We start from the raw sequence: 1,153,433 nt of genomic DNA, 5'->3' as shown, positions 1-1,153,433 counted from the left end.
ACTGGCCGATGGTCAAAACCGATCTCGCACAATGTGATATCCCTCAGTGTGCACAAAAGGAGATTCCTTCAAGAGAGAGCTCGACTAGCCAGAGTTGACTATAGAAGAACCGTGCAAAGGATTGCAACGATAACGTCACGAATTACGAAAACCAAACCAACACAGAGCAAAAAATAAAATTGTAAATGAAGGGGGAAACTTGAACGTTTTTTTTCTTTCAGTGTAAAAGTTAAGTTTGTCGATGACTGAGTATGCGAGATGTGAGGCAGCTGCGCAGGGAGACTGTTGCGCAAAATAACTGCTGATTCATTTAGTGATACGATTTCGCAGCTAGAAGAAGAGATGTTAAGCAAAGGTAGTGTCGATTCTCAACAATCAAGTTTCATTCAACATACACAATCACTAAAGCTTCAGTTTCGTGTGCTTACTGTTGGTGTCTCTGTACGGGAATTACTCGTAATATTTATTGATCATAGCTTCAAAACAAGAAATTACAGTGACATTTGAAAATATGAGTTGAACTGCCGGAATTGGTTATGACCTTAATACACTGTATAATTTTGGTTGGTTGGAGTAGGTTGTTGTAGAGTTTCCAAATTGAGTCAGCCGTGTGAACCACTCCAGTGTCGATATTCACGATCAATAAGATCGTACAGAGGAACTCATACAATGTTGGCTACGATGGTTTATCTTTTTATCAAGTCTATTAAAAGTAAGTCAGTCCTTTCTCTAGTATCGTTCCTTGCAGTAGGATACAATTCCCTGTGAAACTTTCATCACTGGTAGAAACCGCCGACATCTTGGAGTTACAAGTGACATTCTGAGTTCAAATGTAATAGATTTCCTTGAGACGCAAAAGCTTATGTCGACAATTGAGCACGGATTTAGAAACAGCCGCTCGTGTGAAACTCAGCTTCCTGTTTTCTCATGTTATATATTGCGCTTGGGTGAAGGGCGAAAGGCAAATTTCAGGATTCCTAAATTTCCCAGTGCGGAACATCAAGGAATGTCCAAGTACACAGGTTCCCAGGTATGTGAGTGGCTCGAGGACTTCTTAAATAATAGAATTCAGCACGTTTACCTCGACAGCGAGTGTCCATCACAGATAACGGTACCGTCAGCAAAGTGTGGTAATACTGCTGTTGTTCTCTACACACAGTACATAGACGACCACATGTAGTGAGCAGCTCAAATGGTTCAAATGACTCTGAGCACTACGGGACTTAACTGCTGTGGTCATCAGTTCCCTAGAACTTAGAACTACTTAAACCTAACTAACCTAAGGACATCAACACATCCATGCCCGAGGCAGGATTCGAACGTGCGACCGTATCGGTCGCGCGGTTCCAGACTGTAGCGCCTAGAACTGCACGGCCACTCCGGCCGGCTATGTAGTGAGTAGCAATCCGCGGCTGTTTATTGATGATACTGTGGTGTACGGGAGGGTGACGTCCTTACTTTACTGCAGGAGGGTACTAGATGACACAAACACTGTTGACGTGACGAATGGAAGCTTTTCTAAATGTAGAGAAAACTAGGGTAATGCAACGAGTAGGAAAAACAATGCTTCAACTTTACATTACGGCATTAGCTGCCTACTGCTCGATATCGTCAGGTCGATTAAATATTAATGGTGATCTATACGGACACCTGACTGAAAATGACTTGCAGGTTTGTGGCGCCCTCCATCGGTAATGCTGGAATTCAGTATGGAGTTAGGCCACCCTTAGCCTTGATGACAGCTTCCACTATCGCAGGCATACGTTCAGTCAGGTGCTGGGAGGTTTCTTGGGGAATGGCAGCCCATTCTTCACGGAGTGCTGCTCTGAGGAGAGGTATCGATGGCGGTCAGTGAGACCTGGCACGAAGTGGGCGTTCCAAAATATCCCAAAGGTGTTCTACAGGATTCAGGTCAGGACTCCGTCCAGGCCAGTCCATTACAGGGATGTTATTGTCGTGTAACCACTCCGCCACAGGCCGTTCATTATGAACAGGTGCTCGATCGTGTTGAAAGATGCAGTCGCCTTCCCCGAATTGTTCTTCAACCGTGGGAAGCAATAAGGTGATTAAAACATCAATGTAGGCCTGTGCTGTGATAGTGTCACCCAAAACAACAAGAGGTGCACGTCTCATCCATGAAAAACATGACCACACCATAACACCTCTGCCTCTGAATTTTACTGTTGGCACTACATTGGCACTACACACGCTGGCAGATGACGTTCACCAGGCATTCGCGATACCCACACCCTGCCATCGGATCGTCACGTTGTGAACCGTGATTCGTCACTCCACACAACGTTTATCCACTGTTCAATCGTCCAATGTTCACGCTCCTTACACCTAGCGAGGCGTCGTTTGGTATTTACCGACGTGATGTGTGGCTTATGAGCAGCTGCTCGACCATGAAATCCAAGTTTTGTCACCTCCCGCCTAACTTTCATAGTACTTGCAGTGGATCCTGTACGGTTTGGAATTCCTGTGTGATGGTCTGGATAGATGTCTGCCTATTACACATTACGACCCTCTTCAACTGTCGGGGGTCTCTGTCAATCAACAGACGAGATCGGCCTGGACGCTTTTGTGCTGTACGTGTCCCTTCACGTTTCCACTTCACTATCACATCGGAAACAGTGGACCTAGGGACGTTTAGGAGTGTGGAAATCTCGCATGCCGACATATGACACAAGTGACATCCAATCGTCTGGCAACGTTCGAAGTCCGTGAGTTCCGCGGTGCGCCCCATTCTGCTCCCTCACGATGTCTACTGAGGTCGCTGATGTGGAGTACCTGGCAGTAAGTGGCAGCACAATGCACGTAATATCAAAAACGTATGTTTTTCTGGGTGTCCGGATACTTTTAATCACATAGTGTAGCAAATAAGGATGGTAGTAGGGAAACCGAGTTGTCACGTCCTGATTATTGGAAAAATTTTAGCCAAGTGTAGCTGATACATAAGTAGGTCGCATATAGAACATTTGCGAGACCCATTCTAATTCAAATGGCTCTGAGCACTATGGGATTTAATATCTGAGGTCATCAGTCCCCTAGACTTAGAACTACTTAAACCTAACTAACCTAAGGACATGACACACATCCATGCCCGAGGCAGGATTCGAACCTGCGACCGTAGCGGTTCCAGACTGAAGCGCCTAGAACCGCTCGGCCACACCGGCCGGCCGGGACCCATTCTCGAGTACTGCTCGAGTAGTTTCGATTCCCACCAGGTCGAATTAAAGGAAGACATCAAAGAAATTCAGAGGCTGCGAGATTTATTCGGTCGATTCGATCAACATGCGAGTTTTACGGAGGTGTTTCGTGAACCTAAAATGGGAATCCCTAAAGGGAAAATGACGTTCTTTCCCCGAAATGCTGTTGAGAAAATTTAGGGAACCATCACCTGAAGCTGACTGCAGGCAACGTAGCTTACTCGTAAGGACCACGAAGAGAAGATAAATTGTAGTTTGTACACAGCCAAAAGTACAGTTATTTCCCCCTCACCTTATTTGAAACGTAGTCGTCTGTACTTGCACGGGTGTGTGAGTCGACTGGAGATCAGCAGCCGTTAGTCGAAGCCGCTTGTCACACTGGCGAATTCGACACAGAAAAGACCAAATAACCGATTCCATGTCCAGACAGAAATCCATGCAATCGTACTACTGTTAAAGTGCTGACTTTTCACGCTGCTAAGTGATAATGCAGCTGAAATTACATTATCAACGAAATGAAAGTTTAATTAAATTCATATAATAAAAAACGATTCAGCTAACTTTCAAGATATATATATATATATATATATATATATATATATATATTCTCGTCATGCCACCGGTATAACATTGTAAATAACGATACAGTGAGACCGCAATTCCGTGAGAAAGACAGCACCAACGATACTTTTTTTAGTGATAAAATTTATTTTTAAATATACTAATCTATTTGGTCTCAGTTACTATGATTTAAATTGAGAATGTATTGCTTCAGAATTACTTTCGTCCAAAGGGTAAGCAGCAATTTCCTTAAAAATTCAGGGCTTCTTTGAATCATCAGCATGATAATATTCAAATTTATGAAAACTGTATCTGTGCATAAGGCACCTGAATACCCTCTGGAAGTCTTTCCAATGTCAGTGCAGTTCACAGAGGACGCCTATACTGGATAGTATTAACTCTAGATCCAGTATGATAGAGAAATGGCCGCCCGGTTAGCCGCGCGGTCTAACGCACTACTTTTCAGGCAGGAAGGCGTGCCGATCCCCGGCACAAATCCTCCCGGCGGATTGGTGTCGAGGTCCGGTGAGCTGGCCAGTCTGTGGATGGTTTTTACAGCGGTTTTCCATCTGCCTCGGCGAATGCGGGCTGATTCGCCTTATTTCGCCACGGTTACACTATGTCGGTGATTGCTGCGCAAACACTTTCTCCACGTACGCGTACACATTAATTACTCTACCACGCAAACATTGCGGTGACAGTCATCTGGTGTGAAACGTTCCCGGGGGCGTCCACTGGGGGCCGAACCGCACAATAACCTTGGATTCGTTGTGGGGCGGCGGTGGGTTGAGAGGACTACTGTAGTCCGTTGTGGGGTTGTGAACCACTGAGGGCCACGAGGGGGACGAAGCCTCTCCGTCGTTTCTAGGACCCCAGTTTCATACGGCAGAGTACAGTACAATGATAGAGAAATAACGAATAAATGCAACCACACGTTCGAAACAGACTCGAAAGTTGTGAGCTGTACAGTGCACAGACGAACGCAAATGCTAAACGTGACATCGCTAGAGGGGCGCCGAGCTGAAGTTGGGCGCCACTCTGCACCAACGAGACAGGAGCAGCCGCCGTGTGTTTACGCCGAGAACGACTCCTCTACTCCCCAAGCGAACTCCGGATGACTCTCGCACTCCTCAAAATTACCGTAGGAGGGGACGAAATTTGCAAGGTTGGCCACAGTGAGTACCGAAAATCGTATCTCTTCCTGTTCGCAATGACAGACTGCAGGCTTTTCTCATCGATCATTTGTTGTATTCTATGTTACCAAGCTAACGGTCGGCAGAATACCAGCCTCGCCTGATGATTAGCGAAAAGATACCTGGTGCATAAATTCGTCTCGCTTCCCAAGCTGTTCATGGAGACGTAGCAGTGGCTCTGATTTTCTGCTTCCGTCTTCAGGACGACCTATGAAGTTTGTTCTGATGTCTCAGAACCTCACACGGCTCGCATAGCTTTGAAAGGCGCTTTTGCAGAACTATGGCTTCAGAAATACTCAGCGGTTTGCTCGCACGACCGCTGCTCGTGAGAATTTCTGGTGGGACGCCTCCCGGAATTCCGCTTTTGTCAACCAACTGCCGAAGGCTTGCCGGCACCGCGCCTCGCCACATTGCCAGAATCGAGGAAAACACGAACTAATATGCCAGAATTCACAGTCACTGCTTTTCCATTCAGAAAGTTTACGAGAACACGGCATTAAATAATAATGTATACTGTCGCTTAGCGCACAGACTCATGTAAGGAGGATATAGCAAACAAGTCTCGCAGGTATAGACAAACAGCTGAAAGAGTTGAAAGAAAACAACTGTCCACGTCTAGATGCTTGTGAACTAGGCATGTACACCACTGGCCATTAAAATTGCTGCACCACGGAGATGACGTGCTACAGACGCGAAATTTGGTTCAAATGGCTCTGAGCACTATGGGACTTAACAGCTATGGTCATCAGTCCCCTAGAACTTAGAACTACTTAAACCTAACCAACCTAAGGACATCACACAACACCCAGTCATCACGAGGCAGAGAAAATCCCTGACCCCGCCGGGAATCGAACCCGGGAACCCGGGCGTGGGAAGCGAGAACGCTACCGCACGACCACGAGCTGCGGACAGACGCGAGATTTAACCGACAGGAAGAAGATACTGTTATATGCAAATGATTAGCTTTTCAGAGCATTCACACAAGGTTGGCACCGGTGTCGACACCTACAACGTGCTGACATGAGGAAAGTTTCCAACCGATTTCTCGTACACAAACAGCAGTTACCGGCGCTGCTAGTGAAACGTTGTTGTGATGCCTCGTGTAAGGAGGAGAAGTGCGTACTATCGCGTTTCCGACTTTGATAAAGGTCGGATTGTAGCCTATCGCGATTGTGGTTTATCGTATCACGATATTGCTGCTCGCATTGGTCGAGATCCAATGACTGTTAGCAGAATATGGAATCGGTGGGTTCAGGAGGGCAATACGGAACGCCGTGCTGGATCCCAACGGCCTCGTATCACTATCAGTCGAGATGACAGGCATCTTATCCGCATGGCTGTAACGGATCGTGCAGCCACGTCTCGATCCCTGAGTCAACAGATGGGGACGTTTGCAAGACAACAATCATCTGCAGGAACAGTTGGACGACGTTTGCAGCAGCACGGACTATCAGCTCGGAGACCACACGGCTGCGGTTACCCTTGACGCTGCATCACAGACAGGAGCGCCTGCGATTGTGTACTCAACGACGAACCTGGGTGCACTAATAGCAAAACGTCATTTTTTCAGATGAATCCAGGTTCTGTTTACATCGTCATGATGGTCGCATCCGTGTTTGGCGACATAGCGGTGAACGCACATTGGAAGCGTGTATTCGTCATCGCCATACTGGCGTATCACCCGGCGTGATGGTATGGGGTGCCATTGGTTACACGCCTCGGTCACCTCTTGTTCGCACTGGCAGCACTTTGAACAGTGGACGTTACATTTCAGATGTGTTACGACCCTGGCTCTACCCTTCATTCGATCCATGCGAAACCCTACATTTCAGCAGGATAATGCACGACCGCATTTTGCATTTTCTGTACGGGCCTTTCTGGATACAGAAAATGTTCAACTGCTGACCCGGCCAGCACATTCTCCAGATCTCTCACCAATTGAAAACGTCTGGTCAATGGTGGCCGAGCAACTGGCTCGTCACAATACGCCAGTTACTATTCTTGATGAACTGTGGTATCGCGTTGAAGCTGCATGGGCAGCTGTACCTGTACACGCTATCCAAGATCTGTCTGACTCAATGCCCAGGCGTATCAAGGCCGTTATTACGGCCAGAGGTGGTCGTTCTGGGTACTGATTTCTCAAGATCTATGCAGCCAAATTGCGTGGAAATGTAATCACAGGTCAGTTCTAGTATAATAGATTTGTCCAATGAATACCCGTTTATCACCTGCATTTCTTCTTGGTGTAGCAATTTTAATGGCCAGTAGTGTAGATGCAGATGTTATTCTGTGAATTAATTACAAAGTTGTCTTACGAAGGCTTGCAGTGTGGACTGTGTACCAGCCTGGACGCAGCTCCGGCCCGGACGGCTAGCTATAGCAGCAGGCAGCAAGTCTGCCCTGGCCGTATGAATGCATGCATGCAGCGTACGTGAGCGGCGACAGGGCGTGGGTGGCACCGCCGCCCCCACCGCCCCCTCGCTGGCAGCTCGTGATGGAGGAAGCGGCCAAGGCCCGCCACGCCACAGCGGGGGCCGCAGGCTGCATGCAGATTCCGCGCGCGCTTCCTGCTCGCCGTGAATATCCTGTCTGCTTGCCCGCCCGCCATTCACTCGCCGCAGGGCTCCGCTGAATGGAAATACAAAACTCGACGACAGCTCAACCTTCTGTTGAGCTCCACAGGGAGCGGGAAAATACGCGGTGTGGAAAGAGATTATGGCATTACTGAGAATATTTACAAGAACAAACTCTTATTTGGAAACCCCGAAACGAAGCACTACAACGCAGTACTGAAGCTGCAGAGCCTAAAGCCAGTGAATTATTAGTACTGAATTGCGAGCTTGAAAAATTGGAAGTATCAGAAATAAGAATTCTAAGAAAAACATTAAGTCTCTCAAAACTTTAGAATTTTGGAAATTAATAATTACTAATGAAAATTATTGGTTCAAATGGTTCAAATGGCTCTGAGCACTATGGGACTCAACTGCTGTGGTTATCAGTCCCCTAGAACTTAGAACTACTTAAACCTAACTAACCTAAGGACATCACACACATCCATGCCCGAGGCAGGATTCGAACCTGCGACCGTAGCAGTCGCACGGTTCCTGACTGCGCGCCTAGAACCACGAGACCACCGCGGCCGGCAAACTTATTAGAACATAGAAAACACACTAGGCACAGTCAGGATAACAAGATTACCTTTATGTGGACACACTGCAAACTCTCGATTACCCAGCTAGGGGTTATCCGGATTGTGGCTTATCTGTGAAGTGTTCGGCTATAATTGAGAAAAGTAGGTATTCTTCAGTATTCAGTTATAATTATAATGGATATTTTCGTCTAGAATTCATTACTACGCTTGTGACTTCTGTCTTATAACCGAAAGACGATGCGGGCCAATCCCACCGTCGGGGATCCCTGAAATACATTCCCGTTGTTTCCCGTTTCATCTTCAGGTAAATAACGGTGACTCCAGACTCCTTGTAACATGTTCGCCGCCGATATCCTGTCTATATGTTTTCCTAGCCTCTTTCGCTACAAGTTAGTTGTAGTTAGTTGTCGATCATTTTCAACCCGTCGCTTGAGGCGACTAAGGCGTAACTAATGCAGTGCGTTTTCAACTGCTACCTGCGGCACGTTTCATAAAAAGCAGTAAATAGCAGTTCCCTGTACTTTGCTTTATTCGTGTTTTTCGAATATCCGTGTATTAACCCGAATAATCCCCATCTCACTATATTTAAGGAATGGATGACAACACACTAACGAATAGGATCCCAACGTATCTTTTGGAGGACGGAATGGGAGGGGAACTCAGTAACTACCTGGATTAAAGAGGTCAAGAAAGACTTGGAGCGAAACAACATAAGAAGAAATAATGGGAAAAGAAAGAGTTAGCAGTGAAGCTGTAAAAATACGAAGTTGTCAAAGGAGAAAGTGAAAGAAACCAGCCGCGAAGTAGTCTGAAGAAAGCGAAAGGTAACAATAGAGGAGGAAAAAAAGGACCGTACAATGAAAGAGGAGGAACTGAATTGAAACGTGATCTGCAGAAGGACAGAGCAAAAAAAGAAGAAGAAAGAAGAAAATAATGTATATACGACCCGACATAGTCTGAAACGAAACGTCTACAGTCACAGGCTATTCCCAGATGTCGCTAATTTAAGTGAGATGCGTATTTTCATCACGAAACCCGAAGGAAGTCTGACGTTTCATCAGTGAGCACAGGAGGTGTGTTGGTTATTAACAGACACAGGAAAGCAAACGCACTGATCAGGAAACGCACTGGAGTACTGCACGTGACAGAGGCTGCAATAAAAATGAAATGGAGTTAGGCGAGATGTGGAGCGAGGCGAATGGATGGTACACGGTCGAAGAAAGTTCTCTGCTGCCTTCACAGACTTGATAAAACACCGAAGCAAATAGAGAGTGCAGTGTAGGTGGAACTTCTTACAGAAAACACGCAGAAGCAATGGGATAGCGCATGTATGAAGATCGGAGTACGTGGGAAGTTTATAAGAGGCGTTTGTCCATATCGATGTCAAATGGCTGCTGCTCCTGATAATGCTGATGACGAAATACTTTCAGTAGCTGGTGATCCACAGCTTAGAAAATCGCGTTGTTCCGCCAGATGCTATTAAAAACTTTCATTCCTGCTACTGTCAGTTATCACAAATCACGATAACACTCCTGAGAAACATGAAAGAGCATATTTTCAAAACAAATAGGTGGAAGACAAAAGTTCTGTAACCTTATAACATCGACTAATGTACTTACACGCAGTTTTTCACACACACACACACACACACACATACACACACACAGACACAGACATGACGTTCAACCATATTCTACACGCAGACTGATTATTCTCCTTTTTGTTGTTTCTGTTCTTTATTTTACGTATTAGACTTTCCAGCCTATTCCTCTTCAGAAATTCTTTACATTTCTTCTTAGGTATTAAAATACTTTTCTTCCTGTATGATACATAATCTAAAGATGTCTTTTATACTTCATTGTTTGTATGTATTCGAACCAGTTGTCTGGAGTGCCGTTATTTCTACCCTACCGTATCATCTTATAAGTTCTGTTCGAGTAATCTATCGTTCTTTTTAGAATCTTCATTTCAGCACTCTGTAATCTACATGACGTATTTCTTTTTCACCCGTATTCTGCGAGCATAGAACAAGAGTAAATCATTATTCTCGTGTCTTGCGTGTTTCTTTCTTTAACTTGTTATCTACACTGCCACACGTATGTTCAGATTTGCACAGGTTTGTTTCAAGATCGTTACTCTTTGAAGGCGACATTTTTCTCATAGCCTGCAATACGATGGTCGCCAAGAAAATTATGCCTCCCTTTCTTTTTCAACAGTTACTAAATTCCACACAAGGAAAATGATGTTTCGTCTATACACCCTGTCTTTTCATCCAATCTCCTTCCTCTAGAGACACATAAGGGAGTGTACACCCTGTCGGCACTAAACCTTGTTCTGGTCACGAAGCCATTTCTTCATTCCGCAAAACACCTTCTCGTCTCCCTTAAAATATCTTCATAAAGGCTGTACTCTCAAGGCCCAAGCGGGTGGAAGCACGAGGGAGACAAATGGTTCAAATGGCTCTGAGCACTACGGGACTTAACATCTGAGGTCATCAGCCCCTAGACTTAGAACTACTTAAACCTTACCTAAGGACATCACACATCCATCACCGAGACAGGATCCGAACCTGCGACCGTAGCAGTCGCGCGGCGCCGGACTGAATCGCCTAGAACCGCTCGGCCACCAAGGCCGGCCCGTGAGGAAGACAGGTCAGGGCTGTAGCGAGGATGGTGCAATACTGGACCAACCCCGTTTCGTGATGTGTTCAGAAGACCTCACACTTGTGTCAAGCCGAGCGTTATCATGTTGAATCAAAATATCCTCTGGGTTGTTAACGGCACAGAAGGCGTTGGAAATGCTGCTTGAGTGTGGATAGTGTTAAAAAATGGTTCAAATGGCTCTGAGCACTATGGGACTCAACTGCTGAGGTCATTAGTCCCCTAGAACCTAGAACTAGTTAAACCTAACTAACCTAAGGACATCACAAACATCCATGCCCGAGGCAGGATTCGAATCTGCGACCGTAGCGGTCTTGCGGTTCCAGACCGCAGCGCCTTTAACCGCACGGCCACTTCGGCCGGCGATAGTGTTCACATGTGCATCCAAACTAATAGTTTTATCCCACATCCTTACGGTTCCAAAACACAACCTTTATGATCTTTCCGAACGAAGCAAATTCTTTGAATTTTTTCTTGTGCGCAGAGTGATGACGCCATTCCATTGAATGTTCTTTTGTTTCGCGCTCAAACTTATGAACTGTGTCTGTCACAATCGGGGACACGAAGGCCTCTCCCTCAGCTTCAAAACGTTGTAGTAACTCCTAACTAATTCTTTCCTGTGAGAATTGTGTTCCACCATAAGACAGCGCGGAACCTCTCTTACACACACTTCTGAGTATCCTAGAGTGCGGATAATTGCGTCCGCATTTCCTTTGCTCATCAACAGCAGCAGCACCAACTGCCGAGTCGTAACGCGTCGATTCTCGCGAACAAAAACATCTGCACCCTGCAGCATGCCAAACGTCGGGGCCGTGGATGTTCTCCCCGCTTGCTGAAAATGATGGAGCTCTGGCGAACCGCCTTTTGATAGCCTCACCACCCCCCCACCCCCCACCCACACACCCCGTGCCCAATGAACAACTGTACTCTTGACGACTGCAGATGCTGCATAGACCTCACACAGACATTTCAGACATTTGTGAATATTCTCCACGGTTTCTTTCTCCCTAGAGATAAGTTCAATGATCACACACTGCTTGCGACGAATATCACTTACAGATGCCATTTTCAAACTTTGTTTCAGTTACACAGTCAGAGACAATCGAAATTCGGCTTCCGCACTCAGGAAACTTCAAAGATTGGAAACGAAGCGTTTCGCATTCGCAACATTGTTGTCGGATGAGAAAAAAGCGCGCCACTACTTTCAGGACGACCCCAGTAGTTGTTAAATTTTCTTCTTAGTTACAAAATAGTTTTGCCCTATGTAGCTATTTTACAGAGTCTATTTGTTTTACAGGCGTGTGAATGGCAGTGAACTTACACGACATGCGATGGTTTATAAAAATGTCGGTTTATGTGGAGTAAGAAATTAGTGTGCACTGTCTATGGCGCCTTATTCTGGCTATGTTTCCGATATGTTACGTTCTTACCAATGTGTTCTCGTATGTATAGTCCCAGGGTCCTAACTCATGCTGGATGATTTGGAACAAGGAAATTCTAGAAATGTCTTTGTAATTTCCTTCCAGGGTAGCTAAAACTTACTGCTTCCATGTTCACTAGGAGAATACCCCGTTGTCCCCAAGCAATGGGCGGGTCCTGGTACTTTACAACTAGAGCAGTAGAGCAGATCTTTTTTTTTTCTTTTCTTTTTTTGGTCATCAGTCTACTGACTGGTTTGATGCGGCCAGCCCCACGAATTCCTCTCCTGTGCCAACCTCTCTTCATCTCAGAGTAGCACTTGCAACCTACGTCCTCAATTATTTGCTGGATATATTCCAATCTCAATCTTCCTCTACAGTTTTTGCCATCTACAGCTGCCTCTAGTACCAAGGAAGTCATTCCCTCATGTCTTAACAGATGTTCTATCATCCTGTCCCTTCTCCTCATCAGTGTTTTCCACATATTCCTTTCTTCTCTGTTTCTGCGCAGAATCTCCTCATTCCTTACCTTATCAGTCCACCTAATTTTCAACATTCGTTTGTAGCACCAAATCTCAAATGCTTCTCTTCTTTTACGTTTTTTCCACAGTCCATGTTTCACTACTATGCAATGCTGTACTCCAGACGTACATTCTCAGAACTTTCTTCCTGATATTAAGGCCGACATTTGATATTAGTAGACTTCTCTTGGCCAGGAATGCCTTTTTTTGCCATTGGTGGTCTGATTTTGATGTCCTCCTTGCTCTGTCCGTCATTGGTTATTTTACTGCCTATGTAGCAGAATTTCTTAACTTCATCTACTTCCTGACCATCACTCCTGATGTGAAGCTTCTCGCTGTTCCTATTTCTACTACTTCTCATTACCTTCGTCTTTCTTGACCTTACTCTCAGTCGATACTGTGTACTCATTAGATTGTTCATTCCGTTCAGCAGATCATGTAATTCTTCTTCACTTTCACTCAAGATAGCAATGTCATCAGCGAATTTTAATTCCACTCCTGAACCTTTCTTTTATTTCCATCATTGCTTCGTCGATGTACAGATTGAACACTAGGGGCGAAAGGCCACATATACTGTATATACTTAAATCTCAACTGCAGATTTTTCAGCGCTCTTTAAACTTTAGGACTCTGTATCTCAGAACGAACAAAAATGGACTTGTACCACTATTGAAATAAGCCCTTCATATACAAACTTTTTAATACGAACACTTCGTACTTGGTCGTCCATTCTTATTATTCCCTCTTGGCTATTGTACATATTGTATATGACCCGTCTCTTGCTGTAGGTTACCCCTACTTTTTTTAGCAGTTTATGCCCAACAGTCATACGACATACTTTATAATGTAATATACACATCCCAATAGTCAGTACAATCGACTCTTTTATACTGCATGAAGCCGGCCGGTGTGGCCAAGCAGTTCTAGGCGCTACAGTCTGGAACCGCGCGACCACTACGGTCGCAGGTTCGAATCCTGCCTCGGGCATGGATGTGTCTGATGTCCTTAGGTTAGTTAGGTTTAAGTAGTTCTAAGTTCTAGGGGACTGATGACCTCAGAAGTTAAGTCCCATAGTGCTCAGAGCCATTTGAACCATTTGAACACTGCATGAAGACTGCAGACAGTATTCACTACTGTCAGTGACTGCACAGCTAATTACTTCTTCGTCTCACTTCCTTTCATTATATTGAGGGGAACCTATCATTTTCTCCGGCATTGGGAGGTTTCTTTAGCTGGCTCACAACAGGGAAGCCGGCTTAGAAGGACCAGAATGTCATAAACTTCCTCAGTGGTGAAAGTAACCCCTCGAACAGTTACAGAACAAGGAAGTCGCTGTGTTCCGTCTCCACACAGCAAGTGCCTAAGAGGAGGGCCTGTGTGTTGTAGAATTCGCATTGTGCGATACGCTAGAAGGTATCTTCTTTGGTGAGGTAAAGATGTGAAAGCCGAATGAAGCACTCAGTACTTTACCTAGGATCAGCTATTATTCGCAGCCACACCACGAAAAATGTTCGTTTAAATCCGAGTAGCGGAGAGCGTGACTGCCTGACAATAATTATTTCAGTAGAAGGCGCATTTTCCTGTGCATGTCTACCTTGAAGGCTTTTGGCAGGCTGGGACTTGAAACCTGTCACGTAGTGGGAGAGATGTTTTGCCTTCCTCCCCGTTGTTGGTTAATTACGGTATGGTGACAATAGGAGTTCGTTAAACATGTCCACAAAATTATAATTGGCTGAACTCTCGAAGTCTGGATCGATTGGCCAGTGAGATTACTACGCTGGCACAACCAGCTAAGTTTTGGAGAGTAAACTCAGGGGGCAGTTGCTGCTGGGGCGGTTGTGCAGTTTTAACATCTGCAGCCATGTAGTTGCTGCCTTCATTGTCTTTGGCAAATTTATTGGTGCTCATGTACTTTTTCGGAGTTCTTCCTTCAAATCACTAACCATTTATGCATTCATTGGCGGTATCCGAGATATACTCGCAGTTTCATGTTATTCTCTATGACTACAGTTCATAATTACAACCCTTTTTCGTCAAATGTTTGTATGTTTGTCTTCAGTCATAAAATAGTATAGCGTTTGTGACTTCTGAAACTCGTAAAGCTTGATCCGCACAATAAGTCAAAGACCTTACATATCACCATGAGTAGTAATCGAAGGAAAAACACCAAAATCAAAGATTCTGTGTGGTGTGATATATGGCTGTATCTATCCAAGCAGTTAGCTTCATTTAAAAAACTAGGCAGTAAGTACATTATAACGTAAACCCCAAAAGATCAAATAGTCCTGTCTTGGGAAAAGCCACGTATAACACTATTATACGGGTAATTGTACATGAAGTATACATGTCATAAACGTAAGTTCTTTCCACAACTGTCTTATTATGTTACCCCTTTGAGAGGATTTGACCGTGATGTATGGCTAATGGAAATTAGACTATTAGTTCTTTTCGTAAGGGTTTTCTAGCTGTTGTAAAGAAACGCAGTAAAAATGGAATAATCTAGAACCTTTCTTTATCAAGTTCATTTAGTGGTCTGTGTAATGGATTTACCGTCGCAAGCCTACCAGGGCAAACATATGGTTAAGTTCCAAAAAAGCAGAAAAAATAAATTTGGCCTACTTTCCTGCCCTTCCCTAACATAACTTCGCAAATAAATATAACATTTCAGGATATGGTTCTGAAAAAGACACAGGAATATTTTAGCTACTGCGCCAACGTACATATATAGTTTTGATCTAGAAAGGCCGCTAATTTTTAATCATAAGTATGTACTAACAAAATCTGGCCAGGGGGAGAGGGGGGAGACTTCTATGTTTACATTTTGTAAAACCAATAAATTAAATACTTAAATATTCTAATAGCATAATACACACTTTAAAAATTTATTAAGACACTTCGTTTGCACCTTTCTGTTAACAAATGATCAGTCAAAAGCCGAAGATACGGCGTAGTAGCTGTACATTGTCATTCAGCAGATTTATGCAACACTACTTCAGTATTATTGACCTGCATAAGCAATTTTCTTTTTATAGCTCTTTGTACATTACTGAATTTCATTTATAACTGAAAGAATTTTGTCTTTACTTTACTCAAACTTGCAAAATCCCAGTATTTACGTATGACAAGGTTGATATTTCTAGCAAAACTTATTTACTCACTTTCACTTTACTTATTACAACAAAGAGAGTAAGAATATTAATATGATTTAAGTTATCTGAAAACATCTACTTCGTACTTCAGCAAAATTTCACTTCAGCACTTCTATTACGTAAATCATACAGTACCGTGCACTTTAAAAGTCAGTCCACAACAATTATTTACAGATATTTGTACAAAGATGAAAATTAGTGCTTGTAGATACAGAATGAAGCACTTCAGATGTTTTCCTAACAGGTTTACTCAGAATAAAATAACGGGGTTATGCTTAACACAATAATTATTCAAAAAAAGTTAATTTTGAATTAATGGTTTAAGCTTCTACAATTCTGATTATAAAGTTAGTAATATTCTGGCTGTAGTCGTTGGGTGTGGCGGATGTTAATGGTGGCTATACTACCCATGGTACATAGTACAAGTTTCTTGTAGTATGGACTAATTAATTTTTCTTGGCGTCATTTTAACGTCAATAACATAGTCCAACAACTTGCGGCAAATTTGTTTGTAAAGTAGGTGACTGATTGAATAACAGTATTGCAACATGACTCCATGTTATAGCATTGTATTCTCTTTGGTAGACTTTCTTCTCTCATTATTACAGAGCTTGAGTGGCTATGGCACATATATAACGAAATGACAGTTTTTCCTCGGAGGAATGAAAAACCTAGCATTAAGAAAGGAGCTGCCGCAGCAGAAGCCCCGGCAGTCGTCCCCCAGGAGCTGCTCACGTTAGCAGGAAGGACAGTGCGGGAATAAAAAGCACAGTTGAAATAACTACGGAAATGACGTAAACAACATCTATAATCAGCAGGCCAGTCATATGACACGTGGCGAGGATGATGTAATATACGTCAGTACTTACATTTACTTTGACAATCAACTTTGGTCATATTCTGACCTCCCTAATTTAACTTTCCGTTCCACAATTGCAATAACTAATCAAAATCTTTAAATACTCGATTATGGTGTAACTTCAGGCATCACAATCAAGTACTTCTGCCTTTCAATGTAAACTATTGAAGAAAGAAGATAGAAGTGCATGATTGCGATACTACAATTGAGCATTCGGGATTCTGATTGTTGTTGTTGTTGCTGCTGTTCTTGTTGTCTTCCGTCCGAAGATAGGTTTTTATGCAGCTCTCCTTGCTGCTCTATCCTGTGCAAGCCTCTTCATCTATCCATAACTGTTGGAACATTTATCCATTTGAACCTGTTCACTGTACTCAAGTCTTGGCATCCCTCCACAGCTTTTAGCCCCAACACTTCTCGCCATTACGAAATTGACATTTCCTTAATACCTCGCGATGTGTCCTATGAACGGATGCCTTCTTTCAATCAAGTTGTGCAATAAATTTCTTTTTCCCCCAATTCAGTATCTCCTCACTTCTTATTCTATCTACCCACCCGAATCTTCAACATTCTTCTATAGCACCACATTTCTAAATCTTCTACACTCCTGGAAATGGAAAAAAGAACACATTGACACCGGTGTGTCAGACCCACCATACTTGCTCCGGACACTGCGAGAGGGCTGTACAAGCAATGATCACACGCACGGCACAGCGGACACACCAGGAACCGCGGTGTTGGCCGTCGAATGGCGCTAGCTGCGCAGCATTTGTGCACCGCCGCCGTCAGTGTCAGCCAGTTTGCCGTGGCATACGGAGCTCCATCGCAGTCTTTAACACTGGTAGCATGCCGCGACAGCGTGGACGTGAACCGTATGTGCAGTTGACGGACTTTGAGCGAGGGCGTATAGTGGGCATGCGGGAGGCCGGGTGGACGTACCGCCGAATTGCTCAACACGTGGGGCGTGAGGTCTCCACAGTACATCGATGTTGTCGCCAGTGGTCGGCGGAAGGTGCACGTGCCCGTCGACCTGGGACCGGACCGCAGCGACGCACGGATGCACGCCAAGACCGTAGGATCCTACGCAGTGCCGTAGGGGACCGCACCGCCACTTCCCAGCAAATTAGGGACACTGTTGCTCCTGGGGTATCGGCGAGGACCATTCGCAACCGTCTCCATGAAGCTGGGCTACGGTCCCGCACACCGTTAGGCCGTCTTCCGCTCACGCCCCAACATCGTGCAGCCCGCCTCCAGTGGTGTCGCGACAGGCGTGAATGGAGGGACGAATGGAGACGTGTCGTCTTCAGCGATGAGAGTCGCTTCTGCCTTGGTGCCAATGATGGTCGTATGCGTGTTTGGCGCCGTGCAGGTGAGCGCCACAATCAGGACTGCATACGACCGAGGCACACAGGGCCAACACCCCGCATCATGGTGTGGGGAGCGATCTCCTACACTGGCCGTACACCACTGGTGATCGTCGAGGGGACACTGAATAGTGCACGGTACATCCAAACCGTCATCGAACCCATCGTTCTACCATTCCTAGACCGGCAAGGGAACTTGCTGTTCCAACAGGACAATGCACGTCCGCATGTATCCCGTGCCACCCAACGTGCTCTAGAAGGTGTAAGTCAACTACCCTGGCCAGCAAGATCTCCGGATCTGTCCCCCATTGAGCATGTTTGGGACTGGATGAAGCGTCGTCTCACGCGGTCTGCACGTCCAGCACGAACGCTGGTCCAACTGAGGCGCCAGGTGGAAATGGCATGGCAAGCCGTTCCACAGGACTACATCCAGCATCTCTACGATCGTCTCCATGGGAGAATAGCAGCCTGCATTGCTGCGAAAGGTGGATATACACTGTACTAGTGCCGACATTGTGCATGCTCTGTTGCCTGTGTCTATGTGCCTGTGGTTCTGTCAGTGTGATCATGTGATGTATCTGACCCCAGGAATGTGTCAATAAAGTTTCCCCTTCCTGGGACAATGAATTCACGGTGTTCTTATTTCAATTTCCAGGAGTGTAGTTTCATCTTGTTTTAAATACTTACACCCGATTTTCACTACTTTACGAGATTACATTCCATTCAAATGCCTTCACGAAATGCTTCCTAACATTTAAAATTTTTTTTCAAAAATTATTTTCTTGCAGTTGACAGTCTCAATTTTATATCCTATCTATTTCGGCCGTTATTAGTTATTTTGCTAGTAAAATAGCAAAACTCATTCACTACTTTTCGTGTCTCATTTCCTAATCTAATATCCTCAGCTTTGCCTGATTTAGTTAGACAACATTATGTTACCCCAGTATTAGTTTTGTTGGTGTTCATCTTATAATCTCTTTCTTTTCGGTTAAACTGCTCTTCGAAGTCCTTTACTCATTCGGACAGAATTAAGATTTCAACGACAAACCTCAAAGTTTCATTTCTTCTCCCAGAAACTTGATTCCCTTTCCAAATTTCTCCTTGATTTCCTTACCGTTTGCTCACTGTATAGATTTAATAGTATCGGGGATAGGCTACAACCATGTCTCGCTTCTCAACTACGCTTTGTTTTCAAGTCTTTCAACTTATAACTGCAGTCTGGTTTCTGTACAAGTTGTAAATATCCTTTCTTTCCCTGTATTTTATCGCTGATAACTTCAAACTTCGAACGAGTGTTGTCCAGTCATCATTGTCAAAAGCTCTCTCTAAATTTACAAATGCCTCATACGTATGTTACCTGCCTTCAAACCATCTCCTAGGTTATGTTGTAAGATCAGTATTGCTGTGTGAGTTCCTAAATTTTTCCGGAACCCATCCTGATCTTCCCCAATGTCGGCTTCCATCATTTTTCCAGTCTTCTGTAAATAATTCCAGTCAATGTTATCCAAGCATTATTTATTGTAGCTGATGGTTAGGTAGTATTTGCACCTACCAGTAGCTGCATTCTTTGAAAATGGAATTATAAAACTGTTCTTGAATGCTGATAGTATTTCGTATGTCTTTATGTAACTTGCTCACCAGGTGGGAGAACTTCGATTATTTATTGCAAGTGTGAAATCCGCAGTTGAACTCGCTTTTTATGGCCAGAGTATGAACTAAGTGTGACCGAAATTGACTGTCGAAATGAAAGCTGTGCGTTGCATGATGCAGGCAGTTCCTAACTTACAGAGGGTGTCCCAGGGCGATATGACATTCATTCGAAGTAAAAAAGTCTAGTAAACATGAGCTCAAAAATCTATGTCTTAAGAGCTATGAGCTCTTTTGCATCTCATACACCCTGAAACAAATCTCTTCTACTGCAAGCCCTTTGATTTCCATATCTTCAGAGGTGACAAGATGGACCAAATCAAGAAAAAACTGTCCAGTAAACCCATGAGGACTTGTTCGCTTGTGAGAAAGGCATCTCGTCCTTATAGCACCAAAGGTACCCGTTTTAGAGCCAATGTTTTTTAGACAATTTTTCCTGGCTTTGGTCCATACTACCTCCTCCCAACACATAGGAAGCAAAGAACTTTCTGCAGAAGAGAGCTTTTTCACAGCATCGAATGTCAGGAAGTGCTCGTATATCTTAAGCTACACACTTTTAGACTCCATGTTTACCAGACTTTTTTCCTTCAAATGATCGCCCCTGTCATATCCCTTTCCTCAGTATAAGAAGGAGGGAGCCGCATATAGCTTCACTATTTCAGGACGGTACGCTCTCGGAGCTCAAAAAAGTATGGATAAATGATGATGGCGTCCTCTTGGGTAAAATATTCCGGAGGTAAAATAGTCCCCCATTCGGATCTCCGGGCGGGGACTACTCAAGAGGACGTCGTTATCAGGAAAAAGAAAACTGGCGTTCTACGGATCGGAGCGTGGAACGTCAAATCCATTAACGGGGCAGGTAGATTAGAAAATTTAAAAAGGGAAATGGATAGGTTAAAGTTAGATATAGTGGGAATTAGGAAGTTCGGTGGCAGGAGGAACAAGACTTTTGGTCAGGCGAATACAGGGTTATAAATACAAAATCAAATAGGGGTAATGCAGGAGCAGGTTTAATAATGAGTAAAAAAAAATACAGGAGTGGTGGTAAGCTACTACAAACAGCATAGTGATCGCATTATTATGGCCAAGATAGACACGAAGCCAATGCCTACTACAGTACTACAAGTTTATATGCCAACTAGCTCTGCAGATGACGAAGAAATTGAAGAAATGTATGATGAGATAAAAGAAATTATTCAGAAAGTGAAGGGAGACGAAAATTTAATAGTCATGGGTGACTGGAATTCGGTAGAAGGGAAAGGGGGAGAAGGAAACGTAGTAGGTGAATATGGATTGGGGGGAAGAAAAGAAAGAGGAAGCCGCCTGGTAGAATTTTGCACAGAGCACAACTTAATCATAGCTAACACTTGGTTCAAGAATGATAAAAGAAGGTTGTATACATGGAAGAAGCCTGGAGATACTGACAGGTTTCAGATAGATTATATAATGGTAAGACAGAGATTTAGGAACCAGGTTTTAAATTGTAAGACATTTCCAGGGGCAGATGTGGACTCTGACCACAATCTGTTGGTTATGAACTGTAGATTAAAACTGAAGAAAATGCAAAAAAGGGGGAATTTAAGGAGATGGGACCTGGATAAACTGAAAGAACCAGAGGTTGTACAGAGTTTCAGGGACAGCATAAGGGAACAATTTACAGGAATGGGGGAAAGCAGTACAGTAGAAGAAGAATGGGTAGCTTTGAGGGATGAAGTAGTGAAGGCAGCAGAGGATCAAGTAGGTAAAAAGACGAGGGCTAGTAGAACTCCTTGGGTAACAGAAGAAATATTGAACTTAATTGATGAAAGGAGAAAATATAAAAATGCAGTAAATGAAGCAGGCAAAAAGGAATACAGACGTCTCAAAAATGAGATCGACAGGGAGTGCAAAATGGCTAAGCAGGGATGGCTAGAGAACAAAAGTAAGGATGTAGAGGCTTATCTCACTAGGGGTAAGATAGATACTGCCTACAGGAAAAGAAGAGACCTTTGGAGAAAAGAGAACCACTTGTATGAATATCAAGAGCTCAGATGGAAACCCAGTTCTAAGCAAAGAAGGGAAAGCAGAAAGGTGGAAGGAGTATATAGAGGGTCTATACAAGGGCGATGTACTTGAGGACAATATTATGGAAATGGAAGAGGATGTAGATGAAGATGAAATGGGAGATAGGATACTGCGTGAAGAGTTTGACGGAGCACTGAAGACCTGAGTCGAAACAAAGCCCCGGGAGTAGACAACATTCCATTAGAACTACTGACAGCCTTGGGCGTCCTGACAAAAATCTACCATCTGGTGAGCAACATGTATGAGACTGGCGAAATACCCTCAGACTTCAAGAAGAATATCATAACTCCAATCCCAAAGAAAGCAGGTGTTGACAGATGTGAAAATTACCGAACTATCAGTTTAATAAGTCACAGCTGCAAAAAACTAACGCGAATTCTTTACAGACGAATGCAAAAACTGGTAGAAGCCGAACTCGGGGAAGATCAGTTTGGATTCCGTAGAAATTCTGGAATACGTGAGGCAATACTGACCCTACGACTTATCTTAGAAGAAAGATTAAGGGAAGGCTAACCTACATTTCTAGCATTTGTAGACTTAGAGAAAGCTTTTGATAATGTTGACTGGAACACTCCCTTTCAAATTCTAAAGGTGGCAGGGGTAAAATACAGGGAGCGAAAGGCTATTTACAATTTGTACAGAAACCAGATGGCAGTTATAAGAGTAGAGGGGTATGAAAGGGAAGCAGTGGTTGGGAAGGGAGTGAGACAGGGTTGTAGCCTCGCCCCGATGCTATTCAATCTGTATATTGAGCAAGCAGTAAAGGAAACAAAAGAAAAATTCGGAGTAGGTATTAAAATCCATGGAGAAGAAATAAAAACTTTAAGGTTCGCCGATGACATTGTAATTCTATCAGAGACAACAAAGGACTTGGAAGAGCAGTTGAACGGAATGGACAGTGTCTTGAAAGGAGGATATAAGATGAACATCAGCAAAAGCAAAACGAGGATAATGGAATGTGGTCGAATTAAGTCGGGTGATGCTGAGGGAATTAGATTAGGAAATGAGACGCTTAAAGTAGTAAAGGAGTTTTGCTATTTGGGTAGCAAAATAACTGATGATGGTCGAAGTAGAGAAGATATAAAATGTAGACGGACAATCGCAAGGAAAGCGTTTCTGAAGAAGAGAAATTAGTTAACATCGAGTATAGATTTAAGTGTCAGGAAGTCGTTTCTGAAAGTATTTGTATGGAGTGTAGCCATGTATGGAAGTGAAACATGGACGATAAATAGTTTGGACAAGAAGAGAATAGAAGCTTTCGAAATGTGGTGCTACAGAAGAATGCTGAAAATTAGATGGGTAGATCACATAACTAATGATGAAGTATTGAATAGAATAGGGGAGAAGAGGAGTATGTGGCACAACTTGGCAAAAAGAAGGGTCCGGTTAGTAGGACATGTTCTGAGGCATCTAGGGATCACCAATTTAGTATTGGAGGGCAGCGTGGAGGGTAAAAATCGTAGAGGGAGACCAAGAGATGAATACACTAAGCAGATTCAGAAGGATGTGGATTGCAGTAAGCACTGGGAGATGAAGAAGCTTGCACAGGATAGGGTAGCATGGACAGCTGCATCAAACCAGTCTCAGGACTGAAGACCACAACAACAACAACAACGCTCTCGGAATTTTAATAGTAAATATCGCGATGCAGAAGGTCCCGCTTGTGATGCCTGCTACTTGAGCCGGGTGACTATCTTTCGCGCTTACAGATAAGAGCAAGTGACAAAATGTACTGCTCTTCTTTGGATCTTTCCTGTTTATTGTCATGAAACAGAAGCAGCAGGAATAGGACGCTGCGTGAAGACTTCCGTGCATTTGGCGCTTCTGATTGGCTGCAGTGAGGCGCTCCCGTGGAACGTCTTGGAGATAGCACCAGGAATCCTGGCAGGCCTCGGCAGGAGTGTTTGCGGGACATTTCCTGGAATGCTGCATTTAGAGCGTTAATAAAGAGAAGACGGCACGACGCACATACGTGGTATGATGAAAGACATGTCACCTGCACTTGGCTCTGTGTCTTCACTTTCCTTGTGTAGGAGACGAGCGCACCTGCAGCGTGTGGTGCAAGTATGTGAAAAAACGATTGCAAAAGAATTTCCTTTAATTTTACAATAAAACATGGGAGCATGAGGTCGTTTTAAAAGTAGCAATGGTACAGTTGTTTTCGTTTCATTTTCTTCAATGTACCTAATCGTTTCAGTTCTATTAATATATTTCTCATACTTGCATTTATTATATATATTGAGATCAGAAATGACACACACACGTGCAAGCCATACTGAGTCTCTCTATATCCAGGAGAATTAGAAGTTCCGGATAACAAACACCGTTAACATCTTACGTACAGAACGTCTTTTTTTTTTAATTCAATGAATTAGTCAGAAACGACTGTTGTATTGTGGTCTGCAGTAGGATCTAGAGTACGGACTATGCCGAAGTATGCACAATAACTGTATTCATTTGTAGGGAAGCAGCCTACTCACGCCTTATAAAATTCACATCAGCCTTTCCATTGTGTGCCAGCCTAGTCCGCTCTGACGTCACAAATGTTGCGCAATACTTCAAAAGTCAAGTAAATAACCTGAAACGTTTCTAGCATGTCAGGAGTAATACTAAATCCATATGTGTTGGATATCAGTTCAATAACTTTAACCATTTTCGAAATTTGGATGTTTTTCTGTAAAAATCATTGGCGCAACAGAAAAGAGCTAGAAACTTAAAAATTTATATTTAGATTCCTTTGGCATAATAATTTAGTAGAAACAGTATTCTGGATCTCACAAATTAAAATTTTAGTTGAAATTCATGATTTTGTGGTTTTTGTCTTAGAAATTAAGGAAGCAAGATAGATTAAGTAGGCGAATAAATAAGGCTAGGATGTTTAAATTTAAGTAGAAGGGAGATCCGCTATAATCATAAAGATGTGAGAAGTTTCAACAGAACAACTATAAAACTATAGCTATAGCGTATCTCCAAAGAGCAAGTTCAGAGCCCGTCTACTGCATGTAGTGTAATTAAATTAATTCTCTCGCCCAAAATACTTGACTTAGCCACGTCAGACTTTTATTATGATTACTTACCTGTGTGCTGAATGCACATTTAAATTGAGAGCTTCATTGGCCATCAGCAAAGGAAGCAATGATTTATTCAATAACTTAAAGTGGTGCATTACTAGCCCAGAGGCTAGTCGGGAGAGCGGATTTGATCAGGCGTTCCCTTAGCCGTCCGCACCATGGCTTTATATGTAAGAACGCTGCACGAGAAAAGAAGGCCCCAGTTCTCTCCAGACACTGATTAGCGCACCACCTGTGCCAGGAGTCGCATCGCGTCGGTATCATTGCTATAAACAGCCTCCGATGCTGTAATAAGTAGAGTTGCGCAACACGATTCTTTTTCCCGATTCGATTCCTACGATTCAATCTCACATTGCGAATCGATTCCTACGATTCGTTCACGATTCTTTCACGATTCATTCTAGTCTGCGATGGCACGATTCTTATGGAATGCAAAAAGTTCTACATCTTACTCACAGATGGCAAGACATGTCTGAAATTGTCAATGGGGTTAGAATCGAACTGTGTCATAAGATATGCCAGAAATAGTTTATTTATGAGTAAACGTGCATATGACGTTACAAGTGTGATTCTCGATTTATACGTATAATGCCTTAATTGACGAAAGGTCACGTTTGATTTGATTGCATCTATTGTTTTATTTCAGTATACCAGGAAAGAGGAGTCGATTTGTGCGAAAGGTTGTGCAAAATTACGTGGTATGCCAGTTTGGTTGTGTGGCTTGAACGTATTTAACTACAGACGTCTGTTTTATAGTAACAAAATCTAGCACTGAGGCAGACGTGGTTTGGCTCATATCATCCTATGTTTTTCTGTGCTAAGATGTCTTTCCAAGTCCACATCACCCTTGAAATTCATAACGCAGTTGACAGCCCTCCCACACTGCAAATTTAGCTTAACTTTCATTTCTTCTAAATACAAAGCACAGGTACTTTGCTTTTAATTTGTCTGAGAACTTGCCGCTATCACTACTATTTACGTGAGAAGACAACATACTTCTAAACAGCAGGATTCAATCGTATACAGCGACATTACTTCACTAAAATTTAATATGAATCTGGCTGATGGTAGCGATAGTAAATGGGAAATGCCTTTACGCCCGTTCCCGTCAGCCACCGCCAAGTGTCAGCTTGGTTTTCACGAGTAATATTAAGGCCCACGAACTTCGTTTGTTCGTTCCGAGCTTCCTTTGTTCACACGCATCCTCCCCTTGACTGCCATCTGACGGTCGTAATCATTCGGCACGACTCGGCATGATTCGGAAGTTGCCTTCGAACCATAGCGTACTAACAAGGGAACCTCCCCATCGCACCCCCCTCAGATGTAATTATAAGTTGGCACAGTGGATAGGCCTTGAAAACTGAACACAGATCAGTCGAGAAAACAGGAAGAAGTTGTATGGAACTATGAAAAGAATGAGCAAAATATACAAACTGAGTAGTCCATGGGCAAGATAGCAAACATCCAGGATACTGAGACCTCAAAAGCGCAGTGGTCCCGTGGTTAGCGTGAGCAGATGCGGAACGAGAGGTCGTTGGTTCAAGTCTTTTCTTGGGTGATAAGTTTAATTTTTTATTTACAGTTTATGTCACAAACTCTTATGTTTTAATCACTTTTTTTGGGGGGGGGGGGTGATTATCACATCCACAAGAAAACCTAAATCGGGCAAGGTAGAAGAATCTTTTAACCCATTCGCGAAGTGTACAAGTTAGGTGGCTCGACAACATATTCCTGTCATGTGACGCACATGCCGTCACCTGTGTCGTATAGAATATATCAGACGTGTTTTCCTGTGGAGGAATCGATTGACCTATGACTGTGATCAAATGTTTTCGGTTCCCATTGAAGAGGCACGTCCTTTCGTCTACTAATCGCACGGTTTTGCGGTGCGGTCGCAAAACACAGACACTAAACTTATTAAACTGAACAGAGACGTCAATGAACGAACGGACAGATCATAACTTTGCGAAAATAAAGAAAGTAAAATTTTCACTGGAGGGAAGACTTGAACCGAAGACCTTTCGTTCCGCAGGTACTCACGCTAACCACGGGACCACTGCGCTCTTGAGGTCTCAGTATCCTGGATGTTTTCTATCTTGCCCATGGACTACTCAGTTTGTATATTTTGGTTATTTTTTCATAGTTCCACACAACTTCTTCCTGTTTTCTCGATTGATCTGTGTTCAATTATTCAAGGCCTATCCACTGTGCCAACTTATAACTAAATCTGAGGGGGGTGCGATGGGGAGGTTTCCTTGTAAGAATCAATGAATCGTTGGAACTTGGAACCGTCACGACTCGGAAACACGCAATCGTTCTTACGATTCTTTTGAACGACGATTCGTCCGTATCACGATTCGATTCTTACGATTCTTTATTTAGAGTCGTTCAAATGAACGACTCATTCACGAATCGCCACAACTCTAGTAATAAGTTACTCGGGATACGCGTAACCATGAAATCGTTTTCGAGTGAAGTGTTAATTCTGGGATGACTTTAATGATATCTTCAGTTTACGTATGTCGTATTTTCACGTGCCACCGCAGGACAGACATTCTACCATTATTTAGCGTGGCGTTTGATGAACATTATCATCAAATTATGGCGAGCATTCACTTAAACATTTAATTTGAACAGTTATAGTTGCATCAGCGCATTAGACTCTGAACTGCTCTGATAGTTGGATTGTGTGGATTCTTTTTGGTCTGTGACTTTCAGAATATAGTGAACATTTTAGAGAGAATCGTTTTTGATTATGAATCCAAGACAATCTCCTAATTCCTCAGAGCTATAAGCTGTAGCTATAAATATATTTCTCAGATGAAGTGGGCACTAGGAATTCTAATTACAGGCTTCACGTTTTGCTAATCACTTTCTGGTTGCCAATATTGTAGTTAGAGAGCCAGTGTTGAGAACAGCAAACAACAGCATAAATAATAGGAACATTTATATACCAAAATACAAAACATTTATAACAAATATTTCCACCCGCCGCCCCACATATGTTGCTAATCGGCCGGGAAATGCATCTTTCCTACATTACATCATACATTTAATACACCAATAATTCCACCCACCGCCCCACATATGGTGCATCGGCCGGGAAAAACAAAACACATTTAATAACAATTATTCCACCCGCCACCCCACACATTGTAAACATATTATTGTAACATACATTGTGTGGTGTCACCGCCAGACACCACACTTGCTAGGTGGTAGCTTAAATCGGCCGCGGTCCATTAGTACATGTCGGACCCGCGTGTCGCCACTGTCAGGATCGCAGACCGAGCGCCACCACACGGCAGGTCTCGAGAGACGTACTAGCACTCGCCCCAGTTGTACGACGACATTGCTAGCGACTACACTGATCGAAGCCTTTCTCTCATTTGCCGAGAGACAGTTAGAATAGCCTTCAGCTAAGTCCATGTCTACGACCTAGCAAGGCGCCATTAGCCTTAGATAGCTTGTATATAAAGAGTCACTTGTATCGCCACCATCTCCAGATGTCTCATCAAGAACGATGTATACAAGGATGTATTAAAAGTTAAGTATTCAAGGAGCTACGTACTTTTCTTTATAACATTCATTACGTATCCTGTTTCAAACCTCACTCCATCCTTAGTGAGTTAGCGCGTGCATCTTGGCCGCCTCTTTCAATTAGTGTGCGTAGTGTTGGGAACTCTGCCGACACTACACATTGACGGAAGAAAAATCGCAGTACCAAGAAGGAGTTGTCATACATAAACCAAATTTGGTAGGAGTGTTTGTACACCTGAAAGATGACGTCTGTTCCAGTATCGCGCCAGTCCCATAAGAGTGAAGATAGTAGCGCCACTATGAGAATGCAAATCAAAAATTTGCATCGGTCAGAAGTCGAATCCAGGACCTCTACATGACGAGTGAGTATTCTAACACACAGCCACAATGTCTATCAGACTAGCTTGCTTTAATGTATTAAAAACGCTCGGAAAATTTCGAAGCCGATTTTATAGATAATTTTTGAGAGTAATATCGAACGGCTTTGACTGCTTGAAATTTGAGTGCTGAAAGTTAACTACCAGAAATACACAAAATTGCAAAAATCATATTGCCATGTAACAATGCAGAGCCTCGCGGCGGTAACACTGAAGAAAAAGTTCTCGGGTTTCCAGCCGCGTCAAGTGATTAAATTTACACGAGCTTTCGGCCAAGCTTTTCTTGATCCCAGTCGTCCTGAGCTGCAGGCCACTGTCTCTATTCAAGGTGTTATCAGTGATTTTTATTTCAGTTGCTTCTTTAATTGCACAATCCCAGAAGCCGTTAACGTGAGCCACGACGGATGTTCATTCAGATTTATCCGGTGACCGTTTTCGAAAGCACGTTCAGCTAAAACAGATTTCTCGGATTGCGTAGGCGACAAAATGTCTCATGCTCCTTCCTGCGCTGTTCCTCAATGCGTACTGTTTGACGTAAAATTGGGCACACTCGCGAGGTATGTTGCAGAGCCCAAGTGAGACCTGCCTCATCTTTAACTGGTCTCAGTAATTGGCAGGTATTTATTGGATCTTTACAGCAGGAGGCTTATCTTCCCCAGCACGGAGCCACAGAACGGCAAGAAAGCTCATGTAATTTTAATCATCTGACGCAGGTGGAAAACCAAGAGCTTTTTGATTCGACAATTCGACAGTTCCGTTTTATCTCTACAAGGTTTGTTTTCGCCGATCGTGTAAGCCTTTGCTACGCCCCTGCTACTTCTGTCTGACGTGCGACTCGTCAGATGGCAGGACTAACCGAAGCCAGGAGCTCTTCTGAAGATGTAGATGTACTGGCGGTTGTGGGGAAGGCGGATAGTCGTCTTCGGTTCATTGGTAGAATTTTGGGAAGATGTGGTTCATCTGTAAAGGAGACTTATAAAACACTAATACGACCTATTCTTGATTACTGCTCGAGCGTCTGGGATCCGTATCAGATCGGATTGAGGTAGGACATAGAAGCAATTCAGAGGCAGGCTGCTAGATTTGTTGCTGGTAGGTTTGATCATCACGCGAGTGTTACGGAAATGCTTCAGGAACTGGGGTGGGCGTCTCTAGAGGAAAGGAGGCGTTTTTATCGTGAATCGCTACTGAGGAAATTTAGAGAACCAGCATTTGAGGCTGACTGCAGTACAATTTTACTGCCGCCAACTTACATTTTGCGGAAAGACCACAAAGATAAGATAAGAGAGATTAGGGCTCCTACAGAGGCATATAGGCATTTTTCCCTCGTTCTGTTTGCAACAGGGAGAGAAGATGCTAGTTGTGGTACGAGGTACCCTCCGCCACGCACCGTATGGTGGATTGCGGAGTATGTATGTAGATGTAGATGTCCAACGCAGCTCTAGACGATACGCGGTAAGCAAATGACCACCAGAACACAACCCGTAAGATCCTCCAACCAGCGGTCGTGAAAGCCACGATTCCGTGTCCGCGAACTAGACTCGTCGACTGCGTGTGCTGCGCCAAGCAGACGTGTCTGCCTGTCGGCGCCTGAGCGTGACGCAACCGACCGCGAGCGCGGCGGCGGTGGGCGTGGTCGGGCCCACGCCCCTGCTCAGTGAGTGGAGCGCCGCCTAGCTTGCTCGGTCCCTGGGCACACAGCGCCGCTGAATCACCTCGCAAACAACTCGTAAGGCGCCCTCACGGCCGAGCCGCACCAACCGAGGCGAAGATAGCTATCGACTACCGTAGCCAAGCGCTCTTTAAATGGCAGGCCCGGCCTTCATTTCCTCTCAGTATTATAATGTCACCTTCGTCGCTGACAACACGTGTGGCTGTCACCTGAAAGATCCGCGTTCCATTCTCGGTACTGCTAACTATGTGTTTGTCATATTACGTCATTTATCTGTTGAACTCTGCATTCGTGTACAACATGTGTTTGAGGATTAACGAATACCAGTGGAAAAATGCTCCTATCGCAGCACAAGAAAAGCAAATATGCTTCTCTTTTTAAAGACTCTGAAAAATAGGGTACCAGCTGTCTCGTTCTACCTTCCTCAGAACGTTTAAAAATTTTCCCAAAAATTGTGGCATGTGTACTTATTCGCACTCTTTTTAACATGCAACTCACCTATCTCTCCCACAAGCTCCAGTAACAGTAATTCCGTCACACCCACCGGTTCATAGCTGTAAGTTGCTCGCACTCATCCACTCCCATTTGCCCAGTCTCATTCACTCACTGAGCCAAACCCATTGTGTTCCCTCTTTGTGCCTCTCTCTAAATTGCACTGTGTCTCACCGTCACAGTATTCTCCGTTCTGTCCTACTACTAATGACCCCTCTCACTGCCTCCCACTTGCTCTTTCTTACTACCGGCCGGGGTGGCCGAGCGGTTCTAGGCGCTAGAGTCTGGAACCGCGCTGCTGCTACGTCGCAGGTTCGAATCCTGCCTCGGGCATGGGTGTGTGTGATGTCCTTAACTGTGTCCTTCACTCTTTTACTAGCACTATTCTGTCATTGTGAACTATATTCCGCTGCCACTGTGTCGCTCTCTGTCTTCCACACTACCACTGTCAAATTTGCGCTCTCTATACCACAGCCACTGCCCACTATATTCCAGTATTTATTACTTTTTCATCTCTTTCCAACTTCACTGGCTCCTTCTTTCGCAGCATAAACAAGCGAGAATATGTTCGCATCCAAAATGTTTTGGAAAAATTTTAAAGATTCAAGGAAGGTAGAATGAGACAACCGGTACCCTACTTTTCAGTCAGAATCTTTTAAAACAGAAACGTATTAGCCTTTTCTATCCTCCGATAGAAGCATGTCACCGCTGGTTCTCTTCTTTTCCATGCTACTTATATGAAAATAACTTGACGGGTCACTAAAATTTTGATAGTATACGTATGTGAAATTGAAATAACGAAGAACTAAGTTTACATCTCAGACAGGATTTTACGTGCACGGAAAGTTTACTTGTGCTTCAGTTCTACAACATAGGGTTCCCAGAATACTTCTGATGATAACGGAGACACTTAACAGCATATTTCTTCGTGATTCGTCACTTTACGAACTACATTTTCATCTCACACCGGATATTACGTGCGTATTGTGCGTGTACAAGGAGGGTAACTTTGAACACCTGTATCTCGGAAATGGATGAAGATACAAAAGAAATTTTCAAAGTTGTTCGAGACCGGAAACTTAGGAATATATGGTCAAGTTATAGGCATTTGCTGCGTATAGCCGCAGTTCGATTTTGGAACAGACTGTGAACTAGATGTTGCCTCCGTAAGACACCTACGGCGAACCACAGACCACATATAATGCAAAAAGAACAGATTTTATCTATTTGCCTAAGGTGGAGGAAGCCTTTGACCTTATTTTGTAGGATAGTTACAATAAGACAATCCCTCTGTTGGGTATATAAATGGTCCATAGCCTAAGGGCTATCCAAAGCACCACCCCACCTTTCTCTCATCTAAGAATCTCGAGATATGAACCTCGAAAAAAATATTTTTTTTGGAACATATTGGGTTGGTCATCCATAATGACCACATTAGCGGAAGTCAGTGATCAAATAATTCTATTTAACGAATAATTATGCCCGCCAGATTAAAAAAAGCCGTCTGTGAGGTATTATTTTGGAAATACTAGACTTTTTTTAAGCAATGTAATATGTTAAGACAAGCGGTACTTATAGATTCACACTTCCAGTGGTAGAAGTTGAGTTGTACATTTCCCTCTTATTCGTCATCGAAGTGCAAATATAGACTTTCAATGAAGTGATTAAAACACACTGGATTTGAGCAGATTTGGCAAAGATCTGAATAATGTGATAACTGCGATTTTTAATATTGGATGACAGCAGTGTGTTACATAAAAAAATGTAACATGCCTTTGTCACGTGTATATACTCTTCCATACTAATGTTGATGCCTCAGAAACACGACTTTGGAAGAATTCAACAGCGCCTGAGGCGATGAAAATCGGTGTTAATGTATTTTCTATTTGCCATTGGCGTTTTTCCTCTCTCTGCTAAAGCACATCCGTTGTAAATAAAGAAGCGATGATTTTCATAGAAGTGCTTCGTGAACAAATTTTGTCCTTTCGTTTCAGTCAAACTGTCTATATGGCTCTTTTCCGCATCCAAACGTTCTGCAAAATCCAGTGTACCGGAGTCTCCGATATACCTATGCAGCCCTGTAGCTCACAGTAAGAAAAATGCCTATACCCTCCTATTGTGTTTTTAGGAACAACCACAGATATGATCCACCTTCAAGAAATTCATCACTGACCGAAGCACGCCCACGATGAAATTCTGAAAACCAATTTACTTAAAGTTATCCATTACTTGTGACCAGACAAAACTACAGTCGCGCGGGGTAGCCGTGCGGTTTGTTTCGCCTAGCGACGGCTCGCGCGGCTTCCCCCGTCGGAGGTTCTAGTCCTCCCTCGGGATTGTGTGTGTGTGTGTGTGTGTGTGTGTGTGTGTGTGTGTGTGTGTGTGTGTGTGTGTGTGTTATCCATAGCGTAAGTTAGTTTAAGTAGTGTGTAAGGCTAGGGACCGATGACCGCAGCAGTTTGGTCCCATAGGAACTTGCCACAAATTTTCAAATTTACCACAAAACTACAATCGTTCGACCACAACTCTTGGAGGTGCTTCATTTTTCACGACACCAGATGAAATATTAGTTCAGTTTATCTTGTAAATGAATAAAAGATTTACTTAACTTTGGACACAGTTCTTTGCCACGGGATTGTTTGATAATTTACGTCTGCCATTTACTGTGAAAGCATCACTCGATGCACAGATTAGCAAGCCGTTCCATTGCATTACAAAGTGCGACATTTACGAAAGCACATTTCGTCAGAAACTTTCCTACATGATGATGTTGACTGCTGTATGTGAGATCTCGAACTGGGCGTAGCGCTTGCAAGCTCGACACTGTATTGCCCTCAGCATGAGGACGCTGCTGTGCCGAGAGGGTGAGAGGAGAAGCGTGGTCTATATGAGAGCGGCTCCCATACGTCACTGCGGATTGATAATGTCTGCGGTATCGATTTGCCTTGCCGACCTTGCTGAGGCACCGCTATCTCTGGACGATACCGCAACCAAAAGTTGAACGAAGTGACAGAAGGCATGTTTGCCGAAAATAGTAAAAATCACACAACGTCATTTTCATTTCTTCACAATACGTTTTCTTTAGGCATTCGCTGTAGAAACAGTCTCTGATGGCATGACCTACCATCGTTTTGAGAAAAAAAAAATGACAAATTTTCAAAGAATAGTAACCTCACGTTCCAAAATAGCTCTTTCCAGTTCTCGCTTCTAGAAGCCCAGAAGGCAGTCCTCATACAGACAAATACTTACACACAGCAAATTTTTAGCTGAAAACAAGACGGAAAAATGTCTGCCCGTAGGTCATTCTGTCTTTCACTGTACATTGCAGTGGCCACATTTCATCTCACGGTCATAGCACTAGCTTCAGGACAGTGGTTAAAACACTGGTAGCTGAGTTAGAAAACCCGTTCGGTTAAAAATGCGTTTTGAGCAGTATTTACTGAGGTTTCTGCACCGATGTCCGGTCTATATCCTTCCCCATTCCTGTCTGCCCTGGCTGTAATGACCACGACGTCGACAGAGCATTAACCTCCAGCCTGGAGTCCTCCCCTTTCGTCTTTTCAACCTTGCTTCTCGACAGACCCGTGCGACGCCATGCGAACGCACCGCCTTGCTTCGTCACGTGCTAGCTACTTTTTTTGTAGTTTAAGAGAATAAAGCCTTGATGGACCTATAATTTACTGTTATTAAGCAAGTTATGTGCAGGTTCAGAAGGCATTCACTATAAGGCAACTCTAAGTATTAGATTATGGATGAAATTAGCGAGAATCCCTGTGAGTCGTTCAAGCAAGTATCATATTAATGATTATTCATGGTCATTTCATACATTTTTGGCGGGAGATTATTAGAAAGCGAGAAACTTGTTCTAAGAAGCTAATCCATGGTTCAAAAATGGGAGATGAAAAAGATCCAGTTCGTATCGATATACAAAATAATGACCGTAATTATATAATTCGTTACATGTTGCATGGGTCATTCGTGTGATATACCTCAATGACGCGAAATGACTCAACTTATAGGCTATGACGTATAATCCCCACCGCACGTCCTTTTCACTTTATATGCAGTTGGCATAATATTTTAATTAGTTTTATATTGCTTATTGTTGCGAGAACGACAGATAAAATTCGATTCTCATGATTAGTTTCTGCAGTTGAAAATATGTTAACTTTATGCACTTTTACCTATTATGTGGGGATACGCACAACACTGCTGTGGACGTACGATCTTCAATTTGCAAACTATTTTATATAACACTGATCTGGCTTGTTAGATATGGAACATGGTATCATTACTGTAACTAATTATGGAATAAAAAAAAATGCCCTTAGCTGCTTTCATCTCTTGAATGCACTGAAAATTACTCTTATTACCTGTACGGTTACAGTATGTTATGTTCGCTAAACGTAAAAGCTGCAGTGGATCTTTTTTATATATGAACACTATTAACTGCCACGACTAACATGAGAGCATGAAACTAAAATAAAAATGAAATTTGATTTTTATGTTAAAAGCCAGAACAGGTTTTGCACAGCAGTCTTTGATCACATAGAAGTAAAATTTTATCACTTATGGATTATTTACGTAACTGATAACATGGTAGCAGCTGCCCAGGTCCACCTGAAAATGACATAATAAAATCCACAATTTCCCTCTGAAGTATCCAGGAAGCTGAAAGAGATAATTTTAATGTACCGTTACGTGCCCGCTTCCATTCAGTTTAATTTGAATTTGCCGCGGCAGCGGTTCCCGCGATCGCTGCACGGCTCTGCGTCATGAAAAATTCCTAATATGCTGCAAACGGCTAAGAATGTGGAATGAAACCTTGGGCAGGCTAGCAATAAACTATTACAGGTAATAACTTTAACAATTTCTGTATTCAAAAAATCAACATAAATTTAAAGTGCACACCTTTTACAAATATCAGCCTCCAATGGCGTCTTTCTCGATCAAAGAACAAACGAAGGCTACCTAAGCATTCAAGCGAGAGTCACAGGTTCTTACAACTTTAACGGCTACAACAAGACAGGGACAGTAATGTTTTAACATCCACTATTTATAGGCAATTTAATATGCATCTTTGTAATTATTTTTAATTATCATTGTCTGCTTCGATTCATACATTCGCCGACCACAGACGTTATTTGTAAAATATAGATACATAAATATTGGACAAACATAAAAATGAAAAATTGTTATTTCCTTTTATAGATAATCTACAACCATTAATACAGTAATGAAGTAATAATAATAATAATACACATAAATATTTATTTTTATTATTTTTTTATATATTATAACGATTTTGTAAATGTCTTGCCAGGAGACGTCACATCTATAAAATCAATTTTCCTGTAGATATGGGTGATAAGGATCATTTATAAAGGAAATCGTGCAACAACAAACATATTTATTTATTAAGATGATTGGTCTTATCTTGTCTAGGTGGGCTAAAAACGAAACGGCATCTCCCGGAGTCCGCTGAATGACACCAGCGTATGCGAAGATGGGAACTTTCCTGCCCGGTATTTGTTCCATCGCAATGCCCCTTACGTCGTACGTCAAAGATCTTGCTGATACTAGCTCACATTAACCCTGCATCTTTTACAAGCACGACACCCGAACTCGCAAAGGTGCTGCTACCACTAGTACACCAACACCGTAACTAGCAGTACACCTGTGATTTTCTCTTGGTTTCTGCCCACAACACATCAGTAAGCCAAATTGTATTAGTGTAGCAACGTCAATCTAGGTGGTGTAGCATTTCGGGCTTTGCAGCCATCATATTCGGCTGCAAGAAGCTCTTCTTAGAGCAGTTGAGAAGGCAACAATGGTGTTAGGTACGATGACAGATGGTTTGTTGGGTACGGGTATCGTGAGAAAGACCGCCTAAATTGTGGTCCCTCTCCGCGATTGCCGCTGCGTTCGGTAGTTGTGCGCCAAAATTACAGACCTGTTATTAGCATTACAAAAGCTAAACAGCGTATTTACTTGAATTACAAATTCAAGCATTTCTCAAAAGCATGCTATCATTACATTATTTCACAATTATTAATAACCAGCAGAATAATAAACAACTGCAAAACGAAAAGACAGACGCACTTCGTTGATATTCGGATCGCGCCTAACTTGGATGACGAGCGAAGTGGTTCGGCTGTAAGATCAGAGCTGATTTGGCAGCCTTGAAGGACGGACATGTTGTCCACCGCGGTATCAATTAAGACTTAACTTGCAATGTCTAGTTGAGAACACTGTGATTGTAATTAAGAAATACGCAGTTAATTATTTTGTTGAAGAATGGAAAGTATTTGTGACTCTAAAGTGGAATGTAATTGTGCAGTTTCTCGTCTTCTGCCAATAAAAAGCGAGTGGCATCCCTTATAAAGTTACTGATCGGAAATTTAATTATTTCTAAAATAAAAGTTCGTCGCTAAGAGTTTCTTACGGCCTCAAGATTACGGATTACCCACCTACGTGCTGTTTTCTTCTCAGGGAACAACAACTATGGAAGACTGGAGGTTGTGAACATTTGTTAGAACTTACGCATTCCAGAGCGGCAGAAACAAGTAGGCCTCGTATATACTGCAATCTTAGTACAAATGAGATCAGTGACACGTCGCCTCTGCTAACACAGAGGACGTATGAAGAAGAGAAATATTTTTGAGGGAAACGGTTTATTATACACACGTATGTACACTATATGATCGAAAGTTTCCGGACACCCCCAAAAACATAGCCGGCCGCGGTGGTCTAGCGGTTCTAGGCGCTCAGTCCGGAACCGCGCGACTGCTACGGTCGCAGGTTCGAATCCTGCCTCGGGCATGGATGTGTGTGATGTCCTCAGGTTAGTTAGGTTTAAGTAGTTCTGAGTTCTAGGGGACTGATGCTCAGAGCCATTTGAACCCAAAAACATATGTTCTTCATAGTAGGTGCACTGTGCTGTCACCTACTGCCAGATACTCCATACAGCGACCTCAGTGGTCACTAGACATCGTGAGAGAGCAGAATAGCGCGCTCCGCAGAACTCACGGACTTAGAACGTGGTCAGGTGACTGGGTGTCACTTGTGTCATACGTCTGTACGCGAGATTTCCACACGCCTAAAAATCCCTAGGTCCACTGTTCCCGATGCGATAGTGAAGTGGAAACGTGAAGGGACACGTACAGCACAAAAGCGTACACGCCGACCTCGTCTGTTGACTGACAGAGACCGCCGACAGTTGAAGAGGGTCGTAATGAGTAGTTGGCAGACATAGATCCAAACCATCACACAGGAATTCCAAACTGCATCAGTATCCACCGCTAGTACTATGACATTTCGGCGAGAGGTAAGAAAACATGGATTTCATGGTCGAGCGGTAGCTCATAAACCAGACATCACGCCGGTAAATGCCAAACAACGCCTCGTTTGGTGTAAGGAGCGTGAAAGTTGGACGATTGAACAGTGCGAAAATGTTGTGTGGAGAGACGAATCACGGTATACAATTTGGCGATCCGATGGCTGGGTGTGGGTATGGTGAATGCCCGGTGAACGTCATTCGCCAGCGTGTGCAGTGCGAACAGTATAATTCGGAGGCGGAGGTGTTTTGGTGTGGTCGTGTTTTTCATGGATGGAGCTTGCACCCCTTTCTGTTTTGCTTGGCACTATCACAGCACAAGCCTACATTGATGTTCTAAGCACCTTTTTGCTTCCCACTGTTGAGGTGCAATTCGGTGATGGCTATTGCATCTTTCAACACGATCGACCAGCTGTTCATAATGGACGGCCTGTGCGGCGTGGTTACACGACAGTAACATCCCTGTAATTGACTATCCTGCACAGAGTCATGACCTGAGTCCTATAGAACACCTTTGGGATGTTTTGGAACGCCGACATCGTGCCAGGCCTCACCGATCGACATCGATACCTCTCCTGCACTCCCTCAAGAATGAGCTGCCATTCCCCAAGAAACCGTCCAGAATCTGATTGGACGTATGCCTGGGAGAGTGGAAGCTGTCATCAAGGCTAAGGGTGGGCCAACACTTTACTGAATTCCAGCATTACCGATGGAGGGCGCCACGAATTTGTAAGTCATTTTCAGCCGGTGTCCGGATTCTTTTGATCACATAGTGTATCACACTCTCTTCTCTCTCTCTCTTTCAAAATGGTTCAAATGGCTCTGAGCACTATGGAACTCAACTGCTGTGGTCATAAGTCCCCTAGAACTTAGAACTACTTAAACCTAACTAACCTAAGGACAGCACACAACACCCAGCCATCACGAGGCAGAGAAAATCCCTGACCCCGCCGGGAATCGAACCCGGGAACCCGGGCGTGGGAAGCGAGAACGCTACCTCACGACCACGAGATGCGGGCTCTCTCTCTTTCAATTTGGCGTAGTAGTACTATCACACTTTCATTAAGGTAAATTCTTCATCAACCCTTCAATAAATGCAAAATATTCATTTCGATATTTTACCATTGCACGATTTTGGTCTGGATGAATACTTGGCTTTCTCTGATTTTCTAGAGTTTTTGGTGCAGAACCATAGTAGACACTAGTCGAATGTAAGAGTCTGTTTTAATCTTCTGAAGTTGCTCAAAAATACGAAAGCCGAACAACTCAAGAGTTGAAATGTGACTGAAAGCTCTTGCAAGTGTCTCCTGCAGAGTACTGCTCTACACGAATGTCGCGGGATATTTTTCTTTTTCCGATCACTCAATGAATTAAAGTGAAGCTTTGCGCAGTGTCTCTAGTGCACTACTGGACATTAAAATTGCTACACCAAGAAGAAATGCAGATGATAAACGGCTATTCATTGGACAAATATATTATACTAGAACTGACATTTGATTACATTTTCACGCGATTTGGGTGCATAGATCCAAAGAAATCAGTACCTACAACAGTACCTCTGGCAGTAATAACGGCCTTGATACGCCTGGGCATTCAGTCAAACAGAGCTTTGATGGCGTGTACAGGTACAGCTGCCCATGCAGCTTCAACACGATACCACAGTTCATCAAGAGTAGTGACTGGCTTACTGTGACCAGCCAGTTGCTCGGCCACCATTGACCAGACGTTTTCAATTGGTGAGAGATCTGGAGAATTTGTTGGCCAGGGCAGCAGTCGAACATTTTCTGTATCCAGGAAGGCCCGTACTGGACCTGCAACACGCGGTCGTGCATTATTTTGCTGAAATGTAGGGTTTTGCAGGGATCGAATGAAGGGTAGATCACGGGTCGTAACACATCTGAAATGTAACGTCCACTGTTCAAAGTGCCGTCAATGCGAACAAGAGGTGGCTGAGACGAGTAACCAATGGCATCCCATACCATCACGCCGGGTGATACGCCAGTATGGCGATTACCAATACACGCTTCCAATGTGCGTTCACCACGATGTCGCCAAACACGGATGCGACTATCATGATGCTGTAAACAGAACCTGGATTCATCCGAAAAAATGACGTTTTGCCATTCGTGCACCCAGGTTCGTCGTTGAGTACACCATCTCAGGCGCTCCTGTCTTTGATGCAGCGTCGAGGGTAACCACAGCCACGGTCTCCTAGCTGATAGTCCATGCTGCTGCAAACGTCGTCGAACTGTTCGTGCAGATGGTTGTTGTGTTTCAAACGTCCCCATCTGTTGACTCAGGGATCGCGACGTGGCTGCACGATCCGTTACAGCCATACGAATAAGATGCCTGTCATCGCGAATGCTAGTGATACGAGGTCGTTGGGATCCAGCACGGCGTTCCGTATTACCCTCATGAACCCACCGATTCCACATTCTGCTAACAGTCATTGGATCTCGACCAACGCGAGCAGCAATGTCGCGATATGATAAACCGCAATCGCAATAGGCTACAATCCCACCTTTATCAAAGTCGGAAACGTGATGGTATACATTTCTCCTCCTTACACAAACAGCAGTTGACCGGCGTTGCCTGGTGAAACGTTGTGAAAATGTTGATGTGTGTGAAATCTTATGGGACTTAACTGCGAAGGTCATCAGTCCCTAAGCTAACACACTACTTAACCTAAATTATCCTAAAACACACACACACCCATTCACGAGGGAGAACTCGAACCTCCGCCGGGACCAGTCGCACAGTCCATGAGTGCAGCGCCCTAGACCGCTCGGCTAATCCCGCGCGGCAAACGTTGTTGTGCTGTCTCGTGTAAGGAGGAGAAATGCGTACCATCACGTTTCCCACTTTGATAAAGGTCGGATTGTAGCCTATCGCGATTGCGGTTTATCGTATCGCGACATTGCTGCTCGCGTTGGTCGAGACCCAATGACTGTTAGCAGAATATGGAATCGGTGTGTTCAGGAGGGTAATAACGAACGCCGTGCTGGATTCCAACGGCCTCGTATCACTAGCAGTCGAGATGACAGGCATCTTATCCGCATGGCTGTAAAGGATCGTGCAGCCACGTCTCGATCCCTGAGTCAACAGATGGGGACGTTTGCAAGACAACAACCACTGTAAGTAGGCTGTTAAGGTTTTTATTGGTAACGCCACCTCTGTGTGAAAATCACTGGCTGTGCTGTGTGCAGTCTGTGGCTAGTTTGCATTGTTGTCTGCCATTGTAGTGTTGGGCAGCTGGATGTTAACAGCGCGTAGCGTTGCGCAGTTGGAGGTGAGCCGCCAGCAGTGGTGGATGTGGGGAGAGAGATGGCGGAGTTTTGAAATTTGTAAGACTGGATGTCATGAACTGCTATATATATTATGACTATTAAGGTAAATACATTGTTTGTTCTCTATTAAAATCTTTCATTTGCTAACTATGCCAATCAGTAGTTAGTGTCTTCCATAGTTTGAATATTTTATTTAGCTGGAAGTAGTGGCGCTCGCTGTATTGCAGTAGCTCGACTAACGAAGATTTTTGTGAGGTAAGTGATTTGTGAAAGGTGTAGGTTAATGTTAGTCAGGGCCATTCTTTTGTAGGGATTTTTGAAAGTCAGATTGCGTTGCGCTAAAAATAGTGTGTGTCAGTTTAAGCACAGTCGTGTACAATTGTTCAAAGGGGACGTTTCATATGGCGAACCTGCCAGGATTCTTAAATGTTTTGAATTTACGTGTAGCAATGAACAGCTTATAGTCAAAACCATTATGTCGGCGAGTCGCATGTCGGTCATTGTTATGTCGTTTCGACGGTTCCATCTCAAAATTCTGTGTGCCTTGCCAGTTTCTTTCATAATTTCCGAAGTGTCCTGTGTTATTATTTTGTGGTTGTTCCGTATTTCTAAGTCCCTCTTCCCGTGTAGGAGCGCGAGTGTCCTCTGAAATATGTAATTCTTGTATTACTTGTGCCAACTGATCTTGTACTTCCCGGATTTCTGTTTTGTACCGCGTATTGATTTTATTTTAATTTTGTTTGAATTTTCTAATTTGTTCACACTCTTCAGTGTCAGTGAAAGCTACAGGTCTTGTGTCATTCAGATCATCATCTACCTTTGTAGATAAGTTAGTGAACTGATCTGAAAGTTCGGCTACTTTATCCGATAGTGAAATTATTTCCTCTGTGTCACCACCTGCACGAACTGTTCGGCGACGTTTGCAGCAGCATCGACTATGAGGTCGGAGACCATGGCTGCGGTTACCCTTAACGCTGTATCACAGACAGGAGTGGCTGCGATGGTGTACTCAACGAAGAACCTGGGTGCACGAATGGCAAAACATCATTTTTTCGGATGAATCCAGGTTCTGTTTACAGCATCATGATGGTCGCATACGTGTTTAGTGAGATCGCGGTGAACGCAGATTGGAAGCGTGTATTCGTCATCACCATACTGGCGTATCACCATGCGTGATGGTATGGGGTGCCATTGGTTACACGTCTGGATCAACTCTTGTTCGCATTGACGCCAGTTTGAACAGTGGACGTTACATTTCAGATGTGTTACGACCCATGCCTCTACCCTTCATTCGATCCCTGCAAAACCCTACATTTCAGCATAATAATGCACGACCGCATGTTGCAGGTCCTGTACGAGCCTTTCTGGACACAGAAAGTGTTCGACTGCTGCCCTGGCCAGCACATTCTCCAGATCTCTCACGTCTGGTCAATGGTGGCCGAGCAAGTGGCTCGTCACAATACGCCAGTCACTACTCGTGATGATCTATGGTATCGTGTTGAAGCTGCATGGGCAGCTCTACCTGTACACGCCATCCACGCTCTGTTTGACAATGCCCAGGCGTGTCAAGGCCGTTATTACGGCCAGAGGTGGTTGTTCTGGGTACTGATTTGTCAGGATTGCGTGAAAATGTAATCGCATGTCAGTTCTAGTATAATATATTTGTCCCGTTTATCATCTGCATTTCTTCTTGGTGTAGCAATTTTAATGGCCAGTGGTGCATGTAGGCGCTCTGCCTGCTACCTGCAAAACAAGTTGCGGAATTCAGGTAGGGGCATTAGTGAGCCGTTCCTCCTTCCTTTTCTGACTTGCCGAGTTGCTGTGTGTCCGTTCGTATGGAGGCGGCAGTTAGTCAGCACCGTGCATTAGTCTTGTAACACGGTGTTACTCTGAAGCCGCCACGTCGTCCCTCTGATTGCTGGCGATATTGCGACGACAGCAGGGAGTGGCGACTGTGACGCAGACAACAGTCGTGCGCCGGCGACGTAATCCGCTTTGTCGGCCCATTGAGCCCCTCCGCTAAGCGGGCGTTCCTCCCCCCCTTCCACCGGCACCCAGGGCGCAGCCTCGCGACTTGTGCAGACTGCGCGGCCGTGTTTGCCGAGTAATACGAGCGGCGGGCGCGTCCCGTCCCCGGGATAAATAACATTAAATACGGCGGGGAATGCGGCGGCCAGATGGCCGGCCGGCCGGCCGCCATACGGTCGCCGCAGACCGCCGCCTCCCGCCTTCTGCCGTCCCGTCCCGTCCCGTGATGAAGCCCGGCGCGGCCGGCTAAAACAATGAGGCGCAATCTCTGCCGGGGATTGCCCAGAGAGCCAGGCAGACGGAGTACAGTCGCTGCCGCTCGCCACGGGCCGCTATTGTGTGCACGGCGCCGGGCACAGGGTGGTCACAATGGGAACACGTGCTAACTTACTGCCTTCACTAGCCAGGTGGCCGTGCCGCATCCCACCTCCGATCATGGCTTGGGACAGGCACGGGCATAAGGTCCGGTTCTTGCGGAGACAAGGTGGTCTGATTGTAAGGGCCATCCTCCTCTTACCATTACTTTTCGCCAACAGTAGTAGTAAAGTAGGAAAAGTAAAGGGACGAGAGAGGCAATTCTGACGTTACGGCTAATAATGGAAGCGAGGCTAAAGAAAAATCAAGACACTTTCATAGGATTTGTCGACCTGGAAAAAGCGTTCGACAATAGAAAATGGTGCAAGCTGTTCGAGATTCTGAAAAAAGTAGGGGTAAGCTATAGGGAGAGACGGGTCATATACAATATGTACAACAACCAAGAGGGAATAATAAGAGTGGACGATCAAGAACGAAGTGCTCGAATTAAGAAGGGTGTAAGACAAGGCTGTACCCTTTGCCCCTACTCTTCAATCTGTACATCGAGGAAGCAATGATGGAAATAAAAGAAAGGTTCAGGAGTGAAATTAATATACAAGGTGAAAGGATATCAATGATACGATTCGCTGATGACATTGCTATCCTGAGTGATAGTGAAGAAGAATTAAATGATCTGCTGAACGGAATGAACAGTCTAATGAGTACACAGTATGGTTTGAGAGTAAATCGGAGAAAGACGAAGGTAATGAGAAGTAGTAGAAATGAGAACAGCGAGAAACTTAACATCAGGATTGATGGTCACGAAGTCAATGAAGTTAAGGAATTCTGCTACCTAGGCAGTAAAATAACCAATGACGGACGGAGCAAGGAGGACATCAAAAGCAGACTCGCTATGGTAAAATAGGCATTTCTGGCCAAGAGAAGTCTACTAATATCAAATACCGGCCTTAATTTGAGGAAGAAATTTCTGAGGATGTACGTCTGGAGTACAGCATTGTATGGTAGTGAAACATGGACTGTGGGAAAACCGGAACAGAAGAGAATCGAAGCATTTGAGATGTGGTGCTATAGACGAATGTTGAAAATTAGGTGGACGGATAAGGTAAGGAATGGGGAGGTACTATGCAGAATCGGAGAGGAAAGGAATATGTGGAAAACACTGATAAGGAGAAGGGACAGGATGATAGGACATCTGCTAAGACGTGAGGGAATGACTTCCATGGTACTAGAGGGAGCTGTAGAGGGCAAAAACTGTAGAGGAAGACAGAGATTGGAATACGTCAAGCAAATAATTGAGGACATAGGTTGCAAGTGCTACTCTGAGACGAAGAGGTTAGCACAGGAACGGAATTCGTGGCGTGCCGCATCAAACCAGTCAGTAGACTGATGACCAAAAAAAAAAAAAGTACTCGATACCAGAAATACTGAAACTTCCTGGCAGATTAAAACTGTGTGCCGGGCCGAGACTCGAACTCGGGACCTTTGCCTTTTCCTTTGAGGACGGGGCGTGACTCGTGCTTGGGTAGCTCAGTTGGTAGCCGGCACGGTAGCTCAACGTGTTCGGTCAGAGGGATAGTTGCCCTCTGTAATAAAAAAACTGGGTTAATGGATCAACAATGAACTGAAACGGGTGTCTTACAACGTCCGCCCAAAGCAGATACAACGAAAAAAAAGATTAAAAAAAAGATTTAAAAAAAAGTTGGTAGAGCACTTGCCCGCGGAAGGCAAAGGTCCCGCGTTCGAGTCTCGGTCCGGCACACAGTTTTAATCTGCCAGGAAGTTTCATATCAGCGCACACTCCGCTGCAGAGTGAAAATATTACCAGATATATTTTTCGGATTTTGGACCGCCAGTATTATCTCTCCTGTTTTTCTGAAAAATTTCATATAATTTGATTCACAAAACGATAAATTCCAAACTAAAATTTAGGAAAAGGAATTACTTTGTTCTCGTTGTTACAGTCGATATGTACTAGCTCTGAATGTACAGTTAAAATCGTTTTATTAGAAGCATTTGAAATTACAAAATATTTGACACATATAAAATTTCTTTCATTAATTACGCAGTCTAATACTGTTTATTATGTTTATTTCTGGATTCATTAATAAAATAATAATCTAAACCAGTGGTTCCCAACAGGTGGTCCGCGGACCCCCAGGGGTCAACGAGCTATGTCAGAGGGGTCCGCAAGATGCTATTAGAATAAAAAATTTACTAAACATATTTTGTATGATAACATATTTTTTGTTTTGGCCGCTTCCTGCATGAGCAGAGCTTTAGCGAACGCTAACTTCTGTGTCTAGTGTCTTCCTAGTTCCTAGAGCCACCTGACACTAGCACACTCTAGCGCAAAAGCTAGAATTAGAAAGAGACAAATAGTTCTGCTGTATACCGTTAGACTGCTGGCGCTGCCTGTTTGCAGCTGACAACTGACAGTTGTATCTGTATTTTTTCAAATAAATAATACCTTTTATGAAATTAGTGTTTTCTTATGTTTCACACATGTCTACTAAATGCAATCTCAAGTGTAGTACACTTGGAAGACACACAGTTTTAATTTTTTCCTGTCATTTTCAGTTCATAGTCAATTTTTATTTTTTTTTAAGTAATTTGTTATACTAAACACCCAGATTTGAAGAGAAAGATTTTGAGCACTAATCAAAAATTTAACACTAACAATGTTGGCTAAATTGGAAAAGTTTTAAGCTCAATATTTTTTCAATAATGAATATGTCAATGTTTTTTCTAAGTACCAAAAGTAGAAAACGTATAAAAAGACTCTTAATTTGGCTTTTTTAGGTACTTGATACTGTGATATGACAAGGTACCAAGGTAGCTCGAGAAAATTTTGTTGGCAAACCCGGGTCTAAACTAATAGAAATTCATTTCTGAAGAAAAATTGTAAACCCTTTGGAATATTGTTATTACCATAGACTGAAGTAGTAGTACGCATGCTCCTGATGTGATCGGACGTATTTTTGTATTTTGGACGAACAATGTAATTTCGGCTTTGTTAATGTGAATATTCAAAAGACAGTGTGATATTGTAAAATGTGAGACAGTAAATTGTCATGAAAACAAAAATTATGCAAAGACAGTCCTCAAAATTATTAAGACCAATTGAACCATGAGAATATAAAATGTGAGAATTTCGGCTTCAAGAGTCAGACCCCTAGACATGAAGAACTGTAGCCAATTGTGCAAGAAAAGAATCTTCTGAAAAGACTTCATCATCCTGGCCAGTAGCAACAACAAGAAAGGGAGTGGTAGATTACAAGATTTTGCTACTGACGTCTCTCTCCGCCTTCCCTGTCAGGGTATACTTTGTCCTGACTTTTTTTAGTCATCAATCTTCGGCCCGCCACGAATTCCTCTGCTGTGCCAACCTCTTCGTCTCAGAGAAGCACTTGCAACCTACGTTCTCAGTTATTTGCTTGATGTATTCTAAACTCTGCCTTCCTCTACAGAGCGGGCAGTTACAAGTCAGCTCGACTAGCGAGAAGACCGCCTTCTACTTGTGTACTTCGCACGGCATCGTTTGCTTCTAACAAGTCCACACCTGCCAGTCTTCAGTGAACATCCTATTGGGACGAGAACTGTTTACTATCCAGCGTTAGCTTCTGGAATAGTAGTCTGCTGCCTGACTCGATTTGCACAAAGTTAGGTACTCGTCAATAATCATTATTAGAGTTTCAGTGTTCTCTTCATTCTCCTCTCACATTGTTTCCCTCAGTTGAGGATGGCGACGAATAAAATCTGCTTCTGTGATTGTATCAAAAGTACCGTCAGTCGGCAGGACTCAACAGGACCAGCCATACCTCTGAGGATGTCCAACGTAGTATTGGACGAAACGTTAGGAATGTATTCCATGGACCACGGCCATATAACCCGGAAGAATTATCAACAACAGGTGCTGTAACTGCCCTCTAGCGCAAGTAAACATACCGCGCCGCCAGTGGTGGCGAAATCTAGACATCGCTATCAAAAATTAAAAATTATTCCGACGATCGCAATACAGACAAATGTTTTTTTAATGTCTGATAACACCGGTTTCCAAGTCTTACTTAAAAGATAACCCCTGTCTCTATTAATAAGATTATAAGATAAACGAATCTCTGTGGATTCTTTTTAAAACACAGTCCCAATAGCTAGATGCAGGGGCAACCATTTTTGATAGCGATATCTCGATTTCGCCTGTTTCCACCACTGGTGGCGCGGTATGTTTACTTGCGCTAGAGGGCAGTTACAGCACCTTCTCGCCCACGCTTTGTGGGTCTTGTGCGGCCTATATAGAGGCCGCCGCTTGCGCTGAGAAGTCAGTTCCGGCGAGATCGTGTACCAGCACTCTCACCTGAAGATGGCGGTCAGTTGGACCGCGGATATATTGTGTCAAGATGACGTTATGATCCGGCTGCACACCCGAGAAGAATATTATCAATTATTACGCCGGGAAAGCCTTCGTAATCACAGTTCTAAGTTCTAGTGGACATTATCTCAGAAGTTAAGTCTCATAGTGCTCAGAGCCATCTGAACCATTTTTAGCGAAGGATAAACAGCGCTGACACCGCGATTCTGCCGAACTCATAGAGCTGTGCGGACCTGAAAATGCCGCACCGGAATGCTAAATGAAATTTGGCGCTGCTCCGCGTTCTTCGGAGAAGGAACGAGGGAAGCCCAGTGACAGGTCGGGCGTAAGACCACACGCTACACGCGTGTGACGTTCGGCACGCTGTGGTCGGCACTCGTGTAGACACTTTCCCTTCCTGTCTAGCCTGTCGCAGTTAACAGCGACTTGCCGGTTCTGCCTGTGCACCCAAGGAGTCTGTAGGGTTTGTTGTTGTTTGCACAAGGTACGGCCAGCTTGTGAATGTGTGTCCCACCTGGGTGGAATGTTATCGCCCGTTGGTCATGCTCTCAGGCGAGAAGCTGGACGGTCTCCTTTGTTAATCATATTCTTCATGATTTTCCAGACTCTTGTTTTTCATGCTATTTCACTCTCCTGAACTTGGATCAGAAGTTTGGAACCCGATATAGAGGCGTTGGACAAAAATACGGGAACACCGAGAGAAACATGAATGCGGATGCCAGCCAAGCCTTCAGGCTGCTGCCGTTGTATTTGACGACGTCGCAAGCGTCACTCGCGGTCAGAGTGATGTTCTGTGTAGTTGGGAGTGTACTGCGCAGGATCCAAGTAAATTTGAGCGTGACTAAATTGTTGGTTCCCGTGTGGTGGCCAAAGTGTTTGCTTTTTCTAGAGACACCTTCTCGAAGCTATTTACCACGTTCGGGTAAAGCGAAAAAGGCCGGCCGGAGTGGCCGTGCGTTTTTAGGCGCTACAGTGTGGAACCGCACGACCGCTACGGTCGCAGGTTCGAATCCTGCCTCGGGCATGGATGTTTGTGATGTCTTTAGATTAAGTAGTTCTAAGTTCTAGGGGACTGATGACCTTAGAAGTTAAGTCCCATAGTGCTCAGAGCCATTTGAACCATTTTTAAAGCGAAAAAACATCATCCACTAAGCCACAAAGCGGACGAAAGTGTGTCTCCAGTGATCGCGACGCACGGTCATTGTAGAGGATTGTTACAAAAAGTATGGAGACAACAGCGTAAAAGTCACTGTGGAACTGAATCTCGCAGTCGAGAAAAGTGTCTGCTACGAGACAACACTAAGGGATCTCCATATCCAAGGAGCTGCATTCCAAGACCATTCGCTCGTGATTCAAATACACGTAACGAGAAAACGAAGCGCCGTATCCATAAAACTTGGACTGTGGAACAGTGAAAGAAAGTCATTTGGTGGGATGAGACTTGTTGCAAACTATTTCATGCCTCTGGCCGAGTTTACGTCTCAAGAGTTGAAACTTTTCTGGGGTTCGGTGATGATTTGGGCAGCCGTATCGTTGAATTCCATGGACATCATGGTCATCCTGCAAGTTCGCATTATTGCCAACGATGAAGTGGCCATTTTGGTACGTTGTTTGTTCCCCAATGTTGACGCAGCATTCGAGGACGAAGGCGCCCCTGTTTACACAGCTCGCATAGCCCAGGACTAGTTTCGTGAACACGAGGATGAATTGTTGCATCTCGCTGTCCAACACAGTCATCAGATCTCAGTAACATTGCGCTTTTGTGGTCTATTTTGGAGAGAAGGGGCGTGATCGCTGTCCACTTCCATCGTCGTTACCTCAATTTGCCACTATTTTACAGGAAGAATTGTGTAAGATATCGTTGAAGATATTAATAGCGACCACAACTTACTTATGGCAGAAATAGAAATAAGAATGAAAAAACTGGAGAAGGTGACCACGGTGAAGAATTGGGATCTAGAGAAGGTAAGATCCAACAAAGAACAAATTACAGAAATGCTGTCACGTGAGTTTCTGAACACATTACGAGACAAAGAACCACCTGATAATGTCAACGAGTACTGGAATATGCTTAAAGAAGGAATCATTAAATCAGGACAGCAAAATATTGGATATGTAAACTGGAAAAGGTGCTTGAACTAAGATGGAATAAGAGAAATATTGAGGTTATATAATAAAATATATGACAGTGGTGAATGGCCTGAGGACGTTCTGACAACAGTAATGATTCAATTACCGAAAAAAACAAGGAACCAAGAAATGCAGTGAGCACAGGACAATCAGCCTCATTTCACATGCAGCCAAAGTGATGTTAAGAATAATTAATAAAAGACTTGAAAAAGTAATAGAGGAGAATCTCGGCGAGGAGCAGTTTGGCTTTAGACGGAATACGGGCACCAGAGATGCAATAGGGCTCCTACGAATCTTGGGAGAAAGGTTTATTGAAAAAGGATGAGACCTATATTTGTGCTTCATCGATCTCGAAAAGGCATTTGACAATGTGGTTTGCGACAAGCTGGCGACTATAATGACGGAAAAGAGAGTGGACTGGAAAACCAGAAGCCTTATAAACTCATTATATCGTAATCAAAATGTTTCAATTAAAGTGAGAGGAGAAAGTACAAACTGGATTGGACTAGGAAAAGGAGTAAGACAAGGATGTTGTTTATCACCTACTCTTTTCAACCTCTACTTGGAAAATATGATTACCAATGTTCATTAGATAACAAAGGAGTAGAAATTGGAGGAAGAAGAGTAGGTTGTTTGAGGTTTGCTGATGACATGATCCTTCTAGCCACAGGGGAAAACAAATTGCAGGATTTGGTGGACACCATTGAAACTAACGGAAAATATATGGAATAAAAACTAACACAAAAAAACAAAAGTATTGGCACTAGGAGGATATAAATAAATAAAAATTATGCTGAATGGAGAAATACTAGAACAGGTGTAAATTTTTAAGTATCTTGGAAGCAATATAGACACCGACTGGAAGTGCACCACAGAAATTAAAACGACGATAGCAACGGCAAAAGAGACATTGTATAAGAAAAGGAAAATTTTCTGCAGCGGTCTGGACAGAGAACTCAGGAAGAGACTCATAAAATGTCTTGTTTGGAGTGTTCTTCTGTATGGCGAAGAAACATGGGCTTTGAGGAAGAAAGACAGAGAAAGGCTGGAGATGTGGACAAGGCGGAGGATGGAAAGAATGTTGGATAGACAGGGAAGAGACAGTTACTAGAAGTAATAAAAAGAAGAAAAAGAAATTGGATTGGGCATATATTAAGAAAGAATGACGGACTGATAAAAACAGTTTTAGAAAGTTATGTATAAGGGAAAAGGAAGCAAGGAAGGAAGAGATTTCAGATACTGGATGACGTGATGGATGGTACAACATACAGCAGCCTTAAGAAGGATGCAATGGATCGCAGAAAATGGAGAGGCAAAGGACTTGCTAATATAGCAGAAAACTGATGACGATCGTTGAAATCCGTGAATGATCTGTATTTATCATTTCCGAGATGAATGGAAGCTGTTTTGAAACAGGTCTCCTACACCGTATCGAGCATGATAGTCCGTTGCATTTTCGGTATTTCCACATTTTTGTGCACCCCTTGTATATAAAAATGTAAATGCCATAAGTAAAATTTATTTTGAGCCTCGGGTGGAGGAGAGGAGGATTTTGTAAAGCCTTGTCGCCAGTTTGGTAAAGGCCTCGTCGCTACTGCTGTGGAGGACGAGCTTGTGAGTTCGTGAAACTGCTTCTGGTGCCGTACGCGGCTGAGGCATTTTCTCCCTGCCACTATTACAAAGCTATACGTCAGGGTGAGGTAACGGGATAGGAGAACCAAGGTTCTACAACACTCCAACAAATTAGTAACAAAGTCACACTGCATGTAATATGACACAAAAAAGGCCATCAGAGCAATCGTAGGTAAACTTCACAGTACATAGCAAATGCAATTTACAACAACTATCTGTTCACTTCCAAGAGTTCACTAAACGACGTTCCCCGTCTAAGTCAGCCCTGCACGACGATCTATAACCAAGTGGGCGAGAGCTGCTCTTCTATCTTCCGAGTAGGCTTCTCATCGTTGTCGTCCGGTCACTGGCAGTTTGCACTCGGCTGGCAACTGGCCGAGGGGAAGTCGATATCTTCATCGTCAGCGCCGCCCGTGGCTCTGGCGGAACTCGCGCAAGTGGCGAGTCTCTATGGCACTGGCACCAGCCCGCATTTTTTCGCCTGTGGTGCTTTTGCTCTGGCTGTGTCTTGTTCGGATGGCACAGCAGAGTAGAGGGTCATATCCCCCCAGCCTTAGCCCCGTCCTTCTCTTAGCGCCTGACAAGTAGACCGATATACGAGGGTACTGTCTTTTCTACGAGAAGAATGAAAGAAAAACGTATTTTGGAACAAATCGTGTTATTTCGGAATGCAGGCTTTCTCGACGAATTTCATGGATGTACACTTCTCTGATAAAATGAGTAGAAAATTCGTGTGGAATGTAGCACTGTCACGATGTAGATAGTGACATCTACATATACATTTACTTCTACATGGATCCTCTGCAAATCACATTCAAGTGCCTGGCAGAGGGTACATCGAACCACCATGACAATAATTCCCTATTATTCCAATCTCGCAGAGCGCGCAGAAAAAACGAACACCCATATCTTTCCGTGCGAGCTCTCAGTTCCCTTATTTTATTATGATAATCGTTTTTTCCTATGCAGATCGGCGTCAACAAAATATTTTCACGTTAGGAGGAGAAAATTGGCTATTGGCATTTCGTGAGAAGATTCTGTCGCAACGAAAAAGCCTTTGTTTTAATGAAGTCCACCCCAAATCCCGTATCATTTCAGTGACACTCTCTCCCTTATTTAGCGATAACACAAAACGTGATGCCCTTCTTTGAACTTTCTCTATGTACGCCGTCAATCCTATCTGATAAGGATCCCACAACGCGCAGCAGTATTCTAAAAGAGCACGGACAAGCGTAGTGCAGCCACTCTCTTTAGTACATTTTCTGAGTGTCCGGCCAATAAAACGCAGTCTTTGGTTAGCCTTCCCCACAAATCTTTCTATGTCTTCCTTCCAATTTAAGTTGTTCGTAATTGTAATTCCTAGATATTTAGATGAATTCACGGCATTTAGATTTGATTGATTTATCGTGTAACTAAAGTTCAACGGATTCCTTTTAGCACTCATGTGGATGACCTCAGACTTTTCGTTATTTACCGCCAATTGCCAATTTTCGCATTATGCAGATATTTTTTGCTGAATCGTTTTGCAATTTCTTTTAAACTACTGATGACTTTACTAGTCGATAAACGACAGCGTCATTTGCAAATAACCTAAGACGGCTGCTCAGATTGTCTTCTAAATCGTCCAGTATAACGAAACAAACAAAAAATGATTCAAATGGCTCTGAGCTCTATGGGACTTAACTTGTGAGGTCATCAGTCCCCTAGAACTTAGAACTACTTAAACCTAACTAACATAAGGACATCTCACACATCCATGCCCGAGGCAGGATTCGAACCTGCGACCGTAGCAGTCGCGCGGTTCCAGTCTGTAGCACCTAGAATCGCTCGGCCACCCCGGCCGGTCGAAACAAACAAGTGAACTTTCTGCGAAGTGCTTTCTGAATGAAGCACTACTATTGGTTTCGGTTGATTGTTGTGGCTGGAAGATTTTTAAGTAATAAAACCCAGTACGTTGTCTTGGACGGAGAGTGCTGGTCCGGGAGACAGTGGTATCGTCGGGAATGCTTCAGGGAAGTGCGATACAACCGATCTTACTCTTTACTTGCAAAAGCTATCTGAGGGACAACGTGAGAGGCAATGTGTGACTCTTTTCTGATTTACGGGAAAGAGTCGTCGTTGAGAGACTGTACAAGGATGCAGAATGAGTAAGAAATTTATATCCTTTGTAATGTAGAAAAATGTAAGTTAACGCCGGTGAGTGGCAAAAACGATTCTATAATGTTCGAAAATAGTATTAGTGAGGTTCTGTTTGACACATTCAGGTTCACAAAGCATGCAAGCAATGTAGTAGGGAAGGCGAATAGTCGACTATGATTTATTGGGACAATTTATCTGTACAGAACACCCGTGCGATCCATCCTTGAGTACCGCTCGAGTGTTTAGGTTCCCAGGCAGGCGGTACTAAAGCAAGACTTCGACGCAATTCAGAGGCGTGATGCTAGATTTGCTACCCGTATGTTGTATCGACACACGAGTTTTTCGGAAACGTTTCGTGAAAAATGGGAATCCCTGAAGAGAAGGAGACGTTCTTTTCCCGGAACACTATAGACAGCCGGCAATTGCGACAGACTGCAGAACGATTCTGCTGCAGCTAACGTACACCTCGCGTAAGTACCGCAAAATGCAACATAAGAGACATTAGGACTCACTCGTGCGAAAGCATATAAACAGTCGCTCTATTTTCGAGTGGAACAGGAAAGGGAATTACTAGCCATAGTACAAGGTACTCTCTACCATGAACCGTGCGGTGAATCACGGAGTATGAATGTAGTTGGCCGGCCGCGGTGGCCGTGCGGTTCTAGGCGCTCCAGTCCGGAGCCGCGCTGCTGCTACGGTCGCAGGTTCGAATCCTGCCTCGGGCATGGGTGTGTCTGATGTCCTTAGGTTAGTTAGGTTTAAGTAGTTCTAAGTTCTAGGGGACTGATGACCACAGCAGTTGAGTCCCATAGTGCTCAGAGCCATTTGAACCATTTTGAATGGAGTTGTGGATTTAGATTGTCGCTTACTTCCCAACTACTACGAATATATCAAACTTTCGTCTCTTCTTACGACATTGTATACGGGTTTTGTATCTCCGCACTTGCATTGTTTTTATCATTTCTTTTCTCTGACTGTGGTTAATTATTGCAGATTTAAACTGAAGAAGCAGCAGAAAGGTAGTAAATTAAGGAGATGTGACCTGTATAGATTTAAAGAATCGCTGATGGGAGTTCTCAAAGGGAGCAATGGGCAACGACTGACTGAAAATAAAACATGCGTGGGTAGCTTTGAGAGATGACAAGAGCAGAAAATTGATGACGCAAAAGGACAAGGGTTTAGTAGAAATCCTTGCATAACTAACGAGATATTGAATGTAAATTAAGAAAGGAGAAACTACAAAATAGCGTCACGTAGGAATGCAGACGTCTAAAAAGTTAGATAGAAAGCGTAAAATAGCTGTGAGTGGGAGACTGTAGATCTAAAATGTTCAGTCAGTTAGTTTGTAACTCCTGGTACATGTGCGATACAAGCTGCCTGTCTTGTAGCAAGACCACAGGAATAAACGGCAAGACACTATGCCTAGCAAGAATATCCACACTTGGACTAAAATTAATACACTCCTGGAAATTGAAATAAGAACACCGTGAATTCATTGTCCCAGGAAGGGGAAACTTTATTGACACATTCCTGGGGTCAGATACATCGCATGATCACACTGACAGAACCACAGGCACATAGACACAGGCAACAGAGCATGCACAATGTCGGCACTAGTACAGTGTATATCCACCTTTCGCAGCAATGCAGGCTGCTATTCTCCCATGGAGACGATCGTAGAGATGCTGGATGTAGTCCTGTGGAACGGCTTGCCATGCCATTTCCACCTGGCGCCTCAGTTGGACCAGCGTTCGTGCTGGATGTGCAGACCGCGTGAGACGACGCTTCATTCAGTCCCAAACATGCTCAATGGGGGACAGATCCGGAGATCTTGCTGGCCAGGGTAGTTGACTTACACCTTCTAGAGCACGTTGGGTGGCACGGGATACATGCGGACGTGCATTGTCCTGTTGGAACAGCAAGTTCCCTTGCCGGTCTAGGAATGGTAGAACGATGGGTTCGATGACGGTTTGGATGTACCGTGCACTATTCAGTGTCCCCTCGACGATCACCAGTGGTGTACGGCCAGTGTAGGAGATCGCTCCCCGCACCACAATGCCGGGTGTTGGCCCTGTGTGCCTCGGTCGTATGCAGTCCTGATTGTGGCGCTCACCTGCACGGCGCCAAACACGCATACGACCATCATTGGCACCAAGGCAGAAGCGACTCTCATCGCTGAAGACGACACGTCTCCATTCGTCCCTCCATTCACGCTTGTCGCGACACCACTGGAGGCGGGCTGCACGATGTTGGGGCGTGAGCGGAAGACGGCCTAACGGTGTGCGGGACCGTAGCCCAGCTTCATGGAGACGGTTGCGAATGGTCCTCGCCGATACCCCAGGAGCAACAGTGTCCCTAATTTGCTGGGAAGTGGCGGTGCGGTCCCCTACGGCACTGCGTAGGATCCTACGGTCTTGGCGTGCATCCGTGCGTCGCTGCGGTCCGGTCCCAGGTCGACGGGCACGTGCACCTTCCGCCGACCACTGGCGACAACATCGATGTACTGTGGAGACCTCACGCCCCACGTGTTGAGCAATTCGGCGGTACGTCCACCCGGCCTCCCGCATGCCCACTATACGCCCTCGCTCAAAGTCCGTCAACTGCACATACGGTTCACGTCCACGCTGTCGCGGCATGCTACCAGTGTTAAAGACTGCGATGGAGCTCCGTATGCCACGGCAAACTGGCTGACACTGACGGCGGCGGTGCACAAATGCTGCGCAGCTAGCGCCATTCGACGGCCAACACCGCGGTTCCTGGTGTGTCCGCTGTGCCGTGCGTGTGATCATTGCTTGTACAGCCCTCTCGCAGTGTCCGGAGCAAGTATGGTGGGTCTGACACACAGGTGTCAATGTGTTCTTTTTTCCATTTCCAGGAGTGTAGAATAGATTGCTGATAACGACGCAGGTTTGTAATGATACACAGTTATTGATCAATTTTTTCATATATTCTTCAATAAGGTGCACTAGTTCTTACAAGGAAGAACTGAAGATAAAAATCTATCAAAACTCTAGTAAGCTATCAGATGAAGGATGAAAAGTAGAATGAGTTCATACAATGTTTGCTCGCCTTAAACGCTCATAAATGTCCGAAATTCGTTGGTGCTGCCACACGGTTTTTAAATTGCGGTACGGAATGCATATGGTAGTGTTGAGAGTGCCACACTTCAACACATTTAAACAAAATTATTTATTGTCCCGACTTGCTGTAACTTTTCAAAATCAGATTCTGCCACACTCGTGAAAGTTAAAGTTTGTCTGCATATATCTCAAGTCTCTGTTCAGACAAAAGAGTCCACAAATCGCCTTAAAACAACCAAAGTACTTTCAGAAGAGGTCGCTGCATGGCCGAAAACGTTCTAAGTTCGTAATTTTATAACCATCGGCGGATCAAAGAGTCGAGCGACGTGGACTCGGCCTAGCTACACTGCCGCCCAACTCTTGCGCTCAAACCCCCAGGTCTTTTATACTGTACAAGACGTCAGCCGACCATATCCAAAAAGTCTTGCACGGACCTCTCGATGGTCAAGCGTTCGCCTGACAAAGATTTCATTCACTTCCCGCTACTCAACTCCGACATCTACAAAGTCCCTGTCATTTTTCTTTAAAAAGAGATTACTTGCCTTCTCCTCAGTGCAAAATGTATTTCCCTGATTTCGACTTTTGAATCTGATTTTGGTTCATTGCATGTATCGTCTTCGGCTTTGAACTGAGATTCTGTAACGTCTGCAGCCACAGGTAGGCTCTTTATAGAGGATCTGTGGTTTGTTCACTTCGTGCTTCTGGTTTCTGAATTTCCGTTACCATTCAGTGTGTATATTTAGATGTATAATACACCACAGAAACTGTAGTGCTAACTGGCGCCAGTGAAGTGTACGCCACTGTCCTGTTCGCGACTTCCGTGTAACTACTGGGGATGTCATATCATTACATTATCGTCTCTTTCCGTGGGGGCTGCACCTGTACTCTTCTAGTACAATCAGTACGCAGGTGGTCATTAGAATGACAAATGGAACACGTCTGCGGTTGCTCGCTGTACGTTATAGGCGCTCGCTTGCCACAATTCGCAATTAAGGCGTAAGACAGTAAGTGTCTCTTTAATTACATCCGAACGTTTTGTTCGCCACTGTCGAATTGAAATCAGAAAGTGCCAGGCAATTTATCATTTTCAAAATGCTGCCGTATTGTTTAAGGTATCGTGCTGTCAGCTTCTTTGAGCTAATAGCTCGTTAATTGGCATCACGAGGGTGTGTGGAACTCGGCCCAGTCCTCCCACCGAGGAAAAATCGCTGACAGGACGAGGAATCGAACCCAGGCCCTCTGCACGGCAGTCAGCTACTCTCATCGCTCATCTGCGAAGGCGAACATTCTTAAATGCAGCAATAGTAATAGGTGAAAGTGGTGGTTAATCAGCTGCTTCTGAGTTAAAAAATGTACGATATTTCGTTATTTTCAAAAGTAGTGGTCGACGGTCACCTTTTGCTCTTTTCTTCCTATTGAACCCAAATTACACATAACTAACTTTCTGCGCAATGAAATCGTTCTGGGGATAGCATCAAAAGGAATAAAACTTTAAAAATAAGAACCACTTTACTGCCCACTGACTACTCTGCAGTTCACACTTCAGTACATGGCAGATAGTCTTCGAACCACCTGCAAGCTATTTCTCTACCATTCCACTTCCTAACGGTGTGTAGGAAATATGAACACTTAAAACTTTCTGTGCGAGCACTGACTTCTCTTATTTTATTGTGATGAACATTTCTCCCTATGTAGGGGGGCGACACCAAACTACGTTGACATTCGGAAGAGAAAGTTGGTGACTGAAATTTCGTGAAAAGATTTCGCCACAACGAAAAACATCTCTGTTTCAATTATTGGCACCCCAACTCGCTTGTCATATCCTGTGACACTCTCCTGTTTCGCAATTGTACAGAAGGCGTTGACAAACTGAACTTTTTCGATGTCCTCCATCAATCCTATCTGATAAGGATACCATACAGCACAGCTATACTCTTGCAGAGGACTAACAAACGTAGTACAGGCAGTAGTACAGCTTCTGCAAATAATACGTAGTGTTTGGCTTGCCTTCCCCACAACATTGTCTAAATGATAGTTCCAGCTTACATTGTTCGCATTTGTAATTCCTAGGTATTTAGTCGAGTTGACAGCCTTTAAATTTTTGTGGCTTATCGTGTAATCGAAACGTAACGCCGCGTGGCCGAGCGGTTCTAGGCGCTACAGTCTGGAACCGCGCGACCGCTACGGTAGTAGGTTCGAATCCTGCCTCGGCCATGGATGTGTGTATTGTCCTTAGGTTAAGAGGTTAGGTTTAAGTAGTTCTAAGGGACTGATGACCTCAGAAGTTAAGTCCCATAGTGCTCAGAGCCATTTGACACACTTTGGATGTGGACAACCTCATATGTTTCCTAATTGGGAGACGATTGTCATTTCTCGCACCATTCAGATATCGTATCATTTCCCTTATTTTATTACGATGATCGTTTTTTCCTATATAGGTCGGCGTCAACAAAATATTTTCACCTTCGGAGGAGAAAATTGGTGATTGGAATTTCGTGATAAGATTCTGCCGCAACGAAAGAGCCTTTGTTTTATTTTAATGATGTCCATCTCAAATCCCGTATAATTTCAGTGACACTCTCTCCCCTATTTCGCGATAATACGATACGTTCTGCCCTTCTTTGAACTTCCACGATGTACGCCGTCAGTCCTATCTGGTATGGATCCCACAACGCGCAGCAGTATTCTAAAAGAGGACGGAGAAGCTTAGTGTAGGCAGTGTCTTAACTACATCTGCCGGCCGCGGTGGTCTAGCGGTTCTAGGCGCTCAGTCCGGAATCGCGCGACTGCTACGGACGCAGTTTCGAATCCTGCCTCGGGCGTGGATGTGTGTGATGTCCTTAGGTTAGTTAGGTTTAGGTAGTTTTAAGTTCTATGGGACTGATGACCACAGATGTTAAGTCCCATAGTGCTCAGAGCCATTTCAACCATTTAACTACATCTGTTACATTTTGTGAGTGTCTGGCCAATAAAACGCAGTCTTTGGTTAGCGTTCCCACAACATTTTCTATGTGTTCCTTCCGATTTAAGTTGTTCGTAATTGTAATTCCTAGGTATTTAGTTGAATTTACGGCATTTAGATTTGACTGATGTATCGTGTAACTAAAGTTTAACGGATTCCTTTTAGCACTCATGTGGATGACCTCAGACTTTTCGTTACTTACGTCAATTGCCAATTTTCGCAACATGCAGATATTTTTTGCTAAATCGTTTTGCATTTGGTTTTGATCTTCTCATGACAGACAGTGAATGACAGAATCATATGTAAACAAACAAAAAAGGATGCTCAGATTGTCTCCCAAATCGTTAATGTAGATCAGGAACGGCAGGTGGCCTGTAGCACTTCCTTGGGGAGCGCCAGATATCAGTTCTGTTTTACTCGATGCTTTCCGAGAGGAAATCTGGAATCCAGTTGCTCCCCATCTGACCAATTTTCAAGGATAACAGTACTAGTCCTATTAGACTTCCCGGAAGGATTATACGACCTGGCGTGTATTTATAATTCACAACATTTTTCGTGAAATTTTAACGTCGATTGACACTGACGTGCCGTACGCACGCAAAGCAATCGCGAGCGAAAGTGCAAACGACATTAAGCTCTCGACCAGCATGTTCCGAAGGGAAAGCGCAACGCTACGCTGTCAGATATCCGTGAAGATAGTGTTTACACAAGATATGCAGCGGCAACATGCTGCAGGAAGAGGACTCGGCAGCTAAATGCGGGGGCGGCACGCACAGTGGCGACCGGAAGGGAAAGCGGCGCAACTGGCTGTGGACACGGCAGCACTTTGCATTTACTGCGACACCGGACGCGGAAGCTGGGCGCCGAGTCGGACAGCGGCGGCGGGAATCACGGCCCCCCGCTCCCTCACCGCGCGTTTTTCATTATTCAGCAGGCGCGCATCAAACGGCGTTTAATATGTTGATGGAGCGGCGCGGCGTGGGGTGGGCGGCGCCACCTGCTCGTGTGACGCGGGCAGACGGCTGACAGTTGGTCAGCTAAAAGCCGGCCATCTGCAGCAAACAGCGCGCGGCGCGCGCACATGGCGGGCCGCCGCCGCGACACTTGCCAGATGGGCAGGCAGGCGCCGCGCGGAGAGAGCGGGCGGGCACTGACAACACAATGACGGCCGCCTGTTTGTTCCACCGGCGCTCGCGGCTTGACGCCTCCTCGGCTCAGAATCGGGCACCACACTCCCAAATGCCATCTCCAGCCGTCCGACAATGTTATCTTCTCTCGGAGTAACTGCATTTGTGACCCGCTAGCAAACCGTGACTCTTGGACTAGTGGCCACAGCATAACACGTACAGTCGTGACCCTCGTGATCGCAGCGACAGCAGCGCTCCAAGCGAACAGTCAGCTACCCATCTGAATACAATCAAATGAAACTATACGGTTACAGAGACCTTTACACGTCTCTAACATTTATGGTGTGTATATGTAGACTGAAGTGGGCTGAGGAGTGAAAGGGAACTTGCATTGACGAGGGAGGCGTGCTGGAGTAGTCTGTGCAGAGCCGATGTGCCAGGGTGGCGTAGTGGTTAGCGCATCTGCTTAGCAAGCAGGAGACCTTGGTTCGAATCCGGTCCTTGATACAAATTTCCGTTCGTCGCCTCAGTCTGCATAGCTGTATACATCACAGACATTTGACACCTGAAAAGGTCTCTGGAACCATATAGCTTCATTTGGTTTCAGGCAGGGTCCCCCTTTTCCTTCCATGCTGAGGAGCTATTCCAAAAGAGTTGGAGAGCCTGTATAAAGTTGTTCGTGCTTAGGTGGAGTGTCAAGTGGACTAAGGTAGAAATGAGAATTTGTATTGAAGAAGGAGGGTAGCCTGTCCAGTTGTGCAAAGCCACTGTGCCAGAGTGGTGTAGTGGTTTGCGGATCTGCCTACTAAGCAGGAGACCTGAGTTCGAATCCTGGCCGTAATACAAATTCAGTGTTTCAGCATATATATATATATATATATATATATATATATATATATATATATATATATATAGAGAGAGAGAGAGAGAGAGAGAGAGAGAGAGAGAGAGAGAGAGAGTGAGTCACCTAACATTACCGCTGGATATATTTCGTAAACCACATCAAATACTGACGAAGCGATTCCACAGACCGAACGTGAGGAGAGGGGCTAGTGTAACTGGTTAATACAAACCATAAAAAAATGCACGAAAGTATGTTTTTTAACACAAACCTACGTTTTTTTAAATGGAAACCCGTTAGTTTTGTTAGCACATCTGAACATATAAACAAATACGTAATCAGTGCCGTTTGTTGCATTGTAAAATGTTAATTACATCCGGAGATATTGTAACCTAAAGTTGACACTTGAGTACCACTCCTCCGCTGTTCGATCGTGTGTATTGGAGAGCACCGAATTACGTAGGGATCCAAAGGGAACGGTGATGGACCTTAGGTACAGAAGAGACTGGAACAGCACATTACGTCCACATGCTAACACCTTTTTATTGGTCTTTTTCACTGACGCACATGTACATTACCATGAGGGGTGAGGTACACGTACACACGTGGTTTCCGTTTTCAATTACGGAGTGGAATAGAGTGTGTCCCGACATGTCAGGCCAATAGATGTTCATTGTGGTGGCCATTATTTGCTGCACACAATTGCAATCTCTGGCGTAATGAATGTCGTACACGCCGCAGTACATCTGGTGTAATGTCGCCGCAGGCTGCCACAATACGTTGTTTCATATCCTCTGGGATTGTCGGCACATCACGGTACACATTCCCCTTTAACGTACCCCACAGAAAGAAGTCCAGAGGTGTAAGATCAGGAGAACGGGCTGGCCAATTTATGCGTCCTCCACGTCCTATGAAACGCCCGTCGAACATCCTGTCAAGGGTCAGCCTAGTGTTAATTGCGGAATGTGCAGGTGCACCATCATGCTGATACCACATACGTCGACGCGTTTCCAGTGGGACATTTTCGAGCAACGTTGGCAGATCATTCTGTAGAAACGCGATGTATGTTGCAGCTGTTTGGGCCCCTGCAATGAAGTGAGGACCAATGAGGTGGTCGCCAATGATTCCGCACCATACATTTACAGTCCACGGTCGCTGTCGCTTTACCTGTCTGAGCCAGCGAGGATTGTCCACGGACCAGTAATGCATGTTCCGTAGATTCACTGCCCCGTGGTTTGTGAAACCCGCTTCATCGGTAAACAGGTAGAACTGCAAAACATTCTCTGTTAATTGACAGAATTGCACTCCATGATTAAAGTCATCACCATGTAATTGCTGATGTAGCGACACATGAAACGGGTGAAAGCGGTGACGATGCAGTATGCGCATGGCACTACTTTGACTCAGTCCACCGGCTCTCGCAATGTCCCGTGTACTCATGTGAGGGTTCATGGCAACAGCAGCTAACACACAAACTGCACCCGCTTCTCCTGTGACGGGCCTGTTACAGACCCGTTTGCGTGCTACGACCATACCTGTTGCATACAGTTGGCGGTAGATGTTTTGCAATGTGCGGCACGTTGGATGCTCTCTGTCCAGGTGCCGTTCTGCATACACCCTGCAGGCTTCAGCTGCATTTCGTCGACACTAGCCATAGATGAGTATCATCTCCGTCTTTTCAGAGTTCGAATACACCATGGTCACAGTTCCTACAACACTACACTATCACAGACGTCTGGTAACACGGTGTACTACAGTTGGTCTGCGTGCGGAGACGAATGCAGAATAACAATAGCAGCGAGCGCTACATGCGGACACTGCGACAGCTAGACCAAACCACAACAGTGCACTACAGCCACACTCGTAAACACGGTCGTCATCGTAAACATGTCCCTGCAGATGCTGCTCGCCGACCGTGGCCCGCGTTTCTTACAACACGCAACTGAACGTCGGAGGTTTCAAGCGTCAACTTTAGGTTACAATATCTCCGGATGTAATTAACATTTTACAATGCAACAAACGGCACTGATTACGTATTTGTTTATATGTTCAGATGTGCTAACAAAACTAACGTGGTTCCATTAAAAAAAACGTAGGTTTGTGTTAAAACACATACTTCCGTGCATTTTTGTATGGTTTTTATTAAACAATTACACTAGCCCCTCTCCTCACGTTCGGTCTGTGGAATCGGTTCGTCAGTATTTGATGTGGTTTACGAAATATATCCAGCGGTAACGTTAGGTGACTCACCCTGTATATATAGGGTGTTAGAAAAAGGTACGGCCAAACTTTCAGGAAACGTTCCTCACACACAAATAAAGAAAAGATGTTATGTGTACATGTGTCCGGAAACGCTTAATTTCCATGTTAGAGCTCATTTTAGTTTTGTCAGTATGTACTGTACTTCCTCGATTCACCGCCCTGATTTCATACGGGATACTCTACCTGTGCCGCTAGAACATGTGCCTTTACAAGTACGACACAACATGTGGTTCATGCACGATGGAGCTCCTGCACATTTCAGTCGAAGTGTCAGTACGCTTCTCAACAACGGATTCGGTAACCGATGGATTGGTAGAGGAGGACCAATTCCATGGCCTCCACGCTCTCCTGACCTCAACACTCTTTACTTTCATTTATGGGGGCATTTGAAAGCTCTTGTCTACGCAACCCCGGTACAAAATGTAGAGACTCTTCGTGCTCGTATTGTGGACGGCTGTGATACAGTACGCCATTCTCCAGGGCTGCATCATCGCATCAGGGATTCCATGCAACGGAGGGTGGATGCATGTATCCTCGCTAACGGAGGACATTTTGAACATTTCCTGTAACAAAGTCACGCTGGTACGTTGTGTTGCTTTGAGATTCCATTCCATGATTAATGTGATTTGAAGAGAAGTAATAAAATGAGCTCTAACATGGAAAGTAAGCGTTTCCGGACACATGTCCACATAACATATTTTCTTTCTTTCTGTGTGAGGAATGTTTCCTGAAAGTTTGGCCGTACCTTTTTGTACATATATACGATACCGTATGGCTGGGAGCAGTATCTACATCTGCATCTACAGCATATACCCCGCAAACCACCGTACGATGGCGAAGGGCACCCTATACTACCAGTAGTTACTTCCCATCTTGTTCGACTCTCAAATAGCGCGAGGCAAAAATTACTTCTATGTGCAGCTTTATGATGCTTATTGTTTCTGTTACATTATTTTCGTGGCCCTCAGGCGAAATGTACGTCGGCGGCAGTAGAATCGTCCTGCAGTCAGCTTCAAATGCCGATTCTCCCAATTTTCTCAATAGTGTTCCTCGAAAAGAGCGTCGTCTTCCAATCTGTGTTCCTGAAGCATCTCTGTAATACTTGCATGAATCTACCCGTAAGAAGTCTAGCATCCTGCCTCTGAATTGCTTCGATGCATTCGTTTAATACGACCACGTGCGGATGTCAAAGTCGCTAGCGGTACTGAATAATAGGTCGCACTAGTCTCCTATATGCAGTATCCTTTACAGATGAATAACACTTTTCTAAAATTTTCCCAATGAATCGAAGTCGATCATTCACCTTCCATAATATAATCCTTCATATCGCCTTGCAACGTTGCGCCCAGATATTTAAACGACGTGACTCTATCAAGAAGGATACTACTTACGCAGTATTCTAACATTACGAGTTCGTTTCTCCTACTCACCTGTATTAACATACTTCTTCTACATTCATCACACCAACTAGAAATTCTAAGTCATCTGGTATCCTACATTCACTCAACGGCGACACCTTCCCGTACACCACAGCATTGTTAGCAAACAATCACAGATTGCTGCCCACCCTGCCCGCCATGTCATTTATGTACGTAGAAAACAGTGCGGCCCTATCAAACTCCCCTGGGCACTCCTGGCTACACCCTTGTCTCTTATGAACACTCGCAGTCGAGGACAACATACTGGGTTCTATGACTTAAGAAATCTTCGAGTCACTCACATATCTGCGAACATATTCCATACGCTCGTACCTTCGTTAACAGTCTGCAACGGGACGCTATGTCAAATGCTTTTCGGAAATCTAGAAATATGGAACCTGTCAGTTGTCCTTCATTCATAGTTTGCAGTATGCAGTGTGGGAGAAGGACAAGACGATTTTATATTATTATCATATCAATATATCTATATAGTGATTTGTAACATTTTTGTAACTTTTACAGTAAGGAGCGTATGTAGTGCCACAAAATTCGACACTGTCTATAAAACGATACCACATTTGTATTTCTGTAGTTTCCTATGGGCCATAGGAGGTGCATTACGATTCTCTTGCAACCTATAGATACTTTATGAAGAATATAGGGGCACTATAGGGGAAACAGTCTTGATGATTGACTGATTTGGCCTTGTAAGGACAACCAAAGTACCCTTGCAGTGCTGGTACTGCGAACGGCTGACAGCAAGGAGAAACTACAGCCGTAATTTCTTTCCGAGAGCATGCAGCTTTTCTGTGTGGTTCAATGATGATGGCGTCCTCTTGGGTAAAATATTCAGGAGGTAAAATAGTCCCCCATTCGGATCTCCGGGCGGGGACTACTCAGTAGGACGACGTTATCAGGAGAAACAAAATTGGCGTTCTACGGATCGGAGCGTGAAATGTAAGATCCCTTAATCGGGAAGGCAGGTTAGAAAATTTAAAAAGGGAAATGGATAGGTTAAAGTTAGATATAGTGGGAGTTTCGGTGGCTGGAGGAACAATACTTCTGGTCAGTGTAATTCAAGGTTATAAATACACAAGCAAATACGGGTAATGCAGGAGTAGCTTTAATAATGAATAAAAAATAGGAACACGCATAAGCTACTACGAACAGCATAGTGAAAGCATTACTGTAGCCAAGATAGACACGAACCCCACGCCTCCCACAGTAGTACAAGTTTATATGCCAACTAGTCCCGCAGATGATGAAGACATTGAGGAAATGTATGATGCGATAAAAGAAATTATTCAGGTAGTTAAGGGAGGCAACAATTTAATAGCCATGGGGGACTGGAATTCGATAGTAAGAAAAGGAAGAGAAGGAAAAGTAGTAGGTAAATATGGACTGGAGGTAAAGCATGAAAGAGGTAGCCATCTTGTAGAATTCTGGGCAGATCACAACTTAATCATAGCTAACACCTGGTTCTGAAAGATGGTTGTACACGTGGAAGAGACCTGGAGACACTGGAGGGTTTAAGATAGGTTATATCGTGGTAAGACAGAGATTTAGGAACCAGGTTTTAAATTGTACGACATTTCCAGGGTCGGATGTGGATTCTGACCACAATTTTTTGGTTATGAACTGTAGAATAAAACTGAAGAAACTGCAGGTAGGAATTTAAGGAGATAGGACCTGGATAAACTGAAAAAAAACAGAGGTTGTAGAGAGTTTCAGAGAGAGTATTAGAGAACGATTGACAAGAACGTGGGAAAGAAACACAGTAGAAGAAGAATGGGTAGCTTTGAGAGACGAAATAGTGAAGGCAGCAGAGGATCAAGTAGGTAAAAAGACAAGGGCTAGTAGAAATCCTTGCGTAACAGAAGAAATATTGAATATAATTGATGAAAGGAGAAAATATAAAAATGCAGTAAATGAAGCAGGCGAAAAGGAATACAAATTTCTTAAAAATGAGATCGATAGGAAGCGCAAAATTTCTAAGCAGGGATGGCTAGAGGACAAATGTAAGGATGTAGAAGCATGTATCACTAGAGGTAAGATAGATACTGCCTACAGGAAAATTAAAGAGACCTGTATGAATATCGAGAGCTCAGATGGAAAACCCGTCCTAAGCAATACTTGAGGGCAATATTATGGAAATGAAAGAGGACGTGGATGAAGATGAAAAGGGAAATATGTTACTGAGTGAAGAATTTGATAGAGAACTGAAAGACCTAAGTAGACAACATTCCATTAGAACTACTGATAGCCTTGGGAGAGCCAGCCATGAGAAAACTCATCCATGTGACGGGCAAGATGTATGAGACCGACGAAATACTCTCAGACTTCAAGAAGAATACAATAATTCCAATCCCAAAGAAAGCAGGTGTTGACACGTGTGAAAATTACCAAACTATCAGTTTAAAAAGTCACGGTTGCAAAATACTAACACGAATTCTTTACAGACTAATGGAAAAGTAAAACTCACCCTCGGGGAAGGTCAGGTTGTATTCCGTAGAAATGTAGGAACACGCGAGGCAATGCTAACCCTTTGACTTATCTTAGAATATAAGTTAAGCAAAACGCAAACCTACGTTTCTAGCATTTGTAGACTTAGAAAAACCTTTTGACATTGTTGACTGGAATACTCTCTTTCAAATTCTGAAGGTTGCAGAAGTAAAATACAGGGAACGAAAGGCTATTTACAATTTGTACAGCAATCAGATGGCAGTTATAAGAGTTTAGGGGCATGAAAGGGAAGCAGTGGATGAAAAGGAAGTGAGACTGGGTTGTAGCCTATCCCCCCATGTTATTTAATCTGTATATTGAGGAAGCAGTAAAGGAAACAAAAGGAAAATTTGGAGTAAGAATTAAAATAGTAGGAATTAAAATAAATGGAGAAGAAATAAAATCTTTAAGGTTTGCCGACGACACTTCAGTTCTGTGAGAGACAGCAAAGGATCTGGAAGAGCAGCTGAACGGAATGTATAGTGTCTTGAAAGGAGGATATAAGGTGAACATCAACAAAAGCAAAACGAGGATAATGGAGTGTAGTCGAAGTAAATCAGGCGATGCTGAGGGAATTAGAATAGAAAGAGATACAATTAAAGTAGTAGATGAGTTTTGCTATTTGGGGATTAAAATAACTGATGATGGTCGAAGTAGAGAGGATATAAAATGTAGACTGGCAATGGCAAGAAACGCTTTTGTGAAGAAGAGGAATTTGTTAACATCGAGTGTAGATTTAAGTGCCAGGAAGCCTTTTCTGAAAGTATTTGTAAATAGTGTAGCCATGTATTGGCAGTGAGACAGGTACAATAAACAGTTTAGACACGAAGAGAATAGAAGCTTTCGAAATGTGGTGCTAAAGAAGAATGCTGGAGATTAAATGGGTAGATCACATAACTAATGAGGAAGTACTGAATAGAATTGGGGAGAAAAGGAATTTGTGGAACAAGTTGACTAGAAGAAGGGATCGATTGGTAGGACACATTCTGAGACATCAAGGGATCAGCATTTTAGTACTGGAGGGAAGCGTGGAGGGTAAAAAAAGTAGAAGGAGACCAAGAGATGAATACAGTAAGCAGATTCAGAAGGATGTAGATTGCAGTGGTTATTTGGAGATGAAGAGGCTTGCACAGGATAGAGTAACATGGAATACTGCATTAAAGCAGTCTCTGGACTGAAGACCATAACAACAGTTCACTTTTAAGAACGAAAACATTACAGTGAACATTAGAACGCTCAATCTTTTGCGAAAAGATGTTGTATATGTGAAATGATAATTAAATAGACACCCTAGCTGCAAACAGCCGTTGATATACTTCACTGGGGACATGTTGAAAATGTGTGCCCCGACCGGGACTCGAGCCCGGGATTTCCTGCTTACATGGCAGACGCTCTATCCATTTGAGCCACCGAGGGCACAGAGGATAGTGCGTCTGCAGGGACTTATCCCTGGCACGCTCCCCGTGAGATCCACATTCCCAACATGTCCACACCACTACATTCGTAGTGCGCGTAATAGATGTTTGCCCATCATACTCGTTACTCGTGGCAGATTAATCTACCAAGTCCCGTACGAGTTCGGGCATAGCGTGTGCGTTCACACAAGAAGGTCAATGGCCGGGAAGCCATATTTTAACTATATATGACGGTAGTATCTGTTCCCGAAAGAACACATACCGTGGATGACCATGCAGCTTTGCTAGAAATGAAATGATAATTAAATAGACACCCTAGCTGCAAACAGGCGTTGATATACTTCACTGGGGACATGTTGAAAATGTGTGCCCCGACCGGGACTCGAACCCGGGATCTCCTGCTTACATGGCAGACGCTCTATCCATTTGAGCCACCGAGGGCACAGAGGATAGTGCTTCTGCAGGGACTTATCCCATTTTCAACATGTCCCCAGTGAAGTATATCAACGCCTGTTTGCAGCTAGGGTGTCTATTTAATTATCATTTCATTTCTAGCAAAGCTGCATGGTCATCCACGGTATATGTTCTTTCGGGAACAGATACTACCGTCATATATGTTGTATATGTAACAATATGAAGTTTACCTCACTACAGTTCCACTCATGTCAGTGAATGTGGAACGTAGGAAAGTTCTATGGAATGCAATAGCTACATTATTTAATATACCAAACAAGACAAAACAACTGAACCGAAGGGAAAACCGTTTACACTTGTTAATAACGCGGTGAAGCCAATAAAACTGTTTAGAACGCAGAAGGAATAAATTTCACATTTGTTGCTACATCTAAGCCACAAGCGACAATAACCTTAAAGATATTCGTATTTGAAGAAAAACTAATTATTTTTTTTCTGACGGTTTAACAGCTTCTCATTCTTTTCGTTTATTGCATTATTCAAGCTTCCTGGATTTTCTGTGATGGGCAGTTCTCCTCTTCATTAACAAGAATCAGTTCCGCATCAATTTTTACACTCTTCGAAAGAATTGCAGGAACCCTTCTATCGACATCCGGTATGTTAAATCTGTTTTGATACAGAAGATCCCTGTGCTCTTATTACGATTCTTGAGATCTTCGGTTTCAATGTAGGAAACAATTAAAATAATTCGCCATTTACTGGTTGTGTTATGATTTATCAGAGACATGTGACACCTCAGAAGGAAGTGAGTACTAGTGTCCCAGTGTTTTCTAGTGAGGTACACATTATGGCAGCTTTTCATTTGTGGTCATTGTATTCAACCAAGCACATACAATTCGACATCTTAATGCAGTGCTAGTTGCAAGGGCGGTCTGCTTGATCCAAAGAAGATGATCTTTCCATCGTGTTGCTGCAGATGCCAATGCGTCTCCATGTGTCATCCATAGGTTGTGGACAGGCAACGGAGAGACAGGTTGGTCCACAAGGCGATTTGGGCAAGGTCGCCGACTCATTACAACCCCACGAGAAGTCCGATATCTAGCCATCACAGCGTACGGGTATCGCCAGAGCACTGCAAGACGATCTCGGATGCACCACTGAGTCGTCTGTAATGAACAGCTTGCGAGAGAGTACCTGTGATCCAGCATCCTTTTCGAGTTCACCCCTTGACACAACATCTTGCAGCTCACCTTCAGTTCTGCGGTTCCCATGTCAACTGGCAACTTCGTCACTGGAGAAATGTGTCGTTCACAGACGGATCCAGATATCCTCCGACGCAAGGTAATGGCCGTGTTCTTGCGCGACCAGTGGTGTGAGGTTCCTGCCAAATCGACGGATTTCCAAGGTCCTGTGATGTTGTCAGGGGTGAGGGAGGAAGCATCATTGCTGATAGCCATAAGGATCTTGTCGTTGTCCATGGTCGCCTCACTGCCTGGCTGTAAGTCCATCGAAGAGATCTTATTGCACAATGTTGTGGTTGTACCTACGGTGGTGTCCCCGAGTTCCTTCTAACGCCGGTGCCAATGTGGCGGGCGTCAGCAGTGGTGTGTGGGGAAACCTGGACATTAAAGTAATGGAATCGCCGGCTGTGAGTCACGACCTAATCCCCATTGTGCATATGTTGGACATGCTTGACAAACGTGTTCGTGGTCGTCGTGTTCCACCACAGACTCTCCAGGGACTCTCCTGGAAGCTCGTTGAAGAATGGGGACAGATCCCACGGGCTGACCTCTGAACAATTATACGGAGCATGCTCCGTAGGTGTCAGACAGACACCCAAAAGTCACGTTCCCCTGAGTCTTCTGAGCACTGTACTCTCGGGGCTGCTTTTGTTTTGACCACCTCGTGTATCCTGCCATAGCGGACAGTGTCGCGAATTCTCTGACGCAACGTAAACGTAAACTCCTCCCACAGGTCCTAGCTGGCCCATCGGACCGACCGACCACCATGTCATCCTCCGCCAGCGGTGTCATTGGATCCAGTATGGAGGGACGTGGACTCACTACACCGCTCTCCTCGCCGTTGTGTGTTTCCGTGATGTACAAACGCTAGTACAGGGTCAAATGGCTTCTCAGTGACATTACGGGGCTGAGTGTACCCCGTTCCAGTCCACCCGCCATGGCAGCCAACGGCGCTGACCACTCAGCTACGGAGCCAGGCACCTCTGTGCGTTACGCAAATAATTTTTAACGTTCAAGCTACCGACTTATGTCAGCTGATTTTTCTTTCTACTGGCACGCTCGAGACTAGGCAATGTCCGCAATATCCGGTACTACCTGTATTAACAAAGACAAACAAAAAGTGTTTTTTTTTTCATCGACATGTAAAGTTCGAAGTTTCGAACATAATGATCCAATTCCACAACACTTCTATATGAATGAACATCGAAACTTCCGGGTGAATTCTGACGGAACTAAAAGTTTCCCTTGGCTCCAGTTGTAAGCTGAAGTTCCAAGTGTTTGCTTGTAAGAGTCTCCCTGGTGCAGCAACCAAAACTGTACCTTTCAACAGGCAGAGCACCACTCCACTTAAATTGGCTTACAGAGGCAGTTCTTAGTAACGAACTGCATCAAAAACGAACTGGTCGAAGACACGCAAGGAGCTCGTAACACGTTAGCAATTGTGACATATTCGTACATTCTTTCAATACAAGACTAAGATGAGGTTAGTTACTGCTCAAGTTGTTTGCAGTACAATTTAAACCAAAGAAAAATGCAAAGAGTAGCACTGCATACTGTACAACGCAACATTCTTTGTTTCGGAATATCATTTTTTGCACAGACTAAGAGTGTTTTCTACCTTTCTGGTAAATGCAGCGACGTGACGTGATGTTTGCCATCAACTGCTTTTGTTTCCTCGGCACGCAAGGTTTCCAAACTCTTTCTCACTGCATTGAAATGAAATGTTTCATACTTCGATTTCATCTCACACATAGCCTCACTAAAAAGTGAAGTACCCAGAACGGGAGGAAGAGTGTAATTTACAAAGAACTTGGCAGTATGAGCCCACTTATGAGTATGATTGGTTGGTTGATTTGAGGGAGGAGGGCAGACAGCAAGGTCATCGGTCCCATCGGATTAGGGAAGGATGGGGAAGGAAGTCGGCCGTGTCAATTCAAAGGAACCATCCCGGCATTTGACTGAAGCGGTTTAGGGGAAACACGGAAAACCTAATCCAGGACTGCCGGACGCGGGTTTGAACGGTCGTCCTCCCGAATGCGAGTCGAGTACGCTAACCACTGCTCCAACTGACTCGGTACTCATCAGTATGAAGCTTCACCCACTCTGGCAAGGACTCATGCACTGATTCGGTAGGGGAGGTTGTCATAAAGTCGTTGTATGCTCTCCATTGGTAAACTTCCCCATAACCGTTGCAAATGCTCCTTCCTATCCTGCGGTGTGATACTGCTAGTTACTTAAGCACATCCACCACGGAAAGGTCATATCACATCAGATTTAAGAATTGATGTTTAATTCTCCTGAGGCCAAAAATGGCATAAAAAGCACCAATCACATCGGTTTTTGTCATGAGGCCGAAAACCGCATAAAAAGCATCAATCGAAATCAAATCAGATTATTAATTTCAGTGTGACTGGCGCAAAACATGTTCAATATGCTGTCCACCGTTTTCTGTAACAGCGTGTTCCACAACTTATGGAAGCGTTTCCGGGGTCACGTTCAGAATGTATTGCGCAATTCGTGCCTTCAATGCAGCTACGTTTGCAATCGGAACACTGAAAACAACATCTTTCAGGTAGGTCCAAAGCCAGAAGTCGCACGGGCCCCTATCAGGTGATCGGGACGGCCAGGCTGTAGGGAAATGGCGGCTGACAATTCTAGTATTTCCGAAATGGCGCTTCAGCAGTTCAAAAAAATGGTTCAAATGGCTATGAGCACTATGGGACTTAACGTCTGAGGTCATCAGTTCCCTAGAACTACTTAAACCTAACCAACCTAAGGACATCACACACATCCATGCCCGAGGCAGGATTCGAACCTGCGACCGTAGCGGTCTCGCGCTTCCAGACTGTAGCGCCTAGAACCGCTCGGCTACCCCGGCCGGCCCTTCAGCAGTTGCTTAACTGGATTTGCAATGTGCGGAGGTGCGCCGTCTTGCATAAAAATGATCCGATCCACACGTCCACGCTGTTGGAGAGCTGACATGAGACACTCATAGCGCTTACCAGTGAGGGGAAAGGTAACAGGACCGGAAGCACCTGTCTTTTCGAAAAAATTGGACCTATGATAAATGATACCGTAAATCCGCACCGCACAGTGACCTTTCCCGGATGAAGTGGTACTGGTTGATTTGCGTGTGGATTTTACGTTGCCCACATTCGAAAATTCTGTGTATTGACATATCCTGTCAGATAGATGTGCGCTTCGTCTGTCCACAAAATCTTCAACGGTCAAACATTGTCCACTTCCATGTGAGCTAGAGCTAGGTCTCTCTTGCTGGCAGGTCAACAGGAAGCAACTCGTGCTCCTGGGTAATTCCTTTCCTCCCTCTACCAGGTTCCACACCAAAAGAACGTCTTTTAGAATTTCCAAATAATTTTCTGCAGACCCACGGCAGTCATGGGACCAACGCCTTTTTTCAAACCCTTCAGTGTTCGGAACTTCTGCAGAACGATGTGTGCACAGTCATCATTCTTGTAATAGAGCTTTACAAACAGAGCGCGATCCTGCATTGAGACAGTCATGGCGAACGTCGCAGACGCGAAAGGAGGAAAAGCCTTGTACCCGACGTGTTTATACCAACTTCAGTGACTCCTGCGCATGACACGTGTTTTCATGTACGTATTCTGACACATACAGTGCCATCTATTGATCCATTTTCAAATTATTTTCTCTTCTGCATACGTTTTCCCGCTCTTCCGATAATATTCCGTTGCAATCTGATCAGTTGTGTTATTTCTATAGCGTTTTGAATGTTTAATTTTAATTATAATCTCCCTGTCCAATAAATTTGGCTTTCTTCGTTCATTATTGAAACACTAATAGTAAAAGGTGAAACGAAAAACAATAAGAGAACGTTTAAAAGTTTTAAAACACGATGTAAAATATTAATCTTAGGAAGAAGCACTTCACTGTCATTAAAACTTGGTGGTGTGTATCGGAGAATATTGAATTCCCTAACGATTTCCGAAATGGAATGTGACATACTTCTAGTTGCAACTACAACCCCCCTTTCATAGTCTGTAAATTCCCGTCGTGCGGCAATAATCACGTCGGAAACCTTTTCACATGAAGAAACTTCTTCACATGAATCATCTGAGTACAAATGACATTTCCGCCAATGCACTGCCCTCTTATACCTTGTGTGCATTACAGCCATTTGTATATCTCACGACTTTTATCAAGTCAGTGTAGGCTTCATTTGTCCTACGACCCTTCTTGATAAAGGGCATGACCTACGCTTTTTTTCCAGTCGTTAGCTCGCCGGCCGTTGTGGCAGAGTGCTTCTAGGCGCTTCAGTCCGGAACCGCGCTGCTGCTACGGTCGCAGGTTCGAATCCTGCCTCGGGCATGGATGTGTGTGATGTCCTTAGGTTAGTTAGGTTTAAGTAGTTCCACGTCTAGGGGACTGATGACCTCAGACGTTAAGTTCCATAGTGCCCAGAGCCATTTGAACCAGTTGTTAGCTGCCCTTTGTTACTCTTCGACCCTTGAAAAACTACTGCTAGAAGCAGTATATGTTCTTTCGCTTAATTTCTGTTAGAATATTACGCGTGTCCTATTCGGTCCATATGAGTTTCACTACTGAGGGATTTTAGTTGATTTTCTTTTCCACGGTCACTTACTTCTATACCTGGCATTCGGCGATCGTGCGGTGACTGAGCAGAGGAACGGCATTCCCATTTTCCGAGGCGCAACGTTTTCTTAAGATAGAATTCAGTATGTCGGTGATCTCTCTGCCGCCTGTTTCGGTGCCAGTATGGTCACTGAGCGCCTGAAGAGGTGATTTCGGTCCGCATACCGACGATGTTAGATCAGAAGTTGTTAGGATTTTTATTCCCGTCGGTTGACAAAGTTCCCGTTACAGATTGATTAAACGCTTATCTCATTGTTCTTCTTACGCTCATTTCGGGTTTTTCAGCTTTCGTTTGTCAACTGGAATTTGTGTTCATGTAAACCTGTCATGGAGCTCTGTTTGCTTCCGTAGCTACTTTCTAACACTGCAATTTAATCTCGGGCGGGTCTTTTCCGTACCTCAAAATCTTTCTCGGAATATGTTGTGGTGAAGTCGTATTAAATAACGCTTTTCAATTTCATCAATGTTTGCTCCACAACTTCGTCCTCAAAGCTGAATATTTGCTGTTGTTTACACTAAAATTTGTAGGCTGTCACAAATTCCAAGCAAAAATACATTCTTAGCTCTCTGAACATTCATTACGGAAACACTGTATGAAACTGCAGATGAAAACAGATGTCCGGGTCAACAGCGCACTTAACATTCGTGACATAAAGAACCCACAGCCTGGCGTGGAATCCTAACTACACACATCAAAAAAAGTTTTGCATCACTCCGGTTCTCAGAACTGACTGTGGATATTGTATTACAGACACAGTCCCTTTGACTGTCCAGAAATGTCACTAAACCCTCTCAAAGATGTAAACAACCATGCATGAGCAGAGCCTATTAGACGGAGGGGGTCCGACAACCGAACAGTTCCAGTCATTCCACCAGGAAGGAGGCACACGGCTCGTCTCGTCTGTAGTTCAGTCATGCATAGACGGTCAATACCGCGGTTCGATAGCGTCCACATTGTTACTCTGTGCCAGGAAGAGCTCTCAACAAAGGAAATGTCCAGGCGTCTCGTAGTGAAGCAATGCGATGTTGCTCGGATATGGAGGAGATACAGAGAGCCAGGAACTGTTGATGACATGCCTCCCTCAAGCAGCCGAAGAGCTACTACTGCAGTGGATGACTGCTACCTACGGATTATGGCTCGGGGGAACCCTGACAGCGACGCCACCATATTGAATAATGCTTTTCGTGCAGCCACAGGACGTCGTGTTATGTCTCAAACTGCTTGCAACAGGCTTCATGATGCGCAACCTCGCTCCCGACGTCCACGGCGAGGTCCTTCTTTGCAACCACGACACCATGCAGCGGGGTACAACATGCCGAATGAACAGCTCAGGATTGGTATCACGTTCTCTTCACTGATAGGAGTCGCAGATGCCTTCAACCAGACAATCGTCGGAGACGTGTTTGGAGGCAGCCTGGTCAGGCTGAACGCCTTAGACACACTGTCCAGCGAGTGCAGCAAGATGGAGGTTCCCTGATATTTTGGGGTGGCATTATGTGGGGCCGACGTACGCCACTGGTGGTCACGGAAGGCACCGTAACGGCTGTACGATACGTGAATGCCATCCTCCGACTGATTGTGGAACCATATCGGCAGCATATGTCGGAGGCATTCGTCTTCATGGACGACAATCCGAGCCCCCATCGTGTACATTTTATGAATGACTTCTTTCAAGATAACAACATCGCTCGACTAGAGTGGCCAGCATGTTCTCCAGACATTAACCCTGTCGAACATGCCTGGAATAGATTGAAAAGGGCTGTTTATGGACGACGTGACCCACCAAACACTCTGAGGGATCTACGCCGAATCGCCGTTGAGGAGTGGGACAATCTGGATTGAAAGTGCCCTCATGAATTGGTGGATAATATGGCACGACGAATACAGTCATGCATTAATACAAGAGGACGTGCTACTGGGTCTGTACAGCAATCTGGACCACCACCTCTGAAGGCCACGCTGCATGGTGGTACAACACGCAATGTGTGGATTTCATGAGCAGTAAAAAGGGCGGAACTGATGTTTATGTTAATCTCTATTCCAATTTTCTGTGCAGGTTCCTGAACTCACTGAACCGAAGTGTTGCAAAACTTTTTTTGATGTCTGTATACCGCTTGCGATACACCCGAAGAATGACTTTTACCGAACTGAGGCCAGGCATTTGAAATAGCGAGTTGCCTGGAATGTTTTATGAGATATTATTCTATTTTCAGTCCATGTACTTTAAAATGAGGCGGTCAAAAACAAAACAGAGCCTGTATGAAGGGATATCGTATATTAGTTTCTAGCCTTTTCCTCAACCATCAGAGCAAGGAGCAATTAAGAACGAGACTAGATCGCAACTCTAAGGGCATCTGAGAAGCTTTAGATTTTCCGTGGTTTTCCTAAATCAGGTCAGGATAACGCTGGGATGGTTCCTTTTAAACGGTCACGCCCGATTTCCATTCCTATTGTTTCCAATTACTAACTTGTGATCGGTCTCTAACCATCTAGTTATCGATGGAACGTTCAGCTCTGACCTTTCTTTCTTCCTTTTTTTATCGCGGAACAGAAATAGCTGATAGGCAAAATTCATTCAGCTGCCGGTTCAGTGTTACGTCGTCTTACTTTACTACATGGGGAGCCTCTTGTTCAGTCTGCGTAACTGTAAGGTCTTTGTGAACGCGTGAAGAATGAGTCTTGTTCGTTGAGCGAATCTACGCAGTGAAGTCGCAAGTAACGTAACATATTGCTGCTTTATTACTTGTTAAGAGTGGTATAGACGAGAAGACGAGAATAAGTTCATCTCTAGTCCTGTTCAAATTTGATAGGATGGATAGGATCGTTCCAATCATTAAAGCTGATAGGAAGAGTAGAGTTGTTGGTCATTAAAAAAACTGGAAAGCAGAACTGTTTTCACAATTTTCGCGTTGTCTTACTGCGCGTTATTTTATGTCCCAGCAGACACAGCGTTGAACCACTGAACCGCCTAATGCCAGAATAGACGATAAAAGTGCGTCAGTGTGTAGGTGCGCAGTATGACCGCTGCTGAGCCCTCACTGCCGTGTCTGTGGGGAGACACTAAGACACTAGCACACCATCGGCGGTGAGCCGTCAGACTGTCAGAAAGCGAGGAACAGATGGACTCGTTACAAAGCAACCTGCAAGTCTCTTGCAAAAAGTCTTATTTCACTAAACTAAGCTGTTGTCTCTAATCCAAAATGCGTGACGGGGATTGAACTGAAGTGGACGTTTCATTAAACTGGAACATTTGCACCTTAATCGAGCCATTGAAGTAGATCAATCGTAAAATTCCCGAGCAGAACTTTTTTCTTAAGAATATAACTAGAAAATAGTAATTGAAAGGGGCTCCTTGTTCTACTTTATATTACGAACAGAAGGCTTCTTGATACTAATATTCTTCGACAATATGGCTAAGTATAATAATTGGAACGATAAATAATCAGTTGTCACTGATCGGATGCTCTTACCAACTTACTCCCAGATTTTTGTACGTATGGACGAGCCCATGAACAGAATCAGTTCACAGTTCATGGCTGTTGTCAATGGCAATGTTTCCGGCCACGCAGACACGCCTTTCATCACCACTGGCTAACTTGCTAACTTCCTGAGTTTCAGAAGTTTACATTGCAGAAGTGTACCTTTAAGACCAGGTTCTCATTCAAATGAGCAAAAAATAGGCAAATTTTGGTAGTTTTTGGAGACAATGAAAAAACATACATACGATCTGTTTATGATTGATCATAATTTGAACTTTATTTCACATTTTCAAAACAAAAAAACAGATTGGTGCCCGTAATTAGGATTGATCAAGGTCCTGCGGGTTTGAAGTGCGCAGACTGCGTGCAGTGTAGCCCCTCAGCAGTTGTCTGTAATCAAATTGATAACATCAGTCGATACTACATTAAATTTATGGGAACTTATACGTAACCACAATGAAATAACCTTAAATTTAACGATATGGTGGTAATTCGAACTATGAGTTCGATTTTTGGGGGTTTGTTTCACTATTTATGGCTTTACAAAAAATTGTTAATATTAACGAATTTCATATATTATAGGTATAAGCGCCCAATAAAAGTGTTTACTTTTCGCCGGTCAAAGGTAGAAGTTAATAAGTTGAACCGTTTTTATTTTATGCTGCATGCAGTTTTGAAAAATCGTTTCTCGAGAAAAACCTGTTTAAAGTTTAGGTAAAACTCCTACACTTATTATTAGTTCAATTTGCACAAAAACTAAATGTACTTATATATTCTTGATGTCGCTCAACACGAATCTGAAGTTAGATTTTTAAAATTCAAAACGGCTAATCCAATATGGCGGACCAAAAATTATGTTTTGACCAATCTTGACCAAAATATGACCAAAAAAAGTGTTTTCGTTACTTACGTTAGTCTGAAATTCCTGGACCGGGTATCAACCCTTCCTTTAACACGAATTATTCCTGGCAAGAAAAGCCGATCTGGTCGAGCTAGATATGCTACGTTCGGCAGCCTGCACACATTGTTTGTCAGCTTTTTCCGTGAATATGTTTGCATGCGTACTGCAATATAAATCATTTTGTGAACGTGCGTCACGGTACGATAAGTTTTCTACCAGACACGGGCATCTCCCGATGAGGGCGTCCCATGGTGGCCGTGACACCACTTCGAACAATGGGTTGTAGAAAATTTTGTAACTCACGGATTAAAAACCCTTTTTGTTCTAACATTCTTGATACATTTATCTTTCAAAAATGCAATAAAAATCGAATTTTCGATCATTTTGAATGAGAACCTGCTCTGAATGCGCTGTACGAATGTAGACACGTGTGCTATGGGCGCAGTGCGTGTTTAGACGCCGTGACGTGTTGAAGTACGCTGCGTCAGATTGCAGCGGAATGCTTATTTACTGCGGAGTATCGTTTGAGCTCAAGGGAACTGACAACAGCACTGTGACTAACATGGCTTTCTCGACGATGTTTACTTCTGAAAGGAATGCGAAAAAGCCTCTCCCCTCGTCATTCGGAAATGCGTGATGGATGACATAAAGTTGGCTGCCGAAAAAGTGATAGGTACTCAAATTAACAAAGCTGTGAATTGTGTATACACTGAATGTAAAAATAACGAAATGTGACGGTGGCATAAACTCTTATGGGTCTGTCAACACACTGTTAATAACTTTCGCAGGTTTTGCTTGCGATCCGTGAGAGTGTATTTCGACGTTCGAAATGCCGCTCGAAAATATCAGAGAAGCGCAAAGTTTACGGTACTAGAGTAGAAGTGTAGTCTGAAACCTTTTTGCAAGGCAAGTTCAATAGCAATCGAATAGCAAAGTAGAATTACAAAAGCACATACCTTCTTATGTGAATATATATGGTCGTAGGGCATATCTTGTGTATGAAAACCAACTTCACACGTACTCTATACGTAATTCAGTGGAATATCCAAGGGAAAATTGTGAACCCAGCCGCTCTGCAAACGCCTTGTACAATTGCCTATTGCAAACAATCGACCACGAGTCATAACATACTTTTCTTTTAAGGAGGACTGACCCTTCTATGGGTACATCGGTTCCTGGAATTCGGAGAAATTTTAATGAAGAAGTTACAGGAATTATTGCCGAAGGGCAAGGGAACGGAAAGGAGAACGATGAAATTGACAATAAAAGTAAATCAATGAAGCAAGATGATCTCGGCATGACCGATAACAGCCATGACGAGGAACAACAGTATGGAAGTGGATGAGTATGTGGAGAGGGTAACAAGCGTTAGTGGAAGGAAAAAACAAGTGAAAAACAGTGACAACAGACATTCTGAATACAGAAAGGAAATGCGACAACGAATCTACGACCGATAACGGCACCATGTTGGAAAAATCCGTGGAAAATGGACGTAGTAACGAAAACTCTTCTCACTGCAGCACAATTCAAAACCTTCATTGCGGAAGTACAAGCCGACAACAGTACCTTCTTGAAAGCATATGAGGCAACGAGGAAGATGTTAAGAAGAGAAATCCAAACCCCTGCCTCTGATACCAGAAAACATAAAAGGGAAAAATAGACAATGAAATAGAGCCAATCTCTGTGCTGGATGTCAATGAAGTCCACACAAGTTGTAAAAAGTATTGGGTTGCAGAACACTGTATCCTGGAATATGACCCATGGATCCACCGAATAAAGTCTAACTTCGACATGCAATAGGAAGTGATGAAAATGGGTTGAACGATGTTAGAATAACGTTTCACTAAAAAAAGCACCACACTTAATGAAACAACACGTTAAGATTTCCAGGATCACCTTAGGAAAGACGGATGAAAAATACTAGTAACTCCTATACTTGGAGTAAAATATAACCCTTGCATCCTTACATTTATACAGCCACGTAGGACCAAGACCCAAGAGAAATATCAATACCGGTATTAGTTCCAAAATTTTAAACAAACCTAATTTCAACTAATTTTTGAATCCAGAATGTCCTGGCTTCCGGGTTCAACCGCAGAAATTGCTTACATTTTAAATAAAAATTATCAGTCATGGCGGCCGAAGACTTGTGGTATAAGGAGTCAGCCTCGCTCTACCAACGGCCTTGTCAAAGAGGGAGGAGGACCGAACAGGGGTTCAGGACACTCACTTGCCGTTGGGGTGGGAAACAGCCCATAAAAGGCGCAAATCGGCACTAAGCAACAGCATGAGGTAGCAGAAGACAATGGAAACCACTGCATTAAAGACACCCAGTGTGTATCCACAGTGCATGTCGCCTGTAATTGAAGAAAGTGTCATTGTGATCTCTCCATTGGCAGTATATTCTGTTATTAGTGCCCCATTCGGATCTTCGGGAGGTGACTACCAAGGAGGTAATTACGTGAAAAAGATGAAATAACCGACGAAAAGATAACACTCTACGAGTCGGAGCGCAGAATGTCAGAAATTTGAACGTGACAGGGAAGCTAGAAATCCCAGTTTAGATTTGGGGGTGGGGGGTCAATGAGATGAAATATGAAATGCAAAGAAGGCAAGGAATTCTGGTCAGGCGAATATAGGGTAATATCGACAACAGCAGAAAATGTTATATCGGGAGAAGTATTCGTTATATCATGAACAGGAAGGTAGGGCACTAAGTGAGTTACTGTGAACAGTTCAGTAATGGCATTGTTCTCGTCAGAATCGACAGCAGACCAATGCCAACAACAATAGTTGAGGTATACAGGGTGTTACAAAAAGGTACGGCCAAACTTTCAGGAAACATTCCTGCTAAGAAATCTTTGGTAACTGAAGAAATACTAAAGATGATCGACGTTAGAAGGACGTGTAGAAAATTTTTAAAAATCGCTGAAGAAATTGTTGTTGGAATTCAGCATATTGAAAAGCCAAAAAGCCTTCTCAACTTTTTGCTTCCATAAAATTAAAAGTAAAAATGTCAAAATTAAAAATGCAGTGGGGATTTAGCTATTAAATGGAGAGGGTAGGTGCAGATACTACTTAGAGTAAGAGTAGTGTACATCCGTGGGCAACTTGGACCACTTCCAATACGAGTAGCACCTCAGAGGAGCCACACCAGTAGCCTCCATGCAGGGATAATGACGTCACAATCCAAGATGGTGATAACCCCCACCTCTCCTTATTAATGACGACATTATCATCACTTGACAAGCCTCATCTCCACCCCTCCACGTGTCCCCCTCCACTTCCCCTCTCCAGATAATGAGGCAGCCAATCAGAATACAGCAAGCTACATTTGAACTGACCCCAAGCTGGAAGATATACAGTTTTCCTAAAAAAATTATGTAAACTTCCTTTGAATTGGCCCCATGTCCAAAGATATTTATGTAAAATGGTGCCACTTTCTAAGATATTTGTCTCTGAATTGCGTAGACACACACACACACACACACACACACACACACACACACACACAACGCACACACACCGCGTAAAGTACTGTCGCTGTAAATACTTTACTCTACATATCCCTTATTTATAGACCACAATAAATGCCCCTTCGCCACATTCCCTCTTTCTGTGAATCTATCTCTTTGTAATGCGTACCCCAGTGAGGCAACAATATTGTTGTAATATGTTACAGAGGAAATGAAAGAAATACAGTTTCACCTAGCAGCTGACACCTTGACCAGTAGTTGACATTTCCACAACCAAACACCTCGCATGTACTACTCTGTGGGAACAAGTATTGACCTGATAAGTCTCAACTTTTTGCGCCTTGTTCAAAAAAATGTAAATGTCGAGTGCCATACACAGAACGAAAACAGCTACAGATAAAACTCATCACAGTAGCTCCTTCCATTCCATCACACAAAAACTAGTAGTAACAGTGATTATCAGGGTGGTAGACATCCCAATGGCACAACATGGGTTTGGGATGAAACTGTATTAATGTAACGAATAGCCACTAAAAATGAATATTTACCGTTCACAACTGATCACCTCTTTTATAACTTGAAAAAGAAAGAAAATAGAAATGAAATAACACACTGTTGCCTAATATAAAACGTCACAAGGACCAATGAACACAATTCCCTTATACCTTACTCAAATGTAAATACATGCTCTTATATCCATCTCATTCCACCTACCCTGGTCTCTCTGTCTGTCTCTCTCTCTCTCTCTCTCTCTCTGTCTCTCTCTCTCTCTGTCTCTCTCTGTCTTTCGCCCTGTCTCCTCTATCACTCCCACCGACCACCATGTGATACTCACTGTCACTTTACAATAGGCTGTTTAATTTCATTTGTATGCATATCTGAAACAATATGTTGTTACTATGTTATAATCTCAACAAGTATAAATTACACAATTAGAATTATACGTAGTAAGTTGTAATAGTATTTGACTTATTCTCTGTGGTAATAAGCATATCAGATGCTGTGGTAAATATGTAAGACTGTAAAAAAAAAAATTTAGCTGTAACTCTAATATTTTCTATTTTCTTTCGTCAGTCTATGTAGAAAGTATTAATAAGAAATTCAATGCTCCATCACATCACTGTAGCGTATGCTTAATTGTGCTCATGTAGTCCTGTCATAAACATGCTAAACTGTTCAAAATGTAAGTACAAATGTGGAGGATTTTTCACCAACGCTGAAGATGAATGTTATGTGTTCAAACGCAGGTAACATGTTTCTCTCAGTAATCCTACCTGAGACAGTAATAACTGTGTTGTTCTGTTACTGTTAGGTGAAGAACTGAAGCAGATGTAACGCCCGTTATATCTGTACAATAGTTCAAAATGAAATTTCAGTTCCAAAACGTGTTAGTTAGTAATTAAAAAATAAAAATATTCTGACTGAATATGATTAATGAAAAAAATATCTGTAACCGAGACGTTACTCACTGTCTGTTAATAACGTAAGAAAAGAGGTCTCAGAGTGGGATTGAAATTCAGGGTGAAAGCAAATCAGTGATAAAATTCACTATTCTCTGTGAAAGTGAAGAAGAATATGCAGGACCTATTGAATAGGATGAACAATCTAATGAGTACAGAATACGGACTGAAAGTAAACTGAGGAAAGATGAAAGAAATTAGTGGAAGAATTGAGATTTCCGATAAACTTAACATCAAAATTGATGACCACGAAATAAACGAAGCTAATTAATTCTCCTGTCTTTTAAACAGAATAACACATGGGGAACGAAGTAAGAGGGGCATAAAAGGCAGACTAGCACACGCAAAGAGAGCATTCTTGCCCAAAATATGTTTACTGGTATCAAACGTGGGCAGTCAGTTCGGGAAGAAATTTCTGGGAGTGTACGTTAGAAAGCACAGAATTTATGGTAGTGATTCACGGACAGCAGGAACACCAGGAAGGAAGAGAAACGAAGCGTCTGAGGTGTGGTGCTACAGACAGACGTCAGGAGATCGATGACGCAAAAGAAGAAAGAACCTGATTAGCTACTGAGCATTTATCGCACTTCACAAGTGCGTCACACAGATCTGTGCCTTTGACACAGGCAGTGTGGTGTCGTCCAAAGGGCAGGCTGCCAAAGGAAGGTTGGCACCTCGCAACGAAACCAGAGGAGTGTGTAGTTGCTGCAAGCTGCACCGACAGGTGAGCACCACCGTGGAAGTTTAACGGACTCCTTTTAGTACTCATATGGATGACATCACACTTTTAGATATTTAGACTCAATTGACAATTTTCGCACCATAGAGATACCTTATCTAAATCACTTTCAAGTTTGTTTTGATCCTCTGATGACTTTACTAGTCGATAAACGACAGCGTCATCTGCAAACAACCTAAGACAGCTGCATACATTGTCTTCTAAATCATTTATATAGATAAGGAACAGTAGAGAGCCAGTAAAACTACCTGTGGGACAGCAGGAATCACTTCTGTTTTACTCGATGACTTGCCGTCAGTTACTACGAACCTCTCTGACAGGAATCCAGTCCCATAACTGAGACGATATTCCATAAGCACGCAATTTTATTACAAGCCGCTCGTGAGGTACGGTGTCGTAAGCCTTCCGGAAATCTAAAACTGTGGAATCAGTTTGAAATCGATTGTCGTTATCACTGAACACCTCGTGTGAGTAAAGAGCCAGTTGTGTTTCTCAACAACAATGTTTTCTAAATTAGTGTTGACCGTGTGACAATAGACCGTTCTCTTCGAGATAATTCATTACGTTCAAACACAACAGCTGTTCCATAATATTGCTGCATATCGACGTTAAGGATATGGGCCTGAAATTTAATGGATTTCTCGTACTGCCTTTCTTGAATGCTGGTGTAATCAGTGCAACTTTCCAGTCTTTGGATACAGATCTTTCGTAGAGCGAGCGATTGTATATTATTGTTAAGGTGGAGCTATTGCATCAGCATACTCTGAAAGGAACCTGATTGGTATACAGTCTGGACTGGAAGACATGCTTTTATTAGGTGATTTAAGTTGCTTCACTATTCCGAGGATGTCTACTCCTAAGTTGCTCATGTTGGCAGCCTTTCTTGATTCGAATTCTGGAATATTTACCTCGTCACCATTGGTGAAGGAATTTTGGAGCGCTGTGTTTAGTAACTTTCCTTTATCAGCACTATCGTCGACAGTTTTTCCTTTGCTATCGCGCAGAAAAGGCATTGATTTTGTCTTGCCGCTAGTATACTTTACATACGACGAGTATCTCTTTGGATTTTCTACCACATTTCAAGACAAAGTTTCGTTGTGGAAACTATTCGAAGCATCTCGCACTGAAGTCTGCACTAAATTTCGAGCTTTTGTAAAATATCGCCAATCTTGGCGATTTTGTGTTCGTTTGTATTTGACATACTTTTTTCGCTGTTTCTGTAACAGTGTGTGCCATAGGGGATCGGCTCTGTCCTTTGTTAATTTATTACGTATAAATTTCTCAGTTGCTGCTGATACATTTCTCTGAGTTCACGCCACGTGTGGTCCACCTACAGAAGTACAGCAACAACGTTTAACTAATGGATCCCCAGTTAACAACAACGATTCCTCGTTCCTTTGACATTTTTACAAGAGAACAAAATTCAATTAAAAAAGAGTCTGTCAGCATTGACCTTCGTTTCTTACACAGCTTCATTCGTAGGCTATTCCATTCCTAAACGGACGAAACATGAGGAAATTGACCTCGTATTCTCTACAATCACCAGTAATTTTTATATGAGTCAGTTACTGTAAAAGTAAACAACTTTCATAATGTTATCTCTTAAATGTCTAGTAGGTATGGACTTAAAACTCGGTAAAGTTTTCATTACTTTCCAAGAGCGACAATTTGTGTGTCGGGAACTCAAGAACTTTAGTCATATTACAGTGAACAACCATTCACTTTGGACTGAATGTCTTTTGATGGTGGAAGTATAATAACATAGCAACAATTAACACAATTTTAAACAACTTTTATTAATGTATTAAACATACACAATTTTCATGAAGAATCAAACACAGCTCTCCATCGAAGATACCATAAAAAGTTTACTAATGTTGTTAACGTTGAAAAAAATGGGATGATTGTTATCGTTTTTAAAACAGTGATGTTCAGAAAAAAATGAAACATGAAGAAAATTACATTAAACTGAAGTTCTAGCAATACCCCATGAAAACCACCACAAACAATACAACAACCATTCCTCGTTCCTTTGACATTTTTACAAGAGACTTTTATTTGAGAATCATACTTTGAATAGTTTCTCATACAGGATTCTCAGACTCGTGTGATTTTATTATGGTACTTTTGAACCGTAAGAAAACACGGAAGCACTTGTTTCTCACATCTGTGAGGTTGCAAAAGATATGAACTTAACTTCTATTTTAGATGACAGGAAACTAAAGACCCACAAAAAAATGTAAGGTTTCCCATTGTCTGAAGTGAAATCGAACAGTCCACATGGAATCAAATGTTGCTAAGTTTACTGTTCATGAAAAAATGGCAACATCATTAGCAGGGCTTTCTAGTCTGCAACTGATAAATATGGCTGGTCTTTCTGGTGTAGTACAGCATGGCATACATCTGTCACAGTCTTTCCTCTTTTCAGTGCATTGACTTTTTTTATTCTTCTTTTTCAAAGTGAGAATTTTTAACAGCTATTTGAGGTGGACGAGTATGAGTCACTTCGATCACACTGCACTTGGAAATCTTACACGTCACATTAACCACAATGTTTCATCAACACCTTTAAAATCAGAGAAGCTAGTTACAAGCATTGGATTATATGGGAAGGGTTCATAGCTTTAACTGACTCAACAACTGAGAGTAAATCTTGCAGAACAAAAACTTTCATTTCCCTATAACTGAAAAATCTCTGTCAAAGCTCAAAAATCCGTGATCACTTACGAAAAACTTGTGTTTTAATCTCTTCAGATCATCCTAAGCTAAATGGAGGAGACCTTGATGTATTGCACCTGGAACTCCAGAGGGAAGCACTGTTTGCCACAAAGACCATGTGCCGTAAAATGAATATTTGAAATGCTTTCTCCATAAGTTGTCACTTGGGACAAGTCTAGCGACATGCAACAGAGTACTGGGAACACAATACCTTAGACAAAGTGTTTTGTGAGAAAATGGCACTTACAACATTTTCCATTTCCACTCTTCAACTACGTGCAAAATAAACAAAACACGAAGAGAAGTCGTCTGCTTCCAGTTTCTCCTCACACAGTCCTTTATGTTTCTTTCCCCACCAAAGCTATCAATACTGCCGGTAATAATACCATTTTTTGCGTCATTTATGTATCGTACCAAAACGACGTAGTTTTGGTACAGCTCAACTCTGATTTCAGGTATACAGCATGCACGCTCTCAGGTATACAGCATGCAAGTCGACAGTTAAAAAGAACTAATTCTGAATGCAGTCCAACGCTTTCTCGACCTACTAGTGCCACTACGTTGTGATGAAGCTGTACAGGGTCTGTCCTTCCTTAGCTGCAGGGCAGGGCCATTCGCCTGTCGCCTCATCGCCTGTGAGTGCGAGTCCACATTACGGCGAATGAGGAAACTGCTGGCCCTGTGCTCCTTCGGCGCGTGCAAAGCGAGTGGTGGGGAACGAACGCCACTCACGCGGTTTCGCCACGCGGATGCAGTGTTCTACTGGTTGAATCAGTGTAAGAAACAGAATATTTGGTGGAGAGGGCCGTGAAAGTGATAAAATTGTATGAAACGAGGATAAATGTATGCAGGAAAGATCTTAGATTAAATAAAATCTTTTAGTAATTTTGGAAGCCTGATGACACTAAATTGAAGCTGTATGGAGGACATAAGAAATATAATATTTTAGTGTTAAAGCTTTTAAAAAGGCCAAAAGTTTGTTGACAGACAAACTAACTCCATTAGAATTAAGAAAGAGTTTTTCCACGTATTTCGTCTGGAGTGTAGTACAATGTGACAGCGAATAATGGATTGGCAAAAGGGCTGAAGCAATACCCGGGTTGTTTTGAAATGTTGTTGTGGAGACAGGTGCTGAAAGTGAAGTGGATTCTCAGAATCGTGAATGAAGAAATATTCCTACGAATAGAAGACGAAAGAGAAAAATCATAAATGAATTATGGATGGAAAAGATCCCGAATTAGCCTGAATTAAACACCGACATCTTCAATTTTGCTATAAATACAGTTTATGTTTAAGTAACGGACAGGAGGATAACTATGTAGAACAAAAATATTCCACAGGTTTTGCAGCTCTTTATATACCCTCATTCAGTGCTTCACTGCTCCCAGTTTCTAGAGGAATCTATGCAGTAAGACCCCGGTCGCCTATGCGAACAAAGGGGTCGAATGAAGCCCAATAGGTATGCAACACGCCTAACGTACAGGTAGTGCGGTTACAATCTTAACTGACCAAGGCTACCAGGAAAACTATCGCAGTCTAACCTTACTACCGAGCGAGGTGGAGCAGTGGGTGGCACACTGGACTCGCATTCGGGAGGACGACGGTTCAATCCCGCGTCCGGGCATCCTGATTTAGGTTTTCCGTGGTTTCCCTAAATCGCTTCAGGCAAATGCCGGGATGGTTCCGTTTCACAGGGCACGGCCGACTTCTTTCCCCATCCTTACCTAATCCAACGAGACCGATGACCTCGCTGTTTGGTCTCTTCCCCCAAATCAATCCAATCCAATCTAGCCTTATGTACTATAGTCTACAGTAGCATACAGTAGTTTTACAAATCTGGGGACGACCAGTAATTGTACAAGGTACCGACCACCGTGTACCGTGTGGTAGCTGGTGGATTATGTACGCAAATGAAGGCATAGATAAGAATGAGGAAAACGTCTCGTCTGGGACGTATACTGTAGAGAACTTACTTGCAACGAACAGATTGCTGAGAAGTGAGGGAGACAAAGAAGAAAACTTGCAGTGCTGAATGACACTACTAATGCACCAAATTAGGAGCAAATTTGGGAAGAAGCACATTACGGACGGAAGTGGATAGCGTCCAGTGGATGCCTGTTGTAAGACAAATGCGCCAAAGAAGAAGACGGCCGGCCGCGGTGGTCTCGCGGTTCTAGGCGCGCAGTCCGGAACCGTGCGACTGCTACGGTCGCAGGTTCGAATCCTGCCTCGGGCATGGATGTTTGTGATGTCCTTAGGTTAGTTAGGTTTAAGTAGTTCTAAGTTCTAGGGGACTAATGACCACAGCAGTTGAGTCCCATAGTGCTCAGAGCCATTTGAACCATTTTTTTTTAAGAAGACGATCTTTCCGTGTGATTGGTATCGCCAACAGTAACTCAGTCGCCGCCTGAGAACCGAAGCGGCGCCGCAGGCTCCAGACCGCGCCCTTTTAGACTCCGGAACCCCTGCAGCTCCCGGCAGGCCGCTGCACTCTGGAGATCGTCTGGAGGCGGCGCCTGGAATGTGTCTCGCCTGCCTCTGTCATCCGCGACGCGCACGCCTCATATTTTCCAGCAGCGGCCGTTCCTATCACTCGAGGTCCGAATAAACAGGCGGCCGGCCGTCAGTCAGTGGCAACGTGGCCACGCGGCGAACGGCGGCCGCCGGATTTATGCTGGCCGGGAATATGCTCTCAGCCTGGATTCTCCAGCACGGCGCGGCCGCCCATCCAGCGTACCGACGAGGACGCGTGAGTGTCGGATGGAACGCCACGCCCCGCCGACGCTGTGTGATGCTCATATCTCAGATGCACAGATCTCAGATGCTTTACGTAAACCTGTAGACAAATGTCACGAGAGGAGGGGGGCGGGGATTAAAACTATTGGCATGACAATTGAAACTGTAATAACTTTTAAGTTGGTAACGCCACGTAGCGCTCTGTATGAAAATCACTGACTGTGCTGTGTGCAGTCTGGGGCTGATTTGCATTGTTGGAATATGTGCTATTGTAGTGTTGGGCAGTTGGATGTGAACAGCGCGTAGCGTTGCGCAGTTGGAGGTGATCCGCCAGCAGTGGTGGATGAGGGGAGAGAGATTGCAGAATATTGAGAGCGGACGATCTGGACATGTGTCCGTCAGAAAGTGACAATTATGAACAGAAGGAAAAGTGTTTTAACAGGGAACCACATACATTAAAACATACTTGTTTATTTAAACTGAAAAAGAAGATAAAAGTCATTGATCAGTACATTTCGGTGCACTTGACCATGATGGAAGTTCGTTTTATGGAAACTACAGGCTGATAAACCAACGGCCGGAGTGGCCGTGCGGTTCTAGGCGCTTCAGTCTGGAACCGAGCGACCGCTACGGTCGCAGGTTCGAATCCTGCCTCGGGCATGGATGTGTGTCATGTCCTTAGGTTAGTTAGATTTAATTAGTTCTAAGTTCTAGGCGACTGATGACCTCAGAAGTTAAGTCGCATAGTGCTCAGAGCCATTTGAACCATTTTGCTGATAAAGCCGGCATTGCAGGCGTATTCATTTGGCAGCTTTCTATTCCTAACGAAAACAAGAAATGAACTGTGTATGTAGTGTAATACCGAAAAAATTACATTTCCGCGTATTCGTGAAAACTCATTTGAAATTACGGAGTAGACTCGGTGTGAGATGACACGGGGCAGTTTGCACACGCTGGGAGCAGCTGCTTTACGTGTCTACAACGTGATGTTGTAAATGTCTCAATGGCAACGCCTCTCCATAGCTCTGTAAACGGCTATTATTTTTGCCTATAGCCGTTTCAGGTCCGTAGTTGAAAGTTGTCAAAAGTGCTACCAGCCGAGGAATTTTCTTAAATTGACTCGACTGTTGGAGTGTCCTGGTAGTAAGAAATAAATGCATGAAAACTTCATGCAGGATGAGGCATTTTTTCACAGAACTCAGTGTTTATGAAGTCATATCTTTTGAACTATGCTTCGTACAATGATATATTCGTGTAAGTACATTCAGCGGCATACAAGTGCGTACAGTTCATTGTTTATAATCTCCTGAACTGTGATAGTTAGCTGGTTCTGCGATTGTTGCCTGACAGTAAGGGATATGCGCACCAAGTTTTGTTGAAGTCAGTCCAGTGGCTTAGGAGGAGATGTGGAACATACACACATACATGAATCCATTGTATAACGTGCATGAATTCCAAGTCCACTACATGCAGTTGCATGTAACAGTGCAGAAATCTAACAGATGTTACTCAAGTTTGGAGTCTGCGGCTCCGGTCTTAAGAAGAGACCATAGTGGCAGTAAGGAGCATTCTCTACCACGGCCACAAATGTGTCAGTGAGTGAGCAGCCAGCTGTTCGTTGGCTGGCTACGGGAGAGTAACCATCAGCGATTCTGCAGAAGAAGGCTCCACAGATCAGTGAAGAGCTAACTCGGACTTGTCACAATATCCTCTCTTCTTGTTTGTGCAGTTCTTGTTTCTGTGGGATTACGATTAAGTCATTTAGCCGGTCAGTTTAGGTTTATGCGGCGCCCCGGTGTTCCACAAACCAGGCATGTGCGCACACAACTCTGAGAACATGGCTCTTATCTGGGGAAATGGGTGTGTCCACAGTATACTCATCACAAATACGTGCAAGAAACGGCCTTACTTGGTGACCAAGGATGTTGAAATTAACATCCCACTTCATGTTCATTGTAAAATGAGTGAGTAGGCCCAAATTATAACACCACAACCGCCCCTGGCCATGACCCGCACCCTCCACACTCAAAGGATTAAAGGCCCCATTTGGCTGTCACTGCAAACGACGTCTCGCAACATTTGAGAAAAGGCAAAATCCTGACTCGTCGATCAATGTTGCACACCTCCAGTAATCTACTACCCGGGTTCTCTGTTGTCTGTCCCAATGATGATGTGCTGGTTTATGTGCAGCTGTGAACAATGGCTTTCTAGTGATGTGCCGGCCGCGATGGTCTCGCGGTTCTAGGCGCGCAGTCCGGAACCGTGCGACTGCTACGGTCGCAGGTTCGAATCCTGCCTCGGGCATTGATGTGTGTGATGTCCTTAGGTTAGTTAGGTTTAAGTAGTTCTAAGTTCTAGGGGACTAATGACCACAGCAATTGAGTCCCATAGTGCTCAGAACCATTTTTTTTTCCTAGTGATGTACCCACTTCAAATAACCCACACACGTTATTTCCTTCAGAATGTTCGCTCTGAAACTGGTTCCGATGAACATCTGTTCACCGACAGCAAATATTTTAAACGAGTTGCCATTGACAAGGCGTTACAGCCATCTGTTGTCCCTGTCAGACAGGATTTTTGTCCGACGACTGCACTTACGTCGTATCACATGACAGCGACTGGTATATAGTGCCTTGTAGACGGGTTGAGCAGTTCACATCTTTTTCACATGACAGCGAGTGGTATACAGTACGTTGTAGACGGGTTGAACAGTTCGCATCTTTTCTTATGTGTGTGTGTTTGGGTCATCAGTCTTCTGACGATTTGATGCGGTCCGCCACTAATTCCTCTCCTGCGTCAACCTCTTCGTCTCAGAGTAGCACTGGCAACCTACGTCCTCGATAGAAATTCTTCCACTCCGTATGTGGCATACAGCAAACCAGTCCTTAACAGTATTGGATAAAAACAGTCTAGGTTGCAATTTTAGTTTTTTATTTTACAACGACGGGTTTCGCCTTATTTAAGCATCTTCATGTTATCTTTTCTAGATGGACGCGCATCAAGATCTGCATAACGCGTTCCCGTTCACATAATGCATTATGCTTACTACCTGAGCCCCCATCTTACTCTGTTACTCGCTCCTGTGAACGGGAACGCGTTATGCAGCTCTTGGTGCCTCTCGCGTCCATCTAGAAACGATAACCTGAAGATGCCTAAATAAGGAGAAACGCGTCGTTGAAAAATAAGAAACTAAAATTGCAACCAAGACTGTTTTTAACCAATACGTCCTCAATTATTTGCTGGATGTATTCCAATCTCTATCCTCCTCTATAGCCTTTGCCCCCTACAGCTCCCTTAGTACCATGGAAGTCATTCCCTGGTGTCTTAACAGATGTCCTATCATCCTGTCACTTCTCCTTATCAGTGTTTACCACATATACCTTTCCTCTCCGATTCTGCGCAGAATCTCCTCATTTCTTACCTATCATTCCCCCTAGTTTTCAACATACCTCTGTACCACCACATCTCAAATGCTTCGATTCTCTTCTGTTCCGGTTTCCCCAGAGTCCATGTCTCACTACCATAAAATTATGTGCTCCAAAAGCACATTCTCAGAAGTTTCTTCCACAAATTATGACCTATGTTTGATACTAGCTGACGTATTGCTAATGCTAGTCTCCTTTTGATGTCTTGCTTGCTCCATGGAGAACTGTATCAAACCAGTCTTTGGAATGGGAATGAATTCCTTAGCAACATGCACTCAGCACTGTAATCAACAGTCTTTTTTTACATTTGGGCCTACAGCCGCATTTAAATGACCTCAAAGAAGTCATCTTCTTGCGTGAGGCTTTATTTCGTTTGAAATAGACACTTCCTTTCATTGGTAAATAGCTAATTTCGTTCCCTTGGGAATTACCAGGCAACACTACACAGAAAGAGTTTTATTCTTTCATTTGTCAGCATGTCACGAATCACAGGGCAGTGTGATACAGGGGAGGAGGTCGTTTTAAATTAAAAAGTCTGACTACGTGGTAAAGCGTGTGTACTCATGCTGCATCTGCTACAGCTAATGTCATAACGTCTAATCTACTCACTGTACACAAAGGACGACCCCGACACAGCAAAATAGAACTTGATAGTACACCAGCTTATCTTTATCCTACCTGACCAACTAACATCTTGGACAAGTTGACGATGTTTCAGTGGAAGTCAGATGTGCTTTTAACAAAAATTTTACTTATTCTACAGTTGAACAAGATTAGTCAAAAGTAATTTGCCTCTAAAAGAACTGTTAATTTGTTAGTTGCATTGAAAATAGGATACATAACAGTTAATCTTATATGCTCAAAACTTAACGGTAACAGTAATGGAACATTAATTCAACTACAAATTAGGTTGATGGATTGGGTGAGGTCAGCAATGTGGGAGTAACGCAGTGGAAGGAAGAATGCATAGAAGCTATTGCACCGAGATATTCTCATATGGGCAGACCGCTGATACAAGTTTAAAGAAGCTAAACTGAAACTGGAATCCAGAGAGGAACATGACTTGCACGTCCAAAATAGATGAAAAGTGAACTTCTGAGACTACGGAACGCATTACCACAGACTGCGAAAACTTACCTCTGATCCAAGTCAAATCTCAGATGGTCGGCAGCACCTGTATCAGACGAATAGCATCTGCAGTTCTTGAAACTTCGGTGACGACAGCCAAAAAATTCCTTCCTATTGCCAGGTTCTAGTCTCACAAAAATCACAGGTGGATATGTAATTCTGTACTACTGCCAACATGATGCCCGAGAAATGCCATAAAATTTTTGAAAAATAGGGGAAAAGAACAACAAAATTCCCCCTCTATGTGTGCAAAAACCACATTTAACTTTCGCAAAGTTGGTACTGAACTGAAACCAAATTATATTCTATATACTAAGATGGTATCTGTTCTTTCGGACATGTCCGAAAGAACAGATATCATCGGTGACCATGCAGCTCGTTAGAATGAAATTACAACGAAATGAACACAATTAGCTGCTTACTGGCGTTGACACACGTCAACGGGGACAGATGAAAATGTGTGCACCGACCGGGACTCGAACCCGGAATCTCCTACTTACATGGTAGACGCTCTATCCATCTGAGCCACCGAGGACTCAGAGAATAGCGCGACTGCAGGGATTTATCTCTGGCACGCCTCCCGCGAAACCCACATTCTCAACGTATTGTCCCGCACTACATTCGTAGTGCCCCCGCCCATTATACTCATTACTCGCTGCGCGTTGCCGATTCCCGTAAGAGTTCGGGCACTGTTTGTGCATTCGCACAGAAGAATGTAAGCAGGAGATCCCGGGTTCGAGTCCCGGTAGGTGAACACATTTTCATCTGTCCCCGTTGACGTGTGTCAACGCCTGTTAGCAGCTAAGTGTGTTCATTTCATTGTAAATTATTTTCGGCTGGTGGGTTTGTCTGTGCCCTGCCCTAGACGAACCGACAGAAACTCACTGGCCGGCCGTGGTGGCCGAGCGCTTCTAGGCGCTTCAGTCTGGAACCGCGCGACCGCTACGGTCACAGGTCCGAATCCTGCCTCGGGCATGGATGTGTGTGATGTCCTTAGGTTAGTTAGGTTTAAGTAGTTCTAAGTTCTAGGGGACTGATGACCCCAGGGGTTAAGTCCCATAGTGCTCAGAGCCATTTTTGAAGATACACATTGACTGAAAGTTTGGAGCAAAATACAGATGCCACTCTCCAGCGCTTCTAATGGCGCCATGGCGTCGGTCCTCAAGACACAAGCCAAGAGAAGCCTGATTTTATTGAACTCACTTAATTCCAGGTGGTGGTGTGGCAGGCACAAACCACTGCCCCCTTCGCGACGCCACACAAAATGCGATGCTGTGGGGCGTTCGGACTGACGACAAAGCTAAGTTGCCCACAAGGGAGATGTGGTTGTCGCAGTGAGATTCACTATAGGGTTTCTCTGTCACTAGAATCGGACCCTGAGCCCACTCCATGTCCACCAGCCGTATGTGATGCTTCTCTTCCAATACACAGTCCACAGAACAGCAACAAAAAATGGAAAATATATTGGCCCTGAAATGAATACATATCGCACAACGACATATGGTCGTATTGTCACATCATCCCACCCTCCTTCTAAAAAACAAATAAAAAAAAGTCACATGTAGCAATCCCCATTCGTCCCATGTGCTTGGAGTCCCTGAAAATTTACCAACCTGTCCGGTCACTGAACCAATAAAATGGTTTCCCAGAGTCTTCCTCTACGATAAGGGCATGGGAAAACATGGTGTTGCCTGATTGAGTCTTAATTACTAGATACTACGTGAGGATGCATTGCATGTCACTAGTAAGTCAGCAAAACAAGGTTAACGATGCATGGTTGGAATCTATGTTCCAGTAAAAATGATTAAAAAAAATGTCCTGGGTACAGGGCAGGCTCATCCTAGTCTCTCCCAGCCGAATATGTGTATGAGATAATAAGAACTCAGGGGAAATTTACATATTAATTATTTTGCTTTTCTTAAGAAAAACTTAGTAGGTAAGCATCTTTTCTAAAAACAATAATTACAAGAAACTGACAACGGATTTAAATTGCCTTTTTCCAGTGACAGTGGGAAGGTTACGTCACTCCGAAGAATGACTCGGATACAAAAAGTTGTTGCGCCCAGCGGTGCCCCCTTATAGAGCCATCCTTGCAACACGTTAAACTATTTGCAGGAGAATTGGATGTCAGGACGAGGCTTATTGGACTGAGCACATTCTAGGCCGCCGTAACCTCAAGGATATAAGGGAAGGTGGCTGCTCAGTACAGATGTAGATAATAGGAAACAGTTACCTGCAGTACCTTGTAGACACGGCCTCATACCACATGCAGGACTTACAGAAAGTACTTGATACAAAAGAAGAAAAGATCGTTTTTCGAGACAAAGTATTACCTGCCCGTGAAGAGAGAGTTTCCCCCTTGACTTTGTGCTGGCTCCTCATGCACCATCCTGTCGAGGATGCTTGGTAGTTTCTAACTCAAGCTTTTGTATGTCAGGCTTGCGGTTAGAAACTCTTGCTAGAAATATGAATAACTGATAAATTAACACCTAGCTACATGTTTACCTCAATAAGCATCTTACCTGCCTGGAACTCATTAAAAGCCGTCCATCGCAGCTCGTCAGGTAAATAGTAGCCACTGGGCCAGTTGGCTATTCCTGCTGCCTTCTCTTACCTTCAAGTCTCCAATATCTGTCCTGCTTTTTTACTGCCGTACGAGGATTCCAAAGGAAACTGACCCAAAAAATGTTTTCACTATTTCGTGACAATATAATCTAAACAGCAAAGAGTTACTTGAATATTGGGATATACGGTAGTCCTATACGTGTTGTGTGGTGGCTAAAAATTAATTCGTATCGTAAGTGCCTGCCTTGTTCAAGGTGTCCATAAGACCTTGGCAGAGCCGGCCGCGATGGCCGAGCGGTTCTAGGCTCTCAGTCCAGAACCGCGCGACTGCTACGGTCGCAGGTTCGAATCCTGCCTCGGGAATGGATGTGTATGACGTCCTTAGGTTAGTTAGGTTTAAGTAGTTCTAAGTTCTAGGGGACTGATGACCTCAGGTGTTGAGTCCCATATTGGTCAGAGCCATTTGAACCATTTGAACCTTAGCAGACTTGTGTGATGCCTGCCTTCGTACATCCTTCCACACCGTAACGATCAATTCCACGTTCACCAACGTGGCTCCCCTACTCCTACAACTCCCTGCAGTCGAGGACCGCCATTAACACTTGTCGCATCTCTCACCTCCTTATAACTAGTTTTAAGGCGACGTGACATCAAGACAATAGATACTGTGGGTGCTTTTCGCCTGATTCAGGCGTCTTCATATTGGCTGAATATTAGATGGTGTTAGGTAAATGGGATACCAAGCATGTAGACGGTCTCAGCAAACAACTTCCCTCTTCAAATATTCGGAAATTTTCCGCGGTCATTGTCGAGGCATGCGACGTAGTCCAATGAATGCCTAACAGGATCAGACCCGCATGATCAGGCCTACATGATTGTCTTGTGAGCTCCGGACAGTTGGCGGACGCCTCAGTGTGTTCTCGTCCTAGTACTATGTACACAGCCCGGATATGATCAATTGCACTTCAGACATGTATGCATGCTGTCGGCTCTCTGTAGGGCCCGTCCTTTTTTTTTTTTGTATTCATTGGACTACGTCACATGCCTGGACAAGGACACCGCACAATGTTTTCGAATATTCGAGGAGGGCAGTCATTTGCTGGGATCTTATGTATACTTGGTATCCCATGTACATAACACCACCTAATATTTAGCGAACATGAAGAAAATACATCGGTCAGGCGAAACACCTCCTCGGTAGATAAATAATAAATACATCCTTGCAATCAAGAATGACTGTTTCTTCCTGATACAAGGCGATCATGTGATCGTTCACCGCAGAAGTAAGTCCCAGCATTGAAGCAGACTGCACGTGTCACGTGGCTGAATGGAATACGTGCAGTAAGATTGTTCGACTTGGAGACATATTTATTTATTTATTTATTTATTTATTTAACCTGGCAAGATTAGGGCCATGAGGCCCTCTCTTACATCTAACCAGGCATTCTACTTATTTTACATTCATATGTTTTAGTAGGCATGTTAAACTACATCTAGTACAAAAAGTGAAATAAACAATTAGAAAGGTACACCTGGAAAAATACATACATGTAGAGTTTATATTCGTAGATCATAAGTACTGTTATAATTAGACATTATTGAAGAGACAGATTTTATATAGGAGTGCTGGCAGCAGGGAGTATGAGGGAGACTGATGGTGATGGGAGGAGAAGAATAGAGAGACATGATGAAAAATAATTAAGGAAATATAAAGGAAAAGAAGATTGCGTGGGTAATAGAGATAGATGAAGAGGAAGGCATCTCAGGAGCAAGATAGGAGATGCTAGCTTTGCTATTTGACAGATGAGAGGATTGGCCTTGAACATTAATTTTGTGGAGAACTTTATGAGGATGATAGTAGGAAATGCTTCAACTTCTTCTTAAAAGCAGCAGGAGATTGAATTTTGCGAAAGGTAAGGGGCAGTTTGTTCCAGAGGTGTACAGCGGCAACGGAGAAGGAGTTTGCAAAAGTTTTTGTTTTGTGAGTGGGCACAGTTAGGATACCAAATAAGAGTGACCTCGTGTTTCGATTATGATGGCATGACAGGTTTTTAATCTCTGAAGCAAGGTACTGGGGTGCTTGCGCGACGAGGAGTCGGTGAAGTAGACATAGAGTGTGGTAGTCACGCAATTTGTCCGGCCGCAGCCACCCTAGCTCGGAGTATGAAGCACTAACATGATCATATCGGCGAATGTTGCAGGTGTAACGCACACAGGCATTCATGGTTAGCTCTAGCCGTCTTTTGTTTTCACTACTCATGCCTTGTTGAATCACGTCACAATAGTGGAGGTTTGGTATTACGAGTGCTTGCACGAGCTGGCGTTTCAAGCCCTGTGGAAACATGTTCCGAAACTTTTTGAGAGCATAGAGACAAGCAGACGTCTTTCGGCACACTGCGACTGTATTCTCCGCCCAGTTGAGATGCTCATCCAAAGTTACACCCAAGTTCTTCACTGTTTTCTGATATGGTATTGGAGTACCGTCGAGCAGAATAGGAGGTAGCCGTTCGCGGAAATCTGAACTTATTAATTTCTGATGGGCTATTAAGATTACTTGCGTCTTTTTTGCATTTAGTTTAAGCCCCAGGTTTTTCGCCCATGTCACTACTGAAGACAGATCATCATTCATCTGAGCGATTGCAGTGTTTACATCTTCAGGTCTGACGCTTAGGTAGAGCTGGAGGTCGTCGGCATAGAAATGATATTTACAGGAGGACAGAACCGACGAAATATCGTTGACATATAAAGAAAACAAAAGTGGTCCTAAGACTGATACTTGTGGCAGAAAAGAACTTTGGTGTTCCGAAGTGCCCATGACTACACAGTGATCGAAGTTGTCCGATTTATTGTTGTATCGATGTGAAGAAGCAGTGATCTAAATAAAAGAAAGATTCAGGTGTGGGATTAAAATTCAAGGTGAAAGGATATCACTGATACTATTCGCTGATAACATTGCTATCCTGAGTGAAAGTGAAGAAGAATTACATGACTAATGTGTACAGAATAAGCATTGAGAGTAAATCGAAGAAAGGCGAAAGTAATGGGAAGTAGCAGAAATGCAACTTAACATCAGGATTGATGGTCACAAAGTAGAGAAGCTACCAAGGCAGCAAAATAACAAATGATGTACGGAGCAAGCAAGCCCCTTCATCGTTGCACAACTACCGTAACCTACATCCAGTTCCACTTGTTTCATGTGCTCCAGCTTTCGTCTCCCTCTACAACTTTTATCCCCCCCCCCCCCCCCCCCAGTTTTTACACACTTTCCCCCATAGTCATATACACGATTCCTTGATGCCTAAGAATATGTCTTATCAACCGAACCCTTCTTTAAATTAGATTGTGCCGTAAACGGTTTCCTCTCCATTTCGATTTAGTACCTTAGCCCCCCATGAACCATGGACCTCGCCGTTGGTGGTGAGGCTTGCGTGCCTTAACGATACAGATAGCCGTACCGTATGTGCAACCACAACGGAGGGGAATCTGTTGCGAGGCCAGACAAACGTGTGGTTTCTGAAGAGGGGCAGCAGCCTTTTCAGTAGTTCCAAGGGCAACAGTCTGGATGATTGACTGATCTGGCCTTGTAACAATAACCAAAACAGCCTGGCTGTGCTGGTACTGCGAACGGCTGAAAGCAAGGGGAAACTATGGCCGTAATCTTTCCCGAGGGCATGCAGCTTTACTGTATGATTAAATGATGATCGCGTCCTCTTGGGTAAAATATTCCGGAGGTAAAATAGTCCTCCATTCGGATCTCCGAGCGGGGACTACTCAAGAGGATGTCGTTATCAGGAGAAAGAAAACTGGCATTCTACGGATCGGAGCGTGGAATGTCAGATCCCTTAATCGGCCAGGTAGGTTAGAAAATTTAAAAATGGAAATGGATAGGTTAAAGTTAGATATAGTGCGAATTAGTGAAGTTCGGTGGCAGGAGGAACAAGACTTCTGGTCAGGTGACTACAGGGTTATAAACACAAAATCAAATAGGGGTAATGCAGGAGTAGGTTTAATAACGAATAGGAAAATAGGAATGCGGGTAAGCTACTACAAACAGCATAGTGAACGCATTATTGTGGCCAAGATAGACACAAAGCCCATGCCTACTACAGTAGTACAAGTTTATATGCCAACTAGCTCTGCAGATGACGAAGAAATTGAAGAAATGTATGATGAAATAAAAGAAATTATTCAGATAGTGAAGGGAGAAGAAAATTTAATAGTCATGGGTGACTGGAATTCGGTAGTAGTAAAAGGGAGAGAAGGAAACGTAGTAGGTGAACATGGATTAGGGCTAAGAAATGAAAGAGGAAGCCGCCTGGTAGAATTTTGCACAGAACACAACTTAATCATAGCTAACACATGGTTCAAGAATCATAAAAGAAGGCTGTATACATGGAAGAAGCCTGGAGATACTGTCAGGTTTCAGATAGATTATATAGTGGTAAGACAGAGATTTAGGAACCAGGTTTTAAATTGTACGACATTTCCAGGGGCAGATGTGGACTCTGATCACAATCTATTGGTTATGATCTGTAGATTAAAACTAAAGAAACTCCAAAAAGGTGGGAATTTAAGGAGATGGGACCTGGATAAACTGAAAGAACCAGAGGTTGTACAGAGTTTCAGGGAGAGTATAAGGGAACAATTCACAGGAATTATGGAAAGAAATGCAGTAGAAGAAGAATGGGTAGCTTTGAGGGATGAAGTAGTGAAGGAAGCAGAGGATCAAGTAGGTAAAAAGACGAGGGCTAATAGAAATCCTTGGGTAACAGAAGAATTATTGAATTTAATTGAAAGGAGAAAATATAAAAATGCAGTAAATGAAGCAGGCGAAAAGGAATACAAACGTCTCAAAAATAAGATCGACAGGAAGTGCAAAATGGCTAAGCAGGGATGGCTATAGGACAAATGTAAGGATGTAGAGGCTTATCTCACTAGGGGTAAGATAGATACTGCCTACAGGAAAATTAAAGAGACCTTTGGAGATAAGAGAACCACTTGTATAAACATCAAGAGCTCAGATGGAAACCCAGTTCTAAGCAAAGAAGGGAAAGCAGAAAGGTGGAAGGAGTATATAGAGGGTCTATACAAGGGCGATGTACTTGAGGACAATATTATGGAAATGGAAGAGGATGTAGATGAAGATGAAATGGGAGACACGATACTGCGTGAAGAGTTTGACAGAGCACTGAAAGACCTGAGTCGAAACAAGGCCTCGGGAGTAGACAACATTCCATTATAACTACTGACGGCCTTGGGAGAGCCAGTCCTGACAAAACTCTACCATCTGGTGAGCAAGGTGTATGAAATAGGCGAAATACCCTCAGACTTCAAGAAGAATATAATAATTCCAATCCCAAAGAAAGCAGGTGTTGACAGATGTGAAAATTACCGAACTATCAGTTTAATAAGTCGGCTGCAAAATACTAACGCGAATTCTTTACAGACGAATGGAAAAACTAGTAGAAGCCGACCTCGGGGAAGATCAGTTTGGATTCCGTAGAAATATTGGAACACGTGAGGCAATACTGACCCTACGACTTATCTTAGAAGCTAGATTAAGGAAGGGCAAGCCTACGTTTCTAGCATTTGTAGACTTAGAGAAAGCTTTTGACAATGTTGACTGGAATACTCTCTTTCAAATTCTAAAGGTGGCAGGGGTAAAATACAGGGAGCGAAAGGCTATTTACAATTTGACAGAAACCAGATGGCAATTATAAGAGTCGATGGGTATGAAAGGGAAGCAGTGGTTGGGAAGGGAGTGAGACAGGGTTGTAGTCTCTCCCTGATGTTATTCAATCAGTATATTGAGCAAGCAGTAAAGGAAACAAAAGAAAAATTCGGAGTAGGTATTAAAATCCATGGAGAAGAAATAAAAACTTTGAGGTTCGCCGATGACATTGTAATTCTGTCAGAGACAGCAAAGGACTTGGAAGAGCAGTTGAACGGAATGGATAGGGTCTTGAAAGGAGGATATAAGATGAACATCAACAAAAGCAATACGAGGATAATGGAATGTAGTCGAATTAAGTCGGGTGATGCTGAGGGAATTAGATTAGGAAATGAGACGCTTAAAGTAGTAAAGAAGTTTTGCTATTTGGGGAGAAAAATAACTGATGATGGTCGAAGTAGAGAGGATATAAAATGTAGACTGGCAATGGCAAGGAAAGCTTTTCTGAAGAAGAGAAATTTGTTAACATCGAGTATAGATTTAAGTGTCAGGAAGTCATTTCTGAAAGTATTTGTATGGAGTGTAGCCAAGTATGGATGTGAAACATGGACAATAAATAGTTTGGACAAGAAGGGAATAGAAGCTTTCTAAATGTGGTGCTACAGAAAAATGCTGAAGATTAGATGGGTAGATCACATTACTAATGAGGAAGTATTGAATAGGATTGGGGAGAAGAGAAGTTTGTGGCACAACTTGACCAGAAGAAGTGATCGGTTGGTAGGACATGTTCTGAGGCATGAAGGGATCACCAATTTAGTATTGGAGGGCAGCGTGGAGGGTAAAAATCGTAGAGGGAGACCAAGAGATGAATACACTAAGCAGATTCGGAAGGATGTATGTTGCAGTAGGTACTGAGAGATGAAGGAGCTTGCACAGGATAGAGTAGCATGGAGAGCTGCATCAAACCAGTCTCAGGACTGAAGACCACAACAACAACAACACCTTTTCGTACGTTATCTGACCTATCTTTCTCATCTTCAGCATTCTTCTGTAGCACCATAATACACAAGTTTCTAGTCTTTTACTGTCTGAACAGTTTAACGTCCACTTCTTACATTTTTAAATATTGTCTTCCAGAAAAATACCTTCAGATAAGGCTTCCTAAGATTGAAACTTACATTTGATATTCACAAATTAATTTCTGTCTGCCTAATTTATACTGGCGCCTAGTTTCGAATGTAGCCGTTCAGTTTCAAAGCAGATCTGCACCAAAAGTGCTTATCAAAGCAACGGTCCACTGATGTACTTGGGTAATGTCCACACAACACATAGTCATGCAAAAAAAGGAGCGATTTTATTACATGCGTGATACTTTCAACAGACGAAAAAATTGAATTGTGAGCAGTTCTGACACTAAGAGAATAGAAACTTGTGTAGTATGGTGCTACAGAAGAATGCTGACGATTAGAAGAATAGGTCGGATAACATACGAAAAGGTAATGAGTGTATTACAGATTTGATAAGATCACTCCATATCTATTGTACGCTTATGTGTTGTGTGAACGTTTCTCAAATATGTCAGTGGAATGTTGCTTTCATAAACACTTTCAGTGCATGTCAGGTTTTAAAATAAAGGGCTACTTTCGAAACTAGTCAGTAGTATAGATTACTCGCAACTATAACTGAAATTAAATAAATAATTATCAAATCTAAGTTCCTGCTCCTTCTCCAACAAATTATTGGAGCTACATAAATTTATTTTTCAGAAACGCATTTCTTCTTATTACCAGTCTCCAATACTATGCCCTCTCTTTTATTGGCGATCGTCAGTTATTTTACTATTCGAATAGAAAAACTCATCTAATACTTTTGGTATAACATTTTCTAACATAATTTTGTCAGCGGCGCCTCATGTACTTCAGCCGTATTCAACTACTATTGTTTTACTTTTGTTGATATTCACCGTATAATCTCTTCTCGAGACATTATCTCTTCCACTTAACTGATTATCCAAGTCCTTTGCCTTCTCTGGAAGAATTACACTGACATCAGCAAATCAACGTTTCCACTTGGAGAAGAGTCTATAATTATAATCTCCCTTTTTTTTATCAGTACGAATAATGCAGGTTGGCAAAACAAGGGTTTTACAAGAAATCCTCGCCAGATTCTTTAAATAATCGAACTGTCATGTATGTGTTGTTGTGGTCTTCAGTCCGGTTTGATACAGCTCTCCACGCTACTGTATCCTCTGCAAGCCTCTTCATCTTCGGATAAATACTGCAACTTACTTCCTTGTGAATCTGCTTACTGTAGTTATCCCTTGGTCTTGCTCTACAATTTCTACCCACTACACTTCCCTCCGACATTAAATTGGTGATTTCTTGATGTCTCCGAATGAGTCCTATCAACCGATCCCTTCTTCTAGTCAGGCTGGGTCACAAATTTCTTTTCTCCCCAATTCTATTGAGTACCTCCTCATTAGTTACGTGGTTTACCTATCTCTTTTTCAGGAACCCTTTGGCTGTCTACATTTTATATCCTGTTTAATTCGGCCATCATGAGATATTTTGTTTCCCAAATAGCAAAACTCATGTACTACATTAAGTGTCTCGTTCCTGATCTATTTCCCCCGGTGTCACCTGATTTAATTCAGCTATGTTCCATTATCCTTGTTTTGCTTTTGTTGGTGTTCATCTTTCACCCTCCTTTCAAGATACTGACCATTCCGTTAAAACGGTCTTCCAAGTCCTTTGCTGTCTCTGACAGAATTACTGTGTCATCAGCAAATCTCGAAGTTTTTATTATTTCTCCCTGAACTTTAATTCCTACTACAAATATGTCTTTCGTTTCCTTTATTGCTTATTCAATGCACAAATTGAAAAACACCAGCGATAGGCTACAACCCCGCCTCACTCCCTTCTCAGCTACTGCTTCCCCATCATGCCCCTCGACTCATAACTGCCGTCTAGTTTCTGTGCAAGTAATAAACACCCTTCCACTCCCTGTATTTTACCCCTGCTACCCTCAGAATTTCGGAGAGGGTGTTGCAGTCAACATGGTCAAATGGTACCTGTAAGTCTACAAATGATATAAACGTAGGTTTTTCTTTCCTTAACCTATCTTCTAAGATAAGTCGTAGGGTCAGTATTGCCTCGCGTGTTCCTATACGTCTCCAGAATCCAAACTGATTTCCCTGAGGTCGGCTTCTGCAATTTTTTCCATTCTTCTGCAAAAAGTTCCTATTACTATTTTGCAAACATGACTTATTAAACTGATAGTTCGGTAAAATTCACACCTGTAAGCACTCACCTTCTTTTGAATTGCAATTATCACATACTTTTTGGCCTCTGAGGGTATTTCGCGTGTCTCATAGATCTTGCTCACGAGATGGAATAGTTTTGTCATGGCTGGTTCTCCCAAGGATGTCAGTAGTTTTGACGGAATGTAGTCTACTTAAGGAGCGTTGTTTCGACTTCCGTCTTTCAATGTTATGTCTTCTCGTATTATCATATCCCAAGTCCCATCTTCACCTAAGTCCTCTTTCAGTTCTGTAATACTGCCTTCAAGTTAATCTCCCTTGTGTAGACCCTCATATACTCTTCCACCTTTCAGCTTTCCCTTCTTTGCTGAGCATTTGATATTCATACAGGGTGTTCTCTTTTCTCCAAAGGCCTCTATAATTTTCCTGTAGGCGGTGTCCTACTTTCCCCTAGTGAAATATGCTTCTAAATCCTTACATTTGTACTTTAGTCATTCCTGCTTAGCCATTTTACACTTCCCGTCAATCTCATTTATAGACGCTTGTATTCCGTTTCTCCTGTTTGATTTGCTATATTTTATAGTTTCTCCTTTCATCAGTTGAATTCAATGTCTCCCATGTTACCCAAGGATTTATACTAGGCCTTGTCTTTTTATCTATCTGAGGCTTGCTGCGATCGCCATTTCATCTCTCAAAGCTACCCATTCGTCTTCTACTGTATTCCTTTCTCCTGTTCTAGTCAATTGTTGTCTAATGCTGCCTCTGGAACTCTCAACAACATTTTGTTCATTTAACCTACCTAGGTCCCATCACCTTAATTTCTTACCTTTTTTGCGATTTATTTAGTTTTAATCTGCAGTTTATAATCCATAAATTGTGGTCAGAATCCACAAATTCCAGCCTCCAGTAACCATAGACCTTGCCGTTGGTGGGGTGGCTTGGGTGCCTCAGCGATACCGATACCTTTACCGCAGGTGCAACCACAATGAATAGGTACGTGTTGAGAGGCCAGACAAACCTGTGGTTTTTCAAGAGGAACAAGAGCCTTTTCAGTAGATGCAGAGAGACAGTCTGGATGATTGACTGGTCTGGCCTTGCAATAACAACCAAAACGGTTTTGTTTGTTGGTACCGCGAACCGCTAAGTGTAAGGGGTAATTGTAACCACAATTTTTTCAAGAGCATGCAGCTCTACTGTATGGTTAAATAATGATGGCATGCTCATGCGTAAAATATTCTGGAGGTAAAATAGTCCCCCATTTGGATCTCCGGGTGGGGACTACTCGAGAGGACTCGTTATCATTAGAAACAAAACTGGAGTCCTACGGATCGGAGCGTGGAATGTCAGACCCTTTAATCGGGCAGCTAATTTAGAAAATTTAAAAAGGGGAAGGGATAGGTTGAAGTTAGATATAGTGGGAATTAACGAAGATAGGTGGCAAGAGGAACAGGATTTCTGGTCATATGAATACAGGGTTATGAATACAAATTAAATAGGAGTAATACAAGAGGAGATTCAATAATGGATAATATAATAAGAATACATGAAAGATACTATGAACAGAACAGTGAAAGAACTATCGTAGCCGAAACAGACACAAAGCCTACACCCAGCACAGTGGTACAAGTTTATATGCCAACTAGCTCCGCAGATGATGATGATATTGAAGAAATGTATGACGGAATAAAAGAAATTATTCAGATAGTTTAGGAAGACGAAAATTTAATTCTAATGGGGGACTGGAATTCGACAACAGGAAAAGGAAGGAAACGAAAAATAGTAGGTGAATATGGACTAGGTGAAATGGATGAAAGAGGGCGCCACCTGGCAGAATCTTGCACAGAGAATCGTTTAATCATCGCTGACACTTACGTGGAAGAACACTTGAGCCACCAGAAGGTTCCAGAATGATTATATAATGATTCCCATGTATTAAACGTCTACTCCACATCGGCCCTACATTGATATAATTTTGCAGGTATTTGTGGATACTGTCTGCGAAATCTGTTGTGAATAGTAGTATAATGTAGTAGAAAATGTAGTAAGCGGTCAAATTTTTTCCTTTTATTATTTTATGGCGGAGTGTCAGCGAGAAAAAGTTTCGAAAAGTGTTAAAATCATCTATAAAGCTTGTAGGTAGTCGCAAATTGCTCTTATTCTGAAACACTGGGTGAATATAGTCTGGCTAATTTATGTGCCGTGAACTACATGTCTTACGAAATATACACAGTTTCTATCGTTAATCTTGTCTTACCGTGTTAAACGTTTAATCCAAGAATACAGTGAGGCGAAAGAAGTAATGGTATACCTCGCAATACCTTGCCAGACCTCCTTTCACCCGGCGTAGTGCAGCAACAGGTGTAAGTAGGCTGTTTAGGTTTTTTATTGGTAACGCCACCTCTGTATGAAAATCACTGGCTGTGCTGTGTGCAGTCTGTGGCTGCTGTGCATTGTTGTAATACTCGCCATTGTAGTGTTAGGCAGCTGGCTGTGAACAGCGCGTAGCGTTGCGCAGTTGGAGGTGAGCCGCCAGCAGTGGTGGATGTGGGGAGAGAGATGGCGGAGTTTTGTAATTTGTCATGAACTGCTATATATATATGATGATATCAAGGTAAATACATTCTTTGTTCTCTATTAATATCTTTCATTTGCTAACTATCCCTATCAGTAGTTAGTGCCTTCCATAGTTTGAATCTTTTATTTAGCTGGCAGTAGTGGCGCTCGCTGTATTGCAGTAGCTTGAGCAGCGAAGATTTTTGTGAGGTAAGTGATTTGTGAAAGGTATAGTTTAATGTTAGTCAGGGCCATTCTTTTGTAGGGAATTTTGAAAGTCAGATTGCGTTGCGCTATAAATATTGTGTGTCAGTTTAAGCACAGTCATTGTATAAATTTTTCTAAGGGGACGTTTCATACAGGATTTTGTGCACGAACTGACCTTTCGATGATGCCCCATATGAGCCGTGCGTGGCTCATGTTCCCGCCAGCATGTATTTTACACCCTGTTTTTAACGTACTTCCACCTCACTACGTTAATTTAAGTTACTACTGTCACTGAGTTGCTGCTTTGCATGACCGTGACCGGCGCTAGCAGCGCGTATTGATATATCCCCTCTCGTAGTATCTTCACTCGACTGCTATTACTTCCCGGTCGTGGTCTGTCGTAAGCCAGTTCGGGTCCCAATTTCGGGTCTGCCAGTCAGTTGGAAAGCGTCTGGAGCGCAGTCCGGACCTGCCAGTCGGGGAGTTGCAGTGCCGCACTGGTGCAGTCGGGTTGTAGCAGCGGTGAGGTCTGTGTCGACATGGCTCGCCCCACCATAGCCGCCACGCATCACTTGAGCCGGGCCGCGGTCTCGGTGGATCGTCGGTCGGTCGTCCTACCGGACGACGCGTTTTGGACCGCCGATCGTTCATGAGTCGGCTACGTGTGTGTGTGCATCGACTCCCGAATTGTTTTCGTGCGTGCTTAGTTACTGTTGGGTATCGTTCAGGTCTTTGTGCAAAGTGTTTGTGAGGTTGTCTGTGTAGATGCCGTTATTTCAGCTGACGACTATTTTAGGTGTTGTCGGCATTCTGAGGCCAGTCCGTAGGTTGATGCGGACTAGAGAAGTTATCTCCGTGCGGTGCAGTCGGCTGGTTCCGCTGGCGGTCCCTGCGCAGTGTCGGAGCGTGTGTGGAGCTGTCCGATCGATACGAGATTCGTGGTTCGCCGACCCAGGACGTCAAAGTTGAGTAGTGGTTTCAACTACCCAAGCCACGTCCATTCATGTTGTGGTGGTTCGTTGTGGTGGTTCGCTGTTGTGGAGGTTTTCCTGTGAGCAACACCGAGGGTTTCTATTGCTGAAATTTAGCCGCCATGCCGTGGAATTAAGTATATTGGTTGACTACAATTCAAGTGCACCAGCGGAAGTTTCTGCCTTGTGGCCGTTAGTGTTCCGATTACCTGCGCTGACCACTAACATACTTTCAGGCAGTGTCCTTTCCTCACCTGTTGTCGCTGTCCAACACGCTGTGTAGTTTTGACAGCTTAATACATATACATATTTGATTGTGGATAATCACGCCCATGACATTATGTGTTTGAATTCTCATGTGGCAAGCAAGTCGTTTGTCGGTGGGTCCGTGGCTGTCGCTTGGTTGGGTTCCGACGGATCAAGTGTAGTTGGGCTCACCACCTGTCTCACCTAAGTGAACGAGGGCAGACCGACCCCCTGGAGGCTTCTGACTGCTGTTGTCTTTACTATCTTTCTCACTGGTGTTTAACTTTCTGTTTATTATCTACTATAGCCGATCATAAAAGAAAAATTCTTGGTATTACTGTGTTTTATGTAAGTAAGTTTGAATTCTGGCAAGTGGATATTTGCTGAAAGGTTATTACCATTGTGTTGTCTTTTATTTTAGTCCGGTTTTAGCTAATTAAAATTTAAGGCTAATGGATGTATTTTTTAAAAATTTTGGAAAATTAATTGTGGGCCTTCAGCCTTGGAACATTATTCTAAAAATTACCTTTCAAGCTTAAACATTGCAGCCTGGAACCTTATTCTGAAAATTACCTTTCAAGCTTAAACATTGCGGCCTTCTGCCTTTGCAAGGTTATGGTAATTTATTTTAAAATCTTGAAAATTTTACTGCGGGCCTTCAGCCGTTTGTATTGCATCTGTTTATGTTTGTCTATCCACTCTTGCCTTCAGGCTTTCTGCCTAGCTGTAATATACATATATTTTAATTATTTTATTTGCATTTTAACTGCAAATTTATCTTGTCGCTTTTTAAGATTTCTTGTTTGGAGGCCTCTAGCCGTGAATGAATTGCATTTTAAAATCTCGTACTTGTAAAATTTCGGCTATGTGCTGCTTTGGATGTAAATGTGTTATTAAATTACAATGTATTACAATTTTAAGGTGAAACTGACCCCAACCTTATTTGGCACTTTCCACAATCCTAATCACCTGTTCTGCCCAGCGGGTTTAGCGGGCGTATCATCATACAGTTCCGATAGGATTCATGTCGGGCGTTATGGGTGGCCAGATCAGTCGCTCTAACTGTCCAGAATGTTCTTCAAACCAAACGCAGACAATTGTGACCCGGTGACATGGCGCATTGTCATCCACAAAAAATCCATGGTTGTTTGGGAACATGGCGTCTACGAATGGCTGCAAGTGATGTCCAAATAGCCGAACATAGCCATTTCCAGTCAGTGATCGGTTCAGCTGGACCAGAGGACCCAGTCTATTCTATGTGAACACAACCCATACCATTATGGGAGCATCACCATCTTGGATAGTGCCTTGTTGAGAACCTAGGTCCATAATTATGTGTGGTCTGTGCCACATTCGAACCCTAACACCAGCACTTACCAAGTGAAATCGACACTCATCTGACCAGGCCACGGTTTTCCAGTCGTCTAGGGCCAACCGCTATGTTCAAGAGCCCACGAGAGGCGCTACAGGCGATGTCGTGCTGTTAACAAAGGGACTCGAGCTGGTCGTCTGCTGCCAAGCCCATTAACGCCAGATTTCGCAGCAGTGTCCTATCGGATATGTTGACAGTACATCCCACTCTACCCAAACGCTGTTGGTCTCGGTCGTTAAGTGAAGGCCGTCGGCCACTGCGTTGATATTTTCGGCACTGTATTGACACAGTGAATCTCGGAATACTGAATTCCCTAACAACTTCCGAAGTTGAATGTTCCAAGCGTCTAGCTCCAGCTACCACAACAAAACCCGTTAATTCCCGACGTGCAGTTACATTCACGCCGGAAACCTTTCCACATTAATCACCTGAGTTCAAATGACAGCTCCGCCAACACACTGCACTCATACACCTCATGAATCGCCGTCTTTATGTGCATATCGCTATACCATGATTTTTGTCACTTCAGTGTATGCGTCTTAATGAGGAGATCATGGCAGCATTTTGAAGTTTTATTTTCTTCCAGTAATTACACGAAGTACTGAAAATCAAATTTTTGTGACTGTTGGAAGCCATTAAATGGGGAACTTGCAACTGGGATGGGGAAACCAGGTGCCCGTTTGAATCCCAAAGAAAGCAGGTGTTGACAGATGTGAAAATTACCGAACTATCAGTTTAATAAGTCACGGCTGCAAAATAATAACGCGAATTCTTTACAACGAATGGAAAAACTGGTAGAAGCCGACCTCGGGGAAGTTCAGTTTGGATTCCGTAGAAATGTTGGAACACCTCAGGCAATACTGACCCTACGACTCGTCTTAGAAAATAGATTAAGGAAAGGCAAACCTACGTTTCTGTAGACTTAGAGAAAGCTTTTCACAATGTTCCCTGGAATACACTGTTTCAAATTCTGGAGGTGGCAAGGGTAAAATACAGGGAGCGAAAGGCTATTTACAATTTGTACAGAAACCAGATGGCAGTTATAAGAGTCGAGGGGCATGAAAGGGGAGCAGTGGTTGGGAAGGCAGTGAGACAGGGTTGCAGCCTCTCCCTGATGTTATTCAATCTGTATATTGAGCAAGCAGTAGAGGAAACAAAAGAAAAATTCGGATTAGGTATTAAAATTCATGGAGAAGAAATAAAAACTTTGAGGTTTGACGATGATATTGTAATTCTGTCAGAGACTGCAAAGGACTTGGAAGAGCAGTTGAACGGAATGGACAGTATCTTGAAAGGAGGATATAAGATGAACAACAACAAAAGCAAAACGAGGATAATGGAATGTAGTCGAATTAAGTCGGGTGATGCTGAGGGAATTAGATTAGGAAATGAGACAATTAAAGTAGTAAAGGAGTTTTGCTATTTGGGGAGCAAACTAACTGACGATGGTTGAAGTAGAGAGGATACAAAATGTAGACTGGCAATGGCAAGGAAAGCGTTTCTGAAGAAGAGGAATTTGTTAACATCGAGTATAGATTTAAGTGTCAGGAAGTCGTTTCTGAAAGTGTTTGTATGCAGTGTAGCCATGTATGGAGGTGAAACATGAACGATAAATAGTTTGGAGAAGAAGAGAATAGAAGCTTTCGAAATGGGGTGCTACAGAAGAATGCTGAAGATTAGACGGGTGAATCACGTAACTAATGAGGAGATATTGAATAGAATTGGCGAGGAGTTTGTGGCACAACTTGACTAGAAGGGATCGGTTGGTAGGACATGTTCTGAGGCATCAAGGGATCACCAATTTAGTATTGGAGGGCAGCGTGGAGGGTAAAAACAGTAGAGGGAGGCCAAGAGATGAAAACACTAAGCAGATTCAGAAGGATGTAGGCTGCAGTAAGTCCTGGGAGATGAAGAAGGTTGCACAGGATAGAGTACCGTGGAGAGGTGCATCAAACCAGTCTCGGGACTGAAGAAAATAACAACAGCAACAATAAAACAGATTTCTTCAGGCTGTTCGGAGACACGTTGGAGTTCGTGAGGAAGAGATGGGAGCAGGACCTGGGACGGAAGGGACCACGAGGTCCACCATGAAGGTGATGATGATGACAATTGTATTAAATGGATAGTCACGGGCTTGAACAGTAAGGACCATATTTTCCATATCGAAGATGATGATGATGATGATGATGTCGACTGTAGTACACGGGTAGCCACACGTACTCACAGGGCAAGGGCGAATGCCTGGCGGCGCGGCTGGGATAGCAGACCTCGCCCGCCGCCGGCTGAGTCACGGACGCTAAAACTGCGTCGCCACAGCCCACAGCACGCAGCGAGGCCCACCGCCCTCTAAATCAGCGTCGCGCGACAGCTTTATCTGACGCCGTGGGCGGCGGGCAGCTCTGGCCCACGGGGCTCCCTCACCACAGCTCACACACACACACACACCGCAATATACAGCTGCCCGGCGTTCCAGCCTATCCTCACGGCCCGCAAGATCGATTAACATCGCCATTACTTACACACCAAGAATAAAAACACACTCCTCAAAGATACGGCCCCAGGCGATAATAGATCTGTTGAGTGCGGTAGGCTGACTGCGTAGGACAAATATTTCCTTAATGGCGCACAAAATACAGTGACGAGCAACAGAGTTAAAATATCTCCCTAGCAGCAGGTACACTCACGGGTAACTCATTTAGACACGTCTAGCCAGTGTACCGTGTAGCAGCCTCTTTAGTCAAAATGACAGAGTCGGCGGATCGTAAGGTGGACTGCGCCATAGACGAAATACGTTGTGTAATCATCGTGTTGCATACTCCATCAACCGTCACTCCCGATTCACGGAGGCTGAGCAGATCGAAAAGGCAAACATCTCGCTCTGTGGCGTTCCAGTAGCATTGAAGTCAGGTGTCCTGAATGGGCAAAACAAGGACCTCCGCCACAGAGTCCCTCTCGAACCCTGTTGCCACATCTCGGGACCAATGGAGTGGTACATTTTCTTGCTGGAGGAAGCAAGACACATTCGACTGGACCACAAGTTCCTGAGTGTTTCGCCTGTATATTACGGTGGTAGACGTATCGGGGGACCCATTTCCTCACACTTAACCGTCCCCCACACCTCCGACGTTGTCCTGTTGGCAAAGCTAATTCATTGCCTCGTTTTTATCGCTGTAGCCTGTGACATGAGGTGAGCAGAAAAATGTGTGTGGAAAGGTGACTACTGTCCTCTATAGCGAGTTGTTACTTCTAGGTGGCATGACTGCTCGTGGTTTTGTGTGGGACTGACTGTTATATGACGATCAGTTTGGCATAAGGAAAGACAAAGGTATGAGAGACGCCGTTCTGACGCCGCATTTGATAATGAAAGCATGATGTAGGAAAAATCAAGACACGTTCGTAGGATTTGTAGAACTACAAAAAGCGTTCGACACTTGACGTTGTTGCAACAATTTCGAAACTCTAAGAAAAAGCTGATGTAGCCTATAAAAACAGACAACACAACATGTATAAGAACGAAGAAGAATCAATAAGAAAGGAAAATCAAGAACGAAATCTTCTTCTTATGACGTTAAAACCCTGCATTGATCTTAGTCTCTTCAACATGTTTCCTCCATTCTGTCCTCTCTAGCACAGTTCTCCGCCATCTTCTAACCCTGAGAGATTTTATATATTCTTCCACAGCGTCTGTCCATCGCTTTCGTGGTCTTCTTGTTTGTTTTCTTCCAGTTGGCCTCCATTCAAAAACGTTTTCAGCTGTTCGTCCACTATCCATCCTAAGGGTATGTCCAGGCGAGGATCTTCTACTTTTTATTGTTCTTACAATGTCAGCTCTTTGTGTGAGGCGATATAGCTCGGTGTTCGTTCTAGATCCCAAGAAACCATTGTTATCCTGAACTGCCCGATAGAATTTGAGCAGAACCGTGCTGTTCCGTGCGTGGTTCCTGTTCTTGCCATCATGTACTTTACACACCTTTTCTTTTAACGTACTTCCACCCCACTAAGTTAATTTAAATTACTACTGCCACTGAGTTGCTGCTTTACCTGACCGTGACCGGCGCTAGCAGCGCGTATCGATATATCCCCTCTCCTGGTATCTTTGCTTGACTGCTATTATTTCCCGGTCATCGTCTGTAGCAGACCAGTTCAGTGGAGTTCGGGTAGCGAGTTCGGGTCTGCCAGTCAGTTGGAACGCGTCTGGAGCGCAGTCCGGACCTGCCAGTCGGTGAGTTGCAGTGCGGCACTGGTGCAGTCGGGTTGGAGCAGCGGTGAGGTCTGCGTCGACATGGCTCGCCCGACCGTTGCCGCCACGCATCACTTGAGCCGGGCCACGGTCTTGGTGGATCGTCGGTCGGTCGTCCTACTAGACGACGCGTTTTGGCTCGCCGATCGTTCATGGGTCGGCTGGGTGTGTGTGCATCAACTCCCGACGTCTCCGTACATGTTTAGTTCAAAAATGGTTCAAATGACTGAGCACTATTGGACTTAACTTCTGAGGTCATCAGTCCCCTAGAACTTAGAACTACTTTAACCTATCTAACGTAAGGACATCACACACATCCATGCCCGATGCAGGATTCGAACCTGCGACCGTAGCGGTCGCGCGGTTCCAGACTGTAGCGCCTAGAACCGCTCGGCCACCCCGGCCGACGCATGTTTAGTTACTGTTGCGTATCGTTCAGATCTTCGTGCAAGTGTTTGTCAGATTGTGTGTGTAGTTGGTGTTATTTCCACTTATGTGTATTTTAGATGGTGTCGGCATTCGGAGGAGTCGGTCGGTTGCTGCGGACCAGCGGAATTTCCTCCCTAGCGACCTTAGTGTTCTGGTTACCTGCCCTGGCCACTAACGTAATTTCAGCCAGCGTCCTTTCCTCACCTGTTGTTGCTGTCCAATATGGTGTGTTATTTTGACAGCTAATTCATACTCCATTGTGGATTACTACGTTTGTAACATTTTCTGTTTGAGTTCTCATATGCTGATTGATGGGAAGCTAGTCGTTGGGTCGGTCGGTCCGTGGCTGTCCCCTGGTTGGGTTCCGACGGATGAAGTATAGTTGGGCTCACCACCTGTCTCGCCCAAGTGAACGAGGGCAGACCGTCCTCCCTGAAGGCTTCTGAGTGCCACCGGTGTTTAATTATCTGTTTTCAGCTACTTAAAATTTAAGGTTTATGGTTATCTTTTCTTTCTTTCTTAAAAATTTTGCAAAATTAATTCTTGAAGTTATCTTTCAAGCTTAAACATTGCGGCCTTATGGTAATATATTTTACAATTTTGAAACTTAATTGTGGTCTTCAGCCACTTGTATTGCACGTTGCATGTGTTTGTTCTATCTATTTTGCTGTGATGTTTCTTTTAATTATTTTATTTGCTATCTTAATTGGATTTTTATCTTGTTGATTTGTTAACATTTCCTGTTTGGAGGCCATCAGCCGTGAAAGAGTTCCATTCGGTAAAGGTCCTGCTATGTGCCGCTTTGGTTGTAAAAGTGTTATGAAATTATAATAAATTACAATTAGAAGATGAAACTGACCCCAGCTTACTTGGGCCTTTCCACAATCCTAATTACCGGTTCTGCCCAGCGGGTTTAGCGGGCGTATCACCTGCTTTCAAATATCCTGCGCTGACGCTCATCAGTACTCGTCCGTCTCCATGTTTCACTTCCGTAGGCTACAACTGGGCTGATCACGACGTTATGAATTCCAATTTCACATGTCAATTTAATGAACTAGACGTCAACAATTTCTTAAAAGTGTGGAAGCATCTATTACCACTTAGGATGCTCTGTTTTACGTTAGTTGACACGGGATTTGTCTTATTAATATTAGATATTGAATAGTCAAATTCCTGCACATATTCAAAATTGAAAACACCTGCTGATAGTTCATCCATGTTATTATTTTTCCTCCTGGTGAAATTCATGTACTTAGTCTTCATTTCATTAATAGCAAGGTAGCAATGTATTGTGGCTTCCTTCAGCTAACTTATTGTTCTCTCTTGTGAAACTGTTCTCCTATTAACAATTGCTACATCGTCAGCGTATCCACCTATCTGGGTTGACTTTGTGCTTGTGTAACCAGATATTTGAAACTTTTAAATGGCTGCTTCAAGAGTCACGTTAAAAAGCATTGTAGAGAGCGCGTCCATTTGTCTAAACCATTGACTTACTTCTCCATCCACTCACACTACAAACTTGGAACCAGCCTTGTTGCTTCGATAACTGAAATATACTTAGGTGGTATACCAATCAGCAGCAGATCATTTAGCGTTTCTGCTCTATCAAGAGGATGGAACACCTGCTTGATGTCTACATAGAGGTTATAAAGCTCAACATACATTCATACGCCTTTTCATATATTTGCCACAGCACCAATATGTGGTACGTTTTGACCTCTTAGGCCGAAATGCGTACTGATATTCTCCCAGAATCTCTTCTGCATGTGGATCTAGCCTGTACTAGAGAGAATTTTATAGCTTACATTCAGCAGGGTAATTCCTCGGTAATTCGAACAAGTCTTGCCTCTTTTCTTATAGATTGGTTGGATTACCCGTAAGGTCCACTCTTCTGGGATTCTTTCCTGATTCCATATCAGCTTAATAAGTTTGTGGGTCACTTATGAGACTAATTACCACATTTCTCAATGGTTCCTCAGTTATTCCGTCATTTCTCGGTGTTCTCTGATTTTTAGACAGTGCATTACCTCCTGTACTTCCTCTAATGTGGGTTCTTCCTGTTCTGGCATAACCACAAGCGCCGGAACCAAGGAGAAATGAATACTAGAGAAGGCGGTGAGGCTTGGTTGAAATGGCTCTGAGCACTATGGGACAACTTCTGAGGTCATCAGTCCCCTAGAACTTAGAACTACTTAAACCTAACTAACCTAAGGACACCACACACATCCATGCCCGAGGCAGGATTCGAACCTGCGACCGTAGCGGTCACGCTGTTCCAGACTGAAGCGCCTAGAACCGCACGGCCACACCGGCCAGCAAGGCGGTGAGGAAACGTCGGTCAATGGTGCACGGAAGTGGACCGCGCCGCGCCAGGAGCGACATCTGAAAGAAGTGAATGTGAGAGCCGCCCCTGCGAGCCTCGGGGATCACATCGCCTCTGAGTGCTGACGTTAGTGGAACGTATTTGCGGAACGTGCTACAAGAACAACTAGCTGCGATCCTTACCAGTTACTTGTCTGGACTTTGTATATAGCGAGGACTATTACGGTTTGCATGTGACCTGTGACACCGATGTATCTCCAAAGTTAAGTATTGTCAGTTGCTTTACAGAAATAAGACTACTAATGTTATTTGTTTGATTGTTGTATAGCATTCCGAGAACGCTGCAACCCTTAGGCACCCTATTAGTGACGAGTGGGAAAGACCCCACATTTCCACCTCTGAATCGCAGGCTGCACATCCGTGGTGGGATTCCTCTCCGGAATTCACTTCAGGTGTTCTCTCCATCCATCCAGAACATCTTCTTTATCTCGTTGACCTTACGTTCTGTTATTTTTGGCCTATATTCTTAAGATCCTTCTTCAATTTTTTTAATAACACTTTTTGCTCTCATTCCTCTAGTATTGCATTTCATCTCTTTTCCTTATGGATTCCCTTTTCTTTCTCCAACACCACATGCTGCCTGTATTCTCTTTTTATTATATAATGCATGATTAGACCTTATATTTCGCCGTAAGTGCTTCAGTCTTGCTTCCCTTCTCTGTTCAACTGCCTGTCTGCATTCATCATCATATCAGACTTCATTTCTAAGTCCTTGTTTCCCCCTAGTATTCATGTGCTATTGTCAGAATGGCATTTTTAACTGGGCTCCATTCTTTGTCTGTATGGTCTTCACCATCTTTTGTTTGTAATTCCTGTCTGAATCTGTTCCAATACTATTGAACAGTAGACCTGTCTTTCAGTTGTTCTATATTCCATTTGTTTACTTTTTCCTTTGGCAGCCGTATCAAGTTGCTGTCTCATTTTGCCTCCTACTGGATTATGGTCAAAATCGGAATTAGCTCCTCGAAAAGTGCACACATTTTCAGTATCAGATGCACACCTCTTCTTTACCTGTATAAGGTCAATTTTGTTAGCTTCATTTGCTCCTCGTATCTTCCTGATCCATTTTTACATATTTTTTCTTGGGAAACAGATACTTACTGTCTTTAACTTATTCGTAGAAGCAAACTGGGCAACCCGTATGCCATTATTACGTCTGCAGACTTTCCTTACCAAATACGCTTCTGAAAGGTTCTTCTTTGCCGAGTTTGGCAAGGACTATTTGGGAGTCATATCACAAACCTGCTGTGGCTGATCATAGAAATCATCTACCACGTCTTTGTCTGATTCTTCTGTTGGTGCACATACATTCAAAAAGGTCATATTATGGAACTTGTATTTGATACGCAAAATACATATTCTTTCATTATGTGGAATGAAAACAACAACAGATCATCACATATCGTTGGATACAATAAACTGAACTCCAGGCTTCCCTAGTCGTCTTCTCCTGAACAATAAATGGAGAATTTAAGCTTATGAATCTCACCCCTTCCCTTCCACCAGATTTTCCTGAGGAGCAACAACTCCCATTCCACACCTTAGCGCCCCCTCCGCAATGCTATTCATAGGTCCAACCTGCATCAGTGTACGCACGCTCCATGTTCCAAATTTAAGCAACTGTACATTCATATTCCTGTTCCTTGGCACAATTCGTCTTCGCTGAAGTCCGGCTGTCCTTGTTAAATTATTCGCGATGGTCAGCTTCTTACAGATCAGGGGTATCGACACTACGCTCGCCCCCAACTTGGAGGACCAGGCTTACATTTCGGGTTAAGCTCCCCTAGACGGGTTGACGGTAGAGCTTATAGAGCCTCTCCTCCTCTCCCCCCCCCCCCCCCTTCCAACGCTATGGTGTGGAACACGCTTCGTTTGTCTCCTCCTCTGGGGCCAGTCCGTCTTGGCTGACCCTGTCAGCAGTTACATAATGCATAGCCCCCAGCTTCTTCAGAGCTCACGAGCCTCACCACACGGGAGGGTCAAGAACGAAGAGCTCACATGCAGTCTTTCTCCCCAACTGTTCAATCTCTACGATTTAGAAGCAATGAGGGAAATAAAAGATAAGTTCAGGACTGGTATTAAAATTCAGGCTGAAAAGATATAAATGATAAGATTCCATGATGAGATTGCCATCCTTAGTAAAAGTGCGAAAGAATTGCAGGAACTGTTGAATTGAACATATAGTCTAATGAACACTCACTATGAATTGAAAGTAAAGCGAAGAAAGAAGAAACTAATGACGAGCTGCAGTAATGATAGACGTGAAAAACTTGCCATGAAAATTGACCAGGAAGTAGATAAAATTAAGGGATTTAGTTACCTTGAAAGCAAAATAGCACATGATGGACGAAGCAAGGAGGATATAAAAAATATACTTGTACAGGAAAAGAAGGAATTCCTGGCGAAAAGATGCCGATTAGTGTCTGACATCGGCCTTAATGTGATGAAGAAATTTGTGAGTATGTGCATCCAACAGCAAAAAAACGACAGAAGAATCGGACCATTTGGCAATAGCAGCAGAAAAACCGGGCCAGACGTCAGACAGAGGAAGAGAGTCAAGATATACGACGCTCACTTTGTATTCACCTATGACCCATGTGCGAAGGCTTGCTTGCTTACTTGACGCTGGTAGAGGACGCTTCAGACCTTCTGGTGGGTACGACACAGACTATAGACCCGGCTGAATGTTTGAATCACAGCGACAACACCTACATACCAACAAATATGAGGTGCAATGCTATAAAGGTTTTAAGAATGGACTTAACTAACGGCAGATAACAAAGGATGAGAGACCAGTTTTTACCTACAAGGTTTTGTTTTTTTCTAAAATCGCTTATCTTAGTCTTTTGTAGCTTGGAATTCTAACTTCGTACATTTTGTATTGAAGATTAAAACAAGAAAATTACATTCCACAAGCGCATGGCCTCGCGTGCTTAAGTAGTCTGCGTTTACATCTGTTTGCTCTGGTGTAAAGGTTACAAGTGTGTAGTGGTAACCTGCAGGTGCAGATCTCGTGTATAAATCATTAAATTTTTATTGTTTCAGTGAACGAACTGACTAGAAAGAAAAAGACGAGGAGATTTCGGATAGTGTTTACCCAAATTTTGAAATCGAGTGCTAGATGCTTATGAAATAGCTGGCCTTAGTGCTTATCGAATTCGCTGTAATTCAAATATTTGTCTTCCAGCAGCTGAAGTCGCGGAAGAGATAATGTCTCGTATAACAGAAAAACCCCAATCACAAAGGTAACTGTTGGAGGGGTATTCTTGAAAGATAGTACGTAACATGAAACCATTCCCGGCTCAGCGTAAGAAATGTTATAAAGTCGTAGAGCTGCACGTAACAGTTACTGTCTCTACGCATATAGACGTAGCAGTTACATTTTCCAACAAATTAACGAGAGAACACCTCGACGAACAGAGAACGAGTAAGGGTGTAATGAGTACGTTTGCGTCATTAAAGCTCTCACGAATGAGCAGTATTATCAAACTGAATAATACTATGTTACTAGATCACCTACTTGTCAGAAAACCGAACGTGGTAACGCAGTGGTTAAAACACTGGAACCCCATTCTGGAGCCGGCCGGAGTGGCCGAGCGGTTCTAGACGCTACAGTCTGGTACCGCGCGACCGCTACGGTCGCAGGTTCGAATCTTGCCTCAGGCATGGATGTGTGTGATGTCCTTAGGTTAGTTAGGTTTAAGTAGTTCTAGGGGATTGATGGCCTCAGAAGTTTAGTCCCATAGTGCTCAGAGCCATTTGAACCCATTCGGGAGGACGACGGTTCGAACGCTCGTCCGGCCACCCTGATTTAGGTTTTCCGTGATTTCCCTAAATCGCTTCAGGCAAATGCAGAGATCGTTCCTTTGAAAGGGCACGGCCAACTTCCTTCCACAGCCTTTCTTAACCCAATGGGCCCAATGGCCTCTCTGTTTGATGCATTCCCTCGAATCAACCAACCAACCCACTTGTCAGAAAATATTCAGTATAATACCTACGTCTAGAAATAAATTATGACCACAATTCAAAGCTTCACAGAGATGTATGAATTCAGACAATCACACCTCGAGCATTGAGGTAAGTGCAATTGAGGGATATTTAGTTCGGTACAGATTATTAGGTACGAATCTTTCTATCGCTGGTCTAGTTAAACGACGTGTTGCATCACAATGCACCACTATATACCTACAAATCTCAATTGACACATGTCCTGAGTTATTTCACTCTCCATTCAAATGAGTAAAAAGTTTGAGTAGGATCTAGTGCATTGTCGACGCTGTCAAATGCAGTTCCACAAACCCTTCCTTGGCAAAGAGAATCTCCGATTAATTCATTGGGGTTGTTATATTATTCAGGTTTTAGTCATACATGGTGTAAGACTAGGACACTGCATTTTGTGTGGATGCGCCTGTGAATGTTTACAAACAAATCAACAATAGAATAAGTGCTCCTAAAAGGAAGAACGAGAAAGGGAAGACTGGGAGAAGATGGCGAGTAGGGCTGCAGTTGTGTGGTGGACCACCACAGCAAAAGCAGAACGGGACACAGAGTAGTCGAAAATGTATGTTGTGGGCAACCGCAGCTGAAGTAATCCGTCTTTGACAAGTAAGCCGCTTCCAGCTGTATATAAACCTTTATATAGAGGAACATGAACGGTTTCACGATATCAAATCATAAAGTGCACATCTGAAGAAAATACAAAACTTACGGTCGACGCTATTATCAAAAAACCGAATACCGGTCCTAAAACGTAAGCTATATGATGTTGTTGTTATTGTGGTCTTCAGTCCTGAGACTGGTTTGATGCAGCTCTCCATGCTACTCTATCTTATGCAAGCTTCTTCATCTCCCAGTGCTTACTGCATCCTACATACTTCTCAATCTGCTTAGTGTAATCATCTCTTGATCTCCCTCTACGATTTTTACCCTCCAAGCTGCCCTCCAATGCTAAATTTGTGATCCCTTGATGCCTTAGAACATGTCCTACCAACCGGTCCCTTGTTCTAGTGAAGTTGTGCCACAAACTCCTCCCCAATTCTATTCAATACCTCCTCATTACTTACGTGATCTACCCATCTAATCTTCAGCATTCTTCTGTAGCACCACATTTCAAAAGCTTCTATTATCTTCTTGTCCAAACTACACTCCTGGAAATGGAAAAAAGAACACATTGACACCTGTGTGTCAGACCCACCATACTTGCTCCGGACACTGCGAGAGGGCTGTACAAGCAATGATCACACGCACGGCACAGCGGACACACCAGGAACTGCGGTGTTGGCCGTCGAATGGCGCTAGCTGCGCAGCATTTGTGCACCGCCGCCATCAGTGTCAGCCAGTTTGCCGTGGCATACGGAGCTCCATCGCAGTCTTTAACACTGGTAGCATGCCGCGACAGCGTGGACGTGAACCTTATGTGCAGTTGACGGACTTTGAGCGAGGGCGTATAGTGGGCATGCGGGAGGCCGGGTGGACGTACCGCCGAATTGCTCAACACGTGGGGCGTGAGGTCTCCACAGTACATCGATGTTGTCGCCAGTGGTCGGCGGAAGGTGCACGTGCCCGTCGACCTGGGACCGGACCGCAGCGACGCACGGATGCACGCCAAGACCGTAGGATCCTACGCAGTGCCGTAGGGGACCGCTCCGCCACTTCCCAGCAAATTAGGGACACTGTTGCTCCTGGGGTACCGGCGAGGACCATTCGCAACCGTCTCCATGAAGCTGGGCTACGGTCCCGCACACCGTTAGGCCGTCTTCCGCTCACGCCCCAACATCGTGCAGCCCGCCTCCAGTGGTGTCGCGACAGGCGTGAATGGAGGGACGAATGGAGACGTGTCGTCTTCAGCGATGAGAGTCGCTTCTGCCTTGGTGCCAATGATGGTCGTATGCGTGTTTGGCGCCGTGCAGGTGAGCGCCACAATCAGGACTGCATACGACCGAGGCACACAGGGCCAACACCCGGCATCATGGTGTTTTTTTTATTTATTTATTTATTTATTGTTCCGTAGGACCAAATTAAGGAGAAATCTCCATGGTCATGGAACGAGTCAATACATGAAATTATAACACGATATTAGAAACAGATAAAATGAAATATAGGAAAAAAAAACATATTCAGGTGACAAGTCATAAGTTTAAATGAAGACAATCAACAATGTAACACTGGAATTTGCTTAATTTTTTAGCTCTTCCAGGAGCTCCTCGACAGAATAGAAGGAGTGAGCCATGAGGAAACTCTTCAGTTTAGACTTAAAAGAGTTTGGGCTACTGCTAAGATTTTTGAGTTCTTGTGGTAGCTTATTGAAAATGGATGCAGCAGACTACTGCACTCCTTTCTGCACAAGAGTCAAGGAACTGCATTCTACATGCAGATTTGATTTCTGCCTAGTATTAACTGAGTGAGAGCTGCTAACTCTTGGGAATAAGCTAATATTGCTAACAACAAACGACATTAAAGAAAATATATACTGTGAGGGCAATGTCAGAATTCCCAGATTTTTGAATAGGGGTCGACAAGAGGTTCTCGAACTTACACCACATATAGCTCGAACAGCCCGTTTTTGAGCCAAAAATACCCTTTTTGAATCAGAAGAATTACCCCAAAAAATAATACCATACGACATAAGCGTATGAAAATATGCGAAGTAGACTACTTTTCGTGTTGAAGTGTCACTTATTTCAGATACTGTTCTAATGGTAAATAAAGCAGCATTTAGTTTCTGAACAAGATCCTGAACATGGGCTTTCCACAACAGCTTACTATCTATCCGTACGCCTAGGAACTTGAACTGTTCCGTCTCGCTTATAACATGCCCATTCTGTCTGATTAAAATGTCAGTTCTTGTTGAATTGTGAGTTAGAAACTGTAAAAACTGAGTCTTACTGTGATTTAGCATCAAATTATTTTCCACAAGCCACGAACTTATTTCATGAACTAAATTATTTGTTACTGTTTCAATATTACACACAAGATCCTTCACTATCAAGCTGGTGTCATCAGCAAACAGAAATATTTTTGAATCACCTGTAATACTAGAAGGCATATCATTTATATAAATAAGAAACAGCAGTGGCCCCAGCACCGACCCTTGGGGAACGCCCCACTTAACAGTGCCCCATTGGGACTGAACATCACTACCACTCTCAATATTGCGGAGAATTACCCTCTGCTTTCTGTTCTTAAAGTAAGAGGCGAACCAATTGTAAGCTACTCCCCTTACTCCATAATGGTCCAACTTCTGCAGTAATATTTTGTGGTCAACACAGTCAAAAGCCTTCGTTAAATCAAAGAAAACACCTAGCGTTCGCAACCTTTTATTTAATCCGTCGAAAACCTCACAGAGAAAAGAGAATATAGCATTTTCAGTTGTTAAACCATTTCTAAAACCAAACTGAACATTTGACAGCAAATTATGTGAATTTAAATGCTCCAGTAACCTTGTATATACAACCTTCTCGATAACTTTAGCAAACACCGATGGCATAGAAATAGGTCTATAATTGTCAACATTATCAATGTCTCCCTTTTTATAAAGTGGCTTCACTACCGAGTATTTTAATCGATCAGGAAACCGACCACTCCTAAAGGAAAAGTTACAGATATGGCTAAGTACTGGGCTAACATACATAGAACAATACTTCAGTATTCTGCTAGATACCCCGTCATATCCATGAGAGTTCTTGGTCTTTAGTGATTTAATTATTAACTCAATCTCCCTCTTGTCAGTATCATGGAGGAGCATTTCAGGTAACAGTCTCGGAACACTTTTAAGACCGCTATATGATTCCCTGTTGGAATTAGGTTTCTATTTAGTTCACCTGCTATATTCAGAAAGTGATTATTAAATACTGTACATATATGCGACTTATCAGTAACACGGACATTCCCACTACGCACTGATTCTATATCGTCGACCTGTCTCTGCAGACCAGCAACTTCCTTTACGACTGACCATATGGTTTTAATTTTATCCTGAGACTTAGCTATTCTATCTGCATACCACATACTTTTTGCCTTCCTAATAACATTTTTAAGCACCTTACAATACTGTTTGTAATGGGCTGCTGCATTTAGATTTTGACTGTTTCTAACGTTTTGATATAATTGCCACTTTGTTCTACAAGATATTCTTATCCCTCTAGTCAGCCACCCAGGCTGCCTGTTTGTGCTAGTACCCTGTTTTAAACGTTGTAACGGAAAGCAACTTTCAAAGAGCATGAGAAAGGTCTTTAGAAAAGCATTATATTTATCGTTTACTGTCTCAGCGCTATAAACATCTTGCCACTCTTGTTCCTTTATAAGGTTTACAAAGGTCTCTACAGCAACCGGATCAGCTTTCCTGAACAGCTGATGACTATATTTAACACGAGTTGCAGCATAAAAATCTTTTAAAGTTAAAATTTGCGCATCATGATCTGAAAGGCCATTCACCTTTTTTCTAACAGAATGCCCTTCTAGTAATGAGGAATGAACAAAAATGTTGTCTATGGTTGTTCTACTGTTCCCTTGCACTCTCGTTGGAAAGAATACGGTTTGCATAAGATTATATGAATTAAAGAGGTCTACCAGCATCCTCTTCCTTGCACAATCACTTATACAATTAATATTGAAGTCACCACATATAACTAACTTTTTGTATTTCCTATAAAGTGAACCAAGAACCTCCTCTAGCTTTAGCAAAAATGCTGTGAAATCGGAGTCTGGGGATCTATAAATAACAACAGTTACAAGTTTAACTCCGTTAAATTTAACCACACCTGCACAACATTCAAACACCTTTTCAGTGCAGTACTTTGAAACATCAATTGACTCAAATGCGATGCCGTTTTTCACATACATGGCTACTCCCCCACACCGCAAAGAGCTCCTCGAAAAGCAGCCAGCCAACCTGTATCCTGGTAAAGGAAGCCTCTGAATTATCTCCTTATTTAAGAAGTGTTCAGATATACCAATAATTTCAGAGTCAACATCTATAAGCAGTTCACTAACTTTATCCCTAATACCTTGTATATTTTGATGAAATATACTAATTCCCTCATTACTCGGATACCTAAGCTTTGTCAAAAGTGATTCCCTTGTTAGAGAGACTTCCCTTAAGCAGGAATACATATCAGCTGACTTCAATCTAAAAAAGGTGCAGCTCTAACACACACTACTGCAGGAATTTTCCCATGAGTGATCCCACCAACCCCACCTATGCTGTCACCTATAAGCTTTGCCAACCTCCCCTTCCCATACCTGTTGAGGTGCAGGCCATGTCTAGTGAAACCCGTCCTGCTGATAGACTCCACCGACACCACTGAAATGTGACCCATGCTTTCTGTCATCAGCGCACCCCCAAGTCTCATGTTATTACGCCTGACGGCTGTATTAAGATGAGGCCGATCGTGACGCTGAAACAGTTCCACGAAATGCACATTCGTGTTGCCAGTCTGAGTGGCTATCTTTTCCAGGTCACCATCTATGTTATACTCCCCATCCCTACCAATACTATTACCAGCCCCACCCACAATCACTACCTGATCCTCTTTAGTAAAATCACTACATAACCCCCCTATGTTAACAGTCACCTGAGCCAACCCTGCATTAGGCTTCACAATGCTGGTGACCTGGTACTCACTTCCCAGCACTTCCTGCAACTGCTGGCCTACACCTCTGCCATGTGAACTACCTAACAGCAGAACCTTCTTCTTCCTCTTCGACTTTGCAACTGTTCTAGGCACAGTAACTACTGAGGTCTGCTGCATACTTCCTACGTCTACAGCTACTAGAGATTCCTCTCCACTAGACTCTGACAGTTGGTCATATCTATTGTAAACACCAATAGTAAAACTATCTGAAAATCTTCTTCTCCTAGCAGATCTCTTGCCAACAGCCAGCTCCCATTCCCCAACCCCCTTCTCCCTCCTCATCCTATCTAGCTCCTCCTGTGCGTTTTTCAACTGCACCTGAAGGGCACAGATCTTACGCTCCTGCTCCTCTATCAGTTTACTCTTGCTACATAACCTGCAGTTCCAGGAGAGGATCTCACCAGAATGCCCACTGGCTTCCCCACTGCATTCCCCCCAGTGAAAATACTTCGAACAAGTGTCACACCGCAATCCACTACTCACGAACCTACGGCAAAGCCCACACTTCTCACTCATGGTAAAATTTTACTTTTTCTAAGTTCCGCTACTACAATAAGAAGATGCTAAAAACCTGACTACAATCTCCTACACTGGCCGTACACCACTGGTGATCGTCGAGGGGACACTGAATAGTGCACGGTACATCCAAACCGTCATCGAACCCATCGTTCTACCATTCCTAGACCGGCAAGGGAACTTGCTGTTCCAACAGGACAATGCACGTCCGCATGTATCCCATGCCACCCAACGTGCTCTAGAAGGTGTAAGTCAACTACCCTGGCCAGCAAGATCTCCGGATCTGTCCCCCATTGAGCATGTTTGGGACTGGATGAAGCGTCGTCTCACGCGGTCTGCACGTCCAGCACGAACGCTGGTCCAACTGAGGCGCCAGGTGGAAATTGCATGGCAAGCCGTTCCACAGGACTACATCCAGCATCTCTACGATCGTCTCCATGGGAGAATAGCAGCCTGCATTGCTGCGAAAGGTGGATATACACTGTACTAGTGCCGACATTGTGCATGCTCTGTTGCCTGTGTCTATGTGCCTGTGGTTCTGTCAGTGTGATCATGTGATGTATCTGACCCCAGGAATGTGTCAATAAAGTTTTCCCTTCCTGGGACAATGAATTCACGGTGTTCTTATTTCAATTTCCAGGAGTGTATTTATCGTCCATGTTTCACTTCCATACATGGCTACACTCCCTGCAAATACTTTCAAAAACGACTTCCTGACACTTAAATCTACACTCGACGTTAATAAATTTCTCTTCTTCAGAAACGCTTTCCTTGCCATTGCCAGTCTACATTTTATATCCTCTCTATTTCGACCATCATCAGTTATTTTGCTCCACAAATAGCGAAACTCCTTTACTACTTTAAGTGTCTCATTTCCTTATCAAATTCCCTCAGCATCACCCGACTTAATTCGACTACATTCCATTATCCTCGTTTCGCTTTTGTTGATGTTCCTCTTATAGCCACCTTTCAAGACACTCTCCATTCCGTTCAACTGCTCTTCCAAGTTCTTTGCTGTCTCTGACAGAATTACAATGTCATCGGCGAACCTCAAAGCTTTTATTTCTTCTCCGTGGATTTTAATACCTACTCCCATGGATTTTAATACCTACTCCGAATTTTTCATCTGTTTCCTTTACTGCTTGCTCAATATACAGATTGAATAACATCGGGGAGAGGCTACAACCATGTCTTACTCCCTTCCCAACCCCCTCTTCCCTTTCATGCCCCTCGACTATTACAACTGCCATCTGGTTTCTGTACAAATTGTAAATAGCCTTTCGCTCCCTGTAATTTGCCCCTGCCACCTTTATAATTTGAAAGAGAGTATTCCAGTCAACATTGTCAAAAGCTTTCTCTAAGTCTACAAATGCTAGAAACGTGGGTTTGCCTTTCCTTCATCTATTTTCTAAGATAAGTCGTAGGGTCAGTATTGCCTCACGTGTTCCAACATTTCTACGGAATCCAAACTGATCTTCCCCGAGGTCCGCTTCTACCAGTTTTTCCATTCGTCTGTAAAGAATTCGCGTTAGTATTTTGCAGCTGTGACTTATTCAACTGGTAGTTCGGCAATTTTCACATCTGTCAACACCTGCTTTCTTTGGGATTGGAATTATTATATTCTTCTTGAAGTCTGAGGGTATTTCGCCTGTCTCATACATCTTGCCCACCAGATGCTAGAGTTTCGTCATGACTGGCTCTCCCAAGGCTGTCAGTAGTTCTAATGGAATGTTGTCTACTCCCGGGGCCTTGTTTCGACTCAGGTCTTTCAGTCCTCTGTCAAACTCTTCACGTGGTATTGTATCTCCCATTTCATCTTCATTTACATCCTCTTCCATTACCATAATATTGTCCTCAAGTACATCGCCCTCGAATCGACCCCCTATATACTCCTTCCACCTTTCTGCTTTCCGCTGGTCAGGGTGGCCGAGCAGTTTTAGGCGCTACAGTCTGGAACCGCGCGACCGCTACGGTGGCAGGTTCGAATCCTGCCTCGGGCATGGATGTGTGTGATGTCCTTAGGTTAGTTAGGTTTAAGTAGTTCTAAGTTCTAGGGGACTGATTACCTCAGCAGTTGAGTCCCATAGTGCTCAGAGTCATTTGAACCATTTGGCTATTAAATTTTCGTCTCCCTCCACTACCTGAATAATTTCTTTAATCTCATCATACATTTCATCAATTTCTTCATTATCTGCAGAGCTAGTTGGCATATAAACTTGTACTACTGTAGTAGGCATGGGTTTCGTGTATATCTTGGCCACAATAATGCGTTCACTATGCTGTTTGTAGTAGCTTACCCGCACTCCTGTTTTTTTATTCATTATTAAACCTACTCCTGCATTACCCCCATTTGGTTTTGTATTTATAACCCTATATTTACCTGACCAAAAGTTTTGTTCCTCCTGCCACCGAACTTCACTAATTCCCACTATATCTAACTTTAACCTCTCCATTTCCCTTTTTAAATTTTCTAACCTACCTGTGGGAATTAGTGAAGTTCGGTGGCAGGAGGAACAAGACTTTTGGTCAGGTGATTACAGGGTTATAAATACAAAATCAAATAGGGGTAATGCAGGATTAGGGTTAATAATGAATAAAAAAATAGGAGTGCGGGTTAGCTACTACAAACAGCATAGTGAACGCATTATTGTGGCCAAGATAGACACAAAGCCCACGCCTACTACAGTAGTACAAGTTTATATGCCAACTAGCTCTGCAGATGATGAAGAAATAGATGAAATGTATGATGAAATAAAAGAAATTATTCAGGTAGTGAAGGGAGACGAAACTTTAATAGTCATGGGTGACTGGAATTCGTCAGTAGGAAAAGGGAGAGAAGGAAACATAGTAGGTGAATATGGCTTGGGGGGAAGAAATGAAAGATGAAGCCGCCTTGTAGAATTTTGCACAGAGCATAAATTAATCTTAGTTAACACTTGGTTCAAGAATCATAAAAGAAGGTTGTATACCTGGAAGAATCCTGGAGATACTAAAAGGTATCAGATAGATTATATAATGGTAAGACAGAGATTTAGGAACCAGGTTTTAAATTGTAAGACATTTCCAGGGGCAGATGTGGATTCTGACCACAATCTATTAATTATGAACTGCAGATTGAAACTGAAGAAACTGCAAAAAGGTGGGAATTTAAGGAGATGGGACCTGGATAAACTGAAAGAACCAGAGGTTGTAGAGAGTTTCAGGGAGAGCATAAGGGAACAATTGACAGGAATGGGGGAAAGAAATACAGTAGAAGAAGAATGGGCACCTCTGAGGGATGAAGTAGTGAAGGCAGTAGACGATCAAGTAGGTAAAAAGACGAGGGCTAATAGAAATCCTTGGGTAACAGAAGAAATATTGAATTTAATTGATGAAAGGAGAAAATATAAAAATGCAGTAAATGAGGCAGGCAAAAAGGAATACAAACGTCTCAAAAATGATATCGACAGGAAGTGCAAAATGGCTAAGCAGGGATGGCTAGATGACAAATGTAAGGATGTAGAGGCTTGTCTCACTAGGGGTAAGATAGATACTGCCTACAGGAAAATTAAAGAGACCTTTGGAGAGAAGAGAACCACTTGTATGAATATCAAGAGCTCAGACGGCAACCCAGTTCTAAGCAAAGAAGGGAAGGCAGAAAGGTGGAAGGAGTATATAGAGGGTTTATACAAGGGCGATGTACTTGAGGACAGTATTATGGAAATGGAAGAGGATGTAGATGAAGACGAAATGGGAGATAAGATACTGCGTGCATGACAGAGCACTGAAAGACCTGAGTCGAAACAAGGCCCCGGGGGTAGACAACATTCCATTAGAACTACTTATGGCCTTGGGAGAGCCATTCATGACAAAACTCTACCATCTGGTGAGCAAGATGTATGAGACAGGCGAAATACCCTCAGACTTCAAGAAGAATATAATAATTCCAATCCCAAAGAAAGCAGGTGTTGACAGATGTGAAAATTACCGAACTATCAGTTTAATAAGTCACAGCTGCAAAATACTAACGCGAATTCTTTACAGACGAATGGAAAAACTGGTAGAAGCGGACCTCGGGGAAGATCAGTTTGGATTCCGTAGAAATGTTGGAACACGTGAGGCAATACTAACCTTACGACTTATCTTAGAAGAAAGATTAAGAAAAGGCAAACCTACGTTTCTAGCATTTGTAGACTTAGAGAAAGCTTTTGACAATGTTAACTGGAATACTCTCTTTCAAATTCTGAAGGTGGCAGGGGTAAAATACAGGGAGCGAAAGGCTATTTACAATTTGTACAGAAACCAGATGGCAGTTATAAGAGTCGAGGGGCATGAAAGGGAAGCAGTGGTTGGGAAAGGAGTGAGACATGGTTGTAGCCTCTCCCCGATGTTATTCAATCTGTATATTGAGTAAGCAGTAAAGGAAACAAAAGAAAAATTCGGAGTAGGTATTATAATTCATGGAGAAGAAGTAAAAACTTTGAGGTTCGCCGATGACATTGTAATTCTGTCAGAGACAGCAAAGAACTTGGAAGAGCAGTTGAACGGAATGGACAGTGTCTTGAAAGGAGGATATAAGATGAACATCAACAAAAGCAAAACGAGGATAATGGAATGTAGTCGAATTAAGTCGGGTGATGCAGAGGGAATTAGACTAGGAAATGAGACACTTAAAGTAGTAAAGGAGTTTTGCTATTTGGGGAGCAAAATAACTGTCAGTAATTCGTTTCTGAAAGTATTTGTATGGAGTGTAGCCATGTATGGAAGTGAAACATGGACGATAAATAGTTCGGACAAGAAGAGAATAGAAGCTTTCGAAATGTGGTGCTACAGAAGAATACTTAAGGTTAGATGGGTAGATCACATAACTAATGAGGAGGTATTGAATAGAATTGGGGAGAAGAGAAGTTTGTGGCACAACTTGACTAGAAGGAGGGATCGGTTGGTAGGACATGTTTTGAGGCATCAAGGGATCACAAATTTAGCATTGGAGGGCAGCGTGGAGGGTAAAAATCGTAGAGGGAGACCAAGAGATGAATACACTAAGGATAGAGTAGCATGGAGAGCTGCATCAAACCAGTCTCAGGACTGAAGACCACAACAACAACAACAACCTACCTGCCCGATTAAGGCATCTGACATTCCACGCTCCCATCCGTAGAAAGCCAGTTTTCTTTCTCCTGATAACGACGTCTTCTAGAGTAGTCCCCGCCCAGAGATCCGAATGGGGGACTATTTTACATTCGGAATATTTTACCCAAGATGATAATCAATTTGAAAACACTAAAATACTAAGCCCATAAGGTGGAAATGAGGTGAGCTCTATCTTCTCTAAATACAGTGCTATTTCCCGCCACAAACAGGGCATCACGAATCAAAATCACCAGCTGTAGAAACGGGCGTATTAAAACCGCATTAACCTAAAGGGTGACAATTTTTGAAACATATGAAGAAAAACGTAAACTAATTGCAAACTACAGCGTGTCCCAACTTCATTCAACATGTAAACGTCACTGCAGATATTCGGATTTAGCTTATGACATGATCGATCTGCCTGCCGTCATTGGCAATGATGTGGTACAGACGAATAGCGAAATTCTCCATGACCCGCTGAAGTGTCGGGACATCGATCCTGTTGATGACTTCCTGAATGCCTGTTTTCAACTTATCAATAGTTTTTGGGTTATTCAAAAATGGCTCTGAGCACCATGGGACTTAACATCTTAGGTCACCAGTCCCCTAGAACTTAGAACTACTTCAACCTAACTAACCTAAGGACATCACACACATCCACGCCCGAGGCAGGATTCGAACCTGCGACCGTAGCGGTCGCGCGGTTCCAGACTGAAGCGCCTAGAACCGCTCGGTCACACTGGCCGGCTTTGGGGTTATTGCTGTACACCTTGTCTTTAAATATAGCCCCACATAAAAAACGTCACTTATGTTCAGATTTGGAGGATATGGTGCGCAATCGAGGCCCATGCCAGTTGCCTCCGAGTACCCCAGAGCCAGAATGCGATCCCAAAGTGTTCCTCCAGAACATCAAACACTCTCTCACGGCGGAGGGCACTAGCGACAGGGCACAGAAAAGCGGGGAAAGTTACAAACATTAAGATACAAAGGAATTACAGACACTGTCGGAGAAAGGGCATTGATTTAAGGCAACCTGGAAGATTGAAAATTAGTGCCGCACCGGGGTTCGAATCCGGGTCTTCTACTCACTAGGCAGATGTTCTGACCACTATGCCATAGCGACAAGGTAACAAGCGCAACTGCACGGACTGCCCTAGCACATCTCACGACAGACCCAAATTCTTAGTTTATCCACACACTACTGATGTAGTGTCCCTTGCCATTTTTCCTCATTATTCGTCGATTCCCTTAAGGGTTGGAGCATGGTGCGCATCCCCACTGAAGACATCATTGGTCGTCCTCGCCTTAATTACGTACATCTGGAGTCTGTTCTTTTGGACATGTCCGCAAGAACAGACACCACATGTATGTACGTTGGAATGATTGAGGCAGCGGTTACACAACACTACAGTACAAACATGCAAAACATTTTACCACAGAAATGGATAAAAACAAAAAATGCCAGACCCAAGAGCATATAACGAAAGGCCGGGATCATACCAGGCAGTCAAAAACTACACTACTGGCCATTAAAATTGCTACACCACGAAGATGACGTGCTACAGACGTGAAATTTAACCGACAGGAAGAAGATGCTGTGAAATGTAAATGATTAGCTTTTCAGAGCATTCACACAAGGTTGGCGCCGGTGGCGACACCTACAACGTGCTCACATGAGGAAACTTTCCAACCGATTTGTCATACACAAACAGCAGTTGACCGGCGTTCTCTGGTGAAACGTTGTTGTGATGCCTCGTGTAGAAATGCGTACCATCACGTTTCCGACTTTGATAAAGGTCAGACTGTAGCCTATCGCGATAGCGGTTTATCGTATCGCGACATTGCTGTTCGCGTTGGTCGAGATTCAGAATATGGAATCGGTGGGTTCAGGAGGGTAATACGGAACGCCGTGCTCGATCTCAACGGCCTCGTATCACTAGCAGTCCAGATGACAGGCATCTTATCCGCACGGTTGTAACGGGTCGTGCAGCCACGTCTCGATCCCTGAGTCAACAGATGGGGATGTTTGCAAGAACAACCATCTACACGAACAGTTCGACGACGTTTGCAGCAGCATGGACTATCACCTCGGAGACCATGGCTGAAGTTACCCTTGACGCTGCATCACAGGCAGGAGCGCCTGCGATGGTGTACTCAACGACGAACCTGAGTGCACGAATGGCAAAACGTCATTTTTTCGGATGAATCCAGGTTCTGTTTACAGCATCATGAAGGTCGCATCAGTGTTTGGCGACATCGCGGTGAACGCACAATCAAATGGTTCAAATGGCTCTGAGCACTATGGAACTTAACTTCTAAGGTCATCAGTCCCCTAGAACATAGAACTAGTTAAACCTAACTAAGGACATCACACACATCCATGCCCGAGGCAGGATTCGAACGCACATTGGAAGCGTGTATTCGTCATCGTCATACTGGCCTATCACCCGGCGTGATGGTATGGGTGCCATTAATTACACGTCTCGGTCACCTCTTGTTCGCATTGACGGCACTTCGAACAGTGGACGTTACATTTCAGATGTGTTGCGACCCGTGACTCTACCTTTCATTCGATCCCTGCGAAACCCTACATTTCAGTAGGATAATGCGCGACCGCATGTTGCAGGTCCTGTACGGGCCTTTCTGGATACAGAAAATGTTCGACTGCTGCCCTGGCCAGCACATTCTCCAGATCTTTCACCAATTTAAAACGTCTGGTCAATGGTGGCCGAGCAACTGGCTCATCACAATACGCCAGCCACTACTCTTGATGAACTGTGGTGTGTTGAAGCTGCATGGGCAGCTGTACCTGTACACGCCATCCAAGCTCAATTTGACTCAATGCCCAGGCGTATCAAGGCCGTTATTATGGCCAGAGGTGGTTGTTCTGGGTACTGATTTCTCAGGATCTATGCACCCAAATTGCGTGAAAATGTAATCACTTGACAGTTCTAGTATAATCCATTTGTCCAATGAATACCCGTGTATCATCTGCATTTGTTCTTGGTGTAGCAATTTTAATGGCCAGCAGTGTATGACATTAAGTCCGTGAAAGGCAGTCAAACTTGGATAATACATTGTAATGTCTTAACTCCACCTGACTATTAGGAGTAACCAGTGAACCCATCTTCCCCATCGTCCAGCTCCGATGAGTGATTTCATCTCCATTTGACCTCTTCCTAGTCCTAGTGAGTTCTTTTTTACGGAGTATACCCTTATTAATGCTCGTTACATAACTGAAGTCGTTTCCACTAACATTTGCAATGTGCATAATCACCAGAAAGTGTCGATCATGCGCCTCCTTAGACAAGGGTACACCGTGACGGATAAATAACATTGATCTAAAAGCTGCCATCTTGTACACAAGAGGATTATTTGAACTGCGGTGTATAATAGTACCCATCATTGTAGCCTTTCTAAAAACATCATACTGAATCCATGTAATATGTCAGAAAATTTAAGTAAGGTAGCCCTCCTCGCTCACTGTGTTCTATGGTAAATTGTACCTTTTTATGTATAGCACTCATTTTATGAACAAAATCACACCATTTCTCGTTACAATCATTCTGCAGTAAACAAAGTCATCAACATATCGGCACCCTATTACTGTAGCAGCTTAGCGACCGCTGCTTCGCTCGTGTCGATTGTGTAGTGTGCACAGATTTAGTTGTTTAACGAATGTTTATGTAGTTCACAAACTGCGCCATTTTCTAAGCTTTTCACCCTAATTAAGGCCATAGAATCATAGATTTTTCCGAATGTACTGTTAACCAGAAAGCGATTCTGGTAGCTGGATTCAGAGGTCTTTCTTAATCGTGCCTTTTGAATTCTTGTGTTGGTATTTTCATAGAAACTATCATCCCATAACACATATTTTCTTAGAAGTCCAATACCAGTTTTAATAGATTTTGCTTTAAAAATATTTTAGTATACTGGTAAACAAATATTTTCATAAAAAATTCATTCCCTATTTCACCCCCGTACAGGTTGAATTTCCAAAAAAATATGAAATATTTTTTTTTTTTTCATTTCTAACCGAGAACCCAAGTACAGATCTCCCGAAAATCAGTTTTAAACATACTTTCACAATGAAGTGTTTGCATTAAACTTCCATCCTCTGTTTTACCCCTTACAGGCTGAATATCCAAAACAATTGAAATATTTAGTTTTGTATGTCGGACCGAGAAGCCACGTGGAAATTTTCTTAGGTTTAGCTGTGAAAATACTTTCATAATGAAATACTTGCATAAAATTTTCATCCCCTATTTCACCACCTTAGGAGTTTAATTTCCAAAAACACTGAAACATCTCTTTCTTTAAAAGCTGAGAAGCCACTACAATTTTCATAGATGTAGCTTTGAAAATACTTTAGTAGTTCTTTAATAACGATTTGTTTTTAAATTTAAAAAATTCACCCCTTAGCTGTTGAATTTGCAAAAATGTAAAACACGATTTTTTTATTTCAGATCCAGAAACCAAACATAGCTTCAAAATTGACTTAATAACGGCATATTTTCTAAAAGCCTTTCATTCCTTATTTCACCCCATTAAGAATGAAATTTCGAACAATCCTTCCTCAAACAGTGCCTACAGCATAAAATCGAAGCCTCCTCCAAATTTCAAGTTTCTACCCATCAGTTTTAATAGATGTAACTTTACAAATACTTTAGTAGTTCTTTAGTAATGGTCTATTTTCAAAAAAATACTTTCATCCACTTTTCCATCCCCATACGAGTTAAACTTCCAAAAATGCTGAAACAGGCATTTGTTAATTTCTGACTGAGAAACCAGATACCAATTTTCGTAGGTCTAGATTCAAAATTCCGTAACAGCAACATATTTTTCAAAAGATTTTTTATATTCTACTTGAACCCTTTAGGAGTGTAACTTCGATAAACCTCTTCTTAAACGACACCTACATCATAAGATCAACATCCTCTCCAATTTCAACTTTCTGTGCTCGGCGGTTTGGGTTGAGCGATGACGAGTTAGCCAGTCAGATCATCACTTTTTTATAAACAGGGTGAAACACCTAAAACTTGCACCGCAAATATTGCGGGAATGGAAAGTGATTTTGATTATGTGGTTTTCACAGAATAGGTTGGTAGTCAGGGGGTCGTATTTTTTGCCAATGAATAGATTGTAATAACACTTATAAAGTGTATTTTTTGTGCAAATAAATACTTTTCAATCGGAATAATGCCTATTGACATTAACTTACTTAAAATAGGGTAAATTAGAGCGTCTGTGGTGTTTGTTGCAGCATTCTAGTGCGAGTTTTACACGAGATATCGTATTTTGAAAAGTACCCGCACCTACTTCTGTTTGTACCATTCAACCTGCGTAGTTGCTAGGTACGATGTTGTTATGTTTGCTTACAGTGTGCTTTTGTGTTCCTTGAGTGAATTGCGAATTGCTAGTCAGTTAGTATGTGATAGTCCAAGTAGTAGGTCGTGGGTCGAGAGTGGACAATGAGGTTTACCAATGCACAAACAGCCAGTATACTCGTGGTGTATGTAGAGTGCAGGAAGAATGCAATTCATTATTGTACGGTGTATGTGGCAAGATGTTCCAATAGACGTCAACAATGTCGGCAATTATTCAGCAACCTGCTCAATCAGTTATTTGAAAGTGGAAGTGTAACACCTAGACAATGTAACAGACAAGTAACAACACAAGAGGGGAAATTAATGTTCTTGCTACTGTTGCAGCTGATCCGCACGTTAGCTCCCGCGCAATCGTGGGTCAGGCAAGTATCCTATGCATTCTCCGTCGACATGGGTTCCAACTCTGTCACATCTCTCTCCGTCAAGAGACGCATCGAAACGACTGTAACAACCGTATTAACTTCTGTACATGGTCATTAAGACACGATAGCCCAGATGTATCATCGTAAACCGTCGAAACATGCACTGTTGGTCTGTTGACAATGCCCGTTGGCTTCGTCATGTGGAACACCAGCGTCCATGGAATGTAAACGTGTACTGTGGGATAGTGAACCATCAACTCATAGGCCCGTTTTTCATAGATGGAATACTGAACACGCACAGGTGTCGCATCACTACAGTATGTCTTCACGAATTGCTTCCAGATCGTTGGTTTGGACGCAGAGGACCTGTACTTTGGCCAGCCTGTTCCCCCGATTTGATACCTCTAGACTTTTTTCTGTGGGGAAAGCTGAAAGATGCTGCCTACCAGGACATACCAACTACACCCGATGATACGCAAGAACGTATGAATGCAGCCTGCTTAGATATCTCTGCTGAAATGAGCATGTGTGCAGCAATCGTTCAGTACCACGCTGGAAGCGTGAATTGCTACTGATGGTGGTCATTTTGAACACAATTTGTGATGGTTAATTGTCTCGTTATTGGTCGTAATCTACATAACTAATAAATCAGAACGACTCGCACTAGAATCCGGCAACAAGCAACAATGACATTCTAGTTTACGCTGTTTTTAGTTTGTTGATGTCAATAGGCATTGTTCCATTTAAAAAGGTGTATCTTTGCACAAAAATACACTTCCTAAGTATTATTACAGAGTGTTTATTGGCTAACAATACGAGACCCTGACTACCAATCCATTCTGTGAAAATCGTACATCAATAGCGATTTCCGTTTCTGCAATATTACAGGTGCAAGTTTTAGGTGACTCACCCAGTGTAGATTACAAGCATAGACGGGAAGCACAGTATCGATGTCACTTTCAAATTTAGTCATAAATGTATTAGCAACGCAGTAGGACGACAGAGAGCCCATGCTCAAGCAACGCTTCTGTACATAGGGACGATCGCCAAACCTGAAACGTAACGACTATCTCGTCTGCAGACTGTAATTCCTCAAGTAATGGCCAATCATGTCCCGTACAGTGTCGGCCGGAGTGCTGGAGTACAGATTTTTATAACAAGTAGTATAGAGTACAGTAATTAGTAGCAAATATTGTTTATTGCATATCTAGATTTCGGTCACTATGTAGCCCTCTTCAGAGCTAAAAACTATGTGAAGAACCAATTAAATAGGGGATCATGCATTCCTTATTAAATGTACAGTTGCATAAACTTTAAATACAACTCAGACATAAAACACACATCACTAAATGTAAGTTACAACATTAAAAACTCTTGATTATGCACAAAGTCTTAATTTGTCTATATGTTCGGAGACTGAGTGCACAAGGAGACCGCTGTTTACAATTACAACCTAGCTGGTTTCAGTGTACGTCATACCAACCTACAACGCCATCCTTACATGTGTGATGCATTGACAACATTTACTGACTTTACTTTGCAGTTGTATGTTTTATCATTTTATTTATTACTTAATACTTTTTTTTAAAAAAAACTTATGTATACGTAAAATAAATAAGGTTGTTGTAACTAAAACCATTGACCAATGTTTTACAGTTATACACGGTGGGAACAGTGCGAACCGGCCAGAGCTGTTTGTTACTGCTACACATTTTACAACAGAACACAGTTTAAAAAATACAAAACATCTGTTCAAATACATAATTTGATAGAATTTTTATTAAAACCGTGTTACATACTAAGTACAGTTAAAGTAATGGTAACAGATTAGAGTGATGCTATAAGGCGTCGTACCATCAGCAGTATGTCGAATGACCAGCAATCTTTCTGCTTTAACATGTCCTTTCTTATCAGTTTGATATACAAATCCATTATAAATTAAGAGAGTTTGGTGTTACAATTAATAAACTGTCAACTGCATAATATATTTATGTGGGAAATACATCATACTTGTGAAACTTCCTGGCAGATTAAAACTGTGTGCCGGAACGAGACTCGAACTCGGGACCTTTGCCTTTCGCGGGCAAGTGCTTTACCAGCTGAGCTACCCAAGCACGACTCACATGGTAGATCACTTGCCCGCGAAAGGCAAAATTCCCGAGTTCGAGTCTCGGTCCGGCACACAGTTTTAATTTGCCAGGAAGTTTCATATCAGCGCACACTCCGCTGCAGAGTGAAAATCTCATTCTGGTGACATCATATTTGTATCCAGAAACTTTGTACTCATATGCGGTCTAGGAGGAGCGTAATCATAGCTAGATCATTATTGCCCGATCATTGCGTCTATGTGGATCGGCACGTAGTTGTCGAATCCCAATGATTTTTAAACATTTCCCAAAACTAGGAGCTTTTCGAGGCTTCCTGCTCATTAAGCAGTGTCACACAACAAGACTTCTATTAGAAGAAGAATTTCACACTTCCGCAATAGGTCCATATGTCTTCACTTCTCGCTTGGATGAAGCATCCTCCTATGTTTCCCTATGGAATCAAACCTGATATTTTTATATCTAGTAATGCCACGTATGTGCCTTGGGGAATATTCAAACGTGACAGCTTATTAATTAAATCCTCCGTATTTGTAATATTGACGTTAATTGTGTGTAGATTCTGTTCCTTTAGATATTTTGCTGGAGATTGGTCAACGTGCTAAACGACCCATCGCCGCCTCCCTCACCCTCCATTAATTAAAAGCGAGTCTAATTTGATTTTGGCATGATAACAGGCATGTGTGTACTGTGGCACTCATCCTGCTAACATTTATAGAGCATGTGTTGCCACTCAAAGTTTATCATTATGATCAGGCACTGTCAGTACAGCCTCAATGGACCATGCTTGAAAATTAACCTGTAAGCGTTCGAAACTAGTTTCCTAATAAATAATTGCAACTGTTGACAGAACCATTAATAAAAACTTTAAGGAGTTTCTTTTTCAGTTCCTGTGTGGAAGATAATTTAATATAGTTCCTTTTTTGTGTGAGGCTGTCAATTAATATGTCATCGTAGCCATTTGCTGTTGCTGTTTGTCTGATTGTGTTGGGCTCATCAAGCTTTCCGTATTTATCCATTGCTATACTGCTGGCTCTGTTAACTAATGCTCCACATGCAGCTCTTCCGTTAAACCAGTTTCGTGTAACATTCAAAAACTGGTCGCACGATAGTTTTGTAAGAGTCCTGTTTCCTGCATGAATCACGCTTTCTTAGCATTGTTCCCACAAACACGAGTCTAGCAGCTACCGTCCCACGGTTAGATTTATGTTGCCGTTCCGTCTTACATCGCTCCGCACACACGTAACATTCGTGACTGATTCCAACTGCTCCCATCATAAAACGATATCGGATGTTTTCGATATCGGATCTTTTCGTCCGTCTACCCAAATTACACACATATATACAAAGGAAGTTTTTACTAAATCCAGAGAGACTTGTTTAGCATATTGTCAATAGACTAAACAAATCTCTCTGCATTTAGTAAAAACTTCCTGCCAATATTTCTTCGTCATCTGCGAAAAGCTTCAATTATCTTCAAGCTCATTTATATAGATTGTGAATAGTACCACTGTTGCCACACTACCTTTAGATGTGTCCGGAACTAGCTTAAAGCCGAAACTGTACGGCTGTACTGAGAATAAATCAAAATACTGGCAGTTTCATGCAGTTCTGGTCCCTTTCAGAAACTTCTAGTAACTGTGAACTCAAATTCAAATAAATCATTTATGTCAAATTTGATTGAATTAAACGTCTAAGATTCTGTGAAATCTTCTGGAAATTTTTAGGAATGAATATGAGGTGTCACCGCCAGACACCACACTTGCTAGGTGGTAGCCTTTAAATCGGCCGCGGTCTGTTAGTATAAGTTGGACCCGCGTGTCGCCACTATCAGTGATTGCAGACCGAGCGCCGCCACACGGCAGGTCTAGAGAGACTTCCTAGCACTCGCTCCAGTTGTACAACCGACTTTGCTAGCGATGGTTCACTGACAAAATACGCTCTCATTTGCCGAGACGATAGTATAGCATAGCCTTCAGCTACGTCATTTACTATGACCTAGCAAGGCGCCATTATGAGTTACTATTGATATTATGAATCATGTACCGTCCAGACTGACGTTCACCATTAATGGATTAAAGTTAAGTATTCCACCAGCTACGTCTTTTTTTCTAAATTCTAATTTCCTTGTCCTGTTCCAGACCTCACGCCAGCCTGCGTGAGCTAAAACGCGTGCCTTTCGGCCTCCTTCTAGTAACACGGTGTTGGCTCTCCTGCCAACCAAAACATTGGCGACGAGGCAAAACCGCGTTCTTATCGATATTCCCCTGATTTACTTGTGTAATGGCTTCGCCGCAATCTCCAGATGTACTGACCGAATTTTATCGCTTACAGAATCAGCAGACGCAGGCCTTACTGGATGTCCTTGGACAGATCGTCCAGGGTCAACGTGCAATGCAAAACGATGCGGCAGCCGCCGCTCCACCGCTAAAGCAGCCACAACACGCTGTTGCACCAACTTTTCGACCTTTTGATGCTGCACTGGAAAGCTGGACGGAGTGGTCACGCCAATTTGGATTCCATCTCGCCGCCTACAGAATTCAAGGTAACGACCGGCAGCCTTTTTTGTTGTCCTCAGTAGGGGTGAAAACGTACCGTGTGATAGTCAAATTATTTCCCCGACGCGACGTAGCAACTCTGTCCTACAACGAAATTTTGTCTGCATTAGATGCATATTTCAAAGAATCAGTCAATGTAGTTGTGAAAAGGTATACCTTCTTTCGTACAAAACGTACGGCAGGTCAGACTAATCGGGAGTGGGTTGCAACCTTGCAAGGCCTTACTAGGGATTGTGCTTTTGTCAGATACTATGGTACATGATGCAATTGCACAGAACGTTTCTGATGTTCGTATACAGGAACAGATTTTGAAACTAGCCAATCCCTCCCTTCAACAAGTGATGGACATATTGGATCGGCAGGACACACTTGAATTTGCTCAGGAATCATTTGAAACTTCACCAGCCATGTGTCAGGTTAACCCGCCCGCCGGGCGAGCTGCACGGAGCAGTAAACAGCCCTCGCGCCCGGACGCGCCGTTGCCGCCAGGCTCTCAGCCACGTGTGCCGCACAGGCAAGCAAATGCAGTGCTAAAATCATGCCCGCAGTGTGCTACTAGACATTCGCGTAAGAATTGCCCGTCACGCCAGGCTATTTGCTTTTTCTGTAATAAAAAAGGAGATGTTCAGAGTGTTTGCCAGAAAAAGCTCAGATCGGAAAACTCACAACCATTCCAGACCCTTTGCTTTGCGCTGAATTCGAACCAAGGATACTCAGGCTCGTGAAACTTCGCCCATGGAAATTCATGTAGTTCATTCCACTCCGCCCAGTGCTACTCTCTCTAACAGTGACTGTGTTCGTCCCACAAATAGTGTGCATCGACATCGCCGGAAATCCCGTCAAGTTGCAAGTGATTTTGTACCAGTGTCAGTTCACGTTGCACGAGACAGTCGCTCTTGTCGTCAGCAGGACAATAAACTTTTTGTAGACTTGGACATTAACGGCAAAGTGATACCATTCCAGCTCGATACTGGAGCTGCAGTCTCACTGACCAATCAAGACACGTACAAACAGCTGGGCACACCTCCGTTGCGTGCCGCAAATGTTGAGTTAACTAGTTATTCAGGTCAAGATATCCCTGTGTTAGGACAGTGCAGCCTTCTTGCGACATACAAAGGACACACAAAACTTGTGTCATTTTACGTCCTTCGTTCTCCTTCTGCAGTGAACTTGTTTGGTTTCGATTTATTTCAGTTGTTTAATTTGTCTATAGTAAAGCAGGTCCTATCAGTGAACCAGACTGTGCCTTCAGACAGTGTTTCTCGTCTATGTGAAGAATTTGCAGACATTTTTGCGCCAGGCCTTGGTTGCGCTACAAACTATAAAGCACATTTGGAACTGAAAGTAAACGCGCAACCGAAATTTTTCAGAGCGCGCAATGTTCCCCACGCATTGCGTGATGAGGTCGCAAAAACATTACACGATTTGGAATCACAAGGTGTAATTGAACGTGTGCAGGCTTCTCTCTGGGCATCACCATTAGTAATTTTGCCGAAACATTCGGAAAAATCGAGACTTTGTGTGGACTTCAAGGCAACAGTGAATCCGCAACTAGTGATTGCAACTTTTCCTTTACCCCGCCCGGAAGATCTTTTTGACAAACCGTGCCCGGGTAAATATTTTTCGAAGTTGGACCCAGCAGATGCGTACTTGCAAATACCGGTGGACGAAGAATCCCAGCGCGTTTTGGTGGTTAATACGCATCTTGGTTTGTATCGATTCAAACGACTGCCATTCGGGTATGCATCCGCCCCTGCATTGTTTCAGCAATATGTCCAAACTGTTTGTGCGTCGGTCCCTATTGCAGTAAATTATCTGGACGATATTGTGATCTCCGGAAATACGGAAGAAGAACATTTAGGCAATCTCAGAACATTATTTCAGGTCTTGCGACAAACTGGTCTTCGCTTGCGGAAGGACAAATGTGTGTTTTGTGCTCGTAACTTGCCCTACCTGGGACATGTACTCAATGCCCAAGGCATACATCCCAGTCCAGAGCACCTCCGTGCCATACAAGCCTTGCTTCGCCGCAGAATTTGAAGCAGCTACAGAGTGTGCTGGGAAAAATTAATTATCACCGTTATATAACAAACGCCTCTTCCATTTCAGCTCCGCTTCATCGCCTACGCCGTAAAGGTGTTCCGTTCGTCTGGACGACGGAATGCAAACGCGCCTTTCGCCAGTTGAAATCGGCGTTGCTTTCCAATACTTGCCTTACGCCCTTCGATCCCCAGAAGCTCCTTTTGTTGATGGTGGATGCCGCCACACGGCAGGTCTAGAGAGACTTCCTAGCACTCGCCCCAGTTATACAACCGACTTTGCTAGCGCTGGTTCAATGACAAAATACGCTCTCATTTGCCGAGACGATTGTATAGCATAGCCTTCAGCTACGTCATTTGCTACGACCTAGCAAGGCGCCATTATCAGTTACTATTGATATTGTGAATCATGTACCGTCCAGACCGACGTTCACCATTAATGGATTAAAGTTAAGTATTCCACCAGCTACGTCCTTTTTTCTAAATTCTAATTTCCTTGTCCTGTTCCAGACCTCACGCCAGCCTGCGTGAGCTAAAACGCGTGCCTTTCGGCCTCCTTCTAGTAACACGGTGTTGGCTCTCCTGCCAACCACAACAGAATATGTATCTGTAGAGCCTTCTGTAAGTTAGTTTTCTGTCGAGGCCCAAGAAGAACTTCAGCTGAAGGGAATAGATAGTTGTTTGAAAACAGGTAAAAGAGAAATTGCTTAACATTGAATATAAATTAAAATATTAGGAATATTTGTCTGGAACCTAACCGTTAAGGAAGTGAAAAGTGGACGACATATAGTTCAGACAACAACATAAAAGAACCGTTTTAAATAAGACGCTATAGAAGGATTTTGAAGATTAGATAGGTAGATCGAATCATTAATGACGGGGCTCTGAATAGAACTGGGGAAAGGATGCGTTTCTGGGAAACCACGACTAACGGCGGAGTTCGTTTGGTAGGACACATCCTGAGGCCTGAAGGGTCCATCAATTTCATAATGGAAGGAAGTTTGAGCCGTAAAACTTGCAGAGGAAGGGCAAGATGTGAATACAGTAAGCAAATTCAAATGAATTTAGGCTGAAGGAATTATGTGGAGATGTGGAGGCTAGCGAGAGGAGGTGCGTCAAAACACTCTGCAAAATGAAGACCACAGTTTTATTTATTTGTTTCTCAAGTAAAGACCTGCTGCCTGTTATTATACAGCAGGTCATACATTTTGTGATTTTTACATGGTATATCATAAGAATTCAGTTTTATTACTAATATATTTTTGTGAATTTGACAGGATAAACCAAAAAAAAATAGAAAAAGTACAAATAATTTTTTTCATTTGCTACTAACGTAGCTGATGATAATAAATAAGATACATAATAGTTTGTGGATGTATTTTAATATTATGTGACATTTCGTTGTGTTTGGTAAACATCAGTTACATATGTTGTCTTGACTATGGTAATACTTAATTAATAATGTATTGATAAATTACGTTACGGTGTGTTTCCAAACTTAAGGCAACAGTGGAGATTGGGAGTTGATTTGATATGTCATAGTCAGCTGCATCAGGTGCGAGGGCTTGGTAAAACCTCGAACCAGGCATAGCTGATGCAGCGAAAGAAGAAGAAACGTCTAACCAACTATTTATAGTGTTACATTTTCAGACTGATTCGATTTAGTGTTGGAAAACCTTAGCTTGATTTTACTATGTTTGAATGAATATCTCGTCCTCACTTCCTGCGTGTGAAATAGAATCCGAGTCTTTGTTTGTATCTGTGTCGTTTAATATGTACTGCTGATCGGTCAAATGTAGAGCCTGTCTTATTCTAGCGTATGTTCTTTCCTGTTTGTATACTGCATGTAATTTTCGCGATACTTCTTCAAAAATGTTGTTTATAGAGTTCCAGTCACCATTCTGCTTATTAATTATTATATGTCTTGGTTCCCTAACCTCGGTCTTATGTCCTAGGGCATCTCAGACGAGCACTAGGTATTCAGGTGAGCCATTCTCACCATAGGCACAAGTGTGATTCTGTTTTAGACCAAACTTGTGGAGGTGCACACGATACGGGCAGTGGCCGGTGAAAAAATGCACCATGCCGCCTGTTGGGTTTATGAACTTTAAATTCATCCATTCCCGGAAACTGGAGAAGAAAGAGTAGACTCGTTTTCCTTGGTTAATTTCGTCCTATTCTGTCTACCATGTGTCAGTTCTCCACTTGTTTGACTTCTGTTTGTCGGTTATGACCTGTCCAGTAGTTTCTCTTATTTTGTCGTGTCTTCCCCTATTCAGCCATTAGGTCGCTGCTCTGTGGCGAATTGTAATATCCCCAGTACCAAACAGAGAACATCAACCAAGGTCGTACCGAAAGCGCCAGAGATTCTGAGTACAACACTCCTCTGGACGCGCTTCACAATGGTTTTATGAGTACTTAAGCATAATCGACGTGCCCAAGCAGAAGCCGCAAAACAAGTTATTAACTAAAAGAGTGCTGTGTATTATGTCCTCTTTGTCTGTACGGGTAGTCTGTATCGTATAGTGTCCACTCTTGCAAGTTTGTGCTTGACTTTCATCGCTTTGTTAACTGTTAATCTGGCATGTTCGTTAATGTGTTGAAAGGGTACAGTACCGCCCGACATTGAAAATAGGTACAAAATACTTCATTATTCTTGTCAGAACAACACATTTTTTGTGTAAAAATAACTCAATTTCAATTAATGCAGCGAAGCCGGATACCAGTGTGGGAAAGAATGACAATTTATTTATTTAATTGATCGCATGTGCACTCCCACAAAGTAAATCCCTACATCCAGTTTGGTGAGATCTGTGAAATGAATGAATGTATGGTCGTCTGCTAACCACAGATAGTTAATGTGAATATATGATCATCTTTGAGTCGATCCTTTGGCCACCTTTGGTGGGACCAAAGACATGAAATTTACCAGAGCTTTGAGGCCTGAAATGTGGCTGACCAATAGGGTACCAAGGTGTTTCCCCCACCTCGACAGAGATGGGAGAGGACCTAGAGAACGGCCATATTTCAGCACTCTGCCGCTGGATCTTCTGCTGTTAAGACCTGTTTTAGTTGTGCTCCGTAATGACGAAAGAGTGGAGACATGGTATGCATGTGGAATATTTAAGAGTAGTTTGAACTAATAATTTCTCTATCTCAGGAACTTTTGTGGGGAGAATTCAATGTCAGGCAGGTAACATTAAAGGGATTGTAGTAATCTTCGGAAGTGACCAACGGTCACAATGAAACCACGTGTAGCAATAAGTTGAAATACTTCCGTGTGCTTAAGTTAAGCTGAATTACTAGCGTGTGTACAATAAGTTGAAATATTTAAGAAACAGCGTGTGTACCATAAGCTGAAATATTTAAGAAACGGCGTGTGCAGGACTTGAAATTAGAGACGAGTACTTCCACGTGGTGAGTACTGTGTGAGTCTCAATCTGTGTATGAGACAAAGGATAAAGAGAAGTACTCGTCCATGGTATCAGTTGAGGACTCGCGTGTGTGATGAATATCTTCTTAATGTTATTTCGTGTGACGCTAGATTTAAACTCTGAGAGAGAATCAAGGTGAGTCGGCCGTCTATCCAGCAACGCCACTTGGCTTGCATTGCACAGGAAGACGTGCATATATCTCCAGAGTTCATAGCAGGAAAGTAGAATTACAAAGTGGGGCAGTGTCGTGTGAAACTGGGATAAATATTAATTGAAGTGGGAAAGCTGAAAGTGATACTGTTGTGACTATTTAGTGTTGTATTTCATGTTACAGTGTGATGTATGTCATGTAATTTTGGGTATGTGTGGTTTGCATGGGAGAGTAGCAAGTTAGTTTCAAAAGATTAGCGGGTTATGCATGTTCCTTCGGTACCGCTCGGTCTGGAGGAAAGTTTCGTGATGACGATTGTGAGAGTCGAAGTGTGAGGTATAATGAAAGATCCACCATCCTATCCAGAAAGTGCACTGTAGCGTTAAATAAATTACGAGACCATAATATAGAGATTCACTAATGTAAAGCCATGCCCACTGGGCGGAATTTCTCATGTGATATTGTTGTAGGTTATAGAATTTGTGTGTTTAGGTTAGAGTATTTATCGGAATAAATCAGATAGTGAAAAGAAAGAGATTGGTAGACTTTTCCTTCAAATTGTATGTTGTCATAATGTCCCGAATTTATAATGTGTGCGCCATTCATATTCAGTGGGATGGCCACGTGTTAATAAAAGCCGTTAAATAAAAGACAAAAAGAAAATGTGGTATTGCCAGTGCGTAGTGTACAGTCAGAGTTCTGTAAATCACTGATAGTCAGATATGCGTTTCCGTTGCGTAGTAATCATATAGGAGGATAACTTGTAACTAAGTGTGAGTACTAGAGTTCATGTCACTCGTCAAATAAGAAAGAATCCACTCGCTTGGCAGACCACTCATCTTGGAGGCCTGACTGCTTGATGCCACAGTATGAGCAAGGCATGTGGGTGCCTCTCGGTGTAAATGTTCGTCAGTATAATCTATGAGGTATCTTGTCATAGTTTTCGTTTCTAGAGATATGTTGTTTAATTCTATAACTGAATGCCTTTTCAGTGAGCCTCTTAGAAGCATGTAAACAGTTTTGTTAGTCGCTATTATGAGTCTGTTGTTCGTGCACCATTCACTGATGTAAGCAAGGAGGCATGTGGTTTTACTCTCTAATTGGGACTCGGAGTTGCAGACGCCACAGCCATGAGGTCACTCTTCCAGTGCATCTGGCAGTTGTTCTGTGGCTTTGTCCCAGAAAATCGGTCCACATATGGAGCCTTGCGGACAACCCCTGGTTACCCTCTTTATAACCTTCTGGCGACCAGTCCTACATTCCACAACCCTGTTTTTTTTTCAGTAATATCTAAGACTACTGTACAGAGCCAGCGGAATATTCATCTCTCTAAGTCTTTCAAATAGCTCTGGCCACCAAAGGTTGTCGAAAGCACCACCTGGGATTTCTACTATGTAGTTGTCATCAATGCATCACGACGGATTTATGTGCTCGAAAGCCCAACTGATGTGGGCTAAGGCCGAAGAGCTGCCGGTGCTATTGAAGTCTGTCACACAGCAATCTCTCCCTTATTTCTGCCAGAATGTTTGTGAGGCATATTGGTCTGTACGTCTTAGAATCAGTCGGGTCTTCGTCCTTGCTTTCTTGATTATAACTGCATTTCCAGTCTTCCATATATACGGTATTCGTCTCTCTAGTAGAGCATCATTCACTAAATCTGTAAGGTATGGTATGATAAATGGAACACCTTGTTTGATGGTTTCGTGGTAGACCAACACCGACTCAAAGGAAGGCCTCGTCGCTTGTTGGTGACGTCACGTCAGCTAGGTACGGCGAACGCCATGTCTGTTGCAGACGCCTGGGCGTGCTTATCACTATAAATCTCTTATTTTTGGACAAACTGTTTGGTATTGTTTTTGATTCTGAAGTTTTATTTAGATGAAATATTTTCTTAATATCGTAAAGCTACAAATGAAGATCATAGTTCTGTATTACCGAATCCTGTCGAAACGTAGATCAATATGAGAAGATGCTCTGCCCCATTGCAAGCTTCGGAAATTTTACATTCAAGAAACTATATTTACTTGATCCATTTTGCTATCGAAACTTACCCCAACCCCCTTACAATGAACTCGTTTCTTTTATTTATTTTCGTTTGACATCGTCACTGGAAATGTGAACTAATTTACATGTGTAAATGTCCAACTGTTACCAGTCATTAGATTACAGTCGTTTTCAACGAAAGGAATTCTAAACAGGAAACAAAATAGCTTCATACATCGAAAATACTGCTGAGCTTGAACTTTTTTAAACAAGCACGGTAGAAAATATTCCCCTCTAGCAACTGAAAGGAGAAACTTTATAAGATAAAAAAATTTTATTTGATGAAACAAGTATCTCTCTTTTGCCTCTTCTTCTGTCTCCCACCCCCTCCCCCAACGTGTACAATCGCAAGATATTTCATTAACATTGAGTGCTCCTCACCCCATAGTCAACCAAGATATCTAAAGAAGAGCACCAATATGTTCACAGTTTCTTGTAAAAGCAACCCAGTACAAGCGTAACTTCCTCAGATTTACAAATAAGGTAAAGAAGCACGAATTATGTTGCTGCTGGACCATGAAGTTGTTTTTGTATGTCAATCCTTAAAACAGGTGGAAATTTAAGTTCAGGAGTACACTATTTGTTAAGAAGTGTAATGAACTGCACAATTAATTGGTTGCAGAAATCTCTCAGAACAATGTGTGTTGGTCAACTACTGCCAATAGTTTCACATTTTCCTGTGTCAGAGAGGGAGACACCACCATTATGAGTATGCCTGCAACAGACCTGGCGTTCGCCGTGCCTAGCTGACGTGACGTCACGAACGAGCGCCGAGGCCTTCCTTTGAGTCGGTGTTGGGTAGACGCCATCCGGGCCCGGAGACTTCTTGTTGTTTATTTTGTGTATTGCCAATGCAACTTCTTACGAGCAAAGGTGATCGTTATATATTCATCAAGTGGTTTGTGGTAGTACCATCTGGTTTCTTCACTGTTGGTAATACTGTCGAGTCTTGATACGGTCAGTCTGCAATTTAAACGAACCCCCCCCCCCCCCCCACACACACACACACACACCGGGAATTGTTCTGTAAGTTTGTCCTAACATATGTGTGACGGTGGTCTTTCCTGGTCGCATGTATTCCGTCTTTGAATCGTGTTTAAGCGTCGCGTTAATGTTGAAGTCTAATTGCTCTTTCCTGTGCTGTATTTTTTTTTTTTTGGCAGTATCGGCGTTTATCACGAGTTGCTTCTCTTAATCTTGTTAATAGTGCTGACCATGGTGACCTTTGTCTGTGTGCTTCGCGTATTGCAGATACTGCTATACATTGTGCTCTATGCAAGACGTCTGTTAAGAACGCGAGCTCTGTAATTTATATTTCCTTGGGTGATGGACAGAGGAAATTCGTCGGTCACGTGCCTTAGTTTTTGCCAGTTTGCTTTGTGTAGCAGCACCCTTCGGCGTTGTGATGTGTCTGTGGCTGCCTTTATTTCATTATATGTAATTACTGCGTTATGGTCACTGAGTTTTCTCCTTTCGAGCACCTGCCAGTTCGCTACCTGTATTAATGATGCGCCGTTTGTCAGAGAAATGTGAATGCTGCTGCCCACTCTGTTACTTCTGCGGTAAGTTGGCGGTTGGGCTGGTTTATTTAAAGCGAAAATATTACATTCATTAACAACGTCGAATATTATTTGTCCTCTGTCAGACTACCAGAGGCTTGACCTAGTATTTATGTCTGTTAAGATAAGTAGTCGTCTGACATTTGCAAATCGTGCAACTTATTTTATTACTTCAGTAAAACGCTTTATATCAAATGAGTACTGGGTATAGATCGACAAGATGATCCGTGTTCCTCTGCTGTGTCCACAATTTCGTTATTTACGTCACTGTAAAGTTAGTTTTTACTACAACTATTGTAGCCTTGGCCCTGTCTGCGTCTGTGATTTGTACTGCCTCGGAAGGCCTGTAATTCTTCTAGCTCGTGTGTACGGTTCTTGTAGACACAATATGTCTGCGCATACTTCGTTCACCAGGCTTCCAAGCTCTGCGTCCATCGTCGTGCTTCCTTAAAGCCTTCATTTCTTCGCCCATATGATTTACGTAAAATATTACAGAGTAGCCCTTCATCTGTAAGTAGGTTTTCGGTTCGTAGAATCATCCTGTGTGTTGAGTGGTGGGGTAGCACATATGGTAGCCCAGAGGGTGATTCAGTCTTGTTACTAGTCTTGGTGCAGCTTGAAAAACTCCTTTTTTCCAGTCAATTTAGGCACAATCCTCGATGTCGTCGTAGTCCGTTTTGTTTCTTACTTCATAGCTTTGTAACTCTGTCTGACGTACTGGATCTTGGTGTTTTTTCCTTGACGTAGTTTCCGGTTTTGGGTGATGTGGTGCCTCAGCAGTTCAAGACTTTTGTGATCTTTCAGTGTGACCTTCTTGCGTGTTCGCGTTGTTTTTAGTATCCATGTGGTGTGTGGTCACTTTTTGTTGTTTGAAGTTTTCTGTTTGCTTTTGTTTAACTGTGATAATTGTTTCCTGCACTTGATTTCTCTTTTCGTGCGTATTCCGATCGTGGATGAAACGTACAGTTTGCATGTATGGTTTACATTCTGATGTGTCATATTCATATTTTTCTGTAGTTGTTATTTCATTATACCTTAACCTGGTCGCTGGTGAGATAAGAATTAATTTACGTTTATGTTGTTTTGGTGTGTCCAGATGTACTGGTGTTTCGTCAGTGTCATGATCCTGTTCTCGATAGACTTGACCGTGTCTCGGATGTCATTTCTACGTACATTACTGGCCATTAAAATTACTACACCAAGACGAAATGCAGATGATAAACGGGTATTCATTGGACAAATATATTATATTAGAACTGGCATGTGATTAGATTTTCACGCAATTTGGGTGCATAGATCCTGAGAAATCAGAACACAGAACAACCACCTTAGCCATAATAACGGCCTTGATACGCCTTGGCATTGAGTCAAACAGAGCTTGGATGGTGTGTACAGGGACAGCTGCCCATGCAGCTTCAACACGATACCACAGTTCATCAAGAGTAGTGACTGGCGTATTGTGACGAGCCAGTTGCTCGGCCACCATTGATCAGACGTTTTCAATTGGTGAGAGAACTGGAGAATGTGCTGGCCAGGACAGCAGTCGAACATTTTCTGTATCCAGAAAGGCTCGTACAGGACCTGCAACATGCGGTCGTGCATTATCCTGCTGAAATGTAGGGTTTCGCAGGGATCGAATGAAGGGTAGAGCCACGGGTCGTAACACATCTGAAATGCAACGTCCACTGTTCAAAGTGTCGAAATGTGAACAAGACGTAACCGAGACGTGTAACCAATGGCACCCCATACCATCATGCCCGGTGATAGGCCAGTATGGCGATGACGAATACACGCTTCCAATCTGCGTTCACCGCGATGTCGCCAAACACGGATGCGAGCATCATGATGCTGTAAACAGAACCTGGATTCATCCGAAAAAATGACGTTTTGCCATTCGTGCACCCAGGTTCGTCGTTGAGTACCATCGCAGGCGCTCCTGTCTGTGATGCAGCGTCAAGGGTAACCGCAGCCATGGTCTCCGAGCTGATAGTCCATGCTGCTGCAAACGTCGTCGAATTGTTCGTGCAGATGGTTGCTGTCTTGCAAACGTCCCCATCAGTTTACTCAGGGATCGAGACGTGGCTGTCGATCCGTTACAGCCATGCGGATAAGATGCCTGTCATCTCGACTGATAGTGATACAAGGCCGTTGTGATACAGCACAGCGTTCCGTATTACCCTCCTGAACCTACCGATACCATATTCTGCTAACAGTCATCGGATCTCGCCCAACGCGAGCAGCAATGTCGCGATACGATAAACCGCAATCGCGATAGGCTACAATCCGACCATTATGAAAGTCGGGAACGTGATGGTACGCATTTCTCCTCCTTACACGAGGCATCACAACAACGTTTCACCAGGCAACGCCGGTCAACTGCTGTTTGTGTATGAGAAATCGGTTGGAAACTTTTCTCACGTCAGCACGTTGTAGGTGTCGCCACCGGTGTCAACCTTGTGTTAATGCTCTGAAAAGCTAATCATTTGCATATCACAGCATCTTCTTCCTGTCGGTTAAATTTCGCGTCTGTAGCACGTCATCTTCGTGGTATAGCAATTTTAATGGCCAGTAGTGTACTTCTGTTAAGTGTACTGTGTTGTGTTTGACGACTGTGTATGATCCTGTTCTTAGTGTCTCGGATGTGTCGTCATTTTTATGAACTTCTGTTGAGTGAAGACCACAGCAACAGCAACTCTTGCTGTATAGGAAGTTGGCCGTAGAGTCTCTGAAACCACACCCAAACAAGTCAACAGCACTAATAATCATCGCCAACAGCAATGGAAGGAAGTCATAACAATCACCATCGATTTCGTCATCGCCACACAAAGATCACCAGTCTTTAATTTAGGTATCTGCTTTTATATTTTCTTCAACATTTTTATTGTATATTTTTAAAGCTGTAGGGCTGAAGACAAATTATACTGCTGCTTCAGCAAACTCAACTGTCACCCATATGGGTGAATAAAATAACACTGTTTAAAATAGAGAGTGCCTTAATAGGTTTTTACTTTTTTTGTCTTTGTCTGCCATGTGTTTTTTATTGTGTCCATCTGTTGTGTGCATAGTTCCGCGTAGTCAGCACGTACACAACTTCCCCACTAGAGCGCGCCCCGCTAAGCACAACAGCGCAGGCGCAGCGCTCGTCCGTCTCCGCACTACGAGATGGCGCTGCCTTAGAGACGGACCAAATTCTGCTTCCGCCGATCCGCGTATTAATATGTAACGCAGCCAATGAGATTGCTGCTAACGTAGAACCTTTTCTCCTCGCGGATCACACTCGCGCAGTGATACCTGAAAGCGCGAGGTATTATAACGAGTGTACAGACCTCCGATTAGTCAGTCTGCATTTGTCTGCATTAGTCTGCGTTAGTCTGTACCAGTCTATAGTCAAGTTTCAGTCTGCACCTAATAAGATTATCATATTCCTGCACATAGCCATGACGAGAAATGTATAGACACTTTGTCAAGTATCAGAGATGTGTGAGAATAAGATTAACGTACCAAGACCAAAGGAACTTCAGATTGTCAATTGTAAACCGCATCCAGAATAAAGTTACGTAATGTCTATGTTATTTATTATTTTAATAAATGTGTGTGAAAATTAATCAAGTTCTGTTTAAAGTTGGTCACCGTCAATCTGCTACTCTAAGCGTGCAAGTGGCATTTCTATCGTCTGACCTAACGGCAAAAGATAAACACGCCACGATAAGACCACGAGACATATTGCTGACACTCGCCTACTTCGTTAGAGCGACAAGTCAAATAATCTGATGGAGTGTGTACCGAAGGTCTTACAGTACGCACACCACACCATCCAACAATATAAACTTTTGATCGCCAGTATCCTATAGGAATATCAGGTATTTCCACTCATTACAACCCTGATTTACTACGATCCACGCGAGCGAATCTTTTTCTCTGTTTTTATAACAGAAATTCTTTTCATTTGTGTTGTTTCAGTAGTAAAAACAAGGGGAACATGCGCCACCCGGATTCCGCATTGCGGAGAGACAGCAGCCTGCGTTATTTCAAGATTAATTAATGCACGGGCCGGCGAGAGGGAACACGTCAGGCGGTCAGTATGTATCGCTGGCCCGCTACTCGGAGGGCGGATGTTGAGCAAGCGACGCGGGACACGAAACACGTGCTGCGGCTGGCTGCAGAACCACGTGTCCACTTTACACGCCGGCGCCGTCACTTCGGGCCCCGTTTGAAACGAGCAGTTAACACTATGCATCACACCTGCACCGGGTTTATGTTAATCTCAGGAAAACATTGGCTGCTTCACGCGTTCAGAAATAATGCAGACGACCTCGGACGTCAGTACAGATTTAGAGCACGCACGGACTGGAAAAAACGTCTTGTTGTGATGGAAAGCACGGAGCGAAACGGTGTTGAGCAAATGCTGGAGTGATTAAAAAGTGCGAAAGATCAGATACTGTGTGTGTGTGTGTGTGTTTGAGGTTTACGGGCGCTAAACAGCGGGGTCATCAGCGCCCAATCAGATACTGAACAGAATTCATTTGTTCCAGACCGTTTCTACCCACGGCGTCTACAGAGCAGTCTCCTTGCTAGAAGAGGCATCACTGCTTTTTCTTTCGTTCCACTGATGCCCACGCTGGACCACGAGCTCTCCTCTTAGCCAACTAGGCTACCCACTGGTGCTATGGGAGTTTCCTGCCCGTGATTTCATTTCACAAGAGTTCTCGAACGCGCTTCTGCTCCAGTTAATGACTGGAGATAATTTGACGTTAAGATAATCTTTATATCTGTGGTGAATGGTATGAAACTTTCGTGTTGTTACTTGAAGAAACTGCGAAAAGGTGGGAATTTAAGGAGATGGGACCTTGATAAACTGACGAAACCAGAGGTTGTACAGAGTTTCAGGAAGAGCATAAGAAAACAATAGACAGGAATGGGGGAAAGAAGTACAGTAGAAAAAGAATGGATAGCTTTCAGGGTTGTAGTAGTGAAGGCAGCAGAGGATCAAGTAGGTAAACAGACGAGGGCTAGTAGAAATCCTTGGGTAACAGAAGAAATATTGAATTTAATTGATGAAAGGAGAAAATGTAAAAGTGCAGCAAATGAAGCAGGCAAAAAGGAATACAAACGTCTCAAAAATGAGATCGACAGGAAGTGCAAAATGGCTAAGCAGGGATCGCTAGAGGACAAATGTAAGGATGTAGAGGCTTGTCTCACTAGGGGTAAGATAGATACTGCCTACAGGAAAATTAAAGAGACCTTTGGAGAAAAGAGAACCACTTGTATGAATATCAAGAGCTCAGATGGAAACCTAGTTCTAAGCAAAGAAGGGAAAGCACAGAGGTGGAAGGAGTATATAGAGGGTCTACACAAGGGCGATGTACTTGAGGACAATATTATGGAAATGGAAGAGGATGTAGATGAAGATGAAATGGGAGATACGATACTGCGTGAAGAGTTTGACAGAGCACTGAAAGACCTGAGTCGAAACAAGACCCCGGGAGTAGACAACATTCCATTAGAACTACTGACGGCCTTGGGAGAGCCAGTCCTGACAAAACTCTACCATCTGGTGAGCAAGATGTATGAGACAGGCGAAATACCCTCAGACTTCAAGAAGAATATAATAATTCCAATTCCAAAGAAAGCAGGTGTTGACATATGTGAAAATTACCGAACTATCAGTTTAATAAGTCACAGCTGCAAAATACTAACACGAATTCTTTACAGACGAATGCAAAAACTGGTAGAAGCCGATCTCGGGGAAGATCAGTTTGGATTCCGTAGAAATATTGGAACACGTGAGGTAATACTGACCCTACGACTCAGCTTAGAAAATAGATTAACGAAAGACAAACCTACTTTTCTAGCATTGGTAGACTTAGAGAAAGCTTTTGACAATGTTGACTGGAATACTCTCTTTCAAATTCTAAAGGTGGCAGGGGTAAAATACAGGGAGCGAAAGGCTATTTACAATTTGTACAGAAACCAGATGGCAGTTATTAGAGTCGAGGGGCATGAAAGGGAAGCAGTGGTTGGGAAGGGAGTGAGACAGGGTTGTAGCCTCTCCCCGATGTAATTCAATCTGTATATTGAGCAAGCAGTAAAGGAAACAATAGAAAAATTCGGATTAGGTATTAAAATCCATGGAGAAGAAATAAAAACTTTGAGGTTCGCCGATGACATTGTAATTCTATCAGAGACAGCAAAGGACTTGGAAGAGCAGTTGAACGGAATGGATAGCGTCTTGAAAGGAGGATATAAGACGAACATCAACAAAAGCAAAACGAGGATAATGGAATGTAGTCGAATTAAGTCGGGTGATGCTGAGGGAATTAGATTTGGAAATGAGACACTTAAAGTAGTAAAGGAGTTTTGCTATTTGGGGAGCAAAATAACTGTCAGTAAGTCGTTTCTGAAAGTATTTGTATGGAGTGTAGCCATGTATGGAAGTGAAACATGGACGATAAATAGTTTGGACAAGAAGAGAATAGAAGCTTTCGAAATGTGGTGCTACAGAAAAATGCTTAAGGTTAGATGGGTAGATCACATAACTAATGATGAAGTATTGAATAGAATTGGGGAGAAGAGGAGTTTGTGGCACAACTTGACAAAAAGAAGGGACCGGTTAGTAGGTCACATTCTGAGGCATCAAGGGATCACAAATTTAGCGTTGGAATGCAGCGTGGAGGGTAAAAATCGTAGAGGGAGACCAAGAGATAAATACACTAAGCAGATTCAGGAGGATGTAGGTTGCAGTAAGTACTGGGAGATGAAGAAGCTTGCACAGGATAGGGTGGGATGGAGATCTGCATCAAACCGGTCTCAGGACTGAAGACCACAACAACAACAACAACTTGTTTACTTAATTTCTCACTGGTAGTTAAACGAAACTGTCGTACTTTTACTTGCTTATTGAGAACCGACACTATCTCTACTAGTAGGTGAGGGCCACAACTCATACACATTAGCAGTCCTTCTCATAGCACTGAAATGAATCAACAGTCAGTAACAATTTACGCAAAGTAATTTCTCTGTGCGTCTGCCGCGCATCTCGTAAAGTCATGCAATGGCAAACGTACCTCAAACGCTGAAAGAAAGAACATTTATGTAACAGGCTTGTGTGATGGTACCTACAAGTAGCTAAAATCTGTTACAAAATGGCGAAATCGTGAATCCGGGAAAAGGTAGTTCGAGGATTACGGAAGATTGTGTTCTAGGCTTGTGAAATCAGTGGCCACAACTTCAAATTAATCTACGAGTGTTGGAACTTCAATAGCGGCAACTATTTTTTTGCAGCTCGTACAAAATAGATACGTGTTTCAAAGTTTTACTGACTTTCAAAGTAGTCACCAGCATTGTGTATAGCCCGTTGCCAGCGATGTGGAAGTCGTAGGATACTCTTAGCAGTGCCAGTTGTGTTGACAGTTCGAGCGGCGCGGTGTATTGTCCGACGAATTTGTAGTAGTTCTCAAGCGAATGCCGTGAGGTGTTTCCTTCAGTTTAGAAATCGAGTTGAACTGACGAGGGCTTAAGTCAGGGGTGTGCAGTAGGTGGTATAGCACTTAACAGCCCCATCAGTCAAGCAAATCGGTAACAGCTTGCACTGTACGTGCTTGAGCATTGTCCCTCAAAATGATGGTCAGGTCCTGCAGAAAGTGTCATTATTTCTGTCTCTATGCTGTTCATTTTTGGAACACAACCTACGACCAGAAAATGCAAATCCCTCGAACTCTTGTAATGATCACAATTATAAAAATGCATTGAAAAACACGTCGAGAATGATTGTAAGAGAATATAAATAAGAAATAGTGGAAGCAAGAGCGCCCATGTGGACCACAACACGAGTCGAAACACGGATTGGTCGAGACAATCAACTAACCTATTCTGAAGTGACGGAAGTCATGGGACACCCCCTAATACCGTGTCGGATGTCCATTTGTGCGGTGCAGCAACTGGCCATGGCATGGGATTAACAAGTAGTCGGAAGTCCCCTGCAGGAATACTGAGGCATGCTGCCTCTATAGCCGTCCTTAATTGCGAAAGCGTTGCCGGTGCAGGATTTTGTGCACGAACTGGCGTTTCGATTATGCCCCATAAATGTTCGATAGGATTCCTTTAGGGCAATCTGGGTGGCGAAATCATTCGCGCGAATTGTCCAGAATGTTGTTCAAACTAATCGCGAACTATTGTGGCCCGTTGACATGGCACATTGTCATCCACAAAAAAAAAAATCGATCGTTGTTTGGGAACGTGACGTCCACGAATGGCTAAAATGGTCTCCAAGTAGTCGAACATAACCATTTCCAGTCAATGACGGTTCAACTGTACCAGAGGCCCCAGCACATTCCTTGTAAACCTCCACAGCCCACACCATGATGGAGCTACCATCAGCTTGCACAGTGTCTTGTCGGAAACTTGGCTCCATGCCTTCGTAGGATATGCGCCACACTGAAGTCTTTACATCAGATCTTACCAACTGAAACAGGGACTCATTTGAGTAGGGTATGGTTTTCCAATCGTCTAGGGACGTACCGATATGGTTATGGTTGGTTGGTTGATTTGGGGAGGGAGGACCAAACAGCAAGGTCATCTTTCCCATCGGATTAGGGAAGGATGGGGAAGGAATTCGGCCGTTTCCTTTCAAAGGAACAATCCTGTCATTTACCTGAAGCCATTTAGGAAAATCAAGGAAAGCGAAAATCAGCACGGCCGAACGTGGGTTTGAACAGTCGTGGTGGTGGTGGTTAGTGTTTAACGTCCCGACGACAACGAGGTCATTAGAGACGGAGCTCATGCTCGGATTAGGGAAGGATTGGGAAGGAAATCGGCCGTGCCCTTTCAAAGGAACCATCCCGGCATTTGCCTGAAGCGATTTAGGGAAATCACGGAAAACCTAAATCAGGATGGCTGGAGACGGGATTGAACCGTCGTCCTCCCGAATGCGAGTCCAGTGCGCTAACCACTGCGCCACCTCGCTCGGTCTTGAACAGTCGTCCTCTCGAAGGCGAATTCAGTGCGCTAACCACTGCCCCACCTCGCTCGGTATCTCGGTATATGCACTTTTCATGATGACTTGGGGTTCCATGAGTACCGTTGTGTTTTAAAGAGTCACGAAAAGAAAATTTCCGAGTTAACTCCGTACATGGTTACGCGCCCAGGCGAGGCGCTAGAGCAATGTTGTGCAGTTAGGAAAAGCACTCGCGTCGGTCATTTGCTGTCTTACCCCATCAACGCCACATTTCGCAGCACTGTCCTAACGGAAACATTCGACCCACATTGATTTCTGCGATTATTTCACGCAGTGTTGCTACTCTGTTAGTAATAACAACACTACGCAAACGTTACCGCTCTCGATCGTTAAGAGAAAGTCATCCACCACTACGTTGGCCGTGGTGAGAGAGAATGCCCGAAATTTAATGTTATCGGCACACTCTTGACACTGCAGCTCTCGAAATACTGAATTCTGTAATGGAATCCATTCCGAGTCGGTAGCGTTTTTCACGTGAATCACCCGGGTACAAATGTCAGCTCCGCCAATGCACCGCCCTTCTGTACCTCGTGCACGCGACACTATCGCCATCTGTGTATGTGCATATCGCTGTCCTATGACTTTCGTCTCGTCAGTTAAATGCCGTTACCGTAATGCGTCCAGAATGCGGCTTCGATTTTAACGGATAACACAAGTAATATGGATGATCAAAAATCTTTCACAAAACATGTATACGAGTAATTCGTTAGCCACAGCTTGAAGCACTGCTCAGCAGGATTAAGCTTTCCCTGTCTCGTGACCACCCAGAAAGTGCCTGTTCACTTTGCTGGAAGTCATCGTTACCTACTCCAACCGACCTAAGACAAAGTTCATTCGAGGAAAGGTATCACAAAGGATTGCCACCGTACATACACAGCTTCACTATAGTTGTGACCGTCATGAAACCTTTGCGTTGCTCGAACACGTATTTCGAGTGTTTCAATGTTTGGCCACCTGTAACGCTGGTTGACTGCTTTGCTCTCTTCATGTTGCTCAACCGTTTCCGACTTAAGTAATGAAACACTGCATCAGGTACGCATTTTTTTTTTTATTTTTATGCTTAGCGCTAGCCATTTCGAGAATTAATCCTCATTTTCTTTCTTTTCTTTCTTTGGGCCTTTGTCCCACTTCAACGCGGCGTCGCCCTTGTAATTACGGATGTGGCAGTGTGAATTGCATAGGGTGGCCGGATGCCCTTCTTGCCGCCACCACAAACCCCCCGAGACATAAGGAGAGTACCCCAGGTGTCTGCATCTAGTGTAAGCCATGAGCCGGCCGCGGTGGCCGAGATGTCCTAGGCGCTTCAGTCCGGAACCGTGTGACTGCTACGGTCGCAGGTTCGAATTCTGCCTCAGGCATGGATGTGTGTGAGGTTAATTAGGTTTAAATAGTTTTCACTTCTAGGGGACTGATAACCTCAGATGTTAAGTCCCATAGTGCTCAGAGCCATTTGAACCATTTGTAAACCATGAAATACTGTGAACATTTTCAAATGTCTGCGAGTCATGTAACTGAGGCAGAACGTGGGGACCAGCCCAGTATTCACCTAGCGGGATGTGGAAACCACATCCAGGCTGGCCGGCAGACTGGCCCGTGTCGTTAATCCGCCGGGCGGATTCGATCCGGGGCCAGCGCGCCTACCCGAGTCCAGTAACCTGCGACAGTTGCCAGTGTGATATAGTCCAATTAAGGTCTAAAATTCGGTGAATGTTTCACGGATATCACGCAGCCTCAGATTTGAACGTAATCTCGCGCTTCGGACGACTTTCTGTGTCGTCAGACGTTATCTGCAGGCCGTGTGGTAACTTACTTAGATGGTCGAAATATGCGGATGCCCACGATAGAGGAAAATTGGTAGCGATGCTGATTCCATTAGATGATAGATATTGCGGCTGATTTCAGTATCAAGCGCTCGTTTCCATGCACCACTAGTAGCCGCTGTTTTTGCACATCTGTTCTCAGCTGTTTGGATAACATGCTGTAAGATTTCGGTTTCATCAAAGATAATGGTACGTTTCTTTATGAGGCTCTGTTCAGTAATAGCATATTTGTTGAAATAGCGATATTTGCTGTGAACAGGAATTCATTTTCGGAATTTCCCCTTGATTTACTTTACTGCTTGCTCAACGCACAGATTGAATAACATCGTGGAAAATCTACAATCCTGTTGTATTCCCTTCTCAGCTACTGCTTCCCTTTGGTGTCCTTCGACTCTTATACCTTTCAACTGGTTTCTGTACAATGTTTGAATAGCTTTAGCCAGCTGTACATAACATTCAGTCTTTGTATTTCATCTCTGTTACTTACAGAGTTTCCAAGAGTGTAATCTAGCAACATTGTCAAAATATTTTTCTAGATCTACAGATGCGTAGGTATGCGTTAAATGAAACTACTCGAGGAGGTTCAGTGTAGGCTGTAACTGTCGTATGACAGTGAAACTTGGTAGATATGCTAATCCGTTATTGCGGTATCGATTTACGCTGGAAAATAAATTAGTTCCATTTGTGGCCGCCAGGAGCGAATCTGGCACTGTTCACCGTTTGTATGACTGTATGACGTCTACGCTGCCACCTGGCCAGCCATAACGTAAGGGAACAACACGGCTAACGAGAGGAGGGACCATGCGCTCTTAATGAAACTGTGTTATGCGAACGGCAGCAATTACAGTACTGCATTGAGAGAGTATCGCCGACCAATGCGTCTGCGTAGAGGCCATATGTCATCATATGGCGAAAAGAGGTTGGTAATGAAATTCGGAACACGGGTGAACTTGGTGTGGCACCTGTAAGAGAAACGGGTCCTGTCCCGGTGGAAGTTGTCGACTAGGTTGCTGTTCCCGTAACTGACCATGCAGCTCGTGCCCCCGTGTAGCGCTAGTGCTCGTACATTGTCACGAGAATTTTCCATCTCATGTTCAACAGTATAGAAAGTTTTGCCGTCTATTTTACAGTGGTATCCGTACAAGACCCAGGCGTAGCAGCACATAACCTCATGATCCGCAGCAACTTTCTGAATTTTCTCTTCGGTTTCTGGCACGGATCACAGTTGATGACACGTGACCGGGCAATGTTTTATGTAGTGACGAGGGACATCTGATACTGCAGGGTGCGGTGAATACATACAACTGACGTATCTGAGGTACTGTTGAAATGGCGCGTTGTGTTCGAAGAGCCATTCCACACGCCATAACCGAGCGAGGTGGCGCAGTGGCTAGCACACTGGGGAGAGCGACGGTTCAATCCCGCGTCCGGCCATCCTGATTTAGGTTTTCCGCGATTTCCCTAAATCGCTCCAGTCAAATGCCGGGATGGTGCCTTTGAAATGGCACGGCCGACTTCCTTCCCTCTTCTTCCCTAATCCGATGAGACTGATGACCTCGCTGTCTGGTCTCCTTCCCCAAACAGCCCAACCAACCCGCACGTCATATGTGACTGTGGTGTGGATTCACGAGCGCCTTTTCTCTCGGTCCATTCTTCTTCGAAGAGAAGGCACCCAGAGGGCCTGTCAGATGTACCGTGGCGTCTGCACGTTATCGAGCCTCCTCGTATTGCATGTGATTCCCGGTTTGGATAACGCAGCTGTGCAGTAAACATTGTTTTCATGCAAGATGCGCCAACACTTCATGTCGCTCGCCCAGTGGAGATCTGCTTAATGCAACTTTTGACGAACGTGTTATCTCCAGAGGCTTTCCAGATGCATGCCCTGCAAGATCACCTGAATCAATGTGACCTTTACTCAGGGGATACATAAAAGAACGCGTTTACCTGGGACACTTACGGTCTCTACCTGAGCTCAAGGCCAGTACACGCATTTACATTGCTCGGATTCCTGCAGAACTGCTGCCGGCAACTGTTGACCACGTCATTTTACGTATGCAGCATCTCGCGGCGTCTCCAGTATTCATATTGAACAAATTATGAAAGCAGCGGCTAATAATAAAACCAACATTACGTCTTTGTCACTCGTGTCACCTTTCCCGTCCACATCCCGTTACTAATCCATTACATATGGAAACATTTCTATGTGTCTTTCTTACATTTACACCACCAAATTTGCACCTGGTGACCAAAACTGGAACGAATACTTTTTTCATCTTAATTTGGTTCCGCATTAGCGTTTTACAACAGCCACCAAGTTTCGCTACAATACGATATTATCGCCCGCACAGGACATCAGCGAGTAGCTGCAATATAATTGTAACCACCCTGTATCTTCTAAGTTAGGTTGTAGGGTTAGTACAGCCTCGCGTGTTCCTACATTTCTCCAGAACCCAAACCGATCTTACCATAGGCCTGTCTCTACCAGTCTTTCTTTTTGTAATAGTATTTGGAAACCGCGACTTATTAAATTGATAGTTCGGCAAAATTAACACCCACCAGTACCTGCCTGTTTTGGAATAGGAGTTTGTTGTGTCGATTCCCTAAGGTCTCGACACAATGAGTGGCTAGGTGCACGCGAAACTAACGCAGACGGGCGTAAATTCTGAAACAGGAGACTGGATGAAAACTATAAAGAAAAGAAGAGAGATTTTAATATACTTAACTTTAATGTAGTCTTGTTCTTGTTGAAATACATCTCTTGCATAGTAGTAAGCAATTAGCAATGATACACATGGCGCCTTGCTAGGTAGTAGCGATGGACTAGCTGAAGGCTATTTAATCTGTCTCTCGGCAAATGAGAGGAATACTTGGTAGGTCTAGTCGCAAGCTATGTCGTCCGTACAACTGGGGCGAGGTCAAGTCCGTGTCTTGTGACCTGCCCTGTGGTGGCGCTACGTTTGCGAATACACAGTGGCGACACGCGGGTCCGACATGTACTACAGGACCGCGGCCGATTTAAGTTACCACCTAGCAAGTGTGGTGTCTAGCGGTGACACCACATTCCTCCCCCGCAAATCGGCGAACGGTCGTGAGATAAGGCTTCCGCCCGCCGTGGGGAGGACCCCATGTTGACGTATGCGATGAGGTGGGGAGCCTAACAACAGGCGAGGCTGTGCCACCCGCACCCGGCCATTCGGTCCGAGGGGAGCTAGGAAACGCCTGCAAACCTAGTCCAGGGTGCACGTCAACATGAGGTGTATGCGCACGTAATGAGACAGAAGGGTCGACCTCCATGTGGTCGGAGCACCCGACGGGCGAAGACGACATCTGGTCCGGAGCGGGCAAGAAGTCCATGGCGGAGGACGGCTGGTCACGGGAAGCGAGCGGCGGCGCGTGACCCAGGGAGGCGCGAGGCGGCTGCAGCGAAGCGTCCGCTGCTGGCGGCGCCGGCGGCGGCTGCGGCGGCGCGACGCCATGAGGCAAAATGGAAGGCATCGTCGGTAACACCTGGGGATGAGGCGAGCCAGTAGATGGGTCCCCAAGGCGCTGACCGGACGGCTCCGTCGCTGAAAGCAGACGGGGAGCGGCAGAACCCAGGCGACGACAGAGGCGCAGCTGATTGAGATGCCGACGCACCTCACCAGAGGCCCCCAAAACCAAATACATCGCGCGGCCGAGGCAGCGAAGAATGCGCCCTGCGAGCCAACGCTGTGAACCGCGATAGTTGCGATAATAGACAACGTCGCCAGGAGCAAAAGCAGGAGACTGCCGCTGCACAGGAACCTGATGTGGCGGATGCAGCAAAGACATCAGAGTTCGATGAGGACGACCATGGAGCAATTCAGCCGGCGAGCGACCATCGCGAGGCTGAGAGCGATATGAAGACAAAAAGAGCAACAAAGCGTCCTCCCGAGAATGCGATTCTTTCAACTTCAACATCTGCGACTTGAAAGTCCGGACCAATCGTTCAGCGGCACCGTTTGACTGAGGCGAAAACGGCGCGGATGTCAGATGTTGAATACCATTGGCCTTGCAGAACGACTGAAATTCTGCGGACATGAATTGTGGGCCATTGTCGGAAACAATAGTCTGCGGAAGACCTTCAATGCAAAAGATAGCAGACAAGGCTTGGATGGTGGCAGAAGACGTCGTGGAAGACATCCGGACAACAAAAGGAAAATTACTGAAAGCATCGACCACAACCAACCATCGAGCATTCCAGAATGGACCAGCAAAATCGATGTGCAAGCGTTGCCAAGGGGAAGTGGCTTTCGGCCATGCAAAGAATTTCCGCGGCGGTGCGGATTGTTGTTCGGCACACGCCACGCAAGAGGAGCACATATTCGTAATCGCAGCATCGATTCCGAACCAAGTACAGTGCCGACGAGCAAGCTGTTTCGTACGCACTATACCCCAATGTCCTTGGTGAAGAAGCTTTAAGACAGAGGACTGTAACGAACGTGGGACTACGACTCGGGATTGATCATTATCGGAACGCAACAACAAAACACCACGTCGGACAAAAAGTCTCTCCTTGTGAGCAAAAAAACGGCGAACCAAAGGATCCTCGATCCGTGACTTGGACAAGGGCCATTGCGTAGCAACAAAACGCAAAACAGTAGCAAGGACAGGGTCAGCAGCTGTGGCTGTAGCTACACGACGAAAATCAATCGGAAACGATGCGACCACGTCATCGGTTTCCGAATCAATGAACATGCAAGCAAGTTCGGAAGAATCGAAGGCTTTATCCTCAGCAACAGGCAAACGGGACAACGCATCAGCGTTGCCGTGCTTAGCAGTGGACCGATACAAGATATCGTATCGGTACTGCGAGAGAAAAAGAGACCAGCGAATGAATTTCTGCGCTGTACGTGGAGGTACAGGCTTGTTCGGATGAAAAAGTGATGTCAAAGGTTTGTGGTCCGTGATGATTGTAAAGTGACGACCATACAAGAAATCATGGAACTTGGTAACACCAAACACGAGAGCTAAAGCTTCTTTCTCTATTTGTGAATAATTTCGTTGCGCAGATGAGAGCAATTTGGACGCAAAGGCAATAGGGCGATCATGCGAGCCATCCTTGTGCGCAAGCACAGCACCGATCCCGAAATTCGAGGCATCTACCATCAACAAAAGGGGTTTTCGGGGATCGAATGGCGTAAGGCAAGTATTTGAAAGTAACGCCGATTTCAACTGGCGAAAGGCGCGTTCGCATTCCGTCGTCCAGACGAACGGAACACCTTTACGGCGTAAGCGATGAAGCGGAGCTGAAATGGAAGAAGCATTGCGCACAAACCTATGATAATAAGTGACCTTACCCAGCACACTCTGTAGCTGTTTTAAGTTCTGCGGTGACGGCAAGTCCTGAATGGCACGAAGGTGCTCTGGACTCGGATGTATACCTTGGGCGTTAAGGACATGGCCCAGGTACGGTAAGTCACGAGCAAAAAACACACATTTGTCCTTCCTCAAGCGAAGACCATTCTGACGCAAGACCTGAAATAAGGTCCGGAGATTCTGCAAATGTTCGGCTTCTGTCTTTCCTGAGATCACAATATCGTCCAGATAGTTCGCAGCAGTAGGGACCGACGCACAAATAGTTTGTAAATATTGCTGAAACAAAGCAGGGGCGGATGCACACCCGAATGGCAGTCTTTTGAAGCGATACAAGCCAAGATGCGTGTTAACCACTAAGACGCGCTGGGATTCTTCGTCCACAGGTATTTGCAAGTACGCATCTGCTAGGTCCAATTTCGAAAAATATTTTCCCGGGCACAGTTTGTCAAAAAGATCTTCCGGGCGGGGCAAAGGAAAAGTAGCAGTCACAAGTTGTGGATTCACAGTTGCTTTGAAGTCCACACAAAGTCTCAGTTTTCCGGAAGGTTTTGGCAAAATGACTAAGGGTGAGGCCCAGAGAGAAGCCTGCACACGTTCAATGACACCTTGAGATTCTAATTCGGCTAATGTTCTTGCGACCTCATCACGCAATGCGTGGGGAACATTGCGCGCTCTGAAAAATTTCGGTTGCGCGTTGTCTTTCAGTTCCAAATGCGCTTCATAGTTCTTAGCGCAACCAAGGCCCGGTGCAAAAATGTCTGCAAATTCTTCACAAAGACTAGAAACACTGGCGGAAGGCACAGTCTGATTCACGGATAGGACCTGATTTACAATAGACAAATTAAACAATTGAAACAAATCTAAACCAAACAAGTTCACTGCACTAGAGGAACGAAGAACATAAAATGACACAAGTTTTGTCTGTCCCTTGTATGTTGCAATAAGGCTGCACTGTCCTAACACAGGTATATGCTGTCCTGAGTAACTAGTTAACGTAACATTTGCGGCACGCAATGGCGGGGCGCCCAGTTGTTTGTACGTGTCGTGATTGAGCAATGAAACTGCAGCTCCGGTATCGAGCTGGAATGGTATCACTTTTCCTGCAAAGTCTAAGTCCACAAAAAGTTTATTGTCTTGTTGACGACAAGAGCGACTGCCTCGTGCCATTTGAACTGATACAGGTCCAGAAGCACTTGCAACTGTACGGGATTTCCGGCGACGTCGACGCACACTTTGGGTGGGACGAACACAGTCACTGTTAGCTAAAGTGTCACTGGACGGGTGGGAATGAACTACATGAATGTCCATGGGCGAAGGTCCACGAGCCTGATTGTCCCGGGTTCGATTCCGGCGCGAAGCAAAGGGCCTGGAATTTGTGTGATTGTCTGATCTTAACTTTTTCCGGCAAACACTTTGTACATGTCCTTTCTTGTGACAGTAAAAGCAAATAGCTTGGCGTGACGGGCAATTTTCACGCGAATGTCTAGTTGCACACCGCGGGCAAGATTTCACTGCATTTGCTTGCTTACGCGGCGCACGTGGTTGCAAGCTAGGCGGCCGCAGCGAAGTCGGGCGCGAGGGCCGCTTAGCGTCCCGTGCAGCGGGCCGGGCGGGCCGATGAATGTGACACACGGCTGGCGAAGTTTCAAATGATGCCTGAGCAAAGTCAAGTGTGTCTTGCCTGTCCAATATGTCTATCACTTGTTGCAGGGAGGGATTAACTAGCTTCAAAATCTGTTCCCTTATGCGAACATCAGAAACGTTCTGTGCAATTGCATCACGCACCATAGTATCTGAATATGGGAGGCCACATTCACAGGCAAACGCACAGTCTCTAGTAAGTCCTTGCAAAGTTGCTACCCACTCCCTGTTAGTCTGACCGGCCGTACGTTTTGTACGAAAAAACGTATACCGTTTGGCAACTACATTTACTGTTTCTTTGAAATAGGCATCTAAAGCCGACAAAATTTCCTCGTAGGACAGAGTTGCTACGTCGCGTCGGGGAAACAATTTCACTATCACACGGTAGGTAGCCACACCGACACAAGAAAGCAAAAACGGCTGCCGCTCTTTACCTTGAATTCCATAAGCAGTGAGGTGGAAGTTGAACTGATCGGCCCACTCAGTCCAGCTTTCGGTTGTGGCCTCGAAGGGCCTAAATGGCGGTGCGACAGCGTTGTGTGGCTGCGGTAGCGAAGAAGCGGCTGCCGCCGCATCGGTTTGCAGCGCACGTTGACCCTGGACGAGCTGTCCAAGGGCTTCCAATAACGCCTGCGTCTGCTGATTCTGCAAGCGAAAAAATTCGGACAGTACATCTGGAGAATGCGGCGAAGCCATGACACAAGCAATTTAGAGCAAGTATAACACAAAGACTGCAACGTGGGCGCGGCACCACTCCTCGGCGCCAAAATATTGTTGTGTCGATTCCCTAAGGTCTCGACACAATGAGTGGCTAGGTGCACGCGAAACTAACGCAGACGGGCGTAAATTCTGAAACAGGAGACTGGATGAAAACTATAAAGAAAAGAAGAGAGATTTTAATATACTTAACTTTAATGTAGTCTTGTTCTTGTTGAAATACATCTCTTGCATAGTAGTAAGCAATTAGCAATGATACACATGGCGCCTTGCTAGGTAGTAGCGATGGACTAGCTGAAGGCTATTTAATCTGTCTCTCGGCAAATGAGAGGAATACTTGGTAGGTCTAGTCGCAAGCTATGTCGTCCGTACAACTGGGGCGAGGTCAAGTCCGTGTCTTGTGACCTGCCCTGTGGTGGCGCTACGTTTGCGAATACACAGTGGCGACACGCGGGTCCGACATGTACTACAGGACCGCGGCCGATTTAAGTTACCACCTAGCAAGTGTGGTGTCTAGCGGTGACACCACAGAGTTATCGCCTTCTTTTTTAAGTGTGAGGATGTTACCCTGTTTCATACATCTTGCATATCAGGTGGATTAGTTTTGTCATGTTTGGCTCTCCCAAAGCCCTCATTATTTCTGAAGGAATGTCGCCTACTCCAGGGGCACCTTATTTCCACTTAGATCTTTCAGTGCTCTGTCAAATTCTACTGGCAGTCTCTTATCTCCCCACTCATCTTCATTTACTTCTTACTGTATTTCTACAATATTGTCTTGAAGTTCATTTCAGTTGCATATTTCTTCCGTCTTTCAGCTTTCCCTTCTTTGATTGGTACTGGTTTGCCGCCCAAGCTCTTGATATTCATATAGATGCTCCTCTTTTCTCCTAAGGTCTTTTTAATTTTTCTGCTGGCGGCATCTATCTTTCCTCTCCGCTTACTCATTTTACAGTTTCTGTCAGTTTCATATTAAGACGTCTGTATTCCCTTTTACCTGCCTCATTCGTTGCAGTTTTATATTTTATTCTTTCGTCAATTTCTTTAATATCTCGTGTATTATAGAAGAATTTCAACTGCGCATCGTCTTTTTGCCTGGTTTGCTGGCTTCACTATTTCTTCTTTCGAAGCTACCCGTTCACCTTCTATCGTATTCCTTTCCCCTGTGTCAATCAATGGTTGCTTTATGTTTCCTTTCAAATTCTCAACAATCTCTGGTTCTTTCCATTTATCCACTTTCCATATTCTAAATTTTCTACCTTTCTACAATTTATTAAGACAGTGATCTTGAAGTAATTGTCCGAAGCGATTCATAGTGGAACTGTGATATGAATCTAGCCATTGGAATACAGATGTAAGACACAGGTTTATTGCTAGTATCCTGAGGAAGCGCAATCCATCCAGAAAAGAAGTCACAGATACTCGCTCGGCCAGTTCTCGTTCGAAGGTCTTCGAGCTACTAAGAAACAAAGAAGTTGCCGCGTTTTATCAAGGGCTCTTCAGTCAGCGGGAGTTACACAAAATGTTCAGTCAAATGCACTTGCAAGAGAGACGTTTCACATCTTGGATAGGCTCTCTCACAAAATATTAGTAGCCCAAGTCCCACAATGAAACATTTAATTTCTCGATCATAAGGTCTACATCTCGTGTAATGATAAATTCACTAAAATCAGGGAAATTCTTACTCGTAAAAGATTACCCGCTTTCTTCCTGGTGAGGTACCAACCGTAGCTGTAGTGGGAATGGGATAACATGAAACCACTGCACTGTGTAGATCTGATCTCAAACTGACTATGCGTGGTGTTTCGCGGAGAATTGGAGACGATAGAGAGCAGTTCTGGGAATGAGGGACAACTATGCTGAATCGGCAAGTTTGAGAGCTACATTTCAGTTATTTGTTGTCTACAATGTTTTAGATACGTTCTCTTTAAAAATTGGTACACAAAAGAATACTAAGCAGCAGCGAGATCAATGTGTACCTTATTAAGTACGAGAGAGATGTAAAGTTGTCATACGGTTATTTTCTTACGCAACAAGGTCCCCGTCCCGATACGGATTATCCGGTTGCTGATTATCCGTACTGAGTTCGACGACTTTTGAAAACAAATAAAAAAAACGAAGCCTGAACTATTTTGCTATAATTAAAACGAATACGTCGCTCATAACACAAATTTCAGGATGTGATGAAACCATCGGTAAGTTGTTAAATAGCGAGAGTTGAGTTGCTAAGTAACGAGGATATAATGAACAAATTGTGTTGAATAGTGGAGGAGACCGAAGACGATTAACACGCACACTGAGGCACTTTTGTATGTTGATCGGTTATTACAGTCTCGACAGCGAAAAGCGTTTGGCTATAATTATCGATTTTTTTGACTCTCCGAAAAGCGTGAATCGTCGTTAGGAGAAAAGTGAATAAAAAGCAGAAACAGAAAAAAATGTTGAACTATCATTTCCCGAAAGTGAACTCAAGCCGAGTCATACGAAACGCAGTGCGATTTAAATATAATAGTGCAAATAAGTTATCAGTTTTCGGCAGATATCGCATAAGAAACGCAGTGAGATTTCTTTGTACATTCTGTAGAAATCATGTACACTTTGAACTATCCGTGTTGATATATTATCCGCTTAGTTTCGGTTCTCTATCAATATGGCTAACTAGTGATTTGCTTTACTTGCACTTTCTTCTGCAAAAGACCAACATTAAGAATTTATAATAAAAAACTTTCCAGATCTTCTGGTGACGACTTCTGGAAATGTTTCCGCAGTCTAGAATCATCTGCTTCTTCACTTGGGCCTATTTTACGATGCTCGTTTGTTACAACCAGCTTTGCGGAACTAGTTTCGAAAAAGGCGAAGAGCTTGCTCACTTCAGTTTGTACACTGCACGAGTTCCGTCTTGTCTGCTTGAAATCAGTGCAAACGAAAAAGGACAAACGTGTTTGAGTTCGTGACCACTAGACAGCAGATAAATTTCTGTAAATTACTTCAGAAGCTACTTAAATCATGTAAGGACGATTTACGGAACTTAAAAGACTTCAAAATGCTTAAAATCCTATACGGAAAGATTTTTTTTCTTTTCCAAGTTGTGATTTTTACGGTTCTGTGCCTTAATCGGTAAAATCAGAAACGTTATAGGATGACTCTGCCGTCCGTCTGTTCGCCTGTTAACACCCCGTTTTCTCAGTAACGGCTACAGGTATCGAGTTAAATTTTTGTGAAATACTACGGTCTACGGTCCATTGGCTGTGTAAAATATTAGGCTTCTAAGTCAATGAAGTTAATAGATAGCGCCATACGTATTACATATTTTGATACCCGCGAAGTCTCACATCAAACACTACTGATGAATCACATATGCACATGTCGAGCCTAGTAATCTAGTGGTGTACTCGGTTAGAAGGTACATGTACTAAAATTGGAACTATACAGAGAAGGCTAGCATGGCCCCCGCGTAAGGATGACAAAAACAGCGGTAAAGCGTGCGGCAAGACAATATGTCGTTCAGATTCTACGTCAAACTGTAGGTTCCTTTCTCTCGGCTGGATACCTGGGGTGGGGCGGAAGCACGCAACTCGCCGAAGTGGAGTCGAATAGAAAGGCCTGCACCAGCCCACTGAGCCACACGAAAATATTATTAGTATCTAAACACATAATTAATCTTCCACGGAACCCACAGAGTCTGACTCCACTCTCATTTGTCTGGGTTTTTTTTCGTATCTTTCTCCACTCCTCTACCCTATAGTATCAAGATCGCGTTCCAAATGCCACAGTTGCCAAATTTGTTGCAGATGGTTATGATGACACCGATCTGTGAAGTTTCTTTTCTTTGACTCACGGGAAGTTCTTTCAATAAAATGGCTCTAAGCACTATGGGACTTAACATCTGATGTCATCAGTCCCCTAGAACTTAGAACTACTTAAACCTAACTAACCGAAGGACATCACACACATCCATGCCCGAGGCAGGATTCGAACCTGAGGCCGTAGCAGCCGCGTGGTTCCAGACTGAAGCGCCTAGAACCCCTCAGCCACAGCGGCCGGCCTGAAGTTCTTTGTTTCGTACATACTAAATTTTCTATTTTCGCACCACATCATACTCTTAACGTAGTTTCCCCATTAGCGGACCTGTCTTGTAGCGAAATCATTCTCTTACGGACGGCTTCATATTGGCCCAAGAGCGTCTAGGAAGTTTCCAAATGCCGAAATGGTAACCTTATATGTCTTATTGTTTCTTATTATATTTTTATCCTTAACTCCAATATCGTCCATTGTTCCATGCTCATACCACGAAGAATTATCTGAAGTGTTGCACTGCATGGTACTTCGTTCTTGCAATCATTAATATTAACGTCCCACTACCGTAATTGCCAGAAAAATTAACAATTTTTTGATTTCCACGCTGCACGCCTACTAACGTAGAGATACCCGTAAGTAGTAGTTTTGTGTCGAGCAAGCTGGAACGGCCCGAAACTCAACAGTTTCACCAACGACTTTGGCCACTGATGGCAGCGAAATTTAGTTCCGGAGCCTAGTGTCTCCGTGTAACCTAGCCTTACGGGCTGGTGTTGAAGGGGCGAGTGCGTGGGCCTCATACCGTGTGAGCGGCAGAGCGCGGTGCGCGTCGCGTAATCCGGCCCGGCACGGGAAGGAGTGGAGTAGGGTATCGCTCATTAAGGGTTGGGGGGCTGGGGAGCCCGCACACGCGTAAGCCACGCGGCCGCGGCACGTGCTGGCAGCTGCGCCGGCCACGTGTCCTGCCGAGGCTGCACGTGCGGAGACATCCGCGGAGAACACGAGGGAAGGGAAGGGGACACGAGGGAAGAGTTGTCGCGCTGGGGGAGGCGCCGCAGCCGACAGCCAGGTGAAGCCCCGCGGGGGCCAGGCAGGGCCGCCTCTGCCTCGCAATCAATACTCGGTCTGCCCGGGTGTCGGTTTGCGTTCAAGTGACCTGTCGAGGAACATACCTGCCTCTGATAAGTAAACTACTGGCCTTTAAAATTGCTACACCAAGAAGAAATGCAGATGATAAACGGGTACTCATTGGACAACTATATTATACTACAACTGACATTATATTTTCACGCAGTTTGGGTGCATAGATCCTGAGAAATCAGTACCCAGAACAACCACCTCTGGCCGCAATAACGGCCTTCATATACGCCTGGCCATTGAGTCCAACAGAGCTTCCATGGCGTGTACAGGTACAGCTGCCCATGCAGTTTCAACACGATACCACAGTTCATCAACAGTACTGACTGTCATATTGTGACGAGCCAGTTGCTCGGCCACCATTTGCCAGACGTTTTCAGTTGGTGAGAAGTCGGGAGAATGTGCTGGCCAGGGCAGCAGTCGAACATTTTCTGTATCCAGAAAGGCCCGTACAGGACCTGCAACATGCGGTCGTGCAATATTCTGCTGAAATATAGGGTTTCGCAGGGATCGAATGAAGGGTAGAGCCACGGGTCGTAACACATCTGAAATGTAACGTCCACTGTTCAAAGTGCCGTCAGTGCGAACAAGAGGTGACCGAGACGTGTAACCAATGGCTACCCATACCATCACGCCGGGTGATAAGCCAGTATGGCGATGACGAATACACGCTTCCAATGTGCGTTCACCGCGATGTCGCCAAACACGGATGCGACCCAAAATGATGCTATAAACAGACCATGGATTCATCCGAAAAAGTGACGTTTTACCATTCGTGCACCCACGTTCGTCGTTGAGTACACCATCGCAGGCGCTCCTGTCTGTGATGCAGCGTCGAGGGTAACCGCAGCCATGGTCTCCGAGCTGATAGTCCATGCTGCTGCAAACGTCGTCGGACTGTTCGTGCAGATGGTTGTTGTCTTGCAAACGTCCCAATCTGTTGACTCATGGATGAGACGTGGCTGCACAATCCGTTACAGCCATGCGGATAAGATGCCTGTCACCTCGACTGCTAGTGATACGATGCCGTTGTGATCCAGCACGGCGTTCCGTATTACCCTCCTGAGCCCACCGATTCCATATTCTGCTAACAGTCATTGGATCTCGACCAACGCGAGCAGCAATGTCGTGATACGATAAACCGCAATCGCGATAGGCTACAATCCGACCTTTATCAATGTCGGAAACGTGATGGTACACATTTGTCCTCCTTACACGAGGCATCACAACAACGTTTGACCAGGCAACGCCGGTCAACTGCTGTTTGTGCGAGAAATCGGTTGGAAAGTTTCCTCATGTCAGCACGTTGTAGGTGTCGCCATCGGCGCCAACCTTGTGTGAATGCTCTGAAAAGCTAATCATTTGCATATCACAGCATCTTCTTCCTGTCGGTTAAATTTCGTGTCTGTAGCACGTCATCTTCGTGGTGTAGCAATTTTAATGGTCAGTAGTGTAACAATATTAATAGGCGTTTGTTGAGGTCTTTGTGGGATGGCCTGCACCACAAAGGGGCCTGCACCACATAAATTGAAAATGTAATGAAATGTCTCTGTTTTAACACCATGATGCGGGCCCTCTTATAATAGTAAAAGACATAGCCGTAATTTCGTTGTGTGGGCCTATTAGGCTGAATTTTTCAGTGGATAGCTGATGAGTGACGTCCAACCTTTTAAAACTCTGGGCTCCCTGCCCCAAAACTCCCAGTCGTGTCCAGTCGAATGCGTGGCACTTTACTTGGAGAATCGTTAACTTCTAAAATTTCGTTATCTTTAAGAACATTTCTCGAGGAGAATATCAGCTGTCACGACAAAATATTTTAAAATTGAATTAAAAACAGTCTTGACAGCAATAAAATATTTATTGCCAATGGTATTCGGTTTCGATCAAAATGTGACTATCTTCAGACCATATTCAGCAGTTCACATTCGTTGACCAACGATACTTGCTCCATTCACCAACACCGGCTTCCATCATGCTGAGTATCGTCTGGACGTGATCACATTTTGAACGAAATAGGTTACCATTGCCAATAAATATTTTATTGCGGTCAGTAATGTTTTTAATTCAATTTTAAAAGAACGCTTAAAGGAATTTTGATAATGTGAAGTGAGTCCGATTTTGGGGAAATTTTTCCCTCTCTCATTTCACCAAAACTAGGACTACAATTTCTTTCCTGTCCTTTGTGCCACATACCTGGGTTGTGCAGCTATTGCAGCTGTGAACAACCAGTTTCGAATAATTTTATTCGTTAACGAGATACGCGGGCAAGTATTGAATTTGAATTAAATATAGGTAAAATTTTCTTGATTGTCACATACCTTGTGTTATCTCGCGTCCCCCTAACAAATATGGTGCTTATACTCGGGATATATTGTTTTTAAAATTGAAATACGATTTTTACATGGGTATGAATCTTCACTACCGGTATCTGTTCTTTTTTTTAACAAACATAACCACTTGATTGTGGTTACGACGTGACAATATAGTTGTTCATAGTGTTGATTAAATAATGAATTGTAAAATAAAATTGTGTATAATTAGATAATAAAGTTGAAATGTTGCTGCGTTATAGACCATTAAACCGAAAATTGCTATAAAATTCTTTTTACCGGCTTCGTTATCACAAAGTTTTCCATGGTAGGAGCCGCACCACAGGTTCGGCCTAGGTGACCTATAGACACTAAGCACGGCCTTGAACTATTTTTCTGTTTCTCCATCAAGTCCGCTGCCGTCCAGTGTAATTAGATTGGCGGTGCTTGTATAAGTATTTTTGTAGGAACGACAATGTATTGCTTTTCGAGAAAACTGTCATTCTTTTGATGAAGAAAAGCGTTTGAAATGTATTATTTATTTAGTTTGTTCTAGACTCAATCACAAACAAGGCTTTGCATCATCGTCGGTTCCTGCCGTCCAATGCCCACGTTCGCAAATCATAAATAAGTCATACACAGCATGTGGAGCGTCCAAGACATGCGTTCAAGGGCGAAGCCAGTACTTTGTCAGAAGGGAGAGGGAGTCTGTTTTGTTAATGAGGACTTTAACATGACTCATGTTTTTTTTTATTTGCCCTGAAAATTTCCTTAAAAATGATAAACCATTTTGTTGGATAATGACCTCGGAGTTTTCATCAAATTCAAATACAGTCTCGTTACTTAGAAGTGTTGCATTTTAGCAAACCACAGTCATGCTCCTATCTCCCTTCTTCTTCCAAGGTCACTTTACATAATTCTTCTTCCAATCTGGATTTGAGCTAAAGAGGTAATCAGGCATGAACGAGCGCGATTATTTTGGGACGCCATGATTATCACTGACGGGGCTGTTGGAATAAAGAGAGCTCAGAGAAGCTAGGACAATCTAGAACAATTTCTGCTGATGAAATTGCAAAGGATCTGTAATTATTCAACCGTACACTTCCCCATATTTCCTCGTTTAAGTAGGCATCTGTCACTTATTGCACTGTAGAAAGATAATTTTCTGCGTTAAAGAGCCGGCCGATGTGGCCGAGCTGTTCTAGGCGCTTCAGTACGGAACTGCGCTGCTGCTACGGTCGCAGGTTCGAATCCAGCCTCGGGCATGGATGTGTGTGATGTCGTTAAGTTAGTTAGGTTTAAGTAGTTCTAAGTCTTGGGGACTGATGACCTCAGATGTTAAGTCCCATAGTGCTTAGAGCCATTTGAACTATTTTGCGCTAAAGAATTTCGCAGTAGACAAACGCACGAGCCTAAATGAGGAAAATTTGGATTATTATTTATTTCTTTAAGGCATTTAGTGCTAAGAGTTTCGCCTTCCATGTAGCTCTTTTCATTTACATAGAGATGTTGCATCCTTAAGGGAACTGAAATCTGTTAGGAAAGAAAGGATTCAGGAAGGAATAGACTGTAACCCATAGCAAGGGACAAACCTCATCTTTTGCCTAAACTGAAAATGAGAAACCACAAAAAACACTTGAATGAGAAACCACAAAAAAACTTTCAAAATTCTCAGCAGAAAAATTTGTACCACTTCGCCTTCCGAATCTAGAGATCAGCGACTCAACGCGCAGAGGTACCCAGTCAGTCGGAGTCTCCCTCTTTCCTAGATGCTCACGACAGTAGCACGTGCACACCGATGAAAACGTGTCGACTCTTCGGGCGAATCACATTTTTGCTAAACTAGGTCGCCTCCAGAAATGCCATCATCGAGACGGAATGCGGTTCGAAACGTGCAGCGCGCTACGGGCGCAGACTGGTGGGAACAGTATAGGCTGTGGGAGACATTCTCCTGCGCTTGCATGGGACCTGTAGCAGTAATCGAAGGCACGCTGATAGCTGCGAACCACCTGCATCCCTTCATGCTTGATATGTCTTCTCTGATGGCGATGTCATCTTTCAGCAGTATAGCTGTCCGTGTCTCGAAGCCAGGACCGTGCTCCAGTGGTTTGAGCAGCAGTACGCTGAGCTGACGTTGGGGTCTCGGTGACCAAATTCGCCTGATGTAAAGCCCGTGGAATCCATCTGTGTCACTATCCGGCGCCATTACCGCGTACGCAAATCAGCGGTCCGTTATTTACGCGAATTACATGTCCTGTATCTCTACAAACCTACCAACAAACTGTCGGATCCATGATGTACAGAACAGTGACGTATTTCGTCCCAAAGACGGACAAACAAGCTATTTAGCAGGTGGTCATAATGTTTTGTCTCGTCACTGTAATCACAAAATCCTGCAGCGGCAACATTTTCGCAATTATGGACGGCAGCATGGCTTAATATTTCCGCAGGGATCTTCCAACGACTTGGGCCCATGCCACGCCGAATTGCTGCAGTACGCCGGGCAAATGCAGGTGCTACACGGTATTTAGAGGTACACCACGACTTTTGTTAACTCGATGTAAACTGATACTGATTGTTAATTAGGCTATTATAGTAGTGTGTGTATATTTTCAACTTTCCATAACGCTAGTGCACGAATCTGTTTCGGTTTTTCTCTCCTTTCTTGTTATAAACTTATCCATAATTGGAAACTATCACAACACTACACAGCACAAAAACCATAAACGGCAGCACTTGCAATAAATGCAGTTCCAAGTAAGAGCTATACTGATAACAAAACAATAAATGAGCTGAAATAAGGCCAACAATGTGCAGTAATTGGTCGTGGCTAAAGTAGGGTGGCTGATACCCGGTAGTACGATCGATATATAAATACAGTAAGTTAAATCCATCGTTGGCCCTGTTGACTCTTAATAGCGCATATCCCGTTTTCATAGTATGATGGTAAATCAAATATTTTTAAATTTCACTGCACGGCAAACAGGTCTTGGGTAATTTCATTTAGTTGGAGGGATCCGGCCCACTGGATACCCCCTCCCCTCCCACCCTTTTGGTTACGTAGTTGATGCATTTGTCATCTCTGTATGTCGATCTCCAGCTCTCTCAATAGCCCGCCAAAGGTCTTCACACTTCGTATCTCGCCCAGCTACAACATGGGTGCCACCAAGTGTCGCTAGAAAGCAAAAGAAAATGGTTTCCGATTCTGCGTTCGCATGAACCTAAAACATATACCCTCGATTTGTGATAAAGAATAACAACGAACTGTTTGAAGATTGCTGCAAAAGTGCTGACAATTCTTATGTGATCCGGTAATTGACATCATTAGCAGAATATTGATTAATTTTTGTTTTATTTATGTATAACTGATAAATTCCATTATCGTACAGAAATCCGCCATGAGATGAATGAAAAACCAGTAAATTAGGAACGATATTAGTAAAAAATTTTAAATATTTTTAATTCATGAAAATCAACAGTTGTAAACGCTGTAGACACCTCCTGAATAAAGTTGATATCACCCACAGATCGATCCTAATGTTTTGCCAAACTGCAACATGGCGGATAATGTGGACGCCAGGAATCTGAATGTGCTATAGTTCTGAACTCAGCGTTATACACGCAGGTAATATAGAGATTACAGGGTGCCGCAGTAAACATGAGAACTAAAAATCCTCTGTTCTTTGGTTGACTATTGTAGTGAGACAGCTATTTTATTTCCTTTTTCTTTATTTTATTTTAAATGTGTGTAATTATTAGTATCACAGCACTTCTGGTATCACAGAGTATAATATTCCTGCGCAAAAGTAGAATTTAATGTTTCTCAAGCTGGTAATATTAAACTCGTTGTTATTGAACTAGTGTGTGTAGTGTCTTTGTTTGTATTTCTGTAAAGTACAATATTCCGTGCGGCGTCATCGACCCCCACAGCGTACGTAATTTCATACACTTAAGACTAGTTACACTCCCATGGTGGAGAAGCAGCTGTCGACCCCGAAGATTTCCTGTAAAATTCTTTGAAATGCTACAGACCGTATTATGGCCGTTACTAAACTCCGCATTAACATTACATATCGCTTGTGACTCTCAAAAAACACAAATTACACAATATAACGGCTAACAATGACTGTTTCATTGCACACTCTTCCTACAAGTCCTATCGTTATCCTGTCTCGTAACAAAATTCTCTCACATTCCGATTTTTTTTTCTTTCCTTTGCTCGCCATGGAGCAACGGTAAGTCACGGAGTAACTATCTCGGTCGCGAGGGCGAAGCGCACCACCTCACGTCACAATATATACTAACTTTAAACCAACAACAATTGGAAGGTCGTTGGATCGATGATTCCTATTACCAGCAGCTACTACGGGCCAAAGCTCCCCGTGGGAGCGAATTTATGCTTACAACGTTTCGCGACCCGACTCTGCACTAGGTGTATTCAACTATCCTTACTCCAGGTTGGACTACGTTTACAAAACACCATTGACAATAGGCGATTGGTAGGCCTATGGCCCTTTTAGATTTCGGACCCCTACCCATCTGGGCAAAGCCTCCACGGGGAACCACGCAAAACCGGGAGTGAGGTCAACCAACCTGGTTCCCAAATCCCATATCTCATTTTGATACTTTTGACTGATTTTTTTTCAAAATCGTCTTGTTCACCTTTTTAAAAATTAGTTATTGCAGAGAAGCTGGGTGACGTCGGTCTATCTCGCAGGGAAGCTGGGCGCTGCAGGGTGGGCTGGTCTCGAATGTCTCTCTCCCCCACGACTGCTACCGGGGTGCGTAGTCGTTGGATCGGGTTGTGTCTCGTGGTGGACCAGGTGGTTACGGGCTCGCATAGGGATCAGGAATGGGATGTGGTGCACATAAACAGAATGACCAGTCTGAGCCTTCAGACCCCATACTCTCAATTTCTCCTTGGCCCTGAAATTGTTAGCAGATTGGCATGCTAACATGTTTCTGCACTGGCATGATAGTTTCGGGTCGAGTTTTTCTTTGTTCACTTTTCACCATTCTTTCACATTTCTAACACTTCTGTTAAATGTCACTGGTTTTATCGAATTATACCGTGGATCAGACTCAACACTATGTTAATTCTCATTATGTTCCTAATTATGGTGCATTGGTTGTACTCTATCAACAGTTACAGGTTGTACGTGGGCACGCACAATTACACTGCACTTGTATTTCGATAACTTCATACGTAATTTAATCAGTCATATGTTCCCTTATTTACAATGTCATATTACTTTGCTTGCTTCACTGGAAGTCCAATTTGCTCAAGTAATACAAACATTTAACCACTAATATATGGTAATTTCTCGCTAGCACATAACATAGCTCAGCCACCGTTAGTTTTCCCTTTACATTACACTGAAAATTTGGTTATATTGCAAAGGTCCGCCTAATTACAGTAAAGCCAACCACAAGATGACATGCACACCCCCGCTCTCTGTTGTCTAGTATCCCCAGAAAAAATATTCTGCCTTAGCAAACTTCTCAGACAAGTGCGTGAAGTTCAATGTCCAGAGCTACTTAGACTCATTTCCCGTCAAAGTATATGCTTCCAATAAGTACTGACACTATCACTCATGAACTACATTACTCTTTATCTTTAATCGAGAACATTAACACATACAAAATTAAAATTAATTCTGTAAATAAACACAAAACTCATTCACATATACATAACAGTATATAATCAGCATCAAATGTTCAAATGTCTCTGAGCACTATGGGACTTAACATCTATGGTCATCAGTTCCCTAGAACTTAGAACTACTTAAACCTAACTAACCTAAGGACAGCACACATCACCCAGTCATCACGAGGCAGAGAAAATCCCTGACCCCGCCGGGAATCGAACCCGGGAACCCGGGCGTGGGAAGCGAGAACGCTACCGCACGACCACGAGATGCGGACTAATCAGCTCTCCTTCTGTGGTTCTGCTAAAAACAAACATCAATACGTTTAATTATCTAACTAAACCTATCTACACGTACAACCTCAATGAAACAAAACCTCCTTAATATACCCAATCTTTACTAGAGATTGGACTAATTCTAATTTTCACTTCGCATATCATGATGAGGAAAGAGTCCCTTCACCTTTCCCGTCAATAGACGTGCCCCACGATGTGGAATCATTATTTCAAACGGTCCATTTCTTGTTCCTCTTCTTCAATAAAGATGCCTGTGGATGAAAGCGCAACAACACTCTATCCCCTACAGCAAAAGTTTGTACTTTCTTTAACTTCCACCATGTTCACTAAAGTCACCTTAATCTCTTCTTCCCAAGTGGGCTTATCATGTGACACCTTTGGTAGACCGTTCACCCATTCATTCCTTTCTTCATTTTGAAACATCAAGTCATCTGGTTTAGGTACAACTAACAGCGGACTGCAATATGAGCCGACCAATGGTTCTATCAGGTCCCAGTTTATCATCCTGTGCATTTCTTCATTTACCGATTTCTTCAGTCTCCACGGAATGGGATATGATTTATTACAATACTTCTCATGAGGAAACACCTCGAAATGGCATGTAAATCCCTTAAAAATTCCTATCCTTTCTTGAAAAACCTGGATATATTTCTCCAAAAGATCTATCAACTGAAAATTTTGTTCGTTTTCCAACCCATCAGCTTCCTTTGCCTTTTCTTCCACTTGTTCTACTATCCAGAGTATCTTGCTTTTCTTTACCTCTTCTGTACGTTTACGTCTCCTTTCTTTTCTAATGAGCATAATACCATGCCCAGGACACTAATTTCCAATGCTCCTTTCTTCCCTGATCAGATCAACTTGTGCCATTTCCCTAATATCACAAATACTGACTTTACCTGACGAGAAGTCTATTTTTAAGTTCTTCACCATCATAATCTCTGATAAGATGATACAATCTTCTATTAATTTTTGAATTACTAGGAATACGCATCTTATCGCTGTATTTCCTATTCTCACATCTAGCAAAGCTTGTATCCGGCCTGGTTGCGAGCGGGTACCTAAGGCTCGAATGATCTTACAGTTTCGTATCGGCAACGCCGGTAACTCTGTCTTCTGGGATAGCCGTATAAATACGAGGGCTATTCCGAAAGTAAGGTCCGATCGGTCACGAAATGGAAACGACTATGAAAATCCGATAAAGCTTTGCACAGATGTGTTGGGTAGTGTCTCTAGTATAACCCCAGTTAGCATCACGTCGCTCTTCTCATTTCTGAGCTCGCAGTGAGTGCGTAAAGATGTCTAGAAAATAGTGTCTGCCGCCAAGTACGGGGGCCTGGTGAGAAATTTCCCCTGAAGCTATGCAGCTAACATTACATAACTGTCGTGCTGTTTCGTCTTCAAGACAATTCTCAGCCGCATTCTGCAGGGGCAATGAAGATGCTCCTGCATCGTTTTCAAATGGAAATGTGAGATTACCCACAATACAGCCCGTAATTGTCTCCCTCTGAGTTTCAGCTCAGGTCACATGAACCGCTGGTTATGAAGACAACATTTCGGCACAAGACAACGAGCCGTAGGCCAGCGTAGAGAATTGGCGGAGAGCACTGGCGGCTGCCTTCTATAGCGAGGGTATGGGAAAGTTGGTACAACGCTACGATACACGTCTAAGTCGGGTCGGCGACTATGGAGATAAGTAGCTGCAAGGTGTATCTAACTGTTGCAAATAAAACATTTTTGATTTTTACCGTGGTTTCCATTTCGCGACCTATCGGACCTTACTTTCGGAATAGCCCTCGTAAATTGATGGAGATCGCATTTATCGAAGCTCCGGTATCCAAAATAACTCTGACAGGTACGTCTAATATTTCGGCACGGATCGCTGATACTGGCACTTTATTAGAAACTTTTTCCCCAGGATTTACGTCTTCCGTTAACTCCTAAATGATCCTCATTCCATCGCTGTATCTAAAACAGTTTACAGGTGACTGCTTACCCCCCCATTAGAAAGAAGGATCCTTTATTTTATGATTATATGATAGCGGAACAAACACTGGTAGCAGTTACTTCTGTAAAATATCTGGGAGTATGCGTACGGAACGATTTGAAGTGGAATGATCATATAAAATTAATTGTTGGTAAGGCGGGTGCCAGGTTGAGATTCATTGGGAGAGTCCTTAGAAAATGTAGTCCATCAACAAAGGCGGTGGCTTACAAAACACTCGTTCGACCTATACTTGAGTATTGCTCATCAGTACGTGATCCGTACCAGGTCGGGTTGACAGAGGAGATAGAGAAGATCCAAAGAAGAGCGGCGCGTTTCGTCACAGGGTTATTTGGTAAGCGTGATAGCGTTACGGAGATGTTTAGCAAACTCAAGTGGCAGACTCTGCAAGAGAGGCGCTCTGCATCGCGGTGTAGCTTGCTGTCCAGGTTTCGAGAGAGTGCGTTTCTGGATGAGGTATCGAATATATTGCTTCCCCCTACTTATACCTCCCGAGGAGATCTCGAATGTAAAATTAGAGAGATTCGAGCGCGCACGGAGGCTTTCCGGCGGTCGTACTTCCCGCGAACCATACGCGAGTGGAACAGGAAAGGGAAGTAATGACAGTGGCACGTAAAGTGCCCTCCGTCACACACCATTGGGTGGCTTGCGGAGTATAAATGTATATGTAGATGTAGACTCTTTTATCGACCGAACCTCTACAGTGGCACGTAAAGTGCCCTCCGTCACACACCGTTGGGTGGCTTGCGGAGTATAAATGTAGATGTAGACTCTTTTATCGACAGAACCTCTGGGGCGTAATCCGGTCGGATTCAGTTTAAATTGCGCGGTCTAGCTAGTCCGTTGTTGTCATCGGTTGCTTCGACTATGACCGCTGGCTGTTCTCGCAAGTACTGATTATTTGTTGGCCTTGACCTCGCCTCGAATATGGTTTGATTACTTTGTCCTTGATTTCTACCGTCATTATATACAGAAATGTACCTCCTTCGAAATCACCTCCGTTTCTGTTCTGCTCATAATTTCTTCCGTTATTCTGCTGTTCCATACAGTTTGCTCCATTGTTGTAACTATTATTCATATTGGTTCGATGAAAATTATCCATTTTTCCATTCATTTTTCCATTATTATAGTTATAACCCATCTGGCTATTTTCCACTTTACAGGATTTATTGTAATTATGTCTTCTCCTTTGTTACTCCTGTAGTAAATCTATTGAATTTATTGCAGACATCAATTCTTCTAGATTATCTTCTGAAACATGCAGCAGTTTTTCCCTGATCTCCATCGGAAGCTGACCTTTAATGATCATTATCACACTTTTGTGATCTTTTGGTTGACCCCAATATCTTGCTTTATTAAAATATTTTTCGAGGTAGCTCTGTAAGGTCCGATTTCGGTAAGAGAAGGGTTCCGGGTTATGCACTTCCTTCTTCAATCTCTCCTGAATGCCTCTTGACCAATATCTATTGAGGAATGCCTTCTCAAATTCTTCGTAGGTGTGATACTTCTCTATTACGTCAGTCACCCACAGACTACCATCGCCTTGGATGTATCCCGATACATATTCGATTTTCTGTCGATCAGATCGTGGTAACACACCTCTGAATCGTCTGATAAATACTACAGGATTTAATGTCTTCTTTTCCGGAAAAAATATTTGGAATTGCTTATGCTTTAACATTTTCTCTTCTATAATGGAAATGGAAAAAAGAACACATTGACACCGGTGTGTCAGACCCACCATACTTGCTCCGGACACTGCGAGAGGGCTGTACAAGCAATGATCACACGCACGGCACAGCGGACACACCAGGAACCGCGGTGTTGGCCGTCGAATGGCGCTAGCTGCGCAGCATTTGTGCACCGCCGCCGTCAGTGTCAGCCAGTTTGCCGTGGCATACGGAGCTCCATCGCAGTCTTTAACACTGGTAGCATGCCGCGACAGCGTGGACGTGAACCGTATGTGCAGCTGACGGACTTTGAGCGAGGGCGTATAGTGGGCATGCGGGAGGCCGGGTGGACGTACCGCCGAATTGCTCAACACGTGGGGCGTGAGGTCTCCACAGTACATCGATGTTGTCGCCAGTGGTCGGCGGAAGGTGCACGTGCCCGTCGACCTGGGACCGGACCACAGCGACGCACGGATGCACGCCAAGACCGTAGGATCCTACGCAGTGCCGTAGGGGACCGCACCGCCACTTCCCAGCAAATTAGGGACACTGTTGCTCCTGGGGTATAGGCGAGGACCATTCGCAACCGTCTCCATGAAGCTGGGCTACGGTCCCGCACACCGTTAGGCCGTCTTCCGCTCACGCCCCAACATCGTGCAGCCCGCCTCCAGTGGTGTCGCGACAGGCGTGAATGGAGGGACGAATGGAGACGTGTCGTCTTCAGCGATGAGAGTCGCTTCTGCCTGGGTGCCAATGATGGTCGTATGCGTGTTTGGCGCCGTGCAGGTGAGCGCCACAATCAGGACTGCATACGACCGAGGCACACAGGGCCAACACCCGGCATCATGGTGTGGGGAGCGATCTCCTACACTGGCCATACACCACTGGTGATCGTCGAGGGGACACTGCATAGTGCACGGTACATCCAAACCGTCATCGAACCCATCGTTCTACCATTCCTAGACCGGCAAGGGAACTTGCTGTTCCAACAGGACAATGCACGTCCGCATGTATCCCGTGCCACCCAACGTGCTCTAGAAGGTGTAAGTCAACTACCCTGGCCAGCAAGATCTCCGGATCTGTCCCCCATTGAGCATGTTTGGGACTGGATGAAGCGTCGTTTCACGCGGTCTGCACGTCCAGCACGAACGCTGGTCCAACTGAGGCGCCAGGTGGAAATGGCATGGCAGCCGTTCCACAGGACTACATCCAGCATCTGTACGATCGTCTCCATGGGAGAATAGCAGCCTGCATTGCTGCGAAAGGTGGATATACACTGTACTAGTGCCGACATTGTGCATGCTCTGTTGCCTGTGTCTATGTGCCTGTGGTTCTGTCAGTGTGATCATGTGATGTATCTGACCCCAGGAATGTGTCAATAAAGTTTCCCCTTTCTGGGACAATGAATTCACGGTGTTCTTATTTCAATTTCCAGGAGTGTAGATCTGGTATAATCACTCATAGGTGACATACTTCCATACATCTGTTCGTCTGAGCTTGTATGTGGGTACTGCTCATCACCCCCACCATAATTATACATCGAGCCCTGATTTCTACCTTTAGATCTCCCTCCACTCTTGGCTTCCTTTCTTTCTTCCGTAGCCGCCCCCCCCCCCCCCCTCCCCGCTTCACTTCCATCCATTGAGTGCACGTTTGCAAATTCTGTGTAAGTTCTCCTTTCCATCTTTGGAACACGGTTCCTATCTGCTCGCGAACTTCCTTCAACTCTTGATCTATTTGGCGAGATTACGGTCGGCCTTCGCTCACTATATTCTCTACCGCTTCCTTGATACCTTTGTTAACAGATAGTGTCACCTGCTGTTCCTTATGCACTACCCAGTCGTCTAATTGTTGCTTAAAATGATGGTTTTCTTCTTGGAACTTTTGTTCCATTCGCCCTTCACATTCCTTTACTTCTGAGGCCACGTTTTGTACCTCTACTTCTACCGTTTGTTGTCTCCCCCGCACGGTTTCAATATCATTGTTTACTCTATTTCGATCTGAAATTGTTCGTGGGTTTGCTTGATGCTATTTATTTCTTTCCTGATTTCTGTCTGTTCATTTATCAGAGTACTCACATCAGCTACTACTTCAACAAAGTCTTCCCTTGTGGGCAGTTCGTTCACTTTATTGGTTACACTCGAGGTCGGCAACCTGCGGCTCGCGAGCCACATGCGGCTCTTTGGATGTGAAGCTGCGGCTCTTCAGTTCCATACGCAGATATTATTTATCTTATAAAAAAAATGTTTAATCGTTCTGAATCGATTAACGAGGATTAGGCACCACTTCTATCCCTCACAATCAGCCCATTGTTCTCGCTTTTCACCACTCCTCTCTCCTGTCACACTCGTCACTGTCGCACGGCGCTAAGCACGTCCTGAGTTCTGACAGGTCCGTTCAGGCCAGTCGGCGATCACTGCACACGGCAGGCGACCACAGAGTGAGACAAACAGTGTTTCGTGTGTGAATTATTCGTTCTATAATTCAATTATTGGAGAATTATTTACTCTGTCAAGGTAAGTATTTTTAATTGGGAAATATCGATGTAAAATGTTTTTTGATAGATTATATTTTAAAGCCCAGATTTTCGTATGCATTTACGTAGATATATGTTGACATAGTAAATAATTGCAAAATTTGTTATCAGCTGTTTTGGATGCCTGAATAATGATTTTAAAAATTCTTTATCACAGCTTGACCGGAAACATGGCATCTACGAAAAAGAGAGAGAGAGAGGGAGAGAGAGAGAGAAAACTGAAGAAGGGCATCGAGAATTCAATCGGGATTGGAAGGAGTCATTCGCTTTCATATGCAACTCAGATGGCCTTCCGACCTGTCTCATTTGGCACGAAAAACTCGCACACAATAAGAAATGAAATTTAGAATTAAATTCAATTGTTCATTATTCTCTTAACTACTTTACTCTGGACACAATTCAGCTTTTCCCCACAAAAATACACATCATATTTTATACCCCAGAATATCTCTCCACAATTGTGAACATATCAACAAAAAAACATATACAGTATGACTCTGCATATACTAAAGCATACAATAACTAAATCTACATCTATTCCTAATCTAGTAGTTATCTACAAAGACAGGACTAATGTATGCGATGAGTTAGCATGTAATTGTTGTGCTTGCCTTTACTGCAGAGTACGGCGTGAAGATCATGTGCCATTGACCCGCGTTGTCGTGGCTGCCTGATGTCGGATGTAGCTCACATAGAATCATTCCATCACTCGTATATGAAACTATACAAAACTCAACATCAGTATATACACATAACAAAAAATACACATTTATCACAACGAATCACAATATATACACTAATTACTGTACATGTAACTGAATGATCATGTATTAATTCGTTTTTGGACATGAAATACTTGACAGTCTGTGTTTCACTCCTTGTAGGTCCTGCCACGTTTTAGCCATTTTTATAATATTCCTGCTCAAAAGAAAAATTTAATGTTTTCCAAACTGGTTGCATTAAACTCGTTGTTATTGAACTAGTGTGTGTAGTGTCCCTGTTTGTATTTCTGTGAAGTACAATATTCCGTGCGGCGTCGCCGACCCCCACAACGTACGTAATTTCGTACACGTAGACAAGTTACTCTAGTGGTGGAGAAGCAGCTGCCGACCGCGACGGTTGCCTGTAAAATTCTTTGAAATGAAACAGACTGTACTACGGCCATTACTAAACTCCTCATTAACATCACATATCGCTTGTGACTCTCAACAAACACAAATTATACAATATGGCGGCTAAAAGTGACTGTTTCATTGCACATACTTCCTACACGTCCTCTCGTTATCCTGTCTCGTAACAAAGTCTCTCACATTTCGATTTTCTTATTTTCCTTCGCTCGCCATGGAGTAACGTTAAGTCACGGAGTAATTATCTCGCTCGCGCAGGCGAAACGCAAGGTCATTGAACCGATGAATTCTACTTCCAGCAGTTAGTAGGGGCCAAGGGATATTATGAGAGATATATCTAAATCGTAGAGTTCATCTTGAATAAGCATCTTCGTAACGAGAGCTTGCGCTGTGGGCATACACTCGCATATCGACAGTGGAAAGTGAGAGTCCGGCGCACGAATGTGGCGCGATCTCGTGTGTCGCTATTCGCTGTTACGTATTTTGTGATCCAGTTAAACGTGCCATCGGTGAACAGTGATTAACAGCAGTTACACAGTGAACAGTAAAGTAAAGGCCGTTTTCAAAGACGTTTTAGCAAGTGTATTAGACACTAAGCTCTAATTTGCAGCACAAGCAATGCGTGAGCGATACTCTCATGAACTGCAAGAGTGCTGTGAATAAACTGTGAGTGACTAAGAGCACACTGTGACCTGTGATTTATCACGAAAAAAACGATTACCGTATCGTGATAGTTACGAACTATGACAGAGGACACCACTTTATCCTGAGTAATCACCCAATTGTAGGGCCTACTTGTACGCGCCGTGTACACCCGGTTACGAAACGCTGCGAAGTATGTGTTATTTATTGTAAGATGACACTAATCGGAAAATCACCTAAAGTGGACTAATAATTAACTTGGAATTATCAGATTCAATTTAAGAACGACGAATACCGGCTCCGCCAGCCATTGTCGACAATGCAACGTCTTCTCACCCACTCACGAGGGAAAGCCAGAGACTTGTGTGATAAACTGATTCGAGAAGTAAGCTCTCACTGCCAAAAATTATATTGTAATCGTTCTCTGTTTAAAATTGAACTTTCATTTGTTTTATAATCGACCTAATTTCATTTTTAGACCCATTGCTGTTTCTGTCGCAAGCAAAATTTATCGCTAGCAGAATCTATCAACTGATTAACACTCTTTCTGTGTTAGTAATTTCATCCCTACAGTTACTTTTTTGTAATAAATTCCACAACTAGAATGAGATTTTCACTCTGCAGAGGAGTGTGCGCTGATATGAAACTTCCTGGCAGATTAAAACTGTGTGCCGGACTGAGACTCGAACTCGGTAAATTATTTACAACAACTTCCAAATTTATCAGACCATAATTTTGGGCATGGTAATGATTTCCGAATTCGAAGTTATGAAATCTGATGTTCGCTAATACTCAGTTTGCTAAATAACGAATTTTAAAAAAATAAAGGTTTACGCGCAAGACGAGTTCAAGTCGACACACACACAATCATTTCTAATTTTTAAGAAATTGTTCGACCAACCGGTTATGTTATGGCATGACAAAGCGTTTTACGAGTGATCTGTTGCCATGTGCTGCCTACGACTTCCAATTTCTGAAGGTGGTCGACGGATGGCGGCATATGGCATCAGATCACACGTAAAATGCCTTGTCATACTATAACATAACCGGTTGGTCGAACTATTTTTTTTTTTTATTAGAAATGATAATGTTTGTGTGTATCGACTTGAACTCTTTTTTTTAAATTTGTTATTTAGCAAACTCAAGTATTAGTGAACATCAGATTTCATAACTTCGAATTAGGAAATACTTACCATGCAGAAAATTATAGTCTGATAAATTTGAAAATTGTTTTAACTAACTCCAAATAATTGTGGGATTTATCACAAAAAATTAACGGCAAGGATGAAATGACTGATAGAGAAACAGAATGCTAATGAAGTGATAAGTTTAGCTGGCGACGGAAACAACAATGAATATACAAGTGAAATTAGATCTATTACGAAACAAATGAAGGTTCAATTTTGAACAGAGAACGATTTCTACATGATTTTGTGTCAGTGAGAGCTTACTTTTCGAATGGTCGAAACCGGTCGCGATTAAAAACGTGTTCTATCATTAGGTCCAGAAACAGTAATTGCACAATTAATGTATTATAACGCATTTCTACACCATATTTATCTTCACACATAGATAAATTAAGTTTATAACGCAATTTACCCTACACTAAGACTTTGCGACACAAATGGAATAACATGACAAAGGAAGTCCGAAAGTGGTCCTGAGAATTAACTGTATAATCAACATGTTGAACAGAAAATAGAAAAATTAACGGTGAAGTCACGTGACCAGCTAATTGGTGCTTGTACTGAAGAGATTTACTGATTGAACATCAAAAGAACAGAAGTAGCCTATATTGGTTTTGGTAAACTAATTAAAATTTTTAAAACTATGTTTCCGAATTGTGCGAGCAGGAAACTTCACAGTCACTGTGTGTTTCCAGTTTCGGCCTATATCAATTGAGGATGCGCCTTTAATGAGAAAAACACCCGAAAACTGAAGGTGCATGTCTATAATTACTAAACTAGGACACCCAGACAAGTAAAAGCACGAGACAACTGAGTGGAGTGGTAGTCTTAATTGTAAGAGCAATGATGAAGAATTCGAGATGGGCAGATCATGAAGATGAACCAAGGAATTGCTTTGGTCAATACCAAGAGATACAAAAAACCGAAGTGATGATGTAATGAAAGTTGCGAAAATGTCATTAGAAAACACTCAGGAGCAACATGGATGCGTAATGCGTCATCAGTCATCGTCTGCCGGCTATGTTCATTCTTGACTTTTTCGTGAATGACGGTTCTTAGCGTTACGTAGATATTTTGCTACGTTCTACAGTTTCAATCACGACGTGAAAAAGATCAGTTTATTTCTGTAGGCAACTATTTTTAAGTTTTCTGTATGCCGTGGATGAAATTTGTAATGAATGTTTTGTAGATTTCGGCAAGTAGACAACGAGAAATACATTTCCTTTATGTCTTATGTGTCTCTTTTTTCTGTAGTACAATATGTACAACACAGATCCAATTCATGGAAATCTCCTTTCTTCGCTAATATTCTGTAGATAATTAGTTTTTCTCAATCTTTAACTACTTCTATTGAAACGCAGTGATTACCGGACACCTTAATTTTCTTCATCCACCAAATACATGTATACTACTCTCCTAGCATTATTGAATTCTCGTATTCTGCAAAGATTTTATAAAACTTTCAAGTGATTGTACAGTTTTCTCTCTGTTGCCAGTTACTGTGCTTTTTATCTACCACATAAACTGATAATTTGTGACGGTTACCCAACATACGCTTCTCTTTTGTCTTCTTGTACTCTTTTGGCTTCAATCATTTCGCTAGCAAATGTTTCATGATATATTCTCATACCGTTTTGAATAAATTTCTAAGTAGCTTTTTTTACGGCTATTGCACTTTGCTTGAAAACTTGAAATCACCCAAGCTATTAAAGAGAAGGCCAGTCTAATTAGTTGCGTCATCTGATATTCCATGAGAATGTATTTTGATCGCATTGCAGCAGCGCCGAACTCCATCAAGTGCGAGCACAGCAAATTTCCCGTAATCCTGCAACAAATTGATGAACCGTAAGACAGGTTAGGTCACCTAACTTTCGACGTAAGACACGGCCGCACTTCGTCCCTTGACACTAGTATATCAGCACCAGTAAAATATCGTCAAACTGCACCAAAGTCAAGCTACACATGTAACGGTGGGAAGCTGATAATGTAGTGCATCAGATTCGTTGGGCGTCTTGCATTCGTACAAATGCCCTGTTGTTGTGTGTTACTTGACCTCTCATTGAATTATATTAGCACCTTGCACCTCTTGCACCTAGTTTTGATATCTGCGCTCAATATCACAGTCTAGCTTTAGCTGTGACATCGGTGGCGACGAGAAGGAAATTGTTGTACTCACAACACATACATATTCCGTTGAAAAATAACGTAGTCAGAAAAACTCGACGACAAAACGTGCTCATGGTTGCACGGAACACATAAAGCGAGAACTGAATAAGTACACTCCTGCAAATGGAAAAAAGAACACATTGACACCGGTGTGTCAGACCCACCATACTTGCTCCGGACACTGCGAGAGGGCTGTACAAGCAATGATCACACGCACGGCGCAGCGGACACACCAGGAACCGCGGTGTTGGCCGTCGAATGGCGCTAGCTGCGCAGCATTTGTGCACCGCCGCCGTCAGTGTCAGCCAGTTTGCCGTGGCATACGGAGCTCCATCGCAGTCTTTAACACTGGTAGCATGCCGCGACAGCGTGGACGTGAACCGTATGTGCAGTTGACGGACTTTGAGCGAGGGCGTATAGTGGGCATGCGGGAGGCCGGGTGGACGTACCGCCGAATTGCTCAACACGTGGGGCGTGAGGTCTCCACAGTACATCGATGTTGTCGCCAGTGGTCGGCGGAAGGTGCACGTGCCCGTCGACCTGGGACCGGACCGCAGCGACGCACGGATGCACGCCAAAACCGTAGGATCCTACGCAGTGCCGTAGGGGACCGCACCGCCACTTCCCAGCAAATTAGGGACACTGTTGCTCCTGGGGTATCGGCGAGGACCATTCGCAACCGTCTCCATGAAGCTGGGCTACGGTCCCGCACACCGTTAGGCCGTCTTCCGCTCACGCCCCAACATCGTGCAGCCCGCCTCCAGTGGTGTCGCGACAGGCGTGAATGGAGGGACGAATGGAGACGTGTCGTCTTCAGCGATGAGAGTCGCTTCTGCCTTGGTGCCAATGATGATCGTATGCGTGTTTGGCGCCGTGCAGGTGAGCGCCACAATCAGGACTGCATACGACCGAGGCACACAGGGCCAACACCCGGCATCATGGTGTGGGGAGGATCTCCTACACTGGCCATACACCACTGGTGATCGTCGAGGGGACACTGCATAGTGCACGGTACATCCAAACCGTCATCGAACCCATCGTTCTACCATTCCTAGACCGGCAAGGGAACTTGCTGTTCCAACAGGACAATGCACGTCCGCATGTATCCCGTGCCACCCAACGTGCTCTAGAAGGTGTAAGTCAACCACCCTGGCCAGCAAGATCTCCGGATCTGTCCCCCATTGAGCATGTTTGGGACTGGATGAAGCGTCGTCTCACGCGGTCTGCACGTCCAGCACGAACGCTGGTCCAACTGAGGCGCCAGGTGGAAATGGCATGGCAAGCCGTTCCACAGGACTACATCCAGCATCTCTACGATCGTCTCCATGGGAGAATAGCAGCCTGCATTGCTGCGAAAGGTGGATATACACTGTAGTAGTGCCGACATTGTGCATGCTCTGTTGCCTGTGTCTATGTGCCTGTGGTTCTGTCAGTGTGATCATGTGATGTATCTGACCCCAGGAATGTGTCAATAAAGTTTCCCCTTCCTGGGACAATGAATTCACGGTGTTCTTATTTCAATTTCCAGGAGTGTAGTTCTTCATTCACTGAAAATTTTTCAAGTCATTACCGATGAACAAATACCTTTTGAAGAAAGTGAAACAGAATTGAACAGCTTGCATTATTCATATAATCGATTGACACATTTCCACTAGATTGCTTACATCTACTCCTATACTCCACGACCTGCCGTCCGATGTGTGGCGAAGGTACTTCTGCTACGGTTACGGTAACGTTTCCTGTCCCATTAGCTAAAAGCACATGGGAAGAACGATTATCGACAAGCGTCCATATCGTCTCTAGTTTCTCTGATTTTTCTAATTACGATCACTGAGCATGATGTACGAGGGAGGAAGTAACGAAGTAACACGTTTCCTGACGCGGAACGTTCACGCTTGGAATTTTAACGGTAAACCTCTCCGTGACAGACGATGCTTTTCGTGCAGTTTCTGCCATTGTGGTTGGGTGGATATCTCCGAAATGCTCGTGTGCGTACCAAGAGAACCCACAACGCAAACGTACCGCTCTTTTACGGGACTTCCCTACCTCCTCTATTAATTCTTCCTGTTAAGGCTCGTAGACCAATAGGAAACTCTCGATCCTCAATAAACGATCGAATTTTGTAAGTTACCGCCCTACTGAGTCAATTAAATCTGTAAATGTTGAAGAGTAGCGACCCTATCATACTACGGTGAGCTACTCTTGGCGTTACTTTCGTTTATTACAAGAACTGCTCATTATGGACCACCTAGCAAATTCTGGTTGCTAGCATTTATTCCGTACGAGCTCTGATTTCCCTTATTTTATCGTGGTGATCGTTTCTCCCTATGAAGGTCGGTGTCAACGAAATATTTTCGCATTCGGAGGAGAAAGTTGGTGATTGGAATTTCGTGAGAAGATTCCGTCGCAAAGAAGAACACCTTTGTTTTAATGATGTCACTCCCAAATCCTGTATCATTTCTGTGACATATTTCGCGATAATACAAAACGTCCTGCCCTTCTTCGAACTTTTTCGATGTACTCCGTCAGTCCTATATGGTAAGGATCCCACACCGCGCAGCAGTATTCTAAAAGAGAACGGACAAGCGTAGTATAGACAGTCTCCTTAGTAAACCTTTTATATTTTCTAAGTGTCCTGCCACTAAAACGCAGTCTTTGGTTAGCCTTCCCCACAACATTTTCTTTGTGTTCCTTACAATTTAAGTTGTTCTTAATTGTAATAGCTAGGTATTTAGTTGAAATTACGGCTTTTAGATTAGACTTATTTATCGTGTAACCGAAATTTAACGAATTCCTTTTAGCACTCATGTGGATGAGCCCACACTTTTCGTTATTTAGGGTCAATGTACATCCCTGACTTTTTTGTCACGTACCAGAGACCCCCCACCGTAGGATCCAGTGTACTGACTCTGATTGTCCGCTTGTGTGCATTACAGTGGCGGTATATAGCAACAATGGTGGCTATATATATAATTATTCCGAGGCAAACTATAAACTATAATAATTTATATAATTTGAACTTTAATATTATATATATATATATATATATATATATATATATATATATATATATAATTAAAGTTCAAATTATTATAGTTTGCCTCGGAATAACCACCGCTCTTTAAATGGCCTGAAACAAAAATCCCCTGGAAAATTTAAGTTACCAAGATAAGAATCACTCCTGGGGCCCTAGAAGTCACAACTGATTGCCTTCAATAGCCTGCAGCTCCAGGCTCCGACGACCACTAGACAGTACTAAAAAAAGAACGAAACAATAAATAATGTCTTACAATGAGACCAAATGACAATCGAATTTTTCTATTTTTTATATTTATTGGACGTGGAATTTAGAACTCAAATATCAGTCTTGCGAGGCAATTCGATGCAAATTCACGAGAAAAACGACACTGAAGTTCTGCGGGAATGTTTAATATCTGAGCCGGCCGGGGTGGCCAAGCGGTTAAAGGCGCTACAGTCTGGAACCGCGCGACCTCTACAGTCGCAGGTTCGAATCCTGCCTCGGGCATGGATGTGTGTGATGTCCTTAGGTTAGTTAGGTTTAAGTAGTTCTAAGTTCTAGGAGACTGATGGCCTTAGAAGTTGTCCCATAGTGGTCAGAGCCATTTGAACCATTTTGAAAACAAAGGACGGGTGTTTCGGGCCGCGTGACTCTGTGGTGGAATGCTTGTATGCCCTGCGGGTGGGGAATTGGGGATCTTGGATCGATTACCGCTTGATGCAAATTTTTAAACAAACCTGCATTTCTTTGAAGCATAACACATATAAAGATGAAAAAAATCTGATTTATAATTTTTTATTTTGAAAAAATCGTTATTAACAATCTTTTACAAAAGGTCGGTGAATAGAAGTTTATATTTACTATGAAAAAAGGATTTTTGTAAGCGATATACAACAGGAAATGAGAAAGCGGGCATTTTTCATAACTATGACAATGATACATGTCACGATTAATGAAATGTTCCGGGGTATTATGCCGTGATGGAATGAATTTCATCTTAAAACCCTTCGTCCCCATCTGCGGAGGACATTTTGAAGTGGGATCGTAGCTTCTTTGAATGTCCGATTCACACCCTAGTTCGCTACTGACTGCAGCGTAATTTCACTTCCGCGTGCTTCCGCGCAATGGCATGACGTCACGTTTTTGAATACGCGAGCGCAATTGGCCGTAATCGACTGCTGTCGTCCGCTGTTGCTCATCATCCCATGGTGGATGATTGCTACACGTCATCTTCAGCACAGGAATCCAAATATGTCATTCACTTTCACGACCTCCTCCTTCTTAATGAAATTCCTGTGGTGTATTACAATCTTTATGGACCCTCTGTATAACCTTTCGTAGTATCCGCTTGTGGATGGCAGTATTTGAGTCCTATCACAATGAATGTGGTGGTTTCCTGATTGCAAAGCATGTTCAGCAACAACTGATCTGTCAGTCTCCCCTCTTCTGCAATTGGCCTTGTGCTCTTCTAGTCGCTTTTTGACAGTTATTTTTGTAGCACTTACTCACACCTCCCCATAACTACACGGAATCCTGGAAATTCCTGCTTTTTCCAGCTGTTGACGAGGACCCTTGGCCAATTCTAGGTGATCTTGTATCTTGCGTCTGGATTTGTAGATTACCACGATGTTCTGCTTTTTCAAGATTTTTCCTATGCAGTCAGTAACGTACTTAATGAAAGGTAGGAAAAATTTCCATTTCATTGGCCATTGAGCATCGCTATGATTTCTACGTGCTGGTTTTAATACTCTTTTCAGGTCAGCCAACGAGCAATGCATTGTTCAGACTTTTGAATTCTGCGTATAATAGCCTGGAACATTTTATTAATTGTGACATTTCCGGCCGTGGAAGTTTACATTCTACAATTATACATGTGCTAATTATCATATATTTAGTGTATTTTATACTTAAATAACTTAAGTATTGGAAATGAACGGGAAAAAATAAGAAAATTATGACCAAAAGGACACACGAACCAGCTATAAAGCAAGTACCAGTCTCAAGTGCTGAAGACTAATTTCCATATTATTGAATTCTACGCTTCACGGGAATGCTGGTAGAACATGCACCTTCGATTACAACTTTAGATCGGCCAGGAATCGGAGGCCCTCCACACGTGAGATGAGCATTCAACCACAGAGTAACGCTGCCTGTCGAAAAAATACTCGAATGTACTTAACGGTGTTAAAGACGTTCGGGAAACTTCAAAGTCGACTTTCTCGAGAGTTTTTGAGGGTTGCATCTAACGGCTCAATGATATTGATATTCAAGTTCTGGACTTGATATACGACAAAATTGAAAAACTACAAATATCCGACTGGTTTGTGGTCTCCTTGTTCGCTTCAGGCAGCGATTGAAAAGTCTGCACGTTGCACTACGTTACTGGAAAAAAATATGAATATATTAATTTCACTCCACTTTGCAAAGGGAACGACGCACTGCTGTGAATAAAGCAGAACATATATTCTTGAAATGATATTGCAGTCAATGTGCCTCGTATTAAAAACTTCCGAACATGCTTTAAAAAGCTCCGGTGCAAATATATATCGGTCAGTTGAGAACGAATAAAAAGCAGTGACTGACAGTACAGCGGTCAGCTTCGTCTTGCTCCTTGCAAACAACTGTGGGTTGGGGATGCCGCGCGTGTTGGACGATTGTCCAGTAGCCTCCAGCGCTTTCACGTGAGCCTCACGGTGCTGCATTCCCAGGGACTCGAAGCTAGGCGGCTCCTCACACATTTTCTTTCCCAATTTATAAATGGAAGTATTTTCCCCCACTTGTCGTCCTTCTGCTACCACTCAGCAGAGTAGTAGCCTGCATATTATCCTTCCTGCCTTCTTAATTTCAAAGAGTGTCGTCCAGTCAACATTGTCATAAACTTTCTCTAAATCTAAAAATGCTAGAAAGTAGGTTTCCCTTTCTTCAACCTATTTCTAAGAAAAGTCGTAGGGTGTGTATTGCCTCTCCTGTTCCTATATTTCTCTGGAACCCACACTTATCTTCCCTGAGGTCACCTTCTGCCACTCTCTCAATTATTCAGTTATAACTTACAATTTCAAACGCAAATAACGTTTTTCAAAATCTTAAGTTGATCAGCGAGCAATGAAGTATTGTGTAGTTTTTAGGAAGCCTGCATACTCGGTTCACTAGTCAAAAATTCAAACAAGTCGTATTAATGCGTTTATTAAAATAAGAAAATTACAATACTTAACTTTGCAACAACACTGATGTGTCGCAAGCAGAGGGCGACATACAAAATAATCAACCTTCTACAGTATAGACAATCCCAAGTCTGTGCTACATAGAGAGTACAAGCGATGTGACATGAGATGACGTTGCTATCCAAGTCGCTGATCTTGGATATGCTATTGAACTGAGCCGTCACCAGTCGGTCTCACGCTTATGTCCTCTTTTCACATACTCGTAGAATCCGCTGCTGTCGCGTTGTCGTCCTGGAGGGAGGTAGCTGATCTCTACTCACAGCCTTCCCTTCTCTACTAGAGTGCCGGGGCTTGACTTTACGCCGTAACAAATTATATGTTGCGATATAGGAGGACAAGGAGATAAACAAGCAAATAGGTCAGGGAACGCAATATAATCGAAAACGTGATTTCTCTATACTTCCGACCGATTAATTCACAATGTTCGCTTTACATTGATGAACCAAAACATTATGACCACCTGCTAAATAAGCGAGTTCGTCCACCATCGAAACTCAGTCCAGCAGCGATTCTGCCTGTAATGCGTCCGACAAGTTCTTACTGGGTTTCTGAAGGCTCAAATGGGTTCAAATGACTCTGAGCATTATGGGACTTAACTTCTGACAAGGGAACCTCCCCATCGCACCCCCCTCAGATTTAGTTATAAGTTGGCCCAGTGGATAGGCCTTGAAAAACTGTACACAGATCAATCGAGAAAACAGTAAGAAGTTGTGTGGAACTATGAAAAAAATAAGCAAAATATACAAACTGAGTAGTCCACGTGCAACATATGCAACTTTAAGGACAAACGTGACCTCACGAGCGCCGTGGTCCCGTGGTGAGCGTGAGGAGGTGGGGAAGGAGAGGTCCTGGGTTCAAGTCTTCCCTTGAGTGAAAAATTTATTTTTTTTATTTTCGCAAAGTTATGACCTGTCCGTTCGTTCATTGACGTCTCTGTTCACTGTAATAAGTTTAGCGTCTGTGTTTTGCGACAGCACCGCAAAACCGTGCGACTAGTAGACGAAAGGACGTGCCTCTCCAATGGGAACCGAAAACATCTGATCGCAAGATCATAGGTCAAACGATTCCTCCACAGGAAAACACGTCTGATATATTCTATACGACACTGGTGATGGCATGTGCGTCACATGACAGGAATATGTTGTTGACCCACCTAACTTGTACACTTGGCGAATGGGTAAAACAATTCTTCTACCTTGCCCGATTTAGATTTTCTTGTGGATGTAATAATCACTCCCAAAACGTGATGAAAACATAAGAGTTTGTCACATAAACTACAACAAATGAATGCAACAGTTTCACAGTCGCACAGTTTTCCTGTGCTCTGTCAAAACATATGTTTTTCATACAACGTCCCCATACTACGGCGCAGTTACCTCGCATCGGACGAACAGATAATAATTGTCTGAAAATAAAAAGTTAAACTTTTCACTCGAGGGGAGACTTGAACCAAGGACCTCTAGTTCTGCAGCTCCTCACGCTAACCACGGGACCACGACGCTCTGGGCTTCGGATTCCCCTAGATGTTACCTATGTTGCGCATGCACCACTCAGTTTGTATATTTTGCTTATTTTTTTCATAGTTCCACACAACTTCTTCCTGTTTTCTAGACTGATCTGTGTACAGTTTTTCAAGGCCTATCCACTGTGCCAACTTATAACTAAATCTGCCCGAGGCAGGATTCGAACCTGCGACCGTAGCGATCGTGCGGTTGCATTCTCTGGAGGTGCGAGGCACCACATGTCTACTCACGGGTTATGCAGTTCCCGTAAATAACTAGCAGATGGTTCATGGGCGCGGGCCGGAGCCAGATAACGTCCCAGATGTGTATCATTGGGTTCAGATAGGCGACTGTTGTGGTCAAGGCTGCAGATTGAGTTTTCAAGTTCCTCAAACCACTGTATCCCGGTTTTCGCCTTGTGACACGGACGGTTACCCTGTTGGAAGGCGCGATCACGTCGGGAAAGACATGAAGCATGAACAATATCTTTATCTTGGAACTCTTCTATTTGCTCCACGCTTGCATAGAAAAGCAACAATATCAGAAATGGCGTTCGCCTTGATTCAAAACACCTTTCTATTTGTTTACTTATTTATTTTGCCAAACTAGTTTCGGCGACAAATATCAGCATCATCATTGGGTTTTTTAAATATAAATCATGCAGAAAATAGCATAGTTATACAAACACAGTAATAGTTTTCTATGAATACTTTCATACTACCTTATTTATTGTATATTATGGCATGTTTTTAACCATTATTCTTGCTGTTTGCCGCGTACTTTCTGTGCTTTTCCCTGTTGCCGTTTTTCCTCAGCGTACATCATGTCATCTGCAACTGTGTGAGCGGCTGTCAGTAAACAAATACTAAAAGGTGAACTTAGAGTGTCAGCAATATACACTTGGGGTTGCAGTAGTGTTGTGGAATCCAGTTTTGGTATGTACTGGGATGTTAATTAGTTATTCGTGTACTCACGTTCGTGGGACTGCATGTAGCTGATTTTGTACACAGAAAAACAAAACTTTCGCACTTCGTTTAAGTTCAAGAACATACCGCCATCTTGATGTTCGCATGTGTCGCGAGAGGCGTATCGCATGTTGCGAGAAGGCTATGAAAACTGTAGCGGGAATTCAAAATGGTTCAAATGGCTCTGAGCACTATGCGACTGAACTTCTGAGGTCATCAGTCGCCTAGAACTTAGAACTAATTAAACCTAACTAACCTAAGGACACCACACACATCCATGCCCGAGGCAGGATTCCAACCTGCGACCGTAGCGGTCGCTCGGCTCCAGACTGTAGCGCCTAGAACCGCACGGCCACTCCGGCCGGCTGTAGCGGGAATTATGACGACTTCTGTTCCTTATTTATGTCTCTGTGTGTGATGGGGAAGTGGGTCTTCTGCGTGTGTGTGTGCTTTCTGTTCTGTGTCCTTGGTCAGTTCTCTCAGAGTGGTAAAGAGTCATCCTCATTAACTTACATTTTTCCACATTTAGGGCTAGCTACCATTCATTACACCAACTGGAAATTTTGTTTAAGTCGTCTTACATCTCAACTTCGTCACCTTAACGTACACCACAGCATCATCAGCAAACAACCGCAGACTGCTGCCCACACTGTCAGCGAAATCATTTATGTATATGAGAACAACAGCGGTTCTATCACGCTTCCCTGGGACACTGTTGACGATACTCTTGTCTCTGATAAACATTCGCCGTCGAGGACAAAATACTGAGTTCTATTACTTCAGAAGTGTTCGAGCCACTCACATATCTGTCACCTTATTTCATATGCTCGTACCTTCGTTAACAGCCTACAATGGGGTACCGTGTCAAATGCTTTTCCGGAATCTAGAAATATGGTATCTGCCTGTTGCGTTTCGTCCATAGTTCGCAGTACATCAAGTGAGTAAATGGCGAGCTGAGTTTCGCACGAGCGATGCTTTCTAAAACCATGCTGATTCGTGGACATGTGCTGTACATGAACGTTTTATGAGAAAGTAGAAAACGGTGGCTTTGGTTTATTTTAGATAATAAATTTCGAGAGGATTTCTATATGTTTGTTGGATCTAACCCGTTACTTGATAATTACAATCTCCTGGTAATATTCACAAAAAATGTCTTCATTCCCATTTTCTACATGACATGTAGTGAATACTTATGACGGACCCTGTCAAACTCTTGGTCCATGTCTGACGACAAGATGGCCACTCTGCAAATGGATGCCGGAGCGACAGGCATGACGTCACGGTGTTTCTCCAGCACTTGCTGTATCGTTCTCCTAGCGACGGTGAACGTCTGAGGCGTATGAGGCGACTAGCAGTGATGCTCAATCGTTGCACCAGTACCCTAGAAACTAGCTTGTAATCAGCGCTTAGAAGCGGTACAGGACGCAAGTTCTGCAAACTATTAGTGTAACCCTTTTCAGGAACGAAAACTATGGGCCCTTCTAAATACTACCGAGCGAGGTGGCGCACTCACGTTCGGGAGGACAACGGTTCAGACCCGCATGCGGCCATCCTGATTTACGTTTTCCGTTCTTTCCCTAAATCTCTTCAGGCAAATGCTGTGATGGTTCCTTTGATAGAGCACGGCCGACTTCCTTGCCCGTTCTTCGCTAATCCGACGGGACCGATGACCTCGCTGTTTGGCCCCCTCCCCCAAAACCAACCTTCCAAAAACTCACAGGGGATAGTGGCATACGTAGGTACTTCATCGAGCACTGTGGTCAAGGTACACCTACTGAATTCCAGTAAAAATTCTACGGTAAACCGGTGATCTCAAATACAGAGGCTGCTTCTTGTAAACAGTAATGGCCTATAACGCTCTCTTGGGTACTCCAGAGTTTTTAGCAAACAGAACACAGCATGTTGTTCTCAATGGAGAGACGTCTACAGACGTTAAAGTAACCTCTGTCGTGCCACAGGGGAGAGTTATGGGACATCGCTTTTCACAATATTCATAAATGACCTAGTAGATAGTGTCGGAAGTTCCATGCGGCTTTTCGCGGATGATGCTGTAGTATACAGAGAAGTTGCAGCATTAGAAAATTGTAGTGAAATGCAGGAAGATCTGCAGCGGATGCGGACTCCGTGCAGGCAGTGGCAACTGACCCTTAACATAGACAAATGTAATGTATTGCGAATACATAGAAAGAAGGATCCTTTATTGTATGATTATATGATAGCGGAACAAACACTGGTAGCAGTTACTTCTGTAAAATATCTGGGAGTGTGCGTACGGAACGATTTGAAGTGGAATGATCATATAACATTAATTGTTGCTAAGGCGGGTGCCAGGTTGAGATTCGTTGGGAGAGTCCTTAGAAAATGTAGTCGATCAACAAAGGAGGTGGCTTACAAAACACTCGTTCGACCTATACTTGAGTATTGCTCATCAGTGCGCGATCCGTACCAGGTCGGGTTGACAGAGGAGATAGAGAAGATCCAAAGAAGAGCGGCACGTTTCGTCACAGGGTTATTTGGTAAGCGTGATAGCGTTACGGAGATGTTTAGCAAACTCAAGTGTCAGACTCTGCAAGAGAGGCGCTCTGCATCGCGGTGTAGTTTGCTCTCCAGGTTTCGGGAGGGTGCGTTTGTGGATGAGGTATCGAATACATTGCTTCCCCCTACTTATACCTCCCGAGGAGATCACGAATGTAAAATTAGAGAGATTTGAGCGCGCACGCAGGCTTTCCGTCAGTCGTTCTTCCCGCGGACCATACGCGACTGGAACAGGAAAGGGAGGTAATGACAGTGGCACGTAAAGTGCCCTCCGCCACACAGCGTTGGGTGGCTTGCGGAGTATAAATGTAGATGTAGATGTATAAGTTATCTTTACATCTGTCGAGTTCATCTCGTTAAGAATAACGTATTGAAATGTATACCTTAGAAAGCTCTGAACCCAGTCACATATTTGGTCCAGCACTTAGCAGGCTCGTATTTCGTTCACTAAACCCCAGTGCGGAACTGTGTCGTATGACATCCGAAAGTCAAGGAACACGACATCAGGCCTGGATAACATGGACGATGAGATAGCTATGTTCCCCTGTTTACATAAAGCAAGTCGAATATTATAAAGGAGATTTTTGGTCTCCGGAAACGTCGTAATGCATGAACAAAGAACATGTTCATAATACTGCAACATATTAATGTCAGCAGTGTGTTATATTTGTCCCTCCTTGCCAAGTAGAATAATTATAACATTGTTTCAAATATGGGGATTTCTTTTCCTTCTCTCTAAAGCTTTTTGCAAGTTCCTTTTGTTTTACTTTGTAGCTGTTGTAAAGGCTTACACATAGAAATGACAAGATGATAATGATGAAATTGAGAGAATATTTGAAGGAACAGAGAAAATGGAAAAAAAATGTCAAATGAAATAAAAATCTGATAGTGTTCCCGATTAGATAACCATTGTACGGAAAATAAAAACTGTATTTTAAAGCAGTTCAGTCGCAGCATCCGAGATCGGTGAAGCTAACAGCCGTGGTAACACAACAAAGTGCGAATACGCTACTTCCACAATGTTTGCAGCAATTTCACTTAGTCTTTGAAAGATATGAAGCAAAGAATTCTTAACAGACGAATTTATCAATCTTCCAGAGGTTTTTATCTGCGTGCTTGGATGAGACACGCCGAAGAGACAGCGAGGATTTACTTCTACCGTCAAGAAATTTATTGCTTGTGATGGCAAGCTTAGGATACGAGGAATTACGACCTGCGTGAGAACATGTAAGCAATTTTTACTCGCGAGTTTTGTCACGGAATAAAAAGTCAGCAAGTGTACGCCTGTTGGCATATGCATCAACGCGCTGACAAACGCAAGCTGGCGCGTCCAGTCTGAGATAACAGCGTGCTGGTCAATGTACAAGTCTCTCTGACATATACTGTACATCCGGGGAAACTCGATTGCTGTTCCTGTTCAAGTGGTTTATTTACCAGGGAGCAGACGGCTTAATAAACTAGCTGACGTTTACTTAATCTGCTGATTAGTTACACTAAAGTAACTTCTTTGAAACTTTGATAAACTGCGAGCAGTTTGTATGTTTCTTTGGCTGCGTAATAAGTCGTACGTGCTAGAAAGCTCTTTTAGGATCTTAACCAGAACGAACATTTTGCTTTTTTATTTTTGCGTGACTCAAAATTAAGAACCCCAACTCACTTCTGCAATACTGATTGCATGCATAATCATTAGAGTTAATTAATCTTTTATCACGCAATAAAATGGTCTGCTCTTTTCGACGGCGATAGAAAGAGGCTTTCTGATGGTTGAGGAACTGTTTATTAAGTTACGTGAACTTCATATCAAAGAAAAGTTTAACAATGATCCATTATTGTTAATGATACTCACGACAAGCTACCTGTAATCAATTTGAAATAGCAGACCGTCCAAATGATGCTTCCCTTGTACAACGGAATTACCCAGAAAAGTGAAAAATCATCACTTGTGATATCTTTTATGATGATGCTGCTGCGTATTGTCGTACATATATGTGTATGTCGAGTATAGCGTAAATAAATTTGTAAAATTGTATCATGAAATGGACACTGAATAATGGTATCTAGGAACCTGGAGATTTAACGAAGAAGCTTGCAACAAGAACTATTGCACAAACTCTTAACTGTCTAGCAGTGTTAAACGAAACATTGTTATTACGTATTATTACGTAATTATAATCTTATTTTGTTCGATATTTTGTGCAATTTGCAATTTACGTTGCGGAAGTAATACTCATAAAAGCCTCACGCACCAATGCGTGCTACTCCTACACACCATTTGTTAACCGAAGCATTTAAAATGTTTCAACAACTTGAATAAAAATTTCAGCTCCGGAATGCTTTCTATCAAGAATAAGAGGACCAGAACACAAGATGTCTGAAACACTGCAACAGTTACGTTCCCAGTGACAAACTACCATCATAAAAAAGGATAAATAACTGGTATATCTACCACTGATACTGACAGAAGAATCGAAAATGACATATAAGCCTAGATCCGATATATCCTACAGAAATTTCTTTTGAACTGTCTAGTTGTGACCAATTAAATTTGAAGATTTTCAGGAGATTATACATTCATGTAACGTCAAGAATTCTCATAAACGGACAACGTACAGCGGGAATACCAATCCTAGGGTCGATACGACAAGGCTGGGACCTCTCGATGCTACTGTTCTCGATATCAATCAAGCCTCTCGTACGATTACTATTCGTCAGTCTCCCTGCAATCGAAATTAGCAGTAACAAATATGTATGTAGAGGATACTCTGACGACCTGGCCGTGTACACAACAGATCCAACCGATCTAACGAAAATGCATAATGTGATTCAGATTTGTAGTTACTGTTCTGACGCTAAAATCAATGTAGATAAACGAAGCATTTTGCAGTTAGGCAAAGAGATGGGGTTCATCGAAACTGGTCCAGTAGAACAAACAGACAACATTAACATCTGGGTATACGGCGTAGCAAATGTCCTACCAAGGCAGCAGCCTGGAATTGGAAAATGAAGCTCAACAGTCTCTGAGCGGTACTAAGGGAGAATTCCACTCTTTCTCTAGGTATAATAGAAAAATCACTCTGATAAATCTTGTTGTACTTCCTAAGGTGTACTACCTCGCAAGTATTTTCCCATTGCCTGCAACAATAGGGAAACACACTGAATCAGCTCTCGAGTGGTTCATATGGAGAGGGCGTGTCCTTAGGGTTGACTGATCTAAAACAAAAACCTGAAACAAAAGGAGATTTGCGGCCCACCAACCCTAGAGACAAATTCAGAGCTCGACTGACAAGTAGAACGGAAAAGGCCACTGCAGCAGGAAACGGAAATGTCACGGCGTGCATTGTAAACGCAGTGACTCCTCCAGACAACAGTGTGCCAGTTATGATTGACGATGTTCAATGACTATAAGTTGTCACATATTAAAACATACATCATGGACAACAGCTACATCAAACAAATGGTAAAGAACTACACAAGCAAGGAAGTCTATAAAATGCTGGCAGAAGATAAGTATATAAGCAAATCAGCGAAGAAGTTCCCCACTATCACTTTGGGTAGGGTTTGACAAAATATGTCAAAATGTTACGTCACACGTAGGGGCTATGGAGTTTTGCACTTTACACAACACCATCAGCACAAATGAGCGACTGTTCAGGATGGGTTGTCAAATACGGACAAATGCTCGGACGTCCAGCAGACTGACACAAAAAAATTGTTCAAATGGCTCTGAGCACTATGGGACTTAACTGCTGTGGTCATCAGTCCCCTAGAACTACTTAAACCTAAGGACATCACATACATCCATGCCCGAGGCAGGATTCGAACCTGCGACCGTAGCGGTCGCGCGTTTCCAAACTGTAGCGCCTAGAACCGCTCGGCCACTCCGGCCGGCAGACTGACACATTTCACCGTTTCACTTTCGGCGCTGCTAGCGAGATATGTTAATGGACAAGACATAAACTTGCCATTGTGAACTGTACTTCTGACAATATAACTTCTGAGGAACTTTAGCTCCGACGAGGTCGTTTAACATAAATCAGAAACGGCTGTTGACTTATTGGTCAATGGGTAAGCTCATTGAGTTCTCCTTCGGCAGGAATAGCAAGTCACTACTGGAATTTCAGTGTGACATCACGCAAGAGTACGGGGAACTCTCTCAACAAAATAAATGGAAAGCAATGATGGGTGACCATTTACCGGCTGTTCTTAACTGAAGGTGACGATAGAAAGAGCGCCTTCTATCTGAATTTTCCGCTGTGTTTGGAGTTAGTACATGGTTGACTCTTGCTCTTGTTTGGGATAACCATGCAGTCTACGGTAGCCTTGAAACTTTCTCTGACGCAAATGTTCTGGCATGGAAGACAGAGACTTCTGGCATACATGCTAAGGTGCCATATGGTGCTTTGGTTCCAGATGTGCGTGCGGACGCTGTGCTCTTGGGTTGGGCTGGGCGTTGGCTTGCAACGTTCACTTGTGTTAACGTACCTCTGCAATGCCTAGGCGGCGTTATTATCGTCGCCGTTGGCGGCGCATCGTGCCTGTGTACCAGCCTTTCAAAGCTACAGACATTGACCTTGCTGGGCAGTTCAATAATTGGAGGTCCAAATGTCTTTCGAGGATTGAGACTGCAGTTCACATGTGAAGTATCTGCTGTGTTTGGAGGTAGTACATGGTTGACTCTTTCTGTTGTTTGGGGTAACCATGCAGACTACGGTGGCCTTGAAGCTTTCCCTCTATCACTAAAGAACGTATTTGATTTTATGAAAGTGTTCTTGCACCAACCCACAAATCATCACCTATAAGAATTCTTATCGTAAAATGTTATATATACACTCCTGGAAATGGAAAAAAGAACACATTGACACCGGTGTGTCAGACCCACCATACTTGCTCCGGACACTGCGAGAGGGCTGTACAAGCAATGATCACACGCACGGCACAGCGGACACACCAGGAACCGCGGTGTTGGCCGTCGAATGGCGCTAGCTGCGCAGCATTTGTGCACCGCCGCCGTCAGTGTCAGCCAGTTTGCCGTGGCATACGGAGCTCCATCGCAGTCTTTAACACTGGTAGCATGCCGCGACAGCGTGGACGTGAACCGTATGTACAGTTGACGGACTTTGAGCGAGGGCGTATAGTGGGCATGCGGGAGGCCGGGTGGACGTACCGCCGAATTGCTCAACACGTGGGGCGTGAGGTCTCCACAGTACATCGATGTTGTCGCCAGTGGTCGGCGGAAGGTGCACGTGCCCGTCGACCTGGGACCGGACCGCAGCGACGCACGGATGCACGCCAAGACCGTAGGATCCTAGGCAGTGCCGTAGGGAACCGCACCGCCACTTCCCAGCAAATTAGGGACACTGTTGCTCCTGGGGTATCGGCGAGGACCATTCGCAACCGTCTCCATGAAGCTGGGCTACGGTCCCGCACACCGTTAGGCCGTCTTCCGCTCACGCCCCAACATCGTGCAGCCCGCCTCCAGTGGTGTCGCGACAGGCGTGAATGGAGGGACGAATGGAGACGTGTCGTCTTCAGCGATGAGAGTCGCTTCTGCCTTGGTGCCAATGATGGTCGTATGCGTGTTTGGCGCCGTGCAGGTGAGCGCCACAATCAGGACTGCATACGACCGAGGCACACAGGGCCAACACCCGGCATCATGGTGTGGGGAGCGATCCCCTACACTGGCCGTACACCACTGGTGATCGTCGAGGGGACACTGAATAGTGCACGGTACATCCAAACCGTCATCGAACCCATCGTTCTACCATTCCTAGACCGGCAAGGGAACTTGCTGTTCCAACAGGACAATGCACGTCCGCATGTATCCCGTGCCACCCAACGTGCTCTAGAAGGTGTAAGTCAACTACCCTGGCCAGCAAGATCTCCGGATCTGTCCCCCATTGAGCATGTTTGGGACTGGATGAAGCGTCGTCTCACGCGGTCTGCACGTCCAGCACGAATGCTGGTCCAACTGAGGCGCCAGGTGGAAATGGCATGGCAAGCCGTTCCACAGGACTACATCCAGCATCTCTACGATCGTCTCCATGGGAGAATAGCAGCCTGCATTGCTGCGAAAGGTGGATATACACTGTACTAGTGCCGACATTGTGCATGCTCTGTTGCCTGTGTCTATGTGCCTGTGGTTCTGTCAGTGTGATCATGTGATGTATCTGACCCCAGGAATGTGTCAATAAAGTTTCCCCTTCCTGGGACAATGAATTCACGGTGTTCTTATTTCAATTTCCAGGAGTGTATATGGAGCACCTGCCGTTAGTCGCTTGGCACAGAGGGTGATGTCATCAGAAGGCGGTTCGGCGGAGCTCCACGATTTGCTGCGGTCGGGGAGACCATCCACGGATGCCGCATGTGTCATGTTGCAGCGAGCTGATGTTGTCAATCGCAAGGACAGACGCATTACGAGAACACGTTTTGAGGAGGCGAGTGGCACAGAGAAGTACTGGCTCCGCAACTAGAACAAAGATTGGTACCGACAGAGTGTACACGCCATTGTTTCGTACATTATGCCCGTATGATCCTTTTACGTGTTGACATGCTTGAAAATTACTCCAACGCATACCACAATGCCGCCAACATCATCCACAATAAGCATATCTGAAGTTTTCATAAAACTGTCTCGCATCCCCTTGAATGAGATGCACTACTGATTTTATGTCCTGCAATTTTGACAGTGATACTGGTTACAGTTTGGCCATAAAGGCACCAAGAATGCCGTTAGGTCTGGCGGAGACTTTGGGCGGTCTGCAGAAAGTCCTTCAACTAAATTCTCATCAAGTTCTTCTTCATAAACACTGAGTAAAATTTCTCCTTAGCTATTCTTATTTGACTAAGTTCCAGCCAGTTAACTTTGTTACTGCGTATATCATGCTTTTTTCTAACGGTGAAGTGCTCCAAAAGTTTTCCTTTTTTAATTGGCACCCTGTATTTTTTATTGGGTAATTCGTTTCCTCTCCTAAAGAGCTATTCAAAAATGTATCACAATGTACCATTCACTGAAACACAATGAAGGCACTCATGCTGATTATGTCCCCCTGATGGCTAAAAAACATTTTCTTGAAACATTTTGTAACTTGCATCTGGACAAACAGTTATTTAGGATGGTCAAGATAAATGGGACACCCTGTATAAGGATTGAAAACCATTACTATGATGACAAAGCTGTTCAGCTCTATTGTCTGGTGCATTCAATGCTTGATTGGTTGTAAAATTTAACGTTATGTATTTTGTATTGGTCTTTTGCGTCTCTGAAGGGCTCATCTTGTACTTCGTATGAGTCCTTCCTTTTTATTCTTATGACGAATTTTTATGCGAATGGCGTACGGCTACCGCTCTCTTTGCCGCGAGCTACGTAACAATAAGTGACACAGCCGCGCGACTGTGGTGTGTCGGAGAGAGCGAAGTATCTTCGCCATCGCACAGAGCGGCGAGGATCAAACAGACGGTCTCGATCGCGCACCAAGAGGGCGCGCTGGGAGAGACGTCGTCATAGTAATGAAACTTCAGGTAAACGACGTGACGGAAACCGTTCCCATGACTACAGCTTACATTTGGACGAAGTTATGCAATTGCGGACCAACTACCATTCCTCAGCTTTCTAGTTCTCTGCTGCAAACTGTGACGTAATATGTGTAGTGTGTCATACAAAGTAGAACCAACTCCTTTCCACAACGTGCTGCTGTCGGGAGAGGTCTGAACCAACTACCAGTTGCTGTGTCCACATGGCAGTGTTTTGCAACATGCAGCCAAAGACATGTAATAATGTCACATGCTTTGCTTGCTTACGTTCTGGAGTTGAAACATATGTAAGAAACTTGTAACTGCGGGGAGTGTATTTTCTTGTATGTTATTGTTTCAAAAGGCTCACTGGTGTCATGGAGATGTTATCCAGAGGAAATCCCTCGGTGTTCTTATGGTGGTGGTGGTTAGTGTTTAACGTGCCGTCGACAACGAGGTCATTAGAGACGGAGCGCAAGCTCGGGTTAGGGAAGGATTGGGAAGGAAATCGGCCGTGCCCTTTCAAAGGAACCATCCCTGCATTTGCCTGAAACGATTTAGGGAAATCACGGAAAACCTAAATCAGAATGGCCGGAGACGGGATTGAACCGTCGTCCTCCCGAATGCGAGTCCAGTGTGCTAACCACTGCGCCACCTCGCTCGGTGGTGTTCTTATGGTTGGCAGGAAATTCTGGAAGCAATCATTTTGAGATTACTATGGCCGTGTTGTGCCTTAGACATATAATGGTTGTTAACGGCTGCAGTATATCATTTTTAATCGATAGTATTAATCAGTAATTGATTGGCGACTCCATGTTGTCTTGTGCACTACGACCAGATAACAGGTATACTTGAAAAAAGAGACAGCATTGGTCGTATATTTTTTACTATTGCAAACTCGATTTTCTGTCACTGAGTGACCATCTTCAGTGCTATATTGTATAACTTAAATTGGGATGCACTGTTGTCACTAAGCTTACGGCGATCACATAGACTGAGGTCGCTGTTTTTCAAAACAGTTATACAAAATAGCACTGAAGATGGTCACTCAGTGACAGAAAATCGATTTTGCAATAGTAAAAAATATACGACCAATGCTGTCTCTTTTTTCAAGTATATATTAATCAGTAAGTTATCTTAATAGCTGTACATCAATAATTAAAGTCTTAGAAAATTTTAATACACTACTGGCAATTAAAATTGCTACACCACGCAGATGACGTGCTACAGACGCGAAATTTAACCGACAGTAAGAAGATGCTGTGATATGCAAATGATTAGCTTTTCAGAGCATTCACACAAGGTTGGCGCCGGTGGCGACACCTACAACGTGCTGACATGGGAAAGTTTCCAACACATTTCTCATACACAACCAGCAGTTCACCGGCGTTGCCTGGTGAAACGTTGTTGTGATGCCTCGTGTAAGGAGGAGAAATGCGTACCATCACATTTCCGACTTTGATAAAGGTCGGATTGTTGCCTATCGCGATTGCGGTTTATCGTATCGCAACATTGCTGCTCGCGTTCGTCGAGATCCAATGACTGTTAGCAGAATATGGAATCGGTGGGTTCAGGAGGGTAGTACGGAACGCCGTGATGGATCCCAACGGCCTCGTATCACTAGCAGTCGACGTGACACGCATCTTATCCGCATGGCTGTAACGGATCGTGCAGCCACGTCTCGATCCTGAGTCAACAGATGGGGACGTTTGCAAGACAACAATCATCTGCACGAACAGTTCGACGACGTTTGCAGCAGCATGGACTATCAGCTCGGAGACCATGCCTTCGGTTACCCTTGACGCTGCATCACAGACAGCAGCGCCTGCGATGGTGTGCTCAACGACGAACCTGGGTGCACGAATGGCAAAACGTCACTTTTTCGGATGAATCCAGGTTCTGTTTACAGCATGATGATGGTCGCATCCGTGTTTGGCGACATCGCGGTGAACGCACATTGGAAGCGTGTATTCGTCATCGCCATACTGGCGTATCACCCTGCGTGATGGTATGGGGTACCACTGATTACACGTTTCTGTCACGGCACTTTGAACAGTGGACGTTACATTTCAGATGTGTTACGACCCGTGGCTCTACTTTTCATTCGATCCCTGCGAAACCCTACATTTCAGCAGGATAATTCACGTTAGCATGTTGCAGGTCCTGTACGGGCCTTTCTGGATACAGAAAATGTTCGACTGCTGCCCCGGCCAGTACATTCTACAGATCTTTTACAAACTGAAAATGTCTGGTCAATGGTGACCGAGCAACTGGCTCGTCACAATACGCCAGTCACTACTCTTGATGAACTGTGGTATCGTGTTGAAGCTGCATGGGCAGCTGTACCTGTACAATCCATCCAAGCTCTGTTTGACTCAATGCCCAGGCGTATCAAGGCCGTTATTATGGCCAGAGGTGGTTGTTCTGGGTACTGATTTCTCAGGATCTATGCACCTAAATTGCGTGAAAATGTAATCACATGTCAGTTCTAGTATAATATATTTGCCCAATGAGTACCCGTTTACCATCTGCATTTCTACTTGGTTTAGCAATTTTAATGGGCAGTAGTGTATGTAGGCCTGCCTCATTATGAACATACATCACTGTCATGCAACAAGCCAGGAAAAAACCCCTTCTTCAAATCCATTGGATGACAAAGGAAAACTTTTGGAGCACTTCACCGTTAGAAAAAAGCATGATATACGCAGTAACAGAGTTAACTGGCTGGAACTTAGTCAAATAAGAATAACTAAGGAGAAATTTTATTCAGTGTTTATGAAGAAGAACTTGATGAGAATTTAGTTGAAGGACTTTCTGCTGACCACCCAAAGTCTCCGCCAGACCTAACGGCATTCTTGGTGCCTTTATGGCCAAACTGTAACCAGTATCACTGTCAAAATTGCAGGACATAAAATCAGTAGTGCATCTCATTCAAGGGGATGCGAGACAGTTTTATGAAAACTTCAGATATGCTTATTGTGGATGATGTTGGCGGCATTGTGGTATGCGTTGGAGTAATTTTCAAGGATGTCAGCACGTAAAAGGATCATACGGGCATAATGTACGAAACAATGGCGTGTACACTCTGTCGGTACCAATCCTTGTTCTAGTTGCGGGGCCAGTACTTCTCTGTGCCACTCGCCTCCTCAAAACGTCTTCTCGTAAAGCGTCTGTCCTTGCGATTGACATCAGCTCGCTGCAACATGACAGATGCGGCATCCGTGGGTGGTCTCCCCGACCGCAGCAAATCGTGGAGCTCCGCCGAACCGCCTTCTGATGACATCACCCTCTGTGCCAAGCGACTAACGGCAGGTGCTCCATATACACTCCTGCAAATTGAAATAAGAACACCGTGAATTCATTGTCCCAGGAAGGAGAAACTTTATTGACACATTCCTGGGGTCAGATACATCACATGATCACACTGACAGAACCACAGGCACATAGACACAGGCAACAGAGCATGCACAATGTCGGCACTAGTACAGTGTATATCCACCTTTCGCAGCAATGCAGGCTGCTATTCTCCCATGGAGACGATCGTAGAGATGCTGGATGTAGTCCTGTGGAACGGCTTGCCATGCCATTTCCACCTGGCGCCTCAGTTGGACCAGCATTCGTGCTGGACGTGCAGACCGCGTGAGACGACGCTTCATCCAGTCCCAAACATGCTCAATGGGGGACAGATCCGGAGATCTTGCTGGCCAGGGTAGTTGACTTACACCTTCTAGAGCACGTTGGGTGGCACGGGATACATGCGGACGTGCATTGTCCTGTTGGAACAGCAAGTTCCCTTGCCGGTCTAGGAATGGTAGAACGATGGGTTCGATGACGGTTTGGATGTACCGTGCACTATTCAGTGACCCCTCGACGATCACCAGTGGTGTACGGCCAGTGTAGGAGATCGCTCCCCACACCATGATGCCGGGTGTTGGCCCTGTGTGCCTCGGTCGTATGCAGTCCTGATTGTGGCGCTCACCTGCACGGTGCCAAACACGCATACGACCATCATTGGCACCAAGGCAGAAGCGACTCTCATCGCTGAAGACGACACGTCTCCATTCGTCCCTCCATTCACGCCTGTCGCGACACCACTGGAGGCGGGCTGCACGATGTTGGGGCGTGAGCGGAAGACGGCCTAACGGTGTGCGGGACCGTAGCCCAGCTTCATGGAGACGGTTGCGGATGGTCCTCGCCGATACCCCAGGAGCAAAAGTGTCCCTAATTTGCTGGGAAGTGGCGGTGCGGTCCCCTACGGCACTGCGTAGGATCCTACGGTCTTGGCGTGCATCCGTGCGTCGCTGTGGTCCGGTCCCAGGTCGACGGGCACGTGCACCTTCCGCCGACCACTGGCGACAACATCGATGTACTGTGGAGACCTCACGCCCCACGTGTTGAGCAATTCGGCGGTACGTCCACCCGGCCTCCCGCATGCCCACTATACGCCCTCGCTCAAAGTCCGTCAACTGCACATACGGTTCACGTCCACGCTGTCGCGGCATGCTACCTGTGTTAAAGACTGCGATGGAGCTCCGTATGCCACGGCAAACTGGCTGACACTGACGGCGGCGGTGCACAAATGCTGCGCAGCTAGCGCCATTCGACGGCCAACACCGCGGGTCCTGGTGTTTCCGCTGTGCCGTGCGTGTGATCATTGCTTGTACAGCCCTCTCGCAGTGTCAGGAGCAAGTATGGTGGGTCTGACACACCGGTGTCAATGTGTTCTTTTTTCCATTTCCAGGAGTGTAATTTGCACAGGAGTTTGTTAATATTCCTGACAGTTCCTTTCTCTGCACTGAGAAATTCAATGACGGGACGTTGCTTGTAACGTACATCACATACAGACGCCATTATGAAACTGTCCTGCAGCTACGGTATCTGTCGAAGTGACGGACACATGCCGCGCTCACTCAGAGGACTTCACATAATACATGGTTCAAATGGCTCTGAGCACTGTGGGACTTAACATCTGAGGTAATCAGTCCCCTAGAACTTAGAACTACTTAAACCTAACTAACCTAAGGACAGCACACACATCCATTCCCGAGGAAGGATTCGAACCTGCGACCGTAGCGGTCGCGTGGTTGCAGACTCAAGCGCCTAGAACCGCTCGGCGACTCCGGCCGGCACATAATACATATGTAACGTTTCACACTCATAGCATTGTTTTTGGCTGTGAAAAAGAAATGCGGTGCATTACTTTCTGGGCAACGCTCGTGTTTATATAATTAACAATCGTAATAGTAATGTTGCTATTAGTGTTGAAGTACCATATACTTTCATAAAATTGTATTAAAAAAAACAAAAAAATGGTAGTGAATTTGATATAGTGTTTCAACTATTTTTGTAGTGTGAAGTGTCATTTGTGTTTTATAAATGTTGTCTCTTTTTTCTTCTTTTCAACTACAAACCACAAGAACTAATTACTGGAGTTAAATTTAAAGATAGGCAATAAGGAACCAACTCGAATTTCGGCCCCCTCCGCGCGGCGGATCAGTAAATCTTGAGAGCTATAGCAACTGATCATTAGAAAACGTTTAGAACGCGACAACTGCTTTTGGGAAAGATCAAATTTGAATTTTGAAACTTCCTAGCAAATTAAAACTGTGTGCCGGACCGAGACTCGAACTCGGGACCTTTGCCTTTCGCGGGCAGGTGCTCTAGCAAGTGCTCTACCAAGTGCTTCTGTAAAGTTTGAAAGGTAGGAGACGAGGTACTGGCGGAAGTAAAGCTGTGAAGACGGGGCGTGAGTCGTGCTTGGGTAGCTCAGTTGGTAGAGCACTTGCCCGCGAAAGGCAAAGGTCTCGAGTTCGAGTCTCGGTCTGACACACAGTTTTAATTTGCCAGGAAGTTTCATATCAGCCCACACTCCGCTGCAGAGCGAAAATCTCATTCTGAAATTTGAATTTCGTCTATAACGTTATATTAAAAGTGCTCTAGCTCAAAACTTAGATTTTGGAGTTGATTCTGTATTGTATATTGTAACCACGTCCATTTTATGTTCGTGTGCAGTAATACTTTTCTGTTACTGAATGTTTAACACATTAACACTAACAGCTAAAATGGCACCAATAAATTTTGGCATCCCGGATAAACGAAGGTGTAGGTGTTGCTTTGACAGGTATCAGACGCTGGTGGGACGGTGTACAGTGTACACGACGTGCAGCAGGACAACAGCTGTGCGCCCCACAGAGACAGACTGGCTGGCCTGTACCGCACAGTTGGCGCGCCTGCTGCTGCTGCTGCTGCTCCAGTGACAGCTGGCCGCACGTGTTGGGGGCAGCCCAGGGCGGCCCAGCTTGCGCAGTCGCGGTGCTGCGCTGCTGCTGGCTGCGGACAAATCCAATTTGCCGGAGCGTCGCGGCTGGTCGGCCATTGACAGCGCCCCGGCGGTTATAAGGCACGTGGCCGGCTGCCGCACAATGCCCGCTTCCTGACTCACGGCGACACCTGCCGCCAGACCCCTGACACACAGCCATTCCACTATCAGCACTTTTTTCGTCATCAGTAACAGCCTGCGTAGCCGACCGCCATCCAGACTCACATTCTCCTTGACTTCCTTAAACGACTTGAGGCCATTAGGGCCGTTCCTTTGAAACGTCACGGCCGATTTCCTTACCTATTGTTCCCCAATCGTAGGTTATGCACCTCCTTGAATGACCTGGACGTCGACGGGACGTCAAACTTTCATCTTTCTTAATCTTCTCTAGTCGACGTCGCCAGTGAACGCCTGTGCGGCGGCAATCGACTCATAAGTTGCCGGTTCGAATCCTGTTCGGCGGAAGAAAATTTCACCGCCCGTATTTGACCGTCAAGAGCAGATCGAGGTGTTGACGAAAAGTACCTGATTATCAGACTCCACGGCAAGTCCTCGCTTACATTCCAAATCCCTCCGTAGTGTCCAAGGAGTGACGGCATGTGACACGGTTCCGTTGACGCTGGGTGGTTGGAACACTTGTGCGGGGACAAATTCCTGCGGAGCCTGGAGGACTTGCTGGGATAAGCGGCTCTGCTCCGGTAGCATACAGGCACACTAAAAATTTGTTTCCTGTACGGTAGTATAGCGCAGCGTGCTGTGGTCTACGGCACCTGTTACTACGAACTACACTACTGGCCATTAAAATTGCTACACCAAGAAGAAATGTAGATGATAAACGGGTATTCATTGGACAAATATATTATACTAGAACTGACGTGTGATTACATTTTCATGCCATTTGGGTGCATAGATCCTGAGAAATCAGTACCCAGATAACGGCCTTGATACGCCGGGGCATTGAGTCAGAGCTTGGATGACGTGTACAGGTACAGCTGCCCATGCAGCCTCAACAAGATACCACAGTAGTAGTCACTGGCGTATTGAGACGAGCCAGTTGCTCGGCCACCATTGACCAGACGTTTTCAATTGGTGAGAGATCTGGAGAATGTGCTGACCAGGGTAGCAGTCGAACATTTTTTGTATCCAGAAAGGTCCGTACAGGACCTGCAAAATGCGGTCGTGCATTATCCTGCTAAAATGTAAGGTTTCGCAGGGATCGAATGAAGCGTAGAGCCAAGGGTCGTAACAGATCTGAAATTTAACGTCCACTGTTCAAAGTGCTGTCAATGCGAACAAGAGGTGACCGAGGCGCGTAACCAATGGCACTCTATACCATCACGCCGGGTGATAAGCCAGTATGGCGATGACGAATGCACGCTTCCAATGTGCGTTCACCGCGATGTCGCCAAACACGGATGCGACTTTCGTGATGCTGTAAACAGAACCTGGATTCATCCGAAAAAGTGACGTTTTGCCATACGTGCACCCAGGTTCGTCGTTCAGTACACCAACGTCCCATCTGTGAACTCAGGGATCGAGACGTGGCTGCACAATCCGTTACAGCAATGCGGATAAGATGCCTGTCATCTCGACTGATAGTGATACGAGGCCGTTGGGATCCAGCACGGCGTTCCGTATCCTCCTGAACCCATCGATTCCATACTCTGCTAAAAGTCATTGGATCTCGACCAACGCCAGCAGCAATGTCGCGATACGATAAACCGATATCGCGATAGGCGACCTTTATCAAAGTCGGAAACGTGATGGTACGCATTTATCCTCCTTACACGAGGCATCACAACAACGTTCCACCAGGCAACGCCGGCCAACTGCTGTTTGTGTATAAGAAATCGGTTGGAAACTTTCGTCATGTCAGCACGTTGTAGGTGTCGCCACCGGCGCCAGCCTTGTGTGAATGCTCTGAAAAGCTAAACATTTGCATATCACAGCATCTTCTTCCTGTTGGTTAAACTTCGCGTCTGTAGCTCGTCATCTTCGTGGTGTAGCAATTTTAATGGCCAGTAGTGTAGTTTTAATGTGTCGAAAGGTTGAAAGACTGCAATCAGTTTCCTTATGATGGTTTATCTTTGCCACTTTCAGGCTGGTTTGCTCGTCTTCAGACGAGGTCTAAGTTAGGCTGAAATGTGACAGTTAGGTTGTGAGTTGGCGAAGCCAACGAATGAGAAAGCAAAAAACTGCCTGAAGCTTTCTGAGCTCCGTGGAAACGCCAACACATTCCATCTCCGCACAAATTTCATTCCTGGCAGCTGTCACAGCGATTAGGCCGTCGGATAGGAGCGTTAGGTTGTGGACCTACCGTACGACGCTGGTCATACAAGGCGGCGTTAAAAGTTTAATAAACTTGGTCAGAAAAGATAATAAAAACTACGACATTCGCTTTAGAAGCAAGCTGCATTCGGCACAAAACACTCACCTTTTATAAAGCTACTAGAAACTCTGAGTGAAAGCTTTATCACCACTTTGTAGAAGACACAAAGCTAGTCCCCATACGCCAAAGAATTGTGCAACATTTTCTCTCCCTCTGTCTTCTGCTAAAACTAAAATTAAAGGCTAAACTCTGCTTGAACAGCCCTCAGAAGGCCCAACGGTACCGACCGACCGCCGTGTCATCCTCACCGATAGCCATCACTAGATGCAGATATGGAGGGGTGTGTGGTCAGCACCACGCTCTCCCGGCCGTTGTTGGCTTTAGTGACAAGAGCCGCTACTGCTCAAATAAATAGTTTCTCAATTGGGCTCACAAGGTTTGAGCGCCTTCTCCCCCTCCGTAAATTTGTACCGAGTGAGGTGGCGCAGTGGTTAGCATGCTGCCGAATTCGGGAGGACGATTCAAACCCGCGGCTGGCCATTCAGATTTAGGTTTTCCGTGATTTCCCGAAATCGCTCCTGGCAAATGCCGGGATGGTTCCTTTGAAAGGGCACGGCTGAATTCCCTCGCCAATCTTGACACAACGCGAGCTTGTGCTCCATGTCTTAAGGCTGCGTTCACACTGCCGGCCGGGCCGGGCCGGGCCGGGATGACGCGTACTGGCTCGGCTGGTGCTACCCTAGAGTCGTGTGAAGTTAGCACCCCTTTTTCGAGAAGTATACATTTTTTCACAGTTCTTGACAGATGAAGCATAGTTCTAGAGTTCTTTGTACAAAATTTCAATAGTTCTGCAGAATTTAGCGACGAAAACAACAATATTCGAAAAAATTTTCGTATCGAAAACGTTCTTTGGCAATTTCCGCAAAATGTAAATTAGTACAAGAGTTCTGAGCACAGTTCTGAACAGAGCTCCAAGAGTTCTTTCGAAAATCCAAGTAACATTTTTTGTGCAGCTAATAGTTTACGAGATAATTGCATTTTGATGAGAAAATCTTTTCACTTACTGTGAAGTTGGCACCCTTTTTTTCAGAAATATATATTTTTTTCAGAGTTCTTGATAGATATGGCATAGTTCTAGAGTTCTTTGTACAAAATTTGAATAGTTCTGCAGAATTTAGCGAAGAAAACAACAATATTCGAAAAAATTTTCGTATCGAAAACATTTTTTGTCAATTTTCGCAAAAATTAAACTTATACAACAGTTCTGAGGACAGTTCTGAACAGAACCCCAAGAGCTCTATCGAAAATCCCAACAACATTTTTCTATGGCGATAATGGTTTGAGATAAATTGATTTAATATGGGACACACTTTCTTTACGGAAAATATAAATATATTCGAACAACAGTTCTGATGACAGTTCTGGACACCATGTGAAGAGTTCTATCGAAAATCCTAGTGAAATTTTTTTGTGCAGGTAATAGTTTAAGAGGTAATTGCAACTTAATTAAGAATTCCATAAGAGCTCCTACTGTGAAGCTGGCACCCTTTTTTTTAGAAATATATTTTTTTCAGAGCTCTTGATAGATAAGTCATAGTTATAGAGTTCTCTGTACAAAATTTTAAATAGTTCTGCAGAATTTAGCGAAGAAAACAACAATATTCGAAAAAATTTTCGTATCGAAAACGTTCTTTGGCAATTTCCGCAAAATGTAATAAATAAGTACAAGAGTTCTGAGCACAGTTCTGAACAGAGCTCCAAGAGTTCTTTCGAAAATCCAAGTAACATTTTTTTGTGCAGCTAATAGTTTACGAGATAATTGCATTTTAATGAGAAAATCTTTTCACTTACTGTGAAGTTGGCACCCTTTTTTTCAGAAATATATATATATATTTTCAGAGTTCTTGATAAATATGGCATAGTTCTAGAGTTCTTTGTACAATATTTGAATAGTTCTGCAGAATTTAGCGAAGAAAACAACAATATTCGAAAAAATTTTCGTATCGAAAACATTTTTTGTCAATTTTCGCAAAAATTAAACTTATACAACAGTTCTGAGGACAGTTCTGAACAGAACCCCAAGAGCTCTATCGAAAATCCCAACAACATTTTTCTATGGCGATAATGGTTTGAGATAAATTGATTTAATATGGGACACACTTTCTTTACGGAAAATATAAATATATTCGTACAACAGTTCTGATGACAGTTCTGGACACCATGTGAAGAGTCCTATCGAAAATCCTAGTGAAATTTTTTTGTGCAGGTAATAGTTTAAGAGGTAATTGCAACTTAATTAAGAATTCCATAAGAGCTCCTACTGTGAAGCTGGCACCCTTTTTTTCAGAACTATGCTTTTTTCAGAGCTCTTGATAGATAAGTCATAGTTATAGAGTTCTCTGTACAAAATTTCATTAGTTCTGCAGAATTTAGCGAAGAAAACAACAATACTCGAAAAATTTTCGTATCTAAAACATTCTTTGGCAATTTCCGCAAAATTTAAATAAGTACAAGAGTTCTGAGCACAGTTCTGAACAGAGTTTCAAGAGTTCTTTCGAAAATCCAAGTAAAATTTTTTACACAGCTAATATTTTACGAGATAATTGCATTTTAATGAGAAAATCTTTTCACTTACTGTGAAGTTGGCACCCTTTTTTTCAGAAATATATTTTTTTTCAGAGTTCTTGATAGATATGGCATACTTCTAGAGTTCTTTGTTCAAAATTTGAATAGTTCTGCAGAATTTAGCGAAGAAAACAACAATATTCGAAAAAATTTTCGTATCGAAAACATTTTTTGTCAATTTTCGCAAAAATTAAACTTATACAACAGTTCTGAGGACAGTTCTGAACAGAACCCCAAGAGCTCTATCGAAAATCCCAACAACATAACAACATTTTTCTATGGCGATAATGGTTTGAGATAAATTGATTTAATATGGGACACACTTTCTTTACGGAAAATATAAATATATTCGTACAACAGTTCTGATGACAGTTCTGGACACCATGTGAAGAGTCCTATCGAAAATCCTAGTGAAATTTTTTTGTGCAGGTAATAGTTTAAGAGGTAATTGCAACTTAATTAAGAATTCCATAAGAGCTCCTACTGTGAAGCTGGCACCCTTTTTTTCAGAAATATGCTTTTTTCAGAGCTCTTGATAGATAAGTCATAGTTATAGAGTTCTCTGTACAAAATTTCATTAGTTCTGCAGAATTTAGCGAAGAAAACAACAATACTCGAAAAATTTTCGTATCTAAAACATTCTTTGGCAATTTCCGCAAAATTTAAATAAGTACAAGAGTTCTGAGCACAGTTCTGAACAGAGTTTCAAGAGTTCTTTCGAAAATCCAAGTAAAATTTTTTACGCAGCTAATATTTTACGAGATAATTGCATTTTAATGAGAAAATCTTTTCACTTACTGTGAAGTTGGCACCCTTTTTTTCAGAAATATATTTTTTTTCAGAGTTCTTGATAGATATGGCATACTTCTAGAGTTCTTTGTTCAAAATTTGAATAGTTCTGCAGAATTTAGCGAAGAAAACAACAATATTCGAAAAAATTTTCGTATCGAAAACATTTTTTGTCAATTTTCGCAAAAATTAAACTTATACAACAGTTCTGAGGACAGTTCTGAACAGAACCCCAAGAGCTCTATCGAAAATCCCAACAACATTTTTCTATGGCGATAATAGTTTGAGATAAATTGATTTAATATGGGACACACTTTCTTTACGGAAAATATAAATATATTCGTACAACAGTTCTGATGACAGTTCTGGACACCATGTGAAGAGTCCTATCGAAAATCCTAGTGAAATTTTTTTGTGCAGGTAATAGTTTAAGAGGTAATTGCAACTTAATTAAGAATTCCATAAGAGCTCCTACTGTGAAGCTGGCACCCTTTTTTTCAGAAATATATTTTTTTCAGAGCTCTTGATAGATAAGTCATAGTTATAGAGTTCTCTGTACAAAATTTCATTAGTTCTGCAGAATTTAGCGAAGAAAACAACAATACTCGAATAATTTTCGTATCTAAAACATTCTTTGGTATTTTCCGCAAAATTTAAATAAGTACGAGAGTTCTGAGCACAGTTCTGAACAGAGCTTCAAGAGTTCTTTCGAAAATCCAAGTACCATTTTTTACTGCAGCTAATATTTTATGAGATAATTGCATTTTAATGAGAAAATCTTTTCACTTACTGTGAAGTTGGCACCATTTTTTCCAGAAATGTATATTTTTTTCAGAGTTCTTGATAGATATGGCATAGTTCTAGAGTTCTTTGTACAAAATTTGAATAGTTCTGCAGAATTTAACGAAGAAAACAACAATACTCGAAAAAAATTTCGTATAGCAAACATTCGTTATTAATTTTCGCAAAAAGTAAATTCGGACAACAGTTCTGAGTGCAGTTCTGAACAGAACCCCAATAGTTCTATCGAATATCCTAATTACAATTTTTTGTGCAGCTAACACGTTACGAGATAATTGCAATTTAAGGAGGGAACCTCTTCACTTACTGTGAAGTTGGAATCCTTTTCTTCAGAAATATATATTTTTTCAGAGTTCTTGATAGAAATGTCATAGTTCTAGAGTTATTTGTACAAAATTTGAATATTCCTGCAGAATTTAGCGAAAAAAACAACAATACTCGAAAAATGTTTCGTATCGAATACATTCTTTGTCAATTTTCGCAAAAAGTAAATTCGTACAACAGTTCTGAACAGAACACCAAGAGCTCTATCGAAAATCCTAATAATATCTTTTTGTGGCGATGATAGTTTATACGGTAACTGCTTTGATGTTAGACCCACTTTCTCCACAGAAAAGTAAATTCGTTCAACAGTTTTGATGAACAGTTCTGGTTAACACCTCAAGACTTCTATCGATAATCATAATAACATTTTTTGTGGTTATAATAGTTTGTATGGTAATTGATTAATTGTGGGGCACTCTTACTCAAAAAATATATATATATATATATATGTCTGTTCGTATGCTCTGATGCCAGCTCTGGATAGCATTGTAAGAGTTCTATCTAAAATACTAGTAACATATTCTGTGCAGGTAATTGTTTACGTAGTAACTGCCTTTATTAAGGAATGCTTATGAGCATTTCCCGTGAAGTTTGAACCCCTTTTACGATAAATATAAATTTTTTTCACAGTTCTTGATATATATGCAAAAGTTCTAGATTTCCCTGCTCAAAACACGAATAGTTCTACAGAATTTCGGGAAGAAAACAATAACTCGGCAAAATTTTGGTATGGTAAAAAATTATTTGTCAGTTTGGAAAAAATAAATTTGTATAACAGTTCTGTTGGCAGTTCTGGATAGCACCGGAAGAGTTGCATTGAAAATGATAAGAACATTTTTGTGGCGATAATAGTTTATACAATAATTGTTTTAATCTGATACTCACTTTATCTAATATAGCAAAATTCGTAGAATAGTTCTGATGACAGTTCTGAATATCACCTACAGAGTTCTACCAAAAACTACACTCCTGGAAATTGAAATAAGAACACCGTGAATTCATTGTCCCAGGAAGGGGAAACTTTATTGACACATTCCTGGGGTCAGATACATCACATGATCACACTGACAGAACCACAGGCACATAGACACAGGCAACAGAGCATGCACAATGTCGGCACTAGTACAGTGTATATCCACCTTTCGCAGCAATGCAGGCTGCTATTCTCCCATGGAGACGATCGTAGAGATGCTGGATGTAGTCCTGTGGAACGGCTTGCCATGCCATTTCCACCTGGCGCCTCAGTTGGACCAGCGTTCGTGCTGGACGTGCAGACCGCGTGTGACGACGCTTCATCCAGTCCCAAACATGCTCAATGGGGGACAGATCCGGAGATCTTGCTGGCCAGGGTAGTTGACTTACACCTTCTAGAGCACGTTGGGTGGCACGGGATACATGCGGACGTGCATTGTCCTGTTGGAACAGCAAGTTCCCTTGCCGGTCTAGGAATGGTAGAACGATGGGTTCGATGACGGTTTGGATGTACCGTGCACTATTCAGTGTCCCCTCGACGATCACCAGTGGTGTACGGCCAGTGTAGGAGATCGCTCCCCACACCATGATGCCGGGTGTTGGCCCTGTGTGCCTCGGTCGTATGCAGTCCTGATTGTGGCGCTCACCTGCACGGCGCCAAACACGCATACGACCATCATTGGCACCAAGGCAGAAGCGACTCTCATCGCTGAAGACGACACGTCTCCATCCGTCCCTCCATTCACGCCTGTCGCGACACCACTGGAGGCGGGCTGCACGATGTTGGGGCGTGAGCGGAAGACGGCCTAACGGTGTGCGGGACCGTAGCCCAGCTTCATGGAGACGGTTGCGAATGGTCCTCGCCGATACCCCAGGAGCAACAGTGTCCCTAATTTGCTGGGAAGTGGCGGTGCGGTCCCCTACGGCACTGCGTAGGATCCTACGGTCTTGGCGTGCATCCGTGCGTCGCTGCGGTCCGGTCCCAGGTCGACAGGCAAGTGCACCTTCCGCCGACCACTGGCGACAACATCGATGTACTGTGGAGACCTCACGCCCCACGTGTTGAGCAATTCGGCGGTACGTCCACCCGGCCTCCCGCATGCCCACTATACGCCCTCGCTCAAAGTCCGTCAACTGCACATACGGTTCACGTCCACGCTGTCGCGGCATGCTACCAGTGTTAAAGACTGCGATGGAGCTCCGTATGCCACGGCAAACTGGCTGACACTGACGGCGGCGGTGCACAAATGCTGCGCAGCTAGCGCCATTCGACGGCCAACACCGCGGTTCCTGGTGTGTCCGCTGTGCCGTGCGTGTGATCATTGCTTGTACAGCCCTCTCGCAGTGTCTGGAGCAAGTATGGTGGGTCTGACACACCGGTGTCAATGTGTTCTTTTTTCCATTTCCAGGAGTGTATAATAACATTATTTGTGACGATGACATTATATGAGATAATTAATGTGGGACTCACTTTTGTCATGTAAAAGTAATAAATTCATACAAAAGATCTGATGGCATTTCTTAATACGACCCTAAGAGTTCTACCGACAACTGCAATAACATTTTTTGTGGGGATAACAGTTAATGAGATAATAGCATTTTCGAGAGACCCACTTGGTCTACATTATAATAAATTGGCACAACCCTTTTGCTGACAGGTCTGGATAGCACAGAAAGAGTTCTTTTAAAAACCCTCATAACATTTTTATGGTGCCAGTAGATTATGAAACAGATTGTGTGTTCACTCTGCAGTGGGTGTGCGCCGATGTGAAACTTACTGGCAGATAAAAACTGTGTGCCGGACCGGGTCTCTAACCCCAGGCTGTGACGAAAGAATATCGTCACAATATCCTTTCGTCCAGGAGTGCTTCTTCTGCAATTTTCGTAGGACAACTTCTACGAAATTGGGAACGCAGGAGATAAAGTACTGCTGGAAGTACAGCTATGAGTACGATCGTAAATTCTCACTTTTATTTTGGAAAACCGAAAATCGAAAACCCGGATGTATATTCTACTAAATACAAAAAGTTTAAATGTTCAGCACTATACAATTGCCAGTACACCTTCTTAAGACTGACTGTAGTAACTTGAGGTGGAAGCGTGGGATGTGCACGCATAGATGATTCAAGGAGAGAAGGCTCGTCAGTGCAAAACAAACAGATGGCTGAGAGAGCAGATACATTCACACGCGCCACTAACCAGATGGTGTCACACCTGTCGAGAATCGCACCAGAGGTACAATGAGCTGTGGTGGAGTGCTGTTGGCGTGGTTACTATGCAACTTACTTGATGGGCATCAATACACCGTTATATTAATGTACAATACTTGAGAAACAATGTCATTCACACACTCCGAATTCCTTATCACTCAGTACTAGTCTAAATTACCGGCCTAGTGATAAGCAACCTATGTACCTCACCGACTACACATCTTCGTGTCATAAGAAAAAAAGAGAAAAATACCAAGGGACACAAAATATGAATCCGGATAAACCGGAAATCCGGATTACTGAGGACCAAATAAACGAGGTTCTTATTTACAAATTTCGAACTTCTTATTAACTTTAATACTGTATCTCCTCAACATTATAACACCTCTATCAGTCATGTATTGAATTAGGATTTAAACATACTACTTAGTTCGTTTGTACGATATATTCAGTAAATATACTTACATTTCTATACATTGTAAAGACCTTTAATCCTCGCTGTAGTGTAACTCATCAAACTTCCACACTTCCTTTCTAACTAGAACAAATGTTTGCAACAATATTAACGACAGCAATTTCAAATTTATTCGTTACACACAGCACATGTTTTTATGTATCCTAGCGGTTGGTGATGTTGCCACATAACTTTCATCCATGAGGGTCCTGGGCATATTTTTAGCTGTTAGTGGGTCCTGGATGTCATGAGAGCTCAAAACAATTACTGTTTTACGTAATAAAATTCATCTGGTTCTTCCTGATTCTAAAAATATACACTTCATGTGTGCCTTTCATTGTTGTATGATTCAGTATCGACGCTAATGCTCTCTTGATGAGATATGAGCCGCTTGCTCGTTTTTATCCACTGTGCCCTTTCGTATTTCATTCCAGCGATTAATTTATTTGTTTATCAACGTAGTAAGTAGTACAAAGCTAATCCAGAATGTAAACTGCACTTAAATTCTGTTTGAACTGTTTAATAGTCAGTGTCCGCTGTCTGAACGTCAAATTTCAGATTAATACACTGCGCCTGGTTGCGTTATTTTATAGGAATTTTATTATTGTAAGTGGGAAGTACTAGATAATGTTGAAGAAATCCAAAGCATATTGTTCGAAGAGCATAATATTATTCGAAATTTACCTGTACCAATAGGTGCAGCTAAAGCAGCATTTGTGATGCTGTAATTACCTCATAGATAACGATATTTGTCTATTGTAGTTTTGTATTCCAATCAGAATTTTGAGAGCATCAAAGCCTCATTTCAGCGTGGTTCAAATGGTTCAAATGGCTCTGAGCACTATGGGACTCAACTGCTGTGGTCATAAGTCCCCTAGAACTTAGAACTACTTAAACCTAACTAACCTAAGGACAGCACACAACACCCAGCCATCACGAGGCAGAGAAAATCCCTGACCCCGCCGGGAATCGAACCCGGGAACCCGGGCATTTCAGCGTGAGAGAGGGGTAAAATCAATAGATGATATTGAATTGAAAGCCTTCATCAGTCTCTTGTTTTTAATTGTTGTTAACAAAAGTAACAGGTAAAGCCTGGAAGATCTGTGTGGAACTGATGGTGATGGCATTGAAAAATTTCACCTCGCAATGAACATAAAACGTTTCAAATTTATTCTGGAGAGCTTTAGATTTTACAGTCGCGCTATTCGTGATGAAAGGAGACAATTAGACAAGCTAACAGCTATTCGGGAAATATTTACTGTGTTTGTACGCAACTACCACAAATCTTACACCCTTGGAGAAAATGTTACAGTAGACAAGAAGCTGGAGGGATTCTGTGGAAGGTACAGTTTTCGCCAATATGTATCAATCAAAACAAACGAGTAGGGAACTTCCTGGCAGATTAAAACTGTGTGCCCAACCGAGACTCGAACTCGGGACCTTTGCCTTTCGCGGGCTAGTGCTCTACCAACTTTTTTTTTTTTTAAACAAATTATTAGAAGAACATTAATACAACAAAATAGAACATATCCTGTTTTCCTTTTTTTTTGTTCTTTTTGTTTTGTTTTTGTTTAAAAATTTGTATTGAACAAACTAAAAGTACATATATATTCACCATGCAAGAGTTCTTCAAGGTACCATTTAAAAATATACAAATGACTGTTAGGTAAACAATATATATATATATATATATATATATATATATATATATATATATATATATATATATATATATATATATATTAAAAAAGAAAAACATTAAATACAACAAAATATAACATATTCTGTCTTCTTCCTCTTTGAAAAAAAAAATTTTTTTTTTTTTTTTTGGTGTTTCTTTTTGGTCGATGCATGAGAACGTGGATAAGGGTGTTGCATCATGTGACAGGTAGGCATGGTACACCCCAACTTTGAGGGGGGTCAAGGAAGACGCTGCGGAGATAACCGGCAAAAGTTTGTCGGTAAGATGGTTTTCGGGTGAGGGTGTTATGCGCGGTCACAACTTTGTACCAGAAGTCAAGGACTGTATGTGGACCACTCTGAAAGAGGTATTCTAAAGCTTGTCCTCGAAACCAGATTAGGGTATGGTGCTTAGCAAGAGGGTAGTGAAATGTCTGGGGCAACAGCAGGAAATCCGGGGTTACCGTCGTTGGCGGGGCACGGAGGTAAAAGCCCACGATTCGTTGGATGAGGAGCCATACGTTTTGTTTCAGGGGGCACGTAAGACGGTGCTCGTCGGTGTCTTCGAGCTGACAGTCAGGGCAGAGTGGGGATGTGGCCAGTCCTATGCGATAAAGTCGACTATTAGTCGGGAATTTTCCATAGACTAAAACATACCAGAGTGCAGACACAGACGACGGTAAAAAGGGTGCATGCACACATCCCCAAACCGTGCGCCAGTTAATGTCAGGATGCTGTAGCACCATGGGGTCGCAAGGGTTGGACAGCAGAAACAAACGATAATAATCTTTTGTACGGGGAGGACGGGTGACTGGAAGATCGGCCCGAACGTAGCTGAGTTCCATGAAACAATTTGCGACGTAGTACAAGAATGGAGAAATAGGTGCCACATTGATCGGTGGATCGAGAGAAGCTGGTCGGAGGATATCTAAGAGACTGCGTGTTAAGGACGGGACCGGCCCCTGCCAGTGCCGCAACAGAGTGTGGACAAAGAGTGCAGAAGAGCGTGCCCGCACGTTGATGAGTCCGAGGCCACCTTTTGCAGGAGGCAGTGTTAGAGTGGTGTAGCGGACTTTGAAAAGTGCCCCTGCTGACACGAAATATCCAAAGGCTGATTGGATGCGGCGGCCAAGGAGTAACGGCATTGGGAGGATCTGGGCGACGTGTACCAGTTTAGGGGCGACATAGATGTTGACATATGACACACGTTGGAGTTGGTTTAAGTTACGGTGCACTTGACCGCGGACATGGAGCCGAATCGACTGCAAAAGCCGCCGGTAAGCCAGGGCCACTGTGCGGTGTGTGGAGCTCGTAAATTCGATACCCAAGTAACGAAGGGTGGCACTGACTGGGAGTGGGGTCGGCACCATAGCCGGGAGGCCGCGCCCAATGGGCATCATAGTCGATTTACGGACATTAAGAATGCTACCAGAAAGACGTCCATACTGGTGGATCCATTGGATGGCGTCGTTGAGTTCCGTGGAGGAGCAGGTGAGAAAGAGGAGATCGTCCGCATAAGCCCTACAGTGAAAGGTGTGGTCACGCAAAGTGAGGCCCTGCAGTCTAGAGGTAAGTCCAGTGATGAGGGGCTCAAGTGCAATGGCATATAGAAAAGTAGACATAGGGCATCCTTGACGCACAGAGCGGCGTATAGGAATCGGTCCTACAAGCCTCCCATTGACTTGTACCATCGAGACCGCGGGAAGTAGTAACCGGCGAATGGCATCGACAAAAAGCAATGGGAACCCCATACGTGTCGCCACCATGAGGAGGAATGGGTGTCGAACGCGATCAAAGGCACTCGTGAAATCGACGGATACTAGTGCTGCACGAAGGCGACAAACCGACGCCAGTGCAATGAGGTCACGGCATTCTCCTAGGGCTGTTTGTAAGGTGGCCCCACAACCACGTGCAGTCTGCTCAGGTGAAAGGACCGTAGGTAAGACGGTGCGTATGCGCGCTGCTAAGAGGCGTGCATAGATTTTATAGTCTGCATTCAAGAGTGTAAGGGGGCGATAGGCAGAGACATGAGACCCTCCCTTCGGTTTAGGCACAGGTAGAAGAATGCCAGTGACGAATTCAGGTGGAATTGGGAAGGACGGAGTAAAGAGTTCCTGAATCATTTCCGTCCAGCGAGGAAGCATTAACGTGGTGAACGCCCGGTAAAACTCCACTGGGAGACCATCGGGTCCGGGTGATTTGTTCTTGGCCCCTTTGTTGATCGCATCTACCACCTCTTCTGCGGTGATTGCAGACATCATGGACGTTGACTCCGCTACGGTGAGGGTCCGATCAGGGGAAGGACGGAGATCATCAGGAATGGGCGTCGCCATCGGTTCATCATCATAAAATTGGCGATAATGTTCAGCAAAGGCAGACACGACTGCCGCCTGTGTTGTGTGGTGAACACTATCGGAGGTCGTGATGTTGGGGACGAAAAGCCGACGTCGACGACTATGGTCGGATGCGGCATGGATTGTGGATGGGGTTTCGTCGTGGAGGAGGTCTTGTCGTCGGGAACGCACCACAACACCATGCAGTCGTGCACGTTGAAGAGAGAGGAGACGAGCTTTAGTACGTTGTCGTTCCCTGTGGGTGTCTGGTGATGGAGGGAGCGCATCGAGCTCACGGAGGACGGCGTAGTGAAAATTTGTGGTGTCTCGACGCCATGCTGCTGCTTCCTTGCCACATTGTATGAAGGCCTTTCTGATCGCAGGTTTGGCACATTTGAGCCACCAATGGAACGTGGATGTGTACTGCGGAAGGCGTCTTTCGCAAGACGCCCATGTAGTGGCAATACATTGTCGGCAGTGTGGATCATTAAGGAGGGAGGTATTAAGCTTCCAGTAACCTCTACTGCGCCACACTGACTGAGGTGGCAGAGCCAGGGAGCAAATGACGGCGCAATGGTCCGAAAATGCAAGGGGCCATCGTTCAGCTTGGGCGACTTCATTGCCGAGGTGAGCAGAGACATAAAACCGGTCCAGTCTGCTCGCAGAATGTGCTGTATAATGGGTAAAACCGGGGGTATTGCCATGAATTTTCTCCCAAACGTCCACTAGATGAAAATCGTTGATTAAGGTGAGCAGCGCCGGGCATGGCGAATAACCAGGCACTTGGTCCTGCGGATGGAGGACACAGTTGAAATCGCCTCCCATGATAAGGCGATCATAGCGTCCAGAAAACAGGGGCGCCATGTCATGTCCGAAGAAAGTGGACCGCTGCCGACGGTTCGTGGAGCCAGACGGAGCGTAGATATTGATGACGCGCGTGTCGAAGATGGTAACAGCCATGCCTCTTCCACAGGGAAGGAGTGTCGTGTCCGTGACTGGGATTCCTTCGCGTATGTAGAAAGCCACTCCACGCCCTGATGGATCACATGTGGACGTGTATGAGTCGTAGCCGTAGGCTGGTGGTAGTGTGGCAACGCGTACTTCCTGAAGAAGGGCGACGTCGACGTCAGAGGCCCGAAGCATGTCACATAGGAGTTGCAGCTTGGGTGCAGTGCCGATCATGTTGATGTTCAGTGTGGCAAACCGGTACGTTTGTTTCAGTGGTGGTGGACGCGCATCTACCATCACCAAGGGAAGTAAGAGGAGGGCACCGACAGGAAGTCCCGTCCCATCAGCTGCAATGCCTCGCTTTTGATGTTAACAGGCAGCCTCGTCCGGCGGAGGCAACTCATCCGGAGGAGGGGGCGTACCTTCCTCAATGTCGTCGGCCCATGCTCCTGTGCCGTGGGTCTGTCCAATGTCCATGGGAATTGCGTCGTGGTGAGAGAGATCTGGAGTTGTCGGCGGGGAGACAGGCGTCTCAACCGGCGCACCGATCGTTACATTGTGCGTGGCGACCTCCATAGTGGTCCCGTCCTGCGGAACGTCTTGTTCATCTTGAAAGTTGTCCGCCGACCTCTGCGTGGAAATGTCGGCTGCTTGGGTGTCGTCTTCGTCGTCGCGGGTGGCAACGCTCTGAGAGCCCGTGGGTGAACGGCGACGGCGTTTGCGCCTACGTGGCGAGCGTTGTTTGCGCACGTGTTCCTCAGTGTCGGACGACGGCAAGGAGGAGCGTCGACCTGGTTCGAAGGCGTCGGTGGGTACAATGAAATTGTCAAACAGGTGTTGTGAAGATGTACTGGTCTCCTCAGCGTCCGGTGCGGGAGCCTGTTCGGCGGCAAGGTTGTCAGGTGGGACGTCTGCACCGTCCGTTGGTGACTGGGACGGTGGGACGTGCCGACCGGAAGGACCGGGCGACGGACTGGACGAAACTGTAGACGTGGCAAGAGCCGCTGCGTAAGTGACCGGTAGGGCGGTCATCGTGGGTGTGACGGACGCTTCCGACAACGGGAGCTGCGCGACACGTCGTTGAATGCATTCAGACCGTAGGTGACCTTCATTCCCGCAACCGGAACAGGTCCGAGGTTGGCCGTCGTACATTATAATGGCACGGCAGCCTCCGATACGTAGATAGGAAGGCACGTGTTTCTGCAACTCGATGCGGACCTGTCTAACACCGTTTAAAACTGGATAGGTCTGAAATTGGACCCATCGTTCGGCAACATGTTCCAGAACGTTGCCATAGGGACGGAGCGCCTCGATGACGACGTCTGCAGGTAGTTCGAACGGCAGTTCGAAGATCCTTATCGTCCGTGTGCCGAGACCTGCGTGATCGACGGTAACGGATCCGACGTTGCCGTCGGAATGACAGAAGCGCAGTCCACGTTTTGCCTCTTGAAGCACCTTGTCGCACGCCGCATCGTTGATCATTTTGACGTAGACGGTACTGCTAACTATGGACAAGTGGATACCAAGTAGATCCGTTGGTGGTATTTTAACTTCATCGCGTATAAATCGTTCTACCTCCAGGGCCTTGGGTCGGGCGAAGTCGGAACAAAAGTTGAAACGTAATGTCTTCTTCCGATAGTTGTGCGCCATGGTGGTCTAGAAGGAAAACGGCACTTACAGCGGCCGAAGTAAACACAAACACACCGTGCGCGCCTCGCCCGCAGCGCTCTGGCGCGTGACCGCCTCGCAGCACTGCCGGCGGCAGACTGTGCCAACTGAGCTACCGAAGCACGACTCACGCCCGCTACTCACAGCTTTATTTCTGCCAGTACCTCGTCTCCTACCTTCCAAACTTTACAGAAGCTCTCCTGCGAACCTTGCAGAACTAGCACTCCTGAAAGAAAGGATATTGCGGAGACATGGCTTAGCCACAGCCTGGGGGGTTTTTCCAGAATGATATTTTCACTCTGCAGCGGAGTGTGCGCTGATATGAAACTTCCTGGCAGATTAAAACTGTGTGCCCGACCGAGACTCGAACTCGGGACCTTTGCCTTCTTAAAGTTTGGAAGGTAGGAGACGAGGTACTGGCAGAAGTAAAGCTGTACCGGCCGTGTGTCGTGCTTCGGTAGCTCAGTTGGTAGAGCACTTGCCCGCGAAAGGCAAAGGTCACGAGTTCCAGTCTCGGTCGGGCACACAGTTTTAATCTGCCAGGAAGTTTCATATCAGCGCACACTCCGCTGCAGAGTGAAAATCTCATTCTGGAAACGAGTATTTATTCTTAAGTGTGGATTCTTAAGTATTTTACCTGTACAATTTGGAAATATACGCTGTGTTGCAACCAGAAGGATTCACCAACTGAGCAATAAACATTTTGATGTTGTTCTGTGACTGTGTAAACCTATATATCAGTCAGGTCGAAATGTGAAAGCGGACAACTGGTTTACTAGTACTGGAATGATAACAGAGCTATAAAGGGAGAATTTTTCTTTTGTTGGCATGATGAAGAAAAACAAGCGTGGAGATTTCTCTAGAGTTTGCTATCAGTAAAAGAAGGGCTGCCCACATTTCCTTTTTTGGCTTCCACAACACTGAACTCTAGTTTCCTCCGTACCTAAAAAGGGGACGTGAGTGATCCAGGCATCACGTTTGCATGAAGATAATTCGATAGATGCTGACATTGTAGATAAACGTAAGCCATCCACCGTAAATTTTAAAATAGCGTTAAGTGTGGTATTTTCACAGCGGATAAGCCGAATGCTTTGTACAACGCTGCAAGAAATGTGCGCCGCTGGTCAATGGTTGTACTTTTGTAATGATCAGTACAGTTGGAATCTATGAACAAGTGATTTATTGTGGCAACAGTAAGAATTGTATCAGAAGGAAAGGGTTCCTGAATCAGCTATGTTATACAATGTTATTTTCTTCGCTAAATTCTGCATAACTATTGAAATTTTGTACAGAGAACTCTATAACTATGAAATTTCTATCACGAACTCTGAAAATAATATACATTTATGAAAAAAAGGGTGCCAACTTCACAGTACGTGAAAAGATTTTCTCCTTAAATTGCAATTATCTCGTAAGCTATTAGATGCACAAAAAAATGTTACATGGGTATTCGATAGAACTCTTGGAGTTCTGTTCGGAACTGTGCTCAGAACTGTTGTACTTATTTACAATTTGCGAAAATTGACGAAGAATGTTTTCGATACGAAAATTTTTTAGAATATTGTTTTCGTCACTAAATTCTGCAGAACTATTGAAATTTTGTACAAAGAACTCTAGAACTATCGCATATCTATCAAGAAATCTGAAAAAAGTATACATTTCTGAAAAAAAGGGTGCCAACTTCACAGTACGTGAAAAGATTTTCTCCTTAAATTGCAATTATCTCGTAAACTATTAGCTGCACAAAAAAATGTTACTTGGATTTTCGAAAGAACTCTTGGAGCTCTGTTCAGAACTGTGCTCAGAACTCTTGTACTTATTTACATTTTGCGGAAATTGTCAGAGAATGTTTTCGATACGAAAATTTTTTCGAGTATTGTTGCTTTCTTCGTTACATTTTGCAGAACTATTGAAATTTTGTGCAAAGAACTCTAGAACTATGGCACATCTAACAAGAACTGTGAAAAAAATGTATATTTCTCGAAAAAGGGGTGCTAACTTCACACGACTTGTAATGGACCATGCAGCCACGTCTCGATCCGTGAGTCAACAGATGGGGACGTTTGCAAGACAACAACCATCTACACGAACAGTTCGACGACGTTTGCAGCAGCATGGACTATCAGCTCGGAGACCATGGCTGCGATTACCCTTGACGCTGCATCACAGACATGAGCGCCTGCGATGGTGTACTCAACGACGAACGTGGGTGTACGAATGGCAAGATGTCATTTTTTCTGATGAATCCAGGTTCTGTTTACAGCATCATGGCGGTCGCATCCGTGTTTGGCGACATTGCGATGAACGCACATTGGAAGCGTGTATTCGTCATCGCCATACTGGCGTGTCACCCTGCGTGATGGTATGGGGTGCCATTGGTTACACGTCTCGGTCACCTCTTGTTCGTATTGACGGCACTTTGAACAGTGGACGTTACATTTCAGATGTGATACGACCGCATGTTGCAGGTGCTGTACGGGCTTTCTTGATACAGAAAATGTTCGACTGCTGCCCTGGCCAGCACATTCTCCAGATCTCTCACCAACTGAAAACGCCTAGTCAATGGTGGACGAGCAACTGGCTCGTCAGAATACGCCAGTCACTACTCTTGATGAACTTTGGTATCGTGTTGAAGCTGCATGGGCAGCTGTACTTGTACACGCCATCCAAGCTCTGTTTTACTAAATGCCCAGGCGTATCAAGGCCGTTATTACGGCCAGAGGTAGTTGTTCTGTGTACTGATTTCTCAGGATCTATGCACCCAAATTGCTTGAAAAAGTAATCACATGTCTGTTCTAATATAATATATTTGTCTAATAAATATCCGTTTATCATCTGCATTTATTCTTGGTGTAGCAATTTTAATGGCTAGTAGTGTACGTGAATTAACGTTCAACGACTGACATTCAGCATACGTGAGAAAGACAAACATAAATTTTGTAACAAGATACTCTGAACACCTAAAGCAATGAGACGTGGACGCACATACACCACATTTGCAAACCACTTCATGGAACAGAAACGGAATCACCACCCTAGTGACATCAACACGTGAGTAGGCAGTAATAATAATTAGTATACAGCTGATGTCCACCTACCACAACCCAAAGAAAGATCCACAACAGTGATTGGAAGCATAAGATACGCCGTTCTCGTCATTTGAAAAAATTATTTTTTGACTTTATATTCCACGCCTAAAATTTCTGATAAAGATTTTACCTACTTGTAGTTTCTAATAAACCTGCAATTTCTGTCCGTATATTCCGAGCTACATTATTGTCCTTGTGACATTTTCATTCTCACGACGCTACAAACCCTTTCTTAGTTAAACTTTCTCACAGTCCATATTTCGTGGCTGAGAACGTGAGTCGATTTGGGCGAAGAAAAACTGATTTGAATTACGCCGATTGTCTTCCGAAGTCTATACTTTCGAACGATGAGATCGACTACAGTGGGACCGTTCTCTTAGCAGGGTACTAACTTGAAAAGTTGGGCCGTCTTTGTCCGATGTCGGTCGTCGGCGGTATCCACCGGTATCGGAACCACTGCGACACTGCGTTCACAATGCCACCGACAACGGTAGTCAGACGCCGGCGCCAAAGATTGCCCGATAGCATCGGCCGACAGCTTGGCCACTATGCGACCGATCTCATTCGTCAGTTGCCGGCCGCTGTGGCCGAGCGGTTCTAGGCGCTTCAGTCCGGCACCGCGCTGCTGCTACGGTCGCCGGCTCGAATCCTGCCTCGGGCATGTATGTGTGTGATGTCCTTAGGTTAGTTATGTTTAAGTAGTTCAAAGTCTAGGGGACTGATGACATCAGATGTTAAGTCCCATAGTACTTAGAGCCATTTAAACCATCATTCGTCAGTTTTTGACGGAATCGAGGAGGTTAGATTAGGTTAGAATTTATTTTATGTATGAAGTGGGGTATATTTTAACCTCCAACGACGAGATGTATACTAAGATGCCTCTGTGCTTTGCTATTAAAAGATGCATTTAAATGAGCTTTATCTGTCTCGAAATGAACGTGGCGATTACTGTACACACTATCTTGGAAAAATAACATGCCACAAAGTTGAAAACGCTTTAACTTTGTGATGCCACTTTCCTTCTCTCACCAGAGACTAGCGTCAGTACGGACCACCACCTTAGAAACTAACAAGCCGTGATTCATGTTTCTCATATTTATACGTGTGTGGTACGAAAATTTGTAGTTTCAGTGACACACTGCACTAATGATAACTCCAAGGTACGATGTTCAGACCATTCTTTATTATGCTACAGCGGCAGGATGTGCGACTTCTGTGTCTTAAATTTTTGCCAGTGAAGTTATGAGTACGTAATGGTTAATTTACATGGTGAAAGTACGTATTTCTGTTATATGACGCGTGAATAAAATTTGTATGTAAAAAAGCAAGTTTTATCTAACTAATGGACTTAGTTATTGGATTTTTAGAAAGGAAGTAAGAATATTCCTGAGCCGGACATGGTGGCCGAGCGGTTCTAGGAGCTTCAGTCGAGGACCGCGCGACCGCTACGGTCGCAGGTTCGTATCCTGCCTCGAGCATGGATGTGTCTGATGTCCTTAGTTTAGTTAGGTTTAAGCAGTTCTAAGTTCTAGGGGACTGATGACCTCAAATGTTAAGTCCCATAGTGCTCAGAGCCAGTATTACTTCAAATTGAGTGCTGCTTTTAATAAAGAAAATCAACAATATTACAGTGCCTTTTAGTGCACTTGCACTGCTCCAAAATTCGGTGTAGAAAAAATTTAAAATTTCGTAGTATAGGTACTTGAGGTAGAAGAGTGAAAATATTTGTTTTTAAATTAGTATTTAGAGCATCGTAAATAACATGTGACATATCACACAAAAATTTTGAAACTGTACTTTTCAGAACATGGTATGGGCCTAATTATTAGAAAGATGTAATCGACAGATGTCAAATATGGAAGTGTCACTTCTGGTTTTACTTGAACCAGACCAGCATCTGTAAAGTAAGAATTGGATTTTTTAATCGACCTAAATCTCATCTCTACAGGGGCCTACTCGAAATCTGCTTTGCTGAATTTGTTTAACGTTGTGCAGCCGTGCATCAATTAACCTACAACGACTGTCATTCAGAATACGTGCGAAGAACAAAAACATAAAGCTTAGTGTAAGAAACGCTTAACCCCTAAAGCACTGAAAAATGGAAACACATAGGTACATCACATTTGAAAAGTACTTCACGCAACAGAATCACACCACCCTTCTGCCATAAAAACAACGCCAGTAAGCAGTAATAATAATTTATACACAGCTGATGTCCACCTACCACAAACCAAGAAGATCCACTAAAGTAACTTTAATTGAAAGATAAGCAATCCTAGTTACTTGAATAAATTATTTTTCCTGGTTATAATCGGCATCTAGCATTTCCGACAAAGATTTTGCTCACTTGTGGTTCCAGTAAACCTACGATTTCAATTCATAGATTCGAGCTGTATCCCTGTTATGATATTTTTTATGCTCAGGATACCACGAACTCCGTGTTTGATTAAACTTACCCGTTTCTCACAGTTCATGTTTCGTGTCGTGCCGCCCATTGTAACGTCCTTCGGATCTTCGGTTTTGGCTAACGCTCAGCCGAGATTGTTATTTCTTATGTATCGGTATCGACGTTACAAATAGAACATTGATGAACTGAACTCGCGACTTGTGCGAGATATTTACTTCACCAAATGTCGTAATTAAATCATTTATAATCGATGGTTCGTCAGTTTCTATTTAAAGATTAATGATAAGTTCAAATTAGTTCCAGCGACACCAAATTCCCTATAGACTGATTGTAATCTCAAATGTATAATCAGTCGTAACATTGTTATTAATTCCTAACGTCAAGGAGTTTCTATATAAGCGCTTCAGTCAAATAATATCGCAGCACGTTATCTCTAGAAATAATATTGTAAAACTTGAATGATATGTGCGTGTTATTGACACGATGTGCTGGTTTGTTACACAATATTAGTCCCTTCCTAACAGAGCCGTGAGGAAGAAGCTTCCCCAGGTGTTGGGGGGAATTATAAACTATATGCTTCGTAACTATCTCTAAGTTCCATAGTCTATAAGTTATTACGAAGCCAGCCGGGGTGGCCGAGCGGTCATAGGCGCTACAATATGGAACCGCGCGACCGCTACTGTCGCAGGTTCGAATCCTGCATCGGGCATGGATGTGTGTGATGTCCTTAGGTTAGTTAGGTTTAAGTAGTTATAAGTTCTATGGGACTGATGACCTCAGAAGTTAAGTCCCATAGTGCTCAGAGCCATTTGAACCATTTGAAGTTATTACGAGTGAAATTGTCTATCTGTGTTCACTTCCTAAATAGTGTTAACTTCAGGTTATCTAATTAAAAGTCACTTATGCCTAATATATGCAAGTCCTCTATCTGAATCTAAATAACGCAATATTTGAAGTCAAAGTATCGTTTCACTGCGCCATAGTAGATCGCAGTAATCAATTCTGAAAAAACGATGTAATTGCGGCTAGATATACGAGCATTCAAAGGTTGAGCTAACTCTAACTCGATAACTCGGCTAACGTAGTGACAATGGATTGAATTATCCTTAGCCATTACTCACGAATCTCAAAGAGTACTCACACGGAGTATTCTTTGGGAACGTTGGTTCTACTTTGCGAATTTTAATGATAATGATTTTGCGATTTACTATGATTTTGAATTTTGAGTTTGATTTTACTGGAGGAGGAGGAGGAGATTAGTGTTTAACGTCCCGTCGACAACGAGGTCATTAGAGACGGAGCGCAAGCTCGGGTGAGGGAAGGATGGGGAAGGAAATCGGCCGTGCCCTTTCAAAGGAACCATGCCGGCATTTGCCTGAAGCGATTTAGGAAAATCACGGAAAACCTAAATCAGGATGGCCGGAGACGGGATTGAACCGTCGTCCTCCCGAATGCGGATTTTACTGGAATCCTATCTTTCTTTCGTATGTTAATAAATTACTAAGTATTAGATTCCTGATTGAATTATTGGTTAATATCCAAATAATAGTGTTAAATGGAAATTTGTTTGCTTGTTCATTTTTCATGGAATTTGGAGCTTGTTTTGGGGAAATCTTTGGGAATTTTGGAGCTAATTTTTGATTTTCATTTCTCGTCCGAGGAAGTGGCATTTATGATCGAAAAGAAACACACTCATTTGAATATCAGATGTTGTCGTCCGAAATACGTACGTTCGGACGACGAGGTCGGCTACATTGTGATCGCTCACGTACTGATGCACTGATTTGAAACGATCGGCCGTCATCGCCCGATATCGGTTGTAGGCGGAATGCACAGATATCTGTGCGTAGGCAGCCTTAGTAGACCGATTGCGGCTCCAGTGGACGTCCAGGATTGAAGGAGCCTGCTACTGCTGCAGCTGTTCGCCCCCTGGTAGCTGACTGGCCAGCGCGACAGACCGTCAATCCCAAGGGCCCGGGTTCGATTCCCGGCTGGGTCGGAGATTTTCTCCGCTCAGGGACTGGGTGTTGTGTTGTGCTAATCATCATCATTTCATCCTCATCGACGCGCAAGTCGCCGCAGTGGCGTCAAATCGAAAGACTTACACCCGGCGAAGGGTCTACCCGACGGGAGGCCCTAGTCGCACGACATTTTGACTGTTGCAGCTGCGACGGCTTCCAGCCTGAGACCGACACTATTGCCGCCGCCCTGCGTGTCGTTTGACAGCCTGCCTGCCTGCCCCACCTGCGCCGTCCTGCGATTCAGTTACGTACGCAGGGCGTGTCCCAGTGCAGACACGTATCTCCGTCTTGCGCGCTGCTTTCCGCTACTCCTCTTACTGGTCCCACATCAGATAAGCGCGGCCGGACTGCGCTTCCTGCACTCTCCAGGGTGCGGTGATGTAGCGCTTGGCGCGCCTCTGGGTGTCACACCGGGCTCCAGCGGCAGTTGGCGCCGCACTCCGCCAGCCACTGGGAAGGCTCGCCCGCCGTTGTTCCCACACACGTGGTGGGACCCGCCGAGCCGGCGCGATCCTCATTGCTTATTTGGGCCGCGGAAGGTGACCGGCGACCGGCCGCACCAAACCGGAGTGACTTCCTGCGTAAACTGGCGCTCGCGCCCAATCTCGGGAACCACTGTGTCACGAGATCGCAAGAACGCGTCTACGTGTTCCCACGGCCAGACTTGCGACACCCTAGTCCAAATTGTGATTGGCTCTCGGTCAGTTCCTCCACGTTGCGGATTTTTTCGCTCTGCCTTAGTTATACAGGGTGGTCCATTGATAGTGACTGGGCCAAATATCTCACGAAATATCAAACGAAAAAACTACAAAGAAGGAAACTCGTCTAGCTTGAAGGAGGAAACCAGATGGCGCTATGGTTGGCCCGCTAGATGGCGCTGCCATAGGTCAAACGGCTATCAACTGCGTTTTTTAAAACAGTAACCTCCATTTTTTACTACATATTCCTGTAGTACGTAAAGAAATATGAATGTTTTAGTTGGACCACTTTTTTCGCTTTGTAACAGATGGCGCTGTAATAGTCACAAACGTATAAGTACGTGGTATCACGTAACATTCCGCCAGTGCGGACCGCACTTGCTTCGTGATACATTACCCGTGTTAAAATGGACCGTTTACCAATTGCGGAAAAGATCGATATCCTGTTGATGTATCGCTATTGTGATCAAAATGCCCAACGGGCGTGTGCTATGCATGCTGCTCGGTATCCTGGACGAAATCATCCAAGTGTCCGGACCGTTCGCCGGATAGTTACGTTATTTAAGGAAACAGGAAGTGTTCAGCCACATGTGAAACGTCAACCACGACCTGCAACAAATGATGATGCCCAATTAGGTGTTTTAGCTGCTGTCGCGGCTAATCCGCACATCAGTAGCAGACAAATTGCGCGAGAATCGGGAATCTCAAAAACGTCAGTGTTGAGAATGCTACAACAACATCGATTGCACCCGTACCATATTTCTCTGCACCAGGAATTGCATGGCGACGACTTTGAACGTCGTGTACAGTTCTGCCACTGGGCACAAGAGAAATTACGGGACGATGGCAGATTTTATGCACGCGCTCTATTTAGCGACGATGCGTCATTCACCAACAGCGGTAACGTAAACTGGCATAATATGCACTACTGGGCAACGGAAAATCCACGACGGCTGCGACAAGTGGAACATCAGTGACCTTCGCGGGTTAATGTATGGTGCGGCATTATGGGAGGAAGGATAATTGGCCCCCATTTTATCGATGACAATCTAAATGGTGCAATGTATGCTGATTTCCTACGTAATTTTCTACCGATGTTACTACAAAATGTTTCACTGCATGACAAAATGGCGATGTACTTCCAACGTGATGGTTGTCCGGCACATAGCTCGCGTGCGGTTGAAGCGGCATTGAATACCATATTTCATGACAGGTTGATTGGTCGTCGAAGCACCATACCATGTCCCGCACGTTCACCGGATCTGACGTCCCCGGATTTCTTTCTGTGGGGAAATTTGGATATTTGCTATAGTGATTCACCGACAACGCCTGACAACATGCGTCAGCGCATCGTCAGTGCATGTGCGAACATTACGGAAGGCGAACTACTCTCTGTTGAGAGGAATGTCGTTACACGTATTGCCAAATGCTTCGAGGTTGACGGACATCATTTTGAGCACTTATTGCATTAATGTGGTATTTACAGGAAATCACGCTGTAACGGCATGCGTTCTCAGAAATGATAAGTTCACAAAGGTACATGTATCACATTGGAACAACCGAACTAAAATGTCCAAACGTACCTACGTGCTGTATTTTAATTTAAAAAGCTTAGCTGTTACCAACTGTTCGTCTAAAATTGTGAGCCATATGTTTGTAACTATTACAGCGCCATCTATGACAAAGCGAAGAAAGTGGTCCAACTAAAATATTCATATTTCTTTACGTACTGCACGAATATGTAATAAAAAATGGGGGTTCCTTTTTAAAAAAAAAAACGCAGTTGATATCCGTTTGACCTATGGCAGCGCCATCTAGCGGGCGGACCATAGCGTCATCTGGTATCCTCCTTCAAGCTAGACAAGTTTCGTTCTCTGTAGCTTTTTAGTTTGACGCTTATTTCGTGAGATATTCGTCCCGGTCACGATCAATGGACAACCCTGTATACTGATAACCTCCCTACCCACGATTATTTAATGTTTTAGACAGATCCTCAGCACATTTTGTTTAGATAAGTTCACATGAACAAAGTTGGCAACACTGCCTGCAGTCTAGCAATCCTCTCTCACCTCTGTTTATTCTGTCACAGTTTTTCATTCTTGTGGTGCTCATTGTTATTAGCGTTTGACAGTTACTTAGTGGCTGAGAAGTTCCTAGACCCCCTCCCACATTAACACTTTCGTTACAAGATAGTGTCGAAAAAGTAGGTGTAAATTCGCATACTGATACTTAAAATGACAAGGAAGGCTTTTCTTTGGGAAATTGGATTAGTCTTGGTTCAAATGGTTCAAATGGCTCTGAGCACTATGGGACTCAACTGCTGAGGTCATTAGTCCCCTAGAACTTAGAACTAGGTAAACCTAACTAACCTAAGGACATCACAAACATCCATGCCCGAGGCAGGATTCGAACCTGCGACCGTAGCGGTCTCGCGGTTCCAGACTGCAGCGCCTTTAACCGCACGGCCACTTCGGCCGGCTTAGTCTTGGTGAAAACCAGTTAAACGCGAGGGCAATATCAGATTGCTTAAGCAGAGAAAGTCACCACAGGCCAGCAAAAATGAGTGGATCACCATCTGCTGTTAATGACTAACCAGCACAAGAAGGAGGTGCATTATACGGCCTAGCAGTAAGGATGTACAAACTCAATTTACTTCTCATCAACGACTAAAACATATCTGCATGAAATATTTCCTTACAGTCTGTTATCAGTTCTAAAGGGTAGTTGTAATGAGTCATCAGAAGAAAAATGTTGAATCACTTCGCCGGCCGGTGTGGCCCAGCGGTTCTAGGAGCTTCAGTCTGCACCCGCGCGACCGCTACGGTCGCAGGTTCGAATCCTGCCTCGGGCATGGATGTGTGTGATGTTCTTAGGTTAGATAGGTTTAAGTAGTTCTAAATTCTAGGGGACTGATGACCTCAGATGTTAAGTCCCATAGTGCTCAGAACCAATTGAACCAATTGTTGAATCACTTCAGTGTATATTGCGTAAACGTAACTGTAGGCATTATCATTTACTTAACGTAGTAAAATGCATTATTTCTTCAAATAAGTATTAATTGATTCAATTTCACAGTTTATATCGTAGCCCTTACATTAATTTGTATTAAATAACCTAGTTATTAATATAATGCGTATGTAGCAACATTAACATATAGTGGGGATCCGCTGGACCGCACGTTACCCCTAGTATAAAATAATGTCGCGTTGACAAAGGAAGATTACAGATTTCAACTTCAGACTTGCGATTACTTCACAAAATGGGTTAACGTGTTAAACATTTGGCGTCAACCACGCAAAACATTGAGGACCGAAGGCGCAACAACCTAATTAGGGTGGCTTTCTTGGTTTCGGTTTAGTCACACACAGGTAAAGTTCCGCGTTCTGGCCCCAGACGGGACAATCGGACCCTACCAAACTCCGTGTCGTCCTCTGCCAATGGCGTCATCGGATGCGGCATCGAGGGGCACTCGGTCAGCACACACCACTCTCCTGGTCGCTGTCTTGTGTCTTGACCTTGGGACCCCCACTATTCGGTCGACTACCTGTTCAGTTGGCTTTTGGCTTCATGATGGTGAGTGCACCCCGCACCAGTCCTGTCACCCTGTCAGTACTGAGAATCGAACGCGGATCCCTCGCATTGCAGCCGGCGCCGCTCAGCACTCACCTACGGAGGCGGACGGACTCATCCATACACTAACTGGATTAGTGTAGTGTCGGTAATTCGCGACCCGTTTTAAGAAAACCTAGTTTACACGTATCTCAATGTTTGTAATGCCCTATCTGCGGAACTATGCGTCGTACAATGGCATAATTTTACAAATCCATTAAGTGGTAATGTGGATACTGTCTCCAAAATGTGTTGCGCATAGAGTTAGTAGTAAAGAGGTAAAAAATTAAACTGGAATGTCTGGCACTGGAATTTTACTGCATGAACAGCGAAAATGTAGTAAAAGATAAAATTCATTACTTTGTGTGAGCGTGTGGGAGGGTTCAAAATGGTTCAAATGGCTCTGAGCACTATGGGACTCAACATCTTAGGTCATAAGTCCCCTAGAACTTAGAACTACTTAAACCTAACTAACCTAAGGACATCACACACACCCATGCCCGAGGCAGGATTCGAACCTACGACCGTAGCAGTCCCGCGGTTCCGGACTGCAGCGCCAGAACCGCTAGACCACCGCGGCCGGCGTGTGGGAGGGAAGGGAGCGGTGGCGAGGGGGGGGGGGGAGAGGAGGAGGGGGGAAGTAGAAGTTTCTAAACAGTTTCAAATTACGTGTCAAGTTGTAAATGCTAAATACTGCGTGAATAATCGAGTGTCACGGGTTATTTGCGAACAGAGTGTTACGCTGCATCATAACACATAAACTGTTTCTCCAGGGTGTCAGAAATAAAACCGTCTTAACTTCTGAACGGTTTGCGTTAGGACGTTCAAGCTTCACGGTTGGCCACGGACCATGATGAGAATTAATATGCGCATGCATGCGACGAAGCCGACTTTTATTTAGATGGGTTCGTCAATATGCAAAATTGACGCATTTGAGGGACTGAAAATCCGCATTTCGTGATCGACAAGTCTCTTCACCGTCAACGGGTGACTGTGTGGTGTGCAATGTCCAGTCACGGATCAATCGGTGCGATATTCCTCGATGGCACAATGACTACCGAAGGTATGTCAAGGTTTTGGAAGATGATTTTATCCCCGTCATCCAAAGTGACCCTGATTTCGACAAGATGCGGTTCATGCAAGAGGGAGCCCGACCACAACGAAGCAGGAGAGTGTTTTATGTCGTGGAGGAGCCCTTTGGGGACAGCATTCTGGCTCTGGGTTACCCAGAGGCCACTGGCACAGGCCTCGATTGCCCGCCGTATTCACCGGATCTTAACGCATGTGATTTCTTTCTATTGGGCTCTATTAAAGTAAAGCTTTACGCCAATAAACCCGAAACCATTGCTGAGCTGAAAACAGCCGTTCGGGAGGTCATCGGCATCATCAGTCTTCCATCACTTCAGCGGGTCAGGCAGAATTTCGCTATTCGTCTGCACCACATCATCGCCGATGATGGCAGGCATATATAACACGTCAAACCCTAAATCCGAATATCTGTAGTGACGTTTACATTTGAATAAAGTGTGTGCACGCCGTAGTTTGTAACTAATTTACGTTTTTTCTTCATATAGATCAATAATTTTCACCCTGTATCGGCCGGCCGCGGTGGCCGAGCGGTTCTAGGCGCTTCAGTCTGGAAACGCGCGACTGCTACGGTCACAGGTTCGAATCATGCCTCGGGCATGGGTGTGTGTGATGTCCTTAGGTTAGTTAGGTTTAATTAGTTGCAAGTTCTAGAGGACTGATGACCTCAGATGTTAAGTCCCATAGGCTCAGAGCCATTTGAACCATTTTTTCACCCCGTATATGCTATACTTGTGTTATTGTGCTAAACCTTTAATGTAAGATTGTACTTAATGAGTAAATTGTGACAGCACTTTAAATTTTTTAAATTTAGACGATAATATTATACAAAATACAGAAAGTCAAATTTTAGTTGGCACTGGACCTGTAGATAGCCCGTCAATAATTGAGATCAGCTAATCGTTTTAGCGCTTTAGTTGTTTAATGTCAATTGTGTTTGTGTAAGAATCACGGATTTACCTGGAAGTACAATCCAGATTCCACCCACAAAGTCTCCTCACTTTACCCGTTACGAGTGTTGTATTTTTATTCGAACATCCGTGCGATTACAACTTTCGTCACTCCATTTTTATCGAGGAACTTTCTTGGGGATTTGTTGCGCAGTTCCGTACAAATCTCAAACCACAAAAAAAGGAAGGAAGGCTGTGGTTTACCGTCCTGTCGACGACTGGGTCACTAGACTTGGAGCAGAAGCTCGGACTGTGGGGGAAGGAAGCAGGAAGTCGGTCGCGCGCTTTCAGAGCAACCGTACGTCATCAGAGAAGTCACGGGAAACCTACAGCTGCGTGGCCGGCGTAGGTGTTCGCGAGAAGGGGCGACAGAATCACATGCCCCCTCCTGCTGTTTGGGTGCAGCCTTTTCACTCATTAGAGAATTTTCTCGAATTTCCAGGTGTCGTTGTCTGCAACTCCACTAAGCTGCAGCAGATTTAACACTGCTGCTCGCGGTGGAAACTACTGTAGCTTCCAGTCACTATATACACGCTTGCCATTTGCTGAGGAACAACTGCCAGTTGCTAAGGAACAATTGACAATTGCTGCGGAAGACGTGACCAACGACAGTAAAAGAGAATGTGGGGGGGCGAGGCGGGTTAACTGCAGCGAAGCGTGTGCACGAACGCTCTGTACGCACTCGACAGTTGGTGCAGCACATTGTGTGATGAAGCTTGTTGTGAAACCGATTACGGCCCTGCCGCACTGCGATGCCACGGCAACGGAGCCTCCATCATCTGGTATGTACTTGAGTGTGGCCGCCACGAGGTTCTGCCGGCAGACTTGCCACCCGGCGGCTAATGGTCGCTCCCATCAGAGCTGCCAAACACTACCTGCATCTCACCCGTACTTGTTTTATCCGCCTACGTGAGCGCTGTGGATAGTTTTGGCACCGAATACGTTATCTGCGAGATTCAAATGAGATCAGCAACTTGGCGGCACTCCATCTCAGAACTACCGTATTCAAAACGCGGAGTGGGAAAAAAGTGCTGGAAATTACGATGGTCATAGATGAAGCTCAGTTCGAAGAAGAAGCCTCTCCACACTACAATAACGCACTTTTGGGACTCTGGTTGGCCGGAGATCGTGGAAATTATCGATCCTCAATTTGCTCACCGCCTGCTCCGGATGCTCCACTCCAACCACAAAAACCTCACAACGCAGGCATTTACATTAATCTTACGTCTATTACGGGTATACAGGACAAAAGGTGAAGGAGACATATATGATGATTTGCCGAAGTCTTTATTTGCATTTTCAGTAACGTGATAAGTTTTATAAGCTATGATGTCTCTGTCCACGAAGCTTTCCAATCCAGACACGTTTGGAACACCTGTACCACCTCGTACAATGGCTACTGTTAACCAGCCATTACCATGTGAAAATATGTCATTCAAATCGATGCTGAAATTAAGTCTGCAACAACAGAACACGGACGGTCCATCTAGCAATGCGTGTGCAGCAACTGATTTAATTGTATTCTTCTTCTTGTCAGCAGCAGATGTTGACATTTCAACGTCTTCTATAGTCTTATATATTGTCTGTCTTGCACGACGTCTCCGCCTTCTAAATGGCATCTTGGCAGCGTTCAATGCAGTTGCCTGTGCGACATCGCTCGCTTACGTAACGTTGCGCTGCTAACTCCGCGGCAGTCCCAAACGATTCCTTATGTAAACAAACCGACTCGTTAACACAGCGCTGGCCGGCCTGTGTTATCTCCATGTTATAAGCTCCAGTAGCCATTTAGAAGGCTAAGACGTCGTGCAAGACAGACAATATATAAGACTATAGAAGACGTTGAAATGTCAACATCTGCTGCTGAGAAGAAGAAGAATACAATTAAATCAGTTGCTGCACACGCATTGCTAGATGGACCGTCCGTGTTCTGTGGTTGCAGACTTAATTTCAGCATCGATTTGAATGACACATTTTCACATGGTAATGGCTGGTTAACAGTAGCCATTGTACGAGGTGGTACAGGTGTTCCAAACGTGTCTGGATTGGAAATCTTCGTGGACAGAGACATCATATGTAAGTTTTCCTCTAAAAGTACTTCAAGACCGAATTAGCACTGCTACATCTCGTACTGCAACAGGTGATGCTAATGGGCCAGATACATCAGACACGGTAGAATTATTTTAAGAAAAAAGATATGTAAACAAAGGATGGAGCTTTCAGGCTTCTTGTCTAAAACAGTGACCTTTTTCGTCGGGTAATCTCGGGAGATCCCCACTACCTCGTCAAATGAACAGAGTGACATTCACAGGGTACTGGAAAATTTAGCACTGTAATTTCTTAAATGATTATAAAGCGTGTCAAATAACCCCTTAATGTCATGATCAGCAGTGAAGGAATGTGTCCAGAACTTCTTTTTATGCAATCTTTCTTCATTTAGAACTTGCACAACAAAGCATGTAGCTCTTCTACTGAGCGGAGACTGAAGGCATTTCTCTGGCGTCTCTGATGGGGTCTTATACCGCCAAAGTCGAACGTTGCCAGTAGAGCGGCCAGCACACCTACCGTGGCGTCCCAGTGCGGTAGTGCGCTTGGTACGACACTCCGACATGTCTCCAAGACATCATTTGAGTGCTTACGATCATGGACGAGCCGTTGGGCGGCTCGTAGAGGGACTAAGTTGATGATGATGTTAGGTTTGTGGGGCGCTCAACTGCGCGGTCACCAGCGCCTTTACAAAGTCAAATTTTTTATTCACAGTCCAGTTTTCTTACATAGGCCAATCTAGCCACTGTCAGGAATGATGATGGTGAAATGATGAAGACAACACAAACAGCCAGTCCTCAGGCAGAGAAAAATGCCCAACTCGGCCGCGAATCGAACCCAGGACCCCTTGATCCCGAGGCAGCAACGCAGGCCACTAGACCACGAGCTGCGGGCGCGGACCTAAGTGTCACTACTGTGGCTACAGTAATGGGTGTGTCCAAAAGCTCATCTCGCGGCTAAAAATGACCGCTGAAGATGGAAACGCTACGCTAAAGCCCGTGATCGTAGACGGGCCACCACATTGCAAAAGAATCGATACGTGGCCCTAGTGGCGAAAAGGATCAGACATCTCACTTCTAGGCAGATCGCATCAGCCCTTGCAACCGCTACTGGAACACAACCACCTCTCGGCGATTAAATCAGGCTTGTTTGTATGCTAGGAAGCCTATTAAATGCGTCCCACTTCTCGTCGTCCCACATCGCCGTTGCTGTAGAGAGCATGTTGGTTGGGGTCAGCAGAGTGATGTTTTCCTACGAATGCCGCTCCACTCTGACAATTGTTTTTTGCCACTAGTTAGTGTGGAGAGAGAAGGGAACACGTTACACACCACAGAATACTCATGAATGTCGTCGGTATGGCCTAGGCATTGTGGTATGAGCAGGCATAATGCACAGTGGTCGAACACCGCTGCATATTTTCGCGCAAGGTACAGTATAGCACCACGGTATTGCAGGGAGTTTATTCTGGATCATCCGTCGCCTTAGCTGAGTGGTCAGCGCGTCTGACTACCATGCAGCGGGCCTGGGTTTGATTCCCGGACGGGTTGGAGATTTTCTCCGCTCGACGACTGGATATTGTGTTGTCCTGATAATTTCGTCACTATACAGACGAAAGTCGCTCAATGTGCCATGGACTAAAGAGGTTTGCAACGCAACGGCCGAGCTTCCATAGGAGGTTACTCACGGCCATCAATGCCATACTATCATTTCATTCATTTTATTCTGGATCATGTCCGTCTGTTTAGGTGTACGGTAGATCCCAACTTCCTGTTTCCGGACGACAACGCCCAACCACACAGGACTGCTGAGGTGGCGGACGCCCTGGAAAGGGAAGAGATTGATGGTAAGGAATGGCCCGCGTGCTCCCCGGACTAAACCCTATAGAGCGTGTCTGGGAAACTCTTAGGGGACGTGTTTCTCGACGAACACCCCAGTGCCGAACAGCGGAAGGACTAAAAACCGTCTGGAATGGTGAGTGAGACCATATCACCCAAGGACTACTCAACAGTTTGGTAGCGTGCACGAATGACGCTTGCAAAATGTACGTTGGTGCCCGAGGTGTGCATACTCCTTACTGAGAGTCTGATATCGACCTTTCTGTTGGGAGTAGGGTTGCCAACTTTTTTTTGTCAAAATAGGGGAGACTTCGACCCGACACAATTTATTTAAATCTTATAACAGGTTTACTGCATGGACCAACCAAAAAACTTCTTCATAACTATCATGAGCTGAAGGTCTACAGAATTTTTTACTTAAAACTATATTTGTTTACAGTTTTCGCAGCAGTCTGAAATTTGCGATCGTTCTTTACAAATTGGACAAATTCATCACATGTGTAACAAAACTTGACACTAATTTGTAGTTCAGCTTTCATTAACTCTAGATTGCAACGGTTCCTATCATCAGGCCATTGGCTGGTCATCAAAGAAGAAATTCTTTCAGTGTGAGCATTAGATGCCGATATACTGAGAACAAAGCCAAGAATTTTGTTTGTCTCCTTGGCTTTAATTCCTTTCGCCTCTGCCTCAGTCATCACGGATACCCACTTTTCAACTGTGGTACCGTCGGTGACAATTTTTGTATTGATTATATTTTTCAAAGAATAAAATTCATTGTACAGGTTATCCTAATTTATGTCTATCTGAATATGAGTAAGCATATTCCGAAATCATTAAAATTAACCGAATTCTTTATGGACAGTGGGAGCAAGGACTGAATTGTAGCATTGTCAGAAATGTTCACATTTTTTACAATGTAAGTATGAAAGGTATCATAAAATTCAGCAATATTGTTTTGAATTCTCTTCTGATTGACAGGATCTAATCTATTTAAAATCTGCTCCCATAAAACGAGTCATCTTTTCTTTGCAAAATTTTCTTTGACAAAGCTTCAATGGCATTACAGGACTCAATTATAGTTAAATCTGAAATCTCTAGATATACTGAGATTTCCAAAATCATATTTCCAATGTAAGAAAAAATGAAGATATGCTTCGAGAATTAACATTTTGTCTCGATCCTCACCACTAAAATACGATTTCAAATCTTTACGTCTTTCATTTGTGCTTTGAAAATAACCTCTTATTGGCTCCCAGTTCTTTACTAGCCTATCAATAGCTGGTGTGAGGGACAGCCACCTAGTAGGAACATGCCTTAAAATTTCAACCAATCAATACCAACAAAATTAAAAAAAGATCTTAATTCTTCCCTGCGTTTTGCTGTCACTGAAAAGTGTCCATAAATCTTAACAACTATCATTTCTATGTCTACATCTAAGACATCAGAAGCATATTTAATGCCATTATGTATCATGTGATTTGTGGAGTTTGCTTTAAATATTTTGTTATTTTTCTCACTCAAAAATTTCATCACGGATTTATTTTTGCCATAATTGACACTAATATTATCGGCACTATAAGACGAAATGTTATTTCACATTTAATGAATGATATTTTCTGTCAAAGCATGAATACCGCTAGCATTCTCGTCTGCTTGTTTCATCTGCTTGTTTCACAAAATCTAATAGTTTATTTCTGATGCCAACACAAGGTTCAAAGTACCTGATTACTGCAGGAAACATTTTCCTGTTCTTGAAATTCGACGCATCTGAAGCCACAGGAGGAAAAGGTGCTACACTTCTCTGGATCATTAAGCACATCTAGGAAATCACTTACACGTCTAGGCGCTAATAAGTTTTTTGCAGTAGACTCTGCTTTCGTCCTACCACAACGTATATTTTTGGCCACGTCTGAATCCATAAAAACGTTCTTTGCAAGTTTATTTGCACAGGCCATGCTAATATAAGTTAGGTTGTGTTTCACTGTATGATACAAAAACGATAACCACAGCAACTTTGTCGGATTCTCCAGTATGGGGAATCACTTAGATAGTGAAAATAGCTGGATATTTTAGATGTGTTACTTCCCCTAACTCCGCTTTTGAGTCCTCCGGTGTTGGGGTGCTGCTGAGAATCTGTATTACCGCCATGTGCTACGCTGAATTCACGCTTGCAAAGTGTGCAATACGCTTTAGAATTGTTTCCTTTTGCAGGATTAACCCATAAATGAGTTTCTTCCCATTTCTTTTGATATGTACAGAAGAACTGTCCTGTCCTTTTAAGCGGAGTTTTGGATTCATCCATTTCGCGTAGCTCGAATTAGGCGGAACGACAAAGAAATAAAGTAGTCGTAACGTGACTCGCGACACCGTGTTATGTTTTGTGTTCCCTACTTATGGATGTAATAACTGTATCGATAATACTATGCTGTATCGATTAATTGATGTTTTACGGTCGTCCAGCAACGATATTTGAAAAATATGCTGCAGTTTTAAATCGTAATCGGTGTCATTTTCTCAAATACGGCACATTGTATCTACCGTATAAAATAAAAACTGGAGACAGGAGTAGGCTTAAAAATTCAGAAGAATACGGGAGTTCCCGCATAATACGGGAGAGCTGGCAACCCTAGTTGGGAGTATGAGATGTGTCAAACGTTATTTATGGCTATTACCTTGCTGTCTCATGTGGTGAAACCTGCACCACTTTTTGTTGCCACCTCTATTACCTATGTGCTGTGTTTCATGTCATTCACCATTGTCTCTCTTCCTCAGCGACTGTCAACCAATGTATCTGGGTTTTCTTAACAGCAATCGTATTTACGGGAAATTATGCCTACTGGTCCGCGCGGTTGCAGCTTCAACGCTACTCTGTAGTCGGTCGGGATGCAAACCTATACACAATAGTGCCTTCAGTCCTTTTCTGTCGCTTTCTCAATCAGTCCTCACCTAACTGCATAAACGAGCCAGTGCGGCACCCTGGCGCACGCATTCTGTCGCCAGTCCCCAACACATCACGATCGTGGTTCAAAAATGACTCTGAGCACTATGGGACTTAACTTCTGAGGTCATCAGTCCCCTAGAATTTAGAACTACTTAAACCTAACTAACCTAAGGACGTCACACACATCCATGCATGAGGCAGGATTCGAACCTGCGACCGTAGCGGTCGCGCGGTTCCAGACTGAAGCGCCTAGAACCGCTCGGCCACAACGGCCGGCCCACGATCGTGGCATCAGCAAACGTCTGGCTGCGCACTGAATTCTCGAACAGTGGTTTACCATTTGTCTGTGAACTGGGAAAACCCGTGACGAACTGCCGATTCTTAACTCAGCTTCACACGACACAGCTATTGTAGTACACTCGTAAGAACACAGCAAGGCGTACTATATGTGTGCAGATCTCTAATTAAACCTTAACACACCAATCAAAAAACTACAATTTTCTGAGCCAGAAGAGGGGGAAAAAGTGTGAAATTCCAATATCGAAAAGATGATCTCTCCGGGACAGAAACCTTCTCGAAGTCTCTGAGTGCAGCACAGCTTCAAGCAATAAAATATACGAGTAGATTGCAATACACATTTAGTTAAACTTGAGTTACGTGAAAGCAATAAGAATTATAAACCATAAAAGTAATGCCACAATTCCATTAACGTGGCCATTTGTGAAGTTTTACAAACACAAAGTTTTGGAGATGACATCAAAGGTTAATCAGCCCTTTTTAAAATTTTATTCCCTGTTCTTCTATTCGAGGAGAATTACTGTGGCTTTTCTCAGGCGTGCTAACTTTTTTCCCTACTCCAAATTTTTTATTTCAAATTTAGTTTCAAGCTAACATTACAGAAATGTGAGTAAATATTTTTGTGAATATTTTGTAGCTTCATTCTACAGATCGTTGCATATACTGGAGTGAACAACATGATGATACATCAGCAATGTGGAATTTTGGGTCTGCGTCGATGCAGAACATTTTCGTTTCATTTGTTTTCTTTTCATAACTAGTCTCAACGACAATATCACCATCATATGTGGGTTTTTCTTTATTCTAAAAGATGAAAAATTAGTTTTTCTAAACACTACAAAACATTATTATATATGTACTGTTTGATTCCAGAAATTGTATTCTGTGAATAATCACTTACTCGCCATACAAAGAGACATAAGCAAGGAACAGAAGTCGTCAGAAATCGCACTACAATTTTCAAAATCTTCTCACGCCAAGCGATACACTCTCGCGACAGAGAGATGATGTAATGTTTTGAATTATAACCAAGATGTAAAAGTTACGTTTTCCTGTGTTTAAAAGTAACTGCAAGGCGACCAAACGAACGTGGGAACATGAGAATTACGTAACAAACTAGTGCAGAATAAAACTGCATCCACAACGCTACCGCAATTCCCAACATTATAACGCTGACGAACATAAGTTCACTTTCTCATATTTGTGAATAACGATCACTCATGCACTTGTAGATGACATTCTGTATACCGAAGAAGCGCAACAAAGCACAGAAAATAGCTGAAAATAACAGCAACAAAAACATACAAACCATGGTGTAACTTAAAGTAAAGAAGGTACTACAAAACTATTCGCAGAATACAGTATTTAGAATCAAACAGATCACATGTAATAATGTTTTTTTAAGTTTATAACGAAGCTAATTTTTCATGTTTTAAAATAAAGAAGAACCTACTGTCGATGGCGATAGTGTCGCTGAAAATAGTTTGGGAAAGAAAATAAATAAAACAAAAGTTTTTGCACCCAGGCGGACCCATAATCCCTTACAATTGTTTTTATGCAAACACGGACCAGTGGAAGGGTTTCAAGACAAAATGATGATATAGTTTTAGATCGTTGAAACAAAATGATTGCACCAATGTTTTTAATTAATGTCATAAAAATTATACCTTGCATACACCGGTACTATCGAAATGTGCTTACCATTTAGGTACTAAAGTAATCGACCTTAAAAATGTTAGGTAAATAGCTATTAGTCTTTTGAGAGGCTTCACTTTTTGTGTAAAAATTATACCTTGCATATACCGGTACTATCGAAATGTGCTTACCATTTAGGTACTAAAGTAGTCGACCTTAAAAATGTTGGGTAAATAGCTATTAGTCTTTTGAGAGGCTTCACTTTTTGTGTAGTTTCAGATTTAGTTGTCTGGGGAGGGGGCACCACGTTCTCAAACTTACTACCGAATGAGTTATATCAAAACTGGCAATTACCCACCTCTTAGAAAAATTAGTGCGGAGGCACATGAGTCAGCTAGACGGGTATTTGAACAGCCGGCCTCGAGTGCCTTGGCAGTGTGCCGTCTATTTCACTTTCTAAGTACCGTTATCTTTGGTGCCTATTATTACCTCCAACCTAAATACTTACAAGTATTTGTCAGGCTTCGAGCCACGGAATTCCCGCATCCGAGCAGCTTAGTCTTCGTTGTCCACGCTTTTCCGTTTCCTTCTCATACATTGGGGTAGCATGAGACCGGAGGACGGTAATTCGAATTGCAGTCTGGCCATGCAGGTTTACGTTTTCTATGATTTATCCTAGCCACTTGAGGGGAATACATTAATGGTCCCACACAAATGGCACTACCGAATTCCCTCCCCAGTCTGAGCTTTTGCTACTTTCTAGTGACTTAGACGTCGACGGAAAATTATATTCAATTATTCCTTCTTTCCTCCCTTCTGAGTACAAACACCTCATTTATCAGACGCATTCCTTCCACGTGATGCGCTTTTTTCTACTGTTATCTAATTTTTCTGTTTTACCCGTATGATTTACTTTATTGTTCTATGCAGTATATTCAAAATTGCTTAATATTTTGCTGTTTTACCAGTTCACTTTTTCTTCGAAAGTATGTTTAAGTTCGTGCTGGTATTAAATGTACTACGTGTTTGACTATGCATATAATTAGCATTTCAGTGTAACCACACGAAGTAGGCAGGACTAACGCTGTTTACAGGGTTATTCTTATTGACTTTTAAAAACCTCCGAAGATGGGCAGATAACGCTGAGACAAGTAATGTAATATACGGCACGTGGGGGCGCAGATGTCGGGAAATATCCCAAAAGTAGATGACAAATTCTGAACATGTGACTTCATCAGATGACCTACCTCGTAGCGCGTGCAGCGGTTGAGTCTATCTGTCTGTCGTAACTGATCATCCCAACGCAAGTCAAATATTGACGTCGGTGTGGCTCTGGGCCCACGTGCGTTACATCAGTGCGAGGAATTCAGGGTTCGAGTCTTGTATCTGGAAGGCAGTATTTCTTTCACTGCGTTAGACAACTATGTGTTAACATTGAGGTAATATTTATTATTTTATTTGCCGATCTCGCGGGCTTCGCTGCAGTAAAGAGAAACCTGCCATAGTGCGTCACAAGTGAATGAGCACTAGTTTCCAAAATGCGTCGTTACCAGTAAACAGCCGACATTTTCTTTACTAAATAATTGCTGTAAACAAGAAATGAAGGGACATAAGGAAAGAAGTACAAAATAAGAAAAAATTTAATTTGGTTACCGCGAGGACAATAATTTTGTAGCTTCTACGTTTACAACAGGTCACATTTACAGAAAGTGCTGGAAATTTGGGCTATTTGCTCAAATGCAAGTATTGCTTCGCTCAGTCATCCCTTCACGCCCAAGCCCAAACGCTGCCGTACAGCGAGGTACGTCATATGCTAGCGTCAAATGTTCAACATTTCTCATCCACTTTTCGGGTATTTCCCAACATTTCTTGTAATAAATTATCTGTCTCAGCATCATCTATGTTGCTTCGAGGGTTTCTCAGCATTAATAAGAATCACCTTGCATAAAGAGAGATTACGAAGCAATTTTGTCGTTCTTGTAAAATGTTGCTTGTTTGTGCGAATATCACGTGGTGGGTCGTGTAAGACGCAGAAACGTCTGGCGGCGCATGTCGCAGACCGACAGGATCGTCGCCTGACGAGACAATGCTTTATCGTTCCACGATACGGCTAGTCATGCGAATATGGAACCAACGAGTTTTAAAAGGCTTGCTACTAGAATCAGTCACGCACGCGTTAGATGGGATCGCACCAAGAACGGCCATACATGGGGCAAGGAGGGGGTGGGGGCGCCCCTCTTACTAGCTCTTGGCGAAAGGAAAAAATATATTGTAGTGAGATGTTTTTCTTTCAAGAAAATTATTTAAAGTCGTTGTTACGTAGCTTTTTAATAGGGTCGTAACTACAACATTTCTGTGGTTATTTACAAGTTGCCATTCGTCTTCCAAAATGTTAAAAATACTCCATACCCCTCAGTTCTTACCCCCCCCCCCCCCCCCCCCCCATAAACTGTCACATCTGCGCCCTTGGATCCAGTCACGCGATTATGGAATGGATTGGTTGAGGAGGGCCATGCACGACGCCATGCAGGCTCTCACTGACTCTGAATGATCAGCGCTCGAGAGTACAGAAAAGTTATTCGCTTGCCCATGCACGATCGTATAGCCGAGTCACGTACCTGAAGTCAGGGAATGCGCTTGCTTGCGGCAAGAGAAGTAACCTTAAAGCCGCCGTCACACGGACCGTGCATTCGAACTCTGAGCGCTGAGCTTGCCGAGTTTCTGACGTATAGCGTGGAAAAAGCACGTTGGGGAGTCTTTCCGAACGTGCAGAGCAAAATCTAGCGTGTCAGGTATTCTGAACGTGCGTTTGAACGTAGACCAATAAATGGAAGAACACCACCTACGTCGCGTGATGGCATGTCGCTACAGTACAGAGTCGCGAGACGCCGTATACACTTTCAGTTGAAGGTCATACGTATGTATACAAGTATACGCCATTTATAACCATCCAGAAATCGAGTCCCGTGTCTGACCATCCTGATTTATTTTTTCCGTGATTTCTCTAAATACCTCCAGGCAAATGCTGGGATGATTCCTTTGAAAGGGCATGGCCGACTTCCTTCCCCATCCTTCCCTAATCCGATTAGAACGATGACCTCGCTGTTTGGTCTCCTTCCCCAAACAACCCAACACCAACAAACTGAGGATCCCTTGTCGTTGTTTGTATGATTTATTGTAGTAAAATGATGGGAAACGACATGTTGGTGGTTAATTGGTAATTTGCATATTATAACAGTATGGCTTTTCAAGGCAACAGCACATTGAGGATCCATCAGAAACATATCGTTATTGGTACAATTTGTTATAATTAAATATCAGTCAATAAGATATCTACGATTAAAGCTTTGAGAAGACGGCAAGACAGAACGTGCGGCCCTCAGTCACCCATGATTTCTGTAGTGCAATGAGTGGCAACGCAAAGTTGTAAACTAACAGGTGATGTATTGTTGGTTAGGTTCTAAATGGACGGCCGGCCGGGGTGGCCTAGCGGTTCTAGGCGCTACAGTCTGGAACCGCGCTACCGCTACGGTCGTCCGATGAGACCGATGACCTCGCTGTTTGGTCTCCTTCCCCAAACAACTCAACATCAACAAACTGAGGATCCCTCGTCATTAATTGTACGATTTATTGTAGTAAAATGATGGGAAACGAGATCTACATCTACATCTACATTTATACTCCGCAAGCCACCCAACGGTGTGTGGCGGAGGGCACATCACGTGCCACTGTCATTACCTCCCTTTCCTGTTCCAGTCGCGTATGTTTCGCGGGAAGGACGACTGTCGGAAAGCCTCCGTGCGCGCTCGAATCTCTCTAATTTTACATTCGTGATCTCCTCGGAAGGTATAAGTAGGGGGAAGCAGTATATTCGATACCTCATCCAGAAACGCACCCTCTCGAAACCTGGACAGCAAGCTACACCGCGATGCAGAGCGCCTCTCTTGCAGAGTCTGCCACTTGAGTTTGCTAAACATCTCCGTAATGCTATCACGCTTACCAATTAACGCTGTGACGAAACGCGCCGCTCTTCTTTGGATCTTCTCTATCTCCTCCGTCAACCCGACCTGGTACGGATCCCACGCTGATGAGCAGTACTCAAGTATAGGTCGAACGAGTGTTTTGCAAGCCACCTCCTTTGTTGATGGACTACATTTCCTAAGGACTCTCCCAATAAATCTCAACCTGGTACCCGCCTTACCAACAATTAATTTTTTGTGATCATTCCACTTCAAATCGTTCCGCACGCATACTCCCAGATATTTTACAGAAGTAACTGCTTCAAGTGTTTGTTCCGCAATCATATAATCATACAATAAAGGATCCTTCTTTCTATGTATTCGCAATACATTACATTTGTCTACGTTAAGGGTCAGTTGCCACTCCCTACACCCAGTTACTATCCGCTGCAGATCTTCCTGCATTTCGCTGCAATTTTCTAATGCTGCAACTTCTCTGTATACTACAGCATCATCCTCGAAAAGCCGCATGGAACTTCCGATACTATCTACTAGGTCATTTATATACAGGGTGATTCAAAAAGAATACCACAACTTTAGGAATTTAAAACTCTGCAACGACAAAAGGCAGAGCTAAGCACTATCTGTCGGCGAATTAAGGGAGCTATAAAGTTTCATTTAGTTGTACATTTGTTCGCTTGAGGCGCTGTTGACTAGGCGTCAGCGTTAGTTGATGCTAAGATGGCGACCGCTCAACAGAGAGCTTTTTGTGTTATTGAGTACGGCAGAAGTGAATCGACGACAGTTGTTCAGCGTGCATTTCGAACGAAGTATGGTGTTAAACCTCCTGATAGGTGGTGTATTAAACGTTGGTATAAACAGTTTACAGAGAATGGGTGTTTGTGCAAAGGGAAAAGTTCTGGATGGCCGAGAACGAGTGATGAAAATGTAGCACGCATAACAATTTGTTATAATTAAATATCAGTCAATAAGATATCTACGATTAAGGCTTTGAGAAGATGGTAAGACAGAAGTTGCGGCCCTCAATCACCCATGGTTTCTATAGCGCAATGAATGGCAACGCAGAGTTGTAAACTAATAGGTGATGTATTGTTGGTTAGGTTCTAAACGGATGGCCCTCCGGGGTGGCCGAGCGGTTCTAGGCGCTACAGTCTGGAACTGCGCTACCGCTACGGTCGCAGGTTCGAATCCTCCCTCGGGAATGGATGTGTGTGCTGTCCTTAGGTTAGTTAGGTTTAAGTAGTTCTAAGTTCTAGGGGACTGATGACCTCAGAAGTTAAGTCCCATAGTGCTCAGAGCCATTTTTTTTTCTAAATGGATGCAAGCGTTTTTTTACTAACCTTCGAGTTTTGCAATAGGTTCTGACACTTTCTTATTAGTCTAATAGAAGTGTGTTGTATAATATTCCACGCTATGTAAGTATAAGTGCGTTGCTTCTGAGGAGTGACGTCGTTCGATTGGCTTCATCTGCAATACAGCTTGCGCTACTTGCAGTAAGAAACTTTGCACTTACTTGTTTCAAGTTCTATATTTCATATGTTGTATAGATTATGCTATTGAATAGGAACGGTCATTAAGTAAGAATGATCTCACGGTTTTACTAAAATCTGAGAATAATGAAATAATTTTTAGCTTATGTGGAGAACTGTTCTAAATTTGTAACGCACTATTTATAATGCAACTTTTATAAGCCAGTGTCCTTACTGACTGCACATGGTACTTTTATTTTTACGCTATAAAGTGTTCATGGTTATTGGAGTTTGTATTTATGGGTACTACACTCAGAACACATGACTAGTATATGGACAAAGGATGAAATATGCGTTTCTGTAGAGCTAACGTAGGAATTTTGCGTCCGTCCATTTTGTAAACAGCTGACGAGTGCCGCAGGAGCGCGCTGCGATCGCGTAGGCTATACCACGTTGACGCACGCGTACCGTACGGACGAGTCGCATCCTTTCTGAGCGTTCAGCAGCGTGGTGAACTCGGCATGCTGGACGTTGGCGTTCAAAAGCACGGTGCGTGTGCCGGAGGCTTCATCGGCACTGCAACGACGTCTCTGCAACGGCTACCAGGAAAGTTTTGCAATACATATTTATTTATTTAATTTTTTTCTTTGAAGCCACACTGAATACACCTCTCTATCCTCCGAAACCCATGCTTAAACTACTTCTCCCAAGTTGTGCCAAGCTCTCAGGAGGTCCTCATCACTTGAAAAATGCACTCCTTTCAACTTCATTTTCACATGCGGGAACAGTGCAAGGTCGCAAGGAGATATGGGTGTGTCGTCATCTTCAGAGACCCAAACTTTGGGACTTAGTCGGCGCGTCATAATAGTACAGCCAAGTAACGTCACCTGTCATGATGTTATTTACAGAATGAGTTTCTCCCTTAGAAAACTTCTTTAACATCTCCCGGCACCAAGTCGCCCGACGTGTCATCTGCTCTTCCGGCAGTCTATGCGGTACCCAGTGACAAAAAAGTTTCTTCTGTGGTGTCACCGCCAGACACCACACTTGCTAGGTGGTAGCTTAAATCGGCCGCGGTCCATTAGTACATGTCGGACCCGCGTGTCGCCACTGTGTGATCGCAGACCGAGCGCCACCACACGGCAGGTCTCGAGAGACGTACGAGAATTCGCCCCAGTTGTACGACGACGTTGCTAGCGACTATACTGACGAAGCCTTTGCTCTCATTTGCCGAGAGACAGTTAGAATAGCCTTCAGCTAAGTTAATGGCTACGACTTAGCAAGGCGCCAATTGTCACAGTGCATGTATCTTACGAGTCTCATTTGTATAGTCAAGAGAGATGTACCAAAGGAAGCATTAAAAGTTAAGTATATTCCAAAGCTACGTATTTTCTTTATAGCAGTCAAAGTATCCTGTTCCAGACTTGACGCCAGTCGGCGTGTGTGTACGCGTGCCTTTCGGCTTCCTTCTCAGTGTGGCGTAGCTCGTTTGTTACGCCACAACATCTTCACTTGCAAATTATCATGCTGGTGTATTTAGCCCTAACGTATCCACAAATTGCTTACAGTTACAGGTCACTCGCCTGTCTTCGTCTAGCATTTTCCTCACAGTGTCAATCTTTTCTTCCGTAACTGATGATCGTACCCTTCCAGTCCTCTCAGCGTCCTCCAGAGTGAACTTTAGTCTTTGGAATTCTTTGTACCACCTGAACATACACTACTGGCCATTAAAATTGCTACACCACGAAGATGACGTGCTACAGACGCGAAATTTAACCGACAGGAAGAAGATGCTCTGATATGCAAATGATTAGCTTTTCAGCACACGGTTGGCGCCGGTGGCGACACCTACAACGTGCTGACATGAGGAAACTTTCCAACTGATTTCTCGCACAAACAGCAGTTGACCGGCATTGCCTAGTGAAACGTTGTTGTGATGCCTCGTGTGAGGAGGAGAAATGCGTACCATCACGTTTCCGACTTTGATAAAGGTCGGATTGTAGCTTATCGCGATTGCGGTTTATCGTATCGCGACATTGCTGCTCGCGTTGGTCGAGATCCAAGACTGTTAGCGGAATATGGAATCGGTGGGTTCAGGAGGGTAATACAGAACGCCGTGCTGGACCCCAACGACTTCGTATCACTATCAGTCGAGATGACAGGCATCTTATCCGTATGGCTGGAACGGATCGTGCAGCCACTTCTCGATCCCTGAGTCAACAGATGGGGACGTTTGCAAGACAACAACCATCTGCACGAACAGTTCGACGACGTTTGCAGCAGCATGGACTATGAGCTCGGAGACCATGGCTGCAGTTACCCGTGACGCTGCTTCACAGACAGGAGCGCCTGCGATGGTGTACACAACGACGAACGTGGCTGCACGAATGGCAAAACGTCATTTTTTCAGATGAATTCAGGGTCTGTTTACAGTATCGTGATGGTCGCATCCGTGTTTGGCGACATCACGGTGAATGCACATTGGAAGCGTGTATTCGTCATCGCCATACTGGCGTATCACCCGGCGTGATGTTATGGGGTGCCATTGGTTACACGTCTCGGTCATGTCTTGTTCGCATTGACGGCACTTTGAACAGTGGACGTTACATTTCAGATGTGTTACGACCCGTGGCTCTACCCTTCATTCGATCCCTGCGAAACCCTACATTTCAGCAGGATAATTCACGATCGCATGTTTCAGGTCCTGTACGGTCCTTTCTGGATACAGAAAATGTTCGTCTGCTGCCATGCCCAGCACATTCTCCAGATCTCTCACCAATTGAAAACGTCTGGTCAATGGTGGCCGAGCAACTGGCTCGTCACAATACGCCAGTCACTACTCTTGATGAACTGTGGTATCATGTTGAAGCTGCATGGGCAGCTGTACCTGTACACGCCATCCAAGCTCTGTTTGATTCAATGACCAGGCGTATGAAGGCCATTATTACGGCAAGAGGTGGTTGTTCTGGGTTCTGATTTCTCAGGATCTATGCACCCAAATTGCGTGGAAATGTAATCACATGTCAGTTCGAACCAACCCTGCTAGTAAACGACTGCGCCCACGGACTTAGCACAGCGGCTACAATGCAAGTATGAAGTATTCTCAGAACACAGCAACAATCAGCCCCCTGCAACCTTTTGTGGCGTCGTATAGCCACTGCGACCACTGTTGCGGCCACACACGATTCGGCAGCGTAAGGAGCGTGACAGGGGGGGGGGGGGGGGGGCGCACCGACTGAAGTGCGTCCGGGTCAAATGGTGGAGTGACAGGTGAAAGACAGAGATTGAGGTATGGTGGTTGCTTCAAAACACCAGTCTGTCATTCATGGTTTGATTATAAACTGTTTTCTAAATCACTCCAGAGTTGTTGCCAAATGTTTATCTTGCATAATCACAAACTTTATATGACTGCATATTTGTTTAACGTGAGTGGCGCTATACCTCTTAGCAACTAGCTCTAGAACGTCAGAGGAATTGTATGTGGAGGAAACTTGCTCTTCTCTCAACGAGAGAAGCCGAAGTTCCGTCTAGAGGCGCTGTCGGGCCATTTGACACCGACCGGCCGCCATGTCATCGTCTGGTAATGGTTTTCATTCAATTGTGAGTTTTTTGAATATTGAAGTTTTTGCTGAACTGTTTGTGCTGGGCTATCGTATAAGCACGTACGGACAATCGATAAACCCCTCACATCCAGCATTTGGCACGTTTGTCTAGAGATTATGTACACATTTAAATTTGCACTGAGCGACCTTTGGTGACAAGAATAGCGTTTATTTAATTGATAATAGTGTGCCTATAGGATTGTAGAGACTAGCGTTGTGACTTTGCTATTTTCATCAAAATGACGTTGGCAACAATACTGGCCGTAGTTTTCGCGCTTAGCTCTACTGTCAGCGTGCTGGTCTTTTACATGCGACGTGTTTCAAATTTAAGTGCTGTGCTTATTTTCGTTAATTCAGTCAACACTGGAAGTGATGGCAATGTGCAAGTTGTTTTCGTGAAAATTATCCTTCGTTCCCTGTGAAGGTGTTCCAGATTACCTCACTCTACCAGGCAATTGTCTTTATATTGTTTTTAATGTGAGGTAGCTTATAAAATTTTACGAACAATTTAGTACCACTACTTTGTTATTTAGAGCTTTTCTTACTCGTGTAAACACATTTGAGTGGGTATTTTAATTATTTATTTCCGGAATAATGTTGGGTTATACACATAACAACGGCGGTTAGCGGGCCACTACAACGATCTCTCCTACACGTTGGAGTCGCTGCTTCTCACTAAGCAGCCCCTCAGTTCGCTCCCTACCGCCGTTGGATAAGCAGCTGCAGCAGGAAGTCGTATACTCTTAGCTCACTTATTTGTTACATAGTTTAATACTTAATTTCTTTGCGTGTTTTTGGTACTTGCATTGTTTAATTCATAAATTTCGGGCGTATTATAGTATTTGAAAGTGTAGCATCGCGTTTTAGTACCTGAATAGTGTAAAATCGCGTAGTCTCCTTCCGCCGCCGAGCAGTGTGTCAGCAGTGCGCAAGTAGCAGCATTACTGCATCTATTAGGCAATCTTGTATTTTAATAACCGTTTAAATTTTGTATCGAATTGTTTGTGCTCTCTGTAGATTAGTTCAGACGTTCTTTGCACAACAGTTTTTAGCATGGATAGGGACTGCAACTGCCTTGTTCGAATGCAGGCTGAATGGTTCAAATGGCTCTGAGCACTATGGACTTAACATCTGTGGTCATCAGTCCCCTAGAACTTAGAACTACTTAAACCTAACTAACCTAAGAACATCACACACATCCATGCCCGAGGCAGGATTCGAACCTGCGACCGTAGCAGTCGCGCGGTTCCGGACTGAGCGCCTAGAACCGCTAGACCACCGCGGCCGGCGAATGCAGGCTGAGTTGGCATCCCTTCGCTCCCAGCTTCAGGCAGTGTTGGCTTTGGTCACACAGCTTGAGGCTGTTGCCAATGGGCATCACTGTGGGGGTCCGGATGGGGGTTTGTCGGGGACGGCCAGCTCGTCCCACGCATCCTCCGATCGGACTACGACTGTGGTTGCCCGGGATACTGCCCACATTAAGGCTGATCCCTCACCAGTGGTAGAGTGGGAGGTCGTCTCGAGGTGTGGCAGGGGGCGAAAGACATTTCGGAGGGCTGAACGGAAGGTCTCTCCAGTTTGTCTGACGAACCGGTTTCAGGCTCTGTCTCAGGCTGATACTGATCTTCGGCCGGACATGGCTGCTTGTCCTGTTCCAGAGGTTGCCCCTCAGTCTGCAAGATCCGGGCGGCCGCAGAAGGTGGGCTTACTGGTAGTTGGGAGCTCCAACGTCAGGCGCGTAATGGGGCCCCTTAGGGAAATGGCAGCAAGAGAGGGGAAGAAAACTAATGTGCACTCCGTGTGCATACCGGGGGGAGTCATTCCAGATGTGGAAAGGGTCCTTCTGGATGCCATGAAGGGTACAGGGTGCACCCATCTGCAGGTGGTCGCTCATGTCGGCACCAGTGATGTGTGTCGCTATGGATCGGAGGAAATCCTCTCTGGCTTCCGGCGGCTATCTGATTTGGTGAAGACTGCCAGTCTCGCTAGCGGGATGAAAGCAGAGCTCACCATCTGCAGCGTCGTCGACAGGACTGACCGCGGACCTTTGGTACAGAGCCGAGTGGAGGGTCTGAATCAGAGGCTGAGACGGTTCTGCGACCGTGTGGGCTGCAGATTCCTCGACTTGCGCCATAGGGTGGTGGGGTTTCGGGTTCCGCTGGATAGGTCAGGAGTCCACTACACGCAGCAAGCGGCTACACGGGTAGCAAGGGTTGTGTGGCGTGGACTGGGCGGTTTTTTAGGTTAGATGGCCTCGGGCAAGTACAGAAAGGGCAACAGCCTCAAAGGGTGCGGGACAAAGTCAGGACATGCGGGGACCAAGCAGCAATCGGTATTGTAATTGTAAACTGTCGAAGCTGCATTGGTAAAGTACCGGAACTTCAAGCGCTGATAGAAAGCACCGAAGCTGAAATCGTTATAGGTACAGAAAGCTGGCTGAAGCCAGAGATAAATTCTGCAGAAATTTTTACAAAGGCACAGACGGTGTTTAGAAAGGATAGATTACATGCAAAAAAAAAAAAAAAAAATGGCTCTGAGCACTATGGGACTCAACTGCTGAGGTCATTAGTCCCCTAGAACTTAGAACTAGTTAAACCTAACTAACCTAAGGACAACACACACATCCATGACCGAGGCAGGATTCGAACCTGCGACCGTAGCGGTCTCGCGGTTCCAGACTGCAGCGCCAGAACCGCGCGGCCACTTCGGCCGGCTTACATGCAACCGGTGATGGCGTGTTTGTCGCTGTTAGTAGTAGTTTATCCTGTAGTGAAGTAGAAGTGGATAGTTCCTGTGAATTATTATGGGTGGATGTTACACTCAACAACCGAGCTAGGTTAATAGTTGGCTCCTTTTACCGACCTCCCGACTCAGCAGCATTAGTGGCAGAACAACTAAGAGAAAATTGGGAGAACATTTCACATAAATTTTCTCAGCATATTATAGTCTTAGGTGGAGATTTCAATTTACCAGATATAGACTGGGACACTCAGATGTTTAGGTCGGGTGGTAGGGACAGAGCATCGAGTGACATTATACTGAGTGCACTATCCGAAAATTACCTCGAGCAATTAAACAGAGAACCGACTGGTGGAGATAACATCTTGGACCTACTGATAACAAACAGACCCGAACTTTTCGACTCTGTAAGTGCAGAACAGGGAATCAGTGATCATAAGGCCATTGCAGCATCCCTGAATATGGAAGTTAACAGGAATATAAAAAAAGGGAGGAAGGTTTATCTGTTTAGCAAGAGTAGTAGAAGGCAGATTTCAGACTACCTAACAGATCAAAACGAAAATTTCTGTTCCGACACTGACAATGTTGAGTGTTTATGGAAAAAGTTCGAGGCAATCGTAAAATGCGTTTTAGACAGGTACGTGCCGAGTAAAACTGTGAGGGACGGGAAAAACCCACCGTGGTTCAACAACAAAGTTAGGAAACTACTGCGAAAGCAAAGAGAGCTTCACTTCAAGTTTAAACGCAGCCAAAACCTCTCAGACAAACAGAAGCTAAACGATGTCAAAGTTAGCGTAAGGAGGGCTATGCGTGAAGTGTTCAGTGAATTCGAAAGTAAAATTCTATGTACCGACTTGACAGAAAACCCTAGGAAGTTCTGCTCTTACGTTAAATCAGTAAGTGGCTCGAAACAGCATATACAGACACTCTGGGATGATGATGGCATTGAAACAGATGATGACACGCGTAAAGCTGAGATAGTAAATACCTTTTTCCAAAGCTGTTTCACAGAGGAAGACCGCACTGCAGTTCCTTCTCTAAATCCTCGCACAAACGGAAAAATGGCTGACATCGAAATAAGTGTCCAAGGAATAGAAAAGCAACTAGAATCACTCAACAGAGGAAAGTCCACTGGACCTGACGGGATACCAATTCGATTCTACACAGAGTACGCGAAATAACTTGCCCCCCTTCTAACAGCCGTGTAGCGCAAGTCTCTAGAGGAACGGAAGGTTCCAAATGATTGGAAAAGAGTACAGGTAGTCCCAGTCTTCAAGAAGGGTCGTCGAGCAGATGCGTAAAACTATAGACCTATATCTCTGACGTCGACCTGTTGTAGAATTTTAGAAAATGTTTTTTGCTCGCGTATCATGTCGTTTTTGGAAACCCAGATTCTACTCTGCAGGAATCAACATGGATTCTGGAAACAGCGATCGTGTGAGATTCCGCACTGTCGCCTGATAAACAAAGTAAGAGCCTACGGAATATTAGACCAGCTGTGTGGCTGGATTGAAGAGCTTTTAGCAAACAGAACACAGTATGTTGTTATCAATGGAGAGACGTCTACACACGTTAAGGTAACCTCTGGCGTGCCACAGGGGAGTGTTATGGGACCATTGCTTTTCACAATATATATAAATGACCTAGTAGATGGTGTCGGAAGTTCCATGCGGCTTTTCGCGTATGATGCTGTAGTATACAGAGAAGTTGCAGCATTAGAAAATTGCAGCGAAATGCAGGAAGATCTGCAGCGGATAGTAACTTGGTGTAGGGAGTGGCAACTGACCCTTAACATAGACAAATGTAATGTATTTCGAATACATAGAAAGAAGGATCCTTTATTATATGATTATATGATTGCGGAACAAACACTTGTAGCAGTTACTTCTGTAAAATGTCTGGGAGTATGCGTGCGGAACGATTTGAAGTGGAATGATCATATAAAATTAATTGTTGGTAAGGCGGGTACCAGGTTGAGATTTATTGGGAGAGTCCTTAGGAAATGTAGTCCATCAACAAAGGAGGTGGCTTACAAAACACTCGTTCGACCTATACTTGAGTATTGCTCATCAGTGTGGGATCCGTACCAGGTCGGGTTGACAGAGGAGATAGAGAAGATCCAAAGAAGAGCGGCGCGTTCCGTCACAGGGTTATTTGGTAACCGTGATAGCGTTACGGAGATGTTTAGCAAACTCGAGTGGCAGACTCTGCAAGAGAGGCGTTCTGCATCGCGGTGTAGCTTGCTGTCCGGGTTTAGAGAGGGTGTGTTTCTGGATGAAGTATCGAATATATTGCTTCCCCCTACTTATACCTCCCGAGGAGATCAAGAATGTAAAATTGGAGAGATTCGAGCGCGCACGGAGGCTTTCCGACAGTCGTTCTTCCCGCGAACCATATGCGACTGGAACAGAAAAGGGAGGTAATGACAGTGGCACGTAAAGTGGCCTCCGCCACACACCGTTGGGTGGCTTGCGGAGTATAAATGTAGATGTAGATTATGAGGCTGAGCGCACCACAGTCCATCCACCAAGGAAGTATCCTCGCCAACATCGGGAATCGAACCCGGGTCCTCCACACGGCAATAAGACACGCTGAGCACTTAGTCACGGGTGCAGACTGATCTGAAAGCTCTTTTATAAGGAATTTAAGAACAATTTCCTACTCCACTGTATGAACGTAATGAGAAATGTACATGTCTTAAAACATTCCCAGTAGCTGACCAATATCACAATTTTTGAAACCTTGCTCTCCCCATCCTTCTGCAGGCCTGTCCGTCAGCTCATGCCGTCATTTCTTAACGTTGAATTCCGCTGTTTCCCATGTAACTCATCTCTTCTTCGTCTTCCTTACTTACTTGCTTCCCCTATGTTGCGTACATATGAATTCAACTTTCGTACCTTGATTTATTTACCCGTGACATTCAAGACTCCTGCATTAAATAAACAGGGGGAAAATACCCCTATCGGAGCACAAAAAATGCGAATATGTTCCTCTTTACCTAAAAGACTCTGACAGAAAAGTGTCGTACCAGCTACCTCATTCTGGCTTCCTCAGCAACTTTTAAAATTACCTCAAAAATTAATATACAATATATTTAAAATAAAATATACTCTGTACCTCATTACAACTGGCTCTCACTCGCTTCCACTTTCTCTGTCTCTTTATTCCTCCCCCCCCCCCCCCCCCCGGCGCTGCAGTCTTCACTTTTTTCCCATCACTCTTCTGTCACTGTCAACTATGTTTCATTGCCATTGTATCCTCTCCTTCTCTCACACCACCATTGTCTCCTTCCCTCTTTCTCTAACACAGCCATTGTCTACCATCTTCCAGTAGTTATTACTGTTCCGTCTCTCTGCCGCTGCTCTCAGCATAAAAAAAGCTCGAGCGCGCATACGTTCACATGGCAAAATTTTTGGAACACATTTTTAAAGGTGCTGAGGAAGGTAGAATGAGGCAGTTGGTTGGCCTACCTCACTTTTCAGAGTCTTTTAAATAAACAGGAACATATTCGCGTTTTTTATGCTCCCACAAGAGCATTTTTCCGCTGCTTCCCTTCTTTTTCTCTGCTGTAGCTGACATGAAAAGAAATGAATTGGTCAGCAAAATTTAGATAGCTTATTTAAGTGAAACTGAAATAACATATAACTATTTTTACACGTCAGACTAGATTTTAGGTGCAAAAAAAGTTTTGCATGTGCTTCAGTACTACATCATGGGGTTCTCAGATGATAACGGAGACACTTTACAGCATATTTCTCCGTGCTACGTCACTTTATAAATTACGTTACCGTCTCACATCGGAATTCACGTGCGTATTATAGATGTTCAGGTAGGGTAATTTTGAACTTCTGCACCTCGGTAAGGGTATGAAGAAAATTTTGAGAGTTGATCGAAACTCGGATCTTTGGAATACATCGTGAAAATTAAAGCGATTTGTTGTGCATTGAAATAGTAGAGTCCTCGGGTGTGTTTTCGTCCGCTGGTGACGGCGATAATACAGTAAAAAGCCTTTTTTGTGGAGTTTTCCGAGGAACGGCCCATGAACCAATGATGCCTACGGCAAGTCCCATCAAGTCCAGCGTGGAGCACAACAAATTCAAAAAGAACCAACCAAGTCTGCTCCAGTTGCCTAAGCAGGAGGAAGTGTATAATATTCATACTTTGACCCTTACTGTAGGATAGTGACACCAAGACGATCCTTCTGTTGAGTAATCAAATGTTCCCTATCCTAAGGGCTATCCAAAGCACGTGACCGTATCTACTTATCACCAATAGAATCCGAGGTATGAGCACCGGAAAATACCGTATTTATGCACCGCGTTTTGGAACATACTAGGTGCACATGTCGTGTCACTTGCATACTGATACAACCCATCGATATATATATATATATATATATATATATATATATATATATATATATATATATATATATATATATATACAAAACCTCTTAACAGGACGTAAACGGAGATTCCAAAATTCGGGTCACTAATCATGATTGAAATGCGGAAAGGATAGCGACGTGCCTCCTTTTCTAAACTATTTGTGAAGTACAGATTATTGCAAGTACGTACGACGCAAGCGCTGTGTCGGGCTTTTCGCGGAAACCGCAGGCAGGATACGGCCTCCGCATGCGCTCCAGTCCGTTTCCCGAACTGTGTCAGGCGCTGTGCCGGTTTTAGCCGCATTAAACGACTTAGGAGCGGCAGTGGACCGAAATCCGAAGAAATCATTGCGACATTTAGCCCTTCCCACTGGTGTGACCGTACGATCTCCTCACATACATTAATCTACTAACCATAAGAACGGAAGCAACTTTACCACCAGATGTTACTGCCAAGAAACATAGCTCGATCAAACTTGGACCATACATAGAAAGCAGTGCTACGGTATTGTACAGAAGGTAACTGGAAGAAACTCGAAACGAAACTGTTACAGCGTAAAGTCAAGCGCCGGCACGCCAGTCGAGAACGATAGAGAAGAGATGGCTGGGAGAAGACGTCAGCCAGTTGCATGCTGACCGACCCCTCTCCAGGACGACAACGCGACAGCAGCTGACCCTGTGTGAAGAGGACATAAGCGCCGCGACCGATTGGCGGCGCCCAGTTCGAGAGCAACTTCAAGACTAGCAACTTGGCTACGAGCATCAACGCTCGTTACTTTGCTTGTACTCTACATCTACACCCATACTGACGGTGTGCGGCGGAGGGTACCTTGAGTACCTCTATCGTTTCTCCCTTCTATTCCAGTCTCGTATTGTTAGTGGGAAGAAAGATTATCGGTATGGCTTTGTGTGAGCTATAATCTCTCTGATTTTATCCTCATGGTCTCTTCGCGAGATATACGTAGGAGGGAGCAATATACTGCTTGACTCCTCGGTGAAGGTGTGTTCTCGAACTTCAACAAAAGCCCGTACCGAGCTACTGAGCGTCTCTCTTGCAGAGTCTTCCACTGGAGTTTATCTATCATCTCCGTAACGCTTTCGAGATTACTAAATGATCCTGTAACGAAGCGCGCTGCTCTCCGTTGGATCTTCTCTATCTCTTCTACCAACCCTATTTGGTACGGATCCCACACCGGTGAGCAGTATTCAAGCAGTGGGCGAACAAGTGTACTGTAATCTACTTCCTCTGTTTTCAGACTACATTTCCTTAGGATTCTTCCAATGAACCTCAGTCTGGCATCTGCTTTATCGGCGATTAATTTTATATGGTCATTCCATTTTAAATCACTCCTAATGCCTACTCCCAGATAATTTATGGAATTAACTGCTTCCAGTTGCTGACCTTCTATATTGTAGCTAAATGATAAAGGATCTTTCTTTCTTTGTATTCGCAGCACATTACACTTGTCTACATTGAGATTCAATTTCCATTCCGTGCACCATGCGTCAATTCGTTGCAGATCCTCCTGCATTTCAGTATAATTTTTCATTGATACAACATCACGAATACTACAGCATCATCCGCAAAAAGCCTCAGTGAACTTCGTATGTTATCCACAAGGTCATTTATATATATTGTGAATAGCAACGGTCCTACGACACTCCCCTGCGGCGCACCTGAAATCACTCTTACTTCGGAAGACTTCTCTGCATTGAGAATGACATGCTGCGTTCTGTTATCTAACTTGTGTTTCTTTATACTGAAGAAGATTCATTACTTTATATATCGCCCTTTGCTTGCGGCAAATCTGCGAAATTGTCAAAGTTAACTATTGTCATTTACTTTTTGTAATAAAACTCATTAATACGGCTTGTCTGATTTTCTTGTCTAGCGATCCGAGAAAGTAGGTTTCCTGGACACCCCATATTTGAAGACAAGGAGGCATAATAGAAACGAACAGAAATGACACTTTTGTTCAAAGACAATAAATGCACTGAAACCGCGATTTATGGTTGTCCCTTGGACATTAAAAAAAGTGGGATACGGTTCTCTGTAGTTTGTGTCATCCCCATGGACGGCAGTGCACGGTCTGCAGCGTGTTCTCGTGCTGGCTTGTAGGATGGTAATAAGTTCTGGTGGCAGGGCGTTCCGTTCCACCACCACCAGCGTCGACAACTACTGGATGGCGCTTCGGGCATATCGACGTGCTGAAATACCCGGTGATCAAAAAGTCAGTATAAATTTGAAAACTGAATAAATCAAGGAATAATGTAGATAGAGAGGTACAAATTGACACACATGCTTGGACTGACATGGGGTTTTATGTCCGACAGATGGCACTTCAACTGATCAGAATAGCAATAATTAGCATAACAAAATAAGACAAAGCAAGGATTATGTTCTTTGGTTCTTTACAGGAGATGCTCAATATGTCCACTAATCATTCCTCAACAATAGCTGTAGTCGAGGAATAATGTTGTGAACAGCACTGTAAAGCATGTCTGGAGTTATGGTGAGGCATTGGCGTCGGATGTTGTCTTTCAGCATCCGTAGAGATGTCGGTCGATCACGATACACTTGCGACTTCAGGTAACCCCAAAGCCAATAATCGCACGGATTGAGGTATGGGGACCTGGGAGGCCAATCATGACGAAAGTGGCGGCTGAGCACACGATCATCACCAAACGACGCGCGCAAGAGATCTTTCACGCATTTAGCAATATGGGGTGGACCGCCATCCTGCATAAACATCGTACGTTCCAGCAGGTGTTTATCAGCCAGGCTGGGGATGATGCGATTCTGTAACATATCGACGTACCTCTCACCCGTCACGGTAGCAGTTACAAACCAGAATCACGCATTTGTTCGAAGAAAAAAGGCCCGATAACGGTAGATGTGGTAAATCCAACCCATACCGTGAGTTTCTCGTCGTCCAGTAGAGTTTCCACGACAGTTCTAGGATTTTCGGTAGCCAAATTGTGCAGTTGTGGGCGTTGAAAGAGCCTCGGAGCGTGAAATGAGCTTCGTCGGTCCACGACACGTTACTCAACCAATCGTCATCTTCCGCCATCTTTTGAAACGCCTACACCGCAAATGCCCTCCGCTTCACTAAATCGCCAGATGATTGCCGATAGATTTTGTACGGATAGCATCGGAGGGTATGCCTAAGTGCTAACCAAACAGTAGTGTATGGAATGACGGTGCGACGTGCGACTGCACGAGCGCTGACTTGCCCGTGCATAGAGGAACCCGCTACAGTCTCCATTTGTTCCTGAACTGTCTCGGCAGCATTACGCCTTGTGCTCGGTCGGCGACTACGGGTCTGTCGTCTAAACAACCCGTGGCTTCGATGTTCGAAATCATTCTCGCTACAGCTGCATTTGTCAACGGACCTTTACCCGTTCGAATCCCCTTCCTATGGCGATAGGATCGTAACGCTGAACTAGCACATTCCCCATTCTGATAATACAGCTTCACTAAAAGCGCCTTTTCAGGTAACGTCAACATGCTGCGACTGCTGGCGCATCTGATTCTCTCTCTCATTAGAGCTCCTTTTGTACACTGACGTTTTACTGTCCAGCGCTATCTGTCGGACATTTTGTGAACTTTGGTTTTTTTTGTGCTAATAAAACCCCATGTCATTCCAAGCATGTGTGTCAATTTTTACCTCTCTATCTACATTATTCCGTGGTTTATTAAGTTTTCAAATTTGTACTGACTTTTTGATCACCCGGTACGTCTCCCCAACGCACACCACAAGTAGTTCGATGGAGTTTAAGTCGGGAGGAAAGGGCAGGCCAGCCCATTCGCCGAATATCCTCTCGTCCCAAGAGCGCTGTTCAGTGCTGCAGCGTATTGTCATCCATAAAAATGGAGACAGGACCGAATACACCCCTCAAAAGACGCACATTGGGGAGGAATACTGTGTCGCAGTAATGTTGATCGGCCAGTGTACTGTGTCACTACGCCCGTGCAACATTATAACTCCCACATCATAAAACCTGGCCCACCAAAACGGTCATGTTAGACAATGTCCCTCAGTGCATTACATGTTCCCAGCCTCTCGCCATATCAGTGTGTGCCCAGAACATGATTGTTTTGGTGATCTACGCCTCATGGTGTGGGGAGGTATAATATTTCCATCGGCGTACTGACCCCCAAATCTTGGAACACAGTACAGTCACCCGTGAATGTCATTCTGACACTATTTCTTCCTCGTGTGCGTCTCTTCAGGGACGCATTTGGCCCGACTTCATTCATATGGATAACAAGCAGCGGCCGCATCGACAGCGCTTTTGTAACGAGAGGACATTCGACAAATGGACTGCCTGCGAGTTCCCCTGTCCTAAATCCCACCGAACAAGTTGTAACAAGTTTACGACGTTTCTCATCGAGCCATATACGTTATCTCGCATTTCTCGCTGCTTCTCTCACACAAATAAAGATAAAAATTCAGAAATTCAGGGTCGCCATCAGCCCAAGCCCTTCCTAACAATTTAGAAACAAACGGAGATGGAAAATTATTAGTTTAATTACTTCAGTAATTTAATTACAAGTATGCAAATTTCTTTAAGTAGCCAGATAAATAGCACTCCATGTCGTGCGTGAAGCAACTTGATTAATTCAGGATTGGAAATTGGAGCAAGTGGTGTAATATTTCTGGCTTATTCAGCCATCATATTAGGCTCCAGGAAGCTATTCCCAGGGTAGTGGAGATGCAAGAAGCATAGAGATGACGCAATGTGGGATGAGGTACCGGTGACAGATGTTAGATTCGGTACCATTCCCGTGAGAAAGACCGCCTGCATGATGCTGCTGCTCTGTGATTGGCTGCTGTGTTCGGCGGTAGGGTGCCAAAACGTTAAACTTTAGTTGCTATTATTAATTAAACCTGTCATCCAAATTACTTCATTTTTTTAAATAAACATTCTCAACAGCCAGCTATCAATCAGTCATTTCAAAATAATTAAAATCAAAGTATTACTGTCGATATTACTGCCGATGCACTTCGGTGGCGTTCGGGTCACGCCTTGCTGGCTTGGCGCGCGAAGTGTCTCGGGCAGTCCGGCTGTCCAGTTCTGACCGTTCCAGTAGACATACATGTTGTCTGTTATAGCAGTGTTTGTTTCATGAAAATTTATTTACTACACTTCCGACCGTCGCTAGGTACAGACATGTTGTCTGTAATAGTAGTATTTGATTCATAAAAAAAATGGCTCTGAGCACTAAGGGACCCAACCTCTGAGGTCATCAGACCCCTAGAACTTAGAACTACTTAAACCTAACTAACCTAAGGACATCACACACATCCATTCCGAAGGCAGGACTCGAACCTGCGACCGCAGCGATTTGATTCATGTAATTTTATTCTCCAGTTCTGACGGTTCCAGTAGATAGACATGTTGTCTGTGGCATGTTATTTTAGCCAGGTATAATGACTGTGGAAAGATATGTTCAATACGTTGTGTTCAAGAATAGTTTCTCGTGTCTATATCAATAAAAACGCAAGTGGCATCCCAAATGAGTTATAGTTTATTCATAGCAGCAGTTCCTTGTGAAGTTAATTTAGCCTCAAGAAAAAGAATCCACGACCTGCGTGCTGTTTTCTGCGCTGGGGACATCATCATCATGAAGACAGCAGGTTAGTGAAGTGTACAAGAACTTATGTATTCCACACAGGGCAGTGGAAATAACTAGGCACCTCACGTGTACTGCATGCACAGTACAAATGTGCTCAGTGACACGTCATCTGCAGTAATGCAGAGGAGGTAAAGAAGGATGAAAGTATTAACACAATCTCACTTTTATTCCTTTTTCTTGTCGTAGTGGGTAAGATCAACACCACAGAATTTATCTTTCACGTAGATTATTTATTGTATCTAAGTATTTGGTTGCACATCCTAACTACATATAACTGGTGCCTGACTAGAAATATTTAAGTAAGAATTACGTGAGAATGAAACAGAGCACAGTTTAACTACAGCAAGAAGAAACACAGAAAACGGGGGTGGGAGACAATGATACTATCATCTCCTTTGTATGCATACCATAAAAATATCTCAGTGAGATTCGCATTACGATTCTACGCATGCATTATTCTGGACAGAGGTTTAACCAATGCACGAGGTTGTGCGATAATTATTCAACATACTAACTGCGTCTGCTGCTTGCAAACGGACGAACTAGAGCACATGGTGCATTCCGAATCAAACTGTTGTGCTGCTTTGTAGAAAGCGCGCGAAAGAGCAGATATTCTTGCAGAAATTATAGCTTATTGAACAAGCAAACTGTTAAAATAAAGCCTATTGCGGTGCCGCGGTGGACCAGAAGGGTCATTGATTACCAAACACGTGGCACAAAATCGACACACAACGACAAAAGGAACCTCCACAAAATATAAGGTTAAAAATCATGCTCGCTTCGCACGATTCAGTTAAGCTGAAGTTCTTAAGTATTTCAACACTTAAACATAACAAAGTCCTAATAACTCAACCTGCTTCCTATCTCCTGAAACCCGTCTTAAGAGCTACGATCCGTACTCACCAAACGTTCACCGAAGAGTCCCTTTTCTCTTTCGAGATTACCTAGCTCGCTCCCGTGCAGTGGAAGCTACCAGAGGGGTGGCCCTCCGTCACCAACCTCACACACAAAAACAGCCTTCGACACAGCCTTCGAATAAGATGGGTAAACCTCTCTGTTCAGGTACTGGAAACCTAAGTTGGTCATCCTGTGCTCTCCTTCGAACGAGAAGCAACATCGTCTGCTCCCAGCAGACGATTACCAACTCAGCGTTTCCCACACAACAAAACCGAAACCCCACATTAAAACACACATATGTCAATAGGCCTTATTTGAGTGTTCAGTCTTTCTGGAAGAGTTCATGAATTGAGCTAAAATTAGGTAGTAAAGTGAATAAGTTGTACCGAGTTCGTCCAGCGTCTTATGAAACGACTTCACAGAGACTTTTCAAAGTGTGGGATGTGTTAGGGAGATGTACTGCAGCTCGTCCATATGCATGAAGGACCTTCCAGCAGTTGTGAACATCGCTGGTGGACGAATGGAAAGCCCTACCGCAAAAATTCCTCACCAACCATGTGGCCAACACATGAGCACCTTGCAGAGCAGACACTGGTCACACGCCGGCCGAAGTGGCCGTGCGGTTAAAGGCGCTGCAGTCTGGAACCGCAAGACCGCTACGGTCGCAGGTTCGAATCCTGCCTCGGGCATGGATGTTTGTGATGTCCTTAGGTTAGTTAGGTTTAACTAGTTCTAAGTTCTAGGGGACTAATGACCTCAGCAGTTGAGTCCCATAGTGCTCAGAGCCATTTGAACCATTGAACTGGTCACACACCCTGTTGAGAACCACGTCCCACCTTTTGTAACGTTCAGGGAAACGTGATAAATCACAATGACTTCAGTGTAATTAATCTCTTTGTATAAAACTGTCTTTCCTATCAGTCTCAATGCGAAATTTTTTTTTCAGCTGTACCACACTGTATCAGTTCTTTCCATTTATGTCGAAGTTTCGTCAAGCTATGTTACTTGGCAGTGACAGGTCATGTGAAAGTTACTTTCGTTCCTAAGTTTTGCTTACCAGTGCAGTTGTTTCCAAACTAAAACTGGAACCTTACAGTGCGACGGTACTGCATCGACTGACCAAGTAATGAAGTAGTGAAGTGGCAAGCACAATCTGTGCATGATGGAAAGGTTAGTAACGGAATCCGCTTGTTTTCTGATGATAAATGGCTGTATTTACAAAGCTATTTGAACTAGCAGAAAAATGTCTGATCGTAATAAAATAAGAGAAATCAGAGCTCGAACGGAAAGATTTAGGTGTTCCTTTTTCCCACGCGCCATTCCAGAGTGGAATGGTAGAGAAGTAGTACGAAAATGGTTCGATGAACCATCTGCCAGGCACTTAAATGTGAATTGCAGAGTAACCGTGTAGATGTAGAATTCCAAAAATCCTCGTCACTTACTAGAAAGCGTCATCATGGTATGAAAAGTTCGGTATACAAGAAGTACGGTACAAGTTATTAGACCGTAACTTCTCGTACGTAACTGAAGAATATATTGCAACATTGTTTCAGAGAATTGATGTAAACAATTACGGTTATTCGACGCAGTACAGAGCAACAGCACATACCGACAATGCGTCTGTGACAGCCTTAGGAGACTACTCCCTGTCATCAAAAACACCTCGTAACTGATACTGAAGATACGTCCACAGGCTTAACACCATTCTCGTTCCAAGGTGGCTACGTCAGTTTACTGCCTACTAGTGATTCGAGATACATTATCACGCAATTTTGGAGTCATGGAACGGTACTTCGTCTTGTGAAGATCACAGTCATGTGGAGTAATTGCTGCTGTCCTCCATTAGATTTAAGTGCGTCTTCATTTTACTACTAAAAAAAGTGAGAACAGGGCTGAGCAGGTACGCTTTCACAGCTTCTAGAACTACAAGAACAACATCCTATGTTTAATTCTATGTGGCAGCATCTGTATGTGTGTGTGGTGGGGGCGAGGGGGGGGGCATGATTTGCATACCAATGACGTATCCTATAATCTTAAAAGATTTTTTGATGAATAAATAAATAAACTTTATCTACGTAACCGAATAAAAGAGTCTTATAAATTTCTTGATTTATGAGACCAAGCATTGTATAAATTGTGGATTATATGCTGGAAATAGCTGCTGAGGTGTTATGTGGCGACTGTTAAACCAAAAATTAATTGTTTGAAATGCCTATATTAAGGAATACATTATGATTCTAAAACCTGAAAAGAGTGGTGCGTCTGCAGATGATATTTACATGCTAGCTGTTGGTTAGTTTGCTATTGTACACAGACATCTTCGTGTCCGAACGTTATTTCTGTTATAAATGTGTTTGTGGCCCCTGATTTATCCCCATACGAAATCTATTTTCCTATTCGACATTTGCGTCTCGTCTGCCTTGTATTTAACTCTTGTCACAGCTTTAATGTCTTAACCTGGATTGTAACATTCATACCCGCCGATACGATTTCTACATCTACATCTAAACATCTACATCTAAACATGTACATAGATTCTCCGCTTACCACCGTACGGTATATGACGAAGGGTACCCTGTACCGCTAGTCGTTTCCTTTGCTGTTACACTCAACGAATAGAGCGAGGGAAAAAGACTATCTGTATGCCTCTGAATGAGCCCTAATTTCTCCTGTCTTATCTTAGTGGTCCTTGCGCGTAATTTATGTTTGTGACAGTACAATCATTCGGCAGTCAATTTCAAATGCCGGTTCTCTAAATTTTGTCAATAGTGTTTCTCGAAAGGAACGTCCCCTTTCCTCCGGAGATTCCCATCTGAGTTCCCGAAGCAACTCCGTAACACTTACGTGTTGCTCGAACTTATCAGTAATAAATCTAGTAGCCTACCCCTGAATTGCTTCGATGTCTTCCTTCAGTCCGACCTGGTACGGATCTCAAACACTCGAGCAGTACTCAAGAATAGGTCGCACCAGCGTCCTATATGCGGTCTGCTTTACGGGTGAACCACTCTTTCCTATAATTCTCCCAGTAAACCGAATTCGACCTTTCGCCTTCCCTACCACAGGTCTCACCTCCTACTGTATTGAAAATAATGTCTCCCGAACGCTCCACAAAACATCTGCAGTATCTGGTAACTCTACTTATGATTCTCCGTTTAACGTGGTAACGGGAATAACTACTGGTAATGGATCTTGAAAATTGAGTCACTTCAGTTGAGGATGTAGAATTTTTCACAGTGCCAACAGTATGCTGTTCTCAACGTTCTGAAAGCATATTTGGTATTGGTCGTGCAGATTCTCTTTGAGACTTTTACATTCTGGTGTCGAAATAATTGTGTCTCTTAGGTTACGTAAGAACAAATGATATTACTTTGTTTCCTGTTTCGTAATTTACACCACCGATTTCTTCGGCCACTTGGCAAAAGTGTTATGGGTTGTTTTATATCTGAGATGTAATGACCAGTGGAAATCGAAATTATCGTAAGCATATTCAATTACGTACAGTAAGTTGAGATGTAAGAAATATCGGTATATCGATTATCAGAATACTTAGAATTAATCGATTAATTACAGTTTATCACCCAACCCTAGTCACGAGCAACGTGTGAGAGTGCTGCGCGTGATGACCGCATGTATCCACAGCACTACTTAAACCAATCTTTGAGCTGAGGACGGCTTTACTTTTTTTTTTTTTTTTTTTAACAGAGCACTACGTTGTCCGTTCCGTTCGACAGTAAGTGCCTGTGTCCGTGTCTGACCGACGCCCCGGAAGCGGCGGTTCTTCCAGCTGCCACAGGCCGGTGGCCTTGCGCGGAAATTGCCGGCCGCTTCCTCGGCGTGCGGGCGCACGCACGGCGGACGCTCTGCCCGCCAGAGTCAAATATTTGGTCAGCGCGCGGCGCGCTGAAAAATTAAAGAGCCGAGCGGGCGCGGGCGGCGCTAGGCTAGGCTGGGCTGGCGCGGCCACACGCGAGGCCCCGGGGAGCGGCGGGCGCCGGCAGATGGCGCGCGCGTCACTCAGACAACACGCCGGCACACAGCACGCCACACGCGGCACCACATGGCCACCGGCTGGCCGCACGCTGCTCTGCTCGCCCACGGCGCGACTCATTTAGGACGCGCCTGCCTGCGCACAGCGCGCTCCGTGCCCCTCCAGCTTCTACTTCTCCCGTAACTACTGTTCTCTCACATTTCTTCGCCTGTTCCAACAGCCAGGCCTATAATGACACTTGAAAGACATACGAAAATATAAATAAAAGAGTTTGCTGCTTTAAGCCGGGTACACACAAGGGCTGATGATAAAATGTCCATATATCGATAATTAGACCAAAAAATATCGATATACTTGGGCGACATGTCTCATCCCTAGGTATCGATATATCTATATCAGAATGGCAATGTGGAGGGCCAATATTTGTATTTTATATTATATTTTTTCGCAATTTTCGATAATTGGTTCAGTCTTGGGTCCCTTATTCTCCTTAATATACAGGGTGTTACAAAAAGGCACGGCCAAACTTCCAGGAAACATTCCTCACACACAAATATAGAAAAGATGTTATGTGGACATGTGTCCGGAAACGCTTAATTTCCATGTTAGAGCTCATTTTAGTTTCGTCAGTGTGTACTGTACTTCCTCGATTCACCGCCATGATTTCATACGGGATACTCTACCTGTGCTGCTAGAACATGTGCCTTTACAAGTACGACACAACATGTGGTTCATGCACGATGGAGCTCCTGCACATTTCAGGCGAAGTGTTCGTACGCTTCTCAACAACCGATTCGGTGACCGATGGATTGGTAGAGGCGGAACAATTCCATGGCCTCCACGCTCTCCTAACCTCAACCCTCTTGACTTTCATTTATGGGGGCATTTGAAAGCTCTTGTCTACGCAACCCCGGTACCAAATGTAGAGACTCTTCGTGCTCGTATTGTGGACGGCTGTGATACAATACGCCATTCTCCAGGGCTGCATCAGCGCATCAGGGATTCCATGCGACGGAGGGTGGATGCATGTATCCTCGCTGACGGAGGACATTTTGAACATTTCCTGTAACAAAGTGTTTGAAGTCACGCTGGTACGTTCTGTTGCTGTGTGTTTCCATTCCATGATTAATGTGATTTGAAGAGAAGTAATAAAATGAGCTCTAACATGGAAAGTAAGCGTTTCCGGACACATGTCCACATAACATATTTTCTTTCTATGTATGTGAAGAATGTTTCCTGAAAGTTTGGCCGTACCTTTTTGTAACACCCTGTATATTAACGACTTGCAAAGCTAGTTCTTTTTGCTGATGAACAAGTATAGTAATCACACCCAAGAAGCAAGAATCGGCTCAGGAAATTGCAAATAATGTCTTTCAGAAAATTATTAAGTGGTTCTCTCAAATGCACTCTCACTAATTTTGAGAAAACACACCATTGATAAATATAGGCTATGAAGGGAAGTCTGTTGCTAAGGTAGAGTACTCAAACTTTCTGGGTGTTTGCATTGATGAGAAATTGAATTGGAAGAAACACATGGATGATCTGCTGAAACGGTTAGGTTCAGCTACTTATGCTATTAGGGTCATTGCAAATTTTGGTGATAAAACATATCAGTAAATTAGCCTACTATGCCCATTTTCATTCACTGCTTTCATATGGCATCATATTTTGGGGCAAATCGTCATTAAGAGTGAAAGTATTCATTGCACAAAAGCGTGTAATCTGAATAGTAGCTGGAGCCCACCCAAGATCACCTTGAAGACATTTATTTAAGGAACTCGGGATATTCACAGTACCATCCCAATTCAAAAATAACAGCGAAGTGCATAGCTACAACACTAGAAGAAAGGATGATATTCACTATTCTGGATTGAATCTCACTTTGTCACACAAAGGGGTGAATTAACTGAACACAGATCAATCGAGAAAACAGGAAGAAGTTGTATGGAACTATGAAAAAAATAATCAAAATATATAAACTGAGTAGACCATGAGCAAGATATGCAACGTCAAGGAGAGTGCGAGCTCAGCAGCGCCGTGGTCCCGTGGTCAGCGTGAGCAGCTGCGGAACGAGAGGGGCTTGGTTCTAGTCTTCCCTTGAGTGAAAAGTTTACTTTCTTTATTTTTGCAAAGCTATGATCTCTCCGTTCGTTCATTGACGTCTCTGTTCACTGTAATAAGTTTAGTGTTTGCGTTTTGCGACCGCACCGCAAAACCGTGCGTAGACGAAAGGCCGTTCCTCTCCAATGGAACCAAAAACATTTGATCGCAAGTTCATAGGTCAAACGATTCCTCCACAGCAAAACACGTCTGATATATTCTATACGACACTGGTGACGGCATGTGCGTCACATGACTGGAATATGTTGTCGACCCATCTAACTAGTACACTTGGCGAATAGGTAAAAAGATTCTTCTACCTTGCCCGATTTAGGTTTTCTTTTGGATGTGATAATCACTCCCAAAAAAGTGATGTAAACAGAAGAATTTGTCACATAAACTGCAACAAATGAATGCAACAGTTTCACAGTCGCACAGTTTTCCCTGTGCTCTGTCAAAACATGTGTTTTTAACGTTTTCAAATTTTTTCCGTGTGTAGACCGCCAAATCCTACATATGTCCAAGCAAATCTGAACATGTCCTGGAATTTTGGAGAGCGAAGTTGATTATGTGTCCCCATACTACGGCGCAGTTACCTCGCATCGGACGGACTGACGCACAGATAACAATTGTCTGGAAATAAAAAATTAAACTTTTCACTCGAGGGAAGACTTGAACCAAGGACTTCTCGTTCCTCAGCTACTCACGCTATCCACGGGACCCGGGCGCTCCTCAGCTCACACTCTCCTTGATGTTGCCTATCTTGCGCATGGACTACTCAGTTTGTATATTTTGCTAATTTTTTTCTTAGTTCCACACAACTTCTTCTTGTTTTCTCGATTGATCTGTGTTCAGTTTTTCAAGGCCTATCCATTGTGCCAACTTATAACTAAATCTGAGGGGGGTGCGATGGGGAGGTTCCCTTGTTAGGGAGAAGACAAGAAGCCCAAGTTTCGATATATCGATATCCGAATGGCAATATGGAGGGCCGATATTGTTATTGTATATTATATTTTTTCGCAATTTTCGATAATTCGTTCAGTCTCGGGTCCCTTATTGTTCGTAATATATATTAACGACTTGCCACTCTACATTCATGAAGATGCAAAGTTAGTTCTTTTTGCTGATGATGCAAGTATAGTAATCACACCCAAGAAGCAAGAATCAGCTGAGGAAATTTCAAATAATGTCTTTCAGAAGATTATTAAGTGGTTTTCTGCAAATGGACTCTCACTAAATTTATGAGGAAACACAGTTTATACAATTCTGTACAGTTAATGGCATAACACCATTGATAAATATAGACTATGAACGGAAGTCTGTTGCTAAGGTAGAATACTCAAAATTTCTGGGTGTGCGCATTGATGAGAAAATGAATTGGAACAAACACATCGATGCTCTGCTGAAACGGTTGGGTTCAGCTACTTATGCTATTAGAGTTATTGCAAATTTTGGTGATAAACATATCAGTAAATTAGCCTACTGTGCCTATTTTCATTCACTGCTTTCATATGGCATCACATTTTGGGGCAATTCGTCATTAAGAGAGAAAGTATTCATTGCACAAAAGCGTGTAATCAGAATAGTAGCTGGAGCCCACCCAAGATCACCTTGAAGACATTTATTTAAGGAACTGGGTATATTCACAGTACCTTCGCAATACATATATTCACTTATGAAATTTGTCATTAATAACCGATCACCGAGCGAGGTGGCGCAGTGGTTAGCGCACTGGACTCGCATTCCGGAGGACGACGGTTCAATCCCGTCTCCGGCCATCCTGATTTAGGTTTTCCGTGATTTCCCTAAATCGTTTCAGGCAAATGGCGGGATGGTTGCTTTGAAAGGGCACGGCCGATTTCCTTCCCAATCCTTCCCTAACCCGAGCTTGCGCTCCGTCTCTAATGACCTCGTTGTCGAAGGGACGTTAAACACTACCCACCACCACCAATAACCGATCCCAGTTCAAAAATAACAGCGAAGTGCATAGCTACAACACTAAAAGAAAGGATGATATTCACTATTCTGGATTAAATCTCACTTTGGCACAGAAAGGGGTGAATTATGCTGCCACAAAAATCTTTGGTCATTTGCCAAATAGTATTAAAAGTCTCACAGATAGCCAACCAACATTTAAAAGCAAATTAAAAGAATTTCTGCATGACAACTCCTTCTACTCAATTGATGAATTGTTAGATATGAAGTAGTAAATGTAAAAAAAATTAATTACTTATTTCGTGTAAAGAAAACTTATGTTAAAGTGACACGTTCCACATCATTACGAAATGTCGTATTGATGATCTATGGAACAAGGAATGTATGTATGTATGTATGTAATGTTTGACATTGTTCTTTTGAAATCGTATTAGAACATAATTTTACTTTCGCTCTGTGAAGGAGTCTTACTTCTTTTTGAGCTTTCATCACCTGCAGTCTTTCACTTTGACTGTGTGAACCAAGTATAGTGGCGCAAAGAAGAAATCCGAGTGACCCCGCGGAGGCAGGGAGGGGGGGGGGGGGAGCCTTAACGTTGCAGGGCAATATGAAATTGAATAAGCATGTAAGGACTGTAGCAGGAAAGGCAAGTAGTCGAATTCGATTTACTGGGAGAATCTTGGGAAAGTGTGGGTTATCTGTAAAGGATAACATACAGGAGACTAGTACGACTCATTGTCGAGTACTGCTCGATTGTTTGGGATCCGCAGCAGATCGGATTGAAGGAAGACATCGGAGCAATTTAGAGCCGAGCTGCCAGATTTGCTGCCAGCAGGTCAAAACGACACTCAAGTGTTATGGAGATGCTTCGGGAACTGAAATGGGAATCCTGGAGGGAAAGCGACGTTCTTTACGAGGAACGCTGTTGAGAAAATTTAGAGAACTGACATTTGAGACTCTCTGCAGATCGATTCTACTGCACCAACGTTCATTTCACGTAAGGGTCCTCAAGATGAGGTAAGGGAGCTTAGGCTCGTACGAAGGCATATAGACAGTTGTCTTTTCATCGCTGGCTTTCCGAGTGGAAGAGAGAAAGGAAATGATCTGTAGTGGTAAGAAGTACCCTCCGCCACGCATCATACGGTGGCTTGCAGCGTATGTATGTAGATGTAGATGTAAAGGAACATAGCACAGGGACTTCGGGTATTACAAAAAAATGGTTGGCTCTGAGCACTATGGGACTTAACATCTGAGGTCACCAGTCCCCTAGAACTTTGAACTACTTAAACCTAACTAAGGACGTCACACACATCCACGCCCGAGGCAGGATTCGAACCTGCGACCGTAGCGGTCGAGCGGATCCAGACTGTAGCGCCTAGAACCGCTCGGCCACTCCGGCCGGCACGAACCTGTGACAAAGAGTCAAAGTGAGAAACAGCTAAAAAAATATTGTGTGTCAGTTTAGTGGCTCTCAGCACTATGGGACTTAACTTCTGGCCGACCGCGGTTGCCGTGCGGTTCTAGGCGCTCCAGTCCGGAGCCGCGCTGCTGCTACGGTCGCAGGTTCGAATCCTGCCTCGGGCATGGGTGTGTGTGATGTCCTTAGGTTAGTTAGGTTTAAGTAGTTCTAAGTTCTAGGGGACTGACGACCACAGTAGTTGAGTCCCATAGTACTCAGAGCCATTTGAACCATTTTTGAACTTAACTTCTGAGGTCATAAGTCCGCTAGAACTTAGAACCCCTTAAGCCTAACTAACCAACGGACATGGCACACATCCATGGCCGAGGCAGGATTCGAACCTGCGACCGTGGCAGCAGCTCGGTTCCGGACTGAAGCGCCTAGAACCGCTCGTCCAAGGCGGCCTGCCGAAGATGGTATACTGAACTGTGAAAAATAAATGAAATAGAAACAGTGGATGGTCCAAGATGTGTAACATCGGGCAAATGCAAGAACCACGGCGTCGTGGTTGTATGGTCACAGTGTATGACTGTAAAGCGGGAGATCCATGTTAAAATCTCCCTAATGCATCTTTTTTTTCACAATGTTATCAATGTTCCGACCAGTCACTGACGTGTCTGTTCTCCTTCTGTAGTCTTGGCAATTGTCATACTATGCATTGGTAATAGGATTTTGAATCATGTCGTAAAATTATATTACCATCGCAAGTAAATATAATGAATAAAGAGAGCAGGCGAGATGCCGCATAGATCTCTCACAGAAATGAAAACAATAAATAATAGCGTGTGAACTATGTTACGACAAAGGAAATCAATCGTCAAAACTTCCAAAACAGAAGGCAACAGTCATAACATGTGGTACTTGTGTAGAACAAATAGGATGTACGTTACACTCGCTGTGTAGCGGGACTTTGAATTTCGCCGCGCTACACTCGTTCCCTCAGATATAAATTATACCGTCGCAGCTGTATGAGCGCTCGACGGCAGAGAAAATATTTATAAGAAAATGAAGATACAAAAATTGTAACTCTTTTTGTTTTCCATCCGCTCTTGTCTTTTGAGAGTGGAAGCCTCACTTACTTATTAGCTAGTCTTGGTATGATTCAGACGTAAAAACATATTCGTTAGTCTTGGTCTGATTAAGACGTAGAAACTTATTGATGTGCAGACATATAGTATTGTGGAAGGTTGTATGAAATTTGGAGGATGGAAGCAACCGTAAAATACATTCCATTCAAAATCAAGATGGTATTTGTGGTGTCACCGCTAGACACCACACTTGCTAGGTGGTAACTTAAATCGGCCGCGGTCCTGTAGTACATGTCGGACCCGCGTGTCGCCACTATGTAATCGCAAACCTAGCGCCACCACATGGCAGGTCACAAGACACGGACTTGACCTCGCCCCAGTTGGACGGACGACATAGCTTGCGACTAGACCTACCAAGTATTCCTCTCAATTGCCGAGAGACAGATTAAATAGCCTTCAGCTAGTCCATCGCTACTACCTAGCAAGGCGCCATGTGTATCATTGCTAATTGCTTACTACTATGCAAGAGATGTATTTCAACAAGAACAAGACTACATTAAAGTTAAGTATATTAAAATCTCTCTTCTTTTCTTTATAGTTTTCATCCAGTCTCCTGTTTCAGAATTTACGCCCGTCTGCGTTAGTTTCGCGTGCACCTAGCCACTCATTGTGTCGAGACCTTAGGGAATCGACACAACAATATTTTGGCGCCGAGGAGTGGTGCCGCGCCCACGTTGCAGTCTTTGTGTTATATTTGCTCTAATTTGCTTGTGTCATGGCTTCGCCGCATTCTCCAGATGTACTGTCCGAATTTTTTCGCTTGCAGAATCAGCAGACGCAGGCGTTATTGGAAGCCCTTGGACAGCTCGTCCAGGGTCAACGTGCGCTGCAAACCGATGCGGCGGCAGCCGCTTCATCGCTACCGCAGCCACACAACGCTGTCGCACCGCCATTTAGGCCCTTTGAGGCCCATAACGAAAGCTGGACTGAGTGGGCCGATCAGTTCAACTTCCACCTCACTGCTTATGGAATTCAAGGTAAAGAGCGGCAGCCGTTTTTGCTTTCTTGTGTCGGTGTGTCTACCTACCGTGTGATAGTGAAATTGTTTCCCCGACGCGACGTAGCAACTCTGACCTACGAGGAAATTTTGTCGGCTTTAGATGCCTATTTCAAAGAAACAGTTAATGTTGTTGCAAAACGGTATACGTTTTTTCGTACAAAACGTACCGCCGGTCAGACTAATAGGGAGTGGGTAGCAACTTTGCAAGGACTTACTAGAGACTGCGCGTTTGCCTGTGAATGTGGCCTCCCATATTCAGATACTATGGTGCGTGATGCAATTGCACAGAACGTTTCTGATGTTCGCATAAGGGAACAGATTTTGAAGCTAGTTAATCCCTCCCTGCAACAAGTGATAGACATATTGGACAGGCAAGACACACTTGACTTTGCTCAGGCATCATTTGAAACTTCGCCAGCCGTGTGTCACATTAATCGGCCCGCCCGGCCCGCTGCACGGGACGCTAAGCGGCCCTCGCGCCCGACTTCGCTGCGGCCGCCTAGCTTGCAACCACGTGCGCCGCGTAAGCAAGCAAATGCAGTGAAATCTTGCCCGCGGTGTGCAACTAGACATTCGCGTGAAAATTGCCCGTCACGCCAAGCTATTTGCTTTTACTGTCACAAGAAAGGACATGTACAACGTGTTTGCCAGACAAAGTTAAGATCGGCCAATCGCACAAATTCCAGGCCTTTTGCTTCGCGCCGGAATCGAATCCAGGACAATCAGGCTCGTGGACCTTCGCCCATGGACATTCATGTAGTTCATTCCCACCCGTCCAGTGACACTTTAGCTAACAGTGACTGTGTTCGTCCCACCCAACGTGTGCGTCGACGTCGCCGGAAATCCCGTAAAGTCGCAAGTGCTTCTGTACCTGTCTCAGTTCAAATTGCACGAGACAGTCGCTCTTGTCGTCAACAAGACAATAAACTTTTTGTGGACTTAGACTTTGCAGGAAAAGTGATACCATTCCAGCTCGATACCGGAGCTGCAGTTTCATTGCTCAATCACGACACGTACAAACAGCTGGGCGCACCGCCATTGCGTGCCGCAAATGTTACGTTAACTAGTTACTCAGGACAGCATATCCCTGTGTTAGGACAGTGCAGCCTTCTTGCAACATACAAGGGACAGACAAAACTTGTGTCATTTTACGTTCTTCGTTCCTCTAGTGCAGTGAACTTGTTTGGTTTAGATTTGTTTCAATTGTTTAATATGTCTATTGTAAATCCGGTCCTATCCGTGAATCAGACTGTGCCTTCCGCCAGTGTTTCTAGTCTTTGTGAAGAATTTGCAGACATTTTTGCACCGGGCCTTGGTTGCGCTAAGAACTATGAAGCGCATTTGGAACTGAAAGACAACGCGCACCCGAAATTTTTCAGAGCGCGCAATGTTCCCCACGCATTGCGTGATGAGGTCGCAAAAACATTAGCCGAATTAGAATCTCAAGGTGTAATTGAACGTGTGCAGGCTTCTCTCTGGGCCTCACCCTTAGTAATTTTGCCAAAACCTTCCGGAAAACTGAGACTTTGCGTGGACTTCAAGGCAACTGTGAATCCACAACTAGTGACTGCTACTTTTCCTTTGCCCCGCCCGGAAGATCTTTTTGACAAACTGTGCCCGGGAAAATATTTTTCAAAATTGGACCTAGCAGATGCGTACTTGCAGATACCTGTGGACGAAGAATCCCAGCGCGTCTTAGTGGTAAACACGCATCTTGGCTTGTATCGCTTCAAAAGACTGCCATTCGGGTGTGCATCCGCCCCTGCTTTATTTCAGCAATATTGACAAACTATTTGTGCGTCGGTCCCTACGGCTGCGAACTATCTGGACGATATTGTAATCTCAGGAAAGACAGAAGCAGAACATTTGCAGAATCTCCGAACATTATTTCAGGTATTGCGTCAGAATGGTCTTCGCTTGAGGAAGGACAAATGTGTGTTTTTTGCTCGTGACTTACCGTACCTGGGGCATGTCATAAATGCCCAAGGTATACATCCGAGTCCAGAGCACCTTCGTGCCATTCAGGACTTGCCGTCACCGCAGAACTTAAAACAGCTACAGAGTGTGCTGGGTAAGGTAAATTATTATCACCGATTTGTGCGCAATGCTTCTTCCATTTCAGCTCCGCTTCATCGCTTACGCCGTAAAGGTGTTCCGTTCGTCTGGACGACGGAATGCGAACGCGCCTTTCGCCAGTTGAAATCGGCGTTACTTTCCAATACTTGCCTTACGCCATTCGATCCCCGAAAACCCCTTTTGTTGATGGTAGATGCATCGGATTTCGGGATCGGTGCTGTGCTTGCGCACAAGGATGGCTCGCATGATCGCCCTATTGCCTTTGCGTCCAAATTGCTCTCATCTGCGCAAAGAAATTATTCACAAATAGAGAAGGAAGCTTTGGCTCTTGTGTTTGGTGTAACAAAGTTTCACGATTTCTTGTATGGTCGTCACTTTACCATCATCACGGACCACAAGCCTTTGACATCGCTTTTTCATCCGAACACGCCTGTACCTCCACGTACAGCGCAGAAATTCATTCGCTGGTCACTTTTTCTCTCGCAGTACCGCTACGATATCTTGTATCGGTCCACTGCTAAGCACGGAAACGCTGATGCGTTGTCCCGTTTGCCTGTTGCTGAGGATAAGGCATTCGATTCTTCCGAACTTGCTTGCATGTTCATTGATTCGGAAGCCGATGACGTGGTCGCATCGTTTCCGATTGATTTCGTCGTGTAGCTACTGCCACAGCTGCTGACCCTGTCCTTGCTTCCGTTTTGCGTTTTGTTGCTACGCAATGGCCCTTGTCAAAGTCACGGATCGAGGATCCTTTGGTTCGCCGTTTTTTTGCTCACAAGGAGAGACTTTTTGTCCGACGTGGTGTTTTGTTGTTGCGTTCCGATAATGATCAATCCCGAGTCGTGGTCCCACGTTCGTTACAGTCCTCTGTCTTAAAGCTTCTTCACCAAGGACATTGGGGTATAGTGCGAACGAAACAGCTTGCTCGTCAGCACTGTACTTGGTTCGGAATCGATGCTGCGATTACGAATATGTGCTCCTCTTGCGTGGCGTGTGCCGAACAACAATCCGCACCGCCGCGGAAATTCTTTGCATGGCCGAAAGCCACTTCCCCTTGGCAACGATTGCACATCGATTTTGCTGGGCCGTTCTGGAATGCTCGATGGTTGGTTGTGGTCGATGCTTTCAGTAATTTTCCTTTTGTTGTCCGGATGTCTTCCACGACGTCTTCTGCCACAATCCAAGCCTTGTCTGCTATCTTTTGCATTGAAGGTCTTCCGCAGACTATTGTTTCCGACAATGGCCCACAATTCATGTCCGCAGACTTTCAGTCATTCTGCCAGGCCAATGGTATTCAACATCTGACATCCGCGCCGTTTTCGCCTCAGTCAAACGGTGCCGCGGAACGATTGGTCCGGACTTTCAAGTCACAGATGTTGAAGTTGAAAGAGTCGCATTCTCGGGAGGACGCTTTGTTGCTCTTTTTGTCCTCATATCGCTCTCAGCCCCGCGATGGTCGCTCGCCGGCTGAGTTGCTCCATGGTCGTCCTCATCGAACTCTGATGTCTTTGCTGCATCCGCCACATCAGGTTCCTGTGCAGCGGCAGACTCCTGCTTTTGCTCCTGGCGACGTTGTCTATTATCGCAACTATCGCGGTTCACAGCGTTGGCTCGCAGGGCGCATTCTTCGCTGCCTCGGCCGCGCGATGTATTTGGTTTTGGGGGCCTCTGGTGAGGTGCGTCGGCATCTCAATCAGCTGCGCCTCTGTCGTCGCCTGGGTTCTGCCGCTCCCCGTCTGCTTTCAGCGACGGAGCCGTCGGGTCAGCGCCCTGGGGACCCATCTACTGGCTCGCCTCATCCCCAGGTGTTACCGACGATGCCTTCCATTTTGCCTCATGGCGTCGCGCCGCCGCAGCCGCCGCCGGCGCCGCCAGCAGCGGACGCTTCGCTGCAGCCGCCTCGCGCCTCCCTGGGTCACGCGCCGCCGCTTGCTTCCCGTGACCAGCCGTCCTCCGCCATGGACCTCTTGCCCGCTCCGGACCAGATGTCGTCTTCGCCCGTCGGGTGCTCCGACCACATGGAGGTCGACCCCGCGGCTCCTCTTATATCATTACGTGCGCAAACACCTCATGTTGACGTGCACCCTGGACTAGGTTTGCAGGCGTTTCCTAGCTCCCCTCGGACCGAATGGCCGGGTGCGGGTGGCACAGCCTCGCCTGTTGTTAGGCTCCCCACCTCATCGCATACGTCAACATGGGGTCCTCCCCACGGCAGGCGGAAGCCTTATCTCACGACCGTTCGCCGATTTGCGGGGGAGGAATGTGGTGTCACCGCTAGACACCACACTTGCTAGGTGGTAACTTAAATCGGCCGCGGTCCTGTAGTACATGTCGGACCCGCGTGTCGCCACTATGTAATCGCAAACCTAGCGCCACCACATGGCAGGTCACAAGACACGGACTTGACCTCGCCCCAGTTGGACGGACGACATAGCTTGCGACTAGACCTACCAAGTATTCCTCTCAATTGCCGAGAGACAGATTAAATAGCCTTCAGCTAGTCCATCGCTACTACCTAGCAAGGCGCCATGTGTATCATTGCTAATTGCTTACTACTATGCAAGAGATGTATTTCAACAAGAACAAGACTACATTAAAGTTAAGTATATTAAAATCTCTCTTCTTTTCTTTATAGTTTTCATCCAGTCTCCTGTTTCAGAATTTACGCCCGTCTGCGTTAGTTTCGCGTGCACCTAGCCACTCATTGTGTCGAGACCTTAGGGAATCGACACAACAGTATTCATTCGTAGATATTAGTAATTCCTGGACGATGAAATTTACTGCAAGATTTTGGAGCAGCTACGACTTTTTCATGCAGAAATGAAGCAGGAAATTGTTGGAGAACAAGACCTGAACGCCACACGAGATAAGACATATTAACTTGGTAATGAATGCACTCTTATCTACGCCATTTCCCCTTGTTAATCACATTTTGTTATTCTCTGTTCTCTTTCATATAATTTTTGTAGTGGAAATTGGTTTGACTTTCTCTCAGAAACGCCACAAGGATCACCCCAACAATGGCTTTTCCGAATCACGAAGTCCGATAGCTTTTCTGTAATACGAAGACCGATTTGCATTTCATTCTTTCCCTTTCTCACGGCCATTAACGGTTTTAAAAACCCCTTTTTATTCACCATTTCTTCCCACATTTTCAACCTGTTATTTTCTTTTCTTCTCTTTTTCTTTTTTATTAACCACTACAGCTGTTGCAAACAGACCTTACTCCAAGACACAGACACGTCAATTACCGGACAAACAGTTCATAATTTTGTGAAAAAAATACGGATCACCAGGAAGATTTGAGCCCGCATCTCTCCCTTCGCAGTCCAACACCATGACCATACGAGCAGGACGCCTTCGCTGTTGAAGTTCGCTCGATATTGTACATCTTGAATCTGGACCGTTCACTGTTTCAATTTTGTTTCTTTTTTCACAGTTCAGTCGACCTTCTTCATGTTTGCATGCTTGAACTATGTCACTTTTTTACGAGCTGTCCACTGGGCCATCTTAGCAATAAATCTGAAGGGGGTGGGGGTGGAGGAGGGGTGCGATGGGGAGTTTCCCTTATTAGCAGCGTGTCGGTCGCATTACGGTAGCGATTCAGCGTGACGTGATTGCTACAAGTCCTTGGTAGGTTTCCAGAGGTATGTCACACTAGATGTCTACGCAAGTCCGGTAAATTACGAGCCGGTGGTTTCTGTGTGCGGGGCTGGCACCCTATAGCGTCCCAGATGTGTTCCATCTGGCTCAGATCAGGCGACTGTGGGCCACGACATCAACCAGAGCTCACTATGTTGCTGCTCATACCACCGTTGCACGATTCTGGCCTTAAGTCACGGTCAGCTTGTAACGATCACTAACACTTGGGATGCGGAAATGGTGACCCTATTATGCACCAAGCACCAGTTGTCACAAATACTGCGTCGTTATTCAGACGCCGCGCGGGGTAGCCGCGCGGTCTTGGGCGTATAGACACGGTCCGCGCGGCTCCCTCCGTCGGAACTTCGAGTCCTCCCTCGGGCATGGGCGTATGTGTTGTCCTTAGTGTAAGGTAGTTTAAGTTAGATTAAGTAGGGTGTAATCTTAGGGACCGATGACCTTCGCAGTTTGGTCCCGTAAGATCTTACCACAAATTTCCAATTTTATTGTCATTCAGACCGTAGCAATCTTTCAGCTATCGGGCTTTGTTTTTGTTACAGTACTGAGTGAAAATTAATAACGTAACATCTACGTGGGGAAAATCAGAAGTTATTTGAGATAGAAAGACAGATAGATCTGCAGAAACCTGTCACACTCGTACAAAAAAAGCTCTCCCTCGCCCCTTGCAGCAGGTCGGGCCGCAGCCACCATCGCTTTCATTCGCTAAGGCCTCCTCCTCGCATTTGCTCGTAGCTGATCAAGATGACTTTTCGCAAAGGTGAAACTTCCTTAGTCTGAACTCTCAACGCATTGCTTTGACTTAGAATGCTGAAAGCGCGGATCTCAACTTCATGGAAGAAGCGTCTGCCCAATATATACAGAGTGTTTGTTTTAACTTGAGGCAAATATATATCAAGAAAATAACGCAACACACGAAAAACTGTTCTAGGTCAAAAGTTGATATTGATAAATGGAACTCTCTCTCTGCTACAACTGGACAGTTCCTAACCACCTTTACTGTATGTACTAACTTCGCGTTTTCAAGTGGGAACCCTAGCCCCCGCCCCCTCATTGTATTGCATATTCTGATTCTACGCCATAAAATACGTACGGTTTACTCAAACCATTACTTTCCGTTCGTGGTAGATAGCGCTGTAATGGTCAAATATGAACTGTTCGTCCGCAGCTCGTGGTCGTGCGGTAGCGTTCTTGCTTCCTGCGCTCGGGTTCCCGGGTTCGATTCCCGGCGGGGTCAGTTATTTTCTCTGCCTCGTGATGACTGGGTGTTGTGTGATGACCTTAGGTTAGTTAGGTTCAATTAGTTCTAAGTTCTAGGGGACTGATGACCATAAATGTTAAGTCCCATAGTGCTCGGAGCCATTTGAACCATTTTTTTCAACTGTCGCTACTTTTGCGATTAACAACCGATGCCTTTGATTCCACATTTCATTTACGATGTAAAAGTAAACCTTTATGTTCTGACGGTTGATATTTGTGTTATTTACTTTAGCGTTCCACATTTGACTTGTGTGGTTTGCCGTTTAAAAGTCTGGTTAGAAACCACGTTTAGCATGAGCCAGGAACAACAACATGGATGTGATAGTTTTCTGTTCCCATTGGTTTCCCTGGTTTCGGTAAGTCCTCTTGGCTCTTGCCGTTGGGGTATTTGATTTCGGCGAGTCCCCTTCCTTCTCATTATTGGGCTCCTTGATTTCACTATCTACAATATGTGTGCCTGTCACTATCACTTCATGGACATTTTACTTTATTACTGTGGTTTTGTATTCCACTGATAGCCTTGTAGCACTCACTGACAGAGTTACCCTGATGGCATGGTTCCAGCAAGGCCACCGAAATCAAACAGTCCGATGGTTCTAGAGTCAGCGGTTCGAGGAACACAGATGCGAGTTCCAATTGATCTGCTGGCCACCCAACTCGCCAGATCCGAGACCGAACTCATCTGGGATGTGTTTGAACGCGGAGTCGGAGCTCATCGCCCCTGAAAAGGGTTTTATCAGGGGAAAAGTAAAAACCAGCACAAGGGCTGCGGTGTGGAAGGGGAACGCAAGGGTAACACAACAGCAACACCATTCACCGTTAAAATTTTAAAGCAGAAAATTTATTTAACGATTGACAAGCTTAATTTGATATAGCAAACTAATTGCATGCATTTATGATATTGAAATCTTAAAAAGGAGAATATTTTTCAGATCCAAAGAAAATATTCAGAATAATGGTATTTTATGCAAGACGTTTGCCTTACATATTTAGCAATTATTAAGGCAATCACCATCTTCAACCACTAATAACTCCTTGAATTTGTGCCATAACTTAAGGCTAACAAATACTAACGTTAAGCTAATGGCTGATTAAAATTATAACATCAAGCATACCAACACAATAGGACATTGATCACTTCTTTTCAGAAAAAATCATTGCTGAAGATACACAACTGGCTGAAATCGTAAAACCAACGTTGAATAACTCCCTAGTAACCATTTACAGAGATTAAAACGTGATTAAATGAATTTCGTGCACTCGCACATGCTGTACAAAAACTGCTAGCAAATACAGTTCAGTTGCCAATTAGTAAGCAAATTAAGCAAGTCACTGTTAACAAAAACAATTAAACATAATAACTGTAACGCAACTGTTATGTACAGGATGACAATTATTGAACTATATGAAATAAAATCGTCATAATTTCTGAACGGTTAACGTTAGGACGTTCAAATGGCACAGTTGGCCGCAGGGAATGGCGGGACTTAGTATGCGCATGCGCAAGCGACTTGTTGTTGTCGGCCATTTCATTTGGAGGTGTCCGTCAATAAGCAAAACTAGAGCATTGGGGGGACTGAGAATCCGCATTTCGCGATCGAGAAGTCTCTTCAACCTCAGCGGGTGACTATGTGGTGTGAAATGTCCAGTCACGGAATAATCGGTGCGATATTCCTTGGTGGCACGATGACTACCGAACGGTGTGTGAAGATTTTGGAAGATGATTTCATCCCCATTATCCATAGCAATCCTGATTTCGAAAAGATATAATTCATGCAAGACGGAGCTCGACCCCATCGAAGCACGAGTGAGGAACACTATGGGGACCACATTCTGGCTCTGGGGTCCCCAGAGGCCACTGGCATGAGAGTCCATTGGCCTCCATATGCTCCAGAACTGGACACATGCGACGTTTTTTGTGGGATTATATTAAAGAGAGGGTGTACAGCAGTAACCCCAAGACCATTGTTGAGCTGAAAACGGCCATTCAGGAGGTCATCGACAACATCCATGTTCCGAAACTTCAGCGGATCGTGCAGAATGTCGCTATTCGTCTGCGCCATATCATTGCCAATGATGGCAGGCACGTCGAACATGTCATAACCTAAATCCGAATATCTGCACTGACGTTAACATGTTGAATAATGTGTGTGCACGCCGTAGTTCGTAACTAATTTACGTTTTTTTCACACAGTTCAATAATTGTCCCCCTGTAGTCCATAATAATCCAAGGCCAAGGTGCCAACCCGTTCTCCTTTGTCACAGAAATATTACAGATACGGTTACTGCATTGGGAAGCTTCCTTCCTCCATCAACTGATCGGCCCAGACCGTTTGAACCGCCATAAACGACCTGCATTGATTGCCCAATAACACTGGAGGAAAATGCGACCAATTACAGGATCCGAGGAGTGGTGCACTAAAACAGACTAAGTTTATGATATTAATAAGGAGCAATAGTTGGCCACACAGAAAGCTTATATTTCTTAAAGGGGCGCTGGTCATATCAGCATTGACACAACGTTAAACTCCGTTATCTGACAAGAATGAAACGTGAATGTATCAAGTTACTGCCAGTCTGCACGAATAAGGTTCAAGATATGTAATTACAGCAAGCACGGCATAGCAAGGGAGCGTTTACAGTTGTGGATGCTAACAGACTATCCCATGTAATTCAGCCACCCAAGCTACACCACAAAGTCACATGCAACAGTTTGTTTGAACCTATTGAGTCCATTATCAAATGGGCACACTTGATATTTGTGAATTACAGCACCGCCTAACACTAACAGGAAACAGCTGTTTGAGAAATCTGTACGTATTTATTGGCATAGAATCAGAAATGCAATAAAATGGGGAGAGGAGTGGGGGCTTCCGTTTAAAAATAGTAAGTTGACCCAATCCACACAAGGGAGGTGGCTAGGAGGTGGCCATAGTAGCACAGCCAGACGTCTTTACTTCTTGTTGTTGTTGTGGTCTTCAGTCCTGAGACTGGTTTGCTGCACCTCTCCATGCTACTCTATCCTGTGCAAGCTTCTTCATCACCCAGTACTTGCTGCAACCTACGTCCTTCTGAATTTGCTTAGTGTATTCATCTCTTGGTCGCCCTCTATGATTTTTACACTCCATACTGCCCTCCAATGCTAAATTTGTGATCCCTTGATGCCTCAGAACATGTCCTACCAACCGGTCCCTTCTTCTCGTCAAGTTGTGCCACAAACTCCTATTCTCCCCAATTCTATTCAATACCTCCTCATTAGTTATGTGATCTACCCATCTAATCTTCAGCATTCTTCTGTAGCACCACATTTCGAAAGCTTCTATTCTCTTCTTGTCTAAACTATTTATCGTCCATGTTTCACTTCCATACATGGCTACACTCTATACAAATACTTTCAGAAACGACTTCCTGACACTTAAATCTATACTCGATGTTAACAAATTTCTCTTCTTCAGAAACGCTTTTCTTGCCATTGCCAGTCTACCTTTTATATCCTCTCTACTTCGACCATCATCAGTTATTTTGCTCCCCAAATAGCAAAACTCCTTTACTACTTTAAGTATCTCATTTCCTAATCTAATTCCCTCAGCATCAGCAGACTTAATTCGACTACATTCCATTATCCTCGTTTTGCTTTTCTTGATGTTCATCTTATATCCTCCTTTCAAGACACTGTCCATTCCGTTCAACTGCTCTTCCAAGTCCTTTGCTGTCTCTGACAGGATTACAATGTCATCGGCGAACCTCAAAGTTTTTATTTCTTCTCCCTGGATTCTAACACCTACTCCGAATTTTTCTTTTGTTTCCTTCACTGCTTGCTCAATATACAGATTGAATAACATCGGGGAGAGGCTACAATCCTGTCTCACTCCCTTCCCAACCACTGCTTCCCTTTCATGTCCCTCGACTCTTATAACTGCCATCTGCTTTCTGTACAAATTGTAAATAGCCTTTCGCTCCCTGTATTTTACCCCTGGCACCTTTAGAATTTGGAAGAGAGTATTCCAGTCAACATTGTCAAAAGCTTTCTCTAAGTCTACAAATGATAGAAACGTAGGTTTGCCTTTCCTTATTCTTTCTTCTAAGATAAGTCTTAAGGTCAGTATTGCCTCACGTGTTCCAATATTTCTACGGAATCCAAACTGATCTTCCCCAAGGTTGGCTTCTACTAGTTTTTCCATTCGTCCGTAAAGAATTCGCGTTAGTATTTTGCAGCTGTGGCTTATTAAACTGATTGTTCGGTAATTTTCACATCTGTCAACACCTGCTTTCTTTGGGATTGCAATTATTATATTCTTCTTGAAGTCTAAGGGTATTTCGCCTGTCTGATACATCTTGCTCACCAGTTGGTAGAGTTTTGTCAGGACAGGCTCTCCCAAGGCCGTCAGTAGTTCTAATGGAATGTTGTCTACTCCCGGGGCCTTGTTTCGACTCAGGTCTTTCAGTGCTCTGTCAAACTCTTCACGCAGTATTGTATCTCCCATTTCGTCTTCATCTACATTCTCCTCCATTTCCATAATATTGTCCTCAAGTACGTCGCCCTTGTATAGACCCTCTATGTACTCCTTCCACCTTTCTGCTTTCCCTTCTTTGCTTAGAACTGGGTTTCCATCTGAGCTCTTGATATTCATACAAGTGGTTCTCTTTTCTCCAACGGTCTCTTTAATTTTCCTGTAGGCAGTATCTATCTTACCCCTAGTGATATAAGCCTCTACATCCTTACATCTGTCCTCTAGCCATCCCTGCTTAGCCATTTTGCACTTCCTGTCGATCTCATTTTTGAGACGTTTGTATTCCTTTTTGCCTGCTTTATTTACTGCATTTTTATATTTTCTCCTTTCATCAATTAAATTCAATATTTCTTCTGTTACCCAAGGATTTCTACTAGCCCTCGTCTTTTTACCTACTTGATCCTCTGCTGCCTTCACTACTTCATCCCTTAGAGCTACCCATTCTTCTTCTAGTGTACTTCTTTCCCCCATTTGTGACAATTGTTCCCTTATGCTCCCCATGAAACTCTGTACAACCTCTGGTTCTTTCAGTTTATCCAGGTCCCATCTCCTTAAACTCCCAACTTTTTGCAGTTTCTTCAGTTTTAATCTACAGCTCATAACCAATAGCTTGTGGTCAGAGTCCACATCTGCCCCTGGAAATGTCTTACAATTTAATTCCTGGTTCCTAAATCTGTGTCTTACCATTATATAATATATCTGATACCTTCTAGTATTTCCAGGATTCTTCCATGTGTACAACCTTCTTTTATGATTCTTGAAACAAGTGTTAGCTATGATTAAGTTGTACTCTGCAAAAAATTCTACCAGGGGGCTTCCTGTTTCATTTCTTTCCCCCCAATCCATATTCACCTACTATGTTTCCTTCTCTCCCTTTTCCTACTTACGAATTCCAGTCACCCATGACTATAAAATTTTCGTCTCCCTTCACTACCTGAATAATTTCTTTTATCTCGTCATGCATTTCATCTATTTCTTCATCATCTGCAGAGCTAGTTGGCATATAAACTTGTACTATTGTAGTAGGTGTGGGCTTCGTGTCTTTCTTGGCAACAGTGATGCGTTTACTATGCTGTTTGTAGTAGCTTACCCGCACTCCTATTTTCCTATTCATTATTAAAGCTACTCCTGCATTACCCCTATTTGATTTTGTATTTATAACCCTGTATTCATCTGACCAAAAGTCTTGTTCCTCCTGCCACCGAACTTCACTAATTCCCACTATATTTAACTTTAACCTATCCATTTCCCTTTTTAAGTTTTCTAACCTACCTGCCCGATTAAGGGATCTGACGTTCCACGCTCCGATCCGCAGAACGCGTTTTCTTTCTCCTGATAATGACGTCCTCTTGAGTAGTCCCCGCCCGGAGATACGAATGGGGGACTATTTTACCTCCGGAATACTTTACCCAAGAGGACGCCATCATCATTTAATCATACAGTAAAGCTGCATGCCCTCGGGAAAAATTACGGCTGTAGTTTCCCCTTGCTGTCAGCCGTTCGCAGTACCAGCACAGCAAGGCCGTTTTGGTTAGTGTTACAAGGCCAGATCAGTCAATCATCCAGACTGTTGCCCCTACAACTACTGAAAAGGCTGCTGCCCCTCTTCAGGAACCACACGTTTGTCTGGCCTCTCAACAGATACCCCTCCGTTGTGGTTGCACCTACGGTACGGCCATCTGTATCGCTGAGGCACGCAAGCCTCCCCACCAACGGCAAGGTCCATGGTTCATGGGGGGGTCTTTACTTAGAACATTTTTTTCGTACAGTGCGTCGTTTTCGTGATATTTAGTCATCTCAATTAAAAAGAATCCCGTATATGAATAAGATGAAAGACCAAAGCTCCTTACCAGTTTTACTACTAAAAAAATAATGAGAAAAACTGGTTAAGCAAGTACACATTCCACAAACAAGTAACAACAGTGACAGAGTTAATCAAGCAAACGATAAGTGAGACAGTCAAACCTATTTTTAAACTTATGCTTGTCACAGTTCTATGTACTCGAAGAGTTCTCTTAAATGTGAAGTCTTCAAAACACTGAGATCACGAGGTTATCCCAGACATCTTCCTGTCTGCACTGACATCTTTACTCGCTAAATTTTAGAGAAGAAAGTTTTCAATGGGGACAGAGCCAACAATTTACAGTAACTTAGGGAGATAATAATTCAGGGTTTCAAATATCTTTTATGAACTATGTATTCGTAGCAAATGCTGTTTTGATGTATCTCTACGACGTTAAGATTAGTTACTAATTAATGTGTCCTCCCAGCTAGTCATTGAAGCTACTGCGGCCGTTTCACTGTATGATGGTGATCCTTTCCTTTCTGTGCCGCAGTAACGGCAGCCACCTTTCTTTAGAGACTAGTACCTGTCTAATCCTTGTTGCCTAGGAGTTACAATTCTGGATGGACTCTGCAAAAGGGAAGCGAACATGTCTCTTAACGGTGGCAGCGTCAAGTAGTATAGTTCTTCGCTCGACCCCTCCTGAGAACGCCTGCTTCTGTCACAAAGGACCCAATCTGGCGTCTCTCCCTCTTTCTGCTGCCGCAACCGAGAAAAGCTCTTATTGCTCGTCCTTCATCCTACTTCGTTACCTCAATAACTTAGATCCTTGTGTAGTTCAGAATAGTACAAAAATTTAATAGTTAACAATGTGCAACCGATATTGTTATCTGAAGATAGGTCGAAATATTTTCCGTTGATACATCGATACTTTTTTCGATGTACCGAGAGCTGATAATGACGTTTTTAAATACTGGTATGTCGGATTCCCGACATTTTTAAAAATATCAAGAGTCCTACACCAAGTTATTTATAAATTCGACTCTATAGTGTGATCATTGCAATAACTTCAAATACCCTCTGAGCCTGTAAACCTTCATTTGGTTTCCTCCTCTCCCCCTACTTCACTTTTTTTCTCATGCAGTGTAACAGGAACATTTGATACGCAGGGTGAAGCTCGAGTCCCACACCTGGCTCTCCTGTCTGTGTTTGCCTTGCCTCCAGTATAGCTCAATCCTTCAACACAACAGACAACAAAAAACACAACCGAGCGGGGTGGCGCGGCTTGGCCGGCCGGGGTGGCCGAGCGGTTCTAGGCGCTACAGTCTGGAACCGCGCGACCGCTTCGGTCGCAGGTTCGAATCCTGCCTCGGGCATGGATGTGTCTGATGTCCTTAGGTTAGTTACGTTTAAGTAGTTATAGGTTCTAGGGGACTGATGACTTCAGAAGCTAAGTCCCATAGTCCTCAGAGCCATTTGAACCATTTGGCGCGGTTTTAAGGCAGTCAACTTGTATTCGGGAGGAATAAAGTACAAATAGCTGTCTGGCCATCAGGTTTCCCTATGTTTCCTTAAATCACTTAAAACAAACACTGAGGCTGTTTTTGAAAGGGACGCCGCCGATAACCTTGCCCCTTCTTCCCCAATTCGGGTACACGCATTTTCAGTAACTACCTCTTCGTCGACGTTACGTTGAAGCCTGATCTTCTTTCTTTCAATGCAGTTCGTCCACCAAAAGATACCGGGACGTCTTCCGACAGTCTACCACTGTCGTAACTCCAAGTGTTCTCTCACTTTCAAGTTCAACCTTTCTTACACCACTGGCAAAATATGAACGGAGGCTTTTTTCTTTTCATGAATTTCGACACACCAATATTATGCCGACAGCTGTCCCTCAATTTCTTCCCCCGAAATTTGAGACGTGGACCACACATGTAAGCTCACGTCTAATTATTATTGCCTAGCACAGGTTCAGGAGCAACGTGACCGTTTGAAAAACTGATCTGTGCTGTAGTTGCCGGACGGTGCCGCCGGGCGCTTTACGAAATTAGGAATGAGTGCCGTCTGTCTGCTGGGCGCTCAAAATTAGCTGACCATATCTAGAGTGTTGCAGGACGTCTTCCTGCAACTGATGGGCATCGAGACAAGTGTTTGGCTGCGTGACGCAGGCAAACGCAATCAACGCCGTAGAAAGTTAATGAGTTTGTGCCACTGCCAGTAACCATGGATTTAATGTTACGAAATGGACGCAGCCTAATACGGGCATGTAACCTATTTCTCTCACGCAGATGTACAGAAACTTGCGACTTAGGAGAGAAGCAGTTTGTGTTAAAGGTACTGTCGACACCAAAAAGAGGCAGGGACTAGCTAAAAATTCATTCGCAGCGCCTCTGGGGCAACTAACCCAGCATTAGCTTGAACTGGGTGAAGACCCCATTCGAATGGCAGTTCGTCAACTTCCTCTTACGGTTCACTTTTGAGATACTGCACATAGGCCAATAACATAACACAACACTCAACTTCAGACAACAACAGTTATACTGCTGACCACATAGGAAAACTCATCTACTACTTTAAGTGTCTCTGTTGATCTACTATATATTCGTTAGTTGCCACTGTGCAATAATGTGCTTGGGTCTCTATAAACGGTACACTGCCTCTACACCAACATCACACGCAAGTGCGAGATCTAGGAAGGAGTAAGTTGTGAACCTCATGAGTCTCCAAATTGAGCAATTGTTCCAGAATCAACATTGGCACCAACGTGATAATATTTCCCTATGAACGACATCATCATCAGCTAATAATCCGACAGTGCGGGTCTACAGGACTATTTATGTGTAACTTCTTTCTATTGCTCATATCTCTTGCGTTTTGTTGTGGTTTTTAGCCTCCGCTACAGTCTGTCCTGTCCAAGCCTCTTCATATGATGCTGTTGTCGTGGTATTCAGTCTCAAGACTGGTTTGATGCAACTCTCCATGCTACCCTATCCTGTGCGATCCCCTTCTTTTCCAAATAACTACTGCAACTTACATATTTCTGAACCTGTTTACTGTATTCATTCCCCCGCATTTCCCTCTAGTATTAAATTTGCGAAACCTTTATGTCTCAGAATACGCCCTATCAACCGATTCCTCCTTCTAGTCAGGTTGTGCCACAAATTTATTTTCTCATTAATTCTGTTCAGTAGCTTCTCATTAGTTACGTGATCGATCGATCTAATCTTCAACATTCTTCTATAGCACCGCAATTCAGAAGGTTCTATTCTCTTTTTATCTAAACTGTTTATCTTCCATACATGGCTACTCCAGACAAATACGTTCAGAAAAAACTTCCTAAAGCTTAACTCTATATTAGATGCTAACAGATTTCTCTTCTTCAGAAATGCTTTTATTGCTTTTGCCGGTCTATATTTTATATCTTCTGTACTTCAGCCATCAACAGTTATACTGCTGACCACATAGGAAAACTCATCTACTACTTTAAGTGTCTCGTTTCCTAATCTGATTCCCATAGCATCACCTGATTTAGTTCTACTACATTGCATTATCCTTGTTTTGCTTTTGTTGACGTTCATCCTATGTCCTCTTTTCAAAACACTATCCGTTCCGTTAACTATTCTTCCAAGTCCTTTGCTGTCTCTGACAGAATCACAATGTCATCGGGAAACCTCAAAGTTTTTATTTCTTCAACCCTGAATTTGACAGGTGGCACGCCAGTCTCTCACTTTAACAACATTGTTAGTCGGATTAACATTCATATTTTAGGTCATGATTTTGGTGTTCCTCACTACTACATTTGGCACGTGTGGTTTATGACATTCTACATGAGGAAATTGTGAGCAGAATGTTCTTATAACTGCATGTGTAGCCTGTAGAGAACATGTACCTGAGGGGCCATAGTTAAGGAGACGGAGAACATGGCGAGAGATGAATTGGGCGCCATAAATGCTGAGTGCAGCGACCTGGACGTGTGAGTGATTCTGGGAAGCAGCGCTCAGTCGATCTTACCTGCAGAGGAACTTCTGGCCGATGCTCCCCACTGCTTCTGCTTAGCGTGAAACAGAAACTCACCGGCTCACAAGACACTTTACCTGGGCCAGGCAGCAGTCCGACATGAAGGTGGCCAGATGACGGAAAGTGGGTGAAGTAAGCCATTTAAGACAGACTAACGTAAACTGAGCTTTTGTGCACATGGTGGAAATGCCATAAAACTCTAAGCATTCTCTTGTTAGAAGCTAGGACGATATGGTGCATGTGTTTAGTGGAGGCAAGACTGTAGACCCACCTGACGCCAGAAAGTCGCCAGGTTCTTTTAACGAGTGGCAAAAAAATATTTTTCACGGGCACGACTGTCTTCCTTCAGAAATTGGAAATGGTCGGCGTGGAAAGAATATATCTCCCTATAATTGAAAACTGTGGTCTCGCCTAGGTAGACGTTTTCTGGCAAAACATAGCCATGCTTACTGTGAGAACGATGCCTCGCTAGTGTAAAATCTTCCTTTTTCGTAAAAGAGAGAGATTTGGGTTCACTGATTGGCTCAGCTCAGGAAATGCAAAGTCGAGGGTTGCTCCGCAGCATGGGTACCCTTGTGCTGTGTCTGGTTTGGCTACCAGGCCAACAGAACTGCCAAGAGGGAGATTCAATGGGTAGAGGATAGACCGACTAGCATGTGAAATGTGGGGGCGGTTTTGTTTTTGCTAATTCAGCTCCCGTACCGATGCTTGGTGGAAAGTGGTTGTGATTCTTCGTCATCTGGTCGTTCTGTGGTGGAGAATTTCAGGTCTTTCCCAAGGGGGTGAGACTTGCAGTCTGTACTTGTGATGGACTAGGAGCCAGTGGCAGTTTCCAGCTGAACCAACAGTGGAACTGCATACCATCTCGGACACACCGCGTGTCTCGGCGAGCTTATTCGTTATGAGTCGTACCTACGAGTCATATTGGTCTGGCCAGACCAGTGAACGGGTGGACCTCACACAGAAATCTGCCGGGATTTCAGGACTCTGATAGGGAAGATTCCCGCGTTTCTGATAATCAGAACGCCAGTCCCCGTCGTTTGCAAATTTTCGTGGACGCATTAAAACACTACAGGCTGTGGCAGCGCACCGCCCCTCGCCCACTGCTGCCGCCTGAATCAAGTTGAAAGGGTAAAGTACTGCTACAGCGGCGTAGGGTTATTAAATGTTATTCACAGCTCCCTGTTCTCATGTGAAACATAGTTTGTGGTGTACTTGGTCGTAGATGAATCCATTTGAATAGATTCATGTAAACAAAGATTGCGTTGTGAAAGGGATTAATTCAGGGGAGAATTAGTATAGCTTGCACGCCAATGTATGCTTTGCCAATCAAACACCAGTCCTTTTTTGATTTCTGTTTGTCATTTTGTGTAAGATTTATCAGCTAACTGTAGTTACAAAAGAATTAATAAAACTTATCATTATTTTTGAACTTAAATACGCCACTGTTCTAATTCAAAATCCCTCGACTATTCACTGTTTTTATTTTATTGTGGTGGTAGATGGGTACACCAGCAACTTAATGTTCAATATTATTAAATTAAAAAATTTTTCTTTTTAAAATTCAGTCTTGATCACACCACGTACGCTACAAGATCATACCTCCTGCAGTTGACAGCACAGCAGCTGAGGAAGGGTGCTCCACCTACCATATTCGAAAGGTGCCATGCGTCTGATGATGGTCATGTGATATGACCGAAACCGGTCACCTATGTTCTTGTAGTATACGTGGTGTGATAAAGACTGAATTTTATAAAAGAAAAATTTTTTTAAAATTTTTGATCATTGTTCCAAAAATTTTTAAAATTATTAAATTAATTAATTTGATTATTAATTTGTGTTCTGAAAGTGACCACAGGCATAGGCAACAAAAGTGCCATTAGTTAATTCGCTAATTCATGTATAAAAATTAAGTGCGTAGCACGTTAGTTGAAGGTTACTGAGAAGATAATACTTTCCTTCATGTAAAATTAAAACCATTTAACATGACTTGGACATATATATGTTTAGAGCAAGCGACGGCTTGCAAATTTTTCCAAATTTTTCTTTAGTGCTTGTTCAGTGTACACACTGAATAGCGTCGGGGATAGGCTACAAACCTGTCTCACTCCCTTCTCAACCAATGATTAAGTTTCATGCTTTTCCACTCCTATGACTGCCGTCTGGTTTCTGTACAAGTTGTAAATAGCGTTTCGCTCCCCGTATATCTTATTTTAAATAACAAGTTGCATAAATTTCTTTTCTACCTTATTCGGTTAAGTGCCTCCTCGTTACTTATCCGATCTACCCATCTGATCTTCAGCATTCTTCTGTTGTACCATATTATAAATGCTTATGTTCTCTACTTCTAAGCCGCATAGACAGTCACGCACGTTGGCTCTCCACTTCCGGGATTCGGGGAGGCGCGCCGGTCCCGGATCGAACCCGTGAAGCTGATTAAGGACGAAAGTCGGTGTACCAGCCAGCGTGGAGGTGGTTTCCAGAAGGCTCTCCACGTCCTACCGAGGTAGCACCCACGTCCCGCCTCAGATACACAATTCGCAAACATTTGGAAAACTCAGTCAGGTATGTTCCGTCTTTGCAACTAAATAACAGGCAGTTTGGTTTTTGGTGCACGTGTTTCCCTTCTTTTATTTAGGAAGCATTTTCAGTGGCGATTTCCAGTCCATGTGTGTGGTCTTGGAAATGTGTTTACTCAGTCCCCACAATAGACACCCACACGATCAACACACAGTGAGAGTGGAACTGAAGGTTTATAATAGATACTGGTTAAAAAAAAAAGAAAAAAAATCGCCAGAAATCGGACATCTGGAGTATGAGGACCATGTAAACACATCTCCAGGACCACACACATGGGCTAGATACTTTGTAAATCACCACTGAAGAAGTGGTGAAATAAAATAGGGGAAACGCATGTGGCGAAGAACAAACTGCCTTTCATTTAGTTGTAACGATAGGACATGTATCCATGAATTTTGAAACAACTAAAGAACGACGGAAAACACAAAAAAATGACGATTTGGAAAACGTTCACACGCTTTGACATGGAATAACACCAGACGCAAAAAGAGTAGGTACACAAATGCAGTCCCAGCAGGGGAGGGGGTGGGGGGTGGGAAGGGATGGTGACAGGAAGAGCATCCGACCACCATCCGCCAAGTCCTGAACTCAACATGCAGAACGCTTGAAGAAACTGGATAAAGACCAGGAAAAGGGACAAGATATTTTATTCTTGTCTATAATGCTTATCGTCCACGTTTCATTTCCATCTCAGGCTACATTCCAGATACGTACTTCCAGCAAGGACATTCTCACACATTTATATTAGAAAAAAATATTTCTCATTTGCAGAAACGCTGTACTTGGTGTTGTCACTCTTCACACAATATCCGTTCTATTTCTGCCGTCGTCAGTTATTTTGCTGTTCAAATAGCAAAACTCATCTACTACTTTTAATATCTCATTCCCAAACGCAATTCCCTCAGTATTGCCTGATTTAATTCGACTACTTTCCATTATCCTTGCCATATTTTTGTTGATATTCATCTTATATCCTCTTTCACGACACTAATTTATTCCGTTCAACTGATCTAACTCGTTTGCTGTCTCTCACAGAATTACAGTGTCGTCGGCAAACATTAATGCGTTTATTTCTTCTCCCCGAATTATAATTGTCTTTTCAAATTTCTCTTTCGTTTCCTTTACTACTTGCTTTGTGTATAGATCGAATACCGAGATGGGTATGCTACAACCTGTCTCACTCCCATCTCAAATGTTGCCTCCCTTTTATGTACTTCGACCCTTACAACTGGAGTCTGGTTGCTGTACAACTTGGACAGAATCCTTCGCTCCTTACATGTTTCCTTGCTAACTTCAGAATTTCAAATACCGTTTCCATGTGCAAGAAACTAGGTTGAAATGGTTCAAGTGGCTCTGAGCACTATGGGACTTAACATCTGAGGTCATCAGTCCCCTAGAACTACAGGGCTATTACAAATGATTGAAGCGATTTCATAAATTCACTGTAGCTCCATTCATTGACATATGGTCACGACACACTACAGATACGTAGAAAAACTCATAAAGTTTTGTTCGGCTGAAGCCGCACTTCAGGTTTCTGCCGCCAGAGCGCTAGAGAGCGCAGTGAGACAAAATGGCGACAGGAGCCGAGAAAGCGTATGTCGTGCTTGAAATGCACTCACATCAGTCAGTCATAACAGTGCAACGACACTTCAGGACGAAGTTCAACAAAGATCCACCAACTGCTAACTCCATTCGGCGATGGTATGCGCAGTTTAAAGCTTCTGGATTCCTCTAAAAGGGGAAATCAACAGGTCGGCCTGCAGTGAGCGAAGAAACGGTTGAACGCGTGCGGGCAAGTTTCACGCGTAGCCCGCGGAAGTCAACGAATAAAGCAAGCAGGGAGCTAAACGTACCACAGCCGACGGTTTGGAAAACCTTACGGAAAAGGATAAAGCAGAAGCCTTACCGTTTACAATTGCTACAAGCCCTGACACCCGATGACAGTCAAACGCTTTGAATTTTCGGCGCGGTTGCAACAGCTCATGGAAGAGGATGTGTTCAGTGCGAAACTTGTTTTCAGTGATGAAGCAACATTTTTTCTTAATGGTGAAGTGAACAGAAACAATGTTCGAATCTGGGCGGTAGAGAATCCTCACGCATTCGTGCAGCAAATTCGCAATTCACCAAAAGTTAACGTGTTTTGTGCAATCTCACGGTTTAAAGTTTACGGCCCCTTTTTCTTCTGTGAAAAAAACGTTACAGGACACGTGTATCTGGACATGCTGGAAAATTGGCTCATGCCATAACTGGAGACCGACAGCGCCGACTTCATCTTTAAACAGGATGGTGCTCCACCGCACTTCCATCATGATGTTCGGCATTTCTTAAACAGGAGATTGGAAAACCGATGGATCTGTCGTGGTGGAGATCATGATTAGCAATTCATGTCATGGCCTCCACGCTCTCCCGACTTAACCCCATGCGATTTCTTTCTGTGGGGTTATGTGAAAGATTCAGTGTTTAAACCTCCTATACCAAGAAACGTGCCAGAACTGCGAGCTCGCATCAACGATGCTTTCGAACTCATTGATGGGGACATGCTGCGCCAAGTGTGGGAGAAACTTGATTATCAGCTTGATGTCTGCCGAATCACTAAAGGGGCACAAATCGAACATTTGTGAATGCCTAAAAAAACTTTTTGAGTTTTTGTATGTGTGTGCAAAGCATTGTGAAAATATCTCAAATAATAAAGTTACTGTAGAGCTGTGAAATCGCTTCAATCATTTGTAATAACCCTGTACTTAAACCTAACTAACCTAAGGACATCACACACATCCATGCCCGAAGCAGGATTCGAACCTGCGACCGTAGCAGTCGCGCGGTTCCGGACTGAAGCGCCTAGAAAAGAAACTAGATGAACATGAAGTTCTGTTGATCAATACAATACGTTAGAAACATGGTTTTCGCGGGCAACGATTTTATCTGTTGGAGTACGATTTTCAGATAGGCTAAAAACCTTCTAGCGGCTCTTCTACGATTCTGTTTGAAGTGGTGTCCCTTTTATTCATTACTTCACCAGATAGAACCCACAGTCCGCGTTAGCGCTGTGGATAACCATACTGATCTTAATTTGATGTGTCGTAGTTCTGTTATCTGGAGGTAAAAGTCATGTAACTGTCATGATATTGCTAATAAATCACTGCAGGGGATGTCTCCAAGCTGAAATTACAAAACGAATGCGAGTTCTTTTATGTTATTTTATGCACACAGTTTAAGATGTGACACTAACCCGATGGACAGAACAGAAAATGATAGATCAGTCGTGTTGCCAACTACACCATTCTGAGAAAAGCGGTGAGGAAGGCATCGCGTCTCTCTCCCACCTATCTAACTAATGTTGCTTTAATCATCTTCTGTCCGTGTTTACTTACAAATACACTTGTTTTTGGAGAGAGTCCACCTTGATCAAAACACAGTTTTTATTTATTTATTTTTTATTCCTGAGACATGTTTCGCTCAAGTTTCAGCATCAACAGTGGGTTTTCTATCATATTCCATAAAACACGAAAAAATGCTTTTTACTATTTGTTCATGCATACATTTAAGTTTTTAAAATAGTATCTGAAAACAGAAATTTTTTTATATATGCCTTATTACCTCATGTTGTGAATTTTCTAGATTTTTTCTAATTTAATGGACTATTTTTGTTTCATTGTTTGTTTTCTGGAACCATATAGAACTTAATGTAGAACAGTTATTTACTGCAAAAATTCACGACTTGGCAGGTTATCGTTATGCCTACAATTAGCTAATACTATGTGGAAGATCTTGCGCGCTTACTTTTGCTGGTTTCCCCATTATCTTCACCATAAAGGGCTGCACTAAGTAACTTTCTCGTGTCACTGTTTACAAACTATAGAAACAAGATAGCAGACAGCTGAGCAGTTAAATATTTTCTGGGCGGAGTTTTGAGTATTTGTCGGGTGTATGTGTCTTTTTGGGTTTGTTTGTGAGTGTGTGTGTGTGTGTGTGTGTGTGTGTGTGTGTTTGGAAGGAGGTCTGGTATGTTTATGGGTTGGTATTGTCTGATAGTTCATTTATTACTTGTTTTCCTTCAGTTATGGATTTTTGTATTCGATAATTTTCTTCAATTATTAGTTTTTATGGGGGACTGTTGGTGCACTTGAGAATTTTCAAGTCAGTGTTAATGTTTGTTGGGCTGTGTTTCATGCCCCTAAGATGTTCAGCAAATATAGAATCACAGCTGTTATTTTTAATAGTATTCTGTGTTGTTTGTATCTGGTGTTAAAGATTCTGCTTGTCTGTCCTGTATAAATTGATTCGCAATCTTGGATTGCCAGTTGGTAAATATTAGATGTGTTGAGTTTTTATGTGCTTGTGTTGATCGCTCTTAGTTTCTTCTGTATTGAGTTTCCTGACCTGCAGGCTATTTTTAGTTCTTATTCTTTGAATATATTGCCTGTTCTATGGACTGCTTTGTTGCTGTAAGTGAGAGTGTACCATTTGCTTGATGTTATGAGGGTTTCTTGTCCATGCGTGCTTGTGTGTGTGTGTGTGTGTGTGTGTGTGTGTGTGTGTGTGTGTTCCATGCGCCTGTGTTATCTGTTATTGAGTTATCTGATACTGTGTTATATGTGTTCAAGTTCTATGCATCTGTGTTTGTAAGTTCATGAAAGGTTATTTGTTTTTATGGGCTGAGTATCCTCTTTATTTTTGTTTTAATTTTGTGATTCAGTTTCTCAAATATGTTTGTATCATATTCATTCTTTTTAGGTATTCACTTGATTTTCTGTGATTCGTTTTTCTAGTTATTTTCACTGAATGGAGTTTTCTTCAGCATACATTGGAAACCAGCTAGTTTATGCACAATCAGATGATAAGAGTTTTTCTGTGCAGTTCTACTGGTGGTGGTCACTTTCCTGAATATGGAGAACTAGTGTTGATTGTTGTCTCTGTGTGTTGTGAGGTAAAGGAAACTTAACATTTTGTCATTTTCTGTTTCTATGATGAATTTTATATTGGAATGAACTATGTTTATATCATTATGGAGTCGTTGGATGCGAGTGTGTCTTTCATCTGGAAGACATTTTATCTCACCTACATAGCGATACCAATGTATTATTCTTTATTGTTTGGTTCTTTCTATTGTTTCAAATACTTTGCTTTCAGTGTGACTGAGGAATATATTGGCTAGGAGTCAACTGGCTGGTGACCCCATGGGAAGTCCATCCTGTTGTGAGTATAACTGGTTGTCAAATGACAAATAGATTTACTGTGTGATTTGTTTTAGAATGCTAGCTATTTCTTTTATGTGGGATTTGGCGAATGACATTCTGTTGTTCTAATCGTCGTTTGGTGATGTTGATGATTTTAGTGGTGGGGATATTCATGTACATGGATGTGATGTTGAATGATGTGAGTACAGCTGTTGTGGGTGTGTTGATGTCATTAATTTTCTGTATCAGCTCCTTGGTATTGTGTATGCTTCTGTTGTTTGTACATACATAATGTTTCGGGAAGAATGTGTGTTTCTCTCTGCCCAGGTAATACGTGGAGCTTTAGTAGGCTGTTCACTGTAGGTGCCTTGGGGTTCTTTTATTTTAGCCATTCCACTTTCTGTGTTTTGAATATGTGTGAGATTTTTTAGAAGTGTGTGTGTATTTTCTGGTACGTTTGTATTGGGTCACTGGTTAACTTTGCTATGTTGTTGTCTTCTAGAAATTTTAATATTACTATTATATGTAACAATTTTGTGTAGGACTGTTGTATGAACCTATTAATCACAATGTAAGTCGGCATTTCTTGATATTTTAAAGATGATATTAATATATATTTGGCACAGGATTTGCAGTACACAGGTCCATCACGGACAGCATAATCGACTTTTCGTCACCAAACGAAAGAATCAGCACCATCACAGTGAAATCAGCCAATAAATCCTACACAATAATCAACGCACATGCACCGACTAATGACTACAACAGGAAAAATCCGGACGAAATTGATGACTTCTGGACGACAATGGAAGAAACTATCAGAAAAATTCCTGCACATAGAGTCAAAATAATACTGGCAGACTTCAACGCCAGACTCGGAAAAGAAAAGATATACAGACATATCACAGGAAAACATACTCCACACAAGGACACCAACAAAAACGGAAAACATCTGATAGACTTTTGCAAAAGCCACGACCTCGCCATTATGTCAACAAAATTCAAGAAACCAACACGAAAACTTACCACATGGAAATTCCCCAGCGGAAAGCAAGAACTACAAATCGACCACGTAATAGTGCAGAAAGACTCACAAAAAGAAATTTTGAACATAGACACCCGTAAAGGCTACTTCGACTCAGACCACCACCTACTACAGATCAGGATTCGTCTTTTGCCCAAGAAAAAGCTCCAGAAGAACAAAATTGTTCGACCAGATCCAGAATACGTTACTTTAAACCAGACACAAACATTACACAAAATTAAAATGGAGAAAACGACAGACTGGACACAACTTTCACGAAGAATCCGAGAGGCCATGAAACTAGCACAAGCACCACGAACACGGAAACACCGTTGGTGGAACCACACATGTGACCAAGCTATTGACCAACGAATCAGTGCATGGAAAAAATTTAGTTGCCATAAATCCCAAGAGAATTGGATGAACTTCTTGAAAACACAGAAGCAATCAAGCAAAATCATTCGCAGTGAAAAACGACAGTATGACAAACGGCGACTGACAGAGATCGAATCGGACTTCATGAAGAACAATACAAGAAACTTCTACAGAACGTTCAGAGAAAATATGACTGGATATCAACCACCCAACTTGTGCTTCAGAAGACCGGATGGAACCCTAGAAACCAATACCAAAAACAATTGTGACATTCTGGCAAAGTACTTTGAAAAACTGCTCAACACGGACCCCCCCCCCCCCCCCCCCCATGGAAGAAATGATGACAGAAACGAGCACATACAATCTAGATAGTGAACCTCCAACTCTAGAAGAAGTTAAAGAAATAATAAAGTCACTCAAGAATCGTAGAGCACCAGGAGAAGATGGCATCATCGCGGAAATCTGGAAGTTACAAGACCCAGAACTCACCAAAGACATCCACAGGATCTTGGAAGACATCTGGAAGACCATGAAAATTCCTGACGACTGGAAAACTGCCCTGATACACCCACTACACAAAAAAGGTGACAAGACTAACCCGAACAATTACAGAGGAATATCCCTATTACCGGTCACATACAAGATCCTCTCTAAAGCTTTACTGAACAGACTAGAATGCCAAACCGACCACTTGATTGGGGAATACCAAGCAGGCTTCCGTAAAGGGCGGTCTTGTGCGGAACAAATTTGGAACCTGAAAATGATTTTACAACACAAACAGAACCTGATCATTACCTTTGTTGACTTCAAAAAGGCGTACGACTCTATTGACCGGAAAACTCTCTTCAAAATTCTAGCAGAATACAAAGTAGACAACAAAACACGGGCTATCATAGAGCAAACTTTAACCAGCACGACCTCCAAAGTAAAGTTCTGTGGGGAACTATCAGAGCCCTTTGAAATTCGCACAGGTGTCCGACAAGGCGATGGCCTCTCACCTCTCCTTTTCAATCTGGTGTTAGATAAGGTCATAAAAGAATGGGAAACATCACAACAGGGGATAACCTTAGGAAACCTACAGATTAAATGCCTGGCTTTTGCAGACGATTTGGCGATTGTCACGAAAGGTATAAAGGAAACAAAAGACGCTATTGAAAACCTGCACGAAATCGCTGCCAAAACTGGACTACAGATCTCTTACGAAAAGACACAGTTTATGAGCACAAAGAAACTCTCATCTCTGAACACAAAGTATGGCACGATTTACAAAACGGCAAACTTCAAATACCTCGGTGAAACACTACAAATGAGTGGACATAACAGAGACTCAAACGAAGAAAGAAAGACTAAACTGGACAAGGCATACAAAGTAGTGTGGAATCATTACAACAAGAAGTCTATCTCACAAAAAGCCAAATTACGCCATTACGACACGGTGGTGCTCCCCGAGGCACTATATGCAGCAGAGACCACACTAATCCTAGGGCATACACGTATCAGACAATTAGAAAAAGTAGAACGGAAAATACTTAGGAAAATATTTGGCGCAACTAACAACAATGGAATATGGATCAAGAAACCTACAAAGGAACTGTACAAACATACGGAGACAATCACAGAAAAGATTAGAAAACGCAGACTACAATTCTATGGACACCTATACAGAATGCCATCACACAGGCTGACCAAACAGATCTTTGACTGGGTAACCACTAGAAACAACAAATGGGTGGCAGAGGTAGAAAACGACCTGAACCAGCTCAACATAACAGCAGACACAATAAACGACAGAATAAAGTTCAGAAACATCATTAAGAAAAGTAAACTACATGAGATACAATGCGACAAACGAACAGGCATAAAATGGACCGAAGAACGCAAGCAAGATCACAGCCAGAAGATGAAAGAAATGTGGGCAACCAAAAAGGCAATCAAGATGAAGCCGAAGACACAAAGCCGACAAGAAGCATGGACAGAGGACCGGAAACAGAAACACAGCGAGCGAATGAGGGAAGTTTGGGCAGCAAGGAAGGCAGCAAAAGGAACTGGCCATGTAGTTTAGTCCAAATGCGCTCTTTAAGGGCAAAACACCAATAATATATATATATATATATACTTATCAAAAAAGGATTTAAACTATTAGAATGAAACTGGGTTGGTTATTTTTGTAATACAGATGGCGTTACTTACACTAAATGACGCAAACTGAGACTGCTGGACTGGTAAACAACGCCCGTTTCCTTCTGCATATACATCAATAAAATCATATGATGGCGTAAAAATGCGAGTTTGTTGCATTGTAACTCACTCAAATGATATGTTGACTAATATGGATCATTGCTATTGCATAACGTAGTGTTTTACTTACTGTTCTATGTAAATCAGTTCCGATTCTGTAATTTCCTTGTATCCTAGTTTTGAAAATGGCTATTTGTGGCTGTTGTCTGGACATGGAAGAATAATAAAAAAAGCAATGGAACTAGATTGCTGTGCTCCTGTCTTTCCTTATGATAGTCTTTAAACTGAATTTTTAATCTTGTTTTCTTTCTTAGAGTGATAAGACTATGTGGGTGTCTGTTCCAGATGCCTGAACGGCTACGAGTATCTGCATATGGAGCGAGACAATATCAAACATTCATGGCGAGTTAACTGGGCTGCTGAACCAGTTCAGAATGATGTTTGAATTTACGTTTTCTTCCAGCAGTTAACTTGAGTTTTCCTTCTGCTAGTGCTTCTTGTACATCGACTATGATTTTTACAATGGTTAGAATGCAACATTCAGCTATAGATAATGCAATAAATGTCTCAAAGTGCTAGTTTACTACGTCGGACAGATGCCAGTATGTATAAGCCTCACAAAAATGTGGTTACTAAGACAGTTCGGCATTCAGCTGAACCAGCAACAGTTGTTTTAATTTACGAATCCACAGGTCTTTTCTTCTTTCAGGAGCAGACAGGATTCGCATCGTCGTCAGTCTCTTGAGTAGCTCTGACTGTTTCTGGTGTCAGGTAGACAAGTGCGGGGTTCGTAGTGCTCAGCGTCAGGTGTCGGCTCTACATTGTCCGCTTATTTTGTTCCTCCTGTCATTCGCGTGCTGCAGACCTAAGTTAGAACTTACTCAGGCCTGCTACCTAACCACAGCCGGCGTACTCTGATCTCCAGAAAATTATAATTGCAAATCCAGTAGTTTCTGGTGCCGCCTCCTGCAGCCAGTGGTCAAATCACAATGTATGTCGGGCTGATAAAGACACTGATAACGACGCCTACACCTACGTCTACAGTCCACTCAACACCTTATGCTGTGCAGTGGAAGGAACTTTCTTCCCTCTTATCTTCTAGTCACGTGTGGTGCTTGGGAAGGACAGTTGGAAAGCCACCGTAAATTTCGATCTCTCTCATTTAATCTTTATGCTGAATATATATATTCTTAGTTGACTCCTCTATGAACTACCACTCTCGAAAATTCTACAGTAAAACACGTCATAATACATGAAACATGTTGTTGTATCTGCCACTGGAGTTGGGTGCGCATCAACCGTGGCGCTTTCACTATAACTAGAGGAACACACGGCGGAACGGATAGCTCCTCTTCGTGAGTTCTGTATTTTCTCTATCAGTCCTCCTTGTTAGTGGTCCAGACTGAGGAGCTGTAATGTATCGGTCGAACAAGTGTTTCCTAATCTCCTCCTTCGTTGGCGGACTACAATTCCCGAGGAATTTTCCAATGATTTTCTGTCTGCCTTCTGCCTTCCATACCATTACCTGCAGGGGATCGTTTTGCTTCAAATCGCGGATGTAGTCGTTCGGTAATAGTGCAATCAAACAGTAACGTGTCCTTCCGCCTATTAATGCACATTATGCTACGTGTATTTACGTCGAAGGTCAGCAGCCACTCCCTGTAGTATGTGTCGATATCCAACAGGGATTTCTGCATTTTATTGCAGTTTTCTAACGTTGTAACGTCTCCGCCTACACCGTCGGTCCAAAAAGTTCCGAGACTGATATTATTCTTAGCGTACAAGCGACGTCAGTGTAGTGACTACAGTGGAAGTTTGAACCAACGACTATAACCAATAGATGAACATTCCATCGTGGAACAATTTGTATCAAGTGTTCAAGACATTATCCAGAAAGTTTTGAAGAAGAGAAAACAGTGTGCAGAGTTTGACCCGCACACCTTGACGCGCGAACAAATGCAACGACGCCTGGACGCCTGCTGCGGCTCGATTGAAGTCTGCAACGCCGGCAATTCTTTCCTGGAAAAAGTCATCACGAGTGACGGGACTTGGCGTTATCAGTACGAACCTACCACAAAACGACGAATTGCAGAAATTCTCGCGAAGGGTCAACGCTTTGACGACATAGCCGACATTCAAGCTAACGTGTTGAACATCATCCCAAAGAAGGATTTTCCCGGCGGTTCCAAGTGGTTGTATAAACGTTCTGTGCGTTGTATGCAAATGTGGGGAGACTATGTAGAACCTCTGGAGCATTAAAGCGACCACCTTAACGTTTCTCTGTTTTGTTGTCACTCCAGTCTCGAAACTTTTTGGACTGACTAGACTGATAGGTGTAATAGTATCATCCTGGAAGAGCCTCCTGGAGCTTCATACGTATCCACTAGGTCATTTTTATACACTCCTGGAAATGGAAAAAAGAACACATTGACACCGGTGTGTCAGACCCACCATACTTGCTCCGGACACAGCGAGAGGGCTGTAAAAGCAATGATCACACGCACGGCACAGCGCACACACCAGGAACCGCGGTGTTGGCCGTCGAATGGCGCTAGCTGCGCAGCATTTGTGCACCGCCGCCGTCAGTGTCAGCCAGTTTGCCGTGGCATACGGAGCTCCATCGCAGTCTTTAACACTGGTAGCATGCCGCGACAGCGTGGACGTGAACCGTATGTGCAGTTGACGGACTTTGAGCGAGGGCGTATAGTGGGCATGCGGAAGGCCGGGTGGACGTACCGCCGAATTGCTCAACACGTGGGGCGTGAAGTCTCCACAGTACATCGATGTTGTCGCCAGTGGTCGGCGGAAGGTGCACGTGCCCGTCGACCTGGGACCGGACCTCAGTGACGCACGGATGCACGCCAAGACCGTAGGATCCTACGCAGTGCCGTAGGGGACCGCACCGCCACTTCCCAGCAAATTAGGGACACTGTTGCTCCTGGGGTATCGGCGAGGACCATTCGCAACCGTCTCCATGAAGCTGGGCTACGGTCCCGCACACCGTTAGGCCGTCTTCCGCTCACGCCCCAACATCGTGCAGCCCGCCTCCAGTGGTGTCGCGACAGGCGTGAATGGAGGGACGAATGGAGACGTGTCGTCTTCAGCGATGAGAGTCGCTTCTGCCTTGGTGCCAATGATGGTCGTATGCGTGTTTGCCGCCGTGCAGGTGAGCGCCACAATCAGGACTGCATACGACCGAGGCACACAGGGCCAACACCTGGCATCATGGTGTGGGGAGCGATCTCCTACACTGGCCGTACACCACTGGTGATCGTCGAGGGGACACTGAATAGTGCACGGTACATCCAAACCGTCATCGAACCCATCGTTCTACCATTCCTAGACCGGCAAGGGAACTTGCTGTTCCAACAGGACAATGCACGTCCGCATGTATCCCGTGCCACCCAACGTGCTCTAGAAGGTGTAAGTCAACTACCCTGGCCAGCAAGATCTCCGGATCTGTCCCCCATTGAGCATGTTTGGGACTGGATGAAGCGTCGTCTCACGCGGTCTGCACGTCCGGCACGAACGCTGGTCCAACTGAGGCGCCAGGTGGAAATGGCATGGCAAGCCGTTCCACAGGACTACATCCAGCATCTCTACGATCGTCTCCATGGGAGAATAGCAGCCTGCATTGCTGCGAAAGGTGGATATACACTGTACTAGTGCCGACATTGTGCATGCTCTGTTGCCTGTGTCTATGTGCCTGTGGTTCTGTCAGTGTGATCATGTGATGTATCTGACCCCAGGAATGTGTCAATAAAGTTTCCCCTTCCTGGGACAATGAATTCACGGTGTTCTTATTTCAATTTCCAGGAGTGTATTTAGTGAACAGTAATGGTCTTACGACACACACTTGGAGTATGCCCGGAGCTACTTTCACGTCTGAAGATTATTCTCCATTACGAATTGAGTGCTGTGTTTTAGTTTCGAGGAACTCTTCAACCCATTAGCAAAGCAGGCCCCATATTCGGTACGCTCGTAGTTTGTTCATTAGGCAACAGAGCGGACTGCGCCGAACGCCTTCTGGAAGTCAAGGTACATTTCATCAAACTCGGTGACGCAATGTACTGCTTTCTAATTCTCGTGGATCAACAGATCGAACGGACTTTTCATTATTTGCGGAAACCGTGTTAATTCGTTGAGAGGAGATTTTCGCTCTCCAGAAAATTCATAACACGCGGGCATAAAACATATTTCAGAATTCTACGGATCTGTGTGCGGATATGTTTTTGTAACACAAGGGATGAACGATGCAGTTAGAAAACAATTATGAACTGCTCGAGACGAGAAGCACAGGCATCTCATTCTGGAGAAGCGGAGTCAAACCATCTCATAAACGATCTGGTGGAGGACTCTCTGCTGTTTCCCCAAATGGGCTCTGCCGAATGCACGGGACATATCCTTTAAATATCATACGACCAATTTCCTGCCCTAGTCTTGTCCAATGAGGATAACAAATTTTAAGAAATGGGTTTAACGTTCCGTCGACCGGTAGACGTCTAGAGACGGAGCACAACAAAGGACTGGGGAAAAATATGGATCCTGTCTTCTTCGAAGAAACCATTCCAACATTTGCCATAAATTATTTAACATCTGTATATGTCAACCGCAGATTTTCACCAGCGTGCTCCCGAATACTTCACCATATAACGTCACATCGCTCTGTGTGACGCATCCGAGCTTGCTCTCAGAGCTTCATAATTTCGTCATTGATGTCACCTTGAGTCCCAATTTTTATTGTCTTTCGATGCATTTGCTCCTTCCCCATATTTCTACTCCGAGTACAAGGATTTCACAAATGGTAGTCCTTCTGTGTTTACTCAGTTATCAAATTTCCGAGTTCTTGCATGACGCCAGTTTTGATAGTTGCTTATGAAGGCTATCAATGAAAGGCTTAGATTTATTAGTAAGATACACCCCGTACTGCGACGCTTCACAGTTGTGTGGTAGCCGTATTACGCCAGAGTGACTTGGAACACGGGACTTGCACATTCAATTACGGCGCGAATTGTTGCACGCTTGCTTGGTGAAACAGTGCAACACAACTGTGTTGACTAATGATCGTTACGGTGCAGGAACCGTCAGCAGATAGCCAATCGAAAGCAGTGTCCTAGAGCGTAAAATGTCAGCCAACTCGGCGAATCAATTGCACTGTCGACCGGAGGCATCCTTTGAAAAGTGCTGGAAGCTATAAGCATCGGCGTGGATGTAAATACAAAGCAGTTCAACCAATGAGTTTACAGTACTAGTACAGTAAAGTATACTACGACAACTCACTTCTATTCTGTATGTTGAGTTGTACAGTTTTGAGTTTATGTTAGAGGACCACGGTTAATAAACAGAAATTACCAGCTGAACTTTTAAATAATTGATATGTCATTATCCGCTCCTGGATTCCGATCGCCAATGAGGGTCCATTTATCCCACAGGTAGATCATAAGAGTGTAGCAGAAATGCTGAGAAACCTTAAATGGCAAGCATCGGAATGCAGACGCAGTAGACTCAGCGAAAACGTGTTCAGTAATTCAAATAACCGGCTGCCGCGGCAGGAATGCATATAGTCTTCATGTCGCTTTGAACTGGATATAATCATAGCATTGACGGTTAACTCGGAGGCGTAGATATCATCATTGTTTCAATGGCCCAACGATGGGTCAGAATGATACTTCAATATGTTTTTTTCAGCTGGACTGTAGTCTTCAGTCCCAAGACTGGTTTGATGCAGCTCTTTATGCTACTCTTTCCTGCATAAGTCTCTTCATCTCAACATAACTCATATGCTTACCGTATTCGATCCTTGGTTTCGCTTTACGATTTTTACCCTGCATATTTCCAACCACCACCAAACTGACAATGCCTTGATCCCTCAGGACATGTCCTATCAAAAAATCCTGTCTTTTAGTCAAGTTTTGCCATACATTGTTTTCCCCAATCGACTCAGTACACCCCCAGTATTTATTCTATATACGTATCCATATTTGACTATTCTTTTGTTGTGTCACATTTTAAAAGCTTCTATTCTCTTCTTCTGTGAGCTGTTCACCGCCTGTGTCAATTCCATGCTAGTTTACACTATAGACGAATACCCTCAGAAAAGATTTGCTAACACCTAAATTCACATTCAATATTAGCAAATTACTGTTTTTTTCTGCCAATCTGCATTTTATATCTTCTCCACCTCAGTTATTTTGCTAACCAAATAGCAGAACCCATCTACTGCTGTCAGTGTATCACTGCTTTCAGTGTATCTTTTACTAATGTAATTATCTCAACATCGCCTGATTTAATTCGACAACATTCCATTAAACTTCTTTTGATCTTCATCCCATAATTATTTTCAAGACACTATACATTCCATCAAAATCATCTTTCAAGCTCCCTTCTGAAGTACAGGTTGTAACTGTTATCTTTCTAGTTGTTCTTTTGCTTTGTTGTTGTAAACTTAACTGGTTTCCAATTCTTAAACTTTTTTGTATGTCTGTGTTGAATATGAATGCGAGCAATATACGTGGTGTGACTACGTTAACCTATCCAATGGAAAAGACTCGCCGAATGTCTGAAACTGTATAACTGTACTGCAGTTAGAAACGGGGTCGTGCATTTATAACTGAATGCAAACCATGTGACCAGATAATCTTGCTCGATCTTAACGTGACAGTGAAACTAACTCACCCGAACCAATAAGGAGAAAATTGTTAAGTATTCCTCTTACTCAAACTCATGACAAACTAAGCTCAAGCAAACAATGCAGGGACAATATTACCTGAAAATCTTTCCAGTTCTCAAATCAATCTCTGCCAAATTATATGGCCGAAAACCAACATGCTTTGTATTTGCATTTCTGCCTTCTGCTAGTTACTTCCAGATCGCTCAGCGGTGTACCAACACCCGATTCCCTCGCTTAGCTGCCACTGAATGTTACTGACAACGACAATGCTAATGACAACCAAAGATCACGTTGCTTGTGGAGCAATATATCGACTATTGAAGACTTCTGCTTTTGGAAACAACCAGTGTACAAGTATGAAGTGTGACACATCGAATAAAAAGAGAGCTCACATAACTCACATTGAATAGTGACTGTTATTATAGTCAACAAAATCATTTTGTCATTGATATAAAAATAAATTATAGTCTGCTATTGTCCTCGAGGTGCAAGTATAATAAATAATAGTAATAATAATAATAATCAGTGCATAAGCAATGAAAGGAAAGTACAGTAGACAGCTGAGAAGGGGTGGGGTAAGGAAGTGGAAATATCCTTTGTGCTCTCGCCTTTCTGGCCCACGGCTGCCCACCGGCTGCATTGTTGGCCGTCCGAAAACTATTGTCTGCCTGTTTATCTTTCATTGTCCACCATTTACGTTCTCCCAACTTATTTCATTTTTTATGCACAGCACCAGTAAAAACAGATATATCCTAGTGAAACGTGCAAGCAGACATCACAGCCACAATGCACCATGTGAATAAATCGCATTTCAGAAGTTGCATGAACAGCACGGGTATTCATAAATTTGTGACAAATAAGCTTGTGATGCCGAGTACATACAAATGGAAAACTTGACCGATATTATTTCGAAAGTATCAGTGCACAAAGAAGTTATACAATTTAATATAATTACATAGCTCGAATCTTTTCAAGTCAGTCATAGTTACAATATTGTCATAGTCGTATTGATAAAAATGCTAGAAAAGTCAATGTGCTACAACAGCCCACACTGCTCGGGGGCTACATTCCATCCTGGATTTTCCATTGTTTGATTTTTGTCTGACATGTTTAACTGTTTTAGCTGGGTTTGCCTTGTATTACTGCGGTTCCTTGCACCTCTCCCTGACTGCTGTAGCCGCGCGGGGTAGCCGCTCGGTCTCAGGCGCCTTGTACGGTCCCCGAGGCTCCCCCCCCCCCCCTTCGGGCATGGGAGTGTGTGTTGTCCTTAGAGTAACTTAGATTAAGTAGTGCATCAGCTTAGGGACCGATGACCTCAGCAATTTGGCCCCATAAGACCTTACCACAAATTTCCAAAAAATTTTGACTGCTGTAGTAGTCGTCCTCAAGTATGACATGCAGCATGGTATGTGGTACGCACCCAGCTTTTGGAGACCTAGACCGTCTTTAACTTTTTTGTCTTTACCGACGGGAGAGAGACACATTGCATGTCAGGAGTCTACCAATCTTCCGGAGATTACGCCGGCTAAGGCAGATTAGCAATTCTTGGCTATATGTTTTCTTTCTCAGTTTCAATTTTTTCTACTGGAGTTATTGATTATGACTGCAACGGCCACTCGAGTTGTCTGCGTATCCGTTCCTTTGGGACACTATTCGTAAGTGTTGTACGAGAGCATGCTGAAAAGCAATGCTTCCGAATTTTTATGTGAAAACTCCTAAAACTTCTTAAATAAGAAAACGTTATTAACATTGCACACGTATCTCTACATATGTATTTCTCAACGTAGTCACCCTGACGACGAACACGTTTGTCCCAACGAGACATCAGTTTGTTGATACCGTCAATGTAGAATGTCTGACTTAGTTGACAGAGCCACGACCTCAGCTTTGCTTGTAGTGGTTCATAACTATCGAAGTGAAGTCGTCGAAGATGTTCTTTAAGTTTTGGAAACAAACTCGGATGGGGCTAAGTCGGGACTGTATGGAGGAACGATCGATGGCAGTCGGATTGTTGTAGATGTCGCTGCGCTCGTTCGTGGTTTGGCATAGTCATGCTGAAGGAGACGATACTCCATGTGTAGACGAACTTTCCCATTCGAAAATCGATTGAACAAAGCTGTTTTTCACGCACCGACAAAGTTCCGATACACACTGTCATATTATTACACACTGTCATATTAGACGGTAAAATTCGGAGCGCTGTAGCGACAGAGAGCTGAAAATATGTAGACATGAAGAATAAAGAGTGGAATGTTAATAAGATTTGCTTTATTTAAAAAGCTTTAATAACTTTCACAAAAAGATTCGGAGACATTACTTTTCACAATGCCTTCGTAATTCTTTGGCAAGGCTCTTCTTGTCTGACAGCACTGGACAAGATTCTTTAGCACGGAATTTTTTCGACGGATGGTGGTGGCTCAGTCGTGGAGAACACATCAGTGTGCTTGTATTTTCTGTGTACACCGTGACCAGGGATCCGACCGTCCTTCATTTAACAGGCAGTGAATTTTCGTTATGATGGATAGAGTTTAAATGTTCCAGGAACTCTTCAAATTTTTTCGTCCCATGTAGTCATAAATGTGTACACGTATCGAGAGTTCTAAAGGTGGCAGGGGTAAAATACAGGGAGCGAAACGCTATTTGCAATTTGTACAGAAACCAGATGGCAGTTATAAGAGTCGAGGGGCGTGAAAGGGAAGCAGTGGTTGGGAAGGGAGTGACACAGGGTTGTAGCTTCTCCCCAATGTTATTTAACCTGTATATTGAACATGCAGTAAAGGAAACAGAAGAAAAACTCGGAGTAGGTATTAAAATCCATGGAGAAGAAATAAAAACTTTGAGGTTCACCGATGACATTGTAATTCTGTCAGAGACAGCAAAGGACTTGGGAGAGCAGTTGAAAGGAATGGACAGTGTCTCGAAAGGAGTATATAAGATGAACATCAACAAAAGCAAAACGAGGATAATGGAATGTAGTCGAATTAAGTCGGGTGATGCTCAGGGAATTAGATTAGGGAATGAGACACTTAAAGTAGTAAAGGAGTTTTGCTATTTGGGGAGCAAAATAATTGATGATGGTCGAAGTAGAGAGGATACAAAATGTAGACTGGCAATGGCAAGGAAAGCGTTTCTGAAGAAGAAGAGAAATCTGTTAACATCGAGTATAGATTTAAATGTCAGGAAGTCGTTTCTGAAAGTATTTGTATGGAGTGTAGCCATGTATGAAAGTGAAACATGGACGATAAATAGTCTGCAGAAGAAGAGAGTAGAAGCTTTCGAAATGTGGTGCTACAGAAGAATGCTGAAGATTAGATGGGTAGATCACATAACTAATGATGAGGTATTGAATAGAATTGGGGAGAAGAGGAATTTGTGGTACAAATTGACAAGAAGAAGGGACCGGTTGGTACGACGTGTTCTGAGGCATCAAGGGATCACAAATTTAGCATTGGTGGGCAGCGTGGAGGGTAAAAATCATAGAGGGAGACCACGAGATGAATACACTAAGCAGACTCAGAAGGATGTAGGTTGCAGTAAGTACTGGGAGATGAAGAAGCTTGCACAGAATAGAGTAGCATGGAGAGCTGCATCAGACCAGTCTCAGGACTGAAGACCACAACAACAACAACATGGAGAGTAACAAATTGGATTGAAATTGGCGGATTCTAGTCATTTTGCTTGAAAGTATTCTATCTGTATGTTCGCCACGACAGCTGACAACGCACTACCCATCGAAATCGGTTTACTCATAATATACTCACTCAAACAGGAAATAAGTTGACATGAGTCATGCTTAAGGAGCTCAGTGAAGCAATAATAGAACTTTTTCGCAGTTACTTCCAAAGATTCAGAAAATGGGACTCGTAAAGATGTGACCACTTCGAAACTGACCCTAGTATCAGATGCAGTTGACCGAGGTGATCTACAGAGTAAGTAAAATTGGGAAAGTGGTGTTCGTACTTCCCCAAAAATTCACTGAAAATTCGTTTCACGTATTTTGCCAGCTGGCGTGTAGGTGGGCCAATGGCTCCTCGAGGAATGCCTTTCTTTTGTACCTGACGAAGCCCATATGCTCAAGATGACACAGCTACCCGTGTTCTAATCCTCTTACAGACATTACGTGGCAGGTCTGATTCACTGAGAAGAGTCATTCCTCTCGATTTTATTCGTAGGATCGACGTCTTATAAATGAAGACAATATTGACAACCATCAGCTCTATAACGAAATGACGACAATGAGAATTGCTGTATGACCGGGAGTCGAACCCGCATTTCCCGCTTTTTGCGAGATGTCGCCTTACCTTTAGGCTATCAGTGCACGTCTCATGACCAGACCCGAACTTCTGTATGTCATCAGCCATGTGTCTCTAACCTGGACTTGTAGGTTCATTACATACATTCCCCTACAGGGGAGAACTGTAATTGAAAGTCGTTTGCCCGATGTCGGCGGATAAATACAATACAGTGTCTGTGGTTTTCAGAAGTACGATGTAATGTTCTGTCGGACATACATTAAATCATTATAAATGTGTAGGCAACGTCACACAAACGATTGAAACTCTTGTTATTGCAGTCCGCTGGCGACGTTAGGACCACAGCGTTGCCCTTGTCAGGTGGCAAAAGGACAGTTTCTTTGTGTTACCGCAGATTTCTAAGTACTACTCGATCGTTCTAGGAGATATTGCATCTGAGAAGCGCTGCACAGGATCAGCGCAAATCTGTTCTATTGCTTCCGGTGCGTGCAAAACTGCTACATGCCCCGCGGAGCTAATGTCATATGCTATTGGTAACATTTCTGGAGTGGACGCAAAATTTAGCGTTTTACCATGGATACTCACTATATCGTTATCCAGATGTTTGTGAGTGAGATTAATTACTTATGGCTAACTGCTCGTTGTCTTGATATTTTAGGCAACTGATAGAACGTGGGACATGCTTTTCAAGAGCGAACAACTTTAAGCGCTCACTGCCCAGTCACATGAAATTGATTTGATTAGAATTAATTTCGAAATGCTTTTGTTTGGAATTACTTTTGTATCGATCATCGGCCCTGATCTACGGAAACTGTTGGTACCAACTGCTGCCCATATCGTCATTTCTAGCTGCTGTTAGGCAGGACAGTTTTTATTTCTGAAGCCAAGGATAGTCGACCTCTTATGTCGTTCCGGTGCAGATACACTCTTAAGGCAAAACAAAACGTACCATGAAGGTATTATCCGAATGGAATGGAAATCGGTTGTGTGACGAACACGTAGAGAGAAACAAATGATTACAGTTTTGGAAAAATTGTATGATTTGTTGAAAAGACACGTTGGTCCACCTCTGGTCCTTATACAAGAAGTTATTCGGCTTGGCATTGATTGATAGAGTGTCGGATGTTCTCCTGATGGATATCGTGCCAAATTCTGTCAAAATGGCGCTTCAGATCGACAAAATCCCGAGTTGGTTGGAGAGCGATATCCATAATGGTCCAAACACTCTTAACTGGGGAGAGATCCAACGACGTTGCCGATCGTGGTAGAGCTTGGCAAGCACCAAGGCAAGTGGTAAAAACCTCGCCGTGCACGAGCAGGTATTAAGTCTCTGAAATACAAGTCCAGGATGGCTTGCCATGAAGAACAAAATAACGGGACGTAGAATATCACCGATGTACCGCTGGTCTATCTACATCTACATCTACATCCATACTCCGCAAGCCACCTGACGGTGTGTGGCGGAGGGTGCCCTCAGTACCTCTATCGGTTCTCCCTTCTATTCCAGTCTCGTATTGTTCGTGGAAAGAGGGATTGTCGGTATGATTCTGTGTGGGCTCTAATCTCTCTGATTTTGTCCTCATGGTCTCTTCGCGAGATATACGTAGGAGGGAGCAATATACTGCTTGACTCTTCGGTGAAGGTATGTTCTCGAAACTTTAACAAAAGCCCGTACCGAGCTACTGAGCGTCTCTCCTGCAGAGTCTTCCACTGGAGTTTATCTATCATCTCCGTAACGCTTTCGCGATTATTAAATGACACTGTAACGAAGCGCGCTGCTCTCCGTTGGATCTTCTCTATCTCTTCTATCAATCCTATCTGGTACGGATCCCACACTGTTGAGCAGTATTCAAGCAGTGGGCGAACAAGCGTACTGTAACCTACTTCCTTTGTTTTCGGATTGCATTTCCTTAGGATTCTTCCAATGAATCTCAGTGTGGCATCTGCTTTACCGACGATCAACTTTATATGATCATTCCATTTTAAATCACTCCTAATGCGTACTCCCAGATAATTTATGGAATTAACTGCTTCCAGTTGCTGACCTGCTATTGTGTAGTTAAATGATAAGGGAACTATCTTTCTATGTATTCGCAGCACATTACACTTGTCTGCATTGAGATTCAATTGCCATTCCCTGCACCATGCGTCTACTCGCTGCAGATCCTCCTGCATTTCAGTACAATTTTCCATTGTTACAACCTCTAGATACACCAGAGCATCATCTGCAAAAAGCCTCAGTGAACTTCCGATGCCATCCACAAGGTCATTTATGTATATTGTGAATAGCAACGGTCCTATGACACTCACCTGCGGCACACCTGAAATCACTCTTACTTCGGAAGACTTCTCTCCATTGAGATGCTGCGTTCTGTTATCTAGGAACTCTTCAATCCAATCACACAATCGGTCTGATAGTCCATATGCTCTTACTTTGTTCATTAAACTACTGTGGGGAACTGTATCGAACGCCTTGCGGAAGTCAAGAAACACGGCATCTACTTGGGAACCCGTGTCTATGGCTCTCTGAGTCTCGTGGACGAATAGCGCGAGCTGGGTTTCACACGACCGTCTTTTTCGAAACCCGTGCTGATTCCTACAGAGTAGATTTCTAGTCTCCAGAAAAGTCATTATACTCGAAGATAATACGTGTTCCAAAATTCTACAACTGATCGACGTTAGAGATATAGGTCTATAGTTCTGCACATCTGTTCGACGTCCCTTCTTGAAAACGGGGATGATCTGTGCCCTTTTCCAATCCTTTGGAACGCTACGCTCTTCTAGAGACCTACGATACACCGCTGCAAGAAGAGGGGCAAGTTCCTTCGCGTACTCTGTGTAAAATCGAACTGGTATCCCAGCAGGTCCAGCGGCCTTTCCTCTTTTGAGCGATTTTAATTGTTTCTCTATCCCTCTGTCGTCTATTTCGATATCTACCATTTTGTCATCTGTGCGACAATCTAGAGAAGGAACTATAGTACAATCTTCCTGTGTGAAACAGCTTTGGAAAAAGACATTTAGTGTTTCGGCCTTTAGTCTGTCATCCTTTGTTTCAGTACCATTTTGGTCACAGAGTGTCTGGACATTTTGTTTTGAGCCACCTACCGCTTTGACATAAGACCAAAATTTCTTAGGATTTTCTGCCAAGTCTAAGGGTGCCGCGGATGACAACCATAGGGGTCCTGCTATGAAATGAAATGGAATCCCAGACCAACACTCTTGGTTGTCGGCCATTATGGCGGGCAACAACCAGGTTAGTATCCGGAGTGTCTCTAGACAGGTCTTTACTGGTCATCGGCGCTTAGTTCGAAGCAGGAACTGAAGACAGTTCTACTCCAGTTAGTGAAGTTCCAGGACGAAGACGTGTCGATAGGCGCTCCGGACAGCCGTGGTATACCAACCCGACTGTCGCCCGCCAAGCGGCCTGACAACCAGGAGTGGTGGTCTGGGGTACATCTCATTTCATTGCAAGACCCCTTTGGTTGTCATCCCCAGCGCCCTGACAGCACTTCGGTACGTCGACGACATCCTACGTCCCGTTTTATTGCCCTCCATGACATGCGGTCCTGGACTTAAATTTCAGCAAGATAATACCGGCCAGCACAAGGCGAGAGTTTCTACTCTGCTCGTCTTCGTGCTTGCCAAGCCCTGCCTTGGCCAAAAAGGTCGCCGTCTCTCTCCCCACTTGAGAACGTTCGGAGCATTACCGGTAGAGAGCCCGAATCAGCTCGGGATTTTGGCACCATATCCGTCAGGAGGACATCCAAAAACTCTTACTTTTTAAACTGTATTATTGTATTATTTACCTGCAGAAATGAATAATGTCATTCCATCACGAATTCCGAGATAAATAAAAGACATACTCGTTTGGCGTTGCTTGCCGGAAGACCCCAGCTTTAGACACGTAATCGAAATGGCCCCTTTTTCAAGCGGTGTATGAGTATGAAATAAGTGGACCTGTTGAGTGTGAGTGACTGTATTGGATGCGTGTACAGTGTGTCGTCATATTCGTGCTGTAACATAATGAGAGAAGGGAGAGTATGAAAAAGAGTGCCAGAACATAGCATACTCCTCTAGAATAGCACGAAGGGGCAGTCCACGTTTACGTCCGTATCCTAAGGACGGATTGCGATCACCAGTGTGACATGGCCTCACTCCATGGCGTAGTATGAAGAGGTCTGCAATTTCATTCACAAAATTTGCCTCGAAGTGTGGTTCAAATGGCTCTGAGCACTATGGTACTTAACTTCTAAGGTCATCAGTCCCCTAGAACTTAGTACTACCTAAACCTAACTAACCTAAGGACATCACACACATCCATGCCCGAGGCAGGATTCGAACCTGCGACCGTAGCGGTCGCACGGCTCCAGACTGTAGCGCCTAGAACCGCTCTGCCACACCGGCCGGCTCAAAGTGTGGTGCTAACAAGGGAAACTCGCCACCCCTCCCCCCCCCCCCCCCCCCCCAGGTTTAGTAGTAAGATGACCAGTGGACAGTTCGCCAAAAAGTGAACGCAAATGAAGCATGAAAACAGATAGAATGTGTGCTGAAATGTGAGAAAAGAAGCAGAATACAAACTGCAGACGCTCTAAGCTTAAGATACGCGACCTCGTGCAAACTTTAAGAACCACACGACGTGGCAGTGTGGTCGTGGCGTTGGACTGCAGCGCGGGAGATCCGTATTCAAATCTCCATCGTGCCCCATTTTTTTCTTTTTTTTCCACAAAATTATGAACTTTTCGTTCGGTTATTGATGTACCTGTTCTCCTTCTGTAGTTTTGGCAATTGTCATACTATACATTGGTAATGGAATATGAGTCATGTGGTAAGAATATATTACTGTCGCAAGTAAATATGATGAATAATGAGAGCAGGCGAGATGATGCATGGACCTCCCACATAAATGAAAACAAATAAACAGGTCTGAGCCGGCCTGTGGGGCCGAGCGGTTCTAGGCGCTTCAGTCTGGAACCGGGAGACCGCTACGGTCACAGGTTCGAATCCTGCATCGGGCATGGATGTGCGTGATGTCCTTCGGTTGGTTAGGTTTAAGTATTTGTAAGTTCTATGGGACTGATGAACTCAGATGTTAAGTTCCATAGTGCTCAGAGCCATTTGAACGATTTTGGAACGGGTCCGAACTATGTTACAACAACGGAATTCAAGAGTCAAAACTGCGGAGAGTCGTAACACGTGGCACTTCTATAAAACAAATAGGACGTAAATACTCTGAGGGTCCTTACGGTTCGCTGTTGCAAACAGATGTTACGACACGGCACAAACTTGAATGCAGAGAACAGAAACAGCAATGACGACTCGGTCAGTTCATAATTTAGTGAGAAAAAAAATGGTTACGAGCGAAGTTCGAACACGTTGCAGTCAAACACTGTGACCGCAGGACTCGATGTGGCACATCTTCAGATTTGACCGTTTACTACACTACGGGCCATTAAAATTGCTACAGTAAGAAGAAATTCAGATGATAAACGGGTATTCATTGGACAAATGTATTATACTAGAACTCACATGTGGTTACATTTTCACGCAATTTGGGTGCATAGATCCAAAGAAATGAGTACACAGAACAGCCACCTCAGCCGTAACTACGGCCTTGATACGACTGGGCATTGAGTCAAACAGAGCTTCGATGGCGTGTACAGGTACAGCTGCCCATGCAACTTCAACACGATACCACAGTTCATCAAGAGTAGTGACTGGCGCATTGTGACGAGCCAGTTGCTCGGCCACCATTGACCAGACGTTTTCAATTGGTGAGAAATCGGGAGAATGTGCTGGCCAGGGCAGCAGTCGAACATTTTCTGTATCCAGAAAGGCCCGTACACGACCTGCAACATGCGGTCGTGCATTATCCTGCTGAAATGTAGGGTTTTGCAGTGATCGAATGAAGGGTAGAGCCACGGGTCGTAACACATCTGAAATGTAACGTCCACTGTTCAAAGTGCCGTCAATGTGAACAAGAGGTGACCGAGACGTGTAAGCAATGGCACCCTATACCATCACGCCGGGTGATACGCCAGTATGGCGATGACGAATACACGCTTCCAATGTGCGATCACCGGGATGTCGCCAGACACGGATGCGACCATCATGATGCTGTAAACAGAACCTGGATTCATCCGAAAAAATGACGTTTTGCCATTCATGCACCCAGGTTCGTCGTTGAGTACACCATTGCAGGCGCTCCTGTCTGTGATGCAGCGTCAAGGGTAACCGCAGCCATCGTCTCCGAGCTGATAGTCTCTGCTGCTGCAAATGCCGTCGAACTGTTGGTGCAGATGATTGTTGTCTTGCAAACGTTCCCATCTGTTGACTCAGAGATCGAGACGTGGTTGCACGATCCGTTACAGCCAAGTGGATAAGATGCCTGTCATCTCGACTGCTAGTGATACGAGGCCGTTGGGATCCAGCACCCTGTTGAAACCACCGATTCCGTATTGTGCTAACAGTCATTGGATCTCGACCAACGCCAGCAGCAGTGTCGCGATACGATAAACCACAATCGCCATAGGCTACAATCCAACCTTTATCAAAGTCGGGAACGTGATGGTACGCATTTCTCCTCCTTACACGAGGCATCACAACAACGTTTCACCAGGCAACGCCGGTCAACTGCTGTTTGTGTACGAGAAACCGGTTGGAAACTTTCCTCAAGTCAGGACGTTGTATGTTTCTCCACCGGCGCCAACCTTGTGTGAATGCTCTGAAAAGTTAATCATTTGCATATCACAGCATCCTCTTCCTGTCGGTTAAATGTCGCGTCTGTAGCTCGTAATCTTGGTGGTGTAGCAATGTTAATGGCCAGTAGTGTATTTCTATTTTGCTTCTTTTTTCACAGTTCAGTTCACCTTCTTCCTCTTTTCATGCTGACTTCAGCCTATCCACTGGGCTATCTTACGACTAAATCTGAGGTAGGTGCTATGGAATGTTTCCCTTGTAAAGAACATTACCGACTCCTCCCCTTCGCAGGCAAATCCTGCAGTGCACGTTTCTTCCACTTCCAGGATTCGAAACGGCGTGCGTTAGCGAACTCGTGTACGGAGTCAGATTTGTTCAAATGTGATATCTGGACCACACAGTAACTCAAAATTTCCGGAACCGATAAACAATTCTTTTCAGGTCGGTATCTGGGACTTTCGGCATAGCCTCCGCTTCCTGAAATCCAAATGCTAGTTTCTTTACCGATCATTTTCCAAGAAGCGCCAGTTTGAAAATCCGTAGTGGAAGGCGCGCGGATCGGTGGACGCCAGGACGGGCCAGCGGCTGTCCGCGCTAGAGTTGCGTTTACGCAGACCCCCATAAAGCAGGCGAGAGTGCGCGGGGCGGCCATGTGGTCCGCGGTTAAATTTAGGGAACTTTGGGAGTGGCGACCAGACGCCTTACTGACTGTGGCGGAAAACAGCTGGTATGTGTTTTGGGGGCGGTCAATTTTAGCTTTCGCGCCGCGGCCGCTGCCACCGCTCCCAAAAGTCCGCTCTAATTTTAAAATGGCGCGCCGGTGCTCCGCTGCGCTGCGCTTTGTCTTTCGCAATTTGCCAGACAAAGGCCACCCCGCGGTCCACGTCCTCCCGGCGTGCGACGCGCCGCGGCACCGCGCCTGCAGCCTCTCACACGCCACTCACCCGCCGGCCGGCCAGCTCGCCAATTAATGTCGCGACCCGAGTCGCGTCAGGTGGCTCCTATGGTTTCCTTGTCAACCGCCTCGTGGACATTCTGCAGGCGCCGCTTTCTGTCTGGATCCGTCGAGACCAAAGTCTGCGGAGCAGCCGAGAAGAACGTAGTAATTCTAGCACGTGCTGACAGGTGTGAATATTACAGTCCTGTCAGTTTAAAAACTCTTGCTTGCAAATTGTTGTTGTTGTGGTCTTCAGTCCTGAGACTGGTTCGATGCAGCTCTCCATGCTACTCTATCCTGTGCAAGCTTCTTCATCTCCCAGTACCTACTGCAACCTACATCCTTCTGAATCTGTTTAGTGTATTCATCTCTTGGTCTCCCCCTACGATTTTTACCCTCCACGCCACCCTCCAATACTAAATTGGTGATCCCTTGATGCCTAAAAACATGTCCTACCAACCGATCCCTTCTTCTGGTCAAGTTGTGCCACAAACTCCTCTTCTCCCCAATCCTATTCAGTACCTCCTCATTAGTTATGTGATCTACCCATCTAATCTTCAGCATTCTTCTGTAGCACCACATTTCGAAAGCTTCTATTCTATTCTTGTCCAAACTATTTACAGTCCATGTTTCACTTCCATACATGGCTACACTCCATACAAATACTTTCAGAAATGACTTCCTGACACTTAAATCTATACTCGATGTTAACAAATATCTCTTCTTCAGAAACGCTTTCCTTGCCATTGCCAGTCTACATTTTATATCCTCTCTACTTCGACCATCATCAGTTATTTTGCTCCCCAAATAGCAAACCTCCTTTACTACTTTAAGTGTCTCATTTCCTAATCTAATACCCTCAGCATCACCCGACTTAATTCGACTACATTCCATTATCCTCGTTTTGCTTTTGTTGATGTTCATCTTATATCCTCCCTTCAAGACACCATCCATTCCGTTCAACTGATCTTCCAAGTCCTTTGCTGTCTCTGACAGAATTACAATGTCATCGGCGAACCTCAAAGTTTTTATTTCTTCTCCTTGGATTTTAATACCTACTCCGAATTTTTCTTTTGTTTCCTTTACTGCTTGCTCAATATACAGATTGAATAACATCGGGGAGAGGCTACAACCCTGTCTCACTCCCTTCCCAACCACTGCTTCCCTTTTATGTCCCTCGACTGTTATAACTGCCATCTGGTTTCTGTACAAATTGTAAATAGCCTTTCGCTCCCTGTATTTTACTCCTGCCACCTTTAGAATTTGAAAGAGAGTATTCCAATCAAGCTTGCAAATTATTGGCACAAATTGTTTACAGACGAATGAGAAAACCGACAGAAGGTGAGTTCGGTGAAAATCAGTGTAGCTTCTGGAGCAATGTACAGAGGTTGGCCGAAAATATGGGAATACGTCGATAAATGCATGCTTGACAATGGACGCAGGTGCGTGCAGACCACGTTGTTGTATTTGACCACTGACACCACGTGCGTAATGTCCTCAATACGTTGAAAGGGTCAGTAGTGGCCAGAGCAGTGTTCTGCGTAGTTGTGAGTCGGGGTTGCGACACTTGTGAGGTGCGACATTCGTGACGAGGTCCGGCCGAACAGGTAGCGGGCGGTCTACACGGACACCGAACGGGTAGCGCACCGCAGTTCAGTACTGGAACGTCACATCATTGCCGTCACACAGGAGTGCAAAACGATCGCTGCAACGCATCAGACCAAAAGCATGGGATCTACGCAAAATCCGACCGATGCTGCAGGAATATTTCTGTAAGAACATCATTTGCTAATGAATGATGGGAGCAAATTTTTACTTGCAGGTGACGACAGAGGACCAAATGATAGGATATTGGTGTTCGCTAGCGAAAGGGGGGAAATCCTCTTTAACAGACTGCAATTCTTTCTTTGTCGATGGAACGTTCAAAAGCTCCAGCAAGCATTTTGAACAGTTATTTATTGTTCATGCCGATATTTCTAGTTCTGAGAAGGAAACAAACACAGTTCCAACGGTGTACGCCTTTTTACCCAATAAAAAGCGAGAAACGTACGATCGCTTTTTCACAGCTGTTAAGAGCAACGTACCTGGATGGAATCATACAGTTGTCATTATGGATTCTGAAGCTGCAGTCATCCAATCAGTAACACGTTTGTTTCCTGATGCAAATATTAATGGCTGCAACTACCATTTCAACCAGTGCTTCTGGGGGCAAGTGCAGAATTGCGGCCTTGTCCTGCCTACAAGAAAAACGAAGAAATTCGTTTTCACATAAGATTGTGTTCCGCTTTGGCTCACATTCCCCTGGACATGTTAGATGACGGGTGGCTATGCATTCAGGAGAGCACGCCAGATAATGAAAAACTGCAGGATTTTTACGACTATTTTGTTGAACAATGGCTGGATAATGAAGACATGCCAAGATATATATGGAACTGCGCAGGAAGGCATCACCGCACCAACAATGTTTTACAAGGATGGAATCGGGGGATAAATACATTAATTTCAGGGTTCATCCAAATTTTTACTCCTTAGTAAAAATTCTCAGAGAAGACGCAGAATATCATGGGCACCAATTTGACAGACTAGTTTTAAATCTAGGTGGAAAAAGAAGAAAGAAGTCCCTGTTAAGACAGATGAGATAGTTTCTAAGGCCCCTACAAGACACCAAGTTGACGCAATATGAAATCATTTCTTACTTCCCTCCGCCACACACCGTCAGGTGGCTTGCGGAGTATGGATGTAGATGTAGATGTACATGTGGATGCATTCGACAAGTAAGCCTGCAGATTTACTTGCGTGGCCTATGCACAGAAATTACAATGAAAAGGAAATGGCTGAAGCTACAGCAACACTTGTAAATACTGAAAAGGGATTCAGTTCACGCCGATCGCCCTATTGTAAAAATTGTAAATAAATATAATGGGGGACGAAGAGAGACTACCTCCTCATTGTGTTCCCAGAAAACGACACAAAGTCGGCTAAATGTCTCTTGCAAATTGTAAAACATTCTCTAATGAAGTCTGAAAAGTCATAGCTTTTCTAACAGTCAGCATTTTTGTGTAGAGAATTTTAGAAACTATTTCTGTTTGAGTGAACGATGAATACATCTTGATTCAATACATAAATTGCATTCCTTAACGCTAATTGCTAGCAGGACTCACATTACACCTCAGTGCACTTCCCTGCGTGGTACGGGAAAATTTAAGTTTATTTCGAAATAATTAAAGAAAAAAGTTTCTACCGAGAACCAAATTTTTTAGTTGGCTCCTCTTAATATATGGTAAAAGGTTGCCACTCCTATCATATGAAATTTTGGGTGAAGTGTTGAAAGATGGAAACATTTTCGGTTTCTATAGTTTCTGTAAAATACATCGTTAAGTATGAGGTTGAGCGAAAAGTATGCCCTACGTAAGATTAATCAGAACAAAAATTCCAATGAAAAAGTTCTTACGCATAACTGTGCTGCTGCTAATGGTTGACATGATATCGTATGGGGGCAAAATCAGCTCCGATTTCTAATTTGACTAAGGCTACTCTTCCTTGCCCAAAAAATTCTGAAATATGTAACCTGCCTGCACTGGAGGAGCGTGAATGTCCCTCGGCAGCTGCCCGGGCCGGCACAAGCCGAGCGCTGTCACACCAAGCGGCAGCAGGTAGTGGTCGAGCAGGTAGTGGCGCAGCTTTTGCGACACACCCTGTGCCGGTCCCTCAGCATCCCGGATTTTACCACTTTGTGAATCAAACCCGGACCTAAGGCGGGGGCGGGGGGGGGGGGGGGGGGAGCGGGCCCTCTAGGTAATCTGCCCCTGGCGGCAATTTCAGCAGCTGCCAAATTCATATTGAAGGAATAAACCTTGTTTCACAAAGCGCCTACCATGCAGCACACGTTGGTCTATCGACTCTTCATGTTCGAATACAGCAAAAGATTCGAAATAGAAGTTCAGCTGATTTTCAGTGTCTTGAAAGGAGATTATAAGGTGAATATCAACAAAAGTAAAACGAGGGTAATGGAAGGTAGTCGAATTAAATTAGACGATGCTGAGGGAATTTTATTAGGAAATGAGACAATGAGAGTAGCAGATGAGCTATGCTACTGCGGAAACAAAATAAATGCTAATGGCACAAGGGCAGAGAATATAAAATGTAGACTGGCAATAGCAAGAGAAGCATTTTCGAAAGGAGAATTTTGTAAACATCTAATTTAAATATTAGTGTTAGGACGTCTTTCGTGACGGTGCTCGTCTGCAATGTAGCCTTGTACGGAAGTGAAATGTGGGCGATAAGGAGTTCAGACAAGAATAGAATAGAAGTGTAACTGAAGAATACTAAAGATTAGGTAGGTAAATCGCTCAACTAATGAGTAAGGTACTGAACAGAATTCGGGAGAAAAAGATTATGGCACAACTTGACTAAAAGAAGCGATCGGTTGATGGGACACGTTCTGAGTCATCGACGAATCTTCAGTTTAGTGTTGGAGGGAAGTATGAGAGGTAAAAGTTGCGAAGGGAGATCAAGGGATAAGTACAATACCCAGGTTCAGACGGACGTACACCGTCTGAACAAAACATTCCGAGACTGATTTTACTCCTGGCGTATAAACGACAGCGCAGCACCTCAACGGCGGCTTCAACTAACAGCTCCAAACAACAGACGTGTATTCCATCAGTCAATTCGGTGTTAAACAGTGGAAATGCGACCGTATTTGGTCAGCATCTTCGTGTCACAGATTGCAATGCAGCAACATCTCTACAACGACACTCCAGAAGTCATGGGATAACACATGCACATATACAGAGTGCGCTAGTATCCGATACACAAGGAATGAAAGGCCAGAGCATTGGTGGAACTGTCATTTGCACTCAGGTGATTCGTGTGAGAAGGTTTACGATGTGGTTTTGGGCTCACGATGCGAATTAACAGACTTTGAACCCGAAATGGTAATTTGAGCTAGACGCATGAAACTTTCTATTTCGGAAATCGTCAGGGAATTCGATATTACGAGATCCACAGAATCAAAAGTGTGCCAAGAATTGCACGTTTCAGGCATTATCTCTCACCACAGACAACGCACTGGCCGACGGCCTTCACTTAACGATCGAGAACAGCGACGTTTGAGTAGTGTTGTCAGTGCTAACAGACAAGCAACACTGCGTGAAAAAGACGCAGAAATCAATGTGGGACGTACGACGGACTTAATCGGTTGGGCAGTGCGGCGATATTTGGCGTTAATGGCTTACGGCTGCCGACGACTGACACGAGTGCTTTTGCTAAAAGCACGAAATCGATCGTAGCGCCTCTGCTGGACGCTAGACGACTGGAAAACCGTGGTCTGGTCGGATGAATGCCAATTTCAATTTGTAAGAGCTAATAGTAGGATTCGGGAGTGGCGCAGACCTTACGAAGTCATGGAACCAATTTGTCAAGAAGCCACTGTGCAAGCTCCATAATGGTGTGGGCTGTGTTTACATGGGTTGAACTGGGTCGTCTCGTCCACCAGAACGGATCGTTGACTGAAAATGTTCGGCTGCTTGGACACCATTTGCAGCCATTCGTGGACTTCATGTTCCCAAACAACTATTGGTGATAATGTGCCATGCCACTGGACCACAACTGTTCGCGATTGGTTTGCAGAACATGAGCGACAAGTCGAAAGAATAATTTGGTCACCCAGATCAACAAACATGAATCCCAGAACTATGAATAGGAACCTACTACAAAACGACAAAGCGTAGAAGTTCACATGAAGCATTCAAGCCAATGTGACGCGCGAGTTGGACAAGGTGCCAAAGAAGAACTTTTCTGACAGCACGAATGTATAATGGTTACGGCAAAAAGGGATTGCTTTTGGTGGCTTATATGACAAATGGTCTAGGTCATGACAACAAAGTCGCTGACGAAGTAAGCGAAGTATTTGTAATTATTTGTAAGTTAGTAAACACTCTTGCTTTGTCGTTACCTTAGTGACTGCTAAAGACACTGTTCATAACGCAACAGCGATTGAAAATCGCACGTTCCATATATACATTGTTCGGGTTACGCGCATTCTTGGAAGTCACCCGGCATAGAGTCAAAGAGTATGTAAAAGTCAGAGATAATCTCGCACACCTACAGGACATTGTAGCTCTGTCGTTATTGAACTGTGAGCGAGAGCGTACGTATATTATGAGGCAGCGCCCAAGTTACGTTAGACCAATGCTGTTGGAAGCAAGCTGGATTGTTCCACATAATATATTGCAGAGGACGAAAAGTATCTGACGTGCGCTACTGAAGAATTTCTGAGCTTCGGTCTGAAGTTGCTCTAGCTATGGCGAGATTTATAGTGACTAGTAATACGTTGTGCATTTTATTTTATTTTACACTGCATTTGGTCTCTCTAATACTACAAAGTATTCATTAAAATATTGTATAAGTATTTAATTTTGTGTGCGTCTAATGTATTCTTGTCTACATGTAACAGTTCGACCACCTATGAGTCTCACTGTTTCATGACTAGCCTGAATTCCACCACTATTCTGTGCTAATTATTAGTACATCCAGTAAACCCGTGCATTACACAAAGGCACAAATGCAATATTGAAAGACTGTTGAATGAGCTTGCTTGAGAAATTTGTGTGGTGCGTCACTCAGTGAAGACCAAACCAGGTAACAATTTGTTGATAACATATATAGTTCTTCAGGCAAAGTGTTAACACTGGGAAGCTTGCCTCAAATTTCTGTTTTGTGTGCTCGCATGTCTGACTTTAGTTACATTAATAACAATGCGTGATGAATAATCTGTTGACCAGTGTGCTGTACTTAGTATTTTTCAATTTGCTCTGATTCTGATTCACGTAATGCATAATAGGCAGCAAGCAAAATATGTTAGCTGAGTATTTTTAATTTTTAATGATGATTTCGTATTATTGAACTGTTTGTGTATGTACAGCATATGTGAGTACTGGAGTAAACGCTTATAGAGAAGTATTATTAATTCCCGCTCACCCTGCGTTTTACATGCAGTTATATATTTATTAAGTGATAGCTGTTACACATTCAGCTCTCCTACTTCGAAAGTGAAGCAACTCTCATTTTTATTGTGTACAATAACTATTTTTGCACAATTTTATTTAGTAACTATTTAAAAGGGATAAGAATTTTCATCTTATTAATTAATTACTTAAATAATACTGTTTAGTAACAAAATTTACCACTAGCTACTTACTATGTAAGATTTCTTTCTGGAATGGATGGCTCTGAGCACTATGGGACTTAACATCTGTGGTCATTAGTCCCCTAGAACTTAGAACTACTTAAATCTAACTAACCTAAGGACATCACACACATCCAAGCCCGAAGCAGGACTCGAACCTGCGACCGTAGCGGTCGCGCGGTTCCGGACTGAGCGCCTAGAACCGCTAGACCACCGCGACCGGCTTTCTGGAATGGAGAAGACCTTGGCAACTTGTGCAGTTTTTTAAAAATTTCCACTGATTTGCAAAGTTTCTCATTGTATTACTTTGTGTACGTCAACCGCCTACCAGTTCAGTTTTCTTACACTCTCCTGTGTATCACACGAATGTTAGACCATTCATGCTGCCCTTCTGGGTGAACGTTCGGTCCTACGCACTTGGGCAATACTCTAGACTTGTTTGTTATTATTAAAAGTCAGAATCATGACGGTAATCCCTTCTCTATTCGACTGTTATTTTATTCCTTCTGAATATGCTACTGCAATTTCGACTTTGTAGGCACTGCCAAGTGAGGCTGCAGTAAACGCATACGGTTCTGCATTAGTACATTATTACAAAATTACAATTTACGCTGTCTAAAGTCGTACCAAGTACGCTGTTAATAGGTAACGTACCGTTATTTCCCTTACGAAAGCAGTTACATTGCATGTCATAGTATATTTCAAGAATATCATATACCTTATTTGATTACACACAGGGATCGTCGTGTTAACGCCACTTGTTTGGTATGTTAGAGTATGAAGAGAAACTGTTATAATCAAGGTTGTCAATAATTTTATACATAAAGGCCTGAAGATAATTCTACAATGACATCATCACTAAACAACGCCTTTGGCAATCAGGTGTTCGATAGTGTTACTGTTGAGAGGATAATCACCACAAGTTTGCGAATAGGAAACAGGATTTTTATTCTGTTATTAAATGGGTTCAATAGCAAAGATAATACATGTAAATAAGGGAAACATATTAACCCACAGGGCTTCCAGATAGATTGCAAAGCTGTGCAGATATTGTTTTTCTAATAAATTGGTTCAATTGACTCTAAGCACTATGGCACTTAACATCTGAGGTCATCAGTCCCCTAGACTTAGAACTATTTAAACCTAACTAACCAAAGAAGATCACACACAAATGGTTCAAATGGCTCTGAGCACTATGGGACTCAACTGCTGAGGTCATAAGTCCCCTAGAACTTAGAAATACTTAAACCTAACTAACCTAAGGACAACACACACATCCATGCCCGAGGCAGGATTCGAACCTGCGACCGTAGCAGCAGCGCGGTTTCGGACTGAAGCGCCTAGAAACGCTCGGCCACCGCGGCCGGCTATTTTTTCTTCTAAGGGCAACATATTCCTATTACAAGAAATAAAGTACTGAAAGGTAATAGTGTCTAGCATTTTCAACATTATCCTCCAAAAGAATAGTCCTGTTATATCTGTGACCTTTTCCAACATGTGTGCAGAAAATGTGTACTCTAAGTATTGTAATCTGCAGCTACGTTCATGCCCAGTCAGTCTAACTGCTATACCCCTGTCCGTTGGATCAATGCATCTGATTTTATAAAAACCGGTATTACTTAATAAATCTCTTTTATTCTTCTCGTTAAGTAAAACATGAGCTGGGGTGCCTCTTACATTTAAATGATGTTATAGCTTGCAAGATTTGAGAATTTGGTTAATTTGTTGGATAACTTTCCTGAATGTGGTGTAATAGAGCAGTTGACCTTTAGTTATGATTGTTCCTGTAGACGAGACATAAAAGTAGAACAAGCTTTTTCTTCTTTGTTTTTTTTTTTGTGTAGAATATTGTCAACTAGGTGCAATAAATTTATTTGTGTATAGATCTGTTTGGAAATAACGTCTTGACGTTGGTATGGATGTGAGGTGATGTACGAGTACCATGGAAAGAAATGTATAATTTTTGTGTGTTATTGGTTATCACGAAAAAGAAGGTATTACATTGTCTGCCATTGTGGTGCTCTGAAAATTTTGAAACTATGTCTGATCATCTTGTGAATGTTGCAGTTCTTATTTCCGTGCTTGTTAAGAAAATTGGAGAGGTCCTGTCCAATGTCTATTTGTGCTGTTGTCTATATCAAGATACAAGGAGTTCGTTGATGTTTCATCATGCTCCACGGTGAAGAGTTTTTTTTTTCTTTGTGAGTTTACATCTTCCAGGAGTTTGTAGTATTGTCTGCTGGTGCCATTCCGTGGACAAAGTACATCTTCTACATATATAAACCAATCATTAACATAACCCTTCCAGGGGCAATGGTCGGTTTACTTAGCAGTAAGCGTATTTCTTTACTGCGTTCATGAGAAAATGTCGTACCACTTTTGTAGGCTCGTGGTTCTAGCGGTAGTCCGTTTCAACAGCTGCAGTTTCTGTTTGTTGGGAAATATAGATATTAGGGCTGTGAAAGTATAAATGCCAACAAATAACATTGTTTTCACGGCCAGAGTGAAGAATGCTTCCCGCCAACGTGGAGACATGGGAAGCATGCGAGTACTTCGTAATGTGTCTTTCCTGGACTTCGGGCAGCATGTCTTACCACCTCTGGCTGTGCCTGACACGTTGTGTAAAAAGACTACTAAAACAATCAGTTTCTGTTTGTCATGAGGTCACTGTTCTCACTTGCAAAGTCGGAACACATTGCTTCGTTTCTACAGTGTACCGAGTGTTTCAAAATGAATATAGGGATTTTAAGGTTTTGTAACATTTATTACATTCAACTTACAATTTTAAATAATACATCAAATGAAAGAGTGGCTCATATTTGTTTATATACCTTATCTTTTGCAGTTGTTACAAGCTACGGTTTTAAGTGCCAGCTTGCAAACGAAATGTTTATGTATGACGATGATAACTTTCTGGATCGTGTCGTTCTCAGTGATGAATCATTTCACCTAGGCTGTAATGTGAATATACATAATATGCGCATCCAGGGATCAGTAAATCCCCACAGTGTGCAATTGCAACGAGACTCCCCTAAGTTGAATGTTTTTTATGCCGTATCCCGGCGGAAAGTTTATGGCCTTTCCTTTTCGGTGCAGCAACTGTAGCTGGTGTTTCCTGTCTTGATGCGCTAGAGCTAGAACTATGGCTCTTTCCCCAACTGGAAGAAACTGAACCACAGAACTTCATTTGGCAGCAAGATGGTGCGCCGCCTCACTGGCATAACTCAGTGCACGATTGGTTAAACCACGTTGTACCCGACAACTCGACTGGTCGCAAGGGGCCGAATGACAACTTTGTACCGCACGGCATCCACGTTCAACCTATCTGACGCCATGTGGTTTTTACTCCTGGGGGCTCACCAGGATCATATTTATGCGCTTCCGCTACCAGCTAGTCTACCCGACTTAAACAGGATTGAAGCAGTTGTTGCAGAAATTATTCGAGACGCACTGATCGGGGTTTCGGAAGAACTCGCCTATCGACCTGATGTGTCCCGTACGGCGAATGGTGGTCGCAACATGCCACAAATCCTTAAAACATCGAGAAACATTTTGAAATACCCAGTACATTATCGTGACTTGTATTAGCTCATTTCTTTATTTTGTGATAAATGAAGTTTCTAGTATTATTTTCATGTTGAGGTAGTTATTTTATTCACGTTTAATGGCAGCACATAATAGCACACAAAACAGAAATGGGAAGTATGGTTACCATCATAGCTTAACAGCTCGCAAAACGAATGTGGGAGATATTCATACCACCACACCACCTGAGTGCATGCACTGCTTTGGTTGCGAAAGGTGTCTATACATTACTTTTTATTTACGATTCAAAGATTGCGGCATTTGGTCTCTGTTCGGTCGCCAGTGTATTATATTCAATTTTCTACTACTGGCTGGATAATGAATTAGAGTTTTCGAACTGGAATCGAATTGGAAGCGGTTTACGACTTTTAACTGTGAAGTCGTAAATGGAAGTTAATGATATGCTTTTACACCGGCTGCCGAACGGGCACAATCAAACATATCTGAAATAAACTTTCTAGGAAATTTAATATTAAATGTTCTTTGTTGTATTTTCTTCCCAGTGGGAATCTTGCTTTACTTCTTCTTTCTGCTGCGATGGGCGTCCTGAATACAGCTGTCGTAGAAGTTGCTATTGTTGACTGTGTCGCCTAATGAAAGAAAGTCATATTTCGATGCGGTGAGGGGAACTGTTTGTCATAGGAATAGACAGGGACTGTATTTTACTTGACGTCATTTATATTAACCGAAAATCCAACTTTATTAACAGAGCTATTACAATAGGAGGAGCGATAAAATGTTCGCGTCCTCTCTTCATCAAGACACGTCACTGACCCCTCTCTTTCTGCCGACTTCAAAAAAAGTGACAGTCACATCTCTCTCAGCAACTATGCTGCAACACATATACCTCTCTGGAAACAACTATGCTGCAACACGTATACCTCTCTGGAAACAACTAGCAAATGCCATTACACCTACCACCTACTGTGAGCTGTGATTCATATACATAGTACACAGTACAATTTTTTTCCTTTTTGATTTATACAAATATATATAGATTTACGTTCTTTTAGAGTGGTAAGAAGCATTCGTCTGCTTTCATAGCCGGAGGGTCAGAAATCTTTATTTGGACCGTTCAACTATTGGCATATTTTTTATTATTCTTTAATATACCATTTGACTATTGTGTGTCAGCTATGTGGGAATCTCGTTTTTATCAAATTCCTTATATTTCATATATCAAAATTACATATAAATTAATTACTTTACATATATAAGGAAAATATTACAGATTTTGTTGATGACTTGTAGTCCTTTTCCACATTCAATTAAATATTTATCTTTCTTTATTTACATTTATAAAAACTGCATGTCTCTCCTTTACTTTGCAGCGAAAATTTGTATCTTCTCTGTCCTTTGTTTTTCTGTCGTCGTTGAGTCGTCGGCCTGATGCATTGTTTGAAGGAGTTACTAGCGGCTATTGTTTCCCCCACCACGCACGCGTGGTAGAATGTGAACAGTTCGTAGTGTCCACTCAGGATAACTATTTACACCTGCCGACGGATTCCCTAAGCTAGGATTGTGTCCACTGCATCCTGAGGCCGAAGGACCCTGCTGGACCAGCTATGACTGCATGAAATCGTCGACATTTTGGTGAGTGTTCACCTTTCCATTAGCACTTTATGTCCGCTTATTCAGTTTGGTACCGTAGATGCATTAAATTTTCTGCATTGCAAATGATGAATCACTTGGCTATTCCGAACTTGAATCATCGCACAGCACTATTTTTTAACCACTGGGTGGCAACTCCACATATCTGAGGCACATTGGATAACTTACAGAGCATCCTTTCACTCGTATAGTACGTCTGATGTCGCCCAAGATTGGTTTTAACAGATTTACAAAATATATATGAGCCTATTTACAAAGACATGAAACAAATAAAAGTCATAAAAGCACAGTTACAAGAAAATCTTATGTATATTCTAATTTGAGGTTCCTCGTAATTTATTTTTTCTGGCACCTTTATTTTTACTCTAAGAAAATGTCCTCCTTTTTATTTCTTTCAGTGAGTGCCGAATTTACTTCTCAAAATGTTTAAATTTCCTGTAACAACATGGAAAGTGATATTATCATCAACACAATCAACAGCAATTTCACCCCTACACGAGGAAAGGAAAAGCATAGGAATTTCACCAAGTAGCTTATATTTTAGATAAACATCATGCATCTTCTTATACCGGTATTTGTTTTCATAAGCAATTTACGCTACTTGCTACGAGGACAGGTGAAAAGCTGGTTGTAAATCCATGTTCTGGTCACAGACTAGTGTTTCTTATACTCGTATATACGGTTCAATATCATTTGTTTATTATTTATATTCTTCACTCAATTAATCACTGTTTGTATGCTACAAAACGATATATATGTATATATGTTTTCATTGCATCTGATCTTTAGTTCCACTGGTAAATCTGTATTTGAATGTAGTGTACAACTGTTTCTACAACGCTAGTTTTGTATAACTCTTTGTACAATGTGGACATAAGTGTTAATTTACCGTCAGATGTGGCCTGCATAATGAAGTGTGTATTTCATTGAACATAGCACTCTCTTAGAAAATAGATCAAGGAAAGGCAAACCTACGTTTCTAGCATTTCTAGACTTAGAGAAAGCTTTTGACAATGTTGACTGGAATACTCTCTTTCAAATTCTGAAGGTGGCAGGGGTAAAATATAGGGAGAGAAAGGCTATTTCCAATTTGTACAGAAGCCAGATGGGAGTTATAAGGGTCGAGGGGCATGAAAGAGAAGCAGTGGTTGGGAAGGGAATGAGACAAGGTTGTAGCCTATCCACGATGTTATTCAATCTGTATATTGAGCAAGCAGTAAAGGAAACAAAAGAGAAATCGGAATAGGAATTAAAATCCATAGAGAAGAAATAAAAACTTTGAGGTTCGCCGATGACATTGTAATTCTGTCAGAGACAGCAAAGGATCTGGAAGAGCAGCTGAATGGAATGGACAGTATCTTAAAAAAAGGATATAACATGAACATCAACAAAAGCAAAACGAGAATAATGGAATGTAGTCGAATTAAATCGGGTGATGCTGGGGGAATTAGATTAGGAAATGAGACGCTTAAAGTAGTAAAGGAGTTTTGCTATTTGTGGAGCAAAATAACTGAGGATGGTCGAAGTAGAGAAGATATAAAATGTAGACTGGCAATGGCAAGGAAAGCGTTTCTGAAGAAGAGAAATTTATTAATATCGAGTACAGATTTAAGTGTCAGGAAGTCGTTTCTGAAAGTATTTGTATGGAGTGTAGCCATGTATGGTAGTGAAATGTGGACGACAACTAGTTTGGACAAGAAGAGAATAGAAGCTTTCGAAATGTGGTGTTACAGAAGAATTCTGTAGATGGGTAGATCACATAACTAATGAGGAGGTATTGAATAGAGTTGGAGAGAAGAGAAATTTGTGGCACAACTTGATTAGTAGAAGGGACTGGTTGGTAGGACATGTTCTGAGGCATCAAGGGATCACAAATTTAGTATTGGAGGGCAGCGTGGAGGGTAAAAATCGTAGAAGGAGACCAAGAGATGAATACACTAAACAGATTCAGAAGGATTTAGGTTGCAGTAGGTACTGAGAGATGAAGAAGCTTACACAGGATAGAGTAGCATGGAGAGGTGCATCAAACCAGTCTCAGGACTGAAGACCACAGCAACAACAGCACTCAAAGCTTTACGTAACCGCTTAACACGCAGGCTAAGTTAATGTGAGATCCACTATATTTGTTATTAATCTTCAGTTGGCACAGCTACACTCGTGTTTAGCTGTTTCGACGTACTGAATATAAATGTACCTACTTACCCTCCTTCGCCGACCGTTGTGGCCGAGCGGTTGTAGGCGCTTCAGTCCGGAACCATGCGACTGCTACCGTCGCAGGTTTGAATCCTGCCTCGGCCACGGATGTGTGTGATGTCCTTAGGTCAGTTAGGTTTAAGTGGTTCGAAGGCTAAGGGAGTGATGACCTCATATGTTAAGTCTCATAGAGCTTAGTGCCATTTGAACCATTTGAACTTACCCTCCTTCCCATAAACTCACACACAATCACGACTGTACATAACTTATGAACTATTACGGGGGGCGGGTGCTTTCATTTGGTACCTTCCGCCTCCAAATCAATGCTTCCGCAAAGTGCGACGTGTTACTTGAATCATTCCATAAAAATTCTTATTATTACATAACTTCTTAATTATGCATAACTGCCTGTAGGTCAGTCAGCGTGTCATTCACACGTTCACACAAAGTACAACTCGATACATTTAATAATTTCGTTGATAACACTTCATCTTCGTACGTTTCAGAGTATATGTTTATCAATATTTCATAATCCCTTATGTACTCTTTCACAGTTATTTGCCTGCTGCACTGTGTTTCTGTAAATAACGCTTCTTTGTCATAATGAACTTTAACTTACCTTGAGGCTTGTAGTTGCCAGCTCTGCAAAGCTTTTGCCATTTTAATCACGTGTACCTAATTTCATTTTTTTTTTTTTTCATTCCTTCGTATATACACTCCTGGAAATTGAAATAAGAACACCGTGAATTCATTGTCCCAGGAAGGGGAAACTTTATTGACACATTCCTGGGGTCAGATACATCACATGATCACACTGACAGAACCACAGGCACATAGACACAGGCAACAGAGCATGCACAATGTCGGCACTAGTACAGTGTATATCCACCTTTCGCAGCAATGCAGGCTGCTATTCTCCCATGGAGACGATCGTAGAGATGCTGGATGTAGTCCTGTGGAACGGCTTGCCATGCCATTTCCACCTGGCGCCTCAGTTGGACCAGCGTTCGTGCTGGACGTGCAGACCGCGTGAGACGACGCTTCATCCAGTCCCAAACATGCTCAATGCGGGACAGATCCGGAGATCTTGCTGGCCAGGGTAGTTGACTTACACCTCCTAGAGCACGTTGGGTGGCACGGGATACATGCGGACGTGCATTGTCCTGTTGGAACAGCAAGTTGCCTTGCCGGTCTAGGAATGGTAGAACGATGGGTTCGATGACGGTTTGGATGTACCGTGCACTATTCAGTGTCCCCTCGACGATCACCAGTGGTGTACGGCCAGTGTAGGAGATCGCTCCCCACACCATGATGCCGGGTGTTGGCCATGTGTGCCTCGGTCGTATGCAGTCCTGATTGTGGCGCTCACCTGCACGGCGCCAAACACGCATACGACCATCATTGGCACCAAGGCAGAAGCGACTCTCATCGCTGAAGACGACACGTCTCCATTCGTCCCTCCATTCACGCCTGTCGCGACACCACTGGAGGCGGGCTGCACTATGTTGGGGCGTGAGCGGAAGACGGCCTAACGGTGTGCGGGACCGTAGCCCAGCTTCATGGAGACGGTTGCGAATGGTCCTCGCCGATACCCCAGGAGCAACAGTGTCCCTAATTTTCTGGGAAGTGGCGGTGCGGTCCCCTACGGCACTGCGTAGGATCCTACGGTCTTGGCGTGCATCCGTGCGTCGCTGCGGTCCGGTCCCAGGTCGACGGGCACGTGCACCTTCCGCCGACCACTGGCGACAACATCGATGTATTGTGGAGACCTCACGCCCCACGTGTTGAGCAATTCGGCGGTACGTCCACCCGGCCTCCCGCATGCCCACTATACGCCCTCGCTCAAAGTCCGTCAACTGCACATACGGTTCACGTCCACGCTGTCGCGGCATGCTACCAGTGTTAAAGACTGCGATGGAGCTCCGTATGCCACGGCAAACTGGCTGACACTGACGGCGGCGGTGCACAAATGCTGCGCAGCTAGCGCCATTCGACGGCCAACACCGCGGTTCCTGGTGTGTCCGCTGTGCCGTGCGTGTGATCATTGCTTGTACAGCCCTCTCGCAGTGTCCGGAGCAAGTATGGTGGGTCTGACACACCGGTGTCAGTGTGTTCTTTTTTCCATTTCCAGGAGTGTAGTACATTAGCTTTTCGTATTCACTTCAATTTAGAGGCAGTTTTCAATAAATTTGCAGTCAGGTGTGTGGGATAACTACGAGAGCGCTCCTGCTATGGGACGAAACCGAACCCCAGACCATAACTCTAGGTGCAGGTTCAGTGTGTATAGTGCACAGACCAGTTGGTTGCAGGCCCTCAATTGACCACCTCCTAACCAACACAAAGCTATCACCAGCTTTCACCAGAAAGCACAACAGAGCTCCACCTAGCCTTGCAATGAGCTGTCACTTGATACCACTGAAACCGCAAATGGCGGTGGCTTGGGGTCAGTGGATTGCACGCTACAGGGCGTCTGATTCGGAAATGTCCTTGAAGTAACTGATTTGTAACAATTAGTTGTGACGTCGTGGTGCCAGGTGCTGCTCAGACTTATTGCTGCTACAGATGCAGTTGGATGCGCCGGAGCCATGCGCCGAACACGATGGTCTTACCTCTCGCTAGTGCCACGTGCTGTTGGCCTCCAGAGCCAAATCTTCTTGCGACCGTACATTTCTGTAACCACCGCTGCCAGCAATCGTGTACAGTGGCCACATTGGTCCTTCTGCAATCTCGCAGAAGGAAGATCCGGCTTGTTGTAGCCCTGTTACACTAGCAGTGTCAGTCTCGGTGAGGTGTTGATTATGGCGCCTTTGACGCGTTAAAGGCATTCTTCACTAACAGCAACTCACCACGTCCAATCACGAAAGTAAGTAACGCTCAAGACCGTACAGCGAGTATTTAAAGTAAACCTGATTTGCATCCTCATAATGGCGCTACGAGCGCCACTCTTTACGCGACTGGTGCGAAATTTGAATTGACGTCATCTTTCATACATAGAAACACGCTTACCAGCTTTCGTTTATGTAGCACAATTCCTTCTTGTTGGTGTGATTTTATTCTTTTCATTCTCTCTCTTGAAGGGAGAGAGTGGCCTGGTGAGACGTATCATGCTCTTTTCAGCCATAGGTTTGGTTTTACTGTTTGTACTCTATGTATTTGCAAATGGGGGAAGGAGAATTTTCAGTTTATTTTGTGTTGACCTTTTCGAATTTTGATTCTGTTTCTCATAGAGCTTGGAACTATTCTGAGGCTTCTTCTCAAGCTTTTTGTCATCCGTGGTGTTAGCCATGCATAAAAGCGCTGCATATTCGAGAATTAGTCTAATTAAGATCCAGAATGAGATTTTCATTCTGCAGCGGAGTGTGCGCTGATATGAAACTTCCTGGCAGATTAAAACTGTGTGCCCGACCGAGACTCGAACTCGGGACCTTTGCCTTTCGCGGGCAAGTGCTCTACCAACTGTGCTACCGAAGCACGACTCACGCCCGGTACTCACAGCTCTACTTCTACCAGTACCTCGTCTCCTACCTTCCAAACTTTACAGCTCCGTTGGTAGAGCACTTGCCCGCGAAACGCAAAGGTCCCGAGTTCGAGTCTCGGTCGGGCACACAGTTTTAATCTGCCAGGAAGTTTCATATCAGCGCACACTCCGCTGCAGAGTGAAAATCTCATTCTGGAAACATCCTCTAGGCTGTGGCTAAGCCATGTCTCCGCAATATCCTTTCTTTCAGGAGTGCTAGTTCTGCAAGGTTCGCAGGAGCGCTTCTGTAAAGTTTGGAAGGTAGGAGACGAGGTACTGGCAGAAGTAAAGCTGTGAGTAGCGGGCGTGAGTCGTGCTTCGGTAGCTCAGTTGGTAGAGCACTTGCCCGCGAAAGGCAAAGGTCCCGAGTTCGAGTCTCGGTCGGGCACACAGCGTTAATCTGCCAGGAAGTTTCAGTCTAATTAAGACGTTCTATGTAAGTATTAATGTTTCGTTTGAAGCGCCTTAATGCGTCCCTTAATTAATTTTAAAAGTCCCAGCCATCGTTTTGGTTTTGTTACGATGTCTAAGTGAGGATCTGTGATAATAAATATCCACAGTAATCCGAAATATTTGCCATTTCTTTGTCCCATCACCATAACTTTATGTCTACTGGTGTTGGCTTTTTATTTCTTCTGCAGTTTTTATGTCTGAAGATAACAAAGTGATTGTTTTTTTTTTTTGGACGTTATGGTTTGTAAGCCACAGACAGCTTTTGTTCTGGTTTACTGATGTATTGTATGTCAATTTGTTGTATGTCTTCCGTAGTCTGTTCGCGGCACCAATATACAGTGTCATCTGCCTATCGCTAAGCTCCCATACCAGTGAGGTAAGTGAAGTATGTCGACAGTGCCTGTGTTTTATAGTAATAGCGATGAGATGGCTCCCTGTAGTGCTCCAGCTTCCAGGTTGTGGATGGCAGAATGTTTGTCATGCACTGTGGCGGTTCTGGGCCTTTCATTTAGGACTGATCTGGTCCGCCCCGGTAGCTGAGTAGTCAGCGCGACAGACTGTCAATCCTAAAGGGCGGGGTTCGATTCCCGGCTGGGTCGGAAATTTTCTCCGCTCAGGGACTGGGTGTTGTGTTGTCCTAATCATCATCATTTCATCCCCATCGACACGCAGGTCGCCGAAGTGGCGTCAAATCGAAAGACCTGCACCAGGCGAACGGTCTACCCGACGGGAGGCCCTAGCCACACGACATTTCCGTTTCCAGGACTGATCTGAGTAGTTGTGCATTTTGAGCTGGAGTACCTAAGTGATTAGTTTGTAATATATTCCAGGATGCCACTCACTGTCAAATGCCTTTTCTCTGATGTGCGGTCTCCAACGTTTTTTGCTTATGTGATGTTGCTGCAGATTCTTAGTACATAGTTAGGGTTAGAAAGATGTTACACTATCCTTGTATATTTGGAATTGACCATCGTAACCAAGCAAAACGATCTAGGCGCCTATTTAATACTATTTCAAAAGATTTACCCGTTACTGGTAGTAAAGTGATCGGTCTATATGAGCTACAGTTATGTAATTGTTTGCCAGACATAATTATTTTAGCTGTTTTCCATTGAGTTGTCACTTGTTAAACTTTCAAGGCTATATTAAGAAAACAGACTAAAACATTAGCTATTTCTTCCCTTGCTGCTATACGTAGATGAAACTTGCAGATGCCATCAGTACTAGCAACATGGTTTTTCTATTTATGTATTGCAATTACTATTTCTTCTCGAGTTCTGTTCAGAAGAAGTGACGTTTCTTGCTCATTAAAGCTTCTGGTGCTGTCAGAATTTTTCTGATATATATATATATATATATATATATATATATATATATATATATATATATATATACGAGGGCCGTTCAGAAAGTAACCTCCGGTTGATTTAAAAAAGTACACCAAGTTAAATTAAAATATTTTAATATATACAACTACATCTTTGCACTATTTTTCTACATAGTCTCCATAGCGATTGAGGCACTTATCGTATCTCTTCACAAGCTTTGAAATTCCTTCTGCATAAAAATCACCCGCTTGTGCCTGGAGCCAGCCTGTGACCGCATCTTTGAGCTCTTCGTCGTCATCAAACCGCTGTGACCCGAGCCATTTCTTCAAATGCATGAAGAGGTGATAATCACTTGGCGCCAGGTCTGGGCTGTAAGGTGGATGGTTGATAACGTCCCACTTGAAGGACTCAAGAAGGGCCGTTGTTCTGCGAGCAGAGTGAGGACGGGCGTTATCGTGCAAAAAAACGATACCGGAAGTCAGCATACCACGGCGTTTGTTCTGTATAGCCCGTCGTAACTTTTTTATTGTTTCACAGTACACGTCTTGATTAATGGTCGTACCATGTTCCATGAATTCAACCAACAACACCCCTTTGGCATCCCAAAACACCGTTGCCATCAGTTTTCTGGCAGAAAAATCTTGCGAGGCTTTTCTTGGTTTGGTAGGCGAATTTGAATGTGCCAACATCTTTGATTGTTCTTTTGTCTCAGGGTTCACGTACTTAATCCAGGTTTCGTCACCGGTCACGATTATGTTTAACAATGGTTCTCCTTCGTCCTCATAACGTGACAGAAAGTCTAATGCAGAGGCCATTCTTTGAGTTTTGTGGTGGTCGGTAAGAATTTTGGGCACCCATCGTGCACAGAACTTACGGTAACCCAATCTTGCTGTCACTATCTCGTACAAGAGAGTCTTAGAAATCTGTGGAAAACCAGTAGACAACTCCGACATTGAGAAACGTCGATTTTCACGAACTTTTGCATCAACTGTCTGAACGAGTTCGTCAGTCACCAATGATGGTCTACCACTCCTCTCTTCATCATGAACGTTTTCTCGTCCACTTTTAAATAAACGTACCCATTCACGGACAACTCCTTCACTCATAACTCTTGGTCCGTACACGCCACAAAGCTCACGATGAATAGCTGCTGCAGAATATCCTTTGGCTGTAAAAAACCTTATGACAGCACGCACTTCACATTTGGCGGGGTTTTCTATTGCAGCACACATTTCAAACTGATACAAAAACTAAACTAGCGCAGGTACGACGTTCACTCGACCACGGCTTGATGCCGACTGACCTGTTGAGTGCGTGAACGCACAGATGGCGTCGCTACTCCCCCCACAACCCGCACTGTGACCAGTCGGAGGTTACTTTCTGAACCGCCCTCGTATATATATATATATATATATATATATATATATATATATATATATATATATATATATATATATATGTGGTTGTAGAGAGGGGCAGTTGAGAATTATGTGGTGCTTCTCGAAAAACTTGTGCTTCCGTTTGGCGCTCTGACAATATTTCCTGTGCACTGAAGTGGAAGTTTCCTATTAGATTAGAGCCGGTTTTATCTTGAATGATTCAAAAATTAGGTAGACAGTATGAGGTCCATCTCTGAAAGCGAAATTCGGCCATCAGTCATTTGACTAAATTGTTGAGTCTGTTCAATCCACTTCTGCACTCATAACCCTGTATTCTTTTCGTTAGGCAATAAGTCTTGCGCTTTTGTGAAAGGTTGATAGCACATATGCTGTAATTCACGTTAGACCCGGCTTGATTCTCATTTTTGGAGTATTTTCTGAATCCACGTATTTTGTTACTCCTGTAATTGTTTTTGTTACATTAATTGAGTTGTTCAATTGATGTTACATTTTATGGGCTTGGTAGGCTGTGAATGAGTATTTGCTGGTATGTTGTTGTTGCTGTTGTGGTCTTCAGTCCTGAGACTGGTTTGATGCAGCTCTCCGTGCTACTCTATCCTGTGCAAGCTTCTTCATCTCCCAGTACTTACTGCAACCTACATCCTTCTGAATCTGTTTAGTGTATTCATCTCTTGGTCTCCCACTACGATTTTTACCCTCCACGCTGCCCTCTAATACTAAATTGGTGATCCCTTGATGCCTCAGAACATGTCCTAACAACCGATTCCTTCTTCTAGTCAAGTTGTGCCACAAACTTCTCTTCTCCGCAATCCTATTCAATACCTCCCCATTAGTTATATGATCCACCCATCTAATCTTCAGCATTCTTCTGTAGCACCACATTTCGAAAGCTTCTATTCTCTTCTTGTCCAAACTAGTTATCGTCCATGTTTCACTTCCATACATGACTACACTCCATACAAATACTTTCAGAAACGACTTCCTGACACTTAAATCTATAATCGATGTTAACAAATTTCTCTTCTGCGGAAACGCTTTCCTTGCTATTGCCAGTCTACATTTTATATCCTCTCTACTTCGACCATCATCAGTTATTTTGCTCCCCAAATAGCAAAACTCCTTTACTACTTTAAGTGTCTCATTTCCTAATCTAATTCCCTCAGCATCACCCGGCTTAATTCGACTACATTCCATTATCCTCGTTTTGCTTTTATTGATGTTCATCTTATACCCTCCTTTCATGACACTGTCCATTCCTTTCAACTGCTCTTCCACGTCCTTTGCTGTCTCTGACAGAATTACAATGTCATCGGCGAACCTCAAACTTTTTATTTCTTCTCCATGGATTTTAATACCTACTCCGAATTTTTCTTTTGTTTCCTTCACTGCTTGCTCAGTATACAGATTGAATAACAGCGGGGATAGGCTACAACCCTGTCTCACTCCCTTCCCAACCACTGCTTCCCTTTCATGCCCCTCAACTCTTCTAACTGCCATCTGGTTTCTGTACAAATAGTAAATAGCCTTTCGCTCCCTGTATTTTACCCCCGCCACCTTTAGAATTTGAGAGAGAGTGTTCCAGTCAACATTATCAAAAGCTTTGTCTAAGTCTACAAATGCTACAAATGTAGGTTTGCCTTTCCTTAATCGTTTTTCTAAGATAAGTCGTAGGGTCAGTATTGCCTCGCGTGTTCCAACATTTCTACGGAATCCAAACTGATCTTCCCCGAGGTCGGCTTCTACCAGTTTTTCCATTCGTCTGTAAAGAATTCGCGTTAGTATTTTGCAGCTGTGACTTATTAAACTGATAGTTCGGTAATTTTCACATCTGTTAACACCTGCTTTCTTTGGGATTGGAATTATTATACTCTTCTTGAAGTCTCAGTGTATTTCGCCTGTCTCATACATCTTGCTCACCAGATGGTAGAGTTTTGTCAGGACTGGCTCTCCCAAGGCCGTCAGTAGTTCTAATGGAATGTTGTCTACTCCCGGGGCTATGTTTCGACTCAGGTCTTTCAGTGCTCTGTCAAACTCTTCACGCAGTATCGTATCTCCCATTTCATCTTCATCTACATCCTCTTCCATTTCCATAATATTGTCCTCAAGTACATTGCCCTTGTATAGACCCTCTATATACTCCTTCCACCTTTCTGCTTTTCCTTCGTTGCTTAGAACTGGGTTTCCATCTAAGCTCTTGATATTCATACAAGTGGTTCTCTTTTCTCCAAAGGTATCTTTAATTTTCATATAGGCAGTATCTATCTTACCCCTAGTGATATAAGCCTCTACATCCTTACATTTGTCCTCTAGCCATCCCTGCTTAACCATTTTGCACTTCCTGTCGATCTCATTTTTGAGACGTTTATATTCCTTTTTGCCTGCTTCATTTACTGCATTTTTATATTTTCTCCTTTCATCAATTCAATATTTCTTCTGTTACCCAAGGATTTCTACTAGCCCTCGTCTTTTTACCTACTATATCCTCCGCTGCCTTTACTATTTCATTCCTCAAAGCTACCCATTCTTCTTCTACTGTGTTTCTTTCCCCCATTCCTGTCAATTGTTCCCTTATGCTCAATTGTTCCCTTATGCTCAATTGTTCCCTTATGCTCTCCCTGAAACACTGTACAACCTCTGGTTTAGTCAGTTTATCCAGGTCCCCTCCCCTTAAATTCCCACCTTTTTGCAGTTTCTCCAGTTTTAATCTACAGTTCATAACCAATAGATTGTGGTCACAGTCCACATCTGCCCCTGGAAATGTCTTACAATTTAAAACCTGGTTCCTAAATCTCTGTCTTACCATTATATAATCTATCTTAAATCTTTTAGTATCTCCAGGCTTCTTCCATGTATACAACCTTCTTTGATGATTCTTGAACCAAGTGTTAGCTATGATTAAGTTGTGCTCTGTGCAAAAGTCTACCAGGCGGCTTCCTCGTTCATTTCTTAACCCCAATCCAAATTCACCTACTATGTTTCCTTCTCTCCCTTTTCCTACTCTCGAATTCCAGTCACCCATGACTATTCAATTTTCATCTCCCTTCACTATCTGAATAATTTCTTTTATTTCATCACACATTTCTTCAATTTCTTCGTCATCTGCAGAGCTAATTGGCACATAAACTTGTACTACTGTAGTAGGCGTGGGCTTCGTGTCTATCTTGGCCACAATAATGCGTTCACTATGCTGTTTGTAGTAGCTTACGCGTACTCCTATATTTTTATTCATTATTAAACCGACTCCAGCATTACCCCTATTTGATTTTGTATTTATAGCCCTGTATTCGCCTGACCAAAAGTCTTGTTCCTCCTGCCAGCGAACTTCACTAATTCCCACTATATCTAACTTTAACCTATCCATTTCCCTTCTTAAATTTTCTAACCTACCTGCCCGATTAAGGGATCTGACATTCCACGCTCCGATCTGTAGAACGCCAGTTTTCTTTCTCCTGATAACGACGTCCTCCTGAGTAGTCCCCGCCTGGAGATCCGAATGGGGGACTATTTTACCTCCGGAATATTTTACCCAAGAGGACGCCATAATCATTTAACCATACAGTAAAGCTGCATGCCCTCGGGAAAAATTACGGCTGTAGTTTCCCCTTGCTTTCAGCCGTTCGCAGTACCAGCACAGCAAGACCGTTTTGGATAGTGTTGCAAGGCCAGATCAGTCAATCAGGGCTGCTGCCCCTCTTCAGGAACCACACGTTTGTCTGGCCTCTCAACAGATACCCCTCCGTTGTGGTTGCACCTACGATACGGCTATCTGTATCGCTGAGGCACGCAAGCCTCCCCACCAACGGCAAGGTCTATGGTTCTTTGGCTTGGGGGGGGGGGGGGGGGGGGGTTGCTGGTATAGCTCACGCAAAATAACATGGCCCATCAGGAGAAACACCCATTCTCGTCGTGTGCGCCTGAAGAGTCCAATACCCCAGGGCCGCTACAGTGGACTCGTTTGCCACGACTGAACAAGAGAGACACCAGTGTGAGAGATGCTTAAAAGTCGATTCAAATTTTACTGGATGGAAAGCAAAGTCAAAACATTCCGTAATATATAGCTGATTGCGGTATTTACACAGGCCGTCAATGGAGTGGAATCTCATACCAAGATTTCTTTGGAAAAAGTTTTGGTGTTGAGGCTGATGGGCAGGTGATAGTGCAAACTGTTAACATCGGAAGTTAACCTATTGTACTGGGTTAACTCAAAGACGCTTTCCGTCTTTTGTGTGTTCTTAGTTTTTACTACTTTGGTTTCGATACATGCTCCAAATGTTGCATGATTTGAATATTTTCCCCATGAGTATTCTTCCACTCAAGAGACCATAAATTTGAAACCTAGAAGTCATGAGGTTTTTACTGCCCCACTAAGCATATCCTATGCATAAATGTGAACCTAGTTTGATGAAACCTTTTTCAGCACAAAATTTTTTTAAGAGAGATGAAGTTATCTGTATTGAAAGAGAAAAATACAGTCTTTTTTATGTAATAAGAAAGAAAATAAAAACACTGGAAAAGCTAATAAGGCTCTATGCATTGATCTCATAAATATCGTTTGATTTGTTTGTATGTATGTATTATTTCTAGCATATGTCGATATTTTTAAATGTCTGGTCGACACTTTTTCTATTGTGTCGCTTCTCAGTAGTTTATGTAAAACTTTACCACGAACACCTGTTGTGAAGTTTGATTTGGCCACTAGTAAGCTTTATCATTGCTAGTTCTTTAATTCTGATAAGCTATGATGTGTTGATGTTCCCTCTATTTTATCTGTTTTGAGTTTTTCATTGTATCTACCACTGAACTACCGTCCCCAACGAATCGAACTACCATGTCTAAAGAGTCATGTCTCCTGAACTAGGTGTCATACGTTGTTATAATTTGCAGGTACATTCAGTGGTGTATGAGAATGCAGCCTGGAAAACAGTGTTAGTAATAAATACATATTAAACTAAAACTTGATGCCTACCGAAATGTAGCAAGCGATAGACTTTCTGTTGGATCATTTTTTTGGGGATGCAGCGAGAAAAAAGTTTCGTAAAGGTTTGAAATTATATGTAAAGTTGATTGGAAGCCGCTAAGTGCTCTCATTCTCAAACATTCGACGAATGCAGTCTGGGTGATTTGTCCGCAGTGAACTGTGCTGCCTCAGGACATATACAGTTTCTAACTGTCATACTCGTGTGAATGTGTTAAATGTTCAACGTAAGTTTATAGCTCTTAATGAGTAGATTACGAGAGCCTTTTACATTTTTAAACTCGGTCAATAACTGTAGGAATTACTGAAAATCAACTTTTGTTGTTCCTGGAAGCCATTAGATAGGCGACCTGCAACTGGTGTTGGGTGCCAGGAACCGTGTTAGCCACTCAGTAATATACAAGATTATTCAAAAACATGCAACGAATTTAGTTAATTTCCGTTTCACGACATATAAATGGGACATGAACAGTCTACAAACCTACGGAAAGAGGAATGCCAAAAGTTTTGTCCTGTTAACCCCTAGCTGCGTAAACGGCTGCTAGGGCGGTCATAGTTGTGTAGACGTTCACCAGGGTACCTGTGCCAATAGGCAGTTGTGAGTAAAATGGCTACAGTCCAGCAGAAAGTTATCTGCGTTCTTGAGTTTTAAAGAAGTGAGTCGGCAGTTACAGTGCAATGGGCATTTAATCTCCGATTCGCCATTCAGCCACCAACGAGGGAAAGTGTAACCATTAGTTTAAGCCATTTCAACACACTGGATGTCTCTGCAGAGCAAAAAGCTTAGGCCGACCACAAGTGTCAGATGAGTACAAGACATTTTTGTCCACATAACTCAATCAATAAAGCTAGTATGGAACTAGGAATACCTCAACCAACTGTACGGCGAGTTTCGAGATGGCATTTGCTGTGTAGGTCCTACTACTTTCAACTTCTGCAGGTTGCCCTTGATAATGGCAAAGAAAAGTGTATCGAATTTTGTGTTAATATTCTAGAAATGATTGAGGATCACTCGTTTCTTACCACACTTAATTTTTAGTGATGAAGCTACATTCCGTCTTAGTGGAACAATAAACAGGTGCAACGTTCTATATGGAATCTATGAAATCAACATACAACATACGCAGCATGACAGACTTGACAAAGCTAAACGTGTTCTGGGCCTTATTGCGGACAAAAGTTTACGGACAATTCCTTTTTTGCAGAAAGTAATGTAGGTTGAATAACGTACCTGGACATGTCTGACCAATGGTTTTTTCCGCAGCTTATAGAAGATTCACAAGACTTCATTTTCCAGCTCCACCCCACTGACACTGTCATGTCTGAGGATTTTGAAATCAATCCCTTCCTCGGTGACGGACAGGTCAAATGGGAACTCAACATGTGGCTGTATACTTTCAGCCACTGACATCTACTAGTAAGGAGGCTGTTTACATTCTGTCTCCACCAACAACTCTGTTCTGATCTGGGGAACCATGACACTGCTTCCGTAAACTCGATAACACAAGTCATGCCTCTTCGCAAGTAGAATGAGTCTGGATACCGCTTAGATGTTAGCTGTGCAGCGAAGGGGGGAGCATTCATAGCCTGTGTGTGTATGTGTGTGTGTGTGTAAAAAAAAAATCATCGAAACTTCCTCCTTATGGAACGAGTCTGTACATAGGTTGAATAAAAAAACATGTAAACAAAAGAATTAAATAATTAGTAAACCACGAAAAATTCTAAATAAATATACAAAAATAAACAACACATTAGACAGAAAAGTTATCAACTAGAGCGAGGAACTCACTTGGGGAATAGGAGTGTATCAGAAGGAAACCTTTCAACACGGATTTCAATACTTAGGGTTGAACACTCAGTTTTATCAGTTCTTCTGGAAGCTATTGGAAAATAAACCTGCTAAATACATTTATTCACTGCATAATTTATATTTGTGACATCTACCATCAGAAAAATGCTTAGGGAAGTGTTACAGAACTGCATGAAGTTTTTCTTTTTAGTAGTCACTGAATGAGTGTTGTGGTTTCCTCTGAATAAGTCAATATCGTCAACAACACAGTCCATGATGGGATGGATGCAAAGCGGTGGAAGAGTCAGAATTCCGAGACACCTGATCAACAGCATACCTGAAGTTCAGAGACTGACATCACCCTTTTCTTGGTGAGCGCACTAGTTACATTAACACTATATGATACAACAGAGTGAAAGAAATCAAGTTGAAGAAGCCTTCCCGTTTAGAGTCAGGGTCAGATATAGTGAAGATAGCATCTTTCAGTTTCTGCACAAGAACCAGAATGTGGTACTTCCAGGACAGTCTTCCATCCACCCTCAGACCTAAGAGTGTAAAGTGGTTGAGTTTACTGCAGTTTGACCCCCTTAGAGCAATAAAATTTTGCTTTTACAAGAGCTCCATGAGAGATACTATTAAATATTTCGTTTTGTTCAGTTCAGTATTAATCTTTTCTCTGGAAGCCACTTGCTGATGTTACTGACTAACCTATGCAGTGTTTCATCTCCCTTAAATCTGTCTGCCTATGCCCAAATAATTCACCAACCTTTCGTCGTACATCCCACAAACTCCTATCAAGGCTCCACGTACAGTAAAAATTGAAATTTATTGTTCCGATAAAATTAATTTCCATATCTTCCATAAAAGTAAATACACTCCTGGAAATTGAAATAAGAACACCGTGAATTCATTGTCCCAGGAAGGGGAAACTTTATTGACACATTCCTGGGGTCAGATACATCACATGATCACACTGACAGAACCACAGGCACATAGACACAGGCAACAGAGCATGCACAATGTCGGCACTAGTACAGTGTATATCCACCTTTCGCAGCAATGCAGGCTGCTATTCTCCCATGGAGACGATCGTAGAGATGCTGGATGTAGTCCTGTGGAACGGCTTGCCATGCCATTTCCACCTGGCGCCTCAGTTGGACCAGCGTTCGTGCTGGACGTGCAGACCGCGTGAGACGACGCTTCATCCAGTCCCAAACATGCTCAATGGGGGACAGATCCGGAGATCTTGCTGGCCAGGGTAGTTGACTTACACCTTCTAGAGCACGTTGGGTGGCACGGGATACATGCGGACGTGCATTGTCCTGTTGGAACAGCACGTTCCCTTGCCGGTCTAGGAATGGTAGAACGATGGGTTCGATGACGGTTTGGATGTACCGTGCACTATTCAGTGTCCCCTCGACGATCACCAGTGGTGTACGGCCAGTGTAGGAGATCGCTCCCCACACCATGATGCCGGGTGTTGGCCCTGTGTGCCTCGGTCGTATGCAGTCCTGATTGTGGCGCTCACCTGCACGGCGCCAAACACGCATACGACCATCATTGGCACCAAGGCAGAAGCGACTCTCATCGCTGAAGACGACACGTCTCCATTCGTCCCTCCATTCACGCCTGTCGCGACACCACTGGAGGCGGGCTGCACGATGTTGGGGCGTGAGCGGAAGACGGCCTAACGGTGTGCGGGACCGTAGCCCAGCTTCATGGAGACGGTTGCGAATGGTCCTCGCCGATACCCCAGGAGCAACAGTGTCCCTAATTTGCTGGGAAGTGGCGGTGCGGTCCCCTACGGCACTGCGTAGGATCCTACGGTCTTGGCGTGCATCCGTGTGTCGCTGCGGTCCGGTCCCAGGTCGACGGGCACGTGCACCTTCCGCCGACCACTGGCGACAACATCGATGTACTGTGGAGACCTCACGCCCCACGTGTTGAGCAATTCGGCGGTACGTCCACCCGGCCTCCCGCATGCCCACTATACGCCCTCGCTCAAAGTCCGTCAACTGCACATACGGTTCACGTCCACGCTGTCGCGGCATGCTACCAGTGTTAAAGACTGCGATGGAGCTCCGTATGCCACGGCAAACTGGCTGACACTGACGGCGGCGGTGCACAAATGCTGCGCAGCTAGCGCCATTCGACGGCCAACACCGCGGTTCCTGGTGTGTCCGCTGTGCCGTGCGTGTGATCATTGCTTGTACAGCCCTCTCGCAGTGTCCGGAGCAAGTATGGTGGGTCTGACACACCGGTGTCAATGTGTTCTTTTTTCCATTTCCAGGAGTATATATTTAAAAACAGAGTACCTATTTCTTTAGTTGTCAACCTTCAGTAAACATTTATTTGTGTTGTAAGTGTTGTACATTAAAATCTATACTGGACTCAAGACAAACCTGTTCCATTACCGTGAAGTAGACGGTTTACGATAAAACTCGCACAGAAAGAAACAGGGACAATATGTGGTCGTTGCTCTGAAGGATGATGACCTGCAGCGCATTACAACTTGTGACAAGATATTCAACAGCATGTCCCATCTTCAGAGGTTTCTTGCATTCTCCCCGTGGTGAGCCACTGAGGAAATGAGTACAATACAATGCTTCTAGCCACATAGCAAACACGTATTTTAACAAATAAAACAACTTGTGAAACGAATTGTACATACATCGGTTTGGCGATTTCAGGTAGCGAGTATCACCGACAGTTTCGTGACATTACATCTATTAGTTACGTAATTTGTATTATATTGCACGTCTTTCACAGTAACTCCTATGACACTGGATAAGAGAAAAATGTTTGAGTCATCTGTCATGTTTAGTGGCAGAGCATTCGTACCGATCAAGAAAAGCAATGGACTCAGAACAGTACCCTGTAGCACACGCCACTTTTCATGACACCAATCAGATTCTAACCTCTTCCCTGTCCGGTGACACCGGCGAACAACTTTCTGATTCCTGCTTTCCAGTTATGAACCATTGTTGAACTTTGGCCCTAATCCAATAATGTTCCAGTCTACATGTTCTGTGAAATCAAAGAAGATAGCAACTGACTTCAGCGTATCGCTTTGCCACTATAGTGCCTCAAAGACCACTATTTGGCGGTGGTGTCGTCTTCCGCTCCGTTGCCGCCAGTGTGACTCATTCTGAAAGCAGGCTTTGCTGGCGGCTAGTGCTCGCCATCCCCCGAGGCCTGGCCCGGCGCCCGTGGACCGCCGCAGCAGGTGCTGGACACGGCTGCGCGTCGTCCGTCTTGCAGCCCGACGTAACTCTGGCGCCTCGCAGCCGGCAGACGCGAAGATGGGCTCTGCTGAGTTACGGCGCCTCAGCTGGCGTGCAGAAATACGAGGCTCGGGGGGCGCCGCCTCCGCCATTCGGCGGCCTCTTCATCTCTCCGGCGATGAGCTGTAATACAGCGGAAAGAAGCCTCATCTACATAAATTAAAGCCACGCAGTGAAAAATAGCTAGTAGCGCTCGACCATTAACATGGCTCATGGCTCCAACAAAATCAGGAATCTTTTAGTCCTTCAACAGAAGTGATGCCAGTTGCTGATCCTCGGGAAGGGGGGAGGGGGCGAAGAGGAGGGGGGCGTTGAGTGTCATGACATTCCCCACTACCCAAAGAATACTTCATTAAAAACCTACATAAGATCACTAGACGAAAAATTAGTGACCCACTTAACAGAGCACACTGGTCGCTTTGGAGCGCTTTGATTGGCGTAAAACTGCGACCAGGAGGTCATGTGACCCACTATCACTAACGTTAAGCCGTAGCAGAGAACTGGCAACACGGGTGTATGGAATCAGCACATGTAAAATGGGTAGATGCGGAGATGTAGAAGATTGTCAGAAAGGAGTTTTTGCGTTTGAAGGTGCCCATGACCACACTTAGAATGAAATTGATGGGTTTGTCATTGTATCAACACGGAGTGTTCAATGTGTCTACAAGTGTACTACCAGCAACCATATAACACGGCGTAATAACAGTGATCGTAAGAATGTACTCACCGACTGTGACTGGGATGAGTGCAACGCTGCCTCAACAACAATCGTTTCCAATTATAATTTGCTCCTTCGAGTCAATACTAGCCCATCTCAGCTTCCCAGCGGACGTTGTGGAGGGAACTGCCTGCAACACACATTTGGAGCTGGATTTTTGCAAAGTGTAACTGCTTACAGTGCCTCATTGAGCCAAACAGCCCAGGCACTTTCCATTAGCTGCCTGGAGACCATCAGCGTGGTCCAAAGTGTTGGCTTTACCTCTTGTCAAATGATCCAAGATGTAGCCAATGAGGAGTTGAACCCTAAGTGTGTGGAGGGCGTCGTTAAGGCCGAAGGGCTTTTTTAGTGTAGTTTTCCATACCAAGGATTGAGTCCTCTCATTGAAGTGAACGTGCATATGAAACGGTATATTCCTTTCAACATTCTCGGTGACCAAGTGTTGCCCCTTCTTCTACATCTTCATAATAAGTATGCTGAGTACACTCCTGTCTTTCAGTACAACGAGAGCCATGTTCACAGGGCTGCACACATACGTTCCTGGTGTGACGAACTCTCAGGCACCCTATGACACTCGGTCTCAGTCTCATAAAACCGAGCTGGTTAGACTGCCCTGCCCATAACGCTCCAACGTTCTCAACTGGAAAGAGACCTAGCCGAGAAGCAGTTTTGTATCCCACCATTGCCTGGGGCGTCTCCAGAAACGTCTTCGGTCTGGAATGTCATTTACTGGAGTAGAACTGTCTTCTTCGTGGAAAAGAGCCACGATGACCAGTGAAGGCGTGTCTTGAGACGCCCTGGACAACAGTCGGATCCCAACCTGGCTGTCGCATCATATGGCCTTACAATCAGAAGTGATGGTCTGGGGAGCCATTTATTTTCATAACATGACCCCTTTCGTTACCATCCGTGGCACCCTTACATTACAGTGACACGTCGAAGATATTATATGACCCTTTTTGTTGCCCTTCATGGCAAGCAATCCTGGGATTACATTTCAGTAAGATAATGCCCTCCTGCACACGAAGGGTGTTTCTATTGCTTGTCTTCGTGCTTGCCAAACCCTGTCTTGGCCAGCAAGGTCGCCAGATCTCTCCCCTATTGAGAACATTTGGAGCATTATTGGCAGTGCTCCCCAACCAGCTCGAGATGTCGACGATCTAACGCGTCAATTGGACAGAATTTGGCATGATACACTTCAGAAGGACATCCACCAACTCTGTCGATCAATTTCAAGCCGAGTAATTGCTTACATAAGGACCAGAGGTGTACTAACGTTTTATTGACTTGCTCAGTTTGTGAAACTCTTTCTCTTGAATAAATTATCCAATTCTTCTAAAATTTCAATCATTTCTTTGTCTGTACATGTTCATAACATTTACCGATTTCCGCCCAATTCGCATAATTTCTTGGTGGTGCGTCCTCTTTCTATCTCTCTCTCTCTCTCTGTATTAGAACGTATGTCTAGTTCAAGATATATTATGTCATAAACACTGAGATACTTGAGAACTAGCTTTTGCTTAAGATAGGACGCAAATTACCCACTATATTCCTCCAGTGTTTCATAATTACAGCGCTTAGTGACTGCCAACGAACTTTTGCCATAACTTCAAACCTTTCGTAAACTTATTTGCACTTTAATGCTTAACATCAAACTTTTTGTAAACTTATTCACATTTTTATGCTTAAGGTCAAATATTTAGCACTTTAAATCATTTGTAAAGTAATCTGACATTTGTAGCTGTGTTACACCCGGGAATTAGATTCTTAACGGAATCAGGGGTTTAAAAGTTCAACACTAATGAAACAGGTTAAAGGTTAATAATAAGTTTTATTCTATCAAAATTTACAAGCACAGAGCCAAGAACAGTATTCACCGACGTTCTGATTTACTTATACACGTGGGAGACTGACAGAGGAATCTACTAACGAATACAGGAATCAACACATGAAATTACGAAAGGCGTTAAACGGCACATGTGTTACCAACGTGCTGGAAAGAGTTAAATGCATGTGAGAATCCAAACAAACTACAGAGAGAGCTTTTAAGTGATGTGATAACGATTGAGATGACAAAGGGAAGTGGCTGGGGTGTCTTCTTACCATGTGGCTGAAGATGTTGTCTCACATCAGTGACGTGACGTAGTCGTGCACACCAAATGAAATCTCTGACACTTACATGCAGGTGACGTTATTAAATCTACATCTAAGTCCACATGGTTACTCTGAAATTCACACTTGAGTGCCTGGCAGAGGGTTCATCGAACCATTTTGATACTACTTCTGTACCATTCCCCTCTCGAATGGCTCGTGGGAAAAAGGAACACCTAAACCTTTCCGTTCGAGCTCTGATTTCTCTATTGTATTATGATGATCATTTCTCTCTACGAAGGTGGGTGTCAACAAAATATTTTCGCATTCGGAAGAGAAAGTCGGTGATTGAAATTTCGAGATCTCTCGCCGCAAATAAAACCGCCTTTGTTTCAGTGACTGCCACCCCAATTCGCGTATCATATCAGTGACACTCTCACCCCTATTGCGCTATAACACGAAACGAGCTGCCCTTCTTTGCACTTTTTCGATGTCCTCCGTCAATTCTACCTGGTAAGGATCCCACACCGCGCAGCAATATTCCAGCAGAGGACGGACAAGTGTAATGTAGGCTATTTCTTTAGTGAGTTTTTCGCATCTTCTAAGTGTTCTGCCAACAAAGCACAGTCTTTGTTTCGCCTTCCCCACAATATTATCTATGTTGTCTTTCCAATTTAAGTTGCTCGTAATTGTAATTCCTAGGTATTTAGTCGAATTGACAGCCCTTAGATTTATGCGATTTGTCGTATACCCAAAATTTATTGGCTTTCTTTTAGTACCCATGTGGATGACCTCGCACTTTTCATTATTTAGTTCCAGTTGCCACTTTTTGCACCATACAGAAATTCTATCTATGTAGATCATTTTGTAATTGAAATTGATCGTCTGATGATTTTACTAGACGGTAAATTACAGTGTCATCTGCAAACAATCTAAGGAGGCTGCTCAGATTATCACCTAGATCATTTATGTAAATCAGGAACAGCAGAGGGCCTATGACACTACCTTTTGGAACGCCAGATATCACTTCTGTTCTACTCGATGATTTACCGTTTATCACTAAGTACTGTGACCTCTATCAGGGGAAATCACGAATCCAGTAAGACAACTGAGACGATACTCCATATGCACGCAATTTGATTAATAGTCGCATTAAGGAACGGTATCAAATGTCTTCTGGAAATCTAGGAATATGGAATCAATTTGAGATCCCTTGTCGACAGCACTAGGTACTTCATGGGAATAAAGAGCTAGCTGCATTGCACAAGAACGATATTTTCTGAATCCGCGTTGGTTATGTATCAATAATTCATTTTCTTCAAGGTGATTCGTAATGTTCGAGTACAGTATATGCTCCAAAATCCTACTGCAAATTGAGGTCAGTGATATGGGTCTGTAATTCAATGGGTTACTCCCATTTCCTTTCTTGAATATTGATGTAACCTGTGCTACTTTCCAGTCTTTAGGAACAGACCTTTCGTCAAGTGAGCAGTTATACACTCCTGGAAATGGAAAAAAGAACACATTGACACCGGTGTGTCAGACCCACCATACTTGCTCCGGACACTGCGAGAGGGCTGTACAAGCAATGATCACACGCACGGCACAGCGGACACACCAGGAACCGCGGTGTTGGCCGTCGAATGGCGCTAGCTGCGCAGCATTTGTGCACCGCCGCCGTCAGTGTCAGCCAGTTTGCCGTGGCATACGGAGCTCCATCGCAGTCTTTAACACTGGTAGCATGCCGCGACAGCGTGGACGTGAACCGTATGTGCAGTTGACGGACTTTGAGCGAGGGCGTATAGTGGGCATGCGGGAGGCCGGGTGGACGTACCGCCGAATTGCTCAACACGTGGGGCGTGAGGTCTCCACAGTACATCGATGTTGTCGCCAGTGGTCGGCGGAAGGTGCACGTGCCCGTCGACCTGGGATCGGACCGCAGCGACGCACGGATGCACGCCAAGACCGTAGGATCCTACGCAGTGCCGTAGGGGACCGCACCGCCACTTCCCAGCAAATTAGGGACACTGTTGCTCCTGGGGTATCGACGAGGACCATTCGCAACCGTCTCCATGAAGCTGGGCTACGGTCCCGCACACCGTTAGGCCGTCTTCCGCTCACGCCCCAACATCGTGCAGCCCGCCTCCAGTGGTGTCGCGACAGGCGTGAATGGAGGGACGAATGGAGACGTGTCGTCTTCAGCGATGAGAGTCGCTTCTGCCTTGGTGCCAATGATGGTCGTATGCGTGTTTGGCGCCGTGCAAGTGAGCGCCACAATCAGGACTGCATACGACCGAGGCACACAGGGCCAACACCCGGCATCATGGTGTGGGGAGCGATCTCCTACACTGGCCGTACACCACTGGTGATCGTCGAGGGGACACTGAATAGTGCACGGTACATCCAAACCGTCATCGAACCCATCGTTCTACCATTCCTAGACCGGCAAGGGAACTTGCTGTTCCAACAGGACAATGCACGTCCGCATGTATCCCGTGCCACCCAACGTGCTCTAGAAGGTGTAAGTCAACTACCCTGGCCAGCAAGATCTCCGGATCTGTCCCCCATTGAGCATGTTTGGGACTGGATGAAGCGTCGTCTCACGCGGTCTGCACGTCCAGCACGAACGCTGGTCCAACTGAGGCGCCAGGTGGAAATGGCATGGCAAGCCGTTCCACAGGACTGCATCCAGCATCTCTACGATCGTCTCCATGGGAGAATAGCAGCCTGCATTGCTGCGAAAGGTGGATATACACTGTACTAGTGCCGACATTGTGCATGCTCTGTTGCCTGTGTCTATGTGCCTGTGGTTCTGTCAATGTGATCATGTGATGTATCTGACCCCAGGAATGTGTCAATAAAGTTTCCCCTTCCTGGGACGATGAATTCACGGTGTTCTTATTTCAATTTCCAGGAGCGTATATGATTGCTAAGACAGACGCTATTGGAACCTAATTGGTATATCATATGGACCGGAAGACTTGCTTTTGTTGAATGATTTGAGTTGTTTCGCACCACCTAAGATACCTACTTTTATGTCACTCATGCTAACAGCTGTTCTGATTTATAATTCTGGAATATTTTCTTCGTCTTCTTTCGTAAAGGGGTTACTGAAAACTGTATTTAGTAACTCCGCTTTAGTGGCACCACCATCGGTAACATTTCCATCGCTATCGCGCTGTGACGGTATTGACTGTTTTTTGCCACTGGTGTACTTTACGTACGACGAGATTCTCTTTGGGTTTTCTATCATATTTTGAGACAATGTTTCATTGTGGAAACTATTAAAAGCATTTTTCATTGACGTCCGCACTAAATTTCGAGCTTCTGTGGAACTATCTATTTCAGCTTCACTACAAGATAAACTACTACTAACAGACACAAACACACCACCACCAACTTTATTTAATCTATCCTTCCTGAACACATTTGCGCCTCTGTAAAAATTTCGGCAGAATTTATCTCCGGCTTTAGCCAGCTTTCTGTTCCTATAACGATTTCAGTTTCTCTGCTTTATATCAACGCTTGAAGCTCTGATACTTTTCCAACACGACTGCTACAATTTACAACTACAATACCGATTGCTGCTTGGTCGATTCTCGCCGTTTCTTTACCCTGTACCCTTTGAGACTGGAGCCCTTTTTGATCTTCCCCGAGACTGCCTAACCTAAAAAACCGCCCAGTTCACGCCGCACAGCCCCTGCTACCAGTGTAGCCACTTCTTGTGTGTAGTGGATACTTGACCTATTTAGCGGAATCCGAATCCCCACCATCCTATGGCGCAAGTCGAGGAATCTGTAGCCTACACGGTCGCCACGAACCCTCTGAGCCTCTGATTCAGACCCTCCACTTGGCTCTGTACCAAAGGTCCGCAATCGGTCCTGTCGATGCTGCTGCAGATGGTGAGCTCTGCCTTCATCTCGCTAGCAAAACCGGCAGTCTTCACCAACTCAGATAGCCGCCGGAAACCAGAGAGAATCTCTTCCTATCCATAGCGACATACGTCATTAGTGCCGACATGAGCCACCACATGCAGTTGGCTGCACCCTGTACCCTTCATGGCATCCGGAAGGACCCTTTCCACATCTTGGATGACTCCCCCCCCCCCCCCCCCCGGTGTGCACACGGAGTGCACATTGGCTTAGCACCCATATCCCTAAGGGGCTCCATCACCCACCTAACATTGGAGCTCCCAACGACAAGCAACCCCACCCTCTGCGCTTGTCCGGACTTCTCAGTAAGACCGGCCACTGCTGCAACAGGTGAGGCCGCCCTTGCTGGCTCAGAAGTACTTTCAGCAGTCGGCAGTACCTCACACTTGTTACGGAGACGTAAGGGTGCAGCTTTGTGGCCAGCACCAACTTTCGCCTTCCGCCTGGGGATTCGCGACTCCACCACGGTTCGCCAATCACCGTCAGGCAAGTGTCGACCGGCAGGGACGTCCGAATCAGAGGGTGCAGTGGCATCAGAGATCCCAGGCGATGCTACAGGTTCCAGAGACTACAAAGCGCTCGCCTCGTGTGTCCCAACGTCACCGCGGCCCAGGGCAACAGCCTGGAGCCTGTCGACCACGGCCAACACAGCTTCCAGCTGTTTACGGACGGTGTCCAGTTCCCCCTGAATCCGTACACAACAAGCGCAGTCCCTATCCATCCATAACATTTTTTTTCCTCTCTTTTATCTCACAAGCCTTTCAAAACAAACAGATGACTGACGACTACGCGAATTTACACTATACGGTTACTAAAATGCGATGCTACAACTCTGAAATACTATAATACGCCAGAAATTTGTGAATTAAACTATGAAAGTACTCAAAAACAAGCAAAGAAATTAAGAATTAAACTATAAAACAAATAAGTGAGCTAAGAGTGCGATTTGCTGATGGCTGCTGCTTATCCAACGGCGGCAGGGAGCTCACTGGCTGTAACCAACCGACAATGGCCGTTCAAAACAAAAACAGATGACTGACGACTAGGCGAATTTACGCTATTCAGATACTAAAACGCGATGCTACAATCTCTAAAACTTTAATACGCCCGAAATTTGTGAATTAAACTATGCAAATGCCCAAAAACACGCAAAGTAATTAAGAAATAAACTATTAAACAAATAAGTGAGCTAAGAGTACGACTTGCTGCTGGCTGCTGCTTATCCAATGGCGGCAGGGAGCTTCTGCTCAAAGTAAGAGATAGGTAAACTATAATCAGTAATTAATAAGTAAACTGCAATCGGATTCAAGGCGTCAAGTGCAAAAGAGCAGAGTGCTTTCAAGAGACCACCATAAGCGAGCTTCTAACCTCAAAAAATTGGTGCAGTACCTACTGTTGGGAGGAACAGTGGCCAAGAATTGCCTGCTGAGACTTGGGAGTCTCACGCAGTGCCTCGGCTGTAACTGTCAGAACGCAGTTGTCTTTGTACCACTGCACCTCTCGAGGTATAAAAAGGAGCCGTTTGTATTTAATGGATGCTACCACCTTGAACTAATAAATAAATCCTCTCAAAATGAGCGCACACAAAATCATATTCTGGAACACTGTCCCACAGTAGATTAGCAATCTGTCAACTACAGTCTATTTCCACTTGGAGTTTTTAATAAGGTGTTAATTTGCATTTAAAGTTTAGGGAACCACGAAATAAAATTGATAACCCAATAACAAGTTCAACAGCAAGTTAGTCATGAAGAATGGGTCCAGGATCTGCAACGTTACATACATTAATTTTTCAGGGTATGTTCCTTTGTTAGAGCAGGAGGAGGAGGAGGAGGAGGAGAAGGAGATTAGTTTATAACTTTCCACCGACAACGATGTCATTAGAGACTGAGCACAAACTCGGATTGGGAAAGGATGGAGGAGGAAAGCGGTCGCGCCTTTTCAAAGTAACCATCCCGGAATTCGCCTTAAAACGATTTAGGGCCTCACGTAACACCTATATCAAGATGTCCAGATGCAGGTTTTAGCTGTTGGCCTACTGAATATGGGTCCAGTGTGCTAATTACAGCGCTACCCCTCTAGGTTTTCCTTCTTAGAGGTTGCACATGACAGCACATTACGCGTCCAGGCACATAGTGATACTCTGTAGGGTCGTGGTGCCACACATACAGCTGACATGTCATACTTGGTATTCGATAGATGCCACATAGAATACTTACAAGTCTACTTCTTTCAGTGAACGGCACTGCCTGGCCAGCCCAGTATATACCCGAATGTTATTCTATACTTGTAATAAACATAAGATTTAACTTTAGTATTCCAATCTTTCATTGCTTTACTGAATGATTAAGCAGTTTAAACCATGACACTTTGTGTTATTTACGAAGACCGTTGGCTTATGTCCTATGTGACAGTTACATACCATACATTATGTGCAAACTTCAGTAGCTGTTAGCCTAATCTGTGTCTTGTTGCACTGCAGGTCATGTAAGTAGTTTAGGAGATAATTAAACCAGTTGTAGCTTAATAAATTCACATAAAATGACAGGTGTGGTGGATTAGTTAATGTTCACAATAATCACCTGTGGAAGGAAAACATAATAAAGATTAGTTTACTTTTTCATTCATTGATATTTCATTTTATGACAGTTATTTATAAGATTTATTACAACCATCTTAGTACATAAACAAATAGACACTGAGGTTTTTGTGGATCCCACTTATGGCAAAATCTAACATGGTTCCTTTGAAAAGGACATGACTGACACTCTAACTCAGCCATTCGTGTTTTACCTTGTTCTCCTTTAGTGGCGAATCCATGGTTAGCAGGATGTTAAAACTTAATCTTCCTTGTTTCTATTTCTTTATAAAGCTTGTGATACAAACGATGTAATGATGTATTTATTTTCACACACGCCCAGTCATTTACTGTTCCTGCTCATTTATCACACTCCATAAATATGTCATGAAGCAGAACCTTAAGTGATGAATTAAACACAAATATTGACAAAAGTGGCAACTTTCACTAAAAAATCTTGATGCTATAACAGCATTTTCTGTTCTTGTGAGCATGTGGTTAAAGCTTTTGCAGTAGAGTGTGGGTCTTGATTCTAAATGTTAGACAAGGACGCAAAACACTATGCAAAAATTATTTTTGTATAATACGTAATGGTATATTGCACAGACAGACAAGTAAAGGTACAAGGAAGGAAGGGAGGATATAAAGTAAGAGTATGAAGTTTAATTATTAGAACATTCTTCAGAGACACAGTGACCTCAGTTGAGAAACAATGGGGAAGGGAAGAGGGTCTGGATTTTTTGTAGATATTTCCTTGAAGTGTTTTAGGAAAACTATTTAAGGCCTAAATCAGGAGCTGTGCTCAGAGATTTGATTCTAACTCACAATGAGTTCAAATTCAGTGTCTTAATCGCTATATCACCTCACTCAGTGCGTACTTCATATGGTACAAAATCATTATCATTACTAGGCACAAACAAAATTTAAATGGTATGGGTGGTAACTACCTAAGAATTCGAAAAATGTTTAAAGTCATTTCTTCTAGATGTTTGCGTGTGTATATTAAACTGTAATCTACTTATTTGCTATTATCAACTAGGACTACAGTTGCTTTTTATTGCACTAAACCAAAAGATAACAGTGTGGCCAAACAGATTCAAAGTGTGCAGAATTAAATACAATCATCAACAGAACAACACAGATAGAGCAGTTCTTGTAAGTGCAACTGAAGTCTAACTGTACTAACTGTACTTAAAGGTTCACTTACAAAAGTTTCAGTTCCATTACCGTATGTTTTTCATCTGATTAGTATGATGTTAAGTGTGAAGTATTTCATTTAGTGAGTGCCCGCTGTCTAATTCTGATATCTGTATGTCACTGTTACTTGATTTATGTTGTATAGTATTAGTTTCCATCGAGTGAAACTGTCTTCTGTGAAACATACTCCTGTTAAGCTGTTAGTTAGCTGTGGATGAGGACAGTTGGTAAAAATAGTTTTGCTGGCAGTAATGTTATGGATTTTGAACAGTCTAATAATATCTTTTCTGAGTCATGTTTTTTCAATAACAACAAGTCAAATATAAAAAACTTGCAGGACTCAGTACATAATCTAAATTTAGTAATGGAAATCTGTTGCTATATAAAGTGTAACTAACTGTATTTAAAGGTCAACTTACAAATGTTTCAGTTCCATTATAGTATGTTTATTCCCTGGTTAGTGTGATGTTTAGTGTGTAATGTTCCATTTAGTGAGTGCCCACTGTCTAATTCTGATATCTGTATGTCATTGTTACTTGAGTGATGTGGTATTGTATTAGTTTTCGCGGGGTTTAATTACACTGAGTGAAACCGTGTTCGGTGAAACATACTCCTGTTCAGCTGTTCGTTAACTGTGTATGAGAACAGTTGGTACACTACTGGCTATTAAAATTGCTACACCACGAAGATGACGTGCTACAGACGCGAAATTTAACCGACAGGAACAAGATGCTGTGATATGCAGGTGATTAGCTTTTCAGAGCATTCACACAAGGGTGGCGCCGGTGGCGACACCAACAACGTGCTGAAAGTTTCCAACCGATTTCTCATACATAAACGGCAGTTGACCGGCGTTGCCTGGTGAAACGTTGTTGTGATGCCTCGTGTAAGGAGGAGAAATGCGTATCATCACGTTTCCGACTTTGATAAAGGTCGGATTGTAGCCTATCGCGATTGCGGTTAATCGTATCGCGACATTGCTGCTCGCGTTGGTCAAGATCCAATGACTGTTAGCAGAATATGGAATCGTTTGGTTCAGGAGGGTAATACGGAACGCCGTGCTGGATCCCAACGACCTCGTATCACTAGCAGTCGAGATGACAGGCATCTTATCGGAATAGCTGTAACGTTCGTGCAGCCACGTCTCGATCCCTGAGGCAACAGATGGGGACGTGTGCAAGACAACAACCATCTACACGAACAGTTCGACGACGTTTGCAGCAGCATGGACTATCAGCTCGGAGACAATGACTGCGGTTACCCTTGCCGCCGCATCACAGACCGGAGCGCCTGCGATGGTGTACTCAACAACGAACCTCGGTGCACGAATGGCAAAACGTAATTTTTTCGGATGAATCCAGGTTCTGTTTACAGCAACATGATGGTTGCATCCGTATTTGGCGACATCGCGGTGAACGCACATTGGAAGTGTGTATTCGTCATCTCCATACTGGCGTATCACCTGGCGTGATGGTATGGGGTGCCACTGGTTACACGTCTCGGTCACCTCTTGTTCGCATTGACGGCACTTTGAACAGTGGACGTTACGTTTCAGATGTGTTACGACCCGTGACTCGACCCTGCATTCGATCCCTGCAAAACCCTACATTTCATCAGGATAATGCACGACCGCATGTTGCAAGTCCTGTACGGGCCATTCTGGATAAAGAAAATGTTCGACTGCTGCCCTGGGCAGCACATTCTCCAGATCTCTCACCAATTGAACACGTCTGGTCAATGGTGGCCGAGCAACTGGCTCGTCACAATACGCCAGTCACTACTTTTGATGAACTGTGGTATCGTGTTGAAGCTGCATAGGCAGCTGTACCTGTACACGCCATCCAAGCTCTATTTGCCTCAATGCCCAGGCGTATCAAGGCCGTTATTACGGCCAGAGGTGGCTGTTCTGGGTACTGATTTCTCAGGATCTATGCACCCAAATTGTGTGAAAATGTAATCACATGTCAGTTCTAGTATAATATATTTATCCAATGAATACCCGTTTATCATCTACATTTCTTCTTGGTGTAGCAATTTTAATGGCCAGTAGTGTAAAACAACTGCAGAACTCAGTACATAATCTAAATTTAGTAATGGAAAACTATTGCTATATAAAGTGAGAGACTAAGTATGTAGCAGATATAACACTTGTTATCAACCAGTGCATGTTCTGCTACTGACTGTAGAGAGAGAGAGCTGTTAGATGGTCAGTAGGTGACTGTCAATTGTAGTCTTCATTACAGAAATTGGGGAAATATGTAATTAAGACATTTGCTTTAGATATAAAAATTTCAGGTTAAGTGTCGAAAGATGTTTTGTTACAGGAGAAAGAGAACAAAAAATAATGGACTGAGAAGGAAAACTCTGTTACACTCTCTATTAATTGAACATGTGTCACCAGACCTTTTCTTCAGCAGTCCAATATACTTCAACCCCCTAATTTAGAACATTAGTAAAATATTAGTTCCTTTATAATACTGTGCAGAGAGCATTACTCTCTTACCATGCTCATGTTATGAAAGTCAGAAGTCCCACTGATTAGAATAGCTAGTGCTATGTGTGATTAGCGAAAGTCAAAAACAGAGCAGACAGAGCTCAGCAGTGGATTACTTCTTTATGCTGCACCAAATGAGCACTGCAAATAAACTGACACTTTGTTGTGGTGTACTGACAACAGTGGACTGTTTTTGTGGGATGCTGTGAACGATGACTGGAAGAATTTATCTTCAAGGCAAGGCAAGTCAGAAAAAAAAAGTAATCTTAATCAACTTGTAGTGTAGATTTACAAAATGTGATAAGTGAGTGAATAACTGAAATTACAGTCACACTGATGGAAGTAACTCATGGCAGAACAGTTAATGCTATTGCAATACTTCATTTAATATATATGTCTGGCAGAAACCTTGTGTTTTGCATCGAAGGAAAATAAAACAGCAACTGTGAACAAAAAATGTTCATACACATTTAAAAGAATGGCAAGGCAACTATACTAAACAGTATGTCAAGCTGTATAAACTACAGTACATATAAGACTATTAAACAAAATAGCTGATAATCTTATGTGAGACAAAATAATAAACTAAGATCCACTAAAGACAGCACATAAAATTCTGGACCATATCTGGGCAAAACAATAACAAACAAATTGTGTCTTGGATAATGTAAAAATGTTCATAATCTTTTCAGCGTAACATGTTACCATTGATGATAAATTTATGATTATTATTATTATTATTATTATTACTGATTTGTTATGAGTTCTTGGCCTTTTTGCCATACAACCATCTTTCTTGTAAACATTTACATAAAATATAGCCTAAGAATAACAATATTAATTAAGGTGCTGAACAGGTCACATAGCAACAATGGATGTGTAGGTTGGAGTTTTTCAATAGTAATAGAATAATTATTGCTAAATACCATAGACACTGCAGTATAATTTTTCATTCATTAATATTACATATTTTCTATAAAAATACTGGATTATTAAAAGAAAAGCTTTCCATTGTTTATTACAGACAAAATGTAAAAGACAGGAACACATTGCGCATATCACTGGATAGTGGAAAGTTCAAGTTGTTTGCTTGTAACAAATGGAACAGTACCACAAGAGAAATAATTTTCTGTGTTGGAATTTGCGTGAAGTCAATCAAAAAATGGCTCTGAGCACTATGGGACTATACTGCTGAGGTCATCAGTCCCCAAGAACTTAGAACTACTTAAACCTAACTAACCTAAGGACATCACACACATCCATGCCCGAGGCAGGATTCGAACCTGGGGCCGTAGTGATCACGTGGTTCCAGACTGTAGCGCCTAGAACTGCTCGGCCGGCCCGGCCGACGAAGTCAATCCATTGTTCAAGTGCAACATGCATTCTGTACTTGATTGAGCAAGAAGCCACCTTTACACAAGCAGATATGTGACAGGCATACAATATTCTTGGCAGTGTGTGTGCAGAAGGAAGAGCAGTGGTCTGCCATGCATGTCTGATGACAATGTCAAGAGTATCTGAGATACACTCACATGGAGCCCTCGAAAGTCCACAAGATGGGTTGGGCAGGAGCTTTAACTTTCTCAAATAATGCAGTGGCATGTTCTGAAATTACGCCTGCATACAAAGCCTTACAACATGCAGTTGCTGCAAAAATTGCGTCCTGGTGACCATAACAGTAGGTATGAGTTTGGCATTTCTGTTCTCCAGGAGTGGCACAGGTCATTTTTTCCAGATGACTCATCTTTTTGAACAGATCGACATTTCAGCTATCTGGTAAAGTAAACTGCCATAATATAACGATTTGAGGGTCACAAAATCCTGGCATCTTCATTGAACATGAAAGAGACTCTCTGACACTGAATTTGTTTTTCTTTCTCACCATTAATGATTCGCCAAGAGGAACTACCAGGAATCTATTACAGAAAAATGTACCTCTGCAACTGCTTCACTCACAGTAAGATGTCTCACAGAGGCTAAGGCGATACAAATGACTTAAAAAACGCCCATCGTTTAACCCCATCTATAGTAAGCTGGAGATGCATCATCTGCTTTAGTTTGTTTTGTGGAACTAAGATTTTAGTAGGATATTGTTTTGGACTGCTGTCTACTGAAAACCCTTTAATCACCTTGATAAATACCAGTCTTCTTGCCAAAGGGAATGAATGTTTCATTTGACAATATTATGAAATTCTGTATCTGGTAATTTTATTTATAAATGTACTTCTAGTGCACTTTCACACAAGTCACCTCTGTGACCTTTCCTTTTCAGTTACGATGAAAGAATATCTCTACTACATTGATGGTATAATTATTGAAAGATACTCTTCACTTTCTTGTAGACATTGAACTTAAAGCAGACATAGACTAAGTCACTACCAAAATTGTGTTTGGAACTATGTACAAAGCTTATTAGACTGCTTTAAGGACTGTAATTGATTCCACAGTAAAAACCGAGGTGTTTCCTGGTAATTCATATTTTCAATACTGCCCTGACTGAGAGCAGTAAAAGGCACATACTCCATAGTCGTTTAAAGTTTACTTGGGTTCATCAGTGTAGATGAAGGAATAATCTAGCCATTTACTAAGCATCTCCATATATATTTTTGAGTAATTTATCTGGAGTAACAACTAAACTTGCAGGAAAGTGTAGCACAATAAACACATTCATAGACTGGAGGCTCCTCCATCACAATAGTTTTCATTTTTAAATAATTCTGTAAGCTGTCACTATTGCACAAGGATGGAATAATTATACTTCTACAGTTGGCCACAGTAGAAACTGAATCTATGTTTGTAATTATTGGATGCTCATCAGTTGACAGTTTGTTTAATTAACATTTATGTGCCAGTAGCTGTCTTCATAGATGAGGTGGAGTTTCACCTGCTTCTGTTAAGAGATTGTTCAATGGAGTTGACGTCATAGCTCCTAAGCACGTCCTGGTATGCTTCTGCTGTAATTCATCCAACTTGGTGCATTCTGATATATAAAAGAGCCATAGTTGATTGGGGTTGTTATGAGTGCTTTACACATGTCAAGCTCCCCACTGTACATGATGTATTGCTTTAACCATATTTGCAGCTTTTTTGCAGGCCTGAATTAAAATGTTTGTACGGGGAGTACATTTTACGTAGGATTCAAACATCAACTCATGAAAGCTAGTACTTATGCAATTTTATTGGGAAATGCTGTAAATCTAACACTGTGTTAATTGCTCCATAACTGATGTGCTGCATTGTGAAGATTTGTATTGTGATTTTTCAGTTGATGTTTCTAATCCATTGTGAAAGAGCCATCCATTTGTGCATTTAATTGCCTTTCAGGGTGTTTTACTGTGTGATACATGTTCTTCCTGCAGGAATACATACAAATGTCATCTGAATATTGTATGTTTCCATGGATGGAGAAATAAAATTTATGAGATCTAATGTTTAAATAATAGAGAGTAAGATACTAAAATTGCTCCATATGGTAGACTGATATTTGCTAATCTCAGACCAATCATTTTATACTTCTTTTATGAAATGTCTGATTCCTTGTATGGACTTTGTTGATATGCCAAACTCTTCCAGTTTTTGAGATGCTATATTTATTTGCACATTGTTATATGTTTTATGAATATCCAAAACTGCAGCAGTTAATGCGACTTTCAGTTCAAAGCTTTAAATATATCAGTAGAGAAATGTTTTTAAATCATCTACTGTCAGTTTATGTTTCCTGAAACCAAACTGAGACTTAAGCAAAACATATAGGAAGATGGTATCTGTTCTTTCAGATATGTCCATAAGAACAGATACCATAGGTGACCATGCAGCACTCTAGAATGAAATGATAATTAAATCAAGACCCTATGCTGTCGACAGGCGTTGATATACATCAATGGGGACATTTGAAAATGTGTACCCTGACCAGGACTCGGACCCGGGATCTCCTGCTTACATAGCTGATGCTCTATCCATCTGAGCCACCGAGGGCACAGAGGACAGTGCGACTGCAGGGACTTATCTGTTGCATGCTCCCTGTGAGAGCCACATTCCCAACTTAATGTCCACACTGTCGACAGCGTAGGATCTTGGTTTAATTATCATTTCATTCTAGAGTGCTGCGTGGTCGCCGATGGTATCTGTTCTTTCTGACATGTCTGAAAGAACAGATACCATCTTCATATAGTTAAGGCTAACCGGCCATTGACCTTCCTCTTCTGTGCGGATGCGCACGTATTTCCCGAACTCTTACGGGACTCGGTAAGATTGTCCGCCACGAGTAATGAGTGTAATGGGCAGGGGCATTACGAATGTAGTGTGTGGACATTAAGTTGGGAATGTGGGTCTCATGGGGAGTTGCACTATCCTCTACGCCCTCGGTGGCTCAGATGGATAGAGCATCTACCATGTAAGCAGGAGATCCCAGGTTCGAGCCCTGATCAGGGCTGTTACAAATATCCAGTTACCCCTGTTGATGTATATCAACGCATGTCGACAACGTAGGGTCTTGATTTAATTATCATTTAGCAAAACGTTCCTTGACTCTAACCATCACATAAGTTTTTCTTTTATTAAACTTTCCAGCATTTTCCTTCAAGATCATATTGTTATTTCAGAATGAGATTTTCACTCCGCAGCGGAGTGTGCGCTGATATGAAACTTCCTGGCAGATTAAAATTGTGTGCCCGACCGAGACTCGAACTCAGGACCTTTGCCTTTCGCAGGCAAGTGCTCTACCAACTGAGCTACTGAAGCACGACTCACGCCCGGTACTCACAACTTTACTTCTGCCAGTATCTCGTCTCCTACCTTCCAAACTTTACAGAAGCTCTCCTGCGAAACTTGCAGAACTAGCACTCCTGAAAGAAAGGATATAGCGGAGACATGGCTTAGCCACAGCCTGGGGGATGTTTCCAGAATGAGATTTTCACTCTCCAGCGGAGTGTGCGCTGATAGGAGACGAGATACTGGCAAAAGTAAAGCTGTGAGTACCGGGCGTGAGTCGTGCTTCGGTAGCTCAGTTGGTAGAGCACTTGCCCGCAAAAGGCAAAGGTCCCGAGTTCGAGTCTCGGTCGGGCACACAGTTTTAATCTGCCAGGAAGTTTCATATTGTTATTTGTCTGTTACATTCAGCAACTTAAGGGCCCTTATTGGCATTCAGTATAGTATGAACAACCTGACGCCATATTTGATTAAATAGTTTCAATAAGACAGTTAAGCCTGCGTGAGGTGGATGACTGGTCATTGTATACCATATGTTGTCAACACCAGGACATATACTGGAATTTAAGTAAAGAGCTCTCTGCATTTCCTGTTCTGTGAGGGGAGAGGAGAAAATGATTGTTGACATTATTATTGTCTAATAGAAAATATGTTTTGCCTGGCACACTTGATGGCACTGTTTTACCCAAAAAGGTTTCCAACCACGAAATATTATATGTTTTATGCCTGATATTAGTTGTTTACAACAGAAAGGTTTGACATTGTTCCATATGCTCACAATACTGAATCTGTTACTAAAGCAAAGAAAGGTAAACTATCCAGGTTGCCTTCTTAACCCTCTTAATTTTGGCGTGAAAGCATTTATATTTCAAGTTAAGATCCAATGTCTGATGTGATCTATATTTCATCAATGACCCATACCCTCGAGCTGTGGCTCTTTAGCAGTCCTGATGCCACCAAACTATTGAAAGATGCTTAGTTTTTATTTTTTCTATATACTCTGGAATGCAATTTGTTGCAGCTGTATTTATTATATCCAGGAATGAATAATATTTTTCTGAAGTTGTATGACTTTAAATGAGCCAATGTAATACTTTTCTGCAGCTGATGTATATTTAGACTAATATGAAGCTTTTATTCGTGAACTACTAAATTTTCCTTTAAAGACACTCAATTTAATTTCAGTCAGAAGTGACCTGACCTCTGCATGTCATGTTCCAATCCCTAACATACTATGAAAAATAAGGGGATCGTAGTGTAATATCAACAGCTGATCATCTTTTCAGTGGCGAATCAATTGTTGTTGCTGATCCATTATTCAGTATTATTAAATTGTTGGCTATTGCTTCTAATGTTCTGTTCTATGTGCATCATTCATTTCAAGCCTCCATTCATGATAATGTGCATTGAAGTCTCCACACAGCATTCATGGAATTGGCAACTGCCTGAAGTGATTAATCCAAGAAGATGTGCTTATTCTTGTACAAGGAAATTTGTATATAGATGCAATGCAAAATTCTCTTGTTCCCTTTTTTATTACTATAGTGTCTACCTGCAACTCGCTCATTGGTAACTGTAAGAAGACTGCATGGAATGAGAGATGTGAATCTATCATATGGGCAACACCTCCTCTTCCATCTTTTCAGTCCTATCTTAAAAGCAAACTTTCAACTAACGTTTCAACAAAGTTCCACTTAAGGTTGCTATTAATGGTTTGCTCTGCATCAGTTCTCTTTCCAAACTCATGTTGTTGGAAACAAACGACCTAGCATTCTACTGGATATTTGTAACAGCCATATCTAAAGTTCATTACATCTCCTGTCATGTTTTGTATACATGACCACCTAATATGAGCGCCCTGTTTGTTTGTTGCACAGTTGGTACGCTTATATTTACAAGTTTCTTGTGACGGTAGTTGTCTCGCAGTTTGGTGGGTTTGGTTGGTCCTGTATTGATGTCTCAGGATGTTAGAGATCGATTCCCATGGTTTTCCCTATTGAGCTGTGGAGGTCGAAATTCTACTGATATATAGCAGAGTAACTTTCCTTATTCTCAGGCTTATTAGCTCAAATATTTCATAACATGAAAGGGTTTAATAGAGACATACTTTTTACTTGCTTTCCTACAAGTTCTCCTACTTTATTTCAATACTGAGATGAGTATGTTTGGGTTATATCTGAAATGATGTTTGGTTTGTCCATCATTAGTATGTCTAAATTCGGAGTTTCGCTATTTTTTAAGAGGGGGAACTATATGCAGCTCCTAATGAGAAGTGGCTGAATCCCAATTATCGCTGGATACATTTCTTTGATCATAATGATAAGCTGCCTGGACATACTGTATAATGCATAGATTCATCCTCCTTCTTTAAAAGACAAATTGTTCCACATAGCCATTTGTCATATTTAGTACTGGCAAATATTTTCTGGACGTGAGCAGTATGTAGCAAGGTGTGGTTGTCAGCAATGTAAACAAGTCACTAGGTCCACTTGAAACTGAATTAAGGAGTGATCTCTGCTGTATTTGCTGGAGTGTGGTTGTGTGTGGCACTCCTTGTTTGTGTGTCCATATCTTGAGCAGTTTCTGCCAGAATATTTGGGTCTACCATACATCTCATTCTATGAATCTGTGCGTACAGTGGAAGAGACTGACTGTCAAAAGTCAGCACACAAAATTGAAGATTGATATAGTCCTTCCACTATTTACAAGCGCTAAGTTGCTCATGCTTTTTGCATTTACAGCTTTAATGGGTGACTGTATTCCAACTAACTGTTCCTCTGTTGTTACTTCTAATATACACCTTCATTTAATTTGTTTGAATATCAGATAACAGGGAATGTACACATCAGTATATTTTCTTGCCAGTACTGATGAGTTCAAAATGTTCTTATCAACATCTACTTCAACTTCTTAACATCTTTACTTCTATTTTGAGCCTGTTTCTACCTGAAACAGACATGTCCATTATGTTACATTTAGTTCGTAGAGTATATCAGTAACAATGTATCAGAAAAACAAATGGATAACGGCAGGTATTAATAAGTCATCCCAGGCCCCTAAGTAACTCAGTTCTATGAAAGAGTCATAATGAGCCAGAGGTCTTAAATTTCTACCTTATGTAGAAAAAGTTTTTGTAGGAAGGTGCTAATTGCTTCAAAAAATCATTCTATGACAAAATAATACACAAAGCATATAATAAAAGCAAAGAAGTCTGGGATTTCATAAAAAGGAGGCAGAAAGAGATAAACAAAGACATAATAACATACTAACAAGGGATGGCGATAAAGCGAACATGTATATGAGCATTTTTCAAATATTGCAGAGAATTTACAAGAAAAATTCCCAAAAACTAATATACCACCAGTAAATAATTATGCGATAAGCACAATGATGTTACTACTAATCACAGAAAAGGAAGTCAGTAAAACTATACAAAAATAAAAAAAATAAAAAATCAGTAGGTTTAGTTGAAGTAACAGTGTGTGTACTGAAACTTACAAGCTCCCCTAACAAACATAATAACTGGATTCTTCGCATCAGGGAAATTTCTAAAGTATTTAAAAGAGGTAAGGGTTGCACCTCTACTAAAGATAGATAAAGCAGAAGATAGAGAAAATTACCGGCCCATTTTCCTGCTGTCACCATTCACCAGAATAATTGAACCACATAGGAAAGATAGACTAACAAATTATTTGAATAAGTACAATCTTTTAAGTGACTCACAGTTTGGTTCCAAAAGTGGCAGAAGTATGGAAACAGCCATTGCAGAAGTTACAAAATTAGTACTTGATGCTGTTGGCAAAGAAGAGTGTATCACAGGCGTATTTTTAGAGATTTTTAAGGTTTTTGATACTACTGACCATAAGTTTCTACTAAATAAGCTCTAGCATTAGGAAAAAGAGGGGTAGCTAATGAGTGGCTCCTGTTATACCTACCAGATAGGATACAAAGCACGGAGATAACTCATACCTCAAATAAATATGAGCTTGTAATGAAACACTTATCAGAATCAACATACATTAAAATAGGTGTTCCTCTTGGTATCATATTTGGACCAATGCATCTATGACTTCCCAGTAGTCATCTGTGACTTTCCATGGGGAAAAATGATCTTTGTTGATGACAGCTGTACTGTAGTCACAAAGAAAACAGAATTCCTCGCATAGAAAGCAAATGAAATCTTGAAGAAAGTTTAGAATTGATCAGTAAGCAATGAAGTAACAATGAACAAAAGAAAATTAATGATATGAATTTCAGTTTGAAGAGGGGAAATGACATTGTTAAATTATATGGAGATGGCACCTTTCTGTACAGTGTAATAAATACAGCATTTCCAGGAGTGAATATTGATTCTCAGTTAAAGTGGTGTGAGCACACAAGCATATTGCCAAGCATAATGTCATCAACATGTTATGAACATAGAGTCCTCTCATCAGTGTGTAACAGCCAATGTCTTTTAGGTACAAATGTTCATATCTACACTCAGTTCTTGGTTATGGGCTCCTTTTCTGGGGAACAAATGCACAAAATATGAACACAATTTTAGAACTGCAGAAAAGGGGCACAAAAACAATAATTTTAAATAGCAGATAAGTTCATTGTACACATCAAACATATCTTAGAAAATTACTGCACAATCAACTACAGCTCTGTCTATGACCATGGAACAAACTCTAGACTGGACTTACTTTTACCAAGAAAGAATAAAAAAAGTAAAACCAGCATTTTCTACCAAGGAATAAAACTGTACAATAAAATGCCAGAGGAGATGAAAGAAACAGCTAAAACAAACATGTTTAAAAAGGCAATTAAAAATATGTGTTAAGCAATAGAGTCAATAAATTAAAGGATTACTTAGTTAACACAAACTAGGCATTTAGTAAAAGTGTAAGACAAGTAAATAATAATAATGATATTAAAACGCTTCAAGACTACATTTTTCCTTCTTTTTTATTTTCTGCAATAACCTATGTAATGTATATTACTAACGCCTCATACTTTCTCTGAGCTCAACATCTCACTGCTGATTCAATTTTTCAGCCCAGCAAATTTAATGTTGCAATACCCTTAAGATTCTTGATGTCACCTGATACTGTGTGTAGTGTTATGAAACAATGTGTGTATAGTTTGTGCAGTGACTGGGAGTGAGAAACGAATGAACACTGTAGTATTAGCCTTTTGCAATGCTAAATAACTTATTTGTGAAACAGTATTGTATACTAGATATAAACTGAATGAGGCAGCACTGTTTTAAACAGAGTTGACCTTGTATTTGGAAGAGTGGAGGCTCTGCTGATTTAAGTTCCTTGGGATTTCCCTAAATTACTTCAGGCGAAGACTGGGATGGTTCCTTCTATAAAGCTATGGCTAACTACCTGTTCCATTCCAATCATACTAGACCCATATGTATGTAAATTTCTGTATATGTGATTTACTTTATTTTTGTTGTTCCTTAATTAGGATATGCCCAATATCCTTGTAAAAGGGATCTATCGATGAATAACACAACAGCAACTACTACTACTATTGCTAGATGTAATGGATCATTTTCCCAACTGCCACTGGGTGTAGTCTGCCTACATTCTTACTTGTTGGCTCTGTAAACAAAACATATGGACCAGCATCAGTATGTCTATAAAGTCTTGGTAGGCTGGAGGTTACTAATATTCTGAGCAGTGTTCTAATTGTTGTTTATGTTGTGACAAATGGTGCACACACTTTTTCTAGCTTACATATATTTCGAGAGTTATTTATTCTTTCAGAGACTATCCTAGAAATATTAGCAGCAATGATTTTTTTCTTCTCGTTCTTAGCAACTGCACTTGCATCCGCTGGGCGTTTACGGGTATTTGTTACATCCATATCCGTCTGCATCTGATAATCTACAGTTGAGTCTGTTACAGGTTTATCCACTGCTGCAATACCTGGCGGCTTCTCTTTGCTTGCATTTATTTTTGTCGAACTGCCGCCCTCTGCGTAGTGCCAACTGTACATGTACTGCAAGCAGTCTGGATGCAACCATTGCTGCACTTCTTTAAGCGTTAACTTTCGGCAGAAGCATGAAATGTAATGCGCAGCTTTGCTGCTTAATTACTAGCGAACAAGTGTAAATTAATAAATATTACATAGAGGGATCCGAATTACAATGTTACTGGTGATAATTTTGCATCTTAGTACTTGATGTCACAGTCTAACTGTGACCATAATCTAACGTGATATCCTTTTCCACCGATAAAATTCGTCAGTGATAAAATTCGAGCGTCTTGGTTAGTGTCGTCGGTGCAAGGAGGTTAACCCTCTTGTGTCGGTGGCATCCTTATTCTCTATATCTCTGATATACTTGTTTACGTCGTTTCCATGGCAACGTGCTTGTGTTTATGTTTGTAATACGATGACACTTTGACAAAAGTTTGATATATTTATGACAATGTCGCGCAGACATCGAAAAGAGACAGAAGATATTGAAGAAGGTGATATTGTGACCGAGGAAGAACTTAAGACTATTCGCCGGCAGTCGAAATCGTCAGCTTGGGTTAGTAATATTATTAAACGTGGTGGAAGTGACAGCTTTCTTGTAGAACACTTCATTTGCCTGAAACGAATTTGGTGATGAAATAATGAATGGTTCAGAGGGTTATAAACAGTAGTTCCGTGATCAGAGTCTTAAAAATTGTTGAGTATTAAAATTTCATTGCTGTTTGTGATTTATAGGTTAACGATGAAATGGATAGCTACACTGTGGTATCTGAAGTTATTGTACATAGAGAGATGGAGCAAATGGAAACAACATTTACATCTCCAACAGCACGAAGTGTTTCATCTATTGTGTCAGCTACTAAAGACAGAAGAAGGAAGAAAAGCAGTAGCCATTCAGTGTCTCCGAAGTCAAAAGCTTCCAGTAGTGATGTGATAGAAGTCCCATCTCCTACAGTGAGAACAATCTCTCCGTCCACCTCCGTTTTTCATTCACCAGAGAAACTGAACAGTGACACAAATATTGTCCCTGTACATGTAAGCAGTGCTGCTCAAGTGTGGATGTGTGTGTAAAGAAGAGTGACTGTGCAAAAATTTTCTTGCGCTGCACTTTCTCTGTTGCAGGAAAATACATCAGAACGTCGTCTGGTACAAGAACATTCCACATTTGATCGAAAAAATGAAGCTGTGTCTCCTAAAGAGCAACTTAGTGATTTAAATGAAACCATTAGATTGGCTTCACATATAGAAAAAGTTAAAAGTAAAGTAAAAACAAAGGTAAAAATTAGCAGTTCAAATCTGAAAATAATTCTCCTGTTTATATTTGTTGTCTCATACTAAATCATGGCTTTATCTACAGCACAAAGAACATTTGTTATCCAAAAACAGACAACAGCCTCATTCTAAGCAAGGTATGCTGAAGAACATAAGTAAAATTGGAAAGGTAGGTATTGCATAAATTATGGTAACATAAGCATAATTACAGAAAGTATTTTTAGGCTTAACTGTAGTGTTTGGCATGTAGAAACCGATACTGTCTTGTACATGGCTATTCTTTTTCTATTTGGTGCCAGACATTTGAATTCAACAATATTTCATTTTTTGTGCAGCATTTACTTCTATGTTTTTTTAAAGGTGTCACAGCATTTGTTACTTTTTGTGGCATAAGTGTCTGGTTTGAAGGATAAAATTTCTAAAAGTGGCATCATTATTTTCTGTAAATATTTTGTCCATTGAAGGTGAATTTTCAGTTCAGGCCTACAGATTTTACATTACAGTTGTTTTTTGTTGATTAATCATGATTTTGTTCTCATTGCCTTTTAGGTAGGTTATACAATAATAGATTTAAAGGTGTTCATTACAATTGTGGGGAATAAAGGATTGTCAACATACTCTTACATTACTATGGTTAGCTTTAAATATCAAAATAGTGAAGTATTTGTGGCATTTCAGGCAGTGGATACTACCTTCCATTGCGGAAATTGCACAACATACTGTGTACTGCTGTTATGAAGCTTAGAGCTCATTTCTGTGTAACACCATTTCATTATTACTGAAAGAATAACATATGTTTTTGGGTGGGGTCTGCCTTTAGCAAAACACAGTTTTGTTTGTTGTCCCAGATATGTTTTATTGCAGTTGCAGCATCATCAGTGTTTTATTATGGCTTCTTAGCACATGGTGTGGTTTTCCAGGTGTATTACATTTTTACAGTGTCTGTTTTTCTTTACAGTTTGTCATTTGCAAATTATGTTTCACTTGCGTTTTCTTGTTTCATCATCATCTTCATTGTAAGGTTCTGTGTATTGAGTTTTAGCTGTCTCTGTCACTGTGTATCAGCTGCCAGTGACAGTGTCTGGGGCAACAAACAAAATTGTGTTTTTCTAAAGGTGGACACCATCCAAAACCATATGTTATTGTTAAAGCAAACACAGGCAAAAGAGCTTCAACCTCAAGATGATTACTGAAAGAAGTTTGAAGCATAATAAAATTTGTACATTAGTGTATTTTATATTATTCACTTCAGATTCTACAGAATGTTTTATTTTTCAGTGTACTACTTAATTTTTCAGTAGATCACAAGTGAGGTTTTACAGTTGATGAGATGCTGGAACTGCATTTGAGAGGAGTTAGAGACCCTAGAGAGTCATTGTGATTTTGCTTTTCTTTTATATTTTACTTACAATGTAGGCCTACATAGGAATGGTTTCTGTTTAAAGACAACAACTGGTTTAATGTCTCATTTCTGTTGAATCTCAGTTTGTGCTCCATGCCCAAAGACGTCATCGTTGACTGAGAATTACACTATAATTTCCTCTTCTTTCTTCCTTCTTTGAATGAGGAACTTTCAACTTCCTCTGCCTGTCACAATTTTTCACTCTCAACTTAACTGTGCCTCATCATCCTCATCTCATGTCACATATTATTATGTCACTAATATAGGTGTTTTCCTCACTTTTCCCTCCATTTCTTTCTGCATGTTTTCGGTGTTTATATATTTCCTGTTTCAAGAGTCCACCATTGAAGCTGGTTAAATTTGTTTTATATAAGATATAGCAATACATTTTGAAAAAAAAAAAAAAAAAAAAAAAAAAATAAAAAGAAAAAAGGGTATGTGTGTTTCTGAGAGGCTCCTGTGTCCAAAAACTTTTACTTCTTTAATTCTTATGGTAATAATTGGTTTCTGTGTTGTTATTTGTATATTATACTTTAATTTGATTTATGCAACTGAGTTAATACCATTATTTAAAACCACACAAGGTGTGAGCCATCATTTTAGCATAGATTGTGGTTACTAGGTTGCAGTGAATGGAGAAGAAGCAGAATTAAAATCATTGGAGAAGGAAGCAGTTAGAGAAAAATGGAAGAATACTTTATCAAAAACAAAAGAGGTAAGTTGTGGTTACCACTCTGATGATGTGACACTGTTAGAGAATTGTGGGTGTCTTCGTTCAGTAAACCATTGTATTGTGGGTCAGGTACAAAGATTCTTCAGTTAAGCTTTCCAAACTCGAAGATACACACATCATGCTAGATATTCACTTCACATTTTCTGTGGCAGCAAATTACAAATACAAATTATGGTTTTTTTGACTGTAAAAGAAAATAGAATAGCTGATAGACCTCATGCTAAAAAAATGTCATGTAGATATCACTATAGGCTCTTCTGCTCGTTGTAGACTCTACAGATATTATCTAATAAGAGGTAGTATCTCACATATGTGTAATTAAATTGATGTGTTACGCCTGTTTTATTATTTAGTCTTATGTTAGAACAAACATGTGGCATGCCAATACTCATATCATTGACTCTGACGTGTCAGAATTGTATTCATACAGCACACGATAACTATTGTTTTACGAGAAATAATAATTTCGTCATCTACACAGTAAACATATAAATGATAAGCAGCAACATTTCCAAAGGTAGTGACTGTCCTATTGATTTTACTTTATTACCTTCAGCTGTAGTAAGCACAGTTCCTGAGCATCATGTCACATCGTTGACATATAGTTTGACGTGTGCTGTATCCTTGAAGGTTCCCCTTTATCATGGCATCTACAGAACACTATAAATGATTGAACAAGATAGGAAAAAAACTGACCACTTGTAGTTGAGCAATCTGTTGCACATAAAGCGAGATATAACATACTACACTTCATAGCTGCATAGGGTGTACTTAGTCGGTTTTCTAAAAAATTGTATCAAGTGTCTATACTTCCAAGACTATAAACATCTCTGGTACATGCATATACATCAATGTAGATTATTGATTGTACATTAAAATCATTTTGTTGGACATGTATCAAATAGCTTATGAATACATAAAATTCTGGTAAGTTAGTAAAATGATGGGAAGTAAATAAGTAGAGCCTACTGGGCAGCAGATAGGCACATAACAAAGAAATGAAGCTGTTGAGTTTGCATTTTTTTTTTTTTAAAAAAAGCAGACATACAGTTTGCTAAATTGTTCCTGTAGTTGCAACATATTAAAGGCTTAAAATTACAAAATCTGACCATTCTGTTGAATGGTACTTTTAACCCCAAACTTGTTGGCACCATGGCAACAGTTAACTGATGGTGCCCACATGCGATAGATGAAACCTGTTATGAAATCTAACTGTGTGTGACTTGTGGTTGTTTCACCTGTATATTATTCACAATGGTCTCTGTGCTCCCGACAGACACAAATCTGCGTTTGCTAAATGTTGTTAGTGCATTAACTGCACAGCAGCTTAGCTATGTGTTTATGAAAAATTCCTGTCACTCATTCTCTTCAAGGAATTAAAAGTCTCATTAATACTTTATTCCTTCATTGTAACTGTTTATTGTACCTGTAATCACTTGCTGCCATTTGCTTTGGATACCCAAGTGTAGGACCACTTGTTAATAGTGTTGAACATTTTTGCAGTCAGATGTTGCTTATTGTTGCTGCTGTTGACATGAAGGAAAAAACATTGGTAGAAGAAAGTAAGTTGGGATAAAATGGAGACACCAGCTACTGAAAGGACATCTTTTCATGTGGGGATATATGTATGTATGACTCCACTACTACTCCAAAGATAACGATTTTAATTGACACTCAGTTCACTGTTTTTGATCACTATTGCAGTACCATAAACAGCTGTTGAGAAACAAATGCAAGAAATCTTTTGTTACATGTACTTACTCTTTCTCTCATGGCCCCTCAAACCACAGTCGGTTTTTATCCTCTTCAAGAAGCCCTGGATATATTGCCGCAGGCTTTCTTAAAAGCAACAAATAGTATTGCCATTGCTTTTTTATGCTCCCAATATTTGGATATGATTTCTTTCAATATGAATGTCTGGTCAGTAGGTGAATGATTCTTCATAAATCCCACTTGCTTCTCATTTATTGTCACTTTTAAATATGGTTCTAATTTTTTTGAGGATCTTGGAGAACGTCTTATAGGCAGTGCTAATTAATGAGATGCCTCTGTAGTTCCTGTATTGTTGTTTATCATCCTTTTTATGAACTGGTATTATTATCACATCTTTCACTCCTCAGGCAGTCTTTCTTTATTCCAGATGTTTGTGTACTTGTCTTGCAATTTTTATTCATCCCTTCGTAAACAATTCAGCTGTTATGCCGTTTCTCCCTGGAGCTTTGCTGTTTTTTAGTATTTTGATTGAGTCTGTTGTCTCTTCTATTTCGGTGGTTCCATGGAGGGATCTACACTCTGATAATCATGTTGTTGCTCCATTTCTGCACTTCTGTCTTCAACATTTAGAAGCTCCTCAAAATATTCCCTAATCATGTTGTTACTCCATTTCTGCACTTCTGTCTTCAACATTTAGAAGTTCCTCAAAATATTCCCTCTAAGTTTCCATACCTTTGGATCTTCCCAGAACTGTATGCCACTTTTATCTGTAATGCCATACATCCGTGGCATATATCTTTGTCTGAAAACTCTAACTGATCTGTAAAAATCTCTTGCATTTCCTACATTTTTATCCCTCCCTGCTTGTTTGATAATTTTTTCATATGCCTCTTTACTTTTGTTGGAATCCACTTGTAGGTGTTTTTCCTTTGCTGCTCTTCTTTCTTTCACTGTTTGCTCACATTCTTCTGAAAACCATGGATTTTTGTTCCTTCTTTTTCTTTTTACACATACTTCTAGTGCCCTTCTTCCACATTTGTTTTTATCATTTCCTAATGGTCTTCAATGTCAAGGTTGTCTTCCATTGTTAGAACAGCAAATTTGTTTTGCAGCTTAATGACAAACTCCTGTACTTTGCTGTTATTCTTCAATCTGTATATGTCAATGTTATGGTCTTTTATGCTCTTCCACCCCCTCTCCCCCCCCCCCCTTGGCTTATCTATGGGCTAAGGCTGTTCTTCAGTGTACCTCTGCTACGTCTAGATAATAGTTTGTGCCTTCCTGGCTCCCGTTATGGTTTCCATATTCATTATGCTGCTTTTATGTCTTTGGTCTACCAAGACATGGTCTGTTTGGTTTTTTGTTCTTCCATCTGGTGATACCCAAGTTACCTCGTGTCCTTCCAAGGAAAGTGTGTGCTCATAACCTTTAGGTTGGCTACACTTGCACAACTTAGTAGACTCACTGCATTATAATTACTTTCAACATGCAGGCTTTGAGTCGCAGCTATACCTTTCCAGATGATTTCCATTCTGCTTTTAACATTGGCATCTCCCACGATGAGCTTCATCTTCATATCATATCCTGTTGTCTTACTAATTACCTCTTTGAAAATTTCGTAGAAACTGTCTTTCTTTTATCCTCTCCATCCTTGGTCAGAACGCTTAGTGTAACTATTGCGATATTTGTGAATCTTATTGATTGGCGACTCCATGTTGTCTTGTGCACAACGACCAGATAACAGGTATACTTGAAAAAAGAGACAGCATTGGTCGTATATTTTTACTATTGCAGAATCGATTTTCTGTCACTGAGTGACCATCTTCAGTGCTATATTGTATAACTTAAATTGGGATGCACTGTTGACACTATGCATTACGGCGATCACATAGACTGTCAGTCTATGTGATCGCCGTAATGCATAGTGTCAACAGTGCATCCCAATTTAAGTTATACAATATAGCACTGAAGATGGTCACTCAGTGACAGAAAATCGATTCTGCAATAGTAAAAATATACGACCAATGCTGTCTCTTTTTTCAAGTATATTTGTGAATCTGCCTTTTAGTCTCATAACAGCTATTCAATCATCAGTCAGTTGGAAATCAATTACTGCTGCTGCTAAACTTTTACTGAATGTAAAACCTACTTGCTTCTGGAACTTTCCATCTTATGATCCTCCTTACATGTAATGTTACAAAATATCCTCTTTTACATAGCTCAATAACTTCGCAAATTGAAATGCTGAAAACAATATTAGTAGCAGAGTATATTCCAAATCAAATTGTCCTCGTGCACTGTGTCAAGGTAGAAGACCAGTTCATTTTTTGTTTTCTCAAATCCAGCTTTTCCAAAGAACATTGTGGCAAGAGTATTTCAGGTGTTAGTTTTCTGGATCATTTGTATTATTTTTTCTTGTTCTTTATTATTGAATGTGTTACTGATGGTGAAGTCATTAAAGGGGTAGAAAATGGTATCTCGACTACCTTTTACTGTAATATTTCCTATCACATTCTTGGTACAGTCCATAAGTTACAAGATTCCATCATAATTTCTGAAATATATTTTATGAAATTTTCTGGCAACATTGCCGTAACTTTGGGGTGTCTGATGAAGTCATGGACCAAGCAGTCCTCACTTTTAGAATACTGTTAAGTGTCATTTATATAGTTTGTTTGTAAATTGTACATTAGTTGACCATAATGTTACATCATTTCATCCCACTACAGTTCTCAATATAATAAGTATAGAATAGTTGTTACTCACCACATAGCAGAGATGCAGAGTCACAGATAGGCTCAACAAAAAGACTGTCATGGAATGAGCTTTTGGCCAACAAGGCCTTTGTGAAAATAGACAAGACACACACACAAATGCAACTTACACACACATGACCACAGTCTCTGGCAACTGAAGCCAAACTACAAGCAGCAGCGCATGATGGGAGAGGCAACCGGGTAAGTGTAACAAGGAGGTTGAGGTGAGGAGGGGGAGAGATAGTATGGTAGGGGTTGGGGATGGGAAGGTACTGCTAATGGGAGCATGCAGGAATAAGGTGGAGAGAGGTTGTGTAGCTAGGTGTATTTGTGAGGTTAGACGGAGGGTGGAGTAGAGAGGGATGTTAGCGGAAAAGGAGAGAGGTAAAAAGACTGGGTGCATTGGTGGAAAGATAGCTGTGTAGTGTGGGAATGAGAACAGAGAAGGGGCTAGATGAGTAAGGATAATGACTAACAAAGACTGAGGCCAGGAGGATTATGCAAACATAGGATATATTGCAGGAAAAGTTCCCACTTGTGCAATTCAGAAAAGCTGGTGGGGGAAGGGGGAACGGGGGGGGGGGGGGGGGGGCAGAAAGATCCAGATGGCATAGGCTGTGATTATATCTTCGTGATGTGGATCAAGAGTGAGAACATCGTATCCATTTTCCTCCAGAACCTCAACACCTTCCACCTTCCCCCCATTTGCTTCACCTGGTGTTACTCTACCTAACAGGCCACCTTCGTTGATGTTGACCTCCTCCCCCCCCCCCCCCCCCCCCACTGTGTCTTCGCCACTCTTTGGTGGGTACGTGCTTGTTTACCACAGGGCCCCAGCCTTTGCAGCATCTTTTCGCTCTCATGCTGCATGTCTATCCTCTTCCTATTCCTTTTACCCTCCCTTGGGGAACATGTCTGGGATGTTTTTGAGAAAGTTTTCTGCATTTTCGGTAATCAATACCAGAATACTCTCCACTGTGCCTTTTTTCTTTCTTTGCTGACCTTCTCCTATCCTTCCTTCATTTCAGTGTTTGGGGTTCCTCTTTTTCTTCCTCCCTGTATGCTTCTGAAAGCCAGCCCACAAGTCTGACATGAAACAGGGGACTGGGTAACATGTAATTCCCATCCCCAGGTCGACAGGTGGGGTTCACACGTATCCCACGGTACAGGCCAGGCCCAGGGAGGAAGATTGCCTGAGCTGCTACCTTCCCAAATTGCCAATTGATACCTCTGTTAGATGTTCGAGAGTGTGACCTGAGGTGTGAACAGTCGTCTAAGGCGGGTGCACCCCCTTCTGAAGGGGGCCCCCAGTTGGAAGGAGCGCGTCAAAGGAGATGCTGGCAATCCTGGGTATTTTCTTGCAATGAGGCAATCATCTTCACAGTCAAAGGCTATGAAATGGAAACCGAATGAGGCTGACAATTCAAAGACCCTCCCAGATGCACCAAGGTTCCTCATGGTTTTACATACTGAAGACGGCCAGTCCTTCGCTATGGTATTTCCGTTTATTATTCAGAAAGGTGTTGATGCAATTGCTGGCCCTGTGAAGTCCTGCTCTTGTTTACGCAATGGCACTTTGCTTTTGCAGACTGCTTCTGATACTCAAGCACAACAACTGCTTGTCCTGTGTATCTCGATGAGTGAGCTGTCCAGGAGATCCAGGTGAAGGAAAAAGTGCCTTACCCAGTCACTTGCAAGTTGTTGGCTAGTTGCAAACCCAGCATTCTACCATCTGGCACCTGCATTACTGTTGTTGCTACATCTCACTCTATGAAGGAGTTGGCCACGCAGACATGTGACCTCAAATGTAACATTGTGGTTATGAAATAGCCCAGCATCATGGTCGCATCACCATCTCCTCCTCTAGCTGTGCAACATGCCACCAAACGCTCACCTCATTGGGGTGAAGTCTCCAGCTACACAGCCGGCAGGCCAGAAAGGACAGAAGGAATACTCCCGTGAACACTTCCTATGTCCCTCCAGCCAACCAACACCTGAGTCTTCATCTGCTAACCGGAAAGGCTCAGAGAAGTCAAACAAAGGCAAACAGTCTTCTCCTTTGCTGCCTTGAAGTTTCTCTTTGATGGTGTCACTATGTGCTACCCTCACCGAGCTGACCTCAGTGTCGCCGGTGCGCACCATCAACTGTTTTTCTGCCCTGGACTCCAGAGGCTGATGGCAGAATAATGCGACGCTTCTGCAGACCTCATGTAGTCTTCGAAGGCTGGCACTAGGCAGTCACCAAGGTGACACCCCTTCATTTTTTTCCTCGTCATGACTCTCATCCAGTGGAACGTTTGCAGTCTTTGTTCCCTCAAAGAGGATTTACGACTGCTCTTAGAATCACAGCGTCCACTTGTTCTCTGCCTTCAGGAAATAAAATTGCGTCCTCATGGCCACTTTGAGCTCTTGCGTTTCCTCCCGGTCCGTTTTGACTTTCCCCCAAGGCCAGCATTCCATCTCAAGAGGGAGTCATGCTGCTCATATGGGATGATGTTCAATCAGCCTATTTGCCTGACTACCCACCTTCAGGCTGTTGCTATGCTATTCGCTTTTTCCTTTCTCACTTGTACTGTTTACATCCATCAGTCATATGATGTCACCAGGGCAGACTTCCTCCAGCTTATTGGGCAGCTACCTTAGTCCTTTCTGCTGCTCAGTGACTTCAGTGCACACCGTTCCCTTTAGGGGTTCTCCCAGAACCTGTCTGAGAGGCGCCCTCTTGGCTGACCTTCTCAGTCAACTTAACCTCTTCTGCCTTAACACAGGAGCACCCACGTTCCTTTCAGACTCCATGCATACCTATTCCCATTTTTTTCTGTCCTCCTGCATTGCCCAGCTTACCCGTCATCTCGAGTGGCCTATTCTCTCTGACACATACTCAAGCGACCATTTCCTGTGTGCTGTCAGTTTGTTGACTCCCACACCATCTCCATGCACACCCAAATGGCAGCTTACTAAGGTCGACTGAAAGCCTTACTCCTCTCTGGTGACCTTCACCGAACAACATTTCTCCAGTTGTGATGACCAGATGGAATATCTTACAAACATTATCGTTACCGCCGCAGAATGTTCCATTCATCGCACTTCCTCTTTACCATGCTGCATCCCTGTCCCTTGGTGTACTGAGGTGTGCCGCGACGCAGTTTGCTCGTGGAGACATGCTCTCTGCGTTTTTAACCATCATCCTATGATGGCAAACTGCTTTCATTATAAACAGATGCGTGCACAGTGTCATCACGTTCTTCAGGATAGCAAAATAGCTAGCTGGATTTCATTCATTAGTTCTTTTAACGGTTCCACTCCCTCTTCTGTCATGTGGGCCAACCTCCAATGGCTCTCTGGGACCAAGATACGCTTCCAAATTTCCAGCCCGACAGTAGCAGACAATGTCATCGTGGTCCCTATTGCTATCTCCAACAATTTGGGCCGCCATTTTGTGGAGATTTCGAGCTCCTCCCACTATTGCTCTGCCTTCCCCCATCGGAAACGAGAAGAGGAGGCTCGGACGATGCCCTTCTCTTCTCCAAATTGTGAGTGCTGCAATGCCACCTTTACTGTGAGGGAGCTAGATCATTCCTCACTTCATCCCAATCCTGGCCTATGACCAGATGCTGTTCACATTCAGATGTTGCAGCACCTTTCTCTCGCGGGCAAGCATTTTCTGCTTAATATGTACAGCCGCATCTGGCCAGAGGGCACATTTGCCAGACACTGGCATGAGTCCATATCTAATCCCAGTAAGGACAAACACGTTCCTTCTAGCTGCTGCCCCATTTCTCTCACCAGCTGTGTTTTCAAGGTGATGGAACATATGATTTGTGTCCAACTGGTATGGTTGCTCGATTCTCACAATTTACTAACCACTGTGGTTTGAGTGAGTTGTTAACATAAGTTTTGTATACTTCTCTAGAATATAGAGTTCTTAAAATTGAGAAAACATAAGCTTTAATTATAGCTACTGCTGATTCTAAGATTAATGTGTGGATTTCAAATGTGGCATCCTGCAGTTGACCATCTCATCACTTTGTCTACCCATGTCATGAATGGTTTTCTGCAGATATCTCAGACTGTGGCCATGTTTTTGGATTTGGAGAAAGTCTATGACACCTGCTGGAGGACTGGTATCCCCCGCACACTCTACACGTGGGGCTTCCCTGGCCGCCTGCCCCATTTCCTTCAAGAATTTTTAAAAGACCAAGTTTTCAAGGTATGTCATTTGTATGAGTTTCTGGCAGTGGCATTGGTTTCTTCCACCATCTTTACATCTTGGGCCTATTGCTCTTCCGTTCATTGAAACTACAAAATTCCTGGGGCTCATGGTCGATAGGAAACTCTCTTGGTCCTCCCACATGTCTTACCTGGCAGCTTGCTCTATGTGGTCTGTCAGTGTCCTATATATACTCAGTGGTACTTCCTGGGGTGCAGATCAAACCACCCTCCTACGTTTGTACCGATCCCTTCTCTGTTCAAAACTAGACTCTGGGTGTTTCATTTATGCATCTGCATGTCCGTCCATCTTACACCATTGCAACACTATCCACCATCGTGGCATCCGTTTGGCCACTAGTGCCTTTTACACTAGCCCGGTTGAAAGTCTGTATGCAGAAGATGCCAAACTACTGCTGTCCTACCACCGTGACTTTCTCCTCAGCAGATATGCATGCCATTTGTCTGCCATGGAAGGCCACACATTCTGTGCCTCCTTCTTCGATGGCTCCGTTGATTGCCAGTATGGAGTGCATCCCTTTTCTCTGTTACCTCCAGGAGTTTGCTTTCAGCTCTTGCTCAGCAATTTAACTTCATGCTAACTGTAACTTCCTCTTGGCTTTGTGTGGTGGCCAGTGTTCACCTTGGCCTTCATTCGCTTCCCAAGGACACTACTCCAGCTTCACTCTATCACTTTCAGTTTCATAACCTTCGCATGGAATTTTGCGATAGTACCTTTGCGTACACTGATGGCTCTGGGATTGACCATGGTGTTGTGTGTGCCTTCGTCATTGGTGCAAATGCTTTTTGGTATTGGTTTCTGGAACACTGCTCAGTATTTACAGCAGAGCTCTTCACCCTCTATCAGGCCATGCCGTACATCCCATGACACAGACTTTTCAATTGTTTCATCTACACAGTCTCTCTCAGCAACCTTCAAAACCTCCATGTGCTGCCCACCATCTATCCCCTAGTGCAACAGGTCCAGAAAAGCTGTCACTTGCTCACTCATGATGGAGCTACTGTGATGTTTATGTGGATTCCTGGTCACATTGGTCTATCAGGAAATGAGGCCACTTCTACTGCTGTCAAGGCTGCAGTCCTTGTACCTCAGCTCGATAGTTCTTATATTCCCTGTGATGATCTCTGTGTTGCCATCTGTCAGCAGGTTGTGTCTCTTTGGCATCACCACTGGTGCCCCCTTCATGGGAACAAGCTCTGGATTATTAAGCCTCTCCCAGTGGCTTGGACAACCTCCTCTCGGCCCTCTCACCATGAGGAGATCATCTTAACTATTTTGCATGATGGGCACTGTCTCTTTAGTCATCACCATTTGTTAAGTGGTGCTCCCCCACCACTTTGTGCACATTTCACCCAACTTTTGGCTGTTTGCAATTTCCTAGTGGAATGCTCTTTTTTTAACTGCTTATGTTCCCGTTTGTGTTTGCTGTCTGAGTTATTGGTGGTTTTAGTGAATGACGCACAACTGTTGACCACGTTTTACTTTTTATCCATCATAGCGATATGGTGAAGGTCATTTAATTTTTAGTTCTGGACCTCCATTTCTCTATGGTGTGATTTCTAAACCTTTCTCCATGCCCATTTCTTAGCTATCTTCTCTTCCATTAATTAGGATTGATGTGTAGCCATTTTTAACTCCTCTCTTTCTCTTCGTGTTCTTCAGTTTTCACATGGGCACATATGACCCTTGTTGTTTTTAAGCCCAAAAACAAATCAAAGATGGCCACATCAGTACCTCTGCCCATATCAAACCTACGAACACCAGCAATACCCTCCCCCCCCCCACCCCCCCTTTTGACAGCTGCCACCCAATCCATACCAAGAAGACCCTTCCATACAGCCTAGCCACCTGTGGCCGTTGCATCTACCGTGACGAGCAATCCCTCTCATAATATACTGAGAGTCTCACTGAGGCCTTTACAGACCATAATTACCCTCCCAACTTTGTACAAAGATCTCCCATGCCTCATCTTTCCAGTCACCCACCACCTCCCAAAGTCCCACTGTTGGGGCTGCAGAGGAGCATTCCCCTCGTTACTTAGTACCGCCCAGTACTGGAGCAACTGAATTACATTCTCTGCCAGGGTTGCAACAACCACTCATCATGCCCTGAAATGAGAAATGTCCTACCCACTATCTTTCTCACGCCTCCCACATTGGTACTCCACCACTCACAAAGCCTACCTGATATCCTTGTCCATCCGTGCTCATATCCCTGTAACAATCCTACATGCAAGACCTGTCTCGTACATCCTCCTGCCACCAGCTACTCCAGTCCAGTCACAAACTTTACCTATGTCATCAAAGGCAGGGCTACCTGTGAAACGAGTCATGTGATCTACAAGCTAAGCTGCAACCCTTTGCTGCTTTCTACATAGATTTGACAGCCAACAAACTGTTTGTCCACATGAATGGCCACCAACAAACTGTGGCCAAGAAACAACTGGGCCACCCTGTTGCTGAGCATGCCACCCAATGTGATGTTCTTCATTTCATTGACTGCTTCACAGCCTGTGGCATCTGAATCCTTCCTACCAGCACCAGCTTTTTGAATTGCGCAGGTGGGAACTCTCTCTGAAGTGTATCGCACATTTTCATAATCCTCCTGGCTTCAACCTTCATTAGTCATTGTCCTTACCCATCTACCCCCTTTCCTTTTCTCACTCCAGCACTATACAGCCGTCTTTCCACCAATGCACCCAGTCTTTTTGCTTCTCTCCTTTTCTGCAACCCTGCCCCTCTTACCCCCGCCCTCCATATATCCTGCTGAATACATCTAGCTGCCCTACCCTCTCTTCACTTTGTCCATGCATGCTCCCACTAGCAGCATTTTACTGTCCCCAACACCTACCCTGCTACCCCTTCCTGTCCCCTCCCCACTCCAGCCCCCTCCTTACCCCAACCAGTCACCTCTCCCATCATATGCTGCTGCTCGTAGTCTGTCTTCAGCTGCCAGAGATCGTGGTCGTGTGTGTGTGTGTGTGTGTGTGTGTGTGTGTTTTGTCTATTTTTGACAAAGGCCTTGTTGGCTGAAAGCTCATTTTGTGACAGTCTTTTTGTTGTGCTTATCTGTGACTAGCTTCTCTGCTATATGGTGAGCAGCAACTATCCTTTTCAAAATATTGTTCCATTTCACCCAGGGTTTTCTATTGTACAATGAGCATTACACTGAGTAGATTGCTGATTTTATACCAAACATATTTATGTGCGTGTAATGCAGACAAACTAAAATTGTAATATTGACAAATTAATTGTTACTACTGAAATCTGCAGGTACATCTGCATATATGGGTACAAGTTTTTATTCACAAAGTAATTGTTACTGTGGATATCCACATCCACACAGACTTGTAGATGTCACCTTGTAATGGGAGCAGTTTTACAAGGCGTGATTTAGAACTACCTAGTTTTCAACTTTCCAAAATTTCATGTATATGAAAACTATCAGTTTATCACATAATTTGATTTATATGATGAAAAGTTTTTTTCTTTATAATTGTTTTATTAAGTTGAACTTGAGTGTACAGGAAAAGGACATAACATCACTAATAGAGTCTTGCCTGGTAATTTGCTGTCGTGTTCAAAGCAACCTTCCATTTGAGGACTGTTTTATTTCACTCTCATGTTCATTATGTTTACTACACAACATAACATGGTAATTGCAGATTGATTATTATGACTACAACATCTTGCATGGGCTGAGGTCTTGTGTATATGAGGTGTAACTGATTTCTCTTTACAGATGTTGAGGATTTGTAGTAGGGACGAAGACAGTTAAGTTTAGCATAGGAATTCATGTCTGGAAACATACCATTTTCCCACTACATGCAAAATAAAACAGCATATGTCTAGATCTCCCACATTTTTGCTTCCACTGACTAGGATATTACGTATGTTGTTCACCGATCACATGATGTCCCATGCCCACTACAGGTTTGTTACAAACCATGTTTGTGGTGTTTGTTCATATGTATTAATGTACCCATCCAGAAAGATTTGTACCTGCTTTTGTGCTTGTGGTCTTTGTTCATACTGTACTACTCTGCAGTAGTAATCATTCAGTACAGTGCAGAATGCTAGCTGTACTTGTACATACATTTGATTTTTAGTGTGTTGTCTTTGACCATGGTGAACTACATATTTGTGGGATATGCTGACATGATGTTATTGTATGGTGTCCGCCCCTGGTAGCTGAGTGGTCAGCACAACAGAATGTCAATCCTAATGGCCCGGGTTCGATTCCCAGCTGGGTCGGAGATTTTCTCCGCTCAGGGACTGGGTGTTGTGTTGTCCTCGTCATCATCATTTCATCCCCATCAACACGCAAGGCGCCAAAGTGGCATCAACTCGAAAGACTTGCACCAGGCGAACGGTCTACTGGATGGGAGGTCCTAACCACGTGCATTTTCATTTCCATTGTATGGTGAGGCTTGGTGCAATGGAAGGGCTGCTTGTGAGTTGTATGTGGAGTATTTTCCATACTGCCAGACACTTCTGCACTTCCGCTTTTCTATGGTGTACCACTGGAACTCAGGGGTGGGTACATTCACCATCAGCAGGGCTGACTGTGGTGTTCCACGGTTGCACCATATGTCTGAGTTTGACGAGGCTGTACTACATTCAGTGGAAGAGGACATGACAAACAGTACCAAAAAGGTAGCAAATAGACTGAATGTGGATCACCAAATTGCCTGGTATGTTCTACTATAGCTGTAGTTACACGTGTACCACCCCCACAAGTTGCAGACAGTACAGGTACAGGATTTAGTATCACAAGCCCACTTCTGCAAGGGGGTTCTTGCCCATAGTGTGGACGATACCAGCCAGATTCTTCAGGGTAATTGTTCTCAATTCCCACAACAGTAGTGTGGTCTGATAAAAACTCGTGTGTTGATCAGCCCGTGTGTTTCAGGGATGATATGGTCTGAACATTTGGACAATGTTCCTGGATGGGTGAATGATTTGACCAAATCTTCTGCCATATCTAACAGGTGCTACACACTTGTGATTCCTTGTCAGCATACTGCATGTGCATCAAAACATTTGGTTTCAGTGAGATGGTAATGTCGTTCCTGCATGATGGCGGACCGTCTCATTTGTCAGATGCTGTCTGAGATTTTTTGGTACCACAATGTGGGCAACAGTGGATAGGTCACAGTGGCCTGATTGCTTGGCCTGCATATTCTCCCAGTATGAACCTGCTGGACTATTTCTTCTGTGGCCACACAAAATCCTTAATTTATGAGAGCCCTGTGGTATATGAGAAAGGCCTACTGGCACGGATTATGGCTGCAGCGGATGGTGGAGGACCAGTAATTGATCATGCATACTGAGACACGGTACTGAGGTACCATATCTATTTTGATGTCAGTAGTCGTCACATCGAGCCCTACCCGTAAGTGGATCCAGACGACAAGCAGCAAGAGTCAGAGAGCAAAATGTTTTGTGTGTAGTGGGAAGAAAACACATTTTCAAACCTGAGTCCCCGTGCTAAACTTAAACATCTTGGTCCTCCCTACAAGTTCTCAAAGAATGTAAAGGGAATTTAATTACAACCTATAGTGATTCTGGATAGTGTGCTGTGTTCATTTCACACACAATTTTGCAGTCAGTGGGAAGGAGATTGTCACACAAAATACATTTCACTGGCAGTGCATGTGGGTAGATCAATGGCAGGCCATAGACTCACCATATTAAGTATGAGATGGGCCAAAGTTGAGTGGCATTTTCAGCATCAGTTCAAGGTTGTGGAGAAGGTGCAGGAAAGACAAAACATCCAATAATAGTCCCAGAAATGTCAACAATGTGTTTCATCCCAGCACCATAGTTGTCTTCCCTCTAGAGACTACAGACACTCAGTGAGCACACCACTTGTTCCGGCAAAAGACTTGGTAGCAGTCTCTGGGTCATGCATCTTCGTTCAGGCTATGTATTTTTGCCTGCAGGAAGTTACTAAATATGCTCAGTGATCTGACATGCATTCCTTTCCACAAAGAAACTAAATGGCTTGTCAAATATGGTGTCTTGTTCTCCATAAGTTTACTATCGTATTCACATTTGAGTGATAGTGTAACCTCAAGAGGGATTTTCATTGTCTGTTCGTCTGGTTCTCCCATGGCACATTTTACAGCTCTAACAATGTCGTGCTCTTGACAGGGTCAGCATCCTGTTGCATGTATTTTAAAGTAGTACTGGTACACCCTGCAACAGTATGCAAAACTTTCTTTTTTGGTGTATATGGGTAAGGTTACCAGTGGATGGTTTGTAATACTGGCTGCATAGGACTTGCCTGGTGAACAAGTACTTACTGTGTGATAACATTGTGTGGCTAGAGTGGGCCACTTTTCCCACAGATTTTAATGTATTTGATATCACATAGGACATTGTAGATCAATTAAATACCGCCCTATAGCTGCCTTCCCCCCCACCCCAAGTCACTGACCCAGAGAGGTCACTTGTTGAGCAGTGGGAGAAGTTATCAGAGACCTTGCTGTATTTCATGAGCCACTTCATGGGTAACTATTACGCATTCTGTATTGTCATGTGCTGACATTACAGAACCACTGGCATATAAACTTTGCACACGGTAAGAACTCTACAGTTTTCGAGTGCACCTTTTTCACGCTGTTGCCAAGCCACTTTTTGGTACACTTATATCACTGTTCCCTCTGCTGTTTCATGGATTTCAAAGGTGTGTCAGCTTTGTCAGCAGCATAGCAGCATGAGCTGTTAAGCTGATTGCCCACTAGTTCTCATACTTATCTGCCCTTCCATCTGCAGAATTGTGTGGATGATGTTTTTCCGAAACCCTGATAGCATGTGGCCAAGTCTTGTAGATTCTACACATGAACTTGATTAATTGTTTAGTTGCCACCTCCTCCATTGATTTTAGAAATATCCGTGGAATGCCATCTATCCCTTCTGCATTATTTGACGTCAAGTCTGCCAGAGCTCCTTTAAATTCTCACTGTAATACTGAATGCTCAAGTGTTCCCTATCCACTCCAGTTTCTTCTTCTGTCTCATCATCAGACAACTGTCATAGAGGCCTTCAGTGTACTCTTTTCACATGTCTGCTCACTCTTCTGTGTTTAACAGTGGGATTCCCATCGCTCATTTAAAGTTACCATGCTTGCTTTTAATTTCACTGATGATTGTTCTGACTTTTCTGTGTGTGGAGTCAGTCATTTTGATGATCATTTCTTTGAGCTTTCTTATCATTTTTCTTGTAGCAGTTTTGCTTTGGCTGCCTGCACTTCCTATTTATTTCATTTCTAAGTGATTTATATTGCTCTGTTCTGTCTTTCCCTGAATATTTTTGTACTTTCTTTTTTCATCAATCAATTGAAGTATTTCTTCAGTTATCCAAGGTTCCTTTGAAATTACTTTCCTTGCACCTGTGTTTGCCTTTCCAACATCTTTTATGGCTGTTTCTAGGGATGTCCGTGCCTCTTCAGCTAAACTGTCTACTCTTCAGAAAGGTGGCACATTGAGTTGTAGAGAGGCTTCACAAAAGGAACTGTTACATATGAGTTTTCACCAAAGCCATCTTCAGAAAGGAAAACACACACATTCACACAGGCAAGTACACCACACACACACATGACTGCTATCTCTGGCCACTTTGACCAGAATGCAACCGAAACACATTGAACGAAAGCAAAAGTCTGGAGTGTGTTGGGGAAGGGGAAGGGATAGCAGGGATGGGTGGGGAAAGAGGAATCAGCACTGCCTGGTGGAGTGTGCAGGGACTAGAAGTGGCAAGAGAAGGGTGTTAGATGCAGTGTTGGGAGGCTGTGTGGCAGGGGGGTGGAAGGGGAGGAGAGAGGAGAGGAGTAGGGAAAGCAAAGAGAGTGGCGAGTGCATTGGCAGAGAGCAGTTCACTCTGAGGGTAGGGTAATAGAATATAAAAAGCTGAGCATTGATTACAGCAGAATCTGCGACAGGACTGGGATAGGAAGTGCTGGGGTGTGGATTGCACCTGGGTCTTCCACAGGCATAAGATCCCTGTTGCAAGCGTTTGGGATTGGAAGTGGTGTGGAAATGGACTAGGATGTTGTGGAGGGATGGAAAGGATCATGCGTCATATGGCCCTAATTTCAGGGCATGGTGACAGATAATAAAAGTCCTGACAGAGGAAGTGGTTTAGTTGTTCCAGTTCAGGGTGGTATTGAGTGACAAAGGGGGTGCTTCTTTGTAGCTGGTTCTTGGAGGTGGCGGGAGAATTAGGGGTGTGTGGGGGTAGAGCATGGGAAATCTGTTTGAGGACTAGATGTGAGGGTAGTAGGGTAGTGCCTGTTTGTGAAGGCCTTTCAAAGACCTTCAGCGTAATGGGCAAGGGAACCCTCATCACTGCAGTACACAGTACCTGAGAAACCGTTTTGGTGTGAAGGGGATGGCAGCTGTTGGAATGCAGTATTGTTGATGGTTAGTGGGTTTAATGTGGACAGAACTGTGGATGGAGCCATCAGAGAGGAGGAGGTCAATGTTCAGGAAGGTGGCATTCTGAGTTGAGGAGAACCAAGTGAATTAAATGGGAGTAAAGGTGTTGAGCTTGTGAAGGAATGAGTCCAGATCACGAAACTATCATAAATGAGTCTGAATCATACCAGATATGAGGGTAATAACAAAAGTAAGGTCTCCGATTTTTTTGTAAGTACAGGACTCTGTTTGTGTGGCAGTTGGTCACACCTTTATGAAGAGTGCTTCACGCGCTTTGTGTAAACATGCGCACGCCGCGCTGAGGCGCTCAGTCTTGGCTTGGCAGCCGTTGAGAATGGAGCTCCCGTTGGATGTTACCGCCAAGTGCGAATTGCGCGCAGTTATTCGGTTTTTGAACGCAAAGGGCACTGCGCCGATTGAAATCCATCGCTAATTGACGGAAGTGTATGGTGAGTCATGCATGGATGTCAAAAGTGTCCATAAGTGGTGTAGAGAGTTCGCAGCTGGTGGACCGAAATTCACGACGAGTAAAGGAGCGGGAGACCGTCAATTTTTGAGGAGACAGTGTTGAAGGTTGAGCAAAGCATGCGTGAACGTCGGTGGATCACTCTGGATGATCTCTGCACGTTGGTTCTTGAGGTTTCCCGAAGCACCGCACACAGAATTTTAACGGAAACATTGAACTACCGGAAGGGGTGCGCAAGATGGGTGCCACGCATGCTGACTGAGGACCACATGCGGCAACGAGCTGATGCTTCCCGCGCATTTTTTCACTGCCTTGCAGCCGAACAGGACAACTGTCTGGACTCAATTGTCACGGGTGACGAAACCTGGGCATACCACTTTACACCTGAGACCAAGCAACCATCACGCCAGTGGCGGCATCCTTCTTCGCCAAAGCCGCGGAAATTCAAACAAACACAGTCTGCCGATAAAGTCATGACAACCGTTTTTTGGGGTCGGAAAGGGGTATTGATGGTCGACTTTATGCCCACTGGGACCACAGTTAATGCTGACAGGTACTGTGAAACTCTGAAAAAACTCAAACGGGCAGAACCGGAGAAGAGGAATGTTGAGCAAGGGTGTACACACACATTCTCCATGACAACGCTCGCTCACACGCCGCTCGGCAAACCGTTGCTCTTCTGCAACAGTTTCAGTGGAACATAATCATCCACCCACCCTATAGTCTTGACTTGGCGCCCAGTGACTATCACCTGTTCCCCAGGTTAAAAGAACATCTGGCTGGAAAGCGATTCAGTTCCGACGACGAGGTGAAAGAAGAGGTTCATAACTTTCTGAACAGCATGACGGCGAGCTGGTATGACATGATCATACAAAAACTGCCACAGTATCTACAAAAATGCATCGACAGAAATGGTGATTATGTCGAAAAATAGCTAAATGTTCAAGCTGTAAACTGACGTAAACCGTTTTAGAAATAAACAGGTCTATGTACTTATAAAAAAAATAGGAGACCTTACTTTTGGGATTACTCTCGTATTTGAGGTTTCGGCAGGCTGGGAAGTTTACCTCTAGACGATTGATAAACTGTATGCTCATGGTTGGGCTACAGATTTGTGCGTATATCTCCCCTTCAAAATAGAAGTAGTTGTGTGCTAGGATATAGTAAGTAAGGCGTATGAGGAATGATGTAGTGGATTTGGAGTCTGAAAGACATTGGGAGAGGTTGTGTTGAATAGCAGCAAAACCATGGGCATGAGGAATATTGGTGTATAGGAAAGTGGTGTCAACAGTGACAAATATTGATCAAATTTTAAAAAAAATGTTCAAATGTGTGTGAAATCTTATGGGACTTAACTGCTAAGGTCATCAGTCCCTAAGCTTACACACTACTTAAACTAAATTATCCTAAGGACAAACACACACACACACACCCATGCCCGAGGGAGGACTCGAACCTCCACCGGGACCAGCCGCACAGTGATCAAATTAAAGGGATGGGGATGGTGTAGTCAGTGAAGAAATTGGTAGGTATCTTTGATGTGGGAGGTGTTGGTGAACGAGGATCGAAATTCTTTCAGTGGGAGCATAATAACTAGCTACAATGGTCATCCAGGACTGTTGGATTAGTGCATTTTGGGGAGAATGTAGGAGGTGGATGCAAGGGGGTATAATAGGGTGAAGGGAAATTGATTCAGGGGTGGCTTATGGGAAGGGCCTAAGGCTTTAAGCAGGGATTGGAGGTTATGTTGGACTTCTGGGGGGGGGGGGATATCAGTCTGGCAAAGATTATAGATGGAGGAGTCAGAAAACTGGTGGAGATGTTCCGCCAGGTAGCAACTGCAATTCATAACAACAATGGTGGAACTATTGTCTGCAGGTAGGATGATTATGTCGGGATCTGTTCTGAATCAGTTTATGACAAAACTCATAGAAGTCTCCTCACTCAGAGGAAAATGACCATATTGTAGGGCCATGAAATGAACAGTACTATAGACTCTTCCCACTCCTCCTAACTCGGTGTTCCATCGCCCATCTAACCTCCGCAATGTCCTAGTACCTCCCTATGCCTCTCCCAGTCCCATTGCCACAGGTATCATATTACCGTGGAAGACCCAGGTGCAAGACCTATTCCAGTCCTGCCACAGATTTATCCTATCCAATCAGAGGAAGGGTCATATGTGAAAGCAGCCATGTTGTGTACCAGCCCTGGTGCAATAATTGCTCAGCTTTTTGCATTGGTATGACTACCATACAGCTGTCCACCAGGATGAGTGGCCATCGCCAAACCGTGCTCAAGATGAGAGTGGACTACCCTGTGGTACAACATGCAGCTCTACATAATATGCTTGTTTTCAATGGCTGCTTCACAACTTGGGCTATCTGGATCGTCTTCTCCACCACCAATTTTTCTGAACTGTGCTGATAGGGAGGTATCCTTACAACATAGTGATTGCACCTGAAATCATCGTAGCCTCAGCCTACAGCAACCTATTCTCCCCCTACCCTCCACCCAACTCTTTCTGCCCCCTCAGTCCTATAACATCCTCCCAGTTCACATCCTCTCACCCTCATTGTGGACTGCTCTCTGCTAATGCATTTACTAGTCTCTTCCCCTTTCCTGCTCCTTTCCTTTACATTACCCTCCCCCACCCACCTCCCCCACAACCTTCTGACACTGCACCTGGCAGCTTGTTGTACTACCTCTAGTCTCTGCACATTTCAGCAGGCAGTGCTGATTCCTCTTCCTCCACCGGAACATTACTACTCTCCCTCTTCCCCACCTCACGTTGCCCTCGTTTGATGCATTTGAGTTGTATTCTGGTCAGGGTGGCTGGATATAGCAGCTATGTGTGTGTGAGGCGTGGTTCCTTGTGTGACTGTTTGTTTTCGTATCTACGTCTACATCGATACTCTGCAAATCACATTTAAGTGCCTGGCAGAGGGTTCATCGAACCACCTTCACAATTCTCTATTATTCCAATCTCGTATAGCGCACGGGAAGAACGAACACCTATATCTTTCCGTACGAGCTCTGATTTCCCTTATTTTATCGTGCTGATCGTTTCTCCCTATGTAGGTCGGTGTCAACAAAATATTTTCGCATTCAGAGGAGGAAGTTGGTGATTGGAATTTCGTGAGAACCGTCGCAACGAAAAACGCCTTTGTCCATCCCAAATCCTGTATCATTTCAGTGACACTCTCTCCCATATTTCGCGATAATACAAAACGTGCTGCCCTTCTTTGAACTTTTTCGATGTACTCCGTTAATCCTATCTGGTAAGGATCCCATACCGCGCAGTAGTATTCTGAAAGAGGACGCGCAAGCGTAGTGTAGGCAGTCTCCTTAGTAGATCTGATACATTTTCTAAGTGTCCCGCCAATAAACCGCAATCCTTGGTTAGCCTTCCTCACAACATTTTCTATGTGTTCCTTCCAATTTAAGTTGTTCGTAATTGTAATTCCTAGGTATTTAGTTGAATTTACGACCTTTATATTTGACTGATTTATCGTGTAACCGAAGTTTAACGAATTCCTTTTAGCACTCATGTGGATGACCTCACACTTTTCGTTATTTAGGGTCAACTGCCAATTTTCGCACCAATCAGATATTTCTTCTAAATCGTTTTGCAGTTTGTTTTGATCTTCTGATGACTTTATTAGTCGATAAACGAAAGCGTCATCTGCAAACAACCTAAGATGGCTGCTCAGGTTGTCTCCTAAATCCTTTATATAGATAAAGAACAGCAAAGGGCCTATAACACTGCATTGGGGAACGCCAGAAATCACTTCTGTTTTACTCGATGGCTTTCCATCAAGTACTACGAACTGTGACCTCTCTGACAGGAAGTCAAAAATCCAGTCACATAACTGAGACGATATTCCATAAGCACGCAATTTCACTATAAGCCGTTTGTGTGGGATACTGTCAAAAGCCTTCTGGAAATCCAGAACTACGGAATCGATCTGAAAGTCCTTGTCAACAGCACTCAACACTTCATGTGAATAAAGAGCTAGTTGTGGTTCACAAGAACGATGTCTTCTAAACCCATGTTGACTGTGTGACAATACACCGTTTTCTTCGAGGTAATTCATAATGTTCGAACACAATATATATTCCAGAATGGTGCTGCATATCGACGTTAATGATATGGGCCTGTAACTAACTCCTACTACCTTTCTTGAACATTGGTGTGACCTGCGGAACTTTCCAGTCTTTGGGTACGGATCTTTCGTCGAGCGAACGGTTGTATATGATTGTCAAGTATGGATCTAATGCATCAGCGTACTCTGAAAGGGACCTAATTGGTATGCAGTCTGGACCATAAGACTTGATTTTATTAAGTGATTTAAGTTGCTTCACTACTCCGAGTATATTTACTTCTACGTTATCATGTTGGCAGCTGCTCTTGATTCGAATTCTGGAATATTTACTTCGTCTTATTTTCTGAAGGCATTTCGGAAGGCTGTGTTTAGTAACTCTGCTTTGGCAGCGCTGTCTTCGATAGTATCTCCATTGCTGTCGCGCAGAGAAGGCATTGTTGTTTCTTGCCTTTAATATACTTCACATACGACCAGAACCTCTTTGGGCTTTCTGCCAGGTTTCGAGACAAAGTTTCGTTGTGGAAACTGTTATAAGCGTCTGGTATTGAAGTCAGCGCTAAATTTCAAGCTTCTGTAAAAGATCGCCAATCTTGGGGATTTTGCGTCTGTTTAAATTTGGCATGTTTGTTTCGTTGTTTCTGCAACAGTGTTTGAACCCGTTTTGTCTACCAAGGAGGATCAGTTCCGTCGTTTGTTAATTTATTTGGTATAAATCTCTCGATTGCTGCCGATACTATTTCTTTGAATTAAAGCCACATCTGGTCTACACTTGCACTATTAATTTGGAATGAGTGGAGATTGTCTCTCAGGAATACATAATGGAATGAATATTGAGTTTTATCTTACACTCTGAATTACGCGTAATTTTTATTCTAGGTTCGCTTTACTTCTGTACTTCCACAATATTCAAAATAAAAGACAAAACAAGTTTTGTTCCTTTAATATTAGCTTGTTTAAGAAGTACTTAAAAACGTTTTTTTTGACGCCAGTTTCTTCTCCTAATAATTTAAGAACGTGTGATATGCTCAAGCTTAAAATATTTAATACATTGTTGAATAATGTGGTTCGCTGTGCAAGCAAGCACTGTATTATTATTCATGCAGAATTTTGTTTTTGTAGCTTTCATATTGGATGAGATAATGATACCTAAGTGTGCAAGAGCTTTGAGTACCGGAAATTGAAACTAAAGATTTTCATGTTATTTTCCTCTCAGTGACAGCATGTCAACAAAATTCCAGCTCCATAGTCTTGTTCATTCTAGGTGTCCTTTTCATCTTCTTTAGTTTTTTTCTTTTCTTTGTTATTCTTTCCTCCTCTGTCATGCTTTCAGCACCTTTTTTTGCTTCAGCAACACGTTGCCTGTCCACCCGTAGTAGCCCACTTTCATATTGTTCTCAGTTTTGATGTCTAGCCTGTCCATAGTTTTTAATCTGCTTGCTACTGCATCATTAAATCATATAATGGCGTCCATAGCACCAGTCTGAAAGGTGACATGCCAACAAAAACAGTGCCTGGGAAGCGTTCCCAAATGCAACTGCTGAAGCTTTCATTCGGATTCTATGTTTTGCCATGCAAACATTTTTCCAGAAGTTTAGAATCTAAAAGAACTCCGCGTATTGACTTTCGTTCTACCAAAATAGTATCTGGCATGGGGTCTGCGAGTATGTTATTGTCCAATGACCATTTGATTCCCATCAGTTGTGCTTGCACCATGAAGTGTTTCCTTTGGGGCAGAGGTCATGCTGTGGACCCTCATCAGTGGGTATTCTGTGAAGCAGAGTTGCCCAAATGGGTTTTCTTATCTCACTGACATTTTCGCTGTCTCTTCTGACAGCTAGACTATAATATTGTATGAGGTTTCCTGTTTCTGATTTAGTAAGTCTGCCTTGTCCACCAGTTGCTTTGCCACCAGAGAGTTTTTTTTCCTATCACGTCCTTTCAGAGTGTCCTAAGTTTTACCCCCTCCTCTTCTGCAAATGTCCTAAACACTCCATTTTTAAAATTTTACTTTCAATATACTGTATAGCAGCCACAACAGTATCGAAGCCTTTTAGAGTCACCATGGCCAAGGTATTGAGTGTAACGCACACCACGTTTCGCAACTGACCTACTAAAAACAGAGACTGTCTCCTTGCTTTCCGTGCCAGCACTGAAATTTTCAAAGCTTTTGTTATATTTGTTTTCAATCAGTTTATCTGCACAACTCCGGCTGTTTTGTGTCAGACATTCTCTCTTCTGCCAGGAACAGTCAGATGCAGCAACAATATCAGTAGATTTACAAATATCTGTAGTTTCTTTCGCTGCCCTCTGCATAGCTGCTTCACTGACGTCTGTTAGGACATTATGCAAACGTTTATAATACCTCTCAAACTTGACAAATGGCGGTGATCCAATATAGCACAGAATATCTGGGCTGCTTTTCTTCCCAATACACCTCGTGGCATAACCAAGGCGAATATTGACTGCACGATATTTTGTGCATGTTATAGGAGATGTCATAGTACATTTCATTAGTTTACAGTCCACTGCAGTTTTTCTGGATAGGCCTTTCCTCATACTTACGTCCTCACTAAATGTAAGGTATTTTTCCATATTACATTATTTACATTTAGCGACAGACAAAAGGAGTTCTGAAAGCTTACACGTACTAATTAAGATGGAACCGTTATTTTGACTGTTTAGCCGCGCAGGATTAGCTGAGCGGTCTCAGGCGCTGCAGTCATGGACTGTGCGGCTGGTCCCGGCGGAGGTTCGAGTCCTCCCTCGGGCATGGGTGTGTGTGTTCTTAGGATAATTTAGGTTAAGTAGTGTATAAGCTTAGGGACTGATGACCTTAGCAGTTAAGTTCCATAAGATTTCACACACATTTGAACATTTTTTGACTGTTTACAACACCAACATCTTGTTCATTTTCGGTAAGATGTTTCAACTTCCGTTTTGAAACACTGCTGACGAACTTTTAGGCCAAACCTCGCTTCGCTGCAGCGCAACAATTTCTTCATTTTTACGATTGCCAATAACACGCTTGTGTTGATTACCGTAAAATTTACAACTGAAATTAAGCTTATTCATTTCTGGCATTTTACGATGTAAAGTAGTTGGAATGCGCAGTCACACCAATAAGTTTACAACACGAACACACGCGAAAAACATAAGTAAACTCAACTAATCTACTTGCATTGACAGAAAGATCGGTTGTAATAAATCCTTGCTCATAGTACAGTCGATACGTTCTTCAAGGATATCACACAAACGAGTTGCTGTGGAAATAGCGGCGCCAAAATTAAATAACGAGACATTGTAGGTAAAAATTTATGTTTGTCAGTAGTGTAACAGCTAGGCATTCACGCGACTCATCTGCTTTAGAAACGCATTTAAACACGAAAATGATGAGGTACTGCACAGAATTAGGAGGTATCACAGACTTTTATTAAATGAAAAAAATTCAATATTTTGGTCCCTCATGACATGCAGGTCTTCTTAAACATCAGAGGGACAGAGTTAGCGGTACTTGCTCATCTATAGTTGATCATTATTCAACTATCGATAGAGCCTGATGTCGGTCGTCTGGGGTTGTGTAGCGAGATCAGTTAATTGTGATGTTTGTTGTCTTTCTCCATATGTCGTGTTTTGGTTTTTGAGTGGGCATAGCCCCAAGCACCGAGGGTTTAAATTGCCGAAGTCGTTTAAGGGGAGTGATGGGATGGTTCTGTTGAAAAGGACGCCGCTGATTTCATTCCTCGTCCTTGTTCTACCCGAACTAGCGGCACGCCTGTCGTGACATCGTCGTGGACGGGACGTTACACAATGTTCTTCTCTCGATGCAACATCTGCTCCTTACCCCACACATTGTTTCGATCCTGTCTGATTTGTAAAAGTCGTGTATTCGTTCAGGGACACACAGCAGAAGGAGAGTTCTGGTTCACCTGTATTACACTCATGCTCATAAATTAAGGATAATGCTGATACATGGTGAAACAACGCTCTGGTGGGCGGTCTGCAGGTTTAAATCACCTCGGGGTATGACCATGCGGTGCATTTGAACTGCGGTCGTCGCACGGTGGCGTTGGCAGCAGTCCACATACGCAGACGTGTTGGTGCATATCAGAGTACGGTGCAGCGAGTAAGTGCGCAGACGTTTCAGACGTACTAATGGTGACTGTGTGTTGAAAATGGCTCAAAGAACACATATTGATGACGTTATGAGGGGTAGAATACTAGGGCGACTGGAGACTGGTCAAACACAGCAGGTCGTATCACGGACCCTGCGTGTGCCACAAAGTGTGATCTCAAGATTATGGCAACGATTCCAGCAGACAGGAAACGTGTCCAAGCACTACAGTACGGGACGTCCACAGTGTACAACACCACAAGAAGACCGATATCTCACCATCAGTGCCCGCAGACGGCCACGGACTACTGCAGGTAGCCTTGCTCGGGTCCTAACTGCAGCCACTGGAACAGTTGTCTCCCGACACACAGTCTACAGACGACTGAACAGACATGATTTATTCGCCCAGAGACTTGCAAGGTGCATTCCACAGACCCCTGGTCACAGGATAACCCGTAAAGCCTGGTGTGAAGGACACAGTACATGGTCATTGGAACAGTGGTCCCAGGTTACGTTCACAGACGAGTTGAGGTATAGTCTGAACAGTGATTCTCGCCGGTTTTTCATCTGGCTTGAACTAAGAACCAGATATCAACCCCTTATGTACTTGAAACGGACCTGTATGGAGGTCGTGGTTTGATGGTGTGGGGTGGGATTATGATTGGTGCACGTACACCCCTTCATGTCTTTGACAGAGGAACTGTAACAGGTCAGGTGTATCGGGACGTCATTTTGCACCAGTATGTCCGCCTTTTCGGGGGTGCAGTGGGTCCCACCTTCCTCCTGATGGATGATAACGCACGGCCCCACCGAGCTGCCATCGTGGAGGAGTACCTTGAAGCAGAATATATCAGACGAATGAAGTGGCCTGCCTGTTCTCCAGATCTTAACGCCATCGAGCACGTTTGGGATGCTCTCGGTCGATGTATCGCTGCACGTCTTCAAACCCATACGACACTTCAGGAGCTCCGACAGGCACTGGTGCAGCTGCTCGACCACCTGACCCAGAGTATGCCGACCCGTTGTGCGGCCTGTGTACGTGTGGATGGTGATCAAATGGTTCAAATGGCTCTGAGCACTATGGGACTTAACATCTATGGTCATCAGTCCCCTAGAACTTAGAACTACTTAAACCTAACTAACCTAAGGACATCACACAACACCCAGCCATCACGAGGCAGAGAAAATCCCTGACCCCGCCGGGAATCGAACCCGGGAACCCGGGCGTGGGAAGCGAGAACGCTACCGCACGACCACGAGATGCGGGCATGCATGGTGATCATATCCCATATTGATGTCGGGGTACATGCGCAGGAAACAGTGGCGTTTCGTAGCGCATGTTTTTCGCGACGGTTTTCTCAACTTATCACCAATACCGTGGACTTACAGATCTGTGTCGTGTGTGTTCCCTATGGGCCTGTGCTATTAGCGCCAATTTTGTGTAGTGCCACGTCGTGTGGCACCACATTCTGCAGTTATCCTTAATTTTTGAGCATGAATGTAGATATTGTCTGTCAACTTGTTGTGCTGCCCAGCATGTCTGATAGGACATCCCACTAGACGTACATTTTGTGTCGTGAGAGTGACGGAACGCTCGTTTGGGGTGACCAGAGAAAAGAAAACTGCCTCGACACTCCCCGTTTCTGTATTTCCGTCACCGCGTCTATTCCGCGCTCCCCCGCCTCTAGTTTGGTCCCCGAGTCGAGGAGACGGGAGCCTCAGCTGTTGCTGCCGGCAACACTATAAATGTTGTGCGTGCGCGGCGCGGCGCAGCGGCGGGAGGTATTTCTGTGGCGGCCCTACCTGCCTGCTGCTGGCGGACACGTGGAGGCCGAGCGCCTGCGCCCGCGTCTGTCTGGGAACACCGTGGCGCCCGCCTCGCCGAAAAGCGTCCGGTAAACAGCGCGCCTCCGGAACCGGAAGCGGAGCAGCGTGGCGCCCGCACGTGCGCGCCGCGCCGCATATGCAGGAGGCTGCGTACACGCGTCTGGCGCGCACCCTTCCGCCGCCTCTCTGTCTGTCTCGTCACACGAGGCGGCTGGCGGAATCGAGCCAGCACTTACAGTTTCACACGCGAGAGTACCGGGTGATCAAAAAGTCAGTATAAATTTGAAAACTAAATAAATCACGGGATAATGTATTGACATCGACGTATTTTTTATTTAATGAAGCAGCTTTTGAACAAACTGACGGTGTGGCTATGGGGAGTCCTCTTTCCCCTACTGTCGCCAATCTTTTTATGGAAGATTTTGAGCATATAGCACTTAGGACATCTTCTCTTAAACCAACATGTTTTTTGAGATACGATGGAATCTCTTCATCGATTTTTAGATCATTTTAACTGCGTTCATCCACGAATCAAATTTACGATGGAAATTGAAAATGATGGCAAATTACCTTTTTTGGATGTCTTAGTACATAAGAAATAAAATGGGACTTTCGGCCACAGTGTATACCGAAAACCTACGCATACTGACCGCTACCTCCATGCCACAAGTTGTCATCCACAACATCAACGCTTGGGAGTTTTACGCACACTGGTCAAGAGGGCTTATGCTGTTTCGGATTCCGATAACTTGAAACAGGAGTTGGATCACGTCAAGGTTGTTTTCAGGCAGAATGGGTATTCTGATCACCAAATTACTCGTGCTTTTCAATTTGGACCCCCACGAGAACCAACGGTGGACTCTTCCAAATCTGTTGCTTTTTTACCCTTCGTGGGAAGTATTTCTTCGAAAATTTCAAGAATCCTCAGGAAATATGATATTAAAAGCGTCCTTATGCCTTTGGCCAAAACTAGATCCCTTTTTGGATCGGTTAAAGATGATTTGGGTCTGAGGAAGCCTGGGGTATACAAGATTCCCTGTCAGTGCGGCAAGGCCTACATTGGACAGACTATTCGTACAGTTCAAGATCAATGTGTGGAACATCAACGGCATACACGTCTGCCCCAGCCGGAAAAATCAGCCGTTGCTGAACACTGTCTTAATGAAGGGCACAATATGTCCTTCAAAGAGACGCAAATTATTGCCTCGGCTTCCCGTTACTGGGATTGTGTTTAGAAAGAATCAATTGAAATACGTATGTCTGATGATATTATTAACAGAGATAAAGGTTTTCCTTTAAGCAAGACGTGGAATCCTATTTTATCACAGATAAAACAACAATGGTCTGGTTTCCGACCGGCTGCATTTTAATTTTGCGATTCCTCACTTTTGACAGTTTTCACCGCTGGCGCCGCTGCAATTCTTCGCCTCACAGAGGGCAGCTCTTCCGTCGCTCGCGCACGCGCAACGGCCAGTACCCGCGGTATAAAGGAGCCGCCGAATCTGAGATGGTCCGCCGAAATATCGCGTTGTCGTCAGGACGATGGAACCCGGCTGCAAACCCGTTAAAATCATCAGCATTTGATACGCCGGGAAAATCTACGTTATCACACGGGATAATGTAGATAGAGAGGTACAAATTGACACACATGCTTTGAATGACATGGGGTTTTATTAGAACCAAAAAAATACAAACGTTCAAAAAATGTCCGACAGATGGCGCTTCATCTGATCAGAATAGCAATAGTTAGCATAACAAAGTAAGACAAAGCAAAGATGAAGTTTTTTACAGGAAACGCTCAATATGTCCACCATCATTCCTCAACAATAGCTGTAGTCGAGGAATAATGTTGTGAACAGCACTGTAAAGCATTCCAGAGTTATGGTGAGGCATTGGCGTCGGATGCTGTCTTTCAGCATCCCTAGAGATGTCGGTCCATCACGATAGACTTGCGACTTCAGTTAACCCCAAAGCTAATAATCGCACGGACTGAGGTATGGGGACCTGGGAGGCCAAGCATGACGAAAGTGGCGGCTGAGCACACGATCATCACCAAACGACGCGCGCAAGAGACCTTTCACGCGTCTAGCAATACTTTTTTTTCGTTCTAATAAAACCCCATGTCATTCCAAGCATGTGTGTCAATTTTTACCTCTCTATCTACATTATTCCCTGGTTTATTAAGTTTTCAAATTTATACTGACTTTTTGATCACCCGGTATAACCAGTAGCTGACAGTCAGGTCGAACACACGTCAACACATCAGTCGGACAGTAACACATAACGCACATACACACCATACAGACACGAGACATACTTGCATGTAAGGGGCAGTCAAATGGAAACCGAACACCCGCCACAAAGGGACCAGGAATGGTTCCATTCAAAAGTAATCACCTCACGCGTTAATACATTCATCGCACTGAGCAATTCCTGTTTTGTAGAACGCGGTCGGCCGCTGACGAATCCACAACCGAACCCATTCTTGCAATTCTTCGTCCGACTGAAACCGACGTCCAGACATATCTATCTTCAGGTCGCCAAAGATTTGAAATCACACAGTGGAAGATCAGGCTGTACAGAGAATGTTGGGGTGTTTCCCAACCAAATTTCTGAAGCGTATCCATCATCCTGTTGGCAGTGGGGGTGGGGGGGGGGTTGGCTTCATCGTGCAACAGGATGATTCCATCCGACAGCCTGAGGGAAAATGGCGAAGCCAACACTGGAAATATTCCATATCTCCCCCGCTTAAGAAATCCAGAGCTGCTCACACAAGTTCTGGTAAGGTCATGATGATCTTCTTCTTTCATTTCAGGGCTCCTCTGCTCGTCGAGTTCCTCGACCATGGAACCACAATCAGTGTGCAGCACTATGAAGACACTCTGCAGAAAGTGGGATGTGCCATAGGGTGAAACCGCCCAGGAGTACTGTTGGATGGAATCGTCCTGTTACACGATAACATCCGCCCGCACACTGTCAATCGGGACGAGTTTACGTTTCAGCGATTTGGGTTGGAAATACTGCTGTATCCTCTGTAGAGCCCCGATCGTTCACCTTGTGATTTTCACATCTTTGGTGACCTGGAGAAAGACATGTGTCAGTTTCAGTCAGACAATGAAGTGAAAGAGTAGGTGCGGCTGTGAATCCGTCAGTGGCTGGCCGTGTTCTGTGAAAAATGAATTGGTCTTCTCGACTCCCAATGGGATAAATGTGTTAACGCGTGTGGTGATTACTTTTGAATGGAACTATTCCATCGTTCCATTGTGGCGAGTGTTCTGTCTAGGAATCCTTCATACTCGGTTCGCTAGACAATCAAACAACTCGTATTAATGAGTTTTATTACAACAAAACAGTTGCAATATTTAACTTTGATAGGTGTGTCGCAAGCAAAGGGCGACATACAAAATGATCAGTCTTCTTCAGAGTAGACAAACAGAAGTCTGTGCTACGTAGAAAGTACTAATGAAGAGGCTACGATGCATCTGCTAATGAAGTGGCTAACGTTGAACCTGCTATCGGAGTCGGCTGTCACCAGTCGGGCGCGGCGCTTATGTCCTCTTCACCTAGGGGCCGCTGCTGTCGGGTTGTCATTCTGGCGGCAGATCGGTCAGCGTGCGATTTGCTGACCTCTTCTCACTGTCGTCTCTTCTCTTTCGTTCCCGAAAGCCGTGCCGTCGCTGACTTTACGCCGTAACAGTGGGTGTATCGGTTTTCACTTGACTGCCCCTGATACACAGTTTTTGTCTGCGATAATGGTTCTAAAGTAATCCTAATCATCCAGTTCCGACCAAAGTTTATTAGATGTTCTCCTTGGTTGTCAGGTAAATATCGGAACTTGTAAGCACCTCCCATTTATTTCTAGTTGTTAATTTCTTTTGCCCCGTTACCAGCTCGCCTGGTATTGGCTCAATGAAACCACGACAGCCTGCTCTACTTACTGAAGAGGGAAATGAAAGGTGTAAAAAGAAAGCACCGTGTAAGATAAAGGGTCAGTTTAATCTGGTGGAAATCTTTACTAATGAAACTTCCCGACAGATCAAAACTGTGTGCTGAACAGGAACTTGAACGCAGAAGCTTATCTTCCTCGTTCTGTGCTCCTACGAACTGAGTTGTCTAGTTACCACTGACCACCCGACCTCACAACCAGCAGCTCTCTCCTTACTTGCAGACAACACAGAAATACTGTTGTAAATCGTGCATCACTGGTCTCGAATCGTACCTAGATAGCTCAGTTGTTGAGAGCATTGCCCGTCAAAGGCGAGGCTCTGGAATTGGGTCCCAGTCTAGCACACAGTAAGTTCCACAAGAGTGTACACTCCGCTGTATTCCGGAATCTTCACCAGCGCTCTGAGATAACGCTGCCATTTCGGAAGTGTACTTATTTCCTGACCAGACTCTTGGGAGATCACACGAGTTCATTTTATGGATGGCAAGTGGTAGACTATGGTTTATTGGATGTGTTCTGGGAAAACTTAAGCGCACGTATAGAACAAATCGCGACAGAACACTTGTGCGTCCCATTCTTCAGTACTGCTCTAGCGTCTTTTATGCTCGCCAGGTCGTATTAAAATAGAATGGTGCTGGATTTCAGCTGTTGTTCTACCCGTACAACAGTTCCCGGTGAGTGGGAATCCTGGAAGAGAAGAAGACGATCTTTTCGCAAAACGTTATTGGGGAAGTTTAGAGAATCAGAGTTTGAGATATACTACAGAACGATGCTATTGCTCTCCATCTTGCGTAAGGACCGTGAAGAGACACTAAGGAATATTGCAGAGGCGTCTGCGAGCTGAAGAGGAAAGTGGTACAAAGTATCCACCGCCATTTACTGTACAGTGGTTTGCAGAGTATGTGTGCAGATGTATAAGAAGGGTTGCAGAACAAGGTAAATTGTAATACAAGGTTCTGAAAGCACAATGACGCGGATGAAAAGTGTTACACCTCTAGGACATGTTGATTAAAGTTTCGTCCTTATACGAGTTTATTTTCAATACAGAAAAAGACGTTCCTCTGTATGTATTCTGGTGTTATTAGATAATGTCTATTGGGGATGTATAACGGTACTGATGCTTTTCATGCGAAAATCACAACACACCGTGCTCAGAGGACGTGCATGTGCTGATAATCTTCATCTTCCAGACTTTGAGAAAGGTCGACATGGGAGAAAGGGACATGAGGTTTACGACTGTAAAACCAGTAGTGACAAGATGGACTACACCACTGTGAGGATTGTTCAGTTGGCTCTGACTAATAGATGCTTGGCAGCAGCTCAAGACCGGGTAGAAGTTATGGTCAGAGCGTCTCTGTGTATTTCCAGGAACAGATTACTAGAACCTCGCTTGGGACCTAGTGTTGCCACCCGTTGTTTACTGCGGACAAAACACCACAGGCAACAGGAACTATCATGTTGTAGAGCCAAGAGGGACAGTTAGCGTCATTCTGTAATGTTCAGCGATAAGTCTCGTTTCTGTTTGTGTATTTTAAATCGTTGTCAACGTGTCCGAGACGACCTGGTAATAGGGTACACACAAAAAGCAGTTATTCTCGAGACCCAAATACTACTTACTCCTGGAATCATGGTATGGGATGCTATTGCATGTAACAAAAGGGACCGGTTTGATAATTGTTGGAGGGAAGCTGAATGCTTGTCACTATGTGGCAGGATGGGAAACTCCCTTGTCATCACTTTTTCATGAAAGGGGTAGCAAATGGCATGTTTTGAGGCAGGATGATGCAGGGTCCGAAACTGCAGTCCTCACCCCAAAAATGCCTCGAAGGATTTTCGGATGCTGCACTGGCCTACCTGGTCCACTCATATGTCTGTCACTCATAGAGAATGTCTGACATACGTATACTCTCGCACCAGCATCCAGTCAGGAGTCTTCATGAAGTGGAAGAGCATCTAGCTCAGACATGGCAAGACATTTCTCAAGATGACGTTCGGGGGCTGCTCGCTTCCATGCCACAACGAATTCAGATATGTATTCGTGCCAGTTGGTGTCACAGTTCATACTGCTGCAGGCAATGGACATTAGGTCCGAATGGAATGAATGTTTAAACATTTAGTGTCCGTTATATAACGAAGAACCTTTTGTATCCCGCCTGGAAGGCGGCACCTGGGTCTGCTCCTGAAAATTGAAAGGTAGGTCGAATGTAGGAAGTGAGTAAGAGCCGGAAAAGGTGAAAATCTCTCTGTACTGCAGTGTGAATTAAAATCAACTTTACTTTAGCAAGAAGAATAATACATAACTTTCTGAGGTGCGAAGCCTTAGACCCGTCGTAAGTAAAGCGAAGCTGAAGCGAAGTGTCTCAGCCGTCTGCTCTTAATCAAATGGGAGGAATCTGGAGCGGAGATCGTAGAGCTCAACAGCGCCTGCTAGAGGGCGCTGTCGTCGGTGTCTCGTAGTGCCAATTATGAACTTATATTTACGCCATGGCATCGTGGCTATCTATACCACAGAACCTGCTCGTATAGCGTAATGCACGGCGCTTTGGCTTGCAGGACAGATAGGTGGCTCAGACCTCGATCGAATCCAACGCGCGGCTGACTAACGACCGTGAACTGGGTACACCAGCAAGCCTAAGTGCGGTTTTTAGGCGGTTTCCCACGCTCATTTAGGCAAATGCTGGCCTGGCCCCCATCTTCGTTCTCAGAGAACACTGTAAGTAAACAATTTAAAGACGAAGTCACACAGAACAAAGTTTCCACGATTCACAGACAAATGACGCGCGCGACTTCCCTCCCTTTGGTTACCTTGACGATAGTGGCTTCAAGAAAGACACCCGGCCACAAAATTAAATGGTGAAACAAAATTTTCCAATTCATGGAAAGGGACCCCGTAGTAGTCGGGAGAAACGCTACAGAAAAGAAAAAGACCGGGTACATTATGCACACATCCGCAAAGTTTGATAAGCACCGGTCTGCTGGATCATGACGTAGCGCTTCCGTATCCGTCAATTTAAAAAAAAGATTTGAAAATTATCTACCCAATAGCAGTCTTAAGATTAAAACTCTGACGAGCATTCTCTGATGCGTGATGTAACATTTTTTCTGTTTATCGTATAGATTACTGAACCATACCGCCAACAACTTGGAACAAGGTGGTGTAGTGCCCATCGACGAAAAGTTAGATGCACTGCTTAGGACGGATAAAGGAGAATTGTATGAAAACATTGATGCTGAAGCATTTACAAGGGTTCCAGGATGCTCAGACATAGGTTTAAATGATGCAAATGATTGGCTACTACGGTACCATTTCTGGTGACGAAATTATCGTCGTTTGTTCGTCTGCAGGCAATGATGACAGTGATGGTAGATAGCTAACGAAATTGGCGCTCAGTGTAAAGACATTATGACAAACACAGAGACCACAACCCTCCTCGACAAAATAATGATTTCTATGGAACATCAGACTGAAACATCCGCGTACACAAAATATAATAAGGCAGTGCATTGGCGGAGCTGTCGTTTGAACTCAAGTGATTCATGTGAGAAGTTTTCCTACGTAATTGTGGCCGCACGACGAGAATCAAACGACACTGAACGCGGAGTGATAACTGGAGCTACGGGCACGGAACATTCTATTTCGGAAATCGTTAGGGACTTCAATATTCTGAGATACACGATATCAAGAGTGTGCCAGAATTCCAAATTTCAGGCATTATCATTCACCATGGACAATGCAATGGCCGACAGCCTTCACTTAATGACCGAGGGTAGCGGCACTGTGGAAGCTTATGATGGCTCCGTAACGTTATGTGCTGTGTTGTCGTCGAATGGACTGGACCCTCTGGTCCAACTGACCCGATCATTGACTGGAAATGGTCATGTTCGGCTACATGGAAACCATTTGCATCCATTTATGAACTCCGTGCTATGGATGACAATGCGCCATGTCACCGAGCCATAATCGTTGGCGATTGGTTTGAAGAATATTCTGGACAATTGGAGCCAATGATTTGGCCACCCATATTGCCCGAAATGAAGCTCATCAAACGTCGAATGGACTGGACCCTCTGGTCCAACTGACCCGATCATTGACTGGAAATGGTCATGTTCGGCTACATGGAAACCATTTGCATCCATTTATGAACTCCGTGCTATGGATGACAATGCGCCATGTCACCGAGCCATAATCGTTGGCGATTGGTTTGAAGAATATTCTGGACAATTGGAGCCAATGATTTGGCCACCCATATTGCCCGAAATGAAGCTCATCAAACGTTTATGAGACATGATCGAGAGATCAGTGCACAACATCCTGCACCGGCAATACTTAGCTCAATTATGGATGGCTATAAAGGCATCATGGATCAATATTTTCTACAGGGGACCCCCAACGACTTGTTGAGTTCATGCTGTATTACGCCGGGCAAAAGAAGATTCGACACGATATTAGGAGGTATCCCATGACTTTTATCATCTCAGTGTATTTGCACTGAAAATAACCTCTGTAACATATAAGAAAAATATGCCAAGGCTAAATATAAACAGTAAAACAAATGACACATATTGTATAGCACTGAACACGTCATGTTTTGTCTTTCATTTCATGTATTTCTTCACTTAGGCCCTATATTTCCTCAAGGTGTGATAGTTTTCAAAGCATTCACCCAGATGGAGTCCTGTTTTTCTGGAATGTGTGTTGCAGTAGTAAACATTTTTTTTCTATCACCTTATACTTCCTGTTACTGCAAACAGCTCAATCCTTAGTGTTATCCTTTTCATTGAGGTAAATAAAGTGTGACTGCTGTAATAGTCCCTCCTCGTCATAGAAAGTAAATTGTCTTCCCCTCTTTCTTTCGTTTGTGTTCCGTACATTTCCAGACAGAGCTTTCAGAAGTGTCACTATGTACCTCTTGTGTCTCGACTTGGGCTTCTGGTTAGAAGTAGCATCGAGATTGAACAGATTGAAGCTATTTTCTACTGCTGTCTCCAACAGACAGAAAAACATTTTACGCCACCACTTTTTTTCTGATGAAGCTGTCGGATATATCCACTCCACCCATGTTTTTATTGTACCTGCAAATGATTTTGAGCTTTAGGAATTTCACCATTCTGTTGTTTTTAGTCCTTCTTGTCATTAGGATAGTTTCAGTGTTGCGCCAAGTACTTAGCACCAAAACATTACGTTCGTGTTTCCACACCACTGCCAATACTTTGTCATCTTTCCTGTAGGCAGCAACTTCATGCCGTTTCAGTTTCAATTTCTTCTGGATCAGTTCAACTGGTAGTCCTTTTCAATTCTGTTTAATCGTACCAGTTATGTATTAGCCTATGTCCAGCAGGTACATAGAGAGATCGTACCCAGCGTATAGTCTGTCGATATAAAGATGGTAATCACCGGTGTTACTAATGGCATTTGTAAGTTTGTGACACAAATGGATGACTCTCAGCCGGCCGTTGTGGCCGTGCGGTTCTAGGCGCTTCAAATGGCTCTGAGCACTATGCGACTTAACTTCTGAGGTCATCAGTCGCCTAGAACTTAGAACTAGTTAAACCTAACTAACCTAAGGACATCACACACATCCATGCCCGAGGCAGGATTCGAACCTGCGACCGTAGCGGTCACGCGGTTCCAGACTGAAGCGCCTTTAACCGCACGGCCACACCGGCCAGCTAGGCGCTTCAGTCTGGAACCGCATGACCGCTACGGTCGCAGGTTCGAATCCTGCCTCGGGCATGGATGTGTGTGATGTCCTTAGGTTAGTTAGTTTTAAGTAGTTCAAAGTTCTAGGGGACTGATGACCACAGATGTCAAGTTCCATAGTGCTCAGAGCCATTTTTTGACGACTCTCATGCTTGTAAATGGGGTTCCATGCCTTGGCAGTGCCTGCCTAGTTGTCGCTCCAAAGTATAGTTCAAATCCCGCAACATATGCTGTTTGACTGTCAGCCAAAATATAAACCCTCTTGCCCCACTTCGTTGGCTTGTTTGGACTGCACTCTTATAAGTGCAATGACAGTATCCGTTCAACATTTATATCGCTGACCGACAGATGCCAGAACACGACATTACAAGGAATACGACAGCGAGAGACCTGACATACAAGTTACAGGGAATTAAAGTTTATGTAAATTGAAGGTGGATGGGGGAGAAAGGAAAAGAAACGAAAGGGCAGGAATTGATTATGTAAGCTGCTTCGAGACTTTATACAGAATCAGCGGGGACGAGTGAAAATGTGTGCCTGACCAAGAGACGAATTCGGGGTCTCCTGCTTACTAGCCAGTTGCGTTAACCACTTTTTTTTCTTGTTAATCTCATTTTGTTCGTAATTTGTTAGGGGTGGACGTCCTACGATACTTGTTGAAGTTCATCGTTGATACATTAACTCAGTTTTATTTATTTATTTATTTTTAATTTTATTGCAGAGGGCAGCTAACCCCACATCTACATCTTCATCTACATGGATGCTCTGCAAATCACATTTAAGTGCCTGGCAGAGTGTTCATCGAACCACCTTCACAATTCTCTATTATTCCAATCTTGTATAGTGCGCTGAAAGAACGAACACCTATATCTTTCCGTACGAGCTCTGATTTCCCTTATTTTATTGTGGTGATCGTTTCTCCCTATGTAGGTCGATGTCAACAAAATATTTTCGCATTCGGAGGAGAAAGTTGGTGATTGGAATTTCGTGAGCAACGAAAAACGCCTTTCTTTTAATGATATCCAGCCCAAATACTGTATCATTTCAGTGACACACTCTCCCATATTTCGCGATAATACAAAGCGTGCTGCCGTTCTTTGAACTTTTTCGAAGTTGTCCGTCAATGCTGTCTGGTAAGAATCCCACACCCCGCAGCAGTATTCTAAAAGAGGACGGGCAAGCGTAGTGTAGGCAGTCTCCTTAGTAGGTCTGTTACATTTTGTAAGTATCCTGCCAATAAAACGCAGTCTTCCCCACGACAATTTCTATGTGTTCCTTCCAAGTTAAGTTGTTCAACCCTCTGACCGAGCCGGCGGGGTGGCCGCGTGGTTCTAGGCACTACAGTCTGGAACCGCGCGACCGCTACGGTCGCAATTTCGAATCCTGCCTCGGGCATGGATGTTCAAAAAATGGTTCAAATGGCTCTAAGCACTATGGGACTCAACTGCTGTGGTCATCAGTCCCCTAGAACTTAGAACTAATTAAACCTAACTAACCTAAGGACATCACACACATCCATGCCCGAGGCAGGATTCGAACCTGCGACCGTAGCAGCAACGCGGCTCCGGACTGGAGCGCCTAGAACCGCACGACCACCGCGGCCGGCCTGGCATGAATGTGTGTGATGTCCTTATGTTGGTTAGGTTTAAGTAGTTCTAAGTTCTAGGGGACTGATGACCTCAGAAGCTAAGTGCCATAGTGCTCAGAGCCATTTGAACCATTTTTTTGAACCCTCTGACAGAACACGCTGAGCTACCGTGTCGGCGCCACTGAGCCATCCGGACACAATGTTCATCGTGGGCTACCTCGGCATGCTCCCTGGCCAACTCACATTCCCACGTCTGTACGCAATCTCCGTCCGTGTCTTCCATGTTCGCTGATTTTAGATTGGAGGTCGAACGATATTGTGCAACTGCAATGAAGGTTGTGGATTTCTTGCCCACCGAGACGAATAATTGTATGGGTGCGTGGAGTCTGTTCTTTCGGATATGTCCGCACTTTCATATCATAGACCTGAAGTTCGTGCCGGAAGACGGCCGAAATGTGTTTTGCCATATTGACGCGGTCGGGGCTGCCTCGCCAGTCGAGCGCTGAGGGTTAAATTTTTGTGGTGCGGAATCCGAGGGTGTAGTCTGCGAGTAGATACGTCCGTGCTCGAAGGTACGGAGGGGAACTGCGCTCGGTCGGTGCCCGAGATGAATCGGTAAGTGCGTCGAGGAGTCGTCTGTACTAGATGGCAGCTGCGGGCTGATATTGGCTCTCGTTGCCACCTGCCGGCGCTGGCGCTGCACGTGCCTTCCCAGAAGCGGCAGCAGCGTGCTAACGAGAGGCGGCGGCTGCTGCGGGCGGCGAGCCGTGCTGTGGCCGCGGCTGCGCCGCACCTGACAGCAGCGGCGCCTCCACCTGCCAGCAGGTGCCGCGGCGCGCCGGAAGGAACTGCGCACGGCTAAGGCGCTCGCTGGCTTAAGACGCGCCGCCGGAAGTCGCCAGATGGCCCCGCGGCCCGCGTCCAGCCGCCGGCCCGGACGCCTTCGCACCCGGCGGGCCGCGGTAATTGCCGCTCCGTGCTCGGGCGGCGGCGCGCAGATAAGCAGCGCTGCCGGTGCCCAGCTGCCGCCAGCTGCCAGATTTCGCGTGCTCCTTGTCTTTCCGCTCTGCCGTCGCTCCAGCTGGCGAATTTTGGCTCCCGCTCCTTCCTCCGAAACACATTGCGCGACACAATTAAAGGGTCCCAATCTGGCTTAAAAGTGCCAACAACTTCCCCGTGTAATGGTGCAAAAGCACGTCGCCCTCAGGCTTGGCAACGCTTCAAACAACAAGGTGTCGACAGTTGCGAAAAATACACCAGAGTTCAGAAGTTCATCTGAGGTTTGAGGTGGGAGTCAGAGGCAACCACTTCGACATACATCAGCTGAATGGTTCCATGTAGCTGAACTAGCGCCTCTTGGCCGCATGGAAATCTAAGGCGTGTCGAAAGTGATGCCTGTCAGCTAGCGCCTAGGAATCAGGAAATGGCTGTCTCTGTACAGGACAAAATGCCCAAAAAAGGTGCGCAGGTGGCACCGAGGGCGATGCCGAACTGATGCCTCTTAAAGGGACCCTTAGTCGGTTTATTCGTGCATCCGTATGTCGCACCTTTCCACGACCACGCTACAAAATGGTTCAAATGGCTCTGAGCGCTATGGGACTTAACTTCTGAGGTCATCAGTCCCCTAGAACTTAGAACTACTTAAACCTAACTAACCTACGGACATCACACACATCCATGCCCGAGGCAGGATTCGAACCTGCGACCGTAGCGGTCACGCGGTTACAGACTGTAGCGCCTAGAACCGCTCGGCAACCCCGGCTGGCTACCACGCTACAGGATAGCGCGAAACAGTAGCGCTGATAAAACGTAACACCCTTTGCTGCTTCGGTACACGTTCAAATTTTGTTGAATGATATTTAATGGACGCTGGTGGTTCCACACTGTACACCAGAGCAATAACTACGGTCGCGCTACACTCGAAACGGTATGATGGCGTTTAGTGGGATTACAGGCCACGATGTCCATTGAGAAGGGTTGAATCATATGGGGATGCGCGGGGTGTTAGCAGCGTCAAAGTTTGTCAAGAACGCATTTCTGTTGCTCATCCTACTGGGAACTCTCGTTTTGACTACGAAATGTGTGGGAATCAACGTCTCAAGGGGTGGAGTGGTTTATTGGTGCTTCGTATCACCCTCTGAGGCCTTTTCGTGTCGATTTAGAGCGGAGGTGTGTCTGAAATTTTTTCCTCGCCCACCCATAAGAAAACCACGTTATTTCAATGCTGGATGTCGCGGTTTTTATCTCCATCGCAGTGGCTTCAAGAGAAGGGGTGAAGTGTGAGGAAGAGGGGGTGTGACGACCTCCCCATCGTGTCACACTTCCACGCTGACGTTGGTCAGAATTTTGGTGAAGTTAGCTGCCACTGTGACGTCGTCAACCCACGTTACACCTCACATGAACTTAAGACCACTGGCCTCTTCTCCGTTTGCGTCGACACCTTGCGGTTTGAAGAGCCGAGAGCCCGAGTGTGACGTCACATGCCGCCACACTTTTGCACCATTACAGAGGAAGACTGTAGGCAACTTTGGGCCCAATTTCAAACTTCTGCGTTGGGATGGGAGACTATTACGTGGTTTCGAAAAAGTGATCCTTAATTATGTTGCACCCTGTAGAAACACTCTTATGCCCCTTTGTACCCTGCCGAATGAAAGCGAACACAAGTGAATGCAGATTGGCAGACAATTCGCCAGTGCTAATTATTATTCGCTTGTATCTGTTAACAAGCGTTTTCACTAAAGCGAACGGAAGAGGGCACATAGCCCATGGACGCTTCAACGTTATTCTAAAAGAGTAAAGAAGAAAGAATGTATAAAGAAATGGAAATAGTGGCAAATTAAGAAGATTAGCTGAGACTGTGACCATTGCATTACGTGACATACAGGACGTATCTCAGCGAAAGGCGGAAGGAGGGAAGGAAGTTTGGGTTTCACGTCCCGTCGATATGGAGGTGATTAGAAAGGGACCCCAAGCTCAGATTGTGTCAAAGATGGGGAAGGAAATCGCCTGTGGCCTCTCAAAGGAACCATCCCGGCATTTGCCTGGAGTAATTCAGGGAAATCACGGGAAACCTTAATGTGGATGGCCGGACGCGGGGTTGAACCGTCATCTTCCCGATTTTGCTCCATCCCGCTCGGTGAAAGGCGGAAGGCCACATGCACTACGGGGTCGCTAGAGGTGAAGCACCAGCTCATTTCAGCCACAGTACCCGAGCATTCCCTGTAAACAATTTAGAGAAAGTGCGAAAACGTAAATCTAGGTAGTGGGATAGGGATTAAAACTACCCGCCCAGATAGCTGTGCTTGTTAAATCGCCAGCCCTGTGTCGAATCCGCTTTCCGGATCGACGAGGAGGGTCAGAGAACCGGCCAGCCTGCATGTTTTTAGGCGGTTTCCCACATTCCACTAGGTGAATATCAGGCTTGTACCCGAGTTCCGCCTCAGTTACACGTTTCGCAAACATTTAGAAAGCTTTTTCTCATGTTCACATGAATAACATTATGCACAGACAGTTGAGGAACATATATACCTTCCCAAGGAGTGACGGGTTGGTAAAAGGAAGGGCATCCGGCCACCCTTTAAACTAACCATGCCAAATCCGTTAGTGGCCACACGAACCCTGCACCGATGCGGGACAACGGTACAAGAAAAAGAAGTAGCAGATAGCGATTTAAACAACTCTCGTCACGTCAGTAGTGACTGCATCCCAGTAACCCGTCGCTTGCTTCAATACAAAACTGTAATAATTTAAAGGAAGAAAAATCTAGACGTGGAGAGCTCACTGAGACAACAGCAAAGCTGAAGGTATAAAAACTATGGATAACTCAAGAAATACACAAACTTTTCGTTGAATGGCACACGGTTTTAATCTGTCAACATGAAAGATTCATTTCGGTGAAATCTGCTGACAACGTCCGGCAGATTTCTACTTCCTGTCCAGACTGCATGCATTTTTAAAACTGTGACCATTTTAAGTCTCACATCTTCAGATCTGAATGTGTGTCGGTTACAAGAACAACTTGTTCAGTTCATCAATATTGTTCTGTGATGTAGCGTGCAAGTTTGCTGATTAAGTGGACGGTTACTGTTGTAACCGATATATTCAGAACTGAAGATGATTCGTGTGGAATAATTTTAAAAACGCTTATAATATAGACGTCTAATAAAATCTGCTATACGTCAAGTGATGGCGGCAATATTTCAACGGGTGACTTGCAGAGACCACGTAATTTCATGATAGAAATGGCCGATGTCGATGACGATGGTCCTGTAAGTCCAAGCTGAACGTATTGCCCGTATTTGGACAGTCTACCTATCCCAGTACCTTACCATGGTTACATCGCTGACCGTGAAACGCGGACAGTTGTCCTGATGTGGGTGGAGACTTCAAGCATGAAGCAATGCAGGTGGTCCGCAATAATGTTCATGTAGTTCACTGCTGCCATGATGCCTTCGATTACCACCACACATCCCGTGTAAGGCTAACTTAATGTACCCCATAGCGTCATTCTGCCCTCACCGGACTGCATCTGTAGTGCAGTGCGTGTTTGATGCAGCCATTCGCGTGGATCATGGCGTGTAAGAACCCAACCGTCGAACTGGTGTAGCAAGAAATGCGGTTCATTCAACAGGCGCCATGTTTCTATTGATCCACAGTAAAAACTCAGTGATTATGTGCCCACTTCAATCATAACTGATGATGTCGTTTGGTCAACAAAGGAACACGTAGGGGTTGTGTGATGTGGAGCTCAGCGTTCAGCAATGGACTTTTTACAGTGTGCTCTGAAACACTTGTATCTGCACCAGCATTGAACTCTGTCGTTAGACAAGCACCAGATCGCTGATCGCTGCCTGTCCTGGATTACACAGGGGGGAGGGGAGGGGGGAATCCGCCGACCTCTACATTTTGTCATGAAATGTGTTCATCCAATACCATAAGCCTACTCGTTATTTTACCATCCTTCAATCACTTTCCATAGGTGCTCGCGACAGTATTATGCCAACAGGTGTCCAGCTTCATGCTCATCGAATATAAGTATTTGGTCATTCATTTTAAAACGTTTTGAGTCCAGACATATTGTGCTTTGCATCTTTCCTTACTTTCCTGATGGAACAACTGCGTTTTCTGTTGTATTTCGGTGACTTAGTAACGGTAATTGCAAATCACAGTTGGAGGCTTTCGCTGCAGTAGGCCCGGTATATTGCATTTCCTGTCAAAAAACAGCTCGAACGGAGCGTATCCAGTCGTGCTGTGGGGACTAGTATTATATATAAAAGTAGCGTATAGTACCAAACCATCCCAGCTCTCTAGAACTCTGGGGATGTAATGCCGAAGTCTTTCAGTTAGCTCTGTGTGTTCTCTCTAGTGCCTCGTTTTTTTGTGTGGGTGCGTGGTACTTGATGGTTTGCATTTTATCAGTCCTCGATAATTTACGCAAAAACTTCATCGTATCACTAAAAAATTGCTGGCCATATCACTCAGCATCGACGTCGGCATCCTGAATTTCAGAACAATGCTTCTGAATAGCTTTCATGTGGCCTTATCTGTGTTCCGTCTGGCTGTCGGTTCTGCCACTACAAATTTTGTCAATGAATCTTGTAAGGTCAAGACATATTGTGCACCTGTGTTTGATTGGGGAAGGGGACTGACGATATCCACGTCGCATCTCTCAAATATAAACTCTTCAGTAGGTGTCAACTCTAAAGGCTGTTTGGTCTTAACTTGCATAATTTTGTTTTTCTGACAACATTTGCATTTCTGAATGAACTTTTGAATCTTTGCCTGCATCCCATGCCAGTCACAGTACTGCTTTGTGCATGTGTACATTTTACCCATCTCTTGATATCCTCCAATTGGAGAAACGTACATTTTTTTAGAATGACTCAGTACGGGGTCTAGTTCCTCCTCTGGAGCTTCCATCTGCACATCTTGCATCTGACTACCCTTCTTGTCTCAGATACAGGTGGCCCGAGGTCACGACCTTGGCTGTGTAGCTTCTGTCAACAGCGTAATTTTCCGTGTATACCATGCTTCCCCTTGAACCTGGTGTCGACTCACTAGTTACCTTATGTACCTCCCTAATGCATGACACAGCATCTGCCATCTGACTGTGTTAGCCTTCTTATATAAAGAATAATAGGATCTGAAAATCGCACTCCCCCAATCATAACCTGAACTTCATTATTTTGGACGATGGATCCGAAACACTGCCCATCCGTATGAGTGGCTTGTGATTAGTCTATTTTAAAATGTATGCCAAACAGAAAAGGCCTAAAATATTTTACCGCCCACACGATATGGAGTAATTCCTGCTCCACTGTACTGTAGTTTTGTTCCGCTGTGGTGAGAGTTCTTGAATGAATGCTGTTGGAAAATCCTTGTCCGTTGAACCCTGGTTCATGATTGCCCCAATGGCGTACTGACTAGCATCAGTTGTTACCGTGAACTCTTGTTTGAAGTCATGATATTGCAATATTGTGAACTTACTAGTTTTTCCTTCAGTTGTTGAAAAGATTCCTCTTATGTTACTTCCCAACTATACGGGTTGCCTTCGTCAATAACCTTGCTAAAGTTAGCTGCAATTGGCATGAAAATGCTGTGAGACGACGCGGCCATCTGGATGCACATGTTTTATAGCCTTTAAAGTCGAAACGCGTAAGGTTGGTGAAAAATGAAAGTGTGGTCAAGACGTAAGTAAAGTTATTGAAAGTTGCCAAAGTTACTCAAAAACCATTTGTAATAGCCTTTCACTGCGTCATAGTTCTAGATTGAGGATATTGTTTGATTGCTTCGACCTTGATGGGGTCACGCTGAAGTTACTTGGCTGTCAAGACAAACCTCAAAATGGTAGTCCCCCTTCCTCAAAACTATACTCTTGTCTATCTGAAGTTTCAGATTGTCCTGTCTTTAAGTGTTTAGAGACCTCTTCGAGCTGCGCCTTATGTTCGTCAAGTGATGTTCCTAAAACAGCCACATCATCTAGATATATGAAAACCTGATAAACCTTAATCCTGTTAGTATTATATCCATAAACCTGTAAAATGTGAGAAGAGTGGCCCTTAGTTCCACTGCCATCTTGTTGTATTCGAAGTGCTAAATGCAGTCTTTTCCCGGTCCTCCTCGTCTATCAGCACCGAAATATCCTTTGGCTAGATCCATCATTGAAAACCATTTGGCTATGGCTAGGCTATCCAGGATTTCATCTCTCCATGGGAGAAGGTATACTACGTTGATAGAAATTTCATTTAGTTTTCTGTAATCAGCTACCACTCTGCATTTCTGCTGTACACTAGCGTCCATTTTCTTTGGTATCATTAATAGTGGGAAATTCCAGGGGCTCATACTGGATGATATTACTCCGTCAGGTAGCATACTGTCGACTTCCTTTTGTAGTGCTTCCTTCTGGCTAGGCAGAATCTGAGAATCTGGTAAGGGCTTTGATTAATAATCATACATGTAGCCACGGGTATTAGGAGTGTCTCGTGCTTCACCAAAGTGGTATGTGTTAGCACATGTCCAGGTAAGTGGAACATGTCGTTATAGGAGATGCTTGCTTCTCTTCCTAGTTTAAATGATGTACTCACAAGTTTTCCCATAAAAGACTCTGTCTCGATTTAACTATGACTTATGGTTCAGATTTTGCATGCCGGATTTTACAACTGCTTGGGGAGAGTACTGGCTGTGCAAGTACGACAAGGATTGGTGTTCTCACTTCTTCTTCACGAGTGCTTATCACATTAGTAATGCAGATTCCGTTTTGTACCGTTACTAATGCTTCGGGGATATATATACCCGGTAGGATTTCTTGCTTTGGTATTATAGCTTCTGTTTCACAGATGCGTGCTAACCTTACTTTGACAAAGCGTTCTTCTGGAACTCCTACCAGAATTTCCTCTCTAATTTCGGTATTTTTCTGGCTCTCTTCCTGCGATTTTCCTACTCGTCCTCTTGTACACTCCATCACTCCCTTGTGCAGGTGGAATTCTTTCTTGAGACCATTCCCTCCGTTGGCCGCTGGTAGCTGGCGATAGTATTCGTGGTGGCTGTTGTAGCAGCGGTCTCTTATCTATTACATGAGTTGACTTTCCTTAGCAACCTTCTTCACCTTGCTGTCCATAGCTGGGTTCACTCAGTGGCATTATAACCTCCTTGCTTGTCCTCTTAGTACTTCCAAACTCCCCGTTCCTGCCCTCGAGTGCCTAGGTGGCTCGTCTGGCATCTTTTCCCGTATTCGTGTTTGTTGCTAACTTCGCTGTGGTTGTATCCTTGTCTCCTTATTGTATTTGTACTAATACCTACTCATCCTGTATACTAATTCTTCGGTGGGCATAGTCAATTATTAAGCAGTGGAGATACAGGAAGTCTGGTCCCAACAGGCGATTAAAGGGTAGATCTATATCAGTTCCAAAGATTTGGAATACTTGTGCACATTGCATTTCATGCTTCCTGTGTAGAGTTATCTTAATTCTACATTTGGTTCGAATCTCTTCGTTGGCAATAATACGAATGGCAACAGCTCTCATCGTGCCCCAGTGATTTCCACGTTTTAATACTAGTGCCTTCGTTAAGCTAACATGGGCGCCACTATCTATCAGCAGGATTATTTGCTGTTTGCAAGAGTCTGTACATCATAACTGGGTATAGTCATTCTTACTTGCGCAGTCCACGGCATGTATAATGCCTGAAGTGGTGTAATGTGACAGCCACATTACGCTCGGTGTCCATTTCCCTGCAAGCTTTTCGTACGGATGTTGGGCCGTCAGGTCCTCGTGCAGTCTCCGGCATAATGTCCTGTGCGATGACACGTGAAACAAGTCCCCGACTCTTCCTGCATACACGGGGGATCGTACCCTGTACACTGAGCTCATCTAACCACAGGAGCACATTCCGACATCGGGCCGTTACCTCTGAATACCGAACATTGATGACTGTCGTGGCCAAGCTATTTCGCAGTTGGCTTGGGGTGTGGATCGGAGAGTAATTAAGTTTACCCGAAACCTTCGTTTATAGTGTCGTGCAATATCACCTTTTCCACAATTGAAACATTTAGTTTGCAGTTTGCGGCCCTGCTTCGGACTGGTGGATATCTGGTATTGGTCTGGCAAGCGTGTCGCTCATTATAGCGCATCGGCAATGGTGGTGGTGCTCCTTGGTCAGGCAAGCCTCTGCATCGCATGAACAATTTGTCTCAGAGCCATTCATCTGACTTGGTTCTGGGCTGAGTTCCTCAAAACTACTGTGCTTCCCTAGTCCTATTCCTGTCCTCTGTGGTATATTGTCATCCTTCCCAGTCTGAATGGTCACTCTACTCGACCAACAGCCAATACAAACTCAAGTGGATCAATGGCAATACTTCCTTCACCTTACTCGATCAACAGCCAATATTTCGCGACCCCCCACTTGCCACCAAACATTTCTTACCCCCTGTCGTTTCCCGAGAGGGAGATGGAGGACAACTTACTGTTGACAGGTGATCTTACCTCAGTCGACACACTCGACGAGTGAAATTGGCATGGACTGTTTGTAGCACTCTGACAGCTACCCATGTATAAGTTATAAGTACGAGGGTTGTCCAGGAAGTAAGTTCCGATCGTTCGCGAAATGGAAACAACAGTGAAAACCATAAACGTTTTATTTGCACCAGTTAGGTACACTTTCCATCTACTTTTCTACATAGTCACCGCTCCAACTTAGAGTGTTGTCGTACTGTTGTATTAACTTTCGAATATCCCTGTCATAGAAAGCAGCGGCCAGTTATCTGCACTGGTTTGCAGCTCGTCTGTGGAAAAATTTATCTTCATAGCCAGCGGTTCTTGTGAGCAGAGATGAGACTCAGGGGGAGACAATTACAGACTGTATTGTGGGTGATCAAACACTTCTCATCGGAATCGCTGCAGGAGCGTCTTCATTGCCCCTGCAGTGTGCGACCGAGAATTGGCATGAAAAAGGAACTGCTCGACAGTTGTGTTATGTGGGCTGCATGACACAGGCGAAACCTCTAACCAGGCCCTCGTACTTGGCGGGAGACGCTATTCCCTACGCATCTTCACGTGCTCACTGTTCACTCAAAACTGAAAAGAGCGATGCGACACGATCGACGGGCATACTAGAGACACTGCCTAACACATCTGTGCAAAGCTTTACCGGATTTTCCCAGTGGTTTCCATTTCGCGAGCGATCGGAACTTACTTTCTGGACAACCCTCGTATTTCAGAGTATGAAACTCGGTGTAAATCTCAGAATACAAATTAAAGTCAGAATGAAGTCATGATAAAAGAACTCTACTTCAAGCACTACTTCCAGACTAAATGCTCACTCTCTAACTCTAACAGTTTGCCGGGGTAATTCGGTTAACTGTCCGACTGAATCTACCACGTTAGCAACGGTGATCTAACGAGGCTAATAGCTTTTCTACGTCCGAGACCAGTCGACGAGCGACACAGGGGTAGTCTCCTTAATATGGCAAGCCTGTTGTTTTAGGGGCGCGGACGGACGCGAGTTTATATTACTGACAAAAGAGGACCATACCATCTCAGGAAGTATTCTCGGTAATTTCCCATTGACGTCTATCTGTTTTCGGCGCGGCCGGAGCCACGCGCACAACGCGTGTAGCTTTCCGTTTGTGTGTAGGAGACCTGTTGGTCACTCGCTACCGGGAGTTCGGATGTTTGTTCCAGCTTTTTCAAACGACACCGCAAAGCTCCGGCTGTGTCTCACCGCCAGCCTCTCAGCGCGGCTTCGGAATAATTTCGAAGTTTGCTGCTTTTGTACCTCCATCCAGCGGGATTCGCGACATACAAGTCGACGATGGTCATCGGGGCAGTGCAGAACCGCGATTTATCGCTGGACACAGTGCGACGCTGTTCATCAGCAGTCCGTGCTTCACGATGACGTTACCACTCCAAACATACGTACGTGACTAAAGGACATTGCAGAGTACCTCGAAACAATACAGGCACTGTAATATGGTATTTGATACCTCAAAGGCCGCGACTTTAAGCATATGTCTCTCCATGTACAAGAATTACAATATCTGTGCGAGTATAGGATGTAGACAAAACGGTTACATATGGGATCTGGGTCTGTCGGAGGAGCGTGCTCGGATAGCCGAAGCGGTTATGGCGACCGCTCGCGTATAGCGGGAATTTCGGGTTTGAGTTCCGATCCAGCACAAATTTTCATTCTCACCAATACATTGTGCAGCTGGAGTTTCACAGTATTTGCAAATGCGAATACCATTCTCCTGTTTCGTACAGGCAGCAGCAGTGGCTGTTCCTTCAGACGTACATACATGTCTGAAGGACGTTGCGGAGTACAACAAAACAACAGAGGCACTGGAATGTGGTTTTTGAGAGAAACGTCCAGAAGAATCAGTATGGCAGGAAGTGCGATACTGAAGTACTGAGGGATGATAAGACACGTTGAAGTTCAGTAGGGTTCTGGATACTGTGGTAAAGAATACCGGAAGAGGCAGTACAGTTGAAGAGGGGAGGACGTCTTGAAAAAGAGCAATCAGAGATGTTGGACAGTTGGACACAAGTACAAGGAAAGTAACTGCAAAGAAATCTTGGATAACAGAAGAAGTACTTCAGTTGATCGAGGAAAGAAGGAAGTAGAAATATGTTCAGGGGAAGACAAGACTACAACAATATAAATCCTTCAGGATGTAGTCTTTCGTGCTTACTGTTGAAGCTATACATGAAGAAGCAATGACGGAAATAAAAGTTCAAGAGTGGGATTAAAATTAATGGTGAAAGAATATCGATGATAAGTTTCGCTGAAGACGTTGCTATCCTTGGTGAAAGTGAAGAAGACTTACACGATCTGGTGAATGTAACGAATAGCCTAATGAGAACAGAAAATGGGTTGAGATGAAACCGGAGAAAGGCAAAAGAAATCAGAAGCAGCAGAAATGAGAACAGCGACAAACTTAACATCGGGATTGATGGTCATGAAGTAGATGAATTTAGGAAATTCTGCTACCTAAGCACGAAAATAACCGGTGACGAAAGGAGCAAGGGGGACATCAAAAGCAGACTAGCACTAGCAAAGAGGACACTCCTGTCGGAGAGAAGTCTGCTGGTGTCAAACAAAGGCCTTGAGTTGAGGAACAAATTTCTAAGAGCGTACGTGTAGAGCATAGCATGTATGGTAGTGAAACATGGACTGTGGGGAGAAACGGAACTGTTGAGAATCGAAGCCTTTGAAATGTGGAACTGCAGAAGAACGTTTAAAATTCGATGGCCCGATAAGATAAGGAAGGAAGAGGTTCTCGTCAGAATCAGTGAAGAGAGGAACATATAGCAAACACTGACGAGGAGAATTTAAAAAAAATGGTTCAAATGGCTCAGAGCACTATGGGACTTAACTTCCGAGGTCATCAGTTCCCTAGAACTTAGAACTACTTAAACCTAACTAACCTAAGGACATCACACACATCCATGCCCGAGGCAGGATTCGAACCTGCGACCGTAGCGGCCGCGCGGTTCCAGACTGTAGCGCCTAGAACCGCTCGGCCACTCCGGCCGGCGACGAGGGGAAGGCACCGGGTCTTAGGACACGTGTGAAGACATCAGGGAATGACTTCTATGATACTAGAGGGAGCTGCAGAGGGTAAAAACTGCAGGGGAATATAGATACTTGAGTACATCCAACAAATAACTGAGGACATAGATTGCAAGTGCTACTCTGAGAAGAAGGGGTTAGCGCTGGAGAGGAATTCGTGAAGGGCCACATCAAACCAGTCAGAAGACTGATGACAAAATAGTTACGTCTACATCTTTCACGATCATGTGAGGTCCCACACCGCCGTTAAAACTAAGACTTTATTTTTTCTTTATGATGCGGATGCCTAGACTGAAGCGTAGACAGCTCGGGAAACGGAAAAGCGAGAAAGACAGTTTCCGCCTGTCCTAATCCGAGCTGAGGGCGTAGCGGCGGTCAAGCTCTGGCGGCGGCGGTGGCAGATGCGTCGTGGCGTCCGTTAAAGGCGTCGCAGCGGCAGGAGACACGCGCCGCTGGCGTCTTGCCGTGATTACGGGCGCACACCTGCCCGCGCGCGGTCACGGCGCTGAGCGCCGGCCTAACCTGGTTTCGGCGGCGCGGCGCGGCGCGGCGACGCCTCGGCGGTGGGCAACCGGCGTCTCGCCGGCCGGCTGCCAGTCTCGGTCGCCGCCGTCGCGGAACGCCCGTGCTGGAGGCTTTCCTCCCTACCGGCACGACGCAGCTGGCGGAAGGAAGCGGCGCGACCCGCCGCCGCCGCCGTCACGTTACACAGCGCCAGATAAACCGCAGGCTGCGATCTGCCTCCAAGATATGCCCTGTCCACTCACCTCTGGATCCTCTATACGGGCTACACCACTAACGTCCTCTCGGACGTCGCTGCGTTATATTTTGCAAACTAACAGTGCAAATATATCTCTGACAAAATTTCGTCCGTGCATATTTTCGATAGACTATCGTCATCAGAGGTAGGTTATCTGGTAATACTGTGATCACATCTACGTCAAGTACCTTGATTCACAATTGTATAGCTGTGCTTATCAGTTAAAAACAAACATTCCAAGTTAATGCGGCTAATACATACACGGGGTTTCCGTAAGAGCGTGCAAAACTTTAACAGGACACAGAGGATGCTCCACTGAATAGGTTGAGGTAGGGAACTAGGAGTCGGACAAGCCAGCTTAAGGAGATACACTGAAGAGGCAAAGAAACTTATACACCTGCCTAACATCGTGTAGGGCCACCGCGAGCACGCAGAAGTATCGCAACACGACGTGGCATGGGCACGACTAATGTCTGAAGCCGTCCTGGAGGGAACTGACACCATGAATCCTGCAGGGCTGTCCATAAATCCGTAAGAGTACGAGGGGGTAGAGATCTCTTCTCAACAGCATATTGCAACGCATCCCAGATATACTCAATAATGTTTATGTCTGGGGAATTTGGTGACCATCGGAAGTGTTTAAACTGAGAAGAGTGTTCCTGGAGCCTTTCTGTAGCAATTACGGTCGTGTGGGGTTTCGCATTGTCCTGCTGCAATTGCCCAAGTCCGTCAAAACGCACAATGGACATGAATGGATTCAGTTGATCAGACAGAATGCTCACGTACGTGTCACCTGTCAGAGTCGTATCACTCCAACTGCACACGCCCCACACCTTTACAGAGCCTCCACCAGCTTGATCGGTCCCCTGCTTAGTTGGGAACGGCCCGGTGAGTTATAACAGAACATCGAATTCGCTCATTGTTACAAGCAGACTACGTAACGGGCTCGCGACGACAGTTGTAACCTTACTAAATTGTAACAGACATTGGATCTGGTGAATACTTGTCAGTGTGAGCGGTATCTAGTGCCCCTAGCCGAAATTAGACCATTCCGCCCCGCTCTCCGCTAATACATTCAGTAATAATGGCCAGGTGTCATATTTTTAAATATGCTATCGCTCACAGTATGTTTTTCACAAACCGCACTTATTCGGAGCAGGCTCCAGTAGACCTCCATGAGTATCCAGACATTCAGTGGCTAGCTGCATCATGCTTCTCTGAACTATTCGCAGCATAGCTGCATCGACAGTTGTAAGAGCAGCGTTGAAGAACACCACCACATTCGTTGACAGAGTAACGAAGTTTGGAGATTCTTTATGAAGCGGGTTGCTAGACCTATTTGTAAAGTAACGTCGTAAAGAAATGTGACAGACGAGAAAGTACTGGTCATGATAGTCACATCTGCTACTAACGGATAGAACCAATGGCGGGAACGTATACTGGAAATTGGCTTCAAATGTAGTTCATGTGGAGCTAAACGATGTGGCTATCTGATCTGTATGGTTGCAGGAGAACACCAAGAGTAAAGGAAGCGGGGGTGGACCAAGAAGGAGAGAAGTGGACTCGTCGTGATTGTTATTGGTTTTTATCTTTTTTTTTTTTTTTTGCTTTGGAAGAAACGGGTGTAACTGACGAAAAGGGAAGCAGTGATCACAGTGGACTGGAAGCACGGACTGGTATAGTAGATGGAAGAGAACAGAGTAAACATTTAAAGGCAAAATAAGTCTTTAAAAGTGGAATAATAAAAGCAATTGAACTGTCATTCCTGTGTTGATGTTAAATAATTGTAGGTGTTCTGTGTGAGACCTACTGTAGAACGATTAAGAAGCCACATGCCATATTACGCAGCCTAAAATTAGTAAATAAATAACTGTTACACCTAGACCCAGAATCGAACTCTCGAATTCGAATATACTAACGTAAAACTCATAACACCGCACGAAGTGGGCAACACAGTTATACTGTATTCAACCAAGCTACTTGCAGACGTGTTTGTAACGTTGCCAAATTGCCTTCCTTTGGCGTCCTTTTTCTACTGAAAATATGGAGGGGGCGACATTTCGTTAGAGGCATTTTTATGATGTTAGTGAGAAAGGAATCGCGCCGTGGCGTTCAAGTCGGCGAATTTTTCTTCACCCTCTGTACACTGCAGGCATTCAAAAATAGCCGCCCCCAACCTATGTCTTCCAACATAGTAACGACACTATTTACGTAGATAGCAGTCGGACCCTCTAACTGTCTCATGTCTCCCTACGATGTCACCTAACCGATCTGGTCAAGTAAAGTAACAAGGAGAACTCCGTGTAAACAGACAAAAAAGACAAGTCGCCATCTTTGGCCGCACCTCACGGCTATATCTTCGTGCCGATATCCATTTGTCCATCCTTATCCGTTCGACTTCTCTTAGTAAAACGCCGGCCGGAGTGGCCGTGCGGTTCTAGGCGCTACAGTCTGGAACCGAGCGACCGCTCCGGTCGCAGGTTCGAATCCTGCCTCGGGCATGGATGTGTGTGATGTCCTTAGGTTAGTTAGGTTTAATTAGTTCTAACTTCTAGGCGACTGATGACCTCAGAAGTTAAATCGCATAGTGCTCAGAGCCATTTTTCTTAGTAAAACAGCAGAGCACTTATTCCCAACCTTAGATATAAAGCAAACCTGATATGCGCAGTCATATTTTTATCACTTAACACAGTCCGGAACTAATTAAATGTTTTAACAGCTACACCTGTGCATTTACCCTTACCTATAAATACACTCCTGGAAATTGAAATAAGAACACCGTGAATTCATTGTCCCAGGAAGGGGAAACTTTATTGACACATTCGTGGGGTCAGATACATCACATGATCACACTGACAGAACCACAGGCACATAGACACAGGCAACAGAGCATGCACAATGTCGGCACTAGTACAGTGTATATCCACCTTTCGCAGCAATGCAGGCTGCTATTCTCCCATGGAGACGATCGTAGAGATGCTGGATGTAGTCCTGTGGAACGGCTTGCCATGCCATTTCCACCTGGCGCCTCAGTTGGACCAGCGTTCGTGCTGGACGTGCAGACCGCGTGAGACGACGCTTCATCCAGTCCCAAACATGCTCAATGGGGGACAGATCCGGAGATCTTGCTGGCCAGGGTAGTTGACTTACACCTTCTAGAGCACATTGGGTGGCACGGGATACATGCGGACGTGCATTGTCCTGTTGGAACAGCAAGTTCCCTTGCCGGTCTAGGAATGGTAGAACGATGGGTTCGATGACGGTTTGGATGTACTGTGCACTATTCAGTGTCCCCTCGACGATCACCAGTGGTGTACGGCCAGTGTAGGAGATCGCTCCCCACACCATGATGCCGGGTGTTGGCCCTGTGTGCCTCGGTCGTATGCAGTCCTGATTGTGGCGCTCACCTGCACGGCGCCAAACACGCATACGACCATCATTGGCACCAAGGAAGTGCGACTCTCATCGCTGAAGACGACACGTTTCCATTCGTCCCTCCATTAACGCCTGACGCGACACCACTGGAGGCGGGCTGCACGATGTTGGGGCGTGAGCGGAAGACGGCCTAACGGTGTGCGGGACCGTAGCCCAGCTTCATGGAGACGGTTGCGAATGGTCCTCGCCGATACCCCAGGAGCAACAGTGTCCCTAATTTGCTGGGAAGTGGCGGTGCGGTCCCCTACGGCACTGGGTAGGATCCTACGGTCTTGGCGTGCATCCGTGCGTCGCTGCGGTCCGGTCCCAGGTCGACGGGCACGTGCACCTTCCGCCGACCACTGGCGACAACATCGATGTACTGTGGAGACCTCACGCCGCACGTGTTGAGCAATTCGGCGGTACGTCCACCCGGCCTCCCGCATGCCCACTATACGCCCTCGCTCAAAGTCCGTCAACTGCACATACGGTTCACGTCCACGCTGTCGCGGCATGCTACCAGTGTTAAAGACTGCGATGGAGCTCCATATGCCACGGCAAACTGGCTGACACTGACGGCGGCGGTGCACAAATGCTGCGCAGCTAGCGCCATTCGACGGCCAACACCGCGGTTCCTGGTGTGTCCGCTGTGCCGTGCGTGTGATCATTGCTTGTACAGCCCTCTCGCAGTGTCCGGAGCAAGTATGGTGGGTCTGACACACCGGTGTCAATGTGTTCTTTTTTCCATTTCCAGGAGTGTATGTTATCCGTTACATTCTGATCTATACCGGTATAGCTTGAATCTCCGCGCTTGCCATATGCAAACTGTTTTAGAGTCCTCAAGGGACATGCAGTCCACCGTTCCCTGCACCTCCCACCTCCGTCTGTGTTCCCCTATCAACTCCTACAAGTCCCATTCCTTCGCTTCCTAGAGCACCTTCCAATCAAGTAAGTAAATTGTAAAATCCAATCACCGCACTTCACATTCAGTTCTTGACTGCACCACTGCAATATTTGAAGGATCTCTGTGTCCTGTCCATCCTCTCACAGGAGCCTGAAATTCCACTTCGCTTACCAACTATGAAATCTATACTCATCTCTCTGCCTGATAACGTGCAGTGAACAGAAGCACATGTGCCGGTCGTTGGCTTCTCTCTCCCTTAGCAAGGAAGCAATTCTCAGTGCTGTGGTTGTTCATCAGTAGTAGTCCAGAATTGAGTTATCGAGTGATTTGCTGCTCATGATCTGTCTTCTTTTCGCCTTTACAACTTGTGGTGGTCGATGGCGACGCTTGTCATCAGTAAGTTGTTACCAATGGCTGTCCGGTGGTGGTTGTTTTCTGCGAGGCGAGATACCACGGTACACGCTCGACAGAGTAAAAGTCCATTGCCTTCACATTCTCGGAGATAGAGTATCCAAGGCATGCAGCACCCACGCTCTTCACGCTCATACTAAAGCTTCTTTTCAATATTTCTTTACAATAACGATGAAAGTGAAACATCACTTTTCGTTACAATCGTTTTATTGTTTCTCAATATATCGATTTTAAAGTTTATGTACTTTTGCAAGCGTTCGAACGTGTTCCGGAAACATTTGGTAAAAAAAAAAAAAATGGTTCAAATGGCTCTGAGCACTGTGGGACTTAACTTCTAAGGTCGTCAGTCCCCTAGAACTTAGAACTACTTAAACCTAACTAACCTAAGGACATCACACACATCCATGCGCGAGGCAGGATTCGAACCTGCGACCGTAGCGGTCGCGCGGTTCCAGACTGTAGCGCCTAGAACCACTCGACCACCCCAGCCGTTCGAAACATTTGTTCCACTCCTTTGTTGGTACCTCAAAAACATGGTTTTGGAAGGATGAAAATCACCGTCAACGCATTTCTTGATTGTCCCTAAGGGACAAAAAGTGGCTGGCGACAAATGAGGCTAATACTGACAGTGCGACATTGATTCGATGCTTTGCTCCACCAAGTAATCAACTGTCTACCGTGCTGCGTGTCTGTTGGCATTGTCACGGAAAATGACTGATGCGTCGTCGGACGGTTTTCTGGATTTCATCGACGGTTTGTGGCAAACAGATTGCTGTACAGCATTCAGCATTAAATATTCTTCAGTTCTTCATAGCAGTGTCCGAGACGGAAGCAGTGTAACGTAAGTGTAACATGGCGGGAATGTTGGTGATGAGAAAGAGCTCTATTGATCTTTAACATGACGTAGTGAGGCAGGCATGTGTCTCTTCGTTGCCCTGGCTGGGAGTGCTGTACAACGGCTGCTTCCGCCCGACGCTAATTCTGAGCCGGCAGCTGCTGTAGGCTGCAGGCATCATCAGCGGCGCGCCACGTACTGCTGCTATGTCCCACTCAGGAGACTGCCTCTCGGCCTCGTTGGCGGCGCGAGGAGTCTGCTGTATGAGCGATTCGACCCGCTGCCGGCGTTGCTCCAGGAATGCAGCGTTGGAGTCGGCAGATGCGGACGCCAGGTTGGCAGGGCTGGATCGCCGAGCCCCGTGAAGGACTTAGTGCCAGTGCCAGGCGCACCCCAATCTGGAACCCACAGCTCCAGCTGGTGGGACCCAGTCGTCCCGCTATCTGGCTTCCGGCGATGACGAGTGATCCCTGCCTTAATATCGAGACATACTCCTGTGCCTCCAATGCTAATTTGTTTCACTGAAACGCAACGCCTAGTCGCGTTTCCAAAACAAGAGATTTGCCCTGTTGTGGTCGCACCGCCCCAGTAGCTACACGGTCGCGGCTGTGCAGCGCCGTTTACTGCTGAGTTCTGCTATCGCGGCTGCGCAATCCACTAGCGTATCTGTACTGTGTGACCCGCATGTCGCCACACTGACAGCTACCGAACCGCAGCTGCTGACGCAACGCTCTGTGGCGCTTCCATAGTACTTCTTCTTACTTTTGTTAAAAAAAAAAAAACACTCCGTCTTCAGGCCACGGGTGGCCTACCGGAACCATCCGACCGCCGTGTCATCCTCAGAGGAGGATGCGGATAGGAGGGGCGTGGTATCAGCACACCGCTCTCCCGGTCGTTATGATGGTATTCTTGACCGAAGCCGCTACTATTCGGTCGAGTAGCTCCTCAATTGGCATCGCGAGGCTGAGTGCGCCCCGAAAAATGGCAACAGCGCATGGCGGCCGGGATGGTCACCCATCCAAGTGACGACCAAGCCCGACAGCGCTTAACTTCGGTGATCTCACCGGTGTATCCACTGCGGCAAGGCCGTTGCCCTACTTTTGTTAAAGACTAACAATTATCTGGCCAAAGACTGAGTCGCGGCACCACATAAGGAACAAGACATTAATTTCTTGGAAGTGCTTTCTGAATGAACCACTTTTGTTGGTTTCCGTTCTGCTGCGATCAGCGAAACACCTTCCGGCTCTTATTTATTATTATTATTTATTTTATGGCCTTCATTGGACCACTCTAGTCAAAAATACAAAATTGTAAACAAGTTGTTACATAGGGATACAATTTGGCTCAACAATAACTTCCGGCTCTTACTAATATATACTAATTCTTGTCCTGTTGCGATTCTGTATACGGATTTTACATTTCCTCGATCGAGTTTTTAAACAGATTCCTTCACCAAATGACTGGAGCGTGTATCTGAGCTCCGAAAAAATTTTTGCGGCGTCTGTAGGGAACAGATTTTTTTGTCCACAACTGCACGTATTCAATACCAAATGTACAGCTAAATTCGATATCCGTTAAGAATGCCCACAGCTCGCGGTAAGTTGAAGTTGCACTTAGTTCATCTACAACCATGTTGAGTACGACGTCGGTATATGTCTTGCGATTTGGAATTTTGGTACACTTAAACGAAATTGATTGTTTACAGAAGTATGACCACGACGAAGTTCTGCAAATCGATTGTAATCAGTCTTTCGGATAGCTGACTGACCACCTGAAGACAGCTCAGTGTCGGCTAGACCGTCAGAGACAGAGCACCTTGTGTTCCTGCTGATGCTAAGGCTAGTACACCGTTCGTTTGTTATATATTTTTACGAGCTTCCAACAGCAGCGACTTACTTACAGATACCGGTGTAGTTACTAGACTACTTTTGTAATTTCTTGCATGTTCGCCGGCGGCACGCATAGAACCTCATCCGAAATTGTACTGAACGTTTTCACAGAAAATTATTTTGAAACATTATTTCATGAGCCCACTCGAAGCGTAAATAGTTGCGAAAGCATAATTGACCTGTTAGCAACAAATAGTCCTGGACAAATAGTGAGTATTGTGACGAATACAGGGATTAACGATCACAAGACAATTGCTGCTAGGCTGAATATCGCAACACCTACAACCATCAAAAAGAAACGCAAAGTATACCTATTTAAAAAGGCTGATAAAAATGCTCTTAACGCCTTTTTAAGAGACAGTCTTCACTCCTTCCGATCTGATTATGTAAGCGTAGAAAAGTCGTGGAATGATTTTAAAGAAATAGTATCGACAGCAATTGAGAGATATATACCACATAAATTAACAAGTGATGGTACTGATCCCCCATGCTACACAAAACGGGTCGGATCGCTGTTGCAGAAGCAGCGAACAAAGCATACCAAATTTAAAAGACCCCAAAATCCCCAAGACTGGGAAAGTTTTGCAGAAGTTATATAGCGCGTACTTCAATGCGAGATGCTTTTAATAATTTCCACAACGAAACTCTGTCTCCAAATCTGGCAGAAAACCCTAAGAGATTCTCGTCATACATAAAGCACACCAGTGCAATCAATACCTTCACTGCGCGATAACAACGGTGAAGTCACCGTTGACAGTGCCACTAAAGCAGAGTTATTAAACACGGTTTTCCGAAACTCCTGCACCAAAGAAGACGAAGTAAATATTCCTGAATTCTAATCAAGAACAACTTCCAAGATGAGAAACATAGAAGTCGATATCCTCGGTGTAGCAAAGCAGCTTAAATCACTTAATAAAGGCAAGCCCTCCAGTCTAGATTGTATACCAGTCAGATTCCTCTCAGAGTATGCTGATACAATAGCTCCATATTTAGCAGTTATATACAACCACTCGATCACAGAAAGATCCATACCTAAAGACTGGAAAATTACTTAAGTGACACCAATACCTGGAAATGGAAAGGGGGCTAATCCGCTGAATTACAGGCCCATATCACTAACATCGATTTGCATTAGGGTTTTGGAACATATACTTTATTCGAACATTATGAAGTACCTCGAAGAAAACGATTTATTGACACACAGCACGGATTCAGATAATATTGTTCTTGCGAAACACAACTAACTCTTTAAACTCATGAAGTAATGAGTGCTATCGACAGCGGATGTCAAATTGATTCCATATTTTCAGATGTCCAGAAGGCTTTCGACACCGTTCCTCACAAGCGTCTTCTAAGCAAACTGTGTGCCTATGGAATATCGCCTCAGTTGTTCGACTGGATTCGTGATTTCCTGTCAGAAAGGTCACAGTTCGTAGTAATTGACGGAAAGTCATCGATTAAAACAGAAGTAATATCCGGCGTTTCCAAAGGAAGTGTTATAGGCCCTCTATTGTTCCTGATCTATATTAACGACATAGGAGACAATCTGAGTAGCCGTCTTAGATTGTTTGCAGACGATGCTGTCATTTACCGTCTTGTAAAGTCATCAGATGACCAGACCGAATTGCAAAATGATTTAGATAAGATATCTGTATGATGTGAAAAGTGGCAATTGACCCTGAAATAAGAAAAGTGTGAAGTTATTCACATGAGTACTAAAAGAAATGCGCTAAATTTCGATTACACGAAAAGTCACACAAATTTGAAGACTGCAAATTCAACTAAATACTTAGGGATTACAATTACAAATAACCTAAATTGGAATGATCACATAGATAATGTTGTGGGTAGAGCAAACCAAAGACAGCGATTCATTGGCAGAACACTTAGAAGACGCAACAGATCTACAAAAGAGACTGCTTACACTACACTTGTCCGCCCTGTTCTGGAGTACTGCTGCGCGGTGTGGGATCCGCATCAGGTGGAACTGACGGATGACATCGAAAAAGAACAAAGAAGGGCAGCTCGTTTTGTATTATCGCGAAATTGTGGAGATAGTGTCACAGACATGATACGTGAATTGGAGTGGCAATCATTAAAACAGAGGCGTTTCTCGTTGCGACGTGATCTTCTCATGAAATTTCAGCCACCAGTTTTCTCCTCCGATTCCGAAAACATTCTGTTGCCACCCACCTACACAGGGAGAAATGATCATCGTGATAAAATAAGAGAAATCAGGGCTCGCACAGAAAAATTTAAGTGCTCATTTCCCGCGCGCCGTTCGAGAGTGGAACGGTAGAGAAACAGATTGAAGGTGGTTTATTGAACCCTCTGCCAGGCACTTTATTGCGAATAGCAGAGTAATCATGTAGATGTAGACGTAGATGTAGATGAAGGGTTAGAGGCATTGATGTTGAGTTAGGCTGTTACGAAAATCGTTAAAAAGAGTCATCCAACGATAACCTTCGGACGAAGTTTCCATTTTCTTTTTCATTTCAGTTTTTCTTGAAGTGCTCATTGTCATCAAACTAATCGTCCAGTTTCTGTGCTGCCATTGTATTAATAGCCAATGACAACTTTTAAAACAATAGCATGTCCTCCTCAGTACTGCCAGGTAGTTGTGGCCTGTTAGAGCTTCGTATGGGCTGTCTCGTCTGCCCTGTTCCATACTGACAATCCCACGACCAATATTAGCTGTGACGACTCGCCAAGCACGTGAAGTGCCGAACTGATCCATTCATCGTGGCAACAGAAGCACCGTCTCTCTAATTTAATTGCACATGAGTATTAACCGCTTTGAAGGGGTCGAGTGATTGTAATCACTATATGCTTAAACCACATGGTACATCACGTTAATTGCTCTACAGAGAAAGGCCGCTTAATTAAGGAAACGTCGCGAAATGAAGATACTAATGCTGACGATTAGAGCCTGGCGCAAAGGGTAGTGGGAGACATTCAGGATAAGCAGATGAAACTTAATGCGTGTAAAGAGAGTTAAAGAAAAGGCATTACATGTTTGTTTCCGAAGCAGATGATGTAATGAGTTACTGTTGGTTTTTTCGTCTTGAGCCTAGTGAATTTAGATAGTACTTTTCACCAGGCGCGTTTCGCTTTTATTTATAAAGCATCTACTATGGTCAGTCTGGAAATATGTTACCGTGTACATGCAGTCAGGAAAGAAAGTTAATACACCCTTCTAGAGGTTTCCAGTTCACTTGAGACTTGTTGTTGCAGCAGCGTATAAGGAATACATGAAATGATTACTTCTACAAATCAAAGCACAGTTGGTTCTGAAGTAAAAAAAATGTTCAAATGGCTCTGAGCACTATGAGACTCACTGCTGTGGTCATCAGTCCCCTAGAACTTAGAACTACTTAAACCTAACTAACCTAAGGACATCACACACACCCATGCCCGAGGCAGGATTCGAACCTGCGGCCGTAGCAGCAGCGCGGCTCCGGACTGGAGCGCCTAGAACCGCACGGCCACCGCGGCCGGCGGTTCTGAAGTACCAGATATCGACCCATGCTGAAACATCCAAATTAGTACGTCGGCCGGCCGGAGTGGCCGAGCGGTTCTAGGCGCTTCAGTCTGGAACCGCGCGACCGCTACGGTCGCAGGTTCGAATCCTGCCTCGGGCATGGATGTGTGTGATGTCCTTAGGTTAGTTAGGTTTAAGTAGTTCTAAGTTCTAGGGGACTGATGACCTTAGAAGTTAAGTCCCATAGTGCTCAGAGCCATTTGAACCATTTTTTGAGTACGTCGGAATGCCTCCAGGGATGGTAGTGCAGGCGCTGAGTCTGGCATCTGGTCGATCCTTCAGATGGCGAATACTGCCCTGGGATACTCGACCTGTTCACGTGCTTCTGTAAGAGTTGTTGCTTGACGAGTCGCACCAGTTACTTCTCATCCCATTGTATCCCATCAGTGCTCGATTATAAACAAGTCCAGGTTACGTTAGGTTAGATTAGATTGTGCTCGCCAGGGAAACTCCTGCACGTTTTGCGGAGCACTTGACTTTGACGAGCAGTGTATGGGCGAGCTTTACCCTGTTGGAACAACATACCACCCTCCTGTTGCAAGAACGGCAAAAGAACGGGTCTAACAACATTCTGCACGTACCCCCCTGATGGTTAGCGTCTCCTTCAGAAACACCAACGGTTAACGACAGTTATAGCTTACTGTAACCCAGACCATAAGGCCTGGGGTGGGGTTATTGTGTCTGAGGCGAATGCACTGTACGACACAGTGCTCACCAGGTCTATGTCGTATGCACAAACGACCGTCATTTGCGTGCAGGAAGCATCTGCTTTCATCGCTGAAGACCAAGTGATCCTCTGACGGCACCGATCGAGCCTTGCACGTCGATACTATGGCAGACGTGCTATAGGTGTGTGTGCACGTAGTTCCTTTGCTAATAACGGGCTCGCAATACGTCTGGGCTTCCAACTCTTCCTATCTGTACTGTGACTCCTGTACGATATGTCACTGCTGGCCTCACGATGCATTATTCCAGCGGGCGTCTGTGCACGTCCAGAACCTTGTCTATGGGTGTTAGAGTGTTCACGTGACCACTGATAGCATCAGTATTGCATGGGTGGCGCAGCACGCCCAACTTGTGTGGCAGTTCTTCTAGAGAACCATTCCGTCACTCGGAAGGCTACAGCCTGATCCCTTTCAAACTAGCTGTAGGGAAGCACAAGTGTTTCTCCGTGACCTACGAGGGTTGGAACTTTAATAGTGAAAACTATTTATTTACAGCTCGTACAAAATAGATAAGTGTTTCAAAGTTTTACTGACCTTCAAAGAAGCTTTGTGTATAACCCGTTGCCAGCGATGTGGAAGTCATAGGATAGTCTTAGCAGTGCCAGTTGTGTTGACAGTTCGAGCGGCGCGGTCTATTGCCCGACGAATTTGTAGCAGTTCTGAAGCGAATGCCGTGAAGTGTTTCCTTCAGTTCAGAAATCGAGTTGAACTCGCGAGGGCTTAAGTCAGGGGAGTGCAGTAGGTGGTATAGCACTTAGCAGCCCCATCAGTCAAACAAATCAGTAACAGCTTGAACTATACGAGCTTGAGCATTGTCCTGCAAAATGATGGTCAGGTCCTGCAGAAAGTGTCACCGCTTCTAAGCTGGTGGTAGGTTGTGTTCAAAAAATGAACAGCATAGAGACAGAAGTGATGACACTTTCTGCAGGACCTGACTATCATTTTGCAGGACAATGCTCAAGCTCGTATAGTTCAAGCTGTTACTGATTTGTTTGACTGATGGGGCTGCTAAGTGCTACCACCTACTGCACTCCCCTGACTTACGCCCTCGTAAGTTCAACTCGATTTCTGAACTGAAGGAAACACTTCACGGCATTCGCTTCAGAACTGCTACAAATTCGCCTGGCAATAGATCGCGGCGCTCGAATTGTCAACACAACTAGCACTGCTAAGAATATCCTACGACTTCCACATCGGTGGCAACGGGTTATACACAAAGCTTCTTTGAAGGTCAGTAAAACTTTGAAACACGTATCTATTTTTTACGAGCTGTAAATAAATAGTTGCCACTATTAAAGTTCCAACTCTCGTAGTTTCCTGCTTGCTTCACACGTTTGCACCATATTGACCATTCTTGCTGTGAGCGTTTCGTATTAAATGTTGGATACAGATGGCACTATGCTATCTGTTGGTGGACGAAGCTGAAACCTTTTTTTGCGGCATTTGTACATTTTGGTATTTACAGATAAAAAACTGTGTATCTCTACTAAATTGACGCACTTTTTAGACCGACATATAGGGTTTTTGCCTTTTGTTACATGTTTCGAAGCCCTGTGCCTTTTCCTTCGTTGTCATTGGAGGTTCAAATCGAAAAAGAAACCATCCATGTACCGGATGGTTATAATTAAAGTGCAGCTACTGGTTCAAATGGTTCAAATGGCTCTGAGCACTATGGGACTCAACTGCTGAGGTCATTAGTCCCCTAGAACTTAGAACTAGTTAAACCTAACTAACCTAAGGACATCACAAACATCCATGCCCGAGGCAGGATTCGAACCTGCGACCGTAGCGGTCTTGCGGTTCCAGACTGCAGCGCCTTTAACCGCACGGCCACTTCGGCCGGCTAAAGTGCAGCTACTCACGGAGGTCCAAGGTGAGCCGTAATTACCGTATGGCACGAAACTTGGTAGATATTCTGATGCGTTAATGCGGAACCGATTAACGCTGGAAAAAAAAAATTCCAATTTTGACGACCAGGTGGAAATCTGTCGCTGTGAATGCAAGAAGGATATATAGAAGTGTTTCCATATGTAATGGATTAGGACGCGACGTGAGCAGAAAAGGTCAAAGAAGTGAGAAAGGCATAATATCGATTTTATTATTAACCGCCACGTACTTCAGTTTGTTCAATATGGGCGCCGGAGAGATCGACGAGGTGCTGTACAGTGCCAGATTTCCACCTGACGGCCTAAATTGGAACTAAGTTTTTTTCCAGTTTAAATAGGTTCACATTAACGCATTGGCATATCTAAAAAGTTTCTCTGCCGTACAATAATTATAGCACACACTCAAACCCTGTGAGTAGCTACACTTTAATTATAACCAGTCGATACATTCACTTTTCGCAGTTTTTTTTGCTTTAGTGAATTCGTTCTCTCTTACGCTGTATTTGTGCTTTTTCCAGTTGAATTCACATTTGAAAACTTCAGAAGGAGAACAGTACTGTCGTTTTAACGCATCCCACTCTTGGCATAATGTTTACGTAATTTCACTTATTTTCTGCGCAAGTTTTGAGTATTGCCAACTTCGTAATTGTAGTAATTTTCTTAAATGTGTGTGTGTGTGTGTGTGAGAGAGAGAGAGAGAGAGAGAGAGAGAGAGAGAGAGTGAGTGAGTGAGTGAGCGTAGATTACAGAAGATGTGATGGATGTTCAGCTCTTTATTTGCAGTCTGCTGGAGACAAAAATAAAAAAAGTTAATAAAATACGTTGTTTGACCAAAACTGTGGCAATGAGTCATTGAAAAGAATCACAACACGTAAAGATTTCAGATGCGTCTTTAAATGTCGATATTGTCAATGGGCGCACAGATACTAAACTAAGTTTGATGAAAAGAATCCCATGGAAGTGTATATATATCAGAAACGTAATTGGTCGCAAACAAAAAAGTTTAAAAAATGCCTGAGATGACTGAGTATAGTGAGTCAGCCTGGACTCTTTGGCAAATTGAATTAAGGGAAGAGATAGGGAACATTCAATGAACAGTTGCTTCATTTACTCTTGGCTTTGTGTAATCATCGCTATAGTGTCAAAGAAACGATAGAACTCTGTTAGGGAAGTTCCAAGAAAAGCCTTGTACATTACACAAATGCTTACTATTGCATTTAAAAACAACTCCTTGTAAGGTGACGCAAAAATTTATTACTCTCTTTCACACACATCTGTCGTAATAATCACGGCGGTAGAGTTAGAGAGACACGACGGCAGTCGTTCTCGTTCCGTGTTATCCTTGAAAATAATGTGATTGGAGAGGAATAATGTTGGAACTCTTCCCCACCTATCGGACCGTAGCGTGACGAATACAATTGTAGACGTACACTAAGGTGACAAAAGCCATGGCACACCGATATGAACATATGCGTATGGCAGTATTATCGCGTACACAAGGTACAAAAGGGCAGTTCACTGGTCGAGCTGTGATATGCACTCATGTGATGAGGTGTCCGACCTGGTTATGGCCGCACGACGGCGATTAACAGACTTCGAACACGGAATAGTAGTTGGAGCTAGACGCATGGGACATACTATTTCGGAACTCGCTAGGGAATTGAATATTTCGAGATCCATAGTATGAAGAGTGCTAAGAATAGCAAGTTTCAGAAATTACATGTCACCACGGACAATGCAGTGGCCTACCTTCTGCGCTTAACGACCGTGAGCACTGCCGTTTGCAAAAAGTTGTCAGAGCTAACAGACAAGCAGCATTGCGTGAAATAACCGCAGAAATCACTGTGGGACGTGCGACGAACGTATCCGTTAGGATGTTGTTGTTGTTGTGGTGTTCAGTCCTGAGACTGGTTTGATGCAGCTCTCCATGCTACTCTATCCTGTGCAAGCTTCTTCATCTCGCAGTACCTACTGCAACCTACATCCTTCTGAATCTGCTTATTGTATTCATCTCTTGGTCTCCCTCTACGATTTTTACCATCCACGCTGCCCTCCAATGCTAAATTTGTGATCCCTTGATGCCTCAAAACATGTCCTACCAACCGATCCCTTCTTCTGGTCAAGTTGTGCCACAAACTTCTCTTCTCCCCAATTCTATTCAATACCTCCTCATTAGTTATGTGATCTATCCACCTAATCTTCAGCATTCTTCTGTAGCACCACATTTCGAAAGCTTCTATTCTCTTCTTGTCCAAACTATTTATCGTCCATGTTTCACTTCCATACATGGCTACACTCCATACAAATACTTTCAGAAACGACTTCCTGACACTTAAATCTATACTAGATGTTAACAAATTTCTCTTCTTCAGAAACTCTTTCCTTGCCATTGCCAGTCTACATTTTATATCCTCTCTACTTCGACCATCATCAGTTATTTTACTACCTAAATAGCAAAACTCCTTTACTACTTTAAGTGTCTCATATCCTAATCTAATCCCCTCAGCATCACCCGATTTCATTCGACTACATTCCATTATCCTCGTTTTGCTTTTGTTGATGTTCATCTTATATCCTCCTTTCAAGACACTGTCCATTCCGTTCAACTGCTCTTCCAAGTCCTTTGCTGTCTCTGACAGAATTACAATGTCATCGGCGAACCTCAAAGTTTTTGCTTCTTCTTCTCCATGAATCCGTTAGGATAGTGCGACGAAATTTGGCGTTAATGGGCTATGGCGGCTGACGAATGATGCGAGTGCCTTTGCTAACAGCACGGCGTCGCCCGGAGCGCCTCCTGGGCTCGTAGCCATACCGGCTGGACGCTAGACGGCTGGAAAACCGTGACCTGGTCATATGAGTCGGGCAAAAGGAGGTCTGACACAGTATTAAGATGTATCCCATTACTTTTGTCACCTCAGTGTTTTATGCTTTGCTTTATGAAATGTTTAATAAATTATGAATGGTGAAAACAATAGGAAACTGCGCAAAGGTGTTGTAAATGCACATTCTTATAGTTAGTTAAAGTGAAATAATTGAACGGTGTAGTGTGTTTAAGAATCGTGTCAGTCCTTTTTCCTCAGTTCTTTATCCTCGTGCTTCCGAAATAGTAAAGATAGACTGTCTGCCTTACCTAATAGTGCAACTGTATCTTTATTGCGTATAGTTTATACGTCCGATACAATACAGTTTGTAGTTACTTCCATGAGTATATTAAAGACAAACCCCTGTGGAGCTAAATGGAGGTTTGCGTTCCAGTAGTGATAACATCCCTTGCGGATGGTCTAACTGCATCTAAAGTATTCGACCTTATTGTTTCATAATACATTTCTGCCAGTAGAAACTTATTTACCGCACTCTAAAAACTAATTTATAACACTTTCATCAAGTTTGCATCGTGTCGTCAATGAGATCTTCGTACTTGGCATTTCGTCTACAGTTCTTTTTTTTTTCTCCGGAAAAGTAGAATTTGTTCTGTTGCGCCTGTTTCCTACAGTTAATGCAGAGATAGTGGGCCTGTTATGGGAGCCTTTTCTAGTGTAGACGTGCCTCCGCATTTTAACTGCTGGCGTTAAATTCGTGACTCTGCAGTGTCACGCTCCGTCGGCACTGGAAACATATGGGTAAGGATTCGCAAGGTTGCCCACGGAAACAGTCAGAGGCAGATGGTCACTCGCTGCACACATGGAATGGCAGTCTTGTTTTAATGTAAATTGACCATCAGCTGTGTTCGGCTGTGGACACAGTTCACTTACCGCAGCTGTTCGTCTCGCAACACGTCATTGGTTCCTTCTGTCTTTCTCCATTTGCTCTTATCCTGCTTGAATGTAGATCACACCGTGTTTTAAAACACGTCGCAAAAAAGCTGTGTTTCTCTATGGGCAGATTTTTTTTTTGCACAAATCGTGATCCTTGGAATAATCGCGACAGTTTTTTGCCGAGTGATCTGTATCTATACGGTGAGCTCTACTCTAGTTACCGAGCTAATGCTGGGACAGTTCTTCGCAAATGCAGAGCCTCCCCCACCCCCTCCCCCATATGGTGCGGTTTAAGTTGTAACTTAGACCTCGATGGGATGTTAAAGTCTAATCTTCTTTAGTTCTGTTCATAGATCTTCCACTTGCCTGCAGAAACGTGTCGTCTGTCACATTGTAACCAGGCAAAAAGTTTCGATCAGCCTGTACGCGATTAATGATTGTTTCCTTATTTCCGCAATCACTGAGTGTAGCAGTGGACGAATTAACAGACTTTCAGATAAGCACAATTTTAAAAATAGTTCGCTAGAAAACGCTGACATACACATTGTGTCCAAGTTCCGTTAGCATTCCAGACTGTAGTGCTATCTCGTGGTGATTTATGGCGTTGCGATCGTTGAAGTTTCAACAACAGCCGTGTAGAAGGTCAAATCTTCACTGCAGCAGACGTCCTCACCGCTAATCTAACAGTGCGTGCCTAACACAAGTCGGAATATGGCGGTGAAGTAACATGAATTTTTTGAGTCCTCCTTCGTGTAACAGAGTAATACAAGTGTTAGGGCTATAAACTGTGAATATGTCTTAAGGCAGCGTCTCATCGTAAGCGAATACCGAGAACATATTCATCGAGTACATCTACACACATACTCCGCAATCCACCATACGGTGCGTGGTGGAGGGTACCTCGTACCACAACTAGCATCTTCTCTCCCCGTTCCATTCCCAAACAGAACGAGGGAAAAATGACTTCCTATATGCCTCTGTACGAGCCCTAATCTCTCTTATCTTATCTTTGTGGTCTTTCCGCGAAATAGAAGTTGGTGGCAGTAAAATTGTACTGCAGTCAGCCTCAAATGCTGGTTCTCTAAATTTCCTTAGTAGAGATTCACGAAAAGAACGCCTCCTTTCCTCCAGAGACTCCCACCCGAGTTCCTGAAGCACTTCCGTAACACTCGCGTGATGATCAAACCTACCAGTAACAAATCTAGCAGCCCGCCTCTGAATTGCTTCTATGTCCTCCCTCAGTCCGACCTGATAGGGATCCCAAACGCTCGAGCAGTACTCAAGAATAGGTCGTATTATTGTTTTATAAGCGGTCTCCTTTACAGATGAACCACATCTTCCCAAAACTCTACCAGTGAACCGAAGACGACTATCCGCCTTCCCCACAAGTGCCATCACATGCTTGCCTCACTTGATATCTCTCTGCAGTGTTACGCCCAAATATTTAATCGACGTAACTGTGTCAAGCGCTACACTACTAATGGAGTATTCAAACATAACGGGATTCCTTTTCCTATTCATCTGCATCAATTTACATTTATCTATATTTAGAGTTAGCTGCCATTCTTTACACCAATCACAAATCCTGTCCAAGTCACTTGTATCCTCCTACAGTCACTCAACGACGACACTTTCCCGTACACCACAGCATCATCAGCAAACAGCCGCACATTGCTATCCACCATATCCAAAAGATCATTTATGTAGATAGAAAACAACAGCGGACCTGCCACACTTCCCTGGAGCACTCCAGATGATACCCTCACCTCCGATGAACACTCACCATCGAGGACAACGTACTGGGTTCTATTACTTAAGAAGTCTTCGAGCCACTCACGTATTTGGGAACCACTCCCATATGCTCGTACCTTAGTTAGGAGTCTGCAGTGGGGCACCGAGTCAAACGCTTTCCGGAAGTCAAGGAATATGGCATCCGTCTGATACCCTTCATCCATGGTTCGCAAGATGTCATGTGAAAAAACGGGGAGTTGCGTTTCGCAGGAGCGATGCTTTCTAAAGCCGTGCTGATGCATGGACAGCAACTTGTTTGTCTCAAGGAAATTCATTATATTCGAACTGAGAATATGTTAGAGAATCCTGCAACAAACCGATGTTAAGGATATTGGTCTGTAATTTTGAGGATCCGTCCTTCTACCCTTCTATTTGGGAATGAGAGCAGATAATAACTCCCAACAAGCGTAACATAAAATTTCAAACCTTTTCTAAACTTTTTCTCGCCGACATATCCCGCTAGAAAGTAAAAGGGTAAAAAATTCATCGCTTACTACATTTTCGCTGTTCATGCAGGCAAACTTCATCATTAAGCATCACGTTTTAATTTATTACTTCTTTGCTGCAAGGGACAATCAAAAAGTTTCCGTTTGACGGCGTTGCCGCAGCGTGTATCCAACATAGCGCCACTCCGATGCGGGTATATAACTACCTACCTACCTGTAAGCGACGGATTAGTGTGTCATTCGTGTCTTACCGACGTACGTGCGATAAATGCCGAAACGTGAACCATGGCGACATATTACCAAATGCGTCCACACAGGAGCACCTGCTGTTATTCTTTACTTGGCTGCCGAACGACAAGCGCCGATACACATCCACCGGAGAATGAAGAATATTTCTGGGACAGCATGTCTGTCGAAAACCACCCGCCGCAAGCAGTGCTGGTGCTTCGTTACAAACACGCCCCCATATCGCAAATGAAATAGTGCAGAAGTTGCGCCAACTCAAGTCGAAGACACTCGAAGATCCGCACGATAGTCCTGAGCTCTCTCCGTACGATTATCACGACTTCGGCCTCTTAAAAAAGGCGTTGAAGAGTTGATGATCCCTGTCGGACGAGGAAGTGCAGCAGACAGTTACGGACTTCTTCACGAAGCAGGTCACGGTGTCTTGCTTTGATCTTATGTTCAACCGGCTGGACGGTTGGATTATTGCGTCAATGTTCACGGTGATTTTGGCTGATGGGTATGCCGATTCTGGACTGTACGGCCTTCGAAAGGAAACTTGCTGATTTGCCCCTTATACTGACTCTGTACCCAACACAAGTTGCAGACAGTATCCACTTATACCACCGGATGTTGTTGTTGTTGTCTTCAGTCCTGAGACTGGTTTGATGCAGCTCTCCATGGTACACTATCCTGTGCAAGCTTCTTCATCTCCCAGTGCCTACTGCAACCTACATCCTTCTGAATCTGCTTAGTGTATTCATCTCTTGGTCTCCCTCTACGATTTTTACCCTCCACGCTGCCCTCCAATGCTAAATTTGTGATTCCTTGATGCCTCAGAACATGTCCTACCAACCGGTCCCTTCTTCTTGTCAAGTGGTGCCACAAACTCCTCTTCTCCCCAATTCTATTCAACACCTCCTCATTAGTAATGTGATCTACCACCTAATCTTCAGCATTCTTCTGTAGCACCACATTTCAAATGCTTCTATTCTCTTCTTGTCCAAACTGTTTATCGTCCATGTTTCACTTCCATACATGGATACACTCCATACAAATACTTTCAGAAACGACTTCCTGACACTTAAATCTATACTCAATGTTAACAAATTTCTCTTCTTCAGAAACGCTTTCCTTGCCATTGACAGTCTACATTTTATATCCTCTCTACTTCGACCATCATCAGTTATTTTGCTCCCCAAATAGCAAAACTCCTTTACTACTTTAAGTATCTCATTTCCTAATCTAATTCCCTCAGCATCACCCGACTTAATTCGACTACATTCCATTATCCTCCTTTTGCTTTTGTTGATGTTCATCTTATATCCTCCTTTCAAGACACTGTGCATTCTTCTCAACTGCTCTTCCAAGTCCTTTACTGTCTCTGACAGAATTACAGTGTCATCGGCGAACGTCATCGTTTTTACTTCTTCTCCATGGACTTTAATACCTACTCCGAATTTTTCTTTTGTTTCCTTTACTGCTTGCTCAATATACAGATTGAATAACATCGGGGACAGGCTACAACCCTGTCTCACTCCCTTCCCAACCGCTGCTTCCCTTTCATGCCCCTCGACTCTTATAATTGCCATCTGGTTTCTGTACAAATTGTAAATGGCCTTTGGCTCCCTGTATTTTACCCCTGCCACCTTTAGAATTTGAAAGAGAGTATCCCAGTCAACATTGTCAAGCGCTTTGTCTAAGTCTACAAATGCTAGAAGTGTAGGTTTGCCTTTCCTTAATCTAGCTTCTAAGATAAGTCGTAGGGTCAGTATTGCCTCATGTGTTCCAACATTTCTGCGGAATCCAAACTGATCTTCGCCGAGGTCGGCTTCTACCAGTTTTTCCATTCGTCTGTAAAGAATTCGCGTTAGTGTTTTGCAGATGTGACTTATTAAACTGATAGTTCGGTAATTTTCATGTCTGTCAACATCTGCTTTCTTTGGGATTGGAATTATTATATTCTTCTTGAAGTCTGAGGGTATTTCGCCTGTTTCATACATCTTGCTCACCAGATGGTAGAGTTTTGTCAGTACTGGCTCTCCCAAGGCCGTTTGTAGTTCTAATGGAATGTTGTCTACTCCCGGGGCCTTGTTTCGACTCAGGTCTTTCAGTGCTCTGTCAAACTCTTCACGCAGTATCTTATCTCCCATTTCGTCTTCATCTACATCCTCTTCCATTTGCATAATATTCTCCTCAAGTACATCGCCCTTGTATACTCCTTCCACCTTTCTGCTTTCCCTTCTTTGCTTAGAACTGGGTTTCCATCTGAGCTCTTGATATTCATACAAGTGGTTCTCTTATCTCGAAAGGTGTCTTTAATTTTCCTGTAGGCAGTATCTATCTTACCCCTAGTGAGACAAGCCTCTACATGCTTACATTTGTCCTCTAGCCATTTTGCACTTCCTGTCGATCTCATTTTTGAGACGTATGTATTCCTTTTTGCCTGCTTCATTTACTGCATTTTTATATTTTCTCCTTTCATCAATTAAATTCAATATTTCTTCTGTTACCCAATGTTTTCTATTAGCCCTAGTCTTTTTACCTACTTGATCCTCTGCTGCCTTCACTACTTCATCCCTTAGAGCTACCCATTCTTCTTCTACTGTATTTCTTTCCCCCATTTGTGACAATTGTTCCCTTATGTTCTCCCTGAAACACTGTACAACCTCTGGTTTAGTCAGTTTATCCAGGTCCCCTCCCCTTAAATTCCCACCTTTTTGCAGTTTCTTCAGTTTTGATCTACAGTTCATAACCAACAGATTGTGGTCGGAGTCCACATCTGCCCGTGGAAATGTCTTACAATTTAAAACCTGGTTCCTAAATCTCTGTCTTACCATTATATAATCTATCTGATAAGTTCTAGTATCTCCAGGTTTCTTCCATGTGTACAACCTTCTTTAATGATTCTTGAACCAAGTGTTAGCTATGATTAAGTTATGCTCTGTGAAAAATTCTACCACCGGATGTATCTGCAAAATGTACGACACATAGGTCAGGGCACACAAGGTTTTCCACATCCCTCTGCTGCCACATATACACTAAAGCGCCAAAGAAACTTGTATAGGCATCCGTATTCAAATACAGAAATATGTAAACAGGCAGGTATGGCGCTGCAGTTGGCAAGTCCTGTATAAGACAAGTGTCGGCACAGTTGTTACACCGGTTACTGGTGCTACAAAGTCAGGTTATCAAGATTTAAGTGAGTTTCAACGTTGTGTTATAGTCGGCGCACGAGCGATGACACACAGCATCTCCGAAGTAGCAATGAAGTGGCGATTTTCCGTACGATCGTTTCTTGAATGTAACGTGAATATCAGGATTCCGGTAAAATATCAAATTTCCGATATCGTTGCGGCAGGAAAAAGAACCTGCAGAAACGGGACTAACGACTACTGAAGAGAATCGATCAACGTGACAGAAGTGAAACCCTTCCGCAGATTGCTGCAGATTTCAATGCTGGGCCATCGACAAGGGTCAGCGCGCGAACCATTCAACGAAACACCATCGATATGGGCTTTCAAAGCCGAAGGCCCAGTCTTGTACCGTTGATGACTGCACGACACAGAGCTGTACGCCTCGTCTGTGCACGTCAACACCGACATTGGACTGTTGTTGACTGGAAACATGTTGCTTGGTCGGACTAGTCTCGTTTCAAACTGAATCGACCGGACGGACGTGTACGGGTATGGAGACAACCTCATGAATCCATGGATCCTACATGCCAGCAGGAGACGGTTCAAGCTGGTGAAGGCTTTGTAATGGTGTGGGGCGTGTGCAGCTGGGAGTGATATGGGACCCCTGATACGTCTTGATACGACTCTGATAGGTGACACGTACGTAAGCATCCTGTCTGATCACTTGCATCCATTCATGTCCATTGTGCATTCCGACGGACTTGGACAATTTTAGCAGGAAAATGCGACAGCCCACACGTTCAGAATTGCTGTAGAGTGGTTCCAGGAACACTCTCATGAGTTTAAACACATCCACTGGCCACCAAACTCCACATACATGAATATTATTGAGCATATGAGGGATGCCTTGCAACGTGCTGTTCAGAAGAGATCTCCACCCCCTCGTACTCTTACGGATTTATGGAAAGTCCTGCAGGATTCATGGTGTCAATTCCCTCCAGCACTACTTCAGACATTTGTCGAGTCCATGCCACGTCGTATTGCGGCACTTCTGCGTGCTCGCGATTGCCCTCACGATATTTCGGAGATGCAGCAGTTTCTTTGGCTCTTCAGTGTATTTCCGAAATGAAACAAAATGTGAAAAATGCAATTGGCTAGGGAGGCACCTATGACAGGGCCTCACACATTGGGCACAATGGGCCGGAATGCACAATCCCTATAGGTAAACAAACACCACTTTCAACACAAAGTTACGGTTTAAAAAAAAATGCATATGTATGTTTTTTCTACCGAAATGAAAACTAGGGATACAATTACTGATGACAGACTTCGTATCACTGGTCTAAACATTTAATCTTCTGGAATCCGTAGACTTTAAATAATGGAAACGGTGCCACGGTTTCTGCCGTAATGTGGGTTGCTTGCACTGTCCAGTTTCTGTGTTGTTTGGCCCATTGCAGACGAACGGCGTTATGAGGTAGAGTGAACAGTAGGCCGACTCCAAATGTTCCTTCAAAGTGTTCTGTTGCACAGCAACCCTTTTCCCGTGTGCACTAATAAATTTTCGAAGGTATTGCTCGAAATAGGTGGTAAAAGAAACAAGTCCTACTCAGAGCGAGTGTCACATTCATAATATAGAGCATGCGAAGATTGCCAGCATTGCCTTTATTATTGGTGACTCATTGCCACGCAACGAGTAGAGCCGCAGCAAGCGACGCAACCGAGTCAGCGTGACAGCAGCCAGAATGTCGTTCTGCAAACTGTGCCATGCGGAGTAATAACATGCAACATCCAAAGTCTTCTGCTCCAAACTTTAATAGGACTGGCGAGAAATGCCAAAGCAAGGAAAACAGTCCGTAATTGAGACACTACGGGGCGAGCAGGAGCGCTAACATCTCTGGTTAAACGAGTGCAGACGACCACCTAATCCGCTACAATGGCGTCATGTGTGGCTTTAAGCAGCCCTGTTTCAAACATCTCGCTCGACCTCACTGTCTGATCATACCGTCTGCATCACCATCTGCACAGAATGACAGTCTTGCTAGTTACAGGTTAACGGTACTGGCGAACTGTGACATGCTTCTTGCTGCCTGTTTGAAGACTACAGCTACGAGAGTGCAGCCTACCGGCTGTGGTTGGACTTCATCACTCGACGCCGCTGCTACCGACGGATTACAGCCGCGACTGATAGAGGTTTAGGACCTACTGGGCCTTCCTCTGTTGAAGAGCCAAACCGACAAGTAAACTTTGCTTTGATACCGGTTTGCCGGAAACCCATATATTTTCTGAAAGCCTATGTCACAAGTAGAAAAACTTTGAAATCTTAGGGGCAGAGGGACAAGCATTTAGGAGCTATAGGACCCACATGGTAACAGTAAAGTGTTGGAAAAATGACACGAAAAGTTGCTCGTTTCACATATTTATATGAACTAATAAATATGGTGAGAATTTGGAGATCGGGCGTTGAAAATGTGACTTGTTATTGACCTCAAACAAAATCTGTTACAAGGTGCAATTCATCAAATAAACAGTGAGATGGACAGAAAGACTGTTCACAAAGGGCGATAGCCTTGTACTTTACACACCCATCATTTGCAAATGAATCGAAGCAGTAATCCATTGGCGCAATCAACATTCCAAGTTCATCGTCCGGCTATCCGTCCTTATAAAAAGCACACTTAATCAAATTCTTGAAAGGAGGACTGCTGAGGCAAGGGACTGCAGGGCAAGAAAACTATCGTGATGCCAAATGTCCTCATGTGTCTCGATGATGATTGTGTCCGTTACGTAACGAACAAAAAATTTGTAGTGTCTGAAATAATGAATATCCAGAGGTTGGATCTCTCTCGTATATCCGACAGGTACCAGTTCTTTCTGTAGGACTTACCATCAGGTATTTCGGAAGCAGAGCTTTGTTAGAACACCATGAATCCACTAAAAGCAGAATTTTATTCCTGTCATCTGGCATTCTTGGACAAAATACGTCACGATAGAACCGTTTGCCCTTTACTTTCGACATGTTCGCTTTTTCGAGTATAAGATCTTATATTCGCAGGTTCTGCTGGCTTTGACTGCGGCAATTTTCCAGATGGCTCGGATACAAGCACATACGTTGGCGGCAGTATTTCGTTTTCCATTAAAATCACAGGCATATTCATTAAACTGTGCTGTGTTGCAGAGACCGATCTAACAACAGTGAGAACAACTGTTGTTACTCTGGTTTGCACGGTTCGACGACCATGAAACTCTTTGTCAAATCTACTCCGGTCAACACTGAAGACATATGCCGGTGGAAAGTTTTCTGTAACGATGACGTTGCAAATCTTTGCAATAAAATGATCTCACACCTGTGACAAATTTGCCTCCTTAGTCTGCCAGTTCCTGCCAACAGTGTGGTTATTGCCCTGTCGACAATGTTATTCCGCTCCTTGCAGCGATACGCTTAGGAATCAGAAGCTTTAAATCGAATGTATATTGCGGAATAATCGTAATTTTAAGTTGCATGATCCACAGTCGCAACGTCCGGTCGTGAATAGTTGCTCCTTGTGTCTCTTTTCTTTGAATCTCTGCAGGACAACCTTATTCGTCCCTGGATCGACAGAGTATTCATTTTTATCTCCAAATTGTACAAAATGCTCATGTTCTTAATTTTCTTGAACTGACTCATTACGCGACAGACGTTTTGTCGGAGGTTCGCCTGTCGTAGAATCTGTAGTCCAGCACACTAAAAGGCGCTGCTTGTAAACAGTCCAGTCCTCTTCTGTCATAGCTGCTGGACCACCATTCTTTCGCCTTTTGGGCAGAGGCTCATACTCGGGAGCCGATGAAATCGAAGTAGAGGGAGGCAACTGTTGCGACGACACCGATCTCCGAAGTCCATTTCCTCGTCCCATTCTTCTCCATCGCCTCCGGCAAATGCTAACGTCAGAATCCCTTCCACTATCTCCGCATCATTTTCCAGGAGAGTAGTTATGTGTTTTAGTATCTCCGAGTCCTGGATATTCGGAGACCTATTGCTTATTCCGAATCGGGAGATCAAGGCAGCCACAACGACTTTCGGATCCATATGCCGTGCAAGAAGACGACATACGATAGGTTATTACTTGGCAGCAACATACGGGAACATACAAGATATAGAGACGTCATGACGGAAATATGTCCAGCTGTACACACTTTACTGATACTTTGTGGGTCCTATAGCTCTTAAACGCTTGTCCCTCTGCCCCTAAGATTTCACAGTTTTCCTACTTGTTACATAAGGTTCAGAAAATATATGGGTTTCCGGCAAACCAGTATCAAAGGAGAGTAGATTCACTTGTGACTACACACTGCCATCTTCTGTTTGCTGCGTAGCAGCTGAGTGCAGCTGGCCGGAGTGACCGTGCGGTTCTAGGCGCTGAAGTCCGGAACTGCGGGACTGCTACGGTCGCAGGTTCGAATCCTGCCTCGGGCATGGATGTGTGTGTTGTCCTTAGGTTAGTTAGGTTTAAGTAGTTCTAAGTTCTAGGGGACTGATGACCTAAGATGTTAAGTCCCATAGTGCTCAGAGCCAGAGAGCTGAGTGCCGACTCCCGGGCTGTACGTGTTCAGCTTTCCTGGCTGGACTCTACGCGTGCTGAGGAACCCTGGGCTTCCTGTTTCGCATCTACCATCCGGAGGATACTGTGGGTGCAAGTGTAAGTGCGCGTCTGTTTTTCAGAGCGCTGAGTCCCGTCGTTTCTATAGAGGCGCGTAACTGGTCCTCGTTACCGCACCCTGCGCCACCCTGGTGTCGAGCAGTGCGCCGGACCTGCCGCAGTCTGCGTGAGCTGGCAGAGTGCATTGTCTGGCATTCCTCGCTGACGCCTGAACGAGCAGCCCGGCCCGTTCTCTGTGCGCCGGAAAGGACAATATCATGTTAATAAAATGTTATTACAGATACAGCTGCCCTTTCACTGACGCCTCCGGGCATAAGACTGAAATAGTTATCAGCCTTCAGAGCTCGGCCCCCGACACTTGTGATCTCACCGCCTCAACTGTCCAATCTCAACGTCCACTGAACTGATCAGAGGGGTACAGTTCATTTGGCCTCTCCGAATCCTGACATTTTTGTCTTTTGTTCGTACGTCGATTTATGTGGCTGCAAGTGGTACGCCATTCCTTGTACGTGAGTTGGACATTGCGCATTGATACGTTAAGAAATCGGGCAATTTAAGTCACGTAGTGTTTTGTATTCTACTGGATAAAAAACAAAAAATTTTCTTACGTGCACAGTAGGCGTGTCAGACTACGTGGTGCTCAGAATAAAGTGCTGCAAAACCCATTTATAAACTGTACAATCCGGGAGATGACGGTACGTGGTACACCCTGGAAGTTGCAAATTGGTTAATTCCAGAACGGACGACAAATCCGCCGAAGCAACATATAGACAGTCCTACTCGTATCCAAGTCCTCATTCCGGTAATCAACACAGTACTGTAGTGGTGCATAACGAAGTGCGAATTGGTTTCCTGGCCACAGTGCGCGCTTATTTAAAGCGGCCGAGAAACCAAAGGGTTTTCCCATTTAAATCGTGCCACTTGGCGACCTCTGCTGCCGCGTCTCACCATGTTCATGCTGCGCCCTCTATGGAGGCGACATCGATACCACCTTCATATCGCTGGTCGCTGCTTGCTCGTGCGATGTCCTCGTCGGACGGAGTTGCTATGTTGATCGGCCAAATTTCTTTCTGAAATAGTTTACTATGGATGAGCCAGGGAATTGAGGATTAGTTGGTTTGACGATTTATGAAGGGACAACTGTCTGAGGGGGAGGAGCTTATATGAATGGCAACATAATTTATCCTCGTCGCTCCTTGGTGGAAATACATTAGTGTGAATTTAGGCACGTCCCAGAACTATAGCTTCCACCTGCCATTCTGTAATTTCTAAATATTACAGCTCAGATTACCTGCAGCCAATGGGAATCTCACTGCCAGGAATTACGCCATCGGTTTGGGGACACGTAACTGCGTTGTACAAGCACGTTCTGCAGCTTCACAAAGCAACCAGTGTGCTATCGTGAGGGGTTCGCTGATATTTTACCCAGTGAGCTTATTATCAATGGACCGGGAGCCGACGCAGAGTCTAGTGCACTAGAGTTCCGTACTGAAACAGCGAGCACACGGTAATTTAAATAGCACAAGTGTCCCGGCGAGTAGTGATAGGACTACTCATGTTCTAAATATTCATAAACGATCCGGCATTAGCGGAGCAGCGATGTGTGGCTGTTTTGTTGATGACGCTGTAGTGTACTGGAAAGTCTCGTCGTTGATTGACTGTTGAGGATACAGGGTGCACTGGACAGAAGTTGTGTCATTCCACGACAGATATGAAAAAGTTGGTGTATGATGAAGGGAAGTGCAGTTTGGCTTTGTATTTGTCAGAGGAGGTATAAAATAAAATAAAACAGTATCGGGCGTGCACAGTCTAAATACCGAATGTTATCCTGTAAATAATTTCTGCATAGTTAATTTTTCAGTTTGCACTTGAGAATTAGTTAGATCTAATCCTCCGAATGCCTGCAACCTCAAGGGCTCCGTTTAAGAGCGCCATTGCAGTGGCGGGCGTTGAATGAAATCTGGTCGTTTACTGAGCTTCTTCACATGATAGAAAACCGCTCTTAATGCAACTCCTTGCTTTTATATTTAGCTCCTGTTGCTTAACCAGCTTCCTTGAAGCGCTTGTTGTATATGGTTTATTTGCCATCGTATTTACAATCATTCGAACATTAGCTGTGTTATTAATATCATGCAGAATGTGCATGTTTACCTACGTGATTTGTTATAAATATTATCTAGTGAGACAGTGAAAACTGTTGAAATGTTTTTGAAGAACGTCTTACGGCCTTTGACTCTCTTTAATAATACAAAACAGTAATGCCACAGGGAAACGGTGCATTAGATGCAACATTGTTTGCTACCAGAATGCATTTTTCCCACGACGGGTAATGGCATATGCTGATGAGCCCAAACATTATGAGCACCTGCTTGATGGCGTCTGCGTCCACATTTGGAACACAACACAGCAGTGATTCTGCGTGCCATGGATTCGACAAGTTCTTGGCACGTTTCCGGAGGTATTTGGCACCGGATGTCTACGCGCAGGTCGCGCGCTTGCAGTAAATTACGGGCCAGTGGTTTGAGTGAGCGGCGCTGTGGCTCGACAGCGTTCCAGTAGTGTTCCTTAGGATTCAGATAAGGCGACTTTGGCGACCATGACTTGAACATGAGTTGACTGTATGCTCCTCAAACCACTATAGTAAGATTCTGGTCTCGTGACATGGACACTTATCCTACTGTATCATGCCATCGCCATCAGGGAAGACATCACGAAGGGATGCGTGTTGTCCGCATTAATGGTCACGTGGCCCACAGCTGTGTTGTCTTCGATTGCTACCGCGAGCCCTATGGAACCCCGTCTTAATGTCTCCCATAGCGTAATACTGCACTCGCCTGCCTGCGTTCTGCAAGTTTCGAGCAGCTGTTTGCCTGTGTGACGACGCGGCTTATTCCTGGCCGCTACAAACCAGGATCGGTGAGAGGAATGGTGAGGGAGAAGGCAGATTTATACCAGTGTGTATAGCAAACCAGTGTTAGCACTGACAGGTGTTTATTTCCCCGCCCAGGCCTTCCGGCGGTTTGCCGGCTATGCACTCTCGCGCGTACTCGCTGTCCCCATGTCGTGCGATTTGGTGTGATAATCGACAATAGATGTTCGATGCCGTGCAGCATTACTCCAAGGGTCGACCGGGACGATGGTCGATGACGTCTAGGTCGCTAGGAGGCCGCGAGGGCGCGCCTCCTCCAGCCAGATCGTAGACAAATTGCAGTCCGTCAGCTAGAATCCCTCAGAGGGCGGAGTCTGATCCCAAACCAACTTTCCCAAGTCCCGCAGCTGCCACGCCACAAGTATGGCGCGCTTCGTACCGGCTCTTGGCGAGTAATCACCAAGCAAGTGTTCATCACAAAGGGTTAGCCGCAGTTTCTCTGAAACTGAAAAGCCCATCATTCTCTCTGCTTCAAGACGGAGGCAGTCGCGGCATGAATAAATGCTTTGAGCCCCTAAGCTTGATTATTATATATACCCTACACTTCTGGCATAGTGCTACTGGGGAGGGGGGGGGGGACGGAGTGAGGGTTGAATTTGCTTCATATTACTGGTCCTCTCAGTTTTTCCTAGCTCGCTCCATTCCGAACACTGGTTACTAGGCCCAATTAAATCTGCAACGTGTCAGTTTCGCGGTAGCATGCAAGTGCTCCAAGTTACGAAAGATTATTTCACTCTTGGTCACATTGTGTTGCGGCGTAGGCTCCTCTGTGCGCTTTGGCCGTGATCGGTGCCGCAAACACTGTCCGGCCAGAGTGTATTGACGTAATGTCAACAGTACTGCCCAGTGGCTTACTTGATTAGGATATCGGCCGAGCTAGGATCCCTTGCCTGGCCACGGCTGGAATAAGACTTTTAAAAATTTACATTTCGCGCGCTGAACTTTTTCGGGATGCAGCACGTGGATGACGACGTATCCGGACACGAGCTTCGACCTGGTGTAACAAGAAACATGTTACATCCGACCAGGCGACACGTTTCCATTAATCGACCGTCCGACGATACCGTGACACTCTGATCGTAATTACCAATGTCGTGGGCTCAACGTGGAACACGTAGGGATCGTCCGTTGTGGAGCCAGCCCCATGTTCTCCATTGTGCACATAGTAGTATCCAAAACATAAGTCCCTGCAAAAGCTTAGTACCCTCGTTAGACCTGCCACAGATTAGCGCCTATTGTGTTTTATAAAGCTACGAACATCCTGTTTCTGTGTTGAGGTGAAGGCATCCAAAGCCTTGTCGCTCAGTCGTCGTCTCACGTCCTTCAAACTACATTCCATAACTTCGCCGTTTCCGAGGCGGTGGCTCTCAGCCGCCGGGTCTTAAGAATCAGCACTTTGTCGAAATGAATTATTTTAGTAAATTTCCTCATTTTCGGAACGGATCGTCCCTTGAATGATCTTGGTTTGTGTAAGGCCGGTGTCTCCTGTGTCCGATGTAATTTTGGCATGTCATACATTGATCAGACGGTCAGGACCGTGGAGGACCTGTGTGTGGATCATAACCGACACACACGCTTACAACAACCGAGCAAATCTGCCATAGCAGAACACTGCGATAGAAACTACCATCCTGTGGAATATAAGAACACATTCTGGCGAGCACTTCCAGCTATTGGGATAATTTTATCAAGGAAGAGTTGAGATTAAACTCTGCTTCGAATCCTGCTCTCTCCCGTATCAAACACGAGAGCGACAGAGTTAATGCTACTTCCTCACATTTTCGTAATTAATATTTACAATCGATAACTTCTGATATTAGTTATCTTTGTTTATGGGCTGGCGCTAATTGTTTACAGTTTGTGTGTTGTTTTTCTGCGTATGCTTCTTGGTCAACGTATGTCCCCTGCCGAGGGTTTAAACTTCCGTGCTCACTCTCGTCCCTTTAAAATGACCCATCAAAATATCGGCTGTTATTGCAGACGTCACCCGGCTACGTTTCCCTTATTTGTGTGAACATTTCATACGCCGAAAGAAACTCAAGTTTACACTGAACTCCCTCATTTACACTTATAATTTCCGAATCAGTCGTTTGTAGGCCAAGTTTGGTGAAGTTCACTATAAATTCTATTTGCATTTATATTTAACTGTTTTCTGTACGCAGTACGCAGAGGAGTCATGTGCCAGTGTTGGCTGGGAGACACTATGGGGTGGGTTCAGTCTGGAAGACACCACCGTTTGCACTAAACCTCCAGAAATGTCTCAGTTTAGCCCGTGAGTCCGTATGGGATGTTATAAGATCGGTTGGTTGATTTGCGGGAGGGGGACCAAACAGCGAGGTCATCAGTCCCATCGGATTAGGGACGGATGGGGAAGTAAGTCGGCTGTGCCCTTTCAAAGGAAACATGGCGGCATTTGCCTGAAGCTATTTAGGGAAATCACGGAAAACATAGATCAGGATGATTGGACGCGGGTTTGAACCGTCTTCTTCCCTAATGCGGGTCCAGTGTGCTAACCAATACTCCACCTCGCTCGGTGATGGTATGAGAAGCGTACAGTATGACTGGCCGTGCTTTTGTCATCCGCCCTTGGACCACCTTAGTGAGCCGCCGTATAGGAGTCTTTCTACTTGTTTTGCTGTGAAGCTCTCGAAGTTTATGGCACTCGCAGAAGCAGTACCAACACCGTTGGGTTCTCTGTAAGGTGTAATTCTACTTTCTGTGATTCTAAGTGATGAAGCGGGAAGCTGTATTTTTCAGAGTAACGTTCAGAAGGGATGCCATTATGGTGTATTTATTTGGTAAAGACCGTAAACTGATAATATCAACACAATTAATAATGATTAACTGAAAAGTAACAATTTCGTGAGAGTATGTTCTTACGATAGAAGTAGATCAGAAGATATCCATCATATCGGCGAATGGCGACTAAGACGCGAATCCTGTACTTCGTACTTGCACTCGTGATGTTTCGCAGCCGTTCGTACATTTTTGTTAGCTTAAACATTATTAATTTATTTATTAAGTTGTTCAATTTCTGGCGCTGTAAGATTGTTATAAAAATACTTATAACTTGTTGGCTTCTTTCAAAGTCTGTACTGGAAAAAGCTACTTTTCTTAGCAAATATTTATTACTTGCTTCGCGTCGGAATAACCGTGCTTTCCGTACGCCCCTGACTGCTGACGTAAGGGGCATTCTCAAGTCTGGCTACAGCGCTTCAAACCACCGTACACTGGCAATGCCATATGGTCCACAGGCTTCTTCAGTCAGCGTAGGAACTAAAATTATACTACCGACCGTGTGCGTTATACAGTACCGCTTTACTCACTGAATGCTACATATTATCTGCAGACGCGATACAAAATTGTAAGACTGGAAAATAAGGAAATAAAATGTGGATTGAACCTTAGAAGCCGCCTAAGTAGAATGGTTTTTTTTTCAACACTCACGATGGTTCTTTTCCAGACAGCGTACGAGGAATTGTTGTGTTGGCAGAAGAGCCAACACCGTGTTACTAGTGGAGGCCGAAATGCACGCGTTTTAGCTCACGCAGTTTGGCGTGAGGAGGGAAGAACTATACTGACGTGAGGTCTGGAACATGACAAGGAATTAGAATTCAGAAAGCGGACGTAATTAGTTTGATACTTAACTTTAATCCATTAATGATGAACGTCGCTCTTGACGGTACATGATTCACAATATTATCTGTTCAGAATACATTCATAGTAACTGAATATGGCGCCTTTCTAGGTCGTAGCAAATGACGTAGCTGAAGGCTATGCTAAACTGTCGTCTCTGCAAATGAGAGCGTATGTAGACAGTGAACCATCGCTAGCAAAGTCGGCTGTACAACTGGGGCGAGTGCTAGGGAGTCCCTCTCGACTAGACCTGCCGTGTGTCGGCGCTCGGTCTGCAATCACTGATAGTGGCGACACGCGGGTCCGACGTATACTAACGGACCGCGGCTGATTTAAAGGATACCACCTAGCAGGTGTGGTGTCTGGCGGTGACACCACAGGAATATGTCGTAATCCCATTTTACAGGAAGGACTTTCCGGCAAGCATTCGGGAGGACGACGGTTCAATCCCGCGTCCGGCCATCCTGATTTAGGTTGTCCGTGATTTCCCTAAATCGCTCCCGGCAAATGTCGGGATGGTTCCTTTCAAAGGGCACGGCCGACTTCCTCCCCCGTCCTTCCCTAATCCTATGAGACCGATGACCTCGCTGTCTGGTCTCCTTCCCCAAAAAACAACAAACAACAACTTTCCGGCATAAATCGATTACTCGTTGTGAGTGAAGTTAATTATTTGCGTGCAGATCAGCTGCGAACCATTTCACGATTGAGACACTAATGTCAGTGATCAACAAACTGCGCCGAGTGTGGAGTTCTGTGCACGCTGCATATTGCACATGCACGGAGAAGGGGGGTAGTTGCGTCGTCTGTAATATCGGTAGTTAAACTATTCTCGGCGACTTTGCTCCTATTACAGTCATGGATTTTGGGCCTCTTCGTTTGTGACGTAATCGCCAGGGACTCTCCAGTGACGGTAACACAGCTTGCGGTTAAAGTGATGGGAGGCTGTCGGCAGCTCGGGAGTTCAGTGAATAGCCTGGCGTCACTGATCTTAGGTAACGCCTCGGAGATGCTCTGAAGCGAGTCCAGTGGGCGCAAGGTTACGGACCGTCGGTGTCAGCAGGTAACTGTAGCCGTCGCATGCCAAATTGATGCGGGATCGTGCCCGACGCAGCGAAGCGGCAGACGCCGGGGGCGGCGGTGGCGTCGGCGGCGTCTGCGCCAGCAGCTGGTACGGCGCGCCGCGGCGGAGAATGTAAAAATAATGGATTCCCGAGTCTGGAGCACATGTGCGCGCCGCAGCTAAAATACCCGGCGCGGCCCCGGGGAAGACGCATGGCGTGCAGGTGTGTCGGGGCGGTGGCGGCAGCGCGCAGAGGGCGCGCGCGCAGCTTCCGTCCGCGTTGCTGCAGGCCGTCGACACCTCGCTCCCCCTCCCCCTCCCCCCCTCCCCCATCTCCTTATTTTATTATAGCCCTGCTGGCGCACTCGCTTTATTCGAAACTCTTTTGATGTCCATTAGAAAAGTGCTGATACCTTTCGGGATGTCGTGCTCAGCAGTAACAAGTGTAACATGAGGACTATCATATACATATGTTACCAGTAACCCCTCCTTTGATTGTCCCTTACACAAAACAGCTTCAAACGTTTATACAGACCTCAACAGTTATGATGTTATATCTCCTGAACTACGTCTCGTACATTCAGTGATATGTGTGACTTCTGTCTGCAAAATACGTTGCGAGTAGAGCTAGTAGTAAAGAAGTAATAAATTAAGACGTCGTGCCTGATGATAAAGTTTTACTGCATGAGTAGCAAAAGTGTAGCACCTAAAAGTAGGCAAACCCTACCGAAGGGGTGCTAAAGTGGTTGCCTAAATCTCATGCACAAGAATTTTAAACGAAAATTCTGTACATAACTATATCCAGTTTTGTTTTCTTCCTCGCAGTCTGCTTTCACAGAAAATAGGAAAGTTGTATTGATGGCTTATCTGCTTATGATTAGAATACTACTACGGAATATGTATCGACTGAAACTTTGTAATTCTACCCGTTCACAGATCAAACCTATGTGCAACACTATCATTGAAGTTACTATCCCCACTGATTCATCAGTTGGAAAGGTCTCTCATAAGCTATAATCGGGAGGGGGGTGGGGGAAAAATCAGCGAAAAAAGATTACGTAAAGGTTTGAAATCCTGTGCAAAGCTGGTTACAAGTAGCTAAATGCCCTCATTTTCAAGACATATATAGAGTTTCTAAGTTTAATACATGACTTATTGTTTTACACCATTGTTGAAGTAACATTATACCTCCTTAATACACAAACAGGCCGCCTGTCAGAAGTCTGAATAACCATGTTTTGCAACGCAGACGTGCAGGAATGGAACCAGTAATGCTCTGGAAGCTACCGACAGGTATCTGGAGCCAATCGTTCTCCAGTGCCGTAGCCAGCTGCGCTAGGTTTCTCGGTTGAGGATCCGTGGCTTGAACAGCCTGATAGCGGAGGCCCCACATATTCTCGATTGGGCTTAAATTCAGGGAGTCTGGTGGCCAGGGAAGTACGGCAAACTCATTCTGGTGCTCTTCGAACGACGCACGTACACTGCGAGCTGTGTGACACGTTCCATTGTCCTGCTGGTAGATGCCATCCTGCTGAGGAAAAGCAAACTGCGTGTAGGGGTAGACATGGTCCCCAAGGATACTTGTGTCGATCCATTGTTCCTTCCAGAATGATGAAATCAGTCATAGAGTGCCACGAAAAAATTCTCTAGACCCTAACGCGCCCTCATCCAATCTGGGCGGCGGTTGCACACGCCAAAGGCCATCTGGTCGATGGATCGTAAAACGCGATTCATCTGAAAAGGCCACTTGCCGGCTCATGGACGTCCAGTTACGGTACTGCCATGCAAATTTCAGCCTTCGTCGCCAATGAACAGCAGTCAGCGTGCGTGCATGAACCGGGCGCCTGCTGCAGAGACCCACACGCAGCAACGTCCGCTGAGTGGTCATTAAGGAGATACTGTTGGTTGCACCTTGGTGCATCTTGGCGGTCGATTGGTCAACAGGTTGCAAGTCTATTGGCTCGTACACATCTCCGCAGCCATCATTCACCCCTGTCATCTGTGGTCCATGGTGCACCACAGTTGTCCTGGCGCCGATTTTGGATAGCGTCGTTTTGTCGAGCGCCGTATACTTTAATCACGGCGACACGCAAACATAGCCGTTTCGGAAATGCTTATACCCTTGTCTCGCAAGTCAATGGTCACGCCATTTTGCATAGATGTAACCACACATGCAGAAGATATAAAGGGAAGAACTGTCATATCATATCTATGTCAAATTGCCATCTCTTGTTTCTTCCATTAAGTACGTTTTTAATTTAAAATACATCCACATCCTATTATGTAACTTATTTCTTATCATTATCTAAGTTGGCAACAATTTTAAGCAAAATTGTGTATATGCATTTGCTCTCATAGGGCATATATATAAATATAAATTGTTGAAAATTTTGCAAAAGGATAAATAAAAAACTATATATATATATATATATATATATATATATATATATATATATATATATATATACTCCTGGAAATGGAAAAAAGAACACATTGACACCGGTGTGTCAGACCCACCATACTTGCTCCGGACACTGCGAGAGGGCTGTACAAGCAATGATCACACGCACGGCACAGCGGACACACCAGGAACCGCGGTGTTGGTCGTCGAATGGCGCTAGCTGCGCAGCATTTGTGCACCGCCGCCGTCAGTGTCAGCCAGTTTGCCGTGGCATACGGAGCTCCATCGCAGTCTTTAACACTGGTAGCATGCCGCGACAGCGTGGACGTGAACCGTATGTGCAGTTCACGGACTTTGAGCGAGGGCGTATAGTGGGCATGCGGGAGGCCGGGTGGACATACCGCCGAATTGCTCAATACGTGGGGCGTGAGGTCTCCACAGTACATCGATGTTGTCGCCAGTGGTCGGCGGAAGGTGCACGTGCCCGTCGACCTGGGACCGGACCGCAGCGACGCACGGATGCACGCCAAGACCGTAGGATCCTACGCAGTGCCGTAGGGGACCGCACCGCCACTTCCCAGCAAATTAGGGACACTGTTGCTCCTGGGGTATCGGCGAGGACCATTCGCAACCGTCTCCATGAAGGTGGGCTACGGTCCCGCACACCGTTAGGCCGTCTTCCGCTCACGCCCCAACATCGTGCAGCCCGCCTCCAGTGGTGTCGCGACAGGCGTGAATGGAGGGACGAATGGAGACGTGTCGTCTTCAGCGATGAGAGTCGCTTCTGCCTTGGTGCCAATGATGGTCGTATGCGTGTTTGGCGCCGTGCAGGTGAGCGCCACAATCAGGACTGCATACGACCGAGGCACACAGGGCCAACACCCGGCATCATGGTGTGGGGAGCGATCTCCTACACTGGCCGTACACCACTGGTGATCGTCGAGGGGACACTGAATAGTGCACGGTACATCCAAACCGTCATCGAACCCATCGTTCTACCATTCCTAGACCGGCAAGGGAACTTGCTGTTCCAACAGGACAATGCACGTCCGCATGTATCCCGTGCCACCCAACGTGCTCTAGAAGGTGTAAGTCAACTACCCTGGCCAGCAAGATCTCCGGATCTGTCCCCCATTGAGCATGTTTGGGACTGGATGAAGCGTCGTCTCACGCGGTCTGCACGTCCAGCACGAACGCTGGTCCAACTGAGGCGCCAGGTGGAAATGGCATGGCAAGCCGTTCCACAGGACTACATCCAGCATCTCTACGATCGTCTCCATGGAAGAATAGCAGCCTGCATTGCTGCGAAAGGTGGATATACACTGTACTAGTGCCGACATTGTGCATGCTCTGTTGCCTGTGTCTATGTGCCTGTGGTTCTGTCAGTGTGATCATGTGATGTATCTGACCCCAGGAATGTGTCAATAAAGTTTCCCCTTCCTGGGACAATGAATTCACGGTGTTCTTATTTCAATTTCCAGGAGTATATATGTGCGTGTGTGTGTGTTTTATTTATCCTAAAATTTTCAATATATATATATATATATATATATATATATATATATATATATATATATATATACTCCTGGAAATTGAAATAAGAACACCGTGAATTCATTGTCCCAGGAAGGGGAAACTTTATTGACACATTCCTGGGGTCAGATACATCACATGATCACACTGACAGAACCACAGGCACATAGACACAGGCAACAGAGCATGCACAATGTCGGCACTAGTACAGTGTATATCCACCTTCCGCAGCAATGCAGGCTGCTATTCTCCCATGGAGACGATCGTAGAGATGCTGGATGTAGTCCTGTGGAACGGCTTGCCATGCCATTTCCACCTGGCGCCTCAGTTGGACCAGCGTTCGTGCTGGACGTGCAGACCGCGTGAGACGGCGCTTCATCCAGTCCCAAACATGCTCAATGGGGGACAGATCCGGAGATCTTGCTGGCCAGGGTAGTTGACTTACACCTTCTAGAGCACGTTGGGTGGCACGGGATACATGCGGACGTGCATTGTCCTGTTGGAACAGCAAGTTCCCTTGCCGGTCTAGGAATGGTAGAACGATGGGTTCGATGACGGTTTGGATGTACCGTGCACTATTCAGTGTCCCCTCGACGATCACCAGTGGTGTACGGCCAGTGTAGGAGATCGCTCCCCACACCATGATGCCGGGTGTTGGCCCTGTGTGCCTCGGTCGTATGCAGTCCTGATTGTGGCGCTCACCTGCACGGCGCCAAACACGCATACGACCATCATTGGCACCAAGGCAGAAGCGACTCTCATCGCTGAAGACGACACGTCTCCATTCGTCCCTCCATTCACGCCTGTCGCGACACCACTGGAGGCGGGCTGCACGATGTTGGGGCGTGAGCGGAAGACGGCCTAACGGTGTGCGGGACCGTAGCCCACCTTCATGGAGACTGTTGCGAATGGTCCTCGCCGATACCCCAGGAGCAACAGTGTCCCTAATTTGCTGGGAAGTGGCGGTGCGGTCCCCTACGGCACTGCGTAGGATCCTACGGTCTTGGCGTGCATCCGTGCGTCGCTGCGGTCCGGTCCCAGGTCGACGGGCACGTGCACCTTCCGCCGACCACTGGCGACAACATCGATGTACTGTGGAGACCTCACGCCCCACGTGTGAGCAATTCGGCGGTACGTCCACCCGGCCTCCCGCATGCCCACTATACGCCCTCGCTCAAAGTCCGTGAACTGCACATACGGTTCACGTCCACGCTGTCGCGGCATGCTACCAGTGTTAAAGACTGCGATGGAGCTCCGTATGCCACGGCAAACTGGCTGACACTGACGGCGGCGGTGCACAAATGCTGCGCAGCTAGCGCCATTCGACGGCCAACACCGCGGTTCCTGGTGTGTCCGCTGTGCCGTGCGTGTGATCATTGCTTGTACAGCCCTCTCGCAGTGTCCGGAGCAAGTATGGTGGGTCTGACACACCGGTGTCAATGTGTTCTTTTTTCCATTTCCAGGAGTATATATATATATATATATATATATATATATATATATATATATATATATATATATATATATATAATGGTTTTTTTATGTATCCTTTTCTAAAATTTTCAACAAAGAAGTAATAGTAATAAAACTAAATTTCTATGATACAACATGTAAAATCACCCAATGTACGACCTGATGTATAGTAACACGTATCAGATCTTTACTTAAGAAGTAAATAAATTAAATAAATCGCTCTGTTTCCGCATTACGATAACGATGGCACTGTTTTCCTCATCTCCCCGGCACCTTTTGTATACTCACCACTACCATTGCTGACACCGGCCGTCTGTGGGAAGCTATTGCACGTTGACGTCGAACATAATCAGTGGTCACGTTAATGTGACTGGGCCGTTTCAACTGATTGTGAGGGCATTGTAACATTTTAAATTTGGTCAACACTTCCATGAAACACTGAAAATGAAAATTTTGTTGCCTTCAGAATCCGTTAGATAGGCAACCTGCGACTGGGATTACGTGACCGTTTTAACTGTTTAGTAATGGATATTGCATCATCTTTGAGGAGTGCTTCCAGCACAGTACTATCTCTTCTTCTGATATTTCGCCTGATAATCCTACATGCCTCGTCAAGATGAGTTGGTGACTGACTTAAAACGACTTGACACAAAACTGTGGAATAAGTGCCACATGCATGCCAGATATGACCGGTGCTGTAGGGTCTACCCATCCCGATAAGATCTGAAAGTGCGCGAAGATTCGCAACTTGCTATGAATCTTCATGAATGTAAAGTTGTGCTCTTCACAAAAGGAAAAAGTGATGTCTCATGACTTCAACGTCCGTAGTCGTAGTTGGAAGCGGTCAAATAATACAAATACCCGGGTGTAACAGTTTTTGTGAGAAAATGAAATAGAATAATTTCGTAGGATGAGTCGTAGGCAAAAAAATGGCAGACTCCGGTTCTTTCATAGTACAGTGGGAAGATGCAGGCAGTCTAGAAAGGGAACTGCATACTACAGACTCAACATTCGCGCGGTTCATCCAGGATTATTACTCGTGTGTGCTTTTTTTTTTGCTCGTAATAAACACATACGAACAAGGGTAACACTAATAGTCACAGACTAACGGGAGCGCGTTATGGATATGCTCGATAACCTAATATGCCACCTGATTCAAGATAAGTGCCAACTATTCCACAAAAACCTAATTAGGAGCTTTCAAGAACGAGTGTAAAGTGATCAGTCGAGGAATTTATTACTCTGCGCAACAAAATTAATCAGTCACTTTTTGGAAACCCCGTAACTGTTTCCCACTGCAACGCTTAATTGCATCTGCAACGATGCAAAAGCATGGCGCCCTGCGACGTCACCGTCGGGGTCGTCGACGCCTCAGACAGCAAGCTGTCGACGCACGCGAGAAAACGAGCCAGAGCTCAGAAGTTCATGTCAGCTGCTGGTGTCACACTGGTAACAAATTTCACCACACTTCTGCCCACTGCCACCGTGGACGTGCCCCACAATGGGAAGGTCATCACAAGCCCTGTTGTCCCCATAGTAACCCTTTTCTTTGACGTGTCTGGTATGCACAGCGATACCCAGCGTTTACGTCGTGGGGGTTTTCTTGCGAGTGACCGAGGAAAATATTTCAGACACACTGCCGCTCAGAATCGTCACGAAAAGGCCTGACGGAGTAGCATACAAGGCGTCAATGAAACCACCCCTTTCCCTGGAGCGTTGATTCCCATACATTTTGCTGTCGAAAACAACAATTCGCAGTGCGATGAGCTTCAGGAGGACGTTCTTCACAATCTTTGACACTGCCGACACGCTCGTCTCAACACATCTCTAACGACATCGTGGGCTGCATCCCCACTGACCGTGATCGCACCCCTGTGGAGCGCAGTTTTTGCTCTCCTGTACTCGTTAGAATCACTAGGGACCTTTCAAAACCATTCGACTAAATTCGAACGTGATCCGAAGCAGCGAAGGGTACTTATTTCTCTGCACCCCTCCTGTTTTCCGCCCTCGTGTGGCGTGGTCAAGGGGTAGTGCAACATTAACATGTGCGTGAATAAAATGGTAAAGGCACGCACCTTTGTTGAGCACGTCACAAATATACGTCAGAAACTTCGATACCAATTCTGCTTGTCAGTTGCTGTAGCACCTAAAAGTAGGCAAACGCTACCGAAGGGGTCCCAAAGTGATTGCCTAACCCTCATGCACAAGAATTTTAAATGAAAATTCTGTACATAACTATATCCAGTTTTGTTTTCTTCCTCGCAGTCTGCTTTCACAGAAAATAGGAAAGTTGTATTGATGGCTTATCTGCTTATGATTAGAATACTACTACGGAATATGTATCGACTGAAACTTTGTAATTCTACCCGTTCACAGATCAAACCTCCTATGTGCAACACTATCATTGAAGTTACTATCCCCACTGATTCATCAGTTGGAAGGTCTCTCATAAGCTATAATCGCGAGGGGGGGGGGGGAATCAGCGAAAAAAGACTACGTAAAGGTTTGAAATTCTGTGTAAAGCTGGTTACAAGTAGCAGATCAAAACTACGTGAAATACTGTCATTGAAGTTACTATCCCCACAGATCTATCAGCTGGAGAGGTCTCTCATATCCCGTACACCAGTGACCCCAACCGACTTATCCGCTCATTTTAAGCTACATGAATTGGCAGTGAAGGTTTCGTTGGCAATAATAAGGCTCAATAAAGATCAGAGTGTAGCAGGAAGAGGAGATGGACAGAAGGAGGGAGCGGGAGGGCAGTAAATGCACATATAGAGAGGGAAGGAGGAAACGGATAGAAGATAGGAAGAGGAGGAGGAGGAGGAGGAGGAGGAAGAGGAGGAGAGAGGCGGGTGGAGATGATGGACGAAGAAGGGGGGCGGGTAGATGGATAGAGAGAAGGGGCAGAAGGAGATTAGAAGGTGTATCTAGTTGCCATGCATATTTACCGATTGCGAAACATTTCTGGGTTTGCTAGTTTCCTAATCTAACTCGCTCAGCACCTCCTGAATTAACTCGACTACAAACCATCACCCATGTTTTACTTTTGTTGATGTCCATCTTGCAATCTCTTTTGAAGACACTGTCCATTCCGGTCAACTGCCCTTCCAAGTCCTTTGCCGTCTCAGAGAAAATTATAATGTCACCCGCAAACCTATAAGTTTTTGTTTCTTCACCCTAAGGTTAATTCCCTTTCCACATTTCTGCTACACGTAAACATAATGTAAATTTTATTTCACTTTGTAAAAAACGACACGTAATAGAAGAAAGAACAGTTTTGAAATCACCTAAACAAAACTAGTTAAGAACATTTATTTATTTTCAGTGTACGTCATTATGCAGACTGGTGTAATCTATGGAATTTTAGTACATCTTCATCTGTTCTGTTTTCAGCGATCACAAGCCCTGTAGACCACGCGCAGCATCAACGATCTGCTTCCGCCGCCTTCTATCTCTCGCAGCCTCTCTCCACCCTATGCAAAGTCCTAATGCTGCAATGTCCTTCTCGTCCTTCTCTATGTCATCTTTCCGCCTTGTACGGGGTCGGCCCAGTGGTCTTGTTGCCTGGAGAGTTCCTTCAAATGCTTTCTTGGTGATTCTGTTGTTTTCCATTCTAGCCACATGTCCAGCCCATTCCAGTCTCCTACTTTTTAATTTCTGGATGATAGTGGGTTGCTTCATTAACTGCTAAATTTCATTGTTCTTTCGAATTTTCCATACACCATTCTCCAACACAGGTTCCCAGATTTTTCTAATTACTTTTCTTTTGAAAGCATTCAGTTTTTCTCTTTCATTCTATGTAAGTGTCCAGCTTTCTGAACCGTACAATACTATGGTGCAGACGATAGTGTTGTATATCTTCATCTTTGTGGTGGTTGACAAAGCTTTACTTTTTAGTGGATTGTTTAATGAGTACAGACATCTTGACCCTGAGGCTATCATCTTATAGAAATAGTGTTTGCATTATTTAATAACTATTTCTCGTGGCCTATTAGTGTGCTACATTGCTTATCAACATGGAACTGCGTCTTTAGGCTGTCATGCGTTTCACCGAAATACAGGGTGTTCATAAACTATCTTCACAAATTAAGACTTTAATAACTTTAAAACTCTACTAGATATTAACAAATTTTCATCATATCATAAGATAACTCATAAAGTTTTGTTGCCTCATTCAGACATATCAATGTGTGCACCATTAGTGGCACGGATAATGTCTAGTCGGGCTTCCATTCCTGTCGGCGAACGATTCAAGATCTCCACGGTGACATGCTCAAATGCATTGCGAATGCATCTCCTAGGCCTGTAAATCTCTGACCTCGGTTCGTTACACCAGGTCCTTTACAAAACCCCACAGGAAGAAGTCTAGTGGTGCGAGGTCAGCGGATCCTGGCTTTCTCCTGTGGCGTCCACATTTTATCACATTTTCAAGTTCAATTTGGCGTCAAAATTGCGTCACTTGTAAGGTAAAAGGCCGTTATGAGTTATCTTATCGCATGTTAAAAACCAGTTATAATATCTAGTATAGTTTTTTAAAGTTATTACCGACTTATGTAGTGAAGATAATTTATGGACACACTGTACATCAACCCGGTGCCAGTAGGCGAGCAGTTTGCAATACACTTAAGCTCCTCCGGACAATGTCATGTGCGTTTTCGGGGACTGACACGAAAGAAACGAAACTTATACTGCAAATTTATATACTTACAGGACACAGCTAACTAGCGGAGGTTGCCTTCAAAGTTTTGCCGATTTGAGTCCATGCACTAGAAACATTTCTGCTCGCCGTTTTCTTGAGGCTCCACAGCAGCTTCATCGCTTTCCCCATCCGGCAGGGGGCAAGAACATCATCTCATCTGCCCTCTGCAAACCACTGTGTAGCGCATAGCAGGTGGTGCTTGCAAATGTGCCAGAAATTAAGTTTGTTCCCGTTCCATTCGCTCAGGAATATGGGAAGAATGATTAATTGAACGCCTCTGTGCACGCTCTAATTAGTCTAACCTTTCTTTCGCGGGCCCTACAGCAAAGATACGAACAAGATTCCTCCCTTAATACTGTTTCTTGAAAGTATGTAAGTAGGCTTTCGGGTGTGGATGGCGTCTACCTCAGGGGGTTCGCTTGTTCGGGTCTCTCAGCATCTCGGTGACACTTCCATGTAGGACAAACAAACCTATAGCCGTAAATTTTCTACACTTGACCCATGTTCTTGGTTGGGGCGAATGAGTATTTCACAAGCAACCTCCTTCGTAGACCTATTGAATTTTCTCAGTATTAAAATAAAATTGAGCTTATGTGATCGTTCCATTTCATGTCCTTACAGATAGTTACAACCAGATATTTGTACGAGTTGACCGATTCAGACTGTGAATCGTTGACACTCTAGTCGCAGAATACGACGTTTCTAGGTTTTGCGATGTGCACAATTTTACATTTCTGTACATTTGAAGCAATTTGCCAATCTTTGCACCTCTTTGATAACTTATCAAGATCTGATCGAATATTCGTGCAGCTTTTTTCAGATATAACTTCATTATAGATAACTGCATCACCTGCAAAACGTGTCAGGTCTGCCAGGTCATTATTAACAGCATGAAGAGCAAAGGTCCCAACACGCTTCCGTGGGGCACACCTGACGTTACTTCTACATCTGTCGTTGATTTTCCATCCTAGATAACATATTCATGCTTCCTACCAGGAAATCCTCAATTCAGTCACAAATATCTTTTTATGCTTCATGTGATCGTACTTTTATTAATATACTTCGGTGTGCTACTGAGTTCTTTTCTTTAGTAAACTGCTCGTTTTATCCCACTGAAGATTCTTATGACAATTTAAGCAAACAGTTCGAAAACGACAGAGTCCTGTACTAATACCATGTGACGAGCAGTTCCTTCGAAATACGAATAGTTTCATTTGCTGCGTGCCAAGTACGTAAGTGATTTTACCTCTGTTTTTTTTCAGTACTTAAGTTTTTAAGGTGCTATACAAAATATCATCCACAAATTTTGATCGTTTGATCAGAATTACTTACTGAGTGTTTTTATAAAGAATAATTCGTTCTGCCGACTGCTCAGGTTTCTTTTATGAATATTTAGCCCTGGGAATACCAACATATAAGTACAGATGTACGTAATATGGAATGTGCGCCATTGTCAAAACGGCATTTCCACTGACTCGTCGTATTTACCGTTGAGTGAACAGGTATATTTTCTTGCATCTTCGCTTCCAGTGTGCAGGAACAGGTAAGTAAAATTTGCAAACAAAACAAAGAGCAATGTATCAACCAGCACGGTACATAACCGTATATAACTCTTTTCGTACGTGTCAACTACAACTATAATGTTTATTATCTTTTAGTGTTGTTTCATGCCCCTCGCCCCATAGTACTGTGCTCTTCAGCCTAGAGTGTTCTTAAAAGTATAACAAAGACGAGGAAAAAAAATGTGAGGACTGTTTTAAGTTTTTAAATTAAAAAGATTAACGACGGACAGCTAAAGGTACAAAAAATATATACAATTTAAAAAACACAGTTGCAGTGTCGTGACATTCTTCTATGAAAAATCACCTTGAACACTTTCACTTGAAATCTGAAGGATCTGCACTGTATAAGAAGTATTGTGGGAGGACAGAATATGTTCCATACGGTTCAAGGCTGTGGGTAAAATGATAGGTGTCTGTTGGGTATGAAAACTGTGGGGATGGTAGGTAGAAGTTGAGGTACATTGTTTACTAGAATTACCTTACTTATTCTGCCAGATGTTTTCAGTTTCTAGGCTGTAACTTATGTGCCGTCCCTCGTCGCTGCACTAAGTTTGACAGCCTTTTTATACAGAGGCAAATGAAAACGATAAGATTTTTCTTTTGCACTGTGATCCACTTTTCTTTGAGGATGTAGGGATTTATTTACCGCATCTGAGGTCATGGTTACTCTACAACCTGCGTCGCCTCAAAGCTATCCTGACCTGCTGACTTCTGGAGCTGTATAGAGGCTGTAAGCGGCCGCTTGTGAGACCGTGAGTACGAAAATGTGACAAACGTCGCGACAGCATCCGCTTCACTGACGTCGTACGCATCTATTACCTAGAAGTATCAAATTAGGTTGCATGTGGTAACTGTCACGAACAGTTAGCACTGTGGCAAACATTTGCCTTTGCTGATAAAATTTGATACGGTGTTGGTATCCCCCACAGGCAATAGCTAGTAAAATTCGTAATTTTTGTAGGAGATTTTTGGCAATGATATGAGGACCGATAAATAAACCAGTCGGGGAGGGATTGCTCTTAGGCCAAGTCACTTCTTTACCAAGTTACTCTGTCTGCGGTGTTTGCGAAGCACCATTGGTAGAATATATGAAGACACACGATGCATCACGATCGCCTTCTTTTCACTTCTTGTTTTATTTGTAAATGAGGATATGGTTCATCTGAACAACGTAATTGCTGAGGCATATTCCACAGCGCACTCATTCATTGCCAGTGCTTCAGACTTCGCAAAGCGCCAGGCAAGCTGTGTGCTCCGTGGTTACAGCGCTGTGCCACCAGATGGCAGCACAATACACGCCAGTCGCTCAACCGGCTACGCTACTGAAATGTGTTCCTCCGAATCCATAATGTACGAGGCTTTTTGTGAAGCTTTGACCTGCTGAACATGAGATAACTGCTGTATAATATCCATTCAACAGATCCTCGGCTGTGTCATTTAGCAAATCCCAAACTTCCGAAAGATGGCGGCACTAACATCGAAAACATGACATGTGTTTCGTGCATGTGGATAATGCGATAAATCAGGAGAAGACTGACAATGAGGTCAGCAATATACAGCCTCGAACCTAAACAAAACATTGGATTTACAGAAGGAAAAAGAGCAAAATATGAGTTACACGACGGGATCAGATATCTCACCATCAGTACGCTTCGATCAGCGTTTAGTACTTCGATTTTAGTGAGTTGAAAACGGAACGTTAATAACTCCACACCAAACTTAAAACACTATTCATAAAACAACTGAACGATGCCTTTCTCTTGCACCTCTAAATCGCGAGGACATCATTATGTTTTAACAGATATAGTTGCACGCCTTCTTTTCGCTTACTGTCTTGGTGGTCTGTAACAGGGAAACGCCAAGATATATTTTTAAAAAATCGTCGATTTTCGTACCATGTATATGATCAACTGATTTTGTAGTGTCAAATGATACTCAAACCTGAAACAAGAAGGAATCTCAAGAGATAAAAAAAAAATCGAATGTGAAATGTGAACGGCCATCCGGGCGTAACGTCTTTGTTCTCGTAGCAGCAGTCGTTAGTTGTACGTCACGTTGTGAGGCTCTTAGCACCAGTATTTGAGAGAAGTATGATAATAAATCTCCGCACTACTGCTGTCTCACGGCGTAGTTTTCTTCTTGCATAGCTCGAAATAGAAATACACTATCTGATCAAAAGTATCCGAACACTGCTATGTAATTTGGGATTGGTCACTAGGCGTCACAGGAGGTGGGTCCGCTAGTATAAAAGGCGGCGGGTGGTAATGTGTTGTCAGCAGAGAAACAGTAACAACAGAGTGCGTCGGTCAGCCAGAACGTGGAATAATCATTAGGTGTCACCTGACTAACAAATCCATCAACTAAAGCTGCTCAAGTCGACTGTAGGTGATGCGATTGTGAAGTGGTAACGCGAACGAACTACCACAGCTAAACCGAGACCAAGTAAGCCGCGTATACTGACGGACAGGGACCGTCCAGTATTGCGGAAGGTAGTTTGTAAAAATCGCATGAAATCAGCGCAAGGAATCACTCGTGAGCTCCAAAGTGCTACCAGCTGTCCAACTAGAATACAACTGTGCGTAGTGAGTTAAAAAGAATGGGGTACTGTGGTGGAGCAGCTCGTCACAAGCCACGAAGTTGTGTGGCTAGTGCCAGGAGACGCTTTAGGTTGTGCGAAGAGCGACGCCGTTGGGCAGGGGATCACTGGAAACGACGAATCACACTACACTTGGTCAGAATCCAATGGCAGGGCTTGTGTTTGGCGTACGCGTGGAGAACGTCATCCACCCTCATACTCTGGTGCCCAAAATTAAAGCAACAAACGGAAATTTTTCAAGGTTGCGTTTATTTTGCCACAAAATAGTATAAACAGTTGAAAGTAAAGCAGAAACAATATAAACAATACAGAACGTAAACAAATGCAATGTGCAAAACGGTAGAAAAAATTATTGTTCGTTTTTTCCAACTTAACTGATTCGCACCTACACCACCTCAGGCAGCTATACGGGCCTGATGACGACGGGACACGCAGCGGATGATGTCATCAATCTCGTGTTGAGGCAGTAGCGCCCATTCTTCCCGCACAGCTGCTCGCAAGTGTTGGAGAGTGATTGGTGGGTGCTTATCGTGATGCACTCCCTAGTGCATCCCAGACATGCTGTATGGGATTCAAATCGGGAGAGCGAGCAGGCCACGCTACGCGTGAAATATCTTCCGTTTCCAAGAAAACATCAACGACCCGTGCTCTATGACGTCGAGCATTATCGTACATCAGTACGAAGTCTGGGCCCACAGCACCTCGCAACAACCGAACAAGAGGTTCCAAGATCTCGTCACGATACCTGACAGCAGTTAAACCTTGCCGATTCACCCGTGTTCCACGTTAGCCCCAGATTGTAATCCATCGAGAATCATTCTCCAGACCAAATCTGACTTCATCTGGGAAAAGAACTTTGGCCTGCTATTTGACCGTCCAGATGGCATGTTGGCGACTCCATTCTAGATGTTCCCTTCTGCGAAGACGCGTCATGGGTGTACATACAGCAGGTCTCCGAAAACTAAGGCTACTTTGCCGAAGCCTCCTGTACACCGTTTGCCTCCAGACAATAGATCCAGCGGATCTGCGAGATCGTATACCATTTGCCGTGCAGTCTGAAAGCGGTACCGTCGTGCCCTTACAGCCAAATAACGGTCATCTCTTTCTAATGCCACACGTGGTCGGCCTGCCCTGCTATTTGGGATACACTCTCGTTCTCTGTATCCTGTCGCCACATCCAAGAAAAAACAGAACGGTTCACATTAAGCCATCGAGCCATATCAGTTTGCTACTGTCCTGCTTCCATATTTTCTATGGCATTCCACCGCAGAGAGTTTGCTAGGCATCTTCTTTGTGCCATACTGCACCGTCTGTGACTGTGTATACAGCGATTGTGGTTGTGGAACTACCCGGCAAACACTACTCTATTTGATAGGGGTCCTGATATCATTGTTGGCTTGGTTGTTCGCTGACCGGACACACCATTCTATTTGATAGGGGTTCTGACATCATTGTTGGCGTGGTTGTCCGCTGACCGGAATGGCATCTTCCGTTCAGAATACGATCGTACGAACGTCTGTTGATAGTTTGTATGATTATATCGTGAATTAGACACAGGACGGGGAAAAAGCAATTTGTCGCTTAATTTTGGACACCAGTATATGTGAAATCTGGACGATTTGGTGTTTGGTATGGGGGTGTTAATCATGGTAAGGGTGTGTTGCCCCCTATTACGCTTAAGAAAACACTAAATTACGAATAATATGAACAAATTTGACTGCATTGTGCACTGAGTGTAGTAGAGAAACAGTTCGGTGACAATGATTGTCTGTATCAGCATGTTAATGCATCTTATGATAAAGCAGCATCTGTGATGCAATGGTTTGTGGGCAGTAATATTCCGGAAATGGACTACCTACCCCGAGTCGCGATCTGGACCCAGTGGAACACATTTGAAATGAGTCAGAACGTCGACTTCACTCCAGACCCTACTGTCTAAAATCACCCCCTCCGTTTTGGGCACTTGATGAAAAACTGGCTCCGTTCCTCCGCAGACATTCAGACACCTTATTGAAAGCGTTTCGTGCAGAGTTAAAGCCTTACTAAAGGCGAAGGGTGGAAACATCCCATATTAATGTCCACTAATAGGTATCCGAATATTTTTGTCACATCATAACCACACTCAAGTCTAAACAGAAAGAAATGTCGCCTGAGAAATATAACATTTAGCACTAGAAGCACGTTTATTACGAACAGCAGCGCATTCTCAGACCAGAACTCGACTCCTGGAAGAATAGTGTTGCTATTTTTACAAACATCACATGTACAAGGTATTTCGAGAACCTTCCAAAAGTGATAAATACGAAATAACAAAATGATATCTGATGGTAAGGTGTGAGCTAACGACCCGCAGCGCGCCAGCCGGTGACACTACCCAGTACACCGCAAGTAGTGACGCTGGTAAATGTGTAATTTTCTTATACCCTTGTCGCAGGTCTTCCACCCGCAAGAAGGGTGGCGGTTCAAATACTCATCGGGCAATTTAGATTTATTTTTACCTTGGTTTGCCAACATCGATTAAATATAATATCGGCATGCTTCTTGTAAAAAGAACGTGGCTGGTCCAATCTGAGTTCGCTCTGGTTCTAATGTCATATACGTCGACAGTGCGTTAACCTTTGTCTCGCTTGCTTCCTTTACTATATCGGCAACAGGTGCAAATTTTGCTGTAGTCTTCAGTCCGAAGACAAGTTTGATACAGCTCTCCATGTTATGCAAGCCTCTTCATGTCTACATAACTACGTTACGTCTTTTCTTTTTAGTTCTGAGCACGCAGGGAACACATAAAGATACCTAGAACAATAGTGTCTCCTGCCAAATACGAGGGCCTGGTGAGAAATTTCGCCTGAAACTATGCAGCCAACATTATATAACTGTCGTGCGGTTTCTTCTTCAAGACAATTCTCGGCCGCATTCTGCAGGGGCAATGAAGATGCTCTTGTATCGTTTTCAATTGGAAATGTTTGATTACCCAACGCTACAACAAACGTCTAAGTTGGATCGGCGACTATGGAGATAAGTAGCTGGAAGTTGTAGGTAACTGTTGCAAATAAAACAGTTTTCATTTTCACTGTGGTTTCCATTTCGCGACCTATCGTTCCTTACTTTCCGAATAGCCCTCGTATTTCAGTCTGCTTTGTTTCCCTCTACCAACACTTCCATTCATTACCAGATTGACGGTTCCTTGATGCCTAAGTATCTGTCTTATCAACCGATCCCTTCTTTTGCTCATATTGAGTCATAATATCTTTTCTCCACAGTTCGATTCAGTACCTCCTCATTTGTTATTCGATCTACCCACCTAATCTTCAACACTCTCCTGTAGCACGACGTATCAAAAGTTTCTTTTCTCATTTTGTCTGAACTGTTTATCATCGAAGTTTCACTCCAGACAAATTTCCTCATAAAAGACTTCCTGACACTAAAATTTATAATTGTTGTTAACAAATTTTTCTTTTACAGAAACGCTTGTCTTGCTGTTGGTAATCCGCAGTTTATATCCTCACTTCTTCGGCCATTGTCAATTACTGTACTAACAACTCATTGACTACTTTTAGTGTATTATATACTAATCTAATTCCCTCAGCATTATCTGATTTAATTAGACTACTTTCAGTTACTCTTGCTTTAGTTTCGTTGAACCCCCTTTCAAGATATTACCCATTACGTCCAACTGATGTTCCAAGTCATTCACCGGCTCTGACAGAATTACAATGCCAACGGTAAATCTCGAAGTTTTTACTTCTTCTCACTGAACCTTAATTACCTCTCCAAAAATTTTCTTTTTCTTTAGTGCTCGCTCATTGTACCGACGCATCACGTCGGGGACGGGCTACACCCTTGTCTCAATAGTTAACGAATTCGTTCTCAACAACTACTTCACTTTCACTTCCTGCGGCTCTTTATAACTGCAATCTGGTTTTCTGGACAACATTTCGCGACCTGTATTTTACCCCTGATATCTTCAGAATTTTAAACAATGTTTTCCGGTCAACATTATCGGAATCTTTCACTAAATCTAGAAATCTTACATACATAGGTTTCTCTTTCGTCATTCTATCTTCCTCGCGTGTTCTTACACTTCCGTAGAACTCAAACTGATCTTGCCAGAGGTCGGCCTCTACTAGTTTTTCCGTTAAATACCTATAGTACAAAGATAGAGCGCTTAATCGGAAAAGGTTTCCTCCATTAGTGCCCTCTGGACTCTAACCTTAAGATGTGTTATAATTCTCTGTTTAAGTGTAGATGACTGTAGTAGCCGAATGTGCTGTGTAGTTTTACGTTTGTGCTGTATAATGATGATGCAGAGAGAGGGAGAAACCCTATCTTGGCCACGATAATGCGTTCACTATGCTGTTGGTAGTAGCTTATCCGCACTCCTATTTTTTTATTCATTATTAAACCTACTCCTGCATTACCCCTATTTGATTTTGTATTTATGACCCTGTATTCACCTAACCAAAAGTCTTGTTCCTCCTGCCACCGAACTTCACTAATTCCCACTATATTTAACTTCAACCTATCCATTTCCCTTTTTAAATTTTCTAACCTACCTGCCCGATCAAGGGATCTGACATTCCACGCTCCGATCCGTAGAACGCCAGTTTTCTTTCTCCTGATAACGACGTCCTCCTGAGTAGTCCCCGCCCGGAGATCCGAATGGGGAACTATTTTACCTCCGGAATATTTTACCCAAGAGGACGTCATCATCATTTAACCATACAGTAAAGCTGCATGCCCTTGGGAAAAATTACGGCTGTAGTTTCCCCTTGCTTTCAGCCGTTCGCAGTACCAGCACAGCAAGGCCGTTTTGGTTAGTGTTACGAGGCCAGATCAGTCAATCATCCAGACTGTTGCCCCTGCAACTACTGAAAAGGCTGCTGCCCCTCTGCAGGAACCACGCGTTTGTCTGGCCTCTCAACAGATATCCCTCCGTTGTGGTTGCACCTACGGTACAGCCATCTGTATCGCTGAGGCACGCAAGCCTCCCCACCAACGGCAAGGTCCATGGTTCATGGGGGTAGGTCAGGCTTGATCACTAATGGTCATCTTCAGACCAAAATGCTGTATGAGCAGGAGCCTCCTTCTGGTGGAAAATCAGCAGTGATTTACCACCAGAAGGAGGCTCCTGCTCATACAGCATTTTGGTCTGAAGATGACCACAGGTGTGGTCGAAACCGGTTAGCAGAATAAATAAATTTGTAATCAAGACTGATTTTAATAGTAACTATTAGTAATAACATTGATTTCTGTCTGCTCCCACGATATATTCAAAAGTAAATATTATAAATATATTTGAAATGTAAACTTCCCATCCAATTAGACTCAAATACACTCCTGGAAATTGAAATAAGAACATCGTGAATTCATTGTCCCAGGAAGGGGAAACTTTATTGACACATTCCTGGGGTCAGATACATCACATGATCACACTGACAAAACCACAGGCACATAGACACAGGCAACAGAGCATGCACAATGTCGGCACTAGTACAGTGTATATCCACCTTTCGCAGCAATGCAGGCTGCTATTCTCCCATGGAGACGATCGTAGAGATGCTGGATGTAGTCCTGTGGAACGGCTTGCCATGCCATTTCCACCTGGCGCCTCAGTTGGACCAGCGTTCGTGCTGCACGTGCAGACCGCGTGAGACGACGTTTCATCCAGTCCCAAACATGCTCAATGGGGGACAGATCCGGAGATCTTGCTGGCCAGGGTAGTTGACTTACACCTTCTAGAGCACGTTGGGTGGCACGGAATACATGCGGACGTGCATTGTCCTGTTGGAACAGCAAGTTCCCTTGCCGGTCTAGGAATGGTAGAACGATGGGTTCGATGACGGTTTGGATGTACCGTGCACTATTCAGTGTCCCCTCGACGATCACCAGTGGTGTACGGCCAGTGTAGGAGATCGCTCCCCACACCATGATGCCGGGTGTTGGCCCTGTGTGCCTCGGTCGTATGCGGTCCTGATTGTGGCGCTCACCTGCACGGCGCCAAACACACATACGACCATCATTGGCACCAAGGCAGAAGCGACTCTCATCGCTGAAGACGACACGTCTCCATTCGTCCCTCCATTCACGCCTGTCGCGACACCACTGGAGGCGGGCTGCACGATGTTGGGGCGTGAGCGGAAGACGGCCTAACGGTGTGCGGGACCGTAGCCCAGCTTCATGGAGACGGTTGCGAATGGTCCTCGCCGATACCCCAGGAGCAACAGTGTCCCTAATTTGTTGGGAAGTGGCGGTGCGGTCCCCTACGGCACTGCGTAGGATCCTACGGTCTTGGCGTGCATCCGTGCGTCGCTGCGGTCCGGTCCCAGGTCGACGGGCACGTGCACCTTCCGCCGACCACTGGCGACAACATCGATGTACTGTGGAGACCTCACGCCCCACGTGTTGAGCAATTCGGCGGTACGTCCACCCGGCCTCCCGCATGCCCACTATACGCCCTCGCTCAAAGTCCGTCAACTGCACATACGGTTCACGTCCACGCTGTCGCGGCATGCTACCAGTGTTAAAGACTGCGATGGAGCTCCGTATGCCACGGCAAACTGGCTGACACTGACGGCGGCGGTGCACAAATGCTGCGCAGCTAGCGCCATTCGACGGCCAACACCGCGGTTCCTGGTGTGTCCGCTGTGCCGTGCGTGTGATCATTGCTTGTACAGCCCTGTCGCAGTGTCCGGAGCAAGTATGGTGGGTCTGACACACCGGTGTCAATGTGTTCTTTTTTCCATTTCCAGGAGTGTATGTTATCGCACTATATGCAGCTATGACTTGAAGGATGGCCAGTTTCACGTTAAGCTTCACGATAGACTGTTTCGCATTCGACTGCGTGCTATTACATTCCATCAGTTCTCATCTCCCCGATACACCAATGTGATTCTACATACACTGGCGACCGGTGTGGCCGAGCGGTTCTAGGCACTTCAGTCGAACCGCGCGACCGCTACGGTCGCAGGTTCGAATCCTGCCTCGGACATGGATGTGTGTGATGTCCTTAGGTTAGTTAGGTTTAATTAGTTCTTAAGTTCTAGGGGACTAATGACCTCAGATGTTAAGTCCCATAGTGCTCAGAGCCATTTTTCTACATACACTCTTAAAGAGTGGATAGCTAACTAAACGTTGTGCACAGTTCTAAACTCCTAAGGAGTTCGCTCTCTATTTTGATGGTGCGAACCTTCGTGATCACGTGGTGCCCCACTTTTCATTCGGTGTTCATGGTGCAAGTGAATGGTTTCTTTCGAACATTTTTTAATGTCGACGATGTCCATTTTGTGTAGTGTCATGCATACATCCTATAGAAGATTGATCTCTGCAACTCCCGAACATTCATTTTCTGTCGCCCTCCTGATGGACATGGTGAGTCATTAGCTGGCCATTAAAATTGCTACACCAAGGAGAAATGCAGATGATAAACGAGTATCCATTGGAGAAATATATTATACTAGAACTGACATGTAATTACATTTTCACGCAATTTGGGTGCATAGATCCTGAGAAATCAGTACCCAGAACAACTACCTCTGGCCGTAATAACGCATTGGGTCCAACAGAGCTTGGATGGCGTGTACAGGTACAGCTGCCCATGCAGCTTCAACACGATACCACAGTTCATCAAGAGTAGTGACTGGCGTGTTGTGACGAGCCAGTTACTCGGCCACCATTGACCAAACGTTTTCAGTTGATGAGAGATCTGGAGAATGTCCTGGCCAGGGCAGCAGTCGAACATTTTCTGTATCCAGAAAGGCCCGTACAGGACCTGCAACATGCGGTCGTGCATTATCCTCCTGAAATGTAGGGTTTCGCAGGGATCGAATGAAGGGTAGAGCCACGGGACTTACCACATCTGAAATGTAACGTCCACTGTTCAAAGTGCCGTCAATGCGAACAATATGTGACGGAGACGTGTAACCAATGGCACCCCATACCATCACGCCGGGTGATACGCCAGTATGGCGATGACGAATACACGTTTCCAATGTGCGTTCACCGCGATGTCGCCAAACACGGATGCGACCATCATGATGCTGTAAACAGAAACAGGACTCATCCGAAAAAATGACGTTTTGCCATTCGTGCACCCACGTTCGTCGTTGAGTACACCATCAACGGCGCTCCTGTCTGTGATGCAGCGTCAAAGGTAACCGCAGCCACGGTCTCCGAGCTGATAGTCCATGCTGCTGCAAACGTTGTCGCCCGCAACTCGTGGTCGTGCGGTAGCGTTCTCGCTTCCCACGCCCGGGTTCCCGGGTTCGATTCCCGGCGGGGTCAGGGATTTTCACCGCCTCGTGATGGCTGGGTGTTGTGTGCTGTCCTTAGGTTAGTTAGGTTTAAGTAGTTCTAAGTTATAGGGGACTGATGACCATAGATGTTAAGTCCCATAGTGCTCAGAGCCATTTTTGCAAACGTTGTCGAACTGTTCGTGCAGATGGTTGTTGTCTTGCAAACGTCCCCATTTGTTGACTCAGGGATCGAGACGTGGCTGCACGATACGTTACAGCCATGCGGATAAGATGCCTATCATCTCGACTGCTAGTGATACGAGGCCGTTGGGATCCAGCACGGCGTTCCGTATTACCCTCCTGAACCCACCGATTCCATATTCTGCTAACAGTCATTGGATCTCGACCAACGCGAGCAGCAATGTCGCGATACGATAAACCGCAATCGCGATAGGCTACAATCCAACCTGTATCAAAGTCGGCAACGTAATGGTACGCATTTCTCCTCCTTACATGAGTTATTACAACAACGTTTCACCAGATAACGCCGGTCAACTGCTGTTTGTGTATGAAAAATCGGTTGGAAACTTTCCTCATGTCAGTACGTTGTAGGTGTCGCCACCGGCGCCAACCTTGTGTGACTGCTCTGAAAATCTAATCATTTGCATATCACAGCATCTTCTTCCTGTCGGTTAAATTTCGCGTCTGTAGCACGTCATCTTCGTGGTGTAGCAATTTTAATGACCAGTAGTGTATTTGCCCTGTCGTAATTGTTAAAGCAACAGTTTCAAATGAGCCTTACCAAAGATTGATCTTGCGACCTCGACCTCAAGGTTTCCCTCGTGAAAGATTAGGCAAGTAGTAGACGACCCGCCAGACACGCAGCCACTGCGGTATGCCTGGGGGCAGGGGGCGGCAGCTGCCTCTGGCCACGCGCCAGCCCCGCCGCCGCCCCCGTCGCGGGCTATTTACAGGGAGCCGCGCTCCGCTATTCTCTCCGCGCCTCTGCCGTTTCTGCGCTGGGGGTGGCAGCAGTGTCCCCGGCGGCACTTAGCACCTTGTGTCGCGCGCGCCGATCAGCTTGCGCTTTTTCTTCTGCTGACGGACTCACGGCTGCACTGTATTCTCGTCAGCGCGAAAACGTTTCGCTATAAACTTCTTGTCGCGGCGACTGTTGCGCCGTGAACATCTACATGGCCCTATACAAAGGCCCACATACACAGGCGGGAAATAGGCGTTTGAGAGCATGAATCAACAAGTACCTTTCAAGTAGATATTAAACTGAAACAAGTAAGAATAGTCCTTTGAGAAGTGCTTGCACGAGCGCTCTTCGGAAAGTAAGCAACGATCGGCCGCGAAATGGAAACCACAGTGAAAATCAAAACCGTTTTCAGAATGAGATTTTCACTCTGCAGCGGAGTGTGCGCTGATATGAAACTTCCTGACAGATTAAAACTGTGTGCCGGACCGAGACTCGAACTCGGGACCTTTGCCTTTCATATCAGCGCACACTCCGCTGCAGAGTGAAAATCTCATTCTGAAAACGTCCCCTAGGCTGTGGCTAAGCCATGTCTGCGCTACATCCTTTCTTCCAGGAGTGCTAGTTCTGCAAGGTTCGCAGAAGAGCTTCTGTGAAGTTTGGAAGGTAGGAGACGAGGTGCAGAATTTAAGCTGTGAGGACGGGTCGTGAGCCGTGCTTAGGTAGCTCAGATGCTAGAGCACTTTCCCGCGAAAGGCAAAGGTCCCGAGTTCGAGTCTCGGTCCGGCACAGAGTTTTAATCTGTCAGGAAGTTTCAGAACCGTTTTATTTGCAGCAGTTAGCTACAGCTTACAGCAGATCCTCTACGTAGTCGCCGCTCAGATGTCTCTCGTAACGTTGTACCAACTTTCCAATACCCTCGACGTAGAAGGCAGCCTCCTGTGCTTTCCGACAATTTTCTACGCCGGACTGCAGCTCATCTGTGCCAAAATGTTGTCTTCATAGTCGACATTCGTTTAAGCAGAGTTGAAAATCATAGGGTTACTCTTATTTCGTGTTTGCTGTTGGAACTAACCGGTAGCCACGTTCTTACAACTTTATTTGACGCTCGGTTCTACATTTCAGTCACCGGGAAAATATTTAACCGTAATAATAAAAGGACTCGACAGTTGGAAGTCGACCTGATCCGGTTGGGGCTGTGCTCATCTGTCTTGTCTGTCAGGCAGTGCGTTGTCATGCAAATCTAGATGTGTGCTGAGGACTGTCGGTCACTTGCGTTGAATAGTTTATGAGCGGCTTTCAATGTTTATTCTTGATACTGTTACCCGGTGTGTGAGACGTATGCCTTCGTCATCGCAGAACACTGTGAACATCACTTTCCGACGAATTAGGTCAAAAAGTGAATCCCATACTGAGCAAATGAGCGTTGGGGGTAAATGCGAGATCTCACACTGCCGTCCTGGCTAAGGCCCTAGCGACGGTGGTTTCTTGTTCCTTTCCTCCGACCTGTGATGGAACGCCAAGTGCGTATCTGTGCCGTGGGGATGAGTGATGACTGCCAGTACAGCGCAGAGTTGTGTTTGTGTTGTTATGAACGAAAGGGATGGAATGAAATCTGCTTCCTTTCAAATAAAACACAGGGGACCGGGACCGTCAGGCTACACAGCCTCACCCGACGAGCGGATCACCATCAAACGGCGTCAGATGCCCTCACTTCATTAAACACTGCGGAGAGGTTCGGAATTTAATCCACGACACTGGGGCAAAGTTTGTTGATGAGAAACTTCATGACACCACCTGTCGCCCCCCTGCAGGGTAAATACAGGCGCTGAAAACTTTTTCCACGCACAAGATTCGAATCGCCTACCTCCGAGACGAGCCTGTGCACAGGCGTGCGTTATCGACCTCATATCTCTCTCTCTCTCTCTCTCTCTCTCTCTCCCTACACACACACACACACACACACACACACACACACACACACACACACAAAGAGAGAGATGTGTGCGTGTTTCTGGGGAAAGGGGGGGGGGGGCGTCAGCGACGATTTGAGCGAGCATATTGTAGTTGGTAGGAGCTGAGATATCGTAATGTTAAGCTTTAGTAATGGAATTTATGGGTGTGTGGAAGCATAGGAGTAAGCACAATCCATTGTGGGAAGACTTGGTGATACTGTATCCTGTCATGCATTGCAAGATGACCGATCCTGTAGGGACAGCGAATGGGAGGGCCTGCAGTGTGAACATATATTCTTCTGTTCGCTGCCATTCATCTCCGTTCACTAGTCGAAGCGTGGCTTATCTTCGGTATGGTTAGTACAAGCCAGTTCTAAACAGACTGACTTCGCAGTTGTGGTTCTAACGTATACGTGGGTTACGTTTATTTTGCCACAAAACAGTATACATAAGTGGTAGTAAAGTAGAAACAATGTAAAACAAACGAAACAACTGCAACATGCATAACGGTAGACAAAAATGTTCTTCATTTTTTGCCGCGCAGGATTAGCCGAGCGGTCTTGGGACACTGCAGTCATGAACTGTGTGGCTGGTTTCGGCGGAGGTTCGAGTCCTCCCTCAGGCATGTTGTGTGTGTGTTTGTCCTTAGCATAATTTAGGTTAAGTAGTGTGTAAGCTTAGGGACTGATGACCTTAGCAGTTAAGTCCCATAAGATTTCACACACTTTTTTTTTCTTCATTTTTTCCGACTTAACGGATTTGCACACACATTCCGATAACTGGTTAATGTGCTCATTATGGGGTGTGACCACCTCTGGCAGCAACGGTTCATGCTGTGAATGATTCCATCAATCTCATGTTGAGGCAATAACGCCCATTCTTCTTGCAGAGCTGCTCGCAAGTGTAGGAGAGTGGTTGGTGGATGCCGACGTGATGCAACCCGTCTCCCTAGTGCATCCCAGACATTCTGTATGGGATTCAAATAGAGAGAGCGTACAGGCTACGCCATGTGTGCAATATCTTCTGTTTGCAAGAAAACATTAAGCACCCGTGTTCTATGAGGTCGAGCATTATCGTCCATTAGCACGAAGTCAGGATCCACAGCACCTCGTAACAACCGCACATCAGGTCTCAAGGCCTCATCAAGATGTCTGACCAGTTAAATCCTGCCTGTTCATCTGTACAATTTCATGAAGGAGTTTTTGAGTGGTCAACATTATCCCTGCTCACACCATTAGGGATCTTCCACTATATCGGTTTCTTTCCACAATGTTTGGTCCAGAAATCGTGTTCCACGTTCCCTCTAGATACAGATCCGTCGATCATCTCTCTCCAGAGCAAATCGGAACTTATTTGTGAAAAGATCATTGGCCCATTGTTCGACCGTCCAGGTAGCATGTTGACGACTCTAGACATTCCCTTCTGTGAAGACGCGTTAGTGGTAAACATACTGCAGGTCTCTAACAATAAAGAACACTAAAAATGGCTCTGAGCACTATGGGACTTAACATCTGAGGTCATCAGTCCCCTAGAACTTAGAACTACTTAAGCCTAACTAACCTAAGGACATCACACACGTCCATGCCCGAGGCAGGATTCGAACCTGCGACCGTAGCGGTCGCGCGGTTCCAGACTCAAGCGCCTAGAACCGCTCGGCCACACCGGCCGGCAAGTGTGACTACCGGGAAACACTACCCCATTTGATAGGTGCCCTGACGTCATCGTTGGCATGGTTCCCCGCATTATCGTGCTCACATCTGTTGACAGTTTTTATCATTATATTGTGAATTAGACAAAGGAAATAGCGGTTTGTTGCTTTGGACATCAGTGTAGACAGACAGAAATTCAAAAACATTAATGTAGTATTACTTGCAACTGAGGCTGTGTAGACCAACATCAAATGCATTAAACTCGCAATAGGCAAGAACGAGGATCAAATTCGTTTTCCGATCCAAATTTATGTTTGATGTACTTTCGCTAGATCTGTGAAGGTAAATGTCGCAATGTTTCCTTTCCAGCGGTACTCCATCGTTGATGACCGAGCACCAAAGAGAAGCTAAACGTAAATTAATTTTCCTTTTGATAAAAATATTAATCCACGAGACGACTCGTGAGCGGTCGTCCTGCGTGACGAAATAATCACTTATTCCACGGATGTCAAAGCTGTCAGCTCCATGGAGCTCTGCCGTCAACTATCCACGTGGAAAGACTTCGAAGGCTATGCGTGTTTGTAAACATAGAGGTTGTTTGATGAGTTTGTTTGTACTTTCAAAATACTTCGTCATATACGCATTAGTAGCGGCCCTCCTCAGCATCGCACAAGTATCACAAAGTATCTACGGTCGGACGACTTGTCTGGCATTTCAACAATAAATTACCTTCCTCGTGGATCAATTTATTACTGAAGACCGTATCAGAGTCCCTACGGCAATTCCTTGATTTTAGCCTTCACGCACAGGCGCAAAAACGCGCAGGGGGTGAGGAGGGGGAGAAGGAGGAGGAGGTAGAAGAAGAGGAGGACTTCATGTATGATATATGCAGAAGAAGAAGAAGAAGAAGAAGAAGAAGAAATGTCTAGATTGTGGTAATAATAATTTCGCTTGGTTCAGTAGCCTGCTGGAAATCTTACGCTTGTACGGCGGTTATCCAATAAGGGGACCTAACGTTCAACGTGAAATCTGTACCACGCGTCGTGTCTGGTGAATCTGCACAATACGAGCTGAAAAGGCAGTTGGAACACGACGTTGACCCTTCCCACCCAGAAGGAAAGCTTAGGAGGTAGCCAGTTGTAGCACAGACAGATGTCGTCTTTAGTAATATTAACTTTTCACCTAGAACATTTTTTTTCGGTCAAAGAAAACCATCGTAACGACCGGGAGAGCGGTGTGCTGACCATACGCCCCTCCTAACCGGATCCTTAACTGAGGATGACACGGCCGTCGGATGGTCCCGATGGGCCACTTGTGGCCTGAAGACGGAGTCTAGAACATTTTTTTCGTACGATTCGTCTTTTTCGAGATATTTAGTTGTCTCAAATTAAAACAAAGTCGACACACAGGCTGTTTCAAAAAGATTTGGGTTTTACATGAATGAAGACAGAAACTTATCGTAAATTTTTAACTTAGGTATCGAAATTAAAAGTTTACCTTAGTGCCAATTGTAAATTACCAGTACGGGTCTACCTGGTGGATGTACGAGTACTACAATCACTGGTTACAGGAGGCAGGTGCCTCGATATGTTGGAGATCCGGCTTTTTTCACAATTGCGGAAACATGCCGAAAATTCCATTTATGAACAGGACGGGGCAGTGCCGCCCTAGCCCCCCCCCCCCCCCCCCCATGTTCTGTAAGAGCACTTCTCAAACATTGAGCTGCCTCACCGGCGGATCGGCTGTCAGGGGCGTACGGGTCTCGCAACTTCGGCCTCCAGGGTCGCCTCATCTCATGGTACATCATTTATTTGTGGAGATTTGCTGAAATACGCTTTCTGCGCGCCTTCCCCTCCAGCAACTTTGGGTGAGCTGCTGGACCGTATAGCAACAGCAGTGAACGCTGTAACTCCCTTAGATTGTGTGCAGATGATGCTGTAATTTACCGTCTAATAAAATCATGAGACGATCAATTCCAATTACAAAATGATCTAGAGAGAATTTCTGTATGGTGCGAAAAGCGGCAATTGGCACTAAACAAAGACAATTGCGAGGTCATCCTCATAGGTACTAAAAGAAATGTGATAAATTTTGGGTATACGATAAATCGCACAAATCTAAGGGCTGCCAATTCGACTAAATACCTAGGAATTACAATTACGAGCAACTTAAATTGGGAAAACCACATAGATAATATTGTGGGGAGAGCGAAACAATGACTGCGCTTTGTTGGCAGAACACTTAGAAGATGCGACAAACCCACTAAATAGCCTACATTACACTTGTCCATCCTCTGCTGGAATATTGCTGCGCGGCATGGGATCCTTACCGGGCAAGATTGACGGACGACATCGAAAAAGTGCAAAGAAGGGCAGCTCGTTTCGTGTTATGGCGCAATAGGGGTGAGAGTGTCACTCATATGATACTCGAGTTGGGGTGGCAGTCACTGAAACAAAGGCGGTTTTCTTTGCGGTGAGATCTATTTGCGAATTTTCAATCACCATTTTTCTCTTCCAAATGCAAAAATATTTTGTTGACACCCACCTTCGTAGGGTAGAGAAATGATATCATAATAAAATTAGAGAAATCAGAGCTCTAACGGAAAGATTTAGGTGTTTCTTTTTCCCACGCGCCATTCGAGAGTGGAATGGTAGAGAAATAGTATGAAAGTGGTTCGATGAACCCTCCGCCAGGCATTTAAGTGTGAATTGCAGAGTAACCATGTAGATGTAGATGTAGATGTAGATGTGAACGTATGGCACGAATGTGACTACCGTGTGGCAGAGAGCACGTCGAGAATTTGCAAAAGGTAAATAAAACTGTGATCCTAAGCGTAATTGTAAAAATTCTCCAAGGTTATATCCGCATTCATGTAAAATATTTGCCCTTGTAAAATCGGATGATTCTTTTGAAAATAATTACTTATTAATCGCGCAAGCAAGTTATTATTTACACCAACGTTTTTATCTTTATTCTTTTACAAGATATAGTCTTGTGACATTGGGTGAATCTATTTTAAACGTTTGTACTTTGACATTGTGCTTGACATCCATTCTCTTTGTTGCTACTACTACATTATGGCCCTTTAGTTTAGAAGTGAGAGCCAAGATACTTACAAGCCCTTTTCACCACATGGACGACAAACGACACATATTTGGAGATAAATGATGACTAACTGAAGCCCTCACACTGCCGATAAGTGTTGTTGATATACCTCGATGTGGACAGCTGAAAATGTGTGCCTCGACCGGGACTCGAACCCGGGATCTCCTGCTTACATGGCAGACGCTCTATCCATCCAACCGCGGTGTTGGCCGTCGAATGGCGCTAGCTGCGCAGCATTTGTGCACCGCCGCCGTCAGTGTCAGCCAGTTTGCCGTGGCATACGGAGCTCCATCGCAGTCTTTAACACTGGTAGCATGCCGCGACAGCGTGGACGTGAACCGTATGTGCAGTTGACGGACTTTGAGCGAGGGCGTATAGTGGGCATGCGGGAGGCCGGGTGGACGTACCGCCGAATTGCTCAACACGTGGGGCGTGAGGTCTCCACAGGGACCGGACCGCAGCGACGCACGGATGCACGCCAAGACCGTAGGATCCTACGCAGTGCCGTAGGGGACCGCACCGCCACTTCCCAGCAAATTAGGGACACTGTTGCTCCTGGGGTATCGGCGAGGACCATTCGCAACCGTCTCCATGAAGCTGGGCTACGGTCCCGCACACCGTTAGGCCGTCTTCCGCTCACGCCCCAACATCGTGCAGCCCGCCTCCAGTGGTGTCGCGACAGGCGTGAATGGAGGGACGAATGGAGACGTGTCGTCTTCAGCGATGAGAGTCGCTTCTGCCTTGGTGCCAATGATGGTCGTATGCGTGTTTGGCGCCGTGCAGGTGAGCGCCACAATCAGGACTGCATACGACCGAGGCACACAGGGCCAACACCCGGCATCATGGTGCGGGGAGCGATCTCCTACACTGGCCGTACACCACTGGTGATCGTCGAGGGGACACTGAATAGTGCACGGTACATCCAAACCGTCATCGAACCCATAGTTCTACCATTCCTAGACCGGCAAGGGAACTTGCTGTTCCAACAGGACAATGCACGTCCGCATGTATCCCGTGCCACCCAACGTGCTCTAGAAGGTGTAAGTCAACTACCCTGGCCAGCAAGATCTCCGGATCTGTCCCCCATTGAGCATGTTTGCGACTAGATGAAGCGTCGTCTCACGCGGTCTGCACGTCCAGCACGAACGCTGGTCCAACTGAGGCGCCAGGTGGAAATGGCATGGCAAGCCGTTCCACAGGACTACATCCAGCATCTCTACGATCGTCTCCATGGGAGAATAGCAGCCTGCATTGCTACGAAAGGTGGATATACACTGTACTAGTGCCGACATTGTGCATGCTCTGGTGCCTGTGTCTATGTGCCTGTGGTTCTGTCAGTGTGATCATGTGATGTATCTGACCCCAGGAATGTGTCAATAAAGTTTCCCCTTCCTGGGACAATGAATTCACGGTGTTCTTATTTCAATTTCCTGGAGTGTATATTTGGAGATACTGCAAGAGTGGATGTGGACAGTAAATGCCGAGTGGGACAGCATCGCACTTTTTTTCTTTACCAAAGTTGGTGCATCGTGAGTTTTTGCAGCTGACATTAGAGAGTGATCCCTTGATTGATTGATTGGCACTAAGTATTGGCTTGGAGGTCAGATCAAGTGCCTTGTGACTTAATTTTATGGTGGCTTCCAAGGAAGGCAAGCGTTAGAAAGGAACCAAAAACTTCGGATGAACTGTAAATAAAAGTCTTCACTGAGCTCACGAATGTTCCATCTAACATGTTCAGGGCGGCAGCTGCAAGCTCCATGGCAACCAGCACGAACTCCGAGAGCATCAGTTAAGCGAAACCCAAATTGCGATGTTCTCAATGGTATCCTGAGAGCCATGGATCAGAGCAGTCAAGTAGACGCCATGTTTATTGCCTTATGAAAAGCATTTGACCCAATACCACACCTGCGTTTGTTATCTAAAGTACGATCGTATGGTGTACCTAGCAAAATTTGTCATTGAATTACGAATTTCTTGGCGTGGAGGAAACAACATGTTATCTTGGGTGGAGAGTCATTGACACATGCAGAATTAACTATGGATGTACCCCGGGGAAGTGTACATGGACCCTTGCTGTTCATGTTGTGTATTAAAGACCCTGAAAACAATCTAATAGTAACTTCCGACTTTTCGCAGATGATGCCTTTATCTAAAATTGAGTATTGTCAGGTAAAAGCTGCACAAATATTCAGTTAGACCTTGATAAGTTTTCAAGGTGGTGCAAAGTTTGGCAACTTACTTTAAATGTACAACAGTATAAAGGTATGCACTTGAAGAAACAAAAAAACTACAATATCAACACATCAGAATCAGAATCGTCAACTCATGCACATATCTGAGTGTAAGAGTCTTTATGATATGAAATGGAACGATCTAATAGGGTCAGTAGTAGGTAAGGCATGTCTGCTTGGGTTCATTGTTTGAGTTCTAACGAAATGCAATCAGTCTCTGATGGAGATTGCATACAAAACACTTGTGCGACGCACCCTAGAGTATTGCTCATATGAGTGGTATCCGCACCAAATAGGACTAACAGGGAATATTGAACGTGTACAAAGAAGGTCAGCACGAATGGTGACAGATTTGTTCTATCCATAGTATAGGGTCAGCGAAAAGCTGAAGAAAGTAAAGGCTTGGAGATACGCACAAACTATTCCGAGGTAGCCTAGCTACAGAATTTCAGCAGACAGTATTAAGAGAAGAATCTAGAAGTATTCTTCATTGCCCTTTATACGGCTCCCGTAGGGATCGTGAAGGCAAGTGCAGAGCCATTTAAGGAGTCATTCTTCCCGCGCTCCGTACGCAGTTGGAACGGGAAGAAACCCTAGTATGTGGTACCATGGTAACTACCCTCTGCCGTGCATTTTACAGTGGTTTGCAGGGTACGCCTATAGATTCAGATTTGACGTGCATTTTGTTCCCACAAGTTTTCGAGAAAGGCATTTTGTTCCCTCAAGTTTTCGAGAAAGGGGTTTTCGACTTCTTGAATTTCTCGATTCTGGCCGCCGCTGCTATGCTCAGATCAAACGAAACACCTTCCGTGGTGGTACTTCCTATTTACCAGGTGCACAGCAGGATGCATTACCTCTAGCATGCGCAATTAAAGGTTGCCGTCTTGTTCGCACCTGGAGCGGGAATGAAGCCACAGCTTGCGGTCTCTTTCTCGCGGCCGCTTATTAATACTGAGCGGCCGGGCACACATGGCGTTATGCTAATGCGGTCGCACCGCACAGACCGCAAGGCGAGTAAAATAGTCAGTTTATTGGGGGCCGCAGGTGGACGCGACGCTCTGGCGCGCCGGCCAACACCCGGCCGCCCCCCGAACAGTCACGTCTATTCTCTACTGCCGCAGCAGTAGCAGTAATGTGCGTCATGAGCCGAGACCATAACGATACGTGGCGCAATCTCCTAGTCTCATCCTAAATAACACGGCCTGTTAAACACTGTCGTTAGCCTCCATCGCCGCTGCGACTTGGTTCAGGGGCCTCTCCACAGCATCACCATCTCTCAGTTTGTTCAATACTGAGATCCACTGCAAAATACACTAGCGGAGAAAAATAGTACACCTGGAAAGACGACATCAATTTTGATGCGGTGACGACACATCCTACCAGGCGGATTTTAGATGTACTCATAATGGTTTCAGTGTTGCCCGCCAATAGATAGCCACATGGAGGATAGTAACCTGGAGAATGGCGTATTGTATCAGAGCCGTCCACAATACGAGCACGAAGAGTCTCTACATTTGGTACCGGGGTTGTGTAGACAAGAGCTTTCAAATGCCCCCATAAATGAAAGTTAAGAGGGTTGAGGTCAGGAGAGCGTGGAGGCCATGGAATTGGTCCGCCTCTACCAATCCATCGGTCACCGAATCTGTTGTTGAGAAGCGTACGAACAATTCAACTGAAATGTGCAGGAGCTCCATCGTGCATAAACCACATGTTGTGTCGCACTTGTAAAGGCACATGTTCTAGCAGCACAGGTAGAGTATCCCGTATGAAATCATGATAACGTGCTCAATTGAGCGTAGATGGAAGAACATGGGGCCCAATCAAGACATCATCAACAATACCTGCCCAAACGTTCACAGAAAATCTGTGTTGATGAGTGATTGCACAATTGCGTGCGGATTCTCGTCAGCCCACACATGTTGATTGTGAAAATTTACAATTTGATCACGTTGGAATGAAGCCTCATCCGTAAAGAGAACATTTGCACTGAAATGAGGATTGACACATTGTTGGATGAACCATTCGCACAAGTGTACCCGTGGAGGCCAATCAGCTGCTGATAGTGCCTGCACACGCTGTACATGGTACGGAAACAACTGGTTCTCCCGTAGCACGCTCCATACAGTGACGTGGTCAACGTTACCTTGTACAGCAGCAACTTCTTTGACGCTGACATTAGGGTTATCGTCAACTGCACGAAGAATTGCCTCGTCCATTGCGGGTGTACTCGTCCTTCTAGGTCTTCCCCAGTCGCGAGTCATAGGCTGGAATGTTCCGTGCTCCCTAAGACGCCGATCAGTTGCTTCGAACGTCTTCCTGTCGGAACACCTTCGTTCTGGAAATCTGTCTCGATACAAACGTACCGCGCCACGGCTATTGCCCCGTGCTAATCCATACATCAAATGGGCATCTGCCAACTCCGCATTTGTAAACATTGCACTGACTGCAAAACCACGTTCGTGAAGAACTCTAACCTGTTGATGCTACGTACTGATGTGCTTGATGCTAGTACTGTAGAGCAATGAGTCGCATGTCAACACAAGCACGGAAGTCATCATTACCTTCCTTCAATTGGGCCAACTGGCGGTGAATCGAGGAAGTACAGTACATACTGACGAAACTAAAATGAGCTCTAGCATGGAAATTAAGCGTTTCCGGACACATGTCCACATAACATCTTTTCTTTATTTGTGAGTGATGAATGTTTCCTGAAAGTTTGGCCGTACCTTTTTGTAACACCCTGTATGCACTCGTTCTTCCTACAGCCAACTGAGCGAGTTTGAAAGCGCTCAAATTGTGGTCTTGCGAGAAGCGGAATGGTCATTTGCCACACAAGATGGACGTTCTGCAACAATTGTGCAATGATGCTAACATCAGTGTTCACGTGAACGTTCTCACACCTGTAGACGAGGTTCTGGAATTCAACGCGGGACAGACGCCCGCCAGGATCGTCATAGTGTAAGAGGAGCAGTGGCACATCGTACAGCTATCATAGCACAGATGCACATATAAGAGGCCTTGTGAGCCCAGACATGTCACCACGAACTGTTGTGAATCGGCATTAGCATTTGAACTACAGGCATGCACACCTCTAGCCCGTCTTCCAATCATGCCACAGCATCGACGTGCACGGCTCGACTGGTGCTGTCAGATGATCACTTGGAAGATGGAATGCGATCCATGGTCTTCAGCGATGAAAGCAGATTCTGCCTGAATGCAACCGATGGTCGTTTGCGGGTACTTCTGGACCTGGTGAGCGCTGTCTCGTAGATACATTCGTGCAAGACACTGGATCCATCCGAGGCCTTATGGTCTGGGGTACAATAAGCTGCAACTCTCGTTCACCTTTGGTGCATCTGGAGGAGACGCATAACATCGCTCGGCACGTGCAGAATGTTGATAGAGCGGTTCTTTTGCGATTCTTGCAGCAGGAGGGTGACGTGGTGTTCCAACAGGATACTGCTCACGCACGCTCTGCTTGTAAAACACGACTTTCTCTGCCAGACGTGCAGCAACTTTCCTGGCTCGTTTTCCAGATTTTTCTCGAATCTAACACGTGTGGGATATGATGAGATGTAACTCGAGCGACTCATCAACCAAAAACGCTCACAGAACTACGTGAACAGGTCGAAGAGACGCGACATAACGGATCCCAAGACAGTATTCGCCAACTGTACGATCGAGTGGATGCCCGAATAAGCGCCTATTTTGCTGCCCACGGATGCTTTGCTTCTTGTAATAGCTGGAGTTTATTGCTGATTTTCTTTTGTGAAGTTTCTTCACAATGCTTGGACAAAGCTACAAGTTAAGTGAAACTTCTGTTTACTGTATTTACTTGTCCGTTAATCGTTTCTGCTCCTCTCCAGCTTCCCGGTAACGACAGCTGCTCCTTACCATCATGTACGAAGCAACAAATGAGACGTTAAACTCTAATCTTCCTTCCTTTCTTCTAATGGTTGCGCTGTCGACAGAACGTTAAACAATAATCTTCCTTCCTTCCTTTTTTGTGTACACATCAATATGTAATGTAATTCACATTAAAAGCCTATAATTACAAATTTCATATGATATCTTGTCGAACGATGTAACAACTTCCAATCCCAGATGTGAAGTCAATACGTAAAATATAAAGAGCGCAACAGTTATTGAGGCTTTGCCTATGTGCCAGCATGCAACACACTAAATCACATTAGTTTAACTATTAAACTGAAAACACACGTGACGTGGCCAGTACCTTAAAATAAAGTGGGATGCTGGTCAATGACCTTGACAGCATAACAGTATCGTACAAAAAAAAAACACCTATACGAAACGAAGACAAACTTGGTCAAAGACATTACTACAAAAAACTGCTTCATCCAGAAGATTTACAGGAAGTCTTGTAAATGAAAACATAAATACACCTTAAGTTTGTGAAGCTTTAAAAATACGGGGGGGGGGGGGGGGAGGAGGGGAGTGTACACCTTGTTTATGATGTATGTGGTAAGCAAGTAGCCAGCTGTCTTACAGTAAAGATAGTAAAATATTGGAGCGCGGCTCAGTCACAAAGCTGTTAGAATACCTGTATGGAATGAAGGTCTGTTTCCTCCAAGTGTTCCAGCTGTCGACTGCGCTAATAGACCCGGCGTTTCATAGGGGCGCTGCCTTGTTGCGTTGCAGATTAAGATCTCTTAAAACTTTATTGAATATTAATAAGCTGAATATTGAAAGAAAAATGCTAGTAATAAACGATCTAATAAAAGTGGTCCCCATTTATCTAAAAAATTAAGAAAGGGAACGAAATTAGGTAATTTCTGAATTATAATATAAAGTGTTCTATCAACTTTTCTGGCCAGAAAGCATGGATCTTCCAGTTAACTTTGCTCATGACACCGCAGGCTTGGAATACGCCAATCAGTACACCATAGACGTGTGCTACATCGGAGAAGATGCGTTGCGGCAATCGATATCACGTTCATGTACCATTTACTTCTCCTCTATACCTCGTGCTTTTCCATCGTCCAGAATGGAACAAGGTGCAAACTATATTCACGACTAAATGCTGTCATCAACTGTGCGTATAACTTGGTACGAAATATTCTCAGCCACGAGTCAAAACAGGAAAAAAAATACAATCAAGTACGGAAGATCCAGTAATCACTTTGCAAAACAATGCCACGCAGCTCCAGTTGTGGCCCATCTGCTCACCTACGCCGAACAATTCAAAAATATATAAATGGACTCGTAAGAATCTAGTCTTAACTTCTCAAATGGCTTCTCACACAGAAGCTTAAAAGACTTAATCTTCCGCGACTGGTCACACTTTCCGACACCGGAGAATAATAGATATTTAAAGTTGATGAGTCATGCAGTTTGCCATTTTGGCATTTCTGAAGGACTCTAAATTTTTCTTTCAAAGCAATGTGGATAACAGAAGAAAAATTGGACAGTAAAAACCAACAAACTTTTCAGAACTGTTCGTAAATAGTTTCACACAGTACATAAATTCAAATGACCTAAGGGATGTTTATTTTCTTCCCTTCTTGGGTTGCTTTAATAGGGAGATGGATTTACTTCTCCCCGAATACAAAGGAATCTCTTTTTTGTATTTCTTTTACCACTAAAGTCTGTCTGATTTTACGCAGGCAAAGTGTGTCTTGTTTTATTTGCAACAGTAGTAATCTTTTTACAGCTAGTAGGCTTCTCACCAAAGCATTCTTTTCAATAAAAGGAGAGCTGCTAATAAAGTAATTTTTTTTCACTTCGGCGACAAATTCTCTGTCGTGCGGAGTATCCGGGTTCGGTGTTCATTATAGCAACGAATTTCTCATACATAGTGACAGGGAGCACTCAGTTTCGTGAGTCCCACTTAAGAAACGGCCTGGTTGAGAAGTAGCGGCTCCAAACAGCGGGGAGCGGTGTGATGACCACATAAGCTTCCAAACAACATCCTTATGATGTCACTCGCAGACGATGTCACGGTGGCCGATCAGCATCGTACAACCTTCAGGATTTGACCACAGGGTTGTTTACTTTTACTTTTTTACTATAGTTAAAACTCTGGAGTTCGAGAAAACTGGCTTTGAATTCGCTTCAGTGTAATCCACCTCCGAAGCCCATGTCACAAATATCGGCTTTTGTTGCGACGCTGTACTTGCTGCAAGCCAGTTCGAATCCTGTTGGCAGCAGAAGCGTTCACCAATAGTCTATGGTTGGCTAGGGGAGGCGAATGGGTGGGATAATGATCCTGATTAACAGAGTTCGTAGAAATATTCGCGATGAAAGTACAAACATTGCTGAAGAAGCTCGCTGAGTAAGAGGTTGCGACATTTTTAGGGGTGCTCAGTCAGTCGGACGGAAACGTTGCTCATTGTTAGTAGTAGGCTGCTTGCCGACACTAGGCTGCATATTTTCCTGCTGTGACGCCGTCCCTGACAACACAGATATGGTATTATACTGTTGCTTTGCTATCCAGTCCGAAGACTGGTTTAATAGATGCAAGCCTAATCATCTCTTCATAACTCTTGCAGCCTACATACATTTGAACCTGTTGTTGAGTCAAGATTTGGTCTCGCTCTACAAATTTTATTCCCCACACTTCCGTCCATTGATAATTCCTTGTTGCCTCAACGTCTATCCTGTCAATTGACACATCTCATAGTCGCGTTGTGTCACGAATTTATTCTATTCGATTCTATTTTATTTATTTATTTATTTTATTTATTTATTCTATTCGATTTCGTACCTCCACATTAGTTACCCATCGACCCATCTAATTTTCAACATTCCAATGTATCTCCACATCTCAAAACCTTCTATTATCTTCCTGTCTGAAATGTTGATAGTCTACGTTTCACTTCCGTTAAACGTCACACGTAAGAGAATTGCCTTCAGAAAACACTTCCTAACATTTAAATTTGTATCTGTCGTTACAAATTTCTCGTTTAAAAAAAAATTACGAGGCTGCATTTATACCCTTCACACTTCCGTTTATTTTGCTGCCTAGGTAGCAACATTCATCTACTACTTTTACATATTCTAATCTAATTCCCTCGGAATCGCTTGATTAAATTCGACTACATTCCTTTACCGTAGTTTTGCTTTTGTTGATGTTCATCTTATGAGCTCTTCTCAACTCCCGCTGAACATCCATTCTAAGTCCTTTGATGTGTGTGATATTTCTGAACATTAATATCCTTTTCAAATTTCTCGTTTGTTTCCTTTGCTCCTCTCTGTGTGCATAGATCGAATAACATGGAGGATAGACTAAAACGTAGTCTCACTCGCTTCGCAGATGCCTGCCATTTGTGTCCTTCGATTCTATAGATGCTGTCTGGCTTCTGTACAGGTTGTAGATCAGTTTTCGCTCCATGTAGTTTATCCCTGCTACCTCTACGATTTGAAAGTTTTATTCCAGCCATTGTTCTCACAGGTGCTATGCTGTACGCAGTAATATCAACCATCGTTCCTGAACAGTCACACAATGCACCTTCCGGAACCTATGATACAAAAAATGCGTCCTCTTGAAAGAGTTGCACCAGGGAATGTGCCAGCGGGAAAATGACCTAATCTTCCACTCTTATAGTACCTTTGCGCTAGCTTCCTTTTGCTAGTTGTAACGATGTCTCTTCCTTTCTCTCTTTCTGTTTGTTTCTGTAGTCCACGTTTCTGACCTGATCAACAGCAGTGCCTCAAGTTGCTTAGTCCACTGTTTAGTAATCAGTCACCTTAAAAAAAGAGACTGTTTGACACGGTTTCTAGAATTAGGTGGTGGTTGTGCTTCCGTCTGCCGTGAATTTCACGAAATTCGACCAAAATCGGAAACATCGGTACTGTGCTCGACGTGTTCGCAGAGATGATCGAGGAATTCGTCCACTTGCTGCAAGTCTTTCTATCTGGCGCCACTTCAGCGACTTGCGCATCTATGTGATGAACATGAGACGAAATAATCAGGACAACACAAATACTCAGTTCCCGAGCAAAGAAAATTTCTGACGCGCCAGGAAATCGAACCCAGAATTCTTTGATCCAGAGGCAACCACGCTACCCACTACACCACGAGCTTTAAGAAGATCTCCATATGGCTTACCAGAAGATAGCGGTCTCCTTAGGCGTATCACTGGACGCACTGCATTCGATTTTGTGTAGACATTTAGCTCTGAAAAAGTTCTGTTCCCGACGGTTTTCGCACAGTGTGACCGAAACTCAAAAATAGAAACGTTCAAACTTGTGTAATGATGTTGCTCAAATAATTCCACCAAAAAATTTGCATACATTTCTATGAGCCTGAAAGGAAGCAGAGAAAAGTATTTCGTTGTTCCAAGATAAACTGAAATCTGCGAAAGTGATTCCAATAAAATGAAGGCTCATTTATTGGTTTACACTGGATATGTCGCGACCATTGTGACTAAGGATCGAAGACCAGTTAATAGTAAATAGCAATCCGGTCGCCCCAGGTCATTGATAAAGTCAAGAAGAAAACAGGCGAAAACGACGCGTCATTCTTCTTCCTAACAGTGCCAGCTGTCACACAGCACAGCAGACAGTTCATTATCCGACTGAGAAAAACATCTAATCACTGTCTCATTACCGCCATTCACCTCATTTGTCAGCCGACGACTTTTTTTGTTCCCGTACGTCAAACAAAAATTGAGTGAACAGCGATATTCATCGCCTCAGTGAGCTGTTTAATTCTTCCAAAACGATGTTTTGAGATATTGGCGTCAGCATGGGAGAAATGTTTTCAAAATTGTGTCGAAAGCGTGCGAAAATGTATAAAATCTGAAGGCGAATATTTTGACAAACAATAAGACGATTGGTACCATAAATATGGTTTTCTTTAGTTGTTTTTGTAGAAACTTAAAAATGCGACCTTCGCACCGCATTGAATTGTGTAGCTACAACGTCTGTCGAAGATGTTTGAGACTTCACACTTGCTCTGCGCAACAAGTTAAAAGTTCAAGAGTTACTTCAAGAAGTATCCTGCAGTAAGGTACTTGACAGTTCAAACAGTTTTAGATGGAGATGCTTTGCAGAGTCGTGTACCATGATATAAACACTGAAACCTCAGCCACAACATGTGGAATTGAGAGCCAAGAGTAGTCAGTAGGTAGAGGGGAAGTATAGCACTACATGGTCGCCCTGTACAGGTTATAGTCTTCAATTGCTGTAGAAGAAATAGAAACCATAGTAAGAGCACTGGAAGAAGAAATAATCACAATCATTTTTGCGAAAACTTGACAATAATTACTGCTTTTGCTTCAGGAAGTATGAAACTGACTTTCTCCGTTATTGACTCAGAATGTAATGGAACACGTTCACACAAAAATTTCAGGCTGCAGTATCTTCAGGAGGGGTTCGTGCATGCTAATAGTTACATGCGCGGCTTCTTTAAATTAACGTCAGTTAGTTTCCGGGAAATTTTGGATACGTAGTGCAGCACATCATCCGCAGTGGGATAGCGGTCAACGCGATCCTAATAAGTGACAAAACCCTGCCGCTGCCCACCTCCCTTCCCACCCACCCCCCCTTGCTTCCCTTACCCCCCGTCCATCCCCCTCGATCCCCTTTCTTTTACGTCTCTTCTTTCATAATTACATCGCTCTCGCGTACTTACAGCTGCACATGTGTTACCTGCATAACATCCTTGAGGTTAAGCTTTTGGTTCAAAATGCTTCAAATGGCTCTGAGCACTATGGGACTCAACTGCTGTGGTCATCAGTCCCCTAGAACTTAGAACTACTTAAACCTAACCAACCTAAGGACATCACACAAATCCATGCCCGAGGCAGGATTCGAACCTGCGACCGTAGCAGTCGCACGGTTCCTGACTGCGCGCCTAGGGTTAAGCTTTTGTCTACACCTTCGTCCGAGTGAGGTGGCGTGGTGGTGCCACACTAGCTTTCGAGAGGACGACAGTTCAGATACCTGCTAGGCCATTCAAAAAACGTTCCCGGTGGTTTCTTTAAATCGTTTAAAAAAACTGCGCCTCCCTATCTGTGTCTTTCAGTGCAATATATTGTCAAAACGTCTAGAGTTGCATCTTTAGGCATTAAACCAGAACCTTCGTTGAGATACTAACATAAAGAGAAGAATAATATTAAACGCAAGTATCACTGGAAGGAAAATGCTGTATAGGCAGTCCACAATCATACGGTCACACAGCAAAAACGAAGTCAGAGAAACGGTAAAAAAGAATGATGACTAAGGCTTGAAACCTAGGTAGAGTAACTGATCATTCCGTCCAGTATTTACAGGGTGACAATTACTGAACGATATGAAATAAAATCGTCATAACTTGTAAACAATTTGCGTTAGGACGTTCAAACTGCACGGTTGGCCGCGGGGCATGATGGGAATTAGTATGCGCATGCGCACGCGCTTGTTGTTGTCGGCCATTTGCACCTGAAAACGTCACGGTACAGCGTGCCTAAGCGTATAGCGCTTGTGAAAGCCTCCTATGCGAGCAGTAACAGCCCAACTGCGGCTCAGAGGAAGTTTGCGATCGAATTCAAGCTGAAGACAACCGGTACAAGTGTGCTAAATATCAAGAATTTGAGGGAATGAGTAATGTTCGTGATGACAGTGTTGGCAATGTCGATCGTCCAGAAAGGGTGAAACGATTGAAAACATCGAGAAGACACGCGCTGTGTTTCAAACCAGCCGCAGGAAATCGATCAGATGAGCTCCACAACAGGTGGGAATCACCCAGGAGACACTGCGACAAATTGTTATTGAAGACCTGCATCTCTTCCCACACAAAATTGAAACCCATCAGCCATTAAGCCCCAGAGCCATGGAACAGCGGTTGCGTTTCGCCAACACTATTGTCCACAGAATCGACGAGCAGGACTTTTAATGTGAATATGGTTTGGTTTAGTAACGTACCGCCCTTTCATTTTGATAGGTTCGTTAGTTAGCGAAATTGGTGCATTTGGGAGACTGAGAATCCGCATTTCGCGATCGAGAAATCTCTTCACTCTCAACGGGTGACTGTGTGTGTGCAATGTCCAGACAGGAAATAATCGATGCGATATTTCTTGATAGCACGGTGACTACCGAGCGGTACATCAAGTTTTTGGAATATGATTTCATGCCCAGTATCCAAAGTGACACTGATTTCGATAAGATGTGTTTCATGTAAGACGAAGATCTGCCTCATCGAGGCGGAAGAGTGTTTTAAGTCCTGGAGAAGCACCTTCGGACAGCATTCTGCCACTAAGGTACCCAGACGCCACTGGCATGGGCCTCGATTGGCCGCCATATTCTCCCGATCTAAACACATGCGACTCCTTTTTGTGGGACTATATTAAAGACAAGGTGTACAGCAATAACCCTAAAACCATTGCTGAGCTGAAACCAGCGATTTAGGTCATCGACAGCATCAATGCTACGATACTTCAGCAGATCATGCAGAATTTCGCTATTCGTCTGCGTCACATCATCGCCAATGATGGCAGGCATATCGAACGTGTCATAACTTAAATCCGAATATCTGTAGTGACGTTGACATGCTGAATAAAGTGTGTGCACGCTGTAGTTTGTAACTAATTTATGTTTTTTTTCATATAGTTCAATAATTCTCACCCTTCAGATATTAGAGGTAAAGTCTTAGCTCACAACCAATTTATCTTTACTCATTTCAAGTATTTGATTGCACCATACAGTCTGATGATGGCGAACGCACTGAAACACTTGTAATATTGTAAGATAGTAAATTGGTTGTGCGATCGATTTTATCATAAACATATATTAATAAGTAGGCTACTGAAGATTTTTTACATTGCTATTTAACTAAAGGAAAGACCATAGCCTAATGTCAAATACCAAGGCGAATAGTTGGTGAGTATCCCCTGTCGGCGAAGAATGTATTGAAATCTGAGTTGTGAATGAAATCGCAGGCTAGAGCCCATTGTTTGAAAACAACAACACAGAAATAACTATTCCAGTCATTACATCACTTTCACTTGAAGTATTAATCCGCATTCTACACTCCGTTATTTTGCTTGTATAGTACCACACGACTTATTTGTGGACGACGAGTCCGAAATGCAACGTGTAGATATTAGTCGTCGCCATAGTGACGTATCATACTACATTTGGGACACTGTAGTTGTGATTGTAATTTGTATATTGTGCTGTAAATATGCTCAGTGCGACTACAGGAGTTTGCAGTCCGTCCTTCAGCATTACCCCTAACGTCCCCTCCGCTTTTTGTGCGATTGTATTTTCAGTATCGAGTTGGCGTTTTCGCTGTCTGCACAATGTAGAGCCGTTTGCAGCGCCTGCAGTGCGACGACCCGCGTTCCACAACGCTAGCTGTTTGCTGTACGCGGTTGCCTACTTTAGGGGCAGGTCAAGCGTAGGCGCGCCGTGTGTCTGCTTCTATTGCAAGACACCATCATACGTCACCTAATGTTAGCATTACGGTGTTTTTAACTGTTAAGAACTATCTCAGTGCTGGACTCCTACGTCAGATGAAATTAATATATTATTTCTATGCATGTTGTTGTTGTTGTTGTGGTCTTCAGTCCTGAGACTGGTTTGATGCAGCTCTCCATGCTACTCTATCCTGTGCAAGCTTCTTCATCTCCCAGTACTTACTGCAACCTACATCCTTCTGAATCTGCTTAGTGTATTCATCTCTACGATTTTTACCCTCCAAGCTGCCCTCCAATGCTAAATTTGTGATCCCTTGATGCCTCAAAACGTGTCCTACCAACCGGCCCCTTCTTTTTGTCAAGTTGTGCCACAAACTCCTCCCCAACTCTATTCAATACCTCCTCATTAGTTATGTGATATACCCATCTAATCTTCAGCATTCTTCTGTAGCACCACATTTCGAAAGCTTCTATTCTCTTCTTGTCCAAACTATTTATTGTCCATGTTTCACTTCCATACATGGCTACGCTCCATACAAATACTTTCAGAAACGACTTCCTGACACTTAAATCTATACTCGTTGTTAACAAATTTCTCTTCTTCAGAAACGCTTTCCTTGCCATTGCCGGTCTACATTTTATATCCTCTCTACTTCGACCATCATCAGTTATTTTACTACCTAAATAGCAAAACTCCTTTAGACACTGTCCATTCCGTTCAACTGCTCTTCCAAGTCCTTTGCTGTCTCTGACAGAATTACAAGGTCATCGGCGAACCTCAAAGTTTTTATTTCTTCTCCATGAATTTTAATACCTACTCCGAATTTTTCTTTTGTTTCTTTTACTGCTTGCTCAATATACAGATTGAATAACATCGGGGAGAGGCTACAACCCTGTCTCACTCCCTTCCCAACCACTGCTTCCCTTTCATGCCCCTCGACTCTTATAACTGCCATCTGGTTTCTGTACAAATTGTAAATAGCCTTTCGCTCCATGTACTTTACCCCTACCACCTTCAGAATTTGAAAGAGAGTATTCCAGTTAACATTGTCAAAAGCTTTCTCTAAGTCTACAAATGCTAGAAACGTAGGTTTGCCTTTCCTTAATCTAACTTCTAAGATAAGTCGTAGGGTCAGTATTGCCTCACGTGTTCCTATATTTCTACGGAATCCAAACTGATCTTCCCCGAGGTCGGCTTCTACTAGTTTTTCCATTCGTCTGTAAAGAATTCGTGTTAGTATTTTGCAGCCGTGGCTTATTAAACTGATAGTTCGGTAATTTTCACATCTGTCAACACCTGCTTTCTTTGGGATTGGAATTATTATATTCTTCTTGAAGTCTGAGGGTATTTCGCCTGTCTCATATATCTTGCTCACCAGATGGTAGAGTTTTGTCAGGACTGGCTCTCCCAAGGCTGTCAGTAGTTCTAATGGAATGTTGTCTACTCCCGGGGCCTTGTTTCGACTCACGTCTCTCAGTGCTCTGTCAAACTCTTCACGCAGTATCATATCTCCCATTTCATCTTCATCTACATCCTCTTCCATTTTCATAATATTGTCCTCAAGTACATCGCCCTTGTATAGACCCTCTATATACTCCTTCCACCTTTCTGCTTTCCCTTCATTGCTTAGAACTGGATTTCCATCTGAGCTCTTGATATTCATACAAGTGGTTCTCTTTTCTCCAAAAGTCTCTTTAATTTTCCCGTAGGCAGTATCTATCTTACCCCTGGTGAGACAAGCCTCTACATACTTACATTTGTCCTCTAGCCATCCCTGCTTAGCCATTTTGAACTTCCTGTCGATCTCATTTTTGAGACGTTTGTATTCCTTTTAGCCTGCTTCATTTACCGCATTTTTATATTTTCTCCTCTGATCAATATTTCTTCTGTTACCCAAGGATTTCTATTAGCCCTCGTCTTTTTACCTACTTGATCCTCTGCTGCCTTCACTACTTCATCCCTCAAAGCTACCCATTCTTGTTCTACTGTATTTCTTTCCCCCATTCCTGTCAATTGTTCCCTTATGCTCTCCTTGAAACTCTGTACAACCTCTGGTTCTTTCAGTTTATCCAGGTCCCATCTCCTTAAATTCCCACCTTTTTGCAGTTTTTTCAGTTTTAATCTACAGGTCATAACCAATAGATTGTGGTCAGAGTTCACATCTGCCCCTGGAAACGTCTTACAATTTAAAACCTGGTTTCTAAATCTCTGTCTTACCATTATATAATCTATCTGATACCTTTTAGTATCTCCAGGATTCTTCCAGGTATACAACCTTCTTTTATGATTCTTGAACCAAGTGTTAGCTATGATTAAGTTATGCTCTGTGCAAAATTCTACCAGGCGGCTTTCTCTTTCATTTCTTCCCCCCAATCCATATTCACCTACTATGTTTCCTTCTCTCCCTTTTCCTACTGACGAATTCCAGTCACCCATGACTATTAAATTTTCGTCTCCCTTCAGTACCTGGATAATTTCTTTTATCTCGTCATACATTTCATCTATTTCTTCATCATCTGCAGAGCTAGTTGGCATATAAACTTGTACTACTGTAGTAGGCATGGGCTTTGTGTCTATCATGGCCACAATAATGCGTTCATTATGCTGTTTGTAGTAGCTAACCCGCACTCCTATTTTTTTATTCATTATTAAACCTACTCCTGCATTACCCCTATTTGATTTTGTATTTATAACCCTGTATTCACCTGACCAAAAGTCTTGTTCCTCCTGCCAGCGAACTTCACTAATTCCCACTATATCTAACTTTAACCTATCCGTTTCCCTTTTTAAATTTTCTAACCTACCTGCCAGATTAAGGGATCTGACATTCCACGCTCCGATCCGTAGAACGCCAGTTTTCTTTCTCCTGATAACGACGTCCTCTATTGTAGTCCCCGCCCGGAGATCCGAATGGGGCACTATTTTACCTTCGGAATATTTTACCCAAGAGGACGTCATCATCATTTAATCATACAGTAAAGCTGCATGCCCTCGGGAAAAATTACGGCTGTAGTTTCCCCTTGCTTTCAGCCGTTCGCAGTACCAGCACAGCAAGGCCGTTTTGGTTAATGTTACAAGGCCAGATCAGTCAATCATCCAGACTGTTGCCCCTGGAACTACTGAAAAGGCTGCCGCCCCTCTGCAGGAACCACACGTTTGTCTGGCCTCTCAACAGATATCCCTCCGTTGTGGTTGCACCTACGGTACGGCCATCTGTAACGCTGAGGCATGCAAGCCTCCCCACCAACGGCAAGGTCCATGGTTCATGGGGGGGATTTTTATGCATGAGATGCCTGTATTGCACAGTCTAACGGCTAATTATTAAGACTTATTTCAAAGTTGATCTGTGTTTTTATATATCGACATCGTGTCTTATTGACTTATGACTCAGGATTCTAGATGACTCCCCACTCCATTGTCGCACGAGTTCTGCGCTGCATTTACATGTAAACTCGCAGTTTCTGCAGACCAGGAAATGCTGGAAATAATGCTGCTACAGTTCAAAAGTTACCAACACGCCAGCTAGCTCTTGCGCAGGTGACCGATCACCTGGCGCTAAGTTCCCACATGAATTCACTAAGTCATGTGATACGAATCAACAGAAATTTATAGTAACTGAAAACAAAAGTAAATCCCGTAGACTTATGTAAATAGAGGGTCTTTTAACATCTGTACCTGTGAGAAGCTCAAGCCAATAGCAAAGATGTTTAAAAACTCCGTTTCGTCTTTCGTTCCACTTGCTTCCGCGGTATGGAGAGCGGGAATAGCGCTGTGATAAGGTTTCGAAATAATAATGTACTACCTTTACTACATATGAATATCAATAATTTTACACTCAATGTCTGTGGAGCTGCAGCGATCACTGTTTACTGATTGTAAGAAAAAAGTCTCAGTCCCATTTATCTACTGTTGTAAGTGCATTCAGTCAACAGGTCATCATCAGAAATGTAAAACTGCACCCTTCACACTTCACAAAACGAAAAAAAACGTCGTATCTTATGACCACTCCATCAGCGAGTCACAATTGGAATCAGTCAATGCACATAGGTACCTGGAAGCGACAGTTTGTATGTAGATGAAATGGAACGATCACATAGCCTGAGTCCCATTGAGGCGTGGCGCGTTATATCGCTCCTGTCTAGAGCCTGTGTATTGGGAGAATGACTCATGCGTGCACGGAGACAGATGGTCAGAAGCGGGTTCAGTCGAGTACGTAGTTCTAATTTTCATCTGCTAGAGGACAGTAGTGCACAGAGACATTCAAGAAACAGGTCAAGAGAATGTTTTTGTGAATTTTTCTGTTTATTTCTTGAAGGCTTTTTTTGTTTGTTTATGTTTGTACAGTTTTGTATATGTTTTAGTGTTGTAAGTAATGCTTGAATGTGGTCTAAAGTAAATATGTAGATCATTGTTCTACTGATGAACGTTGTACGACGGGGAATTTTGTATCATAATATGTTAAGTGAGGTTATGGTAAAAGGAAAGCTAATTCGAGTGCAAATGAAAATAGTTAAAAACGGCAAGTATGAACAAAATATGTTAAATATTTATTTCGGGAAAAAAGTACAGTTCAAAAGTGTGTTATTTGTTGATTGGATAGTCATGAAAAGCGCGGAGTAACGCGGGAGAATAATGTTTTTCTATTGGCCTTAAAGAAAACTGACCAATCAGAACGGAGTATTCGTCGCGCGTCTTTTCTCTAGGAGATAGAGAATGCTTACAGCAGTCAAAGTAGTCGGAGCCCAGCCTTTCAATGGTACAGTCAAGTGTAGTATGAGCTCTGAAGGAAGTTATAGTTGGCCGGTTTTAGTTGAGCTACATGCCTCAAAAGTGCTTTAAAGTGAAGGCGTATTATTCCCGTGTGTTGTTTTCATAAAGTACGAGTTTTTAAGTAATTTTGTGTATGAGAAAAGACAGTAATTCCGCGTGGCATATTGAGCAGATCGGTAACTAGAAACTTGAGTGCATTAGACACCGATAAGGGTAATAGTATGGCGAGAATTTTCATTTAAGAACAATCCGTGCTTGTTAGCTGTTTAGATTTCAGGAAATACGTTACCTAAACTTGCCAACGTGAATGAAAGGGCTTGTGCATGACTGTGTTAGGATTGGCACGGGACCAGCAGTGAACGTTTAATGCTCGACTTAGGATTATACCGAAGTTTTGCCAGCATTTTCACCTTTCATTCAAAATTAAGACCTTTTCCCGGTTCTTGAAATTGTTACGTTGTGTGCAGCCTGGTGCGAGTTGCAGTACGGTGGGTTTTTGCTCGGTTTTCCTACCGGCGATCTGTTGCAACGAGTTCACAGGTAGGTGCAGGTAAATTGGCGAAATAAACCGCGCCGCCGCACCATGTAAAGCTGGTGGCAGACTTCGGTTTATTGGTAGAATACTGAAGAAATGCAATACGTCTACAAAGGAGACACCCTTGTGCGTTCCATCCTAGAATATTGCTTGAGTGTGTGGGGCCCGCACCAAGTAGGACTAACAGGGAATATCAAACGTATACAGAGGGAGGTAGCAGGAATGTCACATGTCTACTTTATTCGTGGGAGAGTGTTACAGAGGTACTGAAGAAATTGAACTGGTAGCCGCTTGAAAATAGATGCAACCTATGCGGAGAAAATCTCCCTATTTATCGCTCCCGCAGGGTTCGTGAAGACAAGATCAGATTAATTACAGCACGCACTGAGGTATTTAAACAACCATTCTTCTCGCACTACATGCGTGAATGGAACGGTAAGGTCGTAATAACTGTACCATCTGCCATACACTTCACAGTGGTTTTGCGCAGTATATAGATGATATAGATTTGAGGCAGAAGTAACGTGGGCATCTAAGTCATACCGAAGGATATCTGTCATGTGCTAAGCATAGGTCTTGAGCATCGTTGTTTTTAATAAAGGTGTTAAATTGTTTGGATCCAGGATGAGGAGGTCTGCTGCTGATTATGCATTCTATGCAAGTTACTTAAGTTTCATTTAATTCTTCATTGGTAAGAATCGTTGTAGGCCTAATGAACATTACAGTTTAATAGCGTTATGATATTACATATTTCACTAGCAGTATACAATCAATGACCTTCGGAAGGAGATCCCACATTAATGCATTGAAGTCTTCAGAAGGGAAATACAAAATTAATCGAACGAGTCCTATTTCGGCAACCCTTTCTATTACTCAGAGAAGCGTAAAAGAACGTGTGGCACGTATTTAATCCGACACAAGAACTTCCGTGAAATCTAGTTGAAGTTAATATGTAGAAAATTATTGTATGGTTGAATCACCTATTCCCCTCCTCCTCCTTTTCCTCCTCCTCCTCCTCCTCCCCACCCCCTCCTCCCTCCACGGCTCACACACGCGGACTCGTGTACTTGCGTGTATTATGAAAATTTCGTGTTCATGTGTGCTTCAGAGGGAACAGAGATAAAAGTCTCTATTACTATGTTTTTCAACGCCTAGTAATAGAACTTCCAAGTTCATAATCGTGAATTTGGCTGGCTGTTTTGCTGGGAATACACTATGTTGGTGAGTAAGAAGGAGACAAGTTCTAGAGATGTGTCGAAATGTATACAGCGTCTTCGGAAAGTCGCGTTACAATCTTTTAGGACTTGTAGAGGGGAGCGAATGTATAATGTTTTGGGTAGCGACCCACGTCCAGAAACATCATCCGGTAACTATAGATAGCGTCAAGTTATAGGCCCCGGCGCCTGTAAATGTATATACATACAGGATGATTTCGTGATGATGTTACAAACTTTCAGGGATGATGGAGAGCGATAAATGTATCAATTTGAGGTAAGGGTCCCTGTACCTGAAAAGAACGAGTCGAAAGTTATAAGTGAAAACTCTGACAGTGGAATACGTCCGGTACTGTTGTTGCTAAGATTGTAGGGTAGGCAACTTTCGGAGGTATTACTGTATTAAAAAATAATTGTAGTAAACATAGGCTCTAAAATACATGCCTTAATAGCTGTGAGCAGTTCATCAGTAGAGATGTGTTTCACACTACCGAAGATGAGCAAATTTCATAGGTATATGTTTGCCATACATTTTTTCTTGTCTTGGTGCATACTGCTGCCTCCGGAAGTTGGTACCCTACATTCTTACGAACAACAATACCGGTACATGTATTCCGCCGTCAGAGGTCTCAGAATGATCTTCCGCTTGTAACTTTCGAATCGTTCATTTCCGGTACAGGGACCCTTATTTCAATTTCATACGTTTATCCTTCTCTGTCATCCTAGAAAGTTGGTAACAGCATGACGGAATCACCCTGTGTAAACATACATGTACAGGCATCGGTGCCTACAACTCTGACGCTCTGTAGCGTCGTTCGATGACGTTTCCGGACATGTGTTCCTATTCGAAATATTATGTACTCACTCCCCTTTACAAGTCCTAGAAGTTTTGTAACGGGAATTTCCGAGAATATACGAAGATGGTATCTGTTCTTTCGGCCATGTCCGAAAGAACAGATACCATCTTCGTAAATATATAGTTAAGGCTCACCGGTCACCTAACCATCTTCTTCTTGTGTGCGGATGCACAAACAGTGCACGAACTCTTACGGGAATCGGTAACGCGCCACGAGTAATCAGTATAAAGGGCGGGGACACTACGAATGTAGTGCGGGACAATACGTTGAGAATGTGGGTCTCGCGGGAGGCGTGCCAGAGATAAGTCCCTGCAGTCGCACTATTCTCTGTGTCCTCGGTGGCCCAGATGGATAGAGCGTCTGCCATGTAAGCAGGAGATGCCGGGTTCGAGTTCCGGTCGGAGCACACATTTTCAACTGTCCCCGTTGACGTATGTCAACACCTGTATGCAGCTAGGGGTTTTCATTTCATTGTAATTTCCGAAAATCGTGTATATATAGCAACTGAATTTGAACGAGCAGTAATACAGTTCCTTTTAGCATGGAGAGGGGGAGAGACGAGGGAGATTAATATCGGGCATGAGGCTTCAATTCCGTACCAGTTAACAGCTGGACCCTAACTAGCTATTATGTAGTCTCTCCATTCTGGATAGTCTCTGTGGTGCTCGCCTCCTCCTACGGTAGTTCCGCAGAGAGTGCACTGTTCTAAACTACAACCCACATGTTGGTTCACCGGATCCGCTGACCATCTGCGTAGGAAATGGAATACTGACTGCTTCGTTGCTGGTTGGGTGAATGAGCCCCAGTGGCCGGAGTGACTCCCCGGAAGCACGGCGCCCGATGCCCCTGAGCTACAGTACCTTACCACCGTTCCCGCTCGGTGGTCTCACGTTTTGGGGATATGACGGGATTGCAGTCGACTAGGGAGACAAGGTGGTGTCTCCGCGGTTAGGGCAGAGTAGCGTCCGGCGCGGTTGCGTGTGTCGGATCACAGTGCCGCTGGCCGCTGCCCGCGGTGTGCCCGTTATATTTAGCGTGGCGCGCGCAGCTGTTGAGCAGGCGGGCATATGGCGCCAGTGCCGCCCCCGTTGTGTACGCCGCTACTGCCGCGGCTGCCGGCCGTGCCTCTTCTATATCCGTCGGTACAGCTGCCGCCGCCGCCGCCGCGCCCAGACCGCCTTCACCTGCTCCGCTGGCAGTGCCTCCCCCCCTCCCCGAACCGTCCTCGGGCGCCGCCACTACATGTCGCATAACAGTCAGCAAAACTGTCAAATCGCTCTAGCTTCGCGGGGCGCTGCGGACCCGAGCACAGTACACTCACTCGCTTCAGCTAATCTACGGGATACGTCCCAAAAGTTTGGTCAACAGTGCAGGACGTTTCACGTACGACGCGTCCGCTGCATCCGCCGTCGCGCGGGAACTGATAGCGCCCGTAGGCATGCTTAAGTCGACGCGTAAAGCCGTCGGCACACGGACTGTGTATTCGAACGTTCAGCGTTGAGAGTGGAGAGTTTCTGACGTCACAGCGTGGAAAAGGCAGTTTTGGGAGTATCTGCCATGTTAGATATTCCGAACATACGATTGAATATAGACCAATCAGACGGTAGAATTCCACCTAAGTCGCATGCTACCGTCTCGCTTCAGTACAGAGTCGCGAAATGCCACATTGCCTTTCACTTGCAGCCCATATCTATGCAAATAAATGCCGTTCCTAAGCACCAAAAAACTGAGGATCTCTCGAAAATCCATAGTTAATTGTATGGCTGGTTCAAATGGCTCTGAGCACTATGGGACTTAACTTCTGAGGTCATCAGTCCCCTAGAACTTAAACCTAACTAACCTAAGGACATCACACACATCCATGCCCGAGGCAGGATTCGAACCTGCGACCGTAGCGGTCGCGCGGTTCCAGACTGTAGCGCCAAGAAACGCTCGGCCACTCTGGCCGGCGTTAATTGTATGACTTGTTATAATAAAATGACGGGAAACATTATATTCGTGAGTAAAGAATTATTTTAACATGCGTATTATGAAATTCTGTTTCAAGGCAACGGAATATTGAGAATCCATGAAAACTGCGTTGTTCTTGGTATAATTCGTTACAGTTAAATGTGGGTTAACAACATATCTGCGATTGAAGTTTTTAGGAGACGGTAAGACAGAGAGTGTGATCATCAGTCACCCAGGGTTAATGTAGTCTGATGGGCACGGTTGTAGAAATGGTAGGTGTTGGGTGATGTTTTGCCGGTTCGCGTCTCATCAGATCCAGACTTTTTTTAGTAACGCTCTCATTTTCTAGTACGTTCTGATACTTTCACATTAGTTTAATAGAAGTATATTCTATAATATTCGATGTTACATAAGTGCGCTGTTTCTGAGGAGTGAGTTTGTTCCAGTTTGTTCCATTGCCTTTATCTGGAAGACAGCTTGCACTACTTGTAGCAATATATTTTGCACTTACTTGTTTCAAATTTTACATTTGTGTTCTAAAGATTCTACTATTCAGCATGAAAAATTATCAAATAAGAATGACGTTAAGGTCTTACTAAAAAGTGAGAATGGTGAAATAATTTTTATATTAGGTGGAGGACTATCGTAAGTTGGTATCGTAATATTTGTAAACGGAATGTTTATATTCCGATGCTCTTATTGACTGGACATGGTACTTCCATTTCTGGCTTATAACAAGTTCATAGATATTGAAGTTTTTATGTATGTATACTAAAGACTAGCAAACATATTGATAAGGCAGGAAATGTTCGTTTTCATAGAGACAGCGTAGGAATTTTACGCCCGACCATTCCGTTAACAGTGTCATTGGCGAGCCCGATACACCAGACAACTACCCCTGAAGCGCGCTGCATTTCAGGGTTGGCTTCTCCATTAGGTACAGACTACAATAGCCAGTTGCAATACTGACGTAGAGCAACAGCATCCGAATTGGTCAGTCGATGCACCAACGTTATTTTGTTTTGGCATGAGACCGTGCACAGCTCTGGGAACAGAAATTACTAACACACCACAGTGATGCGCTAAACCATATTTCCAAGGCCGCTCCTAAGTTGTCTGGTATGTTCACAGCCAGAAGCGAAACGCCACCTGCTACAATCCGAGGGACGGTATTGGTACCTGCGCACCGCCGGCAAAGTACGTGCGCTGAACGTGAAACACCCTGTGCTTTGCGTAATATAAGCGTTATCGCCCATTTGACATCGACTGTTGGATCAAGCTCCATAGCAGTCAAGTCTCTAGGCATACGCGTCCATGTTGCTGCCGCATGTTTTCTTATGTCAACCATCCACCTTTCGTCAGGTCACTGCCTCCATCTTCTCTTGTGACGTGGAACCCACCATAGAACTTAGTCTGTCAGTCTGCCATCCGTTCGCCTGCTTACACATCGCCCCCACCTCAGTTTCGTATTCGCTGCGGTCGTGGCCACGGCTTCCAGTGGAGTTTGCTTCCTGAAGCAAATGTTCGTCTTTCTTTACCTCTGCTCGTGATCTCCTACGTACATATCTCCACTGCTGCCTGAGCAACCTATCACTGCTATTGTTCGAAACTGGTAATACATACACTGATTTTCATGTGCATCAGAAGCTTAACTTTGCAACCCTTATTCAGTTCAACGGAAATACTCCAGGCCTTTCTTACTCTTCTGTTTTTCCGTTATTTTCTTGAACATCTCGTCATTGTCTTCAACTGCCCTAAACGCAAGTACTTGTCAGTTTCTTCTATGACTCGAATGATAAGTTGTTCTGCTTTCTTTTCGACAGACAGACACCAGTCACATTTTATGCTTTAGGCCTTTTCCGACTGGCCGACTGCCGACTACAAGCAGCGAGCTGTGATCATGGGACGTGTGAAGGGCATGCTGGCAATACTTCCAACCATTATTGCCAGTAGATGAATCGCGATAATGCCGTTTTTTTCTGTATTCTAGCAGCTCCTCACACGGATGGATGGATCCCGTGCCACACCTCCAAGGAAGTACCGAGAATCGAACCTGGATCCTTCTACACGGAAGGCAAAGACGCTAACCAATCGGGTACAGAGGCGGTCTTTCTTTTTGATGTATTGGTTTTATATCACTTTGGTGTTATTATAACTTGCTTTACTGTCGTCTTAACCCCAGTTTTCCCGATATTGACGACAGGGGCGTATCTTGGAATGGTCTCCAGCACGAGACACAATAAAAGCTTGTGTCAGGCCTGGAGGCACGCTCCGATAACAAAATGGTTTAAGGCGTATGCTCGCGATAAACCACACATCCGTCTTCGAATCCCAGACTGGCACAAATTTTCGAATTGACCGAACGTGTTCGGAAGAAATCTTCATCAGTAATTGTTCAGCTGCCGCCCACAACTCAAAGACATTGGTCTGCGTCTGCTTCCCTACGTATACTCCACAATCCACCGTATAGGGCACGGCGGCGGGTACTTTGTGTCCTACTCCATTCGCGTATAGAGCTAGGGAGATGTTACTGTCTGTATGTGCCCGTACAAGTCCAAATCTCTCTTCTCTTAGTCTCGTGACACCTATGCGAGGCACAGGATGGAGGCAGCATCTTGGTCGCAAAGTCTTCTTCCAGTAGACGTTCTCTAAATTTATTGAACAACATTATGCGAGAACTAGGTAGTCCTTCTTCCAAGGATTTCCATTCAAATTTCCCGAGCTTTTCTGTTATACTTTCTATGAGCTGTAGCGATCGATCCTGGCAGCGAATTTCTGAATTCATTCAGTATCTTCTGTTTTTCGTACTTGATAAGGACTCCAAACACCGCAACAGTACTCTAGAACTGGTCAGACAAGCTAGAGTCTTATATGTGATTCTTTTACAGATGCCATTTAGTTACATGTTCCATAGATCATTTGCACTATTCTTTTATCGAAATGATGTAGGTATGCATGATTTGTGTTAACGTTAATGAACACATTTCATTCCTACTCATGCAACTACACTTAAAAACAATATTTTTATGGCTACTAGTTTTTAAGTAGTAAATTCGCCGATAGAATAGAAGTTCTTCTGGAGGAATGATTTTAAATTAGATTTAAAACTTACTTCGCAACCTGTCAAACATTTTATGTTATTGGGCAAATGATCAAATATTTTTTTATTGCTGCTTATTGACTCCGAGCTACTGACAGCTCTAACAATGAATATAAAGGTAATTTTTCCCTCTAGTATTGTAGCTATATACACCGCTTTTCTTCTCAAATTGTGATGGGTTATTTATGACGAATTTCACTAGCGAAAATATGTATTAAGACGGCGCAGTTAAAATTTCAAGTTCCTTGACCAGGTAAATCCATCACCTCCGTGGGTGAACACCACATACCATTCTGATTGTTCACTTTTATGCGATCTGTGCTTTATTTGTAAGTGATCAGTTACCACAGAAAAATATTCCGTACCATATTATTGGATGGAAATATGCAAAATATGTCACTAAGTTGACAGGTTTGTTTCCAAGTTTAGCAAATATACGAAGATGCACCGCATCTTTCCAGAAGCCTTCCGTTCACATTACCTATTACTGATTTTACGTGACCGTTCCGATTCTTATCGCTTTTTAGTGTTATCTGTAAATATTTACAATTTACAATGCGATGAAGATATACATGACTAACCTTGTAATCTCTATACAGGGTGAATCCCCCAAAACTTGCACCGTAAATATTATGGGAACTTTTGAAAATATGATGTCTCGTAACCGACCGGCACAAGTATCCTGCATCAAACGCCAGTGACTTTCTTATTTACCCTAGATCCAGTTTGTTAATGTCAATAGGCTTTGTTCCATATAAAAATATATGTTTGCACAAAAAATATACTTTCTAAGTATTATTAGAATCTGTTGATTGGCTAACAATACCCACCCACACTATGTGATCAAAAGTATGCGGACACCCCCAAAAACATACGTTTTTCATATTAGGTGCATTGTGCTGCCACCTGCTGCCAGGTGCTCCATATCAGCGACCTCAGTACTGATTAGACATAGTAAGAGAGCAGAACGGGGCGCTCCGCAGAACTCACGGACTTCGTACGTGGTCAGGTGATAGAGTGTCACTTGTGTCATACGTCTGTACGCGAGATTTCCACACTCCTAAACATCCCTAGGTCCACTGTTTCCGATATGATAGTGAAGTGGAAACGTGAAGGGACACGTACAGCACAAAAGCGTACAGGCCGACCACGTCTGTTGACTGACAGAGGCAGGAGACAATTGAAGAGGGTCGTAATGTGTAATAGGCAGACATCTATCCAGACCATCACACAGGAATTCCAAATTGCATCACGACAGTACTATGGCAGTTAGGCGGGAGGTGAGAAAACTTGGATTTCATGGTCGAGCAGCTGCTCATAAGCCAAACATCACGCCGGTAAATGCCAAACCACACCTCGCTTGGTCTAAGGAGCGTAAACATTGGACGATTGAACAGTGGAAAAGCATTGTGTGGGCTGACGAATCACGGTACGCAATGTGGCGATCCTATGGAAGGATGTGGGTATGGCGAATGCCCGGTGAACATCTGCCAGCTGTGCAGTGCCAACAGTAAAATTCGGAGGCGGTGGTGTTATGACGTGGTCGTGTTTTTCATGGAGAGGGCTTGCACCCCCTGTTGGTCTGCGTGGCACTATCACAGCACAGGCCTACACTGATGTTTTAAGCACTTTCTTGCTTCCCGCTGTTGAAGAGCAGTTCGGTGATGGCGATTGCATCTTTAAACACGATCGAACATCTGTTCATAATGCACGGCCTGTGGCGGAGTGGTTACACGACAATAACATCCCTGTAATGGACTGGCCTGCATAGAGTCCTGACCTGAATCCTATACAACACCTTTGGGATGTTTTGGAACGCCGACTTCGTGCCAGGCCTCACCGATCGACATCGATACCTCTCCTCAGTGCAGCACTCCGTGAAGAAAGGGCTGCCATTGCCCAAGAAACCTTCCAGCACTTGATTGAACGTATACCTGCGAGAGTGGAAGCTGCCATCAAGGCCAAGGGTGGGCCGACACCATATTGAATTCCAGGATTACCGATGGAGGGCGCCACTAACTTGTAAGTCATTTTCACCCAGGTGTCCGGATACTTTTGATCACATAGTGTATTCTGTGAAAACTGCACATCAATAGCACTTTCAATTTCCGCAATATTTGCAGTGCATGTTTTAGATCATTCACTTTGTATGGGAAAGGAAATGTCCTGACTAACTGATTCATCATCGCACAGCCCAAACCACTGATGATAAAACTTAAAATTTGGTGAGGGTTTTGATCTTATTTTTTAGTTATCGTTTGAGAAGGAATTTTTCGAAAGGCTAGCCCTAGGGGTGAAGTACGGCATGAACGGCAATTTTTTAAGCTAGAACTACAAAGATTGATATTTGATATCTCTGTCAGAAATAAAGAAAAACGTTTTTCAACTTTTTTGATAATTTAACTCGTATGGGGAGAAATGTGGGTGAAAGTTTCTTTTTCAAAATAAATCGTTATTAAAGAACTACTAAAGCACTTTAAAGCTAAATCTAAGAAAATTTGTATTTGGCTTCTCAGTTGGAAGTAAATGTGTTTTTGGAAATCCAAGCCCCTAAGGATGAAAGTATGTGTGAAAATATTTCATTATGAAAGCATTTAAAAGCTAAATCTAAGAAAATTTGTGTAGGGCTTCGCGGTTAGAAATAAAAAAAAGTTTTTCAGTGTTTTTTGCAAATTCAACCGTTGAGGAGGTGAAAAAGGGGATAAAAAGTTTTATGAAAATATTTCGTCATCCGTATATTAAAACGCTTTTAAAGTTAAAACTATGAAAATTGGCATTTGACTCCTAAAGAAATATGTCTTAGGGGATGAATGTTTCTATGGAAATATTCCCATAAGAATTCAAAAGACTGGATAAACGAAACCTCTAAATCCAGCTACCAGAATCGCGTTTTGTTCAGAAGGAGATTCGGAGAGGAGCATGTTTCTATGGCTTTAATTAGCGTGAAAAGTTTAGAACATGTTGCATTTTGTAAACAACATAAACGTGCGATTAAAGATAAACAAAAAAATCTATGCAGACCATACAGTCTACGCTAGCGAAGCAACAGTGCTAAGCTAGTGAGGTAGTGTAGAGTTCTTTCTGGTCGTACACTTAAAGAAAGCTGCCATTATTACACCAGGTGGAAATTTTGTTCAAGTCTTTCTGCAGTTCCATTTGATTGTCCAACGGCGATTCTTTCCTGCAGAGAGTGACATAATCAGTGATTAATGTTATAATGCTGCTGATGCTGTCTGGTGAACCCTTTATTTATACTGACGATATTAGAGATCCTGTTACGCTTTATTAGACAGATGCGATGTTGCTTTCGTTTCTGTAGAATATTTGGCGTCGAGTACTCGTATGAAGTACGGAGTTCTATAAGATATTCCGTATCCTTCAAGAGAACCTTGCTTTCCTGCAGGAACGTCTTAATGCGTGAGCTTAGAATATGCTGTAGAGACGTGCAGCAAGCGGACGCCAGAGACACTGCTCTGTAATTCTGTACATCCGATATTTTACCCGCTTTGTAAACAGGAGTGACGATCGCTCTTTTCCAGTCTCAAGCTGGGAAACGAACATAATATAAATCTAACTGGAATACCTCCAGCACATGGTGCCTCGTTTACTTTACGTAGTAATAATTGTTTTCCAATATCATGAGTGCTAATATCAGTATCTCTCGTTTGTGAGTCACTACTGGGCCACGTGTGCTTAATGCAATTGAGGTCAGGTGACCTGGGAGGGGAAGGAAGGGATCATTAACAGCAGTGTCATGTCTGTAGACTGTTCGTCAAAGCATTACGTCACAAGTGATGATTTGACTTGCTGAATAGATGTTGTCTGAACAGAGTCCGGTTGTCAAGCAGGATACATCGCTGTAAGTAGTTTTCGAAGTACTCCTATGCTGCCACCACTTTCCATCAACGTGTACCGCTACTCATCATTCCAGGCGACCTTTTTCCAAGCTTATAAAGAACGTGTATAGCGCCTCGTCGAAACCGACGCCTTTAGTGACGGATGACTGGCTCCGTTTGGAGAATGGTATCGGCTGTGTGCTTTTCGACAGACAACGTTTCCATTACACGATTTGCGGATAGCAAAGAAAACCCAAACCTGTATAGTCAGACGGGGATCTAAACCACAGCCTTCCCAATTGCGAGCGCAGTCTGCTAGTCACTAACGCGCCTCGCTCGGGCCAAGCTTTGAGCGTCTGCAGGTGATGTTCCTGATAACACATTAATCTCTGTGTCCAGTAAAGTTCATTGGAAATTTGTGGTAACGTCCTGTGGGACCAAACTGCTGCATCGGTCCGTAGGCTGACGCACTTCTTAATCTAACTTAAACTAACTTACGCTAAGGACAACACACACACCCGTGCCCGCGTGGGACTCAAACCTCTGACGGGGGCAGCCGCGCGAACCGTGGCAAGGCGCCTCACACCGCACGGCTAACCCCCGTGACTCGTAAAGTTTATTAAACAGGGGTAGGCACGTGGGACGGTGCACTGTACCGAAGGCACGAAGATGAGATCACTAGAGACGAATCACAGGCTCGGATTCAGGAAGGGCGGGGAACGAAGTCAGCCGTGTCCTGTTGAATGAACCACCCTGGTATTCGCCTTTAACGATTTAGAGAAAACATGGAAAACTTGTTTCTAGATGACTGGATGGCTATTTTGGAAATAAACTGGTCTTGATGAGATTAAACTTCAGTCGTTGTTATCAGAGAGTTTATTCTAATGAAAAGGTGTTATTTTAGTTTCCGTGGAAAACAGCACTCCTAGTAGGACTTCGTCACTAGCAAATAGTGTGCTGGTTAAAATTTTGATCGTGAATGTACCTGTAATTAAATTGAAAATGGGAAGTACATGAAAGAACGAAAAATAACACGGAATCGGCAATATTTACGTAAATTCACAAAATTTGCCATTTCTCCATTCCCATCTACACATGTCGCAAATATGAGGGCAGGCGATTTCCCATATCAGTAATTTATAGTTATTTAATGTTCAGACTAAGTCTAGATCTTTTCTGAAAAATGAGCTTCGCGTATATCCTTCAAACGCGCACATAAATAGTCGCTGTCCCGAATGTGATATTAGACAAAAATACCCTGAGGAATAAAAATGCTACATCGAAAATTAATTAATGCAGAGTAATGAAATTTCTGGAATAAATTTGTCTAGATAACATAGATATACATATAAGTAAATTTTCACAAAGATCTTGCTAAACCGAATTAGTTCCACCCTAGACTCAGCCCAACCTATAGAACAAGCTGGATTCCGAAGCAATTTTAGCACTATTGACCACATTCCGACCGTTAGTGAAGTGATAAGCAGAGCGAATGAATACCAACTGCCTCTCTGCATTGCCTTTGTTGACTTTGAAAAGGCATTTGACTCCGTTAGCCATGTAGCTGTCCTCCAAGCTTTGAGTGAGCAAGGAGTGGGAGCAGCATACATTGAAGTGCTCAGTAAAATCTACGAGAATTCTTCAGCTTATGTTAACATTGGCGAATCAACTCAAGAATTCCGCATCATGAGTGGTGTCAAGCAAGGCGTTCCCTCTTTTCCGCAAAACTGTTCTCTGCTGTATTGGAAATGGCTATGTCAAAGCTGAGCTGGGAAGGTAAGGGAATTAGAATTAATGGAAGAAGGCTTACCAACTTGAGATTTGCTGATGATATTTCCTTACTGGCCAAAGACTTCGCAGAGCTCCAAAACTTAGTTACAGATCTTGCATCGGAATGTCAGCTGCTTGGCTTGAACATGAACCTTTCCAAAACAAAAGTAATATCCAACAAATGGGTCCCAGCTGGAGATGTGAAAGTCAAGGACAGTCTACTAGAAGAGGTCAGTGAATATGTCTACCTTGGCCAGATTATAAATATGAAGGGAGACATAAGGCCAGAAATCTATCGACGCATCAAGCTTGGCTGGCAAGCATTTGGGAAGAATTCAAAAGTATTCAGATCAAAAATGCCAGTAAATCTGAAGAAAGCAGTATTTGATCAATGCATTCTTCCTGTGATGACGTATGGCTGCGAGACATGGACACTGAACTCATTCACAAAAGGGAAACTTAGGACAGCACAGAGAGCCATGGAGAGATCAATGCTGGGCTATACAAGAAAGGACAGGAAAAGGGCAGATGACATCCGGTCTGTGACGAAGGTTAATGACACCTTAGAGAGAGTAGGTTCCTTGAAATGGCAGTGGGCTGGCCACGTTGCAAGAAGAAAAGACAACAGATGGACGAAGCTAGTACTGGAGTGGAGTCCGAGAGAGCACCGGAGGCCTAGAGGAAGACCACCAGACCGATGGGACAAAGACATAAAGAAGATCGCTGGTAACACCTGGCAGAGAACTGCCCAAGACCGTCCCACTTGGAGAAGACTTCTGAAAGCCTACCTGAATCCACAACTCGAAGAGGCCACATCATCTAATGATTGAATTGGCTGATGATGATGATGATGATGATGATTAACACTGCAAGATTATAGGTTAATGTGCGCGCGGGATAAGACACTGTAAAAGTGAAATACTGGTACATTAATAACCGGTGTAACCGTCAGAACGTTGGATGCCATCATGCAGACGCGCATGCACTGTGTTGTCAGTTTATGGGATGGAGTTCCATGCATTTTCACTTCATTGCTAAATACAGGAATGGTTAATGCTGTTTTTGAACGACGCTGGAGTTATCATCCGATGATGTCCACATGTGCTCGATTGGATGCAGATCTGGTGATCGAGCAGGCCAAGGCAACGTGTCGACACACTGTAGAGCATCTTGGGTTACAACAGTGGTATGTGGACGAGCGTTATTCTGTTGGAAAACATCTCCTGAAATGCTGTTTTGTAAGGTGACTGACAGGGTAATAGATCAGATCACCAGAATGACATGTTATTTTTGCCGTTAGCGTGCGTGGGATAACCACGACAGTGTCCCTGCTGTTACACGAAATCGCACCCCAGACCCACTCAACTGGCCTCCTCCTAACCAACACACGGCCGTCACTGGCACCGAGGCAGAACCATTTTCATCAGAAAACACAACAGACCTCCACCCTGCCCTCCAATGACCTATCGTTTGGCACTGCTGAAGTGGAAAATGTCGGTGGTTTGGGATCAGTGGAGTGCAGGCTACGGGACATCTGGCTGGGAGCTGTCCTTGACCTAACCGATGTGTAACAGTTCGCTGTGTCACTGTGGTGCCACCTGCTGCTCAGATTACTGCTGTGGATGCAGTACGGTGCATCAGAGGCAATCCCGTAATACGACGGTCATCCATCTCTGTAGAGCCACGTGGCCGTCAGTCTTGGCGCCTTAAAGATATTCTTAACTAACATCAACTCACCATGTATAGGCTCATTGGTAACTAACGACCACGACTGCTACGGCGTGTATTTAAAGAAAAACCTTATTTGCATCCACGTAGTGGCGTTTCTGTGACACAACTGCTTCTTGTTGAGGAGATCTTTTTCCGTCAGTGTGCTTTCCCAACGTGTATTTTGGTGACTGTTATTCTTCGACGTCACATCCCTTGAGTATTTTGCACAAGACGTCGTACCAAAAATGATGCTTTTTAGAGAGATCTTTTGGGCATTTCATCAGATAAACTGCAGGGTTTGCTTAGTGCGTCGCTACAAATACAAAAGCTACCAAATACGGCGCTTCAACTGCATGGCACCCAGTCGGTTTTCTTCTATTAGCCAATCGTAGCACAGCATACGCGACGCAGGCGTGTATTTTGGCACTCCAGCACAGCGCAGAAAAATGTCTGTTTCTCTATTCAGCCAGTACTGTTTTAACACGTTGACCCCGGGGTCGATTTTGCTAGCTTTCGTTGAGGCGGTGTGTCACCTGCCGACCACAACCTAACATGCGTATTCGAGTGAAGTGGAAAACGTGACAGCAGAAGAGAGGTTTTTCAAAAACTGAAAATTGTTACTGAGTATAATAAGGGGAAGCTGATATTCACTTTATGACCAGATGAGTGCATATAGCAGTCCACTGAGAAATACGAAAGTTGCCATTCGATCACTTTTTTGACACCGCTGTTGTGGATCCCTTATATGCATTCCAGCCAGCGACGGAACAGAAAATGTCAATTACAGTATTTCGGAAGCAGATATACTCGCACGGCATTCTCATAAACAAACTCCAGTCATTATAGATACATGAAGAAGCAAACACGTGCTGGTCAAACAGGATGGAAACGTACATAGAGTGCGTACATATTGTTCTCAATGATTCAAGACAATCGCGGAAACATTCGGACGTAATACATCTAGAAAATTAACTAAAGAGATGGTTACCTTTTGTAATACGTGCAGATCTAAACTCCATCTGTGTACTGGATCCGTTAATAAACTTCATTAAAATTACAATATTTGTTATTTAACTTGTTACTGCCGTTCCGACGCTGTGATGTTGTTCCAACAAAAATTACACGTTAAGTGCCACACAAGTGACGGAACGACTGGTTACTTGCCAACAGGAAATGCTGACATTGTCAGATGTGTGCTGTTATGCTGAAGACAGTTTATCTTGCATGTTCGAATGTAAACTGAATAGAGAGTTCGTAACAACTATAAAACAGCAGCTTATTGCTAACGGAGAGAAATATTCAGAAGTAAAAGCAACTATTGGCGAACTCCGAGTTACTGTTATAAAACAATTGCTGTTCACAATATACAGGGTGAAGCACCTAACACTTGCACCGCAAATATTGCGGAGATGGAAAGTGCTATTGATGTGCAGTTTTCACAGAATGGATTGGTAGTCAAGGGCTCGTACTATTAGCCAATAAGCAGACTGTAATAATACTCAGAAAGTATATTTTGTGTGCAAACATACACTTTTTTAAGAAAATGGAACGGTGCCTGTTGACATTTACAAACTAAAAGTAGGGTAAATTAGAATGTCACTGGTGTTTGTCGCAGGATTATAGTGCGCGTCGTTTACGAGATGTAATTTCAAAAGTTGCCACACCGCCACTTGCACAGTACCTCTGGTAGCGCAAACTACAAGTGCGTACTCTAGTTGTGTGCATTCTGACCGGTAACGAGACACTCGACCTTCACAGGTTGTGTTCGGAATGATCAGCGGCAATACACACTTGGTATGGAAGACTGATGCATTTCAACGGAGATATTCGAGCAGGCTGCAGTCAGACGTCGTAGCACATATCGGTTGTATTTGATATATCCTTGTAGACAGCGTCTTTCAGCTTTCCCCACAGAAAAAAGTCTACAGACGCCAAATCCGGGGAACGGGCCGGCCAAGGTACAGGTCCTCTGCGTCCAATCCAACGATTTGAAATCAATTCGTGAAGACATGCTATAGTACTTCGTGCACTATGGACCGGACAGCCATCATGTTGGTATCACAGGTTTCTCCTAGTCTGCAGAGGAACGTCTTCTAGCGTCCGTGGAAGATGATCTGTTAGGAAGCTGGGACAGTTGTGCATCGAGTGTTCTGTGTATAAAAAACGGGCCTATGTGCTGGTGGTTCACTATTCGACACCACACGTTTACACTCCATGGACGCTGACGTTTCACCTACGAAGCCACCGGAGACTGTCAGCATATCAGTAGTGCCTCTTTTTGCGGTTTACTAGGCCATGCCTTGTAAATCACTAAACAAGACACGTGATACATCTGGAGTATCCTGCCTTAATGCCCATGTACAGAAGTTAACACGATTCTCATAATCGTTCCTATGCAGCTCTAGATGAAGACACATGCCTGATTCATACCACTTCCTCGTACGATTGTGCTAGTGCTAACGTGCGAACCAACTGCAACAGCAGCGAGAAACTTAATTTCCTCCTCTTCTACCGTCACTTGTTTTCTTCTGTTACGTTGTCTGGATTCTATACAATGACTTTCACGTAAATGGTTGAAGAGACTGATAAATAATTGCCGAGATGGTTGACGTCTGTTGCGATATCTTGGCGCATACATCAGTCAAGAACGAACTGCATTCTTTCTACACTCTTCATACAACATGAGCATGTCGGCTTTTTTGCATCCCATCGACCACTGACAACCCACTGCTTGGACAATGACACACTAACTAACTAGCAAGTCGCAATGCATTCAAGGAACACACAAGCACACTGTAAGCAAACATGACATATCGTACCTAGCAACTATGTGGGTGAAAATGAAATGTCGTGTGGCTAGGGCCTCCCGTCGCGTGGACCGTTCGCCTGGTGCAGGTCTTTCAAGTTGACGCCACTTCGGCGACCTGCGCGTCGATGGGGATGAAATGATGATGATTAGGACAACACAACACCCAGTCCCTGAGCGGAGAAAATCTCCGACCCAGCCGGGAATCGAACCCAGGACCTTAGGAGTGACATTCCGTCACGCTGACCACTCAGCTACCGGGGCCGGACAACTATGTGGGTTAAATGGCACAAATAAATGTCGGTGTGGGAACTTTTCAAAAGACGGTATCTCGTAAACAACTCGCATTGTAATCGTGCAACAAACACTACTGAGATTCTAATTTGCCCTACTTTTACATTGTTTAATGTCAACAGACGTTGTTCCATTTAAAAAGTGTATGCGCAAAAAATACACTTTTAGGTATTATTACAATCTGTTTACTGGCTAAGATTACGAGCCACTTACTACCAATCCATTGTGTGAAAGCACACATCAGTAGCGTTTTCCATTTCCACAATATTTACGGTGCAAGTTTTAGGTGATGCCCCCTGTATATAAATTATAAAGGGCATAACGTTGGAAGTTCCAAGTAGGTTTTCGCGGATGATGTTGTTGCTCAGAGAAAAGTTGCAACGGTTGAAAATTGTAGTGAAATGCAGGAATAGCTGCACGGAGTAGCAGTTGACTCTGAACATAAGCGAACGTAGTGTACTGCGTACAAATAAGCGGAAAGAGCGAGCACTGTATCATTACATGAATGCTGAATAATCAGAGGAAAGAGCCACATCCATTAAATGTCCTGGAGTATGCATACAGAGCGATTTAAAGTCGAGCGGCCACATAAAACTAATCGCAGGTAAGGCAGAGGCCAGACTGATATCCGTTGGAAGACTATACACGAAATTTAATCCTTCCACGAATGAGGTGGGTTACAAATCCCTAGTCTGAATGATACTTAGGTAATCCTCTTCAGTGTGAACGCTTACCGGGAAGGAGTGATAGACAAGATAGAGAAGATCAAATGGCTTTGAGCACTATGGGACTTCTTATGAGGTCATCAGTCCCCTAGAACTTAGAACTACTTAAACCTAACTGACCTAAGGACATCACACACATCCATGCCCGAGGCAGGATTCGAACCTGCGACCGCAGCGGTCGCGCGGTTCCAGAGTGTAGCGCCTAGAACCGCTCGGCCACTCGGGCCGGCATAGAGAAGATCCAGAGATTCGGTAGTGAGTGTGAAATCGTCACAGAGATGGGCACCAAACTGCAGTTGCAGGCGGTACTAGAGGGCCGTTTTGTATGACGACGTGGTTTCCTATTAAAATTCCGTAAGAGCACATTCGCAGAAGAGTCAACCAGTACACTGCTTCCCCGGGTATATCTCATGAAATTAACATGAAGGTAAAAGTACAAATCTTCGATCTCAGATGGAGGATTACCAACAAGCGTCTTCTCCACGCACTATTCGCGATTGAAAAAGGAGAGGGAGTCTTGTCTGCCCTCTTCTGGCGTACTGCTGTGCGGTGCAGGATCCGCATCAGATGGGACCGACGAAGGACGTCGAAACAGTTCATTGAAGGAGAGCTGGTTTTGTACTATCCCGAAATAGGGGAGACAGTGGCTCGGACATGATACGGGAATGGGGTGGCAATCATTAAAGCAAAGGCGACGTTCTTTGTTGCAACAGGATCTTCTCGTGAAATTTCATAGACCAACTTTCTCCACCATTTGTGAAAATGTTCTGTTGGCGCCCATCTACATAGGGAGAAATTATCATCGCGGCAAAACAAGAGATATCAGGTCTCACACAGAAAGATTCAAGTGCTCGTTTTTCCCGTGCGCCATTTGAGAGTGGAACGGTAGAGAAATAACTTGAAGGTGGTTCGATGAAACCTCTGCCAGGCTCTTTATTGTGAATTGCAGAGTAATCATGTAGATGCAGATGTAGATGAAAGTGCCCTTCGCCACAGACCCTAAGATGACTTGCAGAGTACAGACGCAGATGCAAATATAGTTTCCGAGCGGGTGTCATCACTTTACAGTGTAGCGTTGACGGATCAAGAGAATACTGTCTCAGAAGAGAATTTAAGATCTATCAAAATACTTTATTTTCGAAAACTTACAACACTGTACGTTTGCAGACCATTTTTACCCTTTAAAAATCATATTTGATGGGTTTAAAGTAAGTGTTTATGTAATACATTTCTGTAATTTACAAAAACATCAAAAATTGGTAGAAAATAGTACCGGAACTGATCATAACATAAAACAATTTTTTTCCAGTCCGTTCTCAATGGTATATGTACTTATTACAAAACGAGGGACACAGCTTTTCCCATTGCAGGTGCTGCGCCTGTTCAGTGGGCTGGGTGTGGGAAGAACGCGACGGGTGAGGGGGGGGGGGGTTCCGCCGCACCTCGGCCAGCTCGTTTGGCGGATAACCGCGACAGTTCTGTTATCGGCAGACGCCACTTAAGCGTGTTCCCACGAGTAAGACGTCTGGCCGTGACGCCCCGGAAGGCTATCGCCGTGGGGGGAATGGCCGGAAGCCCGGCTAGGGGCGCAGCCGGGGGGCCACCCTTTCCTCTGCCCGTCCTCCCCAGCTGTCGCCCCGGCTAACGGCGAGTCGCGTCCCAGCCCGGGACACCTGGTGGCGCCTGCGGCTGATAGCGGCGCTCACACGCCTGATAGGCTGTCTGGTGGCCACTGCACGGCCCCTAGGGTCTGAACACCAAAATAACGAACGGCCCAGTCTTTCGCGATGGACTTGTCCCAACAGAGGTCCCCGCTGCAGTAGTCGCGTTACTTCTCCGTCGCAGTCCAAGAACTACAATCAGGAAGACTGCATGGAACGGTGCTGCTCCACGATAACACCTGCCTGCATTGTGCTAGACTGACAAAAACATTATACAGGAGGTGGGTTGGGGAGTCGCTCCGCACCCGCGTTATTCGTTTGATCTTGCGCCCTCAGATTTTCACCCTTTCCGTTTTCTATTGAACAACGTTCAAGGAACTTCCCTTCTGGATGAAAATGCGCTCCGAACATAGCTCGACGAGTTCTTCGCCTCAAAACCACGTGATTTCTATAGTCTTTGAATCAAGAGTTAAACCAACGTCGGCAGGCTGTTGTCCTGCTGTAAATAGTGAAGGAGAATGTACAGGGTGTACATAAAGTCCGGGAACACTTTCAATTATTTATTGCACAAGATCCAAGCAAGTAAGAATATCATACATATATCACTTTGAACAAAAACCATGAATGTTTTTTTCTTTTTTTTTTTTCATTTATACCGCCACAGCGTAGTTTGGTGATTTGCCGATAGCAACGTTAATCGCAAACATGGCGAGTTCAGGTGCGGTGCGAGCTTTCTGTGTGTTGAAGTTGACAAAAACAAGTGTGCTACAGTAAAGTTAAAATCTTCTGGGTTATTAGGCCGCCTCTTGTTTCTTCTAAAATGATCGACGTTTCGACCCCTCTGCTGGGATCTTCCTCAGGATCTGCTGTTCTAGCAGTGGTTGACTCCAGAAGATCCTGAGGAAGATCCAGGCAGAGGGGTCGAAACGTCGATCATGTTAGAAGAAACATGATCGGCCTAATAACCCAGAAGATTTCAACTTCAGTGACAACGGCCACGAAAGCCTGCAGACTTACGTAAGTGTGCTACAGCTGTTCAACGGATGTTTAGAATCAAGTACGGTAAGAAGCCACCAAATAGGAAGGCCATTTACCACCAGCACAACAAATTCGTTACGACGGGTTGCTTGTGCCCGGCAAAGAGAAGCGTACGTCCCAGTCTAAGTGAATGTGGAGCGCGTACGAGGGACATTCATAAGGAGACCAAAGAAATCGGTGCGTCGTGCATCGCGTCAACTCGAAATAGCTCCAGTGACAGTGTGGAAAGTCCTGCGACAGAAGCTGTCTATGAAACCATTCAAATTGGAGCTAGTGCAGAAGCTCAGTGCCGACGACAAAGACAAGCGTTTTGAGTTTTGTTCGCAGTTGCAACACTTGAATAAGGATGGGGATGGCATTGTTGATGGCTTAATTTTTAGCAACGAAGCCACTTTTCACACTAATGGGAAAGTGAACAGGCATAATTGTCGAATCTGGGGTACATAGCATCCACACGAATGCATTGAATCTGAGCGTGATTCCTCAAATGTAAACGTTTTTTGTGCCTTGCCACGTCGAAAACTTTACGGGCCATTCTTCATCGCCGAGAGCACTGTCACTGGCTATTCCTACTTGGATATGTTGAAGCAGTGGCTGATGCCTCAAATGCAATCGGACTCGGATGGGGCTCCACCCCATTTTCATCGTGAAGTTCATGGGCACCTGAACACTGAGCTGCCGCATCGATGGATCGGCCGTGCTACAGAAGGGGTCAGCTGTTTCATAAAATGGCCTCCCTGATCACCAGGTCTCACTCCGTGTGACTTTTTTCTGTGGGGACACATTAAAGATCTGGTGTGTGTACCGCCTCTACCACGTGATGTAGCAGATCTCCGGGAGAGAATAAGTGATGCGACTGCGACAGCCGACGATGCCATGCTGGGACGGGTATGGCAAGAATTCCATTTCCGTACTGACGTCTGTCGGGTCACTCATGGGTCGCATATCGAATATGTATAACATCTGTACCACGTGTAGTTCTTGTGCAGTAAATAATCGAAAGTGTTCCTGGACTTGATGTACACCCAGTATTATTGATGACTGAAGTCTCTGTTATGTGTATCTGTTGTGTTAATTAACCTTATGGAAACACACTACAAACTTATGCACTAACGGAATATAATCTACTTCTACATCTGCGTGTTTACTCTGCTATTCACAATTAAGTGCCTGGCAGAGGGTTCAGTGAACCAACTTCAAGCTGCCTTTCTACCGTTCCACTCTCGAACGGCGCGCGGGAAAAACGAGCACTTAAATTTTTCTGTGCAAGCCCTGATTTCTCTTATTTTATCGTGATGATCATTTCTCCCTATGTAGGTGGGTGCCAACAGAATGTATTCGCAATCAGAGGAAAAAACTGGTGATTGAAATTTCATGAGAAGATCCCGTCGCACCGAAATACGCCTTTGTTTTAATGATTGCCACAACAATTCACGTATCATGCCTGTAGCACTATCTCCCCTATTTCGAAATAATACAAAACGAGCCGCCCTTCTTTGAACTTTTTCAATGTCGACCGTCAGTCCCACCTGATGCGGATCCCACACCGCACAGTAGTACTCCAGAATAATGCGAACAAGTGTAGTGTAAGCAGTCTCTTTAGTAGACCTGTTGCACCTTCTAAGTGCTCTGCCAATGAATCGCAGTCTTTGGTTTGCTCTACCCACAACATTATCGATGTGATCGTTCCATTTTAGGTTACTTGTAATTGTAATCCCTAAGTATTTAGTTCAATTTACAGTCTTCAGATTTGTGTAACTTATCGCGTAATCGAAATTTAGCGGATTTCTTTTAGTTCTCATGTGAATACCTTCACACTTTTCTTTATTCAGGCTCAATTGACACTTTTCGCACAACACAGACATCTTGTCTAAATCATTTTTCAATTCATTTTGGCCATCTGATGATTTTTCAAGACGGCAAATGACAGCATCATCGGAAAACAATCTAAGACGGCTACTGAGATTGTTTCCTATGTCGTTAATATAGATCAGTAACATAACACTTCCTTGTGGAACGCCGGATATTACTTTTGTTTTACTTGATGACTTTCCGTCTATTGCTACGAACTGTGACCTTTCTGACAGGAAATCACGAATCCAGCCGCAGAACTGAGGCGATTCCCACAGGCACACAGTTTAGTTAGAAGACGCTTGTGAGGAACGGTGTCGAAAGCCTTCTGGACGTATAGAAATATGGAATCAATTTGACATCCCCTGTCTATAGCACTCATTACTTCATGAGCATAAAGAGATTGTTGTGTTTCGCAAGAACGATATTTTCTGACTCTGTGCTATGTGTCAATAAATCTTTTTCTTCGAGTTACTTCATAATGTTCGAATACAGTTTTTCTTTCTTTCTTTCCTTCACTTGCGCCTTTGTCCCGCAATGGTCGCAGGGCCGGCGTGGTTACAACGGAATTGGCAAAGTTAATTGAAAGGGGTGGTCGGATGCCCTTCCTGCCGCCACCCCATACTCCCCGCACGGAATCAGTGTACCCCAGCTGAAGTGTTACAAATGTCTGCGTGTCGTGTAACTGAGGCGGGGTGTGGAGACCAGCTCGGTATTCACGTAGTGCGTCACCTAGCGGGATGTGGAAAACCGCCTAAAAACCTCATCCAGGCTTGCCGATACACCGGCCCACGTCGTTAATCCGTCGGGCGGATTCGATCCGTGGCCGGCGCGCCTACCCAAGTCTAGGAAACAGCGCATTAGCGCTCTCTGCTAACCTAGCGGCTCAATGTTCGAATACAGTTTATGTTCCAAAACCCTAATGCAAATCGATTTAATGATATTGGCCTGTAATTCAGCGGATTACTCCTACTTCCCTTTTTGGGTATTGGTGTGACTTGAGCAATTTTCCAGTCTTTAAGTACGGATCTTTCTGTGAGCGAGCGGTGGTATATAATTGCTAAATATGTATTGTGTCAGCATACTCTGAGAGGAACCTGACTGGTATACAATCTGGACCGGAGGCCTTGCCATTATTAAGTGATTTAAGCTGCTTTGCTACACCGAGGATATCTACTTCTATGTTTCTCAGCATTTGCCCTTGATTGGTACCCACTCCGTCCTCAGGCCACAAGTGGCCCATTGGGACCATCCGATCGCCGTGTTATCCTCAGATGAGGATGCGGATAGGAGGGGCGTGTAGTCAGCACACCGCTCTCCCGGTCGTTGTGATGGTTTTCTTTGACCGGAGCCGCTACTATTCGGTCGAGTAGCTCCTCAATTGGCATCAAGAGTCTGAGTGCAACCCGAAAAATGGCGACAGCGTATGGCGGTCCGGAAGGTCACCCATCCAAGTGCCGGCCACGCCCGACAGCGCTTAACTTCGGTTATCTGTCGGGAACCGGTGTATCCACTGCTGCAAAATCGTTGCTGTACTTGATTGGAATTCAGGAATATTTACTTCGTCTTCTTTGGGGATGGAGATTCGGAAAACCGTGTTTAATAATACCGGAGATGCTCATGCTCAATCATCAAAAAAACATACGACGTCGATTGCTTTTCCTTCTATTGACAGTTACAGTGGCACACTGCATGTTTTGAACATTCATTCTGTATAGAGGCACAGAAATGCTCTTTCCGATGTGTTAGGATTTTTTGTTTCCGACAATTGTCCCAGAATTAAATTGTAATAGTTGCTATCCCCTATTTCCGAGCACAGTTTTCGGGAGTTTCCCATGTTTGTAAGATAAGTGCTGGAACTGGAAGTCCCCTCCCAAATGTTCTCGATTGGGACTCCTCCTGCGCCTCTACCAGCTCGCCTGGTATTTGACTGAGAAGTTCCCGACCCTGCGTCGGTCATTACTCCATCAGCCTGCTTGCTTTAACTAAAGAACGAACAGAAAATACGCACCTCTGCCGTCGCACGGTATTGACTGCTTACTACGACGCACTCCCGCACTCTTGATTGCGTAGCTGGTATCTCTGTTGGCATTGTAGACACACATTGTAACGTAGAGAGCCTCTTTATTAACTGAGTCCCAGTACCGTGAAACGTCGGCTGGAATCCGTGTTGGTTCAAAAAACGTATTGTGCTTATTCGCAAAGTTTTCATTGTTATTTTTGGGTTATTAGTTTTATAAAAGGCTTATTAATTCAATTTATTACCTTTCGGTTCGTGGCCAGTCAGCCATCTCAGTAGTGGAAAGACGATACGACAGGGTGTCTGAGGCGACTTTTGTGTCAGTGATAACGATACGAATATAAGGACAACAAACCACGCGGTCCCCGAACGGGTGGTCGTGCGGTAGCGTTCTCGCTTCCCACGCCCGGGTTCCCGGGTTCGATTCCCGGCGGGGTCAGGGATTTTCTCTGCCTCGTGATGGCTGGGTGTTGTGTGCTGTCCTTAGGTTAGTTAGGTTTAAGTAGTTCTAAGTTCTAGGGGACTTATGACCACAGCAGTTGAGTCCCATAGTGCTCAGAGCCATTTGAACCATTTTTTCCCCGAACGGATAAAATCTCTGACATGGCGAGGAACCTAATCCGGCCCCCTTCGGTTCGCAAGCATCCGAGCTGACCCCGCAGCTACCGGGGCCGACTGTACGTAAAGTTTTGTTCGACAAAGGTAGAGTGTTCTAGATTTCTGTACCTGATGTACTGATCATGTTCGCTATAGAGCAGAGTGTGGTCCGCTTAGCTATGGCCATATTTGCACCGAATATTGCAAACACATGGGAGTCTCAGGTTATGACTGTGCTTCACAAGTGGTAACATCTCTCTGATTACCTTATGCAGTAGAAAGACGGTTTTAATCTACGTCTGTTTAAGATTTGTCCAATTTTACTTCTTATTGGTTCAGGCTTCCCCCATGAACCATGGACCTTGCCGTTGGTGGGGAGGCTTGCGTGCCTCAGCGATACAGATGGCCGTACCGTAGGTGCAACCACAAAGGAGGGGTATCTGTTGAGAGGCCAGACAAACATGTGGTTCCTGAATAGGGACAGCAGCCTTTTCAGTAGTTGCAGGGGCAACAGTCTGGATGATTGACTGATCTGGCCTTGTAACATTAACCAAAACGGCCTTGCTGTGCTGGTACTGCGAACGGCTGAAAGCAAGGGGAAACTACAGCCGTAATTTTTCCCGAGGACATGCAGCTTTACTGTATGATTAAATGATGATGGCGTCCTCTTCGGTAAAATATTCCGGAGGTAAAATAGTCCCCCATTCGGATCTCCGGGCGGGGACTACTCTAGAGGACGTCGTTATCAGGAGAAAGAAAACTGGCATTCTACGGATCGGAGCGTGGAATGTCAGATCCCTTAATCGGGCAGGTAGGTTAGAAAATTTAAAATGGGAAATGGATAGGTTAAAGTTAGATATAGTGGGAATTAGTGAAGTTCGGTGGCAGGAGGAACAAGACTTTTGGTCAGGTGATTACAGGGTTATAAATACAAAATCAAATAGGGGTAATGCAGGAGTAGGTTTAATAATGAATAAAAAAATAGGAGTGCGGGTTAGCTACTACAAACAGCATAGTGAACGCATTATTGTGGCCAAGATAGACACAAAGCCCATGCCTACTACAGTAGTACAAGTTTATATGCCAACTAGCTCTGCAGATGATGAAGAAATTGATGAAATGTATGACGAGATAAAAGAAATTATTCAGGTAGTGAAGGGAGACGAAAATTTAATAGTCATGGGTGACTTGAATTCGTCAGTAGGAAAAGGGAGAGAAGGAAACATAGTAGGTGAATATGGATTGGGGGGAAGAAATGAAAGAGGAAGCCGCCTTGTAGAATTTTGCACAGAGCATAACTTAATCATAGCTAACACTTGGTTCAAGAATCATAAAAGAAGGTTGTATACCTGGAAGAACCCTGGAGATACTAATAGGTATCAGATAGATTATATAATGGTAAGACAGAGATTTAGGAACCAGGTTTTAAATTGTAAGACATTTCCAGGGGCAGATGTGGATTCTGACCACAATCTATTGGTTATGAACTGCAGATTGAAACTGAAGAAACTGCAAAAAGGTGGGAATTTAAGGAGATGGGACCTGGATAAACTGAAAGAACCAGAGGTTGTAGAGAGTTTCAGGGAGAGCATCAGGGCACAATTGACAGGAATGGGGGAAAGAAATACAGTAGAAGAAGAATGGGTAGCTCTGAGGGATGAAGTAGTGAAGGCAGCAGAGGATCAAGTAGGTAAAAAGACGAGGGCTAATAGAAATCCTTGGGTAACAGAAGAAATATTGAATTTAATTGATGAAAGGAGAAAATATAAAAATGCAGTGAATGAAGCAGGCAAAAGGGAATACAAACGTCTTAAAAATGAGATCGACAGAAAGTGCAAAATGGCTAAGCAGGGATGGCTAGAGGACAAATGTAAGGATGTAGAGGCTTGTCTCACTAGGGGTAAGATAGATACTGCCTACAGGAAAATTAAAGATACCTTTGGAGAGAAGAGAACCACTTGTATGAATATCAAGAGCTCGAAAAACTGAACACAGATCAATCGAGAAAACAGGAAGAAGTTGTGCGGAACTATGAAAAAATAAGCAAAATATACAAACTGAGTAGTCCATGCGCAAGATAGGCAACATCAAGGACCGACAGAACACAGGAGCGCTGTGGTCCCGTGGTTAGCGTGAACAGCTGTGGAACAAGAGGTTCTTGGTTCAAGTCTTCCTTCGAGGAAAAAGTTTAATTTTTTATTTTCAGTCAATTATCAAAGTTCAGGCACTAACACATAATCAACTTCGCTCTCCAAAATTCCAGGACATGTTCAGATTTGCTTGGACATATGCAGGATTTGACGGTATACACACGGAAAAATTTGAAAACGTAAAAAACATATGTTTTGACAGAGCACAGCGAAAAGTGTGCGAGTGTGAGACTTTTGGATTCATTTGTTGCAGTTTATGTGACAAACTCTTATGTTTTCATCACTTTTTTGGGAGTAATTATCACATCCACAAGAAAACCTAAATCGGGCAACGTAGAAGAATCTTTTTACCCATTCGCCAAGTGTACAAGTTAGGTGGGTCGACAACATATTCCTGTCATGTGACGCACATGCCGTCGCCGGTGTAGTATAGAGTATATCAGACGTGTTTTCCTGTGGAGGAATCGGTTGACCTATGACCTTGCGATCAAAAATTTTCGGTTCCCATTGGAGAGGTACGTCCTTTCGTCTACTAATCGCACGGTTTTGCGGTGCGGCCGCAAAACACAGACACTAAACTTATTACAGTGAACAGAGACGTCAATGAACGAATGGATAGATCATAATTTTGCTAAAATAAAGAAAAATTTTTCGCTTGAGGCGAGACTTGAACCGGGGACCTTTCGTTCCGCAGCTGCTCACGCTAACCACGGGACCACGGCGCTCCTTACTTTGGAAAGTCCATGATGTTGCATATCTTCGCGTGGACTACTGAGTTTGTATATTTTGCTTATTTTTTTTTATAGTTCGACACAACTTCTTCCTGTTTTCTCGATTGATCTGTGTCGGTTTTTCAAGGCCTATCCACTGTGCCAACTTATAACTAAATCTGAGGGGGGTGCGATGGGGAGGTTCCCTTGTAAGCAAAGAAGGGAAGGCAGAAAGGTGGAAGGAGTATATAGAGGGTTTATACAAGGGCGATGTACTTGAGGACAGTATTATGGAAATGGAAGAGGATGTAGATGAAGATGAAATGGGAGATAAGATACTGCGTGAAGAATCTGACAGAGCACTGAAAGACCTGAGTCGAAACAAGGCCCCGGGAGTAGACAACATTCCATTAGAACTACTGATGGCCTTGGGAGAGCCAGTCATGACAAAACTCTACCATCTGGTGAGCAAGATGTATGAAACAGGCGAAATACCCACAGACTTCAAGAAGAATATAATAATTCCAATACCAAAGAAAGCAGGTGTTGACAGATGTGAAAATTACCGAACTATCAGTTTAATAAGTCACAGCTGCAAAATACTAACGCGAATTCTTTACAGACGAATGGAAAAACTGGTAGAAGCGGACCTCGGGGAAGATCAGTTTGGATTCCGTAGAAATGTTGGAACACGTGAGGCAATACTAACCTTACTACTTTTCTTAGAAGAAAGATTAAGAAAAGGCAAACCTACGTTTCTAGCATTTGTAGACTTAGAGAAAGCTTTTGACAACGTTAACTGGAATACTCTCTTTCAAATTCTGAAGGTGGCAGGGGTAAAATACAGGGAGCGAAAGGCTATTTACAATTTGTACAGAAACCAGATGGCAGTTATAAGAGTCGAGGGGCATGAAAGGGAAGCAGTGGTTGGGAAAGGAGTGAGACAGGGTTGTAGCCTCTCCCCGATGTTATTCAATCTGTATATTGAGCAAGCAGTAAAGGAAAGAAAAGAAAAATTCGGAGTAGGTATTAAAATCCATGGAGAAGAAGTAAAAACTTTGAGGTTCGCCGATGACATTGTAATTCTGTCAGAGACAGCAAAGGACTTGGAAGAGCAGTTGAACGGAATGGGCAGTGTCTTGAAAGGAGGATATAAGATGAACATCAACAAAAGCAAAACGAGGATAATGGAATGTATAGTCAAATTAAATCGGGTGATGCTGAGGGGATTAGATTAGGAAATGAGACACTTAAAGTAGTAAAGGAGTTTTGCTATTTAGGGAGTAAAATAACTGATGATGGTCGAAGTAGAGAGGATATAAAATGTAGACTGGCAATGGCAAGGAAATCGTTTCTGAAGAAGAGAAATTTGTTAACATCGAGTATAGATTTAAGTGTCAGGAAGTCGTTTCTGTTAGTATTTGTATGGAGTGTAGCCATGTATGGAAGTGAAACATGGACGATAACCAGTTTGGACAAGAAGAGAATAGAAGCTTTCGAAATGTGGTGCTACAGAAGAATGCTGAAGATAAGGTGGGTAGATCACGTAACTAATGAGGAGGTATTGAATAGGATTGGGGAGAAGAGAAGTTTGTGGCACAACTTGACTAGAAGAAGGGATCGGTTGGTAGGACATGTTTTGAGGCATCAAGGGATCACAAATTTAGCATTGGAGGGCAGCGTGGAGGGTAAAAATCGTAGAGGGAGACCAAGAGATGAATACAATAAGCAGATTCAGAAGGATGTAGGTTGCAGTAGGTACTGGGAGATGAAGAAGCTTGCACAGGATAGAGTAGCATGGAGAGCTGCATCAAACCAGTCTCAAGACTGAAGACCACAACAACAACAACATTGGTTCAGGGAAACGAAGACATCGTGGTGACCTTGTTGTCGTGATTGTCTGCATTTTGGTTTCCGGTTTCCAGGCAGTGCTGACTTCCTTTAATGCAAAAAAATGGTTCAAATGGCTCTGAGCACTATGGGACTCAACTGCTGTGGTCATCAGTCCCCTAGAACTTAGAACTACTTAAACCTAACTAACCTACGGACATCACACACATCCATGCCCGAGGCAGGATTCGAACCTGCGACCGTAGCAGTCGCACGGTTCCGGACTGCGCGCCTTGATCCTTTAATGCACCCGACAGCTATTTTGTCTCAACACAGATGTCAAATTGTTTATTTCCAATAGGAACATGCCCCGTAGAACGATCTGTATCTAATCTGTATGTCGAACTCAAGCTGTCTCGGCGTGCCGGCTCAAGATCCTCAAGCATGGTAACTCTCCGAACTACAACGTGATGGCCACGAAGTGTCACTAGAAGGCAAAAGCAAAAATACTTTCAGATTCTGCGATCAGACGAGTCTATTACATCACATTTTGCATATTTCTAAAAAAACGGTCTGTTTCAAGACTAGATAAAAAAAAATATGATAACCATGCTGTTTCATTTAAAAAATGTGCTGTGGTCCGAGCATTAAAAGTATTATCAGAAACATGACTATTCTTTGTTTCATTTGAGTTTAATTCGTACATACCATTATAGTACAAAACAACGCCAGAACAACTCATCAGGAATGAGTAAATTATGCACTGTATTAGACAAAGTTTTAAATAGTACAACTGGCAAAAGCAAGTGCTGCAAACGATGCAAACAGCACTTGAACAAGCCTGACATCTTTTTTCCGGACACGTAACTACTGATAAAAGTTACGTAGATTATAACCAAAGCATGTGTTTATTAAATGTTAAACTGACATTAAAACATGGAACGGCAGCTATCTTTCAACCTAAAACGAAATATATGTTCACGTACTTTGTATCTGAAGTGATTTGTTTCCCACTAACATTTATATCACCAATCAATGTCGTAGAGAAACGTATCCCAAATGCTCCGATACGTTTCCTTCAACAGCGGTTAAACATAGACTCTGCATGAAAATAATCTGCACGTATGGGTACTATTGGTGGACTATTTTGATAACACAGGTATATGTGCAAGGTACCAGGTTTCAAGAATGGTTTTGAAAATGCCTGTCAGTTACCCGCTAGACTTACACAGCAAAGATACAAAGCATATGAAGTATTTCTGGAGCACCAGATTTTCTGTTACCTTTTGCAGGGACAAAGCCAGAAGAGATACTCCAAAACTCGTAGCTATGCTGAAGAAAGCAATTATTCTTGTTATCTACGCATCTTCCAATGGAGAATTGCAAAATATCCTGCTGATCTGACAGTTCCATGCTTCAGTCACTGTTATTATGCGTGATGCATGGTTTGTAACTTGAAATGAGTAAACAGGTAAATAGCCCTTACTCTGGGACAGACAGATCAAATTTTTTGTCCAACTAGAACATGGCGGACGAGATAGGGATCAGCCATGCGGAAGTTGTGTGCTCAAGAGTTCACGTTACTCGTCCCGTATCATACATCGAGTATTCGCTGCGAATTACGTTTCATCGTTGGCGCTAATGCAGTCTATGGTCGCATGGGCACCACTACATCATTTTCACCTGTGTGATGCCGTTATTTCACGACAGTCAGTTGATTTCCTGAGGAAGACAATGTACTGAAAACTCGGATTTGCATAAAAAATTAATGCGTGAACGTTTAATACTACAAAAATCAGTAATCTATTACTATTATGGAGGGTCATAAATAAAAGAAATCCGTAAACATAGAACCGATAAAAATACTAGAGGTGCTCAGTGTGGTTACCAACAATTCGTAGACATCCTTCAGCTCTCTTTCTGAAAGAATTACGAACTCGTGCCAGCGCACGTAGCTGCCCTCTAAATTTGGTCACATACAGCGTGCGTTGTGCACTTCGTCATTGCGTGGCAGAATACACCAACGCCTTTATTTGTCCCTGTAACATAAACGACTGCTCAAACAGGCGATTTATAAACTCATCACCTTTAAATCAAACGGTGGCAGTTTCAATGAGCGGAGAAAGCATCCACTGGGCTGAATTACAAATGCAATAAAACAAGGCTCTTGTACAGTTAGGTAACAAAAGTCATGGGATACCTCCTAATATCGTGGCGGAACTCCTTTTGCCCAGCGTAGTGCAGCAACTCGCCGTGGTATGCACTCGACAACTCTTTGGAAGTCTCATGCTGAAATATTGAGCCATGCTGCCTATATAAATAATTTTTTTTTATTAAAAAGGTTCAAATGGCTCTGAGCACTATGGGACTTAACTTCTGAGGTCATCAGTCCCCTAGAACTTAGAACTACTTAAACCTAACTAACCTAAGGACATCAGACATACCCATGCCCGAAGCAGGATTCGAACCTGCGACCGTAGCGGTCGCGCGGTTCCAGATTGAAGCGCCTAGAACCGCTCGGCCACTCCGGGCGGCGCTGCCTCTATAGTGGTCCATAATTGCGAAAGTGCTGCCAGTGCACGATTTTGTGCGCGGTCTGCCGTCTCGATCATGCTCCATAAATGTTCGAGGGGATTCATGTCGGGCGGTCTCGATCGCCAAACCGTTCGTTCGTACTGTCCAGACTTTAAACGTCCTTTAACAACTGCATAAAGCACACTTCTTGACACGTGAGTAAACTCCTCACGTAACGCCTTTTGTCTCTCGCATTTTCCTCAACTTTCTGCACCAGATTTTCACCATGCACATTCATACACTGATGTGACAAAAGTCATGGGATACCTCCTAATAATGTGTCGAACTCCCTCCGCCAGGCTGGAAGTCCCCTGAAGAAATATTGAGCCATGCTGCTTCTATAGGTGTCCATGATTGCGAAGGTGTCGCCAGTGCAGGTTTTTGTGCACGAATTGACCTCTAGATTATGTCCCATGATTGTTCGATTGGATTCACGTCGGGCACTCAAACTGTCCTGAATGTTTTTCAAACCAAACGCGAACAATTGTGGCCTGGTGACATAGGACATTGTCATCCATAAAAATTTCACCGTTGTTTGGGAACATGAAGTCCATGAATTGCTGCAAATCGTCTCAAAGAAGCCGAAGATAACCAGGACCCAGTCCGTGCCATGTAAACAAGTCCCACATTATGGAGCCTTCACTAGCTTGCACAGTGCCTTGTTGACAACTTGAGTCCATAGCTTCTTGGGGTCTGCGCCACACTCAAACCCTACCATCAGCTCTTATAAACTGAATCGGGATTCATCTGACCAGGCCTCGATTTTCCAGTCGTCTGGTCACGAGGCGAGGACAGGCGCTGCAGGCGATGTCGCGGTGTTAGGAAAGGCACTGGCGTCGGTTGTCTGCTGATTTAATCAATCACGAATATATTCTCCTTCGCTATTTATAACAGTCTGCCAACGCTGGGGTAATTTTTCGATTCTGCATCTGTAGAAGTCACGTTGTTTCGAGGCGAAAAACTCGTCGAGCCATGTTCGGAGCGCATGTTCATCCGGAATGGAGTTCCTTGAAGGTTGTTCGATAGAGAATCTGTGGGCGCTAGATCATCTCCTGTATAGTGTTTTTTGTCAGTATAGTGGAATGCAGGAGGGCGTTAACACGGAGTAGCATCACTCCACGCAGCCTTCTTTGTCGCTGTTCTCGGACTGCGTCTGAAAGACGTCTCAGGTGTTGACCATAAATGTCAGCAGTGATGGTTGTATCTCGGAGAAGCAATTCAAATACAGCGCACCATCGCTGTTCCGCCAGATGCGTAACATTATCTTATGTCGGAAATGCTCCTATTTCTCCATTTGGCACTCCATTTCTAGCGTCCACAGCTCCACTCATTATCTCCAAGTGACAAAATGGCTATATGTAAACTCAAATAACAATAATGAACCACAAATAAAAAATGGCAATCGATAAATAAACCCCTTAGCAACCGGAGTACCAACAAGCACAACGAAAACGCTACGGACTTATGCACCAACCTAATAAGAGCTTTATCTGTGTACGTTTGTTTCAATTTAAAACACGTGGTTACGTTTTATTTCCTCTAAACTTCCGTATTTTTTGTATTCGGAGCTCTTGTTCGCTTCTTTTTAAACTTTGTTGTGTAAATTTGCGTTATGCCTTCAATTTTCAATTTTCAAAAATGCGAGCTTAGTGACTCAGTATGTTCGTATAGCTTTAGTAAAATAAATAAAATAACGGAAGAAGGGAGATTGGGGTTTGACGCCCCTTTGACATTGAGGTCATTAGAGACGGCAAATAACAGACACACTGAGGGGAATCTTATGCGAGGTAGTCTAAAGTCTTAGGGTCAACGTTATGTAGACGTTAGAGAACGCTAAACTAAGTCGTTTGAGATGACGAATCAGTGTTTGGAAATAAGTATTTCAAGCTGTGTAGAGTCTTCAGTGAACCATGCGTATGAGATATGACCTTTTAAACAAGTGAGGTCTTTGTTTTCACATCGACGATCGTGACACTACGACGAGAAGTACACAATCTTGTTTGGTGTGGCCTCGGTAGAGTCACACGAAATGTTTGGTGTATGAAACCCGAGTGTAAAATGCCGACGGGCTCGCTAGGATACTTGCTGCCGGCCTCATTGTACAGCGGGCAGCGGGGGTCTTCGACGGAGTGCAGAATAATTTTATGCACCGATGTAATGCATGCTTTGAGGTTGTCGGTCATTACTTTGAACAATAGCAATGAAGTTAAGTTGTTGCTATGAAGTGGAAGTTATTTATGTCAATAAATAACGGAATATAAGTTTCCAACCTTGAGTGTCTTCTCTCAAAATACTCAGTTTAATATTGTTTACCATTTGAGACTGGAGGTTTGTGATACACCGTGTACGCAACAGGTAGCTCGTTCATTGTCACCTTTGGTGCTCAACTCGAGGACTGGTTGGCAGCATTCTGGCTGGCAGTAGCACTGTTAGCAATAAATCTCCAATCTTCACATCTTTATGCCTTTTACTTCATTTCTATGAAAGGAGCTGCAGCCGAACAGACGAGAGCTTTTATAATTTTATTCAAGCACTTCTAGAAAAAGGCCACGACTGAAGGACTTGGATAAAATTATTGTTTTGGTAGCGGCTCAGGGCTCAATAAAGGACCAATTATTTTAACACTTGTTTTTATGTTAACGCTGCATAAACTGCTATTTATCTCTCCCTCGTTTAAAGACTTTGTCGTCACCTTTGTTATGGGTACATTTATTTTTCAAGATGCACATGAAATATCCCATCACAAAAGATGCAGTGTTTTGCTGTCGTTGGTCTTCAGAGTCCACATCTCACAGCCATACTACTGAAACTGTATACTCCAAACATACGCTTTCAGAAATGTTTCCTGCTTTTGTAGGTTACCACTTCTTGGGTTTAATAGCATCTTCTTTTCACTGAAGGGACTTCGTGCAGTTGTGCCTCTTACTTCTTTGCTTCGTCCTTCTTTTGTGATCTTGTTTCGTAAATAAGTAAATGAGTCACCTTTTTGCGTGTCACGTACAGGCACTCGGTCGTTGGCCTGCCCTCCTTTGCCACAAGCGGTCACCTTTGCTTTAGGTGCGTTTACTTTTGTTTACATTCTTTTCCCGTAATTTTATGTATTTACCTAACGTTACGTCAAGGTCTTCACTTTCAACTAAAACACATATCTCATCGACATATCTGTACTTTTGCGCCGGCCGCTGTGACCTAGCGGTTCTAGGCGCTTCAGTACGGAACCGCGCTGCTGCTACGGTCGCAGGTTCGATTCCTGCCTCGGGCATGGATTTGTGTGATGCCCTTAGGTTAGTTAGGTTTAAGTAGTTCTAAGTCTAGGGGACTGATGACCTCAGATGTTAGGTCCTAAAGTGCTTAGAGCCATTGTACTTTTGCCACTTTTGCCAAATATTACTACGCTTGCTTCTAACTATTTTGTGCCTATTATAAGTACCCCCTATATGTATAGAATAAAAATAACTATTGATGATGCATGTTCTTTCTAAGCCCCTTTCCGAATTTGTGTGTAGTCCTGTGTTGATCGCCTACCGGTAATAGCATTCTCGTTTTTGTGAAGGTTCGGTTCGGTCTCTGTAGTCTGTTCCTACTTTCTTCAGTACCCCAGGCACTTTTCCTCATTTTACATTATCAAACGCTTTCTGTTTATCTACAGAAGCTACCTACGTTGTTAAATCCCTTTGCACCCGTTTCTCTAAAACTAATTTTGAAGCTGATATTGCTTATCAGGTTCCTCGATTTTTTTTCCGGAAACAAAGTTGGTGTTTACAGGATGCGACTTCAGCTTTTTGTTGCATTCGTTCGAATACAATGGTGGCTATTATGTTTTTACTGTATTTGGTTTTAGGCATAGACCATTTCATCAGATACAGTTATTTCACATAATGATAAAGACAGGACAGAGATCTGACTACGTTACAAAACAAAGCATAACTGGATGAAATAAGCAGTCAACGACGTACAGTAATCTGACTGCTCTAATCCAATAAATGCAATGAAAATTTTGCGTAAAGCTGTTATGTGTATGCGTAATGAAACATAAGACAAGATGCCCAAATTTTAAAATTTCATTTCACAAAGACGGTTTAAATTGGATATACATACGCAGCGGACCGGTTCAAGGAACTGTGTGCTACTCTGAGACAAAAATAGTCCTTAATTTTTAAAATATTGTACAGCGTGACTGTTCTTGGATTATTTTATTATCACATTTTATTAGTATACGCATGGTTTTCTCGTCAATGAGGTAGGAATCACAGCTTGGAGATGGAGATTAATTATGACAAATGAATCGTTTTCTTAGTATTCATGTGACCTACTCCCAGTCTGTTAATAACAAGTTTCTCTTCTGGTAAGTGTCGAGTTGGAAAACAGGGGTGGCACGGGATCAGTTGCTGAATGGCCCAATACCTTGCGTCTTTGACGTCCACTAACGTAGTCCGTACCGTTTCTTTTTGAATGGCGAGGCTACTACCCAAATCACTGTATGGTCGTGTCATGTCGATAGGAACTAAGTGCTGCACCGTTTTCGCCAGTTGGCCTGCATGTTCGTTGCTCCGAGCTCCAGCACATCCCGGTATCCATTGTAGGTGAATTAACTGACTCGCGGCTATGACTTCTTACAAGTGGAGGCCGCAGCGTTCGAATCACGGATTCAGTTCAGGGTTTGTACAGTTTTAGTAGTTCATTTGTTCAACATAATGTGCAAGTAGTAAGGCGTACTACTTAGGCGATTTCGAAAAGATCAGAAGAGAAGTTTTGCGCGTCAGTAACCCTGAACACGAGATGGCGGCGGCCATTTGGTTAGCGCTCAAGCTATCGGTGGATAAAAAGTAAAAATAAAAGAAAGTGCAATGTCAGAGTATGGTGGTTGGAGAATCACTTGTTCTAATCTTTCTAATGTCCATTTCTTATTACGTTTATTAAATTCTATCCATTTTTATCAAGTGGCAATTATAATAAATATTAAATGAAAAAAATCAGCGCAGCACTTGGCCACGAAAGGACGACAAGAGCTCTGTAATCGTTGGATCGCTGGATCGGGTCCCAATCATCTTTTTTTTTTTATTTATAGTTATTTCAAGACTGGTCATGTTATATCACTCATTTTACATTTGAAACGTAATATGATGAAAAAACACACGTATTTGCATGAACTTTTATTCAATTCCCAATGTTGTGTGGTTGTTTGCTAAATTTTAATAACATAACAAATATTATAACTGTCGAAAAGTAAACGACCAAGTCATAAAGTTTTCCTGAAAATGAATACCTGTCGTGATTTCCGAAATCCCTTATACCTGCAGTCGGGTTAGGTAGTGAGAACTCATTGGCACCTGGACCCTTCCATCTGCAAAGAGAAATTTTAAGGACGAGGGATAGGCTTGGAAAGCTGAAGTGAAACATCGATAAATAAAGGTGTAAATAACTTTATTCAATAATACAACGAGCTACAGTGTGCCACAACGTGAGGGTAAAGTACGATTAATCATGGAATGGGCTTTCGACATTACAAGTTGCAGAATTACATTTTTCATACTGACACAGAAAACATAAATTAAAACGGCATGTGCTATATCAAATGAATGCAGTTTTCCCACATGCATAAGAAATCTTCATTCTTACATAGCTTGTTGGCATTTTGAAAAAATTCTCTTTCTTCCGATAATTTGGATCCAATCCATGAGGTAACGCAACATTTTCGTAAATATCTGTGCCGAAAATTGGCAATGTACGTTAGAATGTATTTTAATATAATCTTCAAGAGAAGCAATTTCTCGTTCGTTGTCAGTCAAATACGAACAAGTCTGAAGCCGCTCGAAGTTTTTAACTTGCCTATAGAAATAAGACGCATAATATTTGTTGTGATAGTAAAAGTTAGTAAACAGCTAAATCACACTGGAAATTCAATAAATGATCATGCATATAAACGTGTCAGTTCATCACGTTACCTTTAACTGTAATTATCTGAAATAGTACGAATAGTGCTGAAAAAAAAATTATTTAAAGAAAAGGTCCAATGGGAGTCGATCCAGGGATCCAACAGTTACACGGAACTTGAACGCTAACCACAAGGTCGCCGCCAGCTCGTGCTCAGGGTCTAAACGCAACACTACATCAAATGGTTCAAATGGCTCTGAGCACTATGGGACTCAACTGCTGTGGTCATCAGTCCCCTAGAACTTAGAACTACTTAAACCTAACTAACCTAAGGACATCACACACAGCCATGCCCGAGGCAGGATTCGAACCTGCGACCGTAGCAGTCGCACGGTTCCGGACTGCGCGCCTAGAACCGCGAGACCACCGCGGCCGGCAACACTACATCATTGACGCGTAAAACTTCTCTTCAGGTTTTCTGGAAATCGCCAAAGTAGCACACCTTACTACTTCCTCACTGTGTTGTCCTAAACGACTGTTAAAAGTGTACAAAGTTTGAAGTACGACCATGATCCGAACGTCGTAGTCTCCCCTTGTTCGTATACAGGGTGTCCCATTTATCTTTACCACCATAAATAACTGTTTTTCCAGATGTAAATTACAAAATGTTTCAAGCAAATGTTCTTTAGCCGTCAGGGGGAGATCAATCAGCATGATTGCCTTCGTTGTAGCTCTGTTCTTACAAAGATATGCACAGCGGTATGACTTTTTTAAATGCCAGCGTGTATTTTGTATTCCGTAATTCAGTTCCTCTCCTAAAGACCTATTCAAAAATGTATCACAGTGTACCATTGACTGAAACACAACGTTATTAATTACATAACACAACATTGACATTGACGCTCCCTGCTGACGTTGACAGAGGACAAATGTAAACATAAGTAGAATGCACACCCGTCAATGCGTCAACCATCATCAGTTGAAGAATTGTGTGAGTAGAATGTACACCAACGAAGAGAAGGTAGAAGTGCTTCTCATCTATGGGGAATATACTGTAAGTTAGCAGAACAGTAATTGCAATACTGTTTTCTTATGTACGGGTACATTTAGTACAGTAGTTTAGTCCTTTATATACTGACGTGTAGAGTAGGCATACAGTAAAGACTATCCTTCCTACAAACTGCATCGACATAACGTTTCTTTGATTTTTGTTGTTGAAGGTAGGCGAAATGCTACACAGGCAGCGGAAGTGTACAGAGAGCGATATCCTGACAAGAACCCACCTACCCGACGGATATTTTCTCGTCTTGTTGCGACGCTTCAGGAAACGGGAAGTTTCAACCCACGACAACGCAATCGTCGTAGCACTCGCACAGACGAAGCTGCCGAAGTAACTGTTCTTGCTTCCGTTGCTATGAATCCACATGTGAGCACACGACAGCTTGAATACGAGATTGGCATTCCTAAAACCAGTGTACATCGTATTCTTACACGTCACCTGTTCCATCCTTACCATATACACCTACATCAAGAATTGCATGGGAATGATTTCCAGAATCGTGTACAGTCATGTCAGTGGGCGCAGCAGCAAATCCTCGCCAACCCTAACTTCTTCTCCAATGTTCTATTTACCTATGGATGTTTCTTTTCAAACAAAGGACAGGCAAATACAAGGAACAAGCATTATTGGTCCAGCGACAACCCACGATGGCTTAGACAGGTGGAACACCAGCATCAATGGAGAATTAACGTCTGGTGTGGGATGCTTGTTTGGTACTACAATTATTGGCCGTTATTTCATCAAGGGTAGTCTAAACGGCACAGCGTATGCCAACTTCCTGAGACGTATTCTTCCTCCTCTCCTGGATGAAGTGCCGCTAAGAACCAGAATGCTTATGTGATGTATGTCCAGCACATAATGTCTTGCGTGCACGTCGTGTTCTGAACCGAAGGTATCCTGCCAGATGGATTGGTGGTGGAGGAACAGTTGCTTGGCCTGCTAGGTGTCCAGATTTAAATCCTCTGGTTTTTTTTTTCTTTGGGGATGCCTTGAAGACGTTGTCTATCGCGATATTCCAACAAATCCAGAGGACATGCAGAGACGTATCGTGCTTGCTTGTAATTCTCTTCAGCAGGAAACACTGGAAGCAGTAAATAATTCTTTCATTCAACGAGTGCGCCAGTGTATCGGCGTCCAGGGTGACCACTTTGAGGCACCTTTGAATGTTCTACTCCTGGGCAAAGGTAAAGGAATGTCAAAGTCAATTTTGTGTTATGTTTTTACTTCGTTTTCATTTGTTTTCTGACTACTGCAGCAAGTGGGCGAGTGTGTGATCCCAGGCTCAAAGTCAGTCTTGTGTTATGTAATTAACAACGCTGTGTTTCAGTGTATGGCGCACTGTGATACATTTTTGAATAGGTCTTTAGGTGACGAAATGAATTACCGAATTAAAAATACAGGGTGCCATTTAAAAAAGCCATACCGCTGTTCATATCATTATAAAAATCAAAGCTACAACGAAGGTAATCGTGGTGATTGATGTCCCCCTGACGACTGAAGAACATTTGCTTGAAACATTTTGTAATTTGCATTTGGACAGTTATTTAGGGAGGTCAATATAAATGTGACACCCTGTGTAGTGTACAATAGTATTCACAGTTTTTCCTTCGGCCGCCCTCGTAAGACACTGTAGGGCACTAGTCGAGCAGTACATATTGGTTCTTTGTCGACATATTATTTTAAATGCGTGCGCAACTAGGCGAAGCGATCGGTAATTATGAAATTTTAAGGCGTCCGTCGTTTGAAGCATGGGACGTCGGCGACATGAACTTCCCGGAGCCCGCGTGGCGGTGCACGCTGCACCTTGCCGCGGCGCTTCCTGCAGCGGCGCGGCGCACTATCTAGATGCCGGCGATTACAATAGAGCGTGCTGGTAGCTAGACCCGCAGATGGCAGGTACAGGTGTAGAGAGAGAGTCAGGTGCGGGCCACGTGCTGGCGGTGGCAGTGGCGGCAGCTAGCGGCGCTCAGCTGTCCCGCAGTCGCATCTGCGTCCTCAGGAAGCAGCCGCCGCCTAATGGCCGCCTCTTGTCCGTCTCTGTGTGGCGGCGGCACGCCGGCTGTCTGTTTTAAAAGGCCGCAGCTTGCCTGTCAATGGGGCGCGGCTGTCCTACAAAACGTGCCTCGCCTGCCCGCCTGCGCGACCTTCGCTGTCTGCGTTCCGTCGTCTCCCTGTCTGTCTGTCTCGCTGCCGTCGCCAGTAGCCTTCACTGAGGAGGAGGACAAGTCAAGTGCCGTAACCCGGTTTCCCAGATACTTTCCCCAGTGGAAGAGGAGCCGAAATAAGTGAACACGGGTCTCGGTTTATCATTATATGTCCTATCGTTTTTGAGACAACGACCGTCAAAGTTTTCGAGGCACTTTATGTGTCTTTTAGCGACGAAATTGTTCAGCCGAAGCGGTGGCGAAATGGCTAGCGTTGCAGCTTCAATATTTTTTTTCACGCCGCGTTCGAAACCTGTTATTTTTATTTTTGTTTTTCATTTAGCTATCCATGTCCGTAGCAGATTACTGCACGACTGTTTCATAGTGTATACTGAAATAGCGTTGTCATTATTCGTCTAGTAATTGTACCTCTGGCGAGTGAATTAAAAAAAAAGGAATGGAATATTATTTTAAATTGTTTTCGGTGAAACTCCTGCAGCGTATCTTGATTCATAACCAATTGCAAGCGCCACGTTTCGGAAAAGTGATCCGTTGTGCGTGATTTACCGCGAAATTATTGCCAGCGTATGAAATCTTCAGTAATGTTAACGAAGTTTCATGCCGGAGTGAGATTCGTACGAAGTAATATCGCTGTGGTAAACCTGTCCTCACGTGATGCTCATGGTGTTCGAAATTTCTGTGTTTAGAATTATAACTACGGTCGGTATCATGCAACGGAATGCGCCAAATCTTTCTGAAGAACAAACATAACAATAATGAGAAATGAAAAAGACTTTAACTCCTGAAAATACCATACACACATATATTATACAATAAATGTATGGCACTTACTGTGAAACCGAACGAGGTGCCGTAGTGGTTAGCACACTGGACTCGCATTCGGGAGGACGATAGTTGAAAACCTCGTCCATCCATGCTGATTTAGGTATTCCGTGATTTCTCTAAATGACTTGAGGCAAATACCGGGATGGTTCCTTTGAAAGGACACGGCCGACTTCCTTCCCAATCCTTCCCTTATCCGATGGCGCCGATGACCTATTTTGATAAGAAACATTTGTATGTTAACCTTCTACGAACATGGGTAGATAAATTAAATTGAATTAAATTAAATTTAAAAAGTCGGGTCGCGCAAACACAAGGCGCAAAAGTATGAAGCCCCGATGGCTGCAACAGATCGCGACGATGTAGACTCATGTCTGAAGTTAAAGAAGTTCGCACTGGAGGTCAGCAGTGCCCAGTGGGTGAAGGTAGGGGGGTTTAGCACTACGGTCATTCGGGCTAGAGCCATCCCATGTATGTGCAGTCGGATTGAAGTCCGGGAACGAGTTGACTGCTCTGAACGAGTGTTATCTCCGTGATGTTGGTAGTAGTCCATCAGGCCAGCGCTGCGTGGTCGTATATTACTGTAAGCCAGATGGAACCTAGGTCCATGAACCACAGACAAGGCGCACACAACATTGCAAGATACTATCGCCATAGAGAACAGCCGTCACATTACCCCTAAGTGAAACTTATCCCCTTAGACCACAGGTAGACCACGCACGCAGCCATCTCTGACGTGTTAAGGTTTGAAATCAACATCTAAGTCGCGTGACGGAGGGCACACAGCCGAGTTTGTGTCATTACGAACTATGCCAAGTCGAGCCCTCAGCTGCATTTTTTCTCATTTACTGTTCAAATCAAGCATTGAAGTTAGCAACTGAAAGTTTCCGAAACACCACGCATGAAAACGCGATTCTTCCTTGACTTACACCTCGAGTTCTGTTGGCGACTGAAAGGTGGGGTCAAGTGTTTTGGTTAGCCCTTGGGCTAGCGCCATTTTTTACCCAACAAAAGAATCGTCTTAATGTAATTTTCCTACAATGTAGGGTCAAAGTATAAATATTACATACTTCCTCCTGCTCAGGCAAATCGAGCAAATCGGTTGGTTATTCTTGATTTTGATATGTCTACGGTGGGCCTTAAGAAGCCGTTCCTTAGAAAACCCCAAGAAAGGGTTATTTACCATATTTTCGTACCAAAACCGAGCCTCGGATTCCAAAAAATGGTTCAAATGGCTCTGAGCACTATGGGACTTAACATCTGTGGTCATCAATCCCCTAGAACTCAGAACTACTTAAACCTAACTAACCTAAGGACATCACACACATCCATGCCCGAGGCAGGATTCGAACCTGCGACCGTAGCAGTCGCCCGGTTCCGGACTGAGCGCCTAGTCGGATTCCAAGATGGCTACGCCCAGCAAATTGCTGAAATTTTTACGACATGTTTCTAAGATCTCGATCTCCAACAACCGTGAAAATATTCCGATATCTCTATCAGCTTCCGAGATACAGATGTTCAAACTTACCTTACGTATATAAGTAAAATACGTACGTAAAAGCCGGTGTGAGGCGAAATCTAAATAACAAATAACCGCAGCAAATTGTTTCTTTTCGACTGTGTCTTAGAAGTGCCATCTTCCCGTTATCAAAAATCTTTATCTTTATCCGCTATCGAGAAATGCCCCAAAAACATGGCATTTTGGTACCAAAACCGAACCGTAGGTTCCAAGACTGCTATGCACAGCTAATGGGTGTAATTTTAATGACATATTCGTAAGACCCCGATCTCGAACAGTCATGAAAATTTTCTAGATATCTTTATCCGTTTCCAAGACAGAGAGGTACACGTAAAATATGCGAGTGAAATTCGGTATGAGGCGGAAATGTAGCACGGAGTAATGTGCTGTAAAGTGTCCCCGTTATCGTCTGGAAACCCCATGTTATAGTAGTGAAGAAATTGCAGGAAAAAAATGTTCAAATGTGTGTAAATCGTATGGGACTTAACTGCTAAGGTCATCAGTCCCTAAGCTTACACACTACTTAAACTAAATTATTCTAAGGACAAACACACACACCCATGCCCGAGGGAAGACTCGAACCTCCGCCGGGACCAGCCGCACAGTGCATGACTGCAGCGGAAATTGCCAGAATTTTTGTGCATGTAAAATCCTGTCTGAGGTGTAAAATTAGTTTTACGTTACTTACGTAAGTGACCTATCAAAACTTTATATGTCTGTTAGTTGCATGCCCTGCTCTGGCAAGGAAAAGAAGGGATTCAGCGGAAAAATGCTCCTATCGGAACACAAAAAGCGAATATGCTCCTGTTTAAAAGGTTCTGACTGAATAGTGGAGAACCAGCTGCCTTCGACAGCACCTTTAAAAATTTTCCCATAAATTTAACATGCGAACATATTCGTCCGTTCTTATGCTGGGAGAGACGGCGGCGGTGGGAAAGAGAAGGAAAAGTAATAAATGCTGGAAGATAGTAGGCAGTGGTTGTAGTATAGAACAGGGGTTCCCAACAAAATTTTCTCGAGGACCCCCCCATCGAGCATGATTGGTACCTTGTCATATCACAGTATCAAGTACCTAAAAAAGCCAAATTAAGAGTCTTTTTATACTTTTTCTATCTTTGGTACTTAAAAAAAACATTGACATATTCATTATTGAAAAAAATATTGAGCTTAAAACTTTTTCAATTTAGCCATCATTGTTCTTGTTAAATTTTTGACTATTGCTCAAAATCTTTGTCTTCAAATCTGGGTGTTTATTATAACAAACGCATTATCTTCCTCTTCATCTGTAAGCCTTTCTCGTTTTAATGAACCACTTTTTAACCAACGGTCCATTTTTACCTACGCGAACTGTAGCTTGCCCAAAAAACAACGCTTTACAATTACTACTGTTTTAATACAGAATACTGAATATGTAGACAGTGCGGTCTGTGAAAGTACTGGAAATAAATTAACAATGGTCGATTGTCGTCTGAAATACGAGTTTCTGTGTAAAGTGACTGTAAGTTGTCAGCTGCAAAGAGGTAGCGCCAGCAGTCTAACGGTATACAGCAGAACTATTTGCATCTATTTAATTCTAGTTTTGCGCTAGAGTGTGTTAGTGTCAGTTGGCTCTAAGAAGACGCTAGACGCAGAAGTTAGCGTTCGCTAAAGCTCTGCTCATGCAGGAAGCGGCCAAAACAAAAAATCTGTTATCGTACGAAATATATTTAGTATATATTTTTTATTCTAATAGCATCTTGCGGACCCCTCTGGCATAGCTCAATGGTGAGACAGAGTATATGAGGAAGAGATGGATAGTGACTGTGAGAAGAGACAGCGGCATTAGGACGGAAGGAATGAGATATTAACAGTGAGAGAGAGCAAGAGAGAAAAAGTAAAAGGAGACAGTAGTAGTAAGACAGAACGGAGAAGAATGTGGCTGTGAGATAATGACACTAGAGAGACACCAAGCGATAATGGATGGGCTGCATGAGTGTGTGAGTATGGGCAATCGGAAGTAGACGGGCATGAGAGTCTTACAGTGGTGGACTAGTGGGTATGAGAGAGTTACAGGTAGGCTAGCTTGTGGGAGTGAGAGGTGAGCTGTGTCTTAAAAAGAGCGCGAATATCTTCGCAAGCCAAAATTTTTGGGAAAATTTTTGAAGGTGGCGAGGAAGTTTGAATGAGGCAACTGGCATCCTACCTTTCAGTTGAGGACTTTCAAACAGGAGCATATTCGGCTTTCTTGGGCTACTATAGGGGCGTGTTTCCGCTGTTCAGTATTACATATGTAGTGGTACAGTTAACGTAATTTCTTTGAAATTCTCAGTGTTTATGCAATGGTTATCGTTTTCACATATTGGCAGGTGAAAACCTAACAGATTGCTACATTGCATTAGTTTTATTTCTGCAACTAACATAATTACAGTTCTTCACTGAATTCCTCTTTTTGCTGAAGCGTATCATTTAGTTTGCCGCTTCCACAGAAGTAAAACACGAAATATGTTTTGCATGACACATTTAGTTTGTTGGCGTTTCCTCAACAATACGTTTTACGTGTTTTATTATGCTTCGATAAGAATGACGTCAATTTCTACTCCTAATGCCCTGTTTTTACACAACGGAAGCGTTTTGTTGTAGGATTTTTACTTATTCTAGTACAAATACCTACTGAAATAATATTAAGAAAAGGAGCGTGACGTACACCGCCGGACGAAATAAGTGAATTACCCAGAAGGGTAGGACGAAACTTCACCTGTTGCGAGAGTACATGATGTTATTTAAGTTACAAATAACTTAGCAGTTTGAATCGATTTATCAGTACGAAGTTGCACCCCTCTGTGGGTTTCCTGCACTGACTCGATTGGGAAGGGGTCATAAACTAAGCTGTCACACAACTATTGTAACTAAACCTTGATATCTCGGATACCGGCACTGGGACGGAGCTGACGATCTGAGCCGCTCCCACACATCTACTGCGGACGGATCCGGGTTTCTTGCTTGCCACGGAAGTTCCTCTCACGCAGACAGTTAATAGAAAAAAGGGTGCTACATGTGCGCGAGAATTGTCTTGTTGTAAAATGTTACCATGATACTGTCGCATGAGGGCGCAGGATGTCCGTGATAAACCACAGTCAACTCAAGTTGTGTCAGAATTTGAATGCTGCTGTTGATGGCATCCATGGCTGATGGTAGTCTTGTGTAGTTCGTGAACGAACTACGAGGGCAGTTAATAAGTAATGCAACACATTTTTTTTTTTCTGAAACAGGGGTTGTTTTATTCAGCATTGAAATACACCAGGTTATTCCCCAATCTTTTAGCTACACAACACTATTTTTCAACGTAATCTCCATTCAATGCTACGGCCTTACGCCACCTTGAAATGAGGGCCTGTATGCCTGCACGGTACCATTCCACTGGTCGATGTCGGAGCCAACGTCGTACTGCATCAATAACTTCTTCATCATCCGCGTAGTGCCTCCCACGGATTGCGTCCTTCATTGGGCCAAACATATGGAAATCCGACGGTGCGAGATCGGGGCTGTAGGGTGCATGAGGGAGAACAGTCCACTGAAGTTTTGTGAGCTCCTCTCGGGTGCGAAGACTTGTGTGAGGTCTTGCGTTGTCATGAAGAAGGAGAAGTTCGTTCAGATTTTTGTGCCTACGAACACGCTGAAGTCGTTTCTCCAATTTCTGAAGAGTAGCACAATACACTTCAGAGTTGATCGTTTGACCATGGGGAAGGACATCGAACAGAATAACCCCTTCAGCGTCCCAGAAGACTGTAACCATGACTTTACCGGCTGAGGGTATGGCTTTAAACTTTTTCTTGGTAGGGGAGTGGGTGTGGCGCCACTCCATTGATTGCCGTTTTGTTTCAGGTTCGAAGTGATGAACCCATGTTTCATCGCCTGTAACAATCTTTGACAAGAAATTGTCACCCTCAGCCACATGACGAGCAAGCAATTCCGCACAGATGGTTCTCCTTTGCTCTTTATGGTGTTCGGTTAGACAACGAGGGACCCGGCGGGAACAAACCTTTGAATATCCCAACTGGTGAACAATTGTGACAGCACTACCAACAGAGACGTCAAGTTGAGCACTGAGTTGTTTGATGGTGATCTGTCGATCATCTCGAACGAGTGTGTTCGCACGCTCCGCCATTGCAGGAGTCACAGCTGTGCACGGCCGGCCCGCACGCGGGAGATCAGACAGTCTTGCTTGACCTTGCGGCGATGATGACACACGCTTTGCCCAACGACTCACCGTGCTTTTGTCCACTGCCAGATCACCGTAGACATTCTGCAAGCGCCTATGAATATCTGAGATGCCCTGGTTTTCCGCCAAAAGAAACTCGATCACTGCCCGTTGTTTGCAACGCACATCCGTTACAGACGCCATTTTAACAGCTCCGTACAGCGCCGCCACCTGTCGGTAGTCAATGAAACTATACGAGACGAAGCGGGAATGTTTGAAAATATTCCACAAGAAATTTCCGGTTTTTTCAACCAAAATTGGCCGAGAAAAAAAATGTGTTGCATTACTTACTGAACTGCCCTCGTAGTTCGGAAGAGCACTCCCACAGGCGAACTACGCGAACTAGTTCACGGATAACCTCGCTACTTAGTTCGTTCGCTCTTTCCCGAAGACCGACGGACAATAGCGAGACGGAGCGAGAGACCACAGTAGGCTTTAAAAAAAATCACGTGCTTTCCCCGCCAACCCCCCACCTCCGCCAATGAGAGTCATATCGTGCCGAGCGTCTGCCAGCTGCAGTTACACAGTTCAGTGCTGCAAATTTTCTGTTTTACGGTATTCTGCACTGCAGTGTCTGACATATAACCATAGTGTCAAGAAGTAAAATCGTACACAGCGTTAGGTAAGTACAGTACCTAAAATGTGTAATGTAAAATGACTATCATTACATAACAATGGACTTCTACAATACGATGATGTGGAGTACGGTAATGCGTATCGGTTGATTATAGGGTTACTATGTTTTGTTTTAGGCTGTTTATTACGATGTCATCAAAAAGGAAACATAGTTCCTTGTGGACACATTTCACTGAAGACACAGATAAAAGAAAAGCAAAATGTAACTACTGTTCAACGTTAATAAGTATTGCAGGAGGCTCAAACGGAAATTTAACCCGGCATATGAAAATAAAACACGCTTTAATCCCAATAACGATGGAAATACAACCACCGATAATGTCTGGTTTAAACTCACTGCAAGCAAATCAAACTACATCCTTATTGCAGAATGTTATTTCGGTATCAGCCTCCCAAAAATCAATGAACCAATATATTCGAAGACCACCGTCAGTCCGAAAGGTTGAAGAAATAGACAGACAAGTTCCCAGAATGAGATTTTCACTCTGCAGCGGAGTGTGCGCTGATATGAAGCTCCCTGGCAGATTAAAACTGTGTGCCGGACCGAGACTCGAACTCGGGACCTTTGCCTTTCGCGGGCAAGTGCTGTGCCAACTGAGCTACCCAAGCACGACTCACGCCCCGTCCTCACAGCTTTACTTCTGCCAGTACCTCGTCTCCTACCTTTCAAACTTTACAGAAGCTCTCCTGCGAACCTTACAGAAGTAGCACTGCTGAAAGAAAGGATATTGCAGAGACACGGCTTAGCCACAGCCTGGGGGATGTTTCCAGAATGAGATTTTCACTCTGCAGCTGGGTGTGCGCTGATGTGAAACTTCCTTGCCCGAGATAGGCAAAGGTCCCGAGTTCGAGTCTCGGTCCGGCACACAGTTTTAATCTGCCAGGAAGTTTCAGACAGACAATTTGTCAAGATGGTATCTAAAGGACATCACGCTCTACGAATTGTGGAAGAAAAAGATTTTCGAAAACTGATAGAACTAGTTTCTCATTGCCCAAACTACAAACTTCCATCAAGAAAAACGTTATCGGAAAATTTAATATCAAGGGTTCACAATGACATAATGGATGAAGTACAAAAGAAGGTGCAAGCTGTATCTGCGTTATCTCTCAGTACTGATGGTTGGACGTCGAGGAATAATGAAAGCGCCGGCCGGTGTGGCCGTGCGGTCTAGGCGCTTCAGTCTGGAACCGCGTGACCGCTCCGGTCGCAGGTTCGAATCCTGCCTCGGGCATGGATGTGTGTGATGTCCTTATGTTTGTTAGGTTTAAGTAGTTCTAAGTTCTAGGGGACTTATGACCTTAGATGTTAAGTCCCATAGTGCTCAGAGCCATTTGAACCAATAATGAAAGCTATGTAGCCATTGTAGCCCACTTTGTAGATGAAGAGACTAAACTTTAGTCGGCATTACTTGGTTGTATTAATTATAAAGAGCGGCATACCAGCCAAAACTTGTGCAATTTCATGAAAGACGTTATGACAGACTGGCATATTTCCCACAAAGTTGCTGCTGTTGTTAGCGATAATGCTGCAAATATCTTATCTTCTGTCAGACTTAGTGAATGGCGATCAGTCTCATGTTTCGCCCACTCTCTAAGTCTAAAGAAGCTACTAAAGAAATATCTGACGTTTTGGCGCAAGTTAAAAATATTGCCGAGTTTTTCAATCGTAGTACACAAGGCCAAAAAAAAAAAAAAAAAAGCTGATTGCTACACAACAGCAAATGAATCTGCCTGTCCTCAAGCTCAAACAGGACGATCAGACACGCTGGAATTCTACCTTTGACATGCTTCAGCGAATATTGAAGGTAAAGGATGCAGTGATTGCTACGTTAGCACTTCTGCGCTCTGACCTAACAATAAAAGAAAGTGACTGGCAAATAATAGAAGGAGTTTTACCCTTAATTAGTCCATTCTATGAAATTACGGTAGAAATAAGTGCCGAAAGAAATGTGACTTTGTCAAAAGTTATTGTATTTTGTAACCTGCTCAACAGTTTTCTGCAGAAGCATGCTTCTAACAATAAAAAAATTGTCGCTGTGCAATCAGTGCTCAAGAAAGGCATGGAAGACCGTTTTAAGGATTTAGAGAATAACATTCTATACGCTGAGTGTACTGTTCTGGACCCCCGATTTAGACAGAGAGGATTTAGAAATCAAAAAGCTTGTGAAGTTGCAATACAACGCCTCAAAAATAAAGTTGGCAGAGCGCAGTTACTTCAGAGGGAGAATCGAGATATTTTAGTGGCTGATCCTACTGCTAGCGAACCCTTCGGCGTCTTGTTCTAGTAGCAACAGTAATGCAAATAAAAAAAGACTCTATATGGGACGAGTATGACCAAGAAATAAGAAAAATCACTAGAGCAGATAACCAACTTGTTGCTGGTATTCGCGAACTCGATAAATACCTCAATGAAGAGTATTTAGATCGAAAAAAAGATCCGCTTGAGTGGTGGCACGAGCGTCGTCGGTTATATCCCCATGTATATGCATGTGTGTTAAAGAGATTTTGCGTAGTAGCGACACCAGTGCCCTGCGAACGCGTTTTTTCGGCGACGGGAGAAATCCTTAATGAACGAAGAAAACTGTTATCGACGAACAAAGTTTCCAAATTAATGTTTTTACATAATAATATGTCAATTTTTGTAATATTTCACTTGAAAATTAGAAGACTGATTATTTAAAGAATGATAATGCAAAGCACAAAAAGTATGCTTCAGAATACGATCTCACTCAGGGGTCATAGTTATTTTTTCTATGTCTAATTGTTTGGTAACAAATTGTAAGTGTTAGTGTTTCTTCTGTTAATGATAAAGGTATTATTGTTTGTCTCCAGAATAAGATTTTCACTCTGCAGCGGAGTGTGCGCTGATATGAAACTTCCTGGCAGATTAAAATTGTGTGCCCGGCCGAGACTCGAACTCGGGACCTTTGCCTTTCGCGGGCACTTGCCCGCGAAAGGCAAAGGTCCCGAGTTCGAGTCTCGGTCGGGCACACAGTTTTAATCTGCCAGGAAGTTTCATTATTGTTTGTGCCATATAGTACCTAACCTCTACCTAAGGCAGAAATATTTTTTGTTGGTTATTTCCAAAACTTTAAAAAAGTCGATTATTTATGAAAGTGTATTTTTATTCACAAAAAAACGCATATAGCATATTCTATGAGTAAATTCCTACAATGAACTAATAAATAAATATATTTTAAAATTAAAATACAACGAGTGCACTGTATGCAAAGTAAAGTAATTGACTACCCCATTTTACCCATTTGTGTAAATAACTGGTTTATTTGCCCTTTCGAAGTCTGATTACTCGACATAAAACTGTAATAATACAGGCATTGGCAACACTGGTCATTATTTAAAAGACTAGCATAACGAATGAAGGAGCGTGTGCAGTAGCGGTAGCAACGAGAGCGAACTGTCTTTCGGGAAATCGTGATTGGAGCTAACGAACTAAAAGAGCGATCTAGTTCGCGAACTAGATTGAACGTTCGCAGTTGCGAACTATTATGCGCAAGACCAGCTGGTGTGTTAATTTTGGGAGAGTGTAAATGTAATTATTGTGTGATATTGATGGATCCTCGCTGCAGGATCAGAGGAGTTTTGCCTGCAGCGTCGTAACAAATGGATGCAGGTATCATGCATAGCATGCTGTTGAACTCAATCATCATGTCCTGAATGAACGCGAAGGATCAATTACAGATGAGTTGGTAATGGGTTGATATCTGTTCTTCACACACATCTTTAAGCGAGAGGAGACCTGCAGTTTGATGAATTTCACGGCGTATGCTTGTGAGCAACATGCTCATCCAAGCTTGCTTCGGAAATGTTACCAAAATGACAGTGCGTTCTGGTGTGTTTGAGATTGCCACTGTGCAGAGCTGTAGATAGTAGGGGAGTGAATGAATTTGCTAGTGGTGCCGCCTGTTGGCAGAGGGGGACACTTCGCTGTGCAGAGCCCACGTGCGCGCTTGGCAGGAGGTCCACGATGACGTGCAGACAGGAACCCGTTAAGAACGCTCTCGCGCCACGGCGGGAATCTAGTGCTGCGTTTAGTTTAAGGACCTTATCATGCTCAACGGTTCACCGGTGAAAGCATTACATATTATTTCGCTACTGTTCCAACAGAGACACAAAAAAGGTCAGTTTTCAGCGAGACTGTGTTTGACGCGCTACGCCTGCAGAATCGCGTCGGATACTTTGACGCGCTACGCCTGCAGAATCGCGTCGGATACATGCAATTTTTCTCAGGCGATTTTAAAGAAACTATTCGATAAAAAGTAGGTTTTTATGTCAGCTGTGGCTTTATATGCCAACTTTATAATGTAGTGGCCATAATTTCGCTAATAGACACAGTTATTGTGATATTTCGCATATAAGAAATACAGCGTAAAATTCGAAAAGAAAAATAGGGGTCGCTATGAATTTGTGTATGGTACGTTTACACCATATGTTGCTGCATATGAAATTTAGCTAACATATTAAATTTTTCTTTAGAGTTGGAGAAGGTTTCTATCTATCACCGATCTCGAGAAAAGTAATGTTGTGCATCACACTCATTTGCGATCAGCACGCCAGCAATAAATGAAATACTCGTAACACTCCTGATATCTCAGAAACGGCCCGAGATATCGAAACGAGACTTTGGCAACTGGCAGCGTACAAACAGAAGGGTATTTTACCATATGGTAGTCAAGCAGAACTTCCTTATCTATCCTTATATATGAGTAACTGCAGACTTTTGCAACGGAATGATGTAATTTTTTAAGAGGCATCGGTAGCTGGTGGAATGACGATTTGTGTGGCTTCGCAACAAGGTAAGTGAAGAAATTATGCGTTTATATTTATACCGAAAATGGGCTTTTTCATAAGCTTCTGGCCTGATTTGTCTTCAGTTCCCCGTTTAAAAAACCACTGTTTCAGGATTCTGTCGCATTTACAACTTCATTAGCATGTTAGCGAGATGACAGTGTGTAAACGCTTTATTCTGACAAAAGAAGCAAATTTAAACGTAGAAGCAAGGGAAATGTAGGTGATACTCGAAATTCACCACTGATGAATGCGTAATTTTCATGTTACAGCAAATTTTAGCAGCTACAAGTACAGTAAAAATGAGCACATTGAAAAAGTGCACAACTGTACCGTGAAATATTTGTTTTCGACAATTGGCACATGAACGTTACACAAACAAGAATTTAAAAAAAACATTGTTGAGACATTTCTAGACAGTTTCCAACTGCAGACCAAAGTGTTATAAAAACTAACAATATAACCGAACGAGGGAATACTTCAAAAACATCAAGTAGCCACCGTTTCGTAACGTTAGCGAAAATCGACATAGTATATCGTAAGTAACATTAGCATCTTTTGTAACGAAATATTTTTCGATGTAGAAAGCAAGCCAGATTGTTTCATTGCAGACCACTGATGATACTTTATTTCAATAAAACGAAACGCATTTGGTGACAAAAATACGCATTTTCTCGCAGTTGTAAAGGCAGATTTAAAATGCTTTCAATAATTTCTGAAATAATCTCATAAATATGTACACTACTGGCCATTAAAATTGCTACACCACGAAGATGACGTGCTACAGACGCAAAATTTAACCGACAGGAAGAAGATGCTGTGATATGCAAATGATTAGCTTTTCAGAACATTCACACAAGGTTGGCGCCGGTGGTGACACCTACAACGTGCTGACATGAGGAAAGTTTCCAACCGATTTCTCATACGCAAACAGCAGTTGACCGGCGTTGCCTGGTGAAACGTTGTTGTGATGCCTCGTGTAAGGAAGAGAAATGCGTACCATTACGTTTCCGACTTTGATAAAGGTCGGATTGTAGCCTATCGCGATTGCGGTTTATCGTATCGCGACATTGCTGCTCGCGTTGGTCGAGATCCAATGACTTTTAGCAGAATATGGAATCGGTGGGTGCAGTAGGGTAATACGGAGCGCCTTGCTGGATCTCAACGTCCTCGTATCACTAGCAGTCGAGATGACAGGCATCTTATCCGTATGGCTGTAACGGATCGTGCAGTCACGTGTCGATCCCTGAGTCAACAGATGGGGACGTTTGCAAGACAACAACCATCTGCACGAACAGTTCGACGACGTTTGCAGCAGCATGGGCTATCAGCTCGGAGACCACGGCTGCGGTTACCCTTGACGCTTCATCACAGACAGGAGCGCCTGCGATGGTGTACTCAATGACGAATGTGGGTGCACGAATGGCAAAACGTCATTTTTTCGGATGAATCCAGGTTCTGTTTACAGCATCATGATGGTCGCATTCGTGTTTGGCGACATCGCGGTGAACGCACATTGGAAGCGTGTATTCCTCATCGCCATACTGGCGTATCACCCGGCGTGATGGTATGGGGTACCATTGGTTACACGTCTCAGTCACCTCTTGTTCGCACTGACGTCACTTTGAACAGTGGACGTTACATTTCAGATGTGTTACGACCCGCGGCTCTATCCTTCAAAAAATGGTTGAAATGGCTCTGAGCACTACGGTACTTAACATCTGAGGTCATCAGTCCCCTAGAACTACTTAAACCTAACTAACCTAAGGACAACACACACATCCACGCCCGAGGCAGGTTTCGAACTTGCGACCGTAGCGGTCGCGCGGTTGCAGACTGAAGCGCCTAGTAGCGCTCGGCCACACTGGCCGGCCTCTACCCTTCATTCGATCCCTGCGAAACCCTACATTTCAGCAGGATACTGCACGACCGCATGTTGCAGATCCTGTACGGGCCTTTCTGGATACAGGAAATGTTCGACTGCTGCCCTGGCCAGCACATTCTCCAGATCTCTCACCAATTGAAAACGTCTGGTCAATGGTGGCCGAGCAACTGGCTCGTCACAATACGTCAGTCACTACTCATGATAAAGTGTGATATCGTGTTGAAGCTGCATGGGCAGCTGTACCTGTACACGCCATCCAAGCTCTGTTTGACTAAATGCCCAGGCGTATCAAGGCCGTTATTACGGCCAGAGGTGGTTGTTCTGGGTACTGATTTCTCAGGATCTATGCACCCAAATTGCGTGAAAATGTAATCATATGTCAGTTCTAGTATAATATATTTGTCCAATGAATACCCGTTTATCACCTGCATTTCTTCTTCGTGTAGCAATTTTAATGGCCAGTAGTGCAGATCTCTTAAAAGATACGTGAAATGGACGAGGTGAGGATGGGGGGGGGGGGGAGGGTGAATTGTATAAGGCAGCAGTATAATAAGCGTCAATAAAATGTTTCTGGTACTATGTTCGTTGTTGTAGATTATTACCCATAAGTGTATTATGTCTGTTATGTTACAGGCATTACGAATTGCTATACTTGACAAAGGTTCGAACAGCCAGCGACTACCATAATTTTTTTCATATCATGGTCCATACTTTCACACGAAGATATAGTGTGTGTAAATATACTACAATATACTATAATAAATAAAACGCCTATGAAAGGTAGCACAGAACAACATACTTGTGGTGAGACACAGTCGCAACTCATGAAATCCGTCCCGTGTGTCCTCTGGCCTGTCGTGCATGCACGGCAGTCCTGGGTTCGCGGATAAATCACGAAAACCCGCCGATTTGCCCCCGCACGCGAACGGACCCGGCCTGCGGGCAGGTCGGAGTGCTAGACTCGACGTGCGGGAGTGGCACGTTACGTGGGAAACGACGAGACCTCAGATCGGTGGGCCAGTGATATCCACGGAACTGGCCCGTCGCAGAAATCCGGTCGTGAGTGGCGAGCTAATGCCTGGCTCGTTCATTGATGTATGCCACCGTTTGCCGTAGAGATTTTAGGAAAAATGGAGATGGTGTATTTAAACTGTGAGCGCTGGGCTGCAGCCAAGACAACCTGCGCGTATGTGCGACCCCGCTCGTTTTAGCGTACCACATGTGTTCCACGATTCTGCGCATTACTGAGCCGCACAGTGTAACAGTGGCGCTATGTCTTTTGGTGTAATTGGTGATTCCGTAACTTATTGATATGCGTGTGCATTGCCAGTGTACTAAAAAGATAACTACGACAGCATTGCCTGAAGAGTACGAGATGGTGACCGGCCGCCGTGTCATCCTCTGACATAGGGCGTCATTTGGATGCGCCACACCGCTGTCCCAGTCACTGTCAATCTTCAGACTGACGGAACCGCTGTTTCTGATTCAAAGAAGTCTTCAGTTACCTTCGGGAGGTTGGGTACATACTGTTCCAGTCCTGTCACCATGGAAAACTCCCTGGCAGTCCCGAGAATCAAACCAGTGCCCTTCGCACGACACTAAAACACGCTGGCCACGTAGCTAACGGAGGCGCACTTGTCTGTATAGTAATCTCGTTTAATGTAGCACACCGAAAAATATAGATCACTGTAATGCTAACTTCTATATTTAGCGTGAAGAATACTGATTCGCTAGGGCAATTCCGTAAAGACTAAGATCAGAAAGACTAGAATGCCCATTCACACCATGTTGATACTCATATATTGTATGCTACGGCTGTACTTTTAGTGCCGTTGATGTCTTTAACATCATCCCCTCCCCCAGTCAGCCTTACTGCATTTCCCCACCTCCCCTCCCGTACCTCCAACATTTACCTATTTAAAACACTGACCGTCGTTGCAAAAAACAGTGCTCTGATATGCGCTGCTGAGTAGACAAGACCGTTTACTGACGCAACTACTTAGGTAAATTCTACATTTATGTACAGTTCTTTTCTACGTGTGGTAAAATATTAGAGGGTATTATAGGGTTTTAGTTTACAAGATAGTACAGAGAGATAGAAACATGTAATCTAATTAAAACTGTGCAACTGAGACGGAACGATACTGGAGCATATCTCTTGCACATCAGTTTACAAAAATGTACGATTATACGCTCTGAGTGTTGTTAATCAGACTAGAGGCCATTTTAAATCAAATGTAAGAGTTAATCCATGTTTCACACGTTCCCTTATATCAAAGAGAGCGCAGCATCGCGCAGAAGATTTCTGAGAGGTGTTCCGTCAGAGGCGAGCGCCAGCGAGAGATGTGTTATGGAATGTGAAGAGTTTAACGATCAGTCGTCGCTACGGCATTTCGGACGGACGCACGCCTGTATACGCGTCGTCCCTATAAACTTCCAGAATATATCGAGTCAATCTTTTCCTCAGATTTAAGTCGAGTGATAAAAGAAGGCGTATTTGTATTCCCTGTCTGCTGCGTTTCGGCGGTATGCCTGAAACACATGAGGGTCTGTTTTATGCAACTGAGCCGACTCGAGAGAATGTGTAAATAAACAGGATATGCCGAGTTACAGGCCGAAATTTCAAACAGCGGAGAGCAGATTTCCCGTTCCGTGGCGTGATGTTCGGTGAATGGCGAAAGATGTGGCAGAAGACAATGGAGCAGCCAGCTCCAGAATACTCAGGTGCGGTAGTTAATTGTTCGGTCTGGTTCACCGTGGACAAGCCTGGAATATCCAGAGGGTTGCTCGTTGTTGCTGCCCTGCTCTTTACTTCCACCTCACTCCACCAAGATACCCCTTCTCCACAAAAGTCCTTTGCAGCTGGGGACACAAATGAAAGATTGAACGGTGGCGCTAGATATACGTGAACTATTTATGAGAAACACTAGAGATGGTACGCAGATGCTGCTACCCGCAGAAGTGAATTGTCAACAGATGATCGTAAGCAAATTAAAGAACGACTTGCACAGAATTTCCACTTGGTGTAGCGAAAGGCCGCTTTCTTAAAGTGGGTATAAATGTGAGATTAAGCTGACAGTCAAGAGAAAAAATCCGGTAGTATTCAATTACAAGAGTAGTAGAACTTGTGAGATCTTATAATTATTTACGGGTAATACTAAGAAGCGAAATGAAATGCGACGAACGCGTAAAACGACTCGTACGAAAGGCGAATCTATGATTGGTTGCGGGAAGGGGGAGGGGGTAAGGAACACGCGGAAATGACAGTAGACCGTGTCCAGACGACTGTTCCAACTTTTTAAGAGTCCTTACCAGTTTGATATTTCTTACGCGTGTATTTTTTTCGTTAGGGAGCAGTTCGGAACTGCTCGAATGAGTTCCGAAAGTAAAGGAACGCGTCGTCAACATGGGTGCAGCTATGTACCGCTTGTTGGACCTCCTGCACAGACAGAGTGAGACGGGTTTCACCAAAATAAGAGAGAAAATGAAACACCAATATTCCTGAAGAGAAGTCACCTATGTTAATAACTGTTGAGGGAGTGGGGGACCTAATCTCTGCGAGGTCGTGACTATTTAGGTATTCTTTGTTTCTGTAGAGGAATTTGGGCGAAAGCAAGGATAGTAGCTTAAAGGAAAATGACAGATTTCTTTAAAAATCTTTACAGCCATAGGTAGTAGAGAAGAGATCTGGACTTGTAAACCAAGAACTCTATCTTAATAGAAAAATATAGTAAAGACCCAGGATCTGTATTTTGCCATAAATACTAGTTTTTAAATTTTTTTATTGTTTTCTTTGAAAAAGACATAACTGAAATTCTGATCATGGACTCAGTCAGAAAACTATGTACAATCAAAATTAATTACTTTTTGCTAACATACAGTTCTATAAATCAGAATTTAACAGAAGATACGAGGGCTATTCAGAAAGTAAGGAACGATAGTTCGCAAAATGGAAACCACAGTGAAAATCAAAACCGTTTTCTTTGCAACGGTTCGCTACACCTTCCAGCTATATCTCTACACAGTCGCCACTCAGGCTTTGACATCTGTCGTAGCGTTGTACCGACTTTTCAATTCCCTCGTTATAGAAGACAGCCGCCAGTGCTTTTCGACAGTTTTCTACTCTGGACTGCAGCTCGTTGTCTGTGTAAGAATATTGTCTCCTTAGCCTGCGGTTCATTTGAGCAGAGATGAACCTCAGGGGTAGCTAATTACGGGCTGTATTGTGGGTGATCAAACACTTCCCATCGAAAACGCTGCAGGAGCATATGCATGGCCCCTGCAGAGTGCGGCCGAGAATTGTCGTGTAGAACGAACCGCATGACAGTTATGTTATGTGGATTGCATAGCTTCAGGCTAAATCTTTCGCCAGGCCGTCATACTTCGCGGGAGACGCTAATTTCTAACCATCTTTACGTTCTTGCTGTGAGCTCAGAACTGAAAATAGCGACATGATTCGATGACAGGCGTGCTAGACACAGTGCCCAACGCATCTGTGCAAAGCTTGATCAGATTTTCACTGTATTTTCCATTTCGCGACCGATCGTTCCTTACTTTCCGAATAACCCTCGTGTTATATTTTCTTATTTCCAGAGTACTAGCAACATGTCTTGGGCAGCTCATGAGAATTTCACAACATTAGTTCGTATATTTTTTGAGAAAATGCTTCTAATAATGTGAAAAATGTAGAACTAAGGAAAAGCATTGTAAAGATATAGTTCATACATTTCAATGTATAATAGGCTTACCTGTGTTTTAAAATCTTACATACTGATACTCCTCATCCTCCAGGTTTCTCATCTCACCCCGACTAATCTGTGTGACCTGTATTTGTAGATTAGGCAGTGCTCTGTCAGCTTTGTGGCTCCTGCTTCAGTCGATGGTGTAAAATGCTTTTGAGTAATCAGGCTTGGTTTTACACCAGCTCTCATCAGTACTTCAATTCTGCCGTTATTTCCATCACTGAAATATAAAACTGCATCATAGACACCTATTTCCAATACATCTAGTCCAAGAATGGCCTTTCTAGCATCTACTCCAAATCACATTATTTAAGTATCATTCCCTCTTTGTGTTTTGCCATAAAGACATCTCCTCAGTAAATCGAGGTTTACAAGAAACCTGAATATGGGCCTAACTGCATTCATAACAGGTTCTGGTAGGGAGTGTTTATGTTAATGAGTTTCATGCTGTACTTACAACAGTCGTCTTTCTGGTACAGATTATGCATTGGTCTTCGCTCGGTGGATGGCTTGTGCAACTACATTGCTCTCACAGCAAGTCACTGTACCTGTAAAGTGTTTGTATTTTCCCTAATAGCTCTCCCAAAACATAACTGAAGAGAATAAATTTGTTTAAGAATAAGTTTGTCTTGTTCTTATAGTTGTTTTCCATCCTCAAACGCTTCACCTTTCTTCTCCTTCAGCAAGTGACGTAGCCTACCACCAAGCCTCTTTTGGATGAGGACAACACTAGTGGGACTAAGTATGTGTCAAGACACGCTGCATTGTTGCCAAATTTATTCAAGATGGCGGCGATGACGTCATCCAAGATGGCGGCATGTAGACTTGGCAACATCGCATGATGTCATCCAAGATGGCGGATTTTGGTGGGAAAATAGGCCAATTGTACTATGTCCACTAACCTAACCTCCAGAAAAAATGGCGGGAAGTTTGAATTTTGGCGGGAAAATAGACCAATTGGGCTACGCCCGCTAACCTAAGCCTCCAGAAGAAAAAAATGTCGAGAAGTTTGAATTCCAACATGATAATGCATGCAAAAACCGTACTTATCTTCATTATTATTGATTATCATTTATTAACATTCATTATCATTTATTGTTATTTATTATCATTTATTATTATTTATTATCATTTATTATTATTTATTATTATTGACCTGCCTCCACTAGAAAATTCCCTCCAAATTCAAATTCCAACACAATAATGGCTGCAAAACCTTAATTTTGTTTATTATTATTCATTATCATTTATTAACATTCATTATCATTCATTGTCATTTATTATCATTCATTATCATTTATTATCATTTATTATTATTATTCATTTATTATTATAGGCCTACCTCCACTAGAAAATTGCGCCAAGTTCAAATTCCAACACGATAATGTCTCGAAAACTGTACTTCTATTTATTATATCCATAACAAAAATCTATCACAAGTTCATATCCCAACACCATAATTGATCACACCTACGAACTTTCTCCATCACTTATCTTTTTTCACTGGTAACCTATCACTGTCGCGTCGCATCTGAACACCGCTCTCGATATAACTCGCGGCGGATCCACATTCGAATGTCAAGCTGGTCCTGGGAGCCTTTCGCGAGGCGTGCATGTACATAGAGATACAGAAAACAGAGCAAGCGCTCTCCGAATGTGGAGGTGACTAAATACACCTTGGTTACATTTAGAGGCAATTTTAGAACACAGAACGATAACTTATGTCGCGGTCTGACATAAAATCGAAAGAAATGCGAAAACTGCTTAGCGCATAGATATAAACTAACCTAATATACACAAAAATGCGGTGAAAATGAGAACGTACTTGCTTATCTTCTGTTTCTCAGGGGGGCATTTGTACATGGAGTCAAGTGTGCGGCAACAAGAGGAATGCAGGAAAACGATGACATCGAAGCGAGCGGAATAAGGAAGGCAGTCAATTTTTTCTCGTTGAGTTCGTATTATAGTGTATGTCTACTGAGGTAGCAGTGATACTCGCGAGTTGAATACTGTATTTGATGCTTTTCAGGAGGACAGAGAATCATTCACGTCTAAACTTACATCTGTGTTAAATGATAACAGAGGGTGTACGGGATGATCGATTGAGACAGAGCTGCAAATTGGACGATTCAAACTTTGACTCATTTATTCTAGAGAAGGACAAGTTGCTGAAGGTAGATTTTTTTTCCAGTATTCTATTTGGATGCTTTAGTCACGTGATATGGCCAGCGTTCTAGTCGTATGCGGCTACGTGTTCGGTATGTGGTTTAAAGCACTGTCTACTTGCCATCGTTAACGGTGAACCCGTCGGTCATCAGAGGACTTCCATCTCATGTGTGATGAAAGTTGACACATTCCTCTAAACGCACTTTGATTTACGTGATCCCCACCCTGTCGCATGCTTGGTGTAAAATCGAGACTTCAGCGTCATGACTAAGTTAGCTGTGGGTATTTGTGAGGAGCTGTAATCATTGTGTACACACTTACCCGACAGACGGGTGTTTACAGAGTTGGTGACGGGATGACTTGTAATTTTCACATGTTGGACGCTGCTGTTATGTGAATCTGTTTGCTTGTAGGATGTACCGGCTGCTAATAACTATCATTTTTATATAGACCTGATGGAGTAATAGTATTGTTTCTGACTCGTGATCTGGTGTGATCATTGGGCACTAGACGTGTCCGCAGGGCTATATTGGGCTCGTATCACAGAAAGAAATAGAAATCCTTGGGTAACAGAAGAAATATTGAATTTAATTGATGAAAGGAGAAAATATAAAAATGCAGTAAATGAAGCAGGCAAAAGGGAATACAAACGTCTCAAAAATGAGATCCACAGAAAGTGCAAAATGGCTAAGCAGGGATGGCTAGAGGACAAATGTAAGGATGTAGAGGCTTGTCTCACTAGGGGTAAGATAGATACTGCCTACAGGAAAATTAAAGAGACCTTTGGAGAGAAGAAAACCACTTGTATGAATATCAAGAGCTCAGATGGCAACCCAGTTCTAAGCAAAGAAGGGAAAGCAGAAAGGTGGAAGGAGTATATAGAGGGTTCATACAAGGGCGATGTACTTGAGGACAATATTATGGAAATGGAAGAGGATGTAGATGAAGATGAAATGGGAGATAAGATATTGCGTGAAGAGTTTGACAGAGCACTGAAAGACCTGAGTCGAAACAAGGCCCCGGGAGTAGACAACATTCCATTAGAACTACTGATGGCCTTGGGAGAGCCAGTCATGCTCTACCATCTGGTGAGCAAGATGTATGAGACAGGCGAAATACCCACAGACTTCAAGAAGAATATAATAATTCCAATACCAAAGAAAGCAGGTGTTGACAGATGTGAAAATTACCGAACTATCAGTTTAATAAGTCACAGCTGCAAAATACTAACGCGAATTCTTTACAGACGAATGGAAAAACTGGTAGAAGCGGACCTCGGGGAAGATCAGTTTGGATTCAGTAGAAATGTTGGAACACGTGAGGCAATACTAACCTTACGACTTATCTTAGAAGAAAGATTAAGAAAAGGCAAACCTACGTTTCTAGCATTTGTAGACTTAGAGAAAGCTTTTGACAACGTTAACTGGAATACTCTCTTTCAAATTCTGAAGGTGGCAGGGGTAAAATACAGGGAGCGAAAGGCTATTTACAATTTGTACAGAAACCAGATGGCAGTTATAAGAGTCGAGGGGCATGAAAGGGAAGCAGTGGTTGGGAAAGGAGTGAGACAGGGTTGTAGCCTCTCCCCGATGTTATTCAATCTGTATATTGAGCAAGCAGTAAAGGAAAGAAAAGAAAAATTCGGAGTAGGTATTAAAATTCATGGAGAAGAAGTAAAAACTTTGAGGTTCGCCGATGACATTGTAATTCTGTCAGAGACAGCAAAGGACTTGGAAGAGCAGTTGAACGGAATGGACAGTGTCTTGAAAGGAGGATATAAGATGAACATCAACAAAAGCAAAACGAGGATAATGGAATGTAGTCAAATTAAATCGGGTGATGCTGAGGGGATTAGATTAGTAAATGAGACACTTAAAGTAGTAAAGGAGTTTTGCTATTTAGGGAGTAAAATAACTGATGATGGTCGAAGTAGAGGGGATGTAAAATGTAGACTGGCAATGGCAAGGAAATCGTTTCTGAAGAAGAGAAATTTGTTAACATCGAGTATAGATTTAAGTGTCAGGAAGTCGTTTCTGAAAGTATTTGTATGGAGTGTAGCCATGTATGGAAGTGAAACATGGACGATAACCAGTTTGGACAAGAAGAGAATAGAAGCTTTCGAAATGTGGTGCTACAGAAGAATGCTGAAGATGAGGTGGGTAGATCACGTAACTAATGAGGAGGTATTGAATAGGATTGGGGAGAAGAGAAGTTTGTGGCACAACTTGACTAGAAGAAGGGATCGGTTGGTAGGACATGTTTTGAGGCATCAAGGGATCACAAATTTAGCATTGGAGGGCAACGTGGAGGGTAAAAATCGTAGAGGGAGACCAAGAGATGAATACACTAAGCAGATTCAGAAGGATGTAGGTTGCAGTAGGTACTGGGAGATGAAGAAGCTTGCACAGGATAGAGTAGCATGGAGAGCTGAATCAAACCAGTCTCAGGACTGAAGACCACAACAACAACAACATCACAGAAAGGAAAAGTTTTACGATTGGAGTAGAGATAGCTCAGCGTAGGGTGACCGGGGAGAAGGATGTATGTCTGACAGGACGGAAAAGTAAGCGACCTAAATTGCCCGTTTTTAAGTGCTGAACGTTCTAGTCTTAGGAGTGTGTGCGTGTTTATGTTCTCTCTCTCTCTCTCTCCTACCGGAACCTTCGATGCACCGATCATGGACTCTAGAACAATACTTAACACATGATAGATTGGATGATTTACTTAAAAATGTATCGAACTACGTTGTGTATAAATATCGTTCCGTTCTTGTTCTTCTTAACTGTATGCTATTAAATTAAGGCACTTTGAGATATGTTACTATAGATCGATATGGAGTGCTAAGCTCCAAGACTTGGTTACAGTTCGAAAAATGTGGTGCACTTGGAGGGGGGGTTAGAACTAGGAAAGCTCTATTCAGTCAAGAGAGGTGGAGTGTAGCTGTATTCGTCTATTCGGTTGAGGAATAATTGGGTAGTGATGTTGCGGGGTAGGTTGGTCAATGCCGAGGTGAGGATGGTCTTTTAACGTAAGAGGACTAGATAGCTCTGTGGAGGAGGAGGAGGAGATTAGTGTTTAACGTCCCGTGGACAACGAGGTCATTAGAGACGGAGCGCAAGCTCGGGTGAGGGAAGGATGGGGAAGGAAATCGGCCGTGCCCTTTCAAAGGAACCATCCAGATAGCTCTGTGACCGCCATACGGAGAGAAATCGATCGAGTACTATGCGCGAGGTCTTAGAAATATGTATAGCGTAGCCTGGTATAATTTGATCGTCTTTATGTGTTCGAGAATTAAGTGTGAATGGACGTGCTGAGCAGTCATCTATGAATGTTCGCAATGATACTTGCAAAGTAGAGGATGTATGGCTTAGCTATGATACTGAAATTAAGAAAACAAGCTGTCATATGATTGGCCAGTGTTGGATAATATTACAGTAGATCGGTGGTGTCTTATCCATCGCATCTGTGCATTGGGTGCGACATAATGATTGACTGACAATGCTTGCTTGAGTTGGGGGACAAATTTTGGTTGATGGACCGCAACTTCCGGGGTTGCTAGCACCGAAAACGGTGATCCTGTACTTGTGTGCAAAAATGACCAATCACTAGAAATGGAATGCAGAGTTATAAACTATTCGGTCACTGCGACATATGAGTTTAAATGTAGAGGTGGTCAATCACTTTCGAGGGAAGTCGCTACAACGCCAGCAGGCTCTTCTAGTTTCCTTGTGTTGTGGCTGTCCCTTATTTAAAATCATTCCATGTTATGCTATCGACTGTAAGAATATGATTTACAAGGTGCAAGGTATAGTTTCGTGTGAGAGGCCGTGCATCAGTCCGTGTTAATGTCCGTTTAGAATCAGACAATGACTTCAAATTCGCGGCAGAAAGACAAAATGCTCGGCAGTGTGCAAAAGCGTGTTAGAAAACACTGTTTGAACAAGGGCCAGAGGCAGCTTCTCATTCGCTTAAAGTATGGGTGATGAAACTTTAAAGGGGTCTCTGCAGCGTGTGTCTATTTAATATGATCTTGTTCATATAGGCATCTGTAGTTTGAGGTGTCGGACTTGGCGAGCTGTTAGGAATTCGTGGATGGTCGCACTCTGAGTTATTCGGGGGGAGTATTGTGAATTCCGTTTGTCCACACTGGAGGTGGATCGCATTGGTGCCTTCGTGACTTTTTCACTGTTTGATAGTAGAGGATAAAGATGATAGGGTGTTGAGGATCTGTTGTACTTGTACCTAGTTTGAAGCATACAACATTTCGCGCATTTCCGGCGAATGGTCAAAACAAGGTCCTGTTGTAATAACTGAGATCGTTCTGTTTATATACAGGTTGCAGAAGGTAATAGATATGTCTTTCTCCGACTTAAATTGCAGAGATCAGATGGGTGAAGATAAATGCATACTCATCTATGCTTAGAAAGGGTGAATGCTTTTTTATTATTGAGTTTTGGCAGGAGTGAATATGGTTTTATATATGCGAGTGGAAATTGTCAGCGAAGGGTGAATGACGTCGGGTTTGCTGGCTGGGGGAGACACTGTTTACATGTCCTGTTGGAGATTCAAGGGGGAGATAGACAATAGCTGGAGAGCAGGTATAGGGAGAGCTCACTTCAGCATTCCGGTCCTGGGGCTGAGTGGACGGCTGTTTAGACGGACAGCTATGTGGCTTTGACATGCCGCCGGCGGCGCTCGGACACTCGCTTTGTAAGGCGCTATGGGATTAGTTTGAGCATTTAGTACTTGTTTCGGTGGTTGTTGGATTAAGAACTGTAATATTGAAGGTCATGTCCTCAGCGGGACCGCTGTGTAATTGAGTAAGTGTGTTTACGTATTTGAAGATATGTTTCGCGAATGGTGATGTTAAGTTGATGGCGCAGTTTAGCTACCACTGTAAAAAAATATAGCTGTCTGCTGCTGAAAGAAGGAAAGAAAGAAAGGAAGGGGTGACCTTGCCCCCAGACCTGATGGATGAGTTATTAGATAAGAGCTAGTGATAGTTGAATGATGCTATGTGTTCGGATATAGGAGTCTCTAAATGGCGGGGCGAGATTTTTTTTTATGTCGAAATTTATGCAATCTATAGATAGTGATATTCGACCGCTAGTGACAACAGTTAAGAGCGGAAAAATAGGTGCAAATCGAGCGCTGGCAGTATGTTGCGGCAATGATAATAATATTTAATTCAAGGTGGAGGTGGTAAATATGGACCAGGCTTTGAATATTGGTGTGAGTGTCGTATGTGCTTGATGCTCTGTATAAAAGTTTGACTCTTTACATGCGTTTGGTATTTCTGGGTGTGTGTAAAATTAATTTTACTGTTGAAAGTGCGAGAAAGATGAGTTGATTGGTGTTTAGATAGAGGCTACGTTTGTAATTCGAAAAGAGGGGATGAGAATGGTAAATTGATTGATGGGCATGGTTTGTGGGGTAATATATGAGTGTCAAGATAGGGTTGAGGACGTTTGCGTATGTTGATGATGGGACATGTGTGGTTAGGTGCGGTGGGAGGTGTAAATTAGATCTTATTAAAAAAAAATGTTGTAAAGTAAGAATAATATTGAGAAGGTTTTAGATGGCTGGCCACGCGACGGGGGAGAGCAGGGATGTGTAGTTATGTTTAGTTAAAGGACCGTGTAATGTCGTGTGAGGAGCAATGCGCAGTGTGCTACAGTGTCATAGGAGGTAAAGACATGTGCTGCTATGATGTGTCTAGCGTATGGAGGCTGCACTTTGGAATTATGCTACGTTGATATAAAGTTGACTTTCGGTGGTTGTGGCTCGGGATTGTGACGGATCTGCGGAAGCCGAACAGGGGCTGTGCGAGGTCTGAAATCAGACGGATGGGTGACTTCACGATCCTGTGGGCAGGGTGCGGAGTAGGGTGTACCTGCGCACGTCTGCTGAGTTATTTTGCGAGCGGATCTGCAGGCTCTGCTATGCGTTATTAGTATAGTTTACGAGTACTGAGCGTATCTACACATCTGTGTGAGGTATTATTTAGTAGCAGTTTGCTATAGTGTGTACTGAAATTATGATTGGATGCGTTTCTGTGGGCTGTGCAACATGGCCCAGGGCACATCTGGGATTGGTGTTTTATGATAGCGTGATAGATACACTGTATGGTTAAATAAGTTGTTAGAAAAAATAATTAGAGTGTTTTTAATGATTACACGCACCTGCAGCGCAGATCAGAGTGATTGGTTTTCTGTCACCATCTCAGTTGCATGCGAGTAGTAAAAGTTTTCCCGGCCGCGTTAATAGTGTGTGTCAACGAGCTATGAGCTATTCTGACAATTAGACGTGAAGGAAGGTCCAGACCTGAGACACCGGCGGTATACATGAGAAGAACAATGGAGCTTTCACATGTGTCGGCTGTCACGAGCGCTCGGAAGCTGAACTTGGCTGGAGATCTGGAACCCCCTTCCCCGTCGACCACACGTACGCGCGGCCTGCCTTGGAGCGTAACCTAAGGCGCATATGCGATATCAATTTCTCCGGTGTTAGGTGCGAATACGACTGTTTTGAGGTCATGTTTGGGGGAGGCCGAACAGAGACTTTTGGTCAGTTTGGCAGCTGGGGGTGTTTGGACGCGTCTGTTGCACTATTTTGCGAGCATGTCTGTGCACTTGTGCGGTGCTTTATTTGGAGAGTTTAAGAGTACAGAGCTCGTCTGCTGATATTCTGTACTGCATTATTTAAGAGCTGTTTGCTATTGTATGGTGAAATTAGGAGTTGTTTACGTGTTTGTGGCCTGTGTCAGATGACCACAGTCGGATCAGTGCGGGTGTTTTGTGACAAGTATACTCCACGACTAAATAAAAGGGCTCCAAATAAGTAGAGTGTAGCCCTTCCTTACTTCCCCGAGCAGCACAGTGCTGTCTGAGTGGTTTCTTGCGCAAAAACTGCAATCTTGTCAGACTGTGAGTGAGTCAACAAATAACTGGACACATTTATCTGTAGAGGAGTTAGAGGTCTGGATTGGAATGAATATCTCGGTGGGTGTGGTTGTGTTGCCACGTGTAGTGCACTACTGGAGTTCAGAAACTGCCTTATGTCAGCCTTACATATCGAAACCTATGAGATGCAAAAGTTTCAAAAAGATATGTTCCAAATAAATAAAGTACACTCTTTCCAGCTTCGATCAGCCTATGGACTGAAATTATTTCCGAAAATTAGGAGTTGTTTGGCTATTTGGACGTAAATGATTTGCATTATTTACGAGCGGTTCGCGTGTCTGTAGGCTGTGCTATGAGTTATTTTTAACTGTTTACAATTAGCAAGTGTGTGTCTAAGCGTTATAAATGAGTTATGTAGGAGTGTTTTGCAGGTCTGTATGGTGTGGAACATGTCGGTGTGATACATACACTCCATTCCTAAATAAAGTAAATTGGTTCCTCCATCCATGGGCCTAGTGCAGGGTGAGTCTGTTTACCCGAAACGTGTAGGAAGAGGTTGAGTGGTGGTGACTTAGTTTAGTGGTGGTGAGCTTCGTTTGCAACAATTTTCTTAGGTTGGTGGGGGGAGTGCAAGTGAGCTTTGTTTACTGGAAGATTTCAATTTTGGCACTGGTTCCTAGGGAGAGGTAGCTGTCTGGTCCTCGAAAAGTAGTTGAAATTAGGTAGTTGAACACCTTTGCATACGTATATGAAATTGTAAATTGAATAATTTAACTTGATTAAAAACGAAATGGAATCAAGTAGTTAGGTATTTACAGAAGACTACGTCCGTCGCGTGTATAGAGGGTGTGTGACGTAAGCGGGTCGGCGGCGCAATGATTGTACAGTTATTACGCGCGCGCGTGCGGACCAAACGTGCTGTTATATAGTCATGGCGGATTCCACTGTCGAGCAAACTTTGCCGCCAAAAGTGTGGCACTGCGTTCTCCCTCGCACAAGGGTACGTGGTGTACGGCGAGCGGTCGGCATCGACAGGTTTGAACGTGCCCAGGAAAACAACTTTGGCGCCAAAAGTGTGGCAGGGAACAGCCGACCATCGTGTGATTCAGCTCCGAGGCAAACAATTTTGGCGGGAAACGTGCGGAGGCGACGAATACATATGGTGAGCAGACAAGGGACCGCTGTGACGTCAAACTCGGCAAGTTCCAGCGTGTCCAGCGAAAACATGTTTACGACGTGGGAGCGATCGCTGGGCTCGCCCCCCGCGCTACTGGCCGGCCGCCTCACGTGACAGGCGTAGGCAGTGTCTCCGCACGCTGGCCAGGGGGTGGCGAGGATTTGAACTAATTCAGTTGGAGTGCGGACGCCGTGGTGACCGCATTGCGATATCAAAGATGTGTGTGCTGACTGTGTTGGAGAACAAGTGATGACCGTACTGCTTGAAATAAAGTCTTCAGTCCCTTCCCCCCTGCAAAATCAAAGGATGTGATGTACGTTACTATAAGTGCAGTTTATTATTTGACGCGATTATGATAGGCTACCAGTGAAAAAAGATAAGTGATGGAGAAAGTTCGTAGGTGTGATCAATTATGGTGATGGGATTTGAATTTGTGATAGATTTTTGTTATGGATGTAAGTAAAATGGCTTTCTCGCCGAGAAAATCGGACATCTTTAATAAATAATAAATGATAATAATAAATAGAAGTACAGTTTTCGAGACATTATCGTGTTGGAATTTGAATTTGGCGAAATTTTCTATTGGAGGTAGGCCTATAATAATAAATGAATAATAATAATAAATGATAATAAATGATAATGAATGATAATAAATGACAAGAATGATAATGAATGTTAATAAATGATAATGAATAATAATGAATAATAATAAACGAAAATTAAGGTTTTGCAGCCATTATCGTGTTGGAATTTGAATTTGGAGGGAATTTTCTAGTGGAGGCAGGTCAATGATAATAAATAATAATAAATGATAATAAATAATAATAAATGATAATAAATGACAATGAATGATAATGAATGTTAATAAATGATAATGAATAATAATAAACGAAAATTAAGGTTTTGCAGCCATTATCGTGTTGGAATTTGAATTTGGAGGGAATTTTCTAGTGGAGGCAGGTCAATAATAATAAATAATAATAAATGATAATAAATAATAATAAATGATAATGAATGTTAATATATTATAATCAATAATAATGAAGATAAGTACGGTTTTTGCATGCATTATCGTGTTGGAATTCAAACTTCTCGCCATTTTTTTCTTCTGGAGGCTTAGGTTAGCGGACGTAGCCCAATTGGTCTATTTTCCCGCCAAAATTCAAACTTCCCGCCATTTTTTCTGGAGGTTAGCTTAGTGGACATAGTACAATTGGCCTATTTTCCCACCAAAATCCGCCATCTTGGATGACATCATGCGATGTTGACAAGTCTACATGACGCCATCTTGGATGACGTCATCGCCGCCATTTTGAATACATTTGGCAACAATGCAGTGTGTCTTGACACATACTTAGTCCCACTACTGACAACAGTTTACAACTTTTCTGTTAGAGTATTTTGTGCTTAGTATCTACTACAGCTTTGAAAAAAGAAGAGCCCATATCACCGTTACCCAAATGTCTGAAAAGGTGGAGTGTCTCTAGTTCAGAGTTTAACGTTTTAATATTTTAAAGACGTTTCTAATGCTGATATCAAGATATAAAATTCACACACAACATAGATTGAACTCTGTAGATTAAGAAAAAATATTTTTGAAAAATCGATTTTTTGAATCCAGATCCGTAGCATCCTCCCTTAAATCCATCAAATAATAAATTGTTTTATGTGCTCTGTGGCAGCTGGCGACGTCATGATGAAGAATGATGCACCGTTTACCCTTGCTTTAGCCGTGTTCGCCAATGAATTCTGGCTAAGAGATTGTAGTATACCGTGCCGTGTCAACTGTTCTTCAGTCATGTACATGTTCAGTAGAATCGAAACAACAGACCATCGTATTACGTGCGTTTTGGTTCAACTCCGAACACTTGAACAGTTGAGTGCTGCTTTAATATCGATTGGTACGAATGTATCCAATTTTTCGTATTCTGTTGCGATGTATTATACGGATGTTGTGCTTTCTTGTTCGGATCTTATCTAAAAGTTCCTCAGTCTACTTGTCATAGGCCTATTTTAGAGCATCGGCGAAATTGTGTAGAATCCATTGCGAACAGATCTTTTTTTGGATGTAAATGTTGATGAAAAATACACACATCAAATAAAGTTTTTCATCACCCCGGTTTCCAGAACTCCTGAAGATGGACGTTGACTATGAATATTTTATCACAGACACAGTCCCTTTGACTGTTCAGACATGTGACTTAAACAGCCCAAAGATGTAAACAACTATGCATGAGCTGCGCCTATTAGATGGAGGGGGTCCGACAGCCTATCAGTCCCATTCATTCCATCAGGAAGGAGGTACACGGCTCGTGTTGTCTGTAGTTCAACCGTGCTTAGACGGTCAACACCGCGGTTCGATCGCGTCCGCATTGTTACTTGTGCCAGGAAGGGCTCTCAACAAGGGAACTGTCCAGGCGTCTCGGAGTGAAACAAAGCGATGTTGTTCGGACATGGAGGAGATACAGCGACACAGGAACTGCCGATGACATGCCTCGCTCAGGCCGCCCAAGGTGTACTACTGCAGTTGATGACCGCTACCTACACATTATGGCTCAGAGAAACCCTGACAGCAATGCCACCATGTTGAATATGCTTTTCGTGTAGCCACAGGACGTCGTGTTACGACTCAAACTGCGCGCAATGGGCTGCATGATGCGCAACTTCACTCCCGACGTCCATGGCGAGGTTCATCTTCGCAACCACGACACCATGCAGCGCGTTACAGATGGGCCCAACAGCATGCCGAATGAACCGCTCAGGATTGTCATCACGTTCTATTCACCGATGAGTGTCACATATGCCTTCAGCCAATCGTTGGAGACGTGTTTGGAGGAAACCCGGTCAGGCTGAACGCCTGAGACACACTGTCCAGCGAGTGCAGCAAGGTGGAACTTCCCTGATGTTTTGGGGTGTCATTATGTGAAGCTGACGTACGCCGCTGGTGGTCATGGAAGGCGCCGTAACGGCTGTATGATAGGTGAATGCCATCCTCCGACCGATAGTGCAACCATATCGACAGCATATTGGCGAGGCATTCGTCTTCATAGACGACAATTCGTGCCGCTATCGTGCAATTCTTGTGAATGAGTTCCTTCAGGATAACGACATGGCTCTACTAGAGTGGCCAGCATTTTCTCCAGACATGAACCCTATCGAAAATGCCTGGGATAGATTGAAATGGGCTGTTTATGGACGACGTGGACCCACCAACCACTCTGAGAGATCTACGCCGAATCCCCATTGAGGAGTGGGACAGTCTACACCAACAGTGCATTGATGAACTTGTGGATAGTATGCCACGACGAATACAGGCATACATCATGCAAGAGGACGTGCTACTGGGTATCAGAGGTACCCGTGTATACAGCAATCTGGATCACCACCTCTGAAGGTCTCGCTGTATGGTGGTACAACACGCAATGTGAGGTTTTCATGAACAATAAAAAGGGCGGAAATGATGTTTATGTTGATCTCTATTCCGCCGGCCGCGGTGGTCTCGCGGTTCTAGGCGCGCAGTCCGGAACCGTGCGACTGCTACGGTCGCAGGTTCGAATCCTGCCTCGGGCATGGCTGTGTGTGATGTCCTTAGGTTAGTTAGGTTTAAGTAGTTCTAAGTTCTAGGGGACTGATGACCACAGCAGTTGAGTCCCATAGTGCTCAGAGCCATTTGAACCATTTGATCTCTATTCCAATTTTCTGTAAAGGTTCCGGAACTCTAGGAACCGAGGTAATGCAAAACTTTTTTTGTTGTCTGTAGAATATACTGCAGTCTTCGGTATGACTAGGCTTGCCTGCAGCTCACGGTAAGCCACATGTCGACCCCATTCAATCACGTTGGACGCGGATCGATGTTTTTTGGTAGAAGAACCGATTTTGGTCGATCTTCGCAAATGCTGACAGAAATCTGACCACGACAAAATTCTGCAAACCACCTGTAAACGATCTTTTCTGAATGTGTCTGGTTACCAACGAACTAAGTGATTCAAGGCATTATTGCTGAGTCGGGCGTTGCGAAAATAATAAAAAGTCTCTCAACAGAAGCTTTCACGCCAAATTTTCATTTTTTCACAACACTGTCGCCTTATATGCTCGCTGTAAACAAGCTGCTCGTCCAGTTTCTGGGCTGCCATTGTGTTTTGGAAGAAACGACAGGTTTTAAAAGAATATCAACAGCGTCATTGAATGGTCATTTGTGAAATCTTAAAAGGTCGCTGTCCTTCTACTGCCCTCCGCTGTACACTACATTGAACTATATGCTTATTTAGCTGCAGCACTATCTTTCCCCTTTTTAAGGACTGGGCAAACGATAACTTCCAAACGGGCTGGAACTTCCCTGATACGCCACAGAGCTTGATACAGTAACTAGCGCTGCTCGAACAATCGCGTGACATCTGACTAACGTGACCTGAGTGCAAGCGATAGGCGAGACACTACGAAATAGTCGTGAGAACAAGCTATAGATGCGTTTAAAATTTCACAGCTTCATTAAACACAGGACTTTTTAGCATTAAATCCTACCACCATATACAAACTCCTGTTGTTTTTGAATAAATTAGCGATAGACTAAGGTTTCTTGTACAGTGCGTACGGATATACTGCATTAACATTTATGCTGGTTTTTAATTGAAGCTAATAAAGGCAAAAATGTTGTCCTTCGAAAAAAGTTTACTTGACTCTGAACCAACACGATGCTTTATATGGTTATCACAGTCTACAATGATTTAGAAAGTGGATTGTAAATGAACGTTTCGGTCTCTGTTCACGACTTAGAGCAACGCTTAAAAAGGTCCTAGCACATAATCAGCTTTGAAACAAATTGGGAAAATCTGTTGAAACAAGAAAAAAAATTTGGAATCAAATGCCTAATAAACGAATACGCTGTACGGCACTGAGTGCAATTGCGATATTGAGAATAATTTGAGCGGCCAGATTCGCCGTGTAGCGAAAATCGAGAAATAGAATGAATCGTGATCCCATCTTTGATATATACTGACGGAGAAAAATCACTAGATCAAAAATAATTAATGTAGAATAATGAAATTTCGGGAATATATTTGTCTGGGTAACGTATGTAAGTGAGTAACATTGCAGGATCACACGTGGTGAGTAACTTCGAAAATATTTCCTCTCCATTCAAATCAAATTATGAAACGAATTTCGATCTTGAAATCTATTTGCTGAAGTACATACTTCAGACGTTAGACGCTATATTTTACCGACGTATATTCGATTTAACACCGAACATGGGGAGAAGGTTCAATTGAGTTAACGAATAACTTCTACTATACGCCGTTCACCATAAGAATAAACCTCACGTAAACATTACACTTTGTATTCTTCCGCGTTTGCTGGAACCTCGTTGGATTTCGTTTCGCGTTGAGCGGAAGCCAAGCTGTCCCGAGTACAGTCAAGTACGATAATGAGGATACGTTCTTGCTGTGCGTTACGCGTACATCGACTCAGCGATGTTGCGGAGCAACAGCTTCACCGGCGCATTTAACGTTGACAGCACCGACCAGGTACGTAATCCAACCAACCCGCTGTGATATGAGTAGTTGCAGTAAAGACGTAAGAAGAGACAAGCAGAGAAACGCTATAGTTTCGAATGTCATGTATTTTTGAAACAGAAGAAAATAATATATGGCGAAACTCAGGCTATACGATTCTTAGGTGACCAGACGGAAGCCGGCCGGGGTGGCCGAGCGGTTCTAGGCGCTACAGTCAGGAACCGCGTGACTGCTACGGTCGCAGGTTCGAATCCTGCCTCAGGCATGGATGTGTGTGATGTCCTTAGATTAGTTAGGTTTAAGTAGTTCTAAGTTCTAGGGGACTGATGACTTCAGAAGTTAAGTCCCATAGTGCTCAGAGCCATTTGAACCATTTTTGAACCAGACGGAAAACGTAAGATGCTCTCGGTCTTAGATAACATGGTATTGTAATTAAATTATTGTTTCCCGTGTTTCTACAACGCTTATCACTCTGTCTCGTGTGAAACCACATCTGTCTTACAAAACAATCGGCATATTAAGATGAAGAGTATTTAATTTTTCATTTTTCTCCAAAAAATTTAACCGTGTAATGTTTTCTTAACTTCATCAATGTTTTATTAAATATCGATGATTAAGAATGCATATTTACAATGAGAACTAGAACTTTGTGGGCGATATATAATTAGAAACTAGAAGACGTCCAGTTTTCTTGAAAAATGATGGTTAAGTATTACTTAACTAACATATTTTTGATGACTTGCATATTTAAATGGCTCTGAGCACTATGGGACTCAACTGCTGTGGTCATAAGTCCCCTAGAACTTAGAACTACTTAAACCTAACTAACCTAAGGACATCACACACATCCATGCCCGAGGCAGGATTCGAACCTGCGACCGTAGCGGTCGCACGGTTCCGGACTGCGCGCCTAGAACCGCGAGACCACCGCGGCCGGCTTGCATATTTAAATGATTTAGACAGTCAAACCGAACAAAAAAAAAAGGTTTAAGTATAAGTTAACTAATATAGTATTTGATGAATTTCATATTTAAATGATTTAGATATTCAAACGGAACAAAAGAATTGTAATCCACAACGAGTTTAGAACCACCGCTAGCCAATATACGCGATTATCATTCCATGACGCTTCCACACATATAATTGACCTACTGTCCCTTATATTTATTACATACTGATTCTCGAAAAACATCAAACCTGATTTTTCTCTGTAATCTTGTGAAAAACATTAAGAAGAAGTTGTCTTGCGCCATTAATGGTGTTGCGAGCACGTGTTTCACTGGGAAACAGGAAGCAATGTTATTCATTTTCGAAGAACTTATGAACAGCAAGACAATCAGAGCACAATTAGCTTTTACAGAGACTGTGACTGTACACGATTTTTGAAATAAAAATTAAGTACCTAATGTATGTGTGCGGCTGGTCCCGGCGGAGGTTCGAGTCCTCCCTCGGGCATGGGTGTGTGTGTTTGTCCTTAGGATAATTTAGGTTAAGTAGTGTGTAAGCTTAGGGACTGATGACCTTAGCAGTTAAGTCCCATAAGATTTCACACACATTTGAACATTTTTGAACCTAGTGTATGATCGAGAAATACGTTGATGGCTATAAATACATCAGAATGCCTTAAAGGTTTTTTTACAGTGACATTTAGTAAGATATCTAATACGTAAGTTGGACTTACGTTCAAGAGCGGAGCAACACCAGTGTACGAGAGCTATGGTTACTGGCCGGCCGGAGTGGCCGTGCGGTTCTGGGCGCTACAGTCTGGAGCCGAACGACCGCTACGGTCGCAGGTTCGATTCCTGCCTCGGGCATGGGTGTGTGTGATGTCCTTAGGTTAGTTAGGTTTAATTAGTTCTAATTTCTAGGCGACTGATGACCTCAGAAGTTAAGTCGCATAGTGCTCAGAGCCATTCAAGCCAGCTATGGTTACTGACCAATCATCGCGTTTGTGTTTGTTTACATCGGGTTTATTCTTATGACGAACGAAGTATAGTATGTATCTCTGATCGTCGTGTAGCATTATGTAGTGTTCCTGCACCAGCAGCGATTCGTTGTTCAAACGTTCGACGAGTCTAGAATTTTCTTCGCTCTTCTTCAACAGTTCATCTATTTTACGCGTGTCCATTTTCGTGAAGAACGTGTGTGATCAAGGCGCCGCATGCAGCCAGGAACTCCCGCTGGAGAATGCCGAGGTCGCAGACCGCGACGGGTGGGGAGCACGTTCCGTGAGATGTAGAAGAAGTCGTTTCAGAGCGCGTAGCAACCACGACGGACTCAACCTGTGGCGTGCTTCGCGATGGGAAACAGGACCCGCGCGAGGACGGCTCTATTTTACTGTGCAAACACGCCCGGTTATTAGCGAGTGTTAACGCGTTGCTTCCGGGATTCTGGGAGGCGAGTCCGCCCGAGACCGAATCCGGTTTGCGGATTAACGACGAAGGCTGCTGGATGTCGTTTTTAGGTGATTTCCCACACTGGAATTAAATACCTTGCTGGTGCCGATGTTCCGCTTCAGTTAGACGCTACGCACAGATTTAGACAACGTGCCCAATGTTGCACATAGGATTAACTCTAGACACAGATAGATAGGGTGAATACGGAACTGATGATCTTAGATGTTCAGTCTATTCGAACAGTTGAATCAGTAGCAGCAGTGTACTGCCCAAACAGCAGAACTCACACACTACTTTACACTGAAGTGACCGAAGTCATGGGATAGCGATATGCACACATACAGATTCCGGTTGTATCCCGTACACAAAGTATAAAAGGGCAGTGCGCTGACACAGTAGTCATTTGTACCCAGGTGATCCATGTGAAAAGGTTTCCGACGTGATTAGGACCGCACAACGTAAATTAACTGACTTTGAAAACGGAATGGTAATTGGAACTATTCGTATGGGATATCCCATTTCGGTAATCGTTAAGGAATTCAGTATTCCGAGATCCAGAATATCAATAGTGTACCGAGAATATCAAATTTCAGGCATTACCTCTCACCACGGACAAAGCAGTGACCGACGGCCTTCTCTTGAAACCTTCCCTTAGAAAATTTTTATAAATGACAGTGCTGGAAAACCTTTACGTTATTTGATTTTCAAACAGATGAACGTACTCAGACATTTCTCTCTTTACTTATTCTGATCAACACTGGCCGGCAGTCTGACTTTCAATAATCCCTACAAAAGAATGGCCCTGGATAACAATAACCTATACCTTTCATTAATCACTTACCTCACAAAAATCTTCGTTAGTCGAACTACTGCAATACAGCGAACGCCAATACTGCCACCTAAATAAAACATTCTAACTACTGAAGGCACTAAATACTGATAAGCATATTTAGCAAATGAAAGATTTTGATAGAGAACAAACAATGTATTTACCTTAATAGTGTTCAAAAGTCATAATATATATATTTATCAGTTCATGATATCCAATATTACAAATTTACTCTTTCTGATGGACACACGTCCAGATCGTCCGCTCTCAAAATTCTGCCATTTCTCTCCCCACATCCACAACTCCTGGCGGCTCACCTCCAACAGCTACGCGCTGTTCACATCCAACTGCCCAACACTACAATAGCGAATATTCCAACAATGCCAACCAGCCACACCACACAGCACAGCCAGTGATTTTCATACAGAGCTCTACGTGACGTTACCAACATAAAAACCTAAACAGTCTACTTACACACTTAACGACCAGGAGCAGCGGCGTTTGAGCAGCATTATCAGTGCTCCCAGACAAGCAACACTACGAAGTAAGTGTGTGAAGTACGATGAACGTATCCGTTAGGACAGTGCGACAAAATTTGGCGTTAATGGACTATGGCAGCAGACGACAAACGCACATCGCCTGCAGCGCCTCTCCTAGGGTCGTGACCATATCGGTTGGACCTTAGACGACTGGAAAACCATGGCCTGGTCACATGAGTTCCGATTTCAGTTCATAAGAGCTGATGGTAGGGTTCCAGTATGGCACAGACCCCACGAAGCCATGGACGCAAGTTGTGAACAAGCCACTGTGCAAGCTGATGATGTGGAATGAACTCTGTCCTCTGGTCCAACTGAAGCGATCATTGACTGGAAATTGTTATGTTCGGTTACTTGGAGGCCATTTAGAGCCATTCGTGGATTCCATGTTCCTAAAGACCAATGGAATTTTTATGGGTGACAAAGCAACATGTCAGCAGGCCACAATTGTTCGCGACTTGTTTGAAGAACATTTTGGACAATTCGAGCGAATAGTCTGGCCACCCAGATCGTCCGTATGACTCCCATCGAACGTTTATTCGACATAATCGAGAGGTCAGATCGTGCACAACATCCTGCACCGGCAACACTTTCACACTTATGGACGGCCCTAAAGGCAGCATGGATCAATATTTCTGCAGGTGTCTTGCAACAATTTGTGGACTCCATGTTACTGCGAGTTGCAACTAAGATGGGCTAAAAGAAGTCCGACATGACTTTTGTCAGGTCAGTGTAAGCGTCTCATTTCGTAATATACTCCACTTAGCATCGCCTGAGTTAATTCGTTTACATTACATTAAGTTTGTTTTAGATTTGTTGGTATTCATTTTGTAAACTCTTTGCAAGACACTGTCTATTCGGTTCAACTATTTTTGCCACCTCTAACATAATTACAGTGTGACCGGCAAACGTTAAAGTTACCGCAAACAACTCTGTGTTCGGGACAACCGCAGTTGAGACTGTACATCTCGTGAAATGGAACAGCTCTTTTCGGTTTTCTTTTCATAACACTTACTTTGTTTGTTCTCCAAAATTTCCAAATTTCTCCTCGGTTTGTTTTACTGACTGCCGAACGTACAAACTGAATAACAGAGGGCATGGTCAACTACCTTGTTTCACTCCCTTCTCAACTACGACTTTCCTTTCGTGTTCATACATTAATGCATCGTGGAGACAGTAGTCATTAGGACTGTTGAAGAAATATCGATATATCGTTGTATTGCAATTATATCCATGAAATATCGATGTACACAGGCTACATTCCACACTCGACATATCGATTATCGGTATATTTTTATTTCGTATCATATTTTTCTCACAGTTTTCGAAAAATATTTGGAGCTGTTCTTTTGAGACTGTAGTAGGACATAGTTTTCCTTTCACTGTGTGAACAGGTCTTACTACTTTTTGAGCTTTGATCACTTCCAATCTTTCTCTTTGACTGTGAGAAGCAAGTATATGTAGCATTAAAGAACACCGGTTGCACTGGGGGAATGGAGCTGTGAATAAGATGATTTGCGACGTAAAGAAATCTGCACGCCAGTTGCGTTAAAAAACAATTTTTAACACAACTTGTGTCGTATTTCGTTACATGGACATTCTTCAAAAACAGCTACTAAAAATGATGAAAAGAAACCTAAATGAAAGATCGGTCGTTGCGGTGGGCGGAGACGTGTAAGGGTAAATGCTGGTGTCATCGGCGCTCGGCGCTACCAATAGAAACTGCAACGTTTAGCTTCATCACGGAATTTTGACACTACGACTGCTAGGTCGCTGTCGTTTGCAGAAATGAAAAAACAGTCGACAATAAGTGTTCCGGACAAATTCGGCTTGTGGCGAAACCGAACGACAGACCTATCGGGCACCTTTTATTGTCCCACTTACATGCAGTTACCATTGTTCGCAAAGTGATTCTAGCCAAGCATGAAAGTGCATCGTTTTCAGTTCTTGCCTTAAGGCGGATAGGCAGGCTGTTAGGTTGTTGATGTAGAGAATATCTAATAATAAACCAATACGTAAACATAAATTTCTAAAACAGGCAGTATATTTACAACTTGCAGCCGATATTTTTACAAAAAAATGTTCAAATGTGTGTGAAATCTTATGGGACTTAACTGCTAAGGTCATCAGTCGCTAAACTTACACACTACTTAAACTATCGGGTGATCAAAAAGTCAGTATAAATTTGAAAACTGAATAAATCACGGAATAATGTAGATAAGAGAGGTAAATATTGACACACATGCTTGGAATGGCATGGGGTTTTATTAGAACCAAAAAAGAGACAAAGTTCATAAAATGTCCGACAGATGGCGCTGGATAGCAAAACGTCACTGACTGCGCATAACAATCGTCATGCTTGGCCTCCCAGGTCCCCAGACCTCAGTCCGTGCGATTATTGGCTTTGGGGTTACCTGAAGTCGCAAGTGTATCGTGATCGACCGACATCTCTAGGGATGCTGAAAGACAACATCCGACGCCAATGCCTCACCATAACTCCGGACATGCTTTACAGTGCTGTTCACAACATTATTCGCCGGCCGCGGTGGTCTAGCGGTTCTAGGCGCGCAGTCCGGAACCACGCGACTGCTACGGTCGCAGGTTCGAATCCTGCCTCGGGCATGGATGTGTGTGATGTCCTTAGGTTAGTTAGGTTTAAGTATTTCTAAGTTCTAGGGGACTGATGACCACAGATGTTAAGTCCCATAGTGCTCAGAACCATTTGAACCATTTTGAACAACATTATTCCTCGACTACAGCTATTGTTGAGGAATGATGGTGGACATATTGAGCATTTCCTGTAAAGAACTAAGGAACATAATCCTTGCTTTGTCTTACTTTGTTATGCTAATTATTGCTATTCTGATCAGATGAAGTGCCATCTGTCGGACATTTTTTAAACTTTTGTGTTTTTTTGGTTCTAATAAAACCCCATGTCATTCCAATCATGTCTGTCAATTTGTACCTCTCTTATCTACATTATTCCGTGATTTATTCAGTTTTCAAATTTATACTGACTTTTTGATCACCCGGTAAATTTTCCTTAGGACAAACACACACACCCATGCCCGAGGGAGGACTCGAACCTCCGCCGGGATCAGCCGCACAGCCATAAATGCAGCGCCTTAGACCGCGCGGCGATAGTTTTACAGGCAGGTTCGTTGATAATTTTTCCGCCGTAGTATTTATACATCGATACTTTCTTTCGATATACTGAGCTGATGATAATATTTCTTGAAATGTCGATATATCGGACTCTAGATTTTTTAAACAGATCAACAGTCGTAGTAGTCACAGAAGTAGGCAGATGACGCTGCCATCGGAAGCTGGAGCAGAGCCCTTTTTTTCTAGAGCTGCGACTTAAACTAGTCGAGCTCGAGCCGTTCGAGTGGCGCTCGGTCACGGCGCTGGCTGTAATGACGAGGCGTGGAGCAGTGCAGTGCGTGCGCTGGCGGGACAGGTGAGATGCAGCGGCGGCAACTGTCGCCCGGCTCGCAGGTGTCTGCCAGCCGCCGCCGCAGCCGCCGCCCGCTGCCCGCTGCCCGCTGCCTGCTTCCTCCGCGGTCGGCGGCTGCTTCCGATCTGCCATCGGCAAGGTGTCCAGGAAACGCAATGTGCGCGGAAGTGCGGGGCGCCACCACCGGGCCACGCCGACCACTGGCAGCTGTCGTCAGGCCGCGGGCCTCGCCGATCCTCTGCGCCCGCCACACAAAAGAAAACCGATCACACAGCTATTGGGAGAGGGTTTCTCATCGACGCTTTTTTCATACATGTCCAGCACGTCGCTTTAAACGGAACAAACTGGACAGTTCTAAAGGTAACTTCACGAGTACGCCAAGGTAGCGTTATAAGACCGTTACTGTGTAAAAAGCATATACACTGAAGAGCCAAAGAAACTGATACACCTGCCTAATATCATCTACAACTACATCTATATCTACATTTATACTCCGCAAGCCACCCAACGGTGTGTGGCGGAGGGCACTTTACGTGCCACTGTCATTACCTCCCTTTCCTGTTCCAGTCGCGTATGGTTCGCGGGAAGAACGACTGCCGGAAAGCCTCCATGCACGCTCGAATCTCTCTAATTTTACATTCGTGATCTCCTCGGGAGGTATAAGTAGGGGGAAACAATATACTCGATATCTCATCCAGAAACGCACCCTCTCGAAACCTGGACAGCAAGCTACACCGCGATGCAGAGCGCCTCTCTTGCAGAGTCTGCCACTTGAATTTGCTAAACATCTCCGTAACGCTATCACGCTTGCCAAATAACCCTGTGACGAAACGCGCCGCTCTTCTTTGGATCTTCTCTATCTCCTCCGTCAACCCGATCTGGTACGGATCCCACACTGATGAGCAATACTCAAGTATAGGTCGAACGAGTGTTTTGTAAGCAACCTCCTTTGTTGATGGACTACATTTTCTAAGGACTCTCCCAATGAATCTCAACCTGGCATCCACCTTACTAACAATTAATTTTATATGATGATTCCACTTCAAATCGTTCCGTACGCATACTACCAGATACTTTTCAGAAGTAACTGCTACCAGTGTTTGTTCTGCTATCATATAATCATACAATAAAGGATCCTTCTTTCTATGTATTCGCTATACATTACATTTGTCTATGTTAAGAGTCAGTTGCCACTTCCTGCACCAAGTGCCTATCCGCTGCAGATCTTCCTGCATTTGGCTGCAATTTTCTAATGCTGCAGCTTCTCTGTATACTACAGCATCATCCGCGAAAAGCCGCATGGAACTTCCGACACTATATTAGGTCATTTATATATATTGTGAAAAGCAATGGTCCCATAACACTCCCCTGTGGCACGCCAGAGGTCACTTTAACGTCTGTAGGCGTCTCTCCATTGAGAACAACATGCTGTGTTTGTTTGCTAAAAACTCTTCAATCCAGCCACACAACTGGTCTGATATTCCGTAGGCTCACTCCAGAAATGACAAACGTGGCCGGCTGCGGTGGTCGCTCAGTCCGGAACCGCGCGACTGCTACGGTCGCAGGTTCGAATCCTGCCTCGGGCATGGATGTGTGTGATGTCCTTAGGTTAGTTAGGTTTAAGTAGTTCTAAGTTCTAGGAGACTGATGACCACAGATGTTAAGTCCCATAGTGGTTGGTTGGTTGGTTTTTGGGGAAGGAGACCAGACAGCGTGGTCATCGGTCTCATCGGATTACGGAAGGATGGGGAAGGAAGTCGGCCGTGCCCTTTCAGAGGAACCATCCCGGCATTTGCCTGGAGTGATTTAGGGAAATCACGGAAAACCTAAATCAGGATGGCCGGACGCGGGATTGAACCGTCGTCCTTCCGAATGCGAGTCCAGTGTCTTACCACTGCGCCACCTCGCTCGGTAAAGTCCCATAGTGCTCAGGGCCATTTGAACCATTTTGCCAAAAAACGTGTTCTAAAATTCTGCAACAGATCGATGTCAGAGATATAGGCCTATAGTTTTGCGCATCTGCTCGACGACCCTTCTTGAAAACTGGGACTACCTCTGCTCTTTTCCAATTATTTTGAACCTTCCGTTCCTCCAGAGACTTGCGGTACACGGCTGTTAGAAGAGGGGCAAGTTCTTTCGCGTACTCTGTGTAGAATCGAATTGGTATCCCGTCAGGTCCAGTGGACTTTCCTCTCTTGAGTGATTCCTTGGACACTTATTTCGATGTCAGCCATGTAGGGCCCCCTCGAGCACGCAGAAGTGCCGCAACACGACGTGGCATGGACCCGACTAATGTCTGAAGTAGTGCCAGAGGGAACTATCACCATGAATCGTGCAGGGCTGTCCATAAATCCGTAAAATGATGAGGAGGTGAGATCTTTTCTGAACAGCACGTTGCAAGGCATCCCAGATATACTCAATAATGTTCATGTCTGGAGAGTTTGGTGGCCAGTGAAGGTGTTTAAACTCAGAAGAGTGTTCCTGGAGCCACTCTGTAGCAATTGTGGACGTGTGGGGTGTCGTATTGTCCTGTTGGAATTGCCCAAGTCCGTCGGAATGCACAATGGACATGAATGGATGCAGGTGATCAGACAGCATGCTTACGTACATGTCACCTGTCAGAGTTGTGTCTAGACGTATCAGGGCTCCCACATCACTCCAGCTGCACACGCCCCACACCATTACAAAGGCTCTACCAGCTTGAACACTCCCCTGCGGACATGCAGTGTCCTTGGATTCATCTCCATACCCGTACACGTCCAACGATACAATCTGAAACGAGACTCTTCCGATGTTTCCAGTCATCAACCATCCAGTGTCGGTGTTGACGGGCCCAGGCGAAGCGTAAACCTTTGTGTCGTGCAGTCATCAGGGTACACGAGGGAGCCTTCGGCTTCGAAAGCTCATATCGATGGTGTTTCGTGAATGGTTCGCACGCTGACACTTGTAGATGGCCCAGGATTGAAATGTACAGCATTTTCTGTAAGGGTTGCACTTCTGTCACGTTGAACAATTCTCTTCAGTCGTCGTTGGTCTCATTCTTGCATAATTATTTTCCGGCCGCACCGATGCCGGAGATTTGATGTTTTATCGGATTCCTGATATTCACGGTACACTCGTGAAATGGTCGTACGGGAAAAATCCCAACTTCATCGCTACCTCGGAGATGCTGCGCCCCAATGCTCATACGCCTCCTATAACAACACGTTCAAACTCACTCACATCTTAATAACATGCCATTGGATAGTAGTAACCTATCTGACAATTGCGCCAGACACGTCTTGTCTTAATAGTTACTGACCGCAGCGCTGTATTCTACCTGTTTATATATCTCTGTATTTGAATGCGCATGCCTATACCAGTTTCTTTCACGCTTCAGTGTAAATTGTCCAGGGAAGGCGTAGGCAAGCTTTGGTAATACGCGGGCCTGACTCCCATATTTACGGAGGGACCGTTCAATTTTCAGTTCATTTTGTTTACTTATTAGTAGAACTCATGGACAATAATTTTCCATGGTTTCAATGATGAAATCACATCCGAAGTGCGTGAAAAATAATGAAATTTGTAACGCGACCGTCCTGACACGCCCACTTTTTGAAGCAACACTTCAGTACTATCTCTGTGAACAACGATCCCCTGGAGTACATTCACAAGGAGAGGCTTCCTAATTATATCATGGCTGTTGTCAAGCCCATTACAGGTTTCTGGCCGATCCCGAATTTCTAAAAAAGTGTGTTCATAGCAAAACACGGGATCCAAATGAGTCTCTAAATTGACTCATATGGAAAAGATGCCGTAAAACCATGTTTTCATCTCCTACAGTTGCCACAATTGCAACTTATGATGAAGTTCCTGTATTTAATGATGGTAACGTAAGGATGATGGAGGTATTAGAGCGAATCGATTTATAGCGCCTCCATGCAGGTGAAAAGTCTGTTGAAGACCTGGTAAAGGACAGAAGGCAGAAAACAAGAAACCGTAGAGAAGCCTTGAAAGGAAAAAAGACTCTGAGTACAAATCCGGGGCCTTCTGGAAGGGAGCATAAGAAAAAACGTTAGGTTCAATTTTAAATCGAATTTATTGAAAATTATGTTCTTTAATGTTTATGTACCTTTCTCTCAGAATCTATGAAGGCTACAATTGTGAAATTGTACACTTATTTCTGTAATCCAAATAAATGAGACCTCAAGAGTAAATTTTGAAATTCTGAGTGTAAGCTGAGATATGGTGCAAAGTACTTGAAATTGTTCATGAATATCACTTACAGAAATATAATTTAAAAATTATTAAAATTCTGCTATTCCATGTATTCACAAAAAATAAAAAATAAAAAAAACGCGAGAGAAGCTGCTATATGCAAATACATTAAACAGAAAAAAATTTGTAGAAATCTCCTGAATAGTTTCCGAGAAAAAGGTAAATATATTATTTTTTTGAAAATAAAATTATTAAATTCCGTAAAGAAAGCTAAATATATAATTCAAGGAACTTAATAGTAAACGTGCTAATTTAATGTAAAGGCGTGGTACAAAATTTCATTGCCGTGTCTTCAAAATCGTCGATTAGGTGCATCTTTTAAATAGTATGTGTTTTTTACGAATGCTGCGCACGCCGCCTCCCCCCTCCGCGCCTCCCGTAGCACCACCTCCATCCCCCTGCGCCCATTAAACTCGCAGGCCGCCATGTCACGTGACACGAGCACACACGCGGGTCATACGAGTGCCAGCAGCCCTCTCCGGCGGGGAGCGAGTAACTGTTTCAGACGAGCCTAATAATTCGTAACTGCGCGTTTAAATGCATGCAAACATTCAGCACACGAGAAGGTTACGACCTCTGCTGGGTACCTTTTCAATGACATGTTGATTTCCTGGGGGCCCTGTACGGAGCCGAGCGTTCGCGAAGCATGGCGGACAATCCGACTTGTGTGACGTCACAAGTTCGTTGTGGGAGGGGGAAGGGTGTATATCTCGGGAGTTCCGCTATGAGGTAACGCACCGATGTGAGTGGCACACCTTTCCCGACACACCACGCCACCAGATTATGCCTCAAAACACGCGTTTTTCAGAGTACATTCATTTTACGTTCACCCCCACCTTCAGATGTTTAGATTTATTTACGACCAAGCGTGATGGCGCAGTGGTTAGCACACTGGACTCGCATTCGGTAGGACGACGGTTCAAACTCGCGTCCGGCCATCCTGATTTAGGATTTCTGTGGTTTCCCTGAATAGCTTCAGGTAAATGCCGGGATGTTTCCTTCGAAACCACACGGCTGACTTTCTTCCGTATCCTTCCCTAACCCGATGGGACCGATGATCCCGCTGTACGGTCCACTCCCCCAAATCAACCAACCACTTTATTTACGCGTCATAAACATTGTTTCTTTACTTACGACGTTTTATGGTAACTGTCTTAAAAGCTTCCAGTGCAAAATTCTACAACGCCATTAGTAAAGAAACCAAATTTACAACAATTAAATAAATATAAACATCTGAAGATAAGATACCAGACATCTTGAAAATAAACTTCTATAAAAGAGCGACTAGTTCGAGCTAATTTATTACAAATTGCCTTCACTATTACCAGTTGCAGTAAGCTAGTAGTCCACAACTGACAGGAATTAATAACTAATGTTAATACGAGGAAGATAGGCAATCCCAGTCAATTAGGACTAGCTTCGTGATTTTTAGCCGTAGACAGGACATTCGAGTGTTTGAATTTAGTGTGTAAATAACCGCCGGCCGGTGTGGTCGAGCGGTTCTAGGCGCTTCAGTCTGGAGGCGCGCGACCGCTACGGTCGCAGGTTCGGCTCCTGCCTCGGGCATGGACGTGTGTGATATCCTTAGGTTAGTTAGGTTTAAGTAGTTCTAAGTTCTAGGGGACTGATGACCTCAGATGTTAAGTCCCATAGTGCTCAGAGCCATTTTTTGTAAATAACCACAAAACTATTGCAAGCATTTTTTAAATATTTGTCCAGAATATTTTTTGATGAGTGATCGTATAGGTTGGGATTGTTTCTGTATATAAAATATATTAAGCAACCACAGTATAAGCTTGTTTCTCTTTGTTGCTCAAATTCAGCGGCGGCAGAACGGCACTGCGCTTGCGTGGAGTAACCAAAACTTTCACAGGTCTGTGTCATGAGCAACGAGTTTAAATATGATAGACTGGTTAACACTCGAGTTACAGACAGTGTTAAGTCGACGGCACATTGAAGGGAACCAGTCTGGCGTTTGTGTGTGTGAAAAGTGTACTGCTTTATTTGGCGAATCGTTTAATTTTTCTTTGCAATTTGTTCAGCGAAATAGAAATTAAACATGCATAAAGTGTGTTTAGTGTTCAATTGCACGAATCGAAGTGACAGGAGCTAAAGTAGAGGTGGGCAGCAAATATGAAACGGGACGCACTGTTTCGAACTGCAAAGAGCTACATCTGCTCAAATTACTTTGAAGAGAAATATATGTACGTCTCAAATGATCAGAGGCGCCTTTTTTCCAAAGCAAACCCAACTGTCATTCATTTCCATAACTTTTACAAAAAAAAAAAAAGCAAAAAACAAAAAAAAAACGAATCGCACAACCAGGGACCAGAGAGCGAACTTCTGACAATTCTGTCAATACTACTGATAATGCTAGCGAGTCATCAGTACAGGTAGTGTCCGCCCCGATAGCTGATTGGTGAGGATGATGGATTGCCGTCCTACGGGCCCGGGTTCGATTGCCGGCTGGGTCGGAGGTTTTCTCCGCTCAGGGACTGGGTGTTGTGTTGTCTTCATCATCATTTCATCCCCATCCGGCGCGCAGGTCGCCCAATGTGGCGTCGAATGTAATAAGACCTGCACCAAGGCAGCCGGATCTGCCCCGGAAGGGGCGTCCCGGCCAATGACGCCAAACGCTCATTTCCATTTCCAGTACAGGTAGTAAGTATGTAGTTTAATAACTATACTGCTTTTACTCATTTTCGTACAAACAAAAATACCATTTCTGTTAGTTGACTACAACGCATTTCGGTGTTTACTCAATACTCTTCAGATGGTATCTGCTCATTTTGCATTGACCTACGTTCAGTTTGCGAGCCGGTGGCTGGCCGCTGGTTGCCCACCCGTGTTCTCGTGAATAACGCTGGAGCTCCAGGACGTACGGTTGCCTATAAGAAGACAGCAGCGTCAGAAGACTGTAGCGGGCTGCAGGTAGACTACCAGAGTTGACCCTGAACTGTATACTACCTGAACCCCAACCGTGGGAAGTTATAAGGATTCCAAGATGTCAGATGACGAACTCAAAGTTTTGCCTTCGCTCACTATTGAAAGTGATATTTTGAGGCAATTCCATTAATATGTAGTGTAGGAGTTAACCATTTAGTCAATAAGATTATTTGAAACGTTGTCTTTGAGGCTGCTTGTTTCGTGAAGCACCGTCTTTGAATTAAATTTAAGTATGATCTGCTATGTGGTTACATTCCCTTTCTTATCTTGTATTTGTTTACTAAACATGTTTGCTTGTAGTTACGACGATTTTTTTAAATATTGAAATTCTGATTTTTCCGTGAACATGAATCTCGAATATTTGTTCTTTTTTAAAAAAAGAAATATAATTGTTAATACCGACGTTAATGAATCGTCTTGACTATCAACATTATTTCAGTTGTTTTACGTTTTTAATCTTGTCATTTCATTAGAACGTAAATTGTACAGAATAATTTCAACAAGTAAATAATAAACCTTAAATTCTACGTTATAGGTTTTTAATTCTAAAATTGCTCTAAAATGGTATTTTTTGGCTTGGTTATCACAATATTGTCCCTGAGAGCCCCACCGCACGTTCAGCCTAGAAATACGCAGATGATAAAGACGGTCCTGCCCTGCATACCAGTGAGCCAAAATGATTGATAGTGTGTTGGTCCACTATTCAAACGCAGTACAGCAGTGATTCTGCTTGGCATGGATTCTACGAGTCCATGATAGGTTTACAGAAGTATGTGGCACCAGTTGTCTACTCTCACGTCACTAAATTCCCGGAAATTACGGGACGGTGGCTTTTGGGCACGCAACTGGAGCCCGATATGTGTTCCAGTGGGTACAGATGAGGCACATTTGCTGAGGCATCAATGTAATTTCACTATCATACTCGTCAAACCACTTCAGCATGATTCTGGTCTTGTTTTGCCGAGAGTTATCGTGCTGGAAGATGTCCTCACCATCAGAGAAGACTTCAACCACGAAGGGATGCAGGTGGTCCGCAATAATGTTTACGTGGTTCACTGTTGTTATGGTGTCTTCGAGTACTAACATAGGTCCCACAGAAACCCAACTCAGTGTACCCCATAGCATAGTTCTGTTCTCACCGGCCTTTATCTGTGGCGCGGTGCACTTTCCAAGCAGCCATTCATCAGGATGACGGCGTGTTGTGACCCAACCCGTGACCTCGTGTAAGAAGAAATGCGATTCATTTGACAGGGGCACATTTCTGTTGATCCACTGTGAAAACTCAGTGACGCTGTGTCCACTGCGTCTGTAACGACGATGACGTTGAGTCAACATAGTATTACGTAGGGGTCGAGTGATGTGGAGCTCCATATTCAACAGTGGCCTTTGAACGATGTGCTCCGAAATACGTCTGCCTGCACCAGCACTGTACTCTGTCGTCAGATCTGCCACAGATCGCTACCTGTCCTGGATAACACAGTGGGGGATCCTCTGACGTCGACGTTTTGTGGTGAGGCGTGGTCGTCCAATACCATACGCCCTACGCGTTGTTGCACCATCCTTCGAACACCTTCCGTAGTATGCAACAGCTGACCAGCTTCAGCGTTCCAGAGATTCTCGTTTCCAGCCACAGCGCCACAATAATTTGCCCTTTGTCAAAATCAGTTACGTAAGTGAATTTCCGCATTTACGGCCCTTGTCCTCGATATAATGACTGCCCATTCGTGTCTCTTCCGCTTACATTTTTTCCTTACTGCGTCACGTGCCCGCAAAATGGTTCAAATGGCTCTGAGCACTGCGGGACTTAATATCTGAGGTCATCAGTCCCCTAGAACTTAGAACTACTTAAACCTAACTAACCTAAGGACAGCACACACATCCATGCCCGAGGCAGGACTCGAACCTGCGACCGTAGCAGCAGCGCGGTTCCAGACTGAAGCGTCTAGAACCGCTCGGCCACGGCGGCCGGCAGGGAAGGAGAGGAGATGGTTTAAAGTTCCGGATCAGCAGACTTCGAGGCAAAGTCTTCGCAAAGTCTCATGGATTGAGGGCATGTGACACTGTTGACGGTGATCTGTCCGTCGCATGGGTACGTTAAGCTCGGCGACCCCCTCGGTGCCGTTCGAGAGGAGTAAGCCATGCGTCGGCACCGGCTGTCGCCCTCTCCCGTTTATCATCATCATCACATAACACAAACGTGAGACCGCACTACACCGACATACGAAACAACTTTGACATATACACAAAGTCAGGGGCCAATGTGCCCGAAGGTAGAACACGTTTTCCCATCTCGTGGGTTATCCTAGCCAACGGTGCCATACGACATTGACATTTCAAGCCCCACATTCACACTTCACAGACTTCAGAATAAGACCCTTCTTGTGGAGATAAGTTCCGGTGCTCGTTGTGGCGCCAGAGAGAAGTCGGTTGACTGACTTCTAGAGCGTCGTCCTTCTCGTATCACTCTAGTTTCCAGATGCTGGGTTCTCATCTGCTGGCGATGGTATTACGTGGGTGACTGTTGACTGCGCATTGCGAAGCTGTGAGAGTTGGAGGAGGATGTGCGTGCTGAGTGTCGGCGGCCGGTGCGTGTTGCAGGTGTCCGCGGGCTACGACTTCTTCATGCAGGTGTGGCCGGAGGAGGCGCCAGCAGCGGCGCAGGTGGAACAGCCGCAGCCGCAGCAGCAGCAGCAGCAGCAGAATGAGCCTACAGCTGACGGGGACGGCCGGCCCGGCTCCCGCCCCGGCGCGCAGAGTTCGCGCGCAGGTGGGCCGCCGACCATCCGCTCTCACGCATGCACACGCGCGCGCGCGCACACACGCACACTCTCACACACACACACACACACACACACACACACACACACACACCTTGCAAGGTGCACACACCAGTCATGTCAAGTTGACGCCCGACTTGCGAGAAAAATACACTACTGGCCATTAAAATTGCTACACCGAGAAGAAAGGCAGATGACAAACGGATATTCATTGGACAAATATATTACACTGGAACTGACATGTGATTACATTTTCACGCAATTTGGGTGCACAGATCCTGAGAAATCAGTACCCAGAACAACCACATCTGGCCGTAATAACGGCCTTGATACGCCTGGGCATTGAGTCAAATAGAGCTTGGATGGCGTGTACAGGCACAGCAGCCCATGCCGCTTCAACACGATACCACAGTCCATCAAGAATAGTGACTGGCGTATTGTGACGAGCCAGTTGCTTGGCCGCCATTGACCAGACGTTTTCAGTTGGTGAGAGATCTGGAGAATGTGCTGACCAGGGCAGCAGTCGAACATTTTCTGTATCCAGAAAGGCCGGTACAGGATCTGCAACATGCGGTCGTGCATTATCCTGCTGAAATGTAGGGTTTCGCAGGGATCTAATAAAGGCTAGAGCCACGGATCGTGACGCATCTGAAATGTAACGTCCACTGTTCAAAGTGCCGTCAATGCGAACAAGAGGTGACCGAGACGTGTAACCAATGGCACCCCATACCATCACGCCGGGTGATACGCCAGTATTGCGATGACGAATACACGCTTCCAATGTGCGTTCTCGGCAATGTCGCCAAACACGGATGCGACCATCATGATGCTATAAACAGAATCCGGATTCATCCGAAAAAATGACGTTTTGTCGTTAAGTACACCATCGTAGGCGCTCCTGTCTGTGATGCAGCGTCAAGGGTAACCGCAGCCATGGTCTCCGAGCTGATAGTCCATGCTGCTGCAAACGTCGTCGAACTGTTCGTGCAGATGGTTGTTGTCTTGTAAACGTCCCCATCTGTTGACTCCGGGATCAAGACGTGGGTGCACGATCCGTTACAGCCATGCGGATAAGATGCCTGTCATCTCGACTACTAGTGATACGAGGCCGTTGGGATCCAGCACGGCGTTCCGTATTACCCTCCTGAACCCACCGATTCCATATTCTGCTAACAGTCATTGGATCTCGACCAACGCAAGCAGCAATGTCTCGATATGATAAACCGCAATCCCGATAGGCTACAATCCGACCTTTATCAAAGTGACGGTACACATTTCTCCTCCTTACACGAGGCATCAGAACAACGTTTCACTATGCAATGCCGGTCAACTGCTGTTTGTTTATGAGAAATCGGTTGGAAACTTTCCTCATGGCAGCATGTGTAGGTGTCGCCACCGGCGCCAACCTTGTGTGAATGCTCTGAAAAGCTAATCATTTTCATAACACAGCATCTTCTTCCCGTCGGTTAAATTTCGCGTCTGTAGCACGTCATCTTCGTGGTCTAGCAGTTTTAACGGCCAGTAGTGCACTTTTTTTAGATTTCTATATACAGAGGTGACAAAAGTTATGGGATAGCGACTTGCATATATACAAATGGCGGTAGTATCGTGTACGCAAGGTATAAAAAAAAAGGGCAGTTAATTAGCGGAGCTGTCATTTGTACTCTCGGGGGAAACTCCACATCACACCCCTCTCAGATTTACTGATAAAATGGCCCATTGGATAACCTGTCAGAAACTGAACACAGATCAAGCATGAATACAGGAATAAAATGTACTGAAGGAAAATAGAAACAGCGATCGGTCCAAGGTCAAGATGCGCAACATTGAGAGAACTGCAAGAACCACGGTGTGGAGGTTGTGTGGTCACGATGTTAGACTACAAATTGGGAGATCCGTGTTCAAATCTCCCTCGTGTCCCACTTTTCTGAACATTCCTTCTGCTCATTGACGTGTCTGCTCTCCTTCTGTAGTTTTGGCAATTGTCAAACTATACGTTGGTTACAGAATACGAGTCATGTGGGAAGAATATATTACCTTCGAAAGCAAATGTAATGAACCGGACGTGTTGGCCGAGCGGTTCTAGGCGCTACAGTCTGGAACCGCGCGACCTCTACGGTCGCAGGTTCGAATCCTGCCTTGGGCATGGATGTGTATGATGTCCTTAGGTTGGTTAGGTTTAAGTGGTTCTAAGTTCTAGGGGACTGATGACCTCGGAAGTTAAGTCCCATACTGCTCAGAGCCATTTGAACCATTTTGAAATGTAATGAATAGTGAGAGCAAGCGAGACGCCGCATAGACATCTCACAGAATGAAAACAACAAATAAATGTGTATGAACTATCTTACAACAAGGAATTCAAGAGTCGAAACCTCCAAAGCCGAAAGCAAGAGATATAAAATGTGATACATGTGTAGAACAAATAGGAGGTATGTACGTCTGAACTCCTTTCTTGCTCTTGCAAGTCGGCCGAAGTGGCCGTGCGGTTAAAGGCGCTGCAGTCTGGAACCTCAAGACCGCTACGGTCGCAGGTTCGAATCCTGCCTCGGGCATGGATGTTTGTGATGTCCTTAGGTTAGTTAGGTTTAACTAGTTCTAAGTTCTAGGGGACTAATGACCTCAGCAGTTGAGTCCCATAGTGCTCAGAGCCATTTGAACCATTTTTTGCTCTTGCAAAACAGATATTACACCACGACACAGACATAAATTTGAACATAGCGAACACGCATATCAGTGACCGGATGGAAAGTTCATAACTTTATGAACAAAAAGAAAAAGTCACGAGAGAAATTTGAGCACGGATCTCCCCCTCCGCAGTCTGGCATCGTAACCACACAACCACGACGCCGCAGCTGTTCAAATTCGGTCGATGTTGAACATCTTGAGCGTGGATCGTTCACTATTTCTATATTCGTTCTTTTGTCACAGTTCAATTCACCTTCTTCATGTTCTTATGCCTTATCTGTGTTCAAGCTCGGACGGGCTATCCGCTGATCCATTTTGACACTAAATCTGGGGGGGGGGGGATTGTCAGTTTCCTTTGTTATGTGATTCATGTGAAAAGGTTTCTGATGTGATTATGGCCGCGCGACGGGCATTAACAGACTCTGAACGCGGAATGGTTGTGGAGCTAGGCGTATTAGACATTCCCTTCTGGAAATCGTTAGGAAATTCAATATTCCTAGGTCCACCGTGTCAAGTGTGCCCAGAATGCCAAATTTCAGGTATTATCACTCCCCACGGACAACGGAATGGCCGACGGCCTTCACTTAACGACTGGGAGCAGCGGCGTTTGCGTAGAATTGTCAGTGCTAACAGACTAGCAACACTGCGCGGAATGACAGCAGAAATCAATGTGCGAGATACGACGAACGTATCCGCTAGGACACTGCGGCGAAATTTGGCGTTAATGGACTATGGCAGCAGACGACCGATGCAGGTGCTTTTGCCAACAGCACGGCATCGCCTGCAGGCTCCTCTTCTGGGCCCACCCAAGTTATAAAAATGCAATGTGCAAGGTGGTGGTGTCGGCTCCGCACAAAATTTCTATACTTCTTTTGAATTTCACGAGGAAAATAACAGAACTCGAGAAAATTTTAATCTTGTAAGGAAGTTATTTGCCAATTAACGAAAAAAATATGACTGCAATTCGGAATATCTCGTCAAGTGTTCTTGGAGAAAACCGTAATGACATTTTTTTGTGCAGATAATAGTTTTCGAGGTAACTGCAGAAGTGAGAGAACTATTTTCACTGCTGGTGATGTTGGCACCCAACTTTCGAGAAACACAGATTTTTTTTTTCAATATTCTTGGTAGATATGGTGTAGTTGTACAGTTTCCTGTACAAAATTTGAACAGTTCAGCAGCATGTTTCTGCAACTAAACATTTCAGCATAAAGATGTATCTAACTAAATTAAGATGACCATGACGATCTTCTTTATCTGTTATTTCGATGACATTTTCCATCCGGTATCGGCGATGGCATCTGACACGTTTTGGAAGGCAGGATAAGAAGGTGTGAAGAGAATGCCTGTAGCATCTATCACTTTAAATTCTTCCTAGCCGAGAAGACTTTTCATTTCCGGTAGATTATACATCTTTGTGGGAGTTACGGTTCATAAATATCAGTTACCCCAGAGCTTCGCCTTTTAACATAATTCCACGATATTCTTCTGTTCAATAAATGTTCTGGAGCTGGTGTGTAGTCATGAACGTCTTCCAAACGTGAAAATGAGTTTTCACAGTCTCCAGTAAATACACTCCTGGAAATTGAAATAAGAACACCGTGAATTCATTGTCCCAGGAAGGGGAAACTTTATTGACACATTCCTGGGGTCAGATACATCACATGATCACACTGACAGAACCACAGGCACATTGACACAGGCAACAGAGCATGCACAATGTCGGCACTAGTACAGTGTATATCCACCTTTCGCAGCAATGCAGGCTGCTATTCTCCCATGGAGACGATCGTAGAGATGCTGGATGTAGTCCTGTGGAACGGCTTGCCATGCCATTTCCACCTGGCGCCTCAGTTGGACCAGCGTTCGTGCTGGACGTGCAGACCGCGTGAGACGACGCTTCATCCAGTCCCAAACATGCTCAATGGGGGACAGATCCGGAGATCTTGCTGGCCAGGGTAGTTGACTTACACCTTCTAGAGCACGTTGGGTGGCACGGGATACATGCGGACGTGCATAGTCCTGATGGAACAGCAAGTTCCCTTGGCGGTCTAGGAATGGTAGAACGATGGGTTCGATGACGGTTTGGATGTACCGTGCACTATTCAGTGTCCCCTCGACGATCACCAGTGGTGTACGGCCAGTGTAGGAGATCGCTCCCCACACCATGATGCCGGGTGTTGGCCCTGTGTGCCTCGGTCGTATGCAGTCCTGATTGTGGCGCTCACCTGCACGGCGCCAAACACGCATACGACCATCATTGGCACCAAGGCAGAAGCGACTCTCATCGCTGAAGACGACACGTCTCCATTCGTCCCTCCATTCACGCCTGTCGCGACACCACTGGAGGCGGGCTGCACGATGTTGGGGCGTGAGCGGAAGACGGCCTAACGGTGTGTGGGACCGTAGCCCAGCTTCATGGAGACGGTTGCGAATGGTCCTCGCCGATACCCCAGGAGCAACAGTGTCCCTAATTTGCTGGGAAGTGGCGGTGCGGTCCCCTACGGCACTGCGTAGGATCCTACGGTCTTGGCGTGCATCCGTGCGTCGCTGCGGTCCGGTCCCAGGTCGACGGGCACGTGCACCTTCCGCCGACCACTGGCGACAACATCGATGTACTGTGGAGACCTCACGCCCCACGTGTTGAGCAATTCGGCGGTACGTCCACCCGGCCTCCCGCATGCCCACTATACGCCCTCGCTCAAAGTCCGTCAACTGCACATACGGTTCACGTCCACGCTGTCGCGGCATGCTACCAGTGTTAAAGACTGCGATGGAGCTCCGTATGCCACGTCAAACTGGCTGACACTGACGGCGGCGGTGCACAAATGCTGCGCAGCTAGCGCCATTCGACGGCCAACACCGCGGTTCCTGGTGTGTCCGCTGTGCCGTGCGTGTGATCATTGCTTGTACAGCCCTCTCGCAGTGTCCGGAGCAAGTATGGTGGGTCTGACACACCGGTGTCAATGTGTTCTTTTTTCCATTTCCAGGAGTGTATATTAAGAGAGCACCGCAAATTCTTACTACAGTATCTCCATAGTACTTCAGATTCTTGAACGCTTCCCACTGCCAATTAAATTTACGTTACCACAGTAATTAGAAACGTTTCAAAATCTACCTCTTCCACAATTTTAATTTAAATGGCTTAGTTAAATTAGACAACGGAACAGAATCTAATCTTGCGAAGGTGGGTGACCAGTTGGGGATCGAGCCGGCCGCAATGACCGAGCGGTTCTAGGCGCTCAGTCCGGAACCGCGCGACTGCTACGGTCGCAGGTTCGAATCCTGCCTCGGGCATGGATGAGTGCGATGTCCTTAGGGTAGTTAGGTTTAAGTAGTTCTAAGTTCTAGGGGACTGATGACCTCAGATGTTAAGTCCCATAGTGCTCAGAGCCATTTTTTGAAGTTGGGAATCGAACTTTCCTGCTACCTGAGTTCAAGGTTTCGTTAGTTCGAGTAAGGGTTTAGCTGACATTTTTCGGTAGAACTCTCGAGATGTTATGCAGATCTTCCATCATAACTGTTGTGAGAATTTTAACTGACATTTTTCGGTAGAACTCTCGAGATGTTATGCAGATCTTTCATCATAACTGTTGTGAGAATTTGTTTTTTATGGACTGAAAGTGGGTCCGTCATTACAGCAATTATCTCATGAACTACTGTGTGCACAAAAAATGTCACGAGGGTTTTCTGTAGAACTTTTGGGGAACTATTCAGAACTTTGATCACAATTTTTTTCCTCAAATTAGTAAATATTTTCTTATAAGATTAAAATTTTCTCGAGTACTACTGTTTTCTTGGCGAAATTCTGCAAAACTATTTTGTACAGAGAATTCAAGAACTACAGCGCATCTCTCAAGAACTCTGAAGAAAATGCATATTGCTCGAAAGTGGATGCCAGCATGAGACTGCGCTCGCCTGCCGTCCCGCTGCTCGACCTATAGATCACGGCTTGTTTATTCTTTCCGCGAAGATTATGGCCCACCTACCACTCCCAGCCAGTGCCTTTCCCTGCCATGACTAACGGCCCGCAGTACGCACGGGGCCCTTCTCATCGCATATGCACTCGTACCTGGCCATGTGCAATGTTCACAACCGCAATTACTATTCATATTTTTAGTGATGTCACCAATTCTGCTGACGTAATTAAATTTCACAGCTATAGCTTTTACTGTATTTGGCTCGCCGTACAAATCGATTTTTGTTTTGCTCTCTGTGGAGAGATTTCTTTAGGAAACAGAAAATATGACTGCAGTGAGCTATTAAGTGTGAAAGGGCTGTGACAGACATAACTCACCAAATTAATGTCTCAGTTAGTAAACCAGTAAGTCAACATATTTTGCGTATTTTCAGTCACTGATCTGTTACGCTATAATATACTGGGCTAATTCCTCACTTAGCGGAAAGTATTAATTGTAGAAAAGGAAGCCGACTGCACCTTCTGTTGGTACAAATTAATATATAGTCCGGAGCGCAGGGCCTTCACTGTTGACACATTTCGGCTGGTCGACTCCTTTTGCAATCCGTACTCGGGTGAGGGCCGGAGCACTCGATGCAGCGAGGTGGAAAACTGCAGGGTCACACCATGTGGCAAATCCCCTGATATCTAAAGCACTGCGGCACGCCACGTTTAGCGTGAAGATCTCCTATCATAACTTTGCAGGCAGCAAGGTAGTTGACGGTGTATTGAATTCCGTGTACGGGGCCACCATCAGAAATAGTGGGTTCACAAAGCCATTGTTCAGATATTTAAGTCACTGTGTGGGTCCTAAAACGAGCCTCAAACAATATGTTCTGGATTATGATCAGATCCATGTTGGAAGGCGGGTCCCACAGAACGAATTTCAAGGGCTCGGTAGGGACTGTTGCAAAGGTGTAAAATGGAAGGTTGTTCTAGGAACAGAATTACGCAACCTTACATTGATTCTCAGTCGTTCGCTAGCGAATCTTTTATAATTTTTTTTTTTTTTTCCAACAGGCTTGAATCTGAAGATGTGACCATCAACACGGCCTTCCTCAGTTTGTGGTACAGTTAATCAGCGTAATGCATCACTAGCGGTAGTAGTTTTAAAGTTTCAGTGGGGATGACTGCTTCATGCTGTTCTGCTGTAACTTCTTGAATGCTGGTGCATCCTCTTCAGCCACCGCGTCGAAAGAATTATATACAGGGTGGCGCACGAAACGTGTTACCAATTGTTTCTTTCACAATTTACGACGCACATTACATATCCCGCTGGAATCTCTACAGCAGTACCAGCAGAGCTTGGAAACACAAATGAGTTACGAAATGACGTGTAATTCGCGATACTGCCGCTAGGAGACTAGTAAGCAGCAATGGCTGACAATGGAAGACTGACTACACAGCAACGATCGGCAATTGTGTTACTCTTTCATGAAACGAAAAGCCTTGTTGTGACTCAGAGGCGTTTTCGACAACAGTTTAACACACGATGGGTCCCTTGCAAGAAGACCATCCACAGGTTGTTCGATAAATTTGTACATGAAGGAACTGTATTGGAAGCAAAGCGACCTCGGCGTAAGCCTGTTTGTTCGCCGGAGAATATTGAAGCGGTACGAGTTGCTGTACAGAGAAGTCCCGGGAAATCGTGTAGAAAGGCAGCAGTGCAACTGGGAATATCCATACGCTCCGTTCAACGCATTCTTAAAAGTGACCTCCATATGTACCCATACAAGATGACCTGTGCACAGAAGCTCACTGAAGAACACAAGCAGCAGAGACTACTGTTTGCTCAGTGGGCGGAGGATAGGGAAGAAACTCTCAACAACGTTTGGTTTTCAGACGAGGCGCATTTCCATTTAGATGGTGTTGTTAACAAACAAAATGTACGCTTTTGGGCCACTGAAAACCCACAAGTGCTTCGTGAACGACAACATTATGCTCCGAGGATTACAGCGTGGGCAGCATTTTCCAGTCACGGACTTATTGGACCATTTTTCTTTGAAGAAACTGTGAACAGCGAGCGTTATTTGAGCATGCTTCCCAATAGCTTCATTGCATAGCTTCTTGCTACTGCCTTGCAGTGGTTCATGCAAGATGGAGCAAGGCCACATACTGCAAACACTATGTTGGAGTTTTTAAACGAGCATTTCGACATGCGGATCATTTCACTCAGGTTTCCAGGTCGCTTCAATGACGGACAAAATTGGCGCGCCAATAGTCCAGACCTCAGTCCATGTGACTTTTTTCTTTAAGGGTACCTAAAGGACAAAATTTTCCCCAAACGTCCACGTGATTTAATGGAGCTCAGAAGACTTATTCTTCAAGCTTGCAATGAAATTACGGAAGACAGTTGCCGTATGGTAATCACTAACTTCAGTGTTCGTTTGAAGGAAGTTAGGAAACGAAATGGTGGACATATTGACCATGTGCTGAGTTAGAACAAATCTCCATGGACGGCTCTTCATTGCAGTATATGTTTCTTTCAGATTTCATTGACAATAAAGTTCATATTCAAAAACAAAATGGTAACACATTTCGTGCGCCACCCTGTATGTGTACAGTGTAGCGGCTCCTCAGCGTGCAGGGGACGTACTGTAATGGTGCGTTTTGCCTTTTGGAAGTCTCGCACATTGTTGGGCGCCTGAGTGCTGGAAGCAGATTGTCGCGATGGTGACGCGTCTCGCCTGGACAATGATGCACTCGCGTTGTTGGCATTGCTGGCTTGACTGTCGCCGACTCAGTTGGTAAGAACCAGCAGAGAAGCAAGCCCCTGCTCGTCGGAATCTAAATCACTATCTGCGGTGGCTGTCGATGACTTGCCCATATCCGTATTCCTCTCGGATCCCCTCTACGTAGCTTGATTCGCCGCAGTGGGTCGACTGGCTGCAGTTTCCCACTGATATCCGAAGGTTGCCGATCGGCCAATCCACGAGCATCCTCGTCCGAGATCACAGTAGAAACAACCGTCGCGCTCGAATGAATTCATGAAGCTGCCGAGCACAGCTAACTACTAACTGGTGATTCCCCATTCTTTTCTGCTTGGATTATATAGGGTGAATCATCTGAAACTTGCACCGCAAATATTCCGTACGTTGAAAGTTTTATTGGCGTACGGTACTTTGCAGAATGAATTGGTAGTCAGGCGCTCGTATTGTTAGCGAATCAACGGATTGTAATAATATTTTTGGTACCAACATTCACTTTTTTAAAAGGAACAATGCCTACTGACATTAATATACTGAAAGTAGGGTAAATTAGAATGTCAGTGGTATTTGTTGCAGGATTCTAGTCCGAGTTGTATACGAGATATCGTACTTTGAAAAGTTTACACACCGACACTTGTCTGTGCCATTCAACCTGCGTAGTTGCTGGGTGCGATGTTGTTATGTTTGCTTACAGAGTGCGTGTGTGCTCGTTGAGTGCGTTGTGGTTTGTTAGTCAGTGCGCGACTAAGCAGCAGGTCGTGAGTGGGCGATAAAAATGTCGTGTGACTAGGGCCTCCCGTCGGGTAGACCATTCGCCGGGTGCAAGTCTTTCGATTTGGCGCCATTTCGGTGACTTGCGCGTCGATGAGGATGAAATGATGATGATTAGGACAACACAACACCCAGTCCCTGAGTGGACAAAACCTCCGACCCAGCCGGGAATCGAACCCGGGCCCTTATGATTGACATTCTGTCGCGCTGACCACTCAGCTACCTGGGGCGGACGTGAGTGGGCGATGAGATTTACCAATGCAGAAAAAGCCGATATGCTCAATGGTGCATTGAGAGTGTGGGAAGAATGCAGTTCATTCTTGTACAGAGTATGCGGCAGGATATCCCAATAGACGTGGAACATCTCCGCAGTGTCCGCAGCTCGTGGTCTTGCGGTAGCGTTCTCGCTTCCCGCGCACGGGGTACCGGGTTCGATTCTCGGCGGGGTCGGGGATATTCTCTGCCTCGTGATGACTGGGTGTTGTGTGTCTTTCATCGTCATTCCATCCTCATTGACTCGCAAATCGCCGAAGTGGCGTCAACTAAAAAGAACTTGCAATACGGCGGCCGAACTTTCCCGCATGGGGCCTCCCGGCCAAAATGCCATACGATCATTTCATTTCATCTCCGCAGTTTTTTTATCAACCTCTTCAACCAGTTACTTGAAGTCGTGATGTAACAGCTAGACAACATAACAGAAGGAAACAAGTTCCGACAGAAGAGAGGGAAAATTAATGTTCTAGCTGCTGTTGCAATTCATCCGCACGTTAACTCCAGCGCAATCGTACTAGGAAGTGGCATGAGTCAGGCAAGTGTCCTACACATTATCCAGCGACATATGTTCCATCCCTATCACATCTCTCTCCATCTAAAACTGCATGGAAACGGTAATGAGAATCATGTTAACATCTGTAATGGGCATTAGGACAGGATACTCCAGATGTATCGTGGTAAACCGCCGAAATACGCACTACTGATCTGTTGACAATCCCCGCTGGCTTCGTCAGGTGGAGCGTCAGAGTCCACGGAGTGTAAAGGTGTGGTGTGGGATAGTGAACCGCCATCTCATAGGCCCGTTTTTCATAGATGGCACGCTGAACGCGTACAAGTATCGCAGCCTCCTAACAAACCATCTTCTACGGGTGGTAGAAAACGTTCCTGTGAAGACTAGCAGGAACCAGTGGTACCAACATGATGGCTGTCCAGTTGTACGACCTGTCTTCAACGAATTGTTTCCAAATCGTTGCGTTGGACGCAGACGACCTGTAACTTGGCCAGCCTGTTCCCCGAATTTGACGCTGTTTACAAGAACATACCAGCTACACGCGATGATTATCAATGATGTATTACTGCAGCCTGTTCGGACATCTCCACTGAAACGCTAACATGTGTGCATCAGTCGTTCCATACCAGACTGGAAGCGTGTATTGGTGATCATTTTGACCACACCTTTGATAGTCAGTTGTCTCGTTACTGGACACAATCCACATAACTAACGTGTGCACTTCTGTTATTCTTTAGTGTCTGCTACCACAGGTATAGTATAAGTGTTGGTGTGGGAACTTCTAAAACTAAGATACCTCGTAAACGACCCGCACTAGAATCGTGAAACAAACACCACTGACATTGTAATTTACCCTATTTTTAGTTTGTTTGGTGTCAATAGGCCTTCTTCCATTCAAAAAGTGTAAAAGTGTAAAATACGCTTTCTAAGGATTATTACAATTTATTGACTGGCTAAAACTATGAATCCATTCTGTGAAAACCGCACATCTGCAGCACTTTCCATTTCCGCAATATTTGAGGCGCGAGGTTTAGATGATTCACCCAGTATACCTTCCTTATCGGGTCACCACCAGCTGCCATTCAATCTCGGTATGGGCAGTGGTCATAATGGCGTCAGTGTCTTTACGTCGTGTCATGGAGGTTTTTCAGTACTTCTATAACATCCTTGCGGATTCCGCTTCTGTCCCATAGTAGGTTCCTGAGTACTCTTTCAAAGGCTTTGCCATACTATGTAAATACAATGTTCGCTATTTTGTGGCGAAAACATTACCACCTACTCTTGCGAAATCTGCATTTTTGTACACTGATAAAAAAAATCGCAACAGCATAAAATAATTAATGTGGAATAATTAAATTTCGGGAATACATTTGTTTAGATAACATATTTAAGCGATTAACATTGCAAGATCGAGGGATGCAAGTCTGAAATGGTGGTACATTAATGACTGGTGTACCTGTTATAATGTTGAATGCAAGCATGCAAACTTGCATTCATTGTGTTGTTCAGGTGCGAAATGTCAGTTTGTGGGATGGAGTGTCATGCCTGTTGCAATTGGTCTGTCAGTGCAGGGACGGTTAATGCTGTTTGCGGATGACACTGGAGTTGTCGTCCAATGATGTCACATATGTCCTCGATTGGGGGCAGATCTGATCATCGCGCAGGCTAAGGCGACATATCGACACTGTGTAGAGCCTGTTGGGTTACATCAGCGGTAAGTGGGCGAGAGGTATCCTGTTGGAAAACACCCCCTTGAATGCTGCTCATGGATGGCGGCAGCACAACAGGTCGAATCACCGGATTGACGTACAAATTTGCAGCCAAGGCGCGTATGATAATCACGAGATTGCTCTAGCTGTTGCGACGGATTTTTCGTGCGTGCGTGCGATGCACCAATTGCAACGGATTATACGTTGCTGCTGCAATGCAATTTCTTTTATAATTTTTGTTCACCTACCTCTTTACAGCGGTAGATCTTCGCACGTAAACTCCTGACTGCAGCTACTTACGAGATCACAGAAAAGCAGTGTTGAGGAAACTGTAACCTCATAGCTACACGCCGGAGGCCGCTAGAAGTAAAATTTGCTGAAAATTGTCTATGTACTTTAAAGAAATGATTCGAAAAGGGGATGTCACTCGTTCTTTAAACATGAAGTTCAAATTTAAACCTTCAATAGATCTTTATTGCCGTTAAGCAAGATCGTCAGCCCACATTTACGAAAATTACTAAAGTTTCTGCTCACAGTTACCACCATACCTAAAACAGCCAGAACTTTTACCTTCCCAAATTCCGAAACCAATTACTTATAACACAGTTAATGATCGGCCAATTACTTCTGCACACGATATTCAGTGGTTGTCTTTAGTTAAAGTTTATGCTCGCCATAAAATACTCAGTAAGAATATACTCAGTACCGCCACGTTATATAATTCAAACTTCACTCGCGATTTTCGTCGGAACGAATTAACACAACACTCTAAAGTTTTCATAAACAGTTTCTGGTCACTACCAGATACCATTAACACTGGACCATAACGCGGAAGTCATCCCAAAACTTCATCTTACACATAATGCGAAAAGTCACATCCAGCATAACCGCCTCCAATCAAAGCTAGCTCGCGACTCTCCTCTCACTCTCCCACCCTCAAAACTATATCTCCTCGCTAGGCGGCCAACCGTCTCGCTTCTCATTGGCTGTCAGCACTTACGTCCAATGAGACCTCACTCCTAGGGCGCGGCTCGCGCCAAAATCTAGCAAGCACCGACCACTTCTCTAGGCTCATTGACGTCATCAAATTAAGTGACACAAAACTCTCTAATTAAATAAACAAAACAAAATGAACTGATGGGCACTTCGTCACGAAGCTGACATATAACGCTACAAATAAGGCAAAAATCATATATTTTCAGAGAATAGTTTCTGTAAAATCATTTGAGAAAGATAAGAGGTTGCGCGCGCTTCGGTTCAGTCAGCGCACAGCGTCGCCAGTCGGCGCGTGCGAAGAGTAGTGTTGTACGCGTCACAATATGCGCTGGACCCGCGCGACCCGTGCGGCACGTGCGTGTCGCGCTGTAGTCTCGTGTCACGTCACACGTGTTATACGCTTCTCAATTTGCGCCTAGCCTAAGTGGCCTGCCAGCGCTACTCCACTGCTTTCAAATGCGCAGTTGCAACAGATGGTCGTGACGTCAGTCTGCAGGACGTAGCTCGTCCGTTACTGACCGTATAATACTCTACCAGCTTACATTGCAGCCCACGTACATTCTGAAGTAAAGGTTTTAATAGACAAATGGGCGATCGCGCACTAGTTACGACGCCACACTGTCACACGAAGTCACATCCCAGACCATACCTCTAGATCTGTGGTTCCCAACATGTGGGTAAGACATAATTATTTTTAATTGATCATAACTATTATCACTTTTCATAAGACTGTAATATCGAGTACACAAGTTTCAAACACTAACTTTAACATGTGACACAATGTGGTGGATGTTGTAGCGTGTGAAACGAATGTATGAATAACATCTTCCTCATATAGTCAACACACACACACACACACACACACACGTTGTACCACCCATCGTTGAGAGTAAAACTGAGACATATACATCACATATGTATAAATAACTCATCAAAATGCCATCTGCGAGTGTAGATGCGGTAGTTCCCGTAGTGGTTCAGAAATTGCTTCATTATTCATTTTGCAACAGATAAACGAACTAATTGACAGCACAACACACTATTATAATTATTATTATTACTGGTGGCAGTGCACAGACATACAGAATTGCCAGCCTGAAGTCTTCACAAGTCATTTTAGAAGCAAGGAGTCCAGCAGCCAAGTGACTTAGAAACGTTGCTTTATGCGAGGCAAGGGCAATCGTTAAGGTTTCGCGTGGAAGCGTTTTATGCAGTCGAGTCACACCAGAAATATGTAAACGGTTTGTAGATGTTAATAAAACATGGGTAGGCAGCACCTCCCAGGGATTTTTTTTTTCTTTTTGCTCACTGGAACAAATCGACACCAGAGATTTAACACAGTACACATTTATTATATCGCAATGTCAAGAAAAGTTCATCGTGCAGCCGCAACTGTTCGAAGAGTGTGGCTGGTAGCAATTGAAAACATGACGGCATAGTCGCAAAGACGACCCACTAGCACTGACATGTATCGAACAGAACTCGGGAGCAAAATGTCACTGCTACAGTGTCTGGCGGTAGCCCATGTTGTTTATATTATCTGCTGATTTTGTTGTTGTGATTATAAGAAATTATGTTTTAAAAATTGAATTTCAGAACAGTTTTTTGTAAAAAATAATTTATCATTGCAAATTTTATCACCAAGTTTTCAAAACTCGAAACTTGTGATTTTTATGGATGGAGGGGGGGGGGGCGATGGTATGCTTGAAGAGATGCGTTCCGGCACCTAAAATAATGGAAATTAGGGATTGGTGTCTTTGATTAACAAAATTTACAGATAAAGAAGAAGACAGAGGTGACTTGGTACCTGAAGAAACAGACGACGATACCAAATTATTGGCTGCTGATTACCTTGGTCTGAAGGAGGATGAGGACTGGGAAGTTGTCGTACAAACTGCTGCTAGGCGGCCCCTGAAGACGACAGAGCTTCTCCAAAAAGAGGCAGCTTTGTACTTCTATCCGAGCTCCAAGCCAGGTAACAATCATTTATGTAGTTTTTTCCTTTGTTTCTAATATTTCATTTGCCTTCTAAATAGAACTTCTTTACCCTCTCGCCATGGATTTATCGTCTTTCTACAGTGTGTTAACTGTAAGTCCCTAATCAGTAGAAGTCGATAGGTTTCAGCGAGCAATCCTGTTTTTGGTTGCATATTACCCCATTGACTGTACTCCGTGAGACAGCCATTATTGTCTGCTGTGGAACTGTTTTGTGTTTCAATTTATTTCGTGCTCTTCCCTCTTAGTAAGATACCTGTACGTAATGTTTGCACTGGTATCGTTTTTATGCATTGAAGAGAAATGAGAAAAGAAAGAATAACAAGAATAATCTGCTGTTACATTTTTCTCGTTGGCATTGATATTGTTGGTTGATTATGATGTCTCAACTGCATAGTATGATTCTGGGAGAACAACTTTTTTGGTAGCAACCAACTTTGGATTTGGTGGAAAGAAATTTCTCACTAAAAATATCACAGATGATTCCGTACAATTCAAGCAGTTTTTATGCTTGGTGTTTACAGACGACTATGCCATTCCTAGTGTTTTCTACATATTCACTTACGTAATTAAAAGTATTTAACCTGCATGATGCTGCCGTATCTCGCCATGAGACATCCCGGGTCTGCGTTCTTTTAGTACATAGTAACTGATTTGAAGGATAATTTTGACAGCGATTTCTGAAAGTTTCCATCAGATTCTGTACTGTTGTTCTTATTTTCAAGAATATTCGTTTAATTTTGAAGCTCTTTTCACAGAATACGTTGGACATTAATCAGACCGACTGTAATCAAACTTAGCAATTCTTTATGGACTTATAGTTTTTAATGTATGTTCCACCATGTCAATTTTCGCCATCTCAACACTGTTAACAGACTCCATCCGAAAAAATTTTCGACAATAATACAGGGCTACGCCAGGGAAGTCTGAATTCACACTTTTGAAAATAATGTAGTGACACCAAGAGAATACGGAGATTTTGATGAATTAACGAGAAAGAAATGAACATATTCAACCTAATATTTATCTATACCCATGAAGGAGCCACCAACCCAGACCATTAGCAAAAATAAGGAAGATGTATATGAAGAAGAAATATGTGTATGAAGAAGAAATTGACTACACATTTCACATTCTCGAAATTTGAGCAAAAATTAATTATCTTAACAATTAAAAGGCAAGATAAGATCTTACAATCATGTCCAAGTCATTGATTCCTGATATAATGAGGCAAACGTTCATTCCTTTGCAATATGCCTTTTAGATCCATATTTTCAAATTAAACATCTTTCAAACGACTGTTACCAGAGTTGTAACAATAAACAAGCTGTCTGAAACATGAAAATGTGTTTAAGGATGGCCAGTCAGACAAATTAGTTCTCTAATTCCAAAGAGACTGTAAATACAATGCATGAAGAAAAAAAAGGAAAAAGAACCGTGAAGCATCAAAAAGGCGGGGGGGGGGGGGGGAGGAAACAATATGAAACTTCACAGATTGAGAGGGTATGTGATTTTATATCAGCAATTACAGTATCTAGTCAAATTTATACAGAACCAGCCAGTATGAGCCCACTTCTCAGGCTGAACTAGATGAGTGCACTGATTGAGGTGGGAAGAGTGGCGTAAAGCCATTGTATCATCGCCCAAGGCCAACTGACCCACATCTGTTGTAACTGGCCCTTGGTTTCCTGTATACAGGCACTGGGACTGAGTTCACATCTGATGTTTGAGCTAGTCCTGTATATATTCTATTGGGGACATAAAATGGACTGTACTGGTCAAAGGCATGAATGTATGCATAAGTTTTTCTGGTGGAGGACAGGGGATAGACTCTAAAATTGTAGTTTTTAATGTAAATGAGTTAGTCAGTTTCAAGGAAGAATTAATTTTTCTAGGTGACACATAAAAACTTAATATACTGTAGAGAATTGACGGTTATCCTGTCAGTATATAACTATAGCCTCTGTACTTCAGATTCCAGGGGGGAGGTGGGGGACTGTCAAGTGTCCCCTCAACATCCCCCCCCCCCCCCCCCTTGTTGGCACTAAGGTCATGTGAGTATCTCAACAGCACACAGACAGTTTGCATAGACACAAGCCATTTGTGGGACGAGCGTTGTCTTTTTAAAATGGCACTATGATACTGTTGCATGAAATGTAACAAAATAGGACATAGGATTTCTGTGACATGCTGACAGAGTTCCTTCAGTCACTGTTAGCTGTGACCTGAAGTTACATCTGATGGCTCTTCACACTATAATGCCAGGAGTAATGCCATCATACTTGCTGATGTTGGTCAGCTGGAATAATGCAGAACTTTGATTTGTCACCAAACACAGTGTAGTACCAGTCATCAGCAGTCCATGGTTCCTGGCCACGGCACCATTCCAAATACAGCTGTTTGTGTTGTGATGGTAATGGCAGTCTATCCACGTGACGCTACTAATGTGGCTGCAGCTAGTCTCCGACCAGTTGTGTGAGAGATCACACAATGTTTCAGGGAGCCCATTACTTGATCTTGGATGGCAGGTGTAGATATGAAGTGATTAACAGGTGCTTAGTGTGCATTACGGCAGTTACCTTTTGTGTTGATCAGATGTGGTCAACTGGAACCTTGGTGACAAGTATGCCTACCATCACATTCCCATGCACTCCAACATTGGTCCACTGTCACAATCAGATGCCCCACAAATTTGGATATTGCATGATTTGACCAGCTGACAAAATGGAGATGCACAATGAGTCCCCTTTCAAACTCTGTTAGATGTTGATAAAGCTTTTTCACATGAGTACACAGCATTTCCATGATCTTGAAATTGATCATGCCATATCTGACACTGTCCAGGGTCCTTTATATGCTGAGGTGACAAAAGTCATGGGATTGCAACATGCCCATATACAGATGGCGGTAGTACTGCGTACACAAGATATAAAAAGGCAGCACATTGACAGCGCTGTCGTTTGTAGTCATTTGTCAGGTGATTCATGTAATGTGATTGTGGCTGCACAGCAAGAATTAACAGACTTTCAACATGGAATTGTAGTTGGAGCTAGATGCATGGGACATTCCATTTTGGATATCATTAGGGAATTCAATATTCTGAGATCCACAGTGTCAAGAATGTGCCGAGAATATCAAATGTCAGGCAGTACCTGTCATCGTGGACAATGCTGTGGCCAGTGAACTTCGCTTAATGACTGAGAGTAGCAGCATTTAGGTAGAGTTGTCAGTGCCGACAGACAAGTAGTATCACTGCACGGGATAATTACAGAAATCAATGTGAGATGTACGACAAACTTATCTGTTATGGCAGTGTTGTGAAATTTGGCATTTACTTGCTACAGCAGCAGATGACTGATGTGAGTGCCTCTGCTAACAGTATGACATCGCCTGCAGTGCCTCTCCTGAGCTTGTGACCATATTGGTTGGACCCAAGACAACTGGAAAACCGTGGTCTGCTCAGATGACTCCCTATTTCAGTTGGTAAAATCAGATGTTAGGGTTCGAGTATGGTGAAGACCCCATGAAGCCATGGACCCAAGTTGTCAACAAGGCACTGTGAAAGCCGATGGTGGCTCTGTAATGGTATGGGCTGTGTTTACATGGAATGGACTGGGTTCTCTGGTCCAACTGAACTGATCATTCACTGGAAATGGTTGTGTTTGGATACCTGGAGACCATTTGTAGGCATTCCTGAACTTAACATTCCAAAACAATGACAGAATTTTTGTTGGTGATAATACTCCATGTCACTGGGCCACAGAACATTCTGGATCATTTGAGTGAATGATTTTGCCACCCAGATTGCCCACCATAAATCCCATTGAACATTTATGGGACATAATCAAGATGTCAGGTCATGCACAAAATCCTTCATTGACAACACTTTCACAATTATGGATGGCTATAGAGGAAGCATGGCTCAATATTTATGCAGGGGACTTCCAACGACTTGTTGAGTCCACGCCACACTGAGTTCCTGCACTAAGCGAGCCAAAAAGAGATCCACTACTGTATTAGGAGGTATCCCATGACTTTTGTCACCTTGGTGTATACGATACTAGGCCTGGTAACAACACTGAATGGGAAAAGATCTAATGCACTCTGGTAGCCATTGTGCCCATGACATAGAATTGTACCTTTAATCATTTGCAAACATACCGATGCTGTGTACATAGTTACATTGACAACCAACCATCTTCCAGGTGCTTTCCTTTTTTTGCCAGGCAGTGGATATTTATGCTTAATATTGCACAATCAGTCAGGGAAACAAGTATTAACTAAACTGGTTCACTTCTGTGCAGCAAGACTAGTCAACTACCTGTTTGACTTTCTCATTCCCTCCCAAAACAAATGACAAACAGGCAAGGGAGAAAAATTGTTTCACACTGTATGTTTACCACTTCTTTTTTGATTGCAAAAAACGGTTGTCTACCCAATTACTGCTAAAGGCTTAATCCATGTCAATTCAGGCAGGCTAGGAAAAAAATTTACCTTCACAGTCTCGGATGTTATTGAATTTGGCATATGTTAAAATGAAGGACTAAGTAAGGAACATGTATTTTTTTTTGTTTTCTCAAAAAACATTTCTGCTCTGAAATCCAGCCCTCCAAAGATGACACTGCGCATACCATTTTGAAGATGCAGGTTTTGGAAATTTTTTTAAAATGCTATATCTCTGGAACAGTTCTAGATATTTTGTTGTTTTTTTTTATTTGAAAGACAATTGTTTTATGATTACAAAGAAATCCTCCCTTTGGACTTATCTGTTTAAGTTCTTTTACTATAACATTCTGAACTTTCTTTGTAATTTACGTATTTTTTTTTTTTTCAAAAATGCCAATCCATAAAATTTTGATTTTTTTCTGTTGATTAGTACCATATAATTCTAAATTCCCTGAAAAGGAGAGCTTCCACTTTTAGTTTGAACAGGTTTTATAAACAATTGAAATTTTTGCCATATATAAAACCTGTTTTATTACTACATTATCACATAATAGGCCCATAAAAATCAAAACCGAGCCTTATTTAACATAATTTTAGTTTTGAAAGATGAGTAAGAGACTCATTTTTCAAGCATTTTAAATGGCTTCTAAATGTATGTGAAAGGTGCAAAGACTGGGAGACTCAAACGTTCATAACAGGTGGCAGGGACAAAGAAACCAGTGAAATTTTTTTAAGTGCTTTATCTGAAAACTACCTTGAGCAATTAAACAGAGAACTCATGGCGATAACACATTAGACCTTCTGGTGACAAACAGACCCGAACTATTTGAAACAGTTAACGCAGAACAGGGAATCAGCGATCATAAAGCGGTTACTGCATCGATGATTTCAGCCGTAAATAGAAATATTAAAAAAAGGTAGGAAGATTTTTCTCTTTAGCAAAAGTGACAAAAAGCAGATTACAGAGTACCTGACGGCTCAACACAAAAGTTTTGTCTCAAGTACAGATAGCGTTGAGGATCAGTGGACAAAGTTCAAAACCATCGTACAATATGTGTTAGATGAGTATGTGCCAAGCAAGATCGTAAGAGATGGAAAAGAGCCACCGTGGTACAACAACTGAGTTAGAAAACTGCTGCGGAAGCAAAGGGAACTTCACAGCAAACATAAACATAGCCAAAGCCTTGCAGACAAACAAAAATTACAAGAAGCGAAATGTAGTGTGAGGAGGGCTATGCGAGAGGCGTTCAATGAATTCGAAAATAAAGTTCTAGGTACTGACTTGGCAGAAAATCCTAAGAAATTTTGGTCTTATGTCAAAGTGGTAGGTGGATCAAAACAAAATGTCCAGACACTCTGTGACCAAAATGATACTGAAACAGAGGATGACAGACTAAAGGCCGAAATACTAAATGTCTTTTTCCAAAGCTGTTTCACAGAGGAAGACTGCACTGTAGTTCCTTCTCTAGATTGTCGCACAGATGACAAAATGGTAGATATCAAAATAGACGACAGAGGGATAGAGAAACAATTAAAATCACTCAAAAGAGGAAAGGCCGCTGGACCTGATGGGATACTAGTTCGATTTTACACAGAGTACGTGAAGGAACTTGCCTCCCTTCTTGCAGCGGTGTACTGTAGGTCTCTAGAAGAGCGTAGCATTCCAAAGGATTGGAAAAGGGCACAGGTCATCCCCGTTCTCAAGAAGGGACGTCGAACAGATGTGTAAAACTATAGACCTATATCTCTAACGTCGAGCAGTTGTAGAATTTTGGAACACGTATTATGTTTGAGTATAATGACTTTTCTGGAGACTAGAAATCTACTCTGTAGGAATCAGCATGGGTTTCAAAAAAGACGGTTGTGTGAAACCCAGCTCGCACTATTCGTCCACGAGACTCAGAGGGCCATAGACACAGGTTCACAGGTAGATGCCGTGTTTCTTGACTTCTGCAAGGCGTTCGATACAGTTCCCCACAGTTGTTTAATGAACATAATAAGGGCATATGGACTATCAGACCAATTGTGTGATTGGATTGAAGAGTTCCTAGATAACAGAACGCAGCATGTCATTCTCAATGGAGAGAAGTCTTCCGAAGTAAGAGTGATTTCAGGTGTGCCGCAGGGGAGTGTCATAGGACCGTTGCTATTCACAATATACATAAATGACCTTGTGGATGACATCGGAAGTTCACTGAGGCTTTTTGCAGATGATGCTGTGGTGTATCAATGGAAAATTGTACTGAAATGCAGGAGGATCTGCAGCAAATTGACGCATGGTGCAGGGACTGACAATTCAATCTCAATGTAGACAAGTGTAATGTGTTGTGAATACATAGAAAGATAGATCCCTTATCATTTAGCTACAAAATAGCAGGTCAGCAACTGGAAGCAGTTAATTCCATAAATTATCTGGGAGTACGCATTAGGAGTGATTTAAAATGGAATGATCGTATAAAGTTGATCGTCGGTGAAGCGAATGCCAGACTGAGATTCATTGGAAGAATCCTAAGGAAATGCAATCCAAAAACAAAGGAAGTAGGTTACAGTACGCTTGTTTGCCCACTGCTTGAATACTGCTCAGCAGTATGGGATCCATGCCAGATAGGGTTGATAGAAGAGATAGAGAAGATCCAACGGAGAGCAGCGCGCTTCGTTACAGGATCATTTAGTAATCGCAAAAGCGTTACGGAGATGATAGATAAACTCCAGTGGAAGACGCTGCGGGAGAGACGCTCAGTAGCTCGGTACGCACTTTTGTTAAAGTTTCGAGAACATACCTTCACCGAAGAGTCAAGCAGTATATTGCTCCCTCCTACGCATATCTCGCGAAGAGATCATGAGGATAAAATCAGAGAGATTAGAGCCCACACAGAAGGATACCGACAATCCTTCTTTCCACGAACAATACGAGACTGGAATAGAAGGGAGAACCGATAGAGGTACTCAGGGTACCGTCTGCCACACACCGTCAGGTGGCTTGCAGAGTATGGATGTAGATGTAGATGTAGACTTAAAGCTTTCAATTTATACAACTTCTGTGCATTCTGTTTTGTACTAAAATTAGCTAGTCAATGAACTAGAAATTTGTTCCACTGCTTCAGTATCTTCCTTTGATATAGAATGATGTCTTCCTGTTGAACCAATAGGAACTGGGGCACTTACAATCTTCAAAACATTGTGAACAGGAAGTTAACATTGATGGAGTTGTTGCCATCCTTCAGCTGGAAACCTAGCCTACATCCAGCAGCTGGTCCATGTGGTAGCATAAAGTTCACTACAGTTTTGTTTAACTCATAACTGGTGTCTATAATCTGTGCAATCCACCAGTCACAGTCATACACACGTGCCACAAACATCCCCCTTCTCAGGTTGTGAATCTGAATATTATCCTGCTGTTTCTGTGGTGTGGTCTGAACAAATGGAATTTCTTCTGTCTTGCTCTTTAAAGTGTGTGCTATATGAGTTCACCCATCACTTTGTCCAAAAATCTGTCTTCTGAATTCCTTTCACAGGAGCAGTTTGTTTGGACCAGTCTTCTTTTTTTCTGCTCACAGAATTCTTTGATTTCCTCTTTGGACAAAAGAATCAGGGCTGTGGAGGTGTAAGATTTCATGACTCTCGTAAAATCCTCAGCATTCTGAATCGCAACTGTATTTGGCCTGGAAAAATTATGTTTTGTAGCATGTTAGTTCAGCAGGCCTCCTACACCATCGCAGGGCCCCTTCCCATGACCAGTAGCACTGTACACCCAGTCAGTTGGCACAAGCGACTTACTCAATTCAAACAGCTGGTAATGATTTTTAAAATGACTGGGGGCACCATCAGAAAATAATGATGATCTTCTCTGCCCATGTTTGCCCATGAATTTTGCACAATTGCTAGCAAAGCATGTGCTGAGTCATATCCTGTGTCATCATTTATAACTGCAACACTTATAGTCTTGTTTTGAAAATATGTCACTCCTGTAAACATTGAAACCTAGTCATTGCTCGAATGATACCCTTGTACTTATTGTGGGAGAATTACAGACCAGTTCTCAGCAAAATCACAGTGAGGCACTAAACATAATTCTTCAGCCTGTAAACACCCTTTCACTTCTGCAATGTGTTGTTGTTGCAATTTCTTCAGATGCTGGTGTGTTACTGCTTTCAATTACCATTTACTAAGTTCATCAATGAAACCGTCAAAGGCAACAGTTGCCTTAATTAGTTTATTTTCCTCCCATGTCACAAATGTAATTTCTACAGTTATCTGCTACAACTTCCAGGCCAAGTGTCTGTAAGGACAGTCCTCCCTTTCCAGGGCACTCACCACATTCTTGAAACAAACAAGTCTCTCGCTTCACGTCACAGACTACTAATGCCTTCATACACCCAACCAAAGTGTAATATGTCATGTGCTCCAGTAAGTTCTTCAAAGTTACCACACAAAGTACAAAATTCGCACAGTACACAATAAACAGACATCTCTAGGTCAGTGTGGAACTACCCACTTAGGTCACAGTGCATAAAATTTTGATCTTTCAGTATGTGAAGTTGTATAGTTACTCTTATAAATTGCAAAAGTTTCTTTAATACTGCGAGTCATGTACCTCTTCATTTTCACAACTTTCTGATGTTCAACTGTTACAGTTATAGTGTCTTTTTTGTTGAAACTCAGGTGAGAACTGTCCCATTTATCTTCCCAACAAAATGACTGCACTATTTGAACTTGAGCTGCTTCTACAGGATGACCATAATAGGGATCTGGTCTTCCAAAGACTCCTTTCACAGATCTCAAATTTCTTGATTTGGTTGGTTGGTTGGTTGTTTTGGGGAAGGAGACCAGACAGCGAGGTCATCGGTCTCATCGGATTAGGGAAGGACAGGGAAGGAACTCCGCCGTGCCCTTTGAAAGGAACCATCCCGGCATTTGCCTGGAGCGATTTAGGGAAATCACGGAAAACCTAAATCAGGATGGCCGGACGCGGGATTGAACCGTCGTCCTCCCGAATGCGAGTCCAGTGTCTAACCACTGCGCCACCTCGCTCGGTTTCTTGATTTGTCTACCATGTATTTTGATACTGATGGAATGTTGTTCAAAGTCGTTTTCTTTGAAAATGTCTCTGGAATAATAGTTAAAACTTGCACCTTTTCACTGTAGTATGCACAGTATTCAACAGCTGAATTGATATTTGTGAAAAATTCCTGGCAAGAGGTGCAAGAGTGCTTTGGTTCATTTTCTTCGGAAGATGGAATTTCTACTTTGAAGACTGTGGTCAGTTTTGCTGTAGTGTATTCATCCATATCTTTCGTAATTTCTCTGCACTTTCTTGATGCATAGAGCTTATGACTCGACTTCACTGACCACAGTTTCTTAACAGGACTAATGCCTACTGCTGTAGTTGACTGATTCAGGATATTTAATTCTTCCTCTATTGATGCAAAATCTGCATCATCTGCACCATGGAAGGCTTCACTTTGTTCAGATACTATCATTGTTCTGATTCTTTCAAAACATATAGAACACAAAAAGTCATTACTGGAAACATCTTTACTTTGAAACAGAGTCTTCAAATGAGAACACTTATTCCCAACCTAAACAAAGTGATTTTTTGTCTTATATAGCACTCTTTTATGGATATGCAGATAGTCAGCGCTCACCACTCTTAGAAGACATTTCAAACAGTCCTTTTCACAAACACACTACAACTGTGTCAACTGGCTAATTCCTCACGAAAACACAGAACTCACTGGATGGTCTCAGATTTCTTAGAAGCCTCTTCAGTAAACAAATTAGCACTGAACAACTACAATACAGAAACCTACAATGAACAACCACGACAAAGAAACTGACAAGATACTACAACGAAGTGTAAGAAATATCTGCAACAATGAAAGTGAAAAGAAATAACAGCAGCAAAGAAAGTAATTGGATATAACTGCAACAAAGAAAGTGATAAGAAATAGCTGCACCAAAGACAATAGAAATAAATTTTAACAAAGAAATTAGTTAGAAACAACTTCAGTGAAGACATCCATTACGCTTGAAAGTAAAAAAAAAAAAAAAAAAAAAAAAATGATTTTTGAAAATAAAACCTGTCCAACTTAAAAGTGGAAGCTCTCCTTTTCAGAGAATATAGTACTACATGCTACTAATCAACAGAAAAAAATCTAACTTTTCTGGTACATAGCCGAGTGGAGGGTCTGAATCAGAGGCTGAGATGGTTCTGCGACCGTGTGGGCTGCAGATTCCTCGACTTGCGCCATAGGGTGGTGGGGTTTCGGGTTCCGCTGGATAGGTCAGGAGTCCACTACACGCAACAAGCGGCTACACGGGTAGCAGGGGTTGTGTGGCGTGGGCTGGGAGATTTTTAGGTTAGATGGCCTTGGGCAAGTACAGAAAGGGCAACAGCCTCAACGGGTGCGGGGCAAAGTCAGGACATGCGGGGACCAAGCAGCAATCGGTATTGTAATTGTCAACTGTTGAAGCTGCGTTGGTAAAGTACCGGAACTTCAAGCGCTGACAGAAAGCACCGAAGCTGAAATCGTTATAGGTACAGAAAGCTGGCTGAAGCCAGAGATAAATTCTGCCGAAATTTTTACAAAGGTACAGACGGTGTTTAGAAAGGATAGATTGCATGCAACCGGTGGTGGAGTGTTCGTCGCTGTTAGTAGTAGTTTATCCTGTAGCGAAGTAGAAGTGGATAGTTCCTGTGAATTATTATGGGTGGAGGTTACACTCAACAACCGAGCAAGGTTAATAATTGGCTCCTTTTACCGACCTCCCGACTCAGCAGCATTAGTGGCAGAACAACTGAGAGAAAATTTGGAATACATTTCACATAAATTTTCTCAGCATGTTATAGTCTTAGGTGGAGATTTCAATTTACCAGATATAGACTGGGACACTCAGATGTTTAGGACGGGTGGTAGGGACAGAGCATCGAGTGACATTATACTGAGTGCACTATCCGAAAATTACCTCGAGCAATTAAACAGAGAACCGAGTCGTGGAGATAACATCTTGGACCTACTGATAACAAACAGACCCGAACTTTTCGACTCGGTATGTGCAGAACAGGGAATCAGTGATCATAAGGCCGTTGCAGCATCCCTGAATATAGAAGTTAATAGGAATATAAAAAAAGGGAGGAAGGTTAATCTGTTTTGCAAGAGTAATAGAAGGCAGATTTCAGACTACCTAACAGATCAAAATGAAAATTTCTGTTCCGACACTGACAATGTTGAGTGTTTATGGAAAAAGTTCAAGGCAATCGTAAAATGCGTTTTAGAAAGGTACGTGCCAAGTAAAACTGTGAGGGATGGGAAAAACCCACCGTGGTACAACAACAAAGTTAGGAAACTACTGCGAAAGCAAAGAGAGCTTCACTCCAAGTTTAAACGCAGCCAAAACCTCTCAGACAAACAGAAGCTAAACGATGTCAAAGTTAGCGTAAGGAGGGCTATGCGTGAAGCGTTCAGTGAATTCGAAAGTAAAATTCTATGTACCGACTTGACAGAAAATCCTAGGAAGTTCTGGTCTTATGTTAAATCAGTAAGTGGCTCGAAACAGTATATCCAGACACTCCGGGATGATGATGGCATTGAAACAGAGGATGACACGTGTAAAGCTGAAATACTAAACACCTTTTTCCAAAGCTGTTTCACAGAGGAAGACCGCACTGCAGTTCCTTCTCTAAATCCTCGCACAAACGAAAAAATGGCTGACATCGAAATAAGGGTCCAAGGAATAGAAAAGCAACTGGAATCACTCAACAGAGGAAAGTCCACTGGACCTGACGAGATACCAATTAGATTCTACACAGAGTACGCGAAAGAACTTGCCCCCCTTCTAACAGCCGTGTACCGCAAGTCTCTAGAGGAACGGAGGGTTCCAAATGATTGGAAAAGAGCACAGGTAGTCCCAGTCTTCAAGAAGGGTCGTCGAGCAGATACGCAAAACTATAGACCTATATCTCTGACGTCGATCTGTTGTAGAATTTTAGAACATGTTTTTTGCTCAAGTATCATGTCGTTTTTGGAAACCCAGAATCTACTACGTAGGAATCAACATGGATTCCGGAAGCAGCGATCGTGTGAGACCCAACTCGCTTTATTTGTTCATGAGACCCAGAAAATATTAGATACAGGCTCCCAGGTGGATGCTATTTTTCTTGACTTCCAGAAGGTGTTCGATACAGTTCCGCACTGTCGCCTGATAAAGTAAGAGCCTACGGAATATCAGACCAGCTGTGTGGCTGGATTGAAGAGTTTTTAGCAAACAGAACACAGTATGTTGTTATCAATGGAGAGACGTCTACAGACGTTAAGGTAACCTCTGGCGTGCCACAGGGGAGTGTTATGGGACCATTGCTTTTCACAATATATATAAATGACCTAGTAGATAGTGTCGGAAGTTCCATGCGGCTTTTCGCGGATGATGCTGTAGTATACAGAGAAGTTGCAGCATTAGAAAATTGTAGCGAAATGCAGGAAGATCTGCAACGGATAGGCACTTGGTGCAGGGGGTGGCAACTGTCCCTTAACATAGACAAATGTAATGTATTGCGAATACACAGAAAGAAGGATCCTTTATTGTATGATTATATGATAGTGGAACAAACACTGGTAGCAGTTACTTCTGTAAAATATCTGGGAGTATGCGTGCGGAACGATTTGAAGTGGAATGATCATATAAAATTAATTGTTGCTAAGGTGGGTACCAGGTTGAGATTCATTGGTAGAGTGCTTAGAAAATGTAGTCCATCAACAAAGGAGGTGGCTTACAAAACACTCGTTCGACCTATACTTGAGTATTGCTCATCAGTGTGAGTGTGGGATCCGTACCAGATCGGGTTGACGGAGGAGGTAGAGAAGATCCAAAGAAGAGCGGCACGTTTCGTCACAGGGTTATTTGGTAACCGTGATAGCGTTACGCAGATGTTTAATAAACTCAAGTGGCAGACTCTGCAAGAGAGGCGCTCTGCATCGCGGTGTAGCTTGCTCGCCAGGTTTCGACAGGGTGCGTTTCTGGATGAGGTATCGAATATATTGCTTCCCTCTACTTATACATCCCATGGAGATAACGAATGTAAAATTAGAGAGATTAGAGCGCACACGGAGGCTTTCAGACAGTCGTTCTTCCCACGAACCATACGCGACTGGAACAGGAAAGGGAGGTAATGACAGTGGCACGTAAAGTGCCCTCCACCACACACCGTTGGGTGGCTTGCGGAGTATAAATTTAGATGTAGATGTAGATTGGCATTTTTAAAAAAAAAATGTCTGCAAATTATAAAAATAATCCCAAAGTTGACAGTAAAAGAACTTTGACAGATATGTCCAAATGCAGGATACCATTGTAATCATAAAGCAGTTATCTTTCAAATAAAAAATTCTAAGAAAATTGTTTCAGAGATACAGCATTTTAAAATTATTTCCAAAATTTGCATCTTCAAAATGGTGTTTGCAGTGTCATCTTTGGAGGCTTGTATCTCAGGACAGGAATTTTTTCAGAGAAAACAAAAAAATACATGTTTCTTACTTACTCCTGAATTTTAACATATGCTAAATTCAATAACATCCAAGACTATGAGGGTAAACCCCCCCCCCCCCCCCCCCACCTGAAGTGATATGGATTACGCCGAAACTATTTAGATTAGATTCATAACATGACACACTTCTAAGCAAACTTTATCTTGGGGGATGCCTCACTTTGACATAATATGACCACAGTTTGCTAATATGTAAATGACATAAAGTACTGCTCTGTAAATTCAAAGATTATTCTATATGCTGATGATACACGTATAGTGTGCAAGCATGTAAAGATTATGACCAATTACAAATGTTGTGCAACTGGATTACAAATATATAATTCACTACTTCAATGAAAGTAATATCAGTGTCAGCACCAAGAAAAAAGTAGTAATGCATTTTAACCCCACAAGGCTGACAGATTTTGAGATTCAGTTGTACATCAGAAATGATATTGCCATCAAAGAACATTATGTAAGATTCCTGAGAATAATCATGCAAGATTCGCTTCTGTGGGATATGCGTGTTCACTCTCTGGCAGGCAAACTGACTAAAAATATATTTGCAATAAACATGCTTAGCAAATACTGCAATGATACCCATGTACTATGAACTACTTATCATGTGTTGATATCATTTAGTGTAAACTATGGAAGAGAAGTAAGGGATGCCTCAACACAAGCAAACCTTAACAAGTTTTTAAAGTTACACAACAGGGCTGTAAGAATAATTTGCAGTGCAAAACCAAGAGACTCATGCCATATGCTGGGCTATTAACTGTTATATCGGTATATTTTTAAATCATTCTTGTTGGCCTGGATACTTAAATAAAATGTATACTCTGACCTGGACAAACAGACAAAAAAGATCGGTTTTATCTCATAAGCCATGGAACTGCACTTTATCCTGTGCAAGCATCTTCATCTCTCAGTAACTACTGCAACCTACATCCTTCTGAATCTGCTTAGTGTATTCGTCTCTTGGTTTCCCTCTATGATTTTTACCCTCCATGCTTCCCTCCAATACTACATTGGTGATCCCTTGATCCCTCGGAACGTTCCCTACCAAACGAGATCTTTTTCTATTGAAGTTGTGGTACAAATCCCGCTTCTCCCCAATTCTATTCAGTACCTCCTAATTAGTTACATGATCTACCCATATAATCTTCAGCATTCTGCTGTAGCACTACATTTCAAAGGCTTCTATTCTCTTCCAGTCGAAACAGTTTATCATCCATGTTTCACTTCCATACATGGCTACACTTCATACAAATACTTTCAGAAAAGACTTCCTGACACTTACATCTATTCTCAATGTTAACAAATTTCTCTTCTTCAGAAACGCTTTCCTTGCCATCACCATTCTACATTTTATATCCTCTCTACTTCAACCATCATCAGTTATTTTGCTGCCCAAATAGCAAAACTCATCTACTACTTTAAATGTCTCATTTCCTAACCTAATTCCCTCAGCATCGACTACATTCCATTATCTTCATTTTGCTTTTGTTGATGCTCATCTTGTATCCTCCTTTCAAGAAACTGACCATTCTGTTCAACTGAGTCCCTTCCAAGTGCTTTGCTGTCTCTGACACAATTACAATGTCATGGGCAATCCTCAAGGTTTTTATTTCTTCTCCCTGGATTTTAATTCCTACTCCAAATTTTTCTTTTGTTTCCTGTACTGCTTGCTCAATATACAGATTGAATAACGTCGAGGACAAGCTACAGCCCTGTATCACTCCCTTATCAACCACTACTACCCTTTTGTGCCCATCAACTCTTACAACTGCCATCTGGTTTCCATATGAATTGTAAATAGCCTTTCACTCCCTGTATTTTATCCCTGCCACCTTCAGAATTTGAAAGAGAGTATTCCAGACAACATTGTCAAAAGCTTTCACTAAGTTTACAAATGCTATAAACATATGTTTGCCTTTCATTAAGACTCAGTATTGCCTCGCTTGTTCCTGCATTTCTATGGAATCCAAACTGATCTTCCTCAAGGTCAGCTTCTACCAGTTTTTCATTTTGATTAGATTAGATTAGATTAGTTTTTCATTCCATAGATCCTTGCTGAGGAGATATTCGTGGATGTGGAACATGTCAATTTTTTTTTTTTTTTTTTTGCTGAAATAACAATACTAATAGTATGAATATATACAATACATCATTTGTTTGTATTAAAAAATTCGTCAATGGAGTAGAAGGAGTTTGCCACTAGTAAGTCTTGCAGGCTCCTTTTAAACTGATCTTTATTTGTAACTAAATTTTTTATGTTTACTGGCAAATTATTGAAGATGAGTGTTCCTGAGTAGTGGACCCCTTTTTGAACTAAAGTAAGTTCTTTTAAGTCCTTGTGCAGATCATTTTTGTTCCTGGTATTGTATGTATGAAATGAGCTGTTTGTTGGAAAAAGAGATATATTATTTAGGACAAATTTCATTAATGAGTAAATATACTGAGAGGCAGTAGTTAGTATACCCAGTTCTTTGAAGAGGTTTCTACAGGACCTCTGTGAATTTACTCCACAAATAATACGTATTACACACTTTTGGGCTCTGAAAACTTTTGTTTGACTTGAAGAGTTACCCCAAAATATTATACCATATGACATTATGGAATGAAAGTAGGCAAAGTATGCAAGCTTTTTAATTTTTATGTCGCCTATGTCTGCTAACACTCGAATTGCAAATACAGATTTGTTAAGGTGTTTCTGCAGTTCTTTGGTGTGCTCTTCCCAACTGAATTTATTATCAAGTTGTAATCCCAGGAATTTAAGACTGTCAACCTCTTCTATCTGCTCTTCTTCGTATTTTATGCATATGCTGGGTGGAAACCTCTTACAGGTTCTGAATTGCATATAGTGAGTCTTTTTGAAGTTTAATGTCAGTGAGTTGGCTTTAAACCATTTATTAATATCCATGAAAATATCATTAGCAGATCTTTCTATAACTACACTTGACATACTATTTATTGAAATACTTGTGTCATCTGCAAACAAAATGAACTCTGCTTCTGGCAGTGTAACTGATGAGAGATCATTAATGTACACAAGAAAAATCAATGGCCCTAAGATGGATCCGTGTGGGACACCACATGTAATTTCTTCCCATTCTGATGATGACTGATGACTTAATTCATTAGTTCCTTGCACTGACACCCTTTGTTTCCTGTTAGTGAGGTATGACTTGAACCATTTTGCAGCACTGCCCGTGACACCATAGAATTCTAATTTACTTAAAAGGATGTTGTGGTTCACACAATCAAATGCCTTTGACAAATCACAGCAAATACCTGCTGCTTGTAATTTGTTATTTAATGAATTAAGTACATTTTACACTGTAGGTGTAAATAGCCTTCTCGATATCAGAACCCTTCAGAAATCCAAACTGTGTTCTTTATAATATGTTATTTGTGGTCAGATGGTTGAGCAGCTGCCTGCACATTACTTTTTCTAAAATTTTTGAGAATGCTGGCAAAAGTGAAATTGGTCTGTAGTTTGATGGTATCTCTTTATCCCCTTTCTTGAATAGAGGCTTAACATCTGCATATTTTAGCCAGTCAGGAAATGTCCCAGTTATAATTGACTGGTTACACAAGTAACTTAGAATTGTACTAAACTCACAAGAACTTGCCTTAATTAACTTTGTTGATATTTCATCGTACCCACTAGAATGTTCTTTTTAAAGATTTTATTTCTTTTGGTGAAGTGAGTGATATATTCATGTACTTGAAGCTATTTGTGAAGGCTAGTTTCAGATATTCAAGGGCATTATTTACTGATCCTGAAAGTCCCATTCTATCAGTAACGGATATAAAGTACTTGTTAAATAGATTTGCCACACTATGTCCATCAGTTACTAATGTGTCATCTACCCTTAGTGCTATTTGCTCCTGTTCCTTTCTGGTTCTACCAGTCTGCTCTTTCACTATATCCCATATTGTTTTTATTTTGTTCCCTGACATTGCTACCTTCTTCTCGTAGTGCATTTGTTTAGACGTCTGAATTACTTTTTTCAATGTTTTACAGTATTCCTTGTATTTCGCTAAATCATCAGCATTGGAGCTATTCTTGGTAGACAGATACATTTTCCTTTTTGTCTTACAGGAAATCTTTATTCCTTGTGTAATCCATGGTTTTATTATAGACTTCTGTTTAATTTGAGTAACTTTTAGAGGAAAACAGTTTTCAAATATGGTACTGACATTGTTCATGAATGTGTTATATTTTTCATTCATGTCATGAGCACTATTAACATCTTTCCAGTTCATATCTTTGAGCAGTTTTCTAAAACACTCAATTTTTGTTTGATTGACTACTCTCCTGTACTCAGATTTAGCAGTCTAGATAATCTGCTTAGAATTTACATCTAAAACAAGGAGCTGCATGTCATGATCCGATAGTCCATTTATAACAGATTTTATGATATGATTTTGTTCCTTTGATTTGTCTATAAAAATGTTATCAATGGCTGTCCTTGAGAATTTAGTGATCCTAGTTGGAAAGTTTACAGTGTGAGTTAGATTGAAAGAGAACATTACTAACTGCAGTGAATGTTTACTGGAAGATTGCATTAGAAAATCTGTATTAAAGTCACCAGCAATCAAAATTTATTTGTTTCTTCCTGTTAAATAACCCAAAAGAGCTTCTAGATGATCTAAGAATAGATTATAATTTCCTGCAGGTGCTTGGTAAATAGTTATTATTATATAGGATGTGTTATGGAACTCTACTTCTGTTGCACATGCTTCTAGATGCTACTCTAAACAGAATTTATTAATGTCAATGTTCTTGAATTTATGGCAGTTTTTGATAAATGTGGCAACTCCTCCTCCATCCATATCTACTCTGCAGAAGTAGGAAGCTAGCTTAAATCCTGAAATGTCTAACATATCTATATCAGTGGTCACTTGATGTTCAGAGAGGCAGATTATGTCAATTTGGTTAGATGAATTCATTTCATCGATACAAATGAGTAGTTTATCAACTTTATTTCTAAGTCCCGGAATGTTCTGGTGTAATAAAGATAACTGATACTGCATACTAATTGGATTGTAACTGCTTTGGCGAAGATGAACTGGCAGTTTCTGATTACTTTCTGTTAAACATTGTTTAAATGGAGGCTGTATGATAAAATCTGACTCCTGTTCATCTGTTTTCTCAAACTGAGTGTGTCTGCCAATCTCTCTTAAAACTCGTTTTCTTTCCCCCTTCCCTATCCTAAAAAAGACATCCCTCTGACACCTGTGACCACTGGTATTTTACCACTTGTGCCAGTGTCCCCCCCTAAGTTTTCTGCAATCAACCCAGACAGTTTTCCCTTCCCTTTCCTATCGATAGCATCCACAGGAATCAAACCAATATGGGACCCTATATCCGTCCTAAGCAGCCACTCCAACTCCAAGTTCACCCTCCCTATGGAAGAGTTTGTCTGTAAAGAGCTTGTGTTAATATTTTGCAACCATGACTTATTAAACTGATAGTTCGGTAATTTTCACACCTGTCAGCTCCTGCTTTCTTTGGGATTGGAATTATTAAATTCTTCTTGAAGTCTGAGGGTATTTTGCATGTCTCATACATCTTGCTCACCAAATAGAAGAGTTTTGTCATGGGTGGCTCTCCCAAGGCTTTCGGTAGTGCTTAGTAATGGAATGTTATCTACTCCCGGGGCCTTGATTTGACTTAGGTCTTTCAGTGCTCTCTCAAGTTCTTCACACAGTATCATATCTCCCATCTCATCTTCACCTACATGCTCTTCCATTTCTATAATATTTCTATAATATCCATTTCTATAATAATATAATATTACATCATCCTTGTATAGACCCTCTATGTACTCCTTCTCTTTGCTTTGTACTGGTTTTCCATCTGAGCTCTTGATATTCATATTCTTTTCTCCAAAGGTCTTTTTAGTTTTCATGTAGGTGGCATCTATCTAAGCCCTAGTGATATATGCTTCTACATTCTTACATATGTCCTCTATCCATTCTTACTTACAAAGCCATTTTGTATTTTCTGCCTAGCTCATTTTTGTGATGTTTGTATTCCTTTTTGCCTGCTTCATTTACTGCATAACTATGTAATCTAAACTAAATCTTAGTTGCTAAGGTGAGATGCTTTCTACCTTCAAATGAAGCCTTACACAGAAGTAAACTAGCTTACCATCCACTGCTTTGCTTGCATACACTGTATGGCCTGCAGAGATTTTTTTATGTTTTTATTTAATAGAATTTTTATGCTGTTCACAATTGCAACACTTACTAAGTGTATCACTAACTAACAACATATAAGCATTGTCTTTTCCAAATGTTATTCTTGCAGCTGTAGTCCAAAGTTTTTGTTAATCATGCCTTTTGTATTCTTTGTATTCCATAACAATTTTCATCCCCTTTTTTATATCTAACCAAGTAGTGAAATACTAATTTTGATAAATTTAGCTTTAAAACTTTTTTAATGTAATGAAAAATTTTCTTAAAAATTTCTCATCCACTATTTCACTCCCTTAGTAGATGAATTCCCAGAAACACCAGTTGTCATAGATGTAGCCTTAAAAATCCTTTCATAGTTCTTTCATAATTATTTATTTTCAAAAAAACTTTCATGCACTGTTTTACCCTCTTAGTGGCTGAATTTAGAAAAATGCTGAAAATGTATTTTTTAATTTTGTAACTGAAAAACCAAGTACCAGTTTTCGTAGTTCAAGCTTCAAAATTCCCTGAAGAGAGACATACTTACAAGAAGCCCCTCATCCCGTTTCAGCCTCTTAGGAGCGGTATTTTGGACAATCCCTTCTCAAATGATGCATGCATTATAAGATCCACACCCTCCCTAAACTTCAAGTTTCTATTCTTAGTGGTTTTGTCTGGGTGATAGTGATTCAGTCAAACAGTCTGACCCTATTTCATCCCCTTATGGGTTGAATTCCCAAAGACAATGAAACACACATTCTTTCATCTCTAACCAAGAAGTCAGACACAGATTTTCAAAGATATAACTTTAAAAATGATTTCACAATGAAATATTCTTATAAAACATTTCACCTTCTATTTCGCCCCCCCCCCCCCCCCCCTGCCTCCCCCCGTCCCTTAGGAGTTGAATTTCCAAGACCAGTGACATGCATTTGTTTTATTTCTAACAGAGAAGCGAAATACAAATTTTCATAGATTTAGCTTAAAAAATGCTTGCACAATAAAATATTTCTATTAAAACCTTCATCTCCCATTTTGCCCCGTAGGGGTTGAATATCCAAAAACAGTGAACAAGGTATTTTTTTATTTCTAACTGAGAAGCCAAATTTAAATTTTCATAGATTTACCTTTTAAAAATGCTTTCATAATAAGATATTTTCATAAAAAATCTCATTCCCGATTTCACACCCTTAGGGATTCAATTTCTAAAAACACTGAAAGACATATTTTTTTTTTAAATTTGTAACTGAGAAGTCAAATAACAATGTCCATAGATGTATCTTTAAAAATACATTAGAGTTCTTTAAGAATGGTATATTTTCAAAAAAAAGCTGTCACTTGCTATTTCCTTCCAAAGGGTTAAATTTCCAGAAATGCTGAAACATGTATTTCTTTATTTCTGAATGAGAAACCAAATACCATTTTTGTAAGTCTAGCTTCAAAATTGGCTTAATAGTGACTTTTCAAAAAAATTCTTCACCCCCTTATTGTTGGAATTCCAAAAAATCACTTCTTAAACAATGGCTACAGTATAAGCCCCCCATGAACCATGGACCTTGCCGTTGGTGGGGAGGCTTGCGTGCCTCAATGATACAGATATCCCTACCGTAGGTGCAACCACAATGGACGGGTATCTGTTGAGAGGCCAGACAAATGTGTGGTTCCTGAAGAGGGGCAGCAGCCTTTTCAGTAGTTGCAGGGGCAACAGTCTGGATGATTGACTGATCTGGCCTTGTAACACTAACCAAAATGGCCTTGCTGTTCTCGTACTACAAACAGCTGAAAGCAAGGGGAACTACAGCCGTAATTTTTCCCGAGGGCATGCAGCTTTACTGTATGATTAACTGATGATGGCATCCTCTTGGGTAAAATATTCCGCAGGTAAAATAGTCCTCCATTCGGATCTCCAGGCGGGGACTACTCAAGAGGACTTTGTTATCAGGAGAAAGAAAACAGGCGTTCTACGGATCGGAGCGTGGAATGTCAGATCCCTTAATCGGGTAGGTAGGTTAGAAAATTTAAAAAAGGAAATGGATAGGTTAAAGTTAGGTATAGTGGGAATTAGTGAAGTTCGGTGGCAGGAGGAACAAGGCTTCTGGTCAGGTGAATACAGGGTTATAAATACAAAATCAAATAGGGGTAATGCAGGAGTAGGTTTAGTAATGAATAATAGGTGTACGGGTAACCTACTACAAACAGCATAGTGAACGCATTATTGTGGCCAAGATAGACACGAAGTCCACGCCTACTACAGTAGTACAAGTTTATATGCCAACTAGCTCTGCAGATGACAAAGAAATTATGAAATGTATGATGAAATAAAAGAAATTATTCAGGTAGTGAAGGGAGACGAAAATTTATAGTCATGGGTGACTGGAATTTGGTAGTAGGAAAAGGGAGAGAAGGAAATGTAGTAGGTGAATATGGATTGGGGGTAAGAAATGAAAGAGGAAGCCGCCTGGTAGAATTTTGCATAGAGTATAACTTAATCATAGATAATACTTGGTTTAAGAATCATGAAAGACGGTTGTATACATGGAAGAACCCTGGAGATACTAAAAGGTATCAGATAGATTATATAATGGTAAGACAGAGATTCAGGAACCAGGTTGTAAAATGTAAGACATTTCCAGGGGCAGATGTGGACTCTGACCACAATCTATTGGTTATGAACTGTAGATTAAAACTGAAGAAACTGCAAAAAGGTGGGAATTTAAGGAGATGGGACCTGGATAAACTGATTAAACCAGAGGTTGTACAGAGTTTCAGGGAGAGCATAAGGGAACAATTGACAGGAATGAGGGAAAGAAATACAGTACAAGAAGAATGGGTAGCTCTGAGGGATGAAGTAGTGAAGGCAGCAGAGGATCTAGTAGGTAAAAACACGAGGGCTAGTAGAAACCCTTGGGTAACAGAAGAAATATTGAATTTAATTGATGAAAGGAGAAAATATACAAATACAGTAAATGAAGCAGGCCACAAGGAGTACAAACGTCTCAAAAATGATATCGACAGGAAGTGCAAAATGGCTAAGCAGGGATGGCTAGAGGACAAATGTAAGGATGTTGAGGCTTATCTTACTAGGGGTAAGACAGATACTGCCGACAGGAAAGTTAAAGATACCTTTGGAGAAAAGAGAGCCACTTGTATGAATATGGAAACCCAGTTCTGAGCAAAGAAGGGAAAGCAGAAAGTTGGAAGGAGTATACAGAGGGTCTATACAAGGGCGATGTACTTGAGGACAATATAATGGAAACATAAGAGGATGTAAATGAAGATGAAATGGGAGATATGATACTGCGTGAAGAGTTTGCCAGAGCACTGAAAGACCTGAGTCGAAACAAAGGCCCTGGAGTAGACAACATTCCATTAGAACTACTGATGGCCTTGGGAGAGCCAGTCCTGACAAAACTCTAGCATCTGGTGAGAAAGATGTATGAGACAGGCGAAATACCCTCAGACTTCAAGAAGAATATAATAATTCAAATCCCAAAGAAAGCAGGTGTTGACAGACATGAAAATTACCGAACTATCAGTTTAATAAGTCACAGCTGCAAAATACTAACGCAAATTCTTTACAGACAAATGGAAAAACTGATAGAAGCCGACCTCGGGGAAGATCAGTTTGATTCCGTAGAAATGTTGGAACATGTGAGGCAATACTGACCCTACGACTTATCTTAGAAGAAAGATTAAGGAAAGGCAAATGTACGTTTCTAGCATTTGTAGACTTAGAGAAAGCTTTTGACAATGTTGATTACAATACTCTCTTTCAAATTCTAAAGGTGGCAGGGGTAAAATACAGAGAGCGAAAGGCTATTTACAATTTGTACAGAAACCAGATGGCAGTTATAAGAGTCGAGGGGTGTGAAAGGGAAGCAGTGGTTGGGAAGGGAGTGAGACAGGGTTGTAGCCTATCCCCGATGTTATTCAATCTGTATATTGAGCAAGCAATAAAGGAAACAAAAGAAAAGTTCGGAGTAGGTATTAAAATCCATGGAGGAGAAATAAAAATTTTGAGGTTCGCCGATGACATTGTAATTCTGTCAGAGACAGTAAAGGTCTTGGAAGAGCAGTTGAACGGAATGGACAGTGTCTTGAAAGGAGGGTATAAGATGAACATCAACAAAAGCAAAACGAGGATAATGAAATGTAGTCGAATTAAGTCAGGTGATGCTGAGGGAATTAGATTAGGAAATGAGACACTTAAAGTAGTAAAGGAGTTTTGCTATTTGGGGAGCAAACTAACTGACGATGGTCGAAGAAGAGGGGATATAAAATGTAGACTGGCAATGGCAAGGAAAGTGTTTCTGAAGAAGAGAAATTTGTTAACATCGAGTGTTGATTTAAGTGTCAGGAAGTCGTTTCTGAAAGTATTTGTATGGAGTGTAACCATGTATGGAAGTGAAACGTGGACGATAAATAGCTTAGACAAGAAGAGAATAGAAGCTTTCGAAATGTGGTGCTACAGAAGAATGCTGAAGATTAGATGGGTTGATCACATAACTAATAAGGAGGTATTGAATAGAATTGGGGAGAAGAGGAGCTTGTGGCACAACTTGTCTAGAAGAAGGGATTGGTTGGTAGGACATGTTCTGAGACATCGAGGGATCACCAATTTAGTATTGGAGGGCAGCTTGGAGGGTAAAAATCGTAGAGGGAGACCAAGAGATGAATACACTAAGCAGATTCAGAAGGATTTAGGCTGCAGTAGGTACTGGGAGATGAAGAAGCTTGCACAGGATAGAGTAGCATGGAGAGCTGCATCAAACCAGTCTCAGGACTGAAGACCACAACAACAACAACAACAACAGTATAAGATCCACCCTTAACAGTTTGGGCTGGGTGATGAGTCACTCAGGCAGCCAGTCAGTCACTCATTCAATCAGGACATTGCCTTTTATAAGTAGAGATTACTTGTAAATCTCTCTTCTCAAATCACAGTTTGTTGTAAAGAAATATGCATCCTCTTGTCATGAACTAATGAATTCCTAAAAAATGATCCTTGTATCACTTGATGTTGCCTACAGTTATTATGTATTAATAATATTCTCCTTATCTGCATTTAATACTAATCTCTCTTATAACAAATTTATTGGGTGTGAAGCAAGTATATCAGTAACAGGCAGGAAACTGTCATCATTCTCAAAGTGAAAAATTTTATAAGGGGTGATTCTGTGTTGGCAATGTTATTTAAATCTTTCCCTGATTACAAGGTAGCATCAGAATTGCAGCTGCATACAGGATATGGCATAATTTCTTTTGAACAGCACCAATGTGTACAGCTTTTATTCATCCACAATCAAACAACCACAGAACACAGTTAAAAGTCCACGACACCTGAATGAGCTGGGTCAGAGTGAGTGAACAAACTTGACAATGGAAGAATATTACCAGAAAGTCCATAGGCAATAGCAGAGTCATTATCAGCACAGCAACTAATAGTCCCTATAGCAATGATAGTACAATCCAGTAGAGAAGCCAGGTTTCCAGTAGTGCACCACAAGGACGCCTTTATGGCATTGTGCCCTTCGCTGGTGAGACCAGGTGATTCGCTGGGATTGCCACCTATCCTGAGTTGCCATGCACCACAACCTCTTTTCCCTAATAATGTTCGTCTCTTCTGTGGTGAAAACCAGTCGCATTATCCAGATGAAATTCAAGAATTGTCTTGCTGAAAAGAAGTCCATTTCCTGTCTCAAGATACACAGGGTTGAACAATCCTACAAGGTCAAGGGAACAATATGTCTGTCCTATGGGGCATTTGTTGTGTGTTTGTTGAGATCCTGCACAGCAATCAATGTGGCCCTTCTGAACCCACTGATTCGATATCTGTGTGATGGATGTGGGGCTTCTGGTCAGTATGAGCAGCACTACTGCAGAATGATTAACTGCAGCCTCAGTAGGCCACAATCCTGCAACTGTCCAATTCTGACATTTCTTTGTAGATGTTTCTCCTTACATGAAACATAATACTGTCTTGTCAGAAACATCCAATACTCAACAATGTAGGAAAACATAGATTGCTACTTACCATAAAGAAACATGTCAAGTTGCAAATAAACACAACTAAAAGACACTTACAATAACTTTCAGCCACATCCTTCATCAGTAAACACACACACACACACACACACACACACACACACACACACACACAAACAAAAAGTAAGCACACCTCATTCATGCATGACTGCCAACTTCAGCACATCGGGCTGGAATGTAACATCACGTGGGATGCAAGCAGCAATCTGGAGGGGGTGGGGAAGTGGAATGGTAAGGGGGAGGGGAAGGGGTAGTAGTGTACAGGTGGGTAGAGAGACAAACACCATCTGGTGGAGTGTGCAGGAACTAGACTGCCAACAGGTGCAGCGTCAGGAGGTTGTGGGACAGGAAGCTGGGGGAAAAAGGAACAAAAAAGGAGAGGAATGGGAAAAGACTGGTGGATGCATTGGCAGAGGGCAATAAATATACATGATGGGAGACAAGAATGGGGAGGAGATGATAGGACAGAGGGGGTGGAAAGTGTCGGGTGGAGGGTGTGGGGACAGTATGTCACCGTAGGTTGGGGCCGGGATAATTATGGGAGCAGAGAATGTGTTGTAAGGTAGATCCCATCTGTGCAGCTCAGAAAAGCTGGTGATGGAGGGAAGGATCCATGTGGCTAAGATAGTGAAGCAGCCATTGAAATCAGGTGTGTTATTTTTAGCTACATGTTGTGCCACAGGGTGGTCTACTTTCCTCTTAGCCACAGTTTGGCTGTGGCCATCCATCCTGGTGGACGGCTGGTTGGTAGTCATACCAATACAAAAAGCTGTGCAATGGCAGCAGAGCCGGTAAGTGACATGGCTGCTTTTACTGGTGGCCTGGCCAGCTATGGGGTTGGAATAGGAAGTGCTGGGTGGGTGGATTGGGCAGATTTAGCACCCGTTTCTTCCACAGGGATGGACTAGGATAGTGTGGAGGTTGGGTGAGAAGTATCTCAGGTATGATGTACCTAATTTTAGGGCACAATGATAGGTAATCAAAGCTCTGATGAAGGATATGGTTCAGTTGTTCCAGTCCAGGGTGGTACTGGGTGACAAAGGGGACACTCCTTTTGCGGCTGGTTTTTGGGGGTGGTGGGAGAACTGGGGATTGTGAGGGGAAATGGCAGAGGAGATCTGTTTGCAGACTAGGTCTGGGGGATGGTTGTCTGTGAAGACATTGGTGAGACCCTCAGCATATTTAGCAAGGGCGTTTTTGTCACTGCAGAAATGCCGTCCCTGGGAAGCCAGGCTACACAGGAGGAATTTTTTGGTGTGAAAGGGATGACAGCTGTCAAAAGGCAGGTAGGTTTAATGCGGACAGATGTGTGGATGGAGCCATCAGAGAGAAGAGGTCAACATGTAGGAAGGTGGCATGCTGTGTTGAGGAGGACCATGTGAAGCAAATGGGAGAGAAGGGGTTGTGAAGGAACAAAGATAGGGTGTCTTGGCACTCACTCCAGAGCCTAGGGGTTTGGTGTTTTGGGAGGCTAGGAAGGTCTCCTCTAGATGGCCCATAAAAAGTTTGGCAATCGAGGGTGCCATGCATGTGCCCATGGCTGTGTCACAGATTTGTTTATGTACCTTCCCTTCAAATGAGAAATAGTTATGGGTTAGGATATAGTTAGTAAGGTGTATGAGGAATGAGGTAGTTGATTTGGAGTCATTAGACATTGGGAAAGATAGTGTTCAATAGTGGTAAGACCATGCGCATGAGGGATGTTGGTGTGGTGAACAGTCGCCAGAGAGAATTAGGGTTATTTATGTTTAGTGTTATTAGCAGGCCTGGTATAAGGGGCATGAACAGAGTCAGATGTTGAGTGATCACCGTGATGGACACCAAGATACTGCATACTAGTGCGAGTCAGATTATCAGCACCTGACAGAAAGGGGCTTCATTGTGTGTCCGCCTTTGTCCAGCTGAATGAACTGTGCAATATCTAGACTTGTATGTGACAGTGACCAATGTTGGACTGCACAGGAAATGTGGGGGCAGACATACTTATTGTCAAGATTCCAGTTGACCATCACAGTGGAGGGTCACTGTACTGTGCACCATGCATGTCATAACCCCTTTACATCTGCACCTGCCATCCAAGAACAAGTAATTGATTCCCTACAATGTCATGGTCACAGACTATTAGCACTCCGACTAGGGAAGCACTGTTTCATGTGTAGGCTGCTGTAAGTACCACAACACAAATGACTGCATTTGGAATGGTGTCATGACCAGGAAGCTTGAACTGCTGATGAATTGTGTTGCATTGTGTTCAGCGAAGTACTATGGTTCTGCTCTACCCCAGATGACCCTCATCAGCAAGTATAATGGCCACCTGAGGGGAGGTCCAATTCTTCCAGTGTTTCGGAGAGGCAGAGTGGTGTTATTCCTGGCTTTATGGTGTGAAGAGCCGCCACTGGGTATGACTTCAGGTCATGGCTAGTAGTGACTGAGAGAACACTGACAGCACAATGGTACATCATGGACAGCCTGTGTCCTCATGTGTTACCTTTTCTGAGACAGTATTGTGGCAGCATTTTTCAGCAGGACAATGCATGTCACACAGGTCCGTGTGTCTGTGAAGTGTATGTGTGATGTCGAGGTACTCCCACACTCAGCAAGATCCCCAGATCTGGCCCCTACAGATCATGTGTGGGGTCAGCTTGGAGTCTATCCAGGTTATCAAGGATCGGTCACAACAGATGTGGGCCAGCTTGCTCCGGGAGAATATACAATGGCTTTCTGACACCCTTTCCAACTGAATTACTACATGCATCCAGGCCAGGTTGTGTGCAGCGTCACACCAATAAACAGGCTCATGCTACCACATTCTTTACAAATCTGACTCAGTTTTGTAATCATAGAAATAACATCACACACCCTCTCAAACCATGAAGTTTTATTTTGTTTCCTCCACCCCTTCTGAGTGCTTAATTTTTTCATCAGGCATTGTACATACATTTAGTAATTAAAATCTTTGATAATATTCATTTGTATGTTGTATTTAATTTTTTGCCTGTTTGCTACTTCTGAATGAAAACCACTTGTATTTCAGTTCCTTTGTTCAATAAGTTGGCTCCAGATTGTGAGCCACGCTATCCAGAAGAAGAGGGTTTATATGTGGGTTCACAGTTACGTGTTCCAAGCCATCTCAGAAACCTCATGGAGCAACGCATACTAGCTGCAGGAGGAAGGTCTGTATATCAACATCTTACTTGACACATGTCAAATCATGTCAGGGTAATGCATAATGCAGGTGTACAGTTACTGATCACCAGATGCTGCGCCTGTGTACTGGTTTAATTGATGGTGTTGTGACTTGCCGATCTTTCAAAGTGCTGCCGCACAGTTATGCGTGTGCTCTACATGCAGCGCTGTCTGCCAGCCATGCAGCAGCCGTGCCACCTAAGCGGCCAGCCAGCCAGCCAGTGGCCGCTAGACTTGGACTCAGTGTGGATTTGACTGTTACAGTGTAAACATGTCTTACTTTGTTTACTTAATCTGTGACTTACATGTATTGTGTCGTCCTAGAAATATATTTGTTCAACTTGACGTTAAAACAATTGGCGACGAGGTAGTGATTTTTTTTTTTTTTTCATCGTTGACCCACAGGTTTCTATGGCAACTTTAGAGCAACTATTGCAAGGTCTCGTTGAACAGCAAATGCTTGTCACATCTGCGATTCATGATTTCGTCGCGGCATCCAATGCGGGGCATCTCTCGTCGTTGTCTCTACCTCCTTTTCCTCCTTACGACGAGACGGTGGAAGAATGGTCTGATTACGAAAAACGTCTTCGACAGCAGTTCTTGGCATTTCATGTCGCGGATGACCAAACAAAGTCTCTGTTCCTTTCATGGATTTCACCTCAACTGTATCGGTTGTTGTCGCAATTGGCTCCCTTGAAAGATCCTGCGTCTTTGTCCTTTGCTGAAATGTGCTTACTTCTGTCTGTATATTTTCAAAAGCAAACGCATGTGGTAGCCTCTCATGTTGCCTTTTATCGTTGTCGAAAACAACCAAATCAATCCTATTGCGCTTGGGCTGCTGAACTACACGGCCTCAGTCGAAAGTGTCAATTTGTTACTGACATTCACAAAGAATCTGACATCTATTCCATGGTACGGGATGCTATTATCCGGTCAGTGCCCGACAAAGAAGTTAGGCAACGTGCCCTTCAGTTGGCAAATACGACTCTAGATGAAGTCCTATCCATCGCTCAGTCTTTTGAAATTTCTCGCATGACTGGAGCACAAATAGAGGCATGGGGTGATGTCGGGGAAGTACAACCTCTGTGCGCTGTTGACAAAGCGTGCGGCGTGTCCCCATTGGCCGACGTGGCCGCAGTATGCTCCCAAGCGCAGCCTTGGCCTAACCATAAACAAACCTCTAAGAAACTGCTGCAAAACCCACGGCAACTTCCTTCATGTCCACGGTGTTTTACGAAACATTCATGGGAGGATTGTCTCCAACGTTGGGCTGTGTGTTACAAATGCAAAAAGAAGGGTCATGTGTCATCCGTTTGCAAATCCGACCGCATACCTGATGTTCATGAACATGACGCTGATCTGCTTCTGTGTTGTCTGTCAATGGTACTTCTTCCCTTACTGGGAAGTTATTCCTCACTGTCCAAATCCTTGATCAGGATGTTTGCAAGCAGGTGGATACTGGTTCTGCTGCCACTATCATCAATTCTCAGACGTATCTTCAGTTGGATTCTCCAATCCTATCACCTGTCACTAGACAATTACGGACATACAATAAACAGAAGATTTCTCTTTTGGGACAATTTAATGCTGAGGTATCTTACAAATAGGTCGTTTGCACTGTTCCGATATTTGTGGTCGACCATAGTAACGCGGAGAATCTTTTTGGTTTCGATGCCTTTCCCGTTTTCGGGTTCTCCATAGATGACTCTGTCAATATCGTCTCTGATGCTATTCCTTATGCTCAATTGGATCCCTTGTCAACGACATTTTTGTCCCTTTTTTCTCCTGGGTTAGGCCATGCAAACAACTTTGAAGCTCATATCACGCTCAAACCCACTGCTCGGCTTAAGTTTTTTCAGGCTCGGCCCATTCCTGTGGCCCTTCATGATCGGGTCAAACGGGAGCTGGATCGTCTCACTGCTTCAGGGGTCTTGCTTCCTGTCACTTCCAATGAGTGGTCCTCTCCTGTCGTCGTTGCTAAGCCCAATGGTGATATTCGTCTCTGTGGCAATTTCAAAGCCACTGTAAATGCTCAATGCTTCATCGACACTTACCCTATGCCCCAACCTGAAGAATTGTTCACTAAACTTGCTGGAGGCCAGTATTTTTCTAAACTTGACCTGTCAGAAGGTTATCATCAACTTCCTCTCGACACTGCTTCCCATCAGTTCCTGGTCCTTAACACGCCTTTCGGCCTCTATCAATACCAACGATTGCCATTCGGGGTTGCCAGTGCCCCTGCTCTCTTTCAGCGATTCTTGGAACAATTATTGCTCCCTGTCCCTGGGCGTATAAATTACATGGACGACATTGTTGTCACTGGCTCCACCACTGAAGAACATCTTCAGAATCTCCGCACACTTTTTCATGTCTTACAGACTGCTGGTCTTAAGTGTAATCCTCAGAAATCAAAATTTTTTCAGGGATCCATCATGTACTTGGGGTTTCAACTCTCTTGGGATGGTATTCGTCCGCTTCACCAAACTGTCACTGCGATTGATGCCCTTTCTTGCCCTACATCTGTTAAGGAACTGCAGGTCTTCTTGGGGAAAATAGTATACTATCACAGGTTTTTACCATCTGCGGCTTGGGTAGCTCAGCCGTTGCATCGCCTGTTGCATAAAAATGTGCCTTTTCACTGGTCCACGTCATGCGATGCGGTTTTCCAGAAATTGAAGACTATGCTGAAACAGGTCCCATGCCTGGCTACTTATCAATGTGGCCAACATCTTGTTCTTGCCACGGACGCCTCTCAATATGGGGTTGGTGCAGTCCTTGCGCACCGTTTTTCTGACGGTTCTGAACAACCCATTGCTTATGCCTCCAAAACACTCATGGATGCCCAACGAAAATATTCTCAAATTGAAAAAGAAGCTTTAGCCATTATTTATGCTCTTCATAAGTTTGGTGTTTTTCTCTATGGATCCAAATTTCATCTTGTTACGGACCACAAACCACTTGTTTCCTTGTTTCATCCATCAACATCGCTTCCCGACAAGGCTGCACACCGCCTCCAGCGTTGGACTCTTTACTTGTCTCGTTTCAATTATGTGATTTATTTCCGGCCGACAGCTCAACATGCGAATGCTGATGCACTGTCTCGCCTTCCCATGGGTCCTGATCTGGCATTCGATAGGGACGAACTTTTGTGTTTCCACCTGTATGTTGCCGAGCAACGGGTTGTGGACGGGTTTGCCATCACCGGGGACCGGCTGGCAGCTGCTGCGGGTTCTGACCCTACCCTCTCCTGGGTTTTACGCTGTATTCAGAAGGGTTGGCCAGATCGTCCGTCCGCTAAGGCTTCTGATCCGTTGTGGAACTACTACACTTTGCGTTACCGCCTCACGGCCAGTGATAGTGTTATCCTCCTTTCCACCGAAAATGCTTCGCCGCGTGTTGTTGTACCTGCGTCTTTGCGTGCTTCGGTCTTGTGCCTCCTTCACCAAGGACACTGGGGTGTCTCTCACACAAAATCTCTGGCGCGCCGTCATGTGTACTGGCCCGGCATCGACTCTGAAATCGCACACATGGTCGGTGCCTGCGGCCCTCGTGCGTCACAGGCCGCCGCCCCGAAGTCATCTTTGTCACTGTGGCCTTCGCCTGAGAAGCCCTGGGAGCGTATTCATGCTGACTTCACAGGACCTTTTTTACGTACTTATTGGCTTCTTGTTATTGACGCCTACTCTAACTTTCCTTTCATTGTCCGTTGCACGTTGCCTACCACCGTGGCAACCACCAATGCTCTAGCTTGCATTTTCTCTTTGGAAGGCCTTCCCTCTAATCTTGTTACTGATAATGGTCTGCAGTTTTCCTCTTCCGATTTTGCGGATTCTTGTGCCCGTCACGGTGTCACGCATATCACGTCCCCTCCGTTCCATCCACAGTCAGATGGTGAGGCTGAACGACTGGTCCGCTCATTTAAGGCTCAGATGAGGAAACTCCTGACTTCTTCTGCTGCTGCTGATGCGCTACTCCAATTTCTGGCTTCTTACCGTTTCACCCCCATAGGTGACCACAGCCCGGCTGAGCTCTCACATGGCCGACAGCTCCGCATGCTACTTCATCTTCTGCGGCCTTCCACCTCATGGCCGCGGGTGCCTTCGCTTGGCCGGTCCACCGCCGGCAACCTTGTATGGGTACAGGGATATGGCAGGCGGCCAAAATTGAGTCCTGGTCACATTTTACAACAGCGTGGCCAACTCCTGGATGAAATCGAGACGGACACGGGTGTCGCAGTGTGTCATTCGGACCAGCTTCGGCCTCGTGTACCGGCAACGCCTGTTCCGAATGCCGCTACACCACCTTTGGGTTTACCTGACACTCAGGATCTTGGAATCTCTCATTACTCACAATGCAGCCCTCTCATCATCATCTCGTTGCCAGCACAAGAACTGACACCACCAGGAGACATGCCCATGCAGGAACCAGGTGACCATCATCTGTCGGAGCAACTCTACTCGCCTCCTTCTCCTACGGATGCCGACACATCGCCCATGTCTCCTGTTATAACAACCGGACTTGCCGCTATGGGCAGATTGGGGCACGGGGCCCCAGCAGATTCGACCCCCACATCTCGACCCGTTATCATCGGGGACATTTCCGCCCGTACAGCAAGCCTCCTCCTCGAGACTCTACGGCCAGTCAAACAACACCTATGGTTGTTAGCAATCTACAGGCCACCCCCATCAAGATCAGTGCAAAAAATTCAAGGGGGGGAAAGGTGTTGTGACTCACAGATATTTCAAAGTGCCGCCGCGCAGTTACACACGTCCTCTACATGCGGCACTGTCTGCCAGCCGTGCAGCAGCCACGCCATCTAAGCGGCCAGCCAGCCAGCGGCTGCTAGACTTGGACTCAGTGCTGATTTGACTGTTACAGTGTACACAAGTCTTACTTTGTTTACTTGATCTGTGACTTACATATATTGTGCCGTCCTAGAAATATATTTGTTCAACTTGACATTATATCTGTCTGTCGGATTGCCGTATGGGGCATTAGGCTTGGCAGCCCCCTTTTTGCAAGGAATAGGTTATGTCATGGCACCAGCTTTCACCCTCTCCCTTCTCTCATCATAATTATTATCATCATCTTTATCATCATTGGGCAATGGCCTTGCCGCAGTGGATGTACCGGTTTGCATCAGATCACCCTAGTTAAGCGCTGTCAGGCGTGGCCGGCATTTGGACGGGTGACCGTCCAGGCCACCATGCACTGTTGTCATTTTTCGGGGTGCACTCAGCCTCGTGATGCGAACTGAGGAGCTCCTCAATAGAATAGTAGTGGCTCTGGTCAAAGAACACCATCATAACGATCAGGAGAGCAGCGTGCTGACCACATGCCCTTCCTATCCACATCCTCAGCTGAGGTCGATATGGCGGTCAGATGGTCCCAATGGGCCACTTGTGGCCTGAAGACGGAGTGTTTATCATCATTACACTACACTGCACTCACACACATGTGCGATTCACGCATATAATGTTACGAATATAGTAATGGAGGAACATAACTTATGTATGCAGGAACATAACTTATTATGTTCCTGCGTACATCTGAGGAAATGATTTAGGTTTTACATTTACACTTAGGCTGTTTTGTAAGAATTACTGATTTTCATTTAATACTTAGTTTCTAAGGTTTTCTTTTTTTCTTTCTTTCTTTTTATTTTTTTAAACAAACCTAGCTTGCTAGAATTGTTTGGTTTACTTTCTTAGTTATAGCATGACCATCTTTAGATGCTGCTTATGCGTGAGATTCTTGGTTAGAGATTGAGCTGAGGGGCAAACTTCAAACCATGTTGCTCACTGTAGCTGAATTGAAATAAAACTTATGAAACATGTTACTGCAGTAGTCACTTGTGTGGCTCACAATTTTTTGTCTATCAGTAAAATAGCTCTTTTACAATATTTTTAATCAACAACGCTTTCGAGAATTTTAGCTGCTGAGATAAGAATAAACAATGTTTTCCAGACTTAGTTTACGTAGTACCTTTCATAACCTAGAAACCAGATTGTTAATGATAAATATAACAGACCACAGAACAAACATGCATCCATAGCAAGTTATTATGTTTTTGTAAAGTAATATTTTAACCTAGCACTGAAAAGTTATGTTCATGGATCTAGAACGGGTGAGGTGGATGTGTATCCAGTCACTTTTCGTATTAGGAAGGTGATTCAAATGAAAAACGTAATTGTTTGTTATTGTACAAGTTAATTAATACAGAAAAATTAGAGATATACCATTTTTTGACATTGTATATAAAATAAGGGTAAGGCAACCCCTCACCTATAGTGAATCGATGCATGGAACACAGAAACACATGACATAGTCCATGTGGCTTTCAGTGCATGCATTCCACTGCTTCAGAAGTGCATGGATACCTCATGCAAAGAGTTCTTGTGGCTGTGAATGTGGCCACTTGTGCACTGCAGTTTTCACCTCTTCGTCACTTGCCTTCCAGCACTTCTTTGAGCTGTTCGGATAGATGACTGTCACTCAGGGTGAGGTCTGATGAGTAAGATGGGTGTCTGAGACATTCAAATTTCATATCCAACAATGGAACCTGCATATTGGAATATACATTGTTCAAATTTCATCTCCTTTAGTGTTGCTGCAATTGAATGGGCAGTATGGGAATGAGCATTAATGTGTTACAACAAAATGCCTGAACCAAGAAGTCCTCATTGTCTACTCCTGATCGCAAGGCAAAGGTGATTTTGTTGCAGATTTGAGTATGTATTACCTTTCCATGTAATGCCTAAAAAGAGAGTGAAAATGACTTTTCCTACCAGTGGTTGATTGAACAATATTTTTGTTATTGGCAAAAAACTGTGATGCCATTCCTTGCTTGATGTTTCAGTTTCAAGTTGGTGACAGTGCACCTATGTTTTATCTCATGTAATTGTTCTACCTAGTAATCAATTACACAGAAATTCCTCACTGCTGTTGTGGGTATGATGGTTTCTCAATTCAGTTGTCAACAGATGTGCAGAACACTTTATTGAACTGCAGGACATCATGGACAATAGTGTGTGTTGAACTAACACTAACATCCAAAATAGAGCATATCTCGTGTACAGTAATATCCTTGTTTTCCTTCAGAAGCTCTTCCACTCTGGCAGTACTTTCATTTGTCTCTAAGCGGTGTGCCCAGTGTGTGATTTGCAGGGGGGGATTCCCCCCCCCCCCCCTCTGCATCAGACCATCCCCTCCTCTGGCTTTACTTTATGTATCCCAACCTGGGATGTTTATTTCCCAAGCACTGGAGTAAAACTTTATGTATAATTTAAATTTGTGGAGCCGAACACTGAAAGTTTTTAATACAGTCTTACTATTAATATTATTAATATGTTTGCTTATTAATTTTGAAAAAGTGGTATGTAGTAGTTAACCATTTCAAAACATTTAGAACCAAATCATCATTCTCATGTTGTCATTGTTGCTTTCGTCTAAGGTGCGTTGTAATCCGTTTACTTGCTAGCTTGCGAGGGAAGTTGTGTGGCAGTCATACCGCAGCAGTCGTACCGCAGAGTTGGGTGAACTGGTGGCGGAAAGTCCCACCCCGGGCCCTGACACAGGGTGGTGATCAGCCCGGTACCTGTGCGAACATTCACCGTTAGGCCACCTTTTGGCAATGGTATGGCACGGAGTAACACGCCTGGGACGAAAGCACACCTTACTAAATAACGCACCATCGTCTGTTTCTAATTCCTAGGATACTATTTCGTGGACCTTCTTTAAATACTCTTCTCTTCCACCATCGTTTTATTTTCCTTTGGTTTTCATTTCCGTTGTTAGCTGCACGTGCAAGTGCCAAGTAGGCCGCCGCTGCGATACTTTATCATCCTTTATACTGCAAGACCGACACACGTGTGGCACAAATTCTGTTGCTTTGGTATAAATTAACCTGCCACATGCAACATACGCCACCAGATGTTGCCTGTTGTAGCATGCTACAAGACGACGCATGCCACATTTCTGTAGCATGCCACAATGTTGCAAGACGTCGCCCCAGTGTAAACGAGGCTTTAGAGCTAGGTCTGTATTTTATGGTGGATGTGATGTGTTGCGTACGAAACTAAAACCTGCAATCAGAACCAAATGTCATAGAAAACTGTGAAGAGGTGTCATCCTGCAGCAAGATAACGCTAGGCCACATTCTGCCAAACGGACAGCCGACGCAATAAAGGAGTTGTGATTCGAGGTGGTGGAACATCCACCATACAGTACAGACCTGGCTCCAAGTGATTTTCACATGTTTGGACCCTTAACGGAAGCACTACAGGGAAGAAGATTAGAAAGTGATGAAGACGTCATTGCTGCGGTACAAAATTGGTTACAGATGCAACCGAAAAATGTATTTTCTGATGAAAAAAAAAACTCGTAAAATGTCGGGAAAACTGCATTGAAGTCTAGGGAGGTTACATAGAAAAATAACGCATGTTTCAGTTTTCTATCATCAGAATAAGTACAGCTTTTCACAAATGTGCTTTACTTTTTGAATTCCCATCGTATACCTGTATGTAGATGATTTTGTAAATAAACTTTACCAATAATGTACTTTTAAAGATATAACAAGGGATAGCTTTTCTGACAGTGTATACGCGTGAATAGTGAGTTTCGGCATTAACATCTATTTATAAATAACTGTTTAACCATGGGTAACGCCACGGTCAAAGCTAGTAACATACGTAATTATACTAACCCCCTAAGACATCCCCCCCACTGGTAAAAGCACAAATCGCACACTGGGTGTGCCTGATTCAGGTGCAGATTGCCTCCATAGAAGTTATCCCGTTTCAACCTTTCTGCACCACTCATGCAGAGATGTGCATAAATCAATACACTATGCTTTCATTCTCTAACACATTTCAACAAGTTTAACAGCTTCACTTCTTGAAAACCATGTAACAGATCGCTGCTCCAGCGCCATACAATAGGATTGCCATATTTGCACTGATACAGTTTCCTTTTCTGTGATGCAACAGCTGGCTGCTAACTATTGGTCATTTGTCAAAACACAACTTCTGTCAGTTGCCAAATCAATATTGAATCATCCTTGTATGTCCTTGAGATTTGTGTCCCAACTGTTAATTTTTGATACAGTGCTCTCAATTCAGACACTGGGAAAGGTAAGAACTAGCCAGTGAATAGGTCTGGACAAAAGGTGAGTGTAAACAGGTGGGGAGCAGATGGTTTTGACAGCAGATGGTTTTGACATCTACTCCTTTCGTGGAATTATCCTTGAGGCAATTCAGAACATATATACAACAAATTATATAGTTAAGGATGTTGGCAATACTCCCCATTCTGTGAAGAGCTTGAAGCTAATACAACAGCCAAGGAAGCAAACAGAAAAGTAGAACATGCCGTATCACAAAGGATTAAGATGCTTCACTCCAGACCCAACTCGCGTTATTTGTTCATGAGACCCAGAAAATATTAGATACAGGCTCCCAGGTAGATGTTATTTTTCTTGACTTCCGGAAGGCGTTCGATACAGTTCCGCACTGTCGCCTGATAAACAAAGTAAGAGCCTACGGAATATCAGACCAGCTGTGTGGCTGGATTGAAGATTTTTTAGCAAACAGAACACAGCATGTTGTTATCAATGGAGAGACGTCTGCAGACGTTAAGGTAACCTCTGGCGTGCCACAGGGGAGTGTTATGGGATCATTGCTTTTCACAATATATATAAATGACCTAGTAGATAGTGTCAGAAGTTCCGTGCGGCTTTTCGCAGATGATGCTGTAGTATACAGAGAAATTGCAGCATTAGAAAATTGTAGCGAAATGCAGGAAGATCTGCAGCGGATAGGCACTTGGTGCAGGGAGTGGCAACTGTCCCTTAACATAGACAAATGTAATGTATTGCGAATACATAGAAAGAAGGATCCTTTATTGTATGATTATATGATAGCGGAACAAACACTGGTAGCAGTTACTTCTGTAAAATATCTGGGAGTATGCGTGCGGAACGATTTGAAGTGGAATGATCATATAAAATTAATTGTTGGTAAGGCGGGTACCAGGTTGAGATTCATTGGGAGAGTGCTTAGAAAATGTAGTCCAGCAACAAAGGAGGTGGCTTACAAAACACTCGTTCGACCTATACTTGAGTATTGCTCATCAGTGTGGGATCCGTACCAGATCGGGTTGACGGAGGAGATAGAGAAGATCCAAAGAAGAGTGGCGCGTTTCATCACAGGGTTATTTGGTAACTGTGATAGCGTTACGGAGATGTTTAATAAACTCAAGTGGCAGACTCTGCAAGAGAGGCGCTCTGCATCGCGGTGTAGCTTGCTCGCCAGGTTTCGAGAGGGTGCGTTTCTGGATGAGGTATCGAGTATATTGCTTCCCCCTACTTATACCTCCCGAGGAGATCACGAATGTAAAATTAGAGAGATTAGAGCGCGCACGGAGGCTTTCAGACAGTCGTTCTTCCCGCGAACCATACGCGACTGGAACAGGAAAGGGAGGTAATGACAGTGGCACGTAAAGTGCCCTCCGCCACACACTGTTGGATGGCTTGCGGAGTATGAATGTAGATGTAGATGTAGATGCAGGTCCTATCTGCTGAGGGGAAAGGTTCTGCACAGGTCTACAAAGGTAGTAAATAGCAGGTTAAGGCCAATCCAACCAACAAGTGAACCACCGTGCTTAACTCAGTTTGATGATACAGTTTATTTATCATGCAGTACGTAGCAGTTGGTGTTTTCATATTAGTACGCTACAGTTTAATTGTGTATACTGGGAGGGCACTTGGTATATGCCTTTAATTCTAGCAGATGATTAACCAATTTATTATGTATTTTCTCAAGTTCTGCATTGTGCCATATTTGGAGATATTGATAAAGTGAGAGACTTTCTCTGTGATATGAAGTGGCTGGATCATAAATATTCTGGTAGTCATCTCTTATTCAGAAATGCTGTAATACTGACTGGTTTAGAATAAATAAGAATTGATGAAACATAATATAGCTGAAACTGCCATTTATTATAATTTCCATTTGTGAAAATGTCATTATAACTTGGAGGTTCTATTTATTTCAGAAAATGGTTTGGTGAGGATGGGAAACTGATAAGCATGCCTGATCCACAGATATATAAATCATATAATCCACCAGTATCTGAAGAATGTCGTTCTAGGCTGGAGCTGGAATATAAACTAGTAGGTGAAATTTAAAGCTTTTATTTATTTATTTATTGATCTATTGTTCTTGTGGTTTTATGATAATTTGAGGTCAGTTATTAATTAAAAATGTATAATAAGTATAAAATGAACCACACACAAACTTGGTCAAGCTTTTTCCTTCTTAAAGCCCTTGATCAAGGCAGGATGCAGTATTTCATGACTTCCAACAAGCATTTCACTTGGTACTACATGAAAGTCTATTAACAGTTGTACAATCATATTTAGTACCAAACAGAATTTGTGATTGGATTAAGGATTTCTTTGTAGGGAGGACACAGCATGTTACACTGGGTGGGGAGCCATCAACAGAATTAAAAGTAACTACAGTCTTTCCCCAGGGAAGTGCAGTGGGACCCAAGCTGTTCATGTTGTACGTGAATGATCTGTCAGACAATATTAATAGTAACTTAAGCCTTTTTGCATATGATGCATGGGAGAGGATCACATAAATACTAAAAAGTCTGAACTGCCAAATGCTTGAATACAGGCACCATCTGTCCTGGGAATACCTACTTACAAACTTTTGGGTACCAGTATTAAGCAAAGAATCTAGAAGTATACTACTGCTTCCTATGCATTTCTCTTTAGGGACCATGAAGTCTCATGTTCCTCTTTGTTGGGGGATAAGGGTTCCTATTCTGCGTGAACTTCAGCAGAAATTACATCTTGTCTCATTCTAGTAAATCTCTTCTTAACTGGAAACATGCAGTCAGGCTGTGCTCTTTGTTAGTGCAAAAACTTTAGGACTACAGAATTTCATTTAGTTTATGGTTCATAGTATTACAGTGTATTGGAGTACTGGAGGGCAGCGTGCAGGATAAAAATCATAGAGAGAGACAAAGAGCTGAATACACAAAGCAGATTCAGAAGGATGTAGGTTTCAGTAGGTACTTGGAGATGAAGAAGGTTGCACAGGATCTGAAAACCACATGAACAACACCACCAACAACAACATCAAGAGTATTACATTATAAAAATGTTGAAACAATTTGATGTGAAGACAGCATTTTTGAATGGAAAACTTCAAGATGAAGAATACATGGAACAACCAGAAGGCCGTGCCCGCATTCGGGAGGATGACGGTACAATCCCGTGTCCGGCCATCCTGATTTAGGTTTTCTGTGATTTCCCTAAATCGCTCCAGGCAAATGCTGGGAGGGTTCCTTTGAAAGGGCACGGCTGGCTTCCTTCCCCAAGGTTCCCTAATCTGATGAGACCGATGACCTTGCTGTTTGGTCTCTTCCCACAAACAACCCAAAACAACCAAACCCAGAAGGCCTTGAAGACAGACGCATTGAGTGTGTCTCCTGAAATGGAGTCTCTATGGACTAAAACAAGCACCACACTGCTGGAACAAACGGCTTATGGGAGTTATGGAGAAAGCAGGTTTTTGGAACAGTGCTGCAGATCCTTGTTTGTTTTATCGCAAATGCAATGAAAAAAGACTTTATGTAGCTATTTACATTGATGACGGTCTAATTGTTGGCAGTGACGAAGAAGAAATAACAGCATTTCTGAACACTTTACAATGTGAATTTGATATAACATTGGGGACTCTTGACAGTTTTCTTGGCATAAAAATAAAACAAAATGAAAATGGAGCAATTATGATAAGTCAAGAAAAGTACACAAAAGAAATACTGGAAAGAATCGAATGGCAGAATCTAACATGAATTCAACTCCCACTGGATATGAAGAAAATGATCAGAATGAAAAAAAAAAGCAATTTCATCCTCCGTTCCCTATAGTGAGGCAATTGGATGTCTTATGTATCTCTCAATAGCAACTCATCCAGACATAAGTTTTGCAGTCAATAAAGCTGCTCAAGCTATGAGAAAACCAACTGCTTCAGACTGGAACCGAATTAAACACATATTTTGGTATCTGAAAGGTACATTAAATTATGGCATTAGCTATGATAGAGAAGAAAATCTGAGAATTTACAGTGATGCTGATTTTGCTGGAGACAAACAGACAAGACGTTCAACAACTGGTATTGTGGCAAAGTACCATGGAGGGGCAATATCATGGACAAGTCAGTTGCAGAAGGTAGTGGCTACATCTACAACTGAAGCAGAAATCATTTCAGGTGAAGGAGCCAAAGAATTAATTTGGTTACGTCGTTTACTAAGTGACTTGGTTGAAATGCCGGAACAACCTCCAACACTTTATATTGACAATGCCAGTGCATTAAAATTGGCAAAAAACCTTGAATATCATTGTCTGTCAAAACACATAGAGGTCCGACACTTCTATGTTTGTGAAAGATTTCTGAATGGTGAAATTTTGGTCGAACATATAGATGGAAAAAACCAGTTAGCTGATCTGCTGACAAAGCCACTTGAGTGAATTCGATTTAATTTTCTGTGTGCAGAGATTGGTGTGAAGGAAGTCAAACAGTAACTCTTTGTTTTCATATGACTGTTTTATTTATCCTTTTAGAGGAAGTGTTGTAAAAAAGGAAAAATGTTTTTAACATTCAATGTAGTATTCCTTGGTATTTTCATGAAGTATGTTTTGTGTGTATAGGATGTCCTTGAAGTTCGTTTTTTCAGTTAAGTGCCAAATCTGTATCCTAAAGAAATATAGCATTTTAAATGAAACTGTTTTGTTCAGACTTACTAATTTGCAACATGATGCAATCACTTGCTTTGTTTGGGGTGCAGAAGACTGCAGTAAAGTGAGTGATTTACAAGCATTTTCATTTGTTTATAGAACAAGCTAAGTGGGAAATTTTTTAACACATAATATTACATGGTATAGTCACATTAATGACACCACCACCTATGTTTGACATCAATGCCCAATAACCACTCAAGGATGGCAGGTGGCAGCACTAGCAGTGGAGGGCATATAAAGCATATTAGAGGGATGCAGAAAATAGTGCAATCATTGTCATAATGCAGAAATTGAATAATTTATCTAATGTCCAAAAGGACATGATGATTGGCTTTTGGGCCAAGGGTGGAAGGATTTCCAAAATGGCTAAGTTTGTAAATTAATAATGTGTTGCTGTGATTAAAGTATACCATGCATGGTAAAATGGCACCATTCAAAATCGGCATCGAGTGTGTCATGAGCCATAGGTAATGGGAATGACAGCTGTGGAGATGTGTACGGGCAAATCGGGCAAATAGACATGCAGTTGTTGAACGACTGACCACTCTGAAGAACCAAGGGGCCACCAACAGTCTCGTCAATGACCGTTCTGTAAACATTGCTGCGTATGGGCCTCCACAGTGGGTGTCTAGTTCATGCATCAATGCGGACTGCTGTCCATCAGCAACAAAGGCTAATATTGCAACTGGATGTCCACTGAGTGGTGACAGGTGAACTTTTCAGGTGAATTACATTTTATGCTCCATTAGACAGAAAGCAAACATCCTGCAGTAATTGTTGGAAGGGTCAAGCCCTGAGGAGGGAGCATTATGGTCTGGGCAATATCTTTGTGGCGTTTCCTAGGTGATCTCGTCATTGTGGAAGGTATAGTAGACCAACACATGTATGCATCTATTCTTGGGCACCATGTCCACATGTACATGTAGTTTCCTTGGCACAATGCCAGCAGGACAATGAAATGTGCCACATAGCTGGCAGTGTACATGTGTGGTTTGAAGAGCACCATGATGAGTTTACTGTACTCTCCTGGCCACCAAACTCCCTGGATTTGAACCCAGTAAAGAATCTGTGGGACCACCTCAATGGGGCTATTCGCACCTTGGATCCTCATTGGAGAAATCTAGTGCAGATGGCCGTGGCACTAGAGTCAATTTGGCTCCACATCCCTGTTGGTACCTTTCAGAGCCTCATTGACTCTCTTTCTGCTTGCCTCTCAGTGGTCTGCCCTGCAAAATGTGGTGATTCAGGCTTTTGATAGGTGGTGACATTAGTGTAGCAAAGCCGTGAAGTCATATTTGTTGTGTCACTGTTTTTACTCTGTAAATGAATACTTAGAACAGTAATCGTGCTGTTTGTGTTAAATTGAAAACATTGAGCAATATAATACATTAGGATACTATAGTCCTACGTTAATATATGTTAACAATGTTAAATGATATTTTCTGACATCTGCAACGCACTGTGTACCATCAGATCACATGGAATAAATAAATAAATAAAGTGTGATGAACAGTGCAACATTGCAGCTGAAAGTGGAAACACTCTCTGCTGTGCATTTCACATTGGTCTGCAGAGGATGTCTGTAGATGTACAGACAGATTTTCAAGTGTTACAAAAGTCACACTGTAAGGATCTAAATACTACAGTGAGAAAGTGATCCGTGTGGTAACTGCTAAACAGGTACTGAAATACTGTCATCGAGATTCAAAATCCAGTCTGTTAAAAATGCAAGGTGACATACAAGATTACTGAGCAGTCAAAGGATGTCTGTATAAGAGTCCAACAACAATAAGCAAATACAAACAGAAGTACAACTAAGGCAAGACCTGGAAATATCATTAAATAGGAAGACACAAAAACATTTAAGAACAGAGAGAATGTGTTCCAAATAAAATGTGTGGTATTTGCATTAAACTATTTATAGCTGGAACAATAGTTGAGTTTTGATGCAGAGTAATGAACTGTATGTGAACTTACTGAAGTTTTTGTCCCAACATAGTAAAATACTAATAATTTTAAACAAGATCTCTGTGAAGCAATTAATCAGCAACTTATGAGGTATTTATTTGAAAATTCAGTCTCGATCTGCACAGTTTTCAAATAAATGTTATTTTCCACTTAAATCCTCAAGTGGTCTTCAGACATTATGACAAATTTAGTACCCTGTGAAAAATAGCATTTCCTGCTTGTAGGAACAATGAAGGAATAACAGGCATTAAGAAGAGAATTATTGAATAAGCCACTTGTGTACTTGTTACTAATACCATCTAGAATGAAAAGTAACTATCATTTAAATAGATACCATGTACTGCTTACTTTACCTCACTGCTTCCAATGCTCACCTAGTAAAGGAGGTGGGGGTAGAATAGTTAGTTTGGCATATGACACATTTTTTTTTATATGTGGGGCCTCCTTGATGCTGAAAGAATGGAAGTTCTTTTATAGATGAGAGGTTCCTGCCTGTGTGATAAGCTGATTATTTGTTTACTCCTATAAGACACTTGAAAAAATGATTTGCTGAATGGTCTAGGAACATGAAGAAGTTTGTTGTGTTTAGCAAAAATTATTTTAGAAAACCACAAAAGAAATAGAGCTATGTTGCAAAGGTTTAAATATCCACTGAAGAAGGCAAGGATAAATTAATGGTTTAATTTCAAATCCAATGGTTCTCAGGGCAAGAAATATTTAGAAACTGTGATCTCAGAGATCATGAGTGATGGAGCTATTCATCATCAGATGTGAAAGGCAATGGTTTGTTAATGTAGCCATCCATCTCTCTCTCTATCTATCTACCCACCATCTTTCCTATTGCTAATATAAGTTCTACACTTGGGCTTAATGTCTCTGTGTACTCTTTCTAGCTCAACAAAAGCACCACTTGTGTAATATTAAGTAAACAACTACACTGGATATTTCCAGAGAAATTTCAAACCATAACATTTCAGTACTTCATTTAACTCATATTTCTGATATCTCTTACTTAATGGATGGATATGTTTTCCATCTGGTAAAAATGTGTGTACAATGTAGAGGTCTACAAATGGTTTCCATGCAGCTTTTCATGGAGGACACCACCGAGTGCCCTGTGTACATAGACTGTTAGACCTTATCCATGCCATGACAGAACACCACTATGTCCAGAACCACTAACTGTTTTTTGAAAACAAGGATCTATGACTCATTTGATTTAACTTGATTCTTATTGACCCCATAAATACTGTTGCATGTTGTTACACATGGATATCTTTGCAGCACACCCTTATTCAACTGTAAACTTGAAAGTGCTTGATTGTTGACTTATCTGATGGAGCCAAGGGTTTCCAATATTCTATAATCCAGTGAGCAATTTTAGAAGCCAACGAAATAAAGTCCATTACCTATAATTATGGCCATAACATACACATACTGCTGGGTTCCTTGTTGTTTCCCCAACTCTTGTAAGATATTCAACATCTTATTTTTCTGTTAAAGTCACATTTCCCTCAGTTGCTGGACAAAATTCTGTTGCAGACAAACCAACAGAGTATGATAACTGATATGGTCAAAACAGTGCCATTCACAGTGGATGGCCATTGTTTCGGTGTAGTATCCCTAGCACATACATGACACTTTTACTTGAAGAAGTTCAGTATTTTCATTTTGGAGATGGAAAGTTACTTCCATCTGGCAACCATCATCATTCCTTTTCAGACTCCATAACCTTACATCAGTGTGCCATAAGCTGTGCAGTTTCCTTTCATTGTATAAGTGAAGAACTGCACATGTTATGTGCCTTAATAACGTACTGGGTGCTGTAAAAGTTTGCTGCACTGTTTCACCATGACTGCCTCTTGAATTTCTTATTACCTTAGTGATTAAAATATCAGCAGTGACAACAAAGGCAGAGATAAAGATATCATGCTTCAGGATGCATTTTCTATTACACGTAATACAACTCGGAGTCAGTTGGTCACAGAACTAGGATTGAAATCCAGTTAAGGTGTGATGTACAATGCTTCTGCTGTTATTGAATTACATCTTATTATATGTATCCTATTGCCAGTTATTTTGTATTACTCTTAATTATACAGTATGTAGTAACTCTTAATTTATTACTAACTTGACACTCTTCCTCACATCTTAAGTGGTTAAATCACTTATGTTCTCTCTCTTTCTTTTTACTATTTATTTAATGGTTTTGAGAATTATTTTCCTGTTATTAAATTACAAATGTTCCAAAATTTCTTTTTAACTGAATATGGGGGCAACTTATAACTGACAGTTACTTCTCACTCCTGTGTTCCCATTTTATTTATTTATTTATTTATTGTGGAATAGGTGTGTGGGGGGGGGGGATTATTTGTGGTGCAAAGAACCACAGTAAGCATGATGATGAGGAAGATACATCTCTGTGTTACATTCAGTGCATTTGTTATGTGTACAACTGTAGTCACTGAAAATATGTTCATTGAAAGAAGTGAATTTGTTATGTGTACAACTGTAGTCACTGAAAATATGTTCATTGAAAGAAGTGCATTTGTTATGTGTACAACTGTAGTCACTGAAAATATTTTCATTGAAAGATATAAAAGTGAGACTACATGAGTGGTTTCTTCTCTGACAGCTATGTACTCTAACCATAATATAAAATGAACCACCACATCAAATGTTGGGCCTCACTCTACCATTTGACCATTTAATGAGCAAGAGGTAGACATACTGCCTGCCAGGATTTCTGCCTTCACTGGGTCCCCTGGGCCTAAAACGAACTTACTACATTTTGGTTTTGATTTACAGGCTCCTGAGAATGGTAGTCCACACTTCCTTGAGAAAAATGTCTCTGCATACCTGTGCTCCTTTCCTCAAACTAAAACTTAGTGAGGAGGTGCAGTGGCCATGACACTGGATCAATTGAGAGGACTCAGGCTTCCTATAGTGTTTTTATATGACTTCATTCAAGTGCCAGGATAGGTCTGCAACAAACACTGATTCCTCCCCCTTGCCCTTGACCAATATTAACTATTACTCTTCTCTAATAACCTCACACCTGTTGGGGTATCAAACCTCCCGTAGCCTTCTTTTCCACAGACTGAAAACTGTGAACTCAAAGTACATATGCAGAGTGTAACAAATCACTCGTCTCTTGTAATTTGTTAGTTTGATAAAGTTAATTTATTGCTTCATAAGTCCCACTGTGCACAACTGAAAAATTGTCTTGTGTATATTATTTGGTATTTAACAGATGTTACGGTACTGATTTAATGCACTGTCGCGGAAGCTGCCTCTGCTGCAGCTGCCACACCCAGGCTAATAACTGCCATACCATACACTGATAATTACACAAGACACAACCATAAAAAAGATGATAATCATTAAGAATATTATCTTACTTCCAATGAATGATGACTTCAGATCACTATGTACCTACTTCCTGGGAAACTTTTCGTTGCACCATTTATTAACCTCAAAGTTATTTCAGTCACTTTTATTTCTTTAGTGAGTCTGTCTTATGACAGGTTCATTTTTATTTCTTTAGTATGTCTGTCTTATGACAGGTTTCAACTGGAGGCTCTCCATGCTCTCATGTTCTGAGCATCTTCCTTCATCTGTTCGTACATTCATCCTATTTTAATGTTGACCATCATTCTAATTCTCTTCCTACCCCTTCCTCTCATTCCTTCCACTTTTACCTCTATACTTCTATGTTGCAGACAATGCCTAAGCAGTATATTTCACAGCCAAGATTTTTTCCTCTTCCTGAACAATCCAATTTCAATCATGCTGTTACAATGGTGCCATAATCTTAGACCACTTGTTCTCACTTGTCAGGTACTGAAATGTTGCACCATATTTAAAAATCAGTGTTCCTATGTTATATATGTATTGGGCAGCATGCTCAGCAGCAGCAACTGGGTGGTCCAGCTGTTTCTTGGCCACAGTTCATTGGCCATTCATGCAGACAGACAGCTTTTTTGTTGTCATGCCCACATAGAATGCAGCACAGTGGTTGCAGCTTAACTTGTAGATACGTGACTGGTTTCACAGGCAGCCCTGTCTTTGATGGGATAGGTGATGCTTATGACCGGACTGGAGTAGATGGTGGTGGGAGGATTTATGGAACAGGTCTTGCATCTAGGTCTATTACATGGATAGGAGCCATGAGGCAAGGGATTGGGCATAGGGGTTTGTAGGGGTGGATGAAGATATTGGTTAGGTTCGGTGGGCAGCAGAATACTGCTGTGGGAGTGGTGGAAATTATAGTGGGCAGGACATTTCTCATTTCAGAGCATGACAACAGGGGAATGACAATGAGGGGAATGCCCCTCTGCGTCCAGATAGTGGAAATTAGGAAGATGGTGGATGGTTGGAGAGATAAGGCATGAGATATCTGTTTTTGTACAAGGTTGGGAGGGTAATTATGGTCTGTAAAGGCCTCGATGAGAACCCTCGGTATGTTTAAAGAAGGACAGCTCTTCACTACAGGTGTGATGGCTACGGGTGGCTAGGCTGTATGGAAGGGACTTCTTGGTATGGAATGGGTGGCAGTTGTCAAATTGGATGTATTACTGGTGCTTGGTGGGTTTGCTATGGATGGAGATACTGATGTAACCCTCTTTGAGGTGGAGGTTGGCATTGAGGAAGGTGGCTTGTTGGATCGAGGAAGACCAGGTGAAGCAAATGGGGGAGAAGGTGTTGGGGTTCTAGAAGAAAGTGGGTACGGTGTCCTCATCCTTGATTAAGATCACAAAGATGTCATCAATGAATGTGAACCAGGTGAGGGGAATGGAACCCCCCCCCCCCCCCTTGTGCCAAATGGCCTTACCATCAAATTACCCATCTTTGGCTGCAACCCCTCCTTCCACAATGATCTCCATGTGTCCAGTTTCTGCCAGTCCTTAACCCTCACCAACATAGACCTGGAAAACGAAGACAATCAGGCACAAACCTCCTTGCAATACTTCCTATCCATCAATAAAATTCTCCTGTTGTGCAATGCCAAATTCCTGGATCCCATAACATACACTGAAACTCTTGCCTTCCAGTAACTAGGAACTAGGGCAGCATGCACAACGCCACTTCAAGAAACTCTCCACCCTGTACACTTCTTACTCCTGCCTTGAACTACCACCATCTACCAACACCTCCAGACCTCTCCCACATCCCTTCATAGCTGACAAAACCCTGCCTAGCAGACCTACTACATTTACCCCACCTTCAAAAACTCTCTCCCATCGCCATGCAGAATCCAGAATCCAAACAGACCCAAAACACTGTCATGAACCTTTCCTCCAAAAGCCTTAGCCTCACAGAAGTATCAGTCCTTTCCAAAGGCCTCACCTTTTTCCATATTCCCAAATTCAATCATGAACTTTTTCACTACTCCAAAATTCAATCATGCAGGACTTGCTAAAGACATTCCCTTCTTCTCCCAGTCCCCAGAGCAGAAAAACATTTTGCCAAGACTCCTACCTATTGGACTCAAACAAAGACCAATAATAAACCATGCCTGACTGAGCTCACTCCTCCATTCAACCATGACCCAACTCCACTGTACCCAAACCGCTCCCTGTTAGCTTTCCAGAATTTTCTAACCCTGAACCTTGCCTCACCATGATTTCCCAAATCCCTCAAGATACAAACTAGCCTTACATCTTTAGAAAGAACCACAATCTCACCTCTAAAAACTAATCCCAACCTTAATATCGTACCTTCTGACAAGGGCTCCACCATTGTTATTAAACGCAAGGGTTACCCGACAGAAGGACTCTGCCAGCTCTCAGATTAATCTATCTACAAACCCTGCCATGATGACCCCATTCCAGATCTCCAGCAGGATCTCCAGTCTCTTCTCAAATCCTTATGCTCATCCCAGAACCTTGCCCAAGAGACCATCTCTCATATCACCCCTACCACTCACCACACTCTTACCTTCTACGTGCTTCCTAAATGGCATAAACCAGACAACCCAGGATGCACCATTGTGGCCAGTTACTGTCCCCCACTTAGAGAATCTTTGCTGTCTTACAACAGATTCCTCAGCCTATTACTCGCAGCCTACCCTCCCATATAGGGGATACTGATCTTTTTCCCCACCGACTCTCCACAGATCCTGTTCCTGTACCACACTGTACCCTGTTCATCACTGTTGATGTCACCTACCTTTACGCTAAGATCCCTAATGCCCATGGCCTTACCACTATTGAACACTACCTTCTCAATGCCCAACAGATTCCAAACCTACAATCTCCTTCCTAGTTGCTGTGACCAACTATATCCTCACCCACAATTTCTTCTCCTTTAAAGGCATCACCACTGTTGTAACTGCGACCAGAACGGTCGCGGGGTAGCAATGACGGAAAGTGTGTTGGGACCCATGGAGAGGCCCGTGAACAACAACACAATGGGAGAGGACAGACACAACCAATGAAGGACAGAACGAATACAACAAGATTGAACAACGGAGTCACAAGGAAACAAACATGTCCACTCGTACACGGAACAAGGAAGTAAGCTGTCTAGCGCGAAGTGAGGTGTAAACCGACATACGCGAGATTACACTGGTTGGCTGAGTGAGAGGCAGGCACTGAAGTACACTATCGGGGGTGCCGCTATTGGCCGCTGGGACCACGTGTCCGACTATGGCGCCCTCACATTAAAAATGGACCAAGAGGCACACGCCGCCACAGCTTACGGCGCGATGGTGCAGAGACCTCTATGGGTCTTCGACGTCCATGACGTCTGGCGCGGATTCAAATTCCGCAGTGCGCAGTACCAGAACCACAAACAAATCTGGGGTATGGCTGTGGGGGCTCACATGGTGCCATCCTATACCCACCAATTCATGGGCCAGAGTCCCAAACCCTTCATCTTGTTCAGATTCACTGATGACATCTTCATGATCTTGATCTAGTGTGAGGACACTCTATAACCTCAAAACCTTCTCCTACATTTGCTTCATCTGGTCCTCCTCAGCTTAAACAAGCCATCTTCCTCAATGTTGACCTCCACTTCAAAGATGGCTATATCAGTACCCCCATCCATAGCAAACTCACTAACTACCAATAATACCTCCAATTCGACAGCTACCACCCATTCCATACTGAGAAGTCCCTTCCACACAGCCTAGCCACCCACAGCCATCACACCTGTATCGATGAGCAGTCCCTCTTTAAATATACCAAGGATCTCACTGGGGCCTTCACAGACCGTAATTACCTTCCCAACCTTGCACAAAAACAAATCTCCCATGCCTTATCTCTCCAGCCACCCACCATTTCCCTAAGTTCCACTATATGGATGCAGAGGAGCATTCCCATCATGATTCAATGTCACACAAGACTGTAGCAACTGAACCACATACTCCGGAAGGGTTTCAACTCACTCTTGTCATGCCCTGAAATGAGAAATGTCCTACCCACTACACTTCCCACCCTCCCATAGCAGTGTTCCACCACCCACAAAGCTACCCAAATCCTCGTCAATCCCTACGCAGCCCCAGCTCCCAACCACTTGACCCTTGGCTCATATCCCTGTAATAGACCAAGATCCAAGGCATGTTCCATGCATTCTCACACCCCCACCTACTCCAGTCCAGTCACAAGCATCAGCTATCCTATCAGTGGAACCAGTTATGTGATACACAAGCTGCACTGCAACCACTGTGCTTCATTATATATGGGCAAGACAATCAACAAGCTATCTGTCTGCATGAATGGCTACTGACAAACTGTGTCCAACAAATAACTGGACCACCCAGTCTCTGAGCAGGCTGACCAACATGACATTCTTCATTTCAGTGACTGCTTCACAGCCTGTGTCATTTGGATCCTTCCCACCAACACTAGCTTTCTTGAATTGTGGAGGTGGGAACTCTCCCTGCAATACATCCTACATTCCTGTACCCCTCCAGGCCTCAGTCTATGTTAGTCATTGTCCTTTACCCACCTATCCCCTTCCCTGTTCCCATTCCAGCACTACACAACCCTCTATTCCACTAATGCACATTTCTACTTCTCTTCTTTTCCTATGCCCTCCTGACTGCACCTAGCTGCCCTACCCTCTCCTCACCTTGTCTCTGTATGCTCCCACAAGCAACATGTTACATTTTGCCACCCCTGCCCTGCTATCCTTCTCCCTTCCTGCCCCACCTTTCTCTTTACCCCCACCACCCAGATTGCTTCTCCCATCATGTGCTGCTGCTCACAGTCTGGCCTCAGCAGCCAGAGACTGGGGTCGTGTTTTTTTTAACTGTGTTTGTGTAAGTGTGTGTGTATGTTTCTGATGAAGGCCTTTTTGGTCAAAAGCTTACTTATTTGACAGTCTTTTTATTTTGTCCTGGATTTTCCTTTGTTTGATCAAATCTACAAAATCTGTCAGATGTGGGATGGAGATCCATGTCTGGTGCACTTTGGTTGGTCAAACACAGGGGCAGTTACTGATGTTTGTGTACAACACTGGAGTTGCCACTCGATGATGTCCCATACAAGGTCTGGTAATCAAGCAGGCCAAAGCAATATGTTGGCACTCTGTAGAGCATTTTGGGTTACAACAGTATGTGACCATGCATTACCCAACACATGGCCATCACTGGCACTGAGGCAGATCCAGCTTTCATTAAAAAAAAAAAAAAAAAAAAAAAAAAAAAAACCACACAACAGACGTACTCCCTGACCTCCAATGAGGTCTTGCTTGATCCCACTGAAGTCGCAAATGATGATGATTTGGGGCCAGTGGAATGCACACTGCAGGGCATCTGGCTCAGAGTTGTCCTTGAAGTAACCTATTTGTACCAACAGCTGCTCCAATGGCTGCTGCAGACGCAGTACAATGCAATAGAGCATATGTTGAACACAATGCTATTTTCTCTCAGTAGTGCCATGTGGCCATCTGAAGCTCAGTCTTCTTGTGACCATACATTCTGCCAACAATCATGTACAGTGGTTACATTCCTGCCAAGTCTTTCTGCAATATCACAGAAGGAACATCCAGTTTCTCGTAGTCCTGTTACACGACCTTGTTTAAACTCAGTAAGGTGTTGATAATGACATCTTTGTCATGTTAAAGGCATTCTTGACTGACATCAACCCACCACATCCAATCTCAAAAGTGACTGATGATCACAACTGTTACAGCTTGTATTTAAAACAATCCTAATTAGCATCCTCATAGTGGTTCTAGATTTGAATATACATTATATTCCAGATGCAGAAACATGTACTTCAACTTTAGTTTATATCACCCAACTTGAATCCAATGGGAGTCAGAATGTCAACTTCACTCCAGATCATTGTGTCCAACTTCACTACCTTCTCTGGTTTCAGTTCTTGAGGAAAAGTGGACCAGCATTTCTCCACATACATTCAGACACCTCATTGAAAGTGTCCTCAGCAAGTTCAAGTCATCATAAAGGCAAACAGATGACAATGTATTAATGATCACTAATAGATGTCCAAATACTTTTGATCAGCTAGTCTATCTCTGTTATCCTTAAATTAGCATAGAGTTATTGGCAGTAATAGTTGTTACATCCATATTTCCGAACTTGACTTCTTAAAACACTCATTTATGATGTTGCTATCATAGCTGCAAGGATCAAAGTAATTTAATGTGACATTAAATATGTCAAAATTTTGGATATATATTCCATTCAAATTCTGAATGGGTTGAATTTGTTACTTTGATGAGCAAAATCCAATCACAGCAATCAGCTACTGAAAATAGCTACTAAGCTGTATAAAATTTTCAGAAGTTAGATCAGAAAGGGACTGCATTTTAACTTCAAGCAGAATAAAAGAAATGTAGTGAAAAAAAGATGAAGACCTATTGTTAAAATTTGTAGTGTTCATTAATTATGTCTGTGGATATTCAGTGGTAGGTTTGAAATAAAATATTTTCCTTTATACAGGGGACTTAAAATGGCATATGTGTTTGACATACCAATGAAAGTACCCAGTTTTTGTAAATGTAAGTAATTGGCTTAAAAAAGAACTACTCACCAAGCAGCATCAGGAGAACACACTTATAAAAGGCATTACAGTTTGATAACTTTTGGAGCCAGTGGCTTCTTGTTCTGGCAGGAAGGTAAAAGAGGAAGGAAGAAAGGTGAAGGAAAAGGGATGGTGAGGTTTAGGAAAAGTGGTAGAGTTTGGAAAAGTTGTCCAGAACCTCAGGTCAGGAAAGACTTACTGGATGGGATGAGAAGGAAAGACTGATCTGTCCGATAAGTCTCCCCTGACTGAATCAGTCTTTCTGTCTCATCCCATCCAGTAAGTCTCCTCTGACCCAGGGTTCTGGGTGACTTTTCGGAACTCTACCACTTTTCCTAAACCTCCTCAGTCCCTTTCCTTCACCTCCCTTCCTTTCCCTTCAGTCCTTCCACCAAAAGAAGGTGCCACTGGCTCCAAAAGTTAGCAAACTGTAATACCTTTTATATGTGTGTTCTCCTGCTGCCGCTTGATATGTATTTGACATTCATTTATGAAAATTGGTTGTTAGTTAGTTACTTCCATGTTCCATCGATCATTTTGCACGATAAATCATCATGATGTGGAACGAGTCATTTTACATTCCAATTGCAAATTAATTTGTACATCTATTTGTACTCTAAATATCACTATATCCCCCCCCCCCACCTCCCCCCCCCCCGCCCCCCACCCTGCTCTTCTCTGAAATGAAAACGAGATATACAGATTGAGTTAACAATTCCTATCCACAACCGTTTACACCTTACAAACATAAAAATTCTTGAATAGAAGGAGTTGTCAAAAGGAAATGTTTTCAATTTATTTTCAAATTTTACCTTGCTGTCTGTTGGACATTTTATATCACTGGGTAAGAGGTCAAAAACTTTTGTTGCAGCATTGTACACCTCTTTCTGTGCTAAAGACAACCTTAATGTTGAGTAATGAATGTCATTTTTTCTTCTAATATTGTAATTATGCACCTCATTGTTCCTTTTGAACTGTAGAGGATTATTTACAACAAACTTCATGAGAGAATAAATATACTATGAAGCAGTAGTCAGAATGCCCAACTCCTTAAACATATGTGTACAAGATGATCGTGGGTGAGCACCACATATTATTCTTACAGCATGTTTTTGGGCAAGGAAGATCTTCTTGCATAAAGATGAGTTACCCCAGAACATTATTCCATATGACATTGTTTGTTGTTGTTGTTGTGTTCTTCAGTCCTGAGACTGGTTTGATGCAGCTCTCCATGGTAATCTATCCTGTGCAAGCTTCTTCATCTCCCAGTACCTACTGCAGCCTACATCCTTCTGAATCTGCTTAGTGTATTCATCTCTTGGTCTCCCTCTACAATTTTTACGCTCCATGCTGCCCTCCAGTACCAAATTGCTGATCCCTTGGTGCCTCAGAACATGTCCTACCAACCAATCCCTTCTTCTGGTCAAGTTGTGCCACAAACTCCTCTTCTCCCCAATTCTATTCAATACCTCCTCATTAGTTATGTGATCTACCCATCTAATCTTCAGCATTCTTCTGTAGCACCACATTTCGAAAGCTACTATTCTCTTCTTGTCTAAACTATTTATCGTCCATGTTTCACTTCCATACATTGCTACACTCCATACAAATACTTTCCGAAACGACTTCCTGACATTTAAATCAATACTTGATGTTAACAAATTTCTCTTCTTCAGAAACACTTTCCTTGCCATTGCCAGTCTACATTTTATATCCTCTCTACTTCGACCATCATCAGTTACTTTGCTCCCCAAATTCAGTATGACATTACTGAATGAAAATAAGCAAAATATGTCAACTTACTGATTTCTCTCTCCCCAAAATTTGGTATAATTCTAAGTGCAAATGTGGCTAAGTTGTTTTAGGAGTTCCAAGATGTTTTTTTTCCAATTTAAATTCTCATCAATATGGACACCTAAGAATTTTGAAGTTTCCACCCTACATATTATTTCATCACCATGTGTTACACTTGTCACAGGTGCAGTACCACTAGAAATGCGGAACTGAATATGATGTGTCTTTGTGAAATTCAGGGTGAGACCGTTTGCAGAAAATCAGTGATACTTTTGAGAACTTTGTTCACCATTTCTGTATGTATACTTGGAGTGATTACAATACTGGTGTCATCTGCAAAAAGAACCAATTCTGCATGTTGTACATTATACAGTAGTTCATTTACATTTATTTATGAGAAACAGTAGTGGACCTAAGATTGAGCCGTGGGGAACCCCATATGTGATTGCCCCCCAGTCAGAATTATGTCCATGGATTCTGTTGATTGAATTACTGCTAAATACAACTTTCTGTATTCTATTGGTTAGATATGACATGAGCCATTGGTTGGATATACCATCAATCCCATAAACTTTAATTTACCTGGGATTATACTACGAGTCACACAATCAAATGCCTTGGATAGGTCACAGAAAATAGCTACTGGTGCTATTTTGTTATTTAATGCTCATAAAATCTGGTGTGTGAACATGTAAATAGCATTCTCAGTCAAGCATCCCTTCTTAAACCCAAACCGTGATTTACTGAGGATATTATTGTTGCCAAGGTGAAATACAATTCTTGAATACATCACTTCTCAAAAATTTTGGAAAATGATGTCAGCAGTGAAATAGATTGGTAGTTACTGACATCTCTCTTATCACCTTTCTTAAAGAGGGGCTCAACAACAGCATATTTTAGTCTCTCTGGAAAATTATTATGTGGGAACAAATCTTTAATACTCTATTGGAAACACCATCACAACCAGAAGACCTTTTATTCTTGAGAGAATATGTGACCCTCTTAATTTCAGAAGTTGAAGTTGGTGGTACATTCATATGTTGTAATTTTATGAGAGTTACTTCTTCACATATTGCCATGATCTTTCTTTTGAACTGTTGATCCCTTTGCTTTCTACTCTGTTTAAGAAATGATTATTAAATACATTTTCTACCTGTGACTTGTCATTTATAACCCTTTCATTCGATTCAATAGTAATGTTATCCTCTTCTGTGGTTGGTTATCCTGTCTTTTTCTTCAATATATTCCATATTGCCTTAACTCTGTTGTCAGACATACTGATTTCTGACATTATATGCATGTTTCTTGATTTTTAATGACCTTTCTTAGTAATATTGAGTAGTTTCTGTAGTGCACATCTTCTGCAGGGTCTCTAGGGTCTCTACTTGTCCTTGCCAAAAGATACATTTCCCTTTTCCTTTCACAAGATACTTTAATCCCCTTAGTGATCCATAGTCTTTTACATTGCTGTTTAATGTTCCATCTAATTAGCTTATGTGGTCTCTACTTGTTCTTGTCAAAAGATAAATTTCCCTTTTCCTTTCACAAGATAGTTTAATCCCCTTAGTGATCCATGGTCTTTTACATGGCTGTTTAATGTTCCATCTAATTAGCTTATGTGGAAAGCTATTTTCAAATACTAATAAGAATTTATCATGGAATAGATTAAATTTTATATTGGCATTTGGTTCTTTATAAATTTCATCCCAGGTTGTTTCTTGTATAGTACTCTTAGAAACATTTTGCCTTTAGTCATTATGATTCTGACTGACTTCCACTGAGGTGTATCCACACTGTAAGACACTATGTCATTTATCCTGACTAACTGTGCATCATGATCAGAGAGAGCATTTGTTACTAGATGAACAGTTATTTTCTTGCTTTGTGCCTCATCAAAGAAAACATTATCAATTAGGGACCTACTGTCTTTATCCATCCATGTTTGAGAGCAAACTGTAGGATTCAAATAATGTTTCCAGATCATTTCTCCTATCAGAATCCTTAAGAAAATCTACATTGAAGTCAACACAGCCTATTAATTGCTTCTGAATTGCTTGCTGATGTCTGACAGACAGCACAGTGAGGAAGCCAGGTTCCTCATAAATAATTCAAAATTTCCCTGTGGGGATCTATATAATGTTACATTTAAAAGTGAACTGTTTTTCAGCATTAATTCACAAGCACACACTTCTATGTGCAGATCAGTACAAAATCTACTTGTGTCAGTGCTTTTGAACTTGTGTTCTGTCTTAATATATGCAACAAATCCTCCTCTTCCCATATTAGTTCTGCACAAGTAATCTGCTAGACTGTAATCTTTTATATGTAACTTACCTAACCCTGTGGTTATGTGGTGCTCATACAGGCACAGGATGTCTGTCTTTTCCTATAAACATTGCAAACAGGCAAGAAGCTCTTCTACCTTATTATTCAATCCTCTAATATTCTGGTGGAATAAACTAACCTTACTTTTCTGTGCATTCTTGTGGGGTTCTTCTGTTATAGTGACTTCTTTCGGAACAGGGTGCCTGCAACTTGATTCTAACCTAAAGAAGGTGCCCTCTGACACCAGTAACCACAGGGATTTTGCATTGTGTGATGGTAGCCCTCCATACTTTTCCTGCAAGAAGTTCAGCCAACCTACCTTTCCCTCTCCCATTCAGATGCAGGCCATGCCTCGTACAACCCCATCTCCCAATTGTAGCAACAGGCACTGCGCTCATAGGAGAATTCATTTTAGTCAGCAGTAACCTTGCTCAACTCAGAGTCAACACAGCTCACAGCAGTATTATCCCAGAGCTGGTCATGGCACTGCAGGACCTCCATGAAACACATATTTGTGTGTGTAGTTGCTACTCCTATTTTATCCAGCTCACCACTAATGCTGTAATTACTGTTCTTGGCCAGGTTATTTCATGCTCCACTTACTATAATGACCTGATCCTCTTTGCCAAAACCTTTGCACATTTTCTTATGTCCTCTGTCACCTCGCTAAGGCTAGCACTTGGCTTCACAATACTCTTGACCTGGTACCCTGCTCCTAACTTTTCCTGCACCATCTGGTCTACACCCCTCCCATGGCTATTACATAGCAGCAAGAGTCTTTTCTTCCTACTCTCACTAGAATCCTGCTACACCCTACTGTAATCTACAGCTGTATGAGGCTCTTCCCCTCCTACTTCAGGTAACAAGCCAAATTTATTTGATATTGATAGCTCAAATGTAGAAGAAGTTGATGAACTGTTTCCCTTTTGCCCATTGCTTGTTACCTTTTTTGCCCTTCAATCTATCTAGTTCCTATTTTGCGTGATCTAATTCAGCCTGAAGGGCTCAAATCTTTCCCTCCTGTTTAGCGATTCTGGTGTTCTTTTTATTTATTTTTTTTTTTATATCCTAAGGCAACACCCACACTTATCATGCATTGCTAGACAGATTATATGCTTAAAATAGAATTAAATTGCTTAACATGCTTCACACTACATGAATATTCATTATTTATGAGTAGCAAAAATTGGGCCTACCGTTTAACTCTTCAGGTGTTTTATAAAACGTAAAAAGTTATTTATTTTTACTTACAACAGGAACTTGGCACTCAATTAAATTCAGTATCTGTTTATTGTACGTGCATTTCTATGAGTATTGGCAACTGTGTACTAAAGTTTACTTGGTTCTTTCTAAGAGACATTTTTTAGGAAACCTGTTCTTATTTTGCTTTGATAAGATATATTGTGCATTCTTTGCACTCATGTTCAGGATATCTTTGGGGATGCAGTGTATGTGTGTGATAGTGGATGTAAGCGTGTTGACAACATGATATTAGAACATATCTTGCCGTTTGGAATATCATTTTAACTACATTTACTACAAATTTATTGCATTGATCTCTTTGATTGCCCATTTCAGGCTAGATCACAAAATTTTGGCAACGATCACAAGCTACTTGGAACACAAGAGTCTCATAGTTGTTACCTGTTAGAGGTTCAACTGTTATCCATAACATTCACACATCATCCTTTATTCAGCCGTGAACATGTGTTGTCACAACAGCTAACCTCATTGTTCAGACAATATGCAGCACAACAGGAACGAGACTCCATCAACAGGCTATTTAGAAAACTAGATGCTTTGCGCAGGGCAAGGGACAGCTGTGTTGCTGCACAAGATGAGTTACCTGATGAACATAGCCACAAAGAAAGGCTTCAGAGGTAATTAAGAATGCCATTTTATAATGTCAGTAAAATCAGTAGAACTTGCTGTTTTAAACCCATGATCAATTTCGACATGTGCGGAAAAAAAGGCTAACTGTCAAATGTAAAAGCTTAGAGATCTGTTGCTGGGTATGGGAACTATCAAAATTGACATTAGTCTCACCCCTAAATATCACATTAGGATATTTAGAGATGAGACAAATGTCAATTTTGATAGTTCCTGTACCCAGCAACAGATGGCAACACTTATCTGAGTTTTTGCATTTGGGAGTTAGGCCTTCTTTCCTCGCATGTCTTCATTTGCACTTGATATTATAACTAAGAAATTTCCATATTCATAAAGCACACAGTATACCTCAGAACAGAAATTATAATTATCTGCTACTGTTTTGTCTTCCAGATTAAAATGTAATCTGTTTGCAATTGTCCTGTAGGATAATTTTTTGAGGTGGTGTGGCAAAACTTAGTAAAAATATTTATCCTAAATAAATGAACATTAAAAAAAATCAATATTAAATTAATTAAACAATGGAAAATCCAGGACAGAACATAACAATATTATGAAAAAGATAGTTGCTACTCACCATATAGCGGAAATGCTGAGTCACCAACGAAACTATCAGAAAGTGAGCTTTTTGCGTAAGTGTGTGTATATGTTGCTTATTTCCAAAGAAGGCCTTGTTGGCAGTCTTTTTGTTGTCCCTATCTATGACTCAGCATCATGAGAAGCAATCCTTTTCATAATACTGTTACATTAAATTAATTAATGCACATGATGCAGCTGCTTCAAGCATGTTCAATTTTTACCTTTAATCATAATTTTATTTATTAATTTCAGATAAACTGTAACACATATTGTTTGATGGTAAGATACCAGAAGGAATTCCATGGAGTTTTGCACCTTTGTTTCAAGTTCAGAGATGTCTACCTTGTTTCAACAAACTGACAAGATATTTAAGGCATAAAAATTTATACTCATTGGCACTAAAAATAAGCTGTATGTTAACTTACACTTGGTTAACACTTCCAATTGAACAACCTTCCTACTGGTTTCAGCTTGCAATATATCTAATTACTGTAATAATGTTTCTTCATTGATTAATTTTGTAACTGATACATATGTACTTTCTTAATTCAAGTACTTTGCTACTTGTCTTCCATGAACATGACTGTTGATGGCTGAAATATACCTCTCCTAGTTAATATCGAACAATGGAAACTCAAAGTTGGAATATCAACAATATTAAAAAAATGATAGATTGTCACTCATCATAAAGATGATCTGTTGAGTTACACACAGGAACAACAGAATGACTGTTACACATTATAGCTTTCAGTCAAAGCTTTCTTCAGCAAGGAAAACATACACACATTCATGCACACATGGCCACTATTAGTGGCAACACTGACCGAAAAACTGCCCCTGTTTCTCTAGTCCATGCATGCCCCACCAGACAGCACTCTTCTCTCCCCCCACCCATACCCTGCTATCCCTTGCTTTTCCTGCTCTGCTCCAGATTGCTATTGCATTTTAGTTGGAGCTGTGTGTGATAGTCGTCATATGTGTGTGAGGTGTGCTTGCCCATTTGAATGTGTGTGTGTGTGTGTGTGTGTGTGTGTGTTTTCTTTGCAGAAGAAGGCTTTGGCTGAAAACTATTATGTCTACAACTTTGCTTCCACCATTTCCCAATAGACGGCAGTAGTGGCAAGTGAGATGATTCGGGTGTAAAACAATAAGCTTAGGCATCTGTAAACATGTTGTTGTTGTTGTGGTCTTCAGTCCTGAGACTGGTTTGATGCAGCTGTCCATGCTACCCTATCCTGTGCAAGCTTCTTCATCTCCCAGTGCTTACTGCAATCCACATCCTTCTGAATCTGCTTAGTTTATTCATCTCTTGGTCTCCCTCTACGATTTTTACCCTCCACGCTGCCCTCCAATACTAAATTGGTGATCCCTAGCTGCCTCAGAACATGTCCTACTAACCGGACCCTTCTTTTTGCCAAGTTGTGCCACATACTCCTCTTCTCCCCTATTCTATTCAATACTTCATCATTAGTTATGTGATCTACCCATCTAATTTTCAGCATTCTTCTGTAGCACCACATTTCGAAAGCTTCTATTCTCTTCTTGCCTAACTATTTATCGTCCACGTTTCACTTCCATACATGGCTACACTCCATACAAATACTCTCAGAAACGACTTCCTAACACTTAAATCAATACTCGATGTTAACAAATTTCTCTTCTTCAGAAACGCTTTACTTGCCATTGCCAGTCTACATTTTATATCCTCTCTACTTCGACCATCATCAGTTATTTTGCTCCCCAAATAGCAAAACTCCTTTACTACTTTAAGCGTCTCATTTCCTAATCTAATTCCCTCAGCATCACCCGACTTAATTCGACTACATTCCGTTAACTTTGTTTTGTATTTGTTGATGTTCCATCTATACCCTCCTTTCAAGACACTGTTCATTCCATTCAACTGCTCTTCCAAGTCCTTTGCTGTTTCTGACAGAATTACAATGTCATCGGCGAACCTCAAAGTTTTTATTTCTTCTACATGGATTTTAATACCTACTCCAAACTTTTCTTTTGTTTCCTTTATTGCTTGAACAATATACAGATTGAATAGCATCGGGGAGAGGCTACAACCCTGTCTCACTCCCTTCCCAACCACTGCTTCCCTTTCATGTCCCTCGACTCTTATAACTGCCATCTGGTTTCTGTACAAATTGTAAATAGCCTTTCGCTCTCTATATTTTACCCCTGCCACCTTCAGATTTTGAAAGAGAGTATTCCAGTCAACATTGTCAAAAGGTTTCTCTAAGTCTACAAATGCTAGAAATGTAGGTTTGCCTTTCCTTAATCTTTCTTCTAAGATACGTCATAGGGTCAGTATTGCCTCACGTGTTCCAACATTTCTACGGAATCCAAACTGATGTTCTCCGAGGTCGGCTTCTATCAGTTTTTCCACTCGTCTGTACTGAATTCGCGTTAGTACTTTGCAGCTGTAACTTATTAAACTGATAGTTCGGTAATTTTCACATTAGTCAACACCTGCCGTGTTTGGGATTGGAATTAGTATATTCTTCTTGAAGTCTGAGGGAATTTCGCCTATCTCATACATCTTGCTCACCAGATGGTAGAGTTTTGTCATGATTGGCTCTCCCAAGGCCATCAGTAGTTCTAATGGAATGTTGTCTACTCCCGGGGCCTTGTTTCGACTTAGGTCTTTCAGTGCTGCGTCAAACTCTTCACGCAGTATCATATCTCCCATTTCATCTTCATCTACATCCCCTTCCATTTCCATGATATTGTCCTCAAGAACAGCGCCCCTCTATAGACCCTCTATATACTCCTTCCACCTTTCTGCTTTCCCTTCTTTCCTTAGAACTGGGTTTCCATCTGAGCTCTTGATATTCATGCAAGTGGTTCTCTTTTCTCCAAAGGTCTCTTTAATTTTCCTGTAGGCAGTATCTATCTTACCCCTAGAGAGATAAGCCTCTACATCCTTACATTTGTTCTCTACACATCCCTGCTTAGCCATTTTGCACTTCCTGTCGATCTCATTTTTGAGACGTTTGTATTCCTTTTTGTCTGCTTCACTTACTGCATTTTTGTATTTTCTCCTTTCATTAATTAATTTCAGTATCTCTTCTGTTACCCAAGGTTTTCTATGAGCCCTCGTCTTTTTACCTACTTGATCCTCTGCTGCCTTCACTATTTCATTCCTCAAAGCTACCCATTCTTCTTCCAATGTAATTCTTTCCCCCATTCCTGTTAATTGTTCCCTTATGCTCTTCCTGAAACTGTACAACCTCTGGTTCTTTCAGTTTATCCAGGTCCCATCTCCTTAAATTCCCACCTTTTTGCAGTTTCTTCAGTTTTAATCTACAGTTCATAACCAATAGATTGTGGTCAGAGCCCACATCTGCCCTGGAAATGTCTTACAATTTAAAACCTGGTTCCTAAATCTCTGTCTTACCATTATATAATCTATCTGAAACCTTTTAGTATCTCCAGGATTCTTCCATGTATACAACCTTATTTCATGATTCTTGAACCAAGTGTTAGCTATGATTAATTTATGCTCTGTGGAAAATTCTACCAGGCGGCTTCCTCTTTCATTTCTTAGCCCCAATCCATATTCACCTACTACGTTTCCTTCTCTTCCTTTTCCTACTGCCGAATTTCAGTCACCCATGACTATTAAATTTTCATCTCCCTTCGCTACCTGAATAATTTCTTTTATCTCATCATACAGTTCATCAATTTCTTCATCATCTGCAGAGCTAGTTGGCATATAAACTTGTACTACTGTAGTAGGCGTGGGCTTTGTGTCTATCTTGGCCACAATAATGCGTTCACTATGCTGTTTGTAGTAGCTAACCCGCACTCCTATTTTTTTATTCATTTTTAAACCTACTCCTGCATTATCCCTATTTGATTTTGTATTTATAACCCTGTATTCGCCTGACCAAAAGTTTTGTTCCTCCTGCCACCGAACTTCACTAATTCCCGCTATATCTAACTTTAACCTATCCATTTACCTTTTAAAATTTTCTAACCTACCTGGCCCGATTAAGGGATCTGACATTCCACACTCTGATCCGCAGAACGCCAGTTTTCTTTCTCCTGATAACGACATCCTCCTGAGTAGTCCCGGCCCGGAGATCCGAATGGGGGACTATTTTATCTCCGGAATATTTTACCCAAGAGGATGCCATCATCATTTAATCATACAGTAAAGCTGCATGCCCTCGGGAAAAATTACGGCTGTAGTTTCCCCTTGCTTTCAACCGTTCACAGTACCAGCACAGCAAGGCCATTTTGGTTAGTGTTACAAGGCCAGATCAGTCAATCATCCAGACTGTTGCCCCTACAACTACTGAAAAGGCTGCTGCCCCTCTTCAGGAACCACACGTTTTTCTGGCCTCTCAACAGATACCCCTCCGTTGTGGTTGCACCTACGGTATGGCTATCTGTGTCGTTGAGGCACACAAGCCTCCCCACCAACGGCAAGGTCCATGGTCCATTGTTCAATATAATGCCATGAAAATATTAGTCAATTTGTGATTGCATCGTAAGGTTATTCTCGATTAAGTACGTCAACTTATGTACCCATTTCTCACCATTTACGGGAAGTTTTAATTTTCTGCTTTAACATGAAGAGATCTGCGGCTTGTGGCTCTTAAAATGTTGGGTAAGACCAATGGTGAGGGAACTATTAGTGGAAGGACGTGCAGAGAATGTTTTCAATGCCTTAAGAATGGTGATTTTGATGTTGAAGACTGGCATAGCGGTGGAAGACAGAATGTTTTTGTAGCTACTGAAACAGACAAAGACAGTCACAGGACATCATTATCGAAAGCAACTGATGTGTTCGAGCCCAGCACTGAAACACAAATGGCCACAATACAGCAATAGACACGTATAGGTAATTTTGCAGCAGGTCAGTACTTGACCCCATGTCGTAAAACCCGTCAAAATATACATGGAAACGTTGAAATGAGAAGTCCTATCCCTCCCACCATATTCTCCATACATTGCTCTCTCTGACTACCACCTTTTTTATCAGTGGCATACAGTCTGGCTGACCAGCACTTCCGATCATATGAACAAGTGCAAAATTGAATTGATTCATGGATCACCACCAAAGATGCCCAGTTCTTCCGCCATGGGATTTGTATGCTATCCAAAAGATGGGAGAATGTAGTGGCCAGCAATGGGCAATACTATGAATCATAATTTTTTGTAAGTTTTTCACAATAAAGCCCCGAACTTTGTGAAAAAATGGCGGAAGCAAAGTTGTAAGCCTAGTATGATGTGTAAAAGTCTTTTTGTTGGGCCTGTCTGCAACTCAACAGATGATCTTTATTATGAGTAGCAATCCATTCTTTTCCTAATACTGTTGTCCTAAGTAGTGGTGTACTTCCAGGAGGTCAGTCAAGTTGGTATTTCCATTTTATGCACAATATTTCAACAACCAATGTAACCATTTTTTGCAGGTGCTGCGAGTTTTGCTGTTATGTGAACTCACTGACTGGACTCCAATGAGACTGTGAACTATTGCTAGTTTCAGGCCACTGCTTAAACCTGATTGTGAACTGCCCACTATCCTCTATTATGCTCTTTCGTTTTTCCAGAGCCTTCATTGATATTCGGTGAAATGCACGTTCTCTCAGCATCTCCCAGCTCTTACTGATAAGATGTCAAGATGAATTAGTTGTACATATGTCCACCTAAATCAGGCACCATATTAATGCACCTGCAGCTAAAAGAATTAAGCACTGTGCAAGTGTGGCAATAGTACAAGAGAGAATTTTTTACACATGACAAATGCTAGATGTCAATTCAAAAAAGCTTCTTCATCTCCATCTTTACATATTGGCTACATTTTCTACAGATTTTTGGGAATGGGTTGACAACATGACATACTAACAAATGGAATCAATGCATTTGATAACTTCATATCACAAAGCGAAGTTCAAACACTTGCACAAAAAGCCAAGACAAGATGCAGGGAGCCTTTCATTAATTAATCTCACTGATAAGCATCTGGATGAGGATACAGCCTTTGCTAAAGGGCTAAATTTTGCACCCATTCCAAAACTGCTACTAATAGCAGATTACATAGCTCTGTATAACATTTTTTATTTCCATGATACTTGATTCATTTTGTCATTTCTAGTTTTTAACCCTTTTGTTTTGATTAATTTTTTTCTAGTTCTCAACACTGAAATTATTTTTTAGTGTGAAGAGATACTATCCTCAGGTCTAAGTAATTTCAAAGTCCTTGCTGAAATACACACCACATTGATTAAACAATGGGAAGCCCAAGATGGAATAACAACAATATGGAAAGGATAGACTGCTACTCACCACTTAGATAGCGAGTTGACTAGCAGACAGACACCCTCCACTCCACTCACAAATGGCTTCATTGTGCAACGCACCTACAAGTTCTTTCCTCTTCTCTAGTTCTCTCATCTCTCCTCTACACCCCTCCGCCTCCTGATGCTGCACTTAGCAGTCCTAACCTGTCCTCAGCACATCCCTGCGTACTTCCACAGGCAGCACTAGCATCTTCGCAACCCCTACCCTAATACCTCTACCCCTCCTCACCTCGTACCTCTTCCGTACCTCCCACTATCTAGAGCAGCTGGATTGTTACTCAGGCAGAGTGGCAGTCAGGCCTCAATGCACAGAAGCAGTTGCCATGTGTGTGTGAGTCGTTGTGGGAATATGTGAGAATTCTTTTTCTGAAGAAGGATGTTGTCAGAAAGTTGATATATTTCTAGTATTCCTTTTCTTGTGCCTTTCTTGACTCAATGCCTCCATATCTACATTTACATCTACATGGTTACTCTGCAGTTCACACTTAAGTGCCTTGCAGAGGGTTCATCGAACCATTTTCATACTACTTCTGTACCATTCCACTCTCGAATGGCACACGGGAAAAAGGAACACCTAAATCTTTCTGTTCGAGCTCTGATTTCTCTTATTTTATTACCATGATCATTTCTCCTTATGTAGGTGGGTGTCAACAAAATATTTTTGCATTTGGAAGAGAAAGTTGGTGATTGAAATTTTGTAAATAGATCTCGCCACAAAGAAAACTGCCTTTGTTTCAGTGACTGCCACCCCAACTCTCGTATCATATCAGTGACACTCTCACCCCTATTGCGCGATAACACGAAACGGGCTACCCTTTGTTGCACTTTTTCAATGTCCTCTGTCAATCCTACCTGGTAAGGATGCCACACCGCGCAGCAATATTCCAGCAGAGGACGGACAAGTGTAATTTAGGCTGTCTCTTTAGTGGTTTTGTCACATCTTCTGTGTATTCTGCCAACAAAGCGCAGTCTTTGTTTTGCCTTTTCCACAATATTATCTATGTCAGGGTGTATACGATCCGGGACAACCGGGAGATCCAAGAAAAACCCAGTAATTTTTTCATCTGGGAGAAAACCGGGAATAACCCGGGGATTTTTTAGAATTCCAGGAATTTTTCGTTGTTTTAGTTTTCAGTTAAATTTTTGTAATTTTGACTGGTAAGAATTGATTCTCTAACAAAGGATATTACTGTAACCTGCTACTGCACATAATACTGCAAAAATAAAATGCGAACAAGAAAAAATAAATAAATAAATAAATAAAAACATAAATTGCAATGGAAGTGTGGTATATACAACAACAAAACACAGTGCTCATACAGACGTTTGCCAACAGCAAAATGTTTCAAAGGCTTTATTAAGACTATGCAATGCTTCATAACAACAAATGGCCTCCGATGAGCGTGACTTCACAACCGTTTACATTAAATTTGGTTTAGCAGTTACGAGCGGGCTCATGCGCAGTTGAGTGGCGTATGAGTAGTACCTGGCTACAGAAATGTGGCTGTTGGTGGTGTAAGCAGTCACAGCAAGCAGCTAGGTGCAATCAGGAAAAATTTTACTGCTGCACCCAAGCTGCCAGATTCACGCATCCGCAGTGGGCCCGGATCTATGGGGGGGTGGGGGTGGGGGGGGGGTGGAATTCATATTCTTGATGAGAAAAAACATTGTTCACAAAGCGCCTATTATCCAGCTTACGTTGGTCTGTCGATTACTCATATGATTTTGATGCGCATCCCTGTTTGTTTTTGAACACTCTGTAAGTTGATTTCTAATTGAGTCATAAGCCGCTCGCGCTAGCCATGCTGTCTAGGACGTCTTGTCACGGTTTGCACGGCTCCCCCCGTCAGAGGTTTTTGCACGGCTCCCCCCGTCAGAGGTTAGAATCCTCTCTTGGGCAAGCGTCTATGTGTTGTCCTTAGTGGAAGTTAGTTTAAGTTAGATTAAGTAGTTTGGTCCCATTGTGGGAAAAAAAATCATAAGTTGATTTTTGAATGCGTGCTCAGAGTGCGTGATGTCTCTGTCAGGGGAATCCTCGTCGCATCTAGAAATAAACTTTACTGCAGGCAAAAGGGGACTGGGCTATACAAGCTGAGCGGAGTAAAGCTGAACGAGTGAACACCAATCGCTGTCTGATTATGTTGTTGTTTTGGTTTGCGAATGATCAGTGTAATTATAATTACTAGGGAAATCCATTGAGTCAGACAACCAGAGTGGAAATAAATGACTGACAGGAATAACAGGGAAGAAAGATTACGTATTGTCTTCTCGGTGTATCCAGCAAAATGAAATTTTGTCAGAAAATTTTTGGCCAGATCGCTGCACTAGTAAGGGCCAGTTGTACAGTCCCCATCTCGCAGCCGCTTGAGTTCTATTCTGGAAGTAGCACGGAAAATGGTTTGTACAAACATAACAACGCCTAACCAAAGAATAATCAAGGATAATTAACCCTGTGATTCTCTCAGGGTTAGTGAAGTTTATTTCGGGAACTATTCCTGCCTTCGAAAAAACTTATTTGCTGGTTGTCATGACAAGATTGTTTGTTAGAACGAGGAAGGAGAAGAAATGGGGACATCACACAAATTAGGGAAGAATATGACAATTCCAAATTTATATATAAATCTCGTCCTGCTACTACTTTTCAATCTCGTGCTCGTATGAATGAAATGTGAAACTATTTTCTAACACAAGACTTTTTGCTTGTAGTAGGCCTAATATGCATTTTATGTTGGTCTTCATGAATTATATTGTTGTGTTATAAAAATGACCATTTGTGCCAAAACAGTCTTGTTTATTTGGTGTGTGTTACAATTTCGGCAGTGTTTGAAAGGCCTATTTTGTTTTATCTAGCAGACAGTGACAAAATAGACATAATCAGATCGAGAAACCACACCAGTCTTGGGTACTATTTGTATTAACAGCTTACGCAGTATTAGACAATGATATTTCTATTTTTCATATAGCAAAATGTTTGGCGATCTTTGATGAGGTAATAGATTCTGTCATAGAAAGGAAAACATGCCATGTAAAGCTGTAGCAGGATTAGAGAGAAAACAATGCTAGGAGCTAAGGATTGAAGAAATGTGTACTGTATTGCTTGTCTCTTGTCTTTACTGGTTTTATGTATTCTATATTTAATCTTATGTCACCCAAAACAGAAAGTTATTAGCTAACAGGCAATAAAGAGTGCAAATTTTCTGAAGAGTTCTTGATTTCCCGATTACCAGTAATCACATCCAGTATTATTGCGAGGTTTAGCAGGAGAGGCACCACAGGACATTTTAATTTCCACTGTCCTGAATATAGTTCGATAGCATTCAGTACAAAATATACAGGTTTCACATCCACGGAGCAATATACAGTGATGTGCGATAGAAGAATGCTGTGTGAAGAGGGGTGGCACTCCCTCCGGCACACTTAAGACCAAATAACATGTGTTACATTTCCTCGACCATATATGTTTTATGTATCAGACTCTTCAGAAAGATGTGCGCTACAAAGTGAACATAATTTTGAAAATTTGATTTTTGTTTAATTTTTGATGTCGTATCTCAAATGCTCGAGGGAGGGGGGTAGAGGCGGTGGCACCACTATCTTACAAGTTAGTATTGCACCTGTTCAGAAATATTGCAGATCCAAGGCTGATGCAAAGAGCGGTCTGAGTTGCAGTGTGGAAGTGTGTAGTCTCTTCGTGACCCGTGTTTACATTTAGTGATTTTGCTGTTTCCTCTTCATTTACTGCTCTCGCGTCAAAATAAAACAAAATGAATTTCTGTGGCCAGGAGCTATCAAGTGAATTAAAATACATTCACATAATTACGGAAGGCTAATGTACATTATTAGTTTCAGATTTTATTTTATTCCCACTTTTTTGACAGCCATGCATTGATCACCTTGTAGAACAATGAAGTTATTTTTGTCAGTTAGCTAAAGAAATTTGGTTTTTATTAATCTTTAATGCTGAGGCAGTCAGTGTGTTTCAAACAAAGTGTTTAGTTCCACACTATTGGCTAATTTCAACTGGTCGCTTCATTTCAAGTGTACATTTTCATCTTCTAGCACGTATGGCATTATGCCATACTAAAGAATCAAAAATGAGTTAATACAGTACTGGTACTCCAAGAAAATTTACATCCCAAAACCCACACTGAAAAGCTTAATATCAGGTCAAGGCCTACTTGATTGGGAATCTGGACATACGAATGTACTCTTTAAGTATGCACTTTAAATGTGCGATTTTAGTATGCTTCACGAAATTCCGATGCTCTTGGAGTATCCTCTGGTGTCTTTTTTCTTTTATGACATAATGTAAGATCTTTTAATGTTTTACACATACAAACATATGGGCTTCCTGCATCATAGCAGCTGCCAAAGTGCGGTAGTGCCTGTTATCTGGCACTCTCTGGCGACTTCTGAAACGAACCTGTTTCTAACAGGTCGCGGGAAAATATTGCGAATGGTAGTTTGAAAAGCGTTACTTTCAAAGTAAATTTCCTTTTACGCAAGTTGAACTATGTGCGAGAATGTATGATGAATTTCTTAAATCACAGAGCGTTTGAAGACAAGCCATTTAGAAGTATTTCGAGCCCAGAAGATCAGACATTCACATCGTTATTACGAGAAAATTGATGTATTGCTACGTGAAGCTCTCTCCTCTGTGGTAGCTAATTTATTTGTGGAAAACTTTGAGGACAAGTCACTGGACTCGGCTAAAAATGTTGCTGGCACATTTGTGTGATATATCTTAAAGTGTAACACGCGCAAAAAACATGAACATTATATGTGAAATCTTAGCTTCTCCTGCAGCTTATTAACTTTAGAGACGAATATTATATGTGAAAGCTGTGCTTTTCTTATAGGAAAACTATGTATATTAATTTAAAACATTAACTTTTCCTGTTTGTGTATCCGCGCTACTTGACAGTGATGTTGCTATTAGCTGACTACATCACATGTCCTGTGGTCTGAATATCCACTATCGTCACCTGGCAGGATCAAGTGACTTGAACTATGACTGGCTTACAAAAGCGCATCGCAATCTCAATTACAATGGTTCGGAAAGTAACATTCGGTGTTTGGTGGCATTAGAATTTATACTTTCATAATACGAAAATATGCCGCATACATGTTTCTGCACATCAAAAATCTTTCCAAAAGAAGTTTTTTCCCTGAGTTTTGTTTTCTAAAGTGCTGGGAAATTCTACGCCCATGTATAAAAACATAACCATTCAAAGGATTGATAAGTTTTACAGTTACGAGAAAAAATATACTGTCACTTAATAACACGGAAAACATGTGTTTTCATCCGGGAGAAAGTGTATTTTTAACCGGGAAATCCAGGAATTTTTTTTCCTTGTCCACATATACACCCTGTATGTGGTCTTTCCAATTTAAGTTGCTCGTAATTGTAATTCCTAGGTATTTAGTCGAATTGACAGCCCTTAGATTTGTGCGATTTATCATATACCCAAAATTTATCAGATTTCGTTTAGTACCCATGTGGATGGCCTCGCACTTTTCTTTGTTTAGTGCCAAATTGCCACTTTTCACACCATACAGAAATTCTCTCTAGACCATATTGTAATTGGAATTCATTGTCTGATGATTTTACTAAATGGTAAATTACAGCATCCAAAATACAAAACCACTCAGCTAAATCAGATTCATTGGCAACATCTGTTTACTTTTGAATTAGGATCAAGAGATCCTATACTTACTCTTCAAAAAACTCTGCATGTACCCTCCAATCCATTTTACTTAGCTCTCTTTTCATCAGTGAACTAACTTCCAGGATATTGACATATACTTGCCTGATGGCTTTATGGATCCTCTTTCCCTATTACATCAACCAGTCACCAATAATACATCCACTATCATATCTTCAGTACTTTAAATACTAAAATAGCCAGCCACTACAGTTTTGTTACATGCAGACATCACATCTTGAACAGCAAGCTGTTCCTGTCGGAACATGCTGAAGGTGTTGCCATTGTCTTCACAGAAAAATACTTTGCTTCTAAATCTGGTACACAAACATAAATCCCATACAATATCTCTCCTTGCTACTGATACTCCACTGAGTAATCAGTCATAAAGGGCACCCACATTTTTTACAGTATCACCCAGGGTGGGAACAACTGAACAGTATCCTGTGTCAGACCTTAAACTTACATTTCATCATGCTCTCAAATGACGAGTACCCCTCCAAAGCCATTCTTGCTATGTTCTGATATACCTGTGTCCCAGGTGTAACTGCCTTGAAGCATCTACCACAACACCGGTCCTCATTAGAGGCATTCATCTGTTGTTCTGATTTTGTTTTAGACAAATAGACCAGTCATGTTTTTAATGTTGCATTTTACTCCATTAATGCTGAATACAGCATCCCTTTTTTCATTTCATCATACATTATTTTATTCCACAAGTAAGTAAAACTTAGTGCATTAGCAGTAGGTACTTAGTTCTAGATAGGCCATGAGGGCATTCCAGTTTTTATCCAGTAGTAAACTTTTAGTTTTAGGATGTATTTTGGTTCAGTTGTTAATTCGTCCTGATCCACATTTCTGTCAGTTATTCTCCACTGCCTGTCAGCACTGCTCTGTCATCTATCTTTCCCTTCTGTTTCCTTCCAAAATTCCCAAATTTTACTTAGTGCTCTCTGGGTACCAACTAAAAAATGCTGATGATCTAGAGTATCTATGTCTTCTGTTAGTATTGCATTAAACACAAAATGATAGTAAGGTAATGAGTCAAGCATTGTGATTGCTGAATAATCAGTTCATGTCAGTTGAAAATGTTAGTGAAATATTATGCTGATGATCTTCATTGAGCTTGGGTCTGCAGGTATGACAAATTGTTTAAAGGATTTTATACTGCTTGCAGCTACAGGCTGCAAATAATTCAAACAAGTATTATGTTATATGATTAAATTAATCAAAACATAGCCAGAAAAATGTAGTCTATGATTTCTCAATTTCTGTATATGGAAGGAATGAGAAGAATATTTAATAACTATATTGAAAAGTTTACCCAGTAAGTAATTCTCTGTGATTTGCAGAATGTAGTGTAAACACAAATAAGATGTATAAATAAACTTAAAACTAAAAAATACATTATTTTGCAGATAAAATTGCAAATAAGTTCTCAAAGGTGAACATAAAAAGTAAAACATTTTTGAAATTGTATATATTGTGTCTCATAAACATCTTGAAGGGTTTTTACAGACAACATCAGACTTTGAAATTAGTTCTATTAATCTTGTTTTAAACAAGTAACTTGGCATTAAAGTTGTGTTAATAAATACACAGGAAAGAAAATAATATACTGATTGTCATCTCTTTTCCTCTAGATACAAAGAAGAGATCCTACAAACACAATTAAAACTACTTGAGGAGGGTCGTGCAAGCCGTCACCTGCTAGCTCGAATTTTGTCACTTTGGAAGGACTTACGCACCTTGCGTCAATTACAAGGTTACAGCTGCACACCGCTACAGCTGCGAGTCATGTGCCAGCCACCTGGTGACAGAGAGAAGGAACAGAGGGAGTGGGAGCATAGGCTGCACATCTGGACTAAGGAGCTGTTATCTGAAAAACTGAAAAGCCAGGGTCAGAGTGGCGACACCCAGCAGAAAATGGTAAGAATATTGCATTCAGTGTTTCTTCTTCTGTTCGAAATTTAGGAAAATTATAATTTTTAAAATGAATGTGTGGAATAGATAAAGTCCGTATTATTTAATTTCAAAAAGAAATGGACACATTTAAATCAGTTTTTGTGGTTAGTGTATTTTGATTAAAACTCATTCATGATGACAATTAATCAGAACTTTTTTTAAATTTTGCATGTCCACAAACCATGAACTTTTTCCAGTGGCTCAGTACTGAGCTGCATCACCAAATGTTCACCTAGTGAGTTGATGAAGTGATAAAGACACAGCAATTGTACTTAGGAGGACAGTAATTCGACTCCCCATCTGACACACATATTTAGGTTTTCTGTGGTTTCCATAAATTGCTTATGGCAAATTCTGGGATATTTGCTTTGAAAAGAACATGGCCAGTTTTTTTTCCCAGTCCTTCGCAATCCAAGCTTGAGGTCCATCTCTAGTGATCCATCATGAATAGAACATTAAATTCTTAATCTTCCTTTCTCCCTATATATTTTGAAAGATGTATTGGGATGGAGAAGACCTGATCACAATAACAGCGGATGTCATCTTCAGCCTTCAGACCCCATGTTCCAAGGTTGGTCTTCATTGTTGCCACATGTACTCATAGCCGAATGAGCATTCTTTCAAGTCATCTGTGCAGATTTGAGCCAGTAGGCTTATCCTCTTGAAATGGATATCAACTTGGATCTTTTCCACTAAGCTTTATTGAAAGTCTTGCTCAATTTTAATCATTGTGATATGTCAAAAGTGTCTCCTGCTCCATATGTGATATGCCTTCCATTAATGGTGTGCTATAATGTCTTACTGTATTCAGTAACTGCTCATTTCATTACTGGAGCAGAAGCGGCTATTGTTTAATGCAGTTTAACCGAAGGTGTGATCTCCGTGCAAACAGTTATTATTCAGCTATACGCAATCGGGTGTGAAGGAGTTTAAAATGTATGGAAGTAAGAGGTAAAATTATCTTTAAAGCAGTGGTCTGGGTAAATTTATGAGATACTCAGATTTTAGGCTGAAATTGTGAGAAGAAGTAAAAAATTTCAAGGCCTGTAGAGCAATCATCTTTCTCTTGAATTATTACAGTGGAGCAATAAGTGTGGTGTATCATCAGGCTATCTACATTTACATTACTACTCTTCAATTCACTCTTAAATACTTGGCAGAGAATTCATCAAACCACTTCCACATCATTTCTCTGCCATTCCACTCTTGACTATGACATGGGCAAAATGAATGTCTAGATCTTCCTGTGCATACAATGATCATTTCTCCCTATGTCAGTGGGAGTTAACAAAATGTTTTCACGTTTGGTAATGAAAGTTGGTGATTGAAATTTCATGAAAAGATCTCGCAGCAACAAAAAAGGGTTTTATTTAATGACTGCCACCTCAACTTATGTATCATATCCATGACACTTTCTCCCCTTTTTTGTGATAGTACAAAATGAACTGCCCTGCTTTGAACTTTTTTGATGTCTTCCGACAATTCTGTCCAGCAAGGATCTCATAATGCACAGTAGTACTCCAGAAGAGGGCAGACAGACATAGTGTAGGCAGTTTCTGTAGTACCTGCCAATAAATTAGAGTCTTTGGTTCAATTCCTGGACATCATTTTCTGTGCGGTGGTTCCAATCTAAGGTGTTCATCATTGCAATACCTAAATATTTACTTGCCTTTACATATGTCTGCTTGTGTCTGTATATGTGCGCATGGATATGTGTGTGTGTGCGAGTGTATACTTGTCCCTTTTTCCCCCTAAGGGAAGTCTTTCTGCTCCCGGGATTGGAATGACTCCTTACCTTCTCCCTTAAAACCCACATCCTTTCATCTTTCCCTCTCCTTCCCTTTTCCTGATGAAGCAACCGTGGGTTGCGAAAGCTTGATATTTGTGTGTGTGTTTGTGTGTTTTATTGTGTCTATCTACCAGCACTTTCCCGTTTGGTAAGTCACAGCATCTTTTTTTAATATATTTTTCCCATGTGGAATGTTTCTTTCTATTATATAAGTATGTACTTGAATTGATATGATTTAAGTTCTTGTGATTCGTCATGTAACTGAAAATTAGTACCCATTTGGAGGACCTCACACTTTTAATTTTTAGGGCCCATTGTTACTGTTTATACCATACAGATATCTTGTCTAAATCATTTTGCATTTGGTTTTGATCTTCTGATGACTTTAACTAGATGGTATATGACAGCATCACCTACAAAAACATCCAAGAGGGCTGCTCATGTTGTCTCATAAATTATTTGTATAGATTAGGAAGAGCATAGGGCCTGTAACACTTCCTTGGGGAACACCAGATATCATTTCTGTTTTACTCTATGACTTTCCACCAGTTACTACAAACTGTGAACTTCCAAACTGGAAATGATGAATTCAGTCACTTAACTGTGACTGTACTACATAGGCACATAATTTGATTAGAAGTCACTTGTGAGGAACAGTGTCAAAAGTCTTCTGGAAATCTAGCAGTATGGAGTCAATGTGAGATATCTGTTAATAGAACTCATTACTTCATGTATAAATAGAACTCATTACTTCATGTGAATAATGAGCCAGTTGTGTTTCACAAGGATGATATTTTCTGAGTCCATGCTGACTGTGTGCAGTCGAGTGTTTTCTTCACAGCATTTCATAATATTCAAACATAGTATGTATTCCACAGTCTTAATTCAAATGTATGTCAGTGGTACAGGTCTGTGATTTGTTGGATTACTTCTGTTTCTTTTCTTTTCTGTTGATGTGACCTGTGCAGTTTTCCAACACGTAGGTATAAATCCTCCATTAAGCAAGTGATTGTGTATGATTTTAAAATATGGAGCTGTTACAACAGCATATTCTGAAAGGAACCCAAGTGCTATGCTGTATGGATCAGAAGACTTGCCTTTGTTAAGTGACTTTAGCTGCTTCGCTATACCAAAGGTATCTTCAAAGTTATTTGTGTTGGCAGCTGTTCTTGATACGAATTGTAGAATATTTACTTTTTTTTTTTGGTGTAGGGAGTTTGGAAAACTGTGTTTAGTAACCCCACTTCGTTGACTATCAAAAAGGCTTTATTGCTATCGCAAAGTTAAGGTATTGATTGTGTCTTGCAGGTAGTGTGCTTCACATACAACCAGAATCTCTTTTGATTTTCTGCCAGATTTCGAGACAGAGTTTCATTGTGGATATTGTTAACAGCATCTCACACTAAAGACTGCACTAAGTTTGGAGCTTCTGCAAACATCACAGTTCTTGGAGATTTTACAATCTTTTAAATCTGGGGTGGTTTTGTTTGTTGCTTTTGCAAAGGTGTCCTGACCTGTTTCATGTAGAATGTGGGCTCTGTTCTGTCCCTTATAAATTTAAGTGGTAAGAATCTCTCAACTGCCATCAGTACTAATTCTTTGACTCTAAGCCACATTTGGTCTCTGCTTACTTAGTTAATTTGGAAGGAATGGAAACTGTCTTTCTGGAAGGCATCAAGTGAATTATTCTGAATTATTGTAAAATACCAATATTTTTTATTTTATTTTTTATGTCACAGTGGTTTTGAGCCTACAAATGCATGATTTATTTTGTCATTATTATGATAATCATAACCATTATTTCAACACTTCCCTGCTTTACCACCATCTGCTTCCTTAGATCTTTGGATGACAGAAGTCACTCAGTGGTTAAAGCAAGAGTGAAGTTTAAATCCCTGAGAGACATTTAGATATAGGTTTTCCATAAATTGATTGAAGTAAAAATGGAATGGTTCCTTTGAGAAAAAGATGATGACTGATTTCCTTCGCCAACCTTGCCCTATATGAGCTTGCATTCCATTTTGAATGACCTCATTGTTAATGGAACATTAAACCTTAATCTTACTTCCTTTTCATCTTGGATCATAGAATTAGCAGAGTCATAAAAACTGAAAATATGTATTAATGATATCTTATGATCTTTCTTAGGTTGTCCACATGGACATCTGATAACACTTTTCAGGTTGTATGCAGTTTTGGCAACAATCAAAGGTGCTGTTCACAGGTTATGTCCATGTCAGTACAACTAGTGTTCAGTTTTTTTTTGTCTGTAGTGTGAGCTGGTATGAGTGTACTACATACTGTTATTCATCACAAGATGAAGTAGATAAATGCTGATTACCCAAAGCAGCATATGTGTTACCATAGAACGGAAGTGTTTTGATTTGCCATCATGATGACCAGATTGTAGAGCATGGCCTAAGTATGTTCCACAGCAAGTCTTGTGTGATGCAGTCTATGATTGAAGTGAACATCTGTTGTGTCTCCAAACACAATAAAAGACACAGTCATAAGAAACCAATAACTATTTATTATGTTATGGTATGACAGCATGATAATTCAGTTTAAGCACATGTACAAGCCCAGTGATACGTACAGACTTCTTGACGCACACAGGCTGCAAGCCAGAGCCAGTGCATGGGAATATAAAGAGTGTTGGCTACTGACTGCTGGCTACTGGCTACTGACTACTGGCTACTGGTTGCTGCAGGTGATTGAGGCACCAGACCATGATCTGTGCCCCCTGGTTGGTGCCTAGAGTAGCCTTACAGTATGCTACTCAAGCTGCGTGGTGCACACTGCAGTAAGAGTGGGGGAAAGAGCAATGAGATGCCCATTCTTCTGTGACATGCGGGTGGGTGACTCATTCATAGTACAGTTCCTTGTCCATGTGGCAGCAGTAGAGGGAATACAGTCCTGTGCCTGCCTCCCCTCCAGGAAATGCCAACAGATGGAACTGGAACCCTAGAGGCAGGGCCTGGGAAATGTAGCAGTTGTCACTAGGTGCCATAAGTTGGGTAGCTGTGATGTACATCTACATCTACAATGTTACTATGCAAATCACATTGAAGTTCCTGACAGAGGGCTTATCAAACCACCATCACAATAATTCTCAATTATTCCAATCTCATTCAGCGCACCTATATCTTTCCATGCAAGCTCTGATTTCCCTAATTTTATTATGGTAGTTGTTTCTCCCTATGTAGGTCGACATCAACTTAATATTTGTGCATTCAGAGGAGAAGACTGGTGACTGAAATTTTCTAAGAAAATTCTGCCGCAATGAAAAACACCTTCGTTTTAATTATGCCCACCCCAAATCGTGTATCATTTCAGTGACACTCTCTCCCCTATTTCGCGATAATACTAAATGTGCTGCTCCTCTTTGAACTTTCACAATCTACTCTGTCAGTCCTACCTGGTAAGAATCCCACACCACAGAGCAGTGTTCTAAAGAGGACGGTCAAGTGTAGTGTAGGCAGTCTCTTTAATAGAACTGGTACATTTTCTAAGTGTCCTGCCAATAAAACACAGTCTTTGATTAGCCTTCCCCATGACATTTTCCGTGTGTTCCTTCCAGTGTAGTTGTTAAAATTATTTAATTGGATGGATAAACCTGTGTTCACTAATCCCTCTATCCATTTTGACACTCGCTGTTAGCTCAGGATTATTCGTCGGTAAGAGGTCAAGCGTGTTTTCACAACATTTTACTATTCTCATGGGCTCAGGAACTAACTGCTCAAAATAATTTTCCGAAAATGCATTTAGCACAATTTTGGATGATGTTTTATGTATACCTCCAGAAGTAAACATGTATTTTCGCCAACATATCAAAAGAAAATTTTTGAAATCTAGCTCGAGTTTTCCGTGAACCATTCAGCAATTGTATCATCGAATTGGGAGGTCAGTAAAAGGATCCCATTATTATTTTATTCCAGTTGCCAAGAGTGACCTCTGCCTATAGCAGCTCACAAGAACTATCTACTACAATTTCACAACAAGCTAAACTACTTCTAACAGAAATAAACAATCCATCACCAACTGTGTTTAGCCTATCCTTTCGCAACACTGTTAGGTTGTTCGAAAAAATTTTGGTTGAACTTATCTCCAGGTTTCTGTTCCTAATCTCCAGCTTTAGCCAGCTTTCTGTTCGTATAATGATTTCAGCTTTGGTGCTTTCTATCAGCGCTTGAAGCTCTGGTACTTTTCCAACACAGCTATGACAATTTACAGCTACAGTACTGACTGTTGCTTGGACGATTATCGTCGTTTCTTTGCCCTGTACCCTTTGAGACTGGAGCCCTTTTTGATCTTTCCCGAGACTGTCTAACCTAAAAAAGAGCCCAGTCCATGCCACACAGCCCCTGCTACCCATGTAGCCACCTCTTGCACATAGTGGAATCCTGACCTGTTCAGCAGAACCTGAAACCCAACCACCCTATGGTGCAAGTTGAGGAATCTCCAGCCTACATTGTCACAGAACCATCTGTGCCTCTGACTCAGACCCTCCACTCGGCTCTGTACCAGAGGACCTCAATTGGTCTTGTTGACTATGCTATAAATCGTAAGCACTGCTCTCATCTCGCAAGCAAGACTGGCAACCTTTACCATTCCTATTATCCGCTCGAAACCAGAGAGAATCTCTTCTGAACCAAAGTGACACACATCATTGGTACCAATGTCAGCCATCACCTGCAGTTGGCTGCACCCTGTGCTCCTCATGGCATCTGGAAGAACCCATTCCATGTCTGGAATGAGCCCACTCGGTTTGCACACAGAGTGCACATTGGCTTTCTTCCCCTCCTCGGCAGCCATGTCCATAAAGGCCCCCATAATGTGCCTAACATTGGAGCTCCCAACTACCAATAATTCCACCCTCTGTGATTGCCTGGATCTTGCAGGCTGAGATGTTCCCTCTGAAACAGGACGGGTGACTGTATGTGGCTGAGCAAAAGCCTCAGCCATAGGCAGCACTGGGAACCTGTTTGTCAGACTAACCAGGGTGGCCTTATTTGTGGTCCCCTTGGAAGTCTTTCTCCAGCTAACATGCCCTGAGGTGACCTACCACTCTTCCACAGGTGAGGGGTCAACCTCAGTGCGAGCAGTAACTGGGCTGGCCATGGGTGAGTACCGATCGGAGGATTCTGACATGCTGGACATCCGTTGGATCCCCATGGCTGGGTCACAACAGTTGTGCCTATCCACTGCAGATTGAAGCTGTGTAACTGAAGCCATCACAGCCTGGAGCTGAGAGCAAAGTGTCATCAACTCAACTTGCATCCACACGCAACAATCACAGTCCCTATCCTTACTAAAGAGCATGGAAAACTAGAGTACCCAGAGAAACGGTCTATCGACAAGTGCTGCGGAACTCTGCTGTAGACCTTGAAAAAAAAAAAAAAACACTAGAACTGTGTCAAGTAAATTACATTAACATGCACTCAGGTGAGACTCAATAATTCGTTCTTGATTAGGAACTTGTGACATGTCACAAAATTGGTTTACTTTCTAACGCAAATGAAAATGCGAGAACTGAGTCTATTATGGATTAATTTACCACCAGAAACTCAAGAAACTAAACTATCAAAACACCCAGATGAAGTTATACAGTTCACTCCTGGTTAGGAACTCGTAAAAGTTACAAAATCAGTTACTTCCCTGTTGCTACTCCTATCTCGGCCGGTTGCCGGTACCTGTGATGTTTTGTGGGTGGATAGGCAGAGCCAGCAGGAAGTGGCAGGCACCCACATCAGTGCAAGAGGTGCCTGTGTCAGTATGGCAGTATGGCATTGGTGCAGGAGGTGCCTGGAGGCATCGACAGTTGTGCAGGAGGCGCCTATGGCAAGGTAGGAGGCACCCACATCAGTACTGGGGGTCCCGAGAGGCTCCCACGAAGGTGCAAAAGGCACCTGCAGCAGGATAGGAGACACTTGCATCAGTGCAGGAGGCACCTGCATCAGGGTAGGTGGTGCCCATGTCAATGCAGGAGTTGCCTGGAAGTGGCTAGATCAGTGCAGAATGCATCAAACAGCTGAACCACATCTTCTGCATATCAGAAGTCCTCAGGCATGAAAGTTGGTGAGCATGGCTGAGGTGATGTGCGACCACAGTGAATTGTGAAGCCGGTGGATGCCTTTGTGGAAGCAAAAATTATAAAAGAGGTGAGCCAAAAAACCACTGTGCAAGGGAGGCCTTCAACAGAAAAAATGGAGACAGAGATGCGAGAGCCACTTGCAAAGATAAGCAATAAACAATATAAGGAAACATTTAAAAAGCGTCGGTGACTAACAATCAGAAAGTGTCTAAAAAGGGTCTAGCAATGTTGATTTCGATTCTGTTCCAAGGTGGTGTCCAAAGAGAGAAATCAGTCTGCTGAGCCACCTGTTGATCTAAACACTTGCAGCAGGCTGTGACCAAGCATTTCACCTTGTGATCGATGTGTTTAAGCACTGGGTCTGTAGCTACTGAGGTTGTAATCCTGGAGATGGCAATAGGGAAAGCATCAATGTTTCCATGGCAAGTGGAAAACACACAATTCTTCCTGGGCATCAAACATATTGGGCCTTAGTGGGCAGCCAAGACAATGTGGCATGCCATGATCTGGGGCAGAAAGACAAAGAGTATGACACAATAAAAGAAAATTCATAAGTGACAAAATGTCAAGCTCAAACATTTTGTTAAGCACAGTCTGCTCGACACTTTCAGATGTGGTTATTTACAGTGTCTTTACCTCTTTGGGGTGAGTGAGCAGTTGAAGCATCTGTGTTTTGTGTACACATCAGCCATTAATCAACATTCTGCATTATTACAGCCACCACAAATTGTCCAGTAATCCAAAAAGAGCATAGCAATATGCTTTAATCAGTTTGTAAGTTATTTAATATGTAACAGTGTGAACTGAAGGATTTTTTCATCATTTAACTTATTTGGATACCCTTCTACTCTCTAAAATCAAATCACTTAGCCTGCACGACTCTGCTTTCTCAGTTTACTTTATGGTATACATAATCTCACCTCGCTACTAGTCATTTTTTTGTCATTCCCTTCTTCTGCTTCTTTGTAACTTTTTCATCTATGTGTTATTTTGTTGTCCCACCATTGGCCAATACATATTCAAACATTCATGTGGCCTTGCTTTGATGTGGTTAACATAACGTGACATTTTCCAATAGTTTTATCCTTCTTGTACACTACAGTACGCAGCAGTTTAGGTTGTTCAAATATGCTGTAACATAGTCACCGGAAACTAGTACTCACAAATATCAAGTGAATTGTATAGAAGATAGACTGACTGATCTTGAAGTTTGTCAGTTTGAAAGTATTTTTAATTGTTGTTTGATATGTGGTGGAATTCTTTTAGATGTAATAATCTTTGGATTACTGCTGTGTCTCAGTGAGTTTCTATGTTAGTTCAGTGGGGCACATTGTTTTACAGTGCCATATCTGTGAGATATTCTCATTTGTGGTTTTCTCTTAAAGAGAATTGTACATCAAAAGGTATCAGTAATAGTTTGTAAGTGGCCAATTAAAACTCCTTTAAGCATATTTTTTTACCTAGATAGAAAATCAGTATTGTAACAGTAGTAACAATACATGAAAAATTCCATTGACCATATAACTAAGATGAAAGTTTTGAAGAGGTAAACAAATGGAGTGCAGATAATTCTAAATCCAAATCATGAAGCATCAAATGTAAATTATGGCTCAAGTTCGAAAGAATAATTGACAATGCACAGAACAGTTTCTACCAAGTAAAATGGCTTGTGATGAAAGCTGCTCTGCATGGTATACAGCCTCTGTAAAGAAACAACTAAAGAACCTGTAATCACTGCTTAATAGGTGCAAAACAAAACATAGGGCTGTAGCTAGAGATGTGCTGAATGAAACATGTTTGGCTATCAAGAGAGTAATGTTTCATGCATTCAATGACTATCAAAGGAGAATCTTATTGAAAAATCTCTCACAAATCCCAAAAAATTTTGCTAACACAGAAGCATCGAATTTAGTGTACAGCCACATATGGATGACACAGAAACTGAAATTATGGGTATCAAAGCAAAAATAGAATTGCTGAACTCCATTTTCAAATGTTGCTTTACTAAGATGATACAGAAGTACTGCCGCAGTTTAATTCTCATACCACTACAGAGATGAGTGATGTGTTACTGTCAGTGACACTGAGAAACAACTAAAATCACTAAACTTAAACAGTGCTCCAGGATCCAATGGAATTCCTATAGATTCTCCACAAAATATGCAGTTGAGGTAGCTCCCATTTTAACATAATATACTGTAGATTTGTTGAACAAAATACTACACTCAGCGACTGGAAGAAAATAGTCACACATAGTGATCTACAAAACTATCATTCTATTTCATGGATGTCCATCTACTGCAGAACTGTAGACCATTTTGTGAGCTCAAACATTTTGATGTTTCATGAACAGAATGACCTCCTCCATGCCAACCACTGTGGATTCAGAAAATAGTTATGTGAGAACTAACTCATGCTTTTCTAAAATGATATCCCAAAAGCCATGAATCAATCAGTCAGGTACATACAACACTTATTTATTTTGGAAAGCATTTAACCCACTATTGTGACAACAGTTATTAACAATTTTTTTGAGTCGTCAGTCTTCTGACTGCTTTGATGTGGTCCACCATGAATTCCTCTCCTGTGCCAATCTTTTCATCTCAGAGCAGCAGTCTTCAATTATTTGCTGGATGTATAACAGTCTCTGTCTTTTCCCACATTTTTTACCCCCTACAGCTCCCTCTAGTATTATGGAAGCTATTCTCTGATATCTTAACAGGTGTCCTATCATCCTATCCCTTCTTCCTGTCAGTGTTTTCCATATATTCCCTTTCTTGCCAATGCAGAGCTCTTCCTCATTCCTTAACTTATCATTTCACCTAATTTTCATAATTCCTTGCTAGCACCACATCTCAATTCTGTTCCAGTTTTCCCATAGTTCACATTTCACAACTGTACATTGCTGTGCTCCAAACATATATTCTCAGAAATTTCTTCCTCAAATTAAGGCTTGTGTTTGATCCAAGTAGACTTCTCTTAGCCAAAAATACAGCACAGGTTCTGGAAATCAGGGAATATCAGGGAATTTCAAACATTTCAGAGAAATCAATGAAGTATCTGGGAAATTTGAAAGAAACACTGGGAAAATCTCTTTTTTTGTCTCAGTAGAAGAAATGGTTTGTTTACCGAGACATCATGCATCATCACTGGTTGGGTGCAGCTAAGCACGTGTGCCATTTCCCTACTTCCTGATAAATACTGCTTTTCTCTTCCTACCATTCCCCTCAGCTTGCAGTCAGTGCTGCCACCAATTGTCACCACTAGCCTAGCAGCTGCAGATGAGAGGCAGGGAGGTGTGAGGAGTGGTTGGTTTGGATCTGATTCTCAGAGACTGTAGATGCAGCAGCCAGAGATGGTGGTCATGTGTGCACAAGTCATGTCTGCGTGATTGTGTGAATGTGTGTGCGCTCTCGTTTTCTGACAAAGGCTATGGCCAAAAATTTATTTGTGAGACTGTGATTGTCTTTTCTACGTGCCTATCTGTGGCTCAGTGATCATCTTTATGGTGATTTGCTACCTATCATTATTATTAATTCTCAAAGTATTTGCACAAGTTATCTAGTTAACTGTTGCATGGATGCTCACTGTGGTCCCATTTCATCAACATGCTGACTGTGACTCTTGATTAGTTGACTATACTAGTGGATTTCCATGACAGGCCAAAACTGCAGGCCATTTCTGTGGAGCCTGCCAATCTGAAGCCCTTTGTTTCCCACTAATGTGCAGTTCCTGCCCATCAGGTCTAGTCTTACCGACCTGCCTGCAGGGTGGGTCTGTTTGTTTGTGGCATAATGCAGCGCCAGCTGGGGTGGCCGAGCGGTTTTAGGCACTACAGTCTGGAACCGCACGACCGCTACAGTCGCAGGTTCCAATCCTGCCTCAGGTATGGATGTGTGTGATGTCCTTAGGTTAGTTAAGTTTAAGTAGTTCTAAGTTCTGTGGGACTGATGACCTCAGAAGTTAAGTCCCATAGTGCTCAGAGCCATTTGAACCATAATGCAGCAGATTTTCATGGTTTATCCATCAACCCAGGACTGCAGTGCTCCTCAGCAGGCCAGAGGCCATGGACAATGGAGTTCAGAAATTGCTACTATTTCATTGCAAGTATGTTGCAAGGTGTGGTGTTTTATGGATATTTTGTTTATTCTAGTACATTTTGGCATGTCAAAAGTATTTTGTGTATTAGAAAGTAGGAACGATAAGAAGAAGAAAATTGTGTTAGTCACTGGCAGTTTGTATGCTATGTACTCAAATATTTCTCAAAAGAAAAATCACAGAATACATGTAAAATAATAGATGTAACACAGTGGGTAATAACCAACAGTAATGAACATAGTAGAACCAACCTTTTAGTGGTGATCACTTATATTGTTGGTTTGCACAACTCCCCTTTTACACTTCTTTCAAGAGGCTTATTTTTTTTCTGAGGTTATTTCTGAAATCAGTGAAAGTATTTTAAATCTGTCTTGCAACACCAAGGAAATGCATATTTTTGTCACCAAATGTGTTTCATTTTACTGAAGCAAAATAACATCAGTGGTCTTAATGAAACATAGATACTATTCAGATTGCTTTCTCCATCTGAAACCAGTTCATTAGAAAAGATGTTGATGTTAGTACTTAAGGTTTTTGCTAACATTAGGAAACGCCATATGCTTGCAATTTTTGTTTAGATATTTCCTCGTTTGGCACTATTGTTTCTTTTACCATAGCTGCAAAGATCAACTGTCAATTTACGTCTTTACTTATCCTTGAATCTCAAAATTTGTCAGGGAAAAATGCTAAAACTGTCTGGAAATCAGTGAAATATCAGGGAATTTCACTTGGGGATACTTGTGGCAATCCTGTAGTGACTGGAATTGGACATGGCCAGGGGATGCTGGCTGACTGGCTGAGGATGTCAATGCTGAGGTGCTGAAAACCACAAAAGACAACAATGGCAATGGACAAACAATAAAACAACACAACAAGTCCAGAGTGTAAACAGAATTGAGAGCCTAGATGTAGCAGTACCTGGAACAAAACAATGCTGTGTACAAGGAACAGTATGGAAGCTCAGTCAGAACACAACTGAGACCCAGCCCCCATGTTGCAAGCTTTATAGTGTGGCCGTGGTCGCCAGTAGGCTGGCGTGTGGGGCATAGCCCGTGACTAGTGCTGAGGCGGTGACAGAAGCATTCGCGTATATTAGGAGTGCCAGATACTGTCTGCCATCTAGGACCATGTGTTCTGATGGGCTTTTAAACTCATCAGACTGGGATACCAGTCCTTTCCCCCTGAAATGGGTGTGTACGAACTGAATCGCCCTGAACGATGTTGCAGTAGGCGAACAGAAGGCACAGTTGGTGCCCAGCAGAGGAACCTGCAAGCTGGGAGAAGAAACATGGGATGTGGGGCAATGTGCCAGGGAATGATGGTGTGGGAGACAACTGTCAACAGTCAGGGGATGGTGTTGTGACAGTGCCACGAGATTTAAAAGTGCCGCTACGTCAGTACGCGAACACGGCGATAGAGGCGCTCCGCAGCTCGGCCGAGCGCGGGAGCGCCACCTGGCTATGAACGGCGCCGGCCGCATCTCACGGCATGGCAGTCGACTGACAGATACGGAGTTAATAACATGTAACCCTCTATTGTTTCTACTTTTGTATATTGACGCAATTTATTAGTGATTAAAGGTTATAACATAATGCAGCATGTCATTCTCAATGGAGAGAAGTCTTCCGAAGCAAGAGTGATTTCAGGTGTGCCACAGGGTAGTGTCATAGGACCGTTGCTATTCACAATACACATAAATTACCTTGTGGATGACATCGGAAGTTCACTGAGGCTTTTTGCAGATGATGCTGTGGTGTATCGAGAGGTTGTAACAATGGAAAATTGTACTGAAATGCAGGAGGATCTGCAGCGAATTGATGCATGGTGCAGGGAATGGCAATTCAATCTCAATGTAGACAAGTGTAATGTGCTGCGAATACATAAAAAGATAGATCCCTTATCATTTAGCTACAAAATAGCAGGTCAGCAGCTGGAAGCAGTTAATTCCATAAATTATCTGGGAGTACGCATTAGGAGTGATTTAGAATGGAATGATCATATAAAGTTGATGCCAGACTGAGATTCATTGGAAGAATCCTAAGGAAATGCAATCCGAAAACAAAGGAAGTAGGTTACAGTACGCTTTTTTCACTCACTGCTTGAATACTGCTCAGCAGTGTGGGATCCATACCAGATAGGGTTGATAGAAGAGATAGAGAAGATCCAACGGAGAGCAGTGTGCTTCGTTACAGGATCATTTAGTAATCTCAAAAGCGTTACGGAGATGATAGATAAACTCCAGTGGAAGACTCTGCGGGAGAGACACTCAGTAGCTCGGTACGGGCTTTTGTTAAAGTTTCCAGAACATACCTTCACCGAAGAGTAAAGCAGTATATTGCTCCCTCCTACGTATATCTCGCGAAGAGACCATGAGGATAAAATCAGAGAGATTAGAGCCCACACAGAAGCATACCGACAATCATTCTTTCCACGAACGATACGAGACTGGAATAGAAGGGAGAACCGATAGAGGTACTCAGGGTACCCTCTGCCACACACCGTCAGGTGGCTTGCGGAGTATGGATGTAGATGTAGATGTACCATGGCACCAGGAAGTGATGATCAAGTATAGAGGCACTGGATGGCCCTCTGACCCAGGACTGACAATGATGTTAATATGATAAACACTGTGAGATGTACTGGTGGTGGAAGACCCTCAGTGATGTTGTAGGCAGCCACAATATGAAGTGCTAACTATATGAAGTGCTATGAGTGGCAAGTGATGGTTACTTGAATGTTACCATCTCAGGAATGGGAAGCAGCATGTTCAAGGTAATGACATGAGGCTCTGTTTATTATGACTTAATGTGACCTGCAGTCCTCATTCCACCATTTTTGCTTAACCTTTTTGGGGGCCGTCGAGGATATACTTCCCACCAAACATATTTCTGTACAGTGTTTAAGGGAATGTGTGTTTACCACTTCTGTATGCTCCTGGCATCTAGCGGCATTCTACTGCACCAGCTGTGGTTCCTGTTTGTTATGAAATATAGCCGTCAGGACTGTGGGAAGGATATGTCCCACTACACAGTGGTGTTTTAATGGTTGTTGGGAAGCATGGTTACCACCGAAGTAGTTCCTAGAGGGGCTTGGGAAGTATACTTACCACATAATTAATCTATCATCGGTTGAACAGAATTCATGTAGGATAACAAAAAAATTTTCTTTGCTGAGTTGCTACAATAAAATGTGCCCACAAAAGGGTTACAATTTGTTATAGGCTCTTAACTGCACTGTCAGGTGCCTATAATGTGTTGTTCTGTCAGAGGTAATGTTTGTCGCTTCATGTCACAAGATCTAACAAATACATCTCTGTCCCTGTCTCAGTGGACATTTTGTTGAATGTGTAACTCGTACTTGGTAATTGATGCCAATGAAGCAACATGCACTCATGTATGCGAGCAGCTTAAAGTTTGATTGTTTCTTCCTGCTGCGTAGCTGTGTCATCAGATCTGCATGCTGTCACCTGTGGCTATGCTGGCATGTACTTAAGAAAAATTTAGTTCATTCTCCTTTTCTGCTCTGGTGCATAACACAATTCTATGAAGTGCAGTCACTTGATAGTGTAATGTAACCAGTAAAAATGAGATCATTTTATGTTTCTGTTAGCTTTTCATTGAACCTCTCCCTGCTGCCAGCTATTAAATGAAAGTATTTTCTATCTTTATTTTCCAATAGAACTTTATGAAGTGCAGTCTGATGTAACTGTAATGAGGTGACACCAGCAAAAATTAGACCTTTTTATTTCACAATATTATAAAAGGGATAGTTGCTACGCACCATATAGCGGAGATGCTGAGTCGCAGATAGGTACAACAAAAAGACTGTCACAAAATAAGCTTTTGGCCAACAATCCCTTTGTCAAAAATAGACAGCACGCACGCACTTGCACACCCACCCACTCACCCACACACACACACACACACACACACACACACACACACACACACACAAATGCAACTCACATACATATGATCACAGTTTTGACAGCTGAAGCCAGACTCTGGCTGAATGTTGTTATTTCTTTTGATTTTAAATTTTTCCTTCATCAAAACTAGTCAATAAGGGCAACAATATTTTGATCATTGGTAAATAAGCTATACTGAAATATACCATGCATCTGTTTAGCATATATTGAAGAAGTCACAAGGGAAAGATGAAGCGACAAATAGTTCTGGAAGTACTGAGAATGAGAATGAACATGAGTCAGAAACAGAACTTTACACTGATTTAGATGAGGCAGCTGTACGTTCAGACCTTGCCAACAGTTTTCGTGAGAGCTTTCGCCCTCCTGGAGAGCCAGATGTTGTCATCAGTTTGAACAATAATAATTCTGTGGATCAAGATCCTTCAATTTCCAGGTAAGGGAAGTACCATTGTATAAAATGCTGGCCCATGAAATTAGAATCCAATATAAATGGGATATAAATATTAGAAATGATATAAGACTCGTGTATTGCATATATTGGGCCCAGTGAAGTAGACCATAAAATCTCTTACTGAGATAAAACAACAACATTACTTAAATGACATCTCCATTGGCACATTGAAATATATGTATTGTATCTCATCAACAGGAGTATTCTTTTATTTTACAAAAATATTTTATAATTAGATGCTACAGCTGTGTATTGCAGTCTTTTAGAAAGTATACCTTGTCCCACTGACTCATGACAAAGATAACTCAAGACTGGAGCTATAAAGTCAGCACAAGATTTTGATACCCTGACTGAAATATGATTGTAAACAGAACTGTTTTTGCTTTTCAGTCACATAACAACTTATGTGATCTCTAATGATTTTTGGGACAGTTTATGTGGCAAAACGGAAGATGGCTGCTGTTGGAATATGCAGTACTTGCATAATTAAATGTGATGACTGTTTTGACAGTCCATTTTTTCTCCCTGTGTATTTAACTACAGTTTGGAATAATTCATTGAATTTAGTGTGTATATGCATTTCGTGTGCATGTTTGTTTAGAATATTCAGTATGGCTATGCAATGCATTTATACTTCAATGAAACTGTCAACAAATTATTTGTTGTAAGAGTAATACTGATAATTAACAGTATAATGCTGAAGGGAAAATTATTTTATTACCCCTACTGATCCTACTTATGTCTAAAACATATTGCTACAAATCTCTTCCAGACTCCACCAACAAAAATAAACATTTGTCAGGCAGTATTACTGTTTTTAGATTTAGATTAAAATTATCATTGACAGCATTATCCAGCTCACAGCTGGATACTTAAACAGAAATAAGTAAACAGTTCCCCACCTTTAAATGATCACTATGTAACAATACAAATAATTTTTAATTATATATCTGCAAATATTGTTTATAAAGTATCCCATGCATGGTGCATGCCGAAAACAAGACTGCACCCAAGTAGCATTGTACAGTAGAAGTTTATTTCTATAAGAAAGCAACAAGAAAACATGAACAACAAAAAATATTCTCCCTGAAAGGGACGTAAGAGATTGCCCTGATCTGTGAGAAGAATTCATCATCATCATTAGCATCATCATCATCATCATCATCATCTTGGACAGTTTCCAGCCTCTGGCCGGGTCTGTTTAGAACAGAAGCCTCTCCACCGTCTTCTGTCTTGCCACCATCTCTCCACCTTCACCTTGGTCCAGTCTTCTCCTTTCTTCTGGATGCATTCCTTCACTCCTTTCAGGTATCTGTCTCTCAGTCTTCCACTTGGTGTCTTTCCTTCCAGTTTCATCTTATGTATCCTCCTGGTTATCCTCTGCTCCTCCATTCACTTAACATGCCCATACCATCTCAGCCTTGATTTCTCTATCTCCTCCTGTAATGGTTCCATCTTCATTAACTCCCTGATCCTCTCATTTCTTAACCTGTCTATCTTTGTCACTCCAATACTGTTCCTCAAGAATTTCATCTCACTAGCTTGTAATTTGCTTTTCTCTCTTCCTTTCATAACCCAGGTTTCGGATGCATATGTCAGGATTGGGACATAGTATGACCAGTACATAACCTTTTTACTGATTTGGGGTACATCTTTACTCCGTATCAGGCTTCTGACACACTTCCGAAATGCTTCTGCTTTTCTCCCCCCGCTTGTTTATTTCTCTGTCATTTTTTCCATCTCCCTGTATCAGGCTTCCTAGGTACTTGAAACCCTCCACTCTTCTCAACCATTCTCCACCAATTGCTATTCCAGTTGCTCCCCTCTCCTTTGTTCTTGTTGTGATAATCATCTCACTCTTACTTATACTAAATTTCATCCCATATTCTTGTACTGTTCGTTCCCAAACGTCCAACTGCTCTTGTACTTCCTTTTCCTTATTCCCCAAATCATCAGATCATCTGCAGACACCACAGCTTTCATCTTTCCTTCACCAATTACTTGTGTTACTGTACTCATTATACCATCCATCACTGCAATGAAGAGTAATGATGAAAGTACACTTCCCTGCCTCAAGCCATTCTTCTGTTCAGTCCAAGCTGATCTCTCTCCTCTCACTTTCACACAGCTCACACTTCCATGGTACATTTCCCTTCTCCTCCAAATAATCTGTTTTGCAACTCCTCTGTTCTCCAGGGCTTTCCACACTTTGCTTCTATGAACACTATCATATGCTTTTTCAATGTCCAGGAAGGTCATTAGTAGATCTATTCCATATTCATAATGCTGTTCCTGAAGTTGTCTTACAGCAAAAATTAGATCCACCATGGACCTTCCGGTTCTGAAGCAATGTTGCTCTTCTTTCATCCCTCCTTCTAATTTTGCCTGAATTCGTTCTTCCAGAATTAATGCAAAAATCTTTGCACAGTGACTTATCAGTGTTATCCCCTGATAGTTCTTGCAGTATTTTCTATTTCCCTTCTTAAAGATCAGGACAGTTATTCCCTTCTTCCAGTCTTCTGGGATCATTTTCTGCCTCCACACAATTTTCATTACTCGATATAGCCATTGTATCCCCACCTCTCCTGCTGCTCACCCATCTCTACACTTAGCTCATCCAGACCTGGTGACTTCCCTCCCTTCATCTTGCCCAATGCCTTTTCCACTTCTCCCCATGTAAGGTCTTTTTCTATTTGCTGTTCCTCCTATTTTTCTCCTTAGCTTGTTCCACTTCATCCAGGTCTCCATTCGGGTTCAGGAGTTCTTCAAAATACTCCTTCCACATATTCTTGAGTTCCTCCTTATTCTCTACATCTTGGCCACTTTTGTTCACCATTCGGGCATAATCTGTCGTACAGTTCTTCCTCTTACTTTTAATCATCCCATATAACACCGTTTTTGAACCTTTACTATCCTCCTCCATCATTCTGGTCCACTGTCCCATCCACTTTCTTCGCTCCTTCATCACCACTCTTTTTGCTTCTTTCTTTCTGGCTTGATACTCTTCTCTTGTCTCTATTGCTCTCCTATGGAACCATACCCTTAAGGCTCTATTCATCTCCTGTACTATATCCTATGTTTTATCATTCCCCTAGGGTGTTTCTTTCCATCTCTTTTTGTTGTTTTGTCCTCCCACATACTGCTTCAGCCGCACTTGCTAATGTTCCCTTGAATCTACCCCATTCCTCTTCTACCATGTTTGGTTCATCCTTTGGGATGCTTTCCTTTACTACTTGTAGGTACTGTAGCCTGCTTTCTTTCCCCTTCAACTTCCATACCCTTATACGTCTTTCCTGATTTTCTGCCCCTTTATTATCCTTAGTCCCTCTCAGGTCAATTACTAGCAAATGGTGGCCGCTATTCAAGACCTCTGATGGTATTACCTTAATGTCAATAATGTTCCTATTCATCTCACTATCGTACAGGAATGACTTTCTCTTTAAGTCTTGACTGTACCAGGTAATCTTGTGGCTCTCTCTTTTCCTGAACCAAGAGTTCCCAACCAGCAAGCCATTCCTTTGACAGAACTTCTTCTTCTTGCATTATGGCCTCCATAGGACCACGGGTAGCTCCTTTGTGGATTGCATTTTCCTCTTCTTCTCCCAGAACCTCTTCATTTTTTCTCTTCTTCTCTCCCACTCTTCTTCCAAGATCTTCAGTGTCCATTTCCCCTGTCGGCACAAATTGGTGACACTCTACTCTTTTCCTGTATTCTTCTCTGTCATTGAACTACGGCATATTGGTTGGTGTATATTTGTTCCCCCAATTTTCCTTTCCTTCAACCTTGATCCCCAATTCCAACCAGTTCTTCTGAAGTTCAACAACCCACTTGGTTCCTGTCTTTCCCCTTGTCCTCCCTGTTGTTTCCCACACTCTCTTCGTCATTGTGTCCATACTTATCCTAACTACATGTCCAGTAAACTTTGCCCTTTTGAGTCTGATTTCCCCAGATATTGTTCTCATGTTCTGGTACAATTCTTCCCTAGGTCTTCACATCCACCTCTCTCCACCTCTTTTGGGACCTAGTATTTTTCTCAGTATTTTTCTCTCTTCTTTCTCTAGTTATTCTGCCCATTTCTTCCTAGTGTCATCGTCTCAACTGTCTCCCTTTGACAGAACTCCACTAATCTTTCACCTTCCTCATTTCAGCAGTCCCAACCCTCTGATCCAAGCACACTTTCACAACCTTGTCTTTCTCTTCCAACATGAGTATTAAAATCCCCCATTACTATCACGTTCTTCCTTCCCACCTGCTTCTGCATTTCCTCTTCAAACTCTTGCTTCTCCTCAGAAGTGCGACCCACCTGCGGCGCATACACTTGTATTGCCTCTATGGTCATCCCCTTGAGTGATATTTTGATCTTCATCATCCTATCACTTATTCTCTTCACATCCTCTTTTAATCCATCTCTTACTACTATTCCCACTCCATTTCTCCATCCCTCCTTATTCCCACTCCACGACAGTCGGTAGCCTTTCCTCAGTTCTCTCCTTCCTTCTCCTTGCCATCTCAGTTCTGCTAACCCCAATAGGTCTAACTTCCTTATTTCCATCATGTCTACCATCTCTTCCATCTTTCCAGTCAATGTTTGTTATTTAATGTTCCAAATCTTAGTCCTTGTTTATAGCCAGTTTGTGCTTGATTAAATCCGTTCTTTCCGAGGCAGAAATCATAATCAACTACTGGTTTGCTGGGCCTATTGTAGTTTCACCAGGTTAGCCATCACTTTTCAGGGTTCCTGTTGGGCCTTCACAGTTACCGTTGTGGTCCCAGGGCACACACAGTTCCCACTGACTGTACCTCACTTCTACAGGCAATACCCTACTTCATGCCGTTGCCCATCTCTCACAGCTTGGATAAGGAGCTGGACTTGTGGTAGATTTCTATGAGAAGAATTGTCACTCCATAAACACAGTTCCAGGCAGTTACAAGGCACACGGTCCATCCCCCTAGGCCACACTGCCATGGACATGGTCAGAAATGGTCGTAGTCACAGTTGGTGATTGCACATCTATTTAATGTCAGTCTCACAATAAATAATGCAAACTTAAAAGACTGCCAATTCAACAAAATATCTAGGGATAACAATTATGAGCAACTAAAATCAGAGCTATGAAATAGAAAATGTTGTTGGGAAGTGAAATAAAGATTGTATTTTATTGCAGAGCAATTAGAAGATGGAAAAAAATCTACTAAAGAGACAACCTACACGGCATCATTTAAAAAGGGAATTTTTGAAATTCCAATCCTAAGGGGGTGAAGTAGGGGATGGAGGGTTTCTTAGAAAAATGTTGTTATTAAGGCAATTTTGAAGTTAGACCTACAAAAACTGGTATGTGGTCTCTTGGTCAGAAATAAAAAGATACCTGTTTGAGCATTTTTGGAAATTTAACCCTATGGGGGTGAAATAGCAGGTGAAAGCTTTTTTTAAAAGTATATCATCATTAAAGAACTAGTGAAGTATTTTAAAGCTACATCTTTGAACATTGCTATTTGACCTCTTGGTTGCAAATTTAAAAAATATGTGTTCAGTGTTTTTGGAAACTTAACCCATAAGAGGGTGAAATAGGGGATAAGATTTTTATGAAAATATTTTGTTATGAAAGCATTTTTAAAGCTAAACCTGTGAAAATTTAAATTTGGCTTCTCAGTTAGAAATTTTAAAAAAATATGTGTTTCACTGTTTTTGGAAATTCAACCCCAATGGGGGTGAAATAAGGGATGAAAATTTTTATGGAAATATTTCAAAGTGCAAGCATTTTTGAAGCTAAATCTTTGAAAATTTATATTTGGCTTCTCAATTAGAAATAAAATGTATGCTTGTCACTGTTTTTGGGAATTCAGTCACTAAGGGAATGAAATATTGGGTGAAACATTTTTTGAAAATATTTCATTGCGAAAGCATTTTTAAAGTTAAATCTTTGAAAATTGGTGTTTGGCTTTTTGGTTGGAGATGAAAAAATAAGTGTTTCACTGTTTTTGGAAATTCAACCCCTAAGGGGTGAAACAGGGTCGTACTGATTCACTGATTCATCATCGCCCAGCCCATACTGATCCAGATAGAAACTTGAAGTTTGGAGAAGGTCTCTTTTAAGAAGGGATTGTCTGAAATACTGCTCCTAAGAGGGTGAAATAGGGGATGACAGGCTTTTTGAAAATATATCACTATTAAGGGAATTTTGGAGCTAGAACTATGAAAACTGGTATTTGGTTTCTCAGTTAAAAAAAATGCATTTTTCAACATTTTTCGAAATTCTGCTACTAAGGGGGTAAACTAGTGGGTGAAAGTATTTTGAAAATAAATAATTACTAGAGATGCACAGAAACAGCTACAATTATTACAAGAACAGGCAGCTGAAATAGGATTACAAATTTCATTTGAAAAAACAAAATTTATGACTGACATCAAAGATGCACCTTCTGATCTCAATAACTACATCTCTCGAGTAAAAGAATTTAAATATTTAGGTGAATGGATTGCAGAAAATTGTAATGAAAAGAAATCTGTCAGATCAAGAGTCCAGAAAATGGAGACGGTGTTTCAGTTAACAAAAAACATTTACAACAAAAAGAGTCTCTCGTGGAACTGCAAAATATGACACTATACAACAGTAATTAGACCCGAAGCTCTCTACGCATCTGAGACACTAAACCTTCAACACAGAACACTAAAAGAGGAATTAGAAGTGAAAGAACATAAGATAATGAGGAAAATGCTAGGACCAAGAACTAAAGATGGGGTACATTATCCAAAACCCAATGCAGAAATATATAAAAATATCTCCAAAATAACAGACACAATGCGCATGAGAAGTATCCAATTCATGGGGCACTTAGAAAGAATGGACTCAAACAGGTTAACGTACAAAATCCATACATTTTTAAAGAACAGAACTACAAGACCGAACTGGTACAAATAGACGGAAAAAGACCTGAGAGAATTAGGGTCTCCAAATCTACATGATAGAAATGAAATCAGAAAAATCACAAACACATGGGGTTTTGAGGAAGAAGAGAGAAAAACTAACCGACATACATGGTCTACGCAACGAAAGCTAGCCCATTCGTTGTTTATGAAGGAATACTGGGCGAAAAGGAAGGCCATCAAATGTTGATTACGTGTGGTCCTAAGTGATCCATCCGCGAAGAAGAAGAAAGAGAGCTACTAAAGGACTCGTAAGGCTTCATCTGTATTGCTGTTTGAATTCTTGGTTAAAAAAGAAAAAAAAAGTTTCTGGGAATTCAACCCCTAATAGAGTGCAATAGGGGATGAAAATTTTAAGTAAATATTTCATTTTTTTCTTCTTATAGTGTTCGACCTTGAGGTTGGTTTGCAGCACAGCACCATTCCTCTCTTCTGTCTGCCTTCCTCTTCATTTCAAACAATGGAAAATCCAGGATGGAATGTAACAATATCTACAAGTTTGTCTTTTCTTGTTTGGATGTGCCTCCACAGAGATCTGGTTTCCTGTACTCTTCTAAGCACCTCTTCATTTGTTACTTTGTCACTCCAGTTGATCTTCATCATCCTTCTATAGCACCACATCTCCAGGGCCTTCTCTCTTCTCTTCCAATTGTCCAAGTTTCACATCCTTATAGGGCAACATTCCAAATTAAAGCTTTCATGATATGTTTCCTTATTTTCAGACTGATGTTCTTGCTGGTGAGTAAGTTCCTCCTCTGATTAAATGCAATTTTGGCCTTTTGTATTCTGCTCGCTATTTCTTTCTAGCTTCTACCATCCCTTGTGATTTTGCTTCCCAGGTAAGAAAATTCCTCTACCATTTCCAGCTCCTCTCTTCCAATTTTCATTCTCAAATGTTCATATTCTGCTCATGTACTGCATACCATCACTTTAGTCTTTTTCTTGTTTATTCTCATTCCATACTGATTGCATAGAATTCTTTCCATTATTCTGAGGACATCCTCTAGATCTTCTTATCTTCTTTTGTCTCTGTGACTATAGCAATATCATCTGCATAACATAGCATGTCTATCTTCTGCCCATTCTCGAACTTGGTCTATAGCCTCCTGGATGTAAGTGTTGAATATAACAGGAGATAGAGCACATCCTTGTCTTATCCCTTTTCTAATATTTGCTTCTTGTTCCTGGTGACAGTTCTTAATCACTGCCACCTCATTCTTATAGAAACTGAGTATCACACGGATGTCTTTGTACTTCATTCCACTTTTCCTCAGCACTCTGAACATCTCTTGCCAGATAACATTATCAGATGCCTTTTCCAGGTCTACAAAGGCAATATAAGTTGGTTTATTTCATTACATCAAAAACATTTTAAACCTAATTTTATGACGACTGGTCTTAGTTAGATATAAAGAAATATTTGTGAGGGGATGAAAATTGCTATGGAATTACTGCCATTCAAAGGCATGATTAACAAAAACTTTTGACACCAACTACCATAAACATTTGTTGGTCAGAAGTACTTTTTGAAAAGACCATACTTATATGGCCTTAATTAGCATGAAAAGCTTAGATGATGTTGAAATTTGTGAACAACTTAAAAATTAGATTAAATAAAAACAGTAAAATTCTCTGTAGACTATACAATCTATGTGAACGAAGCAGTGGTTGCTAAGCTAGTTTTATATAATCGTGAAAAAGGGAAGAGAGATTCATGGATGTGACAAGTGAATTTAGATGCTCAACATTAAAACAAAGGTTTTTTCCTTGTGATGAGATATTTTCATGGTATTACACTCACAAACTTTATCCCTCAAATGGTGAAACATTTTGTTGACTCCCATCTACACAGGGAGAAATGACCATCGTGATAAAATACAACAATGAAAGTAATAAATTTTTGACAGTATAATTTAATTGAATAGGTAAAAAGAAATCGACTCATCAAGTGGTGGCAGGAGAATGCACACATAAAATAGATTTTACTTACACAAGCTTTTGGAGTCAGTGGCTCCTTTTTCCAGCTGAGTTGAAGGTGAAGGAAGAGGGGTGAAGGAAGGAACTCTACCCCTTTTCCTACAGCTCTCCTGTCCTTTCCTAAACCTCTCCTGTCCTTTCCCTTCACACGTCTTCCTTCCCCTTCAACCCTTCTGCCTGAAGAAGGAGTCGCTGGCTCTAAAAGCTTGCATAAGTAAAACCATCTTTATGTGTTTGTTCTCCTGGCGCCACTTGGTGAGTAGATTTTTTTTATCTCTCCAATTACATTGTACACACATCAAAAAAAGTATTGCATCACCCCAGTACCCAGAACTCCTGAAGACAGATGCTGACTGTGGATATTGTCGCAGAAGAAGCTGAGTAGCACCGTGGTTTAGAGGTTATGATACTAACCTGTTCTATGGTAGGTCGTGAGTTCAAAACTCTTCTGGACTGTACAATTTTAATTTCTATATTTGGTTCAAATACATTCTAGAAGTATCCACAAATATTAAAAAATCATTATACTGGAGTTGTCTGTAGCTATATATATACTGTATGTGTTCTGGCCGAGGCAGTTTGCTCCGAGCTCTTCTATGTGCAAGTGTTGAATAAACCTTTGTTAAGTGAAGTTAGTGTTCTAAACGATTAATGGAAAATCTCATATAAAGATGTGAAACAAATACTAACAAAGAGATAGAGGGGCTGGCCAGTACTTACCTCAGCTCAGTACAGCCGATAGATACACATAAAACAGAACTGAAATTTTAAGTTCCTAGCTTTCGGAACAAATGTTCCTTCATCGGGGAGGAGAGAGGGGAAAGAAAGGGAAGAAGGGAAAGGAGATTCAGTTACTCACAACCCAGGTTATGAAGCAACAGGGAAAGGAAAATAGGGAGGGTAGCAAGGATGGAGGCATGGTTGTCAGAGGGAAGCCAAAGATATTCTACTGTAAGTACTGTGCCAGCTTCAAACCAAAGAGGATGCATACAGAAGTAAAGAGATATATAGTATAAAGATAAACACAACTATGTAGGATGAAAAGATGCGTGAATAGCTAAAGAGGAAAGGGAAAGAGGAGAAGACTGAAGAGTGAATGGGAGTGAGGTTGTTTAACGTAGGTTCAGTCCAGGGGGATGGCGGGATGAAAGGATGTGTTGGAGTGCAAGTTCCCATCTCCGCAGTTCAGAGGGACTGGTGTTGGGTGGGAGAAGCCAAATGGCACGTACGGTGTAGCAGGTTCCTAGGTCCCTAGAATTATGCTGGAGGGCATGCTCCGCTACTGGGTATTGGGCATCTCCTAGGCGGACAGTTCGTCTGTGTCCGTTCATGCGCTCAGCCAGTTTAGTTGTTGTCATGCCGATGTAAAAGGCTGTGCAGTGCAGGCATGTCAGTTGATAAATGACATGTGTAGTTTCACACGTAGCCCTGCCTTGAATTGTGTATGTTTTGCCAGTAGCGGGGCTGGAGTAGGTGGTTGTGGGGGGATGCATGGGGCAGGTTTTGCAGCGGGGTCGGTTACAGGGGTAGGAACCGCTGGGTAGAGAAGGTAGTCTGGGAATATTGTAGGGTTTAACAAGGATGTTACGGAGGTTAGGGGGGCGACGAAAGGCAACTCTGGGTGGTGTGGGGAGAATTTTGTCAAGGGATGATCTCATTTCAGGGGTCGACTTGAGAAAGTCATATCCCTGGCGGAGTAATTTGTTGATGTTTTCGAGGCCAGGATAATATTGGGTGACAAGGGGGATGCTTCTGTGTGGTCTGGGGGTAGGAACATTGTTGTTGGACGGGGAGGAATGTATTGCTCGGGAAATCTGTTTGTGGACAAGGTCTGCAGGATAGTTGCGGGAGAGGAAAGCACTGGTCAGGTTATTGGTGTAATTGTTGAGGGATTCGTCACTGGAGCAGATACGTTTGCCACGAATACCTAGGCTGTAGGGAAGGGAGCGTTTGATGTGGAAAGGATGGCAGCTATCAAAGTGAAGGTACTGTTGTTTGTTTGTGGGTTTGATATGGACAGAGGAGTGGATGTGAGCTTCAACAAGATGAAGGTCAACATCCAGGAAGGTGGCTTGGGTTTTGGAGAAGGACCAGGTGAAATTCAGATTCGAAAAGGAGTTGAGGTTATGGAGGAAATTAAGGAGTGTTTCTTCACCATGAGTCCAGACCACAAAGATGTCATCTATAAACCTATACCAGGCCAGGGGAAGCAGCTGTTGGGTCTTCAGGAAAGCCTCCTCCATGCGGCCCATGAAGAGGTTGGCATAGGACGGAGCCATCCTGGTTCCCATGGCCGTTCCCCTGATTTGTTTGTAGGTCTGGCCCTCAAAAGTGAAGTAATTATGGGTGAGGATGAAGTTGGTAAGTGTGATAAGGAACGATGTTTTTGGAAGATCTTTGGGTGGGCGTTGGGAGAGGTAGTGCTCAAGGGCAGAGAGACCATGGGTATGTGGGATGTTTGTGTAAAGGGATGTAGCATCTATGGTGACAAGAAAGGTTTCAGGTGGGAGAGGAGTGGGAATGGATTTGAGGCGTTCTAGGAAGTGGTTTGTGTCTTTGATGTAGGATGGGAGTCTGCGGGTGATAGGTTGTAGGTGCTGGTCTACCAGAGCTGAGATACGTTCGGTTGGGGCTTTGAAGCCTGCTACAATGGGATGGCCAGGATGGTTCTCTTTGTGGATTTTGGGTAATAGGTAGAAGGTAGGGGTACGTGGCTCAGGTGGAGTGAGTAAGTCTATGGAAGCCGTTGTGAGGCCTTGTGAGGGACCTTGGATTTTTAGGATTTTTTGCAGCTCAGTCTGGACGGAGGGAATGGGGTCCTGGGTAACAGCTTTGTAGGTTGAGGTGTCAGAGAGTTGACGCAGTCCTTCTGCCACATACTCCACACGGTCAAGTACGACAGTTGTGGAGCCTTTATCCGCCAGGAGGATGACAATAGAGCGGTCTATTTTCAGCTCCTTAATGGCACGGGATTCAGCTGGGGTGATGTTGGGGGTTGTCGGTATGTTCTTCAAGAAGGACTGGGAGGCAACACTGGATGTGAGGAATTCCTGAAATGTCTGCAAGGGATGGTTTTGGGGGAGGGGAGGAGGATCCCTTTGAGAAGGCAGTCGGAACTGTTCTAGACTGGGTTCAACACTGGGTCTAGTATTTGGGGGCTGTGTTTGGGTAGTGAAGTGATATTTCCAGTTGAGGTTCCGGGTGAATGACAGGAGATCTTTAACCAGGGCATTGTGGTTGAATTTAGGTGTGGGGTTAAAGGTTAAGCCTTTTGATAGAACAGATGTCTCTGGAGGAGAGAGGGATCTGGATGAGAGGTTTAGGACTGAATTGGGACTGGTGATATGTGGCATTTGACTGTGGTTATAGTTGAGATTTGGTCTGTGTGGGGTATGTGTTGGGATGGGGAGATTGAGTAGGGTGGCTAGGCTAGGTTTGTTGGCTATGAGGGGGGTTTGTTGAAGGTTCTGTTGTGGTTGGTGTTTGTGAGGGATAGGGAGAGGGACCCCACTTCTTAGGTGTTGCACTAGCACTGTGGATAGTTTTTTCAGGTGGTGTGTGGCATGGAACTCAAGTTTGCAGCTGGCTTCTAGGATGATGTTCCTGAGTGTGTTCTCCAAGCAAGGGTTTGAGAGGTGGAGGACTTTGAAAAGAGATAGGAGCTGTTGGGAGTGGTGGTTACATGAAGTAGTCTAGAGATTCAGGACAAGTTGGGTAAGGGCTAAGGATTGAAGGTTCTGGAAGTCCAGGAGAGACTGGTGGAAGGAGGAATTGCACCCGGAGATGGGAACTTTTAATGTAAGCCCTTTAGGGGTAATTCCAAAGGTTAAGCAGGACTGGAGGAAAAGTATGTGGGATTGCAGTTTGGCTACAGTGAATGCATGTTTCCGGAATGAATGTAAATAATGTGGTATAGGATTAGGGTACATAGTGGGTAACTGGTGGGTAGGGAAATTAAATAACTAAAGTTGAAATAGTAATCATAAGAAGGAATAAAACACGGAGGGAAGCACGAGAAGGAAAGAAATTGTGTTGGTAATGTTCAATACCAAAGGAAGACCACTAAATAAGAAAAATACGGAAAAAGTTGACCAGACCAAGCAAGTATGTCCAGATCAGGGGAAAAGAACACACATTGCTCAAAAACAGAGATAGCGAGTGGCGAAAAAAGATCGCGCGTGCCGCAAAAGCGATCGCGGGTGCCGCAAAAAAGATCGCGCGTGCCGCAAAAAAGATCGCGCGTGCCGCAAAAAAGGTCGCGGGTGGCGCAGAAATGTCCCAAAAAAATTTTCTTGTGGCAGAGAAAGATAGCCAATGGCACAAGAATATCGCCAGCAACAAGAAATCGACGGAAATGGATGATACTGGTAGGTGTGGAAGAGATTGTTGGCAGTGATTGTTGGCTGGGAAACAGCGAATAACGAACGTTAAAACTATGGAATGTTGAATAAATAAATAAATCAATAAATAAAAAAGAGAAGAGGACTATAAACGGAACAAGATAATAGGGGGAAGATGAAACTAGCACAGTTGGTGACGAAAATCTTTATTTATGTATATATAAAACATTGAAGAAGAGAAAGTGTTAAGATGACAGACGTAAGTGATAGCTAACAAAGGGACAAAACAATGAAGGATGTGGACCATGTAGGTGATCTAAACGATTAATGGAAAATCTCATATAAAGATGTGAAACAAATACTAACAAAGAGATAGAGGGGCTGGCCAGTACTTACCTCAGCTCAGTACAGCCGATAGATACACATAAAACAGAACTGAAATTTTAAGTTCCTAGCTTTCGGAACAAATGTTCCTTCATCGGGGAGGAGAGAGGGGAAAGAAAGGGAAGAAGGGAAAGGAGATTCAGTTACTCACAACCCAGGTTATGAAGCAACAGGGAAAGGAAAATAGGGAGGGTAGCAAGGATGGAGGCATGGTTGTCAGAGGGAAGCCAAAGATATTCTACTGTAAGTACTGTGCCAGCTTCAAACCAAAGAGGATGCATACAGAAGTAAAGAGATATATAGTATAAAGATAAACACAACTATGTAGGATGAAAAGATGCGTGAATAGCTAAAGAGGAAAGGGAAAGAGGAGAAGACTGAAGAGTGAATGGGAGTGAGGTTGTTTAACGTAGGTTCAGTCCAGGGGGATGGCGGGATGAAAGGATGTGTTGGAGTGCAAGTTCCCATCTCCGCAGTTCAGAGGGACTGGTGTTGGGTGGGAGAAGCCAAATGGCACGTACGGTGTAGCAGGTTCCTAGGTCCCTAGAATTATGCTGGAGGGCATGCTCCGCTACTGGGTATTGGGCATCTCCTAGGCGGACAGTTCGTCTGTGTCCGTTCATGCGCTCAGCCAGTTTAGTTGTTGTCATGCCGATGTAAAAGGCTGTGCAGTGCAGGCATGTCAGTTGATAAATGACATGTGTAGTTTCACACGTAGCCCTGCCTTGAATTGTGTATGTTTTGCCAGTAGCGGGGCTGGAGTAGGTGGTTGTGGGGGGATGCATGGGGCAGGTTTTGCAGCTAGTTTCATCTTCCTCCTATTATCTTGTTCCGTTTATAGTCCTCTTCTCTTTTTTATTTATTGATTTATTTATTTATTCAACATTCCATAGTTTTAACGTTCGTTATTCGCTGTTTCCCAGCCAACAATCACTGCCAACAATCTCTTCCACACCTACCAGTATCATCCATTTCCGTCGATTTCTTGTTGCTGGCGATATTTTTGTGCCATTGGCTATCTTTCCCTGCCACAAGAAAATTTTTTTGGGACATTTCTGCGCCACCCGCGACCTTTTTTGCGGCACGCGCGATCTTTTTTGCGGCACGCGCGATCTTTTTTGCGGCACCCGCGATCGCTTTTGCGGCACGCGCGATCTTTTTTCGCCACTCGCTATCTCTGTTTTTGAGCAATGTGTGTTCTTTTCCCCTGATCTGGACATACTTGCTTGGTCTGGTCAACTTTTTCCGTATTTTTCTTATTTAGTGGTCTTCCTTTGGTATTGAACATTACCAACACAATTTCTTTCCTTCTCGTGCTTCCCTCCGTGTTTTATTCCTTCTTATGATTACTATTTCAACTTTAGTTATTTAATTTCCCTACCCACCAGTTACCCACTATGTACCCTAATCCTATACCACATTATTTACATTCATTCCGGAAACATGCATTCACTGTAGCCAAACTGCAATCCCACATACTTTTCCTCCAGTCCTGCTTAACCTTTGGAATTACCCCTAAAGGGCTTACATTAAAAGTTCCCATCTCCGGGTGCAATTCCTCCTTCCACCAGTCTCTCCTGGACTTCCAGAACCTTCAATCCTTAGCCCTTACCCAACTTGTCCTGAATCTCTAGACTACTTCATGTAACCACCACTCCCAACAGCTCCTATCTCTCTTCAAAGTCCTCCACCTCTCAAACCCTTGCTTGGAGAACACACTCAGGAACATCATCCTAGAAGCCAGCTGCAAACTTGAGTTCCATGCCACACACCACCTGAAAAAACTATCCACAGTGCTAGTGCAACACCTAAGAAGTGGGGTCCCTCTCCCTATCCCTCACAAACACCAACCACAACAGAACCTTCAACAAACCCCCCTCATAGCCAACAAACCTAGCCTAGCCACCCTACTCAATCTCCCCATCCCAGCACATACCCCACACAGACCAAATCTCAACTATAACCACAGTCAAATGCCACATATCACCAGTCCCAATTCAGTCCTAAACCTCTCATCCAGATCCCTCTCTCCTCCAGAGACATCTGTTCTATCAAAAGGCTTAACCTTTAGCCCCACACCTAAATTCAACCACACTGCCCTGGTTAAAGATCTCCTGTCATTCACCCGGAACCTCAACTGGAAATATCACTTCACTACCCAAACACAGCCCCCAAATACTAGACCCAGTGTTGAACCCAGTCTAGAACAGTTCCGACTGCCTTCTCAAAGGGATCCTCCTCCCCTCCCCCAAAACCATCCCTTGCAGACATTTCAGGAATTCCTCACATCCAGTGTTGCCTCCCAGTCCTTCTTGAAGAACATACTGACAACCCCCAACATCACCCCAGCTGAATCCCGTGCCATTAAGGAGCTGAAAATAGACCGCTCTATTGTCATCCTCCTGGCGGATAAAGGCTCCACAACTGTCGTACTTGACCGTGTGGAGTATGTGGCAGAAGGGCTGCGTCAACGCTCTGACACCTCAACCTACAAAGCTGTTACCCAGGACCCCATTCCCTCCGTCCAGACTGAGCTGCAAAAAATCCTAAAAATCCAAGGTCCCTCACAAGGCCTCACAACGGCTTCCATAGACTTACTCACTCCACCTGAGCCACGTACCCCTACCTTCTACCTATTACCCAAAATCCACAAAGAGAACCATCCTGGCCATCCCATTGTAGCAGGCTTCAAAGCCCCAACCGAACGTATCTCAGCTCTGGTAGACCAGCACCTACAACCTATCACCCGCAGACTCCCATCCTACATCAAAGACACAAACCACTTCCTAGAACGCCTCAAATCCATTCCCACTCCTCTCCCACCTGAAACCTTTCTTGTCACCATAGATGCTACATCCCTTTACACAAACATCCCACATACCCATGGTCTCTCTGCCCTTGAGCACTACCTCTCCCAACGCCCACCCAAAGATCTTCCAAAAACATCGTTCCTTATCACACTTACCAACTTCATCCTCACCCATAATTACTTCACTTTTGAGGGCCAGACCTACAAACAAATCAGGGGAACGGCCATGGGAACCAGGATGGCTCCGTCCTATGCCAACCTCTTCATGGGCCGCATGGAGGAGGCTTTCCTGAAGACCCAACAGCTGCTTCCCCTGGCCTGGTATAGGTTTATAGATGACATCTTTGTGGTCTGGACTCATGGTGAAGAAACACTCCTTAATTTCCTCCATAACCTCAACTCCTTTTCGAATCTGAATTTCACCTGGTCCTTCTCCAAAACCCAAGCCACCTTCCTGGATGTTGACCTTCATCTTGTTGAAGCTCACATCCACTCCTCTGTCCATATCAAACCCACAAACAAACAACAGTACCTTCACTTTGATAGCTGCCATCCTTTCCACATCAAACGCTCCCTTCCCTACAGCCTAGGTATTCATGGCAAACGTATCTGCTCCAGTGACGAATCCCTCAACAATTACACCAATAACCTGACCAGTGCTTTCCTCTCCCGCAACTATCCTGCAGACCTTGTCCACAAACAGATTTCCCGAGCAATACATTCCTCCCCGTCCAACAACAATGTTCCTACCCCCAGACCACACAGAAGCATCCCCCTTGTCACCCAATATTATCCTGGCCTCGAAAACATCAACAAATTACTCCGCCAGGGATATGACTTTCTCAAGTCGACCCCTGAAATGAGATCATCCCTTGACAAAATTCTCCCCACACCACCCAGAGTTGCCTTTCGTCGCCCCCCTAACCTCCGTAACATCCTTGTTAAACCCTACAATATTCCCAGACTACCTTCTCTACCCAGCGGTTCCTACCCCTGTAACCGACCCCGCTGCAAAACCTGCCCCATGCATCCCCCCACAACCACCTACTCCAGCCCCGCTACTGGCAAAACATACACAATTCAAGGCAGGGCTACGTGTGAAACTACACATGTCATTTATCAACTGACATGCCTGCACTGCACAGCCTTTTACATCGGCATGACAACAACTAAACTGGCTGAGCGCATGAACAGACACAGACGAACTGTCCGCCTAGGAGATGCCCAATACCCAGTAGCGGAGCATGCCCTCCAGCATAATTCTAGGGACCTAGGAACCTGCTACACCGTACGTGCCATTTGGCTTCTCCCACCCAACACCAGTCCCTCTGAACTGCGGAGATGGGAACTTGCACTCCAACACATCCTTTCATCCCGCCATCCCCCTGGACTGAACCTACGTTAAACAACCTCACTCCCATTCACTCTTCAGTCTTCTCCTCTTTCCCTTTCCTCTTTAGCTATTCACGCATCTTTTCATCCTACATAGTTGTGTTTATCTTTATACTATATATCTCTTTACTTCTGTATGCATCCTCTTTGGTTTGAAGCTGGCACAGTACTTACAGTAGAATATCTTTGGCTTCCCTCTGACAACCATGCCTCCATCCTTGCTACCCTCCCTATTTTCCTTTCCCTGTTGCTTCATAACCTGGGTTGTGAGTAACTGAATCTCCTTTCCCTTCTTCCCTTTCTTTCCCCTCTCTCCTCCCCGATGAAGGAACATTTGTTCCGAAAGCTAGGAACTTAAAATTTCAGTTCTGTTTTATGTGTATCTATCGGCTGTACTGAGCTGAGGTAAGTACTGGCCAGCCCCTCTATCTCTTTGTTAGAAGTTAGTGTTCGTCATTCATCTAATTACACGTCCTTCTATGTGACATTATTCTGATGGAGGCGCTGGGTATTGGAACCTGTGATAGCGCACAATATTGACGACACAGTGGCTCCCATCAGGCCACGACAGAGCCGCTGTTTATGTGGCGAGAAACCTGAGTCTGAGCCATATTCAACAGATTGCAATCTATCGGAGACAGAAGAAGAAGAGGACGTTATGATGACAGCAACTTCGTGCTACCACATGAGACATCCTTCTGGGTTCTCTGGTGATGATGGCCAAGATCCAAACAAGTGGTTGAAGGTATACGAGTGTATAGCCAAATTTAACAAATGGGATGAGACCATGTGTTTGGCTAACATATTTTTCTACTTGGATGGCACTGCCAAACAATGGTATGAGAACAACGAGGAGAAGTTCACAAGCTGAGAAGTATTCCAGGTGGAACTGCGCAAGTATTTCGGTAACACACTACGACAGAAGTGCGAGGCTGAAGATGAATTAAAGTGCAGGGCACAGCGTCCAGGAGAAACTACAGCATCCTACATTCAAGACATCTTGGAGCTGTGTAAGATAGTGGATCCTAGAATGAAGAAGGAAGATAAGGTTGCACATCTCATGAAGGGTGTCGACAGTAGACGACTTCATAAAATGGTGCCAGTATATCGAGACAATGCATCAAAAACGAATTACACCCAAGAAGTTTGAATGGCTTCCAAATGTCATATCGATGTCTGTGATGGAGGAAGTGAATGATTTTACAAGTGGTCTTCGTCAGACAGTGAGAGAGGAAGTTCAGAAGGCACTTGGATTGCACGGCGAGCAAAAAACCAAGATGCTTCAAGAGGTCATAAGGGAGGAAGTGGAACAGACATTGAATCCAATCTCTCGTCCTTCATTTCCCTTTAAAACAGTGAACAAGTTGAGACCAAGGCAGAGTTACGTTCCTACAATGCCGCAAGAGGAACCTGTTGGACACCAAGGAAGGCTGGAGGACCCAGGATAACCAACCAGTATGTTTCCCCTGTGGACAACCGGGGCATGTGGTGCACTATTGTTGAGAAAGGTGGCGGATATTTGATAACGCCCACACCAGAAGACAGCAGACTGATCTTAGCTGACGCCAACTCCGGGACAACGAAGATGAACAAGAAGATGTGGGTGCAGGACGATGTAGGTCACCATCGCCCCAACTAGCTACTGGAGAGGACACTCCCCAACACGCTGATCAAGGTCTCCATCACTGTATAGAAGCTCCAGCTGATCACCTAGCCGCCGCAACCTGGAAAACTAAAGGGTACGACCTTCCTTGGAGGTGAGGCCGCCAAAGAGAAAAATCCTCTGCCGTTGATCACTACAAAAATGATAGGGAACTATGTCGATATCCTCATGGATGGCCAACCAGCCCAAGCTCTTGTGGACTCTGGAGCGTCATTTTGGAGAAGTACCATTGCCAGTTGCAGAAAACCATACTCGCTGACAACAAAACATCTCTGCTGAGGGAGGCTAATGGGAAATATGTAAAACCTACAAAAGATGTACCATTCGTGTGGATATAAGTGGCGATACACAGCCCTTAGAAATCATCATCTTACAAGAGTGTAGCCATTATGTCATTCTCAGATGGGACTTTTTGAAAGCTTCTCAGGCAATTACAGATTGTGGTCGCTTGAAGATTATGCTAGAAGAGATGAGATACTGTGAACAGGAAGATGCTCATCCGAGTGTATGGAGACAATATGTGCTGCATGAAGTGATCATTCCTGCAGTCAGTGCTAGAAAGGTAACTGTCACACGTCATGCCATGCATCAACCCATGGATCTTGTAGTGGAATGTAAGAGAAGCATACCACTGAAGAATAACTTGGTCATCCCAGCCTCTGTCGTCTCATTTGAGAATGGATTTGGTGAATTGTGGATAGTTACCTGCCACCAAGAACCGCAGAGCCTTCCAAGATGCATGTGCATAGCAACCGCTGAGCAATAAATTGAAGAACAGCTGAGCATCATAGAAACATCCCATGCCGAGTCTGTGAGCGAAATTAGCACTACCACTACGAGACAAGATCTTCTATCTAGACTATCACAAGATCTCACTAAGGAACAACAGAAGAAGCTACTTGCCATTCTTCAAAAGTTCTCTGACTGCTTCAGTCCACAGGTGCAGAGCAAATTAGACAAATTGACAGTGGAGCTCTGGATTAGCACTTGAGACCATCAACCAATAAGCCAGAGAGCATACTGTCTGTCAGCAACAGAACGTCGAATAATTCTTGACAAGATAGAGAAAATGATGGAGAACGACATCATTCAGCCTTCGCAGAGTCCATGATCATCACCAGTGGTCCTCGTCAGAAAAAAGGATGGCAGTTGGCGCTTTTGCGTTGATTACGGGAAGCTTAATAAGATAACTAAAAAGGACGTTTACCCTCTTCCACGAATTGATGATACACTAGATTGTCTGAAGGGGGCTAAGTTTTTCGCAACCATGGACATGTATTTGGGATACTGGCAGATCAAAGTAGATGAGGCTGATAGTGAGAAAATTACATTCATCACCCCTGAGAGCCTGTATGAGTTTAAGGTAATGCCGTTTGGTCTGCACTAGCAACTTTTGAACGAATGATGGATAATTTTCTAAGGCACCTGAAGTAGATGATGTGTCTTTGTTATTTAGATGACATTATAGTGTTCTCAGAGACATTTGATGAACATATAAAAAGATATAAAAAGATCAAGTAGGTAAAAAGACAAGGGCTAGTAGAAATCCTTGGGTAACAGAAGAGATACTGAATTTAATTGATGAAAGGAGAAAATACAAAAATGCAGTAAGTGAAGCAGGCAAAAAGGAATACAAACGTCTCAAAAATGAGATTGACAGGAAGTGCAAAATGGCTAAGCAGGGATGGCTACAGGACAAATGTAAGGATGTAGAGGCTTATCTCACTAGGGGTAAGACAGATACTGCCTACAGGAAAATTAAAGAGACCTTTGGAGAAAAGAGAACCACTTGCATGAATATCAAGAGCTCAGATGGAAACCCAGTTCTAAGCAAAGAAGGGAAAGCAGAAAGGTGGAAGGAGTATATAGAGGGTCTATACAGGGGCTATGTTCTTGAGGACAATATTATGGAAATGGAAGAGGAGGTAGATGAAGATGAAATGGGAGATATGATACTGTTTGAAGAGTTTGACAGAGCACTGAAAGACCTAAGCTGAAACAAGGCCCTGGGAGTAGACAACATTCCATTAGAACTACTGACAGCCTTGGGAGAGCCAGTCCTGACAAAACTCTACCAACTGGTGAGCAAGATGTATGAGACAGGCGAAATTCCCTCAGACTTCAAGAAGAATATAATAATTCCAATCCCAAAGAAAGCAGGTGTTAACAGATGTGAAAATTACCAAACTATCAGTTTAATAAGCCACAGCTACAAAATACTAATGCGAATTCTTTACAAATGAATGGAAAAACTGGTAGAAGCCAACCTCGGGGAAGATCAGTTTGGATTCCGTGGAAATGTTGGAACACGTGAGACAATACTGACCCTACGACTTATCTTAGAAGATAGATTAAGGAAAGGCAAACATATGTTTCTAGCATTTGTAGACTTAGAGAAAGCTTCTGACAATGTTGACTGGAATACTCTCTTTCAAATTCTGAAGGTGGCAGGGGTAAAATACAGGGAGCGAAAGGCTATTTACAATTTGTACAGAAACCAGATGGCAGTTATAAGAGTCGAGGGGCATGAAAGAGAAGCAGTGGTTGGGAAAGGAGTGAGACAGGGTTGTAGCCTCTCCCCGATGTTATTCAATCTGTATATTGAGCAAGCAGTAAAGGAAACAAAAGAAAAATTCGGAGTAGGTATTAAAATCCATGGAGAAGAAGTAAAAAGTTTGAGGTTCGCCGATGACATTGTAATTCTGTCAGAGACAGCAAAGGACTTGGAAGAGCAGTTGAACGGAATGGACAGTGTCTTGAAAGGAGGATATAAGATGAACATCAACAAAAGCAAAACGAGGGTAATGGAATGTAGTCGAATTAAGTCGGGTGATGTTGAGGGTATTAGATTAGGAAATGAGACACTTAAAGTAGTAAAGGAGTTTTGCTATTTGGGGAGCAAAATAACTGATGATGGTTGAAGTAGAGAGGATATAAAATGTAGACTGGCAATGGCAAGGAAAGTGTTTTTGAAGAAGAGAAATTTGTTAACATTGAGTATAGATTTAAGTGTCAGGAAGTCGTTTCTGAAAGTATTTGTATGGAGTGTAGCCATGTATGGAAGTGAAACATGGACGATAAATAGTTTAGACAAGAAGAAAATAGAAGCTTTCAAAATGTGGTGCTACAGAAGAATGCTGAAGATGAGATGGGGAGAAGAGGAGTTTGTGGCACAACTTGACTAGAAGAAAGGATCAGTTGGTAGGACATGTTCTGAGGCATCAAGGGATCCCCAATTTAGTACTGGAGGGCCGCGTGGAGGGTAAAAATTGTAGAGTGAGACCAAGAGATGAATACACGAAGCAGATTCAGAAGGATGTAGGCTGCAGTAGGTACTGGGAGATGAAGAAGCTTGCACAGGATAGAGTAGCATGGAGAGCTGCATGAAACCAGTCTCAGGACTGAAGACCACAACAACAACAATAAAAAGCCTGAGGGCCACTCTTAAGTGTCTCCAACAAGGCAGACGGAAACTTAATTCAAGAAAGTGTCTCTTTGGAGCAAAAGAAATCAAAATACTTGGACACCTTGTGTCAAATGAAGGTGTGCGGTCAGACCCAGAAAAGGTGAGATCTGTAACAGAATTTCCTGTACCTAAAAGTATTAGAGATGTGAGATGCTTCCTCAGATTATGTTCTTATTACCATCATTTTATCAAAGCCGGGCCACTCCAAGACTTGTTAAAAGCTGATGCTAAATTTATCTGGGGTGGTGCTCAAAAAGATTCTTTCAATGTGGTTGACAGGTCTTAAGGATACAACAGGACAACTCACCAGGTGGGCACTACGTCTTCAAGAGTGTGACATTACAATAGTGTACAAAAGTAGAAGAAAACACTAAGATGCCAACTGTCTCTCAAGAAACCCTGTGCAAGACCATCAAGACTTTGATGAAGATAGTGACTGTCTCGCTGCACTCCAGGATCTCTCTGCTGAGTAGAAGAAGGACGCCAAGATATCTCAAATTATGCTTTCCTTAAAATGGTCAGAGGATGTGAAAGGTAAATTTAAGGTAGTTAATGGATTACTTTGCAAGAAAACTTTGATCCATTTGGAAATAGGTGGCTACCAGTGATTCCTAAACACATGCGCTTAGATGTTCTACAGAAATTCCATGACACACCCAAGGCTGTACATTTAGGATTTATGAAGACATATGATAGAATTCACACGAGATTTTTCTGGCCAGGTTTATTTAGGAGTGTCCGTCACTATGTGTCACACTGTCGAGAGTGCCAGAGGAGAAAAGCAGTTCATCAGAAAGCACCTGGCCAACTCATACCAATTCCACCTGCCGAAATGCCTTTCCATTGTATTGGGATTGACATCCTCGAACGATTTCCAACGTCTGCTAGTGGCAATAGATGGATTATTGTTTGCACTGATTATCTGACACACTATGCATTACAAAAGCCGTGAAAACAGCTGAAGCATCCGAGTTAGCCAAATTCATCGTGGAAGACAGTGTATTAAAACACGGTGCCCCAGGGTCATTAATTATGGATTGCAGGAAAGGTTTTCAATCAAATCTTGTGACAGAGATAAATCGTCTGTGCAACATTACTCATCATATGATGACTGCCTACCATCTGCAAACTAACGGGCTTACTGAACTTCTTAATAAGACCTTGGCCGACATGCTATCAGTGTTCACCAATGTTGAGCAGAGCAACTGGGATGAGGTGCTACCTTTCGTGATGTTTGCCTACAACACGGCCAAACAAGACATCACAGGATTTACGCCATTTTTCTTGGTACATGGGCTTGAGGCGACTACGACGATGGACACTGTGTTTCCGTTACATACTGATGACGTGGACAATGACTACATCAACCAGATGTTAACCAGACTCAGGAAGCTTGGCAGTTAGCTCGACTCCGCATGCTGCAGGCTCAAGAAAACGATCGCCTAAGGTATGACATGAGCCACAGCCCTCTTATCTACCAGCCTGGTGACCTCGTCTGGGTCTGCACTCGTGTTCAGGTTAGTCGCTCTGAGAAGCTCCTTAGGCACTACTTTGGACCTTATAAGGTTGTAAGACAGTCCACGCCCTTCGAATGAAGCTCTATAAGAATCCTGCAACCCAGGGTAAACCCAAAACTCCAGCGACAGGTGACCATGTCACGAAGAACATACCGGCAAAAGAAGTTCTAAGAAGATCACCGCCAGGACGAGAATTAGTCATCAGGAGTCAGAGTATGCAGGACCAATGACTCGTTCCTGGACTCGGAGGACATAACACCGAGATGCTGTTCTCTTAAGGAGGGAGCAATGTCGCAGAAGAAGCTGAGTAGCACTATGGTTTAGTGGTTATGATACTAAGCTGTTGCATGGAAGGCCGTGAGTTCAAAACTCATCTGGACTGTACAATTTTAATTTTTTAATTTCTATATTTGGTTTGAATACATTCTAGAGGGAAACATTCCACCTGGGAAAAATATATCTAAAATCAAGGATGCTGTAACTTACCAAATGAAACCGTTGGTATGTTGATAGAGACAATAACAAACACACACACAAATTTCAAGCTTTCGCAACCCACGGTTGCTTCATCAGGAAAGAGGGAAGGAGTTCTGATAGGTTGGTGTCAGTGGGAAGTATCCAGATAACCCAGACAGTGTAACACTGTGCCAAGATGTGCTGGCCGCGCACCAAGGCATGTTTAGCCACAGGGTGATCCTCATTACCAACAAACACTGTCTGCCTGTGTCCGTTCATGCGAATGGACAGTTTGTTGCTGGTCATTCCCACATAGAAAGCTTCACAGTGTAGGCAGGTCAGTTGGTAAATCACGTGTTGTCTTGATGGAAGATGACTTTCTTCCTTGCTAAACGTGGCCTTTTTTCGTGTACCTTTTGTTGTAATTTGTCCAGGAGGTTATCATAGTATTCTCCAGTAATTGTTTGCCCCATGGGAAGATAATCTACAAACATAATCCCCTTTGGATCCTAGAACACTGATGTCATGACAGCATTGTTTCCACTGCTTTGACTGGCGTTTTGTCTCTGGGGTATAGTAGTGCACCCAAGTTTCATCTGTGGTCACAAACTGGTGCAAAAAATCTTGTTTGTTTCTCCCAAAACGGGACAAACATTGTTCCAATATTCCATTCTCATGCGTTTTTGATCCAGCATCAAGAGTCGTGGCACCCATCTTTCAGAAAATTTTTTTCATTTCCAATTCTTCAGTTAGAATGTGATATAACCTTTCAGATGACATCTGGCAAGTGTGAGCAATTTCATATACTTTCAATCGGCAATCCTCCATGACCATTTAGTACATTTTTGCAATGATTTCTGGAGTAGTGGCACGTCTTGCCTGACCACTGCACGGATCATCATCTGAGTTTTCCCGACCAAATTTAAATTCATTTGTCCTCTTGGCAACAGTTGAATATGAAGGAGCAGAGTCCCCCAGTGTATTCTGGAAATTGGCATGAATGTCCTTTGCTTTCATACCTTTCTTTACGAAGTACTTAATCACTGCTTGAATCTCGATTTTTTTTTCCACCTTCGCAGATCCCTTCATGGGAACAACAACAGAGCCAAGTGACCACCACAGCTGTCATCCAAGAGCACTGATGTGGCCCATGTTTACAGGCAACAGTCCAATGAATATCACGTGAAAAACTCTGTGCTAGCGCTGATCTCTCATTGTGATTCCGAGAACTTTTCAAACCACCCTCGTACGCTATTGCAGAGAAAGAAAATGAGTGTTTCAACCATCACAACAGTGCTGTTCACACTATTCAATTGCAGCTGGTAATAATCAACCTGAGGGACAAAATGCATCACCATACCATGCAACATGTCACAGTTGCTTCCTGCTGCTATAGAGAAGTACCAGCCAGTCACCTAGCTGCCAAATTCAGGAAAGCTAAGTAAGATAATCATCAATGGAGTGAGGCCACCACAGATGAAAATCCTCCATGGATGACAGCTACTAGGATGCCAGGAAATCTCACTGATGGCCAATTATCCAGGTTCTAGTCTACTCAAGGACTTCTTTTTCTGTGACGTCAAATGTTTATTGTTACCAACTAAAGAAGACTATATATTCCATGATATGAGAGTGATCCTGCTGAAGGTTACAAATGGAAAATATTCCTGGCTGACAGAAACCTGTATTACAAGAATAACTATCAACAACAGAACACAGCCCTTTGAATTTCTCATTTTAGCGGAATGAGTCATAATGTTGTCCTCAGGTGGGACTTATTGCAGGCTTCACAAGCCATCAAACTGTGGAAGATCAGAGCTCTAGATTGACTAAGCTATTCCAACAAGCAGTCATAACAAAGATTTTTCTGGGTGGTTGTTTGTTATTGGAGATGTTGTTATCCCACCAGCTTCAACAAGAAAAGTTCCATTCATCCTGTGGTGTCACCGCCAGACACCACACTTGCTAGGTGGTAGCCTTTAAATCGGCCACAGTCCTTTAGTATATGTCAGTCCCATGAGTTGCCACTATCAGTGATTGCAGACTGAGCGCCACCACACGGCAGGTCTAGTCTAGAGAGACTCCCTAGTACTCACCTCAGTTGTACAGCCAACTTTGCTAGCGATGGTTCACTGACTACAGATGCTCTCATTTGCAGAGAAAACAGTTTAGCATAGCCTTCAGCTACATCATTTGCTAAGACCTAGCAAGGCACCATATTCAGTTACTATGTCTTCTAAACAGATAATATTGTGACTCGTGTACCGTCAAGAGCGACGTTCATCATTAATGGATTAAAGTTAAGTATCAAACAAATTACATCCGCTTTCTGAAGTCTAATTCCTTGTCATGTTCCAGACCTCACGTCAGTATAGTCCTTCCCTCCTCACGCCAGCCTGCGTGAGCTAAAACACGTGCATTTCAGCCTCTACTAGTAACACGGTGTTGGCTCTTCTACCAAATCAACACATCCATCTACAGGGTAGTTTTTTCCATCGTGTACAAACTCTAGGGACTGATTGATGAGGATACGGAAGAAACAAGATCTAATGCATTTGTCTGGAAATGCATGGTTTCCATGCCAGAGACCATTTATTCAATCATACGTTGTTACAGAGACTGTGGTATAATACGCGCTGTACCATGCACCCATAGTATGTGTTCAAAATTGTTTCCATGAGCCTCAACGCATGCACGTGCGTGCCATAGCATGTTCTATCTCACATGTTCACATCCACCAGGCTGCATCTGAACAGTGTCAAAGGCAGTACAAATACACTGCTCCAGTGTCTCCACATCTGGAATGAGCTCTGTATACATGATATTTTTGAGATGGATCCTTAACCTGAAATTGCATGATTTGAGATCTGGAGAACAAGCAGCCCATGCAAATGGACCCCCTTGTCCAATCCATCAGCCAGCGAAGATACGATTGAGATGCGTCTGGACATTAATGGTGAAGTGGGCTGGAGCACCATCATGTAGCAGCCACATAACCCTTGGAATCATCCACTTCTTCCAGCAGGGGCAGCAAAGTCACCCCACAAGAAACACTGATAGTTTGGGCTTGTTAAGCGATGTGGAAGAAAGACTGGTCCCAAAACAGGGTTGCCAATTATGCCAGCCCGCACATTCCGGCTGCACGGATGCTGATTATTCGCTGTCACCATACCATGGGGGTTCTGCAACTATCCCACAGATGACTGTTATGAAAGTTGACGATAGCACTCTGCGTAAAGGTCACCTCATCTGTGAATAGGATGGATAACACAAATCCCGGAATCATGGTTGCTTTGTGAAGAAACCAATGACAAAACTGCTCCTGATGTGGAAAGTCTGTCGCTAATAAGCCCTGCACACACTGCAAGTGATAAGGGCAATAACAATTGTCATGGAGAATGTTCCACACAGATGTCTGGCTTGCCCTGTACTGGCATGCAAAATGCCTGGTACTGACACAACAAGTGCCTTCCACAGTGTTAATCATATTTTCCTCCAAGTTTGGTGTCTGAACATTTCGGGTACATCCTTCAAGATTTCCTGCTTCCTGAAAGAATCCTGTCTCAGACAAATGGCAGGTGTGGTTGTTTTTGGTGGGGATAAATCTCCTGATACAACCTTGCTTCCCACTGCACATTGCCATTTGCCTTTGCATAAGTAAACATCATGTCGGCAAGCTCTCGATTCGAATATGGGACAATTGTATACTATGCTGTATTACGTGCACTACAAGGTGAGTCACCAAGAGAAGTGAACCAGACACAACATTATGAATTACTATGGCAGGAGAGGGTACTAGGGAATGATGTATGAGGAACAGCATTGCCCACTAGGAGGAACCTATGCGTACTGTAACTATGGTTGTATGATACAGCACGTATTAGATCGCAGTCTCTGTGACAAAGTATGATTTAATAAATGGTCTCTAGCATGGAAACCATGCATTTCCAGACATAAGCTCAGCAGAACTTTTTTTTCCATATCCTCTCATTGATGAATCCCTAGGGTTGTGCGCAGTGGAAAAAATCACCATGTATATACTCAGTTAAACTGTGAAACTTTTGTTGATTGCAAAAAACTACACAGGCTCACAAAAGAAATATATATACTAGTGATGATCATAAACATTGCAGGTGATCAAGGAGAACTTTGAATCACTAATTATCATGAGCAGCCACAACTCATCCCTAAAGGAGTGTGCAGAACAGCATCCCAAGTCCAGGAAAGGTAGCTCAGTGCCATTGATGAAGAATCATGCTCCACTACCCATACAGATAAAATAGAAAAGGAAGCTACTATCAGACTTCCAATAGAGTCTGGCCTGACCAAGCAACAATGTCATTAGTGTTTGCCATTCAACGTCAATTTTCCGATGCTTTCAGATACAGAGGGAAAAGAAAATTCAGTCCAAGCAGCCCATAGTAAAATACCACTACAGTATTGAGTATCATCCACCTATTAGTCAGCAGGTGTGTAGAATATCACCAGCTGACTGATGCATAATTTGGAAGGAAATGGAGAAGGTGCTGTATGATAACATCTTTGATCTTCTGACTCCTTGGTCCTCTCTTGATGTCCTTGTTGAGCTGAATTGTGGCACATGGCGTTTTTGCATTGACTAGTGATGATTAAACAAAAGCATGAAAAAAATCTCCACCCATTAATGCTCATTGATGACACTCTAGACTGCTTGAAAGGAGCAAAGTATTACTCAGTTACAGGCAGTCAAACAGGCTATTGGAAAATCAAGGTTGATGAGGCTGACCAGATAGAGACTGCCTTCATAACACCTGAAAGTCTCTAAGAGTACAGAGTCATGCCATTTGGGCTGTGTAATACTCCAGTAACCTTCAGATGTATGATGAACAGCCTGTGTCACCACTTGAAATGGACAATGTGTCTCTTCTATCTGCTTGACAATATTGTTTTTCTAAAATGTTTGAAGAACATCTTAACCAGCTGACAACTGTATTGAAGTATGTTCAGACTACAGGCCTCTTCATCACTCAAGAAAATAGCAATCTTGGGGCATCTAGCGAATGGCAGTGAAGTCCATCGTGATCCAGTGGAAATAAAAACAGTCACAGTTTTTCTGACTCCTTGGCACATTCATGATGGGAGAAGTTAGTCTTGTATCTATGTTTGTGCATGTTTGTGCCACTCTTGATTCAGACTGCTGTATGAGGCCCTGGTGTAATCCATGACTTCCTTTGTCAGCTTTCAAAGTCTGTGTTTTATTTAACACACAATCTGTATGGAATGTCACTGTATAGTCACTTTATTTGCCTCTGCTAACCCCTTCTGGAATCTACAGATTCTTTCAGTTGGCTTATGTTGCTTGCATCTGCTGTCCCAAATATGGTTTTCAGTATTCTACCCAGTGTCTATCCACCCTCTCTTCACCCTCCTGGATTAGTGCAGCACCATTCCACGTGTTTCCTGCATCTGCTCCTTGAGTTGTGCATATGTCCTGAGCAATTTCCTGTGCTCCTTCAACACGTCTGATAACCTGCTGATACTAACTGATAACTGTTGTATCCCTGAAAACATCTCTTTCAGTCTCCTAATTTCATTGCACAACTCCCACACATTAAACACTTAACTGAATGACTATCTGTAACTGGATGACACCATATCTGGCTTCCCAGAAAACAAAACTTCTCCATCCAGCCAGTGATCTTGCAGTGCCGCCACTTCACCGCAGCAAAGAGGTACAGCACTGCCAAAACTAGCATTCCTCTTTTATGTCCCTTATAGCAGCCCGAAGACAGGGATCAATATCTCCTTCCCTCCCTCAGAAGCCTAGTTTATCTGAACAGCACACCATACATAACACATTAACAATAAAACCTACCCAAAACAAACATATAACCTTATCTAAAACCACTTTAGTGCTCTATACTACATAAAAAAGAAAAATATTCCAAAATTACACAGTTACAGCACACATTATCCATGGCTTCAATGCATACCTAGTGTGAGGTACTTGAAGCCCTCACTCCTGTTGCCCATCCTTCCAGTTCCTCTTCTTATGCCTTTTCCTTGCCTTCTCTTGAACCCCCCATGAAATTGCCTATGGTGCTCCCTTGAATGGTCCCAGACACCCAGTATCACATTTACTGCAGATTTAGTTTCAGTTACTTGGTAATGGTCCTGGTGCCACGTTACAAACGTCTTCACCTTTCCCTTCAGAGTTTATGAGCCATATAGGCTTGACAACATCACCCACTGGCTTAATCTATACTGAGGTAATATTCCCACTCACTTTACTGTCTCCTCCTGCTTCTCCAGAGCCTTAGTATTTGCTCACAGGATCTTCCTCCATACTTCCCTCACCATTCTTGTTATCTCCTGGACCGTCTCTCTTATCCTACCTCCTTTCGGGCTAATCATGTTGAATGGCAGTGGCATCTTTTTTCTGTACACCAGTTCAAATGGCAAAGATTCTGTGCTACTGTGTACTTTGGAGTTTTATCTGCTCATTATGAAGGCTAGATATGACCACCTTGTCAGTTTACTGGATGGGTCCTTCAAATCTAGTAACAACCTCAAAGCAGTATAGTGTGTCACTACCTTGAATTTCTTACCATACAAGCTACACCTGTAGTATGTTACTCCCCATGTCAAGCTAGGCATCTCTCTCTCCATTGTGGAATAATTCCTTTTCACTGTGTTCACCTCTCTTGATGAAAGGGCAATGGGATGTTCCTGATGCCCTACTTTCTGACTTAAAATGTGTCCACACATCACATGGTAATTTGAAATCTTTTTGAAAAACATTAATACATTTTTAACTCAATAAATGCTCCCAACATACCTCCATTCATACAAACTTAACATTCATTTTCAACAATTGAATGATTGGGTTTGCAATATCTGCAAACCCTGTAATAATTCATAAGACACAGAAAGAATTGCAACACCTTGATTGCTCATGGTACTGGAAAATCTTGCACTGCTTTCACTAACCTAGGATCAGTTCTTACTCCATCCTTTTTAATGATATAGTCCAAGTAGCTAACTTTCTCCAGTGCAAAGTAACATTTTTCCATTCTGAGTGTCAAATGCGATGCTCGTAATCTCTTGAACACCTCCATCATACATTGTCTATGCCCTTGCATATCCCTTGAAAAGCAATTATGTCATGAAGATACTCTAAGACAGCACTCAGTTCAGCAACCACTGGAATGTTTCTGGAGCACTCTTCAATCAAACCAGCATCATTCTGTCCCCAGAGTGCAGAATATGCCATTTTTGGTTTATCCTCCAGAGCCATTTCCAACTGGTGGTACCCACTCCTAAGATACACTGTCAAGAAGTACTGGCTTTGCACTAGGTTATCTATCATCTCTGTGATGTTCAGAATTGGGTAGGTGTCCATCATAGTGTTTCTATTCAAGTGGAAGTAATTGCACAAAATCGTTACTTCTTTGAGCATCTGTAGACTTCTTGGACACAGCCAAAGTTGCTGCTCCCCCAGCAGCTACTACTCTCTTTTACTATACCATCAGCCAGTTGTTGATTTATGAAGTCCTCTAAAACTGGTTACAGCCATCATACCATTCTGTATAGTCTTCAAGACCCCAAAGCTTCATTTCCTGTCAGAATCCTGCATTCAATTAGTGGTGTGGAAAGCAAAGGCTCTTGCAGACAAAACAGATCCATAAATTCTAGCAACAGACCACCTCTTGTACATGTACAGTACTGTATTTCACCAAACAATATGCTATATCCAATAATCTATTACCTTCCAGCACTTCTGCTACATGCAGTATATCAAAAGAGAAGGCAGGGTCCACATTCACCCATAGCAACTTTTTGGTGTCTCCTGACAGACAGGAGCTTACAGTTGAACTGGATTGTTCCGTATATTAGACATTCCTTATTGCAGATCAGCATTGGCAACAGTATCCCCTAGCCAGAATGTCTTACCACTAGGTTCCACTATTCATCATCAAAGGTCGATTAGGACATGATGTTGATACAGGAAGTCTCACCCTAAGGTCTAGCCCTCACTTACATAAGACACTACTACCTCAAATAGCTTAAACTGAATATATAAGAAAACTGTATCTTGAGAATGCCTTTATTGTCTCACATGACTTGTTTTGGCAGCACATTACTGCCATTCGCAGGTCCCACCACAGCTAAAAGAGTATTAGAATTCCTTGGCACATTTGTTGTGGAGTTCTTGTTACTAGTACACGTTGGCTAGCTTTCCTCAGGAGTCTCTCCTCGGCACCATGTAGTCTCCAGTGATTGGACTCTGAGGAAAGTACATGTGTACTAGTAACGAGGACTCTATGATAAATGTGTCAGGGAATTCTAATACTCTTTCGGTGGTGGTGGAACCTGAGGATGGCAGTGATGTGCCACTGAAACTAGTCGTGTGAGACAATAAAGACATTCTAGAGCTACAGCAGTGGGGGTACTTTTTCTCATCTATATCATCAGCTGAAGTCCCTCATCCATGAAATAGGATGGACATCCATAAATTGCTTAAACCTGGTTGCCTCCAATGAAAAATTCATCACTGCTGACCCGAATGATTGTATATAATTATCCCCTATCCATCACAAATTCTGTCCGCAGCTCGTGGTCGTGCGGTAGCGTTCTCGCTTCCTGTGCCCAGTTTCCCAGGTTTGATTCCCAGCAGGGTCAGGGATTTTCTCTGCCTCGTGATGACTGGGTATTGTGTGATGTCCTTAGGTTAGTTAGGTTTAAGGAGTTCTAAGTTCTAGGGGACTGTTGACCATAGCTGTTAAGTCCCATAGTGCTCAGAGCCATTTGAACCATCACAAATTCTGATATGATGGGTTCCATAATTTCCTACCTACTAACTCCCTTAAAGCCACTGACACATGCAGCCCTGTGTCCAACGGAGCCCTACATTTCCTACCACTTATCACACCGACTGTAGCACAGTCTGCCTCTGCATTCGTCTTCAGCCAGAGGCTCTGGAGTTCCCTCTTGAGTTTAATGCTTACTTCTTACCACCCAGAGCACCTCTCCCATTTCCCCTACACCCCTGCTGTTGGTCCATATTGTCCCTACTGTTATCTCTCTCAAACCATCTGGAGTCCACAGCATCTCTATTACTGCTCTGTGGCTGGTAGCATTGCCTTTGCATGTGTTCTGCATGACCACTATTACATTCGACACAAACATGCTTCTCTAATCCCTTACACCATCGACACATTAGTCTCCTCATACTCCAATGCCCACCTAACGGTTGTGTCCCAGTGCACACACTCCTTGACATCATTCATGTCAAACCTCTCAGGAAAGCATCAAGCCCATGTTGCTCACCATCTTGTAACAGTACTTTGTTCACCTCCTCACTCTGTGTTAACTTGTAAGTATGTACATTCAGCTTCTTAAACCTATCCAAAAAATTCTCAACCACTTTGTTATACCTCTTCAAAATCATAATCAAGTGCTTATGGAAAAACTGTGCAACTTTGTTCTAGCCCCTGCCTTAGTTGGTCAAAAGTCTGCAGATTGCATAGTGTCTCCATGCACCACTGAAATGATTTACTTCCCTTGTCAAGTATAACATTGCTATCTGTAACAACTGTAGCAAGTTTTCTTTCTTTTGTTGTTATTGTTGTTGTGGTCTTCAGTCCAGAGACTGGTTTGATGCAGCTCTCCATACTACTCTATCCTGTGCAAGCTTCTTCATCTCCCAGTACCTACTGCAACCTACATCCTTCTGCATCTGTTTAGTGTATTCATCTCTTGGTCTCCCTCTGCGATTTTTACCCTCCACGCTGCCCTCCAATACCAAATTGGTGATCCCTTGATGCCTCAGAATATGCCCTACCAACCAATCCCTTCTTCTAGTCAAGTTGTGCCACAAATTTCTGTTCTCTCCAATTCTGTTCAATACCTCCTCATTAGTTATGTGATCTACCCATCTAATCTTCGGCACTCTTCTGTAGCACCACATTTCGAAAGCTTCTATTTTCTTCTTGTCTAAACTTTTTATCGCCCATGTTTCACTTCCATACGTGGCTACACTCCATACAAATACTTTCAGAAACGACTTCCTGACACTTGAAACTATACTCGATGTTAACAAATTTCTCTTCTTCAGAAATGCTTTCCTTGCCATTGCCAGTCTACTTATTATATCCTCTCTACTTCAACCATTTTGAGGAAGAAATTTCTGAGGATGTACGTCTGGAGTACAGCATTGTATGGTAGTGAAACATGGACTGTGGGAAAACCGGAACAGAAGAGAATCGAAGCATTTGAGATGTGTTGCTATAGACGAATGTTGAAAATTAGGTGGACTGATAAGGTAAGGAATGATGAGGTTCTGTGCAGAATTGGAGAGGAAAGGAATATGTGGAAAACACTGACAAGGAGAAGGGACAGGATGATAGGACATCTGCTAAGACATGAGGGAATGACTTCCATGGTACTAGAGGGAGCTGTAGAGGGCAAAAACTGTAGAGGAAGACAGAGATTGGAATACGTCAAGCAAATAATTGAGGATGTAGGTTGCAAGTGCTACTCTGAGATGAAGAGGTTAGCACAGGAAAGGAATTCATGGCGGGCCGCATCAAACCAGTCAGTAGATTGATGACCAAAAAAAAAAAAAAAAAAAACTTCAACCATCATCAGTTATTTTGCTACCCAAATAGCAATACTCATTTACCACTTTAAGCATCTGATTTCCTAATCTAATTCCCGCAGTGTCACCCGCTTTAATTCGACTACATTCCATTATTCTCGTTTTTGCTTTTGTTGATGTTCATCTTATGCTTTTGTTGATGTTCATCTTATATCCTCCTTTCAAGACCATGTTCATTCCATTCAGCTGCTCTTCCAGGCCCTTTTGCTGTCTCTGACAGAATTACAATGTCATCGGCGAACTTCAAAGTTTTTATTTCTTCTCTGTAGATTTTAATTCCTACTCCAAATTTTTCTTTTGTTTCCTTTACTGCTTGCTCAATATACAGATTGAATAACATCGGGGAGAGGCTACAACCCTGTCTCACTCCCTTCCCAACCACTGCTTCCCTTTCATGTCCCTCGACTCTTATAACTGCCATCTGGTTTCTGTACAAATTGTAAATAGCCTTTCGCTTCCTGTATTTTACCCCTGCCACCTTCAGAATTTGAAAGAGAGTATTCCAGTCAACATTGTCAAAAGCTTTCTCTAAGTCTGCAAATGCTAGAAATGTAGGTTTGCCTTTCCTTAATCTACTTCCTAAGATAAGTCGTAGGGTCAGTATTGCCTCACGTGTTCCAACATTTCTACGGAATCCAAACTGATATTCCCCGAAGTCGGCTTATACCAGTTTTTCTATTCATCTGTAAAGAATTCATGTTAGTATTTTGCAGCAGTGGCTTATTAAACTGATAGTTCAGTAATTTTCACATCTGTCAACACCTGCTTTCTTTGGGATTGGAATTATTATATTCTTCTTGAAGTCTGAGGGTATTTCACCTGTCTCATACATCTTGCTCACCAGATGGTAGAGTTTTGTGAGGACTGGCTCTCCCAAGGCTATCAGTATTTCTAATGGAATGTTGTCTACTCCTGGGGCCTTGTTTCAGCTTAGGTCTTTCAGTGCTCTGTCAAACTCTTCACGCAGTATCATATCTCCCATTTCATCTTCATCTACATCCTCTTCCATTTCCATGATATTGTCCTCAAGAACATCACCCCTGTATAGTCCTTCCACCTTTCTGCTTTCCCTTCTTTGCTTAGAACTGGGTTTCCATCTGAGCTCTTGATATTCATGCAAGTGGTTCTCTTTTCTCCAAAGGTCTCTTAAATTTTCCTGTAGGCAGTATCTATCTTACCCCTAGTGAGATAAGCCTCTACATCCTTACATTTGTCCTCTAGCCATCCCTGCTTAGCCATTTTGCACTTCCTGTCGATCTCATTTTTGAGACGTTTGTATTCCTTTTTGCCTCCTTCATTTACTGTATTTTTATATTTTCTCCTTTCATCAATTAAATTCAATATTTCTTCTGTTACCCAAGGATTTCTACTGGCCCTCATCTTTTTACCTACTTGATCCTCTGCTACCTTCACTGTTTCATCTCTCAAAGTTACCCATTCTTATTCTGCTGTATTTCTTTCCCCCATTCCTCTCAATCGTTCCCTAATGCTCTCCCTGAAGCTCTTTACAACCTCTGGTTCTTTCAGTTTATGCAGGTCCCATCTCCTCAAATTCTCACCTTTTTGCAGTTTCTTCAGTTTTAATCTACAGTTGATAACCAATAGATTGTGGTCAGAGTCCACATCTGCCCCTGGAAAAGTCTTACAATTTAAAACCTGGTTCCTAAATCTCTGTCTTACCATTATATAATCTGTCTGAAACTTGTCAGTATCTCCAGGATTCTTCCATGTATACAACCTTCTTTTATGATTCTTGAACCAAGTGTTAGCTATGATTAAGTTATGCTCTGTGCAAAATTCTACAAGGCGGCTTCCTCTTTCATTTCTTCCCCCCAATCCATATTCACCTACTACGTTTCTTCTCTCGCTTTTCCTACTATCGAATTCCAGTCACCCATGACTATTAAATTTTCATCTCCCTTCACTATCTGAATAATTTCTTTTATCTCATCATACATTTCATCAATCTCTTCGTCATCTGTGGAGCTAGTTGGCATATAAACTTGTACTATTGTGATAGGCATGGGCTTCGTATCTATCTTGGCCACAATAATGTGTTCACTATGCTGTTTGTAGTAGCTTACCCACACTCCTATATTTTATTCATCTACATCTACATCTACATCTACATGATTACTCTGCAATTCACATTTAAGTGCTTGGAAGAGTGTTCATTGAACCACAATCATACTGTCTCCCTACCATTCCACTCCCGAACAGCGCGCGGGAAAAACTAACACCTAAACCTTTCTGTTTGAGCTCTGATTTCTCTTATTTTATTTTGATGATGATTCCTACCTATGTAGGTTGAGCTCAACAAAATATTTTTGCATTCGGAAGAGAAAGTTGGTGACTGAAATTTCGTAAATAGATCTCGCTGCGACGAAAAACGTCTTTGCTTTAATGACTTCCATCCCAATTCACATATCATATCTGCCACACTCTCTCCCCTATTACGTGATAGTACAAAACGAGCTGCCCTTTTTTGCACCCTTTCGATGTCCTCCATCAATCCCACCTGGTAAGGATCCCACACCGCCCAGCAATATTCTAACAGAGGACAAACAAGTGTAGTGTTAGCTGTCTCTTTAGTGGACTTGTTGCATCTTCTAAGTGTCCTGCCAATGAAACGCAACCTTTGGCTCGCCTTCCCCACAATATTATCTATATGGTCTTTCCAACTGAAGTTGTTCGTAATTTTTACACTCAGGTACTTAGTTGAATTGACAGCATTGAGAATTGTACTATTTATCGAGTAATCAAATTCCAATGGATTTCTTTTGGAACTCATGTGGATCACCTCACACGTTTCGTTATTTAGCGTCAACTGCCACCTGCCACACCATAACCTTACTAGACGGTAAATTACAGCATCATCTGCAAACAATCTAAGAGAACTACTATTTATCGAGTAATCGAATTCCAATGGATTTCTTTTGGAACTCATGTGGATCACCTCACACGTTTCGTTATTTATCGTCAACTGCCACCTGCCACACCATGACCTTACTAGACAGTAAATTACAGCATCATCTGCAAACAATCTAAGAGAACTGCTCAGATTGTCACCCAGGTCATTTATATAGATCAGAAACAGCAGAGGTCCCAGGACACTTCCGTGGGGAACACCTGATATCACTTCAGTTTTACTTGATGATTTGCCGTCCATTACTACGAACTGCGACCTTCCTGACAGGAAATCACGAATCCAGTCGCAATACCCCATAGGCTCACAGCTTGATTAGAAGTCGCTTGTGAGGAACGGTGTCAAAAGCTTCTTGGAAATCCAGAAATACGGAATCAACTTGAGATCCCCTGTCGATAGTGGCCATTACTTCGTGCGAATAAAGAGCTAGCTGCGTTGCACAAGAACGATGTTTTCTGAAACCATGCTGATTACGTATCAATAGATCGTTCCCTTCGAGGTGATTCATAATGTTTGAATACAGTATATGCTCCAAAACCCTACTGCAAAGCGACGTCAATGATATAGGTCTGTAGTTCGATGGATTACTCCTACTACCCTTCTTAAACACTGGTGCGACCTTGTGCAATTTTCCAATCTGCAGGTACAGATCTATCGGTAAACGAGCAGTTGTATAGGATTGCTAAGTAGGGAGCTATTGTATCAGCGTAATCTGAAAGGAACCTAATCGGTATACAATCTGAACCTGAAGACTTGCCCGTATCAAGTGATTTGAGTTGCCTCGCAACCCCTAAGGTATCTACTTCTAAGAAACTCATGCTAGCAGCTGTTCATGTTTCAAATTCTGGAATATTCCATTCATCTTCCCTGGTGAAGGAATTTCGGAAAACTCTGTTCAATAATTCCGCTTTACCGGCACAGCCGTCGGTAACATCACCATCGGCACTGCGCAGCGAAGGTATTGACTGCGTCTTGCTGCTTGTGTACTTTACATACGACCAGAATTTCTTTGTATTTTCTACCAAATTTCGAGACAATTTTTCGTTGTGGAACCTATTAAAGGCATCTCGCATTGAAGTCCGTGCCAAATTTCATGCGTCTGTAAATTTTAGCCAATCTTCCGGATTTCGCGTTCTTCTGAACTTCGCATGCTTTTTCCGTTGCCTCTGCAACAGCGTTCGGACCTGTTTTGTGTACCATGGGGGATCAGTTCCATCTCTTACCAATTTATGAGGTATGAATCTCTCAATTGCTGTTGCTACTCTATCTTTGCATTTGAGCCACATCTCGTCTACATTTGCATTGTTGTTGTTGTTGTTGTTGTTGTTGTCTTCAGTCCTGAGACTGGTTTGATGCAGCTCTCCATGGTACTCTATCCTGTGCAAGCTTCTTCATCTCCCAGTACCTACTGCAACCTACATCCTTCTGAATCTGCTTATTGTATTCATCTCTTGGTCTCCCTCTATGATTTTTTCCCTCCACGCTGCCCTCCAATACTAAATTTGTGATCCCTTGATGCCTCGCAGGTTCGAATCCTGCCTCGGGCATGGATGTGTGTGATGTCCTTAGGTTTAAGTAGTTCTAAGTTCTAGGGGACTGATGACCTAAGATGTTAAGTCCCATAGTGCTCAGAGCCATTTGAACCATTTGAACCTTGATGCCTCAGAACATGTCCTACCAACCAGTCCCTTCTTCTTGTCAAGTTGTGCCACAAACTCCTCTTCTCCCCAATTCTATTCAATACCTCCTCATCAGTTATGTGATCTACCCATCTAATCTTCAGCATTCTTCTGTAACACCACATTTCGAAAGCTTCTATTCTCTTCTTGTCCAAACTATTTATCGTCAATGTTTCACTTCCATACATGGCTACATTTGCATAGTCAGTTCAGAAGGAATGCAGATTGTCTCTTAGGAAAGCTTCTAGTGACACTTTATCCGCTTTTTTAAATAAAATTATTTTGCGTTTGTTTCTGGTGGATTTGGAAGAAACGGTATTGAGCCTAGCTACAACAACCTTGTGATCGCTAATCATTATTAAACCTACTCCTGCATTACCCCTATTTGATTTTGTATTTATAACGCTGTATTCACCTGACCAAAAGTCTTGTTCTTCCTGCCACCGAACTTCACTAAGTCCCACTATATCTATCTTTAACCTATCCATTTCCCTTTTCAAATTTCCTAACCTCCCTGCCTGATTAAGGGATCTGACATTCCACGCTCCGATCTGTAGAATGCCAGTTTTCTTTCTTTTATGTGTTCCTCTTAACAACTCAATGCCTCTGCTTTTCAGTGAGTGGCCCCTTTAATCCTAAAGTATTTTCGTTCTACAAGAACTTTCCTAAAACATTTAGAACAAACCCATATGTTGGCCTATGACCCAAGATCTGCCAAAAATCCCAACACATTTTCAGACATGCTATCAGAGAAAACAGAAACAAGGTTAGCAACTGACACATCCACTCAAAGAGCCTGTGATCTTTCTCTGCCAGCTTATTGTTTGCGATCACTTTATCAGCCCTTAACTGAGCCACCTGATTCACCAATGACTGTATAGCCACTTCTCTGGTGACACTTTGTATTTACAATTTTGCCTCTGACTTCTCCTTATTCGTCTTTATGATTCAAAATTAATACCTCAAAACAACACAAAACAATGTTCTACTAATAACTCAGATAGAAAAGGTAGTCATGGAGTACTCTATCAACCTATTTCTTCTGCCTAATCATGAGCCACCTCAAATCTAAATTGCCTGGCCATGTGTCCAGAATGATTACACGTAAAGCAAACAATTGCTACAGGCGACGTGCAGGCAGGGAGATCAGGACGCGCTCAGTGTAAAGACACATCAGCTGTCAGGATATTAGCAGTAAATTTTCAGAGTGTTCGGAATAAAGTTCCTGAATTTACTGCCCCCCAGGAAGCATGTGGCGTGCAAATTATTCTCGGGACTGAGACCTGGATGAACCCTGAGATAGGAAGTTCTGAAATATTTAGTGAGGGTTGGAATGTGTATTGGAAAGACAGATTAGACACCGTAGGAGGTGGTGTCTTTATTGCAGTTGACAAAAATATTGTATCTACTGAGATTGAAGTAGAGTGTGATTGTGAAGTTATCTGGACACGTTTAAGAGGGCTAAGGGAAATAAAGTTAATTGTGGGCTGTTATTACCGGCCACAAGGTTCCACCGTGATAGTTCTAGAATCATTCAAAGGGATTCTACATACTGTATCGCAGAAGTACCTGGATCATGCTATATTAGTCGGAGGCGACTTCAACCTACCTAGTATAAACTGGGATGTCTATGGATTAATTACAGGTGGTACAGACAAGCCGTCGTGTGAATTACTTTTGAACACATTATCCAAAAACTGTCTTGAGCAGCTAAATTGACAGCCAATGCGTATTGGAAATATTTTAGATCTGGTAGCCACGAACAGACCAGACCTCATCGACGGTGTCAGTGTTGAGACAGTGATTAGTGATTATGATGTTGTCATTATGACTATGGTTACGAAAGTTAAAAAGTCGGTCAATGAGACTAGGAGAGTACTCTTACTAGAAAGAGCAGATAAGCAGTTGTTAGCATCCCACTTAGTAAATGAATCGACTTCATTTACTTCTGGTACGATGGACGTGGAAGAATTATGGGCAAATTTTAAACACATTGTAAATCACGCATTGGACAAGTATGTGCCAGAAAAGTGGTTTACAGATGGAAAAGACCCACCATTGTTTAACAGCGCAATTCGGAGAATGCTCAGGAAGCAAAGGCAGTTGCACTCGCGGTACAAGAAAGATCAGGAGAATGAGGACAGGCAAAAGTTAGTAGAAATTCGTGCTACTGTAAAAAGAGTGATGCGCGAAGCATTCAACCACTACCACCGTCATACCTTAGCAAAAGATTTTGCTGAAAACCCAAGGAAATTCTGGTCTTACATAAAATTGGTAAGTGGGTCGAAGACTTCCATCCAGTCATTCACTGATCAGTCTGGCCTGGCAACGGAAGACAGCAAAACGAAAGCTGAAATTTTAAATTTAGCATTTGATAAATCTTCCACGCAGGAGGATCGTACAAACATACCGCCGTTTCAGTCTCATACAGATTCCCGTATGGAGGACATAGTGATAGATATTCCTGGAGTGGTGAAGCAGCTGAATGGGTTGAAAAATAAATCGCCAGGTCCTGATGGGATTCCAATTTGGTTTTACAGAGAGTACTCTACTGCATTGGCTCCTTACTTAGCTTGCATTTATCGCAAATCTCTTGCCCAATGTAAAGCTGGATAATAATGCAGGTGGCACCTGTATATAAGAAGGGTAGAAGGATGGATCCTCAAAATTACAGGCCAATATCCTTAACATTGGTTTGTTGCAGGCTTCTCAAACATATTCTCAGTTCGAATATAATGAATTTCCTTGAGACAGAGAAGTTGCTGTCCATTCATCAGCACGGCTTTAGAAAGCATCGCTCCTGCGAAACGCAACTCACCCTATTTTCACATGATATCTTGTGCACCATGGATGAAGGGTATTAGACGGATGCCATATTCCTTGACTTCCGGAAAGCGTTTGACTCGGTGCCCCACTGCAGACTCCTAACTAAGGTACGAGCATATGGGATTGGTTCCCAAGTATGTGAGTGGCTCGAAGACTTCTTAAGTAATAGAACCCAGTATGTTGTCCTTGATGGTGAGTGTTCATTGGAGGTGAGGGTATCATCTGGAGTGCCCCAGGGAAGTGTGGTAGGTCCGCTGTTGTTTTCTATCTACATGATTGATCTTTTGGATAGGGTGGATAGCAGTGTGCGGCTGATTGCTAATGATGCTGTCGTGTACGGGAAGGTGTCATCATTGAGTGACTGTAGGAGGGTACAAGATGACTTGGACAGGATTTGTGATTGGTGTAAGGAATGGCAGCTAACTCTAAATATAGATAAATGTAAATTAATGCAGATGAATAGGAAAAAGAATCCTGTAATGTTTGAATACTCCATTAGTAGTGTTGCGCTTGACACAGTCACGTCGATTAAATATTTGGACGTAACATTGCAGAGCGATATGAAGTGGGACAAGCATGTAATGGCAGTTATGGGGAAGGCAGATAGTCGTCTTCGGTTCATTGATAGAATTTTGGGAAGATGTGGTTCATCTGTAAAGGAGACCGCTTATGAAACACTAATACAACCTATTCTTGAGTAATGCTTGAGCATTTGGGATCCGTATCAGGTCGGATTGAGGGAGGACATAGAAGCAATTCAAAGGCAGGCTGCTAGATTTGTTACTGGTAGGTTTGATCATCACGCGAGTGTTACGGAAATGCTTCAGGAACTCGGGTGGGAGTCTCTAGAGGAAAGGAGACGTTCTTTTTGTGAATCGCTACTGAGGAAATTTAGAGAACCAGCATTTGAGGCTGACTGCAGTACAATTTTACTGCCGCCAACTTACATTTCGTGGAAAGACCACAAAGATAAGATAAGAGAGATTAGGGCTCGTACAGAGGCATATAGGCAGTCATTTTTCCCTCGTTCTGTTTGGGAGTGGAATAGGGAGAGAAGATGCCAGTTGTGGTACAAGGTACCCTCCACCATGCACCATATGGTGGATTGCGGAGTATGTATGTAGATGTAGATGTAGATGTAGATGTAGACTTGCCACAAGGGGCAGAATGCCCAAGCAAATTACACTTCATAGAATGCAAACCAATCATCTCCAGAATTCCCCTGAAACTGTATAAGTCCACTGGTTCCTACGGTTTCATAAAGGTAACCCTCATACAATCATGCCTCTTAAGCTTCAAGCCCATGACTATGACCACACAAAAACAAAAATAGTATCACTCACCCCAAAATGAAGACACTGTAGGCTTTGGCTCAAACATTGTAGTGCACGGGTGGTAGCACACCCGCTGCTGTGGAAACACTGTTGACATCAGTACATGATGGTGTGATGCAACCACACCTCTCTCTGCTGTCCCTGGCCAGCACTGACATAAGGGCTGCAGCTTCTGCACTGGCTGCTGAACTTGTGCCCTGCATCGCTAATGACAGGCCTGTAGAAGGCTAGCAACCCTTAGAGGTCACAGCCATTGATGTCTACTTTCCTCAAGGTCGTAGAGGCCTGATCACCCCTCTCAACCACTCACATCACCAGTATGGCGCATGAAGATGGTTATGTGCGGGGTGCAGGACTTAGTGCTGGTGGCAAGCACAGCCTGGTCTCGAACCCGTGACTGCTGCTAGTGGTGCCCAGTCATCTCACTGTCCGGCAGAGCTCTGGCATGGTGGTGGTGCTCCCCATTTCCGGTGATGAGAACTGATTCGTGGCTCAAAATGTTGACTTTTATATATGCCTCTGGCACGCATTTGCTCCACTAATACCCAACAACTAGTCGTATTACCCATAACAAGAGAGCTGCCCTGGTGTGGTGACATTGTCCGACTGGCTGTGTAGTTATCACTGCTGCACCTGACTGTCCTGGTTTTGCAGTCCGCTTGTGTATCTGTTATTGTGACCCACATGTTACCACACTGGCAGCTACTAGCTCCTGATTGTTAATGCAACACCCCAAGGCAGCTTCCACACTACCTCTCAATGCTTTTGCTAAAGTCGTATAATTTATGCTTAAAGAGTAGGTAGTGGCACTACAGATGCAATGTTTATATGAACAGTAAACAAATAACCTAAAATTAAGCAGTGGGTGTTTAAATTCTTAGAAATTTGATGAACAAGAACACTTTAGCATAGCTATTACCAACATACAGACATTAATAATATATTCTCATTTTTTCACAGAGAGCAGAAACGAAGATCAGCAGTTTTGCGTACCAAATTGTTCGTAAAAATTTTTTACAATGAGAAAGAAGTATGCCAATCAAATATTGCGTCTTTGACTGATAAATTTGAAGTAAAGTTTGAACAGCTCTTCAATATTTGTGTGCTGCAGCACCCAGATAGTTTGAAGTTGGAGATCTGGGAAGAATCAAGTGCTCTAAACAAAAACATTATTGCCGATGTGTATATTCCTCCTCCAAACAGGTAATGCTAAGTTTTTTTTTTTTTTGTTATTCGTAACCACATATATTTTTAGTTGAATGGCAATCTAATATCTAGCATGTGTTTGTTCACTTGAGTCTATCTATTAACTGTAGAAGTATCTAACTGGAGGATTGAAATTAAAAGTAAATATTTGTCTCCCTGTTAAGTTTTCAAATTGTTGCAATCCTAAAATAGGTGATGAACTATGTTTTATACTAAAACCTAATTCATTTTACTAGTATTACACTACCAAATCTGTTGCAATAACATTAATAATGAAACCACTCTAAAGAGAAATATAGAGTTATGTTCAAGCCAAAAAATTGTTATTCACAATTTCTTCATTGAGTAATAACATATGTACTAAATTGTTACACACAAACTCTTAGTAAAGTAAGTCCCATATTACTATTTTCAACTTTTTAATTTAGTGTTCATTTGAATGCCATATTGTGTAGTTTCTGGGACTGGAATTTTTAACAGTGCAAGAGCCCCACTTATAGCAATTATTTTATTTTTACACATTATAGTGCACTGGTCAGTTTGAATGTGAAATGATATTACATAAAAGTTTTAACTCTAAAGCAAAGTATAATTACAGGACAGTGTTTTGTCTGAAAATCTTTTAGCATTTTATGAAACAATATAAAAATGTTATTTGCTACTATCCATGTACCACAGATGCTGAGTCACAGATAGGCATAACAAAAAGACTGTCAGAAAGTGAGCTTTCGGCCAATAAGGCCTTTGTCAAAAATAGACAACATACACAGACACACTCATGCCAACACAACTGACACGTATGACCACAGTCTCTGGCAACTGAAGCCACACTACAAGTAGCAGCAGCAGCAGCACATGATGGGAGAGGCAACTAGGTGGGGTAAGGACAAGGCTGGGGCAGGGAGGGGGAGGGATAGCAGGGTACGGGTAGGGTACAGTAAGACAGTAAAGTGCTGCTTGTGGGAGTGAGCAGGGATGACATTGAGAGAGGGTAGGGCAGTTAGGTGCAGTTGGAAGGTTAGACAGAGTGTATGGGGAGGGGCGGTGGTAGCAGGAAAGGAGAGAAGTAAAAAGAATGGGTGCATTGGTGGAATAGAGAGCTGTGTATTGCTGAAATTGGATCAGGGAAGGGGCTAGATGGATGAGGACAATGACTAACAAAGGGTGAGGCCAGGTGGGTTATGGGAACGTAAGATATATTGCAGGGAGGGTTCACACCTGCGCAATTCAGAAAAGCTGGTGTTGGTGGGAAGGATCCAGATGGTACAAGCTGTGAAGCACTTACTGAAATGAAGAATGTCATGTTGGATGACATGCTCAGGAACAGGATGGTCCAGCTGTTTCTTGGTTACAGTTTGTCAGTGGCCATTCATGCGGACAGACAGCTTGTTGGTTGTCATGCTCATGTAGCACAGGGATTGCAGCTTAACTTGTATTTCACATGTGTGCTTTCACTGGTAGCCCTGCCTTTGATGGGATGGGTGATGTTTGTGACTGGAGGGGAGAAGGTTGTGGTTGGAGGACGTATGGGACAGGTCTTGTATGTAGGTCTATTGCAGGGATATGAGCCATGAGGTAATGGGTAGGGAGCAGGGGTTGTGTAGGTATGGACCAGGATATTGTGTAGGTTTGGTGGATGGCGGCATACTACTGTGGGTGGGGTGGGAAGGGTAGTGGGCAGAGCGTATCTCATTTAAAGGCACAATGAAAGGTAGTTGAAACCATGACGGAGAATGTAATTCAGTTGCTCTCAGTACTGGTTGGTACTGAGTCATGAGGGGAATGCTTGTCTGTGGATGAACAGTGGGACTTTGGGAGGTGGTGGCTGGTAAGATAAGACTTGGGAGATCTGTATTTGTACAAAGCTGGGAGGGTAATTATGGTCTATGAAGGTCTCAGTGAGATCCTCAGTGTATTTAAAGGGAGACTGCTTGTCACAACAGATGTGACAGCTGTAGTAATTATGGTCTATGAAGGTCTCAGTGAGATCCTCAGTGTATTTAAAGGGAGACTGCTTGTCACAACAGATGTGACAGCTGTAGGTTGGCAGTTGCTAGGCTGCATGGAAGGGACTTCTTGGTATGGAATGGATGGCAGCTATTGAAGTGGAGGTATCACTGGTGGTTGGTAGGTTTGATATGGAGAGATGTACTGATACAGCCATCTTTCAGGTGGAGGTCAACATCAAAGAAGGTGGTTTGTTGGGTTGAGTTGGATGAGGTGAAGCAAATGGGGGAGAAGGTGTTGAGGTTCAGGAGGAATGTGGGTCAGGTGTCCTCAACCATGATCCAGATCATGAAGATGTCATCAATGAGTATCAGTGAAACAGAACCAGGTGAGGGGTTAGGGGTTCTGGCTGTTTAGAAAGGGTTCCTCTAGATGGCCTATGACTACGTCGACATAGGATGGTGTCATGCGGGTGCCTGTAGCCAAACCCCAGATTTGTTTCTATTTAATGCCTCCAAATGTGGAGTAATTGTGAGTGAGAATATAGTTGGTCATAGTGACTAGGAAGGAGGTTGTTGGTTTTGAGTGCACGAGGTATTGGGAAAGGCAGTGTTCAACAGCGGTAAGGCCATGGGCATTAGGGATGTTAGTGTAAAGGGAGGTGGGTCTAATAAGGGTGAGCAGGGCACCATGTGATAAAGGAACGCGAACTGTGGAGAGTCATTGGAGGAAATAATTGGTATCTTTTATATAGAAGGATATGTTGCAGCTAATAGGCTGAAGGTGTTGGTCTACGAGAGCAGAGATTTCTCATTGGGTGCACAGTAACTGGCCACAGTGGGGCATCACGGTAGGTTGGGTTTATGGATTTTAGGAAGCATGTAGAAGGTAAGAATGTGGGAAGTGGTAGTGGTAAGGAGAGAGATGGATTCTGGGGAGAAGTTCTGGGATGGACCTAAGGATTTGAGGAGAAACTGGAGATCCTGCTGGATTTCTGGAATCGAATCACTGTGGAAGTGTTTGTAGGTGGATGAAGCTGGCAGGTAATCCTTGGAAAAACAACAGTGATGGAGCCTTTATCAGCAGGTAGTATTTTAAGGTTGGGATCAGTTTTTAAGTAGTGGATTGCGGTTTTTTTTCTGTAGATGTAAGGTTAGATTGCATGTTGAGGGATTTGGGGAATGATTATGGATGGAGGAGTGAACTGAGTCAGATAGGGTTCGACATTGGCGTTTGTTTGAGTCTGATAGGTAGGGTTGGTGGCAAAAAAGTGTTTCTACTGTAGGGAGTGGGAGAAGGAGAGAAGGTCTTTAACAAGTCTTGCACTATTGAATTTGGAAGTGGGGCAAAAAGTGAGGCCTTTGGAAAGGGCTGATACTGCTGTGGGGCTAAGGCTTTTGGAGGAAAGGTTCATGATTGTGTTCAGGTTCTGTATTCTGTGTGTTGGTGGGAGGGAGTTTTTGAGGATGGGGCAAATGTAATACACCTGTGAGACAATTCTGTCAGCTATGAGGGGATGTGGGGGAGGTTTGAAGGTTGTTGTAGAGGTGGCGGACAGTAGTAGTCCAAGGTGGGAGTAGGAAGTGAACAGGGTGGAGAGTGTTTTGAGGTGGCAGTGTGCATGTTGCTCTAGTTCGTGGAGTGTAAGAGTTTCAGTGCATGAAATGGGATCCAGTAATTTGGGATTGCTTAGCATGAGAATTTTATGGATGGCGAGAAGGTGTTGGAAGGAGGTTTGGGACTGAATGATATGGTTTTGTAGGACTGTGCGGGTGAGTGTTAAGGATTGGCAGTTGCAAAAATACATGCAAACACATGGGAAAATTCGTAAAAAGGGTGAAACGCATGAAATAAGGGGAAACAAGATGAAATCTGAGGGAACAGACCTATAGTAAAAGATGAAAACCAACTGAAATTGGCATTAAGACACAATGAGATCAAAGAAAAAATATATAAAAAAAATTGTAATGTGGGTTGCAGATATGTACATACACTCCTGGAAATTGAAATAAGAACACCGTGAATTCGTTGTCCCAGGAAGGGGAAACTTTATTGACACATTCCTGGGGTCAGATCCATCACATGATCACACTGACAGAACCACAGGCACATAGACACAGGCAACAGAGCATGCACAATGTCGGCACTAGTACAGTGTATATCCACCTTTTGCAGCAATGCAGGCTGCTATTCTCCCATGGAGACGATCGTAGAGATGCTGGATGTAGTCCTGTGGAACGGCTTGCCATGCCATTTCCACCTGGCGCCTCAGCTGGACCAGCGTTCGTGCTGGACGTGCAGACCGCGTGAGACGACGCTTCATCCAGTCCCAAACATGCTCAATGGGGGACAGATCCGGAGATCTTGCTGGCCAGGGTAGTTGACTTACACCTTCTAGAGCACGTTGGGTGGCACGGGATACATGCGGACGTGCATTGTCCTGTTGGAACAGCAAGTTCCCTTGCCGGTCTAGGAATGGTAGAACGATGGGTTCGATGACGGTTTGGATGTACCGTGCACTATTCAGTGTCCCCTCGACGATCACCAGTGGTGTACGGCCAGTGTAGGAGATCGCTCCCCACACCATGATGCCGGGTGTTGGCCCTGTGTGCCTCAGTCGTATGCAGTCCTGATTGTGGCGCTCACCTGCACGGCGCCAAACACGCATACGACCATCATTGGCACCAAGGCAGAAGCGACTCTCATCGCTGAAGACGACACGTCTCCATTCGTCCCTCCATTCACGCCTGTCGCGACACCACTGGAGGCGGGCTGCACGATGTTGGGGTGTGAGCGGAAGACGGCCTAACGGTGTGCGGGACCGTAGCCCAGCTTCATGGAGACGGTTGCGAATGGTCCTCGCCGATACCCCAGGAGCAACAGTGTCGCTAATTTGCTGGGAAGTGGTGGTGCAGTCCCCTACGGCACTGCGTAGGATCCTACGGTCTTGGCGTGCATCCGTGCGTCGCTGCGGTCCGGTCCCAGGTCGACGGGCACGTGCACCTTCCGCCGACCACTGGCGACAACATCGATGTACTGTGGAGACCTCACGCCCCACGTGTTGAGCAATTCGGCGATACGTCCACCCGGCCTCCCGCATGCCCACTATACGCCCTCGCTCAAAGTCCGTCAACTGCACATACGGTTCACGTCCACGCTGTCGCGGCATGCTACCAGTGTTAAAGACTGCGATGGAGCTCCGTATGCCACGGCAAACTGGCTGACACTGACGGCGGCGGTGCACAAATGCTGCGCAGCTAGCGCCATTCGACGGCCAACACCGCGGTTCCTGGTGTGTCCGCTGTGCCGTGCGTGTGATCATTGCTTGTACAGCCCTCTCGCAGTGTCCGGAGCAAGTATGGTGGGTCTGACACACCGGTGTCAATGTGTTCTTTTTTCCATTTCCAGGAGTGTATTTTCTACTTTTATATGTCTGTCAGCATTATTGGACCACCACCTCCTGGAGTTAACTGTTGGTCAGCCATTCTGCCTGCTTATAATTTTATAGTTTTATCACAAGAATTATTCCTTTGATACTGTTATTGTGTATGATACTCATTTTATTGTAAGTAATTACTGGTTTACAAAGGTTTTTAATTCTTCACATATTTACACATTTCTAAGATGAACTGAAATACAGAGGAATAGGATAAGCTACAGTACTGTCAATGAATAATGAATAATGTTTCGTCTTCTTTTTATTTCACTTTCAAACTGAATGTCATATATTTATCACTAAATGTTGTTTGCTTTTTTGTGTTGGTTGATACTTCATGAGTTCTTGCATAATTAATAACCCATTTTTGGAACATGAGTTACACTGATATGTATACAAGTTTAATTTCTTGTTTCAGTGCAACAACTCTGCTGAATTGTGAAACAGGTTATCATGAATTTAGCAACAATATGGTGATCACATTTAATCACACAGGTGTGGGCAGTGGTACATTTTGCCCACCATTGCCAGGAATGCAGTCAGCTAATAATTCTTTGTCATGCTTGTACACATCAGGAATAGTTGAATGCAGAACAGGATGGGGAAAGGATGAAATTTCTGGAGAAATAATGGCACCACCAGAAAAATCTGGATTGAGGTGTGTCCTTGATCATCTTCATTCTTCTACTCATGTGTGTGTTTATCACTGTCTTATATTGCCTGCTATCTTGTAAATGGTGTGCCTCATATGAAAACGAGGCTTAATGCTATTGTCCATAAAGTAAGGTCTCCGACGAGCTCCTGTTGAGATGGAGTGAGCTAGCTTAAATATAAGAACAGCGCCGTGTTCCTTGTTCCCACACTACTCCTAGTTCCCAACTCTGTGCAATGCTCATTTTTGGTGTAGCAGCTCTTAACATTGGAAGGGAAAATTGACACTCCCACCAAGCATGGATTGCATTCTGTGATTAGATTTCTGTGGTTTAAGGAGTCAACCCCTATTGAAATTCATCACCAGTTGACTGATGTGTATGGAGAAAAGTGTATGGATATAAAAAATGTGCGTAAGTGGTGTAGGGAGTTCACAGACCGCCATACAAAAGTGGAAGACGTGGCTGGCTGTGGGTGTCCATCAGGTTCATATGAGACAGTGACAAAAGTCAAGAAGTTTTGCTTGTGGATTGGTGTGACTGTGCAAGAGAATGATGAGCTGACATGGCCATCTCTAAGACTACCATGGACAAGATTTTGATGGACATTTTGAAGTGTCACAAGATGTGTGCCCGGTGGGTGCTGTGGATGCTCACTTATGAACACAAAAAAGAAATGCATCAAAAGTGCCCGCAAGTTTCTTCACCATTACCGGGAATGGGATGAGGAATTTCTGGATTCACTTGTAACCGGGGACAAGACTTGGGTCCACTACTTCACACCAGAGACTAAGTAACAATCTAAACAATGACGGAATTCCGATTCTCCGAATGTCAAGAAGTTCAAGCAAATGCCCTCAGCGGCGAAGGTGATGGCTTCAGTATTCTGGGATTGGAAAGGCATTCTGCCAGTTGACTACGTGGAAGCAGGTACAACAATCAATGCAGCAATGTGCTGCAAGACAATAACAAAGCTACGCCAGGCTATACAGAACAAAAGGAGGGGTCGGCTGACCAAGCGAATTTGTTTGCACCATGACAATGCCCGCCCTTACGTCTCCAGCACCATGACAGATCTCATTGCCAATTTCAGTTGTGAAATCATTGACCATCCTCCATACAACCCTAATTAGGCTCCTGGTGTCTACTATTTGTTTTCCAACTTAAACTAATACTTGGGGAGAATGAAATTCTCAAGTGACAAAGAGCTAAAGGCAGCTATCCATTCCTTCCTGCCTGAGTCAGCGGAAGTGTGATACGACGCTGGTATGAAGAAGCTTCCGGGGCGTCTCCAAACATGCATCTATCATGACAGGGACCACATTGAAAAGTACCTAAAAGTCCGAGCTTTCAGAATTTGTAATTTGTTGTACAATAAAATGGTGTTTGTGCTGTAATAAAGCATTGGAGACACTTGTAACAGCAGTAGCTGCACCCAGAACCTAACAAAAGTGGTAGTAGTAGTCAGTTGTCCACATTATTATTTCCCTACATGTTTGAAATGGGCAACATATTTATAAGTTCTGTTTTGTTGTTTCATTTGTGTGTGTGTGTGTGTGTGTGTGTGTGTGTGTGTGTGTCTGCTTCAATTATTTCACAGTAAAATGACTTGTAATTGAGACGTATGACATAATAAACTTCCTCTTATGTAAATAACCATTGCTCACAAAAATGGCAAAAATATTTTTTGGTGTGCTTTTTAATTGATAAGTAATTTAATTTTGCATTATCATATAAATTAAGATGATTATTTATTTTATTTTGCTGCTGTGTGAGATGCATTTCACACAGATAATAATAATAATAATAATAATAATTATTATTATTATTATTATTATTACCACTGGTATAAAACTTGCACTTGAGATTAATGTGAACATCAGCATGCATCATTTTGCAGCTTAGCATTTCTCCTCTAGTCATTCCTGCTTTGCCATTTAGCCCTTTCTCGCAGTCTCATTTTAATGTGCCTATTCCCTTTTGCCTGCTTAATTTCTAGCATTTTTACATTTTTTTATGATTTAAATTCAGTATTTTGTGTGTTATTGCAAGATTTGTGTTTTGCCTTGTATGTTAGCTTAGTTCTTCCTCTATTTCCTTCATTCCTGTATGTCACGTGCAAGGAAATTAAAGAAACCCTTGGAGGAGAATAAGCAGATGTATGAACACCAAGCACTCAGACAACAAGCTGGTACTTAACGAAGAAGAGAAGGCTGAAAGGTAGAAGGAATATACAGAGGGCTGTCTAGGGAAAAGAGTCAAAACCTGAAACAGATAACATTCTCTCAAAATTATTAAGATCTTTTGCGGAACTAACCATGACAAAACTATTCCACCTTACATGCAGCTATTTTTTATCTTGAAAATGGTAATGAATTTAAAAAATCTGAAATATGCATGTGAAATGTTAGCTCTACGTAAACATTATGCGTTGGGGGATGGATGAACTCACCAACTGCAATAAAGATATGGCATGAGAAAAAAAGACGAAAAAATTTGTCACTGCAAACATGTTTAACTGTTGATTACAACAGTACACAATAGTACATTACAAACTGAGCACATTCCATTGAATCAGAAAGCCTCCCCAAGAACCCATAATAATGTGACATAATACTACAAATGGCAGTCCTTTCCAGGAGAATGAAGTGTGAAGAGAGACCACAGTGTGAGTTGAACAGCCATTCAGGATGGATTTTACCTGACTTGAACAGCGCTCTTTTGTAAAAAGATGTAAAGAATGCAGTTCACCCTGAAGGAATATATGACAATGCCACAAGGAGCTTGTGGAAGTGGTAGGAAATGGTGCTGCAGCATATCAAATGGTTGCTTAGTGGGTAGATGCATTCAGGCGTGGCAGAGCTGCAATGATGGACATGCATCGATCCAGGTGGCTTGTCAATGTGCATGTTGACTGGGCTCATAGCCAGATTGCCTACTGCTTGGAGAATGACAGAAGATGGACACTGCAGGAATTGCAGCACCATACTGGTATTGAAAAGAATACAATCTACAGGATTTAAGCATTGAGCTACACATGTGTAAAGTTCCTGCAAAGTGGGTGCCTCATGCACTCAGTGAAGTCGAAAAGTGGACATGTTACAGAACTTGTCATGTGAAACTAGCATGTTATAAGGAGAAAGGAAACAATATGCTTGCGAGAATCATCACCATATATGATTTTTGGGCCTGGGCCTATGAGTCAGAACTGAAACACCAGTCTGTGGAATGGCATCATCCAGGTTCACCATCAAGGCAGAAATTTCATCATAGGCCCTCTCATGTCGAGATAATGGTCATCAAAGCCCATGAAATTAGAGGAGTGATCTTTTACCATTTTGTCCTATATGGACAAACTGTTGATGCTCTGTACTACTGTCACACTTTCCTGCAATGATACCTATGATGGGATATTCAGGAGAAACATCCTGAACATCTACACAGTGCATTAATTTGTCAGAACAATGCAAGAGCCCACACAGCGGCATGCGTACAGAATCTGCTCATGCGATGGGAGTGGGAAGTACTGAAGTATCCACTACATTTGCCAGACTTATCAGCTTGTGATTGTGATCTCATACCAAAACTGAGAGAGCCTTTGCATGGAACATGCTTTCAAACACATGAAGACATTTCCTCAATAGTAACACATTAGGCCATTGGTATTCAGCATCTTCCGCAACATTGTCAGTGTGTGGTATATTCATTGGGAGATTATTTTGAGCGACTCTGAGATGTAACAGGTCCATGCTCCTGACCTGTACTACTGTGTTCTGTTGCAATTGGCAGTAAAACAACAAAATTTGTTTTGTCTTTTTTCTCATGCTTTATCTTTATGGGGGTGTGCATGTTCATCCATCTCCCTACATGTAATTTTTACATATGAACTAACATTCAATTTGAACATTTCAGAATTTTTTAATTCATTACAATTTTCAAGACAATAAATAGTTGCCAGTACCTTCGCAATGACCATTGTATATGAGACAGGTGAAATATACTCAGATTTCAAAAAGAATCTCAAAACCACACTTCTAAAGAAGGCAGGTGCTGAAAGCCATAAACAGTTCCAAACCATTGGTTTCATGATGTGAAATGGTGTGTTCCCTCATGATCTCAAACCATTTGCTTAAAAAGTTATGGTTGCAAAATACTAACAAAAACTAGACTGATGGCCATTACAATTGCAAAATCAGGAAAAATAGCAAATAATGAAATTTTACTTATTGTGCATCTAAAATATGCTTGGAAGAACAAACTATTAGATGTGTAGGTGATCAGGAAGTAATGTAGTGCAAAATTTAGCACACAGAGCTGCCACTTCTGCCAGTAACAATGACTGTCACTTAAATAAGGAATCAAATCAAATTAACACAAATGAATGAGACAGGAATGTCAGTCCATGCTGCTGCAAGTCTATGCCAGACTTAATCAATTGTAATGACCATATATTTTTGTGGAGGAGAGATCTGGAGAACATTTTGCCCAGTGCAGTAGTCAATTTTGTGTTAGTATCTTGTTGAAAGATAACATAACAGGGCATTCAATACAGGGAACAGCCATCAGTCTTAATACATCAAAAATGTAATGCCTACTGGCCAAATTTCCAGTTGTATGAACCAGAGATGATCATGTCATGTGTCCAGTGGCATCCCAAATCATCACAGAAGTTGCAGGACTTGTGTGTTGATAACAAATGCAATCTGACAACGTTCTTCTCCCCAGAGCCTCCTCTCATGAATATGTCCATTATGATGTTGTACACAGAACCAAAATACAAGTGAAAAGACAATGTAGTCCTGTAATCAGTTGTCTCATTGGGAGCGTCGCTGCCAGTGGGCCAGTGTCTCTGCTGACACATCAAGGGAAGTCACAGCAACTCTGTATCCATAACCACATTGAAAGTGAGGTCAAAACAGAAAAGGCCAGAATACTAACATCTCACAGAGGAAGATTTCACTGTAGTACCACCGTTAAATTGGCACATAAACAACAAAATTGCTGATATTGAAATAATTGACCATGAGCCAAGAAAGCAACTGAAATTGCTGAACAGAGGGAAGGCCACTGAGCCTCATGGGATACCAGTATTATTGTAGACAGAATATGTGAAAGAACTTGCTCCTCTTGTAACAGCACATGTCTGGAGGAGCAAAGCATTCATAATGACTGGAAAAGAGCGCAGGCCATTCCAATATTCAAGAAAGATCCTTGGGCAGACAGACAGAGCTAGGGCCTAGATCTTCGATGTCAGTCAGTTGAAAAGTTCTGGTACATTTTTAACACTAATATAGTATGAAATTTCTGGAGACTAAAAATCTCCTCTGTGAGAGTCAGTATGGATTCCAAAAACAATGATCGTGTGAAACTCGGCTTGCTCTGTTCATCCATGAGACCCAGAAATTGATATATACTTGTGTCCAGGCAGATGCCATGTTTGTTTACTTCTGTAAGGCATTCAGTACAGTGCTGCACTATTGCCTAGTGAACAAAATATGAGCATATGGAATAAAAGGCCAACCATGTTCTTCAATTGTAGAATTTCTAGCAAACACAACACAGTCATTGCCAATGGAGAGAAATCTTTGAACATAAAAGTGACTTCGGGTCTAACTCAGGGGAGTATTACAGGTCCTTCCACTTTTCAGAAAAAAAGAAGTTGCAATGCTAGAAAACTGTAGCGAAATCCAGGAAGACCTGCAGAGGACTGACTCTTGGTGCCATTGACCATCAATATAATCAACTGTAATATATTGCATATTCATAGACAGAAAGGTCTATTATTGTATGATTACACAGTTGCAGAACAGTTGCTGGAAGCAGTTATGCCCAAAAAATATATAGGAGTATGTGTATGGCACAATTTAAAATATAACACCCACATGAAACTAACTGCAGGAAAAGCATATACCATACTGAGATTTACTGGAAGAGTCCTCTGGAAGTGTTGTCTGTCAAAAAAGGAGGTAGATTACAAAAACCTCATTCAGTCAACATTCGAATAATGCTTATCGGTATACGATTGGTACCAGACAGAATTTATAGAGGAAACAGAAAGATCCTAAAAGAGCAGCATTTTATTACTGATTCATTTAGTAAGCTTGAAAGGATCACAGAGATAAGCTGCCTACCAATTCCAGTGGCAGCTGCTGCATCATGCTGTGGTTTACATTTAAAGTACGGTGAGTACATGAGGACAATTGGAAAACTTCTTGATATGACAGTGAAAACAATAGTTTATGCTTTCAAAGAAGTTTTATTTCTCAACATGTCCACCCTCAGTAGCTGAGTGGTCAGCACGACGGAATGTCAATCCTAAGGGCCCGAGTTCGATTCCAGGCTGGGTTGGAGATTTTCTCCACTCAGGGACTTGGTGTTGTGTTGTCCTAATCATCATCATTTCATCCCCATCAACGCGCAAGTCGCCGAAGTGGCGTCAAATGGAAAGACTTGCACCCGGCGAATGCATATACTGCTGTTTGGATTTGGGTGTGTAACAGTGAATGCATGTTTCATCCACTGTCACATACCAATGAAAATAGTCACTTCTGTTTTTCTTAAAATGCACCATTCACTTTTTGGAAATTGTTGTGTGAATGCATTTGTGATCCACAGTGAGTACATGTGGCACCAATATTGCACAAAGCTTTCTCAGGCTCGGTTTCTGGTGCAGGATGTGACCAACACATTCCTTGATATCCCTAGAGCATTAACATTCATGCACCTTTATTCACTGATCTTCCAAAATCATATCATGTACTTTGACAATGATTTCCACTGTGCTTGCATTTTCTGGTTGTCCTTCATCTGGATCATCTTGGACACTTTCATGGCCATGTTTAAAGTAAGCCACCCATTCCCTCATGATGGAAATTGAAGCTGAGGACCCACCATATACATTTACAAGCCGCAAATGATTTTCAGTTGGTGTTAAACTTTCTTTTACAAAGAATTTAATCACTCCACTATACTCGATTTTTTCCATTTTCAGCACCATGAGCACAACAACTGCTTAAAATGACTGCCTACAGTCAATTGCTGCCGAGAATGATTTGCAATTTTACAATTTTACATGCAAGTAGTGTCGTGATCTATAGGCGAGGTTGAGGATTTTTCAGAAAGTCCTTTATGTTCCCAGAAGAGTCAACAGATATATTGCTTCCTCCTACATATTTTACGAAAAGACCATGAAGATAAAATTAGATATATTTGACCACACACCAAGACTTATTGGAAATCGTTCTTCCTGTGAACCACTCGCGACTGGAACAGGAAAGGGGGGGAAGTGACAGTGCTACAGAAAGTACCCTCTGCCACACTTGCTGAATATAGATGGAGATGTAGAATGGTCACAATGCAGGCAGTCTTTGCTGCTCCAGATGTACTTTTTCCATGTCGATACCTGTCTTGTTGCAGACAATCTCATTCCCTGACTCAAGGCACATGATGCAGCTGTGCATTCCCACACAACTGAACAGACAATATCTGTATGGTCCCTGGAGCTAATCATGTAGGCCACTGACATCCAGCCAAGCACTGGGTAAGGCCACCAAGAACACAGTGATTACATATTTGGATGCTAGTAATGGGATTAAACATTATTGCAGAATGACAAGCCACAGTCCTCGTAGGTCATGATCCTGTCAAGTTCTGATATGTCTGGCAGACATTTCTCCTTGTTAGGCAAGGCATAACACAATATTCTCATAAATAACTAACATAAAAATGTGGTTTCTGAATGAGAAACCCAAGCTGCACAGTTTTCATTATATACAGAATGTATATGATGTTACTTCTTCCTACTTTGTGTGCGTGCAATGAAATGTGCTAATCATGTGCACAACCATACGTGTAGTACCCTTCATGTCAGTTTGATATCCGTCACATGCTATCTTCAAGGTATTGAAATTTTATTGGGTGGCAGTGTATACACAGAAAAATGGAATGACTCGTAGAAGCTGAACTGGGAGAACATCAGTTTGAGATCCAGGCAAATGAAGAACATACAAGGCAATATGGACACATCACTTATCTTAGAAGATAGACTGTAAGAAGGGCAAACTAGACTGCATCTGCTAGAGTTGAAGGACATAATCAGGCGACAGAGTTTCCTATAGTTGAATGGGCCTATTCTAGGAGATAAAATCCATCTGAAGACTAGATGGATATTCATCGAAGCCTTCTAAAGAATCAAGCAAGTCCTAAACACCTGCAAATGAATGATATTAATGTACTGTTGAAGAGCAATTGTTATGTTTTCTTGAAATAAGTTTTATTTTATTATACAATTGTGAGACTGGATTGCTGTTGTGAGACTGAATTCCTGGCCAGTGCTTGCTTTCAGGAGACAAAATATTTGGTGCACTCAATGAACACTCATAAAAGTATTCAATACTACCCTTACTTTGGTAGTCCCTTCCTTGAGCTGAGAAAGGATAAAATGGGAAGGTTAAAATGGAAGGCCTGATTACTCAGACCACATGATGAGAGGAACCTACCTGCTTTGAGAAAGAGGGGAGACAAAGATTGCGGGGAGAGTTCAGAGAGAGTAGTAGGTCACAGATAGTACACTGGTAAGCACAACACCAGCTTAAGTCTGGATAGGATAACAGACTAACAAGAAAGATATGAACTGAGTGGTGCAGTTAAGAACTAGGAGGAAAAGAATATGGTTTTCCCACTTGCATACATAAAGGAGGGAAATGTGTTAACTACAAATGTTAAGTCAAGATGCGAGGGTGTGTCGGAGGGTAAGTGCCCATCTCCATTGTTCATGGAAAGTAGTACCAAGTGAGAAGATCCAAATAGTGCATGTGATGTGGCAGGCACTCAGTTCCAGTACATCATGATACACAGCAGGTTCAGCAACTGGTTACTGAGTGTCCTCCAGATGGTCAGTTCTTTATGTCTGTTCATGGGCTCAGCCAGTTTGATGTGCCATTCCTATATAAAACGCTGTACAGCAAAAACAAACTGATAGTAAGAACATGACGGAATGCTACATTGGGTGATGTGGGGAGGATATCAGGGAGAGAGGATCTTGTTTTATGTCTCGATTTAATATCACACTGAGTGCAAGGGGGCTACTTCTACAGGGTTTGGAAGCAAGAGCTGTGTTAATCAGAGGGTGAGAGGAAAACACTGCCTGCAAAATTTGTTTGTGGATAAGATCTGTGGGGTGATTAGGGGAGAGGAAAGCCTAGGTGAAATTGTTGGTGTAGGTGTTCAGGGATTCAGTAGTGAGCATATGAGTTTGCTGCTGATGCCTAGGATGTAGGGAAGGGAGTGTTTGATGTGCGTGGATGGCAGCTGTCAGGATGTAAATATTGTTGCTGTTTGGTTGCTTTTACCAGAGGGTGTCAAAAAATAAGTTGAATTATTTATTTAGCAGAAAATACTGCTCAGCTTTATTCAAATTCCATTACAGACCTACAAAGTGACCTCCCTCTGACACAGACAATGATTCCAGTGTTCAGTCCAATGTTCAAAACAGCCCCTGAAGCCCATTTTTGATAGTCTTGAGTCCATCTGAAATTTAATTGTTTATCTCTCGATCACTTTGAAAATAATGACCTTGAAGCTCTTTTCTCACTGCAGGAAATAGGTGAAAGTTATACGGCAGTAGGTCTGGTGAGTAAGGTGGATGTAGCATCACCTCAAAGCCTAATTCTGCGATTGTTTCTCAAGTCTTGATGGTAGAATGAGCTGTTAATGAAGGATCCATCAAGTCTTGATGGTGGGATGAGCTGGTAATGAAGGATCCGTTCCATTTGAGCAAGATGTGATCTTTTTGTTGCAGTTTTCCTCCTTAATGGCTCCTTCAATATGTCATAATAGTAATTCGCAGTAACAGTATGTTGCTCATCCACCACATGATTGTGCACTATGCCTTGCTTATCGAAGAAGACAAGATGCGTGACCTTTCATCCCTTGGTTGAACTTTGGCCTTTTTGGGTCTTGGACTTGTGGAATATTTCCATTGGGTACTGTCCTGTTTTGTCTCTGGGTCATAAAGATGAAACCAGGATTCATTGCATGTGGTGACTTTATCCAAAAAACCTGGTTCTCGCTGAAGCCTTCTCTACTGTTGTTGACTAGTCATCACTGATCATGTGAGGCCCCCACTATGCTGCAACTTTTCTATACCCTATAATATTTCGTATAACATCTTCAGCTGTCCATTGACTATATTCATAATCTCTGCAATCTTTGTTAACAATAAATGACAGTCTTCGTGCAACATAACATTAACTGTGTTGTCATTGGTTTCAGTCTTCGAAGTTGAGGGCCTTCTGGGTGTGGAGCATCCACAAGGGCATTTTCACCCCCCTGAAATCATTTATGCCACTCAGAAACTTGAGGTTTCCCCATGGATTGCTATTTGTAGGCTTGCTGCAACATGTATAATGTTTGTGATGGAGATTTGTCAAGAAGAAAGCAAAATCTAATTGATGTGTGCCACTGCAACTTGAGATCCATGTTGGGTACAATAAACACACAAGTACACTTTCCCTGCTTCCCTCCAACTGCAAACCACGTTTGATATTATGTCATACTATGAGCCCAGACTACAAAGATGTTGTCCATAGATCTTTACCAGGTGAAGAGCCCCAGCCTCTGGGTCTTGAGGAATGCCAGTTCAATGTGGCACATCAAAAGGGTGGCATAGGGTAGGGTCATCCCAGTTACCATAACAATCCTGCAGATTTGTTTATAGGTGAAATTGCTATGGATGAGGACGAAGTTGGCCAGGGTGGCAGGAAACAAGGTTTTAGGAAGACTTGCAAGTGTTCATTGGTAGTTAGTGTTCGAGGGCTGAGGGGCTGTGTGCATGTGGGATGTTTGTGGAGAGCCATGTCACATTAATAGTGATGAGGATTCCGGGTAGGAGAGGGTGGGAACTCATTTCAGTTGTCAGGGGAAGTGATTTGTGTCTTTTATGCGGGAGGTATGCACCATGTGATCATCAGGCAGTGCTGATCGGACATGGCTGTGGGCTTTGAAGTCATATACTGTGCAATGGCCAGAGTGGTTGTTTTAGTATGTTTTGGGAATTATTGGGAATTAGGTAGAAAGTAGGAGGGGGGGGGGGGGAGATGGTTCGAGAAGGATAAGGAGTTTTACGGAAGCAGTTAAAGTAGTTGTGAGTCTTTGTGATGATCCTATCGTTTTAAATACTTTCTGCACCTTAGTCTGGATATAAGAAACGGGGTTATAAGGGACAGTTTTGCACATTTATGTGTTTATGAGCTGACACTGACTCCTTGCCACATATTTCTTATGGTCAAGTACCACAATGTGACACTTCAACTATAAAACTTGACCCATGCATCCATCCACTAGCACCTAATCCAGCCCCATCACTGATAAATCCTACAATATCAAAAGCAGAGCATCTCACAAAATCATGCATGCTGTTTACCAACTAACTTGTGCCTACTACATAGCATTTAATGTAAGAATGATCATCACTAAATTGGCTGAGTGCAGGAGTTAAGTCAATGCAGGTGAGTAGGAAAAACAGTCCTGTAATGTTCGAATGCAACATTAGTTGTGTACTGCTTGACATAGTTGTCCTAATTAAATATCTAGGTACAATGCTGGAAAGTGATATGACATGGAACAAGCACGTAAAGATGGTGCCCAGCTTGTAGTTGAGTGTTAAGCTCAGCTAACTACCATACAGGTGACCTGGGTTCGATTCCTGGTACTGCCAGGGACTTTTCCTTTGAGGGAGGACTGGTACAGTGTGCACTCAGCCTCATGAGGCCATCTGGGTAGCTAATCAAATTATTATTAATGGTAACAGGGTCAAGGAACCTAACAACAACTGGGGGAGTGGTGTGCTGACCACATACACCTCCATACCACTTTCATTGACACCACTGGCAGAGGATGATATGGCAAAGGGTCAGGCCTAAATGGTCCATCTAAGAGCAGAATGGGGAATTTTATTTACTTGCTATATAAGAATGATAGTAGGGAAGATGAATAGCTGACTTTAGTTTATTGTGAGAATTTTAGGAAAGTGTGGTTTATCTGCAAAGGAGACTGTGTGGACACTTGAGTGAACCAAACTTCAGTACTGCTTGAGTGTTGAGAATCTCCATCAGGTCAGATCAAAATAATTCAGAGGTGAGCTGCTAGATTTGTTACCAGCTGCAGGGTTTGATTCTTCTGGAAAACCTGAAATTCTGATGGAAGTACATTTTACCTAAAAAAGTCAGGGTAATTTCAGAACATTCATAAGATCTCGGGGAATTCTGTGTTTTGACCTAGCAGTGAAATTTAACTTTATTGAATTTTGTAAATCATACATATTAAAATACTTAATATTTCAAAGTTTGTTAATTATATGAATCATATAGCAGAGATGCTGAGTTGCAGATAGGTACAACAGTACACACACACACACACACACACACACACACACACACACAAATGCAACTCACACACACAACTGCAGTCTCAGGCAACTGAAACCACACTGCGAGCAGCAGCACCAGTGTATGATGGGAGTGGCGACTGGATGGGGGTAAGGAGGAGGCTGGGGTGGGGAGAGGGAGGGATAATATCGTGGAGGTGGCAGACAGTGAAATGCTGCAGGTTAGACTGAGGGCAGTGATGGAGGGGGGGGGGGGGGGGGGAAGGGCTGGGTGTGATGGTGGAAAATGATGGCTGTGTAGTGCTGGAATGGGAACAGGGAAGGAGCTGGATGGGTGAGGACAGTGACTAACGAAGGTTGAGGCCAGGAGGGTTACATTCCATTGTGGATTTTCCATTGCTTAATTATATGAATATTATACCATACAAATTAATGATGTTTAAAAATTGTAGTTAAAGTACCAATATGGCTAGAATATATCAGCTGAGAGGAAAGAAAAGTTGTTATTATGGTACTCTCCAACCCTCCCTCCCAAACCCTGCCCCCGACCCTGCTTACCATTGATTTGTCAGGAGCTTCTTAATACATCATCTTCCTCCACACACCTGGAATTCTCCCTCCCCCTCCCCTCTCCATCTCCCTCTCCCTCTCCCCTCCCTCTCCCCTCCCCCTCCCCTCCCCCTCCCTCTCCCCCTCCCCCTCCCCCCTTCCATAAATGCCTATCCAGTGCTTCTCCTTTGATCCATCCTTTCTCCTGTAGGTCCCCTGCTACCTTTTCTTTCCATCTCAGTTTCCCTCTTGTCCTTGGGCCTTCAATTTCTAGGTCTTAAATTCTTCTCCTCATGTAGTACTCACCTCTTCTCTGCACATGTCCATACCATCTTAGCCTACTTTCTTGGATCTTCTTCTCAGTGGTCCCCACTTTCCATGTTCCCCTGGTGTACTCATTCCTTAAGTCTATCCTTTCATGTCACAACATTCAGCCACCTTAACATTCTCATTTCTGCGACTTCCATCTTTTTCTCTTGGGATTTTGTAATTGGCCAAGTTTCTGCGCTATGCAGCATCACAGGCCTCACCACAGACTTGTAAAGCTTTCCTTTCATCCTGCATATAACCTTCTTATCACACAGTACTCTGCTCAGTATCCTCCAGTTCATCCATCCTGTACTGTATTTCAGCCTCTAGTCCTCCATCACTTTGGATGTAAGAGCCTAGGTATTTAAATATCTTGACCGGCATCAGTTGTTCTCCTTGCAGGTTAATATATAGATCATTGGCATCCTTTGTACACATATACTCTGTTTTCACCCTGCTAATTCTCATTCCCCTTTCCTCTAGAGCTTTTCTCCACTGTTCAAGCTTGTCTTGAAGTGCCTCCTAGGTGGGTTCACAGATTACAACATCATTGACAAACATCATGCTCCAAGGTGCCTCTTTTTTCACATATTTGACTTGTATTTCCATGACAAGGTCAAAGTGATATGAGCCAAAAGCAGATCCCTGATGTAGTCGTACTCTCACTGGAAATGTGTTTGTTGCACCTGCACTGCTACTGATTTCTGTCATTGCATCTTCATACATGTCTTCTACCACCCTGATATATTTTTCTGGCAGGCATTTACTTCTCAGATATCTCCATATCTTTTACATCGGCACTGTGTCATATACCTTCTCAAGATTGATAAAGACCATATGCAGATCGGCTTGTAGTTCTCTGCGCCTCTCCATCAGTTGCCTTAGTGTAAATATTGCATCACTTGTTCCTCTTCTTGGCATAAATACAAACTGTTCTTCACATACTTCAGTTTCTAGATGCAACTTCTTCTCAGTTATCCTTTCCCAGATCTTCATTGTGTGGGACATCAGTTTTATCCCTTATAATTGCCACAGTTTTGGATATCCCCTTTCCCCTTATATATGGGAACCAATATACTGCTTCTCCACGCATGCGACATTCTTTCTCCTTTCTGTAACTTCTGCATTAGTTCCCAGAGAATATCAGTTCCCTGTTCTCCCAGACTTTTCCATACTTCTATTGGGATTTGGTCTGCCCCTCGGGCCTTTCCATTTTTCATTTTCTTCATCACATGTTCAACTTCTTCCCTACTTATACTTTGGGTCATTCCTTCTTTTATGTCTCCATCCTCATACTTCTCTCGTACATTTTCCTCATTCAATAGTCTTTCAAAGTACTCGCACCACCTATTCAGGATTTTCTCAAGGTCATGTAATACTACACCTGATTCATCCTTTATCTGCCTCATTGATGTTATGTCCTTGGTTGCCTTATCTCTTGCTTTAGCAATGCATAGGAGTTTCCTGCCATTCTGTCTTCTTTCCAGCTCTTCATACATCTCTTCCATTGTCTCAGCCTTTGCTTTTGCCACAGCTCTTTTTGCCTTCCCTATCCTCTTGTCTTCCTGTTAAGGCCCATTGTTTTTTGCATCTTTCTTCACTTTTATCACTTTCTGAACCTCCTCATTCCACCACCATGCCTCCTTATCTTCTGGTGGTCCCTTTCCTTTTGTTACACACAGCATGTCTTTTCCAGCTTTTGTAATAGCATTGCTATTATGACTTCACCACTCCTGTACATCCCATGGTAATTTCACTTCTCTTAATACTGTTTCCTTGAATTTTTCTCGCAACACCTCTTCTTTCAGTTTCCACCACTTTATTCTTTGTTCTCCTCACTTGATACATTTATGTTTTTTCCCCACTACCATTTCATAATCAGCCACTATGAGTTTGTGTTGCACAGCCATACTTTCACTGTATATAACTTTGGTATTATTTATGTCCTTTATGTGTTTCCTTCTGGACAACAAATAGTCTGACTGACTTTTATGGTCTCCACTCCTGTATGTTATAAGTTGTTCTCTTCTACAATTGAAGTAGGTATTGGCGATCATTAGGTCAAAAGGTACAGCACATTCTGCAATGATGTGCCCTGGTGCATTTATTTCTCCATAACTCCATCCACCATGAATTCTGTCTTCCCCACTCCTCCTCTCACCAACATGTCCCCCAGTTATCACCCTTTCATTGTCTGGTATTTCCATTGTTACTCCATCTAGGTTTCCTCCGAACACCTTGTCTGGGGTGCATACACACTTAGAACTGTGATGACATTTCCTCCAATAGTAAGTTTTATGCTCATGATTCTGTCCATTCCGCAGACTTCCTCTTTTAGATCTTTATCCACAATAATCCCTACTCCATTTATGGACTCTTTGTCTGCACTGCTATAGAACAACTTGTATCCTTCTGCCAATAGTTTGGCTTTGTCGCCCTACCATCTAGTCTCTTATAAGCACAGGATATTTATCTTCCTTCTTTGCACCATGTCTACAATCTCTCGACTCTTTCCCTTCAATGTCCCAATGTTTAAAGTTCCAACTCTGATTTTGCACTTCATTCCTTCTTTCGCACCCTCTTCTTATTTTGAGGAGTATCCATCATTGTTTTGGACTCTCTACATAGGCTATCATCACTTATTTTGCTGATGAAGTAGGAAAACTCATCTACTACTTTAAATGTCTCCCAATCTAATTCTCTCAGCATTACCTGATTTAATTGGTGTTTATCATATATCATCCTTTCAAGACACTGCCCATTCCATTCAACTGCTCTTCCAAGTCCTTTTCTGTCTCTGACAGAATCACAATGTCATCTGCATACCTCAAGGTTTTTGTTTCTTCTCCCAGGATTTTAATTCCTACACCAATCCTCCTCCTCCCTCAATATACAGATTGAATAACATCAGGGATAGGCTACAACTTTGTCTCACTACCTTCTCAACCACTGCTTCCCTTTTGTGCCCCTTGACTCTTATAACTGACATCTGGTTCCTATACAAATTGCAAATAGCCTTTTAGTCCCTATATTTTACTCCTGCAACCTTTAGAATTTGAAATAGAGTATTCCAGTCAACATTGTCAAAACTTTCTCTTAGTTTGCCAATGCTGTAAACGTAGGTTTGCCTTTGCTTAACCTATCTTCTAAGATAAGTTGTAGGTTCAGTATTGCCTCACATGTTCCTACATTTGTATGGAATCCAAACTGAACCTCCCTGATGTTGGCTTCTGCCAGTATTTCAATTCGTCTGTAAGGCATTTGTGTTAGTGTTTTGCAACTGTGACTTATTTAATCTGATAGTTTGGTAATTTTCACACCCATCAGAATCTGCTTTCTTTGGAATTGGAATTATTACATTCTTCTTGAAGTCTGAGGTAGCTGTCTCTCCCAAGGCTTTTAGTAGTTTTAACAGAATGTTGTCTACTCCTAGGGCCTTGTTTGGACTTAAGTCTTTTACTGCTCTTTTAAATTCTTCATGCAGTATCATATCTCCCATCTTCTCTTCACCTACATCCTCTTCCATTTCCATAATATTGCCCTCAAGTACATCACCCTTGTACAGGCTCTCTATACACTCTTTCCACCTTACTGCTATCTCTTCTTTGCTAAGGACTGGTTTTCAGTCTCAGCTCTTGATATTCATACAGGTGGTTCTCTTTTCTCCAAAGGTAGGTGGCATCTGTCGTATGCCTAGTGGTATATGCTTTTACATTCTTCCATTTGTCCTCCAGCCATTTCTGCTTAGCCATTTTGCAATTCCTGTCAATCTCATTTTTGAGATTATTGTATTCCTTTTCACCTGCTTCATTTACTGCATTTTTATATTTACTCTTTTCATCGTTTAAACTCAATGTCTTCAGTGTTATTCCTAGGATTTCTATTAGCCCTTGTCTTTTTACCTACTTGATCCTCTGTTGCCTTCACTATTTCATCTCTCAGAGCTACCCATTATTTTTCTACTTTTATTTATTTATTTATTTATTCCATGTGATCTGATGGTACACAGTGTGTTGCAGATGTCAGAAGATAACATATAACATTGTTAACATAGGCCTCTAGTATCCTAATGTATTATATTGCTCATTGTTTTCAATTTAACACAATCAGCAAGATTACTGTTCTAAGTATTCATTTACAGAGTAAAAACCGTCACACAACAAATATGACTTCATGGCTTTGCTAAATGTTATGTTGTCTTCAATGGACTTAATACTAGTGGGAAGATTGTTGAACAGTTGAAGGCCCATGTAGAAAGCTCCCTTTTTACACTGTTGAGTGTTTGTACGTATAACATGCAGGTTTGTGTTTTTCCTGGTGTTGTGTTCATGTATTTCATTATTTTTTATGACTCTGGGGTCAGTTGGCACTATGTGGTTTCTGAAAAATTTTAGTGTCTCAAGAATGTAGAGGCAAGGCAGTGTAAGGATTTCCAACTTTCTGAAGATGGGTTTGCAGGAGTCTGTGGGTTTGCTCCCAGTAATAATCCTCATTGCTCTCTTCTGAATTCTGAATGTGCTCAGAGCAGTTGGAGAATTTCCCAATAATATTACACCATATTTTAGGTGGGCTTGTATGTAAGCGTAGTAGGCACTGGTTAATGTTTTCAGGCTAGCACATGTTTTCAGTACACTCAATGCATAACAGCCAGTACAAATCCTGGCATTTACCTTTCCCGTATGTGTATTCCATTTCAGGTTAACTTGAACCCACAGACCTAGGAATTTGAAAACAGTGTCGGTATCTATTGACTGGTTATTTACAGTGACAAATGGCTGAGAGGAATTTGCATTTTGTGTTTTGTGAAAGTTCATGGATGCTGTCTTTTTGGTGTTGATAGTTAATCTGTTGATTTTAGCCCAGTTGCTGAGTTGTTCAGTGGCCAAGTTCACAGCTTTTTGCACAGCCTCTGTATTCTCCCCTTTGAGGAGTACAGTTGTGTCATCAGCAAATATTACTGTTTTGTGTGCATCAACATTCAGGCTCAAGTCATTAATATACAGGAGGAAACATAGGGGTCCCAATACTGAGCCCTGTGGAACACCTTGCTTTACAGTTTTTTTACTTGATAGTATTTCGGTTATTGAGTTGCTTTGTCTATTAGTATATTTCATGCTGACTCTCTGCATCTGATTGGTTAAGAATGTAGCAATCCAGTTGTTTGCAGTTCCTCTGATACCATAGTGTTCTAATTTTTCCAGTAATATTTTGTGGTCAACAGTGTCAAAAGCCTTTGACAGATCAAGAAATATGCCTGTTATGGGTTGTTTCCTATCTAACAGCTCTAATAGCGTATTTATGCAATCATATACTGCAGTTTCAGTATACTGAACCCATGTTGAGCTAAACATAGTAAATCTCTCTCTTTTTTTTTTTTTTTCCAATGAAGTCCATCATTTTTTTGTACATTATGTTTTCAAAAACTTTAGAAAAGCAGGATGAGATTGAGATAGGCCTGTAGTTATTCATATCTTTATTATCACCTTGTTTGAAGACAGGAATTAATTTAGAAAGTTTCAGAGCTTCAGAGAAGATACCTGCCTGGAAAGATCAGTCACAGAGGTGAGTTGATGGTTCAGCAATTGTGTGTTCACAATTTTTGATTACAGCTGCTGGGATACCATCAATTCCAGCTGAATACGAATTTTTTAACTCTCTGAGGGCTTTGCAACATCATTTGCAGTGACTTTGGTAATGAAAATTGACTCTGCACATGTGTGATATTTTTGGTTTGCTGGTTGGTAATTTGTGTTAAGATTATTTTGGACCAATTTTTCAGCTATACTCATAAAGAAATTGTTGAAAGAGTTCACCACAACTTTGGGATTAGATATAGATTCATTGTTGAGCTTAATTTCTATGTTCGTGTGTGAAGCTTTCATTTCCCCTCTTTCCCTTTTTATAATATTCCACATTGCTTTTACGTTATTGCTGGATTTGTCAATGTACTCATCATTCTGCATCTGCTTGTCTTATCACTCTTCTTAGGATACATGTGTAGTTTTTATAATATTCTGTTAGTTGGGGGGAGTCACTACTTTGTTTACATAACATGTGGAGTATTCTTTTATGTTTGCAGGAGATTTTTATAGCTGGTGTAATCCAACTTTTGTTTCTATTATTATTTCTTTACTTTCTCAGACGTTAAGTCTGGTTAAGAATGGAAAGTGACGCGGACCTTGATCAAGCGTCACTTCCTATTAACTGTACGGTATGAGTTATATTGCATTTAGGAACTTTCGGGTAATTGAACATGTATCAATAATTATGGATTTCTGTAGTTGTATATATATGTTTGGATGTAGCTGTATTGCATTGATGTACTGGTGGATATTGTGTGGTATGACTCCTGTAGTTGAGAGTATAATTGGTATGATGTCAACTTTATCCTGATGCCACATGTCTTTGACTTCCTCAGCCAGTTGGATGTATTTTTCAATTTTTTCTCCTGTTTTCTATTGTATATTTGTTGTATTGGGTATGGATATTTCGATTAGTTGTGTTAATTTCTTCTTTTTATTGGTGAGTATGATGTCAGGTTTGATATGTGGCATTGTTTTATCTGTTACAATGGTTCTGTTCCAGTATAATTTGTATTCATCATTCTCCAGTACATTTTGTGGTGCATACTTGTATGTAGGAACTTGTTGTTTTAAAAGTTTATGTTGTAAGGCAAGCTGTTGATGTATTATTTTTGTGACATTGTCATGTCTTCTGGGGTATTCTGTATTTGCTAGTATTGTACAACCGCTTGTGATGTGATCTACTGTTTCTATTTGTTGTTTACAAAGTCTGCATTTATCTGTTGTGGTATTGGGATCTTTAATATTATGCTTGCTGTAATACCTGGTGTTTATTGTTTGATCCTGTATTGCAATCATGAATCCTTCTGTCTCACTGTATATATTGCCTTTTCTTAGCCATGTGTTGGATGAGTCTTGATCGATGTGTGGCTGTGTTAGATGATACGGGTGCTTGCCATGAAGTGTTTTCTTTTTCCAATTTACTTTCTTCGTATCTGTTGATGTTATGTGATCTAAAGGGTTGTAGAAGTGGTTATGAAATTGCAGTGGTGTAGCCGATGTATTTATATGAGTGATTGCCTTGTGTATTTTGCTAGTTTCTGCTCGTTCTAGAAAGAATTTTCTTAAATTGTCTACCTGTCCATAATGTAGTGATATCAATATAATAGAGGGAAACATTCCACGTGGAAAAAATATATCTAAAAACAAAGATGATGTGACTTACCGAACGAAAGCGCTGGCAGGTCGATAGACACACAAACAAACACACACACAAAATTCAAGCTTTCGCAACAAACTGTTGCCTCATCAGGAAACAGGGAAGGAGAGGGAAAGACAAAAGGATGTGGGTTTTAAGGGAGAGGGTAAGGAGTCATTCCAATCCCAGGAGTGGAAAGACTTACCTTAGGGGGAAAAAAGGACAGGTATACACTCGCACACACACACATATCCATCCACACATACACAGACACAAGCAGACATATTTAAAGACAAAGAGTTTGGGCAGAGATGTCAGTCGAGGCGGAAGTGAAGAGGCAAAGATGATGTTGAATGACAGGTGAGGTATGAGTGGCAGCAACTTGAAATTAGAGGAGATTGAGGCCTGGTGGGTAACGGGAAGAGAGGATATATTGAAGAGCAAGTTCCCATCTCCAGAGTTTGGATGGGTTGGTGTTGGTGGGAAGTATCCAGATAACCCGGACGGTGTAACACTGTGCCAAGATGTGCTGGCCGTGCACCAAGGCATCTTTAGCCACAGTGTGATCCTCATTACCAACAAACAATGTCTGCCTGTGTCCATTCATGCGAATGGACAGTTTGTTGCTGGTCATTCCCACATAGAATGCATCACAGTGTAGGCAGGTCAGTTGGTAAATCACGTGGGTGCTTTCACATGTGGCTCTGCCTTTGATCGTGTACACCTTCCGGGTTACAGGACTGGAGTAGGAGGTGGTGGGAGGGTGCATGGGACAGGTTTTACACCCGGGGGCGGTTACAAGGATAGGAGCCAGAGGGTAGGGAAGGTGGTTTGGGGATTTCATAGGGATGAACTAACAGGTTACGAAGGTTAGGCGGACGGCGGAAAGACACTCTTGGTGGAGTGGGGAGGATTTCATGAAGGATGGATCTCATTTCAGGGCAGGATTTGAGGAAGTCGTATCCCTGCTGGAGAGCCACATTCAGAGTCTGGTCCAGTCCTGGAAAGTATCCTGTCACAAGTGGGGCACTTTTGTGGTTCTTCTGTGGGGGATTCTGGGTTCGAGGGGATGAGGAAGTGGCTCTGGTAATTTGCTTCTGTACCAGGTCGGGAGGGTAGTTGCGAGATGCGAAAGCTGTTGTCAGGTTGTTGGTGTAATGGTTCAGGGATTCCGGACTGGAGCAGATTCATTTGCCACGAAGACCTAGGCTGTAGGGAAGGGACCGTTGGATGTGGATTGGGTGGCAGCTGTCATAATGGAGGTACTGTTGCTTGTTGGTGGGTTTGATGTGAACGGACGTGTGAAGCTGGCCATTGGACAGGTGGAGGTCAACGTCAAGGAAAGTGGCATGGGATTTGGAGTAGGACCAGGTGAATCTGATGGAACCAAAGGAGTTGAGGTTGGAGAGGAAATTCTGAAGTTCTTCTTCACTGTGAGTCCAGATCATGAAGATGTCATCAATAAATCTGTACCAAACTTTGGGTTGGCAGGCCTGGGTAACCAAGAAGGCTTCCTCTAAGCGACCCATGAATAGGTTGGCGTACGAGGGGGCCATCCTGGTACCCATGGCTGTTCCCTTTAATTGTTGGTATGTCTGGCCTTCAAAAGTGAAGAAGTTGTGGGTCAGGATGCAGCTGGCTAAGGTGATGAGAAAAGAGGTTTTAGTTAGGGTGGCAGGTGATCGGCGTGAAAGGAAGTGCTCCATCGCAGCGAGGCCCTGGACATGCGGAATATTTGTGTATAAGGAAGTGGCATCAATGGTTACAAGGATGGTTTCCGGGGGTAACAGATTGGGTATGGATTCCAGGCGTTCGAGAATGTGGTTGGTGACTTTGATGAAGGATGGGAGACTGCATGTAATGGGTTGAAGGTGTTGATCTACGTAGGCAGAGATCCGTTCTGTGGGGGCTTGGTAACCAGCTACAATGGGGCGGCCGGGATGATTGGGTTTGTGGATTTTAGGAAGAAGGTAGAAGGTAGGGGTGCGGGGTGTCGGTGGGGTCAGGAGGTTGATGGAGTCAGGTGAAAGGTTTTGCAGGGGTCCTAGGGTTCTGAGGATTCCTTGAAGCTCCGCCTGGACATCGGGAATGGGGTTACCTTGGCAAAGTTTGTATGTGGTGTTGTCTGAAAGCTGACGCAGTCCCTCAGCCACATACTCCCGACGATCAAGTACCACGGTCGTGGAACCCTTGTGCGCCGGAAGAATGACGATGGATCGGTCAGCCTTCAGATCACGGATAGCCTGGGCTTCAGCAGTGGTGATGTTGGGAGTAGGATTAAGGTTTTTTAAGGAGGATTTAGATGCAAGGCTGGAAGTCAGAAATTCCTGGAAGGTTTGGAGAGGGTGATTTTGAGGAAGAGGAGGTGGGTCCCGCTGCGACGGAGGACGGAACTGTTCCAGGCAGGGTTCAATTTGGATGGTGTCTTGGGGAGTTGGATCATTAGGAGTAGGATTAGGATCAACCTTTGTGCACATCGTTGTCTACCAACCCAAGTCCAACATAGCCCAGCTGTAACCAACACCTTCTCACCTTTTTTCACTCCAGATCTCCAGTTACTTTCCAGTCCACCTTTATCTCTCCCCATATATTTTCATTTTCATTTCAGCCTCATGTTACACTTTCCACCTTCTAATACCATGTCACCCTCACAACACCCCCACAACGACCCCATTAAGTTTTATTTACATTCCCTCCGCAAACATGCCTTCGCCCTAGGCAGATTACGCTCCCATATTCTATTTTCTCAGGCTTGTCTGACATTTGGCATTACCCCCAAAGGCCTCACACTTAAAGTTCCCATCTCTGGCTGCAACCCTTCTTTCCATCAGTCCCTATACCAGTTCCAAACTGAACAATCCATTGCCCTCACCCACCTAATCCTTCACCTACACATCAACTCAGCCAATGAACACACCCGTCAACTCCTGTCCTTAATAAAAGTCCTTAATCTTTCCTCTCCCACATCCACACCGGCTGTTCAGAGCATCCTCCTACAGGCCAACCGTAAATTAGAACAGCATGCCACCCTCCACCTCAAAAAACTATCCAATCTCCTGGTTTCCCACCTCCGGAAAGGCAACTCACTCACCCTTCACAACCTTTCCAGCAAACCTCAACCTCCTCTCATTGCACACCAACCCAGTCTCTCCCATCTACTCAATCTCCCACTTCCAGCTCCACTCCCTCCAAAACCTCAAAATTCCAATCAACACAACCTGGAACCACAACACCCTAATTCAGTAGTTAACCTTTCCTCCAAACCTCTCTCCCAATCTGAAACCTCTGTCCTATCCAAAGGCCTCACCTTCAGCCCCACTCCCAGATTCAACCAGACAGCCCTCGTCAAAGATTTACTGTCCTACACTCGTACTCTCTGCTGGAAATATCACTTTGCCACGAAGAAAAATGATCCTAATCCTACTCCTAATGATCCAACTCCCCAAGACACCATCCAAATTGAACCCTGCCTGGAACAGTTCCGTCCTCTGTCGCAGCGGGACCCACCTCCTCTTCCTCAAAATCACGCTCTCCAAACCTTCCAGGAATTTCTGACTTCCAGCCTTGCATCTAAATCCTCCTTAAAAAACCTTAATCCTACTCCCAACATCACCACTGCTGAAGCCCAGGCTATCCGTGATCTGAAGGCTGACCGATCCATCGTCATTCTTCCAGTGGACAAGGGTTCCACGAGCGTGGTACTTGATCGTCGGGAGTATGTGGCTGAGGGACTGCGTCAGCTTTCAGACAACACCACATACAAAGTTTGCCAAGGTAACCCCATTCCCGATGTCCAGGCGGAGCTTCAAGGAATCCTCAGAACCTTAGGACCCCTGCAAAACCTTTCGCCTGACTCCATCAACCTCCTGACCCCACCGACACCCCGCACCCCTACCTTCTACCTTCTTCCTAAAATCCACAAACCCAATCATCCCGGCCGCCCCATTGTAGCTGGTTACCAAGCCCCACAGAACGGATCTCTGCCTACGTAGATCAACACCTTCAACCCATTACATGCAGTTTCCCATCCTTCATCAAAGACACCAACCACTTTCTCGAACGCCTGGAATCCTTACCCAATCTGTTACCCCCGGAAACCATCCTTGTAACCATTGATGCCACTTCCTTATACACAAATATTCCGCACGTCCAGGGCCTCGCTGCGATGGAGCACTTCCTTTCACGCCGATCACCTGCCACCCTACCTAAAACCTCTTTCCTCATCACCTTAGCCAGCTGCATCCTGACCCACAACTTCTTCACTTTTGAAGGCCAGACATACCAACAATTAAAGGGATCAGCCATGGGTACCAGGATGGCCCCCTCATATGCCAACCTATTCATGGGTCGCTTAGAGGAAGCCTTCTTGGTTACCCAGGCCTTCCAACCCAAAGTTTGGTACAGATTTATTGATGACATCTTCATGATCTGGACTCACAGTGAAGAAAAACTTCAGAATTTCCTCTCCAACCTCAACTCCTTTGGTTCCATCAGATTCACCTGGTCCTACTCCAAATCCCATGCCACTTTCCTTGACGTTGACCTCCACCTGTCCAATGGCCAGCTTCACACGTCCGTCCACATCAAACCCACCAACAAGCAACAGTACCTCCATTATGACAGCTGCCACCCATTCCGCATCAAACGGTCCCTTCCCTACAGCCTAGGTCTTCGTGGCAAACGAATCTGCTCCAGTCCGGAATCCCTGAACCACTGAACCATTACACCAACAACCTGACAACAGCTTTCGCATCTCGCAACTACCCTCCCGACCTGGTACAGAAGCAAATAACCATAGCCACTTCCTCATCCCCTCGAACCCAGAATCCCCCACAGAAGAACCACAAAAGTGCCCCACTTGTGACAGGATACTTTCCGGGACTGGACCAGACTCTGAATGTGGCTCTCCAGCAGGGATACGACTTCCTCAAATCCTGCCCTGAAATGAGATCCATCCTTCATGAAATCCTCCCCACTCCACCAAGAGTGTCTTTCCGCCGTCCACCTAACCTTCATAACCTGTTAGTTCATCCCTATGAAATCCCCAAACCACCTTCCCTACCCTCTGGCTCCTATCCTTGTAACCGCCCCCGGTGTAAAACCTGTCCCATGCACCCTCCCACCACCACCTACTCCAGTCCTGTAACCCGGAAGGTGTACACGATCAAAGGCAGAGCCACATGTGAAAGCACCCATGTGATTTACCAACTGACCTGCCTACACTGTGATGCATTCTATGTGGGAATGACCAGCAACAAACTGCCCATTCGCATGAATGGACACAGGCAGACAGTGTTTGTTGGTAATGAGGATCACCCTGTGGCTAAAGATGCCTTGGTGCACGGCCAGCACATCTTGGCACAGTGTTACACCGTCCGGGTTATCTGGATACTTCCCACCAACACCAACCCATCCAAACTCTGGAGATGGGAACTTGCTCTTCAATATATCCTCTCTTCCCGTTACCCACCAGGCCTCAATCTCCGCTAATTTCAAGTTGCCGCCACTCATACCTCACCTGTCATTCAACATCATCTTTGCCTCTTCACTTCCGCCTCGACTGACATCTCTGCCCAAACTCTTTGTCTTTAAATATGTCTGCTTGTGTCTGTATATGTGTGGATGGATATGTGTGTGTGTGCGAGTGTATACCTGTCCTTTTTTCGCCCTAAGGTAAGTCTTTCCGCTCCCGGGATTGGAATGATTCCTTACCCTCTCCCTTAAAACCCACATCCTTTTGTCTTTCCCTCTCCTTCCCCTCTTTCCTGATGAGGCAACAGTTTGCTGCGAAAGCTTGAATTTTGTGTGTGTGTTTGTGTGTGTTTGTGTGTCTATCGTCCTGCCAGCGCTTTCGTTCGGTAAGTCACATCTTCTTTGTTTTTAGATATATTTTTCCCACGTGGAATGTTTCCCTCTATTATATTGTTAAATAATTTAGTTAGATGTGAATGTGTTGAGGTGAACTTCTTTAACCAGAAATTTGCTATTTTATCATTTCCAGGGGCTTTCCAATTGTGAGTAGAATTAATTGCTTGGGTGACTTCATGTTGCAAAATTATCACTTCAGGCATTTGTGGTATCATCTTGTATGTGTCTGTTTCTGCTTGTATCCAAAAACAGACACATACAAGATGATACCACAAATGCCTGAAGTGATAATTTTGCAACATGAAGTCACCCAAGCAATTAATTCTACTCACAATTGGAAAGCCCCTGGAAATGATAAAATAGCAAATTTCTGGTTATTATTATTATTATTATTATTATTATTATTATTATTATTATTTATTCTTACCAGTTTTTGTGGAAAGGCCTCCTCAAAGTGGTGGATAATTTTGTCAAGAAATATGTTGAATTTCATGTTGACGTCATTGGCTGTGTACATCTATGTCCACTTTTCTTTACTAAGGAGGGCATTTAGCTTGTTCGAGTTCTCTTGGGTGAAAAACCTTCGTAAAGTTTTAGGTGGGACTGAGTTTGAGGTATCATGCTAACATCGACCTTTAGAATGACAGCTTGGTGGCACTGAATCCTGCATTGTATACTTCTAGAGTTGGGTTAAGTTTATTTCTATTTGCAAAAAATTGATCTAGAACTGTCTTGGATGTGGTTGTTATTCTAGTGGGCTCGTTTACAAGGCCATGCAGATTATAAGTTTTTGCAATGTTAATCAATGTTTCCCTGTTTCTGTTGTGGGTGAGAAAGTCTATATTAAAGTCACCACATATAATCACATCCTGTTTCCACTGACTTATTTTGGATAGAAACAAGTCTGTTTGTAACAGAAAATCATTAATACTACTGGAGGGGGTACGGTAAATTGTAGCTACTATTAGATTTAGATCTGTAAGCTTTATGGCTGCACATTCAAAGATCTTGTCTGTTCCTGTTTCCTTTAGGGTAGGAAGTGGGCTATATTCAATGTGTTGTTTGATGAAGATGGCAACCCCACCATGTCCATCATTTGATCTGGAGTAGTGTTCGCACAATTTGAAGTTTGGTGGTGAGATTAATTTAACTACATCAGTGCAGAGCCAGTGCTCTGCTAGGCATACTACTGAGATATCACTGAGTTCACTGGTCAGCAAAATGCTTAAGTCATCAGTTTTGTTGCTCAAGGATTGGACATTGTGATAATAGATTTTCAGATCTGAGTGGGGTTTACTCAGGGTAAAAGTCATATTTACTGTGTCACTGACCTTTAGTTTAAATTGTGCTGTATTCCAGGTATGTTGACTTCTGAGCAGTTGTGCTGGTTCTGTTGGTTGTCCTTAGCAGCCGACTCTACTGTACTCCTTTCTCCTGTTCTTATCGATCATTCCCTAATGCTCCCTCTGAAACTCCCTATAACCTCTGGTTCTTTCAGTTTATTAAAGTCCCATCTCCTTAAATTCCTACATTTTTGCACGAAGATAAAGTATGAGAAATTAAGACTCGTATGGAGGCATGTAGACAATTTTTTTCCCCTCACTCCCTCATTCCCTGTGAGTGGAACAGCAAAAAGAATGATTCATAGTGTTCCAGGGTATCATCCGCCACACACCGTATTATGGCTTATGGCATATGTATGCAGATGAACTAAATCCCACTGCAGTTTTTCAGGTAGTCTTCTGTTCAGCGCATCTATTTGTGTCATTTCATCAAAAGGTTTATCTAAATGTATTAATTTTCTCAATTGATCTTTACAAAATGCTTTTATGGTGCCCACTCTCCCTCTGAAAATAGGTCCATTTAAAAATTCAGATTTAATCCTCCCCTGTTCAGATTCTGACCAAAATTTGTTTAAGAAGCGTTTCTCAAAATTTGCAAAGGTTTCCCACTGATCAAAATTTTGGTTAGCCCAGGATAGGGCCTCCCCTTCAAGAAATTTTTTGACAAATTTAATTTTTGAATTATCAGACATTCCTGGCATAAAATTGTCCTTGCAATGGTGCAAAAAATCAACTGGGTGCAAATCATCACAAGGAAAACTTTTCACTAACAGGTTCGACCATACTGGTGCATGACTGTGCAAATTTTTGTTAGCAACATATTCTTCAACTTGATTTATTTTAGTTTTTAATGTGTCTAATTTATTGGTAAGATTTGATTCTAAACTGTCAACCTTTTTCTCAACACTCCTGATTGCATTAACATTGTTTACTTTCAAGTCATTTTGCATCTAGTGATTCATTTTCATTTTGAAGTTCCTGAATTTCCCTGGCTCTGTTACTATTTTCAACAATGAATTCAATGTCAAAAACAATTACTTTTTTCTCCACATTATCTACCCTCGATTCTATTACCTTTAAGTTACCTTCCAGTGTATTTTTGACCTCGGTTAACTCAGTTTTTATTAAATTTAATTGCTTATTCAAATTCTCCCCTAACCTTTTGTCAATTTCGGCCCTTATTTCAGATTTTAAATTATTTATATTTTCATTTTGCCTACTCAAAAGCTGCATAATTAACTCTAGCCTATCAAGTTTCTGAATCTCCCCCACTATTTCTTCCCCTGCATTAATTTTATCCATTATTAACCGTTAGCAAAAAATGAACCACTAGAAATGACAGTACCAAATTACAAAATTCGTTAGAATTTTTACTTAACTTTTAGCTGAAGTCTTCTCCGTCGGAATCCAGTCGTAGTGCTTATTTTAAATCCTTTGTCATCCCATTGTTTTTTGCGTCCATTTTTCGTCCTGTGGTTGTCTTCTTAATATTTGATTGTCAGGTTTTTGTCGATATTTTTCATAACAGATTCACTATGCACTTTTCCTGAAACACATCTACAGTTAATTTTTGAATATTTAGTGCTGCCTATCCCGGCAAGAGCACCCACATTCTAACAACCCTACCTCAACAAAGGTCAAATTTTATTAATGATTGTGGTGTTGCTCATGCTGCTAAATACTGCATTTTCGGGCAACAACAAAGTTATTATGTGGCAGGTGTCATTAGAGCACAGTTAATACAGTCATTTCATGTAATAATGAATAAACTGGGCACTCATCTTTTCGTGTTTCCCACGCTGGTCTCGTAAAATCATGGCTCAATCGTCAAAAATCTAGGTGGTGATGATTCCAAGCTCGGATGCAAAGAGGCCTAGGTTTTATTCTGCTATATTCAAAAGTTTTGTAGATGTGTATCACAAACCATTCTTGAAGATTAAACCTTTGAAAGTTAGCACAATGGTGATGTAAAAAAAGTAATCAGCACTCCGAATTTAAGTTACACTTCCTTTTAATTGCTTTCATTGCAATATCGTGTAACACACAAAGCATCACTTCACAATACAAAACATACTTGAAAACATCTTCCTCACTGTTGAAGTTCACATTTTATAAGCTGACTACATTATGCGTCTTTCCAACATGACGTCCAAGACATGACTTTTTTTAAGGTCCGGCACTCTAACAACTAATAATCGCTTACACGCCCAAAAATCAGAGTTACATGTACGTCAAAGATCATTGTGACAAAAGAAAGAATACACATAAGGATAATATCATAGCAACATAAACATATCGATGTATCAAAGTACCTCTACATTAAGGAAATCAAATCTGAATGTTGTCTCAGATATATGTCAGTTCCAACTACTTTGCAGAAACACATTAGAATATTGCTGGTATCGAGAGGTTGAGTTGAGGTGCCATAATGGTTACATAATTCAAGTACCATTACACACTGTACCCCCATTATGATCTTTTCTCCTGCACCCCTCCTGCTCCATGCACCAACACCTAGTTGCCACTGACGACAGCAACTATTTTCACTCTTTTATGATCACTTGTGTAAAGTACACTTGTGAAATGAAATTCCTAAACTCAAATGTCCTTTCTATGAGAGCTATGACAAGGATAGTGAAAGATTATAAAAAGAATCTACAACCAAGTTATTTAATGAGTACAAGGTTAGTAAGTTGACATATGGACATAAAAAAAATAAAAGACAAGTATCCAAAAATTGTATATCTAAGTGTAATTCTATGAATGGATCAACAAGTCATAAAACCATGAAGCTTCCGACAAACTCAGATCTGGATGATCCTGTTTACAAGTGGTTTACACAAAAACTATCACAAGGAGAACCTACCACTACTCCCATTCTATGTGAGAACACAATTCAATTTAATGAAAATCTTGGAGGTTCATCAAATTTTAAAGCAGGAATGGGCTTTTTAAAATGTTTTAAGTCAAGATACAGCTTTCATGAAGTTCAAATACAAGGAGAAAAACTGTCTGCTGTTTATTCAGCAGCTGATTCTTTCAAAATCAGACTAAGAGCCTTTCGAGGGAAGAAGATTATGCTCTCACAAATGTTTACAGTGATAATGAAACTGGACTCAGCTGGAAAGTTTTTCCAACAAAAACTCTTGCTTCACATATAAAATTAACAGCACCTGGCCCCAAAATAAGCAAGGATCGTGTTACAGCTTACGCTTGTGCTAATGCTACTGGTAGCCACTTGTTGCCCACGATCATCATTGGTATAAATAAGAAACCTCTTTGTTTAATTGTGTCAAACATGTTAATATGTCTCTGATGCCTATTGTTTATGCTTCACATAAGGGTGCCTGTATGCACAGTGCAATTTTCATGGAATGGTTTATGGCAGTTTTTATGCCCTTTGAAATAGTTAAAAAATGACAATAGCAAGAAAAGATTATTGTTCCTTGACATTGCACAAACTCATCCATCATGTAAGCTCATAAATGAAAATGGTGGGTTCATAAAAGTGATGTTTTTCCATCTAACATACCTCATTATTACAGCCCATGGATATAGGTGTTATGGAGACTTTTAAACAGTATCACAGAAAATAATTTTTGTGTAATTTATTGTTAGAAAGAGAAGATCACGTTGAAGAAAATCTGTTAAGAAATAATAAAAACATTGGTTGAAAGATGCTTCCTACATTATCAGAGCAGAATGGTTTAGTGTAAAGGAACCAAATTTGAAAAAAATAAAAGTAAAATAAAATTGTGAGTATTGTGAAAAGTTCTCAGTGTGTAATTGAAAATGACAAACAGAATAGTGTTTTAGAAATGCTCAATATGCTAAAAGAGCTCAAATGCCTGATGTGATGAAGATGATAGTCAAGAATGGATGAGTGTTGACGGTGCAGATCCAGGGCATCAAATTGAGCAGGGTAGTGAACTGATCTGGCCTTGTAATATTTACCAAAATGGGTTTGCTGTGCTGGTACTGTGAACGGCTGAAAGCAAGGGGAAACTACAGCCATAATTTTTCCCAAGGGCATGCAGCTTTACTTTATGGTTAAATGAATATGGAGTGCTCTTGGGCAAAATATTCCGGAGGTAAAATAGTCCCCCATTTTTGTCTCCTGGTGGGGACTACTCAGGATGACATTGTTTTAAGAGGGAAAAAAAACAAAAAACAAAACAAAAAATATAAACAACTAAAAAAAAAACAAAACGGCATTCTCGGACTGGAGCATGGAACGTCAGATCGCTTAATTTGGCAGGTAGGTTAGAAAATTTAAAGAGGGAAATGGATAGGAAAGTGGCAGGAGGAACAACACTTCTTGTCAGGTGAATATAGGGTTATAAGTACAAAATCTAATAAGGGTAATGCAGGAGTAGTTTTAATAATGAATAAAAAAATAGGAGCACAGATAAGCTACTATGAACAGCATAGTGAATCCATTATTATAGCCAAGATAGACATGAAGTCCATGCCTACCACAGTAGTCCAAGTTTATATGCCAGCTAGTCTGCAGATGATGAAGAGATTGAAGAAATGTATGCTGTGATGAAACAAATTATTCAGATAGTTAAGGTAGACGAAAATTTAATAGTCAGAGGGACTGGAATTTGATAGTAGGAAAAGGAAGATAAGAAGAAGTAATAGGTGAATATGGACTGGGGGCTAAGGAATGAAAGAGGAAGCCACCTGATAGAATTTTACACAAAGCATAACTTAATCATAGCTAACACTTGGTTTAAGAATCAAAAAAGGAGGTTGTAAATGTGGAAGAGGCCTAGAGATACTGGACAGATTATATAGTGGTAAGACAAAGATTTAGGAACTAAGTTTTAAATTGTAACACATTACCTCTGATCACAATTTAATGGTTATGACCAGTAGATTAAAAATGAAGAAACTGGAAAAACGTAGGAATCTAAGGAGATGGGACCTGGAAAAACTGAAAGAAACAGAGGTTGTAGAGAGTTTCAGAGAGAGCATGTGGGACGATTGACAAGAACAGGGGAAAGAAATACAGTAGAAGAAGAATGGGTAGCTTTGAGAGGTGAAATAGTGAAGGAAGCAGAAGATCGTTGCTAAAAAGATGAGGGCTGGTAGGAATCCGTGGGTAACAGAAGAGATATTCAGTATAATTGATGAAAAGAGAAAATATAAAAACGCAGTAAATGAAGCAGGCAAAAAGAAGTATAAAAGTATAAATATTTCAAAAATAAGATCAACAGGAAGTCAAAATGGTTAAGCAGGGATGGCTAGAGGACAAATGTAAGAATGTAGAGGCATATATCACTAGGGGAGTGATAGTTACTGACTTCTGGAAAATTAAAAGAGATATTTGCAGAAAAGAGAACCACCTGTGTGAATATCAAGAGCTCAGATGGAAAACCAGTCCTAAGCAAAGACGTGAAAGCAGAAAGGTGGAAGCAGTAAATAAAGGGTCTATAAAAGGGTGATGTCCTTGAGGGCAGTATTATGGAAAATGGAAGAGGGCTTAGATGAAGATGATACTGCCTGAAGAATTTGAAAGAGCACTGAAAGACCTAAGTTGAAACAAGGCTGCGGGAGAAGAAGAACATTCCATTAGAACTACTGATAGTCGTGGGTGAGCCAGCCATGACAAAACTCTTCCATCTGGTGAGCAAGATGTATGAGACAGGCGAAATGCCATCAGACTTCAAGAAGGATATAGTAATTCCAATCCCAAACAAAGCAGGTGTTGACAGGTGCAAAAATTACCAAACTGTCAGTTTAATAAGTCGTGGCTACTAAAGAGTAACACCAGTTCTTTACAGACGAATGCAAAAACTGGTAGAAGCTGAGATTGGGGACAATGAATTTGGATTCCATAGAAATATTAACAAGCAAGGTAATACTGACCCTATGACTTATCTTAGAAGATAGGTTAAGCAAAGGCAAATCCACATTTCTAGCATTTGTAGACTTAGGGAAAGCTTTTGACAATGTTGACTGGAATACTCTCTTTAAAATTCTGAAGGTGGCAGGAGTAAAATACAGGCAGTGAAAGGCTGTTTACAATTTGTACAGAACCAGATGGCACTTATAAGAGTTGAGGGGAATGAAAGGGAATCAATGGTTGAGAAGGGAGTGAGACAGGATTGCAGCCTACCCCCAATGTTATTCAATCTGTATATTGAGCAAGCAGGAAAGGAAACGAAACAAAAATTTGGAGTGGAATTAAAATCCATGGAGAAGAAATAAAAACTTTGAGGTTCACCGATGACATTGTAATTCTGTCAGAGACAGCAAAGGAGCTGGAAGAGCAGCTGAACAGAATGGACAATGTCTTGATAGGAGGATATAAGATGAACATCAACAGAAGCAAAACGAGGATAATGGAATGTAGTCGAATTAAATTGGGTGATGTTGCGGGAATTAGATTAGGAAATGAGAAGCTTAAAGTAGTAAATAAGTTTTGCTATTTGGGGAGCAAAATAACTAATGATAGTCGAAGTAGAGAGGATATAAAATGTAAACTGGCTATGGTAAGGAAAGTGTTTATGAAGAAGAGTAATTTGTTAACATCGAATATAGATTTAAATGTCAGGTAGTCTTTTTTCTGAAAGTATTTGTATGGAGTGTAGCCATGTATGGAAGTGAAACATATGGATGATAAATAGTTTAGACAGGAAGAGAATATTAGCTTTCAAAATGTAGTGCTACAGATGGATACTGAAGATTAAATGGGTGGATCAAATAACTAATGACGAGGCACTGAATATAATTGGGGAGAAGAGAAAGTTGTGGCACAACTTGACTAGAAAAAGGGATTGGTTGGTAGGATACATTCTGAGGCATCAAGGGATCACCAGTTTAGTATTGGAGGAAAGCATGGAGAATAAAAATCATAGAGGGACTCCAAGAGATGAATACACTAAGCAGATTCAGAAGGATGTAGGTTGCAGTAGTTACTCAGAGATGAAGAATATTGTATAGGATAGAGTAGCACGGAGAGCTGCATCAAACCAGTCTTTGGACTGAAGATCACAACAACAGTAAAATTGTAAACCTCATCACTGAACTAGTGGTGTGCAAAATGAAGCTGAAAATATACTGGCTGTATCTGAAGTGTTTATGTGTTTGTCTGTTTCCTTGCAATGGTTTGAAGCTCAAGATGAAAGTGACAAGCATCAGATATCTGTCATGAAATAAAAATGCCTGACTTAGCAGCTTATAAGCAGTGGGCTTGTTTCAGCAGATCAAAATTAAGGATATTTGCAAGCATTAATTCTACACTTAGGTACTGTACATGCAAAATACATATGTATTACATATTTTTTGTTTACTAGGCTGTAATATATACATTCCTACTGTACTTGCCATTGTAATAATGGAAGAGATTCATGTTATGGTCAATACATGTAGTTATTATTGGGGTAAATTGATAAATAAAAATATACCAGTTCTGTTACCCAAATAAACTGGTTTTCGAAAATCTCCTCCCCCTCTCCTCCCAAGTCAATTCAGATAATATACATTGTTACTTCTGAAAAGATAGTTTACTTTATATTGGATTTTGTTATTATTTAGAAAGAGCCTGTATTGCACTGACTTTGTTGTTGATGCACAACAATCTTGTAATATATGCTTCAGGATTAATAAAAAATAACTGACTCTGAATGTTTAACCAGACACAGTGAGCCAGCAGACTTCCCAGTTTCATTGCGAAACCAGGATGGAAATTTAGATCCTCAGAAACTTAAAGAATGGGCAGAGAAGTCTCATTTGGATCCTAATGATCCTAGAAATGCTTCATTCTTTTATTTTTTGAAGGTAGGATGCCATTTAATATGCAGTGGCTAATTTTTATTTCATTTTTATGTTATTGTAATGTCCTTGGATTATTATAATTTAAATTATTATGTGGGAGAGGGTTATCAGGAATTAAAATTTTTCCAACTAATTTTCCTGTTGATATTGGAATAAATAAACCATTATATTTTAGTAACATTATGCTTTTCTACTTAAACTCTTACCCTTCTCTTCATTGTATTACTATCCTATCTTATGCACATGAGACTTTAAGCAGGCATTTGTCCTTTATCAACAGTATTTTAAAAAGTAAGTAGGGTACTTTACTTTTTGACCATTGCTTCAAACTTCAGATTAAGCCAGCTTAATCTCTGGATGATAGGTGAGACACCTTGCTTTAGCCTTGCAGACAGACCATAATGTAAATGAACTAAATTATTCTAGCATCTTTGAATGTGTGTATCTATCTTTTCACGTAATTAAAGATAATTTTAATTTCAAAATTGTTAAAAGGCAGACTTCTTCATGAAGATAATTGGTAAGAAAACCTATAATATATGGGTCTAAAGTCAATATCATTCCCTTTTTTGTCAGTTTCTATAAAAAGCATTTTCATTTGTTATTGTTTAAGTGTATTTCATCTCTTTTGTTCAAATATTAGCTCATGATTGGTCTTTATGTCATAATGGCATACTTTACTTCTACATTTTCTTTGTAACAGAATACAGATGAAACTTCATGCAGAGAAAATTCATATTTTCGGCTGGACCCACTGCAATCTGAATTTGACTTCTGCACAGCAGAAGAGTTAGACAGCAATCCACGTCTTCGATTACTTAAGCTCAGGGATCGTGGTGAACCTGAATTTCGTGGTTTACGTCTTGTTCCACTTCGTGAGAAGGAAATATTGCCTCAAATATTTGTGGTAAGCCGGACCTGTATGCACTACAATGTTTATGACAACTAATTTGTATATGATATGTACTTTCTTTTTTATGATTAAATTTTTGTAGCTTGACAGGTACACTTTGTTTTGCTTATTTAGCTGGCAAAGTAATAGCAAGACCAGTAGAAATTACCTGATCATGTGGTAAAGGAAGGGATAAATACAAATAGAGAAAGTATCAGCTCTGTTGTTACTTTAGCAGTTACCCTTCCATCAGGTGCATTTTACCAACCATTTGATTATGCTCCTCCTGTGTAAACCATTCGTTATCGTATATAAAATGAAAAAGTATGGAATTATGGGTAGCGCTTTAGAGTGGTGTAAGTCATATCTGACTAGAGTTGTAAAAGTATCATAGGCTATCATAGAACAACACAAATAAGCATAGACTGTGGCAGTTTTCCTGGTATTTTTGGTCAGTTAAGTTCCTACACAAATTACCTGTACATTAGGCGTGTTGCGTACATATCAGACATTATGTCATAACGATTGCATTCTTTATGTATGTGGTTAGTGTCTTACTAGATTCACCTGAAAATGGTAAGCAGTGAATTGTCTAGACTGAGTGAAGATATATAAAGGGCAGGGTAACGTATGGAAAAATTTTGCTCTACATAGTTATCCTCTTGTCTGTTTCTTAAGAGTGAACAGTATTTATTGCAAAACTGAAATTGTCAGTGTTTAACTCAGTTTTTATTAAAAAACTGTTGAGCTATAAAGTGAAACAGGGATGTTGTAGTAAAAATAAAGAAAACATTACAGAATTTTCATATATCACTTGAAAATGCAATTTCCCCAATCAAAAGGAAGAATAAAAAACTGTAAAACATAAATACATTAAACACTGCTTTAATACTTCATTTAACTTATATGAAAGATGTTTCTGGTATTTATAAACAACTTTTGCATTTAGTAATAATAAAAGGAAACTCTTGCCTTTGATCATGATGAACATTCTGTTGAGTACAAAATAACAACAATAATTATATATTTTTATGTTTATGCATATAAATTTTACTTGCATCAAAGTACTGTAATTGTTTTGGTTACGTAAAAGCACAGAAGTTACATGATTGACTAATTTTTTTATTACTTACAAAATACAATTTATATTCTATAAGGATATAAAATACACAATGGACAAATACTGAATGATGTGTGGTTCTAATTATGTGAAAAACTATCAACCAGGCAAACGGGGGAGGGGGGGGAGGAGGGGGCAGTGATTGGCTTTTGGCTTACAGCTTCTGTCTTACACATTCATTTATGTTTCTTTTTCCTTCCCTGTCACTGCCACCAATACTACCAGTAATCCTACCATTTACTATATCATTACTATATCATTTGTGCACTGTACCAAAACTACCAAACCATAGTTTTGATAGAGTGCAATTCTGTATCTGACAGAGAGAAAGAAACAGGTTGTCATAACATTGAGTGAAGGAAAGTATCACTCAAAATTGAGAACTATTTCACAGGAGGTATCACAAGGCTCAATCCTAGATCCAATCATCTTTCTTTTTTACATAAATTTCTTACCCATAAATTATCAATCATTGTTATTTGCTGATGACATGTTCATACTGATAGAAAATAAAAATGCAGAACAAATTCCTGAAAGAGTCATAAATACTCCAGAAAAACTACCGTAGATGCACGGTTCCATCTAATGGCCTAAAAGTAAATGTTTCAGAAATGCTGCTGATAAAATTTGAGACAAAATGATCTAAAATAAATTATATTTAGATTATTCAGAAAAGTGAGGAACTAAATGAAGCAGGACATGTAAATTCTTAGGAATGCAATTGGACAGAAATCTGCCATGGTCCTCCCATACAGATTATCTAAAAACTAAATCAAACAGCCTGACATTTGCTATGTTATACTTACTCAATGTAACTGGAATAGACAAAAAATAGTTTACCATAGTTACTTTGAAGCAGTTGTGAGACACGGTGTTGTCTTTAGCAGAAATACTAGCAACTGACAATAATATTACCTTTATAGAAGAAAATCATCAAAGATATGTACAAAGCAAAGCCAGGAAAATCTTGTCAGCCACTATTATGAGACCTAAATATACTAAGTGTTTGCTCATTGTAGGTATGTGATATAATTCTCTTTTCAAATCATAATTCTGAACTGAATCTTCCATATAACTTCCAGCACAAACATTAAGCTATGAACAAAGAATATTTCATGCTTTTCCATCAATCCCACAATATATGGGAATTAAAATATGCAACAAGTCAAAAGAAACAAATTTCTGAATTGGAGGAACTGAGTTGACGAAAAGAAAATTATGCAGTGCTCTGGTGCAGAAGTGCTATTACTATGTTGAGGAATTTTTTAATGCTGATCTGGACATTTAAGCTGTATAAGTATTCAGATTTTGTAGTATATTGCAATAAATATTGTATTTGATGTGTAATCTGTTACAGTTAAATGAGACAATAAAATCCTGATTATGCTTGTCAATCTTCATTTTTTCTCCTTCTCTTCATTCTTACTTTCTGTCTGCATTTTGTATCACACTCATAAGTTATCGGGTTATTGTATGTCATTGCTGTATTTCATTGTTCATTTCCAACCTATTCTTTCCTGGTGTATCTCTTTTTCTGATTGCAGACTGGGTTTACAACCATAAATAAAACTAAAAAATTAAACTAAGGTCTTTCTCTCTCTTTGATTGTATATTATTCCATCTTTATCAGATATTTAGTTATTTAGTAACATTTTACTGTCTTTGTTGGACTGCTTTAGTCAATTTTGTAAGAACAGTTTTTAGTTTAGTATTGGCCCAGTACTCCTTCATTCACTTAGATCTCAACTTTCTTTCTTCATCTGAAATCACCCTTCCCATTATTTGCTTGTTTAATCTGGTTTATAGCTTGATACTGCTGTGGAAAAAATTACTTTTGTCATAGTGTTAGTGATGCACTTTTTAATTCTACACTCAATATTTTTTTGACAACTCACATGAAATGTTTTATATCATTATAACTAGGGTTGGCCAATGTTGACCATCATCCATATGATTGAAAGTAGCATCAGATTATCACAAAGTTAAGTCTGGGTTTCCCAAATCATTGCCTGCTGATCATTTGAGTGGCATGAGAACATTATGGAGATACTCGACAAACTCCAAGAAAGGTCTTGTACACCACAAAAAGGTTTGCTGTTGAAATTTCAAGAGTGTACATTCTGGGAAGAGTCAGACAATAAATTACTCCCTCCCATATACATCATATGAAATGACCACAATGAGAAAATTCAAGAAATCAGAGCTAATTTCAAGGTTTACTGACAGTTGTTCTTCCACTGCACTATTCACGAATGGAGCAATGATGAGAGGATTATATAGTGGTACCAGAAGTACCTTCCACCATACAACATCAAGTGTCTTGTGGAGTTTAGATGTAGATGTTCATGTCCAAAGATGTTTCTCCATTATCCTCCCCATTACTGGTTGCATTTCTTTGTAGGCTGTTTTATTAGAAACTAGTCTACAATGTCCATTTTCTTAGCATTCTTTGTTAATGCCCATTCTGATTATTAGGCTGTCTTAAGTATTCTTCCTATTTGTGGAGTGTTAATTGTTTTGAAAATGGTTCCACTTCAGTATCTTATAACTGGTTGTGTAACTGTTTAGTAGTGTTTTAATTTTGTGTCTGTTGAGAGACCTTTTTTGTTGTATGTATTCTTAGTGACATATTGTGCTTTTATCGGATTGTTTATTATTTTCTGCCACATGAGATTTTCATTGAGAATTCTTGTTATGATTTCCCTAAAATTGATGGCTATTTATAAAATAACCTCCTTTTATTTTTTTAAAAAAATATGTGAATGTGTTACAGAATTTGTTCTACAATACTGTGAATGTACAGACTCTAATTTATTTTTCCACATTGTTTCCAGCAACATTTAGACATTTGTCACAACATTAGATTAGCTTTGAAGTTCTGTAACCATAGAATTCTCCCACCAGCAGCCATCTGGCATTAAATTACTATTAGCCCAAATCTTAGGTAATGAGTGAAGGCGGTGTAAAACAATGGTGCCATAGGTTCAAGAGTTGGTGAACCATTGTCCATGATGAAGAGACAAGTTGCCAACCAAGTATTTTGAATGCAGATGTAATTAATTTGGTTGACAAAACGTTTAGAGAAAATTGATGTTTCATCATCTCAGAGCTTTGTGTTCATTTTCCACAGATTAGTCCTACTCCTCTGTACAAAGTGATTAGTAAAGGTTTGGATTAATGGAAATTTAATGTCAGGTGGGCGCAGGTGGCAGAATTACATGATTGTGAAATTCCAAAGCTTGTCAAACACTACAACTAATGTTTCAGTGTGGCTGGAGACAATGTGTAAAAATTAATTAGAGGATGTACTTTCACAGTATAATAAAACAGATTCTGCAATTTTGTTCACATTTTTTAAAATAAATAAACGTTTACTTTATGAATAGGCCTCACATTTAAATATGTCTGTATTTGTGGTTTCCTGTTCTTGAATTGTGATTTTGTTTACAAATGGTGGGCTGGTTAACATAATTGTCTGTTTTTCCAAAAACCAATACATCAACCAGAACACGAGGCCACAGTAAATTATAACCAACTCAGCTGTATCACAACACACAACATTGATGCTCTATTAAAATCTAGAAAACTCAAGAACTTAACAGGGAAATTAGGTAAACAAAAAATTTTAATAGCGGGCCCATAGCAGATAAGAAATACAAGAATAATGCAAGATTAACCCAGAAAACACTGCTGAGAGGAACTAGCTCAATTTTACGACTACTGATGTTAACTATAGTGGTCGTCTCAAAATGTTTCCTGGCTGCTCCCTGTATCCTCCTCCTATATCTGTGCTTAGCACTGGCAACAGCAACTACTGAGGTACTCAGTCCACACAGCAGCTGCTGCAGTTGGAGTTCTTGAAAAAATGCATTGTGAAACAACAATCTGTGTAATGGTAAATAAATTATTTTTTTGTTTATTTTCTAAACAAGTGATGTAGGTCATAACTTTAAGAACATGTACATTCTGTTTAAATGTGTAGTTTTATTTTATGTGTATAGTTACCCAGAAATTAGCTTATCACTTACTTCTCATAGTAAACTGAAAACTATGAAACCATTTGTCTTCTGGAACCTCTTATAAGTGTTGTTTTCATGCATGTTGTTTTCTTTTATATCATAATACACCATACACAAAGAATGTGAGAGCTGAGTCATCTTTCCCCTATTTTTTATTTTATTTGAATATTGTGTTATTAATCTGCACATAAGTGTGTATTCCTATCTTAAGGATGTTTCGCAAGTTTACAATTTAAATTTTTCTTCATTTTTTCCTCTTGTCTACTGAATCTGCAGTTTGGGTGGATTGCTATTACTTCACAACAATAAATGAGTGGTTATACACTGAAGCACCAAAGAAACTGGTATAGGTGTGCATATTCAAATACAGAAATATGTAAAGAGGAAGAATATGGTGTTCTGGTCAGCAACACCTATATAAGAGAACAAGTGTCTTGTGCACTTGTTAGATCAGTTATTGCTGCTGCAATGGCAGTTTATCAATATTTAAGTGAGATAGAACATGGTACTATAGTCGGAGCATGAGTGATGGGACACAGACTCTCCGAGGTAGGAATATCAGGAATCCGGTAAAATGTCAAATCCCGGACGTTGCTGTGGCCTGAAAAAGATTCTGCAAGAACAGGACCAACAACAACTGAAGAGAAATTCAACATGACAGAAGTGCAACCATTCTGAAAATTGCTGTGTATTTCAATGCTGGGCCATCAACAAGTGTCAGCATGTGAACCATTCAAGGAAACATCATTGATATGGGCTTTCAGAGACAAAGGCCTCATGTACCCTTGATGACTGCACAACACAAAATTTTATGCCTCACCTGGACTGTTGATGACTGGAAACTTGTTGCCTGGTCGGACAAATCTCGTTTCACATTGTGTCAAGCAGACAGACATGTACTGATATGGACACAGCCTCATGAATCCATGGACCCTGCATGTCAGCAGAGGACTGTTTAAGCTGATGGAGGCTCTGTAATGGTGTGGAGCATGTGCAGCTGAAGTGATATTGGACCCCTGATACATCTAGGTACGACTCTGACAGGTGACACACATGTACGCATGCTGTTGTGATCACCTGCAGCCATTCATGTTCATTGTGCATTCTGATGGACAATTCCAGCAGGACAATGCAACACTCTACATGTCCAGAAACACTACAGAGTGGCTCCAGGAACACTCTTCTGAGTTTAAACACTTCTGTTGGCCACCAAATTCCCAAGACATGAACATTATTGAGCATATCTGTGATGCCTTGCAATGTGCTGTTTTGTAGAGATCTCCACCACCTTGTACTCTTATGGATTTATGGACAGCCCTGCAGGATTCATGGTGTCAGTTCCCTCCAGCACTACTTGAGACATTAGTGGAGTCCATGTCATGTCGCATTGTGGCACTTCTGTGTGCTCGTGTGGGCCTCACATGATATTAGGCAGTTGTACCAGTTTCTTTGGCCCTTCAGTATATACTATATAGTGTTGCATTTAGTCAGATGTCTGTTAATTTTACAACTGTAATACTATAAGAAAATTACAAATCACACAATAATATAAAATTAATTTAAGATACCTCAAAAATGTGTGTAAATACAAATTTTATGTGTATAATTGTAGGTATATTGTATTGTATATGATTTTGCTGACGAAATCCACACAATGTAAATTGTTACATGGATTAATAAAGAAATCAATCAATCAATCAATCTTAGGTGTGCTTCATAAAGGGACCAATTCTTTAAAATTTGAGTTTTACTTCTTACCTATTTTGATCACACTTTCTATTGAGATATTAGTTGGTTTTAGTTCCTGTGAGGTAATATATTTATTGCCTACAATTTCTCTCTATTTTACTGTTAAAATTGCTTATTTTGCTTCTTTACTGCTTTTTAGCTTATAAAGAATTCTTATTTTGTTCAATAGTTGTAATAGTTTCAACATTATTATGAAAGGGACAGATCGTTACTCACAATATAGACTGGATGTTAAGTAGCAATGCGTCACTTACATAATATTGTTGTTATTCCATCCTGAATTTTCCATTGTTTGTTTAGTTGTAATAGGTTAAATGATATCTTCATATAGTGGTTCCAGTTTCGTAATTTATTTCAGTGAATTGATCAGTGTAGTCCAGTTTTGTTGTATTTGTGAAAGGTAGTGTAAAACTGTCTCCAAAAAATTGTTTCTTCATTGTATACATATATTCAAGAGTATTATTTAGCAGCTTGTGCAAGAAAGATTTTAACACAAATAAGTTCATACAAATACGAAAATTTAGCTCATATCACATTTGAATGAAAATAGATAATTTCTTTCCTGAGTTCAAAGTAAAAAATGTAACTCTTTTCTGATTATTTTCAGGTTTGTGGTAGTTTTTGTTGACTCTCTGATCATCATAGAGTCAACAAAAACTACCATAAACCTGAAAATAATCAGAAAAGAGTTACATTTTTTACTTACATTTTTTACTTACTGCTTACAGGAATATGACAAACGGGTTTCTGTGGAGCCAAAGAGAAGTCATGATGAACTACCTCCAGATCCATTAGAGTCACATCGGATATGGGGTCAGAGATTTCTCCTAGATGTTCAGCAGAGGATACTACAGCAATGTCATGCTGCACAACAGAATAAGCAACCACAAGACATTGTTTCAGAGGATCAAGTTCCTGATATCAGGTATAGATATCATAATGTAATCTGTATTTGGTGTAATAATGAACTGTACAGAGATAATCTTCTTATAGTTTTTATATAGAAGTTTTTATAAGTCATATGAGGACTGTGTCAATAGCTGAATAGCTGCCAAACATGTCCCCCAAGCTGTATAGTTTTCATCTGATAATCCAGATAAAGTTAATCTCACAGTATGCTGTCAGTCCCATTTTCAATTATTTATACAACTACAAAATAATTTGGGTGGTGGTAGTTTAACAGTGAAATGATTCACTTTATAACTAGTCTTTGATTTGTGGCCTGAATAATTTGGCAACCTCTGACAATGTATAGAACCATTAATTAACTGAGCAAGTTTTCTTTTAAACAAACTTCATACAATGCAATAAAAATAATCAATTCTTGAAAATATAAAGTAATTGGATCGATGAAACATCAACTCACCAAACAGCAGCAAGAGAGCACACATATAAAGGTATCGAAGTCTTTTGAAGCTATTGGCCCCTTCTGGGAGAAAGCTTGAAGAGGAAGGAAGAGGGGTGGAGGAAAAGGTCTGGTGAGGTTATGTAAAATAGAATTAACTTCAAAGGGATATTAAACCATAAATACAAGGAAAGATTTTAAGAAATTGTTATAGGTAAATGACTAAACATAATGTAAAAAAGGTACAATATGTGAAAGACAGACTCTCAAAGCTTTTTTGAATGTGGTGCTGGCAAGTTTGTTTGAAAAAACACTGACAAAGGTGCCACTGGTGCAGTTGCTGAAAGTGTCAGCAAAACATCCAGAAAAATCATTTTGTGTGCTTGAATTTGCCCATTGTGTACCAATAGTGAGTGTGCAAAGAGCTTTCCATGGCAAGTTTCACAAGACACCACCAGGTTACAAAATCATAGTGAAGTGGACAAGAAATTTGAGGTGAGTGGTTGTTAGTGCTGAACTATCCTTTAGGCAAATGGTATGGCTGATAGTATTGAGATACACAGTTTGGAATAATGAATATTTATTAACATAACTAAACTACAACCAGCTTCTGAGAATGAATGTCCACACAACACAATAACAGAAACGTCAATCTTCAACAGTGCCTAACAGGTGCACACACCAGGATGAAGTTCATAAATGTCGAAATGCTGAGAAGCGGGGAGTATAAGTAACAGCACACTCCCACGAGGCTGGGTGCTTGTAGGTAGTTCACTAACGAGCAGCAAGGTGCTGTAATGACATGGTACCATGAGGCAATGAGTTTGTGAGCAGATACTTTGAAGCAGTGCTATCAGGAGCAGCTGATGGAAGTTCAGCATTGTACGGGGCTCACAATAAGGGGAAGGCAACACCTTGGCAGGCATTGGCAGTGGCAGTGGCATGCATTGGAGATTCTCAGTGACTGTTGGTCATTCGGATTGTGGGGCATAACTGGCTCTTGATGGGTGGAGTGCTCACCTAAGTAGGCATCCACAGAGGAGTACATGCAGGGTGTCACATGGACACATGACTGTGCAAATGAAAGTTAGTACCAACGAACGCAGCACTGTGTACCACTATCTCCGCTTCCTGTGGTGGCATAGGTAGCAGCCCCAGATGCTGTGGCAAGTGCAGGAGGCTTGGTGGTAAATTTCTCAGTGACTTTTACATTGACAAACATCTTCAGGGGTGAGGCAGGATCCAGGCCTGGCCCACAAAGTATATCCATAAGTGTGGGCACAGCCATGCATACACCTCACCCCTCCCCCTTTAAAAGAAATAGCTCAGCCATCTCAGAGATGTGTGTGTGTGAACATGTGCCTGAGAAATGACCAACTAGTTGCTGAATGCTGTAACACATTCTCACACCCCACAATAATTGAACAGAACCAAAACACTGTGCATAAAAAAGAACCCCAAGACTGACATGAACATCCATAGAAGAATGCACAACTAATTAGACTGCTGAGCACATGCTGCAATACACAAGAAGAGAAAAAGCATATAAACATTGCACAATAGCTTCCAAACCTCAGTGCAAGGCACGTGAATATTCTGAACTAAGGCACTAAACAACACAAAATGTGATTCCATCAATACAAGCATGCCATGTCGGTGTAGGGTAATGGCAACTGTCCTCCCCAGGTGGGAGCAGGGCTTGTGGCAAAATTTCTACAGAAGCACAACCCGAGACCCAGAAGGACATTTGATGGGATTGGCAGTGCCAGCAGCAGAGCTGGCAGCAACAGCAGTAGCAGTTTCTGGGGTGGCAACAGTGGCACCACTGGAATCAGTGTGGAGGCACTGGCATTGGCATCAAGAGGACCAGCTGTCACAGGTCTGGCAACGACTGCACTTACAAGAGAGCTGGCATTGACAAGGCTGGTGACATCAAGAGGGTCAGCTGTAACAGTGCTGTTGATGACAGGAGTGACAAGAAGGAAGTTTGCATCATCATTCACACAGTCGGTGGTGAAAGAGGACTGGCTGTGACAGGGCTAGTGATGATTGGACAGATGAGAAGGCTGGCAGCATTGTCAACAGGGCTGGTGATGACAGGAGGGCCAGCCAAGACAGTGCCAATGATGACAGAGTTGATGAGAATGCAGTGTCATCATTGACAGGGTTGGTGATGACAGGAAAAGAGAGAGTGATTATTGGATTGATGAGAGGACTGGCATTGGTGATTGCAGAGCCAGCAACACCAGGCCGGTGTCTTGTGGTGTCACTGGCAAGGACTGGCCCGATGGCAGAGGGACTTCTGCCATAGAACTTTGTGAACACAAAACTGTCACACAGCACAACAACATTGCAACTGACTTGACTCAAGGTGGCCCATCTCACCACATACAAAACTCATGGATGCCCAGTCTGGACACTGTCCACAATTGAGCTCACTTGAACACTGAGGGGAAGACTGCTTACTGGTAATCGAGACTGTGGCACTCACGTGGCTCAACCAGAGTTGACTGTCAGTACAAAATGCACTCTTATGTTCCACTATCAAGCCAAAATTGACATACTGCAGATGAGAGTCTGGGAATAACTGACAACAGAAGCAAAAGACATCTGTATCTGCACTTGCAATAAAGTGAGCACTGTGCTGCATATGTTGTATGCTTTATGCTGTAAAGCGGGTCTTCAACCTTTGACTGTATGTGGACCAATCCTCTTTCTGGCTGTCAAACATCCGATAAATTAGTACCAATCCAGGAATGGTTTATTGACATGCGGCCATTGCAGTCATAACCTGAGTGAGCTGAGTTATGATCTGCAGCAGTTTCTGTATTTGCTGCTCCTATAACTGAATGACTTGTGCCAAACACAGCCACAATGATTGGACTGACAAGGTAACAGAATAGGACCCTTAAACCTTACACAAAAATACACTGCCAACATGCTGTAATCTGGATGTCACTGAAGTACAAAACTTACAGCAAATAACCACTGAAAATAATGCAGACCAAGAGCATCAATTAAGACAATGCCTAATGCAACAACACAATAATAGACTGCTGAATCATACATAAAACAGGGCAGTAACAAAGAAACCAATTTTACAAACTTGCAACTGGTAAGAAACTTTGACACCATTGGGGAAATGAACTTCAAACAAATGCCTACCAGAATTGAGAAAACCAACTGGAAAACAACATGAGAAGCATGACTATGTTGCCCCATCAGAATGAAAAAATGAAAATCCAGTAGGTTGAAAATCTTGTGAACAGTGTGAAAAATGAAACCTTGCTCCAGCAAAATGAACTAAGACACAGCAAGAAAGACTAGAAAACACATGAAGAGCATAATCATCTCCATGAAATATCTTTTAGCAGAGAGGAGTACTGACAGTATTGAGATACATAGTTTGCAGTAACAATTTTTATTGACAAGACTAAACTACATGCAACTTCTAGGAACAAATGTCCACATAACTTGATAAAAAAAAATGTTAATCCTCAACAGTGCCTTAAAGGTACACATGAGGGTGAAATCCATGAATGTCGATGTGGTGAGGAGCAGGGAGGATAAGTAACGACAAACTTCCACAAGGCTGGGAACTCATTGGCAGCATCTTACCAAAGAGCAGTAAGATGCTGTAACAAAATGGTCCCACAAGGCAATGAGCTCGTGGACAATCACATACAGATACAGTGAAGTGTTGCCCTTGGGAGTGACTGACAAAAGTGCAGCTTCATGCGGCACTCATGGTTGAGGGCGAGATAACATCTCGGGTGGCAGCAGCAGTGGCAGACATCGAAGACTCAAAGCAGCGATCAGTCGGTCAGAACCTGGAATGTAACTGGAGCACCAGCCTCAGTAGGCATTCGTGGAAGAGTATGTGCATGGTGTCACCATATGAACACGTGGCTGCATGGATGTGAGGAGGTACCTGCGACTACAATATTGTACTGTAACCTGCACATCTCATAGTGCCGTGGGTAGCATCTCCAGGTCCTGTGGCAACTCCAGAAGACTTGGTGCTAAAAGCTCAGTGACTTTTTGGCAAACATCCTCCAAGGTGAGCCACGTGCTGTACCTGCCCTGTGAAGTATATCTGTAAGTGTGATGGCCAAATATGTAGGGGTGCAGCTCTGCATAGAGCACATGTTCAATGCAAAATATCTGGCTCTATCAAGCATATCAGAACAGACAGTAAGCAGTGTGAGGGTTGTGATGTTGTGAAGTCCTATAAAGTTTACATATCGAGCTGGCGCAGAACTGAACATTCCTCAGCCAACATTTTGGAGAATCCTTCATAAATTATTAAGAGTGAAGCTGTACAAATTGCAATGCCATAAGCCATGATGACAGATTGTGCCATCTGCAGTTCTGCATTGATGTACAGAACAATCTTGAAAATAGTGACTTTGTGAGAAAATCAGTCTTCAGTGATGAAACTACTTTTCATCTTTCGGGAAAGGTCAATCAACACAACACATGCATATGTGGGTCTGAGAATCGGCGTACAACTGCTGAACATGCCCAGAATTCTGAGGAAGTTAACATGCTCTCTGTCATGTCCAGCAAGACAGTCTGTGGACCATTCATCCTTGCTGGGAGAAATGACAGTGGTATCACCTGTCTCAACATGCTGCAATTGTGTTTCATGCCACAATTTGAAACTGATGGCAGAGATTTCATCTTTCAACAAGATGACACTAGTTCACATTTGAAGTAGCTGTTTTTACCAATACTTCTGATATGGGAAGAATTGGACTAACAATTAGGTGCCATGTTACAAATGATAGACATGTAGAACATTTATAAACATGGTAAAATAAAAATATGTAAAAAATAAAAATAAAAACTTTGATTGTTTGTCTTTCCCTACTGTATCACTTGTTATGTTTTTCTTGCTCATTTATCTGTGTCAATTTTTTAAATGTTCATAGACTTTATCATTACTGTCAACAAAGAAGTGTTTCATGTAACTGTATGGTATCTAAACTATTTTGACAGAATGTAAGAGCCACAACATCACTTCCATATAAATGGATAATAACAGATAATCATTTCTGGAGTGTGTGCAATGCAAGTGCATTAAATTCTACACCTTCCTGCAGCTTATCTCATACTGAAGGCAAATAACGATGTTAATGATAAGCTTAATTAAGCAAACTCCTTGGTACTACTCAAGAGAAGTAGACTGTAATGGCACTATGTTCCATCCTCTCCCTTCTGTCCTAGTATCATCAATGGCAGAGGCAGGGCACTAGATTTTATCTGCTCTAATCAAAATCTCATGTACTGAAACAACTGGATTTAAGATGTATAAAACTCAAGAAGCAAAAGTAGCACCAAGTTAAAAGACTTGTTCTGACACAGAGCCTTACAATTCAAAATCACATGAGACCCTTTTCCCACTAAGAACTGGGATGTATTTTTTTAAACACAATATCAGTTATTATGTGTCCAGTGTAAGACACAAATAATCAATGGTCAAAGTAACACATGTTTATTAGCCGTGAGGAGCTGTAAATTGGGGTAATTGGTTTACTGAAAGTTGCATGCTATGTGCCTTAAAAATCAAATGAAACTATATGGGGCTAGATACCTTTTCAAGTCACAATCATCTACAATGTACATATGCAGATTGAAACAATAAATGAAAATTTGTACAATGGTCAGGATTCAAATGTGGGGCTCCTGCTCACTAGGCAGATGTGCTACCCACTATGCCACTCTGGCACAGTGGGTTTCCGCAACTGTACAGACTACCCTAGCATGCCTTTCCTGTTTTGCACAATGCTTAAATGCTATTCCAATACAGTTGGAGAGACTCTGCAACACTGTTCAAGTTCAGGGCGAATACTAAATGAGCTGAGGCATAAATGGGAATTTGGATTGAGGAGGGAGGCACACTAGCACAGTCTGTGCAGTTGCGCAAAGCCACTGTGCCAGGGTGACATAGTGGTTAGTGTGTCTGCCTAGTGAGCAGGTGATGCAGGTTCGAATTGCAGCAATGGTACAAATTTTCATTCGATGCTTCAGTCAGCAGATGTACTTTAAAAAATCAATTCCCTAGAAGAGTAAAATAGTAAGGTTAATGAGTCAGAACTTAAGGAAGTACAAGAGCACCAGTAAGATTACAAAGTAACTTGGAAGAAAATACAGGGGATGAAGGGTGAATGGTGGAGACAAAAAATAATTTGATAGGAGGAACTGTTTCTGCATGTTTCCTATGCAGACCAAATCTGTGTTCTGACCATCTCCCTTCAGTGTAATGTTGATATCTTTATTCTGCATAACATATCTCCCATTATTAAGTTTCTTGTGACCACTGCTTATGCCTTTCCTTTATCTAAATATATGTACCTCCTGTAGTCAAATTGTGAAGTGCTTGGCAGAGAGCTTAGAGCGTGGTACCATAAGTTAGCATTTCTTCCTGTTCCAGTCGGATATGAAGCACAGGAACAATGACTGTTTATTGTTTCTGTGAATGCTGTAATTAGTCTTATCTTCATAGTCATTACAGGAGTGATACACTGGTTGATGAAGAATATCTCTAGATTCTTCACATACTACTAGTTCTCAAAACTTTGTATGTTAGCTTTTGTGAGATAAGTGGTGTCTATCGTAAAGAATCTGTCAGTTCAGGTCTTTCAACATTTCTGTGGTGCTCTTCCACAGGTCAAACAAACATGTGACTATTCATGTGAACCTTCCTTATATACTTTTAGTATCCCCTGTTAGTCCCATTTGGCAGGGATACTATACACTTGAGCAGTACTCATAAGATGAAACACACAATTGATTTGAAAGGAATGTATTTTGAGTGGCAGCTCATAAGGTGGTATGATCTTAGTATTTCTTACATACTGTCACAACAGTTCTCTGCTCTATTGTTGCCCAAAAAGTTCATGCAGACTCTTATGAAGATGCCAGAGTCATTCTTTTAAGATCTCTCAACGAATCAAGGAAATGTTCATCAGAGTTCCTTCCTGTATTTTTGCTTGAGCAATCCTTGGAAACTTCTCTTGCCAGTGCTTGAATTAAGGTAAAACGTTGTCTATGGCTTTTACAAAAATTTTGGTATGACCCATATATTGTGCAATGGACACAGATACGTATTTTTGGGTCAACAGGAGGAGTGTTTATCGCAATCTTCTGTCCAGGTAGTAGTACATTTCAGTGATGCAATTTTTTCCCATAATAGTGCTTTTCCATTTCTGCAGTCCCACTGATGTAAAATGCAACAGCACTTTGTGTAGCTGAGCTGCATGCCAAGAAAAATTGCAATTACCTAGCAATACATGGTGTTTTTATTTCTCATACTGGGTAAGTGGGAGTAACAGTTTAAAGTTCCGATATGTCTCTCATGAGCAATCTGACCAGAATGAAATTTTCTACATGATTAGATGCTGAAGTAATGAATTAAAATTTGTGCCAAGGCCAAAAAAACAAAGAAGGTCATTTTCTTTGGAGAAATATTCAGAAGAACAGCATGGTGGTGACAATAAACACTCACTTTTCAATTGCAAAAAATAATATTCCACCCTTTTAAGTTTGAAGCTGGAAGCTCAGCCTGTTGTTTTGACAATTTAAACCACAGATGATATCGTTGAGATCCCCATGACACAAAAAGTATCACTTATTTGATTCACAGTGACATTGAAGCATTGGGTTGGCCTGCGTATCTTTTTTGCTGTCTTATGCATATTTGTCACTGTATTCACCTTTGGTCACTTCCACATTCTTAGGAGGCACTGGTATCTGTTACCCTTTGTTGTGACACAAAGACCTTATAGCAGATGGTAAATTAGGATATATTTGTCAGACAAAAGAACAGTCCATTGGTTCCCTCCAAATCAGGGGAACAGCAAAGGATGTTGACATGATCTTTTTACCAGCACATGAGAAACAGCATTCTGGCAGGGTCCAATTATCATCCTCCTTATTAACCTTACACCCATAATAAAGTTCATTGCACTTCTTTACAAGAGGTTTTAGCTTCAGTTTTGTGATTTCAGAGATAACTGTCTACAGATATAACAACAAGAATTTGTGCTATTTTAATAGGCACATAGTTCATTTCTTTTTCTGAATTTATAAAAGCACAAACATTCATGACCTTAGCAAACAAGCAATCACTTCTAACAACTGTCAGAACTCTCTACGCTGAGATGCAAGTGGCAAGAAATGGAATGTGATTCTGTGAGTTCAAAATGAGTCATCAGTAGTGTTATCAAATCACCTTCATTTCCTGAAGGTAATTTTTGAACTGAGGTGTACATGTGGTAATTCACTATACTTTTTTGATTATTTTTCAGCAATTAAATCTGCTGAAACTTTAAGTTAGGTTTTTTAGATTAAGCTATAGAAGAATAACCAATATTCAGCATTTTCAAGGATTTTGATAGCTATGCGGTAGAGTAATATGAGAAACTCAGCTTGATAGCCAAACACTTATTTACTTATCAAATTTACCACCCAAGATTTAGCAAAGAACACCATTTCAAAAATGTTGTTGATCAGCGTAATCTGTGACTCAGTCATGTCTGGATCAAGAGTCCCTATCTCAAATTGATACATTCGTTGTTTCTGCATCATCTCTGAAGTTTGTAACATCATCAGTGTCATAGATATATCCTGTATAAGCTTTCTACCAGACATTGTTTTTCACATTGTTTGTTGTGTTACAAAGAAATATAACATAATTCAAACCTTGCTTCTTAAAACAACAACACAATAAAATGTTTATGTAAATGTTTCTCATGTTTTACATTTAACTGTAATGGGAAACGGAAGTTGTTAAGTGTAAAATATGAGTCCCATTTACATGAGTGTGTGAGTATGAGACTGTACTAAAAAGCAAGGTCTGGGATTATGTTACATTTCTTTGTAATAAAATGATCAATGTGGAAAGTAATGTCTGGTTGGTTTATTTTACAATAAGTATTTGTATTATCAGTCTGTAAACATATTTGTAGCATGAAACATAATAACATTTTTTATTTTTTCCCAGTACATTAGGTTTGACATTCATGAAATGGTTACAACCAAAACGACCACTTCGGCCAGTACGAAAAGAACGAAAGAAAGTGACAACACAAAACATTTCCACCACAGAAGTAAAGATTATTATAAATATTGTACGTGCATTTGATGTTCCTGTCAGGAAAGACGTAGATACTTTGGGCATCACCACGGTTGGGCCACAGGGTTGCAAGTTCACACTGGTTCCAGTAAGACCATTTGTTGAAGTATCATTTCAAGATACTGTCTGTAGAACAACCACTGCTGAAGGAGCAAATCCCACATGGAATCAAGAACTTCAAATACTACTGCGGTGAGTAAAACTTACTTTTTCATTTCAGCATACATTTACAATGCTACGGATATGAAATATAGGGCACATTTTTTGTTTATTTTAGATATGTCGTCTTCATTCTATAGTATGAGGTCTTTCCAAGATCCCAAAAACATAGCTAACTTAATCTTCTATGGAAAAGTCAGTGACGATATAAAAATAATGTCATTTGACTTACAGTGAACTATGGACTTGGATGTCGACTTAATAAGTTATTTCACTTGGCAAGAACAGTTTTTGTTTATCATTGAGAAGGCTAGTCATCACAGATATATTCCTACTGTTATACAGGTTGAATGTGTTCATTGTGCAGATGTTCAAAATGTGAAATAATCAACATTTTATGGAAAAAGTGTGTGTTGGTCAGTTATATATTAAATTGGGCAATATTTATGTTTATTTTTGAATGGAAATTTGTTGAGGGGAAAGGTCTCTCTCATACTAAGAATATGAGTATATTTGTTATTTTCTGATTTGATGCTAGCAGTCTTACTCAGATGATTATCATGGGTGAAATTTGGAAATTTATTTACTGAATCGAAATGAAAAGGTGAAGTCAGGTAGTTACACAAGGGAGAGCACTGACATCAGTATAGAAACTATCATTATATTGTTTATTGATGTAGATGAATGATGAAGGAAAGTTATAAGTTAACCCCCTCCCTTAAAACCCACATCCTTTCGTCTTTCCCTCTCCTTCCCCTCTTTCCTGATGAGGCAACAGTTTGTTGCGAAAGCTTGAATTTTGTGTGTGTGTTTGTGTTTGTTTGTGTGTCTATCGACCTGCCAGCACTTTCGTTCGGTAAGTCACATCATCTTTGTTTTTAGATATATTTTTCCCACGCGGAATGTTTCCCTCTCTCTCTCTCTCTCTCTCTCTCTCTCTCTATATATATATATATATATATATATATATATATAAAAAAACAAAGATGATGTGACTTACCAAATGAAAGTGCTGGCAAGTCGACAGACACACAAACATACACACAAAATTCAAGCTTTCGCAACAAACTGTTGCCTCATCAGGAAAGAGGGAAGGAGAGGGAAAGACGAAAGGATGTGGGTTTTAAGGGAGAGGGTAAGGAGTCATTCCAATCCCGGGAGCGGAAAGACTTACCTTAGGGGGAAAAAAGGACGGGTATACACTCGCACACACACACATATCCATCCACCCATATACAGACACAAGCAGACATATGGTCTTTAAATATGTCTGCTTGTGTCTGTATATGTGTGGATGGATATGTGTGTGTGTGCGAGTGTATACCCGTCCTTTTTTCCCCCTAAGGTAAGTCTTTCCGCTCCCGGGATTGGAATGACTCCTTACCCTCTCCCTTAAAACCCACATCCTTTCATCTTTCCCTCTACTTCCCTCTTTCCTGATGAGGCAACAGTTTGTTGCGAAAGCTTGAATTTTGTGTGTATGTTTGTGTTTGTTTGTGTGTCTGTCGACCTGCCAGAACTTTTATTTGGTAAGTCACATCATCTTTGTTTTTAGATATATTTTTCCTACGTGGAATGTTTCCCTCTATTATGAACATATATATGAATATAATAGAGGGAAACATTCCACGTGGGAAAAATATATCTAAAAACAAAGATGATGTGACTTACCAAACAAAAGCGCTGGCAGGTCGATAGACACACAAACAAACACAAACATACACACAAAATTGTAGCTTTCACAACCAACGGTTGCTTCGTCAGGAAAGAGTGGAGGAAAGGGAAAGACAAAAGGATGTGGGTTTTAAGGGAGAGGGTAAGGAGTCATTCCAATCCCGGGAGCAGAAAGACTTACCTTAGGGGGAAAAAATGACGGGTATACACTCGCACACACACACATATCCATCAACACATATACAGACACAAGCAGACATATTCAAAGACCTATTTGTCTTTGATGTGGGAAAAAATGGAAATGGAAATAAAGCGAAAGTTATTCACACACACACACACACACACACACACATATATATATATATATATATATATATATATATATATATATCTAAAAAGAAAGATGATGAGACTTACCAAACAAAAGCGCTGGCAGGTCGATAGACACACAAACAAACACAAATATACACACAAAATTCAAGCTTTCGCAACAAACTGTTGCCTCATCAGGAAAGAGGGAAGGAGAGGGAAAGACGAAAGGATGTGGGTTTTAAGGGGGAGGGTAAGGAGTCATTCCAATCCCGGGAGCGGAAAGACTTACCTTAGGGGGAAAAAAGGACAGGTATACACTCGCACACACACACATATCCATCCACACATACAGACACAAGCAGTCTGCTTGTGTCTGTATGTGTGGATGGATATGTGTGTGTGTGCGAGTGTATACCTGTCCTTTTTTCCCCCTAAGGTAAGTCTTTCCGCTCCCGGGATTGGAATGACTCCTTACCCTCCCCCTTAAAACCCACATCCTTTCGTCTTTCCCTCTCCTTCCCTCTTTCCTGATGAGGCAACAGTTTGTTGCGAAAGCTTGAATTTTGTGTGTATATTTGTGTTTGTTTGTGTGTCTATCGACCTGCCAGCGCTTTTGTTTGGTAAGTCTCATCATCTTTCTTTTTAGATATATTTTTTCCACGTGGAATGTTTCCCTCTGTTATATATATATATATATATATATATATATATATATATATATATATATATATATATATAAAGATGATGTGACTTACCAAATGAAAGTGCTGGCAGGTCGAAAGACACACAAACATACACACAAAATTCAAGCTCTCGCAACAAACTGTTGCCTCATCAGGAAAGAGGGAAGGAGAGGGAAAGATGAAAGGATGTGGGTTTTAAGGGAGAGGGTAAGGAGTCATTCCAATCCCGGGAGCGGATAGACTTACCTTAGGGGGAAAAAAGGACGGGTATACACTCGCACACACACCCATATCCAACAAAACAAAAGTGAACGATTACAATGGCAAAATATTCATAATTATTTACAAAACTTTTAAAAGTCTTTGAGGCCCCAATGGATTAATAGATCAGTTCATGGCTGACAGAATATAGAAGAAAACTTAGGAATAGATGCTGACATTTTAAGCAGCTTTTAAACATTGTATCTGTTCATTTGTATACAGAACTCAGAAATGAGACTTCAGAATGACTGCCATTTTTATAGACGGCACTCATCATGATGATAAAATCTTCTCTAGTTGACAGCCAAGTCCATGCATTGTTCTCCAGCAACATTTCATGTTGAGTGCTATATGAGAATGCAGGCTTTCTTGGTGAATCTTGATGATAAAATCTTCTCTGGTTGACAGCCGAGTCAATGCATTGTCCTCCGGCAACATTTCAGCAAGTTTTTTACTTGCCATCTTCAGGCGAAGTGTTGGGTTCACAACTCGTCCGCATCTTTATAGCCACTGGACCATGGGCTTCTCTGCATCCTTGGTGCCGGTCAGGCCAATCAGGCACTAGCAGAATCGACACGGCGGTGCGTGTCGATGGGGAGCCGCAGGTGCCGAGTCCTGGCGTCTCATCTCGGTACAGCCGGTTTATTCCATTCGCCACCACCGACCTGCCTCCCTTGGTGTGCTCTTGTCTTATTCTTGATATATTGTGCTGTACATGGTGCTGAGTTGGAACACAACATTATCAAGTATAAGATGAGAGTGCACTGCTGGGGGCAGGTCGGTGGTGGCAAATGGAATAAACAGTCCACACCAAAACAAGTTGCAAGGAACCGGCACCCACGGTTCTCCCCCACCACACGCCACTGCACTGATCCTGCTCATGCCTGTCTGGCCACTGGCACTGAGGATGCAAATCCCATGGTCCTGCAGCCATAAAGATCCAGATGAGATGTGAACCCGATACTTTGCCTGAAGATGGCAAGTAAGAAACTTGATGAAATGTTGCCGGAGAATGACACATTGACTCAGCTGTCAACCAGAGAAGAATTATCATAAGAATTCACGAGAATATAGCACTGTGAGACCTTCAGCATACTGGACAATGCAATTCTCATATAGCACTCAACATGATTTATCCCCACCTAAAACTTGATACAAACAAATGTAATAAATTTGGCATCACTGTGGTGTATCTTGGCCATGGGTTGAAACCATGAAGATATTATCAGGGAATGTGAACCTTACCAGCTTCAGCTTAACTCTGACACACCTCACATCATTGTCTTATCCAAACATGCCAACTTGCTGGATGTTGGCCTACACCTCTCTGATGGTGACATCCATAACTGTGTCTGTATTAAGCCTTCTAACAACCAACAGTGCCTTCATTTTGATAGCTGTCACCCCTTCCACACCATAAAATCACTCTTATATAGTCAGGCCACTGGTGTACGGTATATATGCACTGATGAGAATTGCATTGTCCAGTATGCTGAAGGTCTCACAGAGGTCTTCACAGACAGACACTACTCTCCTAATATTAATCTTCAAAGAGATTTCCCATGCCATTTCCGCATACATCCATAATTGTCCCACCACCCCAAAGAATAAGTTGCAAAGAAGTGCCTCCCATGTCACCTATCATCACCACAAACTGGAGCATCTAATCCATACATATCCCTTGCCAAGGCTTTGGTTATCTATCTTTGTGCCCTGAAATGAGGGGAATCCTACCCACCATCCTTCCCATTCCTCCTAAAGAGCTATTCTGTCAGCCATCCGACCTACAACATCGTGGTCCATCTGTAAGTCACTCCCCCAGACCTCTTGCCACAGTGATCACATTCTTGTGTGGTAGATCCAGATGCAACGCTTGCCTGATTTCCCACCTCCCAGCACATTCTACTCCAGTCCTTGACAAAGGTTTACCCATTGGCGAAAACACCCATGCCGTATGTGAGTTCTGCTGCAATTTCTGTGCAGCATTTCCTTTGGGTGTGACCACCAACCAATTATCCACCAGAGCGGACGGTCACCACCAAATTGTGCCAGGCACAGAGTTGATCATCCAGTGGTGCAATACACTGCTGAGCACAACATCCTTCAGGTCAATGGCTGTTTCACAACCCGTGCCATCTGAATCCTTCCCTCTAGCAGCAACCTTTCTGAACTACGTAGATGGAAGCTATCCTCAGCACACATCCTTTTTTCTTGCAATCCTCTTGGCCTCAGTATTCACACCCTCTACTCAGTGGTTGTCACTTCTTCCATTCTGTCACCTCCTCCCAACCCACACCTTTACATCAGTTTCACTGTGTGCCACACCTCCACACCTTGCTGGTTCCAGTGCACATGTGTCACATTCCTAGCCAGTGCACCTGCCACCTCCCCCTCCCACATTCATAGCTTCCACACCTGCTGCCTCTCTTTTGGCCACAGGAGGGAGAGAGAGAGAGGGTTATAGGCAGTGAGGAAGTATTTGTACCCTAGCTCTTCGAAGAATTTCTTTTGAAAGCCAGCAGAGTTTTCATTCTTTTTTGGTGCCTGTCAAAGACTCACCACTTCTGGTATTCATAGACAGGTCGCCTTTACTCCCAAATTATTTAAGAATATCTAGAGATGTTTCATATGTCTGACTAATGAAAATAATGAGTACAGAGTGTGGCAGAATAATTAAGCAAAGTGCTTCTGGGAATGATAACACATCATTTGGGATAAGAGGATTGCTGTCTGTGGCAAATAACAAGTGTTATCTCAGAGAAAAACTGGTCACATGAAGTTCATAATACCAACGAAGCAAGAGAACTAGTAGCCATTGGCTGACCATTGTTGAGAGTGATGTGCAAGATGACAGTTATTTATGTATCTGTTGACCCAGACATAATAACAAAATAAATTAATTACATCAGCACCATCATCACAGTAAGTAACTAGCTTAGATATAAAACATGACTTACTTACAAAGAGATATGCTTATTTTAATAATTTGTTACTACCAATATCACAGTTCTATCTTGCGATACACTTTGACAGTTTGAATTTTCCAAGAAGTAACTCAACATATGTAATTAATTTTACATCTTTAAACTGTAGCATATCACGTCTTTACTGTATACTAATTGCATAAATTTGTGGATTAGTTTGAGTAGGCTGTAATTGCATTTACTGAATGAGATTTTCACTCTGCAGCGGAGTGTGCGCTGATATGAAACTTCCTGGCAGATTAAAACTGTGTGCCCGACCAAGACTCGAACTCGGGACCTTTGCCTTTCGGGGCAAGTGCTCTACCACCTGAGCTACCGAAGCACGACTCACGCCCGGTACTCACCGGCTCACCGGGTGTGAGTCGTGCTTCGGTAGCTCAGGTGGTAGAGCACTTGCCCCGAAAGGCAAAGGTCCCGAGTTCGAGTCTTGGTCGGGCACACAGTTTTAATCTGCCAGGAAGTTTCATATCAGCGCACACTCCGCTGCAGAGTGAAAATCTCATTCTGGAAACATCCTCCAGGCTGTGGCTAAGCCATGTCTCCGCTATATCCTTTCTTTCAGGAGTGCTAGTTCTGCAAGGTTCGCAGGAGAGCTTCTGTAAAGTTTGGAAGGTAGGAGACGAGATACTGGCAGAAGTAAAGCTGTGAGTACCGGGCGTGAGTCGTGCTTCGGTATCTCAGGTGGTAGAGCACTTGCCCCGAAAGGCAAAGGTCCCGAGTTCGAGTCTCGGTCGGGCACACAGTTTTAATCTGCCAGGAAGTTTCAATTGCATTTAATGTTTATGAAATTGTTTACATATGCTTCAGTAAATTTCTATTAACTTAACAGTCCACCAGGTGGTGATTACTCTCATGGAACACTCCAGTCAATAAAAGATTCTGTTCATTTCAATTTGTTTGATGAGATTGTTATTGACCTTCTGGCTGATGATAGCATAAGGGAAACAAATATACACCAACGACTGGAGAGGAACTGGCTAGGAAGTCTGCAAATTCCATTTTCAACGTTGTACTTCAATTCTCAGGTAAATGATAGAATCAAAATCAGCCATTCAATATTTAAATAGTTGTAACATCTTTTTTATTTTATTATTGTAAAGTTGCTGATATGAAGCTTGTACAACTGAGTTCTAAAATTTAAAGCTTTTAATTGTTTGTGACTAATAATGTCTGTTAGAATGTATGAAAAGAGCTGTCTTTTGGAAACTGGTGTGACAGGTATTTATATGAAAAATATAATATTCTTGTTAGAGAAGTTTTATTTGCCCACATCACAATAATTATGTGTATGGACTACTAGTTTTGATAAATTTTAACTGCCATCTTCAGACCTGAAAGAAATAGTTACAACAGAGTTTTTACAACTTTTTCTTGCAGTCAAATATTTGTAATTCACTAAGAAGAAATTTTTTGCGAAATATGTGCATTACATAATGTCTGCATACATCAAACATTTTGCCAGTCTATGTAATGCACTGTCATCTAGTCATGAACATATGGAAGTTCAAATGTAACTGTGGTATACACCACTTCTAACAAACACCGAACAATGTGCTCCAGTATGCGGCCGCCAAATACATCGCTGGCCGCACTTCTCTGGGCGGCCCACTGCTTCCATCGCTGGCTGTCTTCACACGCACGCTCCCTGACGTGGCCGAGAAATACATCGCTGGGCACACTTCTCTGGGCGGCTTGCGGCTACCATCGCTGGCAGCCTTTGTGCGCGCATTTGTCAGCACACAGCAATTGGCTACGCCAGGAAACATTGCGATTGGTTTTCCCTGGAAAACAGCGACCCCAGCCGACGGCTCCATTAACTAGCAAGCCTTATATAAACCCGGCCGCCACTGCAAACGACAGTTCTCATCGGGAAGTGCAGTACGCCGTGTTCCAGCTGCTTGTGGATGACTCGCCGCACCACTCGAGATTACCTGGCTGCTCGGCGGAAAATCTTGCGACTGCACTTGGAGAGACTGAACTTCACTGGACTTGGGAATAATTACGGGACGTGCACCCCACCATGCACATTCGGACATTGGTATAACCAAACTTTAATTCTGCATTACTTCTGAGTGTGAGCCTGGGTAGACGCTTGGCTAACATAATTGTTAAAAAGTGATTTGTGATTTAATAAACCAGACTGAAGAGGTTATTGTGTTATTCCTGGTTATAACACAATAAAATGGCGACGAGCACGCACTTATACAAGGGTTCATGCAGACGCAGGCCACGCAGCAAGTACCGCCGTTTCCGTCTTTTGAAGAAACGTTAGAGGACTGGGAAGCCTACGAATCCCGATTGCTGGAACATTTCCGTGCTTTCAAGGTAACTGACGTTGGCCTCATGAAACCTTTGTTTTTGTCTTGGTCTAAACCTGAGATTTATCGGCTCTTGTGCAAACTGGCCCCCTTATCAAAACCTTCGGAGCTAACTTTTGCCGAGATTTGCTCGTTGCTCACTAAATATTACCAGCGCCATACTCATGTTATTTCATCTCGAGTCGCCTTTTACCAATGCAAGAAACAGCCGAATCAGACGCATAGAGAGTGGGCAGCGGAATTGCAAGGCTTGGGGCGACGATGTCACTTTGTTAACTCTAACAATAAGGACTCCTACGCCGAAGAAATGATCCAGGAAATGATAATCAGGGGTACGCCAGACAGGGAGTTCCAACATGAGGCCCTTCAGCTTGTCGACCCCTCATTGGATAAAGTCTTGGACTTGGCACAAAGCTTCGAGGTGACCCGTGCAGCAGGCAAGAAACTAGAATCATGGATCGACATTGCAGCAGTCAATGTAAACACATCAGAGCTGGCGGCTAAGGCCTGCCCGAGTGATGATTCCGAAATAGCGATAGTGCGGGCAGGCCGCCGGTCCACTCAGCAGACCCGTCCGCCACCTCGCTCCAACCGCTCAAACCGGTCGTGGGTGCCAAAACGTTTGCCATCGTGTCCTGATTGTTTTAAAAAACATCAACGAGATGACTGTCATGATCGATGGGCCTTTTGCTACAAATGTTCTTCCGAGGGCCATTTAGCTTCTGTGTGTCAAAAGTCCCGCTGGCCGCAGCAACCTTCAGATCTTCCGATGGATGTTAATCTGATCGCCGCTATTGATCATCAGGAGACCACCAATAGGCTTTTTATTGAAGTCCTGATTGCGGAACAACTGATTCAATTACAGGTCGACACTGGTGCAGCCGTGAGCATTCTAAATTACGCCACATATTTGAGACTTGGCGCTCCTCCCTTGCACGACACGCAGTGGCGCCTCATGGCGTATGGTAAACATTCCATTCCAGTCCGCGGTCAAGTCGACTTGCCGACGACATACCGGAATGTCACCCGCCAGGTCACCTTCTTAGTCGATAACAGGGATTCCTCTGAGAATTTATTCGGGCTGGACGCATTTCGGAAATTTGGTTTTTCAATCGACGATTCTGTGAATTTGGTGTCGGATGAGGTTCCGTACTCGGATCTGGACAGGCTTTGCCAGGATTATGCAGACCTGTTCACCCCTGGCCTCGGTTCCACAAAGAATTTTGAGGCACACATCACACTGAAACGGAATGCGCGGCCTCGTTATTTTCGTGCCCGTGCCGTTCCTTTAGCTCTCAGACATCAAGTGAAGAAGGAGTTGGACCGCCTCACGGCAAGTGGTGTTCTTGAGCCTATTCCTTCTAGTCAGTGGGCTACTCCCCTCGTCATTGTTCGGAAGCCATCAGGGCAGCTCTGTCTCTGTGGCAACTTTAAAGTAACAGTTCACGCCCAATCAGAGATCGAGACATATCCTATTCCAAATCCGGAGGAGTTGCTGTCCATATTGAAGGGTGGAAAATTCTTCTCGAAAATAGACCTCGCTGAAGCATACCTACAACTCCCACTGGATGCCGCATCTCAGCTGTTCCTGACCCTCAACACACCGCACAGGTTATATCGTCCGAAACGCCTTATGTTTGGGATAGCCAGTGCCCCTGCTATTTTCCAGCGGTTTTTGGAACAATCAGTCCTTAAAGTGGATGGATGCATTAACTATTTGGACGACATCATGGTGACGGGTCGTACCACGGAGGAACACCGTCACAACCTGCAATCTTTATTCCATGTCTTACGGGAGGTTGGCCTAAAATGTAGGAAAGAAAAATGTTGTTTTTTCCAACCTGAAATTGAGTACCAGGGCCACGTCATTTCCTGTTTGGGTGTTAGTCCGTTAGAGAAACATATAGAAGCCATCATCAAGCTGCCACGACCTACAACGCTGACACAAGTTCGTTCCTTTCTGGGGAAGATTTCATATTACCGAAAATTCTTACCCGCAGCTGCGACGGCAGCCGCCCCCTTGTCTCAGTTATGCAAAAAAGGGGTTCCTTTCAAGTGGACGCCGGCATGCAACCGCGCCTTCCACAGTTTGAAACCCCAATTACTGCAGGCCCCGTGCCTCGCACGTTTTGACGCTACTAAGCAAATCGTCATTGCAACGGATGCCTCGGATACAGGCATCGGGGCAGTCCTGGCTCACAGGGTGGCAGATGGGTCGGAGCACCCTGTGGCCTATGCATCGAAAACATTAACCGATACACAACGCCGGTATTCCCAAATTGAAAAAGAGGCACTGGCCATCATCTTCGCCTTAAAGAAGTTCCATGTTTTTGTGTATGGTACAAAGTTTCACCTCATTACGGATCATAAACCCCTCATATCGTTATTCAATCCTGCAGCAAAGATCCCTGACCGGACTGCTCACTGTCTTCAGCGCTGGGCTTTGTTTTTGGCACGATACCAGTATGAAATCCACTTTCGCAACACAACCGAGCATGCCAACGCTGATGCCCTCTCCCGCCTTCCATGGGGACCGGATTTGGATTTCCACAAAGAGGAAATTCTGTGTTTTCACGTAGACGAAGAAGCACAGGCCACAGTAGAGGCGTTTCCCATTACCAGCTCTCGGGTAGCGGACACAACCAGTAACGACGAGGTGCTCCGACAAGTCTGTCGTTACGTGCGTAATGGATGGCCCGAACGACCGCCTCCCACGGCTTCTGCGGCACTTCGTCAGTTCTTTACTGTCCGCCATCAGCTTCAGTTGGTTGACGGGGTCCTTCTACTTCTTTTGGACGACGGACATCCACGGGTCGTCATTACGCAGTCTTTACGTCAGCACGTTCTGCACCTGTTACACCAAGGTCATTGGGGGATATCCCGGACAAAGCTTTTGGCTCACCGGTTCACATACTGCCCGCTATGACTCAGGAGATTGAACACCTCACGCAGACGTGTCCGTCCTTCCAACACCAGCAGGCAGCTCCACGACACTCCTTTGCCTCTTGGCCACCATGTGTTCGCCCTTGGGAACGGGTGCACGTTGATTTTGCTGGGCCAATGTTTAATGCCATGTTTTTTATTGTTGTCGACGCATATTCCAGGTTTCCATATATTGTCCGCTGCAACTCCATTTCCACCTCCACCAGTATTGCAGCCTTAGAAAAAATATTTGCCATTGAAGGTGCCCCGGAGGTTCTCATCTCGGATAACAGTCTGCAGTTCCGCAGTGAGGATTTTCGGGTTTTCTGTGCCTGGCATGGCATTCGCCACATTCCGACGCCCCCCTTCTATCCTCAATCTAATGGCGAGGCAGAGAGGATGGTCTGCACCTTCAAAGCGCAGATGAAGAAATACCTCCAGGATCACTCCCCCGACGCATCTCTTACTTTTTTCTTGAGCAGTTACAGGTCCACGCCCATCGGAGATAAAAGCCCGGCGGAACTTCTTCATGGACAGCAGTCCTGGACCCTCTTGAATCTGCTTCTGCCGACACCTCGGTTGGCTCCGTCGCTGTCTGCTTCTCATTTCCGCCCAGGTACTCTGGTGTGGGCGAAGGGATTCGGCCGACAACCAGCCTGGATTCCAGCCACCATCATCCAGGGCAGGGGCAGGAAAGTCTTCCGGGTTCAACTTCCTGACCGGGCGGTTCTTCGACATGCCAAACAGCTTCACCCTCGCCTGCCTTCCCAATCGTTTTTCTCCTCCCCCCCTTGGCATATTCTCCTCCCGTCCCCTGCTTCCCCTTATTCCCCATGCCAACCAGAGGAGGACACGCCAGGGTGGTCCTCGCAGTTGGCCCCCGGTCGGCTCACGGACGACGCCTCCCAGCCAAAGCTTCTTTCCCCAGACGTGGACCAGACCCGGCCACAGCCAGCCGGGGACTCCGAGGTCTCCCCCAATTGCCACCCCCAGGTCACTCCGGATGCCGATGAAGACATGCCACTGGTTCCTCCTGCACTGCCTCCTCTGCTGCCGTGGTCTGCACGCTATAACCTCCGCCCCCGGCCGGGGCGTTTTCGCCCGTATGCTCCTGTGCCCAGTCTCACCGCTGACGACGAGGTTTCAGAGGAGGAGGACGCCATGGACGTTGTGTTCATTCGCAGCCAATGTTTCCACACTTCCCCACAGGGGAAGGGGTGTGCTATACACCACTTCTAACAAACACCGAACAACGCGCTCTAGTACGCGGCCGCCAAATACATCGCTGGCCGCACTTCTCTGGGCGGCCCACTGCTTCCATCGCTGGCCGTCCTCACATGCACGCTCCCTGACGTGGCCGATAAATACATCGCTGGCCACACTTCTCCGGGCGGCTCGCGGCTACCATCGCTGGCCGCCTTTGCGCGCACTCGTTTGTCAGCACACAGCAATTGGCTACGCCAGGAAACATTGCAATTGGTTTTCCCTGGAAAACAGTGACCCCAGCTGACGGCTCCATTAACTAGCAAGCCTTATATAAACCCAGCCGCCACTGCAAATGACAGTTCTCATCAGGAAGTGCAGTACGCCGTGTTCCAGCTGCTTGTGTATGACTCGCCGCACCACTCGAGGTTACCAGGCTGCTCGGCATAAAATCTTGCGACTTCACTTGGAGAGACTGAACTTCACTGGACTTGGGAATAATTACGGGACGTGCACCCCACCAAGCACATTCGGACATTGGTATAACCAAACTTTAATTCTGCATTACTTCTGAGTGTGAGCCTGGGTAGACGCTTGGCTAACATAATTGTTAAAAAGTGATTTGTGATTTAATAAACCAGACTGAAGAGGTTATTGTGTTATTCCTGGTTATAACAGTAACGTACATAAAAGCAATTATGGAAAATCCAGTGTCAAGATAATAAAGTATGTCAGAGGTGCACCTCCCTCATTGGATCAGATGCACCAGTGTGGCACATGTCAAGTAATACACTATAATTGTGCTAACCACTCACTGAAGTTACTGACAAAATACTAATATGTAACTCACTCTGTATGTGGTGACAGCTGACTACACACTGACAAGCAAGAACACAGTCAAAGGGGAAGGGGCGTGGTTCTGGGGCGGGGGGTTCTTGATTCAACCTAAAATGTAAATACAGGGTTATTACAAATGATTGAAGCGATTTCACAGCTCTACAATAACTTTATTATTTGAGATATTTTCACAATGCTTTGCACACACATACAAAAACTCAAAAAGTTTTTTTAGGCATTCACAAATGTTCGATATGTGCCCCTTTAGTGATTCGGCAGACATCAAGCCAATAATCAAGTTCCTCCCACACTTGGCGCAGCATGTCCCCATCAATGAGTTCGAAAGCATCGTTGATGCGAGCTTGCAGTTCTGGCACGTTTCTTGGTAGAGGAGGTTTAAACACTGAATCTTTCACATAACCCCACAGAAAGAAATCGCATGGGGTTAAGTCGCGAGAGCGTGGAGGCCATGACATGAATTGCTGATCATGATCTCCACCATGACCGATCCGTCGGTTTTCCAATCTCCTGTTTAAGAAATGCCGAACATCATGATGGAAGTGCGGCGGAGCACCATCCTGTTGAAAGATGAAGTCAGCGCTGTCAGTCTCCAGTTGTGGCATGAGCCAATTTTCCAGCATGTCCAGATACACGTGTCCTGTAATGTTTTTTTCGCAGAAGAAAAAGGGGCCATAAACTTTAAACCGTGAGATTGCACAAAACACGTTAACTTTTGGTGAATTGCGAATTTGTTGCACGAATGCGTGAGGATTCTCTACCGCCCAGATTCACACATTGTGTCTGTTCACTTCACCATTAAGAAAAAATGTTGCTTCATCACTGAAAACAAGTTTCGCACTGAACGCATCCTCTTCCCTGAGCTGTTGCAACCACGCCGAAAATTCAAAGGGTTTGACTTTGTCATCGGGTGTCAGGGCTTGTAGCAATTGTAAACGGTAAGGCTTCTGCTTTAGCCTTTTCCGTAACATTTTCCAAACTGTCAGCTGTGGTACGTTTAGCTCCCTGCTTGCTTTATTCGTCGACTTCCGCGGGCTACGCGTGAAACTTGCCCGCACGTGTTCAACCGTTTCATCGCTCACTGCAGGTTGACCCATTGATTTCCCCTTACAGAGGCATCCAGAAGCTTTAAACTGCGCATACCATTGCCGAATGGAGTTAGCAGTTGGTGGATCTTTGGTGAACTTCGTCCTGAAGTGTCGTTGCACTGTTATGACTGACTGATGTGAGTGCATTTCAAGCACGACATACGCTTTCTCGGCTCCTGTCACCATTTTGTCTCATGCGCTCTCAAGCGCTCTGGTGGCAGAAACCTGAAGTGCGGCTTCAGCCGAACAAAACTTTATGAGTTTTTCTACGTATCTGTAGTGTGTCATGACCATATGTCAATGAATGGAGCTACAGTGAATTTATGAAATCGCTTCAATCATTTGTAATAGCCCTGTATTGTTACACATGACCTAGTTGTCGTGTACTGCAATTGAAAGAAATTTTGATTTTCAGTCATATAATGAAAAAGGGATACACACTGTCAATAGTCAGCAACGACTTCAGTAGATTTGTTGTTGTTGTTGTTGTGGTCTTCAATCCTGAGACTGCTTTGATGCAGCTCTCCATGTTACTCTATCCTGTGCAAGCTTCTTCATCTCCAAGTACTTACTGCAACCTACGTCCTTCTGAATCTGCTTAGTGTATTCATCTCTTGGTCTCCCTCTACGATTTGTACCCTCCACGCTGCCCTCCAGTGCTAAATTTGTGATCCCTTGATGCCTCAGAAAATTTCCTACCAACCAGTCCCTTCTTCTTGTCAAGTTGTGCCACAAACTCCTCTTCTCCCTAATTCTATTCAATACCTCCTCATTAGTTATGTGATCTACCCATCTAATCTTCAGCATTCTTCTGTAGCACCACATATCGAAAACTTCTATTCTCTTCTTGTCCAAACTATTTATCGTCCATGTCTCACTTCCATACGTGGCTACACTCCATACAAATACTTTCAGAAACGACTTCCTGACACTTAAATCTATACTTGATGTTAACAAATTTCTCTTCTTCAGAAATGCTTTTCTAGCCATTGCCAGTCTACATTTTATATACTCTCTGCTTCGACCATCATCAGTTATTTTGCTCCCCAAATAGCAAAACTCCTTTATTACTTTAAGTATCTCATTTCCTAATCTAATTCCCTCAGCATCACCCGACTTGATTCGACTACATTCCCTTATCCTCATTTTGCTTTTGTCGATGTTCATCTTATATCCTCCTTTCAAGACACTGTCCATTCCGTTCAACTGCTCTTCCAAGTCCTTTGCTGTCTCTGACATAATTACAATGTCATCGGCGAACCTCAAAGTTTTTACTTCTTCTCCATGGATTTTAATACCTACTCCGAATTTTTCTTTTGTTTCCTTTACTGCTTACTCAATATACAGATTGAATAACATCGGGGAGAGGCTACAACCCTGTCTCACTCCCTTCCCAACCACTGCTTCCCTTTCATGCCCCTCGACTCTTTATAACTGCCATCTGGTTTCTGTACAAATTGTAAATAGCCTTTCGCTCCCTGTATTTTACCCCTGCCACCTTTAAAATTTGAAAGAGAGTATTCCAGTCAACATTGTCAAAAGCTTTCTCTAAGTCTACAAATGCTAGAAACATAGGTTTGCCTTTCCTTAATCTTTCTTCTAAGATATTCACCTACTATGTTTCCTTCTCTTCCTTTTCCTACTGTCGAATTCCAGTCACCCATGACTATTAAATTTTCTTCTCCCTTCACTACCTGAATAATTTCTTTTATCTCATCACACATTTCATCAATTTCTTCATCATCAGAGCTAGTTGGCATATAAACTTGTACTACTGTAGTCGGTGTGGGCTTCATGTCTATCTTGGCCACAATAATGTGTTCACTATGCTGTTTGTAGTAGCTTACCCGCACTCCTATTTTTTTATTCATTATTAAACCTACTCCTGCATTACCCCTATTTGATTTTGTATTTATAACCCTGTATTCACCTGACCAAAAGTCTTGGTCCTCCTGCCACCAAACTTCACTAATTCCCACTATATCTAACTTTAACCTATCAATTTCCCTTTTTAAATTTTCTAACCTACCTGCCCGATTAAGGGATCTGACATTCCATGCTCCGATCCACAGAACGCCAGTTTTCTTTCTCCTGATAACGACGTCCTCTTGAATAGTCCCCGCCCAGAGATCCAAATGGGGGACTATTTTACCTCCAGAATATTTTACCCAAGAGGACGCCATCATCATTTAACCATATATTAAAGCTGCATGCCCTCAGGAAAAATTACGGCTGTAGTTTCCCCTTGCTTTCAGCCGTTCGCAGTACCAGCACAGCAAGGCCGTTTTGGTTAGTGTTACGAGGCCAGATCAGTCAATCATCCAGACTGTTGCCCCTGCAACTACTGAAAAGGCTGCTGCCCCTCTTCAGGAACCACACGTTTGTCTGTCCTCTCAACAGATACCCCTCCGTTGTGGTTGCACCTACGGTACAGCCATCTGTATCGCTGAGGCACGCAAGCCTCCCCACCAATGGAAAGGTCCATGGTTCATGGGGGGGGGGGGGGTGGGGGGTCAGTAGATTTAAAGTATCTATATACTGATAGCACTGTCAGCTATCACCCATCCCTGATTTAGCCAAGAGCAACTACTCTACATAGTCAACCTTACTTGAGCTCATTTATTGTTTCGTTAATTAGTTCAGTTCTAACTTGGGGTTGGATTTAATTTACATGTTGTTATTTATTGTTTTTGTGCTGTGTACTGTTATGATAGTTGCTAATTGTGGAGAAGCTTGTAGCAAGAAAGAAGAGGAAGACTGGTTTTGATTTGTCCACTTGAGTTGCGATAAGTTAAAAATGTGTGTGCACTACTGTAGTAGCTTGATTACCAATTTCCAGCTGTTTAATGTTAGTACTGGCATCATTATTTGGAGACTGGTAGAACTTTGGGGTTCCAATAATTCTGTATTTTACAAGGCAGTGGAATGGTAACAATATTACAGATAACATTATATTAAAATCACTGAATAAAAGTACACTTGGATTTACCTGTGCCACCCCTATCATAAGTTGCCCAGATGGCAAAATATCACCCAGTCTGGTCACTCAGTTATGAAAACCAGTTCTGATTCCGATATGGATTTAAGGGGAGGGGTTTGTGGAGAGCAGAAGAGGTATGTGATGGTAACACATTCTACAGTTTGTTTGTTTCTAAAATATTTTTCCAGTGGGCTGTTTGAATTTGTCCAAACAAACTGTTCCATGTAACGTGTCTCCCCGCCCCGCCTTTCATTCAAAATCTATTTACGCTCTTCTAACACTATAATAACTGAAGCAAGGAATTCCATGCCCATTAAATCTTAAAATATGCATATATTTATGTATCATCAAATGGCCAGGCATGCACAATTAAAGAAAAAACATGGCAGTATCAGAGTTTCTTGTTTGTAATACATTTTATTTTATTTTAAAACAATGTACAAGAACCAGTTTTTCCAAATTCTACAGTGACTGGAATAGATCTGCGGGATGAGGTGCTGATATAGCAACCCCTGAATTCAGGATGCGAAGTGTTCCAAATCCATCCACTGGCAACCTTGATAAAGGGTTTCTGTGGTTTCACATTTGCAATTTCGGAGAATGCCAATCTTGATCTTTTGCTATAGGCCACAGGCAGTTACATTCCTTTCTTGACAGATTCCAGTTTTTCTAAAGGTGCAGCCTTGCTGTTTAAATGAAAAGAACTGCATCAACGATGAACAGAACATCTCTTCAGTCTCCAAGCACTAAAAACCACACAATAAATTGATATGTATGTGGCAGCATGCTCTACCTAATATCTTCCAAAACCTTCACACATAAAATGGGATTCTTCAATGGTTCATATATCAGGTTCTGTTCACAATAGAATGTTGGGGTCAAGCGTTTTGGATAGCCTTTGGGCTAGGGACTATTTGTGTACCCAACAGAAGGACTGTCTTAGTGTCACAATCCTATAGCACAATGTCAAAATATGAAATTACACACTTACTCCTGCTTAGGTTCTTTTTGCATTTGATGTCATCTATGGCCCCCCATGAACCATGGACCTTGCCGTTGGTGGGGAGGCTTGCGTACCTCAGCGATACAGATAGCCGTACCGTAGGTGCAACCACAACGGAGGGGTATCTGTTGAGAGGCCAGACAAACGTGTGGTTCCTGAAGAGGGGCAGCAGCCTTTTCAGTAGTTGCAAGGGCAACAGTCTGGATGATTGACTGATCTGGCCTTGTAACAATAACCAAAACGGCCTTGCTGTGCTGGTACTGCGAACGGCTGAAAGCAAGGGGAAACTACGGCCGTAATTTTTCCCGAGGGCATGCAGCTTTACTGTATGATTAAATGATGATGGCGTCCTCTTGGGTAAAATATTCCGGAGGTAAAATAGTCCCCCATTCGGATCTCCGGGCGGGGACTACTCAAGAGGATGTCGTTATCAGGAGAAAGAAAACTGGCGTTCTACGGATCGGAGCGTGGAATGTCAGGTCCCTTAATCGGGCAGGTAGGTTAGAAAATTTGAAAAGGGAAATGGATAGGTTAAAGTTAGATATAGTGGGAATTAGTGAAGTTCGGTGGCGGGAGGAACAAGACTTCTGGTCAGGTGACTACAGGGTTATAAACACAAAGTCAAATAGGGGTAATGCAGGAGTAGGTTTAATAATGAATAGGAAAATAGCAACGCGGGTAAGCTACTACAAACAGCTTAGTGAACGCATTATTGTGGCCAAGATAGATACGAAGCCCACACCTACTACAGTAGTACAAGTTTATATGCCAACTAGCTCTGCAGATGACGAAGAAATTGAAGAAATGTATGATGAAATAAAAGAAATTATTCAGATAGTGAAGGGAGACGAAAATTTAATAGTCATGGGTGACTGGAATTCGAGTGTAGGAAAAGGGAGAGAAGGAAACGTAGTAGGTGAATATGGATTGGGGCTAAGAAATGAAAGAGGAAGCCGCCTGGTAGAATTTTGCACAGAGAACAACTTAATCATAGCTAACACTTGGTTTAAGAATCATGATAGAAGGTTGTATACATGGAAGAACCCTGGAGATACTAAAAGGTATCAGATAGATTATATAATGGTAAGACAGAGATTTAGGAACCAGGTTTTAAATTGTAAGACATTTCCAGGGGCAGATGTGGACTCTGACCACAATCTATTGGTTATGACCTGTAGATTAAAACTGAAGAAACTGCAAAAAGGTGGGAATTTAAGGAGATGGGACCTGGATAAACTGAAAGAACCAGAGGCTGTAGAGAGTTTCAGGGAGAGCATAAGGGAACAATTGACAGGAATGGGGGAAAGAAATACAGTAGAAGAAGAATGGGTAGCTTTGAGGGATGAAGTAGTGAAGGCAGCAGAGGATAAAGTAGGTAAAAAGACTAGGGCTAGTAGAAATCCTTGGGTAACAGAAGAAATATTGAGTTTAATTGATGAAAGGAGAAAATATAAAAATGCAGTAAATGAAGCAGGCAAAAAGGAATACAAACGTCTCAAAAATGAGATTGACAGGAAGTGCAAAATGGCTAAGCAGGGATGGCTAGAGGACAAATGTAAGGATGTAGAGGCTTATCTCACTAGGGGTAAGATAGATACTGCCTACAGGAAAATTAAAGAGACCTTTGGAGATAAGAGAACCACTTTTATGAACATCAAGAGCTCAGATGGAAACCCAGTTCTAAGCAAAGAAGGGAAAGCAGAAAGGTGGAAGGAGTATATAGAGGGTCTATACAAGGGCGATGTACTTGAGGACAATATTATGGAAATGGAAGAGGATGTAGATGAAGATGAAATGGGAGATACGATACTGCGTGAAGAGTTTGACAGAGCACTGAAAGACCTGAGTCGAAACAAGGCCCCCGGAGTAGACAACATTCCATTGGAACTACTGACGGCCTTGGGAGAGCCAGTCCTGACAAAACTCTACCATCTGGTGAGCAAGATGTATGAAACAGGCGAAATACCCTCAGACTTCAAGAAGAATATAATAATTCCAATCCCAAAGAAAGCAGGTGTTGACAGATGTGAGAATTACCGAACAATCAGTTTAATAAGCCACAGCTGCAAAATACTAACACGAATTCTTTACAGACGAATGGAAAAACTGGTAGAAGCCGACCTCGGGGAAGATCAGTTTGGATTCCGTAGAAATACTGGAACACGTGAGGCAATACTGACCTTACGACTTATCTTAGAAGAAAGATTAAGGAAAGGCAAACCTACGTTTCTAGCATTTGTAGACTTAGAGAAAGCTTTTGACAATGTTGACTGGAATACTCTCTTTCAAATTCTAAAGGTGGCAGGGGTAAAATACAGGGAGCGAAAGGCTATTTACAATTTGTACAGAAACCAGATGGCAGTTATAAGAGTCGAGGGACACGAAAGGGAAGCAGTGGTTGGGACGGGAGTAAGACAGGGTTGTAGCCTCTCCCCGATGTTATTCAATCTGTATATTGAGCAAGCAGTGAAGGAAACAAAAGAAAAATTCGGAGTAGGTATTAAAATCCATGGAGAAGAAATAAAAACTTTGAGGTTCGCCGATGACATTGTAATTCTGTCAGAGACAGCAAAGGACTTGGAAGAGCAGTTGAACGGAATGGATGGTGTCTTGAAGGGAGGATATAAGATGAACATCAACAAAAGCAAAACGAGGATAATGGAATGTAGTCGAAGTAAGTCGGGGGATGTTGAGGGTATTAGATTAGGAAATGAGACACTTAAAGTAGTAAAGGAGTTTTGCTATTTGGGGAGCAAAATAACCGATGATGGTCGAAGTATAGAGGATATAAAATGTAGACTGGCAATGGCAAGGAAAGCGTTTCTGAAGAAGAGAAATTTGTTAACATCGAGTATAGATTTAAGTGTCAGGAAGTCTTTTCTGAAAGTATTTGTATGGAGTGTAGCCATGTATGGAAGTGAAACATGGACGATAAATAGTTTGGACAAGAAGAGAATAGAAGCTTTCGAAATGTGGTGCTACAGAAGAATGCTGAAGATTAGATGGGTAGATCACATAACTAATGAGGAGGTACTGAATCGGATTGGGGAGAAGAGGAGTTTGTGGCACAACTTGACCAGAAGAAGGGATCGGTTGGTAGGACATGTTCTGAGGCATCAAGGGATCACCAATTTAGTATTGGAGGGCAGCGTGGAGGGTAAAAATCGTAGGGGGAGACCAAGAGATGCATACACTAAGCAGATTCAGAAGGATGTAGGTTGCAGTAGGTACTGGGAAATGAAGAAGCTTGCACAGGATAGAGTAGCATGGAGAGCTGCATCAAACCAGTCTCAGGACTGAAGACCACAACAACAACGTCATCTATGGTGGGTCTTAAGGTGCTTATGGAGGCACTGTTAGTTGTTGGGTGGCTCCTTGGAAAAAATGGTTTTTTACCCATTTTCCATATCAAAACTGAGCCACAAATTTGAAGATGGTTATACACAGTAAATGGCTAAAATTTTTACAATATGTTCCGAAGAACCTGATCTCAAACAACTGTGAAAATTTTGTAGAAATCCTTATCTGTTTCTGAGATACAGAATTCAAAGTTATCTTGCATGTACATGTCAAATAAGCGCATAAAATCCTGTGTGAGATGAAATCTAAGTAATAAATAAGCACAGCAAATTGCTCAGATTTTAACCTTATATTCTGTAGGCATTTATCTAGAAGTGATATCTTTCCATTTTCAAAAATCTTTATATGTCACCAAGAAACACTCCAAAAAGATGATATTTGAGTACCAAAACTGAGCTGCAGATTCCATGATGACTATCCACAACCAATGGGTGCAATTTTTACTATACATTCATAAGAACCCAACCTCAAACAAACTTGAAAATTTTCTTGTTATCTTTTCCTGTTTCTGAGACATAGAGGTTCAAAGTTACCGTGCAAGTAGATATAAAATACATGAGGTGAAAATGTAGTTTACAACATGACTTATCATGAAGAAAGATGTTATAAAATGTCTCTGCTATTATCGGAATAGTTCTGATAATTCCATGTTGTAGTACTGTAGCACATAAAGAATTTTTGTGTGTGTAAAATCCAGTCGAGGTGTAAAATTAGTGATCTATTATTTCAGTTTCACACAAGAAAACCATCAAAATTTTACTTACCCATACAGTTCTTTTCATATGAGTGACATGCCCTGCTGTAGCAGGAAAAAGAAGGAAACCAGTGGAACAATGCTCCTGTTGGAACACAAAGAGAGGTGAATATGCTCATGTTTAAATATCTCTGATTGAAAAGTTAGGGTAGTAGCTGCCTCATTCTTGCTTCCTCAGCACCTTTAAAATTTTTCACAAAGTTTGGTATGCAAACATATTTCTGCTTTTTTATGCTGTGAGAAAAGGAGACAGTGGCAGTGAGAGAGTGATGGAAAAATAATAAGTAATAATAAGTCTGTGATATTAGACAGTGGTTGTGGTATAGAAAGAGCAGAGGAGACTATGGCAGTGTGAGAGAAAGAGAGGGACACAGTGGCAGCGAAACACAGTGACAGAGACAGAACAGTGCTAGGATGAGAGTGAAGGAGACAGAACCTGTGGGAGAGTAATAAAGAGGCCTTCATAGTATGAAAAAAGTTGTAATTGCAGATTATTGTCATCACTGTATGTATTATACAAACACAGAAAATATGTATGTAGTATATTCTTAAGTTATCATGTAGGAGACTGCTGTCATCTGGTGATACTCTCTAAAACAATACAGTCCATTTGACTATTGCTTGGTAATGTGTTCTCAGTTGCCAACCTTATGGGTTTTATCCATATTTTTTGTGAGTGGTTACCACAGTTAAATTCTTATTACTTGATATATGATGTTGCACTGGTGTGGTGCAACTCTAACATGTTTTATTATAGTCTTGGCGTTGGTTTTTCATAATTGCTTTTATGTATGTTACAGTTGAGCTCCCATATGTTCATGACTAGATGACAGCACACCACATAGAGTGGCACAAGGTTTGATGTATTTAGATGGTATGTAATGGACATATTTTGAAAAAGAGGTTCTTCATAATGGATTCTGTGTGTAAAAAACTGTTGTAAAAATTTCTTTCAGATCTGAAGATGGCAACTGAAGTTTGCCAAAACTTGTGGTGCATACATGTAATTACTGCAATGTGGGTGAATAAAACTTACAGCAGTCTCAATCTAGCTTTGAAAGTATGTTTTATTACTAGCAGTGCAGAGTCTAAAAATAGGTTGAAGCAGTTTGACTTTATTGGCTGCTCAATCATTTTTCCTGTTCTTGTCTATAAGATATTCCTGCCAAATTATGAAACAGAATTACTGGGCAGTACTTACCTCAAGTACGTGAAATGCATAGGACTGCTGACAGACAAGTATAAAAGTAAAAGGGGACACATGCTCTAGCTTAATTTTTGTCTCTCGTTGACCCCAATGTTGTTCCAAACAGAAAGAATAAAAATAGAAAAGGTAAAGGACATCCTACATTTATCATTTTTTCTATGCAGTTAATCCAAAGACCTTTTGTGCTCCAGCACAGAAATCTACAACATTACAAGGATTGGCAAACAAGATTAATATAAAACATACTTACATTGGTCAAGGGTAATACAATTTCTGTCTCATAATTTATTAGTTTTCTTGAGTGAGTTTTCCTTTGATACGGGTATTCCAGGCAGACATGTCTACAGTTCTTTGTGAACAACTGCTAGCAAGGCAGTGGAGCATGTGTAGTGGGGATAGGGAAGAGTGCTTTTCATCTTGTCTGATTCCCTCTGTGGGCTCCAGTCAATTCGAAAAATGTTCCTGGCATAAAATATATTCAGGTGATTCATAATTCCCTTCTCCTGCTACAGACAAGGGACAGCTGTGAAACCTTCTCAGAAACACAGTGTGGCAATTTTGTTGCCCTCTGTGAGTAATTGCCTCAATGGTGAACCAGAAGATCATTCATTGTGTTGAAACAAATTATTCTGGGGACTTGCACACTGTTTGGCTAATACCAAGGTGATTGTGGTACTTACTTTTACACAACCAGGCCCGGTGGACTGCATGTTGTTACAAGTTTCCTTCCTCATTGTCTTCTATTCATCACTGCCATCTGTCCACACCTATCTCTGACTGTTGTAGGTCTTAATTGAGGCCATCCCTCCACCTCTTCCTTGGTCTTTCTGGAAGTCTCCTACCTGATGGGATGAAATCCAGGAGCTTCTGTGACCATCTGCCATCTTCCATCCAAGTCACATGCCCAATCCAATGTAGCTGCTTGCATCTTTTGATTCCTGCTATATTGGTATGTTTGTATGCAACACTGGATCAAAGATCTTCTGTAGCACTTTTCTCTCAGATATGAAAAATTCATGAAAGTCCTGCTCACAGCTATATGCAGTAGTACCACAGATTGGACCAAGGTTTTACAGAGTCAAATCTTGAACCTGGACTGAAGCAGTTGTGTTAGGCTGTAATTGATCTCTACTTCATATGTTGAGTTCTTTCTGAAAAGTATTTAAATTCATGGACTTTGTTGTAGAAATGGTCTTCCTTCCAGAGTGACTGTAGTTGTCCAGTATCTTGACCTTCTCAATGAGCCATAACAAGGTTATCTACCTTAGCTTTGTTTATAAGTGGCCCAAATTTACTGGCAGCCATCTCCAGTACCCTGGTCATTTGTTCCAATTCTTCTTTAGAGCTGTTGATTAAGCAGATATCATCTGCATAGGCTAGAGATGACAGCTTCTTCCCTTTGACTTGAATCACTTCTAAGTCCTGTTTGAAAGTCTCACATATGATCTTCTCAAGGATAAAACTGAACATGGTAAAAGATCATCCATCTCCTTGACTGAGACACATCACAATTTCAAAGTCACCTGTTAGTTGGTTTTCCATCTTCACATTACTGTGTGTTTCACTCAAGCAGATTTTCCTGTTAGTCAGTGTCTCATCTTCACCTTACTGTGTGTTTCACTTGAGCAGATGTTTACCAGGTTGATGAACTTCTGTGGCATCTCAAACTCTGACAACAGACAACTGAACAGGCTCTTGTGGTTTATGCAATCATAGACCTTCTTGAAATCTACTGACAAAATGTGTAGTTCTTTACCATGTTGTCTCAGTTTTTCAGTGAGCTGTCAGAGAATGAAGATGTGATCCACAGTTGACCACCTTGGTTGAAAACCTCCTTAATATTCACCAATTACTGAGTTCTATGTACGAGGCAGTCAGACAGGATCCTGTAGCATATGCACCGAAGAGCCCAAGAAACTGGTAAAGATACCTAATATCGTGTAGGGCTCCCGTGAGTGTACAGAAGTGTCGCAACACAACATGGCATGGACGTGACTAATGTCTGAAGTAGTGCTGGAGGGAATTGACACTATGAATCCTGCAGGGCTGCTTGATACAATGTGAAATAAGTCTCATCCGACCAGGCAACATGTTTCCAGTCTTCAACAGCCCAATGTCGATGTTGACAGGCCCAGGCAAGGTGTAAAGCTTTGTGTCATGCAGTCACAAGTGGGTCTTCAGCTCCAAAAGCCCATATCGATGATGTTTCAGTGAATGGTTCACATGCTGACACTTGCTGATGGCCCAGCATTGAAAAATGTAGCAATTTGCAGAAGGGTTGGACTTTTGTCATGTTGAACGATTCTCTTCAGTCATCATTGGTCCCCTTCTTGCAGGATCTTTCTCCGGCCACAGCGATGTTGGATATTTGATGCTTTACCAGGTTCCTGATATTCATGGTACACTCGTGAAACGGTCATACCGGGAATTCCTCACTTCATCGCTACCTCAGATATGCTGTGTCCCATCACTCATGTGCTGTCTATAACACCACATTCAAATTCATTGAAATCTTGATAACCTGCCATTGTAGCAGCAGTAACCGATCTAACAACTGTGCCAGACATTTGTTGTCTTATATAGGTGTTGCCGACCATAGAACCGTATTCTGCCTGCTTACATATCGCTGTATTTGAATATGCATGCCTATACCAGTTTCTTTGGCACTTCAGTGTATTAAGCACAGCTATTTCTCCAAAGTTGTCACATTTCAATTTGACACCCTTATTATGAATTGTGTAAATCAGGGTCATTTTCCATTCTGTTGGTTGTTCTGTTTTGGTGCAGATTGTTAGTATCAACTGGCAAGATGAGTGTGGTACATATTTAAAATTTTGTGTACTTCCTTAGATTTTTGGGTGTTACGGAGAAGCTGTATCTGACCAAATAGCTGATTGTGTCTGCTATAGTATTTTAATCTTTCCATTTTTTTCATTTTTATCTAAATTTGTAAGATAGTGACACAGTAATACATAGTCAAAGGTGACATAATACCTGTATGATGATAGATCACTACTTGGCAAATATGGGTTGTGCTAAGCAGTAGGCAGATATGTGGAGAAGATGGAAAACTGCTTAGCTTCTCGAGATGTAACAAACAGAAACAAATCACACTCACAGCCACTGTAGTCCCCTGACACTGCCAATTGTTTGGAATAAGTAGCAGTCTTGGCTGGTATGTGTGGCAGTGAAATGGAAGTTATGTGAGGCATGGAAAGGAGTAATAGGGCAAGAGAGGATTATAAAAGATGGTGTTATGATGAAACTGGCAGGTGCATGCATGGATTGGTTAGGATGTCACTATGAAGATAATTTAGAGACAAAGGCAGAGTACATGATGAAAACAGAGTATTGAGACTAGGAAAAAAAATAGATAAATAAATGAGAAAATGTTCTGCTAGAGGTGGAGTAGAAAAGACATCCATAACTTAATATATTTAAAAACCATGTGCTGTGAAAAAAATGTTGTGAGCTAATGATAACTTATTTCTAAAGTGACACACCACATTCTGAAGCAGTAATTTTTCTCTTTCCAGTAAATGGTTTACTTTTTCTCAAATTTTATTAATTATAAAGTTATTCATAAATTAAGTTTTCCACCCACCTGAAAATACTTTCCTTACAAGGGAACCTCCCCATCGCACCTCCTTCAGATTTAGTTATAAGTTGGCACAGTGGATAGGGCTTGAAAAACTGAACACAGATCAATCGAGAAAACAAGAAGAAGTTGTGTGGAACTATGAAAAAAGTAAGCAAAATATACAAACTGAGTAGTCCATGTGCAAGATAGGCAACATCAAGGACTGTGTGAGCTTAGGAGAGCCGTGGTCCTGTGGTTAGCGTGAGCCGCTGTGGAACGAGAGGTCCTTGGTTCAAGTCTTCCCTCGAGTGAAAAGTTTACTGTTTTTATTTTCGCAAAGTTATGATCTGTCCGTTCATTCATTGACGTCTCTGTTCACTGTAATAAGTTTAGTGTCTGTGTTTTGCGACCGCACCGCAAAACCGTGCGATTGTTATTGAAGTCGGGAGCTATATCTGCTGGATTCATATTGCCCATGGAATACATCTCACGTATTTAATGCACTCTCGTCCAAAGTAGTGAACAGTCAACTGCCAGCCAGGGAGCCTCATTAGCCTCTCTTCCGTGCGTTGTAGTTGACTGATGTCGTGTGTTTCGATGTTTGTTTAGGTGTGGCGTCCCCATACTACAGCGCAGCTACCTCGCATCAGATGGACAGACGGACGGACAGATAATAATTGTCTGAAAATAAAAAATTAAACTTTTCAGTCGATGGACGACTTGAACCAAGGACCTCTCGTTCCGGAGCCGCTCATGCTAACCACGGGACCACGGCGCTCTAGAACTCACATTGTCCTTGATGTTGCGTATGTTGCGCATTGACTACTCAGTTTGTATATTTTGCTTATTTTTTCATAGTTCCACACAACTTCTTCCTGTTTTCTCGATTGATCTGTGTTCAGTTTTTCAAGGCCTGTCCACTGTGCCAACTTATAACTAAATCTGAGGGGGGGTGCGATGGGGAGGTTCCCTTGTTAGTTGCACCTGGAAGCAAGTTAAGATCTAAAAGCTGATGTTACAGTTCTGTTGCCCAAATTTTTCTGATCTAGGAAATACATTTGTTTATTGAAATAGTGTTTTAGTAAAAAAATGAGACACATTACGAAAAATATGAACATGTGTAATTTGCTTAAAACTCAGCAAATCACCATGGATGTATACATTGTATCAAGAAAATAGTACATTGAATTTCATTAATTTTACAGTCACCTAAAATACAGCTAAACTAATTACTATTTGGTTCACTAGAACATCATTAGTACTAAATTTGACCTCTGCCCACCTCTGTAGCTGAGTGGGCAGCGTGGTTGACCACTATGCGAAGCATCTGGGTTCCATATACCCAGTACTGCTAGGGATTTTTCTAGGGGGGGGGGGGGAGTCCTGAAAGGGGGTGCACTCAACCTCGTGATGCCATCCGGGGAGCTACTTGACCAAGTAGTGACAGCACCAGGTTATGAAAGTGGTGTGCTGACCCCATGCCCCTCCATACTGCATCCAGTGATGCCATTGGCAGAGGTTGACATAGTGGCTGGTCGATACCAGTCAACCAACCAGCATCTATGGATGGAGTTTACATTTACATATCATTATGAAGTAAAATGTATTTACAGATTTCACCAATTATCCTTGCGTTCTTCTATATATAGAACCATCTGACAATAGTTACAACCCTCAGCACCCAGTAGCTGACATTTTAACATGCATTTGCCAGTCAACATCAGTGTAAATATCTTCATTAAAAATCAACATATAATGAAATATGTTCATAAAACTTTGGTGATTCTATCTGAGAACTGTATTAAATTATTCCCATGAATAGTGATTTGTGAAGAACGGTTGTTTGTAAAGACAACGGTGCCAAATATACTAGGAAATGTGTGCCAAGGAAATTACCACTGTCTAGGGCTTATCCAGTATGATTGCTAAGTTGGTTTATTGGTACTATTGTCTTGGAAGAAACTTGACTGACGAGACAACTATTAGAAATGATATTTGCTTTTTACAATTTCCACATTCAGACTAATCCAGGTCTAATAACGAGATGTGTATTGATGGACGTGCCACAGGTGCAGCCAACATTGAACTCAGCATGAACTCAGACAAGGCATGGAGTGAACACTAGACTGCAGTTCAGTGTGAACAATTGCAGTGGGTCAAAGGGAGCTCTGATAGAGGGACCAGCAGAATGTGGTTGGTGCATCTCTCCTGATGCAGAATGGTGCAGTGTTGTGGGGTGGCATCCTTTACAACCATCTGTTGGAAAAATATCTTCACAAAAATCAGCAAGCACATGACCTGCAGAGAGGAAGAATCGATGCCAATGATGGCCGCACTAATTGCAGTGACTCTCGCATTGTTATCAGAAAAGTTTGGCACAGTGAGTTACCATAGTGACTGTTGGAAATGAAGCTATGTGTGCTTGTGTTATCTGTCACCAGCATCTGGAGAGGTAACAACCCACAGTATATCCCTGTGTTGCTTGGAGGTGGATCCCAGGCACCTATAATATCCATCCCCTCCTTAAGAAGAGGTGACAAAGCTAGCTCAGAGGCAATGTAGCCGCTGCTGGGAAGAGGTGTCCTTGGCCCAGTGGACAGTGGGGGCATTGGGAGGCATTGGCAGCTTTCAGAAGGAGGTGCTTGACCAAAGGCGAGTGCCCAAGATGCAGTGATGCCAACAGACTGGCAAGGCATCCGATGTGACATTGAAATGGATTGCAGAACAGGCTGCCATTATCGGAGACATGAAAAACAGGCAAGGAGGGTCATCATTGAGGAAGGCAAGCTGGCCACTGAGACATGGGGACAGTCTTGAGCTCAGATGTGGCCCAGGATTTTACATCATAACTTCTGTGAACTTCCCACTGTATGCTCAATGAAAAGGATAGCAGAAGGAAATGGAAATGAGAAGGATGCCTCAAATAAGGGCGGTATTTCACGAGGTGAAAAATCAGGAACAGAAGGAGGAAGTGATGCAGAAAATGAAACCATAGGTACAGAGTATGCGATAGGATGTTGAGTGAGGCTGGGCTGGCAGTGGAGGCTGCCAGGCTGGCAGAGGAGGAAGTTGTGCCAGGGGTGGAGGAGGCCATGCCGGCAGCAGATGAGGCTGCACCAACAGCGAAGAGGACATGGTGGTGGCCGGAAGGGGCCATACCAGCAGTGTAGGGGCCATACTGGTGCCACAATGAGCCAGGCTGGTGGTGAGGGGGGGGGGGGGGATTCAGGCTGATGTCGTGCCTGTGGCAGTGCTAGAGGCTGTGGGGCCGGCTTCATTGGGTAGTGTAGTTGTGGTGTTGGCCAGAGACTCATTGAAACCTGTTAAGACCAGACAAAATTACTTTTGTCGGCCATAATTATGGTTTCTGTGATTACTGTGGGATAAGGCTCATCAAACTAGAACACATGAAATATTAGTTCACTGTATCACATAATTGAATAAAAAATTTACTTAACTTTAGCACACTTCTTTGCAATTGGATTGTTGTATACTTTGTAACTGTCATTGACTGGCAAAGCATCACATGATGCATATATTAACAAATTGTTCTCTTGCAGTAAGAAATGCAATATTTATGAAAGTACACTTCATCAGAAACTTTAACAACTTGTTTGTTCTACATTATCATGTTGACTCTAGATTAGGTCATGAACTGGGGGCAGAGCTCTTGCATGTCCGACATTATATGGATCTCAGCACAAGTGCACTGCTGTACTGAGAGGAAGGGTGTGTCTCCTGGAGAGTCTCTCATTGGTTGTTGTGAACTGCAGCAAGTCCTCAGTAATTTGTGTGTATTGATTCACGTTGCGTACTCTGGTGTGGCACTGTGATCTCTGGATGATATTGCAAAACCCATAAGCAGCATCAGGGCAGCAGGGGAGAAGATACCTCTGTGGGAACCTGACCCAGTGCCAATGCAGTGATAGAGCCAGCTGCGAAGGATCTAGCAACGACAGGTGACAGGCCATTGGGATGTCGGCCATACGGTGACGTATTCAGCTGGAAGTCGGCGGGCCAGTAGGGTATCAGCAGGGAGTTGGCAGGTTTGGTGGTTAGGGTGATGGGTCAGGGGGATGTTGGCAGGCAGCCGATGGACTTGGCCAGATGGCTGACAGACTGGTGGGACTCCAGCAGGGTGTTGACAGGCTCGGCTGGGAGCAACAGCAGCAGCATCTCTTGTAGTCATGAGCAGTATGCAATTTAGCTTCTGTTGCAATTCATTGTTCTGTTTCTTGCACTGTAGTAGCAGCAGCTACAGCAATAAAGTCAAGGGAGGTGAAGCCATATTGAAATGAGACCTACGCAAGTGGTGAAAGAGAAAGATATTGTTAACTATCATAAGTAGTACGCAGAGAATGGGAAACTCTGCTGGGTGAGCATAAAAAAGTATGAAAAATAGTCATTGGTGGGATGAAATCCACTCCTTGTTGCCAAATTTTGTGTCAAGGCTGAAGGAGCCTCGCCAATTAACTTGCCCCACATAGCAAGAATAAACGAACTTTATTCAGATGTGAATCCAAACTACTTTGCTCCACAAACTATTTTATATTCTGGGCATCCAGAGGCATGATGTTAGGAAGAATTCCACTAACAGCTGGTAAAATTGTTGTTTATTGAAACACAACAATTTTTGTGGCCCAGAGCTGTATCATCAGGTACAGCCTACATGGTAAAAAGCAAAAAACAGTGTCACCACACTTTGTGGATGTTAAAATTAATAAATGAATATCCAAAATATACTCACAATGTTAAAAGATCATAGGCATACCTATCGCTCCCAGTCAAAACTTGCTATTCAGTGAATATTGTCAATGCTACAGTGAGTGAAAAATAATGAAGATGTGTTCCATTCATTTAGGACAAATTGCTGACAGGTGACACTTGTTGTTACAGAGTCACGTTTTAAAATTTGCCTGCATCTAAAAAGAATAAAGAAAAATTTTGTATAGTGAGAGGATGCCAAAAGTTTTTAAAGGAACTGGATTGGCAGTTTGCCCTAAATGAATGTTACACATCTTCATTACCTTTCACTCATCATTGAATCAACAATAGTCACTGCATAGTAAAATTTGATTGGTAGCAATGGGTATGCCTATGATCTTTTAACATTGTGAGTATATTTTAGACATTCCTCTGTTAATTTTAACATCCACAAAATGTGGTGACACTGTACTTTGCTTTTTACCAAGTGGGTTACACCTGATGATGCAGCTTTAGGTAATAAAATTGGTTGTGTTTCAATAAACAACAATTTTACCAGCTATTAGTGGAATTCTTTCTAACACCACACTTGGTTCCAGTACACTGATAGTCACTGGTGTTGCAGTGGAAGAGTTCTGACAAGAGCAACGCTAGTACAATCTTATCGGTGGATAGTGGTAAAAGTGTAGGACAGTGCACAACAGAGGTTCCAGTTAAGTAAAGGCTCATAACTGGTCAGAGACAGCATGGCTGCTACAGATGATGCTCCATCTGACAGACTTCAGACATGGCCAGCGTAATCCAGGAGTAATGGTGAGCAGTGCACTGACTGATTGGCCATGGCTGTGGCTGGTGTTGGACTCAGTGTGGAGAATTCAGGCAAGGCACTAAGAGAACACTCAGAAGCAGCTCAGAGTGTATGAAAGCGGTAGTGAAAAAGGAGCTCTGATTGTGGAATCAGCAGGATGTGGTCAGCATTTGGCCTGGGGTGACTCACAATTTGAACTGGTTCAGAGCAGCCATGCTGTGTCATTTATAGCCATCCGACAGACTTCATGATGAGTGAATATGTGACCTGCAGAGGAAGAAACGGTGCCCACAGTAGCTGCACTAATTGTGGTGACTCTCATGCCACTAGTGGTGAAGTTGACACCAAGTGTTACCATGGCAACTGAGGGGGAGAGAGTTGACAGAAACTTGGTGTTTCAGAGAGGTGGGAGCCCATAGTATGTGGGGGTGGATCCCAGATGGATATAATAGTCACTAATAAATGTGAAATAACCTTAAGTTTCACCAATGCCGATCACTGAACTATTTGGTTAAAACTTCAACCTACTCCAGATAACAAGACCTAATGTCATCCAGTATTACTGAAGATGTGTGGCAATATGAACAGGTTACTAACATCACAATGTGTGTCATACAGTAATAGTTGTGTGCCCAAGTGACCAGTCATACTAGACATGGGGATTCTTGCAAAGATAGTTAATATTTGTCATATGGCTAATGTTTGCGACACTTGTCATGCCTGATACAACTGTCCACTTTTGTATGTGATCTAGCTATATCTCATTGACATTACTCAAAACTAGTATTACACACTGAGTGTAAACTTGGATTTTCAGACAATTTATCTAATTTACCATAAGTGTTCCACACCATTTCTGCTTCTCCCTCCATTTATTTTGTTGTCCATTCAATCACTGTCTTCAACTGCCATAAATACAAAAAATCATCATCCGCTATGTGGACGACATATGGGTATTTGGAGCAGGCATCAACAATAAGTAACCACATGGACCCCAAAAACGGGCCCGAAATTCGATATGAATGTGATCCCAGGGCCAGCGAGGCACAGGCCAGGGTGCAAACGACTGAGGGGGGCTTGCCTGGTGACGTGCACACACAGTGCACCCACGGACCAGGCGGTCAATATCACCATCGATGCCAGGCCAATACATGTGCCGGCTTGCAAAAACTTTCATACAGGACATACCCCAGTGACTGCGGTGTAACAAACTGAGCACCCAAAGCCAAAAATCCGGAGGAATCACCACCCTATGGGCATCTGTCTTCATGGCCAACAGAAGGAAGTCATCAACCATGGAGAGCCTGTGGGACAGGTGGCACCAGGGGCTGAAATTGGACTGCATGCAACGAGTAACATAGGAGAGCCACCCGTGGACCACATAGCGGAGAACCTGCTGCAAATAGGGTCATGGCAGGTAGCCGTGGCAATGTGAGCAGCCATAAGAGGCAGACTGTTCAGCGCATCCCAGCGGGTGGAATCAATGTGAAAGTAAAGGACTTCCTATTGGTCAAAGGCAGGATCGGGGCCAGCTGGGAGATGGGATAAAGTGTCCACACTAATACACTTGTCACATATTGGCTGTACCTGCTATTAAAGATGAAAGGAAAACAATAAAGCTTTGGTACTTAAACTAATATTGGATTCTCAACTTATAATTAAAACAATTTATTATTAAAGATGAAAGAAAAACAATAAAGCTTTGGTACTGAAACTAATATTGGATTCTCAACTTATAATTAAAACAATTTACCCTTCATTGACTGCTATCAGTCTAAGATTAAAGATAAATGAGAAATAAAAGTTAGAAAGGCTTTTTTTTTTTAATGAAAGCGAAGAAGATTTTTTAAGTGACAGTGGAAATGCTTAATATGCATTAGGTAATCATAATTGCATTAAATAATCCAAAGAGTTCTTCACTACATTACGATCATCTGGTTTAAAAAGGAAGAACAAATTGGCAAGGTGTGATTAGGACTCACACCCTGAGGGATTACGTACAAACTTAATTTCAAATTTGAAGTTGGATAACAAATGACAAAAGACATATTTTTATGTGATATAATTAGAAATGAAACAATGGAAAATCAAGGATAGGATACAACAATATTATTAAAAGGATAGTTGCTACTCATCATATAGCAAAGACGCTGAGTCACAGATAGATTCAACAAAAGGCTGTCAGAAAGTGAGCTTTCGGCCAACTAGGCCTTTGTCAGAAATAGACAACAGCACACACACACACACACACACACACACACACACACACACACACACACACACACAAACTCACTTGCTCACAAAAATGCAATTCACACACATTGCGTGTGAGATTAAAACTATTCTGATTAACAATATTCTGGTTGTCCATTATAATTATCCGGGCTGTTATGCCATGGTCGGTTGATGAATTCTGTGGTGATTCCTAACGTTTCATCTCCGACTGTGGGAGACATCTTCAAGGGGGTCCGTAGCTCGATGGAAGGTCCAACACACCCACTGGCTCACTCAGTCAGTAGCGAGCCAGTGGGTGTGTTGGACCTTCCATCGAGCTACAGACCCCCTTGAAGATGTCTCCCGCAGTCGGAGACGAAACATTGGGAATCACCAAAGAATTCATCAACCGACCACGGCATAACAGCCCGGATAATTATAATGGACATGATATTTCCGGCCGTGAAAGTCTACATTTTAATATTCTGGTTGGCATTCACACTTCTGGAGAATTGTTTGGAGGATACCATATTCTCCATTGACTTTAGAAAATATTTATTTCATAATTGAAATTTTGGCCATTCCTGAGAACAAGGATTTTGAAAAGTCAGTCAGATAGACAGACAGAGATATGGACAACAAAGTGATCCAACAACAATTCTGTTTTTACAGAATGAGGAATGGAACATTAAAACATATATAAAACAAAATCACTTGAAATTCAAAGACATATTCTGATAGGATTATAAATATTACAAAGCAAAATGTATGGCTGACTTGGCTCATAGCTTAATCTCTGTGAGGCAGTGATAAATTTTACCAAACAAAAGAAAGTAATTTTTGCTTGAAGGAAATATTATTGATAAGAGGTTATGCAGATAGTTTTTGCTACAGCTAATTATTTAATATCAATGAGAAAAAGGTATTACTTGTAATATTATTTTGTGTTTAATTTTGAATGGGTATAGTTAGAATAGATTTTTCAATAAGAAACTATTACAAGTCTCTGATGTATAGCTTGTGCTTGTGCTAAGTTTAAAAACATTTAAGTACCTTTTCACAGCAAAAGAAATCTAGGTATGCCTTTGGAAGAATTTATAATTTCTTTTAATAACTACATTTATGTAAAAAGAGAGGGTCCTATGCTTACTGTCACCACTTTAAATGTATTTGCTAATACATATAAGCTATCAATTTAGAACTAAAGGATCTCTGTGAGAATATAGTAAGTCAGATGCTTGTACCTATACTAATGACTTTAAAACCAGTATTCTGGTACAAATGCAACAGTGATTGATTCCACTACAGGGTAATGCTAACAGACACATAAGTGTCGACCAGATACTGACAATCAGACTAATCATATTTGCATATGCAGTCGCACAGTGAAAAGGCCACACTTGTATTTTCTCTGTATTCTGCAGCTCCATTATAAAACACATATCGTGATTTTAATTCAGTGTCATCTTTGTTTTTCTCATCTTACATCTGATAAGTCTACTGTATCCCATTTCATGTCATTGAACTCCTCTTCCAAGCTTATTAACCTACATTCAGTTCCTAAGTTTCTGCTATTTGTTGATCCTAAATAAAAGTTGTAGATCCAGTTGGACTTCCAAGAATCTTATTATTGTTTATTCAGCTATTTCACTAGATAGATCACTGTAGAATATGTGCTGTCAAGTAGACAGCCACATAGAAAAGACACTAACTTACTCAACTTTTGGAGAAAGTTCTCTCATGCACTTCAGTGCAATTTGAAAAGTATAGATCTAGAGCTAACAAACATTTTTATTTATTGTTATATGTATTTCATGAATCAAAACATTTAATTCATTATTATGATCATGTCATTAACAGTCAACATAAAAGTTTTCTGGGTGTGGTACCGCGTCATAATGTATAAAACTACTGCTGCTGGAGAAAAACCAACGTTTCAGCCATGGTTGCAGTGGCCTTCTTCTAGGTCTATTTTCTCCAGCAGCAGTAGTTTTATACATTATGACATGGTACCACACCCGGAAAACTTTTATGTCGACTGACTCTGGCCGCGGAAGCTTATGCAATTATATGTCATTAACAGTCACTTAAAGCAGAGATTAAAAATACATATTAACAATCAATAAATAGTAAAATGTAAACTTTTGTGGTCAGAAAAGTCACACTTATTATATTATTCTGAGCACTACACCAAGAATTTCCTAATGAAATGCAACATTTCCTTTCCATCTGTGGAGAACATGTTCAAGGGATGTTGCAGGTTTTTTGAAGATCCAGTGCATACCCTAGCACTACTGACTGAAGTAAAATTCCAGTTCCATGTGCTTCCATGCAGAGGCATGACACCACATGTTCTGAACACTCAAGCACAACTGGCCACTGTCACTTTTCTGATATCCGCTGTTGCTATCATCCCATGGTGGACACACCTCTTTCAGCATCAGAATCCAGTTATCATTCAGTGTCACAACCTCCTGCATCCAACTAAAATTATTGGGGTGTTTAGTAACCTCTATGGTCTCTCTGTATAGCATTTTATGGTATCCAGATGTAGCTGCCAGTACTTGAGTTTTATCAAAATTAATCTGATGATCATTTAGCTGCAAAGCATATTCTGAAACAGCTTATCTGTCTGTCTTTCCCATTCTGCAGTTGCCATTGTGTTCTTCTAGTCATATTTGGGCATTCTTGTAGTAGAACTGTTACATGGTTGATAAAGAAAAGTACTCAAGTAAGCAGAGAAGGCAGAAGAGTTTGTTCACTGCAGTTGTGCTACCACCAAGTCCTTATGGGCTACTGAAAGTTCATAAAGAAAACATTCCACTGTGATGTATGGTAAGCTCCATTTGTTTGCCCACCTGTTCAGTGCCAAATTCTATGACAGCTCTATTACAACTGCACATGGGCCAGTCAGACTCTATATCAATAATTCGGCACATTTTATCAGTAAATTAAATGGCATAGTGGTCCAGTCATAAGAAATGTTAGCTAGTTTTGATGTGATATTGGTGTCTACCATGATTCAACTTAATGAAGTGCTGGAACAGTGAATAGGATTTTTCCTGCTGATGTTGCAGAACTATTTAAATACTGTATTATGACTATGTACTTCAAATAGAATAATGAGTTCTACAAACAGACAGATCGTATCATTGTGAGGAACCCCTTAAGGCAGGAGATAGAAAATTTTTACGTGGGGAAATCTGAAGAACAGGCATTAGAAACTGCATAGATGGAAGTTTACATTTTCTTGATGTGCTAGTCATCAAGAAAGGTGGTAGCTGAGGCCAAACAGTATACTGAAAATCCACTTACAAGGCCCGTTACCTACATCAGGTTTCAAATTATCACCCACAACAAAAGCAAAGTGTTATAAGTTGGATGGAGCAAGAAACATCTGTGAACCAGAGCTGCTTGATGTGGAGCCGAAATATCTCACTAATACATTGATCGTTGTTGTTGTTGTTGTTGTTGTGGTCTTCATTCCAGAGACTGGTCTGATGCAGCTCTCCATGATACTCTATCCTGTGCAAGTCTCTTCATCTCCAAATAACTATTGCAACCTACATCCTTCTGAACCTGCTTAGTATATTCATCTCTTGGCCTGCCTCTATGGTTTTTACCCTCCATGCTTCCCTCCAATACTAAATTGGTGATTCCTTGATGCTTCAGAACATGTCCTACCAACCGATCCCTTCTTCTAGTCAAGTTGCGCCACAAATTCCCCTTCTCCACAATTCTAGTCAGTACCTTTCATTACTTACATGATCTACCCCACATTCTTCTGTAGCACCACAGTGCAAAAGCTTCTATTCTCTTCTCGTCTAAACTATTTATTGTTCAAATTTCACTTCCATACATGGCTACACTCCATTCAAATAGTTTCAGAAAAAAACTTCCTGACACTTAAATCTGTACTCGATGTTAACAAATTTCTCTGCAGAAATGCTTTCCTTGGAATAGCCAGTTTACGTTTTATATCCTCTCTACTTCAACCATCATCAGTTACTTTGCTGCCCAAATAGCAAAACTCATCTACTACTTTATTTGTTTCCTTTACTGCTTGCTCGATACACAGATTGAATAACATTGATGATAGGCTACAATCCTGTCTTACTCCCTTCTCAACCATTGCTTCCCTCGTACCCCTCGACTCTTATAACTGCCATCTGGTTTCAGTACAAATTGTAAATAGCTTTTCGCTTCCTGTATTTTACCCCTGCCGCCTTCAGAATTTTAAAGAGAGTATTCCAGTCAACATTGTCAAAAGCTTTCTCTAAGTCTACAAATGCTGGAAATGTAGGTTTGCCTTTGCTTAACCTATCTTCTAAGATAAGTCGTACGGTCAGTATTACCTCGCATGTTCCAACATTTCAACAGAATCCAAACTGAACTTCCCCAAGGTCAGCTTCTGCCAGTATTTCCATTCATCTGTAAAAAATCGGTGTTAGTATTTTGCAACCGTGACTTATTAAACTGATAGTTTGGTAATTTTCACACCTGTCAACACCTGCTTTTTTTGGGATTGGAATTATTATATTCTTCTTGAAGTCTGAGGGTATTTCTTCTGTCTCACACATCTTGCTCACCAGATGGAAGAGTTTTGTCATGGCTGGCTCTCCCAAGGCTATCAGTAATTCTAGTGGAATGTTGTCTACTCCTGGGGCCTTGTTTTGACGTAGATCTTTCAGTGATCTGTCTCAAACTCTCCCTGCAAGATCATATCTCCCATTTCATCTTCATTTACCTCATCTTCCATCTCCATAATATTCCCCTCATGTACATCATCCTTGTATAGACCCTCTATATACTCCTTCCACCTTTCTGCTTTACTCTCTTTGCTTAGAACTGGTTTTCCATTTGAGCTCTTGATATTCATACAGGCCAAAGGTCTCTTAATTTTCCTATAGGCAGTATCTATATTACCCCTAGTGATCTATGCTTCTACATCTTTCCATTTTTCCTCTAGCCATTTCTGCTTAGCCAATTTGCACTTTCTGTCAGTCTCATTTTATTTCTTTTCACCTGCTTCATTTAGTGCACTTTTTATTTTCTCCTTTCATCAATTAAATTCAATATCTCTTCTGTTACCCAAGGATTTCTACTAGCTCCTGTCTTTTTACCTACTTGATCCTCTGCTGCCTTCACTATTTTATCTCTCAGAGCTACCCATTCTTCTTCTACTGTATTTCTTTCCAGTATTCTTGTCAGTCACTGCCCAATGCTCTCTCTGAAACTCTACAACCTCTGTTTCTTTCAGGTTATCCAGGTCTCATCTCCTTAAATTCCTGCTTTTCTGCAGGTTCTTCAGTTTTAATCTATAGTCCATAACCAATAAATTGTGGTCAGAGTCCACTTCTGCCCCTGGAAATGTCTTACAATTTAAAACCTGGTTCCTAAATCTCTGTCTTACCATTATATAAACTATCTGAAACCTTCCAGTGTCTCCAGACCTCTTCCACATATACAACCTTCTTTCATGATTTGTTGATCAAGAAAGGATAAATATCCACTGAGAGAGAGTGAGAGAGACAGAGAGAGACAAGCATTAAAACAGATATGAAAAGATCATAATGATGTACAGGAATCTGGGAAATCAAAGGTTTTCTTGCATTTCATTAAATACCTTTCTGACTGCATATGAAAAATCTTGATGAAAGAGAATATCATTGCAATCTATAAACTCACCCAGAAGATACAGGACACCTAAATTTGACCAAGGATTGTCGCAGACTGCTGGGAAAAGCAGGAATTTTAAAGATTCCATGTAATTCTAAAGACTTATACATTGATACTATTAAAAGAACAGCTGAAAAATGAGTAGAACACAAGGTTAACTGTGCAAGAAGGGAAACAGACAGATCAGCTGTTGTTGTAGAACATGCTTTAGAGCCAGGAAACCATATGGTTCATTCTGATGAGAATCAAGTACAGGCAGCCACAAGTGGATACCATGAAAAGCTATAGAGAGAGGCCGTAGAGATTGCTAAACACCCCAATAGATTTAATCAAAAGGAAGAGGGTGTGAAGCTGAATGATATCCACATTCCAGTGATGAAGAAGATGTTTACCAGACTTTCACCACAGCGTGATAGCAATAGCAGATGACAGCAGCCAACAATGGCCAGTTGTATTTGAGTAATCAAAATAAACAAGGGAGAGTCCAGGGTAGAATAACAACAAAATGATGGAATGAATAGTTTGTACTCACCATGTAGAGGAGGTGTTGAATCCCTAAGCACTTAAGCTTTTGGCTAAAAGGAAATAAAAACCACACACCTTCACACGAGCACAATTCACACATACATGGCCGATGTCTCCAGGTCATAGTGGCTTTTTCTGAATGATGAAGACTGTTTTCATTAGTGGTGAATTGCTACATAAGATGATTCTATAATACATCACTGAATGTAATAAGTCAAAACAGGCAGATTTTGAGACATTGATGCCCCTGATTTTGGAGATTATCCAGAGAGCAAATGTTCCTGAGTTAATCCATTTCAAGTATTTGGTGTTTCCTCCAGTTAAGCCTGTTCTTTATGTAGACACCTAAGTATTTCAAACAGTATACCCTCTGCATCCCTTGCCTCTTGTTTGTAATAACAGTCTCCTGTGGGCTTTCACAATGAATGCAACTGATTTTGATGAGGTTTATTATTAGAAAATTACTGGGGACCGCTTCAGAACATCTGCAAGTAATTGGATGACATTAAACTCTTAGTCAGTGGATGTTTTATTGCACATCATTCTCTTGTTCAGTGCAGCAGTTGCTAATGCCAAGTAATACTGAATTTTATTGACAGTAATTGTAAATAAATCTAAAAGCAGTCTTTTGGATACAAAAAGGGAACAAATATCATATAATTTATATTTAATCTGAGTGTAAGAAATGCTTCTTGGCTTTATTGTAGAAGGTTTTAATTGTGTTTAGTTCATATCAAGTTTTTCTGACTCCACAGGTTGAAGGCACATTCAAACTGTACTCACCACCAGTATTATTAGGCTATGAAAGGGAATCTCAACTCTCACAGCTGGCAAGTTTGTCACTTTCTGGAGATAGTCAGCTGTTGCAGCCACAGAATGATGCAACATTTCTCACTCTTTTCATCACAGTGCAACCTCCTCTTAACCCACCAGAATTACTGAAGGTATTCCAAGCATTCAGTTTGTATCTATATTTTATATGTTAATTTTGTAATATAGAGACTTAGTCATAATAGAGATCATAACTTCCATTTTTAAATATACAAAAATGTACCCAAAAGAAACCAAACTGATTTTTGGTGAACAGAGCTTCTGTACCACTACATTTTGCTGCTAGGAGTACATAGAGTGAACATTCCAAAGCCAGTAAGCTGAGTTCCATCACTGAAGAAGGTTAGGACTAGTTTTGGCAGAGCTTGAAGTAACAGTGGTTTTATGTGATTATCTTTTTTACAATGGCTGATTTCATGAACAGCATGCAGGTGCGAAATTCTGATGTTTGCTCAAAAAAAGTGGAACTCTTGAAGTGTTAAAAACAGTGTACTAGGATGATTCCATGGGGAAAACTCAATTGTTTGAGCGGTTTTCCTGTTTCAAAAATGGTGAAATGTGAGTTGATGACAAACCTTGTTCTGGTTGCCCTTCCATGACCTAAACACATGAAAATGTCGAAAACATTTGTGCACTCGTCAACAGACATTGATGATGCACCATTGTAGAAATTGTGGAGCTGTTGGGAATGACTTAGAGCAACAGAAGATTTGGGAATAAAAAGGGTGACTGACAAATTTTTGCCATGACTGCTGACTGATGAGCGAAAATAAGGTCATGTGGAAGCACGCTGTGCTTTGAAAAACAAGTCCTGCAATGATCCAAACTTTTTTTTCAAGAATTATCACAGGTGTGGAACTTGGTGCTATGCTTACAATCCTGAATCAAAGCACTAGTCAAGCCAGTGGAAGACTTCAAGTTTGCCTCACCCCAAAAAAGCTCATAAGGTGAAATGAAACATTAAAATAATGCTGCTTTTTTCCCCCCCTAAATGATAGGAGTCACACATTCAGAGTTTTTTCTGTGGGGACAGACAGTTAATCAAGCTTTTTGCTTGGAAATTTTGAAATGATTGTGCAACAGGTGTGCAGCAGAAGTGGCCTGATTTGTGGCAGTTGGATGTCTGGTTTTTCCATCATGACAATGCCCTTACTCACACAGCCCTTCTTGACCAAAAATGGTGTGACCCCTGTTTCTCACACCCCATACTCACATGATCTTGCCCCTTCCAACTTCTTTCTGTTTTCTGGAATGAAAAGGGACATAAAAGGAAAGCATTTTTCTGATGTTGATGCTGATGACATACAGGAAAAAACTACCGAGGTGCTGTCAAGCATCACAAAAGATAAATTCACCTTCACTTACCAATTCAGTTGCTATCCTCGCATTTCAAATAACTCCTTTCAAGTTATTAATGTTGAAGAACTCTCAAAGCCTTAACACATGTGGGTCCATATGGTAGAGTATGATACAAAATGCATACAGCATGTTATCGTATAGAATAAAAGCTTTATTTTGTTCAAATAGTGCACAACAAGAAAGCACATCTGCTTGATCTGAAACCATAGAGAGCACCCCCCCCCCATCCCCCTCATCCCCCATCCATAGTGTGGAACAATGGGGAAAGGTGATCTCCATGGGCCGATTGTTGTGGAATGTCAGTTGTTGGGAGAATTTCGACAACGTTCACTTGTGGGGAGTTGTCCTGATGGTCCTCAATTGGAGTGGCAAAGGGGTATGATGTTCAGGGGGTGGTGATTGTTAGGAAACCATTGGTGGATAGCCATGATACGATGGCTCCCACGTCCACGTCATTGAGCAGTTTGCAGGAACGTGTGAGTTGCTGGTTAATGAAACCATTCCCAGTGTTGCATTCAGGATGTTGACCTTTGATGACGAGGAACTTGTCAAGCAGTTTGATGCTAAGGTCATCAGGTTGGATGTATTTGACATCAAGTTATATTATGAAATCGTTGATGGCCATGGTGTGTGTGTGGCCAAGTCACGGTGTGATGGTAGAGGCTGATATGTCAGTGTCGGTGGACGTGTCACCCTGAAGAATCCATGCAGGTTTTAGATGGCTGATAGATACTGTGCTGGGTGTTCCAGTCAGTAATATTTTGAATGTGCCATGTTTTAGAGCCTTGTGTGGACCTGTGTAAGGAGGCTGTAAATCCGGCAGGATTGTATCATAATCAAGCACAACATGATTGCAGACCACTAGTACCTTATGATTGAATACTTTAGGAGTGCTGTGTTATTTTAGAGGCTGTATCTTGAGTTTTGTAATGTGTTCTTTTACCCCGGTGAGGAGAGCAGGAAGTTTGCTGGTTTATTCTAGTGGCATCTGTAGCACAAATTGAGCAGGAAGGGCGAGCAGCTTGACATAGAGAACTTTAGTGACAGAGGCATGAAGGTCATTTTTGTGGGTGGTGCATATGCCTAATAGCACCCTTGGTGCAGCTTCTGTCCAGAGACCACCGAGGCACATAAGGAAGGCTTTTAGTACTTGATGCCATTGTTCCACAATACTGTAGCTTTGAGGGTGGTAAGTGGTCATTCAGTGGTGATGAGTGCCACAGAAGAGTGATGATGAGTGCCACAGAAGTTACATAATTTACTGAACAGGGCAGTTTCAAATTGTCAGTCTTGATTTATGATTATGGACACTGGACACCTGTACTGGGAAATCCAAGCTTCTATGAAGGCTCTGGTGGTTGGCACTGCTGACATATCTTGGAGAGACCGCTTTGTGTGGTTGATGAATGAAAGGATGTATTGGTAACCCTCAGATTCTTGGAGGGTCCCGCCATGCCTTGAAAATGCCTTATCATTATCATAAACTGTCTGAAGGGTGGTTGTGCCTGGCATCCCACTTTGCTTTCTTGAAGAGGTATGCACATGCATGTCAACTCCATGAAATCTTTCTTGACATTCGGCCATACAAAATGAACTATAATGAGGCACTTCAAAGGTTGAACATTGGGATGTAACAAAAATGGTTGAGGTATGAAGGAATGCATTTGTTTCGTGACACATTCTACTGCATCTGTCTCATTGTTCCCTGTATAGGATGATGTTCAAGTTTCAGGGTAGTAGTTGTGTCATTGAGGAAGTCTTAGAGCTGTTTGTTGTGCTGTTCAGCATCCACAAATTTATCATAGCTGATTTGTGTGTGGAGAGGATATTGATCTGTGAGAGGTAATTAATGATGCCATTGTCCATGCCTTTAATCTGATGCATGTTGGTTGTAAACCGTGTGATGTAATCTATGTGGCAGAAATGTCTAGTGCATAGGTTTTTTGATGGGTTATGGATTGAGCCCTATGGTGGTCGGTGATCTTGTTGATGACTGCACTGTCCTTGAAATGACAGATTGCCTCATAGACTGCAAGAAATTCACAGTGGTAGGCAGACCACTTACTTTTGGAAAGAGTCCGTTTTCACAAAAAAATCAGAGTGGTTGCTGTACACCTCCCACTTCAAGTCGCTTGTGCCAGATATTAATGGTTAACCATTCGAGTGCCAACACCATGAAAAATATATAACTTAAAAATTTTTCACACTGAAGACAGATGCCCCTGCAAGGTAGTGGGTAAAGTCCCTGATATTCCATATCGGGTAGCTGCCAGTTAGGATTCATGCGTTAAGAGTTCTGTAGTCACCACATAAACATAAAGTATCATCTTTCTTTGGCACTAGTGTAATGAGGAAGCCCACAGACTGTTTCAAGGTCTGACTATTCGGGCTTTTAAAAGTTCATCAACCACTGCCGTGGTGGTGCATAGTTTATCTGATGGAAGTTGCTGTTGTCTGTGTCAGACTGGAGGGGACTAGGCATGGTGGGGATCTTGTGTATTGTTCCATTACTGATGGTGCACTGGGAGAATAACGAGCGATGGGAATTCGTGGGTGGTAAGTTTTGAGAGCAGAGAGCACTAGAGCAGGAGGTGCATTACTAACCTTTTTGGTACTTAAAGGCTGCGTTTATGGCTGGTGTAGGTGCAGTGGAAGTGTGTTGCACTGGTACAATTGCGTTATCATCAAAAAGTGAGGTTGGTCAATAGTTTTGTAGATGATGATGTGCTGCAGTTAGTTCTTCAGATGTTTTTTGGATTGCCGCTCATATTGTTTCATTCTCCTGTTTGAGGGCATAGAGACTCCAAGTGGCTAATAAAGAAACTGGTTTTGTTAAGTCTTAATGACTGAGTTAATGCAGTCGAGTAGAAGATGATAGTGATCATCCATTAGGGTGTACTACTAGTTGTTGGGTAGAGACAATGTAATACGGGCATGTTGCATTTCCAAGACGGCACGGCTGATGATGCCAGCAGCTTAGCAATCATTGCATGTTGAATCAATGTGCCATTTGACGAAACCAGTAGAAGCCGGGATATCAGCACCAAGTACCAGTTTGCTGACATGCGCGATTGAAAGCTCCTTGTGACCATTGTTCTGAACCCCAGGTCCAAGGTCCAATGTGCGAGGTTGAGAGCCATAAACAATGATTGAAGAGTTGTTCACTGCATAATGGTGTATAATAGTGTTTCTGTGTGCTGTGGCAGCAAAGATTCAAGGTCCCACACTTATGTCGGAGCCATAATCAACTAAATAGTATCGCTGTCCAAGATTATCTGAGATATAGAGTCTGCCATTGTCCTGCATTGTAGAATGTGCAGTGGTCCTTCGCTATGTGAGATGAGGTGGCTTGAATGATAATGATGATCTGGTGCAGCCCTTTTGGGTGGTTACATAGCGAATGGCAGTTGCACGCAGTATCGCCAAACTATGCATGATAGCAGCAGACGAATTTTGCAGTGTCACTGGTGATGTAATGTGCGCTGAGGATGCTGTCCAATACAGTGAACCATACAGAGTACAGACTGGAGGTGACATCTGTGGGTGGTCATTCCATTTGCCACGGAAGAATTGGTAGCTGTAACGTAGGTGAATGTCCCATTTTCGCATGCAACGCAGTTGTTAGGGCAGCCAGACAGTGCATTTGTGTTGGTGACTGCATCAACACTGGGACCAAAATTAGTTCACATGGCACAAAAGAGTCATTGCTCACAGCAGGTGATCACCAGTAAGTTCAGTCAGATACTAGTGGTTCGGTATGGCCCTTTTGCAGAGCAGTGGTGGTGACGAAATCACACAGTAAGTTAGTCATAGGGTGTCACTGTTCAGAGTTACTGACAGTCATTGATGCACTCCACAAGCAAGTGTCACTCTCTCTTTTGAAGAATATACTTTGTTGGAGAGGTGGCTGTGAAGCATTGTATACTTTGGTACTGAACTGCAATACACAATGCTTACAAAGTGGCTGCAGTTTTGATACATAAGAGCTGGTTTGGTGTGTATTTACTGTAATTCATGGTTGTTTTGTGACACCAATGTAGATCTATATGGTAGAGAATGACACAAAATACATACAACATGATACGGTACGGAATGAAAGATTTATTCTGCTCCCATGGTACACCGTAAGAAAGCATTTATGCTCAAGCCAAAAACACAGTCAGTTCCAAAGATAGTCTGTTGTGAAGCAAGATTGATTTTCGGCAGGGTAGCACGATGTGGTCTCCCCCCACCCCACTCCCACCACCCACCTCGCACCCCATACCCCCTCCCCATCCACCGAACACCCCCCCCCCCCCACACACACACACATTAATAAATTAACAATCCCAGTGTGGAGTAACTGATAACATGTCATGACCTGAGAGGCAAAGGAGAGACAAGAATGACAAAAAGAGAAATTTTATAATGTTTAGATGAACAGAAAGAAAAGAAGAAGAAATACAGAGAGCAGCATGAAATGACAACACATTTAAAAAACTGTTCAGCGGTTTCAGTGACTGGTCCTAACAGTGGTAGCAATGTACCTACTAAAATCAACCAAATACAAATGCTTTATGGCAGACACGGTTTTGACCAGCGATAGTTTCAAAAATACAGTCCATAAGGAGATTACCAAAAAAAGAAGGAAAAAAATATCTTTTGACTTGATGTTCCAAGCATAGTAACAAAAATCATTTGCTTAATTGATATGACCACCCTTCAGCCACCTGTGTAATCATTCAATGACTCTGGTGATGTTTCCTAACAGATTCATATGTAGAATAATGATATCTCCTGTGGTGCCCAGGGGCACAAGCCACAACACAAATGATGGCTAAGTCATGAAAAAGCAATGCTTATGCAGTCCATAGCAGCCATGTAGGATTTTCAGATATGCCCCCAGACCACCGAGAACTACAGACCATTAGGTACCTCGGCAGGCAACAGCAAGAGGTCACTGTCCACATCGCAAGACCACACGTACATCTGGTCATGAGTTACTAGGGGGCAGAACGTCCCTTCCTGGAGAACAGCTATTTAAAGAGACCTAGGGATTCCCATCGACAAGAGTGGCTGACTCGTGTGCCGACTACTTGTAGTCCCTCAGTTAAGCTCTTGTTGACACACCATTGATGCCAACAGCAGAACACTAAAAAGTAGGCTTCTGCATTGGAAAAGATCTTTCCTCAAGTGTTAGTTATTCCACTGTGTAGTTCTGGCTCCAGGGAATTAGGTGGAGCCAAATCCACAGAACTGTATTTCGTTTGGAACCATGGAAGAGGGAAAGTTAATTTGTAATTATAAATTGTGACAAACAGATTTTTTGTTTTCAGAAGGACAATAATGAATTTATTGCACTCCTCCTGGGACTCTCTTTCAGTTAGGACATATTGACAGATTTTCTAACATCCATCTAAAAGAATGCAAACAAGAAAATCACCTCTAATTGGTGACCAATTTCACTCCTTTCTTTTTTCAAAATGCCTGCAGAAAACAGGTTGTAACAGAACACTGACTCACTCTTTACAGCATTACTTGCCAGCTGCCACTCAATTTGGCTATTGTAAGCGATTTTCCACAGAAAAAGGCTATATATGATTTCAGAAATATAATCCTGCCAGAGATAAAATGGTCCTGTTGGTATATTCTGTGACATTTCCAATGATACTGATTTTTGTGAAGCACATAATTCTAGTTGGGAAACTATAGTTCTATGTTATAAATTATATTCCTCTTTCAAGGACTGAGTCTTAACTTCATAACAAAAAACAGAAGGTGACCTTAACAATATATAGATGACAAAAATCGAAACAAAATCAGAATGTGGAAACACAAAATGTGGCATCACTCAAAATTCCTTACCTACATAAATGTCCTTCCACTGGCTTTAAAGGACTGTTGTAGCTGTGTAATTTTGTAATGACACATACATATTAATGTAGGGTGTAGACACAAACCACATCAGACAAAGTCCAGATAAATGGGTTTACAATTGTTTTACAGCAAAAAGTTTGTCTTAATGGTATAAAGTCTCATCTTATGCAGTTTCAGATGAATAAAAATGATCTGCAAGTGGTAAATACAAACATGAATGATCAAACACTAAAGTGACCAGTATGTGTAAATTTCCTTTGATCCAACAATGCGAAATCTAGTATGGAATGTAACAGTATTATGGAAAGGATGTTTGCTACTCAACATATAGCGGAGATGCTGAGTCGCAGCCAACAAGGTCTTGTTGTCCAAAAGCTTATTTTGTGACAGTCTTTTTGTTGTGCCTAACTGTGACTCAGCATTTCCTTTGATCCAGCTAGATAACAAGATAAAATTTAGTCAGTGCACGACAAATTAATCAAGATTCCCAGTTTGGCATGTATCTGTCACTCTCTCACTGTGTGTACTTCAAGCTTAGGGAGCTTGCTTATTTGCAAACACATGTTCATACCCGGGGTGGACCAAAACTAGCAACTGCTGCCTTGTAGTATGATATTGGCTTATCAAAGGCTAAAGGAAGAAAACCTTGAGTAAAAATTACCTGGTCCTCCAGGTTGGGAGTTGTGCAGTGGGCCAGCTCCTCACTCACATAAAAACATAAAAATGCTAAAAAACCTAATAATAATAATGTTGTATTGTCTTTCAGTATTATCTTCCAAGTAAGGCAAAAAAAAGAATTTTATAACAATGAAAACAATCAATTTTTGACAAAATAATTTAATTGGATGGATTAAAAATCTCCTCACAAGGCAGCAGCAGAACACACACATAAAAGAAGGTTATAATTTGGTAAGCTTTTGGAGCCAGTGACTCCTTCTTCAAGCAGGAAGGTTGAAGGGGAAGGAAGAGGGATGAAGGAAAAGGACTGAACAGGTGTAGAAAATGGGACAGATTTCAGAAAAGTCACCAAGAATCGCTGGTTAGGGGAGACTTACTGGATGGGATGAGAAGGAAATACATTGTTGCGGACTGCATCAGACAAGATTTGAGAACCTGAGAGCTTAAAGGCGGAAGACAGGGTAATACAAAAAGCAGAGATTGCTGCTTAAACATCATCCATAAGTTAATAAGAGTGAAAAGCTAAGTGCATTGTACGTAACAGAGGTGGGAGGAGGGGGAGGGGTGAAAAATAGTTGGGCAAGATAATGAAAGATGTAGAAAACTAAAACAGAGTGAAGAAAAGAGTAGTTACTATGAAGAAACTCTGAGACTGAAGGAATTAACGTAAATTAAGACCAGGTAGGTGGCAAGAACCAAGGACATGTTGTATCACTAGTTCCCACATGACTGTCATGTTGTAGAGCTTGCTCTGCAACAGGATATTGTGTGTTGCCAGTATATATCCTCTGCCTATGCCCATTCATCCTAATTGATAATTTGATGGTAATCACACCAATGTAAAAGGTCGAATAGTGTTTACTTAACAGCTGGTATATGACATGTTGTTTCAGACGTTGCTCTTCCTCTGATAGTATATGTTTTGCCAGTTACTGGGCTGGTATAGGTGGTGGTAGGAGGGAGCATAGGGCAAGTCTTGCAGCAGGGTAGATCACAGGGGTAGGAGCCATAGGGTAAAGAGATGGGCGCAGAAGGAGCATAGCGTCTGACAAGGATATTGCGGAGATTGGGAGGGTGACAAAAGCTATTCTAGGTGTGGCTGGCAAGATCTCAGACAGAATGGATCTCATTTTATGGCATGATTTTAGGAAGTCGACGTCTTATGGAAGTAGCTGATTGATACATTCAAGACCAGGATAATACTGAGTGACCAGGGTATGCTCTGAAGTTGTTTTTTGGAGGGATCAGCAGTACCAGGATTGGATGTGATGGCCCAGGAAATCTACTTTTGAACGAGGCTGGTGGGGTAATTACGTCCAATGAAGGATAAGGTGAGAATGTTAGTGCATTGCTGTAAAGAGTCTGTATCCAAACAGATATATTTGCCTTGATTGCCAAGGTGTATAGTTGGGAAAGTTTGACATGGAAAGGATGGTAGCTGCCAAATGTAAGCACTGTTGTTTGTTAGTAGGTTTCATGTGGACAGAAGTGTGTAGCTAGCCTTCAGTGAGGACAAGATCATCATCAGGGAAAGTGGCATGGGATTCAGAATAGAAACATGTGAAATTTAATTGGGAGAAGGTATTCAGAGATTCCAGGGATTTTAATAGATCAGTCTCACCATGAGTCCATAGGGTAAAGATGTCGTCAATGTAACTAAACCTAACAAGGGGCTGAAGACTTATGGATCACAAGAAAGTCCCTCCAAGTGGCCCATGAAGAGGTTGGCATAGGAAGGAACCATTCTGATTCCCATGGCTGTACCCCTGATCTGTTTATATGTCTGCCCCTTAAAGGTGAAGTAGTTGTTGGTAAGTATAAAGTTGTTTAAGGTGAGTAGAAAGGATGTCATAGGTTTGGAATCAGGTGGGTGCCAACTGAGGAAATGTTCAGCAGCAGACCGACGATGTATGTGGGAGATGTTGGTATAGACGGAGGTGGCATCAATGGTGATAAGCAAGGTGTGTGATGGGAATGGGGTTGGAAAGATTTCAAATGATTTAGGAAATGGTTGGTATCTTTGATATAGGAGGGAAGTCTTTGTACTATGGCTTGCAGGTGCTGATCAACTAAGTAAGTTATATGTTCAGTGGGTACTTTGAAGTCAGCAACTATAGGACAGTCAGGATGATTCGGTTTGTGGATCTTAGGAAAAATGTAAAAGGTGGGGCTGCATGGTTTGGGTGGGGTGAGAAGTTCTATAGATTGATGTGTTAGTCTTTGTGAGGGGCCTGAGATTTTAAGGAGGGTTGGTTGGTTGGTTGGTTGGTTTGAGGATTAAAGGGACCAAACTGCAGAGGTCATCGGTCCCTTTAAGGAGGGACTGGAGGTCAGTTTGAATCACAGGGATGGGATCTGATGGCAGATGCTGTTTGTAGAGGTGTCAGGCAGCTGTCATAGACCTTCACTAACATATACCTTTTGGTCAAGTACCACAGTGGTAGATCCTTTGCTTGCTGGAAGGATAATGATGGAGTCATCAGCTTCTGGGGGACATAGAGCCTGGAGTTCTGCAGAGGACAGTTTAGGGTCATGTTGTGTGGACGTGAAGAAGGGTTGTGAAGCAATGCTTGATGTGAGAAATTTTGGAAGGCTTGTAAGGGATGATTTTGAGGTAGTTAAGGTGGATTAAGCTGGGATCATGGTCAAAACTAAACAAGACAGGGTTCAATGTCAGGTTTGCTGTTGGATAGGTTTTGGGATTGGGTTGCAAAGTGAAATTTCCAGTTGACATTATGTGTGAAGGAAATTAGGTCCTTCACCAAAGCAGCATGATCAAATGTAGGTTTCGGGTTGAAAGTGACACCCTTAGATAATACAGATAATTCAGGAGGGGAGAGTGCTTTAGACAAAAGGTTGAGGACACTGTATTGTTGTCACTGGTTCTTGTGATTATGGGTTGTTCTTGGTCTGGGAGGCAGTGGTGAAGGCTGTGGGATGTTAAGGAAGTTGGCCAAGCTTGGTTTGTAGGAGAGGAGTGGTGGTTGATGGTGTGGCTGTTTAGGGAGCTGCAGAGGGACAGGGGGAGGTGTGGGGGAACACCACTCTTCAGGTAGCTTATGAGAAGGTGGGATAGCATTCTGAGTTGAAGTCTGGCATGTTGTTGCAGTTTGAAGTTGTAAACATGATGGGCAGATAACTGCAGGATTATGTAGAAGGATAGAAGTATGGTGGGGTGGAAATTGGCTAATGAGGCATATAGGTCACAGATTAGCCAGATAAGAGCAAGACATTGCTATATTTTAAACCATGAAAGAGCCTGGTCTAGAGTAGGATTACATCCAGAAACAGGAACTTTCAATATTAGGCCTGTTGGAGTAGCTACAAGGGACAAGGAGGTTTCAAGAAACAGAACGTGTGATCTTAGTTTTCATAGTGCTGGTTTGAATTTTAATATTTTTTATATTCAAGGTCATGATTGTGACAGGTATTAAAAGTACATGAAATATATTTGCTGCTGCAAATATTGACATCCATTAGCTGTATAATGGAATGGTGACAACAAAAATTTGTGCCATGCTGGTACTTAAACCCAGATTTTCCACTTATCATGAGCAGTCACCTTACCATTACGCTATCTGACCACAACACTCAGCCAGATCCAAACTACTATATGTTATCAGCCATGGATGTACAGCCTGCAGTCATACATGCTTGCATGTCTGAAGGAACAGACATTGTGGTAACCACAGCCATTATGAAATAATTAAAATGTATTAGCAGTTGCAAATAGTGGCAACCAACTACTATATAATTTATGATAATTTAATAACAAGGAAAATTGGTGCTGGACTGAGACACAAACCCAGATTTCCATGGTTGATGACCTGTGGAAGTTTTGGTCTGGCCATGAGTCATTGTTGAATGCCTAATGGTGAGGCAGTCAGTCACGATATGTGGAAAATCCAGATTTGAGGCCTGGTCCAGCACAAATTTTCATTGTCATCATTCGATTATAAGGCTGATGGTTGTCAATATTCACAACGATGAGTGCATTTCATGTATTTCGTAACAGCTGTAGTCACCTCAGTGCCTGTTTGTTCAGGCATGCGTGCATGCATGTCCAAAGGAACACTGTATCGTACCTCTGAATGACAAAGGCACTGCAATATCATAAGAATTAAAAGTTACTTTAAGCAGATTCAGCCACAATGTCTGTTAATGTTATTTACCTTGTGAACAGCATTAATAAATAATGTTGTGAAAGATGACAAATAATTTTGAAAAGAAACATTTGTCCAGCAAAAGAGAGCAGTAGGAGTCCTGTGTAACTGAACACCTTCAAAGATCTTGTAACTCTTACAGGTAGTTCCCAGTATATTCATAAATGGCATTTTCTGCTAGTAATAAAACTCTGTTTCAATTTATTTATGATTCACACAGACATAATGCAAAACAAAAAATATTTTTGCTTACTCATCTAGGTTTCAGAGAGAGGTTCTGTGTTTTGTATTCTGGTACGCTCACATCTGAGGTAAAGTGAGAAATTGAAAATTTCTTTAAATTAAAAAAATTAAAATACACATTATGATACTTGCCTACAAATTATCTTGTTAGCTATAATCAAGAACTTGTGATCTTACACTTGTACTTAGAGTAATAAAACAGAGGGCAGGGTCATTTTGAGATTGAAGATGTTGATTTCATGGAAGGAGTGACATATAAGATAAGGATTAGAAAGGAAAGTCTGTGATGTGGGTTCTACCATGAGACAGGAAATGGATTGGTATGGAATATGTTTTTATCTTACACTATTCTTCTGTACTTTTGAAAGCATACAATATACTGCTTTAAACCATTCGAACAGATTCACACAACTGTAGGCTTATATCAATGACGACAGTCTATTGAATAATTTTGCAGTAAGTGAGTCTTGAGTTTCTCCTGCTATGTCTGTTGATCAAACAGTTCATGGATGTACTGCCTGTTCATACTGTCTAGTGGACACAATATTTCAGCAATCAATCCAGGTGTGCTGTTGTACTGTAGGTGTAGTCTACCCATAAAGAAGGTAGCTTACAAAACCTTCATTCTTGTGATACTTGGGCAATGCCTATCACTCTGGGACCCTTCCATGAAAGGATTGGTGGATGAAATTCAGAAGATTCAGAGAAGAGAAAAACATTTTTGTCACAACTTCATTATTTATCATGAAAGCATCAGAAAGATGATCACCCAACTCCAGTGGCAGATGCTACAAAAAAGATATTGTGCATTATGACATGGTTCCCTGTTAAAACTGCAAGAGCATAAATTTCTAGAAGACTCAACCTATATTTTGCTTCCTCCAAGATGTATTTTGTGAAAATACAATATAGGCAACTCATGATTTGTGAATGGCATAGGAAAGAGGGGGAAGTGATAATAACAGTATACAGAGCATCCTCCAACACACACTATAAGGTGGCTTTCAGAGTATATAAGTAAAAGTAGATACCAGCTTGAGCTGCACTTCCTCTACAAGCTCCAACCCAGAGCTAGGTGTTTCAAGTTCATCTTTGAAGTGTGACATAATTTCATGTCTAGCTTACTGAATGTATAAATTTTTCTGTTTGTTTTAGTTTCCCTTTGTCCTTTAGGAAACATCATCACTGAGCCCAGTTTCAGTACGGACATTGTCAAAGAAGTCAGATATATTTGTTGTCATCCAATTTAATATATTTCCATCATGACTAGGTTTCCAAACAATTTTGTCCAAGCAGTTGTCAGAGAAAACATTTACCATCCTTTCACAGGATGTAGTTTCACATTCATCTCTTACAAAACTGTAACTATTCCAAATGGCTATCGCATGATTTAAGTCTCCTCTAATTATGAGAGTATAATTGAGGAACATATCTATCAGCACACTGAGGGATTTTCTTAAGTTTTCAATTACATGTGTGGTGAATCTGGTGGTCAGTGGAAGGATCCAGTTATAAGTGTATATTTGCCTTTGATACCAAGTCTTATCCAAACAATGCAGTTTCAGTTTCTAAACTGAAGGATTTGAGTTTTTTGTCTACTGCATCAAATGCATTGCCTCTGTTTTCTACCTAGCCTCTTTCAGTATACACTTAGATTTACCCCAAAAAATAGTACTGCAGTCAGTTTCAGATTTCAGCATGTTTTTCATTTCTAGTATTTTATGAGCTCCACTCCTTTTAAGGACTGCTTCAAACACTGGGACTTTGTTGCTAATGGTGTGATTGCAAGGACTTCAATAATTTCAAGGAAGCAACTTCTGACCTGTAATGCATCCATCTCCCATTTAGGGTCTAGATTATCACAGAAATCTCTGATTCAGGCCTTTCACAGGGCTCAGAGCCAGAGAGCCCCAATCAGGTCTGGGAACAATGCTGCAAATTATGATTTCATTGAAACTGCATGAGCAAGGCTGGTGTTCTCCACTTTTTTGCCATTTGCTAGAATGAACCAAGAATGGCATCAAAGACCAGATGACAGTCTTTGTTTACTTTAACATTTTCCAAAATCTGCTGTTGTCTGTGTCCTGTTTCACGAATGGGTGCTGGAACAGCCTTTTTTAACATGATGAGCAGACATCACAGAGCAGATGAAGTGATCCTATTCATCTTTTGTTGCAGTTTCTCGTAAGGGAACCATTATTCACCATACATTTAAACTCTCAATTATTAACATACCTCTACCCTTTTACATTTGCTTTGCATTGACACGGACACAGCAGGCTTCCCAACAGGTAAAGTGTGTCTCACTGGGTTAGTTTCAGTTCAGTGAAGGTGTTGTTTACGACAATGTATGTAATACCCTAAGTTCTCCTTTGTCAGTGACGTACCACTCAAAATCAAATGGATGAACAGCGGTAGATCCTGTATTTCCTATAGAGAAGTACAATATCCATAGGAGAGGATATTACTTGAGATTCCTTCAATGTCTCTGGTGCATGACTCTCAGCAGTTGGTCAACACACCCATTCAAATTGGCTTCCAGTGCTTTGATAGCAGTCAGGGCAATTCCTGTCCACATATGAACAGCTACTAATCCATCCTGTGCCCAAGAATAGCTCACAGTGGGACTGCATTCTGACTAGTGTAGTCTGGCGGTCATTAGAAGGACCCAAGTATAAGTTTATGTCTGCCTCAAAGTGTCTGTTGATTGACTGTCAGGCCTCACTGGTTCTGTTCTAAATTCAGAACCCGTTACACTACAAAAATGACAAGTCACTTTTAAAATATGAAACTTAAACACTGAAGAAAGTTCTTTGTGTTATAATGACAGAAAAATCCAAGATGAAAAGTTAAATGATTGTGTGGCATTATTGGCTGGGAGCCCCTGTATAGAGAAGTTCAGCCACCTGGTGCAAGCCATCCTATTTGACGGCACTTTTGTGACTTATGCACTGATGAAGATGAGATGAAATTATTAGTACAGCACAAACATTCAGTTCCCAAGTGAAGAAAATCTCCTGTAATATCTTGGATGGGAATCAGACCCAAGCATCGGGATCTAGAGGTAGCGACACCACTCAGTAGACCATGAACTGTGAACAAAACTCAGATACAAGCTACAGATTGAAGATAACTGTGTGTATCAAACTGTTTTCAAGACTGAGATACAAGTTAAAGATTGAAGTTAACTTTGTGCATCAAACTTTCATCAAGATATAGTCACTAACAGAGCTGTAAAACAGTATTAGAAACAGAGCTAACGTATGACAAATGTGGACAATACACACTAATGCTGAAAGGGGAAATGAAACAATGTGATATGAGAGTCATAAGAGTGCAAAACAAAATAGTATCACATGGTGCAGAAGCTAATTTTGTAAGAGCTCAATTTATGTCACAATGGTAATATTTAAAACACCAACTTAGAAGAAATGGGTAAGTACTGAAAAAAGTGGAAACATTGCACTGATCACATAAATACCTACAGTTTAGTAAAGGTAAATGGCTTTTAAATTGATATTGATGCCAAAGTTTGGAGAATACACAACTGTGGCTCACAATTTACTATGAAATTCATTAAATACAACACTTTTAAGTCACCAAAAACTCTGAAAAATATATATTTTTATTACCTAAATACACAATGAAGTAAGGGAAAGGATGAAGATACCTCTGTCACATTTTCTAAAAAGAACAGTTGCAGTTCTCAATTAACAATGTGGTATGAAGTTTTAAGTTTTCAAGACTCTGTCAGGAATGTTCAGAATTACCGTTTTTTTTTTTTTTTTTTTTTTTTTTTTTTTTTTTTTTGCAGCACTGTAAATAGGAGGGAAATAAATAGTAGCGTCAGTGGCCTTGAGAAACAACTGAAATTACTAAAATTATCCAGGGCCTAGTGTGATCTGTGTCAGATTCTATTCAGAATTTGCTGCTAAATCCCATTTTAACAATAATATACCAAACATCCCATTTTAACAATAATATACCAAAGATTGCCCGAATAAGAAACTGTGCTCAGTTGTTGGAAGAAAGCTCGATTTATACCTATTAACAAGAAGGATAGCAAAACTAATACACAAACACTGCCATCCTATCTCATTGATGTACATTTGCTTGAGAGTCCTAGAAAATATTCTGAGGTAAATATAATGAAGTATCTCAAAAGGAATGATCTCCTCCACACCACTGAATATGGATTCCAGTAACATCAATCATTTGAAATTCAATTCACGCTTTTTTTCATATGCAAACAGTGGAGCAGGACAATCGGATAGATGCAGTATTTCTTCCGTTCTGAAAAATATTTTACATGGTAGCACACCAATGTTTATGAACACAAGTGTGATTATATGGAGTAGCAAACAAAATTTGTGATTGGTTTGATGATTTCTTGATATAGTTGATGTAGCTTATTTCCTTGGATGAAGAGTCATTGACAGAAGTAGATGTAGCTTCAGGTGCACACATGGAAGTGTATTGATACCCTTGATATTCAAGTTGTATATTAGTGACCTAGCAGGCAATATTAATGGTAACCTCAGATGTTTTGCAGATGATACAGTTTCTGTAATTAATGGCTGGCTGAAAAAAGCTGCATAGATATTCGGTCAATATGTTGATAAGATTTCCAAGTGGTGCAAAGTTTGACAACTTGCATTAAATATTCTGATATTTCAGACTGTGCTCTTCACAAAATGCAGAAAAGTAGTATCCAATGACTACAATATCAGTGAGTCACAATTTGAATCAGTTAATTCATACAAATAATTGGGTGTAACAAGTTTTGGTGATATGTAACAGAATGATCACATAAGCTCAGTTGTAGTAAAGCTTATGGTAGACTGCAATTCATCAACAGAATACTGGGAAAATGGAGTCAGTCCACAAATGAGATTGCTTACAAAACACTTCTGTGTCCCATCTTGGAATATAGCTCAAATGTGTGAAACCCATATCAAATACAACTGACAGGGATATTGAGTGTATACAAAGAAGGGCTACATAGGTGGTCACAGCTTTTCTGGACCATGGGATAGCTTTGAGATCCCGAAAAACCTGAATGGGCAGATGATTGAAGATAGATGCTAAATATCCTACAAGAGTCTACTTACGGAAGTTTGTGAAGCAGTACTAAATAAAAAATCTGGAGATAGGCTTTAGCCCCATATGTAGTGCTTCCAGAAGTACTGTGTAGACAAGATTAGACTAATTGCAACATGTGCAGAAGCAGTCATTGTTACTGTGCTCCATGCACGAGTGAAAGAAATCTGAATATGTGGTACAACACTACGTACTTTTCGTAATAAGAAATTAAATATACTTACAGAGAGGGTCATAGCTGAACTGCAGGCCGGTTATAATATACAATTTAAAACTGGAGATAAACCAACTTGTGATACCTGTGTATCATAAATGTGTATCTGGTTCAGTGTGAATGTCCCTGTTTGTTGCAAGTGAGTCTACAAGGTAAATATGGCTTAAGTCTTCTGTTATGTCTTAACAAAAGATGAAGTGACATAGACATACAGTAGCAACTGAATTATTTAGTTTTCTTATGGAACACGATGGCATTATGATAACAAATATAGCAAAACTTAAATGTCAAGCTGGATGATGCTTCATTCATAGTGGAATCCTTCAGTACATCAGTTAGAGTTGAAATTGGCCACTAATGCAAAATAAATGTTGAAGTAAATGCTACTATTACCATCAAGTTAAAAAGTCTATAATGGACAAAACGATTTTGGTCTTCAGAGCAGATTTACTTCATGCTACCAATGAAATAAGGAGCTAGACACTGTTCTTTTATTGCAGAAGTTTGTAGTTTCATTGAATTGTCTTCACTCAGTATGTGAAGTACTTTGTTTTACATGTGGTTTTTCCAAGTTTGGAATTGTGTATTTTGGTAAAGAAAAATCTGAATACAGAATGAGATTTTCACTCTGCAGCGGAGTGTGCGCTGATATGAAACTTCCTGGCAGATTAAAACTGTGTGCCCGACCGAGACTCGAACTCGGGACCTTTGCCTTTCGCGGGCAAGTGCTCTACCAACTGAGCTACCGAAGCACGACTCACGCCCGGTACTCACAGCTTTACTTCTGCCAGTACATCGTCTCCTACCTTCCAAACTTTACAGAAGCTCTCCTGCGAAACTTGCAGAACTGGCACTCCTGAAAGAAAGGATATTGCGGAGACATGGCTTAGCCACAGCCTGGGGGATGTTTCCAGAATGAGATTTTCACTCTGCAGCGGAGTGTGCGCTGATATGAAACTTCCTGGCAGATTAAAACTGTGTGCCCGACCGAGACTCGAACTCGGGACCTTTGCCTTTCGCGGGCAAGTTTCGCAGGAGAGCTTCTGTAAAGTTTGGAAGGTAGGAGACGAGGTACTGGCAGAAGTAAAGCTGTGAGTACCGGGCGTGAGTCGTGCTTCGGTAGCTCAGTTGGTAGAGCACTTGCCCGCGAAAGGCAAAGGTCCCGAGTTCGAGTCTCGGTCGGGCACACAGTTTTAATCTGCCAGGAAGTGTCATATCAGCGCACACTCCACTGCAGAGTGAAAATCTCATTCTGGAAACATCCCCCAGGCTGTGGCTAAGCCATGTCTCCGTAATATCCTTTCTTTCAGGAGTGCTAGTTCTGCAAGTTTCGCAGGAGAGCTTCTGTAAAGTTTGGAAGGTAGGAGACGAGGTACTGGCAGAAGTAAAGCTGTGAGTACCGGGCGTGAGTCATGCTTCGGTAGCTCAGTGGTAGAGCACTTGCCCGCGAAAGGCAAAGGTCCCGAGTTCGAGTCTCGGTCGGGCACACAGTTTTAATCTGCCAGGAAGTTTCAAAATCTGAATAATTAGACAGGTTTTTTTATGTGTTAAAACCTATCAGAAACTATGAATATCAAGTATGAACTTTTCAGTGAATACAATCTAGGACTTGACAATATAAAAGTGAAAGAAATCTTAAGGTAATATCATGCAAAATTTTTCATGGTGATTGTATGCAACCCACAACAAAATGGACCTGCAGAGCACATCAGTGTGATGGTGTAGATCTTGCAGAAACTACAGTTTCATAAAAAAAAAAAAAAAAAAAAAAAATTGTACAAACCACTTTCTACCTCAATGTCCAAACTCTGCAAACCTCTTTACATTGTGCAGTAGTAACAATTACTATTGCTTCTTTGTATTCCATTCATGTATAGAGTGTGGCAAGAGTGGCTCTTTAAACCTTTGTGTGTGCTGTAATTACTCTAATCTTGTCTTCATAATCCCTTCAGGAGCAATACATAGAGGTTTTAGTCCCTAGATACAATGTAATACACTTAAAGTAACCACGGAATACCAAACTATTTTCTGGGTATGCATATTCAGTCGACAAGGTGATAGGTCAGTCTTCATAAATCAACATAGCTATGCATAAGAGATTTGAAGAAGTTTCAAGATGAAAAATGCAACAGCAGCTGACACTACAAGTGAGAATTATTGCAGGCAGGAGACTCTGAAGAATCTAGGTTATCTATTAAGCCATGAAACTGTTATTTGTCTAATAAATTTAACTGTATTACTAGACAAGATGTTTCATTTGTCATAAACTATACACCTCAGTTTCTAGAGCAGCCAAAGGAAAGGCACTGGAAGAGATTGTCCTGGATCTATAGGTACTAGAAGAGTTCAGTTCCTTTGGATATTGGATTTTGTGTATCTCAGGAGAGGAAAATCTGAGATATTTGGTGCACCAGTATCAAGAAAGCCAGTCCTATACCCATGGTGAGGCTGTGAAGAAGCAGTGTAATTGGACAGATTATTAAATGGTTCATTAAACTGGAGGATGTAACTAATTTTGTAAGGTGATAATACTGCTGTTATGAGATGAAATTCATGGATTTCCTAAATTTGGTGATGTAGGTTATTCATTTTGAATGAAGATTGTGGAAAGTAAGGACATTTTATTCAGCTTGTAGAAAGTCAAAATTAATTTGCTGCAATATTTGTATAAAATCAATTCCAAGAAAATGATCTTGTCACTTATGTAAGCAGGTAAGAAAACTGACACAGCTACTTCTTTTTTCCCTCAAAATAATTCCTTTCACTCTAATTTGACTTATGATTAACTAGTTTAAGTGCAAATAATATTAAGCTATATCACGATAGGTTACTGGTAATACAGTGTACGGATTAAATTCAGAGGGTTGCATCGTACCTTTTTTCGCACACTTTATAATGGTTTGCAGAGCATGTATGTAGATATTAATGTGTACATTGGTTTGCTCCAAATACTTTAAGGTTGTTCTTCTTGATGAGACCTAAAGAACATGATGAATGAGTAAATAAACAAACATCTTCCTTAAAAATTTATGTTAGTTTTATGTAAGTGCATGAAAATGAAAGTTTTAGGGTAAGTGTTGAGATTTTGTTTAGTTATCAGTTATATGGCAATGTGGAGGCTAGAGAGTGTTATCTTAAAATTTATTATTACTGCTAACCTTTTCCCCATGGAATGTATGTGTTTGACACAAGTATCACACTTTTCTCCTCCTTCTCTCTCTCTCTCTCTCTCTCTCTCTCTCTCTCTATCCATCTCCTATGTCACCCTCTCTATGTGTATCTCCTCCTCCTCCACAGTCTCTGACCACCTCCTCCTCCCACTCTCTGTCTGTCCACCGCCTCCTTTCCTTTCTCTGTCCGCATGTAGAGTCTCTCTAAGGCATACTGATACCACTCACACAACACACTTCCTTCTCCACCCTGTCTACCCATCTTCTCCTACCTGCCCTCTCTGCCTATCTCATCCTCCCTACTTCTCTCTGTATCCGCATCTGCCCCTCTCTGTCCACCTTTTTCCCCCTCTCCCTATCCAAATAACTTTCCCCCTCTCTCTTCATCGATCCCCTACCCTCTCTGTCTCTGGCTATCCCTCCCTTCCGCACTCTCAATCTCTTTCTTCCCTTCCTCTCTCTGTACACTCTGTTTTTTTTGCCTCTGATGTGTAGGCTGCACTGCAAAGCAGGTAGATAAGGCAGGCAGATACTATTCTGATGCAACACGCATATTGTGTAGGGCAGCATACACAGCAGGGGCTACAAAAAATATGTTTTCGTCCATATCCCCAGTCCTATAGTACCTATGAGGCTCTAACCCGAACAGTGCTGATACTCATGAAGTTTGCTGTTTGGTACCAAATTTAGTTGAAATTGATCCAGGGGTTTAGTAGGTGGACATACATGCACATGTGACGCTTTGTTTGACACATATATTGTACACATCTCCTCCTCACCTCTCTCTGTGTTCACCTCTTCCTCATCCCTACCTCTGTGTGCAGTTCATCCCCCCCCCCCTTCCCTTTCCGTCCATTCCTTTCTCCCCCTCTATCTATCTATCACCACCTCCCCTTCTATGTCTGTCCATCCCCTCCTCACTTAACTCTGTCCACCTCATCCTCTTCCTTTTTCACAGTCAATCTACTGCCCCCTCTCTCTGCTCAGTTTTGCCCATTTGCATATCTAGACCCTGCAAAACTGACAGATAAAACAGGCTGACTCTACTCCCGCAACACACTTGTTGTACAGGGCAGCCTGCACATCAGGTACTAGAAAATTGTGTTTTTTTTTTCCCTGACATGTAGGTTTTCCTGCAAATCAGCTTGCTAAAAAGGACCGATAATACTCTAAAATGACATGCCAGGTGTGCAGGGCAGCCTTCATGTTGGGTGTGAGAAAGCTGTTTTTTGCCCTTGAGATGCAGGCTGCCATGCAAAGCATGTCCATTTCTCGCCCACCCACCCCTGCCTCTTTGACAATTTCATCTCTCTAAGGCATGCTGATACCACTCACACAACACACTTCCTTCTCCACCCTGTCTACCCATCTTCTCCTACCTGCCCTCTCTGCCCATCTCATCCTCCCTACTTCTGTAAGTGTCCATCTGCTTCTCCCTTCTCTCTCTGTCCATCTCCTCCTCCCCTCTCTACCTGTCCATATCCCCCTCATTTCTCTCTCTCCTCCTCCTCATCCTCTCTGTCCATTTCGCCCTCCCCTTCCCTTTCCATCCATTCCTTTCTCCCCCTCTATCTATCTATGATTATAAGGCCGTTGCAGCATCCCTGAATATGGAAGTTAATAGGAATATAAAAAAAGGGAGGAAGGTTTATCTGTTTAGCAAGAGTAATAGAAGGCAGATTTCAGACTACCTAACAGATCAAAACGAAAATTTCTGTTCCGACACTGACAATGTTGAGTGTTTATGGAAAAAGTTTAAGGCAATTGTAAAATGTGTTTTAGACAGGTATGTGCCGAGTAAAACTGTGAGGGATGGGAAAAACCCACCATGGTTCAACAACAAAGTTAGGAAGCTACTGTGAAAGCAAAGAGAGCTTCACTCCAAGAAAATCCTAGGAAGTTCTGGTCTTACTTTAAATCAGTAAGTGGCTCAAAACAGCATATCCAGACACTCCGGGATGATGATGGCATTGAAACAGAGGATGACACGCGTAAAGCTGAAATACTAAACACCTTTTTCCAAAGCTGTTTCACAGAGGTTCCTTCTCTAAATCCTCGCACAAACAAAAAAAATGGCTGACATCGAAATAAGTGTCCAAGGAATAGAAAAGCAACTGGAATCACTCAACAAAGGAAAGTCCACTGGACCTGACGGGATACCAATTCGTTTCTACACAGAGTACGCGAAAGAATTTGCCCCCCTTCTGACAGCCGTGTACCGCAAGTCTCTAGAGTAACGGAAGGTTCCAAATGATTGGAAAAGAGCACAGGTAGTCCCAGTCTTCAAGAAGGGTCATCGAGCAGATGCGCAAAACTATAGACCTATATCTCTGATGTCGATCTGTTGTAGAATTTTAGAACATGTTTTTTGCTCGCGTATCATGTTGTTTTTGGAAACCCAGAATCTACTCTGTAGGAATCAACATGGATTCCAGAAACAGCGATCGTGTGAGACCCAACTCGCTTTATTTGTTCACGAGACCCAGAAAATGTTAGATACAGGCTCCCAGGTAGATGCTATTTTCCTTGACTTCCGGAAGGCATTCGATACAGTTCTGCACTGTCGCCTGATAAACAAAGTAAGAGCCTACGGAATATCAGACCAGCTGTGTGGCTGGATTGAAGAGTTTTTAGCATACAGAACACAGCATGTTGTTATCAATGGAGAGACGTCTACAGACGTTAAAGTAACCTCTGGCGTGCCACAGGGGTGTGTTATGGGACCATTGCTTTTCACAACATATATACGAGGGCCGTTCAGAAAGTAACCTCCGGTTGATTTAAAAAAATACACCAAGTTAAATAAAAATATTTTAATATATACATCTTACAACTACATCTTTGCACTATTTTTCTACATAGTCTCCATAGCGATTGAGGCTCTTATCGTATCTCGTCACAAGCTTTGAAATTCCTTCTGCATAAAAATCACCAGCCTGTGACCGCATCTTTGAGCTCTTCGTCGTCATCAAACCGCTGTGACCCGAGCCATTTCTTCAAATGCATGAAGAGGTTATAATCACTTGGCGCCAGGTCTGGGCTGTAAGGTGGATGGTTGATAACGTCCCACTTGAAGGACTCAAGAAGGGCCGTTGTTCTGCGAGCAGAGTGAGGACGGGCGTTATCGTGCAAAAAAACGATACCGGAAGTCAGCATACCACGGCGTTTGTTCTGTATAGCCCGTCGTAACTTTTTTATTGTTTCACAGTACACGTCTTGATTAATGGTCGTACCACGTTCCATGAATTCAACCAACAACACCCCTTTGGCATCCCAAAACACCGTTGCCATCAGTTTTCTGGCAGAAAAATCTTGCGAGGCTTTTCTTGGCTTGGTAGGCGAATTTGAATGTGCCCACATCTTTGATTGTTCTTTTGTCTCAGGGTTCACGTACTTAATCCAGGTTTCGTCACCAGTCACGATTCTGTTAAACAATGGTTCTCCTTCATCCTCATAACATGACAGAAAGTCTAATGCAGAGGCCATTCTTTGAGTTTTGTGGTGGTCAGTAAGAATTTTGGGCACCCATCATGCACAGAACTTACGGTAACCCAATCTTGCTGTCACTATCTCGTACAAGAGAGTCTTAGAAATGTGTGGAAAACCAGTAGACAACTCCGACATTGAGAAACGTCGATTTTCACGAACTTTTGCATCAACTGTCTGAACGAGTTCGTCAGTCACCAATGATGGTCTACCACTCCTCTCTTCATCATGAACGTTTTCTCGTCCACTTTTAAATAAACGTACCCATTCACGGACAACTCCTTCACTCATAACTCTTGGTCCGTACACGGCACAAAGCTCACGATGAATAGCTGCTGCAGAATATCCTTTGGCTGTAAAAAACCTTATGACAGCATGCACTTCACATTTGGCGGGGTTTTCTATTGCAGCACACATTTCAAACTGCCACAAAAACTAAACTAGCGCAGGTACGACATTCACTCGACCACGGCTTGATGCCGACTGACCTGTTGAGTGCGTGAACGCACAGATGGCGTCGCTACTCCCCCCACAACCTGCACTGTGACCAATCAGAGGTTACTTTCTGAACCGCCCTCGTAAATGACCTAGTAGATAGTGTCGGAAGTTCCATGCGGCTTTTCGCGGATGATGCTGTAGTATACAGAGAAGTTGCAGCATTAGAAAATTGTAGCGAAATGCAGGAAGATCTGCAGCGGATAGGCACTTGGTACAGGGAGTGGCAACTGACCCTTAACACAGACAAATGTAATGTATTGCGAATACATAGAAAGAAGGATCCTCTATTGTATGATTATTTGATAGCGGAACAAACACTGGTAGCAGTTACTTCTGTAAAATATCTGGGAGTATGCGTGTGGAACGATTTGAAGTGGAATGATCATATAAAATTAATTTTGGTAAGGTGGGTACCAGGTTGAGATTCATTGGGAGAGTCCTTAGAAAATGTAGTCCATCAACAAAGGAGGTGGCTTACAAAACACTCATTTGACCTATACTTGAGTATTGCTCAACAGTGTGGGATCCGTACCAGATCGGGTTGACAGAGGAGATAGAGAAGATCCCAAGAAGAGCGGCGCGTTTCGTCACAGGGTTATTTGGTAAGCGTGATGGTGTTACGGAGATGTTTAGCAAACTCAAGTGGCAGACTCTGCAAGAGAGGCGCTCTGCATCGCGGTGTAGCTTGCTCGCCAGGTTTCGAGAGGGTGTGTTTCTGGATGAGGTATTGAATATATTGCTTCCCCCTACTTATACCTCCCGAGGAGATCACGAATGTAAAATTAAAGAGATTCGAGTGTGCTCGGAGGCTTTCAGACAGTCGTTCTTCCTGCGAACCATACGCGACTGGAACAGAAAAGGGAGGTAATGACAGTGGCACGTAAAGTGCCCTCCGCCACACACCGTTGGGTGGCTTGCAGAGTATAAATGTAGATGTAGATGTCAGTAAGACAGACCAGTATCGCCACACAACATGCCTGCAGTGCATAGCTGCCTACATGCAAGAGGCTGAAAAAAACAGTTTTTCATCAATAGCTCCAGACCTATGTGAGTTGTATCTCCCTCCCCCTTTCCCCCGAGTGCCAATACTGGTTTTTTAATTAAGCTGTTACATACTTAATTTTGTTGAAATTGATTTATTGGTTTAGGAGAAGATGCTGGACATATGTACATATATTCTGCCATTATATATTATTCCTAGTTGTTACTGACCATGTGATGCTGTGGCCCAGCCTTGTTAAATGGAAAAGAAAGAAAATGGAAAGCACACATTTCTACTATGAATGGGAATTGGATATTATTGGATATCTGTCCTAATCCCCTCCACACACACCTCTTCCTCCCACCTCCATCTATGTCTATTTCCTCTTCCCCATCTGTTTCTCCATCTCCTCTTCCTTTCTCCTCTCTCTTTCCATCACTTCCTGTCACCTTGCTCTGTCTATCACCTTCTCCCCCCTCTCTCTGTCCATCTCCTGCTTTCTGTTTTCTATGCTCATTTGCTTCCAATCCACTGTCTATATCTGTCCCCTCTCTCTCTGATCTGGATCCTTGTTTGCTGTTATTGCAACAATGTTCCTGTTTGCTAACAATGTTTAACGCATTTATTTCAGTACCCTGTAAAAATTTGAAGTAAATCGATCACGTACTTTCTGAGATTTTTCTTAACAATATTTCCCATATATATATATAAAGACCAAATATGTCTGCTTGTGTCTGTATATGTGTGGATGGATATGTGTGTGTGTGCGAGTGTATACCCGTCCATTTTTCCCCCTAAGGTAAGTCTTTCCGCTCCCGGGATTGGAATGACTCCTTACCCTCTCCCTTAAAACCCACATCCTTTCGTCTTTCCCTCTCCTTCCCTCTTTCCTGATGAGGCAACAGTTTGTTGCGAAAGCTTGAATTTTGTGTGTATGTTTGTGTTTGTTTGTGTGTCTATCGACGTGCCAGCGGTTTCGTTTGGTAAGTCACATCATCTTTGTTTTTAGATATATTTTTCCTACGTGGAATGTTTCCCTCTATTATATATATAAAAACTAGGTATATAAAAATTCATGTATTTGAATGAAACATTGTGTCAAAATTTTGAAGAAGTTGGTGAATAACTTTTGGAGATATAAGATTTTGAACTAACATTTACATTTTTAAGATTTCCCTTATAACTATTACACATATGCTTATACACTCCTGGAAATGGAAAAAAGAACACATTGACACCGGTGTGTCAGACCCACCATACTTGCTCCGGACACTGCGAGAGGGCTGTACAAGCAATGATCACACGCACGGCACAGCGGACACACCAGGAACCGCGGTGTTGGCCGTCGAATGGCGCTAGCTGCGCAGCATTTGTGCACCGCCGCCGTCAGTGTCAGCCAGTTTGCCGTGGCATACGGAGCTCCATCGCAGTCTTTAACACTGGTAGCATGCCGCGACAGCGTGGACGTGAACCGTATGTGCAGTTGACGGACTTTGAGCGAGGGCGTATAGTGGGCATGCGGGAGGCCGGGTGGACGTACCGCCGAATTGCTCAACACGTGGGGCGTGAGGTCTCCACAGTACATCGATGTTGTCGCCAGTGGTCGGCGGAAGGTGCACGTGCCCGTCGAACTGGGACCGGACCGCAGCGACACACGGATGCACGCCAAGACCGTAGGATCCTACGCAGTGCCGTAGGGGACCGCACCGCCACTTCCCAGCAAATTAGGGACACTGTTGCTCCTGGGATATCGGCGAGGACCATTCGCAACTGTCTCCATGAAGTTGGGCTATGGTCCCGCACACCGTTAGGCCGTCTTCCGCTCACGCCCCAGCATCGTGCAGCCCGCCTCCAGTGGTGTGGCGACAGGCGTGAATGGAGGGACGAATGGAGACGTGTCGTCTTCAGCGATGAGAGTCGCTTCTGCCTTGGTGCCAATGATGGTCGTATGCGTGTTTGGCGCCGTGCAGGTGAGCGCCACAATCAGGACTGCATACGACCGAGGCACACAGGGCCAACACCCGGCATCATGGTGTGGGGAGCGATCTCCTACACTGGCCGTACACCACTGGTGATCGTCGAGGGGACACTGAATAGTGCACGGTACATCCAAACCGTCATCGAACCCATCGTTCTACCATTCCTAGACCGGCAAGGGAACTTGCTGTTCCAACAGGACAAGCACGTCCGCATGTATCCCGTGCCACCCAATGTGCTCTAGAAGGTGTAAGTCAACTACCCTGGCCAGCAAGATCTCCGGATCTGTCCCCCATTGAGCATGTTTGGGACTGGATGAAGCGTCGTCTCACGCGGTCTGCACATCCAGCACGAACGCTGGTCCAACTGAGGTGCCAGGTGGAAATGGCATGGCAAGCCGTTCCACAGGACTACATCCAGCATCTCTACGATCGTCTCCATCGGAGAATAGCAGCCTGCATTGCTGCGAAAGGTGGATATACACTGTACTAGTGCCGACATTGTGCATGCTCTGTTGCCTGTGTCTATGTGCCTGTGGTTCTCTCAGTGTGATCATGTGCTGTATCTGACCCCAGGAATGTGTCAATAAAGTTTCCCCTTCCTGGGACAATGAATTCACGGTGTTCTTATTTCAATTTCCAGGAGTGTATATTGGATGTGACATTCCAGTAGGTATATAAAACATGCACATGTTCGAATGTAATGTTGTCCAAAAATGTGAAAGGAATCATTGAAGAACTTTCAGAGACTTAAGATTTAAACAAACGAACATTTACATTTTTATTTATATAGATTGTAGAGAATTATAAGTCTATTTTTACCAGTTGCAGATACAGTTTGTCATTGGAAATGTTTAGTTGTATACTTCAGGTGACCTAATTGTAGTTTCAGATGTTTTTGCATTGTGTAACATATCTGCATAACAGTGACTTACAGCGTAGTTGTTAAAACAAATCATAAGACCCTGTAAGATGTAGTCATGAAGTATGAATTATCACTCCAAATAATTCAAACTATGACCTTGAAACCTGCTGATGATATTAGTCTTCCTCTACATGCTCATCCTCCAATGTAACACTTTTTTCATAATGCTGGATGACGTGGTGGAAACCTTGATTGTAGAAGTCTGCATTTTCGTACTGTAGGGAACATTCCACCTCTAAAATAATTTCATCATCATTTTGGAAATGGGTCTTTTGTAATGGTTTCTTCATCAGAGGAAAGAAGAAGAGGTCACTGGGTGTCACAGCAGGAGAATATACAGTGATGAGGCAAAATTTGATAGCCCAAGGAAGCAGCATGTGTGTCAGTCTCCTGGGAAGAATGAGCTGAGACATTACCATGGAACAGAAACACCTCCTTGGAAACTTTCGATTATGTTTAATTTTGCCAACCTCCAGTGACCCTGTCAAGAAATTGTGGTAGTATGCTCTACTGCCCCTTATGAACATTATAACTAAGATCACAACAGACCCAAAAAACACTCAGCATCATATTGTCCAATGAGTTGGGCCTTTTTCCTTTTTGGTGGTGCTGAAACCACATGTTTCCACTGTTTGCTTTGCTTCTCTGTCTCAGAGCCATGGTCATACATCCAGCATTCAACCACAGTGGTTAGGCAGATAACTAAATCATCTGGATTGAAACAACTACATCATTTCCGCTACTGCCTTGGTTTAATGGGTTTTTGAATGGGTATGAGCAGTTGATAATGCAGTAAGCAGCAACTTTTATCACATTCAGCACATCCTATGAGATGATGAAAACTGCTATGTGACTGATTTTCACTTTTCCTGCTATCTCCTCAGTTGTGATACACTGGTCTTTGACGACCAGAGCCTCCATGTTTCATGTGTTTCCCAGTTCTTCACAGAAAGAAGATCTGCTGCTTTCTTCTTCATTATTCAGACTTGTTTGACCACAATTGAAATGTCTGCATCACAGAAAAGAAATTACTATATGAGTGACCTGCATTATTTTGTTTGGCTTCTCTAACAATAAGTTGCAATACTGCTGTATGGGGATTCCAATGTGTACCACGATTGCTGACTTGTAGCTGCAAAACAAAGAAAGAATGTATCTTCTTTTGGGATGATATTAAAACTTTGTGATCACTCATAAATATATATTGACAACAGTAGCATGTACATTGATAAAAGTTTAGATATTGTCAATCTTTAAAATGCATCACATTTAAGTAAACTGAGATACTTCACCTTTAAAAAATTTAAATATTACAACAGCTACATATGATATCTCCTAACTCAGTTAAGCGTGTTTCAGAATGTTCGATCACTCTCATATTTTATGTTCCATACAGAAACCAAACCTCTTAATACTGAGTTTGAATCTTTTTTTCATCTTAAAAGAGACAGTTTATAACTTTTAGAAGTGCTTACTCCTTCTTTTGGAGCAGAAGGCAAGGTAGTGTGTGGCTGCTACCAGACAAATTCACAGTTATTATCCGTATCTTGTTGTGACCGTACTGATTGGTGATTTCAGGAGTTACAATAAGTTAGTACTCTGAATGTTGTTTCATCATTTTGTATAAGAACTGTTTGGTCTGGTATACATGTCTGTTGTTTCATTCGATGTGACACTAACTGCACTTATTTTCATCCAATAAGTCATGTAGTCACATGATAACAAGGTTAATTTATCCCCAATGTATTTCGATATTTATTTTACTGTTATTATTTTTATTTGTGAAGCATTGTTACTCAGTTGTAGTAATTAGTAAAGAAGCCCACAATCTACACCTACATTTATACTCTGCAAACCTCTGTAAAGCGTATGGCAGAGAGTACTTCACATCCTATCACATACTTAGGTTTTTTCCATTCCAGCAACAGTTGGAGTGTGGGAAGAATGAGTGCTTAAATGGATCTTGTATGCTCTAGCTAATCTAATCCTGTCTTCATAACTGATAATGTAATTTTGTGAATGACCTTAAACACACACACACACACACACACACACACACACACATTAATGTAAATGCAGCTTACAAACATATGACCGCTGTCTATGGCTGCCGAGGGTACACTGTGAGCAACTGCGCGTGATGGGAGAAGCAGTCTGGCTGGTGAGGGTAAGGAGGGTGAGGTGTGGTGGGAAAGGGAGAGCAGGGTTCGGGGGGGGGGGGGGGGGCAGTAGTGCTGTTTGTGGGAGCAGTCGGGAGAATAGATGTTGACAGGGGGGGAGGGGGGGGGGGTGGAAAAGGAGAGAAAGAGAAGTAAAAAGACTGTGAGTGGGTTGGTGGAGTTATGTGAATGTAGGATATATTGCTGGGAGAGTTCCCACCTGCACAATTAAGAGAAGCTGTTGTTGGTAGGAAAGATCCAGGTGAAGAATCCTTGTGAAACTATCACAAGTACAGTACTAATGAGAAGCTGATAATCTCACCAAATTCACAAATCTAATAGCCACTGCTAAAGTTTTTACCTGTTGTGAACTACATCAGTTTTAACATCCGTTCTTCTAAACTGACACCATTACCTTGCTTAACTCTTGTAACAATATACCATTTCCTCTTACAGATAAGATAGTTTTCTTCTTCTAATTTTTTCAGTATTAATTATTAATGGTAATTTATGCTGGATAAATCAGTGTCAGACTTAACTGCACAACAGCCAAAAAAAGTAATGGTTCCAATTTGATTCAAATGTTTTGTATTTAAAATGTTATTTAAAATGGGAGTAAAAGGATCATACATTGTACAAAATGAAGCAAAATAAAGTAAGCAAATCTTATTGTGGGCATTACGGCATCACTTTCTGACATATAAATTACTAAGGTCAGTCACCCAATACCTATCCCAAAAGCTAGCTGAAATATTATCAAGTGTCAAGATAGGAAAATTAATGTAGGACATATTAGACGAATGGTACACACATTTAAAAGAAAGTGTAAAACATGCAGATGGAAAAGAATGTAACTAGGATATAGATTTTAATAACATATTGGTGTTGCCCAAAACACATAATATTTATAGAAGGAAAATACAGACAGCACTTGAAATCTCCACATATGAGTGCAATTTCAATAGCACAGCCACAGTGCACAATGAATTTAAACAACTTTGTTGGCATGACAACAACAATGTTTTGATAATACCCCCCCTCCCGCCTCTCTTTCAGTATTTACCCAACAATATTGGCATTCTGGAGATTTTCACACACAAACTCTACTTCTTTTTTTGTATTAAAAAAAATAACTTTTGTAAGCGCACACAAGATCCCAGCAGAGAGGTCAAAATATAAAGTTTGAAGAGGAAAGTAACAATTCAGAAGACTTCAGCATCAATGTATTAAACAAATCAGCAGAAAGCATAGCCTAGAGTGACATACATTAATCAAGGATAAAGTGAACAAGTAATTTAGTACAATGACTATTGAAATAAAGCATTGGAGAGTTCAAATAGGTCCACAGGTTTCGTGATGCGTGCTTAGCAATCAGCTCTATGTGTGGCACTTAAATGCAGCTCTGATTTATATAATTTCTACTGTTCAAGTATGTAATGATTTACAGAATGAAATTTCACTGTGCAGCACAGTGTGCACTGTTATGAAATATCGTTTCTCCCAGGCATGTTAATCCTGCAAGATATGCAGGAGAAGTTTGGAAAGTAGTAAAGAAGTGCTGCAGAAGGGAAGCTGTCAGGGTTGATCTGCAAGAGTCGTGCCTGAATTACTTAGTTGATAAGAGCATTCCTCATGAAGGGTAAAGCTCCTGATTTGAGTCCCAGTTTTAATCTGCCTGGAAATTTTATATGATGATTTGAATACATCATTGAATAATTATAATTATATGTTATGATGATTCAGTTGGATGTATTTGAGCATGCTATATTTTCCATGTGGCAGTAGTGCATTACAAAACAAAATAATGTGTTGGGCCAATCACAATAATCAATGAAAGTGTATGCTAATGGAAAAAGGAGATTTATTAGGCATGCAAATGAAAAAGAGACCTACCTGAACTGACTCTTGAAGAGAGTTGTTCTGTTAACACACAATGTAGCATTTATTAAATATCCATAAATGTTACCAACAATAAGTTTCTTGTATTTTTCAGTACTCTTAGAATGTTTCTGAAATCATTATTCTAAAATATCACTTTGGCAGAACATTGAAATTGAAACTAAGAGCTGTGTATTGCCAATCATTGACTAGCCAGTAAGTCATGCCATACGACACTCAGGCTGTAGCAGTATTCCATGATTGTACTCCATTTTACAGACAGAAATCTGTATTTTTGTAGATCATTATAAGCTTCTGCCCTGTAAGATGTGTATTTTGAGGTGAACAGTATTAGACTTGCAATTTCACAAGGTGCAATTCATACACTGCTTAATTTTCAGTAATTATGTAGGGTATATAATGTAATCTCAGTGTACATCTGTCAGCCTATATTTACTACTAAGATGTGTACGTATGCAACATATCATTTTGACTGTGCAGGAGAAGCTAGAAAGTACTGAGCTGCCACATGTTCAGGAACACTTAGAGAAATGGGAAGAGCAAATGTTGGCTGAATTTCCACATCGAAAAGTTAAGACTTTGGTTACAGATATTAGTGGCAAAACAGTTTGTGTTACAAGATTTTTCCGAGCTCTTGCACCACCAGGTAAATGCCAATGTTTGGATATCACGCATAGTAGATTTTGGCTTTTATACTTGTGTGTTTAATCATAAATTCCTTCATGCACTTGCACCTGCACAAGCATAGTACAGTAATTTGTCTACATGACTAGGAATATCCCAAAATGAAATTATAATCATTTTTAAAATAATTTTGCTCTTTGGTAGCAGACCACTTAATACTGACAATAAAGTGAAACATGTAAAAATGGATAAGGTTTCATATCATATAGATTCTTTGTCCTGAAAAATGGGAAATTTTTAACAGAAAAAGATCAGTTTCAAGAAGTAGGTAGATATTTCACCTTGGAATGTGGGTGAAGGTAAACAGAGCTGGACAGTATGAAATAAAAAATTATTACACATGTGGTGATTATTGTCTGCCAAACATTACCTTTGTCACCAACATGTACTATGTGACTATGTTCCCTGATTTCAGTCTGTGTTACTTCATGTCACTCTGTGCATGTGTTTTTGTGTCTGTAATATTCAACTAATATAAAATATTTTTGCATTTAGCCATTTCAGTAGTTCTCTTATCCAACTATTGATGACAGTGACTGAATTAACCACATTAGTGACCCCACATTTCCATGCATTATATTGACGATTGTATGTTCTGTGGCATCGTTTGTTATAATCAATGGATTGCCTGAAGTCCAGTGATCTGCATTCCATGCTATCCATACCAACTTTAGACTTCGACTGTGAAGCCCAAGAGCTAACACTGATGCAAGAGGCACATTCATCTACACAACACATGATGGATTTAACTTATCCCAGACCTCAATGGCAGAGACATTGTACACCATCTGCTTCATTCACTCCATGTTATGCTGACCCTAGTGTGCCCAGTATCATTATTATGTGCCTATGAAACCTGACATTATCATGTATTGTGTAAATGTGCAACATGCATCACCACCAGTGTTTCGTGGTCAGCATACATCGGATTGCTACCCACACACTATACCACAGTGTGTCATATGACCACCAGATCCACTCTTTGTGCATATTCCACCATACTCTCTGTCACTTACAGCTGGCACATTCACACCGGTCAGCCCCATGCATGTGCCATCCATTCCACAATGCTTCCAAGGTTTTCATTGTCCCCCTTTCCCCTCCCCCACAGAGACACTGGGCAACACCCTGTACCAGAGACTCACTCTGCATGCACACCTACTGCCACTCTTTTGGACGACCACGTTCATCTCTTCCACACTGGCCGACCACGTGTCGACTGCATCATGCACCTTGTGTGGCTGCCGCCTTGCCTTATCCACTGGGACCTCAGGCAACGCATCGATCTGAACACAGACCCTGCATGTCGTATTCAATCGAGATTGTAGTTCTGCCATTGTACAATCCTCCCCATCACTGTCTGTGCCTCATGATTCGTCAGCTCATCTTTCGCTTAACAGCATGTTTTTATTGGCTGACTCCTGAAACTGCTGCTGCTGCAGAAAGACAAACCAAAGATGTGGTTTGCATTGGTAGACAACAGCCATAGCATCAGCACCAATGACACATACTTCATCTGCACATCTACAGTGCCTCATCAGTGATTTGGTGCTTTGCTCTCCCACCCATCGTACATACATCACTGCTCAAACTAGTGTTATTGAACAGCTGTCACATGCTCCTGAAGAGGCCATTCATCATATGACTTGTGATGAAGATCTGGGACCCCAAACTCTGTCACAACTCTGGTGCCAGTTGCAGATCCAAGTTGACTCTGTGATCGTGCCAGACATTGCACTGTGGACACTGTGACTTGTCAGACATCCTCATCAACTACAGTTATGGCTCCTTTCATTCTAGTCTGACCCTCTGGATATCAAACTTTCCCTCGTGGACCAAGTGTTCTGGATCATCTGCCATAGACAGCTACTGCCACTGCCCAACACCTTTGGTTATTTTGATGCCAAAGTTGCCAACAGCACTCTCCCCCTCTACGCAACATGTGATGGGTTTAACCTTTCCCAGTCATCAATAGCAGGAACAGTGTACAACACCTGCTTCATTTACTCAAGGTCATGCTATCCTTCCACCTGGGTAGCAATGATTGGGTGGGAGTATGCTTGAAGAGTGTGTGTGACTCAGTGCAGTCATCTGGCAATAACCTGTGTGCAATGCCTCTACTGGATTGCTGACAGACACTGATTCCAGCTCAAGCCAACACCAAACACATGGCACACTTCCATCAAAGCTCAACAGAGGCAAACATAATACCTGCAACACCTCTCACCCAGTCTGCCCACTCTGCTGGTTTCATACCATGTTTTTCAATCCAGCAAGGAAATGCCATACATCATGTGCATCCCCAAACTTCACTCTTGGGCCAGTGTAGGTGCCCCTGTGCCCAACAATCCCACACAGTGCCTTGTCAAACATCTTCCACTGAGTGTTTGCTCCGACTCAAGTGAGAGATTCTGCATATCTGACCACATTTTTAAGATTCAAACTCATGCTATCCTCAGCTAACAAGTCTCAAATCAGCATGGTTGTGGCAGCTGACCTCCAATCTACCTTATGCCAGGCCTGAAATTTACGTGGACATTTCATGTCACCGATATCAATGGACCGGTGCTTGGTATGGACTTTCTCAGACACCAGTTTATCTCCATGTATCCAGACAGCATCTCTACTGCATGATGCAAATGGCTCATGTATATCAGGCACATTCGGCCATGTTGACTCCACCACTGCAAGCTCACAGGATGCCAGATGTTATCAGTATACAGGATCAAGCCCTTATGGACATTGAGTGTGTGTGACTCAGTGAAATCATCTGGCAATAACCTGTGCACTGCTTCTACTGGATCACACCCCCAGCCCAACTGAGCCCTTTGATGAAGAGGCAACAAGTGATTCTCACTCCATCTCATGCTCCAAAAGCACTAACAGTGAATCATCATGCAGTGTGTGTGACGACAACTCTCCATCATTTGACACTTTCTGACTACACCTTCAGACATCACCATGTGCAGTGTTTACACTCAACATCATGGACCATTGCACTGATGATCTGTCCATCAAAATTTGTGATGACCCATATTCGTGTTCACCACTACTCCCACCACCCATTCTGGCACAGTGGTGACACACATCACATTGCTTAACACCTTAGAGCTGCCCACCAATGCAGAGGAGGCTCGAGTATCAGCCAGGTTCTCCATTAGTTTATTTATCCAGAATTAGCTACCTACCACACTACTTAAATGACTGTGTAGCCTTTTCCCACAGTGATGAGTTTGTTTGGTGAGGTTTCCATCAAATTCAAATAACTGACATTCACTCAAGGTTATGTAGAATAACTCAAATGTCTGCCCACTTTTAATTTAAAACTTTATCATCCCCAAAGACACTGGTGCAATTTCAAGCTTTTTATTAATAATTTTCAGGGGTAGTAAAATGCCTGTTTATCATCAGATAACAAAAGTTCTTTACGAAATATTAAATATTGATTTATTTCCTAAATTCATGTAATGAAAACATTTGACAATTGTAACTTCAATATAAGAAAAAGTGCTAGTAACTGTAAAGATAACATGTTGAGCTGCACACAGGCATGATGAAAAGCTTTCGGCCAAAACCTTATTCAGAAAAGGAAACACACACACACAGTCATTCACACTCAGTCAGCACACCTCATGCACATGACTGCCATCTCTGGCAGCTCGGACTGGAATGTAACTGTCACATTGAACAAAAGCAGCAACCTGGAAGGGACAGGGAACAAGGAGGAATAGCAGGGTACAGGTAGAGGGAGAGAAGAGCATTGTATGGCAGAGCATGCAGGGACTAGATGGGGGCATGACAAGGTTTCCACCAGGCACAGCATCGGAAGGTTATGGGGCAGGGAGGTGGGGAGGGGAAGGGGGGGGGGGCAGAGAGTGGAAAAGGGGAAAGACAGGTGGGTGTGTTGACAGAGGTCAGTGCACAATTAGGTTGAGTGGATGTGAATAGAGAGAAGATAATAGATCAGAGGGGGGTGGAAACTGTGGGATGGAAGGTGCGAGGGCAGTAAGTTACTGTAGGTTGAGGTCAGGATAATTCCAGTAGTGGAAAATGTGTTGTAAGGATAACTCCCATCTGTGCATTTCAGAAAAGCTGGTGGCAGAGAGGAGGATCCAGATGGCACAGGTTGTGAACCAGCCATTAAAATCAAGCCTATTATGTTCAGCAGCATGTTGTGCCACAGGGAAGTCTACTTTGCTGTTGGCCACAGTTTGTCTGTGGCCCGTCATCCTGGTGGACAGCTGGTTGATAGACATACAAATATAAAAAGTTGTGCAATGATTACAGCTGAGCTGGGATATGACATGTCTACTTTCACAGGTGCCCTGGCTTCTGTTCAGATGGGATAAGCTTGGTGCAGGACTTGAATAGGAAGTGCTGGGTGGATGGATTGGGCGGGCCTTGCAGCTGGGTCTTCCACAGGTATATGATTCCTGTGGGGGCACTCCTTTGTAGCTGGTTCTTTTGGGTGGTGGGACGATTGGGGGTGTCTGGGGAAACAACACTAGAGATTTGTTTGTGGAATAGGTCTGGAGGATGATGCCTGTTTGTGAAGGCCTTCATGAGACCTTCAGCGTACTGGGCAGTGGAGTCCGTCACTGCAGATACGTCATTCTTGGGTGGCTCTGCGAGAGGGATTGTGTGATTTAGAAGGGATGACAGATATCAAAATGCAGATGCTGTTTGTGGTTGGTCAGTTCACTATGGATAGAGGTGCAGATGGAGCCATCAGAGAGAAGGGGGTCAGCATCCAGGAAATTGGCATACTGAGTTGAGGAAAACCAGATGAAGCAGATGGGAGAGAGGTGGAGAGTCAGTGGAGGAAGTGGTTGGTATAATTGATGCAAGGCTAGATATTTGGCAGTTGGTTGGAGGTATTGTTCAGTGAGGGCCAAAATTATTTCCATGGGGGCACAATAACCAGCTACAGTAGGGCATCATGGCTTCTTGTGTTTTTTGGGTTTTGAGTAGAATGCAGAAGGTGCGTATGTAGGGTATCATAGGGGCGAAGTGGAGAATGGATTCACAGGAGAGGTTCTGGGAAGGGCCTAAGGCTTTAAACAGGGGTTGGAGGTGATGTTGGACTTCTGGGATGGGATCAGTCTAGCAGAGTTTAGAGGTGGAGGAGTCAGATAACTGGCAAAGGCCTTCTACCAGTTAGTCACTACAGTTCATAATGACAGTGGTGGTACCTTTGTCTGCAGGCTGAATGATTAGGTCAGGATTTGTTTTGAAGTTGCGTATGGCAGTACTTTCATCTGCTGAATGGTTGGTGTTTTTTGGAAGAAACCTGGGGAAGGGTGGTGAGGCCAAGTCAGATGTAAGGAATTCCTGGAAGGTGACCAAGTGGTAGTTAGGAGAGAGGGAGGAAGGGAGAATCACAGTTGGATGGTGCTATGAAATGGGAGAGGTAGGGTTCAATGTTGGGATTTGGTTGGAGGAAACAGTGGCAAAGAAGAATTGCCATTGCAGGGATTGGGAAAAGGAGAGTCTTTGACAAGTCCAACGTGGTTAAATTTGGGTATAGGGCTGAGGTGAGACCTTTGGACAGGCATGAAACTTCTGTGGAGCTGAGTGCTTCAGTGCAAATGTTAACAACCATTTTCCAGAAATTCTTCGGCTCGTGATTTGGAAAGGTCAGTATATAGGGTCTGGGTGCTATGAGGGGCTCGTAAGGAAAAGCACTGTGGGTAGGATAAAGATTGGAGAGTGGTACCGTAAGGCGACAGTAGAATGCCAGCAGGTTGGATAAGTTATGGAGGATGTGTCTGGAATTCTTCTCCAGGTGCTCGAGAGCAAGGGATTCAATTTCAGAGATATGTTGTATGTGGTAGGGATTGTACAGTAGCAGTATCTTGCAAAGGGAGTAGAAGCAATACTGAGATGCCTGTACCATGGAGATGTGTTTTTGCAGTACCAGGTTCGTGAGTGCCACAGACTGGTAGAATCTGAAAAGATGAAGGTCATTGTGAAAGGAGGGGTGGGATTCAGAGAGATGAATTTCAAGGTTAGGTCATTGTGGGGGATTCTGTGGTTTAGGCAGTGTTTAAGGAAGCAGATGTGAGATTGGGTTTTAGCTCGACTAAGAGGTACTTTTCAGGACTGGTGCAGAAAGATGAAGCAGTGTTCCATTGTGGCACAAATGGCATAGGGGGAAATGAATGTGTTAGATGGAAAATTAAAGAGATCTTTGGAGATAAGAGAACGACTTGTATGAATATCAAGAGCTCAGATGGAAACCCAGTTCTAAGCAAGGAAGGGAAAGCAGAAAGGTGGAAGGAGTATATAGAGGGTCTATACAAGGGCGATGTACTTGAGGACAATATTATGGAAATGGAAGAGGATGTAGATGAAGATAAACTGGGAGATACGATACTGAGTGCAGAGTTTGACAGAGCACCGAAAGACCTGAGTCGAAACAAGGCCCCCGGAGTAGACAACATTCCATTGGAACTACTGACGGCCTTGGGAGTGCCAGTCCTGACAAAACTCTACCATCTGGTGAGCAAGATGTATGAAACAGGCGAAATACCCTCAGACTTCAAGAAGAATATAATAATTCCAATCCCAAAGAAAGCAGGTGTTGACAGATGTGAAAATTACCGAACCATCAGTTTAATAAGTCACAGCTGCAAAATACTAACACGAATTCTTTACAGATGAATGGAAAAACTAATAGAAGCCAACCTCAGGGAAGATCAGTTTGGATTCCGTAGAAACACTGGAACACGTGAGGCAATACTGACCTTACGACTTATCTTAGAAGAAAGATTAAGGAAAGGCAAACCTACGTTTCTAGCATTTGTAGACTTAGAGAAAGCTTTTGACAATGTTGACAGGAATACTCTCTTTCAAATTCTAAAGGTGGCAGGGGTAAAATACAGGGAGCGAAAGGCTATTTACAATTTGTACAGAAACCAGATGGCAGTTATAAGAGTCGACGGACATGAAAGGAAGCAGTGGTTGGGAAGGGAGTAAGACAGGGCTGTAGCCTCTCCCCGATGTTATTCAATCTGTATATTGAGCAAGCAGTAAAGGAAACAAAAGAAAAATTCGGAGTAGGTATTAAAATCCATGGAGAAGAAATAAAAACTTTGAGGTTCGCCGATGACATTGTAATTCTGTCAGAGACAGCAAAGGACTTGGAAGAGCAGTTGAATGGAATGGACAGTGTCTTGAAAGGAGGATATAAGATGAACATCAACAAAAGCAAAATGAGGATAATGGAATGTAGTCGAATTAAGTCGGGTGTTGCTGAGGGAATTAGATTAGGAAATGAGACACTTAAAGTAGTAAAGGAGTTTTGCTATTTGGGGAGCAAAATAACTGATGATGGTCGAAGTAGAGAGGATATAAAATGTAGAATGGCAATGGCAAGGAAAGCATTTCTGAAGAAGAGAAATTTGTTAACATCGAGTATAGATGTAAGTGTCAGGAAGTCATTTCTGAAAGTATTTGTATGGAGTGTAGCCATGTATGGAAGTAAAACATGGACGATAAATAGTTTGGACAAGAAGAGAATAGAAGCTTTCGAAATGTGGTGCTACAGAAGAATGCTGAAGATTAGATGGGTAGATCACATAACTAATGAGGAAGTATTGAATAGGATTGGGGAGAAGAGAAGTTTGTGGCAAAACTTGACCAGAAGAACGGATCGGTTGGTAGGACATGTTCTGAGGCATCAAGGGATCACCAATTTAGTATTGGAGGGCAGCATGGAGGGTAAAAATCGTAGAGGGAGACCAAGAGATGAATACACTAAGAAGATTCAGAAGGATGTAGGTTGCAGTAGGTACTGGGAGATGAAGAAGCTTGCACAGGATAGAGTAGCATGGAGAGCTGCATCAAACCAGTCTCAGGACTGAAGACCACAACAACAACAAGGAAAAGATAGATTGCCACTCACCACAAAGATGACATGTTGAGTTGCACACAAGCACAATAAAAAGATTATTACACATTTAGCTTTTGGCCAAAGTCTCCTTCAGAAAAGAACACACACACACACATTCATTCAAACACACATCCCACACACACGACCGCCGTCTCCAGCAGCTAGGACTGTTTTGTTTATGTTCATCTTATAGCCTCCCTTCAAGACACCATCCATTCCGTTCAAATGCTCTTCCAAGTCCTTTGCTGTCTCTGACAGAATTACAATGTCATCGGCGAACCTCAAAGTTTTTATTTCTTCTCCATGGATTTTAATACCTACTCCGAATTTTTCTTTTGTTTCCTTTACTGCTTGCTCAATATACAGATTGAATAACATCGGGGAGAGGCTACAACCCTGTCTTACTCCCTTCCCAACCACTGCTTCCCTTTCATGTCCCTCGACTCTTATAACTGCCATCTGGTTTCGGTACAAATTGTAAATAGCCTTTCGCTCCCTGTATTTTACCCCTGCCACCTTTAGAATTTGAAAGAGAGTATTCCAGTCAACATTGTCAAAAGCTTTCTCTAAGTCTACAAATGCTAGAAACGTAGGTTTGCCTTTCCTTAATCTTTCTTCTAAGATAAGTCGTAAGGTCAGTATTGCCTCACGTGTTCCAGTATTTCTACGGAATCCAAACTGATCTTCCCCGAGGCTGGCTTCTACTAGTTTTTCCATTCGTCTGTAAAGAATTCGTGTTAGTATTTTGCAGCTGTGGATTATTAAACTGATTGTCCGGTAATTTTCACATCTGTCAACACCTGCTTTCTTTGGGATTGGAATTATTATATTCTTCTTGAAGTCTGAGGGTATTTCACCTGTTTCATACATCTTGCTCACTAGATGGTAGAGTTTTGTCAGGACTGGCTCTCCCAAGGCCGTCAGTAGTTCCAATGGAATGTTGTCTTCTCCGGGGGCCTTGTTTCGACTCAGGTCTTTCAGTGCTCTGTCAAACTCTTTACGCAGTATCGTATCTCCCATTTCATCTTCATCTACAGCCTCTTCCATTTCCATAATATTGCCCTCAAGTACATTGCCCTTGTATAGACCCTCTATATACTCCTTCCACCCTTCTGCTTTCCCTTCTTTGCTTAGAACTGGGTTACCATCTGAGCTCTTGATGTTCATACAAGTGGTTCTCTTATCTCCAAAGGTCTCTTTAATTTTCCTGTAGGCAGTATCTATCTTACCCCTAGTGAGAAAAGCCTCTACATCCTTACATTTGTCCTCTAGCTATCCCTGCTTAGCCATTTTGCACTTCCTGTCGATCTCATTTTTGAGACGTTTGTATTCCTTTTCGCCTGCTTCATTTACTGCATTTTTATATTTTCTCCTTTCATCAATTAAATTCAATATTTCTTCTGTTACCCAAGGATTTCTACTAGCCCTCGTCTTTTTACCTATTTGATCCTCTGCGGCCTTCACTACTTCATCCCTCAAAGCTACCCATTCCTCTTCTGCTGTATTTCTTTCCCCTATTCCTGTCAATTGTTCCCTTATGCTCTCCCTGAAACTCTGTACAACCTCTGGTTCTTTCAGTTTATCCAGGTCCCATCTCCTTAAATTCCCACCTTTTTGCAGTTTCTTCAGTTTTAATCTACAGGTCATAACCAATAGATTGTGGTCAGAGTCCACATCTGCCCCTGGAAATGTCTTACAATTTAAAACCTGGTTCCTAAATCTCTGTCTTACCATTATATAATCTATCTGATACCTTTTAGTATCTCCAGTGTTCTTCCATGTATACAATCTTCTATCATGATTCTTAGACCAAGTGTTAGCTATGATTAAGTTGTGCTCTGTGCAAAATTCTACCAGGTGGCTTCCTCTTTCATTTCTTAGCCCCAATCCACATCTTTTCCTTATAATGTTGATATTTCAACCTGGAGTCTCCATTGTTTAACAATTGTAACTGATCAGTATATGAACTGGGCTGCAACTTTGGACTGTAATACACTACAGCTTTTACATCAGTTGCATTATCAGTAAAAAGCTCTAAGACCATGTTCTAAATTACTAGAGGTATCATCTCCTGAGAGCTGCTGTCAACTGTTCATGTGTTGTGACCAAGGTGGCACTTGACCTTGATTCTAGATTGTTTTTATTTTTTACTGATAATGCAATTGATGTAGTTACTATATTTTATTACAGGGCAAAGTGGCAGCCCGGCTCATATATTGGTGAGTTATATCATTGTTAAACAATGGAAACTCCAGACTGGAATATCAGCAATATAAGGAAAGGATAGATAGCTATTCACCACAAAGATGACATGTTGAGTTGCGGACAAGCACAATGAAAAGACTATTACACATTTACTTTTTGGCCAAAGTCTCCTTCGGAAAAGAAAACACACACACACACACACACTTTCTTGTAAACCATTTCAACTCAACACAATTGGTGTTGTTGCGATCTTAGTCCAAAGATTGTTCTGCTCTCTGTACCAATCTGTTCTCTGCAAGACTCTTCATCTCTTCATAACTACTGCAATCCGTGTCCACTTGAACTTACTTACAGTCATCAAGCATTGGTCTCCTCATCACAATCTTTACCCCTTACACTTCCCTCCATAATTATATTGATTATTCCTCGATGCTAAAGTATGTTTCATCTCAACTGATCCCTTCCTTTCAAGTAAAGCAGTGCCATAAATAACTTTTCTCCCCTGTGCAGCACTTCCCCGTAAGTTACCTGATCCACCCATTAAATATCCAGCATTCTTCTGTAGACCACATTTCAAAAGCTTTTATTTCCTTTTGTATTGTGTATTGTCTGCATTTCACTTCCATATAAGGCTACTTTCCAGATAAATAATTTTGAAAATACATAGCACTTATTAAATTTATATTTAGTTTTTTTTAATTTTCAGAAGTACTTTTCTTGCTGGATGACAAAAAAGACAGATAAAAATACATAAAGACATTCAAAAACAATAGCAGATACATAAAAACATGCACAAATACATAGCACTTATTAAACCGATATTTAGTTTTTTTTTAATTTTTAGAAGTACTTTTCTTGCTAATGCCACTGTACTTGTCACAAGATCTCATTACTTTGGCCTTTGTCTGTTATTTTCCTGCCAAATAGCAAAATCCATCTTTTATTTTCAGTGTCTCATTTCCTAATATAAATAGCATCGCCCGATTTAATTTGGTTTCACTCCATTACCCTTGTTTCACTTTTGTCGATGTTCATTCTATAACCTCTTTTAAGATTCTATGCAACCTTTTCACCAGATCTTCCAAGCCCATTGGTGTCTATTACAGAATTGCAATGTCATTTGCAAACTTTAAAGTTTCTTTTATTCTCCCTGAACTTCAGTTCACTTTCAAAATGTTTCCTTAGTTTCCTTTACTGCTTGCTCTATGTATGTACAAACTGATTAACATAGAAGATATGTGGCAACATTGTTTCACCCCCTTCTCAACTACTTCCCAACTCCATTTTGTGTTCTTTGACTCTTATAACTGCACTCTGGATTATGTACAGGCAGTACAAAACCCTCTGTTCCTTGTATTTTATCCTTAATAACTTCAGAATTTTGAAGAGTGTATTGCAGTCAACATTATCAAAAAATCTTTGTAAATCTACAAATGCTATAAATGGTGGCTTGCATGTATTCAATCTGCTTCTAAGTTAATCTTAGAGTTAGTATTACTTTGCTTGTTGCTAACTTTCTCTGAAACTCAAACTGATCTATTCACAGGTTGGGTGCTGCCAGTAATTCTATCCTTCTTTAAATAGTTCAAGAAGTTATTTAGCAAACTGATGGTTTGATAGTATTCACACTTGTCAGCATCTGAGTTCTTCAGAATGGGATTATTAAATTCTTCTTTAAATCAGAGGGTATTTCACATGTTGCATATATACTGTGTGGAATAGTTTGGTCATGGGTGGTTCTCCCTTGGCACTTGATAATGTTGAGGCAATATCATCTGTTCATTTGCCATGTTTTGACTTAGGTCTTTCAGTGCTCTGTTCCATTTCTCCATGTCATTTGTTGCATTTTTATATTTTCTCTTTTCATCAGTTCAATGTAAATGTCACATATATTTGCAAGGATTCCTACAAGACCTTTTTTCCCACAGTTGTCCTTGTGCTACTGTCACTATTTCATCTCTCAAAGCTACTCATTAATTTTCTATCACATTTTTTTCAGTTATTATAATAAGTCATTGCTCGAAGTTCCAACTCTCAACAACAACCTCTATTTCTTTTAACATATACAGACCCCGTATCCTTAATTTCCAACCTTCCAGCAATTTTATCAGCTTTAAATTGCATTTTATAACTAATAAACTGCGATGAGAGTCCACATTTACTCCTGGAAACATTATGCAGTTTAACATCTGGTCTCTAAATCCTTGTCTTGTGATTATATAATCAATCTGAAGTGTTATGGTGTTTCTGTGTCTCTTCCTCATATTCAGCCTTTTACATCTACGTCTTTACTTTGCAAGCCGCCTTATGGTGTGTAGGGGGATATTTTTTCTACAACTGTAGCATTTGGTTTATGTATATTCACAGATATTTAATGGATATGACTGCTTCCAGTGTTTGTTCTCCAATGGTGTAATCATGCAGTAATGGTTCTTTCTGTCTATTTGTGCATTATATATTACATTTGTTATTTTGAGGGTTAATTGTCAATTGTGATACCAAGTGGTGACCCTCTGCAGGTCTTCTGTGCTTTACTGCAATTTTCTAGCATTGTGACTTCTCTTTGTGTAACTTACAGCATCTTCATGAGCAGCCTGATGGTATCCAGTGGGTAATTTATATACACTGTCTGACGAAAAGCTTTCTGACACCCTTATGTACTGCAGAATTGACAACTAGATATCATGAGAGGTAGACCTGCCAAGTATAAAAGGAGGTGGGGAGTACTGTGTTTTCAGCTGACAAGCAGTAACAGCAGAATGTGTTCCTCAGGAGAGCTCACTGAGTTTAAGCATTGGTTAGTCATTGGGTGTCACCTGAGTAACAAACCTATCAGGGATGTTTCCACCCTCCTGAAGCTGCCCAAGTCAACTGTTGGTTGCTGTGTGATTGTGAAGTGGGAATGTGAAGGGACGACCACAACTAAACCATGACCAGGCAGACCCCATGTACTGACAGATAGGAGCTCTCGAGTATTGTGGAGGGTGGTTGTAAAAAAAGGCATATAAAATCAGTGGAAGGAATCATTTGGGAGTTCCAAAGTGCTACCACTAGTCCAGGTAGCACAGGTACTGTGCATAAGGAGTTAAAATGAATTGAGTGCAGTGGTCGAGCAGCTACTCGTAGGCCACACATTTCTGTAGCCAATGCTACAGGATGCTTGAGTTGGTGTAAAGAGCAATACCACTGGTCAGTAGATGACTGGAAATGAATGATTTTGGGTGATGAACAAGGTTATATGGTGTAGCAGGCCAATGGAAGGATCTGGGTTTGACGAATACCTTTGGAATATTACCTGCCATCGTGTATAGTGCCAACATTGGAGTACTTATGGTAAGAGGATGTTTTCCATGGTTAGGGTGTGTTCCCCTTATTGCACTTTAAAAAATGCTAAATGTGGAAGGATGTGAACACATTTTACAACATTGTATACTGTGTACAATAGAGGAACAGTTCGGAGACAATGTTCATTTGTATCAGCGTGACAATGCACCCTATGGTAGACCAGCAACTGTGAAGCAATGTTTGCGGACAATAAATTTCCTGAAATGGACTGACCAGCCCAGAGCAACTTTGAGATGAGTTAGAATGTCGACATCACTGCAGACCCCAACTTTAAATATCACTACTTTCTCTGCTTCCAGCTCTTGAGGAAGATTGGACTGTTATTCCTCCACAGACATTCAGGCATGTCGCTGAAAGTGTTCCCATCAGAGTTAAAGCTGTCATAAAAGCAAAGAATGGATACACCTCATGTTAAGTCCAGTAATAGGTCTCTGGGTACTTTTGCTCAGGGAGTGAATATTGAGAAATATTCCCTTGGAGTATGCGCAACATTAGTTTTACACTGAAGCTTCCCCTCCATTCCCAATTCTTAAAATGAGTACTAAGATAATTAAATTGTGCTCAATGCAAAATTCTGTGAGATGGCTTTCAATATCAATTCTTTCCTGCAGTCCATAGTTGTTACTATCTTCACTTCTCTTTCTTTTCCTGCCATCAAATTCCAGCCCCTCATTACAGTTGAATGTTCATCTTCCTTAACATACTCTATAATTTCTGTTACCTTGTCATACATTTCTTTCAATCTCCTCATCATCTGCAAAGCTGTTAGATATTTGAACTTGTACTACTGTGATAGACCATTACTTTTTGTTTATCTTGGGCATTATGTTCCATTTGCTATGCTGTTTTAAGTAGTTTACCCACATATCCACATTCCTGTTTTCTTATCAGTTACTAAATGCACTTCTGCATTACACCAGTTTGATCCTATGTTTATAAATCTGTAATCACCAGTGCAAAAATTCTGTTCCTCTTGTCACTGCACTTCAGTATTTCCAATTATACCTAACTTAACCAATCCATATCTCTTTTCAGCTTCTTTACCTATTTAAACAGCTAAAGATATCTAACATTTCACACTCTGACTCATAGGATGGTAAATTTGTTTCTTCCTATCAGAAGGAATATTCACATGAGAGAAACTTCCTATGAACTAAGGCTCCACTACTGTGAAGTATGTGGCAAAGGGGCTTCCATAAAATCATGCTATTGAAACTAAATAGCAATTCAGAAAGTTTCCACCACAGTTTCATTTCTAAGCTACTACTTCAACTTATTCAATGTAATGTATAACCTTCCAGAAAGATTCAGCTGGAAATTTTGGTATGTGTTTGGATGCTAGCTACACACTGCCACTGTCACTGACAAGCAATCTGGCTGTTCTATGGGTCTACTACATAAAGAGAAGACTGTGTGAACAGTACAAAAAGGGAAATTTGCTGCTTCCATCTGTACAACAGGTTTGTGAATTTATCTATCAGTTGAGTTCTATGACATACTGCTCCAAAGTACATTCTTCTTAAATATTCTTTGGATGTCACACTCAACAGATCTCTAACACACCATAAAGATCTTTACCACACTGGAGGATGAAATAATACCCTGTACAAGCCAATAGCTACCTCACGGGGAGCACAATGTAAGCCTACCCTTGGAAATTCTAACTAAATTGCCATATTCCTAAAGTCTGGTGATCAGACGTTTAAGGGGGATGACCTACATGAACCACGGACCTTGCCGTTGGTGCGGCAGGTTGCGTGCCTCAGCGATACAGATAGCTGTACCATAGGTGCAACCGTAACAGAGGGGCAGCTATTGAGAGGCCAGACAAAAGTGTGGTTCCTGAAGAGGGTAGCAGCCTTTTCAGTAGTTTCAGGGGAAACAGTCAGGATGATTGGCTGACCTGACCTTGTAACATCAACCAAAATGGCTTTGCTGTGCTGGTACTGTGAATGGCTGAAAGCAAGGGGACACTGCAGCTGTAATTTTTCCCAAGAGCATACTGCTCTATTTTATGGTTAAATGATGATGGCATCCTTTTGGGTAAAATATTTTGGATTTGTGGGCGGGAACTGCTCAGGAGAGTATCTTCATCAGGAGAAACAAACTGGTGTTCTGTGGATTGTAAAGTGGAATGGTAGATCCCGTAAATTGGATGAGTAGGTTAGCAAATTTAAAAGGGGAAATGGATAAGTAGACGTTAGATATAGTGGGAGTTAGTGAAATTCAGTGGCAGGAAGAACAGGACTTTTGGTCAGGTGAATGCAGAATTATAAATACAAAATAAAATAGGAGTACTGCAGGAGAAAATAAACCATGTGCCTAATTATTTGTGACATGCCTTTATCTCACTGCTACTAAAATCAAATCGAAGTCTGAGCAACAGAATATGTCTAAATATTTCCTTCCCATTCACACTGATATAATTCGCAACCAAGGTCCATTTGTTCCACAGTCTGCTAATGTTATCTCATTCTAAACTTTAGTCCATGTGCTGGTGTCCACACTAACAATGGGTATTCACATGAATCATGTAAGTTCACTTCTGGTCCCATAAATTCATTTGTGCTTCACCTGAAACACTTTCAGATTTGTGTTGTCTCCTTAACCTTTATATACATCAACCAAATGTACTCCTCACTACATTTTCTAAATATTACCTAATTTAAGTTCTCATTCCCATGTCCATGACTCCCTCAACAGATTTTGACTCAGCGACTAAAAAACACTACAGACTTTGCACACTAATTACTACTAGAATTATTGGCATGACACAGTGTATGCACCAGAAAAGGCATGTAATGACAGAAAATATTGGAAGCTCAGACTCATCAGCTTGTGCATTCTGCTAGGTAGATCATCAGTAAGGGTACCAATAATAGTGTCCTTTCATGCCCATCCTTTCATATTTCCAAAATGCAAATTTTGGCAAAAAATCTAATCTTGGAATCCCATGAAATTTGCAAATAAACGCACCACATGGGGGGAAAAAAAAACACAACAACAACTCTAAAACATCGAAACACAGGACCAACTTCTGTGGCCAAACCTTTATTTATGGCTTTACTACATTTTTCAATGAGACGACACACTAACTCATTCACACACTAAATGTTTACAAAGTTACTGGTACCCATTCAGGTACATCATCAGACATCATAAGTCAAAGCGTAGGTATCAAAATGATTTCATACAGAAACAAAATACCTAGCACTTATAAAGAACAAATATCACACAAACCACATACATGAAAAACATATAAAAAGTTGTGGCACTCTGTAAAACTTAATAATTGTGTAATAGTACAAGGGCTGTTCAAAAAAGTATGCAACTGTTATTTATAACTGTTGCTGACTTCAGCTGCCAGAAAGACTGGTCATGTGTGTGTGAGTTGCATTTGCTTGAGTGTGTTTGTGTATCTGTTGTCTATTTTTGACAAAGGCCTTGTTGGCCAAAAGCTCATTTTGTAACAGTCTTTTTATTGTGCCTATCTGTGACTCACCATTTCTGCTGTATGGTGAGCAGCAACTGTCCTTTTCATAATATTGTTATTTATAAAACTGATCTTTATTCACATACAATTGTTTGACTCAAGTCACCTTCAAAATAGTCCCATTCAGTTTCTACACACACCACAGGAAAGCCTCTTTCAGTGTGGTGTGGAGCTGCTCTGTTGAATTCTGCACAATGTCTTCCCTCTTCTGAAATCTGGTCTCCTTCAGAGTCCTTCTCAGTTTAGGGAAAAACCAGGAGTCACTCAGTGCTTGGTCAGGAGAACAGGGAGGTTGATAAACCACAACTGTGTTGTACCTGGCCAAAAAACTCTGAATTAATTGAGAACGATGAGCAGGTGCATTATTATTGTGAAGGTCCCCACTGCCTGTAAGTCTATCTGTTCGCAACTCACTGCTTCATGAAGGTGATGCAGAACCTCTTGGTAGTACTTCTTACTGACCTTCTGGGGTGTACTTACAATAGATAACACCATCTGTAGCTCTAACCATTACTTAATTTTAGTTACTGCTAATACTTTTTTTCATTTTCTCAGTTTATTCTCTTCCATTCTGTAATATTTCTGTTGCAATTATTAGTCTCTCCTTTAGTTCATTAATCACCCATCTGTTAGGTTTAAATTGTTCATAACAAAAATCACTATCAGTATCACTTTAGCAAATTTCAATCCAATTGTAGCTTCCTACGATAATCACTACCAGTATCACTTTAGTAAATTTCAATTTAATTCTAACTTCCTACAATAATCTATTAATTATTAAGCTTACTTCTCTCTGCTGGCAGCATCGGTCTCTTAAATCACTCCCCTTTCCCTTATTTCCACCCTAAGCTGTTTCAAATATGCTAATTACATTTCTCCTCTTACAACATAGGATACACAGTGACACACAGCCGTCACTATTTTGGTCATATTCTCCTTGCACCGAATACCACTAATCCATTTTCTATACTCCCGCAACCTCAGGAAATCTCTTGCAGTCGCCTTTCTTTCGGCACTCACGGAGTCACAAACAGGGCGCGCAAAATCTCGGACACCCCTGTGTTATGTCACTTGGCGGAAGCACCGGCCAGTGCCCCTCGCAGCAGGTAGTGCCTAACAAAGGGACAAACCAGTCTGCCACCCTACTCCAGGCTGCTCAGCGGAATGCGTCAGAGCTTTTAGCAGCTCACTGCAACATCCAGTCTTTACCTGCACATTACGAAGAACTTAGCCTCCTCTTCAACCAACTAAACTACCATGTAATCCTCTTATCTGAAACGTGGTTGGAACCACACATATCCTCTGCATCTATTCATCTCCCAGGGCACACATTTCTTAGGGCATACAGATCAAAAAAGCGAGGTGGCGGGGTCGGCGCCTATATACGAACAGATCTCAAAGCGAAAGTCTTATGTACGTCAAATCCTGCTGAAGAAAAAGAGGCTGAATTCATGTTCATTGAAATAAATATACAAAGTCGGAAATTCTTGACTGGCGTCGTGTACAAGCCGCCAAAAATAAGCTCAATGAGTTCCTTCCAGTCGGAATTACATTCACTTCAGTGTCAATACGAACATGTCATCATAATGGGTGACTTGAACATAGACCTGCTAAGAGACACTCCCTCCACAATAAACCTAAGAAGACTGTTTAGTTGCAATAGCATGAAAATTCTTCCATTACAGCCTACACACCATACGGCACACAGTCATACTCTTATAGACGTAATCGCAACGAAACAGACTGACAAAGTAAGAGATGTTGGTCAAACATCAGCCCCTGGCCTCTCAACACATGATGTAATATTCCTGCCCTACTCTGTGCAGCCCCCAAGGATCAAATCGCGCTACATAACTTGTAGGAACTTAAAACGTATTGACCTTGACACTCTAACAGCCGATTGCTCAGAAATCTCATGGCATCAAATAATCAGAGAACCTACAATCGACGGCAAAATTAATGAACTTGGTGATAAACTCACTGCCCTCTATGACAAACATGCACCTGTGCGCACAATCCGTGTAAGAAAATCTCCTGCTCCATGGCTGACAGCTGAATTACGTCAAATGATGACTAATAGGGATGCTGCCCACAGGCGTTTCAAGGCAGATCCAAAACCCGAGCGTATCGAAGAATATAGAAAGCTACAGAACAGAGTGAAACAATGCATTTGCAATGCTAAAATCAGGCACGCTCACTCCCTTGTATGCAGGGATCTGACGCCCACGACTCTATGGAAGAATCTCCGTAGCTTGGGGGTCGGAAAGGCAAAATCGGAAACTACTTTTCATGTGTCAGCTAACGAATTAAATGAATTCTTCTCTGCACCTCTGAATACCCGCACGGCTGATAATTACCGCCCACAAGAATCCCCAAACAGGATAACTAACAACAATACCTTCCATCTAAAATATGTAACAACAAATACGGCAAGAAAAGCAATAGTGAGAATCTCTTCTGATGCAATAGGCAATGACAGTATCAGTATAACCATGATTAAGAATGTTGCCGATATCTTAGTACCTGTCTTAACTGACATATTTAATTTTTCCCTCGTGAGCGGAATATATCCCACTGGAAAAGAAGCATAATTCGACCCATCCCTAAGATCGAAAAGCCGTAACTGCCTAGTGATTACCGACCAATTAGCATACTGCCTGCTGTTTCCAAATATATTTATTTCAATGAATATATATCAATGAATATATTCAATGAATATATTTATTTCAATGAATATATTGTTCATGACCAAATCACTGAACACTTGCATGAATTCAGCCTATATGACAAATTTCAATCCGGTTTCCGTAAACATCACAGCACAAACACTGCTCTAATTAAAGTAACTGATGACCTGAAATATGCCATCGACAATCGAAAGGCAACAATATTGATGCTACTGGACTTCAGCAAAGCTTTTGACACTGTTAACTTTGACATATTGCTCAGAAAAATGCAACAGCTTAATTTCTCTGATAGTGCAATGAGATGGTTTGAAAGCTACTTAAAAGACAGACAGCAATGTGTTGTCTGCGTAAATGAAAAATCTTCCTGGAAACATGTTTCCTCGGGAGTGTCACAAGGATCAGTCTTAGGACCACTTTTGTTTTCTTTATATGTCAACGATATTTCGTCGGTTCTGTCCTCCTGTAAATATCATTTATATGCCGATGACCTCCAGCTCTACCTAAGCGTCAGACCTGAAGATGTAAACACTGCAATCGCTCAGATGAATGATGATCTGTCTTCAGTAGTGACATGGGCGAAAAACCTGGGGCTTAAACTAAATGCAAAAAAGACACAAGTAATCTTAATAGCCCATCATAAATTAATAAGTTCAGATTTGCGCGAACAGCTACCTCCTATTCTGCTCGACGGTACTCCAATACCATATCAGAAAACAGTGAAGAACTTGGATGTAACTTTGGATGAGCATTTCAACTGGGCGGAGAATACAGTCGCAGTGTGCCGAAAGACGTCTGCTTGTCTCTATGCTCTCAAAAAGTTTTGGAACATATTTCCACAGGACTTGAAATGCCATCTCGTGCAAGCACTCGTTCTACCGAACCTCCACTATTGTGATGTGATTCAACAAGGCACGAGTAGTGAAAACAAAAGACGGCTAGAGCTAACCATGAATGCCTGTGTGCCTTACACCTGCAACATTCGCCGATATGATCATGTTAGTGCTTCATACTCCGAGCTAGGGTGACTGCGGCCGGACAAATTGCGTGACTACCACACTCTATGTCTACTTCACCGATTCCTTGTCACGCAAGCACCCCAGTACCTTGCTTCAGAGATTAAAAACCTGTCATGCCATCATAATCGAAACACGAGGTCACTCTTATTTGGTATCCTAACTGTGCCCACTCACAAAACAAAAACTTTTGCAAACTCCTTCTCAGTTGCCGCTGTCCACCTCTGGAACAAACTGCCCCTTACCTTTCGCAAAATTCAATCTCCTGCTGCTTTTAAGAAGAGGTTGAAGCATTTCCTACTATCACCCTCATAAAGTTCTCCACAAAATTAATGTACAAGGGCAATCCTCTCATCTGTCAAATAGCAACGCTAGCGTCTCCTATCTTTCTCCTGAGATGCCTTCCTCTTCATCTATCTCTATTAGCCACGCAATCTTCTTTTCCTTTATATTTCCTTAATTATGTTTCATCATGTCTCTCTATTCTTCTCTTCCCTTCACCATGAGTCTCCCTCATACTCCCTGCTGCCAGCACTCCTATCTAAAATCTGTCTCTTGAATAATGTCTAATTATAACAGTACTTATGATCTACGAATATAAACTCTATATGTATGTATTTTTCCAGGTGTACCTTTCTAATTGTTTATTTCACTTTTTGTACTAGATGTAGTTTAACATGCCTACTAAAACATATGAATGTAAAATAAGTAGAATGCCTGGTTAGATGTAAGAGAGGGCCTGATGGCCCTAATCTTGCCAGGTTAAATAAATCAATAAATAAATAAATTGGAGTAAGAAAAAATGGTCAGCATGACTTTCACATTGCGGCATAACTGCCTTGCTTTTATGGGCCTAAAGTGTGATGGATGCTTCCATTTCAATGACTGGAACTTTGTTCCCTGGTCATACTCATAAACACAGGACTCATCACCAGTGATCACTTTGTCAAGAAAGTTGAGATCACTGTTCACAGTATCTAGCATGTCCTGTGCGACTTCCAAAACAAATTGTTTCTACCCAGTTGATAATAACTTCGTCACAAATTTTGCTGACATTGTCCTGAAGTCCAAATATTCTATCAAAATGGAATTAATGGATCCAATAGTAATTTTAACCTCATCTGCCAGTTTTCTGACTGTGATTTGTCTATCCTGCATCACCAGGATCCTTGCACGATCAGTAACAACCTCATTTGCAATTATTGAGGGCCTACCTGAACCTGCGTCATTCTTCACTGATGAATGACCCTCTTTGAAGTAGTTGTACCACTCCTCTATCTGTTGGGACCCATTGCTTCCTCCCCAAACCCTTGTTGAATATTGCAGGTTGTTTCAACGTGAGAATTGCCAAGCTTAAAACAAAACTGCTCCAATAATGTTATTCCATTTTTTCTGTCATTTTGCCCAATCAATGACCGCCACTTACATGTGTTCACTTGTCAACAGCTAGCCAGAAACTTTTTGTTTCCACAGTTATGATAAAATCAGGCACCACATTACATATTCCTACTCACATAGAGAGCATGTACAACCTGATACCATTTTTGGTTTGAGCAATCAAAAATAAGACTGGATACTTTTTTGAACAGCCCTTGTGCATAAAGTGCAGAATGAAATGCATGTTTATTGTGTAGGTATGTTCTGTTAAGCTTGTTAATAATCCAGGTACGTAAATTTTGTCAAGTATCCCCTGTACTCAGTACAGTTAGCCCCCTTCCCTTTCTGCACTCAAAGCACTCCCTGACCCTCAGGCTTGCCGTATGTGCTGCCTTGGGTGGTGGCGGCATCCTATTGTCGTAATGTTGTGGTATGGTGGGTTGCTAAGTAAGCAGCCTGACTTACATAGCTTAACTTCCAGTTGTGTGTTGGAACATGCACATGATTATAAAAGAACAGGCACAGTCTATCCCTCTTAAAGCTAATGGTGTGCCACCATTGGTAGATCTTATTGTCAGCAGAGGGTGTAGCCACCACAGGAGTGCTGTTTGTGTTGCAGTGCAAAGCATGGTCCTCACCTTGCTGCAACCATCCGTCAGCATCCCCCCTGTGCACCTTCCATGCACATTGTCATATGGCCTTGCCCACTGAAGCTCTGTAGAATGATCATACTGTTGAAATGCACCACATCGCATGGCTCACTCTACCGTCTGTGACTGGCACATCTCTGCATGTGTTACTCTGCCTCTGTCTCCTCGGTCACATGATATGCCCTTAAAACAGTCAAATGTTACAGTCGCTAACTATCACTTAACCTTCCCACCTTATAGGCTTTTGCTACTGCCTCAGACCTCTCTGGTAATTTTGAAACCACTTATTGGTAAATTATGTTTGTTGCCCCTTTTTTCAGTTATTTGTTATACAGTTTCTCAGATATGACACATGCTTCTCTTTTTGAATCTCATAAAGCCTGTACCTTTATGAATGCTACTTCTTCGTTTATAATAGGTGACACCTGTTCTCATTCTGCAAATTGTCTTTCTTCTATTAGTTCTTGTTTCTTGTCTTTCAGCCCTTCAGTTTTGATGGTGGCTATCTGTGCTTTTAATGGCCCCTCAAGCACAGTTCCAGAGCAGTGCATACCTGGAACCCTTAGTCATTTCCCGGGCTACTGTCTCTCCCGCTTTCTTTATCTGCTAGTTGCTGTCTCCTATTCGCATGGGACTACAAAATAGCTGTGATTATATCTGCCACAGCCTCAACTGTGACCTCAGGAACCCCTCTCATGTAGCTGCCTCTGCCTTCTTGACTTCCTCTGTGCTGTGCTTCATGCTCCCTATTGTTGCCACACCACTTATATTCTAGCCATTCACCTCTATATTTGGGATCTCAGTAGTTTGGTCCTCAGTTATTCCTATTACTTTTGTGGATTTCCTGTTCGCTTGTTTTCTGCATGTTTTATAATCATCTTTACATACTCTTTCTTTTCAATGATCAAACTGTATGACATCTCCATACCATGCCAGTACCATGCTCATTAAGCATCTTATTAAGGTTTTCTCTCCCAATGGCATGTCTAAATATTTATTTAATTCTAGTGACTTCTTTGGCATGCCTGCCAGTGACCCACGTGTCTGTCAGCTGTAGCCCTACACCCTCAGCTCATCCGTGACCTCTTCTTGCATTTCCTGTGTCCAGTGTTTATCCACAAAGGCTTTTCCAAATCATTGTACGTCATCCTATTCAAATTTAGTGTATCTGTCCAGTTGGCAGCTCCTTGCTCCAGCCTCCTCACTGCAAAGTATATGTTTTTATTGTTGGTCCATTTCATCCATATTTCACTTTTAAGTTGGTGCTAAAATTCCACTGGATGTAGTCTCCCTCCTGGTTGGAATCTCTTACCATCTCCATCAGAAGGTTGATATTCTTATAATCAATTTACTGCTACATTGTTCACTCAAGACTCTGTTGATTTTAGTGGCTTCCTTCTATAGCATTTCTTTTACAAAGGTATTTATGTTATCATTGTTAGCAGTCACAGTGTCAGCAACCATATTTTCTCATGTTGTTAACACTGTCTTGCTCTTGGTGATCTCTGACTTATTGTTATCACTAACTTCAATTATTCATGCTCCTATGGTTTTCGTATCATTTCATACAGAGACTAGTTGTTCACCAAAGAGGTTGTAATTGCTGGTGCACCTAGCCACAGCTGGTTTGACTTGCATTATTTTCAGTTTGTCTGTTTGCCCTTTGTGACACATTTTTCAGTTAATTGATTTGCTCATTCCATTGAATAAGGAATTCTGCTTGCTAAGCTGTTACCTCTCTGATTTAGGCCCAGTTTTCCTCTATTATCCTATTGAAATAACACAGTGTTTTCTTCTTTCTGACCTTTAACTCTTGGTTTATTTCAGCACTGTTTTCATGAATCTTTTTCTTCACTTCATGTGAATTTTCATGTATATTTTTCTCTACCCCTTTCAAGTCAGATGTCTTTCTATCCCAATGCCCTCACAGCTGCTAAAAATGTCTGCATACCTAAATTTTTTTCCCCTCTGGTAGTTGTCTGAGTTTGTTCCTGTTCTATATTGCTCACTTTACTTTGTTAGTCTTCTTTCTGCAGTTGTGAAATTAGTGTACTACTGTCTTTCATGTCCACTGCCTCATTCATGAAATAAGAGTCTATTTCACTGGTTTCTGACATTTCTGCGATACCTGAATCTGCATCCACCTTTTCATTTTGTCCCCAGCTTGAATAACTTAAAATTCTGTTCACTATCTGTGGACTTGGAAGGGCAGTTGAACGGAATGGACAGTGTCTTGAAAGGAGGATATAAGATGAACATCAGGAAAAGCAAAACGAGGATAATGGAATCTAGTCGAATTAAGTCGGGTGATGCTGAGGGAATTAGATTAGGAAATGAGACACTTAAAGTAGTAAAGGAGTTTTGCTATTTGGGGAGCAAAATAACTGATGATGGTCGAAGTAGAGAGGATATAAAATGTAGACTGGCAATGGCAAGGAAAGCGTTTCTGAAGAAGAGAAATTTGTTAACATTGAGTATAGATTTAAGTGTCAGGAAATCGTTTCTGAAAGTATTTGTGTGGAGTGTAGCCATGTATGGAAGTGAAACATGGACAATAAATAGTTTGGATAAGAAGAGAATAGAAGCTTTCGAAATGTGGTGCTACAGAAGAATGTTGAAGATTAGGGGGGTAGATCACATAACTAATGAGGAGGTATTGAATACGATTGGGGAGAAGAGGAGTTTGTGGCACAACTTGACTAGAAGAAGGGATCGGTTGGTATGACATGTTATGAGGCATCAAGGGATCACAAATTTAGTATTGGAGGGCAGCGTGGAGGGTAAAAATCGTAGAGGGAGACCAAGAGATGAATACACTAAGCAGATTCAGAAGGATGTAGGTTGCAGTAGGTACTGGGAGATGAAGGAGCTTGCACAGGATAGATTAGCATGGAGTGCTGCATCAAACCAGTCTCAGGACTGAAGACCACAAACAACAACAACAACAACAACAACAACAACATCTGTCTTGTCTTGTCCCTCCATGACTTCTACTGCTTTAGCCACATTTCACCAATTTTCACATCCCGACATCATACATTAGGTTATTTCCAACATTCACCCAAAAATCACTTCTACTCATCAACACCTACAGCAGCAATGCCACATGCAACCCACTATGCCAGTGAAGCTTTTGCGAGACATCCAAATTTTTGCTTCAATGCTGTCGTTGACATTTTGTGGTGCCGATGTCTGATACCACTGGAATCTGTCTTCTTTACTGCATGTTCAGGGTGTTCACTGTTTCACTTGTATGCCACTTCTTGCATACATGTCAGTCACCACTGCTGTTTTCAAGTCCAACATGCTCAAATTCATGTCTCCTCATGACTCTTTATATAAATATTTTTCATTTTAACTTCAGATGTCCGTCTTCTGCAATTCCCTCTCCAGATGTTAACTTGACTGGCTCAGAAATGCTACAGACTCTCTATGTTCATTATTACTGGCATTTTCAGCACCACATAACAATGCCACATCTGCCAGAAAAGGTGTGTAATGACAGAAGGTACTGGAAGGTAAGATTTACTAGCTAGCACATGCCGCTAAGTAGATCGTTGGCATGGGTATCAGTAACAGCACACTTACAGTGATTGGGCTCACTGGAAAGAGCTACATTGGGCTTGGTAAACATTGCTGTGGAATACTATGTGGCTGATGAGGATAGGATTTCAAGTACGATATTTCTTATATTGCAACTTGATGAGGCACTGTGAAAGATGAGGATGATCTTTTCAAAGCCTTGGTGATATTCAGTGATATGCGGAGTAATAGCCGGTCGTTGATTGACAGGGGTGACAGATTTGTTGGGGCTTGTGTAAAGAAATAGCACAAGAAATCTGCTTCTAGACTAAATGGGAAGAATAGTGTCTGCCTTTAAAGGCTTTGGCACGTTTATTGGTGTATCTGAATATCACCTTTTTCCCATTACACATGGAATACTCACAGCTGCCAAGGCTGTGTGATATGAATGTTTTTAACATGTAATATATGACAGGTATCAGAACTGAGATAAAGAGTTATGGAAGAAAAGATCAAGGCTGTTCTTACGAAAAGATCAAGACTGTTCTTACCATGTCAGTCACAAGGATGTCATCAGTGAAAAATGGGAATGATGCTTTAGGTGGCTCATAAACGATGACCGTAGGAACATGCCATGTGACTTCCCTAAGTAGTTTTGCAGATTTCTGTGTGATTTGCGTACAAAGCAGAAATAATTATGAATCGGCACGTGGCTGAGCAAGAGGGTAGGAAAGTGGGTAGTGGATTTGGTGTCAGGAGGTTCAAATGGCTCTAAGCACTATGGGACTTAACATCTGAGGTCATCAGTCCCCTAGACTTAAAACTACTTAAACCTAACTAACCTAAGGACATCACACACATCCATGCCCGAGGCAGGATTCGAACCTGTGACCGTAGCATCAGTGCAGTTCCGGACTGAAGCACCTAGAACTGCTCAGCCACAGTGGCCGGCGTGTCAGGAGACAGAAGGTAATTTTCCATGGCAGAAAAGCCATGGTTCTGTGGAATGTTGGCATACAGGGATGCTACAAGCAAAGAGTCTGGCGATAATGTGACAGGAGCTGTGAAAAGGCAGTGGAAGAAGTAATTAGTGACTGGGATGCTGGAAGTGAGAGTGCAAAAAATTCGTTGGATAAGATGGGTTATCAGTGGTGAGCATCTTTCTGTGGGTGTGTTATAACCAGCCCCAATTGAACAAACAGTAGAGAGATCTTTGTTTTGAGCAAAACACTATTTTGTCTTTTCTTTTATATTGCAGACATGTTTTGCTGAAGCTCCAGCATTGTCAGTGGACTTTCTATTAAACAGGAAAAATGCTCTGTCATTAGCATCATTCGGCATTTTTCCTGTAGGTGAAAAGTTTTGGAATGGACCTAATATAATAATGTTGGTTCAAGGTCATGTTGAGCTTCTATGACAGGATTGCAGTGCCAAGTTTTTTTTTTTTTTTTTTATTTTTTTTTAAGGAATTTTAGAAAGCTGGCAGTGGCCCCTCATCAAATAGTCACTGCACTTGATGCCCATGATGGTGGACCCTTAGTCTGTGAGAAAAATGGTAACCTTAAGATTGATTTAAAGTCATCAAAAGTAGCATATAACATAGCTGTGATGCTGGACTCATGGAAGGACATTTGGGGATGGTACACTATGTGATCAAATGTATCTGGGCGCATGGCTGAAAATGACTTACAAGTTTGTGGTGCCCTCCATCGGTAATGCTGGAATTCAGTATGGTGTTGGCCCACCGTTAGCCTTGATGAGAGCTTCCACTCTTGCAGGCATACATTCAGTCAGGTGCTGGAAGGTTTCTTGAGAAATGGCAGCCCATTCTTCATGGAGTTCTGCACTGAGGAGAGGTATTGATGTCAGTCAGTGAGGCCTGGTGCGAAGTCGTCATTCCAAAACATCCCAAAAGTGTTCTATAGGGTTCAGGTCAGGACTTTGTGCAGGCCAGTCCATTACAGGGATGTTATTGTCATGTAACCACTCCACCACAGGCCGTATGTTATGAACAGGGGCTCAGTCATGTTGAAAGATGCAGTCGCCATCGCCCAATTGCTCTTCAACAGTGAGAAGCAAGAAGGTGCTTAAAACATCAGTGTAGGCCTGTGCTGTGATAGTGCCATGCATAACAACAAGGGGTGCAAGCCCCCTCCATGAAAAACATGACCACACCATAACACCACCGCCTCTGAATTGTACTTTTGGCATTACCCACACTGGCAGATGATGTTCACCAGGGATTCGCCATGACCAAACCCTGCCATCGGATCGCCATGTTGTGTACCGTAATTTGTCACTGCACACAACTTTATTCCACTGTTCAATCTTCCAATGTTTAGCTCCTTACATCAGGCGAGGCATCGTTTGGTGTTTCTTCTCATCTCCTGTCTAACTGTCATAGTACTTTCAGTGGATCCTGATGCCGTTTGGAATTCCTCTGTGATAGTCTGGATAGGTGTCTGCCTACGACTGTTTTCAACTGTCAGCAGTCTACGTTAGCCAACAGATGAGGTCGGCCTGTCCACCTTTGTGCTGTACATGTCCCTTAACATTCATACTTCACTATCACATCAGAAACAGTGGACCTAGGGATGTTTAGGAGTGTGAAAATCTTGTGCACAGATGTATGAGACAAGTGACACCCAATCACCTGACCACGTTTGAATGAGTCCTGCAGAGCACCCCATTCTGCTCTCTCATGATGTCTAATGACTACTGAGGTCACTGATGTGGAGTACCTGGCAGCAGGTGGCAGCACAATGCACCTAATATGAAAAAATATGTTTTTGGGGGTATCCAGATACTTTTGATCAAACAGTGTAGGTAAAGCTAGGTTGGAGCTGAGGAATTTCTGGGAGTGTTCCTGGTAGTTTATGTGCAGAAGAGAGGGAGCTTTGGGAGGATTCCAGTTGAAGTGAGTCTTGAAGTGGTTATGGCAAGTTACATTATGTGCATTAGCTGGACTGTGGTCAGTCGTGTGGGTAGGGAAAACAGCTTCCAGTGAAATAAATGAGTTAAGGAGAACAAGTCATTGACAAAGCCTGAAAAGAACAGCATGATAAGCATAGTTTTTGAACTGAAAGTAAAGCTTTTTGAGAGGAATGAGAGTTATGCTGGAGTCAGGTATTTGGAAGACAGATTAACAGCAGTATTGGTAAGCTGCAGGAGGCAACAGCCTTGCCACAGTGGATACACCAGTTCCCTTGAGATCACTGCAGTTAAGCACTGTCAGGTGTGGTCGGCACTTGGATGGGTGACCACCCAGGCCACCATGCGGTTGCCATTTTTCGGGGTGCACTCAGCCTTGTGATGCCAATTGAGGAGCTACTCAACCAAATAGTAGCGGCTTTGGTCAAGAATACCATCATAACGACTGGGAGAGCGGTGTGCTGACCCCACGCCCCTCCTATCCGCATCCTCCTCTGAGGATGACACGGCGGTCGGATGGTCCCAGTAGGCTACTCGTGGCCTGAAGACAGAGTGCTTTTTTTTAAATTGGTAAGCTGCAGATAGTGTTAAAGTAATTTAGTTTATGGAGAGGAGGATGTGGTAATGTATGGAAAAGCGATAGCTAGAGTAGGTCATCAGAGCAGGCTCTGGAAACTATGAGAGGTTGACAGAGAGAAAGGCTATGGGGTTTAATGGTTTTTTTGTGAGTATTAGTATTTCCAGATGGGAAGAAGGCATAGGTTGCATGGCTTTCTCAAATGGTTTTTTAAATGTCATTCTGTGGTTTCATTCTCAGAGATAGAAAGCCCCAAGGGTCTACCTGGAAGGATAGAAATTTTTATTGTAAGACTTTTAAATATGTGCAATGTAGAAGTTTGGATTGGAAGTGGGTGCCATGGTTATGTTTTGCAATTTGTGTTGACAGGAGAAAGTGAATACTAAGTGCAGAAATAAATAGAAGGAAAAACTACAGGAGAGTTTAGGTATGAAACACACCTTCCATTTGAGAAAACAGTGGATTATGGTATAGCTGTTCTTTGTGTAATTGTATGTTATAACAGTGGGCAGTGGGTGTTAAAAGTATGCAATAGTGCGTGACAAGGAGGATAAGGGAAGCAAACAAAAGATGGCAACAAAGGTAGGGCAATGCAGTTGCAAAGATCTGCCTAGCCTCTCTCTCAACATTTTCTGTCTGAACAAACAATCCGTATTTTCATGGCCTGAGGTGTTGGTTGTAGTGGTGGTGGTGGTGGTGTGTGTGTGAGAGAGAGAGAGAGAGAGAGAGAGAGAGAGAGAGAGAGAGTAGTAGTAGTAGTAGTAGTAGTAGTAGCTACAAAGCTAGCATACCATACATCAATAAGGTTAGTTGCTGTTGTTTTCACTGCATAGTCATCCTGTTAGTTTTGTCAGGTGACTTGAGGGAACTAAAACTAGTATCAAGCTCCATAATGGACGAAGGTTGAAAAACCATATTTTTGTGAGCTGAGTTACACATTTCTAATAACAAACGTTTTTCAGATAGAAAGTGAAACCTTAGAAAAATTCAAAGCTTTGGTATGAGTACGTTAGGCCTATACATTTTGCCAGCAAAGTCACCATATTTTCCACCTTCTCGTTTACCTCTCCCTTAGGTCAATGTCTATTGAATATCTTGTGTACTATTAAAAACATAATTTCTTCAGTTTTATTGCAATCCTGATGTAGATGCATTGCACTGATAATATTTCAGATCTGTGTGGAGATGATGGTCCTGTGACAGCAGAAATGGCTGCTCGCTATGTTGCAATGATACCTGTTATATCTGGTAACACACTATTCCCAGGACTTTTTGATGTGTGGCTGACATCAGATGTAAGTGCACTTTTCTTTGTAGCAAGCAGGTTAATTACATAATAGTCATATAATAGCTGTTCTAGGTGAATTTCGACTGGCAAAAGAAGAAGTAATTCTAAATAAATGAAATGTAATCAAACAACAGTTTCTCACACATTCAAGTACAAGATTATGTACTCATACATAAACTGGAGAACTGTAGTTCTTTCATTTTTATGCCAGTGATTATACAAATATAAAAATGTTTTTCAGAATAAAAGTTGTAATAAGTATTCTTCATCTGTGAAATTTAAATGTTTCGTACTATCACTGCATGTTATAATCTGGGCAGGGAGAGGGGAGGGATCCACTTATTATCCCGATATTTTGCTTTTAACAAAGAATTTCTTTAAAATTATGGCATTTCTTATATACACTCCTTGAAATTGAAATAAGAACACCGTGAATTCATTGTCCCAGGAAGGGGAAACTTTATTGACACATTCCTGGGGTCAGATACATCACATGATCACACTGACAGAACCACAGGCACATAGACACAGGCGACAGAGCATGCACAATGTCGGCACTAGTACAGTGTATATCCACCTTTCGCAGCAATGCAGGCTGCTATTCTCCCATGGAGACGATCGTAGAGATGCTGGATGTAGTCCTGTGGAACGGCTTGCCATGCCATTTCCACCTGGCGCCTCAGTTGGACCAGTGTTCGTGCTGGACGTGCAGACCGCGTGAGACGACGCTTCATCCAGTCCCAAACATGCTCAATGGGGGACAGATCCGGAGATCTTGCTGGCCAGGGTAGTTGACTTACACCTTCTAGAGCACGTCGGGTGGCACGGGATACATGCGGACGTGCATTGTCCTGTTGGAACAGCAAGTTCCCTTGCCGGTCTAGGAATGGTAGAATGATGGGTTCGATGACGGTTTGGATGTACCGTGCACTATTCAGTGTCCCCTCGACGATCACCAGTGGTGTACGGCCAGTGTAGGAGATCGCTCCCCACACCATGATGCCGGGTGTTGGCCCTGTGTGCCTCGGTCGTATGCAGTCCTGATTGTGGCGCTCACCTGCACGGCGCCAAACACGCATACGACCATCATTGGCACCAAGGCAGAAGCGACTCTCATCGCTGAAGACGACACGTCTCCATTCGTCCCTCCATTCACGCCTGTCGCGACACCACTGGAGGCGGGCTGCACAATGTTGGGGCGTGAGCGGAAGACGGCCTAACGGTGTGCGGGACCGTAGCCCAGCTTCATGGAGACGGTTGCGAATGGTCCTCGCCGATATCCCAGGAGCAACAGTGTCCCTAATTTGCTGGGAAGTGGCGGTGCGGTCCCCTACGGCACTGCGTAGGATCCTACGGTCTTGGCGTGCATCCGTGCGTCGCTGCGGTCCGGTCCCAGCTCGACGGGCACGTACACCTTCCGCCGACCACTGGCGACAACATCGATGTACTGTGGAGACCTCACACCCCATGTGTTGAGCAATTCGGCGGTACGTCCACCTGGCCTCCCGCATGCCCACTATACGCCCTCGCTCAAAGTCCGTCAACTGCACATACGGTTCACGTCCACGCTGTCGCGGCATGCTACCAGTGTTAAAGACTGCGATGGAGCTCCGTATGCCACGGCAAACTGGCTGACACTGACGGCGGCGGTGCACAAATGCTGCGCAGCTAGCACCATTCGACGGCCAACACCGCGGGTCCTGGTGTGTCCGCTGTGCCGTGCGTGTGATCATTGCTTGTACAGCCCTCTCGCAGTGTCCGGAGCAAGTATGGTGGGTCTGACACACCGGTGTCAATGTGTTCTTTTTTCCATTTCCAGGAGTGTTTGTGGTGTCTGTTCCTTTCAGACAAGTGTGAAATAACAGAACCATTTTGATCATGCAGCAACACTGTATTTTACAGACTATAAGATGCATTTCTTTTCTTCGAAAAATTGCCTCCAAAATTCAGGTGCATCTTATACTCAAAATTAATCTAAAAATATCTGGTGATTGATTTAAAATTCCTATCAGTCTTAAAAATTGCCATATATTCAATGCCATGGGAAACCTATCTCTATCTGCCAGCCCTGGATTCAACTGGCAGCAGCAGTACACCAATGCAATGAACATGAGTTGAAGGGATTCACAAGCCTGCAAACACGCTCTTCTTCCTGCCCCACCATAACAAACCCAGAACACTGTCTAACCTTTGATGCATCATTGCCGTCAAATGTGCCAGTGAACATGAATTGAAAGTGATTTGTGTTATCAGTAACAGTACAATATTTTTGTTAGTAGCTAGTTTCATAATGGAAAAAATAAAAAGTATTCATATGCTAGGGCTATAAATTGAAAGTAATAGCAGATGCAGAAGAACATGGAAACAGAGCAGCTGAGTGGCGTTTCGGCCCTCCACCAACATAACAAAACATTCGCAATTAGCGAGCTAGTAAAGAAGAACCGAAAAATGAGAAAAACTTTAAGGGTGGAGATGGTTTGTGCTACAGGTTTGTGAACCAGCATGGACTTAGTATGCTAACCAAAACCAAAGTATTTCAGAAAATGGCACAAGAGTATGAAGAGAAAATATTATCTTTCTATTGCTTCATTATTCAACATCAAAAGAAAACCTATGTGGAACTAAGTCAAATAGTGAATATGGACAAAACTCCTCTGACATTTGATTTGCTGGGTAACAGAACAGTTGTCTTGAAAGGTTCTAAAACTGTAACTATAAAAACAAGTGGGCATCAAAAATTGCAGTACACTGTTGTCCTTTCATGTTGTGCTGACAGTACTAACTTTAATTTAGTGATCATTTTCAAGCACAAAACAATGCCAAAACCTGAAATATTGCCAGGTTTTGTTGTTCACATACATTACAAGGGTTGGATGGACTTGGCTGGTATGACATTATTGATTAACAGAGTGTGGGAGAGAAGGAAACATGCTTTATGGAAGAAGAGTTCTTGTGCGAGACCAGTTTAGCAATCATTTGAAAAATTGTGTGAAAGGGAAATTGAGACAGTGAAATACAGAGCTTGATGTTATTCCAGGACAACCTACTTCATAATTGCAGCCTCTTGATGTCTCCATAAATAAACCATTTACAGTGAATATGGGAAAGGAATGGAACAAGTGGATGATGAATTAAATCCAACATGAATTCACACCGAAGGGAGCTTTAAAATGACCTACAATCAAACAAATATGTCAGTTATGGTCTATAGTGAGAGAAGATTTGTTGTTAAATCTTTCAAGAAGTGCAGCATAAGTGACACTCTTGATGGCAATGAAGAGCATCTTATATATGAAAAGGACAACGATGATGGTGGAGATGAAGAAGAAGAAGAAGAAGAAGAAGAAGAAGAAGAAAAAGAAGAAAGTTCAAATGACAGGTTTCAGGGATTTTAAAGGTCATTTTGGTTTCCTAAACTAAGATTTTTTTAGTCTGGTTTTGCAATCTAATAATGAAAATGGTAAAAATGTTATTTAAAAAAAATTGCTTAAAAATTAAGGTGCAGTTTACAGTCCATAGATAGTCCGTAAAATAAGATATGATTCAAGGGGGAATTAAAGACATCACCTGCCAGTGAGCATTGATTTACGTCAAAGGGGGAAGTTGAAAATTTTTGTCAGAGCAGGTTTCAAACCTGGATCTCCTGCTTAACTGGCAAATGCACTGACCACTACATTATCTGGACACAGCAGTCATCACAACTGCCCGGACTGCCCTAGGATGCACCCATCAGACCCAAATTCTCAACTATCTACACATTACTGATGTAGTGCCCATTGCCCATTATCTTCATTATTCACAGCATTTCACTGATTCTCATAAGAGTTGAAGCTTGGTGTGCTGCAACCCCTTTAATGCAGATGCACTGCAAGCTTGAACTCTTATGGGAATTGGCAAAATGACATGAGTAATGAGGATAATGGGTATGGGGCACTACATCAGTGGTCTGAGGATAAGTTGAGAATCTGGATCTGATGGGAAGCATGCTAGGGTATTCCATGCAGCTGCACTGATCAGTGTGTCTGTATGGGATACTGGTCAGCTCATCTGCCTAGAAAGCAGGAGACCCAACTTCAAATCCCCATCCAGCACAAATCTGCAACTTTCCCCATCGATATAAATCAGTACTTGCTGGCGTCTAATGTCTTTCATTCCTTTCTGTCATGCATTTGTTATAGATATATTCAGTGCACTCTTATTTTGTATACACTGACAGAAATGGAAAGCATTACACTATGAAGCACAAATCTAGTATTTGTCAAACTCAAAGAAATGTTCATCGTAAAGCAGGAATCAAATGGTTAAACTCAGATTCCATTTTAAAGTAATGGCCACCATCAACATCAGTAAGAGGTGTTACCCCACAGGCATGAGTGCTCTCTTGTGTTCTTTGAGTCACAGAGACAGACAGCCTTTGAATATCATCCTGGAGGAATTTTTTGCCATGCCTCAAACACATGCTGTGTCAGTTCATGAAGATTGCTGCCTGGAGGCTGTTATACATCTTCCCATCACATCCCAGACATAATCTGTGGGTGACAAATCAACAGGCTCAATCAGTACATTCCTTGAGGTCTTTGTGATGAAAATTGTATGGTCAGGTATTGCGTTATCCACTGGAATATACGTTTTGGTATTCTGGTCATGAAGTATATAACAACAGTATTTACAGTTCTAACCACGCACTTCCAAACACTCATCTTCCATTCAACAGTTACCAAATCAGTTGCATCTTTGTATCCATGATTCCAGGAGTTGAAGGGGTAAGGCATCAAGAATCACTGCTCCCTGTGACATTTTAACTTGTCATCTACAGAGATTTTGGCATCAATACAGCCACCCAAAACTCGTCACTGGACACCACATTATGTCCTCAGCATTTCAGTTGACTCTGGCTCTACATCGTGCAAGTCTGTGGTACCTGTGACATGGTGGCAGTGATAAACTGCAAATGATAATTTGAGATTTCCCATACAACTTCTACTAATATTTCTGACAGTTTGTGATGACAGCCAGACTGTAACCATATTTCAATTGTTGTCAGCCATCTGTTTGTCAGAGCAATCTTCTAATGGTATAGCCTTTCTGGAAGGACCTGTGCCTACTCTTCTCGCTGCACAATTTTCCTGAGTGCACCTCATCAGCTTCACTTTTTAGTAGTCACACTGTAGCTAACTGTCTGTGAGAACATTGGTATGATGCTCCCATGTCTCTCGTGCTAATGATTCAAGCTGTCTCAAAGTCTGAAAGATGGTGATAAACTGCACATGCACATCCTCTGGGCATGCAGTGTTACAAATTCCACTTTCAAACACCCAATAGCCATCATACATAAACACACTACTCACCATCTGTAAGAGTGGCATTTTTCTTTACTGAAAATACCGAGAACAAGTGTCAGTAAGGATAAAATTTTAATCAACATGTATCTTGCTGGCATGGAAATTCTGATGCATCAGTTACGTACCATGTAGTGAAAGTATTTGCAGTATAGCACTTTCCATTTCCATTTTCTATATCTACAATTCTGATGCAGATATACTATTTGCTAAAGTAAGTGTCAATGAATCACAAAATTGACAACGTAGGTACTTCTTCTCCTTCTCATTCTTCTCCTCCTCCTCCTGCTTTTATGGCCTCATTGGATGATTTCAATCATTTTCTGGTCATTTTCAGTCGGTTTTCTTTCTGAATTGCCCAGTATCTTTTCATTCATTCTGATCTTTTTTGTTGTTCCTCATCTGTAAATACTCTTTCTTATTGCTTGTTTTTTATCTGTTTTTTTATTTAAATCTTATTTTTATGTTTTTAAGTTTCTTTAAATTTTCTGTTTTGTTTTGCTAATCATCCAGGGTTAATTCTAGCTCTTTCATATCCTCCCTGACTTTCCATATCCATACTGCTTTTTGCTTCATGTTCCAAAGTTTCTTTATAATTTTTCTTGATAGTCTGGTTTCTGGTTTCCTTGTAATGTGACCAAAAAAGAGATGCTTTTTTCTGTATAGTACCTGCAGTGGGCTCCAATCTGCTGTACACCACTTCATGTGGCACAGTCTGCCATTTTTCATCATTTCGATAGTTCTTATTTATGTGTGTTCTAGCTATTCTTCTCTCTACTTTTAGGATTTTGTCAAATATGTTTTTCTGGGTGACTGAAAAGAGTTTCACATCCATATGTCACTTCTTGTTGAACCACCATATTGTAATGTTTTAATTTAATTTTGATTGAGAGATCTATTTTATTGTATGCAAACCTAATTTTTGAGCTTTTATCATTTTGTTAGTTGTTACATGCATGTTTCTTGCTGTTTTTGCTTTCCTGTTATTTAGTGTTATGTGGTTAATTAATAGTGGATCTGCTACCATTTTCTCAGTCTTTTTGAATGCTATCTGGAGTCTTGTTCATTGTGCTGTATTTTGTAGGCGTGTTATTTGATTTCTGGCTTCTTGAATGTATTAGCAAGTAATGCTAAGTCATTTAAGAATCCCAAGCAGTTTAAGTTTATTTTATCTTTCTTGGTTCCATTTCTTATGTTTTTAGGATTTTACTTGTACCATTCCCTCATCATGCACTCAATCACACAGTTGAAAAGTAACAAAGATAAATCATCTTCCTATCTTAACCCTGTTGTAGTCATAATTGGCTCAGATATTTCTCCTCTGAACTTTACTATAGATTTCGTGTTCGTTAGAGCTAAATTTTTATGAATTTGGGGTGGAGACTGAAATTTCTTAGTATCTTCATCACTGAAGATCTGTAGAAACAATGATAAGCATTCGTGAAGTCTGTAGTCAGTATTGTCATAGTTCTTCTTTGTTCCAGATTTTCACTGTGCATTGGTGTAATGATATCTTCACTGGTTCTGCTGCGTGTTTCCAAAGTTCCACAAATTTTTGATCTTGTAGTTTTTGAGCTCTTTAAAATCTTTGTAGACTTCATGGATTGCATGTGGGTTTACACTTTCTGCTGGAGTTTTAATAGGGGCATCTGTGTTTATTTATAGTAGTTTCAGAAGATCTTTGCAATTTAGTATTTTTTTTTAATATTTCTGTTAAAATTTCTGTATTTTTGTACTGCCAAGGGCCATCTTATTATTTTTATACTTTTAACATTAATATTGGAGTGTCATATCTTTGTACTTGTCTGCTAAATAATTTGTAGTAATCTCTGGAGGTTGTTTTCTCTCTATTTATTTCTATCATTAGAAGTAAATCTTTATGCTTATTATTACTTTTTGAGTTATCTTTCTTTGGTCCGTGAGTTCGAAGTGTGATTCTTCTGTTTTATGACTCTGATACCTTAACCAAGCTTGGTGTCTATCTGCCATTGTTTTATCATATTCATCATTCCACCATTTATGTTTTTTTTTTCCTTGGATTTACTGGGGCTACCTGTTCAGCTTTTTATTTCTACTGGGGAACTATTTCCTCTAGATTAACTGTTTTATCTTTATATTCCATGTTTGTTCTCCATATTACTTGTTACTTATCAGTTTATGAGAGTCGGGTTCTCTTCTTTTTGGGGTGGGATTTTTTCCTTGCTAACAGGGTAAATTTAATTTTTATTTTTATCATGTAATGATCTGATCCAGTATCTGTACCTCTCAGAATTTTCACGCTGTGGTAATTTTTTGCCATACAGACATGATCCAGTGCCATTCTCCTTTTTTTGAGTCCAGATGTTTCCAAATTTTGAGTTTATTTGGTCTTTTCTTGAAGTGTAGACTTTGAGATCAAATCATGATTTCTACACAATTCCAGTAGTCTCATACATTGCTGTTTGTCCTTCTTTGTGCTGGGCATTTCCTTGTTACATCTCTGTATGTCTTCTCCCTTCCTGACTGGCCTCTAAAATCAACAATTAAAATTTTGGTGTGGTTTTTATTTACATTTGTTGCCATCTGATGTAGCTTCCAAAATTCATCCATATTTTCTCTGTGTCCTTTCTTATTATTTTTATAATTAGTTAGAGGATGGGAATTTATTATTGTGTATATTTTATTTGCAGTTTTTATAGTTACTGTAGATTGCCTGGGAGATTGTGATTTAAATTCTATTACAGATTCAGTTATTTTGAGTGTGACCACAAATCTACATCTACATCCATATTCTGCAAGCCACCTGACGGTGTGTGGCGGTGGGTACCCTGAGTACCTCTATCGGTTCTCCCTTCTATTCCAGTCTCGTATCGTTCGTGGAAAGAAGGATTGTCGGTATGCTTCTGTGTGGGCTCTAATCTCTCTGATTTTATCCTCATGGTCTCTTCGCGAGATATACGTAGGAGGGAGCAATATACTGCTTGACTCTTCGGTGAAGCTATGTTCTCGAAACTTTAACAAAAGCCCGTACTGAGCTACTGAGCGTCTCTCCCGCAGAGTCTTCCACTGGAGTTTATCTATCATCTCCGTAACGCTTTCGCAATTACTAAATGATCCTGTAACAAAGCGCGCTGCTCTCCATTGGATCTTCTCTATCTCTTCTATCAACCCTGTCTGGTACGGATCCCACACTGCTGAGCAGTATTCAAGCAGTGGGCGAACAAGCGTACTGTAACCTACTTCCTTTGTTTTCGGATTGCATTTCCTTAGGATTCTTCCAATGAATCTCAGTCTGGCATCTGCTTTACCGATGATCAACTTTATATGATCATTCCATTTTAAATCACTCCTAATGCGTACTCCCAGATAATTTATGGAATTAACTGCTTCCAGTTGCTGACCTGCTATTATGTAGCTAAATGATAAGGGATCTATCTTTCTATGTATTCACAGCACATTACACTTGTCTACATGAGATTCAATTGCCATTCCCTGCACCATGCGTCAATTCGCTGCAGATCCTCCTGCATTTCAGTACAATTTTCCATTGTTACAACCTCTCGATACACCACAGCATCATCTGCAAAAAGCCTCAGTGAACTTCCGATGTCATCCACAAGGTCATTTATGTATGTCATGTTCCTAACTGTGGACATTGTTTCAATACACTTTTTCTTGGTATTTCCCTGTAAATTATATATCTGTGTGATTCTATTGGTTCCTGATCAGTGTTTCTCATTTCCTGAAGTACAGGTATTGGAACTCCTTTGCAATTCATTTTGTCTGCCACAATTTTGAGTTTCCTTGGTTATATGATGGAAATTATGTTGTGTGTTGCTATGTAGTTTATCTGTCCTGTGTTGTATCTAAATTTTGATCTTCTGTCAGTCTTGGCTATTTTCAGACGCTCCAACTCATCTAAATCATCTGCCAAATGACTGCCCACCATATCCTTGTGCAGTCTTCCTTGAAAAAACACCAACCAGTGAACTTTTCCTTAAAAGATTTCCTTTCATTTTCAACTTTCAAAGGTAGTCACTCTTGTATGGAGCGAGCCCCAAGTTACAACTTGCATCATGAACTGTAGAGGCTGGTTTGTGTTTGGTCCACAAGAGCTATTTTATTTTGCTGTAGGTTCTTAAACTCAGCTTGCACAAGGCTTGCAACCAGTTTTTCCTTTCAACTGTTCTTTCCTTTTTTGAATGATGGTCAGAATTTTTGTTCAGATTCTTATTTGTGTGAGTAACTTTCCATAAATTTCAGTACATAAAGTTCTGCCATTCTCTTTTAAGTACCTACCCATCCAAAAATAAAACCGACTCTGATGTTTGAATTGTTACTACAGACATACAAGAAATTTTACAAATCTGAGTGATGCTTCTTTCCATGGCCCAATCCACTGAAAGTCTCATTGTTGTTGTTGTTGTTGTTGTGGTCTTCAGTCCTGAGACTGGTTTGATGCAGCTCTCCATGCTACTCTATCCTGTGCAAGCTTCTTCATCTCCCAGTACCTACTGCAGCCTACACCCTTCTGAATCTGCTTAGTGTATTCATCTCTTGGTCTCCCTCTACAACATTTACCCTCCACACTGCCCTCCAATACTAAATTGGTGATCCCTTGACACCTCATAACATGTCATACCAACCGATCACTTCTTCTAGTCAAGTTGTACCACAAACTCCTCTTCTCCCCAGTTCTATTCAATACCTCCTCATTAGTTATGTGATCTACCCATCTAATCTTCAGCATTCTTCTGTAGCACCACATTTCGAAAGCTTCTGTTCTCTTCTTGTCCAAACTATTTATCGTCCATGTTTCACTTCCATACGTGGCTACACTCCATACAAATACTTTCAGAAACGACTTCCTGACACTTAAATCTATACTCGATGTTAACAAATTTCTCTTCTTCAGAAACACTTTCCTTGCCATTGCCAGTCTACATTTTATATCCTCTCTGCTTTGACCATCATCAGTTATTTTGCTCCCCAAATAGCAAATCTCCTTTACTACTTTAAGTGTCTCATTTCCTAATCTAATTCCCTCAGCATCACCCGACTTAATTCGACTACATTCCATTATCCTCGTTTTGCTTTTCCTGATGTTCATCTTATACCCTCCTTTCAAAACATTGTCCATTCCGTTCAACTGCTCTTCCAAGTCCTTTGCTGTCTCTGACAGAATTACAATGTCACCAGCGAACCTCATAGTTTTTATTTCTTCCTTTATTGCTTGCTCAATGTACAGATTGAATAGCATCGGGGATAGGCTACAACCCTGTCTCACTCCCTTCCTAACCACTGATTCCCTTTCATACCACTCGACTCTTATAACTGCCATCTGCTTTCTGTACAAATTGTAAATAGCCTTTCGCTCCCTGTATTTTACCCCTGCCACCTTCAGAATTTGAAAGAGAGTATTCCAATCAACGTTGTCAAACGCTTTCTCTAAGTCTACAAATGGTAGAAACGTAGGTTTGCCTTTCCTTAATCTTTCTTCTAAGATAAGTCATAGGGTCAGTATTGCCTCACTCGTTCCTACATTTATATGGAATCCAAACTGATCTTCTCCGAGGTCGGCCTCTATCAGTTTTTCCATCAGTCTGTAGAGAATTTGCATTAGTATTTTGCAGCTATGACTTATTACACTGATTGTTCAGTAATTTTCACATCTGTCAACACCTGCGTTCTTTGGGATTGGAATTATTACATTTTTCTTGAAGTCTGAGGGCGTTTGGCCTGTCTCATACATCTTGCTCACCAGATGGTAGAGTTTTGTCAGGACTGGCTCTGCCAAGGCTGGCAGTAGTTCTAATGGAATGTTGTCTACTCCGGGGGCCTTGTTTCGACTCAGGTCTTTCAGTACTCTGTAAAAACTCTTCATGCAGTATCATATCTCCCATTTCATCTTCATCTACATCCTCTTCCATTTCCATAATATTGTCCTCAAATACATTGCCCTTGTATAGAACCTCTATATACTCTTTTCACCTTTCTGCTTTCCCTTCTTTGCTTAGAACTGGGTTTCCATCAAAGCTCTTGATATTCACGGAAGTGGTTCTCCTTTCTCCAAAGGTTTCTTTAATTTTCCTCTAGGCAGTATCTATCTTACCTCTTGTGAGATAAGCCTCTACATCCTTACATTTGTCCTCTAGCCATCCCTGCTTAACCATTTTGCACTTCCTGTCGATACAATTTTTGAGACGTTTGTATTCCTTTTTGCCTGCTTCATTTACTGCATTTTTATATTTTCTCCTTTCATCAATTAAATTCAATATTTCTTCTGTTACCCAAGGGTTTCTACTATCCCTCGTCTTTTTACCTATTTGATCCTCTGCTGCCTTCACTATTTCATCCCTCAAAGCTACCCATTCTTCTTTTATTGTATTTCTTTCCCCTATTCCTGTCAATTGTTCCCTTATGCTCTCCCTGAAACCCTGTACACCCTCTGATTCTTTCAGTTTATCCAGGTCCCATCTCCTTAAATTCCCACCTTTTTGCAGTTTCTTCAGTTTTAATCTACAGTTCATAACCAATAGATTGTGGTCAGAGTCCACATCTGCCCCTGGAAATGTCTTATAATTTAAAACCTGGTTCCTAAATCTCTGTCTTACCGTTATATAATCTATCTGATACCTTTTAGTATCTCCAGGGTTCTTCCATGTATACAACCTTCTTTCATGATTCTTGAACCAAGTGTCATTAATGAACTGAATCCATAAGTCGGTTTTCTTGTGGCAGTGTGCGGGGTTTTTCGTGTCTCACGGAAAGTAAGTTGTTGTGAGATAGGGTCAAAGTAGAACTCACAAGCAATTTGTAAATATATATTCTTCTTGTGACATCATTTCATGTCTATGAAACATACTGTCTGTAGTCTCTCCAGGATTAGGACTGGGCATCATGTTACTAAAATGTACAGTAAGGCTAGCAAAACCTGACAACACAACAATAAATTTCACATAAAAGAAGAAAAACTTAGATCAAATTTTGTCACCAGTATTGAATACAATAAACAATATCAAATCAATCAATATAGGTGACAGTTAAAAGTCGATGCCACCTTGTGGCGTAAACTTGGATTTCCTGCTCATTGTGAGAAGCTGTCATTACTGTTAGGCTATCTGTGCCACTCACACCCCCAGTCATTTCATTTTAGTGCATTTACTTAATTTCAGAACATCATTCCATTTGTCTGCCAGGCTCTGGGACTCACATTGGCCCATAAATAGTCAGTTGTATGCCTTAGACTTTAGCCTCACACATAATGACCACCAACAGTGAGTGGAAGCTCAACAATGTTTGAGCTTCTGGTGGTAAATACCACAGATTTTCTCACAAGATATTTGAAAGTGAACCACCATAAATTTTTAATAGCTGTACATTTCTCCTATTATTTCATCATTATACTTGAGTAATGTGTTTACACCAAGTTAGAATTTTTTTTTTTAATCAAGGTTCTTCCAATGATAAATATGACATATTTTAATTGTAATTTAATTTTGTTTCTTATTGTCTGATACATGCATCTTTATATTAAATAATAGGAGGAAAATCACACAAACTTTTCTGTGTATTAAACTGATTATGCTATTGGTTCACCCAAATTAGGTATTTTTCATATCACAAAAACTTGTATTACCAATTTTAACCAATGAGAGTCCTTTTGAATCTATAGTTCTCTCTTTTAGTTTAATAAATATATTATCTGTCTCTGAAATCAATGCAGCAGTACACTGACTTCTGTTGTATGTTGTCTGTTGAATACATATTGATTTGTTATGTATATTATCTGCATTGTCTTTTGAGTTTTTGTGATTCATTTTGATTTTTTAGAATCAGTTGTTCAAGCAGTTCTTTTGATTTTTGTTACTTCACAGAGTCCATAGCATTAATATTGCAGTGGATATTGCCCTAATGTTATAAAACTCAATCTAATCCATGTGTATTACGAAGTTCCGTATTTTGTAATATTGTAACTTTTTCTGAATTAGTCCTATTTTGCAAATATTTCAGACAAAAAAGTGAACCACATATCTGTACCATGATAATGATATAAACAGTGTAACATAAGGTTAACAAACATATCTGGGAAATTTTATTTTGTGTTACATCAGTATATTTTGGTATATTTCTCAGCAAGTTGTGCGGTTGCTGTCTGGCGACTGTGAGGACCATGCTGTGCTGCTGTGTTGCTACCTCCTGCATCTGGGAATGCAAGCCTGGCTGCTCCTCGGAGTTGGTGTGCCCCATGGACCAGCTGCCTATGTTTTAACCCGAGATGCCCCAGGAGCTTTCCGCATTTGGGATCCTGTGTCTGGTCAAGCATGTAACATCACAGACACATTCTGTCCTCTCCAAAAAACATATTGCCTCATTAATGAAGACAATGTGAGTACTGGTACTGATGATTAAGTTACACTAAATACAGTAAGAATTTCTCCATTTAATGCAATAAATATTGGAGGTAGTTAAGCAAGCAAGCACATAGAAATAATAATACAACTGGGAATTTTATCTTGGACACATAATGAAACAAAGCAAAAATACTTATGGTTCATGCAAAAAAGGGTTAAGAGGCCATCAGTTGATGTCCATTGTAAACATTACTAATAATAATAATTTCATGTGGCTCAGTGAAATCCATTGGACACCACTTCAGCAGCTTAAGTGTCCTGTAACCTGCTCTAGTTATTGAACTGGGGAAAGAGGACATGCAGTTTAACATGATATCTGAACCACATGATGTTTCTGATGACTCCTCACTGAACAGAGAGATGAAGACTGGATTAAAACAAAGACTGAAAAATCTGTGGCCCAGCCAAGATCAAATCCTCTCAGTTTCCAGGCATGCATTTCACTGCTAAATCAACAGAATCAACATGTATATAGATAGAATCAAACAATGTGAAATCCAGGTTGGAATATGAACAATATTATGAAAAGGATAGGTTGCTACTCACCGTAAAGATGACACAGTGAGTTGCAGACAGGCATGGACTATTACACATTGAGCTTTCGGTCAAAGCCTTCTTCAGGAAGGAAAACACATGTGCGTTCGCGCGCGCCGGAACACACACACACACACACACACACACACACACACACACACACACACAAGCAAGCAAGCACACGTAATGTACACATGACCACTATCTCTGGATCTCTGTCCACTCCGGCCAGAATGCAATGGTGTTGTGCTGAATAGAAGCAGCAAGTCAGAGTGGGGGGTAGCAGGGTACATGTAGGGAGAAAGGAGTGAGTGCTGCCTGGCCGTGTGTGCAGGGACTAGTGCAGAAAGCACATTGTAAGGATAACTGCCTTCTGTGCAATTCAGAAAAGCTGGTGGTGGAGGAGTGAATACAGATGGCCCACGTTGTGAAGCGGACATTGAAATAAGTTCGTTATGTTCAGCTGCATGTTGTGCCACAGTTTGGTGGTGGCCATTCATCCTGGTGGACAGCTGCTTTGTAGTCATATCAATATAAAAAGCGGTTTACTGATTGCAGCAGAGCTGTTATATGACATGGCTAATTTCACAGTTGGTCCAGTCTCTGATGGAATAAGGTAAGCAAGCATGTGACAGGACTGGAATATGGAGTGCTGGGTGGGTGGATTGGGGCAGATCTTGCACCTGGGTCTTCTGCATGAAAATGATCCCTTTGGCAAGGGGATGGGATTTGGAGTGGCATAGTTATGGGCTGGATTGTGGGGTTCAAGTGGTTGATGGAATGTCACTTTACGGGGGAGGGGTGGGGGGGAGAATAATCTTGGGATGACTGCCCCTCATTTTAGTGGCAAGATGATAGATAGTCAAAGTCCTGGCAAAGGATGTGGTTCAGCTGTTTCACTCTGGGATAGAATTTGGTACAAAGGGAGCAGTTCTTTGTAGCTGGTTCTTATGGGTAGTGGGAGGATTGATGGTGTGTGGGGATATGGCACAGGACATCAGTTTATGGACTAGGTCTGGGGGTAGTGCCTGTCTGTAAGACCTTCAGGGATTTCTTATCACTGCAAATAGGTCATCCCCAGCTGGCCAGGCTGTTCGGGAGGAATTTTTTAGTGTGGAAGGGATGGCAGCTGTTCAAATGCTGGTTCTGCTGGTGGTTGGTGGGTTTAATGTGGACAGATGTGTGAATGTAACCATCGAAGAGGAGGAGGAGGTCAGTGTCCAGGAATGTGGGAACCTGGGTTGAGGAGAACCAGGTGAAGTGGATGGGAAGAAAATGTTGAGGTCATGAAGGAATAGGACTGAATGTCTGGCCCCTGACTCCAGATCTTGAAGATATCATCAGTGAACCTTAACCAAGCCAGAGGTCGGGGTATTGGGAGGCTAGGAAGGTTTCCTCTTGATGGCTCATAAGCAGGTTGTTATAGGTAGGTGCCATGCTGGTGCCCATGGGTATGTTGCAGATTTGTTTGTATACCTTTCCTTCAAAGGAGAACTAGTTGCACATTAGGATAAAGTTACTAAGGTTTGTAAGAATGGAGATAATGGTAATGGTAGAAATGTTGATAGGTTTGGAGAAAGGCAACAAATATATAATATGGAGTTTGCTAAAGAGGAAGGCTATATAGGTGGCTCTTTCAATAAAATCAGGCGCAAACGGCAGAAGCATAGATTTGTGAGAGATTTAAGTAAAAGTAATGGGAATAAATTTGCGGGAAATGATGTAAGTTATGAATGTGTAATGAATGAGTGTGTGAATGGTAATGAATGGAAAGATTCAGTGGTTTAAAAAGGAGTTAAAGAGGAGATGAATTTTATGAAAGCAAATTGTGTGGAGAGTTCTGAAGAGGTATTAGCAAATAGTAGCAATTGCAGTAAGGAAGGTGTTGTAGTAACAAGTATTTGTGAGTCTGCAAAAAGCGTCGATGTTAGTGAAGGCGGTGTAGCTTTGGTCTCGCCAGCCGCAAGTGAGGGTGATTGTGTTTCAGCACAAAGCATCAAGGTTACTAAGGGAGGCTTGGCATTGGTCTCGCCAGCAGTTGAAGTTAAAAATGTATCTGCAGAGGAAGATGATTTCTGTTTAAAGGAACAGAGTAATGGTAATTTATGTAATGATGTAAAAGCTACTGGTATTGATACTTCGGAGGAAGGAATTTACGTGTTTCTAATAACAAATGAAGGCGAAACGAAACTTATTGATGAATGTGTGAATCTAAAACGTATGTCAGAGTGTGAAAGTGAGAATGTATGTAAAATAGGATCAGGGGCTAATGTGGATGGAAAGTGTGTAGAAATGGCAGTATGTGCTGATTTTTGTCCGATCACAGCGGAATGTAGCAAGTCTGGAAGCCCCAAAATTGTACGACAAGGTAGCAGTAATTTGTGGAATGTACCGGCGGAGGATAAAGTGGTGTACGATTCACGACAGAGGAAAGTAAGGTTTCTGAGGTGAATTTATGTAGTGATTTAAATAGTGTGTCAGCAAATAAGGTTGCTGAGATGAATATTTATGATAATGATGGATTAGGCATCAATGTATTGTTTCAGAAAGATAAAGTATTTAACAGTGAATTGATATGTAATTTTGTTGAAGCTGCAAGTGTTGATATTTTTGAGGGGAAAAACAGTAAAGTTGTGCATGCTGTGGGTAGTGAATCGGTGATATGTATGGAAGAACTAAGAAAATTTAGAGAGGGTTGAAGTAAATAGTGTGGATGGGGATAGCATGTGTAATGAAGTTCGTTCAAATTGGTATATGAAGGTGGAGTGTGATTCTAATGAGACTGATTGGCATTGGTATGCTAGAACGTTACGGTCATTGCTGCCACAAATGTGGAAACAAGAGAAGTTTGAAATAGCTAAGGGCATATAGAGAAAGGGGAGAAATGAAAAGCTGTTCTAATTTGTAATTAGTGGTAGTAATTTTGGAGGGATAATTTATATGTTTTACTTGGGGATTCATTAGTAATTTGTTAGTTTATTGTGGCACTGTACATGTGCGAGAGGGGGAAGTTTAGGCACTGAGGGTGCGTGGAGGTCAGTGACTTCGTGAATTTAAGTAAAATATGTATCCATTTATGCTTTGTATAAGAGTGTCGCAAAGAATTTAGTGGTCAATTTGAAGGGCATTAAAAGTGTAATTGTATGTGCACACAATTTTTGGTGTGTGGAGGTGGGAAGAATTTATCAAAGTCAAATAAATAGAACTTATGGGAACTTGAGCTTACTGTGATTCAGTCGTTTGCCTTGTGACTTTGTTCCTAAAGTATCATTTTCCGCTGGAGGGAATCTTAAGTGAGGATCCTGGTTGGTTTTGGGAAATGGTTTGTTGAGGGATTTGTACTTTTGGTTTTCGTTGTAGTCAAATTTGTCACGATAAATGGTGGAACTCGAAATTCAGAGGCAGACACAATTTCTGTGAGGCACTTGGTCAAAAGACTGATGTGAGTTCATAAACACTTCATGCTAAAATCCGTGTGACCGTGTGTAGTGCGATGGAAAAATTAGTGCAAGAAGGCGCCTTAGCGCTGAGTGAGTGGCACAAGAAGTGCTTACAAAATGACACATAAGTGAAAGTGTATTTTAAAAACTTCATTTCTTGTCAAAAAAGTTGTGTATGCATAACTGAAATGCTGGCATTTATTTAATATGCCGTTTCGTTCATAATTTGTGTTAGTTTATTTCAAAATTCATGCTGCTCCCACACCGCTACAAAAATTTTGTGAACCCTATTGGCCTGGCGTTTTAATCAGTTAATTCTGTTCTTTGTAATTTGTTTATGTGTACTAGTATGATCTGAAGATTGCTACTTCTGAACATTCTGGCAAGCTATAATGTTAATAAGTGGAGGTGTGCATGGTAATGGGCGAATTGTGGTGCCCTGAAAATATTCTAAGTTTGGAGTTGGCGTGGCCGCTTGGCGGGCACGGGCCACTCGGCAAGTCGAGCACGTGGTGCCGGATGTTCACCGAAGCAAGAGGGGTCCAGCCCGATCACGTGGCTGGCAATTCCATGTTGATGCTGTGACAAGGATGGTGCTTTGTGTTGATGAAGGCGATGTCTATGCCGGAAGTGCCAAATATGGCGGACTTTGTGAAACCATAATAGCAGACATTTCACAGTTTGTATGGAAATTAATAGTAGCCAGATGAATCATGATACCTCTAAAAGAAACATGTGCATTACCATTATTTGCACGATGATTTTGATGGTGTAATCAGATTTTCAATACCTTTATTAATTTAAAGTTTAATATCTGACAATAAATTATACAAGTAATACCCAGCAACAAATTTCCAAAATCCAAAATCCAAAAATTTCATCTGATTTTGTTGATCGATGTGTCCATACGAAGCTTTTAATGTAAACCTAAATTGGTATAAATTACAGGCATGTGACGTGAATAGTACATGAGTTATTGGAGGTCAAAGTGGCCGATTACTATCGATCGCGTCAGGCCATAAGTACTCCACAGTTACACGAAAAAAACAGTAGCAGCATGCTTATAAATATATTTATTCTTCTGTGGCTTTGTTTATATCCAATAAATGCTCTTCATCAAGAAATTCATCAATTATTTACTGTGTTTTAGAAAGCACAGAGACGTTAGGCTAGTGGCCTACTTTTGCTTGCTATACCTTTGATATATGTCTATTTAATTTGTTTATGTGTTTAATAATGTGTATTAGAGCTTGTTTATGGTCCAGCCATAGGAATATTTATTTAATTTCAAGTTATTTTTTTGAAACTCCAGTGTTTCATATGTATTTAAATACGTTTGTGAGTGTATATTGGCTTGGAGACATGAAGGGAGCACTATAGCCAATCATAGTGCTCGTTAATGGTGAGACTGTATGGAAATGGGGGAGAAGGATCGTTTCGAGAGAGGACACGGGGTTCTGGAGAGCAGAAGAGTGCGGCGCAAGGGACGGTCGCACAGGACAGGAAGTGCTGGACGCAATGGCACAACAGACGCACAGTTGGCGGAAAGACTTGGACAGTGGAGCAATTTGAGCATGGTTGTGAAGGATAGAAATAGTTTGGGGTGCTGATGTGTGCTCTTGTGTGATTTCTGTGGCTTCTGCAGTGAAGTCGTAGTATGCATTCAGAAGTTAATATCTTGTGAGCTATGTTGTTGTTCATAACTAATTATGTGAAGTAGGAATCTATTGTTGCTCTATTATTCAACTTATATTTTATTCAGTTGCTGGACCATCAACACCAAAAAGTGTTCTGCAGAAATATACCGCATTCTCAAAAGTACTTCTACTATTGTACTCATCATTTAAAGTCATTAAGATAGTACCTGCAGATTTTATTTAATTGCAATCTTTCATTTATAAATTTATATGTTACTTTCATAATTTGCAATTGCCGAGTGATAGAAATCTTCAATCTTTCGATTCATGTAAGCATTGTTATTGTATACTGTAGACTCAGCAGTATTTGGCCTGTAATGTGGCAACTACATATGCCAGCCCCTAGACAATGAAATCAGCCAAAACTTTTGATACTTCAACATTGAGTCAGAGTGTATGTAGTTGAGGGCCACATCACATCATTTCATTTTATAATGACTGAAACGCCGCATTGTGTTTCAACTGTTTGACTTTTCAATTTCCGATGAAGTTAAGTTGCTTTTTCTGGACCCGACCCCTTCCGGTGGCCTTACAGCCAGCAATCAACCAGGAACTTGACTGGCTCCAGGCTGCTGGAATTCTGGAGCCTGTAACATACAGTGCCTGGGTGACACGATTGGTGGTCATACGGAAACCCAATGGGTCCCTTCGGTGGGTGTGGGGACTTCGGTGCTACTGTAAATGCTCAGTCCCTCATATACACTTACCCCATTCCCCAACAGGAAGACCTTCTCCCAAGCTTGCCGGGGGAGAGTACTTTTCAATGATCGACCTGGCTGAGGCATACCACCAGTTACCCTCGGATGCCAATTCCGAGAACATCTTGGTTATCAACACGCCTTTCAGATTATACAAGTACAAGCGCCTTCCATTTGGTGTCTCTTTGGCTCTAATCATTTTCCAGCTGTTCCTGGAGCAGCTTACACAGCCTATCCCTGCCTGTGTGAATTATCTGGATGACATCCTGGTCACCAGGCATTCCTGCCAGGTTGTTGTTGTGGTCTTCAGTCCTGAGACTGGTTTGATGCAGCTCTCCATGCTACTCTATCCTGTGCAAGCTTCTTCATCTCCCAGTACCTACTGCAACCTACATCCTTCTGAATCTGCTTAGTGTATTCATCTCTTGGTCGTCCTCTACGATTTTTACCCTCCACGCTGCGCTCCAATGTTATATTTGTGATCCCTTGATGCCTCATAACATGTGCTACCAACCTGTCCCTTCTTATTGTCAAGTTGTGCCACAAACTCATCTTCTCCCCAATTCTATTCAATACCTCCTCATTAGTTATGTGATCTACCCATCTAATCTTCAGCATTCTTCTGTAGCCCCACATTTCGAAAGCTTCTATTCTCTTCTTGTCCAAACTATTTACCATCCATGTTTCACTTCCATGCATCGCTACACTCCATACAAATACTTTCAGAAACGACTTCCTGACACTTAAATCTATACTCAATGTTAACAAATTTCTCTTCTTCAGAAACTCTTTCCTTGCCATTGCCAGTCTACTTTTTATATCTTCTCTACTTCCACCATCAACAGTTATTTTGCTCCCCAAATAGCAAAACTCCTTTACTACTTTAAGTGTCTCATTTTCTAATCTAAATCCCTCAGCATTACCCGACGTAATTCGACTACATTCCATTATCCTCGTTTTGCTTTTGTTGTTGTTCATCTTATATCCTCCTTTCAAGACACTGTCCATTCCCTTCAACTGCTCTTCCAAGTCCTTTGCTGTCTCTGACAGAATTACAATGTCATCAGCGAACCTCAAAGTTTTTATTTGTTCACCATGAATTTTAATACCTACTCCGAATTTTTCTTTTGTTTACTTTACTGCTTGCTCAATATACAGATTGAATAACACCGGGGAGAGGCTACAACCCTGTCTCACTCCCTTCCCAACCACTGCTTCCCTTTCATGCCCCTCGACTCTTATAACTGCCATCCGGTTTCTGTACAAATTGTAAATAGCCTTTCGCTCCCTTTATTTTACCCCTGCCACCTTTAGAATTTGAAAGAGAGTATTCCAGTCAACATTGTAAAAATCTTTATCTAAGTCTACAAATGGTAGAAACGCAGGTTTGCCTTTCCTTAATCTTTCTTCTAAGATAAGTCACAAGGTCAGTATTCCAATATTTCTATGGAATCCAAACTGATCTTCCCTGAGGTCAGCTTCTTCCTGCCAGGAGCATTTGCAAATTCTCAGCACCTCACTTCACGCTCTGCAATCTGCAGGTTTACACTGTCAGCTGGACAAGTGATGTTTTTTTTCAACCGGAGGTGGAATACTTAGGCCACTGGCTTAGTAAAGATGGCATTTGTCCTTCGGGTCGTAATGTCTCAACCATTGAGGTCCTTCCTCGTCCCAAGGAGTTACCTTTACTCTAGGTGTTTTTGGGCAAGGTTGCTTATTACTTAAAGTTCTTACCCCAGGCTGCCTCCATCGCTCAACCCCTCAATCACTTGCATCAGAAATGGGTATCATTTGATTGGACTCCTGCCGGTGACCACGCTTTTCTCCATTTGAAGGCTATGCTGAAGTCCGCCCCTTGCCTTACTCCCTTCTCTCCGGACCACCCCTTGGTTGTGGTGTCTGATGCGTCTGCATATGGCATTGGGGCCATCCTCGCACATTGGAATGCCAATGGCTGAGATCAGCCCATCGCTTATGCATCTAAGACGTTGACCCCAGCACAACTGAACTACTCCCAGATTGAAAAGGAGGCTCTGGCGGTAGTGTTCGCCATCCAAAAATTTCACATCTATCTCTTTGGGGCAAAGTTCTCCCTCCTGATGGACCATAAACCCTTAGTTATGCTTTTTGGACCACACACTCACCTTCCAGAGTGGACGGTTCAACATCTCCAGTGCTGGGAGTTATTTTTACAGAATTATGCTTGCACCATTCGGTATAAGCCCACTGCCCATCATGCTAACGCGGACGCTTTGTCATGTCTCCCAGCAGGCCCTGATCCTGCATTTGACCAATAGGAGGTCCTCTGCTTTCACATTGACTCCACCCACCGGGATGCGCTGGACAGTCTGCCTCTTACGGCTGCTCACATTGCTACGGCTACACGCCAAGACCCTATCTTGCAGCAGGTTTTCCGCTATGTGGTCCACGGGTGGCCCTCTTATATTACTCGTCAGATGTGGACCGGAGTCAGCCCCTGGTATCACCTGGCCCACAGGCTCTCTGTAGTTGATGATGTCCTTCTGTTGGCCACGGAGTCGGATGCCCATCGGGTGTTCATCCCTCTGGAATTGTGACATCAAGTACTCAGTTTGCTACACTGCGGGCAGTGGGGTATGTCACACATGAAAGTTTTGGCTCGCCGACACGTGTATTGGCCCGGCATTAATGGCGATATTGACCACCTGGTCTGTGGGTGCACTGTGTGTGCGCTTCACCAGGCAAGCCCCCCTCAGTCATTTGCACCCTGGCCTGTGCCTCGCCGGCCCTGGGATCGCATCCATCTCGATTTTGCGGGCCCATTTTTGGGGTCCATGTGGTTACTTATCATTGATGCCTACTCCAGATACCCAAATGTCGTCTGCATGGCATCAATCACCATGGAGGCCACACTCACGGCCCTGGCCCAGGTTCTCGCCATTGAGGGCCTGCCTCACACATTAGTTCCGATAATGGCCCTCAATTTGTGGCATCCTCCTTCCATGACTTCTGTCAGACCAACTGTATCAGACATATCAGTAGCCCGCCTTTCCACCCTTCCTCCAATGGCACAGCGGAGAGGCTTGTCTGCACATTTAAATAACAGTTGATGAAGGCGGTCAAAACATCTCCAACCACGTCGGCCCTCACCCTGTTCTTGAGCACCTATCGCACCACGCCAATTGACAGACATAGTCCGGCGGAGCTCCTCCTTGGGCAGCCATGCACCATTTGCTGATGCCGCCCCCTCCTGCCCCCACTCCTGGCCCTCTCAGCATTACACCCCCGGCGCAGCCGTGTGGGCCCACCTGTATGGGAGCAAGGTGGGTTGGATGCCCGCCACATGGACGGTGTGTGACGTCAGTGCAGACTTCGAAAGATTTGGAGCGCTGCCATTATAACCAGCTCCACCCATCTACCCCCGTGGGACTCCCGCAGCCACCTCCTCCTCTGCTATCTCTTTCGGGTACAGACGTGGTCCTCGAGTCGCTGCCACTGCCCCCGGTTGCAGACTCCCTGCGAGCCTGCCGCCGGCCCTCCCTGCCCCCAGGTGGATTGGTGGCTCCCTCCGCCACCCTGGCCTCTGGGTCAGTCATCCTGGACACCTCAGACGTCCCTTCCTCCCTGCCTACGGCGGTTGACGAGCCCAGGTCTTCTCCCATCTGCCAACCGCTGCGGCACCGTCTTGGGCATTTCTGCTCCAATGCGCAATTTTCAGGGGGGAGGGATCTTGTACTGAGTGCTGCAGGTTTCGAATCTGTGCCAGACGGCATGGACCTCGATTACCACTAGAGGTGTCTGGCAGCCGTCGTGCCATAAGCCGTGGCTGCACACCCTCCTGGCCCACATATAATGTGAGGGCCCCACTGCGGAGCACATGGTCCCAGTGGCCAATAGCGACATACCCTGTCATGTATTTAAGCGCTTGCCTCTCACTCAGCGAGGCAGTCTGATATTCGCGTGAGTCTCTCGATATCTCGCTTACAGAAATCATGTTTACTTTGCTTATTTCCATGTACTAGTGGACGTTGTCAATTTCGTGAGAAATTCACTTGTGATCCCATTGCTTCTTGCGTATCATTGTTCTTGGTGTCTTGATTGGTCGTCTGTCATTGTATGTGTCCATCCTTTCCTGTTCATCCATCTTGTTTGTTCATGGGCTGCTTCCGTTTGGTCCTGCCGCGCTTTCATTCACGGTCACCCCGTGACTCATTCACGGTCACCAACACTGTGTATGGTTGTTCTTTCTTCTGCTGAAAGCTTGGTGTTCTGAGGAAGGGACCTGGGGAAGGATGGTTACCAGGGGATGGTTAGATGGGTGGTATGAACTGGGAGAGGTAGGGTACAATGATGGGATTTGTAGCAATTAAGTGTTTCAATTACAAGGATCAGGAGAAAGGGAGAAGGTCTTTGGCAAGTCCAACATGGTTAATTTTGGGTGTAGGGCGAACAGTGAGGCTTTTGGATAGTGCTGAAGTTTCTGTGGTGCTAAGAATTTTGGTGGAAAGGGTGTGGATTTAGTGGTGTTCTGATAGGGAGATTTGAGGGATGTGGCAAGTTGGAAAGGTCAGCTAGGGAGAATCTGGGTGCTATTGAGGATTGACAAGGAGGAACACTGTGATAGGATAGAGGTTGGATGATGGTGACCCAAGGCAGCAGTAGGATGTCACCAGGTTGGATAACTTATATAGGCGATGGCAGGGACACACTTCCAGGTGCAGGAGAGCAAGGGAAACAATTTCAAAGATATGATATATGTAGAAGGAATCACACAGTAGCAGCATCTGATCAAGGGAATGGTTGTGGTTGTGGGATGCCTGTGCCATTGAGATGTGTTTTTGCATTACTGGGTTTATGAGGGATATGGACAGGCAGCTTCTGAAAACGTTAAGGTCTTTGTAAAATGATGGGTGGGATTGAGATAAATGAATTTTTATGGTTAGGCTGTTTAGGGGATTCCATGGTTTAAGCAGCATTTAAGGAACAGGTTGTGGAACTGGGTTTTAGACAGAACTTTCCTGAAATTGTGCAGAAAGACAGAGCAGGGGTCCATTGTGGCAGGGACAATCGGGAGGAAACGGGAAATGACATAGCAAAACGGGCAAATGAAGGCATTAGTTGGTTGTGAGGGAAGGGAGATAACAGAAAAAGATGCATAAAAACATGTACAAACACATAGAAACATGCACAAAATATACAGGTATGTAAAAATTTGCTGAAATACATAAAATATTCACAAATACATAAAACATGTACAAAAATGAGTGAAAAAGATGGAATGGATAAGGTATTGGAGTATGGCGTATGGCATGTGTTGGCATAAGGTTTGGGAGGGGGGGGAGGTGGGAGGAGATCATAGATTAGTCAGAGGTACACAAGTTTGTGTGGCATAAGTAGGTTGTGGAAAATAACGCACAGAAATATGATGTGAAGATGAGGGAGGAAATGTAATCATCTGGAATTAGTATAATTATAGGTGGGAAGAATCTGGGGCATGAGATACTGCACCAACAATCTGCATGGTCACATAACTGTGTGTTTTGTGCAAACGATACCGTTGATAAAGTGTAGCTTGGATATCAGAGCATGTGTGCAATTTGGAGGATGATGAAAAATATACAGGAAAAAAGAGAAACAGTGGACAATGAGCAGAGTAATGCTGTAGAGAATAGTAACAAAGGGAAACATCACTGGGTTGAGGGTTGGAAGAAAAGCTGTTAGGATAAAAACAAACAATGCAAAGTCCAGATTGGAATACCAGTAATATTATGAAAAGGATAGATTGCTACTCACTGTAAAGATGACATGTTGAGTTGCATTTCCTTCACCATCCTCATCGCTTTACCTTCTGGATCCCTATGCGTCACTCTTCATGCCATTTCCCTATATACTACAAATGTCACTCATGCTCATGGCCTCAGTGCTATTGAACTGTAACTCTCCCATTGTCCTTCAGAGTTGAAACCCAGTACCTCATTCCTCATACACCTTACTAATTTTATCCTAACACACAACTAGTTCTCTACATCTACATCTACATCTATACTCCGCGAGCCACCTTACGGTGTGTGGCGGAGGGTACTTATTGTACCACTATCTGATCCCCCCTTCCCTGTTCCATTCACGAATTGTGCGTGGGAAGAACGACTGCTTGTAAGTCTCCGTATTTGCTCTAATTTCTCGGATCTTTTCGTTGTGATCATTACGCGAGATATATGTGGGTGGTAGTAATATGTTGCCCATCTCTTCCCGGAATGTGCTCTCTCGTAATTTCGATAATAAACCTCTCCGTATTGCGTAACGCCTTTCTTGAAGTGTCCGCCACTGGAGCTTGTTCAGCATCTCCGTAACACTCTCGCGCTGACTAAATGTCCCCATGACGAATCGTGCTGCTTTTCGCTGGATCATGTCTATCTCTTCTATTAATCCAACCTGGTAAGGGTCCCATACTGATGAGCAATACTCAAGAATCGGACGAACAAGCGTTTTGTAAGCTACTTCTTTCGTCGATGAGTCACATTTTCTTAGAATTCTTCCTATGAATCTCAACCTGGCGCCTGCTTTTCCCACTATTTGTTTTATGTGATCATTCCACTTCAGATCGCTCCAGATAGTAACTCCTAAGTATTTTACGGTCGTTACCGCTTCCAATGATTTACCACCTATGGCATAATCGTACTGGAATGGATTTCTGCCCCTATGTATGCGCATTATATTACATTTATCTACGTTTAGGGAAAGCTGCCAGCTGTCGCACCATTCATTAATCCTCTGCAGGTCTTCCTGGAGTACGTACAAGTCTTCTGATGTTGCTACTTTCTTGTAGATAACCGTGTCATCTGCAAATAGCCTCACGGGGCTACCGATGTTGTCAACAAAGTCATTTATGTATATTGTAAACAATAAAGGTCCTATCACGCTTCCTTGCGGTACTCCCGAAATTACCTCTACATCTGCAGATTTTGAACCGTTAAGAATGACATGTTGTGTTCTTTCTTCTAGGAAATCCTGAATCCAATCACAAACCTGGTCCGATATTCCGTAAGCTCGTATTTTTTTCACTAAACGTAAGTGCGGAACCGTATCAAATGCCTTCCTGAAGTCCAGGAATACGGCATCAATCTGCTCGCCAGTGTCTACGGCACTGTGAATTTCTTGGACAAATAGGGCGAGCTGAGTTTCACATGATCTCTGTTTGCGGAATCCATGTTGGTTATGATGAAGGAGATTTGTATTATCTAAGAACGTCATAATACGAGAACATAAAACATGTTCCATTATTCTACAACAGATTGACGTAAGCGAAATAGGCCTATAATTATTCGCATCTGATTTATGACCCTTCTTGAAAATGGGAACGACCTGCGCTTTCTTCCAGTCGCTAGGTACTTTACGTTCTTCCAGAGATCTACGATAAATTGCTGATAGAAAGGGGGCAAGTTCTTTAGCATAATCACTGTAGAATCTTACGGGTATCTCGTCTGGTCCGGATGCTTTTCCGCTACTAAGTGATAGCAGTTGTTTTTCAATTCCGATATCGTTTATTTCAATATTTTCCATTTTGGCGTCCGTGCGACGGCTGAAGTCAGGGACCGTGTTACGATTTTCCGCAGTGAAACAGTTTCGGAACACTGAATTCAGTATTTCTGCCTTTCTTCGGTCGTCCTCTGTTTCGGAGAAAAGGTATACAAACAAATCCGTGGCTCAGCCATTGGCACCCACATGGCACCCCCATATGTCATCTTGTTTATGGGCCATCTAGAGTAAACCTTCCTAGCCTCTCAAAACCCCAAACCCCTGGCCTGTTTCAGGTTCATTGATGATACCTTCATGACCTGGACTCAGGGCCAAGACACCCCATCCTCATTCCTTAGCAGCCTCAATATCTTCTCTCCCATCTGCTTACCTGGTCCTCCTCAACACAGCGTGCCACCTTCCTGGATGTTGATGCCCTCCCTTCTGTGGCCCCTTCCACACATCTGTCCATATTAAACCCACCAACCACATCTGAATTTCGACTGCTGCCAACCCTTCCACATCAAAAAATCACTCCCATACAGCCTAGACAGCCAGGGGCAGTGTATTTCTAGTGGCAAGAACTCCCTTGCCCAATAAGCTGAAGGTTTTACTACAAACTGTCACTATCCCACAAACCTAGTCCGCAAACAGATTTCCCATGCAATATCTCCCTTACAACCCTAATCCTCCCACCTCCCACAAGAACCAGCTACAAAGGAGTACCCCTTTCATCACCCAGTACCATCCAAGACTTGAACAACTAAACTGCGTCCTTTGCAGGGCTCTGATAATCTATCATCTTGCCCTGAAATGAGCACATCCTTCCCGAGATAATTCCCACCCCTCCTAAAGTTGTTTTCAATCACCCAACCAACCTCCACAACATCCTAGTCTATCCTCATGTCACTTCCAATCCCAATTCCTTGCCAAAGGGTCATTTCCCTGTGAAAAACCCAGGCATAAGGCCTGCCCACCCAGCACTCCCTATTCCAAACCTGTCACAGGCCTATCCTATCCCATCAGAGGCCGAGCCACATGTGAGAGCAGCAATGTCATATACCAGCATTACTGCAGTCATTGCATAGCTTTTCATATTGGTATGACTACAAACCAGCTGTCCATCAGGATGAATGGACACAGCCAAATTGTGGCCAATAGCAAAGTGGACCACCCTGTGGCACGACATCCAGCTGAACATAAAATGCTTGTTTCAATCGCTGCCTCACAACCTGGGCCATTGACTAAACTGACTTAGAAGCTTCAATTTTCTGCTCTGTCAAGGTACTGTAGACCTTAATGTGTGACATAAATTTCAGTTTGATACCACTGCCTTTTCGTGAGAAAGAGTGTCTTAATAGTGGGATTGACAGATGGATGGACAACAAAGCAGTCCCATAAGAGTTTTGTTTTTACTGTTTGAGTTACAGAACCCTAAAAATGGCATAATTGTAAATTTTGTACTGTATTGTAATATGGTCTTGCTTCAATGGTACCACCAGCTTCTGGCAGGTCACTGAAGTTAAGCAGTGCTGGGCTTTGGTAGCACTTGAATGGGTGACTGTCCAGACCTGCCAAGTGCTGCTCGCAAGTGGAGTGCACTCAGCCCTTGTGAAGCTAATTGAGGAGCTACTCGATCTAGAAGTAGTGGCCTGGTCACAAAAGCTGAAAATGGGTGGGAGAGTGATATGCTGACCACATGCCTCTCCATATCCACATCCAGTGACACCTATCAGTTTTAGGATGACATGGCGGTCAGTCAGTGCTGTTGAGCATTCTGAGGCTTTTTTGGATGTAGTTCAGTTCAGCTTTTTATTGTAATAAAGTGTAAATTTGAGTTGCAGGCACTTATTGTCTTCTCCTTCTGCATGTCCTTTTTAATACTACTTGCTCCAAGACATTTTCTGCTTATGATGTGTACACTGTTAGTAGATGGTGTGTTTCCTACAATGTGGAGGAGGCACAGTGGTAAGACACTGGACTCATATTTGGATGGATAGTGGTTCAGATCTGTATTGGGCATCCAGATATAGGTTTCACATAAATAGCTTAAGATAAATGCTGTGATGATTTCTTTGACTGGGCATGTCTGGCGTTCTTCCTTAATCTTCCTCAGTCTGAGTGTGTGCTCAGTTTCTAATGACCGCAGCATCAATAAGGCATTAAATTTTAGTCTTTTTTTCATTCTTGCTTGGTTCCAGATCCATTATTGTTGCACAATGTACAGTTATCTGTTCAGACCATTTTCAGAATCCTGTAGTAACTGAGACTTAACTTCAGTAGTTTTGTTAGTCACTTGGTCCTACAATTATATCTTATCTTGTATCCATATAGCTGAAGAGAACTGAATGAGTTGTAAATGCAGCAGTGGGTCATGAAATATGATATCAACTCAGAATCACAGGCACCTCATCCATTTGACAGTCAGAGACTTTAAAACTCCATCTCAACTGTTGGCATATTCTGGAATAACTTCTCAGAAGTGTGAAACTTCCTGGCAGATTAAAACTATGTGCCGGACCAAGACTCGAACTCGGTACCTTTGCCTTTCGCGGGCAAGTGCTCTACTGACTAAGCTACCCGAGCACAACTCAGGCCCCGTCCTCACAGCTTTAATTCTGCCAGTACCTTGTCTCCTACCTTCCAAACTTCACAGAAGCTCTCCTGCTGATAACTTCTATAAATGTTATCTGTTATATGAGCACGGATCAAAATTTTTATTTGCAACTTAACTAGTAAATCACTATAGTCTCTAACAATCAAATCAAATGAAACATTATTTCTCCTTGAGCTGGCATTAGAGTCATGTGATAATTTATGAAGAGCAACTTTTGACTGTTAGTTGTACTTAAAGCTCACCATAAATCTTTATATGTGCATGCATATCTTATGAGAACTCTTATTGCAAATCTGTTCAAATACTACATGGGTTTGTATGGTGGTAGCATGTAATGCTGTTTCCCCCTGTGTTTCACAAAATTGTTAAATCTTAAGGGGAATGAAATCTTGTTGTTGGGGCTAGTTCATTGTTTCTCACATACTGCTTGCACTTGCACTACATGAGTTAAATGTAACAGCCAGAACATTATGACCACCAACCTACTGTCAACATAAACCCATCCAGATGTTAGCAGCCTCACAAGGTGAGGAACGACGGCTAGTCAGACACGTGCGTGGTGTGTGTAATATCAGTGAGTGTGCTGTTCATGTGTAGAATGAGGGAAGTGCGCAATCTACGAGGTGTGGCTAGAAAAAAACCGGACTAGTACTGGTGAAACAATAAAACGAATGCAATAAGGCTGAAAGTCGCGTGGCCTGTCACGTGACTCTCGCTCCGCCTACTGCTTGAGTTTCATCTGCCTCCTGCACTCAGTCTGCCCGTGGCGTCTGTTTTAAGTAGTTGACGTTTTGTCTGTGCGTCGGAAAATGTTGAGTGTACAGAAAGAACAGCGTGTTAACATCAAATTTTGTTTCAAACTAGGAAAATCTGCAAGTGAAACGTTTGTAATGTTACAACAAGTGTACGGCGATGATTGTTTATCGCGAACACAAGTGTTTGAGTGGTTTAAACGATTTAAAGATGGCCGCGAAGACACCAGTGATGACACTCGCACTGGCAGACCATTGTCAGCAAAAACTGATTCAAACATTGAAAAAATCGGTAAACTTGTTCGACAAGATCGCCGTTTAACAATCAGAGCAGTGTCCGAGTTAACAGGAGTTGACAAGGAAAGTGTTAGGCAGATTCTTCATGAAAGTTTCAACATGAACAAAGTGTGTTCAAAAATGGTTCCAAAGTGTCTCACAATTGAACAGAAGGAACGCTGAAGAATGATTTGTTCTGATATCCTGGAAAACATTGAAAGTGATCCCACCTTCTTACAAAATGTTATTACTTGCGATGAATTGTGGTTTTTTACTTACGATCCCAAAACTAAACGCCAATCGATGCATTGGAAAACTCCTGGTTCTCCACGACAAAAAAAAGCACGAATGTCAAAATCGAAATTCAAGGCAACGATGATTGTTTTTCTTGACATCAAAGGGATTGTGCACATTGATTGGGTACCAGAGGGACAAACAGTGAATCAGCATTACTACATTAGCGTCCTGGCTACCCTACGTGAGCGAGTACGGAGAAAACGGAACGATTTGTGGAGAAAAAAGTAATGGATCCTTCACCAAGACAATGCCCCAGCTCACAGTGCGTTGTCAGTGAAGACGTTTTTGGCAAAACACAACATTCCCATCTTAGATCATCCACCCTACTCACCTGATTTGGCCCCCTGTGACTTTTTTCTTTTCCCTAAAGTCAAGTCAGCTTTGAAAGGAACTAGATTTGAGACTGTTGAAGCAGTAAAAGAAAAAGCGACGGAAGTAATGTATGGACTTACCGAAAATGATCTGCAGCATTGCTATGAACAGTGGAAAATTCGTATGGAGCCGTGTAGAGACCGAGGAGGAGAGTACATTGAAGGAGATAACATGAAATTGTAAATAATTGTAAATAAATGTTTTTCCAGCATCAGTCCGGTTTTTTTCTAGCCGCACCTCGTATCTGAGTCTGACCAAGGGCAGATGGTGATGGCCCAGAGGCTCAGCACAAACATTTCAGAAACTGCACAACTTGTCAGGTGTTCAGGAGTGCTGTTGTGAGTGTCTTCAACACAAGGTGAAACCATGTCTAGATGTTGTGAGGTTGAGCTGTCACTCCTCATTACAGATGTCGGACATTGTAGGCTGTGCAGACTGGTAAAACAGGACAGGTGCAAAAAAGTGGTGGAACTAACATCAGACTTTAATGCTGGCAGAGTACAAGTGTATGTGAACACACAGTGCACCAAACACTCCTCTGCAGCCAATGACACATGCATGGCTAATGATAATGCTATGACATCAGCAACTACAACTGAAACGGGCATGTGACTATCAGCACTGGACGTTGGCACACTAGCAGATCATTGCATGGTCTAATGAATCCTGATACCTTCTTCATCATGCTGATGAGAGAGCACGAATTTGTCGTCTTCCAGCAGAATAGCTCCTTGACACCTGAGACAAGCTGGTGGTGGCTCCATTATGCTGGAGGGACCTTCACTTTGGCATCCACAAGTCCGGTGGAGCTCGGGGGACATTCACTTGGGAGTCAATGAGGCCAGGTGAGCTCATGTGAGGCACCCTGAAGGCCAAGGGGTATTGTACATTGGTTGCAGACAACATGATGATAGTGTTTCCCAATGGCAGTAGCATTTTTCAACAAGATAATGCACCATGTCACAAATCCATGTTCCAGTTGATGTGCGGGCCCCCCAATTTGCCAGATCTGAACCCAATCAGACACATCTGGGAAGTGAGTGAATGTGGCATCAGAGCTCATCGTCTCTGTCTGTGGAATTTTCGGGAATTAGGTGATATGTGTGCAGATGTGGTGCCAGACCCCTTCAGCAACCTACCAAGGCCTCATTGCTTTCATACCATGATGCATTGTGCAATGGAAGACTCTGCAAGAGAGGCGCTCAGTAACTCGGTACGAGCTTTTGTTGAAGTTTTGAGAACATACCTTCACTGAGGAGTCAAGCAGTATATTGCTCCCTCCTATGTATATCGTGCGAAGAGACCATGAGGATAAAATCAGAGAGATTAGAGCACACACAGAGGGATACCAACAATCTCTCTTTCCACGAGCAATATGAGACTGGAATAGAAGGGAGAACTGATAGAGGTACTCGAGGTACCCTCTGCCACACACCGTCAGGTGGCTTGTGGAGTATGGATGTAGATGTAGATGTAGATGTAGATGTAGATGCATCACTGATGTTATCTGTGCCAATGTGGACATGCCGGCTAATGTGGACATGCCGGCTATTAGATAGGTGGCTGATCAGTAGTGTTTGATACCTTATCAATTTCTGTGTTGTATTGGGAACTCTTGAGCCTGGTTGACCATGAGTATTGTCAGTACAAGCCAGGTAGGCTAATGTTCAACAGTTTAATCCTTGTATCTCAATATGATGAAACTGGGCTACACGAAAAACTCCCTTTTGCAACCAGTGACAAACTTCATTGAATGCAGTCACAGGAGAAATGGTGACAAAATATAATAGCTTCTGAGAACACAAGCTCACAACTCAACATTAATCCACAGATAACAGAACATACAAGTTGTCCAGAAACAATGCAGTAAACAAGGCACAGAAGAAACAAAAATGTAAAAAGCATTCATCAAAGAATAAACAAAATCAAACCGCATATATAAAACACAGTTCCTCTGGTGACTGGCCTGAAATGTGTGACAGTGCAGTGCTTGTAAACACATGCAAACAGCATGTGTGACATGACATTTTATTTATTTATTTACATGTCAAGTTTTGCAGGACCAAATTGAGGAGCAAATCTCCAAGGCAATGGAATGTGTCAGTTCATGAAATTACAACATAAAAGTAATAACAGATAAAAAAGTCAAGCCATAAATTTAAGTAAATACAATCAACAATATGACATAAGAATCAGCTTAATTTTTCAAGGAACTCCTCAACAGAATAGAAAGAGTGACCCAAGAGGAAACTCTTCAGTTTCGATTTGAAAGCGTGTGAATTATTGCTAAGATTTTTGAATTCTTGTGATAACTTATTGAAAATGGATGCACCAATATACTGCAAACCTTTCTGCACAAGAGTTAAGGAAGTCCAATCCAAATGCAGGTTGGATTTCTGCTGAGTGTTAACTGGGTGAAAGCTGCTTATTCTTGGGAATAAGCTGATATTGTTAACAAGAAATAACAGTAAATAATATATATATTGAGAGGCCAGTTTCAGAATACCCAGACTAGTGAACAAGGATCGACAAGAGATTCACTAACTCATGCCACTTATTGCCCAAACTGCCCGTTTCTGAGCCAAAATATCCTTTTAGAATGGGAAGAGTTACCCCAAAATATGACATAAGCGAATGAACATAAACAAAATAGACTAATGTTTGTGTTGAAAGATCATTTACTTCAGATACCGTTCGAATAGCAAATTGGCAGCATTAAGCCTTTGAACAAGATCCTGAACTTGGGCTTTCCATGACCGTTTACTATCTTTCTGAACACCTAGGAATTTGAACTGTTCAGTTTCACTAATCATATGCCCATTCTGTGAAATAAAAACGTTTGGGTTTTGTTGAATTGTGTGTTAGAAACTGTAAAAACTGAGTGAGTATTACTGTGATTTAACATTATTTTATTTTCTACAAGCCATGAAGTTATGTCATGAACTGCAATTTTTAAAACCGAACCAGTGTTGCACACAACGTTCTTTACTACCAAGCTATTGTCATCAGCAAACCAAAATATTTTAGAGTTACCCGTAATACTAGAGAATATATCATTTATATAAATAAGGAAGAGGAGTGGCCCCAGCACTGATCCTTGTGGCATCCCCCATTTGAGTGTATCCCACTCAGACCCCACATCACAGACATTCTTGACACTGTGAATAATGACCTTTGAAGTAGAAGGTGAACCAGTTGTGAGCTACTCCCCGTCTTCTGTAATGGTCCAACTTCTGGAGCAATATTTTGTAACCAACACAATCAAACACCTTAATTAAATAAAAAAATATGTCTAGTGTTCGAAACCTTTTTGTGACCCACTCAGTACTTCACAGAGAAAAGTTGTTAAACAACTTCTAAAGCCGAACTGTAAATTTGATAGCAAATTATGTGATATGAAATGATCAATTATCCTTACATACACAACTATTTCAATAACTTTAGCAAATACTGATAGCATAGAAATAGCTCTAAAATTGTCTACTTATCCCTTTCTCCCCTTTTATAAAACAGCTTTACTACTGAGTACTTTAATTGTTCAGGAACCTGACCATTCTTAAAGGAAAAATTACAAATATGGCTAAGTACAGGGCTAACAACTGCAGCACAGTACTTTAATTTTCTGCTAGGCACTCCATCATATCCATGAGCATCCTTAGTCTTCCTTGATTTAATTATTGACTCAATCTCCCCCTTGTCTATTATCACAGAGGAGTATTTCAGACATCAGTCTTGGAAAGGCATTTGCCAAGAGAGTTACGTGATTCCCTGTAGAAACTAAATTATTATTTAATTCACCAGCAATGCTTAGAAAATGATTGTTAAATACTGTACATATATCTGATTTATCGTTAACAGAAATATTTTTACTATGAACTGACTTTATATTGTTGACCTTGTGCTGCTGACTAGACACTTCCTTCACAACTGACCATATGGTTTTAATTTTGTCCTATGAATTAGCTATTCTGTTTGCATACCACATACTCTTTGCTTTCCTAATAACATTTTTAAGCACCTTACAATACTGTTTGTTATGGGCTACTATAGCTTGATTGTGACTACTTCTAACATTTTGATATAATTCCCACTTTGTTCTACATGATATCCTTATCCCACTAGTCAGCCACCCATGCTGCCTTTTACTGCTAGTACCCCATTTAGAACATTCTGATGGTCAAAGAGCATGAGAATGTGTCAAGGAAAGCATTACATTTGTCATCTATGTTATCGGCACTATAAATATCCTGCTACTCTTGTTCCTTGACAGGGTTTAAAAAACTCTCTATTGCTGTTAGATTAACTTCCCTACATTATTTGTAATTATATGTGATGTTTGTTTGAGTAAAAAAGACTTTTAGTGTAAAAATCTGTGCATCATGGTCTGAAAGGCCGTTCACCCTTTTACTAACAGAATGCCCAGCTAGTAATGAAGAATGAATAAAAATATTACCTATGGCTGTGCTACTGTTCCCCTGCACCCTAGCTGGAAAAAACACAGTCTGCATCAGATCATATGAATTTAGGAGATCTAACAACATCCTTTTTCTTGCACAGTCATGTACAAAATTATTACTGAAGTCACCACATATAATGAATTTCTGGTTTTTCCTATAAAGTGAATCAAGAACCCTCTCTAGCTTGAGCAGAAACACTCTGAAGTCATAGTTAGGGGACATATAAACAACAAAAATTAGAAGTTTAGTTTCAGTAAATTCAGCTGCCCCTGCACAACATTCAAATATCTGTTCAGTGCAGTGCCGTGATATGTATATGGACTCAAATGGAATACTGTTTTTTACAAACATAGCTACTCCTCCACTCCACAAGGAACTCCTTGAAAAACTGCCAGCTAATCTGTATCCCGGTAAAGGATGCCTTTGAATTGTCAAATTATTTAAGCGGTGGTCCGATATACCAATAATTTCAGAGTCAACATCTATAAGCAGTTCACTAACTTCATCTCTAATACCTCTTATATTTTGATGAAATATGCTAATTCCTTCTCTACTTGGAAACATGACGTCTTGTGAAGGTGATACCTTAGTTAGAGGGACTTCCTTTAAGCAGGTATATCTATCAGCTGACTTCAATCTAAAAAAAGTGTAGCTGTAACACCAACTACTACAGGAATTTTTCCATGAGTGATCTCACCACCACCACCACCACACACTACACTGTCACCTATAAGCTTTGCCAGCCTCCCCTTCCCATGCCTATTGAGGTGCAGGCCACGCCTAGTGAAACCCAATCTACTGATAGACTCAATGTGCACCACTGCAATGTGGCCCATGCCCTCTGCCATCAGTGCCTTCTCCAGCCCCATGTTAACGGGCCTAACAGCTGCACCAAGATGAGGCTGATTGTGATGCCCAACCCTGCACTAGGCTTCACAATTTGTGGTGACATGGTACTCACTCCTCAACACTTCGTGCAACTGCTGGCCCACACCTCTACTGTGTGAACTACCTTGCAGCAGAACCTTCTTCCTTCTGTGAGACTTTGCAACTGACTTAGTCCTCCTAGCTGCTGAGGCTGCTGCATGTTTCCTACACCTACAGTTACAAGAAGTTCCTCTCCCCTCAACTCTGAGAGTTGGTCAAATCTATCTAATATACGCTAAGTACAACTGTCTGAATACCTGATCCTCCTAGCTGCCTTCTTGCCAACTGCCAGTTCCCATTCCCCAGCACATTTCACCCTCCTCAACCTATTTAGTTCCTCCTTTGTGTATTTTAACTGCACCTGAAGGGCACAGATCTTCTTCTCCTGCTCCTATATCAACTTATTTCTACTACAGATTCTGCATTCCCAGGAGAGGATCTTTCTAGAATTCCCGTCAATGAAAATATTTTGAACAAATCCCTCACCGTAACCCACTACTCACAAACCTATGACACAGCCCACACTTCTCACTCATGGTAAAATTTTACAGTTACTGAAAAAAATTAATCGTCTACATTACTAAGTTCAGTTACACCAGTAGAACTATTTATAGAACTAACATAGTGATCTCAAAAGTTTCTCTCTGCTAAGAAAGCAACAACTTTTATTAATACTACTAAACCACAACTAATACCAATACCAACAAAACTTCACAAAATTTATTAGCTAAAACCAAAAATTCAAGTGGTCACTGAAATGCTCAATGAGGTTAAAACAGTGAATGAAAATTTTACTGAAATATTTCACTACAAACAATAGGAAACGTCAGCTGAAAACTAAAGCACGAAATTTACTAAATGACTTCAACGCACAGAAAACTAAAAAAAGAAAAAACACAGCAAGGGAACATTTCCAGAAGTTTATTAAATTGTTATTTCACCACAAACAGCATGAAACACTGTTGAAAACTATTAAATTTAATAACTGTATAACAGTGCATAAACAACTTTGTCAGCACTTAGCTTTATAACTGCTACAGCTGCAACATCACGCCACAAAATGTAAACACACTACTGAGGTGTGAGACTTGCACGAACGACATAAGCACACTCATGAATAGCAGACCAGTCGAGTCAATAACACAGAAAGAAAGACTGAAATTAATGAAAACTCACTAATAAGTTGCTTTTACAGCAAGTATTAACACAAATAAACTTTAAAATAAGTAACAGAAGACTAAAACCTTATAAAATATTGGCGAGCAATTTCAACAGCAGTCCAGCACACGTGACATCACACCAAAGAGACCAATGCAATGTAATGACAGACGGTTGCTATAAGTATAATTCGGCTAGCCCTTCAGAAGGCAAAATTTCAATATTACCAATAGACAGATTTAAAACTATTTGTGGTTAGCATAGCTGAATTCAACGCGTTAAATGTACCAGGAAAGCTGTTACATCCACAGTTATATTCAGCAGCTGCTGCTGGTATTCTGTTACCAGCTTACTTTCTACTAATTACCCTACTATATATCCAACACTGCTATCTATGTGCCACAAGGATATAAGTCTGTTTTCAGTGAATATTGCTACTTTTTGCAGCTGAAGACAGTCTTCAGCCCTGAAATCTCCATAACCCCAAGACTTTACAATGCTTATGCCATGTATGTATTTTTGCTTATGTGAGTACTTTTCCTATATTATTATTTCATAAGCAAATAAAGTAATTTCATTTGTTTAATTTCTTTTGTAAGACAAATGTCTTATTTCACAAACTTGAATAACAATTTTAAAATATTGCTGTAAAAGGTATTTTGTAAACTACTCATTTGTTTTTAATAGGTATGGGCAAATATTCAGAATGAAGAGATGCCCCATAGAACACGTTTTGATGTGAGCCGAAAGTCGGATTGGTATCCAGCATTTGGCAGAAATGTGAGTGCACCTACAGGAAGTGTTCAACCTCCATCACTTGAATATAGTGAGACATCCCTTTCAGCTGTGCAGCAACTGCAGGACAAAATTGAGAAATATTTGCAAAAGAATATTATGCAGTGGAGAAAAACATCGAGGTAAGAAAAAGTTAAGCATTACCTCTTATCACCGTCACACAGTACTGAATCTTTTCTTACTTCATTTTAATTCCTATTGAAATAGAATAAACAATAATATACTCTTTTTTTCTTTCACTTCTACATTTCACAATCCTCTATTCTGAGCCAAGGAGAGCAAAGTTTTGTTGAATGAAGTTTAAAAATATTTTTTTCATGAGATTTGCAAATTTATCATCATCTTCATTGTTAATTTACTGTATGATAGAAACTCTTTTCATACTACAATTTAAAAGCTATTTTGCCCTTAGCTGGGGGCAGGAGAAATGTTCAGCTACAGAAGCCAGCTGTTGATAGATAATGTGAGTATTCATAATTGTGAAACATTCTTCAGAGCTTTTCAGACTGTCAGTTGGTTGGCTGAGTTTTTACAAGTAGGTTACAATGGTATGTCCCCTGCCCCAAACACACCCTTCCTTCAGCCCTTGCATCAGTTTCAGAAGATGATGATGTCACATTACAAACCTTTCTTGTACTGATTCTGTGTGTTAATCTTTCAGAGCAGTATTTTGCTGGCAAAATGGTTCCAAATATGCTACTGATCAGAGTAATCAGCAGTGACACATAGAATTCAAAATAGATGGCAAGGTGTGCCACATAAAGTTTCATAATTTATTCTCAGCACAGATGCATAAGAAGAACATTTTCTGTGAGAAATGGCGTTCAGTAATGTGGGCACTTTCCACCTAAGCAAGAAGTTGAACTACCACGATATGAGAATTTGGCATTCAGAGCAGGCATGTGAGATAGTTTATCACAGGAGAAACTCTCCTAAACTTAACACTTGAAAGTGTTTGGGAATGGGCTTTTTCCACAATTGTAGCTTGATTTCAGTGAATTAGTTTTCCAGTTGAATGGAGTCCCACTGTACTGACACCAATATATTAGTAGTAACACAATTCACCAGCAGTAGATAGGCCATGCAGTTTCAAACAATTATGAATTTTCAACAGTTGTGAATCAAGGAGTAGACCATCTTGACTGTGTGTGTTTTTGTCTGTTTTCAACTTCTGTAGATGAACTGCAAAGTTGGTTTATGGCAGTAGTGACTTTAGACATATAATGGCTGCTTAAATGTCTCTGTGTGTTCTGTAATTAGTCTTCACAGTCCCTACAACATAGGTTAGTATATTTCCAGATTTCACAGTTCTTAGTGCTTCTTGAAACTTTCTAAGTAAGCTTTTATGGAATAGTTGACATCCATCTTCAAGTGTTTATCACTTCAGATTTTTCAGTATGTCTAAGGTGTTCTGCCATGGGTCAAACAAACCTGCTGCCATTCATACTTTCCTTCTTTGTCAATATTCAGTGTCCCCTATTGCCCTATTTGATATGGTCCACAAACTTGATCAGTATTCTAGGACATGTTGCACAAATGTTTTGTAAGTGATCTCCCTCATAGACTGACAGAATTTTGCCAACATCATTCCAACTAATCAAAGTTTGCTGCCACTTTTGTGTGACTGAGCCTGTGCAATATTTCCATTTCATGTTCACACAAATTGTTATCTCCAGTTATTTTTATGAGGTGGATGAGACCAGTTATGATACACTTCTTTTGTAGGATACTATAAGTTTGTTTTGTGGATTACATAATTTTACATTTTTGAACATTTGAGGCAAATTGCCAGTGTTTGCCCTCTTTGAAATTTTACCAAGATAATATTGGATGCTTGTACAGTTTTATATTGGACAATCACTTAGCTATGGCAGATTGATGCATGGAGCACAGGAACACCTAACAGAAAACAGCTTTCACATTACCTATTGCTTGAAAGCTAGTGTGAATGCAGTTTTCCATTACATATTTCTTTGCTCCACACACTGTTCCATGACTGGTGAGCAGCTGCTTTTTCCTTATCTTATGTACTGCTCCATCCAGGAATTTCCATTATTTTTATTCAAGTAGTATCTTATTATAGATAATTGCTTCACCTGCAAAAAGTCAAGAGATTACTATCAATATCATTTGCCATAACTCTCTGGGAAACACCTGAAGTTACTGCTACAGCTGTTGATGACTCTTCATCCAAGACAGTATGGTGTGTCCTCCACATCAAGAAAACCTCTATTTTGATTAGACTTAAATGTGCAAATGATCATAGACAGTGATTTGCGAGTTGTCGGAAAATCATGTTGTCAGATAAGTCTGATCTCTGTCTTGGCTTCAAGTGATACCCACAAGTTTAGTAGACAATCACTGTCATTCTGTTAACATACCAGGCAACTGTAACAGACCAGTGGCAAATTTGATGATATTGTCACTGATCTGGTGCATCACAAATAGTGGGTGTTCCCAGCAACAATTTCTGAGGACAAATATGTGGTGTCCCTTCTGACTATTCCTGTTCCCATATTATTGCTATTCACACAATGTTACTGATAAAACAAATATGAAATAAGGTCACTCAAAAAGGGGCTCTTCAGTATGGTTCAGAAATCTGTACCAGTGGTATTTGCACTCAGTTAAAGATAGTGTAGCAGCACCACATTAGTTTTTTAACTGAAATCTTAGAGTAAAGTAGATCTTTCATTGTTTGAGATGGCATTCCAGAAGATGCTTTCTCAAAAGTAATGTAGTAGCATTAATATGAAACTATATCTGTTCATTTGTATCACTATTAATGAAGTACATCATAAATTTTATATTTCATTCTTCTGACTGCTTAATGCCATAAACAGTCAGCAGTGTTTTTTCAGTTGTGTGTTGCCTTTGAAGATGACAGATATTTTCAACAAAACAAGTCCATCCATAAGTATTTTAACACTCCTTTTTAGAATACACTAATGCATATATTTTTTCAGATTTGCATCTAACAAAAGGTAAATTTCAAATTCTCTCAAAGTAATTATTTGCCACATGAAAGTGTGAAACTTCAGAAAATACAATATAGTTGAATTAAAAAGGACACAAAGAAAATGATTTATTATTATTTTTTGATTATTCCCTATTAAGAGAGTGATTAAACTTGACTAGTCACGATTTTTTCAAGGGCACAAAGAAAATGATCTATTATTATTATTTTTATTATTATTCCCTTTTAAGAGAGGAATTAACCTAGACTAGTCATGATTTCTTCTTCTTCCTTCATTCTTCCCAAATTCTCTTCATATGCTCACTGTGCTCTCTCTTGCATTCTTCCAATTATTTGTTTCCTGTTCTTTTCTCAGTTGGTTTTTGTTTAAGTTTATGTTTCTTTATGATGTTCCTGAACTGTTCTCGATTGTTTATGTTGTCTTATGTGATTCCCAGTTTCTTAACATCTTCTTCTGTTTCAATTATCCCCTTTGTCTTGTTGTTGCTAGTGTTTGCTGTGTCAAAGATTTGCCTTTTGAGCCTGTTCTTGTTAATACTGCCAATATGTCCATAAAATTTCATTCTCCTCTTTCCAAAGGTGTCCATTATTGTTTATATCTCTTTATAGATCTCTCTCTTGTTGTCCTCTTCATCCAAATTCCTTCATAAAACACTAGTCAATATATTTTCCTCAGAATTTTTCTTTCTTGCTTTTCAGTCTCTCTGATTTTGGTATGACTATGAATTACTGTAGTTTCTGCAGCACAGAGTGTTTCCTGTAGAATAACTGTGTTGTAATGCCTTATCTATGCATTGACAGAAACAGATTTTTATTTTAGTGATTCCAAGTGAGTTTATATGCTTTCTATAATTTGGAGATCTTTCTGATTGGCTCTGGAGTTCTGTCCTGATGGTTGGCTTATCTCTCCCAGATATTTTAAGTACACAGCTGGTGCCACTTTCCCATACTGAGTTTTAATAGGGAGATTATCTGCAAGCTTGCTTTCAATGTATTGAGTTTTCTTGTAGGAGATTTGTAGCCCAGTTTTCTGTGAGATTTTGTAAAGCTTCTCCAGTGCAAGTTTGGCTTCTTCTCTATTGTTGTTTAGAAGGCAAGGTCATCCGCAAAAGCCAAACAGTTCAAAATGATCCTCTGCTCTTTTTTACTCTCAAGTTGAATTCCCTTAATTTCCTTTTCCCATGTCCTCACAGTTTTTTTCCAGAACCATGTTAAATAGAAGGGGGAAGAGGCCATCTCCTTGATGAACATCAGGATGAATATGAACTGGTTCTAACATTTGTCCTATAAATTTAGAAGGTGTGTTTTTTAAGTAAGTACTGTTTTGAAATTTAAAAAAAGACATGCTATGGTATCTCAATAATTTTATTTTTACATGAAAGCTTGTACCTTAATCTACTTTTCTACATAATTTCCGTCAATATTGAGGCACTTGTCATAATGTTGTACCAGTTTTTTAATACCCTCCTCATAGATGTCTGCCGGCTGACTTGTTAACCATTGCATCACCACTGTTTTGACTTCATCATCGTCTTGAAGACGCTGACTGCCCAGGTGTTTCTTCAAGTGCAGGAACAGATGGTAGTCACTGGGCACAAGATCAGGGCTGTACGAAGGATGATCTAGAGTTTCCCATCGAAAAGATGTGATGAGATCTTTGGTCTGATTCACTACATGCGGACAGGCATTGTCTTGCAGAAAAATGATGCCCTTGCTCAACTTCCATGGACTGTTGCTTTGATTCTGGTGTGATGTAGGCCACCTATGTTTCATCTCCCATAACAATTTGGCTTAAGAAATCATCACCATCATTGTGGTACCGCTCAAGGAAAGTCAATGCCCTGTCTAAACGTTTGATTTTGTGCACGTCCGTCAACATTTTCGGTACCCAACGTGCGCACAATTTTCGGTAATTCAAGTGCTCGGTCACAATGCCATACAAAACACTATGAGTAACATTAGGAAAGTCATCCCGCAAGGAAGAAATTGTGAAGTGTCTGTTTTCTCTCACCTTATTGTCCACTTCCTGCACCAAACTTACATTAACTACCGAAGGACACCCACTTCGTTGTTCATCATGCACATTTGTGTGGTCATCTTTAAATGCTCTCACCCACTTTCTTACCATTCCATCACTCATAATGTTTTCTCTGTAAACTGCACAGATCTCAGGATGAATATCGATCGCTTTTAGGACTTTAGCACTAAGAAATCTTATAACAGCCCATACTTCACAGTCGGCGGGACTCACGATTATTGAAGGCATCTTAAACACTCAGTACACAACATAAAGAAGGAAGAATCAAACCGTAATGGTGTCAATGCATAGATTAAGGTACAGGCTTTCACGTAAAAATAAAATTATTGAGATAACTTAGCACATCTTTTTTTAATTTAAAAACGGTACTTACTTAAAAAACATGCCTCGTATCTATGGAGGTTGTACCTGTTAATGTCTATTGGATAACTGATCTTGTTTTGTTGTCAATCTTGAATTCCTCTGAAGTGTGGAATGATGTTTGTCTACCCATTGAATCATAAGCCTTTTTAAAGTTGACAAAAGTTACCACAGTATTTCTACACCTTCTCATTTGTAAGATTGTCTTCAGGTTCCATTATCTGTTCAATGCAAGAAAATGATTTACCACTGCAACTAGTAAAAACTCAACAACTTTTGTACAATATCTAAATTTATAATGCAAAGTAAGAATATATAATGTATTTCATACACACAGATCTTACCATTGGGTAAGTAATTCTGTAATTGGTCTGCAACCAGTATGACTGTGCAGAATCATATTTGTGGGAGATGAGCATCAGAATAATTTAGTTACTGGCAAGGCCTATTATGACTGTAAACTAACATCACAAAAGTGTTTTTTTGTGTGTGCAGCATTAATTGAAGCATTGTGTATCATTAAGCAGTCATAAAATTTGCCCATGCATTGTTATATACACGGTGATTATAATTAAAGTTAAACTTTCAAAACACTCTATAAATAAAGCCACTGCTCAGAATGACATCAAATGGCAACAGAATATTATCGGAGAAAGGGGAAAACGTGTGGCAGAAGGAAAAAAAATACTGTGAAAATTGATCAGTAGATGGCACTGTATGTGTCAGAATACGTAAATGAAAACACCTGTCATGCGCATGACCCATTGAAGTGGGTATAAACACGCTGGGTACACGGATTTTCCTCCTTTAGCACTGCGACATTCACCATGACTGTCTCAATGCGTGATCATGCTCTGCTTGTAAAGCTGTATTACAAGAATGATGACTGTGCATGTGTCACTCTGCAGAAGTTCTGGACACTGAAGGGTTTGAAAAAAAGCGTTGGTCCGGTGACTGCCGTAGGTCTGGAGAAAATGATTTGGAAATTCCAAAACACGGGTTCTTTTGGTGTGCAACCTGGTAGAGGGAGGAAACAAACTGATTTGACGTCAGTGGAAGCAATGCAGGAGGAGACGAGAGGTGGTGTGCAAACATGTAGTGCACGGAGAATTGCCCAAACATTGGACATACTCATGATCACGGTGTGTAAAATCCTATGAAACATCTTTCTCTGCTATCCATTAAAAATTACCCATGTGCATGAGTTGCTTCCTGTTGAACTGCCTGCAAGAGAGAATTTTGTTTCAGAATTTCTTGCTTGCATGGATAGACGAAGCCCACTTCAATCTGACAGGATGTGTCAATACACAGAATTGTCGAATATGGGCAATGGAAAATCTACAAACAAATCAACCAGTACCACTTCATCCTGAAATGGTCACTGTGTGGTGTGGGTTTATGGCATCATTTATCATAGGGCCATATTTTTTTGAAGAGACAGGTGCTTCCAGTTCTGTTACCTGTACCGTCACTGGTAAGTGCTATGAGTGTCTTTTACATAACCACATCATTCCAGCTCTCCAACAGCATGGATGTGTGGATGGGATCATTTTTATGCAAGGTGGCACACTTCCGCACATTGGAAATCCAGTTTAGCAGCTGCTGAAGTCCATTTCAAAAATGCTAGAATTATCAGCTGCCATTTCCCTACAGCCTGGCTGTCCCGATCACCTGATCTTAATCCCTGTGATTCTGGCTGTGGGGCTGTCTGAAAGGTGTTATGTTCAGTGTTCCAATTGCAAACTTAGCTGCACTGAAGGCATGCACTGCGCAAAACATTCTAAATGTGATGCTGGAAACACTTCAGTCAGTTGTGGAACATGATGTTTCTGTTTCTACCTGTTGCAAAAATTGGTAGACAGCATATTCAACATGTTTTGTGCCAGTCATATGGAAATTAATAATCTGATTTGATTTTGATTGATGCTTTTTATGCAGTTTTTGGCCTCAGGACAGTTAAAAACTGATTTTTCCCATCCGATGTGATATGACATTGCTGTCGTGGATGGGATTACATAACTAACAGTGTCACATCTGCACACCCATGCACACTTAGTAGTACAGTTTGTTTAACATCAGACATACACCTTAGGCTTTATTGTATAATTCATTTGTCATTTGTAGTTGACCACTATTAAATTATGATGCTCACAGTGCCATCTATTGCTACATTTTGTAATGATTTATGTTGTTCTGCCATTCGTTTTCCCCCTTGTCCAATAATGTTCCATTGCAATTTGACATCATTCTGACCAGTGGTGTTATCTCTACAGTGCTTTGAAAGTTTAATTTTAATTATAATCACCTTGTACTTTGGGAATCAATATCAATGAGCTGAGTACATATATTGTGTATAACACACCCAAGCCAAACATGCTACAAATTCAGCACCACAGAATGAAGACAAGCTCTTCCCCAAAGCAGATGAAGCAGATGTATCTTTTTTTCTACATGATTATATTCTTCAGCTATTCACAAATGGTAGTGGCAATGGTCTCCAGATGAACTACGATCATTGACAACATTGGCAGTTCGTGTGTAGATAAAATATGTATCTGCAGCAAACTTGAAGTGCTTTTGAGCAATTATAATGCTGAGAGGCTAACATATTTTGAACTAAATAATATGTACATATTTTTACAGGACAATTTGGAACCGTTACTGTATTGCAATTTTACGGAAGTTATTGCCTGAAATGGAGACAGCTTCTTTGAAATCCAAAGAATTGGGTATAGCTGAACATATTCACGAACTACAACAAATACTAGGGTCACACAAGGCAAGTATATAGCTTTTAGTTGTATGCAGGAAATCAAACATTAAAAAGTTTCACAGCCCTTCAAACAGCTGGGGCATGCTGATGTCAGCGTCACGGTACGTTCATTCATTTATGAAGTTTCATGTCAACAGTCAGTCAGTTCAGCAACAACAATAACATTCATAAATGTAATGTATGTCACACGGAAAGTAACGATGAATTCAGCTGTAAAACTATTTGACTACTTAGGCAAATATATCAAGACTTCAATACATGATAAAATTAGCTTTAAATACCAACTTAAATAATCTCTACTAGGCAACTCCTTCCATTCCATAAAATCTTTAAATATTCTGCACGTCCAGGGCCTCGCTGCGATGGAGCACTTCCTTTCACGCCGATCACCTGCCACACTACCTAAAACCTCTTTCCTCATTACCTTAGCCAGCTTCATCCTGCCCCACAACTTCTTCACTTTTGAAGGCCGGACATACCAACAATTAAAGGGAACAGCCATGGGTACCAGGATGGCCCCCTCGTACACCAACCTATTCATGGGTCGCTTAGAGGAAGCCTTCTTGGTTACCCAGGCCTGCCAACCCAAAGTTTGGTACAGATTTATTGATGACATCTACATGATCTGGACTCACAGTGAAGAAGAACTCCAGAATTTCCTCTCCAACCTCAACTCCTTTGGTTCCATCAGATTCACCTGGTCCTACTCCAAATCCCATGCCACTTTCCTTGACGTTGACCTCCATCTGTCCAATGGCCAGCTTCACACGTCCGTCCACATCAAACCCACCAACAAGCAACAGTACCTCCATTATGACAGCTGCCACCCATTCCACATCAAACGGTCCCTTCCCTACAGCCTAGGTCTTCGTGGCAAATGAATCTGCTCCAGTCCGGAATCTCAGAACCATTACACCAACAACCTGACAACAGCTTTCGCATCCCGCAACTACCCTCCCGACCTAGTACAGAAGCAAATAACCAGAGCCACTTCCTCATCCCCTCAAACCCAGAACCTCCCACAGAAGAACCACAAAAGTTCCCCACTTGTGACAGGATACTTTCCAGGACTGGACCAGACTCTGAATGTGGCTCTCCAGCAGGGATACGACTTCCTCAAATCCTGCCCTGAAATGAGATCCATCCTTCATGAAATCCTTCCCACTCCACCAAGAGTGTCTTTCCGCCGTCCACCTAACCTTCGTAACCTGTTAGTTCATCCCTATGAAATCCCCAAACCACCGTCCCTACCCTCTGGCTCCTACCCTTGTAACCGCCCCCGGTGTAAAACCTGTCCCATGCACCCTCCCACCACCACCTACTCCAGTCCTGTAACCCGGAAGGTGTATACGATCAAAGGCAGAGCCACGAGTGAAAGCACCCACGTGATTTACCAACTGACCTGCCTACACTGTGACGCATTCTATGTGGGAATGACCAGCAACAAACTGTCCATTCGCATTAATGGACACAGGCAGACAGTGTTTGTTGGTAATGAGGATCACCCTGTGGCTAAACATGCCTTGGTGCACGGCCAGCACATCTTGGCACAGTGTTACACCGTCTGGGTTATCTGGATACTTCCCACTAACACCAACCTATCCGAACTCCGGAGATGGGAACTTGCTCTTCAATATATCCTCTCTTCTCGTTACCCACCAGGCCTCAATCTCCGCTAATTTCAAGTTGCCGCCACTCATACCTCACCTGTCATTCAACAACATCTTTGCCTCTGCACTTCCGCCTCGACTGACATCTCTGCCCAAACTCTTTGTCTTTGAATATGTCTGCTTGTGTCTGTATATGTGTGGATGGATATGTGTGTGTGTGCGAGTGTATACCCGTCCTTTTTTCCCCCTAAGGTAAGTCTTTCCGCTCCCGGGATTGGAATGACTCCTTACCCTCTCCCTTAAAACCCACATCCTTTCGTCTTTCCCTCTCCTTCCCTCTTTCCTGACGAGGCAACCGTTGGTTGCGAAAGCTAGAATTTTGTGTGTATGTTTGTGTTTGTTTGTGTGTCTATCGACCTGCCAGCGCTTTCGTTTGGTAAGTCACATCATCTTTGTTTTTACATATAATAATATAAAGTGTTTGATGTAGTGACATGAAGTGGGAGACATAGCAAGGTTGTGTGAAAGTTGCTGTAGGATTGTGCAGGGAAAGGATGGTGGACTGCTAAGTGCAGCATGGGGGGCTGTAGTTGGGGGGATTTGGGGAGGGACAGGGGGGTGGGGGGATCAGAGAAGGGGAAAGGCTGGAATGGAAACAGGGAAGGGGATTGAGGTAGGTGGGGGGCAGGAATGAGCAAAGGTTGAGGCCAAGGGGGTTATGGGAATGAAGAATGTGTCACAGGGAGAGCTCTCACCTGGGCCATTCAGAAAAGCTGATTTTAGTGGGAAGAGTCCAGACAGCACAGGCTGCGCAGCAGTCACTGAAGTCAAGCACACAGTGATTATCGAAGTGCACTGCAATTGGGTGGTCCAGCTGGCTCTTGGGCACAGTTTGGCCATGGTCATTGAAGTGGACAGACAGCTTGTTAGTTAGTGGCTGTGCCCACATAGAATGTTGCATCATGGTTGCAGTTAAGTTGGTAGACCATATGTTTGTGTTCGCTGATGGCTCTTCCTTTTACAGGGCAGGAGATGCCTGGGACAGGACTGGAATGGGTGGTAGTGGGAGGACATGTATGAGACGGGTCTTTCATCTAGGTCTCTTACAAGGATATGATCCATGAGGCAAGGGATTGGCCACAGGAATGGAATAGGGATGGACAAGGACATTGCATAGGTTGAATGGGCAGTAAAACACCACTGTGGGGTAGACATTCCTGGACATGATGAGTGGTGGTTGAAACCGTGGTGGAGACTGTAATCCAGTTACTCCAGTCCTGGGTGGTAATGGTTCACAGATAGAGCAGTGGAGACAAGGTGTGGGAGATCCATTTCTGGATGAAATGTGAAGGGTAATTTCAGTCTTTGAGGCCCTCAGTGAGACCCTTGGTATATTTGGAGAGGGACTGCTCATTGCTGCAGACGTGAAAACCCCAAGTCATAAGCTGTATTGAGACATCTCAATACAAACCCACAATCACTGCAGTAAAACATGAAAATATGACATGCAAACAAGATGTATAGTTGCAGGTGAAGCACAAGCCAATCATTTATGCAAAGCAAATAAAATCACACTTCATGCTGTGTGCCAATGTACTATACTAAAAATGCAAGGGGACTCAATAATGTGTTAATTAAACACAGTAAAAGAAATGTATCTGACCTGATAATAAAGATTTTGATTTGGTTTTGGGTGTCTAGTATAACACAAAAATATACGCCAAATAATATTGAATCTGAAACTTGTTGAATGAATGGGACATCACAGTTTGATTGACATAATCTCAGATCAGGGTATTAACAAACTAATTCTCACATCTATTAAACTACACACAGAGTTTTTTTTTTTTTAGGGAACTAAGTGTATGCACGTACATTAAACTTCTACCTCAGAATTGATTGATCATGGTGCTAGTTACGATTGATCATAGTGCTAGTTAATGGCATTAAGGCAGTAAGTGAAGTGATTTGATCTGCTTATCACATTGTGTTGGCATCTCATTTCTATGTTTTTGTAATTAGTTAGACACCGAAGTGCTCCAGCATGGGATAAAGGACATAATCCCACTATCCCTTATTTTGTGTAAGTTGAATGGTAAGTTCTGATTTTTTTTTCCATAATGGATATGAGGTCATGGTTGTAAAAATAAATGTTACAATGTCAACTCAGCCACCTATTGCCATGTAAAAAACACTAGAATTTATGTGTTTCAAAGGCCAAGTCTTGATCTTCATAATTACTGCACAGGAAACCTCGAAGCTCCAATATAAAACCTGAACAAGAACAATAAAAATAATAAAATAATGTGACTACTTCCCTTGCTGTTGTGCCTGCTTAATCACTGTCAACTGATGATATAGTTAAAATGAAATGGAGTATGTTGTCCATAGGTATTGGCAATGTCACAATAACAGCCCTGTATGTACACTACTATGTATCTTCTAGAATGCTGTTTCCCACAGACCAACATTGAAATAATGCAAGTGAGCTCTGCATGAATGTAAATATTAAAGCAAAAAGATATTGAAGAAACAAGGATGATGTATAACAATGTATGGTATCCTGAAAATGCAGATCCCGTCATGAATGGGAAGCTAATAATAATTACATACATTAAATATGATCTGCAAAGTTTGTGAAATAAATATTTGTGTCACCTGTAAGCTGTTCATTCAATGTATTATGATTTGTCACACTATGAATGGTAATATCCAATTGTTCTAGTACATCCAGTTTCTTGCCCTGGGACATATTCATCAGTTCCCAACATGGGATGTTACATTTTTCTTCATTTCATGATAACCTGTACAGCTCATTAGATCTGCAAGATTTATTTCCACTGGAAATGAAAAGACCAAAAATAAAACAAGTTTTGCTATACTTATTGGAGGAACTGTTGCTCCATTATTGCATAATTTGTGCTTGCAAATTCTTTGACTTTTGTAATGTAAGTCTTTTTTTATAGAAGCAGCTGCTGCTTTTCTTCCTTCCGTTGCTCCCCCTCCTCATATTCCTACTACTTCTACTACTACAACTACGGCTTAATGCACGGATTGTCTTACATAAAATATGCTTGAAACACTTGCTAACCATTAAATGCAACTGTGCATATTTATGTTCATGCTGTGATATATGCCATTCTGTCTATTGGTTTTGATAATCAGATCTAGTTTGTTGTCATATATATACTGTGCAGTTGTGCTATTGTTGATGCAGCCAGTCCAAATGCTACTTTGATGCAGCTGTACATGCCAGTCTGTTCTGTGCTGTTCATTTCCGCATCATAGATCTGTTGCAATCTGCATCCATATGAACCTGCTTACTGTGTTCAAATCTTGGTCACTTTTATACTCCTTCCAATCATCCTCATCTACACACACACACACACACACACACACACACACACACACACACACACACACACACACACACACACTCTTTCCTTCAATTACTAACTGACATGTCCTATATCCTGGTAAAAAAAGATCTACGGATGAATAAAGCTACTACTACTACTACTACTACTACTCCTTGATGCCTTTGAATGTTTTCTACCAACCTGTCTCTTCTTTTAGTTGAAGTTTGTGAAATACTAAATACTAAAAATTAAAGTAAAATTACATGTTCATTAATTTGCTAATACTGTATAATATGTCTTTAGGTTTGTGGATTTCCTATCAATATGCCATACACCAACATGGAAGCTATTAATGAGACAGTGAAAGCTACAGGTGTCCATAATACTGAGAATGAAGAAACTGAATTTGCACTTGCAGTATATGTTCATCCATACCCTGGCAATGTTCTCTCAGTGTGGATATATGTAGCATCACTCATAAAAAGGAGGTGAACTATTAAACTGGTTCTTAGATATTGGTTGGTGAACTATTATTGGTGTATCAGACCATTATTACTCACAAGCTGCTGCTGATAGCCTTTCTTTGTGTATTTGTGATTATAAAAGTTCTGCATGTCCAAAGAAGGTACCGAAGTATTTATACTTTTACACACACACACAGCTGCAGGAATATTATTTAGGTATGTTGTATCATCCAAACTCCACTAATGTCCTTTTATCTATGTTTCTGTTCGGCTTTAGTACCCTAATAAGACTGCTGCTACCATTCAGGTAAGATCACAAATTACAAATGATGGAATGGAACAGTTCACATCCAATGTTTGATTTATTTATTTATTGTTAGGCTATCAGAAAACAGATGAAAATAAAATTTATATTACAGCGAGATAGATAGATATCCAGCAATCACAGGCCCTACAGCCCACTTGCTGCTTCCACAAACTGCCTCCATTCCTTCCTGTTATTACAGCTAGTTCATCTTAAATAAGATAACATTTATATCCTCCTCTGGTAAAGCCTTCAAGCGAAATCGTACTTGGGCACGAACTGTCTTCTATATCAAAACCATTAACAGAAGATAACTTGCAGCATACTGAAGAAGAGACCATGGTGAACAACATATGTGTAACTGTGAAGAAAATCATTGTCATGTTAAATTGTGACCATAGCATAAATAAATTGTTCTTGGCACTGGATATAGTGTTATAAGACAGATTGTAAAACTAGTTCATAAAATAAAATAAATATTTTATACTGAATGCTAAAGCTTGCATTTCATAATTCTGTTGTATATTTCCTGACCAGTGCAATGCATGTGAAACATACTTTCAGATAAAAACATCTGATTACAGTGGATCAAGAATCATTCAAGGAACTGATCAGTAGACTTAAATGTAATGCAGCAGAAATCATGTTGAGCACAAATGTTCTATTTATTTATTCACTTATCTATGCTTTGTGTAATTTGGCATTCAGGATAAATACATTATGTTATAGGACAGGACATTGTATGATACTAGGTGACATAATGTGACATCATGACACGATGAAATGGATGCTTGTTTATGCACCACTTCTAGTGCAAGTTAGAAACATCTGACAAAGAAAAAAGGGATATTACAATTAATGTAATATAAATAAAAATAAATAATGTAAGTCTTGTATATGATGCCAAAGTCAAAGGCCTATTTCAGTTTAGTGAAACTAGGACCATTCACCTAATCTGCGAATCACTTCTCCCATTTTGGTGATACCACATTTATGAATTTTGAGGCAAGTGTTCATTAACCCCATCACAGCCACCATATACTGGAGTTCAGTTTTATGTTCTGTTCTCAGACCTTGATACTTTGAAAAAGCCATTAGGGAAACATTTGATAAACACACTGATGCTAATATGAGATAGATTAAGCCAGTTCCAAAGAAGTAAGAGAGGTTTTGTGACTCGATTAAAGCAACAGCCCAGAGAAGCATTCAACAAAGAGTCAGAAAGGACATTACACAAGAGTGTAATGAAAAAAAAAAACAGACAGACTTGATGCTGAATTTAAAGAAATCAACTCCCATGAAACAGCTTCAGAACTCTTGAAAACTGTTGAGAGTATAAATTTCAATAATTATAGCAAGAAAGCCTAGTCTTTCATTCATATACTGGACTCCTTGCAACAGTATCAAGAAATTGTGTGATAGTTAATATAGAATCCATTACAAATCACCTTACCTCAACTTCCACATTAACTGCCAGTAAGATATTTAGTAAAAGAATCGAAAGTGAACTAATTAAGATGAAATGAATGGCTCAGTGACATGATTTCTGTGCTTAACCACTTTCATCTTTCAATGTGCAGGAAGACTTAAACTACCACCAGAGTGAAAAGTCTGCAGACTTTTGTGGCATTTTCCCAGAACTGCTCAAATTCTGTGGTTGTGCTACCAAACAATGGCTTACTTCTTTTTTCAGCTGCATATTATGGCCAGAGTACCACCATTCTTCAAGAAAGTTAATGTCATTGCACTGTTGAAACCATGGAAGGATTGAGACCTTCCACAAAGTGACGGACCAATTACACTGCTCTCTGCTACGTACTGATTACTCAAAAGTTTGATACTAAACAGAATAGCATCGCCAACTGAAACACTAATCTCAGCAGAAAAGAAGCAGGATTCTGCCACCAATCATAATTGCAGGGGCAAGGTCATCTCCTTAAGCACCTATATGGGAACTGGCATATAGAAGAAAGAAAAAAAGTGATTATGTGTTCCTAGATCTGCCTGCAGCATGTGGCACAGTCTGGAGAGAAAGAGTTATAATGAAACTGTTGAGTGCAGTTCCCTCCAAAAAGATCACCTCCATATTGAACAATATACTGAATAACTACATATTCCACATTTAATCTGAACACATGCAGAATAAATCCAAAAAAACTGAAAAATGGCTCATCTTGAGGTTCAGTTGTCTCCCATACACTGTTAAAGCTCTATATCCACAACCTACCAGAAACTGTGCCTCTCAAATTTAAACGTGTCAGTGACGTCTGTCTAGCGATCAAGTGGACCAGTCTCTCAGAAATAGAGGAAATAGTGGCAGTGGACATGAGTATATTAGATGAATATTTCAGAAAGTGGAAGCTGAAACCAAACCTGCTGAAACAGAAGTTTCAACATTCTAGATGAGCAACAAATGCACAAATTAATGTTCACAGGTTAATATTCAGAGACAATGAATAACAATGGAACTGCAGTCCAAACTACCTGGACATCGCCTTAGGTAGGTCACTAATCTGCTGGCACTATCTTTGGGAACAGCTGTAAAAGTGAAAAACCACAATAATTTATTGCAGAAGTTATTTGGTACTTCTTGGGGGAGCTGTCACAAACACTTTTTTGAACAACAGCTCTGACTGTAGTATATTCAGTACTGTTCAGACATATGGCTCAACAATTTCTATACTCACCTAATGAATGTTAAGTTTTGACAGACGCTGTGCACTGTATCTGGTATGCTTTGCTTATGCCTGTTCAGTGGCTCCTGTTGCTAAGCAACATCACTCCACCTCACTTTAGAAGATAGCAAGGTTTCACTTGGTTATGGACAAAAATATAAAGGAACTACTCTGTACATGATAGCATGAGCCAGTTAACCAGCAGTTCCAATCCTGGAGTTGCCTATAAAACAGAATGGTTATCATCATCCCAGCAAGGCATCTCACAAGCTGAAAACCAACTATCAAATTTATGTTTCTCAGTGCAGACTGAATTGTATAAGATGTGGGACTAGGAAAACAGCTGCTAATCTCTACAGCCTCAGATGGTAAACTCTCTAAGCAGCGACTGTAATTAGATGGCACAGACAGTGCAACACATTGTTCAGGAATTCCCATTTCCTGCATTCGTTGTAGCCATGGGAGAACTATTCAAGCTGCTTCAAAATAAATTACCATAAGTGGTTGGAAAATATAGCCATTGATCTTCAACTTTTCCTTTCGTTTATATAACTGGTTGTTTAGAATTTCTTTATTTGTAATTTTTAATGTATTCATGATTGTTTAAGACCAAAAAACACTAAACAAATAATTAAGTAGCCTGTGCAGTGAAAGTAAAAGTAAACCTGCATTCTAGATCCATATCTGAATACATACTTTGTGAACCCACAGCAATGTGCATGGAAGGATTTCTTCCCATTCCCATCATGTATGACTGATTAAACACCTCCATGCATCATGTAATTAATCTCTTCTTGTCTTTTTGGACACTACAGGAGAGACAGGTAGGTGGCTAAAGAAAGTTTCTAGATTCTTTAGTTAATAATAGTTTTGAAATTTTGTAAGTAGATTTTCAGAGGATAATTGACACTTATATTCAATTACCAGCTAATTCAGATTTTTCAGCATTTCTGTGATGCTCTCCCATAAGTCAAGGGGGACCACCTGAGCCACTCTTCTTTCTATACATTCAGTATCCCCTGTTAGTCCTATTTGTTATGGGTCCCACACACTTGAGCAATATTATAAAATGGAACAGACAAAGTCCCCTTTGCAGACTTGACCTTTCCATTTCATATGATAGCCCTACATGTTTTTACAGAAGGCACCAATATGAACTGTCTGAATCCAGTGGTGACCCACTCATATTGCAGTAATAGGATACTACTTTTCTCTGCTTAGAGAAGAGCAAAACATACATTTCTGTGCATTTTAAGCCAGTTGCCATTCTTTTTACCACTTTGAAATCTTATCAAGAACTGGTTGGATTGTTGTGCATTTATTTCAGAGAGTACTTAAATGTAGATAAGTGCATCATCTGCAAAAAGCCTAAGGTTAGTACTAATATTGGCTGCCAAGTCATTAATATACAACATACACAACAAGGGTTTCAACACACTTCCCTCAGGCACACCTGAAGTTACTTCTATGTCACTCAATGGCTCTCCATCCAAGACAACATGTAGCATCCTCCTTACTGGGAAATCCTCAATCCAGTCACAAATTTCTATTGATATCCCCTACAATTGTAGTTTCAATAATAAGCATAGATGTGGTACTGAGTCGAATGCTTCTCAGAAATTTAAAATACTGCATATACCTGACTGACTTGATCTGTGTCTTTAATGAGGACATGCAAGAATGGCACAAGTTGTTTGATGCCTGAGTGAAATTTTTGGAATTTGTGCTGTTTGGCATAGAGGAGGTCATTCTCTTCAAGATGCCTCATTTTGCTTGGCTCAGAATATATTCTAGGAGTCCACAACACATGGATGTCAGTAACACTGAATGGTAGTTTTGTGGGTCACTTATGCTATGTTCTTGTACATAGATGTAGCTTGTGCTTCCTTCCAATCATTGGACACACTTTTTATCAAGGTACCTACAGTATATTATGATTAAAATGGGGCCTAACTCAGCTGCAGATTCTATATAGAATCTGACAGGGATTACATTGGGCCCTAAAGTCTTGTTTAATTTTTGTGATTTCAGTTGTTTCTCAGTGCCACTGACCATCCATCTTTTGAGTGGTGGAAGTATTAAACAGGCACTGTAGTCCCATATCTACCTTAGTAAAAGAACATTTGAAAATGTTGTATATCATTTCTGCTTTTGCTCTGTTACCCTCCTCATCTATTAAGTGTCATCTGTAAGTGCCTGGACACTAACTTCAATGTCACTGATAGCCTTTACAAAAGACCAGAATTTCTTTGGGTATGTGAGAGATGTGCTGATAAGACTCTGCTAACTTGGTCACTGAAGGCTTAATATATTGCCCATTGGACAGCCTATCATGTTTTAGTCAATATTTATGAATAGCCTCCTATTTGTTTTACCCTATTATGCAGAAGTTGTGGCTTCTTTACAAATTTCTTTACAATTAGTATATTCCATGGAAGGTCCCTCCCATCATGAACTGCTGTACTAGGTCTTTGCCTTTACAAATGTCTGCTTGTGTCTGTGTATGTGCGGATGGATATGTGTGTGTGTGCGCGAGTGTATACCTGTCCTTTTTCCCCCAAGGTAAGTCTTTCCGCTCCCGGGATTGGAATGACTCCTTACCCTCTCCCTTAAAACCCACATCCTTTCGTCTTTCCCTCTCCTTCCCTCTTTCCTGAAGAAGCAACCGTTGGTTGTGAAAGCTTGAATTTTGTGTGTATGTTTGTGTTTGTTTGTGTGTCTATCGACCTGCCAGCACTTTCGTTTGGTAAGTCACATCATCTTTGTTTTTAGATATATTTTTCCCATGAGGAATGTTTCCCTCTATTATATTCTGAACATGTAAATACGAGGGCGGTTCAGAAAGTAACCTCCGATTGGTCACAGTGCGGGTTGTGGGGGGAGTAGCGACGCCATCTGTGCGTTCACGCACTCAACAGGTCAGTCGGCATCAAGCTGTGGTCGAGTGAATGTCGTACCTGCGCTAGTTTAGTTTTTGTGGCAGTTTGAAATGTGTGCTGCAATAGAAAACCCCGCTAAATGTGAAGTGCGTTTTTTACAGCCAAAGGATATTCTGCAGCAGCTATTCATCGTGAGCTTTGTGCCGTGTACGGACCAAGAGTTATGAGTGAAGGAGTTGTCCGTGAATGGGTACGTTTATTTAAAAGTGGACGAGAAAACGTTCATGATGAGGAGAGGAGTGGTAGACCATCATTGGTGACTGACGAACTCGTTCAGACAGTTGATGCAAAAGTTCGTGAAAATCGACGTTTCTCAATGTCGGAGTTGTCTACTGGTTTTCCACAGATTTCTAAGACTCTCTTGTACGGTTTGATGACGACGAAGAGCTCAAAGATACGGTCACAGGCTGGCTCCAGGCACAAGCGGGTGATTTTTATGCAGAAGGAATTTCAAAGCTTGTGAAGAGATACGATAAGTGCCTCAATCGCTATGGAGACTATGTAGAAAAATAGTGCAAAGATGTAGTTGTAAGATGTATATATTAAAATATTTTTATTTAACTTGGTGTATTTTTTTAAATCAACCGGAGGTTACTTTCTGAACGGCCCTCGTATTAATAGTGTTTTAACTGCCCTCTGTAATGTAGTAACCACTGTAGCTACAACTGCCTCATGATACCAATTTCAATTTGAAACTTCCTGGCAGATTAAAACTGTGTGCCGGACCGAGACTCAAACTCGGGACCTTTGCCTTTCGTGGGCAAGTCATCTACCAGTTTGGAAGGTAGGGGATGAGGTACTGGCGGAATTAAAGCTGTGAGGACGGAGCGTGAGTTGTGCTTGGGTAGCTCAGTTGGTAGAGCACTTGCGCGCAAAAGGCAAAGGTCCCGAGTTCAAGTCTCAGTCCGGCACACAGTTTTAATCTCCCAGGAAGTTTCATACCGGCGCACACTCCAGGCTGTGGCTAAGCCATGTCTCCGCAATATCCTTTCTTCCAGGAGTGCTAGTTCTGCAAGGTTTGCAGGAGAGCTTCTGTGAAGTTTGGAAGGTAGGAGACAAGGTACTGGCGGAATTAAAGCTGTGAGGACGGGGCGTGAGTCATGCTTGGGTAGCTCAGTTGATAGAGCACTTGCCCACGAAAGGCAAAGGTCCCGAGTTCGAGTCTCAATCCAGCACACAGTTTTAATCTGCCAGGAAGTTTCATATCAGCGCGCACTCCGCTGTAGAGTGAAAATTTCATTCTACAATTTCAATTTGCTTATCTTCAAAGAGATTATGTCCATTTACTACCATTATGAGTGAGACTATGAACTATTTGTTCCAAGTAGTTTTCAGATAAAGCTTTTGGTATTATTTTGCAGGCTGTCTTTTACACACACCATTCTTTTATACACACCATTTACAGAATTTTAACTATCACAATAGATTGTTGAATGGGTGAAGTCTCCTCCAATTATGACAGTATGATTTGGGAATATTTGTACTAGTGAGTTGAGGATATATCTAAGGTTTTCACTAGCATCTGGGTTGACCATGGTAGCCTATGAAGAGCCCAATTGTAAGTTTATGCCTGTTCTTAATACTAAGTCTCACCCAAACAATCTCACTTGCGGCTTCAATTTCTGTATTGGTAGGTTTGAGTTTCTTGTCTACTGCCAACCCCACATCCATTTCCCATAAACTTATCCTTTTGATATACACCCCAAAAAACTCACTGCTGTCAATTGTCGGTTTTAGCCTGCTTTCAGTACCTAGTATTGTGTGAGCTCCACTGCTTTTTAAGATTGATTCAAACTTTGGGACTTTCTTGTGAGTCCTTTGGTAGTTGTTCACTTGGGTTTTAACTATATCATCCATGGGTTCCTATCTTTGGGCCTCATACTAATACTACGGCGTCACATACAGCTATCATTTTCTGGATCAGATGGAGAGTCGCCTAAGGTAACAAAACTGGTGGACACCATGCACACTCAGCCAACTAGATAGCACTCTCTGATCTGTATTGCACCACTGACCCATTTAGGCTACCCTGTAGTTTTCAACCCTATGGCAAAAGTCCAGAATGTCACAGCCTATTTTCTAATTCAAGCCTTCCAATCTGGTTAGAATCAGAGAGCACTGATCAGTTGTACAATTTGGGTGGAAAATTCAACATAGTCCTCCTAATAATTGCAATGGTAAAGCACTTCACAGGTCAAAGGAAGACAAGGACATGCCACCTATAGTGAAAACTTTAGGAAGTGACTAGTGTACAGACCAATTTTTGGGATGATGACTTCTTTCTTAATTGAAATTTAATGCATAGTGCATTATATCCTACGTGTGCAGGTGTGAGTGCATTAGCATTCTAGATGTCATCTGTATAGTGTGTGGGTTCATGTTTACCTCTGGTTAACTGATTTTGCTGTGGTATAAATCTGGCATTCACATAATATGCAAGTAGCTTCCCTTCCTGTAAGTACAGGTATAGTCTAATCCCAAAAAGAATCTCTCTCTCACACAAAAATACAGAGTTACAAAGCTAATTTTACTTGCACTGATCTCTGGTGGCCATGTATGTTTTTTGAGACAGCAAGCAATAATGTGAACTCTCAGAAATTACAAAAAAGCTTTCAACAACCTGCAAGTAAAATTATGCAAATCCTCAGAGTAATTTCATAGGATAATGAAGTGAAGAGGTAAAGATGTTTCCACCCATACTTATTAACTATTAAATATAGATGACCAGACCACAAATGCAGATAGTACAAATAGATAGTCTCACAGCCCTACAGTAAGAGGTGCTGTTGTGATTGATTGTGCACTCAAATCAGCTTACGAAATAAGCCAGTACTAAGAGTCAGCATACCTGAAGTAACTCTCTACAGCTGTCACCATAAGAACTGCACACCCCACAGATGTCTCCCAGATTTTGAAGGAAGATTGAGTATTAAACAGAGATTGAAACTAATACATTAACTTCTAATGTCATTGGACAATTCTGTCAAAATTAGCCACAACAAGTTAATTATTGGCCTTGTTTTTGAAACCAAGTAATTCACTTCAAGTCCAAATAAAATAGGAGTGGTCAAGCTGCCTGTCAAGTACAGAGAATACTGAGTAGCTGTGAGAGCTTTATGAATATTGTAGAAACACACTTGAAATAAGCTCTAGCAATTCCCCTCCATTTATAAGGGTTAATAACAAGGAAATAATATGTGAACAAACAGAGAAAATGTTTATATAATGTTGCAAAGGCTGAAATTGGATAAATAAGGATTGATAACAATAATGAAACTCCTGGATGGAAAAATATATAAAATAATGGAAAGGCAATGACTTATCTATAGAGGGCTGGTGCTTTCAAGTTCTTGCTCTTTTTCTTGTAGAAGTACATGCCCCCCCCCCCCCCCCCCCCCGCCCCTCACACACACACACACACACACACAATATCCAAACATTCATGTTCACAGTAGCAGAGAGACTGATTATTGAATGTCGATTGTCGAAAGCAGTTGCCTGGGTAGACGGAGGTGAGGAAGGGGTGGGGAAGAATGCATGATGCAAAGAGGGGATACCAGGGTAGTGTGAGGTAGGTCTTTCACCAGATGACTCAACAGCAGCACAACAAGAGGATAGAGCACCTAAGGATAGAGAGAGGGAGGCGGGCAAGGGAGAGAGGGAAAGGAGGGGAAGGTGGTGGTCAGGAGGGAAACAGGCAGGGAGAGGGGCGGGAAAAGGGTTGAGTGGGAGAGGGGGGGGAGAGAGATAGAGTCCACATGGAGGGGGAGGAAGAGTGGTGGGAGAAAGAAGAGAGTGCATGATCTATAGGGGGCAGGGGTGGTGTGTGAATAGAAGAGATTTTCACTACAGATGCGGCTTAGAAAGTGGAAAGCAGAAGTTGTTGAAATATACTGATAAACTTACCACAGACTGGCCAGCTCATTCATAAACAGATGTCCTGTTCCATCTCCTCCCCTGACACCAGTGTCCCTGTTAACTAGCCACTGGCTAGCACTCCTCTTATCACCCAGTATCATCCTTGCCTTTAAAAGTTCAACCATATCCTTCACTAGGCTGTTGACTACCTCTTGTCATACCATGTCATAGCCTAAGATAAGGGACATCCTACCCACATCACCCAGAGTAGAGTTCTGCCACCCTGTCCACCTACAGAATATTTCTCTACTCCAGTCCTGCTCACATTCCTGCACCCCATAGGTGATTCCCATATGGTCAACTCAGGTGCAAGATCTGTTCCATACATCTGCTCACCACCTCCTACTGCAGTCCAGTCATAGTCATCTCCTACCCAATAAAAAGGCAGGTCCACATGTGAAAGCAGCCATTTTATTTATCTATGCTGCAATTACTGTACGGCATTGTATGTGGGCATGACAATTGTCCACTTGCATGAATGGCCATTGCCACACTGTGGCAAACTGCAAACTTGACCATCCAGTTGCCGAACATGCTGCCTGCCACAACACTTTCAAATTCAACAGCTGCTTCACTATTTGCATACTCCAGCACATGTTTCTCAGAATTGTGCTGCTGGGAATCGTCTTTTCAGCGTATCCTGCACTCTCACAGTCTTCCCCCTCCCCACCTGAACCTCCACTAACTTGTTTCCCCTTCTCTTTCCTGTTCCCACCACTCCTTTCCCATACAGATTGAGTATGCCTTCCCCCACTACTCTACATATCCCTCCATGTGGGTCCTTTCCACCTCTTCCTCCCTTTTTTTGACCCCTCTCTCTTAATCTCTCCCCTCCCTGTCTCCATCTTCGCCACCACCTTCCTCTCCTTTCCTCTCCTTCTGTTCACCCCTTATATGTTCTACCCTCGGAACTCCTTTCATCATGTTGTGTAGCCATTGAGTCACACGACAAAAGACCTGCCTCACACTAACCTGCTGCCCCCTCCTTTCATATGGATCATTTCCTGCCCGCTCCCTGTCTCTCATCTTCCCAGGAAACTACTTTCAGTAATCAGTATTCATTAATAAGTCTCACTGCTATCACAAGTGTGTGTGTGTGTGTGTGTGTGTGTGTGTGTGTGTGTGTGTGTGTGTGTGTGTTGTGTACTCCTGCTAGAAAAAGAGCAAGAGCTGAAAAGCTAGTGTTAACTGCTTTCTATCATATGTTGTGTGTGCCAAGCACCAAGTCTCCGTAGGCAAGTGGTTGCCTTTTCCTTATTTTATGTATAAACCAGGATTGCACAAATATATCATAGTGCATATCATACTCTTCCCCATTACCATGTACACTGATCAGCCATAACATTATGATCACCGAGCTATTATCAGCATAAACCCTTCCAGGTGACAGCAGCATCTCCTGGCGAGAAAAGATGCTAGTCAAACACATACATGGTAGTATCAGTGAGCATGCAGTCCGTGTGTAGAATTGTGAAGGCGCGCAAGCTAAAGTTTGACCGAGGGCAGATTGTGATGGTCCAGAGGCTTGGCATGAGAATTTCGGAAACTGCACAACTTGATATGGGTTTGAGGAGTGCTGGGGTTACTGTCTTCAACAAGTGGCGAAACCAAGGTGAAACCATATCTAGATGTCATGAGGTTGAGTAGTCACACCTCGTTACAGATGTCGGACGTCAATAGGCTGAGCTGGCTGCCAAAACAGGGCAGGCGGTGAACTATGGCGGAACTAACATGCTGGGCAGCATACAAGTGTGTCTGAAAACACAGTGCACCAAATGTTCCTAACAATTGGCCTCCACAACTGATGACCCATGCATGTGCCAATATTAACACCACTACATCGGCAACTATGGCTGAAATGGGCATGTGACCATTGGCACTGGACTTTAGCATAGTAGCAGAGCATTGCATAGTCTGGTGAATCCCGATACCTTCTTCATCATGGATAGGAGGGTGCAAATCGATTGTTTTCCAGTGGAATGACTCGTTGACATATGTACTGCATGGTGGTAACAAGCTGGCAGCAACTCTGTTATGCTCTGGGGAATATTCACGTGGGCATTCATGGGTCCAGTGGAGCTCATGCAAAGCACTATGATTTTATTTATTTATTTATTTTTGTTTTTATTTTGTTTTAGGGCACAAAAACATCAAAGATTAAACCCTCAAACACGAAGAAGAAAAGTTTCAAACAACTATACATTAAGACCAATCAATGGAAGGAAAGACACCTAAAAACAGGGACTTGCAGAGTGCTCCTTAAAATACACCACAGAGACAATGGAGGTCCTGAACTAAAGAATAAATGTCCTTTGCCATAATGCTACAATGGATAAAAAGGAAAAAGGAGGTGACAGCCCACACATCGTTCATTAAAGGCCGATAACTCGGATGGCAAACATAAATTACAGCATACGTGGTTAAAAAAAGGGCATTCCACCAGGACATGGTGAAATGTCAAATGTTGAGGACAATGAGCACAAAGTGGGGAGGGGATCACCACTTAACAAATGATGATGGCTAAAAAGACAGTGCTCAATATGCAACCTAGCTAAAATGATCTCATGGCAAGAGGGCCAAGAGCAGGTCGCCAAGCTTCTGGAAGAGGTTTAATTCCCCAGAGCTTGTTCTCATGAAGGGAAAACCAGTGGTGATGCCCAAGTGACACCACCTGCTGACAAACAGCAACACAGAGATCATCAGAGGGAATGGGAGAACTAGTGGGTTGTGGTAGGAGGACTGCATCCTTAGCAGCAGTGACAGCAGCTTCGTTTCCTGTCAGACCAACATGACCAGGGACTGACATAAATATCACAGTGGCTGTATCAAGAGTGAGCAAGTTGAAGCTTTCCTGGACCTGTTGCACTAAGGGATGGATGGTGTACAACACACAGAGACTCTGAAGAGCACTGAGAGAGTAGGAGCAAATGACATAATTGTAAAGCCTGTGTCACCGGATGCACTGCATAGCCTGATACTGGGCAAAGAGCTCTGCTGTAAGTACTGAGAAGTGTTCCAGAAGCCAATACCAAAAATCGTCAGTGCCAATGACAAAGTCACACCTGACACAACAGTCAGTCCAAGAGCCATCAGTGTACGCAAAGGTACTATTGTGAAGCTCTGTGTGAAGGCCGAAAAACTTACAGTAATAGAGTGATTCTGGAGTAGTGTCCTTAGGAAGCGAATGAAAGTCCAAGGTGAGCCCGGGACATCGCATGAAGCCAAGGTGATGAAGGGTTCACGGTGATCAGGAAAGTGACAGGTAGCATGCAGTTAAGCTGTCGGAGCAGTAGCCGAAAGCGAACTCCAGGAGGTAACAGATGAGGGACGCACCTCATACTGGCAGTCAAAACAGTCATTGAAGAGGGAGGCATAGGATGGGTGGCCAGGCATGGCAGACAAACAGCATGCGTATTCACTGAGGAGAACATCATGTCGCTATAACAGTAGTAGTTCAGCAACTCCTGCACACAGACTACCAAACAAGCTAGTGTAAAAGGCACCACCAAATGAGTGTCATGATGGTGGACTGTATAGAGACGGCATAAGGGGGACAGACATGCAGATACATAAACGAAACACCTATAGCCTAGTTTCGAACAGACAAGAGATCGGTACAAATTGAGGAGAGTGATTCCATCTGCTCCCCAGGAAGTTCTGCTGAGGATATGTAGGAAACTGAGGGACTGTGTACAGCAGGCAGCCAGGTACTGGACATGGGAGTACCAAGAAAGTTTCCTATTGAGTATGAGTCCCAGGAATTTCGTAGTTTCAGTGAATGGAAGAGCAACAGGACTAAGACATAAAGACAGTGGAGAAAACCAATGCACTGCCATAAATTAATACAAATAATTCTGTCAGTGGAAAAGGGAAATCCATTGTTGATGCTCCACGAGTGAAGATGATTGAGACAACACTGAAGATGCTGCTCAAGGAGACAAGTCCATGCAGACAAGAAATAGACCACAAAATCGTTGATATAAAGGAAGCCAAAGATGCCTGGCAGAAGATGCACAGGACAGAACCTTGAGGCACACCATTTTCCTGAATAAAGGTGTCCAACATAGCAGAACTCACACGTACCTTGGAAACTCTTTCTTAGAAAAATTCCTGAAGGAAATGGGGCAGGCTGCCTCAGCAAACCCATGTGTAGAGTCTGGAGGATACCAGTCCTCCAGTAGCTGTCATAGGCTTTCTAGATATCAAAAAACACTGCCACAGACTAATATTTCTGCAGAAAACCATTCATGACATGGGTTTTCAAAGTGACAAGATGGTCAACTGCACAACAGTGTGCTCAAAATCCACATTGCGGAGTGATTAGTAAATTGTGTGACTCGAGCCACCAGACCATCTGGACATGAATCATACTCTCCATCACCTGGCAAACACAGCTGGTGAGAGAAATGGGGCAGTAGCTAGAAGAAAGGTGTTTGTCATTACAGGGCTTAGGTATGGGTACGACAGTGACTTCAGGCCCGCATCTGGGAAACGTGCCCTCTACCCACATGCAGTTGTACATATGAAGGAGGAAGTGTTTGCCTGCAAGAGTAAGGTGCGCAACATCTGAAAGTGAACACTGGCAGCAATCAGTTCTGAGAAGAGAAGGGTATTGCCCAAGCTTCCTCCACTCGTTTATGATGGAGGAAGGGAGGGTGATAGTGGGTGGAGCTCGAAATCTGCAAAAATAATAGCCCAAGGTTTTGCACTAAGGCATGGACTGTGTGCAGCACGCAGATGCTTTGAAGGGCACAGAGAGAGTCCGAGCAGATGACGCAATTGAAAAACCTGTGCCGCCGGATGTACCTCATGGCCTGATACAGGGCGAATATCTCAGCTGTAAATACTGAGCAGTGTTCCAGAAGCTGATACCAAAAAATACAAAGGTGCACTAGACACCATGGTCAGCCCGAGAGCCGTCGGTGTACCCAAAGGTACTATCGCGAAATTCCATGCAAAGGTCGTGAAACTGAAGGCAATAGAGCGAGGCTGAAATAGCATCCTTAGGAAATGAATAAAAACCAAGGTGAACATGGGGTGCCGTAAGAAAACAAGGTGGTGAAGGGTTCACACCCAATGGGAAAGCGGCAGGTAGTGTGAAGTTAAGATGCTGGAGCAAGAGCCAAAAGCGAACTCCAGGAGGTAACAGAGAAGAGGGACACACTCCGTACTGGTGATCAAAGAAGTCATCAAAGTAAGAGGCATAGGATGGGTGGACATGCATGGCAGACAAACGGCATGCCCACGATGGTGGGTAGTATTAAGAGGGCGGAAGAGGGATGGATGTGTAGATGCATAAACAAAACATCCATAGTATAGCTTTGAATGGACAATGGACCAGTACAAAAAGAGAAGGGTGGTATGATCTGCTCCCCGGGAAGTACCACTGAGGACATGTTTTTTTTTTTTTTTTTTTTTTTTTGGAAGAGCAACAGGCCCAAGACATAAAGACAGTGGAAGAAACCAATTGCGCTTCCAGAAATTCAAACAGTTTTGTCAGTGGAAAAACAAAAGCCTTTGTTGATATTCCATGAGTAAAGACGATCAAGATGCTGAAGATGCAGCTCAGTGAGACAAGTTCATGGAGAACTGCAATAGATTGCAAAATCAATGAAAAGGGAGTGGGAGATGCCCGGCAATAGACAGGCCATAATATGGTTAATGGTAATAGCAAAGAGGACGATGCTCAGAACGGAACTCTGAGGTACAATGTTTTCCTGGATAAAGGAGTCCAACAAGGCAGAACCTATACTTGAAAATTCAGTACTTTAAAAATTCCGAAGGAAATGTGGCAGGCGGCCACAGAAGCCCCACGTGTACAGAGTACAGAGAGAACCAGTCCTCCAGCAAGTGTCATAGACTTTCTCCAAATTGAAAAACACGGCCACAGTATGGGATTTCCACAGAAAACCATTAATGACTTGGATGGACAAAGTGACAAGATGGTCAAGTGCAGAACGCCACACTCAAAATCCACACTGTACAGTCGTTAGTAAATTGCGAGACTCAAACCACCATACCAGCTAGGTATGAATCATACCTAGCAAACACAGCTGGTGAGAGAAATGGGGCAGTAATTAAAAGGAAGGTGTTTGTCCTTACTAGGCTTAAGTATGTATGGCAGTGGCTTCACACCAAAGTCTGGGAAATGTGCTCTCTGCCAGATATGGTTGTACATATTAAGCAGAAAATTCTTGCCCACAAGAGAAGGGTGCTGCAACATCTGAATGTTAACAGCATCTGGCTCTGGGGCAGAAGATCAGGATGAACTGAGAGCAAGAATGAAACATGAAATGAAATGAAACGTGAATGAAACAATGAAAAGATGGCATGGTAGAGTTCACAGTTCAGAAAATAGAAGGGTATTGCCCAAGCCTCCTTCGCACATTTGCGATGCAGCAAGACAGGGTTATTGTGGGAGGAGCTCGAAACCTCCACAAAATGGCAGCTCAAGGTGTTGGAGATAGCTATAGGGTCCAAGATGACATTGTCTCCAACTATCAGGCTGGAAATTGGGGAATGAGTCTTGATCCCAGAGAGCTGTCAGAGGTTGGCTTTCACGACGGAGGAGGGAGTGGAACTGTTAAAAGAATTAGTGAATGAAATCCAGCTAGCTTTTTTGCTATCCTGAAGAACATGATGACACTGTGCATACATCGGTTTATAATGAATGCAGCTCACCATGCCAGTTAAAAATGTGGAGAGCATGTCTCCATGCCCGAAATGTGTTGCGGCACACATCAGTCCACCAAGTGACCAGGACATGGTGTGGTAAAGAGAATGTGCAAGGACTGGAATGTTCTGCAGTGGTATGGATAATGTTTGTAAGATATTCCACCTGGTCACCACCACTGCGGAAATATTGTTCGTCGAAGGTCACCAGGGAGGAGCAAAGCCCCCTGTTAGCCATAGAAAGCTGGAATTTGGGTGTGCACGGAGGTGAGGTAGGAGTCAGAAAAGGGACAGCCCATGGGAAATGGTTGCTCGAGTCTGTGTCAGAGGGAATAGAAGAGGGCAACTCTCAGACAGGTTGTGGGAGAACCACAAAAAGGATGGTGCTCATTAAAGTCACCAAGCAGCAGAAAGGGGTGAGGTAGCTGCCCAACAAGCTGGAGGAAGCCTGCCCTGGTGGCATTGTATGATGGAGGGATGTAAACGGTACAAAGGGAGAAAGTCAAGTGAGGAAGGATGAGGCAAACTGCAACAGCTTGAAGGGGGATAGTCAGGGAGATGGATTGTCTCTTAACGTCATCCCTTATGAGCAGCATGACTCCCCCCCTGAGATGGAATTCCGGCCTTGGGGATGGGGAGGGGGGGGGGGGAGGTCAAAATGGACTGAGAAGAAATGCGAGATCTCAAAGTGGTTGTCAGGATTCAATTTTGTTTCCTGAAGGTGGAAAACAATAGACACTGCAATTCTAAGAGCAGTCATAAATTCTCTTTGTTGGACCAAAGACCATGAACACTCCAGTGGAGGAGTGTCATGATGAGGAAAAAATGAAGGAGTGTCACCTGGCAGCTGCCAAGAGCCAGCCTTCGAAGACTCACTGCTAGGGGCAGAAAGGCAGGAGGATCCTGCTCCATGAGGTCTACATAAGTGTTGTCACTCTTCTGTTGTCAGCCTGCAGAGTCCAGGGTAGAAAAATGGTTGATGGTGTGCACCAGCAACACAGAGGTCAGACGGGCAATGGTATCATGTGGCTACACCGTTGAAAAGGATCTTCGAGTTGGTGAAGGAGAAGACCGTTTGCCTTTGTTTGACGTCTTCGAGCCTTTTCAGATAGCAGAGGAATACACAGGTGTTGGTTGGCTGGAGGCACATAGGAAGTCTCCACAGGAGTATGCCTTCTGTCCTTTCCAGCCTACCGGTTGTGTAGCTGGTGACTTTGCCTCATGTGGCAACAGTTTGGTGGTGTGTCGCACAGCTAGAGAAGGAGACAGCTACCTTGACGCTGGGAAATTTCACAACAGTGGTGCTAAATTTGAGGACACTTGTCTGTTTGGCCATGTCCTTCATGGAGCGAGATGTAGCAAGAACAGTATCACAGGAAGAGGCAGCATGGTCATCATTGCAGTTGATGCAGTGGGGAGGAGGCAGCACACATTCACCCTCCTTACCACAGATTATAGATTTGGCTGGGTGTCGACAGGACTCTCAAGTGTGGTTGTAATGATGACACTGGTAGCAGCGCATCGGGTTCAGAAAATATGCTCTGACTGTAACTTCATAACATGCTTTGATGTTTGATGGAAGAACCACTCTATCAAAAGTGAGAAAGGCAGTGCGTGTGGGCACTAAGGAGGCATCTACTTTTTTCATCACCCGATGGATGGCAATGTCACACTGATCAGAGAGGCACGTTTGGATTTCTGCCTCAGTCAGACTAGGCACCAGAGGAGGAATCCAGCATTCAATGAGCCTCAACATGAACAGGATAGCCATGGAGGAGCGAAGCTGCAAGCAGTTGTTGTGCTTGAGAATCAGAAGTAGTGTACAAAAGCAAAACGCCACTGCATAAACAAAAGCAGGATTTCACTGGGCCAGCAATTGCATCAGCACCTTTCTGAATAATAAATGGATTTACCATCGCGAAGGACGGATGGTCTTCAGTATATGAAACCACAATGAAAGTTGGTGCAGCTGGAGGTCTTTAAATTGTTATCCTCATTCTGTTTACATTTCATAGCCATTGACTGTGAAGATGATTGGCTCATTGTGAGAAAATCCCCCTTGATTAACAGCGTCTCCGATGGTGTGCTCCTTCCAACTGGGGGCGCCCTTCAGAAGGGGGCGCACCCGCCTTAGGTAATTGTTCACACCTCAGGTCATACCTCCCAAACACCTGAAAGAGGGACTAATCATCAATTTGGGAAGGCAGCAACTCAGGCAATCACCCCTCCCTGGGCCTGGCCTGTTCCAGGGGGTACGTGCCCTACCTGTCGACCCAGAGCTGGGAATTACATGTTACCCAGTGACCTGTCACTTGTCAGATGCATGGGTCAGCTTTCAGGAGCAGGGAGGAAGAAAAAGTGGAACCTCAAACGCCAAAGTGGGAGGAGGATAGAAGAAGGTGAATGAAGAAAGAAAAAAGGAATAGCCAGCAGTATTCTGATATTGACTACCAATAATGCAGAACACATTTTCAGCTCAGACGTGTCCCCATGGGAGGGGAAAAAGAACAGCAAGAGGATAGACATGCAGCATGGAAGGGAAAAGATGCTGCAAAGCCTGGGACCTTGTGATAGCCAAGCACGAACCCACCACAGAGCGGTGGTGAAGTTCGGTGGCAGGAGGAACAAGACTTTTGTTAGGTGAATACAGGGTTATAAATACAAAATCAAATAGGGGTAATGCAGGAGTAGGTTTAATAATGAATTAAAAAAATAGGAGTGCGGGTAAGGTACTACAAACAGCATACTGAATGCATTATTGTGGCCAACATAGACACGAAGCCCACGCCTACTACAGTAGTACAAGTTTATATGCCAACTAGCTCTGCAGATGATGAAGAAAGTGATGAAATGTATGATGAGATAAAAGAAATTATTCAAGTAGTGAAGGGAGATGAAAATTTAATAGCCACGGGTGACTGGAATTCGAGAGTAGGAACAGGGAGAGAAGGAAACATAGTAGGTGAATATGGATTGGGGGTAAGAAATGAAAGGGGAAGCCATCTGGTAGAATTTTGCACAGAGCATAACTTAATCATAGCTAACACTTGGTTCAAGAATCATAAAAGAAGGTTGTATACATGGAAGAATCATGGAGATACTAGAAGGTATCAGACAGATTATATAATGGTAAGACAGAGATTTAGGAACCAGGTTGTAAATTTTAAGACATTTCCAGGGCCAGATGTGGACTCTGACCACAATCTATTGGCTATGAACAGTAGATTAAAACTGAAGAAACTGCAAAAAGGTGGGAATTCATGGAGATGGGACCTGGATAAATTGACTAAACCAGAGGTTGTACAGAGTGAGTATAAGGGAACAATTGACAGGAATGGGGGAAAGAAATACAGTAGAAGAAGAATGGGTTGCTTAGAGGGACGAAGTAGTTAAGGCAGTGAAGGATCAAGCAGGTAAAAAGACGAGGGCTAGTAGTAATCCTTGGGTAACAGAAGATATACTGAATTGATGAAAGGAGGAAATATAAAAATGCAGTAAATGAAGCGGGCAATAAAGAATACAAACGTCTCAAAAATGAGATCGACAGGAAGTGCAAAATGGCTAAGCCGGGATGGCTAGAGGACAAATGTAAGGATGTAGAGGCTTATCTCACTAGGTGTAAGATAGATACTGCCTACAGGAAAATTAAAGAGACCTTTGGAGAAAAGAGAACCACTTGTATGAATATCAAGAGCACATATAGAAACCCAGTTCGATGAAGGTGAAATGGGAGATACGATACTGCGTGAAGAGTTTGACAGAGCACTGAAAGACCTGAGTCAAAACAAGGCCCCAGGAGTAGACCACATTCCATTAGAACCACTGACAGCCTTAGGAGAGCCAGTACTGACAAAATTCTACTATCTGGTGAGCAAGATGTATGAGACAGGCGAAATACCTTCAGACTTCAAGAAGAATATAATAATTCCAATCCCAAAGAAAGCAGGTGTTGACAGATGTGAAAATTACCTAACTATCAGTTTAATAAGTCACAGGTGCAAAATACTAATGCAAATTCTTTACAGACGAATGGAAAAACTGGCAGGGGCCGACCTCGGGGAAGATCAGTTTGGATTCCGTAGAAATGTTGGAACACGTGAGGCAATACTGACCTTACGACTTATCTTAGAAGGAAGATTAAGGAAAGACAAACCTACGTTTCTAGCATTTGTAGACTTAGAGAAAGCTTTTGACAATGTTGACTGGAATACTCTCTTTCAAATTCTAAAGGTGGCAGGGGTAAAATATAGGGAGCGAAAGGCTATTTTCAATTTGTACAGAAAGCAGATGGCAGTTATAAGAGTTGAGGGGTACGAGGGAAGCAATGTTTCAGAAGGGAGTAAGACAGGATTGTAGTGTCTCCCCGATATTATTCAATCTGTATATAGAGCAAGCAGTACAGGAAATGAAAGAAAAATTCAGAGTAGATATTAAAATCCATGGAGAAGAAATAAAAACTTTGAGGTTCACCGATGACATTGTAATTCTGTCAGAGACAGCAAAGGACTTTGAAGAGCAGTTGAACGGAATGGACAGTGTCTTGAAAGGAGGATATAAGATGAACATCAACAAAAGCAAAACGAAAATAATGGAATGTAGTGGAAATAGATCGGGTGATGCTGAGGAAATTAGATTAGGAAATGAGACACTTTAAGTACTAAAGGAGTTTTACTACTTGGGGAGAAAAATAACATGATGGTCGAAGTAGAGAGGATATAAAATGTAGACTGGCAATGGCAAGGAAAGCGTTTCTGAAGAAGAGAAATTTGTTAACATCGAGTATAGAATTAAGAGTCAGGAAGACATTTCTGAAAGTATTTGTATGGAGTGTAGCCGTATATGGAAGTGAAACATGGACGATAAATAGTTTGGATAAGAAGAGAATAGAAGCTTTTGAAATGTGGTGCTACAGAAGAATGCTGAAGATTAAGTGGGTAGATCACATAACTAATGAGGAGGTATTGAATAGAATTGGGGAGAAGAGGAGTTTGTGGCATAACTTGACAAGAAGAAGAGACCTGTTGGTAGGACATGTTCTGAGGCATCAGGGGATCACAAATTTAGCATTGGAGGGCAGCGTGGAGGGTAAAAATTGTAGAGGGAGACCAAGAGATGAATACACTAAGCAGATTCAGAAGGATGTAGGTTGCAGTAAATATTGGGAGGTGAAGAAGCTTGCACGGTCTAGCGTTAAAAGGTTTTTGCTTTTCGTATTTAACCAAATATAACATTGATGATGATAATTTATGGCAATGTTTGCCAACAAGATAAAGAATGCAACCTTTAACACTAGATTGCGTACTCACGGCAGTTCTCCTTGCCCGTTTTTTTGGTACGACTTGGAAAGAGAGAAAAATTAATGAATGATCGCTGATGCGTCGGTTCTCGATTGTGTTCAGGAGACGTACAGATTGATTGCGCGAAAATAGTTTCTCAAATGACCTCTTAACCCAGATTGCTTTCACACAATCAGACTCTTCAATGAAATTACCTAAGGGACCTATTTGAATAACAAAAAAAAAAAAAAAAAATGCAAATCAGTGAAATTTTGTAAAAAAAGTTGTCAGATCGGAAATTGAACACATTAATGGTCTCCCAAATACAATCGAGACACCGCGATAAAGAGCGAACCTGTAACAAAGTTCATTTAAACATAAACATTATTTGTGGTTAATTTAAAGAAAAGAATAAGCATAGATTTTCTGTACAGTGAAGCATCAATATATTCTCAAAGAACAAAGGCGTTAAACTACAAACATTAACAAATTTACAATGAATACAAAACTTACATTTTTATGTTTTTCTCATACATGGAACAGTCCAACAATCGCTGTTTTTGTATGTGCGATATTTTGTAAAAATTAAATGTCCTGGCGTGCGCATAAGTATTTTTTATCGTCACAAGATTTACAAAAGCGTTTTCTTTCTTGATGATAACGTGGTTTTTCACACTAAATGAAATATAACTTGTAGCGGTGCTACACAACACGTCTTAACAAGTCGGCGACCAAACATCGAAGGTAATGAAGTACATGTTAACATATCGGCGACCAGAAGTACACCTAACTATAAAGATTCTAGAATTTTCCTAACAAATGATAAATTGTTCTTTCTTCTGTTTCGCAGATTCTTGCTATCGAACGCTGCGGCAATGATTTTAAATATCTGTGCCCAGCGAGTCATAGTGTTTAAAAGTACTTTTTAAACGCTGGCCGCGCGTCTTGGTATAGGCGCACGTTATAAACAGATTTCGTTTCTTTACTCTCGTGTTGTCATGCTTAGTATCATTACAAACTACAGCTCGATGGCTGTCCTTTTCTCATATGCAAAATGTCTGGAATCCAATAATATCACAACAGGACAGAGTAGCATGGAGAGCTGCACCAAACCAGTCTCAGGACTGAAGACCACAACACAACAACAGTGATTGATGGTCTAAGTCATAGTGATATTTATTAATCAACCATTGATCATTTACCTGATAGCCATTTTGATATATATGGATGAGTTTCTTTTTATTTATTTTAATTCAAGGAGACAGGCTTTATTACAGACAGAAGGTTCAGTTGGTATCTTTAGTTTTTCGGAACATGACGACATGACTCTCTGTTTGGATTGCCTGTAATTGTTCTATCTTTTTCCACCCCACAGATGGATGGATATGGTGTTATGGGCGCTCAACAGTGTAGTCTTTAGTGCCCGAATGGAAACAACAACGGACGAGTGTCACTAAAATGCAGCAAGTGCAAAAATAGGATTAAAATTATAGGTGAAAGTCTACAGAGGCAGTTTGCACGTCAACAGTAGCAAAGAGGAAAGCAGCACATAATGAGGAGAACTGCAAGAGAACGGAGGGGAAGGGGTTAAAATGAAACACATAGCACATGTTTGGAACTGGCCTATTACAAGAATAAAAAGGAGTGGTAAAGCCACTCGGCAACACACTAAAAATTCCAACCCAAAATTTTTGGCTGAAACCCAGAAACATCACAGTACCTTAAAACTTTCTTGACACTCGCCTCGTCATCGGCTAAAATCGAGGGCAGATCCCCACTAATATTAACTTCCGCCCTGACAAAACGATATAAATCACACTCAACTAAAATGTGGCGTACAGTGATTCGTACACCACAGGCATCACACAGAGGGGGTTCCTCTCGCCGTAGTAAGAAGGCATGCGTAAGAGGACAGTGCCCTATGCGAAGACATGTAAGGGTCACCTCGTCACGCCTAGGTGACCGGCAGGAGGAACACCATGGCTGGATGGTGGGTTTCACCAACCGCAGCTTATTTTCCCTCACCGCCAGCCATTCCTCCTCCCACAATTGCATATATTTCTGCCGCAGCACAGAAACGACACCTTGCAAAGGAATAGAACATTGTGTCACCTCCGGTAACCTGCAGGCGTCCTTGGCAGCTCTGTCAGCTTGTTCATTTCCCTGTATGCCCACATGTCCTGGCACCCAGCAGAAGGACACTTGCTTGCCCTGTCGTTGGAGTATGTACAGTTGGTCGTAAGTCAGCTGTTCCAACTTCTCCACTGGGTACAGGTTCTGCAGTGACTGTAATGCGCTCAGTGAGTCAGAGCAAATTAGGAAGTGTTTGCCCTGAGTAAACCGTATCTGCTCCAATATTCTTCAGGATCGCGTGAAGTTCTGCGGAAAAAACAGTGTATTCCTGGGGAAGGCGAATCCTGATGACACGGTCGGGGAACACGACTGAGCAGCCAAGAAAATCCCCCTGTTGGGATCCATCAGTGTAGACTACTGTAAAATCATGATGCCTGTCTAAAATGTTAAAAAACAAAGATTTGAAAGTAAAATCTGATTTACTGTCTTTCTTAAAATTTGCCAAATCTAAAATCAGTGTGGGTCTCTGGAGGAGCCAAGGTGGATATCTGCTCCAACCTCGATGTGAAACATTAAAACCGGCCACCCCCACCTCTAAAATGCAATCCTTTGCACGAATCCCATAGGGCCTTGTTGCTCGTTGCCGGTTGCGAAAAAGCCTTTCCAGTGGAGGCCGAGCAACAGTGTGGTATGCAGGCGTGTATGGTGTGGATAATGTTTGATAGGCCTGGCGCACCATTAGTAGACGCCGCCGGATGTGCAGTGGCGGTTCACCTGCCTCTACACAGAGGCTCGGTATGGGGCTGGTTCTGAACGCCCCAGTGGCCAACCGAATCCCCTCATGGTGCACCACATCCAACAGCTTCAAATAAGTGGGTCTTGCAGACCCATACACCGTGCATCCATAATCAAGCCGGGACCGCACGAAGGCTCTGTAAAACCGGAGCAGACAAGTCCTGTCTGCTCCCCATGTGTGGTGACTAAGACATTTTAAAATAGACAGCGCCTTAAGAGACCGTTTTTTCAGTTCCTTAATGTGTGGCAGCAACGTAAGCTTAGAATCAAAAGTGAGGCCCAGAAACTTCACCGTGTCTTTAAAATTCAGAACAGTGTCCCTCATCCTCAACTCAGGCAAGTCAAAAATGGAACGAGAACGGTTAAAAAGAACACACACCGACTTATCAGTTGAAAACTTAAAACCACTCTTCTGTGCCCATTCATCCAAACGTCGCAGAGTGAGTTCCAACTGACGAGTCGTCGTTGCAAGGCTTGAAGAAGAGCAAAATACAGAGAAATCGTCCACAAACAAGGAACACTGCACACTCACAACAGACGTAATACTGTTAATAGCAATAGCAAAGACCGTCACACTTAAAACACTACCTTGAGGGACACCGTTCTCTTGTTCAAAGCGACTAGACAGTACGTCTCCGACTCGGTACCGAAAATAATGTGGCGACAGGAAGGACCGAATAAAATTGGGAAGACATCCATGAAAACCCCATTCGTGGAGCTGCCTGATGATAAGATGCCTCCAAGTAGTGTCGTATGCCTTTTCAATGTCAAAAAATACTCCCAACAGGTGATGCTGGCGCAGGAAAGCCTGTTGTATAGCCGCCTCCAGGAGGGCCAGGTTATCAAAGGTGGAGCGATACCTCCTGAACCCACACTGAAAGCGACTAAGGAGTTGTCTGGATTCTAGCATCCAGACAAGGCGGCGGTTGACCATCCGCTCCAAGGTCTTTCCCACGCAGCTAGTGAGGGCAACACTACGGTAACTACCCAGGCATGTGCGGTCTTTCCCAGGTTTTAAAAGAGGAATTAAAATTGCTTCACGCCACGAGTCGGGGAAGTGACCAGACATCCAAACTAGATTAAAAAGTCGGAGGAGGATTTCTTTATTTTTCCCTGTGAGGTGCCGCAGCATGCTATAGTGGATTCTATCCTGACCAGGGGATGTATCACGAGCCCCACACAATGCAGAATCCAGTTCCCACATGGAAAATGGGCAGTTGTACTCTTCTGTATTGGGTGAGCGGAAGTCAAAACTGCTCCTCTCAGCAGCCACTCTGTGGGGCTGGAAAGCTGGATTCTGACTGGTGGTTGCAGTAATAGCTGCAAAATGAGCCGCCATAGACTGGGCAATATCTTTTGGGGTCGTTTGGAGAGTACCATTCCACATTATAGCAGCCATAGGGCACCTCCCACCTCTCCCAGAAATCTTCCTTATGGTCTCCCATACAATGGAACTTCGTGTAGAACGATTAATGGTGTTCAGGAACTGCTGCCACGACCTCTTCTTGCTCTCTCGTATAATCCGACGACACTTTGCCCTCGCCACCCGAAAGGCTGCAAGGTTCTCTACAGTTGGCCGGCATTTGAACCTACGCAGAGCTGCCCGCCTAGCCCTGACTGCAGAGCGGCATTCGTCGCTCCACCAAGGGACAGGTTGCCGCTTCGGTTGTCCCATGGACTGTGGGATGGACGCTTCACTGGCGCGGTGAATCACTTCAGTAACATGATCCACCCATTCCTGGACGCTGACCCGATGTTCAAACTGGGCTAGTTGACTATACAGTGCCCAGTTGGCTCTACCGAGCACCCATCGAGGCGGTTTCCTTTCCAGTTCCACTGCATGTGGCAGGTGAATCCGGATGGGGAAGTGATCGCTGCCGTGTAAGTCATCAACCACTTCCCATGCAGCAGTGTGGGCGATGGCTGGAGAGCAAAGCGATAGATCAATGGCAGAGAACGACCCAGTTGCAATGCAAAAATGCGTGCTTTGACCTGTATTTAGCAAATAGGCACTGGAAGACAGAAGAAGCCTCTCGATTGCTCTACCCCTGGGGCAAGTACTCACATAGCCCCAAAGCACATTGTGTGCATTAAAATCACCACAGAGGATGAAGGGGTGGGGGAGCTGTGTAAGAATATCACTGAGCGCCTCTTCGTCGAGCACATCATGTGGGGGCAGGTAAAGCGAACATACTGTTAGCATATGACGCACATGTACTAATATTGCAACTGCCTGTAAATTCGTCGTGAGGGAGAGAGGCGAGGAGTGGTAGTCGGTGTTGACGAAGATACCTACTCCTCCTCGAGCTCTCTGTCCACTCAGGTCGTCCTTTTTGTGGAGGAGATAACCACATAGCTCAGGGGTGTATGTTTCACTGAAATTTGTCTCTTGCAGGCATACACACATAGGTCTATCCTGAATCAATAGACGTAGTTCCTCCACATGTGTCCTGAACCCTTGCAGGTTCCATTGCAATATGGGAGCCATCACGGTGGTTGTATTTTCTGCCTCTCTTTCCGCTGAGGTGGGGAGACTGCAGCGGGTGGAGGCTCAGTCTTGGGGCGAGATGATTGCCCCATATTCTCAGACTCCATCAGCTCTGGGGAAGAGTCTGATGAAGCGTCTAGTGGGACCATATTAACATGATCCGAGGGTTTACCAGCCGATTTAATCTGTTGGTGCTGCTTGATGTGTGCTTTCCTTTGTTTAGGCGGCTTTGCTAGAACTGGAGCAGGGGTGTTTATGACCACGCTGGGCTTTGGAACAGCCTCAGCAATCAGAGATGCCTGGGGCTCTTCAGTGTTAGCTACTGTACCTTTCTCTGCTGTTCGAGGAGGGGCTACAGGCTCTGATACACTTGCTGCCTTGCAAGTGCACTGACACGTGCAGGTGTTCGTGCCAACACTAACAACCTCCGTCTATGTAGATGCATCGACTTTTGGAGGCGGCTTCTGAACAATGGAAGCAAAAGACGTAACGAATGCGGGTGGCTGCATGGCCTTAAAGATCTTTTTGGCTTCACTGTAGGGGATATGCTTAGTTGTTTTTATTTCTTGTATTTTACGTTCCTCTAGGAAGATTCTACAGTCCCTACTCCAAACAGGGTGCCTTTCAGAACAGTTTATACGTCTGACAGGCGACAAACAGTCAATTCCGTCATGGGCAGCCTTACTGTAGTTGCCACACATCGCTTCTCCTTTACACCCTAGAGTTGTATGCCCAAAACGCTGGCACTTAAAACAGCGCATTGGGTTTGGGACATACGACCGGATGTTTAGTCGAAGAAATCCTGCCTTGACATGTTCTGGGAGTTTGGGGGTATTGAAAGTAAGAATGAAGGAGTCAGATTTCACCAGGTTCCCATCCACCCTTTTCATGATGTTCTGAACGCCAACAATTCCCTCCTGAGCCCACTCACTCTTTAATTCTTCTACAGGAATGTCAACAAGATCCCTACAAGTAACGACACCCTTACTGGAGTTCAGGGTGCTGTGAAGCTCTGTATCGATCGTGTATTCCCCCAAGCTTTTAGCTGTTTGAAGGTTAACTGCTTGCTGAGCAGTTGATGTTTCAACAAGCAGTGTCCCATTCCGTAAACGCTTCACTGATTTTAAAGTGACAGCTATTCCTTCTAGACCCTTTTGGATATAGAATGGCGAAACCTTTTCAAAGGAACCCTCTTTCCTTTTTATTATTAAAAACACATTCTGGTTGTCAGTATGTGCTCTGTTACTCTGAACTGCTGTACGTTTTCTGACGCCTGAGTCAGGAGGACTGGCTAACCGAGCCCTCTTGTTGGATTGGGCGGTAGTGCCTACCAGCGGTCCACCCATCACACTGGCCAGCGAAAAATTAGGAGGAGGAAAAGAGGAAGAATTTGTGGTATCCATGGTCGTCCCACGAGCAGCTAGGGAAACTTATGTCCATCCAGACAGAGCCCCGCATGCCTGGATAAGCCTTGTACAACTGAGGTGCGGCAGGTTCCCCAGAGGTTGCCCGCTAGCGACTGTTCCACCTCAACAGCCACGCATCTTGTCGGCACGCACCACACCTTAAGATTGAAGGGTTTTTTATAGAGATATGTACCGTCCTCGCGATCCAGGCAATCAAGCCAAGATACCCGGTCCCTACGACACACAACGTTCCACCGTTGCGCCACACGGTGGTCGCTGAAGCATGCCCAGAGCTTACGGTATCTGCAGACTGGCGGCGCACACCAGTCCACAGCTCGAGGACCTCGGGTTCGCCAAGTCCGTACCCAGCAAACGAATGCTGAGCCCCCTGAGGGCTCCACCCCACACCCCTTTCACATATATACCATTGGAAACCCGTTCAACTTGGATGAAAGAATGATGAAATAAAGGTCAGTTGTTTAGCTTTTGCAGATGACCTAGCGATACTGGTGGCCTGCGAAAATACAGCAGTCAAACAGATTGAAGTCCTCTCACCTACGTCCCTACAAGGTGCCAGTTGGACTAACAGTGCATATGCTGTGAACTGGTTGTCGTGGGGGTAGCATTGGATGGAGTGTGTAGAGGGAGAGGGAGGGAGGGGACAGGGGGAGAGAATTGGGGTGGGTGGCTAGTGGTTCGGCAGGTATGTAGGTGAGGCATGTAAAGCACGATTGTAATAACGGCCATTGCGGAGCGGCACACGATGAAGGTGACTTAGGGAAATGTATTGGGAGAAGGCGATGGACCAGAGGAAGGGGAAACTATTGCTTAGAGGGTGCAAGGAAGTGGATTACCTCAAGTTGAAGCCAGGACAATTACAGAAGTGGAGGATGTGTTGTAAGGGTAACTATCATCTGTGTAGTTCAGAAGAGCTGCTGCTGCTGCTGCTGCTGCTGCTGCTGCTGCAAGAGGAGGAGGAGGAGGAGGAGGAGGATGGCCTAGGTTGTGAAGCAGCGGTTGAAATCTACATCTACATCTACATCCATACTCCGCAAGCCACCTGACGGTGTGTGGCGGAGGGTACCCTGAGTACCTCTATCGGTTCTCCCTTCTATTCCAGTCTCGTATTGTTCGTGGAAAGAAGGATTGTCGGTATGCTTCTGTGTGGGCTCTAATCTCTCTGATTTTATCCTCATGGTCTCTTCTCGTGATATACGTAGGAGGGAGCAATATACTTCTTGACTCTTCGGTGAAGGTATGTTCTCGAAACTTTAACAAAAGCCCGTACCGAGCTACTGAGCATCTCTCCTGCAGAGTCTTCCACTGGAGTTTATCTATCATCTCCGTAACGCTTTCACGATTACTAAATGATCCTGTAACGAAGCGCGCTGCTCTCCGTTGGATCTTCTCTATCTCTTCTATCAACCCTATCTGGTACGGATCCCACACTGTATCCGCTTTACCGACGATCAACTTCATACGATCATTCCATTTTAAATCACTCCTAATGCGTACTCCCAGATAATTTATGGAATTAACTGCTTCCAGTTGCTGACCTGCTATTTTGTAGCTAAATGATAAGGGATCTATCTTTCTATGTATTCGCAGCACATTACACTTGTCTACATTGAGATTCAATTGCCATTCCCTGCACCATGCGTCAATTCGCTGCAGATCCTCCTGCATTTCAGTACAATTTTCCATTGTTACAACCTCTCTATACACCACAGCATCATCTGCAAAAAGCCTCAGTGAACTTCCGATGTCATCCACAAGGTCATTTATGTATATTGTGAATAGCAACGGTCCTATGACACTCCCCTGCGGCACACCTGAAATCACTCTTACTTCGGATGACTTCTCTCCATTGAGAATGACATACTGCGGTCTGTTATCTAGGAACTCTTCAATCCAATCACACAATTGGTCTGATAGTCCATATGCTCTTACTTTGTTCATTAAACGACTGTGGGGAACTGTATCGAACACCTTGCAGAAGTCAAGAAACACAGCATCTACCTGTGAACCCGTGTCAATGGCCCTCTGAGTCTCGTGGACGAATAGCGCGAGCTGGGTTTCGCACGACAGTCTTTTTCGAAACCCATGCTGATTCCTACAGAGTAGATTTCTAGTCTCCAGAAAAGTCATACTCGAACATAATACGTGTTCCAAAATTCTACAACTGATCGACGTTAGAGATATAGGTCTATAGTTCTGCACATCTGTCCGATGTCCCTTCTTGAAAACGGGGATGACCTGTGCCCTTTTCCAATCCTTTAGAACGCTACGCTCTTCTAGAGACCTACGGTACACCGCTGCAAGAAGGGGGGCAAGTTCCTTCGCATACTCTGTGTAAAATCGAACTGGTATCCCATCAGGTCCAGCGGCCTTTCCTCTTTTGAGCGATTTTAATTGTTTCTCTATCCCTCTGTCGTCTATTTCGATATCTACCATTTTGTCATCTGTATGACAATCTAGAGAAGGAACTACAGTGCAGTCTTCCTCTGTGAAACAGCTTTGGAAAAAGACATTTAGTATTTCGGCCTTTAGTCTGTCACCCTCTGTTTCAGTACCATTTTGGTCACAGAGTGTCTGGACATTTTGTTTTGATCCACCTACTGCTTTGACATAAGACCAAAATTTTTTAGGATTTTCTGCCAAATCAGTACATAGATTCGAGCATGTTGTGTACTGCTGCATGTTATGCTACCAGGTGGTCAACTTTGTTCTTGGCAACAGTTTGGTGGTGGCCATTTATTTATTTATTTACTTTGTGTATGGCTTTCATGGATTTAGTACAACATATAAAAATACCATGTATAAAAACAAAGTGATAAAATTTCAGAATGTATTCACAAGAATCAAGGACAAATCACAACATTCATCCTGGTGGACAGCTGGTTGGTACTCATACCTACACAAAAAGCTGTGAAGTGTTTGCAGCAGAGTTAGTATATGACACGACTGCTTTTACAGATGGCCTGGTTTCTGATGGGGCAGGGTAAGCCTGTGACAGGACTGGAGTAGGTAAATTCTAGACACACTCATATTTCCACCATCTAGAGACACGTTATTTTAAAGATGAGTGTCTGAAAGTGGATCTGTGCCTACTGCACCATTATTATGTGTGTGCAGGACTGGCGTGTATCTGACGGTTGACCGGCACGGGCAGGTAGTCGCAGTGCTCGCCTCAGAAGTTACACGCCCAGCACAAGGAACAAACACGACGTACTACATGACGGTGCTATATCAGTCATTATTGAGAACAGTTGAATGTTGTTAAAGAAAAGAAAAAGACACTTATTCACTTACTTTCGTGAGGTCCAGATGGTGGACTTGCTAGAGCTTTCTAGGTTGTATTTGTTATAAAGGATGTAAGAGTATCTGTTGGACCAGTAATTGTTGGGCTTACAAAAATGAATCATTTTATCACCACAATACTCGCTCCCTCTAGTCGCTGGAAACCGTGACAACAATTTATGAGGGATGGGAAGGATCTTGGGAAGGATGTCCCTCATTTCATAGCAGAATGAGAGATGATAAAGCCCTGGCAAAGGATACGGTTCATTTGTTCCAGACCAGGGTGATAACTGGTAACAAAGGAGGTGCTCCTTTGTAGCGGATTATTGGGGATGGTGGGAGGCTTGGGAGTGTGTGGGGGCTTGTAACTGACATTAGTATGAGAGTATGGATTAAACACAGAGGATTGTATCAATTTTGTATTCATTATGTTGAATTATTCTATGTGGGACATATCAAACAATAAAACCATTTTCACGAGTACGATAAAGTTCAAAAGTTAAAAAGTAATTATTGTTCCATATTTTGTGTTACCTTCAAATTTATAAATATGTTGGACTACGCATTTTCTAAAGGAGCCTATGTTCTTCCTCAGTATTCAAGCTGTCTCCATACCAAAATTCATCAAAATTGATTCAGTGGTTTATTTGTGAAAGTATAATGTACAGAGTTATTTCCACATTTATAATACTAGTATATATTTCAATTTTTTTATGCTACATTTGTCTCCTTCATAACAGGATTGTCAACTTTTGTTGCAAGCTAAAAGCTTCGTCTCTGAGTTCTTTTAGATAAGTTTATTCTGATTGATTTATGCATAATCAGTTTTGATCGTTTTAGCTACTTGTGGGCAACATTTATGAAGTTAGTGAGAGTATCTTACATACATAACAAATATACTGTCAAGACTTTCTCACTCAACTTAGATGATCTGACACCACAGGAGCTATCATACCACAATCTAATTTTTATGTAGGCTGGTAGTTATATTGTTGAAGCATGCATCTTGTCATGGTGCTCACATGTGCTCAGGAGAACTTAATTTTCTGAAGTTTTCTCATTGGATTTGAATGCATACTACACAGTGACCCAGGCAAACCACTGGGAGTGATTCAGTGAAAATTAGTATGACACAGGCACCAGACAAATAGCGAGGGGATGGAGGTTTAACCAAGACAGAGCACTAACACAACTTGGAAGTGGTAGGAGCCACAGAGATTGCTCACTAACGAGTGTTAAACCTCAACATCCATCCACCCATTCAGCTTGCAGCAAACGTTCAGGTCGAGAGGCTTTTCTACAGGTTTTTACTATCCTCACAATGCAGGTGGTTAGGTTTCTTGTGCTGCAAATCAGTTCCCAGCTTTAAAGAAATCCAGTTTCATCAAGCAGTATACAGCCAAGACAGTCTGTATTCAGTGGGGTTCTTGCCAGCCAACAAGCCCAAAGGCACATGTAGCTTTCCAAATGCAACTTTGTACCAATAAAGATGAAAGAGTTCGAGGAAGTGTCATTATTCAAAACTTTCTTAGCTGATTTTTGAACAGTCACATTTCCTCTAATCCTCTTTCCCCCAGAGATATGTTCTTCAACAGAGTTTTGATTTCTGCTTCAATGTATGTGTAAATCGAACTCTCTCTCATGAACAAATTTTGTGTTTAGTTTCTGATGACAGTTTAGCATTAATTTGCGCTAATTGTACCTGCCTTATTTGACTTCTTTACCATCACACCATCATCTTTCCCTTTTCTCTTCTCATTTAAAAAAAAAAAAATTGTTATAGGCTGCATATTCAAGAGAAAATCAGTCCACAGAACATTTCCTAGATTGCTATTTAGCATTTATTAAAAGTGTAATCCAGACAGTAATGATTCAATTACACAGACCGATATCATTTGTCTATCCAAGGCTCAATGGTTTTCTCAAATTCTTGTGTCTGAAATGTGTGAATGCCAGTAAAAATGAAATTGTCACCGTTCATTTGTAACTTTTTATAATAGACTGAGTGATATAAAGTCCCACACACTGTATTAGTTAGAGGTGTTATTCCACTTTTGAATGTTCTGAAGTTTAATCTACATAACTTTACTGTCAAGAGAAAATAGTTTGTGGTGATACAGTAATGAACAAAAGAAATGTAAGAAAGCTGTGTGAAATGTTTTAACTATGAAAATACAAATGTGCATGATGAAACTCAACTTGGACATGTGTTAAACAATGTGGGATATTGTCAGAAAAACTTTACGAACTGACGTCAAACAAAAAACACTGGAATATCTTCAATACAGTGACCAACAAATAATGGACATCAAACATATCTGTGATACATTTAACACATACTTTTCAGGAATAGCTAACAGCCTATCATCTGGTCGGTCTTCACCAACAAAATCCGATCCTCCAAAATGTATAAGATCTGACAAATCAATTTTTCCAATACCTGCAACTTTGAAAGAGGTTCTGCTAACTATTAGGAATATGAAAACTTCCCTCTCATCTGGCCTTGATGGTCTACCTGCCTATGTAATAAAACAGGCTGTCAATGAAATAATACAACCACTCTGCTACATAATTAACTGCTCAATGAATACTGGCATTTTCCCTCAAAGTCTCAAAACCTCCAAGATAGTTCTGTTACGCAAGAAAGGGGACAAACATGAAGTCAACAACTACCGACCCATATCCCTTCTCCCAACTGTGTCCAAAACAATTGAAAAAATTGTATATACCTATATGATGTCCTTTCTTGTAAACAACTCCCTACTAACAGCACAGCAGTTTGGTTTTTGTAAAAATAAATCAATCAATGTGGCTCTCTTTTCGTTTACTGATGAGATAATAGAAGCATTTAATGAAAAACATTATGCTTCTGGACTTTTTATTGATCTGACAAAAGCATTTGATCTAGTCAACCACACAATACTACTCCGCAAACTGGATGCCTATGGTATAACAGGAGTATGTAATCACTGGTTCCAGTCATATCTATCAAACAGAGGGCAGCTGGTAGAAATAGCAACAAATGACGGAAGAACAGTCCATTCAGATATAATACCAGTCACATCAGGAGTCCCACAGGGTTCAACCTTAGGCCCACTCCTCTTCCTTATCTTCATTAATGGCCTCCCAGGACACCTACCCTCAACAGTACGTGTGTTATTCACTGATGATACAAACCTCCTCTCTTGCAACATTTCTCCACACCAGGTGAGAGCTGACCTAGTTGACAGCAGTGAAAGGCTCCTATACTGGCTCTATGAGAACAAACTCCTACTTAATGTGGAACAAAAGACTCATATGGTCTTCTGCCCATCAAACAACCATAGAACACATATGGAACCACTAATTAAGGACAAGAAAGTTATTGAACAAGTCAGTGAGACTAGATTCTTAGGTCTCTGGATAGATAACATACTGCAGTGGAATATCCACAGAGAGAAACTACTGTGTAAATTGAGTAGCCTCTGCTATGCCTTCAGAATTCTTAGCCAAAGCTGTGATGTGACCACTATTAAAACTGTATACTTTGCACTAGTGAACTCAGTCCTCTCATATGGCATTCCATTCTGGGGGGGCAATAAATAGGAAAATATTTGTTATGCAAAACCAAATTGTCAAGGTCATGTTAAGATAGCCACTGCACACACCTATCAAACCAATCTTTAGATAACTCGGAATATTACCTGTACCATGTATATACATCCTAGAGACTGTTTCATTTGTCAGTAAGAATCTTCATCTCTTCAAAACAAATAATGACATTCATGATCATGACACCCGCAGTGTAAGCAACATTCATCTAAATAATCAGAGACTCAGTATCTACATCTACATCTACATTTATACTCCGCAAGCAACCTAACGGTGTGTGATGGAGGGCACTTTACGTGCCACTGTCATTACCTCCCTTTTCTATTCCAGTCGCGTATGGTTCACGGGATGAAAGACTGTCTGAAAGCCTCCGTGCGCGCTCGAATCTCTCTAATTTTACATTCGTGATCTCCTCGGGAGGTATAAGTAGGGGGAAGCAATATATTCGATACCTCATCCAGAAACGCACCCTCTCGAAACCTGGTGAGCAAGCTACACCACGATGCAGAGCGCCTCTCTTGCAGAGTCTGCCACTTGAGTTTGCTACACATCTCCGTAACGCTATCACAGTTACCAAATAACCCTGTGACAAAATGTGCTGCTCTTCTTTGGATCTTCTCTATCTCCTCCATCAACCCGATCTGGTACGGATCCCACACTGATGAGTAATACTCAAGTATAGTTCGAACGAGTGTTTTGTAAGCCACCTCCTTTGTTGATGGACTACATTTTCTAAGGACTCTACCAATGAATCTCAACCTGGTACCCACCTTACCAAAATTAATTTTATATGATCATTCCGCTTCAAATCGTTCCGCACGCATACTCCCAGATATTTTACAGAAGTAACTGCTACCAGTGTTTGTTCCGCTACCATATAATCAGACAATAAAGGCTCCTTCTTTCTATGTATTTGCAATACATTACATTTGTCTATGTTAAGGGTCAGTTGCCACTCCCTGCACCAAGTGCCTATCCGCTGCAGATCTTCCTGCATTTCGCTACAATTTTCTAATGCTGCAACTTCTCTGTATACTACAGCATCATCCATGAAAAGCCGCATGGAACTTCCGACACTATCTACTAGGTCATTTATATATATATATATATATATATTGTGAAAAACAATGGTCCCATAACACTCCCCTGTGGCACACCAGAGGTTACTTTAACGTCTGTAGACGTCTCTGCATTGATAACAAAATGCTGTGTTCTGTTTGCTAAAAACTCTTCAATCCAGCCACACAGCTGGTCTGACATTCCGTAGGCTCTTACTTTGTTTATCAGGCGACAATGCGGAACTGTATCGAACGCCTTCCGGAAGTCAAGGAAAATAGCATCTACATGGGAGCCTGTATCTAATATTTTCTGGGTCTCATGAACAAATAAAGCAAGTTGGGTCTCACACGATTGCTGTTTCCAGAATCCATGTTGATTCCTACAGAGTAGATTCTGGGTTTCCAAAAACGACATGATACGCGAGCAAAAAACATGTTCTAAAATTCTACAACAGATCGACATCAGAGATATAGGTCTCTAGTTTTGCGCATCTGCTCGACGACCCTTCTTGAAGACTGAGACTACCTGTGCTCTTTTCCAATCATTTGGAACCCTCCGTTCCTCTAGAGACTTGCGGTACACGGCTGTTAGAAGGGGGGCAAGTTCTTTCGCGTACTCTGTGTAGAATCTAATTGGTATCCCGTCAGGTCCAGTGGACTTTCCTCTGTTGAGTGATTCCAGTTGCTTTTCTATTCCTTGGATACTTATTTCGACGTCAGCCATTTTTTCGTTTGTGCGAGGATTTAGAGAAGGAACTGCAGTGCGGTCTTCCTCTGTGAAACAGCTTTGGAAAAAGGTGTTTAGTATTTCAGCTTTACGCGTGTCATCCTCCGTTTCAATGCCATGATCATCCCAGAGTGTCTGGATATGCTGTTTTGAGCCACTTACTGATTTAACGTAAGACCAGAACTTCCTAGGATTTTCTGTCAAGTCAGTACATAGAATTTTACTTTCGAATTCACTGAACGCTTCACGCATAGCCCTCCTTACGCTAACTTTGATATCATTTAGCTTCTGTTTGTCAGAGGTTTTGGCTGCGTTTACACTTGGAGTGAAGCTCTCTTTGCTTTCGCAGTTGTTTCCTAACTTTGTTGTTGAACCACGGTAGGTTTTTCCCATCCCTCACAGTTTTACTCGGCACGTACCTGTCTAAAACGCATTTTACAATTGCCTTGAACTTTTTCCATAACACTCAACATTGTCAGGGTCAGAACAGAAATTTTCGTTTTGATCTGTTAGGTAGTCTGAAATCTGCCTTCTATTACTCTTGCTAAACAGATAAACCTTCCTCCCTTTTTTTATATTCCTATTAACTTCCATATTCAGGGATGCTGCAATGGCCTTATGATCACTGATTCCCTGTTCTGCACTTACAGAGTCGAAAAGTTCGGGTCTGTTTGTTATCAGTAGGTCCAAGATGTTATCTCCACGAGTCAGTCCTCTGTTTAATTGCTCAAGGTAATTTTCGGATAGTGCTCTCAGTATAATGTCACTCGATGCTCTGTCCCTACCACCCGTCCTGAACATCTGAGTGTCCCAGTCTATATCTGGTAAATTGAAATCTCCACCTAAGACTATAACATGCTGAGAAAATTTATGTGAATTGTATTCCAAATTTTCTCTCAGTTATTCTGCCACTAATGCTGCTGAGTCGGGAGGTCGGTAAAAGGAGCCAACTATTAACCTAGCTCGGTTGTTGAGTGTAACCTCCACCCATAATAATTCATAGGAACTATCCACTTCTACTTCACTACAGGATAAACTACTACTAACAGCGACAAACACGACATCACTGGTTGCATGCAATCTATCCTTTCTAAACACTGTTTGTGCCTTTGTAAAAATTTCGGCAGAATTTATCTCTGGCTTCAGCCAGCTTTCTGTACCTATAACGATTTCAGCTTCGGTGCTTTCTATCAGCGCTTGAAGTTCCGGTACTTTACCAATGCAGCTTCGACAGTTAACAATTACAATACCGATTGCTGCTTGGCCCCCGCATGTCCGGACTTTGCCCCGCACCCTTTGAGGCTACTGCCCTTTCTGTACTTGCCCGAGGCCATCTAACCTAAAAAACCACCCAGTCCACGCCACACAACCCCTGCTACCCATGTAGCCACTTGCTGCATGTAGTGGACTCCTGACCTATCCAGCGGAACCCGAAACCCCACCACCCTATGGCACAAGTCGAGGAATCTGCAGCCCACACGGTCGCAGAACCATCTCAGTCTCTGATTCAGACCCTCCACTCGGCTCTGTACCAAAGGTCCGCAGTCAGTCTTGTCGACGATGGCTGCAGATGGTGAGATCTGCTTTCATCCCGCTAGCGAGACTGGCAGTCTTCACCAAATCAGATAGCCGCCGGAAGCCAGAGAGGATTTCCTCCGATCCATAGCGACACACATCATTGGTGCCGACATGCGCGACCACCTGCACATGGGTGCACCCTGTACCCTTCATGGCATCCGGAAGGACCCTTTCCACATCTGGAATGATTCCCCCCGGTATGCACACGGAGTGCATATTGGTTTTCTTCCCCTCTCTTGCTGCCATATCCCTAAGGGGTCCCATTACGCGCCTGACGTTGGAGCTCCCAACTACCAGTAAGCCCACCCTCTGCGACCGCCCGGATCTTGCAGACTGAGGGGCAACCTCTGGAATAGGACAAGCAGCCATGTCTGGCCGAAGATCAGTATCAGCCTGAGACAGAGCCTGAAACCGGTTCTGTCAGACAAACTGGAGAGTCCTTCCGTTCAGCCCTCCGGAATGTTTTTCGCCCCCTGCCACACCTCGAGATGACCTCCCACTCTACCACAGGTGAGGGATCAGCCTCAATGTGGGCAGTATCCCGGGTAGCCACAGTCTTAGTCCGATCGGGGGATGCGTGGGACGAGCTGGCCATCCCCAACAAACCACCATCCGGACCCCCACAGTGATGCCCATTGGCAACAGCCTCAAGTTGTATGACCGAAGCCAACACTGCCTGAAGCTGGGAGCGAAGGGATACCAACTCAGCCTGCATCCAAACACAGCAGTTGCAGTCCCTATCCATGCTAAAAATATGCCATGATGGTGTGAGGCACATAGGCAGCATACTTTATAATAAATTACCTTGCTCAATCAAGAATAACAACAACTCTTTCAGGAAGAAAGTTAACAGTATATTGCTCCAGCATTGTTTTTATTCTGTTGCTGAATTTATAGAGACCAATTTAAGTCACATGTAGCTTTAATTTAGTCTAATATGTGAATCATGAATGATTAATGTAGATATGTATTTTATGTATTCTGTCATACAGTCAATGTAAGAAAAAGTATTATGCTTCAACGATTCACTGCTGTAACTTGTATCCCATATCATGAACATGATTTTGTGGATAAATAAAAATAAAATAAACCACAGATGATTTGGAGAATCAAGTGAAGTGTAAGCTCTGACGAGTTTCACATTGTCTTTCCAAATATTTACTGTGAATTCTGTGGCACCTAAGTGTGGTTTTTTTTTTTTTTTTTTTGGTGGCGTTTAAGGGCGCTCAACTACTGAGAACTACTGAGGTCATTAGCGCCCAGTCACTGTTGTTAGAGCACAGGTAATCTAGTAAAACTCAAGGGGAGCGGGGAACACCAGAAAGACCTAACAAAGATGTAGATAAAATAAGTAAAAAGGTTAGATGTCTTTGGACAAGCCAGTCAAAGTTATAAAACGCAGAACACAAGCAGCTGCTCGAGTGTCATCAGCTAAAATATCCGGTAAAGTAGATGGCAGGGACAGGACAACACGAGATTGACTAAAGCGGGGACACGACAATAAAACATGGCGCACTGTTAATGCCTGACCACAAGGGCACTGCGGGGCTGGGTCACCGGAGAGCAGGTAGCGGTGGCTAAACCGGCAATGCCCAATCCGCAACCTGGTCAGAAGGACCTCCTCTCGCCGAGATGGTCGGGAGGAGGTTGTCCAAGCAGTTGGGAGCGGTTTTACTGCCCGGAGCTTGTTTCCTTCGAGGGATGACCAAGCATCCCACCACAACGACACAAGCCTCTTACAAACATCCAAACGAACATCAGATGACGGGACACAATGGGAGGCTGGCCGAGGCAGGAGGACTGCAGCCTTGGATGCAGCATCCGCAGCCTCATTCCCAGGCACTACTACATGTCCGGGAACCCACAGAAATCTGACAGGAGAACCATTATCTGTGAAAGAATGGAGGGACTGCTGTATCCGTTGAGCCAAGGGATGGACCGGATAGGGAGCTCCAAGGCTCTGAAGAGCACTGAGCGAGTCAGAGCAGAGTACATACGATGAATGGCGGTGGCGGCGGGCATACTGAATGGCCTGATGGAGAGCAAAAAGCTCGGCCGTAAAGCTGGAACATTGGTCGAGGAGCCGGTATTTAAAGGTGGCGGCCCCGACGACAAAGGCACAGCCGACACCATCGACAGTTTTGGAGCCATCGGTATAAATAAAGGTGTGACCGGCAAGTCGAGCACGAAGTTCGACAAACCGTGAGCAATACACTGCAGCCGGAGTACCCTCCTTCGGGAGTGAGCTGAGGTCGAGATAAATATGAACTGGAGCCTGGAGCCAAGGTGGTGTCGGGCTCTCACCCTCTCTGAAGGTGGTAGGGAGGGAAAAATCCAATTGTCGAAGCAGGCGACGGAAGCGGACTCCGGGGGGCAGCAGGGCAGACACATACAACCCGTACTGACGGTCGAGAGAATCGGCGAAGAAGGACTCTTAAGAGGGGTGGTCGGGCATAGACAACAGCCGGCAGGCGTACCGACACACCAGTACGTCGCGCTGGTAGGTCAATGGTAATTCGGCAGCTTCAGCATAAAGACTCTCGACAGGACTAGTGTAGAAGGCTCCGGTCGCAAGACGTAACCCCCGATGGTGGATGGAGTTGAGACGGCGTAAGAGGGATGGCCGAGCAGACAAGTAGACGAAGCTCCCATAATCCAGCTTCGATCGGACTATGGACCGATACAAGCGAAGCAGGACAGTGCGATCCGGTCCCCAAGATGAACCACTAAGAACTCTGAGGACATTAAGGGAACGTGTACAACGGGCCGCCAAATAAGAGACATGCGGAGACCAACACAGTTTCCTATCCAACGTGAGCCCTAGAAACTTAGTTGCTTCCACGAGTGGGAGAACAACGGTACCGAGATGTAAGGATGGCGGAAGGAATGCTTTATATCGCCAAAAGTTGATACAAACCGTCTTCTCTTCAGAGAACCGGAAGCCATTTGCCACGCTCCATAAGTATAGGCTGTCTAGACAACGCTGAAGGCAGCGCTCCAGGAGGCATGTTCTCTGGGCACTGCAGTAGATAGCGAAGTCATCGACAAAGAGAGAGCCTGAGACATTAGGTGGAATGCAATCCACAATTGGATTGATCGCGATGGCAAAAAGGGCTACGCTCAAGACGGAGCCCTGAGGCACTCCGTTCTCCTGGAGGAAGACGTCGGACAATACGGAACCCACACGTACCCTAAACTTTCGATCCGTTAAAAAGGAATCAATAAAAAGGGGCAGGCGACCGCGTGGGCCCCACCTGTGCATAGTGCGGAATGTACCTCCTCTCCAACAGGTATCATAAGCCTTCGCCAAATCGAAGAACACGGCTACCATTTGGCGCCTTCGCAAAAAGTTGTTCATGATGAATGTCGACAAGGTCACAAGGTGGTCAACAGCGGAGCGGCGGCGACGAAAGCCGCATTGGACATTGGTAAGTAGCCGTCGAGATTCAAGAATCCAGACTAACCGAGCATTAACCATGCGCTCCATCACCTTACAGACACAGCTTGTAAGAGAAATGGGGCGGTAACTAGAAGGAAGGTGTCTATCCTTCCCGGGTTTGGGTATAGGAACAACGACGGCGTCACGCCAACGCATGGGGACCTGACCTTCGGTCCAGACGCGATTGTAGGTACGAAGAAGGAAGCTTTTGCCCGCTGGAGAAAGGTGTGCCAGCATCTGAACGTGAATGGCATCTGGCCCCGTTCGAATTCCCGCATAGTAAAGGGGGCATTATAAGTTTCCAGATTCAGCGAGTGGAAGGAAGGTCGCCGAGCCTCTTCTGCCTCTTTCCTGGGAAGGAAGGCAGGGTGGTAATGGGCGGAGCTTGAAACCTCCACGAAAAACTGGCCGAAGGCGTTGGAGACAGCCACAGGATCAACGAGGACCTCATTACCTGAGGTCAGGCCAGGTACCGACGAGTGGGCCTTAATGCCCGACAGCCGGCGCAGGCCACCCCATACGACAGAAGAGGGAGTAAAACTGTTAAAGGAGCTGGTGAAAGAGGCCCAACAATCTTTTTTGCTGTCTTTGATGACTCTATGGCATTGCACTCTGAGTCGTTTGTATCCAATACAATTCACCAACGTAGGATGGCGGCGAAAGGTGCGTAAAGCACGTCGTCAAGCACGGATAGCGTCTCTAGAAGCCTCGTTCCACCAGGGGACGGAAACGCGATGTGAAGAAGAGGTAGTACGAGGAATGGAACGTTCGGCAGTATTGATGATAACAGCCGTGAGGTATTCGACCTGACTGTCACAACTGAGAAAATCGTGGTCCGGAAAGGTCGCCAGGGAGGAGTAAAGTCCCCTGTCGGCTTTCGGTATGTTCCAGCTCGAAGGACTTGGGGATGGGGTGTGGTGCAGGAGACGAACGACACAGGGGAAGTGGTCGCTCGAATAGGTGTCAGAAAGGACATACCACTCGAATCGACGGGCAAGAGTGGTAGAACAGATCGAGAGGTCCAAGTGGGAGTAGGTATGAGTAGAGTCCGAGAGGAAAGTCGGGGTGCCAGTATTGAGGCAGACAAGATTGAGATGGTTGAAGACATCCGCCAAGAGTGAGCCTCATTGACAGGATGCAGGGGAGCCCCAAAGGGGATGATGGGCATTGAAGTCGCCAAACAATAAAAATGGCGGGGGAAGCTGAACAATCAGGTGCATCATGCCAGCCCGACTAACAGCGGATGTCGGTGGAGTGTAGATGGTACAAACTGAAAAAGTAAAGGCAGAAAGAGTAATACGGACAGCTATTGCTTGGAGTGGGGTGGTCAATGGGATGGGATGGTAATAGACATTGTCCCGAACGAGCAACATGACCCCACCATGAGCTGGGATACCGTCCACAGGGGTGAGGTCATACCGCTCCGAGGTGTAGTGGGTAAAGGCAATACGGTCAGTTGGGCGCAACTTGGTTTCCTGGAGACCAAGGACGAGCGGACAGTGCAGGCGGAGGAGCAGTTGTAATTCCTCCCGATTAGATCGAATACCTCTTATGTTCCAATGTAACAAGGCCATCGCTAGTCAAAAAAGAGGGGGAACGAGACGGGGGAAGAGCTGGTCACCTCGACGGCCGCGGAGGGCCAGGTTTTGAGGGAACAACGCTACAACCGGCAGGAGGCGGATCCTGTTCCATCGAGTCGTCGCCAGCTGCGGCCGCTGTCCCTGGTGGTGTAGGAGGGGCAGCATCATTTGCCGACAAGAGGCCAGCTGAGCACCTGGCAGCAGAGCGTCCCGGCGAAACTGAGGACGGCCGGGAGCAGCGACTCACGGATGGAGCGTCAGACGAAACGTGCCGGGGTGGAGAGGGGGATCGAGACTTCTTCTTGGGGGCCTTCTTGGAAGTCCGAGGAGGCACAGGGGTGGTGGGCTGGACCCGAAGAAGGTCCTCACGCGCGGGGTGCGTTTTGGAACGCCGGACCTCGGAAGCTGGGGTCCGGAACGTTTCCCCGATGGACGCCTGAGAAGAGGATCGCTTCTCAGGCGGGGGGGGGGGGGGGGAGGGGGGAGGGGGAGGAGGGGGAGGAGGAGGAGGAGGAGGAGGAGGAGGAAGGGTGGCCCCTGGGGCAGAGGGGGCGGGGGCCATGGGGGAGGAGGATTTGGAAGGGAGGGATTTGGGAGGCGGAGGCAGAGACCCCGGATGGGGGGAGGAGGCGTAGGAGGGACAGGATAGGGGTGAGGATACTGCGGAAGGAGGGGACACAACTGAGGCAAACGAAGTGGTCAACAGCACGGGATGGAGGCGGTCATACTTCTTCCTGGCCTCAGAATAAGAGAGACGATCCAAAGTTTTGAGTTCTTGTATCTTCTTTCCTTCTGATATGCGGGGCAGTCTGAGGATCTAGGCGAGTGGATGCCAGGACAATTAACGCACCGAGGTGGTGGGGTGCATGTATGTTCCTCACGAAGAGGACATCCACAATCGCCACAAAGGGGCTCAGCCTCACACCGTGACGACGTGTGCCCAAAGTGCAAACACCGAAAACAGCGCATAGGAGGCGGGACGTAAGGTCGCACGTCGCACCGGTAGCACATAACCTTTACCTTCTCTGGGAGAACGTCTCCCTCAAAGGCGAGGATAAAGGCCCCGGTGTCGATGCGACGGTCTTTGGGGCCGCGCTGGACTGGACGAAATGCACGCCTCGGCACTCCAGGTTGGCCCTGAGCTCCTCATCAGATTGCAGCATGAGGTCCCGATGAAAAATAACCCCCTGTGTCCTATTTAGTGCCAGATGCGGGACAATGGACACTGGGATATCCCCTAGGCGGTCGCATGCCTGGAGCGCTGCCGACTGTGTGGCGGAAGTGATCTTTATAAGAACGGACCCCGAACGCATCTTACTGAGAGCCTCGATTTCCCCGAAGATGTCCTCAATGTGCTGAACAAAGAACATGGGCTTGGAGGTGGCGAACGTCCCCCCATCGGTTCGAGAACAGACCAAATAGCGGGGGAAGTACTTCGCCCCAAGCCGGCGGGCCTGTCCCTCCTCCCAGGGAGTGGCCAAGGCGGAAAGGGCAGGAGAACCAGAACTAGAGACAGTACCTTTCCGTTCGAAAGACTCGGCCGCAGAGCGACCTGATACGTGTTGACGTTTCATCTGCGAAACGTCCGCCACGATACCACCCACTCTGACCAGGTGCTCTCCCCACGGGCACCACCCAGCCTCAGCAAGGGCCACCTGGCAGGATGACCATTGCCGGGAGTCCTGATGCCCCAAGGAGATGAGCATCTACTCCTTGGCCGACGTGGGGAGGGTGCAGCTCAGGTATCGGCAGTACGATCCATGTGTTGTCAAGGGGCTACAACCTAGAGGGTACATGATGACACCACCACAACGGGCTGGCTACTGTGCTGGATTTCTGGTGCCATGGAAAGTCCATCATGATCGTAGGTGCAGATGGGGACGCACTATGGGCGTAACTTGTACAACCCATCAGGCGTTTAGGCCCAATTTGAGGAATAGTGGGTATGGTTACAACGCCGTTACAATGCTGAGTGCCAAGGTCTTAGTGCACTGAGGACCGGTGATACACCACGGAAGGCTTCCTTCCCAAAAGGCTCGTACTTCTGTAGAATTTTGAAAAATGGAGGTCAAACCCCAAGGGGGACCATCACATGGAAGCCCGAAACGGTTGAAACTCCTTTTAGTCGCCTCTTACGACAGGCAGGAATACCTTGGGCCTATTCTTACCCCGGAACCGCTGGGGGAGTGGCACCTAAGTGACCAACACAAAAGATGGAATGTCTGAAGCACTGACATTTATGGCATGATGATATGCAGATGGAAATTTATTTCTTGATCAAATTGTTACTTGTGATGAGAGATGGCTGCCTCATTTCACCCTGTAGACAAAGCACTAACAACTTTAATATCATCACTGTGTAACACAAAAAAACTGAAAATTCAAACAAACCGAGTCAACATGAAGACTGATGGCAGTGATTTCTTTTGGGATCGTAAAGTCAATCTATTGGTGGGTCTCATGCCTAAAAACATTGCTGTCAATAGAATTTCATACTGAGACACTAAGAAAACAACAGTGAGCAACCCCAAATCAGAGGCACAAAATGCTTTCTTGTGATATTCACTTTCCTCATGACAATGCCTGCCCTTAAACTGCTGTGGTCCTCAGAGGACTGCAAGACGAGTTTGGATAGGAAATTTTTGATTAGCCACCATATAGTCTAGACCTTGCTCCCAGTGATTTTCACCTTTTCATGAAGCTCAAAGAGTTCACTGTGTAGGAAACATTTTGGAAGTGATGTGAAGGTGACAAATGCAATGAATAACTGAGTTAAGGGACTAAAGATCAACCAAATACAACATGGAAATTCTAGAGCTTTTAGACAAGTATGACAATTGTTTAAATAATGAAGGTGATTGTGAAGAGAAATGAAGTTAGCTTCAATTTCTTATGTGACGTTTTTACTAATAAAATATATTTCCGGAATTAAAACAAAACAGATGGTACTTCTTGTATCACCTTCGTACTTTACAGTTCCTTAATTCTTTATAAATGAAATTATACACTCTTCCTGTGACATTCAATTCAAATCAACATAGTGCACATTTTATTCTAGGCTACTTTGCATTCCAATAACATAACAGCTTTTGTTTCAAATAGGTTTAATGTGAAATTATTAATCTTAGTTTGCTCTCATCTGACAGACCAATATTTCACAGTTTTGAGATATTAAACACATAAATTGTTAATTTATAAAAATGGCCCACTTCATTTTACTGAAGGATATGGTGAAGGTTAACAAAATGAATTACCCAACAATTACTCTTACACTAATTTATTGCAGTATTTCATTTATGTTACATTTTAGAGTGCATCAACTTAGTTTAACAAACTTTGGTTTAACCTTTCTTTGTACCTCTTTCATTAAATGCAGTTCAAGCTTTAAAGACTACACATACTAAATGAGAAACATACAGCAACATTTAAATTTTATACTAGCAAAATGGAAACACTGGGAAAATTCCCATACTGTATAATACAGACTGTTCATCTGCAACTCTGCATATCACTACATCATAATAAGGCAGTGTAGTTACATATAAAAATAGGCCCTCATCTTTTTCCACATCTAGTTGCCATAAATTTCAATTTGTTATTAATCTGGTAGATATATCTGTATCTGTAATAATTATATCAGTCGATGACAGTTTCAGTCACAAGAAACGCAAAAATTGTGTCAAAAACAAAAGAATTTGGAATCGCAACAGTATTCAGGTATGGACATTGCAAGTCCTGTAACATGTTTGCATTTCTATATCTCATTTTATCACATCTCTGAAACTAGTTTCATTTTAAAAACCATGGTGGTACAGTTGAGACAAAATTTATAACATTATTTCCAAATACTTTATATGACAATAACATAATTAGTCATCTGTACTATTACTTTTAAAAACAATTTTGTTGTTGAAGGCATTCAACATGGAAGTAAACAAAAAAGAATGTCAACACTTGTGACACATATACACTTACAATGTCACAAAACAAAAGCAAGAGCCATACACATGATATATCACAGGTCTGCAAGATCATGACTTATATCTGCACCACCTGAAAAGCACAGTAAATAAAAAAAAAAAAAAACCACACACACACACACACACACACACACACACACACACACACACACACACACACACACACACACACACAGAGAGAGAGAGAGAGAGAGAGAGAGAGAGAGAGAGAGCGGGGGGGGGGGGGGTGATTGACGTGTAATGAATAAATTCAGGGAAGGGATTTGAAATAGCATAACAGCTGAAATGTGAACACAGTGGCATGATGTATGGAGCAATTAAAAACAAAATTTGGAAAAGGTGTTTAAGAAAGTGTATGAATGATAGAACAGGTAACTGAATGAAGATGGCTATCTTGAGTAATGGCAAGACACTTAACAGGCACTGTCAAATGGCAAATGAGATGTGTAAAAATCCTGAATCACATTCCTGTCAACAAAAGAATAGCAAAAAATCATGTTCATCAATACTACAGTGTAAAAAAAGTAGCTACAATGTCTATGTAGCCAGAATGTCTATTTTCCATCCTTGGTTTTCCACATCTTCAAGGTAACCAGGCTGGTCGTTTATCAGTAAAAACTGGGAGACATCAGGACAGAAACAGTAATTTTCATCTTTCTTGCTAAGGTTAAAAGCTTTTCACGTGTTTGAAGTTTTTTGGGTGACAAGAAGTTTTATAATCAAAATTAGATCTACAGTATACTGTCCTAGTAACAGGTTGTGTAGTAAACCTTCAATTCAAATCCCAATTTCTCATTGTTAAATAAATTAGATCCTATTATTCCAGATCTAAGGATTTCACCAGAATTGATCACAATGAAAAAGTTGGAAATTTTCTAAAGTTAAGACGAGTCCTGAAAATCACACAGTACACAGACATTTTAAAATGGAGACACAAAGGAATTAATGACATTTAGCTGCTAGTGGGCTTTGATTTACATCAATGGGGAAGCTGAAAATTTGTGCAAGATAGGGGTTCAAACCCTGGTCTCCTGCTCACTAGGCAGATGCTCTGACCACTGAGCCATCCGGACACAGCGGTCATTGCAACTGCACTGATTACCCTAGAATGCCTCCTGTTAGACCTAAATTTTCAACTTATCTACACACTACTGATGTAGTGTCCCTGCCCATTATCCTCATTAATCATTGTGTTTGGCTGATTCCCTCAGAGTTTCAGCATTGTGTGCATCTGCACTAAAGCGATCATTGACCAGCCTTGACTTAATTATATATGTGGTGTCTGTTCTCTTGTACAAGTTTGAAAGAACAAACACCACATATATATGTTAAAGAAAATGAGTATCCAGCAAAGCAAAATAAGCCATCAAAAGAAAACAGTTATCTTAAGTTACAATACTGAAGTCCCGCAGGAGGCCTGTGACGATTATGTAAATTTTGAACACGTATCACTGCTCTGGTATTAGGTCACTAAACTCTTACTTTCATATTTGTTTTGTAAAAATTTTCTAACATCCTGTTAAGATCATTTGCAACAAAAGAAATATTCTGATAATGAGCTGCACCTGGAACACATCAGCAAATATGTTTTACAACTTTTATAATTTCCTGTTATATGGTGGAAGGCGTCAGACACGGTCAACCAATTATGTTCATATTTGGCAGGTCAGCTGTACAACCTTTAATGAAAGACTAAGATACTTTGGCTCAGCACCCCTCCATTTTTCCAGAAAGCCACCCCTAAAATACAAAATGCACAATCAACTCTAAATTGACAGGATTAATATACAGTGGAAAAGTGAGCACTTTTCCATCATCATATGTGGAGTCCGCAAATGTGTATTTCCCTAGAAATTGAGGAAAGAAATTGTTACAACTGCTGCTTCTGAACCCGTAAGGTAAACACTGCTCAACAGAAGCACCACTGGCATATTGACCAAGGTACCTGGCTAGGAAGCTGAGAACTTGTGTTCAATTCTCAAATGCATTCTGCAATTTTTTCCTTCGTTTGTATTTTTGCCACTTCAAAATTGGTACAAACATGAGAGTTAATAAGGAATAATAAGGTAGGCAAATTTCACAAATGACTTTCACTACTAGTGAATTAAAACTTTAATCCTGGTTGTCATACAATGGCACTTTCACTTGGTCATTTTAAGTTATACACAAATGACATGCCAAATATGAACCAAATCGACTAGTTGTCTGAGATACCTTTCCCTTAACACTATCACACGTATCACATTTTTAAGATACAAAACATGATATCCAACCAACAGCTGAAAATATCAATATTTTTACTATGTGGCAATCAGTGAGCAAATTAGGTGTAATGGAACATAAGATTATTGTGTGAACAGCAGAAAAGAAAAGTCGGTTCAATCCACAATGAAATGTTACTTCCTTGAGTTGTAGTTGGATTGAAATGATAATGCTGCTGTTTCTCATTTATTAGGATTTCAATTAGTCAGAAAAGCTAGATCAACAAGTTTGTTTGTCTGGTCATTTTCTGCAGCAGCTATATGAATATTCATTAATAAACAAAACACGTAATTGCAGCAGAAATTTTGTTTAGAAATGAACTGTTAATTAAATATTCAGATGGAAGAACAGAAACAATTTTCATCTGTCCTCTGTCACTACATATCAATTAATGTACATCTGCAATATAATGTTGAGCCTTCCTGAGAGTTTGAAGCAAAACAAGGTCAAGAAATCCATTTCAATATGAATTTACTAATGTGTGTCTCTTACTCTTATGCACCTCACACATGCTCTTCTGCACGTATCAGAAATTCTGTTTTCATTCTTGAACTCTTATAGTAAATTTCTTTTTCTTGTGCACAAAAACTGATGTAATGGTACAAAAACACACAGGCAAATATTGACTGAACGCACACAATTAATGCGTATTCACTATGCATCAACATGTTTCCTCTATGTTCTTAGAGCCTACATGAAATGTTACTCCAAGATTTTGGCTTTCTTCTTGGAAAAATAGGTTCAGGGTCTAAAATTTCGCATGTTCCCTAAACTAAAAGATGTGGGTAAGGTTCTTAGTGGGTATTTAATTGCAGTTGTTGTGTACTAAAATGAGTTCATTACAGTATTTTCAGATGACAAAAAAAATAATTTAACAACACAAACAACTTATTAAGTTATTGGGAATTGTTCTACAATTCCCAAAGTTCAGCCATTTCTTGGAAAGATGGTTCCTCACAAAAGGACAAATTTGAAAAGCCGTGTCATCTCAGTATATTATAGTTTACAAGTTTTGATTTAGTGGCAATTAAATTATTTGCTCTCTAATATTATGATCTGGTCTTTCAGAATAGGCTTCTAGGATTCCGTTCCAGCATACTATATATACTGTCAATATACAAATGGATTAGGAACACATCAAGTTATCATGAAACAGGTATATAGAGTGTAAACAGGCTATTCATGCTTGATTGTTGTCAAGAGTAACTGCTGGACAAGATCCTTACAAATGATGGGAAGCTACACGGTTTAACTTACATCCTCCATTTTCAACAGTTCACATGTGAAATGTATAACTTTACAGTATAGTTAAAAATTTCAATGGAAAAAGCATTGTGTGGAAACATTTAGGCTGTCAGTAGGTCATTCTTAGTTGTATCCTTCTTAACAAGAATGCTAATCCAGCAAGATTTGCAGGAGAACTTGTGTGATAGGTGGAAATGTTGGAGAGCAGTAGGCCTACTGAAAGGCTTTGTTGATTCCATCAATAGATGTATACAAACTGTAGAACACTGCCCAGAGAGGGTGGCAGTTCAGGTCCCAGGCCACCTGGAAGGTTCATTATAATGCACTCTTCATTGCAGAGTAAAAGTTGCATTCAAGGATGAAATCTTAAGTTTTCCATGTATCCTTTTTCATGTTCTTGTAGGATTAGAAGCATACTATTTTCTTTTCTGCCTCACACTTGTTCTATTAATTTAGCAACCATTTGCATCTCTTAACAGAGATAAAAGAGCATTTTCATACAGACCAATGCACTAGAGGCTAGAAACAGCATTAGACTAAAGACAATTTTTTTTTTGTTATAATGATGTGTTCATCTAATCATCACTGTAACCAAGAACACTGAAATACAGATAAAGTCATAACATACTAAAGAAATTATTTCATTTTACCGTCAGCTAAAAACTTAATTCCATTAATTTTACATATTGGTACATACTATGTTATGACAATGAGCAAATTATTAAAAATAGCTTGTAACTGAAAGATACAAGACACAGTTACTACAAGGGTAACTGAAAAACCATGTACATCCACATTATGCAAACCATTATGAAGCACATGGCAGAAGATATATGACAATTATTTTACAAAACTACAAGTTGTTATAAAATTAATAGTGACTTAAAGGTGACATGACCTTTATGGTTTTAACTTTGCTGGGGGCTATAGATGATGAAAGAGGGGGGAGGGGCATTCCAAACTAGAACAAGGAAAATTAAGCAAATACTGCATAAACTATGGACTAGTGGCAAAGATGATAACTCACTCAAAACCCTGGATTAGAACAGGTTAGTGCAAAAGATGAATGTAACATATCCATAGTCTTTGTAAGGCCAAAAGAATTATCATTAAACCTGCAGTATGGTCACATGTTGTTCACAATGCATCATCAGAAATAGTTTAGCTCGGATCCGCATGTCTAATCAACTAGCATTCAAACATGATGATTAAAGAAAGGATACATCAGTGTTAGGCAAAGTTCAGATTTTGGAGGTGCAAAGGCACAGTTCCATGATCCCAAAAATGTGTGCAGTTGTCATGTGTTTGAGAGGTGTCAGAGGAAAAATGTACTGAGACTGATGTCAGCATGTGTGAACAATGAACCAATGGCACAACAGTGGACTGATGGTTTAAGTGGGTTACATGACTGCCAACAAATGCACACTATTGAGCAACTGATGATCCAGCACACAATGGATATTTCCACAACATATTCCAAATGTCAAAGCATAGGTAACACACAGAGTTTTAACAGATTTTACCTGTCACTCAACAGTCTCAGTGTATTATCAATGAACACTGACAGACACTTTAACAAACAGGCCAGTAGCATTGATGCACGGTATCCATATTAAATGCCAGTGGAAATGATTTTATGGTGCATGTTTACATGGCAAGTACTTGTACATCTGATGAACCACAGAGTAACAGCTCACTGGTTGCCAAACACGGTGCATATGAAACTTGTTGCATTCAACCATAATGGTGATATTTCATGATTACAAATCCCATGTCATGCACAGAACTGTTCAAAGAAAACAGTTTCTTTGAGTGGCCCCAAACACTAGGCCTAGATCAAATTGAGCAATTAAGAGAAATCTAGTACCTCGATATAAGCCACACCTCCATACTTTTACTTAAGGTCACCCTATAGTATGCATGATTTCCATAGCACGAGGCTGTAAACCACGATCTCATTTCAATATTTCCATGTCAGATCATTGCCATACTGAAGTCAAAATGAGGAACTATAAGCTACGAGGTATGAGATCATAATTAAGTGATAATACACTTTATTATATAGAAAATACCTGGAAAAAGGTACCACAGTAAAAGCAAAAAGTACATATATCGTTTGGCTAACAATGATTACAATAATTATAATTAGACAGTTACATTTTTGTGAGTACTGTGCACAGAACAAGAGGTGAACCATGGTGAATGTGATAGGATGTAAGAAAATAGTGCTGCCTGAAAATAGGAATCTATAGTTACCTTTCAGTTACTCAATATTCTGATGTGCACATGAATAGCATGGAAATGTATTATCTTAATTTTATAATATATTTTTGTCACAGTTAATATCACATACAACTGGGTAACTAATAATATGGAAAGCTGCATTTCTCCAAGTGTCAACTCTTAACTGAGGTCAGTCTCTCACACCAGACATTTCTCACTGTTTTATGACGTTTCTTTATGCAGCTCATTCACAATATCCAGCCCAATACACTTTCTTGTAAGGAATGTAACCCCATAGAAGCACAATATCAAAATATTACTGATACAGGCATTTTGTGTACTTACTTGCCTATGAAACAGATAAAAGAGTTCTGCTCCTTTTTTAATCATAAAGTACAGTCAATATCACATAAAAATAAAATTATGACTCTTTCCAAATTATTCAACTAGCTACAATTGTCCCTCCATGTAAGCAATAAACAAAGAGATTCTGAACTTTCACTTTTGCTAGCTAGATTGTGTTATAAAATAATTACAATATATTCAGAATGTAATTTGTTGTAAAATTAAAATATCATCTAAAAATAACACTTGGTAAGCTAGTCAGCTGTACAATCCACAATACAAATACATGACACAGAACTGTAAACAAATTTTAAAATGAAAGATCATATAATATTTTGAGACATGCACCCATGAAACAATTCCACATTCACTACTATGCACAAAATTCATCACCACAACTGGTTCTACAGGTTATTGCAAAACAGTGTACAAAATTAAACTGACTAGGAAATCACAGACATCAACTTACTGTCAATGATAAAATGCACTTAATGTGTTTCTAAAAAAAACTCCAAATGTGGCCTTTGGTTGTCAAGGAGTACTTCCACTTTTTTTTTTCTTTTTTTTTTTTTACATCATACCACATGTGAACAGTGTCTGAATTGTCTATAAACAATCAATGTCTATCCATGATCTCTTTCAATCCCTTTCAAAATGGAAATCATATTTTCAAGACCAAATAGAAAGCCCCGATCAGGACCAGAGTAAACAACAGGGTTGTCCATGCCTTTATGAGTAGAATGTGCAAAGTCTATTATTCGAACATCTATTGAAGGCTCTGCAACAGTTGTGACAGGTGGTCTCGGTGAAGGCAATGGCGACTGAGGTGCTGCATCATCAAAAAGTCCCACACTACTGCACCTACGATGGACTATACCAACTTCATCTGTTGTAAGCTCTTTCAATGGGCGATCCAACAGTTCAAAACTAGAACTTCTTCTGCTACCATGCATAAAAGCAGTTTTTTCTTCTTCCTGCCGCACTGCAGAATTTTGCAATGACCTTATTTCAAAATCAAACTTCATCTTCCCCTAAAATTTAAATAAAAATTGAGATGCCACAGCAGCAAAACATAGTCCAAATAACAAAAATTATAAATATGGTACAAACCATCATAAAAAGTAGCAGTTTAAAACATAAATAATGTTATCTTCATATGATATTACAACAGACAGGCAAAATTAACTTGCTTTCTTTACATTTGGAAGACAGTCAACAATAAAAGGTGCTACTCAACCTAAAAGTCATCTGGCTCCCTCTATCCTGTGTATGTGCGTTAAAGATGAAATGGCTGCAAGAGGAAAATGCAGAAAAGCAAACAGGGGAAGAAATACTTTCATGAGGACAATGGATCTTTTTTAAGAAAAGCATAAAAGTATAAATGAAAACCAAACAATGGAATGGTGTCATGCAGAGTCAAAATACATGAAATCAACCATAAAAAAGAGCATTTGGTTAATCAGATAATAAACGGGAAATTAGAGCATCAAGGTCCAATGCGAGTATCCGAACATCCTTAAAGCACTGTCTTCGAAATTTATGTGTTTCTTTATCTCGAAGTCAAAGTCAATGATAGTAGATTCCTCTCATTGACTGAACCTTCCTTTGTATATGTCTGCATGCCCTTGACATTCGCTTTGTCTTCATGATGCCGCTTCACCTTTCTTCCTACATAAAAAGTCTTTCACTCTATCACATTATACCAAATTTTGATGCTTTTACTTTCTGCATCTCCTCAAGGCTTTCAAACTTTGATCCAAAATCAGTGCTAAGTACCCTTGTTTATTCCACTCAACAATTATTCAAATCTTTCAATGTCTTCCTTAGTATTGTCCAGAAGCGTAATCTCATCTGTTAACCTTAAGCATTGTTATGTTTTCCAAGCATTTTTAGAGGTCTTATTTCTTTGTTTTAGTATATAGTGTGCATAGAATTTCCATAATACTTGTGTTTTAATCGAACCTATCCAAATCCAGCAGAATGCCTATGAACTGCTTAATCTGGTACCCCAGGAACACTAGTAGTAGTCAAGAATGGCTTGTAATAGGGTTCTGTACATGGCCTCCTTTATAGATGAACTGCGCTTACCTGTAATTCTCCCAACAAACAAAAATCAACTATTTGCCTTCCGTAGAACCAGCCTTATATGCTTGTTCCATTTCATGTCATTTTACAACTGTTTATATCTACATATACACAACCCTTTCTCAGGTCTCCATGACATGTCATGTCACTAACCTGCCCTCTGCAGAACTCCAGGTGTTTTGTTACCTAAAAATTGGTGACTCCACCATTATCCTCCCGGCACACGAGGGATCTACTGCGGTCATACTTGACCGACAGAAGTATGTGAGTAAGAGTCTATGCCAGCTGTCTGACATCTCCACTTACAGCACCTGTCATTGAAATCCCATCCCTGTGATACAAACTGATCTACAATCCCTCAAACTCTAACATTTCAATTCATAGAACTCCTTATCCCACGCAAACAATGCACTCCCACATTTTACATTCTTAAGATCCACAAACCCAATCACCCTCGTTGTCCCTTAGTTACTGGCTTCAGTGCATCTTTATCTGCCTTATTTGGTCAATAACTGCAACCTAGAGTACAAAGACTTGTCTCCCATATTAAAGACACCAACCACTTCCTAGAGCATCTGAAATCTGTGCCCTTTTCACAACTTTCTTGTCATTGCAACCTCCCTCTACACCAACATCCTCCATGTCAATAGTCTGCTGCTGAACAATACCTTAACCAGCACCCACCTGTTTCCAAACCTTCCTTTCTGGCATATCTTAACTTTATACTTACAAACAACTGCTTTACCTTGGAGAAGCGCACACAAACAAACAGATCATGGGCACAGTCATGGGAGCCAAGATTGCTTCTTCCTATGTCAACCTTTTCAAGGTTAACTTCGAGGCAGCTTTCCTGGAATCCATAAGCCTTCAACCCCTGGTCTGTTTTAAATACATCAATGACGACTCTGCCACGTGGACTCACAGTGAGGTTGACACCTCTTAAAATTTTTGGAACCTCTAAATACAGTCTCCCAATTAAATTTCACATGGTTTTATTCCGAATCCCATGCCACTTTCCTTGATGACCTTAGGTGAGAGGTGCTCAACATCATGGTCATCAGTGCCCTGATGAAAAGTCAGCATGCCAGTCTCATGGGGGGGGGGGGGGGGAGACAAAGGCTGTCCCCACATGTGGAGCAGTTTATAATGCATTAAAGTCTGCCTCCATTCCTCATGAGTTTAGGGATGAGACCTGACTGTTCACAAAAGTTCACCACTCTTGCAACACAGGAATTTGTATTGGTGAGGAAGGTGGGCAGATCTCCATCAAGACTGAGGGCTGCTTGATGTCAGTATATAAGACACATGTTGCCAAAATATGCCGAACTGAAAGTGGCACACCACAAACCTCACACAATGGTGGATCCTCCCACCATAGGGGGAAGCCATGTGTTAAAGGCCTATGTCCAATGTGCACTATGGTAAACAGAAACTCCTTCCGGCAGCAAGAGTGACATGAGGTCCGCCATGCCTGCGAGGTCAATTTGAGCGATCACAGTTTGTTTACTGTCGCCTTCAACCATTCGGTCTCCCACTGACGCATAATGCATATGTCAGAAAATGAGATGACGGCATGCAACAGGATGGGACGCTGACAGACAACACCATCCCAACAAGCTTCCTTGGCTGCTTTGTCAGCCATGTCATTTCCCTCTATTTTTAGTGGAAGTGTTAGTGAAGTATAAAATAAGGTTAAATGGGGTAATAAGCGTATTTTTCTTCTCGTGCCTGTAGCACGAATCCTAGGCCTAATTTCACGCGTGCAAATCGTAAGTAAGCAGTGAATTAAACTTATAGATAAACGTTTCCAGTTGGTATAAATATAATATAAGTGTTGTTACATTAGTGGAAGTGTTAGTGAAGTGTTAAAGAAGATTAAACGGGGTAAGAAGTTTATTTTCCTTCTCGCACCTATAGCACGGATTTTAGTCTTAATTTCACGTACGCGTATCGTAAGTAAACAGTGAGTTATATGTAATCACCAGTTTTTTATTCAGTACTCTTTCAATTTATTTATATCTGCCTGAATAGTTTCTAGGGTCCTTTGTTTACATTTTAGTCACTACTTAAATCAGCTTATACGATTTCTGTTTTTACCTTGAGTGAGAAGTGTGTGACATGCCGTAGGATCGTTAGTTCCGGGGTGTGGTGTGGTGGGTGCTGTAGTTTCTTTCATTGGGGCGAATGTAGTGGCGTGGGAAATGGGGACATAAATGAGACTCACCAGTGGTATTGTAGGATCTGTAGTAGAGATAGGAAAATACTGGAACAGGAAGGGAAAATTGCAGCTCTTCAAGCTGACCTAGACAAGGCAAGGGAGGATCTGGACAGGTTAAAGAGGGAGAAGGGTGAACAGAGGTGGGAAGTGGCACCAGGTAATAGGGGGAACAGGCAAAGGAGAGCATCAGACAGCTTTGTCATACATCTTGATAATAGATTTGACCTGTTGCCTCAGTCAGAATCGGATGAGCCTCATGTAGCTGAAGCTGTAGAAAGGGCACAACAAGCTTTCAAGGACTTGAAAAAGGTAGGGAAATTCGTAAAGAGAAAGAAAGTTCTGTTGTTAGGTAGTTCCCATGGTAGAGGTGTTGGCCAACTACTGCAGGAAAATCTAGGTCCAGAGTACCAGGTCACAAACTTTTTCAAGCCTAGTGCAGATCTGGGTCAGGTAACAGAGTATGTAGGTGCTTTATGCAAGGATTTCACAAAGGAGGATGCCGTGGTTATAGTGGGTGGTCCGGGAAATAGCATTGACAGAGACTCTGAATATTCCATAGAGAGTGACCTGGTGAAGATAGCATCAGCAACGAAGCATACGAGTGTGGGATTTGTGTCTGTGTTGAGACGCCATGATCGGCCTCATTTGAACTCTTCCGTAGGGAGGGTGAACTTTGAGTTGGAGTGGCTGCTTAGGACGGATATAGGGTCCCATATTGGTTTGATTCCTGTGGATGCTATCGATAGGTGGGACTACACTAGGCATGGCCTTCACCCCAATAGGAAATGGAAGGGAAAACTGTCTGGGTTGATTGCAGAAAACTTAAGGGGGGACACTGGCACAAGTGGTAAAATACCAGTGGTCACAGGTGTCAGAGGGATGCCTTTTTTAGGATAGGGAAGGGGGAAAGAAAATGAGTTTTAAGAGAGATTGGCAGACACACTCAGTTTGAGAAAACAGATGAACAGGAGTCAGATTGAATCATACAGCCTCCATTTAAACAGTGTTTAACAGAAAGTAATCAGAAACTGCCAGTTCATCTTCGCCACAGCAGTCACAATCCCATTAGTATGCAGTATCAGTTATCTTTATTACACCAGAACATTCCGGGACTTAGAAATAAAGTTGATGAACTACTCATTTGTATCGATGAAATGAATTCATCTAACCAAATTGACATAATCTGCCTCTCTGAACATCAAGTGACCACTGATATAGATATGTTAGACATTTCAGGATTTAAGCTAGCTTCCTAGTTCTGCAGAGTAGATATGGATGGAGGAGGAGTTGCCACATTTATCAAAAACTGCCATAAATTCAAGAACATTGGCATTAATAAATTCTGTTTAGAGCAGCATCTAGAAGCATGTGCAACAGAAGTAGAGTTCCATAACAGATCCTATATAATAATAACTATTTACCGAGCACCTGCAGGAAATTATAATCTATTCTTAGATCATCTAGAAGCTCTTTTGGGTTATTTAACAGGAAGAAACAAATAAATTTTGATTGCTGGTGACTTTAATACAGATTTTCTAATGCAATCTTCCAGTAAACATTCACTGCAGTTAGTAATGTTGTCTTTCAATCTAACTCACACTGTAAACTTTCCAACTAGGCTCACTAAATCCTCAAGGACAGCCATTGATAACATTTTTATAGACAAATCAAAGGAACAAAATCATATCATAAAACCTGTTATAAATGGACTATCAGATCATGACATGTAGCTCCTAGTTTTAGATGTAAATTCTAAGCAGATTATCAAGACTGCTAAATCTGAGTACAGGAGAGTAGTCGATCAACCAAAAATTGAGTGTTTTAGAAAACTGCTCAAAGATATGAACGGGAAAGATGTTTATAGTGCTCATGACATGAATGAAAAATATAACACTTTCATGAACAATGTCAGTACCATGTTTGAAAACTGTTTTCCTCTAAAAGTTACTCAAATTAAACAGGAGTCTATAATAAAACCATGGATTACACAAGGAATAAAGATTTCCTGTAAAACAAAAAGGAAAATGTATCTGTCGCCCAAGAATAGCTCCAATGCTGATGATTTATCGAAATACAAGGAATACTGTAAAACATTAAAAAAAGTAATTCAGACGTCTAAACAAATGCACTACGAGAAGAAGGTAGCAATGTCAGGGAACAAAATAAAAACAATATGGGATATAGTGAAAGAGCAGACTGGTAGAACCAGAAAGGAACAGGAGCAAATAGCACTAAGGGTAGATGACACATTAGTAACTGATGGGCATAGTGTGGCAAATCTATTTAACAAGTATTTATATCCGTTACTGATAGAATGGGACTTTCAGGATCAGTAAATAATGCCCTTGAATATCTGAAACTAGCCTTCACAAATAGCTTCAAGTACATGAATATATCACTCACTTCACCAAAAGAAATAACGTCCATAATAAAATCTTTAAAAACAAAGCATTCTAGTGGGTATGATGAAATATCAACAAAGTTAACTAAGGCATGTTCTTGTGAGTTTAGTACAATTCTAAGTTACTTGTGTAACCAGTCAATTATAACTGGGACATTTCCTGACTGGCTAAAATATGCAGATGTTAAGCCTCTATTCAAGAAAGGGGATAAAGAGATACCATCAAACTACAGACCGATTTCATTTTTGCCAGCATTCTCAAAAATTTTAGAAAAAGTAATGTACAGGCAGCTGCTCAACCATCTGACCACAAATAACATATTATCAAGAACACAGTTTGGATTTCTGAAGGGTTCCGATATCGAGAAGGCTATTTACACCTACAGTGAAAATGTACTTAATTCATTAAATAACAAATTACAAGCAGCAGGTGTTTTCTGTGATTTGTCAAAGGCATTTGACTGTGTGAACCACAACATCCTTTTAAGTAAATTAGAATTCTATGGTGTCACGGGCAGTGCTGCAAAATGGTTCAAGTCATACCTCACTAACAGGAAACAAAGGGTGTCAGTGCAAGGAACTAGTGAATTAAGTCATCATCAGAATGGGAAGAAATTACATGTGGTGTCCCACACGGATCCATCTTAGGGCCATTGCTTTTTCTTGTGTACATTAATGATCTCTCATCAGTTACACTGCCAGAAGCAGAGTTCATTTTGTTTGTAGATGACACAAGTATTTCAATAAATAGTATGTCAAGTGTAGTTCTAGAAAGATCTGCTAATGATATTTTCATGGATATTAATAAATGGTTTAAAGCCAACTCACTGACATTAAACTTCGAAAAGACTCACTATATGCAATTCAGAACCTCTAAGAGGTTTCCACCCAGCATATGCATAAAATACGAAGAAGAGCAGATAGAAGAGGTTGACAGTCTTAAATTCCTGGGATTACAACTTGATAATAAATTCAGTTGGGAAGAGCACACCACATAACTGCAGAAACGCCTTAACAAATCTGTATTTGCAATTCGAGTGTTAGCAGACATAGGCGACATAAAAATGAAAAAGCTTGCATACTTTGCCTACTTTCATTCCATAATGTCATATGGTATAATATTTTGGGGTAGCTCTTCAAGTCAAACAAAAGTTTTCAGAGTCCAAAAGCGTGTAATACGTATTATTTGTGGAGTAAATTCACGGACGTCCTGTAGAAACCTCTTCAAAGAACTGGGTATACTAACTACTGCGTCTCAGTATATTTACTCATTAATGAAATTTGTCCTAAATAATATATCTCTCTTTCCAACAAACAGCTCAGTTCATACATACAATACCAGGAACAAAAATGATTTGCACAAGGACTTAAAAGCACTTTAGTTCAAAAAGGGGTCCACTACTGAGGAACACTCATCTTCAATAATTTGCCAGTAAACATAAAAAATTTAGTTACAAATAAAGATCAGTTTAAAAGGAGCCTGAAAGACTTACTAGTGGCCAACTCCTTCTACTCCATTGACGAATTTTTTAATAGAAACAAATGATGTATTGTATATATTCATACTATTAGTATTGTTATTTCAGCTTTAAAAAAAAATAAAAAAAAAATTGACATGTTCCACATCCACGAGGATCTCCTCAGCACGGATCTATGGAACGAAAACTAATCTAATCTAATCTAATCTATCCTGATGTGGCCAGGTACCAAGCAAAAGATCATCCCCTTCCCACGGTGTTGGAGCTGATGTAAGGAGTTGTGTATGAGCTGAATCATCTGGTCTACTGGACACATTTGGTGAGGTGTTTGTAGTGCACTAAGTAAGTCAGAACAGACAAGAAACCTTGTACAGTGATTTCTGTGAATCCTCTCTAGTTCCACCATAATGCCATATAACTCCGCACCATAATTTGTAAATTGTTCCAGAAGATGCACTTTGAAAACCCTGTCAGGGAATAAAGTGGAATAACTGAGGACATTCTCTTTCTGGGATTCATCTGTATAAACAATGATAAAACTGTGGTATGTTCTTAAAATGGAAGAAAACAAAGTTGTAAAGACATAATCTGGAATACAAGTTTTCTTATACCGCATCATGCTTAAAATCACTTTGGGCCTTTTAAGACACTAAGGCAGGCAACGTGTTCCATCCCTGACTGTGTATTAAGAGGTCTGATAGATCCAGATCCTTGAGACAGTCGGTAGCATGTATCTCTAATGGTGTGGTCACATGGGGTCAATTCCTGCACAGCAATTCAAAGCTGGGTTGGACCACTGCACTAAATGCCAATAACTGAAGTGACACTGAGATTTTCAGTGTGTGTTGAGCGAAAAGGATATATTGTTGAATCCAGAGTGGTGGTTCACCAGCCTCTGCACACAGACTCTGAACTGAGCAGGTCCAAAAGGCTCCAGTCGATATACGAATGCCACATGGCAGACACTGCCTAACATCTTGAGGTAGAAAATATGAACTGATCCATAAATCTTAACATGATCAAAAAAAGTCTTATAAAACTGCAGGAGGCATGATGTGACTCCCCATGCTCTTCAGCTAGGGCATTTTAAAATATTCAATTACTGGAAGTCCTTTGTTCATAGGTCTTTCAGGTATGGGAGCCAAGTTATTTTTGAGTCAAATAATAAACCTAAAATGCACACAGCTTCCTGAAAATGTACAATATTGTCCCCCACTGTGAGCACTGGTTCGTTAAAACTTCAACATGCACAGTTAAAATTGAGACATGTAGCCTTCTCCGATGAGAACCACAGAACCAGTTGTCTTGGCCCAGGTTTCCAGCCTCCTGATGATCAGCTGTAGCTGTCTCATTGTCACTGTAAGATTGGAGAAAAAGTAGACTACAAAGTCATCCACAAAGAAAGAGCATTTGACAAGGCTCCTGCCTGACTGCATAGGAAATGGCAAAAGTCCATGTAGCCCCCATTCATGAAGTTGGCGAAGGACGCTATATCTGCAAGTAGTGTCATATGCCTTTTTGAGGTCAAAAAACACACAAACCAAATATTTTTGGTGTAAGAAGGATTCCTGCATCACCGTCTCCAGTAGTATTAATTTGGCAAGGGTGTAACCGCAGCACGTGAAACCATACTGGGAGTGGCTCCAGTGACCTCGGGATTCAAACAACCAGCGAGGCAGCAGGTGACCGTGCATTCAAGGGTCTTACCCATGCAATTGTTAAGGGGTACACTCTGTTAACTGTTAGGGATGCTATGGACCTTGCCCGATTTCCATAATGGGATTAATGTTGCCTCCTTCCAAGTCGTGGAATACCATCCATCAAACCAGGTCTGATTGAAACAAGAGAGGAGCTGTCCTTTCACTTCAGGGTACTGATGTTGGAGAATGGCATAATGAATCTCATCAGGTCATGGAGCAGTGTGTCTGGTCGTGGACAGAGCTGCTTCCAGTTCCCATACAGAGAATGGAAGGTTGTGGACCTCCTCATTATATGCGAGAAGAAATGGAGCTTCCTCTTCTCTGCAGTCCTACAGAACATCTGAAATGCAGGAGCTTGTCTGGATGATGCAGTGATTGCAATAAAGTGTTCAGCTAAAACCTGAGCCATGTCTTTAGGAGTGTCCACCAAGACCCCATTTCTTCACAAGGCTGTAAGGGGACATGTTCTGTCCTTGAGTGAAATCCACCTTATTGATTCCCAAACTTGTGCAGTGGAAGTGAACTGATTAATGGAAGTTGTGAATTCCTTCCAGGAATCCCTCTTCCGTTCTTTTATCACTTGCCTCGCACATGCTCTCACAGATCTGACAGCATTAAGGTTTTTTGTAGTTGAGTGGTGTTTGACATTCTGCAGAGCTGTTCATCTGGCTCTTATTGCCAAGTGACAGTCATCACTGCACCAAGGTACAGGCCACTGTCTGAGGTGGTTGTTACACTGAGGGATGGACACTGGTAGCAGCCCGCTGGCTGTCACAAGTAATATGGGGCACTGTCTCCTGTGCACAATCCTTTTGTTCAAAAACAGCCTGTTGACTGTACTGCAACCAATTTGCTCTTTGAATCATCTGTCTTCGTGGTGTCCTGTCAGTCACTGTACAAGTCTACTGACAGATCCCACACTGGGAAGTTGTCACTACCAGGTAAATTTGTATGGAGAGCAGAAACAAAGGTCAATAGCTAAAAAAGACCCTATAGCTGTGGAAAAATGTGTCATCAGACCCAAGTGCAAAAGGCAGATATTATCAAAATGTACAAGTTGGTCAATAATTTGACCACAGGAGCAAGTCGTAGCCGAGCCCCACAGCACTTTATGTGCACTGAAGTCTCCCACAAGGAGTAATGGTGTTGGAGTGCCGGGATGAGTTCTGTCTGTGTGCCTGATCCAAAGGATCATGAGGAGGAATATATAAAGTGCACACTATGATGTTAAATGGTACTAGAAGTTTCACGGCAACTGCTTGCATGGCTGTGGTAAGACGAACAGGAGAGGAGTGGCATCTGTCATCAATGAAAACATCCACACCATCTTTAGCCCTGTCTCCAGTAGTATTTTCCTTCCTGTAGGGGTGGTAACCCCTTAATGCAGATGTGTCGGTGACTTCAAAATGAGTTTCTTGTATTAAATTCCACTGCAACACAGTAGTTCCTGTGGGAGCCATTGATCACTGATATTTGGTCTTGCCTACCTCCCTCTGAGGTGCTGATTTACCCGGGAGGTCACGTGGAACATTAGACAGTGCCCAGCTCTCTGGTTCCTCCACGTGGAGACCCATATCCTCAAGAGTAAAGTCCCCATGTGAGATGGACAGAGCTCACCGATCCAAAGATTTAACTGCCACGTTTTTCAACTTTGAACTATTTTTCTAAGGGACTCTTTCCTTAATGGAGCAGTTGGTTGCTTGGGTTAAGGGGACAGCTTAGTAGTCTTCTGTAAGCCTATCACCGATGGCTTCTGAATGATTTCTGGTTCGAGTTTAGCTTTTCCCACACAGGTACAACAACAAGTGCTTGTGCTCATCCTTGAATCTGTGGTCTGAGTCTGTGTGGAGGCATCACAGTTGGTGATTGCCTTCTTAAGTGCTGACGCAAAAGTAGCAAAAACCAGAGATTACATACCTTTGAAAGCTTTCTTAGCTTCACCACAGGGCATGTGTTTCTTGACTTTCAACTCCTGAATTTCCCTTTCCTCATTTAAACCTCTCACTTTCTGCTCCATACTGAGTGATAACTGGAGCAGTTTATACATTTCAGAGAAAGTGTACAAGAAATGCCTGATTCACGAGCTGAGCCTCCACAATTTCTACACATAGCCCTCCCATTATATTCCATGGAGGTATGGCTAAATCTTTGACATCTGAAGCAACGCATTGTGTTAAGAACAAACGGGCAAACTTTAGGACAGATATAGCCTGTGAGGATGTGTTTAGGTAAATCTGGAATGCTAAATGTTAAAATAAATGTTGCAGATTTTTCCAATGAACTATTTACTCTCATCTTATAGCTCTGCATTTCCATAATGCCAACATTTTTCCATTCTTCACGTAACTCTGCAGGGTCCATTTCCTTTATATCATAACAGGTAACCATGCCTTTACAGATGTTAAGGGTGTTTTGCAACTCAGCCTTGACTGGTAGTCACCTAAGGCCTCACATTCCAGAACCTTAGATACTATAGCACACAGAGGCTTTGAAGGGCACAGAGAGTCAAAGCAGATGACACAATTGAAAAGTTTGTGTCACCGGATGTACTGCGTGGCCTGATACAAATAAGCTCTGCTGTAAATACTGTGCAGTGTTCTGGAAGCCAGTACTGAAAATGGTTGATGCCAATGATGAAGGCACACCCGACATCACAGTCAGTGCAAGTGCCATCAGTAAACACAGAGGTACTATCATGAAGAACTGTGCAAAGGCCATGAAAGCGAAGGCAATAGAGTGAGGCTGGAGTAGTGTCCTTAGGAAGCAAATGAAGGCAAAGGTGAAGATGGGTTGCTGCATGAAGACAAGTTGGTGAAGGGTTCACACCCATTGGGAAAGTGGTAGGCAGCGTGAAGTTAAGCTGCTGGAGCAAGAGCCGAAAGTGAACTCCAGGAGGTAACAGAGAAGAGGTTCGCACTCCATACTGATGATCGAAGGAGTCATCTAAGGAGGAGGCATAGGATGGGTGGCCATGCATGGCAGACAAATGGCATGATGCATGGCAGACAAATGGCATGCATATCTACTGAGAAGAAAGTCATGGCAGTAGGACAGCAGTAATTTGGCAGCTTCTGCATACAGACTCTCAACCAGGATACTGTAAAAGGCACCAGGGGCCAAAAAAATGCCACAATGGTGAATACTATTAGGACGGCATAAGAGGGGTGGACGTGCAGATGCGTAAACAAAACACCCATAGTCTAGCTTCAAACGGGCAAGGGACCAGTACAAATGGAGGAGGATGGTATGATCTGCCCCCAGAAAGTACCACTGAGGACACATTTGACACTGATGGACTGCATACAGCGCACTGCCAGGTAAGACACATGGGATGACCAAAAAAGTTGCCTATCAAGCAGGAGTCCTAGGAATTTCGTAGTTTCAATGAACAGAAGAGCAACAGGCCCCAGATGTAAAGACAGTGGAAGAAACCAATTGTGCAGCCAGAAATTCATACGAACCGTTTTGTCAGTGGAAAAACGAACGCTATTGTCGATGCTCCACGGTTGAAGGCGATCGAGACATCACTGACGACGCTGCTCAGTGAGACAAGTCTGTGGAGAATACAATAGAGGGCAAAGTCATCAATGAAAAGGGAGCCTAAGATGCCCGGAGGAAGACAGGCCATGATAGGGTTAATGGTGATAACAAAGAGGACAATGCTCAGACCAGAACCCTGAGGCACATCATTTTCCTGGGTAAAAGTGTCCAACAAGGCAGAACCCACATGTACCTTGAAAATTCGGTCTTTCAAAAATTCCTGAAGGAAATGGGTATGTGGCCATTAAAGCCCTACGTGTAGAGAGTATGGAGGATACCGGTCTTCCAGCAGTTTTCGTAGGCTTCCTTCAAATCGAAAAAAAATGGCCACAGTCAGACTTCCTGAGAAAACCATTCACGACATGGGTGAATAAAGTGACAGGGTGGTCAAGTGCAGAATGCCGTGCTCAAAATCCATACTGTGCAGTGGTTAGTAAATTGCGAGACTCTAGCCACCGTATCAGCCGGGTGTGAATCACTTTCCATCACCTTGCAAACACAGCTGGTGAGAGAAATGGGGTGGTAACTAGAAGGAAGGTGTTTGTCCTTACTGGGTTTAGGTATGGGTATGACAGTGGCTTCACGCCAGTGTTTGGGAGACGTGCCCTCTACCCAGATACAGATGTACGTGTTAAGCAGGAAGTGCTTGCCCCCAAAAGAAAGGTGCTGCAACATCTGAATGTGAGCAGCATGATCTAGCTTCCTCATAGTACAGATGGCATTGTAGAGGGATATCGCCCAAGCCTTTTCCACTCTTTTCCAATGCAGAGAGGCAGGATGATAGCGGGAGCAGCTCAAAATCCCCACAAAATGGTGGCCTAAGGTATTGTAGATAGCAGTAGGGTCCACGATGACATCATCTGTTAATGTCATTATGGAAATTGAGGATTGGATCTTGGTCCCAGAGAGCCGCTGGAGGTTGGCCCACACAACGGAAGATGGAGTGGAACTGTTAAAAGAACTGTTTTTGTTATCCCCAAGAGTGCAACAACATTGTGCACGCAACCATTTATAATGAATGCAGCTTGCCATTGTGGGATGACAGTTAAAAATGCAGAGGGCACATCTCCCTGCGCAAATTGCGATGCGGCATGTCTCAGTCCACCAAGGGACCAGGACATGGCATGATAACGAAGAAGTGCAAGGAATGGAATTTTCTACAGTGCTAAGGATAACTTTTGTAAGATATTCTACCTGGTCATCACAACTGCAGAAATGTTGTTCGTATAAGGTTGCCAGAGAGGAGTAAAGCCTCCAGTCGGCCTTAGAAAGCTGCTGTTTGGATGTGCACATAGGTGGGGTAGGCATCAGCAAATGGGTAGCACGCAGAAATTGGTTGCTCAGGTAAGTGTCATATAGAATGGACCACTCAAGATGATGGGCAAGCTGGACAGTGCAAAAGGATAGGTCCAAATGGAAATAGGTGTGCGTGGAGTCTCAAAGGAACATGGGTGCTCCTGTGTGAAGGCAGAAAAGGTTAAGTTGATTAAGAAGGTCAACCAAGAGTGCACCTCTCCGACAGGTTCTGGGAGAACCCCAAACCAGATGGTGCGCATTAAGGTCACCGAGTGGCAGAAAGGGGTGATGTAGCTGCCCAACAAGCTGGAGGAAGTCTGTCCTAGTGACGTCAAATGACAGAGGAATGTAAAAGGCCCAAAGGGAAAAAGTCAAATGAGGAAGGAAGAGGTGAACTGCAATAGCTTGAAGGTGGGTGGTCAGGGAGATGGGTTGTCTCTGAACGTCATCCCGTATGAGCAGCATAACTCCTCCATGAGAGGGAATGCTGGCCTAAGAGGATGGGGGGATGAGGTGAAGGTCAAAATGGACCAGGAAGAAATGCGAGAGCTCAGAGTGGTCGTCAGGGTGTGATTTTGTTTCCTGAAGGCAGAGAACAATAGACACAGCAATTCTAAGAGCAGTCATAAATTATCTTTGTTGGACCAAAGACCACGAACGCTCCAGTGGAGGAGTGTCACAATGAGGGAAAAATGAAGGAGTGTCATCTCAGCAGCTGCTGAGTGCCATCCTTCAAAGATGCGCTGCTACAGGGTACAGTGGCAGGAGGATGCTGCTCCATGAGGTCTACAGAAGCGATGACATTCTCCTTCTGTCAGCCTGTGGAGTCCAGGGCAGAGAGAAAACACGGAGGTTGGCCGGGCGAGGGTATCACATGGCAATACCATCAAAGAGGATCTTCAAGCTTTTCCAGTCAGCTGAGGCAGACTCAGGTGTTGGTTGGCTGTGGGGTAGGGGGGGGGGGGGGGCACTTAGGGAATCTTTATGAGGGTATTCCTTCTGTCCATTCTGGGCTGCTGGTTGATTAGCTTGTGACTACACCCCGTGAGGCGAAAGTTTGTGACATGCTGCACAGCTGGAGCATAGTATAGGGACACTACATGATGCTGGGCAATTTCACAACAGCACTGTTAAATTTGAGATTGCATGTCTGCATGGAAATACCCTTCACGGAGTGAGATGTAGCAAGAACAGTACTGTAGGTGCCAGATGGTAGAACACAGGGTTTCCGCTAGCCAACAACTTGCGAGCAACTGGGTATGGCACTTTTTTCTTCACCCGGATCACCTGGACAGACCGCTCATCAAGATACACAGGAAAGTAGCGGGAGGAGGCAGCATGATTGCCATTGCATGTGATGCAGTGTGGAGGAGGCGGCGGACAATCACCTTCGTGAGCATCCCTACCACAGGTTACATACTTGGCTTGGTGTCAACAGGACTCTTGAGTGGGGTTGTAACAATGACACTGGTAGCAGTGCATTGGGTTCAGAATATTAGCTCTGACCATGATAACTTCATAACCTGCTTTGATCTTTGATGAAAGAACTGCTCTATCAAAAGTGAGAAAGAGAGTGCGTGTGGATACTAAGGAGGCATATACTTTTTTCATCACCCGATGGATGACAAGGACACCCTGATCAGAGGTATATTTGGATTTTTGCCTTGGTCAGACCAGCAAGCAGCCAAGTGTAAATAACACACGGGAAGAATTCAGCGTTCAATGGCCCTCATCACAAATAGGATAGGCACGGAGGAGCGAAGCTGCATGAAGTTCTGCTTCATAATCAGAAGCAGTATCCAAAAGCGAAGTGCTATTGTGTAAACGAGAGCAAGATTCCACAGGGTCAACAACTGCGTCAACACCTTTCTGAATAATAAACGGATTTACCATAGCAAAGGACTGACCATCTTCAGTATGTGAAACCACGAAGAACCACGGTGGGAGGGTCTTTGAATCGTTAACCTCATTCTGTTTGCATTTTGTAGCTGTTGACTGGGAAGATGATTGGCTCATTGCAAAAAAATCCCCATGATTGCCAGCATCTCCAACAGTGTGCTTCTTCCACTGGTAGGCTCCCTTCAGAAGGGGGTGCACCCACCTTAGGTGATAGGGAGCTGTGACCTGAAGTGTGAACTAACACCTGACAGAGGGACCAATTGGCAATTGGGGAAGGTAGCAGCTCAGACAATCACCCCTCTCTAAGCCGAGCCTGTACCAGTGGGTACATGTGTACCCTACCTGCCGACCCCAGGCTGGAAATTGTGCGTTACCCAGTCAACTGTTGTGTCAGGCGCATGGACCAGCCTTCAAGAGCACACAGGATGAAGAAGAAAAAGAGAAACCTCCAAGATACTGACTACCAAAAATGCAGAATACATATCCAAAAACAGCACAGACACGTTCCCCAAGGGAGGGGAAAACAGCAGTAAGGGGACAGACATGCAGCATGGAAGGGAAAAGATGCAAAGACTGGCAGAAAGGATGATGGGGAAGGAAGAGAGTTGAAGGAAAAGGACTGGTGAGCTTTAGGAAAAGGGGTAGAGTTTAGAAAAGTCACCCAGAAACCCAGATAAGGAAAGACTTACCACAGAGGATAAAAAACCAAGACCAAGTTGAGGACCACACTGGTTCAGATTTGATGGAAATTCGTAAATAAATATGGACCCGTCTACATACACAAAAATCAGTACTACAAAAGATGTAGGGGCAAGTTGTTGGTTAATGAGGGTGGTGCAGATAAATAAATGAGCAGACTAGCACCTAAGGCAGAAAATAGATGACAGTTTAAACATGACAGATGACAACAAAGACTGAGAGGAGGGTTACATAAGAAGGAATGAAAGTATCCTCCAACTGCACCTACAGTGAAGTCTTCAAAGGAAGCACTTGATAATTCATAACATCCAGAAACATGTCCCCAGTATGGCAATATCAATTATGTTTTTAGAGGTTCATGTGGGGCCTCACTCAAGATGGCATAATGAACTGCTGAAACTGGTAGTGAAAATAAAGTAACTTCTTTGTTAAATTTTTATCCAGCCACAGTTCCACATCCAGAATGGAATAATAGACACATTCCTTCCAATGGATTTCTCCATTTGTGCCCTGTATAGTTGCTACAATGAATCCCCATTTGTCTCTGCTCCATGTATACACTGTCCTTACTGTGTCACATGCCCGCAGTGGCCACTAAGCAGCATTCAGTCTCACGGTGGACAGTGGTCATAATATTTTAGCCCATCAGTATACATGGCCCAAGAAGACTATGACCAGAAACTTAATACAATAAAACAACAGCTACAAACTGAAGAAGCAAGCCAGTGAACAACACACACACAGTGAACAACACACACAAGTCAAAAAGCAAATGGTGTAGTTCACCTTTTGTAGGTAACATTTCTAACAGAATAAGCAACATTCTAAAAGAAATGATATTCTCTCTGTTTTTGTATGCCCCACAGACATTAGGTTGATATTTTTTTCAGTTCAAAAGATAAACTACTGCCCACCATGAAAAGCAGTTTATAAGATCATCTGCCAAGAGTCAGTCCTGTTACATAGAACAAACTGGGAGGTCAATCTGTACTAGGAACAGAAAACATCATTGAAGCTGCACGTTAAAGAACCTTGATTCATCCTTTGCGTAACATTGCTTAAACAAGAACCACAAATACGTAATACATGAAATCCTATACAGAGAGATAGGGCGGAAAGTGCACTCAGTTAGAAATGTTAGAAATTGAAAATCATATATGTATCCCCATATTTACTACTAAATGAATAAACTCCATTATTCACCCCTCTTAGACAATGTTACAACTCCTACATAAGAGAAGGAACCTGATGCGTTCATTCATAATTGTATATTCACACAAATGCTTATTCCTGTGCAAATAGCTCTACTCCAGTGTATGTTTATTCATAGTTATTGTAAAGGCTGTCCTAATGAATTTCATAAGGTGGTGCAATATGAAATTGTAGCTGTGTCAGTTGTCAACAGAGATAACTTATAATAAAAGTCCAGAATTGATAGACTAACAAGTTGATATGTTTATCTGTCATCAGTTGTATACTAGAAAATGAATTCATAACCTAAAACCCTGGACATACAGAAATAATAATGCTTTAAAAAAAGTTTTGTTTGATTAATACAATCTACAATGTTTCATCAAGAATCTACAGCTGAATCGTTTAAAATTATTTTATGAAAATATTTCGATGACTGACCCAGTCATCTTCAGGTGCTGAGACTTTTGCTGTTATGTGTACTTTGTAATGGAAAGCCAAATACCAATACCAAGAAGTATTTTACAATATGATACAGATAACTAATATACAACAAGCCAAAACATTATGATCACTGTCCACCATGACATTGGCTGCTGCCTGGTGGCATTGTGGGCACGTGATGCGGTAACAAAAGTATGTAAGTGAAGCACACATGGCCGGGGGATCACAATAGCGAAGATAAGAGCTGCAAATGCAAATCCATTGAGACAAACAACTTTGACAAAGGGCCCATTATTATTACACAGAACCTGTGAATAAATATCTGAGAAGCAGTGAAGGTGTTTTAATGTTCATGTACTACTGTCGTGAGCATCTATGGAAAGAGATAGGAGGACAATGAAACTATCACAAGGTGCTAAATGGTTGGACGTCCACAGCTCTTCACAGAACATGGGGTTCAGAGGCTTGTCTGCTCTGTATAGTTGGATAGATGACTATCTGTAGCATCTCTCCTGAAAGAGCACAATGCTGGTGCACACACAAGTGTTGCGGAGCACACTGTTTATCATAAGTTGTTGAACATGGAGCTCTGCAGCAGACCACTCCTAAGTGTTCATATGTTGACCCAACAACATCATGATTTATGATTCCCTTCATGTTTTATGATTCCAGTGGGTGCGGGACCATTTGGATTTAACTACTGATCAATAGAAATGTTTTGGCTCTTTGTGTGAATCACATTTTCATTACAGTAGTTTGGCATGGGGCCTATGGTAGTAATCAAAGGCACACTGACAACTGCGAGCCACCTGCATCCCTTAACACCTGATGTCTTCCCCAATGGCAATATCATCTTTCAGCAGTACAGTTGTCCATGCCTCTCAGCCAGAACCGTGCTAAAGTGATTTGAGGAGCATTATAGTGAACTCATGTTGATGTCTCGCCCAAATTTGGCTGATGTAAACCCTATGAAGTGCAGCTGGGTCACTATCAGACCCCATCACCACATACACAAATCAGCGGCCCATTATTTACATGACCTGCGCAAAAACTTCTAATGCCACAAACCTCCACAAACTTACCAACAAACTGAATCAGTGATGTATTTCATTTCAAAGATGAACAAACAAGGTATTAAGCAGGTGGTCATAATGTTTTGGCTCATCAGTGTATATTAATATTCATAATTTATCTACCCAGTCTTTGCATTGTCTCAGTTTTGTGCAGATTTTTTTCAATTTTGACTGTTTTTCATGGAAATTTCCTTCTTTTAAAACTTCAACCAACAATACACATGTATGGGCCAGTGCATAATACACGTCACTTAAATCTTTTCCAGTTCTGTGAAAAAACTATATTTACTTTAAAAATAAACAGGATACTAACACTTCAATTTTTTAGGCAAATGTTAAAGCCATCAGGAAGAGAAGAAATTAATAAATTAAAATTAATGAAAAACAGACATTGAACTGTTTGGAATATCATCAACAAAAGAGAAACTTAGCAAAATATCAAAATTACAGTAAAACCCCACAGCTAACTGAACTCAAGTCAATCGAAACTTATGTGAAGGGGGCAAAAAGAGAGAGAGAGAGAGAGAGAGAGAGAGAGAGAGAGAGAGAGAGAGAGAGAGACTCTACTTCACAGAAATAATTCCAGATGAGTGTGTGATGGTTTGCGGTTAGTGAGGAGAGGTGAAAGCCTGAACCTTGAGTTGCATACCCATCCACTGATTTGCCACTCTAAACAAAGCTACACTGTCAACAATAGTGCATTTGAGTGGTTGTTTCTCTTCATTGCATGTGCATTTTTGTGCTATGGGGACAAATCAGAAGCATGTTGTGATTATTTTTGTTCATAAATTAGCTGCTGTCAATGAAATTGAGAAAGGAGGTTTATTGAGAACTGTTGTGACTAATCATGGGGTTAGTTTTCTATGGTTTCAGAATGGGTGAAGTCTAAATTTAAATTTCTAGGGTCAACTGTGAAAAGTCCTCACAGAAAAACACTGAAAATGTCAGACTTTAGAAAGTACGTTAAGCTCTAAAGTTTTGGTTCAGTCACGAAAGAGTAAAATACAATCTTTCAATGGCCAGATACAGGGGAAGAAAGGCAGCTAAATTGTTAGCTGCATTGTTACATAAGGAAAGATTTTTCCTTCAAACTGGATGCTTTGACAGGTATATAAACATATGGCATTTGGGAATTGAGTGTATGTGAAGAAAAGTTACTGCAGATCAAGACATTGTTGATTTTCTGAAAGCAGAGTTTGAAGATTACTCCCAAGGCTACACTAAGGGCCAAATTTACAATGCCAACAAGTTGATTTTGTAATCATTAGCTAGCCAAGGATAGAAACTTCTGACCAAGGGGGGAAAAAACTCACACAGATAACTTTTATTTTAGCATCAAATGCTTCTGGCACAAAGACTGCCTGCGATGTGTATTGAGAAGTCTAAGAAACCTAGAACGTTGAAGGATGTAGCCTTAATGCACTACCAGTTTTTTTGCAGTGTCCAAAATAGTTTCTGAATGTCTTGTGACCTCTTTAGCAAATAGTTTAGTGATCAGCTTGTACCAAAACTTGGAAAGTTTTTAACTGAATTAGGTTGGTTTCTTGGTTGAACAATTAAAGGAAGCAAACTAAAAGGTCATCTGTCCCTCCAACCTGGAACAGGCAAGTCTCCACAACTGCACAACAAAGAAAGGTCTAGAGCACAAAATCCAAGGAAAGAAAACCTCAGGGTCTATCAGAGGCCCCCCAAAGGCAGAAAGTGCATTGGGGACATACTCCTCTGCCCTTACCAATCACCAGAGGCACTCCAACCAACAACGCACAGAAAAGACTAGTGATATGGACACTGCAAGAGGAGCACAGGAAGAACACTGAGGAAAACAGAACATGTGAGAAGGGGAAAGGAAAGAAAAGAAAGTAAAGTAAAGTAAAGTAAAGTAAAGTAAAGTAAAGGAAAGGAAAGGAAAGGAAAGGATGACAGTGGGGCAGCACCTTATGATGGAGGAGATGACCATGAATCAAGCCAAGCATGGCTGATGCAAAGCCAGCAAAGAATGATGGACTCCTTGCAAGAGGCCTGCATGGAGGACCTCTACGAATTCATTGTCTGTTTATCACCCATAGTTTGTTCAGTGAAGTCAGAGTATGCCATTCCATATTCCAGACCCTCGGAACTTAATGTAATACTGATCAAAGGACCAGTGCTGGAATACCAGTTTCAAGAGCTGGCTTGCCTGTAGCCAATTTGACCAGCCTGCCAGGAAGTCCATTCCCCGGGATTGCAACATGAGCCAAAGTCCAGACAAAGGCCACTGAGCAGCCACATTCATTGAGGGCAAGAAGGGAGCCCTGTATAGTCAGGACCAAGGGATGTTGAAGGTGATACTGGACAAGAGCTTATCAACTGCTCAAGGAGTTGCTACTGATAAGGAAGGACTCAAGTGCAGGAACAGAGAGATGTCTACGAACTCTGCACTGGAAACACTGCAAGGAGTGGAGTTCATTACATCCTACATGAACATAATCGAAGCCAGTATGACCGGCAACCATTGAGCCATCAGTATAGGTACTTCAGAACATCTAAACACACCGAGATTGGAGAATTGGTGAAGGAAGGTCTCAGATGGGCAGAGTCTTTCGGGCCTAGTGGTAGGTCAAGACAGAGTTGTGGAAGGGGGACAAACCATGGACGTGTACATCAGCAGGCTCAGAGAAGCGATGGTAGAAGGGAAAGCTGAAGTTCTGGAAAAAGGAACTGGACATGGATGGTGATCATAATGCCAGACCTGGGCTCTCATCGCTGGAGGTGGACCTCTGTAGGTGACTGTAGTATGGGTGCTCAGAGTAGCAGTGTATACAAACAATCAACTGTTATTGGTGCAGAACACGCATTTTGGAACCCTTATCTCTGCTAGGAGGCTGAACACTGGGCTAGTAAGAAAGGGGCCAGTTGCCAGTCGTACCCTGCAATGGTGTATCATCAGGTCAAGCATCTGTAACGTCAAAGGTGACGCTGAGATGTACTCAAGGCTCTCCCATAATCTAGACAGGACTGGACCAACACTTTGTAGAGCCAGCACACAGTAGAATGATCCACACCCCAGTTGGTATTGCATTGAAGAGTGTGAGGTGCAACTAACATGTCTGCTCAAGTTGATGAAGCTGGGGAAGCCATGTCAAATGGGCATCAAAGACCAGTCCCAAAAAATGATAAGAGTCCACCACATTGAGGGATTGGTTCAAGGTACAAATCCAGATGTGGATACACTGTACAAAAATGACAGAAATGGATAATGCAGATCTTGGCAGCTGAAAACTGGAAGCCATAAGTGAGAGCCCAAGATTGCACTCTGTGAATCACTCCCTGCAGTGTGCATTCAGCAATGCCCATCATGGGGGAACAAAAATAAATACAAAAATCATCAGCATATCAAGAAGGAGAGACCACGCGTCCCACAGCTGCCACCAGACAAGAGATAGCCACTAAAAAGAGAGGGACACCCAAAATGGAACCCTACAGAACCCCATTCTCCTGCAGATGAGAGATCCTATGGATGGTCCCAACCTGTACCTGAAAAGTGTGATGCGAAAGAAAGTTCCAGATAAAAATCAGAAGTGGGCCATGGAGGGCCAACTCATGTAAGGTGGAAAGGATGTGATGGTGCCATGCTGTACCACAAGCTTCATGTGGATCAAAGGTGCTGACATAAGGCAGAACCCATTCGGATCACAGACTCTTGGTGGACTAAATTACACACAGTTGAATTGCCTTGGCAAATGCCACCCTCGGAACAGGCCAAAAGGTTGCAGGATTCAAAGATCCAACGCAGGCTTCAACTCACCATATGTTCAAGTAACTTGCAGAGGGCACTGGTTATACTGATTGGACAATATCTGTCCATCTGAAGCAGCAATTTACCCGATTTCAAAACTGGGATAGTGACACTTTCGCTCATTGAGTAGGGAATTCTCCATAGATGTTTTTAAAAAGGCAATTACATGAAGTTGGCTAGCCACTGATAACTGTTGAAGCACTTGGTTGTGCACCTGGGCTGGTCCAGGAGCCATTCTATAGTAGAGAGCATTGGTGCTGGTGGATTCCCATTCATTCACTAAATGCGGTATTATTAAGTTTTTGGCAATAGGGAACAAAGAGGAAGTCACTCTAGACGGTGTATGAGAAGATGGAATGCGGGTGGACAGTGGACTTATGCTGAGGCCTGGGCACAATGTTGAGCAAAATGCTCAGCAAGAGAGTCTGGGCTGGTGAGAATAATATCATTCAGAGAAATTTCTGAGACACCTGTGGGAGGACAGTGGCCACAAATGGACCTGATCTATGTCCATACCTGTGAAGAGGGAGTATTCGGCCCTATGGGAGCAACATTCTCGACAAATCCATTTCTGGTGTCTCATTAGATAACAGGCCTGGGCATGAAGCTGTTTAAAGGCATGGAGGTGCCCGAGAGGTGGATGCCATTTATAGTGTTGGAGGCACGATGGTAGTCTTTAATAGCCACAGCAATTTCGGAGGTCAACCAAGGGACAGTCCTCCATTGCGGAGAACCCAAGGAAGAGGAAATCACTGAAGCAGCTCCCAAAAGAATGGTGTCAGTCAAACTCTGTACAGACTCACCAATGCTGTCATGTGGTGAAGCAGATGGGATGGTAGCCAATTACATGGCATCCAAATCTGCATTAGTAGAGATGCACCGGGGAGGACATCGAAGTGACAATCGGAAAATGATCACTGTTGCACAAATTGTCATGTGCACTCCTTTGAACAAACTTATATAAGTGCAAGATGGCTTGCAGTGCACGCTGTGCCCCAGTGTACCATCAGCTTTCCTTTGTGCTTAAACTTGATCAAAATGTCACTTTCTCCGCATACATTGTAGACTGAATATACTGATGGAGCAAATCTGATCACTGAAGAAACATGGGCTTTGCATTTTCTACATCATACTACAAACATGTCAACCTCATTCCACAAAGGCAGGAAGGTTTTAAGGTTGCCCACTATAACTCATTTCTTACCATACTTCAGCTGTATTTCCTCAAAAATTGGAAGAATTCTGTACAGAAACACTATATGTTTTTTCATCCTCCTATGAAACTGTGGAATTTATTAGGTCCTGTAAAAGATAATCTTGGTCTCAGGAAAAAAGGGGTATACAGGATTCTCTGTGACTGTAGAATGTCTATATTGGCCAGATATGTCATGTGGTTCAAAACCTATGTGATCAACACCACCTTCATACATGCCTGGACCAGGTAAATCTGAAATGGCAGATCATTGCCCTAGCACAGCACACCAGATTATTTATGATCAAATGAATGCCCCAGCTTCATCCTTCTGCAGCTATGCAATAAGGGAGGCCATACTTATTTGAATGGTGGTGTAAGAAAGGACTCAGGATACCAACGAAGTACAGCCTGAAACATCACACTTGCAAAATGAATTTCCAATGACAGCTGCACTGCAGCAAAGTGAAGGATCCACCTACTTTACCAGTTTTCGTCTCCCAGTTACAATGATGCTTAACAGCAGCACCAATGACATAGTGCAAACACAGAAGGCTGCAGCTCTGTTCCTAGCATGGGATCCGGACACACCATCATCATCTATTTAGAAGCAAAGTAACTTGATTCCCCGTGTGTTTTTCAAATGAGTCCTCGTAAAGAAGGCTGTCACAATGTGGACACCAGCAATTGTTATTTGCCAGCAGTAACCAGTGGCAAACATCTAACTATCACAAGTAGTTTTCACTAATAAATATTGTGGGATGTACACAATGTGACCTGGCAGTGAGACCAAGAGCCATATATTGCTCAGGTCCCCTTAACAGACTTTTGGTGCAACCTTTGTTTTTGCAAAGAGAAGGATAACTTCCCAGTTAACTTCTTATCCAGAAGCTCCAGACTTTTTCTGGAATGTTCCTCTTCCTCAGAGAAATAATTTCTTCTGGATGAAATTTAAACATCTCATTCCTTTCTCCAAACATCAAAGCTCAAACATTCTTTTAATTCTAATTGTTGCACATTTTGCTTAGTTACTCCTCTGCTGTTCTTGAAAGATAAGAATTCACACAGATAGCATTATGATGTCTGGTGCACCATGGACTGTCATCATGACGACTGCTGTCATTTTCTTTGACATGGCAGCAGATACAAGCATGCCCGACAACACTGAACACAGGAGTTGCATCATTTCTTTTCATTCAAGTCCTGGTTTTGTGTAGAGCATCACAATAGACATTTTGAGTGTGAAAACTTAGTAGAATGAAATTTGTAGGTTGCACTCATCATCATCATCATCATCATCATCATCATCATCATCATCATCGCCATCATCATCGCCATCGCCATCGCCATATGGGCCCAAAACCTGATGTGGTAGTATGGGGTGCCACTGCATATACACAATCACCTCTCATTTGCATAACTGGTAATTTGGACAGCAGCTGCTATATTTAAGATATATAAAGGCCAACAGTTCTGTCCTATCTTCAGTGTCTCTGTGGTGGTAACTTTCAACATATGTTGCTCATGCAGTCATGGCAGTCAGAGGTGGCAACTCTATAAGCTAAATTTTGCACCCTGTATGTTCCTAAACAACCTACAAAGTTAATCATGTATTCTGCCTACTATAATGTATGCTCATGGCAAGTTTCCTTATTTGCTATCCTCCCTCACTTTGCAGTTTTAATGGCCAGCAGTGTCTCTCTTTTTCTTTCATAAACTGAAGCAGTAATTTAAAGTTTTCATTTGAATGGCTTAAGATTAATTTGGTGTTCTTATTTACATATTGGTTTGTTAGCTAGTTTGGTTGGTAGGTAGGTAGGTAGGTTCACATTCCATGGATCATTCTGCACAATAAATCTTAAAGATGTGGAATGAGTCATTTTATATTGATTCACAAATTAATTAGTAAATATGGCTACAGGCTGAACATTTAAAAGACTTTCGTTTAATATACAGACGTACGTTATTAATTCCTACCCACCACCTTCTACGCATTACCTTAATAGAAATTCTTCTACAGAACAGGAGGAGTTGTCAAAGGAGAAACTTCTTTGTTTTCAAATTTTACTTTGCTGTCTGTCAGACATTTTATATCACTGAGCAAGTGATCAAAAATTTTGTTGCAGTGTTGTGCACCCTTTTTTGTGCTAAAGACAACCTTACTTTTAAGTAATGTATGTCTTTTTCCTTCTGGTATTGTAAATATGGACATCATTGGTCCTTTGGACCTGTAGTGGATTATTTACAATAAACCTCATGAGGTAATAAATTTACTGTGAAGCAGTAGTCAGAATGCCAACTCTTTGAACAGCTGTCTCCAAGATGATCATGGATGAGCAACACACATTATTCTTCCAGCACATTTTTGAGTAAGTAAGACTTACTTTCCTTAAAGGTGATTTATCCCAGAACATTATTCCATATGACATTACTGAATGAAAATATGCAAAATATATCAGCTTACTGATTTTACCTCTCCCCAACATCTGCAATGACTCTAAGTGCAAATAAGGGTGAAGTAAGTTGTTTCAGGAGTTCCAAAAGTACTTTTTCCAGTTTAAAGCATCATCAGTATGGACATCTAACAAGGGAACTGCCCAATACGACATGTTGAAACCTGCCCTGAAATTTTTTGTACATGAAGAATACACTGAAAGAAACTCAGTTACAACAGTTTAGCTGCTAGTACACACTGCAAGTATTTTTTAAATATGTTATAATTTGCTCAATTCATAGCTTGCCAGGTAGGAGACAAAATGTACACAACTGCCATAGCTATAGCAGACAGTGCATGCACAACACAGTGAACAGATGTCCTTGGTTGATGGCACATCGGTTAACATAACACTGCACAATGCAATCAAAATTTGTAGATCAAATTTCAGTTTCCACTTATGGTTTCTCTGACAATTGCCCACAGTTACTATTTCCTCAAATTTGCAACTCATTTAATATCCATAACAGTTAACACTTGCCTATGCGGTATCATTAAGTATCAACACTGGAGATAAAACTGATTTTATTTTGTTTGTGATTTCTCAGTATATGCTTGCTAATAGCATCTGTCTTTGTGTAGGATCCATAGTTTCACAGTAAAGTGGAGTCCAGTTAATGTTTTCAACATTGTGAATATGAAATATGAAGAACATGGTATGCAATCAAAGTCACCTACTTCTCCCGAAGACCTATATATCTTATTTGTTAATTAATTTCTTGGACATTCACTCACTCACTCACTCACTCACTCACTCACTCACTCACTCACTCGTTTCAATGACGTCAACATTTCTTTAGAAATTGTGTAAACATTAGAAGTAGTATGAAATAATTACAATGATTCCAGGAATTTTGCTTCAAACAATGAATGTTGTGTTAATTAACATCCACAACAAAAATCAGTACTTTCCTACCACAAAGGAAACATGTACAGTGATAGCTTTTAGTGACAAAGAAAAGGCTGTACATTTTTTGATAAACAAAGGAGGGACAAAATGCTTAAACTTAAGCAGTTGCAAAGCTGGTTTCATTTCATAAAATCTGAATAAAAATTGTATACTGGAAGAAAGCTTTACACGAAGTACAAAATATGTGGCAAAAATGATACTCACGAGGCGTTAAAGAAAACTATTTGCAAGGTATAGAACTGATCGTTAGAGTCAGTGCACTGTTACCAAGGGAGATCTTCGAGACTGGGCCTCTGAATTGAGAAGGAGATGAACATCACATATTTCCAGCCATCTTCAACCTCATTAGATTTAGGAAATTATACGGAAAAGGAACGTGCAAATTTGTGAAGTTTACTTCAAGTGAACATATAAAGGAGATGTCATTAATAGGTAGTAGTACTCAGAAATTTGTAGCTGATGTAAAGACAAAGCTTCTAATTATCTCATATAAACTGCATATAAGGCCAGTCAGTCAGGATTTGTGCAAACCACGCTTTATAATTTAATCAAAAAAAAAAAATAAATAAATAAAATAAAAAAGATTTGTACAGTCAATCAATGCTATGACATTAGTTTACAACAAAGCTAGTGATAAGTATCAGTGGACTACCATTTCTGCAGCTTTGTACCTACCTTCAGGAACATCAGTACAAATTAGGACCGAAATTTTAAAAAAGCATTGTTCACTTGCAAAAGTCATGTAATTGATGCAGCAAAATCTGCAAAAATTGGAAGAATTATTTTCTATATTACATCTGAAATGTCTCCTTATCATTTGCAGAATAATTCATTTCTTTTGTTGGACTCTTGGCCTGGAGATAACTAATCCCCTTTAGAAGGACAACGGGAAAATATTGTTAATATAATTTGGATTCCACCCAGAATTAATAGTGTGATTCAGCCTGCTGATAAAACAATTTCAACAGTGTAAAGTATTTTTCAGAAAATTCTCGGGCAATATAACTTTCAATATCTCTTTGTCATTTCAGGTTTATCATCAGAACAGTATTGTTGAACTTCAGTCATCTCTGCATTGTCCGTTTGCATCATCACATTTTACCAATTTGATGAAGTATGCCTTGTATGCAGCACAGTATGCAGAACAATAGCCACAATCACTTCTTACTCATAATAACTGTGCTATATGAACTGTCATAAAATATTTAATGTCAACAAATTGAAGTCCTGATTGATGGAAGTCATCTTAATGTAACATCATACGCTGTCTTGACTTTCTTTCCTCTACTACTCTTTTGGGTAACAATTCCATCCACAACACTATAGCTGTCTACATGAACTGCAAGTTATTTGAAGAATTAATGCTACGAGACCTTTTTGGGATGGTTTAAATGCTTAAAATTAATGCGTGTGCACTTTGAACTTCATGCTACATAGTGCCACATCCTCATCATGGCTGCTTCTGTCTATTCGCTGATTCGCATGCTAGGGCTGTATAAACTGCTGTTCTAAGTGGGTCTTTGTGTGGCAAAAATGAGTAACTTTAACATTTAAAAAATACTTGCAAAGCATCTTAGTAGCTAAAATTTTGACAGTGCATTACTTTAGTCTACTCTTCCTTTTCAGGTTAGTTTTTGATATGTCAGGTTGGACCATAACCTTGTAAGAATTTTGAAGTTTCCACCCTATTATTTCCTCGCCATATGTTAACACTTATCACTGGTGTAGTACCCTTAAATGTGCAGAACTGAATGTGTTGTCTCTTCTTAAAACTGAGGGCAAAATCATTCACAGGACACCAGTCAATGATATTCTTAACAACAATGTCTACCAGTCATTCCAGTACTAGTGTCATCTACAAAAAGAACTAATTCGGCTTGTTGTACATTATACGGAAGATCGTTTACATATATGAGGAACAATGATGGACCTAAGATTGAGCCTTGGGGAACCTGGCATTGTATACTGGAAGAAAGCTTTACACGAAGTACAAAATATGTGGCAAAAATGATACTCATTGTAGGTTGCACTCATCATCATCATCATCATCATCATCATCATCGCCATCATCATCGCCATCGCCATCGCCATTGTTGTTGTTGTTGTGGTCTTCAGTCCTGAGACTGGTTTGATGCAGCTCTCCATGCTACTCTATCCTGTGCAAGCTTCTTCATCTCCCAGTACCTACTGCAACCTACATCCTTCTGAATCTGCTTAGTGTATTGATCTCTTGGTCTCCCTCTACGATTTTTACCCTCCACGCTGCCCTCCAAAGCTAAATTTGTGATCCCTCGATGCCTCAAAACATGTCCTACCAACCGATCCCTTCTTCTAGTCAAGTTGTGCCACAAACTTCTCTTCTCCCCAATCCTATTCAATACCTCCTCATTAGTTACGTGATCTACCCACCTTATCTTCAGCATTCTTCTGTAGCACCACATTTCGAAAGCTTCTATTCTCTTCTTGTCCAAAATAGTTATCGTCCATGTTTCGCTTCCATACATGGCTACACTCCATACAAATACTTTCAGAAACGACTTCCTGACACTTAAATCTATACTCGATGTTAACAAATTTCTCTTCTTCAGAAACGATTTCCTTGCCATTGCCAGTCTACATTTTATATCCTCTCTACTTCGACCATCATCAGTTATTTTACTCCCTAAATAGCAAAACTCCTTTACTACTTTAAGTGTCTCATTTCCTAATCTAATCCCCTCAGCATCACCCGATTTAATTTGACTACATTCCATTATCCTCGTTTTGCTTTTGTTGATGTTCATCTTATATCCTCCTTTCAAGACACTGTCCATTCCATTCAACTGCTCTTCCAAGTCCTTTGCTGTCTCTGACAGAATTACAATGTCATCGGCAAACCTCAAAGTTTTTACTTCTTCTCCATGAATTTTAACACCTACTCCAAATTTTTCTTTTGTTTCCTTTACTGCTTGCTCAATATACAGATTGAATAACATCGGGGAGAGGCTACAACCCTGTCTCACTCCTTTCCCAACCACTGCTTCCCTTTCATGCCCCTCGACTCTTATAACTGCCATCTGGTTTCTGTACAAATTGTAAATAGCCTTTCGCTCCCTGTATTTTACCCCTGCCACCTTCAGAATTTGAAAGAGAGTATTCCAGTTAACGTTGTCAAAGGCTTTCTCTAAGTCTACAAATGCTAGAAACGTAGGTTTGCCTTTTCTTAATCTTTCTTCTAAGATAAGTCGTAAGGTTAGTATTGCCTCACGTGTTCCCACATTTCTACGGAATCCAAACTGATCTTCCCCGAGGTCCGCTTCTACCAGTTTTTCCATTCGTCTGTAAAGAATTCGCGTTAGTATTTTGCAGCTGTGACTTATTAAACTGATAGTTCGGTAATTTTCACATCTGTCAACACCTGCTTTCTTTGGTATTGGAATTATTATGTTCTTCTTGAAGTCTGTGGGTATTTCGCCTGTCTCATACATCTTGCTCACCAGATGGTATAGTTTTGTCATGACTGGCTCTCCCAAGGCCATCAGTAGTTCTAAAGGAATGTTGTCTACTCCCGGGGCCTTGTTTCGACTCAGGTCTTTCAGTGCTCTGTCAAACTCTTCACGCAGTATCTTATCTCCCATTTCATCTTCATCTACATCCTCTTCCATTTCCATAATACTGTCCTCAAGTACATCGCCCTTGTATAAACCCTCTATATACTCCTTCCACCTTTCTGCCTTCCCTTCTTTGCTTAGAACTGGGTTTCCATCTGAGCTCTTGATATTCATACAAGTGGTTCTCTTCTCTCCAAAGGTCTCTTTAATTTTCCTGTAGGCAGTATCTATCTTACCCCTAGTGAGACAAGCCTCTACATCCTTACATTTGTCCTCTAGCCATCCCTGCTTAGCCATTTTGCACTTTCTGTCGATCTCATTTTTGAGACGTTTGTATTCCCTTTTGCCTGCTTCATTTACTGCATTTTTATATTTTCTCCTTTCATCAATTAAATTCAATATTTCTTCTGTTACCCAAGGATTTCTATTAGTCCTCGTCTTTTTACCTACTTGATCCTCTGCTGCCTTCACTACTTCATCCCTCAGAGCTACCCATTCTTCTTCTACTGTATTTCTTTCCCCCATTCCTGTCAATTGTTCCCTTATGCTCTCCCTGAAACTCTCTACAACCTCTGGTTCTTTCAGTTTATCTAGGTCCCATCTCCTTAAATTCCCACCTTTTTGCAGTTTCTTCAGTTTCAATCTGCAGTTCATAACCAATAGATTGTGGTCAGAATCCACATCTGCCCCTGGAAATGTCTTACAATTTAAAACCTGGTTCCTAAATCTCTGTCTTACCATTATATAATCAATCTGATACCTATTAGTATCTCCAGGATTCTTCCAGGTATACAATCTTCTTTTATGATTCTTGAACCAAGTGTTAGCTATGATTAAGTTATGCTCTGTGCAAAATTCTACAAGGCGGCTTCCTCTTTCATTTCTTCCCCCCAATCCATATTCACCTACTATGTTTCCTTCTCTCCCTTTTCCTACTGATGAATTCCAGTCACCCATGACTATTAAATTTTCGTCTCCCTTCACTACCTGAATAATTTCTTTTATCTCGTCATACATTTCATCAATTTCTTCATCATCCGCAGAGCTAGTTGGCATATAAACTTGTACTACTGTAGTAGGCATGGGCTTTGTGTCTATCTTGGCCACAATAATGCGTTCACTATGCTGTTTGTAGTAGCTAACCCGCACTCCTATTTTTTTATTCATTATTAAACCTACTCCTGCATTACCCCTATTTGATTTTGTATTTATAACCCTGTAATCACCTGACCAAAAGTCTTGCTCCTCCTGCCACCGAACTTCACTAATTCCCACTATATCTAACTTTAACCTATCCATTTCCCTTTTTAAATTTTCTAACCTACCTGCCCGATTAAGGGATCTGACATTCCACGCTCCGATCCGTAGAATGCCAGTTTTCTTTCTCCTGATAACGACGTCCTCTTGAGTAGTCCCCGCCCGGAGATCCGAATGGGGGACTATTTTACCTCCGGAATATTTTACCCAAGAGGACGCCATCATCATTTAATCATACAGTAAAGCTGCATGTCCTCGGGAAAAATTACGGCTGTAGTTTCCCCTTGCTTTCAGCCGTTCGCAGTAGCAGCACAGCAAGGCCGTTTTGGTTAATGTTACAAGGCCAGATCAGTCCATCATCCAGACTGTTGCCCCTGCAACTACTGAAAAGGCTGCTGCCCCTCTTCAGGAACCACATGTTTGTCTGGCCTCTCAACAGATACCCCTCCGTTGTGGTTGCACCTACGGTACGGCCATCTGTATCGCTGAGGCACGCAAGCCTCCCCACCAACGGCAAGGTCCATGGTTCATGGGGGAAGGCCATCGCCATATGGGCCCAAAACCTGATGTGGTAGTATGGGGTGCCACTGCATATACACAATCACCTCTCATTTGCATAACTGGTAATTTGGACAGCAGCTGCTATATTTAAGATATATAAAGGCCAACAGTTCTGTCCTATCTTCAGTGTCTCTGTGGTGGTAACTTTCAACATATGTTGCTCATGCAGTCATGGCAGTCAGAGGTGGCAACTCTATAAGCTAAATTTTGCACCCTGTATGTTCCTAAACAACCTACAAAGTTAATCATGTATTCTGCCTACTATAATGTATGCTCATGGCAAGTTTCCTTATTTGCTATCCTCCCTCACTTTGCAGTTTTAATGGCCAGCAGTGTCTCTCTTTTTCTTTCATAAACTGAAGCAGTAATTTAAAGTTTTCATTTGAATGGCTTAAGATTAATTTGGTGTTCTTATTTACATATTGGTTTGTTAGCTAGTTTGGTTGGTAGGTAGGTAGGTAGGTTCACATTCCATGGATCATTCTGCACAATAAATCTTAAAGATGTGGAATGAGTCATTTTATATTGATTCACAAATTAATTAGTAAATATGGCTACAGGCTGAACATTTAAAAGACTTTCGTTTAATATACAGACGTACGTTATTAATTCCTACCCACCACCTTCTACGCATTACCTTAATAGAAATTCTTCTACAGAACAGGAGGAGTTGTCAAAGGAGAAACTTCTTTGTTTTCAAATTTTACTTTGCTGTCTGTCAGACATTTTATATCACTGAGCAAGTGATCAAAAATTTTGTTGCAGTGTTGTGCACCCTTTTTTGTGCTAAAGACAACCTTACTTTTAAGTAATGTATGTCTTTTTCCTTCTGGTATTGTAAATATGGACATCATTGGTCCTTTGGACCTGTAGTGGATTATTTACAATAAACCTCATGAGGTAATAAATTTACTGTGAAGCAGTAGTCAGAATGCCAACTCTTTGAACAGCTGTCTCCAAGATGATCATGGATGAGCAACACACATTATTCTTCCAGCACATTTTTGAGTAAGTAAGACTTACTTTCCTTAAAGGTGATTTATCCCAGAACATTATTCCATATGACATTACTGAATGAAAATATGCAAAATATATCAGCTTACTGATTTTACCTCTCCCCAACATCTGCAATGACTCTAAGTGCAAATAAGGGTGAAGTAAGTTGTTTCAGGAGTTCCAAAAGTACTTTTTCCAGTTTAAAGCATCATCAGTATGGACATCTAACAAGGGAACTGCCCAATACGACATGTTGAAACCTGCCCTGAAATTTTTTGTACATGAAGAATACACTGAAAGAAACTCAGTTACAACAGTTTAGCTGCTAGTACACACTGCAAGTATTTTTTAAATATGTTATAATTTGCTCAATTCATAGCTTGCCAGGTAGGAGACAAAATGTACACAACTGCCATAGCTATAGCAGACAGTGCATGCACAACACAGTGAACAGATGTCCTTGGTTGATGGCACATCGGTTAACATAACACTGCACAATGCAATCAAAATTTGTAGATCAAATTTCAGTTTCCACTTATGGTTTCTCTGACAATTGCCCACAGTTACTATTTCCTCAAATTTGCAACTCATTTAATATCCATAACAGTTAACACTTGCCTATGCGGTATCATTAAGTATCAACACTGGAGATAAAACTGATTTTATTTTGTTTGTGATTTCTCAGTATATGCTTGCTAATAGCATCTGTCTTTGTGTAGGATCCATAGTTTCACAGTAAAGTGGAGTCCAGTTAATGTTTTCAACATTGTGAATATGAAATATGAAGAACATGGTATGCAATCAAAGTCACCTACTTCTCCCGAAGACCTATATATCTTATTTGTTAATTAATTTCTTGGACATTCACTCACTCACTCACTCACTCACTCACTCACTCACTCACTCACTCGTTTCAATGACGTCAACATTTCTTTAGAAATTGTGTAAACATTAGAAGTAGTATGAAATAATTACAATGATTCCAGGAATTTTGCTTCAAACAATGAATGTTGTGTTAATTAACATCCACAACAAAAATCAGTACTTTCCTACCACAAAGGAAACATGTACAGTGATAGCTTTTAGTGACAAAGAAAAGGCTGTACATTTTTTGATAAACAAAGGAGGGACAAAATGCTTAAACTTAAGCAGTTGCAAAGCTGGTTTCATTTCATAAAATCTGAATAAAAATTGTATACTGGAAGAAAGCTTTACACGAAGTACAAAATATGTGGCAAAAATGATACTCACGAGGCGTTAAAGAAAACTATTTGCAAGGTATAGAACTGATCGTTAGAGTCAGTGCACTGTTACCAAGGGAGATCTTCGAGACTGGGCCTCTGAATTGAGAAGGAGATGAACATCACATATTTCCAGCCATCTTCAACCTCATTAGATTTAGGAAATTATACGGAAAAGGAACGTGCAAATTTGTGAAGTTTACTTCAAGTGAACATATAAAGGAGATGTCATTAATAGGTAGTAGTACTCAGAAATTTGTAGCTGATGTAAAGACAAAGCTTCTAATTATCTCATATAAACTGCATATAAGGCCAGTCAGTCAGGATTTGTGCAAACCACGCTTTATAATTTAATCAAAAAAAAAAAATAAATAAATAAAATAAAAAAGATTTGTACAGTCAATCAATGCTATGACATTAGTTTACAACAAAGCTAGTGATAAGTATCAGTGGACTACCATTTCTGCAGCTTTGTACCTACCTTCAGGAACATCAGTACAAATTAGGACCGAAATTTTAAAAAAGCATTGTTCACTTGCAAAAGTCATGTAATTGATGCAGCAAAATCTGCAAAAATTGGAAGAATTATTTTCTATATTACATCTGAAATGTCTCCTTATCATTTGCAGAATAATTCATTTCTTTTGTTGGACTCTTGGCCTGGAGATAACTAATCCCCTTTAGAAGGACAACGGGAAAATATTGTTAATATAATTTGGATTCCACCCAGAATTAATAGTGTGATTCAGCCTGCTGATAAAACAATTTCAACAGTGTAAAGTATTTTTCAGAAAATTCTCGGGCAATATAACTTTCAATATCTCTTTGTCATTTCAGGTTTATCATCAGAACAGTATTGTTGAACTTCAGTCATCTCTGCATTGTCCGTTTGCATCATCACATTTTACCAATTTGATGAAGTATGCCTTGTATGCAGCACAGTATGCAGAACAATAGCCACAATCACTTCTTACTCATAATAACTGTGCTATATGAACTGTCATAAAATATTTAATGTCAACAAATTGAAGTCCTGATTGATGGAAGTCATCTTAATGTAACATCATACGCTGTCTTGACTTTCTTTCCTCTACTACTCTTTTGGGTAACAATTCCATCCACAACACTATAGCTGTCTACATGAACTGCAAGTTATTTGAAGAATTAATGCTACGAGACCTTTTTGGGATGGTTTAAATGCTTAAAATTAATGCGTGTGCACTTTGAACTTCATGCTACATAGTGCCACATCCTCATCATGGCTGCTTCTGTCTATTCGCTGATTCGCATGCTAGGGCTGTATAAACTGCTGTTCTAAGTGGGTCTTTGTGTGGCAAAAATGAGTAACTTTAACATTTAAAAAATACTTGCAAAGCATCTTAGTAGCTAAAATTTTGACAGTGCATTACTTTAGTCTACTCTTCCTTTTCAGGTTAGTTTTTGATATGTCAGGTTGGACCATACCCTTGTAAGAATTTTGAAGTTTCCACCCTATTATTTCCTCGCCATATGTTAACACTTATCACTGGTGTAGTACCCTTAAATGTGCAGAACTGAATGTGTTGTCTCTTCTTAAAACTGAGGGCAAAATCATTCACAGGACACCAGTCAATGATATTCTTAACAACAATGTCTACCAGTCATTCCAGTACTAGTGTCATCTACAAAAAGAACTAATTCGGCTTGTTGTACATTATACGGAAGATCGTTTACATACATGAGGAACAATGATGGACCTAAGATTGTGCCTTGGGGAACCTGGCATGCGATTTTCTCCCCCCCCCCCCCCCCCCCCCCCCGGACAAAATTATGTGCGTGGACTATATTGCTTGAATTTTCATAATGTGGTGATGCAAACTGACAATGCAGAGATGACTGAAGTTAAACAATACTGTTCTGCTGATAAACCTGGAATGACAAGGAGCTATTAGAAATTATATTGCCCAAGAATTTTCTGAAAAATGCTTTACACTGTCAAAATTGTTTAATCGGCAGGCTGAATCACTATTAATTCTGGGTGGAATCCAAACTTTCTGCATTCTTTTTGTTAGATATGACATTATCGACTGGTTTGCTACACCATCACATCCATAAAGCTTCAATTAAACTAGCAGAATACTGTAATTCACGCAGTCAAATATCTTGGATATTTCTGGTGCTATTTCATTATTTAATGCTTGTAAATTTGGTGAGTGAATGTGTAAATAGCGTTCTCGGTAGAGTAACTCTTGAGAAACCCAAACTGTGATTTACTGAGGATACTATTGTTCCTAATGTGAGATAGTATTCTAGAATATATCATCTTCCCAAAAATCTTGGAAAGTGATGTCAGCAGGAAATAGGTGAGTACCTATTGACTTCTGTCTTATCACCTTTCTTAAAGTGGGGTTTAACACTCATATATTTCAGTCTCTCTGGAAAAACTTTTTGAGTTTGTGATGCATCACATATTTCAGATAACAATGGGCTTATTATATGGGAACAAATCTTTAGTATTCTATTGGAAACACCATCAAAACCTGATGAACTTTTATTTTTGAGAGAAACTAGAATTTTCTTAATTTCAGACACAGAAGTTGGTGATATATTCATATGGGTGAATTTTATGAGAGTTATTTTTTCAACTTACTGCCATGATTTTTCTCTTGAGCTGTTTGTCCTGCTTTCTACTATATTTAAGAAGTGATTATTAAATATATTTGCAACCTGTCACTCATCATTTATAGCTCTTCCATTTAATTCAATAATTATGTTATCCTGTTCTGTGGCTGGTTGTCCTCACTCTTGTCACTACATTTCATACAGCCTTAAGTCTGTGGCCGGAATTACTGACTTTTGACATTATGTGCATGTTCTTGGATTTTTTAATAACCTTTCTCAGTAATTTTGACTAGTTTCTATAGTATGCAACAACTTCAAGATCCCTACTTGTTTCTGCCGGGAGATAAATATCCCTTTTCTTTTCAGAAGATACTTTAATCCCTCCAGTGATCCACAGTTTTTAAGATGGTTGTTTAATGTCCTTCCTGATAAACTTGCACAGACAGCTAAAGGTCAGGTCATCTCTTGTAAACATCTGGAGTCATTAATTATTCTAACTGATTTCCACTAAGGCATATCAGTTCTGTAAGGCAATATATTATTTATCCTATCCAACTGTCCATCACAGCCAAAGAGAGCATTAGTTACTGAATAAACAGTTATTTTCTTGCTTCGAGTTTCACCAAAGAAAACATTATCAGTTGGGGTCCCACTGTCTTTATCCACTCATTTTGGAAAGTAAATTACTGAGATTCTACACTGGTATTCCATTCAGTATACAGACAGTGTGTGATATACAATTAGTATTAATAACATATTGCCTATTAGTACAAGATAATTTGTTTCATCTCTCTCTCTCATGATACCAGTGATGATAGAACATCAATATTACTAAACAGCCAAGCTAGTTCATGGCACCCTGTCCCAGTTGCAGGTTGCGTATCTTACGGCTTCCAGGGCAACAAAAACATTATTTTCAGTATTTCATATAATTACTTACTGAATTTGAAACACCATGATAAGCTACTCATTAAGAGGTAAATCTCATGTGAAAGGTTTAACACAATAATACAAGTATTACAGTTAGAAACAGTGTACATGTTTTAAGGCAGTGTAACACTCAGCACACAAATTACGCAAACGATGTTCGTCCAGTATTTGAGAATGAGAGCACTTAGCAACATCCAAAGAACTTTACAAATTATTTCAAACCTTTACCTCACCAACAATCCCCAAAAAATAATAAAGGAAAAAAAAATTATCACTGACTATCTTTTGCTGTTTGTGCAGTGAAATTTAAAAATTAAGGCATGACACTTTTATTAATGACTTCTTTACTACTAGCTATATTTATGACACATTTTGCAGACAGCTTGCATGTGTATCACTGAATACACCTGCAAAATTACATCACTGTAGGACACATTAGTTCAGGAGATATGATGCCACAAATATTGAGATGCATAAAAAACTAGCTTCTGCTTAAAATGGAGTGCAAGTTACCCAGAATATACTCATCCAAGTACTTTATACTGAGAACACTTAGCAACTTCCAACAAACTTTAAACATAATTAAAACGTTTTCTACATTTTTCTCACTTACACACTTACTGTCAAATATTTGACACATTGACTCATCTGCGATGTAATGAGAACTCAGGCTGTTTTATACATGGGAATATGATTCTTTAGAGAATCAGGGGTTTACTAGTTAATCCCTATCACCCCTCCCTACTTTTCTATTGAATTTTCATACATAAAGATTTCTTTATCACAAACAGAAGCACTTCTGTAGCAGTACCCACCTCTGTACAGGAGTGCTCAAGACCATCATATATCAGCAGTAAGGATGTTGTATAGAAACGGGTTGCTTCCTGCTGAGTCACCACTGCAGCAAGTTCCTCAAGCTGCCTTATTAGGGGGCCGAGAACATCCGATCGCAAATGTGATCCATTGTGCAGAAACTGCCTCACTGCCTGCTGGAAACCTCCGACAGACAGACTGCGACCAAAAAACTTATTACGGCACACGAAGCGCTGTGTTGTTACCTGATACACCTGCAAATCAGTAATACCAGTGCTGAATGAAATTTTGTTCTAGTAATAAAGTACTTAATACTCATGGAGACACTGTCAACACTCTTCTTTTTATGAGAATATATATACTTTCTGCAAAACTATCAGAATGGTTCCAGACTGTTTTCTTATAAGCAGAAATATAAAAAACCCCAACAGCATCAAAATGTTTTTCTCACTGCATAGACTCTAAATCTGACAGCTTTCCACTGTAGAACTGGAATTATCTGTCAGAATGTTTATTTATTTAACCGTACTACTTTTGCAGTAGTGAATCATGAATAATGGGGGGAGCTTTGAAAGTTCTTTCATTAAGTACTCATATTAGAGTCTCCATAGCACATGGGTTGTTACCATTTTAAAATTTGATACTTTTTATCCCCACCCCTCCATTTTCCCCACTTTCGCTGATACCTACACTGCTCTGTGCAAATGATCTAAACCAGTTGGCTGTTCCAAATGCTGCAATCAACTGAAAAGGATGGGCTTGGGAAAATATTGTAAAGTGTGGTAGACAAATGATATCTGTGTTAGTGTAGATTATTGTTTTTGAGTCTCCAAACCAGTTCACCATCACCATGCACCTTAGGGGTGTTTTTAATCATCTGTGCTGTGAAGAAAACAGCATACAAAATGAAAACTTGTCATTTTATCAGGCTTCTCACTATGCTAATCACAATACTGCAAAGCAAAGTGACACACCACTGATGAACAATTCTGCTACAATGCTGAAATCACCCTTCATCTTGGTTTCCAAACACACCTTTTCAGATAATAAAACCCCTTCAAAAATGTAATTCCTCTGGTAGGGATCAACAGGGTAATGCAAGCAAGTTTATGAAATGATCAGAAAATTATATAATGTCTAAAGCAAAAAAACTGATCACTGGCTTAAAAAGGGTGCCAGCCAGTTTTCAACACACTAAAATCTCTCATCTGAAAAATTTTTAGGTTCCCCTGACGCCCCCCCCCCCTCCCTCTTTTCAAGCTTTTAAACTTCCACCTCATTTATCAACAAATAAAACAGAAGGACTTCCAGTAAATTTTGTTTCACTCTCTTATCAAAATATAACTTTCACTCCATTAAAATGTAAACAAAATCACAAAAGGAAAACAACAAGTAAAAATTCTAAACGAATTTAAATATTTAGCAGAAGTAACACACAACTTCAACAGAAAAACTGATTAAAGTGCTATACATCACCAAGAATAAACACAACAAAATGATTTCTCAGTAACCACAGAATTAAAACACAACAAAACAGTTTCAAAGCCAAAAATTGGCACATGCAAGTTAAATTATTTTCTAAACAAGTGGCAGCACAGAAATAAACAATACTGATGGTAGAAAGTAGAATAATTACAGTGCGCATAAACAAAAACTATCAAGAAAATGAACACTGGAGACAAGCTTCTAACATAAGTGTACAAGGAAATGGGACCAATTTTTAGCATGATCATTTCACTCTTTGGACATTAGTCATGACACAATGACAGCAATAATAATAATAATAATAATAATAATAATAAAAGCAGTACCAGAAGACTAATAGAGAAATTGTGGAACAAAAAGGGCAACATTAGATGGATTACAGAAATCAAGGAAGACATGCATAAAACCCACGAACGAGACCGTAACATTTAAAATCCTTAAAAATTAAGAATATTAATAACAAATAAAACAGATTACTAACTAAGATCAAGAGTCAGACAATGGGAAGGGTGATTTCAGATTAAGACAAAAATATAAGGTCGATAAGATTGAAGAATTACTGGGTCAGAAGAAACAGTTACTATGACAAAGAGAGAAACTGTGCACTATCCCCTAAGAAGATCTAGAGCTTCTGATGAAAAAGAAGCAACTGAAGAGAAAGTTTGCCTCCCACTTACAAAAAACAGTCACAGAATTCATCAGCAGAGTACTAAGTTGACAATATTGATACAGTGTTTAAACCAACAAGACAGGTGTTTAAATATGTAAACACTATGGAGGACCTACGCCTTCTGCTTGCCACACCAGGTGTCCATAAAATCCATTGCACATGTGGGCAACTTAAGCAATACAAGAGCAATTGTTGTGTGTGAAAAAACAGATAAACTGGCAGTAGCAAATCATGCATTGGGACCAGGGAACTACTGATTTCATTCCATAGATATTATAGTTTTATTAAGATACAGTCACTACTATGCTATGATATACTGAGAATTTCAAAAGCACAGAAACAACTTAACAGCAAAAAAGAAAGACTGAAATTACATAAGTTTTGAGCATTGGTGCCACAAATAAAGCAAACAGCAGTGCCAAGTCTTCTCCTCTACAAGCTCCATGATATTAGCAGCAGTCTGATGACATCACAAACCAATCGTGATGTGGATATGTGTCAATTGTGCAGCCAGATGAGCTTGTTTAAATTTTAAACTGCTATGGCTCCTGATCCCCCCCCCCCCTCCAGGAGTAGACAACATTCCATTAGAACTACTGAAGGCCTTGGGAGAGCCAGTCCTGACAAAACTCAACCATCTGGTGAGCAAGATGTATGAGATAGGCGAAATACCCTCAGACTTCAAGAAGAATATAATAATTCCAATCCCAAAGAAAGCAGGTGTTGACAGATGTGAAAATTACTGAACTATCAGTTTAATAAGTCACAGCTGCAAAATACTAACACGAGTTCCTAACAGACAAATGGAAAAACTGGTAGAAGCCGACCTCGGGGAAGATCAGTTTGGATTCTGTAGAAATGTTGGAACACGTGAGCCAATACTGACCTTACGACTTATCTTAGAAGAAAGATTAAGGAAAGGCAAACCTACGTTTCTAGCATTTGTAGACAGAGAAAGCTTTTGACAATGTCAACTGGGACAGTCTTTCTCAAATTCTAAAGGTGGCAGGGGTAAAATACGGGGAACAAATGGCTATTTACAATTTGTACAGAAACCAGATTGCAGTTATAAGAGTCAAGGGACATGAAAGGGAAGCATTGGTTGGGAAGGGAGTGAGACAGGGTTGTTATTCAATCTGTATATTGTGCAAGCAGTAAAGGAAACAAAAGAAAAATTCAGAGTGGTATTAAAATCAATGGAGAAGAAAAAACTTTGAGGTTTGCTGATGACATTTTAATTCTGTCAGAGACAGCAAAGGACTTGGAAGAGCAGTTGAATGGAATGGACAGTGTCTTGAAAGGAGGATATAAGATGAACAACAACAAAAGTAAAATGAGGATAATGGGATATAGTCAAATTAAGTCGGGTGATACTGATGGAATTAGATTAGGAAATGAGACACTTAAAGTAATAAAGGAGTTTTGCTATTTGGGGAGCAAAATAACTTATGATGGTTGAAGTAGAGAGGATATAAAATGTAGACTGGCAATGGCAAGGAAAGCGTTTCTGAAGAAGAGAAATTTGTTAACATCGAGTATAGATTTAAGTGTCAGGAAGTCATTTCTGAAAGTATTTGTATGGAGTGTAGCCACGTATGGAAGTGAAACATGGACGATAAATAGTTTGGACAAGAAGAGAATAGAAGCTTTTGAAATGTGGTGCTACAGAAGAATGCTGAAGATTATATGGGTTGATCACATAACTAATGAGGAGGTATTGAATAGAATTGGGGAGAAGAGGAGCTTGTGGCACAACTTGACTAGAAGAAGGGATCGGTTGGTAGGACATGTTTTGAGGCATCAAGGTATCACAAATTTAGCATTGGAGGGCAGCGTGGTGGGTAAAAATTGTAGAGGGAGACCAAGAGATGAATACACTAAGCAGATTCAGAAGGATGTAGGTTGCAGTAAGTACTGGGAGATGAAGCTTGCACAGGATAGAGTAGCATGGAGAGCTGCATCAAACCAATCTCAGGACTGAAGACCAAAACAACATCAACAACAATAACAACATGGCTCCTGATGGCTCCATCATTGGGAGATGACATGTTAGGCAGAGAAAAATGCTTTGAATCACAGCCTAAGTCCACAAAACAATAATGACACAAGTATTAACCGTGAAACCCAGCATTGTATGACAAAACTCTTTTTGTATAAAACTGACTAAAGTGGCACAAAAATGGCCTAATGTAACAAAATATGAATAATAAAACGTGGCATTCAGTAATATGTACCCACAAGCACCACTTACAGAGAACTCTTCTTGCCACAGTATGCAACCCATGTTAATAGTGTCCTGTTCAACGATGGATCAGGATGACTTCATACCAATGAATTGACCACCAGGTACACAGCAGCCAGATAATTGATTTCACTGGTCATGACAAACTGTCAATCATCAACAATCACTCTTCAGCATACAGTTGCACGGACCTGGTGCATTAGCCATGTGTACAGCTCACAAGGGAATGGCACACTGTCTCCCATTGTGTTCCTTGGAGGTCTCCTTAATTTGACTTTCCTCTTTTTATGTCTGTGTTGAGGAGATCATCAATCCTGTGAATGGTCTGATGCAGACCACCATGACTACTCCTGTGCCAATCTCTTCACCTCACAGTAGTACTTGCACCTAATGTCCTCAGTTATTTGTTCGATATAGTCACACTATGTCCTCCCCTACAGGTTTTACCTTCTACAGTTCCCTCTAGTACATGGCACATGGAAATTATTCCCTGACACCTTGACACTTGTCCTATCATCCTGCCCCCCCCCCCCCCCCCATCCTTGTCAGCATTTTCCACATATTTCTTTCCTTTTTGATTCTACGAAGTACCTCCTCATGAAGCTCTTCATGCCACAAGGACATAATTCAAAAACTGGGAACATTCATAAATTAATACACCATAACTGGTAGTTTGTCAATAAAGTGAGTAGCCACACTTATTCAATTTTTATGTAGTAGACAGGTCCTTTCCTCCTCCTCATGCTGCTGTTTCACACAAAGGAAGAAGTTTTGAATATACAGGACCACTTTTCCACTCAGTTCATTAGTTCTTAAAGTTTTAGAGCAGTCAAGGAATCTGACTGGATGAAATTTCTTCTGTCTGTGGTACTCCATAATGTCCAATGCCTTCAGGATCACACACATCAAAAATAAATACAACAAATTTTTTAGGCAACAAAAACTTGAGTCAGTAAGGGAAGTCTGCTGCAGAACTGTGGGCGTTTCAGTCTATATTATAAAAAATAAATTAAAAACCTGATAAGGAGTGCATTCTTTCTTTAATTCATAACTCATCAAGAACCCACCAAGATACGTCTCCAGACACAAAAGAGACTACGGGTGTGTTATAGCTCCATTACTTTTCATAATGTGTATATATGACATTTTAGACAACATTAGGAATTCAATGAGGCTTTTCACAGATTATGCCATATTATACAGAGCAATCGCAATGCCAAGATCTGCAGAGGATCAAGACTGTGCAGGGAGTGACAATTGATCTTCAGTATAAACAAGTGTCATATATTGTGTATAATTAGGCATTTATTGTATGATTACGCAACTGCAGAACTATCACTGGAAGCAGCTACTTCCATAAAACATCTAGGAGTATGCTTATGGAGCAATTTGCAGTGGAATGACCACATAAGATTAATTGTGAATAAGTCAGATGTCCGACAGATTCACTGGAAAAATCCTCAGGAAATTTAGTCCATCAGCAGAGGAAGCAGCTTACAAAACGCTTGTTTGACGAATACTTGAATACTGCTCCTCAGTATGGAATCTGTATCAGATAGGACCCATAGAAGAAACAGAGAAGATCCAAAGGAGAGTAGTGCATTTTGTTACATGGTCACTTAGTAAGCATGAAAGCATCATAAAAATGATCAACCATCTCTAGTGGCAGATGCTGCAAGTAAGGCATTGTGCATCATGTTGTGGTTTACTGTTAAAGTTCTGACAGCATATGTTCCTAGAAAAGTCAATAAATATATTGCTGCCTCCTACCTATATCTCGTGAAAAGATAATTTAGCTAAAATTAGAGAGATTTGAGCCCACATGGAGCCTTATCAGCAATCTTTTTTTCAGAAAACTATTTGCAAGTGATGAACAGGAAAGGGGAAAGTGACAGTGTTGCACAAAATATTCTCTGCCACACACTGCAGTGAGATTGTGGAGCATAGATGTAGATGTAAATGCATTTTTTTTACTTTTTTTTTTTTTTTTTTTTTTTTTTTTTTTTTTTTTTTAAGTATTTACACCCATTGTTCTGTCACGTATCAATACTGCCTGCACTCATTTATAAATAAAAGGCCTTTGCAAAAATCACAAACAATGTTTTTCATCCATGGGTGTTTATGAGACAGGCCAAGATATGATGCGATATTCATGTGAGCAGAAGCACAATTTATATGCTTGTTTAACTATGATGAACTACCACCTACTGGGCACCAGACACATCAGTCTCACGACTGAATTGGTTCTTGTCCTAAATGCTCCAGTTGACAGCCTGATACCCTCACGATTTGACGTGTGTAATATTATTCTATTCTTAAGTGGTATGCCCCCCCCCCCCCCCCCATGAACCATGGACCTTGCCGTTGGTGGGGAGGCTTGCGTGCCTCAGCGATACAGATGGCCGTACCGTAGGTGCAACCACAACGGAGGGGTATCTGTTGAGAGGCCAGACAAACATGTGGTTCCTGAAGAGGGGCAGCAGCCTTTTCAGTAGTTGCAGGGGCAACAGTCTGGAGTGATTGACTGATCGGGCCTTGGAACATTAACCAAAACGGCCTTGCTGTGCTGGTACTGCGAACGGCTGAAAGCAAGGGGAAACTACAGCCGTAAATTTTCCCCGAGGACATGCAGCTTTACTGTATGATTAAAATGATGATGGCGTCCTCTTGGGTGAAATATTCCGGAGGTAAAAATAGTCCCCCATTCGGATCTCCGGGCGGGGACTACTCAAGAGGACGTTGTTATCAGGAGAGACAAAACTGGCGTTCTACGGATCGGAGCGTGTAATGTCAGATCCATTAATCGGGCAGGTAGGTTAGAAAATTCTAAAAGGGAAATGGATAGGTTAAAGTTAGATATAGTGGGAATTAGTGAAGTTCGGTGGCAGGAGGAACAAGACTTTTGGTCAGGTGATTACAGGGTTATAAATACAAAATCAAATAGGGGTAATGCAGGAGTAGGTTTAATAATGAATAAAAAAATAGGAGTGCGGGTTAGCTACTACAAACAGCATACTGAATGCATTATTGTGGCCAAGATAGACACAAAGCCCATGCCTACTGCAGTAGTACAAGTTTATATGCCAACTAGCTCTGCAGATGATGAAGAAATTGATGAAATGTATGACGAGATAAAAGAAATTATTCAGGTAGTGAAGGGAGACGAAAATTTAATAGTCATGGGTGACTGGAATTCGACAGTAGGGAAAGGGAGAGAAGGAAACATAGTAGGTGAATATGGATTGGGGCTAAGAAATGAAAGAGGAAGCCGTCTGGTAGAATTTTGCACAGAGCATAACTTAATCATAGCTAACACTTGGTTCAAGAATCATAAAAGAAGGTTGTATACCTGGAAGAATCCTGGAGATACTAATAGGTATCAGATAGATTATATAATGGTAAGACAGAGATTTAGGAACCAGGTTTTAAATTGTAAGACATTTCCAGGGGCAGATGTGGATTCTGACCACAATCTATTGGTTATGAACTGCAGATTGAAACTGAAGAAACTGCAAAAAGGGGGGAATTTAAGGAGATGGGACCTGGATAAACTGAAAGAACCAGAGGTTGTAGAGAGTTTCAGGGAGAGCATAAGGGAACAATTGACAGGAATGGGTGAAAGAAATACAGTAGAAGAAGAATGGGTAGCTCTGAGGGATGAAATAGTGAAGGCAGCAGACGATCAACTAGGTAAAAAGACGAGGGCTAATAGAAATCCTTGGGTAACAGAAGAAATATTGAATTTAATTGATGAAAGGAGAAAATATAAAAATGCAGTAAATGAAGCAGGCAAAAAGGAGTACAAACGTCTCAAAAATGAGATCGACAGGAAGTGCAAAAGAGCTAAGCAGGGATGGCTAGAGGACAAATGTAAGGATGTCGAGGCTTGTCTCACTAGGGGTAAGGTAGATACTGCCTACAGGAAAATTAAAGAGACCTTTGGAGAGAAGAGAACCACTTGTATGAATATCAAGAGCTCAGATGGCAACCCAGTTCTAAGCAAAGAAGGGAAGGCAGAAAAGTGGAAGGAGTATATAGAGGGTTTATACAAGGGCGATGTACTTGAGGACAATATTATGGAAATGGAAGAGGATGTAGATGAAGATGAAATGGGAGATAAGATACTGCGTGAAGAGTCTGACAGAGCACTGAAAGACCTGAGTCGAAACAAGGCCCCAGGATTAGACAACATTCCATTAGAACTACTGATGGCCTTGGGAGAACCAGTCATGACAAAACTCTACCATCTGGTGAGCAAGATGTATGAGACAGGCGAAATACCCACAGACTTCAAGAAGAATATAATAATTCCAATCCCAAAGAAAGCAGGTGTTGACAGATGTGAAAATTACCGAACTATCAGTTTAATAAGTCACAGCTCCAAAATACTAACACGAATTCTTTACAGACGAATGGAAAAACTGGTAGAAGCCGACCTCAGGGAAGATCAGTTTGGATTCCATAGAAATGTTGGAACACGTGAGGCAATACTAACCTTATGACTTATCTTAGAAGAAAGATTAAGAAAAGGCAAACCTACGTTTCTAGCATTTGTAGACTTAGAGAAAGACAACGTTAACTGGAATACTCTCTTTCAAATTCTGAAGGTGGCAGGGGTAAAATACAGGGAGCGAAAGGCTATTTACAATTTGTACAGAAACCGGATGGCAGTTATAAGAGTCGAGGGGCATGAAAGGGAAGCAGTGGTTGGGAAAGGAGTGAGACAGGGTTGTAGCCTCTCCCCGATATTATTCAATTTGTATATTGAGCAAGCAGTAAAGGAAACAAAAGAAAAATTTGTAGTAGGTATTAAAATTCATGGAGAAGAAGTAAAAACTTTGAGGTTCGCTGATGACATTGTAATTCTGTCAGAGACAGCAAAGGACTTGGAAGAGCAGTTGAACGGAATGGACAGTGTCTTGAAAGGAGGATATAAGATGAACATCAACAAAAGCAAAACGAGGATAATGGAATGTAGTCAAATTAAATCGGGTGATGCTGAGGGGATTAGATTAGGAAATGAGACACTTAAAGTACTAAAGGAGTTTTGCTATTTAGGGAGTAAAATAACTGATGATGGTCGAAGTAGAGAGGATATAAAATGTAGACTGGCAATGGCAAAGAAAGCGTTTCTGAAGAAGAGAAATTTGTTAACATCGAGTATAGATTTAAGTGTCAGGAAGTCGTTTCTGAAAGTATTTGTATGGAGTGTAGCCATGTATGGAAGTGAAACATGGACGATAACCAGTTTGGACAAGAAGAGAATAGAAGCTTTTGAAATGTGGTGCTACAGAAGAATGCTGAAGATAAGGTGGGTAGATCACGTAACTAATGAGGAGGTATTGAATAGGATTGGGGAGAAGAGAAGTTTGTGGCACAACTTGACTAGAAGAAGGGATCGGTTGGTAGGACATGTTTTGAGGCATCAAGGGATCACAAATTTAGCATTGGAGGGCAGCGTGGAGGGTAAAAATCGTAGAGGGAGACCAAGAGATGAATACACTAAGCAGATTCAGAAGGATGTAGGTTGCAGTAGGTACTGGGAGATGAAGAAGCTTGCACAGGATAGAGTAGCATGGAGAGCTGCATCAAACCTGTCTCAGGACTGAAGACCACAACAACAACAACAACAACAACAACAAGTGGTATGCTGGGGACGGAATGGTACAACAGCAACAGTGAATGGAATAGTTCAGCTTTTAATGTAACTGAGCCATTAGCATACGCTGTACTGTCCATTAGCATGACAGTTGAGTGAGGAATGGGAAAGACGCAACAAATTTGATCAGAGCCAGATGATGAATTCATACAGTACCTACAAACGGAGGGCAAGCCAAACTCACAATGAGGTCAAAACAGACTAAGCACAAGCTAAAATTGGTAAAGGAAATCTGCTGTGCACTTTCGAAAGAACTATTCTTGTAATTTTTGTAAATGATTTAAGAAAATTACAGAAACGTTAAATCTGTAGACCTAAATACTAAATGGTTCAAATGGCTCTGAGCACTATGGGACTCAACTGCTGAGGTCATTAGTCCCCTAGAACTTAGAACTAGTTAAACCTAACTAACCTAAGGACATCACAAACATCCATGCCCGAGGCAGGATTCGAACCTGCGACCGTAGCGGTCTCGCGGTTCCAGACTGCAGCGCCTTTAACCGCACGGCCACTTCGGCCGGCTACCTAAATATTAGTACAATGTGTTACCACTGCAACATCTCACTCTGATCATATCTTCCATCAGGTAGGCACTGGGCTTTTTACCTGTGGCCGTGTCAAGCAGGTGCTTTGTGACTGATGATGGGAATCCCTGGAAGGAAGAAGACACACATTTCGCAAGGCACCATTGTGGAAATTTAGAGAACAGGCATTTGAGGCTGACTGCAGATTAATTCTGCTGCTGCCACTGTAAATTTTGTGTAAGGACCATAAAGGTGAGATGAGAGAAATTATGGGTCTTATGGAGGCTTAAGACAGTCATTGTTCCCTCACTCTATTTGGGAGTGGAACACTGAAGGAAATGGCTAGTAATGGTATGTGGTAAGCTCCACCATACACCGTATAATGTCTTGTGGAGTATTTACATAGATGTACCTCAATTTGGGGTACAACTGTCATTGCCAGATATAACTGTCATGGGCAATAACACGTTACAAGGGTTTACCAACAACTGTGGTAGACTGTAACAGGAGACAGGCAATTTTACATACAAAGTCCAGTGTCTACTCAACCTCAGAAGCATAGTATTGCATGTATCTACTAACACCCATAATCAAGCTGGAATCAGATGCACTTAAATATCATATGCCTTGCCCATCCTGCGCTTTATTAACACCACTGGCAACTACAAAGTCTGACAATATCCTGATTACTTGACACGCCAAAGTAACCAATACACTATAGCTACAGAGGCACTCTCTCAAACTCACTAGCTATCTCTAATTGAACTCCTCAAGAGGGTGGCAAGGAGACAACTTATCAAATGAACAGTCTCTTTAAGCAATAAAAAAGCAGTTTCAGAACTGCTTTGCATTCTGTTATGGCTAAGAAAACATTTTTGAGCTTAATCTCTAGTGGGATGTCTACAGTCTTCTCTGAGCACGTACTGTTGGTCCTTGATGGTTCACCCATGCTGTTAAGAAGTTTTCTATTTGAAGAACTATACATTGTGGTACCTACACGAGCAATGAGGGGAGTAAAGATCAATCTATTAAGAACTTTGTATTATGTAGATGGATCTAATACAACTGAGAAAAAGCAGGAGCCAGAGAGGTTGCTTACTCCAAATGTGTAATCTCAATAGTCAACCACCCCATTTGTTAACAGACATGAATTTGATTTTTCTGCAGGAGTTTATATTACCGTTGCAGATCTGAACAATTATATGTTGATCATCAGTCTCTGCAACTAATGTTTCACAATCACAAATCATTCATTCATTGTTGAAACTTGCCTAGAGATTAAAGCTACTGAAGACCAATGGCACTCATCAGTCTCATATTGAGGACACTGTATTTGCCAAACCCATACCAAGTCCATATTGTCCAAGTACTCTGAGGAGATCACCATTTGGCACAACACAAGGGTCACAAGCAACTTATTGAATGATAAAGACACATTCAGCACACACCCTCCAATGATTCCACAGGTTGTCATTTCTTATAATTTCGTTATTAGATTGATGGCTGCAGAGTTCATCTCATCTCAGTGGTTAAGAGGTACCTTATATACCAGTTGCAGCAACCCATGTATCTATCTGACTGTGTTCAATTGATAGGTGTCATGTATAATTCTGGTATATGAATTTTTGGTATCTGAATCGATTGTAAGTGAGCAGTGATGTTATAAGCTGTATCACAGAAGTTAAGCTAACATCTTTGAGCTGCGCGAGGACAATTTAGTTGCTCCTCTTATGCAGCTTGTCTCGACTGACGCTCCCTGTCTCCACCAAAGCTAAACAGAGTCTGCTCCCCTGCGCCCTCGTGCAGCTCAAAGATGTTAGCTTAACTTCTGTGATACACCTTATAATATCACTGCTCGCTAACAGTCAATTCAGATAGCAAAAATTCATGTACCAAAATTACACATGGCACCTACCACAATTATTAAATCAGATCAGACACATCACATCACACACTTGACTATTTCCTGCCAAAGGATAAGCACATGCATGGGCAATCACCTGGTAGGCAAGTCGTTTTGTCAGGTAATGACATAGATCCATGAGAGTGACTGTTGGTCAGTCCTGCAGCTAGCATACAGCACTGCAGGGAAACTTCAAGGCCAAGGCCAACTTTGGTATATTCAGAGCACTATCACAGAATGCTCTCAGTGTATCCCGCAAACACTATCTTCGTGGGTATGAGTGGTCATTTTAGAACCATGTCCAAAATAATGCCAAGTACGTTCTCAAAATACTTAATGTCAAAAGTTTGGCTAAAATGCTAAACCAATAGTGCTAAATTTTGTAGCACAAACTTAATAACATACCAAAATGAGAGGAAAACAGAAAAGGATGTTTTTGCAGCCAGTGAGAACTTCAAAATTACAGGGATAGCAAGCAATTCCACATAAAGCATCTGACTGAAATGAAAGCTTACTTACAGTAGGGAATCACTGATTTTAACTATAATTGATCATTTCTTGTCTTTTATGGCTATGGTTGTTGTAAAGAATCAACAGGAAACAATGGTCCATGCAGTGTTTAAGTCAGTGGATACTGTTGTCTGGAATGCCAGAGACCTTAATAACTGACCAGGGCAATAACTTGATGCCTGAGTTATTGAAGAAATTAAGAAACCGTGGACTAATGCACTACACCAGCAGGTAAACAGGAGGACAGAGTACATGTGATGACACAGGAAGTGCTAAGTTATTATGCAAGTAGTCACCATAGTGTTTAGGACGATCTGCTACCATATGTAGTAGATAATTATAATTTGAAGATACTTGAAAATATGAGTGTATCTACATATGAGGTGGTTTTTGGCCAAACGATACCCTCCCTTTGTGAAATATTCTAAGTGCCACCCAGAAGAAGATAAATCTTCTGTACAAATTGTTCTGAAAGAGTAAGACGTATCTGGTACCAGGTGAAAAATATGAATACAGAGCCCCAGAAAGGAAGGAATGCACCCACAACAGAAACTCACAACAGCCTAAGTGCCACATCAGGCAGTGGATAATTTAAACTAACCCAAATACACCCAAAGTGAAAACAAAGAAGTCCATTTCAAATTACCAGGAATCATGTAAGGTAGTTGAAATGGTGTCGCCAGTCGACATCAAACTACAACATCCAAACATGCACCACAGTTGCACTTATACAAAGGTCTTGTCCATTTCTGGGCACTCTGGATACACTGCCTCAATTGCTGGTAGCTCCTTACGAAGAGGGAAGAGGAATGGCTGGGAAAGAGAGAGAACAGTAAGGTCAGGCATGTGAAGCAGGATTCAACCATGGTTATTCTGACCCCCTCACCCACTTGAGGTCATGAGGTGACCTTGTGAGTCAACTGAGGACATGATACGAATGTAATTGTGTGTGTTTTCAATTAGCTATTAGAGGCAGGTGTGTGTGCATGTGCTTTTGTGTTTTTTATATAGTCTGTGGAATTTAAGTTTAAAGAGGTTTTATAATGGGTGTTTGCTTAGTCATTCAAAATGATGGAAGGCTGTGAGGAAATCCCACACAGTACTTTCCACTACAGAATTACTGCAGTGCTGAGATGGGTGAGTCACAATCTGACCCACAAAACTGACAGTCCCTGGGTAACGCAAATTCACTCTATTCCATTCTGAGAATCCTGTGACTACATACTCCAGGGAAGAATTACAAATAGAACAATTCTTTCAATACATCAGGTCACATTGGCTAATCTCCATGGAAAATCCTGTAGTCATCATTTGTACCTGCTATGAACAAGGTCATTTCAGTGGCACACAGTAACAAACTGCAGGGACAAGACTTGTCGGTTAATGGCACATGATGCGACATTTCAGGACCCACCTCCTAATTACTTGCTACCTCAAGGGGACCACAAAAACATCTTCACTGAGACATCACAGTGAGAACTACCCCAATGGTTGCCTGCATACAGTTCTCCAGATCCTATCCTTACCAACCTTTAACCTGCAGGTCTATACTAGCGTACCACTACTGATGAAAAAGTGACAGTCTCAAAGCACTGAAATAAGTTAGTGAAAACTTGAGAGCCACTCCAGGTCTGTCTCTCACAGTGGTGAAACAGTGAACATAGTGTAAACACAAGAGGGGGAAGAAAGAACACCAAAAGACGAAGATTACTACAGAGCGGTTACTCTAGACTTGAGTAGGAGAATGTAAAGTGCAAAATAATGGCAAATATTTTAGTGCTTCTATTATAACTGGTTTCACACGTAAAAATCCGGTGCACCAGATTTTTCTAGGATGGAGGAACTGTAATAACACGGCCCAAGATGGGAGCCCAGTGCCGTATCGAAGAAACAAGTCGCAGCCAACTATCACAGCATTACACCATGTCAGCAATGTCCCCAACAGTTACAATTTTCCAGGCAATGACCAACCTCCAGGAAGTCTCAATAGCACTGAAGTATGCAACAGTACTTATATTCTCCTTTAACAGGTCGACTATGGCCCTAAATATACCACTGAGCCAGTTAAGCAGGACATCAGCATGGCCAGGCTATACAATGACACCTGCTACATATGTGTCTCTACCACAGGGATGAAGACATTCTCCTGATGCAGCTAATCATCACCACAGCAGGGCTGTGAACCAGCAACCTACGTTTGCAGCATAGCCATTTAGTCGCCTTCACTCTGCCACCTCCACCAGACCATCTGCCATACACCCTGTCTCTGCCACATGGTCAGAGGAATGAACTGAGGTCCTTCCTGCTCCACACCATGGGGATCCACAATTTTCCCAGCCAGGATGCTGTCACATCATCCTGACAAACCAATAGTCTCAATTAAAAATTATTTTATGAGATCATGGCTATTGAATGGTTTTTAATAACCAGATGTAATGCAGTGTGCCTGCACCAAGAGATGGCAGGCAATTTATGTAGCAACTTGGACCAAAATGCACAAGTGTAGACACGCTGCTGTCACTGTTTCTCAAAGAGGCAACCAATAGCAAATAGTCCCCCTACCTTTAAAATGCACTGTTTAGAATATGTTCGGGCATAATGACAAGGGCCGGCATGAAGATGAAGAACATAACCACAGACAAGACTGAGAGATAACGTCAGCCAATAGTATGGTGATCAGGAGCACACCACAACAGGAGCGGACTCTCGGCCAGACAGTAGAAGATGCGAACTAGTAGATCCAGCACTAGAAGAGCAGCACTACAGCTGTCATCCTAACTGCTATACTGAGAGCCTTATATGATGGACATTGTATACAGGGTGTTACAAAAAGGTACGGCCAAACTTTCAGGAAACATTCCTCACACACAAATAAAGAAAAGATGTTATTTGGTGTCTGGAAACGCTTAATTTCCATGTTAAAGCTCATTTTAGTTTCGTCAGTATATACTGTACTTCCTCCATTCATCACCAGTTGGCCCAATTGAAGGAAGGTAATGTTGACTTCGGAGCTTGTGTTGACATGCGACTCATTGCTCTACAGTACTAGCATCAAGCACATCAGTACGTAGCATCAACAGGTTAGTGTTCATCACGAACGTGGTTTTGCAGTCAGTGCAATGTTTACAAATGCAGAGTTGGCAGATGCCCATTTGATGTATGGATTAGCACGGGGCAATAGCCGTGGCGCGGTACGTTTGTATCGAGACGAATTTCCAGAACGAAGGTGTCCCGACAGGAAGATGTTCGAAGCAATTGATCGGCGTCTTAGGGAGCACGGAACATTCCAGCCTATGACTCGCGACTGGGGAAGACCTAGAACGACTAGGACACCTGCAATGGACGAGGCAATTCTTCGTGCAGTTGACAATAACCCTAATGTCAGCGTCAGAGAAGTTGCTGCTGTACAAGGTAACGTTGACCATGTCACTGTATGGAGAGTGCTATGGGAGAACCAGTTGTTTCCGTACCATGTACAGTGTGTGCAGGCACTATCAGCAGCTGATTGGCCTCCACAGGCACACTTCTGCGAATGGTTCATCCAACAATGTGTCAATCCTCACTTCAGTGCAAATGTTCTCTTTACGGATTAGGCTTCATTCCAACATGATCAAATTGTAAATTTTCACAATCAACATGTGTGGGCTGACGAGAATCCGCATGCAATTGTGCAATCACGTCATCAACACAGATTTTCTGTGAACATTTGGGCAGGCATTGTTGGTGATGTCTTGATTGGGCCCCATGTTCTTCCACCTATGCTCAGTGGAGCACGTTATGATTTCATACGGGATACTCTACCTGTGCTGCTAGAACATGTGCCTTTACAAGTACGTCACAACATGTGGTTCATGCACGATGGAGCTCCTGCACATTTCAGTCGAAGTGTTCGTACGCTTCTCAACAACAGATTCGGTGACCGATGGATTGGTAGAGGCGGACCAATTCCATGGCCTCCACCCTCTCCTGACCTCAACCCTCTTGACTTTCATTTATGGGGGCATTTGAAAGCTCTTGTCTATGCAACCCCGGTACCAAATGTAGAGACTCTTTGTGCTCGTATTGTGGACGGCTGTGATACAATACGCCATTCTCCAGGGCTGCATCAGTGCATCAGGGATTCCATGCGATGGAGGGTGGATGCATGTATCCTCGCTAACGGAGGACATTTTGAACATTTCCTGTAACAAAGTGTTTGAAGTCACGCTGGTACGTTCTGTTGCCGTGTGTTTCCATTCCATGATTAATGTGATTTGAAGAGAAGTAATAAAATGAGCTCTAACATGGAAAGTAAGCGTTTCCCGAAATGTCCACATAACATATTTTCTTTCTTTGTGTGTGAGGAATGTTTCCTGAAAGTTTGGCCGTACCTTTTTGTAACACCCTGTATAGTGAAGGATATTGATTGCTTGCATGTCGCCATTTGCTTGTGACACAAAGTTAAGTATTGTCAGTCTACTTTATTGTAATAAATATTGCTTGGATTGTTTTATAGCTATCCAAGAAGGCAGCATCCTTTAGGCACCCAATAAGAGATGAGTGGGCAGGACACACATTGGCAATGAGTTATCACAAGAACCCAGTGCCTGGCGGCCAGGGAATTTTGTTTCTGTGTTTGCTGGTGCCATAACCGTTTGTCTTTTCTTTGCAGGGGTGTTTACTTACTTTAACAGTTTCTTTTGCTAATCAGTGTTTTCAGGCCAATGTTGCAGAAATTTTCTTTGCTTTTGTTATTATTTTGCTTGCTTGCCTTGTCCATATCTTGCATTTGTCTCTTCCAACAAGCCCACTCCACTATCCCGCCCCCTGCTCAGGTGCCACAGCCGCAATGTTCCAGTTCCATATGCAGCAAATCTCCACCCTGCTCAACACGGTGCAGCAGCTACTAGCCAACCCTGTGTGCCTGATGGAACAAGCACCACCTACAGCAATACCTACTGCTATACCACCTTTTCAACAGTTTTGTGAACAAGAAGAGGAATGGCTCGAGTGGTTGCACCAGTTTGAGGCAAACACATTAGCTCACAACGTACCAGGTATTGTGAAACTTCCCTATCTATTATCAATGGTAGAAAGTGCAGTGTTCTGTTTAACTCACAATTTATTTCCTAATGCCACTCTAAGTGAACTTACTTATGAACGGGTGGTACAGTCGCTAACTAACTATTATGACCAACAAGTGAATGTTGTAGCAGCTCAGTGTCAATTCTATAATTGCAAAAAATGGTCAGAACAACCTTATCGCGAGTGGGTAACAGATTTGTAAGGTATGACAAGGAAATGCAAATTCAAATGTGCTTGTGGTGCTTTATATTCAGATGTCAAGCTCAGAGAACAGATTTTGAAACAGTCCAATCCATCATTTCAGCAGGCAGTGCAAATACTAGATCAGTATGATTCAGGTGCCCTATCAGCCAATAAATTTGAGCAGCCAGCTATTTGTCTGGTTGAGTCCCTGGTTTGTGATCGGCCCATTCAGTGGCAACTTGTGCTAGCCATGCCAAATAAACAACACTACAAGCCGCGAAAGTAGTTCACTAAACAGGTGGCTACACCGGCGAACAGAAGTAAGCCTTGCCCTCAGTGTTATTCATGGCACAAACGTCAAGACTGCCTCTCCTGACAAGCTCAGTATTACCCTTGTGGTCGGAAAGGACATGTACAATCTGTATGTTTCCAACAGAACAAACATAGGAATTTGGCCAACTCACAAAAATCTAGTCGTAAGGCCCATGTCATTAATGCTGTATATTACAAGTCTGCAACAGGCATTATCATACCTAGCAAGTGTGCAGTTTCTTCAGTGTTACACAAGTAAATCAAACATTTTGTTCATTTACTTATTTGTGGGAAACATGTCAAATTTCAGTTGGACACAAACGCTTCTATCAAACGGCTAAATCATCACACGTATGAACTGTTAGGCTCCCACACCTGTCTAAAACTAGCATGCAACTAACTGCTTACAATTGTAAAGATATTCCCGTTCTCAGAAAATGTACTTTGCCTGCCATGTATCACTCATGTACGTGAAGAGTGACTTTTATAGTGCTACAATCACACGATTGTGCAAACATATTTAGTCTTGATTCTTTTGGCTTTAACATTCAGGACAATGTGTTGTCAGTGTCTGCCTTCCATGCAAAAGACAGTGTAGCTAGCTTGCTAACAGAATTCCTGGAACTCTTTTGAAAGTTTAGGCAACGCTAACAATTCTGTTGCATGTATTACTCTGAAAGACAATGCTCAGCCAAAATTTTGCCGGGCCAGGACTGTTCCCATCGCATTGCAGGACAAAGGTGCTGCTGAACTTAAAGAACTGCAAGATGACAGAGTTATTGCGCCCATACAAGCTAGTCAATGTGCAAGTCCACTTGTTTTGTTCCCCAAATCTTCAGGTCACATTCGCCTCTGTGTTGACTAAGTCTACAGTCAACCCACAAACTGTCATTGATACTTATCCATTGCCACGCACAGAGGATCTCATGGGCAGATTAAGCGCTAGACGCTACTTTTCAAAAATTGATTTGCACGACGTGTATATTCAAATGCCACTCTATGAAGAATCTCAAAAAGTGTGTATAGTGAATACTCATTTGGGCTTGTTTAAATATTTGTGTTTGTGTTTTGGAAGCACTTCCGCATCCACCATTTTCCAACAGTATTCGGAACAGTTGACTGTGCAAGTACTGAACAGTTAAAAATATTTGGACGATATTGTAGTAGTAGGTCGTACACCTAAAGAACATATTGCAAATTTGTGTACTTTGTTTTGTGTGTTATCTAATGCAGGACTTAAGTATAGATTGGACAAGTGTGATTTTTTTAAACCTGAGTAATGGTATCTTTGTCATGTCATAAAAATCAAGGTGTACACCCTCTTCAGTCGCATTTGTTAGCCGTACTAGATTTTCTAGTTCCTCGCAGTGTCACAGAACTTCAGGCAGTTTTAGGCAAAATGAACAATTATGTTCAGTTTGCACAGAATTTGTTTGGACAAATGAGTGCCAAGTAGCTTTTCAAAAACTTAAAGATCCATTGCTCAGTGATCAATGCTTAGTTCACTTTGATCCTGACAAACCAGTCATATTGCAAGTTGACACTTTTTCTTACGGAATCGGTGTAGTGCTTTCACACAGAATTGGTGATAAAGACAGGCCCATTGCTTTTACATCAAAAGTGTTGTCCAAAGCTCAGTAAAACTACTCACAAATTGAGAAAGTGGCTTTGGCTATTGTGTATGATGTCACCAAATTCCACCACTATTTGTATGGCAGAAAATTCTACTTAGTAACAGATCACAAGCCTTTGCAGTCCTTGTTTCATCCAACGAAACTGGTTCCTGTACAGACTGCACAAAATTGCAAAGATGGGCTTTGTTGTTGACCCAATACTAGTATGAGATTGTGTATCATCTGACAGCTCAATATGGTAATGTGGATGCACTTTCATGTCTTCCAATTGGCCCTGATACAGACACTGATGCTTCTGCTGTATCTTGTTGTCACACTGATGCTCAGGATTACGAATTGCTTCAATCTTTTCTGCTGAACTATAAGAAAATTGCACAGGCCGCAGAAGCTGATCCAGATTTGAATGTTTTGCTAACATATATTCGCACATCTTGGCCTCACTCCTTGGATAGCATAAAGAACACTGTCATGCGCCAATACTTTGCACTTCAGCATAGCATCGCTGTACAGAAGGGTGTGATTCTTGAACAAAATGACAGTGGGCAGTCAAGTGTGTTGATCCCTAAAGCTGAGCAACAACAAGTGTTGCAGTTACTTCACCAAGGACACTAGAGATGGTTCGTACAAAACAGTTAGCGTGTTGACACTGTACTTGGTAGGGTATGGACACCCAAATAGAACAGACGACGTCACAGTGTCACGCATGTGTGGAAAATCAGTCCACTCTGCCACAAAAATTCTCTACTTGGCCTCAGTCACAATCTCCATGGCAACATATGCACATAGACTTTGTGGGGCCATTTTGAAACAGTTATTCATTGATTGTGGTTGACTTCTATAGCAAGTTTCCTTTTGCTGTGCCAATGAACTCAACAAAATCACATAGCACAATTTAGGTGTTGTCTTCTATTTTTTGCCTCAAAGGTTTATCTGAAGTGTTAGTGTCAGACAACAGACCTCAGTTCTTGTCAAATGAATCTGAAACACTGAACACAATGGCATACAGCATCTAACTAGTGCACTGTTCCACCCACTGACAAACAGCAAAACAGAATGTTTTGTCAGAACCTTCAAGCAGCAGATGGCCAAACTTTGCTCCACACACACCAGGGATCAAACATGGCAACTGGTTTTCGCGTACTATCATTCACACCCACGAGATGGACCATCACCGGCGGAATTGCTTCACGGCCACTGCCATTGGACCTTGCTCCACCTGCTCCACCCTCCTCAGCATCCGGCAAGGAAGGAAAGCAATAAGTATCACTTCGTGCTGCATAATATTGTCTTTTACAGGGTATTTTGCAGCAGCAGACGGTGGGTGTGAGGCGAGATCGTCCATCGACTTGGCGTTTGCATTTATCTTATTTCAGGTCCAGTTGGCTTGCAGGGCCAAAATCAAAATCACCTCTGTCCTGTACACAATGATCTTCCGGTGTCTCTTCCTCCCAGATCCATGGATCCAGAGGACAGCACAGCCACATCAGCCACCAGTGGGTGTCGTCATGACACCACAGGATGACCCCATGAAGATGGAGCCTTCACCTTCTCTCATCCTACGCTGGAGCTGGACCGGCCCACACTGCAGCGGTCGTCGCCTCCTTCATCTGGTTCATGGCATCAGGATGTGAACATGTACCCTTTTGGTCATTTCCCGGGGGTCATTTCCACCAGAGCAAAGGCCATAGCTTCTGGTCAAGCGATGTGCCCACACTCCTGCCTCCCCCAGCATGGTCGCACTCCCCACATGATGACGGTCCATTGCTTCAGGGATGGGAGGAATGTTTCGGCATAATGACAAGTGCCGGCATGAAGATGAAGAATGTAACTGCAGAGAAGGCTGTGAGATGATGTAAGCCAATAGAACGATGACTAGGACCGCACCACAATAGGAGTGGCCTCTATCCAGAGAGAACACAATTGCCGTTCCTGCCAGGCTCGGCCGGACAGTAGAAGATGTGGACTAGTAGACCTGGCATTAGAAGAGCAGCACTATAACAGCCATCATCCTAACTGTTATACTGAAACTTATGTCTTATATTAATTATATAAGTTTCCTTTAATTTACATCTATGGTCATAAATGTTTTGTTAACAGATTACCGGTTTCGGTCTTTAATGACCATCATCAGATCTGTTTCATAAAAACAAAGTCCTAATGTACTGCAGCCATAGTGGCATTGTCAAATGTTAAATGCAGAATCAGCATTTTTTTTTTAATATGTATTTGACAACGCGGAATAAGTATATATATATATATCTGCCCAAACTCTTTGTCTTTAAATATGTCTGCTTGTGAGATGTCTGCTTGTGTGTGTGTGTGTGTGTGTGTGTGTGTGTGTGTGTGTGTGTGTGTGTGTGTGCGCGCGCGCGCGCGCGCGCGCGCGCGCGCGCGCGCGAGAGAGTGTATACCCGTCCTTTTTTCCCCCCTAAGGTAAGTCTTTCCGCTCCCGGGATTGGAATGACTCCTTACCCTCTCCCCTAAAACCCACATCCTTTCGTCTTTCCCTCTCCTTCCCTCTTTCCTGATGAAGCAACAGTTTGTTGCGAAAGCTTGAATTTTGTGTGTGTGTTTGTGTGTGTATCGACCTGCCAGCGCTTTCGTTCGGTAAGTCACATCATCTTTGTTTTTAGATATATTTTTCCCATGTGGAATGTTTCCCCTCTATTATATATATATATATATATATATATATATATATATATATATATAGTGGCGGTCAAAATAATAGAGCCACCTGGCAAAGGTTTGGAATAAAGTGCACATTTATTACTAGACATGTTTGAACTATGATGGAAACCATTACAACCGAGTCACATTGTACTATAGTCAGTTATATAGATAACACAACACAAAATAATCAGTAATAATCAATAATATTCAAAAGAATACCAGACCACAGGGTCAAAAAAATAGAGCCAATTGAAACAAATATACTGTACTTGATCTCAGTCTTATGAAACGTACAGGAACAGTCTTTTTTGCATAGGACTGCATTAGTACTTCGTGGGGTAACCCTTATTTTTGAGGATTGCCCTGCACCTCTTACCCATAGAGTCTACTAAACGCCTGCATTCGTCACTACTGATCGCATACCAGGCTCTCTGGATTTCTTCCCACAGTTTTTCTGAAGATGTAGCTTTTGAGCGGTCAATTCTCTTGTCTAAGATCTCCCACAAGTTCTCAATGGGTGATGCGTCAGGGGACTGAGGTGGCCACTCTAATACTTCGATATTGTGCTCTTGAACAAACTGCCTTATGATCCTTGCAGTATGCTTTGGATCGTTATCGTGCTGAAATTTCCATTTCAGCGGCATTTCCTCTTCAGCATAAGGCAGCATCACATTTGCCAAGATGTCTTTGTACATTTCTGCGTTCATTATGCCGTTGATACGGTGTATTGGACCAATGCCGTACCACGAAAAACATCCCCATACCATAACACTTCCGCCACCGTATTTCACAGTTTTTAAAGTGTACTTGGGATTAAATTCCTGGTTTGGTGGGCGGCGCACATAGACTTTTCCGTCTGAGGCAAACCTATTAAACTTGGATTCATCGGACCAAAGGATGTTCCTCCACCAAGTATTAGGTTTTTGTTCATTTCTCCGGGCAAAGGCTAACCTTTTCCGAACATTAGCTTGTGAAACATGTGGCTTCTTTCTTGCAATGCGCCCATTCAATTTTGCAGATCTCAGTCGTCTTTGAATCGTTGAGGTTGATGGTTGAACATCATGTTCGTTGCTAAACAAAATGGCTTTCAGTCGTGGTGTTGACAAAAATGGGTCTTTCTTCACTTCCCTAGTGATGAGTCTGTCTACGCGAGGAGTAGTTACACGAGGTCGCCCCCTGTTCTCCACCTGCGGCTTTGTTTGTTTTGACCGTCTCATGGCGTTCTGGACTCGTTTTCGCGAAACGTGCAAGACATTGGCTATTTTATTCATGGACATCCCACTTTTGAACATCCGGAACATTACTATACGCTCATCTTCACTGGTATGCTTTGCTCTGCCCATCTAGACGAATGTAAACAAAACCACACGTCAATTTACATACAAAACAACTGCATAAAAATCAATTTAAAGGCACATGTGTAAAGCGGCTCTATTATTTTGACCCATAAGATTCTTACCTTTATGCCTCTTTTCACACGTCTAGCTCAAACGCTTCCTTTCGGACGACTAAAGATAGCAGCAACGTCTTCCCTGATGTTGTCTACAAGGGACTGACAACACGGCACTCGTGGCGATTTCGCGAACTAATAGATATCCTAGTTCTTAATCTCGTCAATAGAGGTGGCTCTATTATTTCGACCGCCACTGTATATATATATATTATTTTGACGATGCTGGTGCTGTTTCCGCATTTAGCATTTGACGATGCAAACTATGGCTACAGTACATTAGGACTTTGTTTTTATGAAACAGATCTGACGATTGTCATTAAAGACCGAAACCGGTAATCTGTTAACAAAAAGTCTGTGACCATAGACATAATTTAAAGGAAACTTATTACATACGGGTCACTGTTTTTTCACGACAATGTCGCAGTTTGTGTTATATTAATTACTTGCATGAACATTGTATATAGAGAAGGACATTGATTGATTGATTCCATGTCACCATTTGCTTGTACCTAATGTCAGTCTACTTTATTATTGTCAGTCTACTTTATTGTAATAAAGACCATTAATATGATTTGCTTGGATTATTTTATAGCTATCCGTGAAGGCAGCATCCTTTAGGCACCCTATAAGAGATGAGTGGGCAGGACATCACAGAGTATGTCCAGCATATGTAAAAAGTTGTGCTTTTGCGTATCATGTTCATATGATGCACCCCTGGATCTACAATATTTCTGAACCAGGACATAAACTTGATAGTGATAACACATTAAGCTGCAGACAGTCACAACTGAAAGACTGTTATACATAAGCTTTTAAGCACTAATCTGGACGAGGCGGGAATGGGGAAGGGATAGGGATGTACTGTGGGAGTGGTAGGGGGAGGGGAGGGGGGAGAGAAGGCCACTGTCTGGTGGTACATGCAGGGATGAGACTGCCAACAGGCGCAGCATCAGGGAGGCTGTGTGGCAGGGAGGTGGGGAGGGGCGAGAGGAACAGATAGTGGGAAAGGAGAGAAGTGGGGAAATATAGTGGTGTATTGGCAAAGAGGAGCACACAAAGAGGGTAGTAGACGAGAATAGTGTGGAGATGGTAGGACAGTGGGAGTGAAAACTGTTTCGTGAAGGGTATAGGGGCAGTTTCTTACCATATGTCAAGGCCAGTGTTGTACAAATAACTCCCATCTGATCAGTTCCTAAAAGCTGATGGTGCCGCGGAGGATCCAGATGGCTTGAGTCGTGACACATGCATTGAAATCAATCATGTTACGTTCAGCTGCCACAGGTTTTTCTACTTTGCTCTTGGCCACAGTTTGGCAGTCACTGTTCATCCTGGTGGACAGTTGGTTGGTAGTCATACCAATATAAAAAGTTGTGCAATTATTGCAGCAGAACAGGTATATGACATGGCTGCTTTCACAGGTGGCTCAGCCCCTGATAGGATAGGATAAGCCTCTGACAGGACTGGAATATAAAGTGCTGGGTGGGTGGATTGGGTAGGTCTTGCACCCGGTACTTTCACAAAAATATGAGCCTTGTGACAAGTGGGTGGGATTGGCTGCGGCACAAGGATGGACTAAGGTGTTGTGGAGGTTGGGTGGGCAACAGAAAACCACTTTAGAAGGAGCGAGAATGATCCTGGATAGGATGTCCCTCATTTCAGGGTATGATGATATGTAATAAAAGCCCTGGCGGAGAATGTGGTTCAGCTTTTCCAGTCCTGGGTGGTACTGGGTGACAGAAGGAGCACTTCTTTGGGGCAACACTATTCAACCCCTATAATGCTCACAGTGCTCCTCCTCATCAACCACTCATAGCACCTAACCCCGTCTAGCTGATCTTTTCAATTGCATATCCCAAAACTCCCTACAAACATTCCACCAAATCCAAAATCGAAACATTCCTGTAACAATGTTCTTAACCTTTCACTAAAAACCTCAGCACCACAGAAGCTTCATTCCTATCCAAAGACCTCATCTTTAGCCCTACACCCAAATTTAACCTTGCTGAGCTTGTCAGATCTACTCTCTTTCTCCCAATTCATGCAATGGGAACACTTCTTTGCCACCCATCCCTCCAACGAAAGCAAACCTAACCCCAACATTGAACCCTGTCTATCATTTCCAACCCAACAATCCTGGGCACCAATGTAGATGGTTAATGTGCCCCACTGAAAGAACGTCGGCTCTCACTGACCACCACTTCCAATCAGCTGTCCTATACTAGCCTTCTACATCAAATATTCCAACCATTCCTTCACTGAAATTCCACCATCACCACCCCTTTACTCCTGGATCCCTTCTCAGCACTGTTGATGCCACTTCCCTATACACTAACATCCCTCATGTCCATGGTCTTACCATTATTGAACACTGGGCTTCCCAATGTGCTTCAGACTCCAAACCTACCACCTCCTTGCTCATACAGCTTACTAACTTTATCTTAACTCACAACTTTTTCTCCTTTAAAGGAAAGGTATACAAACAAATCTGCAGTACAACCATGGGCACCTGCATGGCACCCTTCTAAGCCAACCTATTTATGGGTCATCTAGAGGAGACCTTCCTAGTCTCCCCAAATGCCAACCCCCTAGTCTGGTTCAGTTCACTGATGATATCTTCATTATCTAGACTCAGGGCCAAGACACCCTATCCTCATTCCTGCACAACCCAAATGCCCTCTCTCCCATCAGCTTCACTTGAGCCTCCTGAACCCAGTGTGCCACCTTCCTGGACATTGACCACCTCTTCTCTGATTGTTCCATCCATAGCTCTGTCCACATTAAGTATACAGGGTACTTTTCTGGCTCAATATTATGTAAAATTCAACACCTATCTCTTTCACGCACTGTTTATAATGTACATGTTTTACAGATTTGTTGTTGATATCAGGTAATCCATCACACTTCCTAAACAAATTAGAAGTATTTTGAATATTTTTGGATCTTCTAAGGGTTATTAAAAAAGTTACAAAGAAATTGCTCCAATTTTTTTCCAGAATGCTTCCTCAAATTGAGGTACCATTTAATCCAATGTTATACAATTGAAGGTGACCAAATTTTTACCAGATATGCACGACATGATGGCTGAGGCACTACACCTATTTAATTCCACCTGTTACGTATATTACAAGGATAAAAAAATATTGCATCTTACATTATAATTTTTATAATTTTTCCTAATAAAAATGTTATTTTTTCTATAATTTAGTTGATTCTGCAATAAAGATTAGGTCTACTACGTAAGTATGGACTATTGCAAGTTTCAGAAAAAAAATTAGAGCAATGCTTTATAAACTTTAGGAAATATTTGTACCTGAATTCTGAAAAATACAACTTGCAGGAAATTGTGAATGAATATATGAGTCCAATTAAACTGTGCCTCAGAACATTCCTGAAGCATAGTCTTCATCCTGCAGCATTTCTTCATCTTCTTTTCAAGCTGCCTCTTGGCATAACTTTTAACACTTTGTGCTTCTTTGGTAACTTGAAGAGTGAATCTTTCAGCTTCATGCACCCATTCTCTGTCACACGCAAGCAACTAATCTTCCATATTAGAGCCATAATTTATGCCTTAATGTCTCAGAACTTCAAACCTTCCTATCACTCCATCATTGAAAGGTATCACTGAATCTAGTACACCAACTTTTTCTGTATTTATTCCTGCAAAAACATTCTTGGGTAATCTTTCCCAGATGCCAAGGTTGAAACTTCCATTTGTATTCTGAATGCCCCATGAAGACATTTAGTAAGCAAAACCGGTTTACTCAGGTCTCTAAAAATTGGTTTTATTTCATTCATAACAGGCTCAGGAAGAGAATGCTTATGATGGTATATTTGACCACTTTCTTTTGCTTTTTGGTAACCACACCAAGAATCTGCTCCTGTAGGGCGAAGTACATGAGCAGGGTGGTCATCTGTGGACATTTTATGAAAGTGGGTGTCCCATACAGCTTTTCTCATTGCTGTAACATCATTCAGAAGTGCAGTTCATCTAATTACCAGTCCATAATAACTCTGAAGAAGGTCTATTTCAGTTCCTGTCAATCTGCCTTGGCCAGAAAGAGATTTTTCCATCAGATAGCAACTTTCCTTTCATTTCTCTTCATAGCTTCCTCAATCTAGCACCCATCCTCTTTTGCACATGTCCACAACACTTCAGTTTTGTTACCAAAGTATCACTACAAACATAGAACTCACTAATTTTATTGAAAGCTTTAGAGTCCCCGTCACCTAGGTACTCCATATATCTAACATTATAAATGGGCACCGACCTCTGAAATACTTTTAGAGTTCCATCACACTCCATACCACCACTGTAACCATCATAATTCTTACAACACTGATGTTCAATATGTCCTTCAGTGTTACCATAGCAGGTGTGGCAGTACTTAGATAAGCACTCAACACCAACAACTTTTCCATTTTCCAAAGAAGTAGCACTTACAACACCATTCGAGGAACGATGCCCTCAACGTTGCCATGTCCCATCAAGTGCAGCAATGTCCTTGGTTCCACTAATATTTACAGTTTCATAAATGCTTTACACACAACCATCAAGGCACCTAAAAGTATTTTTATTTACTTGCTGAACCTACTGGGAGCAGCCTTTTTCCCTTTTCTATTGCACACATTGCATACACTAACTTCAAATTCACATCATATGATTGGGTTGTTTGGGGGAAGAGACCAAACTGTGAGGTCATTGGTCTCATCGGATTAGGGAAGGACGGGGAAGGAAGCCAGCCGTGCCCTTTCAAAGGAACCATCCCGGCATTTACCTGGAGCGATTTAGGGAAATCACAGAAAAACTAAATCAGGATGGCCGGATGCGGGATTGAACTGTTGTCCTCCTGAATGCAAGTCCAGTGTGCTAACCACTGCGCCACCTCGCTTGGTTCACATCATATGAATTATGCACAATGTTCAAAGACATTTTTGAGGTAGATTTATTGCAGGATCTACACAGAACAACTAATTTTGATGCTAAACCGTTCCTGCTACTTTGCTGTTCAGTTATTTCCAGACAGCTTACACCATCACATTGTTTACATTTCGCCACTTCCTTTATCAAAGAAGACGCCCACAGCAACAACAACAAATCCACAGTAAAAAAATTTGAATCACCAGGAGGCGTGCCATGTGGGAGTTTCTTCCCTGAAGAACTGATACATAGGTTACTTTCAACAGTGTGGCTTGCTTTGTTTGTAAACTGGTTACCACGGAATTTCCTTTTTTGAATTTCTTGATGCGTGGCATAGTTCATATTTATTGCACACTAAAGGATATGTACTTCCACAAATATATGTATCACTTAGGCAACATACGTTCAGTAACATGTGAACAAACTGCTTCACCGAAACAAAAGTAAACACTAGCAAAGATAATCATTTACAGACACTAGAAACCTGCACGTTACCAACACATACAAGTGTCGCACATATAAGTGCTGGGAACAGAAAGTTCACAGTTATTTTCAAAATAATTTTGGTTTCTCTAACAGAAATAAAGGGGCCATGGCGGCATACATGACCATAACTTTAAAATTTGGTATATATAGGTCATTTTTCATTTGAAAACCTATAAAGTACATATCAAAGTAATCAGGAAAGACTACAGAATTTAATAAAGTCATAAAAAATTCAATTCTTCCACCATTTATAAGTAATCTGTATCCTTAAACCCACCAACAGTACTTGCATTTTGACAGCTGTCATCCCCTCCATACCAAGAAATCCCTCCCATACAGCATGGCCACCCAGGGATGGCCTATCTGCAGTGATAAGAAATTCCTGGCCCAGCATGCTGAGGGGTCTCACCGTGGCCTTCACAGACAGGCACTATCCCCCTGACCTAGTCCACAAACAGATCTCCCATGCCATTTTTGCTCACACCCCAACCCTTCCACCACACCAAATTTACTGCCCTCCAGGAAAACTGTCACCTTCAAATTATTCTCAGAACTAAGAGCTGAAAAACCCAAAGAGAGAAGTTTTGAGATATTTAGAGAGTTGTGGAACATATATCGGAACAACAGATTGGGGGCCATAGGAGGGAGAGCATTTATTGCAGTCGACAAAAATATTGTCACTATTGAGGTTGAAGTTGAGTGTGACAGTGATGTTACCTGGTCTTGTACAACAGGTCTCAGTGAAACCAAGTTGAGTGTTGGATGTTTTTACTGGCTACCTGATTCTGCTGTGATAGTTCTAGAGTCATTCAAAAAATGTCTATGGTGAGTAGCATGTAGACACCCAGATCATGTATTAATAGTTGGTGACAACTTTAACCTATCGAGTATAGACTATGATGTCTATGGATTCATTGCAGAGGGTACAGACATACAGTCATGCAAAGTACTTTTGAATGCATTTTCTGAAAACTGTCTTGAGCAGGTAGTTGAGCAGCCCACAGACAATGGAAATATCTTAGACCTCATAGCTGCAAATAGGCCAGACCTTATCAACGACATCAGTATAGAAATGGGTTCAGTGATCATGTCATTACAGCAACTATGGTTAAAAAAGTTAATAAATCAGTTAAGAAGGCTAGAAGAGTGTTTTTGCTGGAAAGAGCAGATAAGCCGTTGTTAGCATCTCTCTCTTTGACAGTGAGCTGACGTCACTTAGTTCCAGTAAGATGGATGTAGAGGAATTAAGGGCAAAGTTTAAGCAGATTGTAAATCGTGGTTTGGAGAATTCTGTGCCTAGTAAGTGGATTAATGATGGAAAAGACCCACCATGGTTTAATAATGAGATTCAGAAAATGTTGAGGAGGCAGAGACTGTAGCACTCTCGATTCAAAAGAGAACACACAAAGGACAACAAGGAAAGGTTAGAAAAGACTCGTACATCTGTGAAAAAATCAGTGTGCAAAGCAGACAACCACCACCACCATCATACCTTAGCAAAAGATGTGGTAGAGAACCTGAGAAAAGACTGGTCCTATGTAAAATTGCTAAGTGGATCCAAGGCTTCCATCCAGTCATTTGTTGACCAGTCTGGTGTGGCAGTCAACAATAGCAAACAAAAGCCCAAGTTTTAAATATCACGTTCAAGAATTCCTTCACACAGGAGAATCTTACAAAGAAACCATCACTTGACCATCAAACAGACTCCCACATAGATGACATAATAGTAAGAATCCCTGGTTGGTTGGTTTAAAAGAGTGGGGAGGGGATGGGATGTGGGGGGAAGGAACCAAACTGTAAGGTCATCAGTCCCTTGTTCCTGGTAAAATAATTACACAAGGGAAAGAAGAAAAGAAAGAAGACATACGGCACAATAACAGGAGAAAGGAAGAACCAGAAGAACAGAAGGACAACTAACACTACTATGGACAAAGCAGGAAAAGAAAACCACAGAGAGAAGCAAGAAACAGGTACAAGGAGTAAAAACAAGAGATCAGATGAGATGGCCGACCATGAGGATAAAAAGGAAAAGCCAGCCACTCTGCACACATTAAAACATCCGCCCTAAAAGCATTCGAGTGGAGAACACAGAGGTACAAAGGACATGCGCTAAAACTTAGATCAAATGATAAAACCCATCGTCATGTATAAAACGTAAAACTAAATTAGCTGTTGAGGCACTGTCAGCTAAAATTAATGGCAACAAGTCCAGTAACTGAAGAGTCTGTCGCAGGGCAGCCAAAGAAGGACAGCTCACCAAGATATGGGCCACTGTCAGCCGGGCGCTGCACCGACACTGTGGTGGGTCATCAGGGCGCAGGAGGTAGCCGTGTGTCACCCAAGTGTGACCGACGTGGAGAACCACAGAGTCCCTACGACAGGCCCGCATGGAGGACTGCCACACATTCGTAGTCTCCTTAATGGCACACAGTTTGGTGTGCGTGCTGAGGTTATGCCATTTCGTCTCCCAAAGCCACAAAACTTTGTAATGTAGTACTGAATGCAGGTCAGTTGTAGAGAAGCCGATCTCCATAAGCAGTTTCCGTGTAGCCTGTTTGGCCAGCTGTCGGCAAGTTTGTTGCCTGGGATTCCGACGTGACCTGGGGTCCAGACAAACACCACTGAATGACCGGATCGTTCCGGGGCATAGATGGACCCCTGGATGGTCGCTACCAAAGGATGAGGAGGGTAGCACTGGTCAATAGCTTGTACGCTGCTCAAGGAGTCAGTACACAGAAGAAACGACTCTCCGGGGCATGAACAGATGTGCTAAAGAGCACGAGATATAGCCACCAGCTCAGCACTGAAAACTCTGCAGCCAGCATGCAAGGAATGCTGTTCAATATGTCCTCCATGGACATACTTTAAGCCGATGTGACCATCAGCCATCGAGCCATTGCTGTAAACCATTACGTGGCCTCGGTACATGTCAAGAATGAAGAGGAAGGAGCAGCGAAGAGCCACGGGGTTAACTGAGACCTCAGGGCCATGTGAAAGACCTAGGCAAAGCTGTGGCCTAGGTGTACACCATGGAGGTGTATGTGAATGGACCTCAAGTATAGGTGGTAAAGGCAAGGACTCCAGTTCAGAAAGAAGGGATCTGACACGAATTGAAATTGGAAGCCCTGACCTGGGCTGCCAATTCAGGAGATGAACCGCTCTGGGTGGGAGAAAGAGACAGTGATTTGGATGTGCGGGAGAACTATGAATGTGTGCAACATAACTGGCCAGCAGTTGTGCATGCCTAACCTGCAATGGAGGGACTCAGGCCCCCACAAGGACACTGGTCACTGGACTCTTCCTAAAAGCTCCTGTCGCTAGGAGAACAACATAGTGGTGCACTGGGTCAAGTAAACGCAATGCTGAGGGCACTACTGACCCATAAACCAGACTCCCGTAGTCAATTCGGGATTGGATGAGGCCTCTGTAGAGCTGCAGCAGCATAGAGTGATTTGCACCCCAGTTGGTGTTGCTCAGGCAGCAGAGGGCATTGAGGTGCTGCCAGCACTTCTGCTTAAGCTGATGAAGGTAAAGAAGCAAAGTCAATCAGGTGTCAAAAACCAGTCCTAAGAATCGATATGTCTCCATTACAGTGAGTGGATCATCATTAAGGTAAAGTTTTGGTTCCGGATGAATGGTACGTAACCGACAGAAGTGCATTACACATGACTTTGCAGCCAAAAACTGGAAACTGTGGGCTAGAGCCCATGACTGCAGCTTGTGGATGGCTCCCTGTTGGTGCCGCTCAGCAACACCAGTGCTGGTGGAGTATCACGAAATACGGAAGTTGTCTGCATACAGAGAAGGTGAGACGAATGGTCCTACAGCTGCTGCTAGACCATTAATGGCCACTACAAATACAGACACACTCAATACAGAGCCCTGCAGGACTGTGACCCCATTCTCCTGTATATTGGGGGGGGGGGGGGGGGCGCGACTGTGGGAGGCACCAAATTGGACATTGAAACTACAAAGAGACAGGAAATTTTGGATAAAAATCGGGAGGGGGCCTCGGAGACCCCACTTGTATAATGTGGTAAGGATATGATGTCGCCAGGTCGTGTCATACGCTTTTCATAAGACGTCATCGCACCAGATCCAGTTGAAGATAACGAGGAGATGTTGCTTGTAGTCAGATGAGAGGTGTTTAATCATCTGACTGTGGATCTGATCTGGCCCAGAAGCTGTGTCGGGACAAAGTGCAAGGGTGGGTTGGTTGGTTTAAAAGAGGGGCAACGGGACCAAATTACGTGGTCATCAGTCCTTTTTCCCTAATAAAACAATGTCACAAGTGTGAGAATAAAATAGAAGAGATGTATTACACAAAATGGAAAGAAAGGAAAGACAGCAAGAATGAAGGAAAGGCAACGAACAGTAAAAGGAACAAAGGAGGACAAGACAACAACAGAGAGATGCAAGTAACAGTTAGAAGAGAGTAAAACAAGAAATCAGATTACTGTGGCTGGTTGACTACGAAAAGAAAAAGGAAAAGCCAGTCACCCTGCAACACATTAAAAACTTCGCCCTAAAAGCACCAGGGTGGAGGACACTGAGGGACAAAGGACAGGTGCTAAAACTCAGATCAAATTACAAAACCCACCTCCATGGATGAAACTTAAAACCAAATCAGCCAATGAGGTGTTGTCTGCTAAAATCAATCATAACAAGTCCGGCAACTGAAGATGAAGTCACAGGGCAGCCAAAGAAGGACATTGCAGAAGAATATGAGCCTCTGTCAACTGTGCACCGCACTGACACTAAGGTGGGTCTTCACGGCGCAGGAGGTAGCCGTGGGTCACCCATGCATGGCCAATACGGAGCCTGCAGAGAACCACAGAGTCCCTGCAAGATGCCCTCATCGAGGATTTCCATGCAATTCATGGTCCACTAAATGGCTCGCAGTTTGTTGTGCATACTGAGATTTTGCCATTCCGTCTCCAAAAACTGAAAAAAAGTCTTGTGGCATAATAATGAACGCAGGTCAGTTGCGGGGATGCCAATCTCCAGAAGTGGTTTCTGTGTAGCCTGTTTGGCCAGCCTGTCAGCAAGTTCATATCCTGGTATTCCAACATCACTGGGGTCCAGATGAACACCACTGAATGACTGGACCGTTCCAGGGCATAGATGGACTGCTGGATGGACACTGCCAAAGGATGATGACAGCAGCACTGGTCAATAGTTTTCAGGCTGCTCAAGGAGTCGGTACATACAAGAAAAGAATCCTCAGGGCATGAACAAAGATATTGAAGTGCACAAGAAATGGCCACCAGCTCTGCAGTGAATACACTGCACCCATTGCATAAGCAATGCTGTTCAATATGGCTGCCGTGCACATAGGCAAAGCCAACGCGACCATCAGCCGTAGAGCCGTCTGTGTAAACCACTTCAGAGACACATCAAGAATCGAGAGGAAGTGACAGCAAAGAGCTGCAGGGTGAATGGAGTCATTAGGGCCAAGTGAAAGGTCCAAACGAAGCTGCAGCTGAGGCATACACCATGGAGGCGTACATGAGCGGACCGCGAGTAGAGGTGGTAAAGTGAAGGACTCCAGTTCGGAGAGAAGGGACTGCACGCGAACCGCAATCGTTAGCCCCAACCTAGGCCTCAGATGCGTAAGATGGACTGCCATGGGCGGGAAAAGGAGACGGTAATTCGGATGCTCAGGGGAACTACCAATGTGTACTCTATATCTGGCAATCAGTTGCACACGTCTAATCTGCAATGTTGGGCCACCAGCCTCCACCAGTATGCTGGTCACTGGACTCCTCCTAAAAGCTCCTGTCGATAGTCGCACCCCCCAGTGGTGCACATGGTCGAGTAGATGCAATGCTGAAGGCTCTGCTGACCCATGAACCACGCTCCCATAGTCAATTCGGGATTGGACAAGTGCTCTGTAGAACTGCAGCAGCATAGAGCAATCTGCACCCCAATTGGTGTTGCTCAGGCAAGGGAGGGCATCAAGGTGCTGCCAGCACATCTACTTAAGCCGACGAAGATGAGGGAGCCAAGTCAATCTAGTGTCAAAAACCAGCCCTAGGAACTGGTATGTCTCCACTACAGCGAGTGAATCGTCATTAAGGTAAAGTGCGAGTTCCGGATGAACAGTAAGACACCGACAGAAGTGCATTACACATGACTTTGCAGCTGAAAACTGGAAACTGTGGGCTAGAGCCAATGACTGCACCTTGTGGATGGCTGGAGGTGCCGCTCAGCAACACCAGTGCTGGTGGAGCAATATGAAATACAGAAGTCGTCTGCATACAGAGAAGGTGAGACGAATGGTCCTACAGCTGCTGCTAGACCATTAATGGCCACTACAAATACAGACACACTCAATACAGAGCCCTGCAGGACTCCATTCTCCTGGATATGGATGGAACTATGGGAGTCACCAACTAGGACATGGAAGGTATGGAGCGACAGGAAGTTTTGGATAAAAATCAGGAGTGGTCCTCAGAGACCCGACTCATACAACGTGGCAAGGATATGATGTCGCCAAGTCATGTCATATGCTTTACGTAAGTCAAAAAAAGACAGCAACCAGCAACCAGGTGTTGGTGTCTGGATAAGACTATTTGGATGGCAGACTCAAGGGACACAAGATTATCAGTGGTAGAGCGACCATGGTGGAAGCTGCCCTGACATGGAGCCAGTAGGCCATGTGACTCCAGGACCCAACCCAACCGCTGACACACCATACACTCCAGCAGCTTACAAAGAACGCTGGTGAGGCTGATGGGCTGATAGCTATCCAGATCAAGTGGGTTTTTACCAGGTTTGAGCACTGGAATGATGGTGCTCTCCCGCCATTGCGATGGAAAGATGCCATTGCACCAAATCTGGTTGAAGATGACGAGAAGATGTCACTTGTAGTCAGATGAGAGATGTTTAATAATCTGGCTTTGGATGTGATCAAGCCCAGTAGCTGTGTCGGGGCAATGTGCAAGGGCACTGAGGAGCTCCCATCTGTGAATGGGGCATTATAGAATTCACTGCAGCGTGTAGTGAATGAGAGGACGTTCCCTTCCAGCCGCCAAAAGGCTGGGGGTAATTCTTTGACGCAGAGACTCTAGCAAAGTGCTTAGCAAAGTGCTCGACAATCGCGTTTGCGTCAGTACATAACTCACCATTTATGGTAACACCGGGGACAGCTGTTGGGGCCTGCTACCTATGCCCATATATGGGAAGGTGCCACGTAGCACCCAACACTCTTTCTTCCATTGTTTGATAAGGTAGCGAACACAGGCACGGAGCTGTTTAAAGGCTATGAGGAGCTTCAGGGAAGGGTGCTGCTGTAGAGCTCTCCGACACGCCTTAATTGCTTCAGCGACTTCTAGCGACCACCAAGGGACTGCCTTATGCCTAGGGCACTATCAATGTTATCATGTGGGGGAGATTCAGCAATGACAGCAGAGGTGAAAGTTCCCCAGTCCGCCTTGTTCAAAGCCCATATGGGCAGGCATCTGTGTGCAGCGACAGGAAGATGGGGAAGTGGTCACTACCACACAGGTCATTATGTGCTCTCCAATGGATAGATGGGAGATGTGCTGGGCTGCAAATTGATAAATCAATGGCCGAGTAACTACCATGAGCCACACTGAAATGTGTGGTGACCCCAGTATTTAAGAGGCAGAGGTCGAATTGCGACAGTAAAGTTTCAACGTCCCTGTCTTGGCCAGTAAGTGTGGTACCACCCCACAAGCGGTTATGGGCATTAAAATCTACCAGAAGTAGAAAAGGTTTAGGGAGTTGATCAATCAGTGCAGCTAATACACTCAGGGGTACTGCACCATTTGGAGGAAAATATACATTGCAGACAGTTATTTCCTGCGTTGTCCTTATTCTGACAGCCACAACTTCAAGAGGTGTTTGACAGGGCACATGCTCACTACAGACCGAGTTTAGGACATAAACGCAAACTCCGCCTGACATTCAATTACAGTTGCTATGGTTCCTGCAATATCCCTTATAGCCGTGGAGGGCAGGGGTCTGCATTGCTGGGAACCAGGTTTCCTGGAGGGCAATGTAGATAGCAGGTGTACAGCTAAACAGTTGCCGTAGCTCAGCCAGGCGGTGGAAAGACCGCCGCAATTCCGCTGGAGGATGAATTGGGAAGGCATGGAACATTCAATGAGGCAATTTACACCTCAGAGTCACCTGCTGCCACCAATTTATTGCCTGAGCAGTCCATATGCATTGTGTCTGAGGGTTTGGTGAGATCTAGGTCCTCAGCGGACGCAAAAATCTCTGCCCCATAATCACCCGCAGATCTTGTAGGTAGTGGTGGTGTGTGTGCCACCACAATTTCCTTGATCTTAGGGGTTTTCATTTTGGATTTCTCTCGCTACTCCTTGTGTTTCCCTGGCTGGGAGGACTACACTGGCTCAGTCTCTGGGACTGAGGATGAGTGTGAAGCTCTACGACCAGCTGCTTTTGGGCTCTTTAGCCACTGGTGGGAGTCGTCTTTCCCACTAGAAGAAACCTGGGAAGGGAGTGACCCAAGGTACCCCTTCCTAGCGAGAGAAGCCGAAGAAGACTTACCCTTCTCCGGCTTAGAAGTGGGGACGGACGTCCATGATGGTTGGGGGGAGGGGGGGGGGGGGAGTTGTTGCTCCCAAAGTAGGTGGTGCAGGAACAACAGGGAAGGGAATGTTCCCCACCATCAATGGGGCAGGTGTAGTCTTCCAGCTCTGAGAGGTGACCTGGGTTGGCGGAGCTGATGGTGCCAGAATTGTTATAGCAGCTGCGTAAGACGATGTCATACACACAGGATGCAGGCGTTCAAATTTTCTCTTAGCCTCAGTGTAGGTCAGTCTGCCCAGGGTCTTGTACCCCATGATTTTCCTTTCTCGCTGTAAAATCCTGCAGTCTGGTGAGGAAGGGGAATGATGCTCTCCACAGTTGAGAGAGATGGGAGGTGGGGCACATTGAGTATTGGGATGGGATGGACGTGCAAAATCTCGACATGTGATGCTGGAAGTACAGTGGGAAGACATGTGGCCGAACTTCCAGCACTTAAAGCACCGCATTGGGGGAGGGATATATAGCTTGACATCAATGTGGTAGACCACCACTTTGACCTTCTCGTCACTCTAAGTTGGCGCGCAGCTTGTCGTCAGACTGCAAAAGAAGGTCTCTAAGGAATATGATACCCTGGAACATATTTAAGCTCTTATAAGGCGTGATAGTAATGGAAACATCCCCCAGCTTGTCACAAGCGAGTAATGCCCATGACTGGGCAGAGGATGCCGTTTTTATCAAGACTGACCCTGACCGCATTTTGGACAAGCCCTCCACCTCCCCAAACTTGTCCTCTAAATGCTCTACAAAAAACTGAGGCTTCATCGAGACAAAGGAGTCACCATCAGCTGTCATACAAATGAGGTACCAGGGCGAATAAGGTTCGTTGTCATCCTTAGCCTGGCGTTCCTCCCATGATGTGGCGAGGCAGGCGAACATTTAGGATCATACTTCCTTGCATTGTACTGAGACTTGGAACACTTAGAGACTGTTGGTGTTTGTTCACCATCAAGTGATGACGTGGTGTGTGTCATCTGCCCTGATGCCACCCACTCCGACCAGGGGCCCTCCCCTTGGGCACCACCCAGCCGCAGCAAAGGCCACCTGACAGGATGGCCACTGCCGGGAGTCCCGATGCCCCTGGGTAACAGGCATCTAGTCCTTGGGATACATGAGGAGTTAACGGCACAGGCATCAGCAGAGCAATCCATGTGTGACCAGGGGGCTGCAACCAACAGGGTACATGGCAGCCCCACCACAACAGACTGGCTATGGTGCTGCATATGAGTTGCAGTGAATTCCATGGCCCTCGGTGCAGAAAATGACACTCCATAGTGGGTGGAGGAAAACACACCCAGGAAGGTGTGATGGAGGATGAGCGGGACTGCAATGCCACAATGAGAAAGTGGGCTAAAAATCTCAATGCACGATTGACACGAGGCACCTAGCCCTTCCCCAGTTGGCTTGCTCTTCAGGAAAATTTTGATAATTGGAGGTCAAACCCTACAGGGGACCATCACATAAAGGCTGAAAGGTGAGAGACTCCTTTTAGCCACCTCTTACGACAGGCAGGAATACCCTCCGGCCTATTCTAACCCCGGGCCTGTAGGAGGTGTGCCAGTAAAGTTTCAATGTCTTTACCACTGCCAGTGATCACTGTTCCACAATTCCCAAAGGGTTATGGGCATTTAAGTCACCTGAGACTAGGAAATGTGGGGGGAGCTGGGACATGACATCATCAAGAGGGAGATAAACATTACAGATGGTAAAATCCTGAGGTGCTCTTACCTGGACAGCTACTGCCTCCAACAGTGTATCAAGAGGCACAAGGTCACTATATACAGAGTCAAGCACATACGTACAAACTCCAACCAATACCCTTTCATAGTTGGTACGATTCTTAAAATAACCTAAGTAGCCACAAAGACAGGGGTCCAAGTTGCTGGAAACCAAGTTTCCTGGATGGCAGTACAGAATGCAGGGTAAGTGCTTAAAAGCTGCTGTAGCTCAGCCACACAGTGGAAAAATCCACTGTAATTCCACTGGAGGATCAGACACTCTGAATACTGTGGGGGGCATGAATCGACACGGCAGGAGGGGGGGGGGGGGAGGGAGAGGTGGTTATCACCTAGGGACATGTGCTGCCGAGATGTAAGGGGGTCCACCGATATACATTCTGCGGCACATTGCCTGGGGAGATCTGGTGCCTCAAGGGTCACCGGGATCTCCACCTTGTGCGCAGGAGTACATGCAGAGTCCAGTGGTGTGGGGGCCATCAGAGTTTCCTTCATCTTGGAGGACTTCTTTTTATCCTTGTTCTTCTCCCTGAATTGGTTTCAGGCACAGAGGAAGAAAGAAGTCTGACAGCCAGTAGCCTGTGGTTCCTTCAGCCACCAGCTGGCATATGGTTGTGGACCAGCAGGAACCATGTTCCAAGGGCCCTCCTCCTGACTAGAGAAGGCAGAGGAGGATGACGGGCCTCCAGCTCGGGGATGGGGACTGGTGTGCCCAGCAGAGGGGGAGCCAATGTCCCAAAGCAGGTGTGGCGGAAGCACCACAAGGACCCCTAACTGCCTAGGGGGGGCAGGTGTCAGTGGGCAGCTCTGAGGGCCCACTGTAGGGGGCTCAACAGAGGAAGGGATCATTGACAGAGATTGCGATGACATTGCAGCTGTAGCATAAGATTGTGTGATTTCTATGGGATACAGATGCTCATACTTTTTCCTGGCCTCTTGATATGTGAGCTTTCCCAGGGTCTCATCCTCCTGGATTTTCTTCTCACACTTAAAAATGGAGCAATCTGGTGATCAGTAAGAATGGAGGTTGCCACAGTTTACATGGGTGGGGGTACAGGTGTAAGAAATGTCCACAATCTCTGCAGACAGGGATAGCAGTACAACAATAAGAGGGTACTACATAGACTTTAAGCACCCCATAGGACAAGGAACATAGAGTTTTACGTCACACCCATAGACCATCACCTTGACCTTCTCGGGCAATGTATCACCCTCAAAAGCCAAAATGAATGTCCAGTAGCAATTCTGTTTTCCCTTGGTTTCCTATGGACATGACAGATGAAATGCACATCCTGTCGCTCACAGCTCATTTTCAGATTTCAAAAGAAGATCAAGTTGACAGATGATGCCCTGGACCAATTTGAGACTCTTGTGGAGAGTGACAGCCACAGGAATGTCACCCAACTTTTCACAAGATAGCAGTACCCATGACTGGGAAGGAAATGACATTTTAATCTGGAGGGAACCACTGTTATCTTAGAGATGGCTGCAACTTCCCTGTATTTGTCTTCAATGTGCTTGACAAAAAATAAATGCTCTTTGGTCAAAAAGGTGTCCCTGTTGGTCCTGGTAAGACCAGGTACTGGGGCGAGTAGTAGCCCTATGTTCCCCCTACGGCGGGGCCAAGGAAGGGAATGCATTGGGACTGTATTTTATTGCATCATATCAGGCCTTTCCATTCAAAGACACTGCCGTGACTGTGTGACCACCAACAGGAGGAAACAGGGGAGGAGGTGGATAGCTACACAATGAACACTGACAATTCTGAAATATATATGCACAAGAGCAGTAACTGGTATAAATGCAAAAACACAGGGAAGAAATTGTGGATGAGGGTAGATCCAACACAGTAATGGTTGTGGGAAAAAATAGGATGCACAGACTGAAAAGGAAAAGCGAAACATGCAAAGCCAGTCTGAAATACAATTACTGTAAGAGGAAGTAGTATAGAGCTATTGCAGTATGGATGGCGGGAGATTTTTTTTTGTGTGGGAGGGGGGGGGGGGGAGGGTAAGAATTGGATAAGAGATTGGAACAGGGATGCGGGTCAACCCAGGGTGATGCCTAGATGGGCTAGACTGAGAGCTGCTGTATGTAAGAATTTGTTGAAAGAACAGTCCCAACTGATGCAATTGTAAGATGTTAGTAGGAAAAAGCAATGATGTAGGAAAAGATAGATTGCTACTTACCATAAAGAAGACATGTCAAGTTGCAGACAGGCCGATTAAAAGACACTCATGCCCGTCTGCAACTTGACGTGTCTTCTTTATGGTAAGTAGCAATCTGTCTTTTCCTACATTGTTGATATTCCTAACTGGCATTTCCATTGTTTGATAAGATGCTAGCAGCATGGAGTTGAAGGGCGAGAGGATAGATGTGGAATGTTACGCAGTTCATCACACCATGCTGAGCAGCATTACTTTAGTAGTCAAAACTCAGCAGGGTGGACAGTAATTTCATTGTACAGTATCTGTCTTATCATCGCTGGGGTTGTCCAATGCACTCAGCTGGAGAAGTTGAGTAAGAGTATGATGAAGCCCTTTCAAACAAGCAAGTAAAACACGGCAGTTATGAATGACTGTATACTGTCAAGTAACAGAAAATAAGGACGAACGTGTGGAGTGCACCAAACATTGTCTAATTTATCACAAAGTTTCCCAGGGAATTTAAACATCTCCCTTCATTCATTCCATCCCCTCTTTGTGTTCTGTACTTGTATTTTCCATACGTGTATAGTTTGAGCTATATACGTTCACTGTACAACCATGACAATTTCTACACCACTATGGGACGGTCCTTGGATGGATAAATTGAAAAATAAATAAGCTAAATAAATACCATGTAATGTAGAATAAGTCATGGTACACAGAAACAAAATGACAAACCATAGAAACTTAATTTTTAACAAGTAGTGATCAATGGACAGCTTAATGATGTCCATGTTGATGCCACCAAAATTTTATCCAGTAAATTACAAGGAAAGGTATTTTGACTGCATCCTCATTTATGCCAATCAGTGGTGTCCACTTCTGCTAAAAATTGTGTATAATAATAATAATAATAATAATAATAATAATAAGAAGAAGAAGAAGAAGAAGAAACAACTAATAAGAGACTATACTGACCTGCATTCCTCCGATACGAACACCAAGTTTTCCAGATGTTGTGCTAACAACTTTGAACATTTTACTTTGTTTCTTTGGCAAACTTGCAGTATCTCCATATTGGCGTGTGCCCATTTTCAGATCAAGAATACAAGGATAGGTAAACCTAGATGCCAAATTTTCGAGTAAAATAAAATCTGATTATTTGTTAAGTAGATATTTTCTTCCACTCTGTACATTGACAATTTTAGTACTATTTAATTATTTCATGCTTGCGTATTGTCTCCTCATCCACAACTCACTTTTCAGTAACATTCACAAAGAAACTTTTACTTTCAAATAAATAAAAATAATTGCTTTAAACAGCTGTCCCTTTACATAGGCCTATCTAAAATACTTATAGCCTAAGTAGCTGAGTAGTTTGAACAATGGACACTTATTCATGGCGATGAGAAATCTCTACATTATCAGGACTTGGCCTAACCCATACATACACTGCACAAACGGTGCCCCTCTTTTTGAAAAGGATACTTGGTTCCTGTTCACCAACTTTAATAGTAGAAATCATCTTCTGTAACTGACGTTCATAACACTGAAGTACCCACGGATTGACAGGCACTGCAGATTTTGGGATATCCATTTGATTTTCATTTCTTATGGAATCTTCTTCAAATAATTCATTGTTATCGCCTTCTGTTTCAATACTACCTGTTCGACGAATACGGATTTTTCTAAAAACAAGACGAGTTCGTGTTACCAATCTTCTCTACTGAAGTTGAGTATTGAAAAGTACGAGACATCCAAACGCTTACTATGAATGTTGCCTCACAGGTCTCTAAATGGGCAGCAATCTCCTTCAGCCATCATATAATTCTCATTTGAATTTCTGTCAGGAAACATTCTTGGTAAGTGTCTGCTACAAAAGCGCGCAAAATCTGCTCAAAAAAGTACTCCCCGACAGGAATCTCAGTAACTACTCAGATTTACCTCTTTGTGCTGCGTTGATTTTGCTTCGGAGAATAGGAGTCCGTAGGAATGGCAATGAGCGATATGTATCCATCTTCTTCGGGTACAGCTTTCACTTGTAGCGTTCCGTAAAATTTTGGAGTGAATTTTCGAATGGCATCTGGAAGCGTTTCGTAAAACTCTAGCTCTCTTTTCACTAAAGGCTTGCAAACCGTATACTCGTCTAAGCAGAGCATAGATGAATGTCCTCCTACCTGATGAATAAATGGCTCTAACTGGGAAACAATAAAAATACATTACCATCCTTCTAATTAACGGTACTGTCAAGTAGTCGCAAAATAGTTTCCATTGAAAAATAGTGCACTTACTTTAATAGCCAACTTACTTCCAGCTTCATCCATCAGCTATTTGTTGAGGCATGTGTTTCTATGCCTGCTAAAGTATCTATTTTCCTTTGAATGGGTGGACCTGACGTTCGTAGCAGACGAATTTCGGAGAAATATCAGACACTAAAAAATCAATAATTCACGTACCTACGCCCTGCATCTCAGAAAACTACGTACGCAATGTCGAGACTTCTGTCTCTGTTTCCTTTAAGACTGTTATTTTTATAACAACACCGTTTCGGGCCGAATTTAAAGTGTTTACACGAAGTTGTAAAACATAGCAGACAACTTCCACCACAGCGATATATCTGACAAACTTCAATTACTACACACTCTGGATGCACTACGAAATCAAACAACATATTTGCTTTCAAAAATCTCTGCGATTTTTCTCCCAGTTTTAATTTGTGGAAATGAGAAAAATATGTACTTCTTAATTACTTATTAAATATCCCTTTTACCTCACCATCAGTTTAATTCCGTTATGTTCACTTGAGGTTGTGTTATTTCTTGTTTGTCTGATATCTAAAACGATAGTTTAGTTAGAAAAAGGATGAGTACGGCTTAACATCTCGTCGACAACGAGGTAATCAGATGCAGATTTCTATAAGTGTCTCACATATGTAAACTCTACAGTACTGATTATTATAGTGGTCTACAGTTCGAAGACTGGCTTGAGGCAGCACTTGACGCTTCTCCAACCCTTGAAAGGCTCATCACATCCGAATAAGAACTGCAATCTATATCTGTTTGAATCTGCTTACTGAATTCATTTCTTGCTGTCCCGCTGCAATTTTTACCCCCACCCCCCATAAATACACACACACAGCCATTTCGCTCTATTACCAAATAGACGATTCCATGATCCCTCACGATATGTTGTATCAATCGGTTGCTGCTCCTTGTCTACATCAGCATCTACATTTGAACTCTGCAAACCACCGTGAAGTGCATGGCAGAGAGTACGACCATTGTACCAATTATAAGGCTTTCTTCCCTTTCCATTCAATTAATGGGGCGCGTGAAGAATCATAATGCCTCTGTGTGTCCTGTAAGTAATCTAATTTTGTCTTCTCGAACCCTTCGTGAGCGATACATAGAGGATTGTAATATATTTACAGAGTCATTATTTAAAGCCGTTTCTTGAAATTTTGTAAGTACACTCTCTTGGGGTAGTTTACAAAGCGTTCAAATGTCTGCGAGTTCAATTTCTTCGGCATCTCTGTGACACTGTCTAACAGGTCGAACATACCTGTGACCATTTGTGCTGCGTTTCCCTATGTACTTTCAATATCCCCTGCTAGTACTAGTAGACTGATCGCGCTTCCCCAATGTTCTGCAAATAAACAGAAGTATATCACCTGCTTTACCCAGATTGAGCCTGTCTGGTCATTCCATTTGATATCTCTACAAAACACCCAGGTAACGGTATGAACTGGCCGGTTCCAACTGTGACTCATCGATATTATAGTCATAGCATACTAAGTTTTTCGTTTTGTGAAGTGCAAAATTTTACATTTATTAGTATTTAAAGCAAGGTGCCAATCTTTGCACGATTTTGAAACCTTTTCAAGATCTGACTGAATGTTTATGCAGTTCCTTTTGGATTATAATTCATTACAGAAATCTGTATCATCTGCAAAAAACCTGAGGTTGCTATTAATTTTGTCTGCAAGGTCATTAAAATACAACATTAACACTTCCCTGGAGCACACACGAAGCTAATTCTGCACCTGTTGACAACTCTCCATCTAAGAGAAAGATCTTCAATCCAGACACAAATTTCATTTGATACCCCATATAATATACTTTTGACAAGAAACGTAGATTTAGTACTGAATCAAATGATTTTCGGAAACCAAGAAATATTACTTCTACCTGACTGCCTTGATCAAAAGTTTTCAGTATGTCATGTGAGGAAAGTGCGAGTTGGGTTTCGTGTGATCGATTTTTTTCGGAATCCATGCTGGTTTCCACGGAGTAAATCATTTTGTTCGAGATCTCATTATGCTTGAGCTCAGAAAATGTTCTAAGAATCTACGGCAAATCGATGTCAAGGACACTGCACAGTAGTTTTGTGGATCATTTCTACCATATTTCTTGTAAACAGTTGTGAGCTGTGCTTCCTTCCAACTACTGGACACAGTTCTTTGTTTGAGAGATCTATGATAGATTATAGTTAGAAAAGGGGCTAACTCGGCCACAAATTCAGTATAGAGTTCCATCGGTCCCCGGAGTTTTGTTCGATTTTAACGATTTCAGATATTTCTCTACACTACTGACAATAACACTTATTTTGCTCACCTTTTCAGTGGCAGAAGGATTAAATTGGGGTAACTCTGGATGTGAAGTGCATCATTTAATTGTGGTGTGCTAAATACGCTGAGTTGTATTGTAGAACTTGTTAGCAGCTGCGAGCAGTTGGGCAGTACTATCCTTTGCCTACCCGGAGTCCCGAAGCTATTGGCCTCCTTGGCATTTATTTGAGGTTGTGTATGAATACTGTTCAATAAGTACTCTACTCAAAGATGGTTGATTCTGCCTGGGTTTGATCTGGGCAAGAATCCAGTTCCTTTATGCCTTTCAGTGACCTGTTTTGGGGCTATGTGTATCGATCTGGAGGGTTCTGTAAGCACCAAGCCAATATTTTGCAATGTTAATCTATTACTTGAAATCATTGTTTGCTATCATTGAGTATTTGATACTACTGCTTGTAATTTCTGTTTGTGGTAGACCTTATGGCACTTCCCAGGGCGAGTTATTGGTTTTGACCTGAAACTAAATTTCTGTGCGATCAGCCTAAAGGTACGCACATGTGGATCATGTGCATGCATATGCTTGTATTTGTATGCTCTCTTACTCTACGTCGAGGAGCCCTTCGGGTTATAGGTGTACATTTTAACTGGTCATCTGCCATTTGGTGTGTATCCAAATTACAGTGTCTATTAGCCCCAAAGAGGCCCCAGTAAAGATATGCCTTGACTTATTTAATCTTGTTTGAATTATTATGTAATTATTGTTTTAAATGACTTTGTACATTGACTCTTCTTATTGCTAGGAAGGTTAACTTGCAACGTTTATGAATGGACCGTTTCTGTACTGAAGTTTTAATAGTAGGTTTCCTTGAAGATCATCTTTAATTGCCTGTTTAAGTATAGCTATGTATGTTAATGTCTATCAAATTTGTTTGCGTTGTTGTTTGGTATTTGTTTACAGCCTTGTATGACATGTTGCTGTTCTGTTGGTGTGGGGCAGGGACGCGTTTTCCTTCTCCTTCAGTACCTTTCCCATCATCTCACGAGGTCTATGTGTTGGCAAGTCACGCATGCTTCTGCAGATCACCTGTTCTTGCCTCAAGTTGAGTAGTTTATTGCCATTCTTTTGGTATCATCACGTGGTAGGGGTGTTGCCATATCAGGACTTGACTTTAGTGATTTTGGGGCAGTAATGTACTCATTGGTCCTGTTACTGTAAAGTCCTTGTAGGTGTGTGATAAAAGCCTTTGAGCAAACTGAGCACTGAGTTTCTTGATTTTTTTTTTAAATTATGGATTTTAATTATGATTATCATTTCAAAAGCGCTTTTGGGGTCTAGTATTTTATTTAACTACTTAACTTCATTTATGTGTAACAGCTTTGTGCCCAATCAGTGAAGTATTACTGTTTGCTTCGGTTTTTACAGGAGTGTAACTTTCAGCCCACTTCACCATATCTTGTCTCTATGGGAGCAGAATAACATTGTCTTATGATACCAAAGTGTCGTCATTTGCCTTATGCTTCCTATCGCTGTTAGTAAAAGGAAAATTTAACTTGATTGTATACCTCCTAGTGGTGAAGTGGGTAATGGACTTTGGAGACCAACATTGTACTTGAGTCTAATTTCTTGCCTTGGAGTAGGCCTTGAGCTTAATTTTACAGAGTAGGTGGATGCAGTTTATAATGTCTTTTATTTAACGTTTGTTGAACATATATTTAAGTCCTATTGTGGGATTCACCCACAGTTGTGATGCTAGTCACACAGACAGAGTGCCACTGTAGATTTATTTAATCAGTTAACTGTTTGTAATTGGGCTACCATTGCATTGCACAGATGGCATGTACTTCGAGTACTATTTGTAATTTTATGTATAATACAAATGTCCTTATGCATTACAATATTAATTTATAACCTTAACAATTTGTATCAATTTGGCAAGAATTTTGGGAACTGTTAGTTGGCTGTTTATACAAATGTTATTAAATAAAAGTATTTGTATTGGTATGATAAATTACGCTTCATGTTGGGCCATCCTCCCATGTGTTTTCCTTAAATTAAACCCAATTTCAATTTCTTTCTTGTCTGTTAGTGATTGGACACCAACTTTTGTGACATTACTTATGCCGCAAATTTCTTTTTTCCCCAATTCGATTCAGTGTCTCCTCATTAGTTATTCAATCTACCTACATCATCTTCAGACAGAAGACGGAGCTTCTAAAAAAGTAGGAATGAATCTACAATTTCCTTCTACCACCACAAAATATAATTTATGGCTCACTTTTTCATATAAAAATTATAAAAAATATAAATTTCATTGTGAAATTGGTGTAACATTAAGTGATAGTGAGAAAGGTCAATGGATGAATGGATGTATATAATTACAGTAAATTTGCATAATTACAGTAATTCACATTTACCTAAAATATTATAATGAAGGCAAACCTACGTTTCTAGCATTTGTAGACTTAGAGAAAGCTTTTGACAGTGTTGACTGGAATACTCTCTTTCAAATTCTGAAGGTGGCAGGAGTAAAATACAGGGAGCGAAAGGCTATTTACAATTTGTACAGAAAGCAGATGGCAGTTATAAGAGTCGAGGGGCATGAAAGGGAAGCAGGGGTTCAGAAGTGAGTGAGACAGGGTTGTCGCCTGTCCCCGATGTTATTCAATCTGTATATTGAGCAAGCAGTAAAGAAAACAAAAGAAAAATTCGGAGTAGGTATTAAAATGCATGGAGAAGAAATAAAAACTTTGAGGTTCGCCGATGACATTGTAATTCTGTCAGAGACAGCAAAGGACTTGGAAGAGCAATTGAACGGAATGGACAGTGTCATGAAAGGAGGATATAAGATGAACATCAACAAAAGCAAAACGAGAGTAATGGAATGTAGTCGAATTAAGTCGGGTGATGCTGAGGGAATTAGATTAGGAAATGAGGTTTTGCTATTTGGGGAGCAAAATAACTGATGATGGTCGAAGTAGAGAGGATATAAAATGTAGACCGGCAATGGCAAGGAAAGCGTTTCTGAAGAAGAGAAATTTGTTAACATCGAGTATAGATTTAAGTGTCAGGAAGTCATTTCTGAAAGTATTTGTATGGAGTGTAGCCATGTATGGAAGTGAAACATGGACGATAAATAGTTTGGACAAGAAGAGAATAGAAGCTTTCGAAATGTGGTGCTACAGAAGAATGGTGAAGATTAGATGGGTAGATCACATAACGAATGAGGAGGTACTGAATAGGATTGGGGAGAAGAGGAGTTTGTGGCACAACTTGACTAGTAGAAGGGATGGGTTGGTAGGACATGTTCTGAGGCATCAAGGGATCACAAATTTAGTATTGGAGGGCAGCGTGGAGGGTAAAAATCGTAGAGGGAGACCAAGAGATGAATACACTAAGCAGATTCAGAAGGATGTAGGTTGCAGGAGGTACTGGGAGATGAAGAAGATTGCACAGGATAGAGTAGCGTGGAGAGCTGCATCAAACCAGTCTCAGGACTGAAGACTACAACAACAACAACAATTATAATAAAATACGTTTTTCACAAAACTATCAAGTTTAAAGAAAAAAGGTAAACAGGTGTAAATAAAATGCAAAATAAAATAATTTAGATTTACCTAAAATAAAACAAAGGTGAAAACTTTTTAGATCGATTACAGTGCTGTATTATTACCACTAATATTGTAGATTTTATTCGCTTTGGCATATCAGATGTTGTGGAGGATCACTGTCCCCCACAAGATTATTGTGAATTAAAATAAGAATTAGAAAAACTTTTAAATATTCATAAAACTTTTCAAACTAAATATTCTAGGTCATGACATTCATTATCATTATTTTTAAGTTTCTTCATTCCCTTGCATCTCAATTTAATATCACCATCTTCAAAAAACTGAAAATACAAACTACTAATTATTTTCAAATATCTGTGTGATAAAATAATTTAAATTTATTATTCAGATCCAAATATATTTTTCTCCTTGTCTAGTAGCCAAATATTCACAACCAGTAATGTTATATATAACATTTAGTTATAGCTCACTAACCTTTTTAAACAAATTCGTATTGCTAGCGTTGTTGATCTTCTTGAGTGGAGCCTCCATTTGCATAGATAATTTTTTAATTAATATTTTATTTTGTTATTTTTAGACTGTTGATAATAATGCATCATGCTCATATGGTAGTGTATCTATTCTATTTTCCAAAATAAATCTTTTATCGTGATATGCTAAACATCTTTTTATTTGCCTCAACTGAAAAAAATTTAATTCTTAATGCTTCGTTTTAAATTCATAGTTCTGTACTGTTCCCTATTGTTAAACAAACAATCTTTACAATCCTCTAAGCTTATTTTATTTTTAACAACACACTTCTTGACACTTTCTGATGTTTCTCTATTTTGTCTCAAATTTTATAAGCATATATTTTTGCTATCAAACCACAAAAGACTTCCTTAATTTTTTCATTAAATTTAGGCTTCATTTTTCCGAAAACATTCTCATTTACTTGGGGAATATTGTCTATTACCTGTTTGGATAACCACTCTATCAAATATACTAATCAACGATTTCATGTCATCATAGAAATCTTCAATCTGTATTCTGTATATGCAACTGTCTCTGTCTTGATAACACAACTCAGTTTTCTTGCCATATAATTGTTTCATAACTCTATAGCGAAAATCATACATCAGTTCTTTAGATGAATCAATTACAGGGTGAGTCACTAACTATTGCAACAATCTTCAATGAGGGAGTAGTCGCTAAGGGGATGGCCCACGTTTCAGGGTAGTCTACGAAGTTTTTCTATATTGGCATGTGTGTTCTGTACCTCTGGACCTCTACAAACTCCACATGTAGCGATTCCAAAAATGGTTCAAATGGCTCTGAGCACTATGGGACTCAACTGCTGAGGTTATTAGTCCCCTAGAACTTAGAACTAGTTAAACCTAACTAACCTAAGGACATCACAAACATCCATGCCCGAGGCAGGATTCGAACCTGCGACCATAGCGGTCGATTGGTTCCAGACTGAATCGCCTAGAACCGCTCGGACACACCGGCCGGCTGTAGCGATTCCACCACGATTCTGCAAAGCCAAACTTCGCCAATCACAAGCTACTTTATATGAATACAGACAGTTTCATCTATTGGGTCAAATCTGCGATCCATGTTAAGCACTTAGGTACAATCATAAAGAAATCGACACATTTGGATAGGTAGCCGATAATCCTGTAGGAATAACACATCAAAATCAGAAGGCTATATAGGGTGAGTCACTAACTATTGCCACCTAGAATTATTCCAAAAGTATGATAGTAGCTGAAAAGTTTGTGGGACAAAAATTGCATGGGACAACGGGGGCCGTAATATGACGCTGGTTTGTTGTTGCTAGGTGAGGTCGCATCAGAGATATGAAGGTCAACTTTGTTTTCTTTTTAAATGGAATGCTATAGTTTGGTACTTATCTTCTGATAGCGGCTATCGAGACGAATCCAATGATGTGTAACAGTAAGATCAGCGAATGTCGAAAGGGTGGCATGAATGTCCATTTATATATTGTGTTTGAAGTGATGACCATTGGTATCAATGCAGTGTTGCAATCTTCTTATCATGGATCGAGTGGTATTCCTTATCACTTTGCTCTTATGGAAGCACATGCTCTGACAATTCTCTCTCACATATCTTTAGGTGTAGTTGGAACATCTTTATAAACAATATCTTTTACGAATCCCCACAAGAAAGAGCCCAGAGGTGTCAAGCCTGGTGAACAAGCTGGCCACAACACATCTCCTCCATGTCCAATCCAATGATTTGGGAATTGTCTCTGCAATTCATTTCTAGCCATCAGCGAAAAATGTGCCGGACACATATCATGTGGATTCCACATTCTGTTACTAAAGGTATTTTTTCCAATAACAGACCTAATGTTTCTTGCAGGAAAGTAGTGCACATCCTAAAATTAAGATTTCCTTAGATGAAATAGGGGCCTAAAATTCTATCCTCCAGAATCCCACACCATACATTCAGCAACTACGGTTTTTGGTGAGCAGCTTGATGCAGCCAACACGAATTTTCAGTTGCCCAATAATGTATGTTATGCGAATTAATATTTCCATGAATCATGATTGTCAGTAAATAAAATCAAATTAATAAATGTGTCATCCCTCTGAATCTGAAGTTGAGCCCATCGGCAGAATTCAATGCAATGCAAACAATCTGTACCAGTTAATTCTTGGTGGAGACTGAAATGGTAAGGATTATATTTATGGCGATGCAGAACAACACTACCCTTGCTCATGCCAGATTCCCTTGTGATCCGATGCGGACTAACACAAGGATCTCGAACCACAGTGGCAAGAGTACCAATTACTTGTTAGTAACTTTCCTTTACCAGATATTTTTCCAGTGCATTAAAGATCCAGTTGTTCTCAATTTATCATACATATATTTAAATGTACGATGTGTTTGG

General features: G+C 42.7%; 2 protein-coding genes, 6 non-coding genes and 1 pseudogene across 8 annotated transcripts; 5 read left to right on the top strand and 4 right to left on the bottom strand.

Moving 5' to 3' along the window:
* Nucleotides 1-61,782: 61,782 nt before the first annotated feature.
* Nucleotides 61,783-61,854, top strand: Trnaa-agc (transfer RNA alanine (anticodon AGC)). Its single transcript has one exon. It is a non-coding gene; the product is annotated as a tRNA-Ala (tRNA).
* Nucleotides 61,855-70,152: 8,298 nt separating this feature from the next.
* Nucleotides 70,153-70,227, bottom strand: Trnat-ugu (transfer RNA threonine (anticodon UGU)). The gene has a single exon. It is a non-coding gene; the product is annotated as a tRNA-Thr (tRNA).
* A 93,590-nt stretch (nt 70,228-163,817) lies between these two features.
* Trnaa-cgc (transfer RNA alanine (anticodon CGC)) lies at nt 163,818-163,890 on the bottom strand. Its single transcript has one exon. It is a non-coding gene; the product is annotated as a tRNA-Ala (tRNA).
* Nucleotides 163,891-176,841: 12,951 nt separating this feature from the next.
* Nucleotides 176,842-176,954, top strand: LOC126254805 (U6 spliceosomal RNA; annotated as a pseudogene).
* A 116,339-nt stretch (nt 176,955-293,293) lies between these two features.
* On the top strand, nt 293,294-293,366 carry Trnaa-cgc (transfer RNA alanine (anticodon CGC)). The gene has a single exon. It is a non-coding gene; the product is annotated as a tRNA-Ala (tRNA).
* Nucleotides 293,367-393,654: 100,288 nt separating this feature from the next.
* On the top strand, nt 393,655-393,729 carry Trnal-caa (transfer RNA leucine (anticodon CAA)). The gene has a single exon. It is a non-coding gene; the product is annotated as a tRNA-Leu (tRNA).
* A 6,051-nt stretch (nt 393,730-399,780) lies between these two features.
* LOC126251758 (coiled-coil and C2 domain-containing protein 2A) lies at nt 399,781-1,006,715 on the top strand. The gene is made up of 26 exons (XM_049952374.1): nt 399,781-399,903; nt 400,083-400,382; nt 400,470-400,622; nt 400,705-400,788; nt 402,644-402,736; nt 633,474-633,642; nt 649,041-649,238; nt 678,496-678,634; nt 689,700-689,817; nt 710,124-710,425; nt 724,677-724,962; nt 741,108-741,340; nt 786,653-786,895; nt 792,700-792,939; nt 828,253-828,394; nt 829,095-829,298; nt 836,900-837,096; nt 846,524-846,847; nt 853,558-853,753; nt 888,684-888,872; nt 921,948-922,113; nt 953,019-953,140; nt 966,588-966,839; nt 992,272-992,501; nt 1,000,398-1,000,533; nt 1,005,800-1,006,715. Exons 1-26 carry the CDS (start codon nt 399,793-399,795, stop codon nt 1,005,986-1,005,988), a joined length of 5,016 nt encoding a protein of 1,671 aa, XP_049808331.1. The 5' UTR covers nt 399,781-399,792; the 3' UTR covers nt 1,005,989-1,006,715.
* Nucleotides 1,006,716-1,054,759: 48,044 nt separating this feature from the next.
* On the bottom strand, nt 1,054,760-1,054,832 carry Trnat-agu (transfer RNA threonine (anticodon AGU)). The gene has a single exon. It is a non-coding gene; the product is annotated as a tRNA-Thr (tRNA).
* A 5,574-nt stretch (nt 1,054,833-1,060,406) lies between these two features.
* LOC126251759 (inositol hexakisphosphate kinase 3-like) lies at nt 1,060,407-1,145,002 on the bottom strand. The gene is made up of 6 exons (XM_049952375.1): nt 1,144,689-1,145,002; nt 1,144,342-1,144,595; nt 1,143,886-1,144,085; nt 1,143,376-1,143,551; nt 1,100,221-1,100,472; nt 1,060,407-1,060,865 (listed from the first exon to the last, which is right to left on the bottom strand). Exons 1-6 carry the CDS (start codon nt 1,144,719-1,144,721, stop codon nt 1,060,458-1,060,460), a joined length of 1,323 nt encoding a protein of 440 aa, XP_049808332.1. The 5' UTR covers nt 1,144,722-1,145,002; the 3' UTR covers nt 1,060,407-1,060,457.
* Nucleotides 1,145,003-1,153,433: the final 8,431 nt, after the last annotated feature.

Source organism: Schistocerca nitens, chromosome 4 (genome assembly GCF_023898315.1).
Source record: "Schistocerca nitens isolate TAMUIC-IGC-003100 chromosome 4, iqSchNite1.1, whole genome shotgun sequence".
Lineage (NCBI taxonomy): Eukaryota > Metazoa > Arthropoda > Insecta > Orthoptera > Acrididae > Schistocerca > Schistocerca nitens.
The sequence above is the reverse complement of the archived record's forward strand: the minus strand, read 5'-3'. Positions and strand labels throughout refer to the sequence as shown.

What these genes read in the sequence shown, in the direction of transcription:
- LOC126251758 (XM_049952374.1), top strand. Translation starts at nt 399,793, where the DNA reads ATGACAATGTCGCGCAGACATCGAAAAGAGACAGAAGATATTGAAGAA. An exon ending in ATACTAGCTGCAGGAGGAAG is followed by an intron (nt 678,635 to 689,699) that starts GTCTGTATATCA and finishes TATTTATTTCAG; the next exon opens with AAAATGGTTTGGTGAGGATG. An exon ending in TATATTCCTCCTCCAAACAG is followed by an intron (nt 786,896 to 792,699) that starts GTAATGCTAAGT and finishes TTCTTGTTTCAG; the next exon opens with TGCAACAACTCTGCTGAATT.
- LOC126251759 (XM_049952375.1), bottom strand. Translation starts at nt 1,144,721, where the DNA reads ATGGATGAAGCTGGAAGTAAGTTGGCTATTAAA. An exon ending in GAAGTAAGTTGGCTATTAAA is followed by an intron (nt 1,144,596 to 1,144,688) that starts GTAAGTGCACTA and finishes ATTGTTTCCCAG; the next exon opens with TTAGAGCCATTTATTCATCA. An exon ending in AGTTGGTGAACAGGAACCAA is followed by an intron (nt 1,143,552 to 1,143,885) that starts GTATCCTTTTCA and finishes ACAAATAATCAG; the next exon opens with ATTTTATTTTACTCGAAAAT.